The sequence below is a fragment of the Chionomys nivalis genome, chromosome 12, assembly GCF_950005125.1.
Source record: "Chionomys nivalis chromosome 12, mChiNiv1.1, whole genome shotgun sequence".
In the NCBI taxonomy this organism is placed as follows: Eukaryota; Metazoa; Chordata; class Mammalia; order Rodentia; family Cricetidae; genus Chionomys; species Chionomys nivalis.
In genome coordinates, this window is record NC_080097.1 from 47,959,466 (window position 1) to 49,112,898 (window position 1,153,433).

General features: G+C 44.9%; 11 protein-coding genes and 1 long non-coding RNA gene across 39 annotated transcripts; 5 read left to right on the forward strand and 7 right to left on the reverse strand.

The window, feature by feature from the left end:
• The first annotated feature begins 2,249 nt into the window (after positions 1–2,249).
• Positions 2,250–72,825, forward strand: Fzd3 (frizzled class receptor 3). 3 transcript variants are annotated; one of them, XM_057785808.1, is made up of 8 exons: positions 2,250–2,318; positions 10,605–11,129; positions 26,810–27,006; positions 33,006–34,023; positions 52,202–52,350; positions 54,474–54,707; positions 58,845–58,857; positions 62,918–72,825. In XM_057785808.1, the coding sequence occupies exons 2-8, from the start codon at positions 10,941–10,943 to the stop codon at positions 63,020–63,022; spliced, it is 1,905 nt and encodes a 634-aa protein (XP_057641791.1). In that variant the 5' UTR covers positions 2,250–2,318; positions 10,605–10,940; the 3' UTR covers positions 63,023–72,825. The 3 variants fall into 3 exon arrangements, with proteins under 3 accessions (XP_057641791.1, XP_057641790.1, XP_057641792.1); XM_057785807.1 differs by lacking the exon at positions 58,845–58,857; XM_057785809.1 differs by lacking the exons at positions 2,250–2,318; positions 10,605–11,129; positions 58,845–58,857 and having other exon boundaries at positions 26,898–27,002.
• LOC130884654 (DNA-directed RNA polymerase I subunit RPA12) lies at positions 20,224–20,829 on the reverse strand. Its single transcript, XM_057785811.1, has one exon. It carries the CDS (start codon positions 20,817–20,819, stop codon positions 20,448–20,450), a length of 372 nt encoding a protein of 123 aa, XP_057641794.1. The 5' UTR covers positions 20,820–20,829; the 3' UTR covers positions 20,224–20,447.
• LOC130884652 (60S ribosomal protein L23a-like) lies at positions 37,457–38,067 on the reverse strand. The gene has a single exon (XM_057785810.1). It carries the CDS (start codon positions 38,065–38,067, stop codon positions 37,600–37,602), a length of 468 nt encoding a protein of 155 aa, XP_057641793.1. The 3' UTR covers positions 37,457–37,599.
• Positions 72,826–102,544: 29,719 nt separating the features above from the next.
• On the forward strand, positions 102,545–197,409 carry Extl3 (exostosin like glycosyltransferase 3). 6 transcript variants are annotated; one of them, XM_057786046.1, is made up of 8 exons: positions 102,545–102,562; positions 152,796–152,992; positions 171,332–171,428; positions 173,393–176,102; positions 183,388–183,515; positions 189,844–189,988; positions 192,192–192,320; positions 194,779–197,409. In XM_057786046.1, exons 4-8 carry the CDS (start codon positions 173,856–173,858, stop codon positions 194,986–194,988), a joined length of 2,859 nt encoding a protein of 952 aa, XP_057642029.1. In that variant the 5' UTR covers positions 102,545–102,562; positions 152,796–152,992; positions 171,332–171,428; positions 173,393–173,855; the 3' UTR covers positions 194,989–197,409. The 6 variants fall into 6 exon arrangements, with proteins under 6 accessions (XP_057642029.1, XP_057642028.1, XP_057642033.1 ...); XM_057786045.1 differs by lacking the exon at positions 102,545–102,562 and adding an exon at positions 104,857–105,116; XM_057786050.1 differs by lacking the exon at positions 102,545–102,562 and adding an exon at positions 104,857–105,116 and having other exon boundaries at positions 173,393–175,928.
• Positions 197,410–203,213: 5,804 nt separating this feature from the next.
• Positions 203,214–289,354, reverse strand: Ints9 (integrator complex subunit 9). Of its 3 annotated transcripts, none has more exons than XM_057786805.1 (17): positions 289,162–289,354; positions 262,448–262,575; positions 256,263–256,323; positions 253,536–253,598; positions 250,543–250,682; positions 248,020–248,106; positions 235,688–235,808; positions 234,864–234,998; positions 225,034–225,145; positions 221,307–221,487; positions 216,520–216,580; positions 214,235–214,406; positions 210,620–210,744; positions 208,756–208,923; positions 206,468–206,566; positions 205,388–205,525; positions 203,214–203,699 (listed from the first exon to the last, which is right to left on the reverse strand). In XM_057786805.1, exons 1-17 carry the CDS (start codon positions 289,168–289,170, stop codon positions 203,523–203,525), a joined length of 1,977 nt encoding a protein of 658 aa, XP_057642788.1. In that variant the 5' UTR covers positions 289,171–289,354; the 3' UTR covers positions 203,214–203,522. The 3 variants fall into 3 exon arrangements, with proteins under 3 accessions (XP_057642788.1, XP_057642789.1, XP_057642790.1); XM_057786806.1 differs by lacking the exon at positions 289,162–289,354 and adding an exon at positions 287,342–287,426; XM_057786807.1 differs by lacking the exon at positions 262,448–262,575 and having other exon boundaries at positions 289,162–289,353.
• Positions 289,355–289,684: 330 nt separating this feature from the next.
• Positions 289,685–422,635, forward strand: Hmbox1 (homeobox containing 1). Of its 10 annotated transcripts, none has more exons than XM_057785656.1 (11): positions 289,685–289,950; positions 330,170–330,249; positions 338,091–338,567; positions 347,897–347,982; positions 368,654–368,764; positions 380,805–380,958; positions 405,941–406,023; positions 407,370–407,465; positions 408,506–408,600; positions 408,794–408,865; positions 410,526–422,635. In XM_057785656.1, the coding sequence occupies exons 2-11, from the start codon at positions 330,227–330,229 to the stop codon at positions 410,661–410,663; spliced, it is 1,335 nt and encodes a 444-aa protein (XP_057641639.1). In that variant the 5' UTR covers positions 289,685–289,950; positions 330,170–330,226; the 3' UTR covers positions 410,664–422,635. The 10 variants fall into 10 exon arrangements, with proteins under 10 accessions (XP_057641639.1, XP_057641642.1, XP_057641643.1 ...); XM_057785659.1 differs by having other exon boundaries at positions 408,509–408,600; XM_057785660.1 differs by having other exon boundaries at positions 408,512–408,600.
• Positions 422,636–424,389: 1,754 nt separating this feature from the next.
• On the reverse strand, positions 424,390–572,712 carry Kif13b (kinesin family member 13B). 3 transcript variants are annotated; one of them, XM_057785909.1, is made up of 41 exons: positions 572,583–572,627; positions 557,355–557,448; positions 525,620–525,790; positions 524,668–524,680; positions 521,174–521,234; positions 519,516–519,608; positions 517,149–517,329; positions 510,579–510,666; positions 507,942–508,076; positions 506,274–506,386; positions 505,123–505,234; positions 496,829–497,041; positions 495,451–495,561; positions 494,068–494,202; positions 489,063–489,193; positions 485,772–485,858; positions 484,287–484,477; positions 483,263–483,473; positions 481,804–481,966; positions 480,421–480,567; positions 479,082–479,231; positions 478,638–478,766; positions 472,910–473,080; positions 471,975–472,132; positions 469,872–470,004; positions 466,396–466,542; positions 465,798–465,827; positions 464,108–464,207; positions 463,248–463,374; positions 462,423–462,478; positions 460,130–460,251; positions 458,076–458,252; positions 455,519–455,611; positions 452,569–452,721; positions 452,245–452,322; positions 450,850–450,903; positions 443,813–443,924; positions 443,096–443,229; positions 434,358–434,420; positions 431,099–431,858; positions 424,390–428,043 (listed from the first exon to the last, which is right to left on the reverse strand). In XM_057785909.1, the coding sequence occupies exons 5-41, from the start codon at positions 521,202–521,204 to the stop codon at positions 427,778–427,780; spliced, it is 5,355 nt and encodes a 1,784-aa protein (XP_057641892.1). In that variant the 5' UTR covers positions 521,205–521,234; positions 524,668–524,680; positions 525,620–525,790; positions 557,355–557,448; positions 572,583–572,627; the 3' UTR covers positions 424,390–427,777. The 3 variants fall into 3 exon arrangements, with proteins under 3 accessions (XP_057641892.1, XP_057641890.1, XP_057641891.1); XM_057785907.1 differs by lacking the exon at positions 525,620–525,790 and having other exon boundaries at positions 572,583–572,712; XM_057785908.1 differs by lacking the exons at positions 434,358–434,420; positions 525,620–525,790 and having other exon boundaries at positions 572,583–572,712.
• Positions 572,713–628,118: 55,406 nt separating this feature from the next.
• Positions 628,119–634,712, reverse strand: LOC130884603 (uncharacterized). Of its 2 annotated transcripts, none has more exons than XR_009058097.1 (4): positions 634,305–634,712; positions 633,143–633,345; positions 632,169–632,286; positions 628,119–631,855 (listed from the first exon to the last, which is right to left on the reverse strand). It is a non-coding gene; the product is annotated as an uncharacterized LOC130884603 (long non-coding RNA). The 2 variants fall into 2 exon arrangements; XR_009058096.1 differs by having other exon boundaries at positions 633,967–634,712.
• A 138,852-nt stretch (positions 634,713–773,564) lies between these two features.
• Positions 773,565–1,095,556, forward strand: Msra (methionine sulfoxide reductase A). Of its 7 annotated transcripts, none has more exons than XM_057786124.1 (6): positions 773,565–773,913; positions 900,352–900,420; positions 923,683–923,802; positions 981,422–981,526; positions 1,009,579–1,009,685; positions 1,094,802–1,095,556. In XM_057786124.1, exons 1-6 carry the CDS (start codon positions 773,778–773,780, stop codon positions 1,094,964–1,094,966), a joined length of 702 nt encoding a protein of 233 aa, XP_057642107.1. In that variant the 5' UTR covers positions 773,565–773,777; the 3' UTR covers positions 1,094,967–1,095,556. The 7 variants fall into 7 exon arrangements, with proteins under 7 accessions (XP_057642107.1, XP_057642108.1, XP_057642110.1 ...); XM_057786125.1 differs by lacking the exon at positions 773,565–773,913 and adding an exon at positions 796,064–796,084; XM_057786127.1 differs by lacking the exon at positions 773,565–773,913 and adding an exon at positions 796,592–797,153.
• A 7,802-nt stretch (positions 1,095,557–1,103,358) lies between these two features.
• LOC130885252 (serine protease 52-like) lies at positions 1,103,359–1,111,867 on the reverse strand. The gene is made up of 5 exons (XM_057786687.1): positions 1,111,786–1,111,867; positions 1,106,959–1,107,157; positions 1,105,733–1,105,983; positions 1,104,408–1,104,550; positions 1,103,359–1,103,616 (listed from the first exon to the last, which is right to left on the reverse strand). Exons 1-5 carry the CDS (start codon positions 1,111,865–1,111,867, stop codon positions 1,103,359–1,103,361), a joined length of 933 nt encoding a protein of 310 aa, XP_057642670.1.
• Positions 1,111,868–1,121,645: 9,778 nt separating this feature from the next.
• On the reverse strand, positions 1,121,646–1,124,119 carry Prss51 (serine protease 51). Its single transcript, XM_057785693.1, has 4 exons — positions 1,124,100–1,124,119; positions 1,123,128–1,123,387; positions 1,122,106–1,122,248; positions 1,121,646–1,121,942 (listed from the first exon to the last, which is right to left on the reverse strand). Exons 1-4 carry the CDS (start codon positions 1,124,117–1,124,119, stop codon positions 1,121,646–1,121,648), a joined length of 720 nt encoding a protein of 239 aa, XP_057641676.1.
• A 9,442-nt stretch (positions 1,124,120–1,133,561) lies between these two features.
• Positions 1,133,562–1,145,042, forward strand: Prss55 (serine protease 55). The gene is made up of 5 exons (XM_057786774.1): positions 1,133,562–1,133,616; positions 1,137,481–1,137,673; positions 1,141,256–1,141,503; positions 1,143,446–1,143,588; positions 1,144,716–1,145,042. The coding sequence occupies exons 1-5, from the start codon at positions 1,133,562–1,133,564 to the stop codon at positions 1,145,040–1,145,042; spliced, it is 966 nt and encodes a 321-aa protein (XP_057642757.1).
• The last annotated feature ends 8,391 nt before the right edge of the window (positions 1,145,043–1,153,433 follow it).

The window sequence follows — 1,153,433 nt, forward strand, 5'->3', positions numbered from 1 at the left end:
AGCCATTTGTCACCTTGCCACAGAATGAGTGTGCAGCCATCTTGTTCCTTTTTGATATTTTCATATGTGTTCACTCTTATAAGCAATGTATTCTTGCCCCCCCTTTTTTAAAAATATTCATTTATTTATTATGTATACAATATTCCGTCTGTGTGTATGCCTGCAGGCCAGAAGAGAGCACCAGACCCAATTACAGATGGTTGTGAGCCACCATGTGGTTGCTGGGAATTGAACTCAGGACCTTTGGAAGAGCAGGCAATGCTCTTAACCTCTGAGCTATCTCTCCAGCCCTTCTTGCCCCTTTTTAAAAGACACACTGCCACTTGTAGATATTGTAGTTCCAGTCTTCGCTAAGTATTGCATTTAAGGGACTCAGTCATGTTGATACATTTGCGATTGTGTCCGTGTCATTCCCACCTCCTGGTGTGAGCAGTAGTGTGGCCTGTGTCTGCTTCTTCAGGATGATGTGTCCATTGACTAGGAAAGCTCCTGGGAAGCACATTTCTGGTGCTTTAGCTGTGGGGCCTGGCAATACATAAAGCCGGCACAAGGTTTCCCCCATACGCTACCTGCTTCTTTACTCACACTCAACAAGTGGCACCACTGGCTCCCCACGACATCCCGACTTGGATGGAATGGCCCTAAGAGTCAGTGTTACTGTCCTGAAATGTTACTGCGTAAGTGTCAATAAGGAAACTATTGTTTTCGGTTTCATTTATCATGCTGGTTCATCAAGGCCACCTCCTGATGTGAGACTATGTTGGAGCACAAGACTTCAGTATTCACTATGTCATTTAAGAATCTTTTAAAGATTATTATATATGTCTCTCTGTCTGTCTTTGTGTGTGTGTGTGCGTGTGTGTGTACCTATAGGCCAGAGGTCAACCACAGGTATGTTCATCGGTTGCTCTTCACCTTGTTTTATTTATTTATTTATTTATTTATTTATTTATTTATTTATTTATTATGTATAAAATATTCTGTCTGTGTGTATGCCTGCAGGCCAGAAGAGGGCACCAGACCTCATTACAGATGGTTGTGAGCCACCATGTGGTTGCTGGGAATTGAACTCAGGACCTTTGGAAGAACAGGCAATGCTCTTAACCTCTGAGCCATCTCTCCAGCCCTTCACCTTGTTTTTTGAGACAAATCTCTCACTGGACTGGGGATTCACCAAATAGGTTAGACTGAATGACCAGCTAGACCCAGGATTCTCTCTGTCTCTGCTTCCCCAGCACTGGGATCACAAGTGCCTGCTATCAGGATTCGATTTTGGGAGGTTGGGGGGGGAGTGTAACTCAGGTTCTTCTGTTTGTACAGCAAGCGCTTTACCAACAGAACTATCCCTCTAGCCCATATGTTACCATCGCTACCATCGTAACCGTTTGTGAGCATACAGGTCATAGGGCTAAGTACACTCCCTTGCAACAGGACCAGTGTTACTGACAGTCCTGTGAGCTACCAAAAGAACAGTGATGCCATGAACTCTAAGTTGAAGATGGACAAAAAAAAAAAAAAAAGGCAAAGAGAAAACAATCGCCATTGATTAGACCCAGACACTTTCATTAAAACGCTGTGTGGCTTTAAAATAAGACATCCAACCCCTCTGAGCGTTCTTCTCCCCTGTTGGAAAAAAAAAATGTATTTAGATGACCTTTAAAGAATCTTTCCGCTCTCAAGTCGTGCACGAAGAGGGAAGCCTTTTCTAAAGGGAAGATGAGGCATGCCGCCAGTAAGCATAAGCTCCATCTGTTTATAAGGTCTTGTTGGAGAGGATGCACAACGTCACAACGTGCACCTGCTTCGCGGGTCAGTGTGCAGCGTTGCAACAGGCCGGGTGTCCCTTGCTCCTTGTACACGGTCCTACCCTCTGCCACGGGTGATCGCTCCCAGACGGATCCCCGAGATCCCGAAATTGACACACTGGCTCTCAGAGCAGGTGTTGGAGGACCCGCACCGAGAGCTTGGCTAGGGAAGGCTTTGCAAGGAGGAGCCGGCACATTTCAGATGAACGCCTCCAGCGCTGGGAACCACTAAGCCGACGCGCAGCAGCTCAAGGCGTCACCATCACCTAGGACGCCAAGCAGAGAACAACGAAGCGCAGGTCAGCCCCGCACAATCAGGCTCCGGCTGGGAGACTTGGTGCAGCGCGCATGCGCGGCACGTGCGCGCGCCCCTCCCTCCCCGGGCCGCGCGCCCCGACGCTCGCCAAGGCTCGGCGCGCCGGCGGTCCTCAGCCGCTCGGGGGACCTGAGGGACGCGCGGCCGCCTGCGGGGCCAGCGGTGCAACCGGGGAGAAGCCGGAGGCCGCCGGGGAGGTGAGTCCCGCGGCCGACGCTTCCTCCGCAGCCGGGAGGACGGGAGGGGAGCGAAGCGTGCGGAGAGCGTTGAGGCGCCCGCCCTAGCCCGGCCGCCCCTCGTCAGGCGGCGCTCGCCGCTCGCGTCGCGGCCGAACAAAAGCCCGAGGCCGGCGCTGCTGAGGCGGGCGCGGAGCGGCGGCTGGCGAGGTGCCGGGCCCGAGCGGGGTCGGGGTGGGCGACGCGGAGTTCGGGGCCGCAGCCGTGCCGGATGGGGATGCCCCGGGAAGGTGGCGGGGCCGGTACGTCCCGCCCGCTCCGGGCAACCTGTGCGAGTGTGGACGCGGAGGGTCCCCCGCGCCGGCCGCCTGCAGGGAACGAGGCCGGCCCCAGCCGGTTTCTGCGCTCGGCGACGCGGGGGCGTGGGCGGGAGGACGATGCGCCGGGCTCTGGCGCCGCTGCTTGCTTGCTTCCCAGCAGCCCCCGGCCGACCCCTGCCACCCAACGCCCAAAAGTTGTCCCCGTGCTGCCCATCACTTTGCAAAGTCGGCGGCTCCCTTCTCCGCGCACTCCCCGGCTGCCCCGGTGGTGTGACTCGGGGTCTCTGGATTTGCCCTGGGATGCCACGGCTGGATGATGAGCAGTTGGTGGCCTCTGGAATAAAGACCCTGAGATGAGGGTGACGTTAAGACTGTAAACATCCCATAGGCGTCTTCTATCTTGGGACTCTTGGAGGTAGGCTTCCCCAAGGGAAGAGAAGAGGGCTTTTTTTTTCTTCGTTTTTCTTTTCTCCTCCCCTTTTCTTATCCTTTCCCTTCCCTTTTGTGGGCAGAAAAAGAACAAAAGCGCATGCCGTTAATTAGGCAGAAGAGACTTAAAGTTGAAAAATGCCAAGACCCGAGAGGTCTCCGGTTTTCGCCCATTGTAAAGGAAACATGGGAATTTTTAGCATCCTTCTGAATTTCTCAGGCTGCCGAACAGACGCACCAGCTCAAAATCTCCCCGTAGAAAAGTCCTTTCAGTACATCTGGAATGTTTGTTGATGGGAATTGGGTTACTTTGTAAAGCCAGCCCATGAGAGCAAGGAAACAAAGACCTAGCTGGGCTTCAGGATGTGACCTCCCTCCTCAGCCTTCTTTGGTCCTCGGTGGTATGCTGGTGGCATAATGGGCTAGGAGAGGACTGGATACACCCTGAGCTCTGTATTAAGAAGTCATGCATGATGGCTCATGCCGGTAATTCCAGCAATCGGGAACTAAAGCAAGGGGGTCACCGCAGCAAGCTCTAGGACAGAATAGCCTAGTTCCATAGTGAACCCCTTTTCTCAGAAAGAAAGGTGGGGAGGTCCTCTAGATCTCTAGACAATGCTTCCCGTGCCAACTTTTAAACAAATCAATATCCCCTGCCCCCCTGGGAAACAGAACACATTGACTTGAACTGTATCAAACCACGGACAACATAAGGTAAAAAGATTCAGAGTTAAGGAGCCCATGAAAGAAGTGTAAATATTTGAAAGGATAAAAAGGAAGATACACTGTAACCCAGTTGCAGCAAATTCCATGCTTCACTGGACTTAGTAAAACAATGTGTAGTGTTGCACTCTGCACCCAAGTGCTTTGAAACTCTTAGGAAAATAGGTATTTTTTAAAAAATAAAATCTATTATTCTATTTCCCCTCCCCCCCAAATCTGGTGGTAGTGTGTGCCTTATCTCCTAGGAAGCTAACCAGGTTCCATTAATAATAATAAAAAAAGGGACTCTGGCGTCCTTGTCCCTTTTATTCTTTCTCCATATTTCTTTGAACTTTATTTTCTGTTTTGGGTATTCAGGTTAATTTTTCTTGGGAGTTTTATGCTTGAGATACTTGAAGTAGAAAGGCTGAGAGAAATTTAATAGTGATGTGCACATTCTTTGTGTGTGTTTTGTTTGTTTTATTTTTGGCTTACAAAAGATTGTCTGTTTCCCAGGTTTACCTCTGGGGTTTGGGAATCCACCCAACTTATGTTTTATATTAGTTTGCTGCTAAAACTCTGCAATGATTTTGTACACTAAACTTCCGAGTGTGAGATCAGGTGTGGTGGCGCACACCTTCAACCCTAGTGCTTGGAAGGCAGAGGCAGGAGCATCTCTGTGAGTTCGAGGCTAGCCTGGTTTCCATAGCAAGTTCCAGGACATCCAGGACTACATAAAGAGACCTTGTCTCCAACAAACAAACAAAAACCTGAGTATATTAGTATATTGATGCTTGTGCGGATGTTATTTTTCTGAGGAGTCAGGTGGTAGGCAACAGTTCTCTTTCACTCAGTAGAGGTTGGCAGATACAGTAAGATTCTGATGAAGGAAAATGAGTTTTCAGTGATGGTGTTTTTGTAAGGCTAGGTGCAATAACTCTTCATTGGCTCCCAAAGACTTAGCTTGTGTCCGAAATGGACTTTCTTTCCTTTCCGGTTTATCATCCTGGGAACCACTGGCTTTGGTGAACCGAGGTAATGCACAGTAAATGAAGCTTTTGAAGACTGTAACTCAGGGAATGAGCTTAACATTCCAGTCTCCCCCTAATTATGTCTCAGAAAATACTTTAGTCAAAGCTTATGAAGCATACGATCTTGTTAAGGGGGAAAACACGGGGACTTGCTATTTCCTTACAGAAGTTCAGCGTTTTGTTTGTTTGTTTGTTTTTTAATATTTATTTATTTATTTATTATGTATACAATATTCTGTCTGTGTGTATGCCTGAAGGCCAGAAGAGGGCACCAGACCCCATTACAGATGGTTGAGAGCCACCATGTGGTTGCTGGGAATTGAACTCAGGACCTTTGGAAGAGCAGGCAGTGCTCTTAACCTCTGAGCCATCTCTCCAGCCCTGTTTTTTTGTTTTTTTGATGAACAGACTTTAATTGGAAAGGGAAGCTGGTTGGAATTTCACCTTTACTTATTTTACTTACCTTTTGCCAGAATCTGTCCATCTTCAGGACTGGGAATACAGCTCAGCTGGTAGTGCTTGACTGGCACCTGCAGGACTCTCGGTCCTGGGATGGGGGCCAGGGAAGCAAGCAGGCAGATCTGTCTTTGAACTTTCAGTTTTACAGGTTATTTTTGAAAGGTTCTTTGCTTCTCCTAGTTTCAGAATTTAGTAATTTGTAAATCTGACTGAAATTTGATGCCTACCATTCCTTTTGATTCTGCATCGAGAAGTACTTTTTAGTTTATTTCTTTAAGCAATACCACTCAGCACATTAATAGATTAGAATACTTGTTGTAATTAGTAAATGGCAGAAAGAAATTTAAAAGTTAGAGAGGGCCGGGCGGTGGTGGCGCACGCCTTTAATCCCAGCACTCGGGAGGCAGAGGCAGGCGGATCTCTGTGAGTTCGAGACCAGCCCGGTCTACAAGAGCTAGTTCCAGGACAGGCTCCAAAACCACAGAGAAACCCTGTCTCGAAAAACCAAAAAAAAAAAAAAATAATAATAATAAAATAAATAAATAAATAAATAAATAAATAAATAAATAAAAGTTAGAGAGGTAGGTGGTGAGCACTATGACGCACACCTGTAATCCTAGCACTTGAGAGAGAGGGGCAGGAGGGTCAGAAGTTGGGTGATAACCTTGACTAGCCAGCCCTAGTCTAGAATGTTACCAAGCATTTACAGTCAATTTTCCAACTATTTTCTGTTGCTCTGTGGAGAGCATAGTGCATCTCTTTCCTTACAGACCATACATGAACTGTCATGGCATTCATTTTTGCTTGGACCATGGAGCCCAAAACTGCTTACTCCCTTTGTTAGCTCAATAGGCTCCTTTATTCTGTTGCAGGCCTATAGATTCCTGCCCACCTCAAAAATATGCTTCAAACAACTGTTAACCTTTATTTAATGGGTTTCTGTATTTTGTCAAGCTCTTTTTGAATTCATAATCACCTGTTTGCTGCAGGTCTGAAACTTCAGTTGAGAGCTTTTCCATGGATGAGCCTACCTTGAGAAAAATGGCACATTCTCATGATTCTGATTAGAAACAGGTATTTCAGAGGCTATGGAAATGGCTCAATCGGTAAAGTGCTTGCCATGTATATATCAGGCCTGATCCCTGGAACATACATAAAAGAGATTCCCTCTGTAAGGTGCACACATGTAATCCCAGCTCCAAAGACAGGTGGATTCTTGAGACTGACTCTCCAGACAGCCGGGCTGAATCAGAGAGCCCTTGGTGAGAGACCTTGTTGTCTCAGCAAAACAATGTGGGCGGTGCTGAGAAAGACACCAGAGATTGACCTCTAGTCCCCATGTGCATGTTCCTGTGCATGCCCCCATGTATAAGTAATCCACTGTTGGAGGGTGATGATGTGACATGTATACAGTGTACTTTAAAGTACACACAACATTTTTTTTTTTTTTTTTTTGGTTTTTCGAGACAGGTTCTCTCTGTAGCTTTGGTGCCTGTCCCGGAACTAGCTCTTGTAGACCAGGCTGGCCTCGAACTCACGGAGATCCCCCTGCCTCTGCCTCCCGAGTGCTGGGATTAAAGGCGTGCGCCACCACCACCCGGCTTTACACACATTTGATTGCGATAACAGGTAACCTGAATTATTTGTGTTAAAAAACAAGTTATGTTTTGTTTGGTCGTGTGTGTTTTATGTATCTGTGTGTGTGTGTGCATATGTGTACTACAACATGCATGTGGAGATCAGAGGATAACTTTTAAGAATTAGTTCACCCTGTCATATGGGTTCTGGGGATTTAACTCCTGTCAACCAGGCCCAGTGGCAAGTGCTTTTACCTGATGAGCTGAGCTATCTGGCTGACCTGAAAAATCCATTTAAATCATACTAAATTATCACTTTGCTTTTCCTACTTCCTGCAGTAATACAAGTGGTGTATCTCTTGACTTGGTGCTTTAATTACCAGCCAATAAACTGTTCAAGTAGCATTTGTTCTTGTCTGCCAGTCAGTGCACATTAGTAGATTTGAGGAGTTGCTTGCCTTATATACAAAATGTAAAATCAGGTCTTTCATAAAATTCCATAGAGTACTTACTAGTTTTAAATATGCCCCTCCCCTTTAAGATGATCTTAACTACATAGCCCAGAGTGTTCTCCATTTAAAATCCTTTTGCTGAGTTCTGGGATTATAGGTGTGTACCACCACATCTAACTGAAATATCTGTGGGTTTTTTGTTTTTTGAATATATGCTTTTCTGACAGAAGTGAGTTATATATGCATAGTGTTTTCTTTACTGATATAAAAAGCATCTTTGTGTTAGGTTGTACGTGGTGCCAGAGGCCTTTAATTCCAGTCCATGGGAAGCACGGGCAGGTGGATTTCTGTGAATTCAAAGCTCGCTAGGGTTACATAGTGAGACCCTACCTCAAAAAAAAAAAAAAAAAAAAAAGATTTTGTGTGTATGTGTGTTTACTTGTGTGAGTATAAGAGTACTCATGTAGTGGTGCATGTGTGGCCGCCAGGACAACTTTGGATGTCAGTTTTTGGCCTCCATCTTGTTTAAGACAGTCTTCTGCTTACTGTTGTATATACCAGGCTAGCTGGCTCTCAGACTTCCAAGGAATCTCTTTTCCCCTCCTATATGCCTCCCATCTCCCTGTAGGCATGCTGGGATTACAGATATGTGCTATTGTATGTGCTTTATGTGGGTTCTGGAAATTTAAGGTCAGATCTTCATGAAAAACAAGCACTTAACCTACTGAGCCATTTTGCCAGTCATAATTGTTTTGCTTATCATTGTTATGTTATTATGTCAGTAAATATAATTCATGTTCATCTTTTGGGAGGAAGGGACAGTGCTGGGGATTGAACACAGGGCATTGTGTATGCTAAGTATACTTGACCACTGTGGTATGTTCTAAGTCATGTTCATCATTTTCAGTGTCTATATAATAGTCCATCGTGTGTTTATACATTATTTAGCAAAATCCCTATTGTTAATTTTTTAAGGTTATTTTCAGTTTTTTAAATTGTTATAAATTACCTATGTTAATGTTTCAGTTATATACCATATGCACTTGTATGCTTCTGAAACAAATTATGAATAGGTTTGGTGGGTCAAATTATATGTGCATTTAAGGGATTTTGGTATAAATAGCCATTAAAAATGACTTTTATTTTATGTGTATGGGTGTTTTGCCTGTATGTACATATGTGTACCATGTGCCTGTGGTCCTGCAGAAGATAGAAGAGAGTGTTGAATCCCCTGGAACTGGAGTTACAAGTGGTTGTGAGCCACTTGCAGGTGCTGGAAATTGAACTGAGATCCTTTGGAAGAACAGCATGTACTCTTTTAAAACTTCTTTTTTTATTTTTTTATTGATATTATTGAGCTATACATTTTTCTCTGCTCTCCTCCCTCAGTCTCCCCTTCCCTTCTATCCTCTTCTGTGGTCCCCACAGCATGTACTTTTAACCACTGAGCCATCTCTCTAGCCCCGTAAGTAGCCATTTTTTTAAAAGTATCAATTAGTTTACATTCTTATCCAAAGTATTTCAAAATGTTGAAAATAACCTTTCCCTGTAATACATGTCACACTTTGTTCTTTTATTGTATTTTGTTTGTTTGTTGTTTTTTTTCAAGACACGGTTTCTCTGTATAACATCCCTAGCTGCCATGGAGCTAGCTCTATAGGCTGGCCTCAAATTCACAGAGATCCACATGCCTCTGCCTCTCAAGTGCTGGAATTAAAGGCGTGCGCCACTACCGCCTGGCATCATTGTTATTTTTGAACATTTGATTGGCAAAAGTATTATGTTTGTCTTTTTTATTTGCAGTTTTTAAGTGAAACTAGATATCACATCTTGTGTTTGTTGGCCTTTTGTACTTCTTTTGTTCTTTGAAATGTTTTCTGTTACTCTTTTTAAAAATGTTTTTTATTTTACGTGTGTGAGTGATTGCCTGTGTGTATGTCTGTGTGCCATGTCCATGCCTGGTGCCTTCAGAAGAGGGCATTGGATCCCAAGAAACTGGGGTTATGGATAGTTGTGAACTACCATGTGGGTGCTGGGACCCAAATGAGTCTTCTGCAAGAGCAACAAGTGTTCTTAAGCCCTGAGCCATCTCTTTAGCCCTATTTGTTATTCTTTATATCTACTTATTAAATTAGTTTTAAGTAGATTATTATATATAAACATGCTTTTTAAAATATATTCAGCCTGCATGTGTGCCTGCATGCCAGAAGAGGGCATCAGATGTCATTTCAGATGGTTGTGAACCACCATGTGGTTGCTGGGAATTGAACTCAGGATCTCTGGAAGAGCAGCCAGTGCTCTTAACCTCTGAGCCATCTCTCCAGCCCCCCATGCTTTTTCTTTTAATTGTTCTGTTTTATCATAGCATTTCGCAAGACCTGATGTATAGGACACTGTAACTATGGGTAGTCCTTAGGCAGTGGTCCTTAGGCAATGTGTCTCTCTTTAGGGGACTTAGGTAGCCCAGTGGAAGTGGTAATTTGGAATCATTCCTCACCCTACTCTGGCTTGTCTACACAGTTAGGCTCTGTGGTGACCATTTGTTGGTCATGTATTTAAGATTCTAGGGCAATATATATGATCTTTTTTTTTTTTTTTTTTTTTTTTGCTATCTAAAATAATGTAGCATTGGCAAAACTGGCTGATGATACTTTTAGAACCATCTATTTTTAGTTCAGTATTGGTTGATAGAGTAGCTTTGTCAACTGCAATTCAGTACCCCAAACTCTTAATGTTTGATGCTACTCTTTTGCATACATTATCTCATAATTTATTTACCCAGAGATTCCTGTGTTTGAGAAGTGATGTTCAAATCATCTTCAGAAAAAAGTATGGGTTAATTAACAGTGTTTACAATGTTGAATTAATAAGAGGTTTAATCTCTTCCCAGACCTTTCACAGCTACTTTCTACCAAGTTAGTTAATATAGAAATGTACTGCTATCAACCAAAACACATATAATAACTTTGAAATTCTACAATCTAGTTTACAACAAATATCATTTAAGCACATTTTGGAGCAAAGGAAAAAATATTCAAAATAGAGCAATTACATCTTGTGACAGAATTCTCCAACATGTGTTAAATATACAATTTAGGTTATAAAATTAGCTTTTTTTTTTTTTTTTTTTTTTTTTGGTTTTTTCGAGACAGGGTTTCTCTGTGGTTAAAATATTTTTAGTGAATATATCATATGATAAGATAGAAAAAAACTATTACTTTGTGAATACACCTGTATTTTCTTTATTAGATCAGTTTGATGTCTTATCAAATATTTTAATGTCAAGTCTGCATTATTTTGAGAAGTGATTAACTTTCCCATTTTCAATACTTTTCAGATATTTTAACAAGGAAGAAATCACTCTCCTCCTAAGATGGAATCTGTGATTTGGGAATGTGGTTGATCAACTTGATATGCTGGCCAGATGTGCCTATGTAATAAAATGAAAAGAAGATACAAGATGATGTCATTTTCCAATATTGTGAAACCAAAAACAAATGCCTTTTGTGAGACCAGATTAACAAACCTCTGACAGTACAAGGAGTTTTTAACTGTTTGAAGAACCTAACAGATACAGAGGGGTGCTTTCAAGCTGAGACCTGCAAGCGTACACTGGTCAAAAACACATTTTGAGTGGATCTGATCATCCAAGTCTCATTCAGATCCAGGAAGAATGGCTATGAGTTGGGTTGTCTTTTATCTTTGGCTCTTGACTGTGTTTGTGGGACATATAGGTGGGCACAGTTTATTTTCTTGTGAACCTATTACCTTGAGGATGTGCCAAGATTTGCCTTATAATACTACCTTCATGCCTAATCTTCTGAACCATTATGACCAACAGACAGCAGCTTTAGCAATGGAGGTAAGACTTGAGCTACTGTTTGACATTCCATAAAATAATCTACAGTGCCCTGATGGACCCACCTAATCTGTTTGATATAAACAATAGGAGAAAAGATTGCTGTTTTTAATTATATCTTATACATTTGAAATTTTATATGGATTGAATAATTTGTGTTTGGAGAAATTCTATTCTTGAATTTATTTTTAGATATGTTTTTACAAAGAAATTTGAAACACTGAAACATGTGATGATACCTCTTTAAAGATTATATTTCTTTTTTTAAATAATAACTATATAAATAGCAGAGTGTGAAAAATATTACATATATTTCAGTAGCTGTCTTAGGGTTTCTATTGCTGTGAAGAGATACCATGAGCACAGGAAAACATTTAATTGTGACTGGCTTATAGTTCAGAGGGTTAGTCCATCATCATCATGGTGAGAAGCATGGCAGCATGCAGGCAGACATGGCACTGGAGAAGGAGCTGGGAGTTCTACATCTTGATCAGCTGGCAACAGGAAGTGGACTATGTCCCACTCTGGCTATGCCTTGAGCATATGAGACCTTAAAGCCTGCCCTCACAGTGACACACCTCCAACAAGGCACAACTCCTACTAGTGTCACTCTGTCTGGGTCATGCATTCAAACAGATGAGTCTGTGGGGGCCATACCTACTCAAACCACCACATTAGCTGAGTATGGGATATAATGTGTTTGTTTGTTTGTTTGTTTTTTGTTTGTTTGTTTGTTTGTTTTTTGGTTTTTCGAGACAGGGTTTCTCTGTGGCTTTGAAGCCTGTCCTGGAACTAGCTCTTGTAGACCAGGCTGGTCTCGAACTCACAGAGATTCACCTGCCTCCCAAGTGCTGGGATTAAAGGCGTGCGCCTCTATAATGTTTTTTTTTAAAGACTGAATTTTCTTTAGGTTCACAGTGTTTTGTTTATTTTGTTTAATATCGAGATGATTTCCTGGTGATTGTCAGGTACACATCAATTTGAGAGTACCTTTCAGGCAATGAGAAAGGTTTTGTTATATGAATTCTGTTCTTGATGGTTCAGAATTTTATGAACGTGTGCTGCCTTACTTGAATTTTTCTTATGATAATTCTTCAGGCACTTCTTAATATATTTGCCTCAGAAACTATGTTCCTAGGTTTAAATATGTCTGTCTGTAATGGTCTTAGATTTGAGAACAGTGATATATTTACTAGATAGAAATGGGGAGACAGCAAACAGTCTGAGGAGGAGTATGGGCTTTGGAGCTGGACGACCCAGCATTGGAACTCTAGCAGTGTCACTGTGGCAACTGGTGTGAACTTTGCCACCCTAGTTCCTTTGATTCTCGTAACACCACCAGCAGGTATGGTGGTGGTACAAGCCTATCCTCCCAGCACTTGGAAGTTAGAGGAGGGAGGATCAGGAATTCATAACAGTTCTCCTTTAAAGGATGAGGTGGCACCCAGCCTGGGCTGTGTGTGACCCTGCTTCAAAAAAAAAAAAAAAACCACAATAAAAGAAGGCTAATAATAATTATATAATCTTTCATAGTACAAAATTAAAATATGCCTATAGAGTGCTTAGTACATAGCAAACACTCTCCAAGTGATGGTTTTGCTACTCATTTATTTGAGACAGTGTCTCACTATGTAGCCCTGGCTGGCCTGGAATTTGCTGTCTAGATCAGGCTGACCTGAAGCTCAGTAGAGCTCCATCTGCCTCCTGAGTTCTGGGATTAAAATTATGCACCCCCACACCCTGGTTATCCATATTCTTATATTAACATGGTCATGTAATATAATTTGGACGACTTGTATTTTAATCAGTTTGACAGTGCTTTCAGAATCTGCATTTGAAGTTCTGCATTTTATAGCAAAACACATTCATTGTTTCAATCTGGTAAATTTCTAGAAAGATCATTATTCATAGATTTCAGAGTATATCAGTATGTTGTATTTTCCGAATATTTGGTGATGCTATAGAGATTGAACAAAATATTTTCTGCTCTTCCTTTCATGGTCTTTCTAATAAAGAGAGAGCTTTGTCTTAGACCATGAGACTAGGATATGTGAAAGGGGATACTGTCTGCTGGTAATAGTCTTTGCTGTGTGCTGAAGACTCAACTAGAAGTGCCCTATATCACTGTAAAGTCCTCACTTCTTTGGAAGCAAGAAGCAAGTCATAAAGATGCTCATACTTAGGTTCAGCTTTTGACTCTGTCATGCAGTATGTGTAAGACTTTGGACAGATCACCTAACATTCCTACATCTTGTTTTCTTATTCAAAGTAACAGTAATGAAAAACCTAGACAGGCTCGTTAGGATTAAATGAGAGATCTGTAAGTTGCTGCACAATGCATGGTGTACAGATTTTAATTCTATTCCAGATTCTGTTTCTAAATTGTCTAGAGTCACTAGGAAAGTGAAGATGGCCCAGATGAACGTGTATCATTCTTTGCATGTTTGTGGAACATTCAGAATGATGGCATGGCAGGTTTTCTCTGCCTTCTGCTCAAATATACCCACATAATCCATATAGTTTATTGTCAGTAGGTTTGCCTCTTCCAATATCTGACAGCCTAGGAAGGGTCCATAAGTGGGAAGTAGTTTCTAAGAAAAGGCTTCAGAGATTTGACAGAACCTTGAGGAAGCTGCTTACTACACAGTCTTCATGGTAGGACAGAGATGCCACTGAAAGAGTCATCAGACACAGTTGGAGAGTGTGAATTTCATGTAATAGCAAAATATTTGAAAACTTAGCAGAAACTACATCATACTCATAGCCATCTCTCAACTCAGTAATTCTGTGTTTAAAAAATATATATTTTTTTCTAGTGCTGGAGATCAGACCAGGTCTTAAGCTGCTAGAAAAATGTTGTATCAAACCATTTAATGTTTCAAGGAACTGCGGTACTGTCTTCTGCAGTGGCTGTGCTGTTTCAGACTCAAAGTAATACACAAGGATTCCTAAATATCTCCTTGCCTATCATCACTTTCTTCTTCCTCTTTAAAAAATTTTATAATAGTTATTCTACTCTAATGGGTATGATGTCTTGGGTTTTTAGAGCTACATTGGATTAGGTAGTTAGCATTTCTTCACTCAGTACTTACTGATGAACATCTGCTTATAAAAAGTGCCACACATGTATTTTCATACTTCTACTAATACATTTTTGAAATGAAATTCAAATGTTCAAATCAAGGAAAATGCTTTCATTGATACTTTTAAACTCTTATGTAGAAACTGTACTATACTTTTTGTCGCCCCAACAATGCACGAGAGGACCTGTTCTCAGCATTAACAGTAGAACCTACTCTTTGTCTCTGTATTAGACTGTCCCTGACAGAATACCCACAGAAATAACATAAGGGTGAAAAGACTTATTTGGCTCACAGTTCATGGACTTTTGACTTCACCATGGGGGAAGGTGTAGCAGGGATGCTCAGTTCATAGCAGATGTTTGTGTCCCTGCTGTTCATACTGTAGCTCAAAAGCAGAGCGCGTGCTGGAGGCAGTAGCTGAGTTTAACCCTGAAATGCACTTCCCAGTGGACCTACTTCCATCAGGTAGGCCCCACCTCCTACAGGTTCTGCAGCCTTCTAAAAAAACCACTACTGCTGGGATCAAGTGATCGAAGCAGGAGCCTCTGGGGACATTCAGATTGAAGCCGTAGTTGTATTAAAACCAATGTGGTAGCTGCAAAATAGCATCTCATAGATCTTTAGCACCTACTTTGCAGAGACAGAAATTGCATCATATGAGCCGGGCGATGGTGGCACATGCCTTTAATCCCAGCACTCAGGAGGCAGAGGCAGGCGGATCTCTGTGAGTTCGAGACCAGCCTGGTCTACAGGGCTAGTTCCAGGACAGGCTCCAAAGCCACAGAGAAACCCTGTCTCAAAAAACCAAAAAAAAAAAAAAAAGAAAGAAAGAAATTGCATCATATGTGAAGGCAGTAAAATGAAGATTAATTTCACTGTAATGAAGAGTTTGTAGTGAAGAGGTTAAAGTACAGTAATTTAAGCTCAAGTTTTGGTACTTATATGCTACTTATAAACATTGTCATTGGGACAGAATGTCTTACTGTACCATCATTAGAATGGAATTGGTTATAAAGGTCAAACAAAATATGAAAGCTACTTTTCTAAAATAGCAATGCCGGTGCTTGCCCAGAGGATCCAGTTTGAAGCATAATAGACATTAGTAAATGGCTTCTAACTTTAACGACTAGTTTCAGTGGTCTGTAGATGCTTTTCACCACAGTTGCACAGAACTTTCTAGTGCCCTTATTGAGTCATTGCAAATGCCACATTTGCCTGAAAGGCTCTGCCAGTATTTGGGTGATATCTTGCTTTATTCTCAAGACCTGGTTTGGGTCTGATTTCCTTATGGGATCTAGGATGACTAAAGTTAGGGCCTCTTTCCTCCATACTTAGCAATATGCTTTGTTTACCTTTGTTCAGTGTGTATGGTATTTTGTTACAATGTTTGCTTTTTGTCCCCCTTACTCCTTTCATTTGGAAGCTTGTCCTTATCAAAGGCACCCAGTATGCCTTAACATACTGCCTCATATACAGTAATTAATAAATGTTTGAATTAAACTGTAAATTCTTGAGTAATGGCAGTGATCATAATTATGTTTCACTGCTATACCAAAACTCTTAGTCTCCTGGGGTTGAAAATAGTTTGGTGGGATAGTGATGCTGATCACAGTTCCAAAGCTACCACCCGCCTGTGAACACTAGTGTGATATTCTTTTTCTCTTTCTTTTGTGGTTGTTGTTCAAAGTGATTTGAAACTTTCAACATTATGTGTTTATATTTTATAAACAATGTAATTAGCAAAAATATGATGCAATGTAGCTTTTCTTTCTCTAGGATCTTTTGTTGTTTCTGCTTAATTTTGCTTGTCCAAATTCTGTTGTTCTTGATTTATTGTTTTAAAAAATGTACAGGAGGTGTGTGGCTTCATCAAAACATATGTGATGCTGTACAGGCTAGTTTTATGTCAACTGATACAAGCTATAGGCATCAAAGAGAGGGAACCTTGTTTGAGAAAATGCTTCCATAAGTTAGACTGTAGGCAAGCCTATAGAGTATTTTCTTAATTAGTGATTGATGAGTGAGCCCAGCCCTTTGTGGGTGGGGCCACCCCTGGACTGTGATCCTGGCTTCTATAAGAAAGCAGGTTGAGCAGGCCTTAAGGAACAAGCCAGTAAGCAGCACCTCTCTATGACTCCTGCCCTCCAGATCCTGCCCTGTTTGGGTTCCTGTCCCGACTTCCTCCAGTGATGAACAATGATATACAATGCAAGCAAGATAAACCCTTTCCAACTTGCTTTGGTCATGCCGTTTCATCACAGCAACCCTAACTAGGACAGAGACTAATATAAGAATCTTCTAAATTTAAAATCAAAAAACAGAAGTGATTTCTCTTCTGGCCTCTTTGGCCTTGGCAGAAAAAAGGAGCATCATCCTCTGGAAAGCGTTTCAGTAAGATGCACGTGTTGTCCAAGGCTCCAAGCCCCTACCACCTTCACAAGTCATCCTGTGGCAAATGGGGCTACACTGCCAGGCGACAGAGAAAGTATGACTAGAGTGCCAAAGCTAAGCTACAAAACAGTCTGGGCCTGGGTGGATACGGCACCAAAATTGTCTGTTGCAGATTCAGACTTGGATTCTGTGAGGGAACCATCCAGTTCTTATTGAAGATTTCAGTCAGTTTCAAACTGGTTTTAAACACACACACGTACACACACACAGAGTCTACATACAGATAATGGGAGACCTGTTTCTGATTTTAGGAACAAAAATAACGGCTTTTGGAATTTTTTTTTTTTTTTTGGTTTTTCGAGACAGGGTTTCTCTGTAGCTTTGGAGCCTGTCCTGGAACTAGCTCTTGTAGACCAGGCTGGCCTCGAACTCCCAGAGATCCACCTGCCTCTGCCTCCCGAGTGCTGGGATTAAAGGCGTGCGCCACCACCGCCCGGCTCGGCTTTTGGAATTTTGAATGTACTCCAATGTAACAACACTGATTGACATTTATGGATAGGACTTTTACAAAATAAAATTTCTTTTGAGTTCATGTTTTTGTTTGTTTGGTTGGTTGGTTGGGTTTCTCTGTGTAGCCTTGGCTGTTCTGGAACTCTGTAGATCAGGCTGGCCTCCAACTCACAGAGATCCACCTGCCTGCTAGGATTAAAGATGTGCACCACCACCACCTGGCTGAGTTCATGTTTTTAATCTCTAAAATACATTCATTGTCCACCCTATTTACTTTCCTTATTATCTTCTATTTAGGTTCATGCTTATAAGGAGGTTTTTATTCTCTAAACAACAATGTAGTGAAAAAACCTACTTTATTATTACATCGACCTATATCCCCAGTCCTGATAGGTGTGGCTTTATAAACCAGTTCTGTGACTAGGGTAAACCAAACAATTAAGAAGCTTCTAAATTAAAACAACTATATATGCAGGTAGTAGAGAATTATCTGCAGTTATTTCTGATTTTAAGAACAAAAATACTGTTTTAGTTATTTTGAATTGGTTTTTTTATGATAAATTACATTAAAGAAATTCCTAAAAATTTTTGCTTTAAATCAGATTATTAAATAGAATAGAATTTGACTTGTATTATACTTTAAGTATGTCATAATTCAGAACTCTCCACAATAATGGAGGTATTAAAAGTTTAGTCACTAAAGATAAGTTAGCCCTGTGTACTGTTTTAGGGACGCCACTTTGACTTACAAAAGTGAATAGGTTCCTGTAATAATGGCAAATTTTGGAACAGATTATTTAATTTCCCAAGCCATTAGCAATGTGTAGACTACCATGGTACATTTTAGAAATCTGGAGTTTTTTTGTTTTTGAGACAAAAAATAATTATTAAAAGTTTTGGACCTTGTAGCATCAGAAACTGTTGTCCAGACAGGGAGATTAGGTTTTTGGTTTTATTTCGCTTTGCTTTGTTTTGTTTTTTATAGTCTTTTATAGTTCTACTTACATAAAATTATTTTTATAAGTTGTTTGGAATAACTTATTCTAGTTGAATCTAAAGTAGCTATGAATAGCAGTTTTGAATTTTCAAGGCTGTTCCACATTGGTTCACATTTTGCGAATTTAATCATGCTATTCCCAAACCCGGTATGGCACAGTTTCTATGGTTACCAGGCCCTTTGTACAGTGACAAAGATTGGAATTCTGATTCTCCTGAGTCAGATTTTGGCCTTTGACACTGTCCCCTTTTCACACCCTTCCTAAGCTTGAACTGTTGTTATGCCTGAAGGCTTGTCAGTTAGCAGGTTGCTATGGGAACGAATAGAAATTTGAGAGAAGAAAGAATGGGAGCACAGAGACTTGGTTGATTTGAATTTAAACAAAGAATGTAAGGGTCCATGCAGTGCACCTTTGTTGTAGAAATTAGAAATCTAGTTTTAGAAAGTACTTTCCAGTTTGTAAACTTCCTTACTCCAGCCTTGATTTAGGGAATAAAAACATCACTGCTTAGAGAAACACTCAGGAAGAATCATTTAGAATTCAGTCAGCCAAGTTCCTTTCTATATTTCATAGATTGTGAGTACTGTTCCTTGTGTTATAGATGTGTTCTCAACCTAGTGTCCAGGCCCCGTCATTTAATATGTATTTTGCTGAGGTTAAAAATGTTAAGGTTATTTGCTTATTTTAAAAGTATTAATACTTTGTTTTATAACAACTTTATTGAGTTGTACTATGTATAACAAACTGCACTTATTTAAAGTGTTTCCTTTGGTGAGCTTTAACACCCTCGCCATTATCAAAGTGTAGACCATTTCTGTCACATCAGAAGCCTTACGACCCTTTGTGGGACACTTCTGTACTCATGCTTCCAGCCATGGCAGATGTGCTCTGTCTTTATGAGTTAGTGTGCATTCTAATGTTTTATAGACATGAGCTCATACAGCATCTACATTTTTAGATTTTATTTTTAGTTTGTGTATGTGTGTATTGTAGGTTTATGCACAAGAGTACAGTGTCCATGGAAGCATGAAGTGGTTATCAGATCCCCTGGTGCTGCACTTCCGGGCTGTTGTGAGCTGCCTGTTGTGGGTAACGGAAACTGAACTCTGTCCTCTGCAGTAGTAGCTGTGCTCTTACCTGCTGAGCCATTGCTCCAGGCACACTGTATCTACTTTTTAAATATCTGGTTTCTTTCACCTAGAATCACAATTTTGATGTTACCTACTTTGTTTGGCATTGAAAAAATATTCCAGCTGAGTTCTTCATTTGATAGTTGAAAATGGGATCAAATCAGTCTGCTATAGACCTACTATTCTTGAAATCGTTCCCTATCTTATTTATGAGTATCATTTGATGTGGGACTCCCTGTATGCTGTGAATGTTTTATTACCATTGGTTAATAAAGAAGCTGCTTTTGCCTATGGCAGGGCAGAATATAGCAAGACAGGAAATCCAAGCAGAGATAGAGGAGGAAAGAAGGCGGACTCAGGGAGATGCCATGTAGATGCCCAGGAAGTAAGAGGTAACAAACTACGAACCTTGTGGTAAAATATAAAATAATAGGAATGGGTTAACTTAAGATATAAGAGCTAGCTAGAAATATGCCTGAGCCATCGGCCAGTGTTATAATTAATCCAGTTTTTGTGTGATTATTTGGGTCTGGGTGGCCAAGAAACGAAAGTACAGTCTCCATTTACAATTATTAGTTATGTTCTGTTTGTGTTAAGACCATTTTATAAAAGGGGAAACTAAAGCATAGAGGTTAGGTGAAACGTTGGTTAAGTATAAGGGATGTGGGTAAAAATGTCAAGGTTTGACTGAACTTGGAGTCATGTTTATAGTTGTATAACCTTAGACATGTTAGCATTCTGTGTTTACAATATGGAATTGTGAAATTGAAATAACATATGCAAGGTACTTTGAACAGTGCCTGTTGTACTGTGCTAATGTCAGCAAAACTAGCTCAAGGTATTTGTTTTTTTTTTTTTTCATAGAAAACATAACTTTAGTAAATTCAGCTTGGGGAAGGAATGCTTTGGGGGTGATGATCTTTTTTTTTTTTTTTTTTTTTTTGGTTTTGGTTTTTCGAGACAGAGTTTTCTGTACTCTGGAGCCTGTCCTGGAACTAGCTGTTGTAGACCAGGTTGGCCTCAAACTCACAGAGATCCACCTGCCTCTGCCTCCCGAATGCTGGGATGAAAGGTGTGTCACCACCGCCCAGCTGGGGGTGATAATCTTATTCTGAGAACATAGCACTGTACCCAGAGGGGAGGGAGGCCTCAAAGGACTATCTTCACCTCCCAAGAGGAAGAGCAGTGTTGCTGAGTTGCCAGGAGAGATCAAGAATCTTCCTTTTCCTGAAACCTGCAGTTGACACAGGTATAGAAGACAGTCTGTCCTTCATCAGCTGAGCGCATCTGTCTGGTGTGGTACGCCATTCCCTCATGACCACATCGAGGGCAGCGCCTGTCAACCACTGGTCCCTGGGATTCAGGTCCTTCGTCCACAGATGTAGGTATGACCGTCCCCAGTTTGTGGAACACAACCGAGGTCTTCACAACCTTCCCTTCGAAATCTCGCACGTCTATGGAGAAGCCACAGCGAGGGCAGATGACAGTATCCTGAGCTCCGGGCAGCGGCAGGACCGAGCCGCAATCCGGGCAGAAATCCAAGTCTGATTGAAAATTGGAGTGGGGGCTGGCCAGTTCCATGGCAGATGAGCGAAGGTAGCTCAAGGTATTTGTAATTCATTGCAAACACAAAGTAGTCATTAAGATAAATTTTTATAACATATGGTATTCACAGGTGGAGATTTTGATAACATATATACAAAGATACCCCATCAAATGGTTTACATTTTGCTTATTACCATACATATATATATATATATATATATACATGTTTGTCATATATGTACATATATCATCAGCATGTGAGTGTAGGTTTTTGTTTGTTTGTTAAGACAGTGTCACACTATGTAGTCCTAACTGACATGGACCTTGCTGTGTAGACCTGTCTGGCCTCACACTCGTAGAGATCTGCCTGCCTCTGCCTCCCAAGTGCTGTTAATTTTGCCTTTAGATTCTAAATAATTGTAAGTGTCTAGGAAGTTGCCTAAATAGTACCCAGCAATTGCATATATCCCTTTTCTATTTCCTGCTCTAATCTTACTGTTTTATAAAATTATGATACCTAGTTAATAACATTGAAAGATGCATATAATTTCCAGGTCTTTGCTATTACAAATAAAAGTCATGTAGACATTTGTGACAAGTTTTTGTTTGGACATAACTTGTCATTTCTCTAGGATAAAGGACCAGGAATGTGATTGGGTTTTAAGAAATCGTAGTGGTTGTAAACCCATTTTACATTCCTCCGTGTAGGATATAGTCTTACTGTTTTTCTCTGCGTTCTTGCCACTCTTTGGTATTACCGCTATTTTTGTCTTTGGCGGTGCAAGTATATGTCTAGCACTATTTCATGTGCATTTTATTTGTTGAAGTAACTATGCCTTATGCTTATTTTCTGATTAAATTTTCCACTTTGTTAAAAAAAGGTTCAATTAGCTATAAAGTAACAGATTTCATTGTTTTTGCTGACCTTCTCTTTTACTTCCTCTCCATGTCCTTCCACCTCCCAGTATTCACCTTTCAACTTTAACGACTCGTGTATTCTATTACCACACCCCCGTTATAACCCTTTCTCCCTTCTCCTGGTCCCTTATATTTACTTTGGAGTCTTGAGTAAAACCTTTTACTTATTATTATTAATTTGTGTGTGGAGGGGTGTACCACAGTATGATTGTGAAGACCAAATAATGATATTTAGGAATCCGTTCTCCTTCTTTATGTGGGGTAGATTCTGGGGACTCTCACTCAGGTTCCCAGGTTTACTCAGCAAGTGCCTTTATGTGCTCAGGTCTCTTGCTAGCCCCTGAGTTATTTATATATGCTAGATACAAATCCCTTCTGACTATAATCCTAGTACCTGGAGGCTGAGGTGGGACCAGCCTGGGCTATGTGGTGAGATCCTGCTCAAAATACCTAACCCACCTAAAACAAAATAAAATAAGATCTTTTGTGTGGTATAAGATACACAAATAGTGTATCCTAGTTTGAAAGTTGTCTTTTCATCTTTTTAGCAGAGTCTTTATGAGAACAAGAATTTTCTATTAGTCTTTTGGTTGTGACACTAACATTTAATGACTGAGCCATCTCTCCGCCTCAGTACTTTACTGTTGTAATGAAGTCCAGTTTAACACCCCTTGCCATACACACGTTAAGAATGTTTTGAGTTTCATTTTTAAGAACTTGTCACCTTGTGCTAGTTCTGAAAAATGTATTACCATTTTCTCTTTCTTTGCTTTCTTTCTCTCCTTTCCTTTCTCCCTCTCAGAAGAGCTGTCTGTTTCCCCTTCCCAGGGGTATATCCATATAAGTCTGTCTCTCTTAGGGTCCGCCTTGTTTCCTAGCCTCTTTGGGGTTGTGGACTGTAGGCTGGTTATCCTTTATTTTGTGTCTCCTATCTGCTTATGAATGAGTACATACTGTGTTTGTCTTTCTATGTCTAGGTTACCTCACTCAGGATGGTATTTTCTAGTTCCATCCATTTGCCTGTAATTTTCAAGATGTCATTTTTTAACCATTGAGTAGTACTCCATTATGTAAATGTACCAATTTTCTTTATCCATTATTTGGTTAAGGAGCATCTAGATTGTTTCCAGGTTCTGGCTATTACAAATAATGCTGCTATGAACATAGTTGAGTAAATGTTCTTGTGGTCTAAGTGTGCATCCTTTGAGTATATGCCCAAGAATGGTATTGCTGGGCCTTGAGGTAGATTGATTCCCAATTTTCTGAGAAACCATCATACATACTGATTTCCAGAGGACCACAGCAATTCTTATAAAGGAAAACATTTAGTTGAGGCTTGTAGTTTCAGAGGTTTAGTCCCTTAATGTCATGATGGGAAATGTGGCAGCAGGCAGGCATACATAGTGCTGGGAAGGGAGCTGAGTTCTGCATCTTGATCCACAGGCAACAGGATGTGAAGCCCACCCGACAGTGACACACTTCCTCCAACAAGGCCACAACTAATAGTGCCACTTTCTGAAGGTCAGGCTAGTCTCTGTGGGGGCCATACCTATCCAAACCACCACATTCTACTTCCTGGTCCCCATAGGCTGATAACCATAACATAATACTAAATACTTTAGTTCAACTTCAAAAGTTTCCAGTCTCACAGTCTCAATAGTGTTTAAAAGTTCAAAGTTTCTTCTGAGATTCATGCAATCTCTTAACTGTAATTCCCTATAAGGTCAAAAAAATCATACTCTAACATATAATGGCACAGAATATACATTACTGTTCCAAAATAGAAAAAAGGGAGGATAGTGAAGAAATACTGGGTGGTGGTGGCGCATGCCTTTAATCCCAGCACTCAGGAGGCAGAGGCAGGCAGATCTCTGTGAGTTCAAGGCCAGCTTGATCTTACAGAACTAGTTACAGGACAGCTAGGGGGGCTCTTAAACAGAGAAACCTTGTCTCCCAAAAAGAAAGAAAGAAAGAAAAGAAAGGAGGAAGGAAGGAAGACTGGACCAAAGCAAGATCAAAAACCAACTGGGCAAACTCCAAACTTGCATCTCCATGTCTCATGTCAAAATGCTTTTCAGATCTCCAACTCCTTTTATCTTTGTTGACCACAACACACTTCTTCCTCTTTGGCTTATTCCACTCCTTGTTAGCAGCTTTTCTTGACAGGTATCCACAACTCTGGCATCTCCAGTATCTTGGGGTCTCCAAGGCAATCCAGGCTTAAACTTCACAGCTTCACGCAATAGAGCCTTTCTAGGCCTTCATTCAGGGATACCCCTGCCACATGCCTGGCCTCGGCAACTTTTCTTAGTCATAGAGGAAATTCCACAACCCCCTTCTATCCTTGGACTCTAATGCTAGAGCCGCGTGGCCTAAGCTGCCAAATTCTGCTGCTGTTCAATCACATCTTCACCAGCTTTCTGTTTTCGATGATTTACTTCACTGCCCAAGCTTGACTGTTCTGGAACTTGCTCTGTAGTCCAGGCTGGCCTCAAAACTCAGAGATCCACCAGCGTCTGCCTTCTGAGTGCTGAGTTTAAAGGTGTGCGCCACTGTGCCCGGACCTAAACTGGTCTTTAATTCCTTTCCCCAGATTGGAAGCTTAGCTGGATAGGGTCTTGCCCTGAGGTCACCACTCCCTTTATTCCATTTTTTAATCTGTTTATTTCCTTGGAAACATCGAGTTACATTTCACTTCCTGGTGTGCCACTTTCATCCTCAAGTTGTACATTTTGTAATTTTTCTTGCCTAGCTTGCTCCTTTTCAATATAAATCTTCACAAGAGTCAACACCAGTAACGACATGACAGAGTCTATACTAGTGTGTTTTGAGATTTCCCTTGCCAATACAATTACTCCAAAATTCTTCACTTTTTGAAGGCAGACTTTTTGAAAAAGGGCAAAAAGCAGCAACATTCTTCACCAGAATATCACAAAGGACAATCTTAGGCAACATGCTAAAATTCTTCTCCTCTGAAATCTCTTGAGCCAGGCCTCCACAGTTCAAATCACCCTGTGGTGGTTTGAAAGAAAATGGTTCCCACAGGGAGTGGCACTATTAGGAGGCGTGGCCTTGGAGGAAGTTTGGGGAGAGCTTTGAGGTCTCCTTTGCTCAAACTGTGATCAGAGTGACATACAGTTACTTCTGCTATCATCGGATCAAGATGTAGAACTTTCAGCTGCTTCTCCAGCACCATGTCTGCCTGCATGCTTCTATGTCCCGCTATGATGATAATGGACTAAATCTCCGAAACTGTAAGCCAGCCCCAATTAAATTAAAATATTTACTGTGGCCATAGTATCTCTTCACAGCAATAGAAACCCTAAGACATACCCTCAGCACCACTGTCTTCCATGTTTCTACTAGTATGGCCCATTAAGCCCCACTAAACGTATTCAGCTGCCTTTCTAATCCATATTCACAAAGTCCACAGTTCTAAACAAAGCCATGGTCAGACCTATCACAACTATACCTCAGTTCCTACTACCAGCATCTGTCTTAGTGTCTTAGTTAGAGTTTCTCCTTTACCAGTTTTGATATGCACTCATTTGTCTGTATATAAGAGAATGTGTGTACAAGCTTTGCCGTTACCTTTTTAATCATGTTTTATGTTTTATATTTAAATCTATGGTAAATTCTGAGATAATTTTTATATAGGGCAAGGCTAATTTTTGACTTATGAATATTCATTAATTGAAGCACCATTTGTTTAAAACACTATACTCTTTGTCTTAAGATGTAGAAAAATCTTGCTTTTGTCTACTAATGCTAAGTTTGTGAGTAAGTGAATATTTGGGTTAGGATCAAACCCAGGACTTCATGCATAAAAAAGATTTCATTAAATCTTAGAGATGATTTGTGGGAAGAGTTGGCATTTTTTTCTTCCTCTTTTTTTTATTACTTTATAAATAATACCATTCAAAATTCCCAATTTTTCCCTTCCTCCCACTTCCTCCCCCACACTCTTCCCCCACCCCCCTCTAGTCCTAAGAGAGGGCAATCTGCTTCTTTGGTTACAGTAGGTATCTTAGCCTAGTTTTATGTTTGGGACCACAGTTTTATTTTTATTAACTTAGTATCAAATTATAGCATTAGCTGTATTTACAACATTTGATTTCAGTATAAAGAATCATTGGGGTTGGAGAGATAACTCTGGTTAAGAGCTCTGACTGTTCTTCCAGAGGACCCGGGTTCAATTCCCAGCACCCACATACATGGCAGCTCACAAATGTCTGAAGATCTAGTTCCAGGCTATCTGACACCTTCACACCAATGCACATAAAATAAAGTTAAATAAACCATAAAAACTTATTTTTTTTTTTATAAAAAAAGAATTGTTTAGAAGTTTGGGGTTTTTATGTTAAGAAAAAAAAAAGAATTTATCAGCAAAAGGTGAGAGACCTCTCAGTTGGTATACTCTTTACTGTGTGGTAACTATGGATATAGGCTGCTGGGTGGTGGTGGCACAAGCCTTTAATTCCAACACTTGAGAGGCAGAGGCAGGCAGATCTCTGTGAGTTTGAGGCCAGCCTGGTCTGTAAGAGCTAGTTCCAGGACAGGCTCCAAAGCTACAGAGAAATCTTGTCTCGAAAAAAAAAAAGATGGATAGGCCTTTCCCACTTCCATCCTTTGCAGTGTAACTCTGTCTTCTACCCTTGCCAGACCCCCTTGCTGCTGCTAATTTGCTCTTTTTGATAGGTGTTAATTGAAATACATAAAAGAAAATTAAAATCCGTGCAGTCCCACCACCAAATAATAAAGCTGTAATCATTCTTGAGCTTTAGTGCATATTTTATATAGTTTTTTCTTTATCTTATGTTAGATGGATTGTATTATTAGCAATTCCCTGCCTGCTTCTTCATTAATATTACCTGTAACACTTAAATATGTACAAGGATTTATCAATTTTGTCATAGTCCTTGGATTTAACCAAACTAGACTCTTGAGAAGTGATTCGGGGGACATTTTATTAAAAAAAAAATCTTAGAAATATTAATGACTTTAAGAAATTTTTTAAAGGATTAATAAAACAGAAACTTGGGTTATTAACAAACACTTGACTTATCTAAAGCTCTTTATCTAATTACCCAATTTTAACTTTTTCCTAGCCATTCCACCCTATGGTGAATCTGGACTGTTCTCGGGATTTTCGGCCATTTCTTTGTGCACTCTATGCCCCTATCTGTATGGAATATGGACGCGTCACACTTCCCTGTCGTAGGCTCTGTCAGCGTGCCTATAGTGAGTGTTCAAAGCTCATGGAGATGTTTGGTGTTCCTTGGCCTGAAGATATGGAATGCAGTAGGTATGGGTCATTTTTTATGCTGATGTGTGTTTTCTCTTTAATCTATTTTAAAGAGTAGAGTTGTTGGCGTTTTTAAATGTATGGATGTGTATATAAATGTTGAGCACTGTTTCATTGTCTCATTTTTCATAAGAAAGAATTGGGAAGAAAGCCGGGCGGTGGTGGCGCACACCTTTAATCCCAGCACTTGGGAGGCAGAGGCAGGCGGATCTCTGTGAATTCGAGACCAGCCTGGTCTACAAGAGCTAGTTCCAGGACAGGCTACAAAACCACAGAGAAACCCTGTCTCGAAAAACCAAAAAAAAAAAAAAAAAAAAAAAAGAATTGGGAAGAAGTAAATGAAAATGATAGGAAAAAGGAATTTCTGTGAAGAAATCGAAAAGAATTAAGAATTATATAAACAGGACATTTGGTTGATTTTCTTTTCTACCTTTAAAATACTTTTCTGGTTTTTTTTTTTTTTTTTAAAGATTTATTTATTTTGTTTATAGTGTTCTGTCTGCATGCATGCCTGCAGGCCAGAAGAGGGCACCAGATTTCATTACAGATGGTTGTGAGCCACCATGTTGCTGGGAATTGAACTCAGGACCTCTGGAAGAACAATCAGTGCTCTTAACCTCTGAGCCATCTCTCCAGCCCTACTTTTCTGTTTTTTAGAAGTAATGACATTCATGAAAAATTAGAAGCCAGGCAGTGGTGGCGTACGCCTTTAATCCCAGCACTTGGGAAACAGAGGCAGGTAGATCTTAAGGCCAGCCTGGTCTACAGAATGAGTTCCAAGACAGCCAGGACTATGGAGAGAAACCCTGTCTCAAAACTAAAACAAACGAAAAGAAAATATAGATAAGAAAAGAATTACTCATGACTACCATTATAGCAGCTTAAATGCCTTTGATATAGATGTGCTGATATCTGAGCTGTTGTGTCAATTTTGTTTCTTTGATTTTTTTTAATCACACATTAACACTCAGTTGAGAAAATTTTGGGTGCTTTTCAAATCTTATCTAACATATAGACTGTGAGCTGTTACAGAAGATTTAAAGATTTGTTTAGCAGTCATTCCTATAGTGCTGTAGGAATGAGCACTATTAATAGTAATAGTATAGTATGTTATATAACATACCTTTTATTTTCTAAATTATTTCAGTGATGCAGAATAATAAGGGGATATTTATGTATTCATAATGATCTGCCTTTTCGCTGTCTTGGCATTTTGTAACGTTTGTCTTCAGATCTTCTTTTATTTATTATTTATTTATTTTTGGTTTTTCGAGATAGAGTTTCTCTGTAGCTTTGGAGCCTGTCCTGGAACTAGCTCTTGTAGACCAGGCTGGCCTTGAACTCACAAAGATCTGCCTGTCTCTGCCTCCTGAGTGCTGGGATTAAAGGCGTGTGCCACCACCGCCTGGCATTCTTTTATTTGTTTATTTTTTTACATTTCTTTTATTCATATTTATTGAGATCCCCTCCCTGGCTCTCCCCTATCCCCTACAACCCTCCCCAAGGTCCCCATGCTCCCAATTTACTCAGGAGATCTTGTCTTTTTCTACTTTCTACTTCCCATGTAGATTAGATCTATGTAAGTCTCTCTTAGTGTCCTCATTGTTGTCTAAATTCTCTGGAATTGTGGTTTGTAGGCTGACTTTCTTTGCTTTACGTTTAAAACCCACCTGTGAGTGAGTACATGTGTTAATTGTCTTTCTGTGTCTTGGTTACCTCACTCAAAATAATGTTTTCTAGCTTCATCCATTTGCCTGCAAAATTCAAGCTGGTTTTTTTTTTCTTTCTGCTGTGTGGTACTTCCATTGTGTAAATGTACCACATTTTCCTTATCCATTCTTCAGTCGAGGGGCATTTAGGTTGTTTCCAGGTTTTGGCTATGACACACAAAGCTGTTATGAACATAGTTGAACACATGTCCTTGTGGCACAATTGAGCTCAATTACCAAAGTGGTATTACTGGATCTTGAGAAAGGCGGTTTCTTAATTTTCTGAGAAATCGCCACACTGGCATCCAAAGGGGCTGTACCAGTTTGTATTCCCACCAGAGGTGTTCCCTTTTCCCCACAACCTCTCCAGCATAAGTTGTCATCAGTGTTTTTGGTCTTGGCTATTCTTATAGGTGTAAGATGGAATCTCAGAGTTGTTTTGATTTGCATTTCTCTAATGACTAAGGATGTTGAACATTTCCTTAACTGTCTTTCAGCGATTTTAGATTCCTCTGTTGAGAGTCCTCTGTTTAGGTCTGTACTCCATTTTTTTTTTTATTGGGTTATGTGTTCTTTTGGTGTCCAATTTCTTGAGTTCTTTGTATATTTTGGAGATCAGACCTCTGTCTGATATGGAGTTAGTGAAGATCTTTTCCCATTCTGTAGGCTATCGTTTTGTCTTGTTGACTATGTTCTTTGTTTTACAGAAGCTTTTCAGTTTCAGGAGGTCCCATTTATTTATTGTTTCTCTCAGTGTCTGTGCTGCTGGGGTTCTATTTAGGAAGTGGTTCTCTGTGCCAATGTGTTCAAGTGTACTTCCCTCTTTCTCTTCTATAAGGTTCGGTGTGGCTGGCTTTCTGTTGAGATCTTTGATCCATTTGGACTTAAGTTTTGTGCATGGTGATAGATATGGGTCTATTTTCATTCTTCTACATGTTGATATCCAGTTATGCCAGCACCACTTGTTAAACATGCTTTCTTTTTTCCATTTGATTTTTTTGCTTCTTTATCAATGATCAGGTGTTCGAAGATGTGTGAATTGATATCCAGGTCTTCTATTCAGTTCCATTGGTCCTCCTGTCTGTTCTTATGCCAATACCAGACTGTTTACAGTACTGTAGCTCTGTAGTAGAGTTTGAAGTCAGGGATTGTGATGTCTCCAGAAGTTCTTTTATTGTACAGGATTGTTTTGGTTATCCTGGGTTTTTTGCTTTTCCATATGAAGTTCTTTTGACGTCTTTGAAGAATTTTGCTGGGATTTTGATGGGCATTGCATTGAATATGTAGATTGCTTTTGGTAAGGTTGCCATTTTTACTATGTTAATTCTGCCTACCCAAGAGCATGGGAGATCTTTCCACTTTCTGGTGTCTTCTTCAATTTCATTCTTCAAAGATTTAAAGTTCTTGTCATACAAGTCTTCCACTTGTTTGGTTAGAGTTACTCTGAGATATTTTATGCTATTTGTGGCTATTGTGAAGGGTGTTATTCTCTGATTTCTTCCTCAGCCCTTCTATCATCTGTGTCCAGGAGGGCTACTGATTTTTTTGAGTTAATCTTGTATCAGATCTTCTTTTAAGAAATAAAACACTGTAGATACAAGCTGAGCTTGGTGGCATATGCTTATAATCCCAGCATTTGGGAAGCTGAAGTAGGAGGATTGTGAGTTTGAGGCCAGCCTAGGCTACATATTGTGACCCTGTGTAGAGTAAGGTAGGGTGGGGTTGGGGGCTCTATAGTACAACTGTGTATTTTGTTGGTCCTTGTCTTGCTCACATTCGCTTTCTTTTCTCCCCAAGGTGAGGTAAATATCATGGTAAATTAATTATTAATTATGCACATGCTTGGTTTTATATATTACACATACGCATGCGTGCATATGTGTGTTTGGTTCATTTTTTAAAATTACTGATTAAAAGTAATACCTGATGGTTAATTGTGTTAATATCTGAGAAGTACTTAGCTGTCTTCCTATTGATAATCATGTAGGTTACTCCATGGTTTTCATTAGACTATTCAGTTCTCCTTCAAAGTACTTTTGACTGTAATCTGGCAGTATCTGATAGAGGAATATACCATGTCCTCGAATGATAGAAGGACTAGGAAGCGAAAGGGCAAACTCCCCCTGAAGTCAAATCCATGAGGGCCTTGCCTTCGTAACTGATACTACCACAGTGAGGACTAAGTCCCAACACATGAGATTTGGGGGCATTCAGACCATAGGACTCACTCCTCAATTTCATGGAATTTTCTCTTGTTACCCTCAGCACCTTTGCTGATAGATGTTTAGACCCATAAGAACAGGGACTTTGTTCTATTCGCTGCTTGCCTTCAGCATCTAGAGGAGTCTGACACACTGAAGACACTCAATATTTGTTGAATTTATGCCTGTTAAATAAATATATTCGTGTAACTCAGCCTGAGTAATCTAAGAAATCTAAGAGGTAGCAGAAAGTAATTCAAGCTGAGCAAAAATGCATGCAGGAAGATCAGTTGGAAAATGGCTAATACATTTAAAAAATAAGTTAAAAGCAGAGCCAGATGAAGTAGTGATAATGGGATAAAGCTAAAGGTAGTTAGAGACAGCAGCTGAGTTCATAATAATTGGATATAGGGACTGAGTTCATGAAAGCTGAACAAAGATAGCTTTCAGAGGAGAAAATAAAAGAAATTGTAGACACGTTGAAATTGAGATATTTTAGACAAATTTAAGAGTTAAGATTCTGGTTCTGGCATTTACTTAAACCTATATCTCACCTTTATTTCCCTCATCATCAGCTTGCCCTCCTGTCCTTGTGTGTTTAGAACATCATTTCTGGACTGTGGTGCTTTACTTTGTCAAACCAGTCAGTCTTGTTTCTTTCTTGGATCCTCTTCTCATGTGTCCCTTGTGTTACGGTTCTTCACAGAGTTCGTTCTTGCTTTCTTTGGTACTTTCTCTGGAGTCTCACAAAGCAAATCTCAGCAAAATAGGTAAATTGAAATAATAGCTTGTATTCTATCTGATTACAATGATTAAAGCTAGAAATCAGCACCTAGAGAGACTATGAAATACACAGACCCATGCATATTAAACCATAACACACTATAAAATGATGACAGGGTCGTTGAAGAAACTAAGAATTTTTTAAATTTATTTATTTATTTATTTATTTATTTATTTATTTTTTTGAGACAGGATCTCTCTGTGTAACCCTGGCTGTCCTGGATCTCACAAAGATCCACCTGTCTCTGCCTCCGGAATGTTGGGATTAAGGGTGTGCATGACTGCCCAGCAAGAAGGAAAATTTTTTAATAGAGTTAAATGAAAATATAATACACAAGATATAATGAAAGGAGTCCTAAGAGGGACATGATAGCTTTCTGAAATATGATTTGTGGTGACTGGTACATAGAATTTTCCTTTTAAAATGTTCTTAATTTTGTGCATATTTGTGTTTGGAAGTAAATGAATTACAGGATACAGTGGGCTGAAGAGAAGTTGTCATGATAGTGGGAAAAGCTCGGTGACATTAAAGACCTGAAATGCTCTTTAGTTACCCAGTAACATAAGCAGAGACTGGGCTAGGGGCATCCAGAGTGCTTGCTCAGCATTCATAAAAGCCCTGGGTTCTAATCCCAGTATTTCCTCCCCCGAAGATATTTGGAGAGTGCACACAAGATTTAAAAGTCATTTGTAAGGTTGTTTATTACTAATCTAGCTCACAACACTTGGACCATGCATTTAAGGAAGATTTTTAAATCTTAAGTTCAAACTTTTAGTTACAGACACACACACACATTTCACATTTGGAAACTGTAAAGACTGTACTAAATAAATATTCCATATGTATGTTGTTTATCATTGATGGCTGATCTGACTGTTTTAATGGTAAAACAAATCTAATTTAAGACTGTCATTTAAAATCTGCTTGAAGCCTCCCCACAATATGCCATTTTCTTTGTTGTTGTTGAATGTTTTTAAATATATAATTTATTTTTATTTTATGTTCATTTGTGTTTTGCCTGTGTGTATGTCTGTGTGATGGTGTCAGAACTCTAGAACTAGAGTTACAGACAGTTGTGAGTTGCCATGTGGGTGCTGGAAATTGAACCCGGGTCCTCTGGAAGTGCAGCCAGTGCTCTGTAAACTACTGAGCCATCTCTCCAGCCCCTCATTTTCTTTATTTTTATTTACCACAAGTGATAGGAATAGTTGAGGTCACAGGTACTAAATTTAGAATTTGAAATTGTTAAGTAATGACTGGCAGACTTACATGAAAGTAAATGGTTATCATCTTTTATTTTTTTAGGTTTCCGGATTGTGATGAGCCATATCCCCGACTTGTGGATTTGAATTTAGTTGGAGATCCAACTGAAGGTGCCCCAGTTGCAGTACAGAGGGATTATGGTTTTTGGTGTCCCCGAGAGTTGAAAATTGATCCTGATCTTGGCTATTCCTTTTTGCACGTGCGAGACTGTTCACCACCATGTCCCAATATGTACTTCAGGAGAGAAGAGCTGTCATTTGCTCGCTATTTCATAGGACTGATTTCAATCATTTGCCTCTCTGCCACCTTGTTTACTTTTTTAACCTTTTTGATTGATGTCACGAGATTCCGTTACCCTGAAAGACCTATCATATTTTATGCGGTCTGCTACATGATGGTGTCGTTAATTTTCTTCATTGGCTTTTTGCTTGAGGACCGAGTAGCCTGCAACGCATCTAGCCCTGCACAGTATAAGGCTTCCACAGTGACACAAGGCTCTCATAATAAAGCCTGTACCATGCTTTTTATGGTACTCTATTTTTTCACTATGGCTGGCAGTGTATGGTGGGTAATTCTTACCATCACATGGTTTTTAGCAGCTGTGCCAAAGTGGGGTAGTGAAGCTATTGAGAAGAAAGCATTGCTATTTCATGCCAGTGCCTGGGGCATCCCTGGAACTCTAACTATCATCCTCTTAGCGATGAATAAAATTGAAGGTGACAATATTAGTGGCGTGTGTTTTGTCGGCCTCTACGATGTTGATGCGTTAAGATATTTTGTTCTTGCTCCCCTCTGCCTCTATGTGGTAGTTGGGGTTTCTCTCCTCTTAGCCGGCATTATATCCCTAAACAGAGTTCGGATTGAGATCCCATTAGAAAAGGAAAACCAAGATAAGTTAGTGAAGTTCATGATCCGGATTGGTGTTTTCAGCATTCTTTACCTTGTACCACTCTTGGTTGTAATTGGATGTTACTTTTACGAGCAAGCTTACCGTGGCATCTGGGAAACAACGTGGATACAGGAACGCTGCAGAGAATATCATATTCCGTGTCCGTACCAGGTAAGGGAACCCTTGTTATAATTCTCAGAATGTGTGATAGTGAAAAGAGGATTGCTAAAAATAAGTAGTCGGATCTGTTGTTTTCTTTCCAGTTCTCTTAAGCATGTACATTAAAGTTTTAAAGTGAAGGCAATAAGTATATTATAATAAATATATAACACATATATTTGCATAGACATTCATTTTAAAAGATGATTTATATTTCCATACTATGAGCTTAAAACAGCTTATTTCCATTACCACAGAATGTTTTCTGGTTCTTTGAAAGTCAAGGTTTATAGGGGAGAAAACTGTTTCAGCTCTGACAGAAGGGTCCTGTTTTTGTGGAAATTTCACTGGTCATCAGATTAGTAAGAATTTGAACAGTTTTGCAGAAAAAGCAGAATTCAGTTAAACTCCCTTGGATTATTTTTTCTTGTTTGTATTCAGAATATTTTGTAATGTACTTTTGAATTTGAAGAGTCATAGAATCAGAATTTTAGATTTAGAAAGAAGTTTAAAGATGATTTATTTGGATTCTGTCCATAAATTAAATTTTCATAGGTCTGTTTTGTTTGAATATTTGAAATATTTAATGGCTTGCCCATGTTTGGTGTGTGACCAGCTGGTATTTAGTCTTAGGAGAATAACTGAGAACAACTCAGAGGACCCCATCCTCTAGATGGTACCCAACCTTCTTCCTTTTAAAAGGAGTTTTCTTTTTCTTTTCTAATTTTTTAAGGTTTATTTAATTTTATATGTATTTGCCAGAGTATATTTATGTACACCACTTGCTTGCCTGGTGCCAGTGGAGTTCAGAAAATGGTGTCAGGTCCTCTGGAACTGGGTTTATGGATGGTTGTGAGCAATCATGTAGGTGAGCAGTGAGTGTTCTTAACTGCTGAGTGGCCACTCAGCCCCTCGAAAGGCATTTTCTGAAGTGTTCTGACGTTGCATCTGTGCACCCGTCACCTCACTGCTCCCGACCTGTGGTCTCAGACCTCTAAACACTATTGAAGCTCTCACATTTCAGACCAAAGGGCTTGTGTTCATGTAGCTTTCCTTCCTACTAGCCAGTGAACTCTTTGAGAGCAAGAGCTTTTTTTTTTTACTGAAAATAGATTCTATTTCCATACCATATATCCTGGTTAAGGTTTCTCCTCCCTCTACTCTTCTCAGTTCCTCCCTTCTCTTTGGATCTACTCTCTTTCTGCCTCTCATTAGAAAAGAACAGGCTTTTAAGAGATAACACTCAAGCATGATAGAATATAATAAGATAAAGCAAAAACTATCACATTGAAGATGGACATGGAAATCTAACAGGAAGAAAAGAATCTCAGGAGCAGGCACCAAGAATCAGAGACCCACTCGTTCTCACACTGAGAAGTCCCATAAAATACTCATAGTTAATAGCTATAATATACATGCAGAGGACCTGGTGCAGACCCGTGTAAACCCTGTGCTTGCTGCTTCAGTCTCTGTGTGCTCATAAGCACTTTGCTTACTTGCTCCAGAGGGCCTTGTTCTGGTGTCCTCCATCCCCTCTGTCTCTTACAATCTTTCTACCTCTTCCTTGTGATTCCCTGAGCTCTGGGAGACAGGAAATTTGATGGAGACCGCCAATTTAGACTTCCTCTCTTTCTGCATAATGTCTGGCTGTGTCTCTGCATCTGTTCCCATCTACTGCAGGTAGATCTCTCTCTGATGATGACTTAATAATCTATGAGTGTAACAATATCATGAGGAATCGTTTTATTGATTCTTTTAGATCAGTAGTGTTTGGTTTTACCCTAGGTCTCTGGGCTATCTAGTTCTTGGTTATTCACGCAGTGTTGGGTATGTCATCCTTCTTGTGGAGTGGGCCTTAAGTCAAATCAGACATTGGCTACTCCCACATGTTTTGTTTTAGCATATTTTGCAGTCAGTATAGATTGAAGATTTTGTGACTGGGTTGGTGCCCATGTTTCTCTCTTCATTTTCTCTTACCACACTAAAGAGACTAGAACATAGGCTCCATGTAGGCATCAACTCAACCACTCCATGTTCAGTGATTTGTGTTGCTACTGTTTTTAATAGAATTGCTTTGAGTTTCTCTCTTTTAAGTTGATGTTGGCTACGGGCTTGCTGTAAATTGCCTTTATTAAGTTTAGGTATTCCTGTTGTATCCCTAGTCCTATTCCAGGACTTTTATCATGAAAGCATGTTGGATTTTGTCAAAGGCCTTTTCTGCATCTAAATGTGATCTGTCAGGTCTCTTAAACACTGTTAAAGCACTTCCTTTGTTCATGTATCTTTTCTTCCTGAATGAACTGTTTAAGAGAAAGAACTTTAAAAAAAAATTTTTTTGAAAGCATATTCTGTAAGTAAATGTAAGTAAGCACAGAGATAAACAATAAAGGGTGTCTTAGAAAAATAATAACAGCAGTGCTGGGGTGAGGATACGATTAGCATACAGTGCTCAAGAGTACACGGTGACAATGACAGTTTCCTGTTTTCTTGTGGTTTGATGTTTTAAAACCAACCATTGTCTGTTCACCAGCCATAAAACAACATATAATTGAGTACTAGGTAATATAGGGAAGCAATTGATAAGAGTCAACCATGTCTTTTATTTACTTTTTGGTCTGAAAATTATATTAGGAGTTTTTAGTAAGCAAGTCTGATAAGAAATTCAATAGACGGTCAATTACTGTTTTTCCCCTAGCCTATAAATTATGGGTTTTAAAGATAGTAACTAATATTTCTTACAAAGATAAAAAGCATTGTTTGTACTGAATATACCACAAAGCAAATAAAGAACTGACATTCTTGTCATCTGCTATGAGCACTAACTGTGTAAATATCATATTCATGTCCTCAACACTGCTGTTACATTTATTTAAAATGACCTCTCTTCTTCATCCATATATCCACATTCTTTGTAATTTCCCTTCCTGGTCTCTATAGGGTTTTTGTTGTTGTTGTTGTTGTTGATGTTGTTTGTTTTTACCCAAATCTGTGATTGTTGCATTGTAGGAAAAAGAATCTTCAACTCAAGTGGCTACTTTATTTTCAAACATTTTCCCCCCTTTGTGTGTATTAGACACAAAGGGGTTTTTTTGTTGTTTGTTTGTCTTTTTGTTTTGTTTTGTTTTTGGCCAGCTTTTGAAGTACTACCCCAGTTCCTTAGTGTTTACGTTCCCTTGTTAGTAATAAGGTGATGCTCCTTACTGACCTTGTGGCTTCTCCCCTGTGACTTTGTCACTGCTCTGATAGGTGGCTGTCTGTTGCTGATTTCCAGTTATTTGCATCACAAGTATCTTCTCTGGCTTATCTTTTATGATTTGGAGTATCTGTTTGTTTGTGGTTTTTTGGTTTGGTTAGGTTTTTAGGTTTCTTTTTTTTTTTTCCAATGGAGTAAATAGATTTATTTTTTGCTCAGAGCTGGGAAAACACTTCCCAGCACCCACCCCTATAAGCATATACCTTAGTATATACCACAGTACAGCAATGTCAGCAGCCCAACCAGAAAGTGAAAAAAAAAAAAAAAAAAAAAGACCAAGCAGCATTATTTATGGTGAAAAAGTGTATATTTAGAATTAGCCGGCTGGGCTCAGTTTAGATGATTCCAATTTTGTTGGCAACATCCAGAGCATCATAATCAGGAGCCAACCGAACATATGCCTTCTTCTCTCCGTCGGGCCTTATGAGGATGTTGACTTTGGCCACATCGATGTCATAGAGTTTCTTCACAGCCTGTTTGATCTGGTGCTTGTTGGCCTTGATGTCCACAATGAACACAAGTGTGTTGTTGTCTTCTATCTTCTTCATGGCTGACTCGGTGGTCAGGGGGAATTTGATGATGGCATAGTGGTCAAGCTTGTTCCTCCTGGGCGCGCTCTTCCGGGGGTATTTAGGCTGTCTTCGTAGCTGCAGGGTCTTGGGCCGCTGAAAGGTGGGCGATGTGCAGATCTTCTTTTTGCGGCTGTGGACGCCTTTCAGCACTGCCTTCTTGGCTTTCAAGGCCTTCGCTTTAGCTTCGGCTTTGGGAGGGGCAGGAGCTTCCTTCTTCGCTTTCGGCGCCATCTTGACGAAAAGGGTCAGTTTTTAGGGTTTTTTAAAAAATATTTTTGTTCAGGTTGAATCTGGCCATTCCCTCCCTCCCTCCCTCCCTCCCTCCCTCCCTCCCTCCCTCCCTCCCTCCCTCCTTCTTTCCTTCCTTTTTTTTGACAGGGTTTCTCTGTGTATCACAGGTTGTCCAGGCTGGCCTTGAACTCACAGAGATTCACCTGCCTCTGCCTCCCAGGTGCTGGGATTAAAAGTGTGCTGTTGAATGGAGAGGAGCCCTTTGTTTGTCTCAGCTGCTCTGCTAGCTTACACCTGAAATAACCACACAGAAACTGTAGCCTCTTATTGGCTAACTCTCATATCTTGATTTACCCATTTCTATTAATCTGTATACCACCATGAGGTCGTGGCTTACCGAGAAAGATTCAGCATGTCTGACCTGGCATCTCCATGGCTGTTCTCTCACTCTGCTTTCTTTCTCCCAGAATTCAGTTTTGTCTTATCCGCCTACCTAAGTTCCACTCTATCAACTAGACCAAGGCAGTAAAAGTTAGTTTTTGTTTGAGGGGTCTGTCAGTCTTCACTGACTTTTCTGTAGCTCTTGACGAGCCTTTCTTGCAGTGTTGGGTACGGCTGGTGGAGCACTGAACACTTTGCCAACTTGTGTTTTTAAAACTGCTGTTTTCTATCTAAAGTTTTGACACCAGGTCCCAGCCTCAACCCTTCCTTAGCCAAATGGCTTTCAGATTCTCCACTATCCTCATCTACAGAGACCAGATTATTGCAAGACTACTCTGGGTTTGCTGAAACTCGATGAGGACATTTTCCACATTCGTATCTCATGGTTAAGAACACTTGCATGCATACATTTAAATTTTTCTCTGTTATTTAATTTTTCCCATAATTAATGTTAACCTTTCTTTTTAAATAATAATGTGATATAATAAATTCCTTTGTGATTTAATGGTTTTTAATCTCACTTGAGTAATTTGGATGCTGAATTGAACTGGTATAGTCAAAAGAATAAAGTACTGTAAGGAATTCTTTAGTTATAGTGACTTGATGGTAGGTAAAAGCCCATGATACCATTTGATACACATAGTAACTTCATAAAGTATGTAGTGTGGCTTAATTCTAAAGCACATGAAGTTATGTGGCTTGCGCAGTGAAGTGGTTTGAATGGAATCGGCCCACATAAGCTCACAGGGAGTGGCACTATTAGGAGACAGGGTTTTGTTGGAGTAGGAATGGCCTTGTTGGAGGAAGTGTGTCACTGTGGGGGCAGACTTTGAAGTCTCCTATGCTCAAGATACTTAATCCCAGCACTTGGGAGGCAGAGGCAGGCGGATCTCTGTGAGTTCGAGACCAGCCTGGTCTACAAGAACTAGTTCCAGGACAGGCTCCAAAACCACAGAGAAACCCTGTCTCGAAAAAAAAACAAACAAAAAAAAAAGATACTGCCTAGTGTCTCAGTTCACTTTGTGTTGCCAGCACAAGATAAAGAACTCCCAGCTACCTCTCCAGCACCTCTGCCATGTCCCACCATGATGATAATGGACTGAACCTCTGAATTGTAAGCCACCCAGTTAAATGTTTTCCTTTATAAGGGTTTTCATGGTCATGGTGTCTCTTTATAGCAATTGAAACCCTAGCTAAGATACACAGTCACATTAGCAACAACAAAAGTAACACGTACAAACTACATTTTGTGACTACAAGGCTGGCCACCTGTGCATATAAAAATACATATCACAATAGTCACCCTTTTACTTTTTTATTTATTTTTAAGGCAGTGTTTTATGTAGGCCAAATTTGCCTTGAACTCACTATATAGCCAAGAATGACCCAGTTTGTAAAGTACTAGGGATGGGACTCAGGGCTTTGTACTTGCTAGAGGGTTGAAGGGGAAAGAGAGGCTCTACCAATTGATCTAGACCTCCAGTCCCATTTAAGCATCTGTAAGTATCTCATTCCAAAAACATTCACAATTAGCAACCCTTCCTAGTGTTTTTTTCAAGAAATGTTTTCATTTTCTCAAACTGAGCTTAAATGTTTAACAGTGACCCTACACTTACTCCCCACAATCTCTGGCCCCCACCATTCTACTTCCTTTGTATGAATACTCTAGTACCTTAATAAGTATGATCGTATAGCATCTCTCCTACTTTATGGTTTTTAATATACAAATGTTAGGATATTAGTTTTTATTTAGAATTTTATTGGTATCTTGAGCACCATTGATACTATATTCTCATTCTGAAATAATATTGAACCTAAAGGAACATGCAGGAAGCTCTTTTGATAATTCCTAATGATAAGTTTTAAAGCGGTTTTAAGCAATAATGGGTAACTGCCTCAGGTAATTTAGAAAGACTAATTAGCATTTGATTGTGTTTGATTAAACATACTAAGAGTATAAGCCAGGAAGGGCAGTTCACACCCATAATTCAAGCATCACTAGTGTTTAAGGATAGCCTGGGTTGCATAGTGAGACTCTAAATAACAAAAACTACAAAGCAGCTAAGGAAGAGGATAGTTGGCCTCTAATATCTAAAGAATCTAGTTTGTGAAGTAATTTATCACATTGTTTAAAATATCAATTGGAAGCCGGGCGGTGGTGGCGTACGCCTTTAATCCCAGCACTCGGGAGGCAGAGGCAAGCGGATCTCTGAGTTCGAGGCCAGCCTGGTCTAGAAGAGCTAGTTCCAGGACAGGTACCAAAAACTACAGAGAAACCCTGTCTCAAAAATCCAATAAATAAATAAATAAATAAATAAATAAATAAAATATCAATTGGATTTAATGCAAATCACATATATAAGCATATGATTTGGACAAGATGAGTTAAATATGTTAACTTAAAAATCTTTGAAATGAATATTCTTCCTGAAAATGGAAGTTCATTTATTTTTTTAAATATGTATTCAGTCAAACTGTAAAAAGTATTATTTAGGAGCCAGTCAAGGATTTGTTCAATTGGTAAAATTTATCTAGGAAGAATGAAACCTTGGGTTTCATCCCCAACAGCATGTCAACTTGCTGCTGGTACATGTGTGTGATCCCAGCACCCTGGAAGTAGAATTGGGATGGTCAGAAGTTCAAGGTCATTCTTGGCTATACAGAATTCAGGGTTAGGCTATGATACATGGCATATTGTCTCCAATTTTTTTTTAACGAAAGGAATACTTAGTCCTAAATTTACTCAGAGGAATGCTTATTTCACAATTAAAAAAGTGAAAAGGCTAGAGAGGTGGCTTAGTAGTTAAGAGTGTGTACTGTTCTTGTGGAGGACCTGAGTTCAGTCCAGCACCCAAACTGTCTATTGCCCTTCAGGGAGATCTGACTCCTCTGTCCTGAATGGGAAATTCACATAATGTAAAAAAAAAAAAAAAAAAAAACTTTAAAAGCGATGACATTTAGTTCTAGAACAGGTGTTATATTAGTAATTTCCTAGGTACTTGAGGAGTTGGTTTGTTTTATGTGTTAAGTGTGTATTGGTGTTTTGCCTGCATGTATATCTGTGTGAAGATATATGTAGGTGTAACTAGAAGTTTCTCTCCCACCTGCCAGTTTCCGAATAACCACTCTATAAGACTTACAAACTGTATGTCCTATTAGCTCAGGCTTATTATTAACTAGCTCTTACAACTTAACCCATTTCTATTTTTCTATATTTTTACCACCAAGAGGTTCGTGGCTTGTTACCTCACATTTTGCTTCCCTGGAGACTGCTGGCATCTCCCAGACACTGCCTTCTTTTACCCTTTATCTTTGCTTGGATTTCCCACCTGGCTCTATTCTGCCTGGCTATTGGCCAAATTGGTCCCTTTATTAACCAATGGTAATAAAACACATTCACAGCATACAGAGAGACATCCCACATCAGTAGGATTCCCTAGAACTGGAGTTACAGACAACTATGGTCTGCCATGTGGGTACTGGGAATTGAACTGGGTCCTTTGGAAGAGCAGCCAGTGCTCTTAACCACTAAGCCATCTCTCTCCAGCCTCCCTCTTTTTTCCTTAAATAGTAATTCCTTTTATCTATCTATCTATCTATCTATCTATCTATCTATCTATCTATCTATCTATTGTGTCTTAAGAGATTTGAAGCACTTTATAAAAGTTATATTCTTCAAAAGTTGTTGATAATCTTAGAATAGATTTTGAATGTAACTGGACATACTAGCTTAAAACTGGAACAAATCAAATGGATTGACTTCATACCAAGGTTTTTGTCATTTGTTCATGTAAGGAAATAATGTTACTTTTTTGTTTGTTTGTGTTTGTTTTTGTTTGCTTTTCAAGACAGTGTTTCTTTGGAGCTTTGGAGCTTTGGAACCCTTTTAGACTAGATTGGTCTCAAACTCACAGAGATCCGCCTGCCTCTGCCTCCCAAGTGCTGGGATTAAAGGTGTGTGCAACCACTGCTCGGCAAGTTACCTTTTAAATTGCTATGAATACTAAACAAGATAAATTCTGATCTCTTACCTGAGTGTCTCGTATAGAGTATAATTTCACTGTTAGGATAAGTACATAATTCTTCCTGTATTCTCTATGTAATCATCAGATTTTCTTCTAAACATCAATTTTCAAAGGCATGTGTTTGTTTCATTTTTCTCATGATCCCTCTAACCTTAACATAGTGTCGTATGTCCCAAGGTATCTGACACCAGAGCTTTTGCTTCAGTCATAGAAAGTATGTTGCCATAGCTCAGTCTGTTGAGTTCACATTAGAACCATTTGCAGAATCTAGAAAAAAAATCACTTTTATAGGAAAACAAACATAATTTACCCTTCCAGACACACAAGACAAGCCATCTGTTGTTTATCCAGTCTTGATTCAGAAAATATAAAAATAGCAGAATGACATTAAATCTAATTTGTTGATTTTAGTTTCATTTTCTGAAAGGAGTGTTCCCTTTGGTAGGCATTTTCAAAAGAATGGGCCATACTCAGGACTATGAGGGAGATGGTATTTTCTTCTTGAACCATGAAAGACAATAAATGATTCTTTTTGTTTGTTTGTTTGGTTGGTTTGTTTTGTTTTTTCAAGACAGGTTTTTCTCTGTGTAGTTCTGGCTGTCCTAGAACTCACTTTGTAGACAAGTCTGGCCTCGAATTCACTAAGATCCACCTTCCTCTGCCTCCCAAGTGCTGGGATTAAAGACGTGTGTCACCACCGCCCAGCCCAAGGATTCTTGTAAATAAATAGTTCTAATATTTTGGTGGAAGTATCTACTAATCTTTATAGTGAATGCTTATCTTGCTTGTAACCTCTAAGTTCAATCAGTTTATTCCCAATTTTTTTTTTTAAGTTTCTGTTAAAGAGGAAAAGAGTCAAATTCCCTGAAAAAGTGTAGCAACTCTTATAGAGTTAAGATACAGGTTGCTGCTATTATGGCCTCCATGGAGCAAAACAGCTTAAGCTATGAGTTCAGTTAAGGGGCACTGTAGTATACCTGGTTTGTAAACTTTACACGTTGTGTTTTGGGTCATGAAAGCAGACAGCCAAGGCTAGATCTCATACTTGCTGTGTAGCAGAGGCTGGCCTTAAACTCCTGCTTTCCTATCTCCATCTCCCAAGTGCATGGATTAGAGGCATGTGCTACCATACTTGGTAGTTCACTTCCCCCCCTTTTCATTTGGTGTCGTCATGATCTACAAAATGATAAGCAGCCTTTCTGTAAAGGATCACATGTAAATATGGGGGCTACTCGCTTGCTTTTTAAATCATGAGATTGCAAACAATTTGGGGATGTTTTAAAGATTTCTCCATTGTGTACAAGACTGAGAATGCTTTGGTGATGACATTGCCGTGTAAAGAAGAGCCCTGGCTTATTGTTCTGTAAAAACTGATTTCCCTTTTCTAATTATTTTTCAGTCTGCATTTGAAAAAGGAAAACTTTCTAAAATAATTTACTTTTTGTATGATTTGCTTTAGAAAGAAAACAGTAGTTTTTTTTTTAATCCAGAAGAGAAATTATATTCTCCACCTGTGCACATCATTGTTACACTGTGCATGAGGGTCATCATTCCTTATGCTCACCAAGATTAAGATGATTCTGTAGTTTTTATTTGTTTCCCACTTAACTGCATCTATTATTGTGCAATCTATATGAACAGTGTTGTTTTTCTACTTTCTAGCAATTCCCTGTTGTAAGCCAGATGATACCATCAATGATGATCAACACTTATTTTGTACAATTGGATGTTAACCTTTGCCTAATCAAATATAACTCCTTCATAATGCCAGCAAGACAAAGAATGACAAAAGTTAGATAACTGTATTGTTTCTATTTTCACTTTGAGCTCTTGAGTAAGTTTGGCTTTTGGCATTTTTCTATGGGGTTAGCTAAATAACAGATGTCGTCTGTATTGACATATTGCATGACATATCTGTCAGGTAGTAGTAATATATCGTGGTAACATCTGAGCATTTACATTCTGCTGGGCAGTTCATTCTGAATCAGGCAAGGTCTGCTCTCCTTTGTCTCGTTGCCCGCTGAGAAGTTACAAGCTTGAATAATGAGAGACAAGTTTGTTCTTTAATCATTACATTTTATTTTTTATTTACTTAAAGGTGGACAGTGAATAGTTATGCAGCAGTCATTGGTAAAGGTACCAGAACCCAAGTTGAACTTTGTTATAGTGGGCCACACTGGCTCCTCTTAATTTTATAAGAAGTAATTACCTTAAGATGACAGTCACTCTGTTTAAAAGACAAAGATTATTTATAAAATGTTTGAAAAGTAAATTTATATTGATTTTCTTCCAGTGATCAGAAGAAAATCTGGGGATTGAAATTCTACTTTATTATACATTTTTCACAGCAGCACAAATAAATTGAGATTTAGAGAGGAAGAGAAATAAAACGAAAGGGTAAACTGCCAACAGCTCCTTACTTGCCCAACCTTGTGTTGCTTTAATTTAAAGCCAATGCTTTCCTGAAAGGAACAAATTATAGTTTATAGGCCATGCCTGATGTGTGTAGTGGTTAGCATTCCCTGGCTGCTTCTTCCTGGCTGCGCTGCGGTGCCTCCTCAGACAGGAATAGTTCTCGGTGAAACTTGCTGCCACTCTGTTCCAAGGCTTGCTAGTCTCTCTGTGCTACATTATCTTAATTACTATAGCACAAGTAATTGACTTTTCAAAGTGTAATAAAAGTAAAAGCTGATAAAGCAGCATAATGTAATTAAGACGTGTATAAAAGTTGTAACTCGAAGCTTCGATTCACAAACTGGTGGCTGAGGGTGTGGCTCAGTGGTAGAACATTTGTCTGAGCACACAGAAGGCCCTGGGTTCTGCCGTCAGTCCCCAAGAAAACAACAAAAAATCTCCACTCTTTGTTACTTGTATAACAGTCTACCTGAACCTAATAGTTTATTTTCTTTCTCTTTTTAATAGTATATTTTCATATGGCCTTATATGATTATGGGTTTGATGTAAGTCAGTGATTTGTGATTAACATACTTTAAAAAATGAAAGCTAATCAAACACAGTATGTATCTCCATTAGAAAAATACAGATTTTGCTTGGTAAGGAAAAAAGAACCAAGAGCCAAAGATTCTGCCAACCTGATTCAAAGCAAAAATCTCAACAACAGTTTAGGCTACCAAGTAATGTGAATATACCTTAGATTCCTTTTAATACAAGGCTTTCCCTCCTTTTTTTTTTAATATTTATTTATTTATTATGTATACAATATTCTTTCTGTGTGTATGCCTGAAGGCCTGAAGAGGGCACCAGACCTCATTATAGATGGTTGTGAGCCACCATGTGGTTGCTGGGAATTTAACTCAGGACCTTTGGAAGAGCAGACAATGCTCTTAACCCCTGATCCATCTCTCCAGCCCCCTCCCTCCTTAATATGAATAATTTTTTTTCATTTACTTAAAAAGAACTTAAACTCATGGCTTTGTTAGATTATGAATCTAATAGAAAAAATAAGATACAGGTGAATGTTTTCCACATGTGCTTCAATAAAGCCATATAGTAGTTCTACTGGCTAAAATTAGAGTGCTTGTGGAGATCAGGTGCTTAGAAGATAATGCCATATAGGTTGTTTACAGCTAGTCAGGCTATTCCAAAAAACAACAACAAAAAAACAGGACAGCAATCAAAGTTGATGCAGGTGTCTCCTTTCTCTGGGATTCTCCTTGGTTTCCTAGGTGACAAGCCAAAGGAATACATCGATGAATTTAATTAGGGTAATGTGTTCATGAGTTTTAAATGTCAACTTGATGCAACCTGTTCTAGACCACAAGGGAAGAGAGTCTCAAGGAGGGATGGTCCAGATCCGGTTGGCCTGTGGCTATGTTGGTGGGGAATTATCTTAATTACAGGAAATGATGTGGCTTCGCAGACCCAGTCTGCTATGGATAACACCCTGGATTTGGGCCTTAGACTATGTAAAAGAGAAAACTTGCTGAGCACCAAGCAGGATGCATTCCTTATTTCCCTGCCCCTGACTCTGGGTGTGATGTGGCCACTTGTCCTTTGTTCCTGCTGCTGTGGCTTCCCTAGAGTGGTAGGCTGTAGCCTGTTTGGTGAACTAAAATAAACTCTCTGTCCCAAAGGGTTTAGTTGTTGTTGTTGCTGTTGTTCTTTTATTTTTGTTTTTGTTTGTTTTGGGGTTTTGGTGGTTTTGGTTTGGTTGGTTGGTTGGTTGGTTTTTGTTGTTGTTGTTGTTTTGCTTGTTTTTGGTGAGGGTATTTTATCACTTCACCAGAAACAACTTAAGGCAGGTTATATTTATAACATCAGAAAGATTCTGGTGTTTTTGAGAACTTTATAAAAGAAAAAAACAATGTAGTTAGTGCTTCTCTTTTTTTCCCCTTTACTATATAAGGATCGATTTATTTTTCAAGTTTGTTTTCTTTAAGAAAAACTATTAATTCACTTCATTATAGAGTTATTTTAAGTAAAATTGAGCATGTATTCTTTTTCCTTTATTTAAGTATGTTTATTTGATGGGCTTTGCCCTGTGTATCATGTTTATATACTACAGACCGTCAGTATTTTTGTGTTCTCTGATGTATAACCAGGTAATGCATTCTCCAGCTCTTTTCTCAGTCATAGGGAGGCTCCTTTTAGAGCACTCGCTTGACCTCCTCCCCTTGGTGTCTTTGACTTCTGCTCCAGCACTCACAATGCATATTTCTTGAGTCACTGTCTTGCTTTACCCTTACCATCCACAGGTGCTAACTTGTCTCCCCTGGAATTGTGGGTTTTACTGGAATCTTGTAATATACTATTCAGTGCTACATCCCTGCTCTCCTTCAAATCTCCTGTGTGCTGCTTGCATGACTGATGGTTTTTGTGGTTGCTTTGGGTATTACTGATTTTGTTTTTAGCACTCCTTCCCTTTAATTTAAACATTTCTGTTCTGTGAGTAATGTTGATTTATAAAAGACAGTATTGTTCAGCATAAAACACTAGAGGAAAGAACTTGGGAAATAGGACCTCCTGTCTGTCTTCTGTCGCCCCCCCCCCACTTCTGCAGTCTTAATTTTCCCGTGTTTTAGACATGCGTCTTAGCTTAATTTATAACTCTTAATATTTCTCCTGAAACCTGCTTCCTATATCTCACCCCAGGCTCCCCCCCACTCCCTGAGTGGTATTTGCATTCCCCAGTTGCTCAGACTCTTAATTTGGAGGCATCTTCGAGCCTTGTCTCCTCTCATACATTGCATTCTACCCACTAGCTTTGTACGACCTCCACTCCCTCCCTTGACCAAGTGTTCATCTCCTTGGGAAGTGGCCTTCTGAGGGCACTCTTACTCTTCCACAGCTTGTTTCAGCATGGAAGCCAGAATAATCTTTTGAAAACACGAGTGAACTTGGTTGCCTCTTTGAACAAAGCCCTTCGATGGCTTCCTGTAGTACTGGAATAAAATGTGTATTCTTACCATTGCCTATAGGACCAGACATCCTTTGGTTCCTGCTACTTCTGTGCCTGTATCTCCTGCCATTCTCCTCCTTGCATGCTTGGCTCTAGCTGTCTTTAGCTTTACTGGCCACTTTGTTTTTCTTCAAAAGTAACAAATTTTCCTTAGGATTATCATTATCATTGTTGCTGTTTGAAATACTTTCACTCCAAAACACACCCTCAACCCCTACTTAATGTGTCATGTCTATGGAGAGACCTTAGCCATTCTAATCATTTCTAAACCCTCTCTATCATTTCATACCCCAACTCTTCTCTCCTTTGCTCCTTACCTTGCCTTAGTTGTTTTACTGCTCCCTAAATGCCTAAGAGTTCGTTTCCTTGTATATTAGCAGCACTGTACTGTACCGCTCCCTAGAATGGAAATTCAACAAGGACGCAGAATTTTCTAACTCATCTTCTGTGGGACATAGCAATACTCAAAATTTGAATGACTGGAGATGCAAATAAATTTAACCTTCAGGTGGATCGTTTCTCCTCCCATATTTTGACTCCATATCTATAAAATGAAGGGCCTGCACAGAGTCCATGAGTATTTACTCCAACTTCAGATGATCATTCCCTTATAGTCACAAGTTCAAGGCACTTAACTTTTCAAGTGATGTTTTAAGACACATTGCTCAAGCCAGTACTTGACAGCCACAGCACTTCTAGGAATTATATGACTTCTATTGAGCTCTCCCAGTGCACTTCCATGTTTGCAACTTGACCAGTTGTATTTTCTAAGGTTATTATCCATTGTCTGCCTCATTGTATTATTATTTAAGTTTCCTTATTATTATTTATGTATATGAGTGGTTTTGCTGTGTGTATGTCTGTGTGTATGCCTAGTGCCCACGGAGGCCAGGAAGGAGCATCTGATTCCCAGGAATTGCAGTTATAGACTGTTGTAAGCCATCATGTGGGTACTAGGAATCAAACCCAGGCCCTTTGGACCAACAGCCAGTGCTCTTAACTTCTGAGGGATTGCTCTAGCCCCTATTTGTATTATCCAATTAAATCACCTCTCTACAGTTAAAATATCTTTTTCTGATCAGTCCTCATTTGAGCATTCATTGACTGTAATAAAATGTGATTTGAAGCATATTTCTTAGCCACGTCATTCTTGCTGTACTCCACCTCTGTGAAATTCGCCTTCCCATCTCTTTCTCTGGATACATACAACCATGGTCAATGTACATGTTAATTGGCTTGATGAATTTCTAAGACATGGAGAGGACAAGAAAAGTAGACATAAAAATTAGTGTCTCGTTATGCTGTAGTTTTCCCAGCCAGGGTGTTGTGGCACACACCTGTAGTCTTAGTACTTAGGAAGTTAAGGAAGGCAAATGTGTGTGGTAGCTCACCCATGCACTGTGCACTCAGGTGGCAGAAGTTCAAGGCCAGCTTGGGCTTCAGAGTGAAACCTCATCTTAAAAGAACAGAGGCTTGGGCTGGAGAGATGGCTCAGAGGTTAAGAGCATTGCCTGCTCTTCCAAAGATCCTGAGTTCAATTCCCAGCAACCACATGGTGGCTCACAACCATCTGTAATGAGGTCTGGTGCCCTCTTCTGGCCAGCAAACATACACACAGAATATTATATACATTATATATATATATATATATATATATATATATATATATATATATATATATATATATCAGAGGCTTCTGGGAGGTGGTGGTGATCTCAGCACTCAGAAGGCAGAGACCTGGTGATCTGAGTTCAAGGTCAGCTTGGTACACAGAGCAGATCCCAAAGCTACGTAGAGAAACTCTCTGGAAAAACAAAGCAAAACAAAACAAAAACCCACCAGATGCTGTGGAGCCAGAGGGTGAGGGAGAATGAATGTGTGTTAGTTCAAGGGTATCCATGTTAAAAGACGTTGTTTCAGAAGAAAACATAAATAAAAAGGTTTTCAGAGATCAAGAGGTTCACAGACTATAGGACAATGCCTAGAATTTGCCCTTTCCAAATCTTCATTGTCTGTTATCTTAGAAAAAAAAAACTTAGGTGAATATCTTCCTTACTGCAGGACTTTTCAGAAACATCAGCAGACTAATGTAAAGATTCTTTAAGAGGGGAATATAGTCTCCAAGTTTTATTTCACCACAATATCTTTTTTTAAGCTTTATTTTTGCTTCTGGGTGAGTATATGCCACGTGTGTGGGTGCTTGAGGAGACCAAAAGAGGGTGTCAGATCCTCTGGAGCTGAAGTTACAGGCACTTATGGCCACTTCCTCCCCAGCATGGGTGCTAGGAACTGAAATCAGCAGGTTCTCTTAACTGCTGAGCCATCTCTCCAGTCTTATATGGGAGACTGCTGTGCTCCGTGAGACATAGCATTGAACATTTGCTAGGTACAAGCATTGTTGTAACTATTTATTGTCATTCTTTATGAAATAGACGTTTGTTCCTTAATATTTCAAGAAAATCTTCCTTTAAAAAATATGTTGTGGAATTGGAAAGACGGTTCAGAGAAGTGGCTAAGAGCACTGCGACTCTTGCTTAGGACCTGGGTTCAGTTCCTAGTACCTACATGACAGCCTATAATCCAGTTCCCCAAGATCCAGTGCCATCCTCTGGTCTGTGTAGGAACCAAACATACAGTGGCACACAGACATGCATGCAGGGAAAGCACCATACACATAAAATAAGCAAATATTTAAAAACATACATTGAAACTGGGCATGGTGACACACACCTTTAATCCCAGACTTTGGGAGGCAGAGGCAGGCGGATCTCTGAGTTTGAGACCAGCATTGTCTACAAAGCAAGTTCCAGGATACCCAGAAATACACAGAGAAACCCTGTCTTGAAAAAACAGCAAGAAGAAAATTGGTTAAAGCAGCAACAGCCAGAATGCTAGCATAAGTAAAAGACAATAAGGAGTATTGAGTGCAAAGTTGAAGACTACCAGAGGCAAACGTCTCCAGAGTAAGGCAGGAGTTTCCCCAGCAACAGCAGGACTTCACAGACAGTGGACTTTCAGGTAGTAACTGATATTAGCATCACTGTATGTCCACTCAAGGTTAATGGACAGAGATGTTTTTAGACAAATGTTTGGCATACCCTACCGCATTGTATTAATGGGAAAAGAAGGGAACCTGAAGGGAGAAGTCATAAGTAGTTCTAGGCAGAGTTAGTAATTATAATATTTTTGTGATATCTGAATATTTCAAAACTAAATAGCTGTGGAAGGGAGCACTGTCTTGTGAAGAGGATGTGTTGCTGAATAATTTTAACTGTAATCTTTTTTTGGGGGGAAGCTTTGGTTTTTGAGTTTTTGAGATAGGATTTCTCAGTGTAATGGTCCTGGCTGTCCTGGATCTTGCTTCGTAGACAGAGATTCACCTGCCTCTGCCTCCTGAGTGCTGGGATTAAAAGCGTGAGCCACCACCACCAGGCTTTAAAGTGTAATTTCTTCCTAATAAAACCAAGCATAAGTAGCCAGGCGTGGTGGCACACACCCTTAGTCCCAGCGCTCGGGAGGTAGAGGCAAGTGGATCTCTGTGGGTTTGAGGCCAGCCTGGTCTATGGAGGGAGTCTGCATCAGTCAGGGAAACACAGTGAGACCGTATATAAAAAGTTTTAAAAGTATAAGTATATGTTTAAATACATATGTATTTACTGAGTAACACTCATGTGTTGAGCACTACTTAAGGCCCTGGAAATTAAACACTTGGAGAGTATGTGAACCTTCATCTTCATGGAGTTTACATTTCAGTAGTAAACTACACATTGTTTTTAAAAGGCACAACTAGCACAAACAGGTCTTGCTGGGAAAGAAACAGTCTATGAAGAGGTGTTGGATGGGTAAGAAATAGCTGATGAACAATGTTAAAGTGAGACAAAATGTAAGGTGAAAGAACATTAACAAAGCGAGACAGAAGGCTAGAGCATCCCCCTTACTAGCAAGATACAAAGTGACAGGTGACAGGATAAGAATTGGCAGGCTCACAGTCATGCGAGTGTCTAGTGTATCTCTGCTAAAACTTAAGAGGTGTACAGAAAATTATTCAAGAATATAAAAGATCGAGGGTCGGAGAGATGGCTCAGCTAAGAGTACTTGCTGCTCTTTTGAGGATCTAATAAAATTATCCATAGAAATGAGGATACTAAGTTTGTAACTTAATTTCACTGTTGTCTGTTGTGTTTATAATTTCTATACTTGCCTTTAATAGATACACATATGTAAGGTGATTTTCTTTCCCTCCCTGCAGGTTACTCAGATGAGTCGTCCGGACCTGATTCTCTTTCTGATGAAGTATCTGATGGCTCTCATAGTCGGGATTCCCTCTATATTTTGGGTTGGAAGCAAAAAGACCTGCTTTGAATGGGCCAGTTTTTTCCATGGTCGTAGGAAAAAAGAGTAAGTTAACGAGTTCTCATAGTATTAATAGCCCTTGTGCGCACGCATGTGTGTGTGCATACGTGCCTGCGTGTTGGACTGGGAGAAGTATTGTAATAAGATTGTGACTGTCAGCCATGACTAGTAACATTCAGCACAATAGCATGACTTTAAAATGAAAAACTAGCTGGACACAGTGGCACGTGCCTATAATCCTAGTTATTGGTTAGGCTGAGGTGGGGGATTAGGAGTTCGAGGCCAGACTGAGCAAGAAAGGAAGACACCATCTTAAGTAAAAACAAACATAAATAAACAGACAACTGAAAATTTGATTTTGGTTGAGTAGAGCCATACACATGCTTCCTTGTTCTAATCTTTAATAAGGAAGGAAGGCCAAGCATTGCAGAACATTCAAAGTATGAATTTCTTGAAATTGAAAACAAATGGATGTTTTTTCTCTTCCCATTTACCTGGCCTTCCTTACTCCCTTGTGAAGGTTGAGATGAGAAAACTAAGAGCAGCTTGAATAATTGGCCACAGCCACACAGCTGTTCAATGTGAGAGGTAACTTTAGCTTCTATTTGAGGTTCTCCGTTGCTTTTCCAGGTCTATCAAATGTGTGAAAAGTTAGACTATTGCTCCATTCTAATTTAGTGCACATTAAAAGTTTATAACCTCAATTCCTTTCTTTTATTTAATTGTAGTTTGAAGCTATTAAGAAAGTTAATTAAGAATAATGGTAATAGATAGCATAATATTCCTGATTTTAATGAAAATATTTCTAGTTAGCCAGGTGGTGGTGGCACACACCTTTAATCACAGCACTCGGAGGGCAGAAGTAGGCCAGTGTCTGAGTTCAAGGCCAGCCTGGTCTACGGAGTGAGTTCCAGGACAGCCAGGACTGTTAAACAGAGAAATCTTGTCTTAGAAAAAAGGAAAACTCGTAGTTCTTGGTGTTTTCATTAAATAGGATGCTGCTTTTGAAGAAGACGTTTTTTCTGTAAGAACTCACTCATGGTCTGTTGATGATGCCAGGAATGCATCAAGTGGATTAGAGGAAGAAGTGTAAAATACTCATCAGTTACCTGTCTTCCACTGTCAACCCAGTGCCGTAAACAACAGGAAATTTTAACAATCCTGTTAATTCAAAAACTTACACATACTTTCTCAATATATGCTGAAGTCTTTACATGTTGGGGTTGCTTTTTTTTAATTAAGTCATTTAATTTTAACTTTAACTGATTCTCACAGACATTTTACAATGATTTAATTAGATTTTTGTTAATTCAGTTATTGCTTTGTTCATCATAATACACATCTATCTACTGTCCATCCCTTCATAACTTTTAAAAGCCTTTACTTTTGATAATTTGCCCCTTTAAATTGTTTATGACTTCATTGAATATTTGCTTAATTTAATTCTTCCTAATACTTTGTCCTAAGGTTGACCACTCAGGTGTGTTCTAACACTAGATGACTCTTCCTGACACCGAGTCAAGATGGGGCCTTAAGCTGCTCTTGCAAGTTAAAGTTGTATCCAGTTACCGTGAAGTCATTATTACTACTGCAAAGCATGAAAGAAAACTTTTCTTTCTTATAGTTATTTTTTAAAGTATTTTGGAACCTAAAAAAATGATGGGTGTCGTTAGCTGCAAGGGACCTTTTAGAAATAACCTGTCAGCCTTTATTTCGTAGATAAAATGAAGGAAAAACAGGATAGTAACTTCCTGAGATCACCTGTGTGCTCACAAAATTGGAACTACAACTACAATCTTGATTTTCTTACTCTAACACAGGCTCTCTCACACCACTTTAGGGCAGAATGGCATTGGGTTTGTTTTGTTGTTGTGTTTTGACACAAGGTCTTATGTAGGGTAGGCTGTCTTTGAACTTGAAGATAACCTTGAGCTTCTGCTCCTTCTATCTCAGCATCCCAGATGCTAGGATTATGGACATCAAGCCCAATTTTTGACAGAGATTTTTGTTGTATTCTATTCTCTGCCAAAAATGTTACTCAAATTGGTCCTAAAGACATAATTTGGGGACCAATTAATTTCAAGACTGGCACTAACCAGTATTGCATAGCAGTATTGTTGTTGATCTGTAGGACTGTTTGTATCTTACACTTCCTGTTGTGTGTGTAGGATAGTGAATGAGAGCCGGCAGGTGCTCCAGGAACCCGACTTTGCCCAGTCGCTCCTGAGGGATCCAAATACTCCTATTATAAGGAAATCAAGAGGAACTTCCACTCAAGGAACATCCACACATGCCTCTTCAACTCAGCTGGCCATGGTGGATGATCAAAGAAGCAAAGCAGGGAGTGTGCACAGCAAAGTGAGCAGCTACCATGGCAGCCTCCACAGGTCACGTGATGGCAGGTAAGTTCTGGGAGCAACTTAGTTTATTATCTGTATTCAGTTAGGATCACAATAGTTCAGAGACAGTCAATTCTGAAATAGAAGTGGAACATTATTAAGCGTTTTAAAATTTTCTGGTTATAGTTGTCCCAGATTATGGGACTTAAAGCCAATCAAACGGCTTTGGAGCAGCATGGTGTTACTGTTACACAGAGAAACCCTGTCTTGAAACCCCCACACACACACACAAAATAAATAAATAAATAAATAAAAGAATGTGGATCTGGGGAGCTCTAGAGATGGTTTCACAATTAAAAGTATTTGCTGTCCTTCCTCTGAGTTCAGTTCCCAACACCCACATCAGAAGCTCCAAACCATCTACAACTCCAGCTCTAGAGGATCCGACACCTCTGGCCTTCATAGGAACCTGCACTCACAGGCACACACCCACATGCAGGCACGCACATACACATATGAGAAAAATAAAAGGCAGTCTTAAAAAGAGTGAAGATCAAGGATGATAAAACTTAGTTTCCTTACGCATAAAGAAGAAATAGCACTAGCTACCCCTTCGTTAATGTCATAGAAATTCAGTGAGACAATGTGCCTGTTCGCTAGAAACACAGCCTGTCTCAGAGTCAGAGAGAAGTTCAGTTATTAATGTAAGTAAGCACGTAAGTAAAGTATAAGCATAAAACAAAATATATCCCAGGGCTGTGCAAGTGCATTCTTAAGGAGCCAGATAGTAAATGCTTTAGGCTTTTTAGTTAAAGTGGCAGCCACTGCTCAGACCTGCTGTGGCAGTGTGCACTCAGACAAGCTGCATCTCAGTAGCCTTAGTTATAACCCGGAGGAAGCAGAGGCGACATTAAGTCAGTTTGTCAGCCTACTATTGTGTGGGGTGCTTGGGTTCAAACCAGGGTTTGAGCATATTAGATGAGGATTTTCTCACTGAGCTACATGCTAGTACCCAGCACCCAGCCCTTGTTTATTAGTGGAAGCAGAGACTAGAGTGACTCTGATACCATGGAGAGCAGTTCAGAAAATGCTTCAGAGAGAACTTAAAGGAAGCCTGGCTGTGGGATCTCATTAAATTTGGGGTTGGGATATTAGAGCTAGAAACTGCTTAAGAGCTGCCACATGAAGTCATTTGAGAGATAACAAGCGTTTATCAGAGAATAGAGAAGCAGTGGGGAGAGAGGAACAGATGACTTGAAAGACAGATTTTTCTTTAAGAAAATAAACGTAAGTGTTGGAAAAATGGGGAGGAGATGGGATGAGCATTGCTGGGGAGGTTGTAAATTATTCCAGCCACTTGGAAATCAGTATGGAGGCCTCTCAGAACACTAAAAATAGAACTGCCTTATGACTCACCTACATATTCCTGAGAAGATACCCAAAGGGATCTAAGTCAGCATAATGTAGAGATACTCCCTGCCTTAGTTACGTATTCTATTGCTGTGAGAGACACCATGACCATGGCAACTCTTATAAAGGAGAACATTTAACTGGGGCTGGTTTACAGTTCAGAAGTTCAGTCTATTGTCATCATGGTGGGAGTATGGCAGTGTGCAGGCAGACATGATACTGGAGAAGGAGTCCTACATCCTGCAGGCAGCAGGAAATAGACTGTGACACTAAGCAAAGCTTAAGGAAAAGAGACCTCAAAGTGTGTCCCCACACTTCCTCCAACAAGGCCACACCTACTCCAACAAAGCAGACTTCCTAGTAGTACCACTCCTGTGAGCTTATGGAAGACAGTTACATTCAAACTACCACACCCTCTACCTAGGCTTATTGCACCGCTGTTCAGAATGGCCAAGTTGTAGAATCAGCTTAGATTTTCATCAACAAATAAACATATAAACAAAATATAGTGCAAGTGCACAGTGAGATTTTATTTAGCTATAAAGAAGAAAAGGTCATTCTTTTGCAGGAAAATGAGTGGACCTGCTGATCATCATAGTAAATGGAATAAAGTAGATACCAAAAGATCACTCTTTTCCCCTCTTATGTAGAGCCTGTAGAGTGTGCGTGCATGCATGCGTGTGTGTGGTCAAAATGTGTATAAGCTGCTTTAGGAGCTCAGAGAAGGGCACCATCTACCTCATCATGGACAATCAGAAGCAGCTTCCCAACAGATGGCACTTCTGCTTTAGAGTTCAGAGGGAATGAATGACAAGGGAACAGCATGCACAGAGACAAGAACAGGCAGATAAGTCTCAGTGCCTAGTGTGTATTGGGACTTCTAAGAGATGCAACCATGATAAGGGTTTAGGTTTCTCTGACAGTGAAGAGGCCGTTGCAAGACTTTGAGAGCTAGGGTAATAAATTCTGATTTAAATTTTAGAACAGCATGAGAAAGGAGAGTATAATGAAGCTCTTGATTTGGGGTCTTCATGTGAGATGCTGACAAGGAGTTAGGGAATCCATCTCTTGGAATGCACTTTATCCATGAACTCCTGGTGATGTCATTGACATCCTAGCCTCATCCTTTTCAGTGACAAATAGACATTATTATAGTACTGTGTCTATATATGACATTCTGTGCATAAAAATAAAGAAAGGTTTTTTTTTTTTTTTTTTTTTTTGGTTTTTCAAGACAGGGTTTCTCTGTGGTTTTGGAGCCTGTCCTGGAACTAGCTCTTGTAGACCAGGCTGGTTAAAGAAAGGTTTTAATTTCTACATCCTAAGAGCATGGAACCTTATAGAAAAGGTGCAATATATATGCATGAAGTAGAGTGATGTGGGTGGGGTCTATTGAAGGCACATAGGACTCCCCCACACCCAGAGCTAGAGGGCAGATCTCAGAGGTTCCCGATTACATTGAAACTAAAGTCTAAACAAAGATTTCCATAATCCAAAAGTCATCTCATGAAGACTTCCTTCTGCTTCAGCCAGGCTTCACTGCGTGATAGTGCTGTCTGCGGCCATCTCAGTATCTCAAGGTACCCTGGCCTGGGTCACAGATTCCAAATACTCACCTGGATTCTCTACTTGGATAATTATTGATCTCTGTACTGTGTACACCTACATTTAAACATCACTTCAAAGAATAAGTAATTGTTAGTTAGATGAGAGGATAGCTGGCATAGAAAGTCAGGAGGTAGAAGTTTGGGATGAGTGACTAGATTGGTACGTAGGTGACCTAGCAGTGGAGAGCCATGGGGTAAATAATAACACACTACTGAAACTGTCATTGACTTCATGTAGATGAGTGGTAGTCAGTAGTAAAGAGAATCAGTGTGTAAACCATCGCGTTCCCACTAACTCTGCAGTGCCCACGTTATATTTTTACAGCAATGGCAAAAGTGACCATCCTGATAATTTGTCTAAAAATCTATAAAACTATGTTTTATATACAATGCTGTATAAAATTTGTATTTTCATATTGTATAGTATATAATCACATTGGTTTAAGTGACTTTTGAAAGATACAGAAATTTGACAATTCCTACATATATAATTTATATTAAACATTGTAATTAAACTTGTTTTCTGTATAGTTAATTCTTATTTATTCATGAGCAGAGTATGTTTTAGAATTCTGTGGATAGTCATGTTTATCAGATATAATTATACAATGTAATTTTTCCTCTGAAAATGTATTATTTGGAGGGGGCGGAGATAGTTCAGTCCTAAGGGAAGAGTTCAATCCCAACAGCACACATAAAAATGTCAGGTACAAGGGGCTGGAGAAGTGGCTCAGTTGTTAAGAGCACTGACTGTTCTTCCAGAGGACCTGGCTTCAACTCCCAGCACCCACATGGCAGCTCACAACTGTCTGTGACTCCAGTTCCAGGGGATCTGGCATCCTCACACATACATGCAGGCAAAATACCAATGTACATAAAATAAAAATAAAGTTTAAGAAATGTTAGGTGCAAATGGCACAGGGTTGTAATTCAACACTAGAGAAAGATTTTACTTTTATTTATGTGTGTGTGTATGTGGGATAGAAGAGGACGTCAGATTTCCTGGAGTTGCAGGCAGTACAAGCTGCCTGATGTGGGTGCTGTGAACTGAACTCCAGTCCTCTGGAAGGCCCCTTTGTATATTTTAAATGACTGAATGTTCTCTGCTCTCCTTCCTTTCCCCCTTTCCCTCTTTTCCTCTCCTCTCTTTCTCTCTTTCCTTCCCCTTCCTGCTTAAACCCAGGGCCTTGCACATGGTAAGCAAGTACTTTACTATTAACTGTCATTCCCAGCCACCCCTTTGTAGTGTGTGTGTGGTGTGTAGTTTGTGCTTATGTATGTATGTGTACATGTGTGTATACAATGTGTCAACATCGGATGTCCTTTTCTTTTTGATAAGGGGTCTCTCACTGAACCTGGAGCTCACGGATTTGGTTAGTCTAGCTGCCACTGGGCTCCAGGAACCTGTGTGTCTCTTCCTCCCCAGCACTAGGGTACTGGTTTACATAGCCTTGCCAGCTCTTGTGAGGTTTCTGGACATTGAACTCGGGTCCTCCTGCTTGCACAGCAGATTCTTTACCTATTGCACCATTTCCCCTGCCTCCCTGTCCCATTTTTTTGGAGATGGTATCTTGCTACATTGCCTAGGCATGCCTCAAACTTACCAGTCTTCCTGCCTCAGTCTCCCAAGTAGGATTAAGATATGCACCACCACACAGGACTTGTTTTGGTTTTTTTCAGTTACTTTCTATCATTACTAGAACATTTGTTTTTTTTTATTTGCTGTATTTATTTGATATTGATACTTAGGAAACTATTGAAAGGTAAAAGTTGGCAAGTCGTATATGATATTAGAGAATCTATTTAGTTTGAAGAACAATAATTATTTTGCAAAGTAGTAATTTTAAAATAGATTCTAACAAGCCCATTATGACATATTTGCATTTGCAAGCATTCCAGTTATTCTGTCAAAACATGCAGTAAAGGGGCTGGAGAGATGGCTCAGAGGTTAAGAGCATTGCCTGCTCTTTCAAAGGTCCTGAGTTCAATTCCAAGCAACCACATGGTGGCTCACAACCATCTGATGCCCTCTTCTGACCTGCAGGCATACATACAGATAGAATATTGTATACATAATAAACAAACAAACAAACAAATAAATAAATAAATAAATATTTTTTAAAAACATGCAGTAAAAATGTAAATGTCTCAACCGGGCAATGGTGGTACATGCCTTTAATCCCAGCATTCAGGTGGCAAAGGCAGGAGGATCTCTGTGAGTTCAAGGCCAGCCTGGTCTACAAGAGCTAGTTTCAGGACAGGTTACAAAGCTACAGAGAAACCCTGTCCCAGAAAAATAAATAAATAAATAAATAAATAAATAAATAAATAAATAAATAAATAAATAAATAAATGTCTCTAGGTTCTAAATATAAAAAAATAAATACATAAATTTAAGTGTTTGGAAACAGAGTAAGGTCTCTTGAAGCCCAGGTTAACTTTGAAATTCGCTATGTAGCCAAAGCTGAGGGATCCTTCTGCCTCTGCCTTCCTGTTTCTGGGATTACAAACGTGTGCACCATGCCTGGCTGAAGTGTTTACTCATTAATATGAGAAAATGTGAAACCATCTAAATATACATCTGTCCTGGGTCATTTTATGTCAGTTTGACACAAGTAGGGTCATTTGGAAAGAGAGACTCTCAGTAGAGAAAATGCCTCCATAGGATTGAACTATAGGCAAGCTTGTCAGGCATTTTCTTGATTAATAATTGATAGGGGAGGCCTAGTCCACTTCTGGTGGTACCACCCAGGCAGGCAGGTGCTGTATAAGAAAGAGGCTGAGCAAAGGATGAGGAGTAAACCAGCAAGCAGTGTTCCTCCATGGCCCCCACACCAGTTCCTAGCTCTAGTTCCTGCTTTGAGTTCCTGCCCTGATTTCTCTGGATGATGAAATAACCCCCTGATCTTGGTGTTTTATCAATAGAAATCCTAGGTAGCATCTTTATTAAGTTTTCCTTTTGCCCGTCTTTGTCTCCTCTGTGAGTGAAGAACTAAAGGTGTGTGCCATCGTGTTTGGTCCCTAAAATAGGTTTTTAAATGATTGTTTTCAAAGGACTTCTCTATGTTAAACTCTGAAGTTGAATGAAGACGTCCATTGGCAAGCACTACTATAAAATTGGATGGCCACCTCAGCAGTGTTCATGATTTTCTTTCAGATCTTTTAATTTTACAAATAGCTTACCTTAAGTCACACCATATTTTTTTTTTTTTTTTTGGTTTTTCGAGACAGGGTTTCTCTGTGGTTTTGGAGTCTGTCCTGGAACTAGCTCTTGTAGACCAGGCTGGTCTCGAACTCACAGAGATCCGCCTGCCTCTGCCTCCTGAGTGCTGGGATTAAAGGCGTGCGCCACCACCGCCCGGCCACGCTATATTTTAATAGGGTAGGAAAGTGATTTTTTTAAAGTGGTAGCTAACTCTTCAACTGCTTATAATGATTTATTTTGATGATTGTTAGAAAGGGAATGAGCTGAACATGGTAGCACACACCTTTAAATCTAGCTCTTGGGAAGCTTAGGCAGGAGGATCTTTATCAATTCAAGGCCAGCCTCGTCTACTTAGTGAGCTCCAGAACAGACCTGGCCTCAAAAAGAAAGAAAGAAAGAAATGCAGGGGTGGGAAGGGCTGAGACTGGGGTCATCGCTCCTTTCCCCATCACTGCAAGCAAAGCAGAGGGACAAAAACCAAAATAGTTCGCAATGTTCTGAGTTTTTTTTTCTTTTGTTTTGCGGTGCTAGGGATGAAACCCATGGACTTATATCTAGACCAGCCCTGTACAACTGTGCTGCATCCATCCCTTGCCCTTGGTGTTTGAAGCAGGGTCTCACCCTGTTGCTCATGCTGACCTTGAACTCAAAATTCTCATGTCTTATCATCCTGAGTGCTGGTATTATAGGCCCTGTTTACTTTTAGAAACATTATATTTAGGCAAGGCTTATAGTCCAGGGGCTCTTAACCCTGTGTTGTAAAAGCAAACGAAAGCAATATGTTCATTCAAGTCAACAAGTATGTATACTTAGTTCTCTTTTAATTTTATTTTCCTAAATTGTGTTTTCCAAAAGTTTATGAGTGTATGAACAAAAAATATTTTAGAAAAGGTGTGTGGTGGCACACACCTTTAATCCCAGCACTTGGGAGGCAGGGGCAGGAAGATCTCTGTGAATTTGAGGCCAGCCTGGTCTACAGAGCGAGTTCTAGGACAGCCAGGGATACATAGTGAAAGAAACCCTGTCTCGAAAAATAAAACAACAACAACCAAAAACATTTTAGAAAAAAATTTCCTAAGTACTACAGACTAAGACATAAGATATGGTACTTCTCCTAAACTCACCATTTAGTCAGAAAGATTGGTAAATTAATGCATCAATTTAAAAAAAAAGTCTAATTGGTTTTCATGGCCTTGACTGGCCTAGAGCTAATAACTTCTCATTCCAGTGGCTGAGGTTGGTTTTTTCATGGTCATTGTTTCTTGCATCTTTCTGTTTTTGCCTCTGCTGTGGTTTGTTGATTGGGATTGTGACAAAAAAACAATTTGATCAGCCCCCAGTTGCATTTCTGGGTAGAGTACCTAGAGTAAGCTGTGTAGGCCCAGCTGTGTGTAGAGACCAGCTAGAGACACAAGGATGATAAAGTATTGGTTACAGGATGTCAGGATACAGCTTCCAAGTAGCTATACCTTCTACAAATTACCATCTTCACAGCTTTAAACCCTGAGGAAAAGAGTGAAGATCACTTACAGAATTGACTGATCCACTGTTAACTAGCACGTCTAGACGCTCTGGGCACAGATGTCATCAACGCTTAGCAGCTCCCTCACTGATGTCTGAGTCACTCTTCAGTTCTGTGATTTTGTGTGTTTCCTCTTCCAACCCTAGTCTTTAGTAACATTGGAGTCTGCACCACTGTTGACTGTACCTGGTCTGATAGAGTCTGAGGGCTTCATTTCTCTGAATCCGCTGTGTTTGACACATACTGGAGTAAGAACAGTATCTGCGCCTAACATAGCTCCAAGTGGGTCAGCCTTGCTTAGTTACCGTTTGCCCCTTTGCAGGAAATAAGACCTTCATCCTGAACCTAAGTAGATTCTCTCTGTTAGCCACATCAGATAATTCTACAGCATTATGAAATCATGTCATTTATTGCTTTTTCACCGTTGACTTACTGAGCACATCAATTGCTAAGGCATTTTAATGAAAATTACTAGTGTTACTCTCTGGTGTGTTCGGTTACTCACTTCAGAACCCGCTGTCCTATGCAGGTACACTCCCTGCAGCTACCGAGGAGTGGAGGAGAGACTACCTCACGGCAGCATGTCCCGCCTGACGGACCACTCCAGGCACAGCAGCTCTCATCGGCTCAATGAGCAGTCTCGACACAGCAGCACCCGAGACCTCAGTAACAACCCCATGACTCACATCACACACGGCACCAGCATGAACCGTGTTATCGAAGAGGATGGGACCAGTGCTTAGTCTTGTCTACGGTGACAATGTGTGCTATTGGAAAGCAGGTTTTAGTCTTTGCCTTCGCATGGCTGGCTGCTGTAACTCGCTGTCTTCCTGCTTTCCCTTAGGCAGAGTGTGCCCACTGAGAAGGTAGAGCTTTGCTTTTTGTATCACACCAAACGTGGAGCGTAAACACAGCCGAAAGGTTAAGAGTCATGTCATCACAAAAATAATTCTTTCTAGGTTGTGAAGAGATGATTGTCTGGTAAGCATTTTTATAAACCCACTTATTTTATATTTAGAAAAATCCTATATGTGTGGTGACTGCTTTGTAGTGAACTTTCATATAATATGAACTAGTTGTGAAATGACATTCTGGTAGCTCTGTTAATAAAACAAAGTTTCAGAATTAAAGAAAATTTCTATGCAAGGCTTATTTCTCAGATGAATACTAGGACTTTGTAGGTTTGTTTCCACTGGGTGAATAAAAGGAACCGGTTTTTTTAAGCTGTAGAAGACTGTGATAAGCCAGCAAGGGTATTTAGCTAGTAGATAAAAGTGCCAGAAGAGTCCAGTTGGCCTGTGGGAGGTTCTCTCAAAGTCTCTCACTCTTCCCCAGAGATATTCAGGATGTGGATTAGCACTGGAGTAAAGGCAGAGATGAGCATTACCCTGGAGTCGTATTGTTTTTTCACTTTTGTAAATATTACTTTTATGGGCTATGTTTTTATAATATCCATATGCATGATAGAAAAGTTTTAGTTTGTGACCATCTTTTCCCAGGTAATTGTATTGATTCATAGACAACTTCATGTTCAGACATGTTCTGTGCAGGCATGCAGTAAGATAAGCATCACACATTATAAGGGTTTTTAGTGGTAAAATATTACAAAATGGCGAAATATTTTCTCTGTATTTGTTGTTGTATTTTTCTACAGTGAGATGTGACCTTGCCAAAGCCATCAGACATTGGTATCCAGGCCCTACTATAGTGAGCTGATTGTCTGCCCTCGAATTCCCCAGTAGCCAGTTGGCTACCACTTTTGCCCCACATCCCTATTTTCAGTTTCTGAATCACTGTTTGCATCTGAAATATATAATCTAAGTCTAAAGTGGTGATTAATTTGGGTTCTTGAAAATCATTGTAGCTAAATGGAGCATGGTTATTCTTTCTGTGAATACCTTTTCATCTTAAAACTATCAAGTAAAAAACACTTGACATTTTATCTTATAAAACTTAAATGGTTTAGGATATGAACTGTGAAGTTTATTGGGTATGAAACTAATCAGAAAGAAAAATTCCATAAAATGCTAATGTGTTATTCAGAAACAGTGATGCTCAGCCCTGATTGCAGATAAGACTCACTCTGGGAACTCTTGTTAGCCAGCATCTTTCTCTCGGGTGAGAGAGAGTTTATGCTTTAAAAACACAAAAGCTTTCCAAGTGATTATTAGCAGCCAGACTTGAAGCCCATTCTCCCAAGCTCGCTGTCCCTTAATGATGGGCTGATGGCGTCACATCTGATCATGGGAAGATCCATCCAGACTCAGTGATACACTTTCATTGTTACCTAATATACATACTGTTGTTTCTACTTTATTATCCATTATAAAATGCAGAATTCTCAGCTCTCATCCTTGAAGATTCTTACTGCAAGGGCAGTAGGAGTTCACAAGTTTGTGTATCTAAAACACCACAGAAGATTCTTAGCAGGGTATCCAAGAATCACACTCAGAAAAAAAAACATATTCTAGACTCTGGAGAGAGAGGCATGGCTTTGCCATATGCTAGCTTTCAACTTTGAACAAGTCAGCCTCCTTGAGCCTAGCTCCCCTTGTTTGAAAATGAAGACTGAAGATGAATATCTACTCTACCTACCTCACTAAGTTGTCAGATTAAGATCAAATGAAAACAACCATATGGAAGCTCTTTGAAACTGTGAAGCATTGTGGAATATGAGATTAAGGTTTTTGAGAACTTAGAGCTTATTAGAGGTCTACTGTAGTACATTTCTTGACACACGTTTAATTCATGTGTACGCTTCTTTCACCCTTTAAAATTAAGAGTTCCCACCTGACAGAAGAGCCAGTTTTCTGGTCGTCATGACTTATTTGTGTCATGCTGCTTCTTCAAAGTATATATCAGTAGAGATTACCCCTTCTTCATAAGACACATTTAAGCATGTACCCCAAATGGTTTCTCTTCCTCTGACCTGTCTTTCTCCTTGGAACTGGAGTTACCACTCAGAGAGGCCTGAAGTTCCTTATAACGATAGTCAGTAAACCTTTCCTTAAGCCTTACAAGGCACAGCTGATAACTTGTCTATAAATAAGCCAGTAACTCAGGAAGCTTCTGCTTGAGAAGCTCCATAGAACAGCATGGGCAAACCACAACAAACATCCACAAATAAAAACAGGAAGTAAAGACAGAAATACCAGTTTGAGCTCAAAGATGTCGTCGTCTGCCACCATCTGCATAATACCAATTGCCAAGTGCTAATTGGGTGTCTTTTCCAGTGAGCCAAGTGTAGACAGTGACGTGAACATTGCTATAAAAGTCTTACCTTTGTGCTTCCAGTTAGTGTGTGTATTTGCATCTCCTCTAAGCTGGTGGTGATGTGTATGTGAATGTTGTTGGCCTACAGTCAGCTTCAACAAGTACCATTGTTCACTTGTTCTATACAATCTGCATAGTATTGTTAGTGTTGAATAACACCGTTCAGTTTGGGTCATGTTCTTTATGTGCTCCAGGTTAGGAATCTTTTTTTTTAAGAGACTGTTGAAGAACTATAGCAGAACAGTGATTTCAAATCTTTACCTGCTTAAATTGACTTGAACAAGTCTGGACAGTTTTTACCATATGGGTAACTTTTAATTTCTGTTGTGATTGGCATATGTTAATACTTAGTGTTTTCTTTGTTCAGTTGACTACCAAGAAAATGATAGTTCCCTCTAAAGTATTAATATGTTATCAAAAGTGTTCTGAAAAGTACTTTGATTTTAGCAATATTGTTTTATTCATGATTAGGCAAAAAGATCCAAGGCAATATTAAGCTCAAAACAGTAATTTGTTTCAGAGGCAGTGGATGAATAACAATTAGCACCGGACTTCGTGCAGCATAAGCTTTTCAGTAAATGTTTAATGAACAGCTAATTCATAACACTAATGTGGACCATAACAGTTGTTTATATATGTTTGTGATTTTTTTTAATTTATTTATTATGTGTACAATACTCTGTCTGTGTGTATGCCTGCTGGCCAGAAGAGGGCACCAGATCCCATTACAGATGGTTGTGAGCCACCATGTGGTTGCTGGGAATTGAACTCAGGACCTTTGGAAGAGCAGGCAATGCTCTTAACCGCTGAGCCATCTCTCCAGCCCTGTGATTTTTTTTTAAATCTGTGTAAAATAAGAATTCTTGGATTTCACACAGAAACAGGAAATAGAAGTTTTCTAGAACCTAGGTTTATACATAAACTCATGATTCTTTTAAATTTCTTTTAGACTTTTTGTAACCAGTTAAAATGAGAAAAGCTTGGGGTTGGAGAAATGGATGGTTCCGTGCTTTAGTGTGTTCGCTGCTCTTCCAAAGGACCGGAGATCAGTTCCTGGCACCCCCATCAGGCAATCGTGGGGCTCCAGGATGAATAAGGCGCTCCTCTGGCTGCCTTTGACACCAGCACACTGTAGCAGGCACACATGTACACATAAATTCAAAGTAGAGTAATTTATTTTTTTCTGAGACAAGGTTTCTCTGTGTAACAGCCCTGGCTGTCCTGGAACTTGCTTTGTAGACCAGGGCGAACTCAAACTCACAGAGATCTGCCTGCCTCTGTCTCCTGAGAGCTGGAATTAAAGGCATGTGCCACCACAGACAGCTTACAGTAAATATTTTTAAAAATATGAATAAACATTTATTGACTTAAACTATATAACCTAAAGTTTTTATATATTTACATACATTTGATCATCTGTTTATGGAAGTGCATTGTCATTCGTACATTTCTTCATAGTTTTTCTTCTTTTTCATTTTTTGTTGTTCAAATCATGAGTACTGGGGAAAGCTTAGGAAGGCAGACATCCTTCACCGTTCACCAGGCTTCAATTGCTTTCTCTAACTAATTCTAATTCTATGTAGCTTTAATCAATCAACCGGTTGCTTTTCTTTCAATATTCAAATCTTCTGGAAAAACAATGTTAAAATTCTGCCTAGAGCCAACCATCTTAATAGACATAGGTGTTTCATTAGCTTATAAAAAATTTATCATATGTTAATGTGTTTATTCCTGTGTTCTCTAATTAGAAAATCTGGCTATAAAGTTTTTCACTAATATTTTGGTCAAAAGTCAAGCCAGTACAAAATCCATTAAGTTCAATCTATTTAAATGTGTTAAAAGGTAATTTTCTTTAGCTTTAATTTAAATAACTGCATAGAAACCTATCTTGTTTTTTTCATGGATGTTTTTGTTGGTGTGGTAAAATCGTTCTTAATTTTCTCAAGTTTTATTGGCCACTGCACCATTTTCCCTTGGTTGAAAAAGTTTTTTACTTTTTAATAATTCAGAAGTTTAAAATTTGCCAGGTGTGGTAGTATGTACCTTTAATCTCAGTACTTGGGAGGCAGAGGCAGGAGTGTCTCTGTGAGTCTGAGGCCAGCCTGGTCTACAAGAGCTAGTTCCAGGACAGGAACCAAAAGCTACGAAGAAACCCTGTCTCGAAAAATCAAAAAAAAAAAAAAAAAAAAAAAAAAAAGACTGTCAGGTTTAACCAACATTCAAATGATTATGAAAATTATTATTATTATTAGTTTTGTTTTTTTAAAACAGGATTTCTGGGGCTTGGAGAGATGGCTCAGAGGTTAAGAGCACTGACTGTTCTTCCAGAGATCCTAAGGTCAATTCCCAGCAACCACATGGTGGTCCACAACCATCTGTAATGAGATCTGGTGCCCTCTTCTGGCATGCAAGCATACATGGAAGGAATATTGCATACATAATAAATAAATAAATCTTAAAAAAATAAATAAATAAAACAGGATTTCTCTGTGTAGCCCTGGCCATCCTGGAACTCTCTCTCTCTCTCTTTGTAGACCAGGCTAACCTCGAACTCAGAGACTCACCTGCCTCTGCCTCCTGAATGGTGGGATTAAAGGTGTGTATCAGCACCACTCAGCTTGATTATAAAACCTAAAAGAATGTAGAGAAACTGAGTAGAATTTTTCCGTTTCATCATTACTTTTTGACTGCCTCCTCACATTCATTGAAACAGTGTAGCTATCACATTGCCTCAGAAAAGTGATAGCCTGTTTTAAAATATTATCAGGATTGGGATTTAGCTCAGTGATAGACAGGTCCTTGGGTTCACTTCCAGCCTTAAAAACAAAACTCGCAAAATATTGTTAGAGATAAATGTGATTTGTTATTATAAATTTGTCCTGGCTTTGCAGAAAATATTAGCATAAATTCCTTAATTATCGCTAATAGGGCCAGTGAGATGACTCAGCAAGTACAGGCGCTTGCTGCCAAGTCTGATGTTGAGTTCCAGCTGAGATTCATATGATGGAAAAGAGAGTATCGGAGCCCCTGAAAGTGCAGTTACAGAGGATTGTGAGCCAGTATGTGGGTGCTGGGACTCTAACCCCAGTCCTCTGAAAGACCAGCCAATGCTCCTAACTACTGAGCCATCCCTCCGACCCACCCAGTTACTTTAGAGATCATTTTCTTTGCTCTGTCTATATCGGATATAATGTCTTGAATGCTTTGGACTGTAGATTTACAGTGCACCATTGGGTTTGAAGTCTGGCGAGTACATAACATTAGAAAGTAGATTAGGTTGGTGTGCTGGTTTCTAGTGTTTTGTTTTTTAACTATGACAACTTTGTAGCCCCCACCCACGTTGGTTCTGGTGAACAAGCCTAAGGCCTTGCATATGCTGGGCAGTCATCCTGCCACTGAGTTATATATATATCCTCAGCTCCTGGTAGGATTTCCTTAGCTATACTTGATTCCTTGTCTTAGGGCTTTCACTGGCTTCCAGTAACTAAATTAGTTGCTTCAGCCTCTCACCCAAAGATTCCTGTTATACGCCGCATAACGACATTTTAGTCATTTTTAGTTAAGAAACACAAGGGAGCCCAAGGCAGTAGGATCACAGGTTTCAGACCTGATTTAGACCTTCTGTCCATACTGCAGTGGTCCCTAGGGTCATATCACTTAGTAACAAAACAGACATGTGATTGGGTGAGTGCATGCTACGATGTTGCAAAGTGACCTAGTTGCCTAGCAACACATTTCTCAAATGTAGCCTGCCATTACCATGACTATTATAATTTTTTAAATTGTCTCTAAAAACAACACATTTATTTTCAGGTTTTTTGCTAGGTCCTTGTTGTTGTAGATATTGAATCTGAAGTTAAGTTTCAGTTAATATTTGGAGGATTTATAGTGAGAAGATGTAAGAAAAACCAAGTAACCCTAGAGTTATATATTCATCTTATAGTATTCTGTTTGTTTAGCTGTTCCTTCCACCCTCAGCTTTGGAAAGCTGGCAAATTGCTTCCCTCAGCTCTGTGTCAGATCGTTTTCCAGAACTAATCCTGTCAGCAGAAATATTTACTATGAAATCTTTTTTTTCTTTTTTTCTTTTTGTAAGAGAAAATCTACACAGTAGGTTTTTATATTGAGCTGAAATGAAGATGTCTTGAAAATAATGTAAGTGTGAAATTATTTAAGTTTGGTGGCACACACTGGAATCCCAGTCTTTGAGAGGCGAAGACAGGAGGATTATAAGTTTAAGGCCATCCTGGGCTGCGTGGTAAAATCTAGGCCAACCTGAGCTACATAGTGAGGCTGTATCTCAAAAACCAGGTAGAGAGGAGAAAAGTGTTCAGTGTCTGGAAGTTCTCTCATAAATGGGTTTTATTTCTTATTTGTCTTAGCCATGGATTGAAATAAATCTGAATTCTTTTTCATTTATCCTTTTATAGTATTCCAACTTCCCCAAACCCTCCAGCTTCTCATGTTTTATATTTGTTTTGTTATTTCCGCTAGTACTAGGGCCTTGCCTGCTACTAGGGCCTTGTGTATACTAGGCAAGTGCTCTAACTCACCAGGTTTTGGTCTTTTGCATCAAGTATCAAGACTTCCCATTTAGTCCAGACTAGCCTAAAGCTTGCAGTTCTGCTGCCTGGGTCTCCTACTCAAGACTGCAGGCATGAGCCACCCATCACGTAAGACTTTTCATGTGCTTAACTTTTATTTTTCCCTCCCTCCCTTCCTTTTTGGTGTGTGTGTGTGTGCATGAGTATGTGGTACTAATGATTGAACTGGGGTTTTCCAAGCCTTCTACCGCTAAAGTGTATCCCCAGTTTTTCCAACTTTTAATACCAACTTCAAACAACTATTCTACTTTACTTTTCAATTTCTGGAATTAGTTCTTGAGTTTTATTTTCTCACCTATGATTTACGTTTTGTTTCATCGTGACAAAGATACCATCATCATTCACTCCTCCTCCTCCCCCTCCACTCACAACTCCGAGCAGTACATTGGCTTATTTGTTTGTAGGGACTATTATAAAAGTTAATTCTTCAAAATTAAATTTTTAAATTAAGAAATTGTTTTCAAGCCCAGCATGTTGATGCATGCCTGTAATCCTAGCACTTAGGAGGCCAACTAAGGCCAGAGGATTGCCAGGAGTTCATGGCCAGCCTGAGCTGCATGACAAGACCCTGTCTCCAAAACAAGAAAAGACTGTCTGATATTTTAATCTGATGGTCATTTTGGCAGATTCCTTATATGAAGATGTATCTATGATTAATAGTTATTTCATTTTCTGGAATACAGAATATCTAAATCCCATATTTATTTAATGAGCTGGCTCTTACTTTGTCTCAGTCATCCATCTCAAGGTTCTTGCTGTCTGACTAGTTGGAAAATATTCTTCAAAACCTGTGAAATTACTGACTGCAGGGTAAAAAAAAAACCACGTTATCAATTTCACAACCAAACAATAAGATGTTTAGAACAGATAGGTTAACTTTTCATCCCAGCTCTTCTCAGGCTATCAGAAAAGGAGACTACATAAGCTCTTAGGTCATCTGAAGAGCTGCTTCTTCGTCTTGTTGCGGAATTCATGTTCTTAAAGATATTTTGTCAATTTGAAGCAAATGCCTTTGAGAACACTTAACTTACATAAACTTTTCAGTAAGTTTGATTTTCAAGCTTTTATAAGCTAACACACTGTCATAATGTCAAAGGAATAATCAATAAATACCTTTTAGAGGCAGAATAATTCCCCGGAGTGATATATACTCTATTTTTGCTAAATACTGAGTTTTATTCCTATGATAGACACTCTAAAATAATGAATGCCATGTTACACAGTCAACACATTTTTCATTAGCCTTCATTTAAAGATTTTCTTTATACTTACATTTCTGGTTATAAGAACAAAAATATATGAATATAAACATACATGCAAGAATATGAAACTCTCCTTTAATCCCAGCACTCGGAAGGCAGAGGCAGGCTGATCTCTGTGAGTTTGAGGCCAGCCTGGTCTACAAAAGCTAGTTTCAGGACAGGCTCCAAAACTACAGAGAAACCCTGTCTCAAAAAAAAAAAAAAAAAAAGAGAGAGAGAGAGAGAGAATATGAAACTCTCATTCAGGAAATCCCCAGTTTTATGATCCGAAAAGTGTAAATTAGGTTGTTTCAGACTCAGACTAAATTGTCCCATATTGTTGTGAAAAGTTAAGATTACTGGTAGAAATTGTTGCTCAGTGCCCAGCATACTCTGGAGTTGCTTGGGTGCCTTAAGTTTTGGTGCATTCTTAGGCTAGAAAAAGTCACTTGGATTCCAGTACACTTCTTCCTAGGTGATCCCCTCGAGTGATGCCCTGACTGAGCCCCACTCTATCTGATCTGCCCTCAAGTACACAGCCTGAAATCTCTCTACTTCCCTCCTCCTCCCAGCTGTTCCGATCAACATGTCCAAAGTACGACCCACTTCAGTTGTCAGGAAGAAGGAAACTTAGACAGTCCATATTAAATTGTTAGTGACTATATTCCTGTTATTTTGATTAAAGAGAAGTTTGCATTAACAACAAACACTTCAATCTTGGCAGCTCTACTCAGTGATGGGAAATTTATAGGTAAACACTGTCCGTGCCTGCTCAACAAAAGACTTTCCCTATTTTTGTTAACAGTTTTCCAAGAGATGTGAAGGCAGGAAAATTATCCCTTTTTCATTATTACAAAACTTATTTTTAAGTAACTGATACTTAGCAATTTAGTTTTTAAAATATTGTTCTGAATCAAATTGCTGAGGTGATTCTAAATTCTAAAACTAACCTTGTTTTATCGCATAAACATCTAGTTGGAAAGTGTTTGTGATGAAGATTTGTATCTTGTGGCATTAGTTCTTCTTGTTTCTTCTCCTACGTTGGCTAACACTGCTGATGTCCAGATGAGTTGGCAGTCGCTGTGGTGGGGTCTGTGTAGGGCGAGCACACCCCGCTCGAGCATGGGCTGTCCTTCACGGTGGCTGGGTGTGCTCTGTGCTCTGCTGTTGTAGATTTATTTTGTTTACAGTAGACTGATGTCAGTTTTGTAAATGTTTTTCTTAGCACTTTAACTGTGAGTGTAAAAACTGATTTTAAATGTAGTGGCTGTATATTTTGGTTATAAACTGGAAATTTTTAATAAAACTAAATAATTTGTTCTCTTTTCTGTCGAGAGTATATTATTGAGTATAATTTCCTTTGTCATCGTCCAGTGTCAGTCTAACAGATTTTACTACTTCTTTAAAAGTTAGATTTCCAAGGGCTGGAGAGATGACCCTGCGGTTAAAAGTACCGGCTGCTCTTGCAGAGGGCACAGGTTCAGTTCCCAGCAAACACTTGGAATGCACAACCATCTGTAATGCCAGTTTCAGAGGCTCCAACCCTCTCTCTGAGCTCTGTGGTCACTGCATATGCGTATGGTACACAGACATAGATGCAGGCAGAACACCCATACACATGCAACTAAATATAACTTTAAAAAATATGCTCCGGAGGGCTGGAGAGATGGCTCAGTGGTTAAGAGCATTGCCTGCTCTTCCAAAGGTCCTGAGTTCAATTCCCAGCAACCACATGATGGCTCACAACCATCTGGAATGAGGTCTGGTGCCCTCTTCTGGCCTGCAGACATACACACAGACAGAATATTGTATACATAATAAATAAATTAATAAATATTTTTTTAAAAAGCTCCATATTTCATTTTTACAGTATTTCTATTTATGATTATGTGAGAAACATTAACCAGGGATTTAGAAATATATAAACACACAATGTCTATTGGAAGAATGATCTATGATAACCATTCAATTCCGATAAGTGAATTTAAGTATTTAGCAAACAAAAGTAAGAGAACAGATAGCAAGCAGAGAAACATCTATAGTGGTATTTTATTTGTGTTTTTTTTTTTTTTTTTTTTTTTGGTTTTTCGAGACAGGGTTTCTCTGTGGTTTTGGAGCCTGTCCTGGAACTAGCTCTTGTAGACCAGGCTGGTCTCGAACTCATAAAGATCCGCCTGCCTCTGCCTCCCGAGTGCTGGGATTAAAGGCGTGCGCCACCACCGCCCGGCCTTATTTGTGTTTTAATAAATAAAGCTTGCCTGAAGGTCAGAGGGCAAAGCAGCCATACTAGTTAGTCACACAGGCCAGGGTGGTGGCACACTCGGGAGGCAGCTGCAATGGATGGATCGCTGTTAGTTCAGGGCCACCCTTGGCTACACAAGATTGAATCCGACTAAAAGAGAAACAGCTCACACAAAGGTGATCCCCGCAATAGGGAGGTGGAGACAGGAGCAATATGCCTGGGCAGAGAGAAGAATGTCGGGGGAAGAGACAGGAGCTCAGTGGAATGTGAGGTGCGGAGTCTTCAGAATTTGTGGAGCGGAATCTCGCCCATTTTCAGTCTGAGATAGAGGTTAGAGTCGGTGGCTGGCTGCTTTGCTTTTCTGATCTTCAGGCTGAACCCCAATATCTGTCTCTGGGTTTTTATTATTTATGCTACAGACATCAGTGTGGGAGCTTACAGCATCCAGCAGAAATGACAGTGGAGGTCTTGCTCCGTCACGAGGGGTTCCCAGTTGAGAGACAAGCAGAGCTGTCTCTCCATGGCAGTACATGAAGTTTACCAGTGCAGTTTATATTGCACTGTCCTCTATCACGGTGCAGTTTATATTACACTGTCCTCTATCACGGTGCAGTTTATATTACACTGTCCTCTATCATATTATTTTTTGTTGTTGTTTTTTTTAATATTTATTTATTATGTATACAATATTCTGTCTGTGTGTATGTCTGCAGGCCAGAAGAGGGCGCCAGACATCATTACAGATGGTTGTGAGCCACCATGTGGTTGCCGGGGAATTGAACTCACGACCTTTGGAAGAGCAGGCAATGCTCTTAACCACTGAGCCATCTCTCCAGCCCTATCATATTATATTTTCTCTCATTTTTATCAGTGTGGACAAGATATCTACCTTTGCTCATTGTTGTATCTATTGCAATGTAATAGAGGCTCAGTAAATACTGGTTGAAAAACACACCCAACAGTTTTCTCAAAAGCAGATAATTTCTTCTGTGGATTTGTTTTCAAACCAGGATGTAAGGTCCCTCTGGTAGTTAAAAGAGACCTTAGAAATCGTAAGATCCAGTCTCACGCTCGGGAGACAGTAGTGGAGAATCTCTGTGAATTTGATGCCAGCCTGGTCTACATGGTTCCAGGCCACCTAAGGCTACACAGTGCCAGTCTTAAAAAGAAATCACAGGTCTGTACTCATTTCAGAAACACACACTAAAGTCAGAACAGCGAAGAGATTAGCATGGCTCCTGCCCAACAGTAACAGGTGAGTTCTATTTAAAAATGAAATCCTAAAGTTCAACTGCCTCCCAGCCTTGCATTGGATGATGTCAGTGTCCCACTGCTCCGCAAGGCCTTGGTTCCACTTTGTGATGAAAGGCTTCCTGTAAGTTGAGTGTAAAATGTCCCTTTGCCATTGGTTCTGTTTTACAGCTACAGGATAATTCTTTTTTTAAAAAAATATTTATTATGTATACAATATTCTGTCTGTGTGTCTGCCTGCTGGCCAGAAGAGGGCACCAGACCCCATTACAGATGGTTGTGAGCCACCATGTGGTTGGTTGCTGGGAATTGAACTCAGGACTTTTGAAAGAGCAGGCAAATTTCTTAACCTCTGAGCCATCTCTCCAGCCCCCAGGATAATTCTTTCCTAGGAAGACTTCCTAGATCCTCACGCCAAACCGTTTCTGCAAGCAAGACATGCCCTGTTCTCCCTGCAACTTCCTGTAGTTGTCCTTCACCAAACACCTCTGATGTGACTATCACAGAATAGCCGCCCACCTCGGGTTTCATTGAATCAGCGAAGGGTTGCACACTGTGTTCTCCTCGCTGTCCTTTTAGTTCTAAATTTACTTTGAAACTCTTTTCAATGATTGAGAGCTCTAACTTCATACAATAAACTATGTAGGTATGTATATTCATCCATTGTTGAAATGCTGTATTTTTAAAATTATTTTTATTTTATGTGTATTGGTGTTTTGCCAGCATTTCTGTCTGTGTGAGAGTGTCAGATCCCCTGGAACAGGAGTTACAGACAGTTGTGAATTACCATGTGGGTGCAGGGAATTGAACCCGTGTCCTCTGGGAGAGCAGCCAAGCCATCTCTCCAGCCCAGTTGACTTTCTGCTGTGCACCAGGCATGTGAACCCAGTGATCCTTAATACCCCATCAGTTCACTTCTAAACAAAGCACTTACGATGGAGTGTTTATTATTTTTTTATTAAGTGTTTTATGTTTGCTAAATTTAAGGTGTTCACATTCAAGGAGAGGTGAGAAGGTTTGTTTTTGTGTGTGTTTTATGTTGTTTACTGGTTAACATTGCCAGCGCTGGTCACTGGTGGGATGAGCATATCACACAGCGTGTGCTAGAGCACACAGGTACATGTACACAAGTTTCTTCTATCCAAAACAAAACTACAAAACTATTGGGCTAAGCCAATGGCTTTTAGCTGTGGGACCCTTTCATCAAATAATATAGTTGTTAAAATTACTAAGTTCAGGCTCTGGAGAAATGTCTGTCATTCCAGAGAACCCAAATTTAGTTCCTAGTGCTCACACAGAGCAGCTCATGACCACTAGTAACGTTAGCCCTCTCTCTCTTCCCACCTCCCTCTCTCTCTCCAATAAATGTATTTAAAATACACTAAATCCAGAGGAGCTGGGTGTGGTGGTGGTGCACACCTTTAATCCCTGCATTTGGGAAGCAGAGGCAGGTGGATCCCTGTGAGTTTGAGGCCAGATTGGTCTACAAGTTCCAGGATAGCCAGAGCTGCTGCTAAACAGAGAAACCCTGTCTCGGGAAAAAAAAAAAAAAGACTAAATCCAACTGGTTGTGGCCATACGTATGTGTTGTTAGAGGCCAGCCTGGGTAGCATACGTAGCAAGGCTCTAATTGTAGTGATAACTTTTGTTTATGTTTTAACAAATAAAGCTCACTTGAAGATCAGAATGCAGAACTAAGCCACTAGATGCTAGGCAGTGGCGGCACACACCTTTAATCCCAGCACTATGAGGCTGAGACAGGAGTGATACGGCCAGGCAGAGAGAGGAATCTAAGGCAGGAAGAGACAGTCTGAGGAGCAGTCAATCTGAGGAGCAGTCTGAGGACAGCATCGCCTCTTTGGTCTGAATTGGCAGAGGTAAGAACTCTAATGGCTGCTGCTCTGCTTCTCTGATCCTTCAGCTTTCATCCCCTGATAGCTGACTCTGAGTTTTTATTATTAAAACCAATTAGAATTCATGTTACACCTAGTCCCCCCCCCAGAAAAACTGTAATTGTTTGCACCTTGACTGTGATGGTACCCACTCAGGTCTACCTATGAGACACTATATAGATATGTGTATATATATATGAGAGAGTAATTCTATAAGGAAGAAATCTGAGTAAGACAGATTGTAGCTATCAAACTCTTGTGCCCAGACTCTTGACCCCCAGAGAGACCACCAGGGATCCAGGACGTGGATGCAAAAGCAAGGTTTATTCCAAAGCACAGTATGAGCCTAGGCAAGGAACTCATCCAGCACACTCAAGGTTTATTCTAAAGCACAGTATGAGCCTAGGCAAGGAACTCATCCAGCACACTCAACGCAGTGAGGGCGGGAGGAGCTCCCTTCCACAGATTACAGGACATTTTTTATAGACAACCTTGCAGGACGACCAGTTCTCACCTAATTTGCATACCCAGACCTAATTGAGGACAGCAAATGATTACAAAAGGGCATGAAATTCAATAAGCATGATATCATTATGCAAATGAAGTATGAACATAAGTGTGTTCTCAGTTGGCACGTTCCTATCTGTCCTTGGGGCATGTAGATGAAACATACTATGGACAGTTTAATTGGTCAGTTCTTGGCTATCCGTGAAGCAATGCTCTCCTAGTTGTTATCAGCTCCTGGCCTTTGTCATGTATGAAGTGTGTTAGCCTAGCCTAAACAGTGGGATTCAGGCAGAAAACAATTAGGTCACTCTGACCGGTTTTTCATTTCTCTCGAAACCAATTTTCCTGGTTTGATATTGTGTTGTGTTTATGAAAGAAATGTTGCCATCGGGAGAAACTGGGTGTAGCTATTGTGGTGTCTTGAATAAACATAGCTCCTTAGGCTCAAGGAGTGGCACTGTTAGAAGCGGCCTTGTTGGAGGAAGTGTACCACTGGGGTGGGCTTTGAGGTCTCCAGTGCTCTTCCTGCTGCCTGCTGATCCAGCTGTAGCACCACATCTGCCTGCATGCTGCCATGCTTCCTGCAGTGACGATAAGGGGCTAAACCTCTGAAACTGCAAGCAAGATCCAATCAAATGCTTTCTTTCGCATTTCTTTCTTTTGCCTTGGTCATGGAGTCTCTTCAGAGCAATAGAAACTCTAAGATAAATATTATTTCTTAAATTGTATTTAAATCTATAATTATCTCAAAATGAACGCTCCAGCTGCACTGTTTTTGTTTGTCGTTGTTATAGAATTCCACATATTGAGATTACAGATCTGAAACATCACACCTGGCTCTAAAATTTCTTAAGTACTAAATTAAGATGATTTCTAGATGTTTTCTAAAATCTTCTGATTTATTTTTTACTTTTTTCCTGCAGTTGACTTAAAGAATATGTTAGCAATTGTTATACAGAGGTTTGATCCATTCTTATTTGACTCTCCAAATTTTAATGTTCTCAGAAGAAGACTAGACTCTGCTCATAATATTTGCACAAAGAAAGTAGCCCTCGGCAGCGCACGCCTGCCTCCTGCTTCATCTAAGTCTCTCAGAAAGAGCAATTCAGGATTCAGATTGCACAGCAGCCCCGACTCTGGCAGACTGACACCCTCATACACACTCAGAAGATACCTGGTCTGTTTTCGCCAGGACCTGTAAACATTCCGCTGATTTGGCAAAGGGACTATTCTGGTTTGCTTTTCTGCTGCCGTGATAAAAGTCATGACCAAAGCAGCCTGAAGGGGAAGGAGTTCATTTCTGCTTACAGGTTACAATCCCTCATCACAGGAAGTCAGGGCAAGAATTTAGCACAGAAACCATGGAGGTACGCTGCTTACCGGCTTGCTCCCATCCCAGGCTCATATTTAGCAACTTTTTTTTAATGCAGCCTAAGCCCACCTGCGTCAGGATGACTCACAGGGCTGGATCCCTGTACATCAATTAGTAATAATAATAATAATAAATTTTAAAAAACTAAAAAAAGACCTACAGACATGTCCATGGGCCATTATGATAGAGACAGCTACTCCACTGAGGTTTCTGTCTCCCAGGTCCAGCACATTGACAACCAAGATTAGCCATTGCAGGGGCTTTGTAGATATGATTAGGGAGACTGTCCTAGATTATCAGTGGGGTCCCAATCTGGTCAAATGATTTGGTAAAAAAAAAAAAAAAAAAAAAAGTCGAATGTTTTTGGCCTTGATTGTGAAGAGGGTGAGAAAGATGCCACATTGCAAGGACTTACTCTGCCATCCCTGGCTTTTAAGGTGGACGGAGGATTCCACAGTGGATACAGTGGCCACTCAGAGGCAGGGCAGCTCTCAGTGACAGTCAGCAAGAACAAAGTAAACCCCACCCTCCTCTCCGAAAAGGAACTGCTGGCACCTTAAATTTAAGCCCCTGAGACCTCCAACTTCAGAGCTACAGAACCGTAGGATAGCTGACCTGTGTTGTTCAACCCTGTAGTGGGAATTATTTGTTAGAAGAGCAATAAAAAATGAATATACGGAACTTCACACTTGCATGTCTGCAAACGGTAGGCAATTAAACGAGTATTGGGAAGTGGCCCAAGGAATCCATTAAAACTCGAACAGTTCATAGAGCTGGCCGGTGATGTTGGCTGTTGACAGGATGGAGATTCAGTAAGAGCAGCCTGTCCCCTGTGCCTTTCAGGGGGACGTTCCACCATTTCTTTTTGTTTGTTTTTCAAGACAGGGTTTTTCTCTGTAGCCCTGGCTGACCCAGAACTTGCTTTGTAGATCAGGCTGGCCTCGAACTCACAGAGATCTGCCTGCCTCTGCCTCCCGAGTGCTGGGATTAAAGGCGTGCGCCACCACCGCCCGGCTTTACACCATTTTCTAAACCTGTTTTCTTTCCATTTATTTTCATATCTTGAGACTTCCATTCTTAATACTCTCCTCCTCCCAAACCACTCCATTTCCTCTGTGCATCTAACCAGGCATGTGTTTGCATCCACCCTGCATTGCTACCAGCAAATGTGGCCATGTAGGAAAGATGTCAGGCCTTAGGAAAATACTGAGATTTTCAAGTATGCCAAGGATTGGACTACGTAGGGAACGTAGCTCTGTTACCTGATCTCTCTGTGCTCCTGGGACGTAGTCACAAAAGAGAATTATATGTGAAGCCATTTAATTTAAAAGGCAAAATCCCCAAAGTCAGGAACTCAAGAGTGTTTTTGAAATATTTGGACACGGGGAGCTCTTGGCTAAGGTCCCTAATGAGTCACCGTCATCTGCTCTGCAGCAGAGACTTAACAGTGAATCTTTGGCATGTCTTTGGAGATTGTTCAAGTCTACCACCACACACACCATTAGATGAACTGCTACGTAATAAGTGCACTAGAAACATCCTAGCAGGGCCCGTGAGGTGGATCAACAGATCATATATATTTTAGGAATTTTTTGAAAGCAGACTTGTTGGAAAAGTGTTTGCTAAATATGGGGCATAAATGCACGCACTATGTCTGGAGGCAGCTTCTGCTTTCCCATATGTCCAGGAGAGAAGTTGGTCTCTGGCAACAGATTGGACATGGTTGAGCCTGTTTGAAGGAACTGTGGGTGATGCACGCACCCCTCAGCCACCTGCTGAGTGCAGTCCGCATGAGCCTTGGTCATAATGACAGAGATAAGTCCCAGGGTGAGGATGAGCATTTCTGAAAGTTCCAGAGGCCACATGGCTCCGGGAAATTGCTTTCTTCCTGGAGCCATTACTGTAGTATTAAAGTTAATTAGCAAATCCGGAGGTACTCAAGCAAACTAAATCCTTCCCCATCTAATAAAAACCCTTCCTTCTCCCATTCGCTGATAGGAGTTATTTTGCAGACAAGACAATCAAGTGGGAGTCTGTTTTAGATGTGAGAGTTGTAAGTTTGAAAGACTCTAAATGCATTTGTAAGCCCCCTCAACCCTAAGAAAATGTAAAACTTTAAGAAAAATCTAAAGTCATTTCTGATGACTCTCAGTACTTCCCCACATCCCCTGGGAACCAAGGACATAACAGCTATGCATGCACGTACTGAGATGTTGGAAACTTTCCATCTCCCTGAATAGGGGCATGATAACCCTTAGGTGTTGACTCAGTTACTGATGTTTTGACTTAGTCCCTGGGAAGGGGCAAAGTGACCTTCAAAAGTTTCCCTTTACCTCATCTGATCTGGCAATCACTCTCCAGCTAATTTATTCAAAGCCTCTTTGAATAAACCAATCCAATAAGTTGGACAGGTTTCCCCCCCCCCCTTTGTCTCTGTGGCTTTTTGCTTTAAAAGATGGGCTGTAACAGCTGTGGATATCCTTCATATCCCAAACCTGAAGGACCCTGTCATGACAGAATAAAAAATCCTCTTGCTGTTTGCATCCGCACGAGTGGTCTCGACTGATCCTTGGGTAGGGGGTCTCTCCAGAAGAAAGACATCCTTCGGGGGTCTTTCAAGTTTTAGAGTTTTCTTGTCGATCGGTGGAAATTATTTTAGGAAATGTTTCAAGTCTCTATGACCATCCAGTAACATTCATTCATTCATTCATTTAATACTCAATTTGTTTGCAGTAATGTAGTCATCTCCTCTGGCTGTGACAAAAAAAAAAGTTACTTTCCCCCCCACTCAACCTTGCTCAGCCCCTAAGGGATACCTCAGCCAGGTTCTTCTGTTCGTTGGGTGAATGAAGATCATCACCCAAGACTCTTTTGAGGAACAGATTTACTTGGGAAGGAGGAGTCCAGGAGAGTGGCCGCCCCTGCCGGGGAGGGAGAGCACAGCCAGCAACTGAACAGGCAGAGGAGCCTATGTAGGGCTTCTTAGGGGTGGAGTTTTCCCAGGGAGAAGTTTTTCTGTTGCTCCGGGATTGGTTAGTTTAGTTGGTCAGGGGTAGAGTTGACTCTGATTTCAGGGTCAAACTGTGTTTCTTTCACTGACTTTTTAGCTTTTTTGCTCCATTTTCAGGACTAAGGTATATTCCTTTCACTGGCTCTGGTTCTAGGGCCAAAGTGTGTTTCTTTGGTTCTGGTTTCAGAGTCTGGATGTTTTCCTTTGGTTCTGGGTTCAGGGCTGAAAGTGTTTCTTTCACTGGTTCAGGGTGGGATTCTTTAGCTGGCTGTGGGTTCAGAGCCAGAGTGGGTTTCTCTCGATGGCCCTTTTACCCTACAGGGCCTGGGTGTATACCAAAAAAAGCCAGCTGAGTAGGATCAGGGAAGCAAGGCAGTAAGCAGCACACTTTCATGGTCTGGCCTTCAGTTTCTGCCTCCAGCCGCCTTGTCTTGGCTTTCTAGATGATGGGCTGTAAAGTGTAAGATGGAGTTAACCCTTTGCTACCCCAGGTTGCTTTTGGTCAGGGTTGGATCCCAGGAACAGGGAAGCAAGCTGGAGCACCTTTCTCTCCTGCCGCTGACTCTGCTCTTGGTGTCTCTAGGGCTATTGTAGCTTATGTCATGATCTATTGTCTCTAGGCTCTGGTTTCCCTGGGCTGGGAGCTCCCAACAAGCTGTTGTCCTCGGGAGAGTTCACAACAGTTTTGTGCAGCGTAATTAGTCAATTATTATCAATAAAAACCATGAATCAGATATTAGGGTTAAAACCTGGAAAAGCAGAGAACCTGGAGCAGCTGCCAGTTGTTCCTTCCCTCTCATTCCTCTATTCAAAAAACTGAGATCCGGTCTCCATCCCACCTCATCACTTCCGGTCTCCTCCTCCCAAGTGCTGGGATTAAAGGCGTGAACCACCACCGCCCAGCTTCTGTGAACTAGTGGCGAGCTAACTCTGCCCTCTGATCTCCAGGCAAGCTTTATTTGTGTGGCGTGGCTTGGGAACAGGGGTCCGTGAGGGGTTTGATTTTAATTTGGGTCATTTCTAGAGATGGTAGGTCAGGAATCCGAATGGGAGGCAGACCGAGCAAGGTAGCACAGAGGAGGTGGACCCTGAAGATGAGGCTGTCAGTGTGGACCCTGAAGTGCTAAGGACAAAGGTCGGAGCTGTTGGCGGAAGAAAGCAGAACCAGGAGCTACACCCTCCGGTGAGCGAAGGAGGGTGGCCGAGTAGTAAGGACTGGTGGGCACGACAGGAGGGGGAGGAGAATGTGCCGGAAGAATGGTGCAGGAACGGGGCGCATGGCCCGTGCTCTCGACTGGTAGGTGCTCAGGAACTTATTTTATTGAAGTTCTCCATGTTAAAGAGATGAAGGCATTAAAATGCTATTAGATAAGAGGTGCAGGTAAAATGTCCCTTTCTACTTGAGAAAGAGCCTTTCCCCTTCTTCTCCATTAGCTTATCAGCGTGGGTTAATTGGGTTAATTCACAGATCGGCATCTGTGTTCCTAAGTGGGCGAGGTACAGGCGGGGTATTTGGTAAGGCCAATGAATCCATGTTATAGCCTGGGAGCTTGAAATGGGCAATGCCTTGAGAAGGCGCTTAATCTGCCTGAGTCTGAGACTAGATCACCCTGGACCGACTTAATACAGACCCTAAGCAGGTACTCCTGCCGTCTCTCCCACCCTCTCGTTTGCGAGTTCTGATCACTTAGTACCCAGTCTGTAAACGTCATCGCTTGTATTGTTCCTTCCCTCTCCCTAGCCGTCCCTACAGCTAAAGAAATGGCTGATTCGGCACCGATGGCAATGTCTATAGGGGCACGGTAATTCTCTTCGACAGAGTTCCTAAACTGGGGTAGGCCTTACACCCCTGAGCCCAGGTGCAGGAGTTAATCCCCTGGGGAAACCAGTGTCCCAGAGACGAGAGGCTGTGGTGTGTCCAGTGACCACGGAGCAGAGGGGCAGACCTTCTGCTTCTGAGCTAACTTCAGGAGCAGAAGAGGGCTGAGGGAATCGCGGGGTTTCAGGTAGAGTGTAGGGATAATGGAGGATAGAGATAGGCTGAGAAAAGGGGGGACCTTCCCTGGCTTCCCTGGGAATTGGCGGTAGTACCCAGGAACTAGGTCACTTTTCTCACCTCTCCTGTCCAGTCATGGCTGCTGGATAAGATAGCTTAGCCTTGGAGCAGGGAGTAGAGAAGCTAGGGCAATCTCCCAGGGTATTATAGTTCCAGGGGAGGAGGGGACAAAATCAACTTTTCTTGAATGATCGACATGTCTACATACAGAACCAAGTAGAGACTGACCTCATGGTCAAGATAGACACAAGCTGAAGACAGAGAAGCTGGTCCAGTCACCTGCTGGGTATCTGCAGGCCCAGCGAAGAGTGCGTGTTCTCAGCAGAAGCAGTCTCACAGACTCTGGAAAGCAACCTAGTTGAATGTGATCATAATCCACGTCCAATGTGCCATCCTAGCAAAGCCAGAGGGAGACCGAGTATCGCCCAAGCACTGGGAGCCGGTGAAACTAGAGGGTATATAACATTCTTCATATAGCACCTAGAAAACATCTAACTTGGAGACAGGCCAAGTTTGTGAGGGTATCTTAAGCTTACTAGTAAAAGCAAATGCCCACAGCTCCTCATCTCTGCCCCCGGAGTCCACAAGCTACCCATACATGTTTCACTTATAATAATACATGTTGAATGGGTGGGGCTGGAGCCAATAAAACTTTATTTATAAAGCAAGCAATGGGCCAGATTTGGTTCCAGGGCTGTAATTTACTGCCCCCTGAGCCCACCAATCGATGATAGACCTAAGACCCACAGGTGGAGGGAAAACAGGACTAGAAAAACACCTGCCCTGAGTCTCAGAGAAACACTCCCTTCACTAAAATAGATTCTAGCATTTTACCTGCCTAAAAGCCGCCTGGAGTGGGGGCGTCATGGACGAGCAGGCTGGAGGGTCTTGGTTCCGTAAATCTGGAGTGGAATTGGGATTCTAAATGTGTGCATAAGGCTGCTGCCTGTGGCCCAAGGACCACCCTTTGCAAAGCTCCGCGTGTTTCCAGGCAACAAATGAACCCGGTTTCACAGCTGGACAGATAAGCAGGTGCTGAGGAACTGTTCTGGAAACTTCCCCCAGATTAGCTCTCTTGTTTTCTTCTGTTCCAGAAACCCTCAGAGGGCATCAGCTTGCCCATACATGGTGGGCGAGCGTGAAGTCTGCAGGCACCTGCAACAGGCTCGTGGGCGGACGCTCTAATGAGCATCCCTCGCTAACTGACTGGAGGGAGGCGCTCATTCCAGGCCTCTGGCCAGGAGCCTTCTCTTGTCGGCTTGTCAGAGAGCCAGTGCCCAAAGGCTTCGGGTTCACCGCCATAGAAAGAAAGCGACCTCAGAGTCACAGCCCAGGCCACACCTCTCTCTGGAAAGGGTCAGGTCGCTGGAAGGAAGCTTGTCGTTTCGCGCAGAATCGTCACGCTTGAGTTGTTTCTTTTGTCCTTAGCTGGTTACCCCTGCCCGGCCCACCTTGATCCCCTGAATGTGGACATTGTCTGTTCCTAGTCAACCAAAGTGAAGCCTCTGTTCTCCGAGGAAGCCTGTCCCCCACCCTCCAGATACTTAAGAAATATAACCCCTAAGAAAACAACACTGGCTTAGGAAATGTTAGGAGCCCTGATTCCTGTAAAAGCTGACCTCGTCCAGAGACTCCGTTTCTTACGTTAGCCTTGCTTCAGACGCAAGAGTGTACCTTTCGCTTACAGATCCTTACCTCGCGGAAGAACTCTCCGATGAAGCCCAGAGGCACATTTATTCTGTTGGAGTTAAAGAAACTTGGGGGGGGAGGGGTCACAGTTGAAAGAGTGCTCTCCTAGCGCACACCAGAAGCCCCATTTTCAATCTCCAGCTCCACGTACAACACTGGGGAGGTGGAAACGAGATGGTTCGAGCTCATCCGTGGCTGATACTGAATTCAAGTCTAGCCTGGGCTACATGAGGACCGTCTCATAGCCAAACACAGTGGAACTCAAGGCTGTGATGCCATTTAGGCTGTATGCAGCTGGTGCTCCCAGGGAAGGGAAGAGATTGGTGGAGGTCTGGCTCACGCATGTTGGCTGATAGCTGCCCTCCGGTCATAAACGAAGTTGCATTCCTGCATCCAAGTCCTGGCAGCCTAGGTCACTGTCTTGATAGAAGCCCCTCCTGTCGTCACTCTGGGTATCCGGGAAGACTACTTCTTCCTGAATAACTTCTGAGCCAACAGTATATTGATTAAAAAAGTGTCTTTTTTTTCATCTGTTTGAGTCTCCTCATTGTAAAATGAAAACCAAGGGCTTTTGTGGCCTAGACCAGGGTAGGCGGCCAGTGGCCTGCAAGAGGACAGGCGTCCCTGTACAGTTTGAGCAAGGCTCCCGTCTATGTGTGTGTGATTTGAGAGGGGACAGGCTAGAGCAATGGAAAGGCACTGAGGGACTCCCTATTTTCTGTGTAGCCCGGGATTGCTCTCTTCCCTGGTGGCTCTCCCCGGCATCTCGCCACCTCCTGCCTCATTGCGCCTTCCTACTTACTTCGTAGAACTGTCAGATTGGTGGCGCATAGACTAAAACGCATCTATGCATCTATCCGGCAGCTTCTCAGATCCCTCTGGGGATTGCAATAGGAAAAAGGGAAGGACGTTACTACTGACTTTGCCGCCTTTTGTTGGGTTCTGACTCCCTCGCCGCCTGCCTACCGCCCTTCTCGGTCTCCTCCATTCTATGCTTCCACACCTTCTCTTTGCCTCCCATCTTTGGCTTTCTGCCCATGACATCCTCCTTTTCCACATGGTCACGATATGGAACTGAATATTAATAACTCTCACGTGTTGGGAAGCGTTCAGTTAGCAAAGCTCCCAACTTTCAGTGCTACTCAGTTGGATGTGATATGGGGACATTTGCATAAAATATACTCAGAGCTGAACGTTGAGACTGCTTCTGCAGCGTGTGTTTGCCCTAAGGAATTCCCCCGTGGTGGGTAGCTTCAGATGCCTCCGACAACTGTTCTTGGCCCCTCCAACGGCTCCCTCCCCGGCTGGAAGTGGTAAAGGCCCCAAAGGTTGGTCTAGTTAAGCATCTGGAACGTAAATGGCGCCCCCTCGTGACACGTTTTTAGATTGCATGCTGGTTGGATGAGAGAGACAATAGAAAGGCAGTAGACCTCAAGTGGCTGCTGAGACCCCAAGGATGGACTCGCGGTGTCCCGTGAGCAACATGAAGTTCTTCATGAGCCGCCCCAGAAACTGCAGCACTCTAGAGTATGGATTTCAACCTTATCTCCTCTGGAACTAATATTCCAGTGTGCTGTCATCTTTCTGTGTCAAGCCATTTGTCATTTGTCAGCATAATGCTACCGTTGCGGTACTTAGAAAATGTGACCATTTACGTCTTGAATTGCTTCCTAGAGGGCTGGGCATCACTTTAAATCTCAACAGCTATTTGTAATTTAAGATCAGACACACACATTCATACAGGCAAAATAGCAATGCACATAAAAGAAAAATAGTTAAATTACTATGAAAAGAATGTCTTGCCAGAACAAGCCTTGGAGGACCATGGCATTGCTGCGACTGGAGCTGGGAACCATGTCGGTCCCTCCACTGTCTGTGACAGCAGTGAAGAAGCTGCCAGGGATGTAGCTCAGGGTAGAGCCCTTGCGTAGCATGGGGTGCAGCTCAGGGTAGAGCCCTTGCCTAGCAATGGATGTATCTCAGGGTAGAGCCCTTGCTGAGCACGGGGTGCAGCTCATGGTAGGGCCTTTGACTTCAAGCCTCAGCATAGCAGACCGAAAACCTAACTATGTCAGAAATAAAGAAGATACAACAGGAAAAAGATCTCTAGCGGAGTCAGCAACACGACCACAGTGCCTAACAAGGAAGCACCCAGACGGTTCTGAGCAAGGCCATCAGATATGAAAAAGCCATTCAAAAGAATGTGTTCAGAAGGGAGTTTCCCACGGTGAGGACAGAGTTAAAAAAAAGACTTTTTACACACCTCTGGACATTTGTGGAAAGCATCCTCATAACTGACTAGCTAGAGCATTGAAGTATTTGACTGCTTAGTGTTTTACAGAGCCTCACTATGTAGTCTAGACTTTATCTAGAACATATCATCCTCCTGCCTCAGCTTCCCAAGTGCTAGGATTGAGATTACAGGATCATGGGGCTGGAGAGATGGCTCAAAAGTTAAGAGCCCTGCTTGTTCTTCCAGAGGTCCTGAGTTCAACTCCTAGCAACCACATGGCGGCCAACCATCTGTAATGAGATCTGGTGCCCTCTTCAGGCCTGCTACCTGCAGCCAGAATACTGTATACATAATAAATAAATAATAATCTTTAAAAAAAAGATTGCAGAAATATAGTTACCATACCCGGTGTTTCAATTTTTCAATGCTCAAATTGTGTGGAACAGAGGGATGGCTCTGCAGTTAAGGGCACTTGCTACTCTTCCAGGGAACCTGAGTTCAGTTCCCAGCTAGCAAGTCAGGTAACTCACTGCCACCAGCTTCAGGGGATCTGGCTCTCTCTTCTGCCTGTGTGCACACCTGCACACATAGCATGCACAGATAGACATACACATAAATATAAACCTAAAAGCTGAAACTGCAGAGCTGGGCAGGGTGGCCACAGCCCTGTGACAACAGCACTCAGGAGGTGGAGGTGGGAGAGTCAGGAGTTCAGTCATCCTCTGCTGAGTAGCAACTTAGAGGCCAGCCTGAGCTACGTGTAAGTCTCAATACATAAATAATCTGCAATTCTGCGATTTCACCTTCAGTTTGCCATGGTTACCCTCACTTTGCTACATTAGAAGGTGAAATGCTAGTTAGGCTTCATGGTTTTATGTGCTTGTGACCTTTAACTTCAAGTGTGTTAAAGTTTTTTTTGTTTTTTTTTTTTGTTTTGTTTTGTTTTTTTTGTGTGTGTTAAAGTTTTATTTCGCTGTTAAAACCTTCTGAAGTGCCGGGCGGTGGTGGCGCACGCCTTTAATCCCAGCACTTGAGAGGCAGAGGCAGGCGGATCTCTGTGAGTTCGAGGCCAGCCTGGTCTACAAAGGGAGTTCCAGGACAGGCTCCAAAGCTACAGAGAAACCCTGTCTCAAAAAAAAAAAAAAAAAAAGCCTCCTGAAATTTCCAAAATTTGTATCATGTGTTAAGTCACTACAGTCATGAAGTAGCAATGGACTAACTTTACGGCTGGGGGTCACCACATCCTGAGAAACCGTGTTGAGGTCACAGTATTAGGAAGGCTGAGAACCCCGGCACTAAGCAGCGTCCCAGCGGCTCAGTGCCGGTTGGCTCACGTGATCATCACACGCTATGATTAGCTCTGGGATGGTCTGTCTTGATTGGACCGAGAAGAACCCAGTAGCTTAGCAAGACACTGTGGAGTGTCTGTGAGGGCTCTTCCGCAGAAGATTAACGGAGGGGTCGGAGGGGACATGCTCTGAATGTGGGCCACACCAGTCAATAGACTGGGGACCCCTGTGGAATGAAAGGGGGAACTTGCTAGCACAAACATTCTCTCCTCTCTATGCAATCTGGTTCCAGAATGTAAACTCTAAGACACCGTGTCATCCTGAATCTCCCCTAATTAAAATATCAGCTCTTCAGTATTATAGACAATAAAATCTAGGGACTGTCATCAGCAACTCAAGGGAACTCCCGGGGAAGGAGAGAGGATGTTTTTGTCTTACACTATTGATATTGTTTTCCTTAGACATTCATTTACTAACCTTAATTTTTAAAACTATTCAGCATTTTGAGGAATTTTTAAATAAAAAACATACAATTCAAATACACACACCCACAAAAAATGCATTCTTCTTGGTTGGTTTCTCAACTCTAAGCATGCGTATGCCCGCTTTCTTCTCAGCAGCTCGGGGCTGCCCAACGCTGTGAACATTCTCGCACCTATTCATATTTGCATTTTCAGTGTCAGCTTTACTTTCCTGAGGAGCTCCTTTAAAAAGTTAGCCGAATTTGTCCAAAGAAAAGTTTTGCGTGTATCTATCTGTGTCGGAGTGTGTGTGTGCACACACATGCTGCAATAGAAGCCAGAGCCTTGTTCAAACCCGACGAGTGCTCCACCGCTGAGCTACACTGCCAGCCCACCTTAGAAAAGCAGAGCCAACGTTGCTTGCACTCTTTCCAGATCTGCCTCCGACGCTTGAATGTTGGCAGCTCTTCAAAAAAGTTCAGCTCCTTCCCTGAACTCACTTAGCAGCCGCTCCTCAGTCCATTATGGGAGGTTATTAGGAGGGGAAAGCCTCGCTTCCATCACCCTGGAGAGAGACTGCACATATTGCTTCCTCTTCTCAATCGCATTGCCAGGAACAAGGAAGGCTTCTTGGCACCACGAGTCCCCGTGTCAATACCAATACAAAATGCAGACAGCTAGGGGCTGGAGTCAAAGCGTCTTTCAGCTTGAATTTAACATTAGACGATCTCTCCTAACATTTGCAGAGAGCTGAACTGCTGAGCTCGGAGAACGCAGCCTAGATCTTTCTTCCGGGGTTTGGACAAAGGCATTGCTGTCTTGAAGCGAAACAGCTGTGATCACCCACAAACCCATCAGAGATGGAGCCCATTAACCTTGTCTCCTGGAGTGTTGTGATGGTTTGAATGAGAACGGTCCCCACAGGCTTATATATTTGAGGATTAGGAGGCGTGGCCTCGTTGGAGGAGGCGTGCCGCTGGGGGTGGGCTTTGAGACTTCAAAAGCTCACACCATTCCGATTGGCTCGCTCTCTCTGCCTCCGGCTTGTTGATGGATGTGAGCTCTCAGCTACTGCTCCAGCACCATGCCTGCCTGTCCACCATCACGCTGCCACCATGATAGGCACGGACTCACCGTCTGAAACTGTAAGCAAGCCCCGAATTAAATGCTTCCTTTTATAAATTGCTTTGGTTCTGGTGTCTCTTCACAGCAATAGAACAGTAACTGAGACAAGCGGGGAGGTGGGGAGCTCAGGAGACCCTCGCAAGGTGTCCACCTTCTTGAACAACTGGTTCTCATATCCAGTGTCTCTTCTCTTGCGTCTCCACATTCTTGTAAGTTTGCAGTGTTCTCTTGCAGACGGGAACCTGTGGGGTGAGCCAGGCTCCTGGGGACTGTCTTCTAGGGACCATGTGATGCCTCTTCTTTTTCTTCTTGCGGGTTTTACATTATTGTACAAATAGGCTATTGCATGGTGCATGGACATGAGCTTCTCTAAGCGCGGGACTTGAAAAGCGAGGTCAGGTATTTTAGAATCCATTTCTGTTGCTCTCACCATCAGCGCAGCGGTATCCGTGTGTGGCCAGTACACAAGCCATTCTGTCTAGGAGAGTATGGGTTGGAATATGTTTTCATACTAGTGGATGAGAACTAGGCATCAGTTTCTGTATCTTCTGTGACTTCTTTGTCCAAGTCACAAATTCTACAGCCAGTGTTTTTCAAGCCTAGCTAAGCCCGGTCAGAAGATGCCACCTCCCTATCCCTGCTCCTTAAGATAATATAACAATGGTTATATGTGGGGTGTATCAGAATGCCCCTGCATCAGAGCAGCTACAACGACTATTGCTAACCTAGAAGACGCAGTCGGCAGCAGTCAATGGCCCTGCCCATCGTACGGATGGATGTCTTAGTTGCAAACTGAGCCGCCTGGCTGAAGTAACTTCCCAGTCCGTCTCTGTGAGGGGCGTGAGGTGGAGTGAAGTGGGTGGCAGAGGAAAGGAACCAACAACTAATATATGCAAGACCTCATATCAAGGCAAGCCTGGGTAGTAGGTAGGACGGACCCCATTTTGAAGCACCGGAAACTGAGAGTGCAGGTTAAATTGCCCAGTGAGTTTTGTAAATGTAGATTTCCTAAGTAGCCCAACTATATAGTTTAGAGCAGAAATGAATCCAAGGCTGACTGATTGTCCTCAGTCTCTTAAGGATGCTGCAGCCTTGCTGGAAACGTGACGAAGTGGAGACGGTTGTTCCATTCCCAGACTTCTGTTGGAGAAAGCGGGGGGGGGGGGTGTTGAAGAAACTGTGACGGGTTGGGGGTGGGGAGATCTGAAGCCCTGGCTCAGAGGTGGCTGAGAAGGGTCTGACTTCCGTGGACTTTGAACCGATGACTTGCTATGCAAGGATGCATGGAGACCTCGGTCCTTCTGGACCACAGGAAAAGCTAGGCAGTTGCTAAGTAGTGTAGGGTCCTCATATCCCAGCAGCCCCTCTTCCCCCACTTCACCTAACACTTAGCCTCCCTCCAAACACCGAGCAGATAGTTAAACACCATTGGCTGAAGGGAGAGGAGACTCATCAGCCTTTGAGGTTCCATCAGCATCTCCCAGAGACACACACAGCATCATACAAACCAGGCACCTTCCCCAGTCCAATGCCCCAGGGTGTTCCTGCCCTCTGTGCTGGGGGTCAGAGGTGAAAGTGAACATATCCGCACTGCAGCCTTCCTACCTCCAAGCGTTTTGCAAGCATCTGTGTCCAAATGGAAGACATTTCCAGATTTCACATGACTCTGAAGTAAATCTGAGTAAATCTTTCTGGAGCTTATTAGCCCTGGTATTGTAAACTATTTCCTGGGAAGAAAACAGCAAACAAACTGTCCTGCTGTGGCTCTTTAAAAACTTTTACAGGGTGATGGTGATGGTGCAAGATTTTTAATCCCAGTACCCGGGAAGCAGAGGCAAGTGGATCTCTGTGAGTTTGAGGCCAGCCTGGTCTACAGAGCGCATTCCAGGAAAGCCAAGGCTAGACAGAGAAACCCTATCTCAAACAAAACAAAACAAAAAAAGAAAAAAGAAAACAATAACAAACAGCAACAAAACAACAATAACAACAAACAAACTCTGTGTGAGCTTGGCTGCGTGTTACAAAGTTTAAAAATTGAGTTTCCATGTCACACCATAGGACATAAGCCTACGTTGAGGTTCTTTGAGAACAAAATCAAGCATTTCCCCCGTGCAGAATGCTGTAGAAAATAGTGATGTCTCGCTTCAGCGTAAGCCTAGAGGACGGGAGGGGTAGGAGACCGGGCTAGAGGGAGCCACAGAGTCAGAGAGACAGAGTGGAGATCAATGAGGGTAGACATGGAGAATAGCATGGAGAAAATGGAATAAAAATCTATGGTGACAGGAAGGACAGCGACGGGATTGTCAGGTCACATGACTATGGAGAATTAGACCCTTGAATAAGCTCATGGGCATTGGCACTGTAGCACCAACCTGAGGTAAATTTGAGTGTGCAGGCATAGAGAAACTGGCATTCTACCGTTGTCCCAAGGCAAGGCTCGTCTTCTATACTTACAGCCGAGGACACTGCAGAAGGCAGGGCAGATGCCTCCTCTCCCAAGGTGCCAGGCTGTCAGGTTGTCCTGGACATTTCCGGGCGACCCGAGCTCTCAGGGACCACTACTGTGCAGTTTGGAGTAAGCCGTGTTAGAGGCACAGATGGACACGTCTTTCCACAATGTCAGAATTGTTTAATGACGCCGAATTCACAAGCTACACGAGTCCATTTGGCTGCAGTTTGCCAAGTAGTCTCAATTCCCCTGGATGGCTGGCTGTTGCCAAACGCGGGTTCTTTTATTCCAGTCTTAATGACTAACGTGAAGTCTCAGATCACACATCACAGAGTTGCATGGTAATTAATCTATAAATATGAATATATGTAGGTCACAGAGTGGCTCCAAGAATTAAAGATACTAGCCGGGCGGTGGTGGCGCACGCCTTTAATCCCAGCACTCGGGAGGCAGAGGCAGGCGGATCTCTGTGAGTTCGAGACCATCCTGGTCTACAAGAGCTAGTTCCAGGACAGGATCCAAAACCACAGAGAAACCCTGTCTCAAAAAACCAAAAAAAAAAAAAAAAAAAAAAAAAGAATTAAAGATACTGCAGCAGATTTGAGGAATTCAAGGAGGCCTTCCTGGAGGTAACTGATACAGATGCAGAATCACTGTAATGTTTGGATGAGATATTAAGGAATGGGGCTAGAGAAATGGCTCAGCAGTTAAGAGCACTGGCTGCTCTCCCAGGGGACCCTGGTTCAACTCCCAGCACCCACATGGTTGCTCACAAACACTTGTAACTCCAATCCCAGAGGATCTGACACCCTCTCGTGCCTCTGGTGGACACTACACACATGTGGTACACATACATGCATGCAGGCAAACATACAATAAAAATACATTTTCAAAAAAAAATGAGTAACGATATTAAGGAATCCAGCTGGAGAGTCTGTGATCACTACAGCGGAACAAGGCTGCAGAGTCATAGGGTTGAGCCAGGCCTCAGGGTTGAGCTGAATCGCAGAGACCAAGTCCAGGTCCTAATGGACAAAGGCATGGATGAACGAATGCATAGAAACTTGAGTGGCCACATCAGCAGTGGGGACCAAGCTGGGCTGAACTCCAGGGACAGTCCTCTGACACTGGGTGCTCAGATGACAATTTGATAAGTACCACTGCCTACCCTCTCTTGGTGTGTTCAGTAAGTTCTTGGTCTGTTTTTTTTCTGATACTCTTTTTTTTTTTAAAGATTTATTTATTTATTATGTATACAACATTCTGCCTTGATATATGCCCGCACTCCAGAGAAGTGTGCCAGATCTCAGTACAGATGGTTGTGAGCCACCATGTGATTGCTGGGAATTGAACTCAGGACCTCTGGAAGAGCAGTCATTGCTCTTAACCTCTGAGCCATCTCTCCAGCCCTCTGATACTCTTTTGATATACCCATTTTGCAGCAGTTCTCTGAGCCAAACAACCATCACCTTCAGGAGTTTGAGTGGGCCTTTGTACCAAAGATCATCACAGCAAGAGTTCCAGCCCAGCCTTGGCTACACAATGAGTTTGAGGCTAATCTGGGTTATATGAGACCCTGTCTCAAAAACAAAACAAAACAAAACAAAAGCGCTGGGGAGATGGCTCAGTGTTCTCTTACAGTTGCTATGCAAGCGTGAAGTTTGGATCCCCAGAACCCATGTGAAAGTCAAGTGTGACAATCCATGCCTAGAACCTCACTTCTGTGTGTAGAAACTGTGGGCCTAGGGGCTTGTTGTCTAGTACATGAATCTAATTAATAAGGTCCAGGTTCTGTGAGAGACCCTGTCTCAAAAAATGAGTTGTAGAACTAGGCAGTAGTGGTGTATGCCTTTAATCCCAGCACTCAGGAGGTAGATACAGGAGGATCTCTGTGAGTTCAAAGTCAGTCTGGTCTACAGAGCGAGTTCCAGGACAGCTAGGGTAATTACAAAGAGAAACCTTGTGAGAGAGAGAGAGAGAGAGAGAGAGAGAGAGAGAGAGAGAGAGAGAAACAGGCTGGGCAGCACACACCTTTAATCCCAGCACTCAGGAGGCAGAGGCAGACGGATCTCTGTAAGGTCAGGCTAACCTGGTCTACAAGAGTTAGTTCCAGGACAGCTAGAGCTGTTACACAGAGAAAAACTTGTCACAAAAAATCAAGAGAGAGAGAGAGAGAGAGAGAGAGAGAGAGAGAGAGAGAGAGAGAATAATAATGGGAAAACACCCCAGGTTTACATATGATTCCTACAAATGCACAAATGCTTACAACACACATGTGCACAGATACTTACAATACACTCAGGTGCACAGATGTTCACAACACATATACAAGAAAATGATAAAACACACATACTCAGAACAACCTTTCAAACAAATACTAAAGTAAACTGGACACTGTCTCTGTCACCTTATAAATGTTCATACCTTAGTTCACCCATGTAGATTTATGTGCACATGTGTGTGCATTACTGGGCTGTACAGCCTAGTCCCAGATGTATTTCTTTGAAATATCTCCTGTGGATTCTTCAGCCTTCAGGCTTACTGGGCTTTGCCCACCCCGAGCCACCTGTGTGTGTGTGTGTGTGTGTGTGTCCTAGGCTGGAGCCTTTAGAGGTTGGAAGTTGTTGGATCCCCAGCCTGGGTTATATAAGACACTGGAAAGAATTGATTTGTATGATGTACAAGTCCTGTATTCTGGATTCTGAACACAAATGTTTAGTTGTTCATCTCTGCCTTTGTTTAAGAGAGTCTCGTGTAGCCCAGTTGGCTTTGAACTCTCTACGTGGATGAGGACTACCTTCAAGTTCTGATCCTCCTGTCTTTGCCTCCCAAGCGCTGGGATCATAGATGCACACAGTCACAATTGGTTTATGCAGTTCCAGGAATCAAAGCCTGGGCTTTTGCGCCTGTCAGGCAAGCACTCTACCAGCTGAGTCACATCCCGGCCCTTTTCTTTTTCTTGTTTTTGCCTCTTTCTGTTTTTTTTTTTTTTTTTTTTTTTTTTTTTTTTTTTTTTTTTTTTTTTTTTTTTTGGTTTTTCGAGACAGGGTTTCTCTGTGGTTTTGGAGCCTGTCCTGGAACTAGCTCTTGTAGACCAGGCTGGTCTCGAACTCACAGAGATCCGCCTGCCTCTGCCTCCCAAGTGCTGGGATTAAAGGCGTGCGCCACCACCACCCGGCTTGCCTCTTTCTGTTTTTGCTGTTGCTGTTAGTGGTTCTGTTTTCTGAATGAGAAGTTTTGAATCCTACTGTAATAGGATGTGCTTCACCTCTGAAGAAGACAGGAGAGTGACCTTGCATTTGGAGCATAGGGACTCATAAGAAGGCTTCTCAGAAGGAAGGACACTGCCACGGCTTCTCTGTTCATAGCTCTTTCCTTTATCTCTGGAAAATACTTCTCATTTTTTAAAGCCTTTTGCTTTGATTTGGGGTGCAGGGGAGGGTCAAAGGGGACTTGGGTTTAACTACAGAGCCCAGCCTGTTAACTGTCAGCCCTGGGAGCCTGCTGCATTCGCCCCACAGAACTTCTCTGACTCCGCAAGGGAAGTAGGGACTCACTGTCCCTTCTCTTTTAACTTTGTTGAGAGCACAGGACCAAGAGCTCTTCACTGCTTGATGCTTGCCCACCTAGATTCACAAGTGCACCCTGACGGTGGTAAGAAACACAGCCTTGGGTTAGTAGTGGCAATGGAATGTTTCAGTCCAAACCCACCCGGGGGCAAATGTTATCTGGGGGCTCTTATTTCATACCATCCTATTCTTTACCTGTGTGTGCATGTTTGTGTGGGCGCAGTCTCTCTCTCTCTCTCTCTCTCTCTCTCTCTCTCTCTCTCTCCCTCTCTCTCTCTCTGTGTGTGTGTGTGTGTGCACATGCACTTGGAGATCAATCTCTTCTTTGGAAACAGGGTCTCTCTATGGAATCCTGGCTGATGTGGAAGACCAGGTTGGCCTTGAATTTGAAGCAGTCCTCCTGGTTCTGCTTCTCAGCACAGGGAAGAGGGTAGAGGCACACCAGCTCTCCAGCCTTCACTTGGTTTTCTTGACTAATTATCAATGTAGATAAAATATATTATCTTATTCATCTTGATTTTTTAAAGACAGTTCCAATCTAAATTTTAAAAAATGTTTTTTGTTTGTTCGTTTTTAGCTGATGCATAGTAGCTGCCTTGCACAGTTCACAGAGTACAGGGCTGGTTTTCAGTACATCCATATATCCATATAGGGCATAATGACCTGATTAGCATAACCAGTGAGCCCATGACGGCAGTAAGTTGGTGCTGCTGCTTTTAGTCCTGAGGATGGAAGCCAGAGCCTCATCCAGGCTAGAGACGTGCTCTACCGCTGAAGCCACTTATTATTTCTTTGTCAACATGGATTTTTAGGAAAAACTCACTAATTGGGTACTAGAGAAATAACACAGAGGCTAACCTGCTCTCCCAGAGGACCCAGGCTCAGTTCCCAGGACCCAAGTTGACTGGCTCATAGCTGTCTGTAATACCAGCTCTAACAAGGAGCCCAGATGTCTGTGCATGAACCCACACAGACACTCACAAATATGTCTTTTTTTTTAATCTTAGGTCAGTGTTCTTGTCCTGGAGAGACAGCTCAGTGGTCAAGAGTGCCAGTTGGTCTTGGAGAGCACCCAGCTTAGATCCCCAGCGTCTACACGAGGGTTCACAACCGTCTCTAACTCCAGCTCCAGGGAATTTTTGGGTCTTTCAGACATAAGGTACACATGTGGTTCACAGTCATACATGCAAGCAATGCAAGCAAAACTCTCATACATATAAAATAAAAATAAAATACATAAGTTGTTTTCTTTGCATCATTGATAAGATCATATATGAGTTTCCTTTTTGACCTGTTGGGTGATGGATTACATGAGTTGGTGGGATGGGTTAGTTTCCTTTTGTTTTTTAAGACAGGGTCTTGATATTTAGCCCAGGCTATCCTTGAACTTACTATGTAGCTCAGGCTGGCCTGGAACTTATGATCCTCCTAGTTCTGTCTGCTAATTTTGGAAAATTCAGGGATATGCCACTATATCTGGTTTTGGACTTTTAAATTTTGCATAAAATTGTTACTTTGGGAGCTGAAGCGATGGTTCAATAGAGAACCTAGATTTGATTCCCTGCACCAACATGGTGGCTCACAACCATCCATATAACTCTAGTTCCAGGGGATCCAGTGCCTTCTTCTGGTCTCTGGGGCACCAAATATGCATGGTGCACAGACATTCATGCAGACAAAACACCCAACCACAAAATAATAAAATAGGCCAGGCGGTGGCAGCGCACACCTTTAATCCCAGTACTTGGGGGGCAGAGACAGGTGGATCTCTGTGAGTTCGAGGTCAGCCTGGTCTACAAACAAGTTCCAGGACAGCCAGGGCTACACAGAGAAACCCTGTCTCAAAATATCCAAAATAATAACATATTTTTAAATTGTTATTTTGGAAAATATAATTACTCATAAAAAACAGCATATGAGCTGGAGAGGTGGGCCCGTGACTAAGAGCACTGACAACTCTTTCAGGTGACCCAGATTTGATGCCCAGCTCCCATAAGGTGGCTCACAGTTGTCTAGATCCTCAGTTCCAGGGGATCCAATGCTCTCTTCTGACCTCCTATGTGTACCAGGCATGCACATGGTGCACATATATAAATGCAAACAAAATGCACATATACATAAAATATAATTAAAAAACAATATAATAAGCTATTTTCAACCATTTGTTCTAGAATATAAATTAGTATGGAAGATTCTCTCAGGAAACAGGTAGAAGTATATGTGGTTTCTAAGGGAGGGACTGAGATTGGGAGTCAGTAGATGAGGCTGAGCGATAGAGTCCATGCAACAGAATGAGACAGAGGCAGACGGAAAAGCCAAATCGTCTGCAGTGCCTGAGAGCTTTCTCTCCGGACCACACCCTCTTTAACAGCGAGTCTTCCTGTAGAACCAAGCTGGCCTCAAACCTGTGATCCTCCTACCTCAGCATCCCCCTTGCTGGGATTATAGATGTGTGGCAACGTGTTAGGTGAGCAGCCTTCCTTTCTAAATGAATTCAGTTAGCATTTGTGCCCTGCGTGTGAACCTGGATAGCAGAGGATGATCCAGGAATGCCAGGAGGCACTGTCCGAAAGACAGTCTTGTGTGACCACGGCTGTACTCAAACTTACTCTAGCTGAAGGTCACCCTGAGCATCGGATCCTCCTGCCTCCTCCCGCTCAGTGCTGACTTACAGGTGTATGCCGCCATGCCTAGCTTAGGAGGTACTGGGGGAGCAAACCCACGGCTCTGTGCGTGCTGGGCAAGCACTCCACCGCCTAATCCACAGCTCTGGCCCCCAGAGGCTAATTTTTGAATTCTGCCTGGTGATGACCCATGATTAGGGTCATAGGAGAACTTCTGACCCTACAAACTGAATGTCACCACCCAGACAAAGTGACAGCATCCAGTTCATAGTCTTGAGGCTCTGGCGTGGGGAAAGGAAATCAAAGAGGCTTTCAAGTGACAGTCCTTGGGGGCAGACTCACAGCGACGAGCTGGTTCTGACCAAATTCAGGTTAGGTCATGGCATTTCTCAGCCCTCAATGGGGTCCTTGTTGGTATTCTATAGTCTATTTATGTTCATGTGAAGCATGAAATAGAATCGCATGCTGGCATCTCACTGTTTCATCTCTTGTGGATGTGGGGAGGGTGGGCAGTACTCACACAGAGCCGGGGAGGGGAGGGGTGAGGCTGTGCGTGTGCCTGGGGAGGCTGGGGAGGACATTAGCTGGGGTCCTCTCTGCGCTCCACTTTATTTATTAAGATGGTTTTTCACTGACGGTGAAGCTTGCCACTTTGGCTAGATTGTCTGGCCACTGAGCCCCCGGGATGTCCTGGCATGTACGACCATGCTCAGCTTGCGTGTGTGTGTGTGCATGCGTGCATGCGTATGCGTGTGTGTGTGTGTGTATGTGTGCATGCTCAGTATTAGAGTTCAGTTCACCTTGCTCTCACTGCACACACTCTTTCTCAGTGAGCCATCTCCTCAGCCCTTGTTTCGGCTTTCTTGAAGCGAGTTATTCTTACTACTTAAGCAGTTTAAGGGCTTTGCCGAGGTTCTGCTGCGTGTTCATTGGTGACTAGCAAGCCAGCAAGTTCTAGCTGGCCATTCACTCTGATCTCTCATCTACCCATCTGTCTTCCAGTCTTTCCAACCCTCTCCTATCCACTGACCCGGGTGAAGGGCCCCACAGCCGGCTGTGCACAGCATTACCTTCTGAGAATAGCCCCGTGAGCACCCATCTGGGTACCAAGGGTAGACCCAGCTTTACCGCCCTTGCACCGAATGTAACTTTCTGTCACTTCCAGGCTGTTGGGGTCTCTGAATCTCTTCCTACACATCCCATGTGGGGAAAGTCTGTACGACAGGGGTGGCATGAAAAGACCCACGGCCCAGGAGGAAGATGCAGGCTGGGGCTCCTATTTTACCACATCCTGCTTACTGTTAATTTATTTTTTCTTTTTCTTGAGACAGGCTACACTGTGTAGCCCTGGCTGGTCTGGAACCCATTATGTAGACCAGGCTGGCTTCGAATTCACAGAGATCCACCGACCTCGGCCTCCTGAGTGCTGGGATTAAAGGCGTGTAACACCACACTGGCTATTTATGAAGGTATTTTTCTTCTCTTTCCATAGTTCTCTTTCCTTCATTCCTTTCTTCTCTCTTCTTCCCTCCTTCTCTCCTCCCTCCTCCATCCTTTCTTCCTCTATTCCTTTGTCTCTTTCTTTTCCTCATGACGGATCTCATGGAACTCTGGCAAGTCTTGTACCCCTGATCCTCCTACCGCCACCTCCCACGTGCTGGGATTCCAGGCATGTGCCACCATACTGACCTTTAGGAAGGGTTCTGAAAGATAAGTAGAAGTCAGCTAAGCCCATAGTGGAAATAAGATCTTACCCCAGGGCAGATGAAACGCACTTCAAGTGTTGGCCTGTGTTCTGAGCATGCGGTGTCCTGAGCATGTGCTCAAATGTGGAAACAGCCCAAGTGTCCATCAGCAGGAGGATGGGGAAATGGACCATACCCATGCCCAGAGACTCAGTCATGAAACAGATGAAGATTGATCTGAAGCCTGCTTCCCCGTGGATGGACCTTGGAGTCCCCTGCTGACTCAAAAGCTGTGCTGAATGACTCCATTTATAGGAAGTTTCTAGAATAGATAAATTCACAGAGAAAGTAGATTTGGGGTCACCAGGTTAAGACAAGTTGGGTGTTAGGGCTTGACTGAGCCGTAACTGAGCTTCACAGAGGGTATGGAACGTTTCTGGAAAGTATTGATGGTTGCCTAACAGAGGCAACGTGCTTAAAATGTTACTGCATTCTAGGCTGCAAAGGGTTAGTTAGGCCGGGCGATGGTGGCGCACGCCTTTAATCCCAGCACAAGGGAGACAGAGGCAGGCGTATCTCTGTGAGTTCGAGACTAGCCTGGTCTACAGAGCTAGTTCCAGGACAGGCTCCAAAACCACAGAGAAACCCTGTCTCGAAAAACAAAACAAAAAACAAACAACAACAACAACAACAAAAAAGGGTTAGTTAGGTTACGTTTATTTTATCACAATAAAAGATAGCTTAAAATCTACATACTAATGATAATACTATAGGTGTATCTCAAGATTTCTGGTATTGGTCCCACATAGGGAAGCAAGGAAAATATGAAGTTCCAAGGTGGGGTGGGGGAAGGGCAGGACAGCAAATACAGCTGGAGATTCCAGGGGGCATCAGATCACCCAGGAAAGGTTCCAAGAAGGAAGAAACACCCGGGATCAAAACTGTCTGTGGGAAAAATCTCTCCTACATGTGTGCGCATCACAGAGCACTTGAGACAGAATCGAACAATACTATAAGTGTTTGAATATACAGGGACTCAGCTAGGCAAGGGGTCCTTAGCTCTAGGCTTCTTTGAGCCATTAAGAAAAAGGAGGCCCACGTGACTCTAGATCTTGTGACCTAGTTAGTACAAGCATCACCTGCTGTAATGGGGTGGGTGCTCGTGGGTGCAGCTGGAGAAACAAGAGAAAGCCACGAGGCCCCGAGCACAGCGATGAAGGTCATCTGTGTGAGCTCTGGACCTGCTTCCTGGCCACCTGTGTTCCCAGCGCTTTCTTCTCAGGGACTGTGCCCTATTTAGCTGAACAGGGGGTGTTGCCCTCAATCTGGGAAAAGCTGAATCGCCTCACCATTGTTCCTAATTGACAAGCAGTAAAGACGTGAGCTCTGGAGGTTAGTTCCGTCTCCCGTCTCCCGGTAGCTTTCCAGACCCCTGCTCCCCTGCTTCCCACTGAGCTGCTTCTGATTGGCTGTCCACTGTCCACCTCTCCCCTCCAGCCACAGCTGTCCGGCTGAACTTTGTGTCTTTCTCACAAAAGCAGTGGTGCTGTCGGCTTTCGACTGCAGGACTCCCAGCTGTGGCCAACGCTTTGAGCATCACTGGTAAGTCAGTCGCTCCGTCTCGGTGGTGTGCTGGAGTCCCCAACACTGTGCTCTGTGTCCTCTTGTGAGTAGGCTGAAGTCAGCTGGGGGTGTTTATGACATAGATGTCCGTACACACCACAGACCAGAGCTAGTCCATCCTGGGTTTGGGGTTCTCCTGGATTCTGGCAAGAAAAAAAATCTCTGACAGGCTAGGTAGGCAAGGCTTGGTTTCTTGTAGATAGTCCAAAGCTTTTAACGGTTACAGTTTGTAGAGTCGAGCTGCCTGGGAGACATGTCTTGGCTCTGGAAATCATTTTGTACCTGTGAGGCATCCTCTCCAACCTGGGGGCTCTGACCAAACGTCTGCTTCAGTAGCAGGACTTGCCATGTCCTCTCTGCCCAAAACCCTGAGGTTCAAATGTACAAGATGGGCCCTTCCACCAAACCAGACATATGAACAGCGTCCAGGCACATGAAATACACACCAAGCAGGTTTCTGAAGTCTCTAGGGCTACCTTAGCTCGTCCACAGTGCCAGGTTCGTCCTGGAAGGCTGGAGAAGTGTTACAGACCAAAAGAACAGAGTAATCATTTTGGTCTTACTGTGTTTCAGCTGTCAGAACTTTGATACATTTAGGGCTATTTACAATATTTTTGTCATTCATTGTGTGTTTTTCATAAAAATGTCCTAAGATTGTGCTGGGAGTTTACAACTTTCACCCCCATTTTTGGGTTGAGTTGCCGTCCTCTCTCCCATCATATGCTGACATTCTAAACCACCGAGTGCCACAGAAGGGATCTGCCTTGTAAGCAGGGTTCTTGTAGATGCAGTAGGTTTAGAATGAGACATGCTGGAACGGGGCAAGTCCCGTACCAAAGCTGACTGGCCCTATAAGCAGGGAAAATTTGGTAACACTGTAACCATGAAGACAGGGCCGACACAAATCCCTCCATCTCAGCTTTAAACACTGGAACCCACTTTGCTAGGGTGAGTCTTCGCTCACAGCCTGCTAGCCTCTGGAGTATGCGCCTGCTAGCCATTTTAACCACCTAGTCTGAGCCTTTAGAGAAGCCTACCAAACTAATACACTCCGAAGAAATCCTAGCCTTCTGGTATCCTGCCACAATCTGCAGAAGTAAAATTGCCGTGGTTCTCTAAGGCTTCAGAAACATTTTTGTGTGTAGATATCTTTAAAAATCACTTAAATGAACTGGGTGTGATGGCGCCAGTCTTTAATCCCAGCACGCAGAGGCAGGCAGATCTCTGAGCTTGAGGCCAGCCTGGTCTACAGTGAGTTTCAGGACAGTCAGAGCTATATAGGGGGACAGCGGGGAAGGGGGTGGGTCACTTTGAGTATGGGAAAACTGAAATCCTGCTGTCCTAAAGGAAGTCAGAACTAGTCACAATAACCTAGAAACAAGACTGGGTGGATTGGCAGCATACCCCTGGGATCTCGGCGCTTGGAAGACTGAGGCAAAGAGTGGTTAGAGACTAGCCTGGGGTATATAAAGAGATCCCATCTCAGAAGCCAGAAAAAAGGGCAGTGGTGGCACATGCCTTTAATCCCAGCATTCAGGAGGCAGAGGCAGGCGGATCTCTGAGTTCGAGGTAAGCCTGGTCTACAGTGTGAGTTCCAGAGTTCCAGGACAACCAGGACTGTTATAAACCCTATCTCAGGGGGAAAAAAAGCCAGAAATTTTAAAAAAAATTAAAGGAAATGCAAGGCACAATTTTGCGCCCCACTGCATAGTATTTCATTTTTGTTTATCTAGAGCTCTGCTGAACTGTGCGTTCATTGGATATGCTTCTTTCATCTTGACATCATTTATCGTTTTCGATTGTTTTTCCATGGTGTCAGGACAATTTCTAACGTCGGAGGTGTTTTAGCTTTCGCTTATGTACTCTGAGGGAAGGGGCTCCAGCTGTTTTACAGGTTCCCGTTTTATTTTGGTATTTTACTGAACGAGCAACCCGGCAACCAGCGGGGGGCCCCCAAGGGTCTGAAGCCCCGCAGCCGCGCTCCGGGTGTCGTTAAAGAAGTGCCCACCAGGGGTCAGCACAGGCTCGGCGTTGGCCTGAAAGTATCCCACAATGCACCGAGCCTCCGCTCGTGCGGCAGAACCTCAAGCGGTGGGGCGGGGCCTCCCCATGGGGGGCGCGGCCTGGACGTTTGGGCAGGGTCTAGTTCTGTGGGGCGTGGCCTATAGAACTGGGGAGTGGCCTAGTTTAGGAGGTGGGACCTAGTTGCGAGGGCGTGGCCTCGATGGTAAAGGCGTGGTCTGGGTGGCGGGGGACCGGTCCGGCCGTCTGGTGTTGCAGGTGTCTGTCTGCTCCCAGCACTGTGGCAAGGTAGGGGCTCCGGAGGAAGTCCTGGAGCAGTGCGGGCGTGGCCGCGGGCTTTGCCCGGATCCCTCGCACTGCTTTTCCAAGGGTTCCGAGCGCGGACTAGAAGGCATCTGCGGTCTCGTGCAGCTCCAAGCCATCCCTCCCGTGGGAATGGATGCAACTTCGGGCGCAGGCGACTGGTGGGAAGTTGGAATCGTGGATTCGCTAGCACGCACTACAGGCTAGGGTGAGTGGCAGCCGCCACACGCGGGCCATCCTCTCAGGAGACGCTGTCCCTTGGGCTGAGCTGGTGGGGTCCTGGTGTCCCGGCAGTCGTAGACGCCACCCAGGACGACTCCGGGGGCTCCTTAATACCACACCCAGCTCCTTAGTTTTCAAGTCTGTAATTAGCACTATGCAAAAAGTAAGGTTCGGTATCTAGGAAACACTGAAATGCCTGGAGGTTTGAGCTTGAGGGTGTCTTCCCCCATCAGCCTGTTTCTGCTTCATTAGGAGTTCAGTCCTTTCAATCTCACTTCCTGTCACCCGGTTTCCTTGGCAATCATGTCACAAGTGGAGGCTTCAGGTCGCAAAGCCGAGTGGAGTGACTCTGCCCACTTTTCAATGCCCTGCAAAGTTTTGTTCACGGATCTCCACCCCCAATAGAAAATAAATCATATTTTAGTTTTTTCTTTTTAGATTTATTTTATGAGTGTTTTGCCTGCGAAGGTGTATGTACACTGCATGTGTGCCTGGAGGCCAGAAGAAATCAGATCCCCAGAACCGGAGTTATGGATGACCGTGAGCCATCACGTGTGTGCTGGGGACAGAACCCTGCGTCTGTGAGATTAACACATGTTCTTAACCACTGAGTCGTCTCTCCAGCTTCATAAACTGTATTTTAAAGGCATGTTTCATCCTATGTTATAACCACTGCCATAAGCCAATTGATTTGCTTTTACTTGATCTCCAAGCAATTTCTCTTACTGCTTAGCAATGTTTATAATTAGGAAAACTACAGCACAAAGATAATGCAGGTGAACACAGTCTTAATTAGCAAATGAGCTGTTGATTGAGGGCAGTGGATGAGGAATCAGGCAAGCTTGTTCTCAGACATTTCTGCCGCCAAGGAGGTTGAAGTATGAAAAGTCTTCACTGTGTCTTCCAAACCTAAAATGCAAATAATGAGCACCTGTTCCTTTTTTAGTAGACAGATCTCTTGGCTTGATCATCGAAATAAGAAAATTCTGTTTAAAAATTATTTGGGTTTTTTTTTTTTTTTTTTTTGAAACTGGGTCTCTATGTAGTCTTGACTGTCCAGGAACTTACTAGGTAGACCAGGCTGGCCTTGAACACACAGAGATCAACCTGCCTCTGCCTCCCAAGTGCTGGGATTAAAGGTGTGTATGTGTCCATGCCCAACCAAGAAAATTCATTCTTTCTTTCTTTCTTTCTTTCTTTCTTTCTTTCTTTCTTTCTTTCTTTTCTTTTCTTTTCTTTTCTTTTCTTTTCTTTTCTTTCTTTTCTTTCTTTTCTTTCTTTCTTTTAGAGACAGGGTTTCTCTGTAGCTTTGGAGCCTGCCCTCAAACTCAATTTTGTAGATCAAGCTGGCCTCAAACTCAGAGATCCGCCTGCCTCTGCATCCCGAGTGCTGGTATTAAAAGCTTGTTCCACCTCTGCCTGGCAAGAAATTTTTTTTTTTTTTTTGGTTTTTCGAGACAGGATTTCTCTGTGGTTTTGGAGCCTGTTCTGGAACTAGCTCTTGTAGACCAGGCTGGTCTCGAACTCACAAAGATCCGCTTGCCTCTGCCTCCCAAGTACTGGGATTAAAGGCGTGCGCCACCACCGCCCGGCCAAGAAAATTCTTTTAAACTGTTAACTGAATTACTTCTACTCAAGGAAAAGAGGTGACTAATCACAGTTTGGCTTTTCTATCTTTGTTAAGCAGAAACTTGTCTTAATGATTATCCTGAATGACCTCATCACGTGGAGACAGGCCTGTTCTGTAATGACAGAGTACCACCCAAGTTATTCAGAGACAGATTCTGTCCGGGAGACATCCTGTCAATGTGCCCGGATTGGAAATGCAGAGATAATTTAAACTCCGGACTCTGAAACTGATCTAGGAGGGCAAACCAACCCAGACAGCATGTATTTGCCAGGATGGGCGGTGTGGTAGCACAGCACGTGCTTGCTGAGGTGACAGACAGCACGGCACTACCGTGCCACTCGTGATGGCCAGGGCTTTATGTCTAGTCTGTCAGTTATGAGGAAAAGACCTTGGGAGAAGCCAGCACTTGAAATGAGTACTAAGGATGTCTGGGAAGAGGGGTCAAGAAATAACAAAATCACAGAAAGCAAGAAGGAAATGTACAAACCGAGAGAGATGGATATGTTAGATATTATACTAAGTGACACAAGCCAGTCCCGAAGGATAAATAATGTATGGCCCTATTTGAACACAGTCCCTAAAGGAAGTTGATTGCTAGAGATAGAAGACAGAACGGTGGTTGCCGGGAGCTGTGGGAAGACACAGAGTTAGTGTCAAATGGGTAAGGATTTGAGAAGATGAAGTCCTAGAAAAGTATGTTGATGGTTCCACAACAAAGTGAACATATCAAAAGCCACAGAACTGCATAAAAATTGTTTAATCCCGGGCTCTGGGGGATGGCTCAGTGGATAAGCATGAAGACCCAAGTTCAAATCCCCAACATCCTTTGAAAGAGTTATGTATGTGGCTACATGCATGTCTGTAACCCCAGGGCTCAGGGTGGAGATAGGGCAGACACAGGACTTCTGGGGCTTGCTGGCTAGCAGCCTAGCTCTGGGGTCAGTGAGAACAACTATGCCTTGAGGAAAGTGGTAGAGAGGGATGCCCAGCATCCTCCTCTGGCCTCATACTACCACACTTACCGCGTACCCCTCTGAGCACATATTCAACACATACACACACACACAGACACAGGGTGAATCCCCTTTTTACTGTTTCCTATCAACATGAAGAATCTCCACCAGGTGGTGGCGGTGGCGCACGCCTTTAATCCCAGCACTGGAGGCAGGGAGATCTGAGTTCGAGGCCAGCCTGATCTACAGAGCAAGTTCAAGGACAGGCTCCAAAGCTACACAGAGAAACCCTGTCTCGAAAAACAAACAAACAAACAAAAAAATTCCTCCCACAAACCTGCCCACAAAGCCCAGAAACAAAACCAAGTAGCCCTGCATGCCTTGAATTCCAGCACAGTGAAAACAGAATGGGTGTGCGTCTGTGAGTTCAAGGTAAAATGAAGCCACGAGTGATGATATGATATAATCCCAGCACTTCGGAGACAAAAATGGAGAATCAAGTAGACAAAAGTAGAGTTCAAGGCCAGGGTCAGCTATAAAATGAGCTCAAGGTCAGCATGAGGCACGCAGCAGACCCTGTCCTAAAACAACAACAAAAACACGTGAAAAACACAAGGCAAGGAAAAGGTCATATGTCTGTATCAAACATGTGAAGCTGGAGAGACGGTTCCGTGATTAAGAACAGAACATGTACTGAATTGAGGCTTTGTGTGCGTGCCTTTAATTCCTGCACTTGGGAGGCAGAGGCAGGAGGGATGGATAGCTGTGACTTTTGAGGCTAGCCTGGGCTACATACATAGCGAGCTCCAGGACAGCCAGGGCTGCATAAAGAGGCAGAGACAGGAGGATCTCTGTGAGTTTGAGGCCAGCCTGGTCTACATAGTGAGCTCCGGGACAGCCAGGATTGCATTAGAGAGACCGAGAGACCCTGCCTCAAAAAAGAAAAGAGTTTTGTTTCTGCTCTGCCGCTTCTGGTTCCCGTTGGCTGTGCTTTGGAAGAAGTGGCCCGTGGGGGTGATGGAGGTGAGCTGAGGAGGACAGCCTCGGGTCATCTATCACACTCTTCTCTGAGGAGGGATTCCTGGGCTACGGACAGTTTTCAAATCAAGTCCTGTGATTCAGGTGTTGTGGCTATTTCAGGATGGGTGGACCAGCGCAGGCATCTTTTGAAAAGTGCAGGCGGGGGCTGGAGAGATGGCTCATCAGTTAAGAGCATTGCCTGCTCTTCCAAAGGTCCTGAGTTCAATTCCCAGCAACCACACGGTAGCTCACAACCGTCTGTAATGAGGTCTGGTGCCCTCTTCAGGCATGCACGCAGATAGAATATTGTATCCATAATAAATATTTTAAAAAAAAAAAAAAGAAAGAAAAGTGCAGGTGGCTGTGGCTGTGAGCTGTCTCCACTGTGGTGCCCCACATGAGCTCCCATCTCAGCCGAACCTTTGGGTCCTCATACGGAAGGGCCTTATCTGGCATCACTTGCTGTTTCCTCGGGCCAAGCATTAGGTCTGCTCTTAAGAGAACTGTGACCTTATTTTATAGGCAAAGATGAAGGAGGGTCTGTGGGTGTGTACACAGATGCCACAGGACAACCTTGGGTATCATTTCTCAAGAGCCACCCATCTTGTTTTTGAGATAGGGTTTCTCGCTAGGCTGGGGTTCTCCTTATTTTGCTAGCCTGGTTGACCAATGCACCCCAAGGAATATTTGTTTTCACCTTCCAATGCTGGGAGTACATGTACTTGCTACCACCCCTGGCTTTTTATGGGGTTTGGGGGGGTCCTTATGCTTGCTAGGCAAGCACCTTACTGACTGAGCCATTCTTCCCAGAACTCCCTCCCCTCTCTTTTTTAAACTCTAGCTTTGCTTTCTTTCCTTCTTTGCCAGGCTGGCCCAGGTTGTCCTCATACAGCCATCTTCCGTCATCAGCTTGGTGACATGAGCCACTATAAACAGGCAATCTGTCTGTTACTACCCACTCTGTCACCTGGTTTTTGATGCTTTCCAGTGTCTGTCTTCATCAGCTTGGCAGTTTACTAGATAGAAAGCTAAGAGCTGTGTCAACAAACCTAAAATTCCCTCTTTCAGATCATTAAGAGATTCAAACCTGGACTTATGGGTGCTGGCCTTTCTGTCATCCAGGTCTTGGTAAAACTGGGATGGTTTCTGGTACCCAAGGGGTGCTCAAGGCACACAGCCCATTTTCCAGCTGGTTCTTTTTCATCTGGTTCTCCACAATTTTTCTTTTTTTCTATTTTTCTTTTCTTTCTTTCTTTTTTTTTTTTTTTTGTTTCTTTTTTCGAGTCAGGGTTTCTCTGTGTAACAGTTCTGACTGTCCTAGACCTCGCTTTGTAGACCAAACTGGCCTCGAACTCACTAAGATCTGCATATCTCTGCCTCCTGAGTGCTGGGACTAAAGGCATGTACCACCACCACCTGGCTACAAGGATTTTTCAAATGGCCTTCCAAGTTCCTCCCATTCTCAGCAAAGGACTTAATGTGACTTTAGAGATAAAGTCAAGGCAGCTGTGTAACACCTTGATTAACTTTATCTGCACCTGGTTCTTTTCCTGTCCCTTGGGGTGCCCAGCCCTTGGACGCTCACCCCCCCACCCCCCATCCCCCCGCTTCTCTGAAAGTAGGATCTTGCTCTATAGATTTAATCCTTTTGCCTTGGTTTCCCAAATGATGGGATTACAGATGTTGCTACCAGATAGGGCCAGCCTTAAACTCAGGGGCTCAGCCTGTGTTCTAGCCTTGTCCTCCACCTCCACATCTGTCTCATTAGCCTCCGTCCCCACTCCCATCTCACCGTCAAACCCCCCCTTTCCCAGCACCCTCTTCTCCATGCACCAGCTTTTTGCTTTAGATTTGCCTCTGTTCCCTGACTCTCCTTCCATCCTCTTCTCCCTTCCTCCTGCTCGGTTCCCATCATGTCACTGTCTTCACAAAAGTCAGCAGCGGTGTCCCACTGCTCACTCCACAGTTGAGCGTGATGGTGCAGGCCTGTCAGCTCAACTGCTCCAGAGGCTGAAGCAGGAGGATTGCAATTTCAAGGTCTGTCATCCTGGAAAACCATGAGGCCTTATCTTAAATTATGAAAAGAAGCTGGGCGGTGATGGTGGCACCTGTCCTTTAATTCCAGCACTTGGGAGGCAGAGGCAGGCAGATCTCTATGAATTTGAGGCCAGCCTGGTCTACAGAGCAAAAAAATAAAATTAAATTAAAAAGTGAAAACAGCTGGGGTTCATTGTGGTCGTGTATCTAAGTGGTAGATTGCTTTCCTGGTATGTATGAGGACTTAAGTTCAATCTGAAATCTCTGTCTCTCTCTCTCTCACACACACACACACACACATACACAGAATATTAGTTAATTTCGGTTTCTGTGGCAGAACATATGACCAAGGCAACTTACAGGAGAGTTTATTTGGGCTTCAAGTTCCAGAGGGACACGACGGGGAAGCGTGGCAGCAAGCAGCAGTCATGGCAGTGGGAGCAGGGAGCCAAGAACTTAAATCTTCAAATGCAGGCACAAAGCAGGGAGAATGAACTGGAATGAATGAAATGAAGGGGCTTGAGGCTTTTTTTAATCTCTAAGCCCACCCCCGGTGACATACTTCCTGCGCCAAGGTAGAACCTCTGAAACCTTTCCAAATAGTGCTACCATCTGGGGACCAAATGTTCAAATGCTGGAGAGACAATGAGACATTTCTCATTCAAACCAACACACACACACACACACACACACACACACACACACGGGCAGAGGAGAAACAGGGAAGAGAAAGGGATAGAAAAGGGGAGGGGGAGGGAGAACTGTTTTTTCATCTTGGTACTCAACACTCCGTATTAGCTTGTTAAATCATGCCACAATCGACTTAAAGGGCTATGAAGGGTTAGGCCTAGGCGCCCTATGCCACCTCCCTGCCCCCTTCCCTTGTTGAGCCTTGCTTTCCTGTCATTGTCCTTATATGTAATATCATTTTAGCTCCTTGACATGCTGTGTTGTAGGAGCAATGAAGGAAAGAAACTGGAGAGTTCCTCATTGGATACAGAAAACACTTCATTATCTCCGCAGGAACGGAAGGGAGAACACATAAGTGGCAGCTCAGCTTGAGGGGTCTTCAGCCAAGAGGCAAGGCGGGGAAGCTGCTTCCGCAGTCTGTAGAGACAAGATGAGGTCCCCTAGGGGGGAGAGAAGTCACACAGCAGTGGAGAGCTCACAGGGTGGGAGTGGGGAGATGGCCACGGGCACCCCTTCACACTGGCCATGTTCCCCGCCAAGTGAAGCCAGCAGTTGGCACCTCCGGTATACATCCCAGTGCCACTTCATCTCCCTTCTCTGACTGAGGCTCGGGTCAAACATCACTGCCGATCTGTCCTTCCTCTGTGGCTCTGCACCAGCGAGCTGACAAAGCCTTACCAGGACAGACTTCAGGTTTGCAGAAAGAATGATGTCACGTACACACCGCTTAGCTGGTTGGGTGGGTTTTTCGTTTGTTTTTAGTGCCGGGGTGCGCTAAGTAATCATCTACAGCTTCATCTGAGCTACACCAAGCATGCTTACCCTCCTGACGCATACCACTCCTCTCCCTCCCCCCCTTTTAAACTACATACATACTCTCTATGTAGTTCTGGCTGTCCTGGAACTCACTGTGTAGACCTGGCTGGCCTCAAACTTATATCTGCCCATCTCTGCCTCTGCTGTGCTGGGATTAAAGGTGTGCGCTCTCATGCCTGGCTCCCACTTTTCTTTTTGAGATAGGATCCTTGTTATGGCGCTCAGGCTGGTCTTGAACTTGTTCCAAAGCACAGGCTGATCTTTAGCTCTAGTCCTCTGGCTTCAGCTCTGAGGACCGAGGGTGTAGGTGTGCATACTCACACCTGATACCATTTAGCTTGCACACACCTTTGCATCTTGCCTTTTTAATTTAGATCCCATCAGATAAGAGCTGACAGCCCTGTGTACCTCTCCCCTTTTGTCCTTGTCCCTCCCTCCCTCCTAAAAGCCGCCACTATCCTGAAGGAGGTATGTGTCCTTACAGTGCATACTGTCTGTCACCATAACAGGTGTGAGTGGGAAATCAGCATGCTCTTTTACCCTTACCTTTTAGATGTGGAAGGTGTTTGTTCATCTAGAATTCTAGTCGTTTAGTGCATGCTGGCAGGGTCGTATTTCTTTTCAGTACAATGTGACGGTGATGGGGTACAGTGCCATGCTTGGTAAGGATCCAGAGATTGATCTAAGGGGGCTTCAGAGGGAATAGAGGACAGACACACGGGCACAGAAAAAAAGTGGGGATAGGGTGGTATGGGTTCTCATATGGAAAACTGCAACACCCCAGCATCTCGCTGTGTTTATTATATGCAGTTGAACAAGGAGGCAGGCTTAGCTAGCCTCAGTAGGAGTCTTGGGACTGTGAACATGGAGGGGGAGAAAGCTATGGTAACTGTTGTCTGCAGACACTGTAACTGTTGCCTTGAACCTGAAGAAAACTTTGCTATCCCTCTGAGCCTTACTCGGGAAAGGCTTTGCCAGTGCCATGGGGCTAAGGCCCTGGGGTCTTTGACATGGCTATGCCCATGCCAACAATATACATTCGTTCTCTCAGGGCACCACCACTGCTCGGCTTTGTGTGTTTTTTGAGACAGGATTTCTCTCTGTAGCCCTGGCTGTCCTGGGACTCACCAGGTAGACCAGGCTGGCCTTGAACTCACAAAGATCCTCTTGCCTCTGCCTCCCAAGAGCTGGAATTAAAGGCGTGCACCACCACCGCCCAGCTAGGACTCATCTCCTGATAGGGTCATAATTTAATGGACTATTGGGGAGTGATAAATTTAGTAGGTGCTGGCTGTACCTACTCCCAAGAGAGAATGACTCTCGACCTCTGTGTCAGGTAACAGTTCTATGCTATAGCATGGCATTGCACAGAGAGCAGAGGCCTGTTGTGTGCTCCGATTTTAGAGGTTTAAAGAGAACAAAGAAACAAAAAACCCTAGCAGCTCTTTGGGAGCCAAAGATCATTAGGGCTGAGTTGGTTTTATTTTCTTTCTTTTTTTTTTAAATTTTCTTTATTAATATTTATTGAGCTCTACATTTTTCTCTGTTGCCCTCCCTTCCGCTCCCCTCCCCCCTTAAGCCCTCCTAAAGGCCCCCATGCTCCCAATTTACTAAGGAGATCTTGTCTTTTTCTACTTCCCATGTAGATTATATCTATGTATGACTCTTAGTGTCCTCATTGTTGTCTAAATTCTGAGATTGTGATTTGTAGGTTTGCTTTCTTTGCTTTATGTTTAAAAACCACCTATGAGTGAGTACATGTGATAATTGTCTTTCTGTGTCTGGGTTACCTCACTCAAAATAATGTTTTCTAGCTCCATCCTGAGTTGGTTTCCTAACCTCCTCTGTCATCTGGAATTTATTGGCTTTGGCAGGTTAGTACAGACTTCTGGTATCAGCATTGACACAATTGTTGGAAAGTTTGGACTCTGGAACGTTTTCAGTTTAGGGATGTTTAATGTGTGAAAATACTCGTTAATATGAAAAGCTCAAAATATGAAGCACTCAGAACTACAAAGAGATACCATGTTGAAAATAACCTTTATAAGTCTATAAGGTAAATATTATGTCTTTAGTTTAAAAAGAAAGGGGGATTGACTAATTTTCTGTAATTATCCAGAGATTAGTGGTGGAGCATGTTTTACTAATTTTGAAATAGCATTTTTTGTATGCGTATGTGCATGATCACATGTGTAAATATGTGTACAGGTGTGTGTGTGTGCACGTGTGTATTTGTGTTGGTGGAGGCTCAAAGTTGGAAATTTTTCCTGATCAAGCTCCACTTTTTCTTCTCCTTTTTTTTTTTTTTTTTAGACCGGGTTTCTCTGTGGCTGTCCTGGAAACTAGCTCTTGTAGACCAGGCTGGCCTCGAACGCACAGAGATCCACTTGCCTCTGCTTCCCAAGTGCTGGGACTAAAGGCACGTGCCACCACTGCTCAAGCTCCATTTTCTTTAGTGAGACAAGGCCTCATGCTAAACCTAGTCCTTGCCAATGTTTTTCTGTCTGTATAGTTAGCCAGCTTGCCCTGCGGGTCCCCTGACTTCACCTCCAATGTGCCACCATACCCACATGACTCTTGGCCGGGGTGCTGTGGATTCAAATTCTGCTCTTTGCACTTGCACGACAACACTTTACCCACTGGGCCGTCTCTCCACCCTCCATGGTTTTTGTGTGGTCCTAGACACCAGGGTCCTTTGCACTTTCAGGCAAGCACTGTATCACCAAGCTCCACCCCCAGCTCTAAATCGTTCCTTTTCAATATCTACTTGGTTAACAAGGGCTGGGGTATTCTATTTCCCAGCTCCAGTGTCTAGAAAATGATCCAGCCTGTCTTGAGGGAGCCTGAACCAGGAGAGCAGTGGACCAGGAGTTTGGGGCTGGTTGGAGGGTGGTTATTGATGCAGAAACAATAATAGGAGCTAGGGCCTGGCGGTGGTGGTGCACGCCTTTAATCCCAGCACTCGGGAGGCAGAGACAGGCGGATCTCTGTGAGTCCGAGGCCAACCTGGTCTACAAGAGCTAGTTCCAGGACAGGCTCCAAAACCACAGCGAAACCCTGTCTCGAAAAACAAAACAAAACAAAACAAAACAAAACAAAAAAAATAATAATAGGAGCTAGGGCCTGGCGGTGGTGGCGCATGCCTTTAATCCCAGCACTTGGGAGGCAGAAACAGGCGGATCTCTGTGAGTTCGAGGCCAGGCTGGTCTACAAGAGCTAGTTCCAGGCCAGGCTCCGTAGCTACAGAGAAACCCTGTCTCGAAAAACCAAAAAAAAAAAAAAAAAAAAAAAAGGAGCTAGCTGCTGGTCACGTGGGTGGGAAAGAGCACGGAAACCAACGGGATGAGTCAGGACACGGAAACCGTTCTGTCTTTTTATACAAGAACTCTATTCACTTGAGAGAAGCACCTGCCATTAAAGGTACCTCTCTCTGAGGCCTTCTGTATGCTGACATTTTAAGTTACCATCTGTGAGCGATTGGGAGGCTGGTGACATGTAACGGGGGTTTTTGCTAAGGTGGGGGGGCGGTCCTGTTACAAGTAGAGGGTCTAGTCTCCTTCACAGTGGGAGGGAAGTGCCTGCTTCCAAGAGACCCCTGGCCAAGGCCCTTTGGTGTCTCTTCAGCTTCTCTGCAGAAATTGTGCCTTCCGAAGAAGTTCAAAGTGTCTCTTCGTCCCGTTCCTTTTTATTGGAATGTGGTAGCTCTATGCCTTAGTCTGCATTCTGTCCTAGTGGGATACCGGAGGGAGTTGTGGGTAGAGGCTTCTTTTGGCTCATGGCTGGGCTTTTGGATATCATGACTGGGGGTCTAACATTATATGGTGAAAGCTTTGAATTGCTTCAACTCATGGCAGAAAGTGGAAGGGCGGGTGTCCTGTGTGAAAACAGGCAGTGTGAGGTGGACACATAACCACCAACCCGCGAGGCTCGCTTCCAGGACCCAAACACCTCCCGCTAAGCAGGCAGGACCCAAACACCTCCCGCTAGCCCCACATCCCAGCACTGATGCACTGAGGAATTAAGCTTCCACAGGTGAACTCCAGAGGGACAAATGGTCTCCTGTTCATAGCGATTTCTACTTGCTTGTGTGATCCGGTTGGTCCGGCGTTCTCTATTCTGAGCACCATTCCCTCCCCCTGGCCATTTGACTCTGGCAGCAGCTGCTACAGCACTGGTACATCCCACTTATCTGACCCAGGCCCACTGAAGATTCCTTGTAGGATTTGTAAACACAGAACTAGCAAAGGCTTGAGGAAGGCGGATGATGGTGATGCTTGACCTCTCAGTGTCCGTATTTCCTGCCCCATGGCAGTGTCTCACAGTGAGAAACATCTGCAGAGGACAAAGTCTTGCTCAAGTTTGGATCCTGGTTCCCAGGTTTTGTGGGAGATGGCTACACCCGTCTTGTCCAAGGCTCTGCAGCTTAGCTGTGTTATTTTAATTGCATCCTTTGCTACCTGCCCCTTTGCATCCCCCGAGTTCCTTTCCTGTCATTTACAGTCAAGAGTTCTGACTAAAGTTGGGCAGGGTGTTGGCCATCATGCTACCTCCTCCAATCTTGGGATTCAAGGTTTTAGGATCGAGACCTTGGAAGTGCCTAGGCCTTCTGTGTTATTTTCAGTCACTGAGTTTTGCATCTAATTTTATTAATTCATACAAAATTTTGTAAGATGTGGGATGTCCTTCTGTATATGTGTTACTTTTATTGACTGTTGAATAAAACTGTTTTGGCCAATGGCTTAGCAGAGTAAAGCCAGATGGGAAATCTGAACAGAGATATATAGAGAGTAGGCGGGGTCAAGAGATGCCATGTAGCTGCCAAAAGAGGCAGACTCCAGAAGCAAGAGGTAACAAACCACGAGCCTCATGGTAAAATATAAAATAATAGAAATGGGTTACTTTAAGATGTAAGAGTTACTTAATAAGCAGCCTGAGCTAATAGGTCAAGCAGTGTTGTAATTAATACAGTTTCTGTGTGATTATTCGGGTCTGGGCAGCTGGGAAAAGAATGAGCATTCTCCACTTACATTTGTGTTAGAAGGTAAGAGACTTTGCTACCTTCACATGCCCAAACCAACCTACTAATTTAAATATTAGCCTATTTTACCCATAATCATGGAAGCTGGGTGGGTGGAGGGAGGTGTAAAGGGATGGTTTGAATATAGAGTGATTAAGCCGTGGAAGATGAATGTGACATCACTTGGATTTAGAGAGTGGAGGGAAGAAGGGGCTTGGAGGGCTACTGAGTTTCAAACCCACTGAGGAGAGGGTTGTCAGGAGGAGGAAGCTGCTAGCCTTAAAGGATCCCAGAGAGCTGCTAGCCTTAAAGGATCCCAGATACCTCGGTTACCAGCTTTACTTCCTCATCTTGGACAGTTTTACTCTGCCTTTCAGGTCAGTTGGATCACTTAGCCTACAGCCCACTGGTATCTTTGACGTTATGGAGAATTATTGTTGTTGTTTGTTTCCCATTCTTTTTTAAAGATTTATCTACTTATTTTATGTGCTGGAGTGTTTTGCCTGTATATACTCTGTGTGAAGGTGTCGGATCCCCTGTACTGAAGTTACAGACAGTTGTGAGCTGCCATATGGATGCTGGGAACTGAATTCAGGACCTCTGGAAGAGCAGCCAGTGTTCTTAACCACTGAGCCATCTCATCAGCCCCATTATGGAGAATTTTTAAAAAGTGTAACATTAAAATTCTTTGTGGAGCTGGGAGTTGAACCCAGAACCAAGGGCCTTATACATGCAAGAGAAATGGTTCACCACTGTGACACCACCCTGTGACATTTAGGCTACCTACCTGAGCTTTCTCTGACCCACCCTTCTTTCTTTCTTTCTACTTGTGGTAAGATCTTGAATTCACACCCTTTAGCCTAAGATGACCTTGAACTCCCAATCTTGCCTCCACCTCTCAAGCTGGGGTCACAGATCAAACCCAGAACTTCACACTTGTAGGCAAGAATGCTGCCAACTGAATGACACCCCGAGCCCCAACCCTGAGCTTCTTTTCTTTTTCTTTTATTCTCTCTCTCTCTCTCTCTCTCTCTCTCTCTCTCTCTCTCTCTCTCTTTGAGACAGGGTTCCTCTATGTAGCCACGGCTATGCTGGAGCTCACTATGTAGAGCAGGCTGACCTCCAGCTCTCACAGAGATCCATTTACCTCTGCCTCCTGAGTGCTGGGATTAAAGGTGTGTACCCCACATAGCCTCCTTCATCTTTAAAGGCTTCAGGCTACAGAAGAATCTTGGCATGGCTTTGTCTTTAATGCTTGCGTTTTTGTTGTTTTCTTGCCTTACCCTGTACTTTTTTGGTTTGTCAGAATGGTCTATACTCAAGAAAGCAATTGAAGAGCGCATCAAAGAAATCCCAGAAAAGCAGCCCCCACCCATTACTCTGCAACCAGGAGCCAGCAGCGTTGGCATGGGGCACACATCCGTGGGATCTGTGAGGAGTGTTCTAAGCTTGGCCTGGCTGGCGGCCACGTATCCATTCCAGTCTCTTTGACCTCTTAGGCTTTGGTCCTCTGCTAATAGCAATCACTTAATCGACCTTCCCTACCCCATCTGTCCTACATGATAAGAATTCAAGCTGGTAGGGGTGGGGGATGGATTCTGGTAACTGGTGAGGAGAGCTGATCACAAGCTTTGGGATTTGGGGGTGAGGGTGGGGGTCGTTTCAGGAGCTCTGCAGCCTGACCGAGGCAGAGGTACCTGTAAGGGAGCCTGGCAGCTGGGCAGGGCTGCGGTACAGGGGCTTGATACAGAAGCATCACACTTGCCATTCTTGCATCCCTCCCTGACCGTTCATGGAGCCCACACTTGGCATGGGCAAGTCCAGCGCAGCCCGTGCCCCTTCTGGGCACGCAGACCATAGCAGGAGATGTCTTCTCCGGCTCTTCTTGTTTTCCCTGTTCTGAATGAGAAAGCTTCTGCGCTCCATACAGCAGGGCGTCTTTCTTTCCGCTGTCCACTCTGTTTCTACCCTCAGTCTGAGCTGGGTTTCTGTGCTAATAACCCTATACCACAGGCTGGGTAAGTTTGTTTTGGCTACAATTCTGCTCTAAGGTCAAGGAGCCACATCTGTCGTGCACAATCCTCACTTGGCACAGCTGCAGCCCACAAGCTAGAGACAGGGGCATGGCAGAGACCAAGCCATGCTGACCTTTGGGAAAGACTTTTCTTTCTTAAAAAAAAAAAAAGATGTATTTCTGAGCCAGGCGGTGGTGGCGCACGCCTTTAATCCCAGCACTCGGGAGGCAGAGGCAGGCGGATCTCTGTGAGTTCGAGACCCGCCTGGTCTACAAGAGCTAGTTCCAGGACAGGAACCAAAAGCTACGAAGAAACCCTGTCTCGAAAATCAAAAATAAATAAATAAATATTTCTATTTTAAATTATGTGTATATGCGTGGGTGTGTGCCTGTGTATATGTGTATGATGCCCAAGTCATCAGATCCCCCTGTTACTGGAGTTACAGGCTGTTCTGCACTATCTGACATGAATGCTGAATTCTGTAACTCAGCTTGGGTCCTCTTCAAGAGCAGTAATTGCTTTTAAGCACCGAGCCATTCCTCCAATCCCACAGACCCGCTTTCAAGATAGCCTATTAACCCATTAATATGGAGAGTTTATTAATCCATTCGTGAGGGCAGAGCTGTAATCATCTAGTGCTACCTTGTGTAGCTCCTGATGGATATTGGATTTCAGCTTGAGTTTCAGAGAGGGTAAACCATGTTCAAATCATAGCACCCTCTTTCAACCCTCTCCAGTAGCCAGTGCGTTCATATGGCTTATAAATATTAAACATATGCAAATAGTTTATGTTCTTGGTTTTCCCTCCTTGAAAATAAAGCATTATATATATACATATATACGTATATATATTTTTTTCTGCACTTTGCTGGGCCTTTTTGGTCACATATGAGATCTTAGAGACTTTGAAAATACCTGCACAGCTTCCTCACGCATATTTGTACTGTCTGAGTCTTATGTTGTATGTGTGTAACATGATATAGTTAGCCAGTCCTCCCCCCCAGTGAAAGGCATTTGAACTCTTCCTGTCTTTCATTATTCTGAGCAATACTACAATGACTCGATTTAGATCTATGTTATTTCTTAAGTATTATAGCTTAAGGATAAATTCCCTGGAGTCAAGTTAGGGGTCAAAGGTGATTCTCTGTCCCTCTCCCTCTCTCTTTTTTCCTAGAATTCCTTTTTTAAAAAAAAACTTTTTATTCATTTTACATACTAACCACAATTCCCCCTCCGTCCCTTCCTCCCTCTCCTCCTCAATTCCCCCCAACCCACCCCATCCACTCCTGATCCCCGAGACCAGGTTCCTCTCACAGAGGAGCTCTGGATGTGCACTCCATTAGGGCGAGAGTGTGCGTTTCTCACACGCGGCCCTATGTTCTCATCAGTTGTTTCCATTCAGCTATTGTCCTCCCAATTAGAGGGCAGATGTGTGGAAAATAAGGCCCAAGATATAGATCTTCCTGCCCTTGAATTCTCTGCATTCATAAATTATAAGGCCGCACCCTGGGAGCACAATAAATATTTTCCTTTTTCCAGTGTAATTGGGAGATCAGCCAACCATGCTTGGAGTAGAGTCTCACACTTGGGGAGAGTTAAGCAGAGCTTTTCTCTCTCTCTTTAGAGAAAGATATTTTGAATTCTTGCCCCAAGGCCAGCGGTCACTCCTGAGATCAGACCCTTGACTCAGGCCTACAGCAGGTCTGTTTATTGGCTTGTCAGCTTCTGTCCTGGAGCCTCAGCCTGTCCCATGGCTCATTTCCCTCAGCCTGCGCAAGCACCTGCCCCAGCATCAGCAGCAGAACAAAAGAGGTTTTGAAGCTCTTTTCGTCTGTGCTGTGTATGTAAACATTACATCACTTCAGGTTACTTCGCCTGTATCCCAGCAGCAAAATGCGCTCGTTGTTGCCTTGCTGTCTTGGTTTCCATGGCGTTCCATCGCCTCACCGTTCTGCTGCTACGGAGGAATACAGCAGGCTTTACCCTAGTTTATAAAACTGGATGCCCTTGCATGTCAACCATCAACACTGAAAGTGTAAGTGGGAATTGCAAGGGATATAGCATACAAATGCTGTCAATATTGCTTCTAGGAAATAAGGTTGTTGGATATACAGATACATATAGAGGCATGTTGATACCTTGTATGAATGTACACACAATGTTTATTTCCTCAGTTAAAATGTAGATGATTTTTAATGTAGTAAAACATGCTCAGCATAGCATTTTACCCTTGTAAGTGTATGGCCCGGCCTGGAGATGGAGCTCAGTTAGATTGCTTTCAAAGCATGCCCCATCCCAGCATCACAAGAGTAGAACCACAAGTTTATTTGTTGTTGCTTTTGTTTTTGTGTCTTTTTTTTATTTTCTTAAATTGTTTTGATTTGATTTTTCAAGACAAGGTTTCTCTGTGTAGCCTTGGCTGTCCTGGAACTCACTCTGTAAATTAGGCCAGCCTGAAACTCAGATCTGCCGGCCTGCGATCAAAGACACTCACCACCACTGCCCGGCCTGTTTTTATTGTTTCAGATTAAAATACATATAACAAAAAATTTTATCAGTGGGTTATACAGGTAAATTGTAAAGTTGGCCTCCAACAAAAGGCTGGTGTCCCATTTACTATGTAGCCCAGGCTAGTCTTGAGCACATGGTTATCTTCTTGAATCGGCCTCTCAAGTAATGGGATTACAGATGTTTGCCTTCGTGATGAGCTGTACATGTAGGTGTGTGTGTGTGTGAAGGATATGTACATGTGAATGTAAGTGGATCATGGAGGCCTGAAGAGGGTGTTGGGTTCCTAGGAGCTGGCCTTGTAAATGCTTGTGAACCACCTGACATGGGTGCTGGGAACTGAACTTGGATCTTTTGCAAGAATGGTATGTGCAGGGGCTGGAGAGATGGCTCAGCGGTTAAGAGCATTGCCTGCTCTTCCAAAGGTCCTGAGTTCAATTCCCAGCAACCACATGGTGGCTCACAACCATCTGGAATGAGGTCTGGTGCCCTCTTCTGGCCTGCAGACATACACACAGACAGAATATTGTATACATAATAAATAAATAAATATAAAAAAAAGAATGGTATGTGCACATAAACATTGAGTGGTCTCTCCATGCATGTAAACACTGAGCCATCTCTCCATGCATGTAAACACTGAGCCGTCTCTCTATGCATGTAAACACCGAGCCGTCTCTCCATGCATGTAAACACCTGGCCATCTCTCTACGCATGTAAACACTGAGCCGTCTCTCCATGCATGTAAACACTGAGCTGTCTCTCCATGCATATAAAACACTGAGCTGTCTCTCCATGCATGTAAACACTGAGCTGTCTCTCCATGCATGTAAACTCTGAGCCGTCTCTCTACGCATATAAACACAGAGCTGTCTCTCTACGCATGTAAACACTGAGCTGTCTTTCCATCCCACCCATCACTCACTGATTTAAATTGGGCAGACTCTGAGAATAAAAGGATGTGGTGTGAAGGGGTTCTCGGGCTTACCTGGGCCCTTTCAGAGAAAAGGAGGTAGCTAAACCTCTCCGGGATGACTGCAGTCTGGTTAGGGCAGCTTCGATTACAGTGGGGAGGGCTGGGCGTTTGTATGTGATGGTGGGGGCCAATGGATAGATAATAAGTACAAGGGACTTGGTTAGGTACCAGGGGTGGGAGGATTCCTGTTGAACTGGACTCAATAGGCCAAGGATGGCAGGCCCAAAAGAAAGCCTGGCTGTCAGGTACCCTCAAAGGAACTGACTAAATTTGGTCTGGGGGGGGGGGTTCCTCACCGACTCGTGACTGTTGCTGTTCAGTACTGGGACTCCCGGCCAAGTGGCCCTCATCCTTGTTGGACTGATAGTCCAGGGCTTGGATGTTTCTTTACTTTGCATGGTTTTTTATCATAAATGTTCCCCTAGGGACTCCCTGTTCCTAACATTTTGGGAGACAGGGTGGCTCTGGAGTTATGAGCACAAGCTTAGGGGGCAGAGCTTATTTCTGACACCTGTCTTACTGCAGTAACTTTGGGCAGAGCACTAAATAATGCCTTCTTCCCAGAGTGGTTAACTATTAAATAGTAGATTTATTCTGACACACTCCATCTTGGTCTCCTGAGGCCAGCGCAACCTGGCCCTGTATGGCTGATATGTAATTCTAGGCTTGGTGGATCAGTGAACATTTAGTAGCCCCATTAGCCAATAGCACAGTCCTGCTTCTGTCCATTGAAACAGAACCTCTGAGGCCTTCTATGGTACCTCTTGTTCTTAGAAAAGAATTCTGGAAACTTTTTAGTACACATTGTACTCTTTAAGGAATGTACCCTAAATTTATTACAATAGTGATATGCTTCAAGCCCATTGGAACCATGCGTGTGTGTGTGTGTGTATGTTTACAAGAACTTTTTACAGCCACCAAACAAAAGAAAATGATGAATCAAGGCATTTTCAAAATATACTAGTGGGACCAGCAGGTAAATGGATTTCATCAAAGGAGAGAGATCTCTGCTATAGGTCTCAGAGGCGATCTGATAATGTTCTTAGCTTTTGAAAACACCTTAAAAATATTTATTTTGGTTTTTAATTATGCATATGCCTCTCTCTCTCTCTCTGTATGTGTGTGTGTTAGTGTGTGTGTGTGTGAATGCAGGTACCTTTGAAAGTCAGAAGAAGGTGTTGGGTCTCCTGGAACTGGAGTTACAGGTGGTTGTGGACTGCCATGTGGGTAATGGGTTCTGAACTCAGGCCTTTCGGAAGAGCAGGAAGCCCTCTTAATTTCCCAGTCATCTCTCCAGCCCTGGGAACAAAATGATGATGATGATGATGATGATGATGATGATGATGATGATGATGATGATGATGATGATATAATGCAGAGATGTGCATACTGAGATCAGAGGACAACTTTCATGAGTTGGTTCTCTCCTTTAACCATGGGCTCTAAGGATTGAACTCTGGTCTTTAGGTTTGGGTGGCAAATGCCTTTACTTTCTGAGCTGCCTCTCTGGCCCTGGAACCCTCTTTTAATGGTATAACTACTGTGGCAGTTCCTTCCTTATCTGGGTACTTAACATGATGTGTTAGCTGCATGGCTTTTCTGATCTTTCAATCAAATAATTTTTTTTAAAGCTGTAAACTACATAAACACTCTCAATCTGATTAATGGCTGGGTCCTCCATAGCCTTTTCACCTTCTGAAGTATGTCTAAGAGCTCTCGGCGGTTTGAGAAGGAGCCTGCGTCTATGAGTGTGTGTGCATGTATGTGTGTGTGTGAGGGCGCTGCAATTGAGGGAAGACTGAGAGGAGAAAATGCTATCACTTTTTATAGTAACGCATACAAAATATCTAACACAAAGGTCAGAGGGGCTAGAGAGATGGCTCAGCAGTTCAGAGCACTGGCTGATTTTCAGAGGACCCAGCTTCAGTTCCCAGCACCCACTCAGCAGCTCAAAATACCTGTAATTTCAGTTCCAGGGGATCTGACCCCCTCTTCTGGCCTCCGTGGTCTCTTTGCACGTATGTGGTGCACACACAGACATGGGCATAACTTTCATATCGATAAATCAGTAAGTCTTAGAGTAAAAAGACAAAGGATGGTTAGCTGGGTGGTGGTGGCACACGCTTTTAATTCCAGCACTGGGGAGGCAAAGGCAGGTTGATCTGAGTTTGAAATCAGCCTGTTCTATAGAGCAAGTTCTAGGACAGCCAGAGCTACACAGAGAAATCCTATCTCGAAAAAAAGAAAAGAAAAAAGAGAAAAGGAAAAGATAGCCATGGAGCCAGGATCCTTCTAGTTTGTGGGGAGTACAAATTTTCTCTCTGCTTCCCTACTATAAGAAAGCTGCACAAGGACATCATTGTTACCCAGATGATGACATTGGTTGTCTCAGTGAGCACACACACTCCTAGCTTGTCTCAACCCTGACTTCACTTCCAGGACTAACAACACAAGAGGGCTGATGTCAGTACTGAGTCACTGAACTGGGATCTCTTTGTTTGAGATACCGAGTTGCAGACAAGATGTCCTCCAAAGGGACTTGGGAAGAGTCACTTGCAATGACGCTGGTTCTTAGTGATGAGGCAGTTCAGGCAGAACTGAGGGGATTCAGAGGAGAATATCTGCTCATTCATTTTATTAGGCTTCTCCAGAGAAACAGAAACAATATACACACTGAACTAAGATATGTATAGATGTGTGCATACATATGCTATTAAGTGAAACAGTATACACGTGAACTAAGATGTGTACATATGTACGTACATATACTATACATTGAAACAGAAACAAGGAAAGAGATTACCATAAGGAATTGACTCGTGGGACAAGAGGAAGCTGAGAGGCTTGGGGGTCTGCCAGTGGCTGGCTGGAGGCCTAGAAGAGCAGTATCTATTCCAGTAGGAAGCTAGGGCCAAGATTTCCATCCAAGGCAACAAAGAGCCAACGTTGTGGGTGGGGGAGGCTGAAGGTGTTTCCTCTTGGCTCTTCCATTCACTACTGAGTTGATTGGATGGACACACATCTAGAGGAAATATCCAGTCAACCTCTGGCCTCAACACACATATACACACATGTATAGGCAGTATTTCCTACACATACATGTACACACAACACACACACACACACAGAAGCAAAGGAACTAAGTAACCGTGCAAGACTTTCAAACATCTTCAGACATTAGCAAACAACCATGCTTGTCAGTTGGTCCTGATGTTGATGGAAAATCGTGAGCCTCGGGGATTAAATTACCAGCTCAAGCACCGATAAGACCTAGGACACTTTCTCTGTGCACCTTGAAAAGGGAGCGTCCTGTGTTGCCTAGGGTGGAGACTGCTGACAACCAAATAGAGAACTCCCTGCCACTGGCCAGATTACATTACCTGGCCTTGCTGTCTACTGTTAAATGGAGAACAGTTATAGGAAAAGAATGAGATATAGGATCTACATGCTAATGCATTCTTTACCAGCGGCAGAAGTCCTCATTTTCACCCTCAATGCAGCATTTGACTCCTTTGCTCAGGCTGAAGTGGCCTCTCTACTCTCAACACAGCTTAGAGATTAACCCTGTGTTGCCCAGAGAAATTGTCACATTCTGAACTGAGGTAGTGACAAGGCTGACTCACCTCAGGGCCCACCTCACAGACCCTCTTTGCAGCTAATCATGCCACTGGACTCAGATCTCAGCAGGTCCCGAACCTGAGATACAAGGTGTGACTAAAATCCCTTCCTTGGGGGAGATGTAAGCTAGGCCTCCCTCTCTTCATCCTCTCCCAATGATAAACCAATATGAAATTCCTTAGAGTTTCTTAAGCTTATTAACATGGAGCAGTGGGGAAGGGGACAGACAGGAACATGAGAGACCCTACAGCAGCTGCCATGGAAGGTCTACCCCCAGCATGCATGCTGATTCCATTATGGCTATGAGTATAGAGTCCCCTCACCTCGTCTTCCTCACCCATAGCCTCTAGCCTTCCTAATGTTGCAACCCTTTAATACAGTTCTTCATGTGGCAGCGATCCCTAACCATAGACTTATTCTCATTGATCCTCAATAGATGTAATTTTGCTACTGTTGTGAATCATATGTAAATATCAGTATTTTCTAATGGTCTTGGGCAACCTCTATGCAGGGGTCATTTGACCCCCCCCAAAGGAGTCGAGGCCCACACTCTGAGATCCAGTGCTCTAGCTCCTTCCCAGAGACTCAGAGGTCATGTACAACTGGGGAGGAATTGCATAAAGCTGGTTGAGAGAGGGAGCTGGATCCTCAGGTGAGGGCCCTACGGCCCTCCCTGCCCCTGACAGCTGAGAGAGAAAGTCATCAGTCAGCAAGACTGATGATCTCTGCTGAGCAGGCTGAGTCCCACTCCTGAACACGGATGCTCAGAGGATGGTCCCATACCACCCGGGATTTAACCTGTAGCTGGAACCTCCACTACATTCCAGAGAGCTACTGAGTTCTGTGATTTACATAGGCAGAAACTCTGAGAACATGTGTGGGACCAGATTCCCAGGGTGTGGGGTGATGGGGTGACAGAGGGAGGTAGGGTTTGCTGGCACGCGTTCCTTTCATGGTGCGGTACGGAGAGGGAAGAGGTTCCAGTGGTGGACTTGTTTGGCTGAAATGTGAGCTGAGAGAAAGGTCACCCCAGTGGATGGGAAATGACAGACATATGTTGATTTAGTGTGGAGGAAGAAACTCAGAGGCTTAGGGAGATCTGGGAGTAAGAGCAGGCTTGGACCGGTTCACCCACCCTGGGACTGTCTAGGAAGACAGATCTTCTACAAAGACTGTGAGAAATAAATTTGTGGACGAGTCCCACATCCTAAAAGAAGACGGTGATGGCTCTCGTCTGAGGATCGGGCCTCAGACCTGGAGCTGTGGTCTGTGACTTTCAAAACTCGAAGGTGGTGGGAGTTATTGGCTCTTAGGATGGCAGGGGCCGGGTGGCTGCCACGTACCGCCATGGAGCCCAGATTGTCAACACAGATGCAGAGTGGGTTAGGAGAGGCTGAGTTCACTTCAGACTAGCTGAGTTTAGAAATCCATGGAATATTTTGCTAGAGAGGTCCAGAAAGCAACCGCATATCCCAGGGGCTCAGAGAAGAGGCCAGAGATGGAGATGCACACTCGAGAATATCTGGTGTAGGCTCAGTCTGTGCAAAAATAAACACTGACTTGGTCTTTGGTGACTGAGTTCACTTAGAGGAAAGAAACCAAGGAAACCTGAGGCATAGGACAGAGAGAGCCCCAGGTGATAAGTTTAGTGACCGGACAGAGGAAGACAATCCAGTCACAAGAGAGGGACAACTTGTGTCAACAGTGATTTTCAGTCTCTGAGCAGCTCAAGAATCACCCAGGTGTTTGTTAGAATATAGGTTGGGGGTGTGGCCGGGGTGCTTGACCTCATGCATATGCATGCCGGGCCATGATGGTGTCTTCTTGTCTCTCCCTGAACCTGGAGCTCACTTGTTCCTGCTGGACTGGCTGGCCCATGAGCCCCTAGGATGCTACCTTCTCTGTGTTTCTTAGCACTGGGGTTACAGACATGTATCTTCATGTTCGGTTTTCATGTGGGTGCTGGGGATTAGAACTCGGGTCCTGATGCTTGCTCAGTAAGTATGAGCCATGCCCCGACTCACCTGCTGCCCCCCATCTCCCACCCCTCCTGGAGACCTCAGACTCAAGGGTGATCCTTCTGTCCGTGTCTCCCAGGTCCTGAGATTTTAGGACCATCATACACGGTTCTAAAATGCAGAGCCTCCCAACCCCAACCACAGAGATTTTGGAGTCAGTAAGTCTGGACAGTGTTGGAGCTGCTGGTCTTCATCCACCCTCAGGGGACACGGGGAGAGGACCTCCGAGAACAGGGCATCTGAGGCAGTGGGGGCGTTTCTGGGGATGGCGCTCTTCATAGGTTAAGGTGAAGGAAGCAGCAGAGACAGGATGTAGAACATCCCAGAGCGAGACCGGATAACTAATGGAGAAAATTAATGCCAGAGGATAATAGGAGTGGAGCAAACAGGATGGAGGAGTCAGAGACGGCCATGGTGAAAAAATGTTAAGAGGGCTACAGGGGGCCATCTTCAAAAACCGAGGCCCTTTGGAGGAGACATTTTCATGTTGCTCTTTCCTCTCTTATTGGCTTTTAAAGAGCTCCTTAATCTTTGGAGCAAATGTTTATCTTTCTGGCCCTCCCTCGGAGCCTGGGAGCTTTTTGTCTCAGGCGATGTCCTCGGAGCCCTGTGACTTCTGTGTACAGACCCGCAGAGATGACTCGCTCCAGATGAATAAGCGGGGATGAATAGATCCGAGGCAACACCAGGCATTTCAGGGATAAAGGGGAAAATTCAAAGACTGTTTGATCATTATTGCTAAAAACCATGTTGCTGCCCGCTTCCTGTTAGCAATGCTGTCTGCTGTTAGACAGCTCCCCCGGGATGTCACTCTCTGGCAGAGCAATCACAGGGAAACACAAAGACATAGCTTTCTCTCCTCTGCTCACCAAAGCCTGCTCCCTCATAGCTGCAGAACCCTGCGACAAACAAGAGACGCTTCAAAAACCACTTTGTGTCCTTATAGAGCAAAAACATCCCTGAGAATAGCTGAGAGGCTGAATGTCTGTGTTCTGTACACTCTGAGTTCAAGACAATAGAAACCTCCGGCGGGCTTGTAAGAGCAAAAACTGTGCTTGCAGAGACAGTGAAAGACTGCTGGGGTCCATAGGGGTGGGGTCCGTCGTGACTCTTGTGACTGAATTAGACGCTATACCTGGGAAAACACTTGGTTGCTACTCAAACTGCCTTGGAGAGGGGGCTTCGACTCCAAACCACAAGAGACTTGTTTCTTTCTTCAAGTACGGAGCTTTCCTCTTGGACAGGTATCTGGAGACTGCTTGACCTGACCCTGTGCTAAGAAGAGAAGTGCACTTGACCTATGGGGCAGGTAACTTCCCAAGAAGAATTCCAAGTGTCCTGGGCCCTCCGTGTGGGGTGACCTTGGACCCAGTATTGACAGTTACAGAAATGATAGTTATTCTGTGAGGGTTTGCAGTGTGTGTCACCTGGCTTTCTGTTACTGGGTCAAAATACCCGGGATAATTACCTTGAAGGAAAAGTATACTTTGGTTCACAGTTTTGGGAGGTCCAGCCAGTGACCAGGTGGAGCTGTTGCTTAGGCCTCTGGTGGTCATTGGAAGGAGCAAGCTTCTCACCTCATGGCCAAACAGCCAAAGAAGGAGAGGAAGCGATCAGGATCATATGGCTCACTTCAGAGGCATGATCCCAGTGACTTAGCAGCCTCCCGCAAGACCTTTCTTGTCTTTTCAAGATTTATTTTTATTATGTGTATATGTGTGTAGGCCACATGTGTATGGGTTCCTTTGGAAGCCAGAAGAGGGCACCAGATCCCCAAGAAGGGGAGTTATAGGTGGTTGTGAGCAGCCTTACATGGGTGCTGGGAACCAAACTCAGGTCTTCTGGAAGAACAGTAAGCAGTTTTAACTACTGAGCCATCTCTCCAGTCCCAAGATCTCTTCTTAAAGGTTCATGGTCCCTCTAAATAGTACCACTCAGAAGAACAGGTCTTCAGCAAGCGGGCTGTCAAGGGGCATTCCACATCCAAACAGCAGCACAGGATGGGCAGGGTGAAGGGCAGAAGCTACAGAGAAAAGAAAACTTATAGATCCCCAGTGAGGGCGAGCAAGGGAGAGAGGAAGAACATGGCATCTCTGGCATCTCTGTATTCTCCAGTGGGTTGACCTCTTAGCCCAGGGCTTTAAGAAGTTCTTTTAATTTTATGTGTATGGGTGTTTTGCTTACATGTATGTCTGTGTGTGTACCATGTGCCCCCCCTGCCCCGAGGCCAGGAGAAGGCTTTGGATCTCCTGGGACTGGAGAGACAGAAAGCGGTTGGGAACCACCCACCATGTGGCTGCTAGGACTTGAACCCAGGTTCTCTGAAGAGTGTAGCTAGTGTTCTTCACCTCGGAACTGTCTCTCCAGCCCCTCACCCTGGGGATTTTATCATGGGACCACCTCCTGCAATGGTGCTAGAAGCTGGAAATAAGAAAGGCCACCGGCTCCAACTTTCATAGGCACTTGCTGTCTCTCTCCATAGACAGGGATGTGGCTTCTTTGTCTGTCTACTGGGAACCAGCTGTGGCCCTTCCAATGTTGCTGCTGGAGGTTCCGTAAGAGGACAGAAGCACAGAGTGAGTGACTACATGAACGGCAGCACCACGCTGAGCTCAAACCAAGGGCTTGCTTTCTGTTCCAGTTCTCATCTCAAGAATTCCTTCCCAGGAGCTCACATTGTAGCATAAATTTCCCCCCGGTAACACCATAGCAGCAATTAAAACTGTCCTGAGTTAGAATTCTCCTCCTGCTGTTCCCCAAAGACAACATAGATTCTTGCCTCCAGAATCCTTAGGTCTAAATGCAATAAGGTAAAAATCGATCCTAACAACCCAACTGGGGCATTTTATAGTAAGATTAAAAACATTTACAATGGTATAGGCTGCAACACTAATTCCCTTTTTATGTTTTGAGAAGCTCTAGCTACAGTTTCCCATTTAGGGGGCTGGAGAGATGGCTCAGTGCTTTTGCAGAGAATATGAGGTGGTTCACAGCCACCCAGGACTGTAGTTCTAGGGGACCTGGTGCCCTCTTTTAGCCTCTGCAGGCACTGTGAATTGCATATGCACACGAAGGCACTCATGCTTGTAGCTTTTTAAAAAATATTTATTTATTTATTTATTTATGTATACAATATTCTGTCTGTCTGTATGTCTGCAGGCCAGAAGAGGGCACCAGACCTCATTACAGATGGTTGTGAGCCACCATGTGGTTGCCAGGAATTGAACTCAGGACCTTTGGAAGAGCAAGCAATGCTCTTAACCACTGAGCCATCTCTCCAGCCCTGCTTGCAGCTTTTTAAAAGGAATTACTGGACTGGGGACATAGCTGAGTGGTAGAACTCTTGCCTAGCATATGCAAAGTTCTAGGTTCGATCCCCAGGCCCACCATAAACAACAAACAAACCCAAAGAAAATATTATCTGGGTTAGGCTGGGTGTGGTGGCACAGGCCTATAATCCCAGCACTCAGGAGACTGAAGCAGAAGCATCACGTGTTCAAAGCCAACCTCATCTAAGTAGCACTACCCTGCCTTAAAACAGAAAATCCCAGTTGACCCAAGCTAGTGGGAGCTCTCAGACTCTAGACCCGCAGCTAGGGAGTCTGCATGGGACCAGCCTAGGCCCTCTGCATTTGGGGTGACAGTTGTGTGGCTTGGTCTGTTTACAGGGTCCCTAGCAGTGGGACCAAGGTCTGTCCCTGGAGCATGAGCTGGCTTTATGGAACCTAAGGATGCCTTGCTCAGCCTTGATGCAGGGGGAAGGGGCTTGGTCCTATCTCAACTTAATGTGCCAGGTTTTGTTGACTCTCATGGAAGATTTTTCCCTTTCTGAGGAGAGGATGCGGGGGGCATAGAAAGAAGAAGTAGGGAGGGGGTGGGAGGAGATGAGGGAGGGGAAATTGTGGTTGGTAAGTAAAAAATTTGATAAAAACCCATGAAACCCAAAAATAACTTACACATGCATTAAGTGCATGTGGTTAGAACTCTAACTATCTTACTTTTAACAAATTTCAAATACACTGTAATCCTTATTCAGTCTGTTGCCTTATGTGTTTGGCTGTTTTGTCTGCTCATATGTCTCTGTACTCCATGCATGGAGGATCCATGGAGGCCAGAAGAAAGGTCAGATCCTCCGTAACTGAGCCACCTGTGGATGCTGGGAATCGAACCCAGGTACTCTGGAAGAGCAGCCCTAAGCTGCAGCCTTGAACCACTGAGCCATCTCTCTAGCCCCACAAACTAGCACATCCTGGACAGTGGACACTGGGGTGTTAGGTAAATCCCACTGAACTTGCCCTAACTGACCGAATCTATCTGCTCTTGGCCTGGAAACTGCTTTTCTGTGCTTTGCTCCTGAGTTTGACTGACTCAGATCCTACATCTTTGTGGCATTGTGCGGCGTGTGCATTTGTGAGCTACCATCCTTTAGGGGCTTCCGTGCTGTCACGTGACAAGTAGCCCTTCTCTTTTTAAGGCTGGAGAAAGTTTTCTATAGGTGTGTACTTTTCTGTCCCTTGACCTGTTCATTAGCCAGGGGACACCCCGGTATGCAGGTGGGTTAGTCACAGCCCCTAACTGTTGTCACCAGTGCTTATTACTTGGTCAGAGGGTCAGTCATTCTGCTTTCAGTTTTTTCTCTTTTAACTTTTTATTTTTTGTGACTTTCACATCATACATCTTGTTCCCATTCATTTCTTGTCCCTTCATATCTACCCTCTGCCTTTGCAACCCCCCCCCACAAATAAAATAAAATAGAATAAAATGTAAGAGAAAAAAAGGGGAAATCTCATCGTGGAAGCTGTAGTGTGACATAGCCAGTCACGCAGTAAACCCTTTTGTCCACTTTGTTTTTTTAGTTTTTTTGTGCAAGTGTTCATTGCAAAGAGTCATTGGTTTGGTTTGCGCTCTCTGGTCTTTGGTTTCTGCTACACTATTGATGCTGGCCCTCACTGGAACTCCTCTTGAATATCTTTCTGTTGCCCTGTGTTGTGGAGATCCTGCAGCTTTGGGTCTGCAGGACCTGCCCCTTCATGTGCTCCAGCAGATGATAAATGGGTGGATGTTGGGGCAGGTCCAGTTATAAGCCTGGTTCTGGGTCTGGGTAGTGACAGGGTTGGTGAGCCCACAAGCTCTCCTTGTTTTTACCACCAGGGTGAGCTCTGCAGCACTGCCCTGGCTAGTTCACCCCTTGTAGCTATGAGCAAGGGCAGGGCCAGTTCTCTAGCTTCCACATCCTTGGGATCTGCTACTTTCCCACACCTACACCTTCAGGGCCAGCTCTACTGTGTCCCCCAGGTGAGGTGCAGGGACCACCACTCTCCCAAGTGCTTCATCTGATTAGGGGCAGGACAGCTCTTCCACTCTTATGATCTCAGAGCTACAGGCAGAGAGCGGGGAGGAGCATTTCTCCCTGTCCATACCTCCATATGGCAGATGAGGGGCAGGGTCAGATTTCCCATGCTTGTGTTCTTGGGGTGATTCACCCATAGTCCATCAATAGGGTCAGCTATGCCCGGATGAGGTGCAGGGCCTGCTTTTCCAAGTGTTGAAGCTGGTAAAGGAAAAGATCAGCTCCCTTGCCATCTGGAGGCGTTAGGAGCAAGGGGGAGGGCATCTTTTTCTCATTCCCACCAGCACACCACAGACGAGGGAGGTGGTACCAGCTATACCCCCTGACACCCTCAGGGTTGGCTCACCTGTGCCCCTGTCAACAGGATCAACTCTACTGTGCCGCCCAGGTCATTCTCTGCAGTGCTGCAGCTGGTGAGGGGTTGGGTCAGATCCCCCACCTGTTGCAGGTGGCGAGGGGTGAGGGGAGGAGGACATCTTTTCCTTACCCATGCCATCACATGGCAAAGGAGAGGGGTGTGACCTGCTCTTCCATTCCATTCTTCCTCAGTGCCAACTTGCCCATGCCCCTTTGAACAGGGTCAGCTCTCTTGTGCTGCCCAGGTATGGTGTAAGACACCCTCCCCTGAATGCTTCAGCCAGTGAGGGGCAGGACCAGTTCTCCCTAGTGTTGGAGCCAGTGAAGGCTGGGGCCCACTCTGTATAGCTCTATCCTCTCTGCCTTTGGTGGTATCAGGGAGCCTCAGACATCAACACAGGCCATAGTTTTATCAGGATCAAGAACATGGGTCCAGACATCACTGTGGCCCTGGGTGACAATCAAGCCACCCACCTTAGCTGGCTCCTTACTATTTTTCCCTCTTCAGATCTTCAGATCTGCCTCTGTCCACCGGACATGAACCGTTCTCTCTCTGTCTCTGTCTCTGTGTGTGTGTGTGTGTGTACCCCATAACGGTGTGCATTTGCTCACTATAATAGTGCCCCTCTTGCTGCTATGAGTGGACCCATGCTTTCTTCTTGAAGCCCAGGGCAGGCCTGCATGTGGGTTTCTTGGCCCTGCTCAGTCTATCACAGCTCTGGGCAGGAACATGCCTTCTCCTTGGAGCCCAGGGCTGACTCTTATTTTTTTTTAAAGGTTTATTTATGTGTATTATCTGTGTCTATTTAAGTGTTCCACATGAACCCATGGGGGCCAGGGGAGAGCAACAGATCTTTATTTATAAATGGTTGTAACCACCAAATGGGTGCTGGGAACTGAGTTTGAGCCCCTGGCTGCTTTTAGGTTTTTTTTTTTTTTTTTTTAAGAAACTCTATAGTAATTCATTGTTTACAATTCTCAATTCTAATTCATCAGTTGCCAAAGATGCTCTTAACTTCACAACTCTGCCAAACACTTGCCATCTTTTGGATCTTTATATTTTTAAAACATTTATCATTGTTGTTGTTATTATAATTATTGTTATTTTTTGTGAGAAAGGATCTCCCTGTTTCGTCCAGGTTGGCCTGAGAATTACTGTGTAGACCTGCCTGACCTTGAACCTCATAGAGATCCACTTGCTTCTGCCTCCCCAGTGCTAGCATTAAGGTCTGTTTAAAGATTTATTTTTCATACCATTAAGTTCTTTATAGAGTTTGGACAATTGACCTCTCTTCAGATGCAGGGTTTGCAAACATTCCCTTCTGTTCCCGTGGGTTACCTCTTCATTCTGTTGGTTATGTCTTGTGCTGTGTGGAAGCTTTGTAAATCTAGCATCACCTTCTTTGTCTGTCTGTGTGTATTGCCTTATGCAATGTGGTCATATCCCAAACTTACATCCCCAGTCAATGTCGAGGAATTCTCACTCTGTATTTCCTTCTACTAGTTTTTAAACTTCCAGGTCTTATATTTAAGTCTTACTCCATTTGAATACCTTTCTGCATATGGTGTAACGAGTTCAGTTTCGTTCTCGTGCCCATGGATTTCAGCCTCTGTCCCATGAAGAGACCGTCCCTCGCCGGTGTGTGAGCTTATTATTCCGGTTTACATCCTTCCTTGCTGTGTGAGCTCTTTATGCTGGGTTAGTTGTCTAGAAATGTGTAGATTTATTTCTGTACTCTGTTCTGTCCCACTCATCTTTGTATCTTTATGCCAGTACTATGCTGTTTTGGTTACTATAGCTTCATAGTATATTTTAAAATCAAGTCATGTAATGCCTCCAGCTTTTTATTTTTTTGCCCTAGATTGTGTTATTTATTTGGAGCGTCATGCTTCCTTATGAATTTTAGGACTGATTCTTTTTTGGTGAAAATTGTCCCGGACATTTTGGTAGGGGTTTGTAGGGAGGGTTTGTAGGGTAATGTGGGCTTTTAGTAATATTCATTAGTCCCACTAGCACAGGAAATCTTCCCATTTATTTGTGTCATCTTGAGTGTTGGTAATCAACATTTACAGTCTTTGTCTGTCTCAGTGGAGAGGGAAAGCTTTCAAACTAGACGGAGTGCTTTGTTTTCTTTGACACATACTGTATTAGCACGCGCGTACACACACAGAAGGGGGCACTCTTATATATTGAAACATGATCTTCTGCCATTAAGTATCTTAAATATTTTCCCATGAGTTCCTCCCTCTTTCTGTCTCCTTCCTTCCCTCCATCCATCCCTCTTTCCTTCCTTTCTGTTTTCTTTTTTTTTTAAAGATATATTTATTTATTATGTATACAACATTCTGCCTTCATGTATGCCCACACGCCAGAGGAGGGCGCCAGATCTCATCACAGATGGTTGTAAGCCACCATGTGGTTGCTGGGAATCAAACTCAGGACCTCTGGAAGAGCAGCCAGTGCTCTTAATCACTGAGCCATCTCTCCAGCCCTCTTTTTTCTTTTTTGGTGTTGGAGGGGTGGGAATCTAGAGCCTCGAACCTCCCAGGCAACTGCTCTGCCACTGAGCCACACCCGGGGCTGTAGCATGCATTTCGCATTCTTATATCTAACTTCAGGAAATTCGATACTGCTATGATGCTATTAAATAATGGCGTCCATTTTCAAGTTTTATCATTTGTGCCAATCATGCATGTCATAACTTTTTTGTCAATTTGGTCCAATCCAAGTTCACCATTGCATTGTTAATTTTGAATTTCACACCCCTTCCCTCCTTCAATCCTCCCTTCCCTCTTCTTCCTCCCCGCTCCTCCCTCCCTCCCTCCCTCCCTCCCTCCCTCCCTCCCTCCCTCCCTCCCTCGCTTTCTCCTCCTTGTCCCTCTAGGACATTGACATTCTGAGAATGTAGGTCAGTTGTTTGGTAAAATGTTCAACTTGGGTTAGTTTGATTGTTTCCTTGTGGTTCTTCTGTTGCATAATGCTTTTTATTTTTAATCTTATTTGTCTTTTAAAGTAATTTCAAACTTAACAAACATTTTCAGGATTACCTAGCATTTGTTACTTTAAGTGTGAAGTTACTCTTAACCAGATGCACCAGTTTTTGTCACTTTGCCTATATTCACAATTCATTTTCATTCATACTACTTCTCTCTCCCCTCTCATGCCCCTCCTCTCTCTCTCTCTCTCCCTCTCTCCCTCTCTCCCTCTCTCCCTCTCCTATCTTTCTCCCTTCCATCATCCCCCTCTCTTCCCTTCCCCCTGAACTCCCCTCCCCCAGTAGAATTTGAGCTTCTATGTCTTGAACAGTTGAGAGAACGTGCGTCACCCTTAAATAACGACTTTGGAGACGATGGTGTGGGTCAGGAGCTGACCGCCAGAGGGTCAGCATGTGCAGACAGGAAGCCAGTGTGGACAGGAAGTGGCCTGTGGGGAGTTCATGGTTTAGACTAACTAGACTCAGGAAGATGGAAGGGCAGTTAGAGCTCGCCACTTATGCTTAAGAATTAGGACTTAGTTCCATGGGCAAAAAAACAGTCAGGTGTGATGTGTGCCTGTGACCTCAGCACTTGGGGTGGAGGCAGGAGGATTCGGCTTTGAAGGACATCCTCTGCTGAAGAGTGAGTCTGAGGCCAGCCTGGACTATGTCAGACCCGGGGGAGGGGAGGAATGAAAGCAAAACAAAACCAAAGGTCAAGAAATCAAAACAAAGGAGAAGACAAAATGCGGGAAGGTTTTGTGCAAAGGGATGTCAGTACTGCTTATTTTCAGAAAAATTAGGGCGTTCAGAAGAGGAAGGGCAAGATGAGCCACATGGGTAGACAGACATCTTGACCTACCAGCTGGTAAAGACTGGGAAAAGTGAGATCCAGGGGGATTTTTTTTAATTTCCTATTGTGTTTGACTATTTTGCATATTTGTGTATTGTTTAATTATCACAGCCCCGTCTCAAGCAATAGAGGTGAGATACTTGGCCAGGAACAGACATAGTAAGTTCCTGACATCATTAAGGTGCAGACCCTCTCTGAAGTCCAGTGGGGTGAAGAAGCAGTAGGATTTGTTTCTAGAAGCATCCTTATCAGACTCCGATGGCCAGTTGGACATGGTGGATGAAGGCCACAGGAAAGTAACAGCCCATGTTTCCACCTTGGGCTACTAGCTGGGTTGTGACCATGTTACTGGGGTTGTGGTACCTAGAGAAGAGAAAGACCTGGGCAGGTAGACAGAAGAAGGATTTTGTTCATGATCTCGACAAAATTGATTTGAACAACTGGATTGGTGCAAAACAGGACAAGGTACTTAGTGGGTAGTGTGGCCTAAGAGCTCTGAGGAAGAGTCTAGAAAAGATATACTTGACTGTTGGTATCATAGTTATATTAACTCAGCCAGGGCAAAATGAGGGGATGGCTCAGTGGAAACGGGAGACTAGGCATGGTGACACACATGTGTAGTTCCAGCATGTGGGAGTGGAGGCAGGAGGAATGACCCCAGTACACCCTTGACACAGTATAGTGAGCTTTATCTTACGATGGGATTTGCCATGTAGCACAGGCTGACCTCAAACTCAGAGATCCTTCAACCTCTGCCTTCCAAGTGCCAGGATTATATCATGTCCCATCACATCCAGCACTTGGATGCTTTTACTCCTTGGCTCCACAATGACCCAATTGTCAACTCAGTTCCCATGCCCTTTCTCTTATATTTTAAAGGCGATACTGATGTTTTGTGTGGGGGTGTTTTGCTTGCATGCATATCTGCATACCACATATGTGTCTGGTGCTCACTGAGGCCCGAAAAGGGCACTGGATCCCCTGGAACTGGAGTTACAGATGGTTGCATGTCAGCACATGGGTGCTGGGGAATCGAACCTGGGTCCTCTGCAAGAATAGTTGGTGCTCTCAACTACTGAGCCATCTATCTAGCCTCCCATCCCCTTTTCTCTTGATTTTCTCCCAAGTTTCTCACTCACAGCATTGGTACTTACGACAGATATTAATGAAGGCTCGAGCAATTTTATACCCTTAGCAACATAAATAACTTGAAGTCCCAAAATAGATGTTGCTATCTTAAGCAGTTGTCTCTGGGACTCTTTCTCCAAGCTGGAACCTCTCACCGCCGGTCTATAAGGCCTGTCTCCCTTTACCTCCAGAATCCATATTCCTGGACCTGTTCGAGTGAGATCTTTTTAGTCCTCGCTGTTTCACAGTTTGATCTAAGCCTTGGTCTCTCCGTCCAGACTGAGTGCCATGCTAAGGCTGTTCTCTGAATAGACATCTTTGCGCCCCTCAGAGGAACCCTGGCACTGGCTATAATACCACTAATTTTTTTCTAGTACTTATACGTTGTTGTAAAAGTAGAAGGGAAGGTATTTAAAGGAGATCAGTCACGTCTGCTGCCTTCGATTTGCCTGGTGAAACATGAGGTTTGTTCCTTTGTAGAGCTAGTCTTGGATTTTGTGTTGATGTCACAGCTGGGGCCAGAGAGTCAGTCAACAGAAATATACCAGATTTCCAAAACTTCACAAAATGCCATATGTACCCGGACTGATTTCCTCTCTCAAAGTCTACAGACTTGTGGAATTGGTTTGCTGCTGGAGATGGCGGATTTCATTTACTGAGCACAATGGTCAACATGAGAAATTGAAGAAGCGACGGAGGACAAAGGAGCTGGATTAGGCAGACTGAAGCCTGGGAAATGGAAATGAGCCCCTGTGGTTTCCCCCTTCTCCTCCAGCACAGGCACAGAATATGCCGGGAGCTTCTGATGATGACGCTGGGGATAAAGGAGTTATATTAATTACCCATTGCTCCCTAGCAAATTATCCCAAAGGTGGTGGTTTAAAACGCCCATGTTTATTATCTTACAGTTTCAGAAGGTTCTGGACTCAGGAATGGTATGTCTTGGGTCTCTGGTGAGGCTATCGCAGCTATGGAGGCTGGACTTGGGCTGAGCTGTCAGCTCTGGTTCCCAGCAGACTTAGTTCCTCTCCATAAGGGTCTCTCATGGCTTGCTTTTGACCCCATGGTGTAAGGTCTTTTTTGTTTGTTTTTAAAAACATTTTAGATATTGTATTTATATTGCTTGTGTGTGTAGATCAGACGGCACCTTGTGGGAGTTGGCTATCTCCTTCACTGTGTGGGTCCTGGAAACTGAACTCAGGCCATCAGGCTTGGGCACTATGCCTTTACCTGCTGAGCTATCATGCCAGCCCTGATGGTGAGTTTTTGTGAAACTGGGTGGTACAGTGTCATAAGAGAAAGAACAGTCAGGTGGAAATCTGCAAGACCTCACACCACGTCTTGGGGATGGCTACCATCATGTTTCTATTAGTCACACCGAGAACCCTTGGTTTCTGTAGAGGGGACAGCGCTAGGGTGCAAATGGCAGCATGCGGTGGCCCCTGGAGGCTATAAGAAGTCTTCCCAGGCAGTGGTGGTGCATAACTTTAATCCCAGCACTCTGGGGGGGCGGTGTATCTTTGAGTTTGAGGCCAGCCTAGTCTACAAAGTGAGTTCCAGAACAGCCAGGCCAGGACTGTCACACAGAGAAACCCTGTCAGTAGAAAAAAAAATATCTGGGGCTGGGGAGATGGCTCAGGGATTAAAAGCACTGGTTGCTCTTCCAGAGGTCCGTGGTTTAATTCCCAGTACCCACATGGCAGCTCACAACTGTCTGTAACTCCAGTTCTAGTAGATCTGACACCTTCACACCAATTCATATAAAGTTAAATTTTTTTTTTTTTTTGAAAAAAAGGAAGTCAAGTTACTGGGGAGTGTTTTCAGTAATGTATGCCATGGTGCACATGCATACATGTGGGAATGTGTGTGTGTGCACATGTATGCACATAACATTCCAAGAAGAGTGTAATTGGGCAGACTAGCAGTTACCATACAGCTAGACTTTATGGGTCAATATGTTACAAACTAAGTGCTGTAGTATTTTGTCAAGTGAGGAAGGTACAGTTGCCATCCGCCAGCAATGTCACTTCATAAAAGCACATTTTGACATTAAAATTGAAAGGACATGGTCTTAGAAGGAAAGACATCCTCTTCATCAGATAGGCTTCACTTCATTTAAAACATACTAATAAAGGGGCTAGAGCGATGGCTCGGTGGTCAAGAGCACTTGCTGCTCTTACAGAGGACCCAGATTCAGTTCCCAGAACCCACACAGCAGCTCACAGCCATCTGTAACTTCAGTTCCAAGGGATCTGATGTCCTTTTCTGGTCTTCTCAGGCACTGCACACATGTGGTACACATACATACATACATGCATACAAATGATCATACACATCAAATAAAAATTTAACAGAAAAGCCATACTAACTTGCCTTTGCCTTTCTCATGTATCTGTGAGTGATGAAAACTTCATACACTGGGTGGTGGTGGCACACACCTTGAGTCCCAGCACTCAGGAGGCAGAGGCAGGTAGATCTCTGAGTTGGAGGCCAGCCTACATAGTGAGTTCCAGGACAACCAGGGCTACACAGAGAAACCCTGTCTCAAAAAAACAAAACAAGCAAAAATGAAAACAAAAACAAAAAAAAAAAAACTTCATTCTATCTTGGTCCGCAAACTGTCATTGGGAGCTACCCAGCAGCTTTTGAGATGACTGAGAATCATGTACTGAAAGTGAAACAAGCAAATAAAACCTCCAGGTGATTGGTCCATAGAGACAACAATAAGCATACGCCTCTAGCCTGGAAGCACGAATTAAACACGAAACACACATGTTGTGTCACGGTTTCAGCAGATTTACCTGTAGTCTTACTTTTCTTAACTTTTCTGTTACTGTGGGAAAATACTGGTAAAAGCAAGTTAATGGTGAAAGGACTTATTTCGGCTCTCACTTCAAGGCTCAGTCCATCACGGCAGAGGAGGCGGCAGGAGTGTGAAGTGGCTTGTCACGTTATAGCCACAGTCAGGAAACTGGAGCAGTGAACACTTGCACACCTCCGCTTAGCCCTCTCTCTCCACTCAGTCCCCTGCGTGGGGAATTGACCTGCTCGCATTAAGATGGGTCTTTCCACAGTAATAAACCAATCAAGATAACCCTTCACAGGCATGTATGTCCAGGAGCCCATTTTCCAGGGATTCTAGATTCTGTCAATTTGACAACATGCATCATTATCATACATATATATGAACAATACACAGGCATAATGGCTTTTAACAGAATTTCCGTATGCACTTTATGTATCACATGAAGCTGATGTATTTCTGCCTTTTTTTGTGTCATTTCTGTCAAGTGTTCTGTTTCTCTCTTTTTTTTAAAGATTTATTTATTATGTATACAGCATTCTGCCTGCATGTGTGCCTGCACACCAGAAGAGGGCACCAGATTTCATCATAGATGGTTGTGAGCCACCATGTGGTTGCTGGGAATTGAACTCAGGACCTCTGGAAGAGCAGCCAGTGCTCTTAACCTCTGAGCCATCTCTCCAGCCCCAAGTGTTCTGTTTCTGAGTAGTCACTGCCTCACCTTAGGGATAAGCTTCTCTTAATACGATGTAATCATGCAGGTCTGTAACATGATGTGATCATGCATGTCTATAACATGATATGATTATGCAGTCTATAATATGATATAATTATGCACGTCTGTGAACGTTCTCCATAAGAGATGAACTTTGGATGATTATATTTTTATCCCTCAAACTGGTGAATTTGTAGAAAGATTGTCACATATGGTTCAGATGTAGCCATGAAAATGTGACCATATTTCTGGCTGCTGGTTTGGTTGGGGGAGGGATGGGGATTATTTTGTTCTGAGAGTTACTTGGCTCCTACAGTCATGTTCTCATCACTGAGACTGAGAATTAATGTTAGTGATATTAATGAAAATAGAAAATTTCTCCAACAAAATCTTGCTGCAAGCCTTTATGAACTAGCTTAAAGCCTACTTTTTTTTTTCTTTTTGAAATTCTGGTTGGTAGAAACGATTGGTTTTGCACCCTATATAAAAGCTCCAGAGTTGCCGGGCGGTGGTGGCGCACGCCTTTAATCCCAGCACTCGGGAGGCAGAGGATCTCTGTGAGTTTGAGACCAGCCTGGTCTACAAGAGCTAGTTCCAGGACAGGCTCCAAAGCCACAGAGAAACCCTGTCTCGAAAAAACCAAAAAAAAAAAAAAAAAAAAAAAGCTCCAGATGTTCACAAGCAGCTCGTCTTTTGATAGTGTGCAGTGTGCTTTTGGAAATCACACACTGAACTTTGAATTTATAGCCACTTGGTTAGGAAAATCATTGATGTGACTGGAGAGATGTTCAGTGGTTTCAAGTACTTGCTGCTCTTGCAGAGGACCTGAGTTCAGTTCCCAGCACCCATATCAGGTGGCTCACAACCACCTGTAACTCCAGCTCCAGGGATCCTGTGCCCTCTTCTTCTGGCCCCCATGGGCATCTGCACATATGGGACATATGCTCACACAGACACATACTTATACACATAGGTAAAAATTAGCTAAATATGTATGTATATATTTTTTTGTTAGAGACAAGGTCTTGTGTATTCCAGGCTGGCCTCAAACTTGGTAGGTAGTTAAGGCCAGCTTTGACTTTCTGATCTTTCTGCTGGGATCACAGGCACGAATCACCAGGTTCAGCTTCATTGATGTTCCTTCAGAACTTCTGTGTTGGAGCACTCCGTCCTAAATGGCATGTCTTCATTAACCTCCCTTTTGGGGCTCTTTTCAAAAGAGGAGGGAGAAAGACTGTAAGAACCAGAGGGGTGGATGACTCCTCCAAACACAGCAGGACCAATGCAAATAGGAATTCACAGGGGCTGTATAGTAGCCTGCAGGGCCCTCAGAGGTTCAAGCCAGATGGGGTTCCAGAGCTGATATGGAGTCCTACCCCTAACCACGATCCTATGTGCAAATGATATTTGCTTGCAAAGAAAAGTTAGTTTTTTCAGTGAAGTCTCACCGGGGTATATTAACCTTAAGTCAGGGTAGACCTCATGTCTGGCAGTAGGTGGCCAACACAAAATGAACCAATGGAGTTTTGCAGACTTTTTATCTCAATTTGCTTTGTTTGGGCATGTTTTGTCTTATTAGTCTTGCCTGTATATTTTGTTCTCTCTCTCTCTGTGTGTATGTGTGTGTGCATGCGCGTGCACAGACTCATACATTGTGTGCATTTTTGCTTTGTTTTCTTGTTTGCTTGTTTTTTAAAGAGAGAAAGAAAGGATGTGCAGTTGGGTGGGTGGGTAGTTCCTGGGAGGAGTTGGGGGAGGAAAAACGTGTGATCAGAACATATTGTATGAAAAAAAAATTTCAATTAAAAACAAAACCTCTGTGACATTTTGCCAACTGCAAGTCTTTTCCACAGAAGATGTTCATAGGTGAAAGGTATCAGCAGTTGACTTTTTTAAACTGTGGATGACGTCCTGGTGTGAGGACAGGCTTCGGGCTGCATACAAATGCGACATTGGAATGCAGCCACCACCCTGACTAATTCTACTTCTTTTCTCTGGTTATAGCTCTCATCACACCAAGTCCCTCAAACAGATGGTGGTGTGGTGTGTTTTTGTCTGATCATCTTTGCTACTCAATTATTTAATTTAGGATGAGTTTTGGTGCCTTTGTGTTTGCTTTAGGGGGACCTTGCATCACCAGACAGAACTCCCAGGACCATGCTTAGGAAATGTCAGTGGCATCTTGATATCTGCTATTGGTCCTAGCTAATGGGAATTTTTTTCTCTTTTTGAGGTTCTGGGGATGAAACTCAGGATCTTGCCCATGTTAGGCAAGCTCTTTACCACTGCACTACATGTTCAGCTCCAGTATTATGACTGTTATTTGTCCAATTCAGGTTAACTCTCTCAATGCAGATAACAGGATTGAATTAGACTAAAGTTCATGGAAAGAAGCTAGAACAAAATTTATCTTTTCATAGCCACAAGGCAATACTGTGACATGGTGTTAATGACTTAACAAAATAGTACTCTGTGTGTATTGTAGTGCTGAGGACCAAACCCAGGCCCTCCTTACTTCCCTTGGCAAAGTGTTTTACTAGCCTTGCCCGACCCCATCTACAAATGGGTTTGTTTTTTTCTTTAGACAATAAAATGTGCTTTGGCTTGAAGCTGATGTTAACTTGGTGTTCTTGCCATAAATCATCCGCTCACCACCCCAAATGCTCTGCCAGTTTGGGCAGACAAAAGCCAGCCACTTTTAAGAGGTAACATCAAAGCTGAAGCTCTGAGAGTGAGCCTTTTAGCCATGCACTGAGTGCTGCCCAGAGAGCCTGGGGACTGACCTTTCTCTCTTTTGGCACTGACTGCCGGGGAAGAGAAGAGTGACCTTGAGCCCTAATCTAGAAATCATCGTGCATTGTTCTAATTATAAAGCCACACAATTGCCCAGTCACTTGTGCATAGAAAAGATCTTCAGCTGTGGTTTTCAGCACCTTTTACAGATAGAACCAGTGCTTATCTGACTTAAACTCACAGCTCCTGAATCTTTTTGAAGGTTGGTGGGGTCACCAATGGCATCACGGCTGAGTGGCTTGTGGGTCTGGCAGCTCTTCTTGTAGGAAGTGACTATGGGTGACTATGGGTGACTATGGGTGCCTCCTTCCCTAGAACTTGAGACCTTCTGATATTAGTTTCGCATATGTAGGACTGACATTCAGGATTCTTTTGGGTAGTCAGCATTTGGGGAAGACTAAGTCAGTGGCAGGAACTCCCTAAGTGAACGTTTATGATGAACTCTGGAAATGCTTTTCCTGGTGAAAGAACACAGTGAGTGGTTTTTTGTTTTGTTTTGTTTTGTTTTTGTGTGTATGGCCTAAAAATAATTTTTAGGTTTATTTATGCGTATGAGTGTTTTTTTTTTCTGCATGTATGTACACGCAGCATATGCCTGCTGCCCAGGGAGGTCAGAAGAAGACATCGGATCTCCTGTAACTGGAATTATGGATGACTGTGAGCTGTCATGTGGGTGCTGGGGAATGAACCTAGGTCCTTTGCAATCGGCATCCCCCTGGCATCTAGTTTCCATTTTGTATAGCTGTGCCCTATCTTGAGCCTCTCACAGTTCTCTAGCCCAAACTGTCAATCCTTGTGAAGGAAACGATGCTTACTGACTTCAGCCAGCCAGCCAGCCAGCCTTTCGAGTTTCTGCACTGGAACTCACTTAACAAACCAGACACCTTCGTCCGATGCGCAGATGCAGTGCACAGTTCGTCTTGCGTTTGTTAGCATTCTTCATGCTAAGATGTCAGGCCTTGGACCCAGGCTGCCCCGAGTCTAACACCTGGCGCTGTCACTTAGCAGGTTCTGAGACTTGAACAAGTAAGTTACCCCTCTGGGCTTCCGTTTCCTCATCTGGGAGGTAGGAATATTCACAACGCTGCCTGTGTTGTGTTGTTCAAGTATTAAATAAGATGATTCAAGACACACGCTCAGACATGTCAGCGGGTGACTACCACTCGGTTATTTTCAGGAAAGAGCATTAATGACGTCAGTCAAGGTGTGCTTGGTTGCCAGGAACGGGAAGGCTCTTCGTGTTAATGCAAATGACATGACGGTTTTCTTGGCAATAACTCGAGTGATTGCATGCAGCCCCCATGATAGCTGGGATAGATGGAAAACCCCAGAATGAAATGTTGACCACCTCGTAGGCTGCTTCCTCCATCTCCCACAGTGTTTTCCACTTCCCTCTGAGCATTGGCTCGTTTGCTTTCTGTAGACCAGCTTTCTTGGTGAACCACTGTCTGTATACGTGTCTAGAAAGATGCCCAAGTCTACATAAGATATTTGTTGAGCAGTCCCTTGTCATGTGACTGCTTCCCAGCATGCTGTGGCCACCCCATTTCCAGGCCAGATGGGAGGAGACTGTGCAGTATGTCAGCCTTTTCTCAGGACGGCTGAAACAAGCAGACAACAGCTGGCAGCTCTGGGGTAACCACATGACAGTATCCAATTATGTATTTAAAAAAATCCTTTCATTCAAGGGTGATATATTAATAAAAGGGCGTCTGGATGGCTTTTGACAAACTGAACATACCTAATGCTCAGAGAGCAACCCAACAGCCTGAACCTGCAGCTGCACCCTGAACAATCGGATTAGCACTTGCATGTTCTTAGACTCCAAATCTGGGAATCAGAGACTATATCCTTGTGTCTTGATCCCTTTTCTTTTAAAAGTAGATTTTTCGTGTCTGTGTATGAATGTTTCACCTGCATACATGTCTGTGCACTAGTACCTGTGGAGGTCAGAAGAGTATGTGGGATTCCTTTGGAATTGGAGTGCCATGGGGGGGTACCAGGAATTGAACCAAGGTCATAGCTTTTATAGACCAGGCTGGCCTTGAACTCACAGAGATCCATTTGCCTCTGCCTCCTGAGGGTTAGGATTAAAAGTGTGTGTCATCACCACCCAGCTTGTTGAGCCATCTCTCCAACCCCAATTCCTTCTCCTTAGCATCATGTGAAGAACAGAATTCACATCAGTATCTGATGCAGGTTGGTGGAGGAGCACTCACTCATAGTCTGTGTGACTACGCCATGTTTAATCTGGTTCGCTGCTGCTGGCTATTTGGGTAGTTTTGTTATAGCTGAGGAAGCCCTTTACGTTTAGATCCTCCTGCCTCCACCTCTCCATTGTGAGATTACAGGCCTGCACCACCATGCACAATCGGTGTGTGCTAGACAGGCACTCTACCATCTGAGATACAAGCAGTGTATCAACCAATTAAGCTACTTCCCCAGCCCTGCAAGCCCCTTTTTGTTGTTGTTATTGTTGTTTTGTTATTTGAGATAGTTTCTCTGTGTAGCTCTGGTTGTCCTGGAACTTGCTCTGCAGACCATTCTGGCCTTGAATTCAGAGGTCTGCCTGCCTCCATCTCCCGAGTTCTGGAATTAAAGGTAAGCACCATTCTTTATAATTCTGTTGAACTTGTTGATGTTGACTTTTCCTACCAGAAGCTTATGGATTATGTGTTGAATTATCTCCATCCTGTGTAGTTGAACTGATACTCTCCTATGAGAATCCTGTTTGACTGTATCTGGATGCCTCTTCTCTTCTTCAGGTGACTGTCATGATGTGAGGGCACAACCATGTTGTCCACACTGTGTAACTTTGGTTAGGTGCGCACCTATTCAATTTGCCTCTGTCCTTTGGACATAAGCTCTATTTATAGGTAGGTTTGGGATAATCTGTCACTTAGGCTGAGTTGATCTAGGGGTAGACATGTGATCCAAATTGAAGCAATCAATCATTTGTCTTCTGGGAATTTCAAATTCGGAACTATTCGAGGCAGAATGCTACTGGGGGACCCTGGTTCACTATTGGGGACCAGAGGCATAATGGATGGATCCTTTTTTCCCTAATTCCTAATCTCCTACCCTAATTTTTAGGGCAAACAGGGATCTTTTTATGTGGCTGCTAAATCACAGTGTAAACCTGTTTGTGATTAAATTCCAAAATGTAAAATAAGGACAAGTGTTGTAAAATCCCATCTATGGTGAGGTCAGTGAAGGCTGGCTTCGTTGTGTGTATTGTGACTTCAGCTCCTTTCCAGAAGAAAAACCACACTGTGATTATGTTAAAAATTTTTGAGCCAGAAATTTTGGTAATGAGACAATAAGTTCATGGGAAGAATAAAGGGAACTTGATCCAGGGACGGTTTGAGAATTCTAAAAGGTGGGTGGTGGAGACCCTGGGTGACAGTGTCTTAGTCAGGGTTTCTGTTGCTGTGAAAGAGACACCATGACCAAGGCAACTCTTATAAGGAAAACATTTAGTTGGGCTGGTTTGCTTACAGTTTCAGAGGTTCAGGCCATTATCATCATGGTGGGGAGCATGGTGGCATGCAGGCAGACATGGTACTGGAGAGTAGTTGAGAGTCCTATATCTTGCAGGTAACAGGAAGTCAACTGAGACAATGAGCATAGGAAACCTCAAAGCCCACCCCACAGTGACACACTTCCTCCAACAATGTCATGCCCACTCCAACAAGGCCATCCCCACTCCAATAAGGCCACACCTCCTAATAGTGCACTCCCTAAGAGATTATGGGGGCCAGTTACATTCAAACTACCACACAAGGCTTTAGGTCTTGGTGACATTGAAGATTATGCTTCTTCAATTTGGGGTTTCTGTTTTAGATACAAGTAATGACATTATAAATTAGGATATTCTGGGAAAGCAAGGAGGAAGGGATAGAGATTAATTCACTGTAGAAATAATAAATTAATATCCCGGTGAAATAACTAGATTGTTCTGGTCAAGAATATGGGGTTCAGAGTTTGGACAACTTGGAGTCCTGGTCTCGGCTCTGCACCCTGTGGCCCTAGGCACCTGCTCCCTGGAACTTTCTGAAGTTTTACTTCCCCTGCCACAGGGTGGTATCTCCTAGCCAGACTTTTAAAAAAGAGAGAGGAGAAACAGCAGGCACAGAAAGGGTGTAACCTACTGCCTGGCAATTAAGTATTCATAAAATATGCATTCACGGGATGTTGCGGCTGTGAAGGAATCTAGGGCGCCACTGCAAAACAAGGAGCGGAGTCCTGCAGCCAGGGAACTCTTGCCGGTGAAACTGCTACTCCAGCAGCTGCTCAAAGGGCAAAAGAGGAGGTGTTAGGAAGAGCCAGAGTCACCGAGAAGGAGCAGGACCCATGGCAGGAGACGGACTAGTTGTGGGTGAGGGGAGAGGAGGATGAGCAGGCAAGGGCAGGTCGACTGGCTCCTGAGGATGAGGGTGCTGGGTGACAGCCAGAGAGTGGCAGCCAAGCCTAAAGTCCAATAAGTTTCAGATGGATCTTTTTTCTCCCTAATGCTTAGGGTACAGTTACAGTCAAGTACGTTAGAGTTAGAAACGGCAGTGTGTTACGTATTCAAATCCGCAGGATGACTGACTCCTCCAGGCAGCTGTTACCTGCAAGTCAGGTCTTGCCAATATGGAGATGAACCAACCTCTGGAAACTCTTACCTTGTCTCCTATCCTGCCCTTTTGCATACTGGGCTCTTGCTGCCTGCTGCTGCTATATATCTTTCTGGAAGACAGCCACGTAGACAACTGTAAAATGGACACTCAAGCTAAGTGGACCAAGCTTTCCCCATTTTCAGTTCTTCAGCTTATAGAGTTTGCTCCTGCTTCCCTGACTTTCCTCACCAAATGGGAAGAAGTTATATTTTGGTACATCAACAGTGGCAGTAAGGCTTTGGGATGAGTATATTCATTTCTAGTGGAAGGGACAGGAAGAGGGCTAGGGTCCTGGAAACAAAATGGCCATCAAATCACCTGCAAGCCAGAGGCATTTGAATTCTTATCTCTCAGATTCAAAGAATGAAATTCATGGAGCACAGAGGGTTAGTTTTTTTTTGGGGGTGGGGTGGGGTGGGGTGAGGTAGGGGGCGTATTCTAGGGGACTGAAGGGAGGGAAAGAAGGCTGAGCTCCTGGGTAGTAAGTAGGAAGGGTCCCAGGGTACCAGGGACGGGTGGGATCCCATTGAGCTTCACTGCCTGGGAGTTAATGGTGCTTTAGTGGATGAGGAAGGGAGGGGGGTGGGCTGGCCAGTCCAGTTTTTATTTCTGGTTTCAATGACCTTGAAGTCTGGGTCACAGCCTCAATATGGTTTCCAGGAAAGGGGTACTCTTTTGGTGGAGAAAGAAACAGAAACAACCCCCCCCACACACACACACAGACACTTCCTGGCATCTTCAGCCTCAGGCCATGCATGGTAAAACCAGAGACACTAGATTAGACACTTGTGGCCTCTTTGGCCTCTGCAAGGACAAAGTTATGGGCATTTGCAAGGGTATTTCCAACCTTTAGTCAAGAAAGGTGCTAGTCACTTCCCCTCCACCCAATTGCCTAGTCAATTTCTACCTCCTGGTCTCAACTGTAGGAGGGAGGAGAGTAACGTGTCCTTAGCAGGGAAAGGAAAAAGGATGGTGTGTTGGTTAATTTTTTTTTAATTTATTTTAATTTATTTATTTTGCCGACTTGACACAAGCTAGAGCCCTCTGAGAACCTCAGGTGTGGATGCGGTGGTTCACACCTTTAATCCCAGCAGGAGGAGGCAGATCTCTGAGTTTCAGGTCAGCCTGGTCTACATAGTGAGTTCCAGAACAGCTAGGGCTATGTAGAGAGAGATCCTTTCTCAAAATGTCCTTCCCCAAGTAGAGAGAGAGGGAGAATGGGGAGGTGGGAAAGGAAGAAAGGAGAAAGAAACACCTCCATCAGACTGGCCTATGGGCAAGGGGGGCATTTTCTGGATTAATGATTGATGTGAGAGGACCCAGCCCATTGCGGGCAGTGCCACCCTTGAGTGGTTGATCTCTAGTTGCATAAAAAGAAAACTGAGCAGCCATGGGGGACAAGCCAGTAAGCAGCATTCCTCCATGACCTCTGTTTCAGTTTCCTGCTCGCAGGGTCCAGCCCTGCTTTTACCTTTCTACTTTGGCTCCTCTCAGTGATAGATGATGATTGGGATGTGTAAAGCTAATAAACTCTCTCCTCCCCAAGTTGCTTTGGTCATGGTGTTGCTTTGGTCATGGTGTTTTATTAGTGACAGAAAGTAAAATAGAACAGATGGGAAAGAGCTGACCCCGACTTTGGAGACGCATGGAGAGGTCAGGAGGATGAGGAAAGTTCTCCAGAAAATAGGTTGCTTTTGCAAAGGAAATGGTGAGCTCACACTGTCCACTGTGGGAACGGAATCCTGCCTTCTCAGCCTCCCTGTTCTGAGCAGTGGGTGTGGGCGTGGGCTCTCCCAAGAAGGGCAGGTGGAAGGGTCAACAGCTGTGACAGCATCGCTGAAGTGCAGTTCTCCTTAAAGGAACAGACCACCCAAGCACAGGGGCGGATTTGAGCCAACCTCATTGGGTGTGTCTGGGTTCTGCTGAGGAAGGCCTGGGGTAATAATAGCTTTGTTCCAGGGGGATTAAAATAAATATGTTGAAGCAATCTGGTTTTAGGTTATGCTGCAATTGTGAATTTTAAAAGATGATTTTAAGCTGGGCAGTGGTGCATGCATGCCTTTATCTGAGCATTAGGGACGCAGAGGCAGGCGGGTCTACAGAGAGGCAGCCTGGTCTACATAGTGAGTTGCAGGACAGCCAAGGCTACACAGAGAAGCCCTGTCCCCAAAACAAAAACAAAACAACACAACAACAACAACAACAACAAAAGATTCAAAACTATTTTCTAAATTAGCTCTGTTGACCCCGTGTCACTTTTAGGATTGATCCTACCTCCATCCTCCATCTTTTTCTTTTAGATATTTGAGGGAGTCTTGCCAATCCCAAAATTACTGGGGCTGGCTTTAAAGAATTTAAAAGGCATTCTTTTTAGTCCTTAATTCTCAAGAGGTTAACCTGTTGTTTTTGCAATGCCCAGGGTTTTTTGTTTTTGTTTTGTTTTCCCTAAGTATCCGCCCTGCCCTTTATTTGCAGCTAAGTATTTAAAAGTGTTTCAGAACTATGGGTTATTGCTAGCGCGGGCACTTCAACTGAACATAGGTTTATTTTTAGGCTGAGGAGTTACCCAAATTAGTGGGATCGTCCTCAAGCCCATAAGCCTGGCCCTACTAACAATCACCCGCAACCAGACGACGCCTAGGACCCCGGAGGACAGAGCCCACCACCTCCTCTGCCCCCACCTCCGGGCGCGTCCGGAAAGTCACGAACACCTCTGCATTCTTTTCTTCTAGGCAAACGCAGGTTCGGCCATTTCCGTTCCTGGTCTTCGGCAAGTTCCGCCCTTGCCGGTCGGAAATGGCCGCCGGCCGGCAGGGGGAGCGGAGGATTCGGCGCGGCCTGGGAGGCGCGCAGCCGGCAGCCAGAGCGGCTTGTGGGAAGCGGAGTTTTGGGCAGGAGACGGCGATGGCTCGTCTCTGACTGGAAGCTGGTAAGGGTTCGGGTGGCGTGGGAGCCCGAGGACCCGGGCAGGGCAGGAAGGGCTGGCGGGAAGGACCCGGCAGCTTCGAGCGCGCGGCCGTGGCGGGCGGGAACGACAGTGGCTGTGCCCGGATCTGTTGTGGCGGCGCAGCCGAGTAGGCCTGCCCCGTGCCCGGGGGCCTCGCTCCGCTGGGGCCGGGCACTAGCGGCCAGCGGAAGCATCTCCTGTGGAAGCGCAGCCCCCACCTCCCGGTGCTCAGTTCCACATCTGGCTGGTTCTCCCTGCACAGCTGCGTGCTGCTGCCCACCGGGCTCTTCTCTCCAGGTGGCCACTTCCTGCCAGGGGTCCAGGTGCTGCTGTGCTCTGTGTCTGTCTGGGGCCTGGGTGTGCCGCAGCAGAGGACGAGGGATGCAGGTCCATGCGCCCCGAATGGGGGGTGACCTCTCTGTAGGCGACAACCCCAGATCAGAACCTTGGAGATGAGCGGGGCAGCACCAGGTGCTTTCTCTGGCTCCATAGCGAGCCAGCTGCTTAGCCCCTGTTGATATACCTATGGTCCTCAGTCCATTGAAATTCGGTGGGTGCCAGCTCCTCCCAGTTTGGATTGTTGCTCTTTAAATTCAAAAAGCCTTTATCAGGTCCTCTTCTTTTGGGGAGGAGGAAACGCAGTATGTGATTTAAGAGATGGCTTTAGCTTTGCTTCTCTTCACTTTGTCTTGTTCTTTCAGTTTGGAGAGTTTGGCATTTCAACGCTGGTCTCCTTGATCCCCATTATATCCCTGTCCATTCGTCCGTCCGTCCGTCCACCCACCCATCCATTCATTTATCCATCTATCCAGTTTCCTGTCTATTGCTCAACAGTTAGTCTTCCCCTCTGGCCCAATGACTTTAATTCTGTAGAGTCTGGGATGGTGGTTCCTCCTTGGGAATTGGTAACCTTGAGTAAAACTTGCTTTTCTCAACAACTTGTTCCAGCGGAGGACTTTTAAATAATTTGTGATGAAAGAAACGCCGCCACTTTCTTAAACTCTTACTTGGTGAGTTAAGCATACCCTTTCCTGTGAGAATTCCCTGCTCTTTGCCTGTGGGGAACCTGAGGGTTGAAGTTAAGTCGAATTGCTTTCTGATGGAGACCTAGAATTGTGGATCTTCAGAATTGTGTGAGTTTTTGTTTTGTTTAGTCATTTGAGACCGGGTGACACTGTAGCCCAAGCTGGCTCGGGGTTCTCGGTGAGCCTGTTGCTTCTGCATCTGTAGTGTTGGGACTGCAGGCTGGGGCCATGGCACCCAGACCTTGCGTCTTCAGAATTCTTGAGACATGGGTTTGGTCCCCAGAGGTGAGGAGTAGAACTAACGAAAGGTTTGTGGTGTGTGTGTCTTCATTCTCTCACCCCTCATTTTTCTATAAGAAAAACCATTATTAAATATTTGGTGTGTGTTGGAATCCCTTAGTGACTGGGTCTGAGAGCTTTTGCCTGCGAGAGAAAAGACTCAGTGATCAGGTAGGAGACAAAAACAGGTTCTAGGTCAGGGGAAGGTCCAAAATATTCTAGAAACTTTGGGAAGACAGTATGCTGGCTGGAAAGGCTGTGCTGCATGAAAGGCGCAAGAGCAGGGTGTGATAGTTTTCACCTCTAATCCCAACACTAAGGGAGGCTGAGGCAGGAGGCTCGCCATGAGTTCCAGACCAACCTGGTATACGTGGTGAGCTCTAGCCTAGCGGTCAAGGGAAAGTCAGTAAAAGGTGGTACAGGAGTTAGGAGCGAAGTGGTTGCTGTCCACCTGAGAAGTAACTAAGTTTGTTTGCTTTTTACCTTTAGAACCCAGGGCTTCCCACATGCGACAGTGGCCAGCACACCGTCCAGCTACAGCCCTGGCTCTGGTGGTGACTCTGGAGTGCGGTTAACGGGATTGTTGGAAGTAGAGTCAGGTATCAGGCAGAAGAGCATCTCACCAGATGTAGCCCTGGGGAGGCAGAAACTGTCTTTGTATATGGTTTAGGGTGGAACAAGGACTAAGAACCAAGGTCCTTTAATTAAAACGTCTAAAGTGACCCGCTAGTCTTTGCTGGAGAGCTAAGTTTAATTGAGAAAGTTTTGGGTGAGTTGTTTCTTTCCAGACAAGCTGTGGCAACACACACCTGAAACAACATTTGCTAGGTGGTCAGGAGCATCAGGAGCCTGAGGTCATCCTTAGCTGTGTAAGGGAGTTTGGGGCCAACCTGGACTACATGAGACCTATGTCAAAAAACACAACAAAACAAAAAAGCCAATAAGCAAACCATCAAATATTTATTTTTGTTTACTGTTGGTATCTGTTTCCTTTAAAAATCTGTAATAACAAGGTAGCTGGTATGTTATAGGTTCTGGAAGTAGCAAATTGTGGGCAGATGAAACTGGGATCTTAGGACAGAGGTCTTGTCTTCTGTAGCATGGCCCTCTCCTGCCTGAACCAGTCACCTGCTCCTTGCATGTTTGCAGTCTTTCAGGGGTCTATAAATAGGTGTAAGAGAAGCAGGATCTAGAAAACAAACCCTATCACCTTGAAGTACAGACTGACAGAGAGACTCATTTAATATCGCAGCTCCTCTACATAGGCCATAATACGCGGTGTAGAGTATTGCTGAGAGGCATCCAGATGATCCCTTAAAATCCCAGGGATGGAGCCTTAGAAAGGAGAACGGTAGAGTCTATTGAGGAGTGAGAGCAGCACCTTCATAATATAGAGCAGAATCCAATGCATCCAGTAATTAAAACCTGCCTGTATCCATCGGCCAGTGAGTAAAGCTGTACTCGCAGTACAGCATGGAAGAGCAGGCGGGCTAGCTCCGGTGCCTGCCCTGAGTATCGCCTCTCATTAGCTCACTATTACTTTTGTATATTCTTCCGTTTGGCTGGGCCCAATTCCTTTGAGATTGGTCACGATGTTAATGATTAACATCCAGACGGTCACTTTGCGGACACGTTACCCTGTTATCCCATCCTCTCCCATGGCATCATTGGAAGTGCTTTCAACTCCTTTTAAATATTTTCTTTTTCAGTGAAAATATTTCATATCCCAAGGGAGGAATACAGAACAGAAATAGGTTGGGACTATGCCCTCAGCATATGTAACAAGACGGTTAAAATATGTAAACCCATGGGGCTGGAGAAATGGCCGTGTTTAAGAGTGCACACTGTTCTTGTAGAGGGCCTGAAGTTTGATTTCAGCGCCTGCATCAGGGCCTCCGGGTACAGGGAGCCAACACCCTTCTGACCACCTTGAGCACATACACAGGCACACAAATACATACAAACAAATAATACATGTCTAAAAGTAAATCTAAAATATAAACACAATGTAATGGTGGATTATAATAGTGTTGTTTAACTTTATAAGTTCTTTTGCCATCTTTGTGTTTTTTTTTTTCCCTTCTTCCATAGAATTTATTGTTTTTTGTTTGTTTGGGTTTTTTTTGTTTGTTTTTTTGTTTTTTTCAAGACAGGGTTTCTCTGTAGCTTTGGTGCCTGTCCTGAAACTAGCTCTTGTAGACCAGGCTGGCCTCGAACTCCCAGAGATCCGCCTGCCTCTGCCTCCCGAGTGCTGGGATTAAAGGCGTGCGCCACCACCGCCCAGCCATAGAATTTATTCTTTAGGGGATGGAGAAGATGGCTCAGCTGTTAAGAGCACTGGCTGCTCTTCTGAAGGACCCGAGTTCAATTCACATCACCCACATGGCAGGATCTGTAACTCCAGCTCCAGGGCATCCGAGACTGTCACACAGATACACATGTAGGCAGAACACCGATGCACATAAAATAGAAATTAGTGAAAATTATAAAAAAAAAAAAAAAGAATTTATTCTTAGCTCTGGCTGTCCTGGAACTCACTCTGTAAACCAGGCTGGCCCTGAACTGAGTGGTCCACCTGCCTCCTCCTCCCTACTGCTGGAGTTAAAGGCGTGTGTGCGCTGCTGATGCTGCTGCTGCCGCCGCCGCCGCCGCTGCTGCCGCCACCGCCGCCGCTGCTGCCGCCACCGCCACCACCATCTCCACCATTCCTACCGCCACCTCCACCACCACCATCAGCTTAAGAATTTATTTTTTAAAGTCACTGAGAGGCTGGAGAGATGACTCAGGCGTGTATGTATTGCTTTTGCAGCAGACCTGGGTTTGGTTCTCAGCACCCATGTGCTGACACCCATGTGCTGACTTCTAACCATCTGTAACTCCAGTTTCAGGGGATCTGATGCCCCCTTCTGACCTCCACAAACACCAGGCATGTATGTAGTACACCTCCATACTTTCAGGCCAAACACTCATACACATAAAAAAATGAGATAAATCTAAAGACCAAGTCGCTGATAGATAAGAGACTTATCAGATTGCTGTGGGGGGGCCGGGGGAGAGGGGAGTGTAGGGAGAGGACCTGAGTGAATCTGGACCCAGCAAGTGGTCAGGTTCTTAAACTGGGCTGCAGTATTTACTGACCTGTCCCCTTCTGAAACCTTACTGTGATGTCGCCATCCCAGCTTGGAGACTCGGTCCAGAAGGCATTTCCTTAGATCCAGCTGTGGCTTTTGTTTCTTAGCGTCACCATTATGGACTACGGAGAAGAATCCCGCGTGTGGGGAGACAGTCACCATGTTTCCTTCTTAGCTTTGACACTGGTGTTTGTTTGAGTGAAATAAGGCCTTCCCAACTTATACAGAAACGTTTAGAAGTAGGGAGATTTCGTGTTGAAAACCTCTACTTTTGTCTTCTTTGGAGGAAACTCTTGTAGGATTTGTGCTGCATAGGTGACAGTGGATCGCACAGGTGTTGGCAGACTGCATTTTGCCGTCTTTACTGGCCAGCCAAGCTTGTCTGTCTCTTTTTAAATTTTTTTTCTTTTTATATGCATTGGTGTTTGAGGGAATTGGATCCACTGGAACTTGAGTTACAGACAGTTGTGAGCTGCCACGTGGGTGCTGGGAATTGAACCCAGGTCATCTGAAAGAGCAGCCAGTGCTCTTAACCGCTGAGCCATCTCTCCGGCCATCTCTCTCTCTCCATCTTGACAGTCCGTTTGACTCTTAAGGCCTCTGCTGTCCTCAAAGTATTTCCATTTCCACCAGCTGTTTCTCGTTTGACGGTTTTCAATCCCTTTGCCAGCCTCGGAGTCCTCTGGCCTTCATTTACTGTGTTAATGGCCTTCTTTAAGTGTGGCGCTCGGCACAGATGGCAGAATTCTGCACACGCTGCGGAGGACACAGCCACCTTTGCTTTTCAGTCTCCACTTTGTGTGTGTGGGGAGGAGGCAGATGGGGCGGGGAAAGCAAGACCAAATTCAAGCTGATGGGCTTCTCCTAAATAGTTGATTTCCTTGCTTTACTGATTGCAGTAGCTCTGCCAGTGAGCAGGCCCATGCTCAGTTAAATGCAGTCTTCCCCATGCAGTTTGAGATCAAAGTGCTCGCTTTGTATTTATCTCTATTGGATTTCCTCTGCAGAAATCCAGCTGATAGCTTTTGTATCTTGGGTTGTCTCCCAGTCTTGACTGACTCCTCCCATCGTGACTTCCTTTATGTCTTAGTTGTAAAACACCAAGAGCACTGTGGCTTTGAATGAAGAAAACAGTTGATAAGGGCCCCAAACTTGTGATTAATGAACTCTATGGAAAACGGAGGTGGGGTCGGGGAGGGGTGCTTTAAAGGAACATGCCATGCACAGGGGGTGAGGACCCTCCCTGACTTGATTTGACACAGTGGCCTTTGTCTTTCCAATAAAAAGCCTGTGAGCATCTGGGCATTTTCTGGGCAAGGTACTTGTGAGTCTGTGGAGTCCTAGGAGTCCTGAGGATCTTTGAGGCCAATTGCTCTAGTCTTTTCCCTTTAGGAGTAAAAAAGGGACTAAGTGGTGGCTCCTGAGTGGTGCCAGGAGCATCAGGAGTTCGAGGCTTACCTGGGTTACGTAGACTTTACCTCAAAAAAAACAAAACAAAAAAACAAAAACAAAGTGCCATGAGCATATGGGTTAGGAAGAAGGAGGCATTGTAAAGGACTGGTGAGTCAGAAAGATGGCAGTGATAACGCAGGGTAGAACTCTGTTCCCAGTAGTCACAAGCTGGGTTACTACTGCTTTCGCTTCAGCTCTGCATCTCATTGGGAGAGAGGCCCAGGCTACTAATGCTACCGACTCTACAGGCCACAGAACAAAGGAAAAGTCCTGTATCCCTGAGAAATGGAAGCCTGAGAAAGACCATCTCAGTCTCTGTCACGCCACAGCTTCGCTGTTCCAGAAAAATTCACTAGCACATTGTGCCTGAAGACCTTATTAAACTGTTCTTTGTAAGTCTGGCTGTCCTGGAACTCATGTAAACTAGGCTGGCCTCAAATGCACAGAGCTCTGCCTGCCTCTGCCCCTTGAGAGAGAGAAAAAAAAAATAGGAAGAATGAAAAGATCCTGTATAACTTTGTAAAATAAAAGAGCCACAGGTGGTGTTTTGCCTCTGTGTTTTTTTAACCAGATACATGGTTTCGAATATTATTTTACCACTAATATATCATTGAAACATGTTTCCATCTTATTGAAAATTATTGAAAAGTTTGCAGCCTGATGTCCATATAAGAAACCTATTTTACGCTTAGCCATTCTTAACTTCTTGGATGTTTTGTTGTATATATTGTAGAAAGAATGCTGAGGCTTTTACATCTTGTGTGTAGGTCTTTAGCACATGGAATATATTCCTAGAAAATGAAATTGCTAAGTCAAAGATAGGAAAAGCTAAGACTTAGATCACAAATGACCTCTATTTGCACAGCATGAAGTATACTGTACCTGCTGCCTGCACGGCGTAGCGTGTACGGACCTTGCCACCTGTCCTCTGTCCTAAATGTTTTAGTATAGACATTCTTTTTTTTTTAAGATTTATTTATTATGTATACAACATTCTGCCTCCATGTATGCCCACATGCCAGAAGAAGGCACCAGATCTCATTACAGATGGTTGTCAGCCACCATGTGGTTGATGGGAATTGAACTCAGGACCGCTGGAAGAGCAGCCAGTGCTCATAACAGCTGAGCCATCTCTCTAGCCCCTAGTATAGACATTCTTGCAGGCCATTTTCTTCCTGTTCTTGATTCTGGCTTTCTGGAAGTGGAGCTAAGGGTCAGGACAGCCTCCATTTGCCAAACTGTATTTCAGGAAGGTGTGTGACCCTGGATTCTGGTAAGTGGCAGAGGGCAAACAGTTCTTTGCTGATCCATTGGTGGAAAGCATCACTGTATTTGTTAGAAATGTGTTTCTCTGTCTGGAAGGCACACTTTTAAACAAGCTTATTTGACTCCCCTTCAGCCCGCCCTTTTAGTAACTTCTCTTCTTTATTTTTTGGCCACCGTTAATGTTTTTGCCCTTTAAACTTTGGCCAGGTAGCAAATCAGCCTTTTGATAGACACACACACAGACAGACAGACACACTGCTTTGATTTGTAGGCAATTGTGTTGAACTGCTGTGTCTGGGCTGTTGTGTGTTTAGGTTCCTAGGAAGGTGACCATGTTTAACTTGAACTGAAGTGACTGGCATACTTTCCTTTTCTTCTTATGCTTCATGTGTGACAAGTTTTTAATTCATCTGGAAGTTTTTATTCTGGTTTGTCATAGAAATTCTCCCCCCATAGGTAATTATCACATTATTTACTGAACTCTCCAGCATGTACTTTAAAAGACTGCAGCAAACTATTTTCCTCTTTCCACCTTCCCTTCTTTCCTCATTTGTTACGTAGCTCAGGCTGGCCTCAAACTCACCATCCTTCTGCTCAGTGTCCTGAGTGCTGATTACAGGAGTGCACATGCCCAGTTTATCCTTTTCTTTTAATTACAAAACCAGTACATACCTATTAGGTAAAAGAAATGGAGACCTAGCGTTTTTTGTCAGTAAACAGATAGTAGATAAGTGAGAAGCTGTGCACAGGGTGCTAGGCTTGTGTCTGCCTCCTCAGCTTGTTGGCTGTATTTTCTTAAGCAACTTTCCTGGCCTCCACCATTCACCACTTCTTTGTCTGGAAAGCAGAAATAACACTGTCCGTCCGCCCCCCCCCAGTGGCTTCTGAAGTGATCAGGAGTGTGAATTGAGTTGTTTGGAGTACACTGTCCTCCCCCACTCCCAGTGGCTTCTGAAGTGATCAGGAGTGTGAATTGAGTTGTTTGGAGTATGCTGTGCCCCCCCAGTGGCTTCTGAAATGATCAGGAGTGTGAATTGTGTTGTTTGGAGTACACTGTGCCCCCCCACCCCGCTTCTGAAATGATCAGGAGTGTGAATTGTGTTGTTTGGAGTACACTGCCCCCCCCGTGGCTTCTAAAATGATAAGGAGTGTGAATTGTGTTGTTTGGAGTACACTGCCCCCTCCCCCAGTGGCTTCTGAAATGATCAGGAGTGTGAATTGAGTTTGGAGTACACTGCCCCCTCCCCCAGTGGCTTCTGAAATGATCAGGAGTGTGAATTGAGTTTGGAGTACACTGCCCCCTCCCCCAGTGGCTTCTGAAATGATCAGGAGTGTGAATTGAGTTTGGAGTACACTGCCCCCCCCCGTGGCTTCTGAAATGATCAGGAGTGTGAATTGAGTTGTTTGGAGTACACTGTGCCCCCCCCGGCTTCTGAAATGATCAGGAGTGTGAATTGTGTTGTTTGGAGTACACTGTCGTCCCCCCCTTCAGTGGCTTCTGAAATGATAAGGAGTGTGAATTCAGTTGGAGTACACTGTCGTCCCTCCCCAGTGGCTTCTGAAATAAGGAGTGTGACTTGTGTTGTTTGGAGTACACTGTCGTCCCTCCCCAGTGGCTTCTGAAATGATCAGGAGTGTGAATTGAGTTGCTTGGAGGACGCTGTGCCTGGCACAGGGAACTGCCCCTGGATGTGGTGCTGCCGCTGGCTTTCTGCTTTAATCTAGGTGCAGTGCTGTTTCTCTTCCTCAGTTGGCTTTAATTATATAATCATTCCCATGCCATTGGCCTTTAAAAGAAGTCAGGTCTTTTGGCAGTAGCGGTAACCATGATGTGTGGAGAACCCATGCTTGGGTTCTGATAGGATTCTACCACTTAATGAGGCAATTTTAGCTGAACTGGGAAAAGAAAATAGTACTGTAAACATGGATAGGAGGTAGGTTTTGGGTGTACAGACTAAGACACACTTGGTAGATCATTTTCTCTTTTAGTAAAAAAACACTTTAAATATGAAGAAAGTACTGGCTTTAATCCTTGTTTATGGTTATAGTGTAGTACAGCCAGGGAGAATGTAGAAGTCCTGTGTGTGCATATGGGACATGCACGCCCTTAGATGGATGTGAAAATAAGTGCTGCCATTCGTACCATAGTGGACAATAGACTTTGGTTTTGTCATGTGCAGTGCAGTGACATCTACCTGTAAGGCTGATGGAAGATGGGGCGATGTATTGAGGAATGTAATAGACTTAACCTGGCACATAGTGAGCATTCAGTGAATGTTGGCTCACAATTTAATTGAGAGCCATGTTAAGCACATGGAGGGTTTCAGTTGGCAGCCCAAGTGGAACCAGCCACTCCTTTGTGCTTCTCCATCTCTGAGTATTTTGGCATAATTTTCTCTGCTTCCTCTTTGTCTCCCTTCCCTCCAGCTTCTTTGGGTATAACTGTTGAAAGACACTAAAGAAGACTCAAGTAAACAGGTGTCCCAAATCTATGGTAGGGCATCTCAGAGCATTATTCTTAAAGGAAGAGTAGTCAGGGCAGTAGTTGTGATATGAATGTATCAATAAACTTTTGAAAGCAAGGTCCCGGTACAGCAGAATAATATTCCTGCCAGTTTAGGAGCCGCTAGAAGAGAAGGTGTATGGAGGAGGAGGGGGTGACCGGGAAGAGGACAGGAGGTGATGTGGGGGAGGGGCAACAGGAAGGAGGAGGTGGCGAGGAGAGGAGGTGATGGGGGGTGACAGAAGGAAGGAGGTAGTGGCCAAGGGAAGAGAGGTGGCAGGGAAGGAGGAAGTGGGGAGAGGGAGTTGACCCGAGGAGGAAGCAGGAGGTGTTAGGGGAATAGGGATAGGTGACAGGGGGAGGTGATGATGGGGGAGGACGGGTGTGACAGAGGGGAGGAGGAGGTGACAGAAGAGGAGGTGATGATGGGGGAGGACGGGGGTGACAGAGGGGAGGACGGGGGTGACAGAAGAGGAGGTGATGATGGGGGAGGACGGGGATGACAGAGGGGAGGAGGAGGTGACAGAAGAGGAGGTGATGATGGGGGAGGACGGGGGTGACAGAGGGGAGGACGGGGGTGACAGAAGAGGAGGTGATGATGGGGGAGGACGGGGATGACAGAGGGGAGGAGGAGGTGACAGAAGAGGAGGTGATGATGGGGAGGGACGGGAGGTGACAGAGGGGAGCAGGCTATAAATTTCAAAATTGTCTGGGGATGAAAATACCAGCTGAGAGTTTGAGTAGAATCTTAGTAGTAGCTGCCATCTCTCTGAGAGGGATTTAAAAACTAGAGAAAAAGAATTGTTTCTCTAAGGAGTTTTTAGTCTGGTTGAAGAAGAATCAGTTGAAACAATGAACTAAGTTTTGAACCATATGATACTAAATTGAGTCCAATGGGATTTTAGGGACTTGGCAGTCCCTTGTAGTTTGAAAAACTTTATGGAAGCTGTTAAGACTTAAAGTGGCAAAAAAAAAAAAAAAAAAAAAAAAGACTTAAAGTGGCCACAAAGGATAGTGGCTATAGGGTTTGGGTTGGTGGCTGAAGGACAGCTGTCTACTGGGGATTGAGACATGGGAGAGAACACGGCTCGAGCCCCTCATTTCCATGCTTGATGGGACTTTGAGAGTCCCGAAGAGAACCCTGCGGGGCAGTGAACAGGGAGACTAGGCAGAAGAGCACCATGCGTGGCCCTGGCCATGATCCACCTGGTGACAAGCAGTGCCTGACTGGGCACACTGGACTGTTGGCGTGTGGACAGAGCAGTGTGGCTGCAGAGAGCTCTGGTAAACAGACCAGGATTGAAACTAAGGGTGGCCTCCCATGGTGAGCTCAAGAAGATTCTTCCCACCAGAAGATACTTGGTCTCCTATGTTGTCTGTTTAAGAAAACCTTCAGTTGCATTCCTAACTACTCTGGAGTCTCAGGGACTTGTATATGGAGTCTGTCTTTCTTATATCTGCTTGGTGTGGTGTTCTCTCTCTCTCTCTCTCTCTCTCTCTCTCTCTCTGTTTTTCAAAATAGGGTTTCTCTATGTAACAGCCTTAGCTGTTCTGCAACTAGCTCTGTATGCCAGACTGGCTTCGACTGGCTTTGACCTCACAGAGATCCACCTGTTTCTGCCTCTCAAGTGCTGGGATAAAGGTGTGTGCCCCACTACTTGGCTGGTATGGCTCCCTTTAGTGGCATAGTGTTTTCCTATAGTTTTCTGGTAGGAGAGAGAGAGAGAATTCCCACCTGCTTTTAACTACCAGTCAGTATAAAGGACAGATTGCTCCGGGTCACTTTCCCTTTGCCCGGACCTGGCCTTCTGGCTGTGCCCAGGCAGTAGAGTGGAGATGTGGTGAGCAAAGAGATAATTGAGTTCTGCCCACCTCTCTGTCACACGGTTCCCAGTGAGCCCCGTAAATGGCAGCTTTGATTCTGTTCCTTGGAGAATGTATTATCCTCTTCCTAGTGAATAGTGATTTACAAAATGGCAAGCCATTCTTACTACAACCCAGCAATTTCATGTGGAAAAACACTGTGGCTCTCTGCAGAAATACCCAGGGAGGCCTTGATCGTAATGGGAACAAGAAGCACTTGTCTAACGAAAGGGGCTTACTTAGTGCACACCCCCCCCTTTCTGTATGTACAGGTGGTATTCAACTACCAGTGCCTTCACGGTAGGATGTCTCATGGTAGGAGAGCAGAGGGGGTTTGTTTTCGTTTTTTAAACTCTTGCTGACCTTAAACTGGCTGTGTAGCTAAGGGTGACCTTAAACTCTTTTTAAATCGTGCGTATGTGTGTGTCTATTTGTACATATGAATGCAGTGCCCTCGGAATGCAAGAAGAGGACACTGGAGCCCCTGGACCTAGAGTTCCAGGCAGTTCGTTGTGAGCCTCTGAGGTGGGAGCCAAACTCAGGTTCTCCACCGAGCTACGTCTTCAGACCTGACCTTGAGTCCTTGATTCTTCTGCTTCTACCACGTCTGGCTTAACAGCTCTTAATATAAGGGGGGAAAATCAGGTTGCAAAAGAGAACATACGGTGTCCTAGTTTTGTAAGCATGTATGCGTGGATAAAGGAAGCCACTGTCTTTGGCAAAATAGCATTTGTTTCCCTCCATGAAGAGACATAACTTCTCATTAAAACGTACAAGTGAAGGGTAGGATGCAAGGGCTTGGAATCTAAGAATCTGGCCAGTGTGCTGGGGTGACCACACCTGAGGTGTTAACCCAAGTGTGTGAGCAGTAGAATGGATACACCATGTGAGAAATAGGTCTTCAAAGGGCTGAGTGTCCAGCAAAGCAGTAGGGGGACAGAGAGTTTCTGCCACAGGCACGCAGATGCCCCTCTTAGCCTGGGCTGTGGGTTGTCAAGAGGGGGAAATAGCCACCAAGAAAGCATGACTGTGGTTTCCTGTCTGTGGATTTTGTGTTCACGTTTATCATTGCTGTGTGGTGTGGGAGAATCTCTAGGTTGTGAAGCTGACGTGAGACCAAAGGCTGATAATAAGGCTGGCTGGCTGTCCAACAGACTGTTGTAGACAGGTGCACAGAGGTTTCTCAGAATAAATGCCCCTAAAGAGGAACTGAATATAGGGTTACAAAGGAGCATCTGCCGCCCAATAATCAAGAATCAGCAGCTAGAATAGGTGAGCCAGGGAAGATAAGGAGTGGGTACTGTCACACAGTGAGGGAATGGAGACTTGACTTAGTTGTCAGTTAAAGCCTAGAGGTAGACTGAGTGGTGATGCTGGCAGAGGAGATAACTGACTAGTTAGGCAGATAGAACTGAAGGCCATGGCCCGTGGGCTGCATCTGGCTCCTGGCTTGCGGTTGTCCTTTTTTTTTTTTTTTTTGAGATAGGCTCTCACTTGAATTCACCTGCCTCTGTCTCCCGAGTGCTGGCATTAAAGGCGTGTGTCACTGTGCTCATCAAGTGTTTTGCTATTTATAGTTTGCAATGTAAGAATGAACATTTTAAAAGGGGTTGTCTTAAATTTTTTGTTGTTGTTGTTAAGATTTATTTATTTTAGCCGGGCGGTGGTGGCGCACGCCTTTAATCCCAACACTCTGGAGGCAGAGGCAGGCGGATCTCTGTGAGTTCGAGGCCAGCCTGGTCTACAAGAGCTAGTTCCAGGCCAGGAACCAAAAAAAGAAAAAAAAAAAAAAAAACTACAGAGAAACCCTGTCTCGAAAAATCCCCCCCCCCAAAAAAAAAGATTTATTTATTTATTATGTAAACAGTGTTCTGTCTGCATGTATGCCTGCAGGCCAGAAGAGGGAATCAGATCTCATTACAGATGATTGTGAGCCACCATGTGGTTGTAAGCCACCAGGCGGTTGCTGGGAATTGAACTCAGGACCTCTGGAAGAGCAGTCAGTGCTCTCAACCTCTGAGCCATCTCTCCAGCCCTGTCTTAAATTTTTTAAAGCTTTGTTTCACTTTATGTATATGAGTATTTTGCTTATATGTATGCATGTGCACCACGTGCATGCACGATTGGTGTCATGGAGGTTAAAAGAAGGCATCGGATCCCCTGGAACTGGAGTCACAGATGGTTGTTAGCCACCATGTGGTACTAGGAACTGAACCTGGGTCTCCTGCAAGAGCAACAAGTGTTCTTAACCACTGACCCATTCTCCCAGATCCTTCCACCCTTTTTAAAAGTCTGAGCTATGCTGCAGATGCTCTAAGTGACCCCACGCATACTAAAATATTAGTTGTCTGGCGCTTTGCTGAAAGTTTCCCAATTCCTAAAGTAGACAGATGTGAAGAAACTGCCAGAAGGCAGCACAAAGGGCAGAGTGAAATTATGAAAGAGATGAGAAGGGAGGAGGCCAGCATAGGCTCTGGCAGGTAGCAGACGGAAGCTCAAGGGAGAGAGAGAGGCGTGGGGGAGGGCAGAGTGTATTCAGAGACCGTGGATTATAAGTTTCCAGGTTAGTGAGCGGCAGGAGCTCCGAGATTCAGAAAGTTCAGAGTCTTCAGCAACAGCAGAGCATGGGGCCGGGGAGACGGCTCAGCTGGTGAAGTGTTGACACACAAGCAGGAGAGCCTAGGTTCAATCCCAGCACTCCTGTAACAGCCAGGTGCCGTGGCATGATGGCATGCATCTGTGCTGGGGAGGGAGGCTCACGCATCCTTGGGAACTTGCTGGTTGGCCAGTCTAGTTTAATAGACCTAAACTCCAGGTTTGGTAAGAAACCTTCTCTTAAAAAGTGAGATCGGAGAGAAACCCTGTCTCGAAAAAACCAAAAAAAAAAAAAAAAAAGTGAGATCGGAGCTGGGTGGTGGTGGCACAAGCCTTATATCTCAGCACTCGGGAGGCAGAGGTAGGCGGATCTCTGTGAGTTTGAGGCCAACCTGGTCTACAAGAGCAAATTCTATGACAGTCAGGACTGTTACACAGAGAAAGCCTGTCTTGAAAAACTAAAGAATAAATAACAAAACAAAAAGGTAAGATCAGCTTGAAAAAGACACCCAAGGTCAATTTCTGGTCTCTGAATGTGCCTGTGCACTACCCCACACCCCATGCAGAAAAACACATACAGGAGCCAAACCCATCCAGTGGGGTCAGACTGCCCACAAGGCACCGTATAGACGGACTGAATCTCACTTTGCAATGACAATGATAAACCCAGAGGGTTCTCCAGAGTATGGTGGAAAAGAAAAATTGTGTATGAGGAAGAAAGCAACAGCCTGAGGGAGGAATGAAGCACAGAGAGGAAAGAATAATATGTGCAAAGAAAGGATGTGAGCGAACACCGTGAGCTCTGTTGATGACCGTGAGGCCGAAACTAAAGTGGAGCACCACGTGCCTGCTCTGGGTGCACAAGCATGCCCTGAGGAAGGACACTGTCAGAAGCACCGCTAGACCTTCAGCCTGGTTAGGGCAAGACTGTGCTGTACATGTTAGGGTAACCACTGGAGAGCACAGACAGTGTACTTTTCCTTAGTGTGAAAGGGGACTGTACTAGATTCTGATGATAAAACATCTGCAGACATTCAGGATCCTTCTATAAAGTGGGACAGTGTTTGCTTGTCCTGCCACGTCCTGCCACGTCAGTGCTTCTCAGCCTTCCTGATGCTACAGCCCTTCAATACAGTTCCTCGTGTTGTGGAGACCCCAACTGTAGAGTTATTTTTGTTTACTATTTCATAACTAATTTTGCTACTGTTAAGAGCCCTGTGCTATGTGCTTTAAACCATCTCTAATTACTAGTAACACCGTATTAGTCTGTTGTCTCTTGTCACAAAACACTTGAGGTTGAGTAATGTAGAAGATAAAGAGGTTTATTTAACTCAGTTTTTTGTTCATTGGGAATTTCATACATATTTACAATGTATTTGATTTTACTAGCCCCGCACATCTCTTTCCAGCTTCTTGTCCTCTTTTCACAACCCAGCGTCCATTAGTGCTTCTCTTGTGCATGGCTCTAGGGCCACTTAACAGGGCCGTTTCCTGATTTCTATCCAGCAGGCTTTTCAGTTGCCCAAGTACCTCAGCTTGGGGTGGGACTTCAGGTCCTTGCCTAATGTCTTCGAGTTTTGAATGGCTTGATCTCATTCATAGCTTTTTGTTTGTTTTGGTTTTTTGTTTTGTTTTATTGAGACAGGGTTTCTCTGTGTCCTGGCTGTTCTCGAACTTGACTTTGTAGACCAAGATGGCGTCAAACCAACAGAGATCCACTGGCCTCTGCCTCCCAAATGCTGGGATTAAAGGTGTGCGCTACCATACCACCACCTGGCTTCTCATAGTTTTTGAGATTGAACATTCAAAAGACATAGTGCTGGCTTTGGCAAATGCCCCTTGGCTGTGTTGCCTTAATGATGGTTGATGTATGGTGGAAATTAAGACCACAGGTGGTTTAGTTGTTGGGATTATCATATTAAAATTTTAATTTTATTTTTATTTTTAGATGAGAGTCTGCATTCATTGTCCATGTTGGTCTTGAATTCCTACCTCAAGTGGTCCTCCTGCCTCTGCCTCCTAAGTAACAGGTGCTTGCCATCATTCCAGGTTAATAGTTTAATTCTTACAAATACACTAAAGATAGAAAGGCAGGGGAAAGTGACATGGGTCTGAAATCGTTGTATAGATTGCAGTCATCAGTAGACTGGATGAAGCAGAAGAGTGGATTGGAGAATTGAAGGATGGGCCAAGGGCATTCGAACTAGAGCACCGTAAGTGAGATTATTAAAAAATCCAAATTTGGTAATACACAGGATAAATTGGCAGACTATGGTTGTTATGGGCTAGAACCAGGGTGAAGGCAGAATAATAATTAAAAAGAAGGGAAAAGTGTAAAGATTATTGTAAAGCATTATTGCAAACATTATCATGATTATGATTGCAATAAAAATGACAGGCTTGGCAGGAGACTAGACATAGGAGCTGGAGATTGAAAATAGCTGATGCTTGTAGCCTTTTATGTGACAAACACAGAAGGGTGGTGCCTGCATGCTGTCTCTGAGTTTGGTAGTACTTCTGAGCAAAGGTGCTGTTGCTTTTCTGATGGAAAAACTGTCTCTCATGGTAAAATGGGCATCTCACTGTGGGGTTCCATCCAGGGCTGGCTGCTCTGAGGGCTATGTCTTTCCTGAATATAGCACATTGTTTCTGACTGGGTGGGGGGGTGTAGAATTATGGGCATAACTAAAAGCTGTTTGGAAAAATGAAGTCCTTGAAGTGACTATGACCCCAGGAGAGGCAGGGTGCAGAACAGCAAGGCAAGTATTGAGGGTGTAGTTTGTAGGAAGATATGAGCATAGGTGAGGCCTGACATCATGAAAGCAGATGGGTTCATTAGCAGATGATGCCGAGAGCCTTCCAGAATACTTTTCAGTATGAGGTGGGAGGAAGACTGGATGTCCCCAAGACAGAAAAAGAACATGAGTCAAAGATGTGGGTGGGATACTAAAAATGTCCTTCCATAGAATTAAGGGAAGAGACCAAGGAAGTGATCAGTGACACCATTCATTCATTAACTCTCAGTGGACATAGTGGCGACACAGCAAGGCCTGAGCAGACGAGGGTCCTGCTCTCAGGGAGTAGGGTTTAGTGTGGGAGGTGAGAAGAAGGAACGAAAGAGTGGGGAGGGAGGGGAAGAGGAGAAAGAAGAAAAAAAAAAGGCAACTTTAAAGTGAGAGCATCAAGAAAATGGGCCTGAAGCATGAGAGTCAACGGGAAAAGCAGAAATTTCCAGAGAATAGCAGGTGGTACAGAACTTGGTGTGGGTGAACTAAAGGGGGACAGCGTAGCTCAGTTTGAATGAGCTGGGGGGCGATGACCGCGAAATCGGTGCAGTGAGAAGCCCTGTACTGTTCCTAAAGGAGGGGGAGTGCAGTGTATGGGGGCAGTGCAGGCAGGGATGGGGCAGTGCAGGCAGGGATGGGCCCGTGGTGGGTGAGGATTAGGAAGATGCACAGTACACTTGCACTGAGAACCACCGGAAATCAATCGCGTAAGTGTGTTGGCCTTTATTCCCAGATGAGGAGCAGAAGAGAGTTCATGGTTTCTCTTCATTTTACACTTGAAAACTCTTAAGTTGATGGTTAGGAGACAGAATCCACACAATTGGCCGCTGATTGCTCTTTTGGCTCATGCTGGTGGATGAGGTAGAACTTAGTGGGTGAAATTCTTTAGAATCAGCGTTGGCTTCCATTTGAACATTATTCTCTGTTGTCATCTCTGCTTGTATGTTGGGCACGCTAGGAGTACTGCTGCCTAGATGCATGGAACCCAAGGTTCTCTTGGCTTTGTTTTCTCCATGCGGGATGAGAGTCTGCCTGCACACCTGGCTCACGGTTGATGCTGGTCCATTTATGCCTCCAGATGCTCCTCCCCTGCCTCCTGTTTGTCCCTAGCTCCATTCTCGTGTAAATATCTCACCTACCCAGAGCTCTGAGCATCCTTCAGAAAGCCTATCTATGTACACTGCCCACATTTGATAACATTCTGCTTTATACTCCCCAGCACGTCAGCAAGCCACAACTGCCCGTGAGAAAATTTTCCATTGTCTTAGTGTTTGTCGGTAGTACCTGCTCACTCCAAAGAGCTCTGCTTAGCCATGTGCTCTGTGACTGCTGAGTCTGCAAGGGAAGACTTTTCAGGAAGACTAATCAACAGCACCTTCTTTAGTGAGCACTTTTCAAATAGTCTCTATTTTCTCTTTAAGCCAGGAGAGCAAGCTCTGGTGTCAACTACAAGAACTCGTATGTTGAAGCATAATGCTACTACATAAGGCAGAGAGAGGAAGAACGCTGTCTGGTAAGGTGAGAAGGTCGCACCGGCCACACGGCCTGGATTCTGTCTTGTCTTCTCTTTATTTTACTCATTGTTACAGCAGAAGAACAAACATTTGAATAGAAGGATAATGTGGGTTCTTTAGAAATGTGGTTCGTGAGTTGGGCATAGTGATGCACACCTTTAATTCCATCACCTGGGAGTCAGAGGCAGGTGGATCTCTGAGTTTGAGACTAGCCTGGTTTACAGAATGAGTTTAAGAATAGCCAGGGCTACAAAGAGACCCTGTCTTCAAAACAAAATAAACAAAATAAAGAAATGAAGGTTTTGCTGTGGGATGTTTGACTGGATGTTATCTATTTGAGTGTGAAGATTTATTTTCATATTTATTTTTTGAGGCAGGGTCTCACAATATAGCCCTGTCTGGCCTAAAATTCACTGTGTAGACTAGGGTAGTTTCAAGCTCAGCTAGATCTGCCTGCCTCTGCCTCATGAATTCTGATATTAAAGGTGTATGCTACCACACCCGCCCCAAAAGATTTATGTTTGTTTTAAATCATGTGTTTGTGTGTGGATTTGTGCACATAAGTATGGGTGTTTGTGGGGGCCACAGGCTTTGCAGCCCCTGGAGCTGGAGTTGCAGATGGTTGTGAGCCACCCCATGTGAGTGCTGGAAACCAGGCTTGGATCCTAGCAAGAGCTGTAAGCAATCTTAACTGCTGAGCAATTGTTTCGGCCCCTGTTTATCAAGTTTAAATTATCCAAATTTAGTATTTTAAGGGTGGATTTTTGTTTTACTTTTTGTCATCCTGACCACTTGTTCTCTGTAAACCTTAGTAGAATTGTCATCAGCTTTTTGTTTTGACCTGTTTGTAGACAACCTTGTCAGACTTTGAGAGCTGCACAGCTGGAGCAGAGGTGGAAGCTGGGAGTGTGAGCCCCTGTGAGACACATAGATGCGCTCTTGCAGTTGGTGTGTGTCTTCCCATCTCCCTCTTCCCGTTGGGGATTGAATCCACAGATCTGACAAGACAGACAAATGCTCTGCAGCTGTTCCCATTTTGTCTCTTGGACTCTAAAGTTTGCTGAGGGCAAGGGTCATTACACGTGCTAGGCAGTTCTTGACCTATGTTAGGTATGTCAAGAGTAGCCACACACACTTTTGTTTTCTTTTTTTTGAGGCAGGATCTTACTATGTAGCACAGGCTGGCCTTGAACTCAAGACTCTCCTGCCTCAGCCTCTGGAGCACTACCTAGAATGGCTGTGCCAGCCTCCCTGGCTGTGAGTGTGTTTTTGTGTGTGTGAAGAAGTGAACGAATGAAATGGAGTATGTTTTGGCGTAGAGCAGCATGGCTTGACTTCTAGATAGGTCAGTTTGAAGGGAATGTAGGTAGGAATCTTCTCTGTTGGCCTTGGAGAGTTTGCGGAGGACACTGGGGATGCTGTGTAGAATGCACGAGTCTCAGCATTCATGTCCTCTACTTATTTCCATAGCGCGGTAATTCCTCGTCATCTGCATGCACTTATCTCCATTTCCAAGTTTAGGTCACTGAGTGTGAGGGCCGACGGCAGGTCCTTCCCTAAAGGGCGAAGGACGATGCCCCACCTTTCTAAGTACACTGCTCTCTCTGAAGGACCGAGTTACTGCTTCTATTTTAAGAAGGCGTGCCTGATGTCTGCTAATGGAAGATAAATGGAAGCAAACTGGAGGATACCTTTCATCTATTCCTGGGTGAAGTTCAAAAGAGCTCTCTTAACTCTTTTCAACGCTAAATTTAACAAACCGAGCTTCTCGAGAGTTGTTTTTGCTGAGCAGCTCACAGGGAGACTTTCATGTTAGGAGAGGACCAGCGCCAGATGGATGCTGCTTCCCTCATCTCACGGGGTGCCCATGTCTCGGGTAGGAACCACTGAGTGGGGCTGGCGTGTAGGCAGGTGATGAGCTTTGAACATAAGCTTTTCAAGGCTGACAAGTTTCTTCTTCTTTTGCAGGCCTGACTGTCGGTAGTGATATGGAGGACGGGGCTGGCATCTCAAGCTGCCAGCTGTTTTCACCAGCCACTGTTTAACTTGAACAGAAGCGATGCATACTGGCTGGTCAACACGGCCAAGGAACAAAAGCTATGGCAGTTAAAACGGTCCCTCCGAGCCCAGGGCCCTGTCCCTGGATTTTAACACCATGGATCTCTTCCCTGTCGTCCCATCAGCAATGTGGTACCTTCTTCTATTTGAGGACAACAGCCAATACTTAGGAGCTGCCTGACTAGGGTTAGAGACCTTCCGAGTCACGGCTGAGGAAAATGAAATTTCCATTTTATTTGGTGCCTTGCGCGGGGCGCACATGGACTCTTCCAGAAACTTGTGTGTGAAGAAGAGGTTGAGTTTCGTCACACACACTTATGGTTATGGCGAGTGATCCGACGTGATCAGAGTGGGCCAGAGCCACAGAGAACTCATGACAGGCTATACCATGTTGCGGAATGGGGGAGTGGGGAACGGCGGTCAGACCTGTATGCTGCGCTGGTCCAACCGCATCCGGCTGACGTGGCTGAGTTTCACACTCTTCATCATCCTGGTCTTCTTCCCCCTCATCGCTCACTATTACCTCACCACTCTGGATGAGGCAGATGAAGCCGGCAAACGCATCTTCGGCCCTCGGGCTGGCAACGAGCTCTGTGAGGTAAAGCATGTTCTAGATCTCTGTCGGATTCGTGAGTCCGTGAGTGAAGAGCTTCTGCAGCTCGAAGCCAAGCGGCAGGAGCTCAACAGTGAAATCGCCAAGCTCAACCTCAAGATTGAAGCCTGTAAGAAGAGCATAGAGAACGCCAAGCAGGACCTGCTGCAGCTCAAGAACGTCATTAGCCAGACTGAGCACTCCTACAAGGAGCTGATGGCCCAGAACCAGCCCAAACTGTCCCTGCCCATCCGACTGCTCCCCGAGAAGGATGATGCTGGCCTGCCGCCCCCCAAGGTCACTCGGGGTTGCCGGCTGCACAACTGCTTTGATTACTCTCGCTGCCCTCTGACCTCTGGCTTTCCCGTCTATGTCTACGACAGTGACCAGTTTGCCTTTGGGAGCTACCTGGACCCTTTGGTCAAGCAGGCTTTTCAGGCTACAGTGAGAGCTAATGTTTATGTTACAGAAAATGCAGCGATTGCCTGCCTGTATGTGGTGTTAGTGGGAGAAATGCAGGAGCCGGCTGTGCTGCGGCCCGCTGACCTTGAGAAGCAGTTGTATTCTCTGCCACACTGGAGGACAGATGGGCACAACCATGTCATCATCAACCTGTCCCGGAAGTCGGACACACAGAATTTACTGTACAACATCAGTACAGGCCGGGCCATGGTGGCCCAGTCCACATTCTATGCCACCCAGTACAGGCCTGGCTTCGATTTGGTAGTGTCACCACTTGTCCATGCCATGTCTGAACCCAACTTCATGGAGATCCCACCGCAGGTGCCAGTTAAGCGGAAATATCTCTTTACTTTCCAGGGTGAGAAGATTGAGTCCCTGAGATCTAGCCTTCAGGAGGCCCGTTCCTTTGAGGAGGAAATGGAAGGTGACCCTCCAGCCGACTATGATGACCGGATCATTGCCACCCTGAAGGCCGTACAGGACAGCAAGTTAGATCAGGTGCTGGTAGAATTTACCTGCAAAAACCAGCCGAGGCCCAGTCTGCCTACTGAGTGGGCACTCTGTGGGGAGCGGGAAGACCGCCTTGAGTTGCTGAAGCTCTCCACCTTTGCCCTCATCATCACCCCTGGGGACCCACACTTGGTTATTTCATCAGGGTGTGCCACACGGCTCTTTGAAGCCCTGGAAGCAGGAGCCGTGCCTGTTGTACTAGGGGAGCAGGTACAGCTCCCATACCATGACATGCTGGAGTGGAACGAGGCCGCCCTGGTGGTGCCCAAGCCACGTGTTACGGAGGTTCACTTCCTGTTACGGAGTCTTTCAGACAGTGATCTGTTGGCTATGAGGCGGCAAGGCCGCTTTCTCTGGGAGACCTACTTCTCCACTGCTGACAGTATTTTTAATACCGTGCTGGCCATGATTAGGACTCGCATCCAGATCCCAGCTGCTCCCATCCGGGAAGAGGTAGCAGCTGAGATCCCCCATCGTTCAGGAAAAGCGGCAGGAACTGACCCCAACATGGCTGACAATGGGGACCTGGACCTGGGGCCGGTAGAGACAGAACCGCCCTATGCCTCACCTAAATACCTCCGCAACTTTACTCTGACCGTCACAGACTGTTACCGTAGCTGGAACTCTGCTCCCGGGCCTTTCCACCTTTTCCCACACACACCCTTTGACCCTGTGCTGCCCTCTGAGGCCAAATTCCTGGGCTCAGGGACTGGATTTCGGCCCATTGGTGGTGGGGCTGGGGGCTCTGGCAAGGAGTTCCAGGCAGCACTTGGAGGCAATGTCCAGCGGGAGCAGTTCACGGTTGTGATGCTGACCTACGAGCGGGAGGAAGTGCTCATGAACTCGCTGGAGAGACTCAACGGCCTCCCCTACCTGAACAAGGTAGTGGTGGTGTGGAACTCTCCCAAGCTGCCCTCGGAGGACCTTTTGTGGCCAGACATTGGTGTCCCCATCATGGTAATAGAAATGGGCAGTACGTTTACTGCGCGGAATTGTACTGCACTCTTAATGCCTCTTCTAGCTTCTATCACTTTTGCTCCCTCACTGGTAGCAGAGGTGAATATACATACGTGTGTGTATGTGTGTATGTGTGTGTGTGTGTGCCTTTTACATCCTGGTATAGCGCATTTACCTATTTATTTATAAAGCCCTCCAGGCTCCTTTTCCTGTGAAGTTTCTGCTTGCTGCCTTCCGGGCTTTGCTGGTTCCTTTACTGCTCAGCATATTCTAAGTCTCCCTGGTGCCTCCACAATAGGAACTGAAGCTGGAGCCGTGAGGGTTCACAAAGCTCCCTCGGTTATCCTCCGGCAGCTTCCATACTGATGCCTTAGAGAACCCTGTCTCGGGGCATTTAGTAGGCACTGTGTGTAGTCTCTCCATCTCCCTTCTCTAGCTCTCGCCAAGACTGGTGCTTGGTAACAGGAACTGTGCTTAAGCATGTTTGAGTCCAGAATCTTCCATTTCATTTGCTCCCAAAGGACTGGGAAAATGACACAGGTCTTCTCCCAGGGTACAGTGGAAGCCTCTGGAAGGCTGGCATTGGGGCTTTTGATATTTGAGAGTTGAAAATTTTGAGCCTTCTTTTCTCAAGTATTTTGCAGGCTGTACTAATGTTCTCCTGTGTCTGAGTCAGGGTCCAGGGGACACATTAGCTGGTGTGTAGAGGAGAGTGGTTTCCGCGTGTCTGCCTACAATACTACACTTAGCCAGCTGGGAGAGAGAGGCACTCCATTGCTCTTGTCTCAAGACCACCAGGAATTTAGCTGCATTGTGCTATGAGTACTTTCTAGAAAAAGGGACAAAGAAGGTCTGGTGGGCTGTGTAATGCTAGATGCTTGCTTGAAAAAATTCAGAGTTTTTTGGGATGATTTGTCTAGAAAAGAGTTCTGGGTCTAGTCCATTTTCTAAAAGTTTATATTGTTAGTGAAGTCATTTTTTTAAGAGGTTTCCTTTCATTCTTTTTTTTTCCTTCCGACATGGTCTCACTATATAGTTTGCTCTGGCTGTCCTGGAACTCAGTATGTATACCAGGATGGCCTTGAACTCACAGAGCTCCACTGCCTCAGCCTCCTGAGTACCGGGATGGAAGGTGTGCACCAGCATGCCCAGCTACCTTTGCAGTGTTTTCTGAGCAGCAGTAGCATGGGGTGTGTGTGTGTGTGTGTGTTTTTAGTGTATGTTCTGTATGGGGAGAGTTCTCGGAGAGGCTTCCCCAGTTTGCATCCTTTTGGGTCTTCAGTTACAGGTCGTGGTGCTTGGAATGAGAATGCTCCCCGTAGGTGTACCTGTTTGCATCCTTACTCCCCAGCTGATAAACTGTTTGGGAAGAATTAGGAGTGAAGCCTTGTTGGAGAAGGTGCATCATGGGTTGGACTTGGAGGTTTCAAAGCTCACACCGGGCCCCATGTCTTGCTTTCTGCCTGCGGATCAGGATATAGCTTTCAACTATCGCTCCGGCACCATGCCTGCCTGCCACCCTGCTCTCCACCGTGGCAATAATGGACTTAACCCTATGGAACTTTAAGCAAGTTCCAAGTTCAATTCTTTCTCTTTAAACAGTTGCTTTGACTTTTTACAGCAGTAGAGCAGTGACTGGGACCCGTGTTGTTGACTTGTTTTCAAGTGTGCTGTTTTATGAGAGACAGATTTCCTCATACAGTGCATGGCAGAGCAGCCTTGGCTTCCTACTTCCAGTAAGTGATGACTGAAATTCACCAGTGAACTTGCCAGAGCTAATCCTTTCTTTAATCTGGTGGGAAATGAGTAGTCCCCTGTGATTTCTGGGCAGCCCATTGCAGTAATACGATACTTAGCTAGAAGTGCCAGAAATTCTCCAAATGGGCCGTATTAACATACTTTCCTGTAGTAGCATGCAGTCTTTTCTAGTTATTTTTAAAAGGAAGAAATTTTCTTTCTTTCTTTCTTTCTATTTATTTATTTATTTATTTATTTATTTATTTATTACTACATTTGTGTGCACTGGTGTTTTGCTTGCACGTATGTGTGATGGTGTCAGATCTTGGCGTTACAGACAGTGTGAACTGCCATGTGGGTGCTGGGACTTGAACTCGGGTCCTCTGGAAGAGCAGCCAGTGCACTGAGCCATCATTCCAGCCCCCAGGAAAGAGTTTCAAGTTAGAGAATTTCAGTGTAGTTGACCAAACATTTTGACTGTGCTTCTTGCTTAAGGGAAGCAGGTATTTAGAGCAGCAGTTGAAATTGTTGACCCTCTTGATGGAGGCAGGTGTCAGGGCCAGCTCTGTCTATAATGCTTCTCAAAGTAGGTTTTCCAAACCTTTATGTCCAAAGTAGAAATAAGTGTCAGGATTTCCAGCTATATTAATGCATAGCTTTTCTTTTGTACCAGGCTCAAATTTCCTGGAAAGGCATACAATTGCTTATGAGTAAATAATATAAATATATAATGTATAACATCAAAGCTGTAAAATAACCATATGGACAGCATGTAGCAAGCTAGGCGAGGTTGTGCTAGTCTCAAGATGCAGTGACTTTGAGCAGCATTGATGGTTGAAAAGCAGAGGCTTGCTGTGAAGGCTGGAGCTTGCCATTTGTAACCAGGCTAGTCCTGAGTTTGTGCTCCTACCTCACTCTTCTGCACACTGGGACAGATGTGCATACCAGCCCAGCTCACTAACTGTCTCAGCATCTTCTTGGTGGTCTTTGTGTGCCTCGTCTCCCTGGGGGCTCACCCTCTAGTTCGTGCTGTTCTACTAGTGCTTTCTCAGCGCTCGCCAGCACTGCTTTAAAAAGCTCAGACTTGTCTCAGAAGTTAAAACATGGGCTGTTTTGTGCTGCACGAGCCTCGTAGTTAGTTATGAATGAAAAGCAGCTGTTACTCTTAGCACCCGCCCCTTGTTTTTCTTCCTTTTGGCTCCCCCCTATTTGTTCAGTGAGTGAGTGAGAGAGCCAGTGCCCCCTTGGCCTCAAGGTCTTTGATGTTGGCGCTCATAAGTTAGAGACACGGTGGGTGCAGTTTCCCAGGCTTCCTGCTCTTCATTCCTGAGCTCTGCGGTTTGCTCTGAGTTAGAGGAAGCAGCTGCTCTTCCCATCCCTCCTCTGGGATGGCCTGAGGTGAGGTTAGCTACAGAAATGCGCTGGGCGTGCGACATTTAGAGGCTGAGGCCATCAGGCTGGGCTGAACCAGTGTCATCTTAGTGATGTAAAGGACAACCGTCAGGAGCAGTGCAGGTTCTAGGTGACTACTGTAGGTTAGTGCTGCCAATTGGGCGCCCTGCACGGTGTGAGAAGAAAGGTGTGACAGAGTCAAGACTGTGAAGGATGGCAACAGGTGGCCGGCTGCCCCGAGTGTCTCTGTGAAACAGGCAAATGGCACAGAGAGTTGTCCAACTTGATCCATGTAGGTCAGTAGATTTCTTTTCCTCCTTTGGAAAGCAAGATTAGAAGTCAAATGTGGTGGCGCCTACAAGTAATCCCCACAGTCCAGTGGTGGAGGCAGGAGGACTCTAAGTTAAGGGCCAGCCTGTCCGAACAAACAGCGAGAAAAATAAAAAAGAACAAATACTAAGAGGTCTCCTAATTTGTCTCATTATCATTCTTTAGTATTATTTATTATGTTGAGTATTCTATCTGTAAATCTGATAAGATTATTGACATATTCTGGAAACTGCGGGGCTGGCTTGTCCATGTTCTCCTTTTATTCATCCACATGTTTATATGACATGTGTCGGACATTTCTGTGCTGGCACTGCATGCTATTCCTTCTGCTCAGTGTCGGCCTCATAATTACAGCAGCACTTTAGAGTTACCGGACTACAAACACTAAGTCTGCAGTCTACCTTCCTGGCACAACATGAAGAAACTGCCAGTTTTGGGGGGTCAGGGTGGAGGATTTGAAACCAAACAACAGAAATGGGAATGTTGCTAAGTTCTTCTAGTTGGCTCATTCTCTTACAATGGCTATGCTTTTCTCAAACTCCGAGAGGCCAGTGCTGGTCTTGTGCAATGGGTTTAGGAATGGCTGAGTCTTCCTGTCAGGATTCTGTTGCCCAAACTGATAGTGGGTAGTTGCTGGGCATCAGTCTAGTGATTGAGTGCTATAGTTTTGAAGGCAGCACCTGTTTTTGTTTTGAGGCGGGATTTCACACAGCCCAGGCTGGCTATGTAGCTTTGAACTTACATTCCTGTCACTCCTGCCTCCAGTGTGCTGGGGTTAAAGGTGAAACCTCCCCCTTCAGCTTCTGAGTCAGAAATTTCCCTTTTCTTCACTTCTTGGCAGACTTCAGGGACGGATTTCATTGAACTTGCAAACAAAACTGCTTGTGAATCCGGGCCAGATCTCGTTTGCTGTTAGATTCTCAGCTTTGTGGTCTGCCCAGCTCAGGTCTTTTAAAGAATAAGAAGGGAGTTAGGTGTGGTAGCACACACCTTTGATCCCAGCATTTGGGAGGTGAGGTGGGTGGAGTTCTGTGGGTTTGAGGCCAGCCTAGTCTACATAGTGAGTCCCAGGATAGCCAGGACTACAGTAGAGAGACTCTATCTTAGATAGGGTGGAGAAGGGAGAACAAAGAAACCCCTGTAAACTGCAATTTGCAAATGAATCTTTCTGTCTGTGCTCTGGGCCCCAGATCATCCTCATCCCTTCAATTTTTCTCATTTCTTGTATATGGACTCAGAGTGCGGCTGTTTGCCTGGTGATTGACTCCAGGTTCTGCTGACAACCGAGCAGTCACCAGGCTCACGCTGTCAGAGGTTGAATGGAATTGCTCCGCTGCTTAGATAGGCTCCACAGCCATGCTTCTTTCCTTGCACCTGTGCAGAGCCATCTCCTGGGGCTCTTTGGGAAGTGCAGCCTGGTGACTTGGAGGTCCTAGTTCCAATAGTCCTGGCATTGAATGTCGTTGCTTTGAGTCATACCAAGTGCTCGGACGCTGTAGGTAATCCTGCTGGAAATCAATTCACAGAACCGATAGTCTTCAGGAGAAGCTTGAGGGATGGAACTTCTCTGTATGTCTTCTGGGGCTGAGGAGGGGCTGTGCTCTGCAGGACTGGCTGAAGTTCAGCGCTGTGAGCGGGTGCAGGGTGTGCTAGGAAAGCAAGTGAATTATGGGGCAGTTTGGGTGAGCAGTCACCTGTTCCATCCTCTCAGGTGGTCACATGATCTTGCCTGATAATAACATCTCTGAAACTGGGAGCATCTTAACATGGGTGGGATTACTAAACTTGCCATTGGTGCCTGCTACTTCTGGTCATCTTCCTGCTCCCTGGGGAACAAAGGCTGTTGAGATATAAGGTGTTGGTGGCTTCCCTCCTGGCTGTGTATGTGGATCCAATCCAGGACCTCACACTCTAGGCGAGTCTTTTTACCACTGAGCGGTACCCTTATGTGTTGTGTTCTCTCTCCCTCTCTGTGAAGTTTGGTCTCTTTTGCCTTTCTTTAACCCAGTTTGACAATCTCTGACTGTTAAACGGCCATTCTGGTTCCTGACCCAGAACTTGACCTCTTTGTTCTGTTACTACTGAATCTGAGCTTAGGAGCCCTCTGACTACAAACCAGGGCTGCTTTTGTGTTTTTGTTTTTAACTGGCTAAATATGCTCAGGGCAGGGCGGATTTCCGAGTCCGTTGCTGGGCTCTGACATCTGGAGCAGGGTAGTTGCAATCCTTCTTTGTTGATGGATCTGGAGCATCTGTGGAGCTACGGCCTGGCTAAAGCAGCACTCCATCTAATCTGAAACTTCACCTACATTTGTAATTGATGCCATTTTCTGTGACAGGACAGGAATTATAATTATAAATTTTCCATGGTGACTTTGGTTTGAAGACATTTGCAAAGTTAGCATCAGTTTAGCAGGCAAGGGACTGAGAAAGTGAAGAGCAGGGTCTTCAACCAAGTCCAACTCCAAGACCATCTCCAAAACCGTGCAGACGCGTAAGCAGTGCTGTCTCCAGAACTCAGAGCCCCTCCCCTCAGGTAACGGTCAGAGGGATGTCACAGTTGGCGCTGTGATAGCTCCCTTGTTTATAGCGCTGCAGTAGCTACTTTTCTCTTGCTGTCATAAAGCGGCATGGCCACAGCAGCTTACAGAATGAAGGGTTTATCTGGGCTTATGTTTCCGGAGGGACAAGCGTCTGTCTCGTGGCAGGGAAGCAAGACAAGAGCAGGCATGGCGTCTGGGGAGAAGCTGAGCAAACACATACTGGTCCACAGCAGGAAGCAGAGAATAAACTCAAAATGACCCAAGTCTAAGCTTTTTTTGCATGTGGTTTCTCAAGACAGGGTTTTTTTTTCTGTGTAACAGCCTTGGCTGTCCTGGAATCTGCTTTGTAGACCAGGCTGGCCTCAAACTCCCAGAGATCCACCTGTCTCTGCCTCTTGAGTGTGGGATTAAAGGTGTGTGCCACCATGCCCATTAAGTCTAAACACTTAAAGCACGTGCCAGTGACACACTTCCTCTAGCCAAGCACACCTCCTAAACTTTTCAAACAGCCACCAACTGGGAACCAGACCTATGGAGACATCTTATTCAATCCTCAAGTTCCTTAGCTATTTGTCCAGATAATGAGGAAGCGTCAGAGAGGATCTCCCAGGGACCCAGAAAGCCAGAACGGTCCTCTCCCTTCCATCGCCATTTGTCCTGCATGGAGGATAACCTCCTCCTGACACCAAGTAACAAGTGTATCCCAGGTCTAGAAGTCTCCATACCCGTGTTCTCAGCTAAATCTCCAGGCTGAAACATCTGTCCTGTATCCTCTGACCAAAATGTTGCTCCCTCGGAAGACGCAGCACAGACACCTCCGTGGTCCTCAGAACAAATCAGCCCTGTGCTCATGCAGCTTGCCAGGAAAGGAAAGGCTTCTGTATGCACAGTGAGCACTGTAGACGGCATACGTCAGCACTGTGGGTGGGTGCCACAAAGTGAACTGAGAAACACTGTTCTCCAAAGCTTTGTCCCCCAAAGGCTTTCAGATTGAGTGCTGTGGGAGGGGCGTGACCAGAAGTGAGATAAACTCAAACGTATTTCTAAGTGTCATTTTAAATTTTGTGAGCAGTTGGGTGGATCTGAGCTGGGACCTGGACCCGGCTGTGCTCTGCCGCTTTGTGTTCTTGTGGGAAACATGCTTAATCTAGACTGTGTTCATTGTATAGATAATCCTCAGTGTTTCATGAGAAAGACTGGTGGTTAGTGTGAGGCCCTCTCACGTGTCCTGACTGGGAGGCAGCTTCATTGAGAGGCACATGCTAGGTGTTACAAGCAAGTGGCAGGCCACCAGGCCAGTCGTTGGTAAGATTTGAACTAAAGTCACTTTGAGAATTCTTTGTTGTAGCGCTGATTTCTTGTCTTTTCCTCTTTCATTTTCAGGTCGTCCGTACTGAGAAGAACAGTTTGAACAATCGATTCTTGCCCTGGAATGAGATTGAGACAGAGGCCATACTGTCTATCGACGATGATGCTCACCTCCGCCACGATGAAATCATGTTTGGGTTTCGGTGAGGGACAGATTTTCAAACACTTTAGTGTGAAAGTGAGAAAAACCAATTTAAACTTGACAGCTGACAGAGAGGAGAAACTCTATGAGGCTGTCGGGGCATCGTAGGAAGGGCTTGGTCCCAGGTCTTGGTGGTTTGGCTGACTCTTGCTTATCCTCTTCAGGGCTGCTCTCTAATCTTTGTAGGCTCTTCCTCTGGGGCCAGGGTGGCTTGCCTCTCCTGGACCTGCAGGTCTGTCATCCTTAAACCCAGCCTCCATGGCTGAGAATAGAGGTGGGGAAATTGGGTTTGTGTTGTAGGAGTGGGAACCAACTCCTAGACGGTGGGAGGAACAAAGGACCATTTGGTGAGGAATGGGACAGGGCCAGAATACCGGCCCCCAAGATGTAAGTGGGGTGGAGAACAAGGGTCCAACAGGAAAAGAGGAGTGGGAGAAGGAGGTGGTAGCAGTAGCGGTGGTGACACTAACCTTAGTCACCAACACTGTCTATGCTGTGTGCTGGAGACTACCTGAGAACCTTGGCTTCTCTCACTAATGCCCCTGGAATTAGTTAACACTTGCTATGACAAAATAACCTGGTAGAAGCATCGCAAGGGAAGATTGATTTGACCCGGGTTTTGAACATCCTGTCGACGGGTGCCTGGCTCCATGCACATGGACATGCCAGCATGGCAAGGAAAGAGTGTGGAGAGGAGACTCTGTCCTGACAGACGGGAAGCAGAGAATGCTGAGTATGGAAGGGGACCAGGACAGGGTGTGCCCCCAGTAAGCTTGCCCTTCTAACTGGGATTCCACCATCTCCCAATAAAGCCATCGCATTATAAGTCCATCAAGGGATGAGTCCCCTTATAAGGTCAGCAGTCACAGACACAGCCCAGGGCTGCGTCTAATCAAATTAATAAACAGGTAAGCCAGCACAACCCTAGGGCCCGATGTAGGAGTTGTAGTTTGTATATGTGATCTACAGCAGTGAGCTGAGATACCAGAGAGCAAAGCTATAGGAAGTGGCAGCCAGCTGGTGGATTGCAGGCCTGTTTAACTCTCTCTTCTGTGCTGCTGCGCTCTCGGATTCACTGTGTCCATGCGCTGGGGGCTTAGGTGGCCTAGTGAGGCATCCTACCTGTAACAGACTAAAGTGGGCTGGGGGTTCTGAGTGGGTCGTCACTGGTGTGGGCTTAGGTCTGTGTGTGAAACCTCCACGGTGAGGTCAGGAAAACACCTCGCTAAGCACTTAGAACTTTTTCAGGAAGTTGGCATTTTCTGTGTCACCCGGGGTCACTGTGGAAAATGAATTATTAATTCATGTTCCATCACAGAGAACAATGTCAGTTACACACGTACGTGAATTATGGATTAGTTGGAGTGCTGCTTTAGGTTTGCCTTAGTGCTAACACCCAAGGTGAACATTTTGCTTGAAATCAAGTTTTTGGTGGCATTTATTGGACATAATTTATGTACACTCCCATTCATACATCTAGGTGTTGAGCTGGGTAGATTTTTATATGGTCATCAAGAGTCCATTTTAGAAAACATTATCACCAAAAGAAACCGGATCCATCAGCCACCCTCTCATCCTCCAGCCCCATTAAGTCCTAGGCAACCACTAAACTTCACATCTCGGTAGATTTTCCTATTGTGGGCATAAGTGGCCTCCTGTGGCTGGTGGCTGGCTTTCTCCTTTCTACCTTGCGTTTCTAGGGCCGTCTATCTCGTAGCATGCAGCAGCACTTCATTCCCGTTGTATGGGTGCCATATGTTCTTTCCTCGTTTATTTAAAGACAGGGTCTCGGGATGGCTGGAGAGATGGCTCAATGGTTAAGACCATTGGCTGCTCTTCTAGAGGTCCTGGGTTCAATTCCTAGCACCCCTATGGCAGTTTACAACTGTATTTTGCTCCAGTTTCAGGGAATCTAACACTCCCAAACAGACATACATGCAGGTAAAACACTAATCAGTGCACATAAAACAAAAGATTTAAAAAAAAAAAAAGGGTGGGGGGATTTCCTTCACTGTGTAGCTCTGGTTGGCCTGAAACTTGCAATGTAGATCTGGCTGGTCCTGAACTCAGTGATCTGCCTGCCTCTACCATCTGATTGCAGCGATTAAAGGTGCACACCACCAGGCCTATGTTGCCTTTCTTAATTGTACTAATGGACATTTGGGTCCTTACTACTTAGCAAAGCCCAGTGGTATACTGTGCCCGTGCATATGCATGTCTAAACTGGAGCATTTCTCTTGGGTACATACCTAGCTGTGGGGCGGCTGGGCCAGAGGGCGGATGTTTTGAGGTCCCGCTAAACTGCTTTGCAAAGTAGCCACAGCACTTTACAGCCAGCGGTTAGTGAGCATGCCACTTTACCGCTGTCCTTGTCAGTGCATACACTTACTGATTTTTATTTTAGAGCTATCCTAAGTGGGTGGGAAGCGGTGTGGTTCAAGATAGATTTGTGTGTGTGCAACGTATATACACATGTGGAGGCCAGAAGTCAGCTTCTCCCCAGTTCCCCTTTACAGTTTTGATTTGCTTTCTCTAACGACTCTGATGTTGAGTGTCTTTTCACGTGTTTATGAATTAGTTGATCATTTGTATGCCTTTGGTGGAGAAATGTTGATTCATATTATTTTGCCTGTTTTTGTTTGCATTATGTGTTAGGGTTCTTCAGAGTAACCTAAACTATAGAATGAATTCCTATATGTAGAGAAAGGGGATTTATTAGAATGACTTAAAGGCTGTGATCCAGCTAGTCCAACAATGGCTGCCATCAACAGAAAGTCCAGGAATCCAGTAGTTCAGTCACAATTCAGAATACACTGGGGTCCCAAACAAGTAGGCTCTGATGCCAGGGAAGGAATGGACTTGCTATGGCGGAGAGAGCGAGCAGGCAGAGAGCAAAGCTTCCTTCTTCCACCTCTCTGTATAGGTTTCCAGCAGAAGGTGAGGTTCAGATTAGAGGTGGGGTTTCCCAGTTGAAAAGATCCAGATTAAAGGTGTGTCTTCCTGCCCCGAAGATTCAGATAAGACGTGGATCTTCCCGCTTCAAATTAAGCAAAAACCCATCACAGGTGTGCCCCTCTATTTTTGGATTTTAGTTAATTCCAGATGTAATAAAGTTGACAGCCAAGAATGGTCACTGCAGATCGCTTATCTCTCTATTGCTGCCTTCTCAGAGTTCTTTTTTTTTTTTTTTTTTTAAAGATTTATTTATTATGTACACATTATTGAGCCTCCATGTATGCCTACAGGCCAGAAGAGGGCACCAGATCTCACTACAGATGGTTGTGAGCCACCATGTGGATGCTGGGAATTGAACTCAGGACCTCTGGAAGAGCAGCCAGTGCTCTTAACCTCTGAGCCATCTCTCCAGCCCCGAGTTCTTTATTCTAGATCAAAGCATATCTATGTTTCACGCCAGAGAGTCTGCTCAGCCGGTTCTCTTTGCACTGCCTTGTGGCATTCTTTCAAGCATAAAGTTTTAAGTTTTGATGAATTCTAATTTATCTTTGTTCACTTTGTGTTTTTAGTAGCATTTACAAAACTGTTTTTATTGTATTTTGTCAGCTTTAGTTCATATAAATTGGGGAAAAAGTAGTTTATCTTACGCAGTTCACTTTGAGAAGTACAGGAGTTCCTCTGTCTTCATTCCATCCCCTGACCCTCCTGGTCTTAGGCTTCCTTTTGCTACTGAGCCATAGGTCACAGAAATAGCATCTTTACTTCTGGCAGAAGGTCAGCTCTCCCCCAATCCCCAACGTGGTGGATTACTGAAGCAAGTCTGTGGCTAGCTGAGATTGAAAAAGGAAACTCCTGCTGACCCCGCCGTTGCTCTTCCTGTTACGCAAAGAGACAAGCCCAGAAGAGCTCCAGGAATGGTCTTTGCCACTGCAGGTGTCGATGGTGGGAAATGGCTGTATTTTTGATGTGGAAAGACACACTTAAGGCCCACTGAGGGGCTAGGAGCTGTGGGTGTGACCATGAGGTGTTAGGAGAACTTCAGATACTCCTAGCTTCCCTCCCAAGAATGCCGGAGAAAAGGAGCCTCAGCTCTGAGGAGTTTGAATTCACAGAGGTGCTGAAGGTGCTGGCTTCTTTGTCAGCTCTAGCTTTTTGACTTTTCTGGGTGGTGAGGAAGTAGTGAATCCCTTTTAGTCATTCTGGACGTGGGGCCCAGCCTTCAAGAACTGAACTGGCACAGCTGAATCGTCTCCAGGGGTAGATCCCCACTGTCATCTGTGGGCAGGAGAGGGAGACACGGAGCAGAAGACACAGTATGCCTTGTTTAGGTTTTATTAGCTTATATCAGTTGTACGAAGCTAGGGACTTCATTGTGACATTTCTGTGCCTCCATAGGATATAATTTGCCTGCTCATCCTCTTTACCCCTTCTCTTCCTCTGTCCCCGCTTACTTCTTTTAATTTCATGTCGTTTCCCCTTCATTTCTGCACATAATAGAAAACATTTTGTCTTCCCGAGTCCAGATTATTTCATATCACACGATGAACTTAGCTCCGTCCATGTTCCTAAAAAATGACATGATTTCACTCTTTGTACCTGTGTCTGTGTGCCACACTGTCTTTACCGACTTAAGAATGGATGGGCACCCGGGCCACTGTGAAATGCTACCGAAACCGTCTCTGCAGGATGCTGACTTGGATTCTTTTCAGGAGAGGTTGTACTCTAACTCCCCGAGGGGCTCCGTGCCGATGTTCTAAGTGGCTGGATTAACTTAGACTCCCGCCATGTGCGTCAGGGCCCTGTGTGTCCACACCTCCTCACTAGAGTTTCTGTTTGTCTCCTTGACGACAGCTATTCTGACTGGGTAACGCGAAAGCTCAGGTAATTTTGATTGCATTTTCCTGATAATGAAGGGTGCTGAACAGTTTTCCATGCATTTATTAACCACTTATTTCCTTCGCCCATTTATGTTGTTTAATTTTGAGGTCTTTATATTCTAGTTATCGCTTCCCTGTTGGATGTGTACCAGGCAGTGCTTCTGTTCCCTCTGTCTCTTCTCTCAGGGCCTCCCTTGTGCAGAGCTGTTTTTGTGGAAGCAGAATCACTTGTAACAGTCAGAAGTGGGAACAGAGGAGAGAGCCATTGTGTGGTCCGCTCACAGGAGGCAACTATAGGTACAATTCATAGTACAGTAAGAATGGTGGAGTTAGGCCAAGGAAGACAAGTAGCAACTTAGACCTCCAGTGCTGGAGGGTTGGCAGATCCTGGAGATGTCGTGACAGTGACCCAACTTGTATGTCTTTAATGCTACTGGATAGCGTACCCTTCAAAAAGATTAAGATGGTATTTTGCCGCAATAAAAAAAATCCGTTGTTTATAAGAGGAAATCTATAAGGCCCTGTTTTGTGGTGGAAGTTGTGAGTTATCGTCTGTTAGATCAGTGACTCTCAAACTCTGTTTCAGGGATTGAAATGTCCTGAAGCCGCTCAGGAGCTCTCGGGCAGTTGCTGTCTCTGAGGCCTTTAGCGGCTGCCGGCTCCTGGAACTTGTGCTTTCAGCTCCGGTTTCAGCCAGTGAGACTGCGAACTGATTGAATTTGTTTAGAGATTTGGGAATGATAGAAAAGTTTCTCCTGGGCAGCAAGATGGCTCATCAGGTAGAGGCACTTGCCCACTAAGCTAGGGGCCTGATGATTCTGGACCCCACATAAAGGTAGAGAGAACCCATGCCACCATGGTGTCCTCTGATCTCTACATGTAGACATGAACACATGCATGCACACATGTACACTGCACGTTTCTTCAGATTTCTCAAAGTGGGACCCAGTTCTCTCAGTTTTCTTGCATTTACAGATGCCTCCATCTGATGGTCAGTGGACAGCTTTACACAGTGGGTTTCTCTCTGGGCCCTGCTCGGCTTAGGAAATGGGTTCTCCTCACAGTGATCGCCTGTGGTATCTGAGTGCTTCTCACATGTGCTGTTTGGAGCAGGAAGAACAGAGAAGCTCAGGGTAGAGAAATTACATATGTGTTCTGTGGAACATGTTCATTACATGTGAATGTGTCATGTTCATTACAAACAAACCTTTAAAGAAATTATAGAAACAGGAATTGGTTGTCTCCCGCTTCTTAGCAGATTGTCACCTTCTGAAGTGCCTTACAATGTGACCTTCCCACGAGACACTGGAGGGACACCTGTGTGCAGATTATTGATGACAATCACTGTAGGTTTTTTTTTTTTTAACCTGATTTGCTTGTCTGACTTTTTTTTTTTTTTAAGAGAAAGGAAAAGGAAATAAAAGGAAAAAATGCAAAAGTCTAAGGGTCAAAGCAATTCAGATAAAAGCACTCATTTTAAGTGTGTGTGTTTTCAAGGGTGTGGAGAGAGGCACGTGATCGTATTGTGGGTTTCCCGGGTCGGTACCATGCGTGGGACATCCCTCACCAGTCCTGGCTCTACAACTCCAACTACTCCTGTGAGCTGTCCATGGTGCTGACAGGTGCTGCCTTCTTTCACAAGGTAAGAGAATGCTGGTTCCGTGCTCTGCCCTTGGTAAGGCTGAGCTTGTGCGGGAATGGGGGCTGCCTTTAACCTACACACACACACACACCTACATACCTATATACTGTAGGTGGAGCCCGCTTGTTCATTTCCTGACTGCTCAGACCCGAATAATCATACAGAAACTGTATTAATTCTATATTAATTACAACTCTATTTGGCTGAGAGTTTGGACACATTCCTAGCTACCTCTTATATCTTAAATAAACCCATTTCTATTAATCTGTGTATTGCCACGAGGCTGTGGCTTACCCGGTAAGGTTCTGTTCTGGTGTCTTTCTCCTTCAGCAGCTACATGGCGTCTTCCTGCCTACTCTCTGTCTCTTCCAGCCTGGCTATATTCTGCCCTGCTATAGGCCGAAGCAGCTTCTTTATTAACCAATGGTAATAAAACATAGCATACAGAGGGGAATCCCACATCAATATACCCTTCTGGGCCAGAGGCAAGCTGTTCCTGCATTTAAAGAAACTGGGTGATGTGTTTAGAGAAGCCTAGTGTGGTGGTCCACACCTGGAATCCCAGTAGCTGTAGCTAAGTAGGAGAGTCACAGGTTCGAGGCTAGGCTAGGTTGTACAGTAAGAACCCATCTCAGGATGAGGAAACAAACCATGCATATAGTAACTGACAGTCAGGACCAGGACAGCCTGTAGACCATGAGGACTCCTGCAGACCACTGGCTCTCGCTATGGACTGATTGCCATTGTACAAGGCCCACTGTGGTCCTCTTTCCAAGGGCTCTGCCACTTCTGCCCAGAGATGTTTTCACAGTAGGGTTTGGGCCCACTGGATGCCCACAGTGCAGGTGCCTTCGACCATCATGCCTCTCTGCACTGTTATCTTTATGCTGTTTTTGCTCCTTTTTCTATATTTCTTCTGATATGCAACATAAGTGCTAGTCTGTGTGGCTCCTGAGTTCTTAATGGATGTCTGGTCAGAGCTGCGGTGTCCTGGGTTATAAGGAACACTAGGATATGAAAACGTGCATGAGAGAAATGAAGAAATAGTGTAGGTTTTTATGTTTGCTTGTTGAAAGACCATCGTTTCTGATAATGGGTAAGTGAGGCATTCTACTCTCGCTCTTCCGTTTTTTGAGATAGGGTCTCTTACGTAGCCTTGACTGTCCTGGAACTCACTATGTAGATCTGGGTGGCCTCAACCCATACTCAGATCTGCCAGCCTCTGCCTCCCAAGTGCTGGAACAAGAGGCGTGCGCCATCACTGGCTTCTTTCTTTCGTGGTGCAGCTTAGGATCAAAGCTAAGCTGAGGTGCAAAGGGCTCTGCTGCCAAGTGACAGCTCCGGTTCTTTTTGAGTTTGAAGAGCATGGTTACAAGGACATGTAAAATGCCACAAGGCTCATATTATATTTAGTTTTTTTTAAAAAATAATTTTTTCCAGTTGTGTGTGATATGTATGTACGTATGTACATAGGATATATTTGCATGTGTGTGGGCATATGCGAGACTATGTATATGCAGGCTCAAGGCTGATGTCAGGGATCATCCTTGATCATCTTCTACGTTATTCAATAAGGCAGGGTCTCAGTGAACTCCAGAGCTTGTGGATATGGCTGGTCTTGGCAGCCAGCTTGCTCTGGAGGTCCTCTGTCTCCACCTTCCCAGGCTGCAATTACAAATAGGCTACCACCCCACTTGCATTTATGTGGGTTCTGGGGATCCAAACTCTAGTTCTTAGTATCATTACCCCAGCTCCTGTATCACATTTCTTTTGAGTGATGTTGGCATATACTTTCCCTTTCGAAGTCTTCAGCTGGCTCTGAAGGTGGTGGGCATTGCTCCAGTGTTCAGGGGGCTTGGGGTTCCATTCCCAGCACCACAGAATCCCTATTCTGAGAGCGAGTCCCCTCCACCACCCCTACAGCTCCTCAACCACTGAACTGGCTTTCGTGAGGGTGCTGCCTTCCGTTTGGTGCTTTCTTGTAGACTGTAAAGATACAGGCTGATAATGCGATGTTCTTAGTGGAGATCCACGTTACAGGATGCTCATTCCTGCTCTCAGTCCGTAATGCCAGTCCATGCATCCCCACTGTGATCACCTGCTGGGCACCTTCCCACACCTGTCCAGTAGCCCCTAGAGCCATGCATATTTTTGCTGCAAGTGAGACCTCCTAACAGTGTTCCGATCCTTTCTTCCCCGACAGTATTATGCCTACCTGTATTCTTACGTGATGCCCCAGGCCATCCGAGACATGGTGGACGAGTACATCAACTGCGAGGATATTGCTATGAACTTTCTTGTCTCCCACATCACACGGAAGCCACCCATCAAGGTAGGCCCCGGTATCTGTGGGAAGGTGTGTGCATGTACACTTCATTCTTCTGTTTGTCTCAATGCAGCTTGTGATGGTGCCATACCCCAGAGACTTTCTTGTCACATGCACAAGGACACCCCTTACATACGATGTCAGGACTGTAAGATGGGACCTTGTACTAAGGCCACTGGATAGAGCTGAGGGACTGGCGGGGCAGGAGGGGTGGGACAGCTTTACTCACCTTCTTCCTTCACTTCTGAAGCAGGCTGTGGTTTCTAAGGGTAGATGCATTCGCTGCTTTGTTACTGAAAGGAATTGCAGTCGTCTTCACATCACCTTATGGTAGCTGCAGCATATCAAAGTAGTGCTGCTGGTCACTGCTGTGACGTGGTGGTCACAATTCAGTTTCCAGCATGCAAGTCTGGTGCCTCACTACCTCCTGTTACTCCAGTTCCAGGGGATCTGATGCCCTCTGCTGGACTCTGCAAGCACTGCACTCATGTGCACATACCTATACATAGACACATGTGTACACATAATTAAAGTAAAAATGTAAAGAAGCCACTGTTTCAATGAAAACAGTGGTTGTATGATACGAGCATGTGATGTGGGTTTGTGGCTTCAGGGAGAGCAGTGGGTAAGTGGAGTGAGGAGCCAGGCTGTGTCTACGTGTGTCCCCTAAGTACTGCAGCTTACTCTTACATGTTTCTTTGTAAGAAGATTACATTCTGAATAGCTGGACAAGAGTTGTGAGATGGTATAAATGCCCATCCTCCATTCTCCTGTATAGATATGTCATATGTATAGACAGCCTGCACGGATGCCTCGTACACTGGACGGCTGGCTTCCTTCTGCCCTGACTTTGTCCTGTCTCTGCTCCAGGACCAGGGTTGTCTGTTCTGAACTTGCTTCCGTGAATGACCTTACACCTTTCTCCATGTCTCTTCATCGTCTTGCTTACATAACTTTGCTGTCTTGCTTCCCACTCTGGGTTCTAATTTCAGTGCCCTTCACTGGCTTTTCTCTTCATGCTTGTAGGTTGAATGGATGGTTTCTGGGTATCTCTAGAAAGTTCCTGTGTATATGCACATTCATCACAGCCACCCATCGTCCTGCTGCCTCTGGCTCTGGTTTCTGCAGGTCCTTCCTCTGAGCTCGCTCCTATGTATGACTTGTTTTGATGCTGCAAAGGGCTTTGCCCTTCCTCCCATGTCTGGGCTCACAGCCTGTTGGAGACCAGCTTAGGCTTGATGAGCATCTTGGGGTGTCCAGGACACACAAGTAGCTTAAAGTCCTACCTCTGTCAGATGTGACTAGAGTGCCGTTCCCTTTCTGATTAGAACTGAGCTTGAGAAGAAAACCTTTGTCCACCATCTTTCTCAGTCTCCACCACCCAGGTCTCATCCCACTGGGTCCCAGGCTCAGGTCTCCAGTAGAACTTTGTGAAAGGTTGCTGTCCTAGTTAGGGTTTCTCTTCCTGTAAAGAGACACTTTTTTGTTTGTTTGGTTTTGGTTTTTTGAGACAGGGTTTTTCTGTGTAGCCCTGACTGCCCTAGAGCTAGCTCCATAGACCAGACTGGCCCTGAACTCAGAGATTCTACTGCCTCTGCCTCCCATATGCTAGCATTAAAGGCGTGAGCCACCACTACCCAGCCAACAACAACTCTTATAAAGGAAAACATCTAATTAAGACTGGCTTACAGTTCCAGAGGTTTAACCCATTATCATTATGGCAGGAAGCATGGCAGCATGCAGGCAGACATGGTGCTGGAGAAGAAGCTGAGAGTTGTACATCTTCATCCATGGGCAATAGGAAGTGAACTGTTTACCATACTGGATATAACTTGAGCATATATGACTTCAAAGTCTGCCCACACAGTGTTATACTTCCTTCAACAAGGCTACACCTCCTAATAGTGTCAGTCCCTGTAGGTCAAACACTCAAATACACGAGTCTATGGGGCCATACCTTTTCAAACCACCAGTTGCCTATGCTAATGGTTAGCCATATGGTTTGTGACACCATCCTGTTTCTTACATTTTCTAATTGTTGGAAATCTTAATAACTAACTCTTTTTTTCATTGTTTTAAAATGTAATTTTCTTAAATAATCTTTGTAATGGCTGTGTAATATTTTAGAATTATTTGTTTCTGTTGTGGCTAGTTTTCCAGTATTTCACTATGAAAAATATGGTTGAAACAACTATACCAACATCTTGCTGTACCACCCAGGTAAAGATTGCAGGTAGACTTGTTTGGGCCAGTCACACTGGGCATACTAATACTTTGTGTCTGATGAGTATGGTGACATGGAAAGGCCCCCTGTGAGTGTTTTGGATACATACATGCTGGACTGTGTGGATGTAGCCATTGGCTCAGCAGCTTCTCTGTGGAAATAGCATTGGCTTGGCCACGCTATGAGGTTCTGTCAGCAGTTATGCTGTGTTCTCACCCTGCTCTCTCCTTCTGTTTCCAGGTGACATCGAGGTGGACTTTCCGATGCCCGGGGTGCCCTCAGGCCCTGTCCCATGATGACTCTCACTTTCACGAGCGGCACAAGTGTATCAACTTCTTTGTCAAGGTGTACGGCTATATGCCCCTCTTATACACACAGTTCAGGGTGGACTCTGTGCTCTTCAAGACCCGCCTGCCCCACGACAAGACCAAGTGCTTCAAGTTCATTTAGGGCCTTGCCAGTTCTGAAGAGACCATGAGTGGAGTGAGGAGAGTCGCTCCACGGTTCCCAGGCATTGAAGGACCTTGGGGACATCTGTGGGGCTGGGGAAGGCAGCAGGAAGAGTGGAAGGGAGTAGCTGTCTTTATCTTGAAGTCAGTCACACTGGGCCCAGCATCCTGGTCAGCAGACTCGGGGCTTCTGCACGGGGCACTGACTGATGGTGAACACTGAGGACTGTGGGACTCTGGGGAGTCACTAGTTCATAAGCCCAGGACGGCTGGTTCGTGGTTTTTAAATTCAGTGACAACTATTATTATTTAAAGAGAGTTTCACATCTGCCATTCGAGGCTTATTTATATGTGTGCATATATGTACACACATACGTGTATATAAATATATATGCACACACATATACATATATATATATATATATTTGGTGGGGTGGGGGTGCACCTGAAATTTCTGCCAATCTCTCCAAGGGAGGGACCTACCTGGCTATGTATTTAGTGGAGAGGGTCCTGACCCTGTGTTACTTGGACTGTCCCAATGGCACTGGCTGCAGAAATAAGCAGGATGGACTTGGCCTAGGCAAGATCTCCTAATCTACCCCAACCCCTTCCTGTAGCCTCAGTGATGCTAACACAGCTTCCCCTCCTGCTGGGGGCTGCACAGTGGGGCCGGCATGTTCCCTGGGCTTTGAGGGCTGGTGCCAGGTAGCACTTGTCTTGGGGGTTATTGCCACTCTTCCATTCTTTCTTGTGTTTGAGAGAGGATAAGGAAGCAACCTGTGAGGCGGGGATGAGGCCTCTGCTGCCCAATGACCTTTAGCTCACCCTCCTGGTGACGCCGGTGCGGGGCACTGGTGCAGGTCCCTGTACAATTTAGCAGGTCTCGACTGGGAGCTTGTATGGTGCAGAACTGGCCTGTGTCCTTTGAGGATCCTAGAGTCTCACGGCAGCGCCTTGGGATGGATACCTAAGTGAGTTCACCTTTCCCCTCACGTCTGAACTCCATTGTGTACCTGTGGGGTTTAGACCCCGGATGTTGAGTTGCCTGTTGGAAGCCCCCTCTTTCAAGGTCTGGGACATGCTAGAAGCTGGAGGCTGGGGTCCGCTAGGAGAGTTCTAGTCCGGCTTTGGAAGCTAACAGGCGCTCACCCCCACATTACCGCTCTCCACTCCCAGGGCTGCCAGTGAAATAAACTGATTTTGGGGGTGGTGGCAGCAGGAAACTGGAAGCGTAGGGTTGTGTCAGGGATTCCGCCTGTGACTTGTCACTCCGCCCACCTGGCTGAAGTGGAACTGAGCAGCTGCACCAGACAGAGCTCAGGGCTGTCCTGGCCGTGCACCTGCCTTACGCCAGTCCCGTCTTCCTAGGCCCTGACGCGAGTGCTGCTGTCCTGACTTCTCTGTAGATCCCTTCTGCTGGAGGCTGCTGTGGCCTCCGCCTTCCAGGAGTCCCTGCGGCCAGAGGGCCAGGCTGCTGCAGAGCTTCCATCGGTGTCTTCTGGGACGTAGTTCTTAGCACCTCAGCAAAGGGGTCCAGACTCCTTCCCCGACTCTCTGTCCTCTTTCTGTTCCTTGTGGCAGTAGCCCTCTTCCCTCAGGGGAGCCAAAGAGTGTGGTGGTTTTTTTGCTAACTATGTGGCTGCTATTTTTTACTTCCCAGTATTGGGGATGGAACCCGGAGCTGTGGATGGGCATCCCGACAATCGCTCTGCCGTGAGCCCCGGCCCTATCTGCCTTGTTTCTTTTAATGTGAGAACTTGTAGATTGCTGTGGTATCTGATGAGGAAGTCCGTCTCTACGGTAGAACCCCTCTGGAGGGCACTGAAAGCTGTTGGTCACTCATGGATGTCATCGAAATGTGTTTGAGGGATAGTGATGTCAGAGCATCCTATGGGGTAGCATTTCTGGGCCCGGTGGGAACGCTAACTGAAGGTCCCCAGCAACAAGTATGGACAGTGACTGAGGGACTCTCGGAGGCAAGAGGCAGAGACAAGCAATTGGACACTGCTTGTCATTTGGGCTGGGGAGCCAGGGAGCATGCCTGGAAATGATTCTTCCTGCTATAAGCTGCTTTGCCGCAGCTCACCATGGTCATCTAGTGCAGATTCCTAACACAGGTCACACCTGGCTACCCAGTCTCAGCTTCCAGGGCCAGGACAGCCTTGTTTTTCAGTTGCTCTTTATCTTGAGGGCAAGGGCCACCCACAGAGTGACAGTCTCCCAGGGTGTCTCAGGCCAGTGGACCACCTACAACGCTCTTGTCTGGGGTGGTCTTGTTAGCGCAGGTGAAGCTGGAGGGTGGGGCTGCCTGGGGCTCTGATAACATAATTTGTCCATCTGTCTGCCCCTTTCAAACCATGAGCACAAAGGTCTTACGTTGGATTTTTGTAAAAAAACGAAATAAATGGAGACTTTAACTCAAGCTGTGTGGAGGTGTTTGGTTATTCTCAGCAGGGAAAGAAGAGTTACCTGAGCCAGGGTGCCTGCCTGAACACAGTGGCCTCTGCGTGGCCAGCTGGGAGCCCTCCAACATCAGCCAGGGAGCCGTAAGGGGAGCCGACAAGCAGGAGCCCAGGCGGTCAGCCCGTGTTTTATTTTGCACACCAGCCAAGCTTTTTTACTGTGGAGATTTAAAAAAGATTTATTTTTATCATGCGTGCATGCGTGTGTGTATGTGCACACGCGTGTGTGTGCGTGTGTTTAAGTGTATAATCTCATGTTTGCAGCTGCCTGCTGAGGCCAAAAGAGGGCATCAGATCTGCGCAGCAACAGGTCTTTTTAACCACTGAGCCATCTCTGGCTCCTCCCATTTGCTTTAGGAATGTGTTATGGTGTCCTGTGCTGACCTGGCAGGGGTGGTCTCTGGGCTTCACTTCCACATCAAGTCACAGGCTTTTGGTGTGTGCATCTGAGAACTACTTGGTTGAGAGCAAGTGCTGTCCTGGGCTGTGGAAGATGGAACCTGGGAATTCCAGGCCTGCAAAGGCAGGCCCTCCTCTGGTTCTGCAGGTGGGAGCCCGGGGCACTGACATCTAAGATTGATAGGACCTAATATTGTCCCCTGGTGAGGCCAGAAGTGGAAGTGGTGCCATAGTTACTATTTCTTGCCCAGAGTACTGAGGAGGGTGAAGGAGGCTGCTATATAAAAAAATCGCACTGTATACACGGAATGCCTATTTAGAATTTCTGGTTAGTTCTGTGGAATCCAGAGTGTCTTGGAGTGTGTGCTGTGAAGTGGCCGCTGTCCTGTCTCCTGGCAGAGCAGCCTTGCTTGCTGGCTGTGGCCTCCTGCGTGCTCTATGTCACACACTGGAGGAGAATCCCGAAGAGCGCAGCGCCAAGGAAGCCATTGGGCTCCTGATGAAAGAGTGGGGACAGGTAAGTTGGGGGAGAGGACAGGCAGAGTGAGTGGGATTGCTCCCAAGGTACCTGGACATTGAGTGACTTGTGGGGTGGGGTTCAGACCCTTTGCTAGGGGAGGCAGCAGGAAGGGTGGAAATGGGGGTAGTTATCTTGGCCAACAGCCGTCTGTGCATTTCAGTGATAAGCGAGCCCGGGGTGGAGATGCAGACCTGTAGCCCAGGCGCTCCAGAGGCAGGAAGACTGCCTGAAGGTATCTTGGGCACTTGGGCCGTTTCCTGAGTTCAGCTATTTGGGATTAAGCTGCCGTGAAGGCAGGAGCAAGACCTTTGGTGGACACCTGTCTTCCTGCAGGACCCGTGAGTGCGGTTGTTGGGTAATGCACATTTGTACAGTTTTCCGAGCATCTGGGAGACCTTTTCCTGCAGCGACCGCTGCATTTTGTACTTGCAGTGATGCTGAGGTGTGTTCCATTCCTCGTGCTCAGCGCCACAGGCCAGACTTGGGTTCGAAGTTCAGGCCACATTTCTTGGTGACTAATGATGGGAAGTATCTTCTAAGTTTACCACGCCACCTTTCTTATTAAATGTTCATTGACACTTCCATGCACGGGTATAATTCATCTCATTCCCGTCTCCTGTCAGTCCCCTTTCTCCTCTCTGGATCCCCTTTCACCCCCTATACCCTTTGTGCTTTGTGAACGAGCTGAGTTTGAACAGGGCTGTCTGTGACCGCGGGTATGGTACTGTCTACTGGAGTCTGGTGGGCTCACCAGTGGGTACACAGTTGAATACAGTGACTTCCCTTCTAGAATCTCAGAGTAGCCAGTAGTTTAACATTGAGGGGTGGAGCCCCACAAGCCCCTCCTCCCCGCACGGCTGATTGTGGACATTTGGACATGGCCATCTTGCACAAACCAGTGCAGGCAACTAGCTGCTGAGCTCATGGTTGCGATGGCTGTGTCATGCCCAGGAGATGGCTCTTAGATTCTTTCTGCTCCTCTTCTGCCTTGTTCCCTGAGCCTAAGAGTGGGTAATAAAAATGCCCTCTGTCCCTTATTCTCAGCACTGTGATTAGCCACGTGTCACTGTGCTTGCCACCGTTCAGAGGGGGAGACTTCTGATTAAGGTTGATAGTAGCATTTGCCTGCAAGTGTCAATTTTTAGAGGGCAGTTTGATGCTATGTCAATCTAACTAAACAATAGCAGTAAGTTACCCCCTAGGGCCTATGTTTTTGACCAGTTATAATGGTCCCAGGCATAGGTGTTCTCCCATGGTGGGAGCTCAAACCCATCATCGAGTCGTTGGTTAACCCCAGAGTGTCATCTCACTGCAGAGGTGGGCACAGTTCACCTGGCAGGTTAGTGTTGGGTTTATAGAGTTGATAGCTGGGCAGGATCTTGGCGCATTTCTCCCTTACCAACCCACCTAGCATTTTCCAGGAGTAGGAAAGCTAGCCGGCAGCGAGCAAGTTCTAGTGCAGGTTTGGCTCAATTTCCCTAGCTCTTGCAACCAGAGGGTGTGGTGTCTTCAGAACAAGGTCTTACCATACAGTTCTGCTGGACAGCCATGAGGGATGCCAAGAGCTTGTATTACCTTGGGGGCCTCCGAGGTCTCCTTGTTAACAATTCAGGGAAGTACCAAACAATTGGCACTAGGAATTTTTTCTAGTTCCTTTATTTTTCCCTCTGAGCTTACTTTTGTTCTTTTTAGTTTCTGGAGGTAAAAACGTAGGTCCGTTTTAGGCCTTCCTTTCCTTTTTCCTTTTTTTTTTTTAAAGATTATTTATTATGTATGCAGTATTCTGCCTTCAGGCCAGAAGAGAGCACCAGGTCTCATTATAGATGGTTGTGAGCCACCTTGTGGTTGCTGGGAATTGAACTCAGGACCTCTGGAAGAGCAGTCAGTGCTCTTCTGAGCCACTTCTCCAGCCCTAGACCTTCCTTTCCCATGACTATTTAAGGTCTGTCTTGAAGTTGTTTTAAAGCACAATTCTTTTTTTTTTTTTTTTTTTTTTTTAAATGTGTAGCCCAGGCTGACCTTTGCCTCCTTCAGCAAATCCTACCGGCATGCGCCACAACCGGCTAGTTCCTCTTTTTGAGAGTGGGGTCTCTCTGCATTTATGCCAGCCTGTGTGTGCATATATATGTGCACATACAGAGACCAGCGATCACACTTGGTGTTGTTCTTATGAGCTGTCAACTTGTTTCTTCAGTCAGGCTCTCTCACTGGGTGTTGGGGCTCAATTAGTCTGGGCTGGCTAGCCAGTGTTAGCCCAGGATCCCACTTTTCTCTGTCTCCCTTATACTGGATTACAAGCACATTCAGTCAGACCCAGATTTCCCCTTGGACTCTGGGGACAGAAGTCATGTCCTCATGTTTACATAGCAAGCACTTCCCCAGCTCCAGTTAAGACCATTTTTTTTTTTTTAGTTCATTGGCGAATAAACTTTTTGATCCACACTTATTTTTATGAGCTGCTTAGTTTCTGAATATTTGCAGGTTTCTAAAATGCGTTATAAAATTCAAATTTAATTCCACTCTGGTAAATGTTGCCTGGGTGACTTTAAACATAGCAAGGCTTGTTCATTGCCTGCCACATGGTCTTTATAATCAATACCACTGCTCTTGAAGACTGATGTGCAGCTGGAGCACAGCCACCTCTGTGCCCAAGACGGGTACTTGGGTGAAGGCCGTTGAGCTCCGTTTAGCTCATTTATAAATGCACTGCTTTGGTTATTTTAATAATTAGTGTCATCAAATTTTCAGCTCTGTGGCTTGGCCCTCGGCACCGTTGATTCATAGCCGTGATTGTATCTCCCTGATGAGCTGTCACCTCTGGCAGCATCACCGTCCAGTCTGCACTGCTGTTCACGTGGCGTAGCCTCCCCCAGCCAGTTGCTTTCCTTCTGGCTTTAATGTGTAACTGTAAGCAGTATATAGTTTTTTTTTTTTTTTTTTTTTGGTTTTTCGAGACAGGGTTTCTCTGTGGTTTTGGAGCCTGTCCTGGAACTAGCTCTTGTAGACCAGGTTGGTCTATAGTTTTTTTTTTGTTGTTTTTTTCAGGACAGAGTTTCTCTGTAGCCCTGGCTGTCCTGGAACTCACTCTGTAGACCAGGCTGGCCTCAAACTCAGAGATCCACCTGTCTCTGCCTCCCAAGTGCTGAGATTAAAGATGTGCGCCGCCACCACCACCCGGCTTTTTTTTTTTTTAAGACAGGGTTTCTCTGTGTAGTCTTGAGTGTCCTGCAACTCGCTTTGTAGACCAAGCTGACCTCAAACTTGCGGAGCTCCACCTGCCTCTGCCTCCCGAGTTCTAGGATTAAAGGTGTGTGTCACCACTGCCCGGCTAGTTGTTTTTAATGTTTAAATCAGCCCTAACAGTCCCTCCGTGTTAGCTAGCCGTGGGCTTGCTGCCCTGCACGCCACCATCCGCCCTCCAGCGGAAACTTGTCGTTTCCTCCCTTTCAGTTGAGGGTCTCCTCCGGGTGGGCTGCCCTTTCCTTACTCCCCAATTCCTCTGGGTTTCGAGTATGTGTGGTTGTTATTCAATCTGCCTATCTAACATCCTATCTGCCACCTCTACTCTAGTCCCTGCTACGTTTGCCTGGCGTTTAAACATGAGGTTGGCCCTCACGGGAGCTATCAGGGGCCTCGTGTTGTTTACTCTTGCTTTGTGGGGAATGTGATCTATTTAAACTGTAACTGTAAAGTGTTTTTAGTTCATGGCCAGTTTTAGTTTGCAGACAACTTACCCATCTTCCATCTTTATCAGTCTTTACCAAATCAGGAAGTCATTTAAGAGCAAGGGTGAAAGACAGTGAGTTTAACAGTGATGATGTATAAGAAACTGACCACCAGGAATCGCAGCACTCAGGAGGCAGAGGCAGGAGGAGCTCTGAGTTCGAGGCCAGCCTGGTCTACGAGCGAGTTCCAGGACAGCCAGGGCTATACAGTGAAACCCTGTCTCAAAAACCAAAACAAGGTAGAGTGGGCCTGTCATCCTTTAAAGAAGTTACACATGCTTACTGAAGGTGGGAGGACACAGGCCACATGCACACGTGGAGGTCAGAGGTCAGCTTTCAGGACCTGGTTTCCTGTGCTTCCCACCATGTGCTTTCCAGGGACTGAACGGAGCCATTGGGCTTGGCAAGTCTTGAGTCTTGGTCTTCATATCCCTCAAGCCTTGTGATGCTCACCAGTGGGCTGGTCTCTCAGCGGCTATTGGCTGAAGGAGTGGAAGGAGCTCCCACAACACCCGCCCCCCCCTTACTCACTCTCTAGACCAGGCTGGCCTCAAACTCACAGAGATCCACCTGTCTCTGCCTCCTGAGTGCTGGGATTAAAGGCATGTGCCACTACTGCCTAGCTAAGAAGTATCTTTTAACAGAATTGAAATCAATCTGAATTCCATGTTGCTCTTGTCTCCTCTTCTGTTTTGTTTTTCGAGACAGGGTTTCTCTGTGTATCCCTGATTGTCCTGAAAGTCATTCTGTAGACCAGACTGGCCTCGAACTTAGGAGGTAGGTGGATCTTTGAGTGCTGGACTAAGAGCATATACCACCATGCATGACTTGTTCCTGCTTCTTGAGACAGAGTCTAATGAGCCCGGGCTAGCCTTGAACTTGCTGTGGATCAGATGATGACTTTGAATTCTCCAGCACAGGGATTATATCTGTGCTTTTGTAAACGGGGCTGGGTTATGATAAAGGCAGAGGTGAGACAGATGTGCTGTGACATTTTCACTATTGGGTGTGGTTTCAGACCATCCCAGCCCCCCAGATATTAAATCATTATTTAGACTATAGTTCAACAGAACAGGGTACTTCTATAAAAATAATGTTTATTTTAGCAAGATGGGCCACAGAATAGAGCTGGATAGGCTAGGTCTCTGACTTGGGGACTGTCCTTTGTTAGGTATAGCGCTGTAGGCAGGTTTAAGTCCGAGAGCTGCCCCCTTCGAGCCCTGAAAACGCAGGCATTTCCCACTCCTCTAGGAAAGGCTTTTGTCAATGCTGCCACCCCAAGCTGCTCGAGAGCTCCAGAACCAAAAAGAACAGGACTCCAAAAGTTCTTGGCTTCAGCAGAAGGAAGTGCAGGTCCTGGCCGGGGACACCTCTCACCTCTGGAAGCCAGAGGACACCACCAGACTGTCCGTGGTGAAGGGTGCCCCACTCAGAACTTCTGTAGGAACCTGAGGACAAGGTCCCGCAATCGCACCCTCAGAGTCTCGTCGTTGTCACAGATGATGTGAGTTGAGTCTTCTTCAATCTGGATGAGTGTCTCAGCTTCCTGCAGCAGGACAATATGGCCCTTGGCTGTGTCTTCCACCTTAATGTCACTGAAGCCATGCTGTTCCAAGAGAAAAGAGGAGGATGGCTACTCTGAAAGCAAGGCCTGACTAAGTACTTGAGACTGGCATTACTCTTAACACAGCTCTTTCGACTATCAGGATCAGAATGCAACCAGAGTTTCATGTTTATAGAAGGCCTCAAACAGCCGGGCCGTGGTGGCACATGCCTTTAATCCTAGCACTTAGAGGCAGGCGGATTTCCCAGTTCGAGGCCAGCCTGGTCTACAAAGCAAGTTCCAGGACAGCAAGGCAGCACTGAGAAACCTTGTCTTTAAAAAAAGGCCCCAGACAGACAAAATGTCAGGAAAACAGCCAAATCGCCCCACCCTTTTTACGAGAATATGAGGGACTTGAGCACACCCAGAGATTCAGGGTGGACACCAGGTTGTCAACCTTGGCACTTGCCCACGTTCAGTTCCCACAGTTCTGAGTCCTAGGGAAAGCGCCACTCCTCAAAGCAGGGTATGGCAGCATCCCTCCAGCCACCTTTATTGCAATTGTAGCATCGCCTTAGAAATCAGAACTGCAGCTACAGTAGAGAGAATTTCCTGGATGGGACATAAACAGGCAAATGCCTGATGCAGGGCTGCCTGTCCTTGGCTGCAGATAGCACCCATTCAGCTTTGGGAAGGCGGTGAGGTCTGCAGGGCACATGCAATCAAAGGGGCTTGCTCCTGGACGAGTCAGGCAGGAGGAAAAGGTAAGGAAAAGCCAGCTATTTTGAGAAATAATAATTTAAAAACTCAGAGGTAAGAACCAGGATCCCTGTCAGGCCACAAGGGAGATGGGGTCCTTTGCTCATCTGCAGGACTATGAAGATCCTGAGAGCAGTTTGTGAGAATCAAAAAGTTCAAAGACCAAGCCTTCTGAGACTTGAAAGAAGTCGGCAACTGAGACAGCGTGGTCATTAACAGCTTGGTTGCACGCTGTCCCTCTCCGCCATCGTGCACTGGAGCTAGCCCAGTTCTCTCAGAAGCATACCCCATCCCCCTTCCTAGCAAGGGTGATAATATGGAAGCAGTGAGCATTATAATCCTGTGACTGAAGACAAAATTATAAAAACTTTAAGGTAGTCTACTGCCCTGCCCCAGCACCAACGCAGTCAAGGAATTTCCCCTTTCGGGGCTGGAGAGATGGCTCCATGGTTAAGAGCATTGCTGTTCTTCCAGAGAACCTGGGCCATGGTTCAATCCCTAGCATCCAATGGCAGCTCCTAACTGTAACTCTAGCTTCAGGGGATCAGCCTCCTCTTCTGGCCTCCTTGGGCACCAGGCAAACACATGGTACACAGATTAATACGTAGGCAGAACACCTACACACACACACACACACATCTCTCCTTTGGGAGGAGCAGCTACTGGGGCCCAGGGAATAGATGGCCACTGAGACAGGACTTGAGTGTCTCCATCACGCTTCTGTCTGAATCACTACCTGTCTAGCCACGCTGATGCTAGCCCTCCTGGCTGGCAGTGGTCTTCTGAGAAGAGCAAGGCTCCCGTGAAGATGGGCAGTTTTAACGTGCCACACTTGTTTCTAGGGTTCTGCTCCCTCGTCCCAGACGGAAGGTAAGGCTGCTCTGGGGACAGCCCAGGAGGGAAGGCGTAATTTGGCTTAACCCATTTTGAGCCTCTCCTTGGGCTATAGCATCCTGGCTTATCCTAGGCACACATCGGGCCACCAGGCTCACCTTTTCCAGGGTCTGCACGAACTGCTCTACCGGGATGGAGCCGCTCAGCAGAGGCTTCAGCACTTTGCAGTCAGGAACATCCTCACTCACCCGCTTCCTCTTCTTACTGCTGGTGGGCTGGGCGGGCCGGGGAGGGGGCTAGGACAATCAAAGTGCAGCTTTCAGTGAGGGCCTCTTCACTGAGCTGAGCTCATGACCCTGCTGGTCTGAGAGGCCAGGCTTATCATCACCTGGGTCCATGTGGGTTAGTGCAAACCATGTGCTTGGGATCATATCTGCCTTTCAGCGAGAACTGTGTTTACATTTCGAGGGATTCCGCTACTTGCTGATGAAGTCCCTCCTAATGGACACTGGCAACCACAGCCATGCACGGTGATTAAGAACAGACTGTGAGCCGGGCGATGGTGGTGCACTCCCAGCATTTGGGAGGCAGAGGCAGGCGGATCTCGGTGAGTTCGAGTCCAGCCTGGTCTAGAAGAGCTAGTTCCAGGACAGGAACCAAAAGCTACTGAGAAACCCTGTCTTGAAAATTAAAAAAAAAAAAAAAAAAAAAAAAAGACTGTGGTGTCTAGCAGGTAAGTGCTGGCTGTGCTACCAGACAGATATGTGGAAAACGTGAGATACTGAGGTCAGAGAAATCCTGGACCTCAGGGCTCCGAAAATTAACCAGGAGAATGCACGGCAGGAATTCTTCAGAGGTGAGTGCTGCCTGCCCATGTGTCAGGCTTTGGGCCTCCCCGGCTCTGTACTGTGCCTGTATCCCAGGCCTCGTAAGGGATAGGTACTGTCTGCACCTTTTGGGTCTTACCCCACAGTGCCCAGGCTTGAGGCTCAACAAGGAACATGCCCACGATAAGATGGGGTAATGCTACTTCTAGAGGGGCCAACAGGGCACTCCTCAGGCTGGCTTGTGTGCTTTGACGCATGTGGTTAGAGGGAGACGTGTAAGAACTCATATGAAGTGCCTTCTTTGTTTCAAGAACACACGTCTCACCTAACCGGATCTTCAGTGTCTGGCTGGGGAGCCAGAGCTGTCCTGAGGGGAGGGGTCTCTCCTGGGTTCCCACAAGCCCTCAGTACCTGAAGCACATGTTTGTTATCCTTCGTGTGCAGCACAGCTGAGACAGTTGCCAAGGAGATGCCAGGCTTGATTTCCATGGGCACCAGGGAGTCTGCCAGCTGAAAGCAAACACAGGGTTTCAGACGGGCTCGCTCTGAGGGGGCAGGAAGAACGCCAGGGTGGACGGTGACCCAGGGCCTAGTGGAGCACAGCACTGAGCTCTTAGCATTCTCCTGTCCCGGTGGGAAAGGCCTCCGAGGCTGGCCGCTATATTTGTCTTGGATTTTACTTACACTGCCAGAATCTAAAATCTCCAGATAACTCACTGCATGAAGCAGGTACACACTCCCACAAATCTCTTGCCAATTACAGTGATGGAAGAGGGACCAGCAGGAAGGGGTGGAGACAGCAGACGAAGGCTAGAGGAGGGAGTGGGAACTGAGAGTGCCACCGCATCTCAGCACTGCAGCAGGGTCCATCAGGGCAGCTTCACGTCACTGTGCCCTGGACCCCACAACTACAAACCCCCCCCCCCACGACATCACTCATACAGCTCCAGCCAGTTCCTGAAGTCTTCTCAGAGCCTCCAAGAACCTCCCAGATTCCTCAACACACACACCCGGTATAGATTCCTTTTACTCTGCCTTGGGCTCACCCCTATACCTTCTCCAGGTGACCACTGTCACACAGGATAGGGGCTATCGCACATGGACCGAGTGGTTTTCTGATTCCTGGCAATCTGGTGTCTGCCAATGGCAGGACAAGTGGCCCCTATTGTGGGACTGTGTTTTCCAATGAGGTCACTGAAGAGGTGCCTTTTCCTGTGCAGCTACAGTGCACACTCTGCAGTGAGCGCGGACCTCTGAGGTCCTCGTGCTCAGCCTGGCTATGTGCTGTTCTTAGCTGTACAGATCTCCAGGAAGCCAGGGTGCCTTTACTTAAAAACAAAATGTGCAAGATGCCATTGCATAAGCATTGGCGTTACTATCAGTTGTGCAGAGGAAGTAGCTTATATCATTTAAACATCGACGAACAAGAAGGGAGGGCTTTCCTATGAAGTGAGGAAGCATGAGTGGAGAGTGAGGTGTGCCTCACTGGGGTGCAGTTACCCAACACGTGACTACCAGGTCCCATCCTTCACCTCTGCCCGGCTCACAAACACACTCTGCTCCGTAAGTGACTGTTCTCTGCACAGGTCAGGCTGGCATGGAGGCCTGAAGGTGGCATCACAGGGACCAAGTTGTTGAGAGATTCCCTGGGCAGCTTTAAGCTACCTCCAAGGCCTCAAGGTGGGCCTTCTCAGAGGGGACAAGTGACCACTGGAGTAACTCTAGAGCCCCAACCCACGGCAGCTTAGGTCAGCACTCCGAGGGCAGCATTCCCCGCCCCCCATGAGCCGGGTCTTCTATGATAACCGGCCTGAGGACTGACAGCTCACAGTGCGCAAGTCCTTCTTGGAAGACTAGATCAGAGTCTGTAGCCTGGGGAGACACTCCTCTAACTGCAGAAGATTTTAACCCTTTCATCCTCCGCATGTGCTTTGCTTGCCTGTGGTTAAAGAAACGGCCCTTCTGAATCTGTCCTAGGCTGTACTGGGTGATACAGCAACCCTGACTCCCATATGAAGCAGAACCTAGAGAAAGGCCTCTGAGAAGCTGAAGAGACAGTGGTGGAGCTGCAGGGGGAGGGGAGCAGAGCACCGGCAATTCTCCGAAAGAGAAAGTTAGAGAACCTTCTCATTGCCAAGCCAGCCATCTGTTTTCTAGAACTTTTCCCCAGCAAAAGCCATTTATACAAATCAAAGCTATTCAAAGGTGTCTAACAGACACACTGAGAAACCCGAGTGCTGGGGGCCCCTAGGCAGCAGCTCCACACTGCTCTGCAGTCACCTCCTCTTCCTTGCTGTTGTCCCTAGCTGAGTCACACTTGACTGTTCATAAGTCCAATGTACCTTTTCCATTTCCTTATGATAAAACCCAAGATAGCACTTAGGAGAATGTAAACCATTCAATTTCGGAATAAACAACCTTAAATGATGCCGAAGTAAATACAAACGAGTAAGTTTACACTTCTCCTTTCGCAAACATGAGTTCCAGGAAGGACAGGAAACCCTAAGTGGGCACTGGCATCCTCTGTAGTGGAGACCCAGCATGCCACCTGCAGGCCCCACCACTGAAGCCTAACAGAAGGAGCAGTCACGTGCCTGGGGTCTGTGCTCTTTCCTTCCTTCACTTTTGACAGACTGGCTATGTCCCAGAGGGCACGCTGGCAGAAACTCAAGTTTAAGGGCGAAAGGACAGCAGCTCACCTCTGGCATGATTTCAATTTTCTCATAGCGTCGTTTGAAGGGCAGGGCGAGGACCTCAGCCCGCCGATAGGACATGGCTGGTGGCTGGCAGTCGATCATGAGGTCCATCCTGTGGGACTGGGCTGGGGGTGGCTGCGTGTACTGCTCAGGACAGACCACGTGCAGGGGCTGAGGAGGAATGGGATAAGGGGGTCACAAGAAAGGGCAGGAGCTGGGTGCAGAGCAGCCCGCCAAGCCTCCTCCTGACCCCTGTTGTACCATCCTGAGTGCTCAAGCCCACTAAGTCAGACCACCAGGGCACATTCTCTCAAACCCAGCTAGCCCTGAGGGAGAAGAGGAACCCAGGTGGTTGAGGAAAAGGTCTGTTTCCTCTGCACCTGCCTTCAGTTTTCACTACATTGAGTAACTTTGGTGGTGACATCATTGTGTCTACTCCCTAGCTAAGCTCAGCTCCTTGAGTGCAGTCCTCCTGCGATACTTGCCCTGTCAGCTATTACAAGTCCTTGACTCGCGAGAACTGTGGCTTTGTGCTGGCCCAGTATTCTTGGCCTGGTGTATCGTAGGCCATCTCCAAGAGAGTGGAAACCGGTGAGGCACATACCTACCTGAGTACAACAGAACTGGAGAAGAAACTGTACAAAAATCAGCCTGCTGATGCTGGCAATCCATAGGTCCCTGCTCTGATTTAAGAGTTTGGATCAAGCCACAAATCCTTTTAAAAACAAAGGTTTCCAGTGGCTAGGCCTGGCTGGATCTGGTCTGTTTTTTGTTTTTTTTTTTTGGGGGGGGGTGTTTCGAGACAGGGTTTCTCTGTGGCTTTGGAAGACCATCCTGGAATTAGCTCTTGTAGACCAGGCTGGCCTCAAACTCAGAGATCCACCCGCCTCTGCCTCCCAAGTGATCTGCTTGTTCTTTCAAGCCAGCACTTCTCCCGGGGTCTTGTGTTGTTACTAGCCTGGCTAGCATCCGACAGCTGTGTTCCCTGCCTCAGCCTGAGCGTCCTCCAGAGTGTTACTCGCTGAAGGTGGGGACCAGATAGCCTCTGATTTCTAATATTACCACGTGACACGGGGGTGAAGCTGGCTTGGGGACCTGGACTCAAGTTGCTCACGAGGCTCCTAGCCATCCTCCAGCACCCTCCGCATGGTGATGAGCACACAGGGTACTCTGTGTCCACCCAAGGTGACATTAATCTCCCTCGCCTCCCTGGGGGTTCTTCAGCTTCCTGTCTCTTGTCACCCTGCCCCACCCTTTTGTATATGGGCACCTCATCATGATGGCAGAGTCTGTGAAGAGGGTGAAAGAGATAAGCTAGGAGAGGAAGGAAGCAACCACACCTGAGAATGACCAGTCCCTCAGTAGGCACTCAAGCTCTGGAGATGTCTGGGCAAGGCATCAGAACCCTTCCTCTCACAGGGTCTAAGCTGTCCTCCTTAGCAGCTCTAATTGCCTCCCCGACTCCCACTTGCCATCCCAATGCCTTGGCTCATCTCCTGCCACCCAGGACAGAAATCCTCGCTTTACTAGAACCTACTTTCCCTTTCTGCAAAATGGACTAACCACAGACCTAGCATGGAACTCAACTCAGGCTTAGGCCGAGTGACTGACTTGGAGAAGAGGGGCATCCGTGTGCTTTTCAGGACACAGCTGGTCCTCATTAAAGGACCCCGTTTATGCTTTCTTTCCCTCCCTTTCCATTTCTTTGGAGGGGAAACTTTTTCAGGGAATAGAGATCATTTCCTCGAGTTATAAGGGTACTAGGCAGCATTCTACATAGCTGAGGTCAGGCATCTCCACATCATGGCTGTGCAGACCTGATCCACCGAGAGCCGCATCCAGACCCCGGCCCACACAGCAAATGTACCTGCACTTCTTTAAGCAGCTTTGACACCTGGATGAAATTCAGCCGAGTGTCAATCGGGCAGTAGATGCACTTCATGGCCAGTGGTTGGTAAGGTGCCAGGGCCTCCAGGTAGGAGAAATCAGGCTCTAGGAAAGTGGAATAGGAAACTTTAACACACAGGTGACAGAGACATCACCAGGCCAGCTGGCAGCTGATATGGTCAGAGCTAAGCAGACAGTCTAGTGGGAGAAGGGACACAGAATATGGGCCATGGGAGGAAGGGGAGAGGCTGGGTGGACCCCTGTGATGACTACTTGGACCTGGGGGCATGGGTGTAGACTTTAAGACTTAAAAAATACAGTGAGAGAAATATGGGATAAACAAGTAAAAGAGCTTTTCTCTAAACAAAACACCAGCTCACAAACAGAAAGGAACTTGGTGTGTAGTAGACACCATAAGTTCAGCACTCTGGAGACTGAGGCAGAGGGCTAACAGTTTAAGGCCAGCCTGGCTACATACTGAGACCCTGTCCCAAAAACAAGAAAAAAAAAAGTAAAGGTATATAAAACTTGCCATTAGGCAGACATCACAGAGACAGTTTGGTCAGACTGGGATCAGTGCTAAAGCTCCAGATACAAAGCTGGGACAGAACGGGATAAATGTTCTCTTATGTCCCCTCTAAGAGAAAAACAGTTTACAGTGGCAAGACCTGGTAGAGGTCACGGGAATACCTGCCAGCTGCTCAAAATTAACACCCAGGCGGGAGGGAGACAAGACCTTGTAGGTCCCACCTGCTGTCACAGGCCTCACAGACTGAGGTGCAGACCCTGAGGCCCTGTCAATTGGCCCCTGCTGAGTCTGTCACAATCCCACCAGGAGCCCAGGCTTCAGTTCTCTCTCAAGAGCCACTAGCGCTTGCTTGGCAGGAGCTGTGCATACCAAATGAGCAGCTCACCAGAGCCAAGAGAACAGTACATCCTGCTCACCCCACAACATCCAAGGTGACAAGTACAGGCTGTCTAAGACACCGAGCCCCGTCTCTCAGCTAAATCCAACTACTGAAGCAATGGAACTCAAAACTTCCCCATGAAGCCCAGGCTGGGGACAGGAAAAGGCTGGAGGACCCCAGCCTCCAGCAGCTCCCGGGAAGAGAGTTCACAGTCCAACAACACAGAGGACCACTTTGTAGACGACTATGATGGACCAGCAATGGTTGGAACCATATCCTGACCGGACTGCTGACTAGTGTACTGCTACATCTCTGTTAAAACTTGGGTCTTACGTTGCTACCCCAAAGATGGATGTGGAGGTGCTCACTGGATCCCTCTACCTCTTCATAATATGGTCACATTGGATAAATCTTTCTTTTCTTTTCACTATTTTCTCTATTGAGCCTAGCTTCTTATGGTTGCCAGAGCCCAGGCTTTCCTTCTAAAACCTCTGGTAACATGACCGCCCCAGAAGGAATACTATGCAGCAGCCATAATATAAGCAGGAAAGGAAGATGAAACTTCCCCCCACTTGAGTGGGGGTCAAAACTGACACCTGTCCCTGAAACCCAACAAACGATCACAAATGTCAGCACACTGCCCAGTGCAACTGAGCATCTCACAGCCTTTGATTTCTTAGCTGGCCCCTCTCACTGCGCCCATGGAACCCGGTAATTTCTGTCACATCAGTCACAGCTCATCAGCGAGCAGAAGAGACAAGCCACAGCCTTGCTACAGTGTTTTCATGACAACCCCAGCAAAATTCTGGTGATGGGCAAGTTTTAGGCTTTGTGGGTCAACGTGCAGCCTGACAGCCTCTGTTTTCGCTCCAAAGATGGTGTGGTGTGAGGACAGCAAAGCAGCTCTTGGGGGTCATGCGTGCACCTGGCACAGCAGAACCACCGTCCTCCTGTTGGATGTGCACTTCACAGAGCCCCAGGGTGAGACAAGGCTACCCAGGGACCATACAGAGTCCAGCACAAACACAAAACACAACGCTGTACCCAGCCCAACAGGAGCAACCAGGACCCTAGCCTGGCTATTCTCTTGCCTTCTACGTAGGACACTGAGATGACTAATTGCATAGAATTCTTGTGATGGCACCCAGTGCAGCATGATCCCAACATCTGTGAATCAAGCTGTTACCCTGCTGAGACCTGACAATAAACTCTTTCCCATGCTTCCACCCTGGTGTGTACCTTCCTGCAACCTGTGTAAGGAATCACCTACTCTACTGTAGTCAAGTTCTTGGTGCTCCCTTGTCTGGGGTTGCCCGAACTTCTCACAAGCTCAGGCTGAGCACAGGGCAGGGCTGACGTGCCCTGACCCAGATGCTGTGTTGTAATTACACTCTCTAACCCCAAACTCCAGCCTTAGAAATTATTTTTGTTTTCTGGTAAGTGCATGTGCCATGACATGTGTGTGGAGGTCAGGGGACAACTTTTAGGCATAGCTCTTTCTACCATGGTCCCAGAGGGCTACCTCAGACTGTCCTGCTTAGCAGCTCCTTTTCCCAGTCAGCCATCCTAACCACAAACCAGTTCTTCAAGGAATTAGGGAGTTATAAGAAGGAAAATGGCATCGGCAGCCACCGTGTGCCAGCGCTGTTCTCAGGGGCCAATACACTCCCTAAGGCCACCCAGACAGAGCTTACCAGTGATCCTATGGACAGCGAGGAAAGCAAGGCTAGAGATGGAGTGATGGCTATTCTTGGTTGTCAGCTTAACTCTATCTGAAATGAACTAAAATCCAGAAATGGAGGGCACACCTGTGAGAGATTATTTTTGTCTGGTTTGAAGTGGGTGAACCTACTTCTAGTCTGGACCTTTCAGGCAGGAAGAGACACCTTCAATCTGGGCCATACCTCTTGCTAGAAGTCTAAATAAGGACACAGAAGAAGGAAGTTTCTGCTCTTTGTCTGCCTGCCCGCCCTCAGTTTGCTAATACATCCACCATTCCTTTGTTGGCACTGGAGGCTACTCCTTTGGATGAATATGTATTCATTCATTCTATAAGTTCTGTTGCTCCAGAGAACCCTAATACAGACGGGGGTGGCTGAGGGATCAACAAGCTTTTAAAAGTCTGACTTCCTAGCTTGTGAGATTTCTAAACTTCAAGGCAGTGAGAAGGCTTATGCTGATAAAATAGGGAGATTTCCTATGTCACCTCTGCACGGCCTCATCCCGCTAAAGATTTTGCTCCTTCCTGAGGGCTCTTTCTGGAAGAGCAGTTGTAAACCAGAGCAGACCGAGTCAAAGACCCAAGATCCAGTTAAGTAAACAATCCCCAACTGGTGAAACCAGACCAACCACTGGGATCATTAAGGCTCTCAACACCTTACAAATCCTATCAAAAAGCAGCTCAGCAGATTTCAGAATTGAAAAAACAAAAGAATCAAAAAGAGCAGAAGCAAAAGTTGTGCTTGATAAACAGTTACCCAACATGGCTTTTCTCTTATTCCTTCATATCTAGTTTATTCCTGTTTATTTTTGGATACAGGCTGCCCTGGAATATGATCCTCCTGCCTCAGCTTCTCCAGTGCTGAGGTTACAGGTGTGCAAGGCTGCTGTATCACATTCACGCTTTTCTCTCTGTCCTGCAGGCCCGTATACCGTCAGCCCAGTGGACAGAACAGGAACCCGTTTACCTGTAAAGATGACAGTGTTGAGGCTAGACTTCCCCCAGAGCTCCATGAAGTGGACAACGTCCCCAAAGCGGAGGGAAGGATGCCCAGTGAACACCACACACGGCTGTCTGAAGTCATTGCTGAAGTCTCCATGGATGCTGGGGTAGTGCTTCAGCTTATTGGTCTGAATGAGCTAGAACATGTGAAAAACCCAAGAGGTGTCAGCCCAAGAACCCAGGTGTGCTGTAGAGATGACTGAAAAATACAACTGAAGATGACAAGCCACAGACTAGGAAAGATATATACATGAAAAGCCACACCTGTCTGTCAAAACTGAACAACCTGGTTTAAGCCAAAGGTCTGCAGAGGTAACTCCCCAAAGAGGATACAAGGGAGCACCTGGAGGTGCTAACACCAGGCATCGTCAGGGAAATGCCAATCAAAGCAGCAGACACTGCTCCTTATCCACTGCAATGGCCAGAGGCTAGACCCACTGTATCTGTATGGTGAGAGTGTGGTACAGAGACTAGACCCATCGAATCTGTCTAGTGAGAATGTGGTAGGGAGGCTAGACCCACTGTATCTGTCTGGTGAGAGTGTGGTACAGAGGCTAGATCCATTGAATCTGTCTGGTGAGAGAGTGGTACAGAGGCTAGACTCATCGAATCTGTCTGGTGAGAGTGTGGTACAGAGGTGTCCTCCCTCCTTGTTGGTTGGATGAGAAATGACAAAGCCCCCATGGAAGACTCTGTTGTTGCCTGTCAAACAGGCCTATGCATACACTCACCACAAGACCCAGTAACCTAACTCAAGGAACCAAAAGCTCAAGATCTACAAACTCCTGCCCATAGACACCTGAAGCAGTTTTATTCATAATTGCTAAACTTGGAAGCAACCAAAACATCCCATAGTTGGCAAATGGATAAATGGGTACATTATGACAACGGAATATTAATTCAGTGATGAAGAAGTTATGAGAAGACGGTGATGAACGTATCACTAAGCAAAGATGGAAACAAGAAGAGGCTGTGCACTTCTGGAACTATATGGCATTCTGGAAAAGACAATGTGTGTAGGCAGTGGCTGTGTACAAAGTCCACTTGGGTCTGGAGGGGTCTCGGAGTGCGGAGTAGGTAGATCAAGTTCTTGCATGTGTTCAGCAATATTCTCATGCAATATGGCGCACAGGCACAAAGGCACCAAGTGTGCTTATGGCTGTGCCAGACACTGCTGTGTCTATAGTGATGTCAGTTGAGAATTCAACAAAAACGTAATAAAAATTGAGGAATAATCTGTCCAACAACAGAAGAACTGTCTAAATTCATGGCAGTGTATTTGTGACATGGCACAGATAGTATACAGCAGTAACACAGTAACAGCGCCATGAGTCACACAGGGAAGTGTGCTTGAGATGCCACGCGGTGAGCAAACGGCCTGTTGGGTCTGTGAGGAAAGGGCTTCCCATCTTGTTAACTGCAGGGACATCTCCACTACTGGAACTTTCCATGTGGACCAGTTGGTGAAGTGCTTGCTGTACAAGCCTGAGAATCTGAGTTTGGACCCGGGCATGCACAGAGAAAGCTGGTGTGCCTATGTGTGTCCAGTGCTGGAGGGGTGGAGTCAGGAGAATGCCTGAGGTTCGAAAGCCAGGCAGCCCGAATTAATAAGATCCAAGTCCAGTGAGAACCTGTGAGATGCGTGTGTGGGGCAATTAAGGCTGATCACTGGTGCACACGCATGAACACATACATAAACAGTTTAAAAGTTAAAGAAATTTTACATATGTGATTGACATGACCAGAAAACATTTTGATAATAGATTTGTTCCTAAAAAAGTTGGGAGTGGGTATTAGAATAAAAGTCCCTTGCACAGACTCACACAGAAGTGGGCTGTGAACTGTCCAGACTTTGTAATATGATGTGTTTGAGAGGAATCAAATGAATTGTGAGCTGGAGTACTTATTATCTTTTTAAAATTTTATCTGCTTGTTTTTGAAACAGCATCACATTGTGTAGCCCTGGCTGGCCTGGAACTCAGATACCTATCTCTACCTCCCAAGTGTTGGGATTAAAGGCCTGCACTATCAAACTCAACTCCTATTGTGTGTGTGTGTTTTAAGAGTTAGTCTTGTTGGTGCCCAGGCTGACCTGGGACTCACAACCTGTCTGCTTCAGCAGTACTGGGTTTACAGGTGTGTCATTTTACCTGGCTCCACGGAGGGATGTTTTAGGAAAAGACCGATATCCCTGACATACCATCACCCACATTTCTTCTGTGCCCTAGCTCCCCCGCTTCATTTTCTTACCTCTGCATGTGGGAAAGGCGGCTCTGGGAGGTACACTTTACTCTGTTTATTGTGACAAAGCCTTTAAGGAAGAAGACACAGCAAGGTGTTAGGCAGTGCACGGGCATCTACTGCCACCTAGTGGCAGCAGCGCTAACGCTACACACACAAGTTCCTTTAAAGCAGTGGTTCTTGGGCGTCAAGACTCCTTTGGAGGTCAAACAACCCTTTCACAGGGGTCGCCCAAGACCGTCGGAAAGCACAGACGTTTACATTTTGATTCGTAACTGTAGCAAAATTACTGTTATGAAGTAGCAACGAAAATAATTTGTGGTTGGGGGTCAGCACTGCATGAGGAACTGTGTTAAGGGATCGCTGCGTTAGGAAGGCTGAGAACCCTGTTTCAAAGCTTCCCGGCACTGAGTCAAGTAACAGCCAGGCCTACAGCTCACTCAGGACACGGTCTCATGCAAGCACAGTTTTTCTAAAGAAATAGACTATTTGTTTGGAATAATCCTCGATTCATAAAAAAGCTGGAGAGTACAGTTCTCCTGTGCGCAGCGCTCACAACTCACACACCTGGGAGACAGCTCCTGTGCCCCAGGGGGCCTGGAACCCACAAGGGCTGGTGTGAAGGTTCGCACTGCTATGCCCGGGTGAGTACGTTAGACACTCAGGTTTTAGAGCTATCATTATTGTAACTGTTTTGATTTTTGCTTTGTGCATGGCAGACAAGAACTCTGCCCCTGCACCATGGCCCAGACTTGGTCTGGATCCAGCTGTTTCCACCCAGGGTCCTTTTCCTGTTCCAGGATCCAGCCTGAGACACCATACTGTGCCTCACAGTGTTTGGGAGAAGAGCACCTGCCTTTTCTGAGACATGGCTTTCTGCGGATGCACACACCCTATTCCATTATAGCAGCATGGTACATCCCAGTTGTAAGGGAACTGAGACAGGAGGATTTGAGTTTGAGGCCAGAGTGAGTTACATAGTAAAACTTCAGCTTTGGCTCAAAAATTACAGGAGTCTAGAAAACTGCAATACGACAAACAAAACCAAACCCCTTACAACCAACCGATGGGCAGTGATCATGTTGGTCAATGAGCATGCGCGCGCACACACACACATGCACGCACGCAACATACCATATGTTCTAGAAACTTTTAAGAACCCTGTCAAAATGTTGTAAAAACAAGGGGTTCAGGGGTAAAATTTTATACTGTCTACAATGTACTGAGATTTTCCTATCCATAGTTTCTTTAATATTCTTTTAAAAATACGGCTCCTTTTAGGAAGACAAACCATGAAAGTACTTTTAGAAAAGCATCTCATACACCTAAATGGACCCTAGTTCTGTCCTCACTTCAGACTCAGGAGAGAGATCCGAGAGTTTAGTTCAGAAGTCTCCTGAGTCCAGGGTACTACTGTACATCAGAAGGCGATGGAGAAGGGACCACAGTTGGATTAGGGACTGGGAAGCAACAGTTCTGCGTCCTCCCCTCATCACTTCTAGACTCCTCATGTAGGCACAACAGACAGACTTCTATCCCTGCTGAGAGGCTAAAGGGTTTGTTTTGCTTCTTCTGGAGGCAGCAACAGCCCCCCCCCCCCCCCCCCCCCCAGTCTCTGGGCTCCCAAAGCTAGACATACAGCAGCCTGCACTCTTGAGAACATGGCTCAGGGAGAGTCTCTGGAACTTTCCCTTTAACTCTCTCCTCTGAAAAGAAAACCCTAGCAGCCAAGCAAGCAAAGGTACCCTTAGTCTGGAGCTGGGCTGACACTGAGACAAGGAGCAGGGGCTTTTGCAGGTTACAGAGAAGCCCCTGAGATCAGGAACCACAGAGTAGCTTCCAGCAGCCCCAAGCAAGCAGTCGGGCCCGAGGTTGTCCCCCAGAGCACCTTTCCAAGCAAGGAAGAGGGGAGGCAGCAACCCAAGAGGATGATGGTGGTCCTGACTTGGGGTGAGCAGGCCTAACTTGGTTCCACTGCAATCCCTCGCTGAGTTACTTCTGTCTAGAGCTCTAGAGCGAGCACTTGTCCATTTAAGCAACTGAGCTCCTATTAGAGAGAAGGAGCTTTGCAGGCTGCATGAAGGCGCTAGCAAAGCGAAAGAGGCAGTCTAAAGCAAGTGGTGACTTCGATCCTGAGTGGGAAAGGTCCTGGAGCAGTGGTCTTTGGGCTCCAGGCCACACTGGAATGGCGACATTTTCAAAATCCCAGTACCTCCAGTACCTCGAGGCCTTCGGATGGTCCCCAGCTGCCTACAGACCTCCCACATGTAGCTCAGGATGAGAATGGCAGCTGGGAAGGAGGGCAGCGACCTAATGCTGGGATGGCAGAAAACAATAGGCCCTGAGCCTACAGCACCATGGTCAGAGTAAACCCGCTCTCAGCAACTAGCAGTCATGCTGAGTAGGTGACACTTTGGAGGCAGCGCCTTGCCACGTGTGACTATTTCAGTTCTGCTTTTGTTTTCCTAAAGGGGTGGTAGCTCAGGAGTGCAGTGCTTGTGTAGCAGGAAAGATTTAATTATAGTAAAACCATATGAAATCTTTGGGAAGACCAGCATTTGCTTATATTTATTCCCAGCACTCAGGAGGCTGAAGCAGGAGGATCAGAGGTTCAAGGTCAGACTCAGTGATAAGCCAGACCTCGTCTCAAAATGAGAACACAGGCTGCAACATTGTCTGCTGTTTTACGTCACCTGCATCCATATAGTTTAGCTTATTAGCTTGTTATTGGCTGGCAGGGCTTTTCCTTTTAGGAATAAATCATAAATTGATACTATTCTGTATATATATGATAATAGCATTTGCCTTAGGTAAGTTACTAAAAGTGGAATTACTGGAATAAAGGGTAGAAATATTTTTAATGTTCATTATCTGACAGTAAACTATTTGCCAGAAAGATTTTTATGTAAATTATTTCTCTTTTTTTGTCCATTTACTTCTTAGAGGTTTTATATCTCTTACATATTTGAACTCTATACATATTAATGATAGTTTTTGTTAATATTCTCTAGCTGTGTCCTCATTTTGATACTTTCTGAAATTTTTTCTGTTTAATAAACTTTGTACTTTTTAGATTTACAGGAAAGCATAATGATAATAGAGTTCCCATACACCTTTCACCTGATTTCCCCTAGTGTTAATATTACTTGCGACCAATCGTATTTATCAAAACTAAAGTATTAGGGTGATTGGAGAAGTGCTTCAGTGGTGAGAGATCTGGGTACTCTTCCAGAGGACCTGGGTTCAGGTCCCAGGACCCACATGCAACTCCCAAGTATCGGAAACTCCAGTCCCGAGGGTAGATCCTACTCCCTCTTCAGCCTGTGAATGTAGTGCACACGTGGTGCACAAACATACATGCAAGCAAAACACCCATACACAGAAAATAAAAACAAGTAAATCTTCAGAAAGAGAGAGTGTGCAAGAGCTAATAATAGAGCCAGGGGTAGTAGCAAATGCTTGTAATCTCAGCAGTGAGGAGCCTGGAGGAAGGAATATCCAGAATTCAAAGCTAGCCCCAGCTGCATAGTGAGTTCGAAGCAACCTCAGCAACATGCAACCCTGTTTTTAAAAAAAAAAAAGTAGTATGTTTGAACACATGAAACACGACTAGTCCAGAAACCTGGGAGCCAGAGAAGGCGTTACAGGTTGGGATGTCCTTGGTATTGGGGTGGCAGAAGCCATGGAATGCATATGCTTGCCCCAACAGTAAACATGGATCACCCACTTACGAGCTAACAAAATTCTATGAAACAAAACCACAGACGGGCCCGACAGCACTCTCATCCCTGTGCTCTGGGTGACAGCCATACTTGCAGCCACAGGTCTGGTGAGGTGGGCGCACTGCCTGCTGTGCCTTCAGGGCTGGACCCAGAGTGTGCTGCAATATTTTTATTGGGGATCTGGATGAAAATAAATTTCTAGCACCCTGATTCAGTCTACAACTAATTCTTAGGGCACCCTATGTGGGGGAGATACCTATGTGCAAAGGATAAAAATCAGTGAGGACCAACAATAAGGAACAGTTCAACCCGCCAAGTCAAGCAGTGTCAATTCAGGGGGAAGCCCACAATTCAGTGGGAAGGAAACCCCCCATACTAAAGCTAGGGTGGGGCAAGGGGCATACATAACGTTGGATATGTTATGACAGAGGAATGTAAAAATTCTGTTTTCAGTGAGAAACTTAGTAAATGCTGTGTCCATTTGGCCACCATATTACTAAAAATGACTGGACATGCTCTACTGTGTCTCATGGTTCCGGAATGTTTAGAAATAATAAGTACATTGCAACAGTAACCACTACTTCCATCTCCTCTTTTTGGCCAGGGGAGTTAAGACTCGAACTGACCATACACCATTAGGGTTCAGTAGCCTCACGATCTAAGTATCTGCCCTAGGATTTGATCAGATTCCTGATATGATAAAACACGACTTTGGTAAATGGGCTATGGAAATAAAATAAAAATGTAGCTTTTCTTATCAGATATAGTTAATTAACTATAACAAGGTGAGTTTGGAGCTGAAGACCTTTCAGGAAGGAATTTCTCTTTGTAGTAGGTAGGAAAGCAAGCAACGGTTGTTTTGAGTAATTTAAACCGCTTTCATTGTCTCCTTGGTATGCTTCTAACTCTAGCAGTATAAGGGATTTGACTTTCGGTAGTTCAGTCTTTTAATCAGATAGACAGGCACGAGCATGTGCACACACACACGTCTCAAGAACTCTAAGAAATCACGATTATTTTTACTCTTACTGACTAAATATACTGAAGCAGAACTCAGACAGGACGCTGACATACCATTCAGCAAAAATCTGGGAAAACTCCAGTGAACTGTTGGCCACCGGGGAGATGAAGTAGAAGGGGATGCTGGAGAGGCCGGCTGAGTCAATGTACTGATACAGGCACTCCAGGAGGTCATAGATCACTCCTGACGGGTAGCAGGGAACCAGCACGTTCCCTCCGTTCCGGACGGTCAGCGCTAGAAAAGTTGAGGAAGAAGATGGTATCAAACAGACAGTGTTAGGAAAGGCGAATGCAGCCTTTAAAACAGCAATTATGTCTGATTTTGTTTATTTTTGAGACAAGTTCTTGTTTTGTAGCTTTTGTCAGATCAAAGGAAAACTCCAATTCCCAAAACTCCAAAAGGGAGTCCAAATATCCAGAAACGAGCTCCACCTGGACTGTAGGGGATTTCGGACAGTTAGATAAAAGCCAACATTCCTCAGGCACTGCTGGAACCAGTTCCCATGAACTAAAGGAGTCATTTCCCTTACCTACCTGTGGCTCCAGGCTCCTTCGGTATCGCCGTACCTATTACATACTGCAAAGTTCCGGCTAGTAGCACCCCAGCCCTTCTGGCCATGTCCCCACCCTAAACTTCCTGCAGGCACAGGTTTCCTTTCCCTCTGCATAGCTACTCTTTCTCCTTATAACCCGCTATTTTCGCTCTCCTCTCTCTCAGCCTTCCTGTCACAGCCTGTTCTTATGACCCACATCTTTACATCATGTGCTGCGGAGGAGCAGACATCAGGGCAATGCAGGGCTGAAGATTGATGTTCTCATCACTGACTCTGGGAAGATAGTGTGGTTTGTTTTTGTTTTTGCTTTTTTTTTTTTTTTTTTTTTAAAGACAGGGTTTCTTTCTCTTTGCAACAGTCCTAGCTGTCCTGGAACTAGCTCCATATACCAGGCTGGCCTTGAACTCACAGAGATCCACCTGCCTCTGCCTCCCAAATGCTGGTGTTAAAGGTGTGAGCCACTGCTGCCTAGCAGAATATATTTTTTTTATTTTTTATTTTTGGTTTTTCTTTTTTTTTTAAAAGATTTATTTATTATGTATACAACATTCTGCCTCCATGTATGCCCGCACACCAGAAGAGGGCGCCAGATCTCATTACAGATGGTTGTGAGCCACCATGTGGTGGCTGGGAATTGAACTCAGGACCTCTGGAAGAGCAGCCAGTGCTCTTAACCACTGAGTCATCTCTCCAGCCCCCTATTTTTGGTTTTTCAAGATAGGGTTTCTCTGTGTAACAGTCCTAGTTGTCCTGGCTGGCCTCAAACTCACACAGATCTGCATGCTTCTGCCTCCTGAGTGCTGAGATTAAAGGCGTGAGCCACCACTGCCCAGCTTCAGTGTGGATTTTAATGACTGCAGTGAACCCGAGCTTCCAGCAGCTCCTTCTCTTTAAATCCTATGTAAAGTTTGCAAGATGTCTCTGCTTAGTCCCTTGTCATGGCTGAGTGAGCCAGATGGAAATAAACTTTTTCAATTTAAGTTCTTTTCATCACATTTTCTCTCACTAGTATATCTGTAAGCAACTCTCTTAAACACTGAAACCCAGCATAAAACATAGAATTAATCACAACTTGCAGGCTGTAATGTGTTAAAAGTATGACTGGCTGAAAAACTGTGAAGTCAAGTCTATTTTTGTTTGTAAAACTACGGAAGCAGGTGGATTTGGGTGTGGAAGCTGAAGTCTGGTGCCGCGAGCCCTGCCCACTCCTACTGTGATGGACAGGTCTCCAGGAGGCTGTGATTGCTGCCATTAGAGCATGGGATGAAGGCAACACTTTAGAGAGGTCGGCTCTTGTCTGCTTTTGCCCAGACAACCCAGTAAGGGCCACTAGTTTACCACTTCAACTTGGCTGGGCCTCAGTTTCCTCACTAGTTATGTGAGCTCAGTGCTTTTCAAGCTCTAGTTTGTCTAACAATCGTCACACTGAACACGCAGCTTTTCTTCTAGGTCCTTCCCTTCTCAGCCTAGCGGATCTGTGACAGGACCTTCAAGTTTGCATTTTCATTAGCTACCCTCGATGATCTTGAGGACCCCCAACTGACACAGTGCCCCCAAATCTAAAGTTCCTGGAGTCAGGGGTTCTAGATTACTAACAAATACAAAAAACCCAGAAGCTATGTGAGAGCAGCCCACATTTCCACAGCTTTACACGACAAAGAATAAAAACAGGGTATGATTGGTAGCAAGGCTCGGGAGATTTCAAAGGTCAGTGCCTTTCGTGTAGATGACCACTTCTTTCAGGAGCCAGAGTCATACCACTTAAAGTTGCTGGAAGGTGAAGGTCAGCCCCTTAACCCCTCCCTCTTGGGTAGCTAGCTCAAACTTAATGTTTTGTGCCTCTTGCTCTGCCAAGCTTATATGCGGCAGCTAGATGGCCAACATGATGATCAGCAGGGACCTGAGGAGGAGGTGATTATATTCAGATGAGCTCATGGAGGCAGAGACATCAAGATGAGAATAGCCTCTGTAAGAAGATGAAAGGAGACGAGCTTCCTTTGGTCCCCATGAGGATGCAGGAAAAGCATGGTCCTCTGGGTCTGATTTCTGTCTCAGGGCTGTGAGACAAACGCTCACTGCCTAAGTCACCCAACTGTTGGATCCAAAGGAAACTCCAGTTCCCCAAACTCAGCAGTCCAGATATCCAGAAATGAGCTCAACCTGGACAAGGAGGATTTCTGGTGGTTGTGAAACCAGTTCCCATCTACCAAATGGAGTCATGTCCTTTACTTCTGGCAGGAGGGACACATGGCTGCTCTGGTGTCTATTGGCATATCAAAGTCCATGCTGGCCTCCGGCTCCCTCAGTATCACAAGTACCTACTACACATTTCAAAGTCTATGTTGGCACCCTGGCCCTTCTCACCTCCTCTTTCACCTTAAGCTCCCCCACCCCTCGCTCCGTTCCTGCTTCTCTCACTGTGTTCTCTCTGTTCTCCCCTCTCTCACAGATAGTTCTGGCCATGTTCAGTCTACTTCTTTTTCTTTCTCCTCTGGACTCTTCCAGATGCCTCTTGCTGCTCTTTCTCTCATATCTACAATAAAAACCTTCCCCTTGACCGTACACAAGGTGGTCACATCGTCACTTTGTACCCCAAGGATGATACTTTTCATAGCAGCCTGCACGGACAGGAGCTAGCCTTCTTTCCTAAGACAGGAATGGGATTCCAAGATTTCACTGACAATTTTACCAAGGGAAAAAAAAATGTTTTCCAGACAGAAAACATCCCTAGGGCTCTCAATTTAGTCTTTTCCCTAAAGAAGGAAAAATAAAAGCAACCAAGTATCAGCGAGAACAATTTCATACATCCGTCTTTTTACTGGTGTGAATTTCAAGTGTGAGTCATTGCTGGGCTAGTATTTGCAAAGCAGCGTGAGGGGGTGTGATTCTCCTGCTGAGATGTATGAGCGCGTCTCCTGCCACACCCACCACAGGAAGGGGTTAGCTAACACGGTCTGTGAGAGAATGCCGCCTATGTTTCTAGAAGCTGCTACCAATTCTGATGTATGGCTGTAAAACCCTTAGCACATTTTCAGATTTACCATCTTTAGGAATGGCTCCTTTGGACAACAGTGCATTTCAAGGAGGAACCTAGGGGTGGAAGTCAGTGAGAGCAAGGAGGCTTCAAAGAGACACCAGAGGGCAGGACTGGAGGGAAGGGGTGAAGCTCGAATGAGAAATAAACCTAGGATACAGACCCCCAAGTTCAGTCTTGAGAAGTCCCTTACCAAGGTTGCTGCAGAACTCGCCCACCATGCCATCGGGGTTGGCAGTGGGGATCTGCGTGAGCCCTGTGAGAACCAGAACGTCACTGTTTTTGAGAGAAGCTTGGTCCATGGGCTGAAAGACAAAAGAAAGCGACTGTTACCTACAAGCAGCAAAGGGACAAGAGCAAATGCTTCTCTTGTGGGTCTAGTCCAGCAGCAAGTTGTCCCACAGCGAAGGCTTAGCAGCTCCGGAGTTAGCAACAATCTGCCATGACTGTGTGGTCTCACATCACATCCACTGTTACAGAACTAGACATTTAAGATCACCTTTTCCCTGTCAGCCACAGGAAAGGCCTCTTGTTTCCAGTGTTTCCCTCTTGAGAATGCCATGCACATGCCTTCCACATGGTTCTAAACATCAGCATGGATCAGGGTCGCCAGAGGGTGTTAGAGAACCGCTGAGCTCATTCCTACAGTTTCTGGTTTGTTCCCAGGCAGGGCCTGATAATCTGCATTTCTAGCAAGTTTCTGGGAAATGCTTCTGCTGTTTGACTGGGAATCACATCTGCACTAAATAACCACCTTCTCAGAATAATTGCTAAGGAGACAAGCACATGTCATGGGAAGACAGAGGCAAGGTCGTTCACCTGTGTAGCAAGGGTTGGAGGAACCAGAAAGAGCACTGGGTTGGCACTCATGCCTGTTCCCAATTCCTCCACTAGTCCTACCCAGGACCTTGGGCAAGCTTTGAACTCCATTTCCTATGAAATAGCCGGTCCTGACCACCTCCTTCCTTCAGTTGACTCTTGAGTCGAGGCGGCTCACACACTCTATCTGCATGTGAACTGTGAACCCCACTGGCACATGACATTCTTTATGATGTTGACAATTACTTTTACCTACTATCATTTAAACTGTGATTATTTTCAGAGCACTTAAAAATATTCTGCTTTTCTGCATAAATTAGGATTTGACTGTAAACAAAGGCGTAAGAACTGAGAGGCCAGAGAGTCTTCAAATTTATTCCTCTTGTGACTATCTGCCCTGAAAAAGCGCCAGACCACACATTTTATGAAGATATCGTATTCTTCCTTTTGCAGAGCAGCCCAGCAAAGCCCCAAATCGAGACTGTCAGCTCCAAGAATCCATACCTCTTGAGAGCTTCTCCTCTGAGTATCAAAGTATGGAGGGAGACATGAGCTTCTTTATTTTATGAAATAACAAGGTATGGCCCTGTTACAAACTGCCCATACATAACCCAGAAGAAATTCTTTAACGGGCAGAGAGCTCAGTGCTGAACATGCAGTACATGACTTGGTTCCTCTCCACAGGTATTTACTTATGCATCTAATAGCTTTTCCTCTTCTTGGGCAGAACCTCTCAGATTCACCCCTATGTACTTCTGTTTCCACAAAAGGAAGAAAGTGTGCACCGGTAGGGGACAAAATGGCTTTAGCAGTACCAACACAACGAGCCTTGGACTGCTTCCTGTGTACCGGAAGGAAACTACAATGGTGACAAGGGGACCCAGCAGTGCAGTCAATGACATATTTGGCTTAAGATAGCCAACTAAACTGAATGAGATGGAGGAGGACCTCAGAGGGCCAGATTCCCTGAAATGGTGCATTTGATTCTATATGGCTCTGTAGATTTAACTAGGTGGTCAGAAAGGGCCATGACCTCAAAAGTTTAAGAATGGCTGAACTAAAGAAAACAAAATGCAGAGTGAACTACTCTGACATGACCTCTGAGCCTCAGCCATTAATATCTTCTTTTGAATATTAAAAACCCACACACAAATGCAGGGTGGTGTTTAGTGTGAGCAGCCTGAGCTGGAATCGTTACTAGACACTTGGCGGTCAGGTTTGCAGATGTTTGTAATTTCAGCCCTAAGCAGAGACAGCCTTATTGACTCCCAAGGCTCCAGGACAGACACAGGCTTAAAAGGCTTTACTGAAAGTCTCCACACCCAGGTGACACTTCAAATATCTGTACTTCATCAAGATAAATACATATATTACTGGTGTCAACAGCCACTTGATGAGTGCTTAAGGGGGAATATTTTGTTTAATCACAAAAAGAAAAACCTCCCTTTGTTTAAGATTCAGAACTAGCTCACAAACTGATAGTTATAAACAGATGGAATAAAAGAGTAAAAACTCCAAGTTTAGGGGGCTGGAAAGACGGATCAGGGTTAGGAGCACTGGTTGCTCTTGCAGAGGAGTGGAGTTCAGTTCCCATCACCTACACAGTGACTCAAAATCATTCATAACTCCAGTTCTAGGGGATCTGATACCCTCCTCTGACTTCAGGCGTGCATACGTTGCACAGACATACATACACACAGGCAAACATTTATATACATAAAAACAAAACAATAAATCCCAAACTCCAAGCCTAATTAGAACTGTTTTACTGTACTGGTCCTTTGTAGGGGACTATTATTTTAAGGTGTGTTGCTTTTGTTTATGTTGCATTTCTTTAACTCTGTGAAGCTGTGATTTTTTTACCTGTCTAAAACACCTGATGGTCTAATAAAGAGTTGAATGGTCAGTAGCGAGGCAGGAGCAAGGATATGAGGGGCTGGCAGGCAGTATAAAGAGAAGGAGAAACGAGGGGAGGAGGACATGGGGGCAGCCACTCAGCCACCCATGGGGTAAGAGTGAAAGTAATATATACAGAAGAGAAGGAAAATGCCCAGAGGCAAAAGGTAGTTGGGATAATTTAAGAAAAGTTGGCTGGAAGCAAGCCAAGGGTGGGCATTCCTAACTAAGAATAAGCCTCTATGTGTGATTTATTTGGGAGCTGGGTGGAGGGCCCCTCAAAAAGCCAAAAGAGAAAAAAAAAAAATCAAACAACATTTTGGTGCCTAACACGGGGCGCCAACTGTCCTCTTTTTAAATTGTCGTTGCCTTTTAAGCTCCAGCTCCTAGTCAGCAACTGCCGTTCTACTGTGCCAGCAGCAGTTTTGAAATTCTGTTCCCTCAGGCACCAACTCTTTCAAATCTACAAAGGGAATTTATCTAAATCTCTGTCCCTCTAAAGAACTCAAGACTCAAAAGCTGAGGTGGAATTCTGCTCCCCAAGTTTACCTCCTCGTGTCTCTCAAGAAGTTCTCGTGCTTCTCCTTGCTTCTCTTTAAAAGCCCCTCTCCACCGGGCTCCTCCCTACAACTTCCTGTCAGCTAGTTGCTGACGCAGCCTCCTGACCACAGGTGAATTTCATTTAATCAAACACATCTTTGCATCGTTAAACAAATGTTCCACAGCATAAAAAAGTAATATACCTTAAAATAATATTCTACAACAGTCATCTAACAATTAACTTTAATTTATAAGCACACATTCACTTATAAAACAACTAACAGGTTTGGTTCTGACTTCTTCATTCACATATATAATGCACACGGACCATATTAATTTCTCCATGACCTCTTTTCCTTCCTCTTCCCTCCCCAAAGTCTCTTTCCCTTTCCACTTTTACGATTTTGTGTGTACAAGTGTGGTGGTGTACGGTACATACACATGTACATATGAAGGTGTACACGCGTAGAGGCCAGCAGTAAAGAGACAGAGTGGAACCGAGAAAATGCAAAAAAGGTCAGAGTGAACCCTACGAACAGGGCAGGCAATAAGAAGGCAGCAGCCTGAAACAAAGAATGGCTCTTGGTGATAATACGTCTAGAGGGCAAGAAGGCCCATGGGTGGGGAAGACACAGGGGGAGGTTCCTAAGGTGAGGGAGTGAGTTCACTCTTAGCTGTGAAACAGGATCCAGGAAGCACAACGAAAGAAAGCCACAGAGCTGAAGACTAGATGATTGAAACACAGGAGAAACGGCAGCCTGGTCAAGGGAAAGTGAAAACAGTGGTCAGCAAGGATGCAGAGAAATCTGAAGGCCCTTTATACCTTAAAAACCATTCACAGCAGCATTGTTTGTCATAGCCAGAACCTGGAAACACCCTAAATGCCCCTCAACTGAAGAATGGACAAGGAAAATGTGGTATATTACATAATGGAGTACTACATAGCAGGAAAAAATGACACCTTGAAATTTGTAGGCAAATGGATGGAGCTAGAAAACATCATTCTGAGTGAGGTAACCCAGACCCAGAAAGACAATTATCATATGTACTCACTCAAAAGTGGTTTTTAAACATAAAGAAAACCAGCCTACAACTCACAATCCCAGAGAACCTAGATGACAATGAGGACCTTAAGAGAGACATACACAGATCTAATCTACATGGGAAGTAGAAAAAGACAAGATCTTCTGAGTAAATTGGGAGCATGGGGACCCTGGGGTAGGGTTGAAGGGGAGAGGGGAGAGGCAGGAAGGGGAGCAGAGAAAAATGTAGAGCTCAATAATAATGAAAACAATAAACAAACAAAAAAAACTCAGATGGCAGAGAAGAAGGAACGAGTAAAAATAGTTAAGGACTTATTGCCTAGGAAAGAAAAAAAAAATACCCCCAGACCATCAAGTACAACTCTGTCCTCCAAAACCAATTCAAACCCCACCATTTCAAAACTACCCAATTTCCTAGCTGCAGCCCTGGACTCCCACAGTGGACTTCTGGTCTTTTAACAACGTTCAGCTGCACTGTGGAGAAAAGCTCCTCCCTATCAGAACTTCTGTAAGGGTCACATCCGCCATCTTGTCATCTTCCCTTGCCTTTTTAGACACTCCACTCCTAAGCCCTTGCTTAGGGAATAGCGTTGGCTTCTGAGGAGCCAATACACACACACACACACACACACACACACACACAGAGAGAAAGAGAGAAAGAGAGAGAGAGAGAGAGAGAGAGAGAGAGAGAGATAGAGAGAGAGAGAAACAATGGAGACAGCCAAAGGAGAAAGACACAGATGCCAGTCTGTTGTGTTCCTCTCCTGGCTTCCTGGGGCCAAGTTAAGTGAGCCAGAAGCTCCAACAAATTCAGGGCCTGCTTGTACCTTTCTTGTGGCCCTAGTCGAAATTGTATGACATTTAACTTTCACCATGGAGCATCCACATCAAAGTACTGCATCAAAAACAAAACAAACCAACAAACAACAAAACTTTTGAGAAAATCCAAAAGAAAAAATTGTCAACAATACAGAGTGAAACCAACAAAATGAGTGGCTACCTTAAATCTGAACAACAGTTTTAAGGGCTTTAAAATTTAAAATATTTTCTTTAGATTTATGGGACGAATGCACATTATGAAAGCGTGGACAACAAGACCTCGAGAAAACAAAGCAAAGATATGAACTCGATGTAAGTGCTCACAAGACATGAACTCACGAAGAGAATATGGCAGCTATCCATGCAACACAGCCCATTCAGCTAGAACAACAGCAATCTTGTCATGTGCATCCATTTGCGAAATGGATGCAACTGGAACAGTACATTAGGAAATTAGCAGCTATAGAAACACAGAGAGCAAAGTACTCTGTGTTCTCTCTCATGTGCAGAAAGTAAAAAAACCCACACTCCACTCCCCCATCCCAAAGCAAAGGAAGACAGTGATTAGAAGGCACTGGGAAGAGGGGTGGTGAGCGCGAGCCGACAATGGATGAATACGATCAATATGCACTGCATGCATGTGTGGAAACAGCACGGGGAAACACATCAGTATGTACAATTAATTGCGCTAACAGCAACAAAACCGGGAAATAAAAAAAAAAAAAAACCCAACCCTGTCTAACCCAAGTTTAACTGGATAGAATAGACTAAAAACAAAAATGCAGTAAAATACCATTGGACTATTGAAGGGATGAAGACTGTAGAGGCCATTATAACCTATTTAAGATGGATCACAAAGCACTGCATACCAAATTCTAACAGTTGACGACAACAGGAGAGTTAAATGGGGTAGAGCAACAGAGTTAACCCTAATATAAGGAAGGAAGTAAAGGGCAAAACAGAGAACAAATATTCATGTACAGTTTACAGAGCACACGGTTATCTCAGACATTCTATAAGGAGCAGGTCTAAAAAAAAACCTCCTTTCCAAAGCCACAGAGAAACCCTGTCTTGAAAAAAAAAAAAAAACCTCCTTCATAAATAGGTGTGGACCATGAACACACTCATCCAGGGATTATAAAAGCATCGCCTTTAAACTTCAGTACAAACCACTGACTACCACCCCTGTGTGTTAACAGTGGGACTGGAGACTTCCTCTCTAAGGGGAAGCAAGGGACACAACAGCAGGGCTGCAGAAGACACCATCGAAGGGTGCACTGGAGCCACACAGCTGGCACTGCAGCCGAGTAAGGACTGAGAGCCTGTGCCCTTCCTTCCTGCTCGGGATACTCTTCTTTGCTAGGGCCTCAGTTTTCTTCTCTCTTTCTAGCCATACTTACACAAGGCTGCTTTTCTTCCTTTCACAGCCTACTGGTAAATATTTTCCTACTGGCCGATCTTTGGCCCTTGGCCTTTTATTTATACAATTAAAATAAGTATGATGATTCTCCAATTTGTTTCTATACTTGCCTTCAACCCAGGTTCCGGTCTTGTACTTCTAGCTAATATTGTCTCGGTTCACATCCATCATTATCTACAACCTACTTCTGAGACAGATGATCACCTTGCCAACTCTTTGTCAAATGCATTATCCTTATTCTCAATGTCATTCATGCACAGAATCTTTTACTTTCATTTTTCTTCCCCTGAAGACAGTGGCCATCAGTAATTGCTCTACATTTTTAAAAATCATATAGAAATTTGTAATGATTTTGTGAGCATTTGTGTGCACTTATGGCATGGTGAGAGGTAAACCTGTGGGAGTCAGGTCTTTCTTTTTACCATATGGGTCCCAGGTATTGAACTCAGGTCATCAGACTTGGCAGTAGGCGCCATTACCTGGTGAGCCATCTTGTCACCCCAGCATTAAAGACTTGCCTGTCTTTCCTTTTTTTTTTTTTTTTTTTTTTTTTTGAGACAGGGTTTCTTTGTGTAGCCTTGGCAGTCCTGGAACTTACGCTGTAGAATTATAGACCAGGCTGGCCTTGAACTCACAGATCCACCTGCCTCTGCCTCCCAACTGCTGTGATTAAAGGCATGTACTACCATTCTCCAGCTCAGCCTGTGTTTTCTCAAAGCCACCTCTCCGCTCCCGCTGCTTCCAGTTTAGGCAGAAGCCTTGTACTCTTGTTTTAGAGACCACTGCAGCAGCTTGTGCTATGTCTCTCTGCTCACAGGGGCTCCAATCAGGCAGGCCAAAGGACAGCAGACTTTCTGTGAAGCTTAACTTTAAATCTGCCGTCACAGCATATGCCGAGTTCTAAACGATCCACAAACAGGTGTGTCTGTAACCCAATAAAACTTGGCTTATTTCATTAATTAATTTTCTCCCCAGAGTAAGTATGGGCCAGACACATCCCTGTCAGTTTCTTAACCTCTACAGTGGACCATCATGCGTTTTTCAAACTAAAACTTCTTTATTCCTACATATTCAATATAAAACCAACAATATGGGTGAAGGAAAATCTATTTTTTTCCTTTGATACATATAGTACAGGTTGCCAACTAGAAATTAAACCAATTATTTAGGTATGTTGCTCCTTATTCTCAAGACCTTATTTTCCCTTTAAATTTATGGCCCTCGTAAGGACAATTTACTGGAAATTACGTCAACTGTACTGTAAAGGTTTTGATCTAAGCAGGACAAATCAGAGCAGTTGGCAGCCAAGTCATCCTCTTGTCTTTTAGGGCAGAATACATCAAGAATGAAAGAAGCTGCCAATAAAAAAATTTGATTCAATGAGGCAGATTATGATGACATTGATGGGATTTTGATCTCAGTAAGCGGGAAGGGCCCAGAGTTCTGCTAGCTACAGGAAAACACAGGAACTTGTCTCCTGTAGACCTTGAGATAAAACTTGGTTATAAAAGAAGGTATGAGTCAGGGGAGGTGGTACACCTGTAAGGCCTTCACTTTGGAGGTAGAGGCAGGAGGACAGAGGTCAAGGTCGTCCTCAGCTGTACAGCCTGTTTGAGACCAGCCTGGGTCACAGGAGACCCTGTCCCTGCCCCAACAGAAAACATGAATAAACACTGCAGACAGGTAGCAGCACCTAGTGTTTCACACAGGGCACAGAACTGTTTTCTTCTCTTTGAAAATGGAGTAAGATAATTGAGTTAGTCATCCTGTAAGGTGTATACGTATACATACACATACAAATATCATGATTAAATCATACATTTATCTGTCACAAATACAGCAAATATTTCTAAAACATGAGGAACAGAGCGCAGGGAAAGCACATCTGAGACAGGAGGAGGCGGTTGTGGCATCACCCAAAGCTACTGTAGGGAGAGGGCAGAACTACAAAGGAGGCAGAAGGGCTGGGCTCCTGGTCTCAGCCTCAACTTCTGTTTTATTATGCAAACAAAAAACATCGTAAGGTTACATTCATAAAGTAACCAATTCCAGATAAAATGTGACAGGGACTCCCACAAGTTATCTGTATGTTCAGCAACTGACTACCTAATCTCGAGCACTCTTCCTTTACAACCACAAAAGAACCAGGGCTTAAAAACAAACAAAAAACAGAAAGTTCTCTACAAAACCCAAAGATTAAATATTACATGCATAACAATGTTTATGTGTAACTTACTGCCAAATATACAATAGCTTCCCCTCCATGTTAAAATACAATGGGACACTTTTAATCCCAGTGCTTGGGAGGCAGAGGCAGGTGGATCTCTGTCAGCTGAAAGCCAGCCTGGTCTATCCTGGTCTGGACAGTGAGTTCCAGGCCAGCCAGGGCTACACAGTAAGACCCTGTTTCAATCAAACAAAATATACAATAGGGTGGAGCTTGGGAAGTGGCTCAGTGGGTAAAGTGCCTGCAGGATAAGCATGAGGACCTGAGTTCAGATCCCAAGCACCCACTTAAAAAGCTGAGTCTGACGGCACATGCCTGTAACCTATCTAGTCGGGGACAGGTGGATCCATGAAGCTCACTGGCTAGCCAGTCCAGCAGAAGTAGAGAGCTCCAAGTTCAGTGAGAGAGCCAGTCTCTAGGAACCAAGGCAGAGATGGATCAAGAAAAGACACCTATCCTTGACCGTTTTCCTCATGCATGTGTACACACCTGCACATACCCACACTACAAGTATACACAACCACAATTGCACCACAAAACAAAACAACCGGACCTATCACGGTCTACAAAGGCCCATGTGAGCTGGCCTTGCTCCTTTCCTGGCTGTATGTACACCGTGCCGGTCACACGGAACTTTCTCTGCTCTTCACACGCCCTGCCTGCACTGCTCTGGGACTCTTCTTCATCAGCATCTCTGTAGGCTCTGCCCCAGAGCTTCACATGGCTCTTCAATCCTGGATTCAGATTGACCACCCAGGCTAGACTACCTCCATTCCTCTCAAAATTAACCTGCTGTATTGTTCGCAGGACTCCTACCCCAGTCTGAAATCACACAGCACATTTCCTTACTCATCTTGGTCTTAGACACTATTGACTGAAGACAAGATGTACAAGCGGAGACTTTGCCTGGTGGTCACTCAACCCTGACACTGAGATTAGTGCCTGAGACTTGCCTTCGGTAAGTACTGCGCAGTTAGTGTGTGCTGAAAGAATCAACAATCTCTGTGGCCTACATCAGGCCAGGCAGGGTCTTGGGAGGACCAGGAATCATCAACCCAGAGGTGACCTTGAGACAAGAGAACTCCTTCCAAGGAAAGCACAATCCTGGCCGTAAGGACCGAACAGTCCTAACTCCCCAGAGTATCTAAGAAACAGAGATTATGAAGGTGTAAAACTGCTCACATTCTCACGGAATGTCACTGGAGACATTCTGAATTTGAATCCAACAGGAACAGGCTGATGACGAAATGTTAATTTACCTGAGGGTGTGTGGTAAGCAAGGAGGATCCGGAGACATAAGACACTTTCTCATAATGGGACTGGATGATCCAGTTGGAGCTTCCTAGGGCATAGCCAGAGCTCAGAGGGGTCACCTGAACAGCACCAAAAAGCTCCTAGAAGAAACCACACAGAGAACATGCCAGCTGTCAGCAAGCTAAGTCAGTTTAAAGGAAAGAGCAACTGAAATGTCCTTATTTTAAAGCAAACTGAAGAAAAAGGGAAGTAACAGAGCCCGTGCAGTGGACAACGGAAGCAATCTTGGAGTCTCTGCCACCTTGGGCTCTGCTCACTGTTTGTCACCAGGGGCACAGGGCCTAGGCATTAAGGAGCAAAGGTGACGAGTTACCTGACAGAACCGAGGGTCAAAGGCTACTTTTCCTTCCCACTTTAGGTTAGGTTCAGCTCTGAATGGCTCTGGCTGCAGGCCAACAACAGAGCAGAAATCCTCATCATCTAGGCCAACTCTCCAGTCACCCGTGGCAAACTGCTTCCGTTTCCTACGGCCTACGTCTCAGACAGGCAAAGCTGTGTCTGGTTTCTCGGGTGACAGGACGTGACAGGATGGGACAGGTCTCCAGACTCATGGCTAGCTGGCCAACCAGTTCTAACTGCTGTCAGGGAATGGGGGTGACAAACGAGTACCACTGAAAAGCAAGGAGGGTGAAGAAAATCTGCCGACATCCCTTTTTCCTGGATCAGCACAAAGGTGACAGAGCAGCTTGACAAAGAGAGCCACAAGTCCCCAGGGACTCAACACAGGGGTGGCCCTCATGAAGGCACTCACAAGGGCATCAACACTCACAATTTTTTGAGAATATCCCACCAGCTGGATTTTACTCAGGGCAGAGTTCACCTCCTGCATTGTGTAGCATCTTCTCCAGGTTGACACTTCCACTGCATCCTTGAGAGGAGAAGGCAGCAGCCTGCAAGCACACCACAATGTCAATCACCAGGTGAACACGCCATCAATTAATAGATATTTCTAGCCATATGACCACTTTACTTAAGTGGGTCAGTTTATCGGCATAGGACTGCTCATGGGTTCTTTTATAATCATCATTTATATAATGCTAGTATTATTGTCTCTTCTCTCTTATTCTAATAATTTGAGCCTTTTCTCTCTTTTTTTTTTCTGTCAATTTTATTGATAAAAAAACCCAAACAAAAAAACCAGAATGTATGTACTGGCTCAGTGAGTAATAGTACTTGCTGAACAAGCTTCATGACCCGAGCTCAATCCCTGAAATCTAGGTAAAACTCTGCATGCAGTGGTGGGTATCTGTAATCCCAGGACTCTGTGACATGGAGAAGGAGACAGGAGAATCGGCAGGCCATGGGCCAGCTGGCCGAGAGTATGCAGTGTAGTGGAAGTGAGGGACCCGGCTTTAAGGAGGTGAGAACCGACTTCCAAAAGTTGACCTGACTTCCACACAGGTGCCACGGCACCCACATACCCACACCCACTTTTAAACCTTTTGATTTTTTTATTTTTTCCTATTATGTTTCTATTTCCATTTTAACTATGATTTTTTTTAAGACAAGGTTTCTCTGTTTAACATCTCTGTCTTGGAACTTGCTCTGTAGACCTGGCTGGCCTCGAACTCAGAGATCTGCCTAATTTCTGATGAAGCTTTTAAATTTATAATTTTCCATCATTTTTGAGTTATACTTTAAAAATGATTTATTTAAAAAAATGATTTATTTCAGCCAGGCAGTGGTAGTGTATGCCTTTAATCCCAGCACTCAGAAGGCAGAGGCAGGTGGATCTCTGTTGAGTTCAAGGACAGCCTGGTCTACAAAGCAAGTTCCAGGCTACACAGAAAAATCTTGCCTTGAAAAACCAAAATAAACAAACAAACAAACAAACAAACAAACAAATAAATAAACGTTTTTTCATTTTTAATTTCATTTGTATCATGTCAGTGGGTGATACCAACAAGACCAGAAGAGGGAGCCAGATCCCCTGGAACTGGAGTTACAGGCAGTTATGAGCGGCCATGTGGATGCTGGGTAGCAAACCCAGGTCCTCTGCAAGGGCAGCAGGTACTCTTAACCACTGAGCTATCTCTCCAGCCCCTTACATACACACTAACACAGAACATTTGTACTTGAGCGATATCCCTGTCCTGTTGTTTCCGTCCCACAGGGCTGGTGATGAACCCAGGCCCTTCACAATGTAGATTATGCTCTGCCTCTGAGCTATACCCCAGACCAGGCATTTCTACTTAACACCTCACATTGTCTTTGTGCTCATAAAAGATAAATGTGACTGCTAATACAACCATCAAAAAACATCTCTTTGATAAACAAACATTCTTGTTCTAAAAAGTATGAGGAACAATCTGGAAGACTGATCTGTGAGAGACTGGCTATACAATCTAGGTTGAAGTACTTCTGGTGAACTGAACACATGCAGGCTCTACTCTCCCCCAAACACACTGAGCAGAAGAGGGGTTCACTCTCTCACACCCCTGCCCTCATCTGTACTCTAATGGTTCCCCCTCTACTCAGATTTCGCCGTACCCTGTCTTCCAGTGCCAGGTTTCCCAGAGTTGGAGACCCACGATCTCACCACCTCTGTCTTTCACATTTTAGACGGTAACACACAGCTACTCCAAACAAAGACCACTGCCCCACTTTAGGTCTCATGACCGCACCTGGGTCAAGTGCTCTCTTACATGCTCTGGGGCGTCTGGCCTGCTTATCAGGGAGCAGGGAAGTGGTCAAGAAGCATGTCGGACAAGGCCATGGACAGTACGCCACTATGGATTCTACTTCAGGCAGCCCAGAAACTGCTGCTTCAAGGAGGAGGTACTGTGATAGGGTGCAAAGCCAGGAGTGACAAGCCTGGATTTCAGCCCAAGGTCACCACACACCTCTGACCTGCATTCCTCACTTGTAAAAGGGGGATGCCAGGAGTTTTCTGTTGGGAGATGGGTGACAAGGGATGTACAGTGTCTGCTGCAACCATCCTAACACCCATCTTTTAAGTTGCCACCACCAGGGTCCAGTTCTTGGGCCCTCCAGCTCTACCCTCCAGGAAAAATAATGTCTTCAGGCCAGGGCTGGAAGGCTTTCATGGGAATGGCTAGAAGTGCAGAGCGCAGCCCTAAGTGAGTGTCTTACGCAGAACCTCTCTCTAGGAGACTGATTAAAAAGTCATGCACAAGCATAGACTCGCAGCTACCTGTGGGCTTCTTTACCCATCACGTGATACCTGAAGCAGCACTGAGCTTCCCCTCCAGCCAGGACTGAGATCTGTAGTCTTTGTCAACATGGCCACTCTGCTGGAAAGTGTCAGCCTTGAGTCAGTCACAGCTGGACAGATCTGAATATTAAGGGAACATTGCGAGCATGACTGTGGGAAGCAGTTCCTGATTTTTTTCTCTGGTAATTCAGGGTCTATTTTTAGAGAAGGTACTGGGGTAGAAGGTACATTTTATATAGGAAAGCAATCCATTAAAGTCATGTAAAAGGCTAGAACTTACAAACATAGCGTCAAGAGATGCTGGAGATAGCACTCTTTACACAAAACCTTTCCTCCACGTCTCCGACAACAGTTCAGTAGAGCACGGTTGTATGGGGAGCAGGCTTGTTAATATGCCTTTAATTTCACTAGTATACACGGAAACAGCACCGCACCTTTTTATCCAACTCTGTCACGTCACGAATGCATTAACTTCATTCTCTTTTGTAGACGCTGCACTGAATTCTCAATACTAATAACAGATGCACACATGCCCAATGGCTACCTCAAGAAAGGAACTGGCTCCTGTCTGAACTGCACTAGCAGGTAAGGTTACAGGTCACACTAAAACAGAGAGACAGCTGACTGAGCATCCAGCTAACTGGTTTCAGGTCTGACTTTCCAGATTAGGGTTTTGTGTTAGGTCACTTTAGATAGAGCTCCCCATGACACCCCTATCCTGTACTTTCTACCTTGTATTGGCCCCTCCCTGGTCTGCTTCTCAAGAAGGAGTATGACAAAAATAATGGGCGTATAACTCTGATGATTAGATTCTGAGAGAGAGGGACTTCAGAATGCCCCCCTTTCTCTTGTCTTGTTTTTACATGCTCTGATGAAATCAGTTGCCATGTTGTAAAAAGTTCAATTCATGGGCACATGGGGAAGAACCTGAAGGAGGTCTTAGTTCAACAACTAGATATGTGAACCTGCAAACGGTCCTTCCCAATTGGACCTGAGTTTACCTGCAGTCTGCTCAGAGATGCAGAAACAGAGAAGCTATACAGTGTTGGGGCTATGATGGTGTCACACATCTGCAGCCCCAGCAATTCAGAAGGCTAAGGTTCCATTTAGCCCTCAAGTTCAAGACTGACCCAAAACATACAAAGCCTGGGTTTATGTTCTACTGGAGTGGTGGCATTGTTATACCCAACTATGGGTGGCTTTTCTTAGGCATCCTCAAGGTAATTTTATTTTCTTTCTTTTCTTCTCTTCCTTTTTTCTTTCTTTCTTTTTTTTAAGACACGGTTTCTCTGTGCTGCTTTGGTGCCTGCCTGGAACTCACTCTGTAGACCAGGCTGGCCTCAAACTGACAGAGATCTGCCTGCCTCTGCCTCCCAAGTGTTGGAATTAAAGGGGTGTGCCACCACCACTTGGCTTCTCAAGGTAATTTTAATAAACAATTAGGAACAGACTGCTTTCCATGTCTAATTTAATGTTGATATTTCCTTCTTTCAGTTGAAATATTAAGCATTCACTTAACCTCTTTCGTCCCTATATCTCTAAATTGAGGAAAACTTCTTCCTTATAAACAGCAACAAGAGAGTGACATATAGTGAGGGTGTTAATTTTTTTCTCCTCCCCCCACCCCCGATAGGGTTTCTTTGTATAGTCCTGGCTATCCTGGAAGTAGTTCTGTAGACCAGCCTGCCCTTGAACTCAAGAGACCTGCCTGTCTCTGCCTCCTGAGTTCTGGGTTTAGGATATGGGCCACCACCGCTAGTCAAATCTATTTTCTTAATATAAAATTGTCCTCAGGCTCCATAGGGTATTGGTACCAGGAATCCCTGGCACATACCAAAATCTGTGGATGCTCAACTCCCTTCTACAAAATAGCACAGTGTTTATAAAGTCATGTGCAAATTCTCCAATATATTTTATGATTCTTTAAAAAATTAGAGGTAAGTCTTGCCATGTAACTGACAGTAGGCCTGAACTTCAGGGCTCAATAAAGCAGTTTTCTTATCTCAGCAGTGTGTTCTAGTAAGCTGGACAGGTCTACTACACTTTAGGTCATCTCCAAGTTACTGATCATACATAGTGTATGGTCATGGTGCAACATGTAAGTACTGCAAATGGCTTTACTGTTCAGGAATAATAGTTTCCATCAGCAGTTGGTTGAATTCATTGAGTACAAAACTCCCAGAAACACAACGACTAACTGTATACAGTAATATATGGTATATACATATATAATATATGCATGTGTGTATGAATATTTACATAGATACACACAACAGTGCCTAAATTCTTTTGATAGCGTATTCTAGCGCCTTATATACTGTTTATGTCTCATAGATCTCAGAGTACCTGTCATTTCTCTACTTGGAAATGTTTATAGAGGTTCTCTTTTCATAAAAGTTTGACAACTACATTCTCACAAATGATCTAGGATTTTTTTTTTGTAAGCTACACAAAAGTCTTAAATTAGGGGTAGTCAAATGTACCGTTAGCTTTTTAAAAAAATGTCATTATTCTTTGGTTTAATGCTAAGACTTAGAGCTTTTGTCTTTTTCTTTGTGTACACTGGCTGATTTTCACCAAGCCAGTTAGTTTTGTTTACCCCATTACTCGTTCCAGAATGGTTTCTTGCTACTTTGAACCAACCTAGCCTACAAAGTCCTAGCCCTGGGCTGTAAGCTCAAATTCAGGGGTTCTATGTCTTAAAATTTGGTGGAACTTTCCCCTGACACTGGGTCCCTCTGTCATATATACCTATCTCCTAACATCTTGTCAGACTGAGCTTTCCCTAAACCTCCTATGTGTATGTGAGGTCACACTCACAGCAGGGCACTTAGAGACCCACTTAAAGCCATTAGGATTATTAGCTGATTTGGGATAAGTAGGATAAGGAAACCCAGAGGGAACTGGTTCTGTTTCTGGCTTTCTAATTTATCAAAGTCAAATTTTCATAGCCTAAATTTTTCATAAGTACTTTCTCGTTTCATTCTTTTCTTATCGCACTTGAGTGCCCAATAAACTTCTTTCCCGGGCTGCTGACATTGAGCCAAAGTTCTGCTGCCTCTTCCCGCATCTTACCAGCACAACCAGCAGCCGAAGATCATGGGTTTTTGTTAAAGAGTTAAGACCTTTAGGCCTATAGGGACCACTTAAAGGCAGACAATGAACACATTGATCGGGTTCTGAGTGTTTGTTGAACAAATGGGCAGAATATAAGAGCAGAATACAAGAAGCAGAAGCTGTGTCTACTCTCAATAATGACCATGTGACATCTGTGCCACAGGGATGGATTGGAGGTAGGCTGGACGCTCTATACTGAGCTTCTCAAAAGTGCAGCTCAAACCAGACATTTCTCAATATTAACTGGGATTAACACTACAATCCCTGAACTTTTGTTTTAGACCCAATTGTCTCTAGAAAAAACAAAGGCAATTACTATGGTCAGTAAAGCATGGTACACGTTATTCGAGAGGGGGTCCAGATGATCTCTGCCTCAACTCTATAGTCACCGAAAGAAAACAAAGCAAACTCTTCTTTATGTTTTGGTTTTTTTTTAAATACATCTGTCTGTGTGTATGCCTGCAGGCCAGAAGAGGGCACCAGACCCCATTACAGGTGGTTGTTGGGAATTGAACTCAGGACCTTTGGAAGAGCAGGCAACGCTCTTAACCTCTGAGCCATCTCTCCAGCCCCTATGTTTTGGTTTTTAAGTGGACTTGCTGAGCAGGACAGACTCATGGACAGATGAACCATACCAATTGAGTCTCAGAAGGAATAATAGAAAGGTATTTTTCCCATCAACATCTTTGGAGTTTGGGTGTCATGAATTGGTCCCTCGAAGGTTAACTTATTGACTTAAAACTTGGGATCACAAGGCTCAACAGTCTGTACTCCATCAAAGTATAGCCATTCTGTGAAGACCGACCTTGAGGAGCCCTTCCCGTAGATATCTTCTAAAATTGTAATGTATGTGTTCTTAGAGATAATTCAAGTCTATGTATTTTACAGAAGAGGCCATCAAGTCTCAAAAAGCGTGGCTGACAATGTTAAAGCAGTGTGGGCTCTCTTTGCTTTTAAGAGGAAGGGTGGCATCTCAGATGAATTAGGTCTAGAAGGCAGGTGTGCTCTGGCTGCCATAACTAGTCGCTTTTTATCACTGTTGTAAAACTGAAAGAAACATAAGGAAGAAAAGGTTTATTTTGGCTTATGGTTGGTTCCAGAGGGTTAGAGATTAGAGTTTGTAATGGTGGGGGAGGCACAGCAGCAGAAACAGGAAGCAGAGAGACTAAACAGAAAGTAGGGAGATGCTAGAAACCCTCAAAGCCTGCCCCCAGAGGTGTGCAGCAAGATTGCACCCTCTAATGGTCTGTTCCACAATGATGTACTTCCTCCAGCAATGCTGCAACGCCTAAATATCCCATGACCACTCAAACAGCACCAGCAACTGAGGAGCAAATGTACAAATACATGAGTCTATGGGGGATATTTCTCATGGAAACCACAACACCAAATGTTTTACTAAAGGGGGTAAGGACTGGTTTCTCTGTGTGTGTGTGTGTCTCTGTCTCTCTCTTCCTTTGAGACAAGGGGTTCTCTGTGTAACAGCCTTAGCTGTCTTGAACTCATGCTGCTGACCAGGCTGGCCTCGAACTCACAGAGATCCACCTGCCTCTGCCTCCCCTGAGTGCTGGGATTAAAGGTGTGTGCCACCACCACCAAGTAGGTAAGAACTATTTTAAGAAGCTTACCCAGTACACATTTGATCTACTCGATACCCTGCAAAGTGGTTAACATCCACCTCAATTTTACAAATGAGAAAATAGAGCTTAGAAGAAACGAACTGATTCAGCTACCAAGAAACTGAGCTAAATTCTCCTTCCCTTCTGTGTGACTGCTAAGCCCATACTTTCTAAATTTCGTCCTATTATATAGTTAGGCCTGATAAATTCCTCAGCAAATAGCCGAGGAATGTCACAGCGAAAGAATAACACCTTTAATATGCATTTGAAGCCGGCGAACCTTCCTCTTATGTTCTTAAGTCCTTAACGCTTATGAGATTATGACAATATCTTATGATTTTTATCATGTTTTTTAAAATGCAGAATCTCACTAGTATCCCAGCTTGCCCTCCTGCCTCTGGTCCCTACCCACCCGGTGCCAGAGTTACAGGTGTGCACCATCACACCTAGTAATGCCTAATAAAAATTTATTCTTAATTATGTGTATGGAATCTAACCTCATAAAATATTCATATTAAAAATACCAGACACCAGAGTAGCTTCTTAGGTGGAACATTTTGCTTTAAAACTGCTCATTAAAAATCTAAACTTTAAGGTTTATGTAAGAAAATTCCATTGTGTGTGTTTTCTCTTCAAAACTCCATTTCTTTTTTTTCAGGAAGAGTATACTGTAGTGTCAAAATTAGGAAGAAGGATAGCTAACATCTTCTGCATAAATCTCAGGGACATGTCAACTGAGGCAAGAAGTCACACAACTGTCGAAAGCAAGACTAATAGGATTTTTGAATATACATCCTAATAATAAATCAAATGTGAATTCAAACCAACTCCAAATGATTTAAGAGAATTTGTCAGATTTTTTTTTTGACCAATGAGCTTGAGAATTTTTAATTTATTGTTTTCTTTACTTGATGGCCTTATTACTAACTCCAACTACTTACACGCATTAATTCTAGGCACTTGACCAAGATCTATTTTGAGAATCCCTGTGTAGTTTGAAGTAAAATTAGGGGGCTCAAGTTTCAAATCCGACACCCAGTGATTTGCTTGAATCACACAGGATTGTATTTTAATGTGTAAGCCAACACTTAAAAAAGATTTTTAAAAAATCACTTATAAAGCAGCCAGATTTGAACTTCTTAAAAAAAGAAAAGAAAAAAGAAAAAGGAAAAAAAAAAAAAAAGGGTAGATTTGGCAGCTCACATTCCTAAACAGCCAAGACACACTCAGCGTGCCCCCAGATGCTTCAATCAGGAGTGTGACAACCAGTCCAGGTCCTATATCATGCCTCTATTTTAGAAAAGTCATGGATTGCATCCCCGGGGGGAAATATTCAATAAACTAGGCCATAGAAACCCAGTTCTCAGTGCAGCATGCCTTGGTCCCTCAGAACACTAGGTATCAGAGGAACCTAAAGGTAGAAGGCATCCTTCAGCACCCAACCCTTCAGTAGACCAGTGAAGCACTTCTAGTACCTAGCCCAAGGTGAAACTCTAGACTCTGCTGTCTGATACCAATTAAAGAATGAAGAGCCTTTGAAAAAGTTCTGCTTCCTTTTTCAAAAAGAATTTTTTCTCTGGGCTGTAACAGTACCCCCACCCCAACAGACACACACACAGATGTGTTTCCTTGAGTGGGAAGGGAGAGCCACAGATTGGATATTATTTTCTACCTTATTTTTGGGAAAATCTCACAGAACCTGGAGCTTGCTATTTACACTAGACTTGCAGGCTAGCCGGCCGCTGGGGTCTGTCTGTCTCTGTCTACCCCTCCCCCCAGCACCAGGTCACAGATGTACCCTGCCTGGCCTTAAGGAACGTGCTGAGGTGGGAACTCATGCTTGCAGGGAAGGTTCTTTCCTTCCCTAATGAGTCATCACCAGCCTCAAAGAGTGCTCCAGTTTTCATGCCAGTTCTAATATTTATGCTGAGTTTATCCATGATAGAAAAAGAACAAAGCTGGAGATTTTGCTTTCTCACTTCAGCATATTCTTTCCAATAATGAAACTATCCCCTTTGCCATCAATAACGAAGGCCCATCATGTGTTCCAAAGCCAAAATGCAAGACCCGCTCAGGGCCAGAATGCACAGAGATCTTGTCCAGCAGTGTGCAGTGTCTCTACTCTGCCAAGGTGCCTTTTCCTTTTCTACTTTTTGTCCACCGGTTGGTGGTTCTGTTTCAACTAACACTTTTTGCTGAGCATCTCCGGAATAACCTCCAGGGCCTGCCCTTACCCTCCCTTCTTTCCAGCTCCATCCACTCTTCCTAATACATATTGACACTACTCGGGGAGCAAGTTATCGTGTTATGTTTTACAATAAATGGGTGGCAAGGGGGGAAAAGGGACTTTGCTCAAGGTCACAGAGAAGGCAAATGAAGACTCTAAAGATTTGGTCCAGGGTTTGGGAAGTCACGGACACCGACCTTTGAATACTACTTCTGATGTGCCAAAACGATTTGCAGCTGAGTACATAGGACATAAACTTAACAAGAGGAAATAAGTAAGGGAGGCAAGGCATATCGGTCTATTCCAGGGACAGATAACACAACCTTATGATTTTTAAGGAGGGAGGTTATTGAGACCTGGGGTCCCATGGGGTCCAGTGTGCTCAAGGTAGACTGTGGCACAGTTAAGGGCTGAGAAGAAAGGGAGCTGAGACTTTAAATGAAACACAAGGAGGGGAAGGGAACATGTATCATTGTGTGGGAGTGGCCAGATGAAGGAGGCCATTTAAACAGAGATAAGACAGTTTGGCTGTGGGTACAGCCAGGTGACGTGAAGACACTCACACACCATCCTACCAACCAAGGAGACATCCAGAAGATCCAAGCAAGACAGGAGGAAGGGTGCAGCACACTTGCTTCCCTTTCCACCACACAAGGGGGCCTGCAGGACATGCCCTCAAAGAGTGGCTCAGTGGAGGAGTGGAGTATGAACTCTGTAGCCCGAATAATAGGGACCTATCACTTCACTGGTGGGACGACCTTGGGGAGGTTAAGAATGTCTTTGGCACTTTTCTCCTGTAAACTGTAACAAGGCCACTGCTTACCTCACCAAATTATTAGTTCTCCTTGGTAACATATTCAGAACACTGTCTGGCAGAAAAAGCAACCCACAGGTTAAATAAGCAGTACACACACAAGGAACACATAGAGGAGACTTGTACCTAAACTCTAGAACACAAAAACAGGGTAACCCCGCTACACATACACACTCTCACAGAAAGACTGGCAAAATCAAAGAGGTTCGGAAGCCAAGGTGACTGCCATTATCACTGATCTGGGGGTGAAGGTCAGGGCAACTGGAAAAGGGGGCGGGATCAGGAATGGTCAGGAAGCACAGACTAATTTGAACTCCAGGCTTTCTATGCTAAGAGCAGAAGGTGAGGGCGGGGGCAGCAGCAGGGGTTGAACAGAGTCTAAGCCAAAGCTGACTGGTGTCCTCTGCACTGCTGGTGGAGGTCAAAGTGGACGAGGAGTCAAGCCACCCCTTGCTCCCTCTCTGGTCCTTCTCCTTTCCATTATCTCTGACAATCTAGTCTCTTGGTCCTTGCACATCACTCTGGCTAAACTCTTGGGATGGTCACACCCAGGGCTCATCTCCATTTTACCACTTGCTTTCCTTTGTCTTTTCTTGTACCTGGTTTCTAGTATGTACCTTTGACAGACTTAGAATGTTTATGCAGCCCAGGTTGGCATGGCTTGCAGTCTTCCTGTCTCTCGCTCGAGTGCTGGGATTACAGGCATGTCACCACCACCCGCAAACCTGTATTTTGGGAAACACCCTTTGTCCCTAGGCTTCCATTCACCTTCCTGTTTATTATCTTGCAGCTCCCTTTAAGTCCCAGCTCAGAAGCTTCTCTGAAGCTATAGTCTTCTTCATGCTCACTACTACCACCCTAATTCAGATTTTTGTTATCTGTTCTGGAACGATCCCCCTGCTGGTGTCCCGGTGTCCATCTCTGCAGACTGCCTCCCTCCCATGCTGCTTCCAGAGCTCCTTTCTTCAAAAACAAATATGGTCATGTCATTCTCCTTACAAGCCTTTATTCCTGACCTGCACATACTCAATGGGGGAGCCAACCTCAATCTCACAGGTAAGAGACTGCATAACCCCACTAAACCTGCCCCTCCTTCACCTCTCTACCCACACTCATCAACACTGAATTTCTCACCATCCTATGACATGAAAGCTGGGCTCCTCTTCACAACTGGAGTGTGGTGTATATGTGTGTGCGTGCACACATACAAGTGTGTGTGTGTGAGTGTGGTGTACATGCATGTGTCACATGTGTGGAAACCCAAAGCTGACCCAAAGTGTCTTCCTCAAGAGTTTATCAGTTCCACCCAGTCTAGCCAGTTTGCTCCAGGCTTCCTGTCTTTGCTTCCCATGTGCTGGGATGACCTGCTCCCTCTTAGGTGTGTTTTGGGGATCTGAACTATGATCCTCATGAAGGCTGGGCCTCTTGCTGAACCCAGAATTTATCAGTTCCACCTAGTCTACCCAGCTTGCTCCAGGGAGCCTGTCTCTGCTTCCCAAGTGCTGGGATGACCTACTCACTCTTACGTGTGTTTTGGGGTTCTCAACTATGATCCTCATGAATGTGGGGACTTTATCCACTGAGCTACCACCCCAGCCCCCAGACTTTATATAAGAAAAATTTTCCTCCAGTTGCTTGACATCTTCTAAGAAATGTCCACCTTAGCTTCCCTAAGTAGCAAACATTATTTTCTTACTCTAAAAGAAAATATTTGAGTATTTATTGCATGGGCGTATATGTGACAAGACCTGTGTCAAAGTCAGAAGCCAACCTGTGAGGTTTGGTTCTCTCCTCCTACCATGCAGGTCTTGGTGATCAAATTCAGGTCTTCAGGCTTGGTGGCAAGCCCCTTCACCCATGGAGCCATCTTGCCATCCGTAGTTTTTCACTGCCTGAGTGTCAACAGCACTGTGGTGAATCTCTCTTAAGACATTCCTGGCAAGACCTAAGTGACCTGAGTCATGAGACCCAGACTCTCCATGGTAGAGCCATGTGCAGCCAAAGCTCCCACACCCAGCGTGGAGCCTGACTCTGTGAGTTAAATGAAGTCCCTTCATCTTTCATCCCAACAAGGTCTGTGTTGAAGCATACAATGAGACCCACAGAGCCTCATGAAGCTCTGTAGCCAACAAGGAGAGGGTATTCTCACCGCTGTGTATCCTTATTCTTCCACAAGGAGGCAGACTGGGCCTTTGGCACTCTTTCGATGAAATTCACCAGCTCTTCCATGAGAAGCCTGCGTTGAAACAAAGCATGAAGAATATTGGAGAATATTGCTGCTAACACTGTAGCCTGGAGAGGTGGATTTGCCCACTCCCTCTAGCCTGTCTCATGAGGCAGACACTTTAAACTGATGTAAGAAGCTGACGATTGCTTTGGGAATCAGAAATGCTTCACTTAGAGGGAGACCTCAAGAGTTAGTTTGAAATCTGCCCAAAGATCAGCAGCAGGACAGACCTCTGCCATCCCGAGGTGGCACACCAGAATATAGGCAAGGGAGTCCAAGGAGTGCTGTATAGATACTGAAAGCCAGAGATAATCAAAAAGCTAGAAATAGAGTTGAGCATGGCAGCTCACGTCTGTCATTTCAGCACTTGTGATGCTGAGGCAGGAGAACTGCCATGAGTTTTAGGCAACAGAATGAGACTGACCCCCCACCCCACAACCATATACTCACTTTCCCACCCACCTAGAAATACATTTTCAACATCTGAATCTAGTTCATGCTCTAATACAGCCAACCCACACTGGTTAATAGCCTCTCTGTATAAATGCATAGGCAACGGCAATATACAAATTTAATGGCAATAGAAACCCAAACAAGTGGTGTGGTGTTCATCTGTTTCCCCTACTACATCTATCTCCAGAGGGAGTGCTGGCAAGCTCTGAGCCCCAGGCTCATTAGTGCTCTGGGATGCCCCACAGAACCCATCCTTAAGCACCACTTTTCTCAGCCTACAGCCTAATACTCGCAGCTCTTTCTCTCACTGCACTGCTGCCTTGTTTTCCTATAATGGCCCTCTCTGGTCTCCGGAATCCTTCACTGTTTTTGTGTGCACTGCAGGTGATATTTTCACACTGAAGACTCTGTTTCACTTCTCATCACTGGTTCATCCTGCTGGACAGCTGTAAGACAGCCTAACAGCTTATAGCACTCCTCCAACCTGAGTATTGGATTCTCAAAGCTTTAACTTACTTGGTTATTTCAAAGCAATACATTATGGATTTTTATTACCCCAGTAATAATTTTCCTTACATTTTTTTCCCTTTTCTCTCAGCAACTGATTCTATGATAACTTGCAGCAGTCACCTATACTGTGAAGGCTTAGTTGTAGTAGAGAAGCAAGACCTTTTTGGTTGACTGAAGAGTATAATAAAGATTTTCATTTAGTTTGTTTGCTTGCTTTTTTGTTTTTTTGTTTTTTTGTTTTTTTTCAAGACAGGGTTTCTCTGTGTTGCTTTGGAACCTGTCCTGGAACTAGCTCTTGTAGACCAGGCTGGCCTTGAACTCACAGAGATCCGACTGCCTCTGCCTCCCGAGTGCTGGGATTAAAGGCGTGCCACCACTGCCCAGCGTTTGCTTGTTTTTTTGAGACAGGGTTTCTCTGTAGCCTTGGCTGTCCTAAAACTCACTCTGAAGACCAGGATGGCCTCGAATTTAGAGATCCACCTGCCTCTGCTTGTGCTGGGATTAAAGGTGTGTGCCCACACCACGGCCTTACTGTAATTTTTATTTTTTAAGATTTATTTATTTTCATAGCTGGAGAGATGGCCCAGGGGTTTAGGACACTTGTTGCTTCTGTATAGGACTTAGGTTCGGTTCCCAGCACCCACACGGTGGTTCACAACTATCTGAAACTTCAGTTCTAGGGGACCTGACACCTTCTACTGACCTCTACAGGAACCAAGCACAGGAGTGGTGCAGAGATATACACACAGGCAAAACACTGAACAGATAAAATAAATCATCTAAAAAGTTTCCTTATTTTCTTAATGTGTACACGTATATATGAGTGTGCATGCCTATATATGCATGCCTGCTCACAGGGGCCCGTGGAGCCAGGAGCAAGATCCCCTGGAACAGAAGTCATAGGTGGATGTAAACTGTCTGATGTGGGTGCTGGGAACTGAGCCTAGGTCTTCTCCAGGAGCAGGAAGCCTTCTAACTGCCGAGTTCTCTTTAAAGGCGCAGGACTGCTTAGTCTTAAATCCTCAGCGTGCTGTATATTTCACTGTCACCAGGGAAGGACAACTTAACTGCTTAATTACTCTTCTTTCCTTGCTTTCTACAAGCTGTCTCTATTAATAGTCCGCAGTAAATCAAGAAAAGGGGGTATTTTCAAAGCAAAGCAGTAAAGTTTCTTTTTCTTCGTTTAAATATGCCAAGTTCCCTTGCTCTGAAGCTCTTTGCTCTGGATCTCTGTGGCATCTTCCTAGGCCTCTGTCCTATCTAGCATCATCTACAGAGGGGTTGCCTAGGAACACTCCTCTCAGTTATGCTAAAAGAAAGACTGGGGCTGCCGGGGCACCGGTCTCCAGGGATCTCCAGTGAGCATTCTTGTGTCTGGAGAGCAGCCTACTCTTCCCTGATCCTGAAAAAGAAATCAAAACCCTCTTGATAACCCACTCAACAGCGGCCACTGAAGGAGCTTGGCAGCCACACCACTCTCACCTGCCGATCTGCATGGTGGGTTCTGTGGCATACACTGTGCCCGTGAATCCTGTGTGCTCGGTGATGTAGGGCAGCGCCATCATGCAGTGATAGTTAGAGATGAGAATCACATCAACTGTAGACAGGTCTATTAGCTCGGTCTGAAGAGAGAGGGAGGGGTGATGTGTGTCTGCCGGGCACACAGATCAGCAGGACGCGACTGACAAATGATGCTGTCAGAGTGCAGAGTAGGAGTTTCGGTTCTTCGGAATAATGAGGCCTTTCCCGCAACACCGCCCTTCTCTCACCGCGGATGTGTCCTGATATGGACAGCAGATAGCAGGGTAGGATGGCTAGCTGTGAGAATGTGGCTGGCTCACCAGGATCACTCTGATTTTACAAGTTTAGCAAATAGTCAAAGAGAAAGACAACAATATTTTTTTCATTATTGTTTTTGACTTTTCAATGTTTGACCATTGTATTCATAGAGGAGAAAACAAGAGAATGGCAGTCACTTCTTAGAACTCCAACGGGGCTTCTTTTTTTCTTTCCTAGACAGGGTTTCTCTGTGTAGCTTTGGAATCTGTCCTAGAACTTTGTAGACCAAGCTGGCCTTGAACTCACAGAGATCTGCCTGCCTCTGCCTCCAGAGTGCTGGGATTAAAGGTGTGCGCCACCACCACCCAGCTTCCAAGGGGGCTTTTAATGTATCCCTCCTGTGACAGCACCCTGCGTGGTAGCACCCTGTGTACTTTTCCAAAAATTCCTCTGCCTTCCCACCTAACAAGCGGAGGACAGGATGGACTCAAGTAGGGACTGTGGGAAAAGTGAGCCCCTGCAGCTCACCGCTGGCAACTCTTTGTTAGAGGAGTTAACCCCCAGCCATGTGCATGTGATAGACCCAAGATGAGCACAGCTGGGCCACTGCAGAGTGTGAGGTAGGAGAATGGGTTGTGGGGCTGTTGCTCAGAGAAGTAACAAAGATATTGATGACACGAGCAAACGCTAAGAAGCAGTGTGCTTGTGCTATCTGGGATGTGGGTATTTTCTAGGAGAGTGACAACACACAGAAATAATTTAACAAAGCTGCCAGCATCACCAGCATGTGTGTAAAGGGCAAGAGTGTCTCACTGCCAGGACAATGGCATCTATGGTGCCGTGCAGCGGTTTCTCTAAGGCAAATATTCCATCTCAGATGAGACACAGAGTGTTGTTGTCGAGGGAGGTCAAGTCTTCCATTCGGCAGAGGAGTTCATTAAATTCCAAGAAGCAAACAACCCAAAGGTTCCAGGAAGGCCCTAAAACTGACCTGATTCCCCAAGGTTCTTCTTCCTCAAGTATATATAAGCAGGAAGGGCTGCCGAGAACACACTCAGACTAGCAGAGCTGCCCGAAAGAGGCTTAAACAAACTGAGCTCTCTAGAAGAGAAACTCCTGGACTTGTTCCGCTACTTGTAAGTTGCGCAGTACATTCCGGGTTTCTATCTTTTGTGAGCCATCATCCATGCTGGGGTGGGATTTTAGCAAAGTAACTGTCTTTGAGCCATTTCTTTCCTGTAAGTAACCCCAAGCATATTTCTTAAAGTAATAGCAGTAAATTTCATTGTTTTGCCAAGTTGCGCGTTGATGGCTTTCTTTCCTTGGTTTATTATCGGTTCTCTATCTGAGGTGAACAGAGGCTTGTCCCCATCTCCTCAGGAGTAATGTCACACTATCTGTACAGCATATGGAAACAACAAACCTATGCAACATCCCACATCTATTAGCCTTAACACCACACTCTGCCCTGTACTTGCAAGACAACATCCTTACGGTGGAGGTGGTTCTACTCCCTGCTACTTCTAGAACCACTTTCAAAAAGGGAAATTAAAACAGAGCAGCAGAGGTACAAACACAGAGGAAAACCATAGGGGTGATTGTTAAAGCGACAGTGAAACTCAAAAGCAGACCCCTCTCCTCACATGCAAGGACACAAAAGGGAACCTGACTGTTCTCTTTAGAATAGACCAAGCAGGCTGGAGAGATGGCTCAGAGGTTAAGAGCAATGGCTGCTCTTCCAGAGGTCCTGAGTTCAATTCTCAGCAACCACATGGTGACTCACAACCATCTGTAATTCGATCTGGTTCCCTCTTCTGGCATGCAGACAGAACACTTTATACAAAATAAATTAATTAAAAATAAATAAATAAAATAGAATAGCCAGCCCACAGAGCCCAGAATCATGGAAAAATTTGCTGAGGAAAGTCAGAAGGAAAAAAAAATTATTCTTAATTTATGTATCTAAGATACATGATTACATAAACATTCCCAATAATTTAATATTAAATTTATGCACATTTATGCACTGACATTTACATATTTACTTATATACTTCTAGGGGGATAAAAGATAATTTACCTTTAAAAGTGTTGTGTACAAGCATTTGGTTGTCTACACTGCAGACAGGGTCACAGTCATGCAGTGGCTGCTGAATCACCCACGACTCAGTGTAGGTCGTAGGGAAACAGATAGTTAAAGGAGTTTCATGGGTCTGTGATTGGTCTAGAGTTGGTGCCTCTCCTGCTTCTACCACATTCATATTTTCTCCAAGTCCTAACAGCAATATGGTTCTACCTTAAAACAATGATGATTACCTTTTAAGTCACATAATCTTGCTTGAAAACTGATCTGTGGCGTTTGAACTCTACTTATACGAAGAGACAACCAAAGGCGCACTGTGAAATCTAAGTGTCCTGCTGAGAAGTTCGGCACTCTGGGGCACTAATCCACATGCTCCACATCCTTGACCATCAAGCCAAGGTTGCGACAGACAGTCAGTGCCATCTGTGCTCTGCTGAAATAAATGCAGCACCTGGGATATGGAACAGATGGGGAACCGCCCCACCGATTCTTAAGTGACAAGTGTAGTAACTCGTGAGGGAGGGCTCAGGGTCATGACCCTTAACTATGTATGCCTTGACTTCAGTGCTGATTACAGGATGCTTTGCTTCCACCAAGAATGGCTTTCGTCTTACCTCCGGTAAGCAGAATTCAGGCACAGAATCCACAAACACATGACCTGAGCATTCTTTTAGCTCCTAAAAGAGATGGGGAGGAAAAATACTAAGAGACACTTAATAGACACAGTACCAAAAAAATTCAACCTCCACACCTAACTTGGAGGGTGGGAGGTTATTTTTAGACAAACTATTCCTCTTTAGGCTCAGGCTGGCTAGACGCCCGACTGAGGGTGGAAGCGCAGCTTGGTGGCAGACTGAGGGTTTGAATGCACATTCCCCGATGTCTCTAAGAAGTTACGGAGAATGCATGCTCTGCTATCATTTGTAATGCAGTGATTTCCAACAACTAGTTACCAAATCAAAGCTCCCTGGGCCCTATCTAATATCTAAGAGACCAGAAACTGGAGAGGGAGTCATGGACCTTGTTTTTATGACAAGGACCTCTGGGGATTCTGCTACGTCAGGTTAGCAATCCAGTCCCAGAGAGATTACTTGGGAGCCTTTCTTCCACCTATCAAGAGCTGAAGGGAAGGGGCCTAGTAAGGAGGGAGGTGTGAGAGTGCGGGGCAGGGATCAAAGCTGCCACCACCACAATGCATGTCCTTACTGTCTGCTTCACAGAGCGTGGACTTACTAAGGAGCACAAACCAAACATTTATTCAAAAGAAGAAGTCTTATGTCTTAAAAATGGGACCCTATAACTTCCCACTTCAAAGGCCCATAACTATAAGCACACCGAGTCTGGGATCTTCCAAAGGCTGGCTGTGAGAAAAGAGTCTGAGAGCAGTAGCTTGGACAGGGTGCCGGGTTTCTGGTAGCGGTTCCCTACAGGAGAGGGTGGCAAACAGAAGGTATGGTGTCTGGAGATGGACATGCATGGCGCCACATTCCACTAGAACAGCTCTGTTCACTACCATGTGGCCACTCAGAAGCGAATCAAACTGTCCTGAGTCTACTGAGAAATGAGAGTAGGTTCTAGAACCTCAACCTGCCAGTTCCCATGTCGGAGCAGCATCAGGAAAAACTCCCAATGAGGTCACACAGATAAGAGTGGCTGAAACTATGCCAGCGCACACGGGACTGGAAAGGCTGGAGACTTGGTCGGGCCACTAACAGGTTGCCTGCCATGCCCCCTGGAAAGCCACTGGCACTTTTAAACAAGGGGTGGAGTTTCTGGATCATCAAGCACACGCCTATGATTTTACAATCAAACCAGTTAGGACTTGACAGTGACCTTCGCTCTCTTCGGAAAATGAAATATAAAACTTTAGTTCTATCATGCTTTCACAAGTCACCCAACAGATACTTCTACATATCCACACAGATGTATCTAAATTTACCTCAATCTGAATTACTCTGTGTTGAGACAGGGCGTCAACTACATTACTATCCTTAGGAATTTTAAAGTCTTTATTGGGGTCTTAAATACTCTTCCCCATGAACGCGTTCTTGCGAGTACTGTTTAACTACCGAGAGGATGAGCCAGAAAAAGAGAGAGAGGAACAATCCTTAATTACAATAGAACAGCTAGCTAAAAACAAATGAGCAACTAATTATGTTTAATGGGGGAATTCCCAGCTCCTCCAAGATGAGGCTAAAACAGAGGTGTTAGAGAGGCAGGAAAGAAGGAAGCAAAGAGGTCTTTTTGCTGGTTTGTTTTGTTGTTTCTGTTTGCTTGCTTTGTTTTGATTTTTTAAAATCTTTCGTGTGTGGGGTGCTACGAGGGTTAGGGGAGGTTATGAGGGGACCAGGAGGTAAGTGGAATTAGGGTGCATGATGTGAAACTCCCAAAGAAGCAATAAAAAAGTAAAATTTGGAAGACAAACAATGAGCCACACCAAGGGTGGTTTCAGTTTCAATTGCATGACCTTAAGAGGGCACTGTGATCTGCCTCTTCAAAGTGCTGCGCAGGAGACTCGCTGTCATTCCGAACACTCCCAATGTTGCTCTCTCTCACCCACCACTCCCTTGTAATCAAACACTCCCACGTACACATGCAAGTCATTTCACTGGCAATGCTTTGGAGCCTTTCTCGGGGATAATGATTTATGGTCAGCAGGAGACCCAGGCTGAAATCAGGTACACAGGCTCCTGAATGTCACATCGTTTCATAGTCAGCAATGAGGGAAATCTGGTTTCAAATCAGGCATCTGGGTTGCCCTAGAGTTTGGGGTGCAGCTACAGGAATTAATTCTAAGAAAGCCCACGCTTCTGCAGCACTGTCCATTATAAGCGGTAACTGTCTCACTCAGATGAATCATGGGAAAGATCTTTCTCATTCAGCTTTTTAATTTTGAAGCTCAGGCAAGGATGGATGATTTAGAGGACCACGGAGTGGTGCAGAGATGCTCTGCATGTTTTAATCTTCTACTGCTGCCTATGTCACAGTTTTAATTTTTTTAAGCATTGGGATCTCATTTAATAAGCTGACCAAACGCTGATAAGCATCACCTTTGAGACCCTAATTACAACTGCAGACAGTTTTCTTCCTTTGGTGATAAATTTGCAAAGTATTTAAGATTGTCACAGACATAAATGTGACCTGAGGCCAAACACAGAGAGTCTCTAAAGTTACTCAGAGATAGTAATTACCAAGTATGAGAGATCTTAACATGAACCTCAGGGTTTGGAATAGAACACACACGAAAATACAATGAGTCCTGAGTCGTCAGCACGGCTGCAGCAGGACAGGACAGCTTTTCACTGTGTTCAGGCAGGCTGCAGTTTGCATTTTAGTCTTACCTTGTCCAGAAAAGCATTTCCATCTTTTAGAGACCAGCCAGGAAGATTAGACAGCCTGGGACTGCAAAACAAAAATTGAATTATCCTAAATACATTATAGCCTTCAGTGAAATCATCATGATTTAACATTCACCATACAATTAAACACAGTGAACAGTTACTGGCAGTGGTTCCTAACCAAAATAACAGAAGATGAGAACTAACCATGATGTATTACGCCTAAGAATCCATCTTAGAGCAGGCTACGGTGGTCCTCGCCTATCAGCCCAACAACTGTGAGGACGAATCATGAGGACCTCAACTTTGAGAACAGCCTAGACTACACAGTGAAATCCTGTCTGAACAGAATAAAACAGCTGGGTATCATGGGATGTGCCTGTCATCACAGCACTCAGGAAGCTGTGGCAGCATAGGGACTCAAGAGGTCAGCCTAGGCTGCGCAGTGAGATGCGATCTCAAAAATACCCAGGGCTGGGAATATAGCTGGGTAAGAGAATGTTGTCTTTCATGTGCATGACCCCGGGTTTACTCCGTAGCACCACCAAAACCAAAACAAACAAAGGGTGGTTATGTGGGAAAAGGGCAGTTTAGCACAGAATTGGGGAAAGTACAGGAGTTTATGCAGGAAAGGGAAGAGTGCATATGAAATACTGAGAGCATTTAGAGCTTCCACTCACTAACGACCTTGGCTTTATCTTATTGTGTTTAACAGCCAACATGAGTGGAGGCAGAATGGGTGCCTTCGTGAGTGGAGGCAGAATGGGTGCCTTCGTAGACTGAGAAAGCAGATGTAGGTTGGGTGCTGGGCTGTGACTTCAGTGCTGACAAGTGGATTGCATCACCTTGAACTCTACCTGCGATCTCCTTTTACCCAAGGAATCTTTATGTGATCCTATGTATACAGGCATTTAAAATAAGCACACGGGCTGGAGAGACAGCTCGGAAGTTCAGTGAGTACTGCTCTCGCAGGACCCAGGTTTGGTTCCCAGCACCCACACTGGGCTTCTCAAAACCACCTGTAACTACATTTTCAGGTTATCTAGTGTCCTCTACTGGCCTCTGAGGGTACCTGGACATACATACAAACTCATACACACATACTGCACTAAAAGGAAATAAATAAATCTTAGAGTAAGTCTACATACTAATGAGATAGATATGCTCATTTTGATCTTACAGACATCAGTAAATATTTTCTACAGGAATCAGACATCTTCAACATTTTTTCCAAGTTTATAAAAATTTTGATATTGTAATCATCTATGTTAAGAATACATTGCACAAGAATATATGATTTTTAAAAATGACAGAAGTAGGGTCATTTCAGCAGTTGTTGGGCATTCTATCCTAACTGCAAGCCAGAATTCATCTAACAGTTTATGAAACTCAAGTCAGCAATTCAAACAGCAACATAAGACATAAAATTTTTTTTTTTTTTTTTTGGTTTTTCGAGATAGAGTTTCTCTGTGGCTTTGGAGCCTGTCCTGGAACTAGCTCAGTAGACCAGGCTGGTCTCGAACTCACAGAGATCCGCCTACCTCTGCCTCCCGAGTGCTGGGATTAAAGGCGTGCGCCACCATCGCCCGGCGCAACATAAAATTTTAAACTGTGTTTATTTTGTGTGTGCGCTGGGGTTGTATATGTATCATGGCATTCATGTGGTCAAAGAATAACTTTCAGAAGTAGGTTCTCTCTTCCCCTGATGAGGAATTACAGAGGAGGAAAAGTAGCAACTACCTTTATCCTCTGAGCCATCCTACTGGTTCAGAAATAGCAATTTTTAAAATCAAACATTCTAACGCAATACAATCTAAAGATACATCCAGCTTTACTAACTTTACTAATGTGCTAATCTGTTACTTGCACACAGCAATGGCAGGAAAACTGTCTTCGTTGTTTGTAATTAAACCATTACAGGAATGGAAAACCATGTATATACAGTAAAGCATTGCAGTTCATGATATCAGTCACCTGGAGTGGAGATGACTGAGGCACTGTGTACTGGCACCACAGAACATGAAGGCCGGCTGTGGTGTTGGCACGTGACAACACAGGTGAGCGCAGACAGAGCTCCTGGATTCATCTGACTTTGAATTAACTCTTGGTCACTGTACATTCAGAAACCTGCTGTTGCCAAATCTACTGCAGTCTTCACAGTCAATTAAGGAGGGCACCAATCTACAATTTAAGAAGCTGGGCACTGGGCACCCATGGCTTAAGTTTCCGATTATGGAAAATGAAGCCACTTTCCCTAAGAGTTATAAAGTGACTCTCTATCCTGGTGAATGGTTTCTAGAAGTTGAGACTAATTTCATGTACATTAAGAAGGCTGAAAAAAACAACCAAACAGACATGTACGAGCCAGCAAGAGGGCTTTGCAGTAAAAGCACTTGCCAGGCAAACCTGAAACCTGAGTTTAAATCCCAGATTTCATGGTAGAAGGAGGGAACCAAGTTCTGAAAGGTGTTTCCTGACTTCCACATGTGCTGTGTGAATGTTCACACACACACACACACACACACACACACACACACACACCCTACTCACATAATAACAAATTAAAAATCAAGCAACCATTTATTTCTAGTAATCTGACTTAGTTTTATATAGTAGAGACCTGAAAAATGTCAGCAATTTTGGAGACAATACTAGAAAATGATGATTGGAGAAGAACATATTATTATTGCATTTAACTATTTTAGAACCAGTTTTTGACACAAAAGATATCATTAATTTTTTTTTTGTCAAGAAATCACACATACAAGATCTGTTTTTCTAATAATTGTTTATTTTGGAAAATATGCAAATTAGTTCCATAAGGACATAACCTAAAGCCTTACAAAACATTTACCCAGGAAAGGCAAGTTGAATATGATAGGCAATTTTTAAAAATACATTTTACAGTTTTCTAGTATGAAATGTTTTACACTTTTAAATTCAGAGATAATATCAAAACAGGCATGGTATATTCACATATCTATCAAAAATATCTATTAATAGCTCATTACTCTACTCTGATCAAAGCCTAGAAGATAGGAAAGAACATCAGCATTTGGTCCAGTGCTGTAGAAACCAAGGCTTTCACCCAGTCACTTAGGATCTTTATGTCAAGCACCCAGGCAGGTCCTGAATCCAACTGTGAATGAAACACACGTGTCCTCCCACAAAGGCAGGCAAGACATTACACACCCATACAAACAGCCAGAGAACAAGCTGCTCAGAGGATGAGGTGCCACGGTAGTACCAAGTACCACAGAAGATGCCTAACAAGGACCAGTCTAGCCAGCATCAAAAGACTTCCCTGGGCATAGAGCTAAACTGAGGTCTGAAACAGCAGGGGCTAGGTGTGGAGAGCACAGGAAGGAAGAGACATTTCCACCGTGCTGGCGGCTACACTGAGCCCCACATGACCTCCCCGGCCCTCATCTGGCTAATGTCATCTGCGCATCCTTCTAGCACAGATACTGCCGCCTTAGATGATCCGAGAGAGGACTTTCTGCTGTGCTGGCCAGGAGAAAGGTAGGACCAGAGGGTGAAGAGCTGATAGTACAGTAAGAGCAGTAAGAGAAACACACACAAGCCCTGGCTTGTACGTCTACAGGATGACTCTGGGAGGACGGAATCTATGCCTTCTTATAAGAGGAGAATAGTCCCAACCAGTATGAGTAACATCAAATACACCCACATTAGAAGACTATATAAAATAACTGACCCGTATGTCAAGGTCATTAAAACTGACAGATTGAGAAACTCCTCCAGATTGAGGGAGATTCAAAACCAGACAACTGAATACACTGTGTGATCAACACAGGATGGCCGAATCATAAATTCTCCTTGTTTTTGTTATAAAGTACTTTAATGAAAGCTGAATTGGTGAAATGGAGAAATAGGTATGGAGATAAGGACTAAAGATGGAAAGTCAGCCACCAGCAATTCTTAGCATTGGGAGGTAGAGACAGGAGGGTTATGAGTTCAAGGCCTGCCTGGTCTCAGGAAGGAGTGCTTGACTAGTTTGATCCCCAGCACTACACAGACACAGACACGCTCACCCTTGCCCCGAGTTTGTACTAAAGCAAAGATACAATAATTTAACAATGACACTTTAATAATGAAGACTCTGAGAAGGTAAAGCGGGATGGGCTCCAAGGAGGAGAGTGATTTACTCATAAAGCCAAATATTTACTGAGCTGCTATTACAGGCCAATAATTGGTCTAAGTGCTGGGAATGCAGAAAAAAACAACACAAAATTCCCGTTCTTATAAAACATCTTCAGTGGAGAAGAAAGGTAATAACTGTGTATCTAAGAAGTAATGTAATAGTCAGAGCTACAAAGACAAAGCAGGGTAAGGGGACAAGGGAGGGAGGATGGATGTACTTATTCTAGGCAAATGTAGCCCTAAGTCTCTGGCTTGAATGACAAGGGCACTTTGTTTTTTTTTTTTTTAAAAAAACATGTATTTGTGTAGTGTACCATGCATTCATGTGTGTGGAGGCCAGAGGTTGATATCGTCTTCTTTGATCCCTTTCCACTTCACTTACTAGCCCAGAGCTCACTGATTCAGCTAGTCTAGCTGGCCATGCTGCCCCAGGGAGTCCCCCACTCTGTCTCCCCAGTACCAAGATGAAAAGCAAGTGGCCACGCCTGCCTGGCTTTGATGTGGGTGCTGGAGATATGAATCCCAGTCCTCATAGTTGGACAGCAAGTGCTTTACTCAGTGAGCCATCTCCCTAGTCCCCAGTACACTTTTTATGAAGAACTCCACGGACTGCTGGCCATTCCAGTATTACCTCTCTCTGAAGTGAGAATAAGTAAAAAAAGTCAGAAGAGGATTTCCCTCCTCCCCGGTCCTAAAGAGAAAGAGCAGGAAGGACAACATGAAGCTGGTACTATCTGACCAATTCTGGTTTTGGTAGTCAAGGGAATCCACGAGCCCACAGAGTAGGTGTGTCCTCTTTAGAAGCCTTCATTGTATCTAAAGACAGTATCTGTCACAGAACTAGGTGCTTCTTCAAGTGCAGGCCGTCTCCAGCTATGCACTGGCTTTCTCTGCTGAAAGACTTCATGCTCTTTGAGGGTACAAAATCAGTTTTGTGATATCAGTATCCCTGCTCCCATATAGGGCAGATTTTTAATAAACATCAAAATAATGAATATTTTGTTCTTTATGGGGGAAAAAGGACAACAGTATCCAGCTCTATAAATAAGAAGTAATCTCCCAGCTATGTAAATACCATCTTCCCCCAGCCTTGGATAATACCTATATTCTAAAGTGCTGAGTGTTGTTATAAGTGAATCCCATCAACTTTGCATAAAATGTAATCTGAAATTATCTGTGACCTTGTCCTCATGGCTCTTTGTTCTATCCTTTATCTCAGAAAAAGATCAATGGTAGATTATAATTTTTCTGGATGGTTCACGGGGTTATCGTTGTGAATAATCACTGTAGTCGGTGCTGTCTTCAGGAAAGACTGAGATGAATGAGACGGTTTACTCAGTTCGCTATTCTTTTAAGCTCTTAAATTCATTTCAGATAGCTTTTCCATCTCATCTCTGATACATGGTTATCATCTTTTTTGCTACTGTGAGCATATTTATTCTAAAAGTCACTTTTCTTACAAACTGCCCTGTCTAAGTAGAAACAAATGGAGTAACCAGTTTCTTAAAATCTTAGTTTAGTGTCCCCAATGCTGCATGTAGAGTCAAGGCAATCTAGGTGACTTAAGACAAGGACTTGGGAGATACACAAACAGACACACAGACACACATAACCTAAAATGACTAACATGAAAACAATGCACAGAAAAGAAATGTCAGCATTTACTCTGTCAACCCCTGAAAAGGCAGTTAAATGATCCTAAAACTCAATTCTGGAGCTCATCAGTTAGTCATGTATTACCTCTTACATGAATTAAGAAGACAGATGAAATATACATGACCTCAGTTGCACTGAGCAGTTTCAGAAACATTTTACAGAGGCACAGAAGAAGTTAGAATAAAAGAGTCAGTCAATAAATCAATAGAGCACTTTCCACCAACACAACTAAAGAAAATTATTTGGACAGAAGTTTTAAGGGGACAAAGCAAATGCATGAGACAACACAAGGTACAAGTAATGTTCATACTAATGGACACCATTTTTTAGGAACTGAAGCTCATTTTATCTCAGAATGCATCAGCACATACCTTTGAACAAGAGGCAAAGGAAGGAAATTGAGGGTGGAAGTCATGTCCAGTCCGCAGTCCAACATAATAGTGGTAGATTTGAATTTAAGCACATTGCAAGGTAAAGTTGGATGCCCTGACAGACAATACTGAAAAAGAAAAAAAAAAAACAAAACAAAACAGTAAGTTACAGAAACAGCCTAGGGAGTGAAGCAAGTAAAAGCAGTCATCTTCTCCCATAAGAATAGTTTGTGACTCAGCTAGCTTTCTATGTGACATCATCTTCTCTAATAAGAAAAGTGTGAGCTCAGCAAGCCCTCTATGTGATGTCATCTTCTCTCAGAAGGGCAGTGTTTGAGTTTAGCTAGTCTTCTATGTGACATCATCTTCTCCCAGAAGGACAGTGTGTGAGCTCAGCTAGCCTTCTATGTGACATCATCTTCTCTCAGAAGGACAGTGTGTGAGCTCAGCTAGCCTTCTATGTGATGTCATCTTCTCCCAGAAGGACAGTGTGTGAGCTCAGCTAGCCTTCTATGTGACGTCATCTTCTCCCAGACGGACAGTGTGTGAGCTCAGCTAGCCTTCTATGTGATGTCATCTTCTCCCAGAAGAATAGTTTGATGTCATCTTCTCCCAGAAGGACAGAGTGTGGGTTCAGCTAACTTCCTATCTGAAGTCATCTTCTCCTGTAGGACAGTGTGTGGGCCTGGCTAGCCTTCTATGTGACATCTTCCATAGTGTGTGAGCTCAGCTGACTTCCTATCTGAAGTCATCTTCTCCTGTAGGACAGTGTGTGGGCCTGGCTAGCCTTCTATGTGACATCTTCCATAGTGTGTGAGCTCAGCTGACTTCCTATCTGAAGTCATCTTCTCCTGCAGGACAGTGTGTGGGCCTGGCTAGCCTTCTATGTGATATCCTTTTTTCTTGTTAAATTCTCACTACTTGCAAAATACTCAAAAGTCTCAGATCCTAACAATTTGTGATAGGTCACAGTTGTTCAGAGTAGAGGATTCCAATGACGTGGCCATGTACTTAAACACCTATGGGCTGACAGATCCCTACTGACCTATCTGCACCTAAGGTGCACACCGAAGCTGGAGTGAGTCCGTGAAATTCACTGAGTCCTCAAATTATGTTTGAGGTTTGGGTTTCTCCGTCTATAAAGAGTGGCTTTTCCGGAAGAGGAAACTGTTGTAGACTATATATCAGACAGGGGATTCACACCAACAGTCTATATGGAACAGCAAAAATTAAACACCAGATAATTTAACTGATCAATAGGTTAATAAATTGAACAGAGATGACAAAAAAAAAAAAAGAAATACAATGACCAATACACATCAGAAAGAGTCTTCAACATATTCAGCTATCTGGGAAATGCAAACTGAAACTGCTCTGGATTCTATCACACACGAGTCATGACTCTCATTAAGAAAGCAAGCAAGAATAGTGGCGCCTGCTTGCAATGGCAGCACCTGGGGGCAGAGGCGTGAGGAGCCACACAAATTTGAGGCCAGCGAGGCTTCTTATTATGATGACCCTACCTGGAAAGACAAAATAAAAGCCAAAACAAAGATGACAACAAGTGATGGCAATAGTGTGAGGAAGGAGGAGCCTTTACACGCTCCTGAGGGGGTGTCAGCTGGTACAGGTCGTCCGGAGAGCTCAGGAACTAAAAAGAACTACCGGAGGAGTGGGCCATCTCCCTCCTGGGCACACACCTGAAGGGCTCAGAGAGAGACTTACACACCCGTTTTTATTGCTGCCCTATTCACAACAGCTAAAAAGCTAGAACAAGCCTAAACATCCAGTAATAGATGAATAGATGAATGGTTAAAGAAAATGTGGTACAAATGTGCCATGATTATTCTGCTGTAAAGTAAAAAGAAAGCATGGAATTTACAGGACAGCAGCAATGTTCTACTGCTAAGCTTTCAGCAAGCACCCAACCCTCCAGCCACTACTTCACTGCAAATGAGCCCAAAAGAGCAGCTTGTAGCTTATACCTGTTAGGTTAAAGACAAGTCAAAGTAGGAACTTTAACCAGCCACAGACCTGAAGGTCAAACTCATGACATTATTTCAGTTAGTCACTACTTTCTAGCCCAAAGCTAACTAAAGCTAAAAGGTAAACTCACATAATAAAAACAGCTAGCTGTCTCCTGCTTCAAACACCCCATCCTAGATTTTGGGTCACGCAGAAGAACTTTTAATTGAAACAACAGATGGTTCCCTTCTCAGTAGGTCTAGGAAGGTGGAACACATGTTTTATGGCCATGGTCCTCATCATCCTGAGTAGAACACAGTTTCATGCCACCCCAATAAATGCTACAGTGAGTCCAGTTTGTTCTTGTCCTAGTCAGCCTGCTTGGTCCACAAGGTGTCTTTTTACTTTTCTATCACGGCGACAAAACACCATGACCAAGGTAACTTACAAAAGGACGTGTTTACATTGGAATTTACAGTTTTGGAGGATTAGAGTTCATAACCATCATGGTGGGGGTGGGGGATAGGGCAGCAAGCAGACAGGAGAGGCCCTACAGCACAGCTGAGAGCTCACATCTTAGGACACAACCAATAGGCAGTAGGAGCTAGCTGGGAATGGTGTGGGCTTTTGAAACCTCAAAGCCCTTCTCCAGTGACACACCTCCAACAAGGCCACACCTCCTAATCCTTCCAAAACAGTTCCCAAAACTGGGACCAAGTATTCAAACATATGAGCTCATGGGGGCCACTGTCATTCAAACCACACAAATTACACTTTATTTCCTTACTTTCATTTCAATAAAAGCTTACTTTAACTTCTTTGGGCCTACTTCATTATTTGGAAAGGCACTCTAAGGGAAGCATCATTTATTATGGTCATCAGAGGAGACAAAGGACTAAAGATGAGTGCAAAATGTTTAGAGTACCTCCGAAAGGTGACAGACCCAGTTCCCATGTGCCTAATTTGGGGGGACAAGGAAACTGCATGTTACAGTTTTGGAAGAGCCAGCATATGGTGAGGTCCTCCCGTCTCCCAGGACCTCAGTCCCGTCTCCCAGAATGGACTACTCACCACAGGTCACTAGTATAGAGAGATAGTGTGCTAGACAAGGGTTTCCAATAAAAGAGGTGTACCCTGTATCACCCAGAGATGACTGACACCCCCCCCATGCTCATACAAGCCTCTAATGGGCTTTCTGATCACAGTGCAGCTAACCTATAGAAAGGATTTTAATATCAAGCCACAAAAACCCAAGTCAGCAAGAGATTTCAATTTTGAAAATAGAAATATACCTATGTTACAAAAATCTTCAAAGATAGAGGAAAGAGAAGTATTAACGTCATACCAGTCTACTTATGAGTATTTCCTTTTACTTTATGTAAAAGGTGTAATTTTTGTGCATGGGTGGGAGGTACTGGAAAGATAGCTAAATGGTTAAGAAAACTGTCTACTCAGGTTCCATTCCCAGCACCCACATGACAGCTCACAGTCATCCATAGCTCCAGGGGACTGGACACCCTCTTCTGGCCTCTGAGAGCACTGTATGCACGTTATACAGATATGCATGTAGACAAACACCTACACACACAAAATAAATTAAAATTTAAAAAGGTGCAATTTATTATAAAATTTGGATGCTGCTTTTAAAACTCATGATGACTGTTTTCCTTGTCTCGGTCACACGACACTTCATGTTCACTAGCTAAGCAAATATCTCATTGCTCATCAGGCAGTGATTCCCTTCTATTGAACACAATGGTCTGCACAGCACTAATTACAAAGTGTTGGAGGATTGTTCCCCTACTGGACTGCTTCTTTCCTGCATTCTCAGAAGTGGTATTAACTAGGTCAAAAAGTATGAGCATTTTATGGCTCTTAAAATCTGCTGCCAAAATGCTTTCCATAAAATGCTGTGCCTATTTACATGGCTGCTAACAACTCAGATTTGTTCTGCCCATACATTATAGTCTACACCATCGAGAGCCCGCGGTCTCACCAAAAACATCCCTAGAACTGCAGTAGCTACCTAAAGGCAATTAAACGACCCCAACCAAGAAAGGCCAACTATTTGCTAAGTGGTTTTAGTGTTGAGGCAGTCTGATCAAATTATGTAAGGCTGGGGTTTCGTCTGGCAGATTACCTCAACTCCAATCTCGCTCAATCTCATTCTTAATGTGTGATTTCCTGAGGACTAAGTTCCCTCATCTATCGCAGAACTTCAAGAACTGAGGGAGTGTACCTGTCGCACTCATTCCTAGTTGCCCTAGTTACAGCAGCATGAAAGGGTGGTGGTGGGGAACCTGCTTCTAGCCAAGCTTACTTGTGCCTTAAACACTTGTAAATCTCCAAAGACTAGGTAGTCTTATTGGTTTACGATTTTAAAATACAAAAAGATTCAAGACTTTCGTGACTATTTGGAATCAAAACAAAATAAAACTGTCAGTCACTCTCCCTGTGAGTACCGCATCCATCTCGTTCTTTATCCTTCTCTTTCTGGAGCACCTACTAGTAGAACACACACCGCAACATTTCATTTTACCCACGTCCCTCACAACTCAACTGTTTTCACGTCCATACAGCACACTTTGTCTTTTCCTCAGATTTCTTCTGTTAATTTTAGTGTTATCAAATCAGCTGTTAACCAATGAGCTAAACTGATAATGTTCACATCCTCCCCTCCCCCTTGGGTTGTAAATGCCCTTCTCAGTGACCACTGTCTCACTTCTACACCCTTCCTTCTGTGTACATCATGGTCTTTCAGTCTTTTTAGAGGTTTGATTCATCCACAACTAACAAACATGAGTTTCAGCGTCTCCTCTGTTTGCATGACTATCTGAAATTCCTGGGAATCCTGCGATGTATGCTGATTCTAACTTGAGAAAGACTTCTTACTGTCTTAGCATTTTGATAGTGAGTTCAACTGGTGGAACTTTATCTACAGGAGTTCAGCAAGAATGGGCCAGGGCAGGTCACTGTTTTGATTTCTTGGCTTGAATGTCTGCACCATGTATGAGAACATCCAAACCAGACATTCTTTGCTCTCAAAGCACTGGTCCAAATCCTCATAAGACAATGTCCCTCAACGGCTCAAAGAGTAAGTGAACCGGTAGTCCTTTTGTTGTAACCCCAGGAGGTCTCTGTTACTAGTTTTAAAACACGTGCTTGGAATATTATATCTACTAACAAAATTAAATCCTATTAGGACCTTCAGTGTCAGCAAATACAATGCTTTCAAACTGACCAACTAGGTAGCTTTACCTCCTCATCCCCAAGATAAGCTCACAAAAGTCTTCCAGAATGCTAACTGGCTTTGGGGAAGTTTGTCACTTGAAAATGAATGAAGCACAAAGAATCACATGGTCTCTTTTCTCCTAGTCTTGCTGAAAGTTTTGTTTGGTATGCAGTTATTATGACCGAGTGCTTGTTAGGTAGCAGACACCCTGTAAATAATTTACATTTAACCCCTTCAATCCTCCTTACAATGTTCTGAGTGGGAAACAGTTTCCTAATATACAGCGAAGACAATGAAGCAAGGGCCTGAAGTGTGCAGACGGTCCCAAAGCAGTAGGGAGCAGGGCAGAACTTGAACCTAGGGCAGTGAGCTCTAGAGTCAGACACTGAGCCAGTGCAGTCTCCATTCTCTGCTGTTGGTGACAAAAACCAAGAGATCAAAGTCTTTCAAATAGTGGATGCTCAAAACAGCCTTACTTTGAGTGAGTAAAGATGCTGGGTTGGGAAGTTAGGAAGAAGTGGCTTAGTGAAGTAGGAGGGGACAAAACAGAGGAAGCAGATTAATCTGATTGAAATACGTTGTGTATATGTATGGAAATGTCATGATGAATCCATCATGTATACTTAATACATGCAAACCAAAAAAGAAAACAACAACAAAAAACCAAAAACTAAATTCTTTGGTGTGGTGGCATCTGCAATCTAAGCACTGGCGAGATTGAGATGGGAGGATCCCAAGTTCAAAGGCTTGGGCTACAATCGTGTTTTATGCCAGTCTGGGCTTCACCAAGACCCTGAACCAATTAACCACCCACCTCTAACAATTCACCAAGGTACAGACAACACAAAAGTACAAACAAATATTTGAACAGGCATTCACTGAAGATGATACCACCGTAAATAAACAGTAATCCTTAGAAAGAAACCGTTGCACCAGTATTAGAAAGAGCAACGTTTAAAAGACCCAGTGCTGGCCAGAATGCAGGGCAACAACTGAGAACTCCTACACACCTCCACAGTACTGCTGATTCAGCTCACCCCTTCTGACTGTATCTAAGTCAGCTTACGTATTCAGAGTGATGGATATTTGGTTTGCACTTAAGTGCACCATGGTGGAGAAGTCTACACATTTTGTGTGATGATGAATAATGCAGCTGGACATGTTTACCTACAAGTTTCCAAAGCAGCACGCATCTTCATATAATGCCTCTACGGGAAACAGGTAAGGATTGTTGGGTGATTGCTAAATCCCTGTTTAGCTTTCTAAACTATCTTCCAAAGTGAGATATTTTTGGCTTTAAAAAAAAAGTCAGTTTTTATTGCTGGGCTGTGTATCACAGATCTAGTATTGTGTGTGACCTAGGCGTCTCTAAAGTGGTGTTACCCTGAGTAGAAGCTGAAAATCTTTAGGCTTCAAATCTCTCAGTGGACAAATGAGATTTAACTAACTCATTTCTCAGCTGTCTTTTAACACGAAGATGCTGCTTTTTAGTACTCTATCGATGTACTTACACAATGAACATGCTGGGAGGAAGGAACTACGTTTCTTATGCCTAATTTTTTAAAAGAGGAATTTAGTTCTGCAGGGGCTAATAAGCTTTTCTCTACTCCAACAATGTACCAGTCACGGCCCTCAGGAACAGCAGTTCTCGAGGAGACGCTCTATGCCCTAACAAGGATGCACTGGCTTCTTGCTGTAGCAGGGAAAGGGGGAGGGCATCCTCTTTTAGGAACCCTTGCCTTATTTCTCACCATCCTGAGCCACTGAGCCAAATGCACTGAATCTGTAACTACTACTACCCCTACTAAGATTGTTTGGGGGTCAGACCCTCTAATAGCCAGAGATTTCTTTAAATATATAGCAACTTATTTGTTAATCTTTTAATTTTTTCCTCCACTTTTTAGCTTGATTCTATCTTGTAGGAATGCCGTTAAATGTGCCAATCATGTTCATGGTCAAACTAACTACACAGCTGGGTAAGATAAGAGGGTTAATTTTCCACTTGTCTAGAAAGTCTGCAGCATGCGTGTAAAGTCTGTGGCACTCACAGGAAAGGCATTTTCAGGCTGGAGGGTGAGTAGGCACCACACAAAGCCGAGTAACTGACACCCAGGGCTCTCACTCCCTGGACCCTAGTCCTGTGCTTGCAGTTCCAAGAAAGCAAGTCCAAATGCAGGGGGAAGTTGTATAAAGCAAGGCCCTGGCCAATGGAAGCTCAGAAGAGGGTGAAAGCGCTCACAGTGCACAATTATGGCCGAGGGAAGTACGAGAGGTCAGGGTTGGCTGAGGATTGTAGGCTGCCTGGCACCAGCAAGTGATATATGTAAAGAAGTCATTAGAGCAGATGAGAAAAGTTCACAGACCTATTTATGTGACTGTTGATGTAAAAGGAAGCAAAGTACCCACTCCCCCACCTCTAGCTCTTAAATAATCCCCCATCCTACACACCTGTTTATTTCCACTTCCCCCCTCCCATTTGTCTCACTGATTAACCTAGAAGACAATGCTTCATTCAATAAACTATCTTAATTTGTGGAGAAAAAAATATCAAAATGTGGTCAATGCTAAAGCTTTCCAAACTTAAGATAAGCACACTAAAAATGCATGACTGACTGCTGGCTGCTTCTTCCCCAAAAGGACGACGACTCTTCCCGTTTCTTTTTGCCATGTGAGCACCGTGGTTTCTAAGGTAAGGAAGACAACTCACAGCTTCAAAGGATGCAGCCTGTGTGTGGGCTGAGGACAACAGTTACGTATGCTTGTTCTGGACACTGGATGTCAAGCCTCTACCACTTTTCACAGGTACAATACTTTATTTCTGTGACACACAAATGATCTCTGAGCAAATCCTTGCTATTTGAGCACAAAGCAAAACAACCAACAAAACAAAAAAAAAACCCAAAAAAACCCAACGAAACACTTCAGGATGGCACCGCAGCATCATCCACCAGGCACCCTCTCGTCTGCCTCCTGACCACTCCTCTTTAACACAAGCCAGCTTTCATTGTTGGTTTGTCTATAAAGAAGGAAAAAGAGCAGGCATGGAGGTCTGTGCCTGTAAGTCATGCACTCAGCTGAAGCAGACTGCTGTGACTGAGGCCAGCCTGGGCTCAAACAAACAGTAGGCAAGATGGTTGATCAGGTAAAGACGCCTGCTACCAAGTCTGATGACTTGAGTTAGATCTCTAGAACCTACATACCAGGATGGGAACTGACTTCTGGATGTTGTTCCCTGGCTCACGTGTGCGCAGTAGCATGTAGGCACACAAGCATGCACACACGCACACACACTTATATAAAAAAATCACACCAGAAAGACTTGAGACTCTTCCTTGAGTGTCTCTTTCCTCGTCATCCTCATGTTTAACCTATATTAAAATATCCTTTAAAGATGTCCATCTCTGCTTCAAAAATGTTTTCTACTGTTTTTGTTTTTCATTTTTAGAGTAATTAATTATTACCACAGGGTTCTACTGGCAAATAAAAAATTAAAAACAACAGGCTTATTTAGGATGATCTGGAAGGAGAAAGAATTTGAGTATAACACTGTATGATAGTCTCAAAGAATAAAAAACATTACTTAAAAAAGACAGGCTTAAACAAGATGATGGTGGCACATGTCTTTAATACCAGCACTTGGAAGGCACAGACAGGTGGATCTCTGAGTTCAAGGCCACCCTGGTCTACAGAGCAAGTTCCAGGACAACCATGGCCACACAGAGAAACCCTGTCTCTAAAAGTCACCCCCCCCCCTCTATAGGGAAGACAAAGAGGAAGTCACACCTGCTGCACCAACCCTGGACTTGCTTTCCACAGGAGGGCTGCAAACATTCGTCTTGTGTCCTTCTGCCCCTCAGGCTGAATCTCTTGACTGATTCACACTTTAGGAGACTCACACAGAGCCTGCCAGTCCACTGCACTCCAGTATATCAAAGTGTTGGTTACTGATTACAGAGGATTACAGGGGATTCTTATTTCTTCATATTTCTCAACTGTATCCTGAAAACACTTTTTACAGTAGTGTTTACTGATTTTATAATAGGGTTATTTTTATTTTCACAAAAGCCTTTAAAATTTACATGTGAGGGGCTGGAGAGATGATGCAGTGATTAACAGCACTGGTTGCTCTTGTAGAGGACCTGCATTCAGTTCCCAACACCCATCTGGCAGCTCACAGCTATCTGTAACTCCAGTGCCAGGAGATCCAATGGCCTTTTCTGACCTTCCTGTGGACCAGGCAGTCATGTGGTGCACATACATATACACAGACAAAACACAGACACATATAAAAAAATAAATTTAAAAAATTTACATGCTAAGGAAATGTTTTCTTTTGATTCTTCCCTCAGAAGAAAAGCCTAGTTCAGTGGTTTTCTCTGGACAGAGCCCCTGGCCTCGCTGCAGCTTTGCACTGGGTCTCAGCAGCTGGCCCAACAGAGAAACCATTTCACCAGGTTGAATTTCTCAGGGGTGCCTTAGGGAATCCAATACGAAGACGGCAATTGCAAAAGTGGCATGCCAGTCCTCTGTAGAGCTGCAAGGTGTGGCAGGGGACCTTAGGCTTGGTGTGGCTCAAGCCAATAATACCAGTTTCATACTTTAAAACTTTCAGGGCAATATTATGCTGAGTAGAGGAAGGTAGACACAAATGGGGCATATGGTATAGTTCCACTTAAATGAGGCTTAAGAGAAAGAAAACACAGAACTGATATAAACCAGAATAGTGAAAGCTGGGGTTGTGTGGTGGGGGAGAGACAAGTCTGACAGAAATGGCTTCCACTGTAGTCTAATTTGCATGCACAGGTGCATACATAGGTTACAAACTCATCCCACTGTACGTAGGATTGAAATTGGCGCTAGTTTTACTATGTGAACGTTTAAAGCTAAAAACAGTGGAGTGCGGTGGCACTTGCCTGTAATTGCAATCCTAAGGTGGCCGAGTACACGGGACAAAGCCAGGCTTGTCTACATAGTGAGTCCAAGGTCAGTGTGGGATCCCCATCAAAGTACTGTGTCGCAAAACATAACCAGGAGCCAGCGAGCATGGTTCAGTGGGTAAAGGTATTTGCCATACAAGGCTGGCAACCTGAGCGAGTTCTATTTCTGAAACCCACAAAAGGTGGAAGGATGTAGCACCAATTCTAATTGTTCTTAATAAAAACCTGGAGTCAGGTATTAGGGAGTGAAAGCTGAGAGATCAGAGAAGCAGAGCAGCCAGTCACTAAAGGGGCGATCCTGTCCTCAGACTACATCTGAGCTCCTGTCTCCTCCCACCCTATATTCCTCTCTCTCCTCAGCTGTATTCCTTCCTGTCTCCACCTCCCTAGTACTGGGATTAAAGGTGTGAGCCACCACTGCCTGGCCTCTAGTGGCTTAGCTCTGTACTTGGATCTTCAGGCAAGTTTTATTTGTTCAAACATAAACAAAATATCAACACATTTTCCCTTTTTTGTCTAAAATAAAAAGAAGGCTATAACCAATATAAGAAAAATTATGTACTATATATATATATATATATATATGGGGGGGCAATAAGTACTTCAACAATGCCTAGTCTATTTGTATTTGACAAATTCAGAGAAAATACTCCATTACCTATCCTATCTTGGTGAGTCCAAAGTCTTGTATCTAATTTACTTTCTATCATAACTTCCATTACCATCCAAAACTATCTTTTGATATCTCTCAACCTTATACACTTTCCACCTCTTTAGTTTCTTTTCTGTACCTGGTAAACAAGGAAAACTATAACTATCTAGCCTTTAACTCCCTCAGAGACCCAAGAAGGAAATAACGTTAACTGAGTAAGCAGTAAGTGCAAGCAAGCAACTTCCAAAAAATGTGAGAAATGACAAAAACAGCCGGCTGCCTGGACAGTCCCAAGTTTCTTCTGCAGAAGGAGAGAACCAGTTCCATAAAGTTATCTTCTCTCCTTCACATGTATGTCATAACACATGCACCATTCTCATGACCGCCCACCCATGTAAAGATAAACAATAATAATAGCAAACTGAGTCAATGAATCAAAAAAAAAAAAGCAACCTCCCAACTCTGAACACAGCATCATACTGATCAGAGATTCATCTGTTGGTGGTTCTGATGATATTCAAGCTATTTATTAAATCTGGAGGAATGGGGTCTTCCCAACCCATCCCCATGTTTCTCAATGATGACAAAAGCCATGGAATTATTAGTGTTATTCTCTCCCTTTCAGATCTGGACCCCTTCTCGGAGTCCAGCCATCAGCTAGTCCCACTGTTTCTCAGGATGCCTTTGCCTTCTGCTTCTAAGGCCCTCTGTGAAGTGGCTGGCATAACCCTCTGCTCGAGACAGGTAGTTTTGACGTTGGACGTGCTTCCATCCATTTGTCCACTCTTAATGTTTTGATTATACGCCATTTTCCAGACCATTTTCTGTACCTGAAGCTGAGTCATACTTTTTCTTTTCCATTCCAAAGTTTTTTCTGGTTACTTCTGTCTTAGATTTCCAAAGAGAAAAATTTAAAGTCTTTGCATGTTCAAAATTTGTACTTTTAAGACTTTTCTGAAACTTCCTATGGAAAAGAAAAATCCTTACTTTGTCACTATTTAGACCACTGAGTGTCTGCCCAGTCTCATTACCACAACTGCTACTGGCCAAACTCACAGCCTTCCAGACATTAGTGACATTCGTGGGGTGGAAATGATATTGCACAACAATGAAGTAAAGCACCACACACTGCTGCCAGTAGTAAGAACCAGTTGGTCCCACTTGTCCATCCCTGGGGAAATGGATACCTTACTTCCACATCCTTCTTACTTCTAACTGTTTTCTCCACCTGGAATAAGTCACAGCCCTCCTATTCAGACAAATTGGTCAAAGTACTTTCGTGTGAGTGGTGCTGAGGATGGAACTCAGGGCCTCGTATGTGCTGGGCAAACACCCTACCGTGGAGCTACAATCTCTGCTCCGAGAGTTTTGTAAAGGCCAGCTCATCAGCTTTTACTTCTGGAAGAAGCTGTGATTCTCTAGATGGAATTCATCCTTTACAATCTGTATCTTACACAGGCCACTACTGCCTTTATCACAGTCTGTCACCAAAAGCCCATTAATCACATGCTCGAATACATGGTGTCTGCAGACTGATAGGCACATCCCACACCACTGACAGTGCTGCATACACGACAGGCTCAATATTCACTCAGTAACACTCCAAGGACCGTTAGACAAGCAGACAATGGGCTCTTGCTAGTGCCTTTCCTACTGCTGGCTACAGATCATCATTCTGCAACCGTTTCTTCTTCCTACTGGCGACGCAGTTTGAATCAAAGACCCTTTAAAATAAATGAACTGCCAGGTGGGGCTGGCTCTGAGCCCCCTTTGTTCCCATACTTTTTTTTTTTGGCATGTAAGATTTAAATGATAATTATGTTTATTTTAATAGACTATCTGTTCACCTTTCTTGCCTTGATAGGGGCTGTCTCTGGAGACAGAACTATTTCTGGCTGCTGTTTTTTGAGGAAACTGCCATTTCTTTTGAGGTCACAGAAGTCTTATTCTTTCTGAGTCGGCTAAGAGTCACCTAGGACTTCAAGTTATAAAATCCATTGTTTACTTAAAAGTTTGGAAATGGCATACAAGATATAATTAACTGCCTAGGACAAACATTCAAACACAAATAGATCTTTCCTGTAGAAAATAACATATTGTTGAACCATGTGAAAGAATCTCACTTTAGTAATGACTAAAAAATTCTGGAACAGGAAAACAGCTAGCTATGGGATACGAATTATTCAGGAAATTCACCCAAAGTCAGCATCAAGGTAGTGTGTTGAGAAGACAATTACTGTCACCAGGAACAGAAGAGATGCCTACCACCATCACCGCTCCAACCCATATCACTGCATGTGTGTGCAACCTACAACAGCAACTATCATGATGTAAATGAAGTCTGGGGAGAAAATGAACTACAAAAATAGACACCTAGAAATTTCATAAAATCCAACTGGATAAATGAAATAGTAAAACACACTTAACAAGGGGGCTATGTGTCTTAAGTATGTAGGAAAAGATTCTAATTCAGTAACAACAACAACAACAACAACAAAAACCTATATATTATTTAGGACTGGGGAGATGCCTCAGTGGGGAAAAGTGCTTGTTGCACAAGCATGAGGACCCAAGTTCAGATCCTCGGCACCCATGTAAAAATCTGGGTGTGGCTGTGTCCCTGTGAGTGGAGCAAAGACAGAAGAATTGCTGGGGCTTGCTGGCTGTCAGTCTAGCTCTGGGTTCAGTGACAGACCCTGTCTCAAGAAAATGCTAGAGCAGGATGTCCAATATCCTCTTCTGGTCTCTAGACAAGTATGCATGAGCACATGCACCTATACACACATAAACAAATATCCCCCATGCATGCATACACATGCGCACACACGGCAGAAAGTACTTAGACATATTTAAAAGGAAGTATCTATTAGGAGGAAATTTTAAAACACAATAAAGTAGCAGTAAAATGATTTAAGCAAAAGATAATCTTGTTCTTGGACTCAATAATTTAAAGAAATAGTAAGCCGGGCAGTGGTGGTACTTTTAAATCCATACCTTTAAATCCAGCATGTATGCATAAATTTTTCCTTATCTCTCCAATTAACTCTTTAAGTTTTTTGCTGTTGTTGGTTTTGTTTTCGAGACAAGGTTTCTCTGTGTAACAGCCCTAGTTGTCCTGGAACTAGCTCTTGTAGACCAGGCTGGCCTTGAAATCAGAGATCCACCTGCCTCTGCCTCCTGAGTGCTAGGATTAAAGGTGTGTGCCACCATGGCCCAGCTAATCTCTCTAAATTTTAACAAATTAATCTGGTTCCAAAAATATTTTAATGGAAACAAAAATTCAAAGCGAAAGTTCTAGCTTTTATAGAACATGTAATGTTCTGGCATGCTCTGGAGCAAGAAGAGTGGTAAGATACAGAAGCATCAGCCAGAGCCCTACAAGTCAAAGGGTGCAGAGCTGGAATGGGAACAAAAGAACTTGCATGGCAAACACACACAATGGCCCATCTCACACAAGAGAGGGAAATCAAATTACAATCATGTTGTTGACACACCATGTTTTTTCACTTTTCAGTCAGGAAAATAAACAAACAACTTTGATGTTAACATGAAAATGGGGCTCAAGAGGGGAGCTATAGGCAGCCTAATCATGATGGCGAACTCTGTGTTTGTGTGTGTGTGTGTGTGTGTATGGTGTGGTGTGTGTGTATGTGTAGCCTTTGAGGCATCAATTTTACAACGGGAAAAGTATTTCACATACATTCTCAGATGCCAGCTAAGGTCAGTATGAAATACAATTCACTTGCAAATGATAAGGTATAACCTAGCACTGTGTCCATAAGTTTGGTTAAATAAATTTGGCTCTATTTAAACAGACGCTGTGACATGATTTCCTGGAAACAGTGTGAGTCTGAGGCACAGTGACACCAGCTTCATGAACCATGCTTTACATCAGCCACAGACTCCACATTTTCAACTTGATGTTTTCACAGTAACTGGGAGTGGCAGAGACGGGGCAGCAGAACTCTATTTCCTAGGCTAAGAGCCACAGTTCTAACTGTCCTTTCAGGAAACCAAAATACAATGTGTTTGTTAAAAATACTTCTAAAAATACTTGAAAGGCACATTGGAAACATTTCATAGTTTAGACTGAAAGTATGTAGAAAACAAAGAGTCCTTGGATTTTGCTACATGCAGGTTCTTAATAGGCATGAGCATTTAGTTTTAGAAATTGAGGCAGTTTTATATTTCTTTTTAAAACAGGGTCTTATGTAGCCCAGGCTAGCATCAAACTCACTATGTAGCAGAGGATGAACCTCTGAGCCACCTGCTTCCACCTTCAGAGTGCTGGAATCAAAAGTGTGTGCCACCATACCCCATAGTTTTAGAAACTGACAGGAAAAAAGTTATACATTTCTAACTCAAGACAAAGCAATATGCCTCAATATCAGCATCATCAAAATATTCAAAAAGTAAAAAGGGGAATGATAATTACATTTATGTATACAAACCCAGAAGCTATCTCCAAGGACACATAAAAAACAAACAAAAAGTCAAGTTATTCTGGGGAACAGGATAAAGAGTAGAAGGGAAAGGCTGGAGAGATAGCTTAGTGGTTAAGAGCACTGACTGCTCTTCCAGAAGTTCTGAGCCCAATTCCCAGCAACCACACGGTGGCTCACAAGCATCTATAATAGGACCCGACGCCCTCTTCTGGCCTGCAGGTGTACATGCAGAGCACTTGTACACAAAATATAGATAAGAGGAGGGAATACATGCACACAGAGGGGGGGGGGGCTGGAGGGAAGGAGGGCGGGAGAGACTGATTTATCTTTATGCTATATGTATGAGTGTTTAGTCTGCAAATATGTCTGTGCACAATGTGCATGCTTGGAAACTGAACTCAGGTCCTCTGCAAGAGCACCAACTATTCTTCATCAGTAAGCCATCTCTCCAGTCTCAAGGGATTTTTTTTTGAGATAGGGTTTATGCAGCTGAAAATGAGGCCTGAAAATGATTGTATAGCTCAAGATGACCTTGAACTCCTAAACCTCCTGTCTTCATCTTCTGAATTCAGGGATTACATTGTGCCACCACAGACAGATCCTTCATAGATCTTGTTATTATTTATAATTTTTACACATTCAGTTTGTTTTTAAAAATAAAACTAAACAAAACAATGTGGATGCATTAAAAAAAAACCCAAAAAGTTGCACACTGAAGTCTCAGCATAATTATTACAGAAATGCAAATCAAAACGACCAGACTCAGGATGGCTACAAAATAACAGCTCAGATTGAAAGTATTAGCAAGAATGTGGAGAAATCAGGAGTCTGCACATTTCTGGTGAGATTATAAAGTGGTGCAAGGACAGTCACTCTGGAACATACTACAGAGGCTCCACAATAAACTAAATTCATTTCTGAGTACATGCTGAAAACAAAAATAACACACACACGAACTGAAAACAAGGTATCTGTACTCAGAGTATCTGAAGCAGGCAAAGGTCTGATGAAACAGAATGTGGCTACACCACGGAACATTGCTCAACCTTAAGAAGGGGATTCTGACGCATGTGACAACATGGATGAATCTTGCAAACACTGCTAAATGAAACAAGGCAGTCAGAAAGGGCACCTGTGTGCTACTGATGTGAGGTACCTTGAGTAGCCAGATTCACAGGGACAGAAAGGACAATGGCTGACTGTTGTGGGAGCTGCGGGCTGCGTTCTGCCACCCAGCTCCCGGCCGCCTGGCTAGCTTATGCCCTGAAATAATTACATGGAAACTGTATTCTTTTAAACACTGCTTGGTCCATTTCTATTAAGGTGTGTAGCACCATGAGGTGCGCTTACCAGGAAGATTCTAGCCTACGTCTGATGGAGGAGTTAATTTCATTGGTTAAATAAAGAAACTGCCTTAGCCCTTTAATAGGACGGAAAATTAGGTAGGCGGAGTAGACAGAACAGGATGCTGGGAGAAAAAAGCCGAGTCAGGGAGTCGCCATGATTCTCCCACTCCAGACAGATGCAGGTTAAGATCTTCCCTGGTAAGCCAGCTCGTGGTATGACACAGAATATTAAAAATGGGTTAGATCAATATGTAAGAGCTAGCTAATAAGAGGCTGGAACTAATGGGCTAGGCAGTGTTCAAAAGAATACAGTTTCCGTGTAATTATTTTGGGGCATAAGCCATGCGGGCGGCCGGGTGCCGGGGACGCAGCCCAGCCGCTCCTATTACAACATATGTCCATCCTGGGTCGGAGCTTCATCGCATCTGCCTCAGAGAGCAGCGGCATGGCATCTTTCTGAGGCGTCTTAGCTCACTTCCTCTTCCTCCCAGCATTCTGTTCTGTTTACTCTGCCTATCTAAATTCTGCCCTATCAGATGGGCCAAGGCAGTTTCTTTATTGACCAATGAAATCCCACATGAGCTGATAACCAGTGGCTTAGGGAAGTAGGAAATGAGTAACATTTAATGTGTAAAATCTAAGAACATCCTAGAAAAGTATGGTCATAGTCACATAACAATGAGAATGTACTCAGCGGCACTGAACTATTTGTTTAAAAGTGGTTAGATGGTAAATGGAACATTGTGCATGTTTTGTCACACCTCAGGCAACAGTGCACAAAGACAGCCAGGGAAGCTATGTCAGTCAAAATCTCCAACAGCTGCGCATGGTGGTGAACGCAGTCAGACATAAAACACTGCACAGATTATGAACCAGTTCATAGGAAAAGAGCAGAAAGGGCAAGTCTCTAGTGACAAAGGGTGGATTAGAGGCTGCACGGGCCCATTATGCTGACTGATAAGAGGCATAAAGGATCCTTTTGGAGAAATGAATTGTGATGATAGGTGGAAAACTGTAAATTCACTAATTCCAAATGGAATTAGAACCCCAGTATATCTGACCCTTTGAATGCATATGTTTTATAATGTATACCTCAATAAGCCTGTTTAAAATATAAAAAAAATCAGCAAATACTATAATATCCTTTGTTAAAACTATTGCTTCATATACATTTCCACATATTGGGAAAAAACGTGGCAAGGAAGCCTTAACTAGAAAGCCTAACTATGCTGCTTTAGCTTTGCTCCTGATGCTGAGGCACACAACCTTACAAAAGCAACTCAAAGGGAATGGGCTTATTTTAGGCACTCTTCAAGGTACAAACGATTATAGCAGGTAATTTATGCAACAGAAGCTTAAAGCAGTTGTCATATTATCAACATCAGGAACAGAGATGGACAAATGCATTTTTCCTAGTGCTCAGCTGGCTTTTCCCATTTCATACAGCCCATGATCCATGGTCCACCCATAGTGGGCAAGTCTTCCCTCCTCAGTTAACACAATATAAGCCCTCACAGGCATACGCAGAGGCTCATCTTGAAGAACCAGCCTGCCTCCATTTTAGGCTTAAAGGCCATCTTATAGAAGGCATGCTAGGTTCATTCCTGTTTATTGCCTGTTGTAGGAACAGCAATCACCTTTTTGTTTCAAAAAGTTACTAAACCCCTTGCAACTCTACCTTTGTTTCAAAAGGGTTGTTACGACTACCTTGTTGTGACTACCTGTTAAGACCACCTTACAACCATGTCTTTGTTGTTATGATTAACTTGTTATGCTTATGTTCTGACCTGTAACCCCACCTATTCTGCTTGTCAAATCCCCCATTTGGAAACCCCTTACCCCTGAGCTATAAAAACCTTGTCTTTCTCTATGCAATGCTGATCTCTTGAACTCTGCTTTAGGGGGAGGCAGCCCATGTACATGAATAAAAAAAGCTTGTTTTAATTGCTTGCTTTAATTAATATAGTTATGATGATCTGGGTCAGTGGTCTTCCTCCTCCCAGTTTTGGGATTAACAATCTCCCATATGGTTCTATATTCTATCAAGCTGACAATGAAAAGAGGTAAAATGTAGATAAATTATACTCATAAAAAGCCATACGTCTGAAAATTTGATTATGCTAGACATTTTAGTTTTTTCTTCACATGCACAATTTATTCACAAAGTAATCAAATATCGGTACCTCTCCCAACCAGCCATTTTAATCTAAGTCATGTCCTTGTACTCTGAGAGTCCATCTTAAACAAACCAGAATGGAGAAGATCAAAAGCATGAATGACATCTTATGTTGGAGAGGATGCAGAGCAAGGGTAACACTTCCCAATAGTGATGGGAGTGCAAACTTGTACAGCCCCTTTGGAAATGAATATGGCTATTTCTCAAAAATTTAAATCAATCTACCTCAAGACCCAGTTATACAACTCTTGGGAATATACACAAAGGAAGCTCAATCATAAACAAGGACAGACATTTTATTATAACCTTTCCATTCCTTTAAACACCAATGATTAAAAAAGTTAACCACCTTAAGAGCAAAGGGGCACTAATTCCACAATTTGTATTGAAGACATGCTTTTGTGAACACCATCTGCCTGACTATACATCCTGAAGGAAGCAAAAGCCCACTTAGTTGTGCTTTCAATAAACTTAAACATTTCAGATCTTTAAGGCATGGGCATATACCTAGCCAACATGGGACAAGTGAAACTTGCGTTTCTCACAGCAAGCTCATTTTGGTCACTTAACATTCTAGGCTCGGAGTTGACTCTTCTCTGACTCTAGGGGCTGGAGAGAACTCAGGAATAAGAGCAACTGTTGTTCTTGCAGAGGACTAGGGCTGTATTCCCCAAACTCACAACTGTCTACAACTCCAGTTCCAGCGGATCTGATGTCCTCTTTTGCCCTCCTTGGGCACACCTCTTGCACTCAGTACACAGACATACATGCATGCAAAACACTTACACATAAACTAAAATCTAAAATAAAGCTTTCTATATCCCTTTCCTGTCTTTTCTGTGTCTGTCCTACTTTTCTCAATACCTCTGGCTTCCGCCCTCTTCGTAGTCCTACCTGGTACGGCAGTACCTGGCTTCTCACTGGCCCTTTTCTAGAGGTGTGGAGGATTTTTGCTGCTCACATCCTTGCCTACCTGCCTCATCCCATAATTCCGTTCACCTTAATGCCTAATGTTCACACACTGGCATTTTCAAAGCAACACCAGACATCTTTTGAAAATACCCTTTACAGATTGCGTAGGGCAACAAGCTATTTATTGAGTTTGTTTGTTTAACGGGGGATGAGGCACAGAGTCTTACTGTTAGCTCTGGCCAGCCCGGAACTCACTATGTAAGTCAGGCTGGCCTTGAATTTGCATCATTCCTCTCCCTCTGCTTCCCAAGTGCTGGGATTACAGGTGTGAGTCTTCCTGAGCAGAGGCATCACAACTTCAACCGACGAGAGCTCCTCTCTGAAATGTCTTCCCATATCCACATCCACTACTCTAGGTACATTTTGATAAATATGAAGAAAGTCTACAGAAGGTGGATAAGGGTAAGGCCAGAGGACAGGAGGCAGTTACATCAGCAGGACAAAGGCAACAGCTTCTCAAATACTGCCAGAATAATGAAAAGCTGGGGCAGCTAGACATTATTAAAGTTTTAAGAAGGTATATTACTGGCTACCACTAAAACTAAAATCTCTATTTTAGTACAAGAATACGTAAGCCAGTGATCCACAACATGTCTCTATGATGGCACTGTGGACACTATCTGAATCCTACAGCAAACCTAGCAAGCTGTGTTTCCGTAAAGGCAGGAAATACATCTTTCCTGCTCACTGCAGTACACCAGAACTCGAGCAATGCCTAGGACAAGGGAGGTGTCCGAGAAGGTGTCCACTGAATGGAGATGGAGATGTGAAGGACGGTTTATTCCCAGATCTTTGCTGATATACAGCAGGCTAGGAACAAATTTTCCACCAGGAATGACTAGGTTTCCCTGAGTGTAGAGGCCAGAGTTTGCACCCTCCCTGCTTGTGAGCGGTCACAGACACACTGCTGGCAGTCAGAGAAAACGGTGAAGGGCTACGAGTGTTCAGGGCAAGTCACCCGGGCACAGTGAGTCGATATTAGAGGGTGTCGCCTTTACTGAGCAGCACTGGCTTAGTTAAGGAGTCACAGTAGCGGTGCCTTCACCTCAACCCCACTTCAGTATTGCTTCCTGGGGGGAAAAAAACTACCTTCTATGTAGTTTTTACCATGGTAACAACAGAAGATCAGATCTTTAGTGAAACAGTTTGGAATTCTGAAATGTAAAATGTCCATTTTTATTACAGAGCATCATCATACAAGGTGTTGTATGAAAGAGCAACATAGGGCTCTCTCTTTCAGAGCTTGACAAAATTAAGAAAGCAAAACACCTATTTTTACTGGGGCTGTGATTTAAAAAAACAAAAAACAAAAAACCAAAACCCACCTTTTAAAAAGCATGGCATGACACTACATCAGAGGGACACAGGAGGGCGCACTAATCAACCGGAGAGGAGAAAAAGAAATGCCTGAAATCAGGTTGACGTTTTAATAGTCACACTGAAACACATGCCGCAAATTCAGGGGAGATCTTGAGGCTTATCATTTACTGAAAAGGATGTTCTGTTCCTGATTCAAGTTCAAGGAAGCCAAAAGAATTTGTCACTCTGTCAAGGAGAAGCCTAGCACTTTCAAATGCGAGACGAGGATCAGCCACACCCGTGGGCTCTAATGATTTGTTAAATGACCTTGGAGCAGGAGCGCTTGTTTTAAACAAAGACCTTTATATAATCCACCACCGCACTTGAAATTCTGCTTGTCCTCCTCTGAACTGGTACATCAATCTACTTCTTCGTTCCATCTGTTTTCCCTGGAGTAATGGTGAGTTAACCTCAACAAGTAAAAGGGAAACAGTTTTGCATAAAGAACAGCCTAGAACTTAGATGCAGTCTGTGGTCTTTCCGAGTTTTAAATTTGTAAACACAACAGTAGTATACAATTTCCTTCATAGAACTCGGTAAGGACAGTATAATGGAGAGCAAAACGAGCTTCCTTTCAGGCCTTTAACAAGGGGACAACAGCTGTCAGGAGCCAGGGACGCAGAGGCAAAGCGCCCCGCTCACGAGAGTGCCGTTAACCCCAAAGTCACATTGAAGTCTGCGTTTCAGCAAAATGATACGTTAATCCCAGTCAAATGCACTGGTTAAAATGGAACGGGCTGAAACTGTGAATGTTAAGGGTATACTGTGGCTGCATAATAAATATCTGTGGACTGGCTAAGCTAGAAGATTCTGTCAGTCACTGGGCCTCTCTCAGAAGGACCTGCTCACTTGAATGATTAGACTCCTGGCCACTGTGTTTCAAGCTCACTTGATGTCTGAGATATTGAGCAGACACTCAGTATGCCTTCCGGCCATTTGCTAAGGACTTTGGTGACTTCTTCCCATGATTAGCTGAAGTAGCCACTATAGAGGTACCTAATTAGACTCAACCTATACTAAAAAGTAACTGTGCTCTAAAATGTGCCAACTTAGAAGATATACTTGGAAATTTCTTAGCTCTCCTAACATGATTAGTGGGAAATACCAATAAATTTGTTAAACAAAGCTGCCAGAATAATGCATATTACAAATATAGGCTGTCATTAAATCCTTCGAGTTAGTATCTAACTAGAACTCTTCAAATATTATAATGGCATTCAGTGTAGTAAGTGTCTGTGTGAAAAGCCATCAAGAAAGTTTTGTGCAAGGAGTTAGAGAGATAGCTCAGTGGTTAGAGCACTGCTGCTTTTCCAGAAGACCTGCCTTGGGTTTGACTGCCAGCACCCACATGGCAGCTCCCAACTGTCTGCACACCTAGTTCTTGGGGATTCAATACCCTCCTCTGTCCTGCTTGGCACCAGGCATGAATGGGGGAAAAGCGCACACACATACAATTTTTTTAAAAAGAAAGGGGTGTGCAAGGGGTTTAGCGGTTAAGAGCACGTGGTGCTCTTGAAAAGGACTGGGGTTTGGTTCCCAGCACCCATACTGGGTGGGATTTATAGCTCTAATTCCAGAGGACCCGACATCCTTCTCTGGCCTCCTCAATACATATGGTGCACATACAGATATGCAGGCACACCCCCATATCTTAAATACAAATAAATACATATGGTGCACATACAGATATGCAGGCACACTCCCATGTACATAAATACAAATAAATATTTAGAAAAAAAAAGTGGTGTGCAAAGTTAGAAAACTGCAGATCCTACCATTGAAACTATTTGAACACATGAAAGACAGACAAAAAGCCAACTGAGCCGAAGTCGGGCCCAGCTCCGGAAGGCTGAACGCAGGACCACCGCATGATGAAGGTCGGCTGAGCCAGGTAGTGAGGTCCAGGCCAGCATGGGATTCAGAGTTTCAGTTTCAAAAAAGAAAAGCCAGAAGAATACTAGCTTCATTCAGTGGTACTGACATGGGGCCTGTTAGATTACAAATGAGGTTTTGTTGTTGTTTTGAGACAGAGTTCCTGGCTGCCCTAGAACTTGCTGTGTAGATCAGGCTGGCCTTGAACTCAGAGATCCATCTGCCTCTGCTCCCAGAGTGCTGGGACTAAATGTGTGCGCCACCACCGCCTGGCCTACAAAGGAGGTTTTAAAACCTTAATTGTTTTGTGAACAAGTTTGTAAGATGGTGTCTTACCATCTCAGGTTGGTCTGGAACTTGAGATCCCTCTACCTCTGCCTTTGCAGTGACAGGATTACAGATGTGTGGTACTATGTTCAACATCAACAGTACTTTAAAGACTGCAACTGAAACGAAGTCCAATTAAAATGTAACTTATCTCCGTTTGCACTCCTCCACGAGTTGATGTAGCATTGTGATGTCATTGTGCTTCTGACTGTCCTTACAAAGCAGCGAACTTGTAAGCCAGGGAGACATGGATTCAGACCTTGCTTTTTCACTTTTAATTTGTTTTAACTTGGAGTCTCTTCTTTCGTTTCCCAGAAACTCACATTTTTAATTTGTAAAATGGAATGCTATCAACTAGACCAAAGTATTGCGCCAACACTTAGCGTACCGCCTGTTCACACAGGGCCTGCTCTGTACAAGGCAGCAATCAGGGCTAGAGAGGTGGCTCACGGGTTAAGAGCACTTATTCGTCTTGCAGAGGACCTGGGTTCAGCTCCCAGAACCTATGAGATGGTTCACAGCTCCAGCTCTATGAGGACTGCAAGCATCTGGTGTGCAGACTTACAGGCAAAACAACTCTCCCACACAAAATAAAAATACTCTTTTTAAACAGTAGAAATTATTATTTTTACTCAGGTTATTGTTTATTATAATCTCAAATTCACCCTTTCACCTTTCCCCAGCATTTCCCCAGACCTTGACAGGCTTTGGGAAATTACTCATGTAGTTGTAAAGTCAAACTATGTGCTAAGTCTCTGGGAATACAATGTCCACATTAGGAAGGACAAACACAAAGAAATAACTATAAGCCCAACAAACAGGAGGTGTGCCATGAAAACATGTACCAGGACTGTTGAACTTAAGAAACCTTTGAAAAACTGTTATTCAAGCAGTGTCCTAAAATATGTGAAGACATTAAATAAGAAGAGACAAAATATTGTAGGTAATGGAACATACTTAAATTCCCAGAGACAAAAGAAAACGGTGAACTCAAAGAACTGAAAAACCACCTAAGCGATCTGAATAAAGACATCAGTGGCAAAGGCTCGTTAGACTATGTGTAGAGACATAAGCATATTCTCCAGGGTCAGGTAAACCAAGCTAAAGATTATGAGTTTATCTGAAGGGCAAAAGCAGCTACTAGGGTGGTTCTTAGGGGATTCTGCAATTGAAAAACAATGTTGAGAAGCCCCAGAAGAGAAGAAACTCAAGAGGTTAAGACTGAATGTAGGGAGGCCGTTTAGAAGGCGCTGTAGTTTGTTTCCCATTTCTTTGATAAAACACCATGACCACGCTAAATGTAGTGGTACACACCATTAATCCCAGCACTTGAGAGGCAGACACAGGGAGATCGCTGGGAAGTCTGGTCTACATAGTGAGTGCCAAGAGAGCCAGAACTACATAGTGAGACCTTGTCTCCAAACAAGACAAAACAAAAGACAACAAACAAAATATGACAACAAAAGCACCTCTGACTCCACGAGGAAGGAAAGGGTTTAGCTGACTTACACATGCTGCTCACAGGCCATCATGCTGGGAAGTCAGGACAGGAATTCAAACAGGACCCTGGGGCAGGAACTGAAGCAGAGGCTACGGAGGAACACTACTTACTACTTGCTCCCCATGGCTTGTTGAGCTTGCTTTCTATCGGCTTCAGGAACAGCTGCGCAGGAATACACCGCAGCTGGGGGCTGGGCCCATCCACATCAATCGTCAATCAGGAAAATGCTCTACAGACTTAATACAGGCATTTTCTCAATTGTGGTCCCTCTCCCCAGATTAAAAACAAAACAAAAAACTAACCAGGACAGAAAGTGAGATTGGATTCCAAGTGCCAAGTGAAAGAAGCCACTACGAAAGCAGTATCAGTAAGAAAGCAGAAAAAAAGAAAAGAAAAAAAAAAAAGAAAAATTCAAGAAATTTTCATGAAGGGAAAAGAATCAATAAGATGTTATGTGGCTATACCTCATAAGCTATGTGAGGGAAAGGCACTTTGGAAAGCCTCATCTCAAAAGAAGAATTTGTTCAACAACATGTACATGTTTCATGATGTAACTCATGATCCCTGAGCTGATGCTCAAACCTAATGCAGTGTGCATCCTAGGCAAGCATTCTGCTCAGTCCCTACAATATATATAAAACAAACAACCACAGCCAACTCCACATTCCTAAAGCAGTGCACAGACTTAAAACTTAACAACATGAGAAATTTACTAAAACCCTTTGGCAGGCACAGCACACAAATTTAGCCTACTGAGAAACTATTTTTGAAACCACTCTGGTAGATGAACAGCAGTTCTCCATCAGAGATCACTTATCTTTCAACCATTGGGTTAATTATGGGATTTACACTTGGCTTGAAATTGAAGAGAGACGGGGTGATAATTAGAATACTTTCTTTTCTTGGTGTCAGCTTTCGGTTCTGAAAGGAAAAGGCTAAGTTTTCATTTGGTCCTCTCCCGTTTTAACCCTGTGTATCAAGCAAGCAAGAGGATTTTATGAGTAAAGCAAAAGAGACATAAACTCTGCTGCCCTCATAAAAGTTGTTCAGGAATAAGCATTTGCACATGGCTTCCTTCTTAAACAGAACCTATCACACAGGCTTCACTCTTCATTGGGGCCATTTACCTCCAGGTAGCAATTACGAGGGTTCTACCGTAAGTTGGCAGTGAGGACGTGAGGGCGTAAGAGGTTGAGAGCAAGCATGTTACACCTGCTTTCAATTCTCCTTACTCCGCTATCACTTATCCCATTGCGCCTGAATAAAACAACTTGTTAGGACGTCAGTAAAATGACTCGAAGCAAAGAGCTGAGAAGTCTGCCTATACGCCAAGTGTTTGAGCTGTGCCACACAGTGACTTCTTCAGGAAGCATGTTTCGTCTACAGCTGTTTATTTCACTCAGAACCTAAACTGGAACGCTTCGACGCTGCTCCGGCTAAATACTTCACGAGCACCCTCCAACACCGGCTTTCTCTTAATTCGAAAGGCAATTAGGAGTAACACATTTAATAAGCTCCTGCTCTCTGTTCAGCTCGAATCTGGCTCTGCAACATCAGTACGGAGTCCACTCAAGCGCTCATTAAGTGGAAGGAGGAGGATGAACTGTTACAACTCGCAAGTGAAAGATGAGAAACGCGACCAAAGTCTTAGAGCCTATCCTTAGCTCGAGGGTGAAGAAATTAGCCTTCAACCTCAGGTTTGGCTAAGGGGCCCTACCACACAGTAATGAAGGCATCCTGACAGGTACAGGGAGTGTGGGGTGAACGCAAGAAGGAATTCAAATCTCAAAGCAAAATCAGCTTGCCACAGTCCATCTCACTTTAGTTTTCTAACTGCTGACCTATCTCCGCCACAAGTCAAGGTGGAGACCACAGAATCCAAACGGATACAGCATAACCTTTGCCCTCTGACTTAGGAGCGGAAACTCACCAGTTTCATATCGGACTTTTGGATGTTCGGTACCAGTCTCTTCACTTCTCAAAGCAAGGTAGCGTCTTCCGGTTCCAGCTCTGACGCCTAGAGCATCGCGGGACTTGGAGTTTTTCCTTCTCACGCACTTTCTGGAGCATCACGGGAAATGCAGTTTTACTGCAGGCATTATGGGAACTGTGGGCGTCTTTCCTTTTCCTCCCTTTTCTCGCCAAACGCCTCCTTCCGTCCGCTTAAATTCATCGCCGCCGCCAATTCATCCTTCCTTTCCATCCCAGAATGATATCATGACCCTCGTCCCGGTCTGGAATCCATGGTGTTCTGGGATATGTAGTCCGCACGGTTCCAGTTCCCGGCTCCCCTCCTCCCTGTGGGACGGCGTATGGGCGCAGTGCCTGCTGGAAGCTGTAGTTCCCTGGGGCCTCAGACCCTGAGCTCTACGCTTTTTCTCTAGGGAGCCGGAAACTACAACTCCCAGGGATGCCCGGCGGCAGCAGGTGGGAGCGGGGCTGTTGCTATCAATATGGCGGTTGTCAGCCAGACAAAGACAGTCAGTCTGATGTGATTGAGACAAGGGAGGTTTTCAGGGGGAGACTGGGAGATAGGGGGCTCCCCTCCCCCCGCTGCTCTTCCTGCTTGGGCCTGGAGCCCTCCTCAGCCCCTCCCGCAGGGCGCCCCGCGGTGAAGATCCCCTCCCCCTCCCGCCTTCCTCCTCCCTCCCTCAGCCTTGCTCTGGGACGCTGGGGAGGGGGCTGAGCCTGGTGCAGAGAACTCAGCTGGGCTTCCGAGGTGAGTGGGGTCGTTTGCGGCCGGACTGCCTTAAGTCTCTTTCCTCACTTCTTGCATTACTTTAAGGGGGAGAAAAATGTTTCGGAGGGGTTTTGGGGGAGAGAAAGTGAGTAGGCGCCACAGATGGGTCTCTGGAGTGGCCAGGCTTGGGGGGGGGAGCGGGCAAGCGCGGGGGGGGGCTCCCCAGGGGGCGGTGGTGCGCGGGTTGTGGGGTGGGGCAGTTTGTGAGGGGCGGGCGTAGAGAGGCGAGGACGGCTCCCTAACTTCTCCTCGGTCTCCAGGACCGGCGGAAGGTTTGAATTCTGGAGGTGGGGTCTTCCTGCTTGCGAGTTTGAGAAACTGTGAGGTGGCTTCGAGGTGTGCTGGTTTGTTTGGGGAGTGTCTCGCTGTGTTTTAAACTGTGACGTGTACTTGGGTGCTGGGCTCGTCTCGGAGGAATGTCTGTAGATGGTAAGTTAGATAGCCGGAGTCGAAGATAAGCGGCCTGGGTTTGGGAAGCACTCGTGAGTCCCGGGCTGGACTTTGGCTCTCCGGACCTTGTGCAGGGTTTTGGGGTGGGGGGGTGTCGTCAGCGACTCGTTCGTGTCTGGGGGGCCAGCTCACACTCCGTGCCCTCCTCTGGGCCAGTCTCCACCCCAAACTCCCGGCAGGAGGACTGTACCGATGATGTGTTGTGGAGATGCCTCTTTGCCTCCTCAAGTCGGCAGCTAAAGGTGGGAAAGGAAGTGTCTCTTAAGATTTTATTCCGGAACCGTGTTTTGGTTACACTATTGGGGCTACTTTGAAAGGAGTCCTCCGCCCACCTTCACCCCGAAACAGTAAGTAAAGGTAGCCTGTCATCTTCATGCTCAGTGACTTGCCAGTTATTTAAAATTCCGGGACGTGGGGTTGGGAGTCTGGAGTGCTAAATGGCATATGCATCTGTGTCTGCTAATGAGGCGAGTGTCTGCAATGTGCCCTGAGGTAGACAGGGCGACTTATTTTCGTAGTTGAAAAAACTGTTGGAAATTATTTTCGGGGAAGAGGCTTGGTGGTGCGCCGAAAGGCGCTGCATGGATTTTTCGTCTACCCCACCCTGCTCTGTCTCACATTTGCTTGGAAACTGGTACGGAAGAGTGAGGGAGCATTGGGTGAGCGAAGCGGAGAATGCACTTAGCAGGACGGATACACGCTATGTAAAGTTGAATGATAAAAGTGATTGCTATGTTGTCTGAAGCTTTAAGAAAAGACCTCGTGTGTTATATAGGGTATAGTCACGTGCTCCTTTTTCTGGGGACCTACAGATAATGCCTTCTCCTTTCCTATCTTTCCCTCCCTTCCTTCCTCTCCCCCCCTCCTTCCTTCCTTCCTTGGCACAGAACATTTCTCTTCCTGATGGACATAATACCTCCTGTGCCTTTTTTTTTTTTGCTTAGTTTGTGCTAATATGGGTTGTGCTTTTTGTGGTTGCACTATAAAATGCATCATTAAGTGCAAAGGACCCGAATTTGTTGCCTTTTTGCATTTATGCCCCAAGTAATTATCACATAAGGCTCGCAGTTTTGCATTAAACTTACTAAAATTGCACAACTAAGTTGCTAGATCTGGTTGAATTATGCTTATAAGTCAAGTTTAAGAAATCTGATGTTTTTTTCAATTTTCAATTAGAGTTGGAATGAAACATCTCTTGTTTCTCACAGTCTTGAATATTTAATGACATTACACCAGGAGAATTTAAGATCATGCATTTTGTACTCCCTCAGTCCAAAATACAACTTCTTCAGTCACTCTCTGTGATAATTTTGTGCTAGCACAGACTTTTAAATAACCAAGAGTAATTGGCATCATTTCTATTTTAACTTGAGAATTTAATGTATTTATATATTTGATCAAAAATGCATCAGTTCTTGAATGTTTCACCTATCAGGAAGGGGCTTGTAGATTCCATAGCATCTGAAAGTCACACAAATACACTGGGATTTTCTGGTGGAGTTAGCCTTTGGTTTGAAATTTCTGCTGTTGATCATTCACACAGATAAGGGAACTGTTAGCATGAAATCGAGCATTATGTATTTAAATTGACATGAATAGAATTTCAGATATAGAATGCGCTGTTCCAAGCCAAGCCTTTGGTTTGTTAAAGACCCGGATTTTCAGAATTACTTGTTTTAAGCTTTATCTTAACCTAAAATATTAATTTTCAAAAATTGGAAGAAAATTTTATGTAACAATATAATAGTTGCTTACTTGTGTTTTTCTGAAATACATTCTAATAGTCATGGAATTTTTAATTGTTTAATAATCATTTTAGATATGTCAAATTGAAATGCTCCCATCTAGAAAAATGAGTATTTTTCATCTACCGTTTCCTGAAATCTTTTTGTTTATATTCTCCAATGGAAATGTGAAGTTATTTATGGGAAAAGCATTTGTTAAACTTTCTCTGACTAGTAGTCAGAAAATGGTAAAAATGGTAAAAAAAAAAAAAAAAAAATGGCTCCATGTACACCAGGAAATAGTCCTTGCATTCATTGGGCTGATTCTGTTGCATTTTGAGCACTGGGGCATTAAAATGATGTAAAGCCTTTACTGCAGGCTAAAGCATAAAACATTCTCAGCATGTGGAAGTCATATGGTTTACGAAAAAGAGTAGAGAACCAGGGCATTGGTGCCTGTCCAGCTTAAAATTTCATCCTGTAACTGTAAAGACATATTTATTTTAATCTGATCATTCCTAAAAACTGTGGCCTTTATTACGGGAAGTTGAAAATGCAAGCTGTTTTTAACCAAACTGCTACTAGTTCTGTGTACAGCATATACGGAACACTGTGCAGTCAGGAAAGTGCATTAAGGAAAGGAACCCTTTGCAATGTGTTGAATGCCTTTCCAGAGGCTTTATTTGCACTGCTGGGTGCATTTCATTTTCTAGCCCAAGTAGAAACTTAATATCTCTATTTTTGTAGTTATAACACACATTGTAACAAAGACCTCATTCTTCTGTCCTGGCAATTTTCTACTAAGTGTTGGTGGGTATTCTTGCTTGCGTCATTGTATATTAATTTGTTCTTTTCTAGTCTTCCTATGTGTCATATTAGTTCTGTCTCTGGTTTCAAAGTTCAGTTGGCTACCTTGTTTCTATCAACAGCAGGTTTACCGAGGGGATCATCAACTGCAGGTTTTCTCTTGTTTTTGTATTCTGTTCTTTAAGCTTGGGTTATTTCTCTTGGAAAGTATAAATTTATCACGGAATGTTATTTTTCATAAATAGGAGTTGGTGTACTTCTCAACTCTATGAAATGATGACCATTATAGATCAGTATTAAAAGTGCCCAGTAAAAACGTGCTGGGTTTTGTTTGTTTGTTCTTGCTTTATGTAGGTATTTTGGCTTCCAGACTCTTACTATTCTTTTCTTTGGCTAGATTTTTTTCTGTCAACTACTGGTTTTTCTTTTTCCTTTTCAATTTAGTACAACTTTATATATAACTGTTATGAATAAAAAGCATAGCATATTCATATCACATATATTCATTTATGCAGCTAAATATGAAGTATGCTTGTGTGTGTATCAGACCTACAGCCATGAAAACAAATCTTATTCACAAATAGCAGAGACCAAAGAGTAACCACCATTCATGCTACATTATAGAAACTTTGGAGGTTTCCTTATCATTTTAAACCATCATTTTATCAGATTCTGCCACACTACAGTTCTCTCAAATGTCAGCCTGTCAGTCTGGCATTTTTCTCCAGCTAGTACTAAACAATCAGTGTGTGGCTCAGATTCCTAGACACAGCTGTGCCCAAGATGGCTTTCTCTTAGATGAGGACCCGTCCATAGGTGCAGAGTAGAGACTCTTGGTGACTATCTGATGTAGGTTTTAGTTAAGCACTGTTTATGGACTCTTCTGATTTAGGGATGCATAGTAGGCTTATTTTAAAAAGCATTTGTGAACTAAAGATAAAAATTGCAGTTTAAGTGATTTATAAAGCAATAGTTTAGCTCTGCTGTGACGAACTATTTTAATTTTTTTTGACTCTTAAGACAGGTGTGTCTGAGTCTTAAGTGATAAAGTGATTCTAGTTCATTCTGAGGCCATTTAAGAGTTTCATTGGGTTGTGGTTATGATTAAAATATTTACTAGATACAGGTCTTAGGTTTTTGTCACTGTAACACAGGTTGAGGTTAGTGGGAAGAGGAACCTCAATTGAGACAATACCTCAATCATATTGCCTGTGGGGCATTTTCTTGATGACACATTGTCAAGAGGAGGGTCCAGTTTGCTGTGCAAGCAATTTTACCCCTGGGCAGGTGGCCCTCCAAAGCATAAGAAAGTGTAAAGAACAAACCACGAAGAGCAAGCCAGTGATGAGGTCCCTTTGTGGTCTTTATTTGGTTTTCTGCCTCCAGTTTCCTGTTCTTGTGTTCCTGTCTTAGCTTCCCTGAATGATGGCCTGTGATGTGGACGTGTAAGCCAGATAAACCCTTTCTTACCCACATTGCTTTTAGTAATGTGTCTTTATCACAGCAAACAAAAGCAAATTAAGGCAGTATACTTGGTAGTTCTGTTGTTCAGAGGCCCATATGTGGTGTGTTAGAAACATTAGTAAATTTCATGTTCAAGGGACAGTATGGAGGTGCAAAGGAACAGTGACTTTAATGAATATAGTCACATTCTTTTTGCATTTATTTATCTATTATGTGTGAATAAAGACAGCTGCCATGATGCACACATGGAATTTAGAAGACAGCTCACAGGAGTTGGCTCTTTCTTCTTCCATCATGGGGGTATTGGGGATTGAACTCAGGTCTTCAGGCTTGCTAGCAGGTGGCCCTTGACCTGCTGGCCCAAGATTCCATTTTTTTTTGTTTTAATACAGGGAAAAGGCAAATGTTTGTGGGTTCTGCTTAAATGAGGATGATGTAATACTGGAATCATCTGCCTTGTAATTTTGATAAGAAGTCGTAACTGTGGTAAATCCTGAAGCTCTTGGCTTGGCTGGTCAAGCCTTGCAATCATGAGATGGAGTTGGTCTTGTTGTCTGCCTATACTTCCTTTCACTCTCTTGCTGTTCTCCTAATTCATTGTTTCTGACTCATCGCATCAGTCTCCTAACTAATCTTGTGGCATGCAGTCGTGTTTTCATTAGTCATTCTACACTGGTACCTGAGGGATCTTGCCAAAGTAAAATGTGAATTTGATTGTCAGCCATACTTTTCCTGTAATCCTTTAGTGGCTCTGCAGCCTTTCAAATAAATCCACACTTTGTTTGAGTCATTCCACCTGTGTCAAAACCAGTTCTCACCACTGTGTAACCTCGAGCAAGTGTTTTAAATGTCTCTATCTCAGTTTCCTCATCTGTAGAATGGGGATGAGAAGAGAACCCATTTGGTGGGATTGCTTCACTAGAGCCCTTAGAGTGCTTTTACTATGTTGTGTCATTCACAAAGTGCTGCAAAACTAGAAGCGGGTGCTGTCCCCGTCATCTGGCTTCCCCTGTCAGTTATGTCACACTTGAGTATGGTGCAGAAAGGAGGGGACATAACCTAGTGGTGTGGTGCTTGCCTAGCTTGTGCAAGGCCCCGACATTAACAAATCCCGAAAGCAAACAGAACAAAACAGAAAACCCCAAACCTAGAGACTGATATTGGTACAATGTATGTGTATAGTTCTATTTTACCATGTTTAGTTCTTTTTTTTTTTTTTTTTTTTTTTTTTGGATTTTCGAGACAGGGTTTCTCTGTAGCTTTTGGTTCCTGTCCTGGAGCTAGCTCTTGTAGACCAGGCTGGCCTCGAACTCACAGAGATCCGCCTGCCTCTGCCTCCCGAGTGCTGGGATTAAAGGCGTGTGCCACCACCGCCCGGCCCATGTTTAGTTCTTGTAACTCCCACCAAAACTTAGGCACAGAAATAATCTATCACCACCTGTGGGGACTCCTCGTCCTCTTTGCCAGGGACTGTTGTTCTGTGGTATAACTGCACAGAAAGGCTCTGGGTGAGCTGCTTTTCTATTGTTGTAATAAGACACCATGGCCAAGACAACTCGCAGGAGGATTATTTTGGTTTATGGTTCCAGAGGGAAGAGTCCATCATGGTGGGGAGGCATGCCTGCAGGATGGCAGCTGTATGGTGCAGTGCTGAGAGCTCACATCCTTTCTATTAAGCACAAAGCAGAGAGAGCAAACTAGAAATAACTGAATGACTGGACTGTTTAAACTCTCAAAGCCCACCTCTAGTGGCATACTTCTTCCAGCAAGGACACACCTCCCAGATCTCCCCAAACAGCACCACTGACTGGTAATACCTTTCAAATACACAAGCCCGAGGGGGACATTTTCATTTAAACCACCATAGGCACCAATTGTTGGATCAGGAATTTCAGTCTTTTGCCTCTTTAGTATTTCAGAATTTTTTTGGTACAGACAGAACGTTTTATGAAAAATCCCAGTTAAGTTTTCTTGTTATAAGAATTTGAACTGGGAGGTGGTGGTGCATGCACTGTCTCAAAACAACAACAACAAAAAGAAGTTGAAAGCAACAACACAACACAGAACAAACCCTAGGGCATAATGCCAACAGTTCAAAGGGTTAGGAGTTCAAGATCATCTTCCTTGAGATAGTGAGTTTGAGGCCAGCTTGGGCTACAAGAGGCCCTGGCTCACAAAACCAAAACAGCAACAAAACATGAATAAGCTTTTCTTAGGTAAGAAATTATGATGTTAGTACTTGTTAAACATTGCTAGTGAAATTTAGCAATGATAGTGAGGTTTTCTGTAAATGGGTAAAATTAAGATTCCTCCCCCTTCCCACTCTTACCTCTTGAAACAGGTTCTGTAGCCCAGATTGACTTGAATTCTTTTTGATTCTCTTTCCTCGACTTCTGACTGTTGGGACCAGAGATGCTTGCCACTGCCCAGCTGATACATAGCTGATACAAACATCCAAAGCGGAATGATGTTAGATGGCCAAAATTACACCTATCTTCAGTATCATATTGGTCTTGGTTGGTGTTAGTGCAAGCTTACCGATAAATCGGAGCTCGTGGCAGTTTTATTTTGGACTTAGAAGGAAATTAACTTCAAAGAAAGTATGTCTGAAATTATTCCTGGGGAAATAAACAAGAGATCTAGAGAATAAAAGAGGGAGAGCTTTAGATATCATTACCTTTAGTGTGGGGACCAGAAAGGTTTATCGAGTTAACGGCTAGTTATGGGACTGCTTATCTTTAGCTGTGTGATAGAGAATTTTTAAATGTCACAGCTCTGTGGTATTAACACAAGATAGGTCATGTGATTTTGTCTTTGAAATCTGAAGTATTTTTAATTGTTAGCATTGATAATTTGCTTTGGAAAAAATGCATTTGAAATTGTTTCAGTGGCAGGAATAAGATAAATATCAGTGGAGCTTCCTGGTAAGCTAAATTCATCGTTTTAGCTACCTGTGGTTTCAGTTTCTTCCTGCTACATTTTTTTTTTCATTGTATTTATCTGGTTTCAGGATTCCTTTTCTTGGTGTGTACTCTAAATAATGTTTTAATTAGAACTTATTTAGCCTCAAAGCGAAATTGTTATAGGTATACAACTGTTTGGAACTGATGAAACTAGATGTATTTATTCATTTATTTATTTGTGTGTGTATCTGTGCATGCATGTACTTACGTGTACACTTGCCAGGGTGCATGGGTAGAGGTCAGAGGAAACTAGCCCTTAAATGAAGAACACTGTTAGGAATCTTAGAAGATAGTCTCTGCCTTCTATTCTGGAATATGTGGTCTCTTGTCTCAGCTATATTTTACATGCCTGCTTTATGTTTCTCGCTTCCCCCATCTGCTCTGTCTGCCTTGCTGAGTTCCGTAGTCTCCTTGTCCCTATTAACACTGACTTGTAGATGGGTGCGGTGTACCATGGTGCTGTTGAACTGATTCTTCATCTAAAGCTTGCTTCTTTTGGTTCTTTGGACAAGAGAGAGATCCGAGTGCACTGTCAAGCATTTCATGTTTGTCTCTGTACCGTCAGTTAAGAGAGCAAGTGGAACACAGGAGGGAATCATCTCTAAGACAAGCAAGTACTTGGATCTTGTGTGCATGGGGTTCCTTGAAGGGATTGAACAGGGAGGGCGTTCAAACACACTTGAGTCTGGGAGTGTGTGCGGAGTTATTCAGTGATACAGAAATGAGTTCATTGCCCTTACTCTTTTCTTCAAGGATCAATTCGTAAGAAATGGCAAAAGACCCACACTGTAATTTAACATTGGTTTCTTAATCCTAGTCACCTCAGGCAAGCCAGAAAGATGGTAGAATAGCACTGTAGAAGTAAGCTTTAATTAAAGCAGCTCGCTCTTTGCTGTTTCTCATCAAGTCCAAAGGGAATAAGGAATGTTAGGTGATTTTCTAACTATTGTAGTAACTAGAGCCTATCTCACACTTGCCTTCTAGTATGGTAACCATTTCCTTATAACATCCCTTATGAATCTGGAGAGATAACTTAGGGGTTAAAAACACTGACTTCTAACGTCTTCTTCCAGAGGATGTGGGTTCAATTCCCAGCAACTATATGGGAGTTCCCAACTGTCTATTATTCTAGTCCCAGCGGATTTGACATGTTCTTCTGCCTTCTCAGGCACTGCACACATGTTGTGCAGACACACATCAGGCAAAGCATTCATACACATAAAATAAAATAAAATAAAATAAAATAAAATAAAATAAAATATTTAAAAGTGAGCACTGGCTGCTCATTCAGAGGACCCAGGTTCAATTCCTAGCATCCACATGGCTCACCATCTGTAACTCCAGTCTCATAATCTGATGCCTTTTTTTTCTAGCTTCCATACTGCATGTATTTTTGCATAGACATACATGCAGGCAAAACAGCTATATATATTAAATAAAAATAAAGGGAAAAGACAAACTTTTGTGGTAGGTGAGAACAAAACTAGTACATTTGTGCCTTCTATTTGAAAATCAATAAACAGGACTTGAGCTAGTAAATTCACCATATCAACCACCTTGTGCTGCAGAGACTCGGCAGCGGAAGAATTGGCACGTCTGTTCAGCACAGTATCCATCAACCTTGCTTTATATTTAGCAGAGAATCTTAATGCCTAGGAAAGGAACTAGAGCTTTTTAAAGTTTCTCTGTCAATATTGTTGTTAATATGAATTTCAACGCTGAAAACTCTAAAACCAAGTTTAGATTATTACAGATCAGCCCGAGAATTTTAGACACAAACAGAAATCAAGCCTAGTCGGCTAAGAGACTAGAAGAAAGGCAGTCCAATTACAAAGGAAAGGAGCTAAAGCCTTTAGAAGTCAGAGTGATGTCAAAGAAAGCAGACCTCAGGTTTTTGGTTTTGTGTGTGTGTGTATGTTTTCAGAAAAAAAAAATACCGAGAAGGAGTATTAAAATGCTATTTTCCTGAGTGCTACCTCCAGATTTTTAGAATCTGGGATGGGCTCCGGAATGGGCATCTTGCATAAATGTACTAGATAATTCTAATTGACATAGGGCACTCCTCCGTAAACACACTAAATAATTCTAATTGATATAGTACATTTGGAAAATGCAGACAGTGTAATGCTTAGATCTGAGGTAATCGTTAAGATCTGTAGTACAGCCAGGCGGTGGTGGCGCACGCCTTTAATCCCAGCACTCAGGAGGCAGAGGCAGGTGGATCTCTGTGAGCTCGAGACCAGCCTGGTCTACAAGAGCTAGTTCCAGGACAGGCTCCAAAACCACAGAGAAACCCTGTCTCGAAAAACCAAAAAAAAAAAAAAAAAAAAAGATCTGTAGTACATTAAAATGTCTCTTCCTGATATGTTCTTGTCTTGTTCTAAGTAATGTGTGTCTGTCTTCTCTAGTTGCCTCTGCTCTTAAATTCGGATGTGAAGAAGGCTTTGGGTGAGCATAGGTAGTTTTCTAGATATTATCCTTAACAGTATTATGCCCCAGGCAGTTATTCTTCAGTGACTAACTACTTCATCAGGTCTTTTTCTTAAGCATGTGTATATGTGTACACATGTATATGTGTGTATAAAACCTTTAGAATATCAAGCATCTTGAAATTTTGCCCTCAGAAATTAATTCCTTAGCTCCACCCCCTTAAGGTCTATCAGTTATTCTCAGAGTCTTGATTATTTCTAGACCATTGAGCTGCTGAGGAACATGAACTCTGGGGCAGGACTGTTCTGATGCCCCTCTGAGCTTTACAACTTACTCTTTGTAGAAATATGTGTTTCTTTATCTCCATTGGATAAGCTGGGGGCAAATAACAGTATCTATTGGGGGCCAGTGAGATGGCTCAGCAGGTAAAGGTGCTTGCTTCCAAGCTCAACAACTGGAGTTTGGTCTCCAGGACCCACATGGAGAAAGGAGAGAACTTCTGAAAGTTGTCTTCTAACCTCCACATGTTTGCTGTGGCACATGTGTGCATGTGCTGTGCACACACATGTGAAATAAACAAGTAAATGTACTTAAAACAGTATCAACATAATAGAATTTTTGAACTTAGGAAAACATTTATAATATGCTTATGATAGTGGTTGCCACAAACAACACTAGTGGTTTGTTTGTAGGATCTGCATGTTCTCCTTAACCCTTAGGATTCGTCTGTGGAACAAGCCATATCCTTTCTAGCTAATATGTTTTTATCGTGTGTTTATCCTTGTCTCAATATTCTTTATGTGTAGTACTTAATTACATTTCATATAAATACCCATTGAGATCATTGCAGCATAAAACTAGCCTTCTTACCTTTTCCCTGCTCTATTCCATGGTGCATAAAATGCACCCTTAAAATGATTTTCATTGGACGAGTAATAGTCATGCTTAGTGTGGATTCTATCTAAGGTCACCTTGTACTGTTTGACAGTTTTGACCCCTGTTCTTTTTAAAGCTTCTAATATCTCCTTTCCCCCTTGAATAGTATCTTACTTTCTTTTCCTTAGAGATGTTTTCTGTACTACATCCAGATGAGTTAGCCCTCTTTCCATCCGTCCAGCATTTCTCCTCTTTGTATTTGCCATGTTAACATGTTTTCATATCCTTGTCTTACCAGTTAGGATCTTATTTAGTAAACCCGGTTAAACCCTTTCTCCTGAGGAGACATTTTCCAGTGGATCTTGACACGCTCATGCTAGTCCATGGACTTCTAAGCCCTGCTTACAGACTTACTTACCACCATAACTTTTGTGTTTACTTTTAAGGCATGTTGCTTTTTCAGTGGTTTCGTCTCCCATGTCGTGTCTGAACTGGCTTCCTACCCCAAGTGTTGGGGTTTTGATTTTCTTGTTGACTGAACCCTCTCATTCATTAGTATGAACTCTTAGTTGACTAGCCACTGCTGGATGGGTTACTATGTTTTCTCACTTAAAGACTTGTTTCAGTTGGGTTTTTAAATTTTTTAATTTTTGTGCATCATAAATAAATCAAAAGTTATTTCTTGACCACCCACTCCCTAGTAAACATTAAAACTTGTAGAATTTACATGTGCTAGCCTCTTTTGTATGCTGCTGTGAATGTGCAGTGAACTTAACTGGGAATGAGACCTAGTAGACAAGACTGATAGTAGGTGTTGTCCTTGTGCTTCTCCCACCTGCTGGGAACTGTTTTTTCTGCTTTCCTATGTCCCTTTGTCTCTTCAACCTTTGCTTCCTGGGCTGACCTAGTTGGTAAAACTGTGCCTCTATCTTTATGTTAGAAAAAGACCGGAAAAAATTGAGAATCACTGAAAATCAAGTAAAGCTATCTTCCTTGGCAGTTTACATGTTGAATGATTGTGTTTTGACCTCCTGATAAGTGTACAAAAGTCGGCGTCAGTGACTTCATGTGAACAAGAGTAGTTAGGTAATGAAAACAGTTAATATAGCAAAAAAACATTAAAAAGTGATTTCCTAAATACTTTAATCAAAATATATGGCTGTTTGTTCACATCAACTGATGCAGAGCTGTGGCTCTCAGCTGATGTCAGTGGAGACTGCGCTTTTATTCCTGGCTGCCCAGACCCAAATAATCACATAGAAACTATATTAATTACAACACCATTTGGCCTATTAGCTCAGGCTTTTTATTAACTAATCTTACATCTTAAATTAACCCATTTCTATTAATCTGTGTATCACTATGAGGCTGTGGCCTACCAGTAAGGTTCCGGCTCCTTCAGCAGCTACGCGTTCTCTCCCTAACTCCGCCTACTCTCTTGATATCTCTGCATTTAGTTTAGTTATCCACCCCCAGCTCTATTCTGCCCTGCCATAGGCCTAAGCATCGTCTTTATTAACCAGTAATAATAAAACATATTCACAGCATACAGAGGGGAATCCCACATCAAACTGGAGTAATTGTACAGTGCTCTTATGTCATTTTGATTATCACTACTGGAGTAAAGGTGGTCTGATCACCCAGTGGGCAAACAGTCGCAGTGTCTCCTCATCCCAACAGAGAATTCTCTCATCCGAACTAAAGTGGTATTGGGGTCCAAACACTTGATCTTGGGCCACAGTCCGATATTGCTGGAATGCATAGATTGGCTCTGTATATCAGATTGTCTTGTACACACCATGTATTTATGATGTCAAGCTGGATGTTAATGTGTATGCCTCTGTGTATGTCTGTGTACCTAGTGCATGCATGTAGAAGTTAGCTCGAAGCTAACTGAAAAGGGTATCAGATCCCCTAGAACTGTAGTTACAGACAGTTGGACAGCTGTTATCTGCCATATGGGTGCTAGAACTGAACCTGGGTCTTATGTAAGAGCTTCCAGTGCTCTTGGCCCTGGAACCATCTCTCCAGCCCTAAAATGAAGGGAGATCTTAAAGACACAATCTATGAGTCATATTTTAATGTCTTAACTTCCTCTAAGTCTCTTACAGTAGGTCTCACATCTACTTTTCTTGTTTTCAGTAAAACCATCTTAAATTGTATGAAAACATTTAACTGTTTTTTGTAATTTACTTTTTATATAAACAAGTGCTCAAACTTGTATTTTGCCAGCTTCAGTAATGTATAATTCCATCCCCCCACTGCAGGGCCAGCTGGGATATGCAGAGTAAGAAGATCAGCCTACCTTTGGCACAGGGAAGTATGCGAGGTGCTTGTTTTGTATAGGTCAGAGTTTTTCAAAGGAACAATTGATAGAATTGTTAGAAATTTTTCCTAATGCGAGCTCTCTGCCGATGCAAAAATCCCAGTCAAGCCAAAAATTAAAAAATATCCAGATTTAATGGAATTTCTGTGCTCTTGGGTGGCCCCCACGGGGGGGGGGGGCACGGGACACCACGTGTTTCTCCTTTGGGAGCTCGCATAAATACCCTGTGGGAGGGGTCAGGACCTGGCATGCTGGGATTTGGAGTCCAGACCAATACAACTCTCAGGCCTGGGAGCTAGGATGGATGCAAGGGCCTGGGGTCTACGCTCCCAACTTAACAAGAGTGAATATGTGTATTCAAGAGAATTGTTAGAACGGCTTATAAAGCATAGGCCAGTCCAGGTAGTCCAACAGTGACTGTCACGCTGGAGAGACTGAGAAGCCGCTTGCTGCTCAACCCGTGAGGCTAGATGCCTCAGCCATACCAGTGTTGTGCCAGAGGCTTGGGGATTCCTGGGGAGCTGCTGGTCTTCATTCTGTGTCGGAGGCCTGAAGAAGTTGGTTCTAATATTGTTGAAGGAATATAGCAGCGACAGGATGGATGAGCTTGCCAGCAAGAGTGAAAGCAAATAGCAAAAGCTTCCCTCCTCTGTGTCTTTTGATCTGGGTGGGTCCTCTTGCTTCAGACAGTCTGATCAAGAAAGCCACTCACGGGTGTACCCAGTAAGTAGCACTTCAGCAAATTCCTGATCTGGTCAACTTGATTAGCTCCACACTTAGCCTCCCTTGTCAACTGTTTTAGGAGGAGTTACCTAGATAGCATGGTTATTGAATGGAGGTTAGCCAGGAGCTCATAAGTGAAAAATAAGGAACCAAACTGTTGTAAATTATTCTCAAAGTTCACCGGTAAGTCTTTTCTTATCTAATGATCAACCCCCTCACCCCCAAACAAAGCCCTCTATAAGCATACAGTAATTTTAAATTGCAAGCGAATTGCTTTGCCCCAGATTGATAGGATTCATGAGGGTGTCAGGGAGGGAAAAGGACAGTGAAGTCACCAGTTATCTCTTTAAAAAAGAATAATGCTCTTTACTTTTGGTGATAGGAATGTTAGAGAATCTTTGATTATTCAAGGTACCTGGGAACTTTGTCTGCCTTAGAAGTTATTAAATTACTTATTTTCTGAAAATTGCAAGGAGAAAGACTAAATCCACGATTATCCAATTAAAGCAAGCTGTATTTGGGGGTGCACCTGGGACTGGCCAGTCTGACTGTCCCTCCCCTAAGTCAGAATTTTAGAGAGCAGCCCCTGTTGGCCTCTTAAGGTCCCTTTTGTGGGAACGATAAAGTGTTACAGGGGGGAGAGAGTTGGCTGTTGTCCAGGAAGGAACAACGGTGAGGATATACATCATGTGAATGAAGTCACACGTTTAGTGCAGACTGGAAAACATGTTTTGCAGTTTACATGAGACCTAAGAAACAGGAACTTCTTCTTAATTACAAATAGAAACCTTAACTTGCAAGGACTTAACACAGGACAAACAAGAACTTACTCTAATTGTCCTAACTGCAAACAGAGCCCTTAACCTACAAAGGATATCGTCCTGTTTTGGTCTCACACTAGTTGCTTTTGTGAGGGTTTATTTATTTAGTTACTTCTTTTCCTGGTGCTTGGGATGGAATCCAGTGCTAAGAACAGACTCTTGTCTTGAAGTATATTTAACTGTGCTTCAGAGGGTGCTACTAACTGGCTTTGTATCCTATATGACAAGTCTGTTTTAAGCCCAGTCAAACTTCTATGTTTTTTATTTTTTGTATTACCTTCATTTAGACCTTTGTATATTGAATACCACTAGCTAGTTTTCTGCCTTTTACCAAAGTATTTTTCTTTTCATCTATTTTTTAAGACAGTATTTGACTATATATAGTCCATGCTGCCCTCGAACTCCCAATCCTTCCAGATCAACTGATTGTTGGAATTACAGATGTGTATTACTACTTCTGATTTGTATTTGCATATTTTCTCTCTCTTCCCCCCTCCACCTCTCCTTTTCCCTTCTTTCTTCTCCCTCCCCCTCCCTTCCTCCCCTTCATGCTGGATATTGAACCCAAATCTTGTACATATAAACACATACTCTACCACTAAACTACAGTCCTAGTTCTTGTTCTTAATACAGTAAATACAGAACCAGCAGTGGATAGCTTGTGCCCTTTTGTGACCTGTCACTTTGACTAGCATAAATTGTTGAAGTTCATCCATTTTGTAGCATATAATACTATTCCTTTCCTTTTTATTGCCCAATAATATTGCATTGTTTATAGATGTAAGTTCATTCAGTACCTGGTAGTTTGAAGACATTAGAATAATGTTTATGTGAAATTTGTCCACCATTGTCTTCATGCTTTCATTTCTCTTGGATGGATACCGAAAAGTGGTAGTTTTAGTTCTAATGTTAAATTTATGTTTAGCTTTTTAAGAAACTACCAAACTGTTTTATTTAATTATTGGGAGCTACTGAGTTACCAGGCTCAGCACTCCCTCAGGGTTCAGAACAGGACGTCTACAAGTGAAAACTGGCTTGGAAAAGGGATCTGAGGGGTAGAACGAACTAACTCAGGTGCGTTTTCCCTGCATGTTTCTTTATTCCTTTGGGGAAGATAAAAGAAGGGAGAACAAGAAGCATAAGGCAGTACATAAGGGTAAGGGCAAAGCATAAGGGGTTTATATAGGCACACAGACAAACTAATAATCCCATCGGCAGTAACAATAGTATCAAGCATGCATTTTCAGAGTCACGTGAAACAAGAAACCGGTGGATCTGACAAGGAGGCACCATATGTCTCAGAAGGGGTATGGCTGTGAAGTTCCCCAGAGGACGGGGAACACAGCTTTGGTAGTCTTGATTTGCATTAGCAGCTAGCTGGTTGAGCTAAAAAGAATTTCTTTAGTGGACCTTGCTTTTGACTCCAGCAGGGTGCCCAGGTGAGAATTTTTCTCTCTGAATCTAGGTATTTTTCCTGTCTAAACAGTTAATTTCCTGGGCTGTGATCTTGTGTTAGTTGAAACCAAGGTGAAGGGTAGTACAGAATATTGGTAGTTTGTTTAGAGCAAAGGGCCAGTAGATTACAGCTTCCTGAGTCTGCTGTTAGAGCAGACATACTGCCTCCTGTTTGAGTCTCCTTTCTTATCAGTGAGCACTGTCAATAAGAAAGTTTGTGGGGGACTATTTTTATGTAGATTTTGGCTATGAGAACAAGGACTTGACTGAGTGAATCCTTTTCACACAATGGTTTCATGGTGTGTGGGGAGGTATCCCATTGCTCTGCAGGAAAAGTCAGGCTTATACACTGCTGGGGTGCTATAGAAGGGAGAAATGTCATAATTTCACAAGATTTTTACAGAATTGACAGTGACTATCCAAAGAACAATTGGGCCCGTAACTCTGCAAAAACGGGTTAGTCCAAGTGGATGTGTACGGATACACTTCCCGTGGATTGTCCAGTAGACCTATCAGCTGTACATCTGGATACTGTATAATACTTGTGAGCTCACCACATTTTATTTTTAGTTTTTTTTTAAGTCAGGGTCTCAATATGTAGCTCTGACTGTCTTGGAACTCATTATGTAGACAAGACTGACCTCGAACACACAACAGATATCCAATACCTGCATCTGCCTAAGTCCTGGAATTAAAAGGTGCACACCACCATATCCAGCTTTTGCTTTATTTTCTCTTATTAGTAGTGAACTGGGTTACAGTTTCTCCATCTGTGTTGTCACCTGTCTATCTTTGTGTTTGTGTATTGCTTGCAGATTTTCCTGCATCCTTGTTAGAACTTGTCTGTTTATAATGTAGAGATGCAGTTCTTCCCACCCTTGCTGGCACTTGTAATCATCCCCCGTTTTATTTGTGGCCATTCTCATGAGACTGATGTTAATTTGTTTTTCGGATAGCTGATGATGGGCATCTTTTCAAAGATTTACACATATTTTTGGGTGAAATGTCTGCTCAGGTAATTGTTCATCTTATAGTTTCATTACCATTCTGTGAGTGAGTTGTAAGAGTTCTTTATGTTTTCAATGTATTTTTGTTTGTTCTTATAAACAGTTAATTCACATGTACTTTTTCTTAATCTCTATTTTTATTACTTTTCTCTCTTGCTCTCTTTTTTCTTCCTTTCATGGATTTTTTTTTTTTTTTTTTTGGTTTTTCGAGACAGGGTTTCTCTGTGGTTTTTTGGAGCCTGTCCTGGAACTAGCTCTTGTAGACCAGGCTGGTCTCGAACTCACAGAGATCCACCTGCCTCTGCCTCCCAAGTGCTGGGATTAAAGGCGTGCGCCACCACCGCCCGGCCCTTTCATGGATTTTTAAGGGGGACTCTTTCAACTCTTGGTAAAATTGATGCTCATTTCAAAGATCAGAGAGGACAATGAATTGATAGACCAATGACAAACTACCTTACCCTGTTCTTCAGTTTTCCTTCAAAAAGTACTTATATAGATTCTGTCATGGTGGCCCATATTCATGATCCCAGTACTCAAGAGGCAGAGGCAGGAGGATTCAGAGCTAGAGTCAGCCTGATACAAACACACATGCACACACCCTGTCTAGAGCCAGCCTGAAACGCACACACAAACATACAGAGACCCTGTTTAAATCAAAATAAAACAAAAGTAGTTACATAGTCCCACATCTGCTTTCTTAATGCTACTAATGATATCACAGTTTTAAACTTCATGTCTCAGTAGCCGCTTCCACTGTACATTATCTTTTTGTCATAGTTACTTGGTCAGGTGCATAGATGGAACAACAGACACTGACTATCCCACGTAAGCTAAAAGTATATTTACTGGACTACGGATATTGCTCAATTTGTAGAGTTCCTAGGAGGCAGGCATGAAACTCTAGGTTCTATATCCATTGTCACATAAATCTGGCATGGTGGCACACTCTTGTCATCCCAGCATGCAGGAGTTGGGGGGCAGGAGCATCTGAAGTTCGTGATTATCTTAGCTATAGAGAGCATTTGAGTCCAGCCTGAGATACGTGAGATGCTGTATCAAAGAAAAAAAGAGCAAATTTATTGCATGATGTTAGGAATTTTTCAGAATTGTTAGCGAGACTACAGAACAAATCTCAAAAAAATGGGAAGACTATGGGAGGCAGCTCCTGGCAGGATCTACAGCCAGAGCCACCCCATAGGTGTGGGGACACCAGTTCTCAGAGTCTGAGACACATACATTTGCCTATACTCCATATTCAAAGGACATTGAGGTTTTGGAGTCTTACATTTTTTAAACTTCTTGATGTGAGACAGATTCCATCTTACTTCAGTATTAAAAGAAATCCAGGTATTCATCTAACTTAAATTGTAAGCAGAATGAAGTTCCATGGACTGCAGTTTCACATCCCAGTTTCAGGTCCTGCTTTATTTCCCTTCTCCTTCAGACACAGTATTGATTATTCTCACTTGTGTTTCCTCATGGAAGCTTCCAGCATCGGGTGGACATGCTTACTCATCCTCAAAACTTTTACACAGTGTCACTAAAGTCCACAAACAAGTTTCATTCTTCTAGTTTGATATCTCAGCAATTTTGTCGTTATTAACCCCTTTCTACTTCAAAGACTTCCTTCTCCCAGACCTCAGGTTTCTCCAAGCTCTACTCCAGCCCTGACTTTTTTCTTATCCACACATACTTCTTACGCATACCCATCTACTCCCATTGTCTTATTTCCCAATAGTAGACCAGTCTAGGCCTCTAAATGTTTTCTCTTAGGTGTTTCAAAGGCATCTGTCATAGTACTTCTGAAATCATACTTGAGTTTCTCTTCTACTATTGCTCTACAGCAGGAGTTCTCAACCTTCCTAATGCTGCGACCCTTTAATACAGTTCCTCATGTTGTGACCCCCAACCATAAAATTATTTTGTTGCTACTTCATAACCATATTTTCTACTATGAATTGTAATGTAAATATTTGATATGCAGGATAACTAATATGCAACCCCCAAAGGGATCATGCATGACCCACAGGTTGAGAACCACTGTTCTACCAGAAGTGACACCAATGCTCAACACCTGTTTCTGCTAGCAAACTGGTGTCCTTGACTCTTAACTCCTTCACATCTTCTCAGCTTTATTTTCATACAGCTCCTGGTTGTCACCATTTCTCTTTTCCTCTTACATGTCACATGGCCAAGCCACCATCAGCCATAGCCTGAAATAGTCTTATCTATATGAATGTTTTGCCTTTATGTATGTATGTGTGCCACATGCATGGTGCCTGAGTTGGTCATCCTTTGGAACTGCTGGTTGTGAGCCAACATGTGGGTGCTGGAAACCAAACCTGGGTCCTTTGTGATTGCAACAAGCGCTCTTTACCCACTGAACCACGTCTCCAGCCCTATAAATGGTACTTTTTAAGAAAAACAGCAGCTGGGTGGTGGTGATGCATGCCTTTAATCCCAGCACTCAAGGAGGCAGAGGCAGAGGCAGAAGGAGCTTTGTGAGGTCAAGGCCAGCCTAACCTTCAGAGTGAGTTCCAGGACAACCAAAGCTACACAGAAAAATTCTGTCTAGAAAAACTAAAAACAAAAAAAACAAAAAAAAAAAAAATGAAAGAAAGAAAAGAAAAAACGGGAAAGAAAGACAAACAAAGCAAACCGCTTAGATTCTACATCATTCCTAGTGTGTAGAAATGCAAGGTTTTTGTTGTTGTTGTTTATCTTTGAGTCTGGCAGCTTTGCTGAATTCATGTAATCAAAAAGTGGGGCTCCCTCCCTCCCTCTATATCATAATTATATCATCTATGGATGAGTGTTTTTGTTGTATTGGCTAAGGTTTTGGGTATAGTGCTACTGAACAACTGTTAGAGCCACAAACTTTGTCCTGTTTCTGTAGTGATGAAAAGCACTCCACCTTTCATTCTTAAAGTATGATGCCAACTGCAGGGTTCCCATGTCCCTCATCAGTGACAAGGTGCCTATTTTTAGTTCACTCCAACTTTTGGACATGAGTGAGGTGATCAGCTTCATTAGGTGCTGTTTTTGTAGCTATTAATTCTTATTCAGCTGCTATGATGGTGGCTTGCATTGGTTTACTTTTAGATACACATATATCCTCCATGGTGTGGTATCTGTTCACATTTTGCTAAGGCTCCTTCTCATCTCTCTTCATGAGGAATAATGCACTTCACCCTGTAATTTAATTTTCTTTCTTCTTCATTAGGATAATTTTTGACCTTATTCAGTTTGTTTTCTTCTAGTTCAGGTTCTGAAATAAATTAAATAAAACTTTTAATTAATTTTAATTAAATAATAAAATAAATAAATAAAAACTGGCATTGTTTTCTCTTGGAATAGTTAATCAAGTTTTCAATGAAGCCATCCAGGCATGGAATTTCTTTGTTAACATATTTTGAAAGTGTAATCCCAGTTTCTTAAGTAGCTACTTGACTATTTAGGCAATTTTTTTTTTTTTGGTAATTTATGTATTCATGGAGAAGGTTTGTTTCATCTAAGTTTTGGGGTGTGTGTGTGTGTGTGTGTGTGTGTGTGTGTGATATAAATATCCCATTTGAGGTTTAGCACTTCACAGTCACTTATTCTCTGTGCTCAGTTATTCTGCTTTGGCCTCCTAGGTGGTTATGACCACAAATGTATGTCACAGTGTGTGTGTGTGTGTGTTTGTGTGTGTGTGGTTTTAATGCTCCTTTGAGCACAGTAAAGATTGATCATAGGACAAGCACTTTACCATTGAGCTGTCCCAGTCCTGATTTTCATCTTTTTATTTATTTATTTATTTATTTATTTATTTATTTATTATGTATTTGTGTATGTTCAATAATCCTGGAGCGCTTAGGATACATAGTGTTAACCAGAGTTGACATAAAGGGCCCTAGAACCCAGTTAAGAGTCAAACCAAGAAGCCATCCATAGTAATCTCTAGCTCTTCTGCACCTTAATGTTCATCACTCAACAGGATCTGTTACTGGAGAATTGGGAAATTGCCCGGTACTTGGGTGATGCAACGTAAGCTAGCGCACCTTCCCGACAGAACATGAAACAGATGAACAGAGAGAGCTATTAAGTAAGTTTATGAAATAACAATAAAAAAATAAAGTCCACTTTGAGAGAATAGCGAGGAGAGCTGATGAAAACAAGAACAGAGAACTGGCTGCCCTGAGTCTCGACTGATTGTAACATTTATGAAAGTGGATATGAAAATTTCTTTCTGCCCAGGAAGACATAAGCCTTGAGTGTGAGAATGCACAGCATAAGAAGAAATTCTTACTACTTTGGTTGCTGTTGATTTGGCTCTGTAGCCAAAGGCTGCTTGCTCTGTAGGACTCAGAACTCAGAATAGGTGCTTGAAACAGGAGAGAGCCAACTGTGTTTATGGCTGCAAGCTGACAGTCATAGCTTTTAGTTTTAGGCCAGGACGGAGTAGCTAATTGCATTAATCCTCCCTGCCATCACTTTATCCTTCGGGTCTGTAACTGGCTGTCCTTTAACCTAACAGTTAAAAGCCCCAGGCTGCACTTGTAGTTCATTTGTAACCAAGTGTTTGGGGTTTGATTGCGAAAGGGTTGGTGTTGGAAGGTGTTAAGCTGCCTCTGATAATCTGCCTCATCTCCCAATTCCTGTACTTCCTGCCTTCTCCACCAGAACTTTGGGTCTGCCTCTATCTCACCCACATTAACAGACACTTCCTCTATGCAGATGTGAATGAGTACCTTAAAATATGGAAATGCTTGAATGGTTGCTTTACCAAATACGACAGTGATTCTGTTGCTTAGCTAAAATGCCCTAGAACACAAGAAGCTACTTTTTAAAAATGAGTTTATTTTTAAATTCTGTAAACTTGTTTGTGCATATGTCTATCAATGGTTATGTGACCATGAATGCAGGTACCCCCAGAAACTAGGGGGTCAGAGCTTCTGGAGCTGGAGTTACAGGTCATTGTGAGCCACCTGATAAGTGCTGGAGTCGAACTCCGGTGCTCTATGAGAGCAGTACTGGCCCTCAACTGCTGAGCCAACTCTTCAGCCCAAGAAGCTACAATGTGATGCCAGTAATTAGTATAATAAAGAATTATTTAGTAGACCATTTCAAATGGGTAACGCTTAGCTTAGCACCTGAATAACAAGAAAGAACCAGGCGTGAAAAGCGTGAAAACCACGTTCTAGGTGGATTGTGCACACTGTCTGTCTCAGAAACAGTAATGACCTTGATAAACAAGCTGCCTGGGCACAGGGCAGAGTGAGCAAAGAAGAGGCCAAATGCTGTAAGGCAGTGTATGCATACCACAGTAAGGGATTAAATGTGTTCTGTGTGTAGTGGAGCCCACTATGGGTGGGATTTTAAGTAGGGGTGTGACATTATTTGAGATACAGGTGAAAACTACCATGGCTGCCCTTGAGAACTGCTGTTAAGGTCTGGTTCCTAAGTCCTGTACTTTCCTCCTCACTGCCCCGCCCAGGAGCTCTAGCAGACACTGCACTTGTAGAAAGCGCCTGGCTCCAACCACACACGAAAACATTCAGTCTTCCATCATGATTGTGATCAAATTTTAGGTATTTGGCAAATCATTATTTTGAAGAAGTTTTTTTAATGCATATTTTGCTGAGCTTTGTCATTATCTTTAAATCATGAGTTGAAATTTCCTGTGTTTATTGAAATGGTCATAGTTAACTTGTTAATATGGTAAACCACATTGAGGGGTTTGGAATGTTAAACCATCTTATACTCATTGTATTAGTCAGGATTGCAGGGACCTTTTGTATCACTGGGCTCAGCATGTCAGTTTATCATTTCCTAATATTTTATTAAGGCTCTCTGTACATGTTCCCAAGGGACACTAACACATGGATTGCTTTGCCCTTAATGTATTTGACTTGGTGTTACAGTGATACTAGCCCTGTCTGTTGAGTTGAAAAATGCTTGCTTGCCTTCTGTTTTCTGAAATAGCTTATATGAATTGCCATTATTTCTAACTTAAATGCTTGGGAGAATTCACTGTGAAACCAAAAAGCTGAACAATAAAAAGAATTGATAAGTTTTATTTAATCAAAGCCTCTTCTTCTAAAAGCATGATTGAATAGCAGCAGCAAGGTCATATTACAAATGGATGTGTGTTCAGATAGGTGTGAGTTCTAGCCTGATTTTGTGATGTGTCCTCCAGTGGAGTGTAGAAAGGTCAGTGCTGAGCTTAACTCAAGAGCCTCTTGCATGCAATTCAAACTCCGACACTTGTGAAACATACTGCTAAATTACTGAAGGGTTTTGTTTTGTCTTTCAAGCCTCAATTTTCTTTTGTTGTGAGATGGAAATACTAACATTGACAGCCAAATGAAGAAACAGACACTAACAGTATACACAGTGTTATGGCTGTTGGTGTATTCTCATTAGTTATTGTCATTCATATGTGCTTAATCCTTAATAGTGTTCCTTTTTCAGAAAACAAACGAATTATGTCTTAAGAAAAGTCTAAAATATTTTTTATTCTTTCAGTAGAAGTATAAATTCCAATTTAATCTTCTGATTCTTGATGACTGTGGAAATCAAAAATGGGTATAGCCAAATTATTTTCATGCTCTCTTTAAGGAAAATGCAATCATACTATTGTTGCGTGCGCTCTGTAGTTTATGTCTAGCTAGTTCCTGTTACCAGTGTTAGTTAGTTTTATGAGCAATCAAAATGCAGACACAGTAAATGATAGTCATTGTTACTGTGAAGGGTTAATTTTATGACATTCTAAGGATATGCTGTATGTTATGTAATTGAACCAAAACAACAAACTAAACAATCATTAGTGCACTTTTTGCCTGAAAACTTCCTCTTCTTAAGTTTTTATTTATTTATTTATTTATTTATTTATTTATTTATTTATTATGTATACAATATTCTGTCTGTGTGTATGTCTGCAGGCCAGAAGAGGGCACCAGACGTCATTACAGATGGTTGTGAGCCACCATGTGGCCGCTGGGAACTGAACTCAGAACCCTTGGAAGAGCAGGCAATGCTCTTAACCACTGAGCCATCTCTCCAGCCCCCCTCTTTTTAAGTTTTTAATAGAATTTTACCAATCTACAAAGCAAGTGTCCATTATGAGAAATGAAAGATAGTTTCATGGTTCTCAAGAAATTATTAGGCATTTTGAGCTACAAAGAGAATAATTTCATGTCAGATGAGAACCCTGAGGCTTCATAAACTCACTTGCCTTTGGCATAGAGAAAAATGATTATTTTAAGTATCTGAGAGTTATAAAGCAGACTCAGCCATGCATCACAAGTTTAAACTTTGTACAGTATAGATTTATTTCAGTCTGTGTGAGTGTTTGCTTCCATCCATGTATGTGCACATGCATGCCTGGTGCCTTTGGTCAGAAGAGAGAGTTATATCCTCTGGAACTGGAGCCGCAGTAAATAGTGTGAGCTGCCATGTGGGTGCTGGAAACTCAACCCGGGTCCTCTGCAATAACAGCAAGTACTCTTAACTGTCTTCTTTGATACATCAGTGAACCACAAAGTTACAAACAACAGCTCTGGAGATGAAACTCCATATTGATCTAGAACTGTGGCTTAACAGAAGTGAACACAGCACAACTCACTCATTATACCTTTTTTCTTCCACTTGTCTCAATAGCTGTGTAGTGTGATTTTTTTGCTTTTTACTTTTTATTTCTTTATTTTTTCAATGTTTGATATTTGCCTCTACATTTTTCAAATACCTTCAGGTTTTCATTTGATGTTTAAATAAATGCCCCACAACATAGGTAAGTTGGTTTTACAGTTACTTAAACATAGGAAAATTACAAGCAGAATAACAAGACCGAGATAGAATCCAATGACCCAGAACTCCTGGTTCAATGTTGTTGAAATGGTATTTGCAGATCATTGTTCATCTGCTTCCTCACTAGTTATTATGTAACAACCATGTTCCAGGAACTATCTTGACCAAGAGGAACATGGCCATACATGTTTTCTACCTTCCTGAAGCTTCTGCGTAGCAAGGATCATTATAAATAACCATCCAAACGCAAAGCTGCACTCCAGTGAATACTGTATGAGAACTTAGAATGTGGAGTGTTGACCTTGTCAGATTGACAGGAAATGATGAAGTCCAGGTCTGAGGGCTAGGTATCACATAAAGAAAGGAACTGTCAAGGCTAGACAAGGGGGGGGCATCTTGTGCAGAACACCCACCACTGCAGGAGAGGACATGCGAACTGCAAGAGACTTGAGGAAGAGCAGGAGCTGACGTAGAGATCACAGTGTAGTGGATTCTGACCACCCACGGCTGAGAAAGGGTGTTTATTTTGATAAGGTCCCTGTGTCATGTAGGCATGTTCAAGTCTTAGTGGCTTCTGCTTTATTTTACCAATTGCTCCCTAGTTCGCCTAGACGGTTCACAAAACTAAGCAGTTAGGGAACTGCTAACTCCATTCACAAGCATCAGATTAACTCCTTCGGGGAGGTCTATCCCTTTAGGGAATAAAGGAATTCGCCAAGCTTTGGCCTAGGTTTTATTAGTGCATTGAATTACCAAAGCAGCTACTCTAGAAAGACATGAAGAGAGAGTGAAATGATACCCCTTGCTTCTTCCGGAGTGTAAATACTTTCTTTTGCTATAGCCCTTGTATATGGCATTTGTTTCTAGACTGTCATTCCCACACTGTCCTAACGGACAGAAGTCTGGTAGCTTGTAAAGTTTTGTTTAGCTCAGTGCTTGTCCTATTGGGTTAGAGGTGTGGACATCGTTTTCTCTGTTCTGCAGAGAAAGCCAGCTGAGGCAGATTGATTTGTACGTAGTCCCATTTCAACACCACTCCTCATTTCCCAACCACCACAATGAAGAATCGACATCAAAGTCTGTTGTCTGGAATATGGGAAATTGATGGGATTCTAGTGACATGGGAACTCTGCTAATAATTTGAGACAGATGACAGCTACCTTGCCTTTAACGAAATGAAGGTAAATGGGCAGTTAGAGGTATTCTCAGTGAAAACAGAAGTTGGCATGTGCAGAAGTAGAGGTTGGGTAAAATGTCTCTAGTGACACATTATTTTAGTATTCGTTAAACTCACCTTACCTACAGTGGGGCATTTAAACACAAAATGAAAAGCCTGAAGGTACTTTGAAAGATACAGAAGTAAGTATCAAACACAAAATTATACTACCTAGCTACTGAGGTAGGTAGAAGGAAAAAGGGGGATAATAATTGAGTTGTGCTGCTTTCACTTCTGTTAAGCCACAGTTTTATATCAACATGGAATTTCATCTCCTGAGCCTCTGAAGTGACTCCTTTCTAATCTTAGAAACTCCTCTTCCTGCCTTTGTGTAAGACAGTATTGTTCATCTTCACATATGAGTTCAAATTACCCAGAGATGGTCTTTGCTTTCTTTTCTTTTCTATGGTCTAGCACATGTGTGGTTTTAGTGCAAACACCATCTGCATGCCTGACCATGAAGTGGGTTTTTTTTTGTTGTTATTGTTTTTCCTCAAAGCCTTCATTAGGCTGCTCCTGTGTGTTACCTCATCACAGTCACTGCACTTGAGTCTCCTATGAGGGACAGCCATGCCATGCCCGGAATGTATGTTCAGAGCTTCAGCCTTCAGCAGCATCAGGAGCCTGGCTGGAGTTAGAGAGCCCCTCTTCCTGCTCAGTTTTGGTGTGCCTGTCTTGAAAAGATCCTTTATCTTTTGGATCTACCCTTTACTTCTTTAGAGCTCACAAGCAGTTCAAAGAAACATATGGCAAAGGATGCCATTTCTCTCATTGTCGTTTCCTGCTCCTTTCTCCACCCCTAGGTTCCTGTTGAATCAGTGCTGTGAACTCCAAGGCAACATGCCATAGATGTGAAGGGGGTGTTACTGTCCCACTCTTTCTGAATTTTGTTGTCCTGGAAGTACTGAGGCTTGAACCTAGGACCTGGTGAATGCTAGGAATGCGTTCTATCTCTGAGCTGCCTCCAATGGGAAATTCTTACTAATACTTGGAATGAGCTCTGCCAGCTTGTGACATTTGCTTAAAAAAAAATCCTTAAATAGGTATTCATTCATTTTCAATTGGAAAATTCAAAAGGTGCCTAAAGGTAGACTATTGAGGTCTCTTTACTACTATCTCTCAGTTCTCCTCCCTAAGAAACATAGGATTACTGGTTTCTTCTAAACATTTCTACAATTATTTGATGTGTGTATAGAAACAAGGCTATGTATGGGCAATTTTCCTTACCTCTTCTTCCTCTGCAACTGACAAAAATACTTTGTCCTTTCTTGTTCTTCTCAATTGAAATCTATTTCATAATGGCATGTAAGGACTTTAATTTTCATGGCTGTATTGTGTGGTTATCCTGTAAGTTGTTTCTCTAGCCACCTTATGGTACCAATGTAGATTATTTCTGATCTTTTATTCTTATAAATAGTGCTGCAAGGAATAACCTTAACTGAAGTCACCTTGCCTTGTGTTCCTGGATTAATCTCCAGAACTGGAATTGCTAGGTGGAAGGTTATCGGCATTATCATTTTGGTCCCACCGCCTTTTTTTTTTTGTAATAACTCTGAAGGGGTTATTTGTTGTTACCATTGTATATTCCTAGACCCTGGTGTGTACTCTGGGCTGTCTTTTAGGTGAACTAGCTTTGTCACCATTGGATTTTGTTTGATGACTTTTCTAGCAATGCCTAGGCAACAGAAAATAAACCAGGGATATGAGAAAAGAGAAAAAATGGCTTTCTTTCACAGTGTAGGAGAGATAAATATCTCCTCCATTCTGCTTCAAACATTTAGAACTAAACTAACATATTTATTTAGAGAAAAAGCACACAAATTTTATTTGATAATTTGTTTTCCATGGGAACCCTCCCAAGAAGAATGAGGGCCCCAAGAAGCAATTAGTATCAAAGCTGGTTTAGACAATTACAAAGCTTTCAGTCGGGTGGTTAATCTTGGGAGAGTGACTAAGCAGATAAGGTTAGTTGAACAGGGTTTGTTTATGTAGATTTCTTCCATCCTGGACTCCTGATAAGAATGTCTTCCTTCCTCCGGTACAGGGAGGGCACCTTTCTCATGGGAGTTCTATCTCCTGCTTTCATGAAAGTGCCCTTCTTGAAGTGCTGCCTTCAGAGTGCTTTTAACTAAAATAACTCACATGAAAAAGCCAGTGTGTTTGGTATGGCAGCATTTTTCTAGGGACAGGACAATATAAAGCATTAGTTTCCTTTCCTGTGACAAATCAGAGTGTTAGCTAAGCTCGGTGGTCTACAGTGGTAGGTGTGTGGTGTCTGGAGATGCTGAGGGATGCTGTTACTTGCCTGTGGGGACAGGTGCAAAAGATCTTGTTTATATCAAAACCCAAAGCACTGATATATATGTAGTCTCAAAATTGTAGATACTGTGTAGGTTAAACAGTGTGCATCTACAGGATTGATTCAACTATACCCCCAAAGAAAAAATTGTTGAGAATATAGGAGCCCAGGAAAGTGGCTCAGTTGGTAAAGTGCTTGCCACACAAGCATGAGGATCTGAGTTGGATTCCCAGCACGCACATGGACATTCAGGAATGGTGGTGCCCACCTCATTCCAGCCCTGAGAAGGTGGAGAGAGACTACCCCTAGAGCTTGCTGGCTAGCCAGTCAGTCCTAGTCAGTGAGAGACTGCCTCAAAACGATAAGGACGAGAGCGATCGAGGAAGACACCCACAGCCAATAACTGACCTCTCCTGTACTCACACTTGCACGTTCAAAAAAAATAGTTGTCACAATTTAGTTTGAAGGAAGCCAGCTTTTGTGGGTGCAGAAGTTCTTTGGCCCTATCTTGGTCCTTAGATTTGTGTTTTGTGGTAGTTGTTATTACGCACAAAAAAATATAAGACAAAATCGAGAAAGCAGTTATTTAGCTGCATTAATACAAGAGCAGAGAAGGTCTTAAATGGAACAGTAGCATTGGAAGAACCTTCAATGAAGTATAATTGGCAACATTTGGTTTAGCAATGTGTGGTATGTGCAGTTCATCATATAAAGAGTAAGCTTTCCCAGCTGCGAATTTCAGTTTAAAATAATGACCCGTCATTATTCCCTTAAAAGCAGTATTTGTGAGTCTACCACAAGTTCGTATGAGTGTAAAATGAAGCATTTTCACAGTCTTTCATAGAGGGTTTTCTAGTCTCTCTCTTTTCTCCCAGTTTTTGAGACAGGGTTTCTCTGTGTATCTTTTGCTGGCCTGGAACTTGCTTTCTAGACCTAGCTGGCCTGGAACTCACAGAGATCCACCTGTCTCTGCCTCCCAAGTGCTGGGATTAAAGGCATGCGCTGCCACACCCAGTGTCTAGTCCACTTTTTGAAGTAAATTTAGTAAGATATAATTCATCTACTTAAGGTAAATTCACTTATGTTTAAAATTTTGTAACACCATCATCCAAAATCCACAGAAGATACTCCTTTTAGATTCTTTTCCTTCTTTTTGAAAGACTGGTTCTGTAGCCGTAGGTAGCCTAGGATTCATAGTATCCTCCTACCCCAGCCAGGAGGCTGAGATATTGTTGTGAGTCACGGTTGCCTCTTGAAAGATACTTTGTTTTCTCTTTTGTTTTAAAGTCTCTTCTGTGATGATTATACCTCTGCTTACTCTCTTATCTCCCCTTCTCCTCCTTACACGATCCTGTCCCACATTCGTGTCCTTTTATTTTGTGAGCACTGACTTTAACCACCATGTCTGTGTGTCCAAGGGAAGAACTATCCAGTGGAGCCTGGTGGGCTCACCTTTGGGTCACAACTGAAAACAGTGACTGCTCCTCCCTCAGAATCCATCAGTATTTAGTAGTTTAGTAAGGATGGTTAGGGCCCCATGAGCTCCTTCCTGATCCATACTTGGCTGTTGACAGGTTCAGTGTTGTGTAGACCTGGTAGATATTTTTAAGCATTGTATAAAATAGGTGTTTTCACATTTTTATTTATAGATAAACACAAATAAGTAATAAAGACCGGGGTACATATTTAGTATATTTATTGTGCTCGTTAGAAATAATGTAAAGAATTTAACATCGATTTGAATCTGGAAATTATCCCAAAAATGAAAGAGTTCTTGTGGAGTTAGAGAGATAATGGCACAGTGGTGAGGAACACTTAGCTGCTCAGTCAAGAGGACCAGAGTGTGGTTCTTAGCGCCCACATTAGTGGTCTTACAACCTCCTTTAAGTCCAGGTCCCAGGGAATCTGAAACCCCCTTCTGGACTTTTTAGGTACTCACAGACAGGCACACCCATACATATAAATGAAAACAATAAAAACAAATCTCTAAAGAACTCTTTCCATCTATAATTTATAGCACAAAGATTTTTTGAGATCTGGTGTTGTATCTAGTTGCATACAATAAATAAAAACACTATATTTGTATGGTGTTAGCTTATACTTGTTATAAAATTCTGGGCTCCTTGATTTTATCAGGAGATAACTGAAGGAAATAATTCAGAGTAAGGGTCTGTAATCCATGAAAACTATAGCAGATAAAGACAAGATAAATTGTTACTATTTTGAAATAAATATATGCTCCTTTTGGGATTGAAGGTCATGGAGGGAGGAACATAGAAAGTAGGGATACTTAGCTCTGAACTCATTTTTTTTTAAAATGGGTATTTAGAATAACCAAGTATCCCCTGTGGTGGTTGAATGAGAATAGCCCATAGACTCAAATATTTGAATGCTTGATCTCCAGTTAGTGAAACTGTTTGGGAAGGATTAGGAGGATTGACTTTGTTGGAGGAAGTGTGTCACTTTGAGGTTTCAAAAGTTCATGACAGGTCCAGTTAGCCCCTCTCTCTGCCTGGCCATTTTTGTTCAACATGTACAACTCCAGTGCCATGCCTGCCTGTCTGCTGCTGTGCTTCCCAACATGATGGTCATGGACTCTATTACCCTCTGGAATGGTGAACCCAAAATTAAATGCTTTCTTTTATAAGTTGCCTTGATGATGGAGTTCCTTCACATCTATAGAAAAGTAACTAAGACACTCCCCATCTCAGCTACATAAACGTGGAAGCTGAATACTAACTCTGTAGGAAGTAGAGTCAGCCCTCTATGGGGTGCTGGGCTATGAATGGGATAAAGTTTGGGGTAGCTCTCAGGAACACTCCTAATTTTGTAGTTATTGTGATTCTTTATATCAAGTTATCTTTGCCAAGCTGTTTTCTTCCCTGTCTCTTTTTCTGTTTTTAAATGGGGGCTTGTATCGCCTAGACTGGTCCTGAATTTTTGATTCTTGTCTCAGCCTTCTAAATACTGCAATTACAGGTGTGTGCTGTCCCGCCTGGCTAGCTCATCTTTTCCCTTGCAGTATGTGGAGAGCTCAATTCCCTGGTTCTCTGCCTTCTGTACTCACCAATGCCTATGGATGCTGTGGCTCATCTAGGAAGGCTCTGTGTGTACTTTATCAGATTTTTTTGTTTTCCTTATAAACTGAGATGATTGGAAAATATGGTTCTCTCATTAGCATCAGTTAACCCAAGATGTTGTAATTTACCCTATTGTAGCTTAATGAATTCACTTTCTTTAATTTTGTAATTATTTCTGTGATTAAGCATTAGGAAACTGCTGGATTGAGGGGATGCAAAAAGAAGGGGACATTTGGATCTTCCAGTTGTCCAGGGTGATAAGCTTTGCTCTGGTAATAGTCACTTTATTCTGCCTGTGAAGACTTCAAGTGAGTGAGTGAGCAATAGGTAGGGATTGATTCCCCGAAACTATTATATTGTCCTGTTGGAATATTCCACATGTATGCCAAGCAGAAATAGATTCTGTTTTACGTCAGAGGAGAGTCTCTTTTCAAAGATCAGCCACTAGTAAAGTTACCAATCACAGTGGCAGGGATTCTGCCCTCATGGTTTTCAGTTTTTCTCTTGTAGGGCTGCCCTCATGGTTTTCAGTTTTTCTATTGTAGGGAACTCTGGGGACAGTTACGGGTTAAACGGCATGAAGCTGTTTTGTTTCTAAATTCTAGTTTAGTGTTCTAGCTACCCCAGGGGCCTCTGATCTTAACATAATTTGATTCTAAGTGTAGGGTAGATGTGGATTATAAATCGCTGGTCCTGGGAACATACACTGTTCATCTTTCAAAAACAAAACTCATTTATTTCTATAATGTATAGTTAATACATGCTTTTAATTGCCTGAAAAATGGTCAGTTGCATATTTTAAATTTTAATATTAGAGTCCTTGTGCTTTCCAAGTTAGAAATTTAAGACTATCTTATGTGAATGAGACTTGAAAATAGGTATTTTTACTGGGCAGTGGTGGTGCATGCCTTTAATCCCAGCAGGTCCATCTCTGTGAGTTGGAGGTGAGCCTGGTCTACAGAGTTGAGTTCCAGGACAGCCAAGGCTGCACAGAGAAACCCTGTCTTGAAACACCCCGCCCTCCCCCCCAAAGAAAGAAAATAGGCATTTTCTTTCATGTCTTCACAAAACAAATATTTGTTTACTGCTCGTCAAGCCAGCACACAGTTAAGGAATGAGCCTGCAACAACTGATAGGAAACAGACCTTGCTGTTAAGCTCCTGTTTTAGTGTAGAAGAGGGTTACATGTCGCATGCTGTAACAGCAGATAGAAGAGCACTGTAACGGGCATTGGCTGTCATTCTGGTTGGCAGGGAGCTGCTGTATTTCAGAAGGACCAGAAGAGCTGATTGGCTAGAGCAGGTATTTACTATGAAAGATGGGAAGTAGAGGTTAGAGACTAGTTTGGGATCATTTAAGGCATCTGGCCCAATATCTGATAAGCATTTCTTTGAAGTGTTTGTATCTTACGTGCTATCAAATTTGCCTTTAATGATGAGTTTTGTTAAGTATTCAGCTTTGAATTATTGATATTGTAGCATAGGCACACACACACAATCACACCTATGTATCATGCATTTTAGTGCTCATATTTGAATCCAGGGCCTTGAGCATGCTAGGTAAACACACAATGACTAAACTACATCATCAGACCCTTGAGAGGTATTTTTGATAATACTAGGCTCAACTTTCCTTTATACCCAGGCAACATTATATGTCACCTAAGATACATGACATTGGGTTACTGTATAGTTTTCATTGTCTTTTAAACCATAGTTTCCAAGTAAAGGGAGCAGTTTAAAAATCCTGGACTTGCCGGGCGGTGGTGGCGCACGCCTTTAATCCCAGCACTTGGGAGGCAGAGGCAGGCGGATCTCTGTGAGTTCGAGACCAGCCTGGTCTACAAGAGCTAGTTCCAGGACAGGCTCCAAAACCACAGAGAAACCCTGTCTCGAAAAACCAAAAAAAAAAAAAAAAAAAAAAAAAAAATCCTGGACTTGACTGGGCGTGGTGGCACACACCTTTAGTTTCAGAATTCGGGAGGCAGAGACAGGCGGATATCTGTGAGTTTGAGGACAGCCTAGTCTACATGGTCTACAAAATGAGTTCCAGGACAGCCAGAGTTGTTACATGGAGAAACCTTGTCTCAAAGAAAAAAAAGGTCTTGGACCCCCTCCTACCTCAACTTTGAGCTCAGTGGGTCCTAGGTTAACTGGGATTTTCTCCTGTAAAAGGTGTTCATGTGTTTCTGATGCACAGCTGCTCTAGCCTGACATGGAGAGAATATTCTGCATGCTGTCACCAACTTTTACAGTAATTCAGTAAGAATGGAATGGGGTCATGTGTATCTTAACAGTACCAAGCTCATGGAATTGAGACACCCTGAGATCTCCATAGAAGGAACTTGAATGTATATTATAGACAGTAGCTGCTCCATACATGGATTTTGAATATATGTGTACCTGACAACAAAGCAGAGCATATAGCTACAGATCTTTTAGAAACAATGAAGTCACAAAGAAGTGACCTCTCTGGTGATGATGTTGTGAAGGTGCTGATGGATTCTGTCAATATATTAGCTCTATATGTCCAGGGAGAGGTGCAGGCTCGGACTAGAGGTATATGTTCCTTGAAGTCACAACATAGTTGAGTTTCCAGATACATGCTATTAATAATAATAGGCAAACCATAAAGCATGCAATGTAATTTCTAATGACCAAACTAGCCACGTTTTAAGGTAATCAAGACCAATAATCTCTGTAGTATTATTAGACTGTCATAGAGATTGTGACAGGCATGTGGCAATTCTGGGACTCTTCTGATTGTGTGTATCGATACACCTGGGGATTATCATGAGTTACAGTGATTATAATGAGTTACGGTGGCCTAGGGACTCCGTGCCAGGAGCCATATAGATGAGGATGCTTTCCTTTCTTCTTTCTGTTAATAAACATGTGCCTTTTATGTTCCAAGTACTGCTTTAAGAGCAGGTGTAGCTACTAGGTACCAGTAGTGACACAAAGAACAGGCAGTTATATGTACTTGGTATGCGATTAGAAGAAAAGCAAATATGTGATTGTTTTGCTTTTTAAAATAAAAATGGAGTTTAGAGAAGAAAGCTGAAAAAAGTGTAATTGTACCCTGGGTGTTTGCTCAAAAACAGTGCAAACAAACTATACATTATCTAAAAAATACACAAAAAGACTCATGGTGTGCACAGTATCTAAAGTGAGTTTCTAGGACCTGGGAACCTGGTTCCCTGACGCTGCTGCTGAGAACCAGCTCTCAGCAGGTCAGGACCTGAAGAGGAGCTGCAGAGTCAGCGGCTAATCACACAACTGTCTCACACACAGATTCCTCTCCAGCATGTCAGGGTCTCTTTTATTTTTCCCTTACCTCCTGATGTTTTTCTTCTACATACAGCTGCATACACACACACAGGAGACTTTTCTGAGGGCCAAAGCTTAGTTCTTTATTTTATTTTTCTTTCTGTTGCTTGTTCTACTCTGTTCTTTCTCTGGTTTCTACCCTGGTGTTTCCTTCTTCCCTGCTCTTCTCCTTCTATATCTTTCCTGATGTTTTCTTTTTATCACTTCCCTGATGTATTTCTTCTAAATCTTTCCTTTCTTATTTTTTTCCCAAACAGCTTATGTACTCCAGCAAAATTTGAAAAAATAATAAATATAAAATATAAAAATTACAATATGGTTATATTCTATTTTTCTCCAAGTGAATGATTATAGTGAATACAAGAAAAAAACAGCTTGTTTCTTATTTCCCTTACATGATTAAACATTTTACATATTAATTTGTGAAAAATAAATTATTTCCAAAGACCCACATAAAACCATGTCTAAGCAACTTGTTATAGATTAACAGAGTGTAAGCAAGCAAGGTGTTTTTCTCAGTTAGTTCTTTTACCGGCAGGCTGCATTTTGTTGTTACAAAGAAAGGATCAATCGTTTTATTATTTATCTCTAAAAGTAATATTATAAAAAATTTGAAATAATCACAAATCTAAACTTTGTATATATAAAACAATCAGTTATTTCTACTTTTAATCCTCAAGGTGCACACCCAATTATCAACAGGTTCTTTTTTCAGGAAGCTGGGGGCAGAAATGGGTACAAGAATTTATTATCCCCTTTGATCACCAACCCATCTTTAGCAAGAAAGGCGCGTCAGCTACTAATAACTGGGCTGCCTTTGTTCTTGTTCTTAACCTCAGTGAATCCCTCGATCAACTATTAAAAGTGTGCCTTTCTTAACTTTAAATTGTTCCCCAAGATTTTCTACATCAAAGCCATTAACAAAAACATCTTAGTCTAACTTTACTAACAATCTACGTATCATTAATCTGCTCCAGCAGCAATGCCTGGAAAAAGTCAATCACTGTTTTCTTAGTCTCTAGTGAGGGATTAGAAATCCCCTAGAGTTTTCATACAACTCATAGATTTTTGAGGGACATGGTGACCTCGAGGGCAATAAACAGCGATATGCTCAATAACAGCATAAAGTCCTCGGGACATTTAGTCCTTGGGGCTCTGCCTCTCCAAGCCTCACCCAGTGTGAGTAAGCTGTCCGCCAGGTCATATTCCGTGAGTTCCAAACTATTTGCTCTTCCATTGACATGGCCTTCAACGTTGCCCTCATTACTCTTCAGAAGTCTTGTGTTGGGTCTGAGGAGCCATGTTCCTTAGGGAAGCTCTACCACCATACTGAAAAAAAAGGTCCTGCAAGGATAAATGAGATAGGAATGCCCAGCTTGGAAGCTGCAAATGTTATGCTGATATTTTAAAAGTTGTGTGTGGGGGGGGCGAAGGACAGCAATGTAATCAGTGTCTGTCAAGCCAGGTGAGTTGAAGTGAGAAGAAATAACCTTAGAATCTAGAAAAGCAAGATCTTTATCAGTAAATCTCTCCACGAAGTTTTCCCAGCACTGGGAATGTAGAAGCAGCAGGGATATCTGCAGGGCTATAAGATCTTGACAGGTAGGGTGTGTAATAATTCTTACAGAGTAAAAAATCTCCATGGTATGTGATACGCCTGTTTAATCATGAATGCTGAACATGCTCAGTGCATCACATTGAAGTATTTGCTCCAGAGAAACAATACAGAAATGATAATGGCATCATTAACCCTACAGTTTGAAGATGAAGCCTGTAATTCTGTAAGAAAAGCTGATTGACCTTGGGCAGCTAGTGTCTTAATGTTCCTCAGGTGATTGTGAACTTCAATAAATTGGTTCACATAAAGCCTTCGCCCAGTGAATCTGGCTGAGAGAATAGCCATTAAATTTATAGTCTGAAACTACCTGGAGGAATTATTTGAGAAATTAGTATTAGTATTTTATATCTTTTTGGTGGTTGTGGTAAGAAGGCACACAGGGTCTCAGGCTAGTCCGGAACTCACTTTGTGACTCAGGCAGGTCTTCCCAGGTGCTGGGATGGATGGCATGAGCCACTCTGGACAATCTAGTCTTCTTCTCCTTCTCTTCCTCCCTCTTTTTCTTTCTTCCTTCTTTTTTTTAACCCTTTGGAGCTGAGGACCAAACCGAAGGCCTTGCACTTAGTAGGCAAGCACTCCACCACTGAGCTAAATCCCCAGCCTCCAAGCCCTAATATTCTAACTATGATGCATTTTAAATTTCTGTATGTGTGAATCTGTCTTCTCACATGTCACCAACCATTCTTCACCCCACATTTACCATCTGCCTCTCAGATAGATGCTAAATATAGAAGGCAGTATTTATCTGGAACTATTCAAAGGAAAAATGTTTGACGTGAGTGAAACACCTCTGATTAATGTCCTAAAGCATAAGATTTTAATTGTTTTGTCTTTAACAAAAAAGTTAATTCAGGCTGGGGTTGTGCTGTGGTGGAGTGGGGCCTAGCATGTTTGAGCCCCAGGTTCTGTCCTAAACTCTGTCTTTAGCTTCTTATTGGCTAACTCTCACATCTTGATTTAACCCATTTCTATTAATCTGTGTATCACCACGAGGTTGTAGCTTACTGGAAAGATTCAGCATGTCTGTTTCTGGGGGCTCCATGGCAGTTCTCTCACTCTGTTTTCTTTCTCCCAGAATTCAGTTTTGTCTTCTCCGCCTACCTAAGTTCCGCCCTATCAGCTAGGCCAAGGCAGTTTAAAGAAACTTATCCAATGAAAGCAACACACACAGAAGGAACTCCTGCACCAGGCCCAGGGTAGGAGGGTGCTGTGGTGTCTGCTTGTTAACTGCCCAAACTGCGTGTTGGGTGCATTAAGCAGTTAGTTCCAGATTCTGTGTTTGCAAATTTCCATAATTTTTTTCTTCATCTCTGTCTCTGTATGTTTGTGTGTGTTTGTGTGTTTGTGTGTATGTGAGCAGGTGTGAAGGCCAGAGGTGAGTGTCAAGTGTCTTCCTCATTTGCTCTCCCCTTATTTTTTGAAGACAGGTCTTCACTGAACCTGGAGCTCACTGATTAGCTAGCCTGGCTGGCCAGTGGGCCCCAGAGGTCCTCCCATCTCCACTTCTCCAGAGCACCTCTGTGCCCGGCCGGTTTTAACTAATTAATTTTTTATTTTTATTGGCAAATTATTTTTGCTTTGCTTTTAATTAATTTGTTGTTTTATTTTTAACATGTGTGCTGGGAATCCAGCTGTTCTTCATGCTTATGTGGCAAGCACTTTACCCTGAGCTGCCTCCACAGCTCCATTCTTTGTTTTATTGAGACAGGATCTCTCTATGGAGCTCTTAACTGACCTGGCACTTTTGGGTAAACCAGGCTGGCCTTGAATTTGCAGTGATCTCTGTCTCTACTTCCTGGGTGCTAGGATTAAAGTCCTGTACCACCATTCTGGCTTAGGTTTTTTGTTTTGTTGTTGTTGTTGTTGTTATTTGTTTATTTATTACTACGTGTCTATTGGTGCATGGTGAAGGGAGGGTGGCAGTCTCCTCTGTCTGTCACAGTGTAGGTGAAAGTCAGAGGACTACATTCTGGTGTTGGTTCTCCTTTACTTTTTTGTGGGTTTGGAGCACTAAACTCAGCTCACCAAGCTAGCACAGCAAATGTCTTTACCAGTTGAGCCATCTTGCTGGCCCACGCTATAGCCTAGGCTAGTCTCTTAACTCATTTTCTCCTGCCTCAGCCTCCAGCATATCCTGCTGACCTTTTTAAGTTTGCAATTAAAAAAGAAAATTTGTCAGATATATAGTTAAAAAAATCAACAGGAAACTCAATAGTATTTACCCCTGGGCAGAAATACTGAGAGCTATCAGATCGGTTTTTGTTTGGGCACTGTTATTATTTGCTATAGCAAGCTATTGAAGACCTGTTTCTGGCCTTTGTTAAAATGTGTAGAAGGTCTAGCATCTTCTAAATTTTGTCATTAGATATGTTGCTGTGTTATTGTTTACCATTATCTTTTTCTGCCTGGAGTATATATTTTTATATATAAAGTAAGAAGAAATTTTGTTACTTTTGCTGAGAAATGCAATCAGCAGTATTTCCAAAAGTAGATTTTCTTTGTACTTTACACTTATTTTAAAGACAGGTATTTGTTTTTTAATCAGAAAGAAAGTTAGCTATGGCAGTAACTTCATTAACACTGTAGTTTAGAGTATGTGGCTGCACAGAGTTTCTGACTTTACTGTGCATCCACCAGGTGCGTCAGTCATAGGTATCTTGCTTAAAATAATTAAATAATGATGGGTATTTTGGGTATTTCAATGTGAGTCATGTCAACATTTTTACTAATTGACTTCTGATTTGTATCTTAATTTGCAATTTATGGAATTAGTTGTTTCCATCTACAAATTAAGGTTTGAAATGCCGATAAATTTAGTCTTTGGTCTTTGATTCCTAAACCATGGATAGATGTAGGAGAGGGAGAAAGAGAGGGAGAGACAGTGAATATTGATTTGAATCAGAATATTGATTTGCTAGCCTTACTCTGTCACTCATGTGTGCTGTGTTAGTCATCTGAGTCAGAATAATATTTATCTCTCTTTAAGTTGGTAGTATAGCTACTACCAGTGCTAGTTTCTGAAGTGCTTTATCACTTCCTCTTAAAAACTGAAAACAGCCAGGCGATGGTGGCGCACGCCTTTAATCCCAGCACTCGGGAGGCAGAGGCAGGCGGATCTCTGTGAGTTCGAGACCAGCCTGGTCTACAAGAGCTAGTTCCAGGACAGGCTCCAAAGCTACAGAGAAACCCTGTCTCGAAAAACCAAAAAAAAAAAAAAAAAAAAAAAAAACAAAAAACAAAAAACCTGAAAACATTCTCCAGTATACTTGTGGTAGTTGAGACTCGGAGAAATTGAGTCCACCTAGCAGCAAGATAAGCATTACACTTAGCAGTCTACCCCAGAGCCCACCTGCAGCTAAGCTGTGCTGGGGCATGCTGTGTTATAAGAGTCTTCCTAAGTGCCTGGTACCATGGAAAAGACGGCTAGAAGCTGGGGAGTGGAGCTCAGAGGGAGAGTGCCGCCCTGGCATGGGTGAGGGCCAAGGCTTACTCTCCAGTTAAGGGTTTGTTGAATGCCATTAGAGTGTGTGCATCTCATTGCAAGTTTATTTAGATCCACTTTTGTGGGTGGTTCCCGATAGCAAGTTAAATTCGGTGTTTTTTTTATTGCTCTCCCCCCAAGGAAATCATTTGGAAAACTATTAACGTCATTTTTCTGTGTTTTTTGTTTTTTAAGTTTTGCTCCAATTCGAAATTCCAAAATAATTTTGGAAAAAAAGTTTAGTATATATTAACTCTTAATACTCCAAAGTTGCATAATTAAACTTTTTAGTCAATGCTGAGTTACATAACTGTTTCTCAATTTCTGTCTTTATTCCACAGAATGGTAAATAAGGCTGGCCGTCTCTGGAAAGGCCACTGATCTGCCTCATGTAAAGTATGCTCAGTTCCTTCCCAGTGGTGTAAGTATCCTTCTCGGCTCTAATGTTAGCTGGTTAGGACTGTGACTCAGATCTGATGACAAATGCTTTCAGAATTCAAAGAATTCATTTAAATGGCATTTATTCCTTTATGTGTGGGGCCGTCCTTCAATTGCTTTGGCTTGTGTGTGGAGGTCAGGACAGGTTGGTGGAAGGTAGTACTCTCTTCCATGTGGGATCAAACGCAGGCTTAACGGCAAGTATTTTTACCCTCTGAGCCATCTTGCCAGCCCAAGGTGAAAGAAATTCATAGGAAACTATTCAAATGGTGTATGTCTTTGACATCAAGGTAAACAAGTGTAATCATATGGTGAGGAATGAGGTTTCAGACCTGTGAGGTTTTTGTTTTTTCTTTTTTACCATTTTTACTTTGAACATTGTATTTTGACATTATTTTCCACTTAAACATAAAGTTTTCGTATTTACTAATTATTTTCTTAAAAATTATTTTATTTTAATTATGTACATGTGTGGGCATGCACTAGTGAGTGCAAGTGCCCAAGGAGGCCAGAGGCTTCAGAACTGGAGTTACGAGTGATTGTTAGCTGTTCCGTGTAAGTGTTAGGGACCAAGCTCAGGTCTTCTACAAGAACAGTAAGTGCACTTAACTGCTGGGCCTCCTCTCCAGCCCTGTCATTATTTTTAACTGTTTAATAGCCTAGAAGCTGGTGAGGTAGGTGGTTACGTGTTGGCAAAAGCTCCAGTTATAATCTTAGAAATAAGCAGAATATAAAAAGCATGCTCTCTTAATGCTTGATTTGCGTGCAAACTCCTAAGGACCCTGTAGCCATTTCTCTTTCCCTACTGCAGATGGTAACGTAGTTCTGCCTCTTAGCTAATGTAGTCGCTAGCTGTTCTTTGGAGTCAAGGCAGAGAGATACAAATGGAGATAGTAGTGTTGTGTCAAGAATGTTTTTGTGCTGGAATATGAACTGTAACCACTAGTTCATATAAAATAGGCCTTAGAATAAAAGTATTCCGGGAATTTCAGAAATTAGAGAAGATGAAGGGCTATTAGCTCATTAAGTGCATCTTTAGCGTCTAGTGCAGAGTGCCTTGAGCCTAAGTAATTTCTAAAATTTGGTGGAGTCTGTTTCACTTAAATTTCTTCTGTTTTGGTTGACAGTTCTACAATCTAATAAGTAGACATTAAGATTGGTTTTCTTTATTACTTAGGTTTCTCTTTGAAGCCCCTCCATCTCCCAACACACACATACATTGATTCTGTGATTTAGTGCAAAGTCTCTGGAGGAGATCCAGATGACAGAACTGTCGCCTGAGTTTCTGCTGAGTAGCTGTGTCCTAGGAAAGGCGCTTTATCTTTGGGACTTTGCCCTCCCCATCCACCCTTGCCTGCCTGCTGCTTTCTTTGTCTTTTTCTGTTCCTTTTCTTTTTCTTCCCCACCCTTGTTTTTGGAGACTGGAGTCTCACTATGTCTAAAATAGCCTGGAACTTGCTGTATGCCTCAGATTGACCTTAAACTCAACAAAAAAAATTCGGTCGTCCTCCTGAGTGCTGGGATTGTAGGTGTATACCACCACATCTGGCTCTTTGACATCAAATGAAAATAAAGAGATGATCAAAATATAGGTTCACAAATCACACAATTCATTGGCACACAAAGAAAAGCCTCCGCTTGGTTCACAGTTCTTTTTTGGGGGGGCGGGGGGGAGAGTCAAGACAGGGTTTCTCTTTCTCTGTGTAACAGTCCTAGCTGTCCTGGAACTAGTTCTTATAGACCAGGCTGGCCTCAAACTCAGAGATCCGCCTGCCTCTGCCTCCCGAGTGCTGGGATTAAAGGCAATCACCATTGCCTGGCCCTATTTTGTGTTTTGAGACAGGGTCTTGTGTAGCCCAGACAACCCTCAAAACTTGCTACATGGCCAAGGATAACCCTGAACTCCTAGTCTCCCTGCCTCAGCCTCCTAAAGTTTCTGAGGAGTGGGTCAGTAACATGAACAAAACTCAGAGGACTGTACTTAATGTACAGTTTTGGTACATCTTAACCACACAGTGAGTTCCTAAATTTTTGAAGCTTAGGTGTTCAGTTAGTGCAGTACTGGTTTCTGTGGGAAGTAAAGCTTACGACCCAGGTGTACCTTTAGGGGAGTGACAACGTCTGTTGATACCGTAGAAATCTGCAAGATCACGAAGAGGACACATGGAGGTCCCCTTGATTGACTGCTGAATGCTTAGCCCCAAACAGAACATCTGTGCCATCCCGTCCAAGGCCTTGCAAGGCCCAGAACGTTGAAGAGAGGAAGCAGAAGGACTGTGGGACCCACAGGACAGAGGAGTGCAGTGGGAATGCTCCTTTCTGTGACATGAATGCAGTAGCCAGCGCATTGTATACACATTATTGTCACAATTTTTAAAAGAATTCATTCAATTAAAATAGAAAGCAAAATTAAGGAATGTATTGCCAAATGAAAGCAGCAATAAGATTTTTTTTCCTGTGGGATTTTTTCATTTGTTTTCTTTTGTTTCTTTTTCAGCACTTGCTGCTGGAGGGCAGTGCTGATAGCAGCAGGTGAAGTTGCACTGCTTTCCAGTTGTCAAACTTAAATGTTTTCAAGGCTAGTAGTTCTAGTCAGCAACTTTCTAGAGGGTCTGGGGAGCTGTAATGTGACATTTCTAAAAGAAGGGAGAGTTCTCAAGTGAATGGGTGTTGACTCCAGATTCTCATGTACAGGACTCTGATGAGAGTTAATATTCTCTGGCCTGTACTCTCAGTACTTGGGACACAAAGGCTGAAGGAGCGTGTGTTCAAGTCCAGCCTGAGCTACATAGCAAGACTCTGTCTCAGACACATCAAAACAACAAAGTACTTTATCATACAAGAGTAAAAGGAGGAGCTTCATGAGCTGCATCCTCAGATGATGGACATCAACTCTGCTGTATCTTATAAACGTATTTGTTATGTGTGGCAGTGTTTGCAATTGTTTTAAAGCTGCATAACAGATTATCCTCCAAACTGCACAAAATGGAACTCAATCGGTGCTAATTTAAAAGAACACTAAGCTTGATTGACACACTGGAATGGAATATAATTATACATTTCACAAAATCTTTTTATTATGAAAGGGACATTTACAGGTGGTCTATAGTCATAGGCTGTTCTTAGGCTTTAGTCGGTTTACTTAATAATTTGAACTAAAGAATCATTTTACACTGCAATGAGGCTCAGTTCACTGTAAAACATTATTTCTTACTTACTCTTACATGTTATTTTTTTTTTTTTGAAGCCACGTATTTGATAGAGGTAATAATGAAGAGAGGGAGCAATGTATATAAATAGTAAGTAGGGCCTGGAATGTCTGAATCATCCTACAGTGACCACATAAAGCGAAATGGGTTCTGCCTAGTCATTCTGGACAAGATAAAAACAGCAGAAATGGCCAGGCTGTGGTGGGGCACACCTTTAATCCCAGCACTCGAGAGGCAGAGGCAAGTGGATCTCTGAATTCGAGGCCAGCCTGGTCTACAAGAGCTAGTTTCCAGGACAGGCTCCAAAGCTACAGAGAAACCCTGTCTCAAAAAACAAAAAACTAACAGCAACAATAAAAAAACCCAGCAGAAATAATCTGAAACAAAACTTTGTTTGTCTAAAAGTTAACTATTGATGCTTTGCAATTCATTTCATTTTTGCCCCTGTGATTTCAGTGCTAATCAATCGTTTCTTAATGCTTTAGCTAAACTCTTCTGTTGTCTGTCTTTGGAATATCACTTATAAAGGTATATCCCAAGCCTGTGGCTTGTCTAGAAAGGTTTTAGGTATTAATGAAAAATATGGTCTAAATATCTCAAGATGTACTGTGGTCTTACACTATCATTTTAGGAACTGAGCTTTAAGTCCTGAACTGAATTGTTCTTTTCAAGTTTAATCTTTGTCTATCCTATTCTAGTGTCAAAATTTTTAAATTATTTTCAGTTAGTGTTAGCTGGAGCCTACATTCAAATTAGTAATTTAAAGCAAAACTGCCCCTTATCCTGTAAGTGATCTTTGTGCATCAGAAAAGTAATTTAATTCCTCATTGTCATCTTTTGTCATGTGAGGATCGCTGGCATTCTGGTCCTAGATGACCTTTAAAGGTCATTTGCTGCTGTTATTTTATGAAACTGCTTACACTAGGTAGATTATGAGAAGTACAAGTGGAATATAGCATAGTATATTCCATCATGTGTATTGATGCGCATTGGCATCTTATTCTCAATGTCCACAAGAACTTCTAATCATTTGTGTGTGCTTGTGTTTTCTTGTTATGTGTGTGATATGATCCTATTCAGGATGCTGTTGTCCTCCTCTAAGTCACTCTTTGAATCCTGGCAACTGTGACCTCTGCGTTAGCTCCCTTGGCAGTTGGGGCTGTTCTTGGTACAAATTATAGATATCCATTTAAACACAATGAAGTGTAAAGGGAAATTGATTGTTTCACCAGATGAAAGAAGAGCAGAATTGTAAGAAGCTTAATATTATAGGGCAACAATGGGATGCTGCAGGGCTTTCCCTTGTTCTCTGCATTTTTTGGTTATCTGCTTTATTCTTCCATCAGCTCCTGCTTCGCAAAAGTATTCCTATGATTTAGCACAGTTGCACTAACTATCCATCTTACCATAGGCTTAGTAGACTGTTTTGAAGAGAGCCCAGTTTCTATTCCTGTGATTGTCTGTTCACCAGAAGTTGATTTCTGTGAAGAGCTGACCCAAGAACATGTGCTTAGGAATGATTAGGTGTTCTGGGTAATCAAGGTAATAGGTGGGCCCTATTGCTCCCCTTATGATGGATGATACCGGAATAAAAGTGATTTTCTGTTGTTAATGGATCCTAAATGGTGTAAAGTATTTCAGATACTGTGAATTCTTTGCTCATAGATAGTGTTGTGTCATATAGAAGGAGGCTTGAAGAACTGTACATGACTTGTGATCTACACTGACTGAACAGGATAGGAAAATATGGTTAACTTTCCTGCATCTAGATAAAATAGTTCTTAAAGTTAGACATCTAAGGGAAGAACAGTTTGTGAAATACTTTGATTAGATGAAGACTGAAGGTACCAAAGCAGGGCTTTTATTTTAAAGGGAAAGTACTTATGAAGATGAAAAAGTAATTATGAGGGGAAACTAGAATTTGCCAAGCCAGTAAATTCAGGGGTAAATTATTTTGATTTGGCAACTATTTAAAAAAAAAAAAAAATGGAGCCAGAGAGGTGGCTCTGTGGCTCAGAGCGAAAACTGCTCTTAAAGAGTGCTTGAATTTTATTTTAAGATAGGTCTCACTAAGTTACAGGGTGGCCTTGAACTTAGTCTGCTGCCCACGTGGGCTGTGAAAGTTGTTATCTTTGTGCCACCAGGCTGGCCTGAGACTTTCTGAAAGGTACAAAGGTCTCCTAAGCCCCGGTTTCCTTAACAATTCATACTGTAACATTAAAACAAAACAAATAAGTCGTATCTACCACAGAGACTTGCTGTGAGGATTACGTGAGGTTATACTGTATGAAATTCCTGCCCAATTTCTTAATTCAATTGGATTTTTCTACAGTACTGTCCAGGGGTTGAAGAAATAGTAAGCTCTCCACAAGGCTTAGGCGACTGTCTAGAGCACATTTGTCTAAAATGGATAAGAAAATGTCTTGAGGGCTGGAGAGATGGCTCAGTGGTTAAGAGCATTGCCTGCTCTTCCAAAGGTCCTGAGTTCAATTCCTGGCAACCACATGGTGGCTCACAACCATCTGTAATGAGGTCTGGTGCCCTCTTCTGGCCTTCAGGCATACACACAGAAAGAATATTATATACATAATAAATAAATATTTTTAAAAAATGTCTTGACCTCTGTTTCTCTTAGTAATTATTTCAAGGTTATTCCATGCCACATATATCTGTGACTAGAAAATACAGATTAGAATAGGGATGGTTATCATTTTCGAAAAATATTTCAAAAAATACTGAATTCAAAAATCAGATTTTAGGGTCAGAGAGAGATGGTCAGCAGTTGTGAGCACTTGATGTTTGCAGAAGACCTGGGTTGGTTTTTCAGTCCCCACATGATAGCTTACAAAACTTTTTGTAACTCCAGCTCCAGGACATTCATTGCCCTCTTCTGGCTGCTCCTATTACTGCATACATGTGGTGCCCATACATACATGCAGACTGACACTCAATACAGAATAATAGACAAATACATAAATCTTTTTAAAAGTCAGCTATTATTTAAAAAGTAATTCAAAGAGAGAATGTTTTTATGATGTAGCTAATATCTTAAAATACCAAGTTTCTCTCTAAGAACACATTTTCTAGTGTTCTACAGTGTCTTATGCTAGATTAGGTGGAAACATGTAGAACCAATTTTCAAGACATGAATAGCTCCAGTTGGCTGTACATATGAGGGATTGATTCAGAGAGCATGTCACAGAGATGAGAAGCTCACGAGACTGCTAAGCTAAGAAGTAGAAGCAGTGCTTGGTGTGTTGTTATATTTGTATAACCCAGTATTTGTATAGTCACTAGCATTTTCTTAGACTAAGCCAAGCGAAACAGTTTTCACTGAATGACCTAACAGTTCTTTGTCAGTTTTGCTGATATTTGGAAAAGCAAGATAACACAGACTTTTCCACCAATTTCCCATTAATATGCTAATATGCATCAATATATTTTGAAATTGAAAAAAAAAAAACTGTACATTACCACATAGTCTAAGCTTGATGCACTATGTGTTGTAGGAGGCTGCTTGTTTGTTCCCAGCTGCTCAGCCCCAAAATAATTACAAAGAAACTCTATTCATTAGATCACTGCTTGGCCTATTAGCTCTAATATCTTATTGGCTAGCTCATCTTAATTTAACCCATTTCTATTAATCGGTGTATTGACACGTGGTTGTGGCTTACTGGCAAGTTTCCATCCGGTGTCTGTCTCTGGCAGGGCTATATGATTTCTCCTTGACTCTGCCTTCTTTCTCCCAGCATTCAGTTTAGTCCCATCCCCCCTCCTCCCCCCCCCCCCCCGCAACCTCGCCTAGCTCTATTCTGCTAAACCACTGGCCAAAACAGCTTCTTTATTTATTAACTAATAAAAGCAACACATATACAGAAGGACCTCCCACACCAACTATACGTACTTTACCTGATGAATTGGCTTTTTTTTTTTTTTTTTTTTTTGATTTTCGAGACAGGGTTTCTCTGTAGCGAATTGGCATTTTAACATAATAAACGTTTTGTTTCCAAATTGTAGTTGGTTACCAAAACTGAAAAACATAATTTTATTCCATTATAAATTAGTTTTTATTTTATAACCAATACACTCCTACTAAACTCAGAATTTGTACCTATCCAAACCACAACAAAAAAAAAAAGTCTATTAGGACTCATGTCTTTTTCTTTTCTTTCTTTCTTTGTTGTCGTGTTTGTGTGTGTGTGTTATTAATACGTGTATGAAGGCATGTGGAGGCCAGAAGTGGACATTAGGTGTCTTCAGCAGTTGCTCTCTACCTTATTTTGAGACAGGGACTCTCACTAAAACCACAGCTCATTGACTAGCTTGACTGGCTGGTGGTCAGCAAGCCCCAAAGATCTGATCTCTACCTCTCCAATGCTAGAACTGTCATGTGCTGCTGCTCTCAGCTTTTGCGTTGGTGCATAAGGCTGAACTTAGTCACTACTGCTTACACAACAAGCATGCCACTTGACTGAGCCTCTCCCTGTCCCTTAGGGTTTTATATTCAATGAACTGGTGCTGAGATCAAACCTCTTCTGCTGAGGATTCTTGATGGTGAAATGTTTTTGTTAGTTGACAATAAAGGCATTTCATTTTTATCCTTTTCTCCCCCTAGTTTGCTGGAAACCATGTCTCACTATACAGATGAACCCAGATTTACCATAGAACAGATAGATCTGCTCCAGCGTCTCCGGCGTACTGGGATGACCAAACATGAAATTCTCCATGCATTAGAAACTTTGGACCGTCTTGATCAAGAGCATAGTGATAAGTTTGGAAGGAGATCCAGCTACGGGGGAAGCTCCTATGGGAATAGTACCAACAATGTTCCAGCATCTTCCTCTACAGCCACAGCTTCCACGCAGACTCAGCACTCCGGAATGTCCCCATCACCCAGCAACAGTTATGATACCTCCCCACAGCCTTGCACTACCAATCAAAATGGGAGGGAGAACAACGACCGATTGTCCACATCCAATGGGAAGATGTCGCCATCTCGCTACCATGCAAACAGCATGGGCCAGAGGTCATATAGCTTTGAAGCCTCAGAAGAGGACCTAGATGTAGATGATAAAGTGGAGGAATTAATGAGGTTAGTTACTTTGCCTATTCTGAATTCCCCCCAAAGAGCTATGTTTTTAAGATTGTTTTTAAATAATAGCTTGTATTTCAAAAACTTACCAAGTAAGAACAATGGTTTCTCCCTCCCTTCTTTGGAAATGAAAGTAAAACTTGAAATTGTGGTTTTAGATCAAACTTTTTTTTTTCTTCTCTACTTCAGCCCTTTTGGCACATGATGAGGCTTTTCTGGTTTCTTGATTGTCCCAGGGCTTTCTCTATTTATGGTGTTAGCAGATAGTTTCTGACTGATAGTTTATTTAATTCAGTCCTTACTCCTTCATTGTAAATATTTTTCTGAGTGGTAAGATAGATTTACCATGATGTAGAATACATGCACTCCTCATGTTTCTTTGCATCATTTCTATCAGTGCAACAATTTGAACAACTGTTGGGTCAGAAGTAATTTTCAATAAGAAGCATAGATACTATCCTGCCCCTAAAAGTCTGAAGTTCTAATTTTAGTAGTAGATGCAACACCCACATGTACTCCATACCTCATCAGTTGCCAAGGTAGCATGTGTACTTCGAGTTTAAACACACACACACACTCTCTCTCTCTCTCTCTCTCACACACACACACACACACACACACCCAGTGAAGCCTACTTTCAGCCGAAGTAATTTGGACTTTGTAGCAGACCTGGTTCGCTTTGAAGGTAACACACATGTGTTTTCTGTCTTATGTCCAGAACTAGGAACTTCCTGAAGCACATGGTATGGGCTTGGTATGTTAGCTGAGTAGATAAATTTAGCCTAAACCATAAGGCTAAATAAGGATATGGAGCTAGTTCAGGGGATAAAGGTGTTTGCTGCCAAGCCAGAAGACTTGAGTTCCATCCCTAGAAGCCATACAGTGGGAGGAAAGAACCAGCTCCCGAAAGCTGTCCTCTGACTCCAAGCATGCCATGACATAGGGTAATCTTGTACATACACATACAGTCAGTAAGTGAGTAATTTTTAATTTTTTAAAATAGAATAAACAAAAATTTAAAAATAAGTTTTAAAATAAAATAGAAATATACATATTTTATTTTTAATTTATTTATTTTTTTATTTTTCCTAGTTAATGAACCAAAAAAGGCATATCTTCAACCTGGTTAAGAATATAAGCTGGATATGGTCACTTATGCTAGTAACTCCAACATTTGGAGGTCCAAGGCAGGAAGATTGCTTGAGTTCAAGAAAAACAGTACAGATGAGGCAGACTTTGGCAAATGTAGTGATGCCTCAGGGTACAGTACACGTTTTCAGAGGCTTCACATTCTACAGTAAGTGGTTAAAATTAGCGAGTTTTTACAAACAGAAATGCCAAAAACAGTTTTTGAGAATATTTAGGTTGCTGTGTAAAAATGATTGCTTTGTGCTGGAGAGATGAACTCATTGGTTAAGAGCACTTGGTCTTGCAGAGAACCCAAGTTTGGTTCCCAGCACCCACTTGGTAGTTCACCACCATCTGTAACTCTCATAGGAGCTATGAAACTTTCTGACCTTTGCATGCAAGCAAAACACTCATACGCCTAAAATAATCTAAAATTAAACATAAAAGGCGAGAGGCTGCAGATAAATTAGTTATAGTTGATAATGAACAGAATTGTAGACTTGTCAGAAGTGAAAACAAAAGTTGTAACTGAGTTTTAACTAGTCCTGAAGGTTTTCTGCCATCAGGACAGAGTGACGGTGGCTTGACTGTGCTGTGTGAAGATCCATCCTGTGGCACCTCAGTGAGGAGACAGCCTTTGGCACATGGCCTCTACTGAGATTGTTTTCAGGGTAGAGTTGCGACACATAGAATCCTTGGCTGCAGGGACGGTGAGGTACATGTAATGAAGAATGTCATACCTCATCGACAGTCAGTGTTAGCAAGCTTCTAGTACTCTGAGATCAATGAGGCTTTTGGTTCCTCTTCAACTATTAACACAGGTGCCCAAGGCTCTGCTGTTGCTGGTGACTTTCTTAGTGCTCAAGATTGAACCCAGGGCTTTATCTTCCACTGAGTCACAGCCTTGGCCCTAGATGATTTTAGGAATTTTAGCATCTATCATTATTTAGAAAGGGGAAGCATTTGGGCAAATTAATTACTTTATTCACTGAAGTTTCATGAGATTTTAATTATCCCGCGTAAAGATAGTAAAATAGCATTTATTTGTTCAGGTGCTAGCTTGTTCTGTTTCTGCATGTTCACTTGGGTACAGTCTCATGGGAATAACGTGTGTTTCATCTGTGTGCTCTTAATTGTGTAGTTGTTAGGATGCTTTCTTCTTCCCTTCCTTTGCTTCTTGCTCAGAACTGCTCCTCTGACGTTTAGGTGGCTAGGGCCCTCTAGACCTCTGGTACCCTCCCTGTCCTCCACAATTGAGCTTCCCCCCACCCCAGCTCTACTCAGGTGTACCCTTTCTCACTGTTCTCAAGTTTGCTCAAGTCCTTCTTAGGACTCAGGGAAAAGTTGACTGACTGGCTGCTCACATGATGTTTGCAGTCCCAGCAGCCATGCTGGGTGCTTGATCAGAGAACCTGAATTCATGAAAATTAATAATCTGCTCAGGAAAGTTTGATTATTGGGCAACTGAGCCTAAATTATATCCCATGTCTTTATTATCATTTTGTTGCTCATATATTTTTAATCACTGACATTATTTATGCCTATAGACTACATGACGCTTTAGGAAAAACAATAATTATAATTTTTCTAAACAGTGTGAATGGCCTTTCTGGGCTTGCCCTGCTCCTTCCCCGACATGTTATCTGCTACTTCAGATAACATGATACTTCAGATATACTTACTCTAAATAATGAATTCTTATTGGTGAGATATTAGAGAAATTTTCAAACTGTAGCTGTTTCTGGGTATTCTGTGTCTGTCTAGTGATACACTGTCCTTCCTGTTTGCTAAACACTGACATGACAGTGACCTGGAATTGGTGGGTTCTAGTAGGAAGGATAGATACCTGAGGTCCTTCCTGCCTCCTGTGCTGTGTACAAAATCCACCTCCTGCTTGCCCACAGCCCCAGCCTGCAGGTGCTCCACCCTAAGACATGCTTTGCAGATTTTGTTAATTCAGTGAATCTGTATTATAGTATATAATTTGAAAGTACATAATGGAGATTTTGTGTGTGTGTGTGCAGAGAGAGGGAGATAGACAGGCAGACAGGTTATAACTGTACCCTTGATCATTTGTTCAAGAGTCAGACATTTTCTTTTCTAGTTTTGAATTGAGATCAAAAAATGAAGAAGAAAGCCATACTAGCATGTAAATTCTCAGTAAATGGTTGCATGTATCAACAGTGAAAGCCAACTCATTTTACATTAGGACATCTTAAAAGGCCCATTAGTATACAAGTATATGCATAGGAATGTATGGCTACATCCACTAATAGAATATAGCAGTGTTTTCCTGGAGTCACGTATGCACTAAGAGATATGTAAATGAGGCTTATTGGAATTAGTAATGTTATACGTTAAGTATGTTGCTCTATACCATTATATACTTCATTTTATTAGTATTTTCTACAAAATTCTGCAAGTTCATACGAACTTGGCTATGTATATCCCTGACACTAAAACATGGGCCGAGCATCCTTGAGCCCTGTTGTTTTATAATTCAAAACTTCTGAGCACTCTGGTTCATAAGTGAAAAATAATAGAACACATTCCTAGACACAGAGTTATTTAAAATACTATCTCAAGTTACATTTAGTTTCTCTATATAATTATGTAAAACATAGTTGAATTTTGTGTTTATACTTAGGCTCTGCCCCTAAGATATTCATTATAAATATGAAAATAGTTCCAGGTTTAAAAGAGAAAATCTGGAAAGGCTTCTGGTCCGGCGTGCTTCAGTGGGGGCGCTCAGCCCGTACTAACTCGTGCAGGCAGGATGCTCATGCTCTGTAGGAAGGTGACACCACTGAGTGGTGGTGCGCTCTCCCTCCATCTTCTGCGTATAGAACAGCTCTCCCTGTAATGTTCTCTCCTAAAATTGTGCTTTGTATCTGCACAGGGAGAAAGTCGTGTCTTTCAACTGTGAAATACACTGTCCCGGCTTCATCTTGGGGTGACTTTGAGCTAGCTCCCTTTATAACATCCAGAAGAATGCTGAGGGTGTGTTAACTCGGAGTATGAGTCATCCTAAAGCGTATTATTTTTAAAAATATGAGCCTTTTAATATGCTTTCTTCCAGAAAACAAATCAGTGTCATTTTGAATCACCATAAATAACCTCTCCATCCTGATTTGGAAAACATAAATGTACTTGAAAATAAGAATTTAAAGCTGTTGTATAAATTATTTAGATCAGGGTTTCCATTTTACAGCCTTTAATCTTTAGAAAATTTTCACTCATTGAACAAATTAAGTTTTATTATATGAAAAATCCATGCTGACTATGACAGAATCTTTGTACTAAAGAACTTTCTAGGCTAGTTGGATAGATGGGCTAGGGAATAGCAAGCATTGTGTCCATACTATAATTGTTAAGTGATAGCTTTGTTCAGAGGTCTTTCTTTGTAAGCTATGATGATCAGAGAGAACTTACCTAGATAGATGACAGTTACATCATATCTTCTTAATCTGAAAGCCAGGTGTGGCAGTAGCCCTCTGGAATATGAGTACTTAGGAGGTGGAGGCAGGAGGCTTGCTGTGAGTTCAAAAGCAGCCTCAGCTCTGTAGCAAGACCATGCTCAAAACAAAACAAAGGAAGGAGCATTAGAATCAGGACAGGGTGGTGGTGCCACTAGATCTTAGCACTCCAGAGGCCGAGGCAGCAAAAAAAGTTATCCTGGGTTAGACCCCTGCCCCATACTCCTATTCTCAGATACAGACACATATAAAATTTTTGAAAGTGTTTTGTCAAAAAGACATTCCTGATGAAATCTTACATATATATTAGAAAGGGTTAATGGTGATGTTAACTAGTCTAAAAGGAAGGCAGTGGTGGTTCTCATCCTGCTGAGAAGTCCACCGGATGCACAGTGCAGCGGTTTGAGAACAGCAGCAGGAAGATGTGCCGTGCACTTCAGGTGCCTCAGCTGAGACCAAGTGCTTGCTTATGTTGGAAGTAAAAAGTGAAACCAGAGAAATAACTGGCTTGTTCTTTAATTCACTAAGACTCCAGGAGTGGACAGCCTTGAGGTATGTGAGATACTTGGTGCAGTGGGAGAAAGGATTCATTCTATTTAGGCAAAATGTGAGACTGCCAACAAAGGGAGGAAATACGGAATAGATGAGAGAGAGAGAGAGAGAGAGAGAGAGAGAGAGAGAGAGAGAGAGAGAGAGGTCTGTGTAAATGATCTTTCACATAGCAAATAGGTGATTCCGCAAGGTAGAAGGGCAGTTACAGGAGCGGGCGAAGAAGATGAAGAGCCAAGCCAGCCCATAGAATGAACTGGACAGTGAAGGCAAGCGATGTTACTGTTTTTGCAAATACCTAGTGAACCCAAGCAAACAGGCGTTCTTCTAAAGTGACTTTAGAGCACTTTGTCCATGGTGCTTTGAGGAACCTGGTCTGAGATGTTAACTTCAGTCTGACAGCTACAGTTTACCATTTGGTTCTTCTTTTCTGTGGATCCTGTCTGACTGTTTTATAGAAATAATAGTTTGTGTTTATCTGATACATTTACAATTTCAGAACTTTCTACCTCAAAGAGAGTTCCTTTGCACATATTATATGCATGTATGTGTATATATGAATTTATATTGTATTTATATCATTCAGTTTTTTATTTCATTGCCTGGAAGAACATTTAAAAGGCTCCCCCACCCCCAATGTTAGAGATTGAACACAGGGTCTTGTACAAGCTGGGGACGTGTACCGCCACAGGCTATATCCATGACCTCTGAAAAATCCAACAGGAGTGGAGAAGAGGAGAGGAGAGGGAAAGGACCAGCTGGAGTTGAGAAGGGGAGAGGAAGGGGACCAGTGAGAGTGAAGAAGGGATGAGGATGGGGGCATGGCAGCCAAGGGACTGGATCAAAGTGCATTATACACATGTGTGAAAATGCCATAGTGAGACCCATTATTTTGCACAATTAATATACACTATAGAAATGCAAATCTTTGGAATGAGTATGTTAATGTTCTTGTTTTCACAAAGGGTAAAGCTAGAGCACAACCTTATTAAGTGGCTTTCCTTTGCATGTTTTTGTCTTTTAAGAAGTGGGGGGGCTGGAGATTGAGACCAGGGTGGGTCTTATGATGCTAGCCAGGCATTTAGGCTTTTAGCCACACCCCAATCTTTTCTTTTTTTAAATTGTTTTTCAAAAAGTATCTATGGTAAAGCAGTGAAGAATGTCTGTTTAAACTTACTGTGAATACTTTAGAAATAATATATAAGAATATATAAGAATGGCTTCTTGGAGGTGGTGAGTGGGTTGCTGCCTTCTGAACACTAGGGACTCCTCCTGTCTTGCTGCAGTCCTTTAATAACGCCACACTGCAAGGCTGTGAGTAATTTAGGCTGCTTACATAGTTGAGTTTATCTGTTCTGTATGATTTAGTGTCCGCTCTAGGTGCATTTGATTTAAAATGAGTTGGTTTAAATTTGATTTTAAATTATTAGTCAAGAAAATACTATTTGCTCATTTTGCCTATAAAAGTACATTTTTAAATTTAATCTGAACAATTATTCTCAAATATAGTTTCATTTTCCAAGATCATTTGGTATGTTGAAATGCAATAGTTTATATAAAAAATTCAACTTAATTTTGTAGTTATGTCAAAAGACAAATTATTTGGTTTGTGTACAAGAGCCGTCTGAAACAGCTACTGCTAAAGTCGTCTCTTGCTCATAATTGGTCCAGAGTCCAGAGACAGGCATTTTGAAAGAAATGTAGTCAGCATGTAGACTGAAATCTAAATAAGTTTGTGAAATTTTAAATATTACATTAGGCAGCTAAATTTTTGTTTTCTTGTTACTGCTTGACTGTGATTTCCAATCAGTAACTCAGGGATGTTATAGAGCTACATATTGGATACTCAATATCCCATCTCTACTCTTTTTCAAAATTCCCCAAAGCAGGGATATGGCCCAGATAGTGCTGTGCCTGCTGCACAGAAATGAGGAATTAAGTTCATGTCTTCAACACCCACATAAAAAAATCAGGCAGTGGTGGCCTGTGCCTTTATCCCTGAGGGGATCCCTGCAGCTCATTGGCCAGCCAGTTAAGCAAATAATGAGCTCTGGGCTCAGAGAGAAGCAGAGACTCACACTGTACAGGCTATGGTGAGTACAGCTCCACAGGGAGCATGGCACCCCCACAGAGTGCACGACACTTCCAGGTGAGGGACTGAAAGACCTGGCTCCTTGAAATTGCAGGTTGGTATCATGTTCTGATAGGATACTTCTGTTTCTTCTCAGTCTGCAGTGAGACTTGAGCCATATGAAATTTGTGGTTCGTTCACAAAACAGTTTTTAAAAGTTTGTGATGTCTTTGTCTTAGATCAAGGGTCAAAGATTTTACTGTGAATAGCTAGTGGTTAACGTCTTAGACTTTGCCGAGAGGCAAAATCAAGGGTATAGTATAGACACGCTATACAAGAGAGAAAGCTGGGAATGGCAGCACACAGTTACACACCTAGCACTCAGGAAGCTGAGACTAGGTGATGTGTAAATTCAAGGCCAGCATGAGCTAATAGACTGTGTCTCAGGAAACTAAAAATGAGAGAGAGGAGGAGAGAGAGAGAAATGGCCACAGCCTTTCTTGACAAAATCCAACATGGAGCTTGTAATCGTAACACCAGGAGACTGAGATGGGAGGATCGCCTTGTGTTTGAGCACCACCTGGACTAAATAGTTTCAGGCTCGCCTAGTGAGTGAGTTCCAGTCAGGCAGTGGTGCATGCATTTAATCCCAGCACACAGGAGGCAGAGGTAGGAGAATAGTTCAAAGCCAGCCTGGTCTATAGAGCAAGTTCCAGTACAGCCAAGGTTACACTGAGAAACGAGAGAGATAGAGATAGACAGATAGACAGACAGACAAAGACACACAGAGAGAGACAGAGAGATTGAGTCCCTGCATCAAAAAATGAAAAAAAAAATTCAATATGGAATCGTAGTAGCTGTATGCGGTATGGGGAGTTTATACAATGTAAAAATAAAAGGAAGAATGATTTTTTTAAAAAAATTATTTGCGCCGGGCGGTGGTGGCGCACGCCTTTAATCCCAGCACTCGGGAGGCAGAGACAGGTGGATCTCTGTGAGTTCGAGGCCAGCCTGGTCTACAAGAGCTAGTTCCAGGACAGGAACCAAAAGCTACGGAGAAACCCTGTCTCGAAAAATCAAAAAAAAAAAAAAAATTATTTGCAAAGGTCCATCTGAGAAAGATTATTAGTTTGTGATTTATATGAGGGCAGATGGCAGCAGACTGACTTGAGCTGAGTTCCTCAATCTGTTGACCTTGTTTAGATAAGCTACCATGATTCTGCCAGTTTTCATCTTGAACAAGAAGCAGTGTTCTGGTTTTATAGTCTTTAGGCTCCGATTTAATTTTTATTTATTGTTTGTTTTGGTGAAAGAATGAGTTGTTCTTTGTTATTCTTATGGATGTCTGGTTTATGAACGCATGCTGACTTTCTAAATAGTTTGTAATGGACCAAGAGTATATACTACCAAGGTTGAATAGTATAGTTTTAGTATTAACTATTTTGTGTATTTATTACATGTAATATGAAATTAATAATTACTTTTAATATGAAACTGTTACTGTTTCAAATCATCCCACAATCTTTGGGGAGGGACTTACGCAGAAGTGAGGGAGAGGAAGCAGCTAAGGGTGTTTCTTACTATGCTAGTATTTTCAGTTGTAAAAATGGTGTTTATTTCTGCCCCTGAAGTATTTCCAAGATTTTAAGATGAGTGTCACTTCTACAGTTCCTCCATTAACCTGCAAACCCACAATCTACTTTCAGCTGATTTTTCAATGCTGCTGCTTTTTATTTTTCCAGGACTTCTATGTATGATTTTTTCCCCAATATTGAGACCATACATACTGCATATGGCAACCTTATTCCTAATTTAGATCATACACAGCATGCAATTAATGGTCCTCCCACATGAGACTTGTATCCACAGTGGCATTCACTGAGGTGTCTGTCTGATGATGTGATGTTTCAGGACTGGAGTATTTGGTGTTTCTTGGTTTGTTGTAATTTCATATTTTCACCTAAGTTTAGTCTGTTCCCCTTTTATTTTTGTGTCCTTCCTTTCTGTGTTCTCCCCACCTCTCTGCTTCACCTTTCTTTTAGCAAAGATGAGGAGGATTTCTACCTTCAACATACATTGTTGGTCTTGTCTTCTGTTTTTGTTAGGAGGGACAGCAGTGTGATAAAAGAGGAAATCAAAGCCTTTCTTGCCAATCGGAGGATTTCCCAAGCAGTTGTTGCACAGGTAACAGGTAAGAGCCGGAGAGCCCTTTATTCTAGAATCATGTCTCGTCTCTGCCGTCTGTGCAGGTGTTGGACTATCGCTTACATTTCCGTGCTGCAGCCCTGTCGGCTTGGGCATGGTGACGGAAGCCTGGAATTTAAACCAGTGTCTCTGATAGCACGGACATGCTCCAGTCATTTTTCTTTTTAAAACTTGTGTTAGTAAATTTTGTAAGTCAATAATAAGAAAAAATTCCCTATTTTATAGTTGAAACAGGGATGTTGTTTCCTCTTGATTATGATAGCGCCTGTGACACATGCACACCAGTTGCTGTCTGTGTCTTTATTTTTAAAAAGCTTTGCAGTCCTCTCAAATCTAGGACTTTACCAGTAAAAAGTGACTCATGAGGAAAACGCAAGTCTTTGTTTTCCTTTTTTGTTTTGGGGGTTTGTTGTTGGGACTTTGGTTTTGTTGTTGTTTGTTGTTTTTGTCTTTTCTTGAGACAGGGTGGCATGCATGCAGTTGAGGCTGGCCTCAAACTCACTCTGTGGCTAATAATGACCTCTTGCGGCTGGGATATATGAACCCCCCATCCCCTACTGAATACTGTGTCTTTTGAATGACCTTTTCTGTATGTGAAAACTTTCCTCACACCCCTCTTGAGAGATGAGAGTCACCATTGTCTTTTTGTTGTTGTTGTTGTTTCTATCCCATCCCATTGTCCACCCGACTCAGACCTCACCCTGACATGGTGTATATGTATCATTTTGGAACTCTTGAATCTGGGTGTAGGTATGCCATCACTGTTCATGTGTGCCCGTCCTTAGTTATAAAGCCGTAGAGGAACCAGAAGTTCCTCTAATACATGTACATTTGCTGTGTTATTATACTTTCTGCACTGACAGCGCAAGCAGTACTACCATCACCACCCCTTTTTGCTCACGGTTGCAAACTTATGCCTTGGGGCATCTTAAGCCCTTGCTTCGGTTTTCATACTTTGTGGTTACAGGTTGGCATCTGAGCTCCTCCAGCTCTGATGTTCCTTCTGTGGTGGAAACGCTGGTACATACTGAAGTAGATATTCTTAAGAGGTTGTTCCTGCTTAGTAATTGATTTAAAAATGTAACTTCAGAGTCAAAAGTATTAAATTTCATTCCCTGTACCTATGTCAGCCAACCCTTTATGATATTTATACATACATGCAAGTGTATATATTTTACCAGTAATATTCTTTTATAAACAATGTCTTTGTTACTGGTAAAAAGACTTTTAAACATGTCCTCTATATAGAAGTCTTAATGGTAAAGAAAGGTGTGTGAATTTAATTATTTAAGTCTTTAGGTATTTGCCAGTGGGATGTGTAAGATAAATTATTAATCTTTATCTTAAAGAACCATGTTACAGTGCTTAACACACTATGAGGGCAAGTAGTGTGGGTGTTACTGAAACTCGTGATGTGGTAGTTTATGCCATATGGGGATCTTGTCTTTTTGTACCTTTACTTTAACCTCTAGGACTATAAGCAATATATGTCCTAGTTTGCAAACCTGGGTGCATGTGGGGGGGAGCAAGACGAATTTGTAACATGATAGAATCGCAAGGTTGTTTTTGTTCAGAAGAGAATATTTCTGAGTACTTACTGAATATACTGAATCTTGAATCATCGTAGGCATGAGTGTGTGTAGGACAGAAGACAGCTTGAGTAAATTAGTTCTCTCCTTCTACTATGTGAATCCTGGGATCAAACTCACCTTGCCAGGCTTTATGATAAATTCCCTTACCCTCTGAGCCAGCCCTTGTCTTGAACTTGTAAAATAGTGACTTTGGATGAGTGTCCAACATTGTTGCAAATCATAAAAAGATACCTTTAAAGGTCTTCCTTATGCCAGATATGGTGGCATATCTAAAAGCATTGTTCCATAATGAGTTAAACACAGTATATCAAATATTTCCATTTTAGAAAAGGAAACTGAAAGATGTTTTGCATCTTGCTATTCAAAGTACAGTCCAGGAAATAGCAGTTTTGGCATTAGCTGAAAACTTGTTAGACATGTAGGAATACACAGTGGCACCTCTAAATCTGCTGAAGTAGAATTTACATTTCAGCCAGATCCCCTAAGTGATTTAGGTTGGAGAAGGACTGTTCTAGGAAACTGGAAAACTTTGCAAACGTGAGTACCAGTTGATAGGCATTGATTATCATTGCCTCGTCCAGTAATACCCTCCCCCGTTTGGGAAAGGAGGAGCTGAGATACACTTAGACATTTGTTACCTGTTGTACACATGGCCTTCCTTTCACCACCATAATGATGGGATGTTGTTAAAAATGTCTTCCCCATTTCAGCTTCACCTCAAAGAGGTTTCCCTCTTTGTTTTTGTTCCAAAGGATTGGGTTTACATTTCTGTGAACCTCCCTTTGGCTCTTCATTGTCTAAAACAAGAAATTTAAACAAAAACAAACACAAAGCATCTATTTTTGTGTGTGTTCCGGCGTGTCACAGTGTGTGTGTTGGGGTGAGAGTTTCTTTTTTCTTCTATCATGTGTGTTCCAGGAATTGAACTCAGGTCATAAACCTTGGCAGCAAGCACCTTTATCCACTGAGCCATTCTGCCAGTCCAGGAAATTCTTATAATGCAACCCCCATATCCATTTTTATTGCCATCTTCTATTATGTATATTCACACAGCTGAATTTAACAACTTGTAGTTTTGAGAGTCCTGCTCATTTCCATGCTACCAAATTCTTGGTTTACCTCCCCAGCATAGCTCTATCCATTCCTACTAACCACACCTCATTCTGTTAGGGTGGCATTCTTTTTAAAAAAAAAAAAAAAAAATTATTTATTTATTATGTATACAATACTCTGTCTGTGTGTATGCCTGCAGGCCAGAAGAGGGCACCAGACCCCATTACAGATGTTTGTGAGCCACCATGTGGTTGCTGGGAATTGAATTCAGGACCTTTGGAAGAGCAGGCAATGCTTTTAACCTCTGAGCCACCTCTCCAGCCCTAGGGTGGCATTCTGACATTCTGACATTGGTTTAATCCTCACTAAGTGATGCAGTTTCTTCAGAGGGTCTGTCACTGTCCTTTTACCTGGAACATTTCACACCTACCTTGCCATCTGATAGAACTAGCTGAAACACAAAGGAGCTGGGTGTGTTTAGCTCAAACCACACGTCAAAAGGTACACTGGGGCACTGTTTCAGGGATGATTGCTTGCTCAACAGTCCCATACATTTTTGTGGGTAAGAAAGTTTCAGGACTTTTTTTTTTTTTTTTTTTTTTTTTTGCTATTTTGTTTTAATCTACAAAACAGGAAAATGAGGAAATTAATAAGCAGGCTAATCTACTTTTTATCTATTGGCTAACTCACTGAGTTGTGCTTCTCATGTATTATGAATTAATCACATTTGTGTCCCGGCCTGTCCAGCCAGGAAGCTAACAGAAACAGCACTTCTCATGTCTGGGAAGAACAATGAGTTAGTGAAGCCCTTATGACTGACTCACTCAGGGGAGGGTGAGCCTGGTTTAGGAAGCCTTCCCATCCCTGGAATATCTGGCCATTACCTAGACATGCTTTTTTGTTGTTCTATAGCAGATTCTCTGAAAGTCATTTGAGTTCAACCCTAATATGTGAAATCAACCTTAAGATAAAATCAGAGCGGATGGTGCCTAACAACAGAAAATGCTAAATAAAAAAGTATAGCAAGGTGCAAAATTCCAACACATGTGCTGTTCCAGAAGTAAATGCAGAGGCTGCTTTTTATAGATCTGGAGGGCTTCTATAATAAGATAAACAAGAAGTGCAGGGGTGGGGTCTGTATAAATAATATCCTGCTGATAGGAGAAATGACAGTGTAAACAGGATATAATAACAGTGCCTGCCGAATTCCCAGCATGTTATTTGTAGATTCCGTCACAGTCGCAGCTGCTCCCACCATGGGTGGATTTTTACCTTTGCAAGAGGTCGGCCAAGATTCTAGCTTCTCACTAACAATGATAGGGTGGTGAGCATAGCCTTGGCTTTAGTAATAATCACTTGCATTTTATATTCACTGTCAGTAAAATGTTTTCTTAGGCTGTTTAAGAATTTCTAAAACAAACAAAAAAAATTTAATGGCCTCTGGGGAAAATTGGGCACACACAGAATAAATGAGTAAATATACAAAGGTTGATGAGTATTATCAGCCAAAAAATATACTAATTGGTGTCATGTCTTCTGGGAAAAAAATGAATACATGGGAGAAGAAAAAGTTAGCATCTCTGAATTTTAAGAACTTTATTATAATTGTGTTGAATTGCTGGGGTAAGCAGACACTGAGTTCATTCTTTCTGTCATTTAATCATCTTGTGACCCACAGCCTCATTTTCCTTACTTTTAAGATGTAGGACTTTGACTCAATAATTGTTCTCTTAGTCATTGTAACAAAATGTCATAAACGGGGTAGTATACAAACATAGAGATGTATTTCTCATGGTTCTGGGGTCCAGGAAACCCTGAGCTACAGCAGGTTCCATGCCTGGGGACCGCCTGCTTTTCTGGCTCATACACTACTTGTTCTTGCTGGGTCTTCTCATGGTGGACGGGGTGAAGGTGCTAATCCTGTTCACGAAGGTCTGCCCACATGACTTGGTCCTCCAAAGGCCCCCACATGTGAGCATCACCTTAAAGGCGAGGATCTCAATAAAAGGCTTGAGGTGGGCATAGACATCCACACTATAGCAGCTCCACTTTTCCCCACTTGTCCAGTTCTATCTGCTCTTAAATTGCATACATTTGGCACTCGTATCTACTTAGATGTAGCAATTTCACTTCCAGCACAATCAAACCACTTCCCTTGTTATATATCTCTAAAGTGAAGAAAGAAAATATTATATACGAGTCAACTATTTTACAATTGCAAAAAAATTGTATTGCTCTTTTTTTTTAAATCACAGAACTTTAGACCAGGTGTTATAAACCAACTAAGATATCAGTTTACATTTTTAAAACTAAACTTTATTCTCTAGGGCAGTTTTTAGTTCACAACAAGATTGAACAGAAAGTTGAGAGACTTCCAAAATATCTTCTGGTCCACCATGCATACCCAGTCTCTCCTCCACTGTCACCGCCCACAGTGTCCCATTGGTTGCAGTCAGCGAACCTATGCTGATATGTCACATGCTAGGAACTAGCACCCCTAGTTGACAGTAGGCCTCCTCTTGGTATTGTACATGCCATTGGGGTTTTGACAGAGGTCAACAATGTATATCCACAATTAAAATACCACACAGGATGATATCACAGCCCTCAAGGTTATCAATGCCCTGCCTGTTTGTTCTTTGCTCTCCTGAAGTACTGCAATCTCTGCCAAAGGGTCTTGTCATTGGAGTCAAGTCTTGATAGCGTCCACCTGGGTTCTTCAGTGACTGACTGCATTTAAGGTTCCTCTGTCACTCCATAGCTCAAGCATTCATTTTCTTCTCCCGGTGAGTAACATCTGCTTGTCTGGATACCATGCCCTATCAGTTTCCTACTAGCGGATGTATTACTTTGAAATCTTGTCAATTATGAATAGAGTTGATATTAAAAAGTAGAATTTATATATAAATTAGAATAGCAGTGTTTCTAGAGCCTAAATCAGACTGTGGAATTGTTCTGTGTTATAATAGTCAGAAATAATTCATTTGCTCATCTGACAAGACTTTATCAGAATTTCACTGACTTTAAGTAGATATCCAGTTTGAAAGCTGTCTGTAATCTGTCTACACAGGCAGGCTTTGAGGTGGGAGATAATGACTGTCTCCAAATTAAATGTTTGGAACTGTAGTTTCTATCCAGAGGCTTTCCCACCCGTTCTGAGCAGGCTCTCTCTACAGTGTTAGAAGTCTTTTTGTGTCGTGTATTAGGGGCTTTCTCTTGTTTTACAGCTCTTGGAGACTGCTTTTTATTCTATCTTCCTCTTCAAATTCTGGATAAGCTGCTTGCTTGTAAAACCAGCATGTGTGGGCACACCATTTTCCTGCATGGGAAGAAACCGTCTCTGACGTGCGATGCCCATATTTTCTCACTCTGGTGGTGGCTGAGAAGCTCAAGTGCAGAGAGCTCCTGAGGAGGCTGCTTTAAACTAGCCTGTGTAGTCGCTGCAGTGTGTGTGTTCCTCTGGGCTTCCGTAGTCTCAAGCGCAGTGTGGGGGGTTGCATGTTTCCATGCCGAAGTTAGGTTGGTTGCCAATCTTACAGTGAGAACCATATTCCCTATTTGACTTAAATCAGAAACCACATTAAACTGCTTCACATGCCCGTTAGGCTTGCCAGAGACTGCCGAAGGTGATGCACCGCTGTGCTTTCCAGGGCGCACTCTGCAGTCCTCATTTCTATCATCACCAACTAACAAACAAACCTGTACATAAAATGTAATGTCCCTTTGTAAGATAAATAATTTCTTGTCAGAATATATTTTTACTTTTTCTTACCATTATTAATAGTGAATTGAGGTGGTGGGGTGGGAGCAGTGACAGCTTACTGAGCAGAGGCTCTTGTTCCCCAAGCCTAATGGCTTTGAGATCCATCCGTGGAGCTCACTTGGTGGAAGGGGAGAGAACTCCTGAAAGTTGTCCTCAGACTGCCATGTGCATGAGCACAGGCAAAACAGCAGTGCACGTTTAGAAAAGGAAAAGAAAGAAACAACAACAGAAGAAACCTAAACCTGGTGACACATGACTATAATCCCAGCACTAAGAAGGTAGAGGCCATGTAGTATGAGGAATTCAGAATTATCCTTGGTCGAACTCAAGATCAGCCTGAATTATGTGAGGTCAGGCCCTAAACAAACAATAAATACTTAAAAAACAAAACAGGAATAAATGTCCGAAGGGGGATACCAATGTCCTAGAAAGCAAGTCAGGAGGCACTTCCTGTGAGATGGTAAAGAGTTCACCCAAGGCTAAGCTGTACCCACGTGACTGTCTCCAGGTCTCCTGGACAGATGTGTGGATAGTGTCCTGCTTTTGAGCCTGTTCACTTAAAGGGCCTATCCCAGATAATATTACCAAAGACTTGTCGTTGTTTTTTATGAGGAACTTGTAGAAGCCAACATTTTGATTCTGTATTTAAAAAGCAGGAAGAGTCTTGCTATGTCATCCTGGCTAGCTTGGAATTCACTATATAGCTCAGTGTGTCTCCAACCCTACATCCTTCTGCCTTAACTCTTTAAATGCTGTGACTTTATAGGTATGTGGTACCGTGGTCTTTTTTCGGGGGTTGAGGAGGGTTGAGACAGATTTCTCTGTGTAACAGCCCTGGCTGTCCTGGAACTCACTGTGTAGATCATTCTGGCTTGAACTCACAGAGATCCATCCGCCTGCCTCTGCTTTCCAAGTGCTGGGATTAGAGGCATGTAGTCACCACCCGGCTACAACATGTCTATTCTCATGTCTTTGTTTGTTTGTTTGTTTTCTGTGGTTTGTTTGTTTGTTTGAAGTAAGACAATTTTTATTTTAATGTTTTGAGTTTGTGTCCTTTTAAAAACTAGAATATATTATTTTCTATTTGTTTTCTTTTGACAGTTTTTAACAGAAAGATTGCCTTTTCCTCCCAGTCTCTTCCACTGCTTAGATGACTTTTGAAGGCTGTTACACCCATTTCCTTTGATTTTCCCAGGAGATAGAGTGTCTTTGAAATATTTGTGTGTGTGATAATCTCAAGACTAATATCTCTTAATCTTTGTTGGTTTGTGTTGAGTCTCTGGTTTGGCCTTATCATTAGGCAAGTGACTGCAGTAAGTTCTAGAGCCAGTTGTTCTGCTTGGTAGCGATATGCACCCTCCAGGCCAAACCTCTTTTTAAGAGTCCTTATTTTTAGCTGTAACTGATGTGACACTTACCAAGTGCTGGATGCTGTGCTAACTGCTGTATATAATTGAGAAACAGGTGTGAAGTTCCACAGTTACAGATGAGAAAACCAAGGCAAGGAGGTGGCTGGCTGACCCATCGGGTAGCTTCTTGTTGGCTGTAGTCAGGGTTCCTAAGCTTAGGCAGGTCAATGCAGGCAGGATGTGTGTAGTCTGAGGCCAAAGATGAAACTGCAGCTGTGTAGGGCCTGGGTTAGTTTATCACCTGCTTTCCAGAGAGTAACTTGTCCTGTCCCATACCCAGAAAGGATCTGAATCAGGATTTTGAATCCAGTCTCTGCTTAGTTCTGACCAGCATCCATTGCCCATTTATCTTTCTCTAGGCTACTCACAACCAAATATGTTGATCACAGTTTTATAGTCCTAAACTGTATAACATGAACATAGAGAAAGAATAAGTTAAAAAATAAATTTATCCCGCCCCTCTTTGATGGCGGTTGGAGCGGCACTGCTCTCATGAATTGAGTTGGGAGTAGTTGGTATTTTGTTTTTTTCTTAAAATTTTGTTCACTTTGTTTTGGTTATAGACCTGGTTGACCTACCATTATCCACACTCTTTCCTTAGGACTCTTTTTTATCACTGTAGAGATAAGCCCCACCTCACTCATGCTTTAATAAATGAGTCATCTTTTTCTTGGTCAGTGTATCTGACAGAAGGTATTTACAACTTAAGTTTCTATCAAGTACCGCCTTGATTCCTTCATTACAAAAGTTTGTGTATGTTGGGTTCTTTGTTTCTAATCATCTCAAAGTATTTTATAATTTCCTTATGGTTTCTTCCTTGACTCATTGGTTAGGAAAGTGTTGTTTAATTTCCATATGTTATTGAATTTCCTAAGGGTTTTCCTTCTGTTTTCTCATTGAACTCAGGATCTTGTACATATGAGGCATGCACTCCACCACAGTTCCCTATTCCAGATTTCATGGCAATTGGAGAACACACCTGTTTATTCCTTCTGGAAATAGTGTCATCCCTTCTGGATACTGTCACATGTGCACTCCCCCTGTAGTGTGAGGACTGAGAGATATCCTTCTCTAAAGGGAAGTTAAAGTCACCTTGGTAAACATTTGAGAGCGATGTGTTTTCTTCGCGTGTTGGGTGGAATGTTAGGCTTTGTTTCCTGCTCATGTGTTGTTTACTTATTGCTCTCTAATTATTTTACTTCTGGAAAGTGGGATTATTGGTATCACCATTTATTAGTCTTATCCGTTTCTCCCTTCAGTTCTCATAAGTTTTTTGAAGTTCTGTTTTGTATATATGTTTTTTGTTGTATCTTCTTATGCATTGACTGTGTGTTTGTGTTCAAGGCAGTCTCGCTATGTAACTCAAGCTTACTTGGAACACTTGACTGTCTTGTCTCGACATCTAAAGTTTCAGGATTATAGGCATATACTACATGGCCAGCTCTGTGAATTCTCTCAGCATTGAGGATGCCTTTCTTTTTTTCTATAGTTTTAAGATTTACATTACAGTTTATTTTGTCTGGTGGTGGCTGCTTTCTACATGATCTGCCTTTTCCAATCTTGCTTCCAATTTATTTGTCTTTGAATATGAAACCTGTGTCTTACAGACAGCATATAGTTGAGCATATATTTATTCTTCTCTCATACAGTACATCCAACTGCAGCTTCCCTTTCCTCCACTCTTCCCATTGCCCCCACCTCCCCTTTTCCCAAGATCTACCCTCCACCCCGCCCGCCCCCCCCCCAAAAAAAAAGGCAGGCCTCCCAGTAGTATATCAGCCAAACATGACACAGCAAGATACAATAAGACCGGGCACAAACCCTCCCACCAAGGCTGGGCGAGGCAACCTACTGTAGGCAGAGACCGGTTATTTGTTTCCCAGCTGCTCAGACCCAAATAATCACACAGAAACTATATTAATTGCAACACTGTTTGGCCTATTAGCTCAAGATTCTTATTACTAATGCTTACATCTTAAATTAACACATTTTTATTAATCCATGTATTGCCATGAGACTGTGGCCTACCACTAAGGTTCTGGCAGTGGTGTCTTTCTCCTTCAGTAGCTACATGGTGTCTCTTTGGCTCTTCCTTCTGTGTGTGTGTGTGTGTGTGTGTGTGTGTGTTCTGATTTCCCACCTGGCTTTACTCTGCTAAGCCGTTGGCCCAAAGAGCTTTATTCATCAACCAATAAACCAATAAAAGCAACTCATATGCAAAAGGACATCCCACATCAACCCACTAGAAAGAAAAGAGTCTAAGAGGAGGTAAAAGCTTCAGAGATATCCCACTCCAACTGTAAGGAGTTTCTCCAAAATACCAAGGCAACAACTATAACATACATGTCAAGGCCCTAGTGTAGACCTATGCAGACTCCAAAATTGCCACTTCAGTCTCTGTGAGACCGCATGAGCTCTGCTTAGTTGATTACATGGGCAGTGTTCTCCTAGTGTGCTTAACTCCTATGGCTCCCTCTCTTCTATAGGGTTCTCTGAGCTCCGAGAGAAAGGACCCAATGGAGACCTTAACCTGGGCACGCTTTCCTTCCTTCCCTTTCTCGCTTTATTGATTTTATTTATTTATTTATTTATTTATTTATTTATTTATTTATCTATTTATTATTTTTGTCAGTCTTGTTTGGTTCTACCCTGGGTCTCTGGGCTCTATTATCTCTAGTTTTGGGTCATCCAGACAGTGTCGAGCATGGGCTCCTTCTCTTGTCACAAGCACACAAGTTCTGTGCCACCATTGCTCCAGCACACCTTTAAGGAAGGACAGACTATAAGTAGAAAGTTGTGTGACTGGGTTGGTGTCCCAGTTCCACCACTGGAACTTTGTCTGGTTACAGAAAATGAACACACAGTTCAGGTTTCATATTCTCCATTATTAGGAGTCCCCACTAAGGACTATTTTTTTTTAGATAGTAGAATGACTATACCAGCTTGCTTCTTAGGTCCATTTGCTTGTAAAGTCTTTTTCCAACCCTTTACTTGAGGTAATGTCATCTTTGATGTTGGTGTTTTTTGTATTTAGCAGAAGGATGGATCCTGTTTTCACATCCATTAGTCTATATCTTTTTATTGGGGAACTAAGTCCATTGATATTGAGAGATAACAATGCCCAATGGTTGTTAATTCCTGTTATTTTAGTGGTGGTGGGGGTAGGTGGGTGGGTGTGCTTTCCTTCTTTTAGTTTTGGTGGTGTGCAGTTATTTATTTTATTTATTTCCTTTATATTCATGAATATAGTTAACCTCCTTGGGTTGGACTTTTCCTTCCAGTACCTTCTTTAGGACTGGCTTTGTAGATAGATACTATTTAAATTTGATTTTATCATGGAATATAAAATTTTATCCAGGTTGAAAATTTTGCTGGTTATAGTAGTCTCGGCTGGCATCTCTGGTCTCTTAAAATCTGCAGGACAGGCTCTTCTGACTTTTAGAGTCTCCATTGAGAAGTTGGGTGTAATTCTAATAGGTCTGACTTCTTATTTTACTTGCTCTTTTTCTCCTTATAGCTTTTAATATTCTTTCTTTGTTCTGTCTATTTCGTGTTTCGATTATTATGTGGTGAGGGGACTTCCTTTTCTGGTCCAATCTATTTGGTGTTCTGTAAGTTTCTTATACCTTTATAGACATCTCCTTCTCTAAGTTAGGGAAATTTTCTTGTATGATTTTGTTGAAAATATTTTCTGGGTCTTTGTGCTGGGTTTCTTTTTCTTCTATTCCTGTTAATATTAAGTTTGATCTTTTCATAGTGTCTCAAATTACCTCAATGCTTTGTGTCAAGAATTTTTTAGATTTACCATTTTCTTTGATGTATCTGTTTCTTCTGTCATTTCTTCAATGCCTGAGATTCTCTCTTCTGTCTCCTGTATTCTGTTGGTGAAGCTTGCCTCGGTAGTTCCTGTTAGTTTATCTACATTTTTTATTTCCAGGATTCCCTTAATTTGCATTTTCCTTTTTGCTTCTATTTCCATTTTTAGTCTTAAACAGGTTTTTTTTTTTTTTTTACATTTCCTTCAACTATTTTTCCTTGGCTTTTTGTTTTTGTTTTTTGAGACAGGGTTTCTTTGTGTAGCCTTGTCCTTGTCCTAGAACTCACTCTGTAGACCAGGCTGACCTCAGAATCACAGAGGTCCACCTGCCTCTGCCTCTTACGTGCTGGGATTAAAGGCATGTACCACCACCCCTAGGCTTTTTCTTGGTTTTCTTTAACAATTTTATTCATTTCCTTTTAAGGGCTTCTATCGTCTTTATAACGTTTTATGGTCTTTTTTTTTTTTTGCGTCAGGACTATTCAGGGCTTGCTGTGGTAGGAAAGCTGGACTCTGGTGGTAACATATTGCCTCGGCTCTTGTTGATTTTGTTATTACTGGTGTTTAGGCGTCTGGGTTTGGGGTGATTATAGGTCTAGGTGCTGATTTCTGAGTTTGTCTTTGTTGGATAGGTGTTTTGTTCCTTGGTTTCTGTTTCCTCACTGATCTTATGGTCAGTGTGGCCTGTAATTGAGTGGGGGTCTGCACCCAAGTTGGGTTCTGGTACATGGCTACAAGAAGGAGTGCACGGATTAAGGTAAGGTTGGGAAGGCACTGAGAGAATGGGAGAGGTCTGCAGGCAGGTAACCTACCTGGAGTTCTGGTGGCCACTGTGGCTTCTGGTTGAGCAGACCATACTTGAATATATAGTGTTTTTTTTTTATCTGTTTTGCCGGCTTCTGCCTTCTTTTAGAATATTTAATTCATTAAAATTTAATGTAATTTAATGATAGACAAGATTTGTATCTACCCTGTTCTCTGTATATCTTGTTCCTTTTTTATTTCTTCCTCTTTTTGTAAAGTGAATATTTTCTAGTGTATAAGTTTAAATCCCTTGTTATTTGTAACATAGTTTTTTGTTTTGTTTTTTTTTTGGTTTTTCGAGACAGGGTTTCTCTGTGGTTTTGGAGCCTGTCCTGGAACTAGCTCTGTAGACCAGGCTGGTCTCGAACTCACAGAGATCCGCCTGCCTCTGCCTCCCAAGTGCTGGGATTAAAGGCGTGCGCCACCACCGCCCGGCTGTAACATAGTTTGAGTTATTTTTTTTTTTTTTTGGCAGTTGCACTAAAGATTACTATTGGTGTATTAATCTATAATAATCTAGTCCAGATAAATATCAACCTAATTTCAGTACAACTTTGGTCTTATGTAGCTTCATTTTCTTCTTGTTTTGTGCCATTGTTGTCATACACATTGTATACTAATTAATATATGTGTTCATTAACTTAAATATGTAACTATTGGGTTACATTTTTCTTTTCAATAAAATTGGAGCACAGGGGACTTAGGACTAAGAAATACTTTTGTCTTTCTGTTTATGGATGCAGTTTTCTTTCTCATCTGTGTTTGCTTGCTGCCTATTGCTCCATCACAGCAGCAGCAGGAGGGCATAACGAAGCAATGCCACTCACCTCATGGTAACTAGGAAGCAGGGAGACCACAGGATTGGGGACATAGACCCTTCCATTGTGTACTCGTGGGGACCTTATTCCTCCAAGTAGGCCTCACCTCTCAAAAGCCATCCACTGGGAACGTTTTTAGATGCATCCCGTAACACCATTGCTTTCTCTGTCTCCAGTGTATCCACACTTTTGTCTAATGCCCTTTGTTTATGCCCCAGTGTGCCCTTTGTACACTCCTTTCAGGAAAGCGCTCTCACATTACTTTGGTCCTGAGTCTCCTTCCATGGCTTCTCTGAGAAGCCCACTTTTAGCCCTTGTGAGCTTGCTTTCTACATAATGTTTCTTTTATTTCCATCTTTTTATCCTTGATTTTGAAACATTTTTATTACAGTTTTGTTTATTTTATATGCATGGGCGGAGGCACATGAGTGCCATGGGTCATGGGTAGAGATCAGAAGGCAACTTGTGGGAATCAGTTCTCTCCTTCCAACATGTGGATCCCATGGATTGAACTCAGCATGCCAGACTTGGAAGTACCTTTATGTGCTGAGACATCTCACTAGCCTTCTTTTGAGGTTTGAGAGATTTATGGTGTTCGTAGGTATGAATTTTTGGCTAACATACTTGAAGATCACTGGCTGCCTTTAAAATGTTAAGGTTTTTCATCCAGTTTTCAGTGATTTGAGTCATTATTTTCTCAGTGTTCTTTATCAACTTTTGTGCATCCTAAGCGTCTCGTGTGTATTGGGCATGTGTATGTCTGTGCGGCTTTGCTCCAGGTGCTCGTTCCCGTCTCCTGTTCCCCATAATGTCATCTCAGTTGACCTTTGCAGTGCTGAGCCAATCACCTCCACTACTTCCTGTTTGCTGTGGAACCTTACCAGTGAACTTTTCATTTATACTTTTAAACTCCAAAATTTCTGTCTGGTTCTTCCATATAATTATTGTCTCTCTTGATAGCTTTTGTAGGGTAAGACATTTTTCTCATCCTTTCCTGTTGTTCTTTTGACGTTTATTTCTCTTCATATATTTAAAAACGTTGGTATAAATCTTTGTGAAATGAGTCCATCGTCTCAGTTTCTGCATGGACACTTTTCTGTTCTTGAATTGTGTTTTATTACGTTGTGCTGTTCTTTGGTTTTTGATTGATTGGAGACGCGTCTCACTCTGTGGTCTTGGTTGGCTTTGAACACTTGGTAATCCTTCTGCCACTGTCTCCTGGGTGTTGGGATTACTGCATGAGTCACCTCGGCCAGCTTCCAGGTTACCTTTTAATGACAGTGGGTTTGTTTGTTTGTTCTGTTTTTAAGACTTGCTTACTTCCATTGTGTGTGGGAGTGGTGTGTGCCTGGTGCCCGTGGAGGCTAGAAGAGTTAAAGATGATGGTGAGCTGTCTTGTAGGTGCTAAGAACCAAACCTGCACAGTAAAGCCTTCGGTAATTTGCACAGCTTTGGAAAGGGTGGCTTTGAGAATGGCGGTCAGTGCTTTTTTTTTGTTTTGTTTTTCGAGACAGGGTTTCTCTGTGGTTTTGGAGCCTGTCCTGGAACTAGCTCTTGTAGACCAGGCTGGTCTCGAACTCACAGAGATCTGCCTGCCTCTGCCTCCCAAGTGCTGGGATTAAAGGCGTGCGCCACCACCGCCCGGCGGTCAGTGCTTTTCTAAAAGCTGTCTCGCTTTCTTTCCTTTCACAGAGGCTTGTCATGGTAGAGATTCTTGCTATACTATTTCCACTGACTTTACCTGAACAGATCCTAAAGAACAGTAACTCCAATTTTATCCCTGTAACAATGTCCTCCACATATGAAACTGGGGCACAGACACTCAAGCCAATAAGGCCAGGCTAATACAGCACCAATCAGCTTGTACTGGTAAGACTCCGTGGTGAGACTGTGGCCACCAAGAGTTAAGGTGAAATTTTTAAATTGAGTGGAACACAGAACCAAGAAGAGGCAAGAAGAAATCTGTATTTTCAGTCCCACCATGATCACACACACATTTCTCAAAACTCACTGTATACATAGATATTTGTTTTCTTTGTAGAATATACCTCAGTTTATAACAGACATACAGGGTTTTGGAATTGGAAAACTGGGAGATGAGAAAAATCTCAAATCCAGTTAAACCTAGGCCTGAGTAAGCAACAGTGGGAAGTCTGGGTCAGGACGGTATGAAGATGCTGACTGCAGGTCAGAAGTTGGTGTGAAGGTCACAGTGAAAACAAGGTCACAGAGCCAAAGTGTTTGTCTTAATCATCTATTGCTGCATAAACCTTTATCCCAGAATTTATTAGCATCTTGAGACATAAGCCTTTAGTATTCCAGACAGCAATATAGGTCAGAAATACAGGAGCAGCTTAGCCAGGTTATTTAAGCTTAAGCGTAAAAATTGAATGTGACACCCTCTTTTAGCTTCCATGGGCACCAAGCACATTTGTGGATACACATCATTCATACACACAATAGAAATAAGTCTTTTTTAAAAATTGTCAATAAAAAGTGACCCCAAAACTGGTCATGGTGGCTCATGCCCTAATCCCAGCACTCAGGAGGCAGAGGCAGAAAGATTACCAACTGTTCAAAGCCAACCGAGGCTACAGAGTTAGACACTGTCTCCAATCAGTCCAAACAACAAAAGATAATACAACTGAAAGAAGTCCATACAAAACATAGCAAGAGGGCTTATGAGATTGCTGTCACCTGGGTTACATGAGGGTTAAACGTATAGTGTAGAAGATGGAGAAAATTCCAAGACATGGGGCAAAGGTATGTGTAGCATCGTAAATTGTATGCTCTTTAAAACTATATGTATGCATAAGTTTATGTTACACGTATTGAGAAAGTCTTACACATTCATACCAAATAAACAAGGATGACTCTAAGGTAGAAAGTAAGAAAGTGGTAGGAAAGAACTGTTTTCCTCTGTGTGTTCAACACACTTGAGTTTTTATAGAGAATCGTGTTTTGCTTAGAAATTGAATCAGGAGCTTGGTAGTGACACTCACTTATATAATCTATCACTCAGTAGGGTTAAGTGGGACAGGCTTGAGACACAGTAACTTCCAGGCCAGCCTGGGCTATCTAATGAGACTCTAACTCAAATATAACAAAATATATTTAAACATCTGATTGCATTGTGAAAGTGAATTAGAGAAATGGTAGCAGTTCTGCAATAGAAAATTGCTGAGGGATGTGCAGTGGTCTAGTTTAAGAGGAACATTCATGAGGATTTTACATTTTGTGGTTCTGGGGTGACCTATGTCATTAGTTCTTTCAGTTGTCCAGGTTAAGATTCCAAAATGCAGGAATGATGACTAGAAGGAGGAGATTTGGCAAAAATTTAAGAGTTCAAGAAGGGAGTAGGTAAAACTGAGCTAACTCATTCAGGAAGACAAGTAGATGAGTGGTGTGGAGAATGAGTTAGGCTACTGTGTCGATCTATGAGAAGTTCTCATTGAGACTGCCTAGCTGGTGGTTTTCAAGAACAGACTGTGCCCCGAGAGTTTCTTGCATTTACATTTTAAGTCATTTTTGTTGATAGTTTGGTCAAAGGCAGTAGCTTAAATGTGGAATACCAGGGACCACTGATGTGTAGGGAGCTAGCATAGCACCTGAAGTCAAAGAGATGCTCTTTTCTGGAGGAGCTGCATCCCTCATTCCAAGGATGATGATATGAATGGCCAGTAGTGTCATATTCCATAAATTTGGCAGGACACAAAACATGGAATGGTAGGGTGCAGCATTAAGTTTTAGGAGACTGGGTTATGGTTGAGAGCCCCCTAGTGGAAGGGAGTGGGTGTTTAAGCACCTGGAAGCAGCCAATACAGCTGAAGTTCAGAAGGTAATGTGAATGGGACCTCAAGACTGTTTCCACCTCCTTTGGATATAATAAGTTATATGTAAATTTGTTTTTACTTCTGCCCTACCAGAAGTAGAAAAGAGGATTTTGAAGAGCTGAAACTTCTACAGAGATTTTCTTCTACAGCAGGGAAGGGAGTGTTAGGGAATTTTTCTCCCAAGGGAAGTAGCAGAGCTGACAGGCAGTGAAGAGAAGCTGCTGGGACCTGAATGCCAAGTCCCACCGAGCTTTCAAACCAGTCCTTGAGAAAAATCATTTTCAAGTGTGACCTTTGCTGTTTAGCTGTCTGTTTGCAGTGCCCCTTCTGGAAATGGCTGACTGTACTGGTTTATTTCCTACATTGTTGTCTGAGTCTGAGGTGGGTCAGGAGGACAGCTTGTATTACTTGCCCCTCCCTTTGATTTATTAAATTCATAATTACAAAGAGAGAAACTTGTGTGACATGTTTTTAAGTCAGTCACATGAATTGCAGACAAAGGGCAAAAGTGGCCTTTTTATAAGTCTTCATTCACTTTAATTACAGTATTTCTAAAAGAATCAACAAGAAACTATAATATTCAGTGTCAAATTCCAGAAATTGTAACATTTATAGAAAGATTAAGGAAGCTGTAGAAGTAGAAATGTAGGAAAGTTTACAATTTTAGATTTATAGTGTGTGCCTGTAAGCTTTTGATTATATAGATATAAATGTGGTACATAACATACAAGATTATATTTTCATAAAAGTATGTACTTCCTGATTTGTATCAAGCATATATTACATATTAATATATTCTATCTACTTTTTAAATTTCAGAAATTTTGGGGGATCTTTTTAAAATTTAAGTATGTTCAGTAGGTGACAACTTGATGACTTTTATGAAGTACAGGCACCTACCTTCCACATCAGTAAAGAGCATCACTGGCTGCCACATAAACTTTCATTCTCAACCTTTCTTTTCCTACATGGGTACCAGTATTTGCATCCCTATAGATAGTGTAGTGTATGGTTTTTGTGTCTGGTGTTTGGGAAGCAGCTTTGTTTCTGTGAGGTCTGTCCACATGGGTACATATACACTATAGTAGTTTATCCTTTTCCTGTGCTATGGCATCTGAAGTAGAGGACACAGATATCATAGTTATTTGCATTCTGCAGCTGATGGCTGCTCAGCTTTTGAACCATGGGCTGCTATGTGTAATGTTCATTTTTGAGGCTTCCGGTGCATGTCTTTTGAGTATGTTTATGCTGGATAAGTACTCATTTCTATGGGCTGTATATCCAGAATTTACCTTTCGTGGAAATTGTTAATTTGTTTCTGAAAATAGCTCTGCCATATATGATTCCCGTGGCTGTACTAACACTAAGTATAATGGCTTATTGTTGCTAAGTTAGTTTTGGGTTTTTTTTTTGTTTTTTTTTTTTTGTAGCTTTTAAAAAACATTAAATTTAGCCAGGCAGTGGTGGCGCACACTTTTAATCCCAGCACTCGGGAGACAGAGGGAGATGGATCTCTGTGAGTTCAAGGCCAGCCTGGTCTACAAGAGCTAGTTCCAAGACAGACTCCAAAACTACAGAGAAACCCTGTCTTGAAAAACTACCAAAAACGAAAAGAAAAAAAATTTAAAAGCATGGGAATATTTTGTAATAAAAATAAGTATATTGTAACTGTTATCCTTTTGATGCACTATTGCCACCTTTGCCACAGCACGAACTAGTTCTCCTACCTTGTGAGCTCTTTGGTTAATTCTGTGTGTGTTCTAATGCAAGGAAAATTTAATATTGGAGCAAGCTAACAGATCTCATACTTTTTCTTAACAATTTTTTTTAGCTTCCCTGTTTTTTACCTATGCGACAACAGCAGGAAATCCGTTGGAATGGTTTTATTCGGTTGGCAAGAAAATGGATTTTGATTTCATGGAGACAGGGTTTCTCTTTGTAGCCCTGGTTGTCCTGGAACTCACTCCATAGACTAGACTGGCCTCGAGCTTACAGAATTCTGTCTGCCTCTGCCTCCCAAGTGCTGGGGTTAAAGGCATACACCACCACTGCCCAGTCATTTTCTTCATGCTTATTTTAAGAGTAGTATAAAAAAGATACCATAGTGCCTGAAGCTAGATTTTGCTGAAAATATTGCCAAACACCGCTAATTTAATTGTCCAGAATAATCAACAGCACTAGCTGCCAGAACAGACATCCCATGGACTCTCTCTCACAGGGAACCATCTCTGGGGATTGCTTGAGACCATTTTCAAAAAGAATCTTGTCCTTTGGAAGAGAAAGATGGTAGATGAGTGAGATGACTCTTTGGGTGAAGGTACTTGATACCAAGCCCGACAACCCCCATGTTGTTCAGTCCTGAAACCCCAGTGATAGAAAAGAACTGACTTCCACATGTTGTCCTCTGACCTTGTGCACTGGACACACACACCTACACACAAATGTTTAGATGAAAAGTGAAAGTTTTTAGTCAGAGAACTTTCCTTCATAATGTTCCTTTTAGCTTCTCCTCCCATGTTCTCAATAGCTATCTTCTAATAGGAGTTGTTAAGTGTCTGAAAAATCCTGAGGTCTTGCTTTTAGTTAACATTTGATAATGTCATGGTAACCCTGCATCCTCTTGAACACCATAGCTTTAGACTGCTGTTGGCACAGTGGTGTTTGGCCATGTCCCGTTGCCACAGTAGGTTTCTTAACCCTTTGGAGCAATGGCTCTCAACCTTCCTAATACTGCGACCCATCTTTTGGAAATGCTTTCTCTCTCTCTCTCTCTCTCTCTCCAGATTTCTCTGATTTTTGATAGTTGTATATTGGATTTTTAAGAATGACCAGAATGAGTGTGTGATTCTTGAATGTTTTGGAACATTCTTTTGACTTTCATATGTGCAAATCATCCACCTCTAAGTAATCGCTGACAAGAAGCTCTTAGGAATAGCAGAGAACTACTGTTGGGTAGTTTGTTGTTTTGAAGGAAAGTCATCTGGAAACTGCTTTTAGCTACTGAACTTTCTTGAGAGGTCACGCTGTAACCCAAGTTCACAAGTCTGCCAACTCTTGTTCCTCTCTACTAATGGAGATGGGTCTAAGATGCTTCAGTGAATTAGCAAGTAGCCCGAAAGCTTATTGAAGACAGTGTGTTCAATGACCTTTCACTTCCTAGCTTCTAAATCTTTTTATTAGTGTCAATAATGAGAAATAAAACTTGCTGACTAGATCTTTTTTCTCTCACAGTATCTGCTAGAGTATCTCATTCTTAGACAGATGTAGAATGTAGATCTGACAAGTAGTGTTACTTGGGCATCATCTTGATATCTCATGGTTACGGACTCAGTTTGCAGATTAATTCTAGAAGATATTTTAAAGTCTTTGTTGACATAATGTTTGACTTATAGATAATTTCTGCGTACGTCCTTGTCATGGTGGTCGGGGTAGTGTTAAGGGGTTTCCTCAAGTTGTCGCTTCCTTACACAGTCATGTAGAATCACCACTGAGGAACTAAAACCAGCAGAGCCCTCATTGACTTGACTGATTCCAGAGCCCCATCAAAAGCTGTTTTCTTTCCCTGTAGGTATCAGTCAGAGCCGGATCTCTCATTGGCTGTTGCAGCAGGGATCAGACCTGAGTGAACAGAAGAAAAGAGCATTTTACCGATGGTATCAACTTGAGAAGACAAACCCTGGTAAGTATTTTTATTTATGTGCCTAAATGAAAAGCATCTAATTATTTCATTGAATCCATGTGCTAATTTGTCTAGAGAAACTGTTTCATGCTTTAGTGTCTTTCTTTATGTGAGTAGGCAACTATAAAACCTAAACCGTGGTTGTCATTGTGTTTAGGTTTCTGTTTCCTAGGCCACTTCACCTCCTCCTCTCAGCCACCTCTTGATTTCCTGATTAGGAGATTTTCTGTGCACAGTTTGGAAGAATGGTCATGGTATCAGTGGCTGGCTCTCTTTTCAGCTGTGGATAAACACAAAAAAACTGACCTTTTTTCAATTTTTGGAAAAACATTATGTTAATTGGTGTGTATTTAATATTTTTATTGAGTTCATTCTTTACCATTACTAATGGTTTTGTGTCTTTAATGCCTGTGACCTAGGTAATAAATACACTGTGGAATTTTAAGGAAAAGCGGTTCATATTACTCCCAGGAACAGCACTAGACTGGAAAATAGGATGAAATCTTAAGGGTAAAGATCATGAAAGTCTTGTTGTCTGAAGTTGCCAAGAATAGGTAACATTTAATCCCAAGATACTTTTAACAAGTGATAGATCAAGAAAAATATGATGTCACGGGAGTGGCTGTCTTGGGCTGCACGTTGCAAAGGTGATGGTGGTGAGCCTCATCTCAAGTACAATGTTGCCATAGAGATGCCTTCTACAGTCCTCTGCATAAAGCCTGCAGGCACACCAGGCCAGGTGTTGCATTCTGCAGTACTAGCCCTGAGCTGCAGATACAGAGCACTGCACAGAAGTGACTTTTATAGTGTGTATACAGTAAATTTTGTTAGTTTTTCTCAACAATTACGTTCTCAACCCAAAATGCCCTGATAAGACAAAGCAAAACAGAAAGTATCGATCTATACAAAGAATTTCTAGAATCTATTCTCCCCCATTTTCTCTTTTGAAATGTTACAGATACACAGACATTTTAAAAGACCAGCAAGGTATTTAGTTACCTTATTGGATACAAAAATTATGAGCATTTTGCTATTTGCCAATAATTTTTAAGATTTATTTGTGTGTCATGTTCTAATAATCAGGGTAGTTTTCTATAAAAACTACAGTCACCATTATTGTACCTAAGAAAATGAACATTTCCACGATTGTTTTAGTCTTTTATCACATCTCTCTGTTACGAAAGTGTCTTGTATAGCTTAATACCTGTTTTCTCCCTCTCTGTCTTTTAATAACCAGTTTCAGTTTTAGGTCAGCAAATTAGGATGCTTCTCTAGCCTCTTAAATTGCCTAAACTTTTTATTTTTTAATGATATAAACTTTTGGGGGCTTTAATCCCAGCACTCGGGAGGCAGAGGCAGGCGGATCTCTGGGAGTTCGAGGCCATCCTGGTCTACAAGAGCTAGTTCCAGGACGGGCACCAAAGCTACAGAGAACCCTTGTCTCGAAAACAAAACAAACAAACAAACAAAAAAAACCTTTGGGGGGGTGCTTTTCAAGACAGGGTTTCTCTGTGTAGCTTTGGCTGTTCTGAAACTTGCTCTGTAGACTAGGCTGACCTCCAGCTCACAGAGATCCTAGGTCTGGGATTAAAGGTGTGCGCCACCACTACCTGGCTAAAGTAGCCTTTGATTTTGTTTAAAGGATGATATTTCTTCTTCTGTGGGTACTTTAGAGTTGCTGTTATCTCTAAATACAGTGTTGTACCTAAGATGGGTTCTCTTCTCTCTGCCCATTAAATAGTTGCTTGGAGTACCTCACATTGATCTTTGCAAGACACTGGAATCATCTGACTGAGAACTGGTTAAATTCTCTACAGGACAACATCGTAGGACTGTATAGTTATTTTTAGTATGGTTTTTTTTTTTTTTTTTTTTTTGGTTTTTTGAGACAGGGTTTCTCTGTGGTTTTGGAGCCTGTCCTGGAACTAGCTCTTGTAGACCAGGCTGGTCTCGAACTCACAGAGATCCGCCTGTCTCTGCCTCCCGAGTGCTGGGATTAAAGGCGTGCGCCACCACCGCCCGGCTTTTTTAGTATGTTTTGTTTGAATTATATTTGCATGCAATGAAATATCATTCAGAAGTTAAAAATGTAAGATACGAAACAATATTATATGTATTCAAAGAATATGCACACACACAGGCAGTTTAGATGTCTGTTAAGTATGGAACTTGTCGGGAATTCTCCCTTAGGAATTGATAAGAGGAGTTCTGAAGAGGGGCACTGGTAATAAGGGGAGAAGTAGAAAGACATATTTATATACCCTCTGGGTCTTTGTTTATTTTGCAATGCTTGGGATTGAACCCAGGGCCTTGTGCATGCAAGGCAGGCATTTACCATTGAACTGTGACCCTTCTTTGACTTTCTGAATTTTAGACCATGTAGTCTGTGTTTGGAAAATGCATATAATGTGTAATGGAAGGAGGGAGGGAAAAAGAGTTGTGAAAATCAATTTGTTTACATTCCAGTAACAAGAGAAGAGCTCAGTTCCTGAGATGTGGTCCCACAGCTTATCTGAAGAGGTTTAGAGAAAATAAGCTATGGGTAGGCTTATTAGCAGATGGTTGCTGTTACCACGCTCTATCCTCAGCCCAGCAGACAGGTCATCAGGAGAAATGTAACTAGCATTATGTTCTCACATGCATTCTGAGAAGAATGTAAAATTAAGGCAAACCACAAAATGAAAAGCTGACTTTTCTGTTCTCTGATACTGAATTATCTGGCAAACAAACAGCTGTATTTGTAGATTCTTCGCCTACTCTTGACCTTAACAAAACTTCTGGTTGCATTCCTCGAGTGAAGTTCTCCTTCTAACCTCCTATCCATTTGGGTTTTTTTTTCTTTTTTAAAAAATTTTTTTTATTGATTTTATTGAGTTATACATTTTTCTCTGCTCCCCTTCCTTCCCCCCTTCTACCCTCTCCCATAATCCCCCTGCTCCCAATTTACTCAGGATATCTTGTCTTTTTCTACTTCCCATGTAGATTGGATCCATGCATATCTCTCTTAGGGTCCTCATTGTTATCTAGGTTCTTTGGGATTGTGAATTGTAGACTGGTTTCCTTTTCTTTTAGACAAAAGCCACTTATCTGTGAGTACATATGATATTTGTCTTTCCATTTGGATTTTTATAAGGACTCTTTTTACAAAGTTCTTTTTACATGAATTCAGCAAGGAAAAAATAGAGTTATTTTGACCGATAATCCAGTACCTATAGATGCAGTGTAATAATCAGATAAATAGACCCATAATCAGAATTTCCTAGCACATTCTAAAGCCTACTAAGACTTCTCAATAAAGCAAATTAATGGAAACTAATCACATTCACTTTATATTGTTTCTTATGACATTTACAAGAAAATGCCTGTTTTCTTAAAGAACGGAGTTTAAATTCAGTGTGTTTGCTGTGAGAAAAATTCCTTTATTCAAATTAAGCTCCATAGTCTTCTCTTGCCTGAATCAACCATTACTATGGCAGGCAGGGTTTGTGGGGCACCTGCAGGCTTGAGATACTGATCCTTCAGACTTCACATTAAACAGTCTGATGGGATGCTTGTGCATAATACACATGAAGTCCATGTCAGATCAGAAGAAAACACCCATTCTGCACATGTAGCACGCCAGAGCTCCAGGAAATGTGTGTATGACATGGGAGAAGATGAGAAAGACTTGGGAGAACCCATTTTCCTTTTCGTGGATGGAGTACTAATGACCTTCTTCTACTAGCTGATTAACAGGGGCTTGTCCAATTCTAATCTGGTACACAAGATAATCATATCTACAGGAGAACATTCACAGAAACCTTAAAATCTAATAGTAAATTATAAAAGTGGTTTTTGTAAGCAGAAAACTGCTTGTTCATTCCTGGCTGCTCAGACCCAAATAATCACACAGAAACTATAATAATTGCACTGTTTGGCCTATTAGCTCAGGCTTCTTACTGGCTAGCTCTTACATCTTAAATTAACCCATTTCTGTTATTTTATATTTTACCTCAAGGCCTGTGGTTTGTTAACTCTTACTTCTTGGGCAGCTTCATGGCATCTGCCTCCTTCAGCAGCTACATGGCATCTCTCTGACTCCACCTACTCTCTGTATCCCTTCCAGCCTGGCTATATTTTGCCCTGCTATAGACCAAAGCAGCTTTATTCATTAACCAATAAAAGCAACACATATACAGAAGGACATCCCATATCATCTCCCCTTTACTTTCTAATTGAAAAGGAAGGTTTTAACTTCAACATAATAAAATTATATATACACAGCAATTATCAAGCAAGAATTATAGTTACAGTATTTCATCCATTTACATTTGGCAAATTAAGGAAAATATTCTAGCATCTATCCTATCTTTGTGAGTGTAAAGTTTTTTATATCTAATAACTATCTGTCTTCAACTCTTCAAAGACCTCAGAAGGATATATTACCTAACTAAACAGGAAGTTCATTGTAAGCAACCCCCAAAGTTCTAGAATTCAAAGAGACATCTTGCTGCCTGGACAGTCACCCAAAGTTCTTCTGGAACATTGGGACGTCCATCTTCAGCCTACAGGCCCATAGTATCCAGCAGACTTTTCCATGAAGCAGGAAATTTGAAGATCTGTTCTGCCTTGTAATGGCATAGTCCATCAGTTGCTTTCTTCTGTGTCCTGCAGAGTGTCTGACAGTCTCTTTCATGAAGCAGGAACCCTGAAGGACAATCCCATCTTTTGCAAAGCTCAGCAGTCACTTTTCTGTGGGTCTTCTGCATATCCAGTTCATATGTCATACCATCAATCAGTCCAGGCAAGAGCAGTTTCTTACCCAAATGGCTAAGAAGGCAAATTCCATAGCAAATTTCTTCAATGCCCATCAACCTCTCAGAAGTAATTAGTGTTGCCAGAAGCAGACATGTCTCACTGTCAAGAAAAGTCTAAGTTCTTAAAACATTTTAAATGCCAATTCTGTAGGTCTTTTAAGTGCTGAAGATTATCTATCTAACTGAAATTTATCTCTGTATATCTAGGAAACCTAACTAACATGACTACAAGTTTGACTATTATAAATGACTATTAATCTATAATTTTAATTATACATTACATTTTTTTTTGTTTGTTTGTTTTTGTTTTTCAAGACAGGGTTTCTCTGTGGTTTTGGAGCCTGTCCTGGAACTAGCTCTGTAGACCAGGCTGGTCTCCAACTCACAGAGATCCGCCTGCCTCTGCCTCCCAAGTGCTGGGATTAAAGGCGTGCGCCACCACCGCCCGGCTTATACATTACATTTTTGAATGAGCTCTATAAACTTAATACCTTAAACAAGAATAGAAATACACATACAACAAAATTAACCTTAAATTTGTATCAGTAAACTAAAGTCCATACCAATGTAAAGTATTCATTTCTATATCTTATCCCCCTTAAAATGAAAACAAACATTTATAAACAATCATTTTGGGAATGTGTTGTTTCCTCCAAACTGCTTTGTGCTATTTCTTGAGTGAAGTTTTTTTAGGGTTCACAGAGACCATTCAGGGGGGTCTTGTTCCATCAAACAACATTAGTCTGAAAGGAATCCATAGGTTCTCATCTTCTGTGGAAACAAAAGCAGGGCATCTTTTACAAAGTAACATATCCTTAGACCCAAATTTTGAAGTCAAGATACCTTTATGTTGGTTTAACTTAGCCACCAGAATCAAATGTCTCTCTGCAGTAACAATTTCAAAGAAAACACAGTAATATAAATAATTCCTATTCCTTGTGTATATTCCATCTTTATGTGGCTTATTTTTCTTTACTCCTTTAATGTATGTTTGTCTGTATTCTTTTATATTTTACTGTCTCTTTAAAGATTTTGTTTTATTTTTAAGACCATTTACTTCTTTTTATAACTGTGTATATTCTTTTTTCTCTCTCCCAAACCTACATACATTTTTTAAACACACTGTATCTTTTTTAGTTGTCTTTTATGTCTGAGTCTGTCCTATTGTGTATCTGAAATCTTATCTGACAAGGAACATTTTAAAATGGTTAGCAGTGTGGTTGCCCCAGCCTTGGATACTGGCTCTGCCTCTCTGGGCCTTTCAGCATGGTAGAGGTATGTTCACCTCCTCTGTGAGCCATTTTCACTTCCCCAGCTCCAGGGACACAGTGGGTCTATGTTGCCATTAAGCAAGTTGTAACACTTTGCTCACAAACCCCATTTAAGTGTTCCATAGTCAGACCTCCCGAAAGAGCCAGAGCCATTTGTGCCAGCGTGAACCAAGAAACTGATTTTTAAAGGAGTCGCACATCTATTTGCAAACAGAGCCTATCTGAAAAAAATGCAGCTACCTAGAAGCTGCACTTGGCTTTCATTTTTGTAGGCTTAGAAGCCCTTTTCTTAAGCTTTCTTAGGCTGTATGTGGATGTATGTTGCCAAACGTCTGGGTGCCATTTTGTAAGCGGAGACTGCTTGTTTGTTCCTGGCTGCCCAGATCAAACAGTTACACAGAAACTATATTCATTATAACACTGTTTGGCCTGTTAGCTCATTCTTCTTATTGGCTAGCTCTTATATCTTAAATTAACCCATTTCTATTATTTTATATTTTACCTCAAGGCTTGTAGTTTGTTACCTCTTGCCTCTTGGGCATCTTTGTGTTGTCTGCCTCCTTTAGCAACTACATGGTGTCTCTCTAACTCCACCTACTCTCTCTCTGTATCCCTTCCAGCCTGGCTATTCTGTCCTGCCATAGGCCAAAGCAGCTTTATTCATTAACCAATAAAAGCAACACATATACAAAAGGACATCCCACATCAAAATTTTGTTTTAATGTGAACTAAGATTTAGTGTCAAAAACTGTTACTATAAAGAAGTCACACATAAGTGAGTCCCTGGGCCTTTCTGCAGCCCAGATTTCCCATATCACTACAGGGAAGTTTTAAGGCTTGTACTCACTATTCCTACACCTAGTTTCTATGCATTGTTCTGTTGAAATCAGTAATGTTCATCATATTCTTGTATAATTCACTGCTCCCTGTCTGTCTGAACCAAAACAAAGTGGATAGACTTTGCTTTCTAGAAGTAATCTGTATTTATTCCAGAATGTATTGTGTGCCATTTTTCTTGTTTTTTTCCTTTTATTGTGTGTGTGTGTGCATGTCGGAGTATAGGAGTACACATGTATGTGGGTATATGTGCACCTGAGGGTCTGAGTGTGGGGAAATGTGTTACAGATATCCTGACGTAATGGGAAGCCAGACTATACTTAGAGCTGCAATAGGACAGCTCCGTCCTGAAGGAAAGGTGTCCTGACTATGGGGAAGCCAGGCTACCTGAAGCTGGGATGCAGTGGGGGATGGTCTCTCCACAGGATATAGCAACCCTGTTCTTCTCCTGGAGAGCTGCTACAGCTGAGCTCTGCTCTGTTTCCTTAAGGGAATGAAAGTCCTAGCAGAGCTGTCTGCTTCTTCTCTGGCCCAAGGTGTTACTTCTTTTGCTAACAAGCTGCTAAAGGAGAAGCCCCTACAGCAAGGTTTTTCATCTCAGTCCACTAAGGGATGTCCCAGCCAGGTTCTTCTATTCTGCTCAGGCAAATGAAGATCATCACTCAAGACTCTTGAGAAAGAGATTTATTTGGTAAGGAGGAATCTAGGACAGTGGCCCCTAACTGAACAGGCAGAGTGGCTTATAGTGCTTCTTAGGGGCGGAGTTTTCCCAGGGAGAAGAGGGGTTTGTTAGTTTTTCTCTGCTCAGGGATTGGTTAGTTTAGTTGGTCAGAGGCAGAGATGGGTCTGATTTCATGGCCAAACTCTTTCTTTCACTTATCCTTTTTAGCTTTTTGACTCTAATCTTAGGACCAGGGCATGTTTTTTGTTGTTGTTGTTTTTTGTTTTTTCCACTGGCTCTGATTTTAGGGACAAAGTGTGTTTCTTTGGCACTGGTTTCAGAGTCTGGGCACATGTCTTTAGTCCTGGATTCAGGGATAAGGATCTTTCTTTCTCTGGCCCAGGTCTCAGATCCAGGGTGTGTTTTTTTCACTGGGTCTGAGTTCAGAGTCAGGATGCTCAGTGATTGGTTGGTTCCTGCTCCAGTTGTCCCTTTACCCTACACTGAGGCTAGATGTCAAGAATCATCCTCAGTCTCTCTTCTACCGTATTCACTGAGGCAAACTCTCTCAGCCAAATCCTGAGCACACAGATATGGGTAATCTTGCTATCTGACTTGCTCTGGGGACCCCCAGCTACAGTTCCCAGGCTGGGTTACAGGTAACTAGCTACAATGCCTTCCTGGCTTCTTGTGCTATTTTGAATGACTGCTACATTGAGGAAGAAATGGGACAAGGGAAAAAAAAAACCCTCAATGTGGTATTTTAAAATTAAGAATATTTACAGGTTTAAAATTGCTCAGTTTTAGCCTTCTGTATAGAAATAGTCTTTATTTCTTTCAATATTATTTTCTCCTCTCGGTTTTATCTCTCTTTTCCTCCCTCCTTTTTCTTCTTTTCTGACAAACTTTATTTTAATCTAAATTTTTTATAAGAAGTTTAGACAATGCAGAATATTTTTAAATGATTGATACCATTAACAGTAAATTCCAACAACAAGAGCTCATCATTCATCATTGGCTGTCTACTTCAGCCTCTTAGGATCCTGCTCTCTGTTAATTTCCATGCCTGCACCACGTTGCCTACCTATAAGAACACGCCACAGTTCTAGCAGCACATGCTGGAGCTCACTGATTTGTTCTCTTCTCCCCCCGCCCCACCCTGTCCTTTCCACTCTGAATCCCTTTATCCCTTCACCAGATCAAGCCTAGGATAAGAGAATCCATGGCCTTATCTATTCAGTTTCTGCCTTCATCTTGACTAGTTGTAATGTTAGGTAGTTTGGCTGCTTTGAACATTTTCTTTCCGGAACAAAATTTGTATAATTTTAATTAGGTAGATTCTTATCCTAAACTCTTGCCGTGCTGTAATCCTTGCTTGCTTTGGGAAAAATTGGAGACTTTGAATCAGGCCCAGATTATTTTGACAAACCTTTAAATATTTATTTGTGTATGTATGTGCATGAATGTTTTGCCTGCATGTTTGTCCGTACACCATTTATAAACATGGTGTCCACAGAGGCCAGAAGAGGTCATTAGTGTTCTCTCTCTCTCTCTCTCTCTCTCTCTCTCTCTCTCTCTCTCTCTCTCGTTTAATTATAAACCGATTGGCCTAGTGTCTCAGGCTCTTCTTCTTAACTCTTTGTCACATCATATATTAACCCATTATTCTTGTCTGTGCTAGCCATGTGGTTTGGTGGCTTATTAGACCAGGCAGTCACATCTTGCTTCCTCTGCATCTAGGTCATGACTGCAGAATCCTCTTCCCAGAATTTTCGTTGCCCTACCTCTACTTCCTGCCTGGTTGCCCCGCCTATACTTTTTGCCTGACTATTAGCCAATTAGCATTTTATTAAAAAATAATACAAGTGACAGGATAAAAGACCATTGTCCTACAACACTCCCCCCTTTTTTTTCAAAACAAGAATTCTGAATTGAATCTCCCTTGTTTAGCTTTCTTCTGACCATTATCTGTAACAACTTGTAACCACCCCACAAAGGCACAGCTGCCAGGAGGCAGGGAAGGACTCATGAGCCCTTGGGGCTGACTACCAACATGCCTTTGTTGGGACTGAATGTCTGGGTATTTATTTCTGTCAGCTGGGTATAGAAGGATCCATATGATGTATATTGTGGCGTAGTGTACAAGATAGCCTTTTCCCTCCCTTGTCTGGTGCTCAGGTAGAATGGCAAAGGCACCTGGAGATCAGGTAGATATCTTTCATTCTGGGCAGACTTCCACATGGCTACTGTGTGTGGTTGATCTTAATTCTCTAAGCACAGCATCACAGGAGATGTAGAGAGCAGGTGCAGGGCTCCCTGTGATCTAGCCTTGGGCTTTCTCCATGTCATAGATGAGCCCAAATCTAAGAGCGCAATGACGGGGAGGCATGGCTTACTGTGAAGATCCATATTTAGACCTGTCCTGGGTAGTTATGGTTGTGAGAGATGATGCTGACCTGTTGTAAACCTTCAATACATATAAAAAGAACATTTTATCCTGGATTTATTTTGAATATAAAATTAATGAAATTTGTGTAGTACTGGCTTTATAATATGTGGAGGGGAATAAAGAAATCAAAAATGAGATGAGATATTTTAGCTTGCAGTTTGAAGAAGAGATTTACTAATAAGGGAGGGACAGACGATATGTTTAAAAGGAGAATCTAGATTGTTTAAACCATTGGTCTTGATCCAAGAAAATACAAATAAAGATGTTGCCGTTAGGAAAGGAGTTTAGCTGGGACCACTTTTGTGTACCTGTGGTTCCAACTATTTGGGAGGCTAAGACCAGAGAAACTAGTGAGGCCAGGAGCTAAAGGCCAGCCTAAGCAACATAGAATTGACCCTGTCTCAGAAAGGGTGTGTGTGTATTCAAATAGAGACATTATCCATGGTGTTATTTGATGATATGATAGAAAATAGTTCCTATCGTGAAGAAACATGTTCATTGTGTGAAATTAACACGTATTCTTATGTACATAAACCCTTTGAATTCCAACTTGCCTTTCTAGGACACTATTAAGAGTTCTGATAAGCTGGGCTTGATGGAGCACGCCCATACTTCCCAACACTGAGAGATGGAGGTAGGCGTTCTGTGCTGCCTTACTCCTTGTCTCAAAGGAAAGAAAGAAAAGGAGTTTGGTATAAACTACAGCCAAAGGGAACTTCTTGGAGGCTTTAATCAAAAGAGTGACATAACTATAATTGTGTTTGGGAAAGATGAATTTAGCAGTGCAAGGAGTAAAAGAGGAAGGGAGGCAGAGACTTGCCATGGCAGCATGCCAAGCTCTATGCACATCTGTGAGCTAAGTCCACAGAAGCCAGAGACAGTGTGGCTTCTGATTTGAGGCTAGCCTCAAGTCTAGAACAAACCACGGGAAAAGACATGTGATAAGTCGAGAATTAGTGAATTATAACTCGCTGAAGCTATTTGAAGATAGCTGGTCTAAATTAGTGAACCCTCTCAGATCGAAGTTGTTCTGTCAGAGGTGAACAGTACGGCATCGGTAGGTGGTAGACCTGTAGGGCCTGGATCCTGCTCACTAACGGCTTGTGAAATACTTTCTTATTTTCTTAGCTGCTGTATTTTACACTTTTCTTTTTGAAACAAGGTCTCACGTAGCTAAGACTAACCTTAACTCCTGATCTTCCTGCCTCTGACTTCCAAGTAGTAGGATTACAGATATGTACCACATCAGGCCTAGTGAAGGAATTTCAAAAAAGGCTCAGCAAGGAAAGTCCAGTGCTTTTTTTTTTTTTTTTTTTTTTGGTTTTTTTCGAGACAAGGTTTCTCTGTGGTTTTTGGAGCCTGTCCTGGAACTAGCTCTTGTAGACCAGGCTGGTCTCGAACTCACAGAGATCCTCCTGCCTCTGCCTCCCGAGTGCTGGGATTAAAGGCGTGCGCCACCACCGCCCGGCTTTTTTTTTTTTTTTTTTTTTTTTGCAGTGCTTTTTATGAAGAAATAGGTCTCATGCTTTGTGTGAAATGCATTGAAGGAGCTAACAGACAGATGAGCTGATGGAAAGGTGGCAGTTAGGATGACTTTTGCAGGCTTTTGAAGGAAGAGGCTTTTACTGTTTCAGGTTTTTTCTTTTGGTCATTTTGTTTTATGTGTATAGGTGTTTTGCTGGTATGTATGTCTGTGAACCATATGTGTACAGTGCCTGCAGAGGCCAGAAGAGGGCATTGGATACCCTGGAACTGGAGTTACAGATGGTTGTTAGCTGCCATTTAGGTGCTGGGAATTGAATCTGTGTCTTCTGGAAGAGCAGTCAGTGCTTTTAACCACCTAGCAGTCTCTACAGTTCTTTGATCATGTTTTTAAAAATAACAATATTAAATATATTGGCCTTCAAGTCTCAGTATCAAGAAGCTTATACTCAGACCTCATTGTCTCGTTTTCACGGTATCCTTGTAATACTGATTTTTTTTTAATTGCAAGATATATGCTAAAAAAATGTTTTGTTTATTCCAGGGGCTACGTTAAGTATGAGACCAGCCCCTATTCCAATAGAGGACCCTGAGTGGAGACAAACACCTCCTCCAGTCTCTGCCACACCTGGAACCTTCCGACTCCGGCGGGGGAGTAGATTTACCTGGAGAAAGGAGTGCCTAGCTGTTATGGAAAGGTACTTTTCCTATTGCTGGGAAACGCTTCCCAGACCAGTTTCATTTCCAACAAGTAATCTGAGGTTCCAATTCTAGCTCTACGAATATTATAGACTTCTAGAATTGTTGAAATAGGAGAACTCACAAAGCTTGGGTTAGCGTTTATCGGCCTAATTTGACTTGCATACAATTTAATTTCGTCATTGGTAGCATAACAGTCTTTAGAGTTAATATTTTTAAATGTATATCTTTCTATTGTTTTGATAAAAACACTGTGAAGTCTTTATTTTCATCAGTGTTGAACTGTAAAGGACAGCTCTGAGACTCACTTTTGTGCAACAGGGGGATGATCTCAAAAGATGGGTCTCCAAAGGTTTAAAACTTTAACAAAACCCAATCCATATCTGGTTTCAACATTTTTGGCAGTTTCATTTTCCCCATCTTTTATAACACATTGCTGTATTTAGTATATATTCTAATTGTCCTTTAAGTACCCTTCCACACGCACTCCTTGCGTAAGTGATATCTATAGGACTCTGACTTGATGGAGAGGTTGACAGACAGGCTGCAGGGTCATTCTTACCTAATCTGACTACCAGTGTGGCATCCTGGAAAGAACACTTGATGAAGATTCAGAAGTACCAAAACCTGATCGGACTCTGATCAGGTCAGAGGCCGAAACTGTATCTTCCTTGTCTCTAAAATGAAAATGTCAGTACCAGCAATATGTTATTCAGACATTTGCCCTCTCTCTTTCACCTACTTCATTGCTGTTTCCCAGTACATCAACATCACTACCTGAATGAGGACAAGCTTTACAGTGTTGAAGTTCAAATGATATAAGTGAAGTGAATAGGTAGCCAATGTGGGGCTGTCAGTTATCCATGGCTGTGCAATTCTCTCTCTCTCTCTCTCTCTCTCTCTCTCTCCCTCCCTCCCTCCCTCCCTCCCTCCCTCCCTCCCTCCCTCCCTCCCTCCCGTGAACCTGTTTCTTCCCGATTGACTGAAGTGAGCAGGGGATACTCATGCTCTGGAAATCTGACTGCAGCCTACTCCTTTTCCCTCATCTGGAAGTCTGATTCTTTCTGAAAGTTTGTTTCAGATTTTCCATATAGAAGATGGGAATGAAAATAATGCCTACCTTAAATTATTCACAGCATTATATATTTTCCTCTGGGTACATGATAAATTTTGATATTATTTTGTGCCTAGTATGGGTTCTAATTATACTGATAAGAGTCAGTTAAATTTTTCATTAAGATATTAAAGTGCATTTATTACATAAAGTCGATATGAGAGTGGATTAAACATTGAGACCATGAAAACAGTGGATTACACTCTCTGCATGTTTTAGGAGTCGAACCTCGGGGACTCAGAGACTAGGTTTCCCTTTACTTCTAAATTTTTCTTTCAAGGTAGCAACATCTATCCATGAATCAAACTGACTAATTTTAGACAAAAAGATATACAACATTTTATCTTTTTGAAGGTTCCTATTTAGTTCTAACATATTTTTAGTCTCAATTTTAATTAATGAATATCTTCACCTAGGACTTAGTTTCTTCTGGCTTCATTTCATCTTAACCTGGCACAGCTAGAGAGGGTGTGGCTCAGGCCTGAATTCTCAGAAATGCTGAAAGCCTTTCAAAGCACTGAGTATCAATTGTCTAAATGATCTGCGTCCTCCAAAAAATGGAGATTTGTATTCTCAGAAGTGGAACATGAAATCTCCTGCCCTTAGAGTAGTGTATCACACTTTTTGGCTAGACTGAATGTTTGAATAAATACATAGCACCGCCAAGTAAGCCTTATTCAAATATGTTGGTATAGAATAAAAGTAAAGACTATTCCATTCCTCACTCCATACAGGAAGATAAATTTCAAATCAGTTAGGGAAGTGAATTCATAATACATAGAAGAAGGGAACATAGGGTCTCTCTTCATAGAAGAAATCTGGAAATGGGAGAGATGTTTCCTAACTGAGCCTACTAATCAAAAAGCAGAAAGGAAATGATGGATAGATATAAATGGAAAGAACTGCTGGGATAAAACTAAGCAAAGAAATAAAATAAATTGGAATAAAATATTTGCAACTTTTATCGCCCTTAGTATGTAAAGAATTCCTAAATGAGATAAGACCAACAGCTCTACAGAAAGATGGACTAAAGGAAGTGGCACAGAAGTAATGCAGAAGCCGTTTAAGCACATATAAAAGTCCTAAAGTTATTGTCATTCTTGTTTGGGTTTTCTTGAGACAGTCTCACTTTAGCCCTGGCTAGCCTTCAACACATGGCAGTCCTCCGGTGCCAGCCTCCAGGTGCTGAATTTATAGGTGTAAACCACTGCACCCTAGCCAAGGTACTAACCTTGAATCGAGTGATTCAAATTCAAACTCCATTGAGATACCATTCTTCACCTGTCACACGGGCAAAAATCACCAGGTTTGGCCAAGTTTTCTCTTGATTAGGCTCTAGAGAAATGGCATGCTGATTCATTATTATGGAAATGCAAAATGGAGCAGCTTCCACGGAAGAGAGCTAGGCAGTGTCAGGGGCCATTACTAATGGATTTGCCCTTTGCAACAACATTCCTGTTTCCAGAAATGTATACTGGAATATATACTGTCAAAGATGTACTGACAGAAAAGAACACTGTCATCTAGTATCAGAACACTGACAACAGCCTCAATGTTGTCAGTAATGGTCTGGATGAATACGTATAGAAACCAGAAAGGCCACTGACATGACTCAGCAGGTAAAACACTTGCTGTGCAAGCCTGGCACCCTGAGTTCAATCCCCGGAACTTACATAAAGGTGGAAGGAGAGGGCCACCTCCACAAAGTCGTCGTATGACCTCCACACACAAGTGTAAATGCCCTTAAAACATATAAACAAAGAAAAAATAACTTTACTGAGATAGAGCTCCCTTGTTGAAAGTGTATATTTTAAAGCCCTGAATGTATCTATAGTTGCACAACTATTACCACATTTACTTGAATTATGCCCCCAGAATCTTGGTGTCTAGCAGAAGTTATTCTCCTTTTCTCCCATCTCTTTTTAACTCTCTATAAACATTAATCTTTGGACAAATTTACCTGCTGTGGACATTTTAATATTATAGGAAGCCAGATTAGGAGGCTGTTAGAATAATCTGGGCCTAAGTAATAAGGGCCTAAATTATAGTAAAAAGACAAAGGAATAAGATATGAATAGAAGGCATAGCTATCAGAAAGGAATTTGAGGAAAGACATAACTAGCCATAGGCTGAGCATGGGAATGACAGCAACAAGAACATAAAAGAATATGGTCAGGGCACTCACCAGAGAAACAGTGTCTGCACCATTAGAAAATAGATTGGCCTTGGAAGAATCTTTTGGCATCCCTAGACCTCAGTTCTTATTTATAAGATGAAGATTTAGGTGTAATGATAGAGTAAAGGGAGATAAACTTCAGAATTAGACAAGGGTTGATTCTAGCCACTCACCCAACCCTCGTAGTGAATTGTTGGGAATGTAGGGCCTTAGTGAGCTGATGAAGATGAGTATGAAGCAGTAGAACAGTCACTGCTGAGAGTGCTTGTTTTCAGAGTAAGCCTGTTCCAGCTAATAGGAACTATGAAGTTACCTGGCATGACTCTCAGAAAGTTGTCATGGCATTAGAAATGGGAGTGCCATCATGAAGTTATTTTCAGCTCAAGCCTCGGGTACAGGTGATGTCTGATTACATCTTTCAACTTACACAGTTTCTACATGTTTTCCCCCAGCTAAATGTAGCTTGGGGGGTGGGGGGACCTAACTCTTAAAACCCTGCTGATTTACCTAATTTTAAATTCATGGCCATGAACATCAAGTAGCTCTTCAGTTCTGTCAAGCACTCACTACCTTCCTGGCTCGCCCTTTCCTCTTTCTTAAAATTATTTTACACTTTGTTTTCTCTCTGAAAACACCTCAACCTCCTTCTCTTGTGGTGACCTAATTCACATTTTACTGAGAAAAGCAAAGCACTGACAGGAGAACGTCCAATGCCTGATAGCATGCGCACACATGTGCAGAGACTGTGTGTGTGCAGGTTCCTATGCCTTACCACCCAAAGCACATCAGTGATGTATTTTCCCCACTGCTTATCAGAGCGTTGTGCTTACCGTAGACGGTCATGATGTTAGCATTATGAACATTGCTCTTTTTTCTTTGCTGTCCTCTTGCATTCTCTATCCTACGTACATGACTTTTCCAATAGTGACTCCCAGAAACATTGATTATCACAAGGGGCAATATTATGTGGTTCTATTTATAGAAATACCTAGAATAGTCAAATCTGTAAAAAAAAAAAAAGAACATAGTTGGTATTTCCTCAGACTGGGAAAGAGAGAGGCCTGGGAGTCAGAAAACAGCTGAAGAGCTTTTTTACATTGCTTTTTTTCACATTGCTTTTATGAATATACCAAAAACACATTTCAGATATGTAATCTGCTCCACAAGTGAGTCATACCTCAACAAAGCTACACATAAAAGAGGAAGACACCATTAGGAGCATCCCCTGTCTACCCTCCACAGTTGATCCCCATTGCCACCCTTTCCAAATGAGGCAACCAAGGCTCAGGGGGCTTAGGTGACTTGCTGAGACCATACAGTCCAGTGGACAGCTGAGTTACATGTGTCTCTCTAGACAGTGATTATTACATATAAGTCCTGTCCCTTGAAGAGAAAGCCATTTTCTTCTGGGTGTATACAGTGCTCTTAGCACATGAGGTAGGCCTTGGTTAACCCTGGATTAACATACCTTTTAGCCTTCTGTTTAGCTAAGAACATATAAGAGTTTTTATAGGAAAAAATGTAGCACAAACATTAAGAAAATAATTGATGTTGGGCCATAGGAACATGAAGAATCACAGGTTTATTCCTTCTATGTAGGTTGGTCATGTTTCTTATTTAGAACAGTATTTGTTGTCTTAAAGAAGATTTGAGTATTTTAATAGAGAATTTAGAATGACATTATTGGATAATCTTAGATCAGTTACTTATTAAACTTTTCCTATATATTAGCACTAAGCTAGACTTACCTCAGTGGTTTGTATATTCACAAGATGGAAAACATTAACTATGTTGCACACTTGAAAGGTCTACATCTGCAGATAATATGAGACACATACTGGGCTTTCCATTCCAGAAACCTGCCCGTTCACTCATTCAGTTAATCAACTGCTTCTTGATAGTGAGGCAAAGAGCTTAGAAACAGTCACAGTGGAAGAAGGTCATGAGCAGGCTGGATCTGAATTCTGGAGGATTGCAGCCAGGCCTCCCAGTGTCCTCTTTCCTATGCATCTGTAGGGAATCTGGCCTTGGTGTTCCTTTAGCTTTGGAAACAAGTGTATCTCTGGAGTGTTAGGGTCTGTGACTGGAATGCAGAGAACAAAACCTGGCTATTGCTCCTACCCCTGTTTCATTTCAAGGGAGGAAGGTAAATGAAGCCTCGAAATCAGGCCACAGGCTCTTAACCCAGTTAGATAAGATGGGAAGAAAGCAACAACTTGGGGGAAGCCTTGACCAGACTCAGGAATAAATGTGAGGCCTGGCGGTATCAGGTTGGTGCAGTGACTGGTCACCAGCTCTGGAGTCGGAGGTGTGAGAAAGTTACTCATGCTGTTACGTCTAGTCGAGTGATTGATTGCCTGCATGTCATCGTGTCCAAGAAGATAGAAATGAATGTGTCTGTGCACTTGGAGTTCTGTTGCGTGTTTTGTTGTTCTTCTTGACCAGAATACCTATAGCATGCTTTTGTTCTTGGGTTGTTTTTGTCATGGTCCTCTTCTTTAAGTCATAGAAAATAAGACCAACAGAGAACCCTGGAATTATAAGGAAAATGGTTTTTGTTCTTTTGACCTTTGAACTTAACAAAACAACTTTAAGAAGTGAATCCAGAATATTCTCCCCCAGAAGCCAAGAAAGCAGCACTGAACACAAGCCTGAGAGTGAGTGTCTCCTTCCCCCAAAATTCAAGTATCCAAAAATAGGTTCTTAGAATAACTGCTGTCGTGAGCGAAAATAGCATTGCAGCCACAGTACTATGGCAAACACAAATTAAATCAAAGCTCTAAACTTGGTGTCCCTGCCCTTAACCTGATGTGCGTATAATCTGCATTTGAGACGTGTCTGACACACAGATGCATTTCACACACAAGTGTCTTATTGCTTCCTGGGAGAATTAGTATGGAAGAGACCAATCGGCTTATAAAGCATGTTTCTAGAATGTTGTTTTAGGGGTCTGTAATTTAATTCCCTTGGTCTTCAGCATTTTGGAATTCTTCCCAGGACAGTTTGTGTTAATGCTTGGATTTTGGTGTCAGTCTCATTCCTGTCTCTTTTCACTTGTAGTTTTGGTGAATTCCTTGCCGGGAGGATTCGGGAAAGCCAGATTTGTAGAAGCTAAGCTCTAGTGCAGGCTGGCATGACCTGGGTACTGTGAGCAGTCATCCCTGACCGGGCTCTGTCAGAAGACCGTTTTCCAAAGATAGTTTGTTAATGCCTCCTTCAGCAATAGTCTTTCTTATAGCATGAGAAAACTGCAAACTCATGTCTAAATAATAACTTAGACAATGAGGACTACTGAGAACTGAAGAACAATGGCAATGGGTTCTTGATCCTATTGCACGTAATGGCTTTGTGGGAGCCCAGGTAGTTTGGATGCTCACCTTAATAGACCTGGATGGAGGTGGGTGGTCCTTGGACCTCCCACAGGGCAGAGAAACCTGCTTGCTCTTTGGGCTGAGGAGGAAGGAAGACTTGATTGGGGGAGGGGGAGGGAATGGGAGGTGGTGGCGGGGAAGAGGCAGAAATCTTTAATAATTAAATTAATTAATTAATAAAAAAAATCAGCAAAAAAAAAATAAAGAATAAAACCCTTAAAAAAAAGAAAAAATAAATAAAAGATAAGGACTGAAAAAAAAATAACTTAGAAAAAAACTGATTTCTCTTATTTTTCTTTTCATCCCTAAAATTTTCTTTACAGTCCCAAGAATATTTTGTTTATTTCTGTATTATATTGTTGCTGAATTGAGTGAGCCTGCTAAGGAAAGTACCCCTTAGCTCCTGGATCTCAGGCAAGTTAGTAACTTCAAGAGAAAAATGGAGTGTGTTTTTTAGCTCTTTCCATTTAAGTGTGATTGCTTTTTACAAGTGTCTAAGTCAGTAATGGTGGGTTTGTTAAGTGGAATGCCACAGCAAAGGACAGAGACAACTTAGTAAACTCGAGGGAAGATGCGGATGACAGGATGTGAAACGGTTACATTTTCATAAAACAGAAGACAAGGAGGAGTCATGGTGACTCAAGCCTATCAGGCCAGCACTCAGGAAGCTGAGGCAGGAGGATCACCTATGAGTTTGAAGCCAGATTGGGAAGAATAATGAATTCCAGCCTAGCCTGGGCTGCTGGGTGAGTCTCTGAAAAACTGATAACAATGAGTGATAGTAAAATAAAGCAACAGATAGAAGTGTACAAAGGTAAAGATTGAGAGACATAATACAACTTAAATTATTTGTTTTAAATGTTGGTGTTGTGTTTTTGTGTTCTTTTCTTTTTGTTTAATAGCTGATGATATAGTGATTAAGAACACATTGTTGTAGGTACCCTTAGGCAAGCCACTTGCCAAATGTAGTGTCTGCAGGGCTAGGAAGTTGGCTCAGTGGTTAAAAGCTGCTCTTCCAGAGGGCTAAAGTTCCATTCTTAGCATCCACATGGCAGCTCACAACTGTCTGTAACCTCCAGTCCAAGGGGATCCACCCTCTTCAGGCTTCTGCAGCACCAGGCACAAATATGGTACAGAGGCATATGTGCAGGCAAAACACCCCTACATATAAAAAGAAAAAAAAAAAGATGATACTCATCTGTAGAAGTGCTGTGATTTCATGACTACAGCATAATGCCATGTGATTAATAGTTCATAATCTTCCTTTCACTACATGTTCAAGATTTAAAAAAAAGAGCCAGTGAGATGGCTCAGTGATCTAAGACCCCTATCACCAAGCCTGACCACCTGAGTTAAGTCCCTGGTAGTCACATGTTGAAAGAGAAGAACTGACTCATGTAGGTTCACCTCTGACCTCTGCATGCACCTCCTCCCCCAAAATAAGTGAATAAAATCTAGATAACAATAATAATATGTATTAATAACTTTCATGGTGTTGTGATTTGAATAAAAATGGTCCCCATTGGCCCATAGTGAGTGGCTATTAGGAGGTGTGGCCTTGCTGGAGGAATTGTGTCACTGGGGGCAGGCTTTGACGTCTCAGATTGTCAAACCACACCCAGTGTGGCTGCCTGTGTGTCCGGATGTAGAACTCTCAGCTCCTCCAGCACATCTGGCCTGCATGCTGCCATGCTTCCCTGCCATGATAATGGACTAAACCTCTGAACTGTAAGCCAGTCCCAATTAAATGTTCTCCTTTATAAGAGTTGCCATGGTCATGGTGTCTCTCACAGCAATAGAACCTTAATCAAGGCATAGAGTACTTTTGTTGAATTGGAAATTTCTGAATTTACCATTTTCATATTTCTTAATCAATTAAAGTCTACTTTGCCTTTCTTTTAAAATGAAAACAATCCAAACAGGACATAGCAGTGCCTACAAGTTGTTCCAGGTGCTTGTCAAACTGGGACATGAAGGTCACCCAGCCTGGGAAACAGAGACTTCATCTCATTTTTTTTGGTGGAATGTGGGATGAAGAGGTAGCCATTCACTTTTCTCTGTGGAACACTACATAGTGCTGAGGCAATTTGAAAAGCTCTGGTCCTGTAGGAGAAGCGAATGATGGGTGGGGCCCAGGCTACCATCACACAAGAGACTGACAGTCAGACCAGTGGGATGCGTAAAGTAACGGCAGGAGAGGAGACACTGCAGGAGCACCCAAGCTGCTTGCTGTGGCTGGGACAGGATGTTTCAGTGGGTTGAGAGGAGGCAGGACATGCCAGTAACAGGAGTGACTTGCTGCGAGCATGCGTTCACTCGGGCTAGAGTGGCAAGGGATCTTGCATCCTATAAGCTTGACTGTCTCTGCATTTTGATTTGCATCCATGCCGCAGTGAATTCTCTAATCATATTCTTTTCCATTATCCATTTTCCAAGTTGTCTGTGCCGCCACTTTCTTCCCACATATAAACAAAGTGGAGTGTTTTTGCTTTTTCAGTGCCAGTTATCCAAGATTATGGTTTAAGTAGGGATGATTTATAGGACAGCATAGGAATTGAAAGATTGAAACTAGTTAACAGTCTTCCCAGCCTTCCTTTCTAAAGTCAGAGCCTGACTAGACTCCCTTTTCTAGACATGAGAATAAGTACCTTGCCATTCCAGCCACACTGACTCTTTAAAATCTTCTGATTCCCCCCATATTGTAAAGGACATTGTTATAAAAGTTACAAAATTCAGTTTTCTCACTGACTTGGTGTTAAGGTGCATTGTCAGGATGGAGTTACAGACAGTATCATTGCCAGGGAGAATCAGTGTGTTTTACCTGGCTCTTCAGCGGCATGTTTTATGTGCTCCAGGCAAGCATTTTGTTAGACCCAGCAGGTATAAGGTACATGAGTATGATTGAATGAGTGTGTAAGAAGACCCCAAACTTTAGCAGAGTCGCAGACTGTTATCCCAGGTCTGCTCCTCCAAACCTGTCAGGCTCAGAAGAGGGACAGTACAGTATTTTGTGATTTTGTTCAAAATTTTAGGGTCTTTAGTTCAATTCAGAGCTAAGTAATAATGGGAAGATTTAAAGGTCCCACTTAAAATGACTCAGAAATCACTTTCATTCCCTCAGTGTTGTCTTCCCTTTGCTTTACTGTTGTTGTTTTCCTTCACCCATAAAAAAACGTTCTATGCTGGCAGAGTTGAAGCTCCTGAACTCTGCTCTGTAGTGAATGAGAATTAAGGCGCATGCCCTGAGACGGTTTTGCCATCAGCTAGTCCTCCCCCCTCTTCTGATGTTATCACTGTTCTAGAATACGAAATGCTGGGGAATAAAGTAGACATTTTGGAATTAATAGGTACTGGAAGTTGAATTTTAAAATGAGTTTCTCCTCTCCCTTACCCTTGTGGAATACTCGAGTGGAGCGTGATGAGCTGTACCTCCTGTACCTCTGCAAAGAGAAGGAAGTTCTTAGCATTTATATGAGACAGCAGGAGCCTGGACATGACCTCATTTCAATCCATTAGACTATTTGAGGAAAAAAACAACAAAACTTTGCCACTTATTGACGAGTAAAGTTATCCCAATCCATTTCTCATAGCCAATAAGAAGATGAACTGTCCTTAAATGCATTTTAAAATTGGCAAATTATACTTCCTGGTTCCTTTCTGGTCAAACAGAAATAGCTAAAAGAGAAATTATCATGATGCTTTTGAGGTGGATTAAAAGTTTTCCCCGTTCTCTTGTGGATGCTTTGCCAGCAGTTGTTATTTTTAACAATGTTTGAACCCTGTTTCTCAATAGTTCTTGAGCCAGTTAAGTAGAACAGACAACCCCACGCTCCTCATGCCATCCCATAGCCATAGTCTACAAGGACACGAAACACAGTTCATACCATATTAGCAAGTCATTGTGAGATATAATGGCTTCATAAGAACCCGAACTTCAGATGTGTGAAAACTAATTGAACTTGTTGCACAAGTTCTAATTGGTCTTAATAATAAAAACCCAGAGCCAGATAATCAGGGTAAATGCTGAAAGATCAGAGAGACAAAGGAGCAAGCCACAGCCAACTCCTACCTTGCTAACTTCTCAGCTGAAAAAGGAATGAGCTCCTGTCTCCTTCAGCCTTATATTCCTCTCTCCTCCCAGCCATGTCAACTTCCTGTCTGTATGTATAGACTTCCAGACCTCTGTGGTTAACTAGTGGCTAGCTCCGCCCTCTGATCTTCAGACAAACTTTATTTGTTAGAGCACAAACAAAATATCACCACATGAACTTACTGAAAACTGTGGGAAACGAGTGAATGAGCTTCTTCTTAAGGTTCAGATATGCCAGTTTCTACCTTGTGTAAGTCCTGTGGTAGATACAAGGGGACACTATATCATCAGCAGGATCAAAGGAAACCTTGGCTCTTGTTAACAGTGAGGGGGAAAGTTGTTAGCTCCTAAGATCACAACTTATACAAGGGCTTGCTTGTGAGTGTGGTAGGAGAGGAACTTGTGAGTCAATGTTCTACATGACTGTCTTTTGGTTGAGGAAACTTGAATGTATTGCTGAGTGTCATGGTACAAAATCCTTGGATGTGCTCTTTAAACTGTACTTGGAAGAATACCTATGTACCATAGCAGTCCTGGTCATGATACAGTGACTCCTACAAATTATTCTGTTCTATTGCTTTGTGACATGCCAGTAGTTACGAGCACTGACTGCTCTTCCAAAAGTCTTGAGTTCAATTCCCAGCAACCACATGGTGGCTCACAACCATCTGTAATGAGATCTGGTGCCCTCTTGAGGAAGAGGTCAGTCGTCCTAATTAACTTAGACCATGAAAGCCAATATGGACAAGTTCAATAGAACCGCTATATGGACTCTCCATGCATGCTTCAGCATTGCAGGGCATAAATTTCATTTTCATTCATACATTAAAAGTTCAGACTAGGGCTGGAGAGGTGGTTCAGCTCTTGCTGAAGACCAGTTCCACCTGATCAGACTTCCTCTTCTGACCTCCACTGGTACTACACACATACATGTAAAATAAGATAAATGAATATATTTTTCAAAAGCCCAGACTCTCTTTTCTATCATTTTGCTGACTGGTCAACAAAATAGCCTTTCTGTTTAGTTATCACTTGGAAGTTTACTAACCTTGTATACAGTTACTCAACAGCCTTTTACTGTGGCATTGAGTAGTAACATGTGTTCCATCAGGTATTATCAGAATTAATTTGGCTTTTTCTTTTTAAGACAGACTCTCCCTACAATAGCCCAGGCTGTCTTGAAACTAACTGATTTGTTGCCCAGGATGGCCTCAAAATTAGAGATCTACCTGCTTCTGCTTCCTGGGAGCTAGGATTTAAGAAGTGTTCTACCACAACCTGCCTTTTGTTGTTGTTTTTAAGAAAAAGGGTTTTTTTTGGAGGGGGGGTTGTTTGGTTCTTTATTTTGTTTTGTTTTGAGACCAAGTTCTCTGTGATTATTATTAGCCTTTTAAAAGGTCGCTGAAGGCCCATTACCTACACTCTGATAGTTTGACTATCAGTGAAAATGGTTATGAACCCAAGACACAGGAAGGGAAAAGCTAGGCTTCAGGAAGTACTGGGGGAACTGCAGACCAGTGCATCTCGATTCTTTCTTCACTCAATCTTGGCCAAAGGCTGAGACGTTATCGCAGCCTCAATTCTTAAGGGTTTATATACTTGGTTTGCTACTTATTGAGATGAGAGAAAAACAGATAGATTGATCCCCAGGAAAACCAGTTCTCGTTTTATGCTCAGACATTTTCCTTTTGGCATGAATGTGCATTTTGCAAAAGCTTGGTATTGATCCTAAGGAAGAAAAAAAAACCATCCAGGAGACAATGAGTTGATCTGTATCAATCCTCTTTTGTTGATCTTTGTATTATGATACATTATTGGTCTGCCAAGTATGAGAAACTTAATTCTGGATTACCTTCCAGTTCTCTCTCACAAATCTACTTCCTATCAGTAAAGCAAAAGGTGCAGCCACACCACACAGCGTGGCTGTAGGTGAAGCAGATTGAAGTGGAACTCACCAGCCCCAATTACCCAAGAGTTTGTAGTTTGTGAACTTTCAAAATGTCGCTTTCAGCTGACTTGCATTTCACTCACAATTGGTAGTTTCTCTAGAAAGTTTGTGGACAAGCAGGCCCAAGCACCACCCTCTGGGCATAGCCTTCTCTTTATTGTTAAAGCGGAGAGGTGACCAAATGCTTGGAAATTTCATGAACTTCAGTCAGGCTGCTTGTGGCAGGCAAGTGCTCTTTCTTCATTGTTTTTTTTTTTTGTTTGTTTGTTTGTTTGTTTTTTTTAATGTGATGGGAACTTGCCAGGTTTACTATTTGTTTGGTTTTGTTGTTGTTTTTCCAGAGAACTCCAGAAATATCGCTATATGTATTGACTTGGTTGTAAAATGTCCCTTAGGTTCATATGTTTGAAACCCTGGGCCTCAACTTCTGGTGGTGTTTTAGAAAGCTGTGGAATTCTTAGAAGATAGGGCTAAACTGGAGGAAAGGGATTTCTGGGGAATGAGTTTTGGAGTGTATAACGTGGTCTAGCTTCCTGTCCTCCCTTTTGACTGGTCTCCTGGAATGTGGCAAACTCCCATCATGCTCTCCCACCATGCCAAACTACCATGTCCCTCAAACCATGAGCCAGAATAAACCCTTTCTCCTTTAAGTGGCCTCGTTCAGATAACCTGTGACAGCAAAGAGAAAAGTGACTAGTGCCTGGCTCTCAGCGCCAGCAGTGTGCCGCGAGTCCACGAGCATCTAGACGTGGAATCTGCAATGAAGGGCTTTGCAACATGTAAACCTTGGAAGGCCACATTTCATACATGGTGTCCATAATTCTCAGCCTTGAGGGTTTTTGTTTGTTTGTTTTGTTTTTGTTTTCAAACAAAAACAAAAGGGCATCTTGCTATCCTGATAAAGAGTCTGTAGAGGTATTGATGCATGTAGGTTAAGTGAACCCCACTGTAGACACAGACTGGTAATGTGTAACGATGGTTTAATCCAGAGCTTATTTAATCCTCTACTGCCCGGGGAGGAAAGATGGTCATTGTTGTAGTTGTCCCCTGAGATTTCCTTTTTCAAGGAAGCAAAGCCCTTGGGTGAGATGCCGCTGTGAACCTGCAGGTAGCATGGGTCCCTCATCAGGAACGCCTGTGAGATTAGCAGGGCCATGGGCTAGTTGATTCATCTTTGGAGGTTTGCATAGCATATCTTAAACAAAATCAGAAACAGTTTCCTGTCTTTAGCTAACAATGGCCATTCCTATTAGGATTTTGAGTAAATGAACTGAATTAGGAAACCTGCGTTACAGGCCATGTGACCTTGAATAAGGCAGTTGTTTCTCCTTCCTGACTCCATCCATGAAATTCACGTTCTTACTACAAGTAGAAGATGCTGACCTGCTAATGTTTCTTTCCAGCCTAAAGGTCTGATTCCATGTCAGGGTCTGCTCTACAGTCTCAATCCGCATGCAATGGACTGTGTTAGGACTTCCATGGGCATTTATGAACGATTTGAAAATTTGTCTTCTTATGTCTTTGATCTGTCCATAGGCTGATGCTAATTTTTCTGCTTAAAACTCTTTATTTTCACAAGCTTTTCCCTTGTAAAACTTTTAAGATACTGCCAAGCTGTGAAAACGGACAGCTTTCTCTGCAACAGAACTCATTTATATTTTAGCTTTCCTCTTCACGTACACCTTTTAAAAGGTTGATGTGGGGAGAGCCGTTATTTATTTTGTTCGGCCTGTAGAATTAAAAATGAACCCATCTGTAAAAAGGCATTAGTGTAGGATGATGGCTTTTGCTTGCCGTACTCGAGTGCATTTGCAAAACACTCTTAAATGTTGCTAATAGGTATAAGACAAACTAAGAAACTTTATTGTTTAATAATAATTATATAAAATTCCATTTCTCACATCATAAGATAGCATACTTTCTTTCAAATATTGCATTTTGCATTATAAAGTTCTTATATGATTAATATACAAATTATGAAGAAATACAAGAAAATACAAAGTAGACAATAAGGCCCTTTTATGCTATCACTAGCTGGTAATCGTTAATGCTTGCTGTGTTTTTCAGTCCTTTCTCTTTATCTTATGTACATATCTTTTGAAACAGAAGAGACTTATATCTGCTGTGCAATTCAATATTAACTATCATTACATAACCTTTTAAATAGAATTTTATTATGAATGCTACCTTGAGAATATGTTGTAATTTATGGACATTTAAGTTAGCAACTGTCTTTCTCTTCTGGATCTAACTTAGGATGAGATCAAACGAATTCAGGAAATTGTGGCCATCGTGGCCTTACTGCATAGCTGATTATGCCCCCATTTGTATACATGATGGTGGCTGAAGTATATGGAGAAGCAGGTGGGTTGGATTTGAGAGAAGCCTGCTTACTTGCTTGTTTGCTGTTTTGTTCTCTTGCTTGTTTTGAGATAGCAATTCATTGTGTAGCCCAGGGTAGCCTTGAACTGGCATCCTCCTGTCTTAGCCTCCCAAGTTCTAGGTAATTACAGGTGTGAGCAATCCCACCTGGCTTCAGCCTCAAACTCACAGCTAAATATGACCTTGAATTCCTTTTCTTCCTCCCTGCACCTGGTGAGTGCAGGATTAGCAGGCTGATCTCTACATACCTGGCTCTTTCTATATTTTTCTTGTTAGACATTTTATTTATCTTGCTCTTAAATACATATATCCTTTTGTGTTAACTTATTTAACTAGGTACTATTTATATGTGGGAAATTCTGATTTTTTAAAATGGTTTATATGTATTTACCATATACAATATGAATTTTTAATTTTTATTAACATTTATTAACTTTGCAAAATAGTAGGTTTCATTATGACATTTCATACATATATAATATGTATGAATTTTTTAATCATCTTCAATCCCCTGTTAACATATTCTGCTCCCTCCCAACTGTTTCCCTTCCATCACCAAGCCCTCTTTCTACTTCCATGCATTATCTTTATTGGCTTCTTCTTTTTCTTTAATGATGATTGTTCCATGTGTATGCACATATAAATATATAAACAACAACCTGCTGGGTTCATTTAGCATTGCTCACATGTGTGTGTTTTAGGGCTGACCATTGGTATCCGATAACCAATTAGGGGCTCATTCCTGGGAAAAACTGGTTCTCCCATCTCAGCAGTCATTGATAGCTTCTCATTCTAGGGGCGGGGCCTTGTGAGATTAACCCCTTCCATGTTGGCATGTTTCCTGGTGTTGTCATTGTTTAGGTCTTGTTTGGGCTGCCATATTGTTGAGATTCATAGATGCAGCTTCCATGTCATGTATAGAAGACGCAGTCTCATAGCAGACAGTCTGGTCCTCTGTGGCACTTGCATCTCTCCACCCTTCATCCTTGGTGTTTCCTGAATCAGATGTATAGGGCTGTGTTACAGATGTAGCAGCTGGGGCTGGGCAACCCGTCAGTTGTTCTCTGCTTTTTGGCCAGTTGTGGTCTCTCTCTCCTGCAAAAAGAAGCTTCTTTGATGAGGAGTGAGAGCTACATGTATCTGTGGGTACAAGAGTAAGTACAGGGAAGGCAGAAAGGGATTATACTGCTTTGGTAAAGTAGCTGTAGTGGGTTCTGGTTTCTAGGGCTATGTTGTCTCACCAGCCATGGGTAATTGGCTATAATTCCACTATCAGACATGAATTCCCTCCCACTAAATGGTCCTTACATACAATTACATAGCTATTGGTTACCAACAAGATATAAGTGCCACTATTGCACCTTTGGTGATATCATTGTTGTGGTTCATAGGTGTCTCAGCTGGGCAGGACTGTTGATTGCTTTTCTGCCATGGCAGCTTGCATAGTACTTTCCAGTACTATGGAACCTAGTCTGCAGGGAGCATGCTTCTGGGACAGATCAGCTCCTAAGTCCATAGGGTCTTCAGCAAAAGGAACTTACTTCAGAGTCTGGGAAACAACTAAGTTCAACTACAATAGCCTGAATTGTTTTGGGAGTTGTTTAAATTTACTGAACAACTTAAAAGAAAGTTTCTCATGCCTGGTTCTCTCTCTCTCTCTCTCTCTCTCTCTCTCTCTCTCTCTCTCTCTTCTCTCTCTCTCTCTCTGTGTGTATGTGTGTGTGTAGCACATGTGCACACACACACTTTTATATACATATAAATATATAATTGTGGGTAAACATAAAATGATTCCTTCATTCCCCTCCCGCAGTATTGTCCACAACTGCCACCACCATTCACCCTTCATGCTACCTGCTTGCTATCTGCTGTTCCCTCTCACCTAGCAACTTCTTTAGTAAACAGTACTATAAAGAAAATGGACTCAAAGTCAGAAGACTTGATCTAGTTAGTTCTGTAACCTTGGGAATACAGCTTATACTGTCCCATTTCAATGACTAGTTAGCAGTCTTTAAGACCCCTAACTGGGGCTGGAGAGATGGCTCAGAGGTTGAGAGCATTGCCTGCTCTTCCAAAGGTCCCAAGTTCAATTTCCAGCAACCACATGGTGGCTCACAACCATCTGTAATGAGGTCTGGTGCCCTCTTCTGCAGGCGTACATGTAGACAGACTATTGTATACATAATAAATAAATAAATTTTTTTTTTTTTTACAAAAAGACCCCTAACTGCCACAAGACCAGGCTCAGTGATGGAGTCGTATGCACAGGAGAGTGCTAGCTCTACCCTTCTCATTTCTCTCTGGCCCCAGACTGTTTCGTGGAAACTTTTAAAGGTATGATCAGTCTTAGAAAAACTTTGATATCTTTGAAGGAAAGGTAGAATATCATTTAATGATCTGTAAGTGCATGGGAAAAGTATTAGAGCCTGTAGCAAAGACAGATCCCTCCATTGGGAGGGCTTTCCCATCTATCATCTCTGCCTTTACCCTATCGTATAGAAGCAAAGAAATGAAAACATTTTAATTGTTTTATTGCTAAAGATCATTTCACACATAGATGCTCTTAAGTAGGAGGTGGGACAATTAAACTTCATAGCATGAAGACTGGTTTAATGTTAATGTCTTCTGAAGAAACTCACACAGAATTTTGGGTAATAGGAAACAATCCTGAAAGCTTATTCTGGATAACTAAAACAGAGAGATTGTAGATCTCTGCCCTAAGAAGAGCTAAAGCCATGAAGACACAGAGGGAAATGTCCGCACATGACTTTAGCTCTTCTTAGGGCTGGTCTCTGTGTTTTCTGCAGTCTTACCAAGACACACAGGGAAGAATTCCCTGGCTTCAGTTTTCAGGGGCTGAAGTGTTACTGAAATGGAGGTGCTGCAAGGGCATTGCCGTCAGTGCCCAGCTCATGACTTCCCATCTCATGCACATTATTTTGCCACTTTTCATTCTAATTCTTTTCCATCATCATATAGCAAAACAGTCATTTGGCTTCCCTATGGGAGGCTATGCACTGGTTACTCACTGGCGATGTCCTTAGTGATGCGCAGTGTCCTCAAAATTTGCTGTCACTTTGTGTTGTTACCCATAGGCATGTGCATACATTTCTTCCCCTTTTGTGTATTTCAGAATGTCCAGGGCTGTAAGCATTTCCAGTAGAAAGAAGAGTAAGGTCCAGCATTTGAAGTCTCCTTTAGAAAGAATAACCAAGATCTCCCAAAGTAGAAATGTTCTTTGTTTTGTTTTGTTTACAAAAACCAAAACAAACAAAAAACAACTAAAAGCCAAAGTGCTGGGAGATGAATAATGAATCGTTCTATAGGGCTGTCATAGGGCATGTGGGTACCACCCCAGGGGCTCCCACCTCTATCTCCAAGCCTTACCCCACATCATGCCTTCTCCTTAGTTACTGCCACAGGTACACACCTGGCCTCTGCTGCTCTACAAAAATAGCTTTGATGTCCCTACTTTAACCCATGCTCCAAGACACCTAAAGAGTTGGTTCCACTCTGCACAGTATGGACTCAGTCTTTCCTCCATTTTGATCTGCTGCCCCATCTCAGGCACTTTGCACTCAGCCTGGGTTGTGTGTCTTCCAGTCTCAGAATGCTGCAGGCTCCCTTAGGATATCTTTACTCTGCCTCTCATTGTTTCACTATGCCCAGACCTCTGCCCTGGAAGCCCTGCTCTGTCCTTGAGAGCTGTACAACTGTCAGCTCTCTTCTTCTACAGTCTGCTTGCTGTGCCTGCAGCCACTGTGCTTCCTTTCATAGTTCTCTGTTTACCTCCGTCTGCTGTGACCACACTGGCAAGTTTTGTCTGGTTCATCTTTGCCCACCCTGATAGTCAGCTGGTAAGTAGAAACTAGGACTTTGTTTTTGGGTGATTAAGAAATTTTAGACGTTAGCCTATGTGCTGACTTCCTTAATAGTCCAATTTGGTCACATATTGCTAAAAAGAAACATTATTCTGATGTAATTATAGTCATCTATGTCTCCATTGCTAAAACCACCAGCATACCTGAAGGAGATACTGTGGAGCCTGCTGGGACCCTGAAACTCTTTCTGCTTGAAGAAACTATGCTGGTTCCACCAGAAACCTTGCTTGGAGCCTCTGCTTTCTGTTCACCCCAGATTCTTTTTTACATTCCTTAATACATTTCTTACTCACATGTCTTATTCACACATTTGTTAGTCTTATGCTAGGACCAACCAGACTCCCTTTGTGAGTAATTAGAAACATGGTCATTTTCTTCTTTGATGCTTCTTCTTTTCTCTAAGCAAAATTCCCTCTCACTGAGCATCTAAGGGAAGACCCAGGGCTTTTGTTACATAAGACTAGTCAATATAGTGTGATCCTAGGTCTGTACCTTACTGCCCAACCAGGGGATGAGATTCAAGTTCCTTATATATTTTAGAGTCAATCCTTGTTGTAGCACGATGAGTAAAAACCCAGAGACAGAAATTGGGGTTCAACCCAAAGGTCAGAAAAGCAAAACAGCCAGCCACTGATTCTTAGTTTAAAATGGTGCTCCTGCCTCCAGGAATCTCAGAATGAGACTGTGTGAGAGCTGTCTCCTCCCATTTTATATTCCTCTCTAGTGCTGGGATTAAAGGTGTGTACCACTACTACCCTGTTTCCAAGGCAATCTAGTATGGCTACTGGGATTAAAGCTGTGTGTCACCACTGCCTGGTCTGTAAGGCTGATTGGTGTGTCTGTTTTACTCTCTGAACTTCAGGCCAGCTTTATTTATTAAAATACAAATGAAATATCACCACACTTTGTCAGATGTTCTCTCTGATTCCGTAGCTTGTCTCTTCACTTTGTTGTTACTTCCTGTTGTATTGGGGGTCTTGTCCAGGAAATCCTTGTTCATTTTGATGTTCCAGAGTACTTTAATTTTCCTTCTAGTGCTCTTTTGGCTTCAAGTCTTATATTTAATTTTGATTTGAATTTTCTTTTAACTGGTGGTGTCCAGTTCATTCTTCTGCTTACAACCAAGGTTTTGTTAGACTGTATGGAAACAATGGTTGCTAGCTAAGACCTAAGGTCCCCATGAAAAAGTGATGGGTAAGACCTGACCCATCATCACATGCTTACCTCATCTCCTGTTGAAGAAATGATAAGTGTCAGACATGGACAGATATTGGAATCTTACCAGATTTCCTCTGTGCACCCAGTGAGATGATCATACAGCTTTTGTCCCTCACACTATGGGAGGCTCTTATCCCCGGGATGTCTCCAACTTGGTTGTGATGAATAGTCTTTTTAATGTGCTCCTAGCTTCCATTTACAGGATGTTAACTGAAGGGTTTTGTGGGGGTTTTTTGGTTTTGTGTTGTTTTTTTGTTTTTTCTTTGTCATCTGTGGTCACTAGGGTGTTGGGATAGTACAAATCTTCTATAATGAATTTAGAAAAACTCTCTTCAGATTTTGAAATGATTTATGAAGAATTCATGTTAACTCTTTAAATGTTAGCCAGAGCTCAGCAGTGAGGTTAAGCAGAATATTTCTTAATCATAAACAATAGGACTGGAGTTATGACTCAGCAGTTAAGTGCACTCACTGCTCTTCCAGGGGACCCAGGCTCAATTCCCAGCCCCAACACAACAGACAGCTCACAACGATCTGTAACATCTGTAACTCTAGTTCCAGCAGACCAACGCCCTCTTCTGACCTCAGTGCACAGACATACATGTTGGGCAAACATTCATACATACAATTTCAAAAAACAATAGCAACAGTTTTTTTAAAAGAGGGGGAAATGCTGCTTTTTCAAAAATATGGCTTAAATTATATGAATAAATTATCCTTTTCCTGAGGTCTTGATTTGAGAGAAGTTACTCGGATCTTCATTATATGCAGTTAAATCCTAGAAATACAGCATAAAAGAGAACTCTAAAACTTTGAGTTAATAGAAAACATTATGCCAGGAATAACTGAAAATTTTAATTTAGCTCCCAAAACCAGTATGGCATTTTTTTGTTAGTCACTGCACCACAATACTAATGCCTTCTACCTGATCCCAATCCACTTTAGAGCATGAATTGCCTACAGAATTGTATTAATCATCAAACTGGTTCTTAATTATTTCAGTGTTTCCCCAAGGTCCTTTTGTTGTAAAAATGTGTTCGTTCACTTCGAAAACCCTGCAGAGAATTCTGTGAAGCACATTATGGAAGCCAGCCATGTCAGCAGCGTTTTATTTCCTGCTCTATGCGTCGTTCTTGCTCGGCAGAGATAAAGGCCTCTGACAGCTATGTGTGTTCTGCGTTGGGCTTAGCCATACACGCCTGTGACCCCAGCGTCTGTGAGGCAGCTGAGGTGGAGTCTGGCCTGGGTTTCAGTGCTTTCTGTGGATGAGAAGGAGGTACAAGATGGAAGAGCTGTGAGGAAGGAGCAGATGAGTTCCTATAGAACTCGGTTGGTAACAAAAACTCATTTCTCAGGCCATTGGCACTGGAGGAAGACAAAAGGCAGGTGTTCTGGCAGGAGACAGGCACAGGCTTACTCTCTTTCTTACTTATATGGCAGCCACAGCACGACGGAGGTGGTGAGGCAATCCCGAGCCTCCATAGTAAACCTATGAAAATATTTGAACCTAAGTAATGTGTCAGGAATATGAATCAGTCATGGTCTTTCAGGTTATTTGGCCAAAGAGTTATAAGGTATACTGATCATGGAGTTGTCACTTAAATGGGACCTTAGGTCTTAGCAGCCACTGTTTTCCATCCAGTCTGACAAAGCCTTAATTAATTGTAAGGCACACCTTACTGTACACGCCAGTGAGAGAGGAAAAAGCAAAACAATATTCCCAGTTAGGAGATGTGTCCTGATTTCAAGGGTCACAGTAATGAAATGTGCATCATGAAATCAGTGAAATAAGATCTTCACATTGTTACAGAGAAAAGCTGAGAAATGCAAGAAAGAATTTGAAAAAATGAGAGGGGATACAATTAAGGACAAATAGAGAAGTTGACCTTGAAAAGGGGAATGATTTATGTTTTCTTGGCTATGGGAAAAGAAATGAATAATGGCCTAGAGAAGTTTAGCAGTTCAGAAGCTAAAAAATCTAGCAAACCAATAACCGCGAAGGCAAGGTCATCTGCAGAAAGACGGACAGTGGTGGCTTTGAGGGCTTGAGACTTCAGAGTAGAAAGGTTTCAGAGGAACGAGTCATGAAAGAATTCCACCAGAGGAAGGAAACCGCTTGGTGCTGTTGTGTGGTGTTCGGGAACACTCGGTCCTCCGAGGAGGACGGGAATAAAAGGGAAGATGCTGTGCAGCGGGAGATTTGCAGGGCAGGATCACAGAACAGAACAACTCATCAGTACAATTCCCGTCCTCTCAGACAAGTTTGGCTTGTCTGTCATTTGGACAAGAAGTAAGGGCTGCGCCAAGACGTAGTAAACATTTATTTTTTACTTAGGAGAGGAAAAACAATTATAGGATTAGTGATTGCTGGGAAGATGAAGGCTAAAGTTTGCAGAGATGTAGATCAGGAGGAGGCTGACTGGAGAATTCAGAATTTAAAGTCATGGAGGGAGAATTCAGAACGATACGTTTGGAGGCGTGTTCTCTTCTTATAAAGCACAGGTGGAATCATGTTTCTGTTGTATGAAAACCTGGTTTTCAGTGGATGGCCCTTCATTCCTAGAAGACAGAGCAAGTGCATTGCCAGCTTGTCCCCTCTCCCCTGACGAAGTGATCGGCACTAGCACTGATCTCATCACACCGTCCTATGAAGCCCGTGCTCTTAACACACTCTGCTCTTCTCAGTGCCCAGGGATCTCGTGGTCTCATCTGCCATCACCCTTGACATTGCCAGTCCTCAAGTCCTAGCTCAGACTTCCCTGTGACATCTTTGCAGACTCCTCCCACAAGCGTGACGACACAAATCCTGTGGCCTTTCACCACAAGCACACTTATGTATATCCTTCTGTCCCAAGTAGATTGTGAGCTCCTTGATGGGGGTAAATGAGTCAGCTGGGTGACGTTTCAGATGTTAGTCTGTGTTCCGGTTACCTGGCTGCCATGTTGAAGTTTGGTTCTGAGTCTGCTCCATGGAAGCTGTGCTGCTGCCACGGCCTAACCAAAAGTTCAAGTAAACATAGAGGCCAGGACAGCATGGCCATGGAGCAGCCTCGAGCATGGTAGCTTGGAAGGGTCTGAAAATGAACACTGGCACTCCAAGGACCATGCAGGAGGAGATGCTTACACCGAGGGAAACATAAGGAACCATACAGAACATGGTCAGAGACAAGGGTGGGAGCGTGTGGCTGGGAGGTGTATGTTTTAGAAAAGAAGATGGAGGAATGAGGCAGCAGCTTTACCCAGACTGACATGAAGGTGTGCTGTCCATATAGAGACCATGTAGAGACCTGAGGGAGGAGAAGGCGGCAGGTCAGGCTTTTAGGAGGAGAGGGACCTCTAAGGAATTTGGGCAGTGAGTGGTCTTTCTGCCATTGCTAACTGGCTGATTTCCAGGGAAAGGAAGATTTGGTAGGTACTAGAATCCAGTAAAGGTCATTGCCTGATTGTCAGCTTCCAGGCTCAAGGCGTGAAAGCTCTCTTTTTCTGTAAGTTCACAGATGTCAGAAAAAGTAGCACTAATAATGGCATTCTGTTTCCACCTACATTTTATGAGTTTGCTCAGTCTAACAGATTTAGCAAGCCTCGTGTTTTAACTGTTGTTGAGTAGAGTAATACCTACTTCCTAATGTACAAAAATGAAACACATAAGTATCCCTTGAAGCCCCTTGTTCAACAGTGAGTGCTCAGTATTCTCAGCCTGATGTATGTTCTCCTCTTTACCCATGGGAACCAGCACACATGCAGACAGGAGCCTTCTAATTCATAGCATTTGTGCTTGTACATTATTCTGCACATTGTTTTTCTCACTTAGGAATATGCTGTAAAAATCCATTCAGGGGGGGCTGGAGAGATGGCTCAGTGGTTAAGAGCATTGCCTGCTCTTCCAAAGGTCCTGAGTTCAATTCCCGGCAACCACATGGTGGCTCACAACCATCTGTAATGAGGTCTGACCTGCAGATATACACACAGGCAGAATATTGTATGCATAATAAATAAATAAAATAAAAAAAAATCCATTCAGGTCAGTGGATGGAGCGCTAACTTATTTTTTCCTAATTGTTTACAAATATTATAAGTATAAATACCCCATAATTTGTTCTGCCACCCCTTGTTTGTGGATAATTGGTTAATTTCCAGTTTTTACTACTATTTAGAAAATGACCAAAAAAGGAAAAGCTGTGCTGATACCAATGCTTCAGCAGCATGACTCTCGTGTCTCTGTGACTTTCGTCAGTCACGCACACCAAAATAACTTGTAATGTTCCCCTGCTTGTGCCTATTGTATATTGGCCGTACCCCTTACCCCCCTCCCGTTTCTTCGCTTTCCCTTCCCATTAGTCCTCTTGCTTCTTCCGGTTAGTTTTACTTCTGAGATCATGACATACACACATCCACAGTTGTATATAGCTAAGAAGTGGGTCTAAGAGTCACCCACTCATGAGACTAGACATAATATTATGTTTCTAAGACTAGCTTGATTCGGTTAACATGATCATCACCAGGTGCATTCATTAAAAAAATAACTTTCATCTTAGAGGAATCTTTTAGTGAAGCACAGCAGCATGTAGCCACTAGTCACACAGAGTGATTTAAGTAAGAAGCAAATCTACTCCTTACGTTGTCTTCCTTTCAGGTGCACAGTGGGTACATAGGTAGTGGTTACCATAGCAACACTAGCAACTGTTTCTATCCACCAAAAAGTTCTTCCGGACATCCTGGACTATACCAAGTTACATCTTAAAGGAGACATTTTAATGAGCACATTTAAAGTAAAATGTGCCTTTGTTGGTTGCCCCTGCAGTTACTTCAATGAGAATCAATACCCAGATGAAGCAAAGAGAGAAGAGATTGCCAACGCTTGCAATGCAGTCATACAGAAGCCAGGTAAGGAGGTGAGCTCAGAGGGCAATGCTCAGTTACATTCAGTGGTCTGTACACTCACCCTCCTGCAGGTCCCTGCTCAGTGTTCTCCAAGCAGTACTCCTGATGTTCATGTGACGTGGATGAAGTAGTCAACACCATGACTCTCCATGAGACTTAGGCCCTGTTTTTAATTATGGAATTTTTTATGTTTTTAATTTTGGATTTATTTGTCCAAAATTTAGCATAAATTTATCAATTCTGACATGATGGTAAAGTGTGAAAATTCAAGCAAGTTTTATTGTTAAAAGTATGTAAAACCATTTTGTTCACCGTTGCTATAAAATTGTGTGAACTGTATTCCTTTGCGGGGCAGCTTTTTGGAGTTGAACTCTATCTGCTTCCCACACTGGGACGGGTGACTTCTGCCTGGCTAAGGGAACATGGTGGTTCCTTTTGAAGTCTCCTGTGAAGGTCCATAGCCACTCTGGCACTTCCTATGTACCATACCCCCTCCATACTTGAGAGATTTGGCACAAGCAGCTGGTTTCCACGTGGTCACTTGTTTTGATGGCTTAAAGACTATGTGAATACCAGAGTTTTATACGATGAGGGGGATTAATCTCCTTTATTTAGGAAGTCAGCTTCTAGGGATATTACCCAACACACTCAGGTCTACCTTTAGGTAAGGGGAGTCTGGGCCTTGAGTGCATAGGCTTGCAGTCCCAGTGCAAGGGATTTGCTCCCTCTGGAAAACACACACCTATTAAAAGCTGAAAACAAGAGGCCAGGAGAGGAGGAGATAGCACAGATGTTATCTCCATGAGAATTAACTGTGGTGACCAAGAGGACAGGGAATCTGGACTCTAACCTGAGCGGTACTGTGCTCCAGAACAGTCACAAAGTGGATGGGTACATGGCCATTAGCCTTCAACACAACGTGTATCTCCTATCGTACATGATATATAACATATATCTTAAGATGCCAGGATTTAATCTGTATATACCCATAAAGAATAACATCCCTCTCAATGCTGCTATTTAAATGACACCTCTCCGGAACTAACATGGAAACTATGATTTGATCTGGAATCCTAGTAATTGGACTTGGTGGATTTTTTTTTTTTTAATATTGAGCATGTCTTCCTGAGTTGTGGCTAGCTGTGTATTCATTTATGTGTTTGTTGATGCAGTAATAATTTTAGTGGGTTCTTAGTGCTAAGCAATGCTAAAAAAAGATTCCACCCCATCTGTTATTTTGGCAATAAATAGAATCAAAAGCAACTTTTAGCAAAGAAATATTTCTTAAGAACAGTTCAGTCTTGGATCCAAGATACAGATTATCTGAATTTTGTTGCATGCATTCACAGGCAAAAAGCTGTCTGACCTGGAACGAGTTACCTCTCTGAAAGTTTATAATTGGTTTGCTAATAGACGGAAGGAGATCAAGAGGAGAGCCAATATCGGTAATGTATCAGAGAGACTGCCTTCTCTCATGAGAAGTTTAAAAATGAGATAAGAGTGGCCAGTTTAAGAGCTGCGGGTCTAAGTGATCCTAACACTTAGGGCTGTCAAGAAGGACCATTGCTTCTCTTCATTGCATTTTTAATAGCGAGGTCAGTGTTACCTGCACTATTTTATTTATATTTTAATAACGACTTCGTTATTTATAAAGCTAATTGTTCTTAATGTTCTAGATTGTAGAATTAACCCCTGAGCAATGGCTTTCTCAAGTGACTCATATTAAGGATTTCTGGGGGGTCCTAAGAAAGGAACTGTGATGCTTCCAGCCTGCTGGTTACTGCTACAGATATGACCTAGAAACATCTGATCAGTAGCTGGAATAGATGAGATTCAGCAGACAAGAAGCAAAAGTAGCAATAAAGGGCATATCAGAAATCTAACATCGGGTTTGGTCAGTTCACACTGTATACTTATTGATATATACTGTCTGTATACCATAAACAGTTTCCACTGGCCAACAACAACTTAGTAAAGATGGAAGACCGTATGAGAATGCCTGAGGGAAAAATGTGCGCTCAACTAAAAAAGGAAGAAAAGACAGGATTTTGTCCTGTTCAAAACTAGTAAAAGTGAGGTTTGAGCGGGTGAGATGAGAGTAAAAGATTCATTTAAGCTTCTGAAGTTGCATTTCAGGGCTGGGGTGGCACAGTGACCAAAAGGACCTGGTTTTGGTCCCCAACACCACAGGAAGTATGATTGCATTTCATTTGTAAATATGCTTCTTCCTGGTCCACCCAGTTCTCATTTGTTTTGCACAGCCCACCAGGACAGCTGTTGACTTCATGGGTTTTATGAATACCCAACAGTCCAGGTTGGTAGTTTAATGTGTAGAGAACCCAGGCCTCTACCCTGAGCTACAGAGTTGAATTTCTCCCATTTACAGATAGTTAGAAACAGATTAACTATGTTCTGACTTCCTCACCGTGAAAACCATGGTGATAAGGCAGCAGATAATTTAGGGAGCTGTTTGCTTTTTTCGAAGAAGCAGCAATCCTGGAGAGTCATGGGATAGACGTACAGAGTCCAGGAGGCCACTCCAACAGTGATGACGTGGACGGGAACGACTACTCCGAGCAGGTAGGTGGTGAGCTGAGGCTTCTGCTTACAGAGTGGTGGGGCAGTGTGGCAACTCAAGTCCGTGGGTGTGGTCGTATGGGGAGGTGGGGAGAGCAGTTGGATCTAGTTAGATTTTCATGTGGTAAGATTCTGTTGTCCTGTTAAAGCTGTGAGTAATCTCTATCCACCCCATGGGTTTATTGTCACACAACAGGACACTTGGCAAGCACGCAATGGGGAGGAGGAGGAGGGAAGAAGTTCAGAGGGAGGCAGAGAAGCAGAGAAGGTAGAAGAAGAGAGGAGGATCTGACCCAAACAAGCAAGTTAACCACTTACCACACACACAGTGTTTGAGAAGTACTTAGGGGCACGCGGGCAGCGGTGGTGGTGCCTACATATGGACCATGCAGGGCACAACAGAAGGCCCCGCCCACTCCAGCCCCATTACAGTGGGAACTCTCATGCCCAGAGAAGTGGTTAACCAGAGTCTCTCTGGACATTGACACACTCATCTTGTCATAAATGCAATACCTGCATGTCTTCTCACCTCATCCTGCTGTGTTCTGCATTGCCTGGGGAAAGTGTATTTAATTGTAGCCACTGCATGGAATAAGTCAGTCACTACAAGTGGGGGAGTTCCCCCCACCCACAAACGTGTTGACAGATTTCATTAAAAATCTCTATAGGGTCTAAGTTTCATTTCCATTTGGAAGTTCAGAGGACACACAGTCCCTTCCCTAGACTCTGGCAAGAAAGCATTTGCTCTTTCTTCTGGTGGGTTCCTTGTCCCTCAGTCTGCCGTGCTCTTCATTCTCTCAATGTTCCATTACCTCTGTGTACCCCAGTACTCCAGAGGGGCACGTGAGTCTCTGCAGATTCCTTCTTCAGTCCTAAAGGCTAAACTCTAAAAGCCAGAAGGAAAGAGTGGCAGCCATGTGTCCCAGAAGATCATCTACCCCCAAGAAAGTCGCTTCTCCAGCACGTCTCCACCCTTGGCTCAGGAGAGTGCTCTGTTTCTTTCTTGTCGAAAACCTTCCTGTCATTCTTCAGCTGACCCACATAGATGGATCATTTCCATCTTTTTTTGCAGATGCCCTGAGGGCAGCACATCCTATGCTTTTTCCCCCAAGGGACTTACCCTTTCCAAAGCTCTTTGGTACAGAGTCCCCTGAAGATGTGACAGGTGAGAAACACCCCTTCTCTGTGTTAGCACTTTCAGTGCCCAGCACACACCCTGTAAGGACACCTTCGTTCACAACTTCCTTCCTCTGTTGTCTGGGTTTGGTTTGGTTTGGTTTTGGAACTTGCAGTCAGCCTCCTGCCTCAGCTGGGGAGTGCTGGGGTTACAGACATGTGCCACTAAGCTTATCAGCAGCTTTACTGTGTAATGTGTGTAGCTTGAAGGGTGGAGAGCTTCACTGAGCTCTAAATGGGACGCTTCACTTGTGACTTGTGTAACTGAGGACCTCCCTGACTTGTAAGGTGTAGATGTCTGTTCTTCTGCATTTTCTTTACTTGTCTCAGCAGTGACACCGTGGATTCCAGTAGCCACTCAATAGCCTTGTGGATTTAGGAGTGCGCTAGTTTGGGCTCAGTGATTACTGTTGTGTCTGTGGCAAACAGAAAAACCCAAATTACTAGTTTATTGTAATCACTTCAGGTTTGATCACCACTAGCAATTTTTTGATAGAATAAATTCTCAGTGCAAAAAAGAACAAATCAAGTCATTTTTGTCCTTTTTGTTGAGTCACAAAACCACTTGAAGTCTCTGAACCCATGTCCATTCAGTGTCTACTTAAATACAGTTCACTCCACGTGAGATGCACTTGGCAGCTTCCTCCACAGATGCTTCTGTCCCCTGCACGGCACCCTGCATGCCTTTTTGTGAGCTTGAGAATTGTTACCAGCCAACGAATAACATTCATTTCTTATTTCTACACATCTAGGATGACAGCACGAGCCATAGTGACCACCAAGATCCCATCTCACTAGCTGTGGAGATGGCAGCCGTCAACCACACTATCTTGGCATTGGCCCGGCAGGGAGCCAATGAGATCAAGACAGAGGCCCTGGATGATGACTGATCAGGGAGGATCACACAGTTACTTAGTTTAGACGTAGCACCTTAGCAGACTTTCCTCGGTCCTTAACATGTGTTCTTACAGTATAACTTACAGTTTCTTGTATGTCAGGTAGCCGTTAGGGTCTTGTTCTGTGAAGATGGCATGGTGCCCTCCGCCTTTGCATATACTCTCTCAGTATTAAAATCCCAGTAAGTAATAGCCAACCAACCAAACGTCCCTCTCCCAGCCCCTGAGGCTAAAGAAATCTTGCTGCTCCGTCTTAGCATTCCAAGAAAGTGCTTCCAGGTATATAGATAACCCTCAGTTCTCAAATAGTAGGCTCTGTGTAAAATCTTGGGTACCTTTAGATTCATGTAACACTAGGCTGTACCCTGTTCCTGCCCCAACTGACTGGATGCAAGCTGAGGTAGTGGCACAGGACCAGCAGACACCATCCGGGAAGTATCCACGGAGCGCAAGGAACACTAGAGCCCCGCCTCAGCCGGAGAGCCACTGATTTCAGCTGCAATAAGCCGTGCCTCCTAGTCACAGCGTGACTAGACTATACTTCTTTGGGTGCTGTGCTAAGAACGTCATTGGAATCCCGAGCTCAGACCTTGGTTAGTGTTAATATGGCCAACACAGACATCCTTTCCTCTCGCAAGCTGTGTGACTTAGTAGATAACATACTGCCTTCTGCCTTTGGGACCACGATCCTAAAACGAAAAAAGACTAAAAAAAAAAAAAAAAAAGTTCTGAAAAGCAGAACCCAGCTTGAGAGCATTAGGGGAAAGTATGAGCTGAGTGTCGGATGGATGCTAAGCCCAGTTCTCAGAGCCGCTATACATTCCACAGCGTGGTGCCAGCCTTCCTGGGAGAGTGCTGGAGATACCATGCAAGTCGCTTTGTCTCCTTGGTGCCCCCTCCCTGCTACCAAACACGTCTCTGAGGATAGAGCTGAGGTCAAGTGAGTGAAAAGGTCAGGCTTTGTACCCATCACCTGAAGCCTCCCAGGGTTGCTAGAACTCTCCTGGGGACTGTGCTGCCTCGACTGTCACAGATGCAGATCCTTGCCTAGCTAGGGGCAGAAAAAGCAGGGGACATTTACCACTTATATCCTGAGTGTGGGGCACAGCAGGATGTGTCTGCTCTGCTCCCATGACTCTGTCCTTGTGGAGGTGTGAAAGCTATATTGCTATAGGCAATTTATTTAATAATTGGAAGCCATATTGATAATGGATGTGGTAATATTTGTAGTTTAATCTACTTTAAGTGGCAGTAACTAATGGAATTTTTTTCCTTGGTCACATATGTAGCACTTTTGTTACTTTTTAAAGATATTTATATTTGATAAATCTTTTTTTCATTTTGAGAACTCAAAATACCAAACAGTGAACTTATGTTATAAAGTCACCCTGTGATCACCTTGTCATCTAGTAGCAAAATGATGAACTATTCATGCATCAAAGGAAATTACATCTGCTGGCCTTGTATGAAAATGATCTTGGCAACCTGATTAAATGACACACTGTCACTGTGGGCAAGAAGAAGCAGCCTTCAGTGTGTTGGCACAGTGTGTGTCTGAGAGAGGCTAAGTGTTTTCTGCCTCATCCCATCTCTCCTCTGTGTGTCCGACAAAGCCTTGTTTGGAGGGCAGTGTGGAGTGGGCCATTAAGCAGGGCTTCCGTCTTTTTGTCCATTACCTGAACCAATTTCTAAGACAGAAAGTAGGTACTGTCTCCTTAGCTCCTCCTTCACCAAGTGTGTTTAACTTCAGAGCTGTTGAGAGAGGAGGGCACACTGACCCTCCTCCTCCCCTTCTTGCTGGCGGATCCTCAGTACCCACAGCACTTATCTGGTCTTACTGGGGCACTCTGACTGGATGGTCCCATTAGTTGTCAGTCTTGGTTGCAGAAATGTGAGGAGTCGTCTTTGAGGGGCCTGAGGATGCCACCCCACCTAGGTCTGAGACTTTGAAGAGCACTAGGTAGGGCCTGGTCCTGCTCCTGTCCATGGATTTCAGGGGGATACGTGTGTTTTTCCCAGCTCTGAAAACTGAAGTGAAATGGAGCCATCTTCTCTTACTGTAGTACTTGAACCCACAAATTTAACATCTTCTCCTACTGTAGTACTTGAACCCACAAACTTAAGAGTAGCATTTCTTATTCTCAGGAACGAGCGCCCCACACCTACTTAGAATCTTCCATGGTTTATTTGATTTATTTTATTTCACTTAGGAGATTGCATTATCTTTCTTTCCTTTTGTTTGCTCAGAGGAATATACCTATTGTGTCTTTCCATTGCGGTCGTGTTTTGTCTGCTCATTCTCAGTTGAATCAGAAAGGACAGGAGGGGAACCATATTTTTCTGATGAGCCACATGAGCCACATCCATGATTTACCACGAGGTCATTGTAACTGATGACTTCTTTATGGTGCCATTGCTCTTGTCATTTGTTCTCGCTCGCCTTGTCAAGGGAACAGACTTCAGCTGTGCAGACAGCTCCAGTTTCTAAGGGAACTCTGACTGCAACAGAAAAGCAAACCCTTCTGTTGTCCTAAGACCTTTGAGAGAGAAGAATGCAGCAGGGGATACGGCTGAGGCTAGAGCTGGCTGGTGCAGGCTGTTCCAGCTCTGTGTGGCAGTGGGGTGGCCCTGGAAGGGCACGGCTGCCACAGAGGCTGATCGTGCTGCTGGAGAAACTGCCGCATGCCCACAGACTCACAGCCTTACACGGAACCTGCGCTTTCTGACCCACAGTGGGAATTTGCTTCTTTGGGAACAAGGTTCAAATCTACTATCAGGTGGTTTCCTGGGGGTCACCAGGTTCTACTCTTGTGTCCCAGCTCCTGAGCTCTTGGATGGCCACAGAGCTGCCACATTCACTGTTCCTTTGCATGGTAAATCCTTCCTGAAGATTTTCCGGGTTTTAGGTATGGTATCAAATTAGAAACTTAAGCGCCCGAGCTAAAAGGAAAAGAGCTGTGCTCTTACTTCCTCCTGTACTTCTGTGGCCCTGGAGATCTCTGTCAGGAGTTGTGCCTTCTTGACTAATGAAGATGTTGAAGGGGGGGGGCAGGCATTCAGAGAGTGTGCTATGGTTTTATTTTTTTCAGGCACTTTGAGTTACTGTTGCTGGGTAGGAAGGCAACTTCTCACCTTCTAGTACCTTACATGACGACCTGTTAAGGACCATCTTAAGATATTCCTGCCTATCTGAAGACACTCGCACACCAGCAGCAGAGGATAGCCAGGAAGGGCAATATAGTGCTCTCCTGTGTGCAACTGTGCGGTGCCCTCAGTTCACAACAGCCACACAAGGCAGGCTACAGGAGGAGGGGACCTGGGATGGGGAGGCAGACAGCCCCTTGGTTCCGTTCACTCCAGCTACGCAGGTAACCTTGGAAAGACGTGAGTGAGTTGGAGGCCTGTTTGGACTCCTGTACCCCTCTCCAGAGCTCCAGTCTCTGGGAGGTTCATCATTTAGCCACACCTAGTTTTTTAAGAGCAGATACCTGGATTTATTTTCACCTCATGGGGATAGCATACAGAGAGCTAGGATACAGTCAGCTCTCTGGCGTTAGGAATTCTTGCTTTAAATTCTTCTTGGCCACAGTCATCAAGCACCAGCGATAGAGGACCCTAGTCCACCGGGACACTCCCATCTCTCTCCATCCCTTCCTTCCATTTTGTGTCAGCACTGCATCTCTGTCTTGAGCGGACTTCACACGACATTTTCTCTCTTCTGATCACAAGCTTAATGGGTAGCTGTAGTCCACCTCCGGACTCAAACCCTCCTTCCTCTTTTGGGTAGCCAAAACTCCATTTGCCACGCCCACTTCCTTTGTCTACACTGAGAATAATCCCCTTTCCACAATGACTTCTCTAGTCTGTTCTAAGACTGTTTCCTTCAAATCCTTATTCTCTCTCCAAAAAGGATTTGGTTAGAAGCAGCATCACCCACTCTATCCCCTTTTTTTGTTTTCAAGACAGGGTTTCTCTGTGTAGCCCTGGTTGTCCTAGAACTCACTCTGTAGACCAGAGTTGGCCTAGAACTCAGAGACTCACCAGCCTCTGCTTCCCGAGTGCTGAGATTATGGGCAACATTCCCCAGGCGGTGGTGGCGCACGCCTTTAATCCTAGTACTTGGAAGGCAGAGGCAGGCCGACCTCTGTGAGTTCAAGACCAGCCTGGTCTACAGATCAAGTTCCAGGACAGACTTTATAGCTACTGAGAAACCCTGTCTCGAGAAGCAAACAGACAAAAAAAATCCTAAACATTCCCATTTAACTCAACTCTACTTTTATATTTTTTTTCCTCTTGTTCAGAGAACAACCTGAGTTTTTCCCATGAGCCTCACCAAGTTCCTAGGCAATAACTTTTCTTGTGGTCAGTGGTCTTGTGCTCAGAGGCTCTCTGCCTCCTGCAGTGCATCAGTCTCTGTGCGTCTCTGTGACATCACCGTATTGCTATCGTTATCAGCTGTGTTTTACTACTGCAGTCACAGGCTGTTCTAAGGCCAGCCAAGGCCACTTACAGCTCTACTGAGCCAAACTCATTCTTTACGATTCTCCAAGTGAAGGTTGGATGCATCGACCAGTTCTGCTGTGCGTGTGTTTGAGTGGGAGTGGATGGGGATGCACTGGGGCAGGGGTAGGAATTACATGTGCACAGCATTCCTTTGTGCGCGTGCACAAGTGTGCTTACTCGGGATCGGGCCACCAGTTATCAGCCATACTAAATTTAGCGACCTGAGCAAGGGCTCTGAAGACCCCTTAGCAATCGTCTCCGTAGCATGTGTTGTGACTGTCACAGTGAGCACCTGGACAACCGTGAGGCTTTCCAGGGAGGCAGCCATGCATGGCCAGCCGCTTCCTAAGGCTGTCATGGTAGCCTGCCCTGCACAGCCTCCTTCATCACACACCCTCCCTTCAGAGATGACCGTCACTTTAAAAGGAGCCCTCATTGCACTAGAGAACTGACATACGAAGGCAGTAGGGAAGGCCTTGAGACCCGTCACATCATCAGATCGGTGTTCTGGTTGCAGAAGCTTCTCTCCTACAGAGTGTGTTCCAAAAGGCTCTTCTTAAAACCGTTTGTTTCTAAACTGAAGGGCAAACATTATGCTTGCGGCAGATACAGGTCTGACAGATGCTCAGAAATGAAGCCTTGTGCCCATCTATGGATTGTTAGAAACTGAAGGCTGAGAACTAGAGGTTTCTGTAGCTACTTCATTACACTATTGGGGGGGGGGGCTGTTAAGAAAAAAAAAATCAGAAAAATCAGCTAGTAACCTGAGCCACCCAGACCTCCACAACATCGATTTTCTTCTTTAACCAAGAGGGAAGGTTCCTTCAGCTGTCTGTCATCTCATCACCAAGGGCCCAGATGTCCTCCCAAGCTGCTTTATCCTTCTTGACATCTGTCAGAACTGGATGGAGTTGGTTCCTCTCAGGGGAGATGTGAAAAGGCTTCCACTGGTGGGGTTCCCTCCCAAGACCATCCCGCCCTTCACCACTAGCCCTTGCTAGGAGCAGGGGAACTCTGCTGCCTTCCTTGGCTGCAAACCCTTTCTTTTTTCAGGCCGAGTACTATTGTTGAGGAACTTGGTGCCCCACTTAGAACACCCAGGAGGCCAGCTCCCCTGACTCCATGTCCGTCTTCTCTCTCTTTAAATAAGACTGGCTCCATACAGCCATAATTAACTCACAAATTCATGGTGGTGTACTGTGATCAAATGAAGGTTTGGCTGAGTCTTTTTTCGAACTGTAACCATGGTAATTGAGGGGGGAGCGAAGAATGAATATATAAAAGTATAATGGCAATTGTTCCGAATGACTGAGTGTCCTCCTGACATGTAATTAGCTGTTTTAGCAGGATGTAGATTGGCATGGTCATAATTAAGAGGATTTCTGTCCTTTATGTGATTGAGAATAGCAAAGCACCCATCCTTGTTCCCTTCAAGCACTAATGCTCCTGAGAACATTGAGAACAACAGCTCAGTAAACCAAAATAATGACATAGGATTCATGGCTCACCCGGGTGAGAGAGGATTGGGAATCATATCCGGTCCAGAATGGACTGCTTTTTGCCTGCATCTGGCTTTGAAATTCTCTGAAACCTCTCGTGTCCAGTTTCAACCTATTCTACTTTGGCCAGAAACTAGTCAGCAAACTGAGACAGCCTCTGGCAGAGCCTCTGTCTCCATCCTCTCGCTGGTAGCTGGGGTACCTCTCCTGGTGATACCTGCTGCTTTACTGGGCTTCATGATATTTTTAGGCTTTTCCTTGGAAACTTATTTCCACTGCCATGACCATCAGAAAGTGTCACATGGGAGTTTACAGAGTTGAGTAGTGGTTTCCTTATGGGACCATAAGGCCCAGAACAGATAACATGACAAGAACAGGTACACATAGGAAGGTGTGAGCTCAGGCCCGGGGAGCACACCCCATCTTGCTCACGTCAGGCTTGTTTGGCTATTGCATGCCTCCTAGTGATAGTCTGCTGTCAGTGCTGAGTTCTTGACTCTTCAGAAGCCCCCCAGTTTATTTTCCTTGTGCGCCTGTGCCTTCAGGTAGGCGTCATGTAATCCTCCTAGCCTGTGGCGTCCTCATGACCAGGAACTGCAGGAATCGCTAGTCCTCCAGCTGATACTTAGTTTGTGCTTTTTCTTTTTTTCTTCTTTCTAGTCATCCTTTGCAGGAGCCTTGGTTCAGTTAGAGGAGCAGAAGGGTCCACAGGAATGCCAGCAGCTACCAGTGCTAAGTGGCCTTTTATAAGCTCTCTGCTGCCCGTGAGGCTCAAGACTCCGGTGAGGTTAGTTGGAGTCCATGAGCCCTGTCCTTTCTCAGGCTGGACACTGCGGGTTTGGGTAGTAGCTGTGTGTGTGTGTCTTCACCCTTTCTACAGAATGTGCCCCTCTCACCGGAACACTAGTCAACCAGGATGCTGGTCTTAGCTCTATCGTGTGGAGTGGCTAGAGTCGAGTACTTGCCTAGAAAGGTCTAGATCACCCTCTTCCCTCAGCACACAGACACACAGAGAATGCGGAAAAGATTCTGTTCATGGAGATGCTTCGGTTTGATTCCTCCAGATACCTTCAGTGAAATGTACACAGGTCAGACGTGCGCTCCTTGGGACCTTGCTGAGGACAGTGGATTTTGAACCCTGTCTTTCTTTCCCAGCTGCTGAGTGATAGTAGTTCTCTACGTTTCAGCCTTCTGATTCGATTCTGAAAAGTCACTATTTGGGCTGATTTTATGATTTGTACGATACGTACTACACACAGCAGTATGTAGAATCTTTGAGGGACCAGAATTGGCATTCAACTAGAAGTCCCTAATGTTACCTGCTTGGGTGCTCCAGGGGGCCCACTGTTGGGTACATGGTCCTATATTCCCACAGATACCCCACCTCAACACGCAGAACTGACTTAGTTGTCAAGGACAGTGTAGGTAGTATTTGCCTCTGAATAGCTTTTTTTTAAAAAAAAAAAAAAAAAAACTAATCCCAAAAATGATTATTGTAAGAATCAGAAGATGCTGGTATTTGGGGAATGTGTCATCTTGTTCTGCTGAGGTCACTGCCAACCTGCCTGCTGTTCTCTGGCAACACTGGGTCACCCCAGTGCCACAGACACTTCTGTCGTCCTCTTCTCTGCAGCCTTCTGCTGTGGGGTGCTAGTCCAGCCCTCCCCACTTGCCGGCGGCTGCCCTGAAGCCTGCTCTTTTCAGTTCTTGCAGCACTTAACTCCTGGGACTTGGGCATCATGCTTGAGTTCCCAAGTGTGTGGTGAACACTCTTGTCCCTCTACCACAAGAAAGGGAGGTAGGGGCATTGAGGAATCCAAGGTTCTGGTGTTGGGTATCAGTGCCATGCTGCCATGACCTTGGCTCCTCATCAACACTGACCACCCCATACGTAAATGCCTGAAGACGTCCAAATTTAGGCCTAGAATATGAACTTCTTAATATTTGGAATCCAGGAATAGAGCAAGCTGCCTCAGGATCACGTGGAGGCTTAGTATTGGTCAGGCACCGAATAAGGGAGATAAGGGAGATCTTCAGGTTGACCTGTTCCACTCCTCTCCCACCCTCTTTTCTAGCTCTTTCTCACAAAAGTAGGTTCTCCAAGAGTTGGCTGGGTCACTGTCCTCTTCCCATCTCTTGTCACATCATGGGTAGCCTTAAAGCCCAAGACAATGAAAAGTACTTGAGGAACAAGGCTGAGGGACCCAGCAGGCCAGCTCCTGGAGCTTCTGACACGTTATTACTACACTCGCTGGCCAGAGTGTGTGTGTGCGGGGGTCTTCACATTATCCTCGGTCTGCCCCCAACACCTTGATTTGGAGAGAAAGAATATGTGTGCCTTTCATTTTGGTATGATCAAGATTTTGCATCTCTGTTGGTGGCCAAAGGTGCCATGGAAATTGTGGAATAAAATCAGTGCCTGTTGCCTACCCAGGGCTCAAGACAGAGGCCAGTCCCAGGGACTTGTGTTTGAAGGTTCATTGCTCCCTCCAGGATTTCGCTTCTCAGCGCTTCCAGATCAAATCTCTCCAGTCTTGTATCTTCCTAAGCCCAGAAACCCCTCCCATTTTGCTTTACTGGAACTAAAAGCCCAGCCTAAACCTGTGAGGCTGTCCGTCCACTCCATGGCTTGCTGAGGCCATTAGACTAGAAAACCAAATGGCATTAGAGTTCTATGAACACAAACAGCAGCCACTCTGCCGATGCTTCCTGGGCCCTGTCTGCAGGCGGGGAGGTGCCTGTGGGAGTCGTGTGTGCTGAGTGGAGTGAGTGCTTGTGGCTGCTCTCAGAAAGCAATCCCTTTATCATTTGCCTTGATGCCCATGTTGACTGTACTGAAATCTGTGGGGACCTCATCATGCATCTCCGAAAATGGGCACCAGAAAAACAAAACCAAAGTTCTCGGGGTGGGTAGAGTTTTCCTTCCAAGCACTGGTCATTCTGGCAAGCTTTCTCCTTCCTGCTCTTTGGTTCTTCCACAACACCACTATGGAAGCTCCCTTCTCTCGGTGGTTCTCACAGTGACCCTGAGCAGTGTCAGGGTAGCTGCACCTCACGAGGTGCAGATCAGGGACCACAGCGGCCAGACTGGCCCTGAGCCACTACATAATTTCACTGACTGCAAGATAGGACACTCTCTACAGGGTGCCAGGAGTGTGGCAGTTGCCTCCCCTGGAAGAGCCTACAGCCTTCTCTGAGATCATGGGCTCAGCCTCTCCTCCACGGTCATGGTTGAGTCGAGTCTGCTGTACCTTCTGGGATAAAATTCTCATTTATGTTAAGTGCCTAAGCAAGTTACAAATCTCTGGGACCTGCCGAGAGTTGGCCTGTGCCCTGTCCTGCCCACCAGTGTACCTAGCCTCAGGGTGGGTGTCGTGCACCCCCCCATCCACCCAGTGCCCCTGCCATTCTGCCTTCAGAATGGTCACAAGGGCAAGCGAGGGGAGAGGGCTGGCTTTGTCACTGTCTCCTGTGTTCCTTCTGTTGATGTGAATGTGGTCTCGAATCCTAGGTGGGTTTTAAGGAATCTACTTAGCTAGGTCTAGCTCAGCGGCTAACGAGTGAAGCAGCAGGCGTGAGACAGCTTCTGCCTGTTAGCACTGGGGGAACATTCCAGCTCTGAGACGGCTGATAGGCAGGGATCGTGGCTGATATACCTGTGCCCTTTTGCCACCATGAGTACTGGAGCCAAAGGCCATCATCAGTAGAGTCGCATTAAGACCCAATGTGCATTTTTCAAAAAGCGTTGTTTCGTTTTGAAAATCAAGTCTAAACTAGATTTAGGCCTTTATTTACATGAGGTATAGGACAGATTAGTGACTGTGCTGTGCTCTGTTGTCTAACACAGGTGATGAGTGGCACTCCTGTCCACATACAGACACCCAGGGTTCCTTTTGTTCAGACAGTGGGGTAGTGCAAACACTGGTCCTCTGCATGTAACAGGCATGGACGACCTTACCCGTAAAGCTGCCTCACCTAGAGAAAGGAAAGCTGTGGGTGAGTGGCCAAGTGGTGATGAAAACGAGGCTCTGTGGAGCATGCCTACCATGCTGCCCCTGGGGTGCTGTTACCCACTCCCCTAGATGCAGCACTCATGGCCTCGGGCACCTGCCGGGCCCAGTGTGACTGAGGAATGTCAACCAAATGCATGACTGAGGGAGGACAGCTCTGAGGCAGAGCATCAAGAGGGTCAGGGTTCTGGGCCCTGACTGGACTTGAACATTCTAGCAAGAGCCGAGTGCTGAGGAGTGGCAGCCACTCCTGTTGGAGCACAGCTGGTGGAGCTCACCGTGGGGCTGGGAACAAGCTGGCACGGCCAGCTGGGAAGTGGAAAGCAGGCTTCTGTGTTTGGACCAGACACCAGGGACCCGATGTCTTGAGGTTGCCCGCAGGCATTCAGTGTGGCTGTGTAGGATCCTGTTGGATGGGTGGGGGGAGGGAGCAGAGCGCCCTCCTGGCCTTGGCCATTGTGTGTCTTAGTCTCTGTGTTTTCCTTTGGTGTCTCCTCTGGTCTCTGTCCCCATCTTGTGTGCCATGTATCCCTGAGGGTGTTGCACCTGTGTCTGAGTCTGCTGTAAGGTGTTCAGTCTACCTCAAGGGGTCATCATGGCAAGCTCTGTCCACATGGAATCCTCCTTACACGCCGCACACACTGGAATGTGTACCGTCCCCCCTATAGCCTCCTGACCCCATCTTTTCCCGTCATCACCACAGACTCCTAGTGCAAATTGGATGCTGCTTTAAATGTGAAAAATTGTTCAAAAGCTATAAAATCTGAATGAAAGCTAAAGCTGAATTTATAAGCCTTGTTGCATATGAGCCAAAAGTGCAAAAAGCTCTATATAATGAACTAACCTGCCACTCGTATAAATATAAATATATATAAATATATTAAAACCAGACTGTTCTACAAAATTGTGTATTTGTATTTTTGTGTACGTACAATTTTCTGCTAAGCAGAAGGAGGGTGTAGTATAGGGCGCTGTGAGAAGAGATTTGGTTTGATCCCATTTCTTTGTTACTTATTTTTGTTAACATCAGATGCCTGTCTTTGTCTTCTCTGTGTATGACACTGTTTGGAAAGCTGCAGTATCCTTCTTCCTTAGGCCGGAGTCTGTGATGATAAAGCTGGGGTGCAGAGAGGTGTCTTGGCCACCCAAAGAGGGAGTAGGCTTGACTCCCATTGTGCTCCTCGGGGGTCATGAGGCGGCCCTGAGGGAGGGAAGTAGCTGCACCCTGAGGCCAGGCATGGCATTCTGACTTGTCTCTGGAAAGCAAACTCCCCTTCTAGAAACCAACTTCCCAGACAAGACCACTGGCTACTCAGACCCAGGGAGCAAGGAGAACTTCTGTCTGTTGCCCAGGTGGCTCTGCCTGGCGTAGCACCCAGCCCCCTGGCTGTCACTGGGCCATGCACCCCTTCCAGGTAGCTGCTGCCTTTTTAGACAGGGTTACCAGATGCCTCCCTCTCGGAGCTGTCACCTGACCTCCTGCCCTTGACCTGGAGCATCTCAGAACCCACTTTGCCGGTGCTAAACAGGAGAGGGGTTAGAGTGGCTGCCAGTAATGGCCAGAACCAACCCATCGGAGGCCAAGACAAGCTCGGGCGCCCGCCCATATCCTCCCAGCCCCTCCTGGGCCCGGGTGGAGCCTGCTCTAGGAAGTGATACTGCACCTTCCCAGTAGGACTCGGATTATAACAATGTGTGATGATGACTGTAGCAAGAAGCCCTTGTTTCTGGATGTAAATGGTCAAAGAAACAAGGGCTCTACTGTATTGATTAAATAGTTCCGACGAGTCCTGTTTCATTGTATCTCCTATTCTGGATTAGTGCCTTTTGGACAGTAGACTGTTCTGTAATTAAAATGTAGTATACTGCTTTTTTGTACAGTTTTGTTTTAATAAAACTTTTTTTTAATTTGTGTTTATTTTAGTATTGTACCTATTAGAGAATAAAATGTATAACTGAACAAAGGCTGTCCGGGATTTCTTTGGATCTGGATATTTAAGGGGCAGGGGCTGAAGTGGGTACAGGTGTCTGTTCTATGCACCCTCCCTTATGCATTTTTAGGGGTTTGTTTTTGTTTTCTAGTTTGGGGATCAAACCTGAAGTCTCTCACATTCCAGGCAAGAGCCCTGCCCGCAGCTCTGCCTTTTAGACTTTGCAAAGGGACAGGGAGCTGGGAGATCCTAGTGCCAGAGCCCAAGCAGAAGAACCTCTGCCATCACCTGACCCTGGGCCCCATGGTCACCCTAAGGGATCTTTTAGAGTCCCCAAGCCCCAACCACAGTGGCCCAGTGCCCATGTTTGGAGAGGGCCACCCATTTCGGCTTCACCCCCAGGATCACAGGCAGGCTTAAGATGCCATTGCTTTTCAATCTCTCCATTTCCTGTTGTAGCCAGCCCCGTTCTGGGCCTCTTAAAGGAGCCAGCTCCGAAGCTACATCTGGAGGCGCAGGAACAAAGCAATGGCTTTGTTCTGCATGCTTTGGTTTTCAGTGATGAGCAGAGCAAGGACCACGTCCCACCCTGTCCCACAGGCAGATCCATTGACCCTCCCTCCTTAGAAGACTGAGAACAACCAGTCTCCCTTTATGGGATGGCATATGGCTCAGCCTACCTCATGGGTCTGCACAGTTTGGCCCTAGCTCCTATTTGAACTTAAGCCTGAGTCTCCTCAGCCTGGGCACATGCACTACATGGCTAAGCATCTCCCTGGCATACCCCCTCCTCTCTGCATCCAAGAGTGGCTTCCTCAGCCCCTCCAGGCCCTGGCGCTGGCCACACTCCAGGCTCAGGATTGATGCACACTTTCCTTGAGTAACTCAGTAAGCAAAGAGTGGATCAAGTGTGACAGCCACTAGAGCCCATGCCAGGGCTTAGTACAGCCTAGACTCCTCCTGCTCCTGCCTGGTAACAGCAGCCTGGGAAAGATGATGTATCCACCCCACCCCTCCACCCATCCAAGGCTGGATCAGTTCCATTCAGAATCCTGCCTCATCTTTCACAGGACTGCCCCTGGCTGCCACACTCCTGTCCCTCTTGGCAGAGCTTATGTCTGAGAATAACTCTGCCGCACTTGGGAATACAAACAAGCCCTGTAAAGACGGAGCTGCCTTTGGCTGTGGCAACTTTCCCTCGGGCCTCCAGGTGGCCTTGACCCTGCATTCCCAGGACATTCTACTTACGAGAGTTGGGCAGAATGATGCACTGCCAGGAAGAAAACACCCCAAGTCCTGTCCGTTGAAAATGGCGCTCCAGGGGAAGCAGAGGCGTCCTGGTAAGCAGGCCTAAAGTCAGGTTCCACAGCCCAAAGGGACTTGATCCACCCCTGCTGGCCAGCCATAGCCCTAATTGATGCCTCTTCCTAAAACACCTGTTCCAGGTATGTCCATGTCTGCAGCAGTAGAAAGGCTCTTCGCTCTCTAGTTGAGTCCAGAGTGGGGCCTATCCCACAGGCTGAAGCAGATGGTGACAGCCCTGCCTGACAGCTGAGGACCCGCACATCCACACTGCCACCTGAGCTTAGCTAACCCTGAAGCCCGGTTACTTCCAAATCTATGGAGCACATAAGTCTGTGCCCTGGGGCCTGCTGCTCTCTGAACTCCTCTTGTCCATCTTGAAAAGCCCTGGGACCAGCACCAGGGGACAGAACAGTGAGCAAAGCCCGAGGTGAGGGTAGAGAAGAACGGCTAGGACTGGCCTCAGACATAAGCAAGAAACCATCTGGCTTTATTTAGAAGCTGTTGGTCACTTGATAGAAAGGCATTTATGGTACAAAATTACAGTAGTTTGGTTCATCGTACAACATAGATCATCATCTTTACTATTCATTACAGGGTCTTTGGATTTTTAACTCCCATTTAATATGCACCAAATCACTGTAATCCTGGAATCAACATCACTTCATGTGAGCTCGTATTTATATGATCCACACACCCGTGCTGTTCCTGACTCTCCCCACACCGTGGATATCCACACCCCACCAGGAAGGCACCACAGATTTTAAGAGAAAGATGCTTTGGGTAGTGTCTGGGGCTGGAAGCACAGGCTAGACACTGGCCCCAAGGAAGGCACTAGAGATGGCCCTACAGTCTCGACCTGAGGTGGCCTGGGCCTTGAGGCACAAGAAGCTTCAAATCACCCTCCATGCACAACACACCGCATACACAGGCAGCTTGGGCAGGCAGGTTGATGCTGTGTGAGCCACTCACCTGTTTCCCACACGGAGCTCTAAGGTATGAGAAGTGGTGGGGAAGACCAGATGTGGAGACACTATCTATACCTCTGCAGCTCCTCAGGGGCCATGTCCCTAAACACAACCCAGAAACAGTGGCCCTCTGCCCCTTAGTCCTGGGCCCCAACTACACACCCACTACCTGCCTAAACTACCTGATACTTTAGCGACCATGACCCCTGTACATCACCACTTTCCTGCTGCAAGTTAGTGTCAGCCTGCTCCAGAAAAGCATTGAGTAACAGACCGAGGCTACAGCTGGCCCGTGTGGCCTCATCTAGTATAGCAGTCCAGTCAGCAGGGGACGTGAGGGTCACTGCGCAGCACAGGTGCAGCAAGCCCTGCAAGCCTGCAAAGACCTAGGCTCCGTCTCTTCAGACCCACCCTGAAGCGCCAGCTTTCCTGTGGTCACCTCCCTACCCTCATAGCAGACACACACACACACACGGTCCTCTCAGCTACAGGGACGGCTCATAAGAAACACCCATGAAGATAAACTTGCCAGCATAAGGCCCCAAACTTCACTCCCATTAAAGGCGTGAAGCACCAAGGTACATGAGACTGCCCTTACAAAACACAGTCCCAAAGCTGGGCCCCAGCGCCAACCACTTGAGGGCGGAGCTGTCCTGGCCGTGTTTGGGCCAGCCAGCTGCCTAGGAAGCGCTTCACCTGAAGGCTGTCCTGCAGGGCCCGTGGGAATGGTGCTTTTCAGCAGCCTGGGAGTGGGGAGGGCTGGGGAACCTCAGGTCCAAGGAGCTGGGAAGAAAGTGGGCTGGAAGGAGAGAAGGTCCCAGAACCGCCAGACAACAGCTGGTCAAGCTGGATCACTCAGGACTTGCACTGCTCTGGAGAGCCCCAGCTAACAAGATGAAGTTAGCAGTCCCTTTACATCCTGTTTCAGACCTCCTCAAGTGACAGATGGCATAATGTCCCTTCCCCCAGCATAACAATACTGGCCTTATGCCTACAGGAACTGCTCTCCCTAGCACACACTGCATGGCTGCCCCAGAGGGAGGAGGTACTCTGGGACTCTGGCCCCTTCAGAGAATGACTGCACTGCTCTCTGGGGGACACCGTGGACGCTGACTGGACAAAACCTCTAACTGAAACACAATCGAGAACTTCTGTGCTGGCCCCAAGAACAAGTCGGGCAGAACTGGCAGTGCTAACTCAGCAACACACATCTAGAGGGGATCCCCAAAATGCCAGCTGAAGGAGTTTGGAGGCCTGGTGCCTGCCTCATCTGTGCTGTTCCAGAAGGAGATGGAGGCAGGTCTCTCCAGACAGACCCTCTGCCAGCCAGGCCCCCTGATGACAAGAGCAGAGTAACGTTCAACACCCCACCCCTGCTGGGGCTTCCGTGCAGGCGCAAGGCAGGGTCTGTGGCTCTGCCAGGGAGACCACCATCCTTCTGTTGCCCTGAATCAGCCTCTGCTCGGGCTGGGCACGCAGATGCAGTGAGGCTTATACTGGGCTAATAATGAGACAACACAGACTGTCCAGACTGAGTGCCAGCAACACTAGCATGGAGGCCACAGGGCCGGGGAGGCTGAGGTGATCTGAAGGGCCACTAAACCCATTCCCCAACAAAAGCCTTCTGAGGGTGGTTCTTGAGGGTCAGAGAGTTTGAGGCCAGCCTGTTCTGCAAAGTTCCAGGATAGCCAGGACTGTTATGCAAAGAAACCCTGTCTCAAAAAATCAAAGATTCTCAGGGTCAAAACTTACAACAAGCTGCCAAGAATAACTTCCATTCTGAGCTGAAGAACAGGGCAGAACCTGGGACAACAGGACTGGGTGGCTCCGACCTGCCCGCTCAGCCCCCCACACGTTCCAGGGAGGAGGTGGTCATGTCCTGGGATCTACCATGACTGCAGCATATATCCAAGGAAGGAAAATGGAGGGCAGTTCTCCCCTCACCGTCTGCCTGCCCAGCTGGTGGCTCACAGGTGTAGTCAGGGTTTAGGAACTCCCATGGAGTCAAACACTATCCAGCTGTTTCCTGCTTGAGCTGTGTCAAGCCCCTGGGCCTGCCTTCACTCCAGTGACAATAAGGCCATGGTGTATCTGCAATCTAGCAACATAAGGGTGGCTTCATCTGCTGGCCCCTCCAGCAGCCACCCTCCAAAAGGCTGCAGCTCCAAGTAGCCAGAGGCAGTGAGTGCAAGGTAGGCCCTAGGCAGATAAGCTGGGACAGGCAGAGGCTGTGGGTCACTAATTATTTCAGCTTTTGAAAAGAATAAATTAAATAAATATAGTTCAAGCATCCTGTTAGGGAATGAATAGCCAAAAGGAAAGACTTTCTGGTGTAAAGACTAGACACCAGCCAAGATGCCTCTCAGCAACCCCGTGGTGCCACACAGAAGGATGGACATGAGTTAGGGAGACTGATACACAGAGAGTGTGGTACGGGCTGCTCCCCAGGCACAAGAGGGAACTCCTGTCTGTGGAGGGCAAGACACTAGTTAGGGTCATTATTTAAATTAAGACATTAGTAAAGTCAGCAGAATAAGGAAAAGGGGAGCCCAACAAACCTGGCTGGGACACCCCTCTCCCCCCCATTTCAAGCAGGCAGGGAGGAACTGGCCTGACTCCAGCCCTGCCAGCCAACTACCATCCCTCAAGTCTCTGGGCTCCCAAAACCTTCCACCCCAGCTGGAGGAGCGCAGCTGAGGAGCCTCTGCCTTCATCAAGTAGACAAAGAAATGCAGCTTCCAGATTCCCAGGGAGGACGGAGAACCAGGTTGCCCGCCATCCCTGCATCGTGCAAAAAGCATTCATAGCCCTGCTCCCACGGAAGGGGTGTCCTCCAGGGAGGTACCAGAAGGTCTCCCCCTTCCCATCAGTGTCCACCAGGAGTGGGGGTGCAATTCAGCTGGCCCAGGACTTCCGGTTCTCAGGGTTCTTGTGGCTCCTGTCACCCTTGGCCAATGCAGCTGTCAGTGAGGCCAGGTTGGTGGCAGAGCCTGAGATGGTAGCACTCCTGCGGGCCTCTGGTGCTCCCTGAGGCTGGAGCCCTGCACTGCGCCTGCGCCCAGGGCCTGCAGCCCTGCGGACTCGGCCGGGTCTCACCAGCAGCCCATAGCCAGGGTTGCACTTGAAATACTGCTTCCCGCCAATGGAGCCATCATTCTTTCCTGTGGGAAAAGGAGGAAGCATCATGGAGGCGCCATGTTATACACAGTCACCTTCCTCACTGTGCCCAACATGCCCACCCCCATGCCACCACCCAACCCAGAAAACAGGAGGTTCAGTGAGCCTAGAGCAGAGCAGCAGCCTCTCAAGACAGCAAGCAGTGGCACCAGGGACCCACAGCCCCTTAGCCCTGTGATCTCAAGCAGGAGATAATAAGCCTTAGACAGAGACCTGCTGAGGCCGGGGGAGGCCACCACGGCAGAGCTGGCTCTCGCTCCTCCAGGAGCACCAGTCCCTTTCCTGAGAATGCCAACGTAAGCTTAGGAGGGCAGGTGACCCAGGTTCATCCAAGAAGCTGGCAAAATCACGGCAGAGTGTGTCAGCAGATACCACACAGTAGCCTGGCAGATGCCACACTGGGGTGTCAAGAACTGCAGGAACGACAACTTCCTCTGACAGGGGAGCAGGGGATGTGAGAGGGAGATGAGGTAGACAGGGAAGAGCCCACCTGGGAGCCATGGTAACCAGGTTATCTTTCTTTTAGTGCCTGCCTTGCCTGCTCATCTCTGGGAAGTAGGCCAGAGCCTGCAGTGGTTGCTCTGCCTCTCTACTTTTCAAACATCCTCACACATAACCCTTTTGGTCACTGCTAAATCTCTTAACTGGCTACCTCTCGCCCCAGCTCTGCCTCATCTGGTCTCAGCTAAGGGCCCAGCTGGCTGCATGCAGACCACAGCTCAGTCCAGGTGTGACTCCCCAGTTGGGCCCCCAGAGCACCTAGCATGGATCACGTGAGACAGGGTCCTTCCCTGATTTCCTGATGCACCGCTCTCTGGCCTTGCCCTTCGTGACCTGTTCTGATGTCACACACCATCTGTCGCCTTGACACTCCTCCCAAATGCTCCCCTTTGACCATCTGTCCCTGGCTGCAGCTTCTACACATCTTCCCCAGCCCTGACCACTGTTCCCCACACCTCCCACAACCTTACCCACAATCCTCTCCAGCCCATAGAACTGCCACTCCTCACAGTAAACTTCCTGTTCCCATTACTCCCCATGTATCTTCTGCAAGGGGTGATCTTTTCAAGCCCTGACTAAAGTGCACTAACTCCCACAAAACCCTTAGATGCAGGCACCAGGCACCCCTCAGGCCTCACACACAGCGAGCTGGGCCACACTCAGGAGCGCTGCCCTGCTGCCCTGCCCGACCCTGATGGTAGCAGCCTTCCCAGCTCTGCTTCCTGCGTCCTTTGTTTCTCTGAACAGCTCGTGGCATTCCTGACCGCCGCCCTCCTCCTTCCTCAGCACACTTCTTTCCCTCACAGCGCCTGTTCCCACCAGAATCGTATTCCTGTAGCATCTTCCCCTCTGCACAGTTAAAAGTCAAGTGGGGATATCATGTCGCTCACCATCATGATGGTGAATTTGAACCTAGCACAGCAATGTGAACAAAAGCATGTGCTTAGGTAGCTCCTGTTGATGAATTATTTACTAATTCTCTTTAATTCTGGAGTTCAGCTGCAGACACAAGACACAAGGTCCTTCCTGAATCCCCCTTTGCACTTTGCAAAGAGCAGATCTGAAATTTTTCCCAGCCGTGCTGCAGCTATCATCCTGAACCACTTCCAATCAAACTATTCTGTGTCAGATTATTTTTAAAGACAGTGACTTCAAAGGAAGCATTTGGCTCAGGGACGAGGGTATCATTTTGGCCTGCGCCTGCAGTCAGGAATGAATGGGCCTATGAGGTCACAGGCTGGTGGAGAGACAGTGCTGGGCTCTGAGAGTGCCCTCCTAAAGGCTGGAGTCTACCCTGGCAACAAACTGCTAGCTCTGAGTGTGCAGACAGTGGCAGGGAGCCAGCTCTCTCGGGTGGTAGCCTGGGCAGTTACTGTCGCAGGAGCAGGCGGACTGCACATCTCAGCGACAGTGTCCCTGCAGTCCAGACGCTGCGCTCTCATCTCTCCCTGCCCAGACCAAGGAACTCTCTGTGCTCCAAAAGGGAGAAGATGCTCACACCTGGCCCTCTAGCACTGCGAGGGAGCCACCACTCTGGAAACCATCTGCTCTCTTCACACGCTCAACGCTGAGCAAGAGAGATGGGCCCCTGTGTCCATGGGACTGTCCTCAGCCTGCTGAGAGCAGCCTAAGAGCACAGACATCCATGCAGCAGAGCTCAGCCATAAACAGGAAGGAGCTGCAATGGCCCCACCACAGAAGGGGGCCCTGGCCACACGTTAGGAAAGAAGCCAAGCCCAGATCATGGCCTCCCATAAACTTGCAGACAAAAAGCAGATTAGCTGTAACCCAGGGCTGGGCAGAGCACAGCTGTGAGCGGACATGAGATTTCCCTGGGAGGTGACAAGTATGTGACAATACAGAGCCCAGTGATGGCGGCCAGCTCAGCAGGTATGCTCAAAACCACTGAGCTGCAGGTTTCACTGGCGCAGGTGGGAAATGGGTACCCAATAAAACCTAGCCTGCATCTGCAACAGGGATGGAAGGGCCTGAGAGGCCAGGGTGCTGGGCCCCTAGAGTCTACTCCTGAGGGAGAAAACAGCACTGGGAAATGTCTGGATAGAAGTCTGGAAAGTGATTCTTTAGGCCTCCCCTGCTTTCTGACCACTTCTGAGCTCTGCAGTTGACCCTGAGAGTCAAGAGTCCCGCAACACTCCACCTCCCCTCGAGCAACCAGCTCAGGCGAAGTGCCCTGGAGTCTCAAGAGCACTGAATGCAGCCTGGGGTGGTGCTGCTGCCACTTTACAGAGAATGCTGGGCGTGGTGGCAACCAGTTATAGCCCCAGGTAATGGTGAGGCAACAGCAAGAGGATTGTTGGGCCCAAGTCTTTCTGAACCAGTCTCGGCCACACAGCCAGATTTAAAAGCATTACACCAAGTTCACAGTGGTTTTCGGTGACCCTTGGGTCTCTGATGTTTCAGAGTCCTTAGACATGCTAGCATTGGTTTATGAAGGGTCGAGGGGCTTGCAGAGTGTGACTGGTGTCACCGGGCACATCCCAGGGGCATGTTCAGCAGGAGCACCCACAGCCCACTCACCTGAAGGCAGGTCCAGCTCCACACCAATCCATGTCCCCTCCTGGAAGTCAGTAGGTCCAATGTACCTCACGATGCCGGTCTTGCTGGTGCCCACAACAACATACTCTCCCTCCCTGAGCCACTCAGGGACTTCACTGGCCTCCTCAGAGTCAGATGTCACTTCTAGCCTCCCCAGGGCTTGTCCCCCAGCATGGCTGAGCTCTTCTAAAGCCAGTGGGTCCTCCTCAGCTCCAGAGGAGGCACCCCCCAGCATGCCTGTGAAGGACTTAAGCTCTGAGGTCCGCACTTTCCGGATTCTGAATGGGGATGTGGGCACAGTAGACGTAGGTTCAGAAAGAAGGGGTGGTCTGGGAACCTCCAGCTCTATGCTTTGAGAAGGTGTGGCAGGCAGTACCTGGGGCTCTTCCGGGGCAGGTGGATGGCTCTTAGAACAGGAGAGGAAAGCCAGCTCAGGCTCTGGGGTGACCTGACTCAGGGCAGAGGGAGACGCAGGTGTCTGGTTGCCAGGGCCTGTCGTGTCCAGGCCTAGGGTGAATGTTTCTGACAGGGTGGCAGTGGAGACGCTGTGGGAAAAGTAGCCACTGGAAGCTTCACTCAAGGGGCTGGGGGGCCCATCTTGCCCTTCTGGGGGCTGAATAACCACCATGGTAGATGGCGAGGAAGACACTTTGACAGGTTTGTCGCAGATCTTTACTGCAGGGGCCGCCATCTGCACCATGGACTCCAAAGCCCCACCAGGCACTGGGCTGCCTCCTTGAGCCTGCAGAAGGGCAATAGATAAACTGAGGAGAGTTGAGAAAGGCCTTCCCACCCAATCAAAGCACACAGGCTAGCTCTACCAGCTCTACGTTGAAGCCTGGGTAGGAGCTGTTCCAGGCTGAGGGACAGCACACACCTGAAGGAAACATAGCCAGAGCTTGCCTTGGCCCTGGAGCCAAATGCCAGGTGAGGCCTGGGCTATATACCTGTGTTCAGGAGTGGCCGAGCAACATGGTACAAGCCCTGCTGCATTTGCAGCTCATCTTCCACAGAGATGGCCATCCCTGCACTCGGGGGCAGGGTAGGATGACACACAGCAAGGCTCCTTGTTCCAGGGAGCACGAAGCAGTACACACTTAACCTCACTATGCCTGTCCCAGCTTTCCTGGTCTCAGGTAACTGTTCCCATGGAAGCAGACGCCTTCACCCACCACTGTTCTCACAGTGAGACAGAAACACACACTAAAGAGGGCAGAGGAGCACTTTTCTCTGGTCAAATCCAAAGGATGACCTCACCAGAGGATCTGAAAGTGCTTTAGCAAGCAATGCAGGCACCGGGAAGCACTGACCCCAGACAGTGCTGGGTGGGGTGCTCAGGCTGGGAGCCAAGGACAAGGAGGGGACCCAGGACTCCTGTGGCCATGACTCTTTCTCTAGGAGCTGGCCTTCCTGGCTGTCACTGTCAGGGCTGGGGCCTCTAATCCTGGGACATGGGTCAGGGTTTCTCACAAGCAAGGACAGAGCCAGTGGCAACGGCCTTTCACATCCCTGTCTGAGTTACCAGATGGAAGAGACAGACAAAGCTAGCATGTTGCAGTAATGGCAGGGCACCCGCTAGGCCCAGCGTTTGGGAAGTGAGTGTAGGACGCTCTTTTAGATAACTAAGGCTGCCTGAGGGAGCAGGGCACCCACTCCCAATTCTGTACCCACATGCCAGGGACAACGGTAGGAAGGGAACAAGGTGGGAGGCTGCACAGGGAAAGGGAAGCTGCATCTCAATATTTATGTACAGCTGTGGTCACTTTCCACTTGAAATACAGGATTTATTTGAACTGGGAAGCAGCTAAGATCTATACGTCTCTTCCAGTTTCTTGGCTTAACGCAGCAGTCTGATAAATCATGCATTTTCCCGTGAATTGTCATTTATATTCCTGCTTCCAGAAGCCTTCGCTGCCCACAAGGCACCCTTTCTGGAGAGGGAATTAACGGCACCTCTCGAGATTAACAGCCCATTTTTGTGATGGGGCTCTCACTGAAAACTTACTCAATCTAGCAGATCAATAACTGTCATCGCCATAAATATGCTGAGAGATTAAGCAATCCTTCAATCATTTTTCTTCCGCAACTTAGACATGCTTTATTTATTCTTTCCTACTCTAGTTAGCTACTGCTGGATGTGGGGAGTGGAATACACAGAGCTACAAAAGAAGCTGGACATGCCCTGTGGCTTTGAGAGAGGGCCCTTTCCACGCTCCCCCCGTTCCATCCAGGCTGCTCTGGCCATAGAGAAGCATGAAGGAGAGGCGGACAGCCTCAGGTGGCAGCTGCCCCACTTGATTCACTGGTGGGAAGCAGGCTGCAGGAACTATAAACACAGTCATTTACAGCAAGGCCAAGGGAAGTTGAAGTGCTTGCCCACGTTCCCCACCAAAAGGACAAAACAGTGACGGCACAGACCAAAGACGGTAGAAGGGAGACGATACGCTTGCGCCTACCATGCCAGCACCTTGCGAGCAGTTTCTCATGGCTGAAGGTGATCTGTCACTTGCAACCTAACTGCTGCCTCTGGAAACCCAGAGGTCGTAAGGCCTCGAGGATGAAGGTGGCCTTGCCAGTGAGAGTCCTGCTCCTCTTCAAAACTGTCCACACAACAGACGACTGTGCTCCCAGGGGAAGGGACTCCTTGGGAGGGCTAGGACACCAGGAAGGCACTGGAGTGGCAGGGCACTTTCAAAATGGGATGCTGCCTGAAGGGGGACTTTTCCTTCAAACCACTGGGCCCTGTTTGCTGTTGACTGAATGAGTAAACATCCCCTATGAAGACATGGCATCTCCCAAGACTGGAGGCGTGGGGGAGGTGGACAAGGGAGGCCTACTGTTCACGGGACGGTGAGTGCTACCATAAGAGATGGTTTCCTCCCAGCTTAGCATCAGTCTTCACGCAGATATCATGAACCAGAATGAAATGTAAAACTGAGAATTAAGCAAACGCTCACAAGGAGGAGATGGTTCTGTTTATAGAAATCCCCTCTGCCTAGCAGTGAGCTATTAAAGCACAGACTACATTAGCAGTCAAGCACCAAAGACTTTAGCAATCATATGATTAGCAGGTTGAAAATAGCCAAGTGTAACAAGGAGCCTGTTCAGGGAGAAGCAGTGACCTACATTGTAGTTAATTATCAAAGTGAGAAGCAAAGGGGGAAGCAGGTGTGGACAAAAGGACCCTAGCTAGTGTCAGGGCCACCTCTGCAAGGGGGACAGCCCCAACCTGATGACTCACCTCCTCTGTCCTCGTTGCCCGGGCATCTGAGAAGGTAGGCTGCACCAAGATTCGGGGCACAGGCTGAGGAGACAAGTGCATGAGTGAGAGACCCACAAAGGGCACAGGGGCACAGAGCAGAAAGCTGCCAGGAGTCACTAGGAGACATCACAACACTCAGGAACTCCAGCATACTCCTACCAATTAGGCTTGTGGGTTCCAGGGTTCCACACCACAAGAGAAAGGAACCCAGTAAAGGCTCACCCCAGCCAGAGACAAGACATACGCACAAGTGTCGTGCTGCGCTGTGGTCACAGACACGTGCTAACCAAGGATAGACTGTTTAAGTGCAAGTCTCTATGTGGAGTAACTGGGGCAGGAGGCCGGAGCTGGGAGACAACCTGAGCGCACTCAGAGCACGTAACATGTCACAGGACTGAGAAGGAAGGAAGCTTCTCTCGCTGGAGCACCAAGCAGACAAGGACATATGGGCAGCCTTGGGCATCCCAGACTAACCAAGCTAGGGAAAGAAAGAGAAGTCACCTGACTCCTAGCAGAGTAAGCAGAAGATAGCCAAGAGTCAGAGAGCCTCGCTGACCGTGCAGTGCAGACTGATAGGAAAGACATCTGCAATCAAGCAGACAGAGCAGTAAGAAAATTCGGGGAGAAGAGCCCAAAAGAGGGGGTGAAACATCACAGCAGAAGACTTCTTGACTTACAAACACGTGATTCAAGGAGCATTAGAGGAAAGCTGAGAATCTGGGTAAAAGCATAAAGTCAGAAGGAGGAAACAGGAGCCAGGTTCATCTTGCAGTGAGTTCAGCAGTATGGGACACACAGGTAGACAGCAGCGTGAAGGTCTCTGGAAGAAACCAGGAGCCCAACATTTCTGCCTCCAGTGCTTGCCAATTCTGGCTTCCATGTCCCCTTCCCAAGCTCTGCTCAGGAACAACAACCAGGCAGGGGGCACAGCATGGGCTGCCCTCTCCCTGTTCAGTGGACTCACGTCACCATTCTGACCTAGAAAGGTTGAAGTATTTACCAGAGGACCCTAGGGAGGAAAAGCCAGGGGTATGGCAACTGCTCGCTGCTCAGACCGCAGAAATGTAAACTAACCAAGCTTCCATTCAGTTCCTTCTGGTTCCCAGGATCACAGGCCCTAAGAATTCTGTGTAGTTCTGACTGTGAGACAGGGCCTTCAGGCCTAAGCATGACTGTCCACCTTCCCTCATTTGCAAATGACTCACACACATGTACACACACACACACATTTTGGCAAAGGTGACACCATAGCCACATGGGTCACAGGGCTACTTTTACCCACTGAAAGTGATGGGATGGCCCCAAGGAGGTGCCGAGGAGAATCAGACAGGAGCAGGATGGAAGGACGAGGGTAGGCAGAGGAGTGAGCTAGGAGCGTGTGGCTGAGAGAGGAGACGAGAGGGCGTCCTGTAGCGGCAGGGCCACTCTCATGCAGTTCAAAGAGCCTGAACTCCAAGACTCCCTGCCTCCTCCTCCATGCCTCGACCATAAGAAAAGTTCTTGGTCTTAGCACCACCTCCACAGCCCTCAGCCCCCAACCACACTCGGGGCAGCTGGCACTCTGAGAGTGGAGTCATCTGTGTGCACCTGCACTCCACCTCTGAGTCCAGGGGACCTGATGCTGCCTCTATTCTTACCCCGCAGATCAAAGTCCACCCAAACAGGAAGGTTTTCAGGGTGTGTTTCTTACTAAAGACAGCACAAGGTTTATTTCTCATGCTCAGACTGCAAGATTCAGTTGGGTCTGACTGAAAATAGATGAGATCTGGGGAATTGTCCCACTAAGGTGGAAACTGCCACCACTAGAGCATGAAAACGTAGAAGCCTAGCAGGATGGGGCGGTGGCCACTAGCACAGACATTTGCTGACGTCACAGTGAGCGTGGAAGGACGCTCAGACTCCTCATGACTCAGCAACTGTAAGCTCCAGTGGCTCCCTAACAAAACAGCTGCAGGAATTAGCAGACCGAGCCCTGGTTCTGACGTGTTACCATTCCTGCAGACTCTCAAGGTCTCAATGTCCGCAGCATTTTCTCATTAGGGAGTGGCAATCTGGTGGTGATGGGGGGGAGGGGTTGTAAGCAAGTGACTAAAATGAAGCGTGTGGAAGAGATCTAAGGCTGAGGGGATGCAGAGGAGAAGGGACCGTGGGACCATGCAGGGCCAGCCTGAGCAGCACAGCGGACAGCAGGGACAGGACTGTGTGTAAGGCACCTCCTACTCATCTCCCCAGGAGAAGTTACTCCTTCTGGGTCTTGAGAAGCTCCAGCAGAGGAAGAGGGTCAGCGCTGTAGGGGAGTCTGTGAGTGCATAAAAGGCGGCTGCTTCTCCAAATGGGGCCAGTGAGAAGAGTGCTTGGAGAGACTGGTTAGAAAGGGAAGACGTTCAGTGTGAGGGGATCAATTAAGACATTGCTTCAGTGGCTCTATGGAGAGCTAAGGGCCTGAACTGAGGCAAGAAGGCAGAGACACAGAAATGAGCAGGAGGGAGATGTCTAGAGGCTGGAAAAGTCAGACCCAGTACCCAGGCTGAGAGGAACTGTGTGCATCCAGACACGAGGGCACGGTGGGCAGGGCTGAGCCTCCCATGTGGGACGATGGTCTGTGATGAATGCAGCGGTCACTGTAAGGGTTCCCAGATCCATCTACAAACTACACTGGACATTATGTGAGCCACTGCTCCTTCCCACACAATAGCTTCACCCTTCAAGCTCAACTGTTTGCGTCCTAATGCTCTTTTCCATACTCCCTGCACAGACATTGCCTCTATTTCAGGAGCTCAAAACATTTCAGATCATAAGTTCATTAATCCTTATGACACATCTGGTAACTATTAATAAAAACGACTGCAAAGTATTTCACAACCATAAATATTAAGAAGTCCAACGAGAAGGCTGAATATAATGATCTGTTTCCCACTCCAGAACCAGGGCTCAGGCATAGCCTACTGCCGAAAGCACCGTAGCTGGACTGAGTTGGTGACCCAAAGGAGCCTGTGCACAGTCTGCTGCATACTGCTGGGACCCAACAGAGCCCTGTTCAGTCACCACCGCCTGGCAGTGTTTCTGGGAAGTGGTAACAGTCATTTCTAAGATCACAGCTCGCCCTCAAAGTGTCAATCCTGGCTTGATGAACACCACTCCCTTCCCCATGCCACACACACACGTTGGGCACTGCCTGTGCCACTGTCTACAGAGCTCAGAAGGAACATCTTGCCCTCTACTCTTAGAAGGGCATCAACGAGCCGGGCGGTGGTGGCGCACGCCTATAATCCCAGCACTCGGGAGGCAGAGGCAGGTGGATCTCTGGGAGTTCGAGGCCAGCCTGGTCTACAAAAGCTAGTTCCAGGACAGGAACCAAAAAACTACGGAGAAACCCTGTCTCGAAAATCAAAAAAAAAAAAAAAAAAAAGAAGGGCATCAACGAGTTTGCTGTCTTTGTGTTTACTCAACGAATAAACATGTACATCAGTTACTTAATAAACAGCACAGAGAATGAAACAGAGATCGTGGGGAAAGATCCTCATAAATTTTAGCATAAGGCCAGGTAAAAAGAACAAGAGGTTGGCCAAAGGAAAAATTAATTACTTTAAACTTATTGAATATTGAATTTTCAGATGCATTTTTCTTATCTATAAACCTTTTCTAAAGTTTACCTACTATCCTCAATTTAATCAAAATGCCTAACTATAACACTCGGCTTGTATTTTAATAAATATTTACCAATGATTTAAGTACAAGTAGGGATTAGTTTTATAAGAGTTGTAAATTGTATTTTTTTGCTGCAAATAATCAGAAGCCAACAACTCACCTTTCTGATGGCATGAGGAAAGCTTAAGCAAACAAAGCCAGACGTTTGGCGTTAGAAACATCTAGCTTTTAAAGATTCTGATGAAAGCAGTGCCTGGTTACAGACACACACACTGCTGAAGACCAAGCTGCAGCGAAACTTCATCAATGGAGAGCTGTGTCTAAGGACCATGTTCATGAGAGGAGAGAGCGCTGCCTGCAGGATGGGGAACAGTGAGGGCAGAAGCACGCTCAGGGAAGGCTCTGGCCTGACCGAATGGTGGTGGTGATACCTTCAGTGCCTGGTGTCTGCCACATCTATGTTCCCACAGCTACCTTCCACTTTACACTCTGCGTGTCAGGCTTATGTGGATAGTGCGTGTCAGGCATCACGGTGCTAGTGTTTCACCCATCTGGTGGCTCTATTCAAACGGAGAAGTGGGTGTTCTGACAGCCACAACAGTGCCCTTGAGTCACCCTGTCACCAGCAAAAGGCACACACATGAAGGTGGTGATCCAACCACATGTGTTCTCCACATGGGGAGGGGGGCAGACAGACCACGACAGGTTCTGTCAAAGGCACTATTACCCTGCCCGCCACATGGCTCTGTCAATCACAGGAGGTGACTTGAAATTTCTGATGAACACACAATTCCTGTGAGGGTTTTATGCAAACTTCAACAGTCTTCCCATTTCCCTCTGGACTCCGCCTTGCAGACCAGCGAGAGGGAGCAATCCAACACATGGACTTGACTTTCTAACTCCCTATTCTGAAGCAGCCCACAATCCCCACTGCCCATGATCATCTTTTAAAACAGGAAAGAGCAGAACAAGGAGGTATAGGTCAAGGGGGCTCTTTTCTTCCCAGAGTTTGTCTGGTTCTTTAAATACTTTGATTCAGCAATTTGATGAACGCTATTTACTTGGTTATTGTTAATCAAACTCAGTTGAAATCTATTCAGCCCATGCTATATCCTAAAGCTTAGGCTCCGGGCCTGATGGAGGGGCCGAGCCTACCTGGGTCTCAGTTTCCTCAACAGGGTGGCACTATCTGACAGTGGTCCCCTGCGCCCAAGGCTACCCTATGTGCAGCAAAACCTCCTGCAGCCACTCCACCCAAAGCTGCAGGCACAGGGAAGTAAGCAGGAAGGGAGCTGCCTATGGCTGGTGGGAAGTCACTCGCGTTAACCCTTTTATTCCCTAGACTAATCAATGCTGCCACTTGGTGTCTCAAGCTCTGAAGCACACCAACAGCTTCATGGGAACACAGATTTCCAGAACATGAAGAAAGCTATCATGGCAAATTAATTCAATCTGACTAATTAGAGAGCAGGAAGTCCTTCCAATTACTGTATGTGCTGTCTGAGAAACACACTTGAACACGGGTGCGGCTTTCATTAATTGTAGTTCATTATTTTCCAGATTCGTTACTAAATGTGCCTCAGAAGGTCAAAGACAGAAATTTTGTCAGCTGCCATCTCTTTCCGTGCAGTATCTTTGCATTTCTGGAACTCAGACAGAAACTGATTACAACCAGAACCACATGCCATGAAAATGAGAAGCCCAACTCTTTATGAGTACACTCACACAAAGAAGACTTTCCAACGCAAAAGAAAAGATTGTGAGCCAACATCCTGAGCCACAAAACCAGGAACCAAAAGCACCTGGCCTGTTCTCTGGAATCAGAAGCAGTGACTGATGTGGGATTTCCCTCTTGATCCTTTGGGGTTCCTGCTTCAAGTGCCCAGACATCTTCCTGCATTGGGGGTGGCGGGGGAGGGGAGGTAACAGACACTCCTGACTGCAAATGCCAGGGACACCGATGAAGATTTTTGGTAGTATTCAATGTCTCATGAAAAACCTACATTTTTCTCCCCCTGCCCTGCCTGCTGATGGAAATGTGAGAGATCCGGGGCCTCTTCCGCCCTGGGACATCATCTGGTACAAGCGCATCATTTCCACACTGTCGAGCTCAGGATATTACTCTCCCACCCACTCCCCTGCAGGCCCCTGAAGGCAACACAGAGATAAAGCTACTGCCACAGGAGGTAGGGCAGACTAATCCAGAACTGCTAAGACCGGGGTAGGCCTGCAAGACCAGGACGACTCTTGCCCTGACTTCCACCAGCAGAACAGAGAAAGTCAAAGCCCAAGGCTACAAACAAGACGATCCTGTCTTTCTGGAGAAGGCACAGGAAGAACTTTTTTTAAGTCAAAATTTCAACCACCAGGTATACAAGATTGTCAAGCGAGTGAAGTAATGGAAGGAGGAGGGGGACCATGCAGGAGCCTGGCTGGCACTGAGACCCCATGTCCGCAGATGCATATCCAGGAAGCAGCAGACAAAGCATGATTCAAGTACCCGAGCTGAGAGAAAACTGCTACTGCCACTTACAATTACAATTCCATCCCGCAGAGCTTTAGCAGACCGGCAGGGAGAGGGGGGGAGGCTGAGGCGGGGGCTCAGAGCTGGAGGGAGAGGAAGGGGCGTACATTTTGAGTAACTGAATCCCAGTGAAAGACCCAGGCCTTTGGGAGTCTGTTTTGGTGGCATGCCCATCCACCCAGGAGAGAAGGTTCATAAATGTCTTGACACCTCAGGTCCACCCCATTCACAGTGCTGTCTACACACATGACAGAGGCCCACGCAGGTCACATCTCCATGTTCATACAGGCAGACAACTTAGTATGTGACTTGCCAGGCCAACTCAGAGCAGTGAGCCCTATCCACTAGAGATATACTCCAGAGGGAGACAGTCAACAAACGGAAACCCAGCAAGTCCCAGGAAAAAGACGTGTTTCTGGTGCTGTTTTTATTTGGTTCAGAGAAGGCTACTGTGAACTTGATTGTGCTTCCTTAACAGCATGGCTCTAAACCAATGCAGGAGAGATCAAAGGGCCTGCCAGCACTGTAAGGAAAGGCAGGTGCGAAAACTCTGAATGATGTGTGCTCCAGGCATTCCTAAAATAAACAGTAGTGGGGGATAGGGCGTCTTAGAATGGCGAGCGGGGAGGGGAGCACAATCAGACTAAAAGATGGCCACTCAGTCCTGGAGAGTGAGTGCTGTAAGCCACAGTAAGAATGCAGATTTGGCTTTGTTTTCAAAAGGTTTCAAACCACAGCCTTATGCTTCATATGAATAGTTAAAGCATGGAATGAAATGGGCTACCCAGAGGAAGAGAACTGCTTACAGGGGAATAAATACAGAGGGTCAAGGAGATACCTGGACACCTAGCCAAGGAGAGGCCACCAAGGAGGACATGCTGTTAGTGACAGCAAGGCTGACAGCTCTATGCAGATGAGGACAGAGACTGTGTGCGACCTTGAGGATAAGGAGACACCTTCCCCAGAGAGATGTCTTCACAAATCACAGCTAATGCTTTAGCTGCACCACCAGGCATTGTCACTAAGTCCAATGTTAATTTATATTTTCATACATTCACAAAGTATTTGTACAAGGTCAGCCTCAGCAGCCTCAGCCTTGCTTATGTGTGCTCAAAACCTAAGTACACTTAAGTGCACAGAAACTGCTCAGAAAACCTTCCAACTCTCCAGGACATCTCGTCACCTGGATGTGACAGACGGCCTTTCTGCTCCCATTAGGGGCTTTGTCTCTAACAGCTGCCATTTCCGTCCTCGCCAGAGCTCACGGCTTCAGTGCAGAAACAGTGTGAGCAGAAGTGAGCTCTCACGTGCAACCAGTGCTTGGACTTGCTCTGATAAGAGCTGAACGTAGCTTAACAAAAGCCCCTCTTGTCTTCAACAGGACTCCCATTTCCTTCCATCTGGACAACAGCTGAGAAACCGTGGCCATTGAAGCTGATGTGAAGTCACCACGGTGCACACGAATGCGGGTGAAATGGTCACCAGGATAGACTGGGGAAGTGCAGCTCTTTTTGAAGTTACTTTAGGAATCAGATAGACCCTTAAATCAATGATGACAAGTTTAAAACAGCACAGTGTGCGTAGTGACAAACCACTGCGGAAGTTGGCTTTGCTGCTGAGCCTCCATTCACTCATGTGTCTCTATAACTGTCATGTGACCCTGGACCTGCTTAGCTAAGTTCAGTTTCAACATTTTCAAAATTGCTGTGTTTCATTTTGCCATCTGCTCCACGTGCTGATGTGCACGCTTGTGTCACACAGGGCAGGAAGCTCTCTCCACATGCCTAACAGCTTACTGATACCAGCAGGGCCCCTCCTGAAGATGCCTCTACACAGTCCTCAGGAGCCGCTCCGCCTTCAACAGCTACTGACCTACATTCCTGCCACTCGGACATGCGAAATATGGGGGAGCTGATGTCAAAAGACCCGTCTCAACAATGCACCTGCATGGTTTGTGTTTCCTCAGTCATCCTTTTCCGATGAGTTAACGCCTAAATGACTGCAGGCTGCATCTCCAAGTGGATTCCTTTCACCGCTGCATAGAAGCAGCTTCCTAGAACATTTTCTCTGACACTTACTCCATTGCTAGGCAGTTTTTTTTTTAAGGAAGGGAGACAAAGGACCACTTTGAGTCAAAGAACTGATTGTCTACTGAGGAGGAGGGAGATGGGGGGGGAGAGTCATGATTCAAGAAAGTTTGAAAAGAAAAATGAAATCAAGAATTAAAAATAGAATTACATTTTCTACTTGGCAACACAAACAACACTAAGTGCACCTCTATACATCTGACTGTTGTTGCACTAAGCAGTATCACCATAAATCACATTAGTAGCAGACTTGGCGTTTTGGAGCAGAAAGGATAGAGTGTCAATACATTCAAACAGCTCTGCTATCAGAAGGGAGGGGAGGGCAGGGGACATCGCAGGCTTTCCCGGGGCTAGAGCCGGCTCTAATACCCACAGGGCTGTTCCTCTCCTCCAGCTTTGGAACAGCAGCACAACAATGCCAGCACACATCAGAGAAACATTCACTATGGCTTCCCCACCTGGTGTGCAAGGGGAGATGACTGTCTGGCTCTTCTGTCGTCACGGACAGGGAAGAGTGACTTCAGCAGCTTTGGCATCTGTGGCACCAGGGACTTCACTGGGTTCAAGTAAGAGGTTGCTGTGCCACCCAGTCCTGTCAAATAAACAGGACAAAATAAAAACAATGACACATAACTTTTGCTCTATGCATTTTCCAAGTGTCATTTGTAAGTAAATCTAGCAGTATGAACTACTAAAGGCATCTTTCAGTGCTGGGATTAAAGTGTGCGCCCCACACCCGGCTGTAAATCTTTAAAAAAAAAACAATAATACTGTGATATTTATGAAAATAAACAATAATCAATACAATCAGACAACGTCACTGGGCAAGGCTGTCAAGTATCTCAGGAGTAAGTATTGCCAATCCCACAGAAACCCATGCAGAGGAGATGAGAACAGCTTCCCAAGTCATTGTGTGAGGTTAATACAAGCATGACACCAAACCTAATACATAAGAGTAAGTAAAAGCTGAGTCATCACAGAACACGTAGGTAAAAACCCACAAGTGTTAGCAAACAAACCAAGATGGGCACAAGGTGACTTATCAAGAGGAATGCAGGATAAAGTCACCCTTCCAAACCAAGGTAACACTCCAACCACCAGGACATCCTGACAGAATCTTTTTCTGAAAGATGCTCACATTTCATGGCAGTGATTAGCAGATGAAGACGACTCACCAGGATCAGGAGACTGGTTATTCTGGGGAGAAACAGGTTGAGCTGGAGGACTTGAAGTTATTCTGCTGGAAACTAGTATTTGGGATACATCCTGTTGACTTTCCCACCGGCCCTGTTACACACAAGGACAAAGATAAGTCATTTTGTTTCAAATTAATAAGTTTATGAAAAAATTATATAATATCCCAGGATTAAACCAATTAGCATTACTAAAGCTTTATTCTGTCTTGGATAGAAATCTGGTTATCAGCCTTCTTCATGCTTGCCACTTGCTTATGGGCTGATTCCCCTTGTGGTGAGTCTTCACTGCATTGTGGGGCTGATTCCCCTCGTGGTGAGTCTTCACTGTGGACTAGGGCTGATTCCCCTCGTGGTGAGTCTTCACTGTGCACTAGGACTGATTCCCCTTGTGGTGAGTCTTCACTGTGCACTAGGGCTGATTCCCCTCATGGTGAGTCTTCACTGCAGACCTTCTCTTCACGTTACAACCTGTGGTTTCCAACAAGCCCATCCCAACATTCACTGTGTCCTGCCACCTCAACACAGCCACGTGGGTGGGCTGTAACTGCTCCTTTAGAAATAAATGCCCCTTAATTCTGCCTCAGCTCCTGAGGCTGGGAGCTGACGTCCTCACTCCTATGTCTCTACTGAAGCTCAGGAATTGAGGGGGCCTCCTCTTCCCAGGGTTCTAGGAAGTTGCCTCTGGGCATCATGGTGCTGAGCCCCAAATTGTGAGCAGATCTTAAGTTCCCTTTGGTCCTGTGGTAACAACTCCTGTCTTTCTCACTGAGGTCAAGTAACAGTTTTAATATTACTTTAACTGAGTGTTCTGCCGACAGATGACCCAGAGTTAACTAGGATACCCTGAGAATGCTAAGAAACAGAGCAGAGACGGTGAGTCCTCAGAGGCTCAAGAGGGACTGAAGGGGGCAGCCCCACAGGTTCCCACATGGATTAGGAATCTATCTGCTTTTAGCAGCAACCAAAGGACTGATCATAAAATCAATAAGCCCTAAGTGATCCGGATCATGTTCACCGCTGAGAACTTGCTCAGCACTTGATGGCATCAAAAAAAAAAGGGAGAGAGAGAGATGTTCTCTCTCTGGGCACTCATTAGGAAACAAAAAACAAAACAGACTCTGAGCACATGATCAGGGTAGTAAGAAATACAGCCCCAGCTGGGCGTCTGCACACCTACAGATCACAAGCTTACTTATAGATCTTAATCTTCGGCTATTTTTTTTTTTTGCACTCTAACTTAATCACCTTCTGGGAGGCTGCCCAGTTTAGGTGCTCTGGGGTGTCATGGTCAGGTGTCTGAACACTAAGGTCGGTAGCTTCAGAAGATCTCAGCGGAAGAGACACTGAGCTCTGTTCATGGTGTCAAGTTCACACAAGGTTGTTCCGAAGACAACTTACTTCATTTCAGAGGAAATTTATTCTAATATCTTAGCTCTCTCGTCTGGCAGCAGCCACAGCCACACTGTGTCCCTTAGGAAACTGAGCAGCTGATCTGCAGTCAGCATCCGGGCTGTGTGACACAGAGTTGACCAGTAACAACCGGAGGAGGTGTCATTTCTCCGAGGCACTTTCAGGGCTCCCAGCCGGCACATGGTGCAGTGTCACTATTGAGGATGAGCAACAGCAGTGGTTTGTCCTGCCTCACACCCCTATACTTCGAGTGTAAATAAATGACAGGCTCAGATAACACACAGACAGTATAAGCATAGCAGGCCTGTGATAACGGCAGATAGAGACCATTGACCCCAACACAGGTCCCTGTAATCAGGACAGACAAGGAACCTCGCAGTCACCCGTTGCCAGCATTACTGCCCAGAGTCAGGATCCCAGCGCCCTGGCAGATTGGGCTCTACTTCCGAGGGACAGAAAAGAGGAGGTTGGGTCCCCACTTCTCTGCCAACACTCAGAACTACAAAGACATCCCGGACTAAGTGGTCCTCCTCCCTCTGCACAGCTCAGAGATGAACGGGATACTCAGAGTGGGACTGCCCGCCCAGGGTCGTGGGTCCCTCTATCCCCCAGGGACAGGGCAAGTCCCGACTTTGCAATAAACTTGACCTGCCTGGCTATGCTAGTTTCTCTGTACTGAAATGTCAGAGGAGAGAACAAAAATAAACCAAACAAAATCAGTCACCACTCAAATATACTTCAGAGGGAATGAACTTGGGACTATGAGGAGAAAGGGCTTTGAAAATTTTGCTGTAGAATTTTCTGGGCTCTCTCAAACATCTCAGACCTAAAGGTGAAAAGGCACTGGCAACTCCTTACTTCTGCCATAGTCATGCACACCTGGCACCATGTGGAACCTCCCCAGACTGGTTCCTGCACTCCTACAGATCTGCTCCCTTGCTGAACTTCAGAATCAGCTATGGAGATACTAGAAAAATAACCCTGGCTTCTTTGGATCCCCACACAGAACAACAACAACAACACAAAAAAGCATTTGGGGATGGGTCAGAGGCTCAGAAGCACAGCCAAGCCAACAGAGTCTCCCTGTCCACCTATGGTCTTCTAGCATAGACTTCCACCAAGTCTAAGTCTTTGCTTTTCTGTAAAAGTCTTTGACTTCAATGAGGAAAGCGACAAAGAGTACAAAAAGAGATGCCATGTCATTTCCGGTCCCCAGGCTAAGTGGCTGAGGTTGGTGACTCATGCTTGCATCTCTAGAGCCACAGCTGAGCTGATGGCAGTTCCAGGAAGCTTTGTTAACTGCACATGCTCAAGGTAGCAGCTGACTCAAACTTCATCAGAACTCCCAAGGGCTGGGAATAGAGCTCAGTGCAGAGCAGTTCCCCGGCATACATCAGGTCCCACATTCCATCTCGGACCTCACAAAGCACCACAAAACAAAACCCACCTCAGAGGACAGCACCCTGCCTACGACTTAGTAGAAAGGACCTCTTCTACAATGGCTTTAGGATGACAACAGATTTGTTGACAGCTGTCCTTGCACCACAGAAGGTCTCAGTGCAAGGGCCAGCAAGAGCTGAAATTAACTCTGCATCAAGATACCCAGTGGTAGATGATGATAAAGAATCCATTTCAATACGTCTATTAAAAATCTCTTTTAGAACAGAGGCAATGCATCCAGTAACTGTAAGCAGAAACACCACTTCGGTTTGGTCACATTTCATATTTTTAATTGGAAGACATCCCAAGAACGATTTGCTTTAGGCTCTAAAGTGAAAACCAAGCTCTTTAATTAATTACTTTATCAATTCAATTTTGATGAAGCAATTCTGAGCTTCAGTAAATAAATAATAAAGGTAAAGGTGGATACACACACACACTTGCACACATGCACATCCACATGTACATACACATGCACGCATGTGCACTACTCCATTAACTGAATTATTTTGGGTCAGTCATGTCAGCCCCTTCTTGACACCTCTTAATGCTACTCCTGCTCCCAAGGATGCTTCTCTACTCTGACATAAGAAACCACAAGCACGGGAAGGGACTGGAGCTGGCTAGTGGATGCTCTCTGACAGGCCTGTGATGTCTGGGATTCCACACTTCACCTTCTAACTTATGGTGCTGATCTACAGCATGACCTCCAGTGTTGATCTGTAGCGTGGAGCTGAGAGCAGTGAACAGATTAAGAGAAAACCAGAGCTGACCTCATACAAGCCTGCAAGATAGACATAACTAACACGAGTGTAATATTTGATGATTTCAAAATGCATTTTTGTAGCATTTTTAGCATCACCGAGTCTGGGTTGAAATCTGTAGGACTCAACTCCTCAACTCCCTGGACATTAAATACTTCCTTGAGGAGAAATCAAGATGGTCTGCTTCTGTAAAGTTCTAGGGCCAAAAGAATGCCTGGATTATTTCTGCCCATGTGTCTGTGTGTGTACATGTGCCTGTGTATGTGTTTGTTTCCTCTGCCCCTGGAAGGATGCTGCAATGCTTGCCCTGGTACTCATGCCAAGTCACCGTGGGTAAGCACTGCTGTTGGTAAGGGTTTGACAGGCCCTTTGGCCTTCTGTCTACCAGTTTGAACACTGTCCAGCTCAAGGAATGCTCCTACAAAAGTTTATAACCCATTTTCTATAGACGTAATGACGCATGTAATGATGTCCTTAATGGGCCAAAGGGTGAACCTTGTCCCTTCCTTCTCATTAGTGAAAAGACATGACTTAAAACATATTTGGGAGCTAATGATCTTTACATAATACTGTGGGGCCCGCCACAGGAAAATGGGGAGCTATCCTGTGACCCACAAGTGATGTTGGCTGGAATGTTCTTGTCTACTGACATCTGACTGTCCTATCTACAGGCATCTGTGACAGAGCAGTTCTCCTCCTGACCCAGGGGCAAAAGCAAAGCCTAAGGTGGTACTCAAGGGTGATCACAGCCAGGCTCACAGGAGCATGCAAAGGTGTCTCCACCATGGAACTGACAGCGATGGAAACCAGGTTTCCTGATGCCCAGCACAAAGATAAAGGTCAAGATCTGAGGATTGTAAACTGTTCCAAGCCCCAGGCAGAGGCCACACCTCTTGGGGGTTTATAGGAAAGACCGGGGAGACCAAATCAAGAGGACATAACCATCACATGAGCCAAATCTGAGCGATGGAAACAAGACTGCCATTTTCTCCAAGTTATTCAGGAACCCCAAGAAATCCAGAACACAAAAGGGCAGCTCTTAGGACAGCAACAAGAAGCACTGTGCCCTTAAGCAGAGCAATACAACACAGGTAGACTGACTGCCAGAGGCTCAGCAGAAACGGCCTGGGCAGGTGCGTGCGGTCGTCCAGGATCATCCCAAGCAATCCTAAATGCTGTCTCAAAGCAGTCTGGAAGGGTCCGACATGATCAATCGATCTGTCTGTCTGTCTGCCTGTCTATCTCCCTCTCTCTGCACGCACACGCATACACACACACACACACAAAACTTTACCTGCTCCTCCCACAGCCTGCTTCTCAGTAATCTACTCTGAATGGCACTAGTCCTCTACTTCCCCAGCCATTTCTTCCTACCCGCAGGGTCCTAGAATCCATCTCCTTGGTATCACTATCTCCTCCTATTCTCCCCCATGGGCAGCTCTGTCCCCCTCCATAGTCTGTCCAATCCAGATAAGCTTGCGGCTTTTGCACTGACAACTGCATGCAGCGCTCTACACACCACAGTCAACAATGGGATGGCTGGGGCTCAGACAGACCCCTCAGACCGTCCAGTCCAAGTCTGACACTGCCCCCTCTGCACCACTGCTCCTCAGCATATATATGGTCACTTGCGATTTCCAAACAAGGCCCCTCCTCCCTGGCTTCACTCCACTCCTCTGTGGTCATGCAGCAACTTCTGCCCAAAATGCGGACTCTGGCTCTGCACCTGCCTGTGTGCATTGCAGGGTCATCCTTGGGTCACCCTTGGGGCTCCACACATGGTCACCACCTCTCTGCAACCCTTGCAGGATGTCTGGAGAGCAGGTGTCCTTTCTGTGTAGTGCTTTATCTCCTCCACCTGATAAGTCCCTTCATCCTCTCTCCTGGTAGACTAAGCATGGCCCTGCTCTCTGATGCAGATGCTACTGCTGGCTGTCACTGTCTCCATTTTAAGATAAGGAAAGCATGAGGACATAGAAAAGCAGAAATCTCATCCACTTCTTATGAGGAACTTGGGTTTTGTTGTTGCTGTTTTTATCTTTTTTTATTTTAATTGTATTTGCATTAGTGTTTTGCCATGAGGTTCAGGTCTCCTGGAACTGGAGTTACAGACAGTTGTGAGCTGCCATGTGGGTGTTGGGACTTGAGCCCAGGTCCTCTTGAAGGGTAGTCAGTGTTCTTAACCACTGAGCCATCTCTCCAGCCCTTACAAGGAACTTGTAACTGAGGCTTTGGGTTAGATGCACCTCCCCCAAAACACACAAAGTCACGTTTTTTTCCCTACTATATATATTTCCCTTAATAGTTCCTATATTCACACTTAAAAATCCTCACACAATCAAGTCCCCAAAAGCTCTGCTTCCTTCCACTGATGCAGGAACTAAATCACAGTTCAGCCCAAGCCATGAAAACCATGCACCAGCTGAGCAGCTCCTCCAGTGTCTGTGTGAGTTCAAGTGTGAGCGTGGTTATGGTTTCAGGCATGGTAACAGCATCTGGATCTTTACAACGAGCCTTAGTCATTAACTTCATCTTCATTGTTTTTATACTTTCATAAAGAAAATGTCCAATACGAGACGAGTACAGAATAACAAGAACAGAAACGGGTCTCGTGGACACCATTTGGCCTCAAGGACTACTGTCAATCAGCCAGTCTTTATGTGCCCCCACCCCTCCCCCACCCCAGTCATCTGAAGTAACTCCTTCACCTCACACCACCACCATGACAATGCAAGCTCCAGACCTACTCTAGGGTCATCCTGTCAACACAGCACCAACACTTAGCCAGGCACCTTAGAGTAACAAGAACAAACTGTGGGGGATCCCCCAGATCAGGCAGCTGCAAGGGGCACTGACATTTTTAGGCAAACAATAGGGAGTTTCTGTTTGCGTAAAACTCTGTTACTGGGGTTTGCACATTTTCTTTTCTTCTAACAAACAACAATAATTATAAATATATGTTTCTTATTCTTTGTAAGATCGTTATATCATAGTTTCACTATCATAAATCCAATCTGAAGTTTTGTCTTCAGAAATAAAATGAGTATTACAAGTAGAAAGAAAAAAATTAGCAAAATAAGCTTTTTAATTCTCATAATAAGAGTGTGTTCGTGGCCCAGCACTCGGGAGGCAGAGGCAGGCGGATCTCTGTGAGTTCGAGGCCAGCCTGGTCTACAAGAGCTAGGACAGGAACCAAAAGCTTCGGAGAAACCCTGTCTCAAAAACATTCAAAAAAAAAAAGGGGGGGGGGTGTTCGTGGATCTCAATGGCAGGATCAGAGAAACAAATGTGGAACTCTTCCCAATACATACAGCATAGCTCAGATGTGAAGTAAGAGTTGGGACATATGCAAATACAGAGGTTTGAGAAGATGAAAGAGGCAAGGAGCTAAGTGTACCTCACCTTGTTGCTGCCCAGACTGTGGGAGGGGCTAAGCTCCTGCCGGCTTCCAGACAACTGGGGAGAGATAAGGAGGATTAGTGTAAAAGCAGAGAGCTTCTGGAAAGTCCTGCTTTGAAAACCAAATCAAGCAGGGCCTGCTCTCACAAACCTCTGCCTATAATCCAAGTGTTTGGAAGGCAGAGGCAGGAGGATTACAGTGAGTCAGAGGTCAGCTTGGTTCCAACTCAGTCAGAGAGTCATAGTAAGACATAATCTCAACCAACCAATCAACCTACCAACCAACCAAAGCAAGATGGTGACAACCACTGAGTGGTTACCAGTACCTTCCCATGGTGGCTTACCTAGGCTCTAGTATCTGCTACACACCACTGAGGTGACACTTCCCTGGGCCTGAAGAGAAGACATTTCACGTCTTCTGTTTAATGCCACTGGATCCTACCATGGACAGTTTATTTCTTTATCTGAGAAATAAACTATTCAGAGTATAGTATCCCAAATACCACATCTCTGCAGATGCCAGTATGTGTCAGTAACTTACTGCAGTGACTTGGAACTACAGTGGCATTTCTACATGCCTGAAAGTGGGCCTACGGTGGTCAGACATGTCTCCTGCACCTCTACACCTGCAGGCTCTCCAGCAGGAAACTTGTCCTTCCTGTCACTCACAAACACAGCCGAGGACAAAAGTGGCCTACTCTTCATGGAAATGAGGAGCAGATAAAGAGCATATTTATTTGTCAACAATTATCTCCATATTCAATATACATATAAATTAAACCCTTTTTAAGATTTATTTATTATTGTATATATACAAGTGCTCTATCTGCATGTCTGCCTGCAGATCAGAAGAGGACATCAGCACTACAGATGGTTGTGAGTCACATGTGGATGCTGGGAATTGAACTCAGGACCTTTGGAAGAATAGTCAATGGTCTTAAGCTCTGAGACATCTCTCCAGTCCCATACCCTTTTTTTTTTAAATCAACAAATCTCAGTCATAGTTATGAAACTCATATAACCCATTTTATGCATTCATACTCCCCTACATGGCTGTCAAGCAATTGGTCTACTAACATATTGCAAGCATTCTAATTTAAAAATAATGAATTAAAGCACAGAAAATGACTTCCAGGCCCTGGGCAGGCAGCTAGCTTATATTTAGCTTCACATACATTTGTGGCCTCCCAACGTGTGCTGGACAGGTGGCGGAGGACAAATGAGCAATGTGTGCCAATGACACTCAAGCAAGCGTCCTGGCTCCAGCAGCAGGTTACAGGGGCAGAGGGGGCACAGGGAAGTTAGAGGCAGCTAAGATCCCTTGCAAGGAGGCAGACAGGCATCCAAACAAGAGGCCAGAAAGGCAGCAGCTCCCCAAGGGCAGCAGAAGGGACTCACCCTGTTCATGCTGGGCGAACTAATACTCCTCCGGTTCAGCTTCCCTTTCCCTGTCAGCTGCTCCTTCACGGCCACTTCCTGGGGAATGGAGAACACGCCAAGAAGAGGTACATGTGAAAGATGATGCCAACACACATGCTCAAGATTTTCCCCACATTCCTTAAATACCAGCCATGACTTGACAAGACAGAACGACCCCACTGCAATCACTGGATTATGGGAGAGTAAACTCTTCAAACTTCAGGTGCAACAACCCCATACTCCAGAGGGTCAAGTATATAAGCCAGACAGTACTCCACCATAGTACCACTGTCCATCACTAACCTGACGAAGGCGATCTAAAGTCAGGAGGTTTTCCACAGCCAGCACACTCCTCAAGTACTTCTCAATATAGGCCTCGGAGTCGGCAGAAGCTGGGTTTTCCACATTAGCTGCCATCCTTGCCAGTGCCTCTCGCTCCTCTACTCCCTGGGCATCCTGAAGAACACAACGATGCATGATGAAAATGGGCGGGAAAAGGAAGTACTACAGATATTCCGCGCGCGCACACACACACACACACACACTCTCATCCAGAAGAACAGAAAGAGGCATGTTAAAACTAAATGAAGACATCATTACAGATGCTTCACATACACATGCTACACATGTACATGCTTCCACACAAAGATACATGCAGTCACACATATACATGTATATATTCATAAAACTCCAAACTGAAAAAATTCACAAGACTCCAAAGTCCCATTTCAACATCTGCTTTTAGAGCTCAAAATGCACTCCCCCGCCCCCCAGAAATCATGAACCATCACCAAGTACCGGGCTAACCAGGAAGGCTGGTTAAATAGTAGCTCTCACAAGCATTCCAAACACAGTTGTTCCCACTTCCCAAACAAACATTCACTACCAGTTACCTACTGGAAAGGATTCTGAAGGTTACTGGAAATACAATCACCAAGACAACAGTTCTGCAGGAAGGTAGCATCCCTGAGATTCATGGGAGCTGGGTCAGCCCACTAGACAAAGTGGAGACCTAATAACCCTGGTACCCAAGTGGGGAGCTGATGCAGTGTAGAGAAGGGAGTGGAGGAGGGCAGGGTAGGGCCCTCGTTGCTGCGAAGCAGCCTGATACAGACACTCAGGTTGCTGAGCTTCTAAGGCTGCTTCAGGCCTCCCTCGGGAGCAGCAGTGGCAAAGGCTCTGGAGAGCAGATGTGAAATCCCACACTCTTGTACTGACTGAGCTGCCCGTGCTCATGAATGGGAGACTTGTGGGCCAGGAGAGGGTGAGGAAACAATGTTGGCTGCCTCTGGAAGCTTAGCCAATTACCAACCATTCGATCACACAAGGGTGCTTAGTTTAAGCTGATTCCCCTACAATCCTTTCCTTTTAATTCCCAGAAAGAACAATGAATGAAGCATAGAGTAATCTTTGCTAGGTCCAAGATTTATGATCAGTCTACTGCTGCAAACAGCTTCCTTGCTGATTGACTGACTGATGACTGCTGGGGAATGAATGTAGCTCCCCTAACCCCCCCCCCACACACACGGGCTGCACAAGGGCACTATCACAGTTACACCTTAGTCCTTGGCTGTTGGAGGGTTCTTGTTTACAATAGAGTCTCACTAAATAGCCTAGACTAGCTTACATTCATGACCCTCCTACCTCAGCTTCCCAAGTTCTAGGATTATAGACATGTACACACCCGGCAACCATCTAGTTTTCATATGTCAAAGATGCTTCACTCCGAGTTAAATACTTAAATAGTTCATGCTTAATATGTAAGGCTAACTTTGAAAACTCAAGAAACAATTACTATTGGATGCTTTAAGAGACAAGAATTTTTACAGCATTAATGTAACAGGGCAAGACAGTACAGAGGCTCCTCCATCTTATATTCTTGCTGAGGTCATTTCAGATTTAACTAGAATTTGGTCTTCTTGATGGAGAATCTCATGAAAAATTACCCAACTGTATCCTAGGGACCCAAGGTCAGGATAGGTAACTTAGCCTGTGTGTAGAACCCCTATAGCTAACTATTTATCTTAGTCTCTATTAAACTGCTTGCTTCTGTGAAGCCCCCAGTAGCTGTGGAGAGATCATGGTATGATTTTTGCCTTCAAAAACCCTGTGCTCTCAACACTCAGGGTCACACCTAGGTCGCCAAGTACCTGGATGTGGTCCTACCCAGCTGGAATAAAGACTTGAAGTTGGCTATACACTGTGTCTGAGTGGTCACCTCTGGTGGGCTCCCTATAGCCATAAGAATTCTAAAAGTCCAGGTGCCGGCAGTTGTTTGCCTATAAAGCAGGTGTTGATCACCTACTATTCGAACAGCAGACTCAATCCGCAAACTCTAAGGCCTAGTGAAGATCAGGAGGCAGTGCTGACAGTGTGTGTGGAGGCCCCAGGACTCCGGTACCTGTGTGCCCCTCTGCTCTGAAGACGTCACTCTCCGATTCAGAGTAAAGCAAGCTCACTCTGCTGGCCTTCTTCAGGCTGCACATCAGATACAAGTCTCTACACTGGACAGTTTCCGCCCCTGTGATTAACATATTACTACTGTCTACTGTGTTTTAAAATAAGTTTTCAAAATGGAGTTCTTGACTAGAGAGATGGCTGAGCGGGTATAGCCACACCTGCAGTGCAAGTCTGGTTACCTGACACTGACCCCTGGAGCCCCAGCAGAAAGCTGGAAGTAAGCTGCATCTGTGAGGCAAGGCCTCCTACGACAGGAGATGGGAGGCAGACACAGGAGACCTGGCTGGAAGCTCAATAGCTAATGATGGAGGAAGACCCCACCTCCAAACAAGGTAGAGGAAGAGAACAAGTCCCAAAGGTTGTCCTTTGTGAGATTCCCACGGCACGCCTCCCTCTCCTCGACACTCTCTCTTTGTCTCTTACACATTTACTCAGTTAAAAAAAAATTATACAAAATGCTAAAATCTCAACTTTTAGGTCACAAACACATTATACTAAAAGTCTGAGGTAGAAGACTCATCAAAAAATCTATAGCATTTCCCTACATAGATGGTTCATTGTTTTACATTTATTTGTTGTTTGTGGTAGGGAGGGATGCATTTACACTGTGTGAAGGTCAGAGGACAACCTGCAGAGCTGCTTCTTTCCTTCAACCATGTGGCTTCCTGGGATGGAATAAACTCGGGTTAGCAAGCCTGTACCCTTGGCTGTAGTGGTTCTTGGGTGGGTGGCTTTTCAAGGAGCTAGCTCTTTAAGTGTTTATTTTCAGTTCCAACTTCAGAGAATCCTTTACCTCTGGAATATTAGAGACAATCTCAAAGGTCACTCCACAGCCAGGAATAGAGCTCCGATGAGACATCTTTTTGAGGAGACTTTGAGCAAAGCCCTAGAGGAAAAATAAAATAGAGACCATTACTCCTCCCCTGCTAGCTAGCTCTGTTTACTGTAACAAAGAACCAGTAGAAGAGCAGGCTTCTGACACGGTGCATGAGAGTCCTCACTTAAGCACAGAATCAGTGGACTGGCACCTACAGTGTGCGTCGGTCCTGCACCCAACAAGGGAGAACTCAGAAGACACGAGCTACTACAAAATGACCTTCTAAGTAAGATGGAAGCAAGGACTGTGACGCTTACACTTTCCTCTCCAGCACGACAGACGTCTCGTACCATGAATATTGACAAGTTCAGGCATTAAATTCTTGAGCAAAGCAGGATCGTTATGAAGGATGATTTAAGAGCGCCTGGTCATTGTTTATGCTGACTGCGCTCTTTGCACAGCTAGGAATTGAACTGTTGAATTAATGCACAGATGACTCATTTGGAGATGCTGCGAAGATTGAACATTCTGCAGAGGTTGAAGAGAGCAGCCATGAGGGCGGAATACACTTGAATAAAGATAAGGGGAGGGAATAGTGAGTAGGCACGAGGCGAAAGGTGAGGCAGGAACATGCAGAAACCCGAGGGAAAGAAGAAGAGCAGTTGGTGCTAAAAACCTGTAATTGTACAATCCTATCTAATAATGACTGAGTTCCCACTTGGTGATGGTCAGGCAGTGGTGGTACACACCTTTAATCCCAGCATTTAGGAGGCAGAAGCAGGTGGACCTCTGTGAGTCCAGCCTGGTCTACACAATGAGTTTCAGGGCTGTTACACAGACAAAACCTATCTCAAAAAGGCAAAAAAATAAAAAATAAAAGAGCCTCTCAGAACATCTGAGGTTGACCTCTGACCCTCCCCCAACAGAACCTCTTAGAGTGAAGAGGTCATTCACTTTCTTCATCACTTTAAGACCCCAACAATGCCTTGTAGCACTCGGACAGACAGATATGTGGTCCAGGCATGACTGTGGTTCCTCAGGGGTGGTAGAGCGTAGGGTCACCCGACTATGCTTACTATCTGCATGAACCAATGACGCCATGCTGCCCATCGTTTGTCACTGTTCTAAGAAGCAATGGAAAGGAACTAAAGGACGGGGGAAGAGGCACTGCTTAAAATACTTCCACCATATCACTGTGATGGGGAAGAAATGAACATGTCTCTCCTGCCCCACAATACATGTCCCTCCCCTGTGCCTCTCTGTGGGGATGCTGCAGGTCAGGTGGCCAGGACAGCAGAAGGAGATATGGAAACCCACTCTTCAAGAAGCTCCCAGAGCAGCAGGCCTCTCTCCACCCCTTTAGACTCCCAGAGACATGGGAGTGAGCTGGAGACACGCAAATACTCTACAGCTAACCCCTGACCTGGATTTTATTGATGTTGGACTGGAGCGCTAAGGAGCTGCGATTTTAACAGCATTATGCCAGTCTTCATTGCAGAGATTGATATCAGTGCGACATTTAGAACTAAAGATTAATTTTTAGGGGTGGAGATTATATCTCAGAGTCTGTCAACCATGACTGTGTTCTTTCAAATGAGAAGATTTATTTCCATCTGAGCCTGTGGGTTCAGAATGGCCCACAAAAAGGAGGTGACAGAGTGAATGAGGAGCCCCAGAACCCACCTTCCAAATCCTCACATTTACAAATCCAATAACACAGGGTTTAAATCTTACCTGGAGTGTTTCTAGAAAACTCTCTATATGTCAGGGTTCCTCCCTCCCTTTCTATCTCTTCTGTAGGGAAAGCCACCTGGTTGCCTGCCTACCCAGCACTCTATACAGTGCCAGCTCAAAGCCTCCCTCCCCTCCACAGCTATTCCCCATTACTCTGTGGGCAGGATGCCATCCACTCCACCCCACGGCACCCCACTTAGGAACTTTGGAAGGCAAATGGACTTTGGCTCTTTAAAGACCTATACTAAGCCAGGTGGTGGTGGCAACTGTGGTAATCCCGGCACTCTGGAGGAAGAGTCAGGAGGATCTCCGAGTTTGAGGTCTGCCTGGTCTACAAAGGGAGTTCCAGGGCTACACAGAGAATCCTTGCTTTGCAAACAAAACAAAAACAGATTAAAAATAATAAAAACAAAAACAAAAGACCCAGACTGCTTCCTATTCAATGTTTTAGAACCAAAGCCAAACTGGGAATCAAAGATTTCTGGGAAGAGAGGAGTCAGCGCTCCCAGATGAGCACACAACGGATCCACTAAGGAACCTCCTCGAGCTGCTTGTTCCAGAAGAACCCTTAACAATAGAGCCACTGGACTTCCCCAAGGCAGGGCTCCTTTATGAATCTACCCTGAGTCCTGTGAGAAGACCATGTGTGTTCAGAGACTGACTGGATGGTGAATGACAGCAACAGGAACCTGGAAAAGGCAGGCTCAGAGCTCCACAGACCATGTCTACAGAGTTCCTAGTGTTAGTGACACAGTCAGCCTGTGGTCATTCATCTCACCCACTACGGCTAACGCCTCACCTGGCGCCCATGAACGTGGACACAAATCCTCTTGCGTAGGACCAGCTGCATGTCGGCAGGATGGCTGAGCTGGACTGTCACTCGCAGGATGAGGAACACTCGCTCATCAGCAGGAGTACCCTTACTGAGCTGAGGACAGCTGTGCACTGCAGAGTCCCAGGAGGCCTCTGCCTTTGCCTGCAGAGGAAGCAGAGACAGACTTCACTTGCCTGGCCAAGGCCACACACCCTCTTGAAAATGCCACGTAGCTTGAATAAAGGTTCTCTTTCAAGAACTGCCCTGAAGAGTTGTCAGGTGTGAGCAAGCAGCTGCTGCCATGGAGGCTGCACAGTATTGGGCATGGAGGCCAGGCAGTGGTGGCACACACCTATAATCCCAGCACTCAGGAGGCAGAGGCAGAGGCAGGTGGATCGCTGTGAGTTTAAGGCCCACCTGGTCTACAAGAGCTAGTTCCAGGATAGGCACCAAAGCTACACAGAGAAACCCTATCTCAAAAAAAACAAAACAACAACAACAAAAAAAAGTATTGGGCATGATACCCAGGTACCCAGGCTCATATATCTGAATGCCTGGTTCCCAGTTGGTGGATTGCTTAGGAAGAATTAGGAGATGTGGTCTAGCTGGAGGTGTCACTAGAGGTGGGCCTTGAGGTTTCCAAAACCTACACTGGGCCCAGTCTTTGCTCTATTGGTTCTTCTCTCCCCTCCTCAACACCCATCGTGGATCAAGATGTAAGCTCTTAGCTACACTTCCAGTGCCAAGTCTGTCTGCCTGCCTGCCTACTACCACACTCCCCACCGTGATGATCAGGGACTAACCCTCTGAAACTGTAAGCAAACCCTCAAGTGTTTTCTTTTATTAGCTGCCTTGGGCATGATGTCTCTTCACAGCAACAGAACATTAACTAAAATATTATTAGACTATTTGCTGCTAAATTACTTGTTTTTTAAATGTTTAAACATCAACAAAGATTGAAATTTTTTAGTGCCGTGGACTCTGTGTACTGTTCCTTGATCTTCACTCACTGAGACCATTTGCCTATTTAGTCTACAAACCAATCACTTTCAAGTAAACTGCAGGTAAGTATCACACCCAGGAAATCACCAGGATGTTATCGTATTTGATTTGCCCATATTCCCAGTCCAAGATTACAAACTGCAGTAACTGTCAAGTCCCCATAGTCTACTTTATCATGTAGTGCTCCCAAGCCTGTCATGTCACATCTGACACAAGCAGGTTTAGGGCTAAGGAAGGACATAGTGTGATCGAGGGGAACAGGGCTAATGTCCAACAGCAGGTATATGAGTTCCTCGGATGCTCTACTGCTGGTACCATTTGTCAAGCATATTCAAAATCAGGGAATAACCCCCAGGATTATGCCCATCACATAGACTCAAACATGAGATTCATTCAACAATGAATCCGCCTCACTGCCTTCATTTATTCTTTTGCTCTTTTTATTCTGAGACATGGCCTCACTAAGTAGCTCACGCTGACTTTGAACTCAGGTTCTTCATGTTTCAATCTCCAAAATGCCAGTACTACAAATCTGTACAACCAGGCTTAGCTTCTTTTTTCTCCTCTTTAAGGAAGTCTTAGGTCAAGCATGATTTTCCATACCTTTAACCCCAGCACTTGGGGGGCAGATGAAATAGATCTCTGAGTTTGAAGCCAGTCTGTCCTACCTAGCCAGTTTCAGGCCAGTCAGTGCTACATAGTGAGGCCCAGTAATGAAAGTTCTTACAAAAGAACTGCAGAGCAAATACCAAAGCCATGTCCTTCCAGTCTGTAGCTCCCTATACTTCAGTGGAATCAACAACCTCCCCCCTCCTTCTCAGGGTGGAACAGAGCACAGACACAGCCAGTGGATGTGGTCCACACTGACATGAGGGAAGGAGAAGGTAGATGGAGAGGGGTGTGAGGGTCAAGCTTGGCTTTCTCTAGGTACTAATAGAGTTTTCACATACACTGTGGAGGCCACTATCTTGCTGACATCAAAAGGCTCCTGCAGGACTAGGAGCTCCATATCTGCTTCTCCAGGTATGCTGACTTACCTCACCATCATATTGCTTCACAATCTGCAGCTCAAAGAACTCCTCCTCCTCTTCCCCAGTCAGGGTAGCATCCCATCCAGCTTCTGGGTCATCGAGATTATCCTGAGAGCTGAAATCATCCGCTGAAAGCAGGGCTTTCACTCAACATCAGATCGTTTTCAAGGACACCCTCCTCCCACCCCCGCTAGCTCAACAACGTGCTTATTATTAAAATTCTTCTGCTTCAAACTTCACTTGCTTTCTGCACGGCAATCCCAAATAACATTGGTAATAACCATTTAATAGTTCATAGACCCAAGAGCCAGAAAGTGCTTCAAAAAATTACCCAAGCTGTTCTCCGTGTGTCATATTTTACACGGAAGGCAAAGGAAGCCAAGATGCCCAAGAGGTTTCTAGAGGTCAGTTCATAAATGGTAATGATGGGCTCACAGTCCGATTTCCTCGCCCGTTAGTGCACTTAAGAAACAAGAAGAACGCGAGAGCAGTTCCTGACAGGTAAGGCTAACAAAAAGCACACTGGCTAATGAACCTGGCAACTGCACAGAGCCCTGTGGTCACTCGGGCCCAAGCCTGGCTTCCCAGTGCCCCTTAAGCCTGTGCCTACACAGCAAATGTAAGTGTTCTTGTGTGGACCACTAATGCAGAGTCCTGAACAAAGTTCTGATGGTCTCTTCAGCCTCCCAGGCTAATGCGGTATACCTACACAATGGACTTTTACTCAGACATAAAGAAGAATGACATTATGGCATTTGCAAGAAAATGGGTGGAACCAGAGATCATCATGTTAAGGGAAAGAAGCCAAACATCACACATCATGTATTTTTCCCAAACAGAATATAAAATAAAAGGGAAACTACAAGGGAGGCAGAGAGTTGTCGAAAGGGAGGAAGGAGGGGGGGAAGAGACTATAACAAGGGGGAAAAAACACAAATATTACATTTTCTCTCATCTGTAAATCTAGATCTATCTATCTATGTATCCATCCATCACCTATCATCTGTCTGCCTGCCTATCCATATGACATGAAAGCAGGAGTAAGACTTGGCAGAAGGAAGGGACCCGTGGAAGGTGTATAGGAAGGACAAGGAGAATAACATGAGAAGGTCCATATGAGCAAAACACAATGTATGTACATATGAAAATGTCATGATAAAATTCATTATTTTATATGCTAACAAAAAATTTTATCTGGAGAAGAAAACAAACACACAGCTAAGAAATCTTTCTAAACCTCAATCCTTCCCAATCTCTTAAAGCTTCTTCAGCCTTCTACAAAGCCCAAAACAAGAACAGGCCAGAGCCCACTCCTCCTCCAGGCTCAAGAGCTCAAGGTAAACAATCTCCATGACAGCTCTCACCCCACAGGACGGATGGATAGGTGCTGTGAACGCCCCATGTCTCTCTAACTGGTGCGTGTGTGAGCTCAGGCACAGAATGCTGGCCCCTTAGGCATCCTAACACGTCCACACAGTGAGGGGACCACTGAGGACGTCCAGGTTTTTTTCTATTTAGGGAAGTTTGTGTTAATGCACACTTCTGCAGGTGTTTCATGGAGCTTAACTGCTGACTTCTTATTTTTAGCTCCCTAACCTACCTTTGCATTTCTATTTTCCTTCCTATAGACAGAGACCAGTGGGATGGAGGGGGGATGGGGGGACAGTTATGTAAAAAGGAAAATAAGCAAGCAGGGTTAAGTTCACAGGAACTCACAGAAAAGCTGAGAAAATCATTAAATAATGCTAAGAAAACATAGTATCCCAAGTTGCTGGTTCCTTCTAGATAGAAGTTTTCTTCTGAGCAATGAAGTCAGAACATATTTTCAGTATAGAAAAACATCCTAAACTGATGGGGAAACAGCACTCTCACAGAAGCAAGGCTGCAACATGGAGATGTGCCCATCACTGTCATCACTGCTATGCTGGGCTGCAGCTCTGTGGTGGCACACTTGTCTAGCACGTGTGAGGCCCTAGACTCAACCCCCAGCTCTGGGGAGAGAAAGACATGGACAAAAATAGGGAGGGAGGGAGGAAGGGAGGGAGGGAGGGAGGGAGGGAGGGAGGGAGGGAGGGAGGGAGGGAGGGAGGGAGGGAGGGAAAAAGAGTTCACCAAAGTAAAAGCAATACTGAGATTGACTTCCAACAACTCAGTCTTTGTCCAGCATCATATTAGGGAACAAGGAGCACTGATCCTAACATCAGGGCGACTGCAACCCCACAACATGAGAGGCTAGATCTATAGTGTGACTCTGTCACACTACATCAAGGTAAGCCTCCAGAAGCCTCCTCTAACTTACCATTTAGGTCAAGGAATATGACAGGAATGTGGTTCTCCATTCCAGGCACTGGGGTCCTAAAACAGGAAGGACAGATTATATACAGTATCTGAGACACAAAAGACTCATGTCACTCAGGTGACTTATCTCACTCTAAGTTGGCGAGACGAGGTTCATGATGGACTGCAGGAGCTGTCTCCTATGCTGGGCTGTGGAGCTCACTCTTATAGACCCACTCACTATACACCATCAGCCTGTCTACAGCTTTCTTTCTTGCCAAACGACACACTTAAGGGCTCCTTGTGGCTTAACTTGCTATTTTTAATTTCTGTCAAGTGTCAGAGAACATTTGCTGACAGCATGGCTTAAGTACCAAAACCAAAAACTGGTTGAGATGCAGTTTTCTTATGACCTAACATTCTTTTAAGGGAATGAATGATCCAAGTAATTAACATATTAACTATTTTTTAATGCTAAGTGCAGTGGTACTAAATATTGATTTAAGTTCTCAGAAATCCTAATTACCTTGGCCAATAACAATATTATTTAATAAAACAGTTTCAGGCCATAGTTATATCCAACTCATGAAGATAATTTAACAAATAGCTACAAATAGCTCTGTTCTCACACACCAATGATGAACCATCCATTAAATGCAGCACTGCCAAAAAATAAAATGAGGGAGGGAGAGAGGGAGGGAGGGAAGAAGGGAGGGAGGGAGGGGGAAGGAGGGAAGGAAGGAAGGAAGGAAGGAAGGAAGGAAGGAAGGAAGGAAGGAAGGAAGGAAGGAAGGAAGGAAGGACGGACGGACGGACGTAGGTACCTGGTCACCCCAGGGGACCTTACCATTCTGCTGGTGCCCCTGGAATGCCACTGCCAGCAGAGGGCACCATCACTGCATTTCTCTCCTCTGTGAGTGTCAGCCGCATCTCCAGGAGCTGTGCCTCCCGCTCAGCATCATCCTCGGTTTTGTCTGGAAGAAAGGAATCAGGGTTGGAGCCAGCAATATTCTGTAGATTTATTTATTTAGTTAGTTAGTTAGTTATTTAGTTAGAGAGAGAGAGAGAGAGAGAGAGAGAGAGAGAGAGAGAGAGAGAGTGTGTGTGTGTGTGTGTGTGTGTGTGTGTGTGTGTGTGTGTGTGTGTGTGTGTGTAAAAAGGAGGATTCCCCAGAGGCCAAAAGAGGGTGTCATATCCCCTGGAACATGAATTACAAACAGTTGTGAGCTGCCATCATGTGAAAACTGAGACTGAACCCAGGTCCTCTGCAAGAACAATAAGTGTTCTTAACCACTAAACCATTTCTCATACTGTCTTTCAGTAAACATGATTTCCCAATATCAATGGGAACTTGCAGAGGCTTCTTACAGCTCACAGATCTCTGGTGCAGGTCTGACAGGTTGGTTCAGCTTCTAAGCTGCCAGTTCCTCCAACAAGAAACATCAGCACCTTTCACCCAGTTACTTTCTAAGGGGTATGGATCTTTTGCTACATGTATGTCTGGGCCCCATCCCCAAAAGGAATTACAAGAAGACATCATTACAACCAAATAAATGTTCTTCTGAAAGGCTATACCCCAAGTCAAGGGCAAGCATCCACCCTCACCACCACATTCACAGGGCCCTCAGCTGGTTACAAGAGGGCTATTGATGAGATGCCTTGGCTGCACTGCCACAGGGAGGGAGATGTCCAACTTGTTCTTCCTACCATGTTTACTGACGAGCTTCTGCAGTTGCTGATCCAAGTATTCTTGACGCTTGGTTAATGCATTGAGCCATTTTCTACGTAGCCTCTCTAGATCCCTATCCTGGAAGAAAACAGGGGAAGCCAAACTCAATGCACTATCCAGGCAACATATCCAGCCAGACATTCCCCTGACTAACTTCATTCTCTTAACTCCAAGACTCAAGCAACATGCAACAATTGCCTTTTGTTTTTTTCTTCCTCTTCTTTTCTTGTCTTTAAAAGACAAGGTCTAATGAAACCCAGACTGGCCTGGAACTACACTTCATGTATAGCTAAAGATAACCTTGGACTTCACAAGTCTCTGTTCCCACCTCAGAGTGCTGGGATCACAGGCCTCTGTCACCATGCCCAGCCTAAGCACTCCATGTTTGCCCGGCAAGCACTCTACCACCTGCACTGTGTGCCAGCCCAACATGCAGCACAGAACTCAGATCAGAACTCCTGGAACAGAAAGCATTAGCACACTCTATAGAGTAGGCAGGCCCTGAAGAATTGGTTCTCTTTGTATTTGCTGAGAATGGCATCTACGAGGCTGCCTTGCAGGACAAGATTCACAAACTATAGCTAACAAGCTCCAAACTTCTACTCCTCGGGACAATCAGGAAGAATCCTTCAGGTCTCTATCCACTGCTCCCGTCAGGTCACACTAGACTCCTGAGGACCATAGCACGTAAGTGCTTCTCCTCCTTGAGTTCGGTGGGCGAGTGGGCAGAAGCTGTTATTGACAGACTGAACTCCACCAGTCAACACCTGCCAGCATGCCAACCTGACCTCATTTCCTTTAGTAACATGGTTAGGGGGCTGGTGGTTCAGAGGAATGCTGCAGATGTCGAGTGTCTGGGTTTCACCAGGGCACTTAACCAAATAGCTTATGACATTCCTGTGGACAAGACAGAGAAATGTGCTGTGCATCTACTCTAAGTGGCATCACAGAGGACTCAAATGCCACATCCAGAGAGCAGTGATGAATGGGAGGATGTCTGTTAAAAGAAGACTCCGTGGCAGTACCATACTCTGAGTATAACCCCAGCTGAATGATGAGGTGTTTTTATTTTCTTTTATCAGTGACTTATAGGAAGGCAGACATTTCTATCAAATTAGGATGATGCAAAGCCAGGAGAGTGACTACAGTGGATGACATAATCAGGCTCCGAAGAGCCCGGGCAGTCTTAAACGATGACTAACGAGAAGCATCTTCACAGACACAAACAAAATCTGCCACATTAGGAAAAGAAAAGACAGGGGAAACAACCCCCCCCCCCCCCCGCAAAAAAAGAAACCTAAGAGATAAGTCAAGGAAGTGGGCATTCAGGGTGACCTAGCTTCACACACATAAGACACAGAAATAGGCATACATCCCCGTACCCAACTGTGGGTGACTCAGCTTAAGGGGAGCCTGGCAAGGTATCTGGGAGGTGGTTGTGTAAAGAGCCCAATGCAGATGGCCTGACTAGGAAAAGCTTCTCTCACAGCAGCTTCCTAGTCCTAGCTCGCCAACCCCTCCATGATACCCAGCATTCCACACTTTGTTTGACTTTTGGGAAAAAGCAGAATTGTTTAATTATCAAGTAGCAGTGCGGAGAGATCCTGGCCTGTGTAATTAAGCACTTGAATCAAGCTGATTTGATGAGGACAACAGGTGCTCAATTACCTGGTAGCTGTCCATGTCCTCCTCTTCCTCCTAAAAGAAAACAGCCTATTATGTAGAACCAAAACAATTATTTACCCACAAATCAGGCCTCCATACACAGCACAATCTTCTCCCACAGTTCCAGTCTTCTTGTTTAATTGACACACCACCCTGTGGCCACCCATCCAGCCCCTCTGCAGCCCTCCATTGCCAGGAAGACGGTAAGACCTAACCTTCTGGGGAAAGTGAAGAGGCTCCCCTGACCTTTTCCAAGTCAGTACAATGCTCTCCCCGCTGGGCTTACAACCCCCAACACCAGAGGAAATCAAACACCTGCTGGCAAAGCATCTTTACCAGCCAGTGGGGGGTTCTATAAAGGGGTGGGCCATGGGAGGAAGTTAATCACTGTGAGGTTTGGTGGTTTGCCAGGCTGAAAGGTTTTAACTCTCAGCTCACTACACACCAGAACACATGGTCACAGCCTAGTGCAAGGGCCTCTTGCCAAGGCAGTATCTGAAGAGACACTAATGGCAGAGAAAGGGGCAGGGGTAGCAAGGTCTCAAACACTCTGGTTGGCCGTTTGACTTTCAAAGAGCACAGAGCAGGCACAGAAACTTACATGACTGGTCTCGTGGATCTTAGGGGACCGGAGTGGTCTAACTCTCACACACCCAATGCCAACTGACAATATGCACTCTTCCATCAGTGGTAAAGTCCCTGACTCCTGCACGGACTTCACTTCAACTTGAACTCGTCGAGACTGCCCCTGCAACACAGAGAGATTTGATAACACAAGATCAGCTTCTTGATTTTCAAAGTCTGGTTTAGAGAGACCCCTACAGCCCGATGTAAAGAAATGCAGTTGGTTTTGGAGACATCTATCTCATAACGGTTTCATCTGTCTCATAACTGTTAAATACTAAAGCACAAGTTCAAAACTAGTCAGGAAAATCTATTTTCCTTCAAGCAGATAGAAGACAAAATGAACATACATTTTTATAATTCCTGAGTAATAAGAAACTAGAAGAAAACTTTTGTGTTTTGTTCAATGAAGGATAAGGGCTTGCTGTGCAGCTCGGACCTAATCTGAATTCACGGCAATCCTCTTGGCTTACCTGCCAAGTGCTGGCAAGTGACAGAACACACAGGTAAATGAAAACTCACAAGAAATGGAAACAGTGTCTAATAAAAAAAAAATGTTCGACCAAGCCACTGTAACCTCAGCATTCAGGAGCCAGGCAGGGAGAGCTCTCTGAGTTCACAGCTAGTCTGGGCTACATAGAGTTCTAGGCTATCCAGGCCAGCACAGTCTAGACAGCATTCTGGGGCTCCATAGGGAGGCCATGACCTAAAAAGGAAAAGACAAATTTCCTGATAGGGTAACCTGCTAAGCTAGAAATGACTCCCAATAGAGACCAAGGTTTATGAAATAGGCAGTATCAGCCCTGTGGGATGGTCAAGCTTGTTCTAGGGCTAAGTGACTTCAAACCGTGAGCAACAGGAATTCAGCAGTCAAGCACATGAATAAGTATTCTGGAAGCACCACTAAGAATGAAGTAGCGGAGCCGGGCGGTGGTGGCGCACGCCTTTAATCCCAGCACTCGGGAGGCAGAGGCAGGCGGATCTCTGTGAGTTCGAGACCAGCCTGGTCTACAAGAGCTAGTTCCAGGACAGGAACCAAAGCACAGAGAAACCCTGTCTCGAAAAACCAAAAAAAAAAAAAAAAAAAAAAAAAAAAGAATGAAGTAGCGGATCTCTATTAAAGTGTGAAGCCCCGCACAGTCACTAGGTGACTGTGCAGAGAAATACTTATGACCTAAGTTAAAGTGCAGGGCACCAAAGTCAGCATTCAGTCTGGTGTTAAAAATAAGAATTGCCAAGCCGGGTGGTGGTGGCACACACTTTTAATCCCAGAACTCGAGAGACAGAAGCAGGTAGATCTCTGTGAGTTCAATACCAGACTGGTCTACAAAGTGAGTTCCAGGACAGCCAAGGCTACACAGAGAAATCCTATCTCAAAAACCCTCACTCCCCACTCCAAAAGAAAAGAATTCAGCTGTGTCTCTCCAAGCGCTGCATCTCCACACAGCACAGTGCACACTGCTCTCTCCAGAGCACGGTCTCTCCACAGCGGCATGTCTCTGCATGACACTGTGGCTGAAAAGTCTCTCCTTTGGCTCTAAGTCTCTCACTTATACATGAATGCATCTGAGAATACTCATTTACTTCTACCTTTTAGAACTATCAGAAATTTAAATATTTAAGCAAACATTCTCCTTCCCTCAACCTTTTCTTGTGTTTTTCTTTGAATACTTTAACATTCATCTCTGTAGCAATTCTAATAATATGGGTTTTTAAAGATTTTTTAAATTTATTTATATGTGTGTGTTTGTGAATATATGCCATGTGGCTGTTAAGGCCCTCAGCTCTCCTAGGGCCAGAGGTACAGGTGATTGTGAGCCATGCATCCTGGGTGCTGGGTTCCAAACTTGAATCCACTGGCAGAGTACAAAGTATTCTTTTTTTTTTTTTTTTTTTTTTTTGCGAGTACATGAAATTATACTCAACTTCAGCAATCAAAGAAACACATGAGATAGAACGGCCACTTTAACATTCAAAGGTCTACAGAGGCTGAAGCAGACTGAAGGGAATAAGGGACTCTGGGGGAGGGGTGTTGGTGTAGGAGTTCCTTCTGTTTCTGTGTTGCTTTCACTGGACAATGAATAAAGAAACTGCCTTGGCCTAGTTGATAGAACTTAGGTAGGCAGAGTAGACAGAACTGAATGCTGGGAAGAAGGGCAGAGTGGCAGACGCCATGGATCTCTTGCCTGAGACGGACGCTGGTGAGAATCTTGCCAGTAAGCCACAGTCACATGGCAATACACAGATTAATAGAAATAGGTTAAATTAAGATGTAAAAATTAGCCAATAAGAAGTTAGAGCTAATGGGCCAGGCAGTGTTTAAATGAATACAGTTTCTGTGTGATTATTTTGGGTGTAAGATAGCCAGGCGGCCAGGACAACAAGGAACCTGCTCCTCCTGTTACAGGGTATAAATAAGCACTAAATATGTGGGCATATTCAAGAAACTGTCATAATGAAGACTGTCACTTTTTGCTAACCAAATTATAAATGGAGACCCTCCCTGTCACTGTCAGTCAGCAGCACAGACTGACAGGCCACCAGTAAGTGGTGTCTCTTCCACATCTCTCTCTGCTTATGGACTCAGTCACACACACTTAATACCCGCTACGTGTCAAGCAAGTGGCTCTATACAGCACTGTCCTAACTGACCCCAAACCCACGTTCCAGGTGGAGGAGCTCACAAGTACACAGCTTGGACCTGGCAGGTCAGCCCCTGCACGATCAGTTCCTTCTGCCACTTCGAACAGCTATCCTTGTATTCATGCATCTACAAATATGCTTGGCATGTCTGCCTTATGCCCTACTCTTCAATTCTAAGTTTTTCTTAAAGTTTTTCTTCTCAGTCCACCAAGAGGGCTCACCCAGTGAAAGTGCTTGCTTCAAGCCTGATGACCTAAGTTCAATTCCTAGGACACGAATAGTAGAGAAAACCCACTTCTGCAAATTGTCCTCTGACCTCCACTGTGTCCTGTGGCACACAATCACTCACACACACACACAACGTAATAAAATGTTTTTCAAAAAAGCTTATTTTTTAACCCTTTTAGAAACTATTTTTAAAATATCATAAGAAGCAATAAAAGAAATGTATATAACATAAGAAACAATTTTAATATAAAAATGGGCTTGAAGACAAAAAAAAATTGAAACTAAAAAAGGGCCAGTGAGATGGTTAAGTAAGTAAAGAAGTTCCTGCCATGTCTAACAACCTGAGTTCACACCCCAGGACTATATGGAAAAAGAAGAAAACAATATCTCAAAAGTCCTCTCACTTCCACATGCACAACTACCCACATTCGTTCACAATACATAAATGCCAACAAACTTAAATTTTTCAAAGAAATGGATTGACCATTGTATATTTAATCATCATCAAGAGTTCTGTTCAAAAGAATCCACTGTAAGTCTTCTGGTGTCAAGGAATTTACTATGATGTCACAGTCTTGGTACCTGTCGGAGTTGGAAGATCCCTCCCGTTGGGACATCTTTTGCAGCAATCACTTCCACGGGACAGTATTCACCATTCTCATTCTGTTCCAAGATCTGAACCCAGAATTCCAACTTCCTGGTGACTTCACTCCACCTAGGAGATACATGCAGTCCTTTGAAATACACTTCTTTTGGAAGGGGCAGGGAAATTACACTTCTTTTGGAAGGGGCAGGGTTTCATGTATAGATTGTGCTCAAATATATAGGTATATATTTGATAGATAGTCGAAGGTAACCTTTAACTTCCAATCTTCCTGCCTCCTTCTCCAGAGATTACAGACGTTTGACAACATAGGAATTTATGCAGTACTATGAATCAAACCCAGGGCTTCATCCATGCTGGGTAAGTACCCTACTGACTGAGCCACCTTTGCAGCCCCCAAATCATGCCTCTCTACTTCAATGCAGAGAGCTGAAGATCTTACATTTTACTTAACAGTGAGAATGACCTTAAACAGAGGAGCCCAGGAAAATGATCTTCATGTCAGAAAGGCATGTACAGTACGTATGTAATGGCAAATAGCATGAACAGAAAGTCAAATTCACAGCATCAGATACAGGATGGTTCCTTGGTTTTCTGTTATGGTTTCTGAGGACTGAATCCAGGTGGCCTTCATGTGCTAAGGACGTGCTCTACCACTGAGCTACACCTTAATCACTAGCACTTTTATTTTTCAGAAATTACAATATGGGACTAGAACAATGGCTCAGAGTTCAAACCCACATAAACAGTGGGTGCAGTGGCCCACCAGTAATCCCAGTAAACAGAAGGCACAAACATAGAGCTCTCCAGAGTAAGGTAGACAACTAGGCTAGCTGAACTGCTGAGCTCTGGGTTCAAGAGTAAGACCCTGCCTTGATATATAATGTGGAGAGCAACTGAGGAAAACATGTGACATCAACCTCTGGCCTCTACATGCATGCATACATGTGAACATGAGTGCACGCATGTACATGCATACACACACACACACACACACACACAGAGCACAGGTTATCCGGTTATCCAATGCCTGAAATACTATAGCCAGTATGCAGAAACCAAGCACAGGATGCTCTTCTCATAGGAAGGTGTCATCTGTGACTTGAGAAGGATGTACTCTCAGGTCAGTAAGAAAATGAAGAAGACAAATCTCATCTTCTAATTTAGGAGTTTCTCATCTATAATTAGATGGAAGTAAAAGCACCCCCTCTTTCAGTCCTTCCCTTTTAATTCTTGTATGTCACCAAATGAGCCTACCCTCCTCCCATCACTGATGCCACTCAAAACTGAAAGGGCTGGGGGTGCAGAACTGTACAGTGCTTGCCTAGCATGTGTGAGGCTCTGGGTTTGAACCCCAGCAGCACAAAATCAAACAAACAACAAACACCTATGAGCTGGAGACAGGGTCAACATGACCCTATAGCAGACTGCATCCACCTCTCCATAGCTGGTTAATCAGACAAAACCCACTGTGCTAAGTGACCTTTCTCCTAAACTTCATTCCACTGTTGCTTCTTAAACACCCATGTGCTTTTCCCATCATCCTCTAAAGTGCGCTGCTTTAAGAACATTTTACTGTGAGGCTAAAGCCCTAGAGACAAACCTGGTGATGCGCAGTAAAGGGGACCATTAATTTATAAAACACCAGGAATGCTCAATAGTTCAAATGCTTGCTGCCCAAGCATGAGGACTCACTAGAGTCTAGGGCTCCAGAACACACATAAATGCTGGATGAATCAATGCCTGCCTATAACTCCAGCTCTAAACGTAAAGGCACACAGGGTCCCTGAAGCAAGTGGGTTAGCCAGCTTAGCCCTGCTGGTAAGCTCCAGGTTTGAATGAGGGGCCTTTGAGTAAGGGGAAGAGTAGTTAAGGACAACTTCCTATGCCAATTTTGACTCCCCCACCACCACAGGGCACTAGCACACGCCCATGCCCCCACTCACGCAAATATGTCTACACACATGTACATACCCCACATACACAAGGAAAAGAAAACTAATTTAGAAATAAATGATGGTCATCTCCAGCAATTTTTTAAAACAAGAAATGGGAATCCAATGAACATCACCAAAACTCACCTGTCCCGAAGACTCCTTGTCTTTGCTTGGATGATTCCCAAATCCCACAGGGCTGGGTTTTTCCGAGGATCAGTCATTTTATGCCCATAGACTTCAATGGCCAGTGCCCCATCTGAGAGGTACTCAATGAAGTCTTCTGTGATGTTAACATTGAACTCCTGAAACACAACAGCTCATTGCAGAGCAGCACACACTGGCTTGGTCTTTCGACTACATAAGCCAGGCTTCACACCTTAATGACATCAGGGAGGAAAGACAGAGACAATGGCACACTTTCCTCATAGAACACAATGGTCATTTAACACCAATAACAATGTGCACACAGACTAACACACTTGCTTTCAAATACAGTGTGGATCTGAGGGCAGCTGGAGAGATGGTTCCATGCTTAAGACTGAGTAAGTACTGCTCTTGCGGAGGCCCCACATCTGGTGACTCAACTACCCAGACCCAGGGGATTGATGCCTCGGCCTCTGTGGGTACCTGCGCTCATGTGCACACAGCCACATACTGATTTAAAAAATTAATCTTTTAAAATTAAAAAATATAAATATAGCCATGACTTTAAAGCTTCTCATTTTGAAAAACTAATCTGTAAGCATAGCAAATTATTTTGTTAGCAATATTTTGGGAGCCTGTTTTCATTCTTGTTGGGAGTCAAATGTGGAGTAAATAGCAAAAGCTAGTCCAAACTCTGATGGTCACCAGCCAAAGGCAAAGTGACGGTCACTACTTTGAGTTTATTCTGCCCACAAAAATATCGTCATTAATAATAACTGGTTGGAAAGAGCAGGCAATCAACATGGCAGAACATGTAGTGCCCATCGGGGTAGTCTCTGATCTTGTTAGGCTAATCAACCAAAGATGTAGTATCACTCATTAGCTGTGTTTACACAAATAACTTGGGCACTGTGGTAGACTGGAAAGGAACTCACACTGCAATGATCGAACACAACCATACACTGTGGCTCCTTGCTGGTGGGAGACGAAGAAGTATCCACTTCGGGGGCAACAGTCACTGGCTCCTGCTGATCCCAGAAGTCGTATTTGCAGAACACAAAGTGGCACAGATGTTGCGGCAATCCTGTGGCTTGTAGTATTTTAACCTGAAGGGAAAGAAGACTCCACTGTCTCGACCAGCAAGCTCCCAGGAGTACTTAATTAGGAGATTGGGGTGGGTGTCGTGGTCCTGCTCTGGCTCTGTCACCAAACATGCTCCTACTTTGGACCTATGCCCTTCAGGTTGTTCTGGGACTAGCGTACAGGCCAGCCTGACACAGGGTGATGACAACCAAATGCCAAGATGGGTGCTGGGCAGCACTCAGAAACGGACAGAGCATCTGAATCTTAGCTTGTCAGAATGTAGGATGCCATCATCATCATTCCCAGAGGCCCAGTATTTTATAAGAAAAGCACAAAGGCATTGAGCGCAAGGAACAAAGCACAAAACTGTGTCTGATTCAGTGAGCAGCCAATCTTCAGGGCAGGGGAGGGATTCACTCAATTATCTCAAGTATAAGGAGGAACTGAGCTCTGGAATAGCATGCTACATGCTAAAATAATATTACTTAATTTTTATTTTATTCCTAGTAAAGAACTGCCTTGAGTGTTGCATCTGACCGTCTTGTCTGGAGCAGAGAATGAAGGAGGTAAAAATCATAGAGTTGCTGCTTTCTGCATGGACATTTTTTTGCCCCAATACCTTCCCCAGAGAGTGACAGCAAACACTCAAATGAATCTCTGGATGAGGACCCTGGAATCCATGATTACAAAGGGTGGCCAGAGGCATGGGCCCAATAGGATCAACGCCCCAGAGAAAATTCCTGCACTGGAGTCTTAAAACAAAAAAAAAGCTACTTTTAGTAAATTTTTAACTATACAGATGTGTGTGTTACATGTGGGTATGTGCCTGTGAATGCAGGTTCTTGTGGAGCTCAAACGAGGGTGTCTGAACCCCTTCTGGAGTTACAGAAGACATAAGCTGCCTGGCATGGGTGCTAGGAACTTTCCTTCAGTCCTCTTTATAAGAGAAGCAAGTACTCTTAGCTATGAGTCATCTCCCAGCCCCATTTATCTATATATATTCATACACACATCTGTGTGTCTGTATGTGTGAACATACATGTGTGAACATGATGTATATGCATGTGCCCTCAGAGAGGCCATCAGACCCTTTGGAGCTGGAGTTACAAGCAGTTGTGAGCTGCTTCAAGTGGATGGTGGAAACAGAATTCAGGCTCTGGAAGAGCAGCACACACCCTTAGCCACTGAGCCATCCCTCCAGCTGCTCACTTAGATCTTAAAGAAGCCAAACATTTTTCATACTTTTTGCAACAACATCTAGATTTAAATTCGGAGTTTCTGTGATAGCTTGTGATGGTCTTGAAACCACACAATTATGAAGTAAATTGTAGAATTATTAATTATACTGCATGGTATATGTGATAGCTATGGCTGGTTGTCAACTTGACTGCATCTAGAATTAACTAAAACCCAAATGGCTGAGCATACCTGTGAGGGATTCTTTCTGTCTTCCTTAATTTATTTTTGTTTTATGTGTATTGGTGTTTTTCCTCCATATATCTGCCAGATCCTCTGGAACTGGAGTTATAGACAGTTGTGAGTTGCCTTCGGGATACTTGGAATTGAACTAGGATTCTCTGGATTTTCAGTCCTGGGATTTTTTTCTTAATTAAATCACTCGAAATGGAAAGATCACTTCTGATCTGGATCTTTGAGGTAGGAAACACACCTTTAATCCAGATCTTTTTAGGTGAAAAGATCCACCTTAATTCTGCTGGCAGCCTTTAGAAAGGATGTGGAAGGAAGCTTGTTCTCCTTGCCGGCTTGCTCCCACTCTCCCTATCAAGTCCACTCCCTCACTGACATTACAGCCTACTTCTTTGGAATTCTGCTGTATACTGAAGACCACCTAAGACATCCAGTCTCATGGACTGAACAACTGGATTCTCGGACCTCCCATTCATCGGTAGTCATTGTTGGAATAGCTGAAACACAACCTGCAGGCCATTCTAATAAATCCCCTTTAGATGACAGACAGACAGACAGATTCATTTTATAAGTTCTGTTCCTCTGGAGAACACTATGAACAGGAGGATTTTCACACAATGGAGTTCATCACCAATTACACTGTCTAGCCACTCTCTTTCCCTAAGTTGTCTGATTTACTCCAAATCTAATATATAAATTTAATGAGAATAAATTGTACTGCGTGGTGTAAGTTCTCGTGGCTCAGCAACCTCAACTATAACCATGGCATTCAGGGACTCTGAGGACGCAAAGCAGATTTCCTGTGTAACATGTACAAAACAGGTCAGTCAATAAACAGCGACTTTACTTTATGCAATTCTTCCTGAGATGCCAACGAGCTTGTACTACCCAGGCAGCAAATCTCTGACAGGCTCTGAAAGGCTAATGTGTTTTCTCTCTTCACATTGAACTGACCATCAGTATTCTAGAATACATTTTACAGGAAAATTTTCAAAGTTCTATTCTCTAAATGTTTCAAATGTTTATTACATACCTCAAATGAGGCAATGTGCTGTGGGGCATGATTACAAGGTCTTGGTATTACACAGATCTAAAAGAATCCTTGCCACTTGCTAGCCTGTGTGCTGGTGTAAACTCTTAAGCCTAGCTTTCTCCCGGCAGAGAGGGGAGGATTTATGTCTACCCTGACACGGGTGAGGCCAGCCACACCAATGAAAACAAAGAGATGAGTGACAGCAAGGACAGGCACTGCTGAGCATGCCCCGTACACACAGAATTCCATCTGAAAGCCACTGCATTCCTTCAGAAATGAATCTCAACCTAAGGCTGAAATAAACAAGAAACAAGATCGGATGTGCTAACCTGCCCTCTACAGGAACTTCTGAGAATTAAGATTGCCAGGAATGAAAAGCAACAAGAACGAGGAATAAACGCATGTTCTTCAGAGTATTTTACTGTCTTTATTTATTTATTTATTTTATTTTTTTTAGTTAGCTACAAAAATTGAAATCACCACAAGGTGTCAGGATAGCACTCAACTTTCAGCTCAGCATGAAAGAGCCAAAAAGTATTCTCAGGAATCAATGTTACTTGGGGATTTTAATTTACTGTTTTTGAAAACAGGAATATGGACATACTTTCATTATGGAAAAAAGGAATGCAGATGTCTTGAACGGCCATGGTTTCCCTCGCTCATGGTACCAAAACCACCCCCAGGTTTGACTTTCCACAGGAACTTCACTCACTGTGGCATCTCGCCTTTTACGCAATGGGCTCCCACAGCGAGGGCATGGCCTCTAAGAAGCATGTCCCCTTTAAATGAGCACAGCTTCTTAAAAAGAGGTGGATTCTGACCCGGAAAAGGAAGTGTGTATAGAAGGAGATAAAATGTTTGCCATTCCCAAAAGCTAAAGCTTTTGTCAATGACAGTCAGGCTCCTGTCTGCAGAACTCAAGAGCAAAGTGAAGGGGCTGCCACTACTCAACTCTAGGAACACTGGAGATTTGTTACAAGTAATGAATACCCCATTAAAAGACACATATGTGCCGGGCGGTGGTGGCGCACGCCTTTAATCCCAGCACTTGGGAGGCAGAGACAGGTGGATCTCTGTGAGTTCGAGACCAGCCTGGTCTACAAGAGCTAGTTCCAGGACAGGCTCCAAAACCACAGAGAAACCCTGTCTCAAAAAAAAAAAAAAAAAAAAAGAAAAGAAAAAAGACACATATGTTAAGTCTAAGAGTTCATTATGACGTGAAGACAATTTTAAAAATCCGTAACTTTAACAGAAAACACACCACTCCCTATAATACATACTTGCTTTCCTATTATGTGGCACATTGTGTTTTGTTGCCGACCTACATCTAACGCCTCTGAGTACGCCATGTATGACCATCAACACACAACAAGGCAACATACAGGTTTTACGACAAACAAATTTCAAGGTGAGAAAGAGCACAGAATCTAGAGAGAAGAGAAAGCTGGGCGACACTAACAAAAATGTTTGAGAAGCTGACTATATAGTTTATGATCTTAAGGAATTACTATTTTGATTCTTTTTTTAAGTACCTACTATTTTGGAGACACATACTACTTCCAAATGAACTAAGGTGACTTGGGTGTCTGTCCTAAAGCTACTCCTAATGGAAGTGGCAGCATGAAGTGCATGGTGAGCCATGCTGGGCTGTCAGGGTACTGTGGAGCAGGGAGGGTGGGACTGACCACACTTTCCTTACTACTTTCATGCTCGGTATCTTCCATTAAATCTTAACTCACAGAGATTTACCTGCCCCTGCCTCCTGAGTGCTGGGATTAAAGCCACCACCGCCTGGCATCATTCTCATTATTTTACACTATGAAAGCTGACCTCCCAGAGATGCAGTCACCGTCTGTCATCTCAGAAATGGGCCACGTGGAGTCAGAGCCTACATACCTGTGGTAACCAGGCACGTGACCTCCAGGAAGAGGTTCTGCAGTCAAGTACAAATTAGCAAGAGTGGGGCCATTAGTGAGTTAGGAACTGCCCCCTCCCACTGAAGCAACTCGTGTCTCAGACCACCGCAGGCCTCATGTGAATGGCTGCAGAAAGCAGCCCTGCTCGCGCAACACTCGCTCTCCGCCCACGGCTGTGTGTAACTTACTCCTTCAACAGCTTCAGTTTTAGAAGTATTTACTGAGGAAGAAGGCTGACCTAGGACGAGTTAGGAACAAGAGCCTGACTTACACTTCTTTACAGATCTTTAATCATCTCTTTTAAACACTACAGGTTCTTCTTACTGGTCTTTTGTCATCAAAATCCTGCCAGGATTCTGAGCACTAGCAGCACTGGTCCACTAGGGGGCACTGGAGATTCAGGCAAGGACTGTACTATAAAGGGACTAGGTCACAGATAGTGGGGAGCATGCCATCCTCCATACTATTCACTCACAAAAACACCACAGCACCTGTAGATCTGGTTTTAGCTAACATCTCTCCTGCAGTCTCATTCTCCCAGGATCTCCCTCAGTACCTGCCTCGTGAATTCACAGCTTTCTTGTGTGCCCAGATGGCTGATGCCAGCTCTATCACAGCAATGGATCCATCATACACTAAGAGGCCTCTGCTCATACCCGCAGATTTCTACCACTGGCCAGTGGGAACCTGGCATCTTTACCCTGGTGCCTGACATAGGTCTTCAAGGAAACACTCACAGTGTGCCATGAACAGCACACACAGGGTGATCAGACAGAAAGGGCCTGGAACTGTGGGGCTGGAACGGCACACGCAAAGGCACTGGGTAACCAGGGAGAAGCTGGGAAGGGTGGAGACTGCAGTAGCTGAGGGACAGGCCACAGAGAGGCAAACATCCCCTTCATCAGAACTCAAAAGCTCCACTAATAGAAACTCCTATGGGAATTCTGGGCTGCTCCCACAGAGCAGGACATGCAAGCAGGCTCAGTCACCCTGACGGCTGAGAGAAAGGCCACAGAGAGAAAGTGCTGAAAGTGCTGAGTCAGTCTTCCAGAAGTGTGACAAACAATCCCTAAGATACTGAACGCTAAAAGATTTCTTTGAAGACAGGCATTTACAAGTTATTGGAAGTGAGTTTCTTATGCAAATACCTACAATCTCATAGGTGGTCCCACCTTCCAGACTGGGTCTGGGTCTGAAGCTTACCATGCAGACCAGCCTGTTCTCCTGGGCGTCCTTGTCAGAGCTGACCTCTGCAGCATCCTCTCCTCCTACGATCCTCTCCCCAATGGCCCCGCTGAGTCGCATCACCTCCACATGCAGCCGGCCTGCCACCTGAAGGAAGGAGGCAAAGCAAACACTGGTTTCTGGGCTGAGTTTTCTCCGTGGGACCTGTTACCCTGTTAACCAGAGGGTAACAATGTGTGAAAACCTAACAGGTGATTTTCTAATAGCTGCTGTGCTGTTAGAAATCTAAACAAGATAGGAAAAGTCAACTTGCAGCCCTATGGAAATAGAAGGTATCCACACACAACACTATCACTAGTCAGGACTGGCTAGAAAACAAAGGTATTAATGATAAGTGTCCTGTCACCGCCCACTCCCTGTCCCCTGAACTGCTCTGCAGAATGACCCACAGTGAAAGCCTACCTCTCCCTTCTGGTTGATGATTGGCACAGCATACTGTAACTTCACGTCATAAAACAGGGTCTCCAGGAAGACATTGGCCACACCAATTAGACTGTGATTCTCCTGCTCATCGTAGAATGGGTCAGCACGTTTAAAGTAGGACCGGGTGACCTGAAAGAGATTTCAAACATACAACCTCGAAAGAAAAAAAAAACCACATAAAGTAAACTCGTTTGACCAATAACTTTACCACCATATCCAGACTCCTCCTCCTCCTTCTCCTCTCTCTCTCTCTCTCTCTCTCTCTCTCTCTCTCTCTCTCTCTCTCTCTCTCTGTAGCCTTGGCTGGTCTATAACTCACTATACAGACCAGGCTAACCTTGAATTAACAGAGATTCTCCTGCCTCAGTCTCTGGCAGCTTCTTTATGCAGAAGGTTTGACACAGAAATAGAGAAACAGACAGATGACTAAAAAGAAAAAGCTGAGAGCATTACCCCTTCATTGTTCTCTCCGGAAGGAAGATCCCACTAAACTGTTAGACACATTGCTGCCATCAGCACAGCAGGGGGGGCATCTTTCTACAGAATTACAGAAGAAAACTACAAATTTACGCAAATATCATCTCTTCGTAAGATGACAATGTGAAAAAACAAACACTGAAAAGAGCTAAGGAAGAAAGGCACTCCATGTGGAATTGTAAACACCAACACCGGCACAGGTAGCAGGGTGTGACAGTGCCCGCCATAAACCTTCCCTCCACTCAGGAGGCTGAGGTAAGAAGAGAAAGCTGGGCTACAGGGAGTCCTGTCTTAAAGGAACAAATGTCTAGAAGAGACCAGCAACAAAATAACACAGGGTGTATTTCTGTTTTAGGTATGTACAACATGGCTTACTTGAGCAAGAAAACCTGGCAATAGAGGAGTCAGAGTCAGAATAGATTTTGGGCACTTACTTTGGGATCAAAATGCCTTCACAAACCTTCCTAACAGAAAATACCAGGGTGCACTGACGACTGTGAAACCATGAACAGTGGGGTAGCTGTTTGCAGTGTGCTGAGATGGCCTGGTACCGCCTCAGAGAGAACCCAGAATAACCTGAGACAGATACACTCACTAGCAGACAAAAGGGCAAATTCTGCTAGAACCCCAAAAGAAAAGGAGATAAAAAAGAAAAAAAAACATGCAAATGACCAATTATTAAAATTCTTACATAGCTCGACAACTTAAGGATTAAAATAAATTTTACTTTAAAAATTAGAGCAATGATTGCGGAAAAGCAATCAACGTCCCCGAGCCGGCAAATTCGCTATGACGTGGCCCCTTCTTGGACAACCAGGTAAGTGACCCTTGAGCGACTCACCGGGCTGTCTTCTTCACACTCCTTCCACTCCTGGTAGAGGTCTCTCATATCCAAGAGCCTGTTTTCCAGCTTTTCCAAAGACCAAATCTGCTTTCCCTTTCCTTTTCTTCTCACCTGGATGGCAGGTTCGCTGAGGAGAGAGCCTCGCTGCAGAGACAGGAGGTGGCAACAAGGCAAAGTCAGCTGAGACGGTTATGAAACATTTTTACTCTTTGAGATGGGGTCTCATGTACCCCAGGCTGGACTCAAACTCCTGACCTTCCTGCTTCCAGCAGTTCTCAACCTGTGAATTGTGACTGTTTTGGGGTCGAACAGGGACCATCAAAGACCATAAAAAAAAAAACACAAGATATTTACATTACGATTCATAACAGTAGCTAAATTATAATTATGAAGTAGCAACGAAAATAATTTTATGGCTGGGGTTCCTCACCATGACATGAGGAACTGTATTAAAGGGCCGCAGCATTAGGAAGGCTGAAAACCACTGTCCTAAAGGCTGGGATTACAGGAGTTTACTACTGCTGTAGCCTAACAAACATTTATTTTCAGAAGTGTGAGGGTTTTTTATATTATTGTGTGTGTGTTTGTGTGCATGTGTGTGTGCATGTACCATGGCACATGAGGAGGTCAGAGGTCACCTTGCAGGAGTTGGTAGTCTCCTTCCAACATGTGGGTCCTGGGGATCATCCTCAGATCATCAAGCTCAGTGGTAGGTGCCTTTACCCAGTGAGCCATCCTGTCAGCCCCCAAAACTGTGACTTTTCATTTGTTTAAATCAATAGCATTTTATCTCTTCACAAAGTAGCCACATGGAATGCTGACGAGAATAAATTATCCAGGGTACCCCAGTCATTCATTTGAGGGCAAAAAAAATTCTCATCAGTTTCCTACTTAAAACAACTAAAGGAGCAGAGCATGAGGCACAGCCAGTGGTCGCACAACACTGCGTATGGACTGAGTGCCACTGCAGCACTCTTTCCAGAGCAGTGCTGTCTCCAGGGTGGGTGTGCACGCTTATAATCCTACACTCAGGAGGCTGAGACAATAGGACAGAGTTTTCAAGGCCATCCTAAACTATTATAAACCACAAGATATAATTCAAAAATCCAAGAAGCTCATACCCATACCTCAGAACTTGGGAGGCTGAGGCAGGAGAATTACCTTGAATTTGAGGCCTTGTCTCAAACAACAAAAAATGCAGGAATAAAGAAAGGAAGCTGAATGAGAAGAAATTATAGGACCAGGAGTGCATGCTTAGTGGCAAACAGAGTCACACAAGCAAGCACACACTCAGAAAATTAGAAGGAATAACTTCCCACTAATCCAACCACTGGGTGGAGCCCAGTGGAGCCTCAGCTATGGCGTTTCTGCTTTCCTCACCTTCCTGTTGGCATCCAGGCTGGAGGCTGGAATCTGGAGGGTAACTTTGTACTCAGTTCTTTTATCCAGCTCCTCTGCAATGTAACTAGCTTCTCGCACCAGTAGGTTGGCCTTTACAATCTGTTCCCTTAGCCTCATCAAGCTGTTATTCAATGTTGCTTCCCTTTAAGAGAAAATAAAAACAGGACTGGTGGGTGCAGGAAACAACACACAAAACAGCATATGGGAAACCATGGTCACATTCAACTCATTCACAACTCCACAACTGTCTCCTGTACTCAGGAACATGTATGAACACTGCCCCATACACACACTGGTCTCTGGACCATGTCACAGCACAGCACTCCTTGCATAGCAAGCCGGCCACAGGTAGGTGCAGGGCTCTACAAACTAAATGTAACACCAGGCACCCTGATCAGTTCAGATGCACTCAATATAACATGCTTCACTCTCCAGTCCACAGGGATGTTTGCCGGTATGCAGACCGGAGTAGCAGGGGTTAGTGCTGCACTCTGGAGCTGTGGGAGATGGCATTTAGTGCTATGCTAATTAGCCCATACAGAGATCAAGATGGTGCTCTGCATCTTATTAGCATCGTGCTTTACCTACCTGACCTCATTAGTCCAGACTATCAACTTTCTTTTCCCCTTTCTTAAAAAGGGCATCTACCAACCTTCATAATCTAAAGCATGATACAATGGTAAAGTATACTTCTCTATTCAAAGCCAAAGGCCACACAGACTGAAAATGAGCATCATCTAAAATGGCATTTTGTTGGTGGTGGTGGAGGAGGAGGTGCTCTCTGTGTAGCCCTGGCTGACCTAGAACTTGCCCTAAGACCAGGCTAGTCTTAAAGACCAGATATCTGCCTTTCTCTGCCTCCTGAGTGCTGGCTGGGATTAGAGCCGTGTGTCACCCACCAACTAGCATGGGCTGCTTTAAAGAAAGCTGAAAGTACCGGCAATTCCCATCTTTCCAAAAATGAAAAGAGCTGGAAAGCAGCTTGGTGGTAGAGTGCCTGCCTAGCGTCCACTAGGCCACGAGCTCAATCCTCAGTGCTGTGAAAGGAAAAGGAGCAAAGACGAAGCTAGGCAGCACGTGAGCACAGACCTGCAATCCCAGGGTACAGGGTGCCGAGGCAGGAGGATTCTAAGTTCCAAGCCAGCATACACTGCAGGGTGATTTCAAGGCCAACTTAGGAGATACATGTGTATAAAACTCTGCCTCAAAATAACAACAAAAGAAAAATGAAAGAGGAAAAAGGGAGAGGAAATAGAGAGATGGGGCGAGGTGGGAAAGAAGTGAGGGAGGAGGAGAAGGGAGAGAGACACACCAAGTGACTCCTGGCTGTAGCACCCTCTTGAAATGCTACTCTTTGTAAGCGGCACCCAGTGTTTCCATGCAGAGCCTTCCCAGGTAGGGAGTACAAACACTACCCAAATCAGTCAGGCTGTCCTACCTCTCCTCAGCCCACTGTCTCAAGCGCTGCTGGGCGCTGGGCGAGTGGAAGGAGAGCCGGTCCGCACCACGGCAGTTCTGCCTCTCAGGAGACAGCCTTCTTCGGAGCTGTTCCAGTTCGTGTTCGTACATGAGCCTCTGGCGCTCCAGAGCCGATCGCTTTTCCTCCTCATGCTGCTGTTCTAGGCTGTTCAATATGGACTGCATTGGATCTGAACATGTTAAAAGAAAAAAAATGTAATGAATAAGAGTATGGTGTGATAGTTTGAATGTAACTGGCCCCATAAGCTCATAGGGAGTGGCACTATTAGAGGAAGTGTGTCACTGTGGGGGCAGGCTTTGAGGTTTTCTATGTTCAGGATACTACCCAGTGCCTCAGACCATTTCCTATTGCCTGCAAGATGCAGGACTCTCGGCTACTTCTCCAGCACCATGTCTGCTTTGCACGATACCATGCTCTCTGCCATGGTGGTAATGGACTGAACCTCTGAAACTGTGAGTTCTCCCAAACCTACCCCCCAACCCCTACGCGCATGCATGCCCCGCCAGTTAAATATTTTTCTTTATAAGAGCTGCCATGGTCATGGTATCTCTTCACAGCAATAGAAACCCTAAGACATAAAGTATACTTCAGACATCCATCATTCATTCAAACTGCCATGATACATTTCAGACAATTTGGAGTGAGCGTGGCTTTTTCACTGCCAGTTACTTGTGTGATACTTTAGATAGACTCAACCCTGTCTGCAAAGCAGCAAAAGAGAAGGCTAAAATATGTTCTCCACAGAACCTCGGTTGTAGTGAATGCTCCAGAAACACAAGAAACCAAAGGCAGTCACACTTCAAACCTGGGAAATTCCACCCATGAGGACAAGTTTGCAGTGATTTATCACAGCAGAGAGAGGACGTTCTGTAAGTAGAATCAATTATTACAACCAAGGATACAAACAGAGTTCAGAGGACATCAAGAAAAGTGTGTCATCAAAAACATGCTCAGACCTCCCATAAGCACAGCCTGTGCTCACCGTTGCTGCCCAGTGCCTTCATGGTCACCTCCATCTGTGCATACTCGAAGTTGAAGTTGATCTCGCTGGACACCTCACTGGAGGAGTCCCCGTCAGCATCCAGATGCTCATAGCTGCTGTCGTTCTTCAGGGAAGCATCATGCTCCTCATCCTCTCGTTCGACTTTCTTTTTCTTTTTTGGCAGATTGAGTCTTGGGGTGAAGAAAGGGTCATTAAATTAAGAAGGATGCTTATTCATCCCATTCCTTACATACTGGCATTTGCTAGAGGCTAAGGGAATGCCACAGCAGTACTAAGAAGCTGCTACACTTAGGACCTTTGTACTCTAGTACTAGAAATAAGACATCTACATGCGTACAAGTGACTGCAACAAAGTTTGCACAACTTCTACACATTAGGTGAGAGAGAAAAGCTGAGGACCACATCAGAAGAAGAACTAGATGTGCTGACAAGTCTCTGGAGACTTTATAAGTAAAACGCCATGGTGTACACAACCATACGGAACCATCTGAGAGTCTGGGAGACGAGTCAGCAACACTTTCAGTGTGGAAGGAAAAAAATGAAAAGCATTTCCCATGAGCTTGCATCCTTCTAATCTTTCCTGTAAGATCAAAACAGCAAGTGGTATAAAAATAAGGATCAGCACCAGTTAGTTATGAGCAAGGTTTGTTAGACAGAAGAAACACATTAGCCAAGGACAGAAAGAAGAGACCAGGGTCTGAATGCTACAGCAGACATTTGGGGTACAGTGTTGCAGTCACAGATGAGAGCCGTCCTTTGCAGACTCCCTTGCAGCTACTTGACAGAGTTCACTCAAGGGGACTAAGAGGAAGATTTCTCGTGCCCTGACAAGAGGATAGCAAGGTTGTCCTTTGTTGCCCTTTTGTCCCTGTGAGCTGAGTGCTTCTTTCAGGGCTGCAGGGGCACAGTTCTTCCACAGGGAAGTGCCAAGAAAATGGTAGAACACAGCCCATGCTAGCAGCCCTTTCCTTGAGGGCCTCTCACTGTCTGGGAATACACAACCTGCTTAAGCCATCAATGTCTAGTGTGCTGGGACTCAATGAAAGCATGGTCAGAGAAACCACCAACCTTCTCTTGGGGATAAGGAAGCTAAATCCCACATTTCTACTACTGCTTTTCAGACAAAAGAAAATAACAGTATGCAGACAGATAACTGATAGACAGACAGAAAACAAACCCAAAAGAAAAAATGAATTAATTCTGATACCAGATTGGGGGGAAATCTTACACTGGAAAGAAAATTAAACAATAATTAAGTTCAGTATTTTTGATGAGAGACATGTCATTCTCAGCACCCAGAGTTCACATATATATGAACAAACACACGACATGAATCAACATATATGTACAAGCATGAGAACACACACAATAAGGTGTCATTTTTATGCTGTTAAAATGACTCTTCTGTTTCAGAACACAGTCTTCAGTGGCCTCCCACCTTTGGAAATGTGAGCAATGCCATACCTGAAGAAATGGTTGTTTCCCCAGAGTATCCTGTCCCCATGGTGCAGCTGGATGGGGCTGCAGACAGAAGACCCGTTGACAAATGTCCTGTGGGAAAGAGGACAGCATGAGTAGGATGACCATACCCTCTGCGTCCACCACCTTATACTACAGTAGCTCAGTTTCCTCAAACTAAACCTGCACTTGGTGAAGCCAAATATTTGTAGTTACATCTCTACACTTACCTCAAATGCTGAGGACATTAAGCATTATTATTTTATAGGCTTCAAAGTTCTAAGCATTATATAACCCACTTCATACACTGATGGTACTTTCAGAGATCAACCTCTGTTTCTCAAAGCTCTGAACATATTAGATCGTAGGGAGGAGTAAATATGGAGCCATGACAGGTAATGATGAAAGACAGAGCAAGGAAACAAAGCAGAGCCAAACCAGATGGATAAAGAACTCGCCAAGTGACCAGATTCTAGAAACAGAGGCAGACACCAGGGGTGCAGCATGAAATCGACAGAGAATTCTGAAACTGCTCACAGTGGAGAGTGTCACCCATGTCCTTTCAATCCAGAGATGTCTCATCAGTTCAGCTGAACTGTTTAGTTCAATAACAGACTTCCATAGCAGACATGGTGGGCAGAACACTAGCATGGGAGGAATTTGGAAGGACAGGAAACAAGTGGAAAAGTACGCCTGTGCATATTTCCAGGATACCAGCCCACGCCTCTCCTCTACCAACTGAGTCACTGGCTGAGAAATAGGACATCAAGTACAAATTCTTTAACTTGCCATGGGAGGCCTTTCCTTCCTTCCACAAGGAGGTTTCTATATCTCTTCCCTTCCCTCTTCTAGGGAACCTTCGGCTCCTCTGAAAGCAGATTTCTTTTCTGTACACTAAGTGCAATCAACTCTTCCTCCACTGGGGAACCTATCAGTCCCTGGGATCATTTATTGCTTCATCAAAAACAAGGTCCCGCCCCTCTCTAACCCTCTCTAGCCTCCAGAGTCTTCCTCACAATCCAAGTCCATTTGGATTCCATTTCCTCTGCAGAGCCTGCTGAGCACTCTGGTCTGAGTTTCTTTAAACTCTATAAAGCTACGATCTTGTTTGTTTGGTATTGATTGTGGCTCTCACTATGTAGGCCTAAGCTCAAGACCCTTCTGCCTCAGCCTCCTTAGTCGTAGGCTTATGAACATATGCCAACACATGCACTTACCTGGCTTTTTTTTTCTGGGGGGGGGGTTTTCGAGACAGTGTTTCTCTGTGGTTTTGGAGCCTGTCCTGGAACTAGCTCTTGTAGACCAGGCTGGTCTCCAACTCACAGAGATCTGCCTGCCTCTGCCTCCCGAGTGCTGGGATTCAAGGCGTGCGCCACCACCGCCCAGAGTTACCTGGCTTTATGTGTCCGCGATAGTCTATGCATTTCCGTCCGCACAAACTCTTACTCCCACTCAAACCTTGTTCCCCATGTGGGATTCTTAGACACTAACACTGACCCTTTTTGCTTTTGTCTGTATGAACATTCAAAGTACAAGCTCAAATACAGAGTTGTGACTGCTAAACTTAGCACACCCAAGGCTTTATGGCTCCATTCTTCAAATACAATGAGTTAAGAAAGAAAAATAGGAGGCCAGGCATGGTGGCACATGCCTTTAATCCCAGCATTTGAAGAGGAAGGTGAACCTCTTAAGTTCAATGCCAGACCTATCCACAGTTCAAGTTGCAGGGCAGCTAGGGCTATACAGAGAAATCTTGCATAAGGAAGAGGGGGTGGGGAGGAAGAACACAGGCTTACTTTGGAAAAGCACTGCAGTTAAGTCATGATTTAAAAAAAAAAAAGAATATAAACCAGTTTTTTTGTTTTTTTTTCCCCCGAGACAGGGTTTCTCTGTGGTTTTGGAGCCTGTCCTGGAACTAGCTCTTGTAGACCAGGCTGGTCTCGAACTCACAGAGATCCGCCTGCCTCTGCCTCCCGAGTGCTGGGATTAAAGGCGTGCGCCACCACCGCCCGGCTATAAACCAGTTCTTAAAGTCAATCTACATGGGGTACCCATGACAGAACTTGCTTCTATTTCAGCATTGGCCCATCTCCTGTTCTGACACTCATATAGACCATGCCAATCATCAGCATGTCTGACACTCATATAGACCACGCTGGTCACCAGCCTGTCGCCTGTGCTGTGAGCCACCTTGCTGAAGCTGCACACACAGTAAGGCTTTGACAGCAAATGCAGTCTTGTCAGAGAAAAATGTTCCCCCGGACTGTCCTATGATCAAGCAGTATAGCATTGAGTAAACCCTGACCCTGAGCATACAGCACCTTTACTATCTCAACTGACAAGATAAGAAACTTCCAGAAAGCACCGCTGCTTTGTACCAAAGATGGTGACGCCTTAACACACACAAAGCAGCATTTCAAATCTTCCAGGTGAGCAGTGAACAGAGGGAGCCTGCTGCCAAGGGAAACAACTGGCAGCATTCATTGCCATAACAAGAACTCTGAGTTCTGGAAAATTTTTGTCCATATCCTCCACCCAAAGACCACTGGGAAGTTATCCCAAGTTGAACTACTTGGACTTGTTATTCAGACTTGGAAGCAGTATGTGGAATGACTGCCTGTGTGGCAGTGCCAGGGTGCCAGGGAAGACCTGGGGTAGAACTGGGCTTTGGCTGGTGAGGAGAGGGTTTAGAATTATCTCCATCATTAAAAAGTGTAGCTAACAGGGAACTCCCCCAAGCAGACACTGGCAGAGCTTAGTCCTAAAAGCCAAATGGGAGTTGACAGCCAAAAGAACGGCAGGGCTTTATAAAAGGAGATAAATAGGGAATGTAGAGACTTCCTCCCCAAACCAGAGGAGTGTGCCAGCTGAGCAGAAAATGGTTCCAATCAAGACAGAGTGACGGCGGCTGGAGAGACAGCTCAGTGGTTAGGAGCACATGCCGTTCTTCAGAGGACAGGAGTCTGATTACCAGCACCCATGCAGGGAGGGGGCTCACAACCGTCTGTGACTCCAGCTTCAGGGAATCTGATGACTCTGGCCTCCTTAATCACCTGCACCCATGTGTGTATCCCGACACACATACATACACATAACTGAGAAGAAAATTAAAAAAAAAAAAAATGAGGCCATGTAAGTGAGGCCAGGGTGCCAGGAGTATGAGAGCATGGGAGATGCTAAGATTAAGTAGAAAGGGTGTCTTAAGTGAGCTGAAAATAAGAGCAGGCCGATGTCCCTCATCCTCCCCCACTCCCTACCCCCGACCCAGTGTAATGCACACTAACTTAAGCATGTTACCTGGTGTTCTTCTGAGGGGTCAGCATGACCTGGCCTTCAGGCATGATGTCTATGATACAGTGCTCGGGAAGAATGCCCATCCCGCAGAGCTGGATGTCCTGGGAATTTGCTGACCCTATCAGTGTGTGCTCCTAAGAAAGAAGTAGAGTTCCCTATGAATTAAGATCAGTTTCAGTCAGCCCCTCAGGCACAAGATCTGAAAGCAAATGAATGGTGGCCCCTGACATTCATTCTATGAGTTCTAGGTCTTTAAAAGAAGCAACGTCCCTCAGTTGTTGTCAAGCTCAAAATACAATCTTCTATTTATGTCTGTCTACATTTGTTATTTCTCTTACCATCTTGGTTTTAAATATTTTGTACCACTCTCAGAGTATAATCCATATATCAACAATATTTCACATTATTGTCTAAAAACTACAGTTACAGAGCTGGTAGGTAGAAGAAGAAGGATTGGAAGTTTGAGGTCAGCTCTGGCTGCACAGTAAGTTCAAGGACAGCCTTAACTACCTGAGACTTTGTTTCAGGAAGAGGGAGGGAGGGAGGGAGGGAGGGAGGGAGGGAGGGAGGGAGGGAGGGAGGGACGGACGGACGGAGGGAGGGACGGAGGGAGGGACGGAGGGAGGGACGGAGGGAGGGACGGAGGGAGGGACGGAGGGAGGGACGGAGGGAGGGACGGAGGGAGATGGAGAGTGAACAAGAACTATGTGGTCTCAATCAAAATGAGACAACTACAAAAATAAACGCTGTTTAAAGACAGCATCTGGGGCCAGGAAAATGGCTCAGTAGGTAAGGGCACTTGAGGCCAAGCCTGAGAAACCGAGTTCAACCCCCAGAATCAACACGGTAGGAAGAGATCTGACTTCCACAAGTTTTCTGCTGACCTCCACATGTGTACCTCATTTCAGACACTTTCTTTCATTTTTTTCTAAGGTATTTTTAAGTGTATGAGTGTTTTGTCTCATGTTATATCTGTGTACCATGGGCAGGCTATGCCTATGGAGACCAAAAGAGGATTTCAGATTCTGAGGGACTAGTTACAGACAGTTGTGAGTGGGCATATGGGTGCTGGGAATTAAACCCAGGTCCTCTGAAAGAGCGGCCAGTGATCTTAACCACTGAGCCATCTCTCCAGCCCTTCTATCTCAGTGTTTAATATATTTTCAGAGCTAGACCAGTGTCACTGTCACACTGCCCCAGGCTAATCCCTCACCTGACACTGACTGGGGCTTTTGGCCCACTGTACCAACTAGCATGGAAACTGTACAGCTGGTATATCCTGATATCTCCCTCCTCTTGAGCCCCCATGACACTAGCAATTATTGAGTTACTGTTTTGCACATGCTGTTTTCCCCCTTGTTTTGACTGTAACCTATCCAAGGCTCCTGCAGCTGGTACAACCAACACAAGACAGAGTCTGCAGTGGTCTGGTATCTGTAGACAGTGATTACAAGTCAACAGAAACAAGAGACACAAATTCAAAACAGGCAAAAGTAATCCAAGTTCTAGTCCTGGCTATTCTGGAACTCATTTTGTTGACCAGGCTGGCCTCAAATTCAGAGATCCACCCTTCTCTGCCTCCCAAGTGCTGGGATTAAAAGTGTGCACCAACACTGCCAAGCTAGAAATCCATTTTTTAAATAAATACTTCGCATATCAAATATGTGAGAAACACTGGATTCCTAGAGACACAAGAAACTTTCAAGTCCCAATTAGAATTTATAATATAAAGGAAATCTCAAGTCTCTCACTTGAGGTTGCAATCTATTGTGATTTGGAAAATACACTAGGATCCAGACTCTAAATCCAAAAGGCTCAGTTCTGCAAACTCTTTACTGCTCAATGCTTAGGTCAACAGTATGCTCCAAGCAACAGGGGGAAAAAAAATGAAGAAATTTCTCACAGGCTGTCTATCTCCTTGGTATACACAGGCCTATGATCCCAGCACTCAGAAGGCTGGGTCAGGAAGACTGTTAAATTCAAGGTCAGCCTGAGACCCAGTCTCAGAAACATGCTCCACCCCACCCCACCCAAAAAAATGATCTAATGAGTACCTAAAGCTGGGATGGGATGACACATGGTGAGCAACTGAATGAACTAATAAGGGACTCCAAACGGTGACAGTAGAAGGTATATCAGAGTACAGATGGAGGGGCATACTCTGGAGGAGAAAATCCTATAACCTGGACACAGGATGGCAACAGAGATGCTTTAATCTGGAACCCGAATCTGCAGGTGATGTTGGGATGAGGTCAGCACATCTGAAGTCACATCCATTCGAACTGACTTAGAAGTTGCAAGCTAAGAAAAAAAAGTGCAGCCTCCAAATTCCCCCATCCCACATGGTAGCATTTTCTAAAGAGAGACCATTCTTGGACTGAGCTCACCCTTCTGAATGTGCCTTGTCATGAGGATGGTCTCAGGCGAGCCTGGCACTGTCTCAGACTGAGCCCAGATGGAGCTGACCATTCTGGAAAAAAAGCGATCTCCTCAACACAAGGAACCAGAAATGTTGTGACTCCTCTAAACACCCCTCTCCAAACAGCTGCTGCTGATTTACTAACTTTTTACTTAGAGAACAGACATCAAACGGGTTGCTTTTTTGTGGGTTGTTTTGTTTTTCTGCGTATCCTGTAATTAGACAGTATCACTTCTGAAGGAAAAGGAATTCCAAACTCTGAGACTCTAAAGGGGCAAAGTGCCTCAGTCCTAGTCTACGGTGCATATTCCCAGAGTCCGTGAGTGTCTGTAGACTGTTCTAACTCAGGATGCTAGGCTGGGAAAGCATGCCTTGCCTTGTACGCATGAGGACTTAAGTTTGATTCCAGAACCCACTTACAAATATCAGGTATATCTGCTATCTCAGTCCTGAGGAGGGAGGTACAGGAGTATCCCTGAGGCTCATCTGACAGACAATCTGGCCTAACTGGTGAACACCAGACCACTGAGAAACGCTGTCTCAAATTAGTAAATGTCTTTCATGACCCAAGGTTGTCTCCTGATGTTCACATGCCTGCCCACACACATACCTGTATATACATGTACACACAAATACAGACATATAGCATATTAAAAAAAGATGCTGCCAACACTGTTCAAAGTGTCATGAGAATTGTGATGACATACTATTTTTACTTTCTATTTATTTTATACGTATGGGTACTTTGGCTGCAAGTATGTCTATGTGCCACTTGCATGCCTGTTACCCTTGGAAGCCAGAAGAAGGTACTAGATCCCCTAGAACTGGAATTACAGACAGTTGGATTTTTTTGGTTGGTTGGTTGGTTGGTTCTGTTTTGTTTGAGACATATTCCATTATGTCGCTCTGGTTATTCTGGAACTCGCTTTGTAGATAGGCTGGCCTTGAATTTAGAGATCTTCCTCTTGCTTCTGCCTCCAAAGTGTTGGGATTAAAGATCTGTACCACAACACCCAGCTGTAGTTACAGACAGTTGTGAGCCACCATATTGGTGCTGGGAATCAAACCCAAGTCCTCTGGAAGAACAGTCAGTGCTCTTAAACACCGAGCCTTCTCTTCAACCCCACACATTATTTTTAATAAGCAAAAATAGCATATGTGGGAGAAATCAGAATAGGGAATGCAGATTAGTTGTGTAGTGCTTCTGTCTGTAAAACTTACCCATAGAACCAGTCTTCACATGAACCCAGGAAGCTACCTAGAGGCACTTTCTTCTGGTGTATAAAAAACCAGAAAAGCTTTGACTCTGCACTAGATATGCACGCATTCATATAAGTGTCAAAGACATTATTTAACTCACAGCATTGCCAAAACTATATAAGATACTTAGGGGGGAAGGTGGGGAGACTTATCAAAATGATAATAACTAAGCAATTATTTCAGTGCATCCTCAATGAAAGTAAGAAAGCAGCTGTGCTGGTTGGATTTTTTGTCAACTCTCACCTTGATACAACTAGAGTCCTTGGGAAGAAGGAACCGAAATTGAAAAAATGTCTCCATCAAATTTCCTGGGGATAAATCTATGGGGCATGTCCTTGATTAATAATTGATGCAAAAAAGCCCATGGCATGGACCACCATGGGCAGTGCCACCTCTGATCAGGTGGTTCTGAGTGGTATAAGAAGGCACTCTGATAAAGCCATGGGAACAAGGCAGTAAGCAGTGTTCCTCCATGGTCTCTGCTTCTGGTTCCTGTCTGTAGCTCCTGCCCTGGTTTCCCATCATGATGGACTGTAAGCTGAAATAAACCCTTTCCTCACCAAATTTCTCTGGTCCTTTTTTTTTTTTAAATCACAGTAATAGAAAGTAAAAGGACACTAGCCAATGTGCATGTTCTTAGAAGGTAAATGACAGCATTCTTTACAACTGTCTCTGACTTTATCAAAGCTAGCTCTCCTTTCCTCGCCACACTAGTTCATGTAATGATGGGAAGAACCTGGGCTATGTGCAATTAACTCAGGCTCTGGAACAGGTAAGGGAAATGGGAGGCACTCCTCGTATCTTACTGTGTCAGGCTCAAGGACTTTCCTGGCTTTCCCATCTTCTGAGATTTTCAGATTTCAATGTATATTGTATTTTCCTTTCTATTTCATATGCTGGTCCGCCCGATGTCTAGATGTCAATGTGTACTGTATTTTCCTTTCTATTCCATGTGCTGGTCCGCCCGATGTCTAGGTGATCAGCTCTCCCTTTTGTTTGTTAATAGGTTGATAATTTAAACTTTTAAATTTTTCCTAAAAGTTATTGGAAACATCAATCTCCTATCGAGTGGCCCTAACTAAGAACTTTAACTATTTCCTCTCTTATTTAAGAAAATATTCCCTATAAATTATATTAAATAATGGCAGGTACATTACTTAACTTACTGGAAATAATATCAAGATATTCTTTTTATATAAGTAGTTCAATAACATCACTCAAAGACAGAAAATGGAAACTGTCCCAAAACCCCAAGACTGTCCTACACTCCAAGTGATGAAATAAAAGCGATGGGTAACACCGAGCGCTCCAAGAAGGCAATACACTCACCTTTAAGTAGTACACCAGGAGTTCATTCAGAGCGGGATCAGCATTCAGGTTAACCAGGAAGCACTTGTCATCGCCAACTTTGATTCCAGAAGTCTGAAGAGATATCCCGAGGCTCTCAAGCTGCTTCTGCCGCTCCTGCAAAGACACCAGGGAGGTGGTGATCCCCAGCCACAGAGGCAGCAAGACACAGAGGCTCTGACAGTATCAGAAGACTGTCCCACACCTTTATCATCCAGTGCAAAGAAAGCATTCTCAGAAAAAATAAAGATGATCACGTTTTTCTCTTTTCAAATGTTAAAAGTTTCACTTCACCAGAGCAGAGGTCAAAACAGCCTGTAACGCTTGTAGGGCCCTTCAGCCTGGCCCATGCCCTCTCCTTCCATCTCAACACACTCGTTCTCCCACCTGGGCCACCATGAGCTACACGGAACTTAAGGTCTCCTCTCAAGTCACAGTCATCAGAGTCACTGACCAGGTCTACCACAGTGTAAAATAAAAATATAAAAATAAGTTAAAAAGTTAAAAATTAGGACTTGGCAAAAATAGGCTTCTGTATCAACCCCCCGACCCCCCCAACACACACACACACAGGCTCGGGGTCCCTCAAGGAAGAAGAGACAGAAAGGCTGCGAGAGCCAGAGCTGGAAAGAAGCAAGGTCAGTGTCCTCTGGTCAGAGCAGGGCCACTGGAGGCCTGAGCTCAAAGCAGCTAGGGGACCTCCACAAAACCTGTCCACGATCACACCAGTCAACATTCCGGAATGGAGGGGGGAGGTGCTCACGAGTCCCCACCCTAAATTAGAGACAGTTGATGCTGCTGGGGGAGGAAAAGTCAGCTTTCTTTAAGGTATGGCACCTGTTAGGTCAATCCTGCCCCAGAGTGAACGGTCACACACCCATGAGTGTATGAACAATATAGCTGGGAGGAAGGAGTGGGCAGTGACTGCGATCAAAGTACACGGTACACATGGATGAAATTCTCAGTAAACATGATGCTCAGTAGTGGGGTCCTTGCTTAGCATGTATGGGGTCCTGAGTTCAATCTCCAGTACAAATAATAAATAAATACTGATACTACAAAACTAATCATTTCTCACACAGAAACAAGCTAATGAGCCGGGCAGTGGTGGCGCACGCCTTTAATCCCAGCACTCGGGAGGCAGAGGCAGGCGGATCTCTGTGAGTTCGAGCTAGTTCCAGGACAGGAACCAAAAAGCTAAAAAGCTACGGAGAAACTCTGTCTCGAAAATCCAAAAAAAAAAAAAAAGAAAAGAAAAGAAACAAGCTAATGAAGCTATGAAATCTTTACCTTCAGACCAATTCTGTGTGCTAGATTTGCCACATTGCCACCTGAGTACCATAGCAAACTGCCCCCAACACAAACCTGTGCAATCTCCTCGGTTTTCCTTAGTTTCTCCTCCCAGGTCACAGTCATTTCCTGGATGAGTTTCTCGGATTCTTCCAGACGGTCTTTCAGCTCTGGAGATTTCATTGCCTAAAAACAAAACGTTACTTTTTCAAATGTCTCTTTGGTGCCAGGAAAGAACAACCAGCTGACTGTGAAAGGTTAAGGGCTACCACCTGCCACTGAGTTCTCCACCTGCCTAAGCAGGGTAGTGGCCATCGCAGACCACAACACCTATCCTGGAAGGACTACAGACCCAAGAATCAGCTATGGTGTACTCAGAAAGACAACCTAACTCTTCCCTTTCCTCCAGCCTTCTACGAGGATCTCATTAGATTTCAGGAGATAAATGTGCCAAGCTACCTATGGAGGGCTGATGATTGTAATTCCGGTAAGCTGTACATCTAGACTCACAGGCATTGCTTCATCTTAGTCTCCTCCTGCTGATGATTTCAGGAATGTTCTCAAGGCTACACAAGTTACATGTGTGCATGCTGCAAACTGGACAGCATTAAAATAACACTTGATCTAAGCCCAAAGGCAGAGAAGCAACGGGTGGTGTTATTAATAAAGGGAAGACAGAAACCACATCCCCAGGTAACTGTTATGACCATGTAGCCTCTTGATTTTCTACCATAAGCAGAGAAACGAGACAGGAGAGGGATGTGGTGCCAGCTCCAGAGACAAGTCCCTGGGACAGAAACACTACCCACAGCAGGAACCCAGAATATGACATTTCATGCTAACCCAAGGAAAGCGCTCGCATCTAGGCAAACACTGTAATTTTCAAAGCCTGTTAGAGCCCAAGCATCAGCTGCCACAGAATGAATGGAGACACTGACCACACAGAACACCTCCGAGCTCTGGCTGCTTCTGTCCTGAGACAGCTTACAATATTATTTTACAAACCTAGCTCACCCGTAACAGAAAAGCGTGGGATATAAAGGTGAGGGTGCCTTCTGTTCTAACTGCAAGCTAACAGAATGAGAAAAAAAAAGGCATTCAATTCCTTTTGCCACAACTGTATGCCCAGTTTCTGCACAAAATTAAATCACTTATTTTGTCCCACCGTCTCTCTTTCTCCCCTCTTATTCCTGGGCAGAAACGGAAAGTAGCATGCTTCCTATTCCCCATATGCTCTTATCCAATCCTTTTCAATAGCCATAAAAAAAAAAACCTAAATTTCAAACATGACCACCTACTTTATCGCTCTACTCAAACTCCTCTTCCCACAGAGAATCCCAGAGTTCCTAGCAGAGTACTGCTCAGGGACAGAACAAAATCAGGGGAAGAAAATTCACACTCCAGCTTGCCAGGGCCACCAGTGACACAGAGCCTAACCAGCTGGGCCTCCTACCTCAGCCTTGGTCAGCTGCTCACGGAGCTTCTCCACCTCTTCTCGGAGATCTCGGATGATCCGCGCATTAGGATCCTCATTCACCACAGCATGGTTGACAATGTGCTTGGCTCGATCTGCATACCTCAGGGTTGAGAGGGTTTCGTCATAGTTATCAGCGGCTGGGCTCACAGTGGCCACCATGGCGGTCTTGCTATTTCCCCCCAGACTGTCCTACCAAGAAAAACACAGTGAAGAGTCTTTTAAAGTCTGCAGAAGACATCACATGAGAAAGCTGAAATCTGAAAGACTAAAACAGCCCAAGGCCAAGCACACACAAGGAAAAACAGGGGTTCACAGGCAGATCCTCATGGGGCTCAAGCCTGGAGCTGTCTCTTCTCTGCCAATTACTTTCTTTTCTTTTTGGGGGGCAGGGTGTAAGGGTGGTGGCAGGGAGCAGGGTTTCTCTGTGTAGCCCTGGCTCTCCTGGAACTCACGCTGTACACCAGGTTGGTCTCGAACTCAGAGATCCATTTGCTTCTGCTTCCCAAGTGCTGAACCTTAAAGGTGTGCGCCCCATGCCCAGCTCCACTTACTTAACAAACAAAAAAGAACCCCTAAACAACAACAAATCCTTTCATTTTTTTTTTCAAGATAGAACAGGAAACCCCAACAGACTGCATTCATCTTTTTAAGTAAAAATTCACCCAAAGCTAGCGTGTCCCATTTAATAGGCAATGTGAGCAGACTTCGGTGGCTAGCCAACCTTAGAGGAACTGGGTGTGCATAGTACCAGCTCCTTTGGGGACTTTGGTAGTGCTGTGGATGGAACCTATGACTTCCTGAATACAGGCTACGGCTGTGCCACTGAGCCACACTCCCAGCTCCAAGGAAGCTCACCAACACCTTCCTCCACAGTTCCTCCTGTCCTGTAGGTACAAGTTCCAGGGAACCTTGTAAGGCTCTGAAACCTAAGGGACAATTACGGGCCTCTGAACCAAAAGCTGAGTTGCAGCAGCTTCATTTCTCCCTCTGCCAGCATTCTAGAAACCACTAGCACATGCTCTGCACAACAGCTTCCACAGCTCATTCAAAGATCCCAAGGAAGCTACTCATCCGAATGTCAGGTAGCTGGCTTCCAGGACAGGAGAACTACGCTAATTAGAACATTCAAAATAACAAGTTATGTAAATCGGTAGTAGAGCACTTGCAGAGCGCACATGCTCTAGGTTATCTCTCAGGATAAAAAAGAAAGGTAAAGAAAAACCCTCAAAAAATTTAAAATCAGCCGATCAGCTCCCACTCCACTGGCCATGCAAAGGAAACTGGAGGCCACTGCTCTGCATCTCTGCCTCCCAAGTCCTCACTAGTACAGACCTCTTCCCTTGTGTGTGGTCAGCATTAATAGACTGGCACCTAACTGGCAAAACACCAAAGGTAACAGAAGGGATGGCATGTCACTTTTCATATTAAATTAAAAACAGGTGGTCCTTTCTGTCTAGGGCACTGTCTCTTGCTCTCAGGAGGAGCTGCCATGAGGTAGGCTGGCCCCTATGAAGAGACTCACAGCAGTGAAAAGGGAAGCAGGCCCTTGGGTTCTGCCTATCTGCATGGAAATGAGCAACCCCCTCACCCAGGATCAGGCCTCCAGATGGCTACAGCCTTGCCTCATACTTGGATGACAGCACATAGACCCTAGCCCCAAGCACACACTGAAGACTGCCTGTGGAATCCTGAGATGAAGACTGCTGGTCCTGCTAGCTTGTTGGGGATAAGTTGTTACAGGAGGGTAGACCTACAGGCATTACCATACCATGCAAGGCATGGAAGCATCATAAAAAACTAAACCAGGCCGGCAGTGGTGCACTGGGGAGGCAGAGGCAGGCAGATCTCTGTGAGTTTGAGGTCAGCCTGGTCTACAGAGTGAGTTCCAGGAAGCCACGACTACACAGAAAAAAAAAAAAAAAAAGCTAACCATGATAATGCGCACTTGCAATCCCAGTGCTGGGTAGGTGGAGGAAAAGCAGATCCCTGGGACTTCCTGGTCAGCCTGATCACTAGATGAGACCCAAGCCAGCGAGAGACCCCAACTTGAAATAGGTGAGAACTAGGAAGATTGTTCGTTCAGGAGTTCCGAGTGTTTACTGCTCTCACAGAAAACCTGGGTTCAGTTCCCAGTATCTACAAGGTGGTTCACAACTACCAATAACTCCAGTTTCAGAGGATTCTGATGCCTTCTGCTGGCTCCTACATGTCTGTGATGCATATAAACTCACATGGGCAAACATTATATACATACAATAAAAATATTTTAAATGACTTTAAAGCTGTACAGAGTTGGAGGAACAACACCCAAGAGTCATCTAGCCTCCACATGCACACATGCATGCACATGACCTGCACATACATGAACACATAAAGATTCAATATTCCCTTTCAGAAATGTAATCCCAATGAATGACAGTCTCAAAATCCAGAGAAACGTTCACTACATCACAAGAAGGCTGACTTTGGCCAATATTCATCTTCAGAAAACTCTTAATTCTGAAATATAGCTTTTCTAATTTTAATACATATAAAATTTGTTAGAAATTTTTGTAGTTTTACACAGTTTTTTGCCTTTTTTGAATTCACTTAGTACCCCCACTCTACTAGTGAGAAAACAGGCTTGTTCTAAATGAAAACAGACAAAAACAAACAAGACACAACCATCAACAACCTGCCTAACAATTCAGAACAGCAGACTGAGCAGTACTCTACCCCAGGTGTTTTCCTCCTTCAGTTCCAAACAGACCTCTCCTTCCTCCCGCACAGACATCCACTATAAGCTCTTGGCAACCACAGCAACTTCAGGCCTAAGGGCTGACACTGCTCCAAATTATTCTGTCCTGATATTAGAAACAAAATTAATTCCCAAGGCATCAACAGCTCAATCACAGACAGTATGTATGCTTACTCATCCACTACTGAAAATTTAGTTTTTCAAAGAAAGCAGAGATAATTATGTTGAAGCAAACAAGTTCTCATGTATAGAAAGGCAGGAAATGTAACCAATCTGGACTTCCAGTAGTACAAGCCAGGACTGCTTGACTCTCTTTTCACTCCTAGACGCTGATGTCACATTGTCAATGCTCCAGGTTTGCTGTGGAGTCCCATGCAGATTAATGACATTCGGATGGGACAGAAAGTCTCAAGGGCTGCGGTTCCACCCGCCAGCAATGCCACACACCCACTTAGACTACTGCAGTCTGCCCATGGACACGACAAGCATGGAGGACAAATGGGACTGCAACCATAACCACCAGGAGCAAAAGCAAGCGGCCACTGTGTTTTAGGCTGAGAAAAGGAAACTGGCACCCCAGACTTGATTTACTAAATGACCATGAAGCAGCAAATGCTCATATTGCCTTGAACGAAAAGGAGACTGTAACAAAAGAATGGGCAGGCATCCAAGAAAGAGTTTACAGTTTATTGTTTACTCTTTAATTAAGCAAATCAGACCAGCTTTGTTTCAAATGTGGCAATGCAAATGAAATGGACACTAGAAAGAAATCTCATTTTAGAAGTCAGAATTTTTCTTTTCAAGTTGAAAGAGCACTGAAGCCGTCTAATCAAATTACTTCATTGTTCCGCTAAAAAGCTGAGTCCCAGAAAGGCTGAAATTCTTTTTTTTTTTAAAAAAAAAAGATTTTTATTTATTATGTATATAGGTTTCTTCCTTCATGTATCCTGCAGTACAGAAGAGGACACCAGATCTTATTACAGATGGTTGTGAGCCACCATGTGGTTGCTGGGAATTGAACTCAGGACCTCTGGAAGAGCAGCCAGTGAGTGCTCTATTCCTCTGAGCCATCTCTCCAGCCACCAAGGCTGAAATTCTTATGGAAGGTCAGAGTGCTAGTTCAAAGCAGAGCTGAGATTGTTTGCTCTTCCCCTCTCATGAGCTTTGCCATCTAATGGGAGAGGCAATGCTGTAGGAGAGTTAGATACAGGGTCTGACCACAAAGAGAGGGAAGAACCCAGAAGACACTGCAGATCTCCAGGTGAACCAGCACTGGCGGGCACAAGAGAGAGAACCAGGAGAGATTGAAGTAACTACAGCACAGGCCTTTAACCAAGGCACTCAGGAGGCAGAGGCAGGTGGATCTCTCTGAGTTCAAGGCCAGTCTGGTCTACAGAGTAAGTTCCAAGACAGCCAGAGCTACACAAAGAAACCCAATCTTGAAAAAACAAACAAAGCCCTAAAGTAAGAAAAGTTAAGACAGCCATCTGCACCAACTAGAATCTACCACACCGGGGAGCACAAGACAAAAGCTAGGAGGAAAGGTCAGCTAGAGTGGGCCTTTGAAAGGCACTCATGGAAGAACTTGACCTTGATTCTAGGGGACTGGAGGACAGTTACTGAAGAGACTTAAAGTTCTGGTGAATTCAGAAATTGTAGAGAGTGGGTTGGACAAAAAAGTCCAAGGGAAGCAGTTGTCAGCTAGGTGAGAGGTCTACACGACACCCACCAGGAACTGACATTAAGAATAAAGTGGGGGTTAGCTCTCACAGAGTGTGACCTGGGCACACATTACCAGAGGTGGGGTTAAGAGACCCACACATAGACGGAGATAAACATCAAGTGTGTAAATATTGTGTAAATGGCATTCAAACACAAACCAAACATGCGCATCTTGTCAAAGATAAGCAATTAGATGCGGGGAGATAGCTCAGTCAGTAAAAGCTTTAACACCCAAACATAAGAACCTGAGTGTGACCCCAGCACCTACATAAAAAGCCTGGTAATCGCAGCCAGTGGGGAGTCAGAGATAGGCACATCTCTGGGGTACACTGGGCACTCAGATCCCAGTGACAGAGCCTGGCTCAAAGGTCAAGGAGCATCGCTCCTGAGAATGGCACCCAAGGCTGACCTCCGGCACACCTCTACACACATGCGTTTCCTTAAAAGCTGAGCCATTAGCCGGGCGGTGGTGGCGCACGCCTTTAATCCCAGCACTCGGGAGGCAGAGGCAGGCGGATCTCTGTGAGTTCGAGACCAGCCTGGTCTACAAGAGCTAGTTCCAGGACAGGCTCCAAAACCACAGAGAAACCCTGTCTCGAAAAACCAAAAAAAAAAAAAAAAAAAAAAGCTGAGCCATTTCAAAAGGGTTGCACACAGTGACACACTGCAGATTCCACTTAAGAGATTTTTTTCCTTTAATTTGCATTTTTATTGTTTAATTTTTAATTTTTATTATATTGTTTTCTTTGTGGGCAAGATTGCAAGAACGAAGGACAGATATAGAAGGATAGGGAGATGAGTGAAATTGTGAATTGTGGTGCATGATATGAAATTCACAAAGAATAAATAAAAAGTGCCAGGCGGTGGTGGCGCACGCCTTTAATCCCAGCACTTGGGAGGCAGAGGCAGGTGGATCTCTGGGAGTTCGAGGCCAGCCTGGTCTACAAGAGCTAGTTCTGGGCCAGGCACGCACGAAAGCTACAGAGAAACCCTGTCTCGAAAAACAAAAAACAAAAAACAAACAAACAAACAAAAAAGAATCAATAAAAAGTTTTTTTTTAAAAAAAAAAAAAGTGGGGCTGGTGAGGTGCTGCTCTTCCAGAGGTTCTGAGTTCAATTCCCAGCAACCACATAGTGGTCACAACAGTATATAATGAGATCTGGTGCCCTCTTCTGGCCTGCAGGCATACATACAGGAGGAACAGTGAATACATAAAAAATCTTTTAAAAAGGCAAAATCACTAATTTAAAAAAAAAAAAGTGAGCCATTTTTATAGGCTCGAAGGAAGGCATTCAAGAGAAATCCGGCTGAGGGGTATGCAAATCTCACACCAACACTGAAAGGCGGGGCTTGGGGCGGGCTATGAGTTAGAGGACAAAGCAGCACTTGTATGTAGAGGACTAAGGCCCACTCACAAATGAACTGAGAATCCATGCACTGGTGGGGTGGAAGGCAAACGACTACATCTCTGGGGTAAGGTTTTAAATCCCTGCTTAGGTTCTTGGTGCAAAAGTCAAATATGACATAAAAAGATATTTCAAGTCTCTTTTGTTTTGTTTTGTTTTGTTTTTTGAGACAGGGTTTCTCTGTAGCTTTGGAGCCTGTCCTGGTCCTCACTCTTAGACCAGGCTGCCCTTGAACTCACAGAGATCAACCTGCCTCTGCCTTCCAAGTGCTGGGATTAAAGGCACGTACCACCACTGCTCCGCTGATAATTCAAATCTTTAAGGGAAAAAAAACCAAATTAACAACAGAAACCAAATAAACATGCGTTATTTTTAACCTGAAATGCCACAAAGAAGTTGCAATTACAGACTAAATTTAATTTAAAAAAAAAAAAAAAGTAAAGTGGCTACTTTGGTTCATTCTTCACATATTATGAAAGTTACTTTTGATCAAAAACCACGAAAAAAATCAGTGGGTAGCCTCTTAATGAATCTTTACTAAGAAGCATCACCTCACACAAACCAATCAGAGCAGACATGGCTGCCTGTGCCCCAATTCTCCTTAAACAGGGGCAACAACTACTTTGTAATTAATGGCAGCCAACTGAACCAACAAGAGGAGAACGCCTGCTGTCTTAACTGAAGTCACAGGGGCCATGTAGATTCTCATTTTAAATCAGGCACAAGGAAATGGCCATGCATGACTGGAAACACCTCTGTGGCAGTCTGAGGGAGAAGAAACTTATCAGATTCTCTTTCTGAAACCACGAGCAATGTAGGCTAATTCCTGAAACATTTCCTGGTACTAAAATGTCTATAGTACTCATTCAAAAGCAATTCTTGGGGCGTCAGGAGAGAGAAGAGCTTGTTATGTAGCCAGCTGGCCTAAAACTGGAGGCAATCCTTCTGCCTCAGCCTCCTTAGGGTGAAGATTATAGGTATATCCAGTTTACAAGAGATTTTTAATTATCAAAATTTTTCTTGCCTCCTGCTTAAAATTCCACATTTTATTGTATTTTTGTCAAAGGAAGCCATCTTTTTGATTTTCTAGTACAGCAATGCACCCAATTTTAATCTTAGACTTCTGCTAAACTTACTACAGTTATATAAACAATATTTCAAAGGTGTGCAGAGATGTAGAAAGGATGCTAAGAACCTGAAGGTACCTGGGCAGTGGTGGTGCACACCTTTAATCCCAGCACTTAGGAGGCAGAGGTAGACAGATTTCTGAGATCAAGGCCAGCCTGGTCTACAGAGAGAGTTGCAGGACTACACAGAGAAAACCCTATCTCAGGGGTGGAGGGGAGAAGAGGAGGAGGAGAAGAAGGACCCTGAGTACGTACAGTCAGGAGGAAATAGATCCCTTGGAAAAGGCTGGTCTCTACACAGCGACTCAGTTGGCTGCGGCACCCTTTACTAAGCTCCCTGAGGCCCCTGGTTCACTGTAGTAAGAAACAGTAAGTACAGTACATTCTTACTAATGAGAAAATGAGCCATTACTAAACTAAGCCAGGCACCAAAGTTATTTCCGTCTTTCTTTTGGTTGTTATTGTTGCTTTTAATTGTGTGTGTCTCTGTGTGGATTTAAGCAAGTGAGTTCAGCACCTTTGGGAGCCAGAAGAGGGTGTCTGATCCCCTGGAACTGGAGTTACAGGCAACTGTGAACTGTGCTACACAGATGCTGGGAACTGAACTCAGGTCGTCTAGGAGAACTCGTTCTAAACCTTGTGCCATCGCCCCTGCTTCTCTATTCTCAATGGACCATGGTGAGTATTAGAAAAGCAAAAGCTCTGTCCACACTGACACCTTAGTAAAGCTGTCACCTAGTTTACATGCTTTAACACCCAGCATGACGCCCTCCCCACACCACCTCCAGAAGACCCCAGGGGTCTATTGTGAAATCCCCTCCAAACTTGTAAGTTGAGCCTCCATGCTCACCCCTCACTGGGGGCGAGGGTCTCCATTTCCTCCTATTCCCTCACGGCACTTCATGGAGGCTTTCCTTCCACATTCCTGCCCCTCGTTCATGCTAACAGAGAAACAGCTGTGTGCTCGACTCTATATTCAGCAGAAGCTTTCCAGAGGGAAAGAAACCAAAGGCTTGGAGGGAGAATGAGAGAGAAAATAAAGCTTGGAGCAGGTGCCAGGCAGTGGACTCTGAGTGACAACACTGTTCCCTCAGCACTAGGTCTTTCTTGCCCATTCCAGCTCCAGGGGCCACTGTGTAGCTAACACCCTTTCCCAGGCAGCTACTAGCCTGAACACAGATGGAGGAAAGGTACCTGGAAGAGATGAACCACTCTTTACTCTTCCTTTCTGCTAACCACAGATAGTAGGCTAATGAAGGACGAAGAAGATGACTCACCTTGAGGAGCCACGTGAGAACTGAGTCCCGGTAGGGAACAAACTTATTTTTGTTTTTGCCTGCGCCCTGATCAGCTAGGGCCGAGATAACCAGTCCCAGGGTTGTGAGAGACCTGCATGGAACAAAAACCACAATTATCTAAACCAAAACATATCAAATGTCACATTAGTCGCAAGAATGGACAGCAAGGTGTCCTTGTGCCTGCATGTGAGGAGGGCTGTGGTCAGCACTTTGTTGTCTGAAGACTGAGCTCCTAAAGGCTGCTGTCCATCTGTGCTACTTGTAGCAATAAAAATGCTTAGCATTATTTGTTTTTCATATTTGCAGATAAAATATATGAAGTGTAAAACTTCAGGTAAAGATAATATAAAGAATGGACATCTTCAAGAAGAATCCACAAGGTAAAATATCAATTAAAGCAATAGTGCTAACAAACACATATGCACAAGTCAGTCAGATTCCAGTATTGGAGAAGTGTTCCACAGTCCCCATTTGTTGCCTCGACTCATGGCTGTGGGAACCCTGAGGGGAGGGAAGACTTGATCCCATGAAGAGGTAATGATTCAGCCTGGGAGAGAACCATATGCGTGATATAGTCGGCAGGTGAAACAGTACTTAGTAAAGTCTTGCTTCTGACACTTTGACAAACACAACAGCAGACCTAAAGGGACAGCCCAATGTGGCTGGCACATTCACTTAGAGATGGATGTTCACTGGCTTTCTCTCCATTGCAGGCCAGTGGTTCTCTAGAGGAGAATGACTATGCTGCATGGGTAACAGTAAGTCAAAAAGAAGAGACTGGATTGTCAGAACTGGGGTCATCTCTTAGTGAGTGGATGCCAGGGAGTCTACCAAACATCCCATAATGCACAGCATCCTCCACCCCCAAGGACAAGGAGTCATGTAGTGTCAATAGGGGTATTGTTGAGAAGCCCTGCCTTGACTGAGGGCTGTGCTCCTCGGTCCCATCAACAACTCCACAGATGAGAAAATGAGCCTGGCTCATGGGAAACACTAGGAAAAAATCCAAACTGCTTATTCATCATTGCCTCAACGTTCCAGAATCATCTTACTCCAATACCCACAGATGTTCCCCTATTTTTCGATCAACTCTGTAAAGCAATTCAAGAATGTGATTCTGGGAAGCTTACTTGTTGATGTTGCTGCCCTCCTTCAGCCTGTCGCCCGCAGCTCCAGTTTTTGTGGCTCGTTCGCTGCCAGCTAAATCCACTAAGCTCAGCTTGCCCACTTTCTCTCCAGATGTCTGCAAAGAAAATCGACACATGCTAGCAAACAGCTAATGAATGCCAAAACAGGCTGGCTCCTTCGAACAGCTTATTGTCTCATTTGAACTGCTGCTGTGCACTGCAGAAAAACACCACCTAGCACAAAACCTAGCACAAAACTGACAGAATTTGCTAACCCAGTCGTTAGCAAACAAGGGACTTGATGGACTCAGGAAAAATGCTACAAAATGGGACATTTTGGAGAGATTGGTAAAATTTTCAGGTATGTATACAAAAAATGCTCTTAAGATCAAAAGATTAATGATTTGAAACTGTACTTAAAATTTCACAAATATTAGTCAGTAATCTAGAGACAAAATAGTTACATTCTTGTTTAAAATTGTTCAAAAAGTCAAAAACATTTTCTAAACACTTTCTCCTTGAAGCTTACTGGCTTTAGTTTTCTACCATCAGCTGTGGTCTTAGACAGTGGTGTTTCACTCCACCAGATCACAAACTCGTGACAAGTTTTCTATTTTACCTCATCATCAAAACAGAAATTGTGAGAAAGCAACGTTAGGATCTGCAGATTCGACTATTTTGAAAACTTCCCTTTAAAATCTATATTATCATCTGGCTGGGAATGTAGCGCAGTGGCAGATGTTTATCTAACATGCAGAAGACCCTGGGTTCTGTTCTCAGCACTGCAAAAAATACAATATTTCCATAAAATAAACATAACAAAAGAATATTTTGCTTTCCAAATCAAAAGGACTTTTAAAAAGTCTTCAATATGGTATTTGCTTTGTTTTGCTTTACACTAAAAAGAAACTCAAAAACAAGTAACTTTGTTTCTAACACTGATTTGGATGTGATGGAGGAAAAGTGATTTTTCAGCAAGGAAAAACACTACCAATGTGGAGCACCCAGTCAGGAGATGATTTTGGCTTCCAGTATTCAAAACTGAGGTCCTGAGGGATGGACATCGTAAGTCGGTCTTTACATGAAGGAAGAGAACAGGGAGTGAGTCGGCAGAGATGTTCCCAACATGCAGAAGCCCTGAATCTTCACAGGGTCCCAAATGAATGCTCCAAGGGTACTCTACACAGTCTAATGATCTTATGGCATGCTTCCCCAACACAGACTGCAGCAGACAGCCCACATCAGGGTGTAAACGCACAGCTGCTGTGGAAAGGCCAGGTCACTGCCCTCTCTCTGGAGTGGGGTGGGGTAAGGTCCCAGGCCTCAGGGACTTTCAGACCCTCTTGCTAATGACTGGAAAGCAGAAGCCAAGTGTCTTCCCTGGCTTTTTTCTACCATCAGGCAGGTCATGGAATCTGAGATTTCCCAGGACGTTCTACAACTTCCAGGGTGCTAAGTAAGAGGCAGCTGCACTGACAGAAGCAATTTCTCCACTCCTGACTGCAGCTGTAGTGTCCCTGTGGTTTTAGGAGTGACTCCTAGAGTTACTGGGGTGCTCCAACAGCACTGCAGCATCTCACTCAGCTTCTATTCCAGTCAGGACCTTTGTCCCTAGTCTTGACCAACAGCTACCATCAGAGAGAACAGAAAACCACTTCGGAAGCTACTCACCCCAGACTTCACATCGTACAGAGTGTGTGTTAGGGTGATCTTGAAGACTGCGTGGGACCGGCTGCTTTCCTCATTCATGTTGGTTGCAGCAACTGTCCGAGACTTGTTGCCCTCGGACATCAGAGACTCAATATCCTAAGTGGAAACAGGTTACAGGCATGCATTTGGTTATTTGTGAATAAGTGTGACTCTCCCACACTAGCACAAGCACCTAAGTTCTAAGAGACTACATTTTGTTTTTCAGCGAGAATACAACAGCTCACACTGTTTCTGAGAAACAAGCAAAGTACAGTATTTACTGCAGACGCGGGAGCAAATGGCAGCTTTGACACAGAAAAGCTAGAACTTAAGATTCCCTCAACCCACAGATGGGATCTTACAAGGTAGCCCAGGCTGGCCTCAACGTTGTGATCTTCCTGCCTCTACTTCCACAGCACTGAATCATAGATGTGCCATGTTGGGGACTGTGGTCCCCCAGACCCTGAATTTCTTGTGCCAGAATAAACAGCTTGTCTTTCCTATGCTTATAGCTGCTCTGAGCATGAGCCTGATAGCAGGGGAGTGGTTTCTGGTGGGACTGCGGCCGAAAGATCCCGAGAGCTGGGCGTGGCCAGAGCCCTATATAAGCTGCCCCTGAACACAATAAAGGGGCCATTCCTAGGGAATTCAAGGATGACCCATGTCTCTGTCTCTGTCTCTTTGTATGTTTCAATCTCCAACCCCTTGTCCGGCTTGCGAACTGTCCCTGTGTGGGCTACAGATATAGTACCATAGTACACATAGTACATGCGCTACAGGACTGTAGTGTATGTAGTAGCATGGACACTACAGTGCCATATACAACATTAGAAACAATACTTTGAGTGACATGAGATGCTGATATTCACCTACTCCAGAAATTAAAAACAAAACTAAGTACATTTAGTTGTAAAAAGCAATACAAGGTTTTATACTATTAAAACAAGTTATCTAAAAAGCAAAAAGTAAAAAAGATTTACCCCAGCCAGGTGGTGGTGGTGGCGCATGCCTTTAATCCCAGCACTCGGGAGGCAGAGGCAGGTGGATCTCTGGGAGTTTGAGGTCAGCCTGGTCTACACAGGAGTTCCAGGACATCCAGGGTGACACAGTGAGACCCTGTCTTTTCCTCACTCCCAAGAGTTACAAGCTCTGAAACAGTGACTGGAGTGATCTGACCTTAGCTTCATTAATTACAACACAAATTATCATCTTCTGGGCTGGGAATGGAGCCCAGGAGCGATGGGCTTGCTAGGTGTAACAAGGTCCTGGGTCACAAGCAATAATGAACAAATACATACACATAGCAAAGTCATCGACAAGGATCTGTGAAATGGGGACTGAGGGAGTTGGAGCATGCAAAACTGCTACCCAGCTGCCTCCCACCACCCGCTGCTCTTTCCAGTGAAGGAGCCCTCTCTTCTGCTGAGTCGGCTGTGGCAGAACCAAGAGGCTGCATTTCCCAGATGTCTTTGCAGCCAAGCCTGGCCACATGATTAACTAAAGTGTAACACACACCATCTGGATGATCCTCCTTAATGGAAGCAGGCATGCCATCATAGCTCTGCTGTAAGAGGCATTAGGAGAGGCTGGGCATTACAGCATCCCCCTGTGGAGAAGGGAAGGACCTGAGGTCCCTACCAACAGCTTGGAGTCGTGACACCAGCCTCAGACTACCTATTTCAGACATTTTCCCCCCACAGGAAAGGATAGTTTAAATCACTGCTTATTCTTTAATTCACTCGTATGTATATTAAAAACATCTACCATATGCCAGGTACTTCCTAGACACTAAGGACACATAACAACAGAACATCTAACAATCCATACAGAAACATTACTAAAATCCTGGTATGTTTTTATGATGTATATACCTGAACATAATCTTTTTTTTTTTTTTAAAAACAACAAAGCACAAACATAATTTAATTAAATGTCTATGTAAACAGTTCAGAAACTTTGCTTGTATACAAATAATGGTATTTGCATTATAACTGTCACCTGGTTGATAATGACCTGAACATAATCTTAAAACTGCAAAACATCTATGAAAATTTTCATAAGTCATATGATCATACTTCTGCTGTATAAATTAAAAAGAATGGTACTTAGTAAAAAGATTTCAACACAACAAATACTCTCAAAGTAAAATCATTAGCTGCAAAAATAGCAACACAGGCGAAACACTTTCCAGAACTCTCCCAAGCCCATCCTAGATCCATTAGTTGTGATAACCCAGAGGCCCCATTGTAACTAGGTGACATTTACTGACTAGTTTCTATCTTGTTTTGAAGTTTTTTGTAGAAAGTGAGTTACTAAATGATGGTATTGTAAATTTAATTTTAAAAATATAACACAGGGCTGGAGAGATGGCTCCAGAAAACCTGAATTCGATTCCCAGCAGCCACATAACAGTTCATAAAACTGTTTGTAACTCTAGTTCCAGGGATCTGATGCCCTCTTCTGGCCTCAGAGGCATCAGGCACACACATGGTACACAGGCATACATGCAGGCAAACACTCATACACATAATAAAAATAATAAAAGTTTTAGAAAACAAAGACATGTAATGAGCCAAAATTACAGTAAATTGAAGCAGTTTATATAAAGAATGCTGTTACCTTGTAGCTTGTGACAGCCAGTTTGGAAAGTCCATCCACGTAGGGTCCCAACACACTGTGCTCTCTCACTTTCAAAGTTTGACGGCTTCTGTTCATGGCAGAGATGTGATCCATTAGTGATGCCCTTTTTCAGAAGGACTAGACTGTGTTTCATAGAAATGTACACTTCTTTCAAGACGGAACCCCCAAAAGAGCAGAGGAGCTGACTGGATTCCTCGAGGATTTAAATCTAACTTTAAAACCCTTGCTGGGAAGAAAAACTTGAAAATATGGTAAAATACCACATGGCTCAAAAGGGTAAGCGTGGGAAGTCTAGTTACTACCACGAAGAATGCAGAGTCAAATAAATACCACAATCTCCTTGTCTATCCCAGAATCGGCCCCAAGACAGAAAAACCACAGGCGTAGCTCAGCCGTGAACAGACAAAGAAACAAAGACAATAAACGGCTCTCACAGCAATTTAAAGACACAATACTGAGCTTATCTAAGGCTTGCCTGGTTGTTCTAACAAGAGGGTCTGCACACTTTATCACACTGACACACTAGAGAAAAGGGGGAAGAATGGCTGTTTCAATAAATGCACAAGAGATTCAATAAAACAAGAAGCAAATGTTCATTAGTTTCTAAAACAAATCTCCCAGCAAGCATGCAGCTGTGGCGCTCTCAATACTTTCAGCAAAATACTAGGAACACCTGTCCAGATGTTGGCTAAAGGGCACCAAGTTTCAGTCAGGATGGGAAAAGTCTGAGACCCACAAACAGCATGGTGACTACATACAGTCATTGTGTAATAATCATAATTCAAAATTGCCGGGAATGGGTTTCACACCACAGCAAAAATAAAATGACAATTGAGGTAACAAATTAGTTAAATTGAGGAAGCTGTTCCACGGTGTCTACATATCCCAAAATAGCCCACTATAATCTATAGAGGAAAATATTATTTGTCAATTAAAATTATTTTTAAAAAGAGTAGTTACTAACAGTGAAATCTTAGGAGATATTGTTTTATCTGTATTATGTGTTTGTTTGGCCACCAAAAGATACTACTTTTTCAAAATAAATGAGTTAGAATGTTTAAAATTCTGTGGTAGTTTTTGGTGCCTAAGGTTCAGGCTCCTCAGCTGACGCCCATGCTTCTTGTCAATTGTCTTGTCTGTCCACCCCTGCCAGGGGTCAAACTTTATTTGCATAATAGACTTTGAGCTCTAGAAGAGTAAAAATGTCTTGTATTAATAAGACATTGTTTGGGGGGTCTATAGTTCCTATACAATCCCTGGCATCTAAGAGTCACTCAGAGAATTAACACACTTGGCTAACAAAGTAGAAACAGAACTGCGGTGCCAACGAGGACTTGCGAGGTATCAGCCACAGGGCTTGGGGGGGGGGGGGTGCTGGAGACAGAGTACAGGGAACAGGGGACCTGGAGACAGAATACAGGGGACGGGGGCCCTGGAGACAGAGTACAGGGAATGGGGGGCCTGGAGACAGAGTACAGGTGACAGGGGGCCTGGAGACACAGTACAGTAATGGGGGGTCTGGTACCATCTATACTTCATCCATCATATGGGAAGTGGGCAGAGGTACTGAGGAAGTGGGGGAACCAAGAAATAACTCGGCCATCTAAAAGCCTTACTGTCTTTCAGCTTAGTATTACCTAATGATTCAGAATCTTCTAGCATCCTATGTTCAACTTAATATGTTCTATGAATGCAGATGATGCCACGTTAATATGGTGCTGAGCTCAGCAGAAGTGGACACAGCCCGAGATTTGGGGTACTGCTCACCTTTTACAACAGCACATAGTTTGCAATTAACTTTTAGTCCTTCACTTTTCCTTTTTGTTTATATGTACACGTATGTGGGTGGGTATATGTGCATGTTCAACTGTGTGTAGGCACGTGTATGAACAAGTGTGTACCTGTGGAGGCCAGAGGTCAACCTCAGGTATCACTCTTGGGATACTCTCCGCCTTATTATTTGAGACAAGGTCTCTCACTAGGACCTGGGATTCCATGAGTAGCTAGGCCAGCAGCCTGTAAGCCTCAGGGATATGCCTGATTCTGCCTCCTTGGTACTGGATTACAAGCACACATCATCACACATGGATTTTTTTTAAACATGGGTTCTAGGGATCCAATTCAGGTTCCTGTGCTTTCACAGCAAGCACCTCACAGAGTAAGCTGTCTCCTCAGCACTACCTCCCTCCTTTTTATGTCTGTCCACGTTTTGTTAGCACTTATGTCTGTTAGCCACTTGTAAGCCTCGTGCTCACAGAGGCCAGAAAAGGACCTGGATCTGGAGTTAGAGATGATGTGAGCCACCATGTGGGTACTAGAAATTGAACCCATGTTCTTTGAAAGAGCATTAAGTCATCTAGCTCTCCAACCTCCCTGCTCCCCTGTTCTTTTTTTTTTAAATATTTATTTATTTATTATGTATACAACATTCCTTCCATGTATGTCTGCAGGCCAGAGGAGGGCACCAGACCCCATTACAGATGGTTGTGAGCCACCATATGGCTGCTGGGAATTGAACTCAGGACCTTTGGAAGAACAGTCAGTGCTCTTAACCTCTGAGCCATCTCTCCAGACCCTCCCCTGTTCTTAAAGACAATGTATATATACTACATTATGCCTCAAGCAAAACAAGATTACATTGTTTTACATGATAGTCACTGAATTAATAAAATCAGTACTTCATTTTATTTTTTATTGATATTTATTGAGCTCTACATTTTTTCTCTGCTCCCCTTCCTGCCTCTCCCCTCTCCCCTTCAACCTTCCCCCAGGGTCCCCATGCTCCCAATTTACTCAGAAGATCTTGTCTTTTTCTATTATTTCCCATGCACATTAGATCTATATAAGTCTCAGTGTCCTCACTGTTGTCTAAGTTACCTGGGATTGTGGTTTGTAGGCTAGTTTTACTTTATGTTTAAAAACCACCTATGAGTGAGTACATGTGATAATTGTCTTTCTAGGTCTGGGTTACCTCACTCAAAATGATGTTTTCTAGCTTCATACATTTTCCTGCAAAATTCAAGATGTTATTTTTTTTCTGCTGTGTAGTACTCCATTGTGTAAATGTACCATATTTTCCTTATCCATTCTTCAATGGTGGGGCATTTCATTTGTTTCCAGGTTCTGGCTATGACAAACAAAGCTGTTATGAACATAGTTGAGCACATGTCCTTGTGGAACGATTGAGCATCCTTTGGATATATACCTAAAAGTGGTATTACTGGGTCTTGAGGAAGGCTGTTTCCCAATTTTCTGAGAAATTGCCACACTGACATCCAAAGGGGTTGTACCGGCTTGCACTCCTACCAGCAATGCAGAAGTGTTTCCTTTACCCCACAACCTCTCCAGTGTAAGTTGTCATCAGTGTTTTTGATCTTGGCCATTCTTAAAGGTGTAAGATGGAATCTCAGAGTTGTTTTGATTTGCATTTCTCTAATGACTAAGGATGTTGAACATTTCCTTAAATGTCTTTCAGCCATTTTAGATTCCTCTGTTGAGAGCTCTCTATTTAGGTCTGTACTCCAGTTTTTATTGGATTATGTGTTCTTTTGGTGTCCAAGTTCTTGAGTTCTTTGTATAATTTGGAGATCAGTCCTCTATCTGATGTGGGGTTAGTGAAGATCTTTTCCCATTCTGTAGGCTGTCGTTTTGTCTTGTTGACCGTGTCCTTTGCTTTACAGAAGCTTATCAGTTTCATGAGGTCCCATTTATTGTTTCTTTCAGTGTCTGTGCTGCTGGGGTTCTATTTAGGAAGTGGTTCCCTGTGCCATTGTGTTCAAGTGTACTTCCCACTTTCTCTTTTATGAGGTTCAGTGTGGCTGGCTTTATGTTGAGGTCTTTGATCCATTTGGACTTGAGTTTTGTGCATGGTGATAGATATGGGTCTATTTTCATTCTTCTACATGTTGATATTCAGTTATGCCAGCACCACTTGTTAAATATGCTTTCTTTTTTTCCATTTGATATATTTTGCTTCCTTGTCAAAAATCAGGTATTCAAAGATGTGTGGATTGATATCCGGGTCTTCTATTCGGTTCCATTGGTCCTCCTGTCTGTTCTTATGCCAATACCAGACTGTTTTCAGTACTGTAGCTCTGTAGTAGAGTTTGAAGTCAGGGATTGTGATGCCTCCAGAAGTTCTTTTATTGTTCAAGATTATTGTGGCTATCCTGGGTTTTTTGCTTTTCCATATGAAGTTGAGTACCATTCTTTCGAGGTCTTTGAAGAATTTTGCTGGGATTTTGATGGGCATTGCGCTGAAAGTACTTCACTTTATTAATTAATAAAATTTAATAAAATCATTTTTAAAATGAAGTTTTCACAAATACTCTGGTTGAAATAAAATCTGATTTAAAACTTTTGATCCAATTATTTTGACTTTTCAGAAAAAGAAATGCTTGTAGGGTCTGGCAAGATGACTCAACTGTTAAGAGCATTTGCTGTTCTTGTTGAGGGCTGGAGTTCCACTCAACAGACAGCAGACTGCTCACTACGTTAACTCCAACTCCAGGGCATCCCATACCCTCTTCTGACCTCCACATATGCACACACACGCACAAAAGTTTTTACATTAAAAAGAAAACCATTTTTTTTAATCTTCAAGGAACTTTCATAGAAAAACACCATAGCCCGCACATGTTGAGTCCTTACTGTATGCCAGAAGTCCAGAGACCTCAGGTGTATCACACTCTCAATCTTCACAGCAGCCCTCTGGAATGCTGTAAATAGCATCATTCATTCCCTGTGCAGTTTGCCGAGGAATTGTAAGGAACTTGCTCAACCAATAACAAGAGGATCCTGAGCTGTGAGACTCCAAAGCCCATGTGCTGAGCACTAAGCTACATGCAAAACAAACTAGGAATCACTAAAGACTAAACACACCTGACTGGCAGACTTCAAACCAGTCTGCTGAGGATACAGAACACAGGCATAAACAGCTATGAAGCCTACCAGTTGACTGCTCCTGGGAAGGGTAAGTCTGAGCTATCTCAAAGAAACTGGTCATCTCACAGAGGTCAAAATACAAGGAAAGCAGGAAGGCTGAATTAAAAGGTACATAGGGAGCAAAATGTGACCGCCTAAGCCATGACTACCTATCTCTGGCCTCTGGCTTCTACATACCTTACCCTCCAGCTGAAAGATGACCATCCTGCAAATGAGTGATATCCATATACTTCCACAAGGCGGTGCCTATACATGAGTGGGTCTCGTCTCACTTCTGAGTGGACAAACCCCCACTCAGCATATAAACCATCAAGCACTTCTACAGAATCCTCTCTTGGCTCTGGGAAAGGCCCCCTTCCCTTTTTACACTCTGCTTTGGGTTAGCGTCCCTCACAAGTGAGAAGCAGACTGCATGCCCCTCTAACTTGTCTGCAAAACTGATTCTCTCCATACTATGGCTCTTCCTCTGAACTGCATGGGGCCTGGCATATAAGAATGACTTGAGGGGCTGGAGAGATGGCTCAGAGATTAAGAGCACTGACTGTTCTTCTAGAGGTCCTGAGTTCAATTCCCAGCAACCACATGGTGGCTCACAACCATCTGTGATGAGATCTGGTGCCCTCTTCTGGTGTGCAGGGATATATGCAGACAGAACATTGTATACATAATTAATAAATAAAACTTTTTTTTTTAAAAAAAAGGATGACTTGATACACAATGGATAGGTAAGGTGTGGACAAACTATCAAGTGTCAACTCAAGCTCCAGCTGTAGATCATTATCAGCCAAAGAAAGGCGGCTGTCAGGTACTGAGATCCATTTGCTCTTGATTGAGCCTCACTGGATTCTCTGTCTCTCACGTCATCTTTCCTGATCCACCCTCCTCACTCAAACATAACTCACTATCTGCTCCTGGGCTTTAAGCCCTGCCCACATGGCTCTCTGACCTAGTTAATATGGTGTCACATGAGTCAGCAACAACCACAGTCCTTGCTTCCCACTTTCCATCTCCCCCACACCCCTGAGGTACATAGGTTCCTCGGCTACCTCTCCCCCTCCTCATTCAGTTCCAAGTGGCTGCAGGGTGAGCACAGCAATTCTAAGGACCTCCTTATGCTCTAATGCAGTTCTCTTTCAAAGTCAATCCCATGAAATCAGGGGCATTTCTTACCGGGGGGGGGGGGGGAGGGGGTTAGATTAACTACCCTGAGACCAGGTTCATGCTCCCAGGTTACCTCCCACCTCAATTCACACCTGGAACCAACCACAGAAAGCCACCCAAAATTTACTGCCTCTAAAGAAAAAAGCTGAATCACTGAAGGCTACAGCACACTCATATTAAATGACTGCCTCTCGCCACCTCTGTTTTGTCTGTGGCTTTGGGTAATGAGAGGAGAGGCAGCATGGCACACGTACAGACCTGCATCATCACTCTGCCTGCTCCAACGACCCCGAAACTGGCTGTGGGAAGCTGATCCGTGTAAACATAAATCACAAACAGCATGGCGAGACCACTCTCCACTACAGTTCAATTACAGACTTCTCTAAGGCAATCTATTATGTCTGTTTCAAAAAGGCCCAGCACTCCAGCCTCCAAGTCTTTTACCCTTTGGGGTCAAGAAGGTCTCGAACTTTCTCATTATAAATCTCCATGTAGGATACTTCGACTTTAAAGCTCTGTTCTTCACTCTCCTCTTTCTGGGTCCGCTCGAAGAGTCCACTGCAGAGTCTGGGGATTAGTCCAGGCTGGTCGGCTGTACCCATCATGGTGTAAGACTTTCCAGACCCTGGAAAGGAAAAGGAGCCATCACCACCTCTTGGAGAAGTCTAAAGGCAGTTAATCCTATTTCTACTACTTATAACACATTTTAGAATTTAGAAAAACACGCAAAATATAATAAATATACACCTAAGAAATGCATCCAAGAATAATGAGAATGGAACATACAGAATCTTTCATTACTTGTGTAAAACAAAACTAAACATGGTCTAGAAAGAAAAAAAACTTATCCAGCATAATAACCCATACTTCTAATGTAGCACTCAGGAGGTAGAGGACGAGGATCAGGAGTTCAAACCCAACCTCTACTACTTGACACCTTGTTTAAAAAACAAAACAAAACAGACAGACTCTCCTTGAATAATCTTCATATTTTAAAAAAATTACTGCCGGGCGGTGGGTGGCGCACACCTTTGGCATTCAGATCTCTGTGAGTTCAAGGCCAGACTGGTCTACAGGAGCTAGTTCCAGGACAGGCTCCAAAGCCACAGAGAAACCCTGTCTCAAAAAACAAACAAAAAAAAAATTTTTTAAAAAATTACCAAAAACATAACAAGATTTTTCAAGTTTTCTGAGTAAGTTAGAATCCTCTAATGCTGTTATTATAGATATTCCTAACTACTGAAATCAAAACACAAAAGACAAAGGCACCCATGGGTTTTGGGGCAAATCAGCTTACTGCCCTCTTGTAACAGTACACTGAAGAAATAATAATGTTCCTCTATTTTTTACAAGCATTTTCTCCATTGTAACAGAAATACATATTCATTAAGGCAGACTCAGAAACCTGTGTGATGGTACACATCTTTAACACTAGCACTCCAGAGGCTAAGGCAGGAGGATAGCAAGGTCCGAGCCAGACTGGGTTACAGAAGGAGATCCTATCAAAAGACAAATAAAGGAAGGAAGGACAGATGGATAGACAGACCAGAAAACACAAATGAAAAAGGGAAAGATTAAATCGCCTCAGTCCTACCACCAGGAACACATGACACTTAGGTGTAATCCGCCCTTCAGGTACCAATGGCTTTGCAGTTAAGTGTGTGCTTTCCACCTCACAAGTCCTGCTGTGTCACCTGTCAAAATACCTAAAACTAGTGTTCTCATTCCAGGCCTTTCCTAAAGTGTGCACAAGATAACTAGTCATGCCAATCCTAGGAGAGAGTCTACAGTAAAAACATTTTACAGTGAGGAAATGATAAAGCAGAAAGGCCCATTTGGTGAGAGGCATGGGCAAGAGAGCATCTGGCACGCCTGGCTCAGAATTTCTGTTCTTTTGGGCACAACACATGATGCCCAAACCCATCATAAAGACTGTTCTATGAAGAGCCCTGTCCAGTTGGACAGGTCACATCATAAACCATTATAAAAGCAGCTAGTTTCACTTTAAATTGGTTTTCTTTCTTTAAGTATAGAATCCTAAATCCCTTTCCAATTATGCCCAGTAAACTATTAACAAATGTGTTCTTTTAAAAATATATTTTCTTGAGCAGGCAGTGATGCACACACCTTTAATCCCAACACTTGAGAGGCAGAGACAAGTGGATATCTGTGAGTTCAAGGCCAGCCTGGTCTACAGAACAAGTTCCAGGACAGCCAAGGCTACATTGAGAAACCCTGTCTCAAAGAAACAATAAATAGTACATTTTTTAATTTTTACTTTATGTGTATGGGTATTTTACCCATATGTCTGTGCACCATCTGCATGCCTAGAGCCTGCAGAGGCCAGAAAAGGGTGTCAGGTCCCCCGGAACTTGAGTTACACATAGTTCTGAGCCACCATGTAGGTGCTGGGAATCGAACCCAGGTTCTCAGGAAAAGCAATAAGTGCTCTTAATCACTGAGCTCCAGCACCAGAAGTGGTTTCTTTCTTTATGGTATTCTCTCTGGCATGATCCTTAAAGAACTACAATATACAGACACAGCCAATAATAAACACAATGGTCACAGCTTTGTAAATCATTAAGAAGATTAAAATAACAATTTGCATGAGAAGAGGGATGAAAAAAATCAATAAAGAAAAAAAGGATTTCAATCCCAATTTTATTGTACTATCTTAAAAAAATGCCACTGACTAATTTAATCACCTGTGAGAAAAACTAACACAGGATAAGTAAGCAAGCAACCCAGTAAACGTGGCTTCATCTTCTTCATAGGATGCTCAAGTGTGGACTACGTGTTAGTTCACATTACCTGTCTGCCCATAGGCAAAGATACAGGCGTTGTAGCCATCAAATGCATTCTGAAGGATGTTTTCCCCAAGGCACTTGAAAACATCATCTTGACCTAAAGGACAGGAAAATAATATTTTAAGGACAAAGAACACACAAACAAATAAGAAATCAAACAAAACTCAATAAAACGAAACAATCTGCCTGTTTATCCCCAAACAAGATTTTTAAGCTTGAAAGCCTCTGCCCCACAGGTTATTTCTAGTTAGAGTGAGAAGAGTCAGTAAAGGGTTCCCTGTAACACATGCGTGAACAGGGCCACCCAAATCAAGCCACGCAATGCAGAGAGCTCAGGAGCTGCTTATTTTACTGTCGACAATTAAGATTCAACAATCTTCTCTGTTTATTGTATGTGATGCCTCGTGTGTGGAGATCAGAGGACAACCGTTAGCAGGTGGCTCTCCCCTTCCACCATGTGGGTCCTGGAACTGAACGTAGATCATCAGACTTGGTACAATCACTTTTACCATCTGAACTGCCTCACTGGCCCTAAACATCTGAAACTTAAACTTAGGACCTAGATATGCCTGAGTTCAACTACATACCATCCTTTTACTCAAAATGTACTAGAGTTCAGGAAAATCATGCACATCAACTCCTTTCTTTCCTTTTCTCATGAAAATTTCAGGTTACACAACTTACAGTTCACAATAGTTAGAGCAGAGAGTGATATCCTGGAAATAGGGCGGAGGAGATTGTTCATAAGTTAAGAGTGCTTGCTGTTCTCACAGAGGACTTGGGTTCAATTCTCAGTATCCACATGGCAGCTCAAAACCATCTATAACTCTAGTTCCAAGGATCCAACATCCTCTTCTAGCTAGCTTCCATGGGCACCAGGCACATACGTGGCACACACACATGCAGGCAAAACAATCATACACATAAAAAAATTTAGAAGAACCAAATGTTGCTGTGCCTAGCAAAAGTGTTCCATCTGCCTCACATTCTAGTTAATTTACCAGCTCAGTTATCACACTTCTGAATTTGGGTGATCCATGGAGACATCACTTAGGCCAGGGAGACTAAAAGAACCTTAAATGTTTTTTTATTAACCATGATCTTTCTTATATCAGAAGCAATAAAATATTATGTTCATTGTGTAAAAGATACTGCTTAGAAACACGTGACCTTGACAGTCAGGGATGCAAGGAACAAAGGGCTGTCACACAATCCTAAACTTGTTGAGAACTGGGGCTAAGACAGTTCTCTTTGGGGAGTAGTAGAACAGGGCAAGAGGAAACTGAGAGGGGTTGAGAAGACAGACGCTTTGGCAGGCCTGAAGAATTAGTGAGCACCACAGAGGTTTTAAGGACTAGAACTTGGGCTCCCGTGTGGGGCTTCTCCCTACTTATACCAGGTCCCTCTACACACATCACAGACATCATAAGGGTCTGCATGCCTGTAATAGGGCTTCCGGTTCCATTAGATGACCTCATGAGATCCCACAGTCAACTATTTTTCATCCCACTGAAGTCTCCCAGTCCCTAGACAGCACAAAATGCTGGAAGCAGCTGCCCGGACAGTGATTAAAATTTACACCAAATGATACCATGGCAGTGGGTGGAGAACACACAAGATGCTTCCACGTTACTAACTGCACAGAATAGTGTGCTCAGTTACCTGCATACTTCTCTCGGACGGATTCATCCATGGACCAGAAACAGTGATCATATGCAAATATCTGTTGCAGAGGGAACATAAAGAAAGTGCATTAAGAACAAAACTTTAACATCACAATTGCCATTATAATAGTGCATAGCATTATTATAACTTACTAGTCAGGCCTTATGGCACAAACCTGTAATCCCATCACCTGAGAGACTAAGGCAAGAGAAAAGCCAAGTTTCAGGGCAGCCTGGGCTACATTGTGATCATGTTTCAGCTGCCCAATACCTCAGATAAATACTGACACTTGAGGTCAGAGAGTGGGGGTTAGTGGTGCATATAATCCCAGAGTGACAACACAGTGATCCCCTTACATGGAAAACATCTCCAATGGTAAGTCAAAGAGAAGCTGTGAGACACAGTGACACCCTTACATGGAAAACATCTCCAATGGTAAGTCAAAGAGAAGCTGTGGGACGGAATGCACAGCAGCAGCTATGTGTGTGCAGCTATAAAAAGGAAGTTTGTTTTTACTTCTTGGTGAGGTGGTGTTCTAAAGCAGGGTCTTACAACAATTAATTAACACTCTCAGTCATTCTCTCATATTCTCTCTCTCATATTCTCTCTCTCTCTCTCATATTCTCTCTCTCTCTCTCTCTCTCTCTCTCTCTCTCTCTCTCTCTCTCTCTCTCCTCTTTCACTTAAAGTATCTACCCAAGTTTACCAGCACTTACCTAGCACAACTTAAGTCAAAGAAAGCAAACTTCAAGAAGTTTAGGACTCTTGTTTAGAGGACTGAAAACTAATAAGGAGTATTCTTATTTACCAAAAACACTGAGTGGCTCCCTTTTCAGTTTTAGCAATTTTGTAAATTACTACAAATACCTTTTAGCCCAAAACTTCATAAACTCAGTGATAATCACACTAGATTTAGTGCATGCTCCACTTGCAGATACAAATTAATGAGTATTTTATAGAAACAAAAACTGTCAAGTATGTCTTGATAACAGCTTTTATGTAGCTATTATCTTCTTACTGTTTTAGAGCCTGCCCACTTTGTCAAACATTATACAGTGAACATTGCCTTCCAGAGACTATGTTTGCTTTTCTTGCTAATGAAATGCTTTGCTTCCTTATAAAACAATATGTTGGCCGGGCAGTGGTGGCGCACACCTTTAATCCCAGTACTTGGGAGGCAGAAGCAGGCAGATCTCTGTGAGTTCGATCGAGGCCAACCTGGTCTACAAGAGCTAGTTCCAGGACAGGCTCCAAAGCTACAGAGAAACTCTGTCTTGAAAAACAAAACAAAACAAACAAACAAAAAACAAAACAAAATAACAAAACCAAAAAAACCCAATATGTTCACTATGTTGAATAGTTAGGAATGGGCTTGGTTGCAGCTTAGTGGTACAGCACTTGTCTAACATGTACAAAGTCCCAGGTTTGAGCCCCAACAATCGAGCAGATTAATTGTACTAATTTGTGGATGTTAAAGCTGAAAGTTATGTATGACACAGAGCAGGCCTTCCATCTGAGTGGTTTTCATGCTTTTAGGGTTTTCCTCTATAAGCAGCAAATACTATATTATACTATTTTTTGAGTTTGAATTTTAATGATTTGTTTGAGACCAGATTGACCTCAAGCTTCCAGAGATCCGCACCTGCCTTTGCCTTTCAGCTGCTGGGATTGAAGGTTTGCAGCACCCCATACCTGGCTCCATTCCTTTTTTATTATTATTATTATTGCACTTATTTAAGTGGGCATACAAAGCAGTAGGTTTCCTTTTGGCATTTATGTCATTTCATGAATATGCCATTTTAATTTGTCCCCTCCCCCACTGTCTTCACTTATTTCCTTTCTAAATAAACATTAGCTCTTTAAATCCAAAATGTTTCCAATAAACAGAAAATAAATACATAGTCATACTAACAAATTCCACAGAAAAATATAAAATAAAAATAGAGCTTGTGAGATGGTTCAGAGGTTAAAGGTGCTTGCCACTAAGCCTGATGACCTGAGTTTGATTTCTTAGGGCTCAACTGGTTAAAAAAAAAAAAATCTGATTCCCAAAAGTTGTCCTTTGACCCCCTAAGTGCTTGACATTGCATGCACATGGCAGGGTAAGCATGCAAGAGTGTGCATACAAAATAATAAATTTTAAAATAAATAAATGAAGGTCTCCCATTTGCCAACTACACCTCTACCCCAGAGGAAGCAATCTGTGAAGAATGTGGGCTTTTCCCCTTTTAGACCTTTTGTCTGCAATGCATTTTTCTAAGCTGTGAGAACAGTTCACTAAATAAACATAGCAAGTTTTTATTTCCTCACATCTTTACTGGTCTCCAGCTTCTGTTCCAATAAAAAGCAAAATTAACCCAGCACCTTCTTCATAGAGAAAAAGTTCAGACATATAAGGAGACCAGTGTCATATCCATGCACTGTTTAAAAAGTCATTGAGGATCCCAAAAGGCATGTCTACACATATTTTAGCAACAGTAACAGCGTAGAGTTACAGCTCAACCACAGGCTGTAAAACAAAAACAAGTCCAAGAATGTAGACCAATGGAATTTCCTGGAAGTTCTAAGTAACTTCAGAGAACTGTCCAGTTAACAGCTCCATGCTGACTTAAGAGGACATATAAGAATAACCACAGGGGCTCAGTGGTTAAGAGCATTTGCTGCTCTTGCAGAGGACAGGGTTTCTAGCACCTACATGTAGCTTATAATCATCTGTAACTTCAGTCCCAGGGGGCCCTATATCCTCTTCTCAATTCCATGAGCACCAGACATGCACAAGGTACATATACATGCATGAAGGCAAAACACTCAGACACATAAAATAAACAAATCTTTTTCAAAAATTAAAGACCCTTGGAAGACAAAAGAAGTCAACACTTCCACACAAAAGTTGGCTCAGTGGGAAAAAGGGGTCTGCCATCAAGCCTGAGTTCAATCCCTGGTGCCCACAAGGTATAAGAAAAGAACCAATGCCTGAAAGTTGTCCTCTGACCTCTACACATGTGCTGTGGGTGTACAAAACACACACACACACACACAAAATTAACTTTAAAATGTAATTAAGAAAACTTAAGGGCGGTCTCAGAACTTGGCTCCAATGTGGGATGCAAACACAGACCCTAGAGGAATCTGAAGTCCAATATGAGGGTCCCATCAGGACTCCACAGATCTGACAAAGCACCCCACTGCCTAGGAACAATATGAGTTGGATTGGCCCAGAGTGAGCACAGTGTGGAACAATCAGTTTCATGCTAATCTATGGCACACAAGAAATCTGTGTTGGGTTGCTAGGAGACTGGGAAGAGCTGGCCAAAGTCACTGCTCTCCATAGCCCTCCAGTCCTGTCTGGGCCAATAAGCAGCTTTGGAATCATGAGACAGCCAAAGGCTTATACTGCTTTTATAAACTAGCAAGGAGAAGGAGTTTTCTGTTTTGAATACTTCAGGGATATACACAGGAATTTCTACAGGCACCATGTGAAGAACTCTTACCTTCGGCTGGCTCCTGAGTTCCAGAGAATGGTGTCGCCATAGACATGAAAGAAAGGGAACAAGTGTTAGCAAAGAAGCATGTTTAGAAAACTCTTCTTGGACAGTAAAAGAAAATAAATGCATGCAAATTTGCAATAAGAAAACAAAACAGTAGCCAGGCACACACACCTATAACCTATGAGCAGAGACGCTGGAGGCAGGAGGATCAGGAGTTTAAGGTCAGTCTGTGCTACATAGCAAGTTCAAGAGCAGTCTAGGCTACAGAAGATTCTGTCTCAAAGGGGAAGGGAGTGACAAGGTAGAGAGGGAAGGTAAAAGGAAAGGGGATAAAAAAGAAAAGAGAGAAAAAATATTATTTTTGAAACTAGTAAATGAAAGGTAAATTAATACCAATGATGGGAGGGAATAGATTACAGACAACTACCCTGTCTCTCTCCAGCAGGAAGAAGGATCTGAACACTGGGGAAACCTTTAGGGAGAGTCTTAAAAGTCCTAATGGCTCTGCCTCTTTGCTTTTGCTCATCCTGTATATGCCTTATAAATAATTCTTTCAAAAGCTTGACTTCTGAGCCAGGTGCAGTGGCACCTACCTCTCTGTGACCCCAGATACAGTGAGAGTGAGTTAAATAAGAGGACTGTATAGGTCTATGGCCAGCCTGGGCTTCATTAATTAATCCTGTCTCAATCTGGAGAGACGGTTCAGTGTTTAAGAACACTGGCTGCTCTTCCAGAGACTGGGATTCAATTCCCTGTACCCCCATGGCAGCTTCAGTTCCATACAGTGCAATACCCTCTTTTGGCCTCCTGGCACCAGGTACAACATGCAGTGCACAGATATACATGCAGGCAAATATCTGTTAACTACCATCCCCTCCAACAAAAACCACCTGTCGTCTGATTTCCCTTCTAGAACTTTCCTGAGCTTTTATATAACGGTAGCTTATGCTCTTACCTATCCAGATTTTTCTATCCAGTAGGACTTCTGTTCTGGCTCAGGAAAAAGGTTGCATTTAAAGGAACAATTAATTGATTGCCAGTGAGCTCCTATTCACTGGGCTGCTCAGTACACACCCTCTTCACTTGCCTGGGCACTTCGACCTCCCCTCCAGCCCTCTGTCTGAAACTGCCAGGAGAAAACAAACAAACAAAGAAAAAAAACAACTAAGGCCTGAGATCCCATGAAGAACTCTCACAGACCCTTCACCCCAGATCACCAATGGTCACCCCTGAACTGGGCTGCTTTCATGTGCTCCCTTGTCACAGACATAAAAACACAATCATACTTCTTTTTCCCTGGACCTACTGAAGGCAGGCGTGCCTTCTTCCCTGACACTCAAGGGCAGAATTCCAAATAACAGCCATGCTCACTTAGATTCACAAAGCAAACTCAAACTAATCTAAGGATGAAACAAGTGCATTTGTCTATTTTTTGTTTGTTTTAAGATGAGTCCTCACTATGTCTCCCCAAGCTAGCCTTGAACTTACTGTGTGGAACCAGTTGACCTCAAATTTGTAGCACTCCTGCCTTAGGCCCAAAATAGTGCTGTCATTAAAGGCAGGAACCTCTCCTGACTTAAAGAAAGTTCTCCTGATTTTGGAGTGAAACAAGAATAGTGATACCTGGTCCTTCTCAGAGAATCGAAACATCCAGTCTAAGTTTGGAAAAATACTACATAACAAATGCCCCCGCTCGTTGTCCACAAGTTTCTTGTCCCTTTGTCTCCTATGATTCTCTTCTAAAAGAAATCTGACATTTATTTGTACCAAATGACTTGAAATGAAGACAATAAATGTCTAGGAAATGGTGACAAGTATCTGGTAGATTGGGGTAAAACATCCAACAGAGCTAAGATGTTAAAGAAAATGTGTTTTTCTTTCTGGACTAAAAAGATATAGGAAACCTTCCTGAAAAAAAGCTCTAGGCTGGTGAGATGGCTCAGAGGGTAAAGGCGCTTGCTGCCAAGCTGATGATTTCCTGAGTTTGATCCATAGAATCTATAGGGTGGAAGAAGAGGACCAACTCCCACAAGATGTCCTCTGACTGCCACACATATGCATAATACACAGGTTCACTCACAAGCACATAATAAATGTTAAAAACCATTTTAAAACCTTGGAATCTATAACACAGGTTAATGACAAATGCTACCATTGTTACAGATTTTTGTAGGCAAAGCCAGTTCTCAGCTGTGGTCAGATTGGTTAAAAATGCAGCCATGCATCTGAGGTGTCTACAGGCCAAGAACACATCACAGATGCACTAATGAGTCCAAACTTACAGATGAGAAATTTAAGAATTAGAAAAGTTAAAGGACCAGCTAAAGTAGTCCTAGGTTTTCAAACCCCCCCGAGTCCACCATCTTCCTCCCATGCTGATTCAAATAACTCGGATTTTAGAACCCATGAGCCACACACTAACCAACACTCTTGTGAACAGTGGCACCTACCAATGAGTTCATTCCCTCCATTCTGTTACCTATAACCTGATTGGTATTTTGATAACTTGACACAAGCTAGAGTTAATTGGGAAAAGGACCCTCAATTGAAAAATGCCTCTATCAGGGGGCCTGTAGCCAAGTCTGTGTGGTAATTTTCTTGATTAACAATTGATGTGGAAGGGCCAAGGCCACTGTGGGCAGTACTTCCCCTGGGCAGATGATCCTGAGTTGTATAAGAAAGTAGGCTGAGCAAACCATGAGAAGCCAGCCAGGAAAGTAAGCAGCACTCCTCCATGGCCTGCTTCAGTTCCTGACTCCAGCTTCCTGCCTTGAGTTTCTGCCCTGGCTTCCCTCAGAGATGGACGACAAATGAAATAAACTCTTTCTTTCCCAAGTTGCTTCTGGTCATGGTTTTCAACACAGAAAAAGAAACCTAAGACATACCATAGGGCTCCCTGGTGGGACTTACGTCAGCATTTTACTATTTAATAAGTATATGAAAATTCTTGCCTTTTCTAAGAACAAAAACATACATCTAGCATATTTCAAGCCTAAATAAAACAAAATTTTAAAAACTTTTAAAATCAGCTCTTCCTAAGAGGCTACCAATAAATATCAAACTGAACATATGACTCACTGCAGAAGAACCGAACTCACCTGAATTCAAAGCAGCCCAATAAAAACAGAAACAAACCAGCAAGTCAATTACAGGGGTACATTTCCAGCTACGGAGTCTGGGAGCCAAACAACAAAGCTGGGGTAACCTGCTGGTCACAGGACACCTCAATACATAATTGCAGCTCCTTACAAAAAGAAGTAGATTAATTAATGAGACCTTGTCAACAGGGAGCTGAAATCCCATACACCCAGGGCTCACCAATCCCAGGATCCCTTACCCAGAAACCACAGCAAGCCTCATCACTACAGATACTCTTGAAGCAAAGAAATGCAGCCAGTTCCTGACCCATTCAAAGGGCAGGCACAAAGCATGTCAGCCACAGTCTTCACTTCCCAGCTCTGCTGAATTAATTTTCTTGTTGCTTAACTTCATTTTTAAGTACTTTCAAACTTACAAAAATAGTACAAGGAATTTCCACACAGACTTGCTCAAGCTTCCCTACATGCTAATGACTTACAGAACCCCAGTTAAGTGACCAAAGTCAGGACAGATCTCTCAACATACAAGCAACCTATTAAGTTTACAGCCAGTCCTACTCACATTTTGCCAACTTTTGTCACTGGTGTACTTTTTCTGGTCCAGGACTGTGGGCTGTATGTTGTCATGATGCTGGCTGTGATGGACACCTGGAAACACTGGCCACTTTGTCTGCAAATCATCCCTCAGACTAGCTGCCTAATGCTCCCTCATGACTCAGCTCAGCCTGTGTGCTTGGCAAGTGTCAACACAAACAGCAGATGACCCTGTGCATGCATCCCACCAGGAGACACGAGATAATCCAGGGCTTACTCTGCTTGCTGGCTAGGGTGTGACACTCTTCACACTCTAAGGTTACCATGCTTCCCTTTGTCCTTGATAGTCAGCTAGCAGGAAGAGGCTTTAAGACCATGCAGAATCTCTCTATCTCATCACACTTCCAACCACAAACTTTGGCATCCAAATGCAACTCTTGCCTGCAGTTACTAACGTCTCCCAAGTGGTGAGCAGACAGCCACAGCACTGGAGATGAAAATGCTAATGATCCAGGTGGATCAACATGGAAGGTGCTGCTGGTTTGGAAGAGATCAGTGTGGAAAACATGATGTGGCTGCAGTGGGGGCTCCTGTCTAGCATGTGCAAGGCTCTGGGTTCCACTGCCAGCAATGCCTGAACTCCACGTGTAAAGGCTGGGTATTTCAGAAAGAAACTGGCATCTGTGATAAACTATTCTCTTACTCTTTCCTACTGATCTTGTTAAGGGGCCTGTGCTCACTTCTCACTCAAATAATAAATCATACCATAAATAAAAACTAATCTGATTACATTCCTAATCTCCGGACTGATAAATATGAAGACATTCATTGATGATTTTTATGTACACTGATAATCTTTGGAATGTCTCATTAATACCTTTGACAATGACAAAAATAAAATTAATATATGATCTAAATGCCAGGCGATGGTGGCGCACGCCTTTAATCCCAGCACTCGGGAGGCAGAGACAGGTGGATCTCTGTGAGTTCGAGGCCAGCTTGGTCTATAAGAGCTAGTTCCAGGACAGGAATCAAAAAGCTACGGAGAAACTCTGTCTCAAAAAACTCCAAAAAAAAAAGATAAAAGTAATTCAAAAATATTATATATACTTAAGACATAAACAAAGCCAGGCAGTGGTGACACACTCCACTTGGAAGGCAGAGTCAGGTGGATTTCTGAGTTTGAGGCCAGCCTGGTCTACAAAGTAAGTTTCAGGACAGCTAGAGATACACAGAGAAACCCTGTCTCAAAACACTAAATTAAAAAAAAAAGAACATAAACATGTCAGAATGAATTATAAATCAACCAATTACCACTGTCGACCAATAAAAACTAAACACCACCACCTCTTCTGTCCTTCACTGTTTTGGGGGTGTGGGGAGGGGAACGACTGACTGACTATATAGTCCTGGTTGGCTGGCTGGCTTGGACTTGTTATATAGGCCAGACTGGCCAGGAACTCGCAGAAATCCTCCTGTCTCTGCCTTTGGTGGCTGAGGTTAAAGGCCATACCATCATTCTGTCCACAATCATCTTTCAATTCTAAAGATTTAAACTGCTGAAATGATCATAATTAGAAATATGCAAAATCTCTGATTTACAAGATCCCACTCTGACACACTCTAAAAAGCACATACACATCACAAGGAGCTTGAGGCTGGGACGCAACTCAGCCTATAGAATGCCTGTCTAGCACACATGACACCTGGGATTCCGCCCTATCACTGCACAAAGCAGGCCTGTACCACATGCTTAAGTTCCCAATACACAGAAGGTGGAGGCAGGATCAAGGTCATCCTTGTAACAGGGAATTAGAGGTCAGTCCCTTAAGAGAGCCTATCTGAAGAAACAAAGAAAGAAAACAAAGAGCTCGCTTTAATCCAGCCACCCAGAGTAATGATGCTGCTTCCTTTTTGGGACTCAACTGGCAGTACCAGCAACCAAACACAATATGATGCCAGTGAGTTCTCTCTGGTCACCCCACCCCCAACCTCCTTTCTACACACAGAACAAAGCTGACAGGACTAAAATCCTGTACCGAATGACCTCACAGGTGCTTCTCAACCTTCACAGGTGGGTTTCTGTAAGAAGTCTGGATATCATTACAATACCAGCCTACTTTTTCTTCAACATCTGGAATATTCCACTAAACTCTGAAGAATATTGAGCATCACTGATAAAACATGGCTTTGAGAATGGGATGCAAGAGGCTTCAGCACTTGAAAACATCAGCAAAATAACCAAACTACTGGAACTCCACAGGACCTACTACAAGAAGAGGGACTTCTCTTTAATGTACAAACAGCCTGCTTCCAGCAATGGATTATCTAAGGAGAGGAGAAAAGCTGATTAGGATAACACATAGAAGGGAGATGTTTCACTGGGCTACTTGTTCAGCTCTGTGTAACTCCACAGTGTGCGTGCATGTCTGTGATGCTGGGAATTGAACTCAGGGTCACATGCATGCACCTTAGGAAAGTATTGTACCACTGAGCTACCTTCCCAGCCCTGGAAAACCCTTCTTATTTACAGTAATGATGAACAGTAAACATCAGTAAGATCCACTGCAACTCCCTATCAGTGATGTCTGCAAAGCCTTCTCAGCACACCCACAGACAGCCGGTCCCTTCACTCAGGCTACCTCAGCACTTTTGGAGTCCATGCTCCCACACCCAGACAGGGCCATGCTGCCACTGCTGCCACCATCTGACTTCTCTGCTTGCTTAAGCCCTCCCACAGAGTAGAAAAGTGAATTAGAAATGCGGATCCATCCATGAGAGCCCACACCACACCACATCCACTGCACTCTCTTGACAGCAGGTCTGTCTGCTGTCATTTGAGGAGCCTGTGAACCTCTAGAGATTGAGCTGCTTCTTTTATCAGAGGCCAACACAAGACGCTGCTTGCTCAGTAAATGCCTCCTGTACTCTGTTGGCAACCTGGCCCCTGCCAACACTCAATGTACCCAGCTTTCCTTCACCCACACAGCATACACACTGCCTGTTCTGGGATATCACTTTGTCAGCCTTGACCCTGAGAGGCTAACTCTTTATTCATTTGATTCTCGCCTTGACTAAAGTTCCCCTAGTCATAACTATTCCTTAGACATCCCTAATCCAACCCTCTTAACACATTGCAGTGTTCTCTGCAGAGCAGATCTTTCGTCACCATTCCTCCTTCTCCAAGCCACCCAGAAACAATAAGGCAAATGAGAAATACAGATTTCACAGTCAAAAAACTAGGAAAGCTTTTAAACTGAAGGTCATGATACAGAGACAAAATAAAATAAAAAAATTTAAGGGGTCAGGGTAAATGCACCAGGTTATCCCAGAAAAGGAAGAAAGACCCTAAAAACAAACAAGCAAAAGGTAGGTATCTGTTTGAAGGGCATGGGCAAACTCCTCCTGGCTCCGACTGCCTTCAAAACTTGAGGCCACCACCTCTGAAACATAGTCCTCGAAGAAAACTGTTCAACAACCTTCTACCAGAATCTTTTAACTACACAAACCACACTGGCTCAGAGCAGAACAACAGCCAAGACAGTGACCACAGCTCGTGTACTTTGTAATGATAAGACTTTGGACACAAGGAAACCTTGATCTAAAAACTCCATAATTTCAAACAGTCATACATCTAAAAATGCAATCACTAATTAACTAACAAATCACCTGCCTTTTCACATCTGCAAAACACGCATGCCAGCAGAAGGAATACACATTCATTGCCCAGGGATGGAGAGACAACTCAAGAGTACTTGCTGCTCAACCATGAAGACAGGCGTCAGAACCCAGTACCCACACCAGGTGAATCACAAATGCCTGCAACTCCAGCTCCGAGGGATCTGATGCCTTCCTCTGGCCTCCACAGGCACCTACACGTGTGTGTGTGTGTGTGTGTGTGTGTGTGTGTGTACACAAATACATAAATAAAAATACATACATAAATAAAATCGTTTTTAAAAATAGCCATTGTCTGCCTTCATTATAAGAAGGTATAAATTTGTTCAAAGAATATTTATCAACTTCTGGTGCCTTTTTGAAGCATATATATATATATATTATATTATATATATATAATGAGTGATGCATAGTCATTTGAGTAACTACAAATTCAAATAGCTTCAAAGGTTTATACATACATTACTGGAACTTTCTGGACTCCAAGCAGAGAAAACTTGTGACTTTTACTTCTCTGAGGTCTCGTGGTATCCAACTGTCTAGTGTGCTTTCCTCCTTAAATGGACTAATGTGACTGAACTTCTCTACAGACCGGGAAAAACATTTCCCAGTGACATTAACTAACCCTCCCAACCTCCCAACTCATCCTGCACCTCAATCTCCAACACAACACAGGCCACAATGCACTCCACTGTCTAACCCTCACAGTACTAACCCCAACTGGAAAATTGGAAGGTTTCACATTAGAAAACTGGAGTTTCCAAATCCTCTTGCCACTGAGAAAATCTAGCCGAGTTCCCCCACAGCAGCCACAGCAGCCACATCCACAGGTCCTGCCGGGGACAGGCTCCAGTTCTGCTTCAGAAAACAGGAAGTTTCCTTTTTCTTAGATAGTAGGAGAGCATAAGCAACTCACTCATTTATACCCATTAAGAAAATGACCCTATAGCTCCCACCTGCTCAGTAAATAATTTGATACTCTTTAAAACTTGGCTAGGGATGTAGCTCAATAGGTACAGTGCTTGCCTGGCATGTGCCAAGCTCTATGCTCAATCCTGAACATCACATAAATCAGTATGGTACCACACACCTGTAATCCCAGCACTTGGGAGGCGAAGGCAGGAGGATCAGCAGTTCAAGGTCATCCTAAGTTACATAGCAATTTTGGGGTCAAATTGGGCTAGATTAAACTCTGTCTCAAAATAATAAATAAGCAAACAAACAACAAACTAACATTCTAAACAAGGGACCCCCAACACAAATGTCACTCACAGAGGTAATGTCATCAAAGTTAGTTACTATCAAATCCAATTGAAGTAAGGAACAGTGGCAGGTCTAGAATTCAGACTGAAGTCAGGAAGCCTGGGAACCTCAAAGAAAAAGCAACCAAACATGTGAGGTGTATGCCACCTGTGTGTCCATACGTGCTAATACATGAGAGGTAGTTCATTTCAGGATGCAATGTTGTCTTAATCCTCTGCAGTTCAAACTGGCTAGCAGATGGAGAAAACTTGAAATTTCTAGCTTATTACTATAATCACGCCCCCAAAATCTATTGCTCAGCAAGTCTCCTTAACTTCCCTGGGTTCAACTAAAGAAACTAAAGATTCAACACCCAAATGTGTCCAAATTCAAGACTCACAAGAAAATCAACTGCTCAATTCAGTGAAGATGCTGCCACTGGTTCCCATCTTTGTAATGTCTCTCCTCTTCACTGTCATTCATACAGACAATACTTGTTTCAGTCCACATAGGTCGTGGCTTTTGTTTCATTTTGTTGGGGGAAGGAAGCAGTGGAGTTTTACCTTCCGAGCTCTCAGACTAGCATATGCAACCTGAAGCAGATTAGGATACAGTCTTTACGGGATTCCTACGAGCTTTGTCCTGGCCTGTCTCCAGCTAGAAAGACTGAAGATGGGACAGAACACAGCTAATGACAAACTCTGACCCTGAAGCTATGCATCAATTTGCCCAGTATAGTCAAGCCTTGGTGAAGGACACCCAGCTTCCCTCAATTTTGCCTCATTTACTATTCAACATTAACAAAATAAACCATGTATAAACCCCACTTCTAGTTGGCCTGCTTCCAGTTTCCTATGCCAACATCCCCAATTCTGAGTGTCGTACCCCTCTAAACAGATGGCCTCTATGATGATCTTCTTTTAGAAGTCAGAGGCTGGCCAGCTAACACTCTAGATTCTAAAAATGTAACCACCAAATCCCAAATATGAATGTAAGGTATCAATAGAGTAACAGTAAGTTGTAAATGTGTGTCTATCATGAGATATGTTCAAAACAGACTGAAAGGAATGAACATGAGGAGGAAAAGTGTGTAGGGGAAGCATTACTGAGAGTTAAGAAGGAAGTTGTGTAATCCCAGCACTGGGGGATGAGGCAGGATGATCAAGAGTTCAAACCCAAGACAGCATCCTGGGACTCACACGACAAACGGTGAGCACCAACTCCTGCTAGTTAGCCCCTGACCTCCATGTATACTTTAGCACATCCATGTACAGACACATACAAACAAAATAAATAAATGTAGTAATTTTTTTTTAGTTCAAGGAGAGCCTTTGTGACATAGCAAGTTCAGGACCAGCTTGGGTTACATGAACCCTGTGTCTAATTAATTAATAAACTGGAAAATGCATGCATAACATCAAGCACTATGGAAAGAACTAGAAAGCACCTTTTTTCTATGATTCCATTTTCTGTATTTTGAAGTGAGGCTCACTGCACTGCACACTGGAGTCAATTCCCTGGGCTCAATCCATCTTCCTGCTTCTACCTCTTGGAGAGCTGGGGCTATGGGTATGAGCTACTGGATTAGGCTGCTCCCCTTTCCATGTGGGCTCAACCCTGTCTCCTTGACTCTCTGCCACTCTGCATGCCCGACCTCAAAAATTCAAGGAATGAGCCCCCACCTTGTATGCATCCTGGATAGGCATGAGCCAAATGTCAGTGAAATAGGTCAGGCTTGGTTGACTTATAAACTTATTATGCCAAAATTTCACCCATCCTAAGTGTACATAGTTCAATGGCAGTTAGCAAATACCACCTCCACCGTGGATGCTTAGAACACCTCCACCATCCCAGAGGCTCCCTCATGCCCCAATATGTTGGGTCCAGGTTCTACACTAGTTTCAGGCAACCATTTGCCACTGTCGATTTGTTTTTCCTCTTTGTCTTTTCTGGACATTTAACATAAACAGAAGTCACACAACATTGTCTTTTGCATCAGGTGTCTTTGACATAGCACGTTTGTGACGCTCATTCCTGTGGAGTGTGTTAACAGCACCAGGCTCCTTTTTATTGTTGTATTGTATTTTGTTTATTCAGTATCGGCTGGGCCTTTGAACTGCTTCCAGATTGGAGCCACTAGAAAGTACACTGGTAGGAACATTCAACAATAAGCCCTTGTGCACACATTTTTTTTATTCTTCTTGAAGAGATACCTGAGAATGTAACTGTTAAGTCACATGGTATGGGTGTTTATGCCAGAATGATACTTACACATCAGACAAGTCAAACTATACACCAAGTATATGTAACTGGCTGGTGTGTCACCAGCAGCACATGAGAGTCGGCACTGTCTTTCTGATACCAGACATTCAACTTGGGACACAGATCCAGGACTCCATTTGAAACTATGTTCTTGCCGGGCGGTGGTGGCGCACGCCTTTAATCCCAGCACTCGGGAGGCAGAGGCAGGCGGATCTCTGTGAGTTCGAGACCAGTCTGGTCTACAAGAGCTAGTTCCAGGACAGGCTCCAAAGCCACAAAGAAACCCTGTCTCGAAAAAACCAAAAAAAAAAAAAAAAGAAACTATGTTCTTTCCACTTTAACATTTGATGTCAGTTTTCTCCTAACACCCCACTTCTTTTACCATCTGGTCCTCATGTAGAAGACCAAGGTTTGGTTCCCAGCACCTACATGGTGTCTCACAATCCATCACCATAACTCTTGTTCCAAGGGGATCCAATGCATTCTTCTGGCCTCCACAGATAACTGCATATATGTGTGCATATGCACACAAACACATAAATAAAAATAAATAAAAATAAACCTTATAAAAAGAAAATACACACTTTGCAAAGTTCCCTAAATACATTCCCTTGCAATATGCACTACATTGCAGCAACTAACTACAGGTGATTTTGCTGCCAGTCACTCACATCAGCTCCTTCCTCTGATATCCTTGGCAACCACCAGCTCAATGCCTGCCAAGTTTGAGGCATTTGATGAATGCTTATTGAAATCAGAGACTAGGAGCTAGGCATGGTGGCACTGGCCTGTAATCCCAGCATTTGTGAGATGGAGGCAGGAGGACCTTAAGGTTATCCTCTGACACAAGGTAAAGATATCCTGGGCTACATGAGACTGTATCAAAATAAAAACTTAAGGAGAGGCTACTTATTAGGAAACCACTATTGAGGGGCTGGTCAGATAGCTCAGTGGTTACGAGCACTGGCTGCTTTTGCAGAGGATTTGAGTCTGGTACCCAGAACCCACAAGGCAGCTTTACAATGTGTAACTCCAATCCCAGGGGATCTAACACCCTCTTCTAACCACCTCAGGTACCAGGTATGTACATGGTGAATTTTACATATTGCAGGTAAAACACCTAATACACATAAAATAAAAATAAAAATATCTTTTTTTAAAAGCCACTATTGAACAGATCATTGGTCTGTCAGATGAAAGATGATTTCAAATATGGAAGTGAAACACGGGAAGGCAGAAGAGAACATCTATGAGTGACCACGAAGGTGAACAATATTGGCTCTTTAGCAAACTGAAAATCGTAACTATCTTACTGTAGGTGAAACGCAAGGCCAACCAAACATTCCGATCATAAACCTTACCATGATGATATAAGGGCATCTCAAGGGCCATGTGGGTTAGGGTGTGGGGCGAGGTTAAGCATGGGCTCCTATAAGACATGTCTGTGAAATTCATGAATACCCACAATGTCATAAGGGCAAGTGCTGAATCTGATCTCAGCCAATCAAACATTTGGGACCAGGAACTAGCTAATCAAGCCTATTATAACAGGTGGATTAAGTATGTTTTCATAAAACTTCCATTTGGTTGTAAGCACTAAGATTCCATCTATGATGTGAAAAGCTTCAGACCCTAGTCACTTACCTACCAGAGACTCAGGTTCAGGATACTCTATGCCTGCTCAGCTGAGACTCTCAACAGTCTTTCTACAACTATGCATTTTACTAGCATGGAAGAAGGTTGGGAAACACTCCCCAAATGTCTTATTAGAATTGGCTGGCTAGTGGTTGGGGATTCCTTTAATCCCAGCACTGGGAGGCAGAGGCAGGTGGATCTTTTCCTAGACAGGGAAGTCAGCACCAGCTGCATGTACATGGGGTGCAGTGAGACACCGCTGGCCTGTTAGCACACCCTTAATCTCCCACAGTCCCTCCCATTTACCTTTGCCTTCTCATAAATAATCCCAGAAAATAAACCAGATCCCAAAGTCTCCCCTGCTTCATGAGCAACTTATGACAGCAGCTGAGTCACCAGACAGTGCACATTTAGGAGCCACACCCCCCAGAGTCCCTCAGCTAGTCAGGTGACTATAGCAGTGCACGCATAAACACTAGCTGGAGAGGACAATAAAACCCTAACCACCCCCCCAAAAAAACCATTCACTGGTCAGGGAGGGAGTCATAACAGAAACAGATAAAAACAGGGATGGAGAGGATTGAAATTGCTAGAAAAGTCTCTACTCAGGAACACCAGACTTTTTTTTTTTTGAAGGAAAGTTTATTTTGTCGTAAATGTTACAGCAGACATTATCTCTTCTTAGTCCATGAATTCTGTCTAAATTGAAAAAAGATGTATAGATTTCTGGGTTGGAAAATCCTTCACCTGCTCTTAAAGCTTAGCACTCAGGGAACCTTTCCACCTCTGTCCAGTATCACGTTAGCAGCCTCTGACCCGGTGTCATATCTACAGTCGCACACCACCTGGTTTGTCCTCTACACCGTCATCAGGGTACTTTCGTGCTGAGTGCGTGTAGTCTGGAGTCCCAAGAAACCAGACAGACCTAGTTTTGACTTTGGGCAAGTTACTTAATCTCTCTGTGCCTGTTTCTCATCTGCAAAAGGCAGATAATAAGGGAGATTAGAAAAGTAAATACATGGGAAGTGCGCATAGCCAAGTCAGGCTTCTGACTTTACACTACTCACATGGGCTCATTCTAGGCCTTTTCTCCTCCTACCCCAAGATCATACTGTCCTTTATATTTTAAAGAGCTTGACCTCTGAACCCAAGCACAACACCCTCATCACATATAAAGAAGTGACGGGAACACAGTCATCCATCTGATCAACACAGAGGTAATGGTTGGCATATGATCTAAAAGCCCAACCAAGGAGGTTTGCTCTAGAAACGGGGGGGGGGGGGGGTCTTTTGTTTGTTTATTTGTTTGTTGAGACAGGGTTTCTTTGTGTAACTGTCCTAGCTGTCCTGGAAACCGCTTCACTGACCAGACTAGCCTCGAACTCACAGAGATCCTCCTGCCTCTGATTAAAGGCGTTCACTACCACCACAGAGACTGAATGGGAGGCTCTGTGAACCCAGAGAAGAGTTACACTGCCACTTCTCAAGATCTTACCACTGAAACTAAGCGCCACCCTTCACCTACTGATGGAGCAATGAACTATGGTGTCAGCAGAGTCTGTGGCTCTCTCACCAACAGACCCAGCTGCTTTCCCATCACATTCTACTTGCCGCAAATAGTTTGGGTTTTTTTTTTGGGGGGGGGGGGTAGAGGGTGCGTACATGTACAATGCATCTAAGTACAGCGCCTGCAGAAGCCAGAAGAGGGCATCTAATCCCCCAGAGCTAGAGTTTCAGGGGTTGTCAATCTCTCTGGCAGGGGTACTAGGAAGTGAACTCAAGTCCCCTGCAAGAGCAGGATGTGCTCTCAACAACTGAACCATCTCTCCAGGCCTGCTGTAAGTATCCTTCCTGTTAGTATCATATATACTCGACACAATTTCAAAGCCTAAGCAATTATTACCAACACTAGATCTGGCTAGTTAGCAGTAAGGGCGTATCACTTCTATTACACATTTCCAAAAACATTTCTGATAATTGTATTTCAGTACACATCTGGTCTCCTTTATAATCCTATGCATTTTCAGGCTTTATCTGACAAGCAAAGGGTTCATGGCAAAAGAACAGTTAAGAAGTTCTGCTCTAGAAGCAGTTTTCGCATGCTCCCAGTTATCTCTTTTTCTAATCAGCACTAAAGGGGTTGTTTACCAGAAAAGAAAATGCTAGAAATAATTTTTCCCTGGGACAATGTACGGTGTTAAAAGTAGATAAACCAAAACTGGATGCAGACACCTCTGTCCCTAGAGGGCAACTCACAAAGAGCAACAGCCTCCTACTCTTCTGTCTTGGGAGCTGAGTTCTTGGCTAGGCCCTCCCTAGGCCAGAAGAATACCTGAATCCTGCTACATGTGTCTCCAGGGAAACTTTCCAGCCAAGCACATGTCTGAGAGCTGTGACCTCACTGAGCCTCTAGCAACAGCTTTTACATGACTAATGCTGTGGCTGTCTGCTTAATAAGCATGGTGCAGGATTAATCAAGGTTATACTGTCCTACCTCCTGGTGGTGTGGTTGCCCTTTCACCTAAGTCTAATCACAGAAAGCTACTATACTATCTCATTATAAATGACCACAGGGCTTAGATCAGTCCACAACACCCTACTATGCTAGCAAGCTCCATGAAGCCTGGAAAACCCCCATTGTTCTACCACTATTTTCTTCAGGTCAACACTCCTGAAACACAATAAACAGTCATGAGTACATTAGTGAACACAATATTCTTAGCCATGGTTGGGTTTCTGACTCCAGAACGTGATTTCTTTTCTTTTTCTTTTTTTTTATTTTAAGGCAAGTCATATTTACCTTTCCCTTATCAAGCACCTTGCCAAGATCATAAAAATTAGTTGTCAAGATCTCCTGAGTAAATTGGGAGCGTTGGGATCATGGAAGAGGTTAGAGGGAGAAGGGAAAGGAAAGGAGGGGAATGAAGAAAAATATATAGCTCAAGAAAAACAATTTTAAAAAATTTAAAAATTAGGTGTCAATCAACAGCATGAGCCAGAACTGGTAGCACATACCTGTAGTCCCAGCACTCAGAGTACTGAGGCAGCAGGAGTCTGAGGGATGATGCCCTGTCTCAAAAACCCAAAACTAGCATAAGAGCTGTAAATAAATGTTGTTTGCCATCAATGGGAAGATTTAAAAACTATACCTTTATTCAGTTCTTGCATTTCCAAGGTCTCTAAGCTGCCTATCTACACTGATAGCTCCTAAACCTGTCAATCAGGACCAGAGTCCTTCTAGCCTGAGGACAGTTCTTCCTGCAGCTGTAATCAACTCTAGGCAATATTATGCCAGTTGACGCTCTTCAGAGAAACCCCACAATCCTGACGTCTGGAGATGAACACACTAGCTCCTATGAGTACTTGTGATACTGTCAGTGTAAAGAAACCTGGTGTAGCCACTGCATGTTCAACCCAATCAATACTTACTGGCTGCCCAGCATACACGGTTGAAAAGAGGATCTCTTAAAACACAACATGGTCTGACAAATGACCAGATAAGTCTATCAGAGCATAATAGTAGCCACCATCTACTAAGTATCTAGCAAGAGCCAGGTGCTTATATAAAGAGCTGGCCGTGCCCACGGCAACCCTGCAATGACCATGTGATGCATAGAACCACCACCTCCACCTTACAGAAAAGGAAACTGAGGTTCCAGGAGGGAATGTGAGCTTCCAGATTTACACAGAAGGCAGCGAGGCCCAGAGCCCATGGACTCATTCTAAGTCCTACTGCTTTCAATCAAGACTGTCTCTTGAGCCGGGCGGTGGTGGCGCACGCCTTTAATCCCAGCACTTGGGAGGCAGAGGCAGGTGGATCTCTGTGAGTTCAAGACCAGCCTGGTCTACAGAGCTAGTTCCAGGACAGGCTCCAAAACCACAGAGAAACCCTGTCTCGAAAAACCAAAAAAAAAAAAAAAAAAAAAAAGACTGTCTCTTGCCATCCCACAGCTAGGAGGATAACTAAATTCCAGCCGCAGCAGTACCTAAACCCAGTGCTTGTGGGGTTAACGAGCCACTCTAGGAAGAACAGGTCCGACCTCTTCCCATAAAGTTGATTCTTGGAAATGATCAGTACCAAGTCCTTTGAGGCCAAGGGTGAACAGGAAACTAAATCAACAGTCAGTGAGGCATGAGCAGGAGATTTGGCACACAGACAGCTGCCCCACACTGAGTCCTAAGCAAGCTGAGCAGAGGGCACTGAAGGAGCAGGAGAAGTGGGGAGGCCTGAGAATGTGTGTAACTGTGTCTCAGTGAGGCTGGTCAGAGTTCAGGCTGAGCTGGCAGCAGGGAGGGCTGAAAAGTGATTAAAGGCTCTGAGGAGAGGGGAGAGAGGCGGGGATCTGAGGCAGCACTGAGGTGTCTGATACAAGTGACAAGGAGAAAATCAGAGCCTGGAGATGCAGGTGAGGCTTCTGGAAATGGCAGCACTGAAGTGTATGTCTCTGGCCCATTACCCTGCTCCACGAAAACGGATGGAGGCTGGCAAGCAGGCTCAGCCAGTGCATCTATACTCAGGAGGGGAATTTCCATCCAGAAGAGCTTTCCTAGGCCACAGAGAAGGCTGAGAACAGCTTAGTGATAGGACATTTGCCCACAGTAACCTTCAAGAACCAGTACCACCAAAGCAAAATAAAATCTACTCTTTAAAAACAAATTAGAAGCCGGGGAAGAGGGTCCAGATGCGCGCCTTTAATCTCAACACTTAAGAGACAGAAGCAGGTGGATCTCAGAGTTTGAGGCTAGCCTGGTCTACAGAAAAGTTTCAGGACAGTCGGGGCTACACAGAGAAACCCTGTCTTAAAAAGCCAAAAAAAAAAAAAAAAAAAGAAGAAGAAGAAGAAGAGGAGGAGAAGGAGGAAGAGGAAGAGAAGGAGGAAGAGGAAGAGATGGAGGAGAGGAAAGGAAAAAAAGGAAGAAATTAGAATGGGATTGGAGTTGGCTCAGCAGTTAAGAACACTGGCTGCTCCTTCAAGAGGCCCTGGTTTCGGCTGCCAGTGCCATAGTTGGCTCACATCATCTATAACTGCAGTTCAGAAGCTCCAAACGCCTACTTCTGCTCTCTGTGAGCACCAAGCATGCACCTTTTACAGTGATCTTCCTTTTCACTTAGGAATACTTTCAATTATTTGTTAGATTATTTTCTATATATTTATAAACAAATCAGTCCATCTGGACCAGCGGAGTATTGGTTTTTCAGGAAAGGCACCCTCAGTTTCTCCCTTTTCTGTCTTCCTTATGACACAGAAAGACACAAGGACTTCATATAGCCCATGTCACTCCATTACCCTGAAGCATCTGAACCTCAGTCAAAAGCCCCCTAAAAACAGTTTCCTCTCAGTTCTTCTGCACACTTGTGACTCCACACACCTCTCTGTGAGCAAGGGACAGCTGGCGAGCTCAGAACCAGGGAATCCTTGCCCATTGCCCCAAGAGGCCTGCAGTAAATGCGCAGAACTGCTCACTCGACATGCTTTGGTGAACAGTGCCGTAACCTTCAGAAATATCACAGGCTGAGGCTGTGGATATGGCTCAGTGGGTAAACTTGCAAACATGAGGACCTCAGTTTGATGCCCAGAACCCACATAAAAAAGTTGTGAGTGGTGGCACATGTTTGGAATGTCCACACTGCGGAGGCGGACAGGTGGATCCCTGTTGTGCTCCCTATGCTCACTGGCTGGTCAGCCTAGCCTGGAACTGCTCAGTGAGTTCCAGCCAGTGAGAAAAACTGTCTCACATGCTTGCTTCTCTCTCTCTCTCTCTCTCTCTCTCTCTCTCTCTCTCTCTCTCTCTCTCTCTCTCTTCTCTCTCTCTCTCTCTCTCTCTCTCTCTCTCTTTAGGGCAACAGCACCTAAGGAAGACACTTAGATTAGCTTCTGGCCTCCAAACACACATAAAAGCACATACTAAATAAATAAGTAAAATAAGCAAATCAAATCACAGGATGAATAAGATTCTGTAGCAACATAGAAATGTTATTTTAAATGACATTAGTTAAAAAGGAAATTATGGTATTTGGTGGGGGAGAGGAGGTCTCACAATGTATCCTTGACTTGAAGTCCCGGCCTTCTTGCCTAAGCTCCTGAGTACTGAGATTCTGTAATTCTATGTATTTACAATTTTTTTTTAATGGGGGTGAGTTAATGAACCTCAAAGCCCAGGGCGAAAGTCAGGAAGAATAATCTTTGTCACAGAAGTCAGAAAGAATTGGCACTGTTGGACTGGTCATAGTGATGCACACCTGTAATCCCAGTGTTCAAGAGGCAGAGGCACAAGCAGGCTGATCTCTGGAAGTTCGAGGCCAGCCTGAACTATAGAGGAGTTACAAGCCAGCCAGGGCTACACAGTGAAACCCTGTCTTAAACAAACCAAAAAGAAAAAAAAAGGGAGCAGGGAAGGAAACAGACTAGAACAGAACAAAACAGATTAGATTTGGAACTGGAGAGACAACACTTTCTGCTCATATAGAGGACCAGGGCTCAATTCCCAGAACCCGTATGCAGCTCACAATTGTCTGTAACCTCTTCTGACTTCCAATGGCAATCATAAACACATGGTGCCCAGACATACATGCAGACAAAAGGCTCATATACATAAAATAAAAATGATTTTTAAATGAATCTACACTGGTGGTTGGAAAGGGAGAGACATACAGGAGCCCTGACAATAACAAATAAAGGAACTGGGCTTGAAGAGGTCAAAGCCTAGTCACAGGGACAACAAACCCAGCACTGTCAGATTTTCATGCTGTTTAAACATATGACAAATGAGTTTATACATGAAGTCTCCTCATTTTTAAATACTGAAGTTGTAGGCCAAACCAAGCACTCTTCTGGGTGACTCAGGCCCCTAGTACAACATCCAGTCTGTGTCTCACAAGCAGTGCTTCATCTTCAGAAAACAGGTACATTACCCAGTAACTACAATCCTAACATTAGATACCCGAGAAACAGCAGGTTTAAAACACAGCCAGTGCCACACACAGAAAGCAGGTGGTCAGAATGACAGCAGAACAGAGCTATGTGTTATGGGCATCTAAAGGTTCCAGTAATGAAACTGTCACCCCAAGAACATGCCTAGTAAACAAAAAACATCCCACTCCTGGGAAAGTGAACTGGTACAGTGAGCAGAGAGAAAGGTATACTAGCTCAGTCCATCATTAGGAACTGGAAGGACACCCAGCTCTCAGACTCTCGGATCGGCCTTCAAACCATTGTCTTAAAGGCAACATCAAACAGGGGCCTTGAGAATAAGCCCAATCAGAACAACGGTAACCAGCAGGCCTTGTAGGAGCAGACTCAGATCTAAACACATATCCGCGGTTCATGCACACCTTACTCACAAACCACAAAGGTAAACACACGGGATTGTTAGTGCACCTGCATTTTGACTGCGGCCTGTCATGAGATCAGGAGCAGAGTGTTCAATCTTGGGCATCATGCCCGTGCTCAGAAAGTTTTGAGATTATTAGAGCAGTTCCAGTTCTAGACTTACACATTAGGGGTGCTCACCATGTGCATTACTAACTATGTTTAAGGTAAAATTACAGCAGTATGGGTCCAGAGTGGTGACACTTGGGAGGCCAAAGCAGAGGCAGGCAGACCTCTGTGAGTTTGAGGCCAGTCTGGTCTACAGAGCAAATCCCAGGACAGCTGAGGCTACACAGAGAAACCATGTCGAAAAACAACAACAACAATTACAATATTATGATTCTGTTTTAACAGCATTCAAATGTTTGAGTAAATTGAATTTCCTTCAAAACAATATAGGAATGAAGAAAGGGAGGGAGAGAAAATAGGACATTGTTGGCCACAGATAATGGTGTTATATTATGTCAAGTTTTCTATAACAAAATTCTTAAAATTAAATGGCAAATATTACTTCTACATCCTTTCTGATCCTTATCTAAATTCCATTTCGGTTTTCTTAAAGGCGAGGCAAAAGCATTACTGGCTCTATTTATCTATCAAAACATGCAGATACATGCAATGCTACTCTTAATGATTATGGCTCATCCTAGAAGTTTTAAGCTAGGCTGGGATAGAGCTCAGTGGCAATCTTGGCCCTGGGTCTAATTCCCAGCGTCACAAAACAAATTGATTTTATTATAAGCTTAAATAAATTAGGCTTGATAAATGTAAAGAAAAAAATAAAATTTACCACAAGATACCGTGATTTAGCTTTTTGTGGTTTATTTATTTTTAATTTATGTGCACTGCTGTTTTGTCTGCATTTATGTATGCGTGAGGGTGTCAGATCACTTGCAGCTGGATTACAGACAGGTGTAAGCTGCCATGGAGGTGCTGGGAATTGAACCTGTGTCCTCTGGAAGAGCAGCCAGTGCTCTTATCTGCTGAGCCATCTTTCCAGCCCCAACACCCATGTTTTCTAAAATAACTCTGTGCATGAAAGTTAAGGACTCCAAGTTAGGGGGCTGGAGAGATGGCTCAGAAGTTAAGAGTATTGCCTGCTCTTCCAAAGGTCCTGAGTTCAATTCCCAGCAACCACATGGTGGCTCACAACCATCTGTAATGAGGTCTGGTGCCCTCTTCTGGCCTGCAGGCATACACACAGACAGAATATTGTATACATAATAAATATTTTTTTTTAAAAAAAAAGACTCCAAGTTACTAAAGAACGAATCGGCAAAAGAAACTTCCCCTAGGGAACCAGACAATTCTTAAAATAAAGCCACACTACTTCACTCTGAGTCTGCAAAGCCATGGAGGAACATATGACTGCTCCCCACTTTCCAGCTTTGCTGTCCAATGACTGATGCCATGACTACATACAACTAAAGGCTAACAGATTGTCCTAACTCTTGGCTTCATGTGGGGACACTGGATCCACAAATGCTGAGCTGATGAGAAAACCTTCCAAAGGTGCTATGAATCAGCTACATTCCCACATCACATTTCTTCATGAGTGCCGCTGCCTTGTCTTGAAATGTAACTGCACCAGGGGTAGTCCAATAGTCCATCTACTCTGGAGCCTACGACAGGAGGACAAACAGCCTGAAGGGAGATGTGCTGTGGTAGTTTACCTCCTGTGAGTGGACTTGTAATCATGTGGGAGACACCCTGGTACCTCTGGAAAGGCTGAACTGGGGAAGGAAGACCCCTCTGAACATAGGCAGCATTACTACAAGGGTTGGGGTCCTGGACTGAATAAAAAGGAAAAAGGAGAAAGCCAGCTGTGCACCAGCATGCCTCTCTCTGCCTCATGAGGATACAATGCAAGAGTTGTCTCATGCTCCTGTCCTGGCCATGGTACCTACACCCTCCCTGCCAAAATTAGCCCTTCCTCACTTACGCTCTTTTCATCAAAGCAGCGAGAAAGTAATTGATGCAGATGCCCAGAAAAGAACAAAGCACACAACAAAGCTCTAATATCAGGACTGCTATCCAAACTATTTATAATTAAACAAATCAATCTAGTAGATCATACACTGGCCATTTTATGCTGAATTCAGAATTTAGCAATTCCCAACAGTTATAACTTTTTTGTTCTAGACTTACTATCTGCTCACATAACATGGAGTCCTCGTTTTATCAAATGTAAACATCCTTACAGCATTTTCTAAAGTTTATTCCTTTTTATTACCACTGAAAGTAATAAAAGCATGAGCAAGACAATACTCACATATCCAATAACAATGATAAAATATAAATAAATTCTAAGCCAAGCCTGTGACACACATCTACGATTCTAGCACTAAGGAGATAGAGGCAGAAGGATCAGAAATTCAAGGTCATCCTCAGCTACATGCTGAATACTACATGAGACCCTGTCTCAAACATAAATAAATGTATATACATTCTTCAAGTATTGATTCTGTGGTAGATGCCCTCCATACTCTTTATTCAGAAAGCTTAACAAGTTATCAAATTGATCAGTTTAACAGCCTGCTAGACTGTGCTGGTCAAACTTGGCAAAATCTATACTTACCATAATTTGATCGTATGTTTGTATTAACTACACAATAGCTGCATTCAACCACAAATATCTTCTTTACAATCTTCCCTGACTCCTTTCCATAGCCATCCTCAAACATACATAATTTACTTGCTCAGCATCACAGTGTTTCTGTAAATGGGAGCATGCACAGAGTCATCTACAACCTCTGAGCACAAAATTATGCTCCAGCCCTCCCCATAATGAGGGCAGACAGGCTCCCGGGGGAAAGGCTCTTAAGAAATTAAATCAGACGTTTACGAGTCTCTAGAGGAGCACTTTCTCTACAGGCAGAGCTGTTAGTCTCACACAGGCCATTTCACAGTAGAGAGAACAGGCATGTCCACTGAGCATGCCATAATTACATTTTGCATGACTTCCTTCAATTAAAATCTTCATTAAAATAAGCATCCATCTAGCAACAGAGAAATTTTAAAAAGTCATTATCTAATATGACCTAATGACGCCTTCTACTAATAAGGTATTAGTCGGAAAATGACTTCATATGTTTCAAAAAATTACCAGCATAAGCCCTCCCCCAATATATTGTGCAAGAGAAAACAGTCATCTCACCACTCAGTGTTTTACAAGCACCAATCCGTACACCCACCAGGATCAGAGCGAAAAGAGGCTGGAAGTGCTCTGCTTGTATTAGATATTCATTAATTACCTAATGAGCTTGACTAAACTGATGCCTCTAACACATCAGAAGAACAAAGAGGTTTCTAATGATTTACTAAGTGGACTGAGATCCACATCTCACACACACTCCTCATTAGACCAGCACTCCTAAACTCCACTGCTCTCTGATTATTAGATTCAAGCATGGAGGACAGGGGAGCACCCTACGTCTGCTGTAAAAGCAGAGACACCCATGCCATCCTTGTTGGCGTCTGCCCCAGTGTACAAGAACAGCTCAGCGCATGGGAAACTAGAGAAATCAGTCTCCGGGTGAATCAAGATCTTGAAGTACTGGAGGGTGGGGATGCTGTCGTTCTTTTGGGGTTTGGGGGTTTTGTTTGTTTGTTCTTGGTTTTTTAGTCCTTTTTGCTTTTGGTTTGTTTGTTTTTTTGAGACTGGTCTCCTGAATTTCCAGGCTGATCTCTGGAGCGGAGGCTATCCTTGAATTCCCTAAAACGACTGCCACCACTCCCCAGACGCTGAACTGCAGGCGTTGAGATCTTGACATCTAAATCTCCAAAGGCTTCAACTTCACAAAGCTCTAGTCTTAAGATCTGACACTTGGTATGGGAGAGTCACAAAGGAGAAACTGCTTTTTTTTAACATACCAAGCTTGGTGTTAACAGACAGACATGCACACACAAACAGAAAGCAGAGGCCTAAACAAGAAACCGGAGTTACTGGCTGGGTGGCTGTAAGTACAGCTGACATGAGAGAGGTCTTTCCTTTTCAGGATTCAGGGCTGACATTTAGAGTGGCCCCTCTGAGAGATACAATCTCTTCAAAGAGTCAGTTGTACACCAAAACACCCCACAGCCACACTGGATCAAAATTCACGGCCAACAAGACACAGGAGAGGAAGGCTTCTGGTCTCTTGATTTTTTTAAAAAGGAAAAGAAAATTACAAACAGGATTTGATAAAATAATACCAAGGTATCACGACCCTCCCCCAAAAAGATGGTAATATTATGATTATATTCCTTTAACCTTTTGTCTTTAAAAACCAGACATTCGGTTTTACAATGTGGCTGATCTTTTCCAAGTCAAGCTTCTGGCTTTTCACGGAAAAACGTATTCATGAACACCTGATGTTGTGGACATGCTCTACAAACACACAGTGAAAAGGCAAAGAAATACAAGGGAGGGATAGCAAATGTAGAAACCAAAGTGCAGAGAGAAGGGTTCAGACGAGAACAGATGAGGCAGGCTTACAGCCTACAGAGGATGACTAACTGAGCTGACCTGTCAGGTACATAAACTTTCTTTCTTTAGACTTTTTCTCATGCTATAGTCTTCAAACTTTGCTTAACTTTTTTTTTTTTTTAAAAAAAAGGCCCGCTGAACAGAAGTAACCAGACTCCGTTTACCAAAGCATGGGATTCAGATTGGTAGCCAAAAGCTGAAGCTGGCTAGACTTGTTTTGTTTGGACAGTACAATGTTTTATTTTGCTTTTTCACTGTAGCTTCAGGCAAGACACGCACTCCCCAAGTAGCCGGAGGTACCACCATTATCCTCATAGTGAACCAAAAAACCACCCCTCCTGAACTCCTGGTGGAACACGAAACGGTACAAGGGCTTTGACAGTTTCTGAAAGGCTAAGCATAGAGGTCAAACAGAAGAGGTGGCTGGCGGGGGTGGGAGTCCCTGAAGGGAAAGTGTGTTCAAGAAACCATGCTTAATAACAGGAGGACACAGTGAACAAAAGCAATGCTGTGTCTAGTTTGCCATAGGACAAAATCTAGATAAGAGCAAAGACTGGAGATTGGAGAACACTGAGAAGGGCTAGGACAGCATTTTTTTTTTCTTCAGCAAAATAAACTGGATCTGAAAATCAAGCTGAGATACATAAGCAAGGTTGGGGCTCATGCTGAAACAGGAGAAATCTCAGTCACTTTGGAGAACCAATAAAGGAGGCAATTATAGGTGTCCTCAAACTTTGTTCAAAGGAGCATTATGCTGTGAGCTACCACCACCTATGTCTAAAAAGAAAGTGTGTGATATTCCAATAAATGATGTACTAAATAAAGCTGCAATGTTCTTCACTGCAGGCTCATGGGTCCATTCACATGTAAACATACAGCACTAAACTGCTCAAGAGGGAACTACTGTCCACACTTCTCAGGTACACAGGACTACTTCACACTATTTACGGATACCTAGGAACGCCAGTCTGAGAAACAGCCAAGCAGAGAAAAGGGAAAAGGTTGTCAAGTGGCATTATCAACCCAATGGAATTTAGAGCCTCATTGCTCCAGAGTGTAAGCCACTGGAAAACAGAGAGGATAAAAAATAACATTTTAGCTGGGCAGCAGTGGCTCACGCCTTTAATCCCAGCACTGGGGAGGCAAAGGCTGGTAATCTCTGTGAGTTCAAGGTCAGCCTGGTCTACAGAGCTAGTTCCTGGACAGACTCCAAAGCTACACTGAGAAATCCTGTCTCGAAAAACAAAGCAAAATATATTTTAGGCAGATATGTCTGGGACAACAGATTAAATATATACGGTACATATCAGTACATATTGTACATAAACCTGTATGTGTGTGTGATGGTTGCCAACCTTGGTTGTCAACTTGACTGGAACTGAAATCAACTAAGAGATAAGCCACTATGCAAGCCTGTAAAAAGACTTTTTTTCTTTCTTTCTTAAAATGTTATTTACTCAGATACCACAGCATGTGTGTGGACAACTTGCAGGAATGAACTCTCTTCCACCTCATGAGTCCTGGGGACTGAACTCGGGTCAGCAAGCTTGGCAGCCTTTACCCACTAGTCCTCCCATCAGGCCTGTGAGGAATTTTCTCACCAAGGTTATCTGAAGTGAAAAGATCCAGCCTAAAAGTGAGTGTCACCTTCCAGGGGCAGCCAAATAATGAGAGGTGTGAGGAGAAAGGCTGAGAAGTCATCAAGTTCTTGGCCTCAGCAGCAAGAAAACAGTCCCAGCTGGCCCCTGCTGTGTCATGTGAGTGAACCTGACCAATCAATCCCCTTTCAAAATACATAGTTCTGTTCTAGTGAACGTGACTAATGCAGCGTGTACATACATGAAGACGTAACACAATCCCCTACTCAAAATCTAAACATTAGAGTGAAATTAAACAAGTTAATGAAAGGCACACTAGGTTCTTAGGAGTCTATAAAAATGGCTAAATCCGAGTTTGAGGCCAGCCTGGTCTACAGAGCTAGTTCAGGACAGGCTCCAGAGCCACAGAGAACCCTGTCTCGAGGGGAAAACACTGGCTAAGTCCCTGGAGTGGAGGTTGTCTCTTGTGGCCTGAGGATTCCTGGGCAGTTCCTGAAGCTTTCCAGAGAGTCTGGAAGTCAAAACTATTTCCGTAATAATGCTTTTGACCTTTTAACTGTGGTGACATAAAAACCAGGAGTGGCAGAACTAAGGTGGATCAGAATCTGAGAAGCCTTGGCTGGGTGGTTTCAGGACATCCCAGTGCTGGCCCTTAGAACAGTGACTCTAATAGTGGCTATGCTTCTTCACCATTGCACATCGCAGATGAAGACAACAAGCTTTGTACAGGCAGAAAATCCTCAGTAAAGTACAAATGTGTGCACTGAGCTCACTCCGACCCCTCTTGGTGTTAAGAACAAAGCACTTGATTGCATAACAAAGTACAAAACCGACATAGGAGCTGAGGGTTGAACTTTCTCAGGATGCAGTTAGTTGTTACCAGACACGGTCACAGTTCCTGTGTAATGATGAGCATACATGAAGCAGAGTCCACCACTTTCCACAAGAAGCCACCCTCATGTGCTCAAGAAAAATTGGTGCCCGAGAAACCACCTACCATGGTGAAGGGCACTAGAAATTAAACGTGACTAACGATTGTTTCACCTGCTTAAGAGTGGAGCATGCTACACCATATTATTGTAATTAGTTACAGTGCAGTGCTCCAAAATGTGGAGAATGAGTATTAAGACAGGTTCTTCCTGAGCAGTCATAGTTGGCCTAGAACTTGCTGTGTAGACCAGGCTAACCCCGAACTCATAGCAATCCCATGCCCTGTGAGAACAGGTATGTACCACCACACCCGGTGTCTAATATGCTAAATTAAATTACACACTGAGAATGTTACTAGCTTTAAAAAAAATCTACATAAGGTAAGAAATTAGTCATTCATTAGTTCCCAAATTACTTATAATTATGTTGCTGATGAAGATCTGGAAAGCCCCAAGGATGGGTCTAGAAAATTCAACTGGTTCCAGCTAAGATATTAAAAAGATATTTGACTGAACTAGAGTGTAAGCACAGTGACTTTATATGAGAAAATAAATAGATAAACTATCTCCAGTGGGTGTTCTGTGTAATCACATTAGGAAGGGGATACAGTAGATGTAAGTAGGTAACTTAATAATGTTCCCCATAATGTTGGTAAGAAAGAGGAAATCATTTCCATATGTAATGAAATGTCTCCTGATTCATGAGCAAAGATTTGACCTGCTTTCCCAAATCAATTGATGCTAACAGGGATTAATATCCTATTCACTGCAAATACAAAATCAAAGGTCCTGTCTGGTGTGTGTACATACACACGTGTATAGGAGCATATGAATGTGCAACCATAGGCATGTAGAGGCCAAACGACCACCTCGAGTGCTGTTTCTGAGATTCTGTCCACTTTGTTTTTTGAACAAGGTCTCTCCCTGACCTGGAGCTTGACAAGAAGGCTGGGCTGGCTATCCAGCAGGCCCCAGGGATCTACCCATTGCTGCCTCACGAGTGCGGGAATTACAATGTGTGACACCACCCCAGCTTTTTTATATGGGTCCTTAGGTCTGAATTTAGGTCTTCATGACTGCATCGCAAACACTTGCCAACTGAGCTCACTCTCCTGCCCAGGGGAGCCGTCTTGTTAAGAGAAGGCAAATTAGTCATTAAGTGCCCAATCAACATTGGGAAAACTCAATAAAGTTTTCAGATCCTGGGCCAGTGAAATGACTCAGTGGGTAAAAGCACTTGTTGAAAAGCCTGATGATCTGAATTTGATACTCTGAACCCCTGTAAAGGTGGAAGGAGAGAACCAACCCCATAAAGTTATCCTCTGACCACACACACAAAGACTTATTATTATTCTTATCTTATTAGACTTTCGTGAGTTTATGTGCCACCATATATGTGCAGGAGTCTGTGGACCCAAAAGACAACATCAGAACCCCTGAATTGAATTACATGCAGTTGTGATCTATCATGTAATGCTGGAAACAAAACCTGGGTTCTCGACAGGAGCAGGAAGCCCCACTGAGACATCTCTCCAGTCCCAATAATCGGTATTTCTAAAATTTCTCATCCTGAAAGGCTGAAAACTTTAGAACCTGGGTAACTTCTTGACAGCCACAGACATTCAAGTTCTAACTAAACATGTTGATTTTTTTTTTAGTATTTACCACCTTTATTAAACTCTATTATAGCATGGACTTTAACTGGAATGCAGCATAAAAATAATAACAGCATACTGAGAGTAACAGCGGACATTTCTAGAGGGCTCACTGTGCACCTGGAACTGACTATGAAACCCAGGCTATCCCTGAACTCACTATGCCCCAGGCTGGCAATCCTCTTGCCTGCCTCAGCCTCCCAAGAGCTGAGGATACTGATGCAAACACTTCCATGTTAACTGAAAATCCCTAGTTTCCTAGTCATAAGTATAGCTCCTGTGAAGTTGTGATCTGTTACTCCACACTCTACAAGATAACTGATGCCATTAAAAAAATTCTATGTTAACTGAAAATCCCTAGTTTCCTAGCTATAAGTACAGATCTGTGAAGCTGGGATCCATTACTCCATACTCTACAAGATAATGATGTCACTAATGAAAGTTTAAGGTAGGGCTGAAGAGATAGCTCAGTGGTTAACAAAACTGCTGTTCTTCCAGAGGACCACAGTTTAGTTCCAGCCACACAGGGTGGCTCACAGCCCAATGCAACTCCAATTCCAAAGGATCTGATGCCCTCTTCTGACCTCAGCAGGTACCTGCATAAACGAGGCACACAGACACACATACTAAAAATAAATCTTAAAAAAGTGTAAAGAAAAGATCTAGTACTTTTGAGTATGAAATCAAATTTTAACCTCTTAATTTATGATTTCCTTCTTATTTCTTTTCAAATGTATGAAGCTAGCATATGCAACTGACTCCTACATTTGAAATTTCTATTTTCTCTTTTCAACTTGATATTTTGAGAGAGAGAGAGAGAGAGAGAGAGAGAGAGAGAGAGAGAGAGAGAGAGAGAGAGAGAGAAAGCCGGCCGGCCAGCCTGGTCTAGCTTATGAGATCCTGTGGAAGAAAGGAGGAAGGTCGAGAGGGAGGTCTCATCAAGTAATCTTTTGCACACCAGCAATGTTCTGTTCCTTTTTCTCATTCTTATTTTATTCACTGCTCTTACATGGATCAAAGGACATCTTTCAGGATTCAGTTCTCTCCTTCAAACATGGGTTTCAAGTCACTAGGCTTGGTGTCAAGCACTTTTATTGGCTGAGCAATCTTTTACATGGTACCGGTTGTAGAAGAATATCCAATTTATAAAAATTCACCAAGCTGGGGCTGGAGAGGTAGCTCAATAGTTAAGAGCACTGGCTGCTCTTCCAGAGGACCCAGGTTCAATTCCCAGCACCCACATGGCAGCTCACAACTGCCTGTAGCTTCAGCTCCCTGGGAGCTGACACATTTACACCAATGCACCTAAAATAAAGTTAAAATATTTTAAAAAAATCCACCAAGCTATGTACTTCTCTGTACATGTATATACTTAAATGAAAACTTGTTCTTTAAAAATCTATGGTTCAAAGCTGAGCATGATGACATATGCCTATAGTCTCAGCACTCTGAGGCAGAGGCAGGAAGATCATTAATCAGTTCAAGGCTGGCCTGGGCTACATAGTTATATAGGGATATCTTGTCTCAAAAGTCAAGTTGCTTAACTTTATTTGGCAAAAAAAAAAAAAACATTATATATAATTATACTTAATCCTTCTTGGAACTTTGTATTCTACAATAGTAAATAATATCCAATTTCTATTCTTACTATATGAGAGAAAAGAACCATCCAAAATAATCTATATAATCAGAAAGTGCTGCTTTTTCACAGACTTCCAAGACAGGAAGGAGGATCTCGGGGGACAGGTACTTGTTTTAAGTTTGTAGGCTCACTTCATTTCAGTCACTTTCTCAGGCAGCTATACCCCATAATCTGAAAGAGTGCAGCCAAAGACAGTGGGCATATCTACCTGTCACCCTACCAATGCTATCCTTAGAACCCAAGGCTTGGGGGCTGAATGCTTCCTTCTCTAAACCAAAGATGCTTACTGGGTAAGAGCACATGCTACCATCCCTGAGACCTGAGGTCGATCCAGGGGAACCACATGGAAGAAAGAGAGAACCAGCTCCTGCTGGTTAACTTCTGATCTGCATGTGCATACACACAGACACAGACACACACACACACACAAAATAACTTCACAAACTATAGAGTTTTCCACTAGCCTTGAGCAGGAAAATGGGACAGAACTGACCTGTGTGACCCACACAATGGACATACAAGGCAGATATGCTTCCTCCTGGCTTGGTCTCCTTTGGGATACTCATCTTGGAACTGGTCACCAGATTATGAATTGTAGTCCTGCACACATCCTCAAAGACATCTCCACTCAACAGAGGATATGAACTACCAGGCCTGATGTCCACTGCCCTTCCAAATGATTCCAAACCCTGTCTTCAAGTCTCCCAGCCAGATCCTACATAACATGGAGTAGAGCAAGCCATCTCACTGTACCCTGACTGGTCTCCTGAAGCACAAAACCACAGAACAAAAACTGATGGCTGCCATTTTAAGGTACTATGCTTTTGAGGTAACAAGAGCTAACAGAAGCACCAGGTAAACAAAGAGCAAGGGTGAGCTGCCATGCCTTAGGAGGCAAAGTCAGAATTCTGAGCACAGTCACTATATCCAGATTTATACGAAGTTGCCCTTGGGGCCAAATAATGCATCTGCACTGCAAGTCCCCGAAGTGAAAAAACCCAAAAGCAATGCCCCACAGAGCCATGGTGCATTTTACTGGCCAGTATGAAATCCTGGCAAACTCTTTTGGTAGCCCAAGCTAGCCTCTAACTCAATATGAGTCCAAAGGTAACCTTAAATTTCTGATCCTTTTGACTCCACCTCCTGAGTGCTAAGATTACAGGAGTCCACCATGCCTGATTTATGTGGTACTGGGCATTCAACACAGGGCCCTGTGTGTGTGTGGCAAGCACTCTACCAACTGAGCTACATCCCCAGACTCCCAGTATGTTTTACAAGACTATACCCTTAACATGTCATTAACAACATAACCCATAATCCTTATCACTAGAGATACTTAAGAAATATCTCCACCATCAGTACAATAAACATTTGCAAAGCACTTTATGAAATATTTGACCAAACATTAATTTAATCTTTGAAAAAAAATATTCTGTGAAATAGGTAAATCTGGCATCATAGAAATGTGGTTCAAATAAGTTAAAATTAACTAGCTACAAGGCAGGCATGGTGGTTTACACCTATACTCTAGCCACTCAGGAAGCTGAGGCAAGAGGATTTCTCTGAGTTCCAGGCTAGCTTTGACCACAAAACAAGGCCCTATCTAAGTGAGAAACACTAGCTACATGACAGCTATGGATGGATTCAATTCAGAATCTCTGACCCCACATCCAGCAATTGTTAGAGTCAAATCAAAAGATCACCATAAGCCACACTACCCAGTTTTTACAGAGTATCTGACTTCCAAGTTCAGGGTCAGCACAAAAGCACCAACTTTCTACAGCACCAACTTTTCCCAATTCACCTCCTGCTCATACAAGCCAGAGATAGGTGTGGTAGCATACAGCTGTAATCCAGCACTCAGGAGGCTGGGAACAAAAAACTATCAATTTAAGGTCAGCCTGGTCAGCCTGGTCAACCTGGGCTACAATGTAAACCTCCTTGTCTGTTTCCTGGCGTGTCTACCATCCGAGTCCAGCTTAGTTATCTAATTCATTTCACTCCATTTTTTGATACAAACATAATTAATTTCATTTGTTCTTTCCTAATTCACTTTCTCACTCTTTCCTTCTGTTCACACATTTGTCCAAATTCACAAGTGATGCTGAAATATCTATCCTCGGTCTGATAGGATCAGGGTGCCCCTCAAAGAGTTAGCAATGTACAGTAATTAAATTAGGTGGTCTCCAGTTCGCCTGTATTTAGAAGAGACAACCTTCTAAGGGCTGCAGGAAAGTCTTCAAGAAGGTAGCACTTGGAACTGGCCCCGACTGATGACAGGACTTGGGCAAGCCTAAGGAGAAGCCTCCTCACTAAGGAGTCAGTGCAGTCTCCCTTTCTGCCCTCTCTGCATTCACCTGCCTGGATCTTCACCCAGCACTACCTGTCCACAGTGCTCACCCTTATCCGAGTTTCCACTGTCCGGAGCCCTGTCTGAAACCTCGTAACATCCCCTCACCACTCATCTGCAGCCTGAGAACAGCCTCCTGGTAGGCTGTGTCTATGTTTATAGGGAGCGCCCAGGTTTGTCCAGGAGGCACTGATAATTTCAGTGAACATGATATTGCTTCTTAACTTACCGGGCATCTCCTTTGGAAAGATTTGTATTTACAGGATTCAGAATAACTTTGTTTGCTTCAACATCCACCACACATTTCGTATGTAAGTCAATTTCTGCAGATTAAAAAGAAAAGTCATTTAAGAAATGAATAATTTTGGGGAAATATTTAACAGAAATTCCAGTGTTTCATGAGAAATATGCTAAGAAGAGAAGGGAACTTTCTCAATCTAATAAAGCTAGCATCATACTTGATGGTGAGGGACTAGACAGTTCAACCTCCAACATCAGAACAAGGATGCTTACTGCTCAAATTCTGCTAACCACTGTACTAGACATTCTAGTCAGGGCAGTCAAGCAAGAAAAACAAGCACAGGTATTCAGACTGGGAAGGAAGGGAGCATGAATCTCTCTATTTGCCGATGGTTCTCTCTTGTGTACAGAAACGTCCTATAAGACCCACTAGAAAAAGACCAAACAATTTGTGTGTATGCGTGTGTGTACATATAATATGCTTCTGAATAAATAAACATCAGTTGTGTTTCTATACACCCACCAGCAATGGAAATATGAAATGAAATTTAAAAAATAATTGCACTTAAAATAGTATCAAAAATTTAAAATTAGGAATAAATTGAAAAGAAATTCAAGATTTATATTCTGACAACTCCAAAATACAGTTGAAAAGAGTTAAAGACTTAAATAAAGGGAAAGACACTCTATGTTCATAAACGAAATCTTCATACTGCTAAGTTGGCAGTGATACCCTAAGCACACAGGTTCAAGGCAGGGTTTGGGGCTATACTCAGTAGAGAGACCTCAGGAGGCTCTGAGTTAAATCCCTAGATCCTCAGCAACATGGGCAGGGGTGGGAGTCGAAAGAAAGAAAGAAAGAAAGAAAGAAAGAAAGAAAGAAAGAAAGAAAGAAAGAAAGAAAGAAAGAAAGAAAGAAAGAAAGAAAGAAAGAAAGAAAGAAAGAGAGAAAAGACCACACAGAACTGGAAAAAAAAAGTTTGCCAATGGCGTCTGTATACTAAGGGGCTTGCATTAGAATATGTAGAGAACTCTTGGCTGCACATAGAGGTGCAGACCAGTAACCCAGCACTTGGGAAGTAGAGACAGAAGGATCAGGAGTTGAAGATGACCCTCAGATGTATAAAGATGTGGAGGCCAGCATAGACTAGAAATATTATCTCAAACAACAACAAAGTCTTACCCTTACATGTCAATAATAAAAACGATGAATAATCAATTTTCAAATGGACAAAGTATCAGAAAAGACAACACTCAAACAAGGCACAAAAGTGCCCAGTGAGTACCGGAAGACATACAGCATCACCCGACACCATAGGAAGACAACCAAACCACAATGAGATGCCCCCTCACACCCATTCAGAGAACTATAATCAACAAAGCAAAACAAAGGTTGGCAAGGATGTGCAGAAGGCACATGACTGGCATGGAAGTGGGCAGTCACTTGGGAAAAGGGCTAAGCAGGGTCATCATACAACCCAGCAATTCTATTCTTAGATAGAATTCAAGAGAAACACAGAAACCTGCATCTACACAAGAACTCCCAGACAAAATGTTCACACTGTACATTTTGCATAAAGTAGAAAAAGAAAGAATTCCAAAGTCCATCAAGCAAAACACAGATAATGTGAACTGCCACAGAATGGAACATTACTCAATAATTCAAATGAGTGGGGCCGGAGAGATGGCTCAGCAGGGAAAGGGCTTGATGGGCAAGCCTGATAACCTGCATTCTGCCCTTGGAACCCACAGTGGAAGGAAAGAATCAACTCCCCAAAGCTGTTCTCTGATCTCCACATAGGCAGTTAGTACACACAACAATTTTATTACTTTAAAGTAATAAAATAAAATGAATGAACTACTGATACAAGCTACTACTTAGCCGAGGTTTACACTGAGTGAAAACAGACAGGCACAGGCCAGTGAGATGGTTCAATAGGCAAAGGTACTTACAACACAAGCCTGCAACCTGAGTTCCAAACCTGTGACCCATGGAAAAAGAGAACCAGTCTAACCTCCACACACACCACAGCAGGCTCACATCTGCACACATACATACCTCACACACAATAATAATAGCAATACAAAAATTGTAATACACAGTCACAAAAGACAATATGCTATGAGAGTCCATTCGACTAAACACCCAAATGGAGAACTGCGCAAACAGAAAGTAAGGATGGCTATCTGGCAGGTGCAAAGGAGCGACTGCTACAGGTCTAGCTTTCTTCTGAGGGTGACAAAACGTGTTTATGAGTGTACAGTCGAGCAAACTACAACCACGAATCTGGTTACATCATTTCAATGTGGATTATGTCTGAACACAGATGTTTAAAAAAGACTAGTCATGTGTGTAAGTTCTCTTACTTTTATTTTCTTCTGTTTGTCTGACCCAAAGAAAGAAACTGCTTCAGCCTGCCTCACTCCCCAGTGGTAAAAGATAAGCTCTCAGGAAAGGGGCTGTGCGCTGTGGACTCAGTAGTATTTCCCAAATAACCTTGGCCAAATGTCTGTGCCACATCTGGGATAAAGGAATTCCATGACAGAAAAGCCAAGCTTTTACTCAATTTAACTTACATAACAAATACAAAATAAGACAAGTCCCTCCTTTGCCAGCCCTAAATTAACTTTTGCATATCAACTATTCAGTTTGCCTTCAGTTTTACCTAGAAGAGAAAAACTAATTCCAATAGAGGAGGTTGTATTCTGTGATGGCCAGTCAGTCAGCCTTGAAGTCTACTTCTAATGCTTTGTGTTTCAACCAATTCTAGACAGTCCCCAAAGGAGGCAAGAAAGGCCAGATACTAGAGGGGCAGCTTAACAAACACGTTAGCACTTCCTCACGTCTGTGGGTTGAGCCCGAGCATGCACACCATGGAGATTGGCTAATAGGCTTGCCCAGTGACATCTGATCACACTGCATTAGCTGGGCCCTGATGCAGATCTTTATTACACAAACACATCAGTAAAGCTCCGGAAACCCTGACTCAGAGCCTACAATCTCACCACCCACCACAAAGTCAGTGTCGCTTTGAGTTTGCTAAGAATGCCTCCTGCCTACCTGCAAAACTGGGCTTTCCCTAAGAATGTTTGACCAAATTACCTTGAATTAAGAGAGGATTCAAGGAATCTAAACATTTTCCTTCAACATCCATACATCTGTATACTTCTGCCCTGCGTGCCACCTCCACCCTGCCTCTTTTCAGACGGTATTTATTGCTTTCTCTCAGGCTGGAATCAACCATGATCCTCTTACCTCAGTTGGCCATGTTCTGGGTAACAGGTGTGTGCCTAAACTCCTGGCAATAGCTTTTCCTTCTGCAGCACTCACACACACACCATGTAGGTCATCAAATTCAGTTAATAATTCGGGAGCATCAGATGGTATGATTAAGAAACTGGAAACTATCATTACCAAATATCACTTAATAATTAAAACATCAAACATAAATTCATTTTATCCTCAAGACATCTACATTTGTAAATACCCTTACATGTCCCTCAAAGGCAGTCTTTGGCACGTGAACAGCAATCTGCACTTCTTTATTAGCTCAGGAGTTTTTGCTCATTCAATTGTTTTGTTGTGGGGAATGGGTTTTCTTGCATTTTACACTGTAGCCCAGACTGGAACGCAAGCCATCCTCCTGTTTTGTGCCTCTGGAATGCTGGGTCACACCCATAGCTCAGTATTTACCAAATAAAATCTCCACCCCAATTCCATCAACTGGTGGACAGATATTAACAAGAGCTTTTCAAGGAACCTTTTAGAATGTGTCAGGGTTTACAGTCTCGGACACAAACCCATACAAGCAGTGAGGTCTCTAAAGCTTGAAGGCTGGTTATCTGAAAAACCACTGCGGGGCTGGAGAGATGGCTCCATGACTAAGAGCACTTTACTCAGCACGAGAACCTGAGTTCGATCCCCAACACCCACCTAAAAAGTTTAGCATAGCTGCAGCAAAATGACAAACTCTGGGTTCAGTGAGAATGCATCTCAAAAACAAGCTGGAAGCTGGGCAGTGGTGGCGCACGCCTTTAAAGACAGCACTTGGGAGGCAGAGGCAGGCGGATCTCTGTGAGTTCGAGACCAGCCTGGTCTACAAGAGCTAGCTCCAGGACAGGCTCCAAAACCACAGAGAAACCCTGTCTCGAAAAACAACAACAACAACAAAAACAAAAAAAAAAAAAAAAACAAGCTGGAGAGTGACTGAGGAAGACATGTGCATCATCCTCTAGCCTCCTCTCGCACACATTGACATACATGTGAGCATATATACCATGGGGGCGGGGGTGGTGGCTATGTACTGCCTCTGCAAAAATAAGCTAAGAAGTTCATTCATAGCAGCATTATTCATATTCTCTAAAAGTGGAAAAAACTCAAGAATCACTACTGAATGACTGGATAAACAACATGTATATACACAAGCTCATGTGAGCATGCATGTGTGTGTGTTTGTGCACACACACATGTAACATTATTTAGCTTTTAAAAAGAAACAAATTCTGGTACGTGCTATATATGTTTTTGAGACAGAGTCCCATGTAACCCAGGCTAGCCTTTCACTCTATATATGTAGCTGAGGCTGTCCTTGAACTCTTAATTCTCCTGTCTCTACTACCATGTGCTGGGTTCACAGACGTGCAACACCACACCCCACTTCAGGTCACTATGCTAAGGGATGAAGCAGTCACAAAAGGAAATGTACCATAGGTAAGATTCCACTTACATGAGGCCCCAGAGTCAGACTCACAGAGACAGAAAGGAAAATGGTGGGTGCCAGGATCAGCAGGATGAATGGGGGGAGGGGGGTAAGCAGATAATAACTACGCAATTTCAAAGTTTTGGGGTATGGGGGTGCGGCAAGGTCTCACACTGTAGCCCAATCTGGACAAAAAACTTGCAACAATCCCCCAGTCTCTGCCTCTGGTCTCTACCTCCCAAGTGCTGGGATTAGTTATATGTCACCACACCTGATTTTAAAATATGAGAAAGCTCTGCTCATGGATGGTGGTGATGGTGACTCAATGTGAAACATCCTTAAGGCCTCTGACCAATACACTTCAAATGGTTAACCCATGGCCAAATACTGGTCACTATTACAATAAGTAACATGGGCATGTTTATTCATAATGAAATCTAAAGTAACAAGATTGAGACTTAACACTATATCTGATAACCAACTAGAAACCTTCAGTAATATATTGTGTTATGACTAAGCAAGCTTTATAATCCTCAGGATCATGGGTACTTTGATATACTCCTAAGCCTTTTTTAAAAGGACAGGAAATGTACCCACCGTATTAGCATGAAAGGCCCCAGGCCAGTATTCCCAAGTAGGATGCCTTTCCCTGTCAAATTATCCATAATATTAAATATCAACAGCTAACACCTCTGTTTATTCAGCCAAGTGTATTAGTCACCATCGAAGAGTGAGCAATCATTTCAAACTAGTCTTTCTTCGATGTACAAATCGGCTATGATTTGCACCCCAATGACTTCATAGTAAAATTCGGGCAGGGCCTGGGACACTCCCCTTATGTAACTCATGTTCTGTCTGTGGAAATGCATCAGTCACTTGTGAGTGAAGTATCAGAGATGCCCATTTGGTAATCTGTCTTTATAATTTCCAAACCAGATTGCCCATGCCCTCCCTCTCCTTACCATCATGTCACGAAAGAAGCTAGCACTAAGTGACTCTTCAATACCGCTAGGCACCATTGTGTAAAGGGAGATAATAAATTACTTATAAAATTCAGTGTTTAGTTTTAAAGTCTGCAGGTAATGTGGGGTCCTGTTTTCAAGTCACCTATGCCACATGCCAACTCTTCACTGATCTACACTGCTTATGGAAGTGGCTGATCCTTTTAACTTGCAGGTTTCTGGACCCTTCTTACTGTGGTCCAATGTTCCAGGTTGGGGAGGGGAGCTGGCAAAAAGAAAAAAAGTGAAAAGCAAACTGGGAGCTGGAAGATGGCTCAGTGGGTAAAGGCACCTGCGGCCTAGCCTGACACCTGAGTTTAATCCCCAGGATGCACGTGGTGGAAGGAGAGGACATTCCTACAAGCTGTCCTCTGACCTCCACATGTGCTTTAACACATGTGCTGCTCTCCAGTAAATACATGTAATACTTTGTAAAGAAAGGCCTTCCACGGATCTCTGTGAGTTCGAGACCAGCCTGGTCTACAGAGCTAGTTCCAGGACAGGCTCCAAAGCCACAGAGAAACCCTGTCTCGAAAAACCAAAAAAAAAAAAAAAAAAGAAAGGCCTTCCATATGTAAGACACGTAAATACATATAAGAAGTAATCTCTACCTGAATGGAACTGAGCTCTAGTATGGAGGAGCACTGAAAAGATGAAATCAAGGGGTGATGTGTGTTAAGAGGAAGAGAGAACAGAGTGAAAAGCTACAATAATTTTTTGTGGTCCCAAGCACTCAAAACAAACAAACCTCAGGATCTACAAATGGGTGACTAAAACCCTCTAAGATGGGGCTAGCAGAGTAGCTCAACAGCAGAGCACCAGCACAGCAGTGCAAGGCCCCGGGTTCAGCCCTTGAGCTAACAAAGAAAGGGCTGCACGTGTCAGTATGAGCATCAGTGGGGAGAAACTGCAGCCTCCATGCCCTGAGGGGATGGAGAGTGATGCAGGCACGTTACCGTATAGTTCTGTAGTTTCTCCAAAGATAGAACTGCTGTATGCCAGGGCAACTCTACTCCTGTGTCCATGCATACACAGAATAAATGAAAAGACACCTCCATACAAAAACCTGTATACAAGCTGAGCAAGGTGACACAGCCTATGATGTCAGCACCAGAAGAGGAGGGAGGAAGAGATGGGAGTGGGGACAGGTTGAACAGGAGTTCAAGGACTACCTGGGCCACATACCTGAATCAAAAAGCTAAACTTATGTCAGACATGGTGGCACACACCTTTAATCCTAGCATCCTAAAGATAGAAGCAGGCATAACTCTGTAAATTCAAGGCCAGCCTGATCTACAAAGTGAGTTCCAGGAAAGCCAAAGCTACACACTTAATGTTCATAGCAGCTTGACTCATAATAGTCAAAAGGTGGAAACAAGCCAAATGCCCATCAACTATGAGAAAACCAAATGAAGCATAATCAAATTCTTATTCAGACATAAAAAGAACGGAGTTTTGATTCATGCTATATACAGCACAAACAAGTCCTGAATTCATTACGCCAACTGGAAGAAGTCTATTCCATGTTGTATGACATTTACAAAATGCCTGAACAGGTAAATCCTCAGAAATGAAAAGAGATCGAGGAACGGAGAGTGACTGTGACTTGGATGAAGCAAACATTCTGGAACCAAAAAGCAGTGGTGGCCACACGTCTCTGAGTGTTCTAAAACACTGAAGGGTACAGTTTTGGCGCTCAAACTTCATCTACATTTTAAAAGGAGGAGGAAGAGCCAAGCGTGGTGGCAACACCTGAAGTCCCAACTGTTCAAGAGGCTAAGGCCAGCCTGGGCAAAGTAAGAAGGGAGAGGGAGGGGAGGAGGAAGAAGGGGAGCAAACTTGGAAAGTCCTATAACCCTACCACCCTCGATGGATATAAAATACTGCTGGAGTCCTTCAAGTGCTTTATGTTTCCTTTGAGACGTGATTTATTGTGGTCCACAGGGCTGCCAAGGACAACCTTCAGATCCTTCCCTGGGACTATTGGCATGCACCACCACACCCATTTTATGTGGTGCTGGGGGGTGGAGACCAGGCTCCAAGCATGCTAAGCAAACATGCTACCAACTAAGCTATTTCTACTGTCTCTGATCGTTTCAGCTCACCCAGTTCTTCTCACTTCCAATTCTTCACATTTTAATCTTGCCAAGAAAATGAAGCTTTCCAGGGCCTCTTCATTAGGGAACCATCCTTTTCCTCCCACATTTCAAAGCTTTCCCTCTGCATCAGTTTTCTATGTATAACTGGACCAAATATCTCTCAGACTTTAAAAAGAAATTAAAACAATAGGAGGCTGGAGAGGTCTAGCACTAGCTGCCTGGCCCTCTAGACACCATTTCTTAGCCTTCCTGTGCCCAGGGAGCTACAAAGTATTCATATAGACTCTCAAGTCTCAACACTGGCAGGCCCTCTTACTCCTCAACATGCAGCCCACACCCCACCACCAAATCATCCATCTATTTAGGTGATGTTATTCTGAAAATTACCATCAACGCCATGAGGCCAAAGCCACTGGCCACTCCTGTGACATCTGACTGCAGGCCAATTATTCTGTGACACATTTTGTCACCCTGATCTACACGGCATTACCGCCACCTCATGCTCTGAGGGACCTTATTTTGGCCTCTGTGACCTCCTTCACATGAGCCCTAACACAAATTCTCTTTTCTACAGAATGACTCCAGGTCTCTACAGACCCCCACAGTCCCTAAGTTGAGACGATTACCTTTGTCCATTCAGCGATGGGCAACCACTGAGTTTCTTCCCGGTACCAGCTTACTCATAGAGATACCTGGCACATAAGCATTGACTCAAGTTGGCTAATGATGCAAAGTAGGCGCATCATCTCCAACAACTCCCCCTAAAACCTGCCTCTCCTATACTTCTCCTGCACTACCGTCATCTAAAGCAGAGGATTCCACAGGCTCAGGGCTCCTCAGATGGACACCTCTACCTCCTGAACTCACTTCATCTGTAGCATCCATCTGAGTTCCTCCACATCACTTCTGTGCGGCTTGGAGGCCAGGATGACAGCCACTACTGCTAACAGTACACTCTCAACCCGAGCCCTACTGCTTTGCATCATAACTCGCTGTAATTGCTGCACATCCATCTGCAACCTGATAAAGAACCGATCTGTGCGACCTGCTGTTACCTAAGTTCCTTTGGTCGAAGACGGTGATTCACCGGCATGGTAACTAGTGCCTGTATGTACTCTCGTCACTCTGGAGACTCAGGCAGAAGGTCTGTTGTGAGTCTGAGGCCAGCCTGGGCTACACAGTGACACTCTGTGCAAAGAAAAGAAAGAAAGCATGCCTCTCAGAACTGTCGGGTTCCTTCGACCACCATCTGTCTTAGATCTGACTAGCTCCTGTGAGGCCCAATAAAAGCACAGGCTTTAATGGCAGACCCCTAAAATACTAGCTTGATTATCCTACAAGACTAAGCTCATTCTCTGTGATTGCAATACACAGAAATTCTACAAAAGCATTTCAAAGTTCAGTTTGAAGAAGACAGTAAAATCATGTACTTCTTAAAACCTAGAGATGGGTCAGTTGTGGTGCTGCACACATTTAATCCCAGCACTCAGGAGGCAAAGGCAGGCAGATCTCTATGAGTTCAAGGCCAGCCTAGTCTACATAACAGCCACACTACATATTAAGATTCTGTCTAAAAACCCTGTCTCAAAAAAAAAAAAAAACCGATAGAGGTAGGTAGATAGATACAAAAAAAAAAAAGACTTAACTAAATAGGTTAATGAATACCACTTTCTAAAGCCACCTACAGCTTGCATGAATAAAAGCCTAGGACTTTGTAAGCCAACAGTCATACACTTCCCCAGCAGGCACCACCCATCTCTGCCAAGTTTCTGCAAAGAACATGTCCTGCCATCAGTGAGCAGAAATCAATAAATCTGTTTCCACTCAATAAATGCCTTAATTCATCTCCTTAAGTAATAGCTTTGTCAGTGGTTTCTCCCACATTCAGAACTGAAGGAAGTGGAAAAGTGGGGGATTAGTCATGGCTTTACAGAGGTGACAGGGAAACAGTCACACGGGTTGTAATAAAGTTGTATGTTACAGGCATGCACCTTCAGCAGAGGCTCTGGTCCTCTGTGTTCAAAGCCAAGCTTCCAAGCTCCCATCCCTGGAATGAAGGCAGGAACAATGTTGTAATAGCTGGGGTGTTTCACTGGACACTGGCACGTCAAGCAGATTGCAGCAAACAAGCACCTTCTGTTTCAGCAAACACTGTCAGAAATGTCCAGCCTGCCACCCAAGGCTCCACATTTGCCAAGCATCCTTCGGAATGATCCAAAGCCTCCCTCTGCTCAGCTTCGAGGTCAAAAGCACCTTGCTCGTTCCCTTGCTCCCTGAGGACATTTCCTATCTCTTTTCAGACGGGCAGGGTCTTCTAAATTTCCCATTTCCAGTTTCCCGAGTCTTCTGAAATCAAGGCTACTTGAATAAGGCCAGCCTCCTCTGACTTCTTGTTCACCCAGTTACATTTCTATCAAGTGGGTTTCAGAGTCATCTACCTAGCTAGTCTTCTGAACTTGCCTTGCAATCCAGCAATCTTTCTCCATGACTGCAGACACATACAGTTCTAAATCTAAAGAGACCAGCTACCTAAGCTGACTTCTGGCCTAGCTGTCAGCAGGGGTCCCAAGCTTCCATCAGGCCTCCTCATCCCCTCACCAGTCAACCTGTGGAATTCTCCTTTGGGACAGGCCAAGCCTGTCTCTGCGGCCTAAACAAGCCTTGCTCTTTCTTTCTGGTCCTTTATGCTTGGCTCCCAGGCCACACTTCCTCCTCAGGGAACTGAGGCCTTCCCTTCCCACCCCTGGAAATCATAGGTCTCCTCCTGGGAATGTTTTGTAACCGAGATCTGCCCTAATCACCAGGCCTGCAGAGGTCTTTCACTCCTCTAAATTCCTCCCAGTCCCTGTCACTCACCTGGCACTTAATAAGTAGCAGTCAGCTATGCCTGTTTATCTTTTCATCTTATCTCCTCACCTGACAGTCATTTCCTCATATAGAAACCATAGAGCACACCTGAAGGCACAGGACAACACAAACAAGGTCTTTGGCAAAACGTTCTCCACAAAAGCAGTTCATTTCCTTTCCCAGTGTCTTCTAGCTCTGGCCCTACACTATGTGGTTTCTAGTCAGCAACAGCCACACGAATAGGCACACACCTCTTCGGCACACACGGAGTTAAAAGTTCTGTTCTTCCCACAGCATGTCTGTCTGGCTGCCATCACTTTCAATGGCTACCCCATGGTCCCTCCACTTCGCCACTAAGACCATGATTTATGGAAGTGCTGATCTGTACTTTTTTGTGTTTTCCCCTGCATTTAAACACTGCAGAATGCAAACTTGAAACTCACTGGAAATACCTTCTGAAATAGTTATCACCTATGCTCAGCAATACCTAAGATTATCCCTTCTGGCTCAACTTCTAACATAATTTTCTGTTCCATTCCCCTAGGCAAAGGTATTTTCTAAACACTTTGTAGTTTTTTTCTTTCCCTGGATAATCTTGCACATATTCTAAAACTGGCAGTTCTCTGACTGAAGCTCCCATGCAGTCTAGAATGAGCTAGAAACCTGGCACGTAGTCACTATTCATTACCTATTTTTTTAAAATACCCAACTATATAAAATGTCAAATTCCTGAAAAGGGGAGTGTACCTGATATAATAATGAAAATTATGCTTTGAAAATGTTCAGAGAGGCTGAAGAGATGGTTCAGTGATTACAAACACTAACTACTTTAGCAGAGGACCCAGGTTCAGTTTCCAGAACCCAAATGAAAATTCACAATGCCTGTAACTCCAATTGCAGGGAATCCAACACCTTCCTCCTCTGGCCTCTTTGAATACTCCACCCATGTGGTGCATACACATATACACAGGGGAAACACTCATGCACATAAAATAAGATAGCCAGGCAAGAAGTGGTGGTGCACACATTTAATCCCAGCTCTCGGGAGGCAGAGATGTGCAAATCTCTGTGAGTTCGAGGCCAGGCTGGTCTACAGGGTGAGTTCCAGGACAACCAAAGGCTACACAGAGAAACCCTGTCTCAAAAGACAAAAATAATAATTACCTTTCAGGCTATTTAATGATTAGATTAATTAATAATAAATGAACAGGTCTTCTGTGCAGCATGTGGAAGGATGCAAACTTATCTGCTTAGTTGTACAGTCTGAAGGACTAGACCAAAGTTGAGCATGATAGAGCAAGTCTGTAATCCCAGTACTTAGAGGCAGAGAGATCAGGAGTTCAAGGATAGCCTCAGTTACACAACAAGTCTGAGGCCAGCCTGAGTAGGCCACCTGAGACAAATCTCAAACCAGTATCAAAAAAAGAAAGACATTACCTGTAAATACAACTTCAAGATCTTTTAAGAAACTATGCTTACCCTTTTCCTTTAGCAGTTTAGCTTTAGATTTCAGAGGACTAAAAGCTACAATGTTAAAATTATGTAAGATTATACATACATGTGAGCATAACACTAGAATGTTAATATTAGTGTATACAAGGCCCTGGTTAAATCCCCAGTATCGCCCATAAAGAAAACGATGAAAAACAGAAGTCAGGAGGAGGAAGGTTAATTGGCTAGCAGGGAAGAATATAGGGGATGCTTTACTTTTTAAAAAAGCAATTTCACAGCCGGGCAACGGTGGCGCATGCCGTTAATCCCAGCACTCGGGAGGCAGAGGCAGGCGGATCTCTGTGAGTTCGAGACCAGCCTGGTCTACAGAGCTAGTTCCAGGACAGGCTCCAAAGCCACAGAGAAACCCTGTCTCGAAAAACCAAAAAAAAAAAAAAAAAAAAAAAGCAATTTCACTATTTGTGCCCCCCAGACTCACCTCAAACTAAGATCCTCCTACCTTCCGAGTGCTGAGACTACAAACACACACATACACACACACCTCCTTTCTTTATATCAACAAATTAGCCTTTACAACTCTAGTTAATTAAATTAGGGTCTCCTGCTTGATGTTCAACCAAGTTTGCCAAACCCACGGACAGGAGAGCAGAAAAGCTGAAGCCCCTAAACACAACCATCCACTGAGTCACACAAAGAATTGAACCCTACACCCAAGGGTTCTGGACATCTTCAGACTTCCATCAAAGGACACTAATGTCATTTCAAACAATAGAGTCCATGAGTGCATTCCTGTGACCCTTTCTCAGCCTGTCTCAGTGCCAATTATCAGGGTGCTTCCAGCACAGACACCCTAAGTCAGGAGCACCTAGGACTAGACCCAACTACTTGACAGCCATGTGCTATTACTTAAAACATTAATTTTCCCAGAAGAAGTAAAGTTTGAAGTAATAAGATTCTTTTCAAACTCAGCAAAAAGGAGATCAGTTTTGTCACTGCTATTTCATAGGAATTCAAGATGCCAGCTTATAAATCGCAGGCTTTAAAATTCATTGCATAATAATGTTGATGAAGAAATCATCCATGATAATCACTGGAAAGGCAAGCCCACGTACATATCAGAAAACAAAAGACAGGAGACAGAGTAAGCCAAGAGACTGGGGACAGTGTGTCACGGGACAAAGGAGTCAAACTGTAAACATTCATTTTTAAGTGAGTTCCAGGAGTGGTAGGGGCACCCCTACAATCCCAACACTCAGGGGGTTGAGGCAGGAAGATGACCATAATAAGTTCCAGGCCAACCAGGTCCACATAAGGAAACTGTCAATAAATAAGTAAATAAATAGATGGGAAAGGAATAGGACTGGCGAGATGGCTCAGAGGGTAAAGCATGCGCTGCACAAATGAGGACCAGGGTTGAGATCCTCAGCACCTACATTTAAAAAGAGAAAGGAGGATCAAGTTTGGTGGCCCACGCCTTTAGTCCCAGCACTTAAGCAGAGGCAGACAGATGTCTGTGAGTTCGAGGCCAGCTTGGTCTACTTAATGAGTTCCAGGACAGCCAGGGTTATGTAGAAAGTCCCAAGAAAGGTCTCAAGAAAAAGGGAAGGAAGGAGTGAAAGGAGGGGGGGAAGATAACGTTCAACCCAAGGAACAGCCAACGTGCACTCCACACACAGCTAAAAACCATTCAACCTGTGTCTCAAAACTCTGAGCGTGATTAACAACCGCTGTCCAAATTACAACCACGGCAAATTAAGTCAAGAGAGCAGCTTCCTCCCCTGCCCGTAATAGAAAACAAGGAAGAGGAGACCAGTTCTCACTACCCGCGCCAAGCCCTGCTGAGGTGGCCTGTTGGCGGCCTCCTTTCAGCGCTAACATTTCCAAGTGTTTTGCAAAAAAGGAAATTTTAAGAATGTGCTGAAGCCATCCTTTCCGAATCATACCCAGATAAGTCGGGTTTCATTTGGCCTGGTGTGTGTGTGTGTGTGCTTTCTTCATCACGCTGATAATCACAATAAGCTTAAAGTGAACTTAGTAAAGATTCCTGGACACTCAAAAAAAAAAAAAAATGGAAGCTTTTGAAAGCTTTCAGAGTTCTTAGTTACCTTGGTGTATGAGAGCCTAGATTCGAGGAGGCAGTCATCTGAGAGCTTAAAAAGAAAAGTCTCCCTGAGAAACCTCGCCTCATAGACTTAAGTGGGTTCAGGTGGGCAAACCAACGCCAACATACAGAAAAACGAACTAACTTCCCACACAACAACCAACCAGAAAAATCTCTGTCAACTGTCTCACATGTTTACCTCCATCTATCCATAAAAGGGCCAGGAGACAGAAAAACTGTATTTCCCACACACTTGACTCTGAACCCAGTAAAACAAACAAGAAACTTTAGAAAGTGATGCCGGCACTTTAAAAACGATTCCAGCTAGTCAGGAGTTTGGTCAATTAGCTGCAATTCCTTCTCCTGGGAGGGAAGCAGCAACCTCAATAACAAGACTAGTATACGAAGTGTTTTTAAACACGTCACCTCATTTAAAGCACCCTGCCCAGGCAGCCTCTGGTGAAACCGCAAAGGCAAAATCCAGCTACTCTGGGGACTTGAGTTGGGCTTTAGTCCTTCCAACTTGGAACGATGATTTACGTGTCCTGGGTTTATCTACTTTCTCTACCCTCCCTACGGACTTCAGAACATGTTTGAAAGATACAATTTCCCAAGAATCTTGGCACCGAGACTATTTATTGTTGAGTTGATGACTATCACTTCAAGCAAAAGAAAAAAAAGAAAAGAAAAACTCTCAAGATCGCAAACCAGAAGAAACTAAGAAGGCACGTCCTTCCTTTCTGCAAACAGCCACAAGGTGCAGGTTCAAGTGATGAAACGTGGAAAATCGAAAAGTGGGGCTGTCCGCCCCGAGAGCTGTGTGTACAGGCGGGCTACGAGGCCGGAGCGGCCCAAGGCCTGGCGAGCGCGGTGACAGCTGGCGGGGCGGAGGACTGAGGGCCCGGTCGCGCCGTCGAAGGCGCACGCGCGGTGAGGGGTGCCCGCCGGGACCCCCCGGGACGCCGAGGCTAAAGCACCACAGGCACCTGTCGCCCCCGACCCGGGACGAGCGCTCACCTCGTCGGTTCATTGGCCGGACCCGCACCGCCACCTTCACTTTAGAGTCGTCCATCGTGCCGCTGCCGGGATTATCGTTGCACCTCCGTCTGCCACGGCCACCGAACAAACTCTCTGAGTCCAACCCGGCGGGCGGGGGCTGTGGGGAAAGGGGGCGGAACTGGCGAGGGGCGAGGACCGGTGCATCCCAGAGCATGCCGGGATTTGTAGTTTCCGAAAGGCGGGCGGAGGCGCCGGCGGGAAAATTCGCGCATCGCTCTCTGGAACTTGTAGTCAGCTGTCCCCGGTTTGAAAATGTGTTGCTGTTTCTGAACCTTCCTCTCCCTTTCCTTCTCTCTTTCTTTACTTCTTCCTCTTTCTTCTTTCTTCCTTTTTTTGCGGTGGGTATGGGGATTGAAATCAGGGTTCTATGCGTATTAGGCATGGGTTCTACCCTTTAGTTAAATTGCCGGCTTTCCTTTATTATTTTTTTGAGATAATAGAGATAGTTTATTTAAAAAGAAAAAAAAAAAGGCAACCTGGCATGGTGGTGTATGCCTTTAATCCCAGGGTGCACAAAGAAACATTGTCTCAGAAAACAAAAAAGAGAGTGAGCGAGCAAGAGAGAGAGAGAGAGAGTCATACACCCCAAGGCTCCTTTTCTGCCTTTTTTTGTGTGTGTTGGACTTTCCCCCCTATTTATTATTCATTTATATGTGTGTCTCTACACACTTGCGGGAGCATGTATCTAAGGACAACTTTCAGGATTCAGTTCTCTCCTTCTACCATGTGGCTCCTAGGAATGGAATCCAGGTCATTTGGCTTGCCACCCAGAGCCTTTACCCACTGAACCATCTCTATGGCCATGTTTGGGGGTTTGTTATAGTTGTTCGCTTGGTGGGTGAATGGTTTTTTGTTTGTGGCTTATTTGTTTATTTTTCTATGTTTATGGGTGTTTGCTTGAAAGTATGTCTGTGACCAAGGGCATGCCGTGCCAGCTGAGCTTAGAAGAGGGTGTCAGATACCCTGGAACTGGGGTTACAGACAGTTGTGAGCTACCACATAGTGCTGAGAACCAAACCCAGGTCCTTTGGAAGAGCAACCAATGTGATTATAGTGATTAACCACTGAGCCATCTCTCCAGCCCCGCCCCCTTGGGGTTTAGACACTGGGTTCACAGAGTTGCTCAAACTGACCTTGAACTTGCAGTCTTCCTGTCTCAGCCTCTCAAGTAGTTGGAAAGTCAGGCCTGATCCCCCTGGCCTACGTCTGTACCTAGCCTTGGCTGTCATGTAAACTCACTTGGTAGACCAGGATGGTCTCCAACTCAGAGATCCGTCTACCTCTGACTTCCGAGTGCTGGGGCTAAAGGCTTGCGCCTCACAACTCGTAACTCTCAAAATCGGCTTTGAGACCAAGCTGAGAACCGACCCTTCATCTGAAAACCTCGTCATTTCATTTTTAAAACCTCAGAGTCCGATCCTTGATTCTAATGATGCCCTGACTGGCTTGCCCCGCCCCCTCACTTTGCTGACTCATCCTTGAAGTGGACAGACCATTCAATTCAGCCTTTCAGTCCTTGAAGTCATAACCTTGAGTTATGGAAGCAAACTCAATTCAAATGCCACTCGTTTCCCAACCCGTGGCCACGGTCGAGTTATTTGGTGGCTCAAATTTCATCCTTTTACGTGTAAAATGGAGACAGTGATTAGGCGAATTTCAAAAGCTGTGTCACCTAACCTGCAGTAAAGACCCCAGGTACATTTCTTGTGTGCATCAATGAAACCAGAGTGGAAAAAACTGTTTATCAGACTAGCAGAGACTACTAATTGGTGACTTGTGAGCCAAGTCTATCCTGCAAACATGTTCTGTTTAGCCAACACAAAAATAAGACTTGGGAATGCATCAGTGACCTAATTGCATGCTATGGATACTACCAGGTCAGAACTGAATAGCACTGAACACGCTGCAATTGCAGCCTTCAGCAAGCCAAAGCGGGATGGTTCTCATAGTTTGAGACCAGTCTAGACTACACGCTCCTGCCTTCGGCTACCGGGATTGCAATGAGCAGCTCCATTCTAACCCCTTAAACAGAAGCAACTAAGCAAGAAAAAATGGTTATGCAGTTTCAATTGGAAATTATATGTGCGTGGAAATTCAGGACAAAACCCCTGAGGAAGTGTGAACAGTCTCCCTTGGAACTCTAGGTCTCCTTTGACTTCTTAAAGAAGAGGCAGCAAAGGGATTCTTAGAGGCCTGGAAGTCATCCAGCAACAGGTGAGAGAAGAAAAACAGCTGCAGGTTGTAACCTGCAGCCTGGAGAACCCCGGGGGCTCCACAGTCAGCTAAGCCGAAACTGGAGCTAGTCAAGTCAGCAGGCTCTGGGAGACAGTGGGCTGCAAGAATGGGAAAAGTCATGGTTTCTGTCTTGTCACCTTTGAGAACAGGAAAAGAACAAGAAAGAAAAGCCCTCTCTCCTGTGCCTTTGTTTCATCAATCGATAGTGTAGGGTAGTTCTGCAGGGCTTCAAAATGTATCTCTGAGATTAACTAGGTCTAAGAAAGTCTCACTTTCCTCCCTGGTGTTTTGCAAACCTATCCATCCTGATTTCTTCTTTTCTTTTTGTTCTGTTGATTTGGCAGTTCCTGATACTAAGGAACCTTCCTTGCCCTGCCTCTTTCTTTCTCTCTCTCTCTCTCTCTCTCTCTCTCTCTCTCTCTCTCTTTCTTTCTTTCTGTTTTCCAAACAGGGTCTCATTATTCAGCTCTGGATGTCCTGGAACTCACTATGTAGACCAGGCTGGCTTTGAACTCACAGCAATGCTGCCTCTGCCTCCTCAGTGATGAGATTATGCCACTATGCCTGGCTCGCTGTCTGTTTGCCTGGCTCGCTGTCTGTTTCATTTCGTTCATCTTTGACGTGATAATGATGCCTAATGGAACACCTACTGTGTGCAAGACCCCACCCTAAGCCCTTTACATCTCTGAGTCTATTTAATCCTCACAGAGACTGGATGGAGCATTTGATATTATTATCTGTATGCCGAGGATGTAAGACTGAGTAACTTACTCAGACTGAACTAGGCTGCCAGCATCCACCCTCTCTCCTCTGCAATCTCTGGAAGTCGAAACATCTGTATACAAACTGTTCAGTCCCCAGAAATTCCAAACAGCTCCTGTTCTGCATTCCACTTACTTTTTAAATTCAAGATTTAATCTGAATCAACTCACTCCCGCAAATCACCTCTTCGTGCATTCTTTCAAGAATCAGAGCTTGCCAGCGGTGGTGACTCACGCCTTTAATCTTAGCATCTGGAAGGCAGAGGCAAGCGGATCTCTGTGAATTTGAGGCCAGTTTGGTCTACAGAGCGAGTTCCAGGACAGGCTCCAAAGCTACACAGAGAAACCCTGTCTCAAAAAAAAAAGACTCAGAGTTCGAGCCCATGAAAATTCCCGACTCCAGTTGTGCCCACAACAGTATGACATGTCACAGCTTTCTACTCTACTGGCACAGGTAGATGGGAGTCTTCAGACGCTCAGTTTCTCTCACCCCATTCCATAGAAGCGAGGTTCTGCTAGCTGATCCCTGTACAAACTTTTCAACAGCTCCTCCATCTCTAGACCCTTCCTGACAGCTTCAGAGCCCACAAGGAAGAGCAGGAATAAATAATAACAACTTAATCTCTTTTTGTTTAGAATTTCATATATAACTACGATATATCCTTTCCTCCTCTTCCCAACCCCTGTAGGCCCACGCATTTGAACACTTGGTCCCCACGTGGTTGTAGTGGTGGTGCTGTTTTCGGAGGTTTCAGAGACGTGGCTTTGTTGGAGCAAGTGTGTCACTGGAGGCAGGCTTTTAGACTCATCGTTTTCCAGTTTGTCCTCTCTGCTTCATGCTTGTAGTTGAAGATGTAAGCAATTAGGTAGCTTCCTGCTCTAGACATGGTCACTTGCAGGCAACCAAACTGTTGAGAGTTCACGTCCTGAAGACACGAGCTAACCTAAGTCCTGATCCTCTGCTCCTTACAGTATTTTTGCCCCCTCTTCTGAAACCCTTGGGTGTAGAATGTGTGTTAAAAATGTCCCATTTGAGCCGGGCGGTGGTGGCGCACGCCTTTAATCCCAGCACTCGGGAGGCAGAGGCAGGCGGATCTCTGTGAGTTCGAGACCAGCCTGGTCTACAAGAGCTAGTTCCAGGACAGGCTCCAAAACCACAGAGAAACCCTGTCTCAAAAAACCAAAAAAAAAAAAAAAAAAAAAAAAAAGTCCCATTTGTGGATGGGCACTTCATGGTCACTCATATTCTACACTCTGACAAGTCATGGTTCTATAGAATAGAATCCATCTCCTTCTCATCAGAAGCTTCTTTGATGAGAGGTATGATCTGCACTTACCTATGGGTAGAAGGATGAATATCTAAAAGACAGTTTATATTTATATTAAGTTTGGCAACATGATAATAATAGGCTCTTCTCTATGGTCTATGACTCCTCCAATCATGGAGTCCTGGCTAGTTTTACAGTACCAGATCTGAGTTTCCTCCTACTGAGTGGGCCTTAAATCCAATCTTACAGCTCTTGGTCACCCTCAAGGTATTAGTGCCACCATGGCCCAACCAGCTGTTGTTGTAATTTGTAGGACTTATATCTGGGTAAGACTGTTAATAACTGTCCCTTACCCCTGGCACTTTGCATAGCATCCTCCAACATTTTGAAATCTAGCTGTCAGGGAGGAGGCTTCCAGTCAGTACCAATTTGATTTCTCCAAGCCCTATGACAAAAGAATAAGTCTTGACTGAAAATCAAAGGGTCATTTCCTTAAGCAGGAATCCACATCTGGTTACTTGTCTCCCTGCCTCCTGCACAACCAAGCTACCCAAATAATAGTCTACAGTATCTTCTCTTCCTTGCCTGTCATTAGTCAACCAACTATTAATTTAATCACGCTTTCACCTGTCCTCAACCCTCCCATAAAACCGTCATGGTAGCATGTACAATTGACCTTCTCATTACAAATCTAACAAGGTAGACTTTGGGCCTTAGTTTTCTTGACTCATCTGTCATATCTGGTGTTGACCATGGCCTTCTGGAAATGCTGGGTTCCCTTGGTTTCTGTGATATCACTCTCTCTGTCCCCCTAATCTTAATTATCTTTTTAGTCTAGTCAACAAATGGCCCTAGCCTATGGTCATCTTATATTGGGTATCTAGGATGCTAATTTGAAAACAGGAAAAAGGCAGTTCAACTCGGTTGGTAGACCAACACTGGTGATATCCTGGGTGTGAGCCTCCCAGTGTCTGTAAACTGGTGGCGGTGCCACGTGCCTGTAACCCAGCACTTCTGAGACGGTGGCAGGAGGATCAGAAGCTCAAAATTGGAAAGCTGGGATGTGGATCAGTTGTCAGAATGTTTGTCTACCATGCACAAAGTCCTGGGTTCAATCACCAGCACCCCACAAACTGAGCATAACAACATGTGTCTGTAATCTCAGAAGTCAGGAGGTGAAGGCAGGGAGATCAGAAGTTTAAGGTTATCCTTGGCTACATGTGAGGTTTAAGTCAAGTCTGGGTTACACGAGACCCTAGCTCAAAAAACTTTTATTTATTTATTTGTTCAAAATTCCTAAACTTTGGGCTAGAGAGATGGCTCAGGAGTTAGGACCAATGGCTGCTCTTCTGGAGGACCGGAGTCAATTCCCAGCACCCACATGGTGGCTCACAATCATCTCTAAGTATAGTTCCAGAGGCTGTGATGCCCTCTTCTGTCCTCCACAGATATCAAGCACACATGTGGTGCACAGAGAGACATGTAGACAAAACATGCATATAAAATACAATAACAAGACACTTAAAAATAAATGAATTAACTAAAGAAATAACAAGTTCCCAAACTTGGGCATGCGTGGAGGTGCATGACTTCAGTTCCAGTGCTGGGAGGAAGAGGCAGGTGGATCTCTGTGAGTTTGAGGCCAGCCTAATCTATAAGAGCTAGTTCCAGGACAGGCTCCAAAGCTACAGAGAATCGCTGTCTCAAAAAACAAAACAAAAAACAAAAAAGCAAACAACAACAAAAACAGTTCCAGGACAATGTGAGATTCTGCCTATCTGAAAATAAAAGAAAAAGTTTTGAAGTTCCAAGCTTCTTTGGGGCTACACAGATGGCTCAACTGTTAAGATGTTTCCTCCTTGCCAGGCAGTAGAGGTGCATGCCCTTAACCCCAGCACTTGGAAGACAGAGACAGGTGGATCTCTATGAGTTCGAGGCCAGCCTGGTCTACAAGAGCTAGTTCCAGGACAGGCTCCAAAGCTACAGAGAAACCCTGTCTCAAAAAACAAAACAAAAGATGTTTCCTCCTCTTTCAGAGGATCCAAGTTCAGTCCTCAGCATCCAAGCTGAGCAGTTAACACCCATCTGCAACTCTAGCTTCAGGGGATCTTCTGTTCTCTTTGGGCACCCACATGGATGCACACACGTGCACATACCCACACAAGCACAAGCGTGTGTGACTTGCATGTAAACACACACACACACACATACACACACACACACCTTTAAAAGTTCAAGGTTATCTTCAGCTGCAAAGCAAGTTCAAGGCCAGCCTCTGCTGGAGACCCCGTCTCAAGAAAAAGAGAAAAGATCATTGTCATGTCTCTAAACACTAGGAGATTTGAACTGATTTCTGGGAATTTGTAGCCTCTTGCAGTTATTTTGCACTCTCTTTGTTCTCTCAGTGTGAAACACCCCCTTTTATGAACACTGCCCTCAAACTGGACTGGTAGCACATGCCTTTAGATTCAGCACTTGGAGGCGGAAGAAAGCGAATCTCTGAGTTGGAGGCCAGCCTGGTCTACAGAGTGAGTTCCAGGAGAGTCAGGGCTAGACAGAGAAACCCGATCTCAAAAAACAAAAACAAAACAAAAGCAAACAAAAAAAAAAAACCACTGTCCTCTAAAAGGAGGTTTGGGTGGGCCTGGCTTTGGGAGCAACACAGGAGCCAAAGAAAGCTGAAGCTCTTCCACTCGATCTCATGGGAGCACCAAGTGAAGCGAAAGCGGCCAGAAAAGAAAGGCCGTCTGTGTCAGGAAATAGCTCTGAGTTCTAAGAGGTCAAAACCAAGGTCCCCAGGAAGCAAGCAAGGCAAGTCTGGAGCTGAGCCTCCCAGCCCACCAGAGTCCTTCTCTAAGCTTTCAGTGTTTGCTTTAAAGCTCCAGTAATTGCTCCCACGGTCACAGCGTTCAGCAGAAAGCATTGGTCCTTGCTGGGTATGGGTGTCCCTTGATAGTTATCCAACTGTGTCTCTCCTGAAATGATAAAGCCACCATGCTGTGGGTTTAGGCAGCTGAGTGGAATTGACTACTATTTGGGAGGATTAAGTGTTCAAAGGATCCTCATAGGTATTGAAGGTTAAGAGGGCTCCTGAGATGGGTTAGACAGGGCGGGCGCCAGCACTGATCTCTTTTCCCAGGATCTCAAGCCCCGAAGAACAAGGTATGCCTTGACAGCTACTTGAAGGATGTGGTTCTCTGTGTTTTGCAAAATTTTTTTTTTTGTTTTTTTCATCTCGTGCTTGTTGTCATTAATGTTTGAGATAGCTTCACTCTATAACCCAACCAGTTTGAAGCCTCTAAAATCCTTCTGCCTAAAAAAAAAAAATAAATAAAAATAAAATAAAATAAAATCCTTCTGCCTCAGCCTCCTGAGCGCTGGCATTGCAAGTGTGTTAGCCACCACACCAGTTTGCTATATGCACACACATACATACACAAGTGGAACTCTAGCAATCCTCCTGTCTCTGCCTCCCAAGTGCTGGAACTACAGACATGAGCTATGTTATGTTAGCCATGCTGGCTAACTTTTATTGAATTCGTGTTTATTTGACCTATGCTAAGGGAAACCAAGGAGGGGACGTTTGTCTACAATGGAGACAAATGTTGAAAAGGAAAGAAGTCCAATCTCTGAGCCAGAGTGGCTTAGGCTCAAATGGGGGGGGGGGCGCTCACAACATGGAGCACGGAGAGAAACCACAGCCTACATCCAATCAGCTGAGATAAAAATGTTGTGTTGGGCTTCAACAAAGGTCTCCCTCCATCCTGGCCCTGTGGCTCTGGTTCCACTCAAATTATGGATGGTGACACTTCCTAGAGTCTCCCAAACACGTTTATACTCTCTCTTCATTTGACACTGTCTCTGTTATCCTATATGCTGGCTCTGGTTGCTTGGACTCAAGTTCCACCCTCCCTAGCCTTTCCTCTCCCAGTTAAAGTCTAACTATTCAAGCTGCACAACCCTCATGAAGTCAAGCCTCACTACCCAGCCACGACTGTGCTTTCCTTCTGGAAACTCTGAACTCCGGCATATAGTAGCATTTGGTTACCAGCTTTTTAAATAATATATGGAGGTCTTGTTGTCTCATGTTAGACTCAGGACTTAACAACAGGAATGGGGTCTTCTCCGGTGTCACTCCAAGAAGAGCACCCAGCCCTCCTGATAAATTCTGAGTGAACAAATTGTGTTGATCCTGTTAAAACAGCAAAGAGAGTGCCAGCGAGATGGTTCTGGAAATAAGAGCGCTTTTCTTTCTTTCTTTCTTTCTTTCTTTCTTTCTTTCTTTCTTTCTTTCTTTCTTTTTTTCTTTTTTCTTTTCCAAGACAGGGTTTCTCTGCAGCTTTGGAGCCTGTCCTGGAACTTGCTCAGTAGACCAGGCTGACCTCAAACTCACAGAGATCCACCTGCCTCCGTCTCTTGAGTGTAGAATTAAAGGCATGTGCCTCCACTGCCCAGTCGTTCTCTCTCTCTCTCTCTCTCTCTCTCTCTCTCTCTCTCTCTCTCTCTCTTTATTTTATTTAAGAAAATGTCTCTTTATATAGCCATAGCTGCCTTGGAACTCTCAATGTGAACCAGGCTGGCCTTGAACTCACAGAGATCCACCTGCTTCTCCCTCCCTGGTGCTGGTGTTAAAAAGGATGCACCATCGCACACTGCTAAAATGTGTAGTCCAGGCCAGCTTTGAACTTGGTGATGCTCTTGCCTCTTCTTCATCATATCCTACCAGTGTGTGCCACCACAACCAACTCATCCCCTTTAGTGAAAGACTTTAAGTCCCTTCTGACCTCTAAAGAACCAGAGCATCCCTGTGGTCAGAACTTTAAAAATTCTTCTTCCAAAACATATAGGCGTCAGAACCCCACTCCCTGCCCTCCACACACATACAAGAGCTCACCATCTACATGAGCAGCAACTTCCTTCCCTTGGAAAGATGCCTCTCTGAAAAACATCACTAATGACTCTCCAGTGGGTCTGGTCGGCCTCCATAAACTGTTCAGGGACCAGGCTAGGGTCGGGAGAGGGCATTCTTTCCCTGTTATTCAAGGCAGATTGTCCATTTCAGGCCCCATTAGCAAGCACAAAGGGACACCCATAAAGTATTCATGGGTTGTGGCACAAATGCATTGACAGCCCTGGGGGAATCCCCACTCTGTGCCGGAAGGATTTGATTAGAAGGGCCTGTGGTTGCACAGAACCCCCTTAAGCTCAGAGGTTTCTGGAGCTCGCCTGCAAATCTTACTTAGAATTTACAGGGATTTACTGAAACCTCAGGCAACAGGGTGAGGTAAGCTGGGAGTGAGCTGTGGAACCAGGGCTCACACCCTAATGAGAAGCATTGGGCGTTGTTCCCCAAGGACAAAAATTTAGAGAGATACTGGATGAATAAGAGGGAGGGTTGTAGCTCACTGGTAGAATGCTTGCCTAGAAATACTGACTCAAGCTGTGGCCAACAAGCCTAAGGAATAGATGAGTAACTTGGGACTGTATGGGTTTGGGTTATGTACACACATTCCTTCAAATGCTTTTAGCGGCCTGCGTCCTTTATCTACCTAACTATGCACGCTGAACAACACACCTAATTGACCTTGGACCCCGACCTGTGCTGGGCTATACACACACCTCTTTCTGAACAATGGGATAGATAGATTTCCTCTCTTAGTGGCCATCAAACTTGGACAGTTTCTATTCGAACACATGCGAGGGAAGGGTGTAACCCAGCCTGGACTAGGTTTGGGCACATAAGTACATGTACAGTAAAATAAAACCTGTACTCAGCTAAACTTTTTTTGTTTTGTTTTGTTTTGTTTTCCAAGACAAGGTTTCTCTGTAGCTTTGGGGCCTGTCCTGGAACTAGCTCTAGTAGACCAGGTTGGCCTCGAACTCACAGAGTTCCGCCTGCCTCTGCCTCCCGTGTGCTGGGATTAAAGGCATGGACTAATGCCGCCTGGCTCATGTAAACTTTTAAGGAGAATCTATTTATCTTCTTATGCCTATGTATAATTGGGTGTGCATGTAATGAAAATCCAGCACCATGGGAAAAGACATGCAGGGCAGATAGAATATTCTTTCACAATCCATTAGTCAAAACAGAGAACCCACCAACACTCTGTCCCTTAGCGACCAAGTTCCTCCCTCCCTTGAACGCCATAAAAGGTAGCCCTGACCAATCAGGGCCCTGGGGTACTCTCACATGGTCACTGCTCCCTTGTGGTATATTTTGGTCTTTTCTATTATTTTGCTTTAAATAGTTTCCTTAATCCTTTTGTAATTCTTTGTGAGCTTTTATTTCAATTGCTTGAATAAAAAGCCAAGAGCCCAGAAACCATCAACCCTGACCACCAGTGAACCACCAGTGAAGAAGTCAACCATGAAAGGGGGGGGTGGTGACAAAATTCTGAATGGGACTGAAAGAATAAACCAACTGTGGTGTACCCCTTTAATCCCAGCACTGGGAAGGGAGAGGCAGGTGGATCTCTGAGGTCAAGGCCAGCCTGGGCTACAGAGCAAGTTCCAGGACAGCCAGGGCTACACAGAGAAACCCTGTCTCAGAAAACATAAAAGAAAGAAAGAAAAGAAAAAACGGTCATGCTCGATATTCTGAAATGTAGTCGCAGGCCATGGAGATGGCTTAGCAGGTGAAGATACTGATGAGCCTGATGACCTGATTTTGACCTCTGGAACCCACACAATGGAAAAATAACTGACTTCTGTAAATTGTACTGTGCTCTGACCTTTAGCCTCACTCTGTGGCATTCATACACCCCACCCCACCAAAAATAAATGTAAAGAGGTACAGGGGTACACCTCAGTAATAAAACATGGGTTTAGCGTGTGTGAGGCCTTGCTTGGGCTTGAGGCCCAGAATAGGGGGGTAAAAAATCCATTTAGAAGATTAGGAATTGGCAGAGAGCTTGCCTAGCATGCACGAAGACCCGGATTGGATATCCAGCATCAAATAAAACCAGTCTTGCTTGGCACATCTGTAATCCTAGCACTTGAGAGGTGGAGGAAGAAGAACAGAAGTTTAAGTCCAGCCTGGGCTACAAAGCAAGATCCTGTCTCAAAATAGAGAAAATAAAGTATTGTTGTTGTTGTTGTTGTTGTTTCAAGATAATTATGCCTCTAAAAGGAAGCCTGTAGAATCCTTCCCATGATACTGGGCCAGTAATTACGAGTCTGTTTTCCCAGGGACTGTGTCACCTATGATGGCAGGTGGGTGGGGGTGAGGCCTGAACTTAGAAGGGAGAAAGAAGACCCATTCTGACTCACCCCGGTGAATAGGTGTCATCGTGGGGAAGCACGAAGGGAGGGTTCCAGAGTCTTGGTACAAAGGGAAGTGAAGGCAGAGGAACCGACTCAAGCCAGCAGGGAGACCACATGAGCGCACAATCTTCTAGTCAGGGGACAGGAAACAGTTAAAGAAAAAAACTCAAGACAGTCAGGCGGAGATGGGGGGCACACAGGAAGTGTCACAGGGTTCATTTGTCTGTGCCACGAAGGAAGACTGGTTTCAGCTGGCCCCAGTCTGGAAGCTGTTCTTCCGACCAGAAAGCCAGGAGCAAGGGAACCTCCCTGTGCCACGCATGACTCATTCCCAGGCAGCTGAGGCAGGCTCGCAACAGGGGGGTGGCGGCTGTGGCCTGTGCACACCCTACATCTTCCGTGCCCGGAATGGGAGGCATGTCCCATGTTCCACTGGAGGGAACGAGGCATCCTCAGAAGGAGAGAGAGAATAAATCAGGACCCAGCGACAGAGGTTCCAGGCAGACACAGGGCCTGTGTGGCAAACTGGACAGAAATGCAAGTGAATCTTCAACCGATCTCAAGCAAAGACATCTTCATGGATGGGAGTTTCGAGAAACTTGCCCTAAGTCTGTGTTGGGGGAATCAAGGACTCAACCCTGAGACAGAGACCAAACTTTACTCTTTTATTTTCTTTTTCAATTTCATTTGTTTATTTGAGCCAAGCACGGTGGCTTTCACTTCTTTAATCTTAGCACTTGGGAGACAGAGACAGGTGGATCTTTTGTGAGTTTGAGGCCAGACCGGGCTACGTTGTAAAACCCTGTTTCCAAAACAAAACATATACTTATTTATTGTTTTGTTTTACCCGCTGAGTCATCTGCCCAGCCCAGATTCTCTTTCACTCTATGTGAAACTGGCTCCAGCAGAACAAATTAAAATCAGTTGATTCAGAAAACACAGACCTTTAGACGGGCATTGGTGTCAGGTGTCTGTCATCCTGGAACTCTCAGTGTGAAGGGAGGAGAGACAGGAGTTCAAGGCCAGCTATGGCTGGATGCTATGTTCAAAGCAAGCCTGTGTTATGTGAGTCCCTATCTCAAAAGAAAGACAAAGAAAAACAAAAGTGAAATCTTGAAAGTGTCTATAAACCACTATAATCCATAAATTGGGACAAGCTTACAGTTAACTCTGGACTAAAGTCTTAAAGGAGTCTTAACAAATTAAAACACACACACACACACACACACAAAGAGGTCAAGAGGAATTTTGGCAGAGGTTACTCCTAGACTGTTTCCAAAGGAAGTTCTGTGCTGGCCCCTGAGCATGTGAAAACCATCAGTCTAACCAAGAGAGGCACAATCAGCAGCAGCCTCTTCAAATCTTAGTCACTACGGCTTATCAAGTCCCTGTGTAAACACAACAGTGGCATATCATTTTTTTCATCTAACAACTTGGCAAACTTTTTAGAAGTTATTTTGCATTTATTAGTATGTCTGAAGATCAGAAGACAACTTGTGGGAGTCAGTTCTCTCGATCCATACACTCAGGGGATCGAACTCAGGTCCTCTGGCTTGGAGGCAAAGTAATCCCAAGCAATCTCACGGGCAACTTGGCAATTTATTTAAAATGTGATGTCTTCCTTGGCTTGAGTTTGAGTAAGATGACTGTCATTTTCAGAAGGACAACCAGGGGCACAGTTGTACTAGACAAAGATGATAGATACATATAATCTATAACAATGGCACAAGTTGCTGCTAAATATAAAAAATATGAAAAATACAGTTACTTTATGCCTTTCATTCTGTTATTCGCTTTTCTGTCACATGTACACTACTGCTTAAACAAAGACCCATGCATCTAGTTGACAGAGGCAATTAGTGATAATGAATAAGGGAAGACATTTAAAAATAGCTACATGTAGAGATGTCATCAGCCTACTGTAATCACAGCAATTGGGGGTGGGGTATAAAGGCAGGAGGGTTACAAGTTCAAGGACAGCCTAGACTATATAATGAATTCTAGGCCAGCCTAAATCATATAGTGAGATTTTACCTCAAGAAACAAAACACAGACTGGTTATGGTGGTGCACACCTTTGTAGGGATATAGCCCCACCCATTGGGGGCGTGTTCGCCTTGGGCTAATGTTTACCGGTAAATCTGCCGGGAGTGATCCCAGCAGCCCTTTTTTTCTGCTTTTCCTGTTCTCCGCGGAAACCTGTGGTCCTGTAAGTCTATTTCCTTATTAAAGCTGTATATATCTTTATAATCTGTCTGCATTCATTTACGCCACCACACACCTTAAATGCCAGCACTCTGGAGGCAGAGACAGGTGGATCTCTATGAGCTCGAGACTAGCCTGGTCTACATAGCCACTGCAAGATCAGTCAGGGCTACACAGCAAGACCTTGTCTCAGCAAAACAAATAACACCAACAATATAAAACAAAATATATAAAATAAAAACACATTTTTTTTATAGGATGAGGATATAGTTCAATGCTCCAGGACCTGACTAGCATATGTGAGGACCTGGGTTCAGCACTCCTAAGCAACGTGTTCAGGCAGTACATTTGGTGCCACTGAGTCGGCTTAGCAGGTTAAGGAAGCTGCTACCAAGTCTGAGGACCTGAATTTGCTCCCAAGCCCCACACAGTCGATGAGGAGAAGTGACTTCTGAAAGTGTGTTCTCTGACCTCCATGGATAATTTAAAATAATTCCCCCTAATATTCTGTATTCTGAGCCCAGAGCCTGGCACATAGAAAGACATGCCTTAGCACTGAGCTGCATTCCACAACATCTGTCTGTCTGTCGTCTGTCTATCTGTCTATCTTGTGCTATTGCAGATGGAATCTAGAGCCTTGTGTACGTTACTCAAGTGCCCTACCACTGAGCTTCACCCCCTGTGTCAATCAATCTTTTTATAATGCTTTTTGTGGGTTTCCATTTTGTTGCTGTTGTGTGGTGGTGGTGGTGGTGGTGGTGGTGGTGGTGGTGGTATTTTTTGTTTTTCTGTTTTGAAATAAGGTCTCTTGTAGCCCAGACTGTTCTTGAAATTGCTATAAAGATGAGGGTGACATTGGATTGCCAATTCTCCTGTTTCTAGTTCCCAAGTGCTGGGATTTTGGACCAGGACCACGACACCTGGTTCATTCTCCTTTTGATTTCATGATAGAACCATTTAAAAAGACTCATTGTTAATTTTTAATTATATGTATGTGGATATGTGCACATGTGGATTCAGGGGCCTGAGGAGTTGAAAAGAGGGCCCCAGATCTCAGGGAGTTGAAGTCACAGGTAGTTGTGAGCTGTCAGAGTGGCGGCTGGCATCTGAATTTGAGTCTTCTAGATCAGCATACACTCGATTGCTGAGCCCTCTCTCCAACCCTGATACTGCCATCTAAAACAAAAACAAAACTCCTTGTTTTTTTTTTTTTTTTTTTTTTTTTTTACAAAACTCCTTGTTAAAAACTTAAATTTTGTAGCTTATGTGGGGTTATATTATTTTAAACTATTTTTAGAATTGTTTTATTTTATGTGTGTGAGTATTTTGGCAACATGTATGTCTATGTATCACATGTAGAGCTGGTGCCCTCAGAGGTCAGAAGAAGGCACCGTATCCCCTGGAACTAGGCTATGATGAGCCACACCTATAGGTGGTTGAGAACTACCATGTGAGTGTTGAAAAATGAACCCAGGTCCTCTGCAGGAGTGTTGAGCCATCTCTCCAGCCCATTATGTATTTTTGAGACACATGACTGTACTAAGCTTCCAACAGACAGCATAGATATGCTAGGACTAAAAAACATTAAGTGACATTTAATAAAAACAGCATGTTCTGTTTTGTCCCATGATATTGTGAGATATTTTTACTCTCTTCTTGCACCAGGAGGGAAAGGTCATTTATGTCACCAGGGAAGGGAGCTGAGACTTGGAAGTGTTTGCAGAAGCAGGCTTCACGAAAATAACCTTCGTTTACACTTATTCCACCGTGTAGTCTCTAGATCCTCACGCTAATCAAGGCCCAACAGCAGAACACACAAAATTATGAGGGGATTTAGTAGATGGCTTACCAGATCAGACTCTAAATAGTCTTTCAATAGCCGATTGTACCATAGAGAAACCGGAAGCCAAGACCACATATCCAAGGACCAGCGATTCAGGCCTAGTCATGGGCTCAGTGCCCCTGGAGAGCTGTTGGAGCAAGTCAATATTCAGAGATTAAAGAATCTGGAGTCAGATTCTTCAATGGCAGCATCAGAGTGTCCTGGGGACCTGGAGAGATGGCTCAGTCATTAACGGTCCTATTGTTCTTGAAGAGGACATGGGTTCAGTTTCTAGCACCCACATGGTTAGATCACAACTACTCTGTTTCTAAGGAATCCAACACCTTTTAGCTTGGGCAGGCATCTGCATGCATTTGGTGGAAATAAACTCATTCAAGCACACAAACATATGCACACACACACACACAAAAAAACAAACAAATGAACAAATAAGTTTTTAGCTGGATGTGGCATACCTTTAATCCCCAAATTTAGGAAACAGGTAGGCAGATCTCTGTGAGTTCAGAGTAGCTTGGTCTATATACTGAGTTCCAGACCAGCCAGACTATATAGTGAGAGACTCTGTCTCAAAATAAAAAAATAAAAAAAAAAAAAGAGTCTGGGCAGTGGTGGTGCAAGCCCTTAATTCCAGCACTCATACTCAGGAGGCAGAGGCAGGCAGATTTCTGTGAGTTCGGGCCCAGCCTGGTCTACAGAGCAAGTTCCAAAACAGGCTCTAAAGCTAAATGTCTCTTTTGTTGTTGTTTTTTTTTAATTTATTTTCTTTTTCGAGATAGGGTTTTGTCTGTGTGGCCCCGGCTATCCTAGTCCTCACTCGGTAGAGCAGTCTGGCCTTGAACTCACAGAGATCCACTTACTCCGTCTACTACAGTGTACACCACCATGGCCCAGTTTTTGTTTGTTGTCTGTCTGTTTTGTTGTTGTCTCAAATGTCTCAAGAAGTTTACTCCTGGGACACTTTGGTTATAGCCTCTGAATTGAAACGTAAACTCGCGGTGTAGTCCAGGCTGGCCTCACACTCACAGCGATTCCCTGTAACCATTTCAGCATCGGGATTTCAAGTGTGTGTTCCACCACAACAGCTTTGAAACAAAAACAAAACCATGGTGTCACAAACTTGGACTGGACTCGGACTTGCTCTGTACTGGAGGCTGGTCTTGAACTCTTGATCCATCTGCTTCTGCCCTCATGAGCTGGGATTAGAGGCTTCTTCAGAGAAACAACATCCCTGTTGATTGTTGGAGAAACACTTGGCTGTCTAGTTCAGGGCTTGTGAGGGCCGGCCTCCATATATGGTATTAACCTCCTTCTCCACCAAGCCTAAAGCAAAATTATGGTCCAAGTAGTATGTTCTGCTTTGGTTGTTGGTCTTTGTAATTGGGTACCTGTGTCCTTCCTACTGTCATTAAAATAGCCCAGTCACATAGCCTCCCTCTTTAGCGACAACTGAATCATGCTGATGTTGCTTTATAATCTGAACCCTTTAAAACCGCGGTCAGAGTAGTCACAGTGTTAAACATTAAGCAAAGTCTATCTAAGTACAAACAAAGACAGCAAGAGAGTCCACAGGCAAAGTCAAAGACTGGCTGCTAACACTTGCAGTTGGAAGGCATTTCATTGTCTCATTAGGTCCTATACTATTCAGCCACAGTAGCCGTGGGCAATCTGTTATGGGAAATGAAGAGCCAGAGAGCCAGCATCCATGGCCGTGAACATGGGCGGCGAACCGTCGAGACACCCTGCATGAGCCACTAAAGGCAGCCTTGTATTTTTGGTCACTCTGCGGGGTTTGTACTGGTCCCAAGGTCTTCCGCATTTCTCAATATAAACTAGGGCTCCCCAGCGTGGGGGTGGGGGTGACTCCTGAAATGGGGAACATTTGGCACTGAACCGTGTGACACACTCTCTGTGAAGAGAACACCTTCAGATCATCCTGGTAGGAGTGTATGCTGGCGTGACTCCTTTAGAGAGAACCCTGGGTGTGAATTTCAAGCGGAGTCTTCCACTCGTTTATGCTTTCAGTCCGGCAATTCCACTTCTCAGAGACTGGTCCTGAAATAATGAGGAGCCGGGCCGTGGTGGCGCATGCCTTTAATCCTGTGAGTTCTCTGTGAGTTCGAGGCCAGCCTGCTCTACAGAGTGAGTTCCAGGACAGGCTCCAAAGAAATTCTTTTTCAAAAAACCAAAAAAAAAAAAAAAATTCTAGCACTTGGGAGGCAAAGGCAGGCAGATCTCTGTGAGTTCAAGGCCAGCCTGCTCTACAGAGTGAGTTCCAGGATAGACTCCAAAGCTACAGAGAACCCTGTCTTGAAAACAAAAACAAAAAAAGAAAAGAAAGAAATAATGAGGAAACCAACGGACTGGCTAAGGAGGTAAAGGCCTGGCCAACCTGAGCTCAATTCCAGAAACCTACAAGTATCTTCCTCTCTCTTTCTCTGTCTCTGTCTCTCTCTCACACACACCAGGAGGAGGAAATAAAGGGCAAAAACCAAATAGTGAAAAAAGTGAGAATTGAGGTCTTATGTTTACCACATGTGGACTACCGCAAGCCCGCCTGATTGCCTCCTCGTTTCTTGGATTAATTTATTCCAATTCTCTCCCTTCCCTGTTGCCAACGTCGTCAACTTCCTTATTAGAACAGAAACTGGTAATGACCCATAAAGACTTCGATAGCAGAGACTGGGGCAGGGCTGGGGTTAGGATGGCAAGGTGAATGGTTCAGGCTGAAAAGCTGCCAGGCTGGAACCCAGCCCGGAGGCTAAGCATGGACAGCCAAAGATGAATTAAATGAAGGCTGGCTCGCTGGAGCTAGCAGTAGAGGAGACCAGAAAACCAGAAACTGCAGCAGCCAGCTGAGGCCAGGAGGTCACAGCTGCGTCCGAAACTGGTTCTCCTTCCGGGATGTTATCTGTGAACCATAAACCAGATTAGGAGCAGGGAGGGTGAGTCAAGGTGTGTTTGTGACCTGATGTGAAGACAAGGCTTGTTTACCTTTCTGAAGCCTTCAGGGCAGGAACCGGGGTCACAGCTATCACAGCCTCCCCGAGAGCAGTTGGGGAGCAAGTGTAAGAACTGCGTGGCTGTGGGTGAGTCCTGGGCAGGAGCCAGAGGAGGTGCAGGCAAGGCCACTGAACCCGGTAACTGGGCTAGACTCGACTCACCGCGGGAGCTTTTAAACAAATCCAGGAGTTCGGCCACACCCCAGGTCAATTAAATCGGAATGTCTTGGGGCTGGGCTCTCGGAGTCGGTTGTTCATGTTTCCTAGGATTTAAGTGTTCAGCCAGAGAACCTGGTAGGATCTCAGACTGACTCCTTAAGAGGGGGCAGGTGGGCAATCAGGTGAACCTATTTTCTTGTGACCAGTCGGTAATTACAAAACAAACTTGATAAAAAATGGTGTTTAAAGGAACACTGAAGCCATTGTAAATATGTGGGAGGTTGCATGCATGCATGTATGTAGTATGTATGTATGTATATATGTAGTGTGTGGTATGTGTATGTATGTAACATGTATGTGTGTGATATGTATGATTGTATGTATGTATTTTGAGACATGGCCTCGCTGTGTAGCTCTGGCTGGTCTGAAATTCACTATGTAGTTCAGGCTAGTCCGGGCAGACCTCAACTCACAGAGGTCCTCCTCTGTCACAGCCTTCCAAGGGTTGGGATTATCTGTTTGGCTATGTGGTGCTGGGGTTGGGTCCCAGGACTTTGTACATACCAGGCAAGCTCACTCCTAACTGAGTTACACCTCAACCTGGTCCTGGAGGGGCTGGATCAGAGGCTTTCCAGGACATAGTGTGAGCCCCTGACAAACAGGTCAGTCTCCCTCAGCACACACCTCAGTGAACACCGTCTTATTCAACGCTGCCAAAGGCCCTAGGAGGCTGGCAGTTGTCAGCCTGGCTTTGCAGGTGCAGAGGGGCCGAAGGTGAAATGGCTTCCCAAGGTCACACAGGCCGAGCACAGGGAGTCAGAGGTGACTCTGGCTCTCTGCTGCAAACTGCCCTGTAGAACCACTCTGCTGACATGACTGCCCTCTACTGAACGACTGGGTTCTGATTACCCAGACACAAAGATGTATGGTCACAGTTCTTGCCTTTAAGAGATGGACGGTTGTCACCGTATATAAGCACAATGAAGCTGGGCATGAAGGTTCATGCCTGTAATCACAGCACTCAGGAGGATGAGGCAGGAAGATTGCCACGAGTCAGAAGCCAGTGTAGGGTCCTAGGGTTAGGGGAGACTGATAATAAGGCATTTGCCTAGCATGCCTGAAGCCCAGAACTGGTGCATCACCTAGGAGTGGTGGAGGCAGGAGGATCAGAAATTCAAGGTCATCCTTGGGCACACAGCTAGTTTGAGACCAGCCTGAACTCCCCAAGACCCTGTCTTAAATACGAAACCACTAAAATAAATCCTCCAAACCTCAAGAATGACAAACAGAATCTTGTAAAGACGCTGGAGAGATGATGGCATGGTGAATGAATGAAGGTGCTTAAAGCCAAGGCTGAGGGGTTGAGTTTGATCCCCAGGAACTCACATGGTGGGAGCAGAGCAGTGACTCCAAAAAGTTGTCCTCTGGCCTCCACATATGCCCCAAATAAAATTGTAAAGTAACAAAATCTTAAGCCTTAAGTAGAATTTAAAAAATTAAAGTCTAGCCGGGCGGTGGTGGCGCACGCCTTTAATCCCAGCACTTGGGAGGCAGAGGCAGGCGGATCTCTGTGAGTTCGAGACCAGCCTGGTCTACAAGAGATAGTTCCAGGACAGGCTCCAAAACCACAGAGAAACCCTGTCTCGAAAAACCAAAAAAAAAAAAAAATTAAAGTCTATTAGTAAGGGATAAAAGTGAAGGTTAATGAATTCCCGGGGAAAATCTCTCCTGTGCTCCGTGACCCATCCTGCCACCCTTCCTCACCTCCAGCTGAGACCCACCTGGAATGTCCCCTGCCTTCCTGCCTCACCTAAGGGCAGAAGAGGACAGAATATGTCCACGTGACTGGGTTTTCAACTGAAACTAGCTTTCAAAGTTAATTTTCCTTCCCAAACCGGAATTTGCTTCCCTTCCTTCTTGTCTCACTCCATCCTGAATCTCCCTCGCCATCTGAAGTCTTGGTGACTCATGCTGTGACATCTGCCACATTCTCTCTAGGCGCAGAGCATTTCTGCAAAGACATTTATTCTGGCTCCCTTTCCCTCTGTCTCTCCAACAGTGTCTCATCTAGCCCAGGCTTACTTGAACTCACTGGGCAGCCAGGGATGACCCTCCTGCTTTACTTCAGGGATACAGGCATGGGGTACTACACTCAGTTTATGGGGAGCTGGGAATTGAACCCAGGGCCTCTTCTGTGCCGGGCGAGCACCCTACTAACTGAGCCACACCCCAGTCCCCTTACCTTTCGGATTTTCCCTGAATCTTTATAACTGGAGAAGGAAAAAGTCTCCAGACATCTTGGTTATATAAGGAGTTTGATACCAAGCTGGGCTTGATGAGACCCTGTCTACAAAACAAACTCCCAAACCCTTGAAGTGACTTCAGATGTAACTGAGGCCAGTGGCTGGAGATGGCTCAGCAATTAAGAGCACTTGGTGCTCTTCCAGAGGATCCAAGTTCAGCTCTCAGAACCCATGTCAGGGTTCTGCCTGTAACTCCAGTTCCCAGGGATCCAGTGCCCTCTTTTAATCTTCATAGGTGTGTGTGCACACTCAAGTATGTAGACACACACACACACCTTTAAAAGGTAACTGAGGGGGCTAGAAAGATGGCCCAGCAGTTTAGAGTATTCGTTGCTCTTGCAGAAGACCTGGGTTCTATTCCCAGCACCCACATGGTGGCTCACAACTGGCTGTGATTTCGGTTCCAGGGAATCTGACGCCTTTTTCTGACCTCCGCAGGCATGAAACACATACACATACAAGCAGGCAAAGTACTCATGTGCATAAAATAGTAAAATAAATCTATAAATAAATAAATGGTCACTGACGAATAAATAAATGCTAACCTGATCAGCACTGTTGTAATTGTCCAGGTCCTGAAAGGTCAAGATTAGAGGCTAGAGGCTGGCTACCTTTCTGGGGGTCGACTTGTCTTTATTCCTTTTGTTGTGTTTTGTTTTTGTTTTGTTTTTCGTGACAGAGATTCTCTGTGTAGTGGTAATAGTCCTGACTGTCCTGGAACTAGCTCTTGTAGACTAGGCTGACCTTGAACTCACAGAGATCCGCCTGCCTCTGCCCCCTGAGGGCTGGGATTAAAGGCGTGCGCCACCACCACCCGGCTAGTCTTTGTCTTCTAGCTAGTATCTTTCATCATTTTAGGAGGAGAAAGCCACCCTTCTCCGGGTGCTTACATCTGGATGAGCGGTAGGAGAGAGGATACTGATGGGTCAGGTGGGAGGTGGAAGACCCCTGTTGATCACCAGAGCTGTCCGCCATAGACTCTCTGAGTCGGAGAAGCAGCCAGCAGAGGTAGGCAGGAGAAGGCACTCAACCACAGTGACCTTGCTGTGCTAGCCTTGTCCAGATCCAGGAAAATGGAGCGCAGAGAGGGAGCAACAAGAGGAAATGTGACGTGTTCTCTCAGGAGTGGAGTGGGGCTGGGAAGGGAGGGCATTCTGTTGTATGGGGTGGGCGGAGAGGGCAGAGTGACAGAATGGCCGTGCCTAGCACTGTAACGGGTGATGAGGTGATGGGCAAGGTGGTCACACTCAGACTCTGTTGTGAATGGAGAGCTGAGGGGATTTCATGTACCGCACAGGATAAAGGAGACAGCGATCCTCTTCACCCAGTGCGAGGGTCAATGGTATAGAGTGTATTCGTGTTTGTAACCATTCATCCATAGATGTGTGTGTGTGTGTGTGCGCGCGCGCGCGTGTGTATGAGACAGAGAGAGAGAGAGAGAGAGAGAGCAAGGAGAGAGAGAAAGAGGGAGAGAGGTAGGAAGAGAGAGAGAAGGAGAGATAGAGGAGAGAGAGGGAGAGAGGGAGGGAGAGAGAGAGGAGAGAGAGAGAGAGGTGGGGGGAGAGAGAGAGAGAGAGATAGAGAGAGAGGGAGAGAGAGGAGAGAGAGAGAGGTGGGGGAGAGGGATTGCAGATATGAGCCACCATACCCAGTATCAGCATCCATGCAGCTTGTCATCTCACCAAATCAAAATGCTGCCCCGCTTAAACTCAGTCCCCAGGCTTGTGAGCTGGCTTAGAGGATAAAGGTGCTTGCTGTATGACCTAAGGTCATTCTTGGTACCCACATCACGGAAGGAAGGAGAGAACTGACTACAAAAAGTTGTTCTCTGACCTCTACACAGCGCACTATGACATATGTGCACTCCCACGCCCACATAAGAACATCACACACACACAGGCACACACATACATACACACACACACACACACACACATACACAACTTGTAGTGGTGCATGCTCCAGTACTCAGGAGGCAGAGGCAGATGGATCTCTGTGAATTTGAGGCCAGACTGGTCTACACAGTAAGTTCCAGGAAAGCCAGGGCTACATAGTGAGACTCTGACTCAAAAACCAAAACAAAACAAATGAACAAGCAAACAACAACAACAACAACAACAAAAAGCCCAACCAACCAAGCAACCAATTAAACAACCCCCCCCCCAAAAAAAAAAACTAGGCAAAAAAAATGACATACAAACTCCAACTCCTATTTCTCCCTTTCCAAACTCCCTGATCACCACTATGCTACTTTTTCTCTGAATTTCACGACCTTGGAAACATCACACTCAGAAGAGTCATGCAGAATTTGTCCCTGTGACAATTTAATTCATTTATCATAACATGCTTCAGGTTCAGGTTCTCCCAAGGTGCAGTTGCGGGTACTTTGCAAAGGCAGGGCTGGGTAGACCTTTCTCCGCAGGCTGTGAGCGCCCCCTTGTGGCCCTACACGGAATCTTGTCCCTGAATTACTTCCTACTAAATGATGGTTGACAGGAATATATGTACTTGGTTATATTTTGGGGTTTTTTTGTAGTTGAGTTGGCAAAGATGAACCTGAAGGCATCCCTGAAGTCAGAGAGTAGAAAAGAACATGAACTTTGAACAAGAAGCGAGGATTTCTTCCCTGAATGTGTCAAGGTCACAGGAGTTTGGACAATTCACCCCAGATAGAGGGTTTATACCAGTCACTCAGAGTGGCCGACTCAACAGAACTTGGAGACAAACCTCAGGCAGCCGCTCAGTGACTTTAACTGCGTTCTCTGTGGGGTTTTCTTTCAGAAGCAGTTATAGTCCGGCGTAGGGTATTTTGTTGCTGTGAAGACAGGATGGCCTGAGGGGCAGGAAGTCCTTACTTCTTGCAAGATAGTCAGAGGATGTGAAAACTCAGGGCATCCTGACACAGGTTTGCTAGATCTGGTGAAGACGCCCCACTGCTGATCGAGGGGTTCATGGCTGGCATGCCAGCATCTTTAATGCTGTTCAGAGCGCTTGTCTAGCATGCATGCGACCATGGACTCGGTCCCTAGCATCTAGGGTACTGTGTCACCTGTCTGTGGGAGAGATAGAGGCAGGTGATGCAGGAGTTCAAGGTCATCCTCGGTTATGACCATCTTGGTCTACATGGGGCTATGTCTAGCTGTGACTTTATTTTTCTGCCTATATTTTTAAGGTCCGGTTTTGTCTGTCCTGTCTGTCTGTCTGTCTGTCTATCTATCTATCTATCTATCTATCTATCTATCTATCTATCTATCTATCTATCTATCATCTATTGGCAAGGTCTTACTCTCTAGCTTAGTGGCCTTGAATTCAGGTCTTAGTCTCCCCAGTTCCAGGATTACAGGAGTAATCATCCTTGTCTTTCCCAGGTTTATTAATTAAATCCAGGGACTGTTTGTTTTATTTTTGTTTAGTTACTTTTATTTATTTTATCTTATTTTAATTTTTGGCCTGGTAAATTGGGATTAAAGCTAGTCTGTCTAGGAAGGGAAGAAAAAGAAAGCCAACACTAAAGCCACATCGCCCTTGTGACTGATATGTTTTCTGACTGTGATGTGTCTTAGCCACTGCCCTTCATTGGTGGGGCTCACAGTATCGAGTCCCAAGCCTCCTGAGCTTTGTTGGTTGTTAGTCTTGCTTGACCATTAAATACGTATAATATGTAAAAAAAAAAAAAAAAAAGACACATGTCTAGAGCATTGTGCATTTCACCTTTCCCTCTTCTTGTTTTCTTTGTAAATTTCAACATTTTAAAACTCCTATGGATAGTTGACATTTTTCTATGCGAAGTCTACATTTTAAAAACTAGGGAGCTGACTAACTTTCATAACACTAGAAGGCTCTATGCAAGCTGCTGGCGAGAAAAACAATCAATAGTCTTACCCAGCGGTGACATCTCTGAACTGCAGCTATGGCCAGCATGGCCAGGCGTTCCGAAGGGTGCAATCATGGCTCTCCTATCTAGGTAGAAAAGGCCTGCTCAATCTTGCCGGATTCTGGAAACCTTGCCATCTACCGGGGCTAGTGAGGTCTTGGATCTTAGAGGAGAACCTATGACCGCCACCTCACCAGAACCACACAATACCTAACTGCGTTCTAAATACTTATATAAGTGTGACTCTTACCCCTTATCTGCTTGCATTGGATGGAGACCATTCCAGAAAGCCACAGCTGGTTAGAATACAGAGAACAGCTGATTTGGGGTGGCCAGCCCCAACAGATATATCTGCAACACAAGACGGACACCTAAGGCTCAGGGAAGATTGTAGAAGGGGGGGGGGGGTCAGAAAGCCTGTAAGGGGCAGATGAAATCTGCTGGGAGCGGGTCTTTTAGAAGTGACAGAAGCGTACACTCACGATACTGCAACAATACGGCTGCCTCAACAAGACCCATGCTCTGACAATACCAATAAGACATACGAGCAGGGAAGGGAGAAATCTCATGGGGCTCCATCCCTAGACAGAACTATAGGCAGCTAATGACCATGGAGAGAAGGAGAATTAGCCTCTCCCAGGAATAAACCCCTTAATTGTGTACCCAATACCAAGTGGCATCCCTGAAATCATATGCATCCAAGCAACAGTAAATGGACTCACCGGGTTGTATGGGTTCGTATCTAATAATACATACACACATAAAGGGAAGGGGGGCCGTGGATTTGAGAGGGAGTAAGTGGAGGCATTGAAGGGGTTGGGGGAACGTGGGAGGGTGAACTGATGTAATTACCTTTCAATTAAAAAAAAACCCTTAGGAGCTGTTGAATTTGTAACACTGGTCACTTTGAGTGCTCAGAAACTTAATGTGTTTACCACCTGTGTCTTGAATACCAAGATTTGGTTGCTTCTTTAAAAATTCCGTTCTTTTGGCAGGAAGACCTTATCCCTTTGGGCCTACAGAAGATAAAGCTGGAGCCGGTTTTGGGTAGATTAAGTGCTGCCCTCTAATGGACACATGCAATATTACAGCCTGTGAAGAAGCAAGCCTCTGGGAGCTATTAATGTTTTGTTTGTTGTTTGTTTTCTATTAATGTTTCTTTCACAGTGGTCTGTTTTCTTGTTTTTTAAATTTTATTTATTTATTTATTGCTTGGTTGATCGATTGATTGATTGAGATTGTGTGTATGTATTTGCGTGTGCCTTTGAGGTCTGATGACAATCTGTAGAGTCAGCTCTCTCTCTCTCTCCATCATGGAAGTCCCAGGGATTGAACTCAGGCCATCAGGCTTGGTGGCAAGCTCCTTTAACCCGCTGAGCCATCTCACTGGCCCATGCTTCTCCATTTTAAGACTCCTCGGCTTTAATCCCAGCACTTGGGAGGCAGAGGCAGGCGGATCTCTGTGAGTTCGAGACCAGCCTGGTCTACAAGAGCTAGTTCCAGGACAGGCTCCAAAGCCACAGAGAAACCCTGTCTCGAAAAACAAAACAAAACAAAACAAAACAAAAAAGACTCCTCGGGATCCTGAAATTTTCTCCTGCAGCTGATCCACCTTCCACACTCCAGGAGTTCATATTCTCCCGAGTGCTCTGATAAGACTTCCTCTGATGCGCACCACTAGCTACATCTGGCCTGATTCCGGAATCCTGATCCTCTGCATCCTTTTCATGAAGTATATATGGATCACCCATTATCCAGGGCTCCTGCAGCCCACTCGATTTATCAGCTGTTCTGCAGTGCTGGTGTGGAATCCAAGGCCTTGTATACCCGAGGCAAGCACTCTGCCAACTGAGCTACATCCCCATCGTCTAGCAACTGTCCTTTATTGTTCTATCTCTGCACCAAGCTATTCGTTATTAAAAATAGCATATACAGGCATTTGTGCAAAGTGCTTTTCTGTAGAACAGAGCCCTGAGTTTAAAGTACTGAGTGAATGTGTGCTGTAGGACACAGCCATGACCATGAGGGGGCGCTGAGTGTCGGTGTTGATAGTGTGTGCAGAAAGTGCCCACCATAGCTTTCTTCCTCCCAACCCCAGTATTTACAGCCTGAAGCCTGCTCCCCTACAGAGACCGCTCTCGCAGAGATTAGCTAAACTTGTCTATTTGATCCAGCTGTATACTGTAATCCTGACTCTGTTTATTTGTAATAACCCTGCCTCGTTTTTCAGCTGTATGCAATAACAGCACGGCTTTTCAACTCGATATAATAATACACTGAATTTCTGGGTTCCTGTGGCTTCTCCATTAGAAAGCCCAGTTCACCTGCCTGAGCCCAGCTTCTCTGTGTTTTTGTGTCTGTCTTTTTTTTTCATTCTCTCAACACCCCCAGTCTGGCCAGTTTCTGGTTGCTGTGTAAGGATATGACCTGCTGTAGCAAAGGACACCAAGAGGGTGTTTTCCCACTTTAAATAGCAGGGAGCGCAGCATGAAGGAGAATTCAGAGAGCAAGAAGAGGAAATAAATACAGTTCTACTCATGATTGACCCAAATGCTGTGGGCTACTTAGATCCCCCCTCCCTGCCAAGAATACCCCCCCCATTCTACCCAACTCCCACCCTGACCCTGGCATGGGAAAAAATAGACTCACTAAGTAACCCTGACTGGCCAGGATCTCACAGAGATCATGAAGACTCTGCTGGGGTTAAAAGGTGTGCACCTTTTATCATTTATAAGGTAATTTAAAGCCTAAGGAGGAGAGGTTACCAAGGAAACAGAAGGGGGGGATCCAAAGCTGATCATAAGGAAGGGGGTCCATCTTCAAGGGCTGCCAAAGCTATAGATCCCTATAACATATTCCCTTTAAGAACTGAGTCCCTAAAGTCATTAAGGAATCAGACCAGGGACCAGAACCCTGAAATACTTTCTGGCATTTCTGGCCTCTAGCCAGGACAGGACCAAGGGCATTTCCAGCTTCTGACCCGGGACACAGAATCAAGGTCCCCATCCCTAAATTGGATGCCTTTTCTAGCTCCTGTCCTTATCAGTAACATCTCTCAATAAAGCTGCCTTTAGCCAGGCTGTGGTGGCACATGCCTTTAATCCCAGCACTCGGGAGGCAGAGGCAGGCAAATCTCTGTGAGTTCCAGGCCAGCCTGATCTACAGAGTGAGTGCTAGAACAGGCTCCAAAGCCACACAGAAACCCTGTTTCAAAAAACCAAAAATAAAAAAGAAAGAAAGAACGAACGAAAGAGAAAGCTGCCTTAAAAAAATCATGATATTGGAATGTCTTCTGTTTTGTGTTGATTTCATTGGTTAAATAAAGAAACTGCCTTGGCCTTTTAATAGGGCAGAAAATTAGGTGGGCGGAGTAGACCAAACAGAATTCTGGGAGAAAGAAGCAGAGTCAGGCAGATGCCATGCTCCTACCCAAGACGGACGGTGGTTAGACTCATGCCGGTAAGCTACCGTCAAGTGGTGATACACATTAATAGGAATGGGTTCATCAAGATGTAAGAGTTAGCCAGTAAGAAGCTAGAGCTAATGGGCCAGACAGTGTTTAAATGAATACAGTTTCCGTGTAATTATTTTGGGTAAAGCTAGCCGGTGGCTGGGAGTGGCCCGCTGCTCCTTTTACAAAGTCAGAACCCACCCAGCACAGCCAAGGGCAGGCAAGGCTCTGAAGACCCTGCTGACGGAAGCACAAGTTAGTGTAACCACCTCGGAGAGCTGTTTAAAACAGTTCCGGTCCTGCTTCCCTGGGGAAGCCTGCACCTGCACACATGGGAAGCAGGGGTGTAGTTACAAGACGGGCGGCAGTTCTGAACAGAAGCAACCCCCATGTCCATCAGCAGCAGACAGTATAATCAGGCTGCTGCGCAGGCGTGTTATGGTAGACCGTTGTGAGAACAGGAGGATGAAGTAGACCTAGTCTCAAGGAAGGAGGGTGAATCTAGGAGCTTTGTGTTTAAGGCAAGAAACATGATACAATGTAGACTCTGTGAACAGTGTTAACCCTTTTCGGATAAAGTTCACAACTGGCCACAGTTAAAATATATAGGATGTGAGGACAAATTAAAGAGAGTATAACAATAGATAAAAGAAACAAGAAAGGCCGGGCGGTGGTGGCCCACGCCTTTAATCTTAGCACTCGGGAGGCAGAGGCAGGCGGATCTCTGTGAGTTCGAGACCAGCCCGGTCTACAAGAGCTAGTTCCAGGACAGGCTCCAAAACCACAGAGAAACCCTGTCTCGAAAAACCAAAAACAAAAAAAAAAAAAAAAAAGAAAAAAGAAACAAGAAAGGGATTATCCAAAGAAATTAGGATAAGGCTGCCGGCCTGGTAGCTTGTGTCTCTAATCTCAATACCCAGTGTTAGGCTATAGGCCAGCGGTTCTCAACCTGTGATTGTGACCCCTTTGACAAACCTCTATCTCCAAAAACAACTACATTATGATTCATAGCAGCAGCAAAGCTACAATTATGAGGTAGTAACAAAAATCATTTTATGTTTGGGGGTCACCACAGCCTGAGGAACTTTATTCTGTATTAAAGGTTTGCAGCATCAGGAGGGGTTGAGAGCTACTGCTGTAGACCCTACGACTGCCCCTCTCTTCCCCTGAAATTAGGCTCCCTGAAGTCGGCCTGCTGCACCTCTCTCTGAAGCACAAATAAGCAGGTCTGCAGTGGCCTTAGTTGTGTCCCCGTCGATGTCGCGCACCCCCCCCCCAAGCCTAGCGGAGCCTAGCGGAGCCTAGCCCAACCCAGTCCAACCCAGTCTAGTTCCCACCCCAACCCCACTTCCACCCCCAGGTCCAAGACAACCTAGACTTCTAACTTCACTATCAATTCCTTCCTGCTTTGGGATTCCTGCCCTGTAAGCTAGGTCTACATGGCGTGGGACTTCCCTGCCCCTCCCTTCCCCAGGAACCTGTGAACTCATGAAATACCCTTAGTTTCCCTAGAGATGAAAGGTCTTTTCCTTCAGCACCTTCCCACCTGACAAGATTCATGATGGCGCTCTCTCTCTCCCTCTCCCTCTCTCTCTCTCTCTCTCTCTCTCTCTCTCCCTCTCCCTCTCCCTCTCCCTCTCCCTCTCCCTCTCCCTCTCTCTCCCCTCATGAGAGCCCATTCGGATCTGAAGGCTGTGTGTGTTATTATGTAATGTTAACTAATAAGAATCCTAATAGCCTGGGGAATGTCTGGATTTCCTGTGGGGGAGGGGCCGCAGTGGGCTCTGGGATCCTCTCTGTGGTCTCCTGTGACCGACTGAGTGAGTAGTTAGTAGCTGCCCGTTACCAAAGGTTCACCACACTGTAGACAGGCAGTAGGTTTTGTCTGTTTGGTTTGTGCATTTTGAGACCAGGTCTATGTCGCACAGGTTGGGCTTGAACTTAAGATCCGTTCTCCTGCTTCAGCCTTCTGAATGATGAGATGCCAGACGTGTGTCACCATAATGGACACCATACTTTTTCTTTTTCTCTTTCTTTCTTGTTTTTTTCTGTAATCATACATATTAAAATAAAACTAAAACAAACAAATAAAAAACTCAAAGGGAAGTCTGTAAATTTTGTCAGCTCGGGGTTGTGGTTTATGCCCATAATTCAGTATTTGGGAGGCTGAGGGAGGGCTAGGGTTGTAGCTCAGTGGTGGAGCACTTGCCTAACACGTGTGAAGCCCTAGATGGAGTCCCCCAGTACAACCAGAACATGGAACAAGCTTCAGGTGTCAGCAAGACAGCTCAGCAGGAAAAAGCTCTTACCACCAAGCCTGACTGTTTAGTTGGGGCTTCACATATATACAAGGAGTCTGCAATGTTTGAGGGGAAGTTCCAAGTCCCCTTCCCTGGGAGTTGCCAAACTGCAGCTCTGAGAAAGTCCACCAAGGGGCGACCCCTCTCCACGGAGGGTTAAGACCACTCCCACAGGCTACTTAAACTGCCCCCAGAGAAAGAACACGTGGTCTCCCCTTTTCCTTCTCCAGTGGTCATTCAGGTTCTCCTTTCCCTGTCTCGTGTTTCCCCCAGAGGCCACCTTGGAGCTCTGGCTTCCATTAAACCTGGGTTTCTTCTAATTTGGTTTGACTTGGTCTAATTTGGATTATTGCATCGGCGGAGAGGCTTACCGGGCCAGAAAAAAAAAAAAAAAAAACTTAACACTGACAACCTGAGTTCGTCCCTGGGGCCCACACGGTGGAAAGAGAATGAACTTCTGCAAGCTGTCCTCTGCTTCTGTGTTCGCAAGCACACACACACACACACACACACACAAACATCAACCACAAAAAACATGGACGTTTTGGAACTAAAAAGGGAACATTGTGCTGCTCTTTTAGACCATGTCTAATTAATAACTATTATATAGCAAATATGATATCAGAAGGAACTGGGAAAAATGGATTCTGTATGCCCACATCTCATTCTGCCCCCCTGCTCCAGAAGCTGGGCACTGCCCCACACACCAAGGTATTCATCACGCCAGTACTGGGCTGGGCCTGTGTCCCACAATGAAGTGAGGAGGCTAGATCTCAGGTGGTGGTCCCTGGGCAGAGCCTTTATGTTGGAGGCTTATGGCAAAGAAAGTAATGGGATTCTCCTCAGAATATTTCCTGTTATGGCTGTCAGATGGGAAGCTGGCCTAGATCGATGGAGGTCTGACCCAGAACAGCAAATCTCATTTCCTGTTGCACCTACGGAAAGGAAGTCTTCCCCAGAGGACTGTGGGCTGTGTGTGTGTGTGTGGGGGGGGGGCGTTCTGGATAAGGCTGCCCTCCTGTGTTTACCCTAAAGACGAGGGGTAAATCATTTATGGGGGGTTGCAGAAGGTTGGGTTCCATCATCATGGTACTTGTCATCAGACCGGAAAGACGAAAGCGACTCCCTAGACAGGAAGATTTAAAATTTAAATGATCTGACTTTAATCACCAATATAACAGAAGGGAAAAGCTTTGTAGATGTCATGCTAGAAAAACATACAGGACTCTACAGGAGAAACAGACATAGGACCCGAGACCACAGTCCATAGAAAACCAAATTCAAACAACAACATTCACTCAAAATCACAAAGTGAATCACAGCAACAGACACTACCCTGCTCCTCACCTACAGGATTGACTGGTGCTGACGCTGGTGTGCAAAAGTAAACAGAAATGGTGGCTTCTGGTAGGAATGTACAGGATCAGCTGTCATTTCCTAATTATAATTACATCAGCACAAGCTTCATTTTTTTGTTTATTAATAATGTATGTGTTGTTCTGCCTGCTTGTATGCTTGCAGGCCAGAAGAGGGCACCAGATCTCACTCTAGGTGGTTGTGAACCACCATGTGGTTCCTGGGAACTGAACTCAGGACCTCTGGAGACGACTCTTAACCCCTGAGCCATCTCTCCAACCCCTATTAAGCAGGGAGACAGAGTCTCTCTATTGTAGCCCCTGGCAGGCCTTCTGAGTTCTGGGATTAAGGGTCTGCACCATCAGGCCTGGCTTAGCATCCTTTTGAGGAACAATTTGACAATATTTATTTTTAAAAAATCATGGTGATGTACCCTGTTAATGCCAGCACTCTGGAGGCAGGGACAGTCAGATGGTTGTGAGTTTGAGGCTAGCCTGGTCTTCATAGAGAACTCAGGGTAGCCAGAGCTACATAGTGAGACTCTGTGGCAAAAATAAAAATTAAGTTAAAAAAAAATAAGGGACTGGATGATGGTTTAGCAGTTAAAGCTCACTTGTTGCTCTTGTAGAGGCCCTGAGTTTGGTTCCCAGCACCTGTATGGAGGCTCACAATCATCTGTACCTCCAGTTCTAGGGAATCTGAAGCCCTTTTCTCGGGGCATTAGGTACACACATGGTGCACATATATACATAAAGGCAACAAACACATACACACACACACAATAAGGAGTTTTTACAATCGTACTTTTTTTTGAGACAGGGTTTCTCTGTATAACAGCCCTAGCTGTCCTGAAACTAGCTCTGTAGACCAGGCTGGCCTCGAACTCACAGAGATCTGCCTGCCTCTGCCTCCCGAGTGCTGGTATTAAAGGCGTGTGCCACCACCACCCGGCACAACCGTACATTTTTTAAAGATTTATTTTTCATGGATGCGGGTGCTTTGTCTGCATGTATGCCTGCAGACCAGAAGAGGGCACCAGATTCTGAGCCACCAAGTGGGTGCTGGAAACTGAACTCAGCTGGAAAGAGAAATGGCTGAGCCATTTCTCTACCACCAAAACTATATGTTTGGATGCAACAATTTGAGTTACCTTAGAATTTTACTTATAGTGATGTTAAAGAATCATGCTGATGTAGAGGTAAGAAAGAAATCAGGGATCTTAGTTGCCTCACAGAAGGAATTAGATGCTTGGGGACAAGTATAGGAGGACTGGGGTGAGGATTACAGAAATGTAAGGTTTTTTCCTTGATACTCTCATATACTTAAAATTTGAAGACAATATTTCAGATTTTTTTATTTTCCGTATACGAGTGTGTGTTTTGTTTATATGTATTTGTGCCATGTGTGTGCCTGGTGCCCATAGAGGTCAGAAGAGGCACTGGATCACCTAGAACTAGAGCTTATGAATAGTTGTGAGCTGCCATGCGGGTGCTGGGAATCCAACTCAGGTCTTCTGCAGGAGCAGCAAGTGTTTTTAATCGCTACTACTGAGCCATCTCTCCAGTCCACACACTGAAGCTTTGAGTCATCGAGTATGTTACTTGTTTAAAACAAAATGTCAGAAAGAGACTTTAAGGCAAGTCCAATGGTCCACTATTATAACATGGAAGTGAAAATAACGCAGATGTCTATCTTACTCATATATCTATGTTTGTTTCCTTTTTTTTGTTGTTGTTGTTGCTGAGGTGTAAACACCCCAACAAAAGCAACTTGGGAAAGAGTTAACTTGGCTCACAAGTTCAGGGTACACTCCATCATCGCAGGAGATCAACGTGGCAGGAACTTAAAGCAGCTGGTACATGGGGGTCCGCAAACTTGGGGAAGCAGTTGTTCTTACCCCTGAGTCATTTCCACAGACCATGGATGTCTTTTCTTTTTCTCTCTCTCCCTGATTCCTTTCTATCTTTTTTCTTTCCTTCCTTATTTCTTCCTTTTTTTTTTTTTTGTGGAGGCAGTGAGATGGTTTCTTTTGGTTGTTCTGGAACTCACTTTGTAGACCAGTTGGCCTCAAACTCTGCCTCTACCTCCAAAGAGCTGAGATTAAAGGTGTGCTACCACACAGGGCTTGGGGCTTTTGTTTCTTTGTTTGTTTGTTTTTTTTAAAACACATTAACAATATTTTTTTGTTTTTATTTTTGATTTCTTGAGACAGAGTTTCTCTGTGTAGTTCTGGCTGTCCTCGAACCCACTCTGTAGACCAGGCTGACCTCGAACTCATAGAAATCCACCTGCCTCTGCCTCCCAAGTGCTGGTATTAAAAGCACACATCACTACCACCTGGCTATAAAACATTTTTAACAAGGGCCCTTAGGAGATGGTTAGTTTAGCATACACTTTCTGACATTTGCTGTGTGCTGACCCTGGTGTAGACAGAGGGAAAAGAACAGGAAGAGACAGCACACCTTTGAGGGCAAAACTGAGAATCCTTGGAGACCAAAAGGAACTTACAGATGCTGACCATACACTGGAATATACCCCGCCAAGAGGTGCGACTGATGCATCCTGGAAGGTTCAGGAAAACTTGAAATACTCCTCCAGAATTCTCTGAAGAGGAGAAGCAAGTGTTGTAGTAGGGGTGACCCGGAGCTGGCCAGGGTTCTGGAGAGGAGACTGGGTCGTGGTGTGGCAAGTTCTTCTGTATATGTGTTGCTTTTATTGGTTAATAAAGAAGCTACTTTCAGCCAATGGCTTAACAGAATACAGCCAGGCTAGAAGATATATATATATATATAGAGAGAGAGAGTAGGCAGAGTCAAAAGAATGCCATGGAGCAGCCAGAGGAGAAAGACCTGAGCTACCAGCCTTGCTGGTAGGCCATGAGCCTCGTGGTAAAACACAAAATAATGAAAATGGGTTAATTCTAGATGTAAGAACTAGCTAACAATACGCTTAAGTAATTGGCCAAGCAGTGATTTAAATAATATAGTTTCTGTGTGATTATTTCGGGAGTCTGGGCAGTCAGGAAACAAACAAATGGCTCTCTACTGCAGGGTAGGACCTTTGTTCTATAATAGCACAGACCCAAGTCCTGCAATTAGCAGGGTGTGGCTGAGAGGGTGAGGAAGACTGGGTTAGTTCTCCATGGTTGGACTGGGGACTTCAATTTATTTGGGGGGATTATTCAAAGAGCATCAGAAACTGTTAGACAGTGATGGGAGTCATAGATTGTATGACAGGGTCCCTACCCTCCAGAAAAGTATACAATCTGGTGGGTGGGAAAAGTGACATTAACATCTCCCTGTCAATGGCTTAAACTGGCATTTCCATTTCACTAACACATGTTGTTTTGCTGAAAACCACTTTGTCTCTCCCCTGCAACATGTGTCAGGGAATGTGTTAAAGAACACCACTGAATAAACACCTTTGTCACCCAGGGGTGCTGCTATACAGCCCCAGAACTTGATATGTGGATCAGGTTGATCTCGAACTCAGGGACTCACCTGCTTCTGCTTCCCAAGCACTAGGGTTAAAGTCATAGACTACCAGGCTTAGTTTGGCAGTGCACACCTTTAATCCCAGCACTCAGAGGCAAAGACAGGTAGACCTTTTTTTTTTTTTTTTTTTTTTTGGATTTTTCGAGACAGGGTTTCTCTGTAGGTTTTTGTTTTGTTTTTGTTTTTGTTTTTGTTTTTTGGTTTTTGGTTCCTGTCCTGGAACTAGCTCTTGTAGACCAGGCTGGCCTCAAACTTACAGAGTCGCCTGCCTCTGCCTCCTGAGTGCTGTGATTAAGGCATGCGCCACCACCGCCCGGCAGGTAGACCTTTCTGAGTTCTAGGCTAGTCTAGTCTTCATAGTGAGTGCCAGGACAGCCAGGGCTAGGTAGAGAGACCTTGCTCAAAAATAAACAAAGAATCAAGCAACAAACAAACAAAGGTGTTTGCCACCACACTGAGCTGCTCTCATCTCTTAGATATTTTTGAAAAATTTCCATTAGAAATCTTTTTATTGATTTTTTTTTTGTTATTGTTGCTTTGTGGGTGCTAGAACCTGGGGCCTCTGGAAGAGCGGCCAGTGCTCTTGACTGTGGAGCCATCTTTCCAGCCTCTCCAGCTCTTTTGAATAGTGCTGATGTGAACATGGGCACATGATCATCTCTTCAAGATTATTTATTCCTTTAAAATATTTACATTTGGACTGGAGAGATGGCTCAGAGGTTAAGAGCACTGGCTGCTCTTCCAGAGATCCTGAATTCAATTCCCAGCAATCACATGGTGGCTCACAACCGTCTATATGAGCTCTGGTGCCCTCTTCTGGTCAGCAGGCAGAACACTGCATACATAATAAATAAATAAACCTTTAAAAATGTTTACATTTATTTATTTTGTGTGTGGAGAGGCTCCTGTAGGGGTCAGAAGGCAAAGTGTGGGATTTGGTTGTCTCCTTTCACTGTGTGGCTCCAGGGGATTGAACTCAGGTCGGCAGGCTTAGTGGCAGGCATTACCCAGTGAGCTAGCTCAGGGGCCCACGTTCTGAGACTTAAAGCAAAAAACCAAAGGAATGAACGAGGGGATTAGAGAACAATTCGTGAGTGGTAAGACCGCCTCTTCCTTGAATGTCTTCAGAAAAAAGGTGTCTCTTGATGAGCTGAAGTTTACTTAAGTTATTTTTAAATCATTTTTTTGAGAATTTCATGCAATGTGTTTTAATAAAAAGCACCATGAAATACCCCCTTTACTCTTTGAGATCCATCCTCACCTTCCATCTGTAGCTGCCAGATATAACAACTGCCTAATTTGTTCTAGTATACTACAAACTCAGGAGTCAGAAATTGAGATAAAAGCCTGAAAATTCCAGGGAAAGCAGAACCACTGGCTGACCCCCTCTCCACATCCTGCGCCTCCCCCCCCCCCACCAACCACAAGCAGTGGAAAATCCCTGGAACTCCTCCTCCCGTTTCCTGTTCCCTCTCACCACCTCCTAAATATCCTGAGAACTGTATGGCTAATCCCAGTCAGCCAATCACTGACTCTGTCCTTTGATCAAGGTTGCTTTATTGGCACAGTAGATTGGCTATATGGGCAATTCTCCCGTAACCCCCACCTCTACTCAAAAGATTACTTCTAAACAAGGGAATGGCTGGCTTGCCCAGGCTGGTGGGATCCAGTGGGGCTGCTGAAATTCCTGTGTGTATTCCAGTGTCTGCCATACTAGGCCTTGAGGCAGAAGAGACCTTCAGGGGAATGCATGAGTCTGCTGATGGTACTCCATCCTCTGTCAGATCTGTACTGAACGTGACTAGTTTTCAGTGTGATCACTCACCAAACAGTACGGCGTTCGCTACCACTGACGACCGTCCACACGGCGTTTACCATGGACTGGGTTAATGACAGATGGCGGAGGGATTAAAGTGTGCCAAAGCCTGGATGCAGTTTCTGTGCAAATGCTGGAACATGCTTGGGTTTTATATCCCTGGGGTCTGGGAACTGATGCCTTGGAGATACCAAAGAAAATGATCTGGTTGTAGTCACAGGAAGGCTGGTGGAAGAAAGACACTGGAAGGTTTGGAGTGAGGAGTCTCACCAAAATGGCAGCTGGAAGGGAGTGACTGCTCCTTTTAAAACACCAGTTGAGGGGCAGGAGGAATGGCTCAGTAGTTAAGAGCGCTTGTTACTCTTACAGAGAGCTCAGTTCAGGTCCCAGCACCCATATCTGTTGGCTCACAACCACCTATTAACTCTAGCTCCAGGGTATCTCACACCCTTTTCTGGCTGACGAGGGCACTCGAACATACCTGAGTATGTAGTCATATATACATACGCATAAGTAAATAAAGTGTTTAAAAATGAATAAGTAAATAAGGCATTGGTAGAGGTGCAGTGTAACCAGCCATTCACATCCTGTCTCCATGCCTTCCCTGCCATAAAGACTATATATCCCTTCAAACCATTAGTAAATACATCTCTTCCTCTAATAAAAACAAAATGATACATTATTCTTGGGGATGTAGCTTGTCTAGCATGCACAAAGACCTAGGTTGATCCCTAGAACAAATTAACCAAGTATGGTAGCCCATGACTGTAATCCCAGCTCTCAGGAGGTGGAGCAGGAGGATTAGAAGTTCAAAGTTATCCTTGGCTGTAGTGAATTCAAGACCAGTCTCTAAACTAACAAACAAAAAAGTCTGGCCAACAGACACGTGGTTTAACTGTGAACCCCTGGTAGTTCTGATAGGTAGAAAGCCCTACTACACCCAGTGCCCCAGACGAACAGGAGGTGGGGCTGTAGTGTCTCAGAGGAAAGAGCATCTTAGATAGTCCATGCCTGCACGTGTCCTGCCAGGTAGGTAAAGGGGACATCATGGGGCCTTAGATGTGTTTGCCAGGACAGAGGGAAGGTGGACCAGGCAGTGAGGAAACACAGTTCTCTCCACGTGGCCTACCTTCTTTGACTCCACTTACCTGGAGCATCTCTCAGGCTTTGACCTTCAGGTCACTGTCCCTCCCAGCCTGTGTCTGCCACCCCACCACATATGTGGTGCTTAGTGGGTAGTAGAATGATGGGTGACTTTCTAAAGCCCGGGACTCTTTGTTCCCTGCCTGTTTTCCTTTCTGTAGCTGTCTTGGCTCTTTTCCTTTAGAAATCTGTGTCCTGGGTGTAGAACTGGCTTGGGGCAAGCTGTCCATCTGGGTTTGTTTGATTGTGAAGTGCTGTCTCGTATTTAAAGTTACTGCAGTCCATGCTGAAGAGCAGACCCAAGGGTGCTGTTTCCTAGCCCGGAGATTATAAGAAGCCGCTGGGGCTTACCCCAGCACAGGAGGTAGGCGATCTGGGGAGTCATCTGGTGTTCTGAGACACTGTTTGTCCCCCAAGCTCTGGCAACTGAGGCTAGGAGCAGCGATGGGCTGCCAGTCTCTTTGCACACTGTGGATAACTCGCAGAGATCTTAGTTTGAAGATATACTTTAGATATCATATAATATTTGATGGCTTATTGATATTCAAAAATAATGCCCACAATATTCCAGGTTTGGGCCAGCGTATATTGTTGGTCTACAACCTGGCACCATTAGGAAAGACTCTAATTCTATCTTTTTGGATAGTTTTGATACTGTTTAAAATAATTTAAAAATAATTTTTATAATTTTTTAGTAATTCTGTTCAATAAAAAAATCATTTTCAGGGGAAATCTTTTTTCCTACTACTGTTCACACACACACATACACACACCACACTTAAACATCCTTAAAAAAAGCCCTAGAGTTACTGAACACTAATTATTGATCTACCCCTTATATACAGCAAGGCATTTGACACTCAGCAACCTTGAAATGTTGCCATTATAATTGGAGTTTAGCCAATAAGAAAAAGAACTCAGCCACAATCACAGATAGGTATCAGAGGGGCTGAATCAATTTTTTCCAAGTCCAAAGCTTAGGACCTTGTTTCCATGCAGTGATGCCTCTTCCTTTTTGTGGTTTAGAGTGTTTCAAGTCTATTTTGAACCTCTTGAACAATTAAAGGCATGTCTATAGATCTCCATGATGATACAGGGCAGAAATATTGACTTGGAGGCCTGGGGGATGGCTCAGTAGGTCAAGAGCTCATTGCTCAAGCATGATGGCCTGAGTTTGGAGCCCCAGTGTCCATATCAAATCTCAGTATGGACATGCAAATACATTTAACTCAAGTCCTGGTGGGAAGAGCAGAGAGAGGAAGGTCCTGGAACTCACTGGCCGGTCAGTCTAGCTAATCAGTGGCAAACAGGTTCAGTGAGAGACCTGTCTCAAAGAATATGATGGAGAGAATTCCTCAGAGAATAGAGGAAGAGACCATGAACCTCTGATCTCCATGTGTGAGCACTCAGGCACATACCACAGACACACACAGACACACACACATAGGGGGAGCACACACCAAAGGAAAGATTAATTACTTACTCCTTAGATGTAATTGCAGAAATCTATTACTTGGGATATTCTGTCTTATTTCTTAAAACTGCATGAAAATCTTTAAAATCCAACCACCCCCAAAAGAATATTAGTATGTGAGAAAAGTAGAAATGGGTGAGCAACATTGACATTGATTTTTTACCAAGTCTGAAAGAGGGACTCTTCAGCTCGAACAGAAGCAGATTTAAAACCAATGAAAACGAGGCACCTTTTCATGTCTCAACAAATGTCTGAAATAAGTCTGAGAGCTGCAAGGGGTAATAATAGAAATACACATGCTTCAAAGGCAGAAAGGGGGTGCTGGAGAGACAGCTCGGTGGCTAAGAGCACTTGTTGCTCTTGCAGAGGTTGGGGTTTGGTTCCTAGAACTCACCTGACGGCTCACAACCATCTGGAACTCCAGATCCAGGGGATCTGATGACTTCCTCTGACTCCTCAGGCACCAAGCATGCACATGAACACATACACACCTGCAGGTAGAACATGCATGCACATAAACTAGATGTTTAAAAAAGTGGATATTCTTCGCCAGGTGGTGGTGGTGAATACCTTAGGCTGTTTAAACTGCCCTCCAGAGAACAAGCACGTGGTCTCCCCTTTTCCCTCTCCATGTTATCCTGGGGGGCCCTGGCATCCATTAAACCTGGGCTTCTTTTAATTTGGTTTGATTTAGATTATTGTGTTGGTGGGAGAGGTTTATTGGGCTGGAAAAACTGAACAGCTTCCTATTTATTTATTTTCGAGACAGCGTTTCTCTGTAGCTTTGGAGGCTGTCCTGGAACTAGCTCTTATAGACCAGACTGGCTTTGAACTCACTGAGGTCCACCTACCTCTGCCTCCTGAGTGCTGGGATTAAAGGCGTGCGCCACCACTGCCTGACTCAACAAAAAATGGATTCTTAAAGACCCATTTTAGGCACAGGAAGCATTTCTTGTGCATGCAGGTGGGTGTGTGGTCACAGGTGCACTTCTGCACGCACAGGTCAGAGGAGCATGTTGGGTCTTCCTCTGCTGCCCTTCATCTTAATTCTTGGTACAGTGTTCTTCACATTTCAGCTGGCCAGTGAATTCCTGGGATCTTGCTATCTACTTTCCGAAATATTAGGCTTACAGGTACATGTGGGCAGGTGCAGTTTTAATTAGGTGCTGGGGATTTGAACTCAGGTCCTCTTGTGTTCACAGCAAGGAGAGTTTTTGTTGTTTGTTTGTTTTCTGAGACAGGGTTTCTCTGTGTGGTCCCGGCCATCCCGGAACTCACTCTGTAGACCAGTCTGGCTTCGAACTCAGAGAATTGCCTGCCTCTGCCTCTGGAATACTGGGATTAAAGGGGTGTGCCACCACCACCTGCATCACAACAAGCAGTTTGACCATTGCGTCATCTCCCAAAGCCCAGCATTCCTAAGTTGGAGCATGGTGTCGCAGAGAGCCACATTTTTCTACAACAGTGTCCCAGATATGGGAATGAGTGAATTTAAAGCCAATTCCGCTGACATTCGCTGACTCCTTTCATGTCACTCAGCATCCTTGCAGCTCAGCGCTGGAAAGATGGAGGGCGCACCCCACCCTCCGGAAGCCCCTTACCTGGAGTCCTGCTGTAGCTGGTGAATGTCCTATTGTTCAGGAATTCGATGTTGGTGACATCATTTGTGGGGCAGAAATGAATGTCATCCTGACACATTATTTTTAATGATAGCCTGATTAATAGTCACACTTGAGGCTATTTTAAAAATGGAAGCAGTCACCATGAAATGTGATAGGAATTACCCCAAAATAGATGTTTTATCCTCTGTGAATAATTTAAACCCCAGTGCTGCAAAGCAGCAGGAATGAACTGTGAAAGGCTGATGGGAACTGTTGGGAAAGAGAGCTGGGTCCTGGCTCGCTGCAACCCAGGGATATCTACAGCCCTGCAGGGAGCTAGACCTCAACAAGGAAAAGCTGAACCCACCTACCATCCAAATGGATTTCTTGCTCTTAATGCATATGACTTTGGGACAGAAGGAGATTATGGGACTCTGCCATTAGAAAATGATTTTGACTAGGATCAGGGGGAACTGGGATAGGCTAGTAAAATAAAAGGAAAGAGAAAGTGGTTGGTAAGCCTGCTCTGAAGGTCAATAAAGGTGCTGGTCAATCCCTGGAAGGAGAGGACTGGCTGCCACACAGTTGTTCTCTGACCTCTCAATGTGCCATTGGGCATACATGCCCCCCACACATGTGCACACAACAAGAAATACATAACTTTTGTTTACTTGTTTATTTCGAGACAGGGTCTGTCTGTGTAGCCTGTCTGGCCTGGAACTCAAAGTGACCCACTTGCTTCTGCTGACAGAGAGCTGGGATTAAAGGTGTGCACCACAACTTCTTTTTTAAGAGGTCTGTTAAGAGAGGCCAGCAGGTGAGGGTACTTGCCAGTTCTATTCTTGGGCTCCACGGGGAATGAACACCTGAAAATTGTTCTCTGACCTACACACACACACACACACACACACACACACACACAAAATTAATAAATGTAATTACTTAACTAAAAGGAGTGCAGATGAAAAAGGCTATTTCTGCCTTCCATCATGATAGAAACCACGAGGATACCCACCTATGCCAATCCCTGACTCTAGACTGCCCAGTCTCTAGTACTGTGAGACAAATAAATCTCAGTCTCTTTGTTCCTGTCTCTTTCCGGGAATTGAATCCAGGGAGTCAGAGATGCTAAGCGTTCACTTTATCACGGAACCACTAAACCTCTATTCTTTATAAATGGCCCAGCCTGTGGTATTCAATTACAGCACATGTTGAATGTCAGAGAGTAACCAGAAACTGCTTTAGATTTAGGCCAAGAAGAGCCTCAATTTCAGCTCCTGTACTGAGCACAGGGCCAGAGATACAGAGCAGCTTAGCAAAGCCAGGTCTCCGTGGCATGTGATGGATTCTTCCCCGGTCCAGTGAGAAGAGAGGGATAGAAACGGCTCAGTTGGTAGGATGAACACCAGGCACGCACGAAGCCTAGTGCCATAGATACCAGGTGAGATGGAGTACATCTGTATGCCCAAGAACTTGGGAGATGGAGGTAAGGAGGATCAGAAGTTCAAGGTCAGGCTCTGCCCTATAGTGAGTCTGAGGCTATGAGCTACTTGACACCCCGTTTCAAAATGAAGGAAGGAAAGAAAGAAGAAATAGTTGGTATTTTATGGCATAGATATATTCATTCACAATCTGTTTCCATCCTATAGTAACACCTCTGCCCTTGGTCCTAACAGAATCTGAAGAGATCAAATCATGTGACCAAGGGCTCCTCACCAATCTGTCTCATACTGCACCATTTTGCAGCAGCTGTCCCTGCTGCAGGTACGTATGTGTACCCCATGTGTTCCCGGTGCCTGTGGAGGTCAGAAAAAGGCATCGGATCACCTGAAACTGGAGTTATAGATATGTATGAGCCGACATGTAGGTTCTGGGATTAGAACCCAGGGCCTCTCCAAGAACGAGTGCTCTTAACTGCTGAGCCATCTCTTTCTGGTCCCTTGAAGTGGGTTTTGAAAAGAGCAACTGTGAAGCCAACTCAGAGGGGGCACCCTGAAAGGAAGAGGGTGCACCCTTCAGAGAGCCTGTATACAGCACGATGTCTCCCAAATGAAGGACACAATTCTGCAGCCAAGGGGTAGAAGCAGACGAGCCTTCCCTCGCCGTGCTCCCAAGGACACACTAGGTGTGTACGTGTGTACCCACGCATGCACACACACATGTGCATTTGTACACATCCACTCATTGGTCCTTTCAGGCCCAGCTCAGCGTTTCTCTTCCATCAGGGTTTTGAGACACTGTGATGAGCTATACTTTACAGGACAGTTAGCATCTTGACAGTTTAAACTGTGAAGTTCAGGGGCATTTAGTACATTCACATTTTCAGGCAGCTGTCTCTACCACTTTCAGAATGTTCTCTTCTTGTTAAGCTCTGACTTTGTATGTTGCCTTACCATAACCCCAGACAACCTTTGTGTGATGGTTTGAATAAGAATGGCCCCCATGGGTTCCTATATTTAAATGCTTAGAGAATGGCACTGTTTGAAAGGATTTGGAGATGTGACCTTATTGGAGGAAGCACGTCACTGGGGGTGAGTTCTGAGGTTTCAAAAGCCCAAGCTAGGCCCAGTGGCTCACTCTCTCTTCCTGCTGCTTTTGGATTCAGATGTAGCTGCTTCTGGATATAGCTACATCTCCCGCACCACGCCTGCCTGCGTGCTGCCATGTTCCCACCGTAATGACAATGGACGAAACCTCTGAAACTGTGAGCAAGCTCCAATTAAACGCTTTCTTTTATAAGAGTTGCCATGGTCATGGTGATAGGGAAACCTTGTTAGCCAATTATCTTTAAGAAATGGATCCAAGTTAAGGCATGGCTTTCTGGGACCTGGAGAGAAAACCCAGGTGTGCTCTCTCAGTGTGATTCACAGAGGCACAGCTGAGCTTGGAATTCTCATTCTTATTTTGTGAGTTTTCCCCTTATAATAAATAAAAAAATATATTTTGATGTAGGTGGGTCATCTGTCTATGTGTTATTTTCATTGGTTAATAAAGAAACTGCCTTGGCCTTTGATAGGAGAGCAGCTTAGATAGGCAGAGTAGACAGAACAGGATGCTGGGTAGAAGGCAGTGAGAGAGATGCCATGAATCCAGCCACCAGGTCAGACATGCTAAATCTTTTCCGGTAAGACACCACCTTGTGGTGCTACACAGATTATTAGAAATGGGTTAATCTAGATGTGAGAGTTAGCCAATAAGAGGCTACAGATAATGGACCAGGCAGTGTTTAAAAGAATATAGTTTCCATGTAATTATTTCGGGGGTAAGCTAGCCATGCGGGAGCCAGGCGGGACAAAAAGCAGGCCTGCCCACAGCTCCTTCTATAGAGTGGGGTAAAGCTAGCCGGTGGCCGGGAGCCCTCCCAGGCGTGGGCAATGGCCCGATGCTCCATCAACAATATTTGTTGCCGGGCAGTGGTGGCGCACGCCTTTAATCCCAGCACTCGGGAGGCAGAGGCAGGCGGATCTCTGGGAGTTCGAGGCCAGCCTGGTCTACAAGAGCTAGTTCCGGGAGAGGCACCAAAGCTACAGAGAAACCCTGTCTCGAAAAACCAAAAAAACAAAACAAAACAAAACAAAACAATATTTGTTTTATCCTTTAGCTAGCCTGGCTGTTTCCAGAATCGAGCTAATTTCTACAGTCATGGTGTGTCTTCCCAGCCATAGAACACTGACCAAGACACTCTGTCTACTTTTGCACTAGAATTCTGTAGATCTCTCACGTAACCAGAACAATTCAGTTTTTTGTCTCTTTTGACTTATTTCACCCAGCATAATGTTCTCAAAATCTACTTATGTTCTAGCACATATTAGAACTAGGACTTCCTTCTCTGGGCTGGAGAGATGTTGCATCAATTAAGAGTGACTATTGCTTTTGCAGAAAACAGGAGGTTCAGTTTCCATGGCTCATGCTGGGTGGTTCATAACCTCCTGTAACTCCAGGGGATCCAAATCTGTCTGTCTACTCTCCTCCATGGACACCTGCACTCATGCGCATGTATCCACACATAGGTACGCATGCCCATAACTAAACATAACACCAAAATTCTTTTTTAAGAAAGAATTAAAGGCTGGGTGGTGGTGGTGCTCACTTTTAATCCCAGCACTCGGGAGACAGAGGCAAATGGATCTCTCTATGTTCAACCTACAGAGTAAGTTCCTAGGCAGCCAGGGCTACATGGAGAAACCCTGTCTCAAAAGGAACAGAAAAGAAAAAGAAAAATAAATTTCTTCTCTCTGAAAGCTGTATGTATTTATCACATTTGTTTACATATTTACCTAACATTTGTTTCATTCACTTATGTCTCTCTCACTCTGTGTGTGTGTGTGTTCATGCACACGTGAATGTACAGGTGCCTTGGAGACCAGAAGAGGGCACTAGATCCCCAGACGCTGGGGTTACAGTCAGTTGTGAGGAGTCTGACATGGGTGCTGGGAACTGAACCCAGGTCGTCTGAAGAGCAGCAAGTGTTCTTAACCACTGAACCATCTCTACAGCCCTTCACCTGTTTATCTAATGAGTACTTGAGCTGCTTCTGCACTCTTACTATTCGAGACTATTGCTGGGGCAACTATAGGTGCAGTCCTATCTGCTGGAGTTCCTGCTTCCCTTTTGGATATGTATGCAGAACTGGGCTTGCTAGAGCACATGATAACGCTGTGTTTAACTTTCTGAGAAGCCACTATATACTGGTCTCTGCAGAGGCTGTGTCATTTAATAGTTCTGGAACCACATGAACTTTTAAGGCCAGTTTGTTAGTTATCTCTTCCCAGCATGTGCTTAGCCATTTTATTTGTCTTGCCTTTGTTGTGCTCTAATTTCCTTAAAGGTAAGATGCATGCCGCCTTTCTGTCCTTGTCTGTCCCCCATCTCTTAGATTAGTGCTCCACTGTGCCACTGATGTTTGGTCCCTTGACTGAATTCCACACTGACATCTACCAACAAGCTTGCATAACACACACCATCTGCTTGCAAAAGCAAACTATTCTGTGTGTTTTGCTTTCGTTGGTCTCAGACTATATACCTAAGGATGACCTTGAATTTATGATCCTCCTGCCTCTACCTCTCAGGGGCTGATATTACAGTGAATGCTACCATGTCCAGTTTTATTTCATCCAGGGAATGGAATCCAGGCCTTGTGCATGCTAGATACGCATTCTATATCCCCAGTCTGGTATTATAAGCCTTCTACTTTTGCTCATGGTAAACAAATCCTCACCAAGGGTTGCTGAGGAAGATCCCAATCATTCTATCATGTCAAAACACTCAAAGTTGTCGGGTGAAGATAGTGCTTTCCCGGTGTCAGTTACTGTGACATTGGGACACAGTCACCCTCTGATTTAGTCACAAAAATATATGAAACCAGAAGGTCTCGAAGTAGCTCCCTATTTTGGTTCTCCATCTAGGCTGCTCCCCTTTTGGTCCCCCTGTCTAGGTAGGTAGCTCCGTGTTTTGGTCCTCCTGTCTAGCCTGTTCCCCATTTTGTTCCTCCCGATCTAGGTAGCTCCCTGTTTGGGGTCCCTTGTCTAGGGTCCCCCCACTCCCAGTTTTGGTCTTCTAAGGTCAGGTGTGGCAGTTTTCATTTGTTTCCTTTCTCACCCTGGAATCCAGCTCCTCTGTTGAACAGCCCCACCCTTCCCTAGGTGGGAAAGGAGCAAAGGCAGACGGAGAAAGAGTTGCTCCTCCTTCCCATCCCATTCCCACACCCCTCTCCCTGTAGTTACTACTCTTCTTTTACAGGTTAACATTTAACATGGGTGTGTGGGGGGCACAGCTACTTAGAACATCAATCACCAGCAGTAGCCTCAGTAATCTACTTTTAACATTTCTCTGGAAGTGAGCAAGGCTAATTTCACTTGTCAGAGGAGGCTTTGTCTGCTATTAACCTCTCCACCTCTTTGTCTTTCCCTAGTCTAGTTGCTTTAGAAGGCTTTAATTGGATTAGGGTTAGGGTCTCAGAGATGTTCAGATCTGGAACCTTTATTAACCTAGACAGTGGAAAACAGAAGGCATGGGAGGGTCATTAGTTTGACCCTGGCATGTGGGGCGGGGGGGGGGGGGGAGTTTCAAGCCAGAATTAGTGACACCTGGGAGCAAGGGCTCCCCATGGAAACTTTCTTCAGGTCCCTGATTGCTCACTGACATGGAGTCCCTGGGAGAGGAGAGCCTGGTGATACCTGCTGCTCTTTTTAATGTTTGTATCTTCTTTTCTAAAGGAGAGAAGAAATTCTGGTGGTTGGCTAGGGATAAAAGCAGTGCAGTGGGGGGGAGCGGGGTAGTGTATGTAGAGCAGTTCATGCTATGGTAGTTGCTAAAATGCACACACAGATGCATAGAGATACACATGCATACAAGCACACACATGCATGTGCACACACACACATATACACACACACACACACCACTCCACCTTTTGTCATAAGCTAATTTTGTATGCTGAAGTATACAGAGACTTGAATTCAGGACCAGAAGACACAGACAACATTTCAAACCACAGTACTCATCAGGGCCTAGGGGTGTAGGCCTGTAATCCTAGTTACTCAGGAGGCTGAGAAGCAAGGAGGATTGCAAGTTGAAAGCCAGCCTTGGCTATAGAGTGAGTTTCAAGGCCAGTCTGGGAAATTTAGTTAGATCCTGTCTCAACAAACAAACAAACAAACAAACAAACAAACAAAGGGAAAGAAAAGGAAAAGAAGAGAGGGAGTCTCTGTAGTGTGTTGGTGGCTATCATCTTTGCCTCACAAGTGAAAAATGCACCGATTTGAAGCCAGGTGGAAACAGCATTGGCATCCCTTTGCCAGGGTGTGGTAGTGCACGCCTTTAATCCCAGCACTCAGGAGGCAGAGACCGGTGCATCTCTATGAGTTTGAGGCCAGCCTGGTCTACATAAAATCATTTAAAAAATAAATGTTTGGAAGGTGCCCTCCACAGTCTGGAAGATGTCGTGAAGCACAGGACTTTACACTGCTGTGCAGGTGGGTCTTTGCTTCTTAATAACTTGGAGGCTTAAAAAAATGAAGGAAGGAAGGCCCCAGGATCACATTAAGTAATTTTCCTAGCTGTGCCCAAAGGCCGCCTCGGATGGATCTTAGACTCAGAAATTGTACCCGACAGGCCTGACAGGCGGGGGCTCAGGAGGGGCTGGCCACAGACCTACCACTGCCCCTCCCATGCTGGCCTAGGGCCATTGATGGATGGATATTCCTCCAGGCTGCCGAAATCCCTGCTAGAGGAGACAATGGGAAGGGGGCGAGACAAGCGATTCTTCCCAGGGCAAATTTTTCCAAGAGGTTGGTGGGGAGCTGGTCTCACAGTGACTCTGCTAGCTTCTCACATGCACTACAGAAATCCCAGTGTTCTCTGCTTCTTGTTCTAAAGAATTGCTTCTGGAGGGCAGGTGGTGGTGGAGGTGGCGCACGCCTTTGATCCTAGCACTTGGGAGGCAGAGGAGGCAGATCTCTGAGTTCAAGGCCAGCCTGGTCTACAATATGAGTTCCAGAACAGCCAGGGATACACAGAGAAACCTTGTCTGGGAGGCAGGGGAAGAGAAAGAAAGAAAAGAAAGAGTAGAACCCTTGGAAATTCTCACCCAACTCTTATTTGGGCAGTGGTGGCACACGCCTTTCATCCCAGCGTTCAGGCAGCACAGAGGCAGGCAGATGTCTGTGAGTTTGAGGCCAGGCTAGTCTACAAAGCAAGTTCCAGTACTGCCAGGGATAGACAGAGAAACGCTGTCTCAAAACAAACAAACAAAGAATTGCTCCTGGGTTTGACCTTGCTGAATAGGATGAATCTGTTAGACTTGGACAGTCAGGTAGACAGAGGGCCTCAGGTTCAGTGAAGGTGCTAGCTGAGGAGAGGAACAAAGCCAACAGTGCCAAGTGCCAGAGCTGATCTCTCCCCTGCCTGTCTTGGGCTGGTAGGGTGAAGTAGGCTTTTAGGGTCACATTGTCTCCTATGTATCAATTAATTACATATATGCTTCATGGGGGCAATATAAACAGAATTCACAGTTATGCAAAATAACAGAAAAGAGCTGGCCTTACACCTTCAAAGTCATGGCATCCTTAGTCTAGAGGAGAATCCACCTGGCTCGGAGTCAAAATCATGGGAATTTCTGTTAAAGGCTTGGGGGTTCCTAACTTCCTGTCAAAGATTTTGAGGGGACGTGAACACCTAGTACGGGGGAGGGCAGCAGCAGAGGGAGATGATCAGGAACAAATTATAATCACATGTTTGGAGGAAGGGGCCATGAGGAAGCCATCACTTTGTGCAGCAACTTTTTAATTACTTGTTTTTACTTTGCGTGTACGAGTGTTATGCCCCTCATGCATATACGTTCACCACCTATGTGCAGCGCTCATGGAGGCCCGAGAACTGGATCCCAGGAATGGGGTTTACAGGTGGTTGTTAGTCATTGTGTGGTTGATAGGAAGTGGACCCGGGTCCTCTGCAAGCGCAGCTATGCTCTTAACTCCTGGGCTCCTAGTGAGTTTAAAAATTACACTAAGAGGGGCTGGGGAGATGACTCAGTGGTTAAGAGCACTGGCTGCTCTTCCGGAGGACCCAGGTATAATTCCCAGCACCCACATGGCAGCTCACCACTGTCTGTAACGTTAGTTCCAGGGGATCAACACCCTCACACAGACATACACGCAGTCAAAGACACCAATGCACGTGAAATAAAAATAAAACTTTAAAAATTACATTAAAGCGAAAAAGAGAAACCACTATGGTTATTCTCTCTGTCTGCAAAAGCCTCTTCTAAGCTAAAAATATCACAGAGCAAGTTAAGAGACTTCCAGCAATAGTCTGCCCTGGAGTCTTCTTCCTCCTAACACTTCTTATAAATGCTATTTTGATCTGTATAAATGTTGCCTGCATGTATATCTGTGTACTATATGTGTGCCTGTGTCCACGGAGGCCAGAAAAGGGTGTTGGATCCTCTGGAACTGGAGTTACACATGGGTCATGAGACATCGTGTGGATGCTGGGAGTTAAACTGGGGTCCTCTGGAAGAACAGCCAGTGCTCCTAACCATTGAGCCACCTCTCCAGCCCCTCCTCACACTTCTTGAACACGAAGGATATGCATGTTTTGAAGGGGCTGGGAGAGGGGAATAGGGCCCAGAAGTTTATTGTTGTTGATATTTATGTTTAGAGGGCAGATGCCAACGGGGAAGGTCTTTCACGAGATATGAACCAGTGAGATTTGAACAGAAGAAGCCTTGTTCTCAGGAAATGGAAAGATGACTTTTTCTCTTAGCAGTTCCTTCTGGGACAGGGGAAAGTAGCATGGAGTCGGTATCCTTATCGTCGTGTGCAGAGTGTTTGACAACTCCACACACCTAACCAAACTGAGGAAGGCTGAGGACATAGATGAATCAGAAATTAAAAAAAAAAAAAAAAGCTGGGCAGTGGTGGCACACATCTTTAATCCCAGCACTCTGGAGGCAGAGACAGGTGGATCTCTGAGTTCATGACCCAGCCTGGTCTCCAAAGCAAACTCTAGGATAACCAGAGCTACTCAGAGAAATCCTGTCTTGAAAAATCAATAGAATAGAATAAAATAAAATAAAATAAAATGACTTTATAAAAATGTGTTTTCTCCCTCTACCCTGTGGGTCCCAGGGAGCCAACTCAAGTTTGGGGGTGACCGTGGTGGGGAAGGGGAAGCAGCGGGGGGTGGGGGGTGAGGGGTGACCGACTTTACCTGCTGAACTCCGTGCATGACCCCAGAAATGTTTTGAAGTCTTCTTGCCCTAAAAGACCATTCTATGAAGACTCTGCCTAAGAGGCCCTGTCCATAATTGTAGCCTTTCCGCAGGAAAAGGCGAACAGCTGCTGCTGGTGTGATCACATCCAGTTTGGGTGGTGTTTATTGAGCCTTATGTGTAAGGGACCTTCTTCACAATGTCCCAACTCCCCCTCCACCACACTCACCACCCACTCCCCCCACTATGAAAAATCTGATCACAGGAGGCCCGGGCAGTGGAAGCTTCCAGTCAGCTGCCTCAGAAAAGCTGGGTCCTCCAGGTGGCCTGGGAGGGAGGCTTCAACTCCAAGGGAGATTGGAAGGGTGCGAGCTGGCGAACAAAGTGTGGTTTCCAAAAAGGGGGCAGAGGGAGGCAGACAAAGAAGAAATCTGCTGACCTCAGGGATCCTACTCTCCTTTTCCTGTTTCCAGAGGATGCTGGGAAGTGGCTCTTTCCTCCCTTGAGCCTACGAGCTTGCATCTCTCAGAGATGACAAAGCAGAAGCGCTCTGCTGGTTTTCTAAGGCTCTTGCCCCTCACAGGCATCAGCTCCCCAAAGCAGCTTTCTGTGGTGAAAGTCAGACGGGGTCCGGCCAGGAGGGAGACTGTCCTCTTCATCTCTGAACATACCGCCTTCTCCTTTCCCATAATTCCCCTCCCTGGATTTCTAATCACGTTCTTAGAGCATTCTGAATCTCAGTGGCTTTGGATCAGTCAGAGGTAACCAGGGATACTGGGAAAGTAAGATGGGAAGCGGGGAGGGTGGAAGCCTGAGCCTAGAGGGTACTCCCCCACCCCCTTTGCTGAGACAGGGTCTAACTATGTAGCTCAGGAGGCTAGCCTTGAACTCACAATCTTCCTGCCCTAGTCTGTTGAGTGTTGGTCGCTATGCCGGGTCATAACTTCCTTTCTTTGGTGTAAAAACACTACTTCAAAAATGGCTTTAGAGCCAAGGGTCGTGACTTGTGCCTACAATCCTAGCATTTGGGAGGCTAAGACAGGAGGACCTTGAACTTGAGTTCAGTTTGGGCTACATAGTGAAAGACAGTGGGGGAAAACTTAAAAAATCTACTTTTTTCCCCTTTGAGATAGGGTCTCATGTAGCCCAGGCTGGTCTTGAATTTGGTATGTAGCTGAGGCTAGCCTTGAATCCCTGAGGATCTCTTCCTCCTTCATCTTCTAAATTCTGGGATTACAGGTGTGAATCACCAAACCTGGCTCTAAATTTTCTTTTAAGTTTTAGATGGGCATGGTGGTATACTTCTTTAATCCTAGCACTCAGGAGGCAGAAGAGGGTGGATCTCTGGGAGTTCAAGGCCAGCCTGGTCTACTGTCAGGTTCCTAGGACAGTCACTGATACATAATAGACTTTTTCTCAAAATGTGTATTTTATTTTATATTTTTAAAGATTTTTATTTAATATGTATATAGGTTTCTTCCTTCATGTATCCTGCAGTACAGAAGAGGACACCAGATCTTATTACAGATGGTTGTGAGCCACCATGTGGTTGCTGGGAATTGAACTCAGGACCTCTGGAAGAGCAGCCAGTGCTCTATTCCTCTGAGCCATCTCTCCAGCCACCCAAAACGTGTATTTTAAATAGCGTCTCACTGTGTAGCCCTGGCTGACCTGGAACTTGCTATGTAGATCGGGATAGCCCTGGACTCACAAAAATTTGTCTCTGCCTCCTGAGTGCTGGGATTAAGGTGTGTACCACCACATTTGCTTTAAATTTCTATTTCCTTAAAAAAAAAAAAAAAGACAATCATAGCCAGATAGTGGTGGTGCATATCTTTAATCCCAGCAGAGGCAGAGGCAGGCAGATCTCTGAGTTTAAGGCCAGCCTAATCTACAGAATTCCAGGACAGCCAGGGCTACACAGAGAAACCTTGTTTCAGAAAAACGAGCAAACAACAACAAAATAAAGTCATGTACTTTAAGAGCAGAAATTTCCCTCCATGGGGTTAAAAGCCATGAAGAATACCCTCCTACCCCCACCCTGACAGCCAGGCTGGGACAGACAGACAGACAGACAAAATGTCTGTGCTCACTGCCTCATGTGGGCAGGAGAGAGCTGCAGTGGAAGACACAGCTGGGTAGAACCGCAGGAGTCAGCAAAGCTGAGGCTATGAGATCCATAATTGGTTAACGAATAATAATGCCAAAATTGGATATTAACAGCAATTAGTTTCCATAGAAGCACTAGGGAAAAAGAGCTGCAGAGAAGCCCACTGGGCCTTAAACCCGAGCAATCTGAAATTAAAATAGTGTCTCAATTAAATGGGAATAAATAGTGCCACATGAATCTATGTACTTGTGGGAGGGGACTGAGGAGGAGCCCCCCTTTGAGGCCCAGGCCCACTTTTCTGCCTGTGGATAAGCTTTTGCAGGCCCAGCCTGAGTCAGTTGCCTTCTAGGCCTGACAAATGACCTTGGCGGGTCAAGTAGCTCATGTATGACCTTGAAATCAAGGTCTGAAGATTATTTCAGTTATTTGGCTTGTTGGCCCCAGGAGAGCTGCTCACCTCATTAACTGAGCCCAGGTAGGCCCAACAAATGAGGACTATTAGGTGTCTCGTTCTTTGTATAAACAGAAACCTTTTTCTGTCCCTGCAATGGCTGCGCAGGGCAGCGAGGTTTAAGAGGACTAGGCCAGGCTTCTCCCTTCTCTGGCTGACTCAATTCAATGGCTCCATCCCACTGGCGGCGGATCAGCACCGCCCAGGGAGTGTGTTCTTCTGGGTGTAGGAATTTTGTTGTTCTACATTATTTAGAGCGTTGGGTGGATTGTTAAAGGGGGTACAAGGATGTGGGGAAGATGCCTCAATTTTGGTCCTGTCACCTGTGTACCAAAGGCTGGAGTAGGATGAGGCTGGGGCTGTGGAAAGGGCAGTCTGGGAAGATGCCACTCTTCCCTCCCAGAAAAACTAGTTTTGCTGGAGTGCCCTGCTGGTGCAAGAAACTGACCACAGAGTGATTTTCCCTGGTAGGGTCCTCCCCTTGGCTACATCTGCCTCTAGGCATAACCGCCAGCCAGTCTTGTACTCCTCAGAGCCTTTTCTGGGTTCTGACATAGCATTCTCCATAGGGCTCAGAGAGGGGCCCATAAAGGACTGGTGAGCTTGGGCAAGGCCTGCCTCTCTGGGGTGGCAGAGAAGCCAAAGACAGCTGAGGCTTGTCGTGGCTTGTTATTTGAAGGTATACCCACTCTGCCCAGCTTCACCGGTCCCCTGCTCCTCTGCTGGACTTTGTAACCACCGTTAGGGTGGACCCACAGTATGGACTGGTACCAGAGTGGAACTGGGGGACGGGTGGAGGTGAGTTGAAGCTGGAAAAAACATGGGAGGGGGTGCTCAGAATCTGTCTCTGCAGTTGGTTGACCCCAGTGGAATTTAGAATTTCGGCTTGGGGTACATCTTGGAGCTGGATTGAAGTAAACCCACTTCTGTGTGAACCTTGGACAAGTTCAGTGTTTAAAGCAAACAAAAAATCAGGAACAACACACATCCTCCATATCCCAAATCTCCGAGATTGGGAAGAGGCTCACAGAACACTGGAGAGCACAAAAATGATGAAATCAGGTCTGTTTCAAGTCCATGAGCTGATGCACCCGGAGTGGAAAAGAGAGAAGCCTGCTGGCCTGGGCTGCAGCATCCGGCCTGCGCTTGGCTCCCACAGAATGGCATACTGGCAGATTGCAAAGCAGGCCACCTCGAGAAGTGGGCACAGAGCCCCTAAACGTAGTCATCTCACCTCTCAGGCCCCCAGGTCTGGTGATTTTGTCATATGTTTAAGAAGCAAACACATTTGATTTGAATTTAAAATGGCGCAACCCCCAGTGAAATCTCCTAGTGAGCCTGGAATTTATTTGGGGGCTTCTGTGATTCTGACCCCTGGTAGGCCCTCTGTAAGACAAAAGAGACAATGAACCTAGCTAGAGACAGTTGCTGATACTTCCTCTCTGACCTGGAACTTTCCTCGGTCTCCATAAAGCCAGCTGCCCCGCCTCCTCCTACACTTGGTACTTCAAAATCTCTAGGTACAAAAGACTGCTTCCAACAAACCCAGCTTAAAGTCTTTCTTCTTCTTTTTTTTTGTACCATGCTTGCTTGTTTGAGGCAATTAAATACTAAAAACTTGAATCAATCTGACTAGGACTTGGCAAAAATACCCAACGAAAGAATTATAGATGGGTCTTGAAGGAAAAAAAAATCTTTATTAGTTATCATAATTCTCAGCATTGCTGTTAATATCCTCATCAGTGTGAATCAGACCGCCAAGCCTCAAATACACACACACACACACACACACACACACACACACAGCACCAGCACACACTACAGTCTGCCCATGTTGACTCATGGGCTCAAAAACCACCCACAGAGTAGCTGAGGAAGGAGAGGCTCCATCTGTCCCAGGCAGGATTTCTGCAGCTGCCCCCAGAAGGTACTCTAGGTTGGAATGGGGGTGGGTGTTATGTAAGTTCAATAGCAGGGGAGAAAATTTCCTTGTACAGGTCGTGTGGATAGGCGCACTTTCTTTTGCGGTCAAGTGCCTCCATGTTAGCGATGGATATGGTTGTGTGAGAAAGTCTATGACTTCATACGTGTGCATGGAGATGTGCTAACTGGGGACATGTCCCTCCCCACACGTCAATGATCTGATAAAAAGTTTCTGGTGTACCCCCCCACAAGACACACACAGGAGAAATTTATAGAATTTATCACCGCATCTGTTAAAGAACCAATTCTTTTCCACTGAGACAGATCTGGGCTGTCTCTGGCAGGGGAGAGAAACATTGTTAATCATGAGTCCTTTTTGATACATTCCTAAATCTATTCCAAGTACTGGGCTCCTCCAGACACACAAGAGCTTGTACCCCATGGGGATGAAGACCACAGTGGGTGTGAACAAACCCAAGGGACGAGGAAAGTGTGCTCAGTCATCACACTGCCAGCCTCATCCTACCGTCAGATCACGGATTTCTCTCCTCACTTTTAGCCATAATAAGTAACGAGAAGGCTCACATAGGCGGGGAGGTGGTCTTGAGCACTCAGAGATGCCCTGAGAGCGCAAAAAGCTTCAGGTTCTCTGTGTAATTACTGATGGGCATAAAAGGACAGAAAACGTAGGAGGCAGCTCAGGCTGACCTTGGTTCTGATTCTTCACGTGTTGCAAACAAAAGGGGGCTTGCAATTATACCTGGGCTGAAAATGTCACGAGAGTTCCTCCCCACCCCCCGCCACAAACCCTTCCTGTGAAGGAGACCTAGTGGACACATACCCACACTACTCCACAGAGTGGCCAGTCCAGAACACTCCCGCACACTAATGCTTTCTGGAACGAGAGTTTCCGTAAGCAATGAATTAAAAACACACCCCTCCTAGCATAGATCCTATGGAGCAGATCGCGGGCAGGCCTTACAGAAGAAGGTGCCTGTGCCTGCGGTTGGAGCTCTCAGAGAAAAAGCACATTGGGATTCTACCTAAAAGGACCTTACTTGGAGAGGCATATGGAGGTTATGTAAGATGAAGTATCAGTGAAGGACGAGGGGACATTTGAAGGAATCATGGGGAAGCAATTACTGAGCAGAGGATTGCTAATGGGGACATTTGCGGTACAGGGGGTTGGGCCATCAGCAGCTTAAGCCAAGGCTTGAAGGCAAAATAACATCTCATCGGGCATGCAGGGGGAAAGGAACGGGTACACCCCCAAAATGGTACAGTATGCTGGCTGCTCTCTTCCAACATATCCATAAAGGGCGGGGGTGTCCCAGGACAGGGTCAAATCTCATTTCAAGGGAGGTAGATTTTGAAGGCAATGGCTATGGCCTCTCTCAGGACAGCCATTGCTAAGGCTTTCCCTTCCTCACAGCCCAGCTTTCTCTAGAGGATTCAGTCGGCGAAGCCCCTGCAGTCAGTCCCCATGATGTGTACACTGCAGCTATCCTCCTGCAAGAGTGAGCAGGCTGTGGCTCATTTCTGCAGAGCAGAGAAGGTTCTGGGAAAGCCTATGTGGAGGGTGGCGCATTTAACCTCAGCCCAGCTAACTCTAACACTCCCTTCTGTGACGAAGTTTAGCCGTTAAGATGAGGTTATCACAAAGACGGACGCAGAGTATATACTCAAGAAATAGTATGTACTCCTGAGGAAACTAGACCGGAGAGGTGCTGACCCATGATACTCTCCAATACTAATTTACGAAACTAGAGGAGGCAGGGGCTTTGGAGAAAAGAGTCTTCCATTAACTTCAATGGATGCTCTTTTAGATCCTGATCACTGTGTTAGGAATCAGATTAAACTCCTAAACATCCTTTATGGGCTTGGCCTTGCAAAGGCAGGCCTCTGGCATGACAGCAGGGGGAAGGGCTACAGCCTGCTTCCTGGGTGGGAAGGCCAGCCCTTGGCCTCCTTTCCCTCCCTCTGCGGGAGCCTGGGACCTGCCCCTCCTCCATCTTCTCCACCTGGAAATTAATGAGGTTAGGTCGGTCACCAGGCCACCATCCATCCACTGCAGGTTGGCGGTGAACACTGAGATGGAGATGGAACTGGGTCGGGGGTCTCCAGGACCAGCTGCTGCTGGGGGCTGATTTGGGAAGCAGGTGCTTCGGGATGAGGGTGGCTTAACCCTTTCTGTTCCTGGACCGCCAGCTTCAAAACAGACTCCCCCCCCCCCCACCTGCGCACATGCTGTTTTTCCTTCTGTCCTGGTTTTAAGAGCAAACAGAGTAGCCTGCCCTTTGGGGGTACTGCACCTCTCCTGCAGCTCTGGATCTCTGCCTGAAACTTCAGTCAGAGCCCTGAGAAGGCTGGGGGGCCCTCCTTGGAGTCGTGGGCTAGCTGTCAGCTTTGATGGAGTCTGTGCGCTGTTCATGAGCAAATTTGCTGGTTGCCTTCATCCCGGAGATCTGCTTAAGCTTGTCAAATGCTCACAGCTCTCCACCAAAGTGTGACAAACAGCTTCCCGCAAAGAATACCCTACCAACCCCAAGCAAAGCACAATGTAGCTGCAGTCCAGGCTCTGAGGCAGTCTGCCAGTCGCATGGGTACCAGATTATTAGTATTTGTCTAAGGGCAAATTGAAAGCCCAGGACAAAAACAGTTACGGAGGAACTTGTTGACCTTGTACAATGGGCAGGGTCCCAGAAGCTAACGCGCACTCTTCACTCTCCAACAGCTCCCAGACCATCTCCCACTCCCACCCGCTTGCACCGATCCGTGTTTTCCGTCACAGAATGGGTTGTTTCTTTCCTAGATTCTGTTTGCATCTGCACAAGCCCCTCTTTGTCGGTAGCCGCACACATCCCCACCCTAAAAGGCTGCGGTACGAGGCTTTCAGCAGCCCGTTGCCCCTCCTGTGGCGCCTGCAGCTGCAGCGCTGAGTTCTGCCCAGAGCGTTGGGCTGGGTCGATCCTTCTGTGGCAGGCCCTCGAGGACCCAAGGTGCTCAGACAGCCCCATTCTTGGCATTCACCGCGTGCCTTAATTGTATGGACATTTAAATCAAGGTCCGCTGTGAACACGGAGAGAGAGGCCTTTCTCCTGAGGAAGGAAGGAAGGAAGGAAGGAAGGAAGGAAGGAAGGAAGGAAGGAAGGAAGGGAGAAAGGAAAGAGAAGGGAGGGAGGGAAGGAGGAAGAGAGAGGATAGAAGGGAGAAAGGGGGGTCTCGGGAGGGAGGGAGGGAAGAAGGAAAGGTGAAAGAAAGGGAGGGGATGGAAGAAGGTGGAATGAGAAAATGAGGAATGAGAAAGAAAAAGCTGGCGGCGCGTGGCGGGCGCACTGACAGTGGGGAGGGTGTGGGGTGGGGGAAAGCGATGAGCTAAGGACCACCGCATCCTTCCTACCGCAGCTCCCCCAGTCACAGACAATGAGATAACAGCCACGTCCTCCAAAGGCTCTTTGTTCTCCCGCATCCTTTCGTTTCCAAGCTTTTTCCTGCAAAGAGGAGGGGGGTGGAGGGTTCGGGGTGTGGGTGTAAGTGGGAGACGGAGGGGTGCCTCCCCCGTGTTAATTACCCCGACTCCCTCACCCCTCTCCGCGCGCCTCGCCTCCCCTGCAGCTCCAGACAATAAAAAAACATCAACCCCACCTCGCCCCACCGCAGCGAGTCCTACCCACCCAGGTCGCTCTCAGCTTCGCCTAGGAAACTGAGGGGGGCCAGGAGGAGGGAGATGACGGTGAGGAAAGGGATGGGAAGCAGGGGCCCAGCGACCGCTGCCTGAGCAGGGCGTGTGGCCGCCGCTTTTACCTCGAGTGTAGAGTCCTGGTGCAGCCTGGCCGGGCGTGCCGCAGGGTTGAGCTGCAGCAGCCGCTACCAGGATCTACGGGAATCAGCCTTCCGGAACTCTCCTGCTGCGGTCCTCTCGCTTAGGTCCCAAGTGGTGGAGGGGAAAAAGGAAAAGAAAAAAAAATAATAAATAAATAAGAGCGAGGCCCATCTGGCCCCTCATCAGCCTTGTCAAGTCTTGCATACGCTAAAATGCTAATGACCTAGATAGCTCATGCAAAATGCAGCAGGGAGGGAGGGAGCGGGGGGGGGGGAGTGAAGGGAGAACGAGGGAGGGAGGAGTGAAGGGAGAGGGAGGGGGAGACGGAGGGAGGAGGGAGACTGGGAAGGGGGAGGGGAGAGAGAGCACCCCCACACACTCCCCACCCCACCCACCCTTGTCAACCGGCTTTACAGGGGTAAAAGGTGGGCGTAGATTTAAAAGGTCACTCCTATATAATGTAGCTGGATGGGGTGGAGGAGAGATCCTCAAACCCATTGGGACAATAAAACATTATTTTAAGCCCCCTCCCTCTCTGCCCTCCATCAGTCTGTTTACACACAAGTCCAGTCACCTTATGCTTGTAGATGCCAATTTCTCAAGACTGTTTTCAACAGACAGTGACGTTGTCATTCCCTTTACAACTCACCCAGGGCACCAGAGTGGGGCAGATGCCTCCTAACCCATAGCTCTCTTCACCTGGCCAACCCCACATCCTACTGCCTTAGCCTTCGGGGGGTGGCTCCCACTCACTGTTTTTCTTTTCTAAGCCTTCGGGTTCCCATTCCTCTTTCTAATATCTAAGAAAAAAGGCGAGGTAGAGGGCATGTAGGACAAGTGGACTGGACCTGCATTCAGTTTCCCACCTACCCAACAGGGCGGGGGACACGGCCTCTACCTGACACTGACCCTCTTAAAGCATGCCACAAAGACCAATAAAATTGAGTCTGAATACCCTCAGAGGTCCGCAAGCCCTGCGGGGTGCCCTTGGGCTGTGTTGATCTCTCCAATCGGGGAGCCAGAGTTCCGCGCGTCCCTTGTCACCGAGCCCAAGACGCTTTGTCCCGAGTCCGCACAAGAGCCTCATCTTTTTGTTCTCCTTTAAAAGACATTGGTTGCAGTCCGCAGTGTTTCAGCCAGTCCAAACCAAAGGCAGATCTGTTGGAATAAAAAAGAATGGGGATAATATATAGATGCAGATGAATGCGGGAGAGTTGCGGAGGCTAAAGGCAGCCCAGCAATCAGGGAGCGGTCTCCCTGGCCAAGCCCCAAGCGCTTCCTTGTCTGGGGGGAAAGGAAGAGCTGCCAGCAGGAGCTGGTAGTCGCGCCACCTGACCGGAGGAAAAGCTAACGATAAAACTAGGCATCGTGGTAATGACCCCGAAGAGAATTTAAAAAACAAAAACAAAACTAAAAATAAAATAAAAAAACCCAAACCAGAATCCTCCTGTAGTGAACCAGAGCCTGCGTGCAGAAGGGACTGCACTGCTGGTGGCCGCGGCCAGAGGGAAAGGATGCTAGCGCAGGAGGCGAAGGTTGCAGAGGCTGCACCCTCAGATGAATAATAATAATGCGCTGAGAAGTTGCAGTGCAGCTTGGAAATCCAGCCCTGCGCGTGAACTCGCGTCGAGTGCGGATTGCAGGGGATGGGGGAGAAGGGGGAGGAGAGAGGGGGAGGGGAGTGAGGGGATAGAGAGGAAGGCAGGGAGAGAGAGAGAGAGAGAGAGAGAGAGAGAGAGAGAGAGAGAGAGCATTTAGAGCCTTTTCTTTTAGCCTCACCAAGCTCTGATCTCCTTCACTGTCCTCGCGGGGTGAGGCCGCGGTCCTTTTTAAAAATTATCATTCCCTTAACGGATTATTCAGCTAAGAGAAGCCACATCTGCTGACGGTTCCGAAAACAAGAGGATTAGGAGTCGGTCCACAGAGCCCGGCCCGCAGCCCTCCACCCCCTCTGCACCAACACACGTCACTCTCACTGCCCCCGGCACCTCCCTCTCCTCGGTGTTCGGGAGGGCTGTGCCAAGGAAAATGCGGATTTGGGGAAAGTGAGAAGTGGGGGTGCTCGCAAAAGCGGGAAAGCCAAGGCCGGAGGTGGCGATTCGCACCCCCACACTTACACGCGCTTCCGTTTATCCGTTTAGATCCTGGGAGAAGGGGGCGCTTTCGCCGCGCCCACACGCGCCGCATCTGCAGTGGTCCGAGCCCTCCGATCACTTGAAGCCACCCTAGCCGCCCCAGGCCCTGACAAAGTCCTCTCGGCGGACTTGGGGGGGTTCAGTCCTACACCTGCCTGCATCGCTCCATCACGCTCTCTTGTTCCCTTCTTCGTTCCCTCGGCGCAACAGCAACAGCGCGTCTAGCCCACTCTTTGCTTCTTGCGCTTCGGCCAATGGCGTGGGGTGGGGTGGGGCTGGGACACCTTCACTGTGTCTTCCGCTTGTCCTCCTCAGCCCGAATCGCTAGGTTCCCGCCAGCTGCGGCGCGGGCCAGGCGGGTGAGGATGGAGCTGGGTGCTGCTGCGGTTGCGGTTGCCGTCACTGCGGAGAGCGAGAGCATGAGGCTCTGTGGGGCGGTGCGGCGACCCGAGCGCCAGTGCAGCCTCCTACTCACCCCGCCCTAGGCTGGCGTCTGGGCAGGACAGTGATGGGGGCGGGAAGACGAATGGCGGAGGGGGGGGATGGAGGACCATAGTCTCTTGTCTCCCGCCCCCCCCGCAGTCAAGGTGAAAGTGAAGGAGAGCGGCGCGCGTGCTCGCGGCTCTAGTTGCGTGCGCGCGCCCCTACCCTGCCCGCGCCCTCCCGCCCGCCCTCGCCCGCCCGGGCCAGATGGACGTCCGAGATTACAGAGGCACAAAAGTGCGTCTACACGTCCGGCCACCCGTCCTGAGGACGTGGAGAGCCACTTCGGGGAGGCGCCTTTTGTTGTAGATGTGTGGCTGTGTGACTGTTTTTCCAAGAGCACCGACTTAGCTGTGGTCTTAAAGAAGGACCCAGAATGAATGTCCCCATAAGAGCAAACCAAAAAGACCTTCCCCCACCTCGAGCCCCCGCGCCTGCGAAGAGAAATCTGTCTTCCCAAAGGGGCTACTGCGGCAGCCGCGAGGCAGCCCCGACCCGCACACGCTGGCCCATCTGCTTTCCCAACGCCTGCTTTTCTTTAATGACTTAAAAGAAAAGAAAAAAAAAACCCAAAAAACAAAAGCAAGTGTTTCTTGGTCTATGTTGGATTCAGGACATCTAGACGTAGGGAGAACAAGCTTGGGTAGCTAAATGCAGTCTAAACGTGGCTGTCGCCAATGGCCAGTGCTGGCCAGGCGGAAGCACCTACCTAGTCAGGATGGATCTGCAGGGATGTCCCCTTAGATTCAAGGCCATTTCTGCTTCTGTCAATTGTTAGGTGTGGACCCCACGAGAAGAATGACTGTCACAAAACCTCCCCTACTTGCTTTCCCCCCCCCTTCAACAATGTGCCGTTAGTGGCTTAGAAAATAAGCAGGTTTTTTTCGGGGGGGGGGTTGTTTTTTTTTTTAATATCTAGAACTGAGAATCTTGGGAGGGATTTATAAGAATTAGAAAACATCTTTGCGACAGATTTTAATTAAAAAAATATAGCTGGTTGGCCAAGGCCACCACTAGGCTATCTTTCTGGGAACACTGACCACGCTGATAACAGTCCCGACCAAATTGCAATTCTCTGGTAGACAAGATCTATTACCGGTAACTTAGCCATACTTTCCATCATTTTGATAAAGGTTTTTAGATTTAGGACTCTTGTATGTTCTGTCTATCAAGCATTCCTTTGGCGTACAGTTTCGAACCCCTGCACCAGGGAAGAATGGGGCTGTGACTTAAGGTCCAGTCAGTTGACTGAAGATCAACGGGACATGGAGGTTGCTGGCTTTTGCTAGATTGTCAGGCCTGGTTTTGTTTAGCTTGAGGACGGTTTCAATGCAGTTCTCCTGCGCCTTTGCGGCATTGCGGGGATGCTGGCTTTCTCATCTTGCGGCATGGGGAGCGCGCGCGGGGGTGGGGTGGGGTGGGGGAGCTGAGACGTGGTTTTGTAACAGGCTCCGCAGACCAGGCCGGAGTGGGAACGCCTTAAATGATGAGCCCAGGGTTAAAAAAGAAAGGGAGAAAAAGGGGCGGCGGCGGGGGGGGGGTGCGGGGGGGAGATACGGCAGCTGATGCTGAATTAATAGTTAGAGCATACCCCTGGGACTTTCTTCAACCAGGGGGTCAGGAGTCCTTGCCCCTCCCCCAGCCACAGATTTCATATCTGTTTTTAACCAGTCTGAACGGATGCTGAACCATTTGTAATGGCTTCTTAAAACCTAAACCCTTGGGCTTAAGGGCTGTCTATGCGCTTGATCAAACTCACCCCAAATACTAGCACGTTAAGAAATTACATTGTAACCCCCCCAAATCGGATTGACTGAGCTGTTTGGGGCCCATATGGCTGGACAGCTGTACAGCCCCACTGAAAAGACAGCATTGCCCCTCGGATGGGATAAAGCAGGGCTTCCCCAGAGAGCTCAGACATGACCTAAGTATTAGCGTAGCCCGGGGTGAAGACTGAGTTCAATCTCTCTCTCTTCTTGAGGTTAAAATAAAGACAACAGAAATCAAAAGAGAAGCACTTTTGAATTCATTGTGAATGGCATGCCTCCTGCTGGTCCCACCAAAGGAAGGAAGGAAGACTGAGAGGTGCCCTTCAGCTTAGCACATGCATGAGGGTGGGTAAACGGAAGGGACAGGGGACTGGAAAGAAATATATTATTTGCCAAGCCGTGACATGTGTCAGTGACATTTGTGGTTCCCTGTTCAGAGAAGCAGGGTTCTGACCTCAGCTGATGCCCCAGTGAAGAACAACCGTCCAAGAGTGCGATTTCCACGGTGAGAAGATGGAGGGAGGGAGGGAGGGAGGGAGCGAGGGAGGGAGGGAGGAGAGAGAGAGAGAGAGAGAGAGAGAGAGAGAGAGAGAGAGAGAGAGAGAGAGACAGCCCATTATGAAATGCAGCCCGGTTTAATTTTTAATATGATGGCGGAGCCTCTAGCGCATTCTTTGCTTGTTGTTTGCATTCGGGGGAGCCCTTTATCCTGTGGCAGAAATCAAAATAACATTCTGCAGTACTTTTAAATGGCTTAAAAAAAAAAAAAAAAGATGTCCTGAAACAGAATATTCTATCACCTTCCAGTTTAGGAATACAAAACTCTATCCCCAGTGAAATATTCAGACGCATAAGAAGCCAAGTTTGTTTTTACTTCTCTTCTGTGTGTCTGATACCAGCTATTTTCCTTAGGCCTTTCCAGTAATGTTGGAGGTGGGGGTGGGGAGAAAGAGAAAGTTTTTTGTTTTTTTTTTTTTTTTAATAAACTCATCTGAAGACACTCAACATTGTTCTGGAAGATCATTTCTATGGTGAGACTCCCTCATTAGCAAGCTTTATATCAGCTTCAGCAGATTCGGAAGTGCTTCTGTTTTCTGGGAACGTCAGTTCACATCTTTGGAAATAGCTGCAGAGACTTCTGCAGTTACCTCGTCTTTCCAAAAACAAAACACAGAAAAAAAAAAACAAAAAACAAAAAACAAAAAAACAAATTTAGAGGTGGTATTTGGACAGAATAGCTAACCATAGAACCCAAGAGGTGGTTGATTCCTTTTGACATATATTAAAGAAGAAAGCAAGGCCCAGAGAGATGGAAAAATTCCTTCTAGACCCACGAGGTTGATTCCTGGTAGAACAAAACCCGGGTCTTTTGATTTTTTTGTTGTTAAATATTTTTTTCTTAAATTATATTTGTACTTTAAAATTTTTTTCTTATGTTTTTTTTTTTTTTTTTGTCAAATAAAGCTTAGGGTAATAATAGCCTAAAGCAATATATGCTATTTTCAAAGTAACTGGAAAAGATTCTGAAGGTTTTCCATCATATAGAAATGCTAAAATTTTGAGGACCTGGACTCACTAATCACTCTGAATTGATAGCTACACATTGTGAATACATATTGAATGATCACAGGCTGTCCCGTGAATAGATACAAGTATGGTGTGGCAACTAAAATATATAGAAAAAGGCCTACTAAAAGTTAAAAGAAACAGCCTGTTCTGACTGGTTTGTGTAGTGTTTTGCTTAGGCTGAATTTTGACATTCAGATGTTTCTCCTTACATTTTTCTAGTTTTAGCGGCATACTGGGGCATGTGCAGAAAAATACACAGATCGAGTTTGTGTGTGTCGTGGGAGAAGAGCCTGGGGAAAGTGTCAGGGACTTTGACCTAGTGAACTAAGTCTATAACATGTCCAGGAAGTAATCATATTAAAGCTGGCAGAAGCAGTTTTGAGGAAGGACCCACTAAGCCTGGACCCCTGGAAACAACAGCCTTCCATTACTCATTTTGAAGGAAGAATGAGGCCCTTGACAAGGGTCTTTGGTAGAAGTTTAGTTTATCAGGTGGCAGACACTAGTCAATTTATTTTGTTTCTGCTTTATTTGATGAATTATTCATAGCGTGCAAACCCCCTAATTTTCAAAAGAAAGCTAAAAGAAAAACAGATCATGGCTTGTTGGAGGACACTTGTATTTCCTATCTTTTTCTGCAACACGGGGAGGTGATTTGCAAAGTCCCCACCTGGGTCGTAGGAGCCTGTTGTATTTTAAAAGAAGGATCCATATATTCTGGAGGCTGGAAGGAAATCTGACTGGCAAATCCTGTTTAGGTCTTAAAAAGCAGAACAAGGAAAACTTAAAGCTTGCGTGTGTTTCAATGTAATTCACCCGATGGTATAGCCCTCTTTATTTTTGATGACTCTGTGGGTCAGGTGAAGAGTATCTCTCAATTTCCCTTGGAATGTTCCAGTCCAGGGTAACTGGGCCTCCTGTGCCTTCTAAGCAGATCGACGGGAGCCTACAGCAGATTTAAAAGCCATCCCCTCGGCCCACTGCTCCATACTGACCTAGATTGCAGCAGGAAGGCTAAGGATTCATTTGCAATGCTTATGGTGGGTAGCCAGTGTGGGCCTCCTGTCCCCCCTCTCTCCCAAAGAAACCCTGCTCCCCTTATCATCTGAGAATACCACAAATAAATATTTTTGTTCAATTGCTACATAGGGCACAAGGCTATTTCCTAATGAATTATCTGCCTCAGGAGAGGCACTGTAACTCACCAATGCTTCGGGCAATTTTTAGCATGTGTCAGATTGTGTTTGCATTGGAGATTTTTTTTTTTTTTTTGGTAAGCCATCTCTTGATTTTCTTTTTGTCTTTGTGTAGAGTTATAAAATTCAACATACTTTTGGGTGAGAAAAACATTACTGTGCTTTAGGAGTCTAACAGGAACATGAAACTGTTCGTATGCACAAAAGGGGAGTCCAGGGGTGGGGGGAAATCTCATGATTCTATTCATGTGCCAGATATTGTTTTAATAGGAACCGGACAAGCCCTTCGCTGAATTTCATTTAGAGGCAGCCACCATGCACGATAAATTATAAAATCAGAGCATTATCCATGGGGAAAAAAATGGCTCTGACTGATAACGAGGGACCAATTGGTGTGTTCATTAAATATACAGATTCGAAGCAGAATTAGTAGAAATGACGGGAATGGAAATCTTGTCAATCATAAGTGAGACGGCTGACAAGTTCGAAGGGAAAAAAAAAAGCCTGCCTCAGATGTGATTCATATCTTGTAGGATTGTGTCTGAGGATGATTTAAATAAATTTGGACATTAGGTAGTGACAAGAAGAAAATGAAAAATAACATCCAATTGGGAAAAAAGACTGCTAGGCCTCTGGGAGAGAGAGAGAGAGAGAGAGAGAGAGAGAGAGAGAGAGGGAGAGGGAGAGAGAGAGATTAAAAAGGGAAGTGTGAAGAAGGAAGAGGGAGGGGGTCATTTGGAGGATAGGTTGTTTAGAATGAATGAATGAATAGATGAACTCTAGAATATTTATTTCCCAGTAGCCAGCACTCAGGAGACACTTAACCATTGTTCATAAAATAAAATCAGTGTCCCCTCTGTGTTTGGCAGCTTCAAACAGATCATCTGCATATATAACATTGCCGGGGAGGCCCAAGGGTTTTTGAGGAAAGTACAGGGTAGGGAAGGTGGTGGGCTTGCTCACAATCTTGAATTGCCAAGTGTACTGAATGGGCATTTCCAAACACTACCTAAAACAAAGGGGGCCATGCTTAGCAACTCCCAGGCAAGCGCAGTGCTGTTTGGGGGCTTTTGCGTCTGTGATCGACAGTCTCACAGCCACGAGAACCCCATTTTATAAAGAGGAGACATTACAGAGTGCTTTAAATGACTTTGGGATGCAAGTCTGCCAACCCCAAAGATCTTGCTTTCTCTATGATCACACCATTCCAGGGCCTTCTCAAACAAACACGAGCACCGTTATGTAATTCAAAGCTGATATAAAAAAAAAAAAAAAAAAAAAAGAAAAACCCAAAACCAAACCAAACCAAACCCAAAACAAAACAGCATTTATCCTGCGGCGCACAAGCAGGGTAAGGCGACAGCAGACGAGAAATATCACTTAGGATTATTTTTCCTCTGCTAAACAGTGCCGTACACTATGCAAACAGTATTGCAAAGGTAGATTATTGCCAACACATTGGACGTTAGTTATGCTTCGGATGCTACTCAGGGCAATCAACATAAAGCACATATACTGTATCCTAAATAATAAACACACTGGTGTGCATCATTCTGCCATCCTCCCTACGACCCAGGAAGCCGATCCCAATGATCTATAGTGACAATAATGTTGGGCATTTAAACAGCATCTACAGGGCAGTGGCAGCGTTTCACCACCTGAGGTGGGCAAGGGGAGGGGTGCCAGAGAATTTAGCAATCTTTTTGAGGGTAGAGTTCCCCCCACCCCAGGGAAATTCTGGGGGTGGCAGGCTGTCAGTCAAGGCACATACTTCTTTCTGGGTGAACTCCTGTCAGGCTACTACCCTAAGACAGGCCTGGTAAAGTGAAGTCTCCCGTTCGGCAGACACATCCCTTATGTTTTGGTGCCTGGTCAGACACACAAGCTGATACCGTTTAACAAGTGAGATACCATACACGATGCATGATATCATACAGGACCATACAATACCAACATGAAATGAAAGGACGGATTGCTAAACAAATGGACGAACAAAAAGGGTGGGGCAATAAAGGAAAAACGTAGGTATGGGGTAAGGAAAGGTGGAGGGGGGTCACACAAGCCTGACAGCTTGAGTTTGATCCTGGGACCCATGGTAGAAAGAGAGAACAGACTCCTAAACGTTGTCCACATGCGCACCGTGGTGCTCCTCACCCCACCTCTCACGCGCACAGACACAACAAATAAAAAAAAAAAAAAATAGAGATTTTTGTTTTTGTGCGACTTGTTTCTCCGTTTAACGAGCGTTTTTATTTTCATTGCTTTGCTGCTAGAGACTGCTTGGGTTCCCGTGCTCAGCACACACTCTATCCCTGAGCTCCTCTCCCAGCCCCAGTATTAAGATTTAAATTATTCACTGCCTGGGACAAGAAGTGTGGCAGTTAATTAAATTCTTTGCCACGATAAAGCAGCAGTCACAATTTTACCAAGACCCTTCCCTGTCTAATAAAGAAGCCTGTGTATCTTCATGCGGTCTTGTGGTGTGAGACCTTCTGGACAGGGAGGTGGGGGCCTGGGTTCAAGTCCTAGGTTTGGCTGTGATCTCGGGTCAGTCATTTCCCCTTTTAGAGCCTTAGTCCCTCTGTCACAGATAAATAGAGGCTAGCAGCTACCTTCCACTTTCCTGGCACTCTGACCTTTTTGTTTTTGTTTTTCTCCGTTTCCCCACAGTGAGGCTCTCTTCTGACTCCCGTCAAAACTGCCTGCCATTTAAGGTCTCAGCTCAGAAACTGGCACCTTCTGTTGTTTGTTCTCTTCAAGGAACCTTTAAGAAGCCTCAACATGAGGGAACATCTTGGGAACTCCTCAGCAGGTAAGTGACAGATGCTGGGACAGAGGGGATGTCCTGATGCAAAGGTGTTGGTGTGGTCTGGTTCTTGTCTTCTTCCCCCGTGGCTGGTGGCCCCATAGGACAGTCACCCCTTGAAGCTGAGTGAGACATTCTAGTTCCATCTGGTTTTCCCTGTGGAGCATGGGGGTGACTGTTGGACCAAGCAGTTCACTGAGTAAAAACCAGTGATTGCTTTCCCCACCGTCCTGTATTCTCTTGAAAGAATGAGCCAGGGGCCAGAGAGATGGCACAGTGGGTTAGAGGCACTGCCAACAAGCCCAGCAATCTGAACTCAACCCTTATGACCTCCATGTGTGTGCTGTGGTATGTGTGTGTGTGTGTGTGTGTGTGCAAGTGCACACATTTACAAACAAATAAAGTAAGAGGAAATAAGTACATAAAAAAAGATGAACAAAGAGGCTCCCAGAAGCCTACAGCTCCTCTCACACCTCACTCTTGCAAAAGAGCCAGCAAATGTACTTTGTCCCCAGGTCACACTGTGTGCTCCCTGGCTCTGGGCTTCTGGGAGATAGAGTTGGAAGAAAGAACTCTTCATGGTGCTCCTCTTAGGAGCCTCAGAGCTGGACCAGCACCACAAAGTGCATAGGGAGATGGGAAAACACAGCAGTCAATGCCCTGAGTTTTGGGGAACAGGAGTCGAATCTTGAGGCTTTCAGAAATCTTGCAGATTTGGAGTTTGGAGAGGTGAATGTGAGAGCTTCCTCCGCAGATCACGGTCTTGGACTGTTATGTGTCTGCTGTTCTGGGGCTAGGGAGCATTTTTGCACTTGTGAGATGAGGCGATTGAGGCACTGATGACCTTCCTTGCTACAGTAGTTGGAAACCAAAGTTGCTAGGGCTGCCTGATTATGTGGGAAGCCAGAGGTTAGCGGTGGAGTGGGGGTATGATGTCCTTTTCATAATTTTTATTTTATTATTTTGTGTGTTTGTTTTGCTTGCATGTGTGTAAAGGTACCACGTGTATACCGTGCCCTCCAGGCCAGAGAAGGGACCAGCTGATTAAAGAGGGAATAGGATATTGGTTTTTAAAAAATTTTATTTTATTATTTTCTGTGTACGCATATTTTACCTACATGTATATAAGTGTGCTCTGTACCCTCTAGGCAAGAATAGAGCACTGAATCCTCTGGAACTGGAGTTACAGATGGTTGTGAGCTGCCATGTGGGTGCTGGGAATCAAACCTGGTTCTCTGCAAGAGCAGCCAGTTCTCTTAACCATTGAGCCATCTCTCCAGTACCTCCCTTTTTAAAAATTTTTTAAATTGATTTTATTAAGTTATACAATTTTCTCTGCTCCCCTCCTTTCCTCCCCCCTCTCCTTCAACTCTCTCCCATGGTCCCCATGCTCCCAATTTACTCAGGAGATCTTGTCTTTTTTCTACTTCCCATGTAGATTAGATCCATGTATGTCTCTCCAGGGTCCTCATGGTTGTCTAAGTTCTCTGGGATTGTGATTTGTAGGCTGATTTTCTCTGCTTTATGTTTAAAAACCTCTTATGAGTGAGTACATATAATAATTGTCTTTCTGGGTCTGGGTTACCTCATTCAATATGATGTTTTCTAGTTCCATTCATTTGCCTGCAAAGTTCAAGATGTCATTATTTTTTTCTACTCTGTAGTACTTCATTGGGTAAATGTACCACATTTTCATTATCCACTCTTCCATTGAGGGGTATTTAGGTTGTTTCCAGGTTCTGGCTATGACAAACAATGCTGCTATGAACATAGTACTTGTGGTACGATTGAGCATCCTTTGGGTATATACCCAGAAATCTAGCACCCCATTTTAAATATATTTCATTATATCTTGCTCACTTGCTTTTTTATTAATCCACACTCTAGCTTTTTTAGAACCTCAAACTTTCAGAGGTCCCTTTGAGGGGGAAATAAGACTTATGCCCTTATGATAGAGTTGTCAAGATAAAATGATAAAATATAAAATATGGTATATAGCAAATGCTCAATAAATGCTTGCTGAGGACAGACATATCTAGAAAGGAGGAAAAAAAGAAAAGGAAGGACCCAACGTGCGGGGAGGGGGGGCGGCGTGTAGTTTATTGTCCAAATGTCTGACTACCATGCCTGATACCCCAGTTCTGTGCCACTGAAGAAAGAAAGGAAGACTAGAGAAGGAAGCTGCTGGGAAACGCTGTCAAGGCATCCTTGGCTTTGTCTTGGACAAAGGCCGGAGCAGTTTCCCAGCATTTTGGAGGGGGGTGACTGGTAGCAGAGGAGGAAAACTGTAGCAACATCTTCAAGGGTCTTTTCTTTCTTTTGGGGACTCAAGCTTCAAATCTAGGTCTGTTTTCAAGGAAGTGACGTTCTGCACAAGTCACTGCTGGCACAATAGGTTGGTAAGACCAACACAAGGGCAGAAACTGAAGAAGTTGGCTGTGGCTGTGAATTATGTGAGGATGGGAGAGACAAGATGCCATTCGAAGCTTACCAGATGCGATGGAGCGACACCACAGACTGAGGGAGAAGCCTCGGTGTTGTTGTTGCTATTGTTTTCATTCTGTAAGGGGTATGTGAAGTTGTGAAGTTCATGCTCACGAATGTCCTTCAATGAGAAAACCAGAAAATCTCCTGGAAATGAATACCTAAAACCTATGGGCTGACTTTAAGAGGGTTCTTTCCAAGAAGCAGAGGCAGGCGGATCTCTGTGAGTTTGAGGTCAGCCTGGTCTACAAAGCGAGTTCCGGGATGAGACAGCCAGGACTGTTACAGAGACACCTTGTTTCGAAAAACCAAGCCAAACAAACAACGAAGTGTTCTTTCCATTGTATGGTATTGCAGAGCTCAAAGGAGATATAGCTGGAATTGCTATAAAACCTACCTATGTGTTGTTCGTAAGAAACACAAAAGACATAAACGACCTGGCTGCCAAGGACCTTGCTTTCTCGGCCTCAAGCTCACAAGAGATGCAATTGCCTCTGCCCACCCCACCAAGTGCTGGGATGAAAGACGTGTGCTACCACATTTTACAAGGAGCTAAATTTTAACCAAACAGAAACTGGCGATTGCTGTTAATGTCAGAATAAAATAGCCTAGAAGACTAAAAGTATTGATGAAGATGGGTTATACATAACGACCAATAGGGGGCAAACAGCTGAGTAGAGCCATAATTGTAAACTTGTATGCTCCCAGAAACTGAGTTCCAAAATATAAAAGCAAACCCGAAAACAACCCAAAAACCCCAAACCCAGAAAAGCCAGAGAAACATCAACAGAGAGAAGTGCTATAGGCAAAAACAAAACAAAACAAAAACAAACAAACTGGGAATACAATATAGAGATTTTGAATTTCCTTTTCTTGGTCATTGATTAAAAAAGCCAGTAACTTAGAAAGGCCATGAAACCTTGGAACAATGTAACAATGTGACAAGCCCATTTTAAGGGATGGGAGTGTAGCTGGGTTGTACAGTGATTGTTTAACATTCATGAGACCCCAGGTTCAACATCCTGCACTCCATATGCTGGGTCTGGTGGTGTCCATCTATAATTGTATCACTGGGAAAGTAGTGGTAAGACCCATTTAATGTCATCCTTGGCTACAAGCAAGTTTGAGGCTAGACAGACCTAAATGAGACCCGATATCTCTCTATCTCTCTTTCTCTTTCTCTGTCTCTGTCTCTCTGTCTCTCTGTCTCTCTCTCTCTCTCTCCCACACACACACCTTTAACACACAGGTTTAGAAACCCTCTTATTCATTATTAGAAAAATCCCATACCTGGAAACATTTTCTATAAAACCTTGATTGTGTTCTAGCTACAAAAACTGTCTCAGACAAATATCAAGATAATGTTATACACATCTAGTTATTTGACAACATATTTAATTTAGTCAAACTCATAAGCTCCATTTCTGAGTCCTATTTGTAACAATAGATGAAACATGGTGCTTACCTTTGACCTGCCTCCTTCCCTCCCTCCCTCCCTCCCTCCCTCCCTCCCTCCCTCCCTCCCTCCCTCCCTCCCTCCCTTCCTCCCTCCCTCCTTCCCTTTATTTTTTCCTTCCTCCTTCTCTCCTTCCTCCACCCCTGACTAGTTGGCTCATGCTCTCTCTCTCTTTCTCTTCCCCCCTCTCCTCCCTTCTCCTTCTCTCTCTTCCTCCCTTCTTTCACCTTTTTTTCTTTTGAGACAAACCTTATCTAGCCCAGGCTGACCTTAATATATAGCCAAGGATGACCTCGGACTTCTGATTCTCCTGCCTCCACCTCTTGGGTGCTAAAATTTCAGACGTGTGCCTCCATGCCTAGTTTTATGTGGTGCTAGAGATTGAACCCAGGGCTTCCTGAGAGCTAGACAAATATTCTATCAACTGAGCTCTATCCTCAATCCTACTTTTTTCTTTTTATCATGGTAAAAAAATATGTGTAACATGAATTTAACATGTTAGTCTTTTATTTTGTTTTATTTTGAGACAGGGTCTCACTCTGCAGTCCAGGCTGGCCTGAACCTCACTGTGTAGCCCAGGCTGACTTTGAACTTGTGGCAGCCTTCTTATCTCAGCTTCCCACATGAACCGCCATACCCCTAGACCATTTAAAACTGCAGCATTAAATACATTCCCAATCTCACCCATCTACCAGCTCTATCCATTTCCAGAAGTTTTCATTATCCCAAACAGGAACTCTGTCCTCATTATGTTTCAACCATGCCATTTTGGATAAGTTGCCAGTTTTTACATCGGTAAGTCGGGCTAATCATATTATCCACTGAATAGGATTATTGTTAGGGTTAAATGACGTCATGCATGAAAGCTGCTTAGCACTGTGCCTGGCACTGTGGCTTATTGAGTACACGCTCAGTGCTACTATAGAAAAGAGCAAGAGAGGAGAAGGCAGACCTCTTAGTGCGGGGACAGGGCACAGAGGAAACTCATAGCTCTGTGTGTTAGGAAGCTAAAGATGCTTGGTGGCATGAAGGGGGCTTGGCAGGAACTGTCAGCAAATAACCTCTCCTCCAGGTTTGGAGAAACGCCCTCCCAGCATCAACAGTGCATCTGGCGTGTCCCGGGAATGCAAGATGTGCTTGATTAAGGAGAAAGGAGTGAGTGCAATTTCAGGGTTCAGAGGGAGGAGAGAAATCACTGAGTCTTAGTTGTCAGTTTATCAATGAGAAAAGATGGAGGCACCAGGAAGGAAAGTAACTTATCTAGCTCCCACAGCTCTAGACCTGGCTGATGGATGCGGTCAAGTTTCTGAAATATATCTCACCGCACTAACTTGAAACTACCCAGAAAAATATGGAACAGACCAGAGGACCCCCCACCCAACCCCATCACGGCATATGCAAGGCCTAAATTGAGAGTCAAAGTTTCCAGTGTTCTGCTCTGTTTGCACGTTTGGACCACAATGCAGGAGATAATTGCTTTTTACTAAGGGGAGAATATTCTCTTCCATTTTAGAGGCAAAGATCACATTGGTTGAGGGAATTGTAGAAAATAACTTTTTTTAAAAAAAAAAACTAAGATTCTTAAGGAAAATAGGAATTCTAAAAAGGTTCAAACAGCTCATATTCTTAAACCTTACCCAGCCTCAATCTTCTTTCCTTGTCAGGTTTGGATAATAGGGTAGTAAGGCCTCGGGGTGCTGTGCTGAGCCGTGAGATAGCAAATGTGAACATTGCGGCTCTGGATTCTGTCTCAGCATGTGAGACATCCCTGGCATGACCAGAAGATAAAATAAGACGGAAACCGGAGGCTGACTTGCACCATGCCTGCTGTATGGTTGGCATTCGGCAAACATGCAGTCTATGGGCTGAGCGGGGGAAGTTATTGACACGACAAGCTCTCAAGCCTCAGCGATGGCTCCCTTGCTGGGAAGAAATAGAAGTATTTGGTATTGAGACCCAGAGAATAACCTCAAGGGAAGAGGTGGCCGTAAGGGCTGAGTGATTTAAGGCCAACGGCGGATGTCGTTTTGTTGTTGTGTCCCAAATTGTAGTTAGCCTAATATAGTTTCCTTGGTTGACTGCCGCAGGGAGACATGTCCCAGTGACATTCACGTTTGGCTGTGGTCTTTAGTTTCATGCCCAGGAGTCTGAGTCACTTGGCCCAAGGGCAGCTCTCTCTCCCCATATAGAATATAAGAATCTCATGCTGGGGATCAGGACCCTAAGTTCTAGACCAGTCCCTCAGTCCCTACATAGCTCTAGAATCTTAGGGTTTCATCTCTCTGAACCTCAGAACACACAACTGCTCTGACTCTTTTGCTCCAAAGCACTGTGTCCGATTTATTTATTACATTCACAGATACATATGTATTTCTGCGCCACGACAATGTAAGTGCCTGTTCATTTGCTCTGTCTCTCTCTCTCTCTCACACGCACACACACACACACACACACACACACACACACACACACACACACACCCCTCCGTCAGAACCCAGAATTTTTCCTCGGTTGATGCCCCAGTGAATAGCATGCTACTCACCGCCTTCAGAGTGACATTGCCCAGCAGCCTCTGGACTACATTCTCACACTCCTTGCAACTTGGTGCTTCTGTCTCCGAAGAGGTAGAAATGGTGCGATCTGATTCCCACTCCCTGGAGCCTGTGCTGTGGCTGTTACTGTTGCTGCTGCTGCTGCAGCCGCCGCTGCCTTTTGCTAACCAGGGATGCAGCATTCGCACAGAAACGCTGAGCACAGCACATTTCTGAGCTGGGGGAGGCAGACTGGATCGCTGCAGAGTGAAATAGGTTTCTATTCTTTCAGTGACAGGTTCTTCCCATTATATATATTTGCGTGTGTGAGTGTGTGTGTGTGTGTGTGTGCCACATGCAGGGTGGAGGTACATTTATTTTTAAACACTGCAACCTACAAAGTCACAGACTTGAAATGCCTTAGCTTTTGTCGAGTTCAGATGCCCTTTGTGCAGCCAGAGTTAAGCTGGGATTGGGGGTTTGCTTCCCATTTCAGACCTACTCGTGAAGGTGACATGTGTGTTTACTGGTGCTCATGGTGACAGCATCTTTAGCAGGTCCTGTGGCTCGTGTCTGGCTTTTTTCTTCAGGGGCGATGCTTCTGCTCTGAGGATCCAGGCAGCATCTTTTAGCCTGATGGGGTGAGTGCTGCTTTGGGGCGAGCTCTCCTGACATATTCTTCTGGGAATAGAACGGGGGCAGAGCTCATGACTCAGTGGTGATCAGAGTGGAATTTGCCTTTTGGTTTTCAGATATCTTTCTGTACTGCTCACTCAAGTTTCATAGCTGGCTGGTTCTCATTTCTCCATACACCCTGCAGCTTATGGTGGGCATCTTTGCCTTCCTGAGTTTTCATTTTCTTTTCTAAAACAAAACAAACTGTACCACAGGGTAATCATGAAGGTTCATTTATGTGGCTTATGACAACAGTCTGTCTTCCTTCAGCATGTGCGCTTGTGTGTGTGTGTGTGTGTGTGTGTAGGCCTGAAATTGTTGTCAGGTGATGTCCTTAATTGCTCTCTACTTTATCTACTGAGGCAAAATCTCTCCCTGAACCTGGAGCTTGCCAGTTTCAGCTAGTCTAGCCAGTGAGCTTGTCCCAGGGATCCCTCATGCTGCAATTACAGAAGGGTGCCATTCTGCCCAGCTTCTGTGAGGGTCTGGGGATCTGAATTGTGGGTCTCCCATTTATATAACAAATGCCTTATTCACCAAGCCATCTCCACAGCCCCGTTGCTTATCTTTTTGACTAGGTTCTCCATCAATAAAAATTTGAGCGTGCATCCCAATGAACCTGCATTTATATAAACTATATAATGAATGCACATATATGATCGGCTAATATGTCAAGTCATAATAAACAGTCAAGGGGCTGGAGAGATGGCTCAGTGGTTTAGAGAACCTGTTCTTTCGGAGGATTCAGGTACAACTCCTAGCACCCACATGGTGACTCATAACTGCAGTTCTAGGGGATCATACATCTTCTTCTAACTCCCAGGGTACCAGGAATGCACCTGGTATACATACATATATAGAGGCAAAACATTAATACATCTTAAATAAATATAAAATGATTTAAAAACATACATTTAAAGTGAATTTACTTTGTGTATATGTGTGTGTGTGTCCATGTGTTCAGGTGTGTGAGCTGTGTGTGCATGCGATTGCAGAGGCCAGAGTACCATTTTGGCTGTCATTCTTCAGAGCCAACCACCTTATTTTGAGACAGGGTCTCTCACTGGCCTGGAACTCACTGATTTGGGTAAGCTGGCTGGATGATGAACTCCAAGGATCCTCCTGTCTCTCCCTTCTCAGCGCTAGGATTACAAGCCCGTGCTGCACAAGGCTTTTCAGCATTTTTATATGCATACATATGCATGCAATTAAAAATAAAATAAAAACCTTTAAAAAAAGAGTCTTGGGCGTGTGTCTAAATATGATCAAGTAAAATTCAGAAGCTTGTGTAATAATCAAGAGTAGAAAGGATGACTCGGTCCCACGAGTGCTCACAAGAATAACAAATGGGTTACCTCTAGTTTATTACTGGAGCCAGGGCTGGGGAGGTGGCTCACGTGGCTTCACTAACTGCATGACTGCTGGAAACATGTTGAGCATGGTGACAACTCTTCATTCTATGGACTGAAAGCCCCAGGGGAAGAGCCTTCTATAAGCTGGGAGCTGGGTGATGTGTGCTCGTTGAGTCTCTTCTACCTGATAACCTTCCTGAAGCCAAGTTTACTCCTAGAGAGACTCACCCCTCTCAAAACAGTGGCTCAACCAGACCAGCCCGCATGATGCTCTGGATAGGGGCCTCTCTCAGTTGCCCTGGGAATAACTGAGGAAACGGTCAGAGGTCATCAGGAATGGTTCCTCTGTTCAAGAGAAAGCCACAGGTCATCACTGGGAAGAATGCAAAACACTTCCGCTTTGAGCTGCGGTTGTAGAAAGCCGGAGATCTCCGAGTTGTTCTGGCATTCGGGACTGGGTACCCGGGAGTCATTCTCTGGATCTGAAAGAGTTCCATTCTTTCTTCTGCGGCTGTGAGGAACAGGTTGATGCTGGAAGGGACAGAGCAGTCACAGATGGTGACTCAAAGTCTAGGTGGGGTGGTGCATGGCAACCATCCTAGCATTTGGGAGGCTGAGGTAGAAGGATGTGAGTTTGAGGCCAGCCTGGAATATGTATGGACTCCCTGGATAGCCTGAATGACTGAGAGAGATCCCCTCTTAACAAAATAAACCCAACTAAGACAAAGACAAAAACAAAACGAACAAACATGCAAAAAAAAAAAAAAAAAAAAAGCAAAGCAAAAACACTATGACCCAGGACATGTTTCTTAAGATGACACCTACTGTTTACCCTATGTAACACACACAAAGAAGAGAGGGGCGCTATGTCACTGCCATCTGCAGATTTCTGGGTCCAGAAAAACTTTAGAATCTGAGGTAAGAGCTGGTTGAAAGCTGGATGAGTCCCTGAATGATCAGGTGGCAAAAGGCTGTGGCCCCTCCCATCCCAAACCTGGACCACCATGGGGGCTGTTGTGGAGGGTTGCTGAGGTCTGTTTTTGTTCCAAAGCTTCCATTATTCTAGCTTCTGGTGCGTGGCTGCTGAGGCCCAGCCTCTGAATTCTTTAGGAGTCACTTTTGTCTAAAGAGGGATGTCGCACCTGAGGCTCCACCCTACCTTGAATGACGTCAGTGCTAGGTAACAAAGCTGGACATCTCTAAACAAAAGCTAAAACATTTTCTCTTCCTCCTTCTTCTCCCTCCACCCCACCCCAGATAAAAACTCTTTACATAGCCCTTTACATAGCCCTTTCTTTATAGCTTGCGCTCACAATCCTCTTGCCTCCGCCTCCCAAGAGATAGAATTACAGCCTCTAAAGCTGCCATTCCACTGTGACTATGGCAACCCCTCTGCCCAGATGTTGCTGAAAATGTACTTACCTATAACCTTCCGGTGTGCAAATCTCCCCATCAGGCTGTGTTCCAGAGAATGCAACCCTTGTGGTATTCATATTGTGACTTACACAAGTGGAAATGGAAAAAAGAAACCCAACCTTTTTACTCCTTAAGTTTCTGCAGTGTTGTGCTTAGCTGTTACAGTGGTATCTCCCTTCAGCTGTTATTATTTTTGTGTGTATGTGTGGGTGCATGTGTGTGTACTCTATGTGCATGTGTGTGTACTCTATGTGCATGTGTGTGTACTCTATGTGCATGTGTGTGGAGGCCATAGAACAACTTCAGCTTTTGTTCCTCCAGAACTGTTTATTTTATTTTATTTTACTTTATTTTTTATTTTATTTTATTTTATTTATTTATTAATTTTTTAGATTTTCGAGACAGGGTTTCTCTGTAGCTTTTGGTTCCTGTCCTGGAACTAGCTCTTCTAGACCAGGCTGGCCTCGAACTCACAGAGATCCGCCTGCCTCTGCCTCCCGAGTGCTGGGATACTTTATTTTTTTAAATAAAGTTTCTCATTGGCCTGGAATTAATCAAGTAGGCAAGGCTAACTGGCTAGTGTTGTGTAAGAGTTTCCTGTGAGATTGAAATATTCTATTCTGCAGTGAATTCCTTTAAGTAATAAGATAAACAGCTCAAAATGACTTCAGGAAGTTACTGAAACAGACCAGATTCACTAGGCCCCACCCCCTCAGAGCAAGCAGTAAAGGGGGTGACAGTCGCTCTTAGACAAGCCAAGATGTAAGGATGACTCTAAGCAGAGACTAGCTGAGCTGCCTGAAAGAGATTGAGACCAGACCACATGGGAAGGACACTCCCTAACATATCGAGTTGCCTGTAGGCTGTGTGTTCCAGGTTCCTAGTTTTTGTGAACTGTAACCCCTATTGGGGTAGGTTTTGGTGCGCTGTCTTTGAGTCATTTCTTGTAGGCAGAGGCTGCTTGTTTGTTCTTGGCTGCCCAGATCCAAAATAATCACACAGAAACAAACTGTATTAAATACAACACTGCTTGGCCAATCACTCAGGCATATTGCTAGCTAGCTCTTATATCTTAAATTAATCCACCTCTATTAATCTGTGCATCTCCATGAGGTTGTAGCCTACTGGCAAGGTTGAACATCTTTCTCCTTTGGCATCTACATGGCGTCCCTGACTCCACCTTCTTTCCTCCTCTATCTGCGTGGAATTCCCACCTTGCTATATTCTGCTAAGCCATTGGCCGAAACAGCTTTATTTATTAACCAATAAAAGCAACACATATACAGAAGGACTTTCCACACTAGTTCCTCTTTTCTGAAGAATTTAACTTTAATATAGTAAAATTACATATGTGAAACAGGTATCAAGCAAGAATTACAGTTATGATATTTATATTTACTTTATCTTTTATCATAACTAAGGGAAACTATAATAATAACAACTATCATCTTTTAATTTTATTAAAGACTCCAGAAGGATATAATATTACCTAAGTAAATAGGAAGTACATTGTAAGCAACTTCCAAAACTCTAGAATTGACAGAGACATCTCGCTGTTTGGACAGTCACCGAAAGTTCTTCTGTATTGTTGCAGCATCCCTCTTTTGTCTACAGTCATCATAGCATCTGGCAGATTTTTCCATGAAGCAGGAAATTTGAAGATCTCTTATGCCTTTGTACTTGCAAAGTTTATCAGTTGGATTTTTTTTTTGTGTGTGTGTGTGTCCTGTAAAATGTCTGGCAGTTCTCTTTTATGAAGCAGGAACACATATACAGGACTTCCCACACCAATTTCTGTTCCTGTAAGGACCCTTGTAAGTAACTCCAATAAAACTCACTGGTACACCATGCTGGATTTTTGTGGTATCCATACTTTGGTCTGTCATGAGCTCCCTATCTGGGGTGAGTAGATGTGTGTGCTTTGCTTCCCTGAGAAAAGTCATACAATATCCAGCAGTCCCTAGGAACCCATCTGTCTCTGCCTCGCCAGATCTTGCATTACAACTGTGTGCCATGATCCTCCCCCTTCTAAAACAGTTTTATTTATTATTTTTGTTTTAGGTTCTTGAGTACCTATGTGTATGAAAGTGTGCCACTCGTGTGCAGTGCCTGCAGAGGTCAGAAGAGGCTGTGGATCTTCTGAAACTGGGGTTACAGGGGATTGCGAACTGCCATGTAGGTTCTGGGAACTGAACCTGGGTCCTCTGATAGAAGAGCTGTGCTCTTAACTCCCAAGCCATCTCTCTAAGCCCCCTTTAAAAACAAGACAAACAAACAAAAAACAAACAACAACTACAAACAAACCAACCAAGCATGGGTTTTGGCAATTGACATCAGGTCCTCACACTTGCCAGGCAAGTGACAAAAAAAAGCCTTTATGGATGGAACTGTTTCTCCCAGGCCGCCATTCAATTTTTGATAGTAAGGAACACGCTGACCTGAGAATCAGGTGACCTGAATCCCAGTTCTGTCTCTTCAAGGGACTCGTTTACTGACTGAACTTCATTTCTCTTGGCCATCTTTTTATCTGCAAAATAAAGATTGGGAATCAGGTCATTTGAAAGGCCTCATCTAACTCAACAATCTATAACAATCCTCTTTCTGAAAATCTTTCTATTCATGACGATCTAGTGGCATCCAGTGATGTATTTGTTGAAGATTTCCAGCCATGTGGAAGATTTGGGATGTGACCCTCCATGGTGACCTCTTCCTTGCTTTTTCTAATCCTGTCTCCTTTCCCTTCTGTCCACACCACCTGGCCTCAATTTCTCCTTGATGCGGTTCGTCCACCCGCCAGAGAGCAGGTCCAGAAAACCTCAGTGTTCTTGGAGCTCAGCTGCTTCTGTGTGCTTCCAGCTGAAATCCCATCTGGAGCCAATGTGCTGGGCCAACTCCTCCTGTGAGAGCCATCTTTCCCCTTTGTACTCTCAGCCCTGAGCCTGAGGGGTGGCTTGGACAGAATTGTCCCCTGAGGTCAAACTTGGTATATTTTTTCCCCTAAGGCAGATCTCTTTTGGAATCTAAATGCCCTGGATACCTGTCTCCAGGCACCCAATCCTGAGCTCAGCATTGGTTGCCTGCCAGGAGGACCCAACCTGCCCTCACGGCTCTTACATCTGAGTGAAGGCATTGCAACAAGACAGTCAGAAAATGCTTCATTTAACTGATTTGTCTTAGTAGAGTGAACTTTTGTATCGCCTCAGTATTTCTGTAAAGTAACTAAGGTTGATATGCTTATTATTCTCACTATAAGGAAAGTGAAGTTAAATGTGATTATTCTAAGAAAACACAGTATTCATTTCGTCTTTTCTTTCTGTACTAGAACACTTGATCAACTTCCAATCATAAAAAAGGGCTTGCTTTGGCTTACAGTCTAAGGTGATACGCTCCATCAGGGCAGTGGGGACCAGCTCTCGTCTTCGTACAGTGGGTTCTCACTTTTTGGGATGCTGTGACCTTTTAATACGGTTCCTCATGCTGCAGTGGTCCCCAACCATAAAATTGTTTTGGCACCACTTTATAATTGTAGTTTGGCTACTATTATGAATTGGAACAATCCTATATGCAGGATATCTAATATGTGACCCCAAAGGGACCATGACTCATAGGTTGAGAACCAATGTCTTGTGACTCAGGAAGCAGATAGCCAGACCAGACCCAGAAGTGGCTGTCTGCTGCAAGTCCCTCCTCATTGACTTCTGATACCTAGGCCAAAGTCATAAAGATTGCACCCCTTCAAAGTTCCACTGGCTAAGGGAATCAAGTGTTCAAACACATGAATCTGTGGGGAACATTTCTCAGGTAATGACACAAAATAGAATCAGAATAAGACTTGAAGCACGGTCTTCTAATCTCAAAATCTCTGCTGTTTGCTGGGATGGTGGCTCATGGACTCTCATTTAGGATGTACACACTCCTAGGGTCAAGCCGCGAAACCTTGAAACAAAAGCAACAGAAGCACAGAAATGACCCAGACTTATAAATTTCCCTTTTGTTAGCCTGACGAACGTTTCAAGATCCATGCCTGGGCCCTCGAGACGGTCTCCAGGCTCTCAGGGAATCTAGCTGGAGTCTTGGCACGTAGAGGATTAGTTTGCAAAGCAATACTCATCTCCCAAACTAGATCTGGGTATTCTATATTTTCAGACAAACATTTTGTGTTTCATTCTAATTAAGATCATTTAATCTTGGCTTGCAATAAATGATGTACATTTCCCTTTTTGTAATTCCCAGGCACTGTGCAATGATGACAGTAACCCAACCCTGGCATGTGTGGGACAACACATGGGTGTGATGTTGCACACCTTGAGAAACATTTCCCCGTTTGTTGTCTCAAATGGCAGCACCCCTCCAATTCTCTGGAGGTTGGCCTTCATAAAAGTCTTCTCCTAGACTCTCTTCTAAGAGTGTCCTTGGAAAGTGAACTATTTAAGAGGCTTGTTATTGGAGAGCTGCACCAGAGGCAAGGGGTCCGAGGAACCACCAGAAGGGAAGACATAGAAAGTGCATCTTTGGAATGGGAATGGCCAGTCATCTGGTGTGGTCATTTGGATAATACCGACTTTTAAAGTATGGGTCATAGTGCCTGCGTAGGAGTCAGAGGACAACTTGGGGGAATCAGTTCTCTCCTTCCACCATGTGGTTTCTGGAAATCAAACCCTGGGTGACAGGTTTGGTAGCAGATGCCATTACTCCTCAAGCTGCCTCACTGGCCCTGACACAGTCCTTGAAGCTTTAAAAGTCTCCTTTCTGTGTCTTTGAGAGCTGAGTTAAATGGTGGTAGTAGAGGAACGGTAGGGGATGTAAGGGATTTTGCCCCAATTTTGAAAATTAGCAGCTGAGTTCCAAGGCGGAGGATTGCTCTGACTCCAATGCTAAATTGGAAGTGGGGCATGGAGTAACTTGGGAATGTCCTAGCCGCGTCTGCCTGTTCCTGGAGCCAAGCTGTGCCACTTCAGCACCGAAGACAGCACCCTGGAGGCTGCCTGTCGCTGTTTACACTGGGGAGTCCTGAATCTTTGAGTCCGTGTCCTTGGCAAATGGTGTGGGGAAGACTGGAACGCGAGTGTTAAAGAAGGCTCAGCACCCAGGGATCTCACCCAGACTCCTTTGGGTTTTCCCCTGGGCTTAGAATAAGCGTTTGCTTTCTCCAGCTTTTTCTGTCTTATTCTATCAGACAGAAGGTAGGATTTTGCAACCTTTCTGCCCTTTCCCCACATCTAGCCTATTTCTTTAGGTCTAAACATGCTTTTTCTTCTTAGAGAATGCAGGATCTCTGCTTTCTACACAAAAACTAGCTAAGTAGTGTTGGATCCCCAAAAAGACATAGACGGACACCAGAGTATGGTTGGCAGAGAGTAGGATTCCTGAAAGAGCATCCATGGACCATTGGCCAGGAAGTTTGTTGACATGATGTCTTGACTCAGTGGGATGTTACCGCCCACTGAGCAGGAATTCAGAATCAATTAAGTCAAGGTGGAAGAATCTCTAAGACTCCCCAGACACTCAGGGCTGCCCCAGATTACACAGTAAAGTCAAATTGACAGTGTGCATCTATGGAGGCCGTAGTGGGTGTAGAACGAATTCTTCACCAACTGGGTCATCTTGAGCAGCTCACTTCGCTTCTTTAAGTCTCAGGGGAAGGTATGTTACATACAAATGGACACTCTTACAGGAAATTATCCTAAGTAGAGTAGGACACGATAATTAAAACCAGCTCCTACATTCTCGGATGGAAAGGAAGCAGCATTTCTGATTTCCCGTCACTGTGGCGTGACAAGTATGGCATGCCATAGTTGATAAAGACAGTGGTGTCAGGCCAGCGGTTGCCCATGAATGTGACTTTGGTCCTTTCTGCACCTGGGCAATCTCTTCTCTTCTTTCACTAATTTACCAGGCTAGGAATAGTCATAGTGACATTCTTGGTTTATCAGCTAGCCACAGTGCTGTGGGAAACAGCTTGTGGCCCACCCTCCCACCCTTCTGCACCAGCTGGACACCCTGGAAAGCTGCAGAAGCCCATGGAGCTGTATGAGAAATCTCTGTCCATCCGCCACCTACCTCCACAACCCTCTCACACATTGTCACCATGTCTGTTGGATGAAGGGAGCTTCCTTTGGAGCTTTCAGAAAAGACGGTTGTATTTAGTCTCCAAGGGGGCATGGGCTTTAGCATAACTTATGTACAGACAATGTCCACCCAGGCAGGCTGCCCTGTGACAGGAGTCTTATTGAGTCCTAGCCAGCTGTGTAATAGCTATTTATACCACTCTGTTTCCCCTTCTTTCTTGACGGTGCCTCAGTTTTGTTCGTGTATCTCCCATTCCCACACGGCTACATGCCTCTGGAACATGACTTCACCTTCATTTCCAGAGTGGCTGTAGTCAGTGCTGAGAGGTCTCTAACAAGGGCAGAAGGACGGGGATGGATCTGAGTGAGAGAATGAGAATCCTTGGCGCCAGCCTAAGATGAGCCAACACTGAAGATACAAGGCAGGGGGATGACAGGAGTCTGAGTCCTCTGAGTCTGTCAAGCCACGGTACGAACATGCTTTGTAATGTGGATTTCTGTTGGGGGATATTATTTTAAAGTGTGTCACTTTTGTTTATGTGGTGGAACATTTATTTAATGATGTAGAGATGTGTTGCTTTTGTTTATGCTGCGTTTGTTTAACTCTGTGAAGCTGCGACTCTTTGCCTGTCTAAAACACCTGATGGTCTAATAAAGAGCTGAACAGCCAATAGTGAGGCAGGAGCAAGGGTAGGTGGGGCTGGCAGACAGAGAATAAATAGAAGGAGAAATGAGGAAAAGAAGGAACAATAAGAGAACAAGGAGAGGAGGACATCAGGGCCAGGCACCCAGCCAGCCACGGAGTAAGAGTGAAAGTCAGATACAGAGAAGGGAAGGAAAAAGGCCAGAGGCAAAAGGTAGATGGGATAATTTAAGTTAAAAAATGCTGGCAAGAAACAAGCCGAGCTAATAAGGCATTCCTAACTAAGAATAGCCTTTGTGTGTGGTTTACTTGGGATCTGGTTGGCAAGTCCCCACCCTCCTAATAGCCAAAAGAATAAAACATCACAGAACAGATTTCTTCTGACTTTCCTGGTCTGTGAGATAATAGAGTTCTTGATTGATGGAGCAGAGGTTTCTTACTTTTATTTTCTATGTGTATGAGTGTTTTGCTTGTATGTGTATCTGTGCACCTGGTACCCGGGGAGGCCAGAAGAGAGCATCACATTGCCTGGAACTGGAGTTTCAGATGGTTGTGAGCATCCTAGTAGGTGCTGGAATCTGAATGCAACCTTCTGTCAAAGCAGCCAATGCCTTTAACTACTGAGCCAGTTATCTCTCTAGCCCTGAGCGAGGTTTCTATTCTGTTCAGTAAAGTACATTCTAATAAACCCCCTACCACTCAGGAGATGACTGTGCGTCATTTGTTAAAGATACAGTGTAAGCCTGAGTCATGTGCAGTGCTCCAAATCATCTCTGATTCCTGCCAGTCTCGGCCATGTGTGTGAGGTCACATTAAGTGGTAATAGCTAGAAGGCACAATCTGCTAGCCTGAGACTTTATGCATTAGATACCCAGAATCATCATTTTTAAATGGACAGTATTGCTGTGGTTGTGAGTGGAGGTGCCTGAGAAGGCCAGAAGAGGATATTGGCTCCCTTGGAACTAGAGTTCAAGGTGGTTGGAACTGACAGGTATGGGTGCTAAGAATTGAACTGGGGTTCTCTACAAGACCAATATGTGCGCTCTGAACTATGAAGCCATCTCTCCAGTTCCCAGCTTTGTTCATTTTTGTTATTTTTGACACAGGGTCTCATGTATACCAGGATAGCCTTGAACTCATTATTAGTTGAGGATGACCTTGAACTCCTGATCCTCCTGCCTCCATCTTTCAAGTGCTAGATCTTAGTCCCATATCACTGTGCCCAGCTCAGCTTCATCTTAATTACATCTTGTGGCATTTCTTCTACATGCCATTAACAGTTGCAAATGAGATCTTTCTATTAGTTCAATTTCATTTATTTTGGAAGGAAAGGCATCTTTTAGTTTTCTAGAACCAAGCTCCCCCAAGAGAAGGCCTTTGTCAAGTCACTGTTTGGAGTACAACTTTGGGGCCTGAGATTATACATACCTAAGAATACAGTTATTAATTGTGCCCTTGGGGCACATAGAGAGGATGACATGTCCAGACTTCTCTGCAAGGCATTCTGACTGATGCTCTGTTAGTTGGGACAACGACTTTCTCTTTTTGGCTCTGGAGTATTGCCTGTCTCCCAGTATTGTGGCAGAAAGTGGAGGAAGCCATGTTTAGAAGCTGCGTGACTCTTCATACTCTTAGACAAGTACTGAGATACACTACCAGGTGGGAATTAGGGGAAAGATAGATACAGGGACCGAAGAGCAAGAGAAGCTGCAGTGAGACACTGTCACACTCCTAAAAGAGCTTGTGATAAAATCCAATAAATATGCTGAAGCTGGTGAGATGGTTCAGCGGGTAGAGGTCCCTACTGGCAAGCCTGACGGCTGGGTTTAATCTCCGAGGATCCTTACGATGTGAAGAGAGAACTGGTTCCCTCAAGTTGTCTTCTGACCTTCACATGCATGATATGTCAAATACACACCACCTACACATACACATATACACACACACACACACAGATAATAAAAATTTGTTAAAAGAGAAATTGTATTGAGGGGAGATGGTTCAGTTTGTCAAGTACTTTGCAAGCAAAAAAAAAAAAGGCTAAGTATTCTGGCACATCCTTGTAACTCAGCTCTGGAAGGCAGAGACAGGGTGCTCTATGGGGCTCACTGGCCAGCCAATTTACCCTACTTGGTGAGTTCCAGGCCATTGAGAGGCCCTGCCTCAACAATAACAGGTGGATGGCTCTCAAGGTGGTCCTCTGTTCATGACCCCATGAACACATGCTGGAACACACAGATACACAAATACACACACACACACACACACATCATATTGAGCACATCCAAAATGCAAGTCCAGAGACACTTTGCCTGTCCCTTAGGTTTGGGGAAGTCCATAGGAAAGCGAAAAGCCACTTTCAACTATGAAACCAGCTCGTAGAAGGTGCTGACAATTCTTTGGACAACAAGAGAAGATCTGTCACTTTAGGAAATTAGTATTTCAGAATCATAAATTAAGCCATGAAGTCAACCTAGAATAGAAAGGAAATTTGGGGGTAACAAGGGATGGGGAGGTTTTAGATCCTGTCTCTGTCATTGGCAGTATTGCAAAAGTTACCCTAGCAGTAGCAGATTATTTAAAAAATTATTATTTATTAATATGCATCATATATATGTGTGTGTGTGTGTGTGTACCACACATGTGTACTACAGTGCACATGTGGAGGTCAGAGGAATCAAACTCTGCGTCAGGCCTGTGTAACAAGTGCTTTAATTACTGAGCCATCTCTCTGGCCCCTCACGAATTCTGTTAGATGATCATCTCCCATAGCCACTGCCATTTTGTGGTCACAGCAGCATTGCAAGGTGTTACCCCATTTGGAATAACGAGACAGAAGTAATTGCCTAGGAGTCCTGTAACAGCCTTATTGAGAGTGTTAAGTTACAGAGCGTAGATTCACCCTTTCTTTCCACGGTTTCCAGCCTGTCACTGAGGTGGACAAAACCACACCACAGTCGATTATAGAACATTTCCACCACCTCTCCTGCTGTAGAATGAGCTACTCTGAGCAAAATAGCAAAACTTGAAAAAAGCTTGCCATCAGGTCAGTTGTGCCTGCTTGTAAAAGACCATTTACAGAGGGCCTTGTTGGACATGAATATTCCCTCACAGAAGGAGGGGTGTGGAGGGTCACTGGATCCTCGCTGGAGAACCCAGCCCCTCCTCTGAGCCGACTGCATGCGATTCTGCCATAACTGACTCTGGACCTCATGGAAGTGCTAGAGTGGCCTAGTCAAAGGGGCTCCCGCTCTGCCTTGAGGAGAAGTCATCATCTGTGCTGGCAGCGGGTGAAGGGTTTCTGGTGCTGCTGCTTTGGGGTCACCAGTGCTCTGTAAGTCAGCCTAACAGGACTCCTTGGTTCTCCGGGGATCTTTGGTGGAATCATACTTTGTCTTGTCATAGAGATCTTAGGAGGGCAGGATAGATTTTTCTCTGACATTTTCCCCACCCTAAATCCATTAGCCTCATTCACCCTCCCTCCAAAACTCCCAACCCCCCAATTAGAGATCTTTATTTGTTTGTTTATATGTGTTTTGTTTTTCCAAGACAGGGTTTCCCTGTGCAACCTTGACTGTCCTGGAACTCATTCTAGATAAGGCTTTGCTTGAACTCACAGAGATCCACTTGCCTCCGACTCCCAAGTGCTGGCATTAAAGGCGTGCACCACCACCACCTGGCTCCACAAAGGGATCTAACTTAGACCTGTTGGCACTGAAGGATTTGTTAAGTATGAATGACCATAGCCTCAGAGATTAGACTGGTAGTCAGCTTCTTGACTGCTCCTGACCTTGGGATGGATTCTTACAAGACAGACACATAGTTTATTCTTGATGTGTGTAATTCTTCATTGAGTCTTCGTTAGATGGTGGTTTTTGTGTTTAAGTGTTTTGTTTATTTTTGTATGCGGCATTCATGTGTGTATGTAGGTTTGTGTGTGCCCTGGTGCATATGTGGAGGTCAGAAGACAACTTCTTTTTTTAATTTTTAAAATTTTATTGATTTTTATTGAGCTCTACATTTTTCTATGCTCCTCTCCCTGCCTCTCCCCTCCCCTTCAATCCTCTCCCAAGGTCCCCATGCTCCCAATTTACTCAGGAGATCTTGCAGAAGACAACTGCTAGTATTGATTTGCCTTCCATCTTGTTTGAGGCAAAATCTCTTGCTTGTTACTGTATGAGCCAGCTATGGCTGGCCTGCAAACTCCTGGAGAGCCTCCTGTCTCCACCTCTACCTCAGATTGCCTTAGAACTGGATTTTACAGACACGTGCTGACACGTCTGGCTTTCCATGGTTCTGGGGATCTGAGTTCACTTCTTCAGGCTTGTGTGGGAACTGGTTCACCCACTGAGCCATCCCGTCCCTCCAACCTAATCGTGCTTCATTTTTCAGTATACAGATCGGCCTTAGAAGCTCTAGAATTACATTCCCAGACTGTTTCTAGGCTGCCTGAGGCTGAGCTTATTGGTTGGGAATTTCAAATTAAATTTCCTGTGCAGTTTGGGCTGCGAGTGCTGATTCACAGATGGCCAAACAACACTGTCCTTCTTGGCCCCCCTCTAGACGGGAAGACTGGCTGCAAGAGAACGCTGCCAGGATGAGGGCCCTGTGGTTTCCTTTCATGGTGACATGGGTCAGTTGCAATGGACGTCGATGTGTGGTCCTTTTAGGGAATGTGCTACAGGCCTCTCTGCCAATAAGACTTAAGCCACATTCCTAAGTCCAAGCCCTGGTGATCTGGAGTTGTGGAACGGAGAACCAAGTGTTAGGAGTGTTCACAGTGTCAGTGCTAGTGGGATATTGAAGTACAAAGGAAGGGTGTTAACCTATATTGTCTGAAAGCCCCAGGCTGGGGAGAATATTAATCAACTTGTTGAAAGCACATAGCTACTCAGTGGAGGAAGAGCTGAGCTTTGAGCCCGGATCGACTTGATTCAAATGGGCATTTCTCTTCCCGCTACATCTGTGGTGGAGTCATCAAGAGCCTGTTCTCTTGTGCTGGTGTAATGGGACACTGCCAAGCAGCGTATAGTAATAGCCATTAGTTTATCATGGATGTGGGGGATGAGACATACTTGCAGATTCCAGGTCTGGTGAAGGCTCACTGGCTCATACGATGGCTTCTTCTTGAATCCTCACATGGCAAAGAGGGGAGATGAGCTTTCTGGAGCTTCTTATTTGTGTATTTGTTTATTTTATATGAATTTTTTGTTTGTTTTTGTTTTTCAAGACAGGGCTTCTCTGTGTAACAGCCCTAGCAGTCCTGGAACTAACTCTTGTAGACCAGGCTGGCCTCGAACTCACAGAGATCCTCCTGCCTCTGCCTCTTTAGTACTGGGATTAAAGGTGTGTGCCACCACTGCCCGGCTTTATATAACATTTAAAAACATTTATTATTTTATGTATACGCATGTTTTGTATGCACATATATCTGTGTACCATATGCATCCCTGGTGCCCAGTCAAGGTCAGAGAAGACATCAGATCTCTTGGAACCGGAGTTCTGGATGGTTGTGAGTTAACATATGAATGCTGGGAATTGAACCTGGGTCTTCTGCAAGAGCAACAAGTGCTCTTAACTACTGAACAATTTTCCAATTGTAAGGCAGGGTTTCAAGTAGCCCTGTTAAGCTATCCTTGAGTTAGCCAAAGATGACATTGGTCCTATCCTCCTTCCTCGACCTTCCAAGAGCTGGGATTATTAGTTATGTGTTACCATATTTGGTTCTATATATTTAGATAGAGGGTCTTACTATGTAGCCCAGGCTGGTTTGGGTCTTGTGATTCTCCTACCTTAACCTCTCAAGTGCTTGGTTATAGGCATACCTCACCACACCTGGCCTACAGGCCTCTTATAGGAGGGTGATAATCCCATTGATGAACACCCCCAAGGCTTCATATTAAATCATTAAACAAATGCCACCTTAAGCATTGAAAGGGTGTGTGAAAACTGTCCCTCACTGGTAGCAGAGAAGGTAGCCCTGATAACTAGAGGTGACTTTAAATGAGGGTATTATTGTCTGACTCCAGTTTACATAATCTCTTGGGCATGTCTGCTCTTCCCAACATGTGTTGTGCCAGGGATGGGTCTTGAAGCAGAAATGCCCCCTCAGCTCTAAAGCTCTCTACCTGTGTCATATTTGATTTTCCATCTTGTAAATTGGAAGACTCAAACCAAGATCCTCAGTTAAATTCTTTGTTACTTTCTAGGCCAAGCAGGAGTTGGAGGGGTATTCAGATATTTGGGTGGGGGTCTCCAGCTCCTGGACTGGTTTTAATGGGGACCATCCCCTTCTCTTCTCCGGCTGGTATCTCGTGAAGAGCACGCGGAGGAGAATGAGATCATGTCTGCAAAGTGAGCTGAACTTGTTGGAGCGAGAAGCTAATGATCCCAGGGCCTGTGAGTACCATTATCTGTCTCCAGTTTCTAATCCTGATTCAAGGGCCAGGCTGAGTTTATCTTGCAGAACTGGTCAGCTCTCGAGTCAAAGAGCTGAACCCTCTTATTTTCCTCTTCTGGGTTTTCAGACGGTGACAAGAGCCCCTACTGCCATGGCAACGGGAGCTGTGGAAAACTTAACCCTGAAATGTGGGCTGGAGTTGGCAGCCTTTATGGCGGGTACAGTCATCCCCTGGAGGCACTTCCTCCATCTCGACTTTGCTCCTTGAAGCCAGGATTTAAACCAAAACCGGAGACTCTGGGGTCATGTGGTACATTCTTCATCTGGCATGAAGAAAAGCTTCGACACTTACTAGCTGTATGATACTCGGCAAGTCACTTAACCTCACTGAGTCCATATTGTAGGTGGCAACTTAGGCCATCAGAGGAACTTGAGTGTGCTCTGTGCATGTGGTCTGTTTGAAGCAGGAACTCTAAGTTGTCCCCTAACAGCTGCTTGTGGGTGCATCCGTCTGTGAGAGGGTAGGCCAGGGCACCTGAATCTCAAGCTCTCTTAGGCCGGGAAGATTTTGGGAAAATCAGCCTAATACTTTTTTTTTGCAGTAGGTATTTCTTCTTAAGATGTGATAATATAAGGGCCAGGCATCCAGCTTAGTGGCCTAGCATGCATAAGGCCATGAGTTCAATCCCCACTGCAATAAAAAAAAATTTTTTTTTAAAAGGAAGTAAAGAAAAAAATGTGATAATATGGAGAGAAAAAGAAATTTGCAACAGACTGCCAGGGAACAGAGAGTCAGGCCTCTGCAGTCCTGGCCCACAGATACTCCCTGAGTCATTCAGTAACTTCTCTCTGCCTTCAGACTTCCACATTGTCCTACGGATTGAAAAAGTGGATGGTTCTTGAAAAAAATAAAACAAAACAAAACCAAATAAAATGCCTTTCAGAGTCTGGGTAAAATTATCTTCACCTGAAAAATGTCTTTCTATCCAGCTCTTCAAGGACTGGAATGGGACGGTCAGTGCTTTCTCAATCAGCATGTTCCAAACAGGGTGTCATTCACTCTCTGGGCCTGGGAAGCCACTAACTTGCCACCAAGGGGTGTTTGCCTCTAAGACTGGAGAAGGAAGAATCCACATGGCAGGGAGAGAAGAACAGAGAAGCTCAGGACCCAGTCCAAGTTCCATCTCTGGGTGCTTTCTGGGCTGGACCACCAGCCTTTGGCAGAGTCTCTGTGTGTTAGAGACAGGGAGAAGGTATTCAAAAGCTCCCTGTACACTTCAAGAAGGCCACTGACTTTTTCCATCACTCTGTCCAAAGTACCTGACACAAATGACATAAAGCAGAAGGACTTTATATTAACTAATTGTTTCAGAGGGTTCAACCAGTCATTGGTTGATTCCATATGCTTGGGCAGAACATCATCCTGGTGGGAACCTACAGATGTGAGCACTTTGCTGACATCTGGGAAGCAGAAAGCAAACCAGGAAGTGGCCTGGGATAATATACTTCCAAGCATCTATCCTTCATGACCAACTTCCTCCACTAGGCCTTACCTTTTAAAGTGGCCATCGCCTTCCTAAATAGTGCTCCCGACTGGGGACTGCACATTCAAAGCATGAACCTGTGGGGACGCTTTATATTCAATTTATAACAAATACCATGTCTCCTGGGGCCCTCGTGGCTCCACCTACAAAGCAAGAGCGTTAGCTCTTCTTGAAGCCGAAGTTTGAGTTACAGATCTGTGTGGCTTTAGAGCAGAAGGGTCAAGCACGCGGAGCCTCTGTCTCGGGCCTTTTCAGTGCCTGTTTGGAGAGAAGGTCACTCAGGGCTCAATTCAGGGCCCCTTTCCAGGCTCTCAGTGAAGAGGAGGCTGGCTGGAGGGAGGGATTCACAGGCCTTAGGTGAAGATAGATCAGCAGGACCATTTTTCCTTTTCATGAGGGCCGTTATTCGCTTTCTAGAGAAATCTTTATTTCCCACTCAGCAGGCACTTGTTCCCATCAGGATATGAAGTACACGTCTTGTGTGTCCTGGGGTTTCCCAGTTTCCCCCTTTGTCCTGCCTTTCCTGTTACCGCTCCTGTTTCTCTTCCTTTCCCCTCCGTGGTGGGCCCTCCCTCAGCCTGCCCTCCCTCTCTCTAGGCCTTGTCTGACTCTGCTTTGGTCTCCCTGGGAGCTGGAGACTGAGTGTTTTGGTCTGCTAAGGCCAAACAGCAGCCAGAAGGAGGTCTAGGAAATCCCCAAGGGAGTTTAGAGCATCTGTGGCTCTGAGTGCCAGCGTGGGTGGGGCTGTGTGTGTACAGGGGGAGGGCAGAGGCAGGAGACTTTTTGATGGACTCAGCCTCCAGGCCAGGGATCCTCCCACTGCAAGATTCAGCTTCTGTACCTTCACGACAGGGGTCATCAGTGTACAGATAGGTGACATCGTTTCATGTTTTTGAGAGAGGAGGGTCCCACTTCAGCTTAGGATGCTTGTTAAAGGGGAGCGAGAATGTATTTGGAAGCGCTCTGCTGGATTGCTGTGGAATATGATTCTGGGTGCAGGCTGGGAAGTCATGGTTGGGCTGAGGAGGCAGGCGCCAACAGCGGCCTGCAGGCCTGCCGGAGTGTGCCTTGTGGGAGCAGGTTAGGGATGCTGCTCACGTAAGGGGATGCCGAGCGATCAGACCCAGCAGAGCTCTGTGCTGGCGCAGGATTAGAACGGCCCCCCTTTTTCCTGGGCTAGAGCAATTTAAATGTAATGGATGGGATATGCAAATATTCCGGTTAACGACTGAGAAGAGAGGATGCCGTTCAAGGACATGCGTGTGCGTGGAATGGGGCTTCAGTTGCACTCGTAGCATCCGGTACCCTGATGTAGCAGGTAGCACCCGGGATGCTGAAGTCAGAGGATGAGAGTGGAAGAGCTGGAGTGTGGTGAGGATGCTAAGGTGGGATTGGATGCTGGTTGTGGCTAGGATGCTGGGGTGTGGTTACTACTATGCTCATGAGAGCATCTTCTGTCTGAAGGATGATTCCTGGCGGGTGATCACTACAGATGTCTCAGCTCCTCGGTGAAAAGAGTGCATTTTTACTTTCTGTTGAGGCTGAAAAACTGTAGCCAAGCTTCTTTATCATTTGTAACAAGTGTTATTTTTCACTGGCTTATTTGTACTCTTTGTTGGTTTCTTGGGGACCTTAGTATCTCATACATCATAACCTTTATTGAATTGCTACAATAATTTTTATAGATCATGGCTGATTTGAGCTTTTTTGATATCTACATATATCTACATATATCTTTGAGGTACAGTTGGTACACAATAAACTGCTCATTGTTAAGACATTCAATTTTTTGGGTTTAAGAATATATGCACCAATGAAAATATCACGATCAACTAATGTATTCACATCCCCGAGATCCCTTGAACCTCTTGGTCATCCCCTCTTTATTGTGCCCTCACCGAAGCAATCTGTGATCTCCTTTCTGATACCATAACTCGGCTTAGATTTTCTAAGTTTTCCTAAGTAAAGCTTTACAGCATGCACTCCTCTTTTTAAAATATGACTTCTTCACTCAGTGTAAGGTTTTGGACCTATCTACATTGTTTCTTGATTCCATGGTGCATATTCTTTGTTGTTGAGCACATATAAGTCACCATTTGGTTAGTTATGTCCCCAGTGATGGGCATCTGGGTCGTCTCCAGTTTGTGGATATTAAAAAAATAAACCTGCTATAAAGTCTTTGGCTGCCAATTTGAAAAAAATAAAAGCATATTTTAGACAGAGACAGAGAAGGAAGGGCTAGGACATGGACAGGGACAGTGGAAGACAGAGTGTTCATTGGACAGAAATGAGGAAAGACAGCTGATTAGAGATGCATCTCAGAGAAACTAGAATTTATGTATGACGGGCCATGACAATTCTTTATTACGGTGCAGAGGACATGGTAAAATTCTCAGTCTTTCATATTGACATCCCTTCAGTTCATAATGAATGACTAATGTTCACACTGATGTCCCTCAGTTCACACAGAATGAGCAGTGTTCACACCGATGTCCCCTCAGTTCACACAGAATGAGCAGTGTTCACACTGATGTCCCTTCAGTTTACACAGAATGAGTACTGTTCACACTGCTGTCCCCTCAGTTCATAAAGAATGAGAAGTGTTCACACTGATGCTCCTTCAGTTCATACAGAATACAGAATGAGCAATGTTCACACTGACATTCTCTCAGTTCACACAGAATGAGCAGTGTTCACATTGATGCCCCTTAAGTTCATACAGAATGAGAAGTATTTACACTGATGTTCCTCAGTTAACACAGAATGAGCAGTGTTCACACTGATGCCCCCTCAGTTCACACAGAATGAGCAGTGTTCACACTGATGCCCCCTCAGTTCACACAGAATGAGCAGTGTTCACATTGATGTCCCTTAGTTCACACAGAATGAGCAGTGTTCACACTGATGTCCCTTCAGTTCACACAGAATGAGCAGTGTTTACACTGATGTCCATTTTCTCTTTTTGTCCTTACTGAATGAGCAGTTTGCTTTCAACCTTGCATTAGGAAACTGTAGACAAAAGCTGTTTGTTCGTTTCTGGCCTCCCAGACCAAAAATAATCACACAGAAACTGTATTGATTAAAATGCTGCTTAGCCAATAACTTAAGAATATTTCTAGCTAGCCCTTACATCTTAAATCAACCCATTTCTATTATTTTATGTTTTACCACAAGGCTTGTGGTTTACCAGTAAGGTTCTGGCAGGCAGCTCACGTCTTTCTCCTTAGGCGGCCATATGGCGTCCCTCTGACTCTGCCTACTCTCTCTGTACATCTCTGTTTGAATTTTCTACCTGGTTTTACTCTGTTAAGCCATTGGCCAAAAAGCAGCTTTTTTACTAACCAATGGCAGTAAAACATATTAACAGAGAGGAATCCCACACCAGAAAACATTCCCTTAAGCTTGTCACTAGGACTTGATGAAAGGCAGACTCCCAGAGTCATAGAGAATAGAAGTTCTCTGAGTCACATTTTTTTCTCCATTCATATAATATGAGCACTGCCACTTACACAGGGGTTGTCTGCAATCTGACAACCTTTGTAAAATGCAAAAAACAAGATTTTATGAATAACCTCTAGTTTTGAGTCAGGCCTGGTGACACAGGCCTCTAATATTAGTCACAAAGCAGAGGCTTTGTGGAGCAGGAGGATCTCAAGTTCAGGACCAGTCTGGGCACCTTAATGAGAAGTCTGTCTCAAAATAAAAAGCAAAAGGTTGTCTGGGGATCTAGCCCAGTAAGAGAACACTTGGTCAGCAAGTGCGAGGCTCTAGGTTCAATTCCCCACCACTGCAAAATAAATAAACAAATGAAGCTCTAGTTTCACAATGATTTCCACGAAAAATCGAGACTGTATTAGCTTGGGAAGATCTAACATCACAGATAAAACATACCCTCTTATAGACACACCACATCATACAATAACAGGACGGGACTCAGTGGAGACAGATGTTGGGAGATAGGCATATAGTTAAGTAGTCAGCCTGCCTGCTGGAGACAACCCCTCAAATGCCTCAACCCCTTTCTCGTCATTACCACTTGCTAACCCCAGATGGAAGCCAGAGACTGTGGGAAGCGTCCATGCGGTCCAGGAGAGTAGACAGGCCTGCTGAACAGGCCAATTTAAGCACACTTGCTCCCTTCAGCTGCCCTCTGTCCTCCATTCTGCTTCCTACTTCAGGATCATCCTTACCCTCTGGTTTAGATTTGACTGACAGGAGGCACCACCAGGGGGAGTGACAGGGTCTTTATTTTCCTGCTGGCTGCTGCAGCCTGGACCAAAGGGCCAAAGGACCAAAGGCCACAGCTATTTGAAAACACTCTACCCTCTTCAAATAGCCATTTCTTTGGATTCTGGCAACCAGTCCCTTTAGATGCAGGGGTGGCAATGAGTCTTCGATGATGGCAGTCATGGGCACCACGTCATTCATTCCTTGCTATTTTCTCTAATCTTGCTGATGACTCTATGACTTGTCTCTTTGTGTCTGTCTTCGGTGACCTGGCGTGTATTCCATCAGTTTCTTACTAGGTCTGACTAATGAGGCTCTTTCTTGCAAAATAGAAGCAAGGCTGTGTTTCAGGGAAGGAACTTTAAGCACAATTTCTTCTAGCGTGTTCCAACTGAAAGGAACACAGGCTGCATTATGACCACGTGGGCTAGTGATCTTAGCACAGCTAAGTGGGTCATTGGTTTCAGACTTGTTCTAACTCCTCATGGTTGTTCCTTTTCCAATTCCTGGCCCACTTTTATGAATTAGGCTGCTGAACTCATCATCTTATAGGCCACTCCTGCCTCTGTCCCCCACATTCCTTGCCTGGGGTGGGTGTTTTCTAAGGTTCTTGATAAAGTTGTACAATATATAAACTTTTCTCAAGATTCTTGGTCTTTAATTGATGGCCGGGTTAGAAAAGAGCTGATATAGCCCATCACTGTTAGAGGCTGGTAGTTCATTGTGAGACCAGGCAGCACCTGAATCCTGGATATATATCAACACACAAATGATAACATTAAAGACAGTTGGGTGATAGGGTCTTATACCTTTAATCCCAGCACTTGGGAGACAGAGGCAGGTGGATCTCTGTGAGTTCCAGGCCAGCCTGGTCTATAGAGCTAGATCTAGAACAGCTGAAACTATACAAAGAAACCCTGTCTTGAGAAGCAAAACAAATAATAAGAACATCAAGGACATTTCAATAACCTGAGTGTAATCGGAAATAAGCTGTTCAAGGGTGCTTACCGAATGCATGCTCTGGGCCAGGCAGTATTCTAGGAGCCAGGGAGGGGACTTCACACTGGGGCTATTTCCTGCTGCATGCTATTCTTATTATGCTGCTATTAATAGGAATAATTAGGTATAACTGGCTTATTAATGCATTATAAATCTGCTGTCTAATTAAGTAATTAAATTAGTGACTGCTAAGCACACACAGTGGGGATGTATTGGACTTGGTGAAGTCAGCACTGAGGAATGCTAGTATTTTGGTAGAGGTCATGGCAAGCCCCGTCACATACCAACTTGCAGTGTAGCACGTATCAGACAATATGGTTTGTGTGTGAAAGCAAAGGGTACAGACAGTACTATGGAACAAGCTGGTCTTTAGAGCCTGGCTATGTCTGTCACTGCATGTGAGTCCTGGTGTTCTTGGGAACCTCTCCGTGACTTAGCTTTGAGGCTTGTCAGTTGGAATGCCGGCACCATGAACTTCTAGGCTCCATGATTGCTCTCTGCATGGCGGCTGCTTATGTGACCCTCGATGTCCCCCTTGATTTTGTTATTTTGTTTTAAGACTTTATTTTGAATTGTGTATACATGTGCGTCTATCTGTGGGTATATGCACAAGAGCACAGGTACCTGTGGAGGCCAGAAGAGGGCGCTGAAACCCCAGGAGCTGGAGTTATAGGTGACTGTGAGGAACCTGATGTGGATGGTAAGAAGCAGCACCAGGTACCGGAGCTGAGCAGTGGTGACTGTCACACAGTAATTGGAATGTCCTTGATGCTACAATGAAAAATGGCTGAAATGGTTAGCTAAACAAACAGTGTCAAGAGTCGAGTCTATGCAGAACCACATTGTTCTGTGTCTCAGAGGTGTTTAATAAAGTTCAGTATTGTGGCTATCTTATCAGGGTGCTGGGAGTGGGGTGAGGAAGGCTACACAGTTCCTTGATGCTCTAAACTGGGGAGGGATGCAACTTTTCCCTCCTTTTCTGTTTAGTTTATTTGGTTATTTAGTTTCCTGAGAAAGGGTCTCTCTCACGTAGCCCAGACTGGCCTCAAACTTGTGATGTAACCAAGGATGACCACTAGGTCCTGATACTCCTGCCTCTACCTCCCAAGTGGTAAGATGACATGAGTCACCACATCCCATATTATGAGGTGCTGGGAATCAAATCCTGAATCTCATATGCGGCAAACAAACACTCTGCCGAATGAGCTACATCCACAACCTTTTATGCCCTTTAAAATAGTTAAAAATATGTTTATTTATTTATTTGGTTTCTTTTCTTTTTTTTTTCTTTCTCAGACAGGATCTCACTACGTAGCCATGACTGGCCTGGAGTTCATTATACATATCAGGCTGGTCTTGAATTCATCTATGTCTGCCTGCCTCTGCCTCCTAAGTGTTGGGATTAAAGGTAGGTTCCATCGTACCTGACTATTTAATTTTATTCATGTACAAATGTTTGTATGAATTTGTGTGTATTATGGCTTGCAGGTACCCACAAAACCCAGAGGGTTCGCATCTCCTGGAACTGGTTTTATAGGCAGTTGTGAGGTGCCAGATTCAGGTGCTGGGAATTGAAACTGGTTTTTTTTTTTTTTTTCAAGACAAGGTTTTTCTGTAGCTTTGGAGCCTATTCTGGAACTCGCTCTGTAGACCAGGCTGACCTCAAACTCACAGGAATCTGCCTGACTCTGCCTTCCGAGTGCCGGGATTAAAGGCGTGTGCCACCACCACCTGGCAGAACCTGGATCTTTTGCGAGAGAAGTAAGTGGTTTCTAACCATTGCGATATCGCTCTAGCTCCCTTTAAAAATAAATTTTGAGTAATATGCAGTGATGTATTCACTCTTTTTTCTTTCTTTTTTTCACTCTTTTTTCTTTCTTAAAAATAAGTATTAGGTGAGAATGCAAACTTAATTATCTACCAATAGCTCCTCAGAGAGGGATGGGTCTCTGTGCCCACCTTCCCACTCCATGCTGGAATTTTGTCTGGCTTGAAGTTTCCCAAGTCTTGTACATGCTGTCATGTTGTTGTTTTGTTGTTGTGTTTCAAGACAGGGTTTCTCTGTGTATCCCTGGCTGCCCTGGAACTAGCTCCGTAGACCAGGCTGGCCTTGAACTCAGAGATCTGCCTGCATCTGCCTCCCGAGTGCTGGATTAAAGGCATGTGCCATCACCCAGCTACAATTCTTAACATAAGAAAGAAGTTTAGTTAAGATGGTGGCCAGCTGAAGTGGATACTCAGTGTCTTAGTAGTTAGGGTTTCTTTTGCTGCGACAAAACACCATGACCATAAAGAAAGTTGGGGAGGAAAGGGTCTATTTGACTTACTCAAACAGGGCAGAAACCTGAAGGCAGGAGCTGATGCAGAGGCCATGGAGGGATGCTGCTTACTGGATGGCTCCTCATGACTTGCTCAGCCTGCTTTCTTATAAAACCTAGGACCATCAGCCTAAGGGAGGCACCATCCACAATGATGGGCTCTTCCCCATCAATCACATATTATGAAAATGCCTTATAGGCATTTGTTCAACTATGTTCATAGCAGCATTATTTGTAATAGCCAGAACCTGGAAACAACCTAGATGCCCCTCAACCAAAGAATGGATAAAGAAAATGTGGCACATTTACACATTAGAGTACTTCTCAGCTGTAAAAAACAATAATGTCTTGAAGTTTTCGTGCAATTGAATGGAATTAGAAAACACTATCCTGAGTGAGGTAACACAGACCCAAAAAGATGAATATGGTATGTACTCACTCATAAGTGGATATTAGCTATAAACAAAGGATATTGAGCCTATAGTTCATGATCCTAGAGAAGCTAAGTAATAAGGTGAACCCTAAGAAAAACATATAGATCCACCTGGAAAGTCGAAACAGACAAGATTGCCTGACAAAACTGGGAGCATGGAAGTGGAGGGTGAAGGGAGGGTGGAAGGAGAAGAGGAGGAAAGAAGGGGAGGGGCGAGGAGAACTTGAAGGAATGGGATAGTTGAAAAGGAGGAAGGACAGAGATGAGAGCGAGGAAAGAGATATCTTGATTGAGGGAGCCATTATAGGTTAGCAAGAAACCTGGCTCTAGAGAAATTCCCAGGAATCCATAAGGATGACCCCGGCTAAGACCCTAAGCAATAGAGGAGAGGGGATCTGATTTTGAATTGCCCTGTAGTCAGACTGATGAATATCTTAAATATCACCATAGAACCTTCATCCAGCAACTGATGGAAACAGAGGCAGAGACCCACATCAGAGCACTGGACTGAGCTCCTAAAGTCCAGTTGAAGAGTAGGAGGAATGAGAATATGAGCAAAAAGGTCAAGACCATGATGGGTATACCCACTGAAACAGTCTACTTGAGCTAATGGGAACTCACAAACTCCAGCCAGACTGGGAAGGAACAAGTATAGGACCAAACTAGTCTCTCTGATTGTGGTTGACAGTTGTATGGCTGGGGCAGACTGAGGGGCCACTGGCAGTGGCATCAGGATTTATCCCTACTGCATGTACTGACTTTTGGGAACCTACTCTCTTTGGATGAATACCTTGCTCAGCCTAGATATAGTAGGGAGGGCCTTGGACCTTCCCCAAAGCAATGTGCCTCACCTCTCTCTGAGGATTGGATAGGGGTGTGGTGGGGTAGGAGGGTATGTGGAGGGAATGGAAGGAGGGGAAGGAGTGGGAACTTGGATTGGTAAGTATAATGAAAACAGAGAGTTTTTTAAAAATTAAATCAATAAAGGAGAAAAAATTAAAAAGAAGAAAATGCCTTATAGCCAGATCTTACAGAGGCATTTTCTCAATGGAGGGTCCCTCCTTTCAGGTGACTTTGTCTTGGGTCAAGTTGACGTAAGATTAATCAGCATGCCAGTAAATGCTACCCAGACTCACCTTTACCTGGGACTCTTGATTGTGGATGACTTAGCACTACTTCTGGCTGGGATTTGTTCTTGGCAATAGGGAAATGCCTCATCTAAAACGTCATGCTTTTCTTCTCTCCCATGGTGTGGCATCTGGTGATGGGCTGATAGGAGAATACCAAGCCAGGTGTCCTTGTCTCCCTCTGGGATAATTCTGAAGGGCCATACTGGTCCCAGAAAGCCAGGATTCAGTCTCAGTCATCTCATCCTGAGCCTGCTCCGACCTTATTTCATTCTTGGTGACATCATAGCCCCAAACCAGACAATGACTGTATTACATTTCCAGGAAGGTGGAATTCACCTGAGCAACGAGTGCCTCCATGAGACAACCTACTTTTCTGAGTCTCCTGTACAAGGTGGCTCAGCCCTAGAGTTAGGGGCCAAGGAATGAAGTTCAAGGCAATGTGTGCACCACTGTGATGTATATGCTTGTGATTCAGATATAAAGACTGCCCTGGGGTGAGTAGGTTAGGGTTCCAGATTCAGCTCAGGCCCCTCCCAGTTGCCTGGCCTCACCCACTCTGTCATTCCGGCTGTCTGATCATTGAAGGACCCCAGGACGTCTGCTGTGGTGTCAGTCACAATAGCTCCAGTGTCTGTGGGTGACCTGTGCATGCCCCAGGCACAGGACTTGGTTTCTCCGGGGCTGCCTGGTGGAGATGGACAACACACTCCGGATACGCAGAGGGTTAGAGTGTTCCATGGGGTGATCTGTGATACATGAGAGAGAAGACACGGAGGATCCAGCAAAAACCTGGCTTTGGTTGGCCCCCTCTCTGCCACTCCAGCCTGCATAAAGTACAGAGGCAATGTGTGGACTCTCATAGCCAGTTCTGATGGCTAACAAAATAATTCAGATCCAATGACTTAGAAACAACAGGCACTGTGTGTGTGTGTGTGTGTGTGTGTGTGAGTGTGAGTACACACTACTGTTTGTTGGGGTATACATGCGTATCTTTTTCAGGTAGACGTCAAAGGGCAACCTTGGATGTTGTTTCTGAGGTACCATCCACCTTTTTATTTTATTAAAAAAATAAACTAGGGCTGGAGAGGTGACTCAGCTAGGCTGGCTGGCCAGTGAGCCCCCAGGAACCTTCCTGTCTCTGTCTCTTCAGTGGTAGGATTACAGGTGGGCACCATCACATCCAGCTTTCTCACCTGGGTCCTCAAGGATCAAGCTTAGGTCATCACCAACTGAGCCATCTCCTCAGGCCTCAGATATTTCTTTTCTTTTCTTTTCTTTTTTTTTTTTTTTTTTTTTTTTTGGTTTTTCGAGACAGGGTTTCTCTGTGGTTTTGGAGCCTGTCCTGGAACTAGCTCTGTAGACCAGGCTGGTCTCGAACTCACAGAGATCCGCCTGCCTCTGCCTCCCAAGTGCTGGGATTAAAGGCGTGCGCCACCACCGCCCGGCCTTCAGATATTTCTTTATAGTGCTGGAGGCCTGGAAGTCCTATGTCACAGCCCTACAGTGTGTCTGAGGAGGGCCCATGCTTTTCAGGTGAAGCTATGTGTGATTATGTGTTCTTAAATTAGAAATTTGCATGGCGTGTTATCTGCCATTGCTTTGTTTTGGAGCAGAGAAGGACACCGCAATCTTCACTGGCCATGCTACCTTGGATGTGAATTGCTTTTAGACCTTTTAGAGTTGGATTTATTTCCTTGTGGGCATAAAATATCTAAAAACTGCAGATCTCAAGACCTCACACACGCCAGGCAGGCATCCTGCCATTGAGCTACACTCCCAGACCAGTGAATGAGTTTCACTTAGGTGGCATTAGAGGGGACTAATTCTCAAGAGGGGGGGGGAAATTGTTCCCCATTGTGTATCTTGCATTGAGTTTCAATGACGCAATGTACGGGGATTTACCTTACAAATTACAAAGAACTCTGGGACTTGTAGTTGATTAGAGAAGGGTTATCAGTGGAAGAGTCTCTTGCCATGAACAGTTGAGGGAAATCCAGTGGGCTCACCAGAGACGTGTGCAGGGGAGAACTCTTGTCTAATTTTTTTTTTTTTTTTTTTTGGTTTTTCGAGACAGGGTTTCTCTGTGGTTTTGGAGCCTGTCCTGGAACTAGCTCTTGTAGACCAGGCTGGTCTCGAACTCACAGAGATCCGCCTGCCTCTGCCTCCCAAGTGTTGGGATTAAAGGCGTGCGCCACCACTGTCCGGCCTCTTGTCTAATTTTTATTTATTTATGTTGATGAGTTATTTCATTTTATTAACTATGTGTATCTGTATATTTGTGCATATGTGTGTGTTTGTGAGCATGTGTGTGTGTGTGTGTGTGTGTGACACGTATATGGGCCCTCAGAGGCTAGAGGAGGGCCTTAGATCTCCTAGCGATGGGATTAAGGGGGGTTGTGAGCTTCCTGACATGGATGCTAGGAACTGAACTTGGGTCCTCCAGAAGAGCAGCGAGTACTCTTAACCACTGAGTCATCTCTCCAGCCCTAGAGCATTTTATTTCCCACTCAACCCTATCCTAAGGCTCTGGTGTTATCACCAGACATAACCTGGAGCCCATGCCAAAATGAAGGGAGAAACATCTGGTCTTTTTAATCAATCCAATAAAAACATCCTTATAAATGGATCTAAAGATTTGGAACACAGATGACAAGGTAAATAACTTAAATGACTGGCTGAATTTTGTTATTCAACAGATAAGGCAGTGTGGGTTGTATGGATGCTCCTTATGAGGGCAAAGGTCAGGCAACAAAGAGATAATCTTATCAGGCTTAAGGCTTGAATCTCCAGCCTTAGGCAAGCCCGTGAGGCTTCTCTGAGACTGTGGCTAAAAACAGGGGATCCAGACAGGACAGAAGGAGCTCATCCGGTTTTGTTTCTCTGGGTACTGTCCAGGGAGCTCCTTTTGTATGTCCTTGTCCTCCAGCTCTTCCCAGATACATTTTAATGTCATGGGTGATGGATCACTTCCTGAAGGATGCCCCTTCCTTAATGCATCCGTTTTCTATCCTCAGGGGACTGCCATTCCTCATCCTTTTCCCTGGATGGCTCCATCTGGGCCAAGACTCTGCACCCACACCACCCTGGGGACTCTCAGCTTAGCAGGAATCCCACCAATTATTTCCCTTACCCAGAATCACTTTACAGGCTGAGACCCAAGACAGGCCCAGAGGCCCCAGGCAGCAAGGAGGAAGTCCAGAAAACAAGCTGGACTGATGAGGGGAAAGAATGAGAAAGTGTGTGTGTGTGTGTGTGTGTGTGTGCATGTGTGTGTGTGTGGTCATGCATGTGGAGGCCAGAGGTTTTTGCCTATATAGGACAGATTATATGATTATGCTACTCTCCTTTTATTTTTAAAATATATATTAAAAATTTTAAGTTAGATTTATTTATTTTGTTTTATGTATGAATGCTTTGCCTGCATTTCTGTATATGCATTGCGTGTATGCTTGGTGCCCACAGAGGTATCAGATTCCCTGGAACTGGAGTTACAGATGGTTGTGAACTACCATGTGGGTGCTAAGAATGGAACCTACATCCTCTGAAAGAGCAGCAAGTGCTTTTAACCACCAGGCCAATTTCTCCCGCCCTCCTTCTGTTCATCTAATGACAAAGGCTAGAAAATCTAGATACACTTCCAGCCTCCTTCATAGCTAAAGTAGTCATCTGACAGCCCTAGCTAGCGAGATCTAGTTGGGGTTTTCAAGGGAGGCTTGTGTTCCTAATAGAGTCGGCGATCTTACGAAGTTACTTCTGCTTTGTCTTTCTTGAGTGTGGATGCAACAGCTGGAGCAGAGGCAGCATCCTGAGACCATTATATAGCAACCCACCAGGCAGAACGCAAAGCTGTGGACTTTCTGGTGGTCTCATAGAGGTCTAAAGAAGCACAGACTACTACACATGCTCAGGCGCCTATCTCTCCAAAATGAAGTTATGTGGACGTCCTGGGAGGGGGTGGGCAAAGTATGAGAGCGCTCTACTCCTGCCTGGTTCCAAGGCCCTGTGAACTGTGTGCAGGCGGCAAAGACGGGTCTCGCTATGAGCTGTCCACCTCTGTGGTGCTGATCCGCATACTCTTTCCAGTGCCGACGGAGAAACCTGGGAGCTGTCCCTGCTACTGCTAAATTGAATGCCCGCTGTTCACTTCCCTGGCTTCCGCCAGGAGTGGTTAAAGATATGTACTGGCAGAATACGGTGTGACTGCCATTCCAGGGGCTCATATTTAATTGGGAGAACCCCTGGCTTTGGCCTATAGAAGCCTCCACTGAGAAAGAGTGGAATATACTGGGGAGGAAAGCTGGGGTTCTTATTGGGTCTGGGGTCAGGTAAAAGAGCATAAATTTTTTCCTATCCCCTTTGGTGCTGGGTGGGGCACTGGCTCAGGGAATGTGGGATACAAAGGGGGGGGGTCTGTGGAGACTAGGATATCTGGTTTGATGCTAATTTAAAAACCGCTGAAACTTCTCAAGCAAGGTTCCACTAGGGACCGTGGTCTGTGACATGCTCCTAAGGCTGTTTTTGATAGTGTGGAACCTCATTTTTTTTTTCTGATGATCCCAAGAATTGGGCTTTTTTTTTTTTTTGCTTATATTTTATTTATTGTCCTGTTTTGTCACCACTGTGACATTTGGGACAGAGCATATTTCAATTCTTTGCTTTCCATCATTCAGTTAACACACAACCCTAAGCATTTTTCTTTAACCTCTGATAGTTACTACTGAGAAACTGACATGGGAGAAAAAAAGGAAAACAAAACCCAAACATAGATCAGTTGCTAAGTTACATGGACTCTTAAAAGCTTCGGTGAAATAACTGTTGCTGATCTTGGTTGCAATCTAAATAGAACTTCTCCTGACTCCACTTAACCCCTTTCTGACCCTTCCATAAGCTTATCTATGGGCTTCTCATCCATCCTCTGATTTCTTTGGGGATTCGCAGGTCTGGTGTATTTGCATCTTTCACTTTTCTAAGACCTTCTGAAGGACCTGATGGGGGAAAGAGCTAGGTGAAGTTGGCAGCACAAAGGAAAAGTTTACCTCTAACCATGTGGAAACTCCTGTTTACCCTATCCTGCAAATCCTACACCACCCAGGAAGTCCCTTTAGAAAAGGCTTCTGTGTTCATCACCTTATGGGGGTGATGGTAATATTAAATAATATCTCTTAGATATAATAATATTTTTTAAAATTCCCAGATTATTTAAATTGAGACTTGCTCTGCATATTTAGATTTTCTTTGACTTATCAAATTCTATTGTTTCTCTCCATCTATCTAATTTTTTTAAATTTTGAGACAATGTGTGGCCCAGGATGGACCCAAACTCATGGTCTGGCTGCCTTTTGGATGGTAGTCTCTCAGGCATGTGCCACCACTCTGACTTTCTCCCCATCTTTTTATGCCATGCAAACCCTTTAATTTTTACTTTTATGATTGTGTACATGTATCTGTGGGCACACATGAATGTCTGCACATGGAGAGGCCAGAGAGAATGTCAGGTCTCATCTTTAGGGAAGCCAAACATTTCCTTTGAAGCAGAGGGTCTCATTGTCTTGGATTTCAGCAGTTTGGTTAGACTAGCTGTACAAGAAGCACCAGGAATCCTGATGACCTTCTCTCCATAGCTCTGGGGTTATAAGTATGTGCCTCCACACCTGGAATAATAAAAAACAGCATTGTGTGTGGGTGCTTTATCTGCACATATGTCTGTGCATTCCATGCATGCTTAGTGCCTGCAGAGGTCAGAAGAGATCTCCTGGGCCTAGAGTTAATTAAGATGGTTGTGAGCTGCCATGTGGATGCTAAGGAATGAACCCCAGTTCTCTGGAAGAGCAGCAAGTGTTCTTAACCGCTGAACCATCTCTCCAGCCTCATGTCATGCATTTTTAGATGTGTTCCTAGGATTGAACTCAGGTCCTTACAAATACTCTATTGGCTAAAGACACCCACCTAGCCCCTATATAAACTCTTTGTAAAGGCAAAGGAGAAATTCTCAACTCCCCATCTCATAGTACTGGAGACTCAGTCTTTGTTGAAGGAATGAAAATTTCTTTGGTATCCAGACTTGGGCTATCAGGAGGGTGTACTCTATTTTGTGGCCATGTGATAATCCTAAATGAGGACTGGGAACTATTGCCTGCTCACTCTCCATCTCCCCACCCCATACGCTTTCTTAGAGATTCCATGCCAGGCTCTCACTTGACAGCTCTTTTTATTTTGGAGTCCATGACTCGATCACTTAGAAACAGTCTAAGTAGTTTTGCCTCTGGATTCACTTTGATTGCCTTCTCCTACCTCCCTTTCCAAATTACCTAGCTTTCTCCATCTTTCAATTTCCCATCTGGACTCCATCTTTTCTGGGAATGCATTCCAGGAAACACAGCACAGAGAGGCTGTCTGCTTTTGGCAGTGAGAGTCAAGATATGCAGGATTATTCAATTAACACTAAATTACTTGTGTCTTCCATCGCTTCCCACTAGAATACCTCTCTAGCTAGTTAAGAACTCACAGATGCCCCACAGGTAATTGAATTACTTGCATTGCAAAAACACTGCAGCTACCAGCACTCGGAATTTTTTTTAAAAAATCATTTGACTATCTTATACATTCATATCATGAATTTTTGTCCTTTAACACTTATTTATTGTCATCGTCATGAATGTGTACATGTGGGGTCAGAGGATAACTTTGGGGAGTCAGTTCTTGCCTCCCACCCTCTTGGGGGAGGGTCCATCTTGTTTTTGTTTTGCTGCAGATTGAGGCTAGTTGGCTCATGAGCGTCTGGGCAATTCTCCTGTCTCTGCTTTCCATCTTGAAGTAGGAGTGCTGGGATTACAGATGCCTGCCACCACATCTGTCTTTTTTTTTTCCCTGTGAGTCCTAGGGATTGAATTTAAATCTAAGACATCTTGCTAGCCCTGGATTTTGGTCTTTGTCACCCACTAACCTCTTCCTTCTCCTACCAAAACTGTTCTTCCAATAAGCCCCCCTTCTATTTCTCCTGTGCCTCCCACCCCCACTGTGAATACCATCAATTTACCAGTAGCTATACCGCTGAAGAAACTCCACCCTCCACTGCACAAACAGCCATTAACTACCTACAGTTCCCTCAGGGAGGAACAGGACCTTATGAGCCCCTTTCCCATCCATGATGCATCTTAACACTAGAGATCTTTAAAGATAGGCCAGAGAAGGACTTAGTCATGATCCAAGCAATATCTCTCCATTCTTTTGGCTACCCACTCTTTTGAGTCCATTTCTTTTCAACATTTATGCATATATATATACACACACACATAAGTGTGTGTATATGTGCATGTGTGTATATGTTAATATGTACATATATGCATGCATACCATGATGTACTCATGGAGGTCAGAGAACAAATTATGGGAGTTAGTTTCCTCTTGCCACATGGGTTCTGGGAATCAAACTCAGACCCTCCTGCTTGGCAGCAAGCACCTTTCTCACCTGAGCGCCTTTATGGCCCCAGTTCCTGGCTGATTTTGTGTGTCATCTTGTCACAAGCTAGAGTCATCAGAGATGAAGGAGCCTCAGGGGAGAAAATGCTTCCATGAAATCCAGCTGTCAGGCATTTTCTGAATTAGCAATCACCGGGGGAGGACCCCAAACCATGGTGGGTGGTGGCATCCCTGGGCTGATGGTCCTGAGTTCTATAAAAAAGCAGACTGAACAAGCCACAAGAAGCAAGCCAGTAAGCAGCAGTCCTCCATGGCTTCTGCAGCAGCTCCTGCTTCCAGGAGCCTGCCCTGTTTGAGTTCCTGTCGTGACTTCCTTCAATGATGAACAACAATGTTGAAGTGTAAGCCAAATGTAAACCCTTTCCTCCTCATGGTCATGGTGTTTCATAGCAGCAACAGAAACCCAAACTAGACACTCAGCTTCTTTTTGACCCACCTCATGCTGTCCATCAAGACAACTGTCCTCTTCTCCCAGCCTCCCTGCTGCTCCCACTTGCTACCTGGGTTTACAGGTTCCTTGAGTCAAAGGCAACCTGACTTTTTTCTTTTCCTGCCTACCTACCCATTTTCCCAATGGCAGGCTCTATTGCTTTTAAGGATGGGTTCCTCCAACCCAGACGCTGTTTTCAAGATGCAGACAAGCTGCATTCTGTCAGACATCTTGGCAGTGATGTTCCTGGCACCGTCAGTTTGGGAACTTCAGCCTTGTAGAACTCTAGATTTAACAAAAGCTTCATTAGTAGATGATTATCCACTCTACAAAGGATTCCTTTAAATAGAAAATTCCCAAAATGGGCTTAAAATAGCTTTCATGTAGCCCAAGTCCAATTTGTAAGCCCTATTCAATAACACTGACTGTTAAACATGAGCTACTCTTGCGCTTATTTATAGACTAGTTGCTTGTTTGTTCCTTTAGCCCCCCACTTCTTACCTAGTAGACCACACCCCCTCTTTCAAATGCTACCAGATTCTGTTCTGGGGAGAAGGGCATGCATTTTCTGGACGAAAGGGAGTTCTCTAGGTCTCTGTGTTGTCCTGTTGTTAGTGCTACCCGTGGTCAAAGGGGATCTTCTCCACCAGACTCCACTCTAAGACACGGCCACTTCCCCTCTTCTTCAGGTCGCGCAGCGCATGCTGCCAGTGACTGCAATGTCCACACTTGATTTTAACTGATTTTCTGAGTGCCCCCATCGGGGTTGTGCCCATCCGATTCAAGAGCTTTGAGGCAAGTGAGGGAAAAATCTACATCTCATTACCCAAAAACTAGATCAAGGGGCCTTTCCTCCAGCTCCACAATAGAGATTTTATTAGTCTGTTTATCACTGCTATAACAAAAGACACGTGACTTGGGACTTTCTAACAAGAGCTCAGTTTAGGGGTAGGAATGTTCACACGGCATGTTACTGGTTCTGGTGAAGGCCCTTGGCGGGGAGCACACTATGGCAAATGTATCATGGCTTGAATATAAATTCGAGGGAAAGGTCACATGGTGAGACAGGAAGCCAGGGAGAGACCACGGCCATGCCAGGATGGCACTTTTATAACAACCTTCTTCCAGGGAACTAACCATCATCCTAAGAGAACTACCTCAGTTTCTTCCTAGAGCAGTGTCCCTGGCGATCTAATTATGCTAAAACTCACCTTTAAAAGGTCCTGTCACCTCTCGCATCAGTATGCTGGGGACCAAGCTTCCCACAGAAGAACGCTTGGGGGACACACTCAGAACGTACCTAGAGCATTGTATATTTTAGTGCACTGACCTTTGGTTATCACACCACAGTTCTGTCTGCAACAAGAATTGTTTCGCTAGTTCCCTCATTACCTGGATACTTTAGATGATATTTAGTGTCTAAGTGGAGAGAGTGGCCCATAGGTGACTGTTAGGATGCTGTTTGATGAGAAGGCTTATTATTGCTTTGTGAGTTGTTTTCCTAAAGCATCCCATCTTTCAAAGGAGAGTCTTTCCTCTTCAGTGATGTGTCTCTAATTTCAATGTGCTGCTGAATCTGGGCACTTTGCCTAAAGTATGGATTTGGGGTTGGGGAAAGAGTAAAGTGCCTACTGCACAAATATAAGGACCTGAGTTCTGATCCCTACCACCTATGTAAAGGCTAGGTGTGGCAGTGCCTCTCTCTAATCCCTGTGCTGATGCTGCTGAGATAGTGGGGAAGGTGGATTCCTGTAGCTCACTGACCAGCTTGCCTAGATGACCATTGGTGGCCTCTAGACTCAATGAGATACTTTGTTTCCAAACATAAGATTGAGAAATTCACTTGACATCCACCCCTGGCCTACGGAAACACGTGGCTTTTGGTTTGGTGTGTTTGGGATGCAGCCTAAGACCTCTATCTTGAACAAGTTCTGGGACAAAGCTGGTGGTGCTGTGGACCATACTTTGAGCAGCCAGAAGCGTTACTGGAGTGAGGTTCTAAATGCAAGTCTAACCGTGACAGTCCCCTCCTTGCAATCCATCAGTAACCCCCATCATTGAAGGGTAGGTCCAATGTCCTTAGCGGACACCCGATCAACTTCCTGTCTACTTTTCTCGTGCTAGTTGTCACTTGGTTTCACAAGACTGGACATATTCTTCCTCATTCTTATCCATTAGCCTGGAAACTCTGACTCCAGCAGTCCCTGCCTGTCATCCTGTGCTTCGTCCTTAGACCTCCCATGTCCCTGACTGTCATCCTTGGTCACACTGCGTGACTGGAAAGTTTCATCTCTTTTTTCTTCATTCCACTAGACTATCATCAGTTCCTAAGGAGACCTTGGTCACCTTTTTTTTTTCCCCAGAGTCTCCAGCGCCTAGCACAGTTACTTCACACTTGGTCAGCATTTGTATGGATGCCGAAACGAGCTGTACGCTTGTCTTTCTTCTCCCTGCAGCACTGCTTGCCCAGCTAAGGTCAGCCTAGCTCTGACTGTTGTTTGCCCAGACCTCGTTCTGGGAAATGTACATTTAAGCTTCTGTCTGGGGAGATGTGTCTGAGGTATAAGAGTCATGTCTAACTCCATGCCCTGAACATTAGCAGCAGTTTGGAAATGTTGCCAGATCCACAGGACTCTTCTGGTGCTTGAGGTAAAAAAGAAAAAGTCAAATTACTTTAAAAGTAGCATTTTTAAAGTAGCTCTTTAGGTAACCACGTTCTGTTAACCAAGGCAGCAGTTTCTGACCCAAGGCACTCTTTGGAACCACTTGAAGATCTTTTCAAAAATACGGATACAGAAGTTCTCATGTAATTGGTCCTGGGTAGGGTCTGGCATGACCATCTGAAGACCACTCAGAGATACATGGAGAGGCACTGTACTAAGGTAGGCACCGTAGTTAGCCATCATTGTCCTAGTAACCCTTGGCCACTTATATGATGGTGGATTATTCAATTACTGTTCCTCCATGAAAACCTTGATTTAGATTTCTTCTTGACATCAGTAGCATGGTAACATGGCTCTTGATGCCCTTCTAACCCCACGGTATTCACTAGCTCCCATTTGCAACTGTGTTTCTAGACATCCTATCATTTTGCTAGGAGGACTTAAAAAAAGATTTCTTTATTTTTATTTTACGTGTATGGGTATGCCTGTGTGTATGTGTGTCCAGTGTGACTGTGGAGGCCAGAAGACGGCATTTGATCCCCTAGATATGGAGTTAAAGACGGTTGTGAGCTGCCATGTGTGTGCTGAGAATCGAACCCCAGTTCTCTGGAACAGTAGTCAGTGCTCTTAACCACCAACCGTCTCTCCAGTCCCACTAAGAGGTCTTTTGAAAGAAAACCTGTGCACATAGACCCAGCACAGAAGGGACTCATCTCTGTGTTGCTTTCCATGGACTCCAGAGGTGTTGCCATTTAACTCTGTTGTAAACACAGGTGTAGATTCCACATGGGGGCTTCCTCTTGGAGGGGACGGACTGTCAAGAGTAGAGTCCACCTGCATCAGAGGAGATAGGGCAGCTTCCCAGTGCCTTCCTCACTGGGCTGAGAGTGGTACATAGGATCCCAGAAGCCATCTTCCCGTGAGGGGCTGTGAAGAGTCACACACAGTAGGCCACAGCACTGCTGGATATTCCTCAAGGTTGTTGCCTTTCATGATGTCAAATACATGGTGAGAAGGGGATAACTGTAGGGATGGGATATAGGCTGGTCAGTTTCTAGTCAACTAGTAGTTAAAAAAAAACCCCTACTTCTTATCCATCGTAGTTCAATATTTTAGTTCACCTGGTTCCTTGAGTAGTCCTGTGTAACCACAGTGGATTAAGACATAAACCACACCCAGTGAAAATCTCAAGAATAAGTCACAGAATTTTTTAATTTTCTCAATCGCTGTGTATTAAATGTTGACTTCTCATTGCTTTATTAGAGGAGTTGGTTCGAAATCTCAGGTTATGTGGCCTTCTTCCTTCCTGAGAATTCTAAAAGGTGACTTAAGGCAGAATCTTAGACTTAAGGTAGAACTTTAGACTCTGGACTGCAGGATGAAATTTGAGGTACCTGCCCCTGTCTTACTCTAGCTGGAGGATGACTGTCCCTGTGTACCCCACTAGGGGGTGCTCAACCTCTCCAAGGACCCTGGGTACCATTGTTTTGACGGCTTAAGCCACTCCTTCAGTACATACATGTATGTGTATATATATTAAATTGTGTGGGGCTGGAGAGATAGCTCAGTGGTTAAGAGTACTGACTGTTCTTCCAAAGGACCTGGGTTTGATTCTCAGCACCCACATGGCAACTCACAACCATCTGTAATTCTAATCCCAGTGGATCTGACACCTTCTCTGGACTCTGCAGGCACCAGGCACACATACAACACACAGATATTTATGTAGGCAAAACATCCCTATACATAAAATAATAAAATAATTTTATTAAATAAAGGAGAAATTGTGTAACACACCCAACAGCAGATTGCACACCCACCGAGATCAGTCACTAGTAGAGAGCATGCAGCGTGTTCAGACTGGAAAACCTGACCTGAATGACTTCTGTATACTTCTCAGCCTTCTCACCCCACAGGGACTTTGTTCCTCAGGCTTAATTATTCTATGCTTTTTGTTCCTCCAAACACTTTATTGCTTACATAAGAATTGGCTTGTTTTAGGTTTTAGTGCAGAGTCTATGGCAGAGGTGACTGCTAGCAATGGCTTGAGCCAAGGTGTTTGTATTCTCACCTTAGCCCCGTGACCTGTCACTTGTACATTACTGGGAAAGCAATTCCTCTTCCTTGTGCCTCAGTTTCCTTACCTGTGAAATCAGAGCAATGGCAGTCCCTGCTTTACGGAGCCGCCATGAGAAATAAGCATTCATGTTGTTGTAAGAGCAGAATGCGTGTTCAATAAACAACACAATTATAGCAACTATTGTTGTTATTAAACCCATTCCTGCAGACCAGGAACTCTGACATCTAGGGAAAGACTGTAAAAATAAAATGACATTATCAGGTCATTGTGAGCTCATAGGTTTGTAAAATATGGTAACATTAAATAGTTAGATATACAGGATTCAACCCTCACATTTTTATTGTCAGTGTTAGCAGAAGCAAGACTATCAGACCAGACTGTGATCCATGTTTTAAAATTCAATTTCTTATTTCTCTTTTTTAAAAAATTTATTTATTATCTAATTATGTATATGCATGTGTGCATTTTCAGGGGTGCATGCACGCGAATGCTGGTATCCTCATTGAATCTCCCTCAAGTGGCTGAGAGCCACCTGATATGGGTGTTGGGAACTGCACACGTGTCCTCTGAAGGAGCAGCACGTGCCCCTAACTGCCGAGCCGTCTTTCTAGCCCAAGCAGTTCAGTTTCTATGATTGCTTGTCACAAGCTTGGAGCCAACCGTTTGTGACTGCCACCAGCTCAGACACACACCCTCGCTGCTCTGTTGCAGGTTTTATGCATGTGGATTCTGAGTCCTGTTGGAGACCCATTCCTTCCTCAGGAAGAAGGGTTTTGTGCCTTTGACTAGGCAACCCCCAGGAAGGGCTTTCACTTCATAGTGCTTTGTACATTCTAGAAATAGAAAGGATTTAAAAATAAGTAAACACTTTCTGTAAGAGCTAGTGATCGACAGAGACCACAGTTTTATGTCTGCTTCTTAAATACTCTTTTTTTCCTTGTGTTAAAAAGTCTTCCCAGTGAAGACAGCATCTGCAGGAAGAGTTCACATCTTGAATTTTCAGACTTAGAAATCCAAATGAGAACAGACTTGGGATTTTTTTTTTTTGGTTTTTTTGAGACAGGGTTCAGACTTGGGATTTTTCAAGCCTTTGTGTGTATGCATGAGAGAGAGAGAGAGAGAGAGAGACAGACAGACAGACAGACAGACAGAGAGATGGAGATAGAGAGACAGAGAGAACATACATGTGGAGACAAGATGGTGACTGTGGGTGTTGTTCTTCAGCTGGTGCCCGCTTTTCTTTGAAATGGAATCTCCTACCAACTTGTAGCTCACAGCATAGCCTAGACTAGACTGGCTATTGAGCAAGCCCTGGGGACTCACCTGTCTTCAGTGCTGGATTACATAGAGTGTTCTATCATCTCTCTAGCCTCTAATCTCCTGCGTTGTTTGTGTTGTGAGCTTTTTGAAGCTTGCCAATTCCTCTGTGTGGTGGTCTGTGGACAAAAGTGTCCCTCAGACTGTCCATAAACTGTCTTAAGACAGCCGTGAGGAGGCCCGCAAATACCGTGTTGAATGGCATGATCTAACTTGCCACCATTCTGTTCCTTAAGACAAAGACAAAGTCTGCTTCAGAGAACCCAGTCTCCTGCGTGGGCTTCGGGTTTGACCTGTTTTGTCTGTGAAGGATGGATGACCTGGTGACCTTCTCTTGACTGCATACCCTAGATTTTCAGAGTTGCTGCCGAATCCAAGGCCAAAGAGTGGACTCCCTACCACCCAAGGCACTGGTCAAGAAGACCGCTTTGGCATTCAAACTCGACAGGAGCCAGATGAACATAACTGTGGGAATTGAAACCAGTACATGGGAGTTCTTTTCCCAGGTCCCCTGTGCATTTTTAGCCCAGCCCATTCTGTTTTTCGCGTGAATTTGTGTGGTAGCCCCAAGTGTCCCCACACTTGACTAAGATGAGGATTTAAATCAGACAGTAACTCAGAATTCCTTCACGGTGAGGAAAATCTACTCACTTTGCTAGTTATGTTTAAACTCTTAATGTTCATACAAGACTAGGGGGTCAGAGGCCCTGTCTGTCTGATGTGAAAATTACTGTTTTTAATTCTAACAACTATGAGGCTGCTTGGATTTTAGTCTAAAACAGTCATGCGACCCCAGTTTAGAAAGTGTGGTTTCCCAGTAAGCCCCAAGAGATGGATTTTTATAGTCAGTCTTTCTGAAAGATAGAATGTATCACTTTCCACTTCCTGGAATATGCCTTTACAAGATCTATGCCTGCCACCAGCCCTCCAAATAAGGGACAGGCTGCCAGAGTCTGTCACAAGCTACCGATTCTTCCCAGTGCTGTAGGCCTGAGAGGAGTGTGACCGCTCCATGACCAAATCCCTCCTTCTGCCTTTTTGTCTTCCCTCTCTGTGACAGGCTAAGTTGTGTTACCCTCCCCTCCCCCCAGTTTGGTGGTTGATTTCCTAACCCCCTGATATGTCCAAATGGGCTTGTGCATGCAGAGAAGTCTGTACAGAGGTTAAGTTAAAGCAGTGCCATCGGGGGTGGGGGTGGGGGAGAATCAATGTAGTGAGATTAGTGTTCTTTCAAGGAAAGGGGCGAGACACAATGGTGGACCTGAATGAGAGAAGGGCCACACAAAGAAACATCAAGAGGGTAGCCATCTGCAAGCCAGGAAAGGCCTCAGAGTAAGCCAGACCTGCCACCACCTTGATCTTGGATTTCCAGCCCCTGGATGAGGGGAACTCTCTGTCCTTACTGGTTCTGAAGTGCTGTGACTGTGTGCTGATCGAGACTAGATACATCTCTGCGATTGTGAGGCAGTTGGGCCCTGCAAGGGCTGTTCCACAGTGTCTGAAGATATTTTTTAATTAAAATGTTTATTATTTTTATTTATATGAAACGACGTACGTGACTGCATGTGGGTATATGAACATGAGTGCTAGTGTCTATGGAGGCCAGAAGCATCAGATCCCCTGAAGTTGGAGTTACAAGAAGGCTGTGAGCCTTCTGATGTGGGTACTGGGAGTGAACTTGGGTCCTCTGGCAGAGCAGAAAGTGCTCTTAACTGTGGAGCCATCTCTCCAGTTCCTTGGAGATAAGTTTGGATTCTCATAACTTGAGGGAGATGCTACTGGGCATCTGGTGGGTAGAGGCCAGGGCTGCTGGGGAGACTATCCTACAAATGTACAGGATGCCTTCACAGCAAAGAGATACCTGGTAAAAATGCTAGTAGTAGCAATAGTGAGAAACCCTGCTGGGTGATTCAGTCACTGGGCAGTGATGGACAGAGGGTGTGGCTAAGCTGGTAGAGTGCTTGCCTAGCATACTCCAAGTCCTCAGTTTGATCCCAGCTCTGCAGAAACCAGATCTGGTGGCACAGGCTTAAGCCAGCACTTGGGAGGGAGGTGGAAGCAAGAGGGTCAGAAGCATAAAGTCCTCCTCTGCACATAGCGAGTTTGAGAACAGCCTGAATACAAGTGACTTTGTCTCTAAACAAGAAAAATGACGGGGCAGCCGGATTGATGGTGGACTTTTCATTCCTCTGACAAGATTCTCTCAGCTAGATTCCTCCTTCCAGGGTTCTGCCATTCTCTCTAGGACTGTCCACAGGTCCTGGCAGGACAATGTTGACCCTTGGGACACTTGGCTGATCTCAGGTCTCAGGACCCATTCCCAGCAGGGTGTACCTCCAAAGTCACATCATCTATCTAGGACTAAGCAGGGCCTGCTGTGGATCAGGCTGGCATTGCCAGTCGATTGTACTGTGTTTCCTTTCTCAGCTTCTAACCCGTGGGCTGGAGGATCAGGAGGGCCCTTGTGATTGGATCAGAATCTTCCCATGCCAAGTCCCTAAGTTTGTAAAATGTTGTAAGACAGACTCTGTGTGTGTGTGTTTAAAAAAAAAAAAAGAGGGGGAGCATGTGTATGAGTGGGTCTGTGTGGGGGATTGTGTGTGCTGAAAACCGCATATTCAAACCATTGCCTATTTCTGCACCTCATCCTGCCAATTACAATCTGCTTGGTGGTGTGAAGCTGACAGCCGGCAGCAGTGATGGAGACAGGAGGGCCGGTGAACAAGGGCTTTGTGCATCCTCAGCTTCAGAGAGAATGTTCAGCGGGGCAGACAGGCATGTAACTGGCAGGTCTAGGGATCAGTAAAAAAACCAAGAGCTGGAAGTCCTAATTTATCGTCTGTTTCAATACAAGGCTAGACACAGGCTATTTCATATAATGCATTGTTTTCCAGCGGAGGAGAGTGGAAGTTATTGATGCATTACAAATGCAGGCAAATGCATCTCATAAGCCAAGGGGTAGGTAATCACAATTGCAGAAGACTAAATTTGACTTTAATCCCCTGAAGAATGGCATGCGTGCAGCTTAAAATGATAAAAGCTGGAGGGGGTGGGGAGAAAGGAGAGGGAAGGGAGGGTAAGAAGGAGTCTGAGGGAGATGGGGGGTGGAGACAGACAGAGAGGGATAGAGAGAGAAAGGGAAGCTGGTTTTTCTCTTGAGACTGTGCATTTCTTGGTTAGGAAATAGAGTGGAAATGGAGAGAGAAGATTAAAAAGATCGTGTTTTGGTAAGCAGCACCCTGCCTTGGCAGGGTGTGTTCTCTGGAGCAGGTCTGGCGTCATGCGTGGTCAAACAGCATGGAGCGGTTTAAAGATCTTCCAGTCCTTTAGATAACCCAGAGGCAGAGAGAAAGGAAACCCTGGGTCCCAGAGTCCATGTAGCCTGTTCCGTGTCCCCCTCCTGGGGCCTCCGGTTGCCACAGCGGATACTGTCTGTGCATTAGAATTCCTCACCATACAGCGTGATATTTCAGATGGAGAGGTACCCATGGATGCCGGGAGAGAGCATGAGCAATGGGGATGTTAGGCTCCCTACTTCCTACTGAGCCATGAAAGTGACTTTAGCGTGAGTAAAACAGTCTCCCCCAGCAGGGTGTGGTGACATGTACCTCGAATCCCAGCACTCGGAGGCGGAGGCAGGTGGATCTCTGTGAGTATGTGACCAGCCTGGTCTACACAGCGAGTTCTAGGCCAGCCAAGGCTATATAGTGCAACCTTGTCTCACAAAACCAAAACCAAACCCAACAGGAACAGCAGAAAAATCTCCCCCCAACCCATACTGAATCCCATTGTAACTGACCAGGGTGTTGAAATTCTAGGTGAAAAGCCATCTGATAGGGCACCTCTTAATCCTGGGCAAGGGGGTCTAAAGTCAGTTGATGCTTATATAATATGCATTGACATACCCACGCGCCTCTCTCTTTATGCTTGTATTCAGGCTTAGAAGAGATTCATATTCCCCTTTGAAAGATGTGGAAACTGAGGTACAGCTGATGCTGAGGGGAAGGTGTACAGAGGCTGTGGACTGTACTCAGCCACTGAGGTTTCCTCTGGGTTGAGCAGAAGTTTGCTTTCTTCCCCGCTACCATCCACTGATGGTCCCTGGTGGTGCCGTGCCCGATGTCGGCTTTCCATTATCAACACAAGTCACATTTGCCTGGTTTATAGATGTGTTTGCAGGGCACCATCTGCCTTCCCTGGTGATCCAGTGACAAACAGAGGGAGAAAGAAGATTGGCACCAGAAGGACTTCCTGGAGCAACTTTGGAACTGTGGCAGCCAAGTGTATCCAGCTTAGGTCATGGAGCACAGAGTCCCCGGTCATGGCTGCCTGAAGTCACTGTCTGTGTGGGCCACTCAGAGATAAACAAATGGACTCATTCAGGAGAACACATGGCGCCTGCTAAGAGGAGCCAGTGATTTCACTTCTCTAGGCTTACCCCGATGTAGCAGGCCCTCAGTCAACGTCCACTAACTCTCTGCTCTAATGGTGCTCAGCCCGATCACGATACTGCCAGTCCATGTCCCAAGACGTGCTTAGCTCGCAGAGAGAAATCCTTTTTCTTTGGAAGAACGAGCTTTACCATTTGCCTATGACGATGGGGTAAGTAGACCTCATAGCCCTAGGGTCTTACTCCCTTGCAATTGGCATGGACTTCTGTGTTCTGTGCCTCCTGGCTCCTCACTCATGAGGAATGACAGGGCCATTGTTTGGTCCTAGTTTTCCTCTGGGAGGTGACCTCCTCTCTCCAGGATGGACACACACTTTAAGGACCCTGCAAAGAGAGACGGGCTAAACTAGAGCAAACGAAATACACAGAATGCTCCCAACCAGGTAGAGTACTTCCTTCTCTTCCTGTGAACCCTTTCTATGGGCGGCAGCTTTAATCTTCTTCATCATCTAAACTTGGAAACTAGAGATACCTTTGCTCTCTCTTGTGACTCCCACATCCAATCTGTTTCAGTGAATTTGAGTCTGAAAGCATGCGTAAGGCTGGCTCGGGTCTTCCCCTCTCTTTCCTCCCCTGAGTAGCCATGGGAGATCCTCTTTGCTTTCCTTGCCCCTAGCTCTCCAATACTTTTGGTGACTAACAGCTTTTAAACTCTGCTCACCAAGACTTAGGTTTTTGCAGACCAGTGTTAAGTCCTCACTGCCCAGTGCAGGATCAAACCGAGTCAGGGTGAGGCTCTTGATCCCTCACTGCAATCCAACCAGATCTAAGTTCTCACTTAAAATGTTTTTTAGAGGTCTGAAAAGCTGAAAAAAAGACCTAAAACGAAACCATCAAGGGACAACTCTATTTTTAAATTCTGTTTTCGGACTTTTGGGTGAGATTTCTCTTAAAGAAACCCGTGGCTCAGATTTCTGGAGGGTATTGTGCTAAGTGGGATAAGCCAGGCTCGGAAAGCCAAAAAAATCCCCAAACCCCACATGCTCTCACTTACATAGAGAATCTTTAAGAAGGCGATTTCACAGGAGGATGGAGAATAGTGACGAGGAGGGGCAGGGAGGAAGAGTGGCTAGTGGGGAGGAAGAGCGTACAGCTGGGCAGGAGGGATTCTATAGCACAGTAGGGTAATTATATCAATGCTTCAGTGAATATTTGAAGGAGCTAGTAGAGGGGTTTTTGAGTGTGTACAACATGAAGAAGTGGTAAGTGTTTGGGGTGAAGGGATGTACTAATAACCTTATCTGACCATCACTACATATTGTATTGTGTTCTGAAATATCATGTCACACTCCACAAACATGCACAATTTTTTTTTCCCAAAAAAGCCTTTAAAATGCAGTTATAAAATACCCCTGCAGGCTTGTGTTTAGGATGCATTTTGAATACCTCCCATGACGGGTGCTGTTTTGGAAGGAGATCGAAAGTTTGCAAGATGTGGCTCGCTGGAGGTTATTTGGGGCTGATGCCTGGAGCTGTGTCTTGCCCTGGTCCTCTTTCTGTGTTTCTCCACTGTTTCCCTGTGATGTAAATTCCTCTTCCGCTGTGTGTCTGCAATGAGCTGGAGAACTCTTCAGCTTGGATATACATGTGGAGACTAGACGGCATTGTGTGGCGTCACTTCTCTCCTTCTACCATGTGTGTCCTGAGGGTGGAACTCAGGTCGTCAGGCTTGGTGGCAGGTAGCAGGTACCCTTACGACTGACTGAGCCATCTCACCAGTTCAAGGCTGTATTTAAAGAAAGCAACTGTACTATGCCTTTTCTCCAAGAAATTTAAACTGGTTAAGAATAAAAGACAGAACTATTAACACTCAGTTGTGGTTTGAATGAGAAATGTCTCCCATTGGCTCAAGCTTTTAAGTGCTTGGTCCCCAGTTGGTGGCAGTGTTTAGGAACCTTCAGGAGTTGCAGCCTTACTAGAGGAAGTATCACAGTGGCAGGCGGGCCTTGAAGCTTTATAGGAGTGCCCACTTCCTCCTCGCTCTGATTCCTGGGTGGGGTGGAAATGTGATCAGTCATCTTCTTACTTTTGTTGCCAGGCCTTCACTGCCATTGTGGTCTAACCCTCCGCAGCCATAAACCAAAACACACTCTTTCTTCTGTAAGTTGCTTTTGGTCATGGTGTTTTTATCATAGCAACAGAAAGTAATTCATACATACTCCAAGAATTTAATTCAATAGTGAGATAATGAGAATGAAGTCACGAAAGGGAGTGGGGAGGCCCTTACAAGTCCAAAAGATACAGGCTGGATGGTTGCTGTCCTAGCTCTAACAAGCCAGCTATGGGCATCTTTCCCAAACTCAGTTCTGTTCTCTCATGTTGAAAGCAAGAGAACTATTTATGCCACAGAAACTGCCAAATGCTTGGGGAGGCGGGGTGCAGTTTCCCTAGGACAGTTGATTGAAAGACATTTACCAGAACACTACCTGGCTAACAGATGTCCCTACAAGTTAGAATGATGTACTTTTGGGGTTTGGATCTGCTTTCCATAGGGCGCTGACTCTAGGCTCCCTGTTTTTACTGTGGTGGCTTCCATGGTAACTTCTGGTACAGAGGTAACAGCTTTAACTGTGGCTATGCTAGTCACTTGTCTTGTGCTGTGACATCATAACTAACAGAGTCAGCTGATAGGAGGAGAGGCTTAATTTGGCTCCTGGTTTGAGAGAGGACTCAGTTCATTATAGTGGGAAAGGTGTGGCGGTGGGGGCCATCAGTTAGTGGTTGTTCACATGGTGTGGACCAGGGAGCAGAGAACACAGGCCACAACGAGGGATGATTATTATAATCTTTGAAGACCTGCCCCTAATGACCTACTTCCGCTAGTTAGATTCTACCTCCAAAAGATTCCATAGCCTTCAAAATAGTACTGGGGTCTCGGGACCAGGCACTCAGAATAGATGTCTGTGAGTGACATCTCGGATTCAAGCCGTAACAATGAGTAAGTGGCGAAGGTGAGAGACATTGTCTCAAGATCCTTGTTTTTGTTTTTAAGGAACAAAACCCATCTATTTTAGTCTGTTTTGTGTGGCTCTAACAGGGGTATCTGAGATGAAGCAATTTATAAAGAACCCAGGTTTGTTTATCATGGTTCTAAAGACTAAGTCCTAGAGCAAAGAACCTACATCTGGATAAGGATCTTGCTACACTGTCCTCCGGTGGAAGGCAGAAGGGCAACATAGGGTGCATATGAGAGAGATGGAAGGGGCCCACTCTCATGACAATTAATACATTCCTGTGACAGCAGCAGACATCCATTACTGAAGGTCGAGTCCTCGCTGCCTAACCACCACTTAGCCGTCTCATATCCCAACGCTGGGAATTGAGTTTCCAACTTAGGAACTTTGGAGGCCATGCTCAAATCACAGCACTATTCGAGTTAGCTTAAGCAGAGAAGACAAAGTCATCAGAAGAACCAGGTGTCTCTCCAAGAGCACAACGACAGAATGACTCCTGAGTCTCACGTCGGGGAACACCCTCAGATAGGAAAGCTTCCTCTTTCTTCTCCGTGCCCCTCCCTTCAGCCATGCTCTATCTCCTCCTTCCATCCTTTTCTCTCTTGTGAACCATTCTGGAGACAGAGTCTTGCTATGTCATTCAGGCTAGCCCCAAGCTTGTACACCTCCTGCTTCTGCCTCCTGAGTTCTGAGATTATAAGTGTGCATGGCCACACTCATCTCGTATCCAAATTCTCATTTTCTCCCTTCTCTGGATCCTTGCCATGGCTTTTCTCTCTCTTGGTCCCGCTTTCCTTTGGATCCATCACAGTGTACACAGTCTAGACCACATTCCAGTTTTAGTAACGAAGGAACCCAGTGAGGATTTTAGTTCCAATGACCATGTCTTAGTGACAGCATCTGATTGATCTTGCTTTGATCAAGTGGCCATTCTTGGTCCAATCACCTGCAGCGGAGGGGATGAAGTCACTTTTCATTGGTCCTTAGCAGGAGTATTGGAAGAAGGGCCACTGAAAAAGGTCTTGGCAAGGCAGGAAGGCAAATCGATGGAGGGGGTCTGTTGTGTTGGTGTCCTCTGTTTACATGAGCGATGAAGGTGCCAATGGGCAATGGGACTTACTGTCTGTCAAATTCCTCTGAATATGAGAAGTGATCTCCCATGTGAAAAAAAAAAACTGATGGATGTTAAAATAAAAACCTTAATTCTGTTCTTAAAAAAAATAGCTCGAGTATTGCCTACAACCCAATTCTCTCTTTAATGGTCACAGTTCACATATCAGCTGTTCTAGGTAAAGAGAAGTGAGAATGGTGGGAAATGGGTAGGAGAAGAGAAATAGAATTACAGCATCAAGAAAAAAAATATCCAGCAGCCCTCTGTTTTAGCCAAGAACAAATTCTGCTTGTTGACTCACACAGACAACTGTTTTAGATTTGTACGTGGGACTGTCCTGTTTCTTTGATCCAGGGTCCAGACACGCCACCAGGAGAGCAAGTCAGGTGGTTCAGATCTAGGTGTCAAATGTAGATCTAAACAGAGTCAGGATAGAATGTTCGGTTGGCTGAGCTTCTCCACCAACCCCTAGAAAGTTAAAGGGGCATTTGAGGCAGAAAGAAAATAAAATGATTCGTGATCTAAGATCATGTGTCCTTGAGATGTTCCTGGTCTTAATTTAGTCTCTGATGTAATTACACTGTTTTATCAGGGTCAGGGTGCAAGGGGGCTTATCGAGGGCAGGAGAAGATCTGACACATTCGTTCTAACACGATGGGGGAAGTGAACCCCTCGACTCACCAGTCCCAGGGCTGCTGTTGGCAGGCGGGGCATGTCAAAGGCTTCAGACTGGCAGTGTTTCTGCCGTGTGGGGAGGGAAGCAATTTCTGTTTGGATTTGAAAATCACTTCCTGGCAAGAGCAGCAGAATGGTAAGTTCCCAGTCCTCTTTCAGTACTCTGGGGGACACAGTATTACAAGGTGGAGGGAGATGGGGAGGGAGAGGGAGAGAAGGGGGAGGGGATGTGAATGTGAGCAAAATGACCGCCCAGCCCTGAGATGATTCACAGCGAAGGACCGGCACAAAGGCAGGCACTTGCTCTTCCTTAAGTGTTCTAGGTGAAGACTATTGAAAAAGCCGACAGAAAGAGGCAGACAGTTTCCGGAAATGAATAGTAAGCACGGCAACACCAGGAAGCAACCATTCCAGCACAGAATGGCACAGAACAAGAACACAACCTACCATGTAGAGATTGGCAGAGAGGAGAAAATGGACTGTCCAGGACCAGACAAAGGCTGTGCTTTGTCACATCTGATTAAGGGCTTCCGTCCATGCCTTAATGACGAAATACTGGAAGTTACACTAAGAACCCCGCCATGGGTTTCCTGTTAAGTTAACCCTACACAGTATCCCCTCTTATCTGTGTGGAATAAATACCGAGATCCACAATGGATGCACGAACCTATAGCTTGTACCACAGTCTATAGAGATAATGTTTTTTCCCCTTGGCAGACATACTTATGATCAAGTTTCAAATAGAATGATTGTAACAATACACTTACAACAAATGGTGGCATTATCATTCTCGCACTTTGGAGTCACTATTGAGTAGGATAAGGATCATCTAAACACAAGCACTGGACAATTGTCTGATCTCCAAGATAGTTCTAAGTAACCAATGATAGAGTAGTGTATACAGACTACATTCCCTAGACAAAAGTCACTTCATGTCCCAAGCATGAGTGGAAAGGTGTAGAATTTCATCACAAAACTAAATAAGGTGCATGATTTACACTTTGATTAGTCTGGGGGGTGTGGCCTTAGTTGGTAGGACACTTGCTTAGTATGCACAAAACCTTGTCCATTCTTGGCACTACATGAACTGGATGTGGTGCCTCATGTCTGTAATTCTAGCACCTGGGAAGTGGAGACTGGAAGATCAGGAGTTCAAAGTCATCCTCTGCCACATAGCAAGTTTGAGGCCAACCTGGACTATATGAGACCCATTTCAACAAGCAAACAACCCATCCCTCAAAGCCCTCCAAGCCCCCCTTAGAATAATTTTTTTTTTTTGGTTTTTCAAGACAGGGTTTCTCTGTGGTTTTGGAGCCTGTCCTGGAGCTAGCTCTTGTAGACCAGGCTGGTCTCAAACATTCAGAGATCCGCCTGCCTCTGCCTCCCGAGTGCTGGGATTAAAGGCGTGCGCCACCACCGCCCGGCCTTAGAATAATTTTTGCTTCTGGAATTATCCATTCTTTCAACTAATATTTTTGAATCAGGATTGACCACAAGTAACTGAAACCACACCACACCATATACAGTTCTTTACATTTTAAAGTTACATTTCCTTGTTTAGTGTGTGTGTGTGTGGTGTGCCACAGCATACGTGTAGAGGTCAGAGGACAAGTTGTAGAGTCAGCTCTCTCCCTCCATCATGTGGGCTCCAGGGATAGAACTTAGGTTGTCAGGCTTGGAACCATCTTGACGTGCCCAGCTTATTTAGGTTTCGTTCCACAGTGTACAATCTCGGATTCACTAGCTGTCTTTGTATTGTCTTCACGGTGCCCTGACTTAGGGAGTCTCTTCTGAAGTTCTTGCAGACTGATCTGAGAGCCAGGTGGACTTCTCTCTGATGCCTGCAGGCAACACTGGAGTCCTAAACATTGGCCTTGTGGAAAATGGACTTCACCTGGGGTATTTATGTGTCTCCCTGACTTAGATCAGCACTCGAATTCTTCATGGAGCTGATGCTATAGTTTCAGTTTACTGCCTATTTCTATTATCTGGTATGTTTCCCCCTAGTTCATTAGTTCATTTGTGGGTAGGTATATGGGCAGTGCAAATCAGTGTGTGTGTGTGTGTGTGTGTTCCGCAATCACTCTCTATCTTATTTCTTGAGACAGAGCCTACACATTGAAACTGGAGCTCATCAGTTTGTTCAGACTGACTTTCCAGCAACCTTCAGGGATCCTCTTGTCTTCCTCTCTCTGGTACAGTGTCTGCCCAGCTTTTACATGTGGGTTCTGGTGGTCACACTTAGTTTCCTATGCTCACATGGCAAGCACTTGACTGCCGGAGTCATCCCCACTTCCCTATTCCCCAGCTCTTTCTTGATGAATCCGAAGATGTCAGAACCCTCAGCTCAAGTACGAGAAGGCCTACAGTGCAAGAACTAAGTCTTTCACTCAGTCTTCACTGTATAGACAGGAAAGAAAAAGAAAGGGGAACAGGAAGAGAACAGGCAAACATGTGCACAAAGGGAGTTAGGCAGGTTATTGCTGGGTGACTGTTTGAGACAAGGCAGGAATCGTTCACAAGGCTCAGGCAGAGCAGCCTGGAGCAGGGACTGAGAACTTCTGCAGCCAGCTGTGGGCCAGCAGGGTCCTCTCTGAGATGCTGAGATGCATCCTTTTGTCTTCATAGATCGATTAGTCTTTTGACTTATCTCATTCTTCCCTCATAACATCTGTTTATAGGCCCTCGGGCAGAGCAATTGCTCTGCTAACATGTGCCCTTGACAGGGACACTTTGTGACAGACATGCTCCCTTGCAACAGCTCCTGGAAGCTGGTATGCCTGCCGGGCTTCCATGTGTTCAGAGACTTGACATTTAATTTTCCTTTCTTATTTTTACTTTTTTTTTTTTTTGTCATGGCGTGCATGTGTGCGCGAAAGCGTGTTTTGAATATGTGCATGCGCATACATGTTTTTTATGAGTCTGACCACATCCATGAGTAAGTGTGTGTGAATGTGTATGCACAAGCATGTGGAGGACAGAGGGAGGTTGATGTCAGAAATCAATCTCAATTGCTCTCCCACCTTATTCATGGCATAGAATCTCTCAATTAAATGCAGAAATTACTGACATGGCTAGTGTGTTAGTTTGCTCTGGGGATCTCTGGTGGACCATGGGTTTATAGGGCTCTGGACTCTACTCCTCATGCCTGCATGGCAGACATTTAACCAAGGAGCCATCTCCCCGGTGAAATTACCTGGCACAAGTGAGAAGGAAACACGGAACACACAAACAAGCCTGCTTAGGTGTTTATTAGAGGGGGTGCATACAGGCTTGAGGGATCAGTGTGCAGAAAGAGAGAGAGGAAGACGAGGAGTCCAGCTTTTTAAAAGCTGCTTAGCGCGAGCGCACAGGGGCTTGGTGTGACTACGTCATACGCTGATGACGCAGATGATGGGCTCACGTGTGCACGCAAGGGTTTAGCTGAGTCATACGTGGATGGAACCATGCATGAGCACACGTGAGTCACGCGGGGGCGGGGGTGGGGGTGGGGGTGGGGGTGAGAGATGTGGGGACTTTAACATTCAGGCAATTGCCTGAGGGCTTGCCTGCACTTGCCTGGCTCTAGAACCCGGAAGTGCAGCCTTATTTGTGGCTGATTACACCTAGCCTGCACACACACACACACACACACACAGACACACACACACACACACCTTTAGTGTGGAGGACTAAGGAATGAGAAGATAGGTAATTCTAGGCAAATTTCCCAAGGACTCTGAACTGTCTTTTATTTTTAGTTAATTGTTTAGGAGCTTGACTTTAGGAAAGCAACTTTGCTTCAGCTTGTAAAATTCTGAGTCACCAATGGCCTGTTGGATCACTGCAGATGAGACCTTTCTTTCCCTTAGCTCTATTTTGGCATCAATGAAGTGGAAAATTCCAGGTCGTTTCCCTGTGACTCCTTCATGGGGTGTGAATATTTGGAAACGTCCTCCAAAAGCAAGAAAGCTGATGGTTGCTTGGGTCCCCAAACTGCAGTACTAGCGGAAGTTGGTGGAACCTTAGGAAAAGTAGTATATTGGGAGGAAGTTGGGTCATTGAGGGTACACCCTTGAAGAGTACATCAAGACTCTGACACCTTAACTTTTTCTACTTGCTGACCACCATGAGGTGAGCAGCATTGCTCCGCCACATGCTCCTTGCGATGACAATCTACCTCCTCAGAGGACCCACGGCAGGGAAGTCAACTAGCCATGGACCGACACCCTCTGTAACTGCATACTACAGTAAATCTTTCCTCTTTTTATTTATTTATTCATTTTGTTTTTTTTCTGAGACAGGGTTTCTCTGTGTAACAGCTCTGGCTGCCCTGGAGCTCACTCTGTAGATCAGGCTAGACTCAAACTCACAGAAATTCTCCTGCCTCTGCCTCCCGAGTGCTGGGATTAAAGGTGTGCACCTCCATTGCCTGGCCAAATCTTTCATCTTTTAGTGTTGAGAATCTTGGGTCTTTTGGCACAACTATGGAACGTGAACACTCACTTAGTCAGTGAAGCTATGTTCTAGAGGGTGAGTACTTTGGGGGAAAAGAGTACAGATTCACTTTTCTGTGACATTCTCATAGATTCACAAGGCAATTTCAGAGCATTTCCACTCCGGCAGTGTCTATAATGTGATGGAACTGCAGGCCGGGAGCCTGTTTCCTCGCCCCCTTCCCATTATACGCTCCTCTCTTTCTCGTTGCCTCTGTTGAGGGTATCTTGTGAAGCCTGCAATCTTAGACCTTTAGGCTCCTTTGCATACCACTCAGAAATGATTCTATGCAGATTTGGATATAATTAAACTTGCTTTTTCTTAACAATGTGGTAAGATTGACATTTTAGCAACCTAAGTCCTTTTATTCTCCCCCAGATAGATTATTATGATTTTTTTATTCAGATAAAGCCTGTGTTATATTTTGAATGCTGGGAGAATGGATTTTTTTTTCATTTGGAGTTTGAGGCAATTAGGCCACAAATTAATTTCTCACATTAAGAAGAATATTTTTTCTTCCGATCTGCACCTGCTCAGCCCCATTTCCAGTCATTTGGAGGCTGCAATCCTAAACAGGAAGAGGAAATACACATGCAGGGACAGAGGGAATCACTAATGGCTAATCAATAACCATGCAGTGTTTCAGAACTCCAAAGAGATGTGGCATGGGGTTGTGAAAAACCGGGGGACCAATTAGTTGTGGTTTCGCTTGTGTGTGGGTTACCGGAAAGCTCCAAAACTTATCGCTGGCCATCAATATATGGTGTCTAGTCGCTTCAGACCCGAGAGTAAATTTGCTCTGCTCATCTTCACTCTTCCCCAAAAGCACCCCAGTCTCCATTTGGGTGTTAACCAGAACTAGAGGCTTTCATGCTGCCTTGCGCCCTCATTCTCTGTTAGGGACAAGGGTGAGCTGTTTACCCAGCATCCATCTCTCCCTTTTCCGTTGCTTTTGACATTGACAGATTTAGTTTGAGGATGTTATTTTGAGGTTGGGGCAAAATACACTCTACCCATTGCCCAAGTGGTGGGTCCTGATTAGTTAAGGAGGATCAAGGTAACTCTTGTCTTCCTTGCCCCAGAGATTGGTTGAGAGACCTCATTAGTGTGTGGCCTCCTCCTATCTCTGTGGTTGCCTCAGAATGGTTGTAACAGTCTGGTGACCTGGGAAAGAAAATCTCTTGTTTTGTTGAACAAGGTGGTACCTAGGGAGGTCTGGATGCTTTGAGTCAATATTACTCCAGTGTGGGATCCTCAGTTATAGGGAGGAATCAGCTTTCTTTTCTGTTTTTGTCATTTTGTCTGGAATGTTCTGGCAATCAAGTCTCCTTAGCTAACACATACTTCCAGCTACTTACTGAATCCTACCCATATCAATTTTTGAATATATCTTAAATATAAATTCCTTGATTTCATGGAGTTATACTAGGTAGGTCACTGGGTACTCAGTACCTCAGTTACTGGACTCAAATGTGTGTGTGTGTGTGTGTGTGTGTGCATGTGTATGTATGTGTTTGTGAGTGTGGAGTTGAGACGTCAATTTGGGTTGTGTTTCTCAATCATTCCCTATCTATCTATCTATCTATCTATCTATCTATCTATCTATCTATCTGTTTTTATTTTGTTTTCTAAGACAGGGTTTCTCTGTATAACAGCCCTAGTTGTCCTGGAACTCACTCTGTAGACCAGGCTGGCCTTGAACTCACAGAGATCCACCTGCTTTTGCCTCACGAGTACTGGGATTAAAGGTGTGAGTCACCACAGCCCACTCCCTATTTTTTGCGGCAGAGTCTCTTACTGAACCTGGAGCCCACCAGTTGGCTAGACTGCCAGTGTGCTCCAAGGATCTGCCTGTCTCTTCCTCCATAGAGGTGGGGTTAGAGCCATATTGCCACACCTAATTTTTATGTGCATCGTGGGGATCTGAACTCAGGCCCTTGTGGTTGCCTGGCAAGTTCTTTACCAACTGAGCCATCTCCCCAGCTCAATGTAATTTTTAAAGTGGTGCTTTTAGCTTTGAGAAATGAGCATGAAGTAGAAAGAATGAACTAAAAATGGTGTGAGTATTTAAACTCTCAAAGCCCCACCTCCAGTGGCATACCTCCTCCTCCAACATGGCTTTGAGAAATTTCTGGGGTTGCAGAAGCCTGATGATCGAAAGATGAGAAAGATGACCAATTCTCTCAGAGCTATTGGATGTGGAGTGTGTCATAGTCCACAGAAAGGTCTTGTGTGAATAAGGAAGGCCCTTGCCGGATTTGCTGCACTCTAGTTTTCAAGCCTGTGTTCTGTAACCCTGCCCACATGCCCACATGGCACTCATGCCACCCTCCTTGCTCTTTCTCAAGTTCTATCTACTCTATGTCTTGGCATGTTCTTAAAGACTGTATGTATTCTAACTCTTTTGTTTGAAAGAAAGAAAGTGCCCATGATTCCTTCCAGGAAGACCCATCACCTCCAGTCTCATTGGAATCTCAGGATCCTGGGATTAATGAGGCAACACACAGGCTCGACCAGGTCCAGGGATGAGAAAAATTTGGCTGTGGACACTAGAATCAGATGTGTGCTGACACATGGAGGCATAAACATGGCTCAGTGGGCATCTCTGATGAAGACCTGAGAAATCATCCAACAAGGGCCAAGCAAGTAAAGCAAGAGATGAGGAATAAAGAGCAGATTCTAAGACTTCTGTCTACGGGTGCGCAGAGCCCTGGGCTCTCCATCTGTTTTTCTGTTTTGGTTTTTGGTTTTTTTGGAAAGGGAGTTCTCTGTGTAGCCCTGGCTGTCCTGGAACTTATTCTTTAGACCACACTGACCTTGGACACACTGAGATCTGCCTGCCTCTGCCTCCTGAGTAATGGTGTGCACCACCACTGCCCAGCTGTGGGCTCATTGTTAATGGTAACCAGATGGAATTAAAAATAGAACCATATCCTTGATTAGGGGGTCACAGCAGGACACTAAAATTTAGGTAAACCTAGCACAGGGCTTCATGATAACCTGGGAGAGACAGGTCATATGGAAACAATCAGAATTATGTAGGAGAAGAGTTCTCTGTTACTTTTGCTTTCAAAAGGAGATTATAAGGCATTGACCCTGACTTTAGCCCTAACCCTTGTGGGTCTGAGAAAATGAGAATGTGGAGACAGACAGGGAGGACTATGTGAGATTTGAAAAGGGGCCACAAGTAATGCTGATGTCACTCTGCTGGGCACAGAGGCCCTTACATCTTCTTTGTAGTCTTTCTGATTATGTTATGTTCCTATTCTGCCTTTGCTTGTTTTGCTCCAGAAGGTTCTTCTTGTCATGCCCCAGCTTGTCCTGGTCACCTCTAGCATTGATTAGAACACTGTACTCTTAATTCTGTCTCTAATTTTTCTCTCCTCTCTCTACCCTGGGTTAAGATCCACACTCCTTTTGTACCGTGAGCTCTTGGTGCTCTGCTGTGGGAGTCACACTTTACTTTGTTGCTATCTGTCCACCTGTCTGTCCTACCAGAGGGTGAACTTGTGGAAGCCCAGCGAGGTCTTTCCAGTTTTGAAGCCATACGTTGCTGTGCCTGGCACACAGGCTCAGTTGATATTTCAATACAGTGTTAATGAACAGATATGGACTCAGGGTACCACGTGCGATACAGGAGACTAAACCACAATGCTTGATGAAGATGTCAAACATTTTACCACTGTTTAGTACAACCGAATATCTTAAAAGTCTTCAAGTTTTACTTACCTTTTAATATTTGTCTTGCTTCCCCTACCAGACATAATCAATAGCTTCTCCCTTGGAACTGTCTAGGTGTGTTCCATTAGTCTTTTTTAAAATGCAAATCACCAGCTCTGTCTCATGTAACTATCTCCCTCACTAGGCAGAAGAGTCTCTTAGAGATGGGACAGACAACATCCTCTGGGTTCTTGGAAGCCATGCCAGCATTTTCTTTCTTTTTCCTACTCCCCCTTCTTTTCCTTCTGTTCCTTCATCTCCCTCTGTGTGGTTTTAACGAGAGAGTCTCTATCACCTTGGCCATTTGAATACTTGGTCCTGAGGTGGTAAGGCTGTTTGGGAAGTCTTATGAAGTATGGCCATGTTGGAGGAGGTGTGTCACTGGAGGTGGGGCTTTGAGAGTTTAAATACTCACACCATTTTTAGTTTGTTCATTCTACTTCATGCTTGTGGTTCAAATGTGAGGCCTTCAGCTTCCTGCTCTCATCAGCATGCCTTTGTTCTGCCATCATGGATTCCAACTTTCTGAAACTGAAAACCCAATTCTTCCTTCTGTGAGTTGTCTTGGTCATGGTGTTTATCACAGAACAGGAAAGTAGCTGCTATGCCCTCTCCTGCCCTCCTCCACCCCCTTTACTCTCTCTTTCATGTGTGATTGTTTGAACAAGTCCCTCAACACTGGTTTTAAATTCATTCTGTAGTCCAGATCAGCCTTGAACGCATAGTGATTCTTCTGCCTCAGTATCCCGAATGCTGGAATTATAAGCCATGATGCCCAGTTTAAATCAGTGATTTGAACATTGGTATTCACTGAGTTTTAGTCTTCTGTGGGGTCAATTGATATTCACTGATTTTCAGTCTTCTGTCCCCCTTGGGGTCAATATCTTTGTGATGGTTAATCTTCATTGTCAGTGTGACTGCATTTGGAATCATCTAAGAGACACACGGTGCCTGGGAATGTCTGCAAAGGGAGAGACTTAACTCAGGAGGGAAATCTCACCAGGAAAATAGGTGGCGCTGTCTCATAGGCTGGGCTCCCAGGCTGAATAATAAGGAGAAAGCTAGCAGAGCACCAGCATTGGTCTCTCTCTGCTTCCTGACTGTGGACACCGTGTGACCAGCCCCCTGATGCCACGCCTTCCCTGCCATGATGCACTGCGCCCTCAAACTGTGAGACAAAAATTAACCTCTCCTTCTTTAAGTTGCTTTAGTCACAGCAGGAAAAGGAACCTAACAGAATCATCACCTGTACCCACTTCCTCTTCCTGTCAGGCTCACAAGAGGCAGCAAAGCTCCTCTATCTTCTTTTATTGCATCCTTGGACTTGAAGATGTCAGTGGATCTGGAGCTGTCCTCAAACACGGACAGCTGGTGTATCCTTGCCACAGACAGATCAAGAGGCCTCCTTGATCACGGAAGAAGGGCCCTTAAGCCCAGGCTCTGTTACTAAATAGGAAAAATAGAAACCAGTGACTAGGGTTGGCAGAAGCAGGCGAGAGGCCATGAAATAGTCTGTGTGGAGAAGAGGGCTTTCGAGTGCAGAGGGAGTCTCACAGGGACTTGTTAGGGTTTGTGTTGGGTCAGAAACATCGCTGATTGGGAGAGGATTAGGAAACGGCTGAGCGTGAATTGGGTGGACTTATTCAGCCTGTAAAAAGCCTTGTGGGAGTCCTCTTTGGAGCCGACTTTGAATCTGTTCAGTTGGAAACCAGGGTGTTTGAACTTGAAATACATAGAATTATCCAATTTATTGATCCTGTTTCCCCTGGTGAGATAGCTGCTGTTTCCCTGACTCAGTAGGCCTGAGTGAGGGCTGAACACTGGTAACAGGGGAGGGAAGGCCCTATTCCCCAGACCTTAGATATGCTGGATCCCAGAGTCTTAGCCAACATGGAGTTAGGGTCTGGTACACATCCTCCAGGACACCCTAAGTGCCTTGCCAGAAGTCATTTGGATAAATAGTCTGAAGGAGACCTCGGGTCCTGTCACTCACGGGCTAGGATCTGTTCCCATTACCACAGAGGGTATATTTATAGACAAAAGGCTCCCTGTGGGTCATACAATGGCAGCTAACCATCCGTAAGGATTGGGAGTCAATGAATAGAACTGATAGAGATGATTGGACCACAAAGAGACTGAAACTTAGGGCCTGCGGAGATGATTCCATTGTCAAAGTGCTTGCCACCTAAACACGAGAACTTCAGTTCAGATCACATGAACCCATATAAAAAGCTGGTATGGCAGCGTGTCTATAATCTCAGCTCTGGGGAAATGGAGACAGGAGGATCCCCAGTCTAGCCAAAACTGGTAAGTTTCAGGTTCACTGAGAGACCCTGTCTTAAAAATAGGATAAAGCACAATTGAAGAGGGACTGGAGAGATGGCTCAGCAGTTCAGAGCCCTTGTTGCTCTTACAGAAGACCCAGGTTTGAGTCTCAGCACCCACATGGCTGTTAACAGATTGACTCCAGCTACAAAGGGTCTGATCCTATTTTGCCCGTGTCATGAGACCACTAAGGAGATGGCTTCCAACACAAACACACAAGGGTCTTTGTTGACCGGCTTGAGCTTGGTCCTCAGCCCAACACTCTGACATAACGGATGGAGGGACTGTGGAGAACCACCCAGTCCGCGCAAGTCTCCAAAGGCCTCTTTTAGAATTCTCTTCATCCTTTCTACCTGTACTGAACTCTGGGGTCTGTAGGCACAATGCAGTTTCCAATCACTCCCCAGGAAGATGGCCAAACTCTTGACTTACCTGGGACACAAAAGCTGATACATTGTCTGACCCTGTCATTGGAAAGCCGTACCTGGGCAGGATATCTTCAAGTAATTTTTTTGCTATCACCTGCGCTGTTTCATATTTGGTGGGGAAAGCCTCTGTTTACCCTGAAAAGGTATCTACAGATAGTAGCAAATACCTGTAACCATACCTGCCAGGTTTTATCTCAGTGAAGTCTACTTCCCAGGAGTCTCCAGGCTTCTTTCCTCTGAGTCGAGATTCATGGTTTTTAGGGTTGGCAACAGCGTTGGTGAGTTGACAGGCTTTACGGTTGGTGACAATATTTATAATTTTTTTGTTGTACATCTTTGATTTTTGACTGTCTAGCCAAGTCCTGTATCCTCTGTGTTCCCATATGAGAGGATGAATGGATCTTGTTCAGCAGTCTCTTTCCTAGCTGTTCCCAGGATAATTTTACTGTCTGCAGCTCTCCACCACCTGTCTAGATACTGGGTCATAGGAAGGGTATTAATCCAGGCAAGATCTTCCTCAGAATACCCAGGGTTCTCGGGCAGACTAGGTGCCCCTGGCTCTACCAGTACATGTGCAGAGACTACATTAGTCTGGTGTGCCACCTGCCAGGCTGTTTTGTTTGCCAGGTTGTTTCACTTGGGGATGAATTCATCCTTTCCCTGGTACCCTGGGCAATGGACGATGGCCAGTTTCTTAGGTAACCATAGGGCTTTGAGGAGGTCCAGGGTTTCATCTTTATTTTTGATGGTTTTTCCTTCCTCAGTTGGCAGTCCCCTTTCTTCGTATACTGACCCATGTATGTGTGCTGTGGCAAAACTGTTCTGGCTGTCGGTGTAGACATTAACCTTCTTCCCTTGCCTTAGTTCTAGTGCCTTAGTTAGGGCTATCAACTCCGCCCGTTGGATGGAGGTCCCAGTTGCCCTTGACTCTGCCCATATTACTTCCTCTTTGGTGGTGACTGCTGCCCCCACATACCTTCTGCCATCCTGCATGAAGCTGTTGCTATCAGAAAACAAGGTAACTTCTGCGTCGGACCGTGGGGCGTCCTGAAAGTCTGGCCTAATCTGTGTGTCTGAGCCAGGATCCTGGGATAGTCATGCAATGGTATCCCAGGTCAGAATCGGCCAGTGGAGTAGCTGGGTTCAGAGCTGAGGGCACCTGGAAAGTTATTCTGGCAGGGTCCAGCAACAGAGTCTGATAATGGGTCATCCTGGTATTGCTCAGCCACTGACTGGGGGGTTGCTTGAGAACTCCCTTAAGTGTGTGTGTGTGTGTGGGGAGGGGGGTGGTTATGGTAAAACTTTCTCCCAAGATCAGCTTGTCAGCATCCTTGACCAGTTGAGCCATGGCCACTATTATGCAGAGGCAGGGTGGCCATCCAGGCGCCAAAAGCTCCAGTTCCTTTGACAGGTAGGCTATGGGCTGTTATAGGGACCAAGTGTTTGGATCGGGACTCCCTTGGCTACCCCTTTGTTTCTATTTACATATAGGTGAAACAGTTTGGTCACATCTGTCAGACTCAGTGCCGGGACTTAGAACAGGCTTTGTTTGAGTTTTTGTAAGGCCAACTGGTGGTCCTTAGTCCAGATAAATTCCTGCCTTTCTTTTGGTGGCCTCATATAAGGGCTTGGCCAGGTCTGCAAAGCCTGGGACCCACAGGTGAGAGAAAACCGCAGAGCCTAAGAACTCTCACCAGCGATAATAGTGCCGGGGTCTGAAGTACTGTCTCTTTCCGTGTGTCTGAGAGCCACTGTTGCCCTTCCCTTAAGATGTACCCTCAACCAAAGAATGGATAAGGAAAATATGGTAATTTACACAGTAGAGTACTACACAACAGAAAAAATAATGACATCTTGAATTTTGCAGGAAAATGGATGGAGCTAGAAAATATTATTTTGAGTGAGGTAACCCAGACACAGAAAGACAGTTATCACATGTACTCACTCATAGGTGGTTTTTAAACATAAAGCAAAGAAAGCCAGCCTACAAACCACAATCCCAGAGAATTTAGACAATGAGGACACTAAGAGAGACTTACATAGATCTAATCTACATGGGAAGTAGAAAAAGACAAGATCTCCTGAGTAAATTGGGAGCGTGGGGAACTTGGGGGGAGGGTTGAAGAGGGGAAGGAAGAAGAGAAAATGTAGAGCTCAATAAAAATCAATAAAAAAAGATGTACCCCAGATATGTTACCTGCTGCTTGCAGATTTGGGCTTTCTTGACTGAAGCACAGTATGCTAGGTCCCCCAGGGTTCACAGAAACCACTCATTCCCAGTCAGATAGGTCTCTCTGCTACTGGAATCAGTAGATCATCAACATACTGCAACAAACTTCTATCTGGGTTCTGTGCCTGGTGCTCACCCAGGTCCTCATGCAGCACTTCATCGAAGATAGTGGGGGAGCTTTTGAATCCTTGTGGTAGTCTGATTCATGTCAGCTGCCGCTGATCCTGATTTCTGGATCATGCCATTCAAAGGTGAAGTACTGTTGGCTTTTGGGGCCAGAGGCAGACTGAAAAAGGCATCTTTTAGGTCCAGGATAGTATATCACTGCCAGTCCAGGGGCATCGAGTTGAGTAGGGTATACAGGTTAGGCACTGTAGGGTGTATGTCAATTACCCTCTTGTTGGTTTTCCTGCAAGTCCTGGACCATTGTGGAATCATTGGTATGAGGCTTCTTGATGGGCAGCAGGGGTGTGTTCCAGACCCTGAGGACACCCAAGTCTAGCAGCCTCCTGATGTGTGGTGTGATGCCCTTCTTGGCCTCTAGGGGCATGGGGTCCTGGTGGATCTGCCTCGGGTTTAACTTCCGCATAGATTGGGGGCCTGAGGTGTTGCTAGCCTCATTCCCCCTGCTTTGGCTCAAGCCAGTGAGAGCTCCTGAAGCCACCTCTCCAGCTGGGGTTAGGTGTAATGAAGACTCTGCTTTGTTTTCCCAGATACCCAGACTCAAATAATCACAGATAAACTTTATTAACTCCATCACTGTTTGGCCAGTGGCTCAAGGGTATTTCTAGCTAGTTCTTACATCTTAAATTAGCCAATTTCTAGTATTCTGTGTGTTGGCATGAGGCTGGGGCTTACTGGTAAGGTTCTGGCATCTTTCTCCTTCAGCAGCTACAGAATTAGTTGCACGACAGCCAGGGCTGTTACACAGAGAAACCCTTCTCGAAAAACAAAAAACAAAACCAAAAAAATCCATACTTCCCCTACTTTTCTCCCTATTATTTCTTTTTGTTTGGCACAGGGTTTCTTATAGCTCAGACTGCCCTTCAGTTTACTTTGTAGCTAAGGATGACTGTGAACTTTTAATCCTACTACCTCTGCTTCCTGACTGCTGGGATTTCTGGCATGTGCCACCATACTAGCTTCTATGTGGTGTCACCTAGATGGCTTTACATGGCATACTTCATTTATTTTTTTAAGGTAGGTTTTTAAATTAATTAATTTACTTACTTATTATGGGTGGGAGTGTGCCACTGTGCTTGAGTGGAGGTCAGCGGACAAGCTACAGAGTCCAATTTTTACTTCTACCATGTGGGCCCTAGGGATCAGACTCACCATCAGTTTCAGTGGTAAATATATTTACCCAGTGAGCCAATGAGCTGGCCCTGACACACTTCCTTTCTTCTTCCTTTTCTTTCTTCTTCTTCTTCTTCTTCTTCTTCTTCTTCTTCTTCTTCTTCTTCTTCTTCTTCTTCTTCTTCTTCTTCTTCTTCTTCTTCTTCTTCCTCCCCCTCCCCCTCCTCCTCCTTCTCTTCTTCTGAGGCAAGGTTTCTCTGTGTATCTCTGGCTGTCCTAGAACTCATTCTGTAGATTAGGCTGGCCTCGGACTCACAGAGATTTGCCTGCCTCTACCTCCCTGAGTGCTGGGATGAAGGCATGCTCGACCACTGCCAGGCCACTCTTTATTTCTTATTCTAGTCTGGGTGTACCGACTCTTTGTTTTGGCCTCATTCTCTTCTTGTCTTCCATCCTTGCCTCCTTCTTTCCTTTCAAGGACGGCTACACTTTCTTTCTTTCTTTCTTTCTTTCTTTCTTTCTTTTTTAATTATTTATTTTTTTTATTCTTTTTTAATTAAAATTTCCACCTGCTCCCCGTTTCCCATTTCCCTCCCCCTCCTCCCACATATTGCCCCTCCCCCCACTCCCCTACCCCATCCCCACTCCTCTTCTCCTCCCCCCACTCCATTCCCCCTCCCTCTTGATACTGAAGAGCAGTCCAAATTCCCTGCCCTGCGGGAAGACCAAGGTCCTCCCACTTCTATCTAGGTCCAGGAAGGTGAGCATCCAAACAGGCTAAGCTCCCACAAAGCCAGTTCATGTATTAGGATCGAAACCTAGTGCCATTGTCCTTGGCTTCTCATCAGCCTTCATTGTCCGCCATGTTCAGAGAGTCAGTTTCAACCCATGCTTATTCAGTCCCAGTCCAGCTGGCCTTGGTGGGCTCCCAATAGATCAGTTCCACTGTCACAGTGGGTGGGTGCACCCCTCGTGGTCCTGACTTCCTTGCTCATGTTCTCCCTCCTTCTGCTCCTCATTTGGACCTTAAGAGCTCAGACCGTTGTTCCAAATTGGGTCCCTGTCTCTATCTCGATCCATCGCCAGATGAAGGTTCTAAGGTGATATTCAAGATATTCATCAGTATAGGATAGGGTCATTTCAGGTTCCCTCTCCTCAGTTGCCCAAGGTACCAGCTGGGGACATCTCCCTGGACACCTGCGAGCCCCTCTAGAGTCAAGCACTTTGGAATTCAGTGTGGCGATTTCTCAGGAAATTTGGGATCAACCTACCCCAAGATCCAGTAATACCACTCTTGGGAATATACCCAAGAGATGCCCTATCATATGACAAAACTATCTGTTCAACTATGTTCATAGCAGCATTGTTTGTAATAGCCAGAACCTGGAAACAACCTAGATGCCCTTCAATGGAGGAATGGATGAAGAAAGTGTGGAATATATACATATTAGAGTACTACTCAGCCGTAAAAAACAATGACTTCTCGAATTTTGCATGCAAATGGATGGAAATAGAAAACACTATCCTGAGTGAGGTATCCCAGACCCAAAAAGAGGAACATGGGATGTACTCACTCATAATTGGTTTCTAGCCATAAATAAAGGACATTGAGCATATAATTTGTGATACTAGAGAAGCTAAATAAGAAAATGAACCCAAAGAAAAACGTACAGTCATCCGCCTGGATAGGGGAAGTAGACAAGATTGCCGGGCAAAAACTGGGAACTTGTGGGTGAGGTGGCATGGGGCTAAGGGGAAATGGGGTGAGAAACGTGAGAAGGGGAGGATGGGAGGAGCTTGGGGGAATGGGATGATTGGGATATAAGCAGGGTGGATACGGGAGCAGTGAAGTATATATCCTAACTAAGTGAGCCATCTTAGGTTTGGCAAGAGACTACACTTTATTTCTTAAGCACTTCAAACCTTCCCACGACTTCTCCACATGTCAACTCTCTAAGCATCAAGCTGGCAAGCCTGGCCTACATTATTACGACCACAAAAACCTGCTGACTGATGTGCAAACTGCTGGCCTTGGTTGTGTTTTCTACGGACCCACTTTGCTGTTCACTGGAGACAGTGACTTACTATTTGTTGACAGATTCTTTTCTCCATATCCTCTGTATCTCAAGCATGGCATTTACACACTCGAAGCTACACTTCTCCTGGGGTTCATTCCTAGAACCTTTGTGTCTCTGCCCTCCTGCGTGGGATTTGGCCTGTCTTCTGAGCCCAGGCCTCCACTCTTGTTCAGCACCCACATTATCTTCTGGGTTCTGTCTTCGAGGAGTGTTCAGAAGAGATTGTGATCAGTGGCTGTCAACGATGGCTACTCAGTAGTGCCCTGTTCACTTCCAGACTGGGAATAGAGTCCTGGGCTGGAAATCGCGTCCCCTCCCCAGTTTGCTTCTCTTCTCTCATCTGGCTTCTCTGCCTGATGTCAGCCTGATGAATTTCTGTCCCTTTCTGGGCAGCCTGTCATCTTTTTCCCTCTTCTTCATATCCTTCCAAGCTCCTTGCCCCTGGTGCTCTGAAATTTCATGATGTCACGTGTAGGTGGGGCTGTCTATAGAAGGTCTTGAAACACTTGGGTCCTTCAGTTCTAGCATATTCTAGTATTTCCTCAGTGGCGTCTGCTTTCTTTACTGTCTCTTTCTAGAGCACTTGTCTATCTGATATTGGACTTGATTGATTGGACTTGGTTGATTACTTGCTCCTAAAAATTCTCTTATTACTTGTAAGAAATGGCCTTACATAATCCTGCATAATAAAAAATATCGTCTCTCACTTTTCAAATCTTTTCTTTTTTTCTGCTCAGAGAGATATTTTCATTTTTCTACTTCAGGTCATCCAGTACACTTCAAGTATTTCTGCAGTTGCACAGTCAGCCTTTATTTTTTTTAATTCAAAGAACTCTTTCTTATTCACTTATGCCTTGTTTATTTATAAAATGTAATTCTTGGTTTTACAGATTTTATTTTGTCCTTTTAGCTCTTTCCTGTGCATTAAAAGAATCTTTATTCTTTGGAGGAGTCTTCTTTTGGTGTTTGATCTTGACACTTACTTTGTAAATATTAGGTATTTTGTTCAAACAAATTACTACAGCACTAAAGAGAGTGAATTTGGAGTTCTGTGGACTAGACAAGGCCAGTCAGTGAGCCCCTGGGGTCTGCCTGCCCCTGCTCTTCCTGCATTGGGACAATAAGCCTGCATCATTGGGCTTGGCTTTTAAAATGTGGGTTCTGGCATCAAACTCAGGTTCTTGTTCCATTCAGCAAGCACTTAACTGGTTAAACCATTTCTTCAGGCCCTGAGAATAACTATACTTTTTTGGACTTTATTTTTATTAAAATAAATACATTGGTGGTTTGAATGAGAAGTGTCCCCCATAGGCTCCTGTATTTGGACATTGGATGGTATTGTTGGGGAGGTTAAAGAACCTTCAAGAGTGGAGACTTGTTGGAGGAAATAAGTCTCTGAGGGCAGCTTTGGGGGTTCACAGCCTTGCCCTGCTTCTTGTCCTCGTTCTCTGCTTCCTGTGTGCACAGGAAATGTGATCCCCCTGCATCCTGCCTTTGCTGCCTAAGTAAAAAGTAACCCCTTTCCCTTAAGTTACTTGTGGTCATGATACTTTTCACAGCAACAAAGGATTAACAAAAACACATTCTTTACTTGTTAGGATGGCTGCTGTTTAAAAAACAGCTAGGTCTGATGATACACCCCTTAATCTTAGCCCTTGGGAGGCAGAGGCAGGTGGATAGCTATTGAGTTTGAGGCAAGCATACATAGTGAGGCCCTGTTTCACAAAGCAAACAAACAAATAAGCAAGCAAACATACAATAATAGAAAGCTACCCAGAAAACAGTGAGTGTAGTTAAGGCTTCAGAGAAATTATGAACCTGGTGCATTGGTGAGAATGTGAAATGGGTAGCTGCTATAGAAATCAGTATGGCAATTCCTCAAAAAAAAAAAAATGGGAACACAGAATTGGCATGTAATTCAAGTCTACTCATACGTACATACCCAGCTGAAATCAGTATTATGAAGAGATGTTTGTGCACATATGTTCACATCAGAAATAGTTACAATAGCTAAAACACGGAAGCAATCCAAGTTTTGATCAACAGATTACTGATTAAACCAAGTGTGGTATATTGTGATGTTCTTCAAGGCAGAATGGGACCATGTCCCTAGACATCCACTGCAAAGTGAGACCATCAGACCCTAAAAGTGAATTTAGAATATCCAGCCTCTAAACACCAGAACTTAGCAACACAGTACTGTGAAGTGTTGATTGTTTATCCACAGTATAACCTATCTGACCAGGAATTATATATAACTCAGGGCTACTGCCCAGCATGGCAAAGAGAATGCTGGGTCACACATCACTAGCCTGGAAAAAGGAAACAAAGTGAAACAATCCCCCAATCCCACAGCCCTGTTTCTAGCACTGTTGAGATGGACTCTTAAGTCAGAGGCAGTTTGTACATACAATGGAAGAGGCTCCCCCCTCCACTGCAGGTGGGCGGAGCCTGAGGGCATTGTGCTTCTTGAACTAATCAATCACAAGAAAGGCAAACTGTACTGCCCCATGTACACAAGACATTACGAATAGTCAGACATTACAGAGACAGAGAGAAAGGGTTTGCCAAGGGCCAGGGAGAGAGAATTGGAAGTTATTGTTCAGTGGGTAGAATTTTGGCTTTACCAGATAAAAAGAGGGATAGAGAGGAATGCCAAAGATGTCGGCAACAGTTGACATTGAACTGCGGGCTTAAAAATGGTTAAGATGGTATTCTTAAATGTTTTCAGATTTATTCATTTAATATGTGTATGAGTGTTTTGCTTACAGATATATGTGCATACCACATGCTTACCTGGTGTTCTTGGAGGTTGGAAGATGGTATTGGATACCCTAAAACTGGGGTTAGAGATGGTTGTGAGCCACAATGTATGTGGGTGCTGGGATTCAAATCTGCTTCCTCTGCCAGAACAGTACTCTTAACCACTGAGCCATCTTGCCAGTCCCAATATGATGAATTTTTTCAATTATTTATTCATTTATTTATTACACGCACGCACGCGCGTGCACACACACACACACGTATAACTGACTATGTAATGACAGAGGATAACTTGAGTCAGTTGGTTCTCCCCTTCCACCATGAGGCTACCAAGGGATTGAATTCAGGTTAACAGGTTTGGTAGCAATGTCCTTTACCCACTGAACTATCTCACCAGTCCAGGATGGGAACATTTTATGTTAAGGATATTTTATTCAAGTTTTTCAAAATTGAAAAAGGAGAATTTCCTCTAAGTTTTGGAATGCAGAGCAGATCTGGTTGCCCATGATCTGCTCGCTGTAGGAGGGAGGAGCTGAGCGGCTTGTCTGTGTGTTTATTACACAGGCACTGAACTCTCCCTCATGGGCTAGGACCACTCCTCACACCTGTGTATAGAGTTCTCTGCATTCTCCAGGTTCAGACTAAGATCTTTCAGGCCCAGAAGACCCCTTCACCTGTATCCTAGGTTGCCCTTCCTTTGTTCTCATTCATTAGTCTCTGCTTGTGATAGTTCCTTCTGCCAAATCTTGACTAAATACTAACAGAACAACTTAAAAGGAAGAGTTTCTTTGACTGGCAGTTTCAGAGATTTCAGCCCAGGGTCCTTGCTTCTTTCATTTCCTGGAGAGACAAAGTATCCTGGTGGCAGTGTGTGGAGGAGGAGGCTGTTCTCATGGCAGACAGGAAACAAACCAAACAGAAGTTAAGGAGTGAGGAAGGAACTGGACACCAGAGACAGCCTTTGGAGAGCCCCAGTGCCCCACTTCCTTCCGCTAAGTGCCCTTGTCACTGGTGGATATTGGATCTCTGCTAATTCTGCCTCACCCTTTCTTAACTTTCCAGAACCTCCTCTGAAAGGGCCACCACCTGGGGACTTAGACTTCAAATCGTGAGCCTTTCAAGATATTTAGTATTCAAACTAGAACACCATTATTTCATTTGCTTTATGTCGTCCAGCCTCTCTTGGCACCCCTCTCATTTCTTGGCCTTTGTGTTTATCCCTTTCTGTTGTAAAGAACCGCTTGTTGGTTCCCAGCTGCTCAGCCCTGAAATAACCACAGAGAAACTGTATTAATTAAATCACTGTTTGGCTTATTAGCTCTAGCTTCTTATTGACTAACTCTTACATATTAATTTAACCCATTTCTATTCATCTGTGTATCGCCACGTGGCTTACCAGGTAAAGTTCCATCTGATGTCTGTCTCCGGTGGGGGGGATACATGGCTTCTCATCACTCTGCCTCCTTTCTCCCAGCATTCAGGTTGGTTTTCCCTGCCTAAGTTCTGCCCTGCTATAGGTCCAAAGAAGTTTCTTTCTTTATTAATGGTAATCACAGCAACAGAGTGGAATCACACATCACTTTTCACATTCTTTTTACCTTTTGATGAGATTCTGAGATTCTGAAAGGGAAGGAAATAGCCAGGCATACTGGTCACTTCCCTAACTGTCCCCAACATAGGTGTGAGCTTTGTGTAGAAATGACCATCCTCTGGATTTTCAACTGATTATGGATGCAGAATCTCAAGGACTGGAAGGAATCTTAAACTCTAGCAAATAAATCCCCAAATCTTCTAGGTAGAATTGTGGACTTTAATCAATAAACCCCACCTCACACTTTTGTCAGTCACAGTTCATCCAGAGGAGCAAAGTCACTAGATTATTTGTGTATTTCATTATTGTACACATTTGACCTTACATAACTCTGGAAGATGTCTTTGTGTTTTATCTTGGGGCAGGTATATAAATGTGAAGTCTAGGAGGGTTAGGACAAGAGGGTACCCAGAAGTCTGAGCTGGTATCCATGGGGATGGGCCAGATCTTTGTCAGCTCTTGCTGTGTTTGACTTTGTGGTCAAATAGATCTCCCACAGGAGAAACAAGTGTGCTTTGTCACAGAGATAAGCATACATCTTGTCCAGGATGTAGAGGAGCTGGATGAAGATCTGAGGGAGGGCTGGACAGCCTCAGACTGACTGCTGTCCCATGATACCACCTGGACAAGCAGGTAAGTGATGATGAATATACTGGTTCCCGCAGCAACTTGATAAGCATAAGACTCTGCCTTTTCCATCTGGGCACATGCTCCATCTGTAAGCTTACAGGGAAAGGGATTATGACAACCAGCTCAGACTGGCCACACTGGCACATTCCAGAGATTTCCAGAAAAGAAAAATCACACTTAGAGAGACATACATTACTGGAGGCTTGATAGTTCTTTAAGTGGCCAAAATTGGAGGAGAAGCCAGGATTCTTGATTCCAGATTCCAATGTCTTTTAAAACTTTAATCCCTATCATAGCTAAGGCATATCCTTATTAAAGACAATTTGAATAACAGGAAAATGAAAATAACAGCACCCAACTGTCCCTGGTATTTTAGCTTATCCCCTCCTGTCCTTTCTCTAGGTATAACTTTATTTGGATAACTATGCTACATATGTATACAGATATATTTTGTGATGTATTAAAATCTTTATTAGCATACTTAGTACTAATTCACTTAATCATTTGTTTAAAAAACAACAATAATGATAACATTGAGCTGGGCCCAGTGGCATAGGCCTATAATCCCAGCCTCAGGGGAGGCTGAGGCAGGAGGACCACAAGTTTCAGGGCTGCCTGATTTACAGAGCTCAAAGCCAGACTAGGTAACTTAGTGAGACCTTGTCTCAAAGTGAAAATACAAAAGAAGGCTGGGGTATGTAGTTTAATGTGTGTGCTTAGCTAGCAAGCACGAGGCCCTGGCCAAATCCCCAAGAGAGAGAGAGAGAAAAGACAAAACAATGCAAAAAGGAATAGACATTAAGTGGGAGGCTGAGGCAGGGGAGTTTGAGGAGAGAGTGGGCTACATAGTGAAGACCTCATGTCAACAAACAAACAGGTAAAGACAGAACACATCAAGGCTACTGCTATTGTTTTGTATTTTAGTAATATAAATAATGATATGTGTCCTTGTGCATACATTCTGATTCTAATTTTATCGCTAGAATCAAAGGTTGGAAGCATTTATTCTGAAATTGCTCTCACCAAAGATTATACCAATTTATCTGAAGTGTACAAGAATATCTGTCTTTCTAAATCTTGATGTCCGTGGATATTGTCTTTCAAATATTTTTTAAAAATATTTATTTTATTTTATTTTATAGGCATTGGTATCTTACTTGCATGTATGTCTGTATGTGTGGGTGTTAGGTTCCCTGGAATGGAGTTACAGACAACTGTAAGCTTTCATGTGGGTGCTGGGAATTAAACCTGGGTCTTCTGGTAGAGCAGGCAGTGCTCTTAACAGCTGAGTCATCTCTCCAGCCCCTCATATATCTTTCTTAACAAATTTTATTTTATCATTGTTTTACTTTGTACTGCTTTGAGTACTTGAGAGGGTAAAATTTTCCCGTTTGCTAATCACTAATATTTAATTTCAGCAATTCGTTCATCTACTTACCAATTGAGAGCCTTCATTGTTTTTTGGTATAATTCTTTGCTGTATTAAACTCTCGTCATTTTGTTTCAGGTGTGTGCGTGTGTGTGTGTGTGTGTGTATACTGTTTCTTTCCGAGCAATTCAGCACCCTGAGTCATAAAGAGAACAAAAGGCTCCTGGGAACAGAAGCGGTCGCCATGTGGAGGGTGAGGGCAGGCTGACATTTAGAAATAGTCTGGCCCAGAATGGCCGTTGTTGTTAGTTTAGCGAGGACGCTGGTGTGAAGCTCAGCTGAGACACGAGGAACCACAAATACCTCTTGAGCTGAGCCAGGTGCGGCAGGTGAGAGGCTCCTACTTAGGGGAGGCGATGGAAGCTGATAGAGAGAGTGACATCTTCGAGCTCATGGTCAAGGCTGGGCTTGGATCTTAGAAGGCTGTTTGGAAAAAATTCAGATAATGAATGGATTTAGTTCCAGTCTCTAAAACAAAGGCAGCAGCTTCGAAACATTCCTCGGCCCCACAATGTACAGGGGTCCTGGAGATGTGTAAGTCATGAGGGAGTAGTCAACCCCCTTGCTTTTCCATATACAGGCAGTAGCACATATAGGAAGGTGTGCTTGGATGTGGGTTTTACTCTGGAACAACCAATACATTTCCCACTTATTGATTAAGGCTGTATAGGATACAAGTTCCCTTTAATGTGTGATGAAATATGAGTAAAGAATTGTATCTGCTCTTATTTTCTATTGTCTATGACACTGTATTTTTTGCCTGTCATTTGTTTGTTTGAGACAGGGTTTCTCTGTGCATAGCTCTGGCTGTCCTGGAACTCGCTCTGGAGACCAAGCTGTCGCTCTGGAGACCAAGCTGTCCTTGAACTCAGAGATCCGCCTACCTCTGCCTCCCAAGTGCTGGGTTTAAAGGCGTGTACCACCATGACCTGATGACACTCTACTTTGTTAAAAAAGATTTAAAAATTTTAGTATACGTGTATGTGTCTATGTTACATGTATGCAGGTGCTCATGGAAGCCAGAAGAGGGCGGAAGCTTCCCTGGAGCTCGAGTGGCAGGTAGTTGTGAGTCACCGCATGTGGGTGCTGGGAAGTGGGGCCTCTGCCAGAGCAGTAAGTGATCTTAGCTGCTGAGCTATCCTTCTGGCCCCAGAACTGTGCACTTCGTCAATGAATCCTATCACTGTGTCTGAGTTCACACAGGTGCCCTTTTCAAGATCGTTTCCAAGATTTATTTATTTATTTGTATGAAGGAGATTTTGGGGGCCGGAGAATTTGTTTCACAGTTAAACATACTTGTTGCTCTTGCAGAGGACCCAGGTTAGAGTCCTAGCTCCCATGCACTAGTTCACAACCCTCCATGACTCCAGTTTCACCGGACCCAACACCTCTTCTGAGCTTCATAGGCATCAGACACACATGTATGTAGTGCACATGCATACACACTGGAAAAACACTCATACACACAAAATAATAAAAAATCAAATAAAAAACAGAAAGAGAAGTGAGGTAAGGTGGCTCATGTCTTGAACCCCAGCACTTGAGAACAACCACAAGATTGGGGTCATCCTGGGCTACAGCAGGATTCTGTCTCCAACAACAACAACAACAAAACAAAGTAAACAACCTTAAGCAAGACTGGGCATGGTGGTGCATGCCCTTAATCTCAGCACTCAGGAAGAAGTGGCAGATGGATCTCTGTAAGTACCAGGCCAGCCAGGGCGACATAATGAGACCCTGTCAAAAAACAAAAACATACCCCCCTCCAAATAACAATAACCCAAAACCCAAGCCCAGAAAACCTTTCATTACTATAGTAGAGAATTAGAAAGGAAAACTATTTGTCTTTATTTTATAAAAACCTGAGCTATCAATCTGGGCCTTCGGCCCTGGGGTAAGGCAGGATGGCAGTATCCAGTTTCCTCTCTGGTGGTTGCTGGTGCTCATTTCTCTGTCTTGTTTCATCCCATGAAGGGGTTGATCTTTCCTGGCTTTGCTCTGCTGCCTTCTTTAGTGGGAATAATTCCCTTTCTTCTCCATCTGTTGAGCTTCTATGCATACTCGGAGAGCCAACTTGATTATCACCAGCTCTGTGAAGCCTTTCCAACCCACCAAGGCAGAATCAGCCCACCCTCCCTAATGCTTGCGCCGCCGTCACTTTCGGATTGATAGTTCCTCCTAGATTGCAAGTCCCTGGTGGACTCGTTGTACGTCCTTGGTATATAGCCCAGAGTCTATCACACACACACACATAAGGGGCAACAGTACAGGCCTCTTCCTGACCACACCTTCTGTTTTCTCTCTGTGTTTCTACACAGAGACTCTGAAGGTAACACATTGGGCCTGGCTCTGCTCCCCACTCTGGCCTTTTCTGAAGAACGGCACCTTTAACGCGCACAGGCTCTTTAGCCTGCATGTCTCCACCATGAATGCAACCTCCTTCACTGGGTTGATGGTTTTAACTCAGGGGAGAAGCCCCGAGTGCGTTCATGGTGCCCTGATTCCAAGCCAGCTGTTATCCGCAATAAGTCTGACTGTCACTCTCCGTCTGGCTCCTGAGTCTCTCAATTGGTTCCTGACTCGGGAATAGAAGAGATGCATTATCTATTGCTCCCCTGCCAAGCCCCCAACACCTGACATTTGTGTAATGCTTTTCAGTTTACAAAACACTTCCACATCCGATATTTCAAGGGTTGTAAATAAGGCTCACTAGTGCTGTGCAGAGCTGGGAGGGCTGAGTCATTTCAGTTGGGAAGCGGAAGGGGGGGATGCTTCACAGGAAGCCGCCTGTTCCTGGGCCTTTTTTCAATTTTTTTTTCTTTTTCTCTTTTTTTTTCTTTTTTCAAAAGCACAAATAGGTTGACAGGTTTGGACTCTGCCCATTTTAAAGCCTTATAAAAAAGACCAGAGCCCTAAAAGGCCGTTGTCCCTTTTGGTCACAGCATCTGCTTCAGCTGTCATCTAGTATGTGTTTCTGATCTGTAGTTCCCCAAGGCTTCTGACTCCTGACGTCATTGTTTACACACTGGTTTTCCCAAGTCTTACCAGGAGGCCCAGACTTTGTCAGTCTCATTGGATACCCCACTGTGACATGAACTGTTTGTGGCCCTGTGCTCCGGTCACTCCTTCTCCCTGGTCGCCGCATCAAACGGTCTGGTACAGGTGACAGCATTTGAGTGCCAATGCTGTACCACCATTGGACTTCCGAACCTTAGAAGCTGGGTGGGACTCTTTGCTGGGTCCCAGCCAAAGCCTCATGACTCTGAAGAGTTACCTCTGGGGTACAAGCAGGCAGACTTTATAGTCAGTATTGGTTTTCCTAAGATGTAAGCCCACCAAGAGATGTGCAAAAAGGCATTTGGGGACAAATGGCTTTCGCAGAAGTGCTGAATTCCAATTGACATTGTTTTTCAAGATGTCAGATACACACTGAATTTCAGTACAAAGGGAGAAAAAAATTGAGAGTAAATCTAAATTGACAGGGGAAGTGAAAGAGTCAATTTAATTCCGAAACTTGTCCTGAACAGGGGTGAAATAACAAGCCAGGATTGTGGGGAGAAAAAAGGATATCTAATATTTATAAGGACTTTGACATCTAAGGGAAGATAAATTGCTCTTGAGAGGAAATGCAACATTAGACAAATTTTATCTTGACACCGAACCCTTTAAAATGCCTGTAGAACTTGTCGCGTACATCTGCTGTAGCCCACATACCAGTCTGTCCCTGGGAGTAACTGAGGGTTATTTTGCTGAGAAAAATCTGTTTGACTTTAGGAGCTGGAAGACAGGAGGAGAGGGAAAGCTCAGAGATTGGAATCTAAATGAGTAATAGAAAAATTTCAAAATGCCACCGTAGCAGGGAAAAGATGAAGTCAAGTCTGCCTTAGATGACACTTCTTTTCCTATCCTGTGCCGTCCTCTGTGATCTCTGAACTCTCTGTCTGGTTTCACATCTTTGTTTGGAGTCCCAATAGTGAACAGGACAAAGGAAGTTAACCCAGTGGAGCACACCACTGGGGAAGGTTACCTGGGGAGATGGGGCCGTGGGTGGTCCTGATTTGTCCTGGGGTCTGAGCCCCTGTAGTCCCTGATAATACCTGAAAGGGTGGGAGAACACTGTTCCAGAACGAGTGCGTGAGGGTCTGAGCTGGTAGGGAATTTGATGGTTAATTTGTGTCAGCTTTCCTGGGCCCAGATTAGCTGGCAAGGCTTTGTTTCTGGGTGTGCTGGGAGATGTTTTTGGAAGAGATGGGCTTATTGGGTAAAAAGGATCTGTACTCACTGATGTGGGGGAGCAGCATCCAGCATGCTGAGGTCCTGATGGAGCAAAGATGCAGGGCAAGAATGGCTTTGCTTTCTCTTCTGGAGCCTGAATGGCCATCTTCTCTGGACCCCCAAAACTGGCGCTTGATTCTTTGGACTGTGGGTTAAATTTTTTTAAACATTTATTTATTATTGTGCTGTGTGTGTGTGTGTGTGTGTGTGTGTGTGTTGAAGTCAGAAGTTAGCCTGCAGATGTTGGTTCTCTCCTACAATGTGGGTTCCAGGGATCAAACTCAAGTCACCAGGCTAGTCCTGGTCTTTGGCTGTAACTGACACTACCAGCCCTCCTGGCTCCCTAAATAACAACAATAATAAATAGGCCTTTTGAGACAGGCTCTCATGCACCCAGGCTGTCCCTGGACCCACTTTATAGCTAAGGGATAGCCTTGAACTCCTGATCCTCCTACCTCCAACATCTCTTCAGTGCTGACGATATTGGCCTGTGTCACCACCCCCAACTCTGGGCTGTATTTACCCCTTTTTCTTTCTGAGAAATGTTTCCAGAAGGCACCATAACTGGGTTTGGTGGCTTGAGTAGAGCAGTTTGCTTTCACCAATATGAGTGGTCTCTTCCTTTGTGCTGAAGGCCTGGGTAGAACGAAAGGGTGGATGGAGTACTGCTTGACTTTTGGACTGGAACAAGCACCCCTACCTGCCTTCAGTATGCCTCATTTCTCAGGCCTGTGGACTTAGACTAGAATGGTAAGTGTTAGGTCCTTGCCTATCAGCTGTTTGAACTGTACCCACAAATTTCTCTGGGACCATAACTTGCAGACTGCAGGCTGTAGGGACTTCCCAGTCACCATAACCATATGAGCCCAAACCTTACAACTGTCTGGCATTACCTAACTAACCTATTGGCTCCCTGAATGCTGCATACGCTCACGCTATTTATTTATTACTCCCTCTGTGGAGGTAGCAATGTGTAGCTGGAAAAATACAAGCTTGGTGCTTTGCATAGGCTGTGGCTGTGTGTTCTAGCTCTGCCACTTGTTGGTTACACAGCTTTTACCCCATTACCGTCTTTTAAGTCCTAGCGAGGAAGATGTTGGTCAATAAATAATTGTGGGGTGGAATAAATGCACCACTTAATAGGGCTTTCTGAGAGGACTGGATGCCACGTCTGGCCTACATGTGGACACATAAGTGCTGGGTGCACAGGTCTTCGCCACCAGCCCCCTTGCTTCCCTTCTTTCCAGAGTCGGGTTGTAGTCTTCAGCCACATGACGCTGCTTCTGCTTCCGCCTCTCAGCTTTGCTGGCCGAGGCAGTCCTCCACTTTGTCCTTCCCTCTTTTTGCAGGTCACCCAAAGCTTGAACACTTGCTAAGCTTGGCTCTAGTTTTTTTTTTTGTTGTTTTTTTTTTTTTACGGTTTGACAATTTCATACATGCGTATAATGTATCCTCATCAAAACCACCCCCTTCTTCCCTACAGTTCCTCTCATGTCTCACCCTCCATGTTCCCTCCCAACTTCATGTCCCTCATCCCTGTCTGCTCTCTATCCACCCACTGAGTCCCACTTAGGGCTGCCTGTCTGTGCTTGGGTAGAGGAGCATTTGCTGGAGCATGCTGAGGGCAGCCTCTCAGGAGCTGCATCCCAGAAGAAAACGGTTTCTCCTCTTGTAGCAGCCATCAGTGGCCAAGAACTCTTTAGCTAGGGTTGGAACTTCATGTGCCCTTCCTCCTGTCCATGCTGGGATTTCATCTGGCTTGATCTCATGCAGGTCTCACGTACGCGGCCATAGCCGCTGTGAGCTCACGCGTACAGCGGTGCTGTCGTGTTCTGTAAATACCGTTTCCCTGTAGACATCCACTACCTCTGGCTCTTACGATGTTTCTGCCCCTTCTTCCACAATAACCTCCGTGTAGAATTCGTGCCTGTTTCATTAAGCCCTCCTTATCTCAGTATTCTCTCTCCCTTCTAAATTTCAGCACCACCGTATACTCGTCAAAGCTTCTCTAAATACCAAATGAATGACGTCCTAGAATAGTAAAGTTGTGGGCTGGGGTAGAGCCAGAGAACAAAACTTCCTGAATCTAGAAGGGAGGGGCATTCACAGCTACCGGCTACTGTTCAGCACTCTGTGCTTTCTTTATGACACTGACCCTCCAACAGCTTCGTGGCAGGCTTCCTACCATCTGTTTTACAGATGAGAGATCCATGGAACCAAGTCACAGAGCTAACAGTGACAGAGATGTGTTTTGAACCGAAAGTTGTCTCCATATTTCTTTCACACTGGATGTCTGTCCAATCTGAAATGTATGTTCGCAAAGAGTGACTGTGATTTACGAGGGACAGGTACACCTTCAGATTTAGGGGACCTAGGATGGCAGTGGGGTTGGGTGCTCCCACCCCCCACTGGCTTGAAACTCACTTTTGCCCTCTTGCCCGAACGTAGCTCCCGTTGAGCCTGCGGATGATTCCGTATGACTCAAAATGACCGTTTTACATGCTTCAGCGGGAAAATTGGCCGGGTTAATAGGTGGTTCAAAAACCTTTTACAACGAAAAGCTCAATAATTTCCCATTTTGACGGTGTCGCTTGCAGTTAACAGTTAACTGCCAGCAGTGGCGGCTTCACAAACAGGCGTTTATGCCGAGGGCTTTGGTGTGAAGAGATGCTCAGAATGACCTCTCAGGAGCTGCCCAGCAGGTTTAATCAGGCCAATCCAACCTTCAGACCCAGTGTGAGCTCAGAGAAGAGCGCTTGTCTCCTGCTTTGAGCCATTCTACCATGTTCTTGGGGCGCACCTCTTATCTGGTGGGTTCTAAAAGGCCAAAGATGTTGAGTACTCATTAGTCTCCCAGAGCTCGGGGCCCAGCAGCAGGCACATAGTAGGTACTCAACAAACACTAACTGAACATCATCTTGTAACCCTGGATACTTATATTAGAGGGGCTCTTAAAGGGAGGGCAGGTCCACAGAGGACTCTCAATAATCCATTGTGGAATGGATTGTGTGGGCTCCTCGGGGAAGCTCCATGGGTGATGTCGGTTCATTTCTAGCCCTGGGTGAGGCCACCTCTGCTGATGTTCTTCAGGAGGGATTTAAGTGATTAAATGGACCTCCTTTCTTGACTCTCCTTCCAGTTTAGCCTTGCTTCTGACTATATGTCATAGAGAACTGTGTCTGGATGTCCCTGATGGAGCTTCTTAGGTTAGAAATGGTGCATTGCATCTCTGTGAGTTCGAGGCCAGCCTGGCCTGCAAGAGCTAGTTCCGGGACAGGCCCCCACACTACAGAGAGAAAAACAAACAAAAACAAAAACAAAACAGAGAGAGAGAGAGAGAGAGAGAGAGAGAGAGAGAGAGAGAGAGAGATATAAAGAAATGCTGCATTGCTAGAGATGTGTGACCCAGCATCCAAGCTCTAATATTGGGAGAGACAGAAGTAGGAAGGCAAAGTGAAATTGGATATCAGAACTGCCCTCCTCAGAAGAATAAGGAATGACTACCTCTCCAAAAGAAGAATGCTAACATTAAAAGTGATCTGATTAGCAAGGGTAATTAAAATCGTCTAATTTCATTTAAGGCCTAGGAAGGAATTCATGCCTGGAACTGTAAACCTAGGCGGCGACATACAACTGGAGAGGTCATGGACCCTAGAGGAGAGCCAACTGCTGCCATTTTCCTAAACCAATATCATGTCTAATGTATTCTAAATACTTATACCCATAGATAAGTGTGGTCCCCCCTCATGAATGGCTAAGTGTTGTTATCTCCTAAGTGATTTTCTGTTTTCCTTTCTTCATTTTTTCTTCCTTCCTTTTTTTCTTCCTTCCTCCTTTCTTTCTCTCTGCCCCTCCCTTCCTCCCTCCCTCCCTCCCTCCCTCCCTCCCTCCCTCCCTCTTTCTTTCTTTCTTTCTTTCTTTCTTTCTTTCTTTCTTTCTTTCTTTCTTTCTTTCTTTCTTTCTTTCTTTCTTTCTTTCTTTCTTTCTTTCTTTCTTTTGACAGGGTTTCTCTCTGTAGCCCTGGCTGTCCTTGAACTCACTTTGTAGATCCGGCTGGTCTTGAACTTTGAGATCTGCCTGCCTCTGCCCCCCCTAGTGCTGGGATTAAAGACATGCACCACCACCACCTGATCAAAAGGAATGCCTTGTATAAAGATGGGTTGAACCCTTTCCGTTCCACATCTCACCTTCTCTCTGTCTTTCCTGCATGGAATGAAGTAGCGTAGGCTATGAAACACTGGCATCTAAAATGGGGAGAGAGAAAGGCGGGAGGGGGGTCGCCCTTTGTCACAGCCCTGGCCTGCCCTCTAGGGAAAACAAGAGGGGGGTGGTGCTGATATAACCATGCGATTCTTGTCCAAGAAGGGCACCCTAGTATAATGGCTGTATTCCTTGCCCCCCCCCCCCCGCCTGCCCCGTATCATTCCTTTTTTTCCTCTGCCTGATGCAGTAGTCACAGGACCAAGGTTATAACTACAAGTGTTCGAAGCAAGATGATTCCTAAACAAGGAGTTTTTTTGTTTGTTTGTTTGTTTGTTTTTTTAAATCTTGTGTCAGGAGTCCTAAGGGCCTGGGGATAGTGGAGTGTGCCTCCACCCTGCCTGGTAAAACTGGGGTTACCAGGGGATGTAGTTGTCTAGGGGCTAGATCCAACCCATTGGTTCTTTACTTCTGTCACCTTCCCAGTCGGTCTCAGAGGTGACTGTGTGAGGGGAGACGCTGGACTCCTGCCGCTGCCTGCAGCCTGAATGAGTGGAGCGACAGACCCAGTGTCTCTTCCAAACATGGGAAAGCTTGTGTGCAAACGAAGGGAAGAAGGGTGCAGCGGTTCATACTGATTGACAGCTTGACAGGCTCTGGAATCACCATGGAGACAAGCCTCTGGACATGTCTGTGAGGGAGGTTCTAGATCAAGTTATTTGAGGTGGGAGGACCCACCCTAACCCACCCATGGCACAGTCTCATGAACTGCGGTCCCAGGCCAAACAAAGAGGACCAGCATTCATCTATCTCTGTTTCTTTATTTTTTTAATTATTTTTAAAAACAATCTTCTCCCATTTTACATACCAATTCCAGTTCCCTCTCCCTTCCCTCTTCCCACTCTTCCTACCTCCTATCCACCCCACCCTATCCACTCCTCAGAGAGGGTAAGGCTTCCCCTATGGGGAGTCCACAAAGTCTGGCACATCCCTTTGAGGCAGGACCAAGGCCCTGCCTCCTGTGTTTAGGCTGAGAAAGATATCCCTCCAAAAATAACGGGCTCCGGACTGTAGATCCAACATGACCAGGAACTGCACACTCCTGATGCCTAGATGCTTTCTCTACCACTACAGACTGTGCCTTAAACCGTGAGCCAACAGTGCCGCTCCCCCTTCCTTAAGTCGCCTTTGTCAAATGTTTGGTCACAGCAGTGAGAAAAGTAGCCAATAAAGACATGGAAGGAACGAGCGAGAGGGTTATACAAGAAGCGAGGGAAAGGCAATGTGATCCTAACATCTCTAAAGATGGCAGAGAAAGAACTGGTATTGTCTCTTAGCTTAGATACACCGCACTGATACCTGTGAGGGTGAAGCTTATTGAGACTGTTGTTGATCCTGGAAGACTGAGCCATGTAGTTTGATGGTGAACTGGGCCAGTTACTAACCATGGGATGGCTTTCTAGCACCGTGCTGGGATTTTTTGTTATTTATCTTATATGTGTGTGTGTATACATATGTATGTGTGTGTGTGTGTGTGTGTGTGAACCACGTTTGACAGTGTAAAAGAGCCACAAAGATTTCCCTCCCCTCAGACCTGGTCCCAAATGTTCCTTTCCTTTCTGTCTTTATCTCCTGATCCCAGACATAGATAGCAAAAAGACATCCCCTCGAATAGCTTGTCTCGAGTTTGGAACACTTTTCTGCCTTCTGAAGGGTTAGGTAGCATACCTGAATCCACTTCCATGGGTATAATATTTCAATTTAACCCTTAGGTGCTATCCTAGTTCATTTTTTGACAATTTTTTTTTCATACATGAACCCTCAAAATGACCAAGTGTCTTTTTGTATGGTGATAAGTTGCCTGGAAGCTTGTAGTCACCAGGTAACTTCAGGATGGGGGCTGCCTTCACTCATGGAAGGAGGTTTTCATGACACTCAAAGAGGACAGCTTCTCTCTCTCTCTCTCTCTCTCTCTCTCTCTCTCTCTCTCTCTCCTCTCCCCCTCTTCCTGCATTGCAGACCAAACTTCTAGGGCATGTCCTTCTCCTTAAAATTCACATTTTGGAAATTTCTTTTGGAGTTGGGTAGGGAGATGGCTCAGTCAATAAAATGCCTACCATGCAAGGATAAGGACAGGAATTTGAATCCCAAACACCTATATAAAATCAAGGCACGGCATTGATAACCCCAGTTGCTGGGATGTGGGGCTGGGTCCTTGGAGGGCTATTGGCTAGCCAGCCTTGCTGAATCAATAAGCTTGAGGTTCAATGAGAGATCCTACCTCAAAAATTAAAGTGGGAGTCATCAAGGAAGACATCCAATGCTGACCTCTGGCCTCCACATGCATGCACACAGATATACACATAGGTGCATGTACAGCACACACAAACACAGACACATGCACACACACACATAGACACATGCATACACACACAGACACATGCATGCACACAGATATATACAAAGGTGCATGTACAGCACACATAAACACAGATGTACACACACACATAGACACATGCATGCACATACACAGACACATACACAGACACATGCTTGCACACACACAGACAGATACATGCACACACACACACATGCATGCACAACAGACTCTCTTTAGAAAAGGAGTGTTGCTATAATGTTACTCACTATCATTTATTTGAAAAGATGTTGATTATGTCCACTTTTGAACATGATGTGATTCCAGTTGTGGAAGTGTGTGTATGTACTGACATTAAATACACTGGCAATTGTGGATCTACTGAAACTGGAATGATATGTCAGTGTGCTTGTAGCCTGATTATAAGAACCCAGAGAGAGAAATTGGGGTTCAACCCAAAAGCCAGAAAAGCAAAGAAGCCAAGCCACTAGAGAAGTCTTACCTCTACCAAGGCTGGGCCACCACAAAACTAAGCAGACTAAGCCTATCTCTCCTCCCATTTTACGTTCCCTCTAGTGCTAGGATTAAAGGTGTGGGACTGGAATGAAAGGTGTGAGCCACCACCACCACCTTGATTTGTTTCTACATTGATCTTGTGTAGCCTAGGATGGACTTGAGCTCGTAGAGATTCGTCTGACTCTTTCTCCCAAATCCTGGGATTAAAGGTGTGTGTCACCACTGCTTGGCCTTTAGTGGCTTTAGCTTTGCCTTTGGTCTTCAGACAAAATTTATTTATTAAAATACAAGTAATATACCACTACATGTTTCTGGTTGCATCACCTCGTACTCTCAAACAAAGACCTGGACTCCTGATCCGTGTCTTTTTAGCAAGGTTTTGTTGCCAGGCAATGGTGGTGAGGCCTTATAAGTCTAGCACTCAGGGGGCAGAGGCAGATGAGTTCAAGGCCAGCCAGGTTTTTTTTTTTTTAAATATTTTATTTATTTATTATGCATACAATATTCTGTCTGTGTGTCTGCCTGCAGGCCAGAAGAGGGCATCAGATCTCATTTCAGATGGCTGTGAGCCACCATGTGGTTGCTGGGAATTGAACTCAGGACCTTTGGAAGAGCAGGCAGTGCTCTTAACCACTGAGCCATCTCTCCAGCCTGCCAGCCAGGTTTTGAACTAGTTCCAGGACAGGCTCCAAAGCAACACAGAGAAACCCTGCCTTGATGAACCTAAATAAATAAATAAATAATACAAATAAAAAAAATAAAGACAAAGGTTTTGTCATACTTGTATGCTTAACTTGAATATAAAATGAAGACCAAACAGCTCAGAAACTGAATATAAATAGCATTATGTATTTGTATATGTGTGTGTATGTGTTTCGAATCCAGGAAGACTATTGTTGCTTACAAAAAAGAATAAAGCAAAAAGAAATATAATAGGCTGTGCTTGATGACTCACACCTTTAAACACACACTTGGGCGGTAGAGACAGGCTGGTCTCTGCGAATTCAAGGCTAGCTTGGTCTACATAATAGATCCAGGCCAGTCAAGGCTGCATCGTGAGACTGTCTCAAAAACATAAAAGGAAGGAAGGGAGGGAGGGAAGAAGGGAGGAGGAAGAAAGGAAGAAAGGAGACAAGGTGAGTGTGCTTGCTCAGGGTTACAAGATGGCTCAGCAGGTAAAGATACTTGCCTGCCCAGCTTGATGACCTGAATCTGATCCCAGAACCCACATAAAGCTACAAGAGAACTGTTTCCACAGAATCGTCCCCTGACCTCCATACCCGCTATGGCACATGTACCCTTCCATGCACTAATAATAAATCTAAAAAATTTTAGAAGAGTTCTTGTTTCTTTATCTTTCATTATAGACAATATTAGTGGTGTCTAAAGTTAACACACGTACAGATTTGAAACAAAGCGACTCTGACCTCTTTTTTGCTTCACCTTGGAGAGCTGTCTTATGTAAAGCTGACTCCAGTGATGATAAGTATTTATCCAGACATCAGCAATCCCTTTGGTTTCTCTTTATTTTCTATTCCTTCTGTCAAATTAAAATAAAATTAGATGTAATGCTTTTTTAATAAAAGTGGAAGTTATATTGTAAGCCTATTGTTATAAAAGTATTTCCCTGTCTAGTCTATGTATGCAGAGAGAACTTCAGGAACTTTGTGTACTTTAATATTAATAATGATTTATTTCATGTATTGGTATTCAGGCTAGATTTTAACTTTATTTTATATTTTCTATATTACTTGAATTCTTTATTACATAGATATTATTAAACCGTCAATATATCTTCTAAATGCAGCGTCAGCAACTTTGCAGGGCACTGTGGACAGGGCAGCTTGCTCCTTCTCATGTGCTCTGTGCCAATAGCCTGGTATTTAGTCTGATCTTCCTCTAGAGATCTGTCAATCAACATATGAAAAGTTTCAGTTACCTGTAAAACTTTGGTTGGTGCTGGGGCTGGAGCCTAGAGCCTTCTCTATGCTGTGCAAGTGCTCTACCATGGCCCCACCTTCCTAGCCCTGTCCTAAGGGGCTGCAGCCTTCAGCCTGTTCTGGCTGCTCTTGTGGCTGTCACCACTACAGCCAGGTGCTTCACATTTTCTCTTTCTATCCCCTCCCTCCCTCCCTCCCTCCCTCCCTCCCTCCCTCCCTCCCTCCCTCCCTCCCTCCCTCCCTCCCTCCCTCCCTCCCCCCATGCCCCTTTTTTGACAGTCCTGGCTGTCCTGGAACTTACTATATAGACCAGGCTGCCTCTGAACTCACAAGCTCTCCCTGCCTCTCCCTCCAGAGTGCTAAGATTAAAGGTGTGCACCATCACGCCCAACTGCCACATTCTCTTAAAGCTGGGATTTTATAATGCTTCTGCTGAGAGTGGCCATTTTGATTTAATATACTGTCGCTTGCTACATAGATCTTTGTTCATAGCCTTGATTATTATCATTTCCATAATACTTAGAAATAGTATCAGTGTGAGACTGGTGAGACAGTAGTGGGCAGAGGTGCCTGATGACCTGAGGCCAATCCCTGGATCCCTTTGTGGAAGGGAAGAACCGACTCCTGAATGCTGTCCTCTGTCCTCCATCTGTATGCTGAAACACCCGCACCCACACACCTCATCCTCACGGACACACAAAGAATAAACACAAACTTAAAAAGAGAAGCAACAAAACTATGCATAGTTTCACGTGGTCAAACTGGTTTTTGAAAGAGTCATTTTACTTGGTGCTTCCTCTGAACATGTTTCTAGAAGGTCTCTCCCAAAACTTTCTCGCCACAACTAATTTCTTTATTCATTGCACCCTGTGCTTGTTTGATAAACAGAAGTGCCATTTGATAGATGTCTTAATTAGTATTTTTATTATTAGTGGGATTGAGAGGTTTTCATGTGAGTACTAATTTTTTAAAACAATTCAGTAGAATTTTGTAAACGAGCTAACATTTTATAGGTGTATGTATATACACGTATATGTTTAAAGGTGGATCTAGTGCGGAATGGGGCTGTAGGACATGATGGAGGTGCAGGGGAGACTTTGGGGAGGGAAGGGAGGATATGAACTGGGCCAAGGCAGGAAGCAGGGTCAGCATACCCTGTTCCCCATCTAACTTTCTTATGCTTTTCCACCAGTCCTCCCCCGTGAAAATGAACATAGCGAGAACCCTCCACCCTGATTAATTTACAATGTTCCTAACTTATTTAAAAATTTGGGGCTATTTTGTCATTCTCCTAACAGACCAGTTTCTATGTTCCCCCTCTACAGAATCAATAATTCAGAGAATTTGGCTGCAAGACCGTGACATTTGTTCTCACACGACTCCTGTGGGGGAAAACCAGAAATGGATTCTGTGACTCTGTCGATGCTGCAGGAACACTAACTTTTGCTAGTATTTGTTAGTGTGTCGAGCTTTTATCTTCAAGTCTTTACGTGCTCTATTTTAAAATAGCAACTCGATACATACATCAGCAGGTTTTAGCCACACCGAACCCCGGTGAAAAGAGACCAGCCCTGTGTAATTCTGCGTGGAATTGAAATTCTTTGTTCTCTGCAGCTCTCAGATAAAAGGATTCATGTGGGATGGTAGATAGGGCGGTTTTAATTTGGATCAACCGGACTTACTGCTGGATTTTATCCCAGCCATGCTGTGAGGCGGGCTCTTTGTTTTCGGCAATTATCAAACTAAGCCTAATTAAACTTGCTTTCCTTTGATGTACTGTAATGTTTTCCATAATTTTATATTCCGAACCATTTTCCTAAGCTCTTGTTTGAAATCAAGGGTAGACTATAGATTCCTTTCATGTCTGTCATGCCGTGATTGAGTGTGGCTCTAATCAGGTTAGGAGAGGCCTGGTTTTGGTCGATAGAACGTAAGGTGGTCACCATCGTTGTCTTGGTTAATTGTGCCTTTGCAGCTTGGACCTGTGGAATTACTTTTAAATATAATGCACTCTAGATTGATGTGAAAATTTGAAGACTTTCAATTCTACCAATTAATTATGGATCTTAAATTATTGAATGAATTCTATTCTGTAAGTTTTAATTGATTTCCTCTTTGATTGTGTTGTTCTTTAAGGGGATATTGAAATATTTATTTATTTATTTATTTATTTTAGCTCATCTGGTACAGTTGACAGTATGTGCTTCTTTTGTGTAGATGGTTAGACAAGGTGTCTTTTTTCTGTATTTGGAAGTTGTTATTTCTCACTTAGGGGTGCATTCATTTGATGTTTCTGACTTTGTGGGTACCAGAATAGATTGAATGACTGAATTTTTTTCTTTATTTTTTAAACTTATGTTTATGGGTGCTTTACCCAAATGTATGTCTGTATAAAGTCTCAGAGATCAGAAAGTTGTTGGATCCACTGGAATTGGAGTTAAAGATGTTTGGAAGCCAACATATGGATGTTAGGTCATTCAGACAAACAACTGTCAATTACTTCGACATCTCTCCAGCCTGCTTGAATGTTTTTTTTAAAAAATAATTTACTTTTATTATTTTAAATTACCTACATATGCATATGTCTGCATGAGGGTCTGTGCCTGTGAGTGCAAGTACCTTCATGCCAGAGGTGTTGGGTCCCTTGGCGCTGGAAATACAGGTGTTAGCCGCACAATATGGTTGCTGGGAACTGAATCTGGTACCTCTGGAAAAGCAATGAATCCTCTTAGCCTCTGAGGCTGGACTGAGTAATTTTTAAAGAGCAGTTTTCTCCATCAGATAATGGATATAATTTCAAAACACATTCGCTTCAATCAGCTGTCATTCTCGTTGGAGTTCACATGAACTCCGCACCCTTTGGTGCCCTTAAATACAAGGGTCACTGTTTTTGTTGGACTGACCCAACTTCCTGTGACTTTTACCTTCCCGGTTGGAGCGAGTGCAGGCTAAAACCAGCCAATGGCACTGCAGAGTCTACTATCAGTCTTACTGGCATGAATGACCATGGTCAACACATCAGACAACGTAATGCCTGTCCTTGTACTTGCCACAGAGAGCTGTTATTTCTGTCTGGTTTTGTGGAAACCAGGAAAACTTTGAGCCCAGTCATCATTAGTGATAGGAAAGCTTTGGATTGAGCAAAACTGTTGAAATGTGACTTACACGGGAGGTCAGCACTCAAAAGAGCTCAGCTTAGCGACTTCTCACAACAAATGCATCCATTTAAGCCAGTGACCGAAGAAAGAGAATGTGGCCAGCACCCCTGGACCCTACGCTCCTAGCCAACTCCTGTTCTCCTGCCTCCTCTCCAGTCACCGTGAGCCTGGGTAATGAGACAGAGGGAATGACGGGAGCTTGGGTAGAAGGAGCGGCTTTTTGGGCGCCTCACTCAGACTGAGTCTAGTTAAAGATGCTTGTCAGTGGAGAGTCAGGAATTCTGCACATGGGGCTGGAGAGATGGCTCAATGGTTGAGAGGCTGCTCTTCCAGGGAACCTGGGTGCAGATCCCAACATGCACATGACAGCCCATAGCCACCTGTAATTCCAGTTCCCAGGGATTCAACAGCCTCTTCTGTTTGCCAGGGGCCTCAGGCACACATCCAATGCACCTACACACATTCAGGCAAAACACTCAGGAGTGGAAGATAAGTAGACGTTGATCAAAAAAAAAAAAAAGAGAGAGAGAGAGAGAAAGAGAGAGAGAGAGAGAGAGAGAGAGAGAGAGAGAGAGAGAGAAGGAAATCTCTTTCTTTGGAAATTGGGACTCAAGTAGCCCAGGCTGATCTGGAATTTACTATGTAGCTGAGGCTGACTTTGAACTTCTAGTTCTCTTGCCTCACCTCCTAAGTGCTGGGGTACTGGTGTGAGCCACCACACCCATCCCATCTTTCTATAGATATTTCAAATAAGAATGTTAAAGTAGGGGTAAGCCACACTCGAGGCCTGAATGCTTGGCCTTTCCCCTTTCCTAGCTGTAAAACTACACTTTCCTGAGAATTTCCTAAGACTAGATACTTGTTCATAGTCAAAATGTAGCACTTCTTTTTTTTTTTTTAAAAGATTTTATTTATTTATTTAGTTTATAGTGTTCTGTCTGCATGTACAACTGTAGGCCAGAAGAGGGCACCAGATTTCATTACAGATGGTTGTGAGCCACCATGTGGTTGCTGGGAATTGAACTCAGGACCTCTGGAAGAACAATCAGTGCTCTTAACCTCTGAGCCATCTCTCCAGCCCTAGCGCTTCTTTTTATAGTCATATTTATTCATTTTTTCTATTGCAATCTGAATTTCTCCAGACCTTATGAGCTTGTGGATACAAATGCGGACAAATCAAAGCATGTCTTCTATGCCTAGTTTTAATTGTATGTACATGTGTATGTCTGTGCATGTGAGCACAGTGCCCATGGAGGGAACTGGAGGACATTAGAGAGTGTAAATCTGCTGGGTCTGGAGTTACAGGTGAGCTGCCTGACTTGGGTGCTGGGAATCAAACTTGGGTTCTCTGCAAGAATAGCACACACTCTAAGCCACTGAACTATTTTTCTAGTCCCAAACCATGTCTTAACTCTCCTGTGATCTGGTCTAGAAAGGATGCCTTCAACCCTTGACCTGTGGTCATTTCTCTATCAGCCTGTGGCATGTGAGCCTTGTAACACACATGCGCGCACGTGCGCGCGCACACACACACACATGCACTCACACGTATGCACTTAGAAGCACATAAGGCACACATGCATGCGCTCATGTACTAAATAAAAAGGTGTGTGCCGCCATGCCCAGCTCAGCTCAAGAGCCACATCTTATGAATTTACTGAAAAATCAAAACCAGAAAACCCCAAATGTTCCTTTAGAAACCCTTTAAATGATATGACTTCCCTCTCAAGAAGTCCTCATTCATGTCTTGTGTGTTTCCTGCCCCTTCCTTTCCCCTTTACCTTCCTCTACCTTCTCTTCCCCTCCCTCCCTCAATGCCTGTGATTGAGGTTGATTTAAAATGCTCTTTCTTCCTCCCCTCCCTTCTTTTCTTTCCTTCCCCTCTTCTTCTTTAGAGACAGGGTCTTACTATATAACCCTGGCTAATTTGGACCTCACTATATAAACTAAGATGCTCTATAACTCTCAGAGATCTGCCTGTCTTGTCCTCTTGAGTGCCCCAATACTCAAGGTGTGCACCACCACAACCAGCTCTAAATCAAGATCTATTTTTATTACTATTATTATAATATTTATTTTAATTTGTGTGTTTGAATGTTTTGCCAGTATGTATGCATGTGTACTACTTGTGTGTCTGGTGCCTGTGGGAGTCAGGAGAGGGCATCAGATCCTTTGGAACTGGAGATACAGATGGTTGTGAGCCAACAGGAGGGTTCTGGGAATCAGTTCCCAGCACAGGAATCTTTGCAAAAGCAACAAATACTCTTAATTGCAGAAACCTCCTAAAACAATTATTTTTTTAAATTGTGGGAGAATACTTAAAACATTTAATGAATTTTTTTAATTCATATACCTTTACTTAAAAGAATTCATTCTAAAGAGTCACTGGTCTGGTTCTCGGCCTCTGGTTTCTGCTACACTATTGATGCTGGTCCCTCACTGGGACTCCTCTTGGACATCCTGTTGTTGCCTTGTATTGTGAAGATCCTGCAGTCTTGGGTCTGCAGGACCGGCCCCTTCACAGGCTCCTACAGATCACAGATGGGGTGGATGTTGGGCTGCGCCAACTCATAATGACTCTGGTTCTGGGTCTGGGTAGTTACAGGGTTGGTCAGCTCACCGACTCTCCCCTGTCCTCACCACCAGGGTGAGCTCTCCTGCGTTGTTCTGGCTAGTTCACCCTTTGTAGCAATGAACAAGGGGCAGGGTCAGTTCTCCTGTTGTTTTGATTCAAGCTGACTTGCCTTGGAGAGCATTTTGACAGTTAAGAGTCCGCTTCACCTGAAGGGAGGTCTCTGAAGAGAATGCAGACCACAGCAGGCTGCAGCATGGAGCTGTGCCTCTTGGCTCTTGGTCCCACTGACCACCACTTGCGTGACTTATGACATTCAGCTTAGTTCTATGTGCCTTGGCACATCATTCCCATGACACGCTATCCACTACGTTACCGCTCATGTTTAGTGTCTTTTACCCAACATTACATGAGTGACATTCACCCATATCATTCATTCATTTATAGTTTTATGCTGTGTGAACATACCAGAATTTATCCATTTTTCTTACTGAAAGTTTGCCTTAGGCGAAGGGGACATGGGCAGAAGGTCCTAGGAATATGGAGTTAAGTGACTTTATGTGGTAAATCTTGTCTCTGTCCTCTGTCAGCAGGAAATGCAGACAAGGATAGACCCCACCTTCTGAATGTGTGCCTGTTCTGCGTGGGTGATGCTTTGGGGATGTGGGTACACCAGCAAAGGCACCCAGCTGAATGTGGATGTGTTACAAAACACCACATAGGAGCCAAGAAACAGAAAAAGAACTAACTAACAGGATGCTTGGCATGGTGGAAACAGGTCAAGACCTTCCAGATGAAACGGAGAGGCTTAGGGAAAGGGAAATGCGGGGAGTGTGGAGCAGCAGATCAGACCTCACAAAATGTGGACCGTGCTGGCAGTGTCCCTGAGTCTGATTAAGCCACACTCACAGGGCAGGGCTAGTCCTCTGCTAAAAACAGAACAGGCTCCACTTGCTGTTTTCTGGTTCTCTTGGTTTTCCCTTGGGATCTTATCTTTGGTCACTTTAAGTGTATTTTGTTCAGGTCCCATGATTTTTCCCCCAATCCCTGAAACAGCGACTGAACTGAATAAACCAATGATTATGCGAAGACATTGCTCACCACAACAGCTATGCGAATGCTTGAAATTCTAGCCAGTTTCGCTTTAATTATTTTTTTAAAATTAGGATCTCTGGATCCTATGTATCCTAGTTTTTTGGTAGAACATATAATAATTTATTTTTTTCATTTCTTTTATTGGCTTGATTGAAGTTGCTCTGAAATCTCAATAATCAGCACACTAACATATTAATAATTGTGGCTAGGTCCCAGCAAGCGGTAGGAAGATAATTGCCTAGCTAATACCAGCACAATATATAAATTATTCATTAAAACATATAGTGCCTATTTGATTATGTTACAGCCTACCAGCAAAAACATGCTTTACTGGGGACTCTCATTTTGATTAAAGAAATGAAGAAGGGCCATTCATTTGGGCAGACTCAGAGGTAATAATTTGGCTGCTTTAGGGATTGATCTCAAAGGGAATGCAAATGATTGGCAGATTTGAAAATACATCAGGGTGGGATTTGGCTCGGTAGATCTTTGTTCTACCTCTATGCTGTAGCTGGGAGGGCTGAAACAATAGGAGTTTAGTTTCTCCTAGGTCTGAAGAATGTGAATCCAAGGCCAAGGACTCAGTTAAGCTGACTTCTTGGCGGCCATCTTGTTTCTGTTCCTTGTATGATTGTTCCAAGTCTGTGTCCCCATGTCCTTTCTATGAGAATATAACTAATATGAGGGCCTAACCGTTTGCTCCATTAACCCTTGTTTTTAATTGTATAAATGTTTTACATTAATTGTGTGCTTATATATGCATGTGTGCACACATGTGTGCATGCATACCTGTGTCATAGCATGCGTGTGGAGGTCAGAGGATAACTTTTGGAAACTGGTTCTCCTATAACCATGTAGAATCTTGAAATCAAGTTCAAGTGGTCAGGCTTGGCAGCAAGCACCTTTATCTATTGAGCAATCTTTTCAGATTCCCTTAGTTGTTTCTATAAAGGCTTTGTCTCCAGATGAGGCTATATTTGAGGTAGCAGTGTTGCTGGGATCTCCCTGTGGGTTGCCCTCAGTTCCCTAGTCCTTGTGCTCTCCATCAAATGATTCAGACAAGAGCTCAAGGTGGAAGAGAAGGGGAGCTCATCACAAAACAGCAGAAGGTACTCTCAAGGGTGAAGGCAGACAAAGACCAAAGGGACCAGTGTGGAGGAAACCATTCTCATGGGTTGATGGTGGACAATGGTCAGAGAGACCACTGTGCCACCTGACCGTTAGGTGGGCTCTATAGCATTTTCTAAAGCTTTTGAATCAGTTAACTTTTCCAAAGGGCGTTTTCTTGCTCAGATGATTGACAGGTCTATTTGGATGAAGCAAGACAGTTCTGTCCTACTGCTTTCCTAGAGAGCCTCCTGCTAGAGAGGACCTTACAATCTCCTTGGCAGCTCAGAAGTCATGTTTGTACCAAGGGTAAAGATGCAACTCAGATTTTATTATTTGATCAAAACCATGGGACAGAGCAGGTTAAAAAGAACTAGAGAGAGAGAGAGAGAGAGAGAGAGAGAGAGAGAGAGAGAGAGAGAAACAAAAATAAATTCGTAAGTTTGGCCATGCTTACCAGGGCAAAATAATAGCCTTCATGGGTCTCAGCAAAGCCCTGCTTCCTCCAGCTTTTGTCTAATCTATAGCTATCCTTTCATGTTGTAGTCTAAATTCTAAAGAGGAGCAATTGTCCTATTTCCCCTTTCTTAAAATCTCTTCCTAAGCGGAGACGTGGAAGCTGGAGTCCAAAGCTGATTATGAAGTTCATTCTCCATGGTTGTCCTTCAAGCCTGACTAGCGAGCTACCAGATGCTGGGGGCTTAGAACTTCACAACAGGCATTTGGAGGGTATGATGGCTTTCTCGCCGAGGTGACAAAATGCCCGCTGAATGCAGCACAATTTGACAGCCCATCATGGTAGAGAAGCCATGGTGGCAGGTGTATGAGGCAGCTGGTCACATTCCATCCACAGTCGGGAAGCAGACAGAGATGCTCATGCCTAGCTTACTTTTGTTATTGATTGAGTCTGGGATCCTAGTTCATGGGATGGTGCCACCTATGTTCAGAGTGGGTCTTCCCTCCACAGTTATACATTTGTAGAAAGACCTTCATTCATATGCCCAGAGGTTAGGGTTAGGTTATCTAAATTCAGTGGACTTAATGAAGATTAGCCACCACAGAAGGGGTTACAGTTCATCCCTCAGACTCCTGCCAAAATGGTATTTGAGAGGGTTGGAGAGATGGCTCAACCAATGGTTAAGAGTGCTTGCTCCTCTAGCAGAGGACCTGAGTTCAATCCCAGCATCTCATTGTAATCCCAGCATGAAAGGATCTAAGATGTTCTTCTGGTATCCACAGACATGTGCTTGTGTGTGTGCGCACAGGCACTTATGCATACATGCATGCACACACTCACAAATAACATAAATCTTAAAAATGAAGACCTTTAGTGTTTGAAACTATGACCAGTCGCTGCCTAACCAGTCTTTTGCCTTCTGGTCTTTCCCTTCATAACTGCAACTTTGCTGCTGTTGCTAATCACAATGTAAATATCTGATATACAGGATATGTGATGTGACCGCACCCCTCCAGGGGCGTCACGACCCAGAGGCTGAGAATCACCGCTAAAGTTCAAGGACTCCATCTGCCTGGTGGAACGTTAGGACTCAGTCCTTTCTCAGGCTCTGTGTCTGTAAATCCAGACTAAGATGAAATCTTATTCATTATGGAAGTTTTAGTCTAATTTAGAGAAGTGTCAATATATTTGCGCAGCAGGAAGAGGCAAATGCTATTTTAAAAATTACTTTATTTTATGTTTGCTTTTTTTGAGACAGGGTATTCTCTGTTTAGCCCTGGCTGTCCTGGTACTTGCTCTGTAGACCAGGCTGGCCTCGAACTCAGATCTGCCTGCCTTTACCTCCTGAGTGCTAGGATTAAAGGCGTGTGCCACCACCACCTGTTTTTTAAACTTAATTTTTAAAGTTAGCGTACAAAGTCATGGGTCTACTGTGGTGTTTCCCAAGAGTTTTGCTTTCACTACCACTACCCTCAACTACCCTCCCTGCCTTTTCTCCATGGACTCTTCCTTCCCCGCTAGTCCCCGTCTGTTTTCTTTTCTTTTTTTTTTTTTAAATATTTATTTATTATGTATACAATATTCTGTGTGTGTATGTCTGCAGGCCAGAAGAGGGTGCCAGACATCATTACAGATGGTTGTGAGCCACCATGTGGTTGCCGGGAATTGAACTCAGGACCTTTGGAAGTACAGGCAATGCTCTTAACCACTGAGCCATCTCTCCAGCCCCCTCCCCGTCTGTTTTCATGACACATTTATTCTATTACCTTATTTTTCTCCCCGCCTCTTACTCCCACCATGCTTTCCTTGAAATAACAGGCTTTGTTTACCCACATGTGATGAAGACCTGCTGACTACTGAGCAGGACTGTGGATGCGAGCTTTCTGATGTTTTGAGGGGGAAGAAATTCATGCTTCCAAACTGTAGATAGATAGGAATATTCAGGAATTAAGATGAGAAGTTGAAATCTCCAGGAATCATCAGAAATTTCTCATCATAACTTTTCCTAGCTTTATAGCATCCCACATACTTATTAGTCCGAAGGTCACAATGAGTGGGTAAAAAACAGTGGATTGGCATATGGTGTGATGATTCAATTATCCAAAGACTTTTTAGAGAAAATAATTCATGCCATGTAATAAATACCTGTTTTATATTAACTCAATGTCAACATAAATATTTGATAGCAAAAATTCTGGAAGTACATTTAGTACTAAATACATTTCAAAAAATCATTTAAAATGTGAATAACAATTTCTCAGAGAATAGAAGAGGTCATTCTGAAAGTATGAAATGAACATTAAAATTTTTATGTCTATGTGTGTGTGTTTGCGTATACACCCATGCACACAACACACAATACAGTGCTTATATGAAGGTCAGAGGACAGCTTGTGAAAATGTGTTCTCTCCTACTGTGGATGCCCCAGGAATTGAATTTAAATGGCCAGACTTGCTGGGAAGCACCTTGACTTGTGAGCCACCTTTCCGGCCCTTCAATAGACTTATTAGAACACATTCAACATTCAGCACCCTGCCCGATCATTCAGTACCCTGCCCAATTATTCAGTACCCTGCCCGATCATTTAGATCTTAGTTTCATGACAAGTTCTTTCGTTTTGTGCTGACTTTTGTGGCAGTGTTAAGGCTGCACCCAACATTACTCTCAAGTAAGGGTTCAAGCTACCACAGCCGCGTGTCTCTCCGTGCCTCTCCCCTCTGGCTTCCGGCATGCCAGGAGCCATATTTCCAGCCCCTCGTTCCTCCTGGTACAGATACAAACACTTCATTTGCTTTCCCCAGCCTTGCTCTCATGTGAATTGTACTTTCGCGGACAGAATTGCGTGTCAGTGTCTGGTTTCATCTGGAAGCACATCGTGACATTCCAAATCTCATTCGTTTTGCACTTTTTTTTTCTAGTAAAATATTTATAAGGAACTACAGCCTCTAGAGCATGCACACAGAGGAGAACGGCAGGGCTGGGCCTTGTTACAGCACTAAACAGCATGCAAGTTAAGGACTCCCTTTAATTTTCAAGCTTGCTCTTCCCTTCAGAGTTTTGCGAGGGGACTCCAGCACTTGGAGTCATTAGGAGAAGTCTTTGACATTCACAAAAGGCTGTCAAATATGTGGCGGTCTTCGACTGATTTTTTGATACCAAATTTTACCAGTTGTTGCCCATCAAGAGTTATGCCAAACAGTTTCCCAGGGGCTTTTATGTTTAGAGTCTTTGTTGTAAGACCTGGTACAGATTGTATGGCGTGGTGTCTAACCGTTGACCATATGAGATCTGTTAGCAAACACTAAGGGTGGTGTGATAGACCAGGTAAATCTATCGCCCAGGAGACAGAGGCAGAAGGATCATGAGTTTGAGGCTAACTTGGGTGATATAACTAGATCCTGTCTCAAAAGACAGAAGGGGTGGCTGGGTTCTGTGGCCATGGCTTAGTCAGTCAGTGCTTTCCATGCAAGCATTGGGTCTTGAGTTTGGACCCAGAACATGCACATAAAAACCCGGGTATGGTAGCACATGCCTGAAATCCGTGCTGGAGAGCCAGAAAGAAGGCTCTGTAGGGCTTGCCATTCAGCCAGCCTGGTGAAATCGGTGAGCTCCAGGTGTGGTGCGAGACTCACTGAACAAAGTGGAGAGATGCCCAAGGAAGACACCATGTGTTGGAAGAAGGCTGCTTGTTGGTTCCCTGCTGCCTGGCTAGCTCAGAGCAGAAATAATCACATAGAAACTGTATTAATTAAATCACTGATTGGCCCATTAGCTCTAGCTTCCTTTTTTTTTTGGATTTTTGAGACAGGGTTTCTCCGTAGCTTTTGGTTCCTGTCCTGGAACTAGCTCTTGTAGACCAGGCTGGCCTCGAACTCACAGAGATCCACCTGCCTCTGCCTCCCGAGTGCTGGGATGAAAGGCGTGCTCCACCACCACCTGGCTTAGCTCTAGCTTCTTATTGGCTAAATCTTATATTAATTTAATTCATTTCTATTAATCTGTATATCGTCACATGGCTATGACTTACCGGGTAAAGTTCCCAGCATCTGACTCGGGCAGCTCCATGGCTTTGCACTGACTCCACCCTCTTTCTCCCAGCATGCAGCCTAACTTTTCCTGCCTAGTTCTGTTCTGCCCTTGCTATAAGCTCAAAGCAGTTCTTTATTCATTAACCAATAAAAGCAACACACAGACAGAAGTCCATCCCACACCACCTGTGTCAGCCTCTGGCCTCCACATGTATGTGCATACGTCTGCTTGCGTACCTAAACACATGCATGAACATACCTATACACATATATACCCATACAAAGAGAGAAAAGAGGTATTCCAGACTATGCTGTGCAGACTGTAAGGGAGACAGCGGTGAATGGTCTCCTGCTTGATGGTCTGATGGACTTATACCGGGCACGCTTGGGAAGCCATGTGGAAAGCTTTCTTGTGGTTTAATTTCCATAAGATGTTTTCATAAGGCATCTATCAACACGTGACCCCTTTCTGTTAATCTTGCAGGCCTCATCACATTGAGGAGCAGTTTGACCTGTGTTAAGCTGGGGTTTTCAAATACAGGCGATTCAAGCATTCGTATTCATGTTACAAGGAGCAAGTCGATGACCTCAGAACTGAGCAAACGTCCTGCAACTGACAGCATAAGGAACCCACACCTGCAAGAAGGCATGAGAGAGTAAGTAGTTAAGGCTCACAAGGCAGTGGGTGGCAGATTCAACTCTGGCTGCAGCAAAGGAAGGGGGCAAGAGTGGAGAGGGAGGGGTGTGAGACAGGGCACAACCAACACCCTTCTTTGGGATGAGAGGGCTGCAGGTTGCACTTGTAGCTCCAGAGGCCACCATGCCACCAGAAGACTCGCAGGACTGTACAGAAAATGGGCTGACAATAGCCCTTCCACACTGGAAAGCAATTACCTCCCCAGCACCTCCTACTTTCTTGGGTTTGTGAAAGACAAGTGGGAAGAAATCAGGAGAACAATAATGAAAAAAATGATGTTGATGTGTTTGAGGCTCAAGGTAGGTAGAATGAATTCTGTGCTGTTACAGAGAGTGGCTGGGAGGACTTTGAAACCAAAAAGCAAATGACCTTGCGGAACACACAGGAAAAGAAGAAGGTGAAATCACTTCTGCCCACCCAGTTGCCCAAGCTAGACCTGGACAGACCGGCTTTGGCTCCAGTTTCCTTCTCTCTCCTCCAAATGGAGAGAGACCAGTGGTATTTGGTTGGCATGTCATGCTTCCAGAAAGTAGCTTTGGGCTGAACTGGAGGTGGGAGGATGCTGTGGGCATGCTGTACAGTGGGTGTATAGTTTCTGTGAAAGTGTACATAGCCTGGTGTTTATGGGCTAGGTCAAGTGGCTCCGTGACGGTTGTGACTCATGTGGGTGGCAGTGGGAACATAAGATATCCATTAGCAAATGGGATCTACTTTGGGTGTCAAAAGTCCCTCCTTTTGATGAGTCTCCTCCAACCATTTCTGTTAATTCCTCTTCTTGTTGTTTTTATTTTTGAGACAGGATCTCACTGTGTAGTCCTGGCTGACCTGGAACTCGGTATGTAGAGTAGGCTGGCCTTGTGTCTAGAAATCTGCCAGCCTCTGCCTTCTAAGGGCTGAGGTTAAAGGTGTGCACCACTATCCTGGCCTCTTTATTCTTGTGGTGTGTGTGTGTGTCTAGTCTTGCTGGACAAGGGACTTGGAGGGTCTGCCAACCTCTGCCTTCTAAGGGCTGAGATTAAAGGTGTGCAACACCGTTTCTGGCCTCTTCATTCTTGTGGTGTGTGTGTGTGTGTGTGTGTGTGTCTAGTCTTGCTGGCCAGAGGACTCGGAGGATCTGACTGTCTCTGCCTCCTAGCACTGGGATTGCAGATACACCACTCACCTGACTTTTTATGTGGTGTTGGGGATTTGAACTCAGGTCTTCAAACACTCTACTGACTAAGCCATCTTCCCAGCTCTCTACCCTCTTAAGATTTCAAGAGCAGAGTACAGTATTTGGAAAAATAAGCACCAGGCCACACACTCTTCTACAACCGTCTTATTCCCTCTGTGCAGCATCGTCTCCCTTGTCCTTAGCCTGGCCACCATCCTTTCCTTTTATGCTTTTGGGTTGTTCTTTTCTTGTCCTTGAAGGTCTCTTTCATCCCCAGAGCCTGTTGTGCCATCTGGTCCTTGCTTGTCTTCTTCCTAAACATACTCTTTCCAGGTGCCCTCATAGTACCCAAAACATGATTCTGAAGTGACTTGAGGTTTCGATAGTTCAGGATTGTTTAAATATGCTGATTTTTTTTTTCAAAACACAGACTGCTATGCATCATTGGCGGAAAACAGCGCTCTGCAAGAACATTTATCGACACAGAGAGATGTCGCTGGTATTGCTCAGTCAATAAACCATGTTGTAATGTTGCATGTATAATGTGATTCTGCTTGTACAAAAATAGATAAATACACAATGTCATTTAAAGGAATGTTCACCAAAAATATTAGCAGTGTTTATCTCTGGGTGGTTGAATTATGTGTGATTTAAGTATTATTTTTGCTTGTCAGCAATTTCTAGTTTTTCTACAAGGAACAGATATTGCTAGCATAATGAAAAAGAAATATACATCACGAGAAAAAAATTCTTTTAGGATATGAATCCTAGTCAGCCAGTTGACTGTGTAAAACTGCAATAAATATTCAAGCAATTTCTCTCCTGTAGTGTCAGCTCTGTGGAGGGCAAGAGGCTTTTAATAGTTACTGGCTGGTTCTTCTTCAAGATATGCTTACAATTTTTGTTACCCCCCCTTTCTGGAAACCTACTCTATGGAGCAGTAATTAATAGACTAGTAATGAAAAAGTCTTCAGGATAGCATTATTTTCTTCCTGCAATATCATAAGGACAGACCTTGCTGTGTGCCACTGGGACATAGCTGGAATGCAGTTAGCCTTGGAGAATGCAAGATACGCTGAAGTCTGCCTCGGCCATGAACTTACCTAACAGGTACCAGAGTGCAACATCTGGCTGCGTGTGCTTTTTGAACAAATGCTGGTCTCAAACTTGGCACACAGCTGAGGATGTCCTTGAACTTCTTGATCCTCCTGTCTTCACCTCTGGAGAGCTTGACATGACGGTGTGCACCATTATACCTAGTTTATATGGTACCAGGGAGAGAACCTGGCAGGGCTTCACGCATGCTAGGCAAGCACGCTACCAACTGAGCCATGGTTGGGGGTCTGGAGAATGAGTGTTTTTGAAGTTGTATGATCAATGGTGCTAGTGTTATTATTCATGACATTTTGGGGGTAGACTGGTTTAATCGAAAATGATGGTCATGATTTGTTATGCCCTGACTCTATGTAAACGCCATGTATATAACCTCAGATTAATTCTTAGAGGCACTTGTATTACTTACTTTCCTTGTGGTTGTAACCAAATGCCTGACAGGAAGTAAGGCGGTAAGGGCTTATCCCGGCCCGTGATTGAAGGTGCAGTTCATCATTCAAGCTTGTCAGCAGGGATGTCTCTTAGCTATGGTGACACCTGGAAGCAGAAAAGAGAGACAGGAAGTAGAGTGTGGCCCACTCCCAGTGACCCATCCCTTCTAGCAAGGCTCTGTCTCCAAAGATTCCACAACCTGAAACATTGCCACCAGCTGAGGACCAAGTGCACAAACACTTGAATCTCCAGTGGAACATGATATATTCAAATTACAACAGCGCCCTATGAGACAGGTGATGGTCTCATTGTAGAAAGCAGAAGACAGGCTTAGAGCAGTCACTCAAGGACATCTAGCAAGGGGAGGAGCAGGTTTCAGATCCTTCTGCGTGCTTCCAAATCTGACTGACAACTCATACAGAAGAGCTCTGTCCTCACAGGCGCTGTTCATTGTACTGTGTGGTTTGAATAAAAACAGACCCCATAGGTTCATATATTTGAATGCTTAATGTGCTGACTAGTTTTATGTCAACTTGGCACAAGCTACAGTTGTCGGAGAGAACCTCAATTAAGAAAATGTCTCCATAACATCAGGCTGTGGGCAGGTCTGTAAGGCATTTTCTCAATTAGTGATTGATGAAGGATGGCCCAGCCCATTGTGGGTGGTCTACCCCTGGGCTGTAGTCTTGGGTTCTACAAAAAATCGGGCAGAGCAAGCCATGAGAAGCAAGCTAGGAAGCAGTATCAGCTCCTGCCTCCAGGATCCTGCCCTGTTTGAGTTCCTGTCCTGACTTCCTTTGATGATGAACAGTGATATGGAAGTGTAAGCCAAATAAACCCTGTCTTCCCTAACTTGATTTTTGATCACAGTGTTTTATCATAACAGTAGAAACCCCAACTAAGGCCTTTGGTCTTGATTAGAAGGATTAGGAGGTGTGGCCTTCCTGGAAAAAGTGTGTCAATCGGGGTGGACTTGAGGTTTTCTAAAGCCTACACCCAACCCAGTGTTTTCTCTCTTACTCTCAGTTTGTGGATCAGGGTATAGTATTCTTAGCTACTGCTCCAGTGCAATGATGAGAATGGACTAAGCCTCTGAAACAGCAAGCCAGCCCCCAATTAAATGCTTTCTTTTGTAAGAGTTGCCTTGGTCATGGGGTCTCTTCACAGCAATAGAACTGAGATGAAGACACACCAATGCTCAGTTTGGTCACTTGTTTCAAAGGCGAGGACCTGCCATTAGAGGTAGTGATGGAGAGATGGTTCCTTGGTCCTGTTCTGAAGACCCACATCTTCAAAGAGGCATCCCCCAAATGGATGGGCATCAGTCACTGTGTAGCCTTCCATAGGCTGTCTATGAAGAACATCACTCAGAGCTGAGAGTGTATACACGTGTGAGATTTTCAAAGAATTGAAAACAACAACAACAACACAACAACAAATAATAATTCTAAGTATTTTGTGTGTGTGTGGGGGGAAATGTTATCTTCTTTAAATTTTATTGCTTGGAGAATATGAAAAGGAGTTCCTTAAAAACCCTTGACTTTTCCATATGTTCTCATAACAAAAAATTAAAATGTGACATAATGCATATGTTACTTAGCTTGATTTAGCTATTCTACAATGTTTACATATTTCAAAACATCATGCCATACGTAATGGATATAATGATTACTGTCAATTATAACGAAAGAATGTATGAATGAGTTAGGTACAAAATATCCTGATTTGAGTCCGAGAGATGGGGTTCTGTTCTGTTACCATCCCTATGACCCTGAGTGTGTCACTTGAGCTTCAGGGTCTCAGCATCTTTGAAGGCGATCTTTTTACCAGCATGGTTGTCTTGTTTGAGGGAGAGTTGGAAGATCAGGCACCCAGCTCAGAAGGATTTCTGCACACCTGGCCTATAGCATCATTCGTCACAGAAGACAAGCCCCGAGAGTCTTCAGATCGTAAAGTACTTTTACTCTTTAAATGGCTGATTAACTCCCAGAGGGTAGTGTCTTTTAATGCAAGTCCCATACGTGAAATGAGGTGCCAAGTTAACAATGCAGGAAAACAGAAGGCTCGTGTTTTTCCGCATAATAAACTGTGAAGACATGAGCATGGCTGGCGCTGCAGTCCCTCTATTAGAGCTGGCGCTGTAAAACACAGAACACATGCACAAAATCTCCTTGGAGCCACGGTGCTACTCTGGCTGACAAGAGCATGGAGAGGGTTATTCTGGGGTGTTCTTGAACTTGTCATTAAGCTTTAAGACAGCTGGGGCTGCTCTAGTTAGTCCTCACATGTGAATCTTGCAGTCTGACAGACCCTGTGTATTAGGGATTCTACAATCCATAAGGCGTGATGATTAAAAAAGACCACCCACAATTCATGCCTGGGTCTTTGTTCTCAGCAGACAGTAGATGACAGAAGCTGACTGTAGATGGTTTCTCAGGGTGCTGTGGGAGCATGGAAGGTCAGTCTACCCCAACTCTACTTTCAAAGGTTATGCTTGAAGGTAGGGTTTCCACATATTGTTTTAGGGGGCAAAAGTCAAGCTGTGGTAGGTACTTTGGCATCTGGGTGCTTTTGCTTCTAATGGCCTGTATTTGCAAAGTGCTCTGCCAGGATATTTATACCCTGTATTTGGAAGAGTCCATCAGGCTGGTGAGAAAGACAACAATGTCTATGTTACAGTGTTACGAAGAGGGAGAAATTGGGGCATTTTAGGTACAGTCCTCTTTTGGCACACAGAAGGTGTTCAACTCATGTTAGTTCTGGTGTGATTCTATTTTCCGTTGCTGTAACAAAATACCAGAGTATGGATAATGCTATAAAGAAAAAGGATTTATTTAGCCCACAGTTTGGAGGCTGAAAAGTCCAGATTGGGTGGCTGCATTTGTTTATCCCCTGGTGGTGACTTCCTGGTGAAATGAGTAACGATGGCAGCATAAGAAAGAGGGATCGCAGAGTAAGACAGGAAGTCATGGAGGAGTTCTTTCCTAACGACCCTTCTCATGGGGCCCCTGTGAGCACGGTATCCTCTTCTGAGAGCATCACTGACAATGGCCTAATTACTCGGCCTTAGATCCTACCTTTTAAAGATATCCCACCTTCCAGCATCACTGTACTGAGAACCAAACTTGCAGCACTTAAACTTGCAAGGGTACAAACCATACCCAGCGCAGCTCTACACCTCCTCTTCAAAAGGTGGAGTGTGGCAGCAAGTCTTAGGAGCAGCATGGAGTGTGACAGATATAGCAAGCCAGGGTACGTACAGTTGTGTGCTCCTTCGAGAATCAGCCTTCTTTTTCTAGGAGTTTGGAGAGCCACCCCAAAGCTTGCTGCAGCCTCAACAAATGCAGTTCTAGGGGGCTAGAGAGATGACTCAGAGGTTAAGAGCACTGACTTCTCTTCCAAAGGTCCCGAGTTCAATTGCCAGCAACCACATGGGGATTCCCAACCATTTGTAGTGAGATCTGGGGCCCTCTTCTGGTGCTGCAAGCAGAATACTGTACACATAATTAATAAATAAATAAATAAATATTTAAAAACAAAACAAAACAAATGCAGTTTTATAGTCTGGGAAGTCATGGAGAAAACAACAGGAAGCTTGGGGTTCTCTAAGCCTGTGCTATTGGGACCCATTGGGCCATGACTGGAACATGGAGGTGGGAAGGCCTGTGTTCTCAAACCTCATGGAAGTGAGCTTCCTGGGCCTCCTTATCTTGCTCCTATTCTGAGAGTCTTGGTGAGCTCTGTCTTCATGGCTGAAGTAGGACTTGGCATGCTCCCCAAAAGCATGTTTTATCACTCTTTTCTAGTTTCCTCCTTCAGCCAGAAATAGGAGGAATCACTTAGAATTGTTGATGTTCTATAAGGTGAAGGAATTTGGTTAATTCATGATCTACTCTAGATGTCTGGAAATAAAATGCTGTGATTCTCCTTGAAGGAACTTAAAGCATCCACAAGCAAACAGGATGTCCTTTCTCTTCGTTCAAGGGAACTGATGCTCTAAAATTCCCCCAGTCCCATCTGGTCCCAGCCTGTTGGGAGGCAGGCCTGGAGACAGGGAGGGATAGTAGTGGGGCTGTTTTCACGCTGCTATAACCGAATACCAAAGAGTGACAGTTTAGAATAAATGAAGATTTGCTGGCTCATGGTTTTAGAGACTGGGAAGTCTGAGACCAAGTCAGTGGCACCAGGCAAGGCTTTGTTATTGAGTTATTATTATGGTGGGAGGGCAAGCGTGAGCCAAACAAATTCTCTTATGGTGTCACAACTTCCACCCTTCTGGAGGAGAGGCCATCAGTCTACCAGGTACAATACTGGGATGCTGGGAATGGAGCCTTGGCATTGCTCTGGCAGTGAAGGACCTTGCACTCTGACCTGTGATGTATCTGATGGATTGGGCAGCCCCATTCATTTCTAAGATACTGACGAAATTATTCAAGGGATTAACCAGTGCTCTGATGTCCCCTTCCTAAGAGTGCTTACCCTGTTCATTAGAGTTCTTCTTTATGACCTAGTCATATGTCCAAGGCCTTATCTTCTAAAACCACCACCCCAGGGGCAGAATGGGAAAAGTTCCAAAGGATGAGGATTAGGGAATAGAGACCTTCGGGTCATGTGAACATTTGTTCCTGTGTCTTGGAGTAACACATGTCTTGATTTCTGTTGGGTAAATGCAGGGCCAACTTCATCATGAGGGTGCAGTGTATATAGCCACATGGGGCCCAGCACTGATTTAGTGTCACTATCTTAAAATCCTTAATCATTTCTGAAAAGAGGCCTCACATTTGCATCTTCTTCTGAATACACATGTTCTATAGTATTGATGGAAAACACAAACAAACCCACAAACCTCAGCTCTCACTGCAAAGGGAATCAGAGGTAGTTTATTTTGGAGGCAAACTTGATCAAAGCCCAGAGAACATGGTTACCCCGTGTTCCTACGTGGAGCAGTTTCATGAAAAGGTGCTTGCCACACAAATCTGAAGACTGCATTTGACCTCTGGAATGCACGTAAGGATGCATGGAAAGAACTGACTACAAAGTTGTCCTCTGACATCTACATGTGAACACGTGCACATGCTCACACATACCATTGATAGAGTTTATAAACTACCATCTGCGTTCTATAAAGTGCATATTTGCGGAAGACTGCTTCTCTCCTAATTAAAAGAAGTCAGAACTGAAGAAGATACCTCTTTGCAGGTGTGCCTTCCGAGCAATGTAGGCAGTCTCAGACCATGTGTAGTGTTCTCTGCAACAGAACCACATCCATCAGCATAAGAGGTTTCCTGAAATCCTGCTATTTCATACCAAATTCTTTGCCCTTGAATAGCAGTCAGCTACCTTGCTCAAGAAAGAAATTGGTTTGATCTGAAAGGCTGTGCTCTACAAAAAGTTACATTTGCTGTGGTTGCATTAAGATTTTCTGAGCCTTTCCATAAAGCAACTAAAATATAGTCTATGGAAGGAGCCATTTCTGCACCACAAAAGGTGACCACCGTATCCTGTGATTTAAAAATGCCACCATAGAAATAATTCTACTTCTTAAGTGTTCCAGTAAACACAACACTCTAGCTTGTTCTTTTGGGCACATTTTAAGTGCAGTGAAATAGTAATGAATGAACGTCACTCAAATGTAGTGCTGCATAAAGAAAATGCTAAAATTCACCCAAGCAAGAAAAATAAAAGAGAAAGAACTAGAGTCATTCATAAGTGGGGAATCCACAGTCTACACACAGGTAGGAAATGATCCCAATCAACCCACGAGAGGACTTTTAGGAATACTGACAAACCCCAGCCAGGTTTGCTGGCACATGCCTTTAATTCCAGCATGTGGGAGGGGTAGAGGCAAATGGATCTCTGTGAGTTTGAGGCTAGCCTGGTCTACTTGATGAGGTCCAGGCCACCCAGGGATGCATAAAAAATTCATTTCAGATGTATCAAGAATAGGGAAGAACAACCAAAATAATGTTGAAAGATAATTTGTTAGTTGCCAAATACTAAAAACTTATTTCTTGTTTAATTATTTATCTTGTGTGTGGGAATATGCATGCCACAGTATACACACAGAAGTCAAAGGACAACTTGCAAGAATCACTTCTCTCCTTCTGCCATGTGGGTTCCAGAAATCAAACTCAGGTCATCAGGCTTAGGAAGGGTAAACTCCTAGGAAGTTAAGGTCTACAGGGCCAAGAGGAGCCACCTGTAGTATGCCTGGTGCTGTCCAAAGTCCTGATTGTTCCTAGCCAATGAGGGGCAACCACATGATGCTAAGGAGGGCCTACCTAGCAACAGGTGCTGTCAGAGGTCCTGATCATGCTTAGCCAATGAGGGGTGACCACACAATGGATCAGAATGCCTGGGTGCTGGGAGGGTAGATAAAATTTTCCTCACTGCTAAATAAGAGTCTGCTGTATCCCTTTCACCAAATTCCCAGTAGTGTCTGTGTTATTGACATTGTGTGGTTTCCCCTCATTGGCTAGGCATGATCAGGACCTTTGACAGCTCCAGGCATATGCCATGTTGGCTCCTCTTGGCCTGGAAGGCCTTAACTTCCTACATATCCACCCTTTTTTATTTATTACATGGGTGCCCAGTGGGAACTAGAGTTCTTTGCTCAGGCCTTTGTTGACCCCACCTCAGGAGGGCTCAGCAACTGGACTGTGCCTGTCTTAAGTTGGCCTGCCCAGTAAGCTCTTACCCATCCTTGTCTTCCAGCCCTCCATGAGCATTCATTCCTGGAGAGGTGCCAGAATTGTGGGGACTAGGTAGCCTTTTGAATTACAGATAGCAAGGCATGCATAGCCTCCTGCAGAGGACTGTGAGAAGGATGCCTAAGAGCCATTAACGCCTGAAGATTTGCCTTAGTTGCTGCCTACTGGATATGCTACAGGAGACATTTAAACAGAATAAGGATTAATAATACCATCCTGCCGATTTACAAATATGTGAGCATCCAGGAGGGATCAAATAGCCTTTTTATGCTATGCCAAACTTTTTCAAGAAATAAAGAGTCAAAGGCCATAACCTCTGCCCTTAACAAATCCATTTGTTTGGAAGGGGCAGTAAAAGCAAGAAGGGGGAGTATATACAATACTCATCCTGAGTTATTCCCTCCTTGGTGAAAGCAGGCTGATCCATGGTCAGGTGCACATCTCTTACCGGGACCCATGTTGGTGTCATGGCAGTCTGAGGAAAAACATAAGCATACCCTCTCCCATAGGTTATCGGGGATCTGATGGCTGCCATTGGAGGGAGATAGGATCTCTCCATCTCACCAGGGGCAGAGGTGTGTTCCTTGGCAGAGATGCCCAGTTCTTGTGAGCTGGGCTAAGCTTCTTGTCTTCAAAACTGAGAAAGTTCATATGGAAAAGGACCTCTGCTAAGGCCAGATGAGGATCTCTCCTAGCCTCTGGAGAGACAGTCCTGGCTAACAGCACCTTAAGAGCTCTGTTGGTCCTCTCCACAATGACTTGTCCCTGAAGATGGCAGGGGATGCCAATGGTATGGTAAATCTTCCAGAACCCCAGAAAGTTATTGCATTGTTGAGAGGCATAGGCAGGGCCATTATCAATCTTAAGTGCCCAAGGTACCCCATAACTACCATGGCCTACTTAAGGGCCTTGATCTATGGGGCCATCTCTCTGGCCTTAGTCTCAAATATTTTATTGCAAGAAATTGGTCTTATCTGGAGTTGGGTACGATGCAAGAAGACCAGAGTTCAAGGCCAGCCTGGATTATATAGCAAGTTGGTGGTCAGTCTGGGCTACCTGAGATGCTGTTTTAAAAAAACAAAACAGATGTGAATTTGATCTTATTTGGGAAGTTTCTATTTTTTGTTTATCCTTCCATCTAAGGTTAGCTTAGACATGTGTGTATTTGTGTCTCTATAGGGGGGTGTGGTGTGTAAAAGTGAACACAACTGACCTAGTGGGCTGAGATTCCCCCTCCCTCCAGGGTCAGATTCATGCCAATACTATTCTTATATGGGTATTACCCCACCTGTTAGGACAGTCCCTACTGATTCTCTGAAAGCGACATAGAGCTTTTAACACTAATAGAGGGCTTAGTCTCCTGCTATTAGCACATCCTGTATAATGCTAAGATGTTGTGCTTGGTTCCACGAGCAGATGGATGTCAAGAGAATTTAAATGACAGAAAAATAAGTGTATTATTGAAACCTCAAGTAACAGACAGATTTAGTGAATCACTACAATGGCTTCCATAAGCATCCTTCATAATTTCTGGCCTCTCATTTTCATATTAACTGGAATGAATTCCTTCTGAAATGCAATAGGATGGAAGATGAGAGGGAACAAATTGACTTATTGATGAGGGAGAAACAATCCTCTCACCCCATAAAGAATCAGGTAGCCTTTTAATATAGAGGTCCAGCTGAAGAATCATGCTGTTATTTCCCCAGGGAGACACTGAGTAGGATTTCCCTGTGGTTTGAGAGAGCCAGAAAAAGACAGAGGCACATTTTTTCTCAACTCCACACCTGCAGGCTCCCCAGCCCCTTCTCATCTGCATCCCTAGCACTGTCTGGGGCCAGGGCTTAGTGCTCTAGTCAAGGATGAAGATGAGAAGTGACAGCCAGCTCAGGATGAGGATGACAATTGCTCTGATTGGCTATGGGATGCTCATGCATTCAGACATACTCGGTGGCAATTCTTATTTTTAGAATTCTACATAGCATCCTTGTGACTCCGGATCTGCCCCCCTCCCCGAGCCTCCCATGTGCCCTGCTCCAGAGTTGTTTCTGGGCTCTGCAGAAGATTCCCAGCTGTTCAGCTTTGTGCTGGGCTGTCTGAATGCATTGGCTGCACAGGAGCGTGTACCTTTCTTCCTCCAACTCTGCACTGCGCACATCTCAGTGTGGGCACTGCAGGGGTTGGGTCACCAATGAACACTTTCGTTTCCCATAAAAATTGCTTTTGATCTGTTCCAAGTCTATACCTTCTGCCTTGACCCCCTGCAGTGTCTCAGACCTGCACATCCTGCCACCCATGGTGAGTTAGCACTGCCCCATGGGGACCCTGATGCGACTGCTTCCCAAACTCTGTGGCTCTACATGCTTGTCTCCCCAGCTTGTTGCCCCTCTCAGAAAAAGGTGCCTGGAGAATCTCCGAGGTCCTCCGTCTTGGTTGACAGACCACAAATCTGGGAGTCTTCTAAAATTCTATATTCTCTTTCTGGAATAGAACTCGAGCATATTAGGCGAGCATTGTACCACTGAGCTATAGCCCTAGTGGTATGTCAAGTCCTTTGTGTCCAAGTTACAGAGACCCGTTATTCTGCTCAATTATCTCTGCAGTCCTGTTGCTGTTTCTTCACCTGGACTCCTTCATAAAGCCCGATCTGGAGTGTATTGTCAACCTAGCAGGCTTTCTAAGTCTTCTTGTGCATCCTTCCAATACAGCGTCTGTGTTGCTTCTGAAAACACAAACAATTACGGCGTCTTATCATTGTCCTAGTTTAAAGTCACTTAGCGGCTCCACCACTCACTACTCGTGGGGCATCCTGGGGACATGTCAGTTACACACAACCCCTGGAGGAGCCCCTGCCACTTTCTGTTGTTGTTTGTAACCTCATGACGTAGTCCAGGCTGACATAAACTGCCCATCACAGGCACATGCCTCTGGCTCGTGTCTAACTTTGCAGCCATGGCTTTATTGCTTTCTCCTTACCTGCTGAGTTTCCTGCGGCTATCAAGTGGGTCTTGCTTCATTATACTTTACCCTGACGTTTGCCTCTGTAAAATGAACTAGCCTCTTCCTGTTCTAGGCTGTGAAAGTCTATCAGCTCTTCTGAAATGACCTCAAACTTCAAGCCTCGCAGAGCCTCCTCAGCCTTCTTCAGGCAGGAGCAATCTCTTCCCTCTCTGTGAGGTAACATGCCATTCTTTAGGGGTGAAGGTAGAGCCTGTGTGGCTATGGCCTGGTAAGCAGGCTCTGTGTCGCCTTTCTTGTCCTCTCTCCTCCAGGAGTTTGGAGGAGGGAACCTTTGGCTAAGTTAGGGCTGCACCTGGGAGTTTGTTTACCAATATAGCCCTTGGGTTCCCAGTCATGACTCAGCTCAAGGGCATCACCGTGACCTTGAGGGTTAAGTATCACACAAAGATGTGAGTGTTCTTGGCTTCGTGGAAGGTGAGGCATCAAGGTATAGAGTGTGTCTGCAGTTCCATGGTCTTGTGTGCTGATTGTAAAAGGGAAATTCTATTTTGCTGTGTGTCGCATGTTCCTGAGGGGAGCCAGCTGCCAGGGTTGAGTACGGGGTGAGAGACATAGCTGGTGGGTTTCCCGTTTCTGCTGTGCCACATCTGGTCTCACACTCACTGAGCTGCTTTTGTCCTTTGGACTGTGTTTCCTGAAAGCATAGGTTTCCTCAGACTGGTTTTTATAACTGCAGCATCTAGGCACGCTCCTGGTGTGATAAAGACCATTCAGAACGGTTTGCCTTATTTCATGAATAGGATATACCCATAGGTTTCCTCTCCTTCCACTACGGACAGCCTTTATCAATACTTGTTTTAAAGTATCCTTAAGGTTAGAACTATTAGGAATTTTAATACTTATGCATTCCTTGGGTAGCAGTTCATCAAAATACATCCTGTAAGGGAAGACCAGGAAAGGATGGAGCTCATATTCATTGGGCATAGCTGCTGAGCAGATGATGTAGTTACAAGTGGGAGCCACCAGATGGCTTACGGAAGTGAATTTATCTCCAGCAGAGAAAGCTTAGCAATCAGAGGCTTGAAAAAGCCCAGATTGGAGAACAATCAAAAGGCTTCTCCTTAACGAACCCCAAATAACCAGCAACAGCCCCTCACCATCACCTGACATCCTTGATGACTCTAGACAGATTTTGTAGTGAAAACACCATCTTTTTTCGTTCTTTTTTTTAACCTTCTAATGTCTCCATGCTTTAAGAATTACACAGTAATCACTGAAACTCAATTTAATTCCACAAATATTTGTGGAGTGCTTAAGTCTCAATTAAACCTTCTGAGCGGCTTGTGGAAGCATATGCCACCCGGAGCACAGCTTGCTAAACATGGAAAAATGTATGGAAGACTCAAGGCAAAGATGGATTCTTCTCTCTTTGTGTTCATGTGCTAAGGTCACCATTTCAAGGAGACGTGCCGGTGGAAAGAGAACGGTGGCCTAGAAAATGTCTGTGTGTAATTTGTAGGTGAAATTAGTGAAACAAGCGGGGACTGTGAGCAACTGCAGCATTTATAAAGTAAGACGTGTTTTAGCTTGCATTTGCATAATGAAACCAGAGTTGGCGTTATTTGGCTAAAAGTCTCTAAGGTCATTTGAAACTAAGCCTAAATGTATTGCCCTCTGGAAAGACACAAACCACTGGTAGATTGTAATCAAATGGTTCTTCTTCTTATTATTATTTTTTCCTTGACTATTTAGTACCATGTAAAGTGTTTGGAATATACTGATGGGTTTTTATAATTTGGAGACATAAGGAATTACATGCACTCCTAGTTAAAGATAATTCCATCTGTGTGCATGTGCTTGGAGGCCAGAGGTGGATACTGGGCGTCCAACTCTACCTTCTTCTGGGAGACAAGGTTTCTCACTGAACCCGCAGTTAGACTGGCAGGTGGCAAGCTGAAGGGCTCCTCCCATCCCCATGCCCAGCAGTGTTGGGGCTGTAGCTGTAGAGGAGGCCACACCAGCATTTTAGGTAGATGCTGAGGATTTGAACTCAGGTCCTCATGCTTTCCTCACAACCACTTTCCCTCACCAACCCATCTCCCCAGCTCCTGTAGCACCTGCTGATTAATGCCGCACATCAGAGGAGTTTTTAAAATCACTTTTCAATATCAGCTCATTTTAAAAAATTCTGAATAAAAGTTGAAGCAGGCCAGGCATGACGTCACACTTTACAGTTTCAGTGCTCAGGAGGCAAGGGCCAGAGGGTCAAGAACTGGGCTGTATATCAAGACCCTGACTTAAAGAAACAAAGGGGGAAAAAAGTTGAATCGGATATAGGGGAATTCAGAAAAGACTTTTTCATAATGCTGAGAGCATAGCATGACTTCTAATTACTGGTTATTGGGTTAGAAATATTTGTATGATAATAAGAATTGAGTAAAACAACCCCTCCCCCCAAACAGAGAACCAGAGCCCTTTCAAATGTAAACTAAAATCAGACAGTCAACTACTTAAAGCATAGATTTCATCTGAAGGGATAACAATTCTTGATAACCTGAAGCAGAAATTTTATCTCTCTCTTCCAGCTATGAATAAAGCAATGGGATAGAGGTTCGCAAGGTCTCTTGGTACGAGTGACCGAGAGAAAAGCCTGAACTGCTCCAGATGGGTGACTGGCTCTTCCTTTTTATGAAGACGTGGTGGTTCATCTTTGCATTTACTTATTTTGTTAAACAAAGTGTTTATTCATTTACTCTGGGAAATTTTAACATTGAAAAGTGTAGTGGAGAAAATGCAACACAGCAGGCACGGTGGTGCATGCCTTTCATTCCGGTACTCAGGAGGCAGAGGCGGGAGACTCACTCTGTGAGTGGGAGGCCAGCCTAGTCTACAAGAGTGAGTTCCAGGTCAGTCAGGATTATAACGAGACCGTGTTTTAGTCAGGATTACTATTGGGTGAAACACCACGACTAAAGCAAGCTGGAGAGGAAAGGGTTCATTTGGTTTACACTTCCACATCTCAGTTCATCATTAAAGGAAGTCAGGACAGGAACTCAAAGGGGGCAGGAACCTGGAGGCAGGAGCTGATGGTAAGGGCATGGAAAGGGGCTGCTTACTGACGTGCTCCTCATAGCTTTTTCAGATGCTTTGTCATAGAACCTAGGACCACTAGTCCAGGAGTGGCACCACTCACGATGAGTTGGGCCCTGTCACATCAATCATTAATTAAAAAATGTTCTACAGGCTTGCTTACAGCCCAATATCATAGACATCTTCTCATCTGAGGCTTGTGTCAAGTTGACATAAAACTATCCAGCACACCTTATTTCAAAATTTTAAAAAGGCAAATTATACACAGTATACACACACACACACGGCGGGGGTGGATTTTTTCTTTCAGTCTTTTTTCCTTATGACTCTGATAGAACACTATCCAACTGTATGTATGCCTGTAGGTGGCCAAGATAACTCCAAACTTAAGGTAGAGCCATCAAGGACTCCCAAACAAAGGTTTTTTTTAAGGGTGGTGGTAAGGCAGCTGTCTAGCATGTGTAAGACCCTAGGTTCAATTTCTAATTTCTAGAACCCCATCTCCCAAAAGAGATTTTTTAAAATGCAATCAGGGAGGGAATCATCTGACTGCTCCCTCAGTCTTCCAAGAAGCTAGATGTGTCCTGAGTACAGGAATAGATGGTCTGCCTTGGAGAGAAGTCCCCAGGACCCTCCCTCCAAAGCTAATGGAACCGAACTTGCCCCCGGATGCTGGTAAGTCTATAATAGGGGATCAGATTTTCCCAAGGGAGTGTCTGCTGGCAGTGTGTGCCTGGAGATCAGGTTTGTGCTTTTAGGAAAAGGACTGTGGAGTGGGGTAAGCTGCAGAGGAGTCCCACTGGTATGCATAGAGGCGAACATACATGCATGCATGTATCCCTCCTGTACTTAGTGAGCATGCATGCATGCATGCATGTATTCCTCCTGGACTTAGGGACACCTTGGAAGGAAATGAGATAAATTCATTTTGACTCAACTTCTTAGACTGTTGATCACAACCCCATCATGTGGGGGTTGTAAAAAATAAAAAGGCAATGGTAAAAGGTTTTTGAATGTTCAACGATAGAAAATAAATTCAAAATCAGATGCATAGTAGTGTATGCAAGCCCTCGTCCATGTTGCATAGTATGACTTTACTGCAACCGTGAACACACTCACACATCACACCTCTTATACATATGCCACATAGTAATAGCAAACACTGCCTGCAGTATCTTAGCACAGGTTAGACACTCTTGCAAGGTATGTATGTATTTTTACTGTGTATACCATTGTCCGCCTTCATAGACACAGTGGTTTCATTTTGGTAAGCAAAGACTTCCAGGATTTTCCTGCCATCATTCCTCAGGGTGTAAGAGTCAAATTAGTTTATCTTCTGTGTTGTATTACATCAGAACATGTGGTCTTAACAATTACTGTTTGAGTGGCTGACTTGCATTTTCATAAAACATTGTTAAACCTGTTTTTGTTTGGGATTGGGCAGAATTTCTAATTCCTGAAAAGCCTTTAAACATATTTCTGCCATTTTATACTGTGTGTTTCTGTGACTAGTGTTCTCGGCACTGACGATTATAAAATCTAAATGTCAGTCAATACTGGAAGATGTTAAGGATGTTCTAAGTCCTGTAATGTCAAATAACCAGAAAAGATGCAATTCTTCATGTAAAAATTAACAAGTTATTTATTATCTGTCTTATTATTCTACAAGTTTGCTTTCATCTTTAATAAATAGTATATATATATATATATATATATATATATATATATATATAAGAACATCTTTAAAGTGCACTTCTTGATGATTTATAATCAGTAAATATTTGATCTGTAGAAGTATTTTTATATGCCTAAGCTCATGTAAGTATTTCTTGGGTAAAAAGGGGTCACATGTGGAGCAAGTTTTAAAAGCCCTGATATAAGACACAGTGTGACTAGGTTTCCAGGGATGAAGGGCTTTCCCGCAGCCAGGGACTTTTCTGGTAGTGGAGTCCTGTGTCTAGGCATCATATTCTGGAAGTCTGACAGAGCAGCAGCTTAGGGTCTGCAAAGGGCATGGGCAGAGTCAGCAGTGTGACCTGTAGTTAGACAGGCTGGCAATCCAGTCACCAGATGGTGGACCTGTTTCTTTATCTTCCCCCAGTCTCCAGCTCTGTAAGAGCCTGACCTTAGGAAAGGGAGGAGGGAAGCTGGGGTAATGCTGGACTGGGAGGGAAAGGGGTGTATGAATGTCACAGGCAGGCAAGTGAAGTCTCCCAAGGTGGATCAAACTGGCCTGAGGTTTAGTCTCAAAGAGCAACAGAAAGTTGGCAGGGACCTTCTGGATATCACTGGGTGGGCGGGCCGAATGAGACAGCACCTGTTCCTCCTCTCAACTCTGATCTTTCTCAAATAATGATAATGTGTTTGTAATTAGAAAGTCAACAAAGTTCATTAACTGCTTATCATGTGCCCTGAGTTCAAACTATTTAATAAATGAGCCATTAAACTGCTTTATCTTTTTCTGAGTTAAAAAATGCCATTAATAGTCGTGAAAAATGAAGAAAGCGAGCGTGTGCTGTCTAGAGAGTTCAGTGTGGGTGTGTTTGTGTTTTGCTAGGCTTTCCTCCTTCCCCTCCCCATTTTCTCTATTGTTTTGTTTTTAGACAGCGTTTCACACTATATCCCAGACTGGTCTAAAACTCATTATGGAGTCCACAGGCTGGCCTGAAACTCGAGGCAATCCGCCTACACCAGCCTCCCAAGTGTTGGGATGACAGGAACAAGCTGCCATAACCCAGCTACTGCCTCATTTCCGCTTTTTCTTTCTTACAGACACACAGACACACAGACACACACACACAGAGAGAGAGAGAGAGAGACAGAGACAGAGACAGAGACGGAGGGAGAGAGAGCTGTCCATTTTACAATAGCACTGAAGAAAAAGAAGATGAATGATATATGATATACATGTATTTTGAGGGCAAAAAATCTCTTAAAAAGAAATAATTAACAGATAGCATTATCGAGCTTCATGCAGGTATTTACTGAGTTATCAGTGATTATAAGTACTCAAATAAGTTACCCAGTAAGCTTTGAAAGAGTCTACCTAAGGGCTGGAGAGATGGCTGTATGGTTAGGAGAACTTGCTGCCCTTGAAGAGGACCTGAGTTCATTTCCCAGTACCCATATTAGGCAGCTTACAAACTGCCTATAACTCCAACTCCAGGATATCCAGTACCCTCTCCTGGCATTGTGGCCACCAGCAAGCAAGTGCACACACACACACACACACACACACACACACACACACACACACAATAATGGTTGAAAATAGTGTACTTAAAACAGGTTTCATCGAGATACCCAACCTTCACCCCTCCCCTATCTGAATCATTTTGCACACGGATTCCAGAGAATTCATATGCTTGGGAGTATTGTCCTCTGTGAGGAGACCTTGGCAGCTGCAGGCAGCAGGGGGCTTTTCAATGCCACCTTTAGACAGGTAAATTTCAGAAATACCTGCTGATGGACAGATCGCAAAATGCTCTCTTTCGGCTTACAAAGTTTGTGATTCAGCGAGTTTAGAGAACTCGTGATTTCTCTCTCCTGTCCTCTCAATGTCACAGAGAAAAGAGATGACACAGTAAACATCTTGTCAAAGGTCACAGAACTGGTTAATCCAAAACCAGGTTTCCATCTAGGCCTTCCCTTGGATGCTGATTCCCCTTGCTCTCTGCTCAATTCGTCAACAAAGGCTGTGAGTGGCCTGCGGGGCTCTGGGGTTGCCTGTCTTTCCCTTAGACTACAGTCAGCAGCAGCAGCAGTCACAGGTGTAGTTAGGCAGCCTGTGGAGTGCGCTCTCTGGGATCATCTTGTTTCACTGTTCTATATTGTTAATAAATAATTACAGAAAAGATAATGTTGATGAGTTTGTTACTTATTTTTTATTATTGCTATTGTGTGTTTGTGTGTGTGTAAGAGAGAGATAGAGATTAATTTTTATACAGATCGGAGGGCATTCAAATAATGAAATAAAAGCCAAGGTGCCCATCTTTCTTTCCTTCCTACATAGTCCAGGTTATCCTTTGACTCATGATCTGTCTGCCTCTGAGTGTGGGAAGAATACTCTATATATCTAGTCCACTGAGCATCCTGTGGTGATGAGGAAGACAGAGATAGATCCAGGCAGATGGTCAGGAGATGCTGAGATTGGTCCTGGCAGTCGTTCTGCCAACACTGACTCAATGCAAACTAAGTGTCTGACTTGCAGTGGGCTTTTGGGAAGCAGTAACCATCAAACACTAACATGATTCCTGCCTGCATAGAGCTTACTGTCCTGTGGAGAAGACATATCTCTACTGATTATAGGATTAAATATCGTTACAGTCATAATCTAACATCTACATGTGAGGACGTATTCTAGGCACTTTTCCATCTTAACTTATTTAAGCCTGGTGTTTATTATGAATTCCAGGTTAGTTAGGACTATGTAGTGAGTCCTTGTTTCAAAAGAAAACAAATAAAATACAATAATAAAATCCTCAATCAAACAATACCAAGTGATTGCTTATTTATTGATTTACTTTTGGCAGTACTGGGGAGTGAACCTAGGCCTTCATGAAAGCCAGGCAAACTCTCTGCTACTGTGTTGTATCCCAGCTAGCTATCTTTGCCCCTTCCTTTTGGGACAGGTTCTCATGAAGTTGTTCAGTTTGGACTCTGTAGTCCAGACATGCCTAGAATTTATAATCCTCTAATCTTGATATCCAGGGTAGCTGGGATTATAGGAGTGTGCCACCAGGCCTGGCTCTAAAACATGTGATTTAGGGGCTGGAGAGCCAGTCCTGGGGACAAGAACATTTACTGCCTTTTCAGAGGACTTGAGTTTGGTTTCCACCACCCATATCAGGTGGCTTAGAACTGCCTGCAACTCTGGTTCCACGAGATCTGATTCTATATGAGCACCCATATGGTACGCATAAACTCATGCAGGTATGTGCACACACACATACATACATAAAAATAATAAATCTCCTAGCCTGGCAGTGGTGGTGCATACCTCTAATCCCAGCTTTCGGAAGGCAGAGTCAGGCAGAATCTCTGAGTTCAAGGCTAGCCTGGCAGGGCTGCACAGAGAAATCCTGTTGGTTGCTGATCTCTGGTTCTCATGGTCTCACAGCTCCACATCAGTCACTGGGAGAGTAGACAGGATAGAAGGGGAGTGTGCTGCTTACCTCTAAGGTCATGACTTTGGAGCTGCACAGAACTGCACCTCCCTTCCTGGAATAGTCACTTCATCACAGGGTCACACCTCTGTGTGACCTCACCTGGTCATCCTCACCTGGAAGGACAGGCCCAGTTTGAATCTAGTGGCTCTGTTGGTGTCCAAACAGGAGGTGAAATAATGGTGGGAGACTCATGCTTGTCTCTTGGGAAGGACCCTGAAAGGGTGCTTTGACCTTTTACCGAAATCATTCCATTCTGCATTCCATAAAGACCACAAATTTCAAAGTCAGTGTTGAAGAGAGTCAGGGCCACCCAGCTTGGTTTTTTCGGTAAAGCTGTGATCTTGAATTGGGAACACTGAAAAGCTCATATTTGAGTCCACGTTCTCTCTCTTAGTAGCTGTTGGCTGTTGGTTTGGGCACTTCTCTGAGCCTGTGTGTTTCTTCACCTACAAAACTTTGAAAATGGGTTGGAGCGAAGGTTAAAAATAAATCGGGCGGCGTTAACAGGAGCTTGCTGTTTAGTAATGAAGTCGATTCTTATTTCACCTTCCTCTTAAAAATTCAGGAAAATAATCCATGCAATTAATTAACTTCCTCAGACAGCTCTGTATCTTCTGGAAACAGGCCATATATAGAGCCACTTGGTTATAAGTATGCAAATGGAAGTGTCGCTTCAGCCTTTTATTTATTCATTTATAAGGGTGTCTCTCTACCTAGGTAAGTGAAACCTTATCTATTTGAGTGTGCCAGTGTACCTTTGCTGTATTTGCAGCTCAGTAGAGAGTATGGGTGATGGCTAAACGCCTGGCACATGCTGGCTCTCGAGCAGCCTCTCTGAGTCTTCCACGTGCATGGTCCTGCTGATGCTTGGTCTGTGGTGGGACACAGTTAGCAAGCTCATAAACCAAGGGAAGGCTCTAGTAGAATCTTGAGTCATAGTAATACAGATGCATATGAAGGTAAAACAGCCAAATGCTGTTTGACAATCGTGAACAGGAAACAAGTATGTTTATTAGGGAAGTCACGTGTCAATACTTAGATAACAATCAGCTTTTTAATCCATGCTTCATGTGTTGATTTCTTCCATAAGGTTTTAGGTGTTTTCTGGTTTGGATACAGAGCTCATGTAGCCCAGGCTGGCCTCGTGCTCACTGGATAGCTGAGGATAGCCTCTTAATCCTCTTGCCTTCACCTCCCAAAGACTGGCATTACAGGCTTGTACCATCATGCTTGTTTTTCCCACATGTGTGTATGTACATGCTTCTGGAGATCAGAGGTCAACACTGGGGGAGCATTTCTCCATTCCTCAGGTGTATCATCCTGTAAACGGGCATTTCTCTCCCTTCACCTGTTTACAAATACCTAGTGGCTGCTTCCCAAATAATTGACTCAGAGTGTTAATATTACTTACAAATGATTGGCTGATAGCTCAGGCTTGTTACTAGCTAACTTTTACATTATAAGCTAACCCATATTCCTTATTTACACTCTGCCATGTGGCAGTACCTTTAATAGCATGGCACGTTCATCTCCCGCTCCCTCTGCATCTGGCTGACGACTCCCAGCTCTGCCCTTCTCCTTCTCATCCTCCTTAGTTTGGTTGTCCTGCTTATGCTTCCTGTCTGGTTACTAGTCAATCAGCATTTTTATTAAACCAGTTCGAGTGACAAATCTTTACAGTGTGTAAGAGGATTATTCCACAGCACTATCCATCTTGTTTTTGTACTCATTTATTTTTGAGGTAGGTACTCCTGGCCTGGAGCTCACCAACTAGGTTAAGTTGGCTGGGTAGTAAGCCTCAGGGATCTGTCCCTTTCTGCCTCTCCAGTGCTGGGATTACAAGTGTTAGGTCCAAAGTGGTCCTCAAAATGGCAGTGCTGGGGATACTGTCCTACAGGACATTAGCAGGGCAAACAGAAGGACCATTATCAGGCAAGCAATCCCAAAAGTAGGTTTCCTAAGGAGGGTTTTGTTTACTGGGAACCAGCCTTAATCTCCCTCCACGGTCAGCTACCTAGTTTCCTGTAATCTAGGCAGTTTGTATTTGTGTCAGCTCAACGATCCCCGCCCTCCTGGCACATAAAATCTGCCTGCATTTCTGGTAGTTTGCTTGTCTCTCTGCCCCCACTCCAAGATTAGTTTGATTGCCAATAAACCTTTCTTTCTATCCATGGAGTGGTACAGTTTCACTGTACCCTCAATTATAGCAAGCTATGCTCCTGTGCCCAGCCTCTTTATGTGGGTTCTGGGAATAGACTAAGGTCCCAGAAGAAGGAGCATGAACATGCTCTAGCCCACTCACTACGGAAGAAGAGCCAGGACCTTGCTTAATAAGAGACTCTTTCCTTCCAGGAGTCTGACACACTTAGGAGAAATAACCTGTTTTCTCGAACCGGTTGTGTTTTCAGATTCTCTGTTGTTCCAAAGAGAATGTGTAGATGGTGTCTTGAAGGATATAAAGTGTTAGAAAAGGATAGACTTTGTCAGGAAGCCCGAGTATAATTACAGGAACGATAAAATCAGCACGTGTTAGAAAATGGGGGGGGGGTGTAGCTCAGAGGGAAGTAGTTGGAGAGACTGAGGGAAAGCAAGGCCTTGTCTGGAAAACGGCATCATTATTTCTCTCCTCAAAAAACAAAACTCAGGGGCTGGGTATGGTGGCTCACACCTTTAATCCTAGGACTCGGGAGGCAAAAGCAGGTGGATCTCTGTGAATTCCATGCTAGCCAGGGCTATAAAGAGAGACTTTGTAATGAACAAACAACTCAGCTATCACAGCTATTTTGGTAAATGAGGGAGGAAACCACTGTTTAAAGGAAACTTTAAAGAAACTGGAATACCTCTTTCCTTCAAAAAGATGTTAGTGTTCATGAGTGTAGCATAACCACTGGAGTCCTCAAGAACATTTAAATAATGTGCAAAGAACACTCAAAACTGTTCAGACTGGGGCCAGAGAGATGACTCAGCAGGTCAAGGTGCCTGCCACCAAGCCTGATGATCTCAGCCGGATTTCCAGGGCCACAAAGCAGGAGAGAAACTTTAGTAGGATCTCACTACTCCGAACAATAAAATTCTAAACATTGCTTCTATTTATTTCTTCTCATTTTCCCTAAGTGGCTAAGTAGAAATGCTTGTATTTTTTATAAATCTTGCATACTAAATGTTTATGGATTGTAGTTCCGGTGCACCTAACATTACATAAGTAGTTTCCCTCAACATTACAAATTCTTCCATTACACAGTCACAGTATTTAGTTATGAAGTTTTTTTTTTTCTTTGCTTTGCTTTTTCAAGACAGGGTTTCTCTGTGGTTTTGGAGCCTGTCCTGGAATTGGCTCTTGTAGACCAGGCTGGCCTCGAACTCGAACTCACAGAGATCAGCCCGCCTGCCTCTGCCTCCCAAGTGCTGGGATTAAAGGCGTGCGCCACCACTGCCCGGCTACGAAGTATTTCTTTTTTTTTTTTCTTTTTTCTTTTTTTTTTTTTGATTTTTCGAGACAGGTTTTCTCCGTAGCTTTTGATTCCTGTCCTGGAACTAGCTCTTGTAGACCAGGCTGGCCTCGAACTCCCAGAGATCCGCCTGCCTCTGCCTCCCGAGTGTTGGGATTAAAGGCGTGCGCCACCACCGCCCGGCCCGCGAAGTATTTCTTGTATGTTTCCATGTTCCATCAACCACAAAACAGAAAAAAGCAAGTCAGTACGTATCAAAAGGCAGCAAAATAGAAGTACAACATATTTTCTTTGACAGACTATTTTGTCTTTAGTGACTAGGCCCCCTTCAAGCCTGGAAGAGACGGACACCTTGGGATGATTTCAGGCAAGGCCTTGTAGAAAGAACCCACTTGGCATAATTTCACGGCAAAAACAAATCAAAAGCAAACTGTGGATACAAGTTGGCCCAGGGGACTTCTACAATATAAGGTAAACACCTTAATCTGTTTAACGTTGTTATGTCTGGCAACATTCTATACAGCACGCTAATCCTCCTGTCCTTCTATTACAGCCCCACATGAACACAAAGTGGTAACTAAACCCACAGAAGAGCTTAGATTCAAAGCTTCAAATCCCTGTGGGTGCTAATCCTGTTCCTTCCTTCACACGAGCCTGTCCGCCCATTTTGGCGGAGTGTGTAAACCAAAATCTCATAGACGGACCTCTCAAGTCACTCATCTGGCCCTAGTTACCTCAAGATTAAGGCGAGATTTGTTCTAGGAATATTCTGATTTCAGAAGACGGATCCAAGTGCATCATTAAACCCACGCATTAACAAAGTATTTGTGCCTGCATCCTTTATTTTATGGGCTGAAGAATGTATTTATACACACATATACATATACATATATATATAATATCAATATCTATCTATGTACATATATTTCACATTGAGTACGTAATCCTTTGTGGTGTTGAGAATCGTGCTTTGGATCAATTCGACTTATCAAGATGGATCCAATAGAAACAAATTTTCTAGCTGTTTATCCATCCATCCTCTTACAATCTGCCTTCTAGCTCTCTGCCATTTTATGCACACACTGATTTCCCTTTTCTGCTTTGTGGTTGACTGAGCACGAGAAACACACTGGAAACCCTGCTTGGCTAAGCTCTTCCTGGGCACCCGGAACACGGGCCGCGGACGTGGTGAAACGGCAGGAACTTAACTAATACCCCGCGGTGGCGTCCAGCCAGCATAATTTTTGGCCCTAGCCGCTTCTCGTACTTAGAAAACTTTGCCCCTCAGAGACAGCCAGGTCTGGAGGTCGGCCGGCGGGACGGATACGCCGCCCATGCTCTCCGCCGCCAGAAGGGCTCTCAAGCTACTCTCTGGCCCCATCCCGGTGTCGAGAATGGGCGACTCAGCTTCGAGGGTTATCAGCGCGCAAGAAGCCTTGCCCGGCCGCGCCGAGCCGATTCCCGTGTCAGGTAAGACGGGTCGAGCGCTGAGCATGCGCGCCGAGCCTGCGCATTGCACCCTCCGAGAAAAAACCCCGCGGGGCCTCGGGCGGGTCCCAGGTCGGGGTCTGCGCGTGCGCGGAGGGCAGCTCTTTCACCTCCTCCATTCCCCCCCCCCTCCGCGCGCGCCTTCTCCCGCTCCCGGACGGGTGGGTGCTCAGCAGGGCAGTCTCCTGTTTCAGTGCTTCTCTTTGTTTGAGTCTCTTAAGACAAAACATGCAAAACAGGGCGCTCTGAAAGAATCTAGCGTCGGCATCTGATTCAGCTGGACTGCAGGCTTGCAGCTCCCTGTTTGGAGCTAGGAGGAGTGCAGCCTGAGAGCTGCCTTAGACTCCTTTCTCACCTAGGCCGCCAGGAGAGTCAGGCTTTTGCCGGTTCCCGGGAAGTGCTGGAGAGAGCCCTAACGATGCGACGTTGTGTTTTGAAGTGGAATTTTAGGCCTGAGCTGGTTGCCAGAATCCTCCCCAGTTTCTAGTTATTTCGAGGGCTTGCTGGGCTTTCTCCTCGGTTTGCAGGATCTGCTTGTCCTATGAATGAGGCCTCCTGGAGGTGTTTGTGCTCACACACTTAAGCCCCAGGTGCACTTTGGAAGATCAGCCGATTACTGTGTGGGACTTGGGTTTTCTCCTTGTACCACTTAGGAGCCTGAATTGAATTCAGATTGTGGGGCTGCCTGGTAAGCGCCTTTACCTGATAAGCCTTGTTAGCCCTATTGTATTTCTAGCCTCCACTCTTGGGGTTATTCATTCTTGGCAGGTTCTTACTGGCCCTGGTGTAGAATCCAAGTTCATTTACTTCCCACTTGGAAAGGCACCCTAGTTTTTGAGAGAGTGTGTGTGGGGACAAGTAGATTTATTTGGTAAGCTAGCAAAACCAGAAGGTGGCCTGAGAAGATCAAGCAGCACATTGCTCCTTGGTTCTCCCCCCCCCCCATCCCTGCCCCAAAATATTAGATCAAAAGGGAATTTCTTATCTTAGGAAACCTAAGATAGAATACTAACTGGTCCCCATTCTCATTTCCAAGTTCCTTCTAGATAAGGAATTCTCAGCCATCACAGGGTTTTTTGGCCCTTCTGCTTCTGCTAATTGCTGTTGGCTTTTACATCACTGAAGCCTTAACTAAATGATAATTCCTGTCTGGGTACCATTAAGGTGATGATGCTAAAATCCCCAAATCAGCCCCTGGACCAAACACACTTGCAGATAACAGCAACTGGATAAGGGGAGGTTCACTTTGCTGTTAATCACGGGAAAATAATGGGAAATCGTCTCTATTTGGAACAACCCCCACATGACTGTGCCCACCTCTGTAATCTCACTCAGAATCCGATGGGAGCCAGCTTCCTGATCCCACCGGATGACATCTGATGGGCATGTGCCTCTGGCTTGACACCCTATGGTAATGTTCAGGTTTTAGACCAAACCAAAGACTCTTATATCCTGGTCCAGTTAGTCCCCAGGAGAGTCTACTACCCTGATAATACAATCTTTTACCCCTTAGAAAAGTCAGGATGGGGAAAATGAAGTCAACATAGCTAACTGTGGATATCTATTCACCCTCCTAGATGTCAACTTAGCTGGAACCATAGGAATCGGAACTTCTGCCTTGTCATTACAGAATCGGAACTATAGGGCCTTGAGAACAGCAACAGATGCAAGGTTGCTGCCCTACCAAAAATAATCTGTTGCACATTTAAAAAACATCGCTCTCCTCTCTAGTTGAAGTAGAGGTTATCATACTTTTTGTGTGGGCCTTGGTGCTATTCCATCAGGTCGCTGGATTTGTGACTGTTGTCAGCGAGCTCCCCCAACCCCCAGGAAAGTGGGCAGAAGGGGGAAAAACAGCAAAGAGGGCTAAGAATAGGTTTTTGACCCTCATGTTTGGGATATTTGGGCCAATTTATTTACACTTTTATTTTTATGCCAATAAAGAACTTTTTTGAAATAAAAAAAAATAGCACTCCAGAATAAAAGAGGCCTGTGCCTCTATGTTAGCCATTCTGGGATTATCAGGGACTCCATAGCCCTGTTTAGAAAGAGGCTACATGATAGAGAATTGGAAAGACAACAATATAAGCCTGTAAATCAAACCTATCTCAAGGATTTGAGATGATATACTACTCAAGGAGGCAGGGGAATGAGAGAACCAAGCAGATGCCATAACAGTCTGCTCGATCTTCTCTCGAGACCAGGCCTCAATTTCAGTTTCCTGAGACTGAATAAGCAGTTTCTGAGGAAGAGCCATGAACAAAGGACAATCAGTCTCCAGAACCCTCAACAGCAAGGAGGGGATCTGGTGGTCCAAGCCATAAACAGCTCAAGAAGAAAACCAAATAAGGACAAAGTCTGGGACTTGTCCAGGCCTGCCCCCAAATGGAAAACTAGAGCCCTAGTCAGCCCCTGACTAGCTCTAGCCCATTAGAACACACTAATGTGATTGCCACTTGCTTGAGCTAACCATATTTAAAGTGACCTAACTGCCCTAGGACCTCCCCTTGACTGTGCTTGAGCTCACCTCGTCTCAGGGTCTCCGCCATCTTGCCTTAGTGTGGCTGACAGGCCCCAGCATGATGGAATAATAAACGTCCTTGCTGATTGCATACATGGATGACAGTCTTTTAAGGGATTTCTCCAAAGACCCTAACAGTAAACCGGCTTAACCCAGCACAGGTTTTTCAGGGCCCTTTTATCTTCAGGCAGAGAGGGCCTGGGAGAGGGCTTTAGGTTAGGAAGTAACAGATCACTGTAGGCCTCTAGGCATCGCTCTAGCAGTCTGGAGTGGGTTGTCAGAAAGCTGGTGGCAGGTAATCACAAGGCCACTGGATGCTCCAGTAGACAGTGAAAATGTCTTATCTTGATCTCTTCAGACTTGAAGGGGGAGGGGAGAGGCTAGGAGATTTTGCTAAGCCGTTAACCTTGTACTCCTCAGTTCTTAAGTGCCCACACAAAGTAGAAAGATGGTTGGATACAACATGGAGGATATGAGGCTGAGTTGTCTTTGAAGCCATCAACACAGCGTCCGTCACAGCCTGCACAGCGCCGGGGTTATCTGCAGCAAAGATAGAAGCAGACTTCTAATATGTTACCCAGCTGCACAGTCTCCAAAATTAGTGATTTCTAAAGCCAAGTGGAAAGGGGAGCATGGGCAGCCATCTTGGGCCATACCTCCCACCCACATGGCAGGCTAGAGGGTTTCTGGTGGGGAGGGGTCCAAAGGAAGTCACTGAAAGCAAGGGAGGCTAGATAATTTGCTTCGGTTTGCCTTTGGTTCCAGCAACGGTGTGCGGTACTCCATATAGTGAGTTTTGGTGTCTGTGTCTTTGAAAGCTATGGACTTCATATCCCTAGTTCGAAAGTTACATTCTTCTACATTGAGTCTTGAGCCCTTCTCATGTGTCTATATCATCCATCCAAGCCTGTTGTTAACTGTACCCAATTGTCTCAGAAGCTCTGTTGCCAGTGTGCCCCGCTTTAGATGACAAGGTCTACCTGTATAGGGTTGTGTTATTTTGTCCCAGGTATGAACCTCCATCCAGTGCTTTTGGAGCTAACCCTGCCATCTTAACTTCAGTCCTTCTTCCTTTGTATGTGGCAAGACTGTTGTACCCTTATATCGGCTGCAGCCTAGTAGTAGATTTACAGTTTGCAAGAAGGTAAGACTCGAACCTTCAAGCCTTTTTAATGTTTCATTTCTCTGGGCCACCTTGAATGGATGGGAACATGAGCAGACTGGCCTGGGTAGCTGGTTGTTGTTTATGTGGCAGTGCGCCAGGCTGATGGCAATTGATCAGAGATGTGAACACGCAGTAGGAAAACTCAGAAGCTCTTAGATGTGTACGGGAAGATGATGGTATGGTGAAACTGACATCTCAGGTCGGTGAGGAAACTGGTGTAGGGACAGGTAGAGAGACTAGTGGGGTTACACTGGTGCTATTTCTGGTCACCACACCTTTAAACACAGTTAAATCCCAAGCAGATGTGATGGTAATAGCTGGTGTATCACACACCAGGCACCTTGGGAAACTAAATTAATATATTTAATTTTGTCAGTAATGTGATGATGCATTAACCATCATTATCCTCATTATGGACGTGGAAACAGGCTCAGGAGGTCAGATAACTTATCCAAGGTCATACAGTGGGGCTGGTATGTGCACTGTGTTCTAGAGTTTCTGATATAACCACTCTTCCCATGTATGTATGCATGCATGTTTTGATACAGTTTTAATGTCCATCTCAGGTTGGTCTTGAATTCACTGTGTAACCCAAGTTGGTTTTAAACTCTCAGCAATCTTCCTGCTGCAGTCTTCTGAGTGCTGGGGGTCTTCTGAGTGCTGAGTCTTCTGATATCTAACACCAACCTTGCTTTCTTTAGCTAAGAGCAAAACAATGAATTAAATATGAGAAAAGGAGAATTTATTTATAATTGTGTGAAGAAGGCCTTTGTATCCACAGCTAGAAAATCAGGAAACTAATAGTTAGATCACATTAAAAGTCTGTGTGGAGCCAGAGAGATGGCTCAGTGGTTAAGAGTGCTTGCTGCTCTTCCAGAGACCTGGGCTCAGTTCCCAGCACCTACAGGGTGACTCACAACCATCTGTAATTCCAGTTCCAAGGGATCCCACACCCTCTTCTGGCCTTTGGGGGCACAGCTTGCACACGGTACACAGACTCACGTGCAAACAAAACACCCACACACATTAAGTACGTAAATAATAAATAATAAGTAAACAATAAAAAAATCTTTGTGTGACAAAAATCACAGAAGCAAAGTCAGAAGACAGCTTAGGGTACAGCAACATGTACTAAATGGCAAGGACTAGTTTCCCCAATAGAGCAGAAGCTTCTAGAAGCTTGTAAGAAAAATGTCAGCAGTGATTACAAATCAGGCAGAGGTTTTGAACAATTTACCCCCAAGGAAGTACAGTTGGTTCTTAAACACTGTAAAAGACGCTCAAGTTCACTCAGTGAGGAAAATGCAAATACCGGTTTTCATTTTCAGATTGGCAAGACTCCAGAAACAATGATCCATTCTGCTGGGAGAGAGAGAGAGAGAGAGAGAGAGAGAGAGAGAGAGAGAGAGAGAGAGAGAGGGAGGCATGCACTCTTGTGTGTTGTTAGAGGCTGTCAGCCGGCTCCACTCTTATGGAAGGCAACTTGGCTGCATCTACCAAAAATTTAAATGCACATTTACCTTCGATCTCAGGAATTCAATTTCTGGGAATTTGCCTTCCAGATTTGCTCACACACACGCCAAATGAGGCCTGCACCAGGCTGTTCACTGGAGCTTCATCTGCGTAGACAGAGATTGGAAGCATTACAGGTGCCCATCAACGAGCGATGGTTCAGCCTCAAGGATACAGCACACAGGCATAAAAGATGGGGCTTCTCTAGGAACAGAGAGATTGCCAAGACACAGTAGCTGCAAAGGCCAGACCAGATCAGCGTGCTGACTTCTGTGTGGACAGGGAGCAAGCTAACAATCCATATGCCCGAGGAAGCCTGGAAAGGCTAGCCAAAAAAGGAAAGGCTGGGTTTGGACCATGCCGTGAGATGAGGGTGGTTGAGATATTTAGGCTTTACACTTTGTGTTGTTTTGAACAACTTGCTTTGTCTAATGTGGCTTTGTTGTTGAATTAAACAGCTACTTTGAAGATAGTCTTGGCTGTTTTAGCCCAATCAGCCACCTTTCTGTCATCCTTTGTCATACTTCAACTTAAAAAAAAAATTGCTCCCTTTTTCTTGTCAAATATATATATATATATATATATATATATATATATATATATATATATATATTCCCTCCAACTTGCTTTTGTAATCAAAATCTACATTTTGGCATGATTTAAAAAAAAATCTAAATTTAGAGGGTGAAATTGGAATAAGTTAATCCAAGTCATTTTACATTTCATAAATATTCATTTTTATTGAAGCGTCGATTGTGGTGGCATGATTTATACAAAGGAAGGACCTTTGGGGACGGATTCCTTCCACTGTGGTGTAGAAGGCATTATGTGTTTCTTTTATGTGATGGATGTACATAGATTTTTTTTAAAAAAAGAAAACGATAGGAAGCTGTTCTCCTTTTAGAAAAAAAAATCCCTAGTGTGTGATTAATTTCTAAATTGTAGGACGCAGAACTGTTATTTTTCTTCTCGCATCCTGCCCAGAGCTCTTAGATTGTTTTATGCTTTCTTCCAGAACCTTCTGTTTCCCTGCCGCCCCCGCTGGGGAAAGGCATTTCCCACCTCCCACCTTCCGATCTTTACCTCCCTCCCCAGCCTCTTTTCCCACCAGGCCCCCACCGAGCCCATCTTCTGCCTGACAGGATTCTGTGTTCCGCCTCTGCGGTCGCCCACGTGATCCGTGATCGTATCCTTGCGGATTTATTACTCTGATCTTTTGATTTATTTCTTCATTAAATGCTTGCATAGATAAAGTGTTGTAGTTTTCCCTCTATTCCTTATTTTACTCTTTCTTCAAAATTTGCCTAGCTTGAATTCTGTTTGTCCTGTAAACCAGTCCCTCCTCCCTAGGGCCTAAGTGGCGGCTTTCAACTCCACTGGGCGACTCCCTTGAGCTACTTCAGACTCCTTCCCATCGGCTAGGCTCGGCGGCTTTCCCATTGCTTCTTAGATGTTCTGCTGCCCAGTTACCAAATCTGTGCCTTTCCTCTCTATGCGGTAATGAGCTCCCGGGGAGAGAAGCCGCATGTCTCTCCTGGAGGGAGTCCTGTGCTCGCGGCTCAGATCTATAGTGCATTACAAAGGAGGATGCCCACGCCAAACATTCAGTTATGGCTTATGGCTGCTGGACAGAGAACAATTAATGTCTGAAAACAAATACAGAAAATGTGGACTTTCCGTTTGTCCCTCTTGTGAGCACTGGGATGCTGGGTTGCCAATGCAGCCAACCCTTTGTGGCATGCGCTCTAAGTTTTTGCCCCCACACTGCTAATGAATCTGAGCCAATTTCTTTACACCTCGCCATGGTAAGCTTTACTTTTGCTAGGATGAAGGGTAGGTCCCCCATCTCTGAACCCCACCTACAGTGGGGCTATGTGTGTCGGGGATGAGCTCAGCACTACCAAGTGGGCCTGCACCTGGATCTCTACCTGGGGCAGGACAAGGGGAAATGATTGGAGAAGGGAGAGGGAGGACCCCTCTAGCGACCCCTGGGAATCTGGATTGGTGAAGTAGGCTGGGCACAGGTTTAGGGGAGTGAATGGATTCCAAGCTTCAGTAACTGCAGAGTGGAGAGACCCTCTTTGCTGAGGTACTTTCTGTTCTTGCATCTCTATGGGTCCCAGGGGCTTCCAGTTGGTAATGGGCCCCTTTCCCATGAAGAGCCCCTGTTTGGTCCTGCCACCCTGAGCTAACTAAAACTGTGATCACTCTGCTGATGGCTGAAATGCTGAATTGTGCAGGAGGTGACCTTGGGCAGTCAGTGTGCTGTGCGGGTGGGGAGGGGCACTGTAAATCTTCCTGAAGACGCTCCTCTAGTGGTTTCCCTCCCAAGTTCCTTCTGGGGCAGAGACTCACTGTAGCCCTGCATGTGAGCACAGCACCAGACAATGAACTGCTCCAGGGCAGGGGGTCTTACCCCTTGGTTCTGGGACACCCCAGGACAAAGGTTATTTGTTGAATAGCATGCTGTGTGGGCGGGGCCACCAGGAAGAGTGTGAGACAAAACACCCGCATACATGAGCTACTTCAAGGTGACTAGCAGGTAGTTAGGAAATGCTACAGTGAAGGCTGGGGATGTGGCTCCGTGGGTCAGGTGCTTGCGACCCAAGCATTAAGGCATGACTTCAGATCCCCAGCACCCACGTGTAAGAAGCTGGATGTGCCATTGCACACACAATCCCAGAACTTAGGAAGTACAGACAGGAGGACCCTGAGGGCTAGCTGGCCATCTAGTCTAGCCAGTGAACCCTGTTGGCCACCTTGTCGGGTTACTTAGTCTAGGGGTGTAACCCGCCTGGCAGGTCCAGTAATTCCAGGGTCCCGGAGAGGCGTTACCTGAAAAGACATGGGCAAGAGAGAGGAAGAAGGCCAAGCAGAGTTCTTGTCAAAGCCTCTGTTTTATTAGCGTCATGGTTGCAGCTTATATAGCCCCTGGATGAGGAGCTTGGGGGGCTGGGGCATGGGATCTTGCCGCGTGGTTCACGTCGGTCACGCAGGCCAAGAGGTTACGATCAGTCAGGTGACGGTTCCTCTGCCAGGAGTTCACGAGTTGACACACCTAGTTCTCTAGATAGTTTGGAATGTGAGGCGGGTTCAGCTAACAGATAGCTCTCTATTAACAGATAATTTGGGTGTGGGATAAAACAATTCTCAATTCAATTGGGAAGTGGAGCCCTCTGCGAACTCCTCAGGGTGATGATTCCTATAATAATTTTGGGGGGGAAAATGGCTCCTGACAGAACCCCACATTTAGCGATAAACTTTGTTTCCCCAAATGAGATGGGACTGATAGAGGAAGACACCTAATGTTGTTTTCTGAATCACACACACACACACACACACACACACACACATCTGCAATTGCCCCTGTGCGTCTGTGCTATGCGCTTGCACACTCACGCCCATGAGAATGAGTAATGTGGAAAGCTGAAGACGTCAGGTCTGATAGGGTGTCGAGTTGCTGAACTCCATGGTACTGAATTGTACATCTCATCTGAAAGCATTACTGGCTAGATAGACTCCCTGCAGCTAGGTGGAAGTCTGCCAGGTGGGAGTGGACCATGCCACTTGCCCTGCGACACTTGACAGTTTATTGGCCTGCCACATCCCCCTCCCTAGCCCAGGGAATCAGCTCAGGATTGGTTTCATGGGACAGGCTGTTCCAGGCTGCTTTAGAGGTTGAGCACGGTGGGATTCGCTGTGAGCACCGGGTTGTCGTCGTACTGCAGCTCAGTCATTTTGCGGTGCAGTCATATTTCCATCTCCTTATCATGTTGCAGTCTAAATGGTGGTAGGAGGCTGGGAGTGTGGCTGCGTCATGCTTCCCTGTCCTCTGCTTTCTCTTCTCCCCCTGATGCCTGGCTTCTTCATGGTACCAGACCTTCTCACCCTTGTGTGGCCCCCGAAGACCACACAACATCGTTTGAATGCTCTGCTTTTCGATTTCCCAACATCCTCAGGATGTGCAGGGCTTGCTGTAACAGGATGTGTGGGTGCTGCTGTGTCTCCACACTCAGTTCCAGAACCCGCTCTCGTTTTCATGGGAGGGGCTGTGTGTCTAGCTTCCCCATCTCTCTCACTGGTCCTTCTTCCAGTGTTTTCTTTGTGGAGAAGGTAGACTCTCTGCCTTTGTTTGGCATTCAGTCTGAGATATATTTGTCCTGCATCGTCTGAACCCTTAGGCTGCTGGCAGCATCTTGCTGGCATAGCCAGACTTTTGGATTCCAGCTTCTGACGTACCCGATGTTCTGTGCTAACTCTCTTCTCCCTTGGTGAGATCTGTGACAGTGTTGGCTCATTCCAAATATGGGGTCAGGTGGAATCTTCTCTGTAAGCTGGGCCTGCCTTTAAAGGTGACAAAGTTGCTGCCAGCATGAGGAAGACTTGGGCCTTGTATATGACCTCATCAGGTCTTACTTTCTTCTCTCCCCCTTCTATATTTATTTATTTTTGAGGGGGCAGAGTCTTGCTCTGTTGCCTAGGCTGACCTCAGACTCACTGTGTGACTCAGGCTTGTCTTGAACTCAAAGTGATCCTCCTGCCTCAGCCTCTCCAGTGTTGGAATTATAGGCATGAGCCACCATGCCTGGCTTGGTTCCTTATATTTCTGTTAGCTTTGTTTGGGTCTCTGGAGTTTCACAGTGGGTTTGTTTCTGATCTTCTACCTTTCCTGAAGGAGTTTATTTAATTCACACTATGCAATAGCAAAGGCTGACTGGAGTGAAGCTGGAGACATCCCGTTGATGCTACATTTATGAAGATGAAGGAAAACACTGAGGAACAGAGTGTCTCCAGAACACATATAAAAGGAATTTTTAACGTTACCATAGTAAAGTAGTGGCAGTGTTGCGTTAGCTTTTGTAAGTTTTTCATATTCTTCTTTTGATTAAAAAATGTGTATATATATATATATATGTACTGACAAGTATTTGATAGGTTGCTTGGGTCGAATGCCTTGCTAACAGTTAAGAAAAACATCATTCAATTGAGGTCAGCTTGGCTTCCACAGTTAGATTCTGTTTCAAAAAAATAAACAGCCATCACCAAGCACATGGCCACAGTTGTGAGGATCTATGGGTCTCTGTCAGTGTCGACTGTCTCCATCCCTGTAATCACAGAGGGCCGTGATGTGGGTAGAAGGGCTCCTACCACTGTACTATATTTGGTTTCATATAAGGCCTATGCTTTGTTATATAGAATTTAGAATAATCTTGCCCATGCCTAAGAAAATCTGCACTAGGATTTTGATAGGAATTTCATTAAACCTGGAGATCCATTTGGAGAGAATTGATAACTTACCTTCCAGTTCAGCACCATAGCTTGCCCCACTTATATTCAGTTTGGCTTAGTTTTTAGTTTTTGTTATTTCCTGTGCATAGAAAAACTCAACATGTTTGTTAAGTTCAAACTTAACTTTTGCATGTTCTTTGAAGTGTTTGTAAATGCTAATGAGTCTTTAATTTGGTTCTTCACGTGTTCATGTTCATATATACTACACATGAGCTTTTGAATGCTGAGTTTGGGGATGTTGGGCCTTCAGCCTTGTTGGTCTCCCTTATTAGCTCTAGGATTAAAAAAATATTTTTATAAACTTCTTGGAATTTCCTATACAGATACCATGTCATCTGGAAGTACAGTTTCTATCTGTGTGTTCTTTATTATTTTTTCTTGCCTTCTTACAATGATGGAACTTTTAATACTATATATTTCCCCTGTCTTAGGAGCCAAGAGGTCAGACCATCTCTAAAGGTGCCACAGTGACTCCAGGTTTTTGCAGGACCGATTACAGCCGTTCTCTTCTGCCGCCCCCCTGGGAGTTTCCCAAATGTGTCTTCTACCAGCTTTTCATAAAGCAAGCCATATTGAAATACGGGTGTGTTTATTTGTTTATTTTTATTGTCTATGTCTGATGTCCAATGACAGAACTGAGTAGCTGTGAGTGAGACCACTGGACTCTAAAAGCCTGAGCCTAAGCTTCTATCATTAGGACTTCTGCAGCAAAGGCCTTTTGAAGACCTTTACGGTCTTAGAACCTTGTTCTTCTGATTCTTCCCTGAAGGCGCAAGTCATAAACAATCCCACACCAGTTTGGAATTGTGATTAATAGGGTGGTATTTATTTAAAGGGGAATAAACTTACAGATCACCGTCCCAGACAACAGCCCTCTGCGCAATTAGGAAGAAGTCTAGTCGCCGGAACTGGAGCAGGAAGTAAAGAGAGAGAGGAGGGAAGTAGCCGCTTTTTTAAAGGGAAAGAGACCACGCCCCAATGGGCTGGTATCTCAGTGGCTATTGGCTGGAGGAGCGGAAGGACCTCCCGCAACACCTCCCCTGTCTTAGCTGTTGGGTATTTGCTCACTTGATGCCATCTGGTTTATTCCATATGAGTGTATTGCCTCACTAAGACTTAGAACCCCAGTCCTTGGCAGGCTGTACTCGAGTGTAGCAGGGAGATGAATGGAGGTGCAGCTGCCGCCGGAAGCCTCTTCCACTCTGTATTTGCACTGCATGATGGGTGGTTCAGAACTCATATTAACACTGTACCTGACTGTCACCCTAGATAAGTTACTGGTGCCCAGCTCACTGTCTGCATTGCTGTCCTTCAGAGTGTTGGCAGACTGAAAAGCCACATGACTCTGGTGACTGGAAAGGGTCCAATGGCCCCGAGTTTTCTAGGTATGGATTGTTAAATAGTATTTATTTTATCTTGTCTACCCACCCACATCACCTCCTCTCATCCCACCTAAGGGAATGTTAGTTCCTTTAGCTTTGCCTGAAGATTGGGAAGTCAGGGAGTGAGCGAAGATGCTTCAGTCACGGGGATATGGACCATTGCAGTTCCTTCTTATTGGATGCTAATTGGCAGAGATACTACATCTGGCACCTGCACGCACATGCCGTTGCAGCTTGCTGGTCTGTTCTCCACACCTGCCGCCCTCTCCTCACCTGGGCTTTCACTCCAGTCTCTTCCTTCAGTGAGCCCAGTCGGAGTCGCCTTTTATTTTCTTCACTGCCCATTTTCCCTACAGCCCTGTCGTTTGAGATGGTCTCTTTTGTTATCTCTCCTCTTGCACATATAGACGTGCATCTTTAGTCTTCTGCATCTCGTGAGACCCCATTTGTTTGAGCTCTCGCACCTCCTTGTCACATTACACAGTACCTACTAGTTAAATGAAAGCAAAAGCAACTGCACCTCCACTCTATGATGTTGTGCTTGGAAATTGTTTATTCGATAAATCCTTTTTTTGTGTGCACAGGTCAATAGATATCAGTACAATGAGTCACCACAAACAGGGGCCTCTGTTCCCAGCTTCCCAGGACGCGCAAGTCTTCTGATTTTAGATGTTTGACTCTAACTGCTTGTGTGTGTTCAATGGTTGGATTTCCAAACTGTTATTTATAAGAGCTCTGAGCTCTTGCCCTCTGTGTTACTATTTGTGTTTACTATTTGGGGAAGGGATGTCTTTCTGCAAATATGGAGACATAGTGGTGGGCGCAGGAAATTGTCCCCAGGAAGACTGCAGAAAGCATCTTTTAAAAGATCTGCAGTTATCCGCAGTCTTCCCAAGGTTGTGTTAACATAAAATAGACATTGTTTATGATTGAGAATCAAGAAATGATTTTATGATTTAACAAGTTCTGCACAGAACCTTTGCAGGCTTATCAGCACCTGAGTAACTGTCACGGAGACCACACGGCAAGATGAGCCCCTGGATTTATTGTGTTCGCTGGCTCCTTGAGTGCTGTTCATAGGCTTCTCCCCAGGGCACCACTTTCCTCCCTTGATGCAACTCATTTCCGCTGCAGATGCAGCCCGTGATGCTGGGAAGCAGTGCCTGCTTGTTACTGCTCTGCAGGGTTTGTTATGACCACATGTCATGGTTGGTCCATATAGACGGTGGAGCTCAGAAGTGTACTCCCTTTGTAGTATGTGTGCATGGGTACATGTGTGCAGGTGTGTATACATATGTGCACATGTATTTGGATGCCAGAAGATGACCTCTAGTGCCATTGCTTTTTGTTTGAGACAGGGTCTCTTACTGTTCTGGGGATTGCCAAGCAGACTAGACTAGCTGGCCATCCAGCCCAGGGATCTAGCCATCTCTAGTCTCCATCTCTCTTGCGCTGGGATTATGGTTATAAGCATGTCATCATGGTTGGCCTTTATAAAAAAATGTGGGTTTGGGGGATTGAACTCAGGTCCTCATGTTTGTGAGACAAGCACTCTACTGACCAGACTCTCTCCCCAGTCCCGGAAGTGGGTTTTCCAGTGAGAGGCTGTTGGTTTAGTGGACAAACAGGCACTTGGCCTTTGGACAGTATCTGAACCATTCTTCAGCACCTCATTAACTTGGTGACCTTGGATGAATGGGGATGGTGGCAACAGCTTCCTGTGGGTGTTTCTGGAGATGAGTTAGGACGGAGCTCCCCACAGGGCCTGGCTCCTCTCAGATGTGCCAATTCACCTAAGGACTGTTGGAGGACAGCTCACCACCAGGCTGCTGCCTGGTTCTGTGAAGGCAACTGCTGTCTGCTTCTCACTGCCCTCCCCGCCTCACTGAGGGAGATGCATTGCACCTAGAGAGGTTGCCAAGCCAGTGTCCTAGTGACCTTGACCCAGCGTGAGTGAAGGTGTGTGTTTCCTTACAGTTCCCTCCTTCCTGGCTATTATTTCAATTCCAGGGAGGCTTTGGAGATAAAAACGAAAGTCGGGTTTCTCCCTAAAAATTTAAGAAACCACTCCTCAGCCCCCTCCCCTCCCCCATCCCTCGCTGCCTTTCTCTACCTGAATGTCAGAAGGGCCATATTTTGGAGATTTTTAAAGACACCAAAGATTGCAGACTTTTATCTTAGTAAACACAGCAACAGCCTAGACTTGCAGAGTTACTTTGTATTCAGGAAAGTGGGAAACTCAGGTGTCTTTGGATTCCCTGCTGATGTCCCAGTGTGCAGACATCGCCTGAGGGCTGTTACATGGCAGTGCTGTTGGGGGCCACATGACATATTTCCTTGTAGTTTTGAAAATCTCATGGGTATTTTAAGTTTAATCCATCTGATTTTGATCCAAATATAATTTACTCACAATAACAGGGAAACATTTGATACCAGAGAAGCCTGCTGGCATTCTTGAAGCGTCTCTCTGGGGAAATAAGAAATCACATTTCTTCAAGAAAGAATCACAAACCTGCAAAGTCTACTTTCTGCTTATTTAACAAAGCCTGAGTTAAATATCAAATCGAGCGGTTCCAGGTCAGTTATTTATTTATTTTTCAGTGGTTCATTTTTAACCATGCAAAGGATCTTTCCTTTGAGACTTTTTTCTTCCAGCCCCTCTTATTCTGACAGTTCTTTCTGCTGTATTCCAACCCCACCCCTCCCCTACCACTCTGGTCCCAAGCAATCATTTCAGACGAGTTGAGGCAATAGAACAATTTTGATGTCTGTGGATTAACAATGTCTATATTTAAGATGCTTCATATTGTCAGCAGTTTGGACATAGCAGTGCAATGTATTGCCTAATTTTAGTTTGAAAGTACATTTTCTGAGAATTAGATGCTAGTCTTGCCTAAGTGTTTAGAAATTAACAAGTGGGGACTTAGGGCAAGGTACAGCCAGACTTCGGACTCTTGGAAGGCATGAAACCCATGGACTGTGTAAGGATGGCCCAAGCATCTTGGGTGGCCATCTGGGAACTAGGAGTAGGGAGGGCCCTGTTGTTCTGAGGTGCTGTTCCTGAGCACCCCAGTTCCTTTTGGGGCTTCTGATGTCTCGGTGCTGCTTTCTCCTAGAATTCCGAGGATGATTCCCAACTCTTCCTACCACAGAGGAGTCTTTGCATGACTGACCTGACCTTGTTCTTAAGTTGTTATGCCAGAAGCTTGTGTGGGGAACTCACTCTTGCCCCACAATCTCTGCTGCCCTCTACTGCCTAAGCAAATGGCTGTAACAAGCCCTGCAGACCCAGCTGGGATCTGGTACCTGGATCCTTGCCTTACTCTTTGGGTCCACTCTTCCTTTAGTTCAGGAAACAAATCACAGGCAGACACTCTTCCCAAGGTGACATCCCACAGGAGGTAGAATACACAGCCTGGAGGCGGACTGCCTGTCATCAGACCCAGCTTGTCTGCCCTGCTGCCCTGGCAAATTGTAGAATGTCGAGCAGGTTGGTCAGGGTTGCCTGATCTGAAAAATGGGGTTAGTAGTATTTTTTTGAGACCTGGGGTGACAGCTTTTTGGAAAAGTATTTGCCTCAGAAGTGTGAGGACCCAAGCTCAGCGTCCCCAGAGCCCACATAAGAAGCTCGCTGGGTGTGCTGCTGACATTTCTGGCAGTGCTGAGGGGGCGGTGGAGACAGGAAGCACTCACTGCCAGCTAGCCTAGCTCACCTGGGAAGCTCCAAGCCATGAGAGAGCCCATTTCAAATAAAGATGGCTTGAGGAAATGTTATGGGATATCCTTGAGAGAAGACCACTCAGACATGGCTTTAAGCCAATAGAAAGTCTTTATTAGCTGGCAGGCCGTCACACTGGGTATTCAGGATCCCAGGGTAGCCCTAAGCCTTTCTCAGGAAGAGCTTTTAAGTGCAAAACCACATCCTAAGTTGATATGCCTCAGTTAACAAGAACAGTTAGCTAGACAGAGCTACAGAAGCCACAAAGCAAAGGTAATACATTTAGAGACGTTTTCAGAACTATGGGTTTGGTGGATTAGGTCTTTTGTTATTTTGGCAGATTGTGCTATGTGCTGCTGAGTTTTATGGACTAAATGGTACTTCCAACATGGAGTTAGTTGTGCTAAGGTCTGGAGCTCTGTTACAGAATGACACCTTAAGGCTGTGTTCTGACTTCCTTGTGCATGTATACACACATGTATGCATGTACCCCCTCACCCTAATCTCCCCACACAAACTTGCAAACATAGGTATGTACACACACATCTAGTTCAGATACACACACATACTCCCAGCATATGCACACCCAGCATACACACACACCAAGCATACACACCCAGCACACACACATACACACCCAACACTCATAGCACACATGCCCCTGGCATACTCCTCAGTGCATACATACACACACATCCAGCACACCAAGCACACAACACACACACACACACGAATGCATATACACACCCAGCACACATACCCCTGACACACTCCCCAGCGCGCATGTGCACAAACTCACACACATACACACACACACACACACACACACACACACTTCCAGGGCACAAATAATATGTTTGTGAGTTGGAAGTGTTCTCAGGAAGATGGAAGTGCTGAATGAGGGCACTGGAGTAGAGCAGGGTACATGGTTGACGCTAGGCAAATTTCAATTCTTGTTGGATCTGTTGCCTGTTTTTAGAGTTTGCTAAGGACTGGCCTCTCTCACAGTGTGAGAGACACAGTATGGTACTGATATCTAGAGGGTGAAGTATCAAATGTCACTAACACAGAGAGGAAAGCACCCCTTCCCAATCTTCTTCACCCTTCTGACTCCATCAGGGTGAAGGAATCTGCCCAGTGCTGGGCTGTTTAACCTTCTCTCCCAGGCTTGCTCACAGACAGGCCTTGAATTTACAGATAGCTTTCCACTTGGAGAATTTGATGACATCTTTGTTTGTTAATGAATTTTCTATTTCTGGCAAATGATGTTATATGTTTAATATGACCATCTCTTTGAAATTTACCTATGGTACAAAGAAGAAACGGAAAGAATTTTCTGTAAGCCATTGTGATTGCTATTCTTGGTTGTCAAGAATATCTGGAATTAACTATAAATAAACCCAAGTCACTGGGCATACCTGTGAGGGATTTTTTAGTTAATAGGATCATTTGAGATAGGAAAATGTACCTTAAATTCATATCAGTTGAGATTGGAAGATTCACCTTAAATCTGGATCATTTGAGGTGGGAAGACCCACCCTAAATCTAGACCACACCTTCTAGTGCCAACCTATATAAAAGATAAGGAAGAAAGACACTTCCTTCTTTCCGTGCTCACCCTCATTCTGCTGGCATTCCTTCATTGGCATTAGAGCCAACGTCTTTGGGATCCTGACATATACTGAAAACCAGCTGAGACATCTGGCTAATGAATTCTGGGGCTTTTCTGTCTGACAACTGGAATCCAAAGTTGCTAATGAATTCCGGGGCTTTTCTGTCTGAAAACTGGAATCCAAAGGCTTCACAGCCATCAGTAAGTCATGTGCAAATGGGAAGGGAAGTGACATATTTATGAGTGTGCACAGTCCTGCTGCTTAGTGTCCCACACTGCACAGAGGACAGAGTCCTGACTATGTGGGAGGCTGGGATGAAAAACAGTGGAAGCAGATAATTTGAGGGTACAGAGGTAAGTGAGTTGTGGGTCAGGACTGAAGGAAGCTCTAGTAGCTGCCAGGATGCTGTGTGTGGAGAATGAGGTTTTCTGGGAAGAGAGGACATAGTGCCTGAGAGATGTTGGCTGTCAACACTCTGACTTCCTTAGTGCCTGGTAGCCAGGATTCGTGTTCTCCAAGGAGATCAGCCCCTGAGAGTGGGCAGAGAAGCCCTATGTGGGTGGAGCTGGAAATGCTGGAGTCAGCTGGGACCAAACTAAGAGGCTGAAGCAGCACTAGGAGCTAGAGCTGCTGGGTGGATCTGGGAGTAGATTCCAGAGGGCCTTGGAGTTTGACAAGCCCTTTGTGTAGCAGGCCAAAAGGGCCACCATGGCTATTTCAAGTGACCAGTCAGAGCACTTGTAGGTATTAAAGAGGGATGATATGTTTTTAAAACAACAAGATAGCAGGCGCACCCAAAACTTACCATGTTCTCTTGTTCAGCCTGTGACTTTCAGCTCACCTCGCTGCTTGTGTAGCTCCAACTTCAAACTGATTTACAGCCACTCACTCATCCTTCGTTCTGTTCCAGACCCTGGCAACCATGAAAAACCTCGTGTCTACAGATCTGTCCACTGTGGATTTTTCATGTAAACAGAGCTATATAATATGTGCACCTTCATCCCTGGCTTCTTTGGCTCCACCTCACTTCCATGTTTCATCCATCTTGTAGAGTGTATCAGGGCCTCATCCTTTTCATTGCTGAGTAATATTCCACCATGCGTTTATATCAAACTTGGCTAGCTTAGAGCTTCCTGAGTTGTCCTTATTCTGACTGATGTGAATGATGCTACTCCAAACATCTGTGCACAAGCTGTGCTGATGAGCTTTAAAGTTCTCTTGAAGCATTATCCAGGAGTGGATCAGCTGCATCAAAAAAACCTTTCTGTTTAATTTGTTTAATTTTTAAAGATTTTTTTAAAACTCTGTGTGTGTGTGCACGTGTGCACACGTGTGCGTGAGTGCAGTGCCCAAGGAGGCCAGAAGAGGTAGCTGAGCCCTCAGAGCTGGAGTTAGAGGTAGTTGTGAGCCAACAAAGTGGATTCAGTGGGAATAGAGTTCAGATTCTCTGCAAGAGTGGTGAGTTCTCTCAGGGGCCAAGCCATCTCTCCAGCCCCTTACTGTGGGGGAATCTTAAGACTGAAAAAAAAACAAAATGAAACACAAACTAAATTTTGAGTAACTGACCTTTATCAGAGGCGTGGTTTGCAAACGCTTTCCTGTTCTGTAGGTTATTTCACTTCTATTACAGAAAAAAAATAATAATTTTCTTCCTTTCTCCCCTCCCTCTTTCCTCTTCCTCTGCCCCCTCCTTCTATCCTTCCCGCTTCCCCCTCTTTCTCTTTTTCTCTTTCTCCAGCCAGTTGACTGTATGCTTTTTTCTTTTTGAACTCACAAAGCCTGTTTTGTAAATGCTTTCCTGTGCCCACAGAGGTGATCATGTGGTGTCTTTTCTTTATTTTGCCGGTGCGATGTGTTGTGTTGCCTGCTTCTTGGTGTTAAACCGGCCTTGTGTTCCCAGGTACAAAGCACTTGCTCAAAGACTGGCAATCTTTTGACTACATTGCTGGATTCAGCTAGGATCTCACTAGTATTTAGTTCAGAAAATTCTCACTTATATTTAAAAAAGATGTTGGTCTGTGGTGTTATTTTTAATTTTATTATTTTTTTTGAAATTGGCATAAAAGTATAATTATGGAGGACAAGATGAGTTTTGAAATATGCATACTCTGTACAGGGGCCTAGCCAGGCTAATCAGCACACACATCACCTCCCTTGCTTATTCTGTGTGTGGTGGCAATGCTGTGGGGCTACCCTAGGCTCCCTGAAAGCACAGTGTGTTGTTCAGAACTACAGCTGTGGTGTGGAGCAGGCGGGCTCTTCAACTCCTCTGCTGATTGGATTGAACGGTCATGCCCTTTGACAATCTTCCTTAATCCCTCTCTACTATCTCTGCCCCAGGAACCAGCGTTGTACTCTTGGCTTCAGTGTCCATTAATGGGGCCCACGATGAAGTGAGTGGCAGGTGTCCATCATTTTGTGCCTATTTTATTTCACTGGGTACCTTCCAGGTTCATCCACTCTGTTTTAGTTAACAAGACATTCTAACTTTTAAAGAATTAGTAGTCTTCCGACTTGAGTATATGTCTTATTTTCTTTACCTATTGTTGATGGGCCCCCTTGACTATTGTGGATACTGCTATAATTAGCACACAAATACAACCATCTCTTCAACATGGTGCTACTAGATATTTATACCGTTGCTGGTTCATTGGTTGGTCTGTTTTTAATTTTTTTTAAAGTTGTGTAGCTCAGAATATCCTCAACATCCCAATCCTCCTACCTCACCTCCCATGTGCTGGGGATGACAGACTTGTGCCTGTGCACCTGCTTTTGATTATTGGCGAACCTGAAACGCTGGTTTTGTATTTGTTTTGTGTCCCCTAGCATTCCCATGCTGATCACACACTCATCTACTCCTGGGGTGGCTCCTCTCTTAGACACTGACCATGTGGCCAGTATCAGGTGGAGGTCGGTCCCATCCTCATGTCTGTCTGAGTGTTTTGATTTCTGTTCTTTTCCTTTGCTTCTCCCCTAGGCTTTGTCATTTCTTCTTTAGTTGTTATTATAGCTTGAATGTCCCCATAAACACATTTTGGAACATAATTCTCATTGTGAAGTATGAAAGTGGGGACATAACTCTGGGATGTGGAAGTGGAGCTTTGGTGGTGACAAGGTTAGACAAAGCCTTCAAGCAAAAAGAAGCTTCTCTGATGAGGGGTGGGAGCCACACTAATCTATGAGTATACAGATAAAGTATTTACTCAGAAGGCAGTTTGATACTATGAAGCAAAATAATAATAATAATAATAATAATAATAATAATAATAATAATAATAATAGCTTCTTTCCTAGGGCCTAAGGCATCCCTAGTCATGGGTTCTTGGTCCAGATTACAATTCCAGACATGAGTTCCCTTTTGTTGAGTGGGACTCAATAAGAAAGTAATTGGTTGTTCCCAAAGCATTCATGCCACGATTGCAGTGGTGTGCGTAACTTATCATGCTGGCGGTTATTATAGTTCACAGGGTTCACAGCTGGCAAGACTGTTGATGGCTTTTCTTCCTCCCACAGTCTGTCCAGCTAGCAAAGAGGAAGCTTCTATGTCAGTACCAGCATGATTTCTCTGTCACGTGGCCTGTGTCTTCAGCAATAGTCTATTGGCAAATTCTTATGGACAACCAATGGTTGAACCACTTCTTTCTAGTCTCTGTGTTTTTTGAGGAATCCTGTTGTTTATTTATTTAGGTTCCCTTGTGCCTTAATGAGTCCTTTCTCTTGCTGCTTTTAAGATTCTCATTGACTTTGGCAGCAACAGTTTGTGAATTTAAAATCGCTGAGGTCCTAGCCTTGTTTCATTATTCCTGTTTGAAAGAATAGCTAACATGTTGCCTGGCTTCTTTAGTGTTTTAATTTAGCCCTCATGGTGTTTCTGTAGGATCCCCTCGATCTGTCAGCTTTGTGACTTAGCAGTGTGTGTGTGCACAGTTTTATAGGACTTCAGAGTGACGCTTGTGTGCTCTCTTCTCATGACTTGTCCCCTTAGCAGATTTGCTGAACACTGTGTCTGGAGGGGTTTGGAAGACTTTCACTTTTCCTAGGCAAGTGACACATAACCTTGTCTGTGATGATGCCACATCCAGTTGGTGACCTGAATATGAAAAGATATTTTAGGAGTCCAGAGAGTGAGTCACTTATGACTTTCTGACCCTTCTTAGTAGATGAGAAAATTAGACTTGAGCAGATTAAGCAAGTTTGTGACCTTGAGGTTATCCAAATGAGAAAGCAACAGACCCAAGGATGAGAACTCAGACTTCTTGACTTTCTTTGAAAGCCTGGTCATTCCAGAGCTTAGGTGTACTAAGTCTCAATTATTGATGCTGCCAACCAATCAAGCAAGATATTTTCTTTAACCAGGTAAAAGAGTGAAGTTCTACCTGGCTATTTTGTTTCCAAAAGTGCACACTGCTACAGATTAAAATAAGATATATATGCTTATTCAGTTACCATTACCACAAATTTAGAAAACAAGTAATGGCTAGGACTCAGATGTTATTATGTGGTCATTTATGTGTACATATGTATTACTAGTCATGCTAATGTTTTATCTTCCTCTTTCCTTGATATTTCTGTTTTGAAAGGATTTATTATTTTTTCCTCCCTAAAGCAGAATTTTGGTAAATATAGTTTACATACAGTTTCCTTAAAAATAAGAGTAAACGATCAATCAGAGCCATGTTTATTCACCAGAGGATGAGGCGTGACAGTTTAAATTTTAATCTCCATGCCTCCTTTTCTACTCTCCCATGATTCCTTGCAGCAGGGCAAGGGGAAGCAAATGTATAAAGAGAGCGCTCCTAAAGTCCCATTCATCTCCCCTCGTAGGGGAGCTCAGCTTGTTTGCAGGTTGAGCACATGTCACATATGGACATTTCTAGAGAACAGATTTCCCCATCTCCAAGCAGCGAGCACGTTATCTCACTGCGGGGAACATGCTAGTGATGCCTGGGAAAGGTAGGGCACCAGGAAATCTGTAAGGTGATTTGGCAGCAGCCGGTGCTGTCATGCCAGGATCTGGGTACTGCCCCACAGCTTCCTGTTTTCAGATGTATTAATTGATCCGCAAAGGACATCCTTTGGAGACAAGAATTCAGACAGACTGGCATAGCCTGGACCTCCGCCAAGACTGCTCGGAAGGTTGCCATACTGGGAGGGAAGGAGTGAGGAAGAGAGAGGGACAGGACAGAGAGAGAGAGAGAGAGAGAGAGAGAGAGAGAGAGAGAGAGAGAGAGAGAGAGAGAGAGAGAGAGAGAGAGAAGAGGGGAGGGAGGGAGAGAGAGGCAGAGGGAGAGCTGAGGAAATTTTGAAAAGGCAAGACTTGGCAGAGCTCGGTTGCATCAGTCTCTTTTGTCTGTTTCTCGGCTTGAGCTTCAGAAAGGAAAACGTCCCGGGATACAGGAAAACTCACAACTTTTTGGTTTTCAAACTTAGAAAGCTTTTGAAGTCTCTTGGGCTGTTTGAGAGTGTTGGCTCTTACTATGACATTTAGTCACCAGCATTCAGGAAAAAAAATAGCCTGTTTCAAAAAAGGCATCCTCCCCAGTGTCCATGCATTTGGGAAATAATGTATTTTATTTTATTTTGTTTTTTTGCATGTATGATCATGACCGTGAGAAAGAGAATTACTGTAGAAGATGGCAAACAGAATGTCTTATTAGAGAGAATTGTAGTTTTTTACAGAATAAACTTTGCTCATCAATACAAACCTGCTTTCAAATCCAATCAGACATCCTCGGAGTTATGTTTGGAGCAGCAGCTTCTAGATTTAAATACTTTCATTTTACTTAATATCCTCCCATTTCTAGATACTGGGTTTTCAAGGAGTCTTTCTAAGATTTTTATGGCAACCTGGCCAGGGAGTCTGAGTCCAAGTCGTTTCATCCATGTGTTTGAGAAACGATGCCTTAAAGCCACAGCTTTGATTTCTGCAGCTTCATGCCATCCTAAACTACACCCCAGCAATCAGGGACAATGCTGAAGACACCCGACTTCGCTTGAAGGGCAAACAGGAACTGTGAGCTTGGTCATTATTATTATTATTTTTTTTGTGTGTGTGTGTGTGTCTGTTGCGTGCATGCGCGCACGTGTGTGTGTGTGTTTGTGTGTGTCTTGCTTGAACCATTTTTGGGAGGTGGGTGGGGAGGTGGGTGGGTAGGTGTCTGTGCAGGGATGTTTGTGGTCGGTGAATTCGCGTTGTGAGGAGGAAATGAGCAAAGGTAATTTTTATGATGTTGGCAGAAATGGCTGGAGTGGTAGAGAATAGCAGTGTAAACCTTTTGGGGAAGAAGCTGTGTGCTGTATGTGAAATAGCTGGAGGGAAAAATGTCAAGTTCTGAGTTGACTAAGGTTTTATTCAACAATTCAGTATCTTGAATCTCTCAATTTTTTTTTAATGGATAAAGTTGATCGATCTTCTTTTTTTAAATTTTACCCAGTGTTTTACTTAGATTATATATATACTTTTCTATCTAATTTCTTACTAATAAATAACTTGCTGTGAGGCCTGGTTATGATGCATTGTATGAGAGTTTTGCTTTTAAACATCAGCCTTATAATAGGGGAGGCTCACAGACAGACAGATAGGCTTTTTGTGGGTCACCTCATTGTCAGAGGTATTCCAGAGTGGGAGCTGTGGGTTTAGATGATGAGCCCCTGCAATCCTCATTTTCTTTTTATCTTGTGGACCGAGAGGATACCGGGAATTCATATATTCTATATCCATGCGAGTGTCGATCATTTGGGGCAGGCTGAAAGATGTTCTGAGACCCATGCTTTTGTTTTGAGTTCGTAACCATCGATTTGTGATCCTTAGACAAAAACAAATTGTTCATTCTTTCCTGTCGATGCACGCCTTCAACGAACAATTGTCGGGGATGGTTTTTATAAAATTATAGAGACACCCCAGCCATCCTGGAAATGGCGTTTGGTGCGCAAATGCGATTTTAAGGCGCACGAGCGCAGGTGTGTGAAGTTAAAAGCTGAAGCATTTTCTTCCACCTCTTTAAAAACAAAGTAACCAATGTTGTGATGTTTACTGAAGTGAAGTCGCATAGTGTCTGTGTGGTTTCCCACACGACCACCTTTGTTGTGTGTGCTCTTTCATCCACTCTCCTGCGGATGTCCCTGAAACGGATGCCGAGCCAAGGGCAGCATGATGGGCACTGGAAAGGGGCGCTTGCGTGCCCAGCCGCAGAACGTTCAAGTCCACGCTGAAAACCACGTGAAGTGAAAAGGCAGCGCGGTGGGTCAGCTCAGATTCCCTAACCGTCTTCTTAGCTTCGCAGCCATTAAAAACACCCCTTTGCCACTGTGGATTTGGTTTAAGAGCATTTTCTCCCTTTCAAGTTAAGAGAATTAATATTTGCACGTTTATTTCTTAGCTTCTTTGTCGCGGATTCAGTAAAGCACCAAACTTGAGCCAAACCATTAATGACTAATTGTTTTGACTAGAATAATAGAAGAAAGCATATTAAAAAACAAAGATATTAGAATACACCTTAAATATTAATTTTTTGTTAGTAATAGAACTATATTTTTTATTTTAACTGTGCTTCAGATTTGGTAAATATTAGTCGCTTTATCGAACAGAGTTTCTTACCAATATATTCTCTCTGGCCTACTTGCTATGTATCTTAAAACGAAAAAAGTTCCCTGTTCGCTGTTTGCTGTTACCTGGGAATCAATAACTCTCCCTCAAATAAGTTTTTCATATAGCTCTAGTTAAGAAATTGTATGGATAAAGTTTTCCAAAATGAACAATTCAACTTAATATATGGTTCTTTCCTTTTGATCCTGTAGACAACAAGCACATCAGCGTTTGTTAAGTAGCCCCGTAACATAATAGCACAAATAGCTTAATTCTAACGTGTGTGAAGACTGTGCTCTGATTTTAAGCGAAGCCCTCCTCAGGCACATAGGCATCACACTTGGACTGCATTCTATTTTATTAAGACAGAAATGGGTTAATATTTTGCTGCTCCCCCAGGACTATTCTTGAGTTCCATTTCAGTGTGGGCACCTAAATATCCAAGCACATTGTTCTGGAATCGAATGCAAACCTCTCAGGGGGCTTTCATCCAGTATTTTATAATTATTCATTCATGTATTCAACAAATGTTTACTGAGCACCCACTTATGTATGCTAATATTTTACCGATGGAGTTATTCTGGGTGACTGGGAAGGAAGTCTGTCAGTGAATGGAAGAGAGAACAGACTTCACACCAAGCTCAAAAGGCCTGGACAGAAAAAAAGCAGTGTTGTTATGGGATTTATTTCAATATATTAAAGTATGTTCACTTTTCTCGTGCAATATACACATTCTAGGGCACTGTTCTAAAAATAAAAAGGAGGTTTACTCTAGTCTACCCAGTTTTAAAAGTGTAGCTTTCACCGCTGTTTTGGATGCCACATTTCCATGACGAAAACACTTCAGTGGTTCATGTTGCCTTCTATATGTGTGGGGTGAACACTGCAGGACTTAGATGAGGTCAGGCCCTCTGCTCACATTAGAATCTACCTGTGTTACCACAGGCTCATTGGGTTCTCAGAGACACAGCTTTCACATACAACGGTGGATGTTTAGAACAGTCTTCCTTCATTTGCTTTGTTTTCCGTTGTCTCATAGACGAGGACCAAGAGGCCGGTCTGGTCTGGCTAAGCCATCATGGTCTCTGAAAGTGTGTTTGCAAAGGGGTGGTGTTCTTCAGAGGGAGCAATGAGGTTTCCCTCTGTATTCTGCGGGAGTAGGGGGGCTGGCTTGTTCTATCCCCTGCCTTGAACTCAGTGACTTAACTTTATTCTGTATGTAAGTAAAGTGGAGGTGCAGGCTCTGAAGAGGAGTTTGACACCACGTGTGTTAGGGGTGAGCAAGGAAGTTGTGATAGTGGCCCTGATGTGGCCGATGGGATAATGATGGACAGAGAGGCTCAGTACAGGTGCCTAAGGTTCAACATTCAGAAGGCCTGTTCTAGCCAGACAAATGACACCTGATCAATCCTACTGTAGCTGGGTGTGGGAGGGGACACAGATAACTGATAAATGCTTATCTCCCTAGAGTGGGCCAAAACCTCCTGCTTAATTCCATCTGCAAGGCCATCACAGGGATGGGCATGCCGCCATGACCACTTAGTATATCCCACGGAAGGAATAAGGAGCCTGGTTCTCATCTCATTTTGACCCTCATGCTTGAAAAAAAGAAAATTCAATTTGCTTGTTTTTAATCTTGATTGTGCATCGCTGGTTCTGAATTTAGAGAGGGGTGGAGCTTAGCTCCCCATTCATCCTGATGCAACATGACTGTGTTAGACTCCCCCAAGGTCACCACTGGAGACTATGTAAAATAAAGGCCATGTGGAAAAATGACCCTTCTCCAGCTGGCCACTCTGTGTCCTGCATTCTTCCTGTTTCAAGGGTGCCCACGGCTCAGGTTTGACCCTTTAGTGTCTGGGCACTCCATCTTGAACTGTAGAAGGCTCAGACCCTCTGTATCCATGCTGTCCTTTTCTCCACTCCTGTCAACACCCCTCCTGTCCCTCCTCCTGCTATTCACCTCAAGCTACTGTCTTCCATTTGAAAAGATCAAGCTGCTCTCCAGAAGCGAGTGTGTTCACCTCCTTCACGTGCAGAGAAACTCTTCCTTTGAAGCAGTCTTGCCCATCGTGCACACAGAGAGAAAATGTCCGCAGAGCTGGCCGGAGAGTTTGGCTCTGTCCTTTAGACATGGGCCAAATACCCAGTTTTCCACCTGTGAACAGGCTCCTGGTATCTCCTGCAAAGGCTCTAGGGAGGAGGAATGAGGGAATGCACACAGAGCACTTAGCTAGCTTCGTGTGGGACAAGTTCAAGTACGACAGTAAGCCGTCTCTAGTTATTTTGTGCTGTGTTTCTCTGGAGAGTTCATCAGGGCACCCCCGATGAAACAGCAGGCTGTCCCAGTCAAAGTTCATTTGTCACACCAAGCGATGTCTCGAGCATCCCTCCCACTTCTGTTTGGAGAACTTTCTGGAGTCATGCTTTGGGGTGGGTCTGCTGGTAGCAGCCTTCTGGTTTCTCCTCAGTCTGGCATTTAGACTGTTTGGGTTCCCCTTTTACCTTTGAAGGGCATGCTATCTTTGTGTATGTGTATGCATGTATGTATATAGCATGTTTCATGTTTGTGTAGGTGTATGCATATGTGAGTGTAGGTTTATATGCATATGTGTGTATATGGAGGCTAGAGGTTGATACTGGGTGCCTTCTTCAATTGCGTGGCACCCTAATGTTTGAGACTTGGGCTCTTATTGAACCTGGAGCTCACAGAATAACTAGGTTGACTGGCCAGTGAACTCCAGTCACTGTTACAGCTGCATCACTACCAGGCCTTTTACATGGATACCGGGGACCCGAACCCAGCTCTTCATGTGTGTGCAGCCATCTCCCCAGCCCTCCCTGAAGGATATCTTTGCTAGGTATAGAATCCTAGGCTGATATAGTTTTTTTCTTTCAGCCTTTTGTGTCCCTTTATACTTTGTGGGTTCTGATGGAGATCTGCTGTGTTTGCCCTTGTAAGATAGTACCATTCCTTTCAAAATCTTCCTTCTTTAGTTTTCAAGGAGTTTGATTAAGATGTGTCTTACTCTACATTTGTCTGGTTCATTCTGTTCTAGGCTCATTCATTTTCTTGAATATATAGGTTGCATCTTTTTCTGAAACTGGGAATTTTCAACCATTATTTCTTCAATTACTTCTAGAATATGAATGTCAGAACTTTGGTTATACTCCTATCTTATATGTGTTTAAATTGTGTGAGTGTGTTTTTACGTCTGTCTGTATTTCTGTATGTTTCCATGAGGGCAGGTTCTTACATAGACCAGAGGAATTGGAGCTCTCTGGAGTCACAGGTGGTTGTAAGCCACTCAACATGGGTGCTGGGAACTGAAGTCAGGTCCTTCGCAAGAGCAGTGTGTCTCCTAACCTCTGAGACATCTCCTCAGATCCCTTCCCAATTTCTTGGTTATTTTTTTTTTCTTTTTCTATTGTTTGGATCTTCAGATTCACAGATTCATTTGTTTGCCATTGAACATAGCCAGTGAGCTTGAGCTTGTACTGTGTTTTATTTTCTCCCTCTTTACTGAGGTGTTCTGTCTTTCCCATTTGTTTCCTGCATGTTTGTAATCTTTAACTGTACATTTTATGCTGCCACTTTTCAATGTGTCAGATAGCCTCAACACCAAGTTGCTTGGTCGTTGGCATTCTTTAATTGTGTGTGTGTGTGTGTAGGTCAGAGGACTACTTGTAAGAGTTGGCTTTCCCCTTCCACTCTGTGGGTTATGTGTATGGAACTCGGTTCATCAAGCTTGGTAGCAAGTGCCCTTTACCACAGTGCCATCATGCTAGGCTGGATTTCACATTTTTAACCATCTCTGGTACAAGTGAAGATTTTTCTTGGTTTGGTAGGACTAGTGATTTTTGACTCTATCCTAGACATTTTGGACACTTCATTGTGAACTTTAGCATCTTTTCCAAGTCTTCAACACTGAGCCATGTGGGAAGCGGGCACCGTCTTCTCTCTGTGAGTTAGGGAGAAGTCCATGATCTTCATCAACTCTCATGGACAACCCAGGATGCGAGGGACCTGCTCAGTGCTGGCTGGAGTGAAGCATGGCCACCAGGAGTAGGTGATGCTGTTATTTTATTTGTTTTAAAATATTTTAAATTATTTTATGTTCATTGGTATTTTGTCTGCATGCATGTCTGTGTGAGGATGTTGGAACTAGAGTTATAGACAGTTGTGAGATGCCATGTGGGTGCTGGGAATTGAACCTTGGGTCCTTTGGAAGAGCAGCCAGAGCTCTTACCCACTGAGCCATCTCTGCAGCCTCAATACTGTTATTTTTGTGGTTGCTTTTGAATTTGATGTTGTGGTTGCTTCAGGCAGCATAGTCCTTAAATTTAGTTTATGTGGGTGCAGTGTTATGGTTTTTCTTGTGTGTGTGTGTGTGTTGCTAATTTTTGTAGATTTTCTTTTATATGTATGAATATTTATACTGCATGTATGTATGCACACCATGTGGTTGTCTGGTTCCCATGGAGCTCAGAAGAGGGCATGGGATCTCCTGGAACTAGAGTTACAGATCATGAGCTGCCCTGTGGGTTCTGGGAACTGACTTCAGGGTCCCTGTAAGAGCAACAAGTGCTTTTGACCACTGGGCTTCCTCCCACCTTAGTGCAGTGTGTGTTTGGTGAGCATGTTTGGTGACACAAACCCTCAAAGCAGGAACTGAGTCTGCTCTAATTTCTCACTTCTCTGTGATTAGTCTGTGTGCTGATAGTCATTAGCACACCTAATAAAAGACATCAAAAGATAAAATAACAGTTTCTACTTTATTAACTTTGGAATTTTTCATAGTTCCTTTAACTAGGGAGCATTTTGTGTATGTGTGTTTTGTGTGCATGCAGATGTGTGGGTGTTCATGTTTGTGGATGTGCATACACATGGGGGTTAAGGCCTAAGGTCAATCAATGCTGGATATCTTCCTGTCTGCTTTTTACTTTCTTTACCGAGGAGCATGGCTGCCTGAGCTGGGAGATGTAGCTGGTCTAGCTAGCCAACTGCCCTGAGGATCCTGTACTTTGGTCTGGCAAGCACAGAGATTACAGGGAAGCTGCCACACCTACCTGGCTTTTAAGTGGGTTCTCTGGATACCAACTCCAGCCCACATATGGCGAGTGCCTCATCCACTCAGCCACCTTCCCCAGTCTTTGAAAAATCCTCCCGGGATAGGTTTTTTGTTCCTCTCCTCAGCAACACATCATGAGTTTTGAAGTGATGTTTACAGCTTGTCTATAGAGGCAGCCCCGGGTCTTAGAAAGGCTTGTCTGGAGAGGTGGACCTGACTGAATGTGATGAGTGCGTCACTGATGGAAACCTTTATTTGCGGAATAGGCTCTGCTTTCACGTGGAGATCCAGACCTTACAGATGATGTGTGTGTCTCTGAGGTCATAGGTCTTCAGGTCTCTCTGGGCATCTGTCCCTGGCACTGTCCATAAGGGATCTCAGTAGTGGATCCATTACTAAGTGATCTTGGGGGAAAATTCCTCAAACTCTAATGATCACTGTTTCCTGTCAGTAAAACGGCTGTCTTAATACCTGTATCCAAGGGTTGGCAAGAATACCAAATGGAGTTCCGTGCCTGGAGCTATTTAGCTGATGGGCCCGACACAGGCACGAGTGATAATGATCTAGTTTAGCTCCCCAAGCACATGCTGGTGATGGATAATGGTGCTGTGCCTGATGCTCATGCTTCTTAGCTGCACATGCCAAGAGACTATGTGAGTATCTTTAAAAATGCTTACATGTTTACTCAGGAAAAACTTTCAAGTACAGAGAATAAGGCAGAATGAATACCCAGTTACCCATTATCCCAGATGAACACATGCCTTGCTTATTTTCTTCAGGTATTTTTAATTTTTTTTAAGAAGCTAGATCATTTGAGATGTAAACTAAAGCCTTGAAGTTGGCAACTTTCTGGTATATACTTTGTAGTGTTTGCTAGACACACTGTATACAATGTAACTTTTGTGTTACCCAATTACATCTTACACCAGCTTTAAAATGGTGTGGAACTGTTGCTATCTCCTGTCTTGCAAAGTCAGGTATTTTTGAGATTTATCTATGCTGACAGCATGGGTCCATTGCAGTCCATGCATTTGGTGGGTGGATATTTGGGTCTTTACCTAGTGCTAAGGATGCTGTCATACTTCCCCCTGATGGATCACCTGCCTGTACATGGGCCATCTTGGGTAAGACCTGAACTTGGGGTCTCAATGCTGAGTACGTCAGCTTGCCCCTGTAACACAGGCTTATACTTCTAGGCAGCTGCCCCTGGGGAGGGAACAGCTCGCTTCATCTTTATCCACACCTTCCTGTGTCCAACTTTAACTCTGAGCCAATCCAGTGGCCAGAGTATATTTTGTTGTTGTTTTTATCTCTATGCTTGCTTGCTTAGTGGGATAGAGTATCTTTCTGTATCAGTAATTTATATTTCCTTTTCTGTATATTATATAGCCTCTTTATAATTTTCTCTTGGCTGCTTTGTCCTTATAAATTTGTAGCATGCTTTGCAATGAGTCCTTTATTATATGCGTTATGAGTTGAAAATGTCTTCCTAATCTCTGCTCTGTATTTCATTTTTCTTGGCGGTGCCTTTCTTTTAAAAGACATGCTCTCAAGTAGTCCAGGCTGGCCTTAAACCAGGCTGGTCTTGAACTCCTGATTCTCCTGCCGCTAATGCCCAAGTGTGGGATTACAAATATGTATCATGTACTCTTTGTGGTGACTGTTGAAATAAACTATGGCATATGTTTAAAATATTGAAGTGCTTTCACTTTTTCTTTTCAGAGACAATTTTCATCACAATAAATGCTTGTAGTCCATGCTCAAAACGGACTAACTGACATTTCTTTCAATGGGCTGCAGTTGTATCCTCTTAATAGCTAGGGGATAAAGTTCGAATTTTCCACATAGACTTGCTCAATTTCCGATTCCTGCTTCCCAGGAGCCAGTCTTGGAGCCCACGGCTCCTGTGAAGTTTTGTTGACTGAGCTCTTAGACTGCAGCAGCAATGCAGGCGCTGTCCCAGCCCACTTGCAGCTTACCAAACAGGAGCTCTCTGCCCTTAGAAGAAATGCCAACCTTTTCTATACAGCGAGTGTACTCTGTGCTGCGGGTGCTTTCCCCTTCCCCTCTTAGTTCTTCTAACAAAATAAATTAATTGAGAAAAGCAAACTGTTGAGGCCAGTGGGGCTGAGTTGTGGCTGAAGCTCTCGTGGTCTTTTGTTGTGCAATCAAGTAGCACTTACTTACCCAGGGTGCTGCCCTCCCACCCAAACAAAACCCTCTTAATCTCCCAAATCACTTTGCAAAACAAAAGAACACAGGGAGGATGCAGACAAGAAGGGGCGGGGCGGTGGATGGGGTGCTCTGGGCACTGCCCCTCTGTTCACTTGCTGATTACTGCAGAAATCTGTTTAGGAAGCTTTATAAAACTCCGTAAAGTTTCTGCAGGCACTTTCTTTACCATTCGACAGGGATCTTGGTCGTCAATAAAGTTCTGAGTGGGAACTAATAACTGGTGAGAGCCAAGTCTTGCCAAACTAGGCTTGCTGGGCCAGGCTTCCAGACAGGATCTAGTGGAGGATTGCCCTCCCCAAGGGCGGAGCCTGGTTCTCCCTCGGTGCCTACTGACTGTCATGAATTTGATCCCTACTCAAGTCTGTGAGTGAGCTGTAGACAGAAAGATGGGGGTACCTGGGAAGGGTCCCCTTCTCTCGGAGCCTTGGATCCTTCTTCCTGCTGTGCTGAATTTCTCCCCCACGCTAGCATCTTTGTACACCTGCCTTCTGTGTCTCAGTTTAAATCTTATAAAGAGCGTACTAAAGTGATGCTACATGTAATTGCAGACTCTCTGTTTTCATGTCCTCTAAGCTACAGACAGACAGACAGACAGACAGATACACCCCGCCCCCATAGGTAAGAAATTTGTAGCTCAGAGAAGTGCAGCCTGGCCTTTTTGGTGACAAGGTTAGTGCTCAGATGCAGCCTTCTGCTCCAACTCCATTCTCTTGCTGTCTTTTAGTCACTTCACTCTGTCAGGGGCTCAGTAGGAGAATAATGTTGTGCTATGGGCATGCACATGCTTTGTGTGAGTGACTGTGTGTGTGTGTGTGTGTGTGTGTAGGTACACATGCAAGTGTGTGCGTGTGTGTATGGAGGCCAAAGAATTTTCTTAGGTGTCTTTGCTCGGGCATGTTTTGGGTTACATAGTCTTTCATTGTCCTGGAAATCACCAAGTAGGCTAGTCTGGCTGGCCAGTGAGCCAAAGAAAGCCACCAATTTCTGCCTCCTCTGCACTGGGAGTATAAATGCCCACTACCAGACCTGACCTGTTTTTTCCCCCTTTAAGTGGATTCTAGATCAATCTTGGGTTCTCATGCTTACAAACAAGGTAAGCACTTGACCCCAGCTGAGCAATCTCCCTAGCTCAAGATGCTGCTGCTTCTGCTACTGCTGTTAGTGTCTCCTCCTTTCCTCTACTCTTTTTCTCTTCGTTTCTTTCCTCTTCTTTCTCCTCCTCTTCTGCTTGTACCTCCTCCAATAGGGAACATGTGTCCTTTGGTAAGTCCTAGGTCATTCATCCGTTCATCTAACCCATAAGTCAGTCTGTCCTCCTCATCCTATCTGAGTCCCTCAGGGTTAAATGATGAGATAGCTCTCAGTGGGGTGGAGAAGACACAGCCTGGGATGCCGCCTTTGTGACAGCAGAGGAAGAAGGCCCAGGGTTGTAGGTCTGTTCACTCTCTGGCTTGTTTCTCTCTCTGTAGAAAGGGACAATAGAGAGAACATGGACTTAGAGAATATGCAATCATCTTGGATGTGTGTGTGTGCGCATGCATGTATAAACATATCTCTCTGTATATATGTGTATGTATGTTTACATACAACCGGGCCGTCTTTCTAGTCCTCGTTTTTATAGTGTTTCATTACATGCATACACATAGGCACATACATACAAACAGCTATTAAAAAAACAAACTAACAGAGGCCAGAGAGATAGCTCAGCTATTAAAAGCAGGTTTGTCCTTCCTGGAGGGTCTGAGTTTGGCTCCCAGTATCCCCCATTGCTCACATCTTCACCTCCAGGGGGCCCGCTGCCCTCTCTGACCTCCATGAGCACTTCTGCTCGTGTACAATATATGCAGCACACACGAGCACACCCAATTAAAAACACAAAGTACTTCAAATTCTTTAAAATTGTACAGCAAGGAGATCATTGGATTGGTCTCTTTGTGGCTAGATGAGTGAGATTGTCCAGGCTGAGTCCCGGCTTCCTAGATGAGCGGTGTTCGATGTGGAGGCGCACAGCAGGGTTGGCTGCACCATCAGCTCAGAACGTCCACCCCCACACCACCACACACTCCATCTCCCACCCGTGTTCCTGTTAACGCTTCAGAAGAGCAGATCTGTGAGGATGCAGTTTGGTTGCTTCTGGAAATATATAAAGGAGGAGGAGGAAGAGGAGGAGGAAAAAAAGAAAACAAAAACCCAGTGTACTCTTTAAATAAAGAAAAGTGAGTTTTAGCTCCAAGCATGTTTTTCTCATTTTCTTAATGCTTATTCTCCTTCTGAGAGCTCATTACAAAAAAATGACAGTAGCTGTCCCTTGACTGGGCCAGGGGATGCCTTAGCTCCCAGATCAAGCCAGAAGAGCGGGCAGAACTGTACCTAAGTGACCCCAGGTAGTCGGCAAGCTATTCTGCTTTTTGAAAAGACCTCCTGGGAGCACCCTAATCTCCATCGCTTCCCCTTCCCGGTGTTTAATAACCTTTGCTGCCAGGAAGCTCTTCCATCTAACCTAGTTCTCCCTTGACACAGTCAATCCCATTTCTCTTGTCCTTGGTGGCGACAGAATAGCGGGTCATTATCTTCTTGATGATGCCCTTAATGTTCGGGGGATGAGGGAGGTTTCTGAGAGCCTACACTTCTGCAAGTGAGATAAATATAAACCCCCTTTCTCCCTCACCTCTTTCTCAAGGGCCTTATTTAGAAACAGAACCGCTGACATCTTTGCCCTTGAGTCTCTGGTTCCAAATCAGGCCATTTTGGGCAGTCATTACTTCCGGTGGACCCTTTCATTTGTTTCCTTGCAGGTGATTTTCCCCTCCCCCCCCCCTTTAACTGCTGTAGCACGATTAATAAAAACCCAGAGACAGATATTGGGGTTCAACATGAAGATCAGAAAAGCAAAGCAGCCAAACCACTAGAGAGCTCTTACCTCTTTTAAATCTTCAGGCTGAAAGAGAGCGAGTTCCTGTCTCATTCTGCCTTATATTCCTCTCTAGTGCTGGGATTTAAGGCGTGCACCACCACTGCTAACTAGTGTGGCTGCTGGCATTAAAGGTGTGTGCCATCACTGCCTGGCCTGTATGGCAAGCTTTATTTATTAAAATAGAAATGAAATACCACTACCAATTGCTGTTTGCTGACCTGGCTGTGAGACCTGTTCTAGAGACAGCAGGATATGAAGAGCAGTTCCTTCTCACTTACCTGGAGGGAGGAACCCAAGGCCTCTGCCCAGGATGGTCCTCTCACGTACTCATTTCTTCTTCACGGACACATTTTCCTACTCCTGGTTTACATTTTAGTTGCTTATGAAATCTGATCAAAACGAGCCACCCGTCCCACTTTTATGCACGTATACAATGTGTTTTGATCATGCCCTCCCTCTTCGCCTCCAATTCCTCTTAGACCCTCTAGTCATATCTCCCTCCCAACTTCATGTTCTCCCCACAACCCCTGCTCTCAAAAGAACTCATTGAGTCTAATTACTGCTGCTGGTATGTGCGTGGGTATAGAGCCGTCCCCTGGAGCTTGGGCAGCTACCAGGGGCCACATCCCTCAAGCAAGATGATTCTCCCTCTAGCCTCAGCCATCAAATGCTAATAGCACATCAGTTGGCGGTAGGGCAGTGTGAAGACCCAACCTAGAGCCCTGTTCTTTTTTCTTGGTTTATCTTATAAATAACCAGTCAGCCTTGTTCTAAAAGTGATGGGTGAACCCATCCGTCTCTACTCAGTTCCTGTGAAGGGGCACGATCCGTCTTCAGGTGGCCTCTCCCTTTACCGTCAGTGTCTGCCATCCTTAAACTGCTTGGTGGTTGGCGGCCACATCAGCTTCTGGGACTTTTGCCTCGTTTTATTTTATCTCACTTTAGTTTTCATTGTTTTTCAGTTCTCTTTTCTCTGTGATCCTTCCACTGAAGCATAAAAGCAGCACAGTGCTTTCTCGTGGCTGCCAGCGCGTAGGCAGCCCTCCCACCTCGGCTGCCAAGCTCTTAGCAGATGAAATAAAGGTCTATTTATAACTGGTCTCTGATGGATTTCCTCCCTACCTGTGGTTGTGCTCCATCAGCAGGTGTGCCGAGCAGATGGAGGAGGGTTTTAATTTTTTTTTTTCAGTTCAATTAGATCAACTCTCCAGGTTCAGACCAGTACGTCCCCTTTCTCACTCAGTCTCTTCCTCTTGGCATTGAAATTGTCGAGCATAGCAAAACCTAAATTAAGGCCAGGAGACGAAGTGAATGCAGTGACTGCCTTTAAAGTAAGTACTTTGGCAGAGGAACCCTATTGGATATTGTAGGCCAAGCCAGTGTTAACACTTTCCTTCCTAGAGCTTAATTTCAATGTGACTTAAATTATATTCATAGCATTGGCATGCTAAGACCATCCATGCTGTCTTTGTTTCTTTTCTTTCCTTGTTTTTTCTTTCTTCTTTTCTTTCTTTCTTTCTTTCTTTCTTTCTTTCTTTCTTTCTTTCTTTCTTTCTTTCTTTCTTTCTTTCTTTCCTTCCTTCCTTCTCTCTCTCTCTCTCTCTCTCTCTCTCTCTCTCTCTCTCTCCCTCCCTCCCTCCCTCCCTCCCTCCCTCCCTCCCTCCTTCCTTCCTTCCTTCCTTCCTTCCTCCTCCTCTTCTTCTTTTGGGACGGGGCTTCTCTGCACAGTTCTGGCTGTTCTGGAACTCACTCTGTAGATCAGGCTGGCCTTGAACTTGCAGAGATCCACCTGTTTCTGGCTCCTGAGTGCTGAGATTAGAGGTGTGCCCCCACTGCCCAGCTGCTTCGTTTCTTAAGGTGCAACACTGACATCCAAACTTATGCATCTGAAACTGTATTATATGACCTCTGATGGAGGAGTTTGGCAGGTCTGTTTGTGTGATGAGGAATGTTAGTGAAGAGGTGAAGTCATTCAATTCATGAATCCCATTGGATATCTTTTGGACAATAGAACTACTCATGAAAATGTTTTGGCAATATCCTGTAGTCCAAACTACTGGCAACAAAGCTTTTTCCAGCTTGGAGTTTAACACCAGGAGCAAGTAAAAAGTCGGTGAGCTGGAATCAAGTTCCAGCTCCGACATCTACAGAGTTAGGTGTGCCGGCTAGTCTTATGTCAACTCGACACACACTAGAGTCATCTGAAAGGAGGGAGCCTCTGCTGAAAATAAAAAAAAAATAAGAAAATGTAGAGCATTTTCTTAATTAGTGATCATTGGAGGAGGGCCGAGGCTGGTGGTCCTTGGTTCTCTAAGAAAGCAGGCTGAGCAAGCTATAAGGAGCACGCCAGGAAGCAGCCTCTTTCCATGGCCTCTGCATGCTCCTGCCTTCGGGTTCCAGCCCCGCTTGAGTTCCTGTCCTGACTTCCTTCAGTGATAGGCTATGGTGTGAAAGTGTAAGCCAAATAAACCCTTTCCTCCCCAACTTGCTTTTGGTCATGGTGTTCATCACTGCAATAGGAAACTAATGAGGATGTTAGGTCAAGGGGATCATGCTCTCCCTTCATGGGGCGAGTGTTGCTCTTTCTCAAGAGCCCAGGCTTTTCATTCCAAGTCTCTCAGGCAGGAGACTGAGTGTGATGACATCATACAGACATCCACACATCCCGCAGACATCCCTGAGCTCCTGGCCAGTGGTACCATGTTATCTTGACTGAGGCTCACTCTCTGGACCTTTGTCATTCTACATTATTTCACTAATATGTTGTTTGAGGATGGGTTTGAAACAAGCAAGGCTTGACCTATTCTGATGAAATTTGTGTTCTGATTGTAAGAGACACTGGGGAGAGAGAGATGGGTAAGAGCACTAGCCACACAAGTATGAGGACCCAAATTTCAATCTCCAGAACCCACATGAGTTCCTGAAGCATAGCCTAGTCTTGGGGAGAGAGAGATGGGTAAGAGCACTAGCCACACAAGTATGAGGACCCAAATTTCAATCTCCAGAACCCACATGAGTTCCTGAAGCATAGCCTAGTCTTCTACAATCCCAGGGCTCCTATTGAGAGATAAGAAATGGAGATGTGGAAATGCCTGGGAGCTGGTAGCAGCTGGCGGCAGCTGGCTTGCATATACAACAGAAGAACAATGAAAAGAGCCTTTCTCAAACCAGGTCAGGAATGATACCCGCAGCAGTCCCCTAACCTCAGCATGCACACTGTGGTATGTGTGCACCTGCCTTTACACATATACTAGTGTATGCACACACATGCACACAATTATAGTAGACATGTTTCCCCCTCTCTGTTTTTTTTTTTTTGTTTTTTGTTTTTGTTTTTTTGTTTTTTTTTTTTTGGTTTTTCAAGATAGGGTTTCTCTGTAGCTTTGGTGCCTGTCCTGGAACTAGCTCTTGTAGACCAGGCTGGCCTCGAACTCCCAGAGATCCGCCTGCCTCTGCCTCCCGAGTGCTGGGATTAAGGGCATGCGCCACCACCGCCCGGCCCCCCTCTCTGTTTTATATCTGGATAATTTTTTTTCAGGCTGTAGATTCTGTGGGCTCTTCCTGTAGTCTCTCCTAGCTTATTAGTCATCAGTATTCCCATGTGGAGGGTGTCTGGAGCCAAAAGAGAGTCAACCATGCTCCTCTCACTGCAGGAAGGTTTAGGGTTTGTTTAGAGGAGCCCACATATACATAAGCCCACTTCTCAACAGCTTGGCATGTTGAACACGTCTGGAAGAACATCTGGAAATGTGTCCTGGGCTTTGTTACACTCTCTTCATGGAGCATGGCTTCCATATTTTCACCAGGAGAGTCTCTCCTCTGGTCCTTCCATATCTTTTGTAGCATCCGTGTCAAGTGTCTTCCTTAGTCCTTACAGTGAAGATCCCTCCTTATCACCAGCACCTGGCTTGGGTTATCTCCAGCAAGCTGTTTCCCTGAGCTGCACATCTGTGGTCTTCCCTTCTGTTACTGTTTCTTTCCTATTCACACCCCCATGCGATGCTGTGGTCTTCCCCTCTTTTACTGTTACATTCCTATTCATATCCCAACTTTTTTTTTAACCTTCAAGGGTTGTTCAGTCCAAATACTAATTCTAACATGGGACAGCCTTTCATGTATTTGAAAACCAACCTTTCTGTGCCCAGCCCATTCTGCATGATATGGTCCAGTTCCATGACTTTCCCTAGGCCCTGCTGTGGTTAGCTACTGCTTCACTATGGATGGCATGCAGAGAGAAAGGTAGCACGATATCTAGTGCAGCCTGAGAAGTGTAGACCGTTCTGGTCTCTGCTCAAACCCTCTCTGTGGGACTCTTCCCTGAAGTGCCATGTAGAGACTGATGACTGGCTCTCTCTGTCTTAGACTTTCCAAGTGTCCTTTCTTCAAACACCTCCTAAGCAGGGCAGCAGCCTCATTCCTAAAGAATCAGCCCTGCTTTGTTCAGGGCTGAATCCCATGATGGAAGATGGGACAAGATGGAGCAGTCTGGGGAGAGACTGGAAACCAAGCCTCCCTGGGCCTAGGAGAGCTTGGAGCACTGAAGGAGAAGCATGCTGATTAGTTTTGGTTGTGCATCTGAGTGGAACAAGAAGCTGCTAGATTAGTAAAGCACATGTCTGGGTGTGTCTGAGTGTGATTCCAGAGAGGTAAACTAAAGGAAGAAGAACCTTCCTGAATGTGGGCGACATAACCCATTGGCTGTGGGCCTTCATGGAATAAAATGAGAAAGCCCAGAGCACAGGCATTCTTTCTGCTTCTCAGCTGTGCAGAGGCAAGCAGCCTCTGCCCCGCAGTCTTCTCGCCAGCACATCCTGCCTCACTGTGGAGCTGAGGATGATGGACCTAAACTCCAGAGCCCGAAAGTTGCTTGTGTCAAGTAGTATGTCACAGTAAGGGAAACTGATCCACATGGAACAGTCCTTAGATGGGGCAGCAAAGTTAACCTGAAAAATCTATACCTTTCTCTGGCAGGGTCTGCAGGGCTCCTGATCCAGCACAGGCCAGCATGATGTGTTTAGTTAGAAAGGGTTGTGGGAGTGTGGGTTCTGGCTTTAAGATCTGCACTCTGGATGTTGGAAGGGGCCTTAGCTTCTGGGCTCATGCCTGTCACTCATCAAATACAGCATCTTATGCTCACAGATAATCAGTAATTAAAGATACTGATGTTGGTATCTTTAAGAGTTTGCATTCCAAACTCTTTGTGCCCTAATTGTGAGGGTTCCATGCTACATTTAAATTTTTCATATCTTGGGCTATTTGCTCTGATGAGCCAGTTACGAAACCATCAGAGCAAACCTAAATTTGCCCTCATTTTCATGAAAGAATCTCTGATTGCCTCGACAGTGAAAGATCCTAGGTTCCCGCTCCTGTTTGTAGTCACACAGGTATCATCTTGACCAGGGCAGAGTATAAATACGAACATAGAAACCCTTCATCACTCTGAGGAGATGTTTAATTTCCTCCATCAAGAAAGATGCAGGTGCTGAGTCAAAGGTTTGAGTTTTAGGGCAAGTCCCCACCATTTTATTTATGTTTCCCTGTCCCCTAAGAGTGACAGGGATGCATGGCAGAAGCTGGGAATCTTTGGCATACGCTGAATTTTATGAGTCTAAATTCTTGTCTGTGTAATGGTTCTTTTTTCATTGCTTGGAAAACCTCGGTGGGGATATTTAGTTGTAGGTATACATTCTCTTTATAGGAAAGACTACACAATAAATGTTCTTCGCCACTTCTTCACCAGCCATCAACTGAGAGTTGTGTGCCACGAACATGAATAGATGTGAGGGGGGCAACTCCATCTGAAGAGTGGCCCCTGAATGAGATAGACAACAACAGAGGCCATGTCTACTTGCAATTTAGGAGTTTCATTGAGGGAGTACTGTGGGTCTAACTGTATCTTCCCTTGGAGATTTCTGTGAGTTCCCATTACCATTAGAATAAAGTTCAAATGCTTGAGTGTGGTCTCTGAAGTTTGCCACAGCTAAGCTGTAGCCATCTTGATGTCCTTATTTCCTGCTGTTTCCCCTTCTACCCCAATATATTATCTTTGACACAGTCCTCAATTTGGAGCATTTGTCCTGGCTTCTGTAGTCTGTCGCCATGCTTATAGCAGGTTTTATCTTTCTCTTTTCTTTCTTTTCCTTTTTTTTTTTTGAGACTATAGATGAACTACCTCTGTTTCCAGGACTTTGGGAGCCTCTTGTGAACATGGGGGATCTAGAGGTTACCTTTTAGCCTCTTGGACTCTATATAGACTATAATTCAGCCTCCTTATAATGCAAAGTTATATCTGCGTAAGCACCCTCTAACATCACTGGGAGAATTGAAGCTATTAGCTCTGTGGAGACCCATTATCTGGGGTATTATTTCTGGCAAACTCTAATAGTGATATATAATTTGTCCATAAAATGCAAATCTTTATAATAAAATATGAGCAAGCCTTTGTGGAAAGAAAAGAGTCTTGTTGAGCAAGATGTCAGGACACAGCGAGGCCTGTCGATTGTGTTTTTGTTGGCCACACTCCTTAGCATCTTGAGGAAATGACAAAAGACCCATTGCATTCATTCTCTACTGATGTGGGCTGAATGACTCAAGTGTGGGTGCCTCTTGCATAGAGGAGCAATGGGGTAAGGTGTCTCTTTGTGTGTTTGGTTCTCTGATCAGCATGTGGGTCTCCCAGATGATTCACACTCAGCCCTCGTTTTGAAGAGAAAACTGTTCAAGGATGTTGTGGCAGATTTTTAAAAAAAGTGTTGAGTGTTCAATTCTTGGAAAGTTCCAGATGGTCAGTGAGGGCGAGCCTGTGTGCTGAACAGGCGTTGTGGCTGGAGGGCTGTGTTTTAGAATTGTAACTCGGGTAGAACACTGGGGACAATGAACTTTGGAGTTGTCTCTACAGGGTATTTCTAAGCTCTTGGGGCAGGCTGGGAGACTAAGGGACAGCACTCAGGGCGACTAAGGGACAGCAGTTCAGGAAAGGCACTGCCTACAAAGGCGTGGCCAGGGTCAAGGGAGCCCAGTGGGGTAAGCAGAGCCCACACGGGCTGGTATAAGTTTTACCACTCCCAGGCTAGAAGAGTCAGTAGGAGAGAATGGAAGTGTGACCACACACATCGGATTCACTGTTTTCAAGTCCTGTAGAGCCCTCAGCGTTGCTCAGGATCAGTTTTGGTTATACGCAATCCATTCTTCTGAAAGCTGTTGATTTTCCAGACCCCCTCTGTACCCTCGTCTGTGCCTGGATGGGCTACAAAAGGACTTTCTGGCTCTGCCTCTGGTTTGCTGGCCAATGGGAGACACTGTTAGGAGACTGGACAGCTGAGAGATTGGTTGGAAATTGTTTTCCCCAATACTCTTGCCTGAGTTTGGCCATGGAAGAATTCCTCTACCGAAGGACATAATTACTAGAGCCAAAATGAATGCTGTGAGGTTCTTTCTCATTGTTGAGTGCTTTCTCTGTTAATTGGAAGAGGCTGATGGATTGGAAACATGGACCAATAAGTACGAGAGAGAGAGAGAGAGAGAGAGAGAGAGAGAGAGAGAGAGAGAGAGAGAGAGAGAGAGAGAAAGGGAAACCTTTGCATTCAAGTCATGTCAGAATTTTAGAAGCACTCAGTGAAAGCTAGTAACTTGAAAATGCCCCTGGGATGAAATGGGTGCCATGAGGCTCTTGGCATGGGTGACTCTAGTGATGGTTCCTAGCTTTTTCTGCAAGGTAGGAGTGAGATGATGGCGTGGGATCCTGAGACACATAAAGGCTTGAGAAAGACTAGGTGGAGAGAGGGCTAGTTAGAGCCTGGAGGACGCCATAGAGCATACTCTGCCCAAGGCCGGAGCCCATGCTGTGGAATCCTCAAGCTGTGCTCCGTAGGTTGGGGTGGAAGGAGAGGCGGGTCTCAGACAGTCCAGGGACTTGGTGGTGTGGATGCAGTTGCAGCATAAGGGAGTGAAGATTTGTTTTGATTCATAGTTTGAGGAGGCACAGTCCACTAGAGAAGGGAAGGCACGGTGGCTCGATGGTGGTGGGAGATAGTGGACCTACTTCCCTACATCTCTGGATCAGGAAGCAGAGACAGGGCTGGAAATAAGGCTGGTTATAAATCCCAAAGCATACTCTTCCCCAGACCCACAGTCTCTCAGAATGCCACCACCAGCTGGGAGCCAAGTTTCAAAATGTAAGTCTGTGGGGGACATTTTACCCCCACACTATATGTTCCTAAACTACTTTAGGATCTCTGAGTTCTAACTCCAACTCTCAATTTCTGTAGAAATATGGAGTTGTGCCTTTGGCCACTACAGACATGAATTTACCAGAAAGGTGGAATTGTGAACATCATAGGAATGGCGCCATTCTAAAAAGAATACCCCATGTGTTACCATAGTAACACTGAAAGAGCTAATGGCGTTACCCAGCACGCAGCAAGTGCTGTTAACAAACAAGTTATACAGGCATGACTCTTACCTAAATAAATAAATTAATTAAATAAAAGTATCTGTCAAGCACACAAGTCCCTCTAGGAGTCGAAACGGCTTCCTGAAGCTGGTAGAGAGAAATGACCAAAGGAAAGAGACCAGGGCTCAGTGGAAGCTGCAGCCTGCTCTGCCCAGAGTAATCCACCCAGTGGGAGCCTAGGGCTAGGGAGCAGGCACTGCACAAGGGGTTTAAAAAGATAAAAGATGGCTCGGGATGGGCACGTAGCTCTGTAGAGTGCTTGCCTAGGATGCAGGAAGCTCTAGATCCCATCCTCAGCACCCCGCACTGTAGTGGTGTGCATCTGTAATCCCAGCACTCGCGAGGTACAGGCAGAAGGCTCACAAGTTCAGGGTCATTTTTAGCTACCTGGAATTTCAGACCCTGTCTCTAAACAAGCAGGCAAGCAAGCAAGCAAGCAAACTAGTCACTGGCCTGTAAAAAAAAAAAAAAAAACGGGGGGGGGTGGGAAGGAATGGAATTGTGCTCTAGCTGGAAAGGAAAGCACAGCAGAGCAGAGTAGGGCTGAGGCAGTGCAAGTGTGATCCTGGCAGAGAACAGGTGTGACGATGTAAATAAGGGCCTGTTAGTCCTGGGGCTGCAGGGGTGGAGGGGTACATCGCTGGAGATAGTTCCAATGTGGGGTGTAAGCCAAGGGAGTTCAAAGATACAGAGGAACTTAGAGGCCAGAAGTTTTTTTTTTTTTTTTTTTTTTTTTTTTTTTTTTTTTTTTTTTTTTCTTCGGACATTGAGATGGCCCCAAATGATGCCAGGATTTGGGATGGACAGGCAGATGGGGAGACAAGTAGAAAACCATCAGTGGATTTGTCAACCTTTCCAGGGAGATGAGTGGTAAGAAAAAGCTCGGAAGCGGAGCCTGCTATGATGGTGTGGGCAGCAAAGGGCTTCTGTCTCAGGAGAGGGGGAGATGGTTTTCCCTGGGCTGTTCAGGGAGGCTTTGTCAGCAGGTCCCAACTTGAGTTTTTTGTCGGGTGTGGCGCTGCCACATTTAAACTGCCTGCCTGCTCTAGGTATGAATTCTGCAGAAAAGCTAAATGGCTTTGGTACCGTAATTGGATCTGAGACACTCTCCCTGCTGCTCTGATTCTAGTTTGATATTAAATAGACTATCTTCCTTGAGACATCAGTCGGTAAATAGAACAGGAGCTATGGCTAAATAGTTAAAATTATTTTCATCATTGTGATTGTGATCTGCCTTGCCATTTCCAACCAGATAGCCACTTATCTTCCTTGAAATTTTGCAAGAAATCTATTATTCAAGGATGCAAGACATGATTTTGGGGGTGGTTGAGTTAAACATTTTTTTATGGATTAGATATGAATTCAGTAAAATAATTGAATTAAATTGAGTGACATGAATAATTCATGACATGTAATTTCACATCAGTTCTGGTGTAAGAGTAAAGCTATCAGTTTGTGTGCTGGGAAAATGTATTTTATTATTTAGCAAGGTAGTGAACATTTGCTATTTTGGAGGATAATTCATTTTGTCATTAAATAGAGATATTAAATTGTGAGAGTAAAGGAAAGCACACACTTCAGGAAGAGGCCCTGGCGTAATTCCCTGCTCCTCTCCTTACACTGAAGCGCTTGCTGTTCTTTGTCAGTCATGAGTGACCTCAGTTGACTGGCTTAGCCTTCAGATTTTTCCAGATGAGTCCAGTAATTGTGACAGATTGTCCCAGGGAGCACACAAGGCTGGAGCTTCCTTTGGGGCAGCTCTTGATTGCTGGGGGGCTTTCTGGCCTCCATGTCCTGCTCACTACTGTCTATGATTAGACTTGGAATGCCTGCAGGGAGAGAGCATGGGCCAGGCTCTCTGCTGACTGTTGGTGTGGCCATAGAAACAGCTTCCACAGTGGTGTCAGTGCCCTGGAGACAGATTGTTAGCAAACCTGACCATGGTGCGAGCTGTCTGTCCTCTTGTCATGAAAACATTGACACACTGATGTTACCCATTCTTCAAAAACACAGGACATGAGATCAGACCTGGGACAGTCTGGAAGGGAGCCATCACAGCCATGAGAAAATTTTGATGGCATGGACAAATGGATAGGGTCTGAACCATTGGTACCCATCTTTGTTTAAGTAACTCCATTTTGAACCATGGTTTAGAGGTCATGTTTGTGTTTAGTGATCATTTTAATGGTTTGATTTGTTTCTCAAGGGTAGGCATGACCAGCGTAGAGTGTCTCAGGTACAAAGGTCTTGTTAGGGTAGGGGGAAAAAAGTCTTCACTGACAGGAGACATAATATTACAGATTGACCCAATGGTCAATCACTTAGCTGAGGCCGCCTTTAAGAAGGCAGGTTCATCTTAAATCATGCTAAAGAGATGGACAGAATAGTTAAACCTTCAGTAAGATACTGTGCTTTTCCTTCCTCAAATTCCCATTCTAAGTGCAGTAGCTTATGGGGCTGCAGCTACGTTGCTTCCTAAGTCTGCCTGATTTTCTGGATTACTTAGAAAAGCATGATTTCCCCTTTTCTTCTTCCTGTGTCTGTTCTAAGCATGCTTTCCCTAACACTTTGGGCTTTGCTGACATTTTGGACTTCCTTATTCTTTCTCTAAAGCTGCCTCTCCACCATGTGTCTGCTTGTCCACCATGTGTCTGACCTCTAGGCCAGCTTACATGGCGTGACATTTTTCCTTCTCCTCCATGCTTCTCCTTGAAGCAGAAGGTTTATAGTCTTGGAGTTTTTCCTTTCTTAAACCCTAATGAAGTTTTCCTGAGCCTCTGTTAGAGTCTACTCTTAAATTATTTTACTAATGAGACTAAGAACCCCAGGGGGAACCTAATTTTCCTATATCATCTGATAACAATAGAGGGACTCCAAAATGCAGTCACACTTCCTCAATCCTTCTTTTTAATATCAACAATCAATGAAATTTTGATATTGGGATTCAGGCTCTTTTTTATTGATAAAAAAGGATTGGGTTGCCATAACTAGCTTGATTAAAAGTCAAAAGTCTGTAGTTAAATAGGAAGGATCAGTAATTTTAAAATACCAGAGTTTGAAGAAATACAGGTAAAGAAATACAGGTATGAAAACCTAATATTTTTATCTTTATGGTATATGAATATTTAAAACCTACTGGATTTGGGGTATTTTTTCCCAGAGATTCTAGAGGGTTGGCTTTTATACTGCATACATGTGGGATGATTTTTTTGGATGGGATTATGTGCCACCTGTCCAGGGTTTTCAAGGGGATTTGTTCCTAAGCCACAACATGCCAGGGACCTGCCTGTGGACTATGGTATATTTGGGGACAGGAGGACAGAAGATGGGTGCTTACTGTTGCCAGATGGTTCTCAGAGACCTTTAAAATTTCTTCTTAAAATTCCAACAGGACAAAACATTAACATATATAGATTCAAGGTCAGATGGCATCACTGGATAGCCCATATTTTGACTGCTACATTCTGAATCACTCACGTTAGCCTGTCCTCCTGAGGTGGAACCTTTGAGGTATTGTTCAGCAGATCTCCCTGAAGGAAAACGGATGCCATGTTGCACCTGGTTCCTCTCCACCTGCAATAGAGGTCTTTGTCACTTAGCTCTTCTTTCTCATGCCATTCATCCAACAAAAGTTTGGGACGTGCTTATTATGCAATGGGCTTGCAAGAATGAATGGCATTCAAAGCCTGTTATGTTAATTGAATTTTACATTGACTTTTTGCAGGACAGGTGCTCAGGAAGACAGTCTGTCTCCTTGGGTAACTTCCAAATATCTTGATGGTGAGTGTTTCTTGGGCCTTTGGACTGGGCCATGTGCTGTCTCCTCATCTTCATGTTTCTATGAGTGTGTAATCTTGTGTGCGTGCATGCATGTGTGTGCCATGGCACTATGTGTGTAGAGGTCAGAGGACAACCTCAGGTGACTATCCTCACCTACTACCTTATTTGAGGCAGGGTCCCTTGTTTACTACTGTGGGTACTAGACTAGCTGACCCTCAAGCTTCTGGGAGCTCCCATTTTGCTATAGGAGATCTGGGGTTGCAGATGCACTGTATTGCATCTGGCTTTATATGGGTTCTAGGGTTCCAAAGGGGAGCCCTTACCCTCACGTGGCAAACACTTTCTCCACTCCAGGCATTTCTTAACAGGCAGCCCAACGTGCATTTTCTGCGGTTTCTCCTGTCGTCTGATTTGATTTCTGTTGCTATAATAAACACCAGACCCAAAGTAGCTTGGTGGAGAAAAGGATTAATCTAGCCACACGGCCCTGTCATAACCCGTTATCACTGAGGGACATCAGGGCAGGGACTCAGGCAGGAACTCAAGCAGAGATGGTGAAGGAACACGGCTTGCTGGCTTGGCTTCCATGACTTTTTCAGTCTACTTTATTACATAACCTATGCTCACATGCCTATGGTTGGCACCACCCACAGTGGCCTGGACCGTCATATATGAATTAACAATAAAAAAAAATGCTTCACGGACACAGACATGCCCACAGGCTAATCGGTGGAGGCAGTTCTTCACCTGAGGTTTTCTCTTCCCAGAGACTCTAGGTTGTTTGTATCAAGTTGATTGCTGGAGCTAAGACATCATCATCTATCACATATTCCTAGACATCTCAGTTCCTCTTCTTATTGTCCTTTCTGGAAACAATGTAGTACTGTGTCCCACAGGCGGAGACGTGAGTAGACGTAGGTCCCATAATAAGAAAGATTTGGGAAAGGTACTTGACTTTAAAGATGAGAATTAAGTACACACACATCTCTCAGGTTGTGAGAGAGTTGAAAGAAGTGAGGCATATATACAATAATGAGGTGAAGAAATGACTGGAGACAGGGTTTCCTTGGTTTATCATTGAGACGGTACCCATCTCCTACTCTTGTCTGGCAACCCATGTTCAGGCAGTCCACAAGTGTGAAGATGCAGGAGCCTAAATTCCAGCATGGAGAAGGGGGGTGGGTATGAAGTCTCGTCCCTAGCAGAGGAGCTGTTGGCAATTGATAGCGGCTGGGAAAGGACGCGTTTGCTTTCTTTAAGGATGTGACCCCTGGTAGGCTGACTATACCTGCTCTAGCGAAAGATCCCACTTCCAATAGAATATGGGTAACACAAGCTGAACTGGATGGTTATAAAAAGGACAAAGTATTGGGTAGGTCTAGACTGGGAGTGGATCTGGGTGAAGTTGGGGAAAGGAAGGTAAATATGATCAAAATACTTCGATCTCAAGGAGTTCATAAAAAAAATGAGACAAATTTAAATGTCAGAAAAGAAAGAAGATGCAGGATCCCGAGGAGGAAAGGAATGTGCCAGTGTCCTGAGATGGACACAGAGCCAAACCCCAGGTTCCATGGACTTGGATGGTGCACATCAGAAAGGTAGAGGAGCTGCTAATGGCGGAATTAAGTGCCCCTTTCAATCTTCCATCCTAGCAACAGGAGACCGAAAAAGCGAAGGACTGAGGACCAGGCATTTCATCTGTAAGTATTTGAGTTGAGTTTGTGTCCAGACCTCCTCATCTCGTGAAGTTCTGGCTCTGGCTTGCATAGAGTCACCGTTCAGCCAACACTACCTCCATGTCCTGCTTTTTCCCTTTTTCCCTCTAGAGACACATCCATGCGCATCTATAATGCATGACATGTAATACGCAGTAGTAACGTGGATCTTAGACTATGCATGCATGTACCCCCACCCATGTATTGGCAGTATTGACAGTATCCTTAGGAATGACATGGCATGTGGATAGGCCAGGGCACATGGAATGTACTTTAGGTGATCACAAAGACTGAGCTGCATTGCTGCCGTTATCATGGATGGTAAATGTTTAGCATAGCATAGGGCACCCCCCCTCTACCCATCAGAAGTGCTGACTGTTCATGGTGCAGGGGAATGCTTTGCCTTAGAGGCTGCCTGAATTCCACCATAACAGATACCACAGTTCAGGAGAAGTTGAGAGCTTGAACTTTGGCTGATGTATGACTCAGTGGAAATATCTATGGCATCTTAATCCCCACCATGAGATTATTGATATGTTAAATCCCACCATATATGTGAATATTATTTCGGATTTGACAGCACTGCAGGCACCATTCTCTTTCTCTCAGCATGGATAAAATAGGGGTGGTTACTGCTTGGATTTTTGACCCCTGGACCTTTCTTCACTGGGAAACTATTAGATAAAAATTGGGTTGGCTTTGTGGATGAGGCATTTCACCAGAAATATAATGTTCACGTCACTCCGCGCTCACACGGAACTGCGCACACAAAGAAACTTTGGAGGGCTCTTTGATATCACACAGGGAAGTGGGCAGCGCCAATAATAGCATAGGGCTGTGGCTCTCACAGTGCCTTTGAAAGCATACAAAGCAAATGACAATTCCAGTGGTAGCTAAGGGGTGCATGTGTGTGTGTGTGTGCGCGCGCATGTGTGTGTGCATGTGTGTGTGTTGCAGCGGCTGGAAAGGAAACTGGTATTCTTAGCAGAGTCCAGCACATTGTCTCTGTGGCTTTGAAGGCACATAGAAAGCTAACAACACCTCAGAGGAATCGCCTTTTTCGGGTTTTAAATGCCACAGATGCCAGAGATGCTAAAACCAGGATATAAAATCCTTCTTATAGGGCCTTTCAGAATCCTGCGCATGCTTTTATTAGCAGGCTGAGCATGGATATGGAAATGCTAATGATCTGTGGAGCAAGCTCAGCTTGTTTTCGCCAACTCAGAACCATAAAAGTTATTGGAAAGGACACAGGCTCTGGCTTCTTCCTTTGTCCCTTTGTTTCCTGTTTATTTCCTTCCCGATGAACTCTGTCACACACCCTGGATACAGAGGTGAGTCTGATATGAAGTCTTCTTTCCTGAAGCCGGCCCTGCAGGAAAGGGGACATATGAGCATTCCCGTTCTCAAATGCAACATGGAAGGACAGATGTTCTACACACAGCACAGTTCAGTGGGAACTGAAGCAGGGAAGAAATGACTTCCAGCTGATGGGGTCAAAGCAGGCTGAGCAGAGGAGAGAGATGAAGTAGCATTCAACTGTTTTCACTTAGGCAGGATCTGGGCAGGTAGCACTTAGCTTGCAAAGAGAGAGATGACGGTTGCAGGGCAGGCCCTCTGCGCTGGTAGGACAGTGCTCGCAAATATCTGGGCAGCAGTAACGTGAAGTCGGGACTGCTAAGTTTCTTGAAGTGTACTTCTGACCCCTCAGAGAAGGAATTATTGGCTATTGATTAGTGGTCTGGACTCCAAGTCCCACACAGAGGTTCTAGTTTACATGCATATAACCACTGACTCAGAAGATGTCATTCCCTGCAGCCCCCAGCTTGTGACAAATGTCACCTGGCAGCCAGCCCAGAATCTCTGTTGCTGCTTGTGTTCTGACCTGGGGCAAAACATTAGGTTGACCTGAACAGAAGGGGCTTGTGATGCCTTTTTCAAGAAACAACCTCTGTCTTCCTTGTTATGCAACTATCAACAGCTCCTGGTGTATGCCATTTTCTTGTAATGGAAAAGGCAGTTATTCTAATCGAAAGCAATGGCTCGATGGGGAAGACATGAACAACGTGGATAAGCCCTTTATGCGATTGCTCGCTGAGGGTTTTAGTTTCTCAACTGATTAAAAAGGGAAAACCAGGGAAGATTGATATGCATTGTCTCTTCTCAAGGTTTCACAGAGTGAAACTGCCCAACTTGTCAATCAAATGCTCAAGGTTGATTGTCATTTTCCATTCATCTGAGTGTGCCATTCATTGATGTGACATAGGTCCGGATCATTGTGTGAATAGGGAGTTGGGCCCGAGGAAGTAAAATCTCCATTCACAAAACAAGTTTTGTATTAATCTTTCTTTCTTTCTTTCCTTTCTTTTTTCTTCCTTTCTTTCTTTTTTCCTTCCTTCTTCCCTTCCTCCCTCCTTCCCTCCCTCCCTCTCTTCCTTCCTTCCTTCCTCCCTCCCTCCCTCCCTCCTTCCCTCCCTCCCTTCCTTCCTTTTCCCAAGACAAGGTTTCTCTGTGTAGCTTTGGAGCCTGTCCTGGAACTCACTCAGTAGACCAGACTGGCTTCAAACTCACAGAGATCCACCTGTCTCTGCCTCCCAAGTGCTGGGATCAAAGGCGTGCGCCACCACCGCCCCGGCTTAGTTAACCTTCTAATAAGAAACATCTTAAGGAAGGAAGGAATGAAGTGGCGGGGAGGGGAGAGGGAGGAGGGGAGGAAGGGTTTATTTGGGCTCACAGTTTGAGGGTACAGCATGTCATGGAGGGAAAGTCATGGCAGCAGGAACATGAAGCAGCTGGTCACATTGCCTCGACAGTCAGAAAAGAGAGAATAGTGAAGCTGGGGCTCAGCTTACTGTCTCCTCTTTAATTCAGTCTAGTTCCCCAGCTGTAGAATGGAGTCTCCCATACTTAAGGTAGGTCTTTCCGCCTCAGTTAACAAAGTCACAGATATCCTTAGAGATTTGTTTCCATAATGACTTGCAGTCAATATAGGAGCTAAATGGGTATCAAGTTCATCAATTTGACGAGATTAACCATCCCAAATTTGGACTCTCCGATGGCTTCTCTGCCATCATTGGTGCCAGATCCTTGCATGACTGCACCCCGCCAGGCCATGCTCAGCTGCGTTTGTGGCATGGTTCTCAGTAGCATCAGGGCCTGGTTACAGTGATATCTTAGTGGGGGTTGTTATAGCACAGTACCATAGCTCTGGAGGCTCCAAGAGCAGCTGCTGATTCCTCGCAGTTAAAGAGCTGTGGCATTCAGTGTGGCACCCGATGTGCAAGTACTCGTGGCTTTTGGTGAGAACTGCTTCCTGAGACGTAGATGACCACCTCGATGCTGGGCTGAGAGAGGGGACACTCTCAGAAGGGCAATGATCCTGTCATGAGGGCCCCACCCTTGGGGCCGAATCACCTTCAAGAAATGTGTCTCTTAATCATTTCACCATATTGAGCTTTTAGGGAAGATAGTCAAGCACTTAGAAAGGAGAGTGTTCTATGACCCAGCCAAGAATAAAGAGCTGTCTTCCCTCAGTTTCCCCGCTGTATCTGAGACATGCAAGGCTACTGTTCCAGTACAGTCTTTGTAACACGAATGAACTCCCAGGACATGTAAAAGTCCAACAGCAATCCTGCATGATAGTTAACGAGTATGCTGCCAAGTGCCAGACTCACAGAGTCCGTGGTTCACCCAGTATCACAGTCACAGGGCACATAGGTCACAGAGTGAGTGACATCACTCATCAACAGTGTTTGGATTTCCAGCCTTGCTAGACTCTACACTTAGAAGAACTGCTTTAGGGCCACTTACATACAAACACTAGGACCGGGAGGCTGGAAGTTTTGATGGCAGGCCTGGCCTTGTAGAAATTACTCTTATGACAAGGACCCAGCTTTAGCTGAGTTCTATAAGTGCCTTTTAAAAGCCTATCACTGCCCAACACTCAGGGTTGGAAAGTCAATGCAGATAGTTTAGAAAGGTGTTCAGGTTCCCCAGTCTGTTATTAAGGTATACCCCTCATTGTTTTGAACTTTGATCTTCCTGTGCTGGGTTTAGAGGTTCATACCATCTCTCCTGCCCGAGGGGTACCGTTTGAACCATGTTTTCTCAAGGACCATTAGCAAGGGTGGTTGGAAACTGGGGGTCATTGTTGATGGAGCAACAGCCACTGTGCCTTGCAGTGCATTGAATCCTCATGACTGCTCGCTAAGATTTATAATGACTGGCACATGTTAGAAAGAGGAGACCCCACGGGGGTGTGCTGACTCCCAGGGTCATTACCAAGAAGGCATTTGGATAAGATAATCTTGGTCATGATTTTGCCTGCATGTCGTCAAGGCAGGGCCATGGTGAAATCACGGTTGAATCTTAGACATCTCCCTCTGATACATGTAAGGTCTGCTAGCTGAGGTTCAAACTCGGTCTCTGCTATTTACTTTCTGTGTAGCTCATCCTATCACCTCTGAGCCTGTCCATACCTGAGCTTTGACGGCCCCAAGATGGAAGAGTCACTGACATCACAGTGCTGGTGCTCAGCCCAAAGCTTATGTGCAGGGGTGTGCTGGGGACTGTGCACACAGCAGCTGTCCCAGAGGCGATGCTCTGAGAGGGACTCTGACATAGCTGCACAGGGTTACACATTCTTCCATCTCTTCTGATGCTGTGCTGGGATAACCTGTGACTGAGCTGCCCTGCGCCTGTGTTCATGCTTCCCTGTGTGTGTTCTGTGTCTCTCTGCTCTGCTGCTGGAATGAGTGTCATGGAATTCTAGGCACAATTTGGTTGCTCTTATCAAGGAGACAAGAAAAGGTTTAGCTCCCCACAGCCTGGGCCTGGACCCGTGGCCTATCAGCTGGGACAAGCTGCACTTGACATCACCAGTGTGGCTCTTGCTGGAGTCATCAGACAGACTGCAGGTAGAGCTTCTCGGGCCAACTGGTTGATGCAAAGCTGCATCACTGTTGCTCTCAAGTACAGTGCCCATGTGGACTGTTGGTGTGACACACACACCAACACTCAGTTTTTGCATTCTACTTGAACATTTTAATGTGTCCTCCTGGCTTAACATGCCATCCTTCATTATGGGGCAGAGTGGCTGTGATGCCACGGCAGCAAGATAAACAGAAGCACATAGCATGTGGTAATGGGCTGTTAACAATGGGAAGAGGGAGGGTCCTAAGACTCATACCATCTTGTGACCTCCCCCTGAGGTTCCCCCTGAGGTCTCTCTTGCCTCAGCTACACATGGGTTTTTAAAATGTTAAAATATTCATGGGTAAAGTGTTAGAGGGTTGGTGGAGGGTTTGTCTTACAAGTACAAGGACCTGAATTCAATCCTTAGCACCCACATTTTAAAAGCTGGCTCTGGCAGCCCATGGTTGTAATCCTACTGCTGGGGAGGCAGAGATGAGCACATTCCTGGCCTCTGTCTGGCCGGCCAGCCCAGCCTAATTGGCACATTCCAGGTCAGTAAGAAACCCAGCATGACACTTGAGGAATGGCGTCTGAAGTTGTCTTCTGGATTCTTCATGTACAAACACATATGTGCACACACATATGTGTATCCTCCCGCACAGGAGCGTACACATACATACACGAAAAGGAGATAAAAGATTGACCGGAGGTAGAACTTTTCTAATGGTACACCTGTCTTTAAGCCACTCATGCTCCTGTAAGGAACTCTGAAAGATTCCACCAGGCTGGACAAGACAGCTTTGTCTGCCATCTTTCTACGTGGGGTGAGTACCTGCCTTTTAATCTCCCTAGGAAAGTCAGAGGACAAGAGCCCTTGGGCTGTGGAGTTCATTGTCTTGTACGGGCTCTGGAGTAATTGTCCTCGTGGCTCCCACGCCACTGTACAATCATTGGACCATTGTGACTGCAAGCTTTGCTTCTGAGCTCTTAAGACTCATTGTGACCCAAGAAAAGTCCTGAGCATTTTAGAGAGATAGGAGTGGGCCGTTCAGGAGGACAAAGCTTCCTTTGACAGAACATGGCAGCTAAACCAAATGTCTGGTTGAAATATGTCTATGTCTGCAAAGAGCCCACTTGAGTTCTTTGTTTAACAATGTCAATGTCATTACATGTTCTGTTCAAATTCTGTTTTACAAACTGTGCTCCAACTGTGGGCTTTCTAAGAAATCAACCCCAGAGAACTCTTGCTGGAGTATTCTGTATCCGAGGTAGGCTCTGAGAGTTAGAGCTGTTGTCAAGGGAACCAACAGAGGAACTTAAATGAACAAATCTCGCAGTTGCACTTAAATTTTGTGTGACATTTGACCTCAGCTTTGCTTGAAGGTGGGGAGGAAAATGGAGAAGAAATCACAGCAGTCAAAGAGGAATGAGATGGGCACCCTTGCTTTAGGGCCAGATACTTAACCTTTGGTATTGATACTTTGCTCTTAAATAAATACAGAGGGTATTTATTTTCTCTCTCTGTGTTATGTATATTTGTATGTATACATGTTATACATGCGTGTATGCACATGTTTGTGCACATGTGTGTGGAGGCCAGTGGTTGACACCGGATGTCTTCCTTCACTGTGTCCATCTTATTTTTGAGACAGGACCTCTCACTAACCTGGACCTAGCTGGGCCAACAAGCCTTAGAGATCCTACCGTCTTCTCCCGGTGCTAAGATCACAGGTGCACCCAGCTTTTGTGTGGGTGCTGGGATCATACTTGCACTTGTGTGGCATGCACTCTACCCCCTGAGCTGTGTCTCCAGCCCCTCTCTTTTCCTTTGTAAGAACCTTGGAGAGGCTCTTCCCATAGTGTGAACAGCCACTCAAACCTTGATGGGGGGATGCTGCCATCTCTTGCAGGGGACAGGGGTGCCTACTTCAGATGACTTCAGAGAAAGGCCTTGTGATGATAGGAAATGTATTTTAAATGTTGACACTCGGGTGCTAGGAGGGCAGATGTAATCCCAATGTACTTGGTGTAACAGTCTTGTCAAGGCTGTTCTTCAGTGGGAGTTTTTTGTTTTAGTCCACGGTGTTGAAAACCAGAGGAAGTCATATAGTAACATTGGTGATCTCAGTTGTACAGGGATGTGGCGATGTTCCAGGTATTCTATTGACTTTTTAATGTACATTATCGCACTAAAATTTGCATTACAAATTAAAATTGAAATGGGAGTGTGACTCCCATTCCCAGAATGCAACACACACAGCAGCTGACTTTCTGTCGGCAGCCACATTCTGTGCTTTTGTAGGCCTCTGTGCTGGGTAAACAGGCTGAACGGTACGAATGGTCGTGTTTGTGAGCCAGGAGAGCTGGATATCAATAGTTTCCCATGGCTCAGTCCAGGCCACATTTGCTTCTGCCCACACTGGCAAACACTGCTCTGGAAGTTCACTGCTTCCTGCACATGTCAGAGGCCTTAAAAATATGTGGAATTTTCCCAGAAAGGCACCACCAGCCATGCAGAAAGCAAACTCTTCCAATGTTTCATCTGGTCATCACCAAGCGAAAAGCCCAGGAATGCTTAGAAGGACTTAGAAGGTGCCGTGTTCATGCCAGGCTTTCATTGACATAGGCTTTTGCTGGGGGAGGCCAGGACCACCACACAGCAACTTCCAGAACACCGTGTTTCACATTCCCCAGTTGGTTTTGGATTTTAGGCCGTCAACGCAAGCGTGGCATGGGACGTATCTGAGAACAACACATGCGCTGCAGGCTGTAGGGCTCTGCGGTGTGGAGGAGAATGAGGGAGGGTGGGCCGTGCGCTGCTCAGGGCTTTCCGCTGACATTCTGCCAGGAAAGGCTGTGTGAAGAGTGGGCCTGGCTGCCATCTTGAGCCACTTGGGGTATCCTTCTGTCCGTCAGAAAGACCTGAAGGTCCACACATGGCAACTTGGCTCAGGAGCAGGTTGCTTCTTGTTTCCAGACCTTCCCAAAGGGGTCTCATTTTCTTCCCTGCCCCAACACAACCTTTACCCATCTCAACAGGCTTCAGAAAGTTGAGTCTTAGGGAGAAATGGTTCTAGTTTCAAGGCCTATCTTTTCCTCTCCCGACCTCCAGAATGGCCTCTGCATTCTACAGATTTGCTGACCCTGAGCTCAACTGGTAACTCCCCATTACTTTCTCTCCATATACAAGAATAAAGTTCTCTCAGGTTCAGTGGGTAAAGCTTCCCATGCAAGTGTGAGGGCCTGAGTTCAAATCCCCAGCGTGCAGTAGAGCTGGGTGTGGTAGCACTTGTCTATGATCCCAGAGACTGAGGACAGAGATGGGAATTCCAAGAATCTTGCCAGCTGCTGGCCTGCTCTGTGCTGGGTGAACAGCAAGAGACCCTATTTCCAACAATGTGCAAGGCGAGGATTGACACCCAAGCTTGTCTTCTGACGCTCACAAGTTCTCTGTGACACACGTGCACCTGGGTCTCACAGGAATGCGCACACACAGATTAAAGCTTTGTCTTATTAGACACTGATGAAAATGCTTGCATTTGGCACATCCATGGTCACAAACATCCCTGTAGGGTTGTGATTTGTGATTTTTGAAAGGACTGGAAATCAGTAAAGTGTATACTGCCTATTATTTGGGTTTAATTCTTCATACATTGTGGAAACAGGCCAGTGGAGTCAAAGGACATGACCAGGTGCAGCGGTGACTCTTGGAATGCATGCAGTGGCCTCTTCTAGGTGACCCTGGGTAAGGCTGGTGCCACACCCAGGCCAGGGATAACAATGGACCTCTGTCCACCCATGACCATGGCCTTGCTTCTTGTCTCCACTAATGTGTTTATTAAGATTAGCAAGTGTGTCCTGCTCCAGCCGTTGCATTTCTCCCTAGTACTGTCCACTGTGGCCCCTCAGCTCATCATTTCCACAAGCTCAGAAAGACAGCTCTTCATCTTCTGGATGCATGAGTGTCATTTTCTATGGAATTCCATAGTAACCTTGACATTGGATGGAGACAAGAATTCATATCTGTCTCACACCCGTGTTATCTACTGAAGTCATCACTGGGACTCTGGGTAGTTCACGTCATTGCTCTTGCTGCTTTACTCCTGACTCTCGTTTTCAGAAACAGCCTTTCTACCCTTATTTCTCAATCCTACTATTATTTCTCTTAGTTCCCTCTAGGTTAGCATTGAAAGCAATGGGTTTATTTATAACATTTTCATATAGATAAGACATTGTATTTCATTCTAATTTTCCCTTTTCCCATGCCCCTGCTCAACTTAATTTACCAGCGCAGTTTTGAAAACTGGCCTTTGTATTTGTGCATGTAAAGGAGTTGTTTATGGAGTTGTTAAATTTAGACCTTTATGTTGTGCTCCATAGTTGGTGACCATCATTTGAAAGATCCTTTTGATGCTGAAAAGTTGCTACTTGGCTTTTTCTTTTTTTTTTTTTTTTTTTAGCTTTTTCGAGACAGGGTTTCTCTGTGGTTTTGGAGCCTGTCCTGGCACTAGCTCTTGTAGACCAGGCTGGCCTAGAACTCACAGAGATCCGCCTGCCTCTGCCTTCTGAGTACTGGGATTAAAGATGTGCGTCACCACCGCCCGGCTTGCTACTTGGCTTCTTTTATAGCATAAAGGGTTGCCCCATTTAGATCATTGAAATAGACATTTGCTGTTATTCTGAACCTGTTTCATTCTAAGGGGATTATGATGCACTGAGCAATAGCTACATGGAAGAATTATTTTGTGACCTAAGTTTAGGTGAAACCAGCCCCACAATGTTGGAGCCTAAACAGCTCATAGTGGTTTTCTAGCCTCATCTACTGTGGGAACACTCTGTTTCCCAAAGAAGGTCTTACACGGAACCTGTGTTAGTCAGCTGTCACTATTCAAGATAATTCATGACAATTCATGTACAAAGAGAAAAGTTTTAATTCCATTCATGAATTTGGATGTTCCGACCTATGGTTGGGGAGACTACTTGCTTTTAGGCCATTAGTTGGGGGTGTGGATGGATGGTGATCTTGGGGAGCATGTGGTAGAGCAAACTGATGGTCTCATGGCCATGAAGTAGAAAAGTAAGAGAAGGGGATTGGGCTCCCACAGTCCTCAGTGACTAAAGGACCTCCCACTAACTGCCTCCTCCCAGAAAAGCTACCACCTCCCAAGAGCACCACCATGGGGAAATTCAGCATACAAGCCATAAGGAAACTGTGCATCAAACAGATGGAAGCCCCATGTGCTTGTGGAGGAGATGTGAGGAGCTCAGAGTGCGTGGTGCAGCCAGCTCTGCTCTGTCCTTTCCTGAGGCAATTTCCTGCACAGACGTTTAAAGACTGGTATGTGAATATAGTCACTGTAGAAGATAAGGGAAGGAAGGCTAAATTCAAAACTTTCAAAGGGCGTATTTATTCATTGTTTTGTTTGAACCCAAGGGGAAAAAGGAAATAGCAAAGGCATCGTTATCTCTTTTGTCTTCAGTTCTCCTAAGAGGAAACAATATCAAAAGGGTTAGAAACATGGTGAAGGCCACACAGGTTTGTGCAAGGCGGCAGAGATTATCATGCAGCTCTCAGTTTAAGGCTCCTTCGTGGGGTGACAGAGTTGGATGTAGACAAAACCCCAGTGTCTCAAAACTAGCTCAGCGTTTCTAGAATGCTTTGCCTAGCAGTGAGAGAGAATGGGAGGGTGTTCGAAAGGGAGGGTGTTGGGGTTTACTCCCTCGCAAGGAGACAGCGTAGTCTGGTGAAGGTGGAGCTTCCTTGGAGGTTGTTCATGGTGTAAGTTGGTGTCAGTAAAGTGGGTTGGAGCTACCTGAAGAGGGACTTGAGTCACAGTGCTTGGGACAGTGTGTAGAGGGGGATATATCCTTCCTGCAGTGTCCATGGTGAGCAACCTGTGGCTTATGAGACACATAGGACCACCGACTTCCACTGTGCAACTATTGTCCCTATCCCTGAATGAGAAATTAGAAGGCTGTCTTCATGTCACTACTTCTCAAATATGTTATCATTTTACTGACATCCTTTGATTCAATATAGTAGGTAATCTGAATTGTAACAATATGGTGTGTTTCCCCATGGGGCTAAATTATGGTATTTGCATTTCGAATGCAATAAAAGGCTCTAAAAATGCCACCCTGCTCCTGAATCATCCCAGGGAAGAGAGCTTGCTCACCACTGTTTTGTTTTGCTTTTCGTAATTATATCTGGATAAAACCAGTCGCAAAAAACAAAACAAATCCCTGCACCTATCAATGGGAGGAATAGGTGGAATTACACCATGACAAAATAGCCACACTACCACAGATCTGCTTGCAGAGGGGAAAATACTTGAGGAGAGATTTGGAGTGACTTAAACGGTGTGGTGTCCTAAGCAGCTGGCCAGCTACTGAGATGACATGGCCAGATGGGATCATTGTGCAGGCAATGTCTGTCCTGGGTCCAAAGAATAAGTTGAGCCTGGATAGCCTATTGGTCCTCTCTGTCATGTGTGTGTGTGTGTGTGTGTGTGTGTGTGTACATGTGGAGGTCATGGTCAGAGGATAACCTTGGGTGTTGTTCATCAGTATCTAATCACTTCTCTGTTCACTTTGCTCTTTTGAGGCAGGATCTCTAACTGACCTAGAGTTTACCAGTTAGGCTAGACTGGTTACCCAGAGAACCCCAGGGTCCTCCCATCTGACTCCCCAACACCAGGATTACAACTGTGTGCCCCAACATGCATGCTTTTTTAAACATGGGTGTTTGCGTTTGGGATCTGTTCTCCATGCTTGGGAGGAAAGTGCCTCACTGACAAAGCTATCTACTCTGCACCTGATCGGTTTTTTTTGGAGACCCGAGAGTCCACCATTTGAAAGGTTTTCATTTCTTCCAAGTGGAAAGGATAATTTGAGTTTTCTGTATTTGAGTATAGTCCATACAATTGAGTTTGTGGCTTATGAATTTATCACTCTTGGCACTGGGAATAATGTGGTACTATTTGGGCCAGATTTGTCTATATACTTAAGAAAACATGATTATAGAGCTAGAGAGATGGATGACTCAGTGGTTAATAGTGATTAAGGACAAGAAATTTAGTTCTCAGCCCTAAGACAGACAGCTGTTTACTGTACCTCTAGCAGCAGGAGGTCTGATGCCCTCTTCTGGCCTCTGTGAGCATTGTACTCATGTGCACATACATACATATACACATAAATAATAGAAATTTAAGAAATAATGTACAATTAGAAAGTGAAATAAAATTTCTGGATATAGAATGGTAAAACAATATTCTCCATACTTTTAATTTAAAAAATACAAGCAGTTTTTAGTGTTGGCACAACACAGGAGTTGATCAGTGTGTCTTTGGGCTAAAATATACAAGCCTCTGTTAATTCCATTGATGTGTGTAGGGGAGGGTGGATTCCTCTTGTTGCCACTGATGAGCTTATAGTGGGGCACCTGAAACAAAAATCTGACCAGGGAAAAGCTCACAGACTTGACTGGAAAACTTCAGGCAACACAAACTTCACAAAACTTCAGGTCCTTCTTCAATGAGGACCAAAGGAAGAGGGAAGGCCACGTGCCTTTATGTTTAAGTTTTGCAGAGAGTGGATAGTTGTGGCAAAGGATGACTGGACAAAGAGGCGTGAGCTAATAGTAACATAGGGTGACTTGGCAAGGAAGCTTCTCCTTGACCTGGTGTCAGCAGTGTGTTCAGGGAGGGGACCACCTCTCTGATGGTTGTGTGTGTGTGGAGAAGGGAGGAGTCAGAGAGACCTGCTGGTTTCTCAAATGACCAGGGGTCATGTTTGAAGTAGAATACCCCCAACCCCATCGTTTACATAGAATTTCAAAGATTTTCTGTTTATTGCTGATTCATTTTTTTCAGTGTTCCGGTGCTGTATTCCCCATGCATGCCCCACGCACGCCCCACACATGCCTGCCTAGCTCGCCCTTCTTCTGTCAGCTGTGTGTGGCACTCACAGTCTGGAGGAGGCTGCTGAGGCAGCAGCTAAGGGCCTGACACTGCAAGCGAAGCAGCAAACAAAAGCCCACTCTTCTGCGAGCACTCTTGTCTCACCCATTTCCTCGGTTTCTTTATTTCTGGCTGGACTTTTCCTATAGCAGGGGTGGGTTGGTACCTTTTTCACCAGAAGCTATGAAGATAGGAACTTTGGAGCAACGTGACCAAAGCAGCAAATCTATGATGATGTGACACATGCCATCACCTCCCCCTAGCTCTCTCCCCACATCCTTTTCACTACATGGCAGAGAGAGGTCACTGAACAGAGACAAAGAAAAGCCCTGAGAGCTGGGTTCTAGGAAATGACAGCCCAGCCTACTGGCATGTCATATTAGTGACTTGTGTCATGATTCCCAGCATTGCTTTGTGTCTCTCAAAGGGCCATGATGGGGCCAAAGTGAAGAAATCTACCCTTAGCAAATGCTTGCTTTAAAGATTAGCTTTTTTTCTGTTTGTTTTGACATAAAATTAAAGTGACAAAGCAAATTTGGTAGAGACAGTATTTCAGATAAATATGGTGTTCCAGGATTATCATGGTTGTGCCTAGCATGAAGTAGGCACTCAGAAAATGATCAGACTTATGGTAAGTGTGAGCATGGTTCCATTATGCAACATTATGTGACCAATCCCAGAAGCTTCTCTAAGCAAGCATATGGGGAAACTAAGGCCTGTGGGGGGGGGTTGTCTCTTACCTGATTGAGGTTTTATTTATTTATTTATTTATTTATTTATTTATTTATTTGGATTTTTTCGAGACAGGGTTTCTCCATGGCTTTTTGGTTCCTGCCCTGGAACTAGCTCTTCTAGACCAGGCTGGCCTCGAACTCAGAGATCCGCCTGCCTCTGCCTCCCGAGTGCTGGGATTAATGGCGTGCGCCACCACCGCCCGTGATTGAGGTTTTAAAGCTACTGCTTCAAAGCCAAGTTTTTTACTACTGGGCCTAATTGCTCTTCAATGACTGACAGCAATTACCAAACTTTTAGGGAAATGAGCAATTGAGTTTGAAGGGCTGTAGCTTGGCTGAAGAAACTCATAGCTCTGGTTTTCCTTTTATGTCTTATGTAAGTATTACAGCACTAGAGGGAAGGGTATCTTGGCCATCAGAAGCCAGGCAATATCTGTAAGTCCTTTGCTCTGCTTGGGGAGTTTCCCTGCAGAAATTAATAGTTCTGCTCCCGCTCTGGTGAGAGCCATCACAGCTCTGTTCTGCTCTGCTTTCTTCTGGCAAAAGTTGTTACTTCTCTTCTCTGCTCCATTCCGGCTAAACCTCATTCTTCACCCAAACCTCATTCAAGAGATTTATTGGGAGAGAAAAATCCAGGAGAGTGGCTGCCTCCTCCAGGGTGGAAAAAGGCAGCTTCAAACTTAACAGGTACAGGGCTTATATAGGGTTTCTTAGGCATGGAGCTTTTCCAGGGTGAAAATTTTCAGGGTGGGAATTGGTCAGATTTCAATCTCTGAGTTTGAACAAGCTCAGTGATTGGCTGGATTTTGTGCTCAGGGATTGGTTGGGTTTTGTGTTAAATTCGTCAGGGCCAGGGTGTGTTTCTTTGGCTGGCCCTTTTACTCTACATCTTAGAAGAAGGATATCAAATATCCACAGTGCTTAAGTTTCAGAAAACCCTTTTTGAGATCTTTAATTCTTTTTACAGAATGCTTTTGGGGCTTTTTTCTCTCTATGTATGTATGTGTTGTGTATGCTTATGTGTGTATTGAATATGTTCACACACATGTGTGTGCATGTTTGTGTGTATGTATGTGTTGTGGATGTGTTCCTGAATGTTTGTATGTTCTGTGTGTTGAGGCCAGAGTTCAGTGCCAATTGTCTTCCCTAGTTAGATTCAATCTACATTTTACTTTTTGAGAGAGGGTCTCCCACTGAAATTGGAGCTCGCCAGTTGTACCAGACTAGCTGGCCAATGAGTTCCAGGGATCCTTCTGCCTCTGCCTCCCAGGCTGGGCCAATGGTTGCACTTGTTTGTGCTATTTTAGTGTGGGTGTTAGAGGTTTGTACTCAGATCCTCAGGCTGGCACAGCAGGCACCTCCCTCACAGAGTTATCAGCCCCATCCCCCATTCTGTTTCTAGCTTCAACAGGCACAGTTCCTCAGCAACTGATACAGGCTGAAGTAGGGTCTTCAAACGGTGTGGAGTTTTGTTTTTGTTTGCTTGTTTGTTTTTTCTAGGCTACTTGATGAGACCTGTTTCTAAGGTCACCTGTGAAGTCACTCACAGTGCTGGCCATAGTAGTCCAGGCAGGATCTCTGCCAGTGTGTCGTCCAGTCCCCTCTTTGTATTATTTTGGGTGCTATTTCGAGTAAATTCTGAGGGGGAAAAACCCCATTACTTTAAAACTATGCTCTTTTTCTTTCTTCTTTTCTTTTTTTTTCTTAAGACAGGATTTCTTTGTGTAGCCTTTACTGTCCTGGAACCAGCTATGTAGACCAGGCTGGCCTTGAATTCACAGATCTCCACCTGCCTCTGCCACCCAAGTGCTGGGATTAAAGGTGTGCACCCCCACCAGCTAGCAAAATCATGTTTTTTTTTTTTTTTTTTTTTTAGAAAAAAATCACAATAAAAATTTCAACATCCTTGGGAATGGAGAATGTACCTCCCAACCCCTTTCCCACGTCTTGTTTTCCTTCTCTTCCCTGGGAACTCTGCCTCACTGGACCACGCTTGGCTCTCCCAGTCCTGCACCCAAGGAGTTAAGTACCATTCTACTGAAAGGATGCTGGGGAAGGAAGCTCCCTTCCCATCATTTTGTTTTGTCTTCTCCTTCCAGGGGAGAGAAAGCTGAGATGAGCTTGGTCGCTCACTATAAATGCTAAGCATGTGTGTTTGCCCCTCATTTTATGTGGGACCCACTGAAGAGACAGCACTGAGGAAAAAGAGAGAAAAGCTAATGCCCCCTGGAAGCACGACACTCGCATCTTAATTTTAAGAGCGTGCAGAGAGCCAAACATTTTCAGCGAAGGGCCCTTCCCGGAGTAATCTGCCTGGTATGCCATCCCAGTTTGTTGTATAATTTCAGGCCTGTTGCCATGGTAACCTGCTTTGGTGTTACAGTGATTGTTAATCAGGATTTGTCCGTGTTCCCCTTTCATCCCAAACCTCTATAGCCTTATGGATTAAATCACAGTTCTCATTGACAGTGGCATAGATCAAACATTGTGGCCAGACATAAAATTCTGTCCACTCCCTGTCATTTCCCGTTACCAGACACGGTGAATACAAGCTGAAACCCAACTTTACAAGGGAACCAAGGCTCCTCAGGCCTCCTCTGATGGCCGCCCTCAGACTCCAGCAGTCTGGCAAGAGGACCACTGTAGTCTAAAATTGCCCTGTGCCGGATGGAGCCGATCTGACTCTGCAAATATGAACACAGGAGAGAAATTTCCAGGTGACCTTGACTCTCTTCTTGTAAAAATGCAAATGCCGGGCATTTGACTGAACCCTTTTTCAATCGACTTTCCTGGGTTTCTGTTTGCTGCTTTTCTGTCTTTCTAGGGAAGGGAGGACAGGTGCTAGCTACCCCAGTACTGAGGCTGCCCCACCGTGGGCCCTGTAAGCCCCCCTCCCCCGTTACTGCTCTTCCCATATTAGACTCTGTACAGTACAGCGACTGCATCTAGCGGGGAGAAGCAGCTCAGAGGAATGGAAGAAGGCGAAGTTGTAGCTACACAGAGAGACGGGTGATGTCCACAGCTATGATGCCAAGCTACTAACTGCTTTGTTAGGTACCAGGTCCTTTCACCATGCCGGTTAATCACATCACCTGTGAAGCCAGCCTGCCTGAGTCTCATGTCTGGCTCTATCTACCCTTTCCCTTCTGTGTGCCCTTGGCCAGTGTTGGAACCTCTCTGATCTACAGCATGATCAAGGAGGGTGATAGTAGTTTCTGCCTCAGGGTCCTGGGAGTGCTACCGCCAGGGCCTAGTGTCTCTAAAGTGCCTCCCTGGCCACTGGCATGGTGTGAGTGTTGCACAGGCAGGTGTTTATAAATAAAGGAGACAAGAAACAACATCACATGCACACGCATTGAAAATCATCCAGATCAGATGATCAGAATCAGAGAGAGGTTCAGAAACCGGCACTCCCTTCCCCCTCCCCTTTCTGCTCCCAGCTTTCTCTCCTTGATCTCTGTTATGCGCCCAGCCCCCAAGTATCATTCTGATTGGCTAAATTAATTCTGCAGTATCCTGCTGTGAATAATTATGTTGATCCAGTGTGTATTCTGATGCCTTTTTTTCCCCCTTTGCCTAAATTATAATGTGACAATTGCCGCTCACAGCTGGCTCATCAGAGGTGGGCAGTTTGGGAATTGGAGCATCTGAACACGCGCTTCTCTGTTAACTCTCTGTCTTGATTGCTTAAGACAAGACATATGTAAACCCCATGATTATTGCCTTTTTTTTTTTTTTTGGACTTTGCAAAGACTCTGCCTTCAAACATAAAGCTGCTGGGTTTGTTTTGGGGGAGGGGGACATGTTGGAGTCCCCTCTCCCTCCTCCTTCCCCCTCCTCCCTTCTTTCCCTTTCAGACAATAAATAGCTGTCAGGCTTATGTCAAGGATGAAATTATAGGTGCACATGAGGCCTTGATTACATTGTTTTGGAGAGATTGCTATTAGCATACTGAAATGAAGTCTAATTTTTCACTGACAGAGCCGAGTCAAACTCAAGTGACAGTGGCAGGGCAGACAGTGTGAGCAGAGAGTGGCCTATAGGCAGGGGCACCTGTTCTGCATCCAGACTGGCATTTCTGTATTTAAAATAAACAATAGAAATAAAATAACGAGTGGAAGGGCTGTCTCCATGCCGGGGAAGATCCAGTGATAGTGGATGGGAGAAGGGCTTGGGTTAGATGAGGCGCTGAATGATTTTCAGGAGCTTCCTTCCGTCCTGAGGCAGTGTTTGGATTGTGGAACATGCCTGTGTGTTAGCTGGAGTGTGAGCTGCCTGTAAATGTATCTCTTCTGCCTGTCCTGGAGCCCTGACTAGGGACTGCGATGAAGTAAGGACAGACACAGACTCAGAAAAGCTGGGGTCAGGTGAGGCGTACACATTCCGATGGATTAACACCTTCTACCGTTGCAGCATTGACCCCCTCTCTGTTTATTGTGCGCAGCACAGGGAGAGGGGTTCCTTGTCTCGGTAGGAGGCCCCTGTAGGCCCCCAGTCTCAGGCTGTAAATGTCCAGAGGAGGAAGCTGCAGTTGCTAGTTTTTGTACACACTAGTCATTCCCTCAAACTCAGACTGCTGAAGAAAACTTTGCCATCCCTCTGAGCCTGGTCTGTACGGGGAACAGCTTTGCCATTCCCATGGGACAGAGGCACTGAGGCGTTGACATGGCTGTGCCCATGTCAACAATAGACATTCACTCAGGGCTTCCTCTACTTCCTACAGTGTCTATACCAAATGTAGGGCACACATCTTCTTGGATATTGGCTCTTGATCTGTTCTGAGGAGGCAAACCTGGGGTCTGTTCTCCTTCAAAGTTTTCTATTAAAAAAGATAATTCCTTGCATGGGGTCTTCCTGAAGTGTTGGAAGGAACAGTGTTTCATAGGGTGGCGGATTAATAACTGTGGGTAATGTTGTAACTGTCCTGCTCATGGTCGTGGAAGTTCAAAAGCCGTGCACAGTCAGATGTGACTTGCACACCTGTAATCCCAACACTTGGAGGTAGAGGCAGGAGGATTGGGGGTTCAAGCGCCCACTGCCTAGACTATATAAGACCTTACCTCCAAAAGAGAAGGACACCCCACAAATGCATACATATGTGTGTGTGTGTGTGTGTGTGTCGGTAGTGTTTGGTATATCCTGAAAGATTAACTAGCATTGTTTCATTATCTTTAGAGGAAAAGTGGAGAATTAATCTGTATCAGAGAAAATGGAGCTCTTCAATGGGAAAGCTTCTCTCAAAAGACAAAATTCATAGTCACTGTGGTATTACTTATTTGTATGTAGTATGTAGGCTAAACACCTACCGTGCATAAGGTCTGTGCTGTGGCGGTGCTAGGTGAGACTGATACCCGCTGCTAGGAAGTGTGTGGTGAGGACTCAGATAGAACAAGTCTGAGTAAGACAGCATGACCTGACTGCAATGGAGGACAGGGGAACTGGAGACGGGAGCCACCATTTGCGAGGGGTGTTTGCCACTGGCATGTAGAAACGGGGGCGGGGTGGAGAAGTAGGTAGAGGAGCACTAGCCTGGGGTTGACAGGAGGAGGGCACAATGGGAGAGCACCTCAGAGCGTGGGGAGGGGAGGATGTCAGACATGGGAGCAGAAGGCAGGCATCCCTGGCCAGGCACAGCCCAGGAGCATGAGCAGGGAGCTGCTGAGCTGCTCAACACAGAGATGCCTTGGAGTCACTGGAGAACTGTTAATTAAATGACTGCAGCTGGAAGTCCTTAGAGACAGAAAGTAGACGAGTGGCTGCCTGGGGCTGGGACCTGTGAGAAATGGGGAGTCATTGCTTGAGAGGATGGTGCTTCTCTGGGGGTGATAAAGACATTCTAAAGTGGAACATGACGTGCTTGTATTGTACAACCTGGGGACAGCCTAAAACCACCAGGTTGTACTGTGAAAGTGAGTTATATCTCAATTAAGCTATTATTATTATCGTTGAAGCTCACACTGCAGTCCCATTAAGTCATACTGTCTGGGGGGGGCCTTGGTCTTTTGTAAAAGGTCTTCAGGAGATTGAACTGAGCCTGGATCTTCATCCCGAGCCCCTAGACGGCAGTGACAGAAGACACACGCAAGCACTGGGGTTCTTAGCCTAGACATTCTTGTTGGAAGATCTGTATTTCTCTTGAAAAAGCAAAAGAAGTTTGAAGTTGAGGCTCAGTGTGGGGAGATTGCCTTTTGAAAACTGCCCACCTGCCGTACCTGTAACCTAGCACTCAGGAAGGCTGGGATTCGGGTGACTGCAGGCTTGAGTTAGGCCTAGTCTACAGAGACCCAATCTTTTTAATCCATTTAGGATATTAATTTGTTTAGGAAACAAACTCATAAGCCCAAACTTGTTCATGGTGTGTGGGATGCCGGCAGGGCTTAGCTTGAGTTCCCGACAGAGAGAGCAAGTGTTGCTGAAGCAGCTCATGTGAAAGGTGCCGTGAGTGAGACACCAAGAGACTGAGGTGACCAGGGCCTAATGCTGCCTGGCTGGGGGTCTGAGGGAGCTTGGTTTTCCAGGTTGCATTCCTGGGAGGATGGGGGAGCAGTGCAGGTGTGGGGGGGAGGTAAGCAGGGGGCATTAGGGAGCTGGCACGTGAGTTTGGGGCATCTGCTGGATTTAAGGGGCTAACAGTCTATCCAGGAAAGGACCTGTGTAGTTCAGTAAAGAGGAGCCAATGTGGTTCTGACCCCAGCCAGAAAACAGAGACGAGGGGTGTTCAAGATGACCAGGGGGACCCCTTCCTCACTCACCTGTTGTCTCACTACCTCCCTTTGTTACCAGAGTGCCTCTCCTCTGAGTGAGTGGACCGAGAATGAGCGAGGGAGTGGGTTAGTGTTGCTCTGGCCGAAACCAAGAGTGACTCAACCTTCCCCTCTGATGGATGCTGTTGGTCCACAGTCCAAACCTGGTATAGGAAGAGAGAGGTACTAAAAAGGGCATAAACTCACGAGGCTTAGGCATGGGGCCCCCTTGGCTACTGCTCTCCAATTCCTGGTTCTGTACTGCAAATAGTAAACGGTGCAGAGCAATGGGTGGCACAGGCCGGCTGTCGGGAGCTGACCTCAGCTGCTCCTGGCCCAGGCTCACTTGTGTGGAAACCCGTGCTGCCTAGAGGATCCGGGGCTTTGTGTGCCAGAGAGATGAACATGACCCCATCTTTCTGCCCCTTCTGGGAACTTACTTTGATGACTCGGTACACACATAGACTCCTGGCCTCCACAGCTGTCCCCAGTGCCCGGCTGTTATGCAAAGCTCCAAGGATGGGCAGTGGCTTTGGTGGGCTGGGAAGAACAAACATATCTCCCTGGTTACCAGAAGCTCTGATTTTGGTCCTTGTAATTTTATCAGTTCTATGGTGACTTCCAAAGGGGTACTGCCATGGGCTGCTGTGATGGGCTCGGGTACCCTGGCTGACTGTGGCCCTCGCCTAGTCGGGCTGAGTGCTGAGGGACCAGATGGGACTGACTCTCCATCTTCCCAGAGTGCTGCTTGCACCCTCACAGGCTAGAAAGGACAAGTGTTTTCAGAGAAGTGTTAAAATCAAGACTCCATTTCTGGAAACACTGGGATGGACTGGATCTTCATTAATAGTGTGAGGTGGGACCCCTAATAAAATTCACCCTTTTTCTTTATTCCATAGCAATTTCATGCATATGTGATGCATTTTTAAATCAAATTAAGACTCCAGCCTCTCTTGTCTCCCTCAGACTCTATCTGACTCCTTCCCAATGATTACCCCTTTCTCCTTCCCAGCCTCCCCCTCTTTTTTTTTTTTTTCGAGACAGGGTTTCTCTGTAGCTTTGGTGCCCGTCCCGGAACTAGCGCTGTAGACCAGGCTGGCCTCTAACTCCCAGAGATCCGCCTGCCTCTGCCTCCCGAGTGCTGGGATTAAAGGTGTGCGCCACCACCACCCGACCCTCCTCCTCTTTTTTAAATGATCCACTGACTTTAAGTAAGTACAGTGCGTGAGCATGGATTGGAGATGGTATTTCCTGGAGAATGGGCAAACAGCAATGTCTACACCACTGAAGACGCCCCTTCCCCAGCAACCATTCAGCTGGGGGTGGGGCCTCATTCTTCATTCTTCAGCTGGGGGTGGGGCCTCATGAGCCCCTCCCTCTTCTCTGGAATATTGCTAAGTCTTGCACAGGTAACCGCAGCTGCAGGGTGCAGTGGCCGCATCAGGTCAGGGAGACAGCATTACACTCCACTCCGCCCCATGCTCTGCTCTCACCGTGTTTATTAAGTATTCATCTTGTCTGTGGGCGGAGCTCCACCTCCCTAGCCATGGTGCTGGTCAGGGCTTCTCTTGGGAAGGCTGAACATTTGTAGCTGGAATACCTGATCTTGCTTTCTGCTACTTGCAAATGCCAATGAGCGGAGACAGGAATTGAATCTTTAAAATTGCTCTTTATTTAGAGAGCCTGCAATCTGGGAAAGCAGAAGATTAACATATTCAAACTCTGCCTTGCATCTCCTCGCAGGCAGCAGATTAGACAGGGGGTGGTGAGCTGGTGGGTTTTTGTCAACTTGATACCAACCTAGACAGATATGGGACGAGGGAGCCTCAACTGAGAAAATAGCTCTGTTAGATTGGCCTGTGGTAAGTCTGTAGGGCAGTTTCTAAATTGATGATTGAGGTGGGAGCACCCCCATCTACTGTCGGTGGTGCCATCCTGGTCGGTGGTTCTGGATGGTAAAAGAAAGCAGACTGAACAAGCCACGAGGAGCTAGCCAGTAAGGAGCACCTTCCATGGCCTTTGCGTCAGCTGCTGCCCCCAGGTTCCTGCTCTGCTACAGTTTCTGTCCTGACTTCCCTCAGAGATGGCATGTGACCTGAGAGTCATAAGCTGAATCAACCCTCCCCTTCCCAAATTGCTTTGGTCATGGTGCTTTTGCAGCAATAGAAACCCTAACTAGGACAGGTGGGGACAAGCCAGTCCATCATTCCGGAGCTCAGGCTTACCCTTCTGCTCAGTTGTCAGCCATGTTTCTGAGACTTGTATTTGAGGCTCCCTGGTTGCCATCCCTTGCCCTCTTCCCTCATCCTGTGTGTGTGGGCTCAGGCTCTTCTTGAAACACTGAATCAGGTTGACTACTGGTCAACCCTGCACTGCTCCAGAGGTGTCTGGGTTGAGAGCGGGTTAACTCAGAAGAAAGAAACCATTAACCATGTGTGAGTGTGTTTACACACACACACACACACTAAGCTAAGCTAAGCTATCAGTACCCTGTATTTGCTGGCTCCTTTTTACAACATGGAGTACAAGTTTGTCACTATGATATGTGCCCTGTCACATGTATAGAGCATATGAACAGTAGAGCAGTTGGGAGAAGTCCTGGGACGGCCTGACCAATGTTTGGTGCACACTGCCACAGGGGTGTCACTTTGGTTTCATTCCTGTTGGTATTGTGGGAAGAGGCTTTGTCAGCAGTCTGTGGTTAGCACCACCCCACCTGAGGCAAACAGTCTCAGTTTCTCACTTCAGCCATGTGATGGTCCTGCCTGCTCTCCTGCCCCAGGACTGTGTGAGACTGGAGTGAGACAGCCTTTAGCTCCTGTCACCATAGGCTTTGTGGCCTGGCAAGATAGATCAGTGGGTAAAGGTGCTTTGTTGCCACGCCTAATGACCTGAGTTTGGTCTTGGACCCACATGGTGGACTGACTTCCTGAAGTCGTCTTCTGACCTCCACATTTGCACGTGCACACACAGATACATACACCCAGGTGTGCATATGCACATAAAATAAATACATGTAAAAAAGAGAATAATTTGGTACTATTTTTACATTTCTGTAGATTTTTGGGAATATTTTTAAAATGAATTCTAGAATCAGACTAAAGAAACCAGATATTTCTCTTATCCTCTAGATTTTCAGATGACCCTATTATCCTCCGGGCCTAATGACTTTTCCACACAAATTAAGAGAGAGTTGTGAGTCCCTCCACGCCCAGCCTTTTGATAACTCATTTTAGATTCTGGCCATGTCCTCCCCACTCCAGTCTTTACATTAATCAGACAGAATTTAGTCCTGTGGCCTCATTTCTTCTATTTTGATCCTCTGGATGGAATGAGTCCTGGTTACCCGTGGAGGCAGAAGGGGGAGTGCTGTTTGCTTGTGAGGAGCAGGCCACCCCCTCTCTGACAGAGGGAGGCCAAGGGATGAGGCAGGTGGTATGGGGAGATGCAGTCACAGAGCAGGGACACGAAGGGAGCTTCAGTTCAACCCTTGGTCTCCTCCGTGGGAGTATGCAAGAGCCACTGCATCACTGCAGCCACCTGCTGGCTCTGGCTGTCTCACTTCCTGGATGCTACAACTGGAGGATGCTGATGGGATCCCAGGCTTTGGTCCAAACAGTGATTTGGAAAGACAAGCAGGTGCTTAAAATCAGATCCTTAATGCTCGTGGCTATTTCTTTGGGGCCGGGAGCTTCTTTCAGTGGTGGGTACAGGATAAAACTGTTCTGCCAGCTTTACCTGAGATGTGCGGATGGATGATGCTCAGCCTGTTGGTAACTATGGTTTCCACTGCATTCGATTGCACCTGTCTTAGGGTTTCTGATGCTGTGATGAAGCATCATGGCCATAAGGCAAGTTGCTGAGGGAAGGGTTTACTTGGCTTACACTTCCACATTGTAGACCATCATGAAGGAAGTCGGACAGGAACTCAAACAGGACAGGAACCTGGCGGCAGGAGCTGATGCAGAGTCTGTGGAGGGTGCAGCTTACTGGCTTGCTCTTCATGGCTTGCTAATCCTGTTTTCTTATAGAAACCAGCTCAAAGATGGCACCACCTATGATGGCCTGGGCCCTCCCACAAAAATCCCTACAGCTTGCCTACAGTTTGATCTTATGGAGGCATTTCCTTAATTGAGGTTCCCTCCTTTCAGATGACTTTATCTTGTGCCAAGTTGACATAAAGCCATCCAGCACACACCTGATGGAAACTGTTAGTCTCCTTGCACTGTGATTCCTCTGTAAGGTTGGGGACTCAGGAACAAATTAATAAAACATATTGGTTAGGGGCTGGTAAGATGGCTCAGTGGGTAAAGTATTCACTGTGTAATCATGGATCCTTAACACCCACGTAAACAAAGCTTGGCAGCATATTTCTGTAACTGTAGTGCTGGGCATGAGGTGAGGGTGGGAGGAGACTGGGGGCTTGTTAGCCAAATGGCCAATGTGGTGAGCTCTAGGTTCAGCGAGAAACCCTGTCTCAAAAATAAGGTGGAGAGCACTAGAGGAATATATGTGACGGACTCTTTGGCCTGCTCAGGTGCCCACACACGCACATCACACATATATATGTGTGCACACACACACATATATATGTATGTTATGTACATACATACCTACAAATTTATACATACAGACAGACATACATATAACATTCAGCCAAGTACTGTGGGAATTCTGAGCATAGACAAAAGATGCAGGAACACGCTGAGCAATCTGCAAACAAAGCCACAGTGCAGCTTTTAGGACGTCCATTGTCCTCACAGCTTTCCAGCTCCTTTCAAAGCAGAGGAAGTGGATGAGACAGAGATGTCACTAATTAGGTCTGTGAAGTCTGTGGACCAGCACTGTGGCACAGAACAAGACCAAAGCAACTTGAGAGAGAAAATTCATCTGTCCCATTTGCACAAATACGTGTACTTCCCTGATAATTACCACAGCCATTATTTACTATTGCTCCTCTATATTAATTATCTATTCAATGATAATTAAATACATAACTTGAAGCATCATCCCCAAACAAATTACCTTTTATCAATTGAAACAAACCAATTAAAAATTTCAAAATGCAACCATGTAATCAACAGCTTAATACATGATAATTATGACCAAAATTTCAATTAATGTGTTAATATATGACCCCAAATCTCCAGATACAAACAATAATAATAATAAAAGCAGGCTCACATAGCAATTATGGCCTGGTTTGATTGACAGATATCTGTGAGTTTGTTTTTCTGTCTGACTTGGTAATTTGACTTCTATCAAAAGAGCTGGCATATTCTCACCTCTTTTTGGAAGTCACTGCTTGAAATGTGTACAAGATTTAAACATGCAGCCCTCTTTTTTGTCTGGTCTTGTTGATCTTTTCCTTGTCCTTCTGGTAAGCTGTGTCCCTGTCTGGTACTCTTTCAGCTGCCTCTTGAGCCCAAGGCAGACAATATGATTTCTTACAATGAATATAGGGACAATGTGGCATGAACGGACTCTCGTGGCTGCATGATTTGACGTCCTGCTAAATGGTTCAAGCCAGATTGAAAGTCCAAATAATCTGTTATATGACCTTGTCACCACTGGTGCTAGAGGTTTGATGGAGTCCATACTATTCTTTAGTGCATATATACATGTAGGAATGTGTGTATGTTTATGTGTGTGTGTGTGCGTGTGTGTTTGTGTGCACGCTCGCGCGTGTGTAGCAGAGGGTAAGAAGGATAAATCATGCTAGTAATTCCTAATAGAACTTTGGCTTCAGCTGGGAGCCATAAACAAGGAGGCAGGGGATAAAGGAATTCTGTCTACACATGGTATGTCAAGGTTTGGAGGAAACTTAACTAGCTGGAAGGATGTAGCAGCAAGAGATTGGCATGGAGAAGCTCCAGTGTGCTTGGGTTGGGTCAAGGCACCAGTTTGGCTAGAATTTAGGATGGGTACAGACTCACAATGATACTTAGGCCAAGGAAATGAACCCCTCAGTCTTACGTTTCATTTCCTGCATGAGACATGATGAGAAGGCCGTATCTTGGTATATACGTAAAGGACACAGTCAGGTAAACCGTCCACCATCTGTGCTCCCTTAGCTTACCTTTGCTTCCTTGATTCTTGGTGGCCAATTCGCTGTGATGAGATTTTATTTAAAATAGAACCGAGGGTGCATATAAAACTGTCCTTGGTTTTAATTATTCTTCCCTTGGAAGCTCAGCCCACTTCATTAGATTGGTATTAGACATTTTGTGTGTATATACAATGAGCAAGAAAATCCTCCTGGAAGTTCAGAGAATTTGACTTCAGCTTGAAAATCATAGAAAATAGACTTTTTATGTATAAATATATGAATATATGTGCACATTAAACAACACAGAGACACATGTACGTGTGTATATATAAGTAGGATAAAGCAAAATAAAACTGAATTGAGTCATAAAAGTCTAAATATAACAAATGTGAAATCACCATTGGGGTTTGTCTTCATGACTCAGACCAAGAATTTACATGTGTCAATTTCTTTTTGCCTGTTTCCACCTCCTTGATGGGAAGATGAGTCACTGGTCTGAGTCATGAGGTTCTAATGAATCCCAAGCAGACAAAGCTCATCCTGAATTCCTACAGTCAGTGACAGAATAGTGGGTAGACTGGGAATTCAGCACAACAAATATTTCTCTTCATTAAAACAAATTATCTGAGCAACCTGTTTAATAAAGGAATACTTCTAAAATTGTTTCAAGGAGAGACAGTGCTGTGCCTGATGAAGGAGGTTATTGCAATTCCCCACTCCCACACATAACAGCATTATTCATAATCACCAAAGAGGAGCATCTAACCCAGTGTCTGTTGATAGATGAGCAGATAAACAAGATGTCCACATGGTGGGTTGGTAGTCAGTGTATTAGCAACCTTTCTGATGCTATGATAACACACCATGACCAAGGCAACGTACAAATGAAAGAGGTTATTTGGTTTCTGGCTGCTGAGGATAAGACTCTAACATGGCAGCAGACCACCCCTCAACCCTGTGCCATCTTTGATGCTGAGAAAAACCCTCACTACACCTGTGTGACTGACTATTCTCACAGTGACAAAATGTTTGATGGAAGCAACTCGGAGAATTTGAGTCATGGTTTCAGGGAAACAGTTCAGCATGGTGGGAAAGGCATGGTGGCTGGGGTAGCATTATCCACAGTGACAGGAGCAGGAAACGGTGTCTTCCTACATCTTGGTGGATCAGGAAGCAGATAGCTTAGGTGGGATCTGTTTCTGATAGCCGATGTCTACCAAGTAGGCCCCACCTCCTAAAGGTTTAAGAACCTTTCAAACCAACACTACCAGCTGTCACCAACTGTTCAAATACAGGAGCCTTTTGGGGGAGATTTCATGTTCTAGCCATGACAAGTCTATGTACTGTTTCCATCTCCTTGTCTCTTTCCCTGTTTAAAGTTGACCATTGTGGAAGGTCAATGGAGGAACCCAGGCGGGAGTGGCGGAGTTCTACTGGGCTTTCTTGTTTCTAGGTGGATGTTAAGGATGTCAGTTCCCCATTGGGGACTGTCCACCATCTAAACACATGACACTCTTTCTCACCGTGAAGGGTATGTCACCATAACAAAACTGGGCAGCATTCTGCAAAGAGATCATGAAGTTAGTTTCAAACTTTACATCCTCACTTTCAACTTCTTTGTTTAGGATCAAGGTTCCAACATTTCTGATTCTGACATCAGTTATTAACATCTAACATGTGGAGCATTTGACAACATTATTAATACCTTATCATCGGTAAAATGGAGTATCCCTCAAAGTTTAAATCCAAACCACTGCAGACATGTGCTCAGTCTTCATCATAGATAGCAATAAGAAATAGGAAATAATGGTCCAGGATCCTCAACCCTTCATGGATTGGCCACAAAATGCAGACAGGTGAGTTCTGACCTTAAGGATGAGACTTGGCCCAAAGCACTTGCCAGTTAAATCTGTTTTGGTAGAGTGTCTGAGAACTTGGCTGAAGCCCCTGACCCAGATCACTATGGTTCTCACTAAGGCCACAGTCGCTGTGACTGCTCAGTTACAGCATTCCCTTGTCAGAGGTTCCTCAAATCAGGATGTCAGCTTTCATGGGATGCCGGCTTTGAGGCTCTGTTTGGATTTTATGGGAATAATATACTTGTGTTTTCATGAAGCGGCTTATGGATTGACCTTAAAGACTGGGTCACACATTAACTGTTAGAAGAGCATTTGAAGAAAATTATGTATGCACTGAAAAAGATTTCCTTTTTCTTGGAAATAGTGATCTATTGTTTCTATGGAAATCAGTATCCTAGTCTACATGCTCTTTAATGTTGACTCAAAAGCTTCCCATCACCTGTTTAAATACTACAGGTACAGGAAAATTGAACATGAAGGTGAATGTTAACAGGGGCCATTCTGAAAGCACACACAGATTGGTGTTATATTCATAATTTAAAAGAATAAGGTTAACAGAATTAATTAAAAATCTTTTCATCGATAAGCTTGCCAAGGAGACTTTTTGAGTGGGTTTTAAAAATTGTATATATCTATGTGACATGGAGTGCTAAATTGGTACATATGCAATGTCAAGTAAGGTCTTTTGTGTCTTTCCAAGAGTCACTCTTTCTTTGTGGTGGGGACCTTTGAGCTCCTTTCTTCTTCTTTAGAGAATCTTATATTAAAACAAAGGTTTCTACACTGCAGATAGTCTAATGTCAAGAGACCTTTCAGAGGAACACCAACATTTTAAATATCAGTGTTGTGTTAGTGGGGCTGTTGATGGTGAAATGCTGAAACCATTTTGTGTATGAGGATTTTCACACAGGTGTGTGTGTGTGTGTGTGTGTGTGTGTGTGTGAGGGTGGGTTTCATAGTACTGAATCTGAATGGGAAATATCAATGTAAACTCAAATCCAAAACATGCACAGGGGTGGGGTGATGGCTCAGTGGGTAAAGCACCTGTCGTGCAAGTGTGAGCACTGAGTTAGAATCCCAAGAGCTTACATGAAGGTGCATGGGATGGAGTGTGTCTGTAATCCTGGTGCTCCTGCATGAAGGCGGGCAGAAGCAGGTGACTCCCTGGGAGCCTGAGGACCAGGTAGTGTAAGCAGTAGTGAGCATCAAGTGAGTGCCTGTCCTCAGACAAGGAAGAAGGTCAAGACCCACACTTGAAACTGTCCTCTGACTTCCAGACATGCATCTTGGCATATACATACTCTTGTAGACACACACACACACACATGCACATAAACACACACACATGCACACACACACTCACACTCAACTCCTGGCTGTGTCAATGAGAAGAGTCTAGAAGTCACGATGCCCTTGTTAGAATTCTGAGCATCCCCAGTGCCACACCTTATTCTTGATTGCATTTTCCACTGAAAGGAAGTATTGGCGAGATGAGGGGCGGGTCTGAGATTCAGAATGAACAGTCATGATCAAGCAAATTAAAAACTGCAATGCGGACCCCAAGTGATGAGAGCCAGGGACTCGGGGGAGGTTGGAGAAGCACCCTGCAGAGGCGTGTCAGGTTAGTCAGTGCAGAAGTGTTCTAGGTATCCAGCCATCACACTGTGACTAGCACTCAGTCACTGGCTCCCTGTGAATCCCAGGGTTGTTGAGTCCAAAGACAATAAGGATAAGGGCAGGATATATTGGTCCATTGGAATGTGAACAGTCTCTGGTTCTTACAACTGTGAATTGAGCTGCCTATTGTGACATCCTTGCCATGATGGACGGACACTTTCTGAAATTCTGAGTCAAAATGAGTCTTCCTTTACCTACATTGTTTGGCCACAAAGATACAACAGTAATTAAAATATGGTGGTTTGTTCATTTTTTAGCCATTATTAAAAAATTACTTATTGTTGAGTTGCTTCAAATTCTATTGTATTTTAGATATTAACCCTCACACATATGTGCTTTCCAATGTTTCCCTCATCTGTAGTTTCTTTGTTCAGTTTTTTGTTGGGCCAAGGATTTAAGCCCATTTTTTTTTTCTATTTTTGCTCTTGTTATCTGTGTCTTTGAGTTCTTTGCTAAAGAAAAAAATCTTTGTCTAGTTAACATTATGAACCCCCCCCCTCGTTTCATGGCTTACATGTAAGTCATCATATGGTGAGGGTTGAGTTTCTCCTGCTTAGGATGTCTGGTTTGTCTTCGACCAATTATTGAAGAGACTTTCTTTTCTTCAGTATGAATTCTTATTGCTTCTATAAAAAACAAAACCAAGCAAACAAAAACAACAACAAAAACAGCTGGCATCGGTGAATGGGCCTGTTCCTGGGTTGTCTGTTCTGTTTTTGTTCCACTATTCTGTTCTGTTGGTCACTATAGCTGCAGTATGTTTTGAGGTCAGTTGATGTGATACCTCCAGCTTTAGTCTTTTTGTTTAAGATCTCTTTGGTCTTTTGTGGGTCCATATGAATTTTGAGATTATTTTTCTCTGTGTGAAGTATATTAATTGGCATTTTGATGTGAATTGCACTGAATATATAGGTTGCTTGGTGGTATTTTAAGAATATTGATTATTGGTATTTTCACAATACTAATTCTGTTAGTCCATGAACATAGTATAACTGTCTATGGATTTGTAGCTTGTTCACTGATTAATTTCTTTCACTAATGTTTATAGTTTCGATTAGTGAGGTTGTCAACTTCCTTTTTCAAGTTTGCTTTAGTGTTTTATATTTTGTACATATTATAAATGGAGTTACTTGATTTTTTCAGACTTTTTCTTTCAAACTGATTTTATATGCTAATTTTATATCTTATAACTTTGCTGAATTCCTTTTTAAACATATTTTGTAGAATGTTCCGTCTATATGTAATGTATCTCATGTCATCTGCAAGCAGGAACAGATTGACACATATTTGAATGTCCTTTCTTTCTTTCTTTCTTTCTTTCTTTCTTTCTTTCTTTCTTTCTTTCTTTCTTTCTTTCTTTCTTTCTTTCTTTCTTTCGCCTAATTGCCCTGGCTACACCTTCCAGTGCTGTACTGAGAAGCGGTGAAGGTGGGCAGCCTTATTTTCTGGGGTATTACTTCCTAATGGACTTTTCACTGTTAAACTTTGGAGAAAATGTTCGTGAAGTTTCTCTTATTTTTCGCCTTTAGAACTTCAAGTCTTTTAAAGCTCTTAGAAAAGTCAGCAATCTTATTCTTAGCAGGGTGCTGGAATCAAATGCTTTTCTTCTTCTCTTTGCTCACATTTTGTCAATTGAAGGTGGGCAAGAAGTTTATTTGAAATTCTCCCTGGGTCACAGCTCTGTTATGGTGGAAGTGGGCTAAAAATATTATAAGAAAAAGACCAACAAGTGATTAGAAGCATGGCTCAATGGAACCAGTAGCTCACCCATAAAGTGACCTCATCCTTCCTTTGCATGGGTGAGGCGGGGGGTCCTATTTAGCTTGAATTCTAGGTAGTGGTGTAGCAAGCTTTTTCATCTGAGTTTCTCTGGACTTTCTCCTTTTCTCTGCATGTATAGGCCAATTAGGAGAGGATGGGCAAATAGATTTGATTAAAATAAAAGGTGACTCTGAAAAGTCACTTGAATTCCAAATAAATAAATTTATAAATTCACTTAGGTTCTGGAGCAAATGGAAGTAATTAGGACTCTATTTGTGCAGCATTAATTAACATTGCTAATTCTCTGCACATAATTATGCCAAATAATAACACTAATAAAATGTAAATATGCGATGAAAAAGAGAGCGCTATCTGCCATCTCTTTTAAAGATACTGTTACAGCATCACTTATGAACACACAGTGTCACCCAGCTTTTAGAAACTCACGTTCTAAGCCCAGGCAGGATGAATTCTAATGAAACCATGAACTTGTGGTATAAATCTTTGCTGCCTGGTTCAATGAGGGGCTGCCCAGCAAGCCAATAACTCCGTCCCTTAGAGCATTCCTGCAAATATTTATATAATTAAATATCATCTGCTTCCTTGTTTAATTCCTGGTCTCCCTCCCACTTCTCCCCCACTCCTGACATGCCATTTTCCCTGGGTAGGCATGGCTGTGGTACTGATGGATCGTCTTCATTACGTACTTGGGTGATGACTCCCTGAGTAACTCTGAATTTGATTTACCACATGCAAACCCTAGCCTTCTCTCAGAAGTCCTTAAGTAGGGCAGGTTTTATGTAGCTTTCAGCTGGGTTGTTTGAAGATGAGAGAGAAAAAACAAGCCATTTTTATAAAACTGTTTTGGACAATATTTGGTTTCTGAGGAAGCCCCCAAAAGCCAGTGACACTGGGAATCCTTTCCGATAAAGAAGTCATCAACGAAGAGAGAGCATGCAGTCAGGGAAGCGAGAGGAGAACATGGGAGGTTGGGTTGTACCTAGGATGCCTCTGGAGCCAGGTATTAGGGAAGCCTGGAGCCAGAGCATGGCTTTCAAGGCTCTTCAGAAAGAAAGTGAAGGAGGAGCAAAGGCTCTGGAGCTGATGGACCTCATGTGAATTCCGACTCTGTGCCCGTCACAGGTCCATCCATCTACTTTAGCTTCAGACTCTCCATGTTGAAAACACGAGCCTGCTGCTCATTTGACCCACCCGCTACAGGCTGATAGGACAGTAAGCAGAACACACCACAACACCTGTAGACAGTAACCCTCCCCCACCTCAGAAGGCATCTGGAAGGTGTATGGTGTGGGCCTTTGATACAGGGTCCTAAGACTTCCCATGTGCCGTGATTAAAGAGTAAACGAAGCAGCTGAGTTTGCTTCTCAGAGAGAAGCTGTGACAGCAACAGAGTAGCTACGTTGTTCCCCTAGCGCTGAGCCCAGGGAACTTCATTGTTGTCTTAAAGAGGCCACTGGCAGAAGCGAGGCCTTGGGTGGGGGTGGGTCACAAGCACACCCTGTTGTCGCCCTGGGTGTCTAACACTCATAGGTGCCACTGGAGCTTCTGCTTTGGCTCACAGCTATCTAATCTCAGTGAGGCCCTTGCTGCTGAACTGGAGGTCTGATCATGAAGGAAGTAGGGGTTGTTAGACTGTGCTGTGGTGGACTGTGAGGGTCATGTCGCGCTGTAGTGAAGAGGAAACCTATAGCCTTCTTGGTGGTCATAAAGAATCAAGTAGAGGCTAGATTGGTAGAAAAAGTTCTTTTTTTCCCCCCTGAACCTGTCGATCCCTGAAGGCCAATGGTATTGCAGCTTATGTGGTATCTCTGCTTCCAACTCCACAGTTTTGGTTGCTACAGGAAGAATCTCTGGATGGTGCTGCCGCCATTTTCTTGGTTCAAGCTGTTCCCAGTATTTCTGTATTTCTGCCCCACCATGGTGCTCAGAGATCTTTGAAGAGGGGAAAGATGGAAGGTCCTGGCCTGGAGGAAGGACAGGAATGGGAAATGGGCTTCTGAAGAATAGAGAAGCAGAAACGCAGACTCTGGGAACTGGAGAGATGGCTCAGTCAGTGCTTACCTCACAAGCGTCAGGACCTGAAGACCCAGGGCACAGTGTAAAAAGCTAGATGTGGTAGGATGAACCCAAAATCACAGCACTGGGGAGCTGGACAGGATGGGTGATAGCACTCGCTCAATCAGTAAGTTCCAGATTCAGCAAGAGACTCAGAAAGTGAGAAGAAACCAGGCATATCAGATGCCTTTAATCCCTGCACTTGGGAGGCAGAAGTTGGGAGATTTCTATCTGTTCTAGGGCAGTCTGCTCTACATAGCAAATTCTAGGATAGCCAGGACTATATAGAGAGACCCTGTCTCAAAGAACAACAACAACAAAAAACCCTAAATGTAAGAACACTACCAATGTGGACCCCAGACCCCCACATGCACATGCAGCACACATACATGTATACACACATGCACACGCAAGAGCAGGTACACAGATAAAAATGAAGAAACTGACAGCTTTCTTAATCAAGATCACTTGGATTAAATAAAATTAATGTAAAAGGCATAAAAAAATCTCTAGAGGGTACTTGGCTAAGAACCTAATACCAAGAGCCTAGTGTCAAACACAGAAATGTGAAGATATACCCAGAGTTACTAGCTCCAGTGAGAGCAGCCACTCTCGAGGCTTTCTACTGGAGGCCTTGTGCTGAGTACCTAATACTCATTTCATTCTCGTAGCTTCCCTGAGGCGAGCACTCAGAACCACTTGCTGCTGGGGAAACTGAGGCTGGAGATTTTAAGTGGCTGGTCCAAGGTCACATGGGCTGGTTAGAGTTCTTATTCATGGTGAGGTATACTTGATGGAAGTCCTTGCAGTATCTGCTATGCACTGAATGCTCATTGGCTGAACAGTTCCCCACCCAGGTGTTATGTGATGCTCTTGAAAGGTGAATTAGGACTTGTTTTAGTTAGGGTTTCTTTTGTTGTGAAGAGACAATATGATCATGGGGCGGGAAACATGGCAGCACGCAGGCAGACTTGTTGCTGGAGAATTAGTACATTCAGATCCTCAGTCAGTAGGAAGACACTGGGCCTGGCTTGAGCATCTGAAACCTCAAAACAAAGCACACCCCCAGTGACACACTTCCTCCAAAACAAGGCCACGCCTACCCCAACAAGGCCACACCCCCTAGTGTCACCATTCTTTATGAGCCTATGGGGCCATTTTCATTCAAACTACCACATAACCTGAGGGTGGAGCCTGCATCAATGAAGTCTGTGTGCTTAGGAAAGGAGTCCAGAGTTCAGTCGTTGGAGCCACGTGACACTACACTGAGAGGCTGTCATAGCCTAGAAGAGGGCTCTCACCGTGAAACAACTGAATGTCCTCCTGGCTTTGAACTTTTACACTTCAGAACTAAGAACCAGACTTCAGTAGTTGTAAGCCACCCAGTCCGTGGCAGTTTGTTGCAGCACCCTAAATGGACTAAGACAGTGTCATGGCATCAGAGACCAAGCCTAGGGCATCCTTGATTCTTTTGCCTTCTCCTTTCCTCTTGTCAGCAGCACCCACCTCAGTGCTGCTGTGAGAAGCAACTGCACATACTGTTAGGTAGCAGTGACTTCACAAGACTGGCAGTTATTGTTCATACAGCTGGGTGTTTTGCCATTGACCTAGAGGGTGCTTTCTGTGCCTTCAGAACTGTAGAGAAAAAGGCCTGTGTTGATGCCTTTCCATAAACCTAGATAAAGTAGCAACGTGGGAGATTAAGGGTGAAATCTGTGTGGCATGGAATAGAGACTGAATTCTATGGCATGATAATGATATTTCAGATTAAAGGCACATCTGTTTATCAATAAGAAGAAGTCCTGGAGAATGCCTGGATCCAGAGGCATTATTAGGGGACTGGTGAGCATCTTAGAGGGCCCTCAGTTCCTGCCTGGATGGACACTGTCTGCCTGAGTGGCAGCAGGTAGCTCCATGGAAACACAAGACACAATGCAAATACAATATGGTGGCCTCCAGCCCTTGCCTGTTCTGGCAACTGAAGATTTCGGTGTATTGAGGGAATGAACCTTTCTGTGCACCAGACCCTTAGCCCACAGGGGAGACAAACTGCCAGGTACCCTCATGGGAATCTAAAAAAAAGGGCCATTCTCTCTGCCTTTCGTCTCTTTTACTTCATTTTCTAGGTCCTTAAGATTTTTTTTTCTCATTGTCTTAAGAAATCCCACATGTCCAGCTTGGTCTACAGAGTGAGTTCTGGGACAGCCAATGGTATGCAGAGAAACCTGTCTCAAAAAAGAAAAAAAAAAAAGAAAAAGAAAAAAAAGAAAGGAAGGAAGGAAGGAAAGAAAGAAGGAAAAGGAAGGAAGAAAGGAAGGAAGGAACCCACCCCAAATGTCTCCTTAAAGCTGCATACTCTTGTTTTTTTTGTTTTTTGTTTTTTGTTTTTTCCAATACAGGGTTTCTCTGTATAGCTTTGTAGTCTGTCCTGGAACTTACTCTATAGATGAGGCTGGCCTCGAACTCACAGAGATCCACCTGCCTCTGTCTCCTGAGTGCTGGGTTTAAAGACGTGTGCCACCACCACCTGGCCAAAGCCAAAAACACTTAATGGACATAAAAATCAAACTAAGGTTTGCGTAGGCATCTCTTCCGCTGCTCTGGGAGCATCAGCATTTACAGTGTAATGGAGTCCTAACCTAGTGGCCCTGCTCTAAGTTTTTCCCTGTGTTCAGTGCTCCATGGGCTGCAGATAGCCAGCCTTTCCTGGGTGTTTTGGCAAAGGTTGGTTTCTTCCATTCTTGGGTTGTGTAGTGGAACCAGAGGTGAACCATGAATCCTTGAGCCTCTTGAAAGTTTAATGCTATGTTGATTTAAAACTTATTCCTCCCCTCTTGAGGGCCCTCCCAACTGATAAGAAAAAAATTCAGTATTTAGTAAGCCACCATTGCAGAGAAAGGGAAGGTGCTTGGGATTATAGATTTGTACCCAAAGCCTAATACAATTTTCATTTTTGAAGTTAATAATATACTGTATTTGAACTAGTGTACAATGCTTGGGATACAGAAGGACTTGAGGGGCTGGAGAGATGGCTCAGTGGTTAAGAGCACTGTCTGCTCTTCCGGAGGTCCTGAGTTCAGTTCCCAGAAGGACTTGAAATACACTAGCTTTTCTTCCCTCTAGAACAGCTTGCACTTTGAAATTGCAAACCTAAGCCAAGACATGCTTAAGAATTGCTGGAGTGATTTATCAGGAGCATCAACACCAGAGCTTCTCAACTTGTGGGTCTTGACTCCTTTTTGGGTCCAACAGCCCTTTCACAGGGATTGCATATTAGATCTCCTGCATATCAGATATTTACATTATAATTCATAACACTAGCAAAATTACAGTTCTGAAGTGGCAATGACACAATTTTATGGTGGGGTCACCACGTGAGAAACTATATTAAAGGGTCTCAGCACTAGGAAGGTTGAGAACAACTGATCTAGGTGGATGCCCACCTGGGGTGCTAGCTCTCTTCCCAGCCCTTCTCTATGAACCCTTGTCAGTGTGTTCCCAGGATGGAGACACACCCAGACACATCTAGCCAACTTGGGAACAGAGAAAGGACCGCATAAATCAGCCTTGCACTAGCTGGAGAGAAAGTGGGTAACCAGTGCCTTGTCTCTGGGTCAGAAAAATCTTCCCCTCTCTCTTCCTTTTCACCTCTTTATCCTCTTCCGGGACTGCCCACCTCCAATCTCTCTCCCAAACAGGAATTAAAATGTTTTGTTTGGAAATAAGTGTACTGTATGGCATAGCCAGTCAGGTGAGCTTGAATGTGAAGATTGGTGTCCAGAGGCACTGGAGAAAGCTGAAGCCATTTCTGTTGTGCTGGGAGCCATGGGGAGACCAATCAAATCGTCATCTCCAGGATGAAATATTCAGTGTACAAGGTTATTAACATATAAAAGACTTATGGGCAAATCACTTTTAAGTATGACAAGGTCTCTAAATGTTCTTGGGCTGAGCACAGGGAAAAAAGAGGGATTTGGGGGGGTTGTTTATCAGCAGCACCATGAGGGAGGCTTACTTCTTCCCTTAAATCTGGCTGAATATGCATGTGTGCGCGGCATGATAATGACAGTCACGCCAGCCCGCCAGCCGGGAGATTAGCCGGGCTTTTGCTTCAGTAATTCCAGCATGCTAATTCAAAGGACAGGAGGAGGCAGGGGAGACTAGGCACCACCTCCCCTGTAGCCTAACCTCTGTGCTGTGCTGTCCAGGACAGCCGCACTGGGAACCCTCCCAGTGTTCAAAGGAGCTGGTCCTCTTGTTCTAATTGTGAGATAAACAATGAGAAGAAGCCAAGCAACCCAGTGGGTAATTGTAGTTTCTCTCTCACGCATCTGCCTCTCCTCTAAGGGCAAGAACAGTACCAGCGCTCTGTGGAGGACCCTTGTGTGTCCTGCTGCTGTGTGAGGTGAGGTGGTCACACAGGCACATAGGAGGCCAGCAATGAGAAGCTCTGCGGGCACACGGGACTGCTGCCCTTCTTAATGGGCACAGCGATGTTAAACCCTGGTAGTCTGGGTTACAGTCTCATATTTGTGGCTCTGGACAAGTCCTTTGTGCTCCTCGTATTTCAGTTTTCCTACCTACAAAAAACAAAACAAAACAAAACAAAACAAAACAAAACAAAAGTCAGCTAGGTGTAGTGGCCTGCCTGCAATATCAGCCCCAGAAGCTAGCTAACAGGACTAGCCATATCTGTGAGCCCTCAGTTTAAGAGACCCTGCCTCAGTGACGAAGGTGGAAGGGTGATCCAGCATGATTCCCAGCATTAACCTTGGGCTTCCACGTGGCCATGCACACATGTGCATACATACCTACACATCACATGTATACACATGTATACCATGAGCACACATAGAAAAATGTTAAAAAAAAAACCAAATGAACAAACAAACAAGGAATTAGCTGATATTTTTATCATGAACCTATGCTTTGAAGTCAGGTTGACAACCCTGAGGAGTGCCTGAGCCTCAAGCGTGTTAGTTACAGTTCCTTTGCTAACAAACAGCCCCTGTTTAGTAAATTTGTGTCGTTTTCCATGTGGAGTTCCAAGTTTGGCAATAACAAAGGCTATTGTTTACTCTGTCCCTAGTCCTCCACCTCACTGGAGTGATGTCCCTAGCCAGCTCAGATGTCCCTGTATAGGGCTTTACATATATGAGGATTATTCTCGCGCTCTCATGTTGAATGTGCCCGTGTGACAGACATCACAGTAACTAAAAAGATTGTTTTCTTTATTCTTGAGAATTTCATGATTTGTACAATGAAATATGATGATGCCCACTATCATTTCCCTCTTCCAACTCCCTCCACGTCCTCCAGAGCATATCTGCCTCCCAACTTCCTGTCATCTCCTTTTTCCTTGTTACCCACTAAATCCATCAGTGCTGTCCATCTGTATGTGGTTGTGTGACTCCTCAATGAAGCCTGGGAAATCTACCAGTGGCCACACCCTCCAAAAAGAATGAGTTTCCCTCTCCCAGCAGCCTTTCCTTGGCCCACCAATCCCATCATATCCCATCTGCTCCAGGCACCACCTTCAGGACTGTCATTGTCTGGTACTCACAGTTGAGTGATGCTATCTTCTCAACATGACACACCCATCACAGTTAGAAAATCACCCAGTGCCGGGAGAGAACCCCACAGCATGATTGTTAGAAGGTAGAGAAGAGAGGAGCAGCATCAGTGAAATATTTAAACAGTGTTTGACCATTGTGTGTGTGTGTGGGGGGGGGGGGTGGAAGGACTGGTTGGTGAAGCGTTTGTGTTCCCCCTTATAGGTCAGGATAATGAAGTTCCAAAGGGTGAGGCTGTTGGCTGATGTCACACATCGAGGAAGGCCTTCAGCTGGAATTTGAAACTGCTTCTCTTCTGAAATCTTGGGCTAGTGCTTGCCACTTGAGGGTCTTGAAGCTTACACAGCACACCCTCCACCCAAGCAGGAGTCTCCCACAGTCCCCCAAAGTGACAAACAGTGGAGGCTTTGCCAGCATAAATCATCCACTGGAAGACGATGGCATCTTGGCTATGCCTAGTATGTAACAGTCCACCAGGCATATTGTCTCCAGTCACTGGTAATGCTAACTAACTTCGGGGCATGTGCTCATGATGAGAATGTTGAAAAATTGCTTGTTCTTAATCACTGTGCGGTATGTGCAGGCCTTTAGAGATGGGGCCTAACAAAGGGAACATGCTAAGTACTTTTGCATTTATGAAATTTTTCTCATCCCTGTCTCTCTCAGTGGTTGAAGATAGTTCTGTCTTCTAAATATTCAAATTGAGACTGGTGTACAAAACTAGTAGGGAGCAAGGGAGATGGCGCAATGAGTAAGAACTCTTGAGGCATGAGGGTCTTTATTTTACTTTTTTATTGTTTTTACTGAGGTATACATTTTCTCCTCTCTTTCCCCTTCTACCTCCTCCTGTGAGCCCCACACTAGCAATTTACTCAGATCTTGTTTTTTTCTACTTCCCAAGTAGATAAGACCCAGAACATGAGGACCTTAGTTCGAATCCCCAGGACGCATGTAAAACAGCTGTCATGATTATTCATAACTGTAGCTTCATTGTAGAAGGGGGGAGGTAGGCCAACCCAAGGAACTCACGGGTCAGCCAGTCCAGCTGAAAAGGAGAGCTTCAGGTTCAGTGGGAGACCCTGTCTAAAGGGAATAAGGCAGAGAGCGATAGAGGCAGACACTAATATCCTCCTCTGTCCTTTGCTTTGCGTGCATGAGCATTGGGTATGTGTATCCACACACACATATGCACACGCATACACCACCAATCCCACAAAACACTTTAACAAACAAACTCCTAGTAAGACTTCAAGCTGCTTTGGTTAGAGTCAATGGCAGAGTGCAGAATCTGCCTGTGCTTGGGAACATAAAAACAAGAAAACGTTCAAGAAAAACGATAGATGTGTTATTCAAAAGGTGTTGCTGAGAAAGATGGAAAGGCAAATCTGGACCAATCTTACTTCATTCAGTGTCATAAGCAGCGTCTTCATCTCCGTCCATCTCTATCCACTCGTTAATAGATTAATCTATTTGGGTTTTCCGTGTTAACCTTGTCTCTTCAGACCCGTTAAGATCACTTACTTCTAGTAACATTTCTGTTTATTTTTTGATCTTTCTATGTATGTCCTTCAAATATCTGCGTGTTGAAATCCTGACTTCTACTAGGAATTTGGCTCCGCATGAGCACTTGCCTAGATGACTGGAGGTCTTCAGAGCAATCTTCAGTCAAAACAAGGAACTGGGAAATCCTAACACTCAGTGTGATGGTGTTGGGAGGTGGGGTTCGGAGATCAGCGCTTGTTATTGCTGGCTAAAATATCTCTGTAAGCTCATGTTTTAAACGCTAGTTCCCTTGAAGGCTGTGGCATCTCTGGGGTTGGGTGGGTCTAACCGGTGGAAGTGGATGACTAGGGGAAAGCCTTTGAATTTGGTGATAGCTGGCCCTGTTTCTAACCTGCTCTTTCGGATTCCTGGTCTGTTACCTTGGTTGAGAAGTTTACAACCCCTGTCCCCCACCTCCTCATCTCCCAGCTCTTCTCCCATACCTGTAACACTGTGCTGAAGGTAGGGGAAGCAAGCATACACACTGGCACTTGGAAGTCTTTTTCAATGTGTTTTAGAAGTTATTAGTCTGTCTGTGTTGACTATTCCCCTGCCTGTCTGTACTTACCTCTCTGAACTCCCTGACCCTGTGAATGCTAACATTTTTAAGAGACTTACCTCCATTTAAAGCATTACATTTGGGAAATAAGTAAGCAAACAATCCCTTGTAGTGCCATGTCTTTGGATCAGGGCTTTTCAGGGTAACCTCCCTCCTAGTTGCTGTGGGAGAAAACAAGGACTTTCTGTCTTTGTTGATGAGATATTAAATAATGAACAAATTAGTATTGGTGAACAGAACTGCAGGAAAGAAATATACTCCTAAAGCTGCGAACACCGCTGTTGCCCAGCCATCAGATTGCTGCACGTTTGACAGCACGGGCAGACACCGCAAACCACCAATACGGAAGCACCCAGCTAATTACACAAGATGAGACTTTGGGAAAAAGCAAAATCATCAGCTCAACCATGTGAGAACATTTTGAGACTCATCTTTAAAGTGCCTCTGCAATTTGTCTGGCGGCGAGTGGCGCTGGTACAGGTTCCATCCCTTTTAACAGCAGCACAGTCCTGCCAAGCGCTGCTTGAAACTCCAGTGTGCTCTATTGTGTAGCTCTGCTAAGGCCCTTTTCTTAAACAGGGTAATGGATGCTTCTGTGTCTCCCATCAAGAAAGAAGACACAATATCTTAGGTCCAAAGAATCGAAAGAAGGCAAGGGGAGCAGAGGAACTTAAATGCAGAACAGGGAATGCATAATGTCATATGCGATTATAGGGCCAACAAAAATAATAAATGATGTCTGATAAACATCCTCACAGTGGACAAGGGATGCTCCTCTGCAGCTGGCCTTGGAGAAATGGAATTGCAGCAGAGGGATGCCACACTTGTGGAGACAAAGACAGTAGGGGACTGGAGAAGGACCCTGCTCAGGAGATGATGCTAGCCGCTAAAGGAGCTCATAGCTTCTAGAACTGCCAAGGAGCACTTTGGAAAGGACCAGGAAGAGCTGATTGAGACTGAGGGACATGTTTGTGGGACTTCCTATGATGTTGACTTTGGAGACTGGGCAGAAGGTTCCAGCTGGGGTAGCTTGGGTGACGAGCAAGCATGACTGAGGAAGATGGATGCTGGCTAGAGAACAGAATATCAACTAAGGGCAGAGATCAAGAAGTGTGCCAGTGAACAGCTAATTGGTACAGAGGAGAATGGACTTGAACTCAGGCTGGGGTGCTGTGAAAAGAATGGGCCAATGTGGTGTTAGAGAAGAAAGCCAGAGAGAAGTTCTCAAGAGAAGCCAAAACTGTAGTAAGATCTAATTTCCTGGAGAGGAAAAAGAAGCATAGTCAGTAAGCTGCAAGAGACAGAGTGGCCACAGCTTACTTCCTCTTCCACAGGTCTTTTCGTCATTTGTTGGTGTCTTAGTCACTGTTCTATTGCTGTGAAGAGACACCATGACTGTGGTAACTCTTATAAAAGAAAGCATTAAATTGGGACTGGCTTACAGTTTTAGAGATTTAGTCCATTCTCATCATGGCAGCATGCAGGCAGATGTGATGCTGGAGAAGTAGCTGAGAGTCCTACATCTGGATCCACAGGCAGCAGGAGACTCTTGGCCTGATTTGGACTTCTGAACCTTCAAAGCCCACCTCCAGAGATACACTTCCTCCAACAAGACCACACCTCTTAATCCTTTTAAATGGTGCCACTTCCTGTTGACTAGGAATTCAAATCTGTGAGCCTATGGTGGTCATTCTTATTCTGACCACCACAGTTGGACTCTTCCTGTGAAGGGCCTGCAGGTATTGTTGGGAGTAGGGCACTTGTCAGGCATATACAAGGCCATGGGTTCAATCCCAACCTCTAGCACCAAAAATAACCTTATAAAAATAAGGAGCCTATGACATGCGAGGGTGGGGGGGGCACTAAGGTACAAAGCTGAGAGGATCTTGAGGAAAACAGATTGATAAGTGGGGTGACTAAACCATCCCCAATGCCACACCAGCTAGAAATGGCCACAATCAAGACAGCAGAAAAGTGAGCTGGGTCTCTTGAGAGTCTGGAAGGTGAATGGGGGGAGGGGGCACAGAAAGAACCTTCCAGATGGAAAGTGGAAGCCACTTTGGAGGCTGCTTTTTTCTTTCAGAGCCATCGTTGTGAGCCCCTCTGCTCATAGTCTCTCAGTACAGTACAGCCTGTTTTATTTTAAACCTTAATACTTGTGCTTACAATATGCGGTTCTTAAGCTCTTCAGAGAGAAGACAGCTAAATGGCAGGATGCCTCTGAGCCGGAGGCTCTATGCCTGCCTAGAGTCTTTGTTCTTTGCCCTGTGAGTCTAAAAGCAGCCTCAAACACATCACATAATTCAGTCCTGGTGAAATCAAGAGACTGTGGAGGCAAAGAAACTGAGGGGTCAATTAAATATCAGGACACAGTCCAGACTCATGATGCACCTTGGTCTAGTCAGAGAGAAGTCTTCTCAGTGGCTGATTCACCCCATGTTGACAGGGGTCCTGTAGTCTCTCTTTGAACCTTGACCTTGAAAACTCAGTTTCCTTGGAATGCCTCCAGGCATTGCCCCAAAGCTAGGGCTTCAACAGCTCTCCAGGCATCTCCCTAGGACCCACAAATGCATGCTGCCCCTCTGTGGGCCGCATTCCCAGGAAGCTTCCTGCTTGTCTCTTTTCTGGGCTTGCAGCCAGGCTCCAGTTTTCAAGATGCTGCGTCTTCCAGATCCTGCCTTGACTACCTCAGTCTGTAGCCCTCAGCGTCACAGTTTCCCTGTCATTCCTGTGCTCTTTCCTGCAGTCATCTGTGTCCCTTGTCTGTCCCATGTTGAGCATTTGCATCAGAAAATGCCTGTGTTTCTGTCTAAGTTGCACACAGCAGCATCCGTCTCCACTAAAAATGACCTGGGCTATGTGTAAGGCTATGGAGATGGTCTGGTAACCGCGGGTCCCCACGGGCTTGGACAACAGTTTTCAGCCTCCTCCAGCCAGGGATCCATTTTAGGCAGGCTTCTGAGGGGGAGAACCCTTAGCCTAGGGTGGATATCTAGGGCAGTGTGGGGAAGGAACTGGGGCTAGCCCTAGTGCTTTGCATGTTGGAAAAGGTACTGGGTACTTGGTGATGTTAGGGAAATGGGGTAAACCCATACCCCACTCTCAAGAGGAAAAAGGACAAGAGGGATACAGATAGGAGAGTTCCTGGTGGTGTGCCAGAGGGAAAGTGGGCTGACTGAATGGCCTTCTGGATAAACAGAGGACAGGTGAGGGAGGACTCAGGCTGGACTGCACTCAGGAAGGTGACAGCAGCCAGGCAGTGTCTGTGGGCACATTGCCATGCTTCCCCATGGTGGTTCCACTCAAACCTCCTGGCCTCCCCATAGTTCTCCTCCGGCTGGTACTGCCCCTTCTCCAGATGTCCTCCCATCTCACAGTACCCCTGCTTCCTTGTAGGAGAAAGGAGGAGGCCCAGGCACCCACAAGACAGTGTGATGACCATACTGCCTCTTAGCCTTCCTAGCCTGTCTTGAACACTGTTCCTCCCTCTTGGCTTCCTCTAGAGATGCCCATTTCTTCTGTGCCTCCCAAAGGGAATTGTGGATGCCGTGCTTTTGGTTTTAAGGTTGTTACTCTGATCTCCCCAACTTGATGCTCTCTGTTAACAAGTCACGACTGTGCTTCCATTTTCCAAAGACCAGAAATACAATGTCGGAGTAATACGCATCAGCTGGTTATATAAGCTAGTTCTCGCTTGGTTAAAGAGAAATTTAGAGAACTTACGAGTAATTGTGTTTATTAGAAAGTCCCTACATTGGGGTGTGGCCACCATGGCTGTCCTGTCTCTCTTGAAGAGAATCAGGTCTCACAAACATTTGTACTGCCAGCACCTGACTAAGGAACCTGATGTATTGACTGGTTTGTTGAAAGAATACCCAACTCACATAAACTCTCACATTAAGGATAATTGATTCCGTTTGTATCCCATCTTTTACATAGCTAACATTGTACCTGGTGATGGACGGTTTTTCAAATATGTGACATATTGGAGGTGGCATTTTGCTCTCTGTTTTTGTCTTGGTAGTTATGACTCTATTTCCTATTTTGAATATTTACTTTTGAAGTCCTAGCACATTTATTTATTTCTGATTCATTCCTTACAACAGATGTGGGTGGGCAGGCCAAGGCAGTAGCATTTTCTTCCATTCCATTTCATCTTTTATCAGCAGTTAACTACGGACGCCTTTCCTGAGTCATCAGTATTGGCCTAATGGGCTGGAACAACCCAAGTTGAAAGGTAATTACTTACCCTGTCGCTGATAGCCCCGATGAAGCCAGGACTTATTAGAACTGCAGTAATGGAAGTCTCTGTTTAATGCAGATCTTGTAAGTAGTTTGAAGCGATCTCAAATTCATCTCTCTTTGCCATATGTTAAAATGTCATATCGTAGTTTTAAAATTCAGGACAGGAACAGAAGTTTTGGGAGAAGCCTGACTGTGGAAGAGTTCTTGAATCTCTCTTTGAAAATATCAGAAGCATTTGTTTGTCCCAGATTACAATGTCTCCCAGAAGGGAGCCCAGCTCACATTTGCCTGAGCTCGGTAGCACCTGCAAGAATTGGGTTCAGGTCATAAGGATCCAACTTGGTGGTCCTGGCTGCTGGGTGGCCACCGGAGACTCAGGTATTTGGTTGAGTGACTGCATGTTGTGTTCAAGGTGAGTTCCAAAACCAAATGCCTCCTCCTTTACATCAGGAATTCAACTCACTGTCAGCCTCCACACACACCCATTTCTGTTACTGTGATCCAGACATGTCTGCAAAAAAGTCTTCCATACTCCAAACCCATGTTCACATGAGTGGTGTACAATGTCTTGACCAAGGTCCTGTTAACACTGGATCAGGTCAGAATGGAGTCCTCCTCCACCATCCTGGCATGCTCAGAGATCTGTGCTACAGTGGGAGCTAACAGTCATCCCATGCCACATTTCCAAGTTACTTCTCAACTGTCTGTTTCCTTCCTGGGAAACAGTGAGAGATAACTTTATTTTCTCTCTCAGTAAGTTCCTATGGTGCTGGGGTTTATACTGGGCTGTGTAAATGCAGGCTGCTGAATCACAAGCCGAGCTCACCCAGACTAGAGTATGGTGACTGTATCAGCTGTTCTCCTTGTCACTGTGACATACGCTTGTGAGAACAGCTTAAGAGTCAGGAAGTTTATTTTGGCAGAGTTTCAGGAGGTTAGACCATCACGGTGAGGATGCATGATGGAGCTCTTGGTAACTGTTGACCGCCTTGACGGGTTACTCTGTCTAGGGTCTGTAACCTGCCTGGCTGGTCAGTTATTCCAGGGTCACGGAGAGGTACCACCTGAAAGACAAAGGCCGATAAGAGGAATGAGGCTAAGCATATTTGTCGAAGCCTCCCTTTATTAGAGTCATGGTTGCCGCTTATATAGCCCCTGGATGAGGAGCTTGGGGGGCTGGGGCACGGGATCTTGCCACGTGGTCCACGCCTGTCACATAGGCCAAGAGGTTATGATCGGTCAGGTCAGGATTCCTTGGTCAGGAAGTCACAAGTTGACCCACCTAGTTCTCTAGATAGTTTGGAATGTGAGGCGGGTTCCGTTAACAGATAGCTCTCTATTAACAGTTAATTTGGGTGTGGGATAGGCTTTGTCAATAAAACTATTCTCAATACAATTGGGAAGTGGGGCTCTCTGCAAAACTCCTCACGGCGGTGATTCCTGTAAATTTTGGGGGGACATGGCTCCTGACAGGTAACGAGAAGGTACAACTAGGGTTCTTCATATTTCAGTGGCCATCAGTGGAGTAATTTCTAACCCTCAAAGGCCTGCCACCAGTGTCTTAAGATGCTACCTAGGCCTCATGGCCACAAGGTTCTATTACCATCGCAAAGCAGTGCCATCAAAGAGGGGCCAACTATTCAAACACACGAGCTTGTGAAGGACATTTTACACTTAGCCAGTAACAGTACCATGTTACTGTGCAAGGCTGAGCAGGTTGAGCCTGCCACTTCACTGGGGAGGGGTTGGTTACTGTTCCACGGCTCTGAAATATCACACTGAGCAGCATAATAACCCAGAGACGACTGGCAAAGTGCCTTGATGGTACCAAATAGGATCCTTCGAAATTAGGATTTTCCCACTATGTTTGCTTGTCAGTTGGATGTCTGTGTGTCCATGTGTGTGGGCTTGTGCACAGGGGTGCATGTGTATTTACATATGTATATGTATGCATGTTGGGAACAGAGGTCAATATTGCATGGTGCTTCTCAGATGCCAGTCACTTTATTTATTTATTTATTTATTTATTTATTTATTTATTGTCTTTCTCTGGACTGGAACTTACCAAGTAGGCTAGGCTTAGTGAGCCCCAGGGCTTCACCTGTCTTTACTTTCCCAGTATTAGGATTACAAATGTACTATCACACTTGGGGGAGGTGGTAATTCTGGGGATTGAATTCATTTCCTTATACTTTTATAATGTAAGCACTTAACTATCTGAGCCATCTCCTTGGACACTCACTTGCTTTTAGCTTTTTTTCTGAGTTTTGATAATTTTTTTTAGTCTTTCTCTCTCTTTCTGTGGGTGTGATGTGGTATTTAGGTATGTGTGCAAGTGTATGCACTAGGTCTCCTGCTCTCTCACTTGTTCTTTAGAGTATTTTCCTGAACCTAGAACTAGGCTAGTGACCAGCATACACTAGGGATCCTCTTTTCTTCAATCCCAGAGTGTTGAGATTACAGACATGTGTATAGCCATGTCTGGCTTTTTTTTTTTGGGGGGGGGGTGCTGGGATCTGAAATCAGGTCCATCTTTGTATAGCAAGTGCTCTTAGCCACTTTTTGTTTGGACATTTTCTCTAAGTGCTGTGAATTTACTTGGTGCATCCAGCTTCACAGTTGTCCTAGGACCACCTCAAATTGGGAGGAAGTAGCTGCATTTCAGTAGCCATGGAAACAGCTATTCTTTGTATGCATCCAAATTGACTGTTTGTTACATGTTTTAATAATGTGATATATTCCACTAGGGACTTTAAAGATTTTTTTTTTTTTTTTTTTTTTGGTAATGGTGTAGTGGTTTGAATGATAAATGTCCCCCATGGGCTCTAGTATTTGAACACTTACTCTCCATTGGTGGTGACATTTGGGAGAGGCTTAGATGGTACAGCCTTGCTGAAGGAAGTATGTCACTGAGAGTAGGCTTTGAGCCATATCCACTTTACTCTTTCTGTTTTATGCTTTTGGTTCAAGGCATGACCCCTCTGCTTCCTGCCCCTGCAGCAATGCCTGCCATTTTCTCCTTGCCCCCCTACCACCATGATGGACTCTTCTCCTTCTGGTACCCTAAGCCCAAATAAACTGTCTTCCATAAATTGCTTTTGTTTGTCATATTTCATTGCAACAACAAAGAGGTAACTCATACTCTTAATTCACATCTGGTGTTGACAGATGTTTTGCTGATGCACCTTTTTTTAGCAGTATATCTATAAGAAATTCTGGAACACCTTAATACCAGTGTTGGATAGAAGAAAATCTATGGATACCTTGGATGCCAAGCTGGGAGTTGATGTTACCTGTCTAGATCTATTTCACACTCCTCTCAACGGGGTGTTTGTAGTTTGATGAGGATTTTAAAAATTGGAATAGAATAATAAGTAATAATAATAAGTAAGAATAATAAAGGCATGATCTCTTCAGAATCTCATAGCAGTAGATGTGCACCCCAGAAACTCTGAGTTCTGTATCTGGGGTACCTCTCAGTCTAGAGCCTGGGTATCCCTAGGTCCAGACCCCAGATATCTTTAGGTGTAGACCTCGGACACTTCTAGACCTCGGCCCTGGGCACTTTTAGTCTGGACCCCAAGCACTGCTAGATCTAGAACCTGGGTACCTCTAGTCTAGATCCTGGGCTGTTCTAGTTCTAGGTCTAGATCCTGGGAGCCTCTAGGTCTAGACCCAAGCTTCTCCCTGGTCTGGCCACTGGCCTCCCTACCTCTTGACTTGTGTCCTTCCCACCCCTTTGCCTAGCTCCATTTTTGCAGAAACAAAACAACGTTTTAAAGAACATCTGATCACTTCCTAATGAGTACATTTATACTGGAGGCTTGCAAACTTTGTGATTCTATCAGAGCAAAAAAAAAAAAACTTATTTGTAAAGAGGCTGGCTAATTATCCATGACATTTTAAATGTCTGAATTGTCCTTGAGCCGAGAGTGTGAAAATCCAAAGATTTGGGGGCATACACTCCCTATAGATTTGCTTAATTTCACATACTCAGACAGTAGAAAAACCAAATGAATCTGAGTTGTTGAACAATCACAACATTCCAAGCAGGAAAGCAATGTGAAGAATCTGTTAACTGCAAGGCTGCTAATTTTGTATCACAGAAAAGACCCCTGAATATGAAGAAGCTCACTTGAGTAGCAAGTGATATAATAGATATGCTTTGCTGATGGATCAATACTCAACTGAGTGGCTGGACCAATGATGGCAACAGTCACTTTAATCCATCACAGTATGGGAGAAAAGGCAGAGCTCACAGTTTCTTGAGGAGCTCATGTGCTGTTTCTTTTATTGATACCCAGAGCGCTGTAGGTTGACCAGTAAGCCATGCTGAATTGGAAAGCTCTTGGATTCTCATGGTTGGGATTCAGTGGAGTTGCCTGGGCATGTTAGATAGAGTTCAGTGGTTGAGTGGAACACGGTAACACACTGTCTTGACCCATTACTTATACTGCCACCCAAAGCAGAGAAGCCTTTTGTGTGTGCATGTGTACATATTTGTGTGTCTTAGTGTAGACACACACTGTCATTGCGTGTGTGTGGAGGTCAGAGAATGAGCTTAGTCATTGGTGTTTCTCTTACACCTGGGACAGTCAGTTGTTATTTGCCACTGCTCACACCAGGCCAGCCAACCTGTGAACTTCCAGGGATTCTTCTGGCTCCACTTCCCATCTCACCTAGGGGCACAGGGATTACTGATGCTTGCTATTATGCCCAGCATCACACAGGTTCTGGGGACCCAAAGTCAGATCCTCATCTGAGTGCTTGATCCCTAAACCATCTCCCTGGTCCTCGTTAAGGTTTTTGTTGGCCTGCTTCTTGCTGTTTTCTAGGGTGATAGTCTTAGCCTGTGATCAAGGCCTGAACACACTGCCATCCTAATGGGGCGTATGAGTTAGGAATGTGGCTCTGGGTTGGAAAAGACCTGGATTCAAATCCTGGTTCCAGTTTTCTCAGGAGCATATTTCTCACAGAGAAGGTGGGAGGGAGCCCTGCTGCTTTGTGGTTGGTATGAGATTTAGCGAGATCTTGATGACCCAGCCACCTCTCAGTGTCTGCCAGTCTCTCTGCACTGGTGCCTCTCCCCAAGGAAGTCTTTAATGCACAGGAATATGATGACCATCAAGTAGTTCTAAGGGGAAGGGGGAGGAATCCTGTTTGTTCTACACTCACAGAACATTTCTGACATCAAATATGCATATTCCCCACATCAAAACATTCTCTAATTCTCTGCACACCCCAACTGGGTGTCCATCAGCTTTCCCTAGACCTATCCTAAGTCCCCAGAGCTCTCGCCAGATTTCATACACCAGGTTTCAGTCCCAGAAGACTGCCCAACCCATATTAGATACCAACTACAAGTCTCCGATCGTCACCTCTGCTTCTAATGGCAGTTTCCTCCAACCTCCTCAGGCTATATTTGTTTATAGAACTCAGGGAAGTATGTCACTTGTATGTGTTAGTTTATTGCACAGGGTACAACCCAGTACCAGACACATGGGAAAACATGAGAGGTTGGGGTTAGGACAGAGCTGCAAATCCTCTGTGTCTTTCTTGGGGCATCACCTTCCCAGATGATCTCCACACCCATTGTTTGGGGTTTCTATGAATACTTTATTCTATGGGGGTTTTATGGGCATGGCTGGTTCAGTCATTGGCTTCATTCTTCCCTGGAGGTCAGTTGATGGGCCTAGAAATTCCAACCTTCTAATCATTTGATTGGTTTCTCTGGCAGCCTTTCCCTCTTCTGTATCCTGTTTGGTCCTCTAGAAGGCCCCTCATTTGCATAAACTCAAAGATGTGGAGACTTGTTGGGGAGACCTTGATGACTTCCCATTTGAACATTCTTTGCTGGACTTGTTTCTGAAATACACAGTCAATGTAGCAAACACTGAACCCAGGATGCTGTCCCAGACACTGGGGACAGGTAAAGGCAAGATGGACAGAACCTACACCCCCAGTGGGACATGGGAAGGGACAGAACAGAGCCAGTAAGCACAAAATATACCTTAGCTTTCAATATTACAAAGTAAACTAAACAGAAGAAGCTATGAGAAGGGGGCAGAAGATTTGGTTGAACAAAGATTGGTCCAAGAAGACTTCTCTGTAGAACTAGTCCCTGAGTAGAAACTTGAAATGAAAAGTGAGACAAGCATTCATCTGCAGGAAGAGTGTTCAAACAGCTGGAACAGCCGTTCAAAAGCCTGTTGCTAACAGTTTGGCTTGCTCACATGATAACATGCTGGGTGGCTAAGAGGAGAGGACAACGGGGAAAGGGAACATGAATGGGAAACAGCCATGGACAGACCTTTGGAAAGGACCTCAGGTTGAGGTACAGGCTGTGGGATTCATCTTAAAGATGATGTTCAGTTATAGAAAACCATTACTCATGTTGCTCAATAAAATGGGATGCAGGGAGGCTCAGAGAGATGGTGAGGGTAGAGTCAGGAGACTGGTCACTGGTATAGGGAGTGAAATGAACCAGCTGGCTGTGATAGAGATGGTGAGATGAGGTCACAATCCAGAACCCCAGAGGTGGAGCCAGTGGAACATTCTGGTATCAAGTTTAAGTGTCCCGTGAGGAGTATCAGGGTCCCAGAAACTTTACCTCTCACCCGTGGACCATGCTCCTGAGGTAAACAACCTTTCTCCATGTGTACCAGTGCCCATTTTGTCTGTGGGAATAGGAGAGGAGATAAATTTACTTCTCAAAATTCGGGTGTGCGAGTGAAGTATCAGAACTGGTGGAGGGAACAGTGCCATTTTCTTGGAGCATGAACCTGTCTACAGCTTCCATCTGGAACTCCAACACTTTGAAACTGGAGTGTGGGCAGGAAGGGGCAAGAGGTTTCAATAGCTTGCCGATTTTATCTTTGATGCTATACAGTGTAGTCAAGCTTCCTGGTTCTTCTTTTTTTTTTCCTTGCTTCCTGATTCTTAAGCCACGTTCCAGATAATTGCTCATTTTATTTATGGAATGTCCAAGAATATCCAAAATAAATAGCAAAGATGCAGATTTTGAGTTCAGGGATATAAACAATACTGTGTATTAGTTATCTATTGTATGACAAATCATACTGTAACTTGGCACCCTAAAACAACACACAAAAATGATCAGTTTCTGAGGTTTAGGGTCCTAGATACACTCAACTGGCCCTCTACTTCAGAGTTTCACTAATGTCTTAGGTAGGATAGAGACCTTATCTTGAAGATTCTACCCAGGAAGGGATCCTTTAGGATTACTTGTATGGATGTTGGGTGGATCCAGTTTTTAAGAGCTTTGGGTTGAAGGTGTCAGGTCTTTCTGGCTGCTACCTATAGCTGTTCTCAATTCCTTGCCACACACATCTTCCCAGTGTGTTACCTTGCTTCATCAAAGCATGCAAGAGGGAGTGCCAGCTATCAAAATGGAATTACAATGTTCTGTAGTTTAGTTCCAGGAGTGGTGTTGCCTTAATACCATATTCTATCAGTTAGAATATAGTTATTCAAGGAGAGAGGATTATGCAAATATATGAGTTGCACCATGATATGAGCCTTTTTGGAATAGGCATAGAGACTGCCTAACACATAGTGATTTGCATATGATGAGATTGTGTGTTGTAAATGTTCTCCTAAGGTAATACTAGGTCAGAAAAGATCTCAGTAATCACACTGGATCCTCCTCAGGATTTATAGGCAAAACCTAAGAAACTCAAAGAGGTGTCAAAAGCTACAGCAGCTTTGAGATAGGCCTGGACTTTTTGACCATCAACCAGTAGATGGGGGTTGTATTAGCCTACCCCCAGATAGTAAATTTTGAGTTCACAGTTTCTGCCTCAAGGGTTGCAATTCATTGTACATTTTTTGGAGGGAGTTTGTGTGTGTGTGTGTGTGTCCTGGCCATGAGTATATATTTTTAGGCCAGTATTACAACAGATGCTGGAAGTGTAAGAGACAGGCGTGGGAATTAACAGAAGGAAGGCCGGCAGCACGTCACATCATGTGGTACTTTGGGCTCTTGTCCCCAGGGACCAAATGAGAGCAACGGGTCAGGACACAAGATCTGCAGAGTGCTGGGTCACTGCCTGAAGTCTACTGTTACTAGTGTCTGGATGGACTACAGCAGAGAAGTCAGAGTGGGGTGTGTGTGTGTGTGTGTGTATTGGTCAGTGTGGCCACAATCAAGGGTAGACCAAAGTCCTGAAAGCTTGAAGCAGTCTTGGCCAGAGCAAAAATAAAAAGTAATTTATGACTTAGAAATCCAGCTCGAATAAAGTCATAGTGCTGACCAGGGAGCTGGAGGCGGCCAGGCTGGTGCTGGCATGCCTGTCCTACACTTTCCTATCTCCCTCCTCTTTTCCAAGTTGAAGGTAAATGGTGTGATTTACTTAGGATTTGAGAGTTTTTAGTATTTTCAGATACTTCCTTGACCGGTTTCTTTAGGATCTGGCATTTAAAAAGAAGACGTCTTTGAAACAGCTGTGGTTTGCCTGATTATTTGAGATTATCAGATCTGTCTTCTGTGCCCAGTCCACATAACAACTCTGGTACATTAACCAGGATGGTGCCTGATAGATGGAGAGACCTAGGACCAGAATTGTTCAGTGACAGGTCAGAGGTCAAAGCACAGCCATCCATCATATAACTAGTGACATTGTACCACTGGGACTCACACCTAGATTTTCCCTTTGAAAATCTGATGCTCAGATTGAACAGCATGTAGTCTGATGTCATCACGTCCTCTGTGGAAGAAGAACAAGAAAGGGAGAATGAAGGCGAAGAAGTAAATGCTGTCAAATAAAACACGAGAATAAGCAGTGGGCAAGTGTGGTCTTAAGATCATTATTACCTGAGATCTGGTTCTCAACCGTTCTTTCCTCATGTTCCTTCAGCTTTTGGCAAATATTCCCACCATTTGCCGTGGCATCTTCTATCTCAAGGCTAAGGAGCTGCCACTGCCTTTGCAGAGCCCCTGCCTGTCCATCTCTGGAGGCGGCTCTACCCTTAGTGAACACGAGTCCTCTTCAGCGATGGGGTAGACAGCTGGCCGCAGGGAGGTTTATCAGCATGCATGGTGATTAGGGTCTAACAGACATTAGAATTTGTTACAAATTTCCCCAAGTCCTAGGAATCTCATTCCATTCTTTCTTAGCAGCTGGGTGATCTAAGTTTTGCCTGCAAAGATGTTCCCTAAGCACATTGGGGGTGGAGGAGACAAGTAGGTCAGGTGATCTGATGACAGGGAGATGGAAGTAAGCTAGAAACTTTGTGAGTCAGAATAGATGTTCTGAAGATGCTGTCTGGCAGATTCATGAGAGCTGTGGGCACGTTTAACCCCTAGTAACTATGGTGGGCTAAGAAATAATCATGGGTGACTAGGGAAGTCATTAAGAAGGGGGCATGAGTGGAGAAGGGAAATCGATAGCCAGAAGAATTGCGAAGGAATGGTTGTATGTCAGGTCCCTTGACCACCTCTTCTGCCTCGGGGGGTCTCTTCTCCCTTGACCATTCAGTTCCCTTCCTCACCTTAAAGCCCCATGTTCCTATGGAAACCCACTTGTCTTTCAAAGCTGAACCCTACTGCTCAGCTGGGTACTTTCCCATGAGCCATCCCCTCACCCTTTTTACAGTGACTCTGAGAGAGGGGGGTATTTATTCCCTGTTATTCCTTGAGATGAGTTATTGAAGTTCAGAGGGGTCACATGATCTGTTGAAAGGCAACATTCTTGGACCAGAACACAAAGCTACATTCTATCCTATACTACACATGGGTCCAACTGATGTTCCCTTTCTAACGATCCTGCCATGCATTGGATATGGGTACGGTGAGCCGAGCTTGACTTCTGTGCTTCGGGACTTTCTCACATAGACCTGTCTTGACCACCGCCACCCCAACATCACATCCTAATATTCTTCTCAAACTGGTCTAGGACAGGGCTGGCAAACGATTTCCATAAAGGTCCAGATGGTCAATGTTTTAGGCTTTGTAAGCCATACGGTCTCAGTCACAGCTCCTGTGTCTGCTGTTGGAGAATGAAGGCAGCAGAGACAATATATACACAAGTGAGCGTGGCTTTGCTCCAGGAAAACTTTTCTTAATGACTCTTGAATTTGAATCTCATAGAATTTTCATGTCTCAAGAATCATTTTTCTTCCTGAATGTTTCTCAGCCTTTTTTTTTTTTTTTGGACAGAAAATACCAAACCTCAGCTCATGAACCATGGACCATAGAAAAACAGGAGATAAACTAGTTTTGACTGGTTGACCAGCTTTTGCCAACACCTGCCATAGGAATGTTGGATGGTGACCATTTATTTACCTCCGGGTAAAATTGTCTCTGCTCATTCCCTTAAAAGCATGCATGATTTAAAGCTTCCACTGCAGGAGAGGCTTTGTCACCTAGAGGGATTTCGGGCAGCGGTGGCTGGGCTGCAAGGGGCGGGAGAGGAAACGGTGAGTGGATAGCCGCCTCTGCGTGAAATAAGGTCAGTCTTGCTGGGAGACTATTGTCTCTTCAGTGAAAATGTTAGATTTAAATCCTATATGCCATTTATCTTTGAGCTCCGTATAGAGAGAAAGGTCTTGCTTTGGTTTCTGTAAAAATACCAGGCTTAGATCTCTTTATATGAGCTGTCATGAGCCATTCTGAGGCCTGATCCTGGAAATTCATGCTTTTTAGTGTTGGCAGAGAGATTGCTTTTGTTTTCGAACAATTTCCCGGTGTGTTCTTTTCAGCTGGGGCTCCCATCAGGCTTCAACTTTAGCTCCACATTTCATCTCTGATGGGTTTGAAAGACACGGGTCCCTGCCATTGTGCCACAGAAGGCTGCTTCAGCGCCCTTTCTCTGCTCCAGAAAGCAATGCAGCCAGCTGCCAATCCTCCTCTGTGCCCGTGAAGACAGCACTGCTGAGTGCTTCTCTGCATTTGACTACCAGGTGATCCACAGGGACCTCTGGGACTTGGCCCATGATTTCTGGATGGCCTTGGAGGGATTGCACTGGACCCGCTCTTGGGTGTCCCTAGAGTGAAGCTGTCCGCTGACTGTTGTCATTCTCTGCAGACTTTGGAAAGAAGCACAGTGTGTTAGTTACTTTCCTCCTTGCTGGGGTGGAACACCTCACAGAAGCAGCTGAGCGGAGGAAGGCTTTACCTTAGCTCAGGCTTCGCAGTGGGCATGGCAGTGTCCTACACCTCTGTTGGTGGCAGTGGGAGCAACAGGGGCCGCACTCACATCTCAGCAGATCAGGAAGCAGGGAGAGGTGGGGGGTGGGGGGTGAACTCAGGCCAGAGGCAGAGCTGGACCATAACCCTCAATCCCCACCCTTTCAGACTAATGTTAGCCAACTAAACTCCACAGCCTCCCTAAACAGTGCCACCAGCTGGGGACCAACTGTTCACATGAATCTGTGGTGAATATTTCATATTCTAACTATAATGCACAAGAAAGGAAGTGGAGACTCACAGAGAACTTGGTTTCCTTAGCACAAGGCCAGCTTCCTCCTCAGCCCCTCCCTGTTGGGTGCTAGAGGCCTCGTGAGGGATGCTGCAGTCAGGATTCTATGGAGGGGCCTGACTTACACAGCCACCCTTCAAGAAGACCACCCCCCACACAAAGGGATATTTATATCATCCCTTTCTCTGCAAACTAGGATCCATTCATCTGGGGAGGACAATAATAAGAAGACACAACTTCCTTGTCAGTATTTCTTCCTAAAATGTTTTGATTATATTACGTTTTATCAGCAAGCGATAGTTATGTGCTATTATTGTTTTAAAATTAAGCTTATAAGGTCCTGGTCCTTTAACATCTTGTTCCCTGTTGGAATGGATTTATTCTCTGGTTATTTCTCTCTGAGATAATTCTGTAGTGATTTTGTTCTACTAGGGAAATGATGGGGACCTTCACTGCCATGTTAAGTATGGAAGTGAAGGCTGAAAACATTATTGTTTTACCATTACATATGATATGAGGTAAAGCATCATATGTAGATTTTTTTCTTAAGATATCCTTTATTAAGTTTTCATCTTAGTTTATCAAGAACTTAAAAAAATTCACAAATAGAGGCAGAATTGTGTCAAATGGTTTTCAGAATTCATTGAGAAGATCTAGATTTTCCCCCCTGTTAGATGATTAAAAAGGCAGTTATAGAGAGATAGTAAGAAGGAAACCTTGGGTAGGACCATGTTTATTCACAGTGAGGGGGCATCTTTGTAACCCATGTGTGTGGATGGCCAAATACCTCCAGAAGAAGGTGGGACATGACCTTTTACAGGGTCAGAAATGACTTCTGTAGTCTGCAAGGGAAGCTGGGAAATGTAGTCTTTCAGCAGGGAACATTCTCTCTCTCCCTCTCTCTCTCTGTCTCTGTCTCTCTCTCTCTGTCTCTGTCTCTCTCTCTCTCTCTCTCTCTCTCTCACACACACACACACACACATGCACACACACAGATTTTTAGTTTATTATCATGTGATAATATCTATTGCTGGACTTTCTGGATGTCTAAATGACAAGTTCTAGGATCAACCCACTTGGTTATGTTTCTTATCCTTTTGTTTTGCTCCTGCATTCAGTATTCTTAGAGGGTTTTTGTGTTTATGTTCACAGGGAAGGGAAGTGTCTATAGTTCTTCTGTGTTTTTTTCCTAGTTTTGACCTCATGGTCATGCGGGTATTATGAGCTGAGCAAAATCCCTTCCTCCTTTTTTTCATGAAGTAGTTTACATAGGGCTGACAGTCTTCTTTAAATGTATCCAGAACTTTCCAGGGAAAATCTATGAGCATGAAGTTTCCTTGGTCAAATTTTCTAATTTTTTTGTGCTACTTGGGTAATCTGCATCTCTCAAGGTGTGTGAGTTTTTGTTGTTGCTTGCTTCCTTTTATCCCCTCTGCATAAGCTCTGAGATAAACACAGGGGTTGCTTTGGTGTTACTCAGTTCATGTGATCCTAGTACAAAGGGCTCTTGGGAGAGGGAACCAGGGAATGTTGCTGGGAAAGGTCTCTCCTGACCATTTCTTATGGAGTCAAGGCTGGTGTGGGTGTGAGGACATCCAGAAAAGCCTGCCCAGCCGTGGTTCCAGAACACAGTTCTGGTTTGCTTAGACTCAGCGGGTGATAACCGTTCCATGGGAGACCAAGGCCTCTGTGCTGCCCAGGCCTGCCCTGATGATGCTCAGAGCTGTGCCCAGGAACTCTGTAGATGCCCTAAAGCCTTGACCTGGACTCCAGCTCCACAGGCTTAGCAGTTACCCAAGGTGCCTGCCTCCTGGGGAAGAAAAGTTGAACATCTTTCAAAGAGTTTCTACTGATGCCATCCTTTTCCAAGGTATCTTTTCCTAGTCCTCTTTCTCATCCTTAATGCACCACAGCAAGGTTCACCAGTCCACAGAGTGACTCCTTCATCATAGTGTTCTGGACAACAAACTTTCCCCAATTAGCACTGTGTGGTGCCCATTGCCTACTTGGACCCAGACTGCTGTGCAGGAGTTTTTGGTAAGCACCTTTGAGTTGAGACTTTGTCACCTGCGATCTTTGTCCTCATTTTCATGACAAATGGGAGACAGGGCTGTGCACTTTCCTGACAATACCTCCCAATGTCAACCACAATTAAATTTTCCAGATTTGATTTTTATTCCCTTACACAAGTGATGAAAATATCTGTCAGTGTATCACCATGAGTAAAAGGCAATCTCACCATCTTTATACTTTCATATAAACAAAGGGGAAAGCTCTCAGATTCAACTAAATAACCAGCCAACCAAACAATACACCACCAAAATTAAAAAAAATAAATAAAAATGCTTTCTATTGTAGTGAGGCCTTTGGCATGAATTTAAGTTTAGCTTCCCTGGGAATTCTCGGAAAACGTTTTTCTTCATTGTTTTTCTAAAGCCTGCAAAGCAGAGCTAGAACTTCCCAAACAAAGCAGCACAGGAAACCACTAACAATCCCCTGGATAACGCAAATGAATAAAAATTGCCAAAATCATCGCGAAAGTGCTAAAAGCTTGGCTCAGATATTTTCCGCACGATCCCTACTGTGGTTCAGAAATGCCTGCTTTAGCAATGCCCTGCACATGGGAGTGGGATTGGGGCACATCTGTGGAGAAAATAAACCACATAGCGAGGGTCTGCAACTTAGAAATGGCTCCTCTTCCAAGGATTGATTTGCAAATCAGTGAGACTGGAAATTTATTGTTTCCTTCCTATGGAAATCAACTATATAAAAAGTGGTTTGCTTTCTTGGCTTACATAGTTAGTTTTTCTTTGTAAAAAAGAAAAGCAAATAAATTGCATGATTTCTTTCATTAGAACATATTGCTATTTTACTTTCATATTTCTGAGTAATAAGTATTTCCAAACTTGCAGCTTAAAACAACAGTTCCCTGTTAATCTCATGGCGTTGAGGTCAGGAATCTGTCTGTGGCCCAGCTGGGTCCCCAGGTCAGAGTCCCTCAGGTGACTGCTGTGTGTCATATGCCTGCGTCTCATGTGACCTTGCATAAGGCCTAGTGTCTTGTCACATGGGCCTCCTCGCAAGGCTGCCTCATCACATGGCAAGAGATGCCTCCTAGTGTGAGCCACCCAGGAGAGAACCAGAGGGCATTTATGACAGATGTCCATGACTACCTGTGCTCAGAGCGGACCTCCCATCACTCCTGTTGTGTTCAATCCAACAGAGGCACATTAAGCTCAACTCACACTCAAGGGGAGGGCATCCAAGCCACCCTTCTTGACAGAGCAGGGCAGAGAAGTTGGAGTGTGCACTTAGAGCCAAGGGAGTACATCCTCAAGCTCACCAAATCCCACCAGCACCCCGTTTTTCAGGTGAGACCATAGCCTGAGGCACCGGGGTTCCAGCCTTCTGAACGACCCTGAGCTTCCTGTCCTGACATGAACTGGGCTTTGGCATTGGAAATGTTTGCTGCATTCAGATGATGGCTGTTCTGAAGCAGGTGATTTCTGCCCTAAGTGGGAGGGAGTCAGCTCTCCATGGGCCTGAGATTTGTCTCTGTAGTCAGGTTAGTAGCTGGGCAGCTTGGAGAAGTGGCAAGTTATCAGTGTTGAGGGTGTTTTCTTGATGCTACGCAGGAGAACTTAAGAATGTACTCTCTCACTGCAAAAGTACTTCCTAAATCGTGGCCAGAAACCTGGGCATAGTTCTGTTGAAGACTCATTACAGGTCAAGCAGGCCACGTGGGGGTGGCTCACCACCATATATGCCAGCATGTTCATGGGAAATGGGTTCTGTGTCCCAGGCCTCATAAACTTGCTTTCAAAGTGTGACTTATTTTTAAGTTGGGGACTTGCCTGTGTTCCCTTGGCTGCTTCCCAGAAACCTTCCCCCCAATAGTTTATACTCTGAGCTCTCAGTCTTTGGGGACAAGAATGTGACAGAAAACACTGATTACTGTAATTTACTCTTAGCACTAAGAACCTGACAAACCTATCAAGATATAACTACACAAAACAGATTTTCTGCTGGGCCTGTACTAACTCCCTTTGTAGCTGAGGTTTGACAGGTCACAGTTATCTTCTCCATCTCTGGGGCTGTAGGGTCCAAATCCCTGATCCACTTTGGACCCCCTTCAGGCATATCTGTGTAGAAACTGATGGCCCCTGCAGAGACAGACACCAGCTTTGCCCCAGTGTAGGTTGTATGGGAGGCTTCTGCCTTCTCCTTTCTTGATTCCTGCGTTTTCAAACATTGATCCCATTTTATTCAGCAGAGGCCCAGCTGAATTAGGAAATTTTCCAAGAAATGACCTGTTGGGGAGCCTACATTAGCCAATGGCCTTTAAGAGACTGGACCAGGTCAGGGTGTGATTTAGAGTACCAAAAGCCAGGGTCCCGCCCAACTCAGCCTCTTCTTCCTGTGCTCCACACCTTGATGTTGGATCCCGTTCCTGTTCCATGAGTTTTCCCTTTTAATAAAGAAAAACCTTAGAATACTCTGTTCAGAGTTATCTTGGGATTATTTAGCTCGTGTTTCCTCCCAATTGACGCGTTCAGCACCAGTAACCTATCTTTGCAAATGTGTGCCTGAGCACACACAAGGAAGGTAGTAGATGCTCAGCATTTGCCCTCTTCTCTGTCCCTTCATGTAGTTAGATGCCCAGATCCATGTGCGGAAAGCTTAGACGTTCTGATTAGCATAGAAAGATAAGTAAAAATAGCTGGGCGGTGGTGATGCACAGCTTTAATCCCAGCACTTGGGAGGCAGAGGCAGGAGGATCTCTGTGAGTTCGAGGCCAGCCTGGTCTATAAGAGCTAGTTCCAGGACAGGCTCCAAAGCTACAGAGAAACCCTGTCTCGAAAAACCAAGAGAGAGAGAGAGAGAGAGAGAGAGAGAGAGAGAGAGAGAGAGAGAGAGAGGAGTGAGAGAGAAGTTTTGTTCATTAATATGGGTATGTACTGAGTTATCTAACTTCCCCTAATTAGCCATGAATGCACCCTGCTATCTCCAAAGGCTAGGTCCTTAGACAGTGTTTTTAGGGCAGCCAATTCAAAGATGCTCTGTCTCCAAGAAGAGTTCAAGAAGAGTTGATTCTAAAGAACTGTGTGTGTGTGTGTTGTGTTTTAAGCAAACCTCAGTGTGTCATACATCCTCTCCTGTGCTTTCCCTCCTTTGTTCCATATGAGGATGCATTCTTACCCAACAGAATTCTTTTCTTGGCAGAATGTTGCTAGTGCTCTTTTATGTATGACCCCTGCACTTACTATTAATCCATAAGCAAAGGAACAATATCCCATCCTGCAGCCCCGGTCTTTGCTGGACCTTGCCGGTGTCCCACCTCTTTAGCAATACTTTAATCTCCTTAGAAATTTTTCTTCCCTTCTGATCTTCTGAAGCAGACAATGACTTCAGCAACTGGGAGGCTGTTCATGTAGCAGAGACCAACTGTACAAAGCCAGCATTGTGTTCATACCCACCCCAATTTGTCTTTCTGAAAATCACCGATTTTTAGCTGTATCTGCTTCATTCCCCAGGTGGAGGGGAACGAGTGGAGTTGAGTTTGCTGTGAGGTTTGTACCAATGTAGTCTGTGCTTCCAGCACAGAATAATGTCAGGATTCCTTCCCTGTGGAAGAACAGCAGCCATAGAGCCAACCAGGCCCACTCTCTCCAGACCTAAGCGGACTACCGCTGTAGTGCCAGAGACTCTGTAGGGAAGGGGGTTAGCCTCCAGAACAGATTGCGTGGGGAAGGCTGAGCCCCACAGGCTCAGCTGAGCATCAGGCTGGCCATTTATCACTGCCAGAGAGGGCGGGAGTTGTCAGGCCACTCCCGCTCAGCAGCTGACATACAGCTGACAGCACCATATACCACCTTCAGGCAGCCCATGTGCCATCAAGGGAAGGTGTAGTCATCTGCCTGAGCTGACATGGTCCCCGAGAGGACAGAGAGATGAGCAGAATGCTCTGGGTGTCAGCGAACTGTGAACAGGCTCCTCCGGGGTGGTGTGTAGAACTGTTAGTGGGTACAACAGTTCTTGTGGGTACAAGAAGCGCCGGGTTAGGCTCCAAGGAAATAGCGTGCCTGGTGATTGGATGAGAAGATGCCTCCGAGGTCTGTGTACCTTTATTACATCCCAAGGACTTGACTGTGATGTGACGCTGTTATTTTGATATGCCCAAACTGATCTCCCTGGACAGATACCAGGGAGAAAGTGAATACCTGCGTCAGCAGTATACCAGGGCCATAAAGCAACACAAACTATCCAGGCTCAGCCCCTACAAGCCTTAGGAGACAAACGTTTTCAAAAACAGTATTAGGCCGGGCGGTGGTGGCACATGCCTTTAATCCCAGCACTCGGGAGGCAGAGGCAGGCGGATCTCTGTAAGTTCGAGGCCAGCCTGGTCTACAAGAGCTAGTTCCAGGACAGGCACCAAAGCTGAGACAGAGAAACCCTGTCTTGAAAAACCAAAAAAAAAAAAAAAAAAAAAAAAACCAAACAAAAACAAAAACAGTATTAGAAGTATGATTTCTCTGTCTTTTTACAAAGATATGTTTGCCATGCTTATTAAAATCTACACTGTGCTTTAGAAGCTGTAGGTCGCAGTAACATGTTAGTATGGAAGGGGGACTGGTCTTGACTTACTCCTGTGTGCCAGCATCTTCTTTTCTTTTTCCTTTCTTCCTTCCTTCCTTTCTTTTTTTCAAGACAGGGCTTCTCTGTGTAACAGCCTTAGCTGTCCTGGAACCAGCTCTTGTAGACCAGGCTGGCTTCGAACTCACAGAGATTTGCTTGCCCCCCCTCCCCCCGTCTAGGATTAAAGGTGTGCATCATCACCGCCAGCTGCCAGCATTTTCAACAGTTCTATTCACAAGGACATCACTGAGTCCAGTTTATACTCTCAAGATTATCTGCTTTTTAAATGCATGTATGCAACATGATATGTGCATCTCTCTGTGTGTGTATACATATATGTGTGTGTATAGTGTGTGTGTGTGTGTAGGCTAGAGGTTGACATAGCGATGTTCCTCTATTGCTCTCCACATTACCATTTGAGACAGAGCCTGTCACAGACCCTGACATTCCCTGGTTGACTAGTCTGGCTGGCCATTGAGTTCTAAGGATCTGCCTGTCTTCTCTCTCCCCCAGCACTGGTGTGCAGCCAGCATAGATGGGTGCAGCCATGCTTGGCTTTCTTTATAGGAGTGCCAGACATCTGAACTCAGGTCCTCAAGCTAGGATGGCAGGCACTTTACTAATGGCCGTCTCCCCAACTCCAAGATGATCTGATTTTGATAGTCATTAGGAATTAGTTGTATTAATGAGGGGGCGGGGTTCATGAAGTCCGGAAATTTCCATCCTGTAATATTGCATGCATTCCCAAGTGCAGAAGTTAGCTGTGGTTCAATGTGGTGATTAATAAAAACACCCCCAAAGTGAAGCGCTCCAGATGAAAGGGGTGATGATGGAATGCATTTCCTGGGGTGATGGGGTGAGCCTGGGAGCTTGGGTGCCCTGGGGAGGGGACTGCACCAGAGCGGGGAGCTTTAAGAGCAACAGCCTTCTCTGGTACAGAAGCTAGGGCGCATGGCTAGGACCAGCAGTCCCGAGGAGGGTGTTGGCTGTGCTCGCTGATGAAGGGTGATGACAGGGAAGACACTTCATCTTTCTCTTTGTGTCACAGAGCCTGGCAGAGAACCAGCAACCCATAAGCTTCCCAACTTGCTTGGCTAGAGGATGGATTCCTCCGCTGTGACATGCGGGGCAGCTCTGTGCTCCCCGTCCCCCTCCCCACCCCCATCAACCTTCTTCATCCTTTCTGCACAGTTTATGAACTAATGAACTCATCAGCCCTGCCCAAGTCTGGAGCAACGTCTCAACCCCCATCAGACAGAAACAGCCTGGTCACACAGCTGCTTCCATTGCTAGATCCTAGCAGCTGAGGCCTCATTCCTCAGGACTAGATTGAGTTCGTGGTGCTTGGATCATAGAGAGGAAGGGTCTTGCGGGTTCAAACAGGAAGGGCAGGCAGAAAGTGGAGCTGTTGGTGATTTTCATACTGAGAGGCCTGCCCCCCTTCTTTGTGGATCAGATTGAGCCAAGAAGAAAACATTTTTTTTTTTTTTTTTTTTTGAGACAAGGGTTTCTCTGTAGCTTTGGGGCCTTTTCTGGAAGTAGCTCTTGTAGACCAGGCTGACCTCGAACTCATAGAGATCCACCTGCCTCTGCCTTCCTAGTACTGGGACTAAAGGCGTGTGCCACCACCACCCAGTGCAACATTTTGATTTTTAAAATACTGTCTTTTGATGGTTTTTCCTTTTATTTTTAGTTGACTGATTATCAAATAAAGGCTTCTCAGGAAAAAAAAACAACAACAACAACAACAAAAAACCAAAAACCAAAAAGAAAACTAGAGCCCACAGTCATGTGAAGAAGGAAGAAAAGTCCTCTGTAATCCAGCAGGCGGCAGCAGCTCCTGTCCTGCTGTCTTTGTTCTGGGCCTTTGTCTCTCCTTACTGAGTCGGCTGTGTAGCCTGCCTTCCTAGCCCTATTCTTCTCACTTCCTGATGCTGCCAGAAAACCAGGTATGATAATCTCTTAGAAATAACTGATGGAGGTGGGTCATCTTTCTATCTGTTGTTTCATTGGTTAAGTAATAAAGAAACTGCCTTGGCCCCTTTAATAGGACAGAAAATTAGGTAGGCGGAGTAGACAGAACAGAATGCTGGGAGAAAGAAGCCTAGTCAGTGGAGTCGCCATGATTCTCCCACTCCAGACAGACGCAGGTTAAGATCTTTCCTGGTAAGCCAGCTCGTGGTACTACACAGAATATTAGAAATGGGTTAGATCAATATGTAAGAGCTAGCCAATAAGAGGCCGGAACTAATGGGCCAGGCAGTGATTAAAAGAATACAGTTTCCGTGTTATTATTTCGGGGCATAAGCTAGCCATGCGGGCGGCCGGGTGCTGGGGACACAGCCCCGCCACTCTTATTACAACAGAGTGGCACCCAACGTGCTAATGAACTCCACGTAAAACCTGAGAGGGCTTAAAAAGGACACAGAGAGAATTTAAGACAGCTTTTTGCTGTTTGTGGGTTGCGTGTGGCAAAGAAATTGTCCTGACTCAGCAACAGGAAAAAACTGGCTGTTTTAAAATGCCGGCTTTCTGGGCTGGGCCGCCATCACAATCTCTGTCTGGCTCCTGCGGGAGACAGAGTCTTTGAATGGAGCATTTGGAGTAAAGAGCTACAGCTTGCTTGATGACAGTGTGGACTGCTGTGTGCCTGGAACTGTGTGTGACTCAGGGGCACCAAATGGTTCTGATGCAGGAGCAGCTCAGCTCCACCATGCTGAACTCTGCTGGTCTCAGGCAGGAACTACCGTAATTACCATAATAACAGCGCAGTTAAGGTTTAGACTGGGCAGGACACAGGCAGTACCATAATACCTCTAAATGGTGCAACTTAAGTTTTTGAGAATTGCTTAACATTTTAAGAAATGCTCCTGGATAGTAAAAAAAAAATTACAGATTCACAATAGAACTGATTCAGACACTGTTGGATGAATGTACGTAGGCTTGAGAGAGAGAAAAAAAAATATATAAAGAATAAAGTTAATGTCTTAAAAAAAAGGGTAAAGTCTTTAAAGAGACAGAGTAAAAGAAATAAAGAAAAATAAGCCACGTAAAAATGGAAAATTCACAGAGAGTCTGGATTCTTTGTATTATTGTGTTTTCTTTAAAATTTTTGACTGTAAAGGAGCTAAGTACAGAGAGAGATTTCATTATATGGGCTGCCAAGCTAAACCAGAATGGATACAAAGGTATTATGATTTCAGAATATGGGTCTAAGGATATGATGCTTTGGAGAGGGTCTTCTTTTGTTTTCACAGAGGATGCGACCCTGTGGATTTCGTCTATCCCAATATGGTATGACAGACCACGCCCTCCTGAAAGGTTGCTGTGAACACCTTCAGAAAATTACTTATTCAACTGCCGACTGAGATGACCCTGACACACAGGTTACACCATGAAAGATCTGAATACAGCGCCCCCATTCAGCAGGAAGCAGTTTGGAGAGAAAAAACTGCGCCCATGTTCCCAAATATTGTTTATGAATATTCTTTTACATTTAAAGGGGGATATGATATAGATATGAATAATTTGCATTGGCATGGATTTTAAGGTCAATTTTGTTATATGTATGTGTATTTCTGCTCTTGATTAAGGTATTGTGATTATGTAGTTCATTTAAAAATGTAATGTATAATTAGGAAATATAGGTTGTTAATGGATAATCATTGATAATAGTCAAGCTTGTAGTCATGTTAGATTTTCTAGATATGCATAGATATATTTCAGATAGGCATTCTTCATATCTTTCAAAGACTGCAGAATATGGCATTTAATGTTTTAATAATTTAGGGCTTTTCATGACAATGAGACACGTCTGCTCCTGGCAGCACCAATCTACTTCAAGAGGAAGATGGGCACCAAAGAGGCTCCTTAAGGAGTTTGATAGCCATTTGGGCAAGAAACTGCTCTTGCATGGACTGATGCATAAACTGGATACAAAGAACCCGCAGAGAAAGGACTGCTGAACTTGCCTAAAGGTGAGATGGTTTTTCAGGGTTCCTGATTTATAAAAGAGTCTACGAGACATTCTGCAGGACACAGCAGATAGTGACTGAACTGTCTTTGAAATTTCCTGCTTCATGGAAATGTCTGCTGAATACTATGGCCTGTAGGCTGAAGATGGATGCCCCAGTGGTACAAAAGAACTTTGTGTGACTGTCAGGCAGTGAGATGTCTCTGTCATTTCTAGAACTTTGGATTTCTTGTTTGCTTAGGTAATATTATATCCTTCTGGAGTCTTTGATGGAGTTGAAGAATGGTTAGTTATAGTTATAGTTTTCCTTAATTATGATAAAAGATAAAATAGATATAAATATTGTAACTGTAATTCTTGCTTGATAACTATTTTGTTATATGTAATCTTACTATGTTAAAGTGAAAGCCATTTTTTTGTTTAAACAGAAAAAGGGGAAATGATGGAGGTGGGTCATCTTTCTATCTGTTGTTTCATTGGTTAAGTAATAAAGAAACTGCCTTGGCCCCTTTAATAGGACAGAAAATTAGGTAGGCGGAGTAGACAGAACAGAATGCTGGGAGAAAGAAGCCTAGTCAGTGGAGTCGCCATGATTCTCCCACTCCAGACAGACGCAGGTTAAGATCTTTCCTGGTAAGCCAGCTCGTGGTACTACACAGAATATTAGAAATGGGTTAGATCAATATGTAAGAGCTAGCCAATAAGAGGCCGGAACTAATGGGCCAGGCAGTGATTAAAAGAATACAGTTTCCGTGTAATTATTTCGGGGCATAAGCTAGCCATGTGGGCGGCCGGGTGCTGGGGACACAGCCCCGCCACTCTTATTACAACAAATAACCATCTATCTCAGAATGGCATAACTTTTGTTATTGTTGTCAGCATTTCCCCAAACACTGTATTCCCAAACACTGTAACCCCAAACTGTAAGAACAGAATGCCAATAATAGATAGGACTCTAGTGCCCATGCGTGTGCTTGGCTAGAGACGATTCTCTCTCCTCCTCCAGGGTCCCTGCCCCACATCTGAGTGACATACAAACTGTCTTTGATGTTGTGGAGGGGACCCGAGGCAGGATCTGGTCAATGTTCTGGAGGGACTTTTCCACCGAAGATGGAAGAGACTGGTCCAGAATCAGATCCTGGGGGTTGCATGGATGCTGCTTACTTCCTCCAGACGCCTTGAATGCGTGATCCGGAGAAGGAGCAGTAAAGAATGAAGGAAGGGATTGGGAGACTCTTGTTTTGGGAGGTCAACAGACTTTTCATCTCAGACCCAATGAGAATGTTGATCACCATTCTCGTTAGAAACTGGTGTACTGGCTAATTTTAGCTCTCAACTCGACACAGCCTAGCATCTCTTGAGAAGGGATTCTCAATTGAGGAAGGAATTGCCTAGATGAAACTGTCATGTGGGCATGTCTGTGGGGGTTGTCTTGATTGTTAATTGAAGTGGGAAGACTTAACCCACAGTGGGCAGCACTGTTTAGTGGGCTGGGCCCTTAACCTTGTAAGAGTGAAGAAAGCTAGCAGAGAACTGACTGGCAAATAAGGAACAGCGGACATTTCTTTCTGCTCTTGACTGTGTTAATCCTGCCAAGTGAGACTAAAACCACACTATAATTTTTGAGCCAAATTTGAAGTAAGCTTCATTAAATACCTGGTGTTCCCAGATAATGGTGGCAAATTCCATTAGTCAGGTGCTCATGAAGACAAAACCCATTAGACTATATACCTCCTGCCTTTGTCCAGTAGGAGGCCAGCATACATCCTGCCTACACGTGATCAAGTACATCCTGTGCAGCTGGGGCAACCAATCTTGTTTACAGAAGTGAAAACACAGGGCTTGTTATCATATGTGAACAACAGCCCCCAGCATTCTAGGACATTACCTGTCCTTGGGCAAGTGGGCCTTTCAGGTTAAAGGCATTTTGGTTTTATAGATCTCTTAAGCACAGTCATTTAAACTTAAAACATAACTTCAGCTCTCACAACTGTAGATGTGATGTGACCACTTGTCTCAAGAACTTGCCACTGACACTATCTTACCGTGAAGTAATATAGCCTGGAATTGGAAGCCAAACCAATTGCCTTCCCCCCCAAATTGCTTTTATCAGGATATTTTGCAGGGGGTAAAGGTGTTGTCACAACAAAACCTCAACCACTTACCATTTTGAAGGCCTGGAAACACAGAGTAGTAACGGAACTTCCCACTGAATGTGTTGACATTGGGAAGCAGATGGCTGGTATCCTAAATCTTCTGTTTGGGAATATTGACAGGTGCTGGAGGAAGGAACGAAGTGGGGTCTACTGCATACAGCCCAGCAATTGTGGTAAACAATAGTATGGCTGATCATTATTTCAGGTCTGGTTCTGTGAGGACCCCGTGGCTCTGGGGATGTCTATTGCTCCATCTAGTCATTCAGTTCTCTCCACTAGATGACAGATGACTGCTCTGGTGTGTGAGGATAGCTTAGGCCGCTCATCGCGGGGTGATTGTTACTCATGGAGTGACCTGCCTGTGAGAATCAGTGTTCCTGGGCACTCAGTATCTTCAGTCCTGAAGAAGATAGGAGAGATTAGGCAAACGAGGCAAATCAGCCTTCTATTACCAGTTCTGAGGCAGCCACTAGATGATCCACTTGCCTATGTGTAAGGTTGGGCAGGAATCTGACTGAAAGTTTAATAGTTGGCAAAGGAGACGACACACAACAGGCATAGACGCTAAACTCTTGTCCTGCTTTCAGGCTCTTTTCCTCAGTGTCTGTGGTCTGAAGTGAGGTCAGGTCTTTGTGGCGAGTTTTTGTTGCAGGCATAGTCAGGACCAAAGCTCTTGCACCTTCTGGTGACTCTGTTTTCCAGGACAGCAGCCATTGTTCCTAGACGCTCTAACCGGGCAATATCCCATTGACTAGCCAGTCAGAAGGAGCTTGGGCCCAGGAGAAGCCCAAGGGGTGGGGTCTGCTCTCCAGCCTTCCATTTCCCTGCCACCTGCCATCCTCTTCTTTCATAAGATACAGGTTTTAGCCATCGTAATTTAGATACAAGTCAGGCAGCTTAGGGCTGGGTGGTTGTGTGTGGGTCTAAATTACTGCAAACACGCAATTAGGCAGTGTCTGTTGTCCTTTGTTCAAGAAAGGAAGCTGCCATAATATTTGGGGCATCTTAGACTTTCATGGACAAAATCCAGTGGTGTCAGTGCCTTCTTCTGAAGCCTTGAGTACATGTCCCTCGGGTCCCTTTCAAAATGCCCGTCAGAGTTAACTCTGACCCTTGCTTACATTAACCTCTGTGTTCTTCAAGCAGGAGGCTTTCAGAATAGATGAAAATCCGCCCCCATGCTCATCTACCCTTGACAGAGGACACATCATCACCATGAACTGCACACATGGCTTTGGAAGGGCCCCCACTGAGCAGGGAGCAGAGGCAGGGACATGTGCTCAGCCAGCCAGATTGGAGGCCTCTACCCTGCTGTGACTGGGCCACAGATGTCTCTGCCTGTCACCCCTCCTGTCCTTCCCTGCAGTAATCAATAGGGAGGGCCCAGCTAATGCATGATTTTTCTGTTCGGTGAGCTAGCCGGTTTCTTATGGTGAATTATGCCACTAATTTCGGAGCATAAACTTGTGAATGCTGCCATTTACAAATGCCGGTGTCACCCCCAGATAGGTAACCAATTCTGGCTCTGGGGTCCCTAGATACCTTAGACACGTGGCTGTAGCAGAGTTTCAATGGGGGGTGGGGAGATGTGCTCTTTTGACTTACAGGGACAAATCCTTCGTTGCTGGATTTTGTTGAGCCAGGATCTCTTATAGCCCGGAATGGCCTCAGAGTCTCTATATAACTGAGGTTGGCATCACATCCTGATCCTCCTGCCTCTACCCCCATGTGCTGTCTTGTTTGGGTTTTAAAGAACTCACAGTCCTCACCCCTGCCCCCAGTACTCCTCTCCTTACCTTCTTATTCTAAAGCTGTATATTGTTTTGCTTCTTATTTGAAATTTTGCTCTTTGAGGTTTTAGTGACCTGGGATCAACTGTAGCCCAAAACAATTAAACAGAAAACTTCCATATGTGAACAAAGAGTTTAAAGCTGTGTACTGTTCTGAGGGACATGGAATACTGCGCATTTCACTCTGCATTGCCTGGGATCTGGATCATCCCTTTGACTGGTTTCCTGTCCATTGGCCACTTGGCAGCCATCTTAGCTATCAGAGTACTGAGGTACTTGCAGTACTGAGGTACTTGGGTTAAAGTAACCCTTATTTTACTTAATCAGGGTCCCAGAATTTATTAGTAGTGATTCAAAGGAGACATCAGGTAAAAAAAAGCAAAACCAAAAAAAAAAAAAAAAAATACCCCATCCCTCAATACCCACAAACAAAGATGGAAGGACAGTTTAATTCTGGTACTATGTATGTAGCAAGGCTGTCGGTCATATAGAGTAAAATACAGTGTATATAAGGTTGGCTCTGTCTGAAGTTGGAAGCATTCACTTGGATTCTATCCTCCATAGGTGAGAGGAAGCTCCCACTGCAGGGAGTCTGATACATTATTGAGGGGATTTTACTGCAGATTACTGGTAGAAGTGAGGAAGAAAACAACTACTTTTTTTTTCTCTTTTGGTCGCATCTTTCTGTTTCCTTCACTCAGGCCAGGACTGACAGGTGATGTTGTTCTGTATTCTGTCTCTGAATGATAATTGACTCTCTGGGTTGTTCTAATGAGAGAGGATTTTGAGAGAATATGGAAAGTGATTAGTGATGTCTGCCATGAACACGCGTGCGGAGGGGGATAAGATACACCATTTCCTGATTCAGATCTAGTTATTTATTTTTTTTTCGATAGAAAGCTCCCACGCAGATTCCAATGCTAGCCTGGCAGTTGTGCAATACTTGCAGTGTGCCAGGCTTTACATATCTAATGTAATTCTCAAAGCCACTCACGAGGTAGTTCAAATGAGGAAATGCATAATGGAGAGACTTTCCGAATGAGGGAAAGCCTCACAGAGGTTAAATGATAGGTCAAGGTTGTCCAGCCAGGACGTGGGAGGGGCTCGAGATCACACAACCTCCTTCCCTGTCATCCCAGCCTGTCCTGTCTTTCTCTTGCTAAGGCTGCATAGACTGCCACAGGGCTGACGTAAGACTCAATGATCTGTATTCCAGAAGAAAATGTAAAATCAATTTATAGAAACAATTATCTTTGGGCCTCAGGCTCTGGAATAAAAGATGAGATAGAGGCATCTCACCAGAGAGGACAGTGCTGACTTGCTCCTTCCTGTCCGGTGTGGAACACTTGCATGCCTACTTCCGTCAGCCCTGCCGTCTTCCCAGACACGAGGAGGTAAGCAGCTAGGAAGGAGGCTCCAGCATCGGTGGGTGGGACATTGGCTTCCTGCTCATGAGGCCACCCAGTTGGGTCTCTGATTCTGAGTGGCAATTCAAGTGTTTACCTTTATGTGTGGGAAACATGCTCTTTGTATTTTTTTTTTTTCAAAAGAGGATACTGTAGGACTATGCCAATGGCTTAGTTATTGGAGTCCTTGCCTTGCATGCATAAGGACCTGACCACCCCTAGAAAAGCCAGACATGGTAGTGGTGTGTACTTGCCTCTCAAGTGCTGGGGAGGCAGGTGGATCTCTGGGGCTTACTGGCCAGCCAGCCTAACCCAATTGGTGACTTCCAGGCCAGTGAAAGACGATGTTTCAAAAATAGGGCAGATGGCACTTGAGGAATGACAACTGAGGGTGTCCTCTGGTCTTCACATGTACTCAACACACATACATGTGCACCCTGCATGCACACACACACGTGCACACAGACAGATATCTGGTCACATAACGCAAAAGTGTTTGAATCACAACAGACCAGAGTTGATGGTGGCCTAAAGTTTCCTTACGAAGTTAGTGATGTCTTGACCAAGTTTAGTTTGTGTAAACATGCAGAATGGTGTTTAAGAATACATTTCTTAGACCATCTCCCATTAAGTAATGCAACAGTATGGGGGTGTAGGTGTGTCTATTTACTGGGTCTTTTATATTGGCTTAAAGAGACTTTTAAATTCTATTTACTTCATTTACTAGCTTAACAAATACTGAAAAGCTCTGTGTCACTACATGCTGGGTTTATGAGATAATGGGACATGGGATGTGGCCACTGCCCTCTGAGCTTGCCATTATTCACTGGAAAATTTGGTCCTTGTCCATGGAGAAACACGAATGTTTAGTGCAGCCCTAGTGAACAAGGCAGAGGTGTCTGTAGGGGAGGGAGGAGAGGCTTGGTAAGCAGTCCTTACGAATCCTTGAGGCCAGCAGCAGCACTGACTCTAGCCTCAGAGTCATGAGGACGAAATGCGGTTAATCCTGCCTGTCGGCTTGACTGCATTGAGACCTGCCGAGAAGATTCCTAAGGCATGCCTCTGAGTGTGTCTGTGAGGGTGATCCCATTAGCAAAAGGGGTGGGGAACCTTCCCTGAGTGTGGGTGATATCACCATGTAGCCCTGGTGGAACGTAGGAAGAAAAGGGGAAGAGCCCATAAACACAGGTGCTCTCTCTCCCTCATGGCTGCCGTGATGAGGACATTGTTCATTTTGCCTTCCCACCCTGACAGATCGAGTTTCTGAGACTGAGCCAAATGACCCATTCCTCTCAGAGCTGTTTGTTCAGATATATTTTTTTTGTCAGCAACAATTTTGATGGACATGGGAGGGTACTTGGGAGTTTATGTTATATTATTTAGATTTTTTTCCATGTTGAAAGATCACTGTGGTTACACTGGGAAGAATGAATAGGCAAGGGATACAGAACTAGAGGCCAGACAGGGAGGTCAAGGACATGAGACACGGCCAATTTGCTGGTAAAGAGAAGGTGAAGTTGGCTAGACTCAGGACACAGTGTATGTGGGTAGTACAGGAGCTAGCCCAAGAGGTGGGGAGATGGTGGCCTGTTCCTAAGGCAGTGATGCAGGCAGTCAGGTCTGAGAACATCTCCTATGGCACCACAATGTCACATACCTTCTCTTATATATGTGAACTTCATCTGAGCTATAGATTAGCCTTGGTCTGCCCAGGAAACCAATTGCTAAGGAAAAAACTTATACAGAGACGTCTATGGTTTTGTGGGTTTTAAATTTTTTTTAGTGTTTTTATCCTAGACAATGAGAAAAAGAATCTAACAATGACAAAGGTAGCATTGAGTAAAAAGAAATACCCTGCATAGTCTCTGTGTTTTTCACTTTCCTCTCAATATCCCCATCTTAGTTCATTGTCCTTGTAGTCCACATGAGTGGCGTGTGGCGTAATAAAATAGCTTCCTCTCGTCAGTACTGCAGATATCAAAGTTCTTTGTTGTTCTAAGCTGTGCCTCGGATACATTGCTGTCACATCCGTTGAGCTCAGGTAGAGAGAGCATCAACAAACCAAGAAAGGACTCCATGCCAAGTCCAGCTTGGTGATCCAGTGAGTCCTACTGGATCTCCTCACAGGAACGTAGGTTGACCAGACAGCCGAGAGTCCTGCCAACAGCACGGAGGGCTCTTGAAAAGGTGCCCTCTGAGGGTCCATTGGACAACTCTTAGGCAGCGACACTACTGGAATGCCTCACTGAGTCAGTTTCCCTCTTACATATCCGCGGGGAGAGGCACCTCTTCAAGGTCTTCCTGAAGGCTCCTAAGCCTCCCAGTCCTTCCATGAAGGAAGGCTAATAAGCCTGGTTTCTTGAGGGCAATGTGCTGGTGATCACAGCTGCTCTGACTGAAGATAGCGATGGCATCTCCAGTCCAGAGGGACCAGCTGCATTTGATAAAACCACGAGTGTAATTTCTAAGCAGTCTGTGAGGCCTCCTGATGACAAGTGGAACTTAACGTTCTGTTAACGTAGATCCTCTTTTTTTCCTACATACATTTTCCCTCAGGTTCAACTCTTACAGGTGGGGGTCATGGGTTAAAAGAAGGAGTTTCTGATTTCTTGGCAAGGGTAAAAGGTGAGAATCTAGGCTCATTGGCCAGGGTTAAGGGATGGGTCGGGGGTACTCATAAGGCAGAGCCTTGGTCTCTATGTGTTTACTGGGATGCAGTGACCAGGGAGCTTAAGCATATGAGCGAGCCAGACAGGGTCCTATGAGCGAGCCAGACAGGGTCATCTGGGACCTTTCATTGTGTCTCTGTTGATTGTGTTCAACAGTGGCTGAGGGCCCCAGGAAGCTGCCAAGCCTGCCCACTATCTGTCTCTACTCTGGGCTATTTGCTTCCCTTTTCTTGGATTTTCTTTCTTGAAAACCAGTAGAAAACCCTGAGATGAACTTATGAAATCTGGGGAACTAAAAGGAGCCTCACAGACTCACAGGGTCTACATCACCTAGTCAATGATACAAAGGGTGCTGAAAGCCCATGATTTGGATAGGAGCTTAAGGCCTGCTGTGGCATGGTCCCTACCTCAATCTAGTGTCATATCTCCTCACACTTGGACCAGATAGTTCTGTGGTTCACCAAGATCCTCTGGCATTCGCTCGGGTTGTTTCCTTGTCACCCTTGGCCAGAGCGTAGTAGACCTGGTATGACTCTTAAGCCATGAGGAGGTTGAATGTCAGGATCTAGTTGTTCCTCCTGTGTTCTTCTATGTAAAACACTCATATCTGGGCATCACTAAGGACAACACTTACATGTGCTCAGATGGAGCGTTCTCCAGGGTTCTCCGCTTGGGGATCTTGAGAGCAAATGTATGTTGGAAGCCCCAACCTGGAGGCTCATTACATCTCTACTTTGCCATGGTGGTGGGACTTCAGGGCTGAAGGGCTGTTGATAAGCACCAGATATCCATGGGTCCCCAAAACAGTTGTCCCTGGAATAGTGCTCGAATCACAGTGGAGTGCCCTGGCCTCCTGATGCACTTGTTTAAATACCAACTTTATCAGTATGCTGATTGTTGGACATTGTCCAGGGAGACATCCTAGCTCACCCTGGATTTCAAGGATTCCCTTGTTCTCTTGGGTGGTCAGCTTCAGTAAGGACCCTCTGACCAGGGGTCCAGCACTTTTCCGTTGTCCAGGCCTGTAATAACTTGGTCCCTGACATATTCATTTACAAAATAACATGCCAGAGTTTGATGTCTAAGCTGCCCTGTCATTGAGATTGAAAACTCAGATAAAGGGCTAGGGAGATGACCCAGTCAGTGGCTTCCCCTGCAAGCCTGGGGGCCTGAGTTTGATTTCTAGAACCCACAGAAAATGCTGTATTTGGTGGCAAATATTTTAATCTCTGTGCTGGGGATTAAAAGCTTGACAGGCATACGAACACATGCAGTTATATGTCAGTGAGCCCATGTGGGTGTGATACAGGCAGATACAGGTGTGATCTCTTGGGCTCCTTGACTGGCCAGCCTTGCCAAATTGGTGAGCTCTAAGCTGGTGAGAGACTGCCTCAAAACAAAACAAAACTCAAAAACAAAGTGGATCGCACCTGAGGAACGACATCCGAGGCTAACTTCTGGCCACCGCATATACATACACACGTCTGCTTCCTCAACCCCACATGCGCCCTTGCACGCATGCACATGAGTGCATGTACACACATGGCTTTATAAAAATAGCCAGGTAATTGAAATTCTCTCAAGAGGGTAAGCTCTGGTGTGTTCCTGACTCCTGCAGAGAACGGGCTCACTGACACATTTAATGACATGTGTTAGCATGCATGTCAAACTTTACACTTAAACTCACATTTCTTTCTTTCTTTTTCCAGCCAAACACCATGTCAGTGGCAACAGAACGGTTGAACCTTTCCCAGAGGGAACACAGATGGCTGTATTTGGTAAGATATCAACTCAGAAAGAAAACCCAAATACTGTGCAAAGCTTCCTGCCAACTTTCTTAGCTGTAGTAAGTGTCCTTGGGGCTTCAAAATCTGGGCTCTTCTAGATATTTACAAGTTGCTACAGCCAAGAAAACTCTTGAGTTCTTAGTAATTTCTGGGCCAAGGAATACTTACTTTGTAGAATCCAGTATGTTTTCTTGTCTAACTTTGACAGCCCAGATATCACGCTGTAAGATTGCAGTTTCTTTCGGCCACACTGTGAATTAACCTAATTAATTTAGAATTTGAGCTTTTCTTTCTATTTCACACAGATGCACAACTTCTATCAAGTTGTGTGGAGTCATTATTGCGACCCACTCCTAACTAGATGGCCTCTTTCTTCTCCATGAATTGAGCACATTTCATGGGTAGGATCATTAATTAAAAATATTTCAAGTGGAGCTGAGTCCAATCCTTGGCTATGAACCTAAAAATTACAGTTGTGGGTTTTTGAAAAAAAATATTTATTTATTTTTGGCTAATTCTGAACCATTTGGTGAAGTCTTCTTTGTCCACGTATCCACGTCCACAGCCTCTGTCTCTCACACCGCCTTCCACATGTCCCTGCTTCTGGCAGTTTTCTGTCTGTCCTTCTCTGCCTCCTCTCCTCCTCCCCTTCTTCACACCAGCTCCCTTCTTCCCTTCCTTGCTTCTTCGGCCTCTGGGCTCTTCTCTCCAGCGGTGTCCTGAGGTCTTCTTAGGCAAGGCCCCTCCGATTTATTGGGACCTTACTTGTCCCCCTCTATCCCTGCTTACTAGCCACTACGAGATTATTAGTGGCTCTGCTGTGCCATGGCCTCCGCCTTGTGATGTTGTACCTCACCACAGGACTTGGATGATAGGCCAAGCCATTGTGATGGGCCAGGCTATCATGGGCTCCAGTCCTGAGCAATCACATATCTTCTCAGGCATTTTTTGACACAGTGATGTCTAATAAATCCTTGTGAGAGAGAGAAATGACACAGGCCTGTCCTAACAGGCCTCTGTCTCCTGCAGTGCTGTGAGAACTGGCATACATTGACCTCAGAGTTGGAAGCGTCAGGGCATGTAACTCCATGTCAAGACTCCTTTCCTTTTCCATTCCATATTAATTTCCAGTGGTTTACTAAAACTCCACCAAATGCCTTCACAGTTTGACTTTGGGTAAGACACTTCTTAGCTTTCTGTTGGGTGAATCCTGAGCCCTCTCTAGGTCTGGGCCTTTGTTCTGCCTTCTCCCTACTCAAGACCTCAGACTCAAGAGTCACAGTGAGCCTGGAAAACTTGCTGTAACTGGCTGAATGGCCAATAGGTGCGATGTGAAGAAAAAAAGAAAAAAAAAGGCTCAGAGTCAGGTGTGGTAGCAAGGCCTATGATCCCAGTATTTGGAAGGCAAAGGTAGAAGGGTTGCTATACATTTGAGGTCTTCCTTTAAAAACAAACAAACAAACAAACAAACAAACAAGGACCGCTTGCATAATTCTTCAAGTTCACAATATCTAAAGGGCAAAATTATACAGAACCGAAAATAGCATAAGCCTGACATCTAAAAAGTCTGCTTTGTAAGTGCAGCTTGGCTCTCTTTGCGGCTTAAATGAAGTTCCCCGTTTGGTTAAGTAGATGCAGTCATTGCAGAGTGAGGTTTCCAGAGCTCCGCTCCCTTTATGTCACTTGTCCCCCTGGCCTATGGGAGATGAGATAACGGCCGGCGTGGGGAGAACTCCTGTCATCCTGGGCTGCTTATAGCTGTCCTGAAAAGGTCAGATTGACACAGCGCTTGACTCTGAGATATACAGGGCGCTTACGCTGCCAGCACTTCAAGAGGCTGGTGGGTTAGCTAGGCAGTTGGCTCAGAGAGGTCATGTGACTCACCCAGGGCTGCTGGACCTTTGGTACCAGGGTTTGAGCCGGAGCCTACTTGGCTTGGAACTGACATTCTCTTCCTGGTTTTACCTTTCTCTGTACTGCTTGAAGGAGCCCCACTAGGGTCTGATAGATTAAAAAATACCTTTCGGCCGGATCCACACACAAAAGCATGGTTTCCAGCCAAGCCAATTTAGTAAATTGATTTGTAAACTCCCGTGTATTCCCAGAGTGCTCTGAAGGACCCTTGAGATGCAGCTTTTGCTGGGAAAATGCTGTTTGGAGTGAAAGTCTCATCCGGCTCCCTCCCCGTTTCGATTTTAGTAACAAATAATGCGGCCAGTACTGGCTGCATCTGCCTGCCTGTCAGTTTCCCAGAGCAATAGGGGTGCTTCTTACCTGTCCAGACTCCTCCTTCATCCGTGGAGGTCTCAATACATCATGCCAAAACAGTGTCACCAATGGTAACTTCATCTAGTGGCTGAACAGGGCGAGTAGAATGATGTCTACATGGCCGCTTTATGGGTTAATCCACTCTGCTGGTGACTGCTGGGCCACAGTTAGGCTTTTAGATCAGTTCAGAGGGATTAAAACCCATTCTGGTGCAAAAAATACAGAAGTGTGTTGTACCCAGTGGTCAGAGATAGCTCCTTAAACATTGTGCCTGCCGTTCAGTCTTTGCCAATTAATTCAAGACATTTCTTTTATTCTGTCTTCTGTGGTCCATCTGTGAATTTTTCCTCCAGATCTTCTCCTTCTCCCTTCATCGGCTGGGCCAATATTAATGAGCGAGGCTACAGGCCCTGGTCCCTGGTGCTCCTCAGGTCTGCCGCTGATGCTCACTTTCAGGTTAGAGGGAGCTACACTTTGCCAAAGTGAAACAGAACAGTTGGCTGTTATGTAATGCCTCTGTCTGTGCTGTCTGAGAGTGCCCTGTGGCTGTCCCGCCTCTTATCTGTACAGGGGTCCTGTGAAGTGGGCAGAGACGGAAGCATCTCATCTGGAGATTAAAGACCCAGCCAAGCTGAGAACATCTTTGGCTGTCCCCCCATGCCTGTCTCAGGACGGTTTTCTCTGCTCCCGATATCTTAATGAAAGTGACAACTCTTGGCCGTGGGCCACTCTGTCCAGCAGAGCATCAGGCTGTAGCCTTCTGGGCTTGGGGGAGTGTTGTCAGTCTAGAACAGCTACTTCATCTATGGGAAACACTCCACAGACGAGAGGATCGATCAGAGCAAATAAAATAAAAGCTTATTAATTGAGAAACGCGGACAGGGATGGAAAGGGCAAGATTATAGTCACAAGCTAGACTCGAAAGATGAGTTATTTGAAACTTTAGGGGCTAGAGAAGTTGCTCAGTGGTTAAGAGCACATTCTCGTGCAGAGGACCTGGGTTAGTTCCCAGCACTCACATCCGGTAGTTCACAACTCCTGCCACTGCTTTCTTCTGGCCTCCACATGTACCTGCGCTCACATGCATGTGCACATACATACCCACACATAGGCACACATCCATACACACAATTTTGGAAAAACTTTAAAGTAAGTCTTTGAACATCTATTTGCTACCCAAACTCTGACATTCCCAAATAGGAAAGCTCGCCCTTGAAAACAATGTCTAAACTACACGTGAAGTGCACACCTATAATCCCAGCATGTAGGGGCTTGAGACAGGAGAATCTCAAGTTCCATGCCGACTGAGACTGTACAGTGAGTGAATGAGAACCCTATCTTAATTATTTTTTTAAAAAGAAAAGAACTAGAAATTATATTAAAATAAGATCTAAGCGTATAACTGGCTTATAACTTTTAAATACATACTGAATGAGGTAGACATTGAAAAATAATAAACTAAGGCATACAAACTGGGGCTTATAAAGGTTGCAACCCGTGATGTTGTCATCTTGTTACCTCTGCTGGAGCCAACTTGGAAGAGTGTGTGTGTGTGTGTGTGTGTGTGTGCGTGTATGTGGGGTACTTGTGGAGGTCAGGGGTTTGTGCCAGGTGTCTTCATCTCTTATGATCAACTTGATCTTTTGAGACATGGTCTCTCACTGAACCTGAAGCTCACCAATTGGCTAGGGTGCCTGGCCAGTGAGCTCTGGGGATATACCTATCTCTACTCACCCTAGTCTTTGGTTATAGGCACACTACCACACGTCACATGTTTGCTTTGGTTTTGTTTTGTTTTTTGTTTTCTTTTAAATGTGAGTGTTAAAGTTATGAACTTAGGCTTTGTTTTTTTTTTTTTTATTTATTTGTGACAAGTTTTCTCTATGTAGCCCTGGCTGTCCTGGAACTTCCCCTGTAGATCAGGCTGGCCTTGAACTCAGAGATCCACCTGCCTCTGCCCCCCAAGTGTTGGGATTAAAGGCTTGCACCACTACACTCAGCCCTAAACCTTTCCTTAAGAAATTATTTCATATTCAAAACTCTTTTATGTTCCCACACCTAGACTGCTCACAGGAAGAATTCTACAAGGAGAACTTGAAAGGGACAGAATTGTTAGGAAGTGACAGCAGCTGCTATCCCTTATTGTCCCAATAGCCTGACAGTAGCTTTTTGGGACGAGCAGCTTTCAAGTGGCCTGTGATCTGTGTCAGTTTGTCTTGGGGGGTCCTTCAACATGCCAGGAGAGCACATGCCAGTCTAAGATATTCGGGGACATGCTGATACCCTTGTCACCTGCTACTGTTGACACCAGGGCCAGTTCTTCGCAGGCCTTTCCTGCAGTAATGTACAGAAAAACTGATCAAAGGGGTCTGGGGACCAGCAGGTGTCAGAAGCCCCACTCCTGTGAACACCTTTGTCACCTTGGGAGAATGAGATCAGTGTCTCTATGAGGAACCCACCACAAGATCAACACCCCCCCCCCATTGAATTGTGATTTTTTTTTTTTTCCTTTAAGCAGTCCTGGTTATTTGTTGGCCAGCTGAGAAAACAGACTTAGGAACAGCAGGCAATATGTCAGGCTTCAAAGGAAAATGTATTGGTGCCTCGCTGGCTCACAGCCAACATTATGTTGGTAAATAATCAAATCCCGGTGTGGCGGGTTTCTCCCTGAACCTTGACTGAAAACTATTGAAGCTGCGTCTGGGAGCAGAAGAGTGGCAGACACACATTCCAGGGGAAAGGCTGGGGCGAATGACAGAAAATGTTTGTAATTACGCAGCCCATCTATGCCCACAAGACTGACGGCACAGCAAGCTGAGAACTGGAGCAGCCTTCCAAGATGGAGAAGCCATGGGTAATCAGAGGCGGGGTCTTTCCCTAGGTCATCTGAAGCTCCTCAAAGGACAGGAAAGTCCTTAGATTTTGGAGAACCCCCTTTTTTTGAGACAGATTTCATATATCCCAGATTGGCTTTGAACTCACTGAGTAACTAGTAGCCAAGGATGACCTTGAACCCATGATCCTTCTACCCCTAACTTCTGCACACCAGGATTATAGGCCTGCTCCACCATCATGGATGTTTTATGAAGTACTGAGATGGAGCCCAGGGTCTCCTACTTGCTAGGCAAACCTCTTCCAATTTACGTCCCTAGCTTTGGAGATGCTTTTAAGGCAAGTTTGTTTTTTGTATCTTTTTCACATGTTGATGATCTTGACTTTCATTTTTTTCCTGGGTGTAGACAGGCCTGATACCAGAGGGATGGGGCCCAGAGGAACCTGAGCGTGTCCTGCGACTGGGAAGATGCATCCATGTTGTTTTGAGAGAGCAGGAAGCTTGTCTGTAGTGGGAGAAGAGACTTGATTCTTTTTTTTTTTTTTTTTTTTTTTATGAACATACTTTTTATTGAGACATAATACTAAAAATCTAAAATTGGTAAATGTACAACTTGTGTGAATTCTAACATGGACCAAATCAAGGATTCAAGAGCTACACAGCTTTCACCTTATCACGTACATCATTAGAGAGATTTGTTTGTTTATTTTTTTAATTAATTAATTAATTTATTTATTAAAGATTTCTGCCTCCTCCTCGCCACCCCCTCCCATTTCCCTCCCCCTCCCCCAATCAAGTCCCCCTCCATCATCAGCCCGAAGAGCAATCAGGGTTCCCTGCCCTGTGGGAAGTCCAAGGACCACCCACCTCCATTCCGGTCTAGTAAGGTGAGCATCCAAACTACCTAGGCTCCCACAAAGCCAGTACGTGCAGTAAGATCAAAAACCCATTGCCATTGTTCTTGAGTTCTCAGTAGTCTTCATTGTCCGCTATTTTCAGCGAGTCCGGTTTTATCCCATGCTTTTTCAGACCCAGGCCAGCTGGCCTTGGTGAGTTCCCGATAGAACATCCCCATTGTCTCAGTGTGTGGGTGCACCCTTCGCGGTCCTGAGTTTCTTGCTCGTGCTCTCTCTCCTTCTGCTCCTAATTTGGACCTTGAGATTTCAGTCCAGTGCTCCAATGTGGGTCTCTGTCTCTGTTTCCTTTCATCGCTTGATGAAATTTAATATTCAGGAGGATGCCTATATGTTTTTCTTTGGGTTCACCTTCTTATTTAGCTTTTCTAGGATCATGAATTATAGGCTCAATGTCCTTTATTTATGGCTAGAAACCAAATATGAGTGAGTACATCCCATGTTCCTCTTTTTGAGTCTGGCTTACCTCACTCAGGATAGTGTTTTCTATTTCCGTCCATTTGCATGCAAAATTCAAGAAGTCATTGTTTTTTACTGCTGAGTAGTACTCTAATATGTATATATTCCATACTTTCTTCATCCATTCTTCCATTGAAGGGCATCTAGGTTGTTTCCAGGTTCTGGCTATTACAAACACTGCTGCTATGAACATAGTTGAGCATATACTTTTGTTGTATGATAGGGCATCTCTTGGGTATATTCCCAAGCGTGGTATTGCTGGGTCCAGAGGTAGGTTGATCCCGAATTTCCTGAGAAACCACCACACTGATTTCCAAAGTGGTTGCACAAGTTTGCATTCCCACCAGCAATGGATGAGTGTTTCTAACCTTTTTACACTGTATTGCTCACTGTCTTCTACAGAGTTCATATATAAGAACCATGCACTCAATTTACACAAAAAACTGTAATTTTAGAATTTTGGGTTGGGCTGCCTTCATAGCTTTCATGGGCCTGTGGGCTGTAGGTCCTGGTAGGGTGTAGTAGCTGGAGTTCTGGTAGAAATTGTCTGTATTTGAAGGATCGTTCTGGGCAGGAGCGAGATGACATTTACCACAGTAACATGTCATTGATTTAGACTACACTTTTCTATCAATCGCAGTCATTTGCAATGCATAGAAGAGCCCAGAGGTAGGCCCTCCCAATAGAACAGCTGGGGAGAGGTCCAGGAAGACGTGGGGAGTTCCAGTGGGGTCACACCACAGAAATCTAGAGTGCTGCTAATGAGTTTCTTGCCCCCTTTTTTGTGCAATCTTTGGAATAAAGAAGGGAGGACAAGGGCATGGGACTTGGGTCAGACTGTTACAGAAAATGCCTCATGGGCCAAAGGGGACATGAGATCACCATAGTACTGCCCAGTGAGTCACTACAGGGTCTGTTGAGCCTCCCTTCCCTGCCAGTTTGTCATCATGGCCAAGATCCTGGACACTGACCTCAGCTTCCTTCAGATCCATTGGTTCTAGCATCCTTCCTTCGTAATGCCAAACAAGCCCTTTGTCTCAAGGACACTGAGAGAGACAGCTTGTGTCACAGTTGAGAACTGACTTCCCATCACCCAGGTCCCAGTACTGACCTTTCAGCAAAGCTCTCTAACACTGGACTGGACTGGTCCAGCCCAGGCTTCCTCCCGTGCCTGGTTGAGAGCTTTGGCCTCAGCTATGAAACCAGCTGGTTATTAATGCTATCATCCTCCTTTGTCCCTAATCCAACAGGCCTGTTTTTTAAAATTTCTTTTATAATAGAAAAGGATCAATTTATTTTACAAACGTGGCAGACATTTCTCACATCTCCAAGAAAGCATGCAAAAAACCAAAGCAGAAAACCAGGCCGGGGGAACAGTTGTGTTTCTATTGTTTCTCTCCACACTCACATTTCACAGACAGTAAGCAGATGTAGACAACAGCAAAAACGGAATTGATTATTCAGCCTCAGTGAACCAAGCCAGCATTTTATTTTTGAGTACTGAGGATCAAAGCCAGGTCCTTGTACGTGCTGGGTAAGCATGCTACCACTGAGCTGAACCTGCAGCCCCCGACTAGCTGTGGGTCAAGTACAGGTAATATGAAGCATGACATTCTTTCCCTTGCTCGTATTCTCCTCAGCTGTCTCTGTCTTGATTGTAAAACACATGAAAATATGTACAAGACATAGTACAGCAACAGATATCTGAACTCTGCCAGATCAAAGAAAGTAAGGCCTGGTGAGATGGTAAAGGTTCTTGCCACCAAGCCTGAGGACCTGTATTGTGTGATGTTTGGTTCTTTTGTCTTTTTGGGGGGCCCACTACCCAACTCCCAAATAAATCACAAACAGAGGCTTATTCTTAGTTATGAATGCCAGGCCTTAGCTTGGCTTGTTTTTTGTCAGTTTTCCTTAAATTATCCCGACTACCTTTTGCCTCTGGGCTTTTATCTTTCTCTATTTCTGTATACCTTCCTTTCCTTCTTACTCTGTGACTGGCTGGGTGGCTGGCCCCTGATGTGCTCCTCTCCTTCTCCTGCTCCTCATTCTCTCTCCTCCCAGATTTCTCCTTCTATGTGCCTTGCCTGCCAGCCCCGCCTATCCTTGCTCTTGCGTCACTATTGGCTGTTCAGTGCTTCACTAGCCCATTAGGTGTTTTAGACAGGCACAGGAACACAGCTTCACAGAGTTAAACAAATGAAGCATAAACAAAAGTCACACACCTGAAAATAACATTCCCCAACAGACCTGAGTTCAACCCCTGGGACACACATGGTGAAAGGAGAGATTCAGCTCCCACAGATTGTTCTCTGACCTCCACATGTATGCTGTGGCACATGTGCACCCACTTCCACATACACACATACCCATAAATAAATAAGTGTAATAAAAATTTTAAAAGGAAGAAACAAATAAGGAATATAAGCCATATTTATAAATTTGTGATTTATAAAACAGCATGAACTTGACTTGGTGTTTCTAACAGCAATATGAAGTAAGATCTCTTGTGTGATATAATTTAATTGTTTGGTAAACCAATGTATGTATATACAACTTACTGTTTTAACAGTTTCAGGCATTCAGTTTCACGTTGGTAAATGCATTCACATTGTTAGGTATCTTCACCATCCTGCGTCCCAGACTGAAGTTCTGTGGCTGCTAAAAAACTGTTGTCAACCCACTTCCCCTAGCTCTGATAATTCCTATCATGCCGCTGTCTTCTTCAGGCTGACTGTTCCAGGTGTCTAGGTGTGGAATCAAGCAATATCCATGTATGGCTAGCTTGTTTCACACAGCACAATATTTCATAGTCCATCCGAGTCACAGTGTATGTTATATCTCCTCCTTTATCTTATTGCATGTATGGACCATGGTCTGCTTATTCATTTGGTACTTGGGTGGTGTCTGTCTTTTGCTGTTTTCAACAACGCTGAGAGGAGCACAATTGCAGACCTCTTCAAATTCTTGGTTTGAGTTCCTCTGGTGACCGCACCCAGGATAGAATACTCCACTTAGGTTCTTTGGAGGTTTTTAGGCACTACCATTTTGTTTTTCAGAACAATTGCACCTTCACAGGCCCCAGTGAGTACCATTCCCCCACATCTTTCCAGAATTCTTTACTGTTGATATTTTCCACAAGAGGCAAAGTAAGTATCAACCTGAAAGCCCATCAGTGGGTGAATGGGTAAAGAAAATGCAACCAAGGTCAGCCTTAACATTGAAGGAAACTCCATCATTAGGGCAACATGAAGGAACCTGAAGGCCGTTATGCTCATTTGATAAACCAGGCACAGAAGGATGGTGCCATGATCATCTCACATGAGGAATCTGGAAAGGGTGATCTCCTAGAAGCAGAGTAGTGGATGGAATAGTGGATGCCAGGGCCTGGGACTGGGGTGCAAAAGACAGGTGGAGGAGCACTTGTCAGAGAGTGTGAAATGTCACTCTGATGCAAAATAGTCACATCCGGGAGAGTTCTCATGTAAGAGGTGACTATAGTCGATATAACGGATGCCAGGAAATTGTTAGAGAGTAGATATAGGTTGGCTTACTCCCCCCCCCCAAAAAAAAACGGTGAAGACGTGGAATGATATGTTAATTAGCTTGATTTAATCACTCCGCTGTGGATACATAAGTTAACACATTATATACCATGATTATATTCAGTTTTATTTTTTAAAGTTAAATTAATAAAAATAGTTTTGAAAAGCTTAATAGAGTAAGGAAGGGGCTAGAGAGATAGCTCAGTCAGTAAAGGGCTTGCCTTACAAGTATGAGGCCCTGAGTTAGATTCCTAGCACCTATGCAAAGAACACTGAGCATGGTGACACGTACGTATAAGCCCAGCTCTGGGGAGGTAGAGAATGGTGGATCTCTGTAGTTCATTGTCAAGCAAGCCTAAGCCTGGTTGTTGAGCTTCAGGCTAATAAGAGACCCTGTCTCAAAATACGAATCCGAGGTCTGGTGTAGGCAGAGACTGCTCATTTGTTTCCCGACTGCTTAGACCCGAATAATCACACAGAAACTCTATTAATTACAATAATGATTGGCCAATAGCTTAGGCTTCTTATTAACTAACTTTTACATCTTAAATTGACCAGTTCCTATTATTTTACATTTTACCACGAGGCTCGTGGTTTACTGTTAAGGTTCAGGGGCGTCTGTCTTCTTTGGCAGCTACATGGTGTCTCTTCAACTCTGCCTACTCTCTCTCTCTGCATCTGTGTTCATTTTTTCCACCTGGCTTTACTCTGTTGAGCCATTGGCTGAAAGCAGCTTCTTTATTAACCAACGACAATAAAACATATTCACAGCATACAGAGGGAAGTGCCACATCAGACTGGAGCAATAGCTCAAGGGCTAAGAGCACTGATTCAATACCCAACACCCACATGATAGCTCACAACTGTCCTTAACTCCAGTTCTAGGGAATCTGATGCCCTCTCTGACCTCCTTAGGCATCAAGCATGCAACACGCTGCACAGACAAAACATCCATACACATAAAATAAATAAATCTGAAGTTAAATTTAAATTAAAGGAAAATGAAATCCTTTTATTTATAACAACATGGAAGAGCATATGCTATATGAAGTAGGGCAGTGTAACATAAATTGTATTGGTAAACTATCATACGCTGTTTGCACTTGCTGAAAGTGGACTCTGGAATGAAGAAATCCTCTTGTCTCTGACTTGAGCATGTTATATCAAGTGTGCACCAAGACTCCCTGTCCTGGAACAAGCTGGGCCCTGGCCCTATAGCAGTGAGACAGTAGAACAGCAAACTCTTAAGGATATTAAAACAATGCATCCTTGATCCCTGACTGGAGCAATAGCAGGCTGTAAATACTCTCTACCAAGAATTAGCTTATTGCCAATCCCTCCATGTTTGATTAATCTCCATTGTGTGTGTTCAAATGTATGCCGTGCACACATGTGCATATTTGAGGACATCAGAGGACAATGTTGGGTGTCATTTCTTGATACTGGGATGGATCTGAACCCAGGTCCTCATGGTTCTGCAGCAGACTGTTTCTCTCACTGAACCATCTCCGCAGCCCACATTCCTAACAGCATACACAGCCTGCCATTCTTTACATTATCATCAATATTTTTGTCTTTTTGATCTTAGCATTCTAGCAACAGTAAGATGATATCTCAGTGTGGATTTGATTCACATATCCCTTATAGTTAATAAGCTTGGGCCTGTTCTCATACACTTGTTGGCCTTGTGTGTCTTCTTTTGAGAAATGTCCACTCGGATAATTAGTCCATTTAAAAACCATCACCACCATCATCATCATTACCATCATCATCGTTAGCTGCTACTGAGCCATTTGAGCTCCGTATTTGTTCTGATTGTCAGTCTCTAATCAGATGAGGAATAGTTTTTAAACATTTATGCCATCATGCAGGCTGTCCCTTCACACAGATGCTATGCAGAAGCAATTTAATTTGATATAACTCCATGTATCTCTTTCTGCTTTTGTTTATGCTTTTGTGGTCTTATCTAAAATTTGGTTGCTCATGGCAATGTCCTGAAGCACCCCCGTGTTTCCTTCTAGCAGTGTTGTGGTTTCCAATTTTGGAATTTTCCCTGCCCCATCCTCTCTGAATGGATTTTCCTTCAGGGGGCTACTTTCATGGCTATCCACTTTCCCATCATTGTTTACTGACAGATTGCTTCATCTCCACTCATTTTCTTGGTGTATTTGTTAAAAGCTCAGTTGGCTGTGTGTGTTACCTTGGGGTTCTTTGTCCCATTCCATTGGCTCTTGTGTCTGCTGTTATGCCAGGGTCATGCTGTTTTGGTTAGTGTTGTTTTGTAGTGCATTTTGAAGTTTGGTATTATGATGCCTATAACTAATTTTTCTAAGTCTTCTTGCTCAGGTTGATTTTGACTGTGGTCTTTTGTAGTCTGATATGATTTTAGAGTTGCCTTCTCTGTTTTGGTGGAGAATTCCATTGGTTAGGAAATCCATTTGTTAGGATTACATTGAACTTATCTATCACTTGGGGTAGTTTGGACATTTTAGCACTATTCATTAATTCTTCTACTATGCGAGCCTGAAGTACATTTTTGCTTTTGGTGTCTATTTCATTTTTTCTTCAGTGTTTTATATTTATATTGTATTGTTAATTTACTTTCTTGTTTAAATTTATTCCTAGCTATTTTTTGAGGCTCTTATTGAATGGGATGTTCTAAAATCTAGGTCACCCATGATGTATAGAAAGACCCTTGATTTCTGTATCCTGCTTTCATGTCCTACAGCTTTTCTGAATTTAATGGACATTTAATGATCATTTACTGAATACCAAACAATACTGTAAGAAGGATATTTCCATCAGAGAAAATACCGAGAACTAGGAAAAGTGAAGGAAGAAATTGAGTGTATATGATTCCTTGACATGTGGTGCAGGAGGTGTAGGGTGACTCAGAGGTAAGAGCTGCTTGTGGCCTGTACTTGGATTCCTGGCATGGCATTGGGGCTGAGCTACAAGCAGAGACTCATCACTGCTGATGTTTCTTTTTGCCATCTTTCTAGAACAAAGTGGTGCCTGTCCAGTTCAGCAGGGGTCACACTGACGCTGCTCAGCCCCATGCAAACACTCAGCCTGTCATCTGACTTATGCCTGCCTCCATCTCACCACCTGTGCACTGTAAAGAGTGGCTTCTCACGGACCCTGCCAGCTGTCCTCTTTCTTCCAAGAGAAGGAGAGCCATTTATGCTGACCCAAGTTGTCTTCTGCCATTTTACTGCTTTTCAAGAAAGCTAAGCAGAAGGCCATGCGGTGGCTACAGATGGCTTTGGGAAGTTTTCAGGAAAATGTCTCCATCTGGGGCCTCTTTCCCACCTCCGTATGCCCTGCACTCCCTGAGGAGGGAGCTGGAACTGAACGCATCCCTCTGTGGTAACTGGCATCCATTGCAAATGTCATGGCCATTTGTTCATTGACATTCCATAGATCTCCTACCCCCTCTCAAAGGGAAAACCAACTTGTTAATACCTTGCAGAGTGCAGAGCCTGTGACCAATACATCTGGGGAGTAGAAGAGGAGTAAAGGATGCTCTTTGCCACCCCCAATGCTGGTTCTAATTTCTCTGGGCTCATCTTTGGCCCCAGACAGATGCCGAGCAAGCTCGTCAGATCCTGTGCCCCCAGTCAGCCTCACTTCCTCTAGAGCTGTTTGCATCCCTGGAATTGAGAGTCTTATGTTTGTCAAATCATTTGCTGTCCTCTGGCAACAATTTGACACCATTGGCTCTCCAGCTGCCTGGAGACATTTTCTGCCTGGTTGCAGAGCCAGGCCTCCATGTGCCTGGGGCATTCTGTTCGGGGGAATGCAGAGCCTCTTCACGCCATCCCTGGGGAAGCATCTGTGGCTCTGCTGTCCTTTAAAGGCTAGAGACTCACTGGGGCACATCTTGAGGAAAGCAGATGGCCTTGGCCTCAGAGGTCTCTCATGAGGAGCAGGGTGTGAGGACCTGTAATCCACCTGGCAGAGGGGAGTGCTTTGGAGCTCTCAGAGCTGTCGTCACATGGTCAGTGGGTCGTCAGGTTGTGAGAGGACTAGAGGGACAAAGGGACATTCCAGGACTCTGGTTCAATGGAAGAAGAGCTTTCCAGCTGTTGTTAGATCTACAGAGGAGAACTGGGCTCCTTTGAGCTTCTACTAGACAACCAACTGCCAGGATACTCGCGGAGTTTTGAACATTCGCAAGGCATCTAAGCTAGATTAGAGGCAGAGTCCTTGCTACCTTGGGGTTCTAGCTTTTGGAACTTTTAAGTAAATACTTAGGAGAGCAATCCTAGGGGAGGGCTGAAGCCCAGCAGCAAGAACCCAGAAATGCCTAAATCTTGATACTGTGGCTGAATGGTGCAGACATGTGCACATCTGGGCATGCATTCAATTAGAGGGGAGCCTGAAGAGAATGCTTTATTGGGTTCAGGCAGCATTAGGAACGGATGTGGACAGAAAGCAATTAGCCATCATCAAATATTAAAAATATCAATCAGCCCCTACTTGCTGTATGGCATCTCTAATTAGCAAAAAGTGTTTTTAAATTTTGTACTTTCAAGTAAGGGCTGTGGTAAGGGAGGCATCTTGCAGAGTCTTTAACACAATGTGTAAAACTAAAGTCATTGTGTGAAACAGAGGGAATGGTTCCGTTTTTATCACATGCTCATCTTCCACGAGAGTCAAAGTCCATCTTCAAACTCCCGGTTTCCTGTCCTCTCCTCCTTTGGATCAGCGGTGACTCCACCAGGCAAGCGGTGTTTCTGTCACTAGGGCTCACACAGTTGCTGCTGTCCCTGTCCTGTCTAGTTCTCCTTCAGAGCAAAGGTCTGCGCTGCCCGTTGTGGCTGGACTTGAGTACCTCTCCTTTGGATGTCACTCGTCCATTCCTAGAGGACAGGGAGCTCAGTGAGAAGGGCCTTGGAGATGTGCAGCTTACAGTGCACAGTCGGTGTGACTGTTACTGACAGCCATTGGAAATGCAATTCTGTTGTCTGCTATTGTTCTCTGAGCGGTCACCATCCTCATCAGATTAGCTGTGCCTGACTAAAAAAGTCCATCAGGATGGGGCCTGTTGATTTATGTTCCCTTGGAGAAGGAGAGGGTGGGAAGGCCATTAGACCCTTGCCCCAAATTCCTACCACCCCTCCCAGCCATCTCTCTGTAGTTAATGGCAGGCAGCTTCCTCCCGTGTTAAGAGTGTAAAGGCGGGGGGGAGGTTAATTGGTGAAGGGGCCCATTAGTGTGGCCGTCACACGTGCTGGATGGAGACTTTTCAGCCAGTGAACCCTCACCAGTGTTCTGTAAGGAAACCCAACAAACTCGAGGTCTCCAAGGGGAAGTGTCGTGCAGTTGTAGTTTGGTTTGTTGCTGGGATCTTATGAGGAGGAAATAGACATAGTTTGTGTCTCCCAAAGGAAGATCCACACAAGAAATCCTAGTAGAGTGCCCTTTAAACTCTCCCTGGGTCTCCAAGCTGTTTATTAGTGGGTGGTGCGAGCCCTCCGTAGAGGAAGGCGGCACAGAAGCAGTGTCTGGCCTTAGCCTCTTACGGGTCCAGCATCTGAGGTCATGCTTCCCATGGCCCAGCTTCTGAGGTCGTGCCTCCCATGGTTCAAGGTCTGAGATTGTGCCTCCCATGGTTCAGGTTCTGAGATCATGCCTTCCACAGTTTAGGGTCTGAGGTTGTATCTCAGGTGGCCAGAGGAGAAGGAACAGCATCTTTTAATTCCTTGCAAGCCTGGCTTGAATCCTGTCTTTGGGCAAACGACCTCAGCAATTAGAATGTCCATCTTCTCCTTCAAGTAACATGTGGTTTTGGGGGAGTCCATAAGCACAGAGGCTGGTCGGTACACTATGTAGCTCCCAGATGACAGTTGATGAGGACCAGTTCCCTCCCTCCATCCCTCCCTTCATCCCTCCTTCTTTCTTCTCACCTCCCTCTTCCTGTCATACAAAGAAAAGGGCGCCGGGCTGTTTACTGACTGTGGGAATAATTTTATTTCCCTGCTGGTGGTGGTGCTAAAGTCACAGGTCAAGGACCGAGGAGACGAGGGAATGGGTTTCTGTGCACCTGGTGTCACCCCATAGCTGCCACCACTTGGTAGTCAGGATGAATATTTGCTATGTGAGTTTCATTTGTCTTCTAGATAATAAATGTAGATTTCAAGACCTCATAGTGTGAGCCAGAGGTGCATAACCATGTCCTCATTCAACACCATAATTCTTCTCAAACTCAGGGTAGCAGAGACCCAGCCTGTGACAACACAGAGGTGACAGGGAAGGTGAATGTGTGAAACTGTAGGCTTTGAAAAGTTCTGACTCCCAAGTGGCTCCTGAAGGGATGGGGTGGGTGGTGCCCAGGCGGAGCCTGTGTCGGGTGGTGCCCAGAGTAGAGCCTGTGTGGGTGGTGCCCAGAGTAGAGCCTGTGGTGGGGGTACCCAGAGCGGAACCTGTGGTGGGTGGTGCCCAGAGTAGAGCCTGTGTCGGGTGGTGCCCAGAACAGAACCAGAGGGTACTGGGATGCTCCAGAGACTGAGGTTGATGGGAGAAATGGCTCTTACTAGGAGTGAGGGTGTCTGGTGTGTGTGTGTGTGTGTTGAATAGAGTAAAAATTAAACTTTATTTAGACTATGGTAAGAAGAAATAGATTTTTTGGTGTGGAAGCACTTGAATGTAGGAGGCGATGGGTCCTGAGTGATGCCGGATGTACCGAGGAAAACATGCAAATGAGGTGTGTGTTTGAAATGTTTCTCTATTTTTTGCCTTCAAATCAGCAAAGAAGGGGGAGTAAACATTAAAAATTAATAACCCAAACTAGAATACTGTCACATAAAATAAGAAAGGGTCATAAGTGGAAAACAAAGCAGGGCTCTATAAATAATTTAAAATAGATAAACAACAAGAGTAAATATATTCCTACTGCTAATAAAAGACAAAGTTTTCAAATACTGTTACACATTTAGATATGCTTACAAGATGCATACCTAAAACAAAGACATATGGGAGAATTAAAAATAAAGAATAGGAAAAGATATGCCAGATAATATACAAAGAAAGTTAACCCAGGGGCATTGTTATTAGTAAAAATAACTTTAAGAACAAGTCTTTTAATAGCGTTCAGTAGAGATAGTAAACAAAGGCATAGAGCCAAGAAGGTGCAACAGCGAGGGACTCATAGATGCTAACAACACAGCCAGCAATTATACAAAAACGAACAGAACAACAGAGGGTGAGGATATAAAAGAATATTTCACATAGCTTAATATGCCAGAATCTCAAAAGGGCCCAGGTGGTTTAAATGCTGTCCCAAGCTTGTACACCAATGTCAGGGAAACACATACCTGAGCCATAGACTTTCCTAGTTGACCTTCTCTGTCAACTTGAAAAGGGTTCAGCTGAAGGATGCCCGGGTAATGTTGGCCTGTGGGCATGTCTGTGGAGGAGTGCCTTGATTGTAAATTGATGTAGTAGGGGTCAGCCCACTGTGGGTGGTGTCATTCTCTGGGCAAGAGGTTTTGGACTCTCAAAGAAAGCTAGGTAAACAGGGATCTGGGGTTGAGCTAGCATGTAGCCTTCCTCCGTGGTTTCTACTTCACATTCTTGCTTAAGTCCTGCATTGACTTCCCTAGGTGATGGACTTGACCTGGAAGTATAAGCTGGAATAAATCCTTTACTTCCCTAAGTTGCTTTTGGTCAGAGTGTTTTTAACAACACAACAAGGAAACGAGAACAGAAATGTTTGTAGTATTCAGGAGCATGTGGAACACTTAGAAAATTCGTGTTCTGGTTACAAGGTAAATTTGTGACAGGATATAGAAAAAGCTAGTTTCTAACCCAGTACAGAAAATTAGAAATAAAGATGAAAAGACAGAATAGTGAGCAGCCACACCTTTTCAACCATGCCCTCTTAACTAATCTATGTGTTAAAAGGTAATAATATGGGGCTGGAGAGATAGCTCAGCAGTTAAGAGCATTGCCTGCTCTTCCAAAGGTCCTGAGTTCAATTCCCAGCAACCACATGGTGGCTCACAACCATCTGGAATGAGGTCTGGTGCCATCTTCTGGCCAGCAGGCATACACACAGACAGAATATTGTACACATAATGAATAAATAAATTTAAAAAAAAAAAAAAGGTAATAAGATGGGGCCCCGAAGAGATGGCTCAGTAGGTAAGAACCCTCACTGGCTTCAGTTCCTAGCACCCATGTGGCTCCAGTTTCAGGGGATCCCATGCCCTCTCCTGACCTCTGAGAGTATTGCATGCACATAGTGTGCATATGTACTTCTTGTCTAGTGAGGCATTCTCAGTAAGGTGTGTATGATATTAGCTTTTTTCTCATTATTTTTTATTGAAACTTTATAAAACATATTTTGATCACAATTTTCCCCTCCTTATGTCCTTGATATCCTCCCTGCCTCACCTCCCACCCAACTCCATACCTTCTTTCTTTCTCTTCAGAAAACAAACAGGAAAAAAAAAAATCAAATAATCCAGAATTAAACAAAACAAAGCAAAAATGGCAAAAAGGGATGAGAAATACACAAAACACAATATTCATATAAATACAAATGTTCACACAAAATAAAAACAAGACCCATAAAAACACAAAATCAGAAACCATACGAGCAAAAGGCCAATAAGATTAAAATTGCCCAAACATAGTAATACAAGACAAATATATATAACGGTACCATTGAGTTTGTTTTGTGGTTGATCATTACTACTGTGCACGGGGCCTACCCTGAAGTGTGGTTTGTGTTATCTAGTGAGACTCCTTTGGGAAAAAACCCGGATTTTTCCTTTGCAGGTAGTTGTCACTTGGTGTCTTGGTTAGGGATGGGAGATCATTTTACATCACCATTTTCCTCCCTGTTGTACAAAGGTACCGGCAAGGTGGGAGGGTATGCAATTCTCACGTTGGAGGACCAAGGAGAGCCTGGAGACAAACAGTAGACCTAACTACTCAGAGCTCTTTGAGTATAGAGGAATGAAGTGGCATTTCATTTGTATTTTAATAAATAAAGCTTGCCTGAGGACCAGAGAGTAAAACAGCCCCACTGGCCAGCCTTACAGACCAGGCAGTGGTGACACACACCTTTAATCCCAGTAGCCACACTAGTTGCTATAGAAACTGGGCAGTGCAGGCCTTTAATCCCAGTCCTAGAGAGGATTATAAAACCGGAGGAGACAGCTCTCAGGCACAGTCTCATTCTGAGATTCCTGGAGGCAGGATCGCCATTTCAGACTGAGGTAGAGGTAAGAGCCAGTGGCTGGCTGCTTTGCTTTTTGAATCTTCAGGTTGAACCCCAATATCTGTCTCTGAGCTTTTATTAATCGTGCTTCAGAGAAAGTCCAGTAAACCAAGATTCATACTATAGTGTGAAGCAGTGAGAACATGTAATAGAAAAACACGGTATTGGTAAGAACAATGCAAATCAGGGCACACAAAACAGTGCCAAATAAAAACATGTCAGTTTCTGCAGAAACTGTATCGTGGTGTCAAAGAAAATTTGCATAAATGAAAAGTGATATTAGACTCATTGATAGAAAGACTCAATATTATTAACATGCCAAAATACTTTAAAATTAATATGTAGGTTCAATGTAGTTCTAATAAAAATCCTAAGAGGATATTTTATGGATCTTGACAAGCTGATATTAAAATAAATTGAGAATGTTAGCGGGCCAGAATAGCAAAGAAAACTTTGAGGAGTAATGTAAGAAGATTCACTCTATCAGATACTAAGACTCATTAAAGGAGGGCGATTAGAACGCTTGATCTTTTCTGATACATTTGGACTCTGTTACAGTGCTCTCTATGACAACCAGCGATGTGAGAGTTAGCCCAAGCACATGCTCTCTCTCCCTCTCCCCCTCCCTCTCCCCCTGCCCCCCCCCCATCCTGCTTCCCCACTGACAAGGCATCTTTCTAACTCTGCTTCAAAAATCTATTCCAGGGTCTGGGGAGATTCTCAGTCAGTAACAATTTTGTATTGCAATCAAGAGGCCTGAGTTCAGATTATAAGAATCTGTATAGAAGTCAGGTGTGGTGGTCACATCTGTGACCCCAGCACTCGGGAGGCAGAGGTCAGTAGATCCGCAGAGACTGTTAGCCAGCTAGCCTAGCCATGAGCTCCAGGTTCAGTGAGAGACCCTGTCTCAAAAAATTTAGGTGGAGAGCAACTGAGGAAGACACTTGATGTCAACATCTAACCTAATACACATGGACACACAAATGCACAAGTACACATACAAACTATCCAGATATATATGTATACGTGTGTATATATTTTATATGGAATATATATGTATGCACTGAAGGGTCAGGGAGGGGTGGGGGTCAAATAGCCTTTTCAAATGTAATCTCTTTGTGTAAGTCCATGACAGCCTTGTGTACCATGACTGTCAGCCGTGGTACAATGCTGCCCTGTTTCATTCACAGAGCCCCACAGATGCTAGATGCTCCGTGATAGGTGTCCTCAGCTCAGCACAACTCCTGGTACCCCAGCAAGGCTGCTCAACTCCCTTTCCCCTTCTTCTCCAGCCATGCCCTGCTGTCTTTGCTCAGTCATGGTGATATTTTGTTTGTGCTCTCACAAACAAAGCTTGCCTGAAGATCAGAGGGCGGAGATCAGAGAAATAGAGGCCAGGCAGTGGTGGCACACACCATTGGCCTCAGCATTTGGGAATCTCATGCCTTTAATCCCAGCACTAGGGAGGTGGAGACAGGAAGTGATATGGCAGGGCAGAGAGAGGAATATAAGGCAGGAGGAGACAGGAGCTCAGCCCCTTTCGGTCTGAGGATTTCATAGAGATAAGAACTTTAGTGACTGGTGGCTTCTCTGGCCTTTCATCTTTCACCCCCTAATATCTGACTCCAGCCTTTTATTATTAAGATCAATTAGATTAGCGCTACACTCAGCCAGGGCACTGAAAGAAAACCAGCCCACCAATGACCCTGTGTGCCACAGAAACAGACACTCAGTTTTAAAGATGCTCGTTGCATTTTTATATTTACACCAGCAACAGTTCACTTGGCCACAGGAAAGATTATAGCAGACAAATCAAAGTACATATACTTTTATGCTGTCTTTAAGTGTTCTTCTTTTTAAAAATGTTTGTTTTACATTTTTAAACTAGTAGAAATCTACTACAGAAAAAAACATTTTTTGAGCTTAGAGTCTCACTCTGTAGCCCAGGCTGGCCCTGAACTTGCAGCAAATCTTGCTACCCCAGCCTTTCCTGTGCTAGGATTACAGATGTAAACCACCGCACCCAGAGACAGAAAATTCCAAAAAATAAAAAGAAGTCTTTTCACACACATCACTCTGATAAAACCCTGGTTACAACTTTAGTATATTTCTCTCCAGTCTATTTTGGTATGATTATTTCTTTATAGTTATAATAAAAACATGCATATAATTGTGTTTTTCCCTTTTAATTTAGTTGTAGATAATTATGATATAATCATATACATGCTACACTATCAACATAATGGTAATTTTTACTGCGTTGAATTTCATTATTTTGATTTATCACTGTTGAAGGCTATTAACCTATTTTTGTTATATTTCTGCTCCCATTTTAGCAAGTATAATATGTCTGAATACTGTAGAACTTTCTGTTCACCTTCTGTTTTAAGTTACTATGTTGCTTTGAATTTTTCAGAAGCTGAATATTAACAAATGTTAAGAATGTCATAAAGTAGATGTTCTTATAGTCCCATCCAATGTCTAGCTAGTGCAGAGTGTGCGCTCCAAAGGCATGTGCCCACTTGTCTTACCTAGAACTTAGTGTGGTGATTTGGATAAAAAATGTGACCCGTAGGCTTCGCTATGTGAACTTGTGGTCCCCAGAGCATGGTGCTGTGCGTGGAGGTTATTGAACTTTTGGGAGGCAGAGCCGTGCTCGAGGAAGTACATCATTGGGAGAGGGGTTTAAGGATTCATAGTCTTACCCCATTTCCAATCCTTCTTGGTTTCCTGTGGGTGGTTGAAATTTAATCGCTCAGCTTCCTGTCCCTGCTGCCATGCCCTCCCCCATTCCACATTCATCCACTCTTTGGGAATGTAAGCTGAAATGGACTCTTCCTAAGTTGCCTTTGGTCATGGTATTTTATCACAGCAACAAATAAGGAACCAATAAAATCATATCTGACTTATTAAAGGCATATACAACTTGGGAGAGGAAGCAGTCTTGCTTACATGTGTGTGGAAACAGGTCAGAGAATGGCAGGTGTACTGAGCAGCTGGGGATCTTCCCATAGGAGGTGGAGGTCCTGTATTGGGGTGGTGCAGCCTTCATGATGTGTGCATGTGTGCTTTGCAGAGGCAAGCCTTGGTTTGCATCAGATAGCCAAAGGGATCTGGTGACTGCCGGCCTAAATGTGGTGATTGCGCATGGAATTTGTTGGTTGCCTGTAGTTCCTGAGCTGCCCTCTACCCTGGCCCAAACCCCCTCACTCATTATGCTCAGTAGTAGAACTCAGAAAATGTTCCTTTTGGGTGAGCATTGCTTTATCACTTGCAAATTTATTGTGACTTTTCTTTTTTATAAAGCTGAACACATCTGTTAAATTGTTAATTGGCAATAACTGTCTTTGTATTGATCTTGTATATTTTCCCATTTCAATCAACCCAGACTTACACATTTTTCTTACAATGATCCTGAGGTCAATCATTACATGAATTTTTATTAACTTATTAAGTAAATGTAGAAATCTTCTTAAAATTGACTCTTACTATGTTATTCAGAAAAATGTATTTTTGCTATCTTCAAATTATTTTAAGAAGTTTTAAAGTGTTTACTTGTTATTGTTCACATGCGTGTATATTTGCATGTGAGGACAGAGGACAGCTTCCTGGGAACTGGTTCTCTCCTTCTATCCGTTGAGGCCTCTAGTCATTTCTGCTGTTCTGCACATGGTTCAGGGTAATTCTCCTGTCCCCACCACCATTTTGCCACAAGAACTCTGGGATTACAGATGTGAGCCACTGTATGTGGCTCGTGCAGCACTGGGGATGGAACTTTAGTCACCAGGCTTTCATAGCAAGCCTTTACCTGCTGAGCCATCTCGCTGGCACTAAATCATTCCTCAGTGCTAAAACCTTTGCTTTATACATCTCCAGCGTTGAAACCTTTGGGCTTTTTTGATCACCAGATGACAGGACAGATTCTCCCTTCCAGCCGACAAGTGTGGTGACACAGGGACCACCTTATTCTGGATCCACGGCTTATCTTTGCTTTGTTCTCTGCAGGAATGGGCTGCTTCTGGGGGGCTGAGCGCAAGTTCTGGCTCTTGAAAGGCGTGTATTCAACCCAAGTGGGCTTCGCAGGAGGCTACACGCGCAATCCCACCTACAAAGAAGTCTGCTCAGGTAGGGACAGTTGTTCAATCACTGGAAGAACGGGAGGGCTCCTTCCTGATGGTGGGTGACAAGATCTTTGAAATGGAAATATATTTAAAAATGCATATTTTCTCTGTCTTTTTTTAAAAACTGTTTCTGTAAATACGCCTCATTGTTTCTCCTCTATAGCTGTAGAGGATAATGAACATCCTGTGGAATGTATTCCACTTTTTTGCTGTGAAAAAAAAATCCCATAACACTTAGTTGACTGGAATAATTGTTCTTTTAGCTCAGGAAACCAGGCAGGGCTGAACTTGGCAGTTCTTCTTTGAGGCTCACCTGGTTTCACTCATGGGATGGACCTTAGTCACCCTGTGGAAAGTTCAGGACCGGCTGGTCTCAGATGACCTCCTATGGCTGGAGAAATGGGAGTGTCTCAGACTGGCATGAGTTAATGCAAAAAGGATCATGTGCAAAGACCTGGAAACAGCAAGAGGATGAACCTTGATCTCCGTGCACATCATTTGATATTGTCCCAAGGACTAAACTGGGGCACACAGTCTAGCCTAGAGACAGGGATGCAGAGAGATGTGAAGAAATCAAGAGCATCACTACAATGCTCTCCACACAGCTCAAATGTCTCATGAGAAGCCATACTGTGATGCATGGCTCGGTTTATTACCATTTCTGGGCCAAGTTCCCCTCCCTGCCTGGCTGTCTATAAATAAAAGTTTTCTAAAGCACAACTGTGCTATATTAGTTATGTTCTCTAAAGGAATGGAACTCACAGAATGAATATATATAATATATATTCACATATAATAATATATAATTCATTCATGTATGTAAGATATGTATTTTAAAGGTGAGAATATACATATACATGTATATGTACATGTATTAAAGGGAGAGTTATTAGTTTGTCTTCCTCAGTATGGTGAAGCAGTCCCACAATGGCTGTCTCACAGAGGAGAGATGGGGAATCTGGTATGAGGCCTTCGTCTCCACTATCCCCGCCTGGTGTTGAAGGCCTCGAGGATTCCTGGAGAGCAGCTCATCTTCATTCTGCTCTGGAATTCTGAGCAAGTCACTTCTATTATCAGTGCAGGATTGCTGCGACTAGAGGATGGGTGGACTTGCCAGTGAGAGCAAGGGCCAGGATGCAAAAAGCAGTTTCCTTCTTCCATGTCCTTCTCTCTGGGCTTCCACCAGAATGTGCTGCCTAGTTGAGGGTGGCTTCATGGATTCAGATAATTTGATCAAGAAAGTCCCTCATAGGAGCACCCAGCATCTTGTGTTTTAGTTGATTCCAGATGCAGTCAAGTCAACCACCAATACTGGTCATCACAATGGCTATTCTCAGTGTTTTGCTTTTCCGGTGTCGATGAACATGTTAGTGCCCCAAGGGCAACGGTTTGCGGCTATAGCAGATATGGTGTGGACTGCAAATCAGGAGGCACCTAGCCCTGTGCAAAGACAGAAGGGCTGAATGCTGCTGAGGGGCGAACACAGGAAGATGCCCATGGCAGGTTCCAACTTCATGCCAGTTTCTTCTGGGCTTGCTTTCTGGCATTCAGCAGCTCCCTTGTTTTCCTGCCACTTATCACTGTGTTTTTCCTGCCATCTAACAGTATGGCAGGGAAACAACTTTTATTTTTAATAGGGTATTTTGTTCACCATCCTAAAAGGTCTTAATTAGGGAATCTTCTGGAGACCTGTGGTCTATGTTGACAAAAGCAGTATTTAAAAATATACCTGGGCCTGGTGCTACAGCCCTCTACATGCGCATGCTAAGGAGGCTGAGAAAGGAGGATTACAAGTTCAAGGCCCATCTATAGTATGAGTTCTAGGCAAGCTTAGGCAATTTAGCAAGATCTTGTCTACAAACAAAGGGAAAAAAAAGGAGGCCGGGACACATCTCAGTGGCAGGTGGCTTGCCCAGTGTGTGCAAGGTCTTCAGTTCAACCCCGAGCATCACACAGGAAAAAAAGCAAAGAAATAAAATGATGTTCTAAATATGTGAATAGTTTTATCTTTTAACGATAAAGGCTTGAGGGTCAGGCATGCTTGTAATCCCAGCTCATGGGAGGCTAAGGCAGAAAGATCATGACTAAAAGGCCAGCTTGTGCTATATAGGTTTAGGTTCCCTGTAGCTCCTAGTGAGATCCTGTTACAACTAAACACTAATTTTAAAAATGAAAAGAGAAAAAAAAAGCCAAGGGTTTGAGGGCATTTTTTATGGAAGAGCACCTGGAATCATGGACACCTGAGGTTGCAGGAAGAACCCTGTAGAAAAGTGGGCATCCTGGTTTGTGGACAAAAGCACAAGTTTTGCTTTTGAATGTCACCACAGCCATGAAGGTACCAAAACACATGTGTTCTTGTTTTTCCTGCTCATAGGGAAGAACACTCCAGCACTAGGGATGTGGAACATGGAACACATTCTTCAGTGATCAATCCATATGTTTTTGCTTCTGTTTCAAAATTAAACATGTTTGTGTAGAGCTATAAGTGGAGATGCCAATGGTACATGGAGGTCATCTAGGTCATTCTCTCAGGCCTCAGCAATGGAAATGAATAGATGTTTTCCTGTAATTACAGACGTGGCATAATAATGGCTCAGGAGGAAAAGGTTGCCAAGAAAACCCACAGGGGCTGGGGAGATGGGCCACTCATAAAGCTGCTTGCTCACAAGCTAGATGACTTCAGTTTGAATCTTTAGAACCCATGTAAAAGCATCTGCAAGCCCAGCATCCCTTACCTGGAGATGGGAGACAGAGACAAAAGAATCCTTGTAAGCTAGTGGTCCAGCTAGCCGGGCTTAGGAAGCACCAAAGAGATTCTTTCTCATGAGGTGGAAAGGTGAGAACCAATATTTCAGGATTGTCCCCTGACCTCTACATATGAACACCATGGTACATATGCACACAAATGATTAAATAAGTTCCTAGATACCTGTTCTCTATACTATTAGCCTCACTCTGCAAAGGGCAAATACCAGTTCTGATATTGTAATAGCTGATTTGTGTAGCCATAGGCACTTTCCTCATTGATAATGTAATTTCCAAGTGAATTCCTACTGTATGATAAGCACTGTAATAAGTATTTTTAAGTCTTTGCTTTTTTTTCTCATGCAATCACATGGCATCCCAGTCTCTACCCTCTACAGGAAGCACCACTGAGACTCAGAGAACTCATGTGACTCTCCCGGGCCTCCATAGCCCCAATTCCACCTTCGTTGCTCTCTCCTCATAGTTTATGCCGTTGACCTTGGTGTAAGTCTCCCTGCTGCTGCTACAGCCTGGTTGTCCTCCATTCAACCATTCACACTTCCTTCCTCTTTCAAATCTGTTCACGGACTGAACTTCACAGTGTATTGCAGTGTTTTTATATGACTCCTGTGTGGGAAGTGTTTTGTCCTACAGATGTTTTAATTTGAAAGGGAAGAAGGACCAATTCCTGTATATTCAGTCCATGCAAACAGTTGGTATCAGGCTGCGGCAGTGAGTAAATATGGAAGTCAAGGGGTTTCAGAGAGGGAGAGAGAGAGAGGGAGAGAGAGAGAGAGAGAGAGACAGAGACAGAGACAGAGACACAGAGAGACAGAGAGCTGTCCGTTCTATCCCAACAGGACTGCTAACCTAGGGCACAACGAAAGGCGTGGTTGTTATGGAAACTGATTCCAGAATACAAAGACACAGTGTTGGGTTCTACCCAGACTGAAAAGGAAAGATGGTGTTTTTGTCTGGAATTTATTGTTGTAATGATTATAAAAGTTAGACTGGGTAAAAGATACCTCTTGCCTAAGAGTGGTAGAACCCTTAGGCCCCAAAAGTAACAAGAATGCAGCACCCAGCTAGGGTGATAGTGGAAAGGAACCAGTTAAAGATTTTGAACTGAGAAAGGGGTATGTAGACAACACAGATCACCTGTCTGGACTGTCCTCGGAAGCCCCCAGTGCTCCCAGGTTGACTGAAACCTGTCACCCTGGAAAGATTTGATTGGATAAGAAAAAAAAATGGAAAAAAAAAAAAACCCAAAGCTATCCAAGAGATGTGGCTTGCTGAGGTTGAGAGTATATATCCAGTAATCAGCATCAGTTTCAGCCATTTTCTCGTGCATCTAGGTAACTCTGGAACTGTGATTGCTGCATGACTGCTTCCTGGAGGTTTCTGCCGACTGGGAGGGAACTGGAAGCCCATCCTGTGCTAGGCAGTGCTCCGGAGCTTAAAGCTCCATTTGGTTCTTGGGCCAGGTACCTGGACTGCAAGGAGGGGTTGTCTGAACACCAACCCACAGGATCAGCATAGCCTACAGCGCCCCCTTCAAACCATCTGACATGATGCCAAGGCAGGGCTTCTGCATGTGCATCTCTGTGCACAGGTCAGGAGCTGCTTGCCCCAGAGCCAGAGCCTCCTGAAGGCCACATGATCTTGCCTGTGGGGATAGATTTTCAGCAGATAGGCAAGTGTGTTTGAGTGCAAAAGCAGTATGTTTATAGAAAGGGTATGTCCTGCTGTTCTCATGGTGTTTCTAGAGTAGGCAGGTGGCAGACAACTAAAACCCAAGAGAGAGTTCGTATAGGGCACATGGAAGAGACAGAGACACCAACTAGCCACTGAGAAGGCAGGTGACCCAACAGTGATAGAAGGGTTTCAGTTCCTTTTCTAAGGTCTCAGTTCCTTTTCTATGACAAAACGCCATGGCTGAGACAACTTATGGAAGAGTTTAATTGGGCTTACGGTTTCAGAGGGTTAGCGTCCATGATGGTGGGTCAAAGGCATGACAGCACGAACAGCTGAGAGCTCACATCTTGATTTGCAAGTAGAAAACAGAGGCACACTGGAAATATCAGGAATCTTTTGGAACTTCACAGCCTGTCCCCAGTGACATACCTCCTTCAACAAAGTCACACCTACTAATCTTTCCCAAAAATTTTAGTAACTGGGACCAAGTATTCAAATATATGAGCCTATGGGGGCATTCTCATTCAAACCACCACAGGTAGGGGTGCCTGGCATCTGTTAATCCCATCAACTGAGAATAAGACCATTACCATAATTTCTGAACCAAATTTGAAGCAAAGTTTAATTAAATACTGGCCAGGATGATGGACTCTGGCCAGGACCATTCAAGGTTCCTGGAAAATGGTGATAGTCACATTTTGCAGATGCTTAAAAAGGCAACCCCATAAGGCCACTGTCTTTATTTCCCATCAGGTCCAATCAGGGGCAAACATAGATCCCAATGTACTTCCTGCCTGTTTACTTCCTGCCTACGTCCAACCAGGGACAAGCATACATCCTGACATATTTCCTACACACACACACTTTCTGCCTACATGTGATCAAGCACATCCAGTGTAGTTGAGTCAAATAACCTTGTCTAGCAGAGTGAAAACAAGCAGCAACCTCTACCATTTCAAAAAGTATCTGTCCTTGGGCAAAGGGCTTACAGGTTAGAGACATTTTTGTTCTATGGATCTCTTAGGCACAGTAATTAAAACTTAAAACATAACTTTGGTTCTCACACGTCCAAACAGGACATGTAGAAGTGGGCTCAGTGATAAATGCATGTCAGGCTGTCCTCATCCCTGCCTGTGACTGCAGCCTTACACTATACAAATTACTGGGTGCTGATGTTTCTTTCAGTCTTTTAAATAGTACAATCCCTTGGGAAAGGAAGAAAAAGATGTCTGTGTTGAGTTTCAGGAGTGGCCATCACTTAGGTGGGAAGAGCCTGGTTTCAGACGTACTGGACCCAGAACAACAGTTGGCTAGCCTTGACTATATAAAGGAAAGAACAGGATCCCAACAAGAGGTTGATGAGCCTGCGAATCCTGTAGTGGGAGGTTTTGCTGATCCCTCTAGAGTACTCTGAGCAGACATGTGGCCTCTAAACCACGGCACTCTTAATTGCTGTGCCGCCAGATTCTTACTCTGTTCCTTCTCATCTGTTGACCCTCTGTGGAGATCATTTCCAGGTAGAAGATACAATGAGACCAGGCCAATTAGGCAGACAGACAGACAAATTCTCATTTTAAATCAAATCAGATGCCACCCTTGTTGTATGTCTCAGTCTATGTTGAGTTTAGTCTGCAAAGGTCATTCTCTGCTGGTTGGATTAACCTAGGGTAGCACTAGGGAACAGTAATGGAGTTTAGGCCTTCAACGATGAGAGATAGAAAGTAGGGCTCCACAGCTCCACCAAAGGCTGTGGTCATCTCGCATTTCCCCGGAGACCCTTCATCTTTCGCATAGGCCCCACATTCCATTGGAATGTGATTTCTTTACCTAGTCACTCACAGGGCATGTTTTAAGAGTACTGATTCTCCTGGGACACGTGTCCAAACTTGCTTTCTCGAACTTGTGAAACGTTGAATCTGTAGCACAGGCCAGCATGTTCTCTTCCTGGAGCACTGTACTGTGGTTTGTGTTGTTTTGTTTTAAATGGTCCTACTGTAGTTCAGGCTGGCTGGGCACTCGTGGTCCTCCTGCCTCAGTTTCCCAAATTCTTGGACTACCTACAGGCATGCTACTCCCCTTTCTTGGTTGTCCAGGTGTTTCACGCCTGGCCTTTGACCCCTTTTAGAATCACACTCCTGGGTCTTACACCATGCACACGGCCTCGGTTTCACTGTGAGACAGTCTTGGTCATAGCCAACAAACCTTGCACAACCATTCTGCCTCCAGGAATGCTTACATTGCAGTGATCTGAAATCTCATCGACCACCATTCCCTCCCTAAAGCCATTTGAAGGATTTTCTCTGCTAGAACCCAGATTAGAGTGACATAGTGTGAGGATTCTGCCTTCTGTGGAGGCTTTTTCATATGAATGAATGAATGAATGAATGAATAACAGAGATAGATGGATAGATAGATAGACAGACAGACAAACAGACAGATATGAATATATTGGTTACTATAAATGGCTTACATGCAAAAACGTGATACTGGATTCTGGTAACACAGTGTGAAGACAATAACCCCAGTCTGTCTTCTGGAAATTTTTTCCCTATGGTTAAGGAAACCTTGTTCTTCTATGCTTCTTTAAGGGGTTGAACTGGCTCTAGCTTTCTCTTTATTCACATGTGCCACATACAACACACACACACACACCCTACACACACACACACACACTCCACACATATATAACACTCCACACACAACACTACACACACACACACACACCCTCCACACACACACACACTCCACACACAACACTCCACACACACACACCCTCCACACCACCACCCCCACTCCACACATACACAACACTCCACACACACACACACACACACACACACCATGCATTCTGCACAAAGGATTGTTATGCAAACCTGCTGATTAGCTGGCCTGCTGTTGTCTCACTCCATTGATTCTAATTGAGCTATTCAGAGTCCTCAATGCCCTGGTAGAGAATTATTCTTACACTTTGTAATAACAACCATGCAGATGAAAATATGAAAAGGCATTCTGCAACGGGTAAGCACTTCGGGTTAATTTCGGCACATTAGCCAAGCGTACAAACTCCACATTGCTGGTGAAGGAGCCTGGGCTGTGCATTCATTGGGTGAGGTCTTCTCATATTTTGCTTACAGATGTTCATAACAATGCCATGTTTATCATTCCATTCAAAAGCCTTTTGAAATCTACTCAGCTAAGTGGCACCAGAACCCAAAGAAAGAGAGGGGCCAGGCCACTCTCCCCTCCTCCAAGCTCATATGGTCACCAGAACAGCCTGAGGTCTAAACACATCGGCAGGCAAACTGTCCCACAGAGGTGCCCAGCGGGAGCTAGGTCTGAGAGCAGCTGAGAACGACAGTCCTCCTCTGACCTCTCAGTGGTGTTTGTCCCCAACGCACCCTCCGCAGCCTGTGTCCTCTCTTACAAAGCAGGGGTGAAGCCACTTTCTGAAGCCAGCACAGTGGTGGTTAAGTGCTTCTAAGTTTTATTTTTATTTTGTCAATGTTCTGTGTGCTGTATACGTGTGAGTATACGAGGTGCATGTCCCTGGGTGGCATGTGAGGAGGACATCTGGTACCCTGTCCTATCATCTTCTGCCTTGTCCCATCCAGACAGGGTCTCTCCCTGACCCTGGAGCTCATGGAATGGTCTAGACCAGCCAGCACCGTTCTGCACTTGTCTGTCCCAAAGTGCTCAGCCATGCTCAGCTGGAAACCTGAACTCAGGTCCTCCTCCTTGCACGGTGAGTGCTCTTACTCACTAAGCCATCTCTCCAGCTCCCCGATTTCTTCCTGAAAATAAGATCATTTCAGAGCTGGGAAATGACTTAGTGGGTAAAGGTGCTTTTCCCCAAGTCTGGCAACCTTCCCTGGATTGCACATGGAGGAAAAAGAAAACCAACTCACACATTGCCCTCTGGCTTCCACATGCCTTTCATAAGGTCAATAAATCAATGCAAAAATATTTCAGAAGGATAATATTTCAAATCAAATGTGTCTTAGAAAATCTGGGACTTGCCCTGAAGGAAAGAAGGCTGAAGAGGTGTCGGTATAGGTCACAGTACCTATACCTACAGCAGCCTCTGCCTATGCCTATGAACCCTCATTTTTCTGGGCTCTTATGGATCTTTCCCACCCTTTCCCCAGTACCTGTTACCATCTCCTGAAGCTTCAGAGCTCCAGCTGAGCACGAAATCAGCCTTTCTCCATGCACATAAAGCGCTCAGTGTGTCTTTTCAGTTCAAGGTAATTTCTGCAGTGTTTGGGTAGAGGTGCCGAGACTGCAATTCTTCCAGGAGTTAAGGGTTCTATTCTTCAACGGAGGGAGGGGCTGGGCAGAGCTCATCAGGTAATGGAAACCTCCATCTCAATCCCTCTCAGACGGCATTCACTCTCTCAGTGCATAGTCAGCCTCATTGTACCTTTGTCAATGCCAGTCAAGGGAAATTACCAAGTTATTGACACCTCTCCCCACATGCAAGGATCTTGGTGTTCACTCCTGCAGCAGCAATTTGATGGCTTTTTGTCCTCCTTATTTGAGACATAAACTTGGGCCTTGAATTTGTTACAAACAGAATGAAAATGCTTCTCTCTCTCTCTCTCTCTCTCTCTCTCTCTCTCTCTCTCTCTCTCTCTCTCTCTCTCTCTCTCTCAAAAACAAACAAACAAACAAAAATCAAAAAAAACCCAAACCCAAGGAGCAAGAAAGTGAAGAGCCTCAAGCCACACTGTAACCCCCAGGACCTCTAACCCGGTGCACCAGCTAGTCAGTGAACAGCCCCATTCCCCAGATGACTGCAGCGGACGTAGAGGAGGAAAACACAGTTTGTCTTGTTTGAAACCTAGTCACCCCTAACAATAAACTTGGCTTCTTGACAAATGGCACCCCTCTGGGCCGTCTGTCCTCTTGGGCTTAGGCCTTGGACACATCCCATTTCAGGCCTGGAAGGGGCTTTAGCCAGCTCCTAGTCTGGTGGTTTTCAACGTGGGTGACCACAGCACCAGGCTCCAGACAGCTGCCATGAGGTTCCCACCCACAGTGAAGTGTTTGCCCTAGATGGGTTTAAGCTACATAAAAACTGTCACAGTTTGACCCTTGCTGGATGTGGGGTCCTGTTGGATATTCTGTTTAAAGTGTTTCTTTAAAATGATTGGAGTATAGAGACTTCTTGTTTTGTTAGTTGGGGAAACTGAGGCTGAGAGATAGTACATGATCTAACAGTGAGACTGATGGAGAGGGGCTAACAGCTCACTTCCCTTCCCAGATCACAGCCTTGTGAGTCCTGAGAGGATGTTAAACTCTTTGTTCTGTCCTGTTAGGAGAGACCTGCCATCAGGGCTCCAGAGTGCAGGGTGTTTCAAGTTTGCAGCATTAAGAGCTTAAGTCGTTGGAATTTTTTTATCTGTTGGTCCTTGTCCATCTTTCTGTTAGTCTGGATTCCCCTCTCTCTAAAATTTATGATAGGTATTCTTCCTAATTTGTATGGGATACTGCCTAAGACTGCCCCACCCCCATGGGTGCTGGAAACTGCAGCTGATACTGAACCTGGCATGCATGTTGTAAAAACCACAGCTCTCATCTTAAAGAGAAGAGATTGTTCTGGTGCCCTTATTAGTGATCATGGCTGGGGACACAGATTTAGGTTATCCCAAATTCCATGTGGAAGGAGTTTCACAGGTTTTTTTTTTGTTTTTGTTTTTGTTTTTTATCATTTTACAGAATGAAGCCAGTCATAAATCAATTTTAAATACTTTGGTAAGTTCACTAGAGAAGTGGGTACAGCGAGATGGGGGAAGCTGTCTTTCAGGTCCAAGATGCTATCTGAATACACTTTTAACTCTTGGATTGGTGGAAGCCAGTGCTCTGCTAAGTTAATAGCTTCTACGGGGTTTTTAATTCCTTCTTACGAGGTGTTAGTTCATAAACAGAATGGGGCTGTTCCACAGAGCTAAAACTAACCCAAGATAAAGTAATTAGCCTCTGAACCTACAAAGTTCTAACCCCTCCCCAGCACTGGGATCCCAGTGGCCCATCAGTCTCCTCTGGGCAGTTTTGTTCACAGCCAGACACTTGTGTTCAGGAGTTGTCGTTCACATGCTCTGTGCTCTCTGTGTGCATATAGATTGGTGGGAGAGTTCAATTAAGAAATTAGACACAGCAAGAGAGAAACACCTCCAAAACAGTACCCTCAAGACAATACAGTACAGTAAGTTATGTGAATGAGGGCTCTCAGGCCCCCTCTCTCTACCTCCCTCTCTTCCCCCCTTAATAATAGACTCATCCTCCTTGTTCCTCTCGCTCTCCCCTGCTTCCTTCACCAGTCTTACCAGACTCACCCTGATTGTTCTCTCTCTCTCCCCCATCTTACTGTCCTCATCTTCCTTTGTCCCCTTGCCCCTCCCTGAAATGGAAACTGCAGGACCCCCATGGACAAAGGCCAGTTGTTCTGGGCTTCTCAATGGACAGTGCTCATGACCAGGGTGAGCTTCTTGTGCTGGTTCCAGAAGCTGAAAGTGGAGTCAAGGGCCTGACTGAAGAGTTTGCAGGGGTGTGAGTGCCCTCCCTGCACCATCCCTTAACCCCATCCTTTCCCAGCTGTCCCTGTCAGCACAGCCTAAGCACCTGATCCAGAAGAGTCTCCCTCACAGCTGCTTTAGCTCTGATGAAGAGGCAAAGCCACCAGGCTAAGTAAAACCCACCTTCCCTCTATGCTGCTGAATCCAGGCCTGTCCTCATTATTCCTCACGTCCTCCTTCCGTGGACTCTGACAGAGTTATGTGGGCTCCTTGTCTCAGGGACATAAGGGTCTGCCATGCCTAGGGTCCCCAAAGTGAAAGCAAATTGACCCACCGTCTCCACACAGTTTGCTAGAAGTATTTATAATTTTGCTAAAACACTTGAATCCAGTGTGAATGTCAAAGAAGAGGAGAATTTTCTTGTAATTTCAAAGAACTGAAGGCTAGCCCACACCAGGCAGGAGGCACCAGGGAGCTGTCCTTGGGTGGCAAAGGAGGTTGATGACTTTTTCCTCACTGGATCCATTGCCCAGAGACACCAATTATGCATCCCTCTGCGACCTTGAGATTTTGACCTTTTCTGACTAGTTTGGTTAGCTGACCCACCTCTGTCTTTGAACAATTTAAATCCTTGCTAGGGCACAGGTCAGAGGTCACCAGGTCAGCAGACTAGCGTTAAGCAAGTCTGATCCTTTCGCATCTCCGAAGGTGCCCTCCAAATGGGCCCTTTAAATGGAAAATAAATGGAAAGAGCCACTCACTGATGCAGCCTTTATAACCGGTCCAGACTGGACAGAGGCTGTTCAGTCATTGTCTCAGGATTATATTCTCAAAGATTTAGAAGGGAGATTAAGAGGAAGCAGCTAGGTTAAGCACTTCTTAACATGTAATTGCAAAAGCCACTGATGGATAGGCCTGCCCTGAAATTTTCACATGACATATAATGGAGCCGTAATGTCACATGAGGAGATAACCTTACTGTCGCAGGAGCCTGCTTCTCTGGCAATTTCATGTGATAAACTGGGTCTTAATTACTTCCAAATGACTAACAGTTTTTACAGCCTTCGAATAGGTTTCTCTGTTATTGTTCTCTGTAAGTTATATTAAAAATAAATATCTGGGTCAGTGACCATCCCACCTTCTGAGCGACAAATCACCTGAGGGACCTTGCAAACACCCCGTCACCCACTGTGCCAGGGAAGCACCCAGGCAGCTGAGTGGCCCCTAAAGGGGTCATGGCCATTTACCAGGGTCTACCTCCCACTGGCCTGGAGCTCCAGTTCTCGAGCCCCCGCACTTAATGCGTTCCAGCCTCTAACCTATTAATGAAAGCTTCAATTTCTTTTACAAGGTAACCAGGAGTTTGAAAACTGCCTGTCAAACATAGCCAGGGCTCTGGAGCCACTTAGATGACCCTGGTTCACAGAAATGAGAAATGTCTTTTTCTTTGGTTAGTCAGTTCCTAGAACTCACCTCTCCTGTTTATTTTTTAAAAATATGTGTACACGTGTGTACTCATGCATGTTTATGAATGTACCTGGAGGCCAGACGACAGCCTGGAGTGTCATCACTAGGCATCATCCACCTCCTCTCTCATCAGTGAGGTTAATGGTTGGCCATTGAGCCCAATGGATCCCCCTTCCTGTGCCTCTGAATGCAGGGATGACAAACATGTGCCACCATGCCTGGCTTTTTTGCGTGGGTTCTGGGGACTGAACATATGTCCTCATGCTTTTGTGGCTAGCACTTTGCCACTTAGCGGTCTCTCATTTCTCAACCCCCAGATGAGCTTTGAAAGGTATATCAAACATCAGACTCTTTTCTGTGGAGGGAAATTTTACCCGTTAGCCCAGTATGAAACTATGTCCAAGACACTCTAGCTGGAAGACGGGGCTTTCTTCCACACTGTCCTTGTTATTCTGGCCACAGACGCTTCCCAAGGACCCAGAAGGAGTATGCTTTGTCCATTAGCACGGGGCCAAAGCCCAGCGTGCTCTGGGCTGAAATGTGGGGCCTTCCACACAGCAGCACCTGTCGGAGCCTCTGTACTCGGTTGGCGCTCTGTGTTGCACGGGACAATCGATGAAGGAAGGTCACTCCAGGGTGGATTTAGGCCTGTGGCAGCAGGGACGAACTGTCTTTATGAACTGAACCTTGAACAGTCATGTAAAGGCATATTTATTGATTACATATTTATTGATTGTTATACAAAAGCTGTTTTTCGGGTAAAACAAGTTCTTCATACCAACCCCCCCCCCCCGATCTGTTCTATATGCTTTGTGAAGAAAATCATCACACCCTGCAACTTTAGTCCTTTTTGTGTACTGTTTGCAGTACCCAATAATGCAAGATGCTCCAGGTATGCCGGCCAGTCTTGTGACTAGAGTCACGCAAAGGCTGTGAAGCTCCCTCAGGAAAACCGCTCTGTAGACAACAGAAAACAATTACTGTTTCCCCGCAATGATTTCTTCAAGGTCAAAGCACTTCTAAAAAAATAGCTATTCATTCTGATGTTTACCCTAGATACAGTGAAAACAAGTTTTCCATTCGAATCTTTACGCTAGATACAAGAATTCTACCAGAATTCCGCTACAGTACTCAGTGCTTACTAACAGGAGGCTGGGAGAGAGCACGGGAACACAGTGGAGGGGTGTACACAAAGCCGCCATGTCCGCACTAGTTCCAGGTCTTTCATACAGTGGCCAGATCTCCAGTGACCTGGACCCATCTGTGAGCCTATGGACTTTGCAACTGTGCTCACTGGTAGTCCTGGAGGTAGAGAGGTGTCAGCTGCTGCAATATCAAAGATGTCAGTGGACCTGTATTGCCCTGGGAGAATTGACAAAAGTGTCTGAAGCCAAAGGCTTGTTGGGCTGTATTTGATAGTTTGAAATGTTTTAGGGACAATTATTTGCCCCCAGTGAGACAGGTTTTAAAGTAGACAAAGCCATGTACTGGAAGCTTAGGTTGGGGGCGGGGGGTATGGCTTGCAGAAGTATCTACAAGAGTTGAGGTTTATCTTACAATTTTTTTAAGTTAATAAACTTTTGGGGTTTTTTTTTTGCCATTGAAGGTTCCTATCAAAATTGAATGGGACGTGTAGAGATTTTGTGTGTGCTCTCTTCCTTCAAATACCTACAAGCACCCCATCACCCACATCCTGCTTCAGAAGGCTGCATGTGTTGCCATGGATACACCCACTCAGATAGGCTACATTAAGCTTCCCCTCAGCGCCACACATTTTGTAGGTTAGATAAATGTGTAATGGCTTATCCCACCATGGCAGCATTGCACGGGGCGGTTTTACAGCCCTGAAAACCTGTTCAGCACCCTCCTCTACTCCTTGACAACCACACTGCACTCGATCCTGTCTCCATGGGCTTGCCTTTTCCAGAATGTCCTGAAGATGGATGCATGCAGAACGCATCCTTTTCAGCTTGCTTCTTTTCCTTAGAATTGTGCATTGGAAAGTCCTCTGTGGGGCTGGGATTTTTGTCAAGCTGACACAAACTAGACTTACCAGGAAGAGGGAACCCCTCAACTGAGGGGTTGCCCCCATCACACTAGCCTGTAGGCAAGTCTGTGGGGGCACTTTCTTGGTTAATGATTGATGGGGGAGCACCCAGTTTACTGTGGGTGGGGAGGTGGGCCTGGGCTGTATAAGAAACCGATCTGAGCAAGCTATGGGGAGCAAGCCAGTGAGTACTAGCACAGCTCCTTCCGGTCTCTGTTTTAGTTCCCGACTGCAGGTTCCTTCCCAGCTTCCCTCAGTGATGGACTGTTGCTTCATAGTATAAGATGAAATGAATGCTTCCTCCCCAAGTTGTTTTTGGTCAGTGCCTTATAATAGCAACAGAGGAACAAACTAGGACATCCTCCATGAATTTTCACGACTCATCCAATGCCCCCTTTTCAGTGCCAAATACTATTCCATTTTCCGGATATACTGCAGTGTGTTTATCCATCACCGGGAACTGATCGCCACAAGCCTTGCCCCTTGCACATGAATATGCTATCTGAATTTCTGTTGCCTGTAAAGAGTGATAGAATTTTATTATCTCATTTAATTGTAAAAGTTTCTGATTGATAAGCTCCCAAGGGCCTGACATGAACCAAAATTTTCCATGGGAACTCTACTTCTTCCACGGGACAAGCCTCTGGGATGCCTTCATCCCAGATAACTGGAATCAACCATTCTGCTCTATAGTTTAAGCTGGACTCAACCATTTTGTTGTATAGTTACACACAACCATCCCATGTTTACAGCAACACTATTACAATTTTCAAAACCCGGATATAATCCTGAAGAAAGGCAGCCCCTCTTCCCCTCTCTGACCGGTTTCCCAAGGCTTTGATGAGAGATAGAGTCCCATTTGTAAGGGGACTCACCTTGGTCTAGAGATCACCTCTCTAACCTATCACATCATGTTTCTCCGACTGCACACATCAGCGGCCCTGGTCTCTTTAGCCAGAGCAGTGCAGCAGAGGGGAGCATTGGTACCTGTGGTAGAAGTTGGAGGTGAGATATGAGATTGTCACCAACCCATTGAGGTGACCAATTTGAGAAGGAAAAGAACGACTTCTATTTTTTGTGTTTCCCATGTGCCAAGCCTCACTACAACCCCCCCTCCCCAGCCTCCCCAGCAGCTTCCTTGGTTCTCATAACAATCACTAGAGGAAGGGCATATGCTAGCTAGTGTGGTCACTGTGAAGATGAATGCAGGCAGTGTCTGTCTGGACCACATGATCCACAAGTGACAGGGCTAGAATTGGTACTGGCCCATCTATTGCAGGGTCTTGGTTTAGCCTTTTTGCTGTGTTTCTCTTAAGGAGACTGAGAAAGCACAAGTGGATACTGTGCAAAGAATTCTGTGGTTAGGTAGCTGTGTCCCTCCTTCCCCTGGCTGGAAGCAGACTAGTTGCCAGTAAAGTTGTCCCTTCCCTGAGGCTGTGCTGTGTCCTTTCATCTCTCCCATGACGCAGCATTCAAGGCCTCACACACCATAGGCTCCTAGTCACAGTATCCTAGGCATTCATTAGTACCCATATACTTGTTTTTATTTTCTCTGCTCCCCTCCCTTCCTCTCCCCTCCCCTTCAACCCTCTCTCATAGTCCCCATGCTCCCAATATACTCAGGAGATCTTGTCTTTTTCTACTTCCCATATAGATTAGATCCATATATGTTTCTCTTAGTGTCCTCATTGTTGTCTAGGTTTTCTGGGATTGTGATTTGTAGGCTGGTTTTCTTTGCTTTATGTTTAAAGACGACTTATGAGTGAATATATATGATATTTGTCTTTCAGGGTCTGGTTACCTCACACAAAATTATGTTTTCTAGCTCCATCAATTTGCCTACAAATTTCAAGCTGCCATTATTTTTTCTGCTGTGTAGTACTCCATTGTGTAAATGTACCACATTTTCCTTATCCATTCTTTGATCAAGGGACATTTAGGTTGTTTCCAGTTCTGGCTATGGCAAACAATGCTGCTATGAACATAGTTGAGCGCATGTCCTTGTGGCACAATTGAGCATCCTTTGGATATATACCCAAAAGTGCTATTTCTGGTTCTTGAGGAAGGTTGTTTCCTAATTTTCTGAGAAATCACCACACTGACATCCAAAGGGGCTGTACCAGTTTGCACTCTCACCAGCAATGCAGAAGTGTTCCTTTTCCCCACAACCTCTCCAGCATAAGTTGTCATCAGTGTTTTTGATCTTGGCCATTCTTACATGTGTAAGATGAAATCTCAGAGTTGTTTTGATTTGCATTTCTCTGATGACTAAGGATGTTGAACATTTCCTTAAGTGTCTTTCAGCCATTTTAGATTCCTCTGTTGAGAGTTCTCTGTTTAGGTCTGTACTCCATTTTTTATTGGATTATTTGTTCTTTTGATGACCAATTTCTTGAGTTCTTTGTATATTTTGGAGGTTAGACCTCTGTCTGATGTAGGGTTGGTGAAGATCTTTTCCCATTTTGTAGGCTGTCGTTTTGTCTTATTGACCGTGTCCTTTGCTTTACAGAAGCCTTTCAGTTTTATGAGGTCCCATTTATTAATTTTTTCTCTCAGTGTCTGTGCTACAGAGGTTACATTTAGGAAGTGGTTCTCCTGTGCCAATGCATGTAAGTAGTACCCGCATACTTAAATGGGGCAGTGCTCAAGGACACAGTTGGGAACCCAGGGTGGTGACTCTTATACCTCCTTTTAAAGTCTGGGCATTCAGTGATGCTTCCTAAGTATGGGGGAAAAACACAGAAAATAGCTTTAGAAGAGTCCAGGGACTCTGAGTCCTGAGCGACAAGAGGCAAGGTACTCTTAGTGACTTTGGAGACGTCTAGACGAAGCCAGGCTTTGCCTGGGATAGCTCACAGTGGGCTTTGCCTGGATGACAAGCAGTAGGCTGTCTCCTACCTTGAAAGGTCAGCAATTATACACATATGTCTGCTGCCATGCTGCCATGGACCCCATGAGTCTAGTGCAACTTTTGTGAGACATGGGGCTGCATGCTAGGAAAGAGATGAGGGATTCAAAATTATAGCACTCTACACCCAGCTTTTTTTACTCTGTCTAACTCACCCGTGCCGTGAGCCTTCACTGGGCAGAGCTCTATTGCTTGTGGCCTTGGTGGACATATGCCTTTTGATGAACAGAAGCTCCAGATGTGGGAGCCCTGCCTGCTTTGAGTCTGTACCACACAACCATGCCAGAGGTGAACATACAGCTGAGTTCTGAGGTTCATTTCCCGGTGTACTGAAAGTAAACTACAAAGACAAATGGTTGTACCATAGCTGTAGGCCCCTTCCAAAGGCATGGCAGAGCCGAGGGCTATGTGCAGGTGAGCTAGGGATACAGAAGGTTCACCCTGTGATTTGGACCAGCTACAACAGAATGAACGCTCCTTTGGATGAAGAATCACACTTGGCAAATGAAAGTCGTGTGTCCCCACTGCACCTGGGCCACTAGTGTAGCGGTCTGAAATGGCTCGTCTCTAAATTGCTACCCATTCAGCATCCTTAATGTCCGCATAGCACAGGTACAGATGCTTTTAAAGATTACTCATGTATTCATCAGATATTGTGGTGACACGGAGGACCAGTTTCTGCCTTTAATAATATGTTCATCCTTTGCCTAAGAAAAAAATAACTTGCAGGAAAACAAAGCATGAGGTGGGTGTATAGATTTGCCATGTTACCCAACCTCTACTGACACGTGCCTACTTACCCTGCTCACAGCTGGCTTTATTGAAGACACTTTTTTTGCTGATGAACTAACACTGGTATGCTACTACTATTAATGTCCCTGGTGTACATCAGGACTCTCTCTCTCTCTCTCTCTCTCTCTCTCTCTCTCTGTGTGTGTGTGTGTGTGTGCGTGTGCGTGCATGCTTGTGTGGGGATCTGCAATCTGTGAACTTTGATCAATATATAAAAACATTATTGGCCATTATAATGCCATGAAAAATAGTGTCTCTGCTCTAGAAATAGTATCTCTGTCTATTCCTGCCCAGCCCCCCACACCTTTTGTGACCACTGACTAACTTCTTGTTATATTCTGGGTTTGGGCCTTGTTAGACACCATAGTGTCTCCTTGTTTTGGTTTACAGTTCCCTCCTGGCATGGTGTGCAATGTCTGCCCCTATGCTTCTGTGATCTGTACATCTCCATAGCTGGAAGACCAGGGTGGCTCTAGACATGTGGCTTTTTATTCCAGACCGCTGAATCGCTGAATGTTCTCACTCACATCTTGTTCACTTGCTTCCACTGACCTGAAAATGTGTTGTGGTCTCTCTCTCTCTCTCTCTCTCTCTCTCTCTCTCTGCTATTGTTTGCCAACACTTCTGTCATGTGATTGTGGATCCTGGATATTCTCTCTGACTTCACACTCTCTATCCCCTGGCTTTCCCATGTGTTTTCTTCAGGCACAGAGAGAGGTGAGAGACTTCTACTCTAGAGCACCATATTCAAACCCACAGTCAACTGCACATACATCATATGTGTACTACTCAGAGAAACATAGAAATACATTGCCCAGTTTTTATAACACATTCAATGATAGAATAATAAGGTCATTAAGGGCAATCAGTATTTTGTTCCAGCCCTGATTATAGTCCTGATTGTGGTTTGCTGTCTTTCTTAATATGAACATAGAAGGAATAAGGAGCGAATGTCTTCCACCTTTAATGAGGACCAGCCTAGACCTGGGCTGCAGTGGGAAACCTTGTCCACAGCCTGATTGCGTATTGTTTACCCTCACCCCCTCCTGGGTGGGGTAATCATGGCTGCTGCCATTTCCTGGAGAGGACACAGGGCTTAATCATGTAATTATGCCTCTGGATGACTGTCCCAAACAATGCGAAGCATAGTCTCTGCCATTCATAAGACTAGCAGAGAGAGAAGTTTCTTTAGGCTCTTATTATGAAGACGCCACAGGGATGGGAGTGGGGGGCATGGCGGTGGTACATGCAGACAGCAATGCATGGGCAGACAGAGTGAAATTTGGAGACAATAAAACAGTGTAGATGGATCTGGATTTTGTTTTTTCCTCTCTGCCTGCCTTTCTGTTAGGCACTGGCCCAGGAGCAGAGTGTGACTTAGGCTGCATGCTATCCTTTTCCAGGGATGAAGCTAGTCCAATCATCCCCGAGAAATGTGGAAGGGCCCAGTATTTAACCTGACCTGCTTTTATGGCCACAGTTCTGCATAGCAATAGAGAGCTGTAGAAATGGAATCCGGGCTCCAAGGGTTAGGGTTTGCATCCTGAAAGTCCCCTACACCAGCTAGACGTTCAAGGACTGAGTCATGTAGGGGCTCCCATGGCTCCTTCCTTATTTTCCAAACAAGGGAGAAGAGCGTTGCTCTAGTGTCCCTACAGGCATGTCAAGAGCATGACCTATATGTCCACTACAGTGTTCCTATTAAGGGCACGTGGCCAGGCACTCCTCATCCCTTCATTCAGAAGCACAGACGTGGACATGTTTGGTGCATCAAGTATTGATTGGTCTTCCCTTCTCCAGGTACCTTGCCTCACCACCAATCCTGAGCTGAGGGTATCCCCCATGTACCCCTTTCCTCCAGCAGACTTTCTTCATGGCATTTACTACACTGCAGTGACCCTTTCCTGGAATAGGGATCTTTTCAAAGCCCTGGTGCTATGTAATAAACATAGGAATCATTAAACAAGTAAATGAATAGCTTTGGGGATGAGCAGGCAGCGTCATGTTAAAAGACTCCATGGCCTCATGGAGAAGGCAGCATACCTGTGAACTGTAACGAGCAATTCATTGACTCATTTTCAAATAGAATGGGGCACTTCATCCTCATTTCATGAAGTCACTTTTATTGACACTTAAGATATCTGAGTGCAATGTGTATTGCTGAAAAATGACTACTAAAATGAGTAGAGGAGATGTGGAGAGAATTCACTCCTGGGTCTGGCCATCATCCACCTGCTTGTAAGTGTTGGCTTCCTGTGGTGCCCCAACCTCTCCTCCCTCATTACACATGCTCACAGGCCTGTTGGTTGCCTTTCTTAATCTAGTTCCTTCTGTGTGTGAGAGGTATGCATGCTCATGCGTGTGCAGGTCAGTGTATGAGTACAGGTCGGTGTATATGCGTGTAGGTCAGAGAACAATCTCAGGTGTTCGCTTCAAGTATACTGCTGACCTCCAATGAGACAGGGTCTTTTATTGGCTTGGAGCTCACTAAGTAGGTCAGACTAATTGGCCAGTGAGTCCCAGGGATCTTCATGCCTCTGTCTTCCTAGAGCTGGGATTTCAAGTGTAATCTGACATGGTTTTCAGGGGTTGTCCTCTATCGGCCCTCCTCTCCGCAAGGCAAGCACTTCACCAATTGAATCATGACCCTAGCCCTGGAACTTTAATTCTTTGCCTAACATCGATCTCCTCCCTCCCTTGTCTTTTAGAGCAGAGCCTGGTATGTAGTAAATTCTCAGGAAACTATTGTCGCTAGGTCAAGTAGATGCTCTAGCAGCTTCTACACAAGAAAGAATGAAAAAGACAGTAAATAATTCAGATCTCAAAAGTGAGATGGTCACAGGTTCTTCCTTCACCTCTAGATTCTAACAGAGTTCTGGGACCCAGTACTCCTTCTAAGAGAAACTACGAGGTCATTTTTCTTTTCTCCTCTTTCCTCCTCCTCCTCCTCCTCCTCCTCCTCCTCCTCCTCCTCCTCCTCCTCCTCCTTTCTTTTACTGTTTTTATGGTGACAAGGTCTCACTCTGTAGTCCAGGTTGGCCTCAAGATGTCCATCCTCCTCCCCCCACCTCCCCAGTGCTGTCATTACAGGTGTGCATTGCTGTGCCCAGCTGCATTGTTTTTCTAAACAGACCACACTGAAGCGTTGCATCCATCTCCACACACCTAGCAGAGCTAACCAACTGAAGAGGGTCGTTTCATGTCGCCTTCTTAGAATCCAAGTATAATCCAACGTCTAGCCATTGAAACATGGTTTTACAGTGCCGCAGTCTCCCACCTCCTGGGACCCTTATTTTTAGTTTTCTGGAAGACATGCAGATTGGAACACAATGGCACTGAACAGATAAGACATCCCCTGAAACCCACCTGCAGGCCATCTCTCTGTTCCTCAGTAGCCATTTGTCTCCAGGTCTGAATGCTTCTCCAGTGCCTGTATTGGCAGCTGAAAATGAAGTGCTAGCCAATGCCGGCACATTGTTACCGCAGAATGCAACTGGCCATCTCACGTTGTGTTCAGATAATGGGCCAGAGTAGAATTCATCCAAACAATTGTGCTCAAAGAGACCACACTGCAGAGGGAGCCATTTAAATGGTTCCATTGTACGATAGACCTTTGTGGACCCTTCACTGGGAAAATAAAGGTTTAAAGGAATTTCATTTCTTAAAGAAACAGAACTTAGAATCAGAAATATGTTACACTATAGATCTGCCTCTTAAAACAAAACAAGACAAAACCAATCCTATTACCATTGACTCCTGGATCACTTTTGTGGATTCTATGAAGTTTTTGATCACAGGACATATATGTGTGTGGGCAACAGGGATGGTTTCCTCAGGAAGCCATCAGGGCAGGGATGGGCATGGCACCCAAGGGCAACAAACATGGCCGTCAGCTTGCTGCTGCTCGAGGAACGCATCTTCTCAGCTACCTCATGGTTTGTTAAATGCATCAACGAGGATGAAGTGGATTCCTAGCATTGTGTTGGTGAAGAGAAGTGATTCGGGTCTTCTGGAGTCTGTACAACCCAAGTTGTACATCAGGGGTTAGGTCTTTCCATTGTATGACATTATCAGAAACTTTGTTTTGTTATGGACCCATCTTTTAAAGTTTTGTTTATATACTGTATCTAATTACAAGGAATAAAAAGTCCCAGGTTTAATGGGTTCTTTTAGAAAAGGACATGAACTTGAGATGGGATAACTGGGAGAGTTGGAGGAAGAAATAAATGGAAGGTGGATATGATTAAGTTTCACTGTGTACATGTATAAAATTATCAAGATAAACAAAACTTAATATAAGAAATAAGCCAGGTGTGCTTGCACTTCTCTTTTGAGACCAGCCTAGTTTACATAGTGAGTTCTAGCCCAGCCAGGACAATAGAAAGAGACCCTAACTCAAAAAACCAAATATATCAAATGAAGTTCTGCCATCAACAGCTATTTCTTGCTTCTAGCTAATGTTCAGAGATGTGGCGTTGTCTTTAAAAAGCAACATGATATCATTTGGTGAGTGCCCCATTTCTATTTATTAGAAACTTTTGTCTTCTTTTGAAAGAATACAGAAATTAATCCATAATGAATGCGTCACCTTATTCATGTGATTATATTTTAACCCAAGCTTAATAATAGACAGAAAAAAGAATTTTACAGATTAGTAGTTGGCAGCGTGGTATTTGTCACCTATGATATTGTCACAGTGATGGAGGGGACAGTCACCAACAGCAAGTCAGGAGTCATGAAGCCATATTGGAACAGCTATGGTTCTAACATCTGGGCAGGATGCCAGAGAGGAGTCCAGAGTCCTTCGGTGAATGTATTCAGGATTCTCTGATTTCATGCGCATTGACATAAGAGCTTGGCACAGTGCTTAGCATTAACTCATTCATGTGTGAAGAATTGAGGGCCTGCTTCAATCCACGGTCTTTGGGGTTTTCTTCAACAGGAGAGAATTGGCCAGAAGACTGAGGGGCACTCTATGGGAATCTGCAGCCTGGACCAGGTATCCAAGCTCAAAGATGAATTGGATACCTGCCTGTAGCTTGGCTGCACTTCGCACAAACGTGGAGTTGGCAAGAATCTTGTTCTGTCCCTGAAACAGAAGCTTTCCTTTATTTCAAATCCTCACTTTCCTGGCTTTGGCAGAAAATGACTTAAAGTTCATCTGCAAGTTCCCTTTTTTCTCTACTCCACAGAAGAATAAAAGTTTTTACCCTTTTGAAGAATGCTTAAAACTTACTAAATAAGAAAACTAACAACTTTTTGAAAGTAGGAAAAAGCTCTGAATCAAGCCATCACAGAAGACCTACAGATGACATGTAAGATATTTCCTGGATGTTCAATATCGTTAGTCATCAGAGAAGTGTAAATAAAAACCACATTGATCTGCTGCTAGATTCTGTTAGAACAGCTAAGTTAAAGAGGATCACTCTCAGCAGACGAGATGGCTCAGTGGCTAGTCCAAGTGTGAGAAGCCAGTTTGGATTCCCCAGGACCCAAGTAAAGCCTAACACAGTAGCTCAAGTCTACAATCCCAGAACTGCTATTGTGACATGGGAGGCAGAAACAGGAGAATACCTGGGAATGTGAAGGCAGCTAGCTGGACTGAGTCTGCACCGGACAATAGAGACCCAAAGAAGGAGAGGGCAAACACCAAGATTGTCCTTTGAATTCTATGTTTGTCCCATGGCACATACATCCACTAGAACATACTTCCCTACCAAAGACTAGAAAACAATGACTGTCAGCATTGCGTACTACTGAAGATGCTGACAAGCAGTGCAGAATGAGATGACCACTTGGAAATATCATGTACAGTTTAATAGACATGAATCATTTGGCCCAGGAAGCCTACTCATGTACATTTTCCAAAGAGAAATGAAGACATGTTTAGATTAAACCCCAATATAGGGATGTTGGTAGTATCTATTTCTGTAAGAATCCCAAACTAGAAACCACCGAAATGGCTATCAGCAGGTGAATGCATAAGAAAATATTGCTCTAGCCATTCAGTGAAATATTACTCAGCAAAGGGGCAGGCAAACCACGGCTACAACAAAATGGGCAAGCCTCAAAACAGTTATGCTCAAATACATTTTTCTGCAGGAAATAAGACAAACAACAAGCACATGTTGTATTATTTCATTCAGGAATTTTGAAGTGGTTTATGGTTACAGTGATGGCTATACTTTGGCAGATCAGCGAAGGATGAGAGATTAGCCCTAAAAGAGAGGGAGGGAGTCTCTGGGAGCACCAGATCTTCATTACTGAGGCTACAGAAATATTTCCAAGGCAAGTGAGTGGGTTAGAACATCACCGTTCTTTTTCAACATGTACGCGTTATTGTGTTGATGGCGTGCTGCTCCTGTTTCCTGTGGTTTTCAACCTCCAACTACTGTTAACGTCGTAATGACCGTTGAGTCAGAAACATCCTGGCGTAGCAACCTCTAATGAAGTGGTGTCCTCAGGTGATGTTCACTCCACTAAGAGCCCTTGACAGACATTGCTGCGGTCTCTTGAATCCTCCAGTTCCTCTTAGCAGCTCTACATGTCTCGGTTTCTTCTCCTATTGCTGCGAACAATTACCTGGCAGAAACAACTCAATAGGAAAAGGTTGATTTCAGCCCACCTTGCCCCTGCCACCCATGGTGGGTGAGGGCATAGACCCTCCCCTTACCAGCTGCAGTACTCAGGAAATTGGGTCCTGCTCCTCACCTGGGCAGCACAGTAGAATGGACCCTGTTGGTGGAGGCCTGGCCCTGAGGGTGTGAGAGTAGGCTAGCTGGCCACACCCACCTCATCTGCCATGTGGTGGTGAGGGTGAGAGAAAGATGTCCCTCCCCCATTGCCCTGGCCCCCTTTGGTGGGTTAGGATGCTGACCCTCCCCCTTATGAGCTGCAGCACACGGGAAAATGGGCCTGGCATCTCGCCTGGGCAGCACAGTGGAGCTGAGCCTATTGACAGGGGTGAGGGTGAACTGGCCCCCAAAAATGTGAGCGTGAGTGATCTGGCTCTGCTGTTCATGTGCCATATGGTGGTGTGGGTACCCCCAGCCCCATCCCTCACCACCTGTGACAGGCGGGAGAGCTACCCTGAGGTCACAAGAGTGGGAGAGCTGTCCCTGCCACTCACCAGCTGCAGCACTCAGGAGAGTGACCCCTGCCCCTTGCCTGGGCAGCACAGTAGAGCTGGCCCTGGTGGTCCTACTGTGGAGGAACAGATCCGGCCCCGCCCATTGTTCCCCCTCCTCCCCCCCCATGCAAGGGTTGAACTAGCCAGGGCAGTGCTGGAGAACTCACCCTGGTGGTGGGGACAGGGGAGAGGTGGCAGGCTGACCAACCCTGCAGCTACCCAGGCCCAGAACCAGGGTTATGAACTGGTCCACTCCAACATCTACCCCATCTGATCTGCTGGAGCATGTGAAGGGGCCGCTCCTGCAGACCCAAAGCTGCAGTCTCCACAACACAGAGCAACAACAAGGTAACCAAGAGAGGAGCACAGTGAGGGCCCAAGATCGATAGTGTAGCAAAAACCAGAGGCCTCAAACCAGACTCCCTGCAAGAACATTGGCAAGTAAAGCTATGTTGACCAAAATGTTTACCTTGTGTCTCACTGTGTCGCACTACAACTTCTGTGACGAGATTTTTCCTTTCATTTTTCTTTTTTCTCTTAAATTTTATTTTATGGTGGGGGGAGTTGCAAGCGCAGAGGGCAGATACAAAGGGATGGGGAAATGAATGGGGTCGAGATGCATGATGTGAAAGACAGAAAGATTAAACCAAAAGTTTACAAAAAAGAGTATGTCTCCGTGTGGTAGGGAAGTCAAAGTGCAGGAGCTTGAGGGAACTGGTCACTTAGTACCCGCAGTCAGGAACTAAAAGGAGACAGTGCGCATGCTTAGCTTGCTTTTTCCACTCTGTGCACTCGAGAACCCCAACCCAAGGACTAGTGCTGCCCACAGCCAGGAAGGATCTTCCCTAATCAAGTAATTCAATCAACAATGTCATTGCATGTCCAAATGTCCTTCTCCCAGGGGATTCTATATCTCATAAAGTTAACAATTGTGATTATCTATCACATATATGATCTATAACATATGGAAATAGAGCATCTTTTGGTGCATAGAACTGACAATGTAGGCTGTCTCCTAATGTGATGTGTGCTGGGATATATAGCACCACTAATGAGAATTCCCACTGAAACTGAGATAATTCAACCTGTACAAAGCGATAATATCATATCCATGCCCAGTGTTCTGGACATTACAGGGGCAGATTAACATTTTGCATGACACATCTCATGAGGAAGAAAGCAGGCAAGTCTGAGTGTGGGATATCCTGTGGATAATAAACCTACTTCTTAAACATCTGTGTGTATTTTGAAAGACTGAATATTTTCTCTCTCCCTCTCTCCCTCCCCTGTGTGTACGCCTGTGTAAGAGTGTGTGGTATGTACTTGTGTGTCAAGAGTCCTTCTCTATGTATCTCTACCTTATGCCCTTAAGACAGGGTCTTTCATTGAACCTGGGGTCAGCAGACCCCATATCTTACTGTCTCTATGCCCAGTGATAACTAAGGATTGAGGATTTGAACTCATATCCTCATTCTTGCAAGCAAGTGCCCTTACTGGCTGTGCCATCTCCCTACCCAAAATGAATCATTCTCAGCCTAAGACTGAATAATGAAATATGAAGTGTGAGACACAGGATAGAAATTGGTTGGGGGGCAGAGATCAAAAGGAGCTTAGATGGCAGCAGTTGGGGAAGTCCGAATATGGACCAGGAGCCAGCTGTTCTAAAGCACAGCTGCCGGCACTGTTAGATGAGGGAGTGCAATTCAGTCATGTACAAAATAGTCTTAAGTTTATACAAACAGTTTCAATTCTTATATTTAATTATGTGTGAAAATATTGAAAAATGATGTGAAAGGTTTGCTATCGAGCAAGAAAAGAGAAAGAGGGAGGTGGATTGGTGAGGTAAGCCTTCAGCTGGTTGGGACAGGCCCACCCACCGTTTGCTTCACTCAACTCATGATCTTAAATGTTCATCTTTTCTAAAGATTCTTTTCATAGCCACCGGCAGGATATCCTGAGTAAAGGACATAGACATGTTGACACACAAAACTGTCATCTTTATCCATGCTTCAAGACCAACCTCAAATAGACAGTCTACACCAAGACCCCCAGATGCCTATGCCACACAGATGTGTGTATCTATTTCTTTTCTAACTTTGGCTGTAATTTAGATACAGTGCTGGTGCTTCTCTCATCCTTCAATCGCTACGGCAGGGCCTGGAGCAATGGAGGTGAAGGTCTGTGAGTGAGGAGGAAAGGAAGGAGAAGTCATCAGTAAGGCTAGGAGGAATTATAAGAGCTAGGAAAGCCCGTGCTTTGATGTTCTGAATTTAGACGTGGCTCTGGGAAGACTGGGCTGCAGAATGGATGAGAGTAGTCACACAGGGTGACACTCTTTCAGAAAGGAGACCCGCTAAAGGAGGTCATCAAGTCCCTCTGCCCCCGCTCCTCTGATGTGGAGGGGAGGTCAGGGGATAATGCTGGGAGTCCATTCTCACCTTCCACCTTGTGTGTTTTCTGTGGATCGAATTTATGTCTTCATGCTTTGATGCTAGTACTTTGACCCACTGAGCCATCTCTTTTCATAAAACATTTTAATGTATTCTTCGATAATTTCATTCATACACATAATCCATTTGTCTCACTGGCATTACCCTTCATCTTCCCAAGAAGTGACCTTTTACTTCCATGCGGTTTTTTTCTCTTCCCTCTCTCCAAATTATGCACTGACTTTAATTAGGGTTGCTCGTATGAGCAGGGGTGTGGGGTTCTTTATTGGCTACACCACTGAAGAAAAATGACTTCTCTGTCAGCAATCATTAATTACCTATGGCTCCTTAGCTAGGGGTGGGGCCTCGTTAGCCCCCCCTTCCATCCATTGACTGGTAATCTTGTGCTATGAGTTCTTGTGTTATAATAAAATAACAATGTTAATGATAACTAAAATTGAATGCATAAACCTAGATTTCCCTGCCACCTTCCGCCATGTACCACAGTCTCTTAGTCTCTTTTCTGCATCAATCACACCATTTTAGGAAACCAGTAAACAGTGTTAGCATCTTGACCATAGAAACACGTTCTCCACTTAAGTAGACACATTCTGACACTTTCCCTGGCTGCACTTCCATTGTCCTTTCACTTTCTATGTAGGGAAGTATACACTCTGGTGCTGTTGGAAGTCTGAGCTTTCCCATCCATGAAATGTCTCTCTTGAGTGGCACATTGCCCAGAGTGAGCCGAACTCTAACTCCTGCCAGCTATAACCGTAAGAGGATTGAAAACACCACACCTTTCACTGTGCTGAATGGATAGGGTGGTCAGGAGGCTGGGGGAAGTTTGCAAATTTAGATTTATGACATTTCCTATTTACCATCTGTGAATTGAAGTATAGCATCCTTGTAAACTGAGGAAGTGTGAATTTAGATAGATTTTTAAAGTCTATTTTTATTATTTTTAGCTGTGTATGTGCACATATGTGAGCAAATGAGGGCAGGTGCATGCAGAGGCCAAAAATGTTGAATCCCCGGATTTGGAGTTGTAAGCTGCCCAACATGGGTGCTAGGAACTAAACTTGTGTCATCTGGAAGAGCAATAAGTACTTTTAGCCACCGAGATATCTCTCTCTTCCCCTGGAGTGACTTTTATTGTTTGTTTGCAAGAAACACGAATATTTTAAATGATTTTAAGCAGAGCTGGGGTTTACAGTATGAGGTATCCACACAGTATATTATTATATATATATATAAGAATGGCTTCCTCTCTGGATGATGGAAGGCTACCCTCATAGGTCCTCCAGAGCCTCCTAAGAACTGCCTTGTAGACATGAGGGCTGGAACAAGCTTACCCTGCAGGAGTCTGAGGCAGTAAGCTCCCACAATCAGAAGAAAAACTCTTTCATTCTCCAGTATTCCTCAGTGATCATCTACCGAGAAGGCTTAATACCAGACCATGATGTTAAGGGACCATTCGCAAAGCCAGTTCCATTATCATGGAGCAGTGGCAGAAGGGTGACTTTGGCGTTTGAGGGTTGTTGAATTACAAACTGGTTTTCCTGCTAAGTCCAAAAGCCATCTAACATGCTGCTGTCGTCTAAAGCTTGGCTCTATGGAAGGGGAGAGGAGTGTGTGGGAGCCGTTCCAGTATTAAAACTGGAAAAACTGCCCCGCAAGGGGCAGGGTTGTTAGCAGTTTTACAGGGAATAACACTTGGAGAAAGAGAATAGGAAGTTGGCTTCAGTATGCCAAAAGGATTGTAGATATGTATGTTTTTAACTATTTCCATCCTCCTTCCCAAGAATCATGATACAGAGTCCAGAGTGATTCTTGTTGTCAAACTGTGGGACTTTACACAGGAGGGAGGTTAAGCTGCATGACCTCCAAGGTCAAGTTCAGTCTAGAGAAGCTGTGAATTCTTCTTTGTAACTTAAAGTAAGGTATGCCTATATATCTAACAACCAGTGTCACCGTTTGTTATGTCTGTAGTCCGTCCGTCCATCCATCCATCCATCCATCCATCCATCCATCCATCCATCCATCCCCTCTTTCCAGCTAGATACCCTTTATCTATCCACCCTTCTACCCTTCCACATTTACACTTATCTGTCCATCTGTCTATCCATCTGTTCACTTATCCATCTGTCCATCTGTTAACCATCCACCCATCCATCCTTCTATCCATCCACCTATTTATCCATCTGTCCACCCATCTATCCCTTCATCTATGCTTTAAGACTCGGCAAAGTAATTTCACTCAATTAAAATTAATGTTATTTGGATGTATTTATTAAACAGCTTTCCAGAGCTATCACGTGAGTAGAATTAACCAAAAGCATTATATACAAATCTATTATTTTCATTCAGCTTAAATATTAGAAATGTTTCATTTGCTCACTTCTATAGATAGGCATCCTTTTTCTAAAAATGTCTCATTTGGTGCCAAAAGGTCAACCCATGAAAATAAAGAGACTGAATAGAATCTCACCCAGCCAAACCTCCCAAGGAGAACACACACATATTATACAATACACGAAATGACTGCTAGGTCATTTCATTGGGTTTGAGTTTTGAAACAGACATGCACAGCTGTCTAAAGACAGGAGCAGAGGCAAGCGTGTGTGTCGGCTGTGCCATCGGGCCAGGCCTTATTTCCCCAGCATAAGCCTTGCTGGAGAGGGTTAGTAATGGCATTGCTGTTCGAGTCTTGATATGCTTTCTTTGCTGGTACTTGGGAGTTCTAGGAGATTGGAGTCCTAGAGTAGAAAGGAAATGGCAGACAATGTTTCTCTTTGATCAAAGATGAAGTCACTCAGAACACTGACAATAGTCACAGCTAGCTTTGAGGAATGGAGCTGAGCTTTTATCTCTGGGTCTGTGGTGTCCCCCTCCCTCAGCACCCTTGCTCCTCAGTGTGAGTGCTGGGGGGCTTGTGAGCAACATGGAGCTGGTCCACTTCATTTTCTAAGCTCTGAAACACGAGGCTGGAAATGGTGGTTTGGTTCATTCCTGAAGAAAGCAAGATTCTGAGCACATGCTTCCCTGGGGACTTCCCTGGTGTCCCCAGCCACAGTGACACATCTTGATGCACAGCTTGAAACATTTTTTGTTTTAACCTACATTTCCAGTTTTTCACATAGGTAACCATCTTGCTTATGAAAACCATAGTCCCACTTGGGGAGGAAGTTCCTTATATTCAGGCATGTGAGCATCATAAAATGTGTGCATGCTGGTCACAAGATGTCCCACGGTGACTGTCTGATGACACCGCTGTGTGTGGAGGGATGAACAGCGGGAGGCAGCTGTCCAGTGGTTGCTGCTCTGTGGCCTTAGAGCCAGCCTTGCTCGAGGCTGTAACCCCTGCTAGCAGGTCCTTGAATGTGTATCCCACAGCAGCTGCAGGGGCCTGGGAGAGCAAGCCACCCATGCCAGCAAAGAGTTTGGTAATCATATATAATCCACCCCACAGAGGGCCGCCTTGTCATTGTTCAGGACCCTTTCAATGTCTTGCAATTTCCTTTGTCTCTGTACTTCTGGTCGCGTCCTGAAAACTGTCAGGCTTCCGTGTTGCTGTGAGGACCTGACAATTCTAGACTCACAATGGAGCTCAAATTGGACCAGCTGCTTCCTCAATGGAGCAGGCTGCCCATCTCCGAGGCATTAAGCCCAAAATTATTTCGAAAATTGAAGCCTTTGACTTGCTGTGGATTAATGTGATTAAGCGAGGCTTGCTTTAATTCATACTCGTCTCTCCCTTTATTAATAAAGTCTCATCGGTCAGGGCAGCATGCATGTGCACGAGACTGCAGAAGGTTAGGCCGGCTGCAATGCGTCCATAAGAGAAGTCTTTCATGTTTCAGAAGCAACTAATTCAAGGCTTCAGCTGGGGCGCTCTGAAACCGCCTGTTATTCTTAATGTTTTTATATGGAACCCTCATAAGCAAATGAACCCATCCTCTTCCTCCTCCTCCTTTATCCCCACCCCCATGGAGGTCCCCATTTGATTTACAGCTCCCCGTAAGTAATAAAGAGAGGATCTCTCTTTCATCTGGGTTGTATCAGTGGGTGAGATCTGGGCGAAATACCCTTCACTATTAAAGAAGATGGAATTAAAAGGGATTTGAGGGTTTTTTTTTCCTTCATATAATTGAAAGTGTATCACTACCACGATGAGCATAAATCATCCAGTAGCTTTTCTAAATAAGGAAGTATTGCCTCATTGCACGAGACCGTGGTTTGTATAGTGACAGCAGCAGATTATAAAGGAAGAAATGAGGGCGATGTCTTAAAATCAGCTTTAATCATTTTTAAGCTCTGTGAAATTATTCTGATGAACTTTACTCTGGGAAACTTAAGATGGCAATAGCAGTAAGTCTTATGTCAGTCTCTTGTGCATAACAAAGCTAATGAGTGTATATATCCATGTATTTGTCTTTTAAATCTTTTAAAAATATTTTTTACGGGTTTGTGTGTGTGTGTGTGTCCCTATTCCTGGAGGTCAAAAGAGGGTACCAGGACCCCTGGAACTGGAGCTATAAATTGTTGTGAGCCACACAACGTGGATACTGGGAAAGGAACGTGGGTCCTCTGGAAGAACAGAAAACACTCTCAACCACCAAACCCCTTTCTGCCTCCCAAATAAGTTATTTCTTCATTTATCTGACCATGGCCATTTATTTGCATACATTTTTTTGCATTAAGAACCGTTCATAGGGCTTGCCTTGTAGTAGTGGGTTATAATCTGAGAGCTGTTCATAGTAAGCACAGACACGATGCATACGCTACTTATTTCATTCTTCTACACTGGATATTTATGACAGAATGTTAAATTATTTGCTGTTGTGTTAGTTACTTTCCTCATCCTCCTGTCTAAATGCTGACAAAAACATTTTCAAGGAATAAGAGTATATTTGGCTCATGGTTTTAGAGGATACAATCCTTTGTTACTGGACTTATGGTCACAGCCTGGGCGGCAAAGCCCTAAAAAGCCAGAGTCACTCATTTGTCCTCAGTGAACCAAGTGAAGAAACAAAATAACAGTGGGAAGCAGAAAGGGAGATTCGAGATTCATTACATGTGACCACATTGGGAAGAGGGAAAAATAATCCCAGCGACCACCCATTTCTCGGGATCTCAATATGAAGCTTAGGTTTAAAATAGAGGGCAAGAGGTATGTATAACTGAGCAGCCCTGATCGAAGTGTGGTCCTGTTTGTCATCAACTCAGCTCCAGGAATGTCTCTTTAGGGCATCTCCATTTCTGCCAGGACAGTACACCATCGTGGTGGGAAAGTATCCCCTAACTTGTGGTAGTGGGGCATACAACTAGGCCTCCTCCAATCTTGGAGGGTCACAGACAGAAGCAGAGGCAGAAATAGACTTAAAGTCCTATCCTGCAGTGACCCACATCTGCCAGCTGTGCCTCGGAACACCTCTTCTTCATGAGACTTTCAAAGCTTTAGGTTGGTCTCTCTGAGTTGATATCAGAGTACTGAGGCGGCTCCACGTCCCTGCCTGACTCACTTGATATCTAAATTGGTCCTCAGAATTGCAGGCACCATTTCAGCGGTGTGCACGTAGACAATGGTCATCTCTGTGTGCATGCGTGGTGACCTGACACTGGAATTAGACGTGTCTCCTTTTCAGGAGTTCTTTTTGCAAGGGGTATTTAGGTTGCTGATTGTATGAAAATCCTATGGGTTTTTACCTTTTATTGTAATTGATTTCAAGATTCTACTGCTGAGTGACTATTTTGCGTGCCTATTCATTAATGATAGCAGTAATAAGAATTCTTAGTTTGTGGGATGGAGTGGCAGTAGTGGTGATGAAGGTGTATACTGCATGTCTCAATGTAGCTGTCCAATATACCATGCAGTGGGTTAATTAATATAATAATTAATAACAAATAAAATAGATAGCTTTCCAGGCCCTCATAATGTGTGAAGACAGGGGGTAGTATGAAACATTTTAGAAACATACATTCTTTGAGGTTTAAGAAATCAGTAATATTGGAGTTATTAAGATGGCTCAGGGAAAGAGGTGTTTGCTGCCAACCCTAACAGCCTGAGTTTGATCCCTGGGACCCACATGGTAGACAGAAAGAGCCAATTCCTGCAGGTTGTCCTCTGACTTCCACATGCACACTGTGGTATGTGCATGCATGTACACACACACACACACACACACAGTGGGGGAGAGGAGGGAGAGGAAGAGGGAGAGAAAGATCAATAATCTCAAAACTCATTTTCAGCATGACTCAAGTGAGGCATGTCTTCTTTGGGGGTGACCTTGCTTGATTGTTTGACCTCAGAAGTCTGGGCCCAGTGTCTCAAGTGCCTTCTGCCAGCTGCATTGCACTCCTTCCTCAAGTCTGCTAGAGACAGCTATGGCTAGCGTCTGGCTCCTTCTAGATCCAACGTGTTTTCACCCTATTTGTTAGGTAGTCTCAGACCTACCATGACTGTAATGCCTAAAACTGCTATTGTTATAAGAAAAAGTATTAACAATTCCATAAACCTAATACAGAAGACAAGCTATTTTGTTGTTCATCAAGTGATGGTTCGCTTCTGTCTGTGGGATCCACGTTCTTCTTCTGAGTCCCAGGCTGCATTTAGAACCTGTGATTCCATGAGCTATGCTTTCTGGAATGTGCTCTCTCAGATACAGTATCTGCAGGCTTTTAAAGAAGAGTCCAGTCTGTGCTTTGTCTTCCACAACACCACAAAGCAGTGTAAAGTGGGGCATGCATTTTATTTGCACATGGGAGTCTTGAGTTCCCCTTTAAAATTATGGATGGAGACTGGAGGTCTCGTAATTGGGAAACGGTAAGCGACTCTATGACAATCACAGAGTCTGACAGAACAGCATTTGTGCTGTGTGGCTTGTCTCTTCTGCCAATGGCATGGTTGTCTTTGACTTGTTAAGGATGTCAGCATGATTGACAGGAGGTTTTTCCTGCTCTAGGCTTTTGTGTGTGCATCATCTGGTTTCACTGAAAGAAACACCAAATTTGGAATCAGACCTGATTGTGGATTCAGCTATGCCATTTACATGTGACCTTGGCAAAAATATTTGAACATTTTGCTATTTTGTTTTTTTTAAAGCCTGCTTTATACCACTGATGTGAGAATTTAATGAGATCCAAGATCCGATATGTAGTTATTTAGAATGCTCTCAGCAATAAGCTGCAGGAATCTCCGTGTACACTGGCTTAAGTACACACACACACACACACACACACACACACACACACACACATATATCCAGAAGTCAGAATGTTCCAGAGGAGTTAATTCAGTATTCACAAAAAGTCTTAAGAATTCAGTTCCTATAATTTTGTTCTGCCATCCTAGGCTCTGGCTGTGTCATCACTGTCCCAGGGTGACTGCCACAGTTTTATCCGTCAAGTTCTCAACCCCAATAACCTAATGTCAAAAAGACATCTTTTTGCCTTCATTGAGGAGAATGACTTTTTCAAAGTCCTCCAACAAGGCACCCTCTTGCGTCTATTGGCCAGAGCTGTTTCACGTGCCAGGATCTATACTGAATATCTAAAAATGGGAATGAATTAGTCAGTAAGAGAATAGTTAGGGTATACCTTGTGAGATCTATCGCAGGGACTCCACCTGCCTGCAATTATCTTCTGTAAGGAAGGCACACCTGCAGGCCAATAGCTGTTGGACGGCCAGCAAATAGCATCAGCCAAACCATGCGCCAGGACTTGCCCAGCAGTCTAGGATAGAGACTGTGGTGGTTTAAATGAGAAGTGACCCACATAGGCTCACGGTTTTGAACATGTGGTTCCCAATGATATCCCTGTTTGAGAGGTTATGGAACCCTTAGGAGGCAGAGCTGTGTACACAGATGCTTGCACTCAGACAGATGTTTACTAGTGTGATCTACAACCCCGGTGTGTGTTCTCTTCTAGAGAATGTGTTTCATATCCACAGTGCTTCTTGTTCTTCAGTCCCACGTCACATGAAGGCATATGATTAAACACAGTCTCTATTAAAATAAATATTTTTAAATGCTATAGGATTTAATGCTTAGATACATCCACTTGGAAAAAAAAAATATTCTCTGTGTCTTTGAAGTGAGCAGCTATGGAGAACTTTGTAGACAGTCCACCTGCCTACTATACAGATGTTAAGACAAAGCAAACACCTCTTCCATAAGTGCTGGCTCATAAGAGAACTACTCCTACATGGTGACCTAATTTATCTTACTCTTGCTGACTTGCTATGAAGATCTGAACTGCTCACAGAGACTCACAGAACTGAGCTAAGCAGTCTTTCTAGGCATATTTTTATATTCCAAAAACCTATAAAAACCATGACTTTGTTTCACTGCATGATGGCTGGAAGGTCAATGCTGTGAGTGAAATGTGTTTGTCAGCCTCTACTGGCAGTCTTGCCCATCACCAGAGCATAAATCCTGGACCCCATTGTCACAAAGGAGTGTGCACACGTGCTCTCCCACCACCTGTTGAGTGGATGTCCACACACTTTAAAGTCTGTGCTATCAGAACCAGAAACCCACAAGACAACCTTACTGTAACTCAAATAGTTCATCATCTAAAACAACCACGATAGTTGTGTTTTGGGGTAGAAATGGCTGAGGCGCTCCAGCTCCCATGGAGAAAAGAGTTCTGGGGCGGGGGGTTCCCAGGAGTAAAATGACAGGAAGGAGTCACTAAGGAGCTAGACAGATGAGGTTGGGGAAAAGGGTGAATTCAAGCCAAAATATCCAGCCTGTGTAGAAACATTAAGTAAGGGTCCCCTGAGGATTGTGATGGGAGGAACTAGACAAAAGGGATGATAGCACCAAGTCAGGAGTCACACATCACACATAAACCCTTGTTACACTGAATAATTACCCACTATCACAGACATGTGTTTCAAACTATTGCAGAAAGGTAGTAGAGACTCATCAGTTTATGTCATCTTCTGAACTGTCTCCGTGAGCCGCAGCTGTCTCAGGCTCTCAGAGAACACTCATTAGAATCTGGTAAAGGAACACTTGGTGATTAGCTGCAACGTGGAAAGCTCTGATATTAGATACCCAGGGTTCAGAGAGAATGCGGCCCAAACTCAGCTTTTCAGAAGGCTGGGTCCCAGGGTTCTCCCATGGCTAATCCCAGGCTGGTCTTCCTGCCTCATTACATAGTAAGTGGGGAGCAGTGGTGCAGTCAACTCATTTTGCTCATTTGGAGGACAGAGATGGGGAACCAGCCCAACAGGCCACTTTGTCGAGTTTCTATCTGGTTCTGCCTCTTGGTCATCAGCGCCCTTCATATCTTCCAGACAGTTGGAAGCAGAAACAGAAAAGAGAGCTGGATGTTCCGCCCAATCTGCAGAGCCTGAGCCGAGAACAATGCAAAAAGGTTAATACCAACACTGCCATGGGGTTTGGACCACTTGTGTGAGACACATAGGTGGTTATAGAACTCTTTTAGACCAGCATCACACAGAAGGGTTTCAAGAGATTTCTTTGGACGACTTAGATGGCACAGCCTTCCCACCCAGAACCTAAGAAGTTTTGTCATGACCTCAGACAAAATGAAGTAGCTTCTGAGAATACTTGATAACTTACTATTCATTCCTGGAATTTGGTGGTGTGGTGGGGAGTATGAGGTAGGGTTGTAGTTTCTGCCTGGATGGATGTGCCAAGTCTGCCAAGGCAAGACTGGGCACGGCACTAGGAAGAGTACAGAAGGATGTATGCTGGGTGGATCCTGCCAAGCTCCAACTGTGTGCTCTAAGCTTATGTGTCTTTGAGAGCTAGACCCTATAGAGGACAGCTATCTTGACATGTTTTCAAATATCTCTCTCCTATGGGCCTAAGGATGTGTGTCAGTCAGTGTAGGAGACACAGAAGTCCTTGTACTCACATATGGGCACTAGGGGAAACAGATATGTTAAACATACAGAGCTGTTCCTTCAAACTAAGGGATGTATAACTGCTATCCACCCAGAAGGCTGGGAGCAGATGTGGCTAATAGCCTGGTGTCTTAGTTAGGATTTTTATTGCTGTAAAGAGCCACCATGACCATAGCAACTCTTAAAGAAAATATTTAATTGGGGTGACTCGCTTACAGTTTCAGAGGTACAGTCCCTTGTCATCATGACAGGGAGCATAGAGATGTGCAGACAGATGTGGTGCTGGAGCTGAGAGTGCTATATCTTGGCCAGAAGGCAGGAGAAAGTCAAACTACCGTCACACTGAATGAAGCTTGAGAAAAGAGACCTCAAAACCTGCCCCCACAGTGACAGACTTCCTCCAAGACCACACCCATTCCAACAAGGCCATACCTCCTAATAGTGCCATTCCCTCTGGGGACCATTTTCTTTCAAACCATCACACCTGGTAACATTTTGCTCTATGTGGCTGAGACCACTATGGTTCCTCCCCTAGACCCTTATCATGAGCTTTTCAAGCTATAGAACCTATCTTCATGGAAGGTGTCACATGTAGTCAATCTATAGAACCCATTATGGAAGATATCACATGTACTTTACAAGGAGTTCCAATGTAGTCAGGTCTTAAGCTTTATTGTGCACACAGTATTAATTATCACCAGGAATGGTTTCATCAAATTGTACTCTGCTTAAGTAAGCCTAAAATAAACTACTCAAGGTCAGAATTCCAAGGTTTGAACCAGCACCAGCAACTTAGTTGCTTTGTACAAAACTACTTTCTGGCCGGGCGGTGGTGGCGCACGCCTTTAATCCCAGCACTTGGGAGGCAGAGACAGGTGAATCTCTGTGAGTTCGAGACCAGCCTGGTCTACAAGAGCTAGCTCCAGGGCAGGCTCCAAAGCCACAGAAAAACCCTGTCTCGAAAAACCAAAAAAAAAAAAAAAAAAAAAAAACTACTTTCTGCCTCCTGCAGATCCTTACTCTGCTGGCCACGGTGGTTGCAGTGTCATTAAAGTGTTTGCCATACAGGCATGAGGACCTAAGTTTGATCCTCAGAGTTCAGTTAAATAGCTAGATGTGAGGGCTGGGGACGTGGAAAGTGCTTAGTCTACAAGTATTAGGACATAAGGTTAGATCTCCAGTATCCACCTAAAAAGCCAGGCATAACCACAGTATGTCTCTAGCTTCAGCACTGGGGGAAAGAAGACAACAGACACAGGTAAATCCCCAGAGTTCACTGGCAGGCCTGTCTAGCCAATCAGTTGAGCTCTAGACTCTGTGAAGAGACCCTGTCTCAAAAACTAAGACAAGAAACATTAGAAGAGGACTCCTGATGTAGGCCTCTGGCCTCCACAGGCATCCAAGCACACATACACACACACACACACAGAGAGAGAGAGAGAGAGAGAGAGAGAGAGAGAGAGAGAGAGAGAGAGAGAGAGAGAAGAGGATTCCTATTGAAAACAATGTATCAAGTACATTGCCAGACACCAGAGGTGGGAAGCAAACAAGGTAGGGGCTGCTCAGGCTGGCATCATAATTAACAACAATGTTTATTTTTTTCATTGTCCTGAAGGCTAGACATCCAAGATCAAGATGTCATCAGGGTTGGTTCTCCTGAGGCCTTTCTACTTGCCTTCTGCCTATGTCCCCAGTGCCATCCTTCTGTGTGCGTCTATATCTTCATGTTCTTAAAATATATTTTAGATTCATTTATTTGATTTTATGAGTATGAGTGTTTTGCCTACATGTATGTATGCCTACCATGAATGTGCCTGGTGCCTGTGGAGGTCAGAAGAGGACATCAGACACCCTGAAACTGGAGTTATGGATGGTTGTGAGCTGCCATGTTGGTGCCAGGAACCAAACCCAGGTCCTCTGCAAGTGCAGCCAGTGCTCTTGACTACTGCTTCATCTCACCAGCCCTTAAAAGAATAATGCCCTTTTGGATTATAGTTTATCTTAATTCCCTCAATCACCAAATAGTTTCCCAATATAGTCCAAGCAGTTGGGTTTCATAATACAAGCCTAGGGAGAAATTTCGACCAGTGCTGCCTCTGACTCCAGGGGGTTTAGTCTCTGCCTTCGCAATGAAAATGATCAGCATGTGCATGTGCGTGCATGCGTGTGTGCATGCATGCGAGTGTGTGTATGCGCGTATTTGAACCATTTTATTCTGTGGTTTAAGGGTGGGAAAGAGCCGACAGGTCTGTAGCCTCTTGGACAGGCAAGTCTGGACTCTTTTCCTGCTATTTTTTCTGTCTCCACCCTCAGCCTTGGAGGGGCCAGAGAGAGAAAGTGGACAAAGACCTAAGCGAAGAAGCCAGTCCCATCTCCTCTTGCTCCCTGCCTCCTTAGCTGATGCATCCCCAGACAGGACGGGGAGTGGGAATGTTCTTAGGAGAATGCCTCACCGGCCATGTCAGTGCTGCTCCTGGGTCAAGGTCTAACTTTTAATTAACCCAGCCATCTCACGGTGCTATTGCCATAGTTTATTTTCTAGTTCATTTTAGAGTTTGCTGCAGAAAGCAATCCTCCTTAACTCCCTGGCAGACACCTTCCAAGAATCAGGGGACAATCTCCAAACATGGTTTTAGATTCTGTCATTTACAAGGCTGAAAGATAAAGGCTTGAAGGTTCAATTTGAATAGACTAGGGAAAGAGGGTTCATTCTTGGCCTTTGCAGTGAAAACAGCCCTTCTTCAGGTGTACATTAGTGTGGGGTCACAGGGCAACTCAGAGCGGTAAATAACGTGTGCATCTGCATGGATAATTAACTGGGTAAGTCAAATTCTCAAACGCAGTGTTAGTACTACCTTCTTCTTAAGAGGTCTTTAAAGTTACTGCTGTAGTTCTGCTTTCCTGTGTGACTCACTGTGAGACACTATGTGCTCCAGGATTACACCAGGTGTTCATTTTAAAGGAAAATGAGACATTTGATCCCCCAAAGGAATTCCACAAAGTTAACTGACATTACCAAGTCTAGGGAAACCCAACCCACGGCTCTACTGCAAAGCTCCTTCCGTATCCCAGAGAGTTAGGTCTCTGGGTGCCCCACCCACCCCCAGGCTCACTTCTCCCCTGCTGCGACTGCTCTGGGAAGGCAGTCTTTATCCAGCTTGTACTCTTCCTTGATGTTTTTTGCACTTGTGTGTGTCCGAAAGCAACACATCCTTCCTGCCCATTCAAGTCATTTTATAAGTGCTACCATACTCTCCATATCTTGCACTACTTTTTGTTCTTGAGATTTGCCTTCAGGACCCATGAGCTCTAGTACCTTGGCTTTCTTTTTCTCCCACTGGCCACCTAGTCTTCGGGGTTGGTTGCTCAGCAACTTTTAAAACGTACTTACAGATGAGCATTCAGTCATTTGCGTGTGGACTGTCCCCTGCAGGCTCCTATATTTGAACACTTGGTCTGGTGGTGCTATATAGGGAGGTTGGTGGAAAACTTTGGGGCATGAGCCGTAGCTGGCAGATAGATATAGGACCATAGGGGTCAGATTACAGGGGTATAGTCAACTGCTGGTTGCCACCCCGCTCTCTGCCATGTAACGAGCAGCTGCTGCCACACAGTTAAGCTACCACAGAGTCACCCGCCACTGTGTCCTTGATGGACCTGTATCCCTTTATACTGTGAGCCAAAATAAACCTTCTTTCCTTGCACTGCTTCTGCTAGCTATTGCCACAGGTTGGGAATAGTTTTTCCATTTCCCTTCTGTGGCTGCATCTACATAGGTGTCTCCTGCTAACCCCGCATCGGCTACTGTGTCTGGCTGCAGGCGTCCAGGCTGTTGAGACTGTACAGTAGCCTCAACCACTGAGCTCCAAGGTAGGATGTTCCTATAATACAATGTATTCTTTTGTTTTGTATCCTATGGATTCTAATGGCATCCATTGTGCTTTTATTTGCATTTTTGGTCATAATAATTTTTATGTGTTTGTTGGCTATTTATATTTTTCTTCTATAAAAGCCCTATCTATATCTATGGCTAATTATTCTACTGAGATTGTTTTTTTTATTTCCTTTCTGATTTTAAAGAATTCTCTATGAACTCTGGATGCTAATTCTTTGATACTTCTATGCATAATGGATATTTTTTTATTGTGTCTCATGCTAAGCAAAAGTTCTCAATTTAATCTTTTTCTTCATAGTTTATACATTTTGTATCTTGCTTAAAAATCTTTCCCATACATGGGATCATAACTCAGAAGTCCCTTCTTTTGACTTTAAAAGAAAGCAGTTTTTTGCCTTTTATAACAAAACTTTTAATATAAGTAGAATTGGGTTTTAATTATTATATAGGGATCTAACTTTTTTTTAAAAAATGAACTATCAGTTTCTCCAGATATCTACCATGGAGCCTGGTCAAATACTTACAGTGTGCTTTGGTGTCTCTTGGTTCCTGTTTCATCCTTGGGTCTGTGTGACTATTGCTCCATCAAAGCACCATGGTGATCGTTAGTTATGTGTGTGCGCAGGACTGTCTTTTCAGAGAGTTTTTTGGGAGCATCTGGGCCAACCTTACCCCACTCCTCTGCCACACACTCTCGAGAATCAACTTTCATGAAATGTGCCCAGTGGGGTTAAGTCTAAACTGCATGAAATTTTCAAATTTACACATATCGCTGGGTTCAGTTTGCTGTTAAATTTGATTTGATGTTTGTGCTTTGGTTCACTGATGAAATAGACTTCCCTTCCTCACACTGTGTGTCTGATCTTGACGTTAGATTGCACCAGCCTTGTAGAAGGCATTGGGGGTGTTAGCTCCCTTTCCTGTCATGTTGAAGAGCTTGCAGTGATGGGACCATTTTCAAACTGACTGTGGCGATAGTTGCCCAACTCTAAATATTCTAAAAACCCTTTGAGTCATGCACTTTGAGTGGGTGAATTATATAGTATGCAAATTGTATCACACCACATTTGTTACCACAGGGAAAAGCATTTTCTATTGAAATCACCAATAAGATAAAGTAGCCCTGAACTTCTTACTTTACATCTGTGTGGACCAATTCTTATCCTCCCTCCTGCTTCCTCTTCTCTCCCTTCTTCCCCATTGGAAGTATCAATTAAGAAAATTAAACTCATTATCAAAAAGGATTGATTTAAAGAAAACCCATAGAAACAACTATTGTGGTTCATAGGCTCTCACAGAGACTGAACCGACATCCAGGGAGCCTACATGGAACTAACCTAGGCACTCCACATCTATGTGACAGTTGTGTAGCTTGGTCTACTAGTGGGACGCCTGAAAATGGGAGCAGAGTTGTCCCTAACACTTTGGCTGGCTCTTGAGAACCTAGTCCTCATACTGGATGCCTTGCCTAGCCTGAATACAAGGGGAGGAGCTTAGTCCTACCTCAAATTGATATGCCATGCTTTGTTGATACCCGTGGGAGGCCTGCCCCGTTGTGAACAGAAACAGAGGATGAGTGGATTAAGTCGGGGGGGGAGGGGGATGGGAGGAAGGGGTGAAGGGAAACTACCGTCAGGATGTAAAATAAATAAATTAATTTTATTTAAAAAAGAATTAACACCTAAATGAGCATAAAAAGTTCATATAAGCTGAAAATCTTCAGTGTGTGTCTTTGAAATCCATTGGAGATGAATTAAATATATATATTCCACGAAATGAGATCATACATGTCACTTAATGAAAATGAACTGGGATGATGGGCACGACCATCATCTTCCACCAAGGATCACGTACCAGCAGTCCAGGCTGACATGGCAGTACTTCCTCCCTAGCATGCACAGCTTAGACCCTACAGTCCCGAAAGCACAAACAATGCAGAAACAACACGGGTCTGGGGAATGTGGGAGTGAGCACGCCCAGTACAACCTACCTCAGGAAAGTGTTAGACAGACGGAAATGTCTTTAAAGGACAATTCTGGCTTACGCTACAGGGGAAAAAAAATGGTATCAAAGCCAAACAACGACCGGCCTCTGTGGAGTGGGCCCTCTTTAGGGAATTCTACTTTGTTCTCTATGCCAGAAACCTTGACCCCACCCCTGTGTGTGAAGCAAGAGCCTGCTTTGTGAAGGGGCGCTGATCAAGACCACAGCCATTATTGTGCTGGGAGCCAAACATCTGAAGCTTATCACCAAGCACAATAGTGAAGGCTTCTTAGCCACATTTCTAATTATATTTCCTCTGCTTTTGAGATAAAGGAACAAAGCGATATGGGACTTACTTTTCAGGTTTTGAGGCCACTCTGAAGTGTTCTCTGTAAAAGGGAAGGAGGTGATTTTGTTCTGTCATGGTGCTGTGAACAGCGTCTGTGCTCCCCAACCCTCCACCTTTGTGCATGTGGATGTCAGAGATGCATTGGGGCCTAAGACAATTCATTCGCCCCTGCTAATGAATGGTGATAATTTATCGTTCGTACTAATCAAAACCCTTTCATCCATGAAAACAAACAAGCTCTGCAAACCGTCCCCTCTCCTAACCTCTGCAGCAAGTAGCAACCAGATGTGAGCATCAGGCAAGTGTGAGTGCTGGCAGTTTGTAGAAGGGACCAAGGCAGGGAGCATGCCACAGAAATCACGACCAGTGTGTCTGCGTCTTGAAATTCATGCTTCCAAAGTCACACTGACATGATTGTCATTCATGCTGTTGGTGATCTCTGTAATGGGTATCTATCTGCCTAGACAAAGACGGCCAAATTCATTTATCCAGGTGCTTTCTGGCATTAGCATGCCCATTGAAGATAAAAGTCGCCGGCCTTGTTGTCATTTTGGATACAGGTGTCCATTTTGTGCCTCCTTTGGGGCCAGCCTAATTGACTCTGAAGTCCGGGGTGACAGAAATGGCCATGGTGACACTGAACCTTCTCTGCCACCCAACTTTCTCTCTCTCTCTCTCTCTCTCTCTCTCTCTCTCTCTCTCTCTCTCTCTCTCTCTCTCTGCTCCTAACATCTTTCTCCCTTAGTCTTGCCCATACTTGACCGGAGAATGTTTTTTTTTTTTTAAATTTTTAACTTCCTTTGATTGAGTTTTTCTAAAGCTAAACTTAATTTTAATAGAAACAAATCTTTCCTAGTATTATTTCTTCTCTAGATTGATATTTGGTTATATTACTCAATTTTAAAATAAAGAACTCATGTAAGTAAGTTTGGGAACAAGGGCATCAAACCAGATAGAGCTAGTACCTGAGTGCTATGAGCACTGGCCACGGTTACAGAGAAACTGGCATGGACCAGCTGCTTAAGACATACTTCCTGTCCTGTGGTTTCCCTTCTCTGTGTCAAGGTGCTGTCCGTTAATCATCCAAGTCTTCCTCATTCCAGCTCTGTCTGTCTAACTTGTACCCAGCCTGCTGTGGTTTTAAGATTAAGATGTCTATCAAAAGGCTCCTGTATTGGAACACTTGGTCCCCAGCTGGTAGTGCTGTTGGGTGGGTTTTGGAACCCTTAGGAAATGGAGCTTTTGTTGGAGGAAGTACTTTACCTTGAACTGACCTTGGGGTTGTGGAGCCCAGGCACACTTCCTGTTCCCTTGCTGTGCTTCAGGACAGATGCCTCACGTTCCTGACTCTGTGCCTCTTCCGCCACCATGGATTATACTCTTCTAGAACTGTGAGCCAGAATGAACCCCCCTTTCCTTATGTTGCTATTGTCATGGTGTTTTATCATAGCGGCAGAAGTAAAACGAATACACACCACTTTCCAGTTTCTGGTTACATGCTATTTCTCTGTGGCGCCTTCTCTGTTTCTCCCTCTCTATGAACTTTGGAGAATTATCTGTACCATTCCCACAGTGCCTAGTTCATACTATCCCTGTTTTCATGAGTTCCCTGAGAGCAGGCTCAGCAAATCGTGGCTTTGGGTTTCTCATAGTCTATTTACTATGTGTGGAACCATGATTCTTGACTTATTTTTATTAAATTTCCACCTTTGTCAGGCTGGGGTAGAGAAAATTAGGCATTGGAAATTAATTTGTAGTTAACAGAACCAGTGTGTGTGTGATGAAATCCTGACAGTGTGCCCTTTTGGCATCTTTATTATAACTGCTGTCTGGTTGAGGGACCCACGACCCAGAGAAGGCTGAGGAATTCATCTGAGTCGCCTTCTGACTACAGTGTGGATGTCCTTGGCACAACTTACCAGCTCTTCATTGTTGAAACCATTTGGTATGCTCCCAAGGACATGTCTTTGGGGTCCCAAATTAATTACTAGCTGTCGTCAACGCTTACTAATCAAGGTTAAAAGATTCCCAATATCAATCTAGCTACAGCTGAGTTTGGCTCTACAGGAAGCCATTGGTGCAATAATTTAGTGACTACCAGTTAGCTGGGGTGTTGTGGGAGTAATATCATGGTCACTGAAAATAGTTTTACTAGACTCCAGTGAGCTAAGCTCCTAGAATTGCCTGGTTTGGGGTTATGCATATATTCTAAAGAGTTTCTAATATATAGATTATATGATACTAATATATTTGAATATATTAATATTACATTCTAATATAATATTATAAGATATACTGTACATTCCAATGCATGATATACCACAATATATTTTGTATAGATTATATTAATATACACGAATATATGATATATTAGAATATATTTATATTATATATAAATATTGCATATATTATACATGCACACACATATATTTATAATACACAAACTGTATTCATTTAGAAAGATGTAACCTTGTTTGCTTATCTTGTTTGCTTACTTTTGAGATACCAATGTTGGATTGATTTTTTTGTGTGCCCCATGGTTCAGTGGGTATCTTGGACTTGAACAGGTAGAAAGTGCCAACGTTTCCTAGGCAACCAATAGTACTTCTATGTGGGGCTATGTTCCAAATAAATCTGGAGGTTTGGATTTTAGTTACATTTCTCTCAAAAGTAGTTGAACTGGGGCTGGGATGGAGTTCAGTAGAACTGAGCATATATTCAACCTCTGGCACCACTAATAAACACAACCCTCCCCCAAGTTAAGGTATGAGCATGTTATCACTCATGACTGTAGACACTGAAATAAGTCAGAACCATTCTTGCCCTGTGATCACCAGGATATTTTCTGTGTGGGGTGTTTGTATACAATGCACCATGTGAATTGGAAAAGTATGCGACCTTCACACAGACTTAAAAAGCAAATGTCACATGAGTGAGATGCAAAGGAGCGTGCAGTTCTCCGTGGATGACCTCAAGCAGCTCCACGGCCACACTGTGCAAGCAGCTACTGGGTTATCATAGCAGCCTCCAGTAAGATGCCATTCCTCGTCCATGTCGTTCAAAGACGAGAATGCTTTTTTACGGGTATGAAGAAGTACCAGACTTGGTTTTCAAGACCTCTTTGTCGCCATGATATGGGGGTGGGGGTCTGTAGCTGTCTTCTAGTTCTCATGGAGTACAAATACTTTTTATGCAAACCCACTCTCAGTAGCTCACCCAGATAAAGCCACCCAAGAGCTGACCCAGCCAATACAGCCATGCAAACCCAGATCCTAAATCTCAGAATAGTTCCGAGGTGGAGGGATGAAGCTGCATTGTACTGTAGCTCATCACTCTTGGTGTGTGGCAATAGCAAGTGATAAATTCAGTAACTAATGGCAGGGTGTGGATTTGATTACTGCAGGTACCCAAAGTGCTTTCCATCGTCTGTGCATTGTTGAAGGCTTCCTATACAGTAGTACAGGATGGATGAGACATGTGTGATCATCCCTGCTTCACAGACAAGCAACTTGTGGGCAAAAGGCAAGTGACTCTCTGGCAGTCAAGCCTCAGGTGTACGGCGTCTGACTCCTGGTCAGTGCCCATTTAACAACTCCCAAAGCTCTGAGGCCTGAGCCTTCTGAAGAGTCACCGTGAAGGTATGGATAGTCTATAAGAGGCACAACTCGGGTCCAGTGTAGAAGGAAGATTTTGACCAGCAAAGATGGAAATTTTCAGCAGCTAAGGACAGTCTAGCAGCGACATGAGCTGCTTTGTGGCATAGCGTGTACCCTATGTGGGTGGTGCCGCGGGATGAGGTAAAATAGGCAAGTGACTTTCGAGACCCTTCGAAGTTGGAGACTGTTCACAGCCATGGGTTCCAAATGCCTGCCTCGGTTTCCAGCTCCAAACAGAAGGACCCACGGAAGTCATGAGACTTCCAGGTCTCACCCCACATATCCTGTGTTGGAATTCTACTCTGGAGGTGAGAGGTGGGGTGAAGATGAGTTTCAGAAGGTACCACAGGGGCTGGAAAGATGGTTATAAGAACTTGCTGTTCTTGTAGAGGACCTGGGCTCAGTTCCCAGCATCCTCATGGTAGCTCATAAGTCCAGTTTCAAGGGTTTTAGGTCCGCCTTCTGGTCTACAAGGACACCAGGTACACACATATGTAGTAGAACACTTACATACATGCAAGCAAAGCATTCATATACATAAAATAGAATTAATAAATCTCTAAAAAGTACCACAAACAATCCTAGATGTAGTCGTGAGCTGCTTTCTTTGTGCTGCCCACTCGTGACCAGGTACACGTGGCCTCCATTCATACTGAAGGGTTTAATCTCATTGGTTCAAAGAGTCCCATTTTCTCAGTGTGCAATGCCTGTGTTAATAGTGGGCCATCATCCAGTGAAGTTTGCACGTGCTCTTTCAGCTCCAAAGGCCTGTGCCTTGCAGATTGTCTGCTGATACCTTTCGCAGCCTACCTGTTTTCTGGTAGGGAGGCACTGGAGCAGCGCTGTGAATCGGACATCAGCTACGACACACATCAGTACCTCATTGACTCACTGTCCTGTAAGCCCAGCTCATTTGGTGATGTCTACCCCTGCAATCAGCATGTAGCAGTCAGAAACATTACTTACCATACTAGGGCCCAACTTTCACCTTCACATACCCCTGGCAGCAGTAAGAAGCCCCGAGGATCACCAAAAGTTAAAGTTAACTGCCTTCTCGGAGCATTTTCCTGAGCAAGGACCCACCTGTGGTTATCGCAGCCCTCTGAGAGAATAGTCTCAGGATGATATGTCCACATACAATATGCACCAGCAGATTCTGACCCTCCCACCATGTCTCCCCACGGTGGGCCAGGTTTTTTTAAAAAAATACAATCACTCTAACAGATTTTTTCCTCCTACGTTTCAATCAATAGGATGCTTTTTAAAAGCTTACATTTCTCGTTGGACACTTTAAGTGATGGATGAGACAAAAGGAAGAAAGCCAAGATAAAATGGCAGCATAGACGCTCCTCAGATCCTATAATGAACTCCACAGGGCATCCAATTTTGATGTATTAGGACTTTTTTTTATAATGAGTACATTGTTAGAAATCGCATTTTCTATCGGCGGGAGCTAGAGATGAAATTGAGCTGACACCACTCCTCCGTGTAGTTAATTAGCAGGAGGAAAGTAGTGTTCTGAATCTCGTGTGGGAAAGGGGAATATTATTCATCCACCCTCTCGCCCGTCTTCTCCCTTCAAACACCTGGGTCTTTTTGTGCTCTTTTATTTGGTTCTGCGGCTCAGCTGAATCTAGTTGGCAGGGAAAGGATGCGGGATATTGAAGAACGGTTATTATTTAATGAAAAAAAAATCTCTGTAGCTCCCTTCTCCCATTCCTTCAGCCTGCAGGGTAAATAAAACAGATCTGATCCTTTTATTCAAAAGATCAGTTCCTTACCTAGACCGCGACGTGAGGGAATACCCGTGGGGCAGGGGCTCCTCGTTATTATTCTGGCGCCATTCGTCATCATTGAATCCTCAATACTTGGCACAGCATGTGGGACTTGGTAGGATTTGATTCATGCTTATAAATCAACAAATAAATAAGATCTCCTGTTGTCCCGGCTGTACAGTGTTATTGTTGTTCTGAGTCATTCAGTATCTTCCTCTGAGAGGTAGGATGTCCATTTTAGGATGGGAAGTGGAGTTCATGTTGGATTTGGGAGGTTAGGGGCAGGAGGATCATGCCCAGCACGTGCCATCCGGCCAGCTGTGGACAGTATTGGCAACTTCGTGGACTTCCATTTGGATGAGGGCTAAATGAGTGGTGGGAAAATTCAGTGCGTGTTTTCGTCTGATCCACATGTGTTTATTCAGGTTGATTCTCATGCTCCGTCCCAGGGAGCCGCAGGGAAGAACGGCTGTTATTGTCTCTTGGCTCTAGGGTCTCACTGTGTCCTGCAGGGGAGTCTAGAACATTCCTGAGGACAGTGTGTGTGGAAGCATCGCCTTCAAAGAGCTGACCCTATGGGACTGAGGGTTCAGGAGGGACTGGCCATTGGGGTTTGGGAGGAATCATTTGAACCCCTTCTGGATTCTGGATTCTGAGTGCAGCCCTCCTCCTCACAGAGACTCTTTGAGTGACTTCAGGGTCACAACTCCACTGAGGTGCTAAGGAGCTAGGCCCTGAGCCAAGCTGATCCCATTGAATCCCAAGGGCTATGATCTCCGCTGTGTACCAGCTCTTCCTGTGGCCCCTGACTCTGTATGGCTCTGGAGAATGCTGGCTATCAAGAGGCATGACATATAGCGGACATTGAGGACTGCTGAGAAGTCAAGAACAATGGCACTGGGTTTTGATCCTTCTGCACATACTGGCTTTGTGGGAGCCTAGGCTGTTTGGATGTTCACCTTAATAGACCTGGAAGGAGGTGGGAGGTCCTTGGACTCCCCACCGGGCAGGGAACCCTGACCGCTCTTAGGGCTGATGAGAGAGGGGGAGTTGATTGGGGGACGGGGAGGGATATGGGAGGCGGTGGCGGGGAAGAGACAGAAATCTTTAATAAATAAATAAATTAATAAAAATAAATAAATTAAAAAAAAAGAGGCATTGAGTCTACATTGCAACTTAGAGGCTCTGTGGATGGGGGATCTGGGATGAGGTGACACAGGGACCTGAATCCAGGAGGGTGTGGGAAACAAGGCTAGGAACACACCCATCCTGGAGGGCCCTAAGGCAAGACCAGGGCTCCACATACCACTGCACAGAGGATGGAGGAGCATTATTGACTCCGCTAAATTCTTGGTTGTCTCCTTTGCTTGTGAGCTTAGCCTTGATTTTCCTAGCAGTATAAATGGGCATTGTAATATCCATCTTGAAAACCACCCAGAGCGCCATGATACCACTGCAAGGCAGGCACAGATTCAGAAGCAGCAGGCAAGGCATGGGCAGAGGGTTCTGTCTTATTGACAGTAGTAGGTAGCTGGGGAATGGATGGTTGTGAGCCTTTACCAATGACAAGGCCATAGGAGCTGCTCTGGGCAGGGAGCTCAAGCCTGTTTCCCCTTACCCTCCCTGGATCCCTGCCTTTTCTGTGACTTTTGTCTTTGGGATGCCCTACCATCCCTCACACTCACCCCTGCCTTCTCCAGTCATAAGGAACATGCCCTTCTGTGAGTCTGACATTCCAAGATACATGGGGCCTGTCTTTGTGCCAGCTACACTGTCTTCACATTCCCCACATCCCTGAGCCTTCTTAGCAGGACTTTGAGATACAGTCTTTCTCACCTCATATATATTTTGGAAAGATCTCTTGGTTTCTGTATCTTTGTTTTCTCCTCAAAAGAATGGGATGGTAATGTTGCCTTCCCTGAGGCATGGTGAGGGTCAGCTTGAGCCTTTCCTATCAAGAGCTTGGCACCTGTGCTACCCGGCTATATTACCATTCCTATTGGAGAATATGAGGTCTCCGTTCTCCATCTGTTCCTCGCTCTCATCCCAGACTTTTACAAAGAGTTAATGACCTGTTTCCCCGTCTTCTCCTCTCCAACTTTTCACCTGGTTCTGCCTTCCTTTAAGGCTCTGAGCCTTACATAACAACACCACACCGATACCATGTATCATAACAATACCAAAGCGGCTATTATTGATAAAGTTGAAGTGGATGTATTCTGTGTTGTCATTTGTGATATGTTTGTATAGCTCGCCCGTTTGTACAGCTGTCCCTTGCAAGGAGGCCGTTCGATTTAGCACAGGAGATGAGGCTCACATAGGACTTAGGAGTTAGGAGGGTCAGGCAGCAGATTGTGTGTCACTAGGCTAGTGGACAGTGTTGAACCTACAAGGACTCCCTCTTATTGAAGACTGGGTGGTTATTAGGGAAAATTTAGTACAGAACTAATCTTGAGTACAGTCCTGTGCAGCCAAAGCTATTAATGTTCCCACTTTGTAGATGATGAAGCCAAAGCTCGGAGGAAAAAAAGGAACTTCAGGAGACCGTATAGTTGCTAAACAGCCAAGAGGCTACCCAACTACCCAGCCTCCCAAGCTTCCAGAATCTATTCAGTCTGGGTGACACCTGGCCATCCTTCCCAGACACACCCCAATATCTCTTCCTAGGTGCTTTTTTTTTTTTTCTGGGAGCAGTGGCCCATTACCCTGTCCTCTGAAGTCATGGACCTTCCTTTGGACCTGGAGGGCCAGGCAATGGAGCAAGATGCTCAGAAAGAGCACCTGGCCCTTCTCTTTCTTCCTCTCAAGATATTTTTGTCCAGCAGCGCAGACACCTGCCGTGCTGCAGCGAACTGCTAACAAGCGTGTTTGCACATCGCTCCCATCATGCTATTTGCACGATGGAATGTGAAGACGCAGCTCGAAATATTTTTAAGATCTGGCCTTTTTATCTCAGAAGCACAAAACAGTGTTTGCAGTTTGGCCTCTGGAATGAAATTAGCTCAGCGCATTAGCTCGTTCCTGCCAAGCTGGGGCATGTTCGTAAAGCTCCTGAGTCCCTTGAATCCTTTTGATCATTTGCAGTGTGTATTTTTACGCAGGTTCTTTTGCTTTGGAGAAATAAAGTAAAGAAACTGAAAGGTGAGCTTGGCCGGGGCACCCTCTGGACTGTTTGCCAATGCAAATTGGGGCTTGAACTTAAATGATAGTTTCCTTTAAATGACCAGGCTTCTTAAAGCCTCTTTACAAATAACGTTGGTGGAAATCATAGCTAGAGGTGTTTGCTAGGGAGTGAAAATCCTTTCTGGGCCAGCCAGATGACTCACAGGATGGAGCTTACTCTGAAAATGTGGTGACCTGAGTTTGATCCCTGGAACCCACATTTATATAGAAGGAGAGGACCAACGTCACAGAGTTGCCCTCTGGCCTCCACACCTACTCTCCCCCTTCCACTAGTAAAATTAAAAAAAAAAATTCTTCCTAACCCCACATTGCTATCAGTCTGTGTACCCATTGCCACACAGGTGTGAATTTTCATATGGGTCACTGCTTATGTACCATCTGCTCTCTCCTGGTGACTTCCGGTTCCTCTGTTCTAAAATCTTTACTTGGGGTCATTGGATGCTCAAATAATTCACCTGCACTTAAAGCTTGGTGGGGGGTTTGGATCCCATTGCTTCCTAGCTGTGTGACTGTGAGAAAACTTGCCAAGAGACCTTAGCTTGCCCATCTGTAAAGGGAGCCGTGTCTTTCTTGCACCAGTAACAGTAAGCAGTATCTGTATTCTGTGTTCGTAGAAGCTAAACAGAAGAGGGAACTCAAGTGTCCATTGGTGGTTGAATTGATAAACAAAATATGGTTCATACATGCATGCGAACATGTATACACACACACCATGGGATGGGACAAAAGGAAGGACATTCTAGCCTATGTTGCAGCATGGATAGATCTGAGGACATTATGCCATGTGAAATAAGCCAGCCACAAAATATACACACATTTTTGTGCATATGATTACCACTGTTTTGGTGCAGTCAAAATAGTAATATTTAATCAAATATATTTGCACTTCTTACAGTTCTCCACCTTTGTAGAAATGGAAGAGTAAATCTTGTGGGCATTTATGTATCTTTCCATTACTGGGGGTTACACTCATGAGTTGGACTTCCTGGCTCACCTCATCGAGGCATGTGAACATCTTCCCGGCTCTTTACACAAACGCAAGTGACCTTTCTAAAACAGCTTAGCCATCTTTGCCCTGTCATGGGTCAACTGAAGCGGGCTTCACTGTTTCTTCAGCATCGTCGCACACTTTCCAGAGGTCATAAATAATAGACGGCGCACTATTGTTACACTGTGCATTTATTGGCTTTCATTCAATCGCTGAAAATGTTGCACATGTCATGTCTTAAAGTGCAATCGTTGCCTCCTATGTGAAGCACCTGCTTGCATATCTGGCTTACATATGTCTTGTCGGGTTTCAATGCTTTTTTTATACCAAAGTATCTATCAGGTTTACAACATATCATTACCACTTTTAACATTCAGAGGGCCTAAATGCTTTGTGTATGTGTGTGCATGTGTGTGTGTGTGTGTGTGTATAAGATGTATTCATGTGGGTATGTGCACATATATGTGTGTGTGGTGGTCAGGGGTCAGCATCAGGTTTTTTCCTCCATCACTCTTCACATTATTTTCTGAGGCAGGGTCTCTCCTGAGTCTGAATCTTATTGATTTGGGTAGGCTAATTGGCCAACAGGTTCTAGGGAGCCACCTGTCTGTACAACAAACACCCCAGATTTGTTACAGAGAAGAACCACTGTGCCAAGCTTCTTTATATGGGTGCTTGAGTTCCAAACCAAAAACCCTTATGTTTGTGAGGCAGGCACCGTACCACTGAGCCCTTCCCACACCCTGGCCCCTTAATGCTTTTCATATTATCAAGTCACTGAATCACTGTAGTAGTTAAATCATTCATTTTGACATTTCAAATGATTAAATCAGATGTATAATAGACCAGACGTGTTTGCTATAATCACTGTTATTCATGCCGTATGGTCTAAGCTGCCCATGACCATTCCTTTTATATCTGTCAGCATAAAGTCTACTCAGGAGACTGGGAAAAGGTTCAGTGGTTTAAGTGCTTGCTGCAAGTGTGAGTCCACAGTTCAGATCCCTGAAACCTGTGTATATGATGGGTGTTGGCATGGTGTCTCACCTGTAATTCCAGTCCCTAAAGGTGGAGTCAGGGATCCCCAGTGAAGGCTGACTAGCCACGCTGACATTGGTCATCTCTGGGTTTGACTGTGAGATCCTGCCTCAGCGAACAAGGCAGAAGAGGGACCAGATGATTCCAGACATCATCCTCAGGCCTCAGCATGCACAGATACCCATGTGGGTGCTCCTCCACATCTGTACCCACACGTATGAAGACACACGGGCCACATGCACACAGAAAATGGAGAAAACAATAAACAAATAAATAATCTGCTTAGCTACTAAATTTTATAACTATGGTATCTGAATAAAATTGTCTGGATTAACTAATTAGTAATAAATTTTAATATATTAACTACTAGTAGCTCATTGTAAAAAGAACACAAACAACATTAAAGAAAAAACTAAATTGGTAGGTTAACATGAAATTCAGTGTTTAGTGATAAGGAACCCACTCCAGCTGAAGCAGAGCCCTCTCCTCCAGCTATGAATGCTGTGGACTAAAAAGACCATAATAGCGAGTGAGACCGGCCGTCATGCTGCTCATGGGGAAGGAAAATGTGGTCAGCTTTACTGAGGAGGAGTTTGGCACTGGGCACCAAGAAATCTTTCAATATTTATAAGCGTTGATCCAGAAATTCCAGTTATTCAACTGTGACTTGAGATGCCTCTGAAGTGTGGGAAAATATTTACATTTGTGGCTTGACATAGGATTCTGTGTAAATGCCCAGCCATAGGAAATGGGTGAGAAGGAATCGGACAGCCATCTGATGGAGTGTTATGTCGTGATTGTAAGTGCCATTCGCGCAAACCTTCATTGCAGTGGGCGATTTGATTTCCTCCTTGTTACTTCTCTTACATTCCTTACATCTTCTTGACTTAATATTATTCTTGAACATCACTCCTATAATAAAAAAAAATAAATTTACATATTAAAAAATTAGAGCGAACGAGAGACTTCATTCCTTTTCTGGGCTCAGGTTCCCCATGTTCACCTTGCTTGGTCTCCTTTGTCATAGTGAGTGGTCCCTGGATGCAGAGTTGGCAGGCACATGTGTTTAGGTTGTAGTGCCCATATTCATATGGGTGGATCTAACCTATGTGTATCATGGCTGTCTGCTTTGTAAAATGGAGTTTCTCTCTATTTTGCTCTCAGACAGAACTAAAGTGAGGAAGCTCACGTGCAAGTGAACCCTCTGACCTTCTGAGTCTTAAGTTCAGAGCTCCCCCCCCAGACGACCTCATAGTTGGTCATTTGCATGAAGGGCCATCAGAATTCAGTGTTAAGAATGGTCATGATTTATTACCAGAACAGTGCAGGGCTCCAGATCAGTCAGAGATGCAAAGCACAGAGTCTGGATGGGTTCCAGGGACGTCTGAACTTTCTTTAGCAGACCTGGGATAAGTTAGTCTCCAGCACGACAGTGCACAAGGCGTTGCTCAACAACGAAGCTCACCCGAGCCTTGGTGCCCCGGGATTTTATGCAAGTGCCGCCTTTCATATCAACATGATCAATGGAGTGATCACCCAGTGTGGTTGGAGTCAGCCTCCAGGTTAACTAGTATAGCATGCCAACCAAAGGCCTCATGGTCGTTCTTTCTGCATGGTCAGAACCGCCTTAAGACTATAGAGTAGAGTTCACCTCATTGTAAAGTCCATTGTGGACAGTCTCGTTTCTGTTGGATATCTTACAGTTTATCTCCCAGGCACCAAGGGCAAAGACCAGACCTCTCTTTGAACAAGGCCAAATTCTTTACAATACATAAGGAGACAGAAAAGAGACAGGGAGCAGGTTTGAATACAGAGATAGTGTTGTTTGGGGAGGCCCATTGTGCAGGCGTGTGAGACTGGACAATGGGAAGAACATGAACTTGACAGTTGTGAGAAGTATGCGGGCATGCATGTCCCTCCCATCCTGGAAGCTTCAGGGTTGCCCGTGAGAACAAACTCACTCGCCGGGCGGTGGTGGCGCACGCCTTTAATCCCAGCACTCGGAAGGCAGAGGCAGGTGGATCTCTGTGAGTTCGAGACCAGTCTGGTCTACAGAGCTAGTTCCAGGACAGGCTCCAAAACCACAGAGAAACCCTGTCTCGAAAAACCAAAAAAAAAAAAAAAAAAAAAAAAAAAAAAAAAACCTCACAGTGTACTCTGCAAAAGACATTTTCTAACGTTGATCTTTACCACAGAGAGACAGAGAGGAACTGGGCAGAGAAAACGTGAACCTTCTTGGTGCTTCTGTCTAACTCCACCCTCAGTGTTCAGAGCACAGCAGTTGTGTCTCACCACTAAACTAGTATATCTAATCGGGATGAGTTCTCAGTCTATTTCTGCAGGCTTTTCTCTCTGGAACTGTACTTTCAGCTGAGCCTGCCCCGCATAGCATAGGATGATGTAAAAAGAAATCAGCAAGTCCCTTTGGCCGAGTTTCCGGCCCTGAGTACTGGGTCAGACTGGTTCTAGACTTCATAAAAGTCAGATTAGAAAAGTGAAAATTCAGCTTGGGGACACGGCTCAGCAGTTAAGGCTTGTGCTTTACAAGTGTGAGGGCTGGAGTTCAAGTCCCCAAGTCCCCACGTAAAAGTCAGGGTGGGAGCAGCAGCTCGCCTGTAATTCCAGCAGCAGGGAGATTGGAGGCCCTCAGAGCAACAGCAAGGAGACTAGCCATATTGTGAACCTCTAGGTCTGACTGAGAAATGTGCCCCAGTGAATAAGGTAGAACAGTGACCAGGAATGATTCCCGATATCCTCCTGAAGTCTCCATATGCATGCCCACATACGTGTACCCACCGGGAATGATTCCCGACATCCACCTGAAGTCTCCATATGCATACCCACACACATGTACTGACACCTGAATAAATGCGGGGAGGAGAGAGGGAGAAAAATGAAAATGGAGTTTAGTTCTCATATGAAAGGATGCAGGAGAAGTCTTCATCCCAGGAACTCCAGGGAGATAACTGTGCCTTTATAACTGGGGACAGAGACTGGGGTGAGTCCAGCAGCTGAAATCCAATTACACTTGTGCCCTTCCATCAGAGAGAAGAGTTCAGCCTCCATCTGCGGGGTCTTTTGAGCACCAACAGCTTGCAATGACTTGATGTTATCAGTAAAATTGGGTTGTATGTTCTGTTTCTCTCCAGAAAAAACCGGCCATGCAGAAGTCGTCCGGGTTGTGTACGAGCCAGAGCGCGTCAGCTTTGAGGAACTGCTCAAGGTCTTCTGGGAGAATCACGACCCGACCCAAGGTAGAGTGATGAGTGAGCCAGTATTTAATTATCTTACTAATTACAGCTGGGATAATTAGTGTTTGAGCTGCATGGGAGAGATGAACCTTGAAATCACACAGGAGCTCAAGAATATGATTGCAGACATTTACTGACAGAACGGGGCGGGGGCACGCGGGGAGAAGAGGGGTGAGAGAATAAAGGCGCAGCCACAGTCAGCGCCCCTCCCCCCTTTACAGCTGTCAGGGGTGGGAAAATTCCCACAGAGAAAGACGCCAGACAATGGAGATCCCTTCACCTTTGATTATTGCATTATCCTTCCTTAATGCAGCCTTTTGTCTAGAAAATTAAAGTGTCTTTCTAGTAACCGCAAAGTTTTCCTGATTTATGGTCCCTTTGTTTTCTCGGGGTTTAGCCTTTCTCATCTTTTGACGTTATCAGGTTTGTTTTTTAAGAAACGTCTGTGGGTGATTACAGGGAGGAAAAAAATGAGTATAAAGGTGAAAGAACAGTATTCAGTAGCCTACAAAGCTTGGGTTATTCAAACATTTCGTTTGTCCTCCTCGCAATCTGTTGTGTGGGAATATTAATGTATTTTGACTACAAACAGTATCTGTTGACCAGAAACATTATTTGATACGCTCGCACACAGAAAGTCCCTCACTGGCTAACACTGTGGTAATAGCCCTAGTGAAGGATTTCTCCACTCCATGCTAGCCACCTTACCAGGGGTGGCTTCGATGGTGCCACGCTTGGGGATGATAAGGCTTCTGAATTGGGACCTTGTACAAGTACCCGTTGTCCAGACGCTGTCTACCCACAGAAATGATTTTCCCTTTGGGATTTTCTGCGATGGGTTTGAGGAGTAGACATTTCCTTCCCAGATATATTTGTGCTTGTGGTACAATCTTAACATGGGCCCATCAGAGCAAGTTGGAAGGTTTTAAGTGCTGTGTGATGTATTGAGTGTGTCCCTCAACATGCCCCACTAGAACTCGCCACTGCTAGGGTCATTTTCCAAAGGTCAAAGATCAGAGTGAAGGCAAGCACAGCAGAGTAAGAGTCATAGTGGGACCAGGTAAGTTCACCAGCTAGATGATGGCTAAGATCTGGATAGAGCTATAATGACAACATTTGGTTTTCTCTGGTGGCGGGTCCTTGGTGGAAGAGACCTCAGATGTGGGGCAGTCGGCCAAGGCCTGCAGGGACAAGAACACTGCTATCAGAAGGCTTGCTGTCACCATAGTTTGGATCACTGGGCTTCCCTAGCACACGAGGAGGGCTATCCTGACAGTGTGGACAGTAAGATCTGACTGGTACATGTATCTAAGAGCGCATGCTAGTAAGTCTCCCATCAGATGAGGCAGATACTCAGCCATGTGTTTGGTAATGCCGAGAGTCAAGAGAGAATGCTGGGAGCTTCTAAACTGTCCAAGAGACCTGCATCAGGAATCCAGACAGCCTGAGGCCAAGGTCTCTGAAGGTTGGGTTTGTAGCCTGTCACTTGCCTGGCTTTTACAATGTTGTGTCCCTGTGGGACTCCTGAGGGGCTCCTCGCTTCAGCAGCATCCCAGACAAGGCCAGTGTATCCCTGACTTTTCTATCTTTGCCCCCTTTAATATCTTTCCCATTCCATCGTGTCTTTATCAGCACAGTATGTTGAGAGGGGATGGCCCTTGAATGTCTGGGAGACGCTTCCCTGATGAAGGCCCTTGAAGATTACCTAATCCCTTCCACACTTACATTGCATTTGCCTCAACAGTCCTCGCTCAATCTCCTCCACTAGGTTGTGTTTGTTTGTGGCCTGTGTGACTCTATTAGTGACATAATGAAGCATGAATGCCTGGGTGGCTTTAAAAGCAGGCATTTAGTTCCTCAAAGTTCTGGAGGCTCTTCACCCTGCAAGTTCAAGGCTGTAGGCCCATATTTTGGTTTGGCACAAGAGCCATTAGCACAGTCTGAGCTGATCACGTAACTCTGCAGACAAACTGTCTCTGTTTAACAATAGCCAGGATGTGCTGCTCCTAGTTTCTTTTGTTAGAATGTGGATTACCTGAGAAGAGATGTTGACTAAAGCTGATGACTTAAGAGTTTTAGAGGTTCAGTGCTTCCTCCCTTTGTAATTTGGAGAATGTCTTATAGAGATGCTAATTCATGGCCTACCTGACTGCTAGCATACAGGTAGATGCGGACTTGAGCCCAGGCACCTGGTTGCCTAGGAGACAGCCTAATGTGTTCCCCCCCCCCCCCCCCCCCCCCCGCTCAATTGATCTGGATATATAAGATGTTTGGAGAATAAAGGGATCTGGCTTTTTCCATGATGACCATGTAAGCTGTGTCAGTTTTATTCCTCGCAACTCCGTTCCAGCCGGGTTAGGAAATCTGTGTTGGACCCACAGGGCTCCGACATAATGGCGCCCAACGTGGGGAACCACTGAACCCCGAGATTAAAGACAACGTGGTGCTGACCACTGAACCCCGAGATTAAAGACAACATGGTGCTGACCACTGAACACCGAGACGAATGCCGGAGAAAGAAGTACGAAAAAGAAAGTGGTGCTGACCGCCAAACTCCATGATCCCGGAGAAGGGACAACACAAGAGAGACGGTGAATGCTGATCACTGGATCCCAGAGGGAAACCTGACAAAGGATGGAGGAGAACTGCGAGGCTGATCAGGCTCCCTAAAAAGTAATAAAGAGGTGACCAGACGTGAAAAACCTACAAGAGAAAAAAATCGGTGGATGCATGAGTTGTGAGCGCTCAGAAATAGAGATGTAGACTAGAGAAAGAAATGTAAAATAGCGGGACAAAATTTAAATCAGGTGTAAAAATTTGTAAATAAATTAGATATGGGATAAGGAAAAAGTATTCGGGCATATATGTTGGCAATTTAATTTAGAGTGGAGCAGAACAATGACAGAGTTATTGAGAATCTGTAAGTGTGATAGACGCAAAATTACAGCTTTTATTGCCTGCTAAATAAGTAAAAAAGGTAAAAAAAAAAAAAACTTGGCCCAAGAATCACCAAGTTACTGCTGAGATTGAGGTGCCACGTGTACACAGTAACCAATTAATCTGACCCACCTGCAGGTAAAAGGCAAACAAGAACAAGAGTAAGTTTAAAAAGCAAATTTAACCTCACACAGTCTATAAAACAGAGGAGAGGATTTAAAAATTCTCCTAATTTTATGATTTACAAATTAAAATAAAAAATAAAAATCTGCCTGCCAGAGCTCAGAAACACAGTCTAACAAAGTGAGCCTGTGTCCTACCCCCTGCCATGCAGCGCAGCTTCAAAAAAAAAAAAAAGCCAAAAAAAAAGACAGGTTTAAATTAAGGTAGCCTCTGAGATAAGCAGGTTAAAATGTTTCTTTTTCATTTCACAATTTTGTCTTTTTGTCAAAAGTCTGTTGTTTGTAGGCAAATGAATTCGTATTCAAGGTGGATTGATTCCAGTACTGTGGCTCTGTAGTAAAGTTTAAAGTCAAAGATTGTAATATATTCAAAAGTTCCTTGATTGTACAGGATTTTAAGATTGTTTAGGCTATCCTGAGTTTTTGTCTTTTCTCATAAAGTTGAGGATTGTTTTTTCGGAGTCTAAAAAATTTTGTTATAAGTTTAATGGACATTTGCATTAAATCTATGGATTGCTTTCAGTAAGATTGTCAATTTTGCTACGTTGGTGCTGTTTTTACAAAAAATAGGAGATCTTTACATTTTCTAATGGCTTAAATTTATTAAAAGGTTTAAAGTTCTTATACAGGTTTTTCAATTTGTGTGATTAGAGTTACTCAAAGATTTGTGGTATTTGTGGCTATCTTATTTACATGGTTGAGCACGTGTCCTTATGATATGGTTAAGCATCTTTGTATATAGGCCCAGAGGAGATATAGCTGACTTTTAAAGTGGTTTGTTACCTAATTTTCTAAAAATTCAACAACAATGGAGGAGTTTCTCTTAAGTATAAGTTGTAAGCAATGTTTTTAATCTTGGTCATGTTACAGAGATAAGATGGAGTCTCAGAGTTGTTTAGATTTGCATTTCTCTAATGGTTAAGGATGTTGTATTTGAACATTTTTTTCAATGTCTTTCAGTCATTCTAAGTTCATCTATTAAGAGTTTTCAGTTTAGGTCTGTTGCATATATTTTTAGTGGATTAATTGTTCTTTTGGTGACTAATTTCCTTAGTCCTGTATATGTTTTTAAAATGGATTAGTGATTAGTGAAGATATCTTCCAGTTGTATAGGCTATTATGTCATGTTGATTAAGTCCTTTGCTATATAAAAGCTTCTCAGTTCAAGAGATCTTATTGTTTCTCTCAATTATTATGCCACTGAGACTGTGTTAGAGTTGTACCAATACATTCAAGTGTTAATTCTAAAATTTTTCTTCTAAGAGGTTAAGTATTGTTGATTTTATGTTGGTTTTATAAAAAAAAAAAAAAGACAGGAGAAGATGGATTTGGTTCGTCTGATGAATTTTGGGTACAGACCATAGGTCCTCAGAGACCAGAATTTACTTTGTTTATAAATGAAAAAAGGGGTCAGCAGGTCTTATTTCTGCAGAGGCCTCTCTCCTTGGTGTGTGGATGGCCCTCACCCTCTGCCCATTCTCTGGTTAGACTGTCAAATTTCTATGCGTTCAATCACAGAAATTCTAACTCATCCATTTGTCCAATTTCATCACTATGCTTACCATATTAGGAACTGTTGGCTCTACCCATTTGACTTTTAAATCAGAGGTCCTAGTCATTTGGTTAATAGTCTCACTGTCAATTAAGATATGAAAGGGAGGGTCACTAAAGTGCTTCTTCAAGACTTGGTGGCTTGATTAGAGGTTTTCTCAGTAATTCAGAATCAGTATCTAGGCTTTGGGATCTGTGGCTGGAAACCATGTGGGACTCTCTTGTCACCATCTCAATTGCTGTGGAAGCAACTGTCCATTCAGGACCTGTGTGTCCTCTGTCAGCCATGCCTTTCAGCGATGCTGAATTGCAAGTGGTCCAAATAGGTAGGAAGACCCAGCCCCCAAAACAGAGGGACGTGTTTCTCGTAAGAAAATCGTCAGAACCCAGTGGACAAAGATCATAGGAGCACTCAGGCAAGTGTCTGTAAGACTGCACACCAGAAAAGAAGAAGCCAAAACACAAATTCAGAAGGACCCTGGACCATATTCCCAGAGACCCCCCTGAAGCGTCAAAACTTGTGGTCGTGTGTAGTTTTTCCAAAGGTCAGATTTGAAGTCCATTGCCTGAAGGGTAGGCAGCTGGAAAGAGAGAGTTATCCTGGCAATGAACTTGGCCTCCCATCCTCATCTCGTTCCCCGGGGAAACGGCTGTGCAAAGAGAGCTGCTCTGGGTGCGAGTGAGGGAAGTGAAGGCATGGAAGGTACCTCGTGCAGAATGGGAACTCTCAGCAAAGAGCAGTATGTGGGTGTGGGCAATTATGAGCTGTGAAGCAAGAGCCCCCTCAAGTTTCTTTTCCAGAAACAAGAATAAGCAATTCCTAAAGTCACCCAGGGAATGTTCCAGCCTGCATGAGAACTGCTTATTGGCAAAGAGATTGACAATGTTGAAGAAGTTGAGAACGACTACCTGGCCTTCGATGCGAAGATACACCCAGAAAGCATGCACATCTCCCCAAAAACACGACTCCAGAGACACAGATCATAAATAGCGTCTTGGAAAATTTTAGAGCCTTCTTGATACAGTTGTTAAGGGTCTAAATGGGCCACTCACAGTTTTGGATTAGAGTTTAATGTGTTTGTAGCAAAAGTAGAACCCTTGGATGATATTCACAAGTGTGGGGATCTTTGCTAATGTCAAGGGTCCTCAGTCACAGAAGCAGCAGTAATTAAAGCTTAAAATCTCTTAGCCAGTAAGTCAGATCCTTGGGACTGAGAAGAAACAGAAGCCCTATGTGTTCTTCTGTGCTTCAAGGAAACGAGGTAGAACAGAACCCAGACATGGCTACCACTCAGAAGAGAACAAAGCTGGCAAGAAATGGAAGATTCTGGTATTTTAGATAGTGTTTGGGAGCTGGGGAGATAATAGTAAAGTTCTTGCCATACATACACGAAGTCAAGAGCTGGGAGAGTCCAGAGCCTGGGTCAAAAGCCTGATAGGATGTCACCTGCCTGTAATTCCAGAGCTGGGGAAGTAGAGACAGAAAGGGGGTCACTGGCTTGTCAACCTAACTGAATTGATGTGTTCCTGGTTCAATGAGAAACCCTGACTCAAAAAATGAAGTGCACAGTGACAAAGGAGGACAACTGGCTTCAACCTCTGGCTTGCCTGTGCAGACACACACACACACACACACACACACACACACACATTACAGATGAGGCCAGAGACCTGTCCTTCCACAGCCACTGTGAGAGCCAGTCCCAAGAGATTGTCACTCAGTGGTTCAGCTTCAAATGGAGTAACTGACCAGATAACCTTGCGTACTTTTGCCTGGGGGGAAGAGACTCTTTCACCTCATCTACCACTTACCACAAAACCTGTATCCATATCTTCAAGTTTAGGCCAATGAATCCTGCGTTTGCTTTCTGTCTTTACCCACAGGGCAGATATCACTATAAATTTCTAAGTATGGAGTGGAGTGTACCCACTTATGACCACTAACTTGGTTGACCCCTAACTGCTGAGACTCCCTAAGGAACGTGGAAGAGACTAGGATTGAAGAGGTTCTCGTTCTGATCACAGTTTAGACCTCTCCAGCCTTGAGATGTTGTTCAGGACACCCAATTCTCTCTTTCTTATCTGTTAAAGATATGGCCTAGCCTCCTGGAGTGTCTGGCATAAGGGTTAAATAGATTAGCATGAAAACCTCAAGGTACCAAGATCTTTCTCAAAACCATTGAATTTCACCAGAGTTTGAAGTTTGTGTTTATATCTGCATTGCCCTCATCTGCTAGAAGTTGAATTTTTTATTCACACAGATTCTCTTGCCACTCATCTGACTGGGAAGAGTTCAGAATTGCTGATGTTTTGGTTCCATGATATTGTTGATGCAGACAGCGGCAGCAAACTGACGAACCTCACTCACAGGTTCCTGAATTTTGCTGCTGAGATGGGAGTGAAAAGATCTGGGTCAGGTCCTAGCCTCTCATGCCTAGTCTATCTCCTTACACCCAGTGTGTACACAGTTCAGTATTCGCATTCCTGCCTAGTGCACAGAGTACAGACCACGGACCTTGGGCCAAGCCACGATCTACAGCACCTAGATTTTAGCTCATAAACCTGACTTCGCAGTCACAAACTATTTCATCTCTTCTGCCTGGGGCCAGGGACCTCCACAGTTATTAAGGACCTTTTAGGGGCTAGCCTCAGCGATGAGTGTTTTATATTTTTGACCTCACTTCATCTCGTCTGTAATCCTCATTTAATGGGAAAGGAGAGGCAAGGTTTCTAAGGCCTCAGAGGTTTGCCCAGTGTGGGTGGGCCCCATGATTGCTGGAGCTCAGTCTGTTTTCTTTCCCTAGCACCAGAGGGGCGCAAACCTCCTGCACAGAAGTGCCTGGTCCTATTGTGAATGTGCTGATGGGTCCCTTTTGGTACCAGTTCTGGTTTGAATGTCCTTTTTCTTTTTGAAGTGGGTGCAATACATTCTACTGCTATGGGTTTAATTCTACTCTCTAGTGAGAGCCACATATCTAACCATCACAAGCCTCTGGGGAATGGGAATGCCCACCTCTAGGATGCATCTCATGACCACTAGGCCAGGCCAGGCCAGCCCGCTGTGACATTGCAGGTCTCATGGTAGCTCTAAGCCAAGAACAACTTCTCGGTAATCCTTTGAGAGCCACGGCCTGTTCACAGCAGCCATTGGCCCAATATCTATTTCTCCACTTGGATAGCGTTATAATTTTAGCTGGGTGTACACCTATTAATGAAGATTATACTTTGGGGCTGGAGAGATGGCTCAGCAATTAAGAGCACCTGTGTTCTTGCAGAGAACCCAGGTCCAATTCCCAGCATGGACATGGTGGCCCACAAGTGTCCATAACTCCGGCTCCAGGGTATCCAGTGCCCTCTTCTGACCTAAGCAGGCTCCAGACATGCACCTGGTATACAAGCATAAGTCGTACACAGAAAAATGAAATAAATCTTTAAAAAGACTCAAACTTTCATATTCCTTCGAGTGAAGTATGGCATGTATTGGAAGGTTGACTACTGAGGCATTAGTGGGTATATCAGGGTCAAGTTCCAGGCTCCTCTGGTGCCCATTTAGGAAGGATGTTTAGTATCTCAGCATCACTTTCTCTTCCTCCTCTTCATCCTTCTCCCTGTGTGGGTGCAATGGAGCACCACATTGTTTCTGTCCTCTTCCCTCTTCTTCCTCCCTCAAGCATCCAGTAGGGAGCCATCGTGGGCCACAGGGATGGCTGAGCGGATGGACAGTCATATCAAGTCACCAGCCCAGTCTGAGCTTTCCAGGCAAGAACTGACTTGATTGACCTACTGCTACTTTGGTTCACATTGGGCCTCCTTCCGTTCTCTTCTCCAGTAGCCTGTCCCGTATTCTCGCTAGCACAGCTCTAACAATGAACTGATAGTGAGCTCCTGTCACTCCTCCAAAATTTTAATTAAGATGCTCTGTGATAAAACATCACCGTGTGAGTGAGGATTCAGGGTGGTGATGCCATCTGTAGCTTTGACCCTGGCCCAGCCAGGTACCAGCCATGTGGACATACATTATTGCTCTCTTTTTCCTTGACCACACTCAAGAATCCTTCCTGGTCCATTCTGCTGTTATGAGGGAAATGAAGTTCCCTTTTTATTGGTTCTTAATCTTGTTAATAGAAGAATTCAAAAGCAGACTCAGAAGAAAGTTTGAGGACTATCTCAGTGTGTGAAAGGAAACCAAATGACAAGCAAGCTGTAAGTCCCAGTAGCTATCAGGGAGAGATGGAAAAGAAGAGAAACTGTAACAAGCTTTCTTGTGGATTTTCTTTTGGGACTGCCAGGCAATAACAACAACAACAACAACAACAACAACAACAACAACAACAACAACAACAACAACTGTTATTAGTTATAAAAACGTAGGCTTTAGCTTAGGCTTGTTTCCAACTAGCTCTTTGAACTTAAAGTAACCTGCTTTTATTAGTCTACCTTCTGTCACAAGGCTTTTTACCCTCTCGCTCATTCTGTATATCCAACTTCCTCTGTGTTTCACTGGCATCTCCCTGCCTCTCTGCTTCCCAAAGTTCCTCTCTCTCCCTGAAAATCTCTCCTTTTCATTCAGCTTTTTATTAAACCCATCACAACAGCACATATTCACAGAGTATAAACGGATATCCTGCAGTAAGAAGGCCATGTGTTTGGAGACTTCAGCAGTGGATGTCAGTAAGTGGCTGCAGTAGGAATAGAAACCCAGTCAGGAAGCCCATACTTGGACTTTAGACCAGTGTCACAAAATCAAACAAAAAAGAAAGAAAAGTGAAAATGAAAAGAAAGAGAATGAAAGAAAGAGGAAGGGAGGAAGGAAAGAAGGGAGGGAGGGGGAGGGAGGGAGAGAGGGAGAGAGAGGGGGGGAGAAAAAAAGAGGAAGAAAAGAACAAAAGAAAAAAGTAGAAGGAAATAGTTACACTTTTGAGTTAGAATCAGAAGACAGGCTCAGCACTGCTGCATGGATGATGCTCTGCAAGCAACTGCATAAGGGGAAGGGCTTCTGGGAAATGCAACATGTTATCTCATTAAGGGCATAATTATTCCTCCCATCTCCTTAACATATCTTCATGGTGAATCAGCCTTCCTGAGCGGTGTTATGGCCAGCTGATTGACAGGTCCAGTTGGATTAACCCTTAAGAAGGCGACAATAATATGTGACATTCTAACCTGTGGAGCATGTCACAATGGCACGTCATGCAGATTCAGAGGTAGAACTCTCATTCCATTCTTTTGACTTGGAAGAAGTAACTGTTACTTAATGGGCTTCAATAGAGCCCTTGGGATATCATAATAGGTATATTAGTGTATTACTTGTGAGCTGTTATTTATAGATAATTTACATTGGTATAGATTCTTGTATATTGATACAAATTCAAATTATATTTGTTATATTGAATATGCTCCTATTTCTGTTTACAATATTTGTGCACCTATGCAAAGTTATTTTGTCATATTGTATGCATGCATGTTTCTACCTCTACTTAAGACATTTTGCATATTGATGCAATTTTACAATATGTTTATCATATTGCACTATACATTTCTATCTCTAATCAAGATACTTATATATATATATATATATATTGTTTATACATTGAGGTCATTGTCCTTATTTGCATCACATTTGTTTAAAAATTTTTTTTAACATTATAACAATATAGCTTAGTATTTAAGCTATAAGTATTAAGAATTATAGGTCAATAGTCATCCATGTTTGTCATACCTATAGTTAAACTAGTAAGGTTCTTTAGATGCATAGAGACTGTATTCTGCATAGATAGGTAATCTTCAAACACTTTAAAGAACTGTAGAATATGGCATTTAAATAACTTAGGACTCTGTTGACATCAGACTTGATTGCACCTGGCAGCACCAATCTGTTCCCAAGAGAATGTTGAGTACCAAAGAAACTCCACTTGGAGCTTGTTTTCTTCTTGGCAAAACTGGCCTTTGGGCAAAGAACTGCCATTACCTCAACTACTGAGAAAATACGTGTTTTCCAAACTGGACAAGCAGGATACAAGCAAAAGGACTGATAAACCTTGCCAAGACAGGGTAAGACGGTTTTTCAAGTTTTCCTGCCTCTGAAATGGTCTCTCAGATACTCTAGGCCTTAACCAAGGTTGGTTGCCCCAACATTGCGAATGAGAATTTGGGTGATTTCCCAGGTAGCCAGTTGTCTCTGTCATTTCTTGAACCTTTGGAAGTTACTTGATTGCACTTCCTGTTTACTCGGGTAATATTTCCCTTCTCAGGTCTTTGATGGGGTTGAAGACTAGAATAGTCATAGTTATTTTTCTCTCATGAGCTAGCCAAGCCATTTTTAATATAAGACTTAGATGCTTTAGCGTAGGGTAACTATTAAAACATTTATCATATGTTTCTTGTTTGATGTTGTTCATTCTGGTTGTAATTCTAATTTTTATGTATGTCTTTGCCTCTTTTTCCCTGGACAATACTTGATATTTGTTCTTGTTGTATATAGTTTTGTATTACGCTTAGAGCTCTCTTATTTAAACAAAAGGGGGAGGTGTTATGGGAACTTCTTCAGTCAATAGCCTTTAAGATACTGGCCCATTTTGGACATGGTCTCATGTATTATAAGTGCAGACAAAAAGTGTACACAGTCCTTGTTTCTGCTAGATTCGGTTCCAGTTCTCAGCACATGCAGCACCAGTGCTCAACCTGCCGCATGCAGTGGCTCATCTCTAGGTTGCCTGGAACTCCTAACACAGGATGAGAGCTGTGCAGATAGCTTAACTGCTGAGGGAATCCCGACAAAGGGGATGTGTGCATATGTTCTATGTTTTCATGTTTCCCCTGTTTCCTACACTCCACTGTCCATTCCAAGCCCACGTAGCCCACAGATGTAGATAGACCACAGTGGTTGCAGGCCCCACTGCCTGCAGAAGGGTTGGAACATGAGCCCTGTCTGACCTGCTCTTTCACAAAGTCCAGCATTTCCATCCTTACTTTGTTTATCTAGCCATACTTCTCCCTGGCTTCTGTTCCAATTACTCCTGGAAGCTTCCTAGTCTTTGTCTATATACTTTTAAAACTCTCAATCAACTCCTCCTCCTCACCCTTCCTGCCCCACCTCACATCTGACGTCAAGATTCTAGATCCCCTCTGGAACTATGGCTGGACCAGCTATCATCCATGCAGGGTTCCTTAGTTCATGAATAGGTCTGGAAGATCCTGAGGACTCAAGTGTATGTGTGTGTGTGTGTGTGTGTATGTGTGTGTGTGTATGTGTGTGTATGTGTGTGTGTGTTTGTATTAGGGGCACACAAATGTATTTGTGTGTGTGTGCACATACATCCATGTGGATGCAGGTAAACTTGTGGAGGCCAGAAGTCTATAACAAGTGTCCCGTCCATGGATTTCTAATTTATTTTTTGAGGTGGGGTCTCTCACTAAACCCAGTATTCACCGTTTAGCTGGCCTGGCTGACCAGGGAGTTCTGGGACTCTACCTATCTCAGCCTCCACCCCCAACACAAGGCTTACAGACATGCACCAGCACACCATCTCTCCAGACCTCCAAGGATGCCACCTCCCTAGACAGTTCCCTCTGGCCTGCATGTCCCCCTCACACATGCTCTCTCCACGAAACATCACTCTAGGCATTTTAGTGTGGCTGTCCCATAGCCTTTCTCCAGGTACTCCCCCTCTCCAGGAAGAGCAGCCAGGGTCTCCCCCATGTACCCTCCCATGCTGTCTACTGGGAAACATTAATTGCAGGGAGAAAAAAATCCCATTTTCCTCCTGTTTCCCATCAAGTGGGCAATTAAGTGCTGGTGTCCATATATTTGAACTTGCCAAATTAATATCTGAACTTTATTGTGCTGACCCTTTTAAGTTAGTGGGTTTTTTTAAAAAAAAAAATAAGTCACCAGTTTTGAAGGACTATCCTTTTTTTAGAGCATGTATAAGAAATCTATCATCTGCAAATAATTAGACAGTGGGAATTATATTGTATTGCTAATGAGCAGATGTGCATGCTTGTAGTGGGGGAACAGCTGCACACACACAAAATGCAAAAGTGGCTCAAACCCAGCATTATGAATTCTGCAAGGGCCTTCAGTCTTTTAAGAATTTCAGGGAACAGAGAAAAAGGGGACAAAGAACCTAGTATTTTTTCTTTATTAATTGTTCTCTTGAGTGTGCTTCCCCTGCACAGCATCGTCATACATGTGCACAATATCCCTGATGTTTGCACTCTCAAATGTCTCTTTCATAGCACGCTTGTATGGAACAGGCTGGCTCTGCCTTTTGGTGCTGTTCTGATCTGATAACTCTAAATGGATTGAAGGGTGCTTGGTGGGTACCATCTTTATGCTGGCCACGTGCTTGAAAGCTCATGTATGGAAAACCCCATTTGATGCTTAAAAGCATGCATGAAAGTTAGACCCATTCTGCAGATGGGCAGACTGCAGTTAAACAGACTGCCCCAGTGAGGCAAGAGGATTCGGCTGGCGCCTGCTAGTATATTGCCGTTATGTGACAAGGATGGAATTTGTCCTCCAGGGCTCAGTTCCAAGTCTGGTATTCCTCCTCTGGTAAGACACGTGACTCCACATTGTTAAGTGCTGCTTTCAGAGAGCAGGAGGCATGACCCAAGGTAACTGGAAACAGCTGCACACTTGCCAGTGGCTGTGGCTCCTGCGGCATCTGTTACAATTTCATACATGCTGTTAAGGATTAGCAAGAGGAAGATAATTGGGCTTTTGGAAACATTCAGAGGAATCGCACACGTTTTACATCATCATTTAGAATCTGAAAAATTTGCACTTCAGCAATAAAATATGAAGTCAGAAGAACTATTACACTTCATTTGATGTCCTAAATTAGGTAAGGGGAGGATCAGAGTTGATAGCATTAGCAGGAACTGGAGTTTCTCGGCTTCAGTAATGGCAGGCTGGGCCATTCAGTTCAGCTCACACACGGAAAACTACTGAAGGTGTTGGGTAACATATTTAAAACACACTGCAAACATGACAAGCCACAGCCAACAAGTTGAGAGGAATGACCAGATTAAGACGAAAGGAAACAGGAAGGGAGACAGCGGAAGAGGACTGGAGACACCCATATTCTGAGAGAGTTCTCTAACCCCATAAATGTGGGTTTGGGGGTCCTTACTAAGACATGGAAGGTATGAGCAGCTCAGGGCCCTTAACATGTTGGACACATATGAAGCGCCTGGAAGTGGCCCGACTTCTCAGTCATACACAGAACACACACAAGGCCAGATAAAGATGAACGTTGCTAAAGGGTGTAGAATCACATGGATTAAGATTCTCTTACCATTGCATCACTCTCCTAGAAATCAGTGGCAGTGAGTTATCCAGAAAAATCTTCTTATGTTAAGAAGAAAATTTAATTTCGAACTATCTTAACATTGTAGCTTACATGGGAAATGTCCCGCCCCACCTCCACTCCTGTTTGAACACTTGATCCCCAGCAGGTGGCTGTTTTGAGGCTGTGGAGCCTTTAGGAGGTGAGGACTAGCAGGAGGAGTGACTCACCATGGGGCGGGCTTCAGGCTTCTGGTGTGATCTTGCTTCTTGTCCTGTCTTTCCTGATCTACAATGAGGTAAGCAACAGATATGGAAAGTTCTGCCACCATGTCTTTCTCCACTTCGAGGGACTATGTCTCCTCAAACCACAAGCCAAAATAAATCCCCCTCCTAAAGTTGCTTCTTGTGCTGATGAGGAAAATCAGAAGCAAATTTAATTATTAAGGAAAAATCATGAATGGTTAGAAAATATTTTAATTAGGTACGATTCAGATACTATATATCCAAGTTCAGAGGGCATGAATAAACAGATTTTACACCCATCTGTGAGAAGAAAGATTATCCGTCTCAAAAACCAAGAAACCAACCATAAAATAATCTCAAAGAGTAGGAAAGAAAGAACCAAGATCATAAACCAATGACATGGAGCTCAAACGAGCAGCGGTGATGACCATGAGAGTCAGGGCTTTCCAAATGCGTGTGCTGGTGAAATGATAGTAGAGTCAGTCATTAAAAACAAAACAAAACAAGACAGAGATTTCCTAGTATGAAGGGGAAAAAATGAATCTCACTGCAGACACTGGAGATACTGCCGGACTTGGAGGACACCTAGAGCAATGAACTTGAGAAGAAAGTTACATTGAAAACAAACCCCTTAAAAAATAGAGCCCAATAGACCTATCCTCATTTCTTATCTGTCTTGTGGTTGTTATTATTTTTTATGCGGGGTTGTTGTTCGGGAGGGAGAGACGAGACACGCGGGGTTGGGGAAGGAGAGACAAGACACGCGGGGTTGGGGAAGGAGAGACGAGACACGCGGGGTCCCACGTGGGTAAACTTTAATGGGGGAGGGTAACATACAAGGAGCGGGAGTGAAGAGACGGAAGGGAAAAAGGGGGAGAGAGGGTTGGAACGCCCATTTTTAAAGGGCTCTGGGCATTTTGGGAGAAAATGTCCTGCGCGTGCGTGGTTTTTCATTGTACCACTGGGGTTTGTAGTCCACTTGGAGACTGTATTTTCTGCGCATGCGTGGCCTTGTCTCCAAAAGAACAGCAGTGGTGGCATGGGCACTGGAGAGATGCTCTCTCTGCCCATCAATGCCTGAGGTAGGTGGGAGAAATGGCCCTGGGGTCACAAGAGCAGGAGAGCTGTCCCTGCCCCCACACCCCACCAGCTCTGGAGAGCAGGCCCTGAACCGTACCTGGGCAACACAGTAGAGCCAACACTGTTGGTGGAGGTGTGGGGTAGTGAGCCCTGAAGTAGTGATCACCAGAGACCTAGCCCCACCCTTCATCTGCCATGTGACTACATAGGTTGTGGCGAGATGCCCTTCTGCTCCTCCCCATCAATGCCTGAGGCAGGTGGAACAGCTGGCCCTGTGGTCACAGGAGTGGGAGAGCTGCCCCTGACACCCACCAGCCGCAACACTCAGGAGAACAGGCGCGCGCCTCACCAGGGCAGCACAATAGAGCCAACCCTGTTAGCAGAGGTGTGGACAAGCCAGCTCCCAAGTGAGGACAGCTCTCTCATGTTTACAACTTCGGGGTTGGCTCCCCATACCTTTACTGCTTATTGTCAGAGGTGTGGGTGATCCAGCTCTGATGTCGCAAGCAAGGAAGAGCTGTTCCCATTACTCATCTGACATGTGGCGACACAGGCGGAGGAGAGATGTGTCCCCTCCCCCATTCAGGGCCTGATACTGGTAGAGGAGCTGGTCCTGGGGTCATAAGAGCAGGAGAGCTGCCCCTTCTCTTCACCAGCAGCACCACCAGTGACCCCTGCACCTTGCCTGGGCAACACGGTAGAGCCGCCCCTGATGGTGTAGGTGGGGGAGAGCTGACCCCGAAGGCATTGCTGTAAGGGTAAACTAGCTAGGGCAATGCTGGAGAGCTCCCCCTGGTGGTGAGGACAGGGGAGAGCTGGTGAGCCCCTGCAGTTGCCCAGGCCCAGAACCAGGGTTATGAGTTGGCCCACCCCAACACCCACCCCATCAATGCTCTATTAGAGCACATGAAGGGGATGGTCCTGCAGACCCAAAGCTGCAGGATCTCCACAATACAGGGCAACAACAGGATACCCAAGAGGAGTCTCAGTGAGGGCCCAGCATCAATAGGGTAGCAGAAACCAGAGGCCGAGAACCAGACCAATGACTCCTTGCAGTGAACACTTGCATATAAAGATGTATGGGCGACGGGGTTTACCGAATAACTCACTGTCTCACCACTGTAGCTTCCATGATGAGGTTTTTAATTTTCCTTTTTCTTCCTTTTAAAATTTGTTTTATTGGGGGGGGGGTGTTGCAAGGGCAGAGGCAGATATGAAGGAATTGCAAAATGAATGGGATCAAGATGCATGATCTGAAAGACACAAAGAATAAATAAAGAAAAAGTTTTAGTGACATGAACCCAACAAGGTGAAGTGAGCCCGGTATCACTAAAGAAATTAAATCTGTGATCCGGAGCTTCAGTGAGTTTTATCAACCTAAAAGAGAGAAATAATTGCTGTCTTAGATGTCTGTCTTCCCGGGGCTGAGGAAGAACAGAAGCCTGTTCCATGCCTCCACATAATCTTGATACCCAAATCTGATCACATGAGGAAACAAAATCGCAGGACAGTCTTACCTAGGAAGATGTATACAGACATCCCCAGCCGACTGTTGGCGAACTGAAATCAGCGACATCTTCAAGACTACGCTTGTGACCAAGTGAATTCCACGGCACAGGGTTTAGCCAAGTGTTAACCAGTTTCAGTGTTAACCCAGAAAACTGGCAGATTAAAAGAAAGCCGTGACTACCAGAGTCGATGCAACAAGGTATTCATTGTTAAGTTTATGTTTGTAAGCGACAAAGCGGGAAAGGGTCTGTGCAGAGGCCTACTGTGCGCACGTGCGTGACTTAATAGTGAAATGCTTGGGAGTGCAGCATGCTAGAGCCACCACAGTGGATTTTCTTCTTGGTGTTTGTTTGTATTGGTTTGTATTTAGTCTCACTCTGTAGCCCAGGCCAGCCTGGGACTCATCATCATGGAGCCCAAGCGGGCTTTGAACTCACAAGTCCTGCGATTAGAGATGTGAGCCGCCAGCCCTGGTTCTATTACAACCTCTAATCTGCCTTGGACTGGGGTGGGTGGGGCTCCTCGTTCAGTCTTAAGTCAAGGAGAGAATGACTGAGAGATGCTCATTTCTCCCCAGATCGCCAGGAATGTGGCAGAAATAGCACCTTCCCATCTTAACTCCTAAAACTCCTGCCTGGCCTTTGAGCTCTGAACATAAGCGACCCAAGGAAGCAACGTACCAAAGATACATCAGCTCCCACCAGCCTAGACCCCCAGGTCCCCGGAAGCAGGAAGAGTCAGCAGCAACCCTTTCTACCAAGTGCGCTTTGCCTGAGCAAGAAATAAACTATTAGGTTCAGTCACGAGAATTTCACAAAGAGGTTCCTTGAAGAGTAGTGCCATTAACAAATCTCTAATAGTGTTCACTTAGCCACAGGACAGCCGCAAGACCCAGTAACTGGCTTGTGACCGTGTCATTGCTCTTAGACTATTCGTAAACTTAGTAGGATCCCAGTGCTTCCCCTACAGTTCTGAAGCCCTGATGTTGCTGTGCTTACTCTCCTCCCTCCTCCTCTTCCCCCCACCCCTGCTTCAGACTCGGGAAAGAAAAGATTTGCAGTATTTATAAAAGCAAGTGTTTTCTTATGTAACAGCAAGAACACAGGGAACGTTTTCTTCTGTGTGTCCTGAGTCATTGTAAAACAGCACCTGTTAGGCTGCTGCGAGCTTGATGCGGGCACACGTAAACAGATGGTGCAGGAGAGAGGCGTAAACAGAGGGCGTGCCTGAGCGCAGAGGCGACGGCTGACACCAGTGCAGATCCCGAACACTGGGGAGGAGACTCTTTAATAAACAGAGATGCTTTTCTTACTGGAGAAAAATGAGTTGAGTTTCTGCCTCATGCCACACACAAAAAGCAATTCCTTGCGCATTTAAGATCTAAATGCCAAAGGTAAGATATGCAGACCTTCAGATGAATGGCATCATTGTGATGTGAGGGTCTGGAAGTATTTCCTATAGAAGACACTAAAAACAATAACCATAAAGGCAAATAAGTTTGATAAGTTCAACCATCTCAGAATTCTGGCTTATAAAACATTGCAGGGGCTGGAGAAATGACTCAGCAGTTAAGAGGACCCAGGATCAGTTCTCAGTACACCGTGATGGCTTACAACCACCTGCAACTCTAGTTGCAGAGGATCTATACCTTCCTCTGGCCTCTGAAGACTCCAGGCAGATACTGGGTATGCATGCATACATGAAGGCAGACACTCCTGCACATAAATTGAATACAAATAAAAATTAAACAAACCAAACCATTGTAAAGAAAATGCCCGTTTTCTTTAATGAGATTATATCTGATAATGGGTTTCTATCCAGAGTTTTTAAAATATATGAAAAAAGATTTTTTTTTTTTTAGAAACACAGATTGCTGCAAAGGAATATGGCCAAGGTATTTAAATAGCAGTGGAGAAGCATAAAATGAAAAACAACATCATTATCAATTAGGAAAAGGCAAATTAAGGTCCAGCAAGATTACATCAGGAACAGGGCTGACTGACAGAAAGTAGAATATTAGACTTGAGCACAATTCTGACATTGAGTAATGATACTGTTATCTTACTGTGACATCGAAGTGTATACTTGATAAATTTTGTGTTATGTGCCTTGGTACATGTATGTACATGCTTTATATAGTTTTCTATGTTAATCTTACTTTCATTTCTTGTTGCTGTGTTAAAATAATCTGACAAAAGTGACTTAAAGGAGAAAGGGCTTATTTTTATGTCACTGTCCAATGTGCAGTCCATCATGGCAGAGAAATCAAGGCAGTAGGAGCTTGAAGCCACTGTCAGGTCCCATGTATAGTTGGCAGTAGATGCATGGTTGCTAATGCAGCTCACTTTCTCCATTTTATGCCATCTATTTATTCTTGTTGTTGTTTTAAGCACTAATGGTCTGTGCTGGTCTGTGGGGATCCCTGCTGGTCTGTGATTGTCTGTGGGGATCCCTGCTGGTCTGTGCTGGTCTGTGGGGATCCCTGCTGGTCTGTGCTGGTCTGTGGGGATCCCTGCTGGTCTGTGCTGGTCTGTGGGGATCCCTGCTGGTCTATGCTGGTCTATCATGTCCACTGCTGGTCTGTGCTGGTCTGTGGGGATCCCTGCTGGTCTATGCTGGTCTATCATGTTCACTGCTGGTCTATGCTGGTCTGTGCTGGTCTATCATGTTCACTGCTGGTCTATGCTGGTCTGTGCTGGTTTGTGCTGGTCTGTGGTGATCACTGCTGGTCTGTGCTGGTCTGTGGGGATCACTGCTGGTCTGTGCTGGTCTGTGGGGATCACTGCTGGTCTGTGCTGGTCTGTGGGGATCACTGCTGGTCTGTGCTGGTCTGTGGGGATCACTGCTGGTCTGTGCTGGTCTGTGGTGATCACTGCTGGTCTGTGCCGGTCTGTGCTAGTCTGTGGTGATCACTGCTGGTCTGTGCTGGTCTGTGGGGATCACTGCTGGTCTGTGCTGGTCTATCATGTTCACTGCTGGTCTATGCTGGTCTGTGCCGGTTTGTGCTAGTCTGTGGTGATCACTGCTGGTCTATGCTGGTCTGTGCCGGTTTGTGCTAGTCTGTGGTGATCACTGCTGGTCTATGCTGGTCTGTGCCGGTTTGTGCTAGTCTGTGGTGATCACTGCTGCTTTGTGTGCATACCCATGCATGTGGAAACCAGAAGACAACCTCAAATGTTATTCCTATCTTACATTTTAAGAAGGTTTATTCACTGGGACCTAGTGGGAACCATTAATTAGGCTAGGCTAGTCAGCTGGTGAGCTTCAGGAATCCACTTGTCTTCACCCCACTAGCACCGGAGTTACATGTGTGCGGCACTGTGCCCAGCTTTTTGGTAGGTACTAGAGGTAGAACCCAGGTCTTCATGCTAGTGCAGCAGGTACTTTCTGACTGAGCCATCTCCCCACGCTGTGTTAGCTATTTTGATGCCCTCTCTACCTCCCTTTTGATGAAACAAGGGCTATCCATTCATTTCCTCATTTTAAATTTCAAATGAGCTGTCAGTTAAAATTGACAGAATTAATTTTTCAGTCAGGTAAAGTGAGACTATTCAATATTCATGGAGTTCACCGCAGACACCTGAGAGAAAGGCCAGGTGTGCCTGGAAGAGCTCTTGGGTTACAGTGAGAAGCTGTGTGTCACTGTGAGGGAGAGGTACTCATGACCTGGTGGAGAATGCGGGGGCACGATGGTGTCCTCTCCAGAGGAGAGCCTGTTTTCCAGCCACAAGAAGGAGGCAGCGCTGGGGTGAACTGTGTGAGCTGTGGTCCTCTGTGCCACTGAGGCGTGTGGGTGGCTTTCAGTGCCATCTCTGCAGAGACAAACTAGTGAGTCAGGTCACAACCAAGGAGTCAGAGACCAGTTTGTCCATGTATGTGAAATGGCTGCAGTTCTGGGCCATTCGTCAGCAGTTTTATTTCGCGTTGAGAGAGATTTTGAAGAAGCAATTGGAAGTCTTCAAAATTTTGGATAGCCATAGCTTCTAAGCCCCTTCCTGTGCTGAAAGAGTCAGACACAGAACGCAGCTGCCCCATCCCAAGCAGGCCAAGGTGGTATAGAGGACTATGGACCTTCTCTGAGAGTCATAGAATGTGAGAAACAGTAGAAGAAGGTGGGTGGTGAATTACTCAACTGAGAACAGAACTGGTGACTGTTGTGGAGTCAATCAGCTCTCCTGAGGCAGAGCCCGAGGCAGGGATCCTGCGCCTGTGGCTGGAGGAGGACAGCGGGGTGGAGAGGAGAACCTGTACGTGAATGACTGAAGTAGAGAGGGAAAAAGAAGCCAAGGGAGGATATGGCCTCTGAGAGGTCTTGGCCCTAAGCATAGCGTGTTGAAGGAGCGGCAGCAGGCCGCTTCCCGCCACCCAGCTCCCGCAGGCTAGCTTTATACCCGAAATAATTACACGGAAACTGTATTCTTTTGAACACTGCCTGGCCCATTCGTTCCAGCCTCTTATTGGCTAGCTCTTACATATTGATCTAACCCATTTCTAATATTCTGTGTAGCACATGAGCTGGCTTACCAGGAAAGATCTTAACCTGCGTCTGTCTGAAGTGGGAGAATCATGGCGACTCACTGACTCGGCTTCTTTCTCCCAGCATTCTGTTCTGTTTACTCCGCCTACCTAAATTCTACCCTAACAGAGGCCAAACAGTTTCTTTATTAATTAACCAATGAAAGCAACAGATAGAAAGATGACCCTCCTCCATCAATAGCGGAGTGAGGGGAGTTTGGGAGGCATGGCCCGTGAGCAGGTTCTGACCAATAAGACAATAGCTTATGGTGCAGTGGGAAGCTTCTAGGAAGGCTGCTTAAAGATGGAAGAAGTCAGGGCAGGCTGGTAGCTCAGTGGGTGAAGAAGGCACTTGACATGCAAGCCTGGAGAACCCACAAAAAGGTGAAGAGGAGAACTGATAAGCTGTCCTCTGTCCCCCACATATGCACCATGCCACGTACGTGTCCACCCATACAGGTCAGAGACTCACATGCGATAATAATAAATAAAAATTAATAAAGATAAAGATGTAGGAAGTGGGAGGTTTTGTCCATTCACCTTTCCTCCTCCTGCCTTCTCTTTCTTAGTCTGTACTTTGGCCATGGGGTTACAGGACCAGAAGATGATGTTTGTCCTTGAACATGAAGCCATGTGCTAAAAATAAATAAATGAAAAGAAATCTGAGTCCCTGGTGACCACAGAGCCACCAATTCCCAACTTTAGTAAAGCTTCACTTATTTAGCTAAAACAGAAGCACAGTTCTATTTCATTTCATCCTCTTTGTTTTCATCCCTGGTAACATGAAAGCTGTTCCCATGGGCACCATGAGACAGGACATATGCATAGAGATTCCTGGGCAGACTGGTAGCCACGCTGATCACCAGCAAAGACAGGGTGCCGCTCTAATGCTTCTCTTTTCTACTGCCCAGACTTGTAAATAAGGAGCAAAAAAGACTTTTGTGGTTTTCTTTATATAGTTGAGAGCCTTATATCGAAACTGTATATATACTAATTTTAATTTTTACTTACCCCAAATCTGTTGTTTTAGATTTTCTGTCCCTTAAAATGCTGCTTTGGAGCACTCAGTCTGAAATGGAATGTCTTCATCAGACCCCTCGCCTCACGGCTCAGGGAGCTATTTGGAAGAGGAGGCGGAAAGTTTCTAAGGGCCAGAGGGGATGGATGGCACCAAGGCAACAGTGTACTCCGGACACAGCAGGAATGACACACACACACATGGACTCATGGAGACTGTGGCAGCATGGGCAGGGCCTGCACAGGTTCAAGCCAGGCAGGGTTCCAATGCTAAAAGGAGAAAATAGACATGAGCTCCCAGTCATAAACAGGAAGTTACCTCCAATTGACAACCACTTGCAGATGAAGCATTTGTTTCTTACAGTGGAGTCTAACTGGGTATACAAACCATACCTAAGGTCAGGCCACATGCCCAGCAGTAGATGTTGGTAGAAAACGAACTCAGTGATAATTTTGTAGATTTTTTTCTTTCATATTGCTTTGTTTGAGTATTTATTTATTTTATCTTTCTGGCCTTTTGCTTGTATATTATGGTTTCCAAATTTGTATCTTTATGGGTCTTGTTTTTGTGTGTGTACATACCTGTATTTCTCTGTGTGTGTGTGTGTGTGTGTGTGTGTATTTCTTGTGCCTTTTATTTGCTTTTATTATTCTGTTTTATTTTTTAATTTACTAACTTGTTTTCTAACGAGAGAAAGAGAAGGCATGTAGTCGGATGTGTGGAGAGGTCGGGAGGATCTGGGAGGAAATGAGGAAGGGGGAAAGCAAGAACAGACGTATTTATGAAAAAATATTTTTAATTAAAATGCTGTTTGACAAAAACAAATTAAAAATATTTTATATTCTCTTGTGCAAGCCTCCATTCTCTTGAATTCTGAGAAAGTCAGCATGCAACATGTATGTATGTGGACTTGTAACGAAATAATAAAAATTAAAACAATACCACACCAGCGACCATGGAACTTAGTGGATACAGACATAAATATGGACATGGAAGACGTCCCTGATTCCTCTGATGTTGTTGATTTCTCCCCTCCTGTGGTTCCCACTTCTTCCCATTGCTTTGCTAAGCCACTTTGAGCATGAAGGCTGTACATAATAATAGCGCAAGTCATGGTCCATTAATATAAAGAAACAGGTCTCAACCAGAGGCAGTTTTGCCACCTAGGGGACATGTAGCAATGTGTAGAGATAATTTTGCATGTCACAACTGGGTGGGCATATATGGATAGAGCCTGAGGATGCTAATATGTGTCCCAGAATGCATAAGGCAGCCCAAGGACGGAGGATCATCTAGCTCAGGGTGTGGGCGGTGCAGAGGCTGAAACGTCTGTGTAAGAGCACCCACTGCATTTTAGCAGTTCGGTTGTCTGATCGTCATTAAAAACACTTCGATTTTACTTTAAGGATATTAATTGATTTCTTCATTTTCCATCCATCTTGAAAAGAGCTCAAGTGAGCTTCGTCTCCCACCCCCAATGACCTAGTTAACACTCTCCCTAGTTGGCAGCTTATTAGCTCCTGGTAGACAAGAGCTAATGGAAGGCTGATGCTTAACCAAGATGCACATTTCAGGGTTGCCTCCTGGGGTGCTGTGACTTAATACTCAGGAGTTGAACACATTTATAATCTAAACCCAATGGATTCTTTGAAGGCAGCGTTTTCGAGGACTAACACATGGAGAAGAGCTGGTCCACGTGTTGGCCCTTATCAACCTTAAAGATAGACTCAACAAGTTAAAACTCTCAGGCTAGCATAAACACTGTGAAAATGAGCATGTTTTATAAAAGGGAGCTACATAACATGATCTTTTTTTAAATCCTGTTTTGCTCTGAGAAAGAGGACTGTGAAAGTGATGTCCCTGGCTTTGTTCCTGGGGAGAGAAGGTGTGTACTGTGAGGTGCACAGTTTGGAGGTAGAGATGGGGTCCTCAGGTGAGATGACCCACTGGGGCACGTGGTTAAGATAACCCGCAAGACTGGGCTCTGTGCACTCACTCATTCTGTTTGCTTGCTGGGTTAGTGACTTCTTAGTGCTATGACTGAGGATTTGGCTGAAACAAAGGAGGAAAAACTTACTTTTAGCCTTGGGTCCCAGAGGGTTCAGTCTGTGGCTGCTTGGCTCTATTGAGTCTGAGCCCCATGGTACAGACAGAGTATAAGACAGAGAATGCTCACCCAAGGCAGGGAACAAGGTACAAAAGGGTCAGGCATAAACATCCCGCCCCACCCCAGCCCCTAGTTACCTACTTCCTCCAGCTAAGTCTCCCCTCCTACAGTTTCCACAACCTTCCAAAACAGTGCCACCAACTAGGAGCCAACACGTGAGTCTGTGAGGGATGTTTCACACTCACCATAGCAACTGTCCCAGAATCAGAAGCTTCTGTGATCCAGCTCTGGAACAATACCCTGCAGCAGATCCATTGACTCTGGCTTTATCACCACACCCCCAATGTATTGATCTCCATAGAGTGGAAGGCATTGGTGAAGGGCTGCAGGAAACAAAGGGAAGACTCTCTGTGCCAGTAAAACATGAATTACCTCAGGTTGGGAAGAGGGCCGCTCAGGCCAGAGATCAAGACAAAAGAGACCAGTAAGAGAGAAACAGTGGGGCTGAGAACAGGACCAGGGGCCTAGACACAGGATGCTGCTGGGAATGGGACACCACATGACCAAAGCCTGAAAGGAGTGAGGCTCGAAGACTCCACTGTGCAGACCGTAAGTGGGAATGAGGAAGCTGTCAATTAGGAGGGCAGCTCAGGGCAGGGAAGGGGCAGCTGAGTTCAGCAGTGAGAAGGATGAGGGAAAAAGCAAATGGCGGCAGAATAGTTAGGATGAGTGAAGCACCTCAGTCAGAGCACTGCTGCTGTGGGGACAGGTAAGGGAGGGAGAAGCAGAGAAGTCTAGGAGGACAAGGACAAACAGGTAAAACCAGATGTGAGTAACTCATCGATTCGAAATTCTTATCAACATCTGATGCAGTTGTGTAAAGTTTTAACCTGAGCTATTTTACCAGATCGTGTGTGTGCATGCGAGCGTGCACATGTGTGTGTACGTGTGTGTATGTGCAGAAGGTGTGGGTGTGTTGATTTCACTTCCTTTGCTATGATAAAAAAAAAAAACCCTTGAGATAAATACTCTAAGGAAAGAAATGTATTTTAGCACACAATTCTGAAAGGTTACAGCCCATCATTGTGGGGATGTCGAGGCAGCAGGAACTTGAAGCAGCCATTCACATCCACAAGAGCAGAGAGAATGCATACCTGCATGCCTGCCAGCTTAGCTGACTCTCCTCCTTGCCATTCAGTCTTGGGAGGGAATAGCCCATGAAATGATGACACTCACATTCAGGGTAGCTCTTCCAACCTCAATCAACTCAGTTAAGACACACTCATGTCCACAGGCCAATCAATCTAGACATTCCTTCACTGAGCCTTTTTTTCCAGGTCATCCTAGATTGTGTCAAGTTGACCGTTAAAACCGACCCTCACAGTGGGTGTGTATATGAACGTGTGAGTGTCATACATGTACATATATGTGTGCTGATGCCCACTTCTGAATGCACATTTGTGTCTGTGTGTGTGGAGGCCAGAGGACATCAGGAGCCCTGCTCTATCTTTCTCCATCTTGTTCCCTTGAGACAGAGTCCCTCACTAAACCTGGAGCTAGGCTGGTAGACAGCAAGCCCCAGCAATCCTCTTGTCTTCCCTACTACCACCACTGGAACTGCAGGCATGCACAGCTACAAACCTCTTGTGTGTGTGTGAGTGTGTGTGTGTGTGTGTGTGTGTTGGCGGTGGTGCTGGGAATTTTGACTCAGGTCCTCACACTTAGACAGCAAGCATTCTTACCCATGGAACCATCTCCCCAGCCCTAGAGTTCATTTTAACAGGATGTTGGGTGCTATGGGACAATGGTTTTACCCTGTAAAGATTTGTTTCTTGTACTTGTTTAATAAAATGCTGATTGGCCAGTAGCCAGACAGGAAGTATAGTCAGGGCAACCAGGCAGGAAGTAGAGATGGGACAAGGAGAACAAGAGAATTCTGGGAAGAAGAAAGACTCAGTCTGCAGCCATCACCCAGATACAGAGGAAGCAGGATGAGAATGCCTCACTGAAAAAGGTACCAAGCCACGTGGCTAACACAGACAAGAATTATGAGCTAATATAAGCTATAAGAGTTAATAAGAAGCCTGAGCTAATAGGTCAACCAGTTTATGATTAATGTAGACCTCTGTGTGTTTCTTTGGGACTGAACAGCTGCAGGACTGGGTGGGACAGAAACCTCAATCAACAGTTGGGGAAACAAAACAAAATATTATAGACATCACTCTTACCTTGAGTTTAACCTGTGTCCCTGGGCCCTTGGTCTTAAGTGTACTGATTATAAAACATTAAAGATAGAATATATTTGAATACTACCTATGCAAAGACTTGTGCATATCCTCAAGAGGATACTGGAGGGTCTAGCTGTGCCCTCTCTGCTGTTGGCCTAGGTGTCCTTTCCATGTCTGCGTTGAAGACTCACTCCCCAATTCATGGCACTATTGGGAGGTGGTGGGATCTTTCGGAGCCGGGGCCTGGTGGAAGGAGGTTAGGTCATTGGGGACTTACTCTTAAAGGGAATATTAGGACCTCAGCCCCTCCTCTTCCTCTTATTTGTGAGCTGAGCATCCCACTCCACTGTGAGCTCCTGGTGATGTGCTGCTTCACCATAGACCATGGTGCCCAGCAGCCATGGACTGAAAACGGGAGCCCAAACCATTCTTTCCTCCTTACAGGTGGATTTCTCTCAGGTATTTGCCACAAGGATGGAGAACTGACTCTCCCAGAGTACCTGCCCATCACAGTATCCATCACAGTGATAAATGTGTGAACTGCTCTTTAAGTGTTTGCTTATAAAATGATCATTTATGGGGTATCTGATATGATCCAGGGCTATGGTAAATTTACCTAAGTTCAGAGATATTTGCTCTAATTAAGGATTTATTATTTTTAAAATTACACACATGTGGGGAAGAAGGTATGTCCATGTTGAATGTAGGTGCCCACAGGGGCATGGGAGCCGCCTGGAGCTGAAGTTACAGGTTGTGAACACCCTACATGAGTGATGGGAACTGAACTCAGGTCCTCTGTATAAACAATACATTCACTTAACCACCAAGCCAACTCTCACTGTAATTAAAACAGATGTATTTCCTGTCTGTTAGGGTTTCTATTGCTGTGAAAAGACACCATGACCACGGCAACTCTTATAAAGAAAAACATTTAATTGGGGCTGGCTTACAGTTTCAGGGGTTTTGTTCATCATCATCATCATGGCAGGAAACATGGCGGCATGCAGGCAGACACGGTGCTGGAGAGGTAGCTTGTGAGTTCTACATTTGGATCTGCAGGCAGGAGAAGAGCCTGTGCCTCACACTGGTTGTAGCCTGAGCTTATAAAATCTCAAAGCCCACCTCTACAATGACACACTTCCTCCAGCAAGGCCACACCTCCTGGTCGTGAGACTCCCTGTGAGTCTATGAGGGCCATTCCTAATCAAACCCCACATTTTTATACTTATTTCAAGAAACTGACATCTAGTTTCATAAAATTAAAATAAGCATTTAGTAAAACTGGTGACAGCAACCTCATGGAAAAATATTTACATCTTTCAGCATTTGTCTATTGATACCAGTGCTATTGTCCCAATGGTCCCCTAATCCTCTCTGTTTTGGCCCTCAGGCATGCGCCAAGGCAATGACTACGGCACCCAGTACCGATCGGCAGTCTATCCCACCTCCAGTGCACAGATGGAAGCAGCCCTGAGATCCAAGGAGGAATACCAAAAGGTAGGACTCCCTAGCTTTGGCCTGCTCAGACCAGTGTGACCTGGGCCAGCTCGGTGTTCAAGGGAAGTTTGACTCTGTGTGATCATACTCCAAGGCATACATTTTAACCGTTTCTGCCAATCTCCAAGCAGAGCCATTGTCCCAAAGGAATGTGTGTAGTAAGAGTCCAAGAGTGGGCCTGTGGGTATTTGGTCTCAAAACCACCTCACTGCAGTGAATATGTGGTGCTTTCCCTCTGACAGAAACTGTTTAACTCACAGACATTGCTCTTCTGTGTTCTGGAGCTGGAATCTGGGATCAAGGTCGTGATGAGGAGGGCTTGGGGCCTGAGGGAAGAACCAGTCCAGGCTCTTTTTCCCTGTTGGTGTCACATGATCATCCCTGTATGTGCATCTCTGTGTTCAATCCTGCATTTATAAGGACACCGGTCCTGTTCAATTCAGGCTAACCCTAGTGACGTCATTTAACTTGATGACTTCTGTGAAGACCCAGCTCCATATAAGGTCATGTTCTAAGAGCTTAAGGCTCCAGTAGACCCTTTCTGGAAGACATAGATCAACCCATGACATACACTTTCCGTTGCCAGCAACAGTAAACTTAATTATAATAAAAGCATTTATCAGAAACATACATTACATCATGAAATAATTGTTCTCACTATTAATTTTTGTACTCTTTTAGAAAAATCTCCAGTAGAGATTTGGTTCTCTAAACAAAATCAAACTTGAGTTGCTTTCATTTTTAGAATTCTGTGATAATTCTCAAATCTTAATGAAGATATTTTCTGACTTAGCAGTGGCTACTCTGGTGCTGTAAATCATGTGGGCCGGCTGCCACAGTAGTAGAGGGGGTGCTGAGGAAGGCTGGGATGAGGCTTGCCTGTAGTTGAGGTGCATTGCCTCGTCAGTTCCACTGTGGTAGGAGATAGGGCTGAGGGAGCTACTGAGAGAGTTGGCTCCTCCCATCATGTGTCTAAGGCTGTGACATCAGCTTGGATGGTATGGTAGACAGTGTGGGACACAGTCCCTATGGCTGTTGTCCATACATGGTTCCCTCTGTGAATCTGGGCTGAATTTTGTGACATTTCTCATATTCTTTTATGGTGACTGCAACATCAAGAGATCTCCATTTTCAGGAACCAAAGTGTCTCATGATGTACCCATGAGTGTGAGGACGGAGCAATAAAGCTAACTACATAACTGTGCCTAGGTGACCATTATGATGTCCGTCTTAGCCCAAGTCCCAAGGTGGCAGAGCTCAAGGTGTGTGAGGGCTTGTGAGTGAGGACCTTCTGGGATGGTGGTTACCAGGAAACAGGATCAGGGGACAGGAGGAGTAGACGAGAGTAGGAGTAAGGCCCATGCTGGCCGCTGCCAAGAACAGATTGCTTGGGCCTCGTGAAATCACCTGTCATTCTTGGCAAGAAATATCTTTCCCTGGGAGCCATCATACATGGTGTCACCTTGCGCTTCTGGCTGTGGAGACTTCATCAAGAGGTATGTGGCATGAAGATGAGAGAGGCATTATCAGTTCATGGAGCTGCAGAAACTAAGAAGGGTCCCTGTAGGACAGGCCTCAGCAGCAAGGTCTGTGGGAAAGGGAAGAGACCTGATGGAGAAGGAGCTGGAATTAAGTGTGTGCATTCTAGTTTCATTTCTGTTGCTATGATACCATATCCTGACTAGAAGCAACTTCAGGGAGAAACAAGTTTATTTGCCTTACAATTCCAGGTTACGGCCTATCATTTCTGGAGAATCAAGGTGGGAACTTGAGTCAGCTAGCCATCTTACAGCAAACAGTACTGAGGGAGAGAAAATAAATGCATACATGCCACCTGCCTGTCTGTGCTTAGCTGCCTGTATCCTCTCTTCTACAGTTCAGGACCGCCCTGCCCAGGGAATGACACTGCCCACAGTGGGCTAGGCCTTCCCATATCGATGCCTTTAAGTCAGCCCCCCACAGGCATGCCCACAGGCCAGCCCAATGTAGATAATCCTTCACTGATACTCTCGTCCATGATGTATCAAATTGGCAATTACAGCTAGCCATCCCAGTGTGTAAGCAGCGCCAGAATCAGCATCATCCACAGTGTCCTCCTACCAGCTCTGCTCCCTAGTCAGGAAGGACTGCTAACTCCAAAGGCTCAAGGCCAATCCCACCAAGGGGCTCTCTGGGGTTGTGATGGAGCTGAGGAAGAAAAGCTTGAGGTGATTTCCCAGTAGGACTTCTTGTTGTGATTATGTAGTCCCATGGGAGATAGCTTTAGATACAAAAGTTATGAGCAGAGCTATGCACAATGCTTAAACAGCTTTATAGCAGAGGTAGTCACAGTAGGATCGCAGCCACAGAAAAGGGTGTTTACTGAATGCCAATCACTCTTCTAAGTCTGTATAAATGAAGTCTGTTACAAATCTTTGATTATCCATCCATATCTCTATCATCTATCTGCCATTTTGATATCTATCTTATCTATCTATCTATCTATCTATCTATCTATCTATCTATCTATCTATCTATCATCTGTCTGTCTGTCTGTCTGTCTGCCTGCCTGTCTGTCTATGTATCTATCATCATTATCTATCTATCATCTATCTACTATCTATGTGTAGATACACTTAGACACAGTGTGTATATCTATTTCTTTGCTGAAAATTGCATGTTTTGGTGTAGTTTTGGGACTTTGTTTCTACTTTGGGAGCTTGTGCGAATTTCTGCCCATTCTCTTTGTATAACTGTTAATTTCTATAACCCAACCCCAAATGAGTCAACCATTTGCCTATGAAAGGTGATACAATTAGCTTTCGCTCAGTAAAGAGTCAGTCTTTTCTTTTACATTTACCTTAAAAGTACTCTGGCTTCCCAAGGACCCCACGCCATCAAGGTTGGTTCTCAGATTTTCATCTTCCCCGCTGGCCTGACAGCAGCCCTGGATGGCCTTGCCTGTGTTTTATGTCAAGGATGACCTTGGACACATTTCTCTTAGGGGCATCAGTTCTTCACAGTGCCCTCCATTATTTTGCCCCAAATATGCAGACTTATTTTGAGAGCAGATTCTCCTTCTGTTCATTCCATGTGTGCTCTTTTCCCCTTCAGAGGCCGCCATTACAGCCTTCCATCCTGGCCATTGATCTCCGAGTCTGCGGGGACCCTTGCGTACTGACTATAATGTTGACTTCGGTTACTAATTTGATAGTCTCTGCTAGTTTGTCCCCCAGTGACCTGTAGGAACCGGCTTCTTCAGCAACTTCTCTCTATGTGGTGCTGGAGTAACTGCGTGCTTACCACAAAGCGGCCGTTTGAACATAAAATTAGCTGATTTTATCAGAGGGACCAATTGTTGAGCTAATTAGATGTGTAGGATGCTGAGGAGCCAGAAACCAAAAGTGATTTTCCCCTCCAAACTGTGGTTTTCTGCAAAGTTGGCTGGGCTGTCAATCCCGGCCCACTAGTAACCCGAAGAAGAATTTTTCTCACTTCTGGAGGCAGGAAGGTCCAAGAAGAATCAAACCTGCAGGAGTGAAACCAAAGCTTTATGCTGGATTTAATGACCTTGACAGGGCTTAGTTCTGCTAAGAGAACATAAAGCTACTTCATGTCTTGATGAGCCGAGGACATGTATGAGAATGTGGTCAGTGCCCTCATCTTTGAGGATGGCTTCTGTAGTCACTGCAGGTCCACCCTTTGGGCTCACCCTTCAGCACCGCTTAACCAGGTCACCGTGGTACATTAGTTGCTGTCCTCACTGCTGTGACCCAATGCTTGAGAAGAAGAAACTTGAGGGGGCAAGGGCTTGTTTTGGCCCACAGTTAGAGAGGATATAGCGCTCCACAGTGAGGAAGGTATGGTGATAGGACCTTGAGGAGGCCAGTCACACTGCCTACACAGTTACGAAAAGAGAGAACGAGACATGGGGTGCAGCTGAGGAACCTCAGTACCTGACACAAACCTCCTCCTCCTCCTTCTCTTCTTTTCTTCTTCTCCTCCTCCTTCTTTTTTTTTTTTTTTTTTTTTTTTTTTTTTTTTTTTTTTTTTTTGAGACAGGGTTCCTCTGTAGCTTTGGAGCACGTCCTGGAACTAGCTCTTGTAGACCAGGCTGGCCTTGAACTCACAGATATCCACCTGCCTCTGAGTGCTGGGATTAAAGGCGTGTGCCACCACCGCCTGGTTACCAAGCATTCAAATGCAGGAGCCTCTGGGAAGCTTTTCACATTCAAACCACAATCTCCGACTTCTGCCCCCAGATATAACTCCCATGTAGCCGCTTCTCTGTCACAGCTATAGTCACTGCCATCTGTTACTGGACCAAAGGACTTTTCATTTCTCCATTACTTTAACTGCCTTTACAGGGCAGCCACAGTGGCCATCATTTATATATCATCCAAATCACGTCCCTCTCTGGTGCCTGACTCTGCTATGTCCTCCTTTGAGGATGTCTGCGACCTAGTCATTAGCTTGGTCTACCAGACTCCAGACAGTCATTACCCTCTCTTCCCATAACACATCTGTAACTGCTAGTGACAGACCTCCTCAATGTGCCTACAGTGTCACATGGAATTCCTGCCCAAAACTCAGAGCCTTTGAATGAAGCTAGAGGATTTCTGGACATCTGGGGAGTCAGAGTGAGAAGCACAGACTTGGATAGGGGTGCCCTTTCAGGTACTCCTGTCTTGCCATCTTCATCTGGTTTTGCAAGGAGGTTGAAATGTGTGTGTCTATTCCCTCTACCTTCAAGAAACACCTAACTTAACAACTCCTGGAGGAAAGTGGCATAGCAAAGACAACCGTGAAATAATCCTAAAAGCTGGAAGAATGTCTGTGAAAGAAAAATATCTCTCTAAATCTCTCTTTTCCTCCTCCTCCTTCTCTTCCTCTGTCCCCTCCTTCCCTCTTTCATTCCTCTTTCTTCCTTTTCCTCCCCCTCCCACCCTCTCTATTCCCTTTGAAAATAACATTTGAAAGGTTGACAAGAATGTTCTAGTACTATCTTGGTTACTCTGTTTGAGTTTGAGTTAATTTCTCTGGGTAACAAATTTCTCCACATATTTGCAATAAGAACTAAGTGACTTTTATATAACTTCTTTTCTTTTTCCCCTTTCTTCCATTCAGCATGTGTATGTATGTGTTTGTGTATATGTGCGCGCGTGTGCGTGCGTGCGTGTGCACACACACGCACCCTACAGTGGCATTTACATCACACATGTAGTGATCCAGTATATGTAAGTTGAAGTTGAGTCTTTTAGTTTCTGGGCTTCTAAAATAGTTTTAATTGTGCCAGCTCAACACAGAAATCCATTCTATTCAATGATTATTCCAGAATGCCAGTACACCGGAGTACAGCCGGACTGGTGACACCCCCCTCCCCAGGAGGTGCACTCAGATCCTATGTGACTCCTTCCAGGCATCTGTAGGTTGAAAATGACTTATCTCTTTTCCTTCTTCAGTAAATTAATAAATTAATTACTCTATCAAATATTAATTATGTACTGATTAGCTGCCAGACTCATATTACAGTTGTTTTGAGCAGAGCTGTCTGGAGAAAGATCTTGGGGAAGTTGTTGTAACCAACCAGTCCCCATACAGTCACAGGTACCCTTCCCTGGAGAGAACTTCTTAGGACCTGTTCTGACACTTTCTGTTCTAAGCCAGCCTTTGTAGGGGCTCCCATTCATCTTTGTGCCCATTCATCTTGACTGCTAACATATGGTCTGCAAATATCTGTTGACCTAAATTTAAAGAGATCCAGGAGATGAACGAGTTTGTCTTATTATCGTCTGTTATTACGGGATGAATATTTCTGTTCTCTCTCCATTGAAACTCCTCAGCTAAACCCTTGCCCTCCCCTGGTGTGATAGTTTTTAATCCGAGTGATTTGGGTTCGATAAGGTCATAGGGTAGTGTCCCATGGTGGGATCAGTGACCTTATGAGAAAAGACACTAGACACTGGGGAGGCTCTTCTTTTTCTCTTTTTACTCCTGCATTCAGAGAAGTTATGGAAACACAATCTAACCATCTACAAGGCAGGAGAAGGGTCCTTGGAACACAACCTGCCTTACTACACCCTGCCTCCTACCAAAGTCCACAGTTGCGCTGTGCCTTTCTGTCTGAGGTATTTTTCCAGAGCAGACCGAGACAGCTGTGTTGTGTGTGCTCAGCTCCATGGAGGGATGGGAGGAATCATAGCCTTGGATGAGAACATCCATCTGGGGCCCTGGCTCTGCCTTCACCCACCATGACCTTGGATTAGTCTCTGAAGCCTCAGCTCCTGGTGTGAAGTATAGAGAAGACACACACTGAACATCTTCATAAATCTCAAGGGTTCTTAGCATTTTCCCTCCCGTTATGCCAAATAACCTTCACACCACACAAGGGCATGGGGCAAGAGCTATTCTCCTACCTCTGTTGCTAGGAAACCAAAGCCCAGAGGGGTGTATTCTCATTCCCAGAATAACCCCAATAGAAACTTTAGATAGTTCTGGTCACTTGACTCAGAATTCCATGTGTGTTTCAGCCATGTTGTGTGGCTAACAGCTGTGTGATCTGTCTAGCAGTTTATGAACATTGGGGTGTAATGGGGTGATTCTTGAGATGAGGTCACTAGCTGGGTCTGGGTCATCTTTTCTGCAGGCCTCAAATTCCAAACGTCTGTTAAAATAAAGGACTGAGAAATTGCCCCTTTGTCACAAAAATAGCAGGACCATTTCGTGTTCTTCATTCCCAGGGAAATGAGTAGGTTCCATGCCATTATATTCTCTCTGCTGCTATGTTTAAAACCCGTAGCACACCAGAGGATTCTACAGAAAGCCACCGCAACCACTGTGAGGGCCTGTGTAGATGTGGATGTCAGTAACTGTTTTACGGTTTGGGGATTTAGACAGCTCTTCACCTTAAAAACATTTTTTTTAACTTGTGCTATTGTCTACAGCACGAAGTTATGATTTAAAACGCCTGTGGACGCTCTTGAATAATTCATGCATTTACCTTAGGCTAAGAGAACCATCCTGTCTCTGTGCTCAGCACCGGAAACACAATTCCTGCTAGACTCCTTTTGGAGCTTTGAGCTTGTAATTATGGATAGTATTATGAACTCTAAATAGAAACTTGTGAAATAAATATTTTTGAAATGCCCATTTCTGTGATCCAAGCATCTGCATGCGTGTTTGTAGCCAAACAGAGGGCTAGCTCCTTAGCCTAATGGCTCACTGGCTTCTTGGTGATTATTTTCATTTCCACTTATTACTGCATGTTAGACTCCTGTGTGTGAGTACAGATTGCCCTTTCTTGCACTGTATTTAGAAATCTCTGCATTACCCCTGGGCATTTGTTCATTAATAGGGGGTGGGGAGAGGAAAAGCTTATAATAATGGGCTTTACGCATTAAACTGTGCACATCCACAATCAGGTCTGAAGGAAAACAAATCTGGTTTGTGTTACTGCCCCCTGGTGGCTATAGGTCTTCACTGCAGTGTCAAGGAAGCTGGTCTTCTGCAGGGGACTTTGGGCTTGCAGCGGCAGCTTCCTAGAGCTGCACAGACCTGGGCACCGCCAGGCAGTCCTTCACTCTTGATTGCTGCTTTGCATTCAGCAAGTCACAAACACCCGAGAATTTCCAGTGCAGGCCAGAGTGTTGGTAAAATACAGCAGTCTTGGCAGGGCTGGGGAGACATTTCACTTCAGTGAATGTACAAACACAAAAAAATCCTACCCAAACAGGGTGACATTTAAATGAATGAATATTGTCTGTGGGACCACCCCTACTCATCTTTCAAGGGCACCTAGTGACATGTTGACCCATCGTGACACTTTGGGGACTTCCAGGTAAACAATACTTTTAATTACCGTGTGTTTAAGGTGTGTTAGGAAAGCTTTGGGGACTGTTAGGAACCCATCTTTCTTGCTTAGGTGAAGATCCGAAAACGACAGAAACTCTCGCTCCTGCGTTCTGTGCTGGGCCCATCGTCTGACAGTCTGTGGGCATGTGTAGAGGGCAGCGTGGCTATCTATGTCCTTGATGAATGACCTTGTACTGTTAGCCTCTCTAAGCTTCGGCTTCCTGATACCTTTTAAAAATAGGATAACAGTAGCTGCCTCTTAGGAGGTTCTATGATCCATCCGGCGTGCTGTGTATGTAACATGTATGTCATGGCACAGGTGCTCGGGCAATGCCAGATTCTCCCTGCCCATCTCCTCACACCCCAGGACACCTCTCGCAGAGCCAGCCCCTTTCCACATTCCCATAACTCTCTGCTCGCAGCACTCGCTTCGTCAGACCCGTTATAAGAATTTCTGCGCTGTTTCTGCCTCTCGGTGATAAATGAGCTCTCCTTGGCGTTGCTTGCCTCTCCCTCCTCCCTGTGGCATTCCTTGGCACAAAGCAGGCACTCCGAGCACGCTGGTCCTGCGAATTAAACCCCAGTGCAAAATAACTCTGTGTAGCATTTCCCCAGCCTCCCACACATGCAATGGCTGTCGCCCATCAGATTAGGTGAGCACCTGTACCTTCTCCCCCTCGTCTCCAAGATCCCCTGGTCTGAGGTCTAGCAATGGGCTAGAAGCAGAGAGAAAAACAGGTCACTGGCGCCTGGCATTTTCCTAGCATTCATATAATCTCTTATCTTACCAGCGAAAATATGGGTTTATCATATTAATGTACACATATGTACTCATTCTGTGTAGAAGAAATGGAAAGTACTGGATTTTTTTTTTTTTTTGAATGCAGCAGTTCAGCTAAGATAGATCTATTTTAGGGACAAAGAGCCTTTGGGTTCAGACAGGTAGATTTATAAGCCTTGCCCCAGTTTAGTCTGTATAAAATGGCCTTTGGCATGATATGATCAGAGACCCCATGGGGAGGAAGAAGGGGACAGAGGGGCTCTTTCATTTCAGTGACAAGCTTATGAAGCCTGGAGCCGGGTTTGTGTTCGCCTTTCAATTCCCCCTTGATTGGTCTCGGCTCTGCATGATTGTAGGTTCCTTGGACTCACCCAAATGGAGCCTCCTGGCCAGTCCCTAAAAGACAGCAGAGCGCTGCCTGTTCGTGGTCGGGCCACCAAGGCGTTGTTCACTTGAGGCTTGAAGAGACAACGGCTTTCATGTCCGCCTAGAAAGCTGTGAGCCTCCAGCACCTCAGGAGCCGAGATGAAAGGCCATTTGTGTTTGTGCATGTATGTTTAGAGCTTAAAGGACGGGGACAAGAAAGAAAATAGATGTTCCTGTTCCGCATTCCCTTCCAAATGTGACTTATTCCCTCTGGTGGGACCATTTAACTCCAAAGGCACAGCCCCTCCCTGTTGCCCGCATCATGCTCCCCACCCCCAACACAAGCACAGCGGCCCATGTGACATCTGTTCTGGGCACCACAGAGCCATCTTCCCGTTGCCATGGCAGCTGGCGGAGCAAGCCCGCCCACTAACTGCTAGTGAAGGAGGAAGAAAAGGCCCACAGTGTCGGGTCACGCGCCCTGCCGCCCCACCAGTGAGCAGCCAGCAGTGGTGCCGGGCCATGAGTGCAGTCACCCGTGGGGGCCACAGGGACCCCCCCCCCCCAAGCTGTGTGCACTGCACTGATGGGATGGAGCGGAGGTCAAGGTCATTAGTTTCTGCCTTCAGCGGGAGGCCTGGGAAGGACAAAGCAGGGTGGACTCTGCAGAGTGGGCAGGCCTCCCCTTCACCTTGAGCTGCTCCGAGCTGGAGTCTTTTGTAGTATTTGGATTTGAAATTCAAGTTGTCCCCTTGTACTCTCTGAGTCTTAATGGCTGTGGATTCAGGCGGGCCTGAGTTCAGCTCCCAGATCCTGGTGGTGCAGTGCAGGGCAGAGGAGGGTTGAGTCTGGCTGCAGAGAGCTCCCTGCAAAGGGATGGGTTGCAAGCCATCTTCTCCCTGCTGATGTCATCTCCACATTTACCCAGGCAGCTGGAATCACTCCTGGCTTCAGAGCTGCAGATGACCCTGCCTTGACCCCAGGTCCCTGGAATCTGATCAGGCACCTGGCTAAACAACTTATTCCTGTGCCTCCTTATGATGTCATTAGTGGGAACTACCACAGGAGTGTCTTATCCTCTTCACACCAAACTCGGTGCCTGTTGTAAATTTGCCCAAGGACAAGGAAGGAGACAGCGTTGAGCTGGGCCACACAGAGAAGTTAAGTAGGCGCTGCTCTAAATGGAGGGAGGGGCCTCAATGAGGTTCAACCTCTTATTGCCTTGTGTAGCTTTTAGTTGTAATTTCCCAAATTGCCCCTCATGTGGTAAATTGCAAGTCTGTGTTTAGTTTTTCATTAAATATATGGGTCTTTTTCAGCTCTCTCTCTGTGTGTGTTTGTATGTGTGTGTGCGCGCGTTTATATATTTTCTTAAAAGTTGATAAACTGCTAGACAGGGTTCAGTAACTAAAGGGCATTTATTTCTAAGTCTATTGTTTGAGACTCAAGTTATGCCTTGAGCAAAATGGAATCTTACTCAAAATAAGATCTTCTCAAGACAGACTTGAAAGTTCTGTCCCAGTGCGTTATATCAGTTTTCTGGTAGCAGGTCTAAGGCAGGCCCTGGCCACCATTCCCAGGCAGAGTCGAGAATATAGGGTACAGAGCACCCCAAACAAAAGCAACCTGAACATGCTGTGGTGTGGGTGCCTGTTTCACAGTTGAGACCAATCATCTGTATTTGAAGTTAAGCTCACACATCCTTGTGACATCCACAAAGGATGCCATCAGATGGTGAGCCTACATCATGATCGGGCAAGACCTCACCAGAAAGACCTACGATCAGCCTACAAAGAGAAGCATGTGGTCCACTGTACATTGATCTGTATTCAAGCCGGTTCCTTTGGCTTCCTGAAAGTGGTTAATTTTTCTGGTAATAATATCAAGCACCATTATGGTTTCCTTGGTGATATCATAAGGTTCACAGCCTCCATCTTGTCTTACTTTCCCCTTCGGCCCAGTCTTCCCCAGCCGCACTGAGATGCAGCACAAACTGCTCGACTTTCCCTATGCAGTCACGTCGGGAACATGTGATTAAAGCATCATTAGTGCACAGCAAGGTGCCCTTCTCTGGCTGAATCAGTCTGCAAAGTGGTCCTCACAAGCGTGCACTTCCTTTGTTATGACAGCAAGGTTTCTAGAGCAAGACTAATAAGACCTGGAGGTAGAAGGGAAATTAGGTGACCCAGCCAAGCAAGGATTAGGGAAACTGATAACAGATAAGAAAAAATGAACCCTGGGATCAGTCAAAGACCAGCAGAGGGAAAGTGTCCTTCTGTTGGAGAAAAGGCGAACAGCATCACAGGGATGGGGACCGAGAAGAAAATCGAGCCGCTGTGTGCACTTTGGGTGTAGAAAGGAGATCTGGAAAGATGGGCCTGGAGAGGGAAATAGTCCTAGAAAGCACGGTGGTCCAGAATAACCATAGGGAAACCAACGGTATTTTAGTGCCGAGAGCACAAGAAGGGCCAAGCGCACTGTGTGTGTTTTTAAAACCCCTTGCACAATTTGATGGAGTTGAGGGATGCATCGGTGCCTCCTTTAGCTTCCTAATTCACCTAGCAGAACCCAGCTGCCCATACCCTGCCTGCTCACACTGCAGGCTACCAGCCATGAGGACTGTGGTCAGGGCAAGGCTACAGCAGAACCAGGACTGCAGGGAGCAGATGGTGAACAAGCCACCGCCACGGCCAGGCTGCATTTTCCATCTGAAAAAAGGTCCCACACTTGGTTCTGCTCTGTTTCCTTGTCCAGGGGTATTGTCACCACATCTGCATGAACCTGAACCGAGGTAACTTTCCATAAAGTCAAGGTTGACGATGGCTGGTAGGTGAGAATGCCCTTGAGCCTTCTGGGTCACCAGCGGGTACCAAGGGGTCCTGTGTTACATTTTGCGGGTGTGATCAGAATGTCTGACGGGAACAGCTTAAAGGAGGAGGGATTTAAGTTTGGCTCCAGTCAATCACAGCTGGAAGGGCAGAGGGAATAGCCTGTGTGTGGCTGACCAGACAGTAGAGAAAACAGAACCAGAACCCAGGGCTGCCTAGCTTATCAACTTCTGAGACACTCTTCTCGCCGAAGGACCTATATCCTTGCCTAGGCCCCCACCTCCTTAAAAGTTTCATGGCTCCCAAAATATCACCACCAAGTTGAATAAGGGTTCAAAGCCTGAGCCTGTGGGAGACATTTCACATTCTTACCTACTAGGCTCTGCTTCTCCAGCCCTTCAACACATGAACAGAGACTGTAATTCACAGGTGGCTTACCAAGGGCCAGTGTTTGAGACAAGCTTGTAAAATTCTCCCACGACCATCCCTCTCGCTGACTGTGGAGACTAGCCCTTCGCAGGAAACTTTGCTGGCTGGGCAACCTTTCTCAGGAGGGTTCCCAACTCTGAATTAGATCTGAGTCATGAATTGCTAGAGTTTGTGATTCGGACCTATACCAGCTACTTCTGCATGGGGTCTATGATGTCAACCCAATAGGATTGAGAAGCAAGCTCAAAAGCATTTCTGTAAGAGATTTCTCTAGATATGGTTTGTTGAAAAGAGAAGATGATGGGTGACATCATCTATGACCTACAGTTTGAACTAGATAAAAAGAAAAGAAAGGAAGGACGGAAGGAAGGAAGGGAAGGGAAGGAAAGGAAAGAAGGAAAGGAGGGAGGGAGGGAGGAAGGGAGGAAGGGAGGAAGAGAAGGGAAGGGAAGGAAGCTGAACACCAGGGTCCCTTTCTGCCTTCCTGACTGCAAGGGCAATGTGACCAGCTGCCTCAAACACCTGCTGCCCTGCTTTCCTCTGTGATGGGCTGCACCCTCCAACTGTGAGCCAGAAAGAGCTCTCCCTTGCTTATGTCATTTTGACCAGGGATTTAGTTGTTGCAGTAGGAGAAGATCTTTGTAGAAGTCAGCACACACATCACTAGTCGGGTAGAATTCACATCTGCCCTGTCCTTGGCTGGAGTCCTGGTTGGCTTATGTTTCATGTAAGGCAATAGGATTTCCCGCCACACTGTCTTGTCATGTGGGAGGGGCCATGTGGACCCTCTTATGGTCCTCTCAGGCCCTCTCCTACCCCAGTCTCAAATTTTGGTGGATCGTCCATACAGCCGCACTGATTTGAGGTCCATTCTGCGTAATGTGGGAAATCAAGCCCTCGTGCACATACTGAGATAGAGACCCTAAAGTTAGAACACAGCCCCCAGATACCAAGATGCCACAATGGCCTTTTCCTGCTGAGCCTCAGTCTGAGCCAATACCAGCACCTAGGCTCTTTCAGGCCCATGACATCAGATTGTCTAACTGTATTCCAGTGGTCATGTGGGGGTCATGCCCCTCTTTCACCCATTCTTAAATCTATAGCATCCCATACCCACTTTACCACATTCAATTCAGTTCTCAGATTATTTACTGTATGCCAGCATGTTGCCAAGAGCCATCATAGAAACCTGTAGGCAGATCCAAAAGCTACGAGCATACGTGGGTGACTGCTGGATAGGGAGTCACTGGGTGACACACCCATGTGTCAGTTTCTCTAGTCACTTGGTGTCCGCATGTCCTCATCCAGAGAAAATTCTCACACAATAATAAAAAATCTTGTTTCCTCAAGAAAAGCATGACCCAAAGAGCCAGCAAGGCTTGTGGTGTGGGCAAGCTCCCCACCTCCCCAAACAGCATTTGTAGCTGGGGCCAGCAGAAGTGGGTTCTCTGATAGGCTCTGCAGCTTTCTGAGTCCCGAGTCCCACCCACATCCATGGAATTAGAATCTTCAGGGGTAGAGATGATGAAGGCGAAATATTTCTAAGTCCCAAATGATGCTGAATTCAATCTGGCTCCTCAGGATAGTGGATCTAAGATTTGATATATAGACCTGATTTATTTTTCTCTCTCTCTCTCTCTCTCTCTCTCTCTCTCTCTCTCTCTCTCTCTCCTTTCACCTCCTCCTCCTCCTCCTCCTCTTCTTCTTCTTTCTTTTTGGACAGGGTTTCTCTGTAGCTTTGGGGCCTGTCTTGGAACTAGCTCTTATAGTCTAGGCTGGCCTCAAACTCACAGAGATCCACTGGCCTCTGCCTCCTGAGTGCTGGGATTAAAGGCGTGCGCCACCACTGCTTGCCTGATTTCTTACTTAAACCTGAGTAAGCGGAAACTCCGTCTCCATTTCCTAGTCTCTAAAACGGGTCTAATCCCGTATTCCGTTGAGCATGGGCCCCTGGTCTACAGTGTCGGCTTCATTGCCTGCCTGCTCACAACTCACGTGATCAACTTCAGAAATACCAGCAAAGAGACTTTCCCAGGGGTTGTGGATTGACCTTGACCTCTCAGCTAATGACGGGGAAGAGTGTCAGCAGGAAAGATGGCGAGAACTAGGGGAGTATTACAGCTGTTTCCTAGCAATGTCTCTCTCCTCCTGACTTGTTTGTGAGGGGTGAGGGGAAGGGAGCTACAGTTGGGACCATAGGAGAGAGCTGGCACTGCGAGCCCTCTATGCTGTGTGCCGGTGGCTGGGCCTGCTCAGTGCCCTCTGCCCTCCTCTACGGCAGACTCTAGGCCCTGTGGGTTTCCATTGTCCTTCAGAACCTTGAGCGGGTATTCTCAGAATCTAGCTCTCAGCACCTCTTTAGACTTTTGAGAATTACTCAGGAATGCCCCGCCAAAGGAACTGTTTGATACCTACCGTTTGGAGAGAGGAAATGGGCAATGTCTAAGGACCACATGCACGCCTCAGCTGCTGGAGTGAGGCTGTTATCACATCCATGTAGCTCCTAGGAAGCTCCACCTATACGCCTGAGGTCATCAGGGCAAACGAAGAAACATAACATGTTATCATTTTAAACGACTTTGATGTTGGGGATGCTGGAAGACACCTTTGCGATTCCTGGGGTCTCTGAGACACGTGGATCCCTGGAGCTCGTGTCCACAGAGCATGTTCCACTCTGTTTTCCTGTTACTGGATGGTAGAAGAATCTTACAGCTCAGACAGAATAGAAATGAGCCCCAGCTGGGGCTGGAGAGATGGCTCAGGGCCTGAGAGCAGCCACATCACAGCTCACAGTCATTTGCAATTCCAGGTCCAGGATAGCTGATGACTTCTTCTGACATCACAGGGACCAGGCACACATGTAGTGTGCGGACACACATGAAGGGCAAGATGCCCATACACACAAAATAAAAATGATTTTATGAGGCGTGTGTATGTAGATGAGTCCAAGCAACATACCATAAATAAAACAGGCAAAGCTTCACTGGAACCTCAGCTGAAGCCGCAGGGCACTGGAAACAGTCAGTTGTTCAACAATCAAAGGATTCAGTGACTAATGATTTTCTCCAGTGGGCTAAAGTTTGATAATTGTCCATCGGTCGTGGGCACAGTTTCAAAAGACGTTTTTCCGTGCCGTGTGCAAGCAGCCTGCCCTAGAGGTTTGCAAGCTAACGGGTGGTTACCTAACCCAGGAGCTGCCAACTCCTCCTCAGTGCTGGCGTCATCATCCTGCATAAACATCCTGGCCTTATGGCCGACTCCTCCTCAGCATTGGCATCATCATCCTACATAAACATCCTGGCCTTATGGCTGACTCCTCCTCAGCATTGGCATCGCACCCTCATCCTGCATAAACATCCTGCCCTTATGGTGGGCTTTCTGATAAAGCTGAGAGAACTATAGGCTAGAGTCAGCAAGAAAACCCAAGAGCAGAGCAGAAGGAACACACGTGCCCTCCATCAGGAGACAGGTCGAGTTCACCCTGTGTTCCAGTCCTGGGAAAAACATTTCTGCACTGGTAAACATGGCGTGCGTAGAGCTGAATAGAGTCAGCAAAGTGGAGCAGGCGCAACCTTGAGCCAGAGAGGCCTCCTCGCTCATCCCACCATCACCGTTAGGTAACTATGTATTCCTATAAAGTCCCCATGTTCAGCAAAGGCAGTCTTCACGTTTCTTCAAAGGAACCGAGGCAGCCATTTTCCTGACACACATTAGCATGTCGTCTCTAGGGAAGCTGAGCACGCACTGCTCCATGCTGGGAGGCCCCCAATTGAGCGCGAATGCTATGACTCTGCTCTGACAGTCTGATGTCCAAGTTAACCTGGAGGCTACTGCAGGAATCGTATGAGGCGAAGTCTCTTCCTTACCAATCCCCCTTGCCTTTGCTTGTCATGTTTGCATCATCTCAAACCCCATTATTTCTGCTCATTCTAGTTGAAAGGGCCTCTTAGTCTATAACATTCTGGCCTTGAATCCTAAACTGGTCACAGTGGCATACATTGTATATTGTGTGGGGTACGCACGTATGTGTGGGTGTGTGCACTCACCCATGCAGGTGCATGAAGTCCATGTGGGATGTCTGCCTCACTCACTTCTCTATCTTATTTTATTTTATGTATACTAATGTTTTGCCTGCATTGATGTCTGTGTATCGCATGTATGCCTGGTGCCTTTGAAGGCCAGAAGAGGCTGTTGGAGGTCCTAGAACTGAATTCACAGATGGTTATGAGCGGTGATGTGGGTCCTCTGGAAGAGCAGCTAGTGCTCTTAACTGCTGAGCCGTGTTTTCTCCACCCCGTCTTTCTTATTTTTTTGAGACAGGTTCTCTCACTGAACTTGGAGCTCACCATTTGGGTGGCTCCATGACATCTCGGTGCGAGGGAATGCCAGTTGTTGAGAATGCCTGTCTGTTGCCCTTCCCAACAGTATCTAAGCAGAGCTGACACAGGATATAATTGGTTGCACGTCAGATGCAACAACCCATGCTGCACATCCTGCAGGAGCTATCGTGTTCCGAAGGCGGCCTGAAGCCTCGTAATGAGCTGCGGGTTGTATCATTACAGTTGAGCAAACGGAAGCCTGATTTATGATGATTAAAATTTGTTTCTAGCATGTGTTTTTCTCCACACTCCCCACCCAGTGCAAAGTGTATGTCTGTTGTACCACCCATTTGCAAATTGCTTTCCAAAGCCATTGTCTCCTTCCTGATCAATTCAGGGGAGAGCACCACGATGGGAGGCAACCCAGCTCTCCATATTCCACAAATGTAAATGTGACATTTTAGTCTTTGAGGGGCGGGTCCTTCGCGGCCCTTGAGTTCAGTCAACAGTTCTGTGCCGCATCTTTAATATCTTTAAAATGGCTTATATTCATTTGAAGATTTCACAAGCAAACAGGAACGTAGCAATAAAGGGCAGAGGTTTTTAAGTGACATCATACCCAGCTCTCCATATCCAGGCAAAAAGATCATCCGCACACGAAGGGCCCTGTTAGCTCAGATCCTGCTCCGACATATGTGTGTATCAATAATGAATGAATGAATTGATTCATCCTCTGTCTTGCTGAGTAGCTCTCTGGGAGACCCCACTTGTGGTTCTTGTTTACCCAAAGATCACTTTGAAGGCAGAACACACTGTAGACCCAAGTAATGGCCTTTTGCTTAGCACTGCCACGTGATCCTTAGCTCTGAGCTGTAGGATGGGAGCCTCTCGGCCTGCCATAGACGAGCAGGTGTCACCCGAAAGAAGATTCCAGGGGGAGGCCTGGGTTCCACTGTTGCCCTGTGCTCACAACTGGGTGACCACTAAGGCAAGGCTCTCATCACCCTGACTTCCAATCATCTGGCCATTGTCTCTCAGCAGCTAGTCTTCTGGACTTGTGGTTGATAGCGGCCAGTCCTGTCCACTGTGTTACACAGAGACTCATGAAGGAGTGGATGAGTTCACTGCAGGGATTCTCCGCGGTCCTAGAATGGAGCTCTTGCTTTTCTCGTTGCTATGACAAAATACCCGATAGAGGCAGCTGGGTTTCAGGGCTTAAGGATGGGTAGTCCATCATGGAGGAGGCATGGCAGTGAGACTGTGGTAGCTGCTCACACCGCATCCATAGTCAGGAGACAGAGAGGGAACAGAAAGTGGGGCTGCTATAGAACTCTGAGCTCTATCCCAAGTGACCCACTTTCCCCAGAGAAGCTTCATCTCCTCAACGCTCCTCAACTCTCCCTAAACATCAACACCAACAGGTCGCCAAGTGTTCAACACACAAACCTGTAAGGACATTTCATATTTGAGTCACAAGAAACAGGAAGTTTCTTGTAAGAAATGCCATCTTCAGAGGTCCATTTCTTTGCTGATGCTTTAGGCTCACAATAACAAATTTTAGCCAGAGCTGGAAGATGCCTCGGTGAGTAAGAGTGTTTGTTGTACAAGCATGCAGACCTGCATTCAGTTCCCCACTATTCACATAAAATGACCGGATGGCCTCCTGGCCACGTGGGCCTGCCATGTCAGTATTGGAGTGTAGGGCCGGAATGTGGGAGCTTGCTTCGGATTCAGTGAGAGACTCTCAAGAGAATAGCATGGAGATTGATAGAGCCTTATGTCATCTCCTGGCCTTCACATGCATGCATGGGAACACACACATGTGTGTACCATATTCAAACACAAAAGCACATGCATGCACATACATGCACTGGCCAATCACTGCATATTTACATAAAGTTGAGCTTAATAGATAAGGATTTGGAAATCAAACCTTCTGTTTGGGTACAGCCTGGGTTCCAGCTGGAGACTGGCTAGTTCATTGGGCATTTGTCACAACACAGTTGGAGTTCAGCTCGTGTCTTCTTACCCCCTTGTGTATGTGTCTACGTGTTTGCCCTTTGTGCTGCCGGTCACCCCATGCACACATGAGGATGGTCTAATAGGACCTCTTTCCCTGTGTCTCGTCTCTAGTAGGAATCCCATAAGGATCTGGAGGCAGCCATAGACCTTCCTCCTTCCACAGTGGCAGAGGTTGCATGCCTCTCCTTTCCTTAGTAAGCCTGTAGTGCCAGCCCCCACCCAGTCACCTGCTTGTTCTCTGGACATGGAAGAGATGAGGGTGAGCATTCAGAACCTCCCATAATTCTACCTTTTCATCCAGTGTAGACCCTACCTGCTATCTCATTCTTCATTGGTCATTCATTTATTTTTAAAGATTGTATTTTTAATTGTTCGTATATATGTAGCTATGTGCAGATGAGCGCAGTGCCCATGGAGACCAGAAGAGGGTGTCAGATCCCCTAGGGCTGGAGTTAGAGATGGCTGTGGGCTACCTGATGTGGGTGCTGGGGACCAAACTTGAGCCCTCTGTGAGAGAAGCGCACTCTCTTAACTGCTAAGCCATCTCTCCAACTTCTTACTTGCCATTGCCATTCTTTTCTTTGTTGTTTCTGTCGCACTCTGTAGAACAGGCAGGCCTCGAAGTCACAGAGATCTGCCTGCCTCCCAAGCAATGGGATTAAAGGCACAATACCTGGCTTTATTGGTCATTCTTAATGTGGTGCTTGTCCTTGCCCTCCTGAGTCCAAACTGTCTCTGCCCTGGCATGCATCCAGGGGGTTAGAGGTCACATGCCCTCATGAAAACAAGGAAAGGGTTTCAGTTCAGAGTTTGCTGCAGTAAAAATATGGGTTACTGTAACAAAAAGTCCCACCAAGCAGAGGAGGCTTCAGCATTAGAGAAAAGAGAGGGCTTCAAGTGAGCACCAAGGAAGTTGTAGATGTGACACACAGCAGGGACATATGTGACTGATTAGGGCATGTGTTTGGCTTTCTTCCTTGAGACCAAAGCTAGAAGCTGGGGTACAATTAAGGAGACAATAAGTTTAGACTGGTTGCAACAGGGACTATTATGTGGTCTCCTGAAATGGACACTGGATGGTAGACTACTTGGGATTGTAACTGTGGGTGGCAGATGCCTGGAATGGTCACTGTGGGCAGTTGGGTGGCCTGAGATTGTCACCATGTGCTTAGGTTCTTGGATTCCCCACCAAAAGAAGAAGATCAAAGAACCAAAATAATCCAGTGCCATGCAGAATGCCAGCCTAGGTGAACAGAAGAGATAAAATGCCTACAAAGATCCAAAGAATCATATGCAATATATTGCTTCATTTTAAAACATGATTAGGTAATTCAAATTATACATGATAACCATATATTAAAACAATTACACACAAAGCAGGATACATTTATTATTTAACTGCTGAAGTTTATATTTAGAAATTGCTTTTGGTGGGTGACAGCACTCCCAGCCGCAGTGGGTTCACTTTGCCTGCTGTGGTGATTGCTGTGGGCTGTAAACAGCCATTTCGGTTCCGTTAGTGACGGGAAGTGGTCCAAGCAATGAGCAGCTCTTCCGCTCTGCTCCACGCTGTGATGTCACCATTTGCCTTTGCAGGTGCTGTCTTCTTGGCTGATGTCACCCTACACCTCTTCTCTTCTTGATTCTTTAGTTTATTGAAACACTGACTCTCGTGGGGGTCAGTCTCTCCTCTGTGGCCCCCTGGTTTCACACATTAGTCTGTGTGTGCCTGACCTCATGATTCCCCTCCAGCTCAGGTCTCTCTCCTCTATACACTTTCCCTTGGTACCCCTCAAAGACTAAGTGGACCATGGCTGAATTGCTTTTGCAGTCCCGCACCCCCAGCACAGGCCCTGATACTTATTAATCATTGAGCATAGCATTGGCATTTTAGTAACTTAATTCTGGAAGAATTGCTGTCTTCCCCTTACCAATTTTTGAGGCCCTGTAGCCACTGGATCGGTCCAGTTTACATTACTGTACCAAAATGCCAGCCAGAAACTATTTAATGAATCAGTGAAGAGGGCTGGAGGGACCACTTGGTCTGCAAAGCACTTGCCTCACAAGTCTGAGTTTGGACCTAGAGAACTCCTGGAAAAAGCTAGATGCGGGGGTTCGTACCTGTGATTCCAGTGATGATGAGACGGGAGGTGGAGTCGGTAGATCCCCGGAGGCTCACAGGACAGCTAGCCTGTATGGCAGTGTTCCAGGCCAATGAGAGAACCTGTCGCAAACAAAAGGTGAAAGGCGCTGTCCAAGTGTCAACACCAGAGGTTGTCCTTTGACCTTCACATGCATTCTATGCAAGCACACACCATGCCCACATGTGCACCTGCAGACAGTGTATGCGAAGGCATGAACACACACACAGACACACACACGAGAAAAGAGGCATTGCTTTTGTTTGCCGCACTGGGAGTCCAAACAGCATAGCCCAGGCTCTAACAAGGCTCCTGGGGTGTGTCTCCCCATGGCAGGAATATGTGTGTGTTGTGTCCCTAGTCCCTCTCCCTGTCAGGCCACCCAGATTCCATCATGGGATCTCAGGAAGACTCTAGATTGACAACCAGATAGAATTTAGAGTTACCTAGGAGAAAAACTTCTGGGCATGTCTGGAGTTTCCAGAGAGGATTAAGTGAGGTGGGCAGCACCATCCCATGATCTGGATCCAGGACTGTGAGCACTAGCAACTGTCTTGGCTTGCTGACTGTGCGTGAGACATGGCCAGCTTCCTCATCCTCCCACCAGAATGGATGGTGTCCCCTCTTGAGCTTGAACTGAAACAAAGCCCCTCCCTTCTCTTGAGTAGTTTGTGCTAGGCATTTTGTCACGGAAACAAGACGAGTAACTCAGCAGACCTCTGTCCCAATAACCCAAGGTGATCTAAACAGGTCCTGAAGGCCTTTTTACATTTCTGCTCTCAGTCCTGCCAGCAGAACGGTTTCTATTCAGACTATAGCACCCGCTGGTCCTTAGTGTCTGGGACAGATCTGTTTGAGCTCTCTGTGGGCAGCTCTTGGATGTTAGAATGTCAAAGTCCTCTCAAATGGGCCCCTGATGTCACAAAGTCCAGAGTGACAAGGACACTCAGTAAAGGTAAAGCCTCCCCTTGGGCTGCCCTGACTTCTGATGATAAGGGACATTGCTGGGCCCAGGAGTCCGAAGGCCTTGATTTGTGTTTCATTTCCCCTTAACCCGCTAGGCCATCTGGAGCACTTTCCCCTTTATGTAAAACCACGGGTCACAAACCAGTGACCTTTAAGTGGTCTTGGTGCTTTGGTCTTCTTTATTCAAAGCTTGAATTTTAATGCTTTTCAAACAAGTATTCCCCGTATGGTTCTCTTTCCTCACCAACAGAGAGCTGTGTCTACGGAAACCTCTGTGTTTTCTGTCACTTCTCTACTAGGGTTAACCTACTTTAAGTCTACATGAGGTTACAGGGTTGGTTGGGAAGGTCAGTCTGGGCCTCTTTGGTTTTCCTCACACTGTCCTTGTGACTCCTGAAGGCTTTTGGGTGTGGCACCTATGGGTGGGTGGGCAGAGCAAAACCCTTCATGCTCTGGTGTCCCGTGAACCTACCGGTAGGGTGAATTTCTGAGTTACACGAGTCTGGACCCACCATAGCCGCATCACTGAGTTAGACCCACCTTTGGCCTCCAACCCCAGAGTTCCCAGCTTCCCTTCTGCAATCACAGGACCACTCAGGACTGGCGAAGTCACCATCAGCCGAACTGGGAAAGGTCAGCATTCAGAAGTTATCTTACTGCCTGCCCTGATGCTGACCTAGTAGATCTTTAAAACTACTGCACAAAACTATTGTTCCCTATTATTGCTTTGGATATGTTCTAGAATTGCCAGAAAAAAAAAAACAAACAGCCCAGCTAAGCATCCTAAAGAGAATAAATGCCCCATTTGGTCCAAGACACTGGAGCTTCTTGGCTGGAAGCTTCCTCCCCGTGTGACACCCATGTCCAAATGAGACCCTGGATAATTTCCCTTTCTGAACGCATTTCAACCAAACAGCACTGTGTCACTGATAGTGATAGTTTTTTCTTCTAAACATAACTTTTTATTTGTAGATGATCACAATGAAGCATGCAGAGGGGACTGGAGAAATAGCTCCATGTTAAGAGCATCTGAGGCTCTCCTGCTCTTGCCGAGGGTCTGGTTCAGTTCTCAGGACCCACACGGAGTGGCTTACAACTGCCTGTATGTAACGCCAGCTCCAGGGGACCCAGCACCACCATCCTCCAGGGAACCTACACTCATGTGCACATGCGCACGCGAGCACACACACACGCAATGTTTTTAATCTTTTTTTCAACTGTAAAAGAAATCCATGAGAGCCTGATGTTTACATCCTCACTGGAAACCCGATTAAACTGTCTCCCCCATAGGGCAGTGCAGCCTGTAGGGACCCTTGGCAGGCTGGACTCCAAGACCACTTCCCACAGTAACACAATTGCTAAGGGTTGCCTCTCACAACCTACCGCACACCTGGCCCCCGGAATTCTTAGGTCTTGGATGGGGCCGAGCTCTCAGGAGAGGCAGCCCAGGCTTGAGGTGGCGGGTGTGTGTGTGTGACGTTTTGTGGGCCCAGGTTTGAGGTGGCGGGTGTGTGTGTGACATTTTGTGGGCCCACGTTTGAGGTGGCGGGTGCGTGTGTGACTTTTTGTGGGCCCAGGTTGCTGCAATCACTGTTAATGAGGGCAGAAGCCGTTCTCATAGCTGCTGGCTCGACCAAGAGAGCGCAGAGAGCAGAGCTGACTGATGAAGCTGTGACTTCAATGTTCATGAGCCAAATTGCCATGATTTCTAAATAAAACGGCAGAAAATGTGGGGGTTTGGAGGAGGGAGGGAAATGAGCTGCACAAAACAGTTTCCCATTTCCTGATCCATCATGAGGATCAACCGCTTTGTTGGCTGGGCTGAAGTCCCGGAAGAAACTCAGCCCAAAAAAGTCCTGGCTGAGTGGGACAAGATGCAAGTCCTATAGGGTTCACTTAGTGGGTCATCTCAGGATCCAAAATCATTATGTGTAAAAACATATGAGTAAGAAGACATTGAAAATATAGAGAGAGGCTGTGCACATGCATGCCTGTGCACCATATATCCTGTGAAAGGCCGGTTTCTAAAATGGAAATCAGCAGATCTAGCATTTGAAATGTATTCTTTTCCATACTTTGGGAACCACAAATTCAGCATGGGGTGGCACACTGGAGCCGGAGTCAGGGGCGGGGACAGGGTAAAATGAGGCCACTGGGATATTCAGCTTATAGCCCACGGCTTTAATTGTGACGTGCACATGGTCCAAGGAGTCAGCTCAGTGCACAGGAGATCACGGTTGCAATTTGGTGGTCGGTCCCTTGTTTTGAATGCTTTCCTGAAGTGCCATTTTGTCTCGGTAAAATGCTCCCTAAAAATACTCAAATATTTTTAGTTGTAGAGTACAAATCAGATCGAGCTGCACATTTCCCTGGTGAGCAAAAGTGATGAGTTTGTGTTCATTAACTCAAGGCCATCTGGTGCAGACACACTGCAGTCTGTGAACCAAACGTGCATCAAACTCTAGGGATCAGAAAGCACGCCAGACCCAGCGTTTTGGAGAGCCGATAACAACCAGAGGGAGGAAAAGGCCTCGGCTATCTTTTTCTTTTATTTTTTAAAAGTCAGCTCCGCTGTGCAGCAGTATATCAGAGCATCCACAGTGCTCAGCTGGCAGACCGCACTGCGGGCTCCTCACGGCCATCTGAGCCGTCTTTGGGGTGTGCTTCCGCTGGCGCAGCCACCTCGCCCATCTCCATCTCCATGTGGGTGGGAGGAGGAGAGAGCACAACAGTTCCTCTCTCTGCAGTTTTTCCATCACTGTGGACCACAGCCAGAGCACGCTTCTGCGTGCACACATTTTCACTGAGACAAAGACTTCAGAACAAAGTCTTGTTCGAGGGAGCTGCCACACTCCAGGACATTCTTGGGGAGAAGGAGCTGACTTCTACAGAGCATCAACGTCTCGAATAAACTCAGCTTCTTGGGGTCTTGCCCAATAAGCTTTCTGTATAGCACGTTCCCTAGAGATGGCTGTGCTGTGCTGAGTCACGGCTGCTGGTTGCCACCACACTCCTTCCTGAAGGGCCTGGGAGGGGCCCCAGAGATGGAGTGAATGGGGGTCTTCTTGGCGGTCCTTCTCACCTCAGAGGCTGTATCGCCTAGATTTGGAACTGAGGGCTTTGTTCTTATGTCAGGAATCAGCCCTTAGAGCAGGGTGGCCGACTCCTCTGCTCTTTGGAGTAATTTTTGTGGGTAGCCAAGGCTCCACCTTTCAATGGCAGTTTTGCATTGGGAACCCGGACATGTTTGGTGGGATACAATGACTTTGAGAAGATGAGAATCAGATTCTCACTCTCTCCCCCTCGCCCCCTCCCTCTCCATCCTCATCTCTCCATCACTTTCCACGCCCACTCATTGCCCTTCACCTTCTATGTTCTGAGATGCCAAGTGCGTGCACAGCTATCTACTTCAAAAATGCTTTTGAACCCTACACAGGACAATAACACACAGAAATAAATAGATATTTTCCCATGTAACGTGTAGGAAAATTTGTATTTCAAAAAACTGCAAGATTAAACGATGAAATGAGACACTTTCAAGATGTAAACAGCTTTATTCTGAAAGGGAAACAGGACTGTTAGTGTGTCAGAAAAATTTCTCAAAGCACAAGTAAGAGAACTACAGTGAGTTCTCATTGATTTTTTTTTTTTACAATGTGTTAACTTGTCCCAGCATGCATTTCTCAGTGCAGGACACTGCGTGCACCTTGTTGTGCCACCTCAGCCCCAGCTGCTATTTATGGGTTGGCATTTGCCACTGTGGTGAGCACGTAGGAGCACTCTGCCTTTATTTCGTGTATCTTTCTTTGGCTATCACCATCCCTTACATACAGCATTTTGATTTGGGCACGAAGCCCTGAACAAGGGTGCTCTTGCGTCACGAGGGCTCGCCTCCCACTCTGCAGAGAAGTTGGCTCACCGAGGTCTTGCTGAGCCTCCAGCTGAGTTCTCACACAGTTATGCTTTAAGTTACTGGAGTCACATTGTTTGTGAAATCCCACTGCACAGTGCGAACTAAACACCCAGGTTCAGGACACACAGCAAGGGTGAGTCAGTGAGGGTCATATGAATTCTTAAGGAATTTTCTGGAAGAGCAGAATTTTGTTTTAATTTTTGTTTTTAACAGTGAGTAGACATTTATTAAGAAGAGAACAAAAAGAACCTTTGTTAATACATTTTACGTTTGTATTTGTATGTGTGTGTGTGTGGTCTGTCTGTCTGACTGTGTCTGTCTGTGGAGTGTGGTGAGGTAGAGGGTGGACCTGCCACAAAGCATGCCTGGATGTCAGAGGACAGCTTGTAGGAGTCAGTTTCACACGGTTCCTATGCCATCAGGCCTAGAAGAAGGCACCTTTGCCCTCTGCACCATCTTACAGCCTATTCTTGAGTACTTTTATACGTGTGTTTCTTTCCTCTGGTAACAAACACCTTAAGCATTAAGATCCTACAATAACATACATTCTGTTTTGTACTGTAACTTTTCTTGGATCAGTATTTTATTACTATCTGTAGTAGTCACTTTTCTATTGCTGTGATAAAACACCATGGCCAAGGAAACAAGACAGTTTGTTGTGGTTTATGGTTTCCAGGCATTAAAGTCCATCACGGCAGGGCGGAGGCATGGCCAAGAGTAGCAGGGAGCTGAGAGAGCTTTAAGAGCTTTAACAGCAACCACGAAGCAGAAAGGAAAACAGGAAGTGCCAGGACTGTGGAAGCCTACATCTAGTAGCATGCTTCCTCCAGTAAGGCCACACCTCCCAAATAGTCCCAAACAGTGCCACTAACTGGAGACCAAATGTTCAAATAGGGGAACCTGTGGAGAACAGTTCTATTTCAAGCAGCCTCATTATCTTTCATACCTTAAATGTTACTTTATTCTGTTGTTAATATTTCTGCTTGTTATAAAGCACCGTATCTGTTAAATCAGTACATCAGGCTTTACCCAGTCTGTTTATCCTTTGGGTTGTGTGTGTTTCTTCACCCTATACACTACCGTCACAATGCATAAAAGTTTCCTAGACTAAGTTAGCAGAGGAGGAGGGGCACAAACAAGTGTGCAGGCTTTTGTGGCTCTTGGCCTGTGAGTCAATAGTATCATGGACTTTCCTTGCGCTTCTGTTCGCCCATGATGGGATAACTGGTTGTTCGTGGCAGCTTTGCTTTTCCATCTTTACTTCTTCTGGGGCAGGGTTTGCCCCTTCATCATGTGCAGCAGCAGGATTCTTCCTCCAGCACCCCTCCCCCCCGTCACTCGTCTCTGCTCAGCACACGTTCTGGTACAGAGTTCGTGCAGCAGTCAGGTCAGAGACACTGAGAGATAGGGCATGTGCCAAGCGTGTGCCACTTCTTTGATTCTCAGTTTCCTAATCAGAGCAAATAAAGTCATGGGAAAGGATGCTCCAGATGAGAGCATTGTCAGCTCTGGACATCCCGAGTTCTCAGCTCTTAATTATGTGCAAGGAACAGAAAATGATGTCATGCTATGGCAGAGACAAGAGTGCAGGCAGGAGTAAGCCCTATCAGCTCTTTTAGTACATGAAGGATTGAAGACCTGGGCTGCGTGGCATAGTTGCTGTAGAGTCAGGCTGCTCTTGGGTTCTCAGTGGTTGGATTCCAGCTTCAGAATACAGATGTTGGGAGAGGGGGTCTTAGGAGGGCTTCTACAGCAGATATGGCCAGGAATCAATCAAGACCGAGGACCTACAACAGAAAGGCCCAGACATCATAGGACAGAGGTTCAGAGTGGGACAGTGGAGAGTCCTTGGAACTTGACCATAATTATGCATGACATCCTTCCTCAGGACCTGGGGCCTAGAGTCTCAGCAACAGAGAAACTTGATTCCATGATTGACAAAAGGGATTTGAAGAAAATGCCTATTCACATTGAATCTAACAGAGGCCGAGGTCCTTTAGGGTCCCACAGCAATCAGGATGGACCCAGTACCACTCCAGACTGCTGAGCTCTTGCATTGCCCTGGATTCTTCCATGTAGCTGGGAAGCTTGGAGCAAGTAGTCCCTACCCACACGGAAAAAGGCGTTCAGAGACAGGCAGTCTGGATAAACCATCTTAATAGGCAGTTCAGTGTGTCCATTGTCTCATAGTCACACGATTAGACTGTGACCCAATCTCTTTGGCAAGGGATGTTTATTGCTACTGGATTGCTCATTACTTCTTGTTCTTTTTCAGTTTCTTGGAACATACACATACAATGTGCACGTGAGGGGAAGTGTCAAATACTTTGTAAATTCAAACTGACATTTCATATTCCAAACCCTATAGTTTTCACTCAGCTAATTTTATATCCAAAAAAAAAAAAAACATGGAATTGGAACATCCCCTGATTATCACAATCATTTCAGAACAAAAATAACAACACTAGTATCCTGTGGGACAATACTGAACAACTACCTCAACATACATGATGTTGTTGGCCTCCTTCTTCCCAGTTTCTCAGGCATGCTGTGCTAGCACTAACATACCATCTAGCCCATACACATTACATCTTCCCCTTGTGATTCTACCACAGTCTCGACCACATACGTGGCTGCCTCGTTAGCATGCATCTTCTGTCTTTGTGTTGATTCCCTCATCCTTGCCCCAGCCATCTGAGACTCATTTTTCAGTAGATTCCCATTGAAGACTCGTCTCATGGAATTGGTGTTCTTCAAACTCTTGCATGGTGATGGAAGTTTATTCCCTTAATGGAAGGTAGTTTCGCTGGATATGAAACTGTTGTTCACACTTCTTTTTTCATCACGAGTGTGAGTGTATTGAGTATGAAAAGTGTAAGAAATTATCCAGGCTCTTCTAGCACTAAATATTGCTGTACAAGAGCAGATGATAAAATCTCCTTTATTTTATAAATCATGTTCTCTTTTTGCCTCCATGCCCCGAGGCTATTACCCTCTGATTTCAATCCTATAGTCTTCCTAGATCACATCTTGGTACTGGTCATTCCGAGTTGATGGTCTGAAGTATGCCATGCGCTTTTCAATATGTCATCTTAAACCTCTTTATTGTGAGGGAAATTGCCTTACCAAGCATGTCAATGTTTTTCTGTTTCTTGCTTTGGGTTCTTCCTCAGGGACCAGTTCCTATTCTCTGTCACTTGGTTCTTCCTTGCCAGTTTTCAGCATTTGTCTTTTTCTCAAAGAACTTCTTCATTATTTTACTCATTTCTTTTTGATTTTTTTTTTAAAAAGTATATCCTGAGGCTGTGTCTGAGTTGGTCAAGTGTTTGTCCGATCCACGCAAAGCCCTGAGTTTAATCCCCAGCACTACGTGAAACCCGCATGATGGTACCCATCCACTACTCAGGAGGTGGAGGAAGAAGATCAGCAACATAGTGAACTCAAGGCCGGCCTGGGCGACACAAGATCCTGCCCCACCCCAAAAAAAAAACCACAGTTGATTTTGTTTTGTTTTGAAGCTTCCATCTTCCACCTTCCATGTCCTATAAGAAAGAAAATACTGCTGTATGTATTATTAGCTCTTATATTCCTTAATTTACAATTCTAAAATTATTTCATAATATAACTTCAGGTCTTACATTATGTTCTTTTGTTATTGTTGTTGTTTTGGTTTGGTTTCTGAGACAAGGTTTCTCTGTGCAACAGTCCTGACTGTCCTGACTGTCGTAGACCAGGTTGGCCTTGAACTTGGAAGTCCGCCTGCCTCTGCCTCCTGAGTGCTGTGATTAAAGGCGTGCGCCACCACCGCCCGGCTCACATCGTGTTCTGAAAGCCTTTGTGCCACCAGAAAACAATACGCTGTGATCTTGATTGATTGATTTTTGTGCCTCTGTGATCCAAAGGACGCCCTCCTCTACCCGAGTTTTCCATTTCTTTGAGTGAGCTTGGAGATTTAACCTCAGTGTCAACTATAACTTCTCCTACTTCCTCAGGTTCCCCGAGATAGAGGGCCGTCTCAGATGCAGGCCTCTTTGGCAGACTGGGGTTTTATGTAAAGACAGACCAGGGGTTTTATGTAAAGACAGTTCCCCCGAAGTTTTGGAAGGGCGGGTTTATCTAGCTTTTCTGGTGTTGAGATCTCCTTATGCTGCCTCCCCGGCTGTTAAAAGCCATGTGATGGTGGCGGTGGTGGTGGCATTGGTGGTGGCCGTGACTGTAGTGGTGGCAGTGGTGGTGACGGTGGCTTGCTTTTGAAAGCATCTCTCTTACACATCACAGTACTTCTCTGACCTTTGACTTGCCCTTTTGGTTTCTGACTGCTCAGTAGAAATTTTGCTTTCGTGATTCCACGGCTATGTGGGGCCTACTACTTACTCACAGCCTCAAATGGATTTCCATGTCCCGCCCCCACCCCCGTGTTTAGCCACAGAAACCACGGATGTGTTGATACTGATGCCTCAGATACCTATGGCTTCACTCCGCTTTCTCCAGCATGACTAGCTGCCCAGGGTCTCATGACCCCTGGTGGCCTTGCCCGTTGTCATGTACTTTGGGAGCTCTCCCGTCACCTAGTCGGGTTGCAAATGACATGAGCTGTGGGCTTTGAGTTTAATTTCTTGGTGTGCTTTTGCTACGGACCCTGGGGCAATGCCACAGCCATTTCTATCTGTTCGGAACACACCCCCAAGTGGGATTTTAAGCTAATGGTGGTAGAGCTTGCCACGGCTGTCCAGCAATAATTCATAGTGTTCTGCATGCGACATGAAACCAGCACAGAGCTGTGTTTTGGTAATGTGCCTTTTCTCCCAAGAGAATGGCTGTTCATGTAGGTGGCAGAGACTCAAGATCCGGGCCTAGTCTGGGAGGAGGTCACCGCTAGGGTATGAGCAGGGTCTCTCTGGTACTGTTAAGTTGAGGTGCCAAGTTACAAGTGTTCAACTGGCTTTCTTAATTCCCTGCCTGCCACTCTGAATGAGCCTCCCTGACTAGGGGAGGAGGGATGGAGCAAGCCTGTGGCTCTCCTGCGTCTGTCTGTTCTAGTACTTCCTTCAGCAGCCACTTACCTGTGCCTTGGCTTCCCTCCCTAATTATAAAGTAGTTTTCCACCCAATAAACAGCCTACCCAGCTAATAGAGCCGAGCCGTGCCCTGGTGGCCTCTGCCTTTGTCCTGCCCGGCTCACAGCTCACGGTCATGTCTCACCACCCCCACATTTAATGAGCAGAAAAGTATTGTTTCTTGAAGACATAATTCAAAAGACATTTGCTACCTTCCCCGAGATAACAGGCCTTTTGAAAGGCACGGCACTAGGAAAGGCAGAGCCGAAAGCAGCGATGCCTTCCTGTTGCTGCCATGAGTCACATTAATAGCTTCCCAGTCCTGATTGGCCGGCCCCTCTGGAGTCTGTGTCTAAAGTTCATTAAACTTCGTTGCAGAGGTTTGGGCCTGGAACAGAGACTTTTTTTCTTTTTTCCCCAGCTCGAGTCTCTAACTCCCGTTTACACACTGATGGCTTGGGGCAAGGTGAAGGATGATCTCATAGACTCTGACTCTCCCCTGTCAGGGAGACAGATATCTTTGCATCCTGGGCTGCATCAACCTGTCCTTTGATCTCACAAGGGTCCTCAGGACTGGAAACTCAGGACAGAAATAGGAACTGCTGCTGAGAGGCTTGCCTGATGACACCCTGCCTGCTCAGGAACTCTCTGCCTTCCTCACAACTCCCGGAGAGCCAGCTACATTTGGCTCTTTGTTTAAACGTGTATCTAGCAACCAGCTATCCACATAAAATAACTGACATAGTAGGGGAGCTGGTGAGAAGGGTCAGCAGGTAAAGGCTTGCTAAGCGAGCCTGACATCAGAGTTCAATAACTGAGTCCCACAAAGATGTCTTCTGACCTCTACATGCTCACCATGGTTGAGTACACACACACACACACACATACATGCACACACGTGAGCCATACATGCACATGCAAATACATTACACACATGCATGCACACACATGCACACTCATGCAGTAGATGCATGCACACACACACAATAGTAAAAACCTACTTTGTTAAGCCACTCTGATTTTTGTTGTGTGAACCATGCATCCCTGACGTACACCTAACATGTTAAACATGAGTGTCACCCTTCTATGTGTCTTTTACCTTCTTGTCGCTGCCCTCCTGCCCATTTCCTGGAGGAAGTAACTTCCTGTACCCTGCGCTTCCTTTCACTCTTCTGTCCAACTGGAGTTTCATTTTGCTGGACTCCTTTTCTCCAAGGAAGCAGAGTGAAGATACTTGACTTGCAATGTAGAAATAGGAGCGGCATTGCAAGACAAAGAGAGGCTGAGGTTTCCATTCTGGCTTTGTTCTAACTTTCTGTGAGACTTGGGTGAATTAGTTAATTCTGAGCCTCAGTTTTCTTACCTGTAAAATGGGTGTAAAAAAATCCCACCATCACTCTGTTGCCACAAGATTAATCTGATAATTAACATGTCGGTAGCCATGCCTGACACAATGGAAATGATTAAGATGTGACTGCCTTTGACAGGAAGCACTCCCGCCGGCAAATGGGAGCATTGCCAGCAGCCTGCCCACTGCCAGAAAGAAGCTTTATGACACTTGCCCTGTAGGTGAGCATCATCCAGCACCCACAGAGAACCCAGCGCCCACAGAGACCCCAGCACCCACAGATAATCCAGCACCTACAAAGAGTCCAGCACCCCACAGAGACCCCAGCAACCACAGAGAGCCCAGCGCCCAGAGACCCCAGCACCCACAGAGAGCCCAGCGCCCACAGAGAAGCTCTCCCCTTATCTCTCTACCATTGCCACCAGAGAGGAGGGTGGTTTCAGATGGGGTCCCTTTTGCAAAATATCACTGCAAAGACTAGAAGATTAGTTCATGCCTGGTGGTCCTGGGTCCTTCCTGGCCTCTGTCTTTCTGTGTCCATTTCTAGCCACAGTTTCCCCTCCCACCACCTCTACTTCCTACGTGTTCTGGTTTCCACCCCTGCCCTCCCTCTCCACACACTTAAATGTCACCATGTGACTGCAGAATGCCATGCTGTTTCGCAGCATCTTGGGTGGAGGAATTTCTTTCTGATCCATTTGGTGTTAAGGGTACTCGCGGGACACATTCGGGAATCCTTGCCAGTCCTTCACCAATGTGGTTGGCATGGTTGGCATGGTTGGCCGGGATCAAAACCAGCAGAGCGTTCCCCAGAACTGCCCCTCTGCTGCCTCATACCCTCTTACAGATTTCCTTGTCTCCAGAAACTCGCATGCGTCTTCTGTGGGAGATGCCCTGTCTCTGGCCTGTGGATCAGGGAAAATGGCCTTCTAGTGTTCTGCTATGGACAAAGGGAGGGTGAAGATACTGTGATCCTCCCCAGAGCAGTAGGTGAGAAGGGGAAGGAGCCCTTATGCAAAGTCACCTCTCCCAGAGGAGCCAGGAGCTCAGAGCCCCTCAGCCCTTCAGGGTCTCTTTCCTCTAGCCACTGGGTGCCATCCTCATGTGACTGTATGCAGCCACACTGCATGTGCCCAGGGCAGGAACCACAGCTGGGTCGTCCCTTTGTCCCGAGTGACTTAAAGCTACTAAAGGTTTGCTGAGAGGAGCAGACTCTTCATTTAGCTGAGGGTTCAAGCCTGGGTGTGAACCGCATCCCGGCCACGCTCAGCTGAGGAGACACCACACACAATTGAATTCTCTGAAACCTCAAAGACCATTTGCTCATCAATCGGGGTCCAGACGAGCAATTCTTCTGTGAATCCGCATTTTGATTAGCTTGTCTTTTCTGCCCAGATGACTAGATGTAATCCAAGGACCAGTTCAGCCCTACTCCCCTCACCCAGGTACTCTCCTCAGGACCACAGCGCTCTGAATTTTGTTAGCTTGCTCACCAGCACCTCAGGAGGGATACTTCCTGTGTAGTTATACCGTCCAAGCCAGCTCCCCTGGCTCAGTTGTGCTGGGGACCTTCAGCAGCTGCACTGGAGACACTGCTCAAGGCCTCACCAGGAGCTCTGCTCAGCCCCAGCTTCCCCAGGTCTGGCCTCTCGTTCATTTTGGCATCCTAGAAAGAGTTGAGGCTGTCAGCAAAAGCGTCTCTGCTTCTTTCCAGCACTGTAAGAATTAAAAAAAAAAAAAAAATTATACTTCCGATCAAACACACACACACACACACACACACGACAATCACACTTACTATCACACACAAATAAATGCAGTCACACAATCACATGTACACACACAAGACAATCACACATACAATTACACACATAAATGCACAGTCACACAATCACATGTACACACACACACAAGACAATCACACATACAATTACACACATAAATGCACAGTCACACAATCACACGTACACACACACACAAGACAATCAATCACACACACACCCCACACAAATACTCAGAGGAATTTGCTTTTTTGAGCCCTTTTGACATTCTAAGGGGAGAGGCCTCGGGTGAGCGACCATTTTAGAAAACGTTCAGATGTCTTCATTGACTTTGAATGGATCTCCCGACCTGTTTCCTCTCCAGGCCAGCACACCAACACCTCACACACTCTCTGGGCCCACAGTGAAAGTGTCAGTGGAAGACTTGGTGGGAGGGGGTCTTCAGATGAGAGACACCGCCTTTGTCCATGCTGTGCAGGCCTGTCTGTCACAGACCCCGGTCTTTCCTCCCCGTGATGCCATTACGGGGTTCGGGCTCCCTGCCTGATGCTGCAGTTTGCATGTCTCTGCGGAATAACACATCCGAGACTCCCTTTACCCGCTTTGTCCTCACCTTTCAGTTTCCCGAGGAGCCCCAGCTTTGCCCAGCAGACTGATCTGAAGCAGAATTAGAAACTCTTCCCTGCTCTTGATGTCTAAGGGCCTTCCCGAGTTTCCACGGAGCAGCCAAAGAGAAAGAAAGAGAATAAGTAGAGCCCAGAAGAAGCAAACTTTCAGCTAGTTACCATCTTCCCCCCTCTGAGCTCCCAGTACCATTCTTAATTTCCTGACCAGCTTGCGCCCCTCCCCCGCTCCCTCCGAGCATCTGTGGCGGTTTCGAATTGAGCCCTGTACCTGCTGCTCTCAATCCTCAACATACCATACCAGTTGCATTGCCAAACAGCGAACTGCCAGCCATCTGCCATCCCAAGGCAGAATTTACATTGTTTTATCTTAAAATAACGCCTCCGGAATAGCAAGCCACGCTATGCATCAGGTTTTAAAACTGACAATCAGCCAGAATTAAAAACAAATACCAAATGGGCATAAAAAAAGAACAGGGTGTGTGTGGCAGGGGGGGCGGGGGGGCTGGCATTTGACAGAGAGCTTATTTTTCAGCTTTTTTTTTTTTACCTGACTTTCTACCAAAATAGCCACGCCACTTAATTTTATCTACAACCGCAGGAGCTACTTATAGACTAAGAATATTAACGTGTTCCTTGCCAGGCACTATGCAGAAATGCAGGTCTGTGGGCCTAGAGCAGTGGTCTTGGACCTAGAAATATGGTACCTACCATAACCCCAGACTATCTCAGCCTTCTTGGACTGGGCTTCCTGTCTGTGGCTCAGAGAAAGCTTAGGTAGGACAAGATGGAGCCCCTCGGCCGAGATACATGCTGACTCATGGGTGAAGCACACCTTGAACCCAGGACTCCTGGCCCCACCTCCCCTGCCTACCCCTCCCTCCTTAGCCTGTTTTGACTCCCTGTTGTGCTAGAGGAGGCCCTCCAACACCCTTTAGTTTTTAATATCAACCTACAGCAGCCTTCAGGGCAGACAAGAATGAATGGGGCTGGGAAGATAGCCAAGCAGTTAAGAACATTTGTTGTTTTGCAGAGGCTCCAGGTTCGATTCCAAGTACCCAGAACTCCAGTTCCAGAGAATTCAATGCCCCTTCTATCCTCCTCAGGTACCAGGCACACACACACACTGCACAGATATACACGAAGGCAAAATACACAGAAAATAAATCTTCAAAAAATTAAAAAGAATGGGCACACATATACCTGCAGGGCTCTGACACTGGGGACCTATGGTGTTGGCCTGCAGTCTTGGAAGAAGAGCCACCAACATATCTGGATGCATTTCCAGGGCAGATGGTCTCAGAGGAGTGTTTTATTCTAAAGAGGGAAAGAAAAGAGGCTTCGTGTTCCTTTTAGAGAAACCGTTCCAGGCAAAAACAGGTTGGGGGAAAGTGTGAAGTCTGAGTGGGCTGAGGAAGTAGAGGGCTCAAAATCTATACCCAAGATGCTGCCTGCTGTTTGGAACTGCACCATGGCTGTGCCAGTGGGAGCTGAGAGGTTCAGAGAACACTCAGGCAAGATACTGGGCCAGTCTGCTGGAGGCTGGGACTCTTCATGAGCCAGTCTTCGGAGACATTGACTAACTTTCCTTCCTAAGTTCTCCAACCTTCTCTAGACCGAAAGCCTCCATCTTAGCCAGGCTTCCATGTGGGTTGAAGCATGATTGGAGTTGTTATTGCTTTGGGTTGCTTTAGTCTCTGACTAGAAGGGGGATACATCCTTCTACAAGCTGCCTCCCATCCCCAGGGGGTCAGGACCCTCTTTCCTCCCTGTACTCCCAACCTATGGTCTTGAGTGCTGGTCTGTCTGTCCCTCTTGTGGGTCCCTTGAGGTCCACAGTCACCGTCCTCCTCTGTGGGCCCTAAACAACATCTGATGCCTTATTGGATTGACTCTGCAAACCTGAGGCCTGGGCCTGGAGTCATGTCTGAGAACCTATGTCTGACTCCCTGAAGCCACCAAGGCAGTGAGCACTCTGACTCCTGTTAAGAGTAGACCCATGCACTCACCATCACGCATTTTTCTTTAATGTAACATAACACAGTTATTATTAATAAAATAACCCTGCTAAGTGGTGAGTCAATGCAAACACGGGACCCTGCTTTGCCTCAGTCCCAGCTGCCAGAGTAACTGAGGAACCATTGGGACCCGGGGCTCACAAGAGCTCTGTGAAGATGGTCTCACTGCTCTGTCTCCAGTGCTGGTGGCTTCCCCAGACCAGGACATATATACATTGAGGACAGTCTACCTGACACTCATAGCTGATGAGGGAGAGGGTAATCCAGCGGAGAAGAGAAGCTGAGGAAACCCTCCACCAAGAAGAAAACACCCCAAGAGACTATGGATCATCCAGGGATTAGCTGGGCTGTCTCTCAAAGACAGAGGCTGTGCTCCCTCATTTTAGAGGACAAGACGGGTATGCTTGCTTATTACAAGGGACAGAAAAGGGGTTCTCCCTACTCTAGGACTCAAGGGAGACTTCTGGATGTTGTTTAGGACCCACAGAGGAGGAAGGTGACTGTGGACCTCAAGGAACTCACAAGAGGGACAGACAGACCAGCACTTGAGACCACAGGTTGGGGATGTAGGGAGGAAAGAGGGTCCTGACCCCCTGGGGATGGGAGGCAGCTTGTAGAAGGATGTGCTCCCGTCTAGTCACAGGCTACAGTAAGTGGAGCTGCCTGGAAGAGGAGTGAGGGTCTCCCAGAGCAGGGACAGGCAGCCATGAAGTGACCATCTGTCACAAAGCCATGGGAAGGAACTACAGAACCTCACCCATCCTTCCCAACTCTAAGAGCCATTTTTTTTTTCAAATTCGTTACTCCAATCAGTGTATAAAACAGCAGTGAGGGCTGGGAGAATGGCCCCGGGGTGTCCAAGCATTAAATTCCTGCCGTGCAAGCATGAGAACCTAAGTGTGATCCCCATCACCCACATGAGATCGAGCATGGTGGTGTGAGTCTGTAACCCTAGCACTCGGGAGGTAGAGGCATGCCAGTGCTGGAGCTTGCTGGCCAGTCAGACTAGTCAATCAATGAACCTGAGGTTCAGGGAGAGACCCTGGCATAAAAACTAAGCTGGAGAGCAATAGAGAAAAACACTCAGTGTTAACTTCTGGATTCCATGTGTATATAAATGTGTACTTGCATTCAAGCATGCACACACATATAGACACACACATGTACATATATACACAAACATACATATACACAAACCTGTACAAACAGGGAGATGGAGCAGTGATTGGGATGATGTACTTTGTAGCTTAAAACCGTCTCAACTCCTTTTGTTATATTACGTTTTTAAAGTTTTACTTATTTTGTGTGCGAATATGCTCACATGCATGTGGAGGTCAAAGGACAACACGTGAGAGTTGGTTCTCAGCTTCCACCATGTGTGTCTGGGGACTGAACTCTGGTAGCCAGACTTGGCAGCATATACCAAACGCCCCCCCCCCACACACACACCCAGCCATTTCACTGGCCCATCCACTGCTTTTAAACAGAATAAATCTTTTCATGTCTACTCCTGCTCTCTCAGGAAAGTGTGACCAGACAAAGCACAGTCAAAAAGGCGCAGTTAAACCTGAGAACAGGATGAGGTGTGGTACCCACTGTCACTTGATTTGCTAAAAGGTGTTTTCCTCTGCAAAGCCAGGACAGGGAAGGAAACGTGATCCCTCCTGGAACAGCTAAGTGCTGGCCCACAGGAGCCCAAGCTGTAAAGTGACAGGCATGCTCAGGAGGCAGAGTGGTCCTTCCCAGGTTGCTTCTAGTGATGAGACCTGCGTGACATTGCCTGACTGTCAGCACGAGCGTGTGTGTTCTGTGCCCCTCCCTTATGAAGTGCTGTGAGCAGTAACTGACCCTGAGTGAGGTTCATTGCTGAAGAGGCTCCTTTGGCAATGCCACCCTCTTGATCTGAGTCTCCATCTCAGGATCACCCTTAGCAGGAGGAATCTGCCCCCTCCCCCAACCCCAGAGTCCAGCATCACATTTTTCTTGTTAAAGTTTAGCGTCCCCTCTTCCATGTCTTGGCTTTCATCACTGTCAAGTGCCTGCCTTATCCTTGCTTTCTTCTTCTCAGGAGCCAGGGCAATAAATTCTGAAGGGGCCTTTGTCAGTCAGTCAGACTCCGTGGTCCCCTGCCATGGAGGAGACAGGAGTGTAGAAACAAGGGCATGGGGTCCAATAACTCAAAAGTAGGCATTGGCACCAAGGCTTAGGATTCTCAGAAGGTTTAGAATGAAGTCTGTATCTATTTGGGGTGGGGAAGAATGCTTTTATATTCCAGCAATTAAATATTTAGTGACAAGTTATTAAAGGCCATAAATACTGAATATTTGTTCATATTAAGTATTAAAGACTAAGATTACTCCTCTGATGCTCCAAATGTAGTTGTTTTAATTTTTCAATTTTTTTTGAAAAAGGAAGAAATACAGATTCCTACCCCCCATCTCCTGCTAGAAGTAATCTAGTCAGGTTTATGCAGAAAACTATGATTGTGACCCTACTGCCACCTAATGGTAGACATCCTTAATTGCAGATAAAGTGCCCCAGAGCAGACATTGTATTTTAAAAATATAATCACAGCAAATAACAGGCCACCCACCTAGAGAGAATGACTTTGTGCATTGCTGTCATACGCAAGTAAGACACTTTCACCTTCTGACATTACTTGCCTTTTGATTGGTAGGGCAGCCTTAAGCAAGAGCCCAGTAAGGAAAAAAAATATAAAAGAATCATAAAAATCTACAGTATATCAAAACTTGACTTAGTGTAAAAACTTTTTAAAAAATGGGATTAAGATTAAAATAACTATTAAACCATGATAGTTCATGTTTATTCAGTATCATATGGATTATAGGACAATGGCCAAATAATTTATTTGGCTTGGTTATGGTTTATTAATTGCAAAAAGAAAAAAAAATTGCAAAATAGCAATAGGTCAAAGTTATATATGCACATGTGAAAATTGCTGATTCTTTTCTGGAGGTTAAAATAGTTCTGGAAGGAAACAGAAGTACATCCACTAATTCAGCCTCTCTGAGACTTTGCAGACAAGAGTTTGACACTGAGGTCACCACATGGGCATAGTTCAGACTTCTGGTCCTCCACAGACACTTCAAATGGCTGTTCTGTCCTTGAAGAAGAAACTTAATGCTGAGCCCTGGTTCGCAGGCAAGGTCCCCTTTATAAACCTGTGCTTTGCCGTAACCCTGTGAGCCCTGCTTTAGTGATAAGCATCATTTGTATTGTCCTTGTAGTTGCGGAAGCTTTCTCAGGTCGTTTTCATCCTCCCGACCACAAGATTGTCGGCACCTGTGATGGCTACCTTTAACTGCCACCTTGCCACAGCCTTGTGTCACCTGAGGAGAGAGCCTCAGGAGGGACTGTCTGCATTTGATTGGCCCGTGGGCATGTCTGTAGGAGATTATTTTAATTAAGTTAGTTTTGATTTGGGAAGACCCAGTCCACTGTGAGGGGTACCATTCCCTAGGCAGGAAATCCTGAACCATGGAGGAGTCGGGGGACTGAGCTGGGCACTGACAAGTGAGCATGTGAGCAAGCATGCGTTTATGTCTCTGCCCCTGGCTGTGGATGTGATGTGCTGGGGTCGGTTTCTTCAGGCTCTTACCAATGTGACTTCCCTACAATGATGGACTGTAACCTGGAAGAGGACGCTGAAATAAGTCCCCTACGTTACCTTCTGTCAGAGCCACAGAAATGCAACTTTGCTTTCCAGGTGGGGAAACCATTCATTCAAGGAAATGAAATGATGTCCCTGTGGTCACACACAAGTGGCACAGGAGGAGGGTCACTTTGCCTTCCTGACCCTGTATCCCATGCTTCTCCCACCATGGAGTGTTTCGTACCAAGACACAACCAGGAATGGAAGACCCCTTCATGGTGCAATTGCAGAGGGGACGGCGGGTCAGGCAACTGGGAGGAAATAACCTCACGTCTGAGAGTTGTGAGAAACACTATCTCATTCATGCGCCGTGTGGTGCACAGGGTTTTTAAGTCAGGGTCTGTTGTCATTCATTGGTCTTTTCACCTGACAATGTCATACAACATTGGTGACCTCATTCCCTCACTGTGCTCTCACAGGGCAAAGGCCTGATCAGTGGCTTTGGGAATTCTCTTCTGTCAGTCCCTTTTCTTTATTAGCCACTTCCTGCCCCAATTGTAGCCCAAGGATCTGACGCTGCCAAGAAGCCATCCCTTCCCCCTCCCATGGAGAAGTCTTGTTGATAGCCTGAGGTTGGCATATGTGTTTGTTCTTTTGCTGGGTGACTTAAGTCAGCATGGGAATTTACTGGAGCAGATAGGTGTCTGTGTTGCCATGGAGAATAGGTGCTGGCAATTTGTTCCAGAGTGTGTACCACACATTTCTGTAGGCAGGGCATGAGAGGACGTATCTTTGGTAGGATCCAAGGCTGCTCTTTATATTCCACCCTGCAGAGGGTGCTCGCCCTGGGCACACCACACCAAAGGGACGTCTTCAAACTGCATTCGCCCGCTGCCCACCTCCAATACCCGCTGAAGATGCAGAGTTCTCTGTCATGGGAGAAAAACATAACTTAGTGGTTATTTTTAGCATGTGTATCTTGGGATAAGATCTGGAAGGAAATAACTTCCAGAAGGCACGTGAAAGACAAAAAGGAAGTGGTTTGGCTCTTCAGCCTCTAGAGATGGTGCAACCTTAACCCTAGGGGAAAGTGTCGGTTATGGGTGTGGGAGCCTGCTCCCATGGACCTTTCCGTCTCCCTACTGAACAGAGGAATAGTCCTTAAACCCACACATTGATCCCTGCCTTCCCCAGCCCCACCTATGGCAAATATAAAAGCAGCTCAAGCCTTTCCAGAAGGTCCCCGTGCTTAAGTGAGAGTCATGGTTTGAATATGAAATTTCCCCACAAGCTATGTATTGAGTACTTTGTCCCCAGCTGTTGGTCGCAGAATGTTTGGAGCTGAGGCCTCCTCGGAGGAAGCAGGTCCCTGGAGAGCTGGCCTTGAGGATTATAGCCCAGTCACTCACTCTCTGCTTGCTGGTGTCCACAGAGATGTGAGCAGACAGTCTTATACTCCTGCTGCCACCGCTAGCCCCTCCCATCACCACGCCTGCCCCACCAGGATAGGATACACCACGAAACTCCGAGCCCAAACAAATCCTCCCCTTCCTACGTTGTTTCCTGCCAGGCATTTGGTTAGAGCCAGAAGAAAAGCAATTAACTCACAGATGACAGAAGTGTTTGTCTCTTGTCCTCAGCAGTTAGCCTGGCAAAATCAAGGGCAGGGAAGGCAGGTGGGGAGGAGGAAGAGGCGGGGCATCTGTCCTGATAGTGTGTGGATCCCTACTGAAGCATGGGAGGCTGTACCCCACACACACACACCCCGACTGTCTACACTGTGCTGAGGCATCCTTGTTTGCTTGGATGCAGGATCCTCCAGTCATGTGTCCATATCCACCGTCTCCGCCCCTATCTGAGATGAAGGCCTGTGGCACCTGCTTTACTTAGTCCTCAGACCCTGGATCCTGTGGACCACAGGAGGTGGCAGACCCAGAGTCTGCTCAAGACCTGACTCTTCCATTCTGTGGCTAGGAAGCCTCTCCAGGACTTCACACTTTCCCATCCCGGCCTCCTCCGAGTGGGACTGAATGATGCTGACACCCAAGAGACCTAGGCAGAGCCTTGGGAAGTTGAAGCCACTGCCCTCGTATTTGGTGATCACATCCAGGATGATGGCACAGTATGGGCAGGCCCGTGGCCCTTTGAGGGGCCTTGTCATCCCCTCAGCCAGACCACAGCCTCCCACCTTTCACCTTCAGCCCTCCTGGGCTTCCCTGCTGGGTGTGGTAGGCCGCACAGTGCAGCCCCTGCCATACGAGCCAGAGGGGTCCAATTAGGAATTAAGAAAGAGCCGATTATAATCACAGGCCTCATTGAACTGAAAGTGTTCAGAGTAATTTTCCAAGCGAACTCTGGGGAGATGGTTTTCACTGCGCTTGCAGATACGATAAACAGATTCTGTATGTGTACGTGCGTGGGGAGGGGGGCACTTGCAGCATATTGTCCCAAGTAAATAAGAAGGGGGTTGCTTCCTCTCTTCCTAGATAAATAAACCAAGTCTGAGGCTCTGACTTAGACAACCACTGTGCCCTTAGCAACAGAACCGATCCAGTCAGAATGTACCTACCCTCCCACTCACCTCTGCATGGGAACAAAGGAAGGCAGCCAGCAAGCAATTAAACAAAACTAACATCGAAAAACCATAATGAACAACACTGAGCCGTGCGAGACAGACCCGGGGGTGGGGGGGGCGTGCTGCAGGGATTTGCAGAGGGAGAATTCAAGTGGCCTGGGAGTGATCTTTACTGTAGGAGCGGCCAGTTTTGAAGACTGGAGCAGGGCTTCATTCCCAAACCTTTAAAACAGGCATCTCCGCTTGTAATTCTTCTCCCCTGGTCTCGGAGTCCTAGACCGAGAGAGCAGCTCAGTGATCGAGTGCTTGCCTAGCTCACACAAGGCTCAGGGTTGATCTGCAGCAGCGCACATTAAGAAGAAAGACAGAGGGGAGAGGGATGTGGAAGGGGTGGAGGAAGAGGAGGGAGGAAGGGAGGGAGGATGGAGACGAAGAGGAAAGTTGATGTAAATAATGTCAGTTGAATAAACCTCAGAAACTTTTAGACAGTGGGGATTTTTTCCCCCTCACAGAATTAACAGTGTGTCAAACGCTGTGCTGAGTGATGATTGACAGGCATGTTAATATTTAATTTTCCTCCTTCCAGTTCTGGAATTTAGTACTGTTATTGTTGTTTCTTTCCAAAGTAAGATTAGATAAACTGTGCAGAGTGAGTCAGTTAGATGGGAGCTGGGACTCCACCCCAGGCCTGTGACTGGTGCCAGTACCATCGCCTGCAAGGACCTCATGGGAGAAGAGGAACAGAGCTGTCACTTGCATAGGGTCAAAGTTGGCCTGAATTGGGAGAATGCTCCCAGAAGGAAGCCAGCATGGCGAGAGGCCCCAAAGCAGAGGACGACACAGTAGAGGGAACCCGGAAGACCTGTTCTTCTACCGCTGTCCTCGAGGGGCTCTGGGGATCAAGTGGGAAAAGGTGGGACGAGCTGGATTATGAGAGACCTCCAGAGCCAGACGAAAGGTGTTTGGCCTAGCAGCGCAGCCCCGAGCTTCAGAGGACCCTCTGTAGGAGCTGATGGGAGAGTCTAAGGGGATCCTGAATGCGGTTGGGTGTGGTGCCCAGGACCTGGGGTCCATGGACAGCCTGGTCAGCCCAAGGGCAGATATGAGCTCATCCCCTGCCTTCCCCAGTGCCCAGCACTCAGTCTGCTCCTGGCTTCCTCCTTGCACAGCGCAGGAAATGTGGGGGAGAGATTCCCCCGCTACCAGACTGATTGATCGCGAAGTCAAGCTGCCTTATGTTCAGCACCGAGAGCTGATGGGCTTTTGTTCTGCAGGCCAAATTGTTAGGATGCTTTTCATCCCAGAGCACTCTGCCTGCGGAGCTCAGGAGATGCACAGCCGCGAATGCACAGACTACAGATTGGAGGTTGATGGACGGAGCTATAATGGAGGGAATAGCCATGTTCCTCTGCTCGGGGCCTGGAGGTGTCAGGTCGGCCGGCTGCCTCAGTGAGGTGCTGACTCCTCTCGTGCAGGCCTCAGCACCCTGTTGGAAAGCCGTGACGGATCCCAGTTTGTTGGATGCCGGGTTTCTGAGGCACCTGACCCAGGAGTCCTGTGGTGAGGAAGTTATTGTGGGTCTAGCTGTTCACATGATCCAAGTCAGTCATACAAACACTCTGTAACTGGCTCCAGCCTGACACCAGTGTTTGCTGGAGTTCAGAACCACCTGGGAGGAGCTGGCCAGGTCAAGGTCTTTGCTTTGCAGCCTTCAGAGTCCTGCTGTTTCATTTGCATTTCCTGACTTGATTTGTCTTTGAAAGCTCCCATACATCTGCCTAGACAAGAGGGCTTTGGACTGACCTGCAGAGTCACACCTGCTCCCTGCCTTTTCTTCTGTCCCCACCTCCCCCAGCGTCTCTCCTCTCCATCTCCCATACATTCAGAACCAAGCAGGGTTGTCATCTGCTCTCAGGCAGCCTGACCTCTGGTTAGACTAAAGCCATCAGGAGCATCCTGCATCCTTTTGCACGTAGAGGTCCACTCAGGGCATGTCAGCTCACCTCCAATGGACCACTCGAAGGGATCTTTGGCCTTTGAGTAGATGGAGCCCTGCCCTCCTATCAGAGCCGGTCCCATCATTTTTTATTTGAAAACAAGATCTATGCTTGAGTTTCTTTGGTTCTTTGTTTTTATTTTATAGATTTATTATTGTTGATGATGTTTGTGTGAGTACACAGGACGGCGTGCTATGGTGTCCGTGGGAAGAACTAAGAACAACTCTTAGAAATGATCATCTCCTTCTGTGTAGGTTCCACAGATTGACCTAAGGTCATCGGGTCTGTGTAGGAAGAGCCTTTACCTGCTAAACTATCTTGTCAGCCTGTGTATGTTTCTGTCTTGCTGGTCACTGGAGTGATTTTTGTGAACCAGTGGTTCTGGGATGCCTCAGAAAGAACAAAGACTGAGGGCAGGCTACATATCCCAGCGGGTGAACCTCAGGCAAGACCAGTGGGGCCTGTTTCCCTTGACTTCCAGCCAACTCCCTGGGCTTTGACTTCTTTAGTATGGCAATCCTTCGCTAAACCAGCATCCAGTTCTCCTTGCCCTTTCACCCTGGGGGATGACATCACAATGCCAGAGAACAGGGACAATACACAGACAAACCCACAGTACCCTACAACCTGATGACAACCAACAGCTTGCTTGGGGGATCAAGGCTGTGAAGTAAGTGCTTGATGGGCAGCATCCATGGCCACTCCCATGCTGTGATGGCTGTCTTGCCTTGGCTTCTCTAGGTGCAGTAGTTAATTCTGATCTTTCAAACAAGTTAAGAAAGATCTAGGGCATCGAGGCACACCTCTAGACATGCCTGTGGGGGCATCTTTAGAAAACTTCAACTGGGGAGGGAAGACTCACCTTGAATGTATGTAGGATCATCCCACAGGCTGGGGCTCCCAGACTGAATGCAAAGAGAAAATGGATAGAGTGCACCAGGGGTCCCCTTGCTCTGCTTCTTGGTCTGCAGAGTCCTGGCTGTATCTCCTAGCACAACAAACTTCATCATGCCTTCCTTCTGTACATGGTGGATTGTGCCCAATCTGTACGCTGAAATAAGACCTTCCTCCCTTAAATTTTGTCACAGAATGTGTGTGTGTGTGTGTGTCACTGAGGAGGGGTATCTCCTCTTGTTATGGCTTGCATCTGAAGTGCCTTCAGGTTTGTTACATGCTTGGTTCTCATACGGTAGTGCTGGTATGCAGGTTTGTGATACCTTTAGGATGTTGGCTGGCAGAAACACATCACTGGTAACGGCCCTTTGAGGCAAAGTGGCCTCTTGGGCTGGCCAGCTTCCTCTGCTTTCCAGCCCACATCAGATAGATATGGCTGCTCTAGCCACTTGCCTTCTCTCCTGGAATCAGCCGCACCTCCTTCCATGCTTCCATGTCTCTGTTGGGTGATGATGAGAGAGGCAACTGGTACACATCTCTGCCTTGCCCTAGAGTGGAACAGGGTATTAAGCCAATCAGATCTCGTTAGGAAATGTGGAGGGATAGATCTAGGGTAGTTATTGATAGGGAAGTTCCCAGCATGGGTTCCTGACCCTCACCCGACAAATTCAGACCTTGCCCCTGAAAGGTCTTCGTGGCTATGTCTCCCTGGAATGGTTCTGGGGCAAGGTGGGTGTATTTCATGGCTTCACTCGGGTTACTAGAAATGGATCTCCTTTCTGGTTGCAGGCTTATAGTTCTGACATTCTAAGTAGCTCATTCTGGTTTAGGAGACAGAAATAATTTTCCTCTGAGTGAATCACTTGGCAGACATCAGTCCCACGTGGACACTGGAGGTCACGTAAGCTGTGCTAGTCAGAGTTCCGCCAGCATAACAAAACACCCAAGACAATCGCCTTAAAAAGAGGAGAAGCTTATCTTGGCCTGGTTCTGGAGACATCTGTCCGTGGTTGGCCCTGTTGCTCTGGGGCTTGTGGTGAGGCTGCATGTCATGGTGGGATCAGATGGAGCCCAAACTGCCCACCTCATGGCATCTGAAAAGAAAAACAGCGAGGCAGGGACTGACACCCATATGCCCCTAACAGGGACTGCCACCAGCAACTTGAGACCTCCCCTGGGCCCCACCTCTAAAAGCTCCAGCACTTCCCAGTGGTACCGTGGACCGGGGGGATCCCTCCCAACTTGAACCTCAGTCTTACCGTGTGCTCTGGGTATGGCAGATTGCTGTTCTGTTTTGCCTCAGTTTCTCAATCTGTAAAATGAGGATAATGGCAGTTCCTGTTTTCTGGGGATTAGCAAAGAGTAAATGGTGTCCCGAGTAAAGCTCTCGGGAGAGTGAGTGACACACAGTATGTGCTCAATAATTATTAGCCTTTGTTAGAGACAAAAAACCCTAAAGAAAGCCATCGTTCACCTTCCGGTTCATTCAAGCTTTCAAACTAGTTTCAGTTGCTTCGTTCAACCCTTTTAAAACATACTTTTCATCACATACGGTTATCTATGTGTGCTTGCCGGTGCGCATGCCAGGATAAACTCACGGAGGTCAAAGGACGGCTTACAGAGGGTTGGTTTTTTCCTTTCACCATGGGGGAGGGTCCTCAGGATTGAACTCAGGTCCTTCAAATTTGTCAGGCGAGCACCTTCACCAGCTGAAGGTCCTTCATCTCATTGGTTCTCCTTATGCAACTCTGACAACTGCAAACATTCGGAGGCCGCCTAAGCAAGCTGCTGCACGCTGAGGACTACACAGAGAGCTGAGTGGAGGGCCTGGCTCTCTGGGAGACCCGAGTCCAGTGGAAGCCATTACCCTAGGCACAGCTGCAGTGCACAGACGCTTCCTGTGCATTCCAAAAGCTCCCCCTTAAACTTAGGAGGATGGGGGTCTTAGACAATCTCCATTCTTTATGTGCTGGGTAAGACTTTCAGCTTCTTGGACGTGACTCGGGTCCACAGCGCCATGCATTCTCTCCCCGTGACCGCTCACACTGCAGCCCTGTATTGAGAGGCCATGCTGGGGCCTCTCTGAGGGCTGGCTTGCCGTTCTTTCTGGATCAGTTCCCCTTCTATACAGGTGGGCCCAGCCAGAGGGTCAAAACCAGGCCAGTGTGCCCGCATGGTTCTACATTAATTACACTTGACACTCTTGGCTAGTATCCTCCCCAACCGGAAGGTGGCCTGGATCCCTATAAAGGGGATTTCTGCCAGCATCGATGTGGGACCCCTGACCGGAGGCACAGCTTGCCTTGCAATGAACCAGGTCCTTTGTTGTCACTTGTAACCATTTTTTCCCCTCTGTTAGAAACCCTAGCTGTTCTTATGCTGTATGGTGAGGTCTGTAGGTTGGTGGAGGAGAAAAAGACATTTAGAATGGGGAAGACCAAAGGTGAGGGTGTTTACGTTTTTGTTTTGTTTTCATCAGAGATGTAATTTGGCGTGACCTCTGCCTACCAAGATAAGTACCAAAATGACAGAGGCCCTGGGGAAGCTGTGAGCTGGGGATAAGTGATCAGCTAGTGTCCCCCAGAACTGATCAGATTGGAACCTCCCCTGGGTCTCCCCGGAGTCTGGTAGTCTCACAGGTCTCACAGGCTAACTCTTGCTGGCCAAGGTCCGGTTCAGAGGGGCTAAGTGCTAGTGATGGAGAGTGTCCCGTCTGTCACTAGTCCATGCCGCACTGTTCCTGGCCCACCAGGAAGTTTCCTGGCAATTCTGGGCCAGGAAGGTCCAAGTTTTGGTGTGTGCAGTGACAGCTGTGTGTGACCCCCCCACCCTGGGAACTCTGGCCCCAGCACAGAAGTGTCTAATCATTGACACCTGCTCAGGATGTAGACCCCAGGTGGCCAGGCTGACAGATGTCTTTACTGGTGACTGAATGCTAGCAACACAGACAGAGGACACTGTGGATGAGGTCATGCTCCCTAGGTTTGGGTCTCAGCTCTGTCACAGCCAACTGGCTCCTTCCCTCTAGACCTTGTTATGGAAAAGATGAAAGTCCGGACTAGGAGATGCTCAACAGGTAAAGGTGCTTGCCTCAGGCCTGATAGATGTCCCTGGAACCCACTGGGTGGAAAAAATAGCTGACTTCTGTAATTTCTCTCTCTCTCTCTCTCTCTCTCTCTCTCTCTCTCTCTCTCTCTCTCTCTCACACACACACACACACACATTTAATGAACGAATTAGTGTAGTTTTAATTAAAAAATAAATGATACAGGGCACATTAGATCAGCCCCAGGTCGCCAGTGCCAGCAACCCGTGTGCCTTCAGATCCTACTTTGACAACAGAGAAGGGGAATTGCTTGTGAGGGTCATTAAGTGAGTAGCTGTCTCAAAGGAGCATCTCGTGGACAGCCCTGTGGTCATCACCACACACCCCGGAAACAGGATTGCTGCCTTACCACTGACCTGCCCATAAAGACCTTAAGTCCCCAAGAGTCCAGGAGCTTCCAACCAAGGCCTTTTCTCAGAGAGCTTGCTAAACTGGTGACCTTGACTATGAGCACCTTGGAGGAGGCTCAGTCACCTGTGGCCACAGAGCCCGCTGGCTGCAAAGTCCCTCTCCTTCACAGAGGTCTCTTAAGGGTCCTAATAGTCTCAGTACCATTCAGGAACATTTTAAAATGCAGATTCTGGATGCACCTGAACTTCAGACTTGGACGTCCTTGGATAGCTTCCGAGCATGTATCTGGTAACCTGCATGTGTTCTGGGGCCTGCCTTGCATGAGAGCCACTGCACCGGCTCACTCTGCCCACCACTGTTTGTGGGTCTGGCTTGCAGTTCAGCCCTCATCTTAGTGTTAAGACAATGCTACAGCCATGGAGGCACCTTTTAAACTCTCGCACCCCATGCCTGTCACAGCATTATCTTCTTGTCTTTGTCCCCTGGTGCACATAATAGTGCTTACCCAGAGGGCTTCACTTTGCACAGATGTCCTTGTGGTGTCTATTCTCCACTTAGGTTATTATTGGCTTCTCCGATGCTTCATAACCTTGGCGTCTGTCCCTTTAAACTCCCGTCAACTGTAGAGTACGCCCCACCATGACCTGCTTTACATCCTTGACCGTCCTGCCCTGTCACATTTGGCAACTTGTCACTTTTCACTATTGGACAAGTCACCTGCCTGCCAAGGGCAAGGTCAGCTTCTGGGGGCATTCTACATGACCTCCTGTCAGCTCCACATCCAACCTTGCTCGTAAGCTGTAGAGGCCATTGGCAAAACATTATTTAATGAAGGGGGTATTAAAATAGAAAGCCATCGGGAGCGAATCCTAAGTCCCCCTGCTCTGTCAGCTGGCCTGTCTCTGCCCTTCTTCTCCGGTTCCTTAACTCTTCTCATCTTACTCACAGGTGGCCTCAGCAGAAGGGGAGCCAGGGCTGGGGCTGGGGCTGGAGTCTTAGCTTCAGTGCCAGGCCTGCCTTCTGGTCATTTCCTGAGCATCCTGGTCTCCCAGCAGGAAAGCCCCTCCTTCCTCTCCTGCTCCTGTTCCGACCCTAGCACTCCCCCACCCCAAACTCTTTGATGGACCTGTCTGCTCTCTAGTGGTAGGACTTTTTGTTTTCACAAGCCCAAGACTTAACTCTCCCATCCTAAGAACAAGGCTGTTGTCTTCTAAATAATTCGGTTAGGGTATAGACCTGGGCACTGATTCTGGGGGTGACCTGTGGGGTATCTTCATGCCTTTGTCACTCCTGCCAGCGGCAGTCTGCACATGTGACCTCTGATCTGCTCCATACTGCCCAAAAGACAAAATCCAAACTTCATGACTCACATAATCTGACTCATGGATCACAGCCGCAGCTCAGACACCTGAAAGGGTCAGGTCAATAGGAATATAATGAATTGGCCAGGAAACAGGAAAGGCTTGGGCATGCAATAAGCCGAGAGAATGCTAATCTGATCAGTAACATCCAATGTCAAGTTTCAGGGAAAGAGAAACAGTGACTCGAGCTTCTGTTAGGGATGAAGCCCAAGTTCTTAAAACATTAGACTCAGATCCGGGGTTCCACCCCCATCCCCAGTACCCTGGAACTTGACACATTTCCCAATGTGTGCCAGCCGTACCTGAGTGACCACGCTCCCACTGGCCTACTATAATGCTCTTTTGCCTTCTCTGAGCTGTTTTCTCTGCTTGGGGCATCTCTTGCCCTACCTGGATGCCTCCTCCTTGTAACTTCAGACTCAGTCAGAAGGGTTGCTTCTTCCTACAACTTTTCAGAGTTTACCAAGAAGATGCCTGGCCTGGGGCAGGACCCGTGCTCAGGACAGCCCACCATTTGCCTCCCTTTTGAGAGCATCATGACAATTCAATGTGAAAATATCCCAAAAGTATACCCCAAGGAGCTTTTGAGAAATGCCGATGTCACGCGTCTTTCAAGCTCTTAGCATAGCCAACCCATCCTGGGTTCGAGACCCTTTGTGTTGCTGTTGTTGTTACTAATTGACTGTGTATACAGTGTTCTGCCTGCATATATGCCTGCAATGCAGGCCAGAAGAGGGCACCAGAACACATTATAGATGGTTGTGAGCCACCATATGGTTGCTGGGAATTGAACTCATGACTTCTGGAAGAGCAGCCAGTGTTCTCAACCTCTGAGCCATCTCTTCAATCGCTCTAGACCCTTCTTATGGATAGACAGGAAACAGCAGTTATCTTTAGTCATCTTCCCTTTTTGTGACTATGTTTGTGTGGTGTAGTGTGTGTGTGTTTGTATGTGTGTGTGCATGCGCGCATGCATGTGCTTTGCTTTTTGTCTTTGCTTAGACCATGACAAGAGGAAAGGGTTAGAAGAAATCATCTCTGTGCTACCCTGGAGCAGCAGTCAAGCTTCTCTGCTCCCCTGGTGGCTGGGCTCATGTGAGAGAGAGCATGCATCTTTCTGGAGTTGCCAGACTGAACCTCAGGGTGCTGCACCTCACCCACCTGCCTTTTAATGTTGTAGACTATGGTAGCCGGTGACAGACTGTGTTCCGCTCACAGCTGAAGCAGAAGTAGGCAGACTGGAAGCTGATGTGCCTCCTTCTCTCCTTAGAGATCTAGGGACCACAGCAAGGATCTCTGGAGTGTCCTGGCTGTCCTAGAGACTCAAACAGTCGCCCTGGGTCTGTCTGCTCCCTGACCTGACTTGGAAACTGGCCTTTCTCAGGATCCTAGAGAATCAGAAGCAAGTCAGGGCATGCTTTCAGGCAGCAAACATGAACAGATAACTGCCGCGGAAATAGGGTATGGTTGGTGAGTAGCCCTGCTAAGCCCTTCTATCTTGAGCACTGTAGAGTCCAGGGGAAACTGAGGCCCAGTAAAATTAAGAGACTTCCCAGATATTATATTGCCCCAGCGGCCATGAACCCAGAAGAGGCTGTGGATGTGAATAATAGCTTGATTGTAGCTAACTAAGGTTTTATTTTAGCTGGAACACAAGGGCCACCTGTTTCCCTTTCTGGCCGCTGCCCCAGACCTCAGGCAGTACCAACAGCTCTGCAACCTTGAACTTGAAGGTGACCCTGCCCTAGGCTCACCAGCCTATAGTCCTCCCTGGTCTTTTGGGAGTCCATAGCCCCGGCCTCTTTGTTTTTTCCAGATACATAGGATTTGGGGAGATGCCAGCAGTGAGAGTCCCCCAATCCGAGTGTTGTGGCCAGAGCTGCTGGGGGCAGCCGGTCCTTCAGACCTTCCGGGAGGTGTACCTAGAGTGCCTTGTTTGCACACTGACCAGACACTGTCTGTCTGCACCTGCCTCTCATTTAGAGCTACGGTCTAGAGTCATCAAGGTGGTGCCAGGAAAGAGCGCTGCCAACACTTCTCACAGAAATCTGGCCAGCGAACCTTGGGGGGTCTACAAGCTAGAGCTTCAGGTGGCAGGCTCAGTAGCTCTTCTTTCAGATTCACAGGTGGCAGAGAGTGACAGTGGCCTAAAGTGATCATTTCAGGGCAAGAGTGGTCTCTGGAATCTTTTCCCCATAATGGAAACTGGCCTGTATTTGGACGAGGTCCTGTGCAGTCCCCAACTGGCTACTGGTGCTGACTCAGCTGACCAGCATCTACCTCTTATTGTGTCCCGTCCTGACCCCACCCACATCCACACCTCACCCTCCCGGCCCACTCCCCTGCATCCTTTCAGCTCCCAAATGTGTCGTCCTCTTTTTTTAAAACAAAAACAAAACAAACAAAAAACCCCTTTGTTTTATGTGCATTGGTGCAAAGGTGTCAGATCCCCAGGAACTAGAGTTACAGACAGTTATGAACTGCCATGTGGGTGCTGGGAATTGAACCCAGGTCCTCTGGAAGAGCAGTCGGTGTTCTGAACCACTAAGCCATCTCTCCAGCCCATGTGTTGTCCTCTTTAGAAAACATCTGTGGGGGCAGAGGGAGGCTCAGTGTGTACAGCACTTGTCACACAAGCATGGGGACCTGAGTACTGTCCACCACCTTCATATAAAAAGCCAGGCATGGTGGCCAGTGCTGGGGAGGCAGAAACAGGAAGGTATCTGCCAGCCAACCCACCTAGACTAATCAGCCAGTACCTGTTCTCAGTAAGAGATTTTTCAAGAAGCCAAGGAAGATGATACCTGAGGAGCAACACCCGAGGCTGGCCTCTGACTTACACATGCACACACGTGTGCATGCACACACAGAAGGGCAGCCTCCACTTCTCTTGCCATGCTGGGTTTGAGAATAGGATCCCCAGACCTTCTTCTTTAGAAAGGGCAAGGAGTGGAGACTTCTCTGGCATTCCAGAAGCATCCATGAGAACACCTCTATTACCAACATGACTTTGGAGGTGGCATTGGAGACCCAGTGGTGTCTCAGAGTCGCAAGACCCATGGAGTTGAGTCGAAGAGAGAAGGTGCTGGACAGCTATGCTGGCTTCTGAAGCTGGGCTGAGGTGGGTGTGCAGGCCCGGGGCACACCGATGCAGCCTATGGGAGTGGCTTACTGTCCACCAAGTCCTTATACATTTTGTACTTGTTCAGTCTTCCACCGCCTCTGTGTGTGTGTGTGTGTGTGTATGTGTGACTCTGCGTGTGTGCATACACATAGGAGGAAGGGTGGCATGTGTAGTCTATTCTAACTCAAGATATTTTTAAGCTCGGCTGAAGTCACTTAGTTTGGTTCTTGTGGCTGAAAAGGTCCCTGAAACATTTCAGCGAAATTATAACTTCTTAATTTAACTGCCTGTCACTTAACTTCTTTCCAGGTGGTTTCAGGTTGACGGGGAGTTTGACATTTGCACAAACATTTAGGAAGCCATATCTGTCACTTTGAAATAAGGATCTAAAGTGCTTTTGCTCCAGGAAGCATGAGAGGCATTGTTCTTACGGTCCACACCAAATCAAATCCCTCCCGGCCACAATCCACACACACGAAGCCCGGTGGTAAGCTGTAAAACTGTGGATCCTTTTAAGCCAACTCCGTGACTCCCCTCCTGCCCCATCCCCTTCACTGCAGTGAGTTCAGCTTCTCTTGGGCACAGCTAAGGTGAAAGCATTTTCATGTTATTTTTCAGGGTTCTTTGAATAGTAGGGTAGAAACCTTCGGGACCATCTTCATACATTTGCCCCACTCCTTTCCAAGGGCTTGGAAGGAGTGGGGGCAAACACACTCACATTCTTGATGTTTACCCCCATCTGTGACCTGGGGTCACCCCTGTTCCAGGAAGCCTCACATTAAAATGTTATGACATTCACCTGCTTGTTATATAATAGTTATGAGCCTAGACCTTGTAGTTCAAATTAGAAGTGCCTGGCATATAGGGCTGTGCCATCCTGAACAACATGTGTCAATTCCTCTGTGCCCTTAAGGAAAGGGGGAGAGGTGGGAGCTCCCCCTTTGAAATAGAAGCATGCCCTTATCCTCAAGCCGCTTGCTCTGCCACCTTCAAATCGTTGCAGATCATCACCAGGCCCTGTGCCATGCTGGCAATGCATGACCCCCGCCCCCCCACCCCCGGAACAGATTCCAGGGAGCTCTGTGAGGACTACCTGGCGATGATCTGATATACAGAAACCTTTCCGGGAGGCATCAACACAGAAGTCATCATACAGGTTGTTTTTTCTACCCTCTTGGAGAGGAGAGAAGGATGTCCAGAGAGAACCCTTCAGTCCAGGTTGTACATGGGGTCACCTATGATGGAGTGTTTAGAAGTCCCCAGCCACAGTCTGACATGGGTGTTTCTCAAGCATGGCCTTACTTAGCACCTATGTGAGGTAAGAGCCATGCCAGTCTTACCTGGGAACGGTTGTAAAAGAAAAAAAATGATTCCATAACTTGCTAGAGAGGGCAAGGAAGTCTTTGCTCAAGTACCATTAGAATGGAGTCTTGGGGTGGGGAAGGTAGTCGCGCTCAACTCTGAAGATGGCAGAGAAGTAGGAAATGCTAGCCGAAGAGCAGGGTAGAGAGAGTGAGTGAGAATCAGGGAGGATTCTGGCTCTGTCAATCAAAGGGGTTAGCTAGCAACCCCATCAGATATGGAGGGGATCATATGGTAGGCTTGGAGATTCTGGCTCTATCAGTTAAGTAGGTTCTTCTTATTGTTGGATGGTAGAAGGAGAAACATACAAACCCAAAGTCAGGGCCTTGTCCAGAATTGGGGGTGGACATGAAGCCACAGTGCCGTGGAAGAGGCAGAAGAGATGAAGGGCAGAAGGAAGAACCCTTTGTCTGGCCCTCCTGAGATGGGCGGCCTGACACTAAAAAACCCCTTTGTTGTTGGGATATCCTGGGCTTCAGTGTGAGGGATGGCATTGGAGGACCTGCTGGCCAATTCACATAGGAACTTCCAGAAGTCAACGAGGAGGTAGAGATAGAGAGCTAGCCACATGGGAGGTGTTGACATTTAAGGGACATCTGCAGGCACAGGTGGATCATGAATTCTCCTGCTCACCAGGGGAAGACATGAGGTCAGACTGGAAGAGGAGAGCAGCGACAAGCCAAAGAGGAGCTTGCAAAGGTGGCCAGAGGGCGTAGCGATAGTGGCGCATTGTAGACACCCGCTATGACTTGAATAGGGGTGCCCTTGTGTGTTCCTGGTTCAATGTAGCCTGGAGTTGTCTGGTTAGGGTGAATGAGTGTGTGGTACAAATGACCTCCCTGGTGGATGATCTGGTCATCTGTCCTCTAGGATCTGGCTATGCTGTTTGTTGTCCAGTCAGCCACTGTCCCCATCCCCACCCACCACAGGAAGCCCATGGCCTCCTAGAGCATTTGTGGCAGGATGGAAGTGAACATGTAGAGAATTGGGCTGGCCATGGTGGTGCCTGCCTTCCAGCCCAACACTCCCTAGGCAGAGGCGGATGGATCTCTGAGTGCAGAACCAGCACCGTCTATGCAGCAAGTTCCCGAGTCTTAAAGCCTTGTTAGAGAGTGGAGACTCTGACTTTCACACTGGTTCTGTGCACTGTACCTCTTTTGAGCCTCCATTGCATTTTCAAAGATGAAGAAATTACAGACTTAAGAGCACATAAACAAACAAACAAATAGAGTGAGGCTAGGGTTTTGTGAAGTGCTTGCTGCATTAGCATAAGGACCCTAGTTCACCCCTCCAGAATCACCCCCATTCTGCTCTTAGCCTAGAGCTCTGCCTGCTGCCTTCATCTCCCCCTTGAACCCTCTCCTGAGACCTGGTTCGTGATGTTCTTTTTGCTGTGGGTAAAAGCCTTCACTAGCCAAACATGTTCTGTAATTACAACACCCTGGTGGCTAAGTATGTCACTGTGAGTATACATCATGCTAGAATCAGCAGTGTGGCCTGTGGCCATCACTGTTCTCATTGCCCCTTGTTTTGTTTTGTCTTGTTTTGGTTTTTTTCATGGATGATATTAGAATAGTCAAACTAGTTGACTCCAAAAGGCTGCTCCCTAAGAAAAAGACCCGTATGTCTGCGACATGCACTTCACAATGAGGGCAAGGCCTATCTCACTAGCCAAAGCTGTCCCAAGTGCTGAAAGAATTTAGGAGCATCAGAAAGCAGCATCCCCACCCCTTAAGCATTTCTATTTAGTAGGGGAAGAAGTAGGTATTTCTGCTTCAGCAGTCAGTGAAGTACCAGGCTGCCTGCTCCTGGCTCTGGTTAGATTGGTTGGATGGTTCCAGGTTGGTGGTTTCCTCCAAAAGGGTGGATACCTTTTTGCTACCTTGCTTTCCATAGTGTAGTTTTCAGACTGTGTGTTTGATTGCAATGCAGAATTGTAAGCACTCAGGGATGGCCTAGATACAGATGCCCCATGTAGCTTCTAACCTGCACACAGGCAGCTTCTATGTCCTATCATCACCACATGGGTGTGGTCAGACGCCTCCATGACCAGTAAATGAATGTGCATTGACTCGAATCAGGATGATTTTGTGACTGTTCTTGGAGAGCCGTGTGTGCCCAGGCACATGATTGCTGTGCAGGTTCCATGCCCGTATGTGAGTGGGGCTGGCATGAAAATGCCACATTTGTGGTCATGTAAGCGGCAGGCCACACAATGGGAGGATGACTAGACAGATGGCTCACAGGACTTATGTAACTCGAACCTGCTGCAGACAGCAGACAGGGCAGACCTTAAGACCACAACCCATATTCGGAATGGGTTTCTAGGGCTCTGATAGCAATGGCTAGGTCTGCACCTGGTATTTAGATTGATACTTAGATATTGTATCACTTCACCTTCCTTCTAAGAGTTGCTCTCTTATGAATCATTCCAGAAGAAAAAGCATGCTTCATATTTCTTTTGTAGAGAAGCCAGAGTTAGCATTAGGCACCTGCACTGCTAGAAACCAGAGCCTATGGTCCCAGAGGCAATAGCTTGTGTTTTCTATCAAGCTGTCCCCAAGTACCATAGATTCCACCAAGATCAGAGGCAGAAATTCCCAACCTCCTCTCCCCCTTCCCTTCCCCAGCAAAGGGCATGGATAGAATACTAGCAACAAAAATTCACTTACCATCCCAGCACCTGCTAAATGGTTACCTAAGACTTGTCCTTGACACGCCCACTTTTTAGACTACTTGGCTCAGGCCAAAGTTCTAAACATCTAGCTGCATTTTGGTGCCAGAGATTTCTTTAGATCATAGTCCAGGGCACATCTCCTGGGATCTCCAGGGTCTGGTGTCCCAGACGGTAAGATGGACTAGAAACACATGGATCATGGCAGCAATTATAAAATTTCTATCATTTTATTAAGTCTATCAATTTATTAAGATAGGAAAAGGACATGGAAGTGGGCTAGTGAGATGCAAAGACCCTCAAAGGCTCTGAGCCTCAAGAAGTTCTGGTCCTTTGTAGGTCATTTACATAGCACCAACCATCTCCAGAAGATCCTATAGGCTTTTCTTATGTATACTCTGTTTAGCTTTATGCAGCCCATGGCCATGAGGGGTTCTGATCTTTCTTCCAACTGGTTTCTTTTTATAAAATATATATTTAAATTATTTTTTGAGAATTATGTATATGTATGCAATATGTTTTGATCAAATCCACCCTGACTCTCTCCCCACTACTCCTACCACCCCAGCATTTCCCCTCAAAATTTCATGTACACTTTCCATAACCCACTGAGTCCAGTTGACTACCAGTATGTCAGGGGGTAAGGCTATACACTGAGGCATGAGCAGCTTACCTGGGGCCACATCCTAGAAGGAAATCCACTTCCCTCTCCTAGAAGCTATGAACTGCCAATGGCGCCTCAGCTAGGGCTAGAGCTAAAACTTGGTGGCAAGACCCCATTGCTGAGGACAGCGCCCCCTTGCATCATATGCCACAAAAAGATCTCATGAATGCAAAGAGGCCACATGAACAGAGCAGGGGAGGCAGAAGTCAGAGGTCAGGCCTGATGGGATGTGACTGCAGAAGTCTGGGTAGTATCTTGTATGATCCACGGCAACTCAGCCAGGAATGTTAGCATCGCAGCTCCTCAATCATGGCAAAATACAGGGAAAGTCTGCCTTTCCCAATTCTGTGTACACCGTGGCTACAGAAGTTATCTTTCAGTACAGGACAGTTGAAAGGCTCCCTGAAGCCCAGAGGAAAACACATCTATCTACTCCATATTCTCCCCAGCTTCTTTTTGCCCAACCTGCTGGAAGAACGCTAAAGTCTGAGACTGTGGACAGCCCACTCTTTGCAGTTTCGGAGACAAAAAAAACAAAAAAAACAAAACAAAACAAAAAAAACAAAATAAAACAAAAAACAAACCAAGAACCCAAGAACAAGGTGGTCTGAAGCATACAGCCCCAAGCTGAAGTTTGGCAGGGCATTTCACAGAGTCCTGTTTCTGTTTGTCTTTACATGGCTCTCCATGTGGGCATGCTCAAGTGGATGCTGACTTGTCCACACTGCTTTCAGGGTTCCATCGGAAGCATCTGTCTCTGTGTGGCTCTGCATCCTTGACACATGCACATACACCCCAGAAGGAAGCCCGCATATGCATCTCCAGTGCATGCTTCAGAGGCATCCCTTCCTCCGCTCCTGAGCCACCTCCCTACCCTGTAGTCTACATCAAGTAGCAGGAGACACCACTTCTCACAAAGACAGAGATGCAGCCATTCAGTGAGTTCTCATTTCCCCACGTGAGGAGCTTCAGTGCAGAAGGGGCCATCTCACTGATGGGAAATGCCCCTAGAGGAAACCCAGGAATGTGGTGGAGGGAAACAGGATTGAGATGGGCTTTTAAGACCATGTTGACATCTTGCTTTGTGGTCCCCTGAGCACATCCTGGCTCTTGATGCTCTTCAGGATGGTACAGATGGTGGCAGGCTCTGCAGGGAAAGGACTTCAGGTAAAGCCTGGAACTTGTACCAAGATAATGCTAACACATTTGTTGAATGCCCTTCGTTCTTTACTAAGAGGTGCCACCCTTTGAAACATTTTATTAGTCTGGCATGGTGGCACATGCCTTTTACCCCAGCACTTGGGAGGCAGAAGCAGGCATGAGTTCAAGGCTCGTCTGGTCTACACAGGCTATATAGAGAACCTTGGCTCTATATCGTGAGGCCTCTGATGTTTATGGAATAAATAGTAGGCACAGACAAACAAAGGATCCAAATTACTAGAACCTTCTCTCCTTCCATATTACTCCTTTGGGACCAAATATGGATCCTGATACTTTATAGAAGCTGCATGAATATTCGTTGGGTTGAACCCATTTGCAAGGAAAACCAGAGGACCACTGACCTGCAGAGCTTAGGGTTCAGGGGTCAGGATTGTGGTGGGTAAGATCAGCTCAGCTCATCCATCACGAAGGAGCACTACAGAGGCTGCTGGGGCTGGGACCCTTTCCTGGCACCCTTGGCTGAACCAGGCTTCAGCGGACTATCTAGAGGTGCTCTGGGGACAGAGCCCTGTCTTCTCCATGTTTTCATCCAGGATGGGAGCTAGAAGCAGGCTGGCACACCCGTGGAAAGCTCTAAGCTCGAACACTCTGCCAAAGAGAATCACTGCATCTTCTCCATGCTGTTCCATACTCTCTTGCCTTAGATTCCCATTTTAAAATGTACCACATTGTACAGGAAGATGTTTGCGAAGTCTTGAGGATCTGGATGGGATATTAATGCAGAAAAACTCTCTTGAATAATACTGAGTTTTTCCTGGTCTTTAGGACTTTTTATTTCTTTTGTTCTAAATTAACAGAAGAAAAAGAAGGGAAAAACAGACAGAGAAACAAGGCTCTTGTCACAGTGCTCTGACAGGCAGAGTAGGCAGAAGCCTCTGCTCCTTCTTGAGTTAACCCTGACCTACGGCTGCCTCAGCATTAGCCTGCTAGGCAGAGCCGACTGGGCTCAAAAAAGCCTGGCAATAGTGCTATGCTTCCGGCCAAAGAAAACGAATCTTTTAAGTTCGGTATACAAATCTACTTTTTTGGAGGCTCTTAAAAAAATGTGAGTCTCAGCCTAGGATTGAAGCTCAGTTTTTGGAGTGCTTGCCTAGCATGCGTGGAGCCCTGTGTTCCATCCCCAGCACCATATAAACCAGGTGCGGTGGTACACGTGTTGGTGTGTGCCTATAATTCCAGCACTGAGGAGGCAGAGTTTGGCCTTCAGAGTCCAAGGTTATCTTCAGCTTGTAGCAAACTTAAGGTCAGCCCCAGGTATGTGAGACCCTGTTACAAGAAAAAATAAATGGTCTTCACTGACCATAGAGCTAACCTTATTGACTGCCCCCACTGTCTTCCAGTGTACCACCCCACCCCGGCCAAATCCAAGAAGCTGGGTTGCTTTCACTCAAGCCACAGGAGGTTCTTACAGTGTTCTGGTGGGTAGCAGTCCACACGCGTGTGAAAGGCCTGGCTGTTCTCTCCGACGTCTGTCATAGGGACTGTTTTCTGCACAGTGAAGGAACTAGCTGCTGGCTTTGGGCTTCACTCACCCGCCCTCATGTTGCTTTAGTGCAAGGGAACAAGTCGCCATTTCAACAGAGGACTCTTCCCCAAGGGCAGCAGCGAGGGTTCCCTGGAGCCACTGTTTCAGGAAACACCCCTTTCTCCCCAGGGTCCTCAGATCCTATGCACCCCAGGTCACTCACTGGGATTCCTTTGCCCTGAGTCAATCCAACTTGACAGTGCCGTCAGCAGGAAAGTGGTACCCAGCCCCAGAGAGGGCTCCTCTGCCTATGCAGTGTCATGCCCCTGCCTCAGTGCTGTGGAGATGCTGCCTGCTGCCAGCAACTCCTCACCAGCTGCACAGCCAAAAATAATTCCTCAGCTGCACAGGGCTGATCTTTCCGCTCCCCTTCTCCTCAGAAGCGAGAGTCCAGCAGCCTGCCAGCTGGAACTGGAGACTGGGTTTTTTCCACCCAGCTGAAAGGAAATGCGGTGTAGGGTTTTTTTCTCCCTTTTCTTTCTTTTTCTTTTCTTTCTTTCTTTTTTTTTAACCTTATTATGTCAAAGGAGTTGTCTTGTTCTTAAGGGCAAAAAATATCACCATTCCTTCTGAATCCGCTTTGAAAATAGCGTTGAGAAGGGAAGGGCTGCATCAAGCTTTTTCTGGCTCCTGGCAAAGGCACCTATCAGGGGAGGCAGATGCAGCCCCGCTTGAGTGGAGGGACCGCTCTGGGAAGAAACCCGAGGCTGGAGTTGGGCTCAGCGGATCTGCTGCCAGCCTTGGATTGATAAAGTGCCTATTTGCACAGAGGACAGGAGCAGCTGCCTAAACTGTGGAATTTTCCAAGGGCTGCAGAACTTTAAAAGCCGAGTTTGAAGTCATGCAATCCTTTATTTAGCAAATATTTATCGGCACCTGCTGTGTGCCAGGTTCCGGCTGGGGCTGTCAAGGTGAAAAGAGGACAGTCCCTGTCCTCAAGTGCCTCACATCCAGGAGAAGGAATGGACAAGACCGAGAGGAGAGGCATGCAAGATCCCCTGGGCGCAGTGTTTTGTAGGGGTCTCCACCCACTACGGCAGCGTAAGAGGCGGTGACGGTGGGATTGAGCTGGTTACGAGGCCAGATAGCAGGACTGGTCATCAGGGTCGCTATTGGGCCAGTAAACTACAGCACGTAGGAAGGACACAGCTTTGCTTCTGATGCACAGGACTGGCAACAATCTGGGGCCATCACCGAGGAGGTGACAACTGAGCTGCTCTGGAAACACAGGGTGGGGTAGGGGTGTGAGGGCTCTCCTGACCAGGGAGATGATGGGTGGAGGCGTGAGGACTATAATTGGAACCAGAAACTGCGGGGTCTGGAAAAGTGTGTGTGTGTGTGTGTGTGTGTGTGTGTGTGTGTGTATTGAGACTGGCACATTACATTACAGGATCTCTCTGCAGGAGGGGCAAAGGCAGAACTGGGACAAGGTAAGAAATGATAACCACCTCTCTAGAGGAGAGGGAAGGAGGCCATGAGCAATAAATCAGAGATAGGGTCTTGAGATCTCCATGATATAGAGCCAATTAAGTTGTGTACATGCATGTTCTTGTATGTAGGGGTGTGTGTGTGGTGAGTGAGCAAGGCTGGAGCTGAGAATATCGAGGTTTCCACGGTGTGGCTGACGAAAGGGCAAACAGAGGAGTGGGAACAGATGTGTGTAAAGAAATTTATGGATCCATGCTGAGTCTGAACCCTATACTTGCTTTAGGGGCCTACACCCTGCAGGCCATGAAGTCCAGTTGAGAAATGTCCAGGATGAACCGTTACCACCCTGTCGAGGAGGTCGCGTTGCTGAGATGGCAACGATGTGCGGAGAAGGCTCAGGGGGCACCTTTAGCAGGGCACGCCTCAAATGTATGGTCAATGACTTTCCACAAGGGTGTTGTGTTCCCGTGGCAATATACCTGGGGTGGCTATTACGGCTCCACTCTCAGGGGCTACAGTGCATCCCCGCAGCTGAGCCGGGTTCATCAGTAGCAGTGGGAGCTCTTCGCATCCTGGAGTTCACAAAGCAAAGTAGACTGGAAGCAGGTTGGGGCTATAACCTTCAAAAGCTCGCACTTGGTGAGCTGCCTTCTCCTGCCAAGGCTTGCCGCATTCCAGAAGCACCACAGCCTGCCAAAACAGCACCCCCAGCTGGGGACTGAAAGTTCAAACATACAAGCCTATAGGGGACAGGTCACAGAGGACCCATGACAGACGGTCATGGGGAAAGGTTGGGATCTTCAGTAGATGCCACTGGGATAGCTGGGCACACAGCTCTGAGAGGGGAGGTGTGCGCAGAGAGTCTTCCTTACACTCTTCTACAGCAGGCTCAAAGTGAGTCACAAACCTACACCAAGAGCTGAAGTAGAGGACGTTTTAGGAAAGACACACAGGAAAATCTCCATTGGGTTTTCAGTGGATTTAGTGTAATTCTACACCGGTTTCTGGACTGTGGTACCCAAAGCACAGACAGTTCGAGACAAGGGAATAAATTGGACATCATGAAATGGAGAACTTAAGTGCATTAAAGAGTAATCAGGAGCGTGAAAAGACAACCCACCACACTGGTAAAGGTTTTCCTCTCTCTTTTTGTTTTCTTCAAGGCAGGGTGTCTCTGTGTAGTCCTGGCTGTTCTGGAGTTCACCCTGTAGAACAGATCAAGCCTGGAACTCAGAGATCCACCTGTGTCTGCCTCCTGAATGCAGGGATTAAAGGCATGTGCCACTACTGCCCAGTTGTAAAAGGGGTTTGAAGTCATGTGTCTGATAAGGAATTAGTCTCCAGGTTATAAAGAAAGCACCTCCCCCACTACAATAAAAATACAAATAACTGTTCAAAAGCAGGCCATGGGCTGGAGTGTCAGCAGCAGAGCCCCTGCCCTGTGTCTCCAGGTATTCAGGGTCAGTCCTTGTCCCTGAGAAGGGAAGAAAGGAAAAGGAGCAATGTTATAGACCTTTCACCAGTGATAAGCCCAGAAGAGAATCTGCTTATTAAAAAAATGAAAAAGTGGAAGTCAAAACGACAGGGAAGTGCTCATAGCCTCAAGGACGGATGGTGTTTGTAGAAGATATTGGATTAGACGTGTAGGGAGGAGGTGCAGCTCTTAGACACTGCATACCATGATGGCAATATAAGAAGGCACTCTCCTCTGTTAGGTAGTTCCTAACAGAGTAAAAGCATAGAGTTCCTGCATCTCACTATTGTTCAGATGGTCACTCTGGGTTGGACATAATGGTCGCCATCTTGAATCCAGAGCAGCTGTGCTCTCCAGCATGAGGTTCCTTGGGTTGTTGGGCCTATTAACCTCCCCTCCTGAAGAGACTGGGGAGTCGGGAGCCTTCACGATATTCTCACCGGGTCCCTCAACTCCCATGTAACTGCCTTTGCTTCTTTTCTGTTTCTATGATAAAAATACTCCGACTAAGATAGAAAGGATTCATTTGACTCACAGCTCCAGAGTATAGTTCATCACTGTGGGGAAATCAAGACGGCAGGAACTTGAAGCAGCTAGTCACATTATATCCACAGTCAAGAGCAAGAAAACAATGAATTAAGGTTTGTCGGTGTTGATCTAGCTTTCCCCCTTTTTATTCAGTCCAAGACCCCAAGCCTAGGAAATGATGCTGCCCACAGTGAGCACTCACACCAATTAACATAATTAAGATAGTTTCTCACAGATGTTCTCAGAGGCCCTTCTAGTTGATCCTAGATTTTGCCAAGTTGACAAAATGAACCATCACGAAGAGGTAAACAGTTGAGTGGGGAATTCTTCTATAGTGCCACTACCTGTAAGCTGCCCATGGGATGCTTCAGTGATGTAGCTGCCTGCAATCACCCATGTTCAATAAACACATTGGTTCACCAAGATGGAGTAGGATGGAATCCTTTCTTATACCCTGTTGTTGACCTCTCTATTTGGAATGAATAGAAATTTCTTAAATGGTCTCCCCAAGAAATGTCACAGGACACATAGCAATTCCACTCCTAGGTGTCTAGTCAAAGGAATTGGACATGGGGACTCGAACATTGGTACAGTGAGATTCTTGGGGCACAGGTGACAGGTATAGCATGACAGGTATACAGGTATACGATGACCCACATATTGTCATTCACAACAGTCAAAGAGCAATGACCCAACTGTCCATTAATGATGAACATATGGACAAAAGTAGCTGTGGCCTACTTGTGCATTGGAGCAATATTCAGCCTGAAAATGAATGAAATTTAAAGACATGCTGTAATGAGTGACCCATGTAGTCATGATACAAAATGAAATAAGCCAAATACAAAAGGGCCATCATACAATCCAGCTACCAGGGAGTTGGAATAGGCAGATTTCATTGAGACAGAAAGTGGAATTGAGGTTCGAGGGGCTGTGGAGCAGGGGTGAGGGGTTCATTGCTTAATGGGTAGAGTTTCTGTTTGGGATAATGGGAGAGTTCTGGAAACGGTGGTGGTGATGTCTGCACAAAGTGGGAATGTATTGGATCTCACACTTCCATGATTCAAAAGGGCGCCATTATGTGAAGTAAAGAAGAAGGCAGGGCAGACCTTGAGCATGGAAGGCCCTTGCTCAGACCCACTGGCTGTCCCATCTGGAGCTCGCCTGGAGCTCGTCCTGAGCTTGGCTGTAGCTGGGGACTGCTTTCCACTCCCTCCATGACTCGGTTACCTTGGCTGTACTAGGCTTAATTCCTTCCCATTCCTAAGCATTTAACTGATATTGAGTTGCCCCTAAACTGAGGAAGAAGCCCCTATGGAAGTCATTCTCAACTGTCCTAATGCCAAGACCCTTAAATACAGTTCCTCATACTGTGGTGAACCCCAACCTAAAATTGCTTTTATTGTTACTTCATACCTGTAATTTTGCTACTGTCGAATCGTAATGTAACTCTCTGATATGTGATCCCCAAAGGGGTCGTGACCCACAGGTTGAGAACTACTGCCTTATGGAATGCATCTCTCTTCACCAGGTTCTCAGGGTCCCATCAGGGCATCGGGGATGGCCTTAAAAGGCCCCTGGAGCTACAGGCAGCTGCAACGTTGGTGGGCTTCTTGTAACCAGTAGCTCTTTCTGGGAAGAAATTCTGTCCTGTGCATGGAGCTTCCTCTTGGCATGTTCTTCCCTGAGGTGGAAGATCATGAGAGTTCACAATGTCATTCCAAGTGAGCAACTGTATAATATCCTGACTATGTGCTATCCCATAGGCTAGGTTGCTCAGTGGAAGCAACTGGAAGCCTATATCGTTCATTTCCAAATGTGGCGGCTAGCTTTGGAGACAGGCGCGAAAAAAGCAGCAAGAGCGTCAGCAACAGAAAGCCTGTCCCAGCGTAGACGTGGCCATGCTGGGGAAATGGCCTGCGCACCAGATGCTTAGTTGCAAGTGGTCAAAGAGCTCTCAGGAGAGTATGTTTAGATGGTATCAGGGATGAGTTCCTTTTGCAAATACAGAAGTGCCAAGGAAGTTTCCAGTCTCAGGGTTTAAATGTAAATTTTTCCCCTGCCCATAGCCCTGGCAATAGGTCATAAGCCTGCTTCCTCCAGCTCTTTAGAAGGGTTTCTGAGGATCAAAGAGAGAATCATATCTACTCAAGTCTTTGCCCATAGAACCCACATCCAAATACGTCCTGGTTAACAGTGAGGTCAAGTATCCGGAAGGAAGATGGCTCCAGAACAACCAGACAATACGTCACCAGGTCTGTGCTCAAAGCCACCAAACTTAGTTCCTGCGTGGATGTTGGGTACTCACGTGAAGCTGAGATTCTTGCTGGCCAGCCCCTATGAATGAGAAGCCATAGGTGTGAATGTTCCAGGGCTGTTCGGGAAAGGTTCTGGAAGCTTGGTACCCAGGATGAAAGGAAGTGGCCACAGTATGGAGATGAAGCAGATGCATGGAGTTTAGAGTCCAGATGTCACTGTATGATATCCCTAAGTGGTATACCCAGTCACAAGGGCAAATCTTATGGCCCCCTGGCAGAGGGAGAGTACCCAGCAGGCCTGTGCTGAACCAACTGGATACAGGGATGCTGGACGTGGGCTTTGAACTGGGCTGTCACTTTCAAAGGGCAGGCCAGCCATCAGATGGCCCTGAAAAGCCAGAGGTCACAGCATATATCCCACGTTCTGGTAGCCTCAGTATGTACCAGGGGACCCCGTGTGTCCTCCCAACTGCAGGCACTCACTGAGGTCCAACAAATTTAGGATGTGCTGGGACACAGATGTGAAGAAGTAACAGCGGATGGCTGGACCTGAGCCCTGTGACCCTTTGAGTCCCTGTACCCTTGACAGTCCAGTCCTGTCAGGGGAAGAGGTATAAAAGCCACACCTACTACTGAGAACGGTTTCGGGGTTGGCAGAAGCAGAGCAGGCAATGCCCATGAGCCATGGCTATTAACATGAGGAACACATAAAGACTTGGTGGCTGGCGAAAGCATGACAGATGGTGGTGTATATAACCCACTTGGAAAGATCGCTCGCTAAAAGTCGTTACAGTATTAAAGTTCTTTATTTTATGCCGATGAAATGAACGTCATTTACCTGAAAAGAAAAGCCCAGATACTTTGGAAGATCAACCCCTCCCACCTACCCACCCACCCAGGGTAGACCACTTAGGTGCCACACACATGGAGACACCCTTTCCTATAGAGTCAGGAAGATGCCCAGTGTCATTTCTTCCATGCAATGACACCTGGGGTGTTCACCACAGGAGGTCTTAGGCTGTCCCCAGGATCATTCTGGAATTTCTCCTTCCCCACAGAGAATCCTACTGTCTCTTCTGCCCATGAAAGTGACAACAGACTGGAACCTGTGTTCAGGGAGGCTGGAAGTGGTGGTGAGCACCCTGCTGTGTGGAAAGTAAGGACCAGGGTTCTCTCACTGCCTTCCTCCACACCGGGCACACAGTTGGCACTCCTGTGGGCCCGGCAGCATGCCCAGCTCCAGGCCACCACAAAGCACCCCCCCCACCTCCGATCTGCAGTCAGCAGCTGTTTCTGACAGGTGTCCCGCTCTCTACTGCAGATGGTGACCAAAATGGGCCCGTTGGCAGGCAGCACATGGTGCCGCCCCCTGCACAGGCTCATGCGCTCGCCGACACACAGATAGGCCTGTTTGAGGTGCCTTGCCTCTGGCTGCAGATGCAGCCAGGCTCCTTTTGGAACCCTGTAGGGTTCTGGGACACCTCTAGCCCCCCACCTCAGTCTGGGACCCTTCAGATTTGACAGACTGTGAATCCAGTGGATCCTTGCTCCAGGCCAGTCCGACTCACTCTCTTTCATGGTAGTGGAACCGTGTGTGGCTCTTTCCTTGTGCGTCTGATATAGCACAAGTCTGGATTTCTGGAGCTTAACCCAGTGAGGCTACATAGGTTGAGCTACAGGGACCCCAAGGCTCCAGATGAAGAGACAGGGCCACTCTTGGCTCCTTCTATCTGTTTTCCTGAATGGGGTCTATGTACATAAGACACACACGACTTCTGGGGCTACTTCCCTGGTGAGATGAGTGGGAATCTGGTCTCTTGGTAAAATAAGACATGGTAATGCCCACAGCTTAGATGGGGATCCAGGAGGAGAAGGGGGGGGGGTCAGGAGGGAAGATGGCTGCCCTTCTGATGTCCTCTTTCCTGCTGCCTGTCTGCACCTTAAGGAGAGAGATGTCTCAGGGCATCGCCAGGGCTCAGCTTTTCTGCCCACAGCTCTACAGGGCCCCGCCTGCCCCCTGTTTGGGCTGTTCATTCCAAACACTGAGCTAGCCAAGGCCGCCAGATGAGAGTGACATCTGGCTGAGACCATGGCCAAGTCTCTGCTGCTCTGTCCCTGGCAGGCAAGAGCTATGTTCCCAGTGCCAGATTCTCAAAGTGGGAGACAGGGAGATGGGGGCAGAATAAAGCTTCATGCTCCTTGCCCAGCTATTTCTCTTCTTTCCTCCATGATACTTCAGTTGCTTCTTTGATTCCACTGGACTCTGGAAAGTTAGGGAGTAAAATATGTCCTCCAGAGTGCTGGGGGTGGACACCGAGGAAGCATGTGCACATACCACACGCACAGGCACATATACTGTGGACCACAAAGCACAGAGGATGATGGGAGTTGTTCACTGAGGGTACCCTGCAAAGACCCGCTGTGGTGAGGCACCTGGAGTGACCTGAATAGGACCCGAATGTCACACAATAGGAACCTATGCTGTCTCTGGCTTCCCCAGTACAAGGTCAGTCAGCCTCTCCTTCCTGTGACTCTGTGGAGCGACAGTCTGGTGCCTGCAAGCCAGGCTAGAGCTAGCAACAGGAACATCCCCTGCATCCGGCTAAACAGGCGAGATAGTGTGTCCATCCAGAGACAACGAGAGAAAGTCTACTGCTGATGGCCCAGTGTGGTCTCCAGTCGTTGCGGCAGCTTGCTAACTGGATGACCTTGGGCAAGCTGCTGAACCTCTCTAGGTTTCTATTATTCATGTGGAAAATAAGAGCAGCCACTTGTCGTGTTTTATGAGCTTAAGTAACACCTCTAAGGGGAATATCGTCATTTTAGAAGTGAGCCAAGTCAAGGGTGGAAAGGCTGAGGGACTTGGCAAGGGTCCTGTAAGTAGGTAAGGTACTATCAGGAAAAGGGGTTCGGGAGTCCCCAGAGAAACAACTTTCAGTCCTCCGAGGGCTGGGGAAGCATGGCTCAAGGCACCTGGACTCCCCTCCTCAGCACTCCCACTAATTACTTCTCATATTTCTGTCCCTCTTGACAGCCCGTGACACCTCAGTACACCCTCAAACATAGACGACAGAGTAGTCTTTTCATCTGTGAGCCATGTCCCCCCCTCCCCCCGTTTCTCTGTTTCCTATTTTGACTTCTCTGAAGTATGCAGGGATTTTCTTTCTCTCTGTAAAATCCATAGTCCAGGCTGCTTCCCTGCTACCCGAGTGTACCGTGAAACCCATGGACTGGAGAAACTGTGCTGAGTCCAGGTGAACCTGGGCTCCAGTTGTGTGTGTCCTTGAACAGAGGACAAAGAAGAGTTCCGTACTTCAAAGAGCAGAGGAGGATGGGGAACCCTGGGCCTCCACAGTTAGGCTTCATCAGGTCCCTGTGTCTACAGGCAGAGGTTGAGGACCTAGTTTACAGAGGTAGCATGAATCAGCAAGATCAGCTTAAGGTGATGGACAGACAGGCAAAGGCAGGCGGTGACCGGAGCCTGGCAGTGTGGGTGGGGCTAAGGTAGGGCTCAATAATTACAAAGTAAGCAGGGCAGTGGACAGTAGAGAGCCACGGCTCTCAAAGTGCAGCATTTAGTCTCCTCAACCCCGGCACCAGCTTGCTGATTCTAGGTCTTGTCTCTCAGAAGGCCAGGATGTGTGTGTGTGTTGGGGGACGGGGTTAGTAGGCATAAATGGAGACAGTCCTTCCAGGCCATGTGCAGATTCTCTCCTGCACTGTCTGTTCTCTGGCATCCGGTATGCATGTGGCTGGAGCAGAACACTTGGGCAGGTGTCCCCAGCGCACTCCTAATCTGGATGACACATGGGAATCAGGTCACTCATTTGGGTGGAACAGAGCTTAAGCTAGGCTCTTGATTCTCCCACCTGCTCGGGCACAATCCATTGCTCACGATTCCATGGGCTCAGAAAGACTGTAGCATCACGGGCTGTCTGGAGACTGCTGCCAAAACTGAATCCCCAGAATATCTTCCTTCAAACACATGATTTAATTTCTTTGGGAGGGGTACAGGGAGTAACCCTGAGAGGAAAACTTCTCATGCCCCTTTACAGGAGAGAAAGTGGGTCTCAAGGTCAGGTGCCCAAGGCTATGTGGTTTAGCCAAGCTCAGGCTGGCTCAAAAGCAGCCTCTGTCCACTTGAGCGCTGCCGAGGATGGGATAGGGAATTTTTGACACCTACAGATACACAGTGTCTCTGAAATGCATCATGCCTTCGCAAGAACTCTAACGAACACGGGTTTTATTGTCTTAGCTGGAAGGCATACCAATTATATGCAAATGCAAATGATGTAATTAGTTTCTGTTCTAGCTCTCTTCTCTGAAGGGATTTCCAGTTCTTCTGAACACTGAAGAAAATAACAATTCTGTTTTGGCAAAGAACACTCGTTGCCTGTTTTGAGTTCTCGCCCCTAATACATGCTTTCTTCCTCCTCCCTCCCTCCATTCCAAGTTCTCTCCTTCCTTCTCTCCCCTTTCCTCCTCTCAAAAAAATTTAAATTAAGATTAATTTTTTTTACAAAAAAATCTAGAGTCTAGGCAGATGGCTCAGGTAGTAAAGGTGCTTGCCATGCAAGCTGGAGGGCCTGAGTTTGCTCCCTGGAGCCATGCAAAGAGCCAGGCACGGTGGCACACTCTTACAATACCAGCCTGGGAAGGCGGAGCCAGGAGGGGCCCTGGGGTTTACTGAGCAGCCTGCACAGCCTACTAGGTGGACTCTGGGTTTAGGGAGAGACCTGTCTCAAAACTGAGCGAACACAGGAAAATGGCTGACATCAATCACCAGTCTCCACAGAACAGGCTCACGAACACATTAGCATACCCATGTACACCCAGAGAAACGGAAATATAAGTAAAAGTAAATCCTCCATACTTCATTGCTGAGAAGCCTAGACAGACAGCAGGAGGCCTAGGTATCCAACCTCCACACATGCTTTCCGAATCTTCTAGTGAGGTCTGTATGGGGAGGGTGTTATTGTCTAAAGCAGAGAGCAGCAGCCACAGCCTCACAGTCTTGCAGTCAAACCGGCGTGCTCTGCGCGTTCACACTGGGGACCACACATTCACAGGGGCGCCGCCCGCCCACACCACTGGCCTCAGCTTTCCGAGAGACCGACCAAGCTGCTGATCATCATCTACTTTCTCAGCCGTGCCGAGGTCGGAAGCTCAGCAGCTATACATCTTAAATGTGTTTCCTCTTATCGCTCACGTATTAATTGACAGTCCTATTTTTGGTTTCCTTGGGTAATGATTTAGAGGCCCAAGCCTTTCATTCTGGGCCCTGGCCAGTGCAATGTAAAGTTATTCCGATCACAGCTCATGGGGAATCTCTGCGTGCAAGCTGGCCAGGCTGTTGCGATGGGCAGATGGACCCTCGCCCAGGGCAGAGGAAGTCTCAAGGGAGGTTTTAATTCCTTCATATGGAAACGAGCACAATTTTTTTTGTCTTAATCAGTGAATTTAAAAAAAAAAAAAACAATTAAGGGACCAAGTTTCATTTTTTATTTTAGCTTGGCATAGGAGGATTTTTAAGAAGTTGCAATTGTTTTTCATGCACATTGCCACTGAAAGTTGATTCTCTGTGTTCCAGAATATTTCCCCAGCAGTTCTGCAGATAGGGAATTGTAGCACCATTAAATAAAACATGTATCAGCACCTCTGGGCAGGGGTGTGTGTGCACTGTACCCTGCATGATTTTCTCTGAACTTGGTCTTCACTGTGTTCCATATCTGCTGTACAGAAATGCCACCTGAAGGCTGTACAGGCCTTTCAGCCTTCTGATGGAGGCTGCGTTCCTCAGAGCACAGACATGTTAGACAATGGCCGTGCTGAGCAACATTTTGACTCTTAATGAAGGAAAAATTTACTGATAACAATAAACAGACTTTATATAAAAAAAACATAATGGCATAGTTTTTGATAACTTATGGAAATATGTTTGCTTTTCTACTCAAAAATTCTCTTGTATATCTTAATTTAATCTCTAAACCACACCTATTAAAAATTCTCGTATATATCTTAATTTAATCTCTAACCCACACCTATTTAAAAAAACAAGTTTCTGAGTTTCTGGGACTATAAATTGGTCAAGTCTGGTTCCCTGGCATTATGAGGAATAGCTGAAGAGGGACAGAAAAGATGTTTCCTGAATTAAACCAAAGGGTGCTCCCCTTCTCCTCCCTCTCTCTCTCTCTCTCTCTCTCTCTCTGTCTGTCTCTCTCTCTCTCATTGTCTCTCTCTGTCTCTCTATTTCTGTGTGTGTGTTTGTGTGCATGTAGGCAGATAGATGGATACACAGATAGAGATTTTATGCACAATAGAAACATTGTATTGTAGGTATAGAAGCAGGGACCATACTAGAGTCTTAGGGCCAGATGTTATGCATGGATATCAACATACAACTTTAGAATAGACCTAGAGCTGTCAAAAGGTCAACAGTGAAAGCCAACCAAGTAAACCAAGCAGTTAAATGATGGACAAAAGCCAAGTGTGGTGGTGCATGCCTTTAATTCTAGCAGAGGCAGGTGGGTTTCTGAGTTCAAGGCCAGCCTAGTCTACAATGAGTTCCAAGAAAGCCACAGTTACACAGAGAAACATTGACTTGAGAAAGAGAAAGGAAGAAAGAAGGAAGGAGCTGAGAGAGCTGGAGAGATACACAAGAGCCTGAGTTTGATCCCACATTAAAAATGCTAGACATGATGATGACATTTGTAATAAATACCAGAGAAAGGTGGGTCCTTGGGTCTCGCTGGCTAGCCAACCTAGACTCCTGGTAAGTTCTAGGCCAACAAGAAAACCCTGTCTCTTAATTTTTTTTTTTTTTTAAAAAAAGCCTGCAGAGTGACATGCAAAGCTGTCCTCTGACCTCCACATGTATGTGCACACACAGACGCATGTGCATCTGGACACACCCATGCACACACACACATACACACACACAAATATCTAAGAAGACAGCTCACCTAAGGAGGTATACAAAGGGTAAAGAGTAAAGATGTGTCCAAAATTGTTATTAAGAAAAAGAAAACTAAAGCTAACTTGGTGTTCCCTGTCTCCCAGTTAGAATGAATACGTTCGCAATTCTGACCGTTCCCAGGGCAAGCATGAGAGCCAGGATCACTTGCAAACATTTTAGGTTTAGTCCAACTAGTACCACCGATCGGGAAAACCACTAGGGAACTTTTTACCCCACTGGGTACACATTAACATCGCTGATTCAGAAGACTCACACCCACATTTCCACCCAAGAGAAAAACGGCTTGTGATCCCAAATACTTGTGGCAGCGTCTTTCATTATAACCACCCAAACTGTAGAGAACGGAAAAGGGCAAGCAGCCTGAAGACACAGACACCTAAAGAGGTTGGGTTCAGATGAGTCCAGAAGTGCAATGCTTTAGCGTGCCTGCACTTTGGAATTGAAGATATTCGGAGGTGTGGATGCTGCCTCAGAAGCAAGGACTCTCTAACCTTCTTTTGTCTCCACCCCAGGCACCCAGGGAGGGGCTGTCTCTGAAGTTCCCTCACCAGAGGGAGGAAAGTTCTTGCAAAAGAAATGTCATTCTCTTAAGCCCCCTTCCTAGGAATCTCATCAAAGAGCAGGAAAGATTAGCCACTGGCAAAGAGACTCAAAGTCCCCAGCCCAGACAGACTTTGATCTGTTCTTCTGAGGGTATCTCTGAGAGGTCACCCAAAGCTTTATCTCAGTCAGAAGTTAACTTTGTTCAAGGTACAATGATGGCCCTCACCATGCTCTAACCTGCCTCCCCCAGGAGAGGAACTTTGTCCCGGGCCATCGTGTGCTTTTGGGGATTAGTCGTTTCTCCGAAGACTCATTTTAGCCTTCTAAATTAGCCAACACCCCAGTACCAGCTCCATTTCCCTCTGGGAAGACTCCATCCACCTTCCTGCCCTTCTCTGAGTTTCTGTCTTGCAGCACTTCCATGAGCATGCGTGTGTGGATGGAAGCTGTTCACCTTCCTTTCCTGATGCAATGCTTGGTGTCCGTGGAGGGGAGCTTCCCCCTTGACCCCAAGTCAAGGACAGAGCAGGGGAACGGTAGAGTTGGAAACTACTCCAGCATGGACAGCACCTGTGCTGTAACACAGAGAGAAACAGCCCAGAGGTAGAAGGCTCACAGCTTCTAAACACCCAGGCAGAGCTCAGTCACGGGCCACAGGGAGAAGGGTCGCGACTGAAGAGTGCCCCTAAAATAAACAGTGCGATTCACTGTGGAGGGACCTGATTTGAGAGTTCTCAGATTATATCTCAATTTCTTTTCTTGTTGCCATGGCCACGTCACCAAATATCTGACTGGAAGCAGTTTAAAGAAGGAAGAAGGGTTTGTTCCAGCTACAGTACCAGGAGGGGGGAGTACCACGATGGGGGAGAAGGTCTCAGCGAATAAGATCAGGAGGCTGCTGATCGCATTTTTTCCAAAATCATGTATAAAGAAGTGAACAGGAAATGGGGTTGGGTGGGCAAAACTCAAGGCCCATCCTCAGTGAGCTGCTTCCTCTAGCCAGGATCCGCCTCCTAGAGGCTTCACAGCCTTCCCAAATGGTACCTCCAGCTGGGAACCAAGTGTTCAGACATTTTACTCTCAGATCACAACGCATGGCTTCACGTGTCCATTTTGCAGAAGACATTTATGAGACAAAGTAGAACTTACTAAGTATGACTTTAACCTGACTATTGCAAACATGCTGAAAAGAAACCAATAGAAACCAAGTCTGAAGAGTTAAAGGAAAATATGGAAACAATAGCCCATTGAAGAGGAAGAGACGGAAATTATAAAATAGTTGGGATGGTGGCGTACGCCTTTAATCCCAACACTCAAGAGGCAGAGGTAGGCAGATCTCTGTACGTTTGAGACCAGCCTGGTCTACAGAATGAAATTTTTTTTTTTTTTTTTTTTTTTTTTTTTTGGTTTTCGAGACAGGGTTTCTCTGTGGCTTTGGAGCCTGTCCTGGAACTAGCTCTTGTAGACCAGGCTGGTCTCGAACTCACAGAGATTCACCTGCCTCTGCCTCCCAGTGCTGGGATTAAAGGCATGCGCCACCACCGCCCGGCTTACAGAATGAATTCTAAGACAGCAAAGGTAATGTATCGAGACCCTGTCTCCAAAGTAAAGAGAAAAAAGAAAACAAAACAAAGAACCAAATGGATATTTTGGGAGTAAGCAGAACCAGGTGAAGAGTCCAAGTTTCAATGCAAAACTTCTCTAGAAGGAGAGGCCGAGGTGGCAAGAGAGAAGAGTGACCTAAAAGTCAAGTCAGCAGAGAATTTCTAGCCAAAGATTCAAAAAGAAGCAAGAATGGACAAAGATGGTTGCACATCTCTAAGACTAGTTAGCTTCCCACCGCTGTGGCAAAATACCAGAGCGATTCCAGGTGAAATACTGCAGGTTTATTCTGGTTCATGGTTTCAGAGTTTTCAGTCGGGCATGGTTGGTCTATTGCTTTGGGCCACTGGCACATGGTGTCCAGGAAGGAAAAATAAAATAAAAGGAAGAGGCTATCACTCTGTCCAGGGTAATCTGTCAATGGCCTGAGCGCCTCCCAGTAGATCCTGCCTTCTAAAGGTTCTGCCAGGTCTATAGCCCTCTAGGCTGAGGACCAGGTCTTCAACTTAAAATCTTCGGAGACTAGTCAAGATGTAAACTATAGCAGTACTAACTGAATTGTAAGCTCTAGGGTTTTGGAAGACATGAGTCAGAGAAGGCTGAAGAGGGTTTCTCCATGTTTAACTGTCTGACTTCATACTCGGGGAAAACAAAGACCCAGGTGGGTAGCAACAAAGGGTCTTTAACTGTCCTGTGACCCGAGGCCCTCCTCACTTTACTACTGAAAGTTCTGAATCCTGGAAACGCCTCCCAAGGCCTGTGAACAACCGGCACAGTTGACCAGTGTGTACTGTACAGACTGGGGACCTGTCCTGGAATTGCCGAGATTCTAATGTGAGCGCAGAAAAGCTCCCAGTTTTGCTGAGCACGGCACTCTTAGCTCTGGCAGTGGCCATGTTGCTTTGAGTCCTTTTCTATTCAGTCTCTTGGGATAAAGGATCTTTCCTTTCAACGAAATCTGCATTTCATCCCCAAGGTGAAAACCGGTGTCCTTGGCTCTTCTGAGAAAATAAGAAGTGGTTTATTTTGTGTAATGAGTGCCAGGAACACACAAAAACAGAGGTTGTTCTTAATTGACTGCAGATATGGAAAAGCAGATCATAACCCCTGAAGCCCTGAAGATACATAAAGCAGAAGGAGGGAGGGGAGGGAGGGTACACACACACACACACACACAGAGAGAGAGAGAGAGAGAGAGAGAGAGAGAGAGAGAGAGAGAGAGAGAGAGAGAGAGAGGTAAGGGGGCAGTTCGCACACAACTGAAAGCCACAAAAGGAAACTTGACTCAGGGATGAAGTCATTTGAATTCCTTGTGACAACCAGCAGATGTCATTGGCAGATCAAATCCAGAGAGGTCTTCAACCTTTGACCCCATGGTTGCTGCGAGGGGTTAGAGATAGTAGTGCACAGCCTGTAAGGCCCCCCCTCCACCATCCAGCTCTGAGCCTTGTCCTCTGGGGAACTACACCCCTGCGAGAGGGCCACCCCTTTCCTCTGGGTCCCCACTTTAGTTCAGTCACTTATAGACCTTGATGCAGACAAGCAGGGAGCACCTTGGCCTAAGTTCGGGTGACCCCTTTGCTCCTGTGGCATGCTCCTTCATGCCACGGTGTTGTAGGGAGGTGGGAGAGCTCAGGACAGCGCTGGGTACTCCGGTGGGCTTGTGGAAATAGACTGGCAGACCTGCTGCCTCTGGGGCAATCTCCTCTACTTTCCCAGGCCTTCTTCTGGGGCTCCTGGGCCAACCCATTTCCTGTTTTTCCTCCATAGCCCAGGGCTTGCCTTCCTCCTGCTTCTACATCTTCCAGAACACGGTGAACACATGATCACTGCCCCCACCTCACCTTCCTTGCATTTGATCTTAACATTCTTCCTATCCAGGGGGGCCCTTCATGCCATCAGGGCTGCCACACCCATCAGAGTCCAAGTTCAGTCCTCCTTCTATGACACATCCTCCAACCTGGATGACCCACTCCCACCCCCATACCCCCAGGGGATATTCTTTGTATCTAAGACATTTGGAACTTGCCCTCTGCCTCAAGGTAGATATCCATGGTCATGGGACTCCAACCTGATGCACAGGTCACCCAGAAGATGAGGTGGGGACTTAGATGTTGTGGGGGATGTTGGGACTAATGAGTCCTGGCCTTCAGCTGCTCTTCCCTGCTAGAACCTTCTAATTGAAGTTACTAGAAGCTGTGCCTAGCTTAGAGGATCAGAGGATGGGATTTTCACCTGTTGGCCATTGACTACAGTGTATTTAAGCCTCCACGGTGCTATTAAGGAGGGGCTTTTGGTACCAGTGATTGAAGGTCTGTGTGTCAGTCTGTCTCTGCGTGAGTATTCTCAACCTCCAGCCCCTTTCCCCTGAAGCTTGCTAACTGGGGTCTAGGGCATAGAGCACAGACCACCCCCTCCCCGCACAGTGAGCGGCAGGGGGCCATCCTGGGTGGAATTAGGAACCTGCCCCAGCAAGCTCTCAGATCTCAGCCACTCTGTTTTGCTGTACTTCAGCTAGTAAGTGGTAGTCTTGTTCTTGCCCTCATCATATGGTCCAATGCCTTCCTAACCAGGGGACTTTGTCTTTCTTGGCCATGCATCCTACACCTGGCACAGTCTGTGACAGTAACAAGGCTCCGAGGCTCCGTAGCTACCAGCAACCCCGAGGGCCCTCAAGCGCAGGTCATCAGTTGTCCTACTGTGACCACACCCATTGCTTGCAGCCCATGCACCACAACCGCTATGCAGCCAGCTAAGTAAAGCTAGAGAGGCAAAAGCTAATTTACAGAGAGAACCAGGCGCTGCTGCTGTCTTCCCCAGCACTTCCAGCAGCTCTCCTGCTGGGGAAGACTAGAGCAGAGGCAAGATACCCCAGGGAACTGCTCCCCAGATGTCTCCACCCGGGCCCCCGCATGTGGAGCTGACTCTAGCAGTGACCACTGCTTGTCACTGTGGCAAAGGGGAAGAAAGGGGCAGAGTCCCTGCTGCTTATAGGTTCCACCTGGGAACCAGAAGTCACTTTGCCTCGCAGTTCATTGGTCAATGCACGTATCATGGGCAGCCTGAGTTCAGAAGCAGGGTGAGGGGTTTGGAAGACCCCTGTCACTGTCTGCCATACTCCTCCCCAAGGGCAGAGTTTCTCAGGTTGTCCCTACCTCATGGGTCCCTACAGGTCATTTTTCTGTGTATATGTGTGTCTGTGTGTGCGGGCGTCCATGCGGAAGCCAGAGGACAGCCTTGAGTGTCTTATCTTTTCTTGGGTGCCATGCATCTTGGGATTTGAGACAAGGTCTCTAGCTGGTTTGGAGCTCACCAAGTAGGCGTGACTGGCTAGCCAGGGAGCTCCCCGGATCCATCCATCTTACCTTCTCAATGCCTGCACGACAGGATGGGCCACTACACTGGACTTTCTCACGTGGGTTCAGGGCTCACACTCAGGTCCCCGTGCTTATGTGGTAGTAGGGCACTTTGCCAACAGCTCTCTCCCCAGCCCCCTGGTGACCATTTTAAAATGCAGATTCCAATTCAGTAGGTCTGGCAGAGGCACACATGTAGGATTTGGGCAAGCTGGGGCCACAGTTCACACTCTGGTACTTCAGATCCTCCCTGGCTAAGTGAACAGCTGTGATCCTCCCGTCCTCCTCTTCCCTCCGTGCGGGGACAGATCTCAGCCCATAGTATCTGTCACTTGGCTTTGCAAGTGAAGGGGTCAGGAGACTCTGGAGTCACCTCAAGGGTGCAGAGGACAGAGGAATCGTTATGAAAGCCAGTTAATTGCGAATCTGGGGAAGGGCACCGCACAAGAATGCCACATGTTCTCAGAAGCCAAGTCCTCTAATGATTGGCAAAGACGGGCCTTAGATTTGAGACAAAATTAGATGTAAATGTGTCACCTCCTTTTCTGCTCCCCACACTGAGGGCTCAAAAGGCAGAGAAGGGTCAGTGTACCCTAACTCAGCCTTGCCTGGATATCGGCAGTTTACTGTCATTGTCTGTGATCTTGGGGACCTGTCCTTGCATTTGCCACGGCAATTGCTTGACTTCACGCACAGATATACTCCCTGTCCCTGCAAAGCAGCCACCCTCCTGTGGCTGCACCGCTGGTAATCAAGCCTTCTCTCTAACCGGCTGGCCTTCCTGCTCCGTGCCACACTGTCCCGCAGTCGTGCAGACCCCTCTGCCGAGAGTGGACAGTGGCTGCTTGGCTTGTTTCTAGCAGTTTGGCTGGAAAGACATTCTGACTGCTTCAGAACCTCCAGACATCTTCTCTCTGTGTGTGGCATGTATGTGAGTTCCCCTGTGTGTAGTGTCATGCGTGCATGTGTGCCTGGAGTTGACATCGGGTGCCTTTTTCAATCACTCTCCACTTTATTCACTGAAATAGTCTCCTGGTTGAATCCATAATCGGCACTCAACTACTCTCGCTAGCTATTTTGCTCCAGGATCCTGTCTTTCTCCCTAGCGCTAGCATCACAGGTTCTGGGAACAGAATGGTGGTCCTCATGCCATGTGGCAAGTGCTTTATCCACCAATCCATCTCCCAACTCTGCTCTTCAGACATTCTGATGTGTGGCGTTCTGATCTCCTGGAAGCCACCTGGAAACTAATATTATTGGCTGGGGCATTGACTTTACTAAGCTTAAGCATGTGCATGCATGTGTGTATGTGTCTGTCTCTCTGCCTGTCTTCCTGTCTTACGTGTGTGTCCCTCTGTGTGTCTGTCTGTCGGCCTTGTGTATGTGTCTTTCTGAGTCTCTCTCTCTCTCTGTGTCTGTGCGTTTGTGTGTCTGTCTATCTTGTATGTGTGTCCCTTTGTATGTCTGTCTCGTGTGTGTGTTTCTGAGTGTGTGTATGTGTGTTTCTGAGTCTCTCTCTGTGTATGAATCTCCATGTGTGTCTGTCTGTGTGCATGTCTGCCTGCCCGCCCCCCCCGTGTGTGCGCGCGCGTGTGTGTGTATGTGTGTGTGAAGGATACACCATAGCACAGATTTCAGTAGAAGTGAACCTGAAAGAAAGCAAAGCCAAGGATCTCTAGGTCCAGAGGGGGAAGGAAGAAGGGAGTCAGTCAGGTAGTGTACCTGGTACGAGCTCCCTGCGCCACTAGAAGAGTAGAGCCTCCCACCTCCCTCTTGTCCTGCTAAGCAGAGAGGTCAGCCTCCTAGAAACCAGACCCCAATTTCCTATGGACGCGGGATCACAAATTGAACTTCTGTTCTAGAAAGCTGGTTTTATGCTATTAAAATGTTTATGTGTATACTTACTAGATAGATAGATAGATAGATAGATAGATAGATAGATAGATAGATATTACAAATAATGAAATAAAAATCTAACACTTAAGCCTAAATCCTTTTGGTCAGTAGAGAGATGGGTTTGGATCTAACTTCATGCTGCCTTCAATAATAGAAAGGCGAGGAGGTTTGAATCCCAGGTACCCTCTCTCTCTTTCCTGGCAAGTCTCCTCAGAGCCAGGGCATCTGCTTCTCCTCCTAAGCGCCTCAGACTGTGAGGAGGATTAGGGTCATCTGTTTGGAAAATGCTTGTCAGTGATTGGATGGGCTTGCACGTTCGAGGTCAGAGCTGGCTCTGGGGCTGGACTTATTTCTAGCTGGGCCTGCTGCTACTCCACATGGCCTGAACTGAGGGGTCTCTGGTCTGCTTTCCTGGGGATGGAGGAGCGGGTGGTTTCCATGCAGTGGCCCGGGTATCCTGGGCACTTGGGGAATGCCGGTGACTAATGATGAGTTTATTGGAATGGCGGCAGTAAACAGAATGAGCATACATATTTGTTAATTTTTATTAAACGGCAGGCCTTGAAGGTCAGATGGGCCTGCTGAGCCTCTGCTGGACACTTCCTTTCCTCTGTGGTGCTCACAGGTGCGGCTGGGGCTGAGACCATCTGTCTGGGCCTGAGGTCACTGGGGTTGCCTGTGCCTAGGGATCTCTTCAGATACAGAGGAGGGGAGTACCTGGAGGGGGGTCTATGAAAACCCTTCAGGAGGCTGAGCCACACACTTCCTGTGTCTCTTCATCCCCTCAGGAGAGCAGTGAGCCTGGCACAGTGCCAACTGGACAGACAGGGAAAACCTCTTCCAGTGTGACCCATGAGAGAAGGAAGGCCTGGGAGGTGCCCTGGGCCGCCGCAGAAAAGGGAGCAGGAAGGCTTGTAGCAAAAGCAGCACCCATGCCTTCCTGCCAGGTGTCACTCCAACTGAGGCTTTTAGTTAGATTCCCCGCCCGCCCCCCCCCTTACAACATACATATGCATACAAACACCACCAGAAAGGGAGGGAAGGGGAGGGGAGCAGAGGGGAGGGGAGACACTTGAGCTGCTAAGACTGTGTCAGAGTCAGTGAGACGAGGGAGGGAAGGGAGTGGTCCAGCCAAATGGCACCCTCCTCCTGAGAACTGGTCCTGGCAGAGACCAGTGCCCGAGGAAGTGCTGCACCCAGGCTGGGGCTGCCTGTGTCAGGAACAGGGGTTTGTCCAGCACAGGAGCCTTATGCCTGGCAGGCCAGGACCCATTTCGGTGCCTGAAGGAGGGTCCAGTCTCGTGGGGTGGGTGGAGTTCAGGAAAAGGAGCTGTCTGGCAGTCTGTCTCGTGATAGTTTCCTATTGCTTCCAAGAGGTTTTATGAGTGAAGCTCCTGCCATCTTGTGGCCGAAACTGGTACTGCCTGAGCCCGGGTCTGGATGTCTTTCCCCTTCTCCCCAGCACTGCCAGCTGGTATGCCCTAGGTGGGAAGGGTAGCCTATGAGAACAGGAGGCTTCAGAGAGGTTTCTCCTCACAGTCCAGCCTCAACGAGCTTCTGGAAGGTTCCGAGTTTGGGATGGCCATTCGTTCATACCGGGGCCATCATCTGTGAAAGAGAGGCTATGGCTGGGAAGTAGGAGGAGCCAGGCCCTGTTCACCTTCCCAATAGCAGACCCACCCAAAGGAGGCAAAGAACAGACACATGGGTGACCTGGGAAGGGGGAGGGGAGGAGAAAATTTCCTACCCCCACCCCTCGATCCCTCCACCCCTCGATCACACCATGGCAGTATAATTGAGGTCCAAACCAGGAGTCGTCCCCTTCCCAGAACATGAAGCCCATATGGACAGGGAGGTTCAGGGGGAGGGGCAGACACCTCCACAGTGAGAGCACAGAGCTCTCTGAGGGCAAAGGCGTGTGTGTTTCTGGGCGGAGACCAGGAAGGTGTGGATGTCACTTGCTTAGGCCTTTGACTCAAGTGTGTAGACACAGCCACAGAAGGCAGAACTGTGATAATCACAGAGATCTGATCCCCTTTGCTTGCCCTGGACCAAGATTTCAAACTCTGAACTTGGCTTTTTCTTTCTGCAAGCTCTCTGCCACCTGGAGCCGACAGCGTATTCACGGCTCGGGGCTGCCCTTTACTGCGATATTCTGTCCTTACCATCACCCTGTGTCCCAGAGCCAGCTGCGTGGCCAGATGCTGGAGGTGGTTTGATGGCCTGTTATCACTGCACACCCAGGACACGAGCCCATCCTCCTTGCGGTGAGGTCACCCTGACTAGAGTCACCATGCCAGCAGCCCAAACATTCATCCTCCCGAGGCTCTGGTACCAGCGAACGAGCTAGCAGGGGTTCTAGCATGGACCAGAGAACTCTCAAGGAAGCTCAGAGATGGCGTTCACAGAGGGAATTGGGTGTTCATGGACTCCTTTGAAGGCAGTCAGAGCAGAGGCCTGGCAAAGCTCGAGTTTCTAGCATTTGGAGTCATCCCTGAACCCCAGAAACTTACTGCCTTGAAGCCTCAAAAAGTCCCTCCGAGGTGGCCAGGAGGACCGGTGGCAAAGTCACAGGAGAGCTCTCTGCAAGTGCCCGTACCCATCCGAAGGACCACGCCTTGCGAATCTCTGCCATTCTTCGTGTCAGCCACTAGATTCGACTCTGGTTTCTCCCACGAGTGGGACAGAAAGTGGGTGGGTGTTGGCACTAGAACCTGGGCAGTGTGGTCCCCAAGCCACCCAAGCATGTCAGGATCGAGACACATGATCTCCTACACACTTTTTATATGGTTCATGACAATAAGACTTTCCTTTGGTGGTTGCTGTGAGAGGGAGAAATTAACACATGAAGTCTTTGCCCAGCGTCGAGCATATAGCAAACTCTTAATAATTGCTAGTTAAAAAAAAGTTTAAATTGCTTTATAATGGTTCCTTGTTCTTATTTTTAACTCCTACAAAAACAAAACAAAACAAAAATCCTGGCTGCCTGTGCATTGTGTGGTCCAGCTGCATGCCTTGACAAGGACCCTGGTCCTCGCTCTCTCCCGGCCTGCTTGGCCTGCGCATGCTGAATCTGCCTCCTGGTTAGGGGGACTAACCAGAGAGAGCCTGAAGCGGTGGGTGACACTGAGAACAGAGGTGGGATCCCCTGCCTGGCAGGTTTGAGGGTTCATCTCTGACAGACCAACCGTAGCCCAGCCAGCACCCTCATCAACACACAGGCTTGGATGCTCTGGTCTCGGTACTTAAAGCAAGTTTCTAATGCCCTATGTGTCAGTACTTCAGGGCACCTGGCAACAAGATAGAATAGGAGCACAGCTGAAATCCAAAAGGGAAAAGGCACTCTGCAGTCCGCAGGGAGTAATGTCTGTTTCCTAATCCGTCTCCTGCCCCAAATAGCGCTGCTCTCCTCCCCCCCCCCCCCGGCTTGTGTTGATGTGTTTCCTGCCTGGGCAGCAGATGCCACCAAGACTTCAACTGGGTCACAGAGGGCTGTGATGGGCTGACTCAGGGCCACAGGTCATGTCCTCTTCTGACTAGGATCTCCAGGTTCCTGCCTGAGAGCTCAGAGCGCAGAATCCAGGAACCATAGAGTACAACCCTCTTTGTGAAGTGGGAGTGGGTGATGCCTGTCTCTGAGCTGGGGACATAGCCCCAGACTTGCTTGTCTCTCTAGTCCTCTTTTATCCTGGAAAATCAGGAGCCTCAGGGTCCTGCTGCTATCCTGGGGGAGGTTTGGAGCTGCCTTCCAAAAGTAGGGCTCCTGTCAGTTACAGGGTAGTGGGCAGAACATAAGTCACACAAACAAAAAATTAGACTCACAGGCTCTAAAGCAGGTCAGGACACTCAGTGCCATGCCTGACAACCTACGTTCAATCATCAGAGTGCCCATGGTAGGAAGTGAGAACACCGATGCTCACAAGTTGTGCTCTGGCCTCCACATGTGCTATGGTGCATGCGCATACGTGCACACACATAATAAAGAGAAAATATCTTAAACTCTGATTCACACTCAATTTCAGTCCACCAAGGCAGGTTGGTAAGTACCCATGTAGAGTTATCTACCAGGAAAGGGTAGGACCAACGCATGACCTAAGCCAGGTGTCCCCTGCTGGCCACGTTCCCTCCTTCTCGGGAGTCCTGAGGTCTTTCCCTCTCTCTCCACAGGTTCTTTCAAAGCACGGCTTTGGCCCCATCACCACCGACATCCGAGAAGGACAGGAGTTCTATTACGCCGAAGACTACCACCAGCAATACTTGAGCAAGAACCCGGATGGCTACTGCGGCCTTGGGGGTACTGGGGTGTCCTGCCCAGTGGGCATTAAAAAATAATCTCTCTCCCCGAAGTTGGCCCTGGAGGCTCCAGCAAAACCATGGCTGCTGGATGGAACGGTACTGCTGAGATTCACATCAATCAACCAACTTCTAAAGAGCGCACACCACACAGGCATTGGCGGGAAGCTGGTCACTATTGGGGTTTGATTTACAGGAAGTGCTATGACAAGCTGACAGATTGTAATTTGTCTTCTGATCATCCCGGGTGGGGGTAGAGCATGATATTTTGGTGGCTCATTTGGGATCTAACTGGAGGTAATGAATGCCCTGTGTCCAGCTGCTTGGGCTCGAAGGTTCTGAGCAGGGAGACGGTTGGGAGGGCGCAGGGTACCGGGACTCCTTGGTCTATGCTGATGTACCTCACCCACTCCCCTGCGCTCAGGTGCCTAACTCATTAATTCTGCAGGCTCCATGAATCATTTGCTATAATGCTTTGCTCAGCTGACCCTAGATGTGTGTAAGGGGTTGCTCTCCCTCCTCCCTCCTCTTCTGGTAGAGAAAAAACATGAATGACCTTAATGAAATCTAACATTGTGCTTACAGCTATGGAAAAGCTTGTTCTAATAAAAATCAACACTTTGGTAATAGCAACTGCCTGCTGTGTGTGTGTCTTTTCTGGTTCGGGAAGGATATTTGAAGTATTGGAAAGGCACATTAAGAGCTCAGGAAGAAAAGAAAAACAAAAACAACAAACCCTCCTGATTATTATCCCCTAAATGGGAAATAATAGCACATTTTTTGACAAGTGTGCATCCCTCTGACCCTCTTTAGTAACACATAGTCATTTTCTTTTTTTTTTTTTTTTTTTTGGTTTTTCGAGACAGGGTTTCTCTGTGGTTTTGGAGCCTGTCCTGGAACTAGCTCTGTAGACCAGGCTGGTCTCGAACTCACAGAGATCCGCCTGCCTCTGCCTCCCAAGTGCTGGGATTAAAGGCGTGCGCCACCACTGCCCGGCCCACATAGTCATTTTCAAGGTGCCTGCCACATGTTATGTCAAGGACAGTCTTTGCTCCCGAAGAGAAGAACGTTCTCGTCAAGACAAGAAGCCTTCACCATGTGAACAAACGAGTGGGTAAAAGTTAACCTCAGGTGTTGATGCAGGATAGAGCGATACTGACTCTGAGAGTCGTGGAGCTGTGTGCAGGGTTGTCCCAGCCAGGTGGAGTCATCGCAGCCCCCATACGGTGGCAAACTTAAAGTGGAATAATCTATCACTTGCAGCAGTCTGCCAGGGACACACGCACGTGCACTCATGCACGCAGAATTCAAGGTCAAATGCAGCAACCAACAGCTGTCAGGTCCTCCATCCTGTATGCTTCAACTGATGGAAAGGTTGCTAAGCAGAAGGATCAGAAGTACAAGTGCTCAGGGCAGGACTGGAGAGACAGAAAGGCCAGCGGGACTTGAGTTTGCGGAAGGAGCTGTGCAAGATGGGCTGGTTCAGGGGGTTCACTGAGAAGCCCGAGAATGGGTCTTTGCTGACTGGAGCACTAGGCAGTTCTGACTGCCCTCTGGCTCTTAACTGGGGCACAGCGAGTGGGGGTTATTGGCCCATGAGGGCACAAACTTGGCTGGGGGTGGGTGCATGCTCCTCGCCTCACTGTGGAGATGTGGAGTAAGGCAGGTTAGGGGCAGAGCTTCGGCTTGGAAGAAATCTGAACACAGTAAGCTTGGGAATGCGCTACAGACAGATGCCATGGAGCCACTGAAATCACGTGGGAGAGAATGAAGGTGGGGGAGACTGGGGAGTGGGAGCCTCTAATGATGTCTGGAGATGTCTGGTCAAAGCAGTAGCTGAAGACCTTGAAAGTGACAGTTGAGAGTGGCTGTGAAGGAACGATGTCCCCCAGGAAGAAGGCACAGGGCCCTCAAAGAATTCCAGGGAGCACTCTTTGAACCTTGCCCTAAGCCTTCCACAGAAGGAACTGGGGTTTTTACCAAGGTAACCCTGCTCTGGGCTGGCCCAGGCACCCTTAAAACCACCGGTATAGGACATGAGTTCCAGGAGGGCCACCAAATAGAAACACAAAGATAAGTGGGGTCTTTATTCAAGTCAGTCTCATGGGACCTGGGGTGTCTGACTCTCATATCCAAGGTACTTCCCAACTCTCAGGAGACACCCAAGCATCCACCAGTCTTTAGCTCTGTAAGCACCACACTACAACATCCACCTTATGTACATATATTGTCATGTCTTGTTCTAGAAAACCCACTGGCCCAACTCAGTCTCCTTGACTTGACCTTCTATACCCTCACTCCTCTCGACCTTCCCCTGAGAGTGTACTTGTCTGTACATAAACAAACATAGAGTTCACATGTCCAGTCACCTCCTTTTACTGGATTCTAACATTCTTAGCCACTTTCTAGGTGCCCCAATACCACAGGACCTACAGCAATTACTCTAACTCTTCCCACAGCTGTGCAGTCTGCTTGTCCTGATGGGTTCATCTCTTCCCATAGATCCTGCAGTAAAGCCTCCTCTGCCTCAGGACGGCCCCAGGGCTTCTCTAGGCAGGTCCTCATGCCTAATCTAGAACCTACATGCAGCGAGTTATCTTTTTAACCTAATTTTCAGAACAGGATCTCACTAGGTAGCCCTGGCTGGCCTAGAACTCATTATGTCGACTAAGCTGACCGCAAATTCAAAGACATTGGCCTACCTCTGCCGGGATTAAAGGCACACACCACCACACCCAACTGAAAAGTTTCCATTTTTATTTTGTTAAGATCTTATCTTGATTTTATGCATGCGATTGCTTGCATGTGTGTAAGCGCACCACACGCAGATATTGAGGGTGTTCGAATGTACCAAGACCTCTTTGGTGGACCCACATATCGTCTGCTGTGGTGTCTCATGGTCACCAGCAGAGTGGTGCGTATTTCGTGGTTGCTGGTGGAATAGTCTACAGATGACGGCGGAGTCAGTGGAGGGCGTGGTCCAGGCCCTCTCGCTCCTTACCTGCGATCCACCTGCCTGCTTCATCAGCTCACAGGGGTGGGGAAACCGCCAGATTTCACGGTGGGCGTGCTTGTTTCTTCATACAGCTTCCCTGAGTTTGCCTTGTGCACTTGGAGATTCTGTCCCTAGGTACAGGGACCATTAAGGTTCTCGCAGCTTCTTAATGCAATGACCCTCTTCATTCATTCATTCACATTCATTCATTCATCCTAGCAGCAAAGACCCAGTTTTTTTTAGAAGTCCTCTTTGGCGCACAGTCTCCCTGCTCTAGGAGGGTTCACAGGTGTGGTGGTTGCTCTTGGTTATCAGCTGGACCTGATGCAGAGGCCATCAAGAAGCAAGCTCCCAAGCACCTGTGAGGAATTGTCCTGGTTAGGAGAATCACATTTCCCTATTAAAACACTTCTGCTGCGCTTTATTCTTCAGTTGGTTCTTCTTTCTGCTCATACCCCTCTGCTTACACTATTTGGTCCTTCCTGAAGTACACTGAGACATTTGTCCTGCTTTCGTACAACTGGGGAAGTCCTCACTTCACTTTCTCAAATACATTTTTGCCTGATATAAGTTCTTTTTCGGTCAGTAATTTGTAGGCGTTTTCCGCCATCTTTTCCTCTCCTCTGCTGTGCACAGTTTCCAGGGAAATCTGCTGCCATCCTTTCTCTGCTCCTCTGTACGCCATGCGCATAATTTTCTCACCCATCTGTTGCTTTTATGATTTTCTCAATCAAGTAATTTGATCATACTGAGGAAAACTGTGTTGCTACGAGATAATGCATTATTTAAAAACCATGCTGTTGCAGAATATGCATTTGCAGTTTCTCTCTGTTGACTCCTTCTTTTAACTTGACTCATGCTGGGAAGAGGGAACCTCAATTGAAAAAAACTGTCTCCATCAAATTGGCCTATAGGCGAGTCTGTAGGACATATTTTTTAATTGATTATTGATAGGGGAGGGCATAGCCCACAGCGGGAAGCACCGCCCCTGGACAAGGTGGTCCAGGGCTGTAGAAGAAAGACTGAGCCATTAGGAGCAGGCAGGTAAGCAAGATTTCTTCATCAGCTCCTGTCTCCAGATTCCTGCTCTGACTTCCCTTCAGGAGGGAGTATCAGCCATAAGCTGAAATAAACCTTTTCCTCCTCACGTTGTTTTTGGTCAAGATGCTTATTTCAGCAACGGAAAGCAAACTAGGACACAAATCCTCAAAACCTTCTGGTTGGTAGAACAATTTTCACAAGTCCAACACACGCCCCCATCCCATCTCTTTCCTCAGTCGCTAGCTGGTTAATCTGGCCTGGCCTCTCTGGGCCTTGGTTAGGTCACCTACCACACTTGTCCTGTTGTGAGGCATCAATGGCTTCAGCCTCTTTTGTCCCCACCCAGAAGGTGGATAGAGACTCACAGTTTCATGTGAATGCTTGAAACATGTGTTGTAGGAACAGGCTGGTGTGGGAAGGAGCTGTACACTTCTCAGAAGGCTCCAATTCGCTATTCTTTTTAAACAGTCAGCGAGTGTGCCCTCACGCCTGTTTGAAGGCACACACCCAGGACCTGCCCTTAGCCCTCTGTCCCAGATGAAATTAATGACATTGGAATTGAGTCTCTGTCATCTCGTGCTCAAATACCCTAGCAGACTTGTAACAAGGAAGAATTAGGGCACAGCTCTAACGCACCAGAGGAAAAAGAAATGGGCTGAGATCCGCAGGGAGCACTTTCTACTTCTTCATCTGTCTCCTGGCCCAAATAGCTCGGCTCTCCTCCCCCGGCTCGTGTTTGCGTGTTACCTTTCTCCCTCTTGTGGCAGATGCCAACAGACTGGTGGTCCTGAAGTAGGTCAGAGAGAGTGTGGTGGGGAGACACAGCCCCTGGCTCTGCCTGCCTTCAGGCCTAGCAGACTTTCTGTGGTATATGAGGGTGATCCCTGCTCCCCAGCACCAATGGGCTCAGGGAGTCGCCTGCTCAGCCCCTGGGTTCACCATTCTAGGAACAAGATTCTCAGATCCCTAGCTGGAAGGAGACAGGAAGTCCTTGACTATCCTCAGCCCTGTGCCTCTCACAGTCTCAGTCCCTTCTCATTGTCATTACACTAGAGTACCAGCAAAACAGAATCAAAACAGCAGCCAGAAAGACACACTGGTTTCTAGGATGCTCATCACATGAAGGGCCTATTTCAAACCTATAAGCTCAGGTTTGGGGGGTGCTCAGGTCTTGGGACACAGCTCAGCAATAGACTGTTTGCCCTACCATGCATGAAGTCTGAGACTCAATCTCCAGAGCCAAATACAGACCTGAAATGATGGTCCATGCCTGTCGTTTCAGCACCCTGGAGTCTGAGGCAGGAGGATTTCCACAAGCTTGAGGCTAGTCTGGGCTACATAGCAGGTTCCAGGCAAGTTTACCGCAGCATGAAACCATCTTTGAAAAAATAAACAAAAATGCTAAACAACAAATTTAAACCAGACAAAATCCAGGTCAGGGCTCCTAGGGCAACTGAGACTGCCGAGCTGTGCTGTATGGAGGACAAGTTTTCAGGTTAAACAAACCTTGTTCCAAGGGAAGACATGAAGGAAAGTCAGCAGATTGTTCAGTGTGGAACTGGGTGTGTGGTGGATTTCAGGGTCAGACTGCTCCAGAGCCGGGAGTTGCCTTTTCTGTTCCAGTTAAAGCTTGTAATGCCCACAATCCCCGTGTCCTTACATGCTGTTGATAATTTAAGTGCAAGCCTTTTCTTTTCCTTAAGATGTCCAAGAGAACAGACAAGGTGGACTACATCTAGTGTTTGAGAGGGAAATGTTATTATACAAAAGGCTCCCTCGGGAGTATTGAAGCAAAGGTCCCGGTGAGCACAGGGGACTTGTGAGCAGAGCATCTGCCTTTCTTGTTGGAGTTTTAAAAGCTTAGCATGAGGGCTAGAGGCAGATCTGTGGTTCCAGCTAGAATCAGCAGTGTAGAGCGCTGTTTCCCAGAGGACTGGGTTTGATTCCCAGCACTCACATGAGCTCACAGCCGTCTGTGTTTCCAGTCCCAGGGCATTCAATACTGGTACTCTCCTGTCTCTGAAGACATGGGCATGCTCAGGGACTCATGGTGTACAAGCATACATGCAGGTAAAGCTCCCATATACATTAAAAACAAAAATGAACCAACCAAACAAAAACAGAGGTAGGCATAATGATACACTCCTATATAACCAAAACATCTGGCTTCAGGCATTTCCCAGTTCTAAATCTTAGCATGCTAATCATGATCTCCAGAAGCCGAGGCACCTTTACTGGGACTCAGTACCAGATGGTAGCTGTGGAAACAAAGGTGGTGTATCAGAGCTCTCTAGAGAAACAGAACTTATAGGGTGTGTGTGTGTGTGTGTCTCGTTCTCTTTCTCTCTCGTTCTCTCTGTGTGTGTATGTACGTGTGGTGTGGTGTGATTTATTAGAGTGTATTTATTACAAGCTAAGGTCTGACTATCCCAACAATGTCTGCTCCCATTGGAAAGTCCAAGAATTGGAATAGGCACTTGGTCCATGGGCTGGGTATCTCAACTGGTCTTCAGTATCCACCAGAATCCCAAAGAAGTAGGCTCTAATACCAATGAAAGAATGAATTTGCCATCGAGAGTGAGGGCAAACGAGCAAAGAGCAGAAACATCCTTCTTCCATGTCCTTTATAGAGGCCTGCCACCAGAAGGCGTGGCCCAGATTTAGAATGGATCTTCCTACTTCGGAAGATTTGTGCTTAGGGTTGGTCTTTCCATCTTGGATGATCCATTCAAGAAAAATCTCTCAGGGCTATGCCCAGCCACTTGGGCTTTAGTTAATGCCAGATGTAGTCAAGTTGACAACCAAGAATAGCCATCACAGGAGGGGAAAGAAATTCTAGGGAACTTTCTGGAAACCAGGTTGGCTGAAGCTACAAATGCAGGGAGAAAGAAGTGTTGACAGAGTTTTCTGTCCTGCCCAGTTCCTGCAATCGCTTTTTTAGTGGGGTAGGTCACATCTTCCTTCTTCTGTGATTGGGACAGGACTGCAGAGGGAGCTTCCTGCTTCCCAGAATTCTCCTGTTCTCATTGCCCCGCCTCTACTTCCTGTCTTGTTTTCCTGCCTATAATTCCTGCCTGGCTATTGGTCAATCAGCATTTATTTAAAATGTAATTGACAGAATACAGACAATTCTCCTGTACCAGAGAAGGGAGCTAGAGGCATTTATTTCAAGAGTGACCTGCTGTGTGGCTTTTTCCAGAGAGATATAATACTCAGTGTCTGTCTCTAATTTGTGAAGGACAGCCACAACCCAAAGAATGACTCTCCCAATTCATTTTGACTGATGAGATGAATTTATCAGGGGTGACTTAAGGAACAGAGGATGACCATGGACAGCTAGATGTATTTCCCCCTAAAATCATCCCTCCAACACACACAAACACACACACTCCTATGAAACTCCTCTTCTCTACACTTCTAAGTTTGCAGACTTTCTATTACACCTGGTTCAAGGCCCCTCCTGGTCTTAAAGGGTCAGAGGCAAAGGTTTGGAAAGCATGAGGCACAGACCCAGCAGCCTGTAGGGAAGTTCAGCATGTATGTGTACTCCATCCTTGTTCCCTTCAGGGATCCTGATGGCTTGGGTGAGTGCTGTCCACCATGGAGAAGACACTGCTTCTTCTGCAGTCTGGCTCACAGGACAGCTAGATAGAAGCTTGCCTCAAGGTGGCGGGTTAGTCTTACAGCAAGGGAAAGACAGAAGGGAGCATGTGGATGAGAGGAGCGAATAGGCTCCCTCCTCAAGGGTCCCTGGATCGTCCCTCTTTCTATGAGATGGAAGGCGAATCTCAGGGATTCCTGATCACATCCGAGGAAGAAATCGAAGATGAACATAGTGAAAGTGTTTTCTTGACACATGAGTGCAGGCTCAAGAAGGAGCAACTGCCCCAAGGGTCAGGTTTTAACCAGGTTAACATCTTTGGGTTTGTGGGATGGTTTGACATTTCTCTGTAATTATGTGGACTTCTAGAACCCAAACCATGTATCATAGATTCTTCCTATATGGGAGGTTGGGAGTTTCTGATCTGTGTGATCCATATAAGACTGTCACACTGCCTGGGGTGAGTGGCACTGGCTTTCTTCAGGGTTGTTTGGTTGTTTGGTTTGACCAAGCTACTTTCTTGGCCAATATTTACTCACTTCCTGACTAGTCCCAATATCACCCCCTTTAAAGAAACTCTCAACCCTTGGAGAGGACTCCTCCTGCTTTTCAGCCCCATTTGCAACTCCACAGTGGTCCCCAGGCTTGTCTGGCATCCTGCTATATCTGTACAATGAGTTCTGGTGAAACAAATGTCCCGAGAATCATTCCTCAAAGTCTGAGTCCACCCTGCTTATTTCATACACTGAAAAGGATACCTTGACTTGGGGACCGTGTAACGTTTAATCACCAGGTTAGAGCATCATGAAATACAGAAATACAATAGTCCAGCAAGCGATCTGCAAAGGGCATGCAGAGTCTTCCACGTACACATAAGGTTTCCCTGCCTCCGCTGTCTTCCTTCTAATCCACTTCAGGTAGTACGACACCTTGGTGTATACTCCGGGTATGTCCTTCCTGCCACAGTCCACGCCCCAGCTGACAATTCCCAACTGGTACCAAGTGGTTCTGTTTCTCTTTTTGTTGCAAACCAGAGGTCCTCCACTGTCACCCTAGGAGAGAAAAGTTATTGGGGAGCAGAAGGGCAGTAGGAAGCCTGCTGAAGTGTAATCTTCTTGACAAAAGATACTGAAGAGTCCCGGCGATGGCAAGTGCCTGGTTTTTATTCAGTCCTCTGGCCACATGGCTGTGACTGCCGCATAGGTAACAAATAATCTAGTCAAAAGCTATTGGATGAGTGGCAGCTTGGTAAAAGACTGATTTCCACCGCCACCTATGTCACCATTGAGTGACATGTCACTTGTTTTGATGGATCTGTATGAAAAACTTATGCCTTCCCCATGAATGCATTTTCTGCCAACTCAGCTTTCTTTGTTTTGCTCACCATTGCAAAAAGTGGAGAATAAGCAAAAATCAATCATGCCTCATAAAAAACCATTGGTTGGGTCTACTGGGTACATAGAGAGATACATGGCAAAGGCAAGAAGGGAAATACTCTATTAAAATGATAAAATGTAATGCTTAAAGCACCACATTGTAAATGACTTAAGGAATAAATAAATAAATAAATTCGAAGATACACCCAAAAGGGAGAAGAGCTCTTCCTGACTGAGGCAGAGATTAGAGCAAGGCCACACCAGGAGCTAGAGAGGTGGCTATGGTTCACCTTCTAGAGCTGGGGAGGGAACGGGTTTTGCCACATACTGATTTAGAATCACTATGTTGATTAAAGCCACCCAGAATTGTGGTTCTTTGTTACAGTGGTCCCAGGAAACAGATGTGGTACCTCATCCACTGGATAGAAAAGCCAGCCACCCTCCCCAGGTAAAGCCCAACCCATTACCTGGCAGGCATCCTTCCCAGCATCTTGAGCCCCAGCACACAGTATATTCTTGGTTACTAGAGGCATAATATGGCCACACTGGTCCCATCTGAACAGCTCCACATTGACTTTATGCAGCTTTGAGGGTTGGATGTTTAGTAAACCTGACCCAGAGGAGAAGCAGGGGGAGAGAGAGCCTCAGCCGAAATGGTCCCTGTAAGTTGAGTGCCGGCTCCCTCCCACATCACCCCCAATGACACGAGAACTTCTGTTCACCCAGAAACAAAGTTTGGTGTGAATGTGGGAGAGGAAGAGATGCCCAGAAGACTCTCAAGATCTCCCAAGCACCCATAGTTCCCCAGGACCAGGTCCTTGCTTAATCTCAGCCTGAGTCTAACATCTTTCAACCCTACAGTAGTCACAAGCCCCAGCAGCAGTCCTGGAAATGTGTTTTGTTTGAATCCCTGATGACCAACAGAACCTAAGTAGATATGTGGGCTTGTACCACTCTATCCCCTGAGCCATTCACCAGGAAGAAGCTCTCACTTCCCAGGGTACGGATCTTGCTTTCTCTTTAGGTACTGCGGAATCCGGAATAGAGAAAAAGTCAAGGCATATGTGTTGTGTGATACTTGAGGACTTTGGTGTTAAGAACTTTGGTGTTGTTTCTTTTAAGCTCAGAAAAACCAGAAAAGACTGATTCCCACCCAGATGGAACATAGCACCAGAACAAGGTTCAGCCACGTGAGGGCTTACACGGAGAAACAGCATGGACTGCAAAGTGTTCCCTGCTGACTGATTATGGGACAAGACATGTTTGCCAAGAAAAATGGACAAAGGGGATCAGTTTGCAAGCATGACTGGGAAGGAGTCTAGGAGTGGGCTGCAGATTGCATCTACAAAGGACATTTTATACTCTGGATTTTTTTCCTTGGCCTGGATCTGTGGCTTTTAAATAGTTAAAGGCCTTGGCCTTAGAAGAGCAATACTGACACCATCATCTCGAGCAGAGTCAGCTGACGCTACGATCCTTCCATGGTCCCTCAGAATTCGACTGAGTGAACTTTTGGGCTCGACAAACTTCTGTCTGGATTTCCCCTGAGGTGCTGCCCAGGGTTCATGTTCTATAGCATAAGCACACGATTTGCTCTAGGCTTCCAGAAGTCTCACGAAGTCTGGCAGCTTGAGGGACTGAGGGGAAGGTACATCATGGGCCTTCAGTGAGAACTGATGCCACCAGGTCCACCAGGCAAAATGCCAAGGTCCAGCAGAGCTCCTAGAATTTCCTAACCCTCCTGAACACCAGGCACATGCCACCCTGTCATACCCAACCCGGAGTCACTCACTGGTATTGGTAATGCCCCATCCTGTCACCCAGCAGTTATCCCATGCCAGTATGTTGGAGACTTCTGAAACACAGACGGGCACACTGTTGATGCTCAGGTTTAGTGGGGATTCGAGCAAGAGCAAAGCTATGTCATTGTCCAGCAGCCAACTATCAAACCTCGGGTGCATGATTAACTTGTCCACTTTCTTATACTTCAAGTTCTCCGTGTTGTTGAAGTCATCTCGCCCGTGCATGATCTCCAGGTTAGAGCTCGTTTAAAATAAGAGGAGAGGAAAGGTAAGCGATGGAAGAGGAAAGGAGGGATCCCCGAGGGAAAGGTCATTCTGCCATCAGGGGCCATGTCCTAAGTAAGCAGTGAGGGGCTAAAGGGCTCTGAGCAGCAGGAGGCAGCTGGACTTCCAGCACCTAGCCTGATGATTCTCTCTTGGAAAAGCAGCATCTAGGAAGCTGGAGGACACCAACGCGTCATTCTTGGTGCCCAGAAGGGCTGGACAGATAAAAGAGCAGGAGTCTGGGAAGAGTCGTGAGACTCAAGAACCTGGTGGTGTGTGTTCAGGGGCTGAAGTTCCACCCTCACATACCAATGCCTTTGATGCCCCTCCTACTCTGTGGTCATTCACCTCCACTGTGTCTCCCACAAGAGCAAATAGTGATACACCTTTTTTGTGCTATTTATGGTTTCTGTTTGTTTGTCTTTAAGACGAGGTCTTCCTTATGTAGCCTAGGCTGGCCCCTGACAAGCCATCTTCCAGGCTCATCCTCAGAGTGTTCAGTGAGAGAGAGAGACAGCTACTGCCATCACCTGCTTAGAAAGGTGTTTATTAGGTTGGATCATGTCCACAGGTACTTAGCGAGATGCAAAGCCTAGGACACACAACAGTATATATATAATCCCGGGAGGAGAACTGGTCAGGTGGAACACTCAACCACCCAGGCCATTGTAGCATCATGTTGTCACATGGCTGGTTGAATGAAGTTCTGGGGTCATCAGCATCTGGGAAAAGCATTCAACTACATTGGTTAAGAAGCAAATTCTAAGTTAAACTTGTTGGCACTGGCCTACAGGGTCAGCTACTTGGGAAGCTGAGGCAGGAGAATTATTAAATACGGGCCCTTAGGTTCAATCCCTAGTACTACTACTACCACACACATGTACACACACGCGCGCGCGCACACGCGCACACACACACACACACACCCCACATTATTTATAGAAATACTTGCTTGTTGACTTGGAGGAAGCAATGGGACGCAGTTAGAATCCACCACTCACTGAGAATTGATCCCCCACAGAGATGATTGCCAAGGCTCATAATCCCCACGTGCCATGGGAACTCCAAGATGTCCGTGGGTTCCCCTCCCACGATAGGAGAGACATGATGGTGTTGTTGAGATCTGGCGCTTACCCTCTGGCCGCATGTTACTAAAACGAATGAGGGAGAGGGAGGGAAGTTCTAGGGCCCAGAAGTGTCTGGGGGTCTCAGAAGAGGCTTAGCTACAAGCCTGTTCTCCCCACTCACACAGGCAGTAGGGCTCAGTAGAGGGTCATTGGCAGGGGACCCACAGACTAACCCAAGTCCTCCATATGTCTCTCACGGGCTCGGCTACATGAATGTGGAGTGGCCTGGGTGCCACCTTCACTGTCATTTGCTTCTGGGGATAATTCTGTGAGGCCCGTGAGAAGGGAGACCCCAAACCACCAGGCCTGCAGCTGGATCTTGCTATATCCCCTTAGTTTGTGTAGTATTTCTTTTTTTTTTAAATTGTGCCTCATTGTCCCTGAAAGATGCCGTAGGTCTTGCATCCCATTGGACAGAATGAATGCACGATTTCCTGGACCTCCCAGACATCATCAAATCAGCAGTCAGAAGAAGATGGGCCCACCCGCTCTCTTAGTCCTGTCCTGATTTTCCTATTGTGATAAGAAACGTCTTCACACAACTTTAATTCCAAGGACCGTTCCAGTTCTCCCCAGTTTGATGTTTCCTATATGAAAGGGTTTTTTTTTTTTTTTGACAGCTTTTGCTGTCTTTCCAGGATTATTTCATTTTGTGTCTCCTCTTCTCCTCTCCTAGTTTCCTGTCCTCCTTGCTTCTTCCTCTTCCCTTTCCACCTCCTCTTCCTCCTTCTTGGTACTGTGGATCAACCTCTGGCCTGATGCATGCTAGGCCACCACTCCGCCGCTCAGTCCACCCACACCCTTCTAGTATTACATTATTCCGGTTAAGAGAGAAATCAATGCAATACTCCTACAGTACTGAGTACTCACTATTTGCACAGCATAGTCCTGTTTTGCCTAACGTTATTGCTGCCCTGTTTTAAAGAATAGAGCCTGAGGCCAAGCATCAGGCTGATGTCCAACAGCTTCTAGCCAGCAGAGCTGAGCTGGGAGCACGGGTGAAGGTCTAGTGACAATGGCATTCACACAATTCTTGCAGGAAAGTCACAGCAGTATTTCTATTCCCACTTTCTCTAGTCACAGTCCCACACCAACATGTCATTATAGCCACCATCCTACCACACAGGATGCTCTTATACACACTACCACCTCCACCACATACACCCCCTGACATATGCCAGCCCCCGTAGACCTCCACCACATACCCTGCCACTATACCGCTGTGCCGCAGTCATACCACACACTCCATGCACACCCTGCAGCCATACAGGCCTTCGCCGAAGAGCTCTGTCATCGAAGAACCATATCACCACAGGAGCCAACCACCATAGACCCTACTGTCACAGAACTGTCACCAGAGAACTGTACCACACAGCCCTGCCACACAGCCCCATCACCAATGCACACACACCAACACCACAAACCACTGCCACACATTCATACCACACACCCACTGTTCACCAACACCCCAACACCTGTGTCACCACCTCACATCACCACCCCACTACTAGCCACTGCATCTCAATCTTTCCATTTCTATCCCAGTACCACTGGCCTTCTTTCAGCAATCTACAGCATCCTGCCTCGGGGCCCTTCCCCTCTCTCCCCTCTGATCTGTGACCTTGTCTATCCTGGGCATCTTAGTTCAATCATAAAGCAATTTTTGCTGATCTGGGCAAAACTGAGGCAGGAGAAACTAGAGTTTGAGGCTAACCTGGGCTACAGGAGTATGGAGGGTGTAAATTTACATTGCCTTTATTGCGGTATCATTTTTTTTGTTTTAGGTATTCTCAGAATGCCAGCAACAGTTAACAAGTGTTTGTAAACTCTTGCTGTCTGCTTCTCTTTTTAGTCTGATCTCCATGAGGGCAGGAGCCATACGTGACATTCTTATGGCCACAGCACTTAGGCAAAGAGGCCGGTATGATGCATGAACCCAATAATGCATAGAAATGGAATAAATTGACGTACTGGGGGGTATATAAGCTGGATGGTTGCAGAGACGGAGTAGGTGGGTAGATGTGTGGACAGGTAGTTGACAGGATGAGTGTATGGATGACTGGATAACTATGAACGATCTTGGTATCAGTGGTATGAGCAGGTAGTTGAGGATTCAGGAGCCTTTGTTCAAAGGCATCAACCCTTTGAGTTCCCAAATCAAGAGGCCAGAGTAGAGAGCGAGTGGGTGACGATACGAAAGTATCGTCCCATTTGCAGGAGAGTGGGTGATTACCAAAAGTGTCGTTGCATTTGAAGATGTGAAGAGGAAATCCATCTGCCTTGTTCATGTCAAGGAGGTATATTTGACCCTTCTCGGTTTGTGTGGGGGGGAGCCAGCACACTAGAAAGCACCTACCATATAATCTTGGATGGAAACACCTGGTATTCTGGCAAGGGACCCTTAGAATCCCTACAGAGTCAAAACAGCTCGTTGGTCAGGGATGGGAGAAATTAAACCTTATTTGAAACAACTGCGTAACTGGAAGTCAGACTGCATTCACAAAATAACTTTCAGTCTTAGCTTTTTGAAACATTGTGACACCTGCCACCTCTTGAGTGTCTTCCCGGAGCCAGCTACTCTGTTACACGAATGAGCAACAGATTCTTAAGAAACTCAACAAACTTTCGGGACCTGTCTACAGTCCCACCTTATGGGCAAAGAAAGGTGCTGAACAGGAAAGCAGGCTACAGAGAGAGACTTTCAGCTAAGGGTGACTACTTCTAAACCCAGCTGCTCCCTTCTTGCTCAAGGCTTCTGAATTTCACATACTGCCCAAACCCGCCCAATCTTTAAAAACCTTAACTGGACCAATCAGCAGGTGGTTCAAGCCTTAACTGAACCGACAGCATGTGGTTCAGATGACTGCTTGCTGGGGTGAACCTGAAACGTTCCAGTCCAACATTGATTGTTGGGAGCCTGTCCACCCTGTTGAGGACTGATGTGGGAGAGAGGCTTCCCTGAAGAGCCAGGTCTGATGAACTAGTGACTATTGCTGACCGCTGGGTGATCATATCTGATAGCACATCTAAGCTTAGCAGAAGAACCAGCAGTTTCTGCTGACAGGTGGGCAGTGCCCGGAGACTAGTGGGATTCTGAGTCCCACAGTCCTGAGAAATGCCTCTTAAAAGCAAATAGAAAGATCGTCTTAAGTCTTGGGATCGGGGTGCATAGCCATGCAGTTGCAGAACTGAGTCACGATTAATGGTAGTACACATTACACTGTGGTCAGACATGATCTTGCCAGTTCTAAACCCTGGGATTGACCCATCAGTATTGCTGTCAAGAACAGACAGACAGGGCTGGGGAGATTGTTCCGCTGGTAAAGGACTTGTCATGCAAGTGTGAAGACCAGGGTTTGCTTCCCCAGAACCCATGTAAAAAACTGGGCACAGGGGTGGAGTGGAGATGGGCATATCCGGGGGACTTAGTGACCAGCCAATCTAGGGGAACCAGGAGCTCCAAGTTCAACATTTTGACAAAGGTTGGGGTATCTGAACCCTGTGGGTCTCTTATCTCTGCACTGAGTCTTCTTCCCTCTCACTCCAACCCATTTGTACTGGCCTGTCTGCCTTGGCAATGTATCAAGCTCTTTCCCATGCAAGGCATTTGCACGGGGCTTGCACATATGCCCCCTCCCCATCAGAAAATCAAGTGTGAAGGTACAGAAAGCCCCTGGATGACTGGCTGATTTCATCTGCTCCTCCCAGCTTTTCCACGAGTCTGTTTTGTCTGTTTCACACCATTGTACAAGAACACAGACAACAGGGTTTACTCCAGGGTTTCGTTGCTGTCGTATAGGGGATAGGGAGCATTCTACCTGTAAGCAAACATTCCCTGGCCCTCTTTCACTTTTTATATTGGGAAAGGGGTCTCATTAAATTGTCCAGACTATATAGCCTAGGCTAGGCTTGAAATTGAGATCCTCTTGACTCATTCTCTTTGGTAGCTGAATCTGAGGCCTGAACCAACTGTCCAGCTCCTGTGTTTATGTTTAAGGTACCATCCCCACCACCAGATAGCCCAAAAAACCTTGAGGGGAGAAAATCTATGTCTTCTCTACTGTAAAATACAGTTTCTGAAACAGCCCAGCCTGTGGCAGGGGTTTGAAATTTGGTGACCAACCCATTGACGCCAACTGCATACATTCCCTGCACTCATCGCTTGGGACACTGATGTCCCGCCTTGCTTGAGTGCTGTAACATGGTGGCTTTACATTAGACCCTTCAGAAGGTTTTCAGCATGGTGGCAGAAGAAAGGGATTCTTGAAAGATCTTTCTAGACTTAAGTCTTCCTGAGGTAGCCAGTAAGTATCACTGCCCCAGAAGCTGGCTACCTTTTCTAAAAAATGTACTGGTGTAGCCACTAACCCTAGGAAACTCTTGTACTTACAATTATCACACACACACACACACACACACACACACGCACACACACACACACACACCAGGCTCTCCCCCTCCCCAGCATCTTTAAAGAGCAGGTATTATAAGAATCTCAGCGATCATTTGATCAGGGACCAGCTACCTCAGATTCCTAAGTCCTGCCCCTCCAACTACTGAATCGGCACCCCTGGGAACTTGCCTTTGGAGCTAGCTCCCGGATGATTCTACCACCCCCTAGGGACTAAGCCTCGGAGTCCCCAGAGACCTACATGCCAGTGAACTGTGTGCCCAGGGTAGCAGGAAGGCCAATGGCAGCAATATCCCTGCTCTTCCATCTCTCCATCTTTTCATTGGCTTGCCTGCACATCAGCAAAGGGGAACTTCAGCTGAGGCAAGTGGAAGGAGGGCGGGGCCTAGATGACCTCTGAGATCACAATAGACCTGGGTGGGCCATCCTGAGCAGCAGTCTCCTGAGTCCTCCAGGAAGAGGAGGATGGGGAGAGGGCGATGATGCGGGTGATAGGAGGTGGAGTAGGGGAGCTCCTTAAACAGTGGTGCTCCCAAAGACTAGGTGGTTTGGGGATGCCCCAGAACGCATGGCTGAAGGCATGGCCTTTGCTAATGAGAAAGAAACTGAGGTGTGTGGTTCAAGGAATCCAGAGGACACAGCAGAGACACCAACGCACGCTCTATGGGAATAGCTTATGTCACCAGCAGAAGTCACTCAACTTGGATGCCCATATTAGTCTGGATATGGATGATGACGCAGCCCTGTGGTGCTGAGTTAATACACCTAGATACTGGTTCTCAACCTTCCTAAATGCTGAGACCCCTTAATACAGTTCCTCATGTTGTGGTGACCTCCAACCATAAATTTTTTGTTGCTACTTCATAACTAATTTTGCTACTGTTATGAATAGTAATGTAAATATCTGTGTTTTCTGATGGTCTCAGGTGACCCCCTGTGAAAGGGTGATTCACCCGCAAAGGGGCCACAACCTACAGCTTGAGGACCTAGCACCTGTAGGATTCCAAGCCTCTGAGGCAACCCCTCGGGTTCCCTGCTCCTGTCTCCTTGCAAGGACAGTACCTTGAGCAGCAGCGCCTCTCAAGAAGCTCAGGTGATACAGCATTGGACAATGAGGGTACACCCTTTATGGGGTGCTGGGGTGGGTCCTGTCTGTATTCACTTCCTATCTGTGGTATCTCCTAGCCCTGTTGAAAATTTTTACATGCCAGCCCCGGAGGATGAAGTCAAGAACAGTGGATATTCTCTGAGCTCTGGGAACTCCCATGCTGGGAGAAAGAACAGAAGAGACCGTGGAGTAAGGGTGTGTCACTGCCGTCAGAGAGGGGTCACAGTGCCAGGTGAATGGAGTAGTAAGGGTGTCCCTGGAGGGTAGGGCAGGGTCACAGTGCAGAAGTGGCCATGAGGCAGAGTTCTCAGAGGAAAACGCTGAGTCTAGCAGTGGCCTGAAGGAAGAGCAGCAGGAATTTGCTGAAGGTTGAATTACAACCCTCAAAATTCCCACTGGAATGTGGTTGCGGAGACAGCTTAGTTAATAAAGTGCTTATAAGCACAAGGGTGAATTTGATCCCCCAAACCTACATAAAAATAAAAGCCAGGTATAGTACCCTTATAATCTCAGGGGGTGGGACATAGAGACAGGAAGATGCCTCTGGGCTTCCTAGCTAGTAAACCTAGTCTACTTGGTGAGTTCCAGCCCAATGACAAACTCTGTTTCAAAATAGATGGATGGTATCCTTCTCAGGAATGACACCCAAGGTTATCCACTGGCCTCTACACATGTGTGCATGTCCATATACCAACACACACACACACATACACACACACACATTCTCGTATCACCAAATTCAGAAGGTAGAATTCCTTGGGAAATCGAGTCACACACAGTAGATGAGATCAGTGACATTGACGTTTTGTTGGACCAGGCTAGTTCAGGCACCATCATGACTTGACAGTCTTTAGACACTCAGCCAGTGAGAACCCCATGTGAAGAGTGGAGGTGTGCTGTCAGAATCAGGTGACCATCAGGAGCTAGAGAGGAGCCCACAGCAGAACCTGGCACAGTCTGAGATGGTGTGGGACGTCATGCTGGCACTGTGGGTTTGGAGCACTTCCTCCCACTCCCCCCCACCCCCTGGACTCCTGGCAGTAAATTGCTGGTATACTAGACTACCCAATTGTGGAACCCAGGCTCAGCAGCCCATGGAAGAGAACATAGCATTTCAGGTGGGGAAAACCTAAATCAAGGTGCAGAAAGGATGAAAACTAGCCTCTTGGTAACATGAAAGCAGCAGACTGTTGCAACTGTGCTTAGCTCAAACTAAAGTATTGTAATTGTGTGGAGCCAATTGGCTGAATAAAGGTCAGATCTGAATAAACAGTCGTCCCCAAAGAAAGTCCCAAGGGGTGACAGATGTGTAAGCAGTCATTTTTACTGAAAGTTGGCTAGGAACTGCGGGTGTGAACAATTTCCAAGCCCCCCTTCCCCTCTCCTCTCCTTTCCCTCCCTCCCCTCCCTCCCTCTTTCTTTTCTTCCTTCCTTCCTTCCTTCCTTCCTTCCTTCCTTCCTTCCTTCCTTCCTTCCTTTCTTTCTTCCTTCCTGTCTGTCTGTCTGTCTGTCTGTCTGTCTGTCTCATTTTGGTTTTTGAGACATAGTTCCTCTGTTTAGCCCTGGCTGTCCTGGAACTCTCTCTGTAGACCAAACTGGGCTTGAATTTAGATATCTGCTTGCCTCTGCCTTTGAAGTGCTGGGATTAAAGTTGTGCACCACCACTGCCTGAGGCTTTAAAATTTCTCAAAACTCTCACAAGTGGGCCAGCTCAGCAGGGAAAGAAACTTGAGGCTAAGCCTGATGACCTGTGTTCAATCCCCAGAACCCACAAAGTTATGGGAAAGAACCACTCCCATAAGAGGTTCTGACCTCCACCAGCACTCTGTGGCACACACACACACACACACCCTAAATCAACATTTGTAAATTTGTTTATTTTGAATGTCCCATCAGAATGACTGAAAGCCTCATGAAATGTTAAACCATTTGTCATTGGATATATTTGTCCTACGGAGAATGAGTACCACCGCTGCCAGCTATAAGCTGAGTTTTGGAATTCATCAGGCAAGTTCCTACCTTTTCACTGCCAGGTGGGGACCAGAAATGAGGGGGAAATCTCCTTTCCCTGTTTCTTAGTAACAGAACCTGTGGCTCACACTGTTTAGAAACCAGAAAGGACAGGTCACACGTGTATGTGAAATAGAGCAAGCCACCCATAGAGATTTCCCAGAACTTCCCATACATGCCACCCAGCTTCCTGCATAGCGTCCAGGAGAACACGTATGCCTTATCCTCATTTATACCCCAAACAACCTCCAAAACAGCTTCGGGCTAGAGCTGGTGGCCCAGGCTTGTAATCCCAGCTACTGAAGCAGGAGACTGAGGCGAGAAGATCATAGCTGCAAGGCCAGTCTGGACTACAGAGTGAGTTCAAGGCCAGCTTGAGGAATTTAGATTTCAAAATAGCAAGACAAATAAAAGAGGGCTGGAGGTGTGGCTTGTGTACAACACTGGCCTAACATGTGTGAGGTTCTGAGTTCAAAGCCCTGTTCTGTGAAAAAAAAAGGGGGGGGGAGGGAAGAAAAAATTAATCTCCATCCCAAAAGCATTTCCTAGCATTAGTAGTGGCTTTATTTATAGCTACTAAACCCTAGGAACAACCTACGTGGCTGTGCTTAGGGGACTGGTTACACAAAGTGGCACACCTACAGTGAGATCACTCAGCAGTGAAGAGAAGCCATTACTGAACCAATCAGCACCCCAAAACACAAGTGAGATAGGTCAATGATAAAGCCAGACACAAATGGTCCCTTGCCGCATGTTTGCGATTGGATGACATTCTGGAAAGACAAAACCACAAGCATAGAGAAAACACCTGCCGTTGCCAGGGGCTGGAGCTCACGTAGAGGATGAACTAGGAAGAGGAGTAAGTTTGACATCTTACTGTGCATCCATGTGCATGACTTCCCATTCACAGAGCCTTAAAACAGTACGCTGGAGCCATAAACGCAACGATGCAAAAGCCAGGCTTAAAATATCACCGCACTTTGTACACAAACAGATCCACTGATGTAAACAATGGGAGTGGTGGCCCTGCTGTGGTTTGAGTATGAAATGTCCCCTACAGGCCCCTGTGTGTCAACACTACAGCTACTGGTACTGTCTTGGGTAGGTAGGTAGGATGGGATCTTAGGAACTTAGGGCCTGTGTCATTGACATAACCTAGTAGGGGTGGGGACTGAAGGTTATAGCTGGCCCATCTCTCTCTCTCTCTCTCTCTCTCTCTCTCTCTCTCTCTCTCTCTCTCTCTCTCTCTCTTCTCTCTCTCTCTCTCTCTCCTCTCTCTCTCTCTGTGTGTGTGTTTGTCATGTGTATGTATGTATATGTGTGAGATTTGCGTCTTATTGCTCTGCCTTATTCTCTTGAGACAGAGCCTCTTACTGCACCTGAACCTTGCTGCTGGTTGGCCAGCAGGCTATGAGGATCTCTTCCTGCCCTGCCCTGTCCCCTGCGGGGGGCATGGGTATGTGAAGCCATACCCAGACATGAGGCAGATGCTGAGATGATTCAAATTCAAGAAAGTGCTCTTAGCCACTGAGTCATACCCCATGCCGTCTGCCTGCTTCCTCATTCTGCCGCCGTGATGTGGCCGGTTATGAGCTCCCATTGCCACGAGAGCAGCCAGCCCCCAGTTACCGCGATGGACTGTATACACCCTGGAACCTGCTGAGTCTGCTTCCCTACTCCGAAGAAGGTAACCGACACACCTGACAGCACTTTCACTGGAATTCCAAGGTCCACCATGTAAGCAAAAATCAGTCTTTAGTACTGTCCTCCTCTACTGAAGGGAAGCTCTCTTCTCCGCTTCCAGTCAGGCAGCTTCCTGTGTCCTCACATTACCCTTCCTCATTCCCGTGTCTAGGCGTGTGTGTGTGTGTGTGTGTGTGTGTGTGTGTGACTCTTACAAAGGGGCTTTTAGGACACTATCCTGTAGACCTGGGCCCCACCCTCTGACCTCATTTAACTCTTCCTTCATGGCTCTGCCTCCCAAACCAGCTATACAGTAGGTTAGGAAAAACGCCTCACTCAGAATGCACGTGCCCAGGCCTGCTCAGGTTATGCTGGTGGCCGTCTGAAAAACAGAGAGAGGAGGGGGATACAGAGCATTGTTGGGAGCAGTGAGACCCCAGATCCTGAATTTCTTGTAATCCCCTGATCTGAGTGCCTACGGCTGCTCTGAGCACGAGACCTTCAGGAGTTCCTGATGGCAGGAGAGTGGTTTCTGGTGGGTTTGGCTGGGGCGTGGCTATCTCTATATAATCTGCCCCTGAGCACAATAAAGGGGGTATTCTTGGGGAATTCAAGGATGACCTGTGTCGCTGTCTCTGTGTGTGTGTGTGTGTGTCTGTGTATTTTAACCTCCAGCCCCCTTGCCCAAAGCTCGCAAACTGGGTGCCAGCGCTCAGAGTGCAGACACCGGGGCGCAGTGAGCGGCAGAGTATAGTGCTGGGCAGAGAACTTGGGACAGACGCAGCGCCTTATGGGAACAGGTTGTTATGGCTGAAGGCATCTAGCCGGGTGACATTCACCTTGCTTTGCCTCAGTGGGCAGGATTGAAATCAGGCGCAAGTCCGGGTTTCGATACTGCGATTTCCATTATACTCTCAGCTACTCCACTATCTAGGTGCTGCTGGAAGCCCAGGGTTCTCCTGGAAGCCCCAAAGCTCTCTCAACAAGCAGATCCCCCCAGCTGCCTGTAAGAAAAGGGGTCAGGAAGGGACAAGGGTCTGTAGTCTCCCGAGGCTCCTGTCCCCACCTAGAGGACAGCCCCCCCTAATTTCTGGCTACCCAGAGGGCTCTGCTCTGTGGCTCTAGGAAGTGAAGCCCGGCTCAGATGCCCTGGGAGCTATGTGTCCTTGTGAAGTCTGTGCCCTGAACTGTAGGCCAAGAACCTGGAGAGCCAAGTCAGAGGAGGACATGGCCTGCAGGCTTGTGTCAGCCCGTCACCGCCTTCCATGACCCAGTTTAAGTCTTGGTGGCATCTGCTGCCCAGGCAGGAAACACATCAACACAAGTTGGGGGGAGGAGAGCAGCGCTATTTGGGGCAGGAGACAGATTAGGAAACAGACATTACTCCCTGCGGATTGCAGAGTGCCTTTTTCCCTTTTGGATTTCAGCTCTGTCCCGATTCTTTCTTGTTTGAGAGCAGTTGGATCACCCTGTGCAATGCTATAAAAGTCCAATCCCAGATCTGGTGACTTTAAGATGCGGTGTGAGGTGAGGGGGCAGCCTGACCTTGCCCTTCCATCAGGAATTTGCCTGATGATTGTCCATCCACTTGGATATGTAATTGCCAGGATAGCTAAGAATGGTGGGCCTCGTCTGAGGGTTCAGTAACCCTTCTCTGGAGCCTCTCATGGCTGTCCGAATCCCCACTTGGCCATTTGAGGTGAATTAAGGAGGGTTATAGTTCCAAAGTCAGCAGAGTGAAGAGAGCAGGCTGAGCTCAGTTAGGGAGGTGCTGGAATTCCACTCTGAAAACATGAATGGAGACATTCTGATGTTGGCATGAATGCGGTGGACGTTTTAGCAATTAAACAGAGTAGCCAAAGCAGTCAGCCATGGGCTGGGGAAAGCCACAGGGGTGCAGAAAGAGGGTCATCAATGGGAACTGGCCAGTAGCAGCACTGTGACCTAAGCAGGAAGGGGCCAGAAAAGAGGCCCCCTTGACCACCTCACGCTCTGCTTTATTACTGTGGTCAGTGCTTTCTGAGGGGAAGCCTAGCAGCATCTAGGACAGTAGGTGGCCCAGGCCTTAGGAGGCAGCAAGAGCTGCAGACAGACCTGGAGTGGGAGAACTCTAAGGCAAATGGGGAAAATAAAGGGTCAGCATCTTCTAGAACTTTCTTGCGGAGGATGAGTTGACTGCTATGACATTCTGATTCCGGGACTAACAAGCTACCTGTGATTGAGCCTCATCGTATGCAGTGTGCTGTGCTTGGGACTAGGGAGTGTGAACTGTCCCCTCCTGGCCACTTTCTGCCAGTTAGTTGGTCCCCACATCAAAGACAGCATTTTAACTCAGCGTCACCTCTGCCATACTCGCTGAGGGAAGCTAGCCGCTGGGCACTGACAAGCTATGTCTCTCAGATGAGTGCTTTGAAATGAAGCCGAATAAGGGGCGTGTCTTAGCTCCCTTTTCCATTGCTGCAATAAAATACTCTGACAAAAAGCATTTTAAGGGCCAAAGGGTTTGTTCTGGCTCAGTGTTTAAGGATACAGCCCAGGGTGGTGGGAAGTCATAGCAGGAGGTGCTGGTCATGCTTCACAGCTTGGGACAAAGACTGATGAATGTGTGCTGTTGCTCACCCCCTTCTCTACTTACATGGTCCAGGATCCCAGCCAAGGAATGGTGCCGCCCACAGTGGGCAGGTCTTCTCACCTCAGTTAATACAAGAGAGTTCCCCCACAGGATGTCCAGAGCCCCATCTCCTGGATGACTCTAGATTCAGTTGACAACACCGGCTATCACAAGCTGAATTCATTGTAGGCAGACATACAAACACCATTAGGTGGTGGTCATGAAATTTAGCCACAAAGACCAATCCTCCCTGATACTAGAGATAACTAGGAGATGACGAGCAGGAGTGGGGTCTGGTGACTCCTGCAGTTGGCCAAGCCCAGGCAGGATGCTCCCATCCCTCCTCTTGCACTCTGCATGGAGCCTTTCCGGGCTTCCCAAGACTTCATTTCCGTGACCTACATGCTTTTCTGCCTAAGGCACACAGAGTGCTTTCTGTTTCCTTGACACATTTCTAACTCATACAGGCTTTGTCATTGAACATTGTAGCAAACATGTCAAAGATGAGACTCTTAGGTGTGGCTTCAGCCTGGCTTGTTTGAAGGCAATAATGACCTTATTGCTAGTGGGAAATAGATTGTGGTAGCCTGTGGTATGCTGTGTCCCTGAGTCAAGATATCTGTTGTCATCCTTAAGACCAGTTATCAGTGAAAGGGAACCAAGTGACTCTACTATAAGGGGTTGCAATTATTAAATGCAGTAGAAAGTTTTTAAAAAGATACGAGCAAAATGGCAACACCCCCAACATTTTGGAGTTTTAAATTCTCAACATCAAGAGATAATCATAGAGCCTAACTAAGAAGCTTCTACAATTGATTCCAAAAGAATCTTATCCATTGTATCAAAAAAAAAATCAGACTGTTTCTGAATACCAGAGCTTTCCTTGCAGGCTTATGGCTTTGCTTTCCCTAACCTTGTCTTCACGGGCATTTCCTGAAGGATTGGTCAAGGCGTCTTCTAGAGCTCACCTCACTTCGGCAGCATCCCTCTTCATTCCCTTTCACAGACTCGAGAAGAATGCCAGACAACGAATTGATCTGAGAACCCAGTGATGGAGTTCCAGTCCTGGCTGGTTAAGCTGCATCAGCTTCCTTAAACACAGCCTGAAGGTTAGGATTCACCTCCATCAAGGGCTCCCAAATAGTGATTCCCATTTTGCACCCCACTGTTAGATCCTGACACCTTAGTAAGTCAAGGTCACTTACTATTGTGGTGGAAGCTCAAAGTTCTTTCTCAAAGGAAAGAACTCAGTCAGGAGACACAAATGATTTAAACAGAAATGTATTTGGCCAAAGAAGGAGAAATAGGAGTGGGCTGCCCCTGAGGTAGATATCATACAGGGGGTCCTGCATTGGTTTCTTAAAAGGGCACATCCTAGCTGCAGCTTCAGGGATGTTTACCCTTCAGAAAACGGATCTACCAAGAGATGGCCACAGTTTGCCTTGGTCACGCAAATCTAAGTCCTTGCTCATCCAGTAGCAGAGAAGGGTGTATTGCTTTATGAATTGTTAGTTCAAGGTGTATATTTGTGTGTGTACTAAGGCACAAGGTAGGATATGTTTCTCCCTGTAAGTTATAAGATACCACTGTACTGTGTAATCCCTGTCATGGTCCAGTGCCTCTTCTACAGATGTTAGACTACCCACTCCCCACAAGTCTTAGAAAATAGATGGAAATTTAGAAGATAGAATGAAGTTATATAAAATTTATATCACAAAGTATTCAAATGAATGAATGGGGAAAATAAACTCCTTGCTCATATAATTGGTTGTCTCCTTTATATCTATGCCATATAGACTTGACCAAGAAAAGATCTAGAGATGTAACCACCATTAGTCCCTGGATGTATGGTATGGCACTGGTCTTCAAACATGGCCTCGTGGTTTTCTAAGCCCAAACTCTTGCCCTTTGTTTCATGACCAGCAGAAAGCTACTCAGTTAGTTGTCTCTGGTGGAAGGATACATTGGTTCTGATATCCCTGGTCCAGTTCAATCCACTCTCACATATGATGGGCAGTGACTTTAGTTGCTGGGAAGTCTCGGGCTCCATGTGTTGGAGAAATCGATAGACATCAATGCCTCCGGAACAATTGGTTATCTGGAAGTGCTTTTTGAATAAATTAAAAAACGGAAGGAAAGGTGTGGTCTCCATGTCCTGAGCCATAATCTCCCACTTTCAGATTGAAATTGGGCCCGAGAGCCCTTGCCCTACCTGCCACACACAGAGAGCTCTTTCTGCATGGTCAGGCCATGGAGGCATCTGCAGGTTTGGGTTGGGCGCTCCCTGGGTGCAGACCTGGGTTGGGTACTGGACTGACAGAACAAAGCTAATCTGTGGCTGGGTTTGATCATGACACAAGAGAGAAAGAAGCAACTCAGAATGTCAGAGCAAACACAATGCAGGTGGAGCCCCCCTCATAGGGAAGGGTGGGGAGACTTCTCATGAGAGATTTTCAAAGACTTCCTGAATCACACCCTCCTGACTCTCCTTTGTCAGAGGACATGATGTTTGCCTCTGGAACACTTCTCTCAGCATGGAGTTCAATATTCCTACATTAGAGTGTGAGCCAGGGAACTAAGTCTGTGGTTAACTCATCAGTGCAGAGACCAATCCGTAGTCAGTGTTCTTCAGATGCTTGGGAGAAGATGGGAGAGAACAGACTGGGCAAGCAGTAAGAGCATTTTGAGCTTAGCAGTTTGATTTATCCCCGGTAAACATGGCAGCAAGCAGTATTTGAGACCCCACGCTTAGCCATATGGGGTATCCTGAAATGCGAGTCAAGGGGCTTCGCGAGGCTTTGGAGAGGTTGAGCGCTCTTCCTTCCCTTTGCGTCTCCTCCAGGATCCATGGGATAAACTGAGCCACAGATACAAACATACCAGGTCTCCCCCTGGAACCTGAGGTTACGCCCCAGCTGAAGACACCCACTTGAAAGAGCCTCCGAGTCTCCCAGTTAGCACAGACCATGGGTGCCCCACTGTCTCCCTGGGAATGAGAAAAGCAAGAAGCGCTATATGTGAGAGGCCATCCAGCAGGAGGATATGAAGGGGTGGCTGGTGGAATGTGCAAGGGCCCCTCTCCTGGACTCCTCCTGGGGACCTAAGAATTGTGGGGTACGAGGGGGTGGGGCGTGGCAGCGGCCAAGTACCTGGCACTTGCCGTTGGTGCCTCCTTCCTTCCAGGCACAAAGCATGTTCCTGGAGAGCTGAGTCACCCTCTTGGCGCATGCTCTCCAGCTAATCCGAACCACCCTCAGCTTCGTCAGGTGCATGTTTAAGCCTCTGGTTGAGCCTAGCAAAGTGAGGAAGCCAGCCTGAGAATGAGCATGCATTGGCCACCGACAGTGACCAGTCCACACACATCAAAGAGAAAGCCCTGGTGGGTTACAGTGCCCAACAAGTCAGATTCACAGTTTCCCTGGTGCGGATGATTTACTGCAAGATCCCACTCGGTTATCTAGGTGTCCCAACAAGTAGTGCCTCTACTAATGTATATGCCCAGAGGATGCAGGCTCTCTCCAGAAGCAAGCCAGTCCCTTAACAGGGGCACAATATGGAGAGTTCTCCATGGTCTTACCCTTGCTCTGAAGCTAACCTTTGTCCTAAAGTTGAAGTTTAGAGCAGCACACATTTTGTCTTTGGGGAGATAAATGGAGACACTTGAAAGAATAGGCACATCCAAGATGTATCATCTTGAAGGGGAAAATAACCGCAGTGCTAAAGGAAATCCTGCCTTTCTCCCTGTTCATGGTCCATGGGTGGCCAGCCTGGTGCTCTACAGGAAGAGGAATGGAGTCACTGGTGCTCACCGCCCCAGGGAAACCACTGGTTTAATTATATCAGCAAATGCTGGACTCTTTGTGAGGCTAACAGGTGTGTGAGCCAAACACTTTTGATGGAATCCGTAGAAATGATCACTGCTTTAAAGTTTTGAGATTCTTCTATATCCCGCGTATTTGCGGGGGAGAAGGGACTTGACCTACGTAATTTCACCTACATGATTTAGTTGAGGGAGGCATTGTTGTTCTATAGGTGGGAAAAGGTGATGAGAAAGGAGGGGATGGATGCTACCACAAATTCAGTTTGAGTTGTCCCCAGCTAAACTATCATTCTGCTCAGCAGTAGGCAGCCCACAAGTGAGCTTCATGTGGCATGAAGGTGAGGTGCGTACCGTGGCCATGAGTAGACGCCCACTCTGCCATCCAGCACCGATCCCAGGAACTCTCCTGCTGTGGCAGGCAGATGGGCATTTTGACCTTATTGAATTGGACTGGCGTGGCGAGCAGGAGCAGGCAGAGGTCGCTGTCAAGGTGGGGCGGCTTATAATCTTTGTGAGCGATGATCTTCTGCACCTGTTTCCTCTCCAAGTTGATGTCGCTGAAGGTCTTGGTTCCCATGACTACAGAGACGTTCACCGCTACCACTTCTAATCTGAAGGATGAAGACAGAAGCACCACAGCTGACAATGATCGTGGGGCACTTTGTATCTACAAACACATTTCCACGCCACTAAGTAGTATAGAATAGGGGGTTTGTAGGGGCAGGGGCTAAAGAGATCAGGGAGGTCAGAGTCATGGACCAGACCCAGATGGATCTCTGAACAGGTGAACCATTAGCTCCAGGGGAAGCTCTCACCAACAGAAGTGTAATGTACCCATTGAGAAAAGAGGATGTGAATGCCTTAGGGACAGGAATCTTGGCTCTCTTATTGACTGCTACACCCCTCTCTCTTGAAATTGTACCCAGTAGGTGCTCAATGCATGCACAATGAGTGAGTGAATCTAGTATATAAGTGGTGGGCAAGAAAAGGAAGCCTATACTAATTTTCCCAACACTGGTGCTAAGCTACAAGAAGCAACCAAGTTGTGATATAGTTGATCAAGCCAAGAGGTACTACAATATAGGATACAGGAGCAGATTTGGGTCCAAAGTCACTGGACACAATGCCTGTGGCTTCCAAAGCTTCATGTACCAACCAACCAAGCGACTAGCCCAGACTGCATGTGTACTACGAGAGACATAAATGGCGGTGATGCCCAGACACTTACAGGGTTCTTGGGAAGCAATGTGCTGCCGTCAGAACCCACCACTGGTGGATGATGGAGCCTCCACACAGGTGTTTCCCAAGCATCTGGATACTCACTTGCCACGGGAATTCACCATTCTGGACTTCCAGCAGTTCACGGAACGGCAACCATGATGAGTTTGGGAAGGCAGGTCTGTGGCCACACAGGACTGGTTTTGAGAGAGAAAGCAAAGAGACATTGGTATACAAGACGCCCAGAGAAATCCTCACTTCACAGTCTCAGAACCTTTCCAGCTAAGCTCAGGATGGCATCTGAGGGAAATCAAATGAGAGGGCCCACAGAACAGATCTTAGAAAACACCTCCAAACTGAAGATGATCAGTGTAGGGAAATGCAAACTAACAAAAATGGACCTGCCGCAGAAATCATAAACACATATTCTATGTTTAAAGGGTGTTGGAAGACCAATGGGAGGAAAAGCAACAGAAATTTACCAGTTAATGCTGTTGCTTGATAGAATTGTAAAATAACTGTGAGTGACTTTGAGAAAGATGAGTACACCTCTCTCTCCCTCTCTCTCTCTTTCTCTCCCTCCCTCCCTCCTCCCCCCTCTCTCACACAGAGATAGAAATGGATAGATAGATAGATAGATAGATAGATAGATAGATAGATAGATAGAGAGAGAGAGAGAGAGGGAGGGAGGAGGGAGAGAGGGGAGAGGGAGGGAGGGAGATGAGATCAAACATAGCAAAGTCACATAATGAACCATACATGTCAGCATCCTTTTGTGTGGGGTCCTGCTGTAATTCTTCAGAAAGAGTACCAAACATTTGCACATCTGGTCCACCCATAGAACTTTCTCTATGGGGCACCTCCCAGGATCACAGAGCAAATATTACATGAACCGACTTCTTACAGCAATATGACCTGATAAATATTTTCTAAATTAAATGCATCCCTATTCGACTCCACACCTTTCTGCTGCCTCTTTCAGGGTCTGGACCTAGAGAGAGCCTCAATTCACTTACAGCCAGGGAGAAATAAAGCCAGTAGTTGATCTTGCCCCAAGTCTCCTGTGTTTCTGGAACTCTGGGCACATATCCTGGAAGATTCACTGTAAATAGCATCTTCAACCAGTCCAGTACATCTGCTTTGATCAATCAGTCATAGCCTCCTAATTTACTGAATCAAATTCCATCTTCTGCCACCTCTGGGGGTAAAGAGCTCTGGGTCTCTCTGGGTGAGATTTTATGCTCTCTGGATCTGGGTTCGAGACCTCTAAATCTGCACACACACACACCCTGGAGCCCCCCCCCCCCATTCACTCTAGGGCATCCAGGGGTGAGGTAGCAGGCATTTCCTACCTTTAATTCTGGGCTAGTCAGACACTAACCTTGGTTGTCCTGGGCATGTCCCTTGGACGTCATGAGCAGTGCAATCAGAAGGGAGAGCATCGTGTTGCCATTCCAGTCTGGTGTTGCCCACCTTGATACCCTGCCCACACTGATAAAACAGCAGCTGCAGCTGCCATAGTTGGGCATCACAAATGCATGGCAGAGCCTGGCCTGGTGACATCACAGTGAATGTGGAGATTAGAGAGGAAAAGCAGGCACAGCCTGATTGAGCCACATCCCTCTCCCAGTCCTTTCTGATTACCGGTCCTTTTGGGTGCCTCCTGCTGACAGTCCTCTATCTGCCCATGTGTTCTGGCCCTGCCCTTGACTCTGAGCACTTGGGGGAGCCATTTATTCTTCTGCCACCTTCGGCAATAATGAGCTTTGGGTCTCTGGGTGAGATTTTATATTCTCTGAAATTGGATCTCAAAATTTCCATGGTCCTCTACAGGAAATTTTAACCCTATCATGGGTTAGAGAAGAACTAAAGTGGGTGTCGGTGTTACATTAAAATGTTACTTACATTAAAAAGATCACTCTGGACAGGGCTGCAGAGATAGTTCAGTTAGTAAAGTGCTTGCTTGCCTTGCAAGTGCAAGGGCTTGAGTTCAGTCTCTAGAAGCTGTGCTTGATTACAAGGGTGGGGTCATGGTGTAATTTCATCACTAGAGAGGCAGAGATAGGCAGATTCTTGGGGCTTGCTGGGTAGTCAGCCTAGTCTATTTGGCAACTCCCAGGACAGCTGGAGACCCTATGTTTAAAAAGATATTCATGGTCAGGGGTGGGTCCTGGAACAAGTGACTCATCAATTAAGAGCACTTGATGCTCTTATAGAGGACATGGGTTCAAATCCCAGCACCCACATGTTGGCTCACAACATGTGTAAAGTTCCAGGGTATCTGACACTTTCTTCTGACCTCCAGGAACAGCATGCATCACATGGTACACATTTGTGCATGCAGACAGAACCCTCATAGACATAAAATGAAAATAAATAATACTTTAAGACGATGAATAAAGCCTGAGAAATAACACCCAAGTTTGCCAAGTTTATGCACTAGTCTCCACATGCACCTGCACATGTACCTCACACACACACACACACACACACACACACACAGAGAGAGAGAGAGAGAGAGAGAGAGAGAGAGAGAGAGAGAGAGAGAAAACTCTAAATACACCATGGAAACCATGGAAACATGGATGTTATTTGGGGGCAGGTAAAACCAGAACAAGATTATCACATAGGAGTAATCCAGGTGAGAGGTGTTGGTGGCCTGGTGTTGGTGGTCTGACTGCTGAGACACAGAATAGCAACTGAAGTTCCATGGCCACTGGCTCCACAGCATGCATAGTCTGGAAACAGTGAGGATCAGAAGTTCAGGGGATAACCTGGGAAAGGGTCCAGCGGTAGATCCTAGGATGAAAACGATGCCAGGGGAAGCACGCAGAGACAAGGGAGGACTGAGCTGCTATGGCCTCTCTGCCTTGATGTGTACCAGCAGGAGGCAGAGTCAGAAAGGAGCCTGGAGATTGCAAGGGAGCAGAGAAGAGTCAGAGGTGGTACTGGGTGAGAGTCAGGGAGAGAGAGTTGTCTGGGAATAGCATTCTGTGAGTTCTTAATCTCTCCTCCGACTCCCATCATCTGTCCATCATCCATCATTACTTTCTTCACATCATCATCCTCCTCATCAGCAGCATTTATGATGCTAGTTATCCTTAACTTGAAGCTGACAGAATAAGCAGCTCCAGGATGCACCTTCGGCTTACTGGAAGATGCTGCTGTATCTGCTCTCCATCAACAGTCCTGTCTCTCAGGGAAGGAGTGCACACTGACTGCAGGAATGAAATTCCTGCTTCATAAACAGTGGCATGTACAAGGTTCCTAAGTCTTCTAGAACCCTCTCAACTTCCTCAAGGTTCCAGTCTCTTGGTCAAGGAGTCCCACTTGGATAATTACTTACTCCCTTGCTGTGAAGAGATGACCCTACAAACTGCAGCTTAAAGAAAACGTGTTTCTTTTGGCTCACAGTTTGAGGGTACAGTCCACCATGGGGAGGAACTCATAGTGGTAGGAATGTGGGGTAGCTGGCCACATGGCCTCCGTGGTTGGAAGCAGAGACAGATGGACACTGGTTGAAGTTTGCTTTCTCCTTTGTATTCTGTCTAGGATCCCAGCCTAAGGGATGGTGCTGCCAACAGCTGATGTGGCATTTCACACCTCAGTTAACTGAATCGAGATAATCCCTTGGAGGCTGTCTCCTAGGTGATTTCAGATTTCATTAAGACAGTATTAGCTATTACACTGCCTTTGCCCAAGGCGCCCCCCCCTTCTCTTTCTCTCTGCTTTGCCTGCTGTCTTATCTCCAGTGGATATCAATACTGTACACATCCTCAGCATTATCAGTTTGTTCCCCTGTTAGATTATAACTCTGGTGAGGGCAAGGGTCTTTTCTTTTTCTTTGCTCTTACATCCTCTGTTCTTAGCATGCCAAGTCTGTTACTTATTAGGTCTTAGTAAGTAGTTGGAATCGAAGTGGGTGGGGACCTCCACAAGGGGCCAAAGACAAACTGGGCCTTTAGCTATTTCATTTCCTTCACCCTCAATGATGACCTTTCTCAGCTTTGTAGCAAAACACTAGATGAGACCCCACAAGGAGGATGGTTATTGATGGGTCAGGGTCTTCCCTGAACCCTCAGACTGTTGAGACAAGCACCCACTGGGCTACTCAGTGAGAGACACTTGAGATAACCCTAGGATGCATCCCACACAGCTAGCACCCCTTTGCCTAGCTCACAACTAAGCAATATATTAACTTCCCACTAGCTTCGCTGTGGGTTAGGATAATAGTTACCAAGTTTCCTTGGAAGAATGTAAAGGTCTCTCTCTCTCTCTCTCTCTCTCTCTCTCTCTCTCTCTCTCTTGGTTTTTCGAGACAGGGTTTCTCTGCAGCTTTGGTGCCCGTCCCGGAACTACCTCTTGTAGACCAGGCTGGCCTCGAACTCCCAGAGATCCGCCTGCCTCTGCTGGGATTAAAGGCATGCGCCACCACCGCCCGGCTCTCTCTCTCTCTCTCTCTCTTTTAACCAAACTCCCCTACCCTCATAAAGTCAAATAAAAGCCTGCTGCATGCTCTGTTATGTGGCACAGTCTGACGGACATCCTCAAGCCGCCCTTATCTCATCCCTAACCTCAGTGAAGTTTTGAATGCTTAACCAAAATATGTGGCTTGACTTCATTTTTATTGCTTCCACCCCTTATTCCCGCATCAGACTGAATAAATGAGGGCCTGAGAAGTCTTGCCTCCGACTCAGGGTAGGGGGAGGTTGTTTCATCCTGGACACACCCGCTAAGGCTTGTATTGAGCAAGTTATTTAAAGTCTGTTAAGTGTCTTCTCCCCTCATGAATGTCCAAGAACATTTATTAAAATTATGGGAGAATTAGAGATCATTTAAAGCACCCATGAAAAAGCGTGGTCCTCAAAATGTGCCTGAGTCTCTTTTCTCTCCCACAAAACAAGGGAAGGCATAGCTCAACATAGTCTGTGGAATGTTTCTTCACACTGAAGATTACAGCAAATGACTTCATTGCCTGGAGGAGTCACGAGAGGAAACCAGTGCTCCACGCCTGAGGTGTGCCTCTCTTTGAATCTAAGAGGGGGGACAGCAAGGTGACTTCCAAGTTCATCGCTAGGACAAGTCAGGGATTATGATCCTTCCCTGACTCAAATGCAAATATCGTGGTTAACTTGTGACCTGGGTCATAGATCTTCCTTGTCATTGTCCCGGCAAATGTGGTCACTGTGACCATAGCCACCCTCTCACCAGCTGAAAGGGCTGTTACTGAAAAATAACTCAGAGATGAAGTACTCCCCAGTCCCTTATGGGCATGGTAGAAGCTGCCTCTGAAGGTGGGTGGCTTGCACAGCTAACAGCAGAGTCGGTTTGTTAACCTGTCCATTAGTCATGGGCGCTGTGAATGGCAGGACACCTCCAGGAACAAAGCGTCCCCAGGTGAGTTCCACGGCCTCTGTTGGATGCTGGTGAGGAGGCCATGTAACATGATGCTCCAGCTGTGACAGTGGGTTTTAAGTTATCGTGGTAATGGCTGCCCAACACTGCACCATTGAAGGAGCTTTGGGGCCCATTTCTAGCTCCATAGAAAGCAGTAATGACCAGGTGGCCACAAGTCATAAGAGCTTGGGCATGAATGGTACATGTCACTCCTACTTGACGTCTGCCTCCCTACATCAGGTCCCTTGTTCAGCTCATATTTCCCCCAGTGCTAAATAAGAAATCCCAAACTTGCTCTAAAGGCACCAGCAAAGGAAGGGGAATCAGACTGCAGTGTTTGCACAGAGCGGCTTAGGACCATGACCAACCGCAGCTCTGAGCTCCCTGCTTTGTTTGTGCACCATACAGGGGAATGACTTGCTGTGCTCTGACGAATGTTTGAGATGCCTCATGGCTTCTCCACCAATCTCACACAAAGGTTCTACAGGCATTGTACCCAAACCCAGCTTCAGTTTTCCCTGGTCACAGTCAAGACTTTTATTCTGATTGGGTGAATGTTTGGCTCCCTCGTCAGACAAAGTTTCAAGGCCCAACTCCTTTTCAGCACTGGCTCTGCTCTCTCTTCTCCAAGGGTCAAAGCTGGGGAAGATTGCTGGCAGGTGAGCTAGCCTACACATAAGACCACTTAGGGCTAATTCTTGCAGGTGGGCATGTGAGTGAGCTCCTCACTGTTCCAGGTAGGCCAAGGAGAAGCTTTCGTGGTGCCAAGGTCCCATTCTCCTCTTAGGCTCCAAATGTCTATTGTGAATCCCCTGTTCTCCTTCTAAAGACTCCCTGTGTCTTCCCAGATGTATGGATGCATCCTGGGACTATCGCAAGTGTCTCTCCCCTACCAGCACCCACTGGGTCCCCAAACAAACCAGAGGCTAAGAGAAGACCCTACCCAGCTGCAACCCTTTCAACTCAGCCAGACATACTCTGGATTTCCCAGGAATAAGCCAGTATATGGCCCTGGAATGGTACTATAGACATTCAGAAGGAGCTTCAGGAAATGTTTGGCCCTGATGCTTGCCCCGCTTCACTCCTCTAAACCCACTGGGTCAAAATCTGCAGGCTTAAGCTTGGAAGTTGGCACACAAGGCTTCCCAAAGAAAACATGGAGCATCAGCTAAATGTGAATTTCAATAGTAACTTTTTTTTTCTATTTGAATGTCCCAACCAGTGCATGGGATATACTTAAATCTAAAAAAAAGTCATTTTAAATTGTGATCCACACTTCACACTTATAATCCCAACACTCAGGGGGCTGAGGCAGGATTGCTGGGAGTTCAAGGTGGGCTGGGATACTTAGTGAATTCAAGCAAATCTAAGCTACAAAGGAAAACTCTGTATCAAAAAAAAAAAGCAAAAGAAAAGGGCATCACTAATTTTTTACCCTTCTCCACATTCTTCTCGATGCCCCAAGCTGCTCTTCTAAGGTCAGAAGATCACTGGCTAGGACTTTGGTGACACCACCAGGAGGATGTCTTTCTAATTGCCTCTGGAGCATCAGTCAGACAATGGTCCCTAAGTGATATGGCTTATCCTGTACCTTCTTTTGAGTTTCTGCAGGTACTTTCAGGCCCTAAGGTTGCTTCCTCTACTTTGAGCCAATGCTCATCCAATTCTAGGGAGGAGGAGGAAGGTGTGCACTACAGATTACGGCAGGCTTCTTGCCTTAGTTGTTATTCTATTGCCATGAAAAGACACCATGACTAAGGCAACTTACAGAAGAAAGCACTTAATTGGGGACTCGTTTACAGTTTCTGAGGGCAAGTCCATGACTATTATGGTGGGATTGTGGCAGCAGGCAGACAGGCATGATACTAGAGCAGTAGCTGAGAACTTGCATCCTGATCCTAAGGTAGCAGGCAGAGAGAGAGAGAGACTGGGCCTCTGGCATGGGGCATCTGTAGAAACCTCACAGTCCACCCTTAGGGAAACACCTCTTCCATCAAGGCCACACCTACTCTGACAAGGCCCTCCCTCCTAATCCTTCTCAAACAGTTCCATCAATTGGGAACCAAACGTTGAACTATATGAGCCTACAGGGGCCATGCTCGTCAAACTGCCACACTTTGTAAGCATTTTTTTTTTTTTGATTTTTCGAGACAGGGTTTCTCTGTGGTTTTGGAGCCTGTCCTGGAACTAGCTCTTGTAGACCAGGCTGGTCTCGAACTCACAGAGATCCGCCTGCCTCTGCCTCTAGAGTGCTGGGATTAAAGGCGTGCACCACCACCACCCGGCTTTGTAAGCATTTTTATATGTGATATCTTTTCACCAAAGCATATAAAACATATAAAATCAAAAAGTCAAATCTTTATTAATACAAATAATATATTTTAAAATGACTCTGGGCTACACATGATTTTATCATGTACTAAAGATAAAAGCAACTTTGTATACTAGAGAGGTGGGTAAGCTTGCTTAGTTTCGTACAAAGAGTTAAATCTTAACGGGCATAGTGGTACCTATCTTCAATCCCATTTCTCAGGAGACAGAGGCAGATGAACATCTGTGAACTCAAGGCTAGTCTGGTCTACATAAAGAGTTTCAGGGTAGCCAGGGTTGTATAGCAAGACTCTGCCTCAAAAAAAAAAACAAAACAAACTTGACTGAACATTTTACAAACTATCTTCAATGTTTTTCAAGGTTGATAAACATTTTTATTGTATAATCTTCAGTGCAGAAAATGCAACTTCATATTTTTTAAAAAAATGACAGGACGGGTCTTTTCAGAAAACCACCGAAAACTCTGCCTTAACCCCAAGCCGAAATTCACTGAACGATCCGTCAAACTCAATAACTTAAACAGTAGTTTTTAAAAAGTCAAATACTCTAGCCCAATACCATGCAAAGATATCCTAATTCAGTACTGATATGCAGAGGAACAATGGCAGGGAAATATCAAAGTTCTCAGTTCCCCATCATGAAACTGTTTCTCTGAGAGCAGAAAACTTATACAGTACACGCAGTCCATGACATGCAGTAGCCTTGAAGTTAATGCTGTGAACCATGGCACACACAATGCAAAACATACATGTCATGTGTTGAAAACCACAGACATGGCCACCTCCCACAGGGCCACACAAGCAAGCTCTGCCAGAAAGACTTCCGATCACTCTTCCTTTTATTTCCATTCACTGTTGCTCAAGTTTTCACAGCTCCCACATTCAGTCATGTGACCCCCCCCACCTGGGGTCATGACCCTCAGGTTAAGAAGCTATGGTTTATTGAGACTGTACTCTACGGAACTGTGCAGGTTCCTTCTGTGGGACTGGGTCCCATGGCTCTCTGCTCCCTGGGACATAGAGAGCTGATGGAGATTTCCTATGTTGTGGACATGGGTGGTAGGTGTATCAGGGTTTTTCAGAGAAACATAACCAATAGAATACATGTGTATCAAAAATGAATACATGTGTATCAAAACTGGGACTTCTTAGATTGACACAGTGTGGGCTGTGTAGTCTAACAATGGCTATCAGCATACCAAAGAGGCTGAGAATCTGGTAGCTATTTAGTTGACAAGAATGTCTGTCTCAAAGTCGGGCGGTGGTGGCGCACGCCTTTAATCCCAGCACTCAGGAGGCAGAGGCAGGTGGATCTCTGTGAGTTCGAGACCAGCCTGGTCTACAAGAGCTAGTTCCAGGACAGGCTCCAAAAAACCACAGAGAAACCCTGTCTCGAAAAACCAAAAAAAAAAAAAAAAAAAAAAAAAAAAAAAAAAAAAAAAAAAAAAAAGAATGTCTGTCTCAGCAAGGCTCATCTAATGCCCAGCCTAGCGGTCAGTTTGCAAACCTCACTTTTAAGGTATACCCCAATGTAGTAGGCTCCCCAGAAAGAGAAGTTCATGAACCTTAGGAGAAACAGTTAAAACGGGACCAAACACCAAGCGTCCAAAGAGGTAAGGATGGGAATAAGGGATGTTCCCAGGGGGAAAGTCTTCAAGAATGAAGTCCTGGGTGAGGCATCACAGAAAGACAATGACTTAAGAAGAGTCTTCGTGACTTCGTGTGAGGTCTCAATACAGCCATTGTGACATCAATAGCCTGGCAGCTTAAGGAATATGAGCAGCCAGCTGACACCATGGACTCAGCCTCCTAACCTCCAGCACACAGCCCAGCCAGGGCCATGATCCTGCCCTCCATTCTGCTGCTTGTTGCCCACACCCTGGGAGCAAAAATTGGTACGTGGACTTCTCTCCCTCTGGCCAGAGCTGCTGACCCAAGTAGGGCCAGCCAGGACACCTGCTCTCTTCACCTTCCTTCACCCTACCTTCCTATGTGGTGAGCATTAACGACAAAGGAAACAGCAGACATGCCCCATGAGTTAGTTAATGGGCCACCAGGAGGTCACCTCCAGGAGCAAAGACCCCTCACCCATTCCTTTTAGGGGATACCCATCTAATCTTGGAGTTTTAGCTTGGAATTAAAATTCAACCTCACCAATACCAGTGAATGAAGAAGTGCCCAGAGCTTGGGCAAGGAAGTAGTCAAATGACTTAACTCCCTGTCCCCATTTCTATGCTTAAATACTCTGACAAAAGTCACTTAAGAGAGAAAGGGCTTCTTCTGGTTCACAGTTCAAGGGTGCATAGTCCATCATGGGTCGGAAGCCGAGGGGATGGGAACTTGGGGCAGTTGGTCATATCACACCTGCAAAGAGAAACCCAAAATCAGTGAGAGCATGCTCCTAGCTAACCCCCGTTCTCCTGTTAGACAATCCAGGTTTATTTTACAACTTCATGGTGGGGGAAATTATCCCAAAACCACAATTACAGGGACACAGTGTTGACTTGCACCAGTCTGAGCAACACCCAGACTTTCTTCGGGTGCTCTTCACACTGCCTCTGAGCAGAGACAACCTGTCTCCCAGGCCTTCAGAGTGGCCTGGGGGCACTCCATGGAACAAGGCATGGGACACCACTGGCAGAACTTGTCCCTCCGGAGTCCAATGGGAAAAGGCTCCAAGTCGCTCAAATGACTCCTCACATGGGAGCTGCTGACATTGCCGTCAGGCTTTGTGTTCTCGCTGCTTCCACGTTGGCCTCGTGGGGTGTTCCCAGGACCAAAGATGTGGAGAGTGGGACTTGTCTGCCAGTCCCATGGGGACTTTGGCGCAAAGTGGTTCTGAGAAGTCATGAATCAACTGTGGCTTGAGGATTGTGCTCTGTGCCAAGCACTCGGAGGGACGCTTCAAATATCATCATCACATCTGAGCCACAGGCTAGCCTCATGGGCAGAGTGCTTCAGACCCAGTTTAGGGATGAGATAAGAGAGATAAGCAAAGCTAAGGAGTGTCTCGAGTCATTGGACAAGGAGATCACAAACGAGCCTCTGCTGTCTGCAACTAGGGTCCTAGCGAGTTCTGTAGCTGCAGCAGAGAGAGGCCTGATGTCGGCACTCACTAGTCAGTCAAACCCCTCTTTGGGGTTAGCCTGAAACATTGGCTCCCACACACGCACATCCACATTTGTAACAAGATAAATCACATAAGGCTCAAATAGGATTTTTGAAGTTATTACATTTTAATTGTGTGTGTGTGTGTGTGGTGTATGGTGTGTGGTGTGTCTCATAGCACTCATGTGGAGGTCAGAAAGCAGCTGTGGGAATCTGCTGCTCTCCTTACATCATTTAGTTCCCCTGGGGTGGAACTCAGATGGGAAGGCTCGGCAACAGTGGCTTTACCCACCGAGCCTTCTCACTGACCCCCTCAAATTTGATTTTTATCCTGATCTTTTCATTCACATTTATATCACAAGTACCTCCTTCGCATCATTAGAAACTCCCCCACGAGCCTCATTTTCACAGCTGAGAAATAGTTCAGGGCACAGATACCATGACACCAGCTTGTCTCCCATCTGTTGCTATTATGAAACCCCGAGAAGGGAGTTTTCCCCTTAAGACAGTTCTAGCAAAGAACCCTTCAGTCAGAGGATCAAGTCCATTGATTGTTGAGTGCGACTCTCACAGGTATGGCCCATCCTCGAGACACAGCATCACCAAGACATGTATGCTGCTTTCTCTATTTGGAGCTGGTATTCTGGGGTCAGCGGCAGACAGATGCACTCCACAATCATTGTAACACAGTGGCGACACCTGAGGTTGCATAGACAACAAGGTTGGCCAGGGCAGAGGCCAGGCCAGAGGAGGCGTCACTGAAGAAGTGATTCTTGGGAGGAAGCCCAAACAACGAGAGCAAGCGGGCAGTCAAGGCGTGAACATTCCAGGCAGAGTGCTGAGAAGCAGGTGGCCTGGTTTGGTCAGGCCCCCTGACTAGGCTGCATGCCCTTAGACGAGTTACTTAGCCTGTGTCTTGGGTAGCATGACTTCAGGGTGATCACGAAAACTGTGAGTTTATCTTCTACAGCACCTAGAACAGTGCCAGATACAAGGTGAGCACCGCGAGCGTGTTTGGTGAACAAAAAGAACGGTGAGGCCCAAAGCCCCAAAGAAAATATTTATGTATTGCAGACAGCTTAAGGCTCTGGAGAAGAGCTGCTAAAGCCAGGCTTCCTTTCACGGCCCAGTAGTTCTCGTCTCTGTCCCCAGACGCCGAGTGACACAACTGTTCTACACGGACCAGATGACAATAATGAAGGCTCCTAGTGGGTCATGGCACCTTTCATGACTTCTTGGGGGTCTTGTGAACCTCTTCCTTACCCAGGACTCTGTCACATCAACACAGGCTAAGAGGTTTAAGCCACACCAATTTCTTCTCACTGGTCTGTAGGGTAGAAGTGCAGTGTGGGGATCCCAGGATGAAGGCAACGGTAGATGAGACCGTGCCCTGTCTGAGCACTGCGGGAGCACTGCCCCTGCCTGTGTGCTGACGTTGAGTGGCTTGTCTGGGCCTCTGTTTCCTTCACTGAGCCAGCTCTGTAGTATCTCTCTCTCTGCATTGACTCTCCCTCCTGTGTGTGTGTGTGTGTGTGTGTGTGTGTGTGTGTGCTTGTGTGTTCGGGGCCGTGCACATGTATATGCACATGTGTGTAAAGCCCATGGAAAACCTCAAGTGTTGTTCCTCAGGCACTGTCCACCTTGTCTTTTGTGACAGGGTGTTCCATCACTGTCCTAGAATTCACCAAGTAGGTGGGGCTGACTGGCCAGTGAACCCCCAGGGTTATGCCTATCTTTGTCTCCCCGGCACTGATGTTACAAACACACTACCATACCTGGATTTTTTTTTTACATGGGTTCTAGGGGCTCCAACTCAGGACTCTGTGCTTGCATGGTGAGAGCTTTGCCAACCTGGCCATCTCCCTACCCCTGCCTCTATTTTCTTCAGGGCCTTTGTGGTGACAGGACCATGCCGCTAGCCATTTGAGGGTCAGCAGACTAATTTCACCCCCCAAATCTGTTGCTTTGGCAGGGGAGATATTTGCCAGTCCTGTGTCATAGCTACTAGACCTGGTGTGTCCCTCTAGTCATCATATTTTTCTCCCCATGCCATGCACCGCGCCCCCGTGTCTGCGCTCTGTGCGCTGGCACCCAGTTCGCGAGCTTCAGGCAAGGGACACAGACACACACAGACAGAGAGACAGCGACACGGGTCATCCTTGAATTCCCCAAGAATGCCCCCTTTATTGTGTTCAGGGGCAGATTATATAGAGATAGCCACGCCCCAGCCAAACCCACCAGAAACCACTCTCCTGCCATCAGGAACTCCTGAAGGTCTCATGCTCAGAGCAGCTGTAGGCACTCAGATCAGGGGATTACAAGAAATTCAGGATCTGGGGTCTCACTGCTCCCAACATTTCCACACTGGAGTTGGCCTTTGAAAGTGTCTTCTTCCAGGTTCACTGTGTAGAAGCAGGCTTGGTAAAGCTGCCAGCCTGAGACCCCATGAAGAATGTAGACAGAGCCAACACCACCTTCATCCCCACCCCATCCAGAGCCATGGGCTCCTTCCTATCCTATCACAGTGGGGAAACCTTGGTGTCCTGGCCTTAGAACATCCCCAGGGATTTCTCTTCCCAAGCTAGACCCAGCCTGTCCCGACAGAGGCTGACGGAGGATCTGTTTTTCCCTTTGGTTTTGCCTCCCTGCAGAATGTGGTACGAGACCCCTGTATGACAGCAGAACTCGCCACTCCAGGATCATAGGAGGGCAGGAGGCTGAGGTGGGTGAGTTTCCATGGCAGGTGAGCATTCAAGAGAAGAGACATCATTTCTGTGGTGGCTCCATTCTCAGCAAGTGGTGGATCATCACCGTGGCTCACTGCTTTTATGATGATGAGATTTCGTAAGTATTGAGGGCCCAGGTCATCCCGGGGTGGCACGTTCTCAGCCACACACAGGCTGTGAGAAGGAGTACAATTACCTCCTGGGCAGACAGAAATGGCTCCCTTCCTCCCCAGTATCAGTCTGGACACCAAAGCAACTGACCTGAGACAGTGCCTGTGGGCACCCCCTGTCCCTTTTAGGGACACCTGCAGCTGACAGAGTCAGATGGCTTGGCCCCTTACCTCTCCTAAGGCATTCAAGTGCTTCTAGAAGGAAGTTCTAACACTTCCCATCTGGCCTCTTTGGCTGTCTGTTGCCCCCTTCTTGGTTCTTATGGAGACTGATTTGTCCTAGGCCATCCGTGGGCACCTAGGATTGCCTGGCAATTACCCACGCACCAAGGTCTTTGCCTGGGCTTTTCTTCGATACTGATTCATTTGACTCTACAACGACCTCTGAAAGGAGGTAAAAGAAATCACTATGTTGTAGGTAGGAAAACCAAGGTCTGATAAATGTATATAGCTTGCCCAAGCACATACATGCACAGTAGGCAAAGGCAGGGAGGAAAGTCTGGCTTTTGCCTTCAGCTCATTTAGAAAGTTAAGAAAACTGCAGAAAAAGAAGGCATAGCCTGTAATCCCAACTACTGGAAACCCAAGGCAAGAGGACCACTCACTTGAGGCCAGCTAGGGCAGCTAAGTGAGAGAAGCCTTGTCTCAAAATAATAAATTAAGATACAGAATGGGATGTGGGACGGCACAGCGGTTGTGTTTTTGCCAAACATGTTTGATCTCAGGGGTTCTATCTCCAGACCCACCAAAGCCAAGCATGCTAGCTCACACTCTTGAAGGAGACTTGGAGACTGGTTAGGAGAACTAAAGAGTCTCTGGCCATCTCACCTGACTGTTGCTTTGCTCAGGAAGTTCTATGTGGCCAGTGGAAGCTCCAGGTGAAACTCTGGTCCTCATTTGTAAATGGTCGGCAGATCTAATGACATCAACAGTGATTGCTGATTTCTGTGACACCACCTTGCCACTCTGACAGGAACTCAAACAGGGCTGGATCCAGAGGCAGGAGCTGATGCAGAAGCCATGGAGAGTGCAGCTTACTGGCTTGCTCCTCATGGCTTGTTCAACCTGCTTTCTTACAGAACCTAGGACCAGCCCAGAGATGACACCACCTATAATGGGCTTGTCCCTCCCCTATCAATAATTAAGAAAATGCTTTGTAGGCTTGCCTACAGCCTGATCTTATGAAAGCATTTCTTAATTGAGGTTCCTGCCTCTGGATGACTTTTGCTTGTTATTAAGTTGACATAAAACTAGGCAACAGAGTGGGGGGTGGGGAATCTTCAGAGAGCCCACAACTGAAATCTGTTTCTGCTCTGTTACACACTGGTATCTCATTCAGGTCTGGAAACATGAAGGTCACAAGTCTACTCCCTGTGTTACTGTCTGAATGTGCATGTCACTCACAGGTTTATGTGTTCAAATACTTGGTCTCCAGGCTGTAGTGTTGTATCAGGAGGTTGGGGAACCTTTAGGTGATTGGAGAGTAAATGAAAGAAGTATGTCACTGGGTGGTGGACCTTGATAACTCAGCCCAGTTCCAGCCACGGTCTCATCTGCTCCTGTTTAATACAAATATAAGCACATAGCCTCACCCTCCCATGCCATGCCTTCTCTGTCATAGTGGGCCAAAATTTTTTTTAATTAATTTCATTGAGCTATACATTTTTCTCTGCTCACCTCCCTTCCTTTCCCTGCCTTTTAAACCCTCTCCCATGGTCCCCACTTACCAATTTACTCAGAAGATCTTGTCTTTTTCTACTTTCCATGTAGATTATATCCATGTATGTCTCTCTTAGGGTCCTCAGTGTTGTCTAGTTTCTCTGGGATTGTGAATTGTAGGCTGCTTTTCTTTGATTTATGTCTAAAAGTCACTTATGAGTGAGTACATTTGATATTTGTCTTTCTGGATCTGGGTTACCTCACTCAATATGATGTTTTCTAGATCTATCCATTTGCCTGCAAATTTCAAAATGCCATTATTTTGGGGCTGGAGAGATGGCTCAGTGGTTAAGAGCATTGCCTGCTCTTCCAAAGGTCCTGAGTTCAATTCCCAGCAACCACATGGTGGCTCACAACCATCTGTAAAGAGTCTGCCGCCCTCTTCTGGCCTTCAGGCATACACACAGACAGAATATTGTATACATAATAAATAAATAAATAAATATTTTTTTTAAAATGCCATTTTTTTCTGCTGTGTAGTACTCCATTGTGTAAATGTACCACATTTTCCTTATCCATTCTTGAGTCAAGGGGCAATTAGGTTGTTTCCAGGTTCTGGCTATGACAAACAATGCTGCTATGAACATAGCTGAGCACATGTCCTTGTGGCATGATTGAGCATCCTTTGGGTATATACCAAAAAGTGGTATTACTGAGTCTTGAAGACGGTTGTTTCCTAATTTTCTGAGAAATTGCCATTCTGATATCCAAAGGGGCTGTACCAATTTACACTCCCACCAGCAATGCAGGAGTGTTCCCTTTACCCCACATCCTCTCCAGCATAAGTTGTCATCAGTGTTTTGATCTTGGCCATTCTTACAGGTGTAAAATGGAATCTCGGAGTTGTTTTGACTTGAATTTCTCTGATGGCTAAGGATGTTGAGCATTTCCTTAAATGTTTTTCAGTCATTTTATATTCCTCTGTTGGGAGTTCTCTGTTTGGGTCTGTAATCCATTTTTTATTGGATTATTTGTTCTTTTGATGACCAATTTCTTGAGTTCTTTGTATATTTTGGAGATCAGACCTCTGTCTGATGTGGGGTTAGTGAAGAGCTTTCCCCATTCTGTAGGCTGTCATTTTGTTGACCGTGTCCTTTGCTTTACAGAAGCTTTTCAGTTTCAGGAGGTCCCATTTATTGTTTCTCTCAGTGTCTGTGCTACTGAGGTTATATTTAGGAAGTGGTCTCCTGTGCCAAAGCATTCAAGTATACTTCCCACTTTCTCTTCTATGAGGTTCAGTATGGTTGGCTTTATGTTGAGGTCTTTGATCCGTTTGAACTTGAGTTTGTGCATGGTGATAGATATGGATCTATTTTCATTCTTCTACATGTTGATATCCAGTTATGACAGTACCATTTGTTAAATATGCTTTCTTTTTTCCATGCATGATATTTTTTGCATCTTTGTCAGAAATCAGATGTTTGTAGGTGTGTGGATTAATATCTGGGTCTTCTATTCAGTTCCATTGGTCCTCCTATCTGTTTTTCTGCCAATGCGAGGCTGTTTGCAATACTGTAGCTCTGTAGTAGAGTTTGAAGTCAGGGATTGTGATCCAAATCTTAAACTGAGACCAAATCAGCTTCCCCTCTAATAGTTTCATGTCAAATACTTGATCACAACAACAAGGAAAGTAGATAACATGCTCTTTCTGCATTCTTTCAGTCTTTAAACCTGCTGAGCAGCTGCCCCAGTAGGACAAGGCCTTGAAGGCTTCTAGAACTACAATGGGTGTAGAGGTTTTGGGCCCCTTGCCTTCTGTTCATTCAGGCTTCCTTTCTTCTTCTTCCTTCCCTCTTGTTCTGTGTCCCCAGCCCAAGAGAACTGACTGTCAAAGTGGGAACTAATGACTTAGCTGCCTCACCCGTGGAAATACAGGTCGCCAACATAATTCGCCACAAAAACTTTAAAAGAATCAACATGGACAATGATATTGCCTTGTTGCTGCTGGCCAGCCCTATCCATTTCAACGACCTGACAGTGCCCATCTGCCTGCCTCTCCATCCCGCCCCTTCCAGCTGGCATGAATGTTGGGTGGCAGGATGGGGCATAATCAACTCAGGTATGTGACTGCCCAGGGCCTCGTGGGAACTACAGGATCTGGGGGAGGTGAGAGATAGGACACGAAAGATGAGAGGGTGTGGAGAGGCTTTCTGGAAATCTCCACAGCCTAAGCTCTTGGGAGCCTCAGTTCAGTCTCCTCTGGGTGCTAGAGAGATGCTGTGGCTGAGATGCCAGCTCTGGACCAATCCCTGGGTGTGGTCAGTCAACACAGAGTGGGATTTCAACCACCGTAGTTGTCCAAAGGCCCCTGTGTTCTACCTTAGTTCTTACATAGTAATGTCTCTTACCTGGTTCCTACAGGTTTTCATGATGCACAACCCAGGGCTAGGCTTCTAATGCTACTCAAGCATTGCCCAACCACTCTTAGAAGTTAATGTTATCATTTGCGACAGGTCAGGCTGTTACTTAGAATAGGAAACATGTGGAGCAGGAATGTGAGTAAATCCCCACTTGACTGTCCCTATAAGAACCTCCCCCCCCAAAGTCAAGCAGTGAGAAGGAGATCCGAACCACACAGCCTACAGCTGAAGCAAGCCTCAGTCCCATGACGATGCCTCCCGTGAACTGAGCCTGGAATTTGGCTTCTCTCAGCAGCTTAGCAGAGGGAGACAGGTAGAACATGGCTGCTGGTTCCAGACAAGACTTAGAAGTATGGAAGGAGGTAGATGGTGACCTACAAGGTTATAGCCCTCTAGAAAGGAAGCAGCTATGAATTTGTGTGGTAAAAGTTGAAACATTCAGGCAAATTCCTGCTACTGGAGGCCAAGACGCTAGTTCCTGTCACCCCTTCTGTTCTATAAATTTTTGTGTGGGATCAAAATATCTCCCAGAAACATGTGAGAAGAAAGGGTTATTTTGTCTCAGGGTTTCAGGAATCTTGGTCCATTTTGGGGGGAAGGCTGGGCACAGCAGCTCTGAGCCCAGGGGTGATAGGTAGCATGGGGCACAGGCTGTTCACACTCCCATAAGCCCAGGGAGCAGAGAACAGGACAGAACCGGGGAAGCAAGAATCACCTTCAAAGGCCTGATCTGAGAGACCTACTTCTGTCAGCTAGGCCCAGCCCCGTAAAGGTTCCACAGCCTCCAAACAGCCCCATCTGCTGAGAAACAAATGTTCAGAACATGGGTCTACTCTGAGAGACAGTTAAAATTTAAACTGTGCACCTCCTAAAGATCCAGCCAGGAGCTAGAGATGGTTCAGTGGGTAAGTTACATACCGCTCTTGCAGGGTGAGGGGTGGGGAGGAGGGTTGAATTCAGTTCCCAGCACCTGTTCTGTGAGGTTCACAACCGCCTGGAACTTCAGCTCTGGGGGATCTGATGCCCTCTTCTGGTCCCTGTGGGCACTCACTCTCTTGTGCTTGTGCACACACAGATACAGATACATATGTACATACACACACACACATATATAACATATAACACAATAGCACACAAACATACACACACACATATATATATGTATATATATATATTTATATGTTTAGATCTTTGCAAAAGACAATCCAGCCAATCTATCAGTGCTGGAAATCATAATCATAATTTTTTTCACTGTGGTACAACCAGAGACGTTGACTAGGAATGGAGGGCTGTACTCACGCAATAAATGATAGGGATAGGAGTTTCAGGGAACACTAGTGTGTTTCCTGGGGTTGTCAAATCCTGGAGCTGGGTGGAGATGGTCCGGAAGAGGACTCAGCTTCTAAATGAGAGGAGGCAGAAGGCAGGGTTAAGTAGAACAGCCTAGGGGATGATAAATAAAGTTCAGGTATAGGCTAGCCAAAGGCTGTGGATACTGAGTCTATGATTAGCATGAAGGAGAGCGTTTTGGGCTGGTGCAGAAAGGTATGTGGCTCTCTCCGGGCCAAATCAGCTTCATTGTCTGCATAAGGACCCCCCCACACCTGGTGGCTTTCCCAATGTGCTTTCTCTCTATGCCAGCCGACAAATTATCTATGACAACTGACCTGATGAAGGTGCCAATGCGTATTACGGACTGGAAGGAATGCACGGAGGTGTTTCCAATGCTGACCAATAACATGCTGTGTGCTGCATATGATAATGAGAGCTATGATGCCTGCCAGGTAACGAGGGGCAGCGGCCCCTCCCTCAACCTGCAGCCCGTAGGTGTTTTCCTTGCAAGAGTGTCTCCCTCCCCTGGGAATAGATTAAGATTCTAGACTGCAGGCTCCGGGAAGGGCTCAGTCAGTAGAGCAAGCATGAGGACCTGAGTGTGGTCCCCCAAACCCATGGAAAAGAAGTCAGACATGGCCACATACACTTCTATTCTCAGCATGGAGAAGGTAAGAGACTCCCTGGGATTCTCAGGCCAGCCAACCTAACAAGCAACTCCAGGCTACTGAGAGAACGACCTAACTCAAAGCAAAACAAACAAACAAAACCAAGCAAAATAAACTGAAACCAAAACAAAAAGTCCAACAGTAGTTAGTGGACGTGACGTCTGAGAGACTAGAGCTGCAGTTGTTCTCCGTCCTCCGCACACGCGCGAGCCTATGTGTACACTCAGAAGTACTTATATGCACGCACACGCACACGTATGTACACACACAGACACGGTCTGAAAAACACATGGACATGAGGGCCTTGAGCCACAGGGACTCGGAGTCTTTGGGTGAAGGCTGCGTACACAGTAAGTCCTGACACTGTTGACGCCCACCTGGGGGTCAGCACGCAACAAATCCACAGTCGATTTCAGGTCTTCAGGGACAATAAGCCCACAGGACTCCACCATTCTTCCCACCTGTCTCTGCCTCTCTGGCACTGGGGTTGCAGACTTAGGCCACCATGCCTCGCATTATGGGAGTTGAAGTCTTGTCCCTGACACAGCGCTCCCCACAGCGTGCATGTGCTTTCTTCTCTGCCCTTTCCAGAGCCCGCTTTGAAAAAACTCACATCCCTGAACCACTTTTCCTTCTGCCTATCTTTTGAACTCTCTCTGGAGTTTCTTTCTCATCAAGTCCTCTTTCCTGGACCCTGCACACTGCTGGCCTTAGATGGTGCCCCCTATGACTCCATAAGGTACTCGTAAGCAGGACATCTCTCCCACAGGGCCAGGATGAAGTAGTTACCTTGGTCAGTGGTAACAAAATTTATTTGACAAATTTGAGTAGGCTAAGTCAATGGAGCTGTGCCTGGCCTCAATGGACAACTTAAAGTGGATTTAATATTGCGCTGTGTTCTCTGCCCACAGGGAGACAGTGGGGGACCTCTTGTCTGCAATGCAGAGCCTGGCAGCAGGTGGTACCAGGTGGGCATCATCAGCTGGGGCAGGAGCTGTGGACAAAAAGGCTCCCCAGGAATATACACCGTGCTGTTGAACTATACCCAGTGGATTGAGAAAATAGCCCAGACAGAGGGGAAGCCCCTGGATAGTGAACATTGGAGGGTCTCTGTCAAGAAGAAAGCCAGAAATCACAGCCAATTCTCCAAATGTCCAGCATTGAGCCATCCCCAAAGTTGGCTTCTGCCTTATCTTCTGTCCTGTGTGTTACTCAGAGCCCTGTCCAACTGGGAATAAAGAGATGCAGTCTCTAACCCCTGGCGTGTATGTGAGACCGTGCTTTGGGGTTGGCTACAATTCTGAGCTGACATCAAGAAGCTTGGGGTGAGGACAGAAAGAGGAGGACCCCAAAGACAGGCTAGAGCCCTGGTTCAGGGACTGAATGCAGATACCGCCAGATGGAATATACTAGTGACAGCTCACTCTGATGAACCTGGTTTTCACTCTTGGTCACCTGTCAGGTTCAAGGTAACTTCTGGTGGGAGAGACCTCCTCTAGCTACAACAAATTTCTCGATTTGTTCAGATAGTAACTGAGACTTTTCATTCTGAAGTCTCTTCCTACCCATCACCTTTGAGGCTGGAGAAATGGCTCAGCAGTGTAAAGTGAACCCACGTGAGTTTGTTAAAAAAAAGATCTCAAGAATTTATTTAGATATAAAATAAGGATATTTTGGTATAAAGTGGGGATAAACACTGGTACAGAATAGATTAGATGCCACCACGATCCAGCTGCTGTTGTCTGCAGTTCTGTCTAGGGGAGCTGGGGTTCAGCCACCCAAGGGAGAAAGGGAGAGAACATGACTCCTCCTCCTTGGTTTTTAAGTGGTCATAGACTCAGGTAAGACCATGCCCTAAGGATTGCTTCCCAAAGGTCTTTGGCTAAATGGATCAAAATCCCAAAAAATTCCCCCTTTTTTTCTAAATAAGAAGGTTCTAATCCTAACACAAAACTATCTACAATGAGAACAACTATCAAGTATCGTGCAGAAGAAAGGAAAGGTAATAACATAAGCAAAGCTGAAGTTACAACCAACAAGGACAACATCAAGCAAGAAACACATTCTAAATGTCCAAGCCATAGGTAATTGGTAAATTGCAGAGATCATTCCAATAGCTGTCCTATCCTGGAAAGTCTAAGTCTTGTACCTAAAATGTCTTTACTAAGATATGGGAGGATAGTAACTATGACTGACTAATCTTCAACCCCATCAAAGACCTGAGATTGCTGGAACCCACAATACTGCACACTGAATGCACAGCTGACAGACCAATAGGCAGATCCACGGGAAGTGTATACGTCCATGTCCACATGGAGTAACTTGTTTTGCAGAACTGCAGGAACACTTGTCTTCTAGAAAAGTTGCTGTTGTATCTGTGGAAACCTTGTGAGGCCATGATTCTTCCCTTTGAAACTGGATTCATTCCCAAAACACTCAGCAGTGTGACTTTTGCACGGGCAACAGAGTGACCCTGCTCTATTCCTCCACACCATGAGGCCTTGGAGCAATGGCATTAACTCCTTGTTCACATTCGTTAATCGAAATCCCTGAATGTGGATGGCTCAATTCCAAGTGCTGGAGGCCTGTCTGAGTAAAAAGGAGAGTGAGCTGAGCACCGGCATCCATTGCTGCTTCCTCACAGCGGATGCCATGAGACCAGCTGCCTCCCACTCCTCCTGCCCCCGTGCCTGGTCGCCGAGATAACTGTGCCCTTAAACTCTGAGCCAGAATAATCCCTCCCTAAGCCGCTTTCTGTTAGATCTTCTGTACCAGCGCAGGGGTCTTTAAAAATGCCATTAAGGTGAAATGAGGGCACGAAGGAGACCAAGTCCAGTGTGGCTTTTGTCCTTAAAGAGGAAATCTGGACCCAGACAGGGACAGAGGGAAGACCAAAAGCTCAGATTTGGAGGAGTGAATTTGCAGTTGAAGCCCCAATTTAAGAGTTTAGGATGAATTATGACCCTACCCCCAAGGTCATCCCCCAGCCTGCCTGCCCAGCTGACTGGCAGCAAGAGGACGGTGCTGAGAACTGAGGATTCTCTAGACCATAGGTTCATGGCACTGTTCCCTTTGCCCACACTGCAATGTCACCATCCCCAAAACATGTCATCGTGATAGTCTCCTGGCCTCTCAGGTGCCCAGGAGAGAAAGCATGGGACAACTGTTCAGTGTGAAGCCAGAAGCACTCCCTGCAGAGTGTCCCCACTTAGGAGCTGATCTTGAACAAGTATCTTATTTTACTGAGTTCCCGAGTCCCAAAAATAGAATGCATACTCCTATCTGCTAACCTGCTATACCATGGCAGAGATCACATGGGACCTTGCATGTGTGTGTGTGTGTGTGTGTGTGTGTGTTGTGATGAATATTAATGATGGTAGTCTTTTAGTTTGGGCCATGAATTATCTGTTGAGCTTCTGTTTTGGTAAGGCAAGAATAGAGTTATACACAGTAAAACTGCCCACGAGATGGCATAGGCTACCCGCAGTTGCAGCAAACAGTAAATGCCTAGAGAAAACATATTTGATGGTTGTGAGTCAGTCATCAAACATTTGCTGAATCAGGTCCACCTGTGCCAGCCACCTGGATGAAGCCGGGAGCAGGATGCTTGCCCTCCATGTTGCTGGGGGGACAGACATATTGCAAAAATGCCACTGCAGGTGACAGGTAGAGACAGCGCAGGAGAGGGGAGAAAGGCTGCGCCTGGGCTGGGCAACTCCTTTGTAGTAGTTCTTAGAGAGAGCTCACAAAGAGAGGGGAGTCTGGGGGGAAGTTAAGGACAGACTAGGCCAACAAGCCACTGAGACCAGCCTGGCGGAGCTGTCATTTCCAAAAGAGGCCACGAGATGGCAGAGTGGTTCAAGACAGGCGGTCTTCACCAGCCTGCTCGGGAAGAACTTTGGTTCTTCTCAATGAGAACTTGAACGTGCTTCTCTCTGAGTGACAGGACACCCAAGGGGTGACAGACCTGCCCTGAAGTAAGAAAGGAATTAGGAGGTCCTATGGTATGCCAGGCAACTGCTGGGAGCTTTGTAGCAGCTTCCGCTCAATCCCACAAGCCAGGGCCGGCCTGCTCCGTTGTGGTTGAACTGCATCTCAGCTGGCGTCATCCTTAAAGCAGAGGTTTCTCTCTGCTTTCAGAGGGATACTGCCCCTGGAGGTTGAAGTCCTGGTGTATGGGGCCAGGCCCAGCAAGCGCCCAAATTTTTCACCTCTGGGTTGACCTCAATGCCCTTGATCTCAAGCCTGTGTCCATTCAGAAAGTGTCTCAGATAAGCAAAGAAAAGAAAGCCAGCACGCTACAGCCAGGAAAGAGCAGGAGCATGGCGGCCAGAAGCTCGTTCTCAGCAAGTCTGTGAGCTGGGTGCTCCTTTCCTGTAGGATAGAGAGGTTAACACAGCCTGGCCCCAGCCTTGTGCTGGTGAGATGGAGTATCACAGTAACCTCCAGGCATCCCAGATCCTCAGAGGCACATGGCTCTGAGAGGAACTGTCAGGTCAGAGTCACCACAAGGTTGGCGTGGAGTAGAGAACATAAGGCCTCCACGTACCGGCAAGGCTGCAGCAGAGGCACCAAAAGAAAATCCAGGCTCCTAGGATACAGGGCCTGCTGTTCTGCTCACCACCACTTGGTGGCAGTCACGAACTGTGGGTCTTAGAGGTTTTTGTTGGTCTTGTTTTGTTGTTCATGGCTTGGGGTTTCTTAGTTTTGTCTTTAAATGGGTGTTAACTATGTTGCTTGCTCTGGCCTTGAACTTGGCTCTTTCAACCTCTGGAAGGCTGAACCACGATGTCCCAGCTAACTGCTGTGTTTCAAAAAAATAAAGGAAAGAAAAATGCCAAGGTGTTCTGGGTCCTGTGACTTGTGCTGGGAATGCTGATGTAGCTTCCAGGACTCTCCCAGTGGGAACCCCTTTGGTGTCTGGGCACAGCTACCCAACCCTGCTCCCCACTGTGGAGTCAGGTTTCCTGCGGTTCCCCACCTGCCTGCCTTCCACTTCCCTGCCTGCCTCATGAGAACACAGGGACCCTAGCTGGATGGGGATGAGGTATTGAGGTTCCTCCGCATACCCTTCCCCAGATGCAGTTCCCAGCCCGTGTATGTGCAGGCTACACAGAGCGCTTCAAAGAAGAGTGTGGGTATGCGTGTGTGCATATGTGCGCGACCATGTATGAAGTGAGGGGAGCCAGGCGGTAGGAGTGTGGACTCAGTTTTCCTCTCTCTGTCACATCCGGGCCATTAAATCACGGCGATTCCTACTAACACCTTTTCCTTCTAAGGCCCCCACAGGCAGAAATGACCCTGCCGTCTCCCAGAGCCATCTTAAAGGCCTTGCTCTTGTCACTGTTTGGTAGTGTCTTCTTATTTCAGAGCATGTGTCCCAGATCCTGAGAGTGAGGGCTTGGGACACCATCCTTCTGGGGGGCAGGGGGGGGGAGCGGTGGGAGGATATCCTTTAGAAGTCATCTGTGCTCAACAAGTGGTAAAGGTCATGCCTCCTAGCCGAAGGTCAAGAAGTACAGGAAGCAGTCGGGACACTCCGGGCTTCTCCCTGACCCCTTCTAGCTGCTTGCCCTGGGAAAGGGAGCGCACCTTGGCTTTAAGAATTGCTCACACACTCCCTCTTTCCCTCCTTCCTTGTGCTGCTTTAAGTCAGACGGAGTGGTCCGTGTGTCCATTTCTGTATGAGTAAGCAGAAGATAGGCAGGTGGCTCCTAGTTTCTGTCTTGGGGTAACTCAACACCAGCCAATTTTTTCGTCTGTACATGGGGTGCAGTCAGCGGTATGAACTGAGGGTCACTGTGTCCCTGAAGACTGAGGATAAGCAGTCCTGTGGCTGTACTGGAGCACCTTGTCCCACAAAGGGACTTCCTCTTCCAGGCAATGCTGGCATCTGAGTCCAGGGTATGAGCTATGAGGAACAGCGGGGTTGGGAGATGGAGCAGGGTCCTCTTGTCTGCACTGACCTAGTGTTCTTGAGTTTTGAGTTGGGACCTGCTGTCCTCGCTATGATGCCCTTGGCATGGCCTGTACCAACCAACCATTTCTCAGAGTAGGACCTTTGAGAAGCCCCTGCCTTCTGGTGCTCCTGCCCAAAGGGATCGATGAACAATAGACCATCACCCTTCATCAAATAGCAGCTAGACAAGGCCGCTAGGTATTGAGAATGCTTCAAAAGATGTTGAGGTCCCTGAGGAGATAGCTGCATACCCTGCCTACCTCGGCGAGGCTTAACAACCTCACTTCAAGAGACAGCTCCTCACATCTTGCAGGGAAGGGCAGCAGGAGCCATTGGTCATAAAGAACCTCTTGGTCCCCTCACAGTGAAGCTGGGACTATTTGATAACGATTCTAACCTTTGTCTCTGGGGTGCAAGCCCTTGAGAGAGACATCCTATTGACAAACACAAAGTCAGAGACGGCCGGAGACTCCAGGGAGGACCTTCTTCTAGTCCCCTGTGCACTGTGACTGTAAAAAGTCAAGCCTGCATTGGTGTCAGGAGACTCAGGCAATCCAAGAAGACAGACCAAGGACAGAATTCCACCACACAGATATGCTCTGACCAGACAGGGAAAAACACGCACCCAGTGAAGAAGCCATGAGACGCTTTGGCAAATGTCCAGTCAGAGGTTACTAGCTGCCCAGATTTCTTTCCCATTGCTGTGATTTAAAAAAAAAAAAGAAAGAAAGAAAGAAAGAAAGAAAGAAAGAAAGAAAGAAAGAAAGAAAGAAAACCAGGGCAGGAAGGGTTTGCAGTTCCAAGTTCCAGTTAATCATTGCAAGGGAGTCACAGTGGCAGGAGCGTGATAGAGTCAGGAACCAGAGAATCACGAATGTTTGTCTCTCTTTTTCCTTTATGGTACCACTCACAGTCAGGTAGAAGTTCCCATTTCAAAGGGTCCAACTAATAACACCCCTTAGAGGTACACCCACAAGCCTCCCTAATCCAGACCCTCGTGGAGACCCCTTGCCCAGGTGAGTACAGATTTTGTCCAGTTCACAAATGACATTGACCATTACCCAAGTATTTAAGGAAGAAACAACTCAATAGCAAAAGGACAACCTGATTTTTAAAGTAAGCAGAGTCTGAATATACATTTCTCAGACGATAGCAAAACAGTCAATATATATTTGAGAAAACTCGGCATCACTAGTCACCAGGGAAAAATACGTCAAGGCCTCATGAGCTAACACCTCCATCTACCCAGAATGATGGTTACTGGAGATTGTGTTGGTGAGGATGTAGAGAAACAGAACCACATACAATGTTGATAGGAATGTAGACTAGTTTCACAATTGTGGAAAACAGTATGGAGGGTCCTAAAAATAAGAAATAGAAGCCAGTGTTGTAGTTCATGGGTAGGATGCTTATTTAACATGCATGAGGTCCCGGGTTGTTTGATCCACAGTACTGTAATAATAATAACAGTAATAATAATAATATAAATGACAAAAAACAGAGCAACCGTGTGACCCAGAGATCTTTAGCAGGGTGGCTGAGTTGCAGTTGGCATAAGAAAGTAAACCTTGGATTCCCCCTTGCCAAGCTAGACAGAATGTCTCCACCCCAGCTTCCCAGCACACACATGGGAAGGTTCTGACTGTATGTCCTGGCTAACTCTGAAATCCACAGAGGGGAGTAACTTTGCCACAATCTCCGGCAACCGGCATGGTCCACACCGGCTTTGTGGAAGCACAGCCTATCGGGGTTTCAGCAGAACAGGGTGTAACCTGTGAGAAACAGTTGCCAACCCTGCTTCCCCCGGGTCCCCCATCTCCCTTTCTACATCTGAGATGTGGCTAAACATCCTCCTCCACTCAGAGCAGAGATCCAAGGCCTAAGACCACTTCAGTGCAGCACCTAGACTTTGCTCCTCAGCAACTGGCTGTCAAGCCTTTTGCTCCGGTGTTGTGTTGTGTTTCCAGGTCACGGGGAGCTGGTAGTTTTGGCTTATGCTTCATCTGATGTCAACAGTAGCTGGCTGGGCTAGGCCTTGGCCTGTCATGTGTGTGGTGACAAGAGCGGATGCTATGGTAGAGAAGAACCCAGAATATTGTGCTTGGAGTTTTGGGGTGTAGAAGCACATGTGTGCGTGTGCGTGTGCTGTGCGTGTGTGTGTGTGTATAAGACAGAGAACAACCTCTGGAGGTGTTCCTTGCGTGATTCTCAACTTGTTTTTTGAGACAGTCTCCTCATTGGCCTGTAGCTTGAGATCAGACCAGGCTGTGTAGTTGGTTTCTTATTCTTTACTCTTTACTGTGTGGGGTCCCACCACCCGGCACCCAAAATCACACACAGAGTCTTACTTATAAATTCTCAGTCTTAGCTTGGCTTGTTTCTTGCCAGCTTTTATTAAATTATCCTGTCTACCTTTTGCCTCTGGGTTTTTACCTTTCTCTATTTCTGTACATCTTTTCTTTCCTTCTTATTCCGTGTCTGGCTGGGTGGCTGGCCTCTGATGTCCTCCTCTCCTTCTTTTGTTCCATTTATTCTCTCTGCCTGCCAGCCCCGCCTATCCTTTCTCCTGCCTTGCTATCTATTGGCTGTTCAGCTTTATTAGACCAATCGGGTGTTTAGACAGGCAAAACAACACAGCTTCACAGAGTTAAACAGATGCAACATAAAAGAATGCAACACATCTTTGCAGCACTAAACAAATGTTCTAGAGCATAAACAAAGGTAACACATCTTAAAATAATAATCCACTGAAAGGCCGTCTGCCCAATAAGCCATCTCTACCTTCTTAGTTTTGGAATTACAAGCATACACTACTATGCGTGGCTTTTTACATGGATTCTAGGAACTGAACTTAGGCCCTCAAGTTTGTGGGGTAAGCACTTTATCTACTGAGCCATCTCCTCATTCCACTGCCAGGTGTTTCGACTGTCAGTTTTCATTTTAAACTAATTATGGCACTGCAGAAAGCTGTAGAATAACATACCAGAGGTGCTAGGTATTGCTTCGCACTGCTTCCCCAGCTATAACATCAGGGGTAGGTCCTGGGGGCGAAGCTATTACCACATACGGACGCTCCAAGTTTTACATTTAGCAAAGTGGAGCTCTGTGTGGTTTTATCAACAAGCGGCATCTGTGGTCTCAATTAACCACAGGCTACCTAACCAGATACCTGTTAAAGGCCATGAAGGCTCCTTGTAGTTTGGGTGTATCACAAATCAAGCCACGAGTGTTCGCATACAGGTTTTTATGTGAGCTATAACGTTTCGTTCTCTGGTATAGCTATCTGATATCTGGTACAGGGCAGTGTGGCAGTTTCACGTTCTGAGTTAGAAGACGCTTTCCAAGCCACTTCCATAGTGGCTGCCGAGCCCTGGGTCTTAAGTTCCTGTTTAGCTTCCATGCACATGAGTGACGCAGAGCACAGCTCTCCAGGCCGATGGGGGCATTCCCAGGGTTGTAGGGCTTGGGGGTTCCTGCGGGAATGGACCTGTAGGAGCAGGGGGCTTTAGTGTGAGATAAAATGGGCCTCATTTGCAAAGATGACTCCTGGGGAGTCTTTCTGAGTCCTTCCCCAGTTACTGAAGCAGGTCCTCCTCCCACTCCCCTCCCTCCCTTCCACCTCTCTTCCCCACCTCCTTCACTTTGGTCCTTAGATGTGGCCTCAACAGAA

Excerpts from the sequence above, each read along its gene's own strand:
- Fzd3 (XM_057785807.1), top strand. The coding sequence starts at position 10,941 with ATGGCTATGAGTTGGGTTGTCTTTTATCTTTGGCTCTTGACTGTGTTT. Across the intron at positions 11,130-26,809 it reads CAGCAGCTTTAGCAATGGAG|CCATTCCACCCTATGGTGAA; the intron begins GTAAGACTTGAG and ends ACTTTTTCCTAG. Across the intron at positions 52,351-54,473 it reads CATGGTCGTAGGAAAAAAGA|GATAGTGAATGAGAGCCGGC; the intron begins GTAAGTTAACGA and ends TTGTGTGTGTAG.
- LOC130884654 (XM_057785811.1), bottom strand. The coding sequence starts at position 20,819 with ATGGAACTGGCCAGCCCCCACTCCAATTTTCAATCAGACTTGGATTTC.
- LOC130884652 (XM_057785810.1), bottom strand. The coding sequence starts at position 38,067 with ATGGCGCCGAAAGCGAAGAAGGAAGCTCCTGCCCCTCCCAAAGCCGAA.
- Extl3 (XM_057786046.1), top strand. The coding sequence starts at position 173,856 with ATGACAGGCTATACCATGTTGCGGAATGGGGGAGTGGGGAACGGCGGT. Across the intron at positions 183,516-189,843 it reads GAAATCATGTTTGGGTTTCG|GGTGTGGAGAGAGGCACGTG; the intron begins GTGAGGGACAGA and ends TGTGTTTTCAAG. Across the intron at positions 189,989-192,191 it reads GTGCTGCCTTCTTTCACAAG|TATTATGCCTACCTGTATTC; the intron begins GTAAGAGAATGC and ends CTTCCCCGACAG.
- Ints9 (XM_057786805.1), bottom strand. Across the intron at positions 221,488-225,033 it reads CGAGTTCTGCAGCAACCTTG|CGCTGACCGTCCGGAACGGA; the intron begins GTAAGGGACTTC and ends CAACTTTTCTAG. Across the intron at positions 205,526-206,467 it reads ATAACAAACATGTGCTTCAG|CCCCCTCCCCGGCCCGCCCA; the intron begins GTACTGAGGGCT and ends TGATTGTCCTAG.
- Hmbox1 (XM_057785656.1), top strand. The coding sequence starts at position 330,227 with ATGCTCAGTTCCTTCCCAGTGGT. Across the intron at positions 380,959-405,940 it reads TGCCTAGCTGTTATGGAAAG|TTACTTCAATGAGAATCAAT; the intron begins GTACTTTTCCTA and ends TTGCCCCTGCAG. Across the intron at positions 407,466-408,505 it reads CAAGAGGAGAGCCAATATCG|AAGCAGCAATCCTGGAGAGT; the intron begins GTAATGTATCAG and ends CTTTTTTCGAAG.
- Kif13b (XM_057785907.1), bottom strand. The coding sequence starts at position 572,637 with ATGGACGACTCTAAAGTGAAGGTGGCGGTGCGGGTCCGGCCAATGAAC. Across the intron at positions 506,387-507,941 it reads TGTACGATGTGAAGTCTGGG|ACATCTGGAGAGAAAGTGGG; the intron begins GTGAGTAGCTTC and ends TTTTCTTTGCAG. Across the intron at positions 497,042-505,122 it reads TTCTCACGTGGCTCCTCAAG|GACAGTCTGGGGGGAAATAG; the intron begins GTGAGTCATCTT and ends TTTTCTTGGTAG.
- Msra (XM_057786124.1), top strand. The coding sequence starts at position 773,778 with ATGCTCTCCGCCGCCAGAAGGGCTCTCAAGCTACTCTCTGGCCCCATC. Across the intron at positions 773,914-900,351 it reads CGAGCCGATTCCCGTGTCAG|CCAAACACCATGTCAGTGGC; the intron begins GTAAGACGGGTC and ends TTCTTTTTCCAG. Across the intron at positions 1,009,686-1,094,801 it reads CCAAGGAGGAATACCAAAAG|GTTCTTTCAAAGCACGGCTT; the intron begins GTAGGACTCCCT and ends CTCTCTCCACAG.
- LOC130885252 (XM_057786687.1), bottom strand. The coding sequence starts at position 1,111,867 with ATGAAAAGATGGAGAGATGGAAGAGCAGGGATATTGCTGCCATTGGCC. Across the intron at positions 1,107,158-1,111,785 it reads GGCACACAGTTCACTGGCAT|TAACATGCGGCCAGAGGGTA; the intron begins GTAGGTCTCTGG and ends CATTCGTTTTAG. Across the intron at positions 1,104,551-1,105,732 it reads ATGGGGCATTACCAATACCA|GTTTACTAAACATCCAACCC; the intron begins GTGAGTGACTCC and ends CCTCTGGGTCAG.
- Prss51 (XM_057785693.1), bottom strand. The coding sequence starts at position 1,124,119 with ATGGTGAATTCCCGTGGCAA. Across the intron at positions 1,123,388-1,124,099 it reads ATGGTGAATTCCCGTGGCAA|ATTAGAAGTGGTAGCGGTGA; the intron begins GTGAGTATCCAG and ends TTCATCCTTCAG. Across the intron at positions 1,122,249-1,123,127 it reads GGCGTCTACTCATGGCCACG|GCTCAACCAGAGGCTTAAAC; the intron begins GTACGCACCTCA and ends TCACTTTGCTAG.
- Prss55 (XM_057786774.1), top strand. The coding sequence starts at position 1,133,562 with ATGATCCTGCCCTCCATTCTGCTGCTTGTTGCCCACACCCTGGGAGCA. Across the intron at positions 1,133,617-1,137,480 it reads CACCCTGGGAGCAAAAATTG|AATGTGGTACGAGACCCCTG; the intron begins GTACGTGGACTT and ends GCCTCCCTGCAG. Across the intron at positions 1,137,674-1,141,255 it reads TTTTATGATGATGAGATTTC|CCCAAGAGAACTGACTGTCA; the intron begins GTAAGTATTGAG and ends CTGTGTCCCCAG.